The sequence below is a fragment of the Mobula hypostoma genome, chromosome 13, assembly GCF_963921235.1.
Source record: "Mobula hypostoma chromosome 13, sMobHyp1.1, whole genome shotgun sequence".
NCBI lineage: Eukaryota > Metazoa > Chordata > Chondrichthyes > Myliobatiformes > Myliobatidae > Mobula > Mobula hypostoma.
The window spans coordinates 45,172,856-46,166,420 of NC_086109.1; the positions used below are offsets into that span (position 1 = coordinate 45,172,856).

At 42.4% G+C, this 993,565-nt stretch overlaps 4 protein-coding genes across 10 annotated transcripts; 1 reads left to right on the forward strand and 3 right to left on the reverse strand.

The window, feature by feature from the left end:
• Positions 1-356: 356 nt before the first annotated feature.
• Positions 357-182,848, reverse strand: def6a (DEF6 guanine nucleotide exchange factor a). Its single transcript, XM_063065608.1, has 12 exons — positions 182,662-182,848; positions 136,448-136,588; positions 100,515-100,700; positions 34,716-34,943; positions 33,106-33,252; positions 32,873-32,981; positions 31,616-31,806; positions 30,172-30,279; positions 27,876-28,042; positions 15,305-15,503; positions 4,831-4,921; positions 357-2,291 (listed from the first exon to the last, which is right to left on the reverse strand). Exons 1-12 carry the CDS (start codon positions 182,755-182,757, stop codon positions 2,218-2,220), a joined length of 1,737 nt encoding a protein of 578 aa, XP_062921678.1. The 5' UTR covers positions 182,758-182,848; the 3' UTR covers positions 357-2,217.
• A 20,370-nt stretch (positions 182,849-203,218) lies between these two features.
• On the reverse strand, positions 203,219-304,749 carry LOC134355567 (zinc finger protein 76-like). 5 transcript variants are annotated; one of them, XM_063065610.1, is made up of 15 exons: positions 304,635-304,749; positions 274,281-274,366; positions 272,874-272,954; positions 271,351-271,431; positions 254,684-254,883; positions 252,874-252,948; positions 250,612-250,728; positions 237,362-237,437; positions 234,485-234,610; positions 229,582-229,761; positions 223,175-223,405; positions 220,555-220,706; positions 219,986-220,150; positions 218,295-218,429; positions 203,220-203,838 (listed from the first exon to the last, which is right to left on the reverse strand). In XM_063065610.1, exons 2-15 carry the CDS (start codon positions 274,351-274,353, stop codon positions 203,734-203,736), a joined length of 1,797 nt encoding a protein of 598 aa, XP_062921680.1. In that variant the 5' UTR covers positions 274,354-274,366; positions 304,635-304,749; the 3' UTR covers positions 203,220-203,733. The 5 variants fall into 5 exon arrangements, with proteins under 5 accessions (XP_062921683.1, XP_062921680.1, XP_062921681.1 ...); XM_063065611.1 differs by lacking the exon at positions 304,635-304,749 and adding an exon at positions 304,319-304,611; XM_063065609.1 differs by lacking the exon at positions 304,635-304,749 and adding an exon at positions 304,270-304,611.
• A 22,499-nt stretch (positions 304,750-327,248) lies between these two features.
• LOC134355568 (signal peptide, CUB and EGF-like domain-containing protein 3) lies at positions 327,249-829,938 on the reverse strand. 3 transcript variants are annotated; one of them, XM_063065615.1, is made up of 23 exons: positions 829,921-829,938; positions 775,741-775,955; positions 627,896-628,018; positions 624,461-624,586; positions 518,409-518,543; positions 463,942-464,067; positions 455,020-455,136; positions 437,236-437,352; positions 416,724-416,846; positions 390,153-390,269; positions 368,764-368,889; positions 366,446-366,562; positions 363,908-364,000; positions 362,935-363,048; positions 362,130-362,294; positions 353,524-353,727; positions 351,971-352,132; positions 349,343-349,510; positions 345,624-345,785; positions 343,910-344,107; positions 342,861-343,013; positions 336,314-336,393; positions 327,249-332,257 (listed from the first exon to the last, which is right to left on the reverse strand). In XM_063065615.1, the coding sequence occupies exons 2-23, from the start codon at positions 775,844-775,846 to the stop codon at positions 332,105-332,107; spliced, it is 2,985 nt and encodes a 994-aa protein (XP_062921685.1). In that variant the 5' UTR covers positions 775,847-775,955; positions 829,921-829,938; the 3' UTR covers positions 327,249-332,104. The 3 variants fall into 3 exon arrangements, with proteins under 3 accessions (XP_062921685.1, XP_062921684.1, XP_062921686.1); XM_063065614.1 differs by lacking the exon at positions 829,921-829,938 and adding an exon at positions 828,874-829,098; XM_063065616.1 differs by lacking the exons at positions 775,741-775,955; positions 829,921-829,938 and adding an exon at positions 751,560-752,521.
• An 8,982-nt stretch (positions 829,939-838,920) lies between these two features.
• Positions 838,921-877,082, forward strand: LOC134355569 (T-complex protein 11-like protein 1). Its single transcript, XM_063065617.1, has 10 exons — positions 838,921-839,018; positions 844,796-844,998; positions 856,734-856,866; positions 858,065-858,185; positions 859,660-859,880; positions 861,081-861,217; positions 866,656-866,825; positions 868,001-868,182; positions 868,910-869,082; positions 870,352-877,082. Exons 2-10 carry the CDS (start codon positions 844,842-844,844, stop codon positions 870,579-870,581), a joined length of 1,524 nt encoding a protein of 507 aa, XP_062921687.1. The 5' UTR covers positions 838,921-839,018; positions 844,796-844,841; the 3' UTR covers positions 870,582-877,082.
• The last annotated feature ends 116,483 nt before the right edge of the window (positions 877,083-993,565 follow it).

Below are 993,565 nucleotides of genomic sequence, written 5' to 3' on the forward strand. Positions count from 1 at the left end.
GTGGCGTAGTGGCATCAGTGTCGAACTTCAGGAAGAAAGGTCCCGAGTTCGAATCCAGCCAGCTCCCCTGTATGCTTTCTGTCTGTGCTGGGTTACGAGCTGATGGTCTTTTTGGAAACTCACCCAGCAGAAGGCAATGGCAAACTACTGTTGTAACTTCCCTCTACGTCAGAGAGGCGTGGAGGGAAGTCATCCGCTAACCAGAGAAACTCTGGATGCAACGTACCTTTCTTTTCCTACTCTCCCAACAATTATACCAATACCTGGGAGACAAATTTAAAAACTGTAAAAATTCTCACTTACTGCAATTAAGATAATATTTTAAGTGAAATAATAAAGCAGGTAAAAATTAACAGAGTATTTATCAATGTTTTGGGATTTACAAACAATCTACTTCTCTCCAATTCTGTGACTTTCCACAGAAGTATTCATTAAAATCAGAATAGTATAGAGTTACTGTATCATAGAGTTCTTTATATGAAACACTTACTATATAAAATTGAGACTCTGACTATAACTTCAACAGTTCTCACTGTCAGCTCGCTGAATAATTAGAACTTGACACAAAACAGGTAAAATCAGAAAATCTCACTTTTAGGAAAACAATTTTAAAATTATGGAATCCCATTAGTTGTATTTTGTAAGGCACTAAACAAATTATAAACACCATTTATATTAACAAATTTCTGTGTGCATCCAAATCTATTCTATCTTTATAAAATAGATAACTTCTAGATTTGGGCTACTTTGTACCCTGCCCTTTTATTTTGTTCAAATGCTGCACAGGCAGCATTTTAGAAAGTATTTATTCAAAAATAACTGCATGTTTATTTTACAAATTTAAGCAGAAAAAATAATAGCAGTTCTGAGATGATATGAAATATTTTCTTACTGTAGCACAAAAATAAAGAACATATTTATTTTAAAGAACATTGCAGGAATAAAGCTGCCAATTATTTATGAATTACAGAAAGAACTTATACCCTGCATTCTTACATTGTCTGTACAAAATTGAACAATTGTACCACACTATCAAGCAATATTCCCTCTAATTTTTTTTTTACAACTGCGCAGAACAACCATTGCTCTGAGTAGGAAATTATTACGTGGCCTGAAAACTGCACGGCACTTAAATAAAACTTTATATAGAAGAACATTCCAGATGCGTGGCAACAAAGATGATGTGCGCAGCAGTATTTCAGTTACTGCATGGCCACAGCTTCGAGGGAACAGTGCTGTCAAGGAAACATCTGATTATGTACATTCTTCACATTTATGTTTATAATATCATTCAGATACAATTCTATGAACCCAGAGTTTCAAACCAGTTTACAATCGATCTGAAATATTTAATTTAAAATTAACTTACTTGATCACTTTATACTTTGTAAGTTGTGCAAGTACTGTGTTACACTTATCAGACCAAAAATCAGATTGTGCAAAGTCTGAGGGTTCCTTTGTTGTTAAGGAACATAAAATGAAAAAACAAGTTATTTAACAAGGAATGTTTCCATATTGAAAAAAAATGTGAATACATTGGATTATAAATGGACTGATTTTAAAAGCAAACTTTTGATGTTGAAGTTACATTTAAATCTTTTCTGGACATAAAAAGTAGATTCATTTAGAACTAGACATTCATTATTAAACACAGATGTTTTTGTTATTCAATGTTGTACTTAAATTCCTAAACTATCACGTGGTATGCAGCAATGCAAATATGAAAAATGGTCCAATCTTACTTTGTAGTCCTTGTTCTTTCTGAGAAAGAAAACATTATTCAGTGCTTTCTATTGAATGCAAACTTTTGTTGATTGCTTCAGAATGTGAGAATATTGGAAGATCATTTATTACTATGGAAGAAGATCAAGATAACAACTGACTTTCTTCTTGTCGTCGGTCTTTCATGCCTTATGTTGGATGAGTCTGAACTATATGATGTCGTAAATATGGAAATCAAACTATACCGAAACAGCTGATATTCAGACCAGTTCAACGCAGTTTTCCTTGTGGAATATGGAGTATACTCTGGGTCCTCAATGGTGATCCCTGAAACAGGTTTCTTATTTCCACTGAATTTCATTTCAACTGTTCACTTAAAGAATGTACTCTATTAGAGTTTGTGCTTAAAGGACAGTTGACAATGATTTGATAGAAATGCCTTTCTTCACCCTCCAGCCGTTGCATAACCTATTTCTTCAGGTCTTCCTGGTGATTTTACTCCTCTAGCCTCTGCCCTCCTGTTCCTCGGAAAGATGATCCACTCGTAGATCCTGCGAGAGGGCGTTTTTCTGTAGCAATGTAAACAAACATAATATAAGCATAATGTAAACATCAACACATGGATGCATGGAATAATCGAGGACTATTTGTCATTGCAGGCTATTTTCTCATTGGAAAATTCAATGATAGGGACTTTCTCCAGTTTGTTTAACCTCCTCAGTAAGCAGGATCTCAATAAACATCCATAATAGGCCAGAAAAACTCTGAAGAAGCAGATTGAGATTGAGTCTTTGTACTGTCAGAGGAAGCATACAGCAGTACCTAACACAGATGGATGGCTTGGTTTATTGGTGCCTTTGCATTCTAGTGGTAGAGGAAAGGGCTCGGTGAGGTTGAGTGGATGGTTCAAGGGTGTGTTCAAAACTTCCCTAAAAGGTGTTATATCCTCACTGCCTCCTGGCTGTGCAAGACAGCAGAATAGCCTTTGGGATGGTATTGTTAACCTGAGACCATGTAATGGGAACGCAGATGACCTGCATAAATGATAGAACGATTGTTGGAGATGTTTATGAAAAGAAAACTCGTGCATGATACCGAGGAGGAGATGGGACAAGAACTAAGAATGAAAAATTAAAGTAACAGCTTTGAGAAAAATCAAATGTCTGACTCCTTGGCAGCAGCAAATTATTTTGGACCTTAAACTAATGTCAGAGTAGATCTTAAACACTGAAACAGATCTTAACTAAATATTTGAGGCTGTGCCTAACATTGGCTACTTAACAAGGGAAAAGTTTGCATGGAGCATCAGTCAAGCTCTGTACCATGACTGACATCGCTCTGCATACACAACGGTACGTGTGCATTTTTGACCAAATTCATTCATAGAATGGATAAAAGTGCTGAGTTATGCAAGAGATTTTTGTATTTTATTATACTTATTTGTAACTTATTATACTTACTGTATGACTTCAAACTTTCAGTGGTTGTTTTGCAGTTCATTATTTCTACATTTAACCAGAGGAATAAAACTTACTCCATGATATCTATCAAGTATGAAAATGCCAAGCCAATTATCCTGCTTTACACAAACTAAACTTTAAAGACTACAACTTTTACCTGTACTTTTTTATTGCTAATAACTTATTCCACATTGTATATATTGTTATTCCTACATAACACTGTAGTTTTACTTTGTATTAATGCTAAGTTTTTCATGCACATTTTTGAATTTTTAATATAAATGGACTGATAAGAAACTAGATTAGAATAACCAATTAGAATAAAAACAGAGTTTGGACAAGCAAAGACAATAGAGGAAACTACGTTCAGTTTAAGTCTAGATTGTCGAAAGGTAATGACAGTGAGACATGAGGTAGATGTTCTAAAGACGAATACAGACATGCAATTTCTTTTGAAAGGTGCAATATTCACTCCTCTCTCCATGGATGTTGTCTGTCCTACGCAATATTTCTAGCATTTCTTAAATTTTCAGATTATCAGGAGGAGTACCTTGCCTTAAAGCAAACAAAAATTGATAAACACACGTGGAACAAAAACAAAAATTCAAACTAAAATTTAAACTTGTTTGTCGATGCATAAATAGTTAGGAGCTGTTGTATATTGGAGCAAACACTGCTACAACTGTATAATGATGCATATACTTTAGGATGTTTGAAAACTAAGGTTGAATTGGATGGCAATGAGGGGGCAAGAAACCTGATGAAATAAATTAAAATGAAACAAAATGGAATCGTAAACTGTATATGGATAAATTATGGATTAATGTAAAAACTAGGTGATCATTACAGTGACAAAAACAGAATTGTGACACACATATAATGATAATGGCCTAGAATTCCAGATCACTTGGGGCTGGGTCAGTAAAACACTTGGCTGAACACAGATGTTACTGCTGACTCCCGGAAGCAACCCAGCCCCTTTGTGACCATGGCCTGTGCAGAGACAGGGAGGTTCATATTTTGAGTACTATCCTGCAGTGCTGATTACAGTAACTGTTACAACATTCAGTTACAACATTTTTGTTTCTAATTTGGCATAAAATTTTAAACAACATATTTTTTCAAAATTATAACAAGACATAGGGGCAGAATTAGGCCATTCGGCCTATCGAATCTTCTCTGACATTCGATCATGGCTGATCTATTTTTGCTTTCAGCCTCATTCTCAAGCCTTCTCCTCATAAGCTCTGATGCCCTTACTTAGCATCCACTTTAAATATACCCAATGATTTGGCCTTCACAACCATCCGTACCAATGAATGTCACAGATTCACTACCCTCTGACTAAAGAAGTTCCTCACCTCTGTTCTAAGGGACATCCTATTCTGAGGCTGTGCTTTCTGGTGCTGGACTCTCAGAGGATTGGAAACATCCTCTTCACACCCACTCTATCTAGGCCTTTCGATATTCAGTCATTCAATGAGACTCTCCCCACCGCCACCCCCCCCCCCACTGTTCTAAACTCCAGCAAGTACACAAACACTCCTCTTACATTAATCCTTTCATTCCCAGGATCATTGTCATATTCCAGATTACCATTCCACATATTTCCTGCCAAAGCACAAATCATTTCAATATTGCCCCTTACCTCCTGGTGCAATTGGATGCATTAGTCTATTCATCTGGACATTCCAGTGTTTAACATGTGAACTTGCTTGGCGTAATTTTCGCTGTGCAGCCTATAAAAGGAGAGATATTTTCCAGAAATCAAATGCTATAGCAATTTCAATAACTACTAAATAGAACGTTGACTGATGACATTCCCACATAGATAGTCAGATTAAAAGACTTAATTTGCTGAGATGCATTTATTGTTACATTGTTGCCTGAACAGAAACAACCAACATTTCGTTAAAAGGAAAGCACTCTATTGATATTAATGTATTCTGATGCAGAGAGATGAGAGATGTGTAAGTTGGGCCGTGCAAGGTGCAGCCTAACAGAATTTATAGAACAGAACAAAATGACCCAGAAATTGTCATTGTCACATTTCATTACAGTGCAATTTAGATTTAAATCTTAGTGCAATGTTGTTATTTTGAGTTCAGCAACAACAATTCTACTTTTTACTTCCTAGTTTGTTGAGTTTGGGAATTTTTTCAAGGCGAGTGGTTGCTTAACTAGCACTGCTGCTGGATACCAAGCTAATGCCAACATTAAGCAACATCAAAGAAGAGGATACCTGACTGCTCCAGCCTTGAAACAACTTCCTAAGACACTGAAATTTAAGTCTAAAGTACACTTTATATGCTAATGATTTGGTGCTAATCATAAAATCTAGACAATTATCTTTGAACAGCATTTTGAAGTTTCAATTGGCATCTAAATTCAAATGTTATTCATTAATAATTCTCTCTAAAACAAAAGATATACTTCTTCTACAGGATATTTGTATTCACATTAAGCGCAAGAGTATAGAAACATAGAAAATAGGTGCAGGAGTAGGCCATTCGGCCCTTCAAGCCTGCACCACCATTCAGTTTGATCATGGCTGATCATCCAACTCAGAACCCTGTACCAGCCTTCCCTCCATACCCCCTGATCCCTTTAGCCACAAGGGCCATATCTAAGTCCCTCTTAAATATAGCCAATGAACTGGCCTCAACTGTTTCCTGTGGCAGAGAATTCCACAGAAGCCCTTGTTTCCTTTTGTCTCCTTGTTCAGTGACATTCTGGATAATGATGGTGACGTTTTCCTTTTGGACTTTCAAGACATTTCATAAAGCACCATATAAAAGTTTGTTATCAAGATTGATTCCAGGGTCTGCAAAGGGATGGTGACAACGCAGACAGAAGATTGGATAACTGACAAGGAACAGTAGTGGAGGGAAGTGTACAATGAAGTTCCCTGGGGGAGAGGGGGTACCATCCTACTAATACCTATTAATAATTCCTTTAAAGTGGCATCATGTTGTTTTAGACGTGAAAGGAGGAGGGGTGGTGTTACTAGTCAGAGAAAATATCACAGATGTTAGTAAGGCATTTGATAAGGTCCTGCACGGGAGGTTGGTCAAGAAGGTTCCGTTGCTCGGCATTCAAGATAAGGTAGGAAATTGGATTAGACATCGGCTTTGTGGGTGAAACAAGAGAGTGATAGAAGATGGTTGCCTCTCTGACTAGTGGTGTGCCATAGGGATTGATGTTTGTCATCTATATCAATGACCTGGATGATAATGTGGTTAACTGGATCAGCACACTTGTGGATGACATCTAGATTGGTATTGTAGTGCACAGTGAGGAAGGCTATCATGACTTGCAGAGAGATTTGCATCTGCTGGAAAAATGGGTTGAAAGGTAACAGATGGAATTTAATGCAGACAAATGCTAGGTGCTGTACTTCAGTAGGATCAACCAGGGTAGGTCTTACACAGTGAAAGGTAGGGCACTCAGGAGTGTGGCAAAACAAAGGGATCTGGGAATCTACGTTCATAATTTGTTGAAAGTGGTGTCACAGGTAGATAGGGTTGTAAAGATAGCCTTTGGCACTTTGGCCTTCATAAATCAAAATACTGAGTACAGGAGATGGGATTTAGGTTGAAGTTGTATAAAACGTTGATGAGGCCTAATTTGGAGTATTGTGTGCAGTTTTGGTCACCTACCTACAGGAAAGATATAAGGTTGAAAGAGTACAGAGAAAATTTCGAAGGATGTTGCTGGGTCTGGAGGACCTGAGTTATAAGGAAAGATTGAATAGTTTAGGACTTTATTCTATACAATATAGAAGATTGAGAGGAGATTTGATTGATATATACAAAATTATGAGGGTTATCAATAGTTTATGGTTTGTTTATAGGTTAAGGGTGAAAAGTGAAATATTTAAGAGGACATGAGGGCGAATTTGTTCACTCAAACTTTGGTGCAAGTGTTGAATAAGCTGGGTCCACAGTCAGCATTAAGTCAGCTCATAGGTCAGCAAGAGCTGTGCTTTTCTGCCCCATGAAAAAGGGCAAGACAGAATTATTTACAAAAAATTTACAGCTACTTCCATGACACAGAGACAGAAGGTGCATGGCCAGAGCATTCCGACTATAACAGTCTGCACTTTCACACTGCACATCAATGAGTGATGCCTCTCTTCCTGGTAGGTTGAATGTTTTTCACACACGGTTTGATACACAGAACACTGGCTGGTGAGGAAGACCCCCCACCCCACCCCCCCAACCCCGAGGAGCAGGCACTCTGTCTCATGGCAGCTGATGTGAGAAGACCCTAGTCAGGGTCAACCCATGTAAAGCTGCGGGCCCCGATAACATACATGGTCAGCTGCTGATGGACCATACAGCTCAGTTAACACAGGTTATAACAGACAGCTTCAACGTCTCTCTAGAACAGTCTACTGTCCCCACAGGCTTCAAGGAAGTCCACTATCATCCCATTGCCCAACAGGGTGTCAGTAAACTGCCTCAATAACTATCTTCCAGTGGCACTGACATCAACAATAATGATGTGTTTTAAGTGTCTGGTTATGGACTGCTTTAAATCCCGTCTTCCTGCTAATTTTTGATCCTTTCCAGTTTGCTCATCTGTCAAATGGGTCTACTGATGATGCCATAGCCTCTGCCCTCCAACCTGGAAAATGGTGTAGGATGCTGTTAATCTACTTCAGTTTGGTGTTTAATATGATCGTCTCTCAGAAGCTGGTGGGTAAACTGTCTCAACGCCTCTCTCTGTAACTGGAACTTGGTCTTCATGACAGAAAGGGCACAGTCAGTCCGTGTTGGCAGCAACATCTCTGGTTCCAGCACGCTGAGCACTGGTGCTCCCCAGGACTGCGTCCACAGCCCACGGCGGCTCACGCTGTTGACGCATGACAGTACGACCAGATCCAGCTCAAACTGCTTGCTGACGCCACAACAGTGTTTGGCCTGATCAACAATGATGAGGAGACGGCATCCGGAGGGCTTGTGGGATGGTGTGAACACAACTTGAGTGTCAACATGGACAAGACTTCAGGAAGGCGCAGTCTGACAACTCCTCACTACACGTAAGCATGGAGAGAGTTAGGAGTACCAAGTTTCTGGGAGTGTACTGTGACAAGAATACACATAGATTACGATGTAGCTGGCCTGGGCTGGCACCAGTGGAATCAGCAGTTGGTCTGCCACCTGTCTTCAGGAGAGAGAGAGATAAGGAAAACAATGGAGCAGCATTTGGAGATGTGTAATGAAGGGGAAGGAGAGCTGTCAAGATCGGCTCCCCCTTTGAACCCTGAACTGTTTGAAGTGATGGACAGGCGATACCCCAGCAGGGGGATAAAAAGGGACAGGTTCGCTAAGGCAGGACACACACACGACACCCGAGGTAACGAGACCCTGGAAGCGGTGCGTCTCTCACAAGTCGGTGGGAAGTACCGGGCCATAGACGCACAGGGTAGAAAGGCACGGTTGGCGGGAACCTGGTGTGTGTCCACCCTTGCCTGGGTGCTGGGTTCACCGCAGGGAAACGATCGTATCTGGAAACGGAGGGGTCACAGTCGGTGACCTCAGATGACATCACAAAGGACTCGCCCGAAAGCTGACTGCGAAGGTCTGTGTGGAAGTCGTTTTGAATATTCATTCGTTTTGCTCTCTCTCTCCTTCCCCCCACTGTCCATCGCCACGGCAGCGATTACTGCGAACTGAACTGAACTAAATTGAACTGAACTTTGCGTCACTTTGAAACTGGTCAGTTACTCCTAGACAACGATAGAGCTTGATTGATGCTGTTATCTTAATTCTGTGTACATGTATGTTTATCATTGCTGAACTGTTGCATTCATTATCCTTTTGATTAGAGTACTGTGTTGCTTGTTTCTTTAATAAAACTTTCTTAGTTCTAGTAATCCAGACTCCAACTGAGTGATCCAGTTCTGCTGGTTTGGCAACCCAGTTACGGGGTATGTAACATATGTGGGGTTCTCGTCCGCGATTTTGAACGCTAAATTTGGGACGGAGTAAACTGATTGGGTCAAAATTCCCAAAAGAAAGAAAAGACAAACAGCAGAAATGGAGGCTGAGGAATTTATAAAGGCGCCGACCTTGGAGGCATTAGAGGATGCCAGGAAATCGGAATTGGTAGCTGTGGCCAAACGGTTGAATCTTGCTAAGGGGAAGTCGACAATGAGGAGAGAGGAGATACACAGAGCTATCGTAGAGCACTATGTATCTAAAGGTGTGTTTCCCCAAGGTGAGCTGGGGGTGGTGTCTACTGAAAAACCTGCTGGAGACGCGGTACAGGTGCAGCTTGAAAAACTGAAACTCGAGCACGAGTTCCGGGTACGGCAGTTAGAACACGAAGAGAAGCAGTTAGAAAGGCGGGAGAAAGAGAGAGAGTTAGAAAGGCAGGAGAAAGAGAAACAGTTAGAAAGGCGGGAGAGAGAGAGGGAGAGAGAGAGAGAGAGACAGCTGGAGCGAGAGGAGAAACAGAGGGAAAGGGAATTCGAGCTGGAGAAGTTAAAGATAAGGGCAGAGCAGGGGCCCGTGCCGAACCAAGGTGGAGGGTTCCGGGCGACCCAGGAAGTTATGCTGGTTCCCCCATTTGACGATACTGACGTGGATCGGTACTTTCTCCATTTCGAAAAAGTTGCTACAAGTCAGGACTGGCCGAGGGATAAGTGGGCTGTTTTGCTTCAGAGTGTACTGAAAGAGAAAGCCCAACAAGCTTTCTCAGCTTTGTCCGCAGAAGATGCCCAGAGGTATGAGGTGGTGAAAGAGGCCATCCTCAGGATTTATGAGTTGGTCCCGGGGGCATACCGGCAGAGGTTCCGGAATGCGAGGAAGCAGTGGGACCGCATGTATTTGGAGTTTGCCCGTGAGATGCAGACATATTGTGAGCGTTGGTGCGCCTCGAAGGGGGTAGAGGGGGATTATGATAGACTGCTACAGCTGATCCTGATTGAGCAGTTTAAAGGTTGTGTCCCTGACGGTATGAGATCCTACCTAGATGAGAAAGAGGCAGCCACATTAGCCGCAACTGCTAAGTTAGCGGATGAGTACGCGTTGACGCATAAAATGAAGTTTTCCCCGAGTAAAGGCTACCAGAAGGGTAGTCAGGACGGCAGGGAGAGTCCGCCAGAAAAGTCAGAAAGTAAGCCGGGGACTAGTGAGAAGGATAAGGTAGACCGGGAGCAGTCTGGTAGGAAGTCTCCTGGGGTCGTCTGTTATAATTGCGGGAAAGTCGGACACTTTGCGTCCAGGTGCTTTGCCCCAAAGAAGGAGACAGGAAAAAGAAAAACAGCGATTTTGACTGGCTGTATCGAGCTGGTAAATGAACCGCTAGGGAAGGACAGGTCTGCCAAAGTTCAGGAAGGGCGCAAGAGGTTTATCTCGGCCGGATTGGTGTCGGTGAAGGAGGGGTTAAAACCAGTTCCAGTGCGGATCTGGAGAGACACGAGAGCGTGTCAGTCACTAATACTGAAGAGTGTATTAGAGTTTAGCTCAGAGACCCAGACTGGGGAGGTAGAGGTCAAAGGTATTGGAGAAGGGACAGAGACAGTCCCTTTGCACCAGGTACACTTACAAAGCAACCTGGTCTCTGGACTAGTCACGATCAGGGTGAGGTCCGAATTACCGATGAAAGGCGTGGAAGTCTTGCTCGGTAATGACCTCACCAGGGGAATCATGTTCGAAGCAGTGAGATTGACAGGTCAGCCTGCCAGCATTGAGGCCCCGCCCATGGACTCACAGGTTCATCACGGGACCGCAGTAGTAAATTTAGCTGAGACGTTTCTGCCAGCCTTGTACGAGAAGGGGGTAGAAAGTGAAAAGAAGGAGTGTAGTGAGACAAGAGGTAGTGAGGGAGCTGGGACGGACGTAGCAGTAGCCAGGAAAGAATTTGTGCAGATGCAGGAGCGAGACGAGGGGCTGATGGTTATGGCAGTGACAGCTCTCTCTGACACAGAATTAACAAGGGAACTAGTAGGCTATCGTGTGGAGGAGGAAGTGCTAAGGAAGAAAGGGAAATCAAGTACTGTGCCCGCAGATGAGGAATGTGGGGTGGTGCAAAAGAGTTATGGGGATGAGATTTTTAACCTGGCCCACAAGGTACCCCCCGGTGGACATTTTGAGGTGCTGGAGGAAACAGTTGGTGGAATCATGAAAGAGGTTTACCGGCCGCACCGGAGGAAGGATGTTATTGATTATGGCCGACGCGAACTGAGACGGCCACAGGCTTTTGATATGCTAACAAACCTAGTTGTTGTTAGCGCGGAAATCAATGAAGCTAGGGTCCCCCGATAAGAGAAAAAAATCATTTTGAAAAGATGAGTATGGTATCGACCAGATGGGAGGAGGCTATTGTTTTGGCCAGCTCTGCTGATAAGGTCTCTCCCTTAATCCCCGAACAAAGCGACTCTTTAGGAGAAGTAATTAAACGACTTGCACACGTGTGTTTGATTGTCCCGAGGCGATGCAAAGAACTGGGACGTTGGGTGGTGTCTGTTACACTAGGTCAGCCTAGCGAGCAACATCCATATAGAATGAGTAATTTGGTGACGAAAGGGCTGACGAACACAGAGGTGTGTATTGGCGATGTCATACGGCTGTCTGAAACCAGCTTGATAGTGAACCTTGAAAAAAATGAGTTCGGCCACACGAAGGTCACTTACCTGGGAATTGTGGTGACACGGGCAGCTGGCAGCGATGCAAGCTAAAGTGCGGGCTATCTCTGACATCCCAACCCCAACAGACAAGAGGGCCCTCAGAAGACTCTTGGAGATGGTGGGGTACTGTAGGAAGTTTTGCAATAACTCTGCGGTTACTACCCCTCCCCCTCCTACTAAGCCCTTGCGAGAGAAAACTAAGTCGGAATGGGACGACCCTTGTTATTGTGGTCCGGGACGAAATCCAATGAGAGGTTACATTGATCGCAATTCATCAGTGTTTTTGGCCACTATGAAGTTTGCTAAGTTGGAGCCTGGTCTAAGGGATTATTAATAACACATATAAAAGGAACAGAAAATGTGATAGCTGACTGTCTGTCAGGTGTTGACAACTTCAAACTCGCTGTATTAGCCAAGTAGCTGATAAAGATGTATATTTGTGTGTATCAAATAATGTATTCATGTTTGTAATTTTTACCCCCCGGTAAAAATCCTTGAAGGGGGGAATTGTAACAAGAATACACATAGATTACGATGTAGCTGTCCTGTGCTGGCACCAGTGGGATCAGCAGTTGGTCTGCCACCTGTCTTCAGGAGAGAGAGAGATAAGGAAAACAATGGAGCAGCATGTGGAGATGTTAATGAAGGAAGGAGAGCTGTCAAGAGCGGCTCCCCCTTTGAACCCTGAACTGTTTGAAGTGATGGACAGGCGATACCCCAGCAGGGGGATAAAAAGGGACAGGTTTGCTAAGGCAGGACACACACACAACACCCGAGGTAACAAGACCCTGGAAGCGGTGCGTCTCTCACAAGTCGGTGGGAAGTATCGGGCCATAGACGCACAGGGTGGAAAGGCACGGTCGGCGGGAACCTGGTGTGTGTCCACCCTTGCCTGGGTGCTGGGTTCACCACAGAGAAATGATTGTATCTGGAAATGGAGGGGTCACGGTCGGTGACCTCAGATGACATCACAAGGGACTCGCCCGAAAGCTGACTGCGAAGGTCTGTGTGGAAGCTGTTTTGAATATTCATTCATTTTGCTCTCTCTCTCTCCTTCCCCCCACTGTCCATCGTCACGGCAGCGATTACTGCGAACTGAACTGAACTAAATTGAACTGAACTTTGCATCACTTTGAAACTGGTCAGTTACCCCTAGACAACGATAGAGCTTGATTGATCCTGTTATCTTAATTCTGTGTACATGTATGTTTATCATTGCTGAACTGTTGCATTCATTATCCTTTTGATTAGAGTACTGTGTTGCTTGTTTCTTTAATAAAACTTTCTTAGTTCTAGTAATCCAGACTCCAACTGAGTGATCCAGTTCTGCTGGTTTGGCAACCCAGTTACGGGGTACGTAACAGTACATAAAGGACGATCTCACCTGGTCCCTCAACAGCACCTCTTTAGTTAAGAAAGCACAGTAGTACTGCCTCCACTCGAGGAGACTGAGGTGAGAGAAGCACAACCCACACCCCATCGTAATCAATTTTTACAGGAGCACCATCGAGAGTGTCCTGACCAGCTGCATCATCGTCTGGTACGGGAATTGCAAGGCGTTTGACCACAAGTCCATACAAAGTACTGTGAGGACTGCTGAGAGGATCATCGGGGTATCCCTTACACCCATAGGAGCGCTGCGTACACCCTTAGCATTGTGAAGGATCCCTCCCATCCGTCTCACAATCTCTTTAACCCCAACCATCAAGCAGGAGGTACCATGCCACTAGGACAAGGACTGTTAGCTTCTTCCTCCAGGCCGTGAGATTACTGAATATCTTGCAACCACCCAGGTCTCATCACTTAGGAAGCAAAGTAACATTACAGTTTCTGTTAACTTGTGTCATAAATGCACCTTATGCTAAATGTCAATTTTTTGGAATACATTTTATTACTTTTAGTTTATTTGTAGTAACATTACTTCATGTGTTATGTGTGTGAGTTATATGTACTATATCGTGCACCTTGGTCTGGAGGAATGTTTGGCAGCAGATATGTATAGGTTGAATGACAATAAACTTGAACTTGAATAAAGTGAGAGATCTGGTATTATATACATATAAATCCTTGACATTTGTCAGGGCAGGTTGAGAAAGTAGCAAATAAAGCATATGGAATTCAGGGATTGAACAATAGAATCACAGAGCACAAGAGCAAGGAAGTAATAATGGACCATAATCAAAGACTGGTATGGTCACAACTGGAGTGTTATGTCCAATTCTCAGACTGAAGAATCTGGTGTCCTCCTTGAAACTGCAAGAGGTTTTTAAAACAAAGAACATCAAGAGAAATTACTACCTTTTGAGGCAAGGATCAAGAACCAGAAGACAAAAAAATGGCAGAACAACTAAATATGGAGAGCCATACTGGATGTGAGACTGGCAAAGAACCTGATCAGGAGACAAAGGTCTCTTGGTGTCTGAGCATTTTGGAGACGTGTTGGGCTTCATTAGTTGCGGGATTGAGTTCAAGAGCCGAGAGGTAATGCTGCAGCTCAATAAACTCTGGTTACACCCCATTTGGAGTATTGTGTTCAGTTCTGGTCACCTCTTTAGAGGAAGGATCTGAGGGTGCAGAGGAGATTTACAGGATGCTTACTGGATTAGGATAGGTTGAGTGAGCTTGGGCTTTTCTCTTTGGAGCAAAGGAAGATAGAGGTAACTTGATCGAGATGTGCAAGCTGTTAAGAGGCATAGATAGAGTGGACAGCCAGAGGGTGGAAATGGTTAAAACGAGGGGGATAGACTTAATGTAATTGGAGGAAAGTAAAGGGGAGAATGTCAGATGTAAGCTTTTCTCTTTCCACAGAGAGTGGTAAGTGTGTGGAACACACTGTCAGAGCTGGTAGTAGAAACAGACCTATTAGGAATGCTTTTAGAGACATATTAAATGAGATCCTTAGATAGGTAAATGGATGAAAGAAAAATGGAGGGCAATGTGAGAGAGAAGAGTTCAGATTGATCTTGGAATAGGTCAGGTCAACAGTGTGAGCCAAAGGGTCTGCACTCTGCTCAACTATTCTCTGATCTATGTTCTGTGGTTAGGCTTGTGGATGCATGGCCAGTGTAGGAATGCAGACAGATTTAATTAAGAAGTTTCGAAAGGAATTGGGTGACTAAGTGAAAGGAGAAAAAAAGATGATGGTTTTGGGAAGTAGAAATAGCAGGTTTGATAAAGGAGCCAGAATCAACAGAAAGGCCAAATGGCCTGTAATTGTTCTGTAATTATGAATGTAGCTGTTATAATTTCAACATTCATTACATTTTTAAACAGTTAACATAACATACAATGAAAATCATAGGTTATCTTTCTCTGAATTTTTATATTCTGTACTATTATCATACACTGTCCAACAATTAGAAAGTGTTGCTTTCACTTGTGACAATATCTTGCCACACAGTGTGACTTAAATAACAAACAAGACACCAGCCCCTTGATAATCTCAGAACCAGTGACTATTGTTTGAGTCCTGAAATACACCTACCACCACATCCTGGTCTGCTCGCTGCCTGTTGACCCGCACTTCCTCCAGTTGTTTCTGAGCCTCCTCTAAAATCCTGGTTTTATTTTCCATTTCTTGCTTTAACTCTTGCTTTTCTCTCTGGGTCTTTATTATTAGCTCTTCCTGCTCTTCCTTCAGCTGCATGAGTTCTTTCATCTTCTCTTCCTCCTCAGACAGCAATCTAATGCAAAACAAACCATTGATGTCATCAGTTCAGAAGCAAATTTTCTGGCTGAATGGATGTGTACAATAAAATCTGGCAAATTTCCTCTGCAGTTGTGTTTGGTCATTTGAACACACAATATGTGAATTGGATTTGAAAGACAACTTCAAAGCAGTGGGAACAAACTCCAGTGAACTAACATTGTTGTCCATTTGCCCCCAAGCCATGCTTTGCTCCTGCATGGGTCCAAGTACTATCTTTTGTAAGGCAGAGTAAAACAGAGGAAAACTTGGGTACGATCTCAACCCAGAGACAGCCTACTGAACTCACAAAAAAGGTTTTGAGATGGGGAGCCACACAAGATGTTAGCATTACTGGCCGAGAACATCTTTCACTTGTGTAAGCATTCAATAATATTTTGGATCTGTCCAAAACATAATATTTTTTGAAAATGCATTTAAAGCATTTAAAAATCAATTTTAAATACTGAAAGTAATGTAATAATAAAATAAGCTCAAATAAATATAACCTCACAGATTAACCACGCGCAATCTGAGTGGGTAAACTTCCCAGCATGAGAACTGAGTAGCCCAAAGAAGACTGAACAATGCAGCTTCATGGTAGGGTAAAAATGCCTGTCAATGCAATAAAACATGAATAATTTCTGGCAGTAACAGTAGTGTTGGGTCAAAAGATCCAGCTCACAAACATAAATCATAATGGCTCAACTTATCGGCAATTTAAAAACCATTGAATGCATTTACACTTTGCCTCAAAAGTTGGACCAGTTATTATTAAGGGATTAGCTACTACCAAATGATGAATTTTCAAGTTGTACTTTAATTTTGTTTATGGATTAATACATCTCTCATACTGATATGGTTAAAGTCTATTCATTCCTGCAGTTAGCACTTTCTTGATAAATCAGCTGTGTTCATGAAAACAACCAAGCTTCAAAACAGCTGCACTAAAAATTAGTTCCAGAACACTGAAGGATCCTGAACTCTGTCTCAGGGGAGTAATTAGCAATCCAGTGCAGAAATGCAAATCACCACATTTGGTTTAGTTTAGAAAATGTAATTTTATATTATTTTAATGTTTTAATGTGTTCTATGTGATCACTTATGTCAGTGCACAGCTCCCCTCTCACCAGAACTAGTTATCTGTGATTTATAGAGTCACTTTATACAAAATATTTTAAAAATGTTTGAATCAACAATACATTCTTACACTTCCCCTTCCTTTACTAGATTAACGCTGTTTTTGTATTCTCATTAAACCCATAACATAAATTAACTAGACATTCATCAACATCATAAAACTTGCAATCAAATGAACCTATTAAACTCCGCAAAAAAAAATTATGTGGACGAATCGAGGTTTAGTTCACTTGAGAAATTCAAAATCTTTAATATGGTTACATCAAAAGCTGAAATACATTGTTCAATTAAGCAATTATTCATCAATGAAAGCCCAAAAGAAACAGCAGATTGTTCTGTTCAGGAAAGGGTAAGAAAAGTTACAGAAAGTTTACTGGTTTCAGCAGATTATTGAAACATCAACAATAATACGCATTTCTCTTAAAATGTTAATCATAAAGACACTGTTAGAAACGCAAACAACAGGAATTCTGCAGATGCTGGAAATTCAAGCAACACACATCAAAGTTGCTGGTGAATGCAGCAGGCCAGGCAGCATCTCTAGGAAGAGGTACAGTCGACGTTTCAGGTCGAGAGGTCGACTGTACCTCTTCCTAGAGATGCTGCCTGGCCTGCTGCGTTCACCAGCAACTCTGATGGGAGACACTGTTAGAATCATGTTTTGTGTTTTTCTCCAAATAGTAACTAAAGGTTATGTTTCAGTACTACGACACGAGAACTTGATACCAAAAGGAATAATTAAGGTTAATATCATAAACACACTCAAGAGTAAACTGCATAAGTATTTGAGAAAGAATGCATGATAATGAGATGAAGTGACTTGAGCTGCAGGAGGTGAGTGAATGGTTTGCTTCTGTACTACAAATTGCAGTTAACATTTAACTGGTGTGATGGATATTCACTTCTTACCCAGTAAGGTCGCCTTCTCTTGGTTGTTTGATAATCTTGCTTTCTAAACACAGCATCAGCCACTTGTAAAATCACAAACAGAGGTACTACAAGTAAGCACCCAAATACCAACTGTTAGCTGGTTGTAAAGCAAAGTCAGTTTTCAGTTCTTGACATATAAATGGGAAGTTACCACTAATCACCTTGAGGATAAAACAAGTATTGTCTAAAGACCAGCTTTGCAAATAAGCTTTGTGAATAGTAGATGTTTTGTCCAGGAGAAGTAAGGTTCAGCTCAAAACAACTGCTTTAATATTGCTCATGATGTAGTATTAATGGGTTGTTTCAAACAGACAAGCGACTCTTAAGTTGCTGGGTTCAAGGAAGCTTGCAGAACAGATGGAGAATATTATTTGGCCTATCAATAACTATATGTATTTGTAGTTGGAAAGTTTTCTGTGCTCAAGGAAGTTAGCGTCACAGCTTTACAGCATTAATAGTAGGGAATTGAAAAACTCTGTCTCCAAAATGGTTTTAGTCTGTTTGTGTTGAAAGGACATCTGAGGAAGTATGATATGCGTGTGAAGTCACCCAAGTAATAGGAAAAGGGTATAAGTTCAGGCTTATTAGGAGTGTTGAAAAAAGTCAAGATGAATGATAGGAAAACATGGTGAATAGAATCCAGTCCTCTAGCTTCAGTTTCTGTGACAGGCAACTTACCCGTCCACAATCATGGTATGTCTTCTTAGCTTATAGGATTGCACCCGAGTTTAAGAAATGCTTTGTGCTTTTTCAAAAAAAGTTTGTAATTGTGAAATAAATGTTTAAGATAGAAATGCTCTGTGTTTTAAATGTGTATTTAAAAATATGTGGAATTAAACATGTACCACTATAAATAAATGAATTGTATTTTAAGCTGCTTTGTAAACTGGAAGCATCTTCTCCTTGGTAGGGAAGGAGAACCCACTGCTCAAATAGTGGCTATTGGCAGCTAAAACTTGCACAGAGAATAAACAGGGAAGTAAACTAGTTTTTGAAGATCAGGGGTAGTTAAGAGTATTATCTCCCTTTAGTGAGAATATTTGTGACTATTTATATCCAATAGGGTTTAAGATCTTTGAGCTTAAATCCCTTGTGGTCAGCAAACCCAATACCATCACAATAGCAAATAAAAGAAAATGTATTTTCTTATTGCACAGGATTTCATAAAAAATTTATAATTTAAATAAGGCAAGAATATAACTCCAGTTTTGTGGGAGATGCTCCAAAACATCTGCATTTGACAATTTCAAGGACTGCCATTAGGCCAGTATGGGCCAATGCCCAACTTCATTTCCAAGCTCCATACATTCCAGAAGACAAATTGGGCTACCCTTTCTCTTTTAATGTTCTTTTCTACAAGTTACTTCTCTGATGGATTGAGATCCTTTGACCTTTCCAGACTAGGAATACTGGACATTTTGGGGGAAAAAAAAATCCTTTTATATTTACATTTTACCGCAAACTGAAGAAAAAGTAACCGGGGATAATTGAAGAAGAGTATTACACAATATGCAAGGAGATTACAGGGGTAGCAAAACAGACTAAACATAACAGGAGTGACAACTTTAAACCAAATGGACTGCAGCCAGCCATAAAGAAATCTGGTATAGGTAATGACACAATCATAGGATCAAATCATTGACATATTTGATGTTTCCCAAGATACAGAATTTAAACAAAGATGAATAATAGGATTAGTAAAGATGGAGCCAACAATCTCATTTATTTTAAGCCTGATAACGTTGGTGAGATTAAATAAAAGCTCACTCTCCAAGTGTATAATAAATTACATGGTTTACATCAGACACTACAAGTTGGTTCAGTTTGCTGGTGCAATGTTTATTTAACAATACAGTAATATTGACGACTTGCTACTGCATGTAAAACAATATCGACAGTGCGAATAATCCAACCAGCTTCACTACATTAATAGAAGCACATGCTTGGGAGAAGGATAAATGAGTTAGAAATTTTCAAGGACAATATTTCTAACTATACGTTGGTGATTACTATATGCTCAGGACCTTTGCATTTTCCAGAAGATTCCACCATGGTTGACAATATTAGCAACAAACAGATAAATACTGATTTTCCTGTGAGACACATATTAAATTGAGAAAACTGAAGGCCAAGAACAGAAGTGTGGTTGTATATATTCAACAAAAGAAAACTCAAAGTAGTAATTAAATGGCAGTAGGCTTGTGTTTTGTAAATCCAAAGCTTAGGAGAGGAGTGAGTGAAGTATTCTTTGGCAAAGGAAACTTAAAAGTTTGAGTAGTTGATGGTACTCATGGTTTTAAAAAAATATTTCTTCTTTTCTCTCCAAGATTCATGATTATAATTAAGATGTTAGTCATTACCAAGTAATCATAAATTGTGTATCAGTTCTATTCCATCATATTTCCATCACGTATATACAAGCGTTTGTACATGCAAAGTTACAAATTAAGTGTAGGTTGCTCGACCCTTTGAGACTTTCAGCTAATTCAATGAGGTTATGGCTGATTTGAATATAATCATAAATCTCAAAATAACCTTTTACTCCTTGCTTACTAGAAAACTATCAACAAATATTCTGTTCCCAGCACCCTGTGAGGAAGAGATCTTCAGAGCACAGCAACCCTTGGAAAAGAAGTGTCTTCTTATTTTTAATCAGTGGCTACTATTTTTTAAGCTCTTCCGTAAAAGGACGCATCCTCTCCACATTCACTCAAATAAATCTTCTCTTACTTTCCTCACTTCCAAGGTCAATCAAATTGCTATTCAACTGTTCCAAACTCCAGTGGACACCAGTCCAGCCTGCTCAACTTCCTTTCATAAGACAACCTATCCATTATATTTATTTATATATATATTTATCTGCTGGCTTAAGTGTCCAACAATAATCAGCCAGCATTGATGGATTCCAGTTGCGCTGACACCGTTTCCCCAAGACCACAATGTCCTGGTGAAACCTTTCGCCATGCTTTTCACTGAGAGCACCAAGATTTGAACAGAAGAGGTCTAAATGGGAATGCAGAAAACGAATCTTTGGTGACATGTTGCACCTCTTGGTTTTGTATGCATGAAGCATGTTGTCAACCAGCTGCATGTAGTTCGGTGTTCTATAGTTGCTAAGAAAAGTTTCAACGACATCCTTGAATGCCATCCATGCGATTTTCTCTGGTCCCACTAGAAGTTCTTCAAATTGCCTGTCATTGATGACCTGTTTGATTTGTGGACCAATGAAAAAATGCCTTCCTTAATCTTGGAACCAGTTATTCTGGGAAACATCTGTCTCAAGTATCGAAATCCTTCATGGAAATTTATATCCTTTCTAAAACCTGTCCTGCCAAGAAGCATCCGCCCTGCCTCTGCATGCCCAGACACATCTGGTCAAGATAGAAAACTTTTCAGCTTACATTGTGGGCAACATTTTAATTGCCTTGAATTACGAATTGAAAGAACAAATACAGTCGATTTAAAATAAAGTATATGATAGGGAAGTTTCATGGTGATTTTCATGATCAGCAGCATAAAATTCATACGATATACCAAAAAGTATTCAGGAAACAAAATCTTTTTTTGTCCAGTGTTATCAAGGTATATCTACTTTATACAACCTTAAGATTTGTCTCCTTACGGGCAGCTATAGCAGAATGAAACCCAGTAAAAACCCATTTAAAAAAAACAAACACCCAATGTGCAGAAAAAACAAAACAAATTGTACAAACAATATAAGTAAGTAAATAAAATTCAGAACTGAATTTCATGGAAGTAAATCACAGACAGGAAGCCAGCTGATAGCGGAGTCTGCAGTCATAGTGCAGTGAGCCTCTAGCCCCAGCACCCTAAACTTCTCAATCTGGTCCAGCACTTAAATCATCCAAACTTGGAGTCATTCCTTGCTTTCACACCCAGGTCTCGCCGCTTCGATATACTCTCGGGGCCGAGCCCCACTGCCTCAATTCAGCCCATACACGACCAGTCCAATTCGGCCCAACCTTTCCTCACTTTTGGCCGGCGCTCCACCTCGGTTCTGCCACATCAAATCGCCCCCAAAGCTGCTCCAGCAACGGCCATATATTGACTCCAGCTCAGACTCCTGCACCTTGATTCAGTCCGAACATGCCACACTGCAACTGTCCTGCACCTTCGAGATTTCAGTTTACACCACAAAAATGCCAGTTCGTACAGGCGGTTCAACAGCTCAACTCTAGCAGGTAAGTTACAGGCTATTGTTTGCAGTGATCGTTTACAAGAAAAAGTTTCATTAATAAAGTATTTATTTTTTTCCTCTGGCAAGTATTCGGTGACCTTCACCAACTCCATCTTAAATCAGATGTTTCTGTTTTTTCATCAACACCACGCGGGTTAAAGCTCTTCTTGAATCTGCTCCCTGACTTTTTAATCTTCATCTCTGTGCAATCCTTTTATTTTTGTCTGCACAACATGCTCTTTGTATGTGTCCTATGTTGTTGCATTTTCTGCAATTTTCATCTTTAATCTATATTGGTCTGGTGTACGTGAGCCCCTGCCACAATGGTTAACACAATTTGTTTGGCCAGGCAGGTTTCTGTTTAGATTTTGCAATTTTGTTCATGCTCACTTTCATTCCTGACGCAACTCAATTGCATCTCTTACTGCTGTTTCCATTGATACAGCAATTTCAACTGCTCTTTCAAGTGTGATTTGTGCTTCAGTTAGATGTTTTTGAATGCTTTCTTGTAAGATTCCACAAACTAAATGACCTCTCAGTGCATCCTCAGGGAAGTAGGCAAAGTGAATTTATTATCAAAGTACATAATTATCACCATATACAATTCCGAGATTCAATTTCATATAGGCATACTCAATAAATCCATAATAGAATAATAACCATAATAGAATCAGTAAAAGACCGTACCAACTTGGGTGTGCAACTAGTGTGCAAAAGACAACAAACTGTGCAAATACAAAAAGAAACAAATAATAAATAAATAAGCAATGAATATTGAGGGCATGAGGTGAAGAGCCCTTGAAAGTAAGCCCATAGATTGTGAGAACATTTCAATGATGGGGCAAGTGAAGCTAAGTTAACCCCTTTGGCTCAAGAGCCTGATGGTATAGGGTTAATAACTGTTGCTGAACATGGTGGTGTGAGTCCTGAGGCTCCTGTACCTTTGTCCTGACGGCAGCAGTGAGAAGAGGGAATGACCTGAGTGACAGTTTTCCCTCACCATGGATGCTGCCTTCCTATGACAACGCTCCATGTAGAAAGAATGCTCTCAATGGTTATGAAAATATGCTTTTGATAATTCCACTTATGAACCCTAAAGCATTCTGCAATCAACAATAGTTTTGGTTCTAAATGTTCCTGCATTACGTTCACAACATCAGTAAAGCTCATTCCGCCTGGACTGGTTGGAGCTGTTAAACTTCTAAGAAAACTGTGTGCTTTTCCACCTATTGTACTATTGACGGATCCATACTAACAGATCCAGATAAGGTATGTGAGAGTTGCTGGTGAACGCAGCAGGCCAGGCAGCATCTCTAGGAAGAGGTGCAGTCGACGTTTCAGGCCGAGACCCTTCGTCAGGACTATGAAGTCCTAGTCCTGATGAAGGGTCTCGGCCTGAAACGTCGACTGCACCTCTTCCTAGAGATGCTGCCTGGCCTGCTGCGTTCACCAGCAACTTTTATGTGTGTTGCTTGAATTTCCAGCATCTGCAGAATTCCTGTTGTTAAGGTATGTGAGAGGTGGATTCAATATATAGAGCAGCTGTTTGAGGATGATAGAGGGGAACCCCCAGATAATAAACACCCTAATTCTGGCTTACCTATTACCAAAGAAGAAATAACTACAGCAATGAAAGCATGAAACAGGGTAAAGCCCCTGGACCTGATGAAATTTCAGTGGAAATGAAACAAGCCCTAGAAGATCTGGGCATAGATATTCTTTTTGAACTGTTTAATGCCATATACGAGTCTGGTGTATTGCTTGACGATCTCTTGAAATCAGTATTTATAACTCTGCGAAAAATTCATGGAACTATTGACTGTGAAAATTATAGAACAATCAGTCTTATGAGTCACATAATAAGGATTTTGTTGAGAATTGATCTGAGTCGAATTAAAAACAAGTTAAGCCCAGAAACTTCTAAACTGCAATATGGGTTTATTGAGGCTAGAGGAACTAGGTACGCAATTTTCATACTACGAATGCTTTCAGAAAGGGCAATTGAATATCAAAATGATTTACTGATTTCACTAAAGCATTCGACAAAGTGCAACTTGAAAAATCATTTCAAATTCTCACTAAACTAAACATTGACGGAAGGGACCAACAACTGCTTCAAAATTTATATTGGAACCAAACGACAGCAGTAATTATTGATGATAATATAAGCAGTTGAACTAAAATTCGAAGAAGAGTTAGACAGGGATGCGTTGCCTCACCGGAATTATTTAGTATCTATAGTGAAATGATTCTCGGAGAAATAGAATACCTAAATGGGATAAAAATTGGAGGTGTTAACTTCAACAATATAAGATATGCAGACGATACCACTCTAATAGCAAGTGCTGCAGAAGACCTACAAATCCTCCTAGACAAAGGAGTACAAACAAGTGCAGGTTTTGGTCTAACCGTCAACTGTAAAAAAAAACAAATGAATGGTAATATCAAAACAACAGGATACTCCCAACTGCCAATTGTACATCGGTAACCAAGAGATTGAATAAAAGAGCAGCTTTAATTATCTTTGTAGCTTTATATCACAAGATGCTAGAAGTAAAGTAGAAATAAAAAGAAGAATTGCCATTGCTAAAGTCAACTTCCAAAAAATGAAACCCATTTTTACCAACAGATACATCTCTATAACAACAAGGCTTAGGCTACTAAAATGTTACATCTGGTCAATCTTGCTGTATGCTTCTGAAACATGGACTATAACACCAGAACTCCAAAGAAACTTAGAAGCAACAGAAATGTGGTTTCTTAGAAGAATGCTGAAGATATCATATAGAGATAGGTAACTAATGAGACAGTACTCCAACGTGCCCATACAAAAAGATCTTTAATGAGAACATTAAATGAGAGGAAACTTAAATTCCTGGGCCATGTCATCAGAAAGGGAGAAATAGAAAGCCTTACATTACAAGGCCGTATGCCTGGGAAACGCGGAAGAGGAAGGCAAAGAGGAAAATATATGGACACTGTGAAAGAACTAACAGATCTAAGTGTGTGAGATATAATTGATGCTGCATGGGATCATTCGATGTGGAAAACCCATGATTGCCCAAGTGTGTAACATGCAAGGCACATGAAGAAGAAGTACTCAGTAATACTGGTGTTCACTTTTCATAGGCTACTTCTTTTGCTTCAGATACTGCTCAATTTGTTCAGTATATATCATCCCGTTATCTGTTGTGCAATCAAACATGTCTATCTTTCCAATGTACCAGCCAATTCTGCTTTTTTAAAATTTATTATCGCCCAGTACTCACTGTTCATGAACCTGTGAATTTTGTCTGTTTTTTAACTTTAATTTGAACTTTTCTCTCCCCCTTCCAAAGAAACATGCGCTGCACTTTAAAAAAAACTTGAACATCTCTGTCTCCCCTTCCAAAGATAAAAAACATGCTGCGCATCAAACACAGGAGCTAGGATGAGTGTGTACTTAATTTCTTTTTAGTAGGTGCACCCGTAAAACATGGTGATGTAATGACATCTGCCAGTCTTACATATAACTCATACTGAATTAAGTAAAGAATGCTTAATCATACAATATATTTACAAGATTACTCAAATATTCCTGAAATATTAAATACACCAGAGGTACAACATTGTGGGCTGAAGTGCCTGTACAGTGTTGTGCTGTTCTATGTTAATTGGGAAAGTGACCTAAAGAATGGTAGATGGATCTTAACTCAGAGAATTGACGCATCTTTGGAAGTTAAATCACGGCAAGGTTTGCATAATAAATGGCAGGCCCCTAGGGAGCGTTGTTGAACAGAGAGATTGGATTTTTCACCAACATCACGCAGATTATATTGGTACAAATACAGTTCCCTGAAAGTGGAGAAACAGATCAGCAAAGTGGTGAAGAAGAACTTGTCTTCATTGGATGGGGCATTAGTACAAGAATTGATACATCATGTTACAGCTGTAGAAGATGTTGGTGAGACCACACCTGGAATATTACATGCAGTTCTGGAACACCAAGAAAGAACGTGATTAAGCTAGAGAAGGAGCAGAAAAAAATTTACATGGTCGAAGGCTTGAGATATGAGGAGAGACTGGATAGGCTAGATTGTTTTCCCTAGAGCAAAGGAGGCTGATTGGTAACATAAATAAATTGGATGGTCGCAGGTTTTTTTCCCCTCAGGGTAGGGAGGTCTAGAACTACAGGGCATAGGTTTAAGGGAAGATTTAAACGGAACCTGAGAGGATTTTTAAAATATGTAAACACAGAGACTGATGGGTACATCAAACAAGTTCCCAGAGGAAGTGGTATAGGTAGGTACAGTTACAGGTTCATTGATAGGGAAGGTTTAGAGGGATGTGGACCAAATCCAGGAAAATGGGACTGGCTCAGGAGGCACTTTGTTCAGCATGGGCATAATTCTAACACTTCCATTCTAGCCTTCCATATACACTAGGACATCTAGACCTCCCCGCATTTCAGAACTCTACAGTCTCTCTCAATTTAGATTATACACATAATTCTGCCCAAGTAGACAATTTTACATTTATCCACTTTATACTCCATTTGCCTGACCTTTACCCAATTCCTTAACTTTAACAATACCCTTTTGTAGCCTCATGTTCAACGGACTTTCCTGCCTATCATTAGGTCAACAACAAATTTAGCAACCATACTATCAGTTCCTTCAGTCAACTCCTTTTTCCCCAATAACTTGTAGAAAGCTGAAGCTCTAGCACCAACTCCCTCTGTAGCACTCACCCCATTATATTTGGATTAAGAAAAAAACCCATTTATGCCTATTCTCTGTTCACCAGCCAGTCTTCTATCCAAATCAACATGTTACCTTGTACATGATGAAGTTTTATTTTCCCACGACGATCTGGATGATAATGTGGTTAACTGGATCAGCAAATTCGCAGATGAGACCAAGATTGGGGATGTAGTGAACAGTGAGGAAGATGACCATGGCTTGCAGTGGGATCTGAACCAGCTGGAAAAATGGGCTGAGAAATGGCTGATGGAATTTAATGTAGACAAGTGCCAGGTGTTCAATAGGAGCAGCCAGGGTAGGTCTTACGCAGTGAACGGTAGGGCACTGAGGAGTGTGGTAGAACAAAGGGATTTGGAAATATAAGTCCATAATTCGTTGAAAGTGGCATCACAGGTAAATAGGGTCGTAAAGAAAGCTTTTGGCACATTGGTCTTCATAAATCTATCCAATGAGTACAGGAGATGGGATGTCATCTTGAAGTTGTACAAGACGTTGGTAGGGCCTAATTTGGAGTATTGTGTGCATTTTTGATCACCTACCTACAGAAAGAATGGAAGGTTGAAAGAGTACAGAGAAAATTTAGAAGGATGTTGCTGGGTCTGGAGAATCTGAGTTATAAGGAAAGATTGAATAGGTTAGGACCTTATTATTTGGAACATAAAGGATTGAGATTTGATAGATGTATACAAAATTATGAGGGGTATAGATAGGGCAAATTCAAGCAGGCTTTTTCTGAGGTTAGGAGGGACAACAACTAGAGGTCATGGGTTAAGGATGAAATGTGAGGTTTGAAGGAAGCAGGGGAAACTTTATCATGCAGAGGGTCATGAGAGTGTGGAACGAGCCATCAGCATAAGTTGTACATGCAAGCTTGATTTCAACATTTTAAAAAAGTTTGGATAGATACATGGATAGTAGGGATATGGAGAGCTTTGGTCCAGGTGGAGGTTGATGGGAGAAGACAATTTAAATTGTTCAAGCATGGACTAGATGGGCCGAAGGGCTTGTTTCTGTGCTGTACTTTTCTCTGACTTTATGACTCACAATGACCTTTTCAAATGTCTTCTGGAAATTTAAGCTCATTTTATCCTCTGCTTTCCCCAATATCGTTTTCCATATCAATGCATGCCAATTAACTTGTCAAACATGATTTCCGTTTGTAAAAACACATTGACCTTGCCTGATACATTGATTTGTTTTCCTAACTGGCCCACTGAAATATCTTTAATAAAAATTTTTACATTTTCTCTATGACAGATGTTAAATTAACTGATCTATAGATTCCTGTTTTCCAATGTAATAGTTAAATTCATTGATACCTTTTGATCTAGCTTTAAGCACATCTGTATTTTACTCTTACCTGGTCTGTGCATATCTCTTTGCTTCCTCGTCCTGCCGAGCAGTTACTTCAGCATAAAGAGCCTCCTCTAGTTGTTTCTGCAAATCCTCTAGTTCATGAATCCGCTTTTTCTGACGGTCTGCCTCTGCCTCCTTCAATTCCATCTCTGCTTGCATGTTGGCTCGAGCCTGAAGAAGAAACTGTGTAATTAAACATCTCAACTGGCAAAAGTTGTTCTGGGTTACTGGCCCACTTACTTTCAATTGAGATCCATTCCAAAATATAGCACCTGAGAGACGGGATGACAATTGCCCTTACTATAACAGTAATCTCAGTCCTGTTCCTAACACCGTTTACTCAAAACCACCAACACAAAATTGACCACTATTTCACTCAAACAAGTGTCTGGAAGGTTGGTGCAGGAGGTGAGAAAGTATCACATGGGGACTTTACTACGGCAAGGGCTGAGGAAGATGGAAGCATGTTGTCCAGCAGTATTTGCTATAATACTATATAATAATGCTTGGTGTTACAATACATGAAAAAATTGCTGCATTACCTGCAAATAAATTCATCTCATTCAACCCTACCTAAAATTTCAATCAACAATACTTATTTAAATTAAATATAATTTATCTGCAGGAGTAACTTGTTCTCCAACACTCCGAAAGAACATTCTTCCTGTTCCTTATGTCCTTTGAAGCACACTTTATATTCATGTACATGGTGAGCACAACCTTGTCTTGGTTTGAAGTCTTGTGTGCCTCAATGACCTGGACAGCTATACTGGCTAGAGTCAGGGCTTTTCACTTTGGCACTTGGTAGGGTCACCCCCATGCCAAACAGGTCAAAGGGTAGAGCCCATACTAAGTGTGGTCCACCGGTCCTCCCAAGTTCGGGGGTTCAGCTTGGGCTGAATCCTGACGAGTAAGAACAAAATTGTTATGGAAACAGCAATGAAGAATCATTCTACATCTGACATTCCATCATGGCTGATTTAGTTTCCCTCTCAACGCCATTCTCCTACCTTCTCTGACACTCTTACTAATCAAAAACCTATTGACCTCCACATTAAATATACCCGATGGCTTGTCCTCTGCAACTATCTGTAACAATGAATTCTACAGATTCACCACCCTGTCTAAGGAAACTGTTTTCGAAAGGGATGTCCTCCCTTTCTGAGGTTGTGCATTCTGGTCCTAGACTCTCCCACATTAGCAAAAACATCCTCTCCACTTCCACTCTGTCTGGGATTTTCAATATTTTGATAGGTTTTAATGAAATCCCCCTCTCGTTCTTTTAAACTCCAGTGAGTACAGGCCCAGAACCATCAAATGCTTCACTCCTCATTCACCTTTCATTCCAGGGTTTATACTCGCGTATTTCCTCTCCAATTCCTTTCTTAGATACGAGGCCCAAAACTGCTCACAACACTCCAGTGCAGTCTGATTAATGCCTTATTAAATACCATCTTTGCACTCTTGTTCATATATCTCATTCACAGGTCCTTCCATTCTGTGACTGGAATTCAATGAGACCTTTCTTCCCTTCAACCCATCATCTCTGCCACATCAACCCTTCTCCACGGTGTCCTCCTCCGCCTCTAGACAGTATTTTGTCAATCAATATTTTCCAACTTTCTCACTACTACCAGCTCGCAGTTTTGAGGCAACGAAGCAATCTGAGGAATTTTCCACATTTCAGGCACCACATGCATGCAATTTATTGTATTTAGACATCTTTCTCAACTAAATTAAACAGAAATTGGGTGAAGAGACAAAAGCTGGAAAGAATGGAAGTATTCCTTACATTATGTAAAAATAAATGTCGTTCTTTACAGAAATATCAGAACAAAAATCCTCCAACAGAATAAAATGGGAACAAAAATAATGTAAATATACATCAGCCGGAAAAAAAAACAAAAATTATTAATGTAAAATAATCACCGTGGTTACATATAGTGGACATGTGATTAGGATCCCCAATGCAAACTGAAGACTTAGACCCAAGTAACAGGGTTTTCAACAAAGCTTTCTCCCCTTCAGTCACGTGCAATTGCCAATTGATAACACCTCACACCACCAGTGACCAGGTTCAGTTCCCCTGCTCTCTGTAAGGAGTTTGTACATTCTCCCCATGACCATGTGGGTTTCCTCTGGGTGCTCCAGTTTCCTCCCACAGTCCAAACACTTACTGGGCTGGGAGGTTAATTGGCCCCGTGATTAGGCTGGGGTGGAATCAGGGGTTGCTGGAAGGGCCAGAAGGACCTACTCCTCATTGTATCGCAATAAATAAATGGACCGTATTGGGCCCTAACCTGTTCAGCTTGTCGAAGCTGTATCTCCAGCGCCCTTTGCATTTCCTCGTGCTGCTGTTTCCTTCGCTGATTCTCCTCCTTAAGCAATGTTTCTGCCTGTCGCTGAGCCTGGAGTAGAGGATAAAATAATGTTTCAGGATATTAGTTTCAATACATTAGAAAGAACAAATAGTAAACTCTTTAAAATGCATCAAAGCACAGTAATCTTTATATAGTCTTTTTTTATTTGATGGCACTTAGTGCAGCTTAGTACGTTAATCAATTTGCAAGTATCAACAATGTATTCCCACTTTGAGAGGGACAAGACAGTCAAGTGAGGGCTACAGGAGGAAGGAAAGCATTCATATGAGCAGTGGCATAAAGTGTAACTACTCCCAGGCCTTAATGAGGCACGTCAGTGTCTTTAGACAAAAGGCTGCACATAGGACAAGATAAAAAAATTTTAATGTTTGAATGGCACTTTGGGGTGAAAATAAGCTTTCTGTTATTAAAACCATTTGGTGGAGTGTTCACAATTAGATATTTATTTTCTTATTTATAGTTCCAAATTGTTTTTAACAGAAAGGCAAAATCATACATCCTCCACCAATGGCAACCGCAGATCTATTCAATAAAAGTTTGATACTTCCCCCTCAACTTTCCCTCCAACTTCTTGAATTTTTGTCTACTGTAATAAAGCATGGATAATTTCCAGAGTCTCATTCAAATAACCGTACTTGTGAAGCCTGATATTGTCAGAAATCTACAATGAAAAAAAGCTGGAATTCATCCAGTATCCATGCTTAACCAATTTTTCTTCCAGAAATCCAGTCGCCACTAGTGCCAGTTGGACAGAGGTCAGCTCATTCAGCAATCAAACTCGTTTCCTTCCTGGTTTGTGAGGCTCACTGGGTAAGCTCTCTGAGCCAGTTCCTAACCCCAAACCCTCGTAATTAAACACCACAAAACATACAAGTAAAAGTCTTCTGTGGCTGTTGTTCTTCACACACACACACACACACACACACACACACACAGATTTTTAAGCCTGCAAATCAGACCAAGAATTTCCAAGTCATTACAAATGGATCTTTGGAGTGCAGATAGGCACACAAACTGTACACAGATTTTTAAATATTGATTCTTTTAGCTTTTGCTTTTGTTAATTTAAAGACTGGTTCATTAGATGTACTGACACAATGACCATGGATATAACTTCCTCTCCAACAGAATTTGCCTAAGCAGTGCTTCTACGGTTTCAAGAGAAAATCTTAATCTTGGCAGTAATAAAGTCCCATTGTACCAACATACAGTATATTATTGATCAAATATCACACTTAAATTATTTATGGTACGTTAGGCATTGTAACTGCCATGTCAACCTTGTCTAGAAATTGTAATTGAAAAATAGTTTTATTCTTGCCCCTCATTGCAAAATTGTGTTCCCGTTGCTCTTTTCCATTACCTCCTTAAGTAATTCTAGTTCCTGCAACTTTCTTTCCTTTTCCTCCTGAAGCTGTTTAAGTCGCTGCAGCTCTTCCTCTTTTGCTGCCCTTCGCTTCTCTCGAAGCTCTCTTTGATCACGTCTTTTCTGTTTCAAGTCCTTGTGTAACGACTTCTTTCCCTCCGCTTGTAGCCGTATAGCTGTCTGAATAGCTGAAGGCAGCAATCAAGATAGATGAGACTGCATACAGTAATATCCTTAAGTTTAACAACATCTTTCTACCCAGACTTTCATCATTATTTTTCTTGAACGTTAACCATCTATCAATCCTTGCACCTGCTGGTAAATCCACACTTATTTTGGTGGCCTATATCACCACTGGTGAGCAATAAGGAAGGATCTAGTTTGGAGCCAAGACAAATGCTGTTTTTACTTAATTTTCACACAGGCCCGTTTGCTAACAACTAAAAGTGATGAAGGTTCAGAATCTTGGTTAATCTTCACCTGCTTCCTGATTTATCCCCAGGAGATATTACTCATGGATTTCCTTGGTAGTATTGCTGGGAGCAGAATCAATGTTTTGTGAGCTTAAACCATAAAACCCATAAGAAAGCCAGAATCTTTTTCCCAGGATGGAAAAGGGAAATAATTTTAAGGTGATTGGAGGGAAGTGTTGGAGATGTCAGAGGTTAGATTTTTTTTATTTTTACAGACTGTGTACATGGAACACCCTGCCAGGGATGGGAGAGGCAGATACATTAGGGTCATCTAAGAAACTCTTGGTTAGGCACATGGATGACGGGAAAATGGAGGGCTACGTGGAAGGGAAGGGTTAGATTGATCTTAAGTAAGTTATAAGGTCGGTACAACATTGTGGGCTGAAGGGCCTGTACTCTGTTATGTAAAACAATGCAATGAAAACAGTAACTTGGCCAAATAGCCTCAGTTGCTTCAAATCTGAGTGTACTTTTAGCATAAGACTCCCAAAGATTTTCAGATAAATATCAGACTGTGAAGGAAGTTAACGTCAAATTTCTAGCTTCACCACAGTTCAAGCTTGACTTCAGTAAAAACAAACAAGATTAGCCTTTGCACAACAAGGTACACCCACAGAGTAACACACACAAAATGCTAGAGTAACTCAGCACAAGGTACACCCACAGAGTAACACACACAAAATGCTGGAGGAAGTCAACACATCTTGCAGCATCTATGGAAGGGAATAATCAGTGGACGTTTCAGACCAAGACATTTCACCAGGACTCAGATTTGTTTTACCTGTTGTCCATTCCTGTCGCTGCTTTGTGTCTGATGCACTCATCTCATACGTTCTTGATGGGGTCTTTACACAGAACATGCACCTTTTGCCATCTCGGTCAGCTAGAACCTTCAAAGCAAATAAAAGTTTATTAATAAAATCTTATACCGTATATACAAGTACTTCAACATATTTCATAAAACTTGTGGCATGTTCTATGTTGGTGATCAGATTATTAGTTAATCGAGTCTACCTCAACACAGCAGTTCCGGTCCAGTGGGATACTGCCCTTCTTTTCCTTCCGATCCTCACTCACAAAGTAGGAGAGAGTACTTGGCTTGAGAATAAACCACCGCTCTGTCCAATTGCGCCTCAACTGGCCTTTCTTCCACAAGTAACCCTGACAATAAAATCAAAGCAAGTCAACAATAAAGCTGATTATGATAATTCAGCTGTAACACTATCAATCTACAGAATGTTGCTTGTGATTGGTTTACCAAAGAAAAAAAAATCGACCACTTTACAGCTCAAAGGATCTGATCCAAGCAGAATAGAAATCAGAAATGGTTTTTCCCACACAGCAAATTTTATAAATATACTTACCGTTTCTTGTCTCTTTGCTGCAATATCATTCAAAGCAACAGAACTTCCTATTGCCTCAATTCTTCTTCTATGTCCTCCTTTATATCAAACATTACTCTTGGTTACAATATTACAGCTTTCACATTAGAATTCACGCTGACTTCTTGTTGAATGGAACTACTGATTGGAGAGCTGGGTGGAGACATCTTTACTTCTGACCTTATGACTGGTGAAACCTTTGAGCAGAGATGCGGGACTACTACACAGATCCCATATCTCATTTTCCAGCAAGCAAGCTTCTATCAGGAGGATTTGAAACCCAGCTAGAAATTCAGTTACAGGGCTGTTTTTCTCAGCAGTACACATTTTTTTAAAGAATCACCTGTTTTTGGAATGAAATACAACTGCGACTATTTCCTCGTTTACTCAAAACTCTGCAGAAATTCAGTAGCATTCATTTGGTCAAAAATTGCCCACATAGTCAAGAGGTAATTTCCTTAACTGTTGTGCACAGGATGATTTAATTCCCTGGGTAAACCCTATTGGAACATTGCCTGGGAAATTAATTCATAATATTCTAACAAATGACTACCAAAGGTCACTTCCAGAGCAAGCACATTGCAGTGCAGTTTCAAGGTGATTTCCTAGATGAGATCATAGCCCAGCACTGGATCCATAATACAAAAAGATAACTTAGTTTCATCTCAGAATGCCTAGGACCTATCATTGACTATCCTCCAAAGGTCCAGTCTTTAAGCTCACATTATGGAGAATCTGCTCCCTCCCTACTCCTTCCTCAGACCAGTAACTTAGATAGCCACTACACCTCTACTCCAATCCTATTTCCAGCAATGCCATTACCCACCTTCCCCTTGGACTGACCTCTGAACAGAGTCCCACCCTCACCATTCCCAAATCTCTAGGGATCGTGTTCCCTTGCTACAATAACCTGGGCTCCATCTCAGACCACCATCTCTCAACTAGCTCTGATATCTAGCTACTAACCCTACCACCAGTCCTCTCCCCAAAGTCTGACAAGGACTCCAACTTGGTTCTCCTATGCTCTAGCAATGGAGTACAGAATTTACATTTTTGAATTAAAATTTCATCAGATTGCTGGAATAAATGAACATGTTGCCCATATTATGCACAGATATTTATCTAAAGGCATTAGCTACATTCCACACAAGTAAACTCTACAATTTGAGACAAGCAAAAATTGTTTGGAGGAGGACTATGACAGGAATCAACAATTCTAGTTTTTAAAAAAAAATTACTTGCCTGTTTAAGCACATCCTCAATAATTTCTTGATAGACCTCTTCCACTGCCATTGTGACTGTTTCTCTTTCAATTCCTCTGGTAAACCTTCCGGAATTCACCCACTCCAAAAACACCCAGACTGAGATTCCATTCTGATGGAAGCTCTCCTGGGAAAAGAAGTCATCCAATTCCCCTGCATTCCACTCTACATTCATTTCTGTACAGATTTTCTTCAGCAGATATTCCACCTGCAAAAAGAGTAGTGCATTTCAGGTACATGTTTGCAAATATTTCAATCCACTGTCATTCTGACATTCATATATTTTCATTTATTCTGTCCATAAGACATAGGAGCAGAATTAGGCCATTCAGCCCATCAAGACTGCTCTGCCTTTCCATTATAACTGATTTATTATCCCTCTCAAAATCATTCTCCTGCCATCTCCCCATAACTTTTGACACCCTGACTAATTAAGAGCCTATCAAACTCTGCTTTAAATATACCCAATGACCTGTCCTCCATAGCTGTCAGTGGCAACAAATTCCTCAGATTCACCAACCTCTGGCTCAAGAAATTCCTGCTGAACTTCGTTCTAAAGGAGGAGGCGACATAGCATCCATGCCAGGATCACCAGACTCAAAAACAGCTACGATCCAAAGCAGTACAGCTGACCAACATCTCTAACCCTCAATTCCACCACTACTTGATTATTTCCTGTCTGTCACCTTCCATACAGCCTAGCATCACTTTATGGGCATTAAATCAATGTATAGTATATAAGCTATCTTATGTGTTCATATTCATTACATTTTGTATTATTATTATTGTATTCTTTTGTGTTGCGTCAGATCCAGAGAAACAATTATTTCATTCTCCTTTACACTTGTATACTGGAAATGATATTCTTGAACAACACTCACACAATGATGAACTCAGCAGATCAGACAGCATTTATGAAACCTGCTGAGTTTCTCCAGCACTTGGTGGGCGTTGCTTTGGATTTCCAGCATCTCCAGAATTTCTGGTACAATCTGCACAATCTTGCACACATTAAAGGGAGGCCCTTCTATTTTGAGGCTATGCCCACTGGGTACAATTAGAGTGCATTTGCTTTCGATTAAAAAAAATATTAACTAAATGAAATCTTACTGCTGCTTTGCAAGAAACAGTGAAAGTGCTATGTTACTCTAGATTTTAAAAATAAAACATCTCTAACTCTAGAATTAGAAATGTTACTTCCCTAATGTTTTGGAACAATATTTTTAAGAAACTCCGTTCTTAGGGACTGATGTAATAGAGCAAATATTTCAATTCTATAATGTACCTTCACAGGATAACTTAATCTAACTGATTACAGCCTTGGCAGTGCTCATTCCCTGTTCCCTTACTTCTTCCCTCTTGCACATGAAACACCCTAGTTTCCTCGGTTTCCTAAGTCTAGGGAAGACCACCTCCAGGCCTGCCAAATGTGAGATTGAAGCGTGAGCCCACACCAAACCCCTTGTTTGTGTGTATGCTGTGAAATTCGCTATCCTTCTACAAATTAATGGATGAAATAACAGTACACTGCAGATGATTAAAGAAATTCTATTTATGAATCTTAACTAAAGGGTTAGTAAAGAATAACAAAAAGAAAAGGGCCCAGACTAATTAAACAGTCAAATGTGCACAAGTTGGAGCTCATCTTGAACTTCCCTGTCACTCACGCACTGAGCCCTCAGTCAACGTGAAAGCTCACACCACCTTCCGAACGTCGCTCGCAATCCATCTTGAACAAACGGGTCTCCCACTGGATCATATGCTACAACCAGTTCTTCCCAGCGTCTTCTCTCTTCATCTCCTCTTGAATAAAAGCCCCAAGCCCAACCTTAGTGTCCCTCACCAGAGAAACCTCCCCTTAATCCGACCATCCTAATTGGATGGCACACATTTCTCATCATCTCTTATTTTCAACAATAACCCAAGCATAAGCTGAAAACAAGCAGGTCACATAGAACAGCACAAAATGAAATACAGAACAGCGTAACAGTAAAAAAATATGAACCAGGGCAGTCCACTCTCCCCCACCAAATTGTCATGTCCTCATGACTTTGAAATAATTTATCATCCCATCATTAATAACACCGTCTTCGAAGGAATTTCGTGATGCCAGAACCTCCAATCCATAGGTAAAGGGTAGTGACAGATCTCACTAGGGGGATAGAGGTAGCACTCTGTGCTACGTTGGCCAGCCTATCTGGGGGTCCCCTGATTCTTTGACACCTCCTTACCCCGTCACCTACTTCTTCAGTTTCAGCCTCTCCTTGGGATATTCCTGGTCTGTATGGCGAGGCCTCCCCCCCACCCCCGGTCTATCACTCGTGCCTTCCTGCAACTCGGACCCCTCTGCCTCTTGGCTGAGCTCTACTTCATCCCTTTCACGTTCCCACTGAAAACCAGTCTCTCCACAGATAGTCTCCCCAATTTCACCTGTCTCAGCGTGAGAAGGGTTGGGAATCTCTTCCTTTATTAGCGGGGAGTTAGCAAAGCGCAGCATCTACCACACCCCCATTTCCTCATCTTGAGTCCGTATCCCATCCAGGGGCGGGGGCTGGTCTACTCTTTCCTGCTGCCGATCCTTCAGTCTCTCCGTGTCACTGCAGAGTCCTCTTAATAGGTGTAGGCTCCAGGTCGGGCTCTGGGTCAATACGCACCTCTTATCCCAGAGGTAAAAGGTGGTTCTGATGGAGAATCTTGACAGGCCCATTCCCATTCTTTGGTTTCACCTGTAAAACTGGTAGGTTTGGCATCTGACTCTCCACCACATGGGGTGTGGCCGCCCAGCAGACAGCTAAATTATGCTTCCCAGGTCGCCCCAAATCCTTTATGAGGACTCAGTCTCCAAGCATGAGTTGGGAGAACCTATCTTTTTGATCAAACCCCCTCTTATTTCCTTGATCCTGCTTGGTAGCCAAGACCTCAGCTAATTCGTAAGCCTTTTTCAGCTGCCTTCTCATATCAAACACATACTTTGGTTAAATCTTCTCTTTATCAGCCTCACTCCTGGGTATCTAGGTATCCTACTCCTCAAGTCCAGCACACTGAAGCACGTTGCACCATTCAGGCAGGCTAGCATATCCTCGATTCTCGAGACTGTACGTCCGTTCAGAGTCCCATAGCCCACACACATCCGTACCTTCCCATTCTTCTTCCTGGCTACTACTACTGGAGATGCACAAGGGCTTCTGGACTTGGTGATGATCCCAGCTTCCTTCAGCTTCCACAGATACTGCCGAACGTCCTCCACCTCTGTGAGTGCCAGTCACTGCAACCTTTCTCTGAACGGGATGTCCTCTGTTACCTGGACAGTGTGGTGAGTGCTCTTGGAACAACCCACATCGAACTCGTCAGTAGAAAAGACATCTTCCAGCTTCAACATTTTCTCTATTAACCTCTTCTTCCAACCTCCAGGTGCAGGGGAGTCCCCAAATTTGAATGACTAGCCGGTCAACTTTCCTCTTTTCAGTCTGAGTTTCTCCCCAGCTTGTCTCACAGGGACACTAGACGTTACCGTCACTGGGCAGAGATGCGCCTTTGGCATCCCCCGCCTGTGGGTGACCTCCCGCTCCAAAGTGTTCCTGACACCCACTGTCGTCCTGTTCGTCTATACAACCGAGGGCTTCTGCAGTTTGGGCCTCACCAGTACCCCGGCAGTTAAGTGTGACACCTCTTCGTGGTCTTCTGGAGAATCCACCAAGAGGGACTCGGCCACAGGCATTCTGGGAAATTTGGGGTTTCCCATCACTCTTGCTACTTCCCCAGGCTGTAACCCGACTGTGAACCACACAGTCCCTCGTTTATGCTCAGCATCCAGCCCAGTGTGGCCACGCACTTCTGCAAAAGCAGCTCAGACCACAGAGTGAATGGACAATGTTTTCGGAAAGCTCTCTGCAACTTTCTCCTTGCAGGCTCCCGCTAGCCTCCTCACAATAGGAGTAGTCGTCCCCATGAGAATTCAAGCTTCGTCCCTCTCGACCAGGTTGGACAAACCAACACTAACATATCAAGGACCTCAGCTGCTCCCACATCTGCCCCCGAAAACTCCAGCTTCAATGACAACTAACCATCATGCAGATAGTCATCCGTACTAAGACCTCAAATCTCTAGCGCACTGAGTGGCGTCAATGGTAAATGCGTCAAATACTTTTTGTAAAACGAATGGTACAGCAAATTAACCTGAGAACCGGTGTCAAGTATGGCTCTAGCATAAATACCCTCAATCCGTAGTGACACACTGGAGCTTGGCCCCAGGAATAGGGTTTTTTGCTTTAGGATATTCCTTGATATATTGCTGGGAACATGCTCTCCCCCCCCACCACCCCTGAGAATCCAGGTCATTCCCTCACTAGGACTCTCCACTTAGATACCCGGGGGGGGAGGGGTGGGGTCACTCTCCGAGGGTTTTCCCGTCGTTCACACTCCCACCTGAAGTGTCCCTCTTCACCACAGTTATAGCAGACAATACCCACCGCTCCCCTTCTCGTGGGACCCTGGCCACTAGCAGCCTTCTACGTGGTCCGTTCCCTTAGGGGGTCAGCCTCCCTATCAGCTCTATCGTACGGGGGGTGGGGGCCCCACACCCACTGGTAAGAATTGGGACATCTCAGTCCTAAACGCTACCACGAGCTCCTTCACCACTCCCCAGGGTGGGTTATCAGTGATCACCTCAGCCAAGGAGACCACTACTGAGGACCGTACCCTCCCACGCCTCCATCGCTTTCTCCTCCTCTCTTACTTCTCTGATCAGCTCAACAAACGAGGAAGGGGAGCACATCTTATGGGACATTCAAAGATACCAAACGATCAGGGCTGGTGAATGGGCGCCTTTTGCCACTTTGTCCATTCTTAACAGATTCACCTCAGCCGTTTGAATGGTCCCCTAAGCTGCAAGCAACTCACCTGCCTCTCTAGCTGAAAAATGTAGGCAGAAAACTTCTCCCCCTTCTCTTGATACATGTTCTGAAACCCTGTCATAAGCTCCATTGGGTTCCCCACCGCGCCAAACACCTTTTCTAGCACTTGCATGTAGGCTGCAGAGGTAGCAAAGGGGTTCTCTGTCTTTAGGATCTCACTACATCAGCAGCCGGCCCCTTCAAACTTTCAACCAATTGCTGTCTTTTTCCATCATCAGAGCACTGCCCCTCATCCATCAACAGAGAAGTCCGCTCTGCCCAAGTCTCATACTCCTCTTCCCCCTTAGGGGTGACTGAGAACAGGCTGGGACTTTGAACCTGAGCATTTGCCACTTATTCACCAGGGAGGTAAGGGCTGCTACCAACTCAGAATGCTCAGCCCTCGCTGGAGGGCTCACTAGACCTTCTACATCAGACCACTCCTTCCCCTCGCTCCACAGAAATGAGAATAACATGTCTTTAAACTCTCCACCCCCGGCTACAGGAAAATCAGCTTCCGATTCAGCACCACTTGCCTTCACTCCCCTCCTCCCGGGAAGTACGGACAGCCCACACCCCACTTTCCCAGGGCCCCAATAGTACCAGGCAGTTCCACTGCCATGCGTCAGTGCTAGTCTGAACTAGAACAAAGTCTTTGTCCGGCGTTTTATCAAACTGCCACTCCATGCCAGCTGCATCCATAGCCGCGTATCATAATCACTTTACGGAACAATAGTTTAACACAACTTAAACACACAACCCACTGGATCAATGCTCAGGGCAATCACACAGCATCCATCGAAATCGATCCCGGGTGATACCCCCACAATGAAACACCTTGGTTTCCTTGGCTGCGTAAGTCTAGGGAAGAGAATCTCCGGCCCTGCCAAACTTGTGAGATTGAAGCGTGAGCCCACACCAAAACCCCTGTTTGTGTGGACGCTGTGTAATTTGCTACCGTTACAAATTAATGCCATAACATAACAGGCAGTACACTGTATAGGATTAAAGGAATTATATTTATGTAACTTAACTGAAGGGTTAACAAAAAGAAAAGGGTCCATTCTAATTAAACAATCAAACATGCACAAGTTGGAGCTCATCTGAAACTTCCCTGTCACTCACACGCTGGGCCCTCGGTCAACGTGAAAGCTCACACCACCTTCCGAATGTCGCTCGCAATCCATCTTCAACAAACGGGTCTCCCACCGGACCGTATGCTACAACCATTTCTCCCTCGCATCTCTTTCTCCATCTCCCCTCAAACAACAGCCCCAAGCCCAAACTTAGTGTCCCTCACCAGAGAAACCTCCCCTTAATCCAACCATCCTAACTGGATGGCACACATTTCTCCTGTCTCTTAAATTCAACAATAACCCAAAGATAAGCTGAAAACAAGCAGCTCGCACAGAACAGCACAAAATGAAATACAGAACAGCCTAACAGTAAAAAATATCAACCAGGGCATTACACACACTTTAAGAAAATCTTTCATTTTACGGTGCAGTACTTAAAGGAAAGATAAGCTTTCAATATGTCAATAACATATGCATAAATATTTAATAGAGGTATTTGGAGGTAAAGAGATTAAGTAAAACAGAGAGTAGCAAATTTCATCACGATGTTGGATCTGAACCACAGGAGAGTAAATTGCCATCGTCCTTTCTTTTCCCCCATATAGGAATTTCAGGACTGAAACAGGCAGTTCAGCCCAACTGATGTTTACATTCTGCATGAGCCCCCTTCCCCCCTGCTTTGTTTAAGCTGTCTAGTAAATATTGTACTCACTCAATTCTTCTATCAGCTAGACTGAATATATTAAAAGGAGGCATATCCACCACATTTGGGAAAAGTAGAATGAAGTATGAAGCAACTTATAGCAACGTGTAGATTTAATTATCTAGTTTTCTGGAGAACGAATGCCTTGATTACTAAAAGAGAACAAAAGGAGATAATAGATCTTGAAAGCAATGCCAGACCTGAGTGTTGGGCTGACCTTGTGATCTGTTTAAAAAAATTAGAACCTTTAGAACCTTAGATCCTTATCAAAAGTCAAAAATGTGAGCTTCACCATTTATTAGCATTACAGACATACGTCATAGGTGATTCAGAGAAATCAAGCTATTGCTAAGAATCATCTCAGGATTAGTGATGACTATACTTTACAAAATACGAAAGCCAAAACAAGAGTCTTTAAAGCAACAGAAAATCTGCAGATGCTGGAAATCCAAGCAGCACACACAAAATGCTGGAGGAACTCAGCAGACCAGGTAGCATCTATGGAAAGGAGTAAACAGTCGACATTTCGGGCCGAAACCCTTCAGCAGGAGTCTTTAGTCAGCTCTTCATAATACTTGCACTTCAGCTCAACACACCAAGCTGGACCTGGTGTTCAATTAACAAATGCTGACAAGCCTCAAGATCTTAATTCAAAAATAAACTTTATTCATTAAAATATACACAAAATAGAAAACGGCATGGTTTTCTTTACATTGATGGTGTCATCATCTTAATAAATTCTATGTCTAAAGCACCAGTGCCACTCACATGGCCTCTTAGAACAATATGCCAGTCAAGAGTTTACGGGACCCAGTCTCAAACGCCAGTGGCAGCAGGATCTTTGTATTGCTGTCTTTCTCCACAAAGCTTTTGTGGAGATAGCATCACACTTCAGACGGGCTCACCTCAATATGGGATCCTTGCATTCTTCACTGGATGCAGTTCACAAAGAATAATGATCATCTCTTCATTGCAGCTATCTCAAGAACAGCTTGTATTGGGAATGAAACCATGAGGGGGTGGGGGGGGGGTGCTCCTCTCATTGCAGGCTAAGTGAGGTTTTGGTGGCTGTTGGCCAGTTCTGGTAATAAGGCAAGGTACAAATACAAGATGCTTTCCCGTAAAACAGCTTACAAATCCTGAGGTGGGAAATGAGATCAACTAGGTGATCTTACAGGACCATAGCAGCATCATAAAGGGAAAGGTGCAAAAACAAACAGCAATTTACAGCAAGAGGCCTCAATTGTGCAAACCTACCACTGGACATACACTGAATTGGAAACCATCATTATTGATTAAAATAACATGCTCTTTATATGTATTGCTCCTGGTTTTAAGAAGAGCTAGTGTCAGGAATCAGGCAGCAAAAAAAAAAGCTGCAGATGCTGAAATAAAAACTGAAAATGCTTCAGACTCAGACCCTGATGAGGATCTGCCTGAGCGGCTGTGTTACCCACCTTTTCTACTTTTATTTTATATGATTGTAGTCACGCCATCTTCATTAGGAGATACATATGAGCACTTGCTATGACCATCATACACAAGAAAAATAAAGGTAAAGATTAAAAAAGAAAAAATTACCGATGTGCTAAGCAATTCCAGCATTTTCCCTTTTTACCTTACATTTATAGAACTCGTTTTGCAACTTCAGGACATTCGAAATCTCATTACAGCCAATTAAGTACCTCAGGATAGCATGGGCCCATCCACAAAGAGCAATGTTAAATTGACCATACTGTTTGTGATGTTAGCCAGTTACACAACTACAAGTTATACACAGTGTCTTTTATATCTACCTACAGGGCCAAGAACTTCATTGAACATCTCATCCAAAATATCCAAAGAGGGCAGCACTTCGTCAAGGTTGAAGCTCTCAACCTAGACTGTGTGCTGAAGTTACGGGAAATTTTAATTCTGATTAAGCAATAAGCTGATCTTTTGATGAATTTTGGTTCCACTGCAGAGCTAATGTATAAGCATGAAGTGGGAAGGATGCCTATTCGACTACATGACGATAGGGATAATTAAGGAAATAATAGTCAAGTGCGCCTCACGTTAGTGGTAGGGAAGCCAGTGGAGAGGATTCTTAGTGATAGAATTTACATTTGGAAAAACATATGTTCAGCATAGACTTGTGCGGGGCGAGTCATGTCTTAAAAACTTGAAACAAAAGAAAATCTGCAGATGCCGGAAATCCGAGCAACACACACGAACTGCTGGAAGAACTCAGCAGGCCAGGCAGCATCTAGGGAAAAGAGTACTGTCAAAGTTTCAGGCCAAGAGCCTTCAGCAGGACCCTTACAAATTTGACTGAGCCTTTAAAGGAGGTGAAGATGACAACCGATGAGAGGAAAGGCAGTGGCTGTCACCTATATGGACTTTAGTGAGGCATTTGGCAAGGTCCTTACGATAGGCTGATCCAGAAGATCTGGAGTGTGCAGGATCCACAGGGACTTGATAGATTGGATTGACTATGGAAGAGGGTTGTGGTGGACGTGTGTTATCCTAACAGGGTTCCACAGGGGTCAGTACCGGGATCTCTGGGACAAAAATATATATGGGCTGATTAGTAAGTTTGTAGAACACAAAAATAAGAGTCATGGGTATGAAGAAGATTGTCAACGGATACAAAAGGATATAGATCAGCTGAAGATGCATGTCACTTTCCTGAGGCATCAACTTTTGAAGATGTCCTCCCCGCCACCATGGACATCTTCAAAAGGCAATGTCTCAAAGGAGGTGGCATCCATTATTAAGGACTTTCACCATCCAGGACACGCTCACGTCCCATTACCACCATCACGGAGGTGTTACAGGAGCCTGAAGATACACACTCAATGTTTCAGCTTACTCCCCTCCACCATCAGATTTTCCCTTCACCAACAGTCCACTTACTCATGAACGCTACCCTACTAGTTTGCTCCCTTTATGCACTATTTATTCATTTTTTAATTTCTTGTTGTAAGAGAGTATTCTTTCACTGTACTTCTGCCATAAAAAAACAAATTTCACAACATGTCGTATGTCAGTGATAATACTGTAAACCTGATTCCGAGGCGGGGTTTAAACCAGGCGAATCTGAGGGATTGAACTTCGGGAGTTGAAATCGAAGGGGAAATTACACAGTTGATAGCAGGAGCCTTAACAGTATTGATGAGCAGAGGGATATTGGAGGTCAAAGTCTGTAACTCCCTGAAAACGGCCTTGGCAGTGGATAAGGTGGTAAAAGGCAGCATATGGCACGTTTGCCTTCATTAAGACAGGATATTGAATTTTTAAGAGTCAGGAAGTGATGCTGCAGCTTTATAAGTTCAGTGAAGCCACATCTGGAGTATACCATGCTGTTCTAGTTACCCCGTAACAGGAAGGATGTGGATCATTGCAGAGGGAACAAAAGGTGTGCTGCCTCAGTTAGAGTGTACAAGCTACAAGAAGAAGTTGGACAAACTTGGGTTGTCTTCTGTGGAGAGTTGGAGGCTGAGGGGAGTCCTGATAGAAGTCTATTAAGTTACGAGAGGCAATAGATAGGTTAGATAGTCAGACATTTTACCCAGTGGCAGAAATGTGCAATACTAGGGGGCATAGCTTTAAACTTTCCCCCTCTCACCTTAAAGGGTAAACATTTTTTAAAATCGCAGAGTGATACGTGCCTAGAAATGCAGTGCTGGGCTGGTGGTGGAAGCAAAGTTCAAATTTCAAAGTAAATTTATGATCAAAGTAGATACCGTATACGTCACTACAGACAGCACAATGCTGAGATTCATTTTCTTGTGGGCATTGGTAATAAATCCAAAGTAGTATAATAACTAATAGAATCGATGAAAGACCAGACCAACTTGGACATTCAACTCGTGTGCAAAAGATAACCACCTGAGCAAATACAACAAACAAACAAACAAATAAATAAATAAAAGGCAATAAATATCGTGAACATGAGATGAAGAGTCCTTGAAAGTGAGTCCATAGGTTGTGGGAACAGTTCAGTGACAGGGCAAGTGAAGTTGAGTGAAGTTATTCTCTTTGGTTCGATGGTTGAGGGGTAATAACTGTTCCTGAACCTAGTGGTGTGGGTCTTGAGGGTCCTGTACTTTCTTCCTGATGGCAGCAGCAAGAAGACAACATGGCCTGGGTGGCGGAGTCCCCTGATGAAAAATGCTGTTTTCCTGTGACAACCCTTCATATAGATATGCTGAATGTTGGGGAGGGCTCTACCCTCGATGGACTGGGCTGCATCCACTACATTTTGTGGGCTTTTCCGTTCACAGGCATTGGAGCTCCCCACCAGTCTGTGACGCAGCCGGTCAATATACTCTCCACTACCCCATCTACAGAAGTCTGTGACAGTTTTAGATGTCATGCCAAATCTTCACAAACTCCTAAGGAAGTAGAGGCACTGTCATGCTTTCTTCATAACTGTAGTTCCTCCGAAATGATAACACCGAGGAATTTAAAGTTGATGGCTCTCTCCACCTCCGATCCTCTGATGAGGACTGGCTCACGGGCCTCAGGTTTCCTCCTCCTGAAGTCTATAAGCAGCTCTTCAGTCTTGCTGGCATCGACTAAGAGGTCGTTGCTGTGGCAACGTTTAGCCAGATTTTCAATCTCTTGATACAAGTCGATTCGTCACCACCTTCAATTCAGTGGTGTTGTCGGTAAACTTGAATATGGCATTGGAGCTGTGCATAGCCACGCAGTCACTAGTGTAAAGCGAGTAGAGCAGGGGACTAAGCATACAGACTTGTGGTACACCTTTGCTGATGGAGATTATGGAGGAAATGTTGTTACCAATCCGAACTGACTGGGGTCTGCAAATGAGGAAATCGAGGATGCAATTGCAAAAGAAAGTATCGAGGCCAAGGTTTTGAAGCTTATTGATTACTTTTGAAGGCATTGAATGCCGAACTGTAGCTGATGAAAAGCATCCTGATATATGCATCTTTGCTGTCCAGATGTTCCAGGGTTGAGGGAAGAGGCAATAAGATGGTATTTGCTCTGCACCTGTTGATCCGGTAGGCAAATTGAAGCAGATCCAAGTCACTTCTTGGGCAGGAGTTGATATGTTTCATCGCCATCGTCTCAGAACACTTCATCACCGTGGATGTATGTGCCATTGGTCAACTGAGGCAGGTTACCACGGTCTTCTTCAGCACCAGTATAAGTGAAAGTTGCTTGAAGCAGATGGGTACCTCAAACTGCCAATAAGAGAGGTTAGAGATCTCTGCGACACTCCAGCCAGTTGATCAGTCTTTCGAACCCGGCCAGGTACCCCGTCTGTACCAGATGATTTTCGTGGGTTCCCTTTCTGAAGGCTGCTCGGGTGTTGACCTCAGAGGATGAAATCACAGGATCGTCGGGAGCTCATCTGGAAGTGAAGCCCTGTTGTTGCCTATGTTGCTTGATTTTACTTTACAAGAGGTGATAGCATTCAAGCCCTGCCACAACTGTCCAGCTTCCTTCGTTGATTTAAGTTTAGGCCAGAATTGTCACTTCGTCCGTGAGATAGCTTTCCAGAGATGTAACCTGGACCTCTTACAAGTTGCTTGGTCACCAGACATGAATGCCTCTGATCTGGCCCTCAGTAGACTGCAGATCTCGTGGTTCATCCAGGGCTTCCGGTCAGGGAAGGCTCTGAATGACTTTGTGGGGATAACTGTTTTAATAAAGTCTGTTACAATCATGGTGTATTCATTCAGATCCACTGATGAGTCCTTGAAAAACAGCCCAGTCCACTGACTCAAAGTAATCCTGTAGTCACTCCTCTGTCTCCCGTGACCACCACTTTATTGTCCTAATCTCTGGAACTTTGCTCTTCAGCTTCTCCCTGTATGCAGGCAGAAGGACAGTCCAAGTGATCAGATTTACTGAAATGTGGTCTGGGCATGGAACGGTAGGCATTCCCCATCTTAGTAAAGCAGTGATTTAGTGTGCTGGGACTTGTGGTGCTACAAGTTATATGCTGATGGTAATTGGGGCAGGGTTTTCTTCAAACAAGCCTAGTTAAAAGTTGCCACTATGATTTGAAATGAGTTGGGATGGACTGTTCCTTGTTTGAAGATGGCATCATGCAGTATTTCAAACACTTGATTACAGGCGGCTACTGGTGGTATGTAAACTGCAGTCAGGATTATGGAGGAGAGCTCCCAGGGTAAATAAAGCAGACACAAAAGTGGCATTTACGAGGCATTTAGAAAAGGTACATGAACATTCAAAGAAAGGGAGGAATATGGATCATGTTCAGGCAGATATGATTAGTTTAATTGGGCATTATGCTTGGCACAGATAGTATGCTGCTGTGCGGTTCTGTGCCAGTGTTCTATTATAGACAATTTCTGAGTACTCAATATCTGAAATGATGTTTCAACAAGTATTCTAAAAGCTCAGCATGCTTAGAAATAATTTAGTATTGGACTGAAGGAGATTCTGGAAGAGGTACTGCTTGCATTCTGCATAAATAAGAATGTGGTGCAACCCCCAGGGGACACTGCACCCCTACCCATGCCAGCGTGAAACCCAAATGTCTAGATGCCACATCGATTTCTGAAGATGCTGAGGATTCCAGCTGACAAACTGAAACGCATTGCCTTTGAACTAAATAAACCAAAAGGCAATGTACTCTTTTAACACACTTCAGTTATACCAAACACGAGGAAATCCGCAGATGCTGGAATTTCAAGCAACACACATAAAAATTGCTGGTGAACGCCTGCTGCATTCACCAGCAATTTTTATCTCAGTTATACCAATTTAAGCTGCATGCCTCTGACCTATTTAATTCTTCCATTGTCTCATCGTAGGTGTTGTCGTTTGATTACTGACCACAACAGTGCTGCCCAAGTACCAAGAATACTTTAACACCATAGAATTGATTTTAAAAATCCACAAGAAGATCAGGTTAACTGAGTAATTACCGCAGTGACACATGATCCACGTTCCTTTTCAAAAATCTAAGGGTAATGACATAATCCTTCTGGAACTGTAGGAATCATACAGCCCAATGGAGTTATGTAAAATATTTCCTTGTATCAAATAATCCGGCAATACGCTGAGGGCTGCAAATGGAATCATAGACACTGAAAATATGACATCTTGGCAATGATGAGGGACACAGGAATCCATTAACATAACTACTTTGCCCATTGTAATCATTTTGTAAGCCAGATAAACTTTCCCTCTTGTTAGGATATGAAAATATTCACACCAAAGTTTGTCTCATGTTCTCATCATTTATTGCTATTTATTTATACTTGCATTTGCAGTTTGTTGTCCTGTGCACTCTGGTTGATCTTGCATTGATCCTGTTATAGTTACTATTCTATAGATTTCCTGAGTGTGCCCACAGGAAATTAATCTGAGGGTGACATGTATGTACTTTGATAACAAAATTTACTTTGAACAAATCCCCACAGCCTGACAAGGTGCTCCCTTGGACCCTGTGGGAGGCAAGTGCAGAAATTTCAGGGGCCCTAGCAGGGATATTTAAATTATCTTTAGTGACAAGTGAGGCAGCAGAGGTTTGGACGATAGCTAGTGCTGTTCAGCTGTTTAAGAACACTCTAAGTAAGCCAGGAAATTATAGGCCGGTGAGCCTGACTTCAGCAGTGGGAAAGTTACTGGAAGGTATTCTAAGAGACTGGATATATGAGTATTTGGATAGTCAGGGGTTGATTAGGGTTCATCAGCATGGCTTTCTGCATGTCTAACCAATCTTATAGAGTTTTTCCAAGGATGTTACCAGGAAAGTTGATTGGACAATCAAGAATTGAATAGCTCAGACTCAGCAGAAAGCAGCTGATTGGGCAATCGAGGTCAGGTGACCAAGCAGTTTGATTAGGCAATCAAAAATTGAAAAGCTCAAACATAATAAAAGAGGGGTAGCTCAAGCAGAGTGGCCAGTGGTGGGTGAAAGAGTTGAAGTAAGGCCAGGTGGTGGAACCCCAAAGTGGGTGTTTGAAAAAGCTGACTGGGGTAAGTTCCAGAAATTGAGTGAAGAAGGGTTGACAAAGATTGATATTTCTGGAAATGTAGATAAATTAAACAGTCAGGTGACTTCAGCAATTATCATGGCAGCAGAAGGATCTATACCTAGGAGTAAAAATAGGATGAATAGAAAACTGGTACCATGGTGGACAGAGGAATGTTGTCAGGCTGTAAAAAACAGAAATAGAGCATTCAGGCTAGTTAAAAGAACCCATAATATGCAGCATTTGGTTCAATATAAGAAAGCACAGGCAGTGGTGAGAAGAACTATACGTCAAGCTAAAAGGGCAAGTTGGAGGAGTTTTTGTGACAAGGTAGGAAGAACAACACCTGTGGGAGAGATATGGGGAATGATTAAGAGGATGGGAGGAGATAGAAGGGAATGGGAATATCCAATAATGATATCTGAGGAGGAAACTGCAGTCTCCAGTAGGGATAAGGCTGAGGTCATGGCCAAGTCATTTGTACTGATACACAGTTCAGAAAATTTGTCTGAAGAAGGGAGAAGAAGAAGGGAAAGAATAATGAGCCAACACCCAGGTGTGTTAAGCAGGAGGGAAGGAACAGATGATATAATTGATGAACCATTTACATTAGCAGAAATGGTGAGAGCAATAAAGAGATCGAGACCAACCTCCCCAGGGAAAGATCTGATATGCTCTGTGATGCTAAAAAATCTAGGAGAAGGAGTGCTCTTGAAGCTGCTGCATTATTATAACAGAGTGTGGGAGGAGGGAAGATTACCAAGTGCATAGAAAGAAGCAGTAGTAATTCCAATAAGGAAGCCTGGCAAGGATCTGTCAAAACCCACTAGCTACAGACCAATTGCATTAACATCAAGTATATGTTAGATAATGGAAAGGATGATAACAGAAAGGTTATCATATGAGTTTGAGGAAAGGGGAATGCTGGCAAGTTATCAGAGTGGTTTTAGAAAGGGAAGGAATTCCATGGACTCAGTGATTATGTTAGAGACTGAAATAAGGAAGGCCCAGGCAAATAAAGAGTCAGTAGTGGCAGTGTTCTTTGACATTGAAAAAGCCTATGATATGATGTGGAAGGAAGGATTATTAATTAAACTGCACAAGATGGGGGTTGGTGGGAGAGTTTTTAATTGGATTAAAGATTTTTTGTTTGGTAGAAAAATTCAAGCTTGGATTGGATCAGAATTATCAAAACAGTACATAGTGGAAAATGGCACACCTCAGGGTAGTGTGATTAGCCCGTTACTTTTCATCATTATGATCAATATGTCTTCACAAAGGTACCAGTGGATATAGGTAGGTCACTGTCTGCGGATGATGGGGCCTTGTGGAAAAGAGGCAGGAACATGGACTATATAATCAGGAAACTACAAGAAGCAATTGATGAAGTGGTGGAGTGGGGTTATGATTGGGGATGTAGATTTTCAGTAGATAAAACTCAAACTGTATTTTTTTTTACCAGGAAAAGGGTTGAGGTAGGGAAGAAGTTAAGGATGTATGGGGTTGAATTAGAAAGGGTTGCATCATTTAAATTTCTGGGAGTTATATTTGATTCACGATTAACATGGGCAGACCATATCAGGAAAGTTGAGGAGAAATGTAAAAAAGTAATAAATGTGATGAGATGTTTGACTGGTAGGGAATGGGGAGCAAGTTGTTCAGCTTTGAAGAGAATGTATGTGGCTTTAGTAAGATCTGTATTGGATTATGGAAATATAGTATATGGATCAGCAGCTAGATCTCTTGTAAGGAAACTGGATGTGATTCAGGCTCAGGCCTTGAGAGTGTTCAGTGGGGCTTTTAAAACGTCACCAGTGTCAGCCCTACAGGTAGAAATGGGAATAATGCCTTTGGAACTAAGAAGGATGCAACTGATGGCAAACTATTGGGCTAACTTGCAGGGGCACAATGATTCTCACCCTACTAAAGGAGTGTTGCAGGAGTGCTGGGAAAATGGGAGGTTTCAGAGGGATACCTTTAGTCGGGTAGGGAATGATATCGCGAAAGAATGTGGAGTGTTTGATCTGAGGATAAGTCCTTCAGTAGTTTATCCGGTTGTAGCTCCATGGAAGCTTGTATGGCCTGACATAGACTGGCATTTGTTAGAGGTAAAAAAGAAAGAAAGATATAAAACAGATTTGGTAAATGCATTTAACTGTCATGTGATGGAAAAGTATAGTGATTATGTTCACATTTATACGGATGGTGCGAAGGAACCTGAAACAGGAGTGACAGAGTTTGGGGTGGTAATACCAGCAAAAGAAATTGGGATCAGCAGAAGAACATCTAATAAGTTAGGGGTGTTTACAGTGGAGATCCTGGCAGTGTTGGTTGCATTACAATGGGTGCAGAAAGCCAGACAAGCCAAAGCATTGTTATGTTCAGATTCATCCTCAGTTCTAGCAAGTTTAAGGTCTTTTCACACAAACTGTCGGCAAGATGTACTTTATGAAGTCCTTCAGTTAGTTACAAGAATTGCAAATCAGGGAGGTCAGGTAAAATTTCTATGGGTTCCAGCACATGTAGGGGTGAAGGGGAATGAGAGGGTGGATGAGTTGGCAAAGAGGGCATTAAAGAAAATGTGGAAATGCACATTAGTATCAGTAAAGCAGAGGTTAAGTGTGTAATCTGGGAAAAAGTCAACCGAATGTGGCAAGAAAGATGGGACAGGGAGGGGAAAGGGAGGCATTTATATCAAATACAAAAGAGTGTTGCAGGTACTAGGGTAGGTAATGGAAACAGAAGAGAGGAAATTGTGTGGACTAGGTTAAGGCTAGGGCATTGTGCATTAAACAAAACTTTGAAAATGATAGGGAAACACCAGACAGGATTGTGTGAGGAATGTCAGGAAGAGGAGTCAGTAGAACATGTAGTTCTGAGTTGCAGGAAGTATGGGATACAGAGAGAGATGATGAGAAATAAATTAAGGGAGTTGGGGATGCAGGAATTCACATTAAAAGGGTTGCTGGGCATGGGTGAGAGAGCACAAGTCCGGGTATTTTTAACGTTTTTAAGAGGTACAGGGTTTTTTTTATAGAATATGACGAATAAACAGGAATAGGATACTAGGATGGTCAAAGATGGGAGGGTGAAGTGTGTGTGTGTGTGCGCGTGACTGGGTGAAGGGATTTAGAATGTATGTCTAGTGCACATTCTGGAGCAGAGGATGGCAGTAATGCACCATTAAGCTGGATGCCAACCGCCGTAAAACAAGATACAGACAGACAGTGGCCAGTGAAGGAGTGGAGTGTTGAGGCTGAGGATGGGCTTGCTCCCAGTGAGGAAAGGCTAGGTAAGTTTCTTTAATTAACTTGGGAGTTAATAATGGAGGCAGTAGATAGGGCAGTCCAGTGCTCTGATTGTAAGATGTGGGAAGTTAGGGACAGCACAATTGTCTTTGATGACTGCACCTGTGAAAGGTGCATCCAGCTGCAGCTCCTGTTAAACTGAGTTAGGGAACTGGAGCTGGATGAACTTTGGATCATTTGGGAGGCAGAGGCAGTAATAGATTAGTTTCAGGGAGACAGTCACCCCTAAAAGTCAGCAGACAGGTAACTGGGTGACTGTCAGAAGGAAGGGGAATAGACAGAAAGAGCAGAGCACCCCTGTGGCTGTTCCCATCAATAATAAGTATACTGTTTTGGATACTGTTGGTGGGGATGACCTACCAGGGACAAGTTGTAGTGGTTGTGTGTCTGGCACCGAGACTGGACCCTCAGCTCAAAGGAAGGAGGGAAAAGAGGAGAACAGTAGTGATAGGGGATTTGATAGTTAGGGGGACAGATAAGAGGTTCTGTGGGAGAAATAGAGTATCCTGGATGGTCTGTTACCTCCCTGGTGCCAGGGTCTGTGCTATCTCAGATTGAGTTCTCAGTATTCTCAGGAGAGAGGGTGAGCAGCCAGATGTTGTGGTCCATGTGGGGACCAATGACATAGATAGGAGTAGGGATGAGGTCCTGAAGATGGAATATAGGGAGTTAGGGAAGTTTAAAGCAGGACCTCGAGGGTGGTAATCTTGGGATTGCTGCATGTGCCATGAGACAGAGGGTAGGAACATGAAGTTATGGCAGATGAATGTGTGGCTGAAGAGTTGAGGCAGGGGTTCAGATTTCTGGATTATTGGGATCTTTTCTGGGGGAGGTCTGACCTGTACAAAAAAGGATGGGCTGCACCCTGAACTGGAAAGGGACCAATATCCTGGTGGGCAGGTTTGCTAGAGCTGTTGGGGAGGGTTTAAACTAGTTTGGCAGCGGGGGGGGGGGGTAGGAATCAGAATGTGAATGCAGAGGTTAGGGTAGAAGGACAAGAGCATGATGCTATGTGCCCTGAGTTGGTGAGGAAGGACAGGCAGGGGACAAAACATAAATGTAGCCAGTTAGTGGGGTTGAAATGTGTCTATTTCGACACTAGGAGTATTAGGAATAAAGGAGATGAACCTGGATCAGTACGCGGAACTACGATATTGTGGCCGTTACTGAAACTTGGCTGGAGGAAGGGCAGGATTGGCTGATGCACGTACTGGGGTTTAGGTGTTTTAAAAGGAATAGGATGGGAGGTAGAAAAGGGCGGGGGGAGTAGCATTACTGGTCAGGGGTAGTATCACAGATATAGAAAGGGAGGACACTGCACACTGAGTCAGTGTGGGTGGAAGTCAGAAATAGGAAGGGATCAATCACTGGGAGTAGTCCTCGGGACACTGAGGAGCAGATAAGCAGGCAGATTTTAGAATGGTGCAGAAAATACAGGGTTGTAGTGGTATGGATGATTTCAACTTCCCTCATACCAACTGACACCTCCTGACTGCAAGGGGGATAGATGGGGCTAAACTTGTCAGGTGTGTTCAAGAAGGATTCCTGGCACAGTATGTGGACTGGCTGACGAGAGGAGAGGCCATTCTGGATCTAGTTCTGGGTAATGAACCTGGTCAGGTGGCAGACCTCTAGGTGGGGGAGCATTTTGGTGCGAGTGACCACAACTCCCTTAGCTTCAGCATAGCTATGGAAAAGGATTAAAAACAGACAAAATGGGAAAGTGCTTAACTGGGGAAAGGAATGAGGCAGGCACTAGCGGGAGTAAATTGGGAACAGATGTTCAAGGGTGAAAGCACAGAAGTAGTGTGGAGGAAGTTTAGGGACCACTTGTGCTGGGTTCAGGATAGGTTTCTCCCACTGAGACAAGGAAAACTGTAGGAAAAGGGAACTGTGACTAATGAAACACGTGAGGCAACTTGTCAAGAGGAAAAAGGAAGCATATCTTGGATATAAGAAGCAGGAGGGGCTCATGAGAAATATAGGGTAGCCAGGAAGGAGCTTAAGAAGGGACTTGGTGCTTGAAGGGGGCATGAAAAGGCCTTGGCATGTAGGATTAAGAAGAACCCCAAGGCATTCTATGTGTATGTGAAGAACACAAGGATGACAAGATTGAAGGGGGGGCTGCTAAAGGATAAAGAAGGCAATGTGTGCCTGGAGGCAGAGGAGGTTGGGGAGGTCCTAAATGAATACTTTGCTTCAGTATTCACAAGTGAAAAGGACCTTGGTCAGGACGAGGTCGAAATAGAACAGGTCTGTGTGCTGGACAATGTGGGGATTAAGGAAGAAGTGTTGGATGATCTTAAAAACATCAAGATTGATAAGTCCCCAGGGCCAGATGTGATATACCCCAGATTGCTGTGGGAAGTGAGAGAAGAGATCGCTGGAGCAGTAGCTATGATCTTTGAATCCTCTTTGGCTGCAGGGGAGGTGCCGTAGGATTGGAGAATGGCAAACGTAGTTCCCTTGTTTTAAAAAGTTAATGGGGAGAATCCTGGGAACTATAGACCAGTGAGTCTTGTGTCGATGGTCTGCAAACTATTGGAAAGGATTCTTAAGAATAGGATCTATGAGCATTTGGAGAAGTACAGTCTACTCAAGGATAGTCAACATGGCTTTGTGAAGGGAAGGTCGTGCCTCACAAGCCTAATTGTTTTTTTGAAGAGGTAGCAAAAGAAATTGAGGGTTGGATGGTAGATGTGGTCTACATGGATTTTAGCAAGACATTTGACAAGGTGCCCCGTGAGAGACTCATCCAGAAAGTCATAAGACATGGGATCAGTGGAACCTTGGCTGTTTGGATAAAAAATTGGCTTTCAGGAAGAAGCAGAGGGTAGTAGTGGAAGGAAAGTATTCTGCCTGGAGGTCGGTGACTAGTGGAGTGCCACAAGGATCTGTCCTGGGATCCCTGCTCTATAAATTTTTTTTTTTTTGTTATATAAATGACTTGGATGAAGATGTGGAAGGATGGGTGAGTAAGTTTGCAGATGGAGCTGTAGGTTGTCAAAGGATACAATACAGGATGCAGAGTTGGGCAGAAAACTGGCAGATGGAGTTCAATCTGGATAAGTGTGAGGTGATGCATTTTGGAAAGACAAACCAGAAGGCTGAGTACAGGGTTAATGGTCGGTTACTTAAAAGTGTGGATGAACAGAGGGACCTTGGGGTTCAAATCCATACATCCCTCAAGGTTGCTGCACAGGTTGATATGATGGTTAAGGCGGCCTATTGGATGCTAGGCTTCATTAATAGGGGGATTGAGTTCAAGAGTAGAGAGGTCATGTTGCAACCCTACAAAAATCTCTGATGAGACCACCACTTAAGAGTATTGTGTTCAGTTCTGGTCACCTCATTATAGGAAGAATGTGGAAGCTATGGAGAGGGTGCAGAGGAGATTTACCAGGATGTTGCCTGGATTGGAAAACAAGTCTTATGAGGCAAGGTTAGCAGAGCTGGGACTTTTCTCTCTGGAGCATAGAAGGATGAGAGGGGACTTGATAGAGGTCTACCAGATTATGAGAGGCGTAGATAGGGTGGATAGCCAGTACCTGTTTCCCAGGGCATGAATAGCAAACACCAGAGGGCGTATGTACAAAGTTACGGGAGGGAAGTTTAGGGAAGACATCAGGGGTAAGTTTTTTTTAAAAAGAGGGTTGTGGGTGCCTGGAATGACTTGCCAGGGATGATGGAGGAGGCTAAAACATTAGGGGTATTTAAGAGCCTCTTGGACAGGTATATGGATGAAAGAAAAATAGAAGGTTGAGGGGTAGTGTGGGTTTAGTACCTTTTTTAAGGAATATATGATTCAGCACAACATCAAGGGCCAAAAGGCCTGTACTGTGCTGTAGTATTCTAGTGTCTAGAAAGCTGATGAGGGCAAGGCAGTGGATGTTGTCTACATGGACTTCAGCAAGGTATTTGACAAGGTCCCGCATGGGAGGTTGGCCAAAAAGGTTGGCATTCAAGATGAGGTAGTAAATTGAATCAGACAGTGGCTTTGAGGGAGAAGCCAGAGTGTGGTTGGAGATGGTTGCCTCTCTGACCGAAGGCCTGTGATTACTAGAGTGCTGCAGGGATCGGTGCTGGGTCTGTTGTTTGTCATCTATATCAATGATCTGGTTAGTAATATGGTTAACTGGATCAGCACATTTGCAGATGACACCAAGATTGGAGGTGTAGTGGACAGCAAGGAAGTCTATCAAAACTTGCAGCAGGATCTGGACCAGCTGGAAAAATGTGCTGAAAAATAGCAGATGAAATTTAATGCAGACAAGTGAGGTATTGCACTTTAGGAGGGCCAATCAGAGTAGGAATCTGGGAATATAGGACCATAATTCATTGAAAGTGGTGGCACAGGTAGGTAGGGTTATAAAGAAAGCTTTTGGCACACTGGCCTTCATAAATCAAAGTACTGAGTACAAGAGTAGGGATGTTACATTGAAGTTGTATAAGACATTGGTGAGGCCTAATTTGGAGTATTTTATACTGTTTTGGTCATCTACCTACAGGGAAGATGCAAGTAAGATTGAAAGAGTACAAGAAAGTTTAGAAGGATGTTGCTGGGACTGGAGGACCAGAGAAAGATTGAATACATTAGAACTTTAGTCTCTAGAACGTAGAAGGTTAAGGAGGGATTTGTTGGAGGTTTCCAAAATTATGAAGGATATAGATATTGCAAATGCAAGGAGGATTTTTTTTCCACTGAGGTTGGGTGAAACTGTAACTAGAGGTCATGGGTTAAGGGTGAAAGGTGAAATACTTGCAGGGAACATGAGGGGAAACTTCTTCAATCAGGAAGTGATGAGTGTACAGAACGAGCTGCTGGTGCAAGTGGTGGATGCAATTTCGATTTCAACTTTTAGAAGTTTGGATAGGTGCATGGATGGGAGTGGTAAGGAGTGCTAAGATCCAGGTGCAGGTCAATGGGAGTAGGCAGTTTAAATGGTTCAGCATGCACTAGATCAGCGGTCCCCAACCAGTGGGCTGCAGAGCATGTGCTACCGGACCGCGAGGAAACTATCAGTCAGCTGCACCTTTCCTCATTCCCTGTCACGCACTGTTGAACTTAAACATAGGGTTGCCAACTGTCCCATATTTGCCAGGACATCCTGTACATTGGGCTAAGTTGGTTTGTCCCATATGGGACCGCCCTTGTCCCGTATTTCCCCCGCTAAGGTAGAGTGTTCCTATGAAACCTTTCATGTTAAATGGTGTAAAGTGAAGAAGCAATTACCATTAATTTATGGGAAAAATTTTTCAGCGTTCCCAGACCCATAAAATAATCTACCAAATAACACAAAACCGAAAATAACACTGACATATAGTGAAAGCAGGAATGATATGATAAATAAACAGCTTAAAGTAGAAATAATGTGTGTACAGTGTAGTTGAGAAGATGAAGGCAAAACCGATGGGGGGGGGGAAATCGGCACGTACGTGCACGTCACGCATGCGTACACAGGTGCCCGCGCAAGGCTTCATGGTCATGGTAGTCTTTCCTGGGGTGAAGTGTCTCAGGATTTGACTGCTACTTTTGTCCCTTATTTGGAATGAGAAAGTTGGCAACCCTAACTGTAAAAGACATGTTGAGGTGAGTTTAACTCTACCGGAACAAACCCCACCCCCCAAGTCGGATGGTCCGCAAGAATATTGTCAATATTAAACTGGTCCGCAGTGCAAAAAAGGTTGGAGATCCCTGCACTAGATGGGCCAAAGGGCCTGTTTATGCTGTACTTTTCAATGACTGACTCTAAATAACAATATTATTAGTTTCTATTTATATAAATGTTCAAAAGTTTAAGGTTCAAAGTAAATTTATCAAAGTACATGTATTATTTTCTTCTGGGCATTCACAGTAAATACAAAGAATGAAAAGAAGAAATAAATGAGCAATAAATATCAGGAACATGAAATGAAAAGTCATTGAAAAAGAGTCTATAGGTTGTGGGAGCAGTTCAGTGAATCAAGTTAAGTGAACAAGAGAAAATCTACAGATGCTGGGAATCCAAGCAACATGCACAAAATACTGGAGGAACCCAGCAGGCCTGGCAGCACCTATGGTGGGTGCGGGGTGGGGGGGTTAGTACTGTCCACGTTTCAGGCCGAGACCCTTCAACAGGACAGGAGAAAAGCAGATGAGTAGTAGATTTGCCGAAGAGTAATCTACTCATCTTTTTTTTCTCCAGTCCTGCCAAAGGATCTTGGCCTGAAACATCGACTGTACTACTTTCCCCCATAGGGGCTGCCAGGCCTGCTGAGTAGGCCCTTATGATGGATGCTGCTCTCCTTAAAAAACGTGTTTCGTAACAAAAGTGGAATTTCTTCTCGGCCACAAGAGATTGCAGATGTAACAAACATCTGCAGCAATCAATCTGCTGGAGGAATGATTCAAGCTGTCTCCTCCCCCCCCCCCATGGGATATGGGTGTCGCTAGCTAAACCAGCACTTATTGCCCATCCCTAGTTACCCGTGAGAAGGTGAAGAGCTGCCTTCTTGAACTGCTGCAGTCCGAGTTGAGCAGCATCTGTGAGCAGGAAAAGCAACTGTTAATAATTTGTGTTGAAACCCTGAGTACAGGGGGAGTGGTGAGACAAGCACCTGCAGATAATCAGCAGTCCAGGGAGTGAGGACAACAGGCACATGGAGCCAGCTGAGGGAGAGGTGGATCATAGGTTGAGACAGACAGAAAAAAGACAGATGGAGTCGTTTTTTTGGGGGGGGGGGTGGAAAGGTGAACGTGGAGTCAGTTAGGGGAATGACAAACGTGATCAGTCGCATTTTCTCTCCACTCTCAATCGTTTTGACCTGAGGGTTGATAACTTGTCTACCTCTGCCACCACTGAAATACTACTTGGTCTGTTTAGTTCCTCATGCAGATTGTTTGAATACCTTATTTTGGAAAGAACAAAAAAGAAGCCAAATGACAATATGAAGATAAGATGGATGACTACAACTTAAAATGTTAAAAGATATGGCATGTGCATAATCAAGCAACACAAGGAGAACTAATCAGAATGTTTTAGATGCTGCACGGCAGCAAAGGAAATGCCTCAGATACTGCAGGAAGTGTGGTTTTTCAGTCTGTGCCCCAATGCTGATTACAACTTCAGTTTCCACAGAGGTGTTTTTTTAAAAAAATGTATTACTGCTTCAGTGCTACACAGTGGATTACAGCACCAAAATCTAGGCCAGTGCCAGCTTTGAAATTGATCATTCAAATACCACAGAAGTATTTTTATCGTCTTTCATTTCAAAGTAAAATTGGAAAATGTTTTGTAATTGTGTGTGTACAGAGTTAACTGGGTTGAAGCACTTACTTCCTCCTTGTTGCACATAATGGTGGAGGTGAAATTAATTGTGAAAGGCAATGTGTTCTTCAATGGTGCAGACCAGAAGATGTCCATTGTAATATTTGGTGTGTGTCAAATTAACAAATATCACTTGTTGGTGAAAGCAAGTCAGCCAAGAACTAGTTCTCTAATTCCAGTTTAGGTTGTGAGTAATACCTGTGAACTCACTATCCTTGAACTACAGTAATAGCAAAGGTTCCCACTTCAGAAAGATCCACTGGTAGTATAATGTAACAGCTGTAAAGTGGAATAGGATTAGACTCCAAAAATATGTCCTTTCACACCAGTGCTGCTTTATAAATGCCTACCAGCATTCAGTTTCTAGGATCTCAGATTCCTCCTGGTCACCTAGATGAAGTATTAGGAGACACTCAGCACTAGTATTGCTGGATAACTCAACTTTACCAGCAACATCAGAAGGAGGAAGATTAGAAAAACAGAGGCCTTTATTTCATATAAATTCATGTCCGTCACTTTCAGAACTGAATCAACACCAAAGTTCTTGAAGCATACTGGCTTTGTAAAGTGACAGAACTATCTAAAAATAGAATTGACACATTAACATTCAGAGATGAATTAGTGATGAGAGGTCTGGGCTGATATGCATGATAGCTTTGAAGCCCTTCTCTTCACACAATCAAAAGCCATGAGAAAAATCATTCCCTCAAGCAGTGCAGGAAACTACAAATATGTATAAACTGATAATTTTCCTTAAAAATAATTCTACTCTTTGGGAGGTATTTTAAATAAAGTGCCAAAAAAGTGACTTATGAGCAAAAGAATACTGATTGTTATCCAAGTCTTATAACTAAACATTTAGTGCTAATTCTTACACTATTGAAGAATGATTTGACTTGGCAGTCTTAGTAAATATTTAGTTTTTATTTGGCAGCAATGCATTAAGTACCACTGGTAATAGAAGAAGACGGCAAACTAACTACAGTTTTTAGATTAGGAATTTGTAATTACTTGCTAAGTAAGTAATCTAAACTATTCACTTCTGGGTAAAATACACACAACTTATTATTCCATCCAACGCCACCTCAATATTGTCTTCCAGAAGGCATGGATCATTAGTGTCCAGCAACAGTTGCTGAGATAAGGCAATTTCTGTGAGAGTGTATAATTACCACTGTTTGATTGTTCTTCCATAATCACCTCGATTTGTAAAATATCAGCCAATTAATTGGATATCAATAATAAGCATGTATTCATAAACATGAATGTAAAGTTGTAGCCCCCATGTGCTGTGTCAGCAAGCAGTTTGACAGAGAAAAAGCAGTGGAAAGTTTCTACTAAATTACATTTTGTTATATTCACATGGAAATAAGAAGTCTCAATTCTAAAGTGCACAAGGCAGTTTTATCAGAATCTTCCATTACATTCTGAGCAGTTCTTAGGGTAAAAAGACATGAATGCTTACATTAATAGAGTGAAAGCTGACAAAGATTTATTGGCAGCACTGAATGAAAGCAGCAACAAGCCCAAAAGATTACAAAAAGGGTTCAGCAGGTGTGTGCATGTGTTTTCAAGTTATAACACAAGTACACTTTCTAGGTTAAAAATTATAGCTTATTAAAAATACCCTTCAAATATACAAAGTCCCTTTGGGATTTCACTTGCATGGCAAAAGGAATCCTGAAATATGCATATCAAGCATTTCTAAACAAGATGGATGGGTCAAGGCATTGAGTATAGGACTTAACACATTATGTTATGTTTGTGCAGTTGGTCAGGCTGCATTTGGAGTACTGTGTACAGTTTTGTTCTCCTTGTTATAGAAACAATGGGGTGAAATTGTAAAGAGTGTAGAGAAGATTTATGAAGACATCAGGACTGGAGGATACTAAACAAGAACCTATCAACCTCCACTTTAAATATACCCAAAGCAATGAATTCCAGGAATAAAGAAAATCCTCCTCATCCTTTTCTAAAGGGATATTCTTCTTTTCTGAGGTTATGCTTTTGTCTCTGCGCTATAATATATACATGAAGATTCACCAGACAAAAAGAGAGACTGAGTACACTAAACTTCTATCCTACAGAGTTGAGAAGAATGAAATAGGATCGCATTGAAGCATATAAAATTCTTTGAGGGCTCAATCCTGACCCCAAATCCAGCCACACACTAGTCCACGGTCTAGACCACACCTCATTTTCCCTTCAGATCTTTGTCTTGCACCCCACACTAACAAGTGAGCCAGATGCTAAACCATTATCAGTCTATTATTTAGTAAAGGTGATGGGCAGAATGTTGCTGATGTTCTAAGGTTCTTGGGTGTCCTCATCAAAAAATATAAAGTGCAAGAAGCTATTAATAAAGGCAATGGTGTTTTGGCATTTATTATTAAAGGATTTGAAATCTGAGTTGAATTTCTCACTGAAATTATCTGAAGCCCAGTGACACAAGAAATCACTATACCCAAACATGCATAGGTCAGCCATGCAGGAGAGAATTTAGTTCAGAGAGGTGATCATTGGAATTGTGTATCTGAGAAGATGGTGGTTACATACAAGACAGAGACGGATAAATATTTGGAATAATAAGGTAATAAAAGGATACATGCAAGATAAGTGCAGAAAAGTGGTGCTGGGATGAAAATTCAGCTGTGATTTTAATTAATGGCAAAGCACACATGAAGAGCTGAAGAGCCTACTTCCCCTCAACAGGTGTAGTACTTGGTGTTGATGCTAGTGTTGAATCATACAGAATGATGCCCACAACACTCTCAAATACTCTGCTTTCCTGAACTCACAATGGATACGGGTACCCGACTGACAATCAATTGGCTTCAGAGCGGAAAGAAGTCCTTGTTCCCTTTTGTTTACACACAAAATAAGCAGAATGATAAACCATATGATGCTCGATTAGAGTTTTACATCTATATTTTATACAAGATGCATTAGCTGTGATTGTCCAAAATTTCATGGGTTACAGAACAGATTGGAAAGGTAGTAAACATAATGCATGATTGTAAAATTTATATGTCTTGACACAGAATAACATTTGTATGAATGCAATTGGTACCTTCTTTGGAATAATCAATATTACAACTATTGGTGTCCTAGTTGTTTCAGCAGTCAACATAACAATTTGTGCAAACAGAACAAGTTACTTTATAAAGCTAGCACAACCAGGCATTTTTGTGTCGTGAGGTTCTGTGATTCTACAAAACTTAAATAGCCTTGCCTGTTTTTATTTTTAAATTTGGTCTCTTCCTCCTTAAACTACCCTTTGGCCTCTTAAATAAGGTATCTAACAACCTTTATTAAGGATCGCATTTGAATACACCAATAAGCAATGTATATATATTTTTCTGTACTTACAGGAAAAGATGAGCTTTAAGTAGGGGAGAAGCAGACATTGGGGAAAAAGGCCATGGAGAACAAAAACAAATGAAGGAGCGGACTTCGAGAAATTTAAACTTAAATTAGTGCAACACACACAAAATGCTGGAGGAACTCAGCAGGCCAGGCAGCATCTATGGAAAAGGGAAAGCAGTTGACGTTTTGGGCCGAGATCCTTCATCAGATTTCCAGCATTGTAAATTTTCTCTTGTTTGTGTTTCTTAAATTAGTGCGAAGTGAATTTATAAGAGAATTTCAGAGTCCTGGGTATTAAGACAATAACAGTGGCAGAGAGACAACACAGAAATGGGTAACATCCTCAAGGCAGAATTATAAGTTGTAATCATGCTAGCATGCAACTAAAACCCAAACCTTATGCCACCCCTAAATCTGGCTTCACTACAAGAATTCAATATGAATCCCATACAGTGACCTGCAGGAACCTGTGGTTTATGACATCTCTGCCTCAGGCAAAATTAACAGAATAGAATGCAGAACAGAAAGCAGGGTGAGAGTTCTCAATTGAAAACCAGAAAGAAAACTGAATTAGTGGCAAAGCTTGGAAATACTAACTCCTAACATGTAGCAATATACACTACAGAAACTAATAGTGACTAGCAACCACCAAGTGACTCCAAAACACCTGAGAAAGGAACTATGTTACTCTAAGGGAACAATGATATCACACTATTGCAGCTTGCTCAACATAATTCTCAGCTCCCAAGTCCATATTTGTAAAGATTGTCAGCTTTCAAGAATCAAAACTACAAAGTAAGCTCAGGCCCTGGATATTTTAACCTCTCAAGCCTTCTGAAGCAGAAAATCTAATCAACATTTCTGAACATTGGATTAATCCACAATAATCTTCCTACATTTTTAATTAGCAAGATTGCTTTTGTTTAGGACCATTATAAAAATCCCATTCTGTTTATGATAATATAGCTTTGTTTATATCTCTGCAATTTGGGTACAATCTTGGGAGTATAGCAGACTTATTACATCTGGATTTGTATATCCTTCAAAGTCAAAGTATGTATATATGTTACCATATACTAACTTCAGATTCAATTTCTTGTAGGCATTTACAAGGAAAAAGAAAAACCAAAATTATGATAAGCTATAAAGACTGACAAAGCACCATGCTGTCAATAAAGTACTTGAAATGTGTTCACTATTGTAACGTAAGAACTGCAGAAAAGTTCAACAAACAACAGCCTGATAATCTTGGAATCTTTTTTTGTTTAGAAATGTTGACTGGGGAAGCAGTGGTCAATGTCTTCTTAAAGTTTTTAAAATTAATGTAAACAATGTTTTGAAAAAAATAAAGTTTTCAGGTAATGGTGAAGAACTGTTACAATTTAATATCCTCTCCAGGCAATATGTACCCTACTACACTGTCTTGTCATATATTATTGTTTACAATCCAGACGTCAGAACCAGAATGTGGTTTATTGTCACTGCCATAAAATTTGTTGTTCTGCAGCAGCCAGACAGTACAAAACATAAAAGTTACAAGTTACAAAATTAAACAAATAGTACTGAAGAGGTAATACCCACAGGTTCATGGACTGTTCAAACTGTGATGGCAGAGGGGAAGAAGCCGTTCTTAAAACGTGGAGTATGAGTCTTCAAGCTCCTGTACCTCCACCCTGATGGTAATAACACGAAGAGGGCATGTCCTATGGTGCGGGTTGTTAATGATGGATACCGCCTCGAGGGCGTTTTCAGTGGCAGAGAGTGGTGTACAACCCTGCAGCCGGCTGGGCCTACAACCCCTGCAATCTTGTGCCTCGGAGGCTCTATACCAGGCAGAGGTGCAACCAGTCAGGGTCCTCTTCACTGCACGTCGGTGGAAGTTTGCAAGAGTGTTTGGTGACATAGCAAATCCCCTCAAAGTTGCAATGAAGTAGAACTGCTGGCATGTCTTCTTCATGCTCGCATCAATGTTTCAGGGCCCAGGATAGATTCTCTGAGATGCTGAAGTCAAGGAACTTGCTCACACTTGCCACCACTGATCCATCAACGAGGACTGGAGTGTGTGCTCCCGACTTCCCCTTCAATTATTTAGTCTTGTTGACACTGAGTGTGAGATTGTTGCTGTGACACCACTCCACCGGCTGATCCATCTCAGTCCTGCACATATTCTTTACCATCTATATAAACTAAAATGCCCGTCAGCTGAAAGGTAGAAATGCCTCAAAATTGCCCTTCTCTGGCTACTTCCCTGTCTCTACCTCTGTCACTATCTCTGCCTGTCATTCCCCCCCCCCCCCAGCTCCCTCTGCCTCCCTACATCTCCCTCTTTCTGAGGTGGTTCTTCCCTTTGGTTGTTGGCCATGAGCTTGTGATTTTGTTTTGGGGAAAGCTGACCCCTTCCCCGTGGGTTTTGATGAGGTCACACTGCCAGGTATGAAGCCATTGTGACATTACCTGGTGTTGCCAAGGTATCAATTGTTGCCATTTTGTCTTCATTGTTGCCTGATCTACCTGATGCATTCTGCCCTTTGTTGCCCCCAGTTACTCTCTAGCTGGAGGCCGGCCAGCACGTCTGTGTGAGCAATTTGTTTACCCTTCAGTCTGCCCTGGATCTGTCCCCTCACCTTTCATGTCGACATGAAATATCAGTGTTTCTTATGCATTTATTGCAGAGTGAGAAATTTATTCAACCAATGTATAACATTTCATCTAAGCTAGCAGATTGCAACCTACAAAAGCCCAGATCTCCTGATACATGAACGTCAGGACCAGGATGAGCTCCAGGCTGAGGCGGTGGTATCCAGGGATATGGCACTCGGTGTCGGGAAGATGCAGCCAGGTGGAAATTATGCCTCATTGCTTGCACTGCAGTTGCTGGACAACAACGATGGCAGCTCAGCACTGGTCAAGTCTGAGGCAGTCCTGCTGAGTGCGGCATTACCTGAAGGAGATCCAAGGTGACCCCCAGAGGAGCAGTGGGTTGTTATGGATCTCAAGTCTCACTCACGTGCAGAGGATGAGGACGTTTCTGCCAGCCCTCCCTGCTGGGCCGAGAAAATGTATCAAAAGTAGCTACCATCTTACTTTCTCCAATTAACTCCCTACCCCAACGTCGTCTGTGATCAGATGAAGAAGAGGGCAGCTTCCAAGACAGATCCTCTGGTATCATGGCCTTCCTTCAATGCGCTTCAGTACATTTTAAGACCTGGAAGGCAGGCATTCGAAAGCCACTGTAGTGACAGCTGACAAAGGATCTAAAGCTTTCTGACTTTTCAAGCTTAGCAGAGATACCTTACTGTGAATAATTTTACTGTAAATTATTTTGTTGTAAACAATTTCATATTAGTGTATCACTACACTAAATAATTTCAATATAAAACATAGATAAAGAAATTGGTGAAGGGATGAACTGACAGATGTTTGTTAATGTAGTTTTGCCATTGCCATGTTCACTGAGATATAATAAAATCTTTTTATTGGGTTTGCCATCCAGAGAGATCATTCCATGCCCAAGTACATCAAGGCAGTAAAAAGAAAACTAAATTCAGAGAGAAAGTGCAGTAGACTGCTAGTCCATTAGCATGACAAGGTAAATTAGATCAAAATTCATCTTTATCATATTGTAATGCCTGCACTGTTTTGTGCACTTTATGCAGTCCTGGGTAGGTCTGTAGTCTAGTGTAGTTTTTGTGTTGTTTTACGTAGTTCAGCGTAGTTTTTGTATTGTTTCATGTAGCACCATGGTCCTGAAAAACATCATTTCATTTTTACTGTGTACTGTACCAGCAGTTATGGTCAAAATGACAATAAAAAGTGACTTGAGGTGTATTCAAGGGTCGAAATTCAGTGAATTAGAAGCAGTTCTTGAGTCTGGTGATACATGCTCTTAAGTTTTTAACTTCTGCCAGATGGGGGAGGAAAAAGAGAGAGGTATTGGGCTGGGAGGGCAGGGTGGGGGACCTTGATTATACTGGCTGCTTTCCTGAGGCATTGGGAAATGTAGACAGACAGTGGAAGAGAGGCTTGTCTGTGTGAAAAACCGGGCTGTGCTAATAACACTCTGCAGTGCCTTGAGGTCTAGCACAGAGTAATTGCCATACCAAACTGTGATGCAACAGTATATGATGCTTTCTATGGTGCATCTCTGAAAATTGATGAGAATTGATAGACCAAATTTCCTAGCCTTTAGAGAAAGTAGAGGTACCGGTGCACATTCTCTGCTGCAACATCAAGGAGGCTGGACCAGATGAAAGTGTCGGCCATCTTTACAGTCATAGTCATACTGTATTGATCCCGGGGGAAATTGGTTTTCATTACAGTTGAATCATAAATAATAAATAGTAATAAAACCATAAATAGTTAAATAGTAATATGTAAATTATGCCAGGAAATAAGTCCAGGACCAGCCTATTGGCTCAGGGTGTCTGACCCTCCAAGGGAGGAGTTGTAAAGTTTGATGGCCGCAGGCAGGAATGACTACCTATGACACTCTGTGTTGCATCTCAGTGGAATGAGTCTCTGGCTGAATGTACTCCTGTGCCCAACCAGTACATTATGTAGTGGATGGGAGACATTGTCCAAGATGGCATGCAACTTGGAAAGCATCCTCTTTTCAGACACCACCGTCAGGGAGTCCAGTTCCATCCCCACAACATCACTGGCCTTATGAATGAGTTTGTTGATTCTGTTGGTGTCTGCTACCCTTAGCCTGCTGCCCCAGCAAACAACAGCAAACATGATAGCACAGGCCACCACAGACTCATAGAACATCCTCAGCATCGTCAGGCAGATGTAAAAGGATCTCAGTCTCCTCAGGAAATAGAGACGGCTCTGACCCTTCTTGTAGACAGCCTCAGTGTTCTTTGACCAGTCCAGTTTATTGTCAGTTCGTATCCCCAGGTATTTGTAACCCTCCACCATGTCCACACTGACCCCCTGGATGGAAACAGGGGTCACCGGTACCTTACCTCTCCTCAGGGCTACCACCAGCTCCTTAGTCTTTTTCACATTAAGCTGCAGATAATTCTGCTCACACCATGTGACAAAGTTTCCAACTATAGCCCTGTACTCAGCCTCATCTCCCGTGCTGATGCATCCAACTATGGCAGAGTCATCTGAAAACTTATGAAGATGACAAGACTCTGTGCAGTAGTTGAAGTCCGAGGTGTAAATGGTGAAGAGAAGGGGAGACAAGACAGTCCCCTGTGGAGCCCCAGTGCTGCTGATCACTCTGTCGGACACACAGTGTTGCAAGCACACGTACTGTGGTCTGCCAGTCAGGTAATCAAGAAGGTAATTTACACTTAGGAACTTGAGGCTCTCAACGAGCTCTACCCTCTGGAAAATTCTGAGGGGCATAGATGGGTGCATAATGCAAAACCTTTCCCTCTAATGAAAATCTTCTAAAACCAATGGGCAGATATTTAAGAGTTAGAGGGAATCTGAGAAAAAATGTTTTCACCCAGAGGATGGCTGCAGTCTAAAACTTGTTGCTTGAGTTGGTGGTGGGGTTAAGTACTGTCATGTTTATAAAGTATCCAGGCAAGCTCTTGAATGGCCTACAAACGTAGTTACAGACTAAGTGCTGGTAAATGGGGTTAGTGTTGTGGGCTACTTGATGGTTCACATGGACAAAGGCTTGCAAAGTGGTTCTGTGCTGTTGACTCTGAGGTATGGGAAGCAGTTCCCTTTTATCATCCTCCTCCGCTCCAAGTTTAAAATAGGCTCTGCTCCATAACGAAGAACAAAAGCAGAAAGTGCTGATTATACATCTCCTCTCGATCTTCTAGTTCTAGGGAACAAAGTCCTAACCTATTCAATTGTCCCATATAACCCATGTCCTCCAGATCCGGCAACATTCTTGTAAATTTTCTTTGTACTCTTTCAATCTCACTTACATCCTTCCTGTAGGTAGGTGACCAAAACTGCACATAATACTCCAAATTAGGCCTCTCTAATGTCTTATACCAGTGGTCCCCAACTACCGGGCCGCAAAGCATATGCTACCGGGCCACGAGGAAACCTTTCCTCATTCCCTGTCACGCCCACTGTTGACCCATTACATATGCAAGGTCATTACCCACGCATCATCCATGTCAGCGCGGGAAGGAGATCAACTCCTCGAGCTTGCAAATGATGATGGGCTGAAAAGTATGTTTGACATAACATCTCTGCCACCATTCTGGATCAAAGTCAAGGCTGAATATCCTGAGATAGCCACAAAAGCACTGAAAATATTGCTTCCATTTCCAATATATCTCTGCAATGAAAACTAAACTGCAGAATAGACTGGACATAAGGAACTCCCTTCGAGTATCGCTGTCTCCCATCACCCCTCAATAGAACCGTGTTGTTGCAGGAAAACAAGCCCAGGGCTCCCACTAATTCAGCGATATCGGTGTGTTGCAATGATTTTATATGCTCATACGGGGAAAATATGTGCTGTGTGTTTGATAGCCAAAACGTTACTTAAAATGTTATGATGCTATTGACTTATAAGTGACTTATATAACCATTGTATGGGGTCTTTTTGTATGTTAAATTTAAAATGGCTTCTTTGTTATGTTATACTTGGGAATGCTTCTTTGTTATGTTAAACGCTGAGAAAGTCCTTCCCGCTAGCAGTTTGTTGAATCCCGTTACTGATAAGAGGATGTTATGAACCAATTGGGATAGTTGTTATGGTTTTGGTGTATTTGAAGATACTGTATGCGTGGGGTTTTGGGGGAGAAGGCGGGAGAGCGAGACAGAGGATGGATGATGTGCTGTGATGTCTGCTAATGGGGTCGGACCCCGAGGAGAGTGTTCGGCGAGGAGACGGAGACGGACTTGAGTGGAGCGTCTGGTCGACCACCGTTGTTGGTCCCAGGCGGCCGGTTGAGGTGGTCAGAGGGATCGCAGGGCGAAAAAGAAGGGTCCTGAGCTGCAACTGTTTTGTGCACGAAGAGATTGAACTTTGATAAGTGTGGCGCCTTTTATTTTCCTTTTATATTTTATTCTCTATTAATTATATAGTTCCAGTAATATCTATAAACTGTAAATCATTTAATCGTATCTTGTGTATTGTCTGTTATTTGGGCGGGGTGGAGTACATCACACAGCATCCACACAAACTAACCCAGTTTGGCGGGGTCGAGGCTGTTTCCCTAGACAACAGCGAGCCAAGCGACCCTGAGGGTGGCCAGGGGGGCTACACCATATAACAATTACAGCACAGAAACAGGCCATCTCTGCCCTTCTAGTCCGTGCCGAACGCTACTCTCACCTAGTCCCACCAGCCTGCACTCAGCCCATAACCCTCCGATCCTTTCCTGTCCCTATACCTATCCAATTTTTCTTTAAATGATACTATCAAACCTGCCTCTACCACTTCTACTGGAAGCTCGTTCAACACTTACTTCAAGCTCCCCAGAAAATTGACTTATCACTATATTCAGGCGAGGAAAAAATGCACTGTGTGTTTAATATTAAATTCGTTAGATAAACCCTTTTAGAAACGAAATTGAGTGCATTAGCCACTTATCACCTATATTCCGGTCATGATTAAAACCCCCCCTCCCTGAGCAGAATCGTCAAAAACAATTTGCAGAAAAAAAACGGCACATGCACGCACAACGTATCTGACTGCTACTCTTGTCCGTTGGCAACCCTACCCCCGCCCCCCCATGGGTCAGCCGGTCCACAAAAATATTGTCAATATTAAACTGGTCCGCAGTGCAAAGAAGGTTGGGGACCCCTGTCTTATACAACTTCATCATCACATTCCATCTCCTGTACTCAATACTTTGATTTATGAAGGCCAATGTGCCAAAAGCTTTCTTTACAACCCTATCTACCTGTGACGCCACTTTCTTTCTTTTTAAATCTTTTTATTAATTTTTCAAAACTACAAACTCAATAACAAAGTTGGTACAAACAGATTGGAAAAATGTTCATCAACATATATAAAATGAATTTTAACATAGATATAAAAGACTTCCAAGCTCATAATGAGATTAAACATTAAAAAAGAAATAAAAAGAAAAAAAATATATAAACAAAAAAATCCCAAAAGAAAAAAAAGAAAAAAAAACCCCCAAGAAAAAAAAAACAAAACAGAGCTAGACCAACAGCTTATATCGGACATGTTCAATAATGTCATTAACTCCGCTCCTCTCATCATATAAATTAAATTTAGAAAAAAGATTCAGAAAGGTCAGATTACATCATATGAAAATGTTGCATAAAAGGTTTCCAAGTTTCTTCAAATTTAATCGAAGGGTCAAAAATATCACTTCTAATTTTTTCGCCACTTTCAATGAATTATGGATCTGTATTCCCCGATCCCTTTGTTCTACCGCACTCCTCAGTGCCCTACCATTCAATGTGTAAGACCTATACTGACTGGTCATCCAAAAGTGCAACACCTCATACTTGCCTGCATTCAATTCCATCTGCCATTTTTCAGCCCATTTTTCCAACTGGTCCAAATCCCGGTGCAAGCTTTGATAGATTTCCTTGCTCTCCACTATACCCCAAATCTTGGTATCATCCACAAATTTGCTGATCCAGTTAACCACATCAACCAGATAGTTAATACGGATAACAAATACCAACAGATCCAGCACCAATCCCTGCAGCACACCACTGAGACCTCCAATCAGAAAGGAAATCATCTACTACCACTCTCTGGCTTCTCCCGCAAAGCCAATCTCAACTTACAGACGAGACCTATCTTTTTGCACATGTACTTTGAATCTAATGGCATTGTGATCACTCGATGCAAAGTGCTCACCCACACAAATTTCTGTCACCTGTCCTGTCTCGTTCCCTAATTGCAGGTCAAGTATCACACACTCTCTCATTGGGATTTCTATGTATAGATTACGAAAACTTCCCCAAACACATCTGACAAACTCTATCCCACCTAGACCTTTTACAGGATGGGAGTCCCTGTCATTATGTAGAAAGTTAAAATCACCTACTATAACAACTTTGTTTCTTTGAACAGTCTCCGACCTTCCTACAAATATGTTTGTCTAAATCCCACAGACTGTTGGGTGGTCTGTAACATAGTCCCATTAATGTGGTCATATTCTGTTCCACCTATGATGCCTTGTTAGACAAGTTCTCCAGCTTGCCTAAACTGAGCACTGCTCAGGACACTTTCCTTGACTAGTAACACCTCCCCTTCTCCTTCAATCCCTCCTGCTCTGTTGCATCTAAAACAAAGGAACCCCGGAATACCGAGCTGTCAGTCCTGCCCCTCCTGCAACCAAGTTTCACTAATGGCTACAACGTCATACTTCCAGGTGTTGAACAGGGCCCTGAACTCATCTGCCTTTCCTACAATAGTTCTTGCATTGAAACATATACAGTTCAGGACATTAGTCTGAATACAATCACAGAGATGTGGGAAGAGAGTGCTAGACAGTGGGATTAGTTTGGAGACTGGCAGTGTTTTAGAGATGGAATGGGGCACTGGCATTATTTGGAAACCAGCACAGTACTGTGGGGAGAGTGCTGGCCGTGGTATGCAGTCCTTGTCCAGACTTTGCCACTGGACACAGTGGCCAGTTAGGTAGGACATCCACTTCAGGCACAAGTAAAGGTAGATTTGCAGGACCTACAGGTGGCCATTGTCACCCTGTGCATGATCCAGCTCATTACTGGAAACAACTTTAATCTACTGAACATCTATGTTTGAAACTGGATTTGTAAATATAGTGGATTCTGGTTAATTGAGCCATCGATTAATTGAGGCAGCCACTTACTCGGGATAACTCTTATAATGAACAAAAACTAATTAAGAAAATAGCCTTCATTTATTTGGGACACTATGCCACCTAATTTGGGTAGGAGATTGAACCTCACAGTTTCTAACTAGCAACAGGCACGACACCTGCGTGGCCATTAGACACTACATTGTGCTTAGAGTGAACAGTTTTCAAGAAGTGTGTTGTGTTTGTTTAGCAAGATTTTTGTCACTGATAGTTGGCAAGAAATAGGCAGCAAGGTAACTCAGAACTTTTTGTACACTACGGTTTCAAACATTCAGGCTTGTAGATGCCAGAAACAGACAGGAGTGAAAATGAAATGATTTCATTACTTCACCAAGTTAGGAACTATAAAGAATTTGAAGATATCAACAATCCTCTTGAATGTTACAATGAAAATTAAGACTTTGAGGATGCAATCATCAATTGCATTATCTGAAAGCAGTCCATTATCTACACTGCATGTCTGCACTGATTTTGTTCATTAAAAGTCATTCAAAAGAATGCGGGGATGTACAGGTACCTGGGTAAATTCCTCCATCGATAACTGTTAAGAACAAGTAGTTTTATAGTACTGTAGTAGAATTATAGTGTTCTAATTCATCCTATATTTTGTTGAAATGCCTAATACATCACTCAGTTAAATGGTAGTTTGATTTTTTCATGAAACCAAGACTATAAACCATTTGGCCTATCATGTCTGCTCCACCATTTGATCAAGGCTGATTCATTTCTCTCTCAACCTTATTCTCCAGCCTTCTCCCCATAACCTTTCACGCCTTGGCTTGTCAAGAATCTATCAACCTCTACCTTAAATATACCCAATGGCCTGGCCTCTACAACCACCTGTGGCAACGAATTCCAGATTCACACTCTCTGGCTAAAGAAATTCCTCCTCTCCATTCTAAGTGGACATCCCTCTATCCTAAGGTTGTGTCCTCTGGTCCTAGACTTGCTCACTATAGGAAACAGACTAACAGACTCTCCACATCCGCTCTATCAAGGCCTTTTAACATTCAATAGGTTTCAATGTGATCAATCCCCCCGTCCCCCCAACATTCTTCTAAATTCGAGCAAATACAGGCCCAGAGAAATCAAACATTCCTCATATAATAAGCATTTCACTCCCGGAATCATTTTTGTGAACTTCCTCTGAACCCTCTCAAGTTTCAGCACATACTTTCTAAGGTACAGGACCCAAAACTGCTCACAATACTCCAAGTGAGGCCTCACCAGTGCTTTATAAAGCCCCAACATTACATTGTTGTTTTATATTCTAGTCCTCTTGAAATGAATGTTAACATTGCATTTGCCATCCTCACCACCGACTCAACCTGCAAGTTAACCTTTAAGGAATCCTGCACGAGGACTCAAGTCCATTTGCACCTCAGATTTTTGAATTTTCTCCCCATTTAGAAAACAGACTTTGTTTTTATTCCTTCTGCCAAAGTGCATGACCACACACTTGCCAACACTATTCCATATGCTATTTCTTTGCCCATTCTCATCTAAGTCTCCCTGCTTCCTCAATGCCTGCCCCTCCAGCTACCTTTGTATCATCCATAAACTTAGCCACAAGACCATCAATTCCATCATCCAAATCAGTGACATACAACAAAAGCTGTCCTAACACCGACCACTAGTCACCCACAGATAATCAGAAAACGCTCCCTTTATCCCCAGCCATTGCCTCCTGCCAATCAGCCAATGCTCTATCCATGCCAGTATCTTTCAGTAGTCTTGTCTCATGCTCCCCTCTTGTTGATCCAAACACTGAGATCATCCAAGAACACCAAGCAGGTTCAAGTCTCCAACTGTTTGCTCCATGACACATTGGAAGGTAGCTGGTGCTCCTGATACGCCCTGGTGCATCCTTTTAAACTGAAAAAATCCAAGAGGATATATGAATGCGATCTTTTCTTTATCAGATTCACTCACTGGGTATTTGGTAACATCCACTTCTTAAATGCAACACACCGAACCATTTGCTTCCACTTAAACAAGCCAGAGTACCCTCGATCTGTGGAACTGTATATTGGTCTGGGATGGGACATCCGCTCAGTGTTCCATAATCAACATGCATTCGTATTTTCTCATTTTTCCTCACAACCACTATGACGCATAGGGACTCCTCGACTCAGTGATAATTCCAGCTTCCCTAAGTTTCAGCAGGCACTGCCTAAAATCTTCAGCCTCCGCTGCCGCTAAGCAGCGAGACCTGTCTCGGAAAGGTGCATTCTCTGCCACTCTGATAGTGGGGCAAGTAATCTTGGAACAACCAACGTCAAACTCATCAGTAGAAAAGACATCTTTGCATTCCAACACCGTATCAGTTAGTCTCCTTTTCCATTCCTCTGCTATTGGTGAGTCAAAGTTGAATTGATTTCGATGTCAACCTTCCCCATACAGGAGACTGTTTCTTTTCCCTTTTCTTTACCAGAAAACTGGAAACTACTGCCACAGGAAAAGGATATGCAATCTATTCTACATTTGAGGGTAATATCTCTTCCTGAGGTGTTCCTGACAATCTGTTTCCTTGTTATGAGTGGACAGCAGAAGATTTCAGTAGTTCAGCTCTCACCAGCACTCCTGCAGGCAAGAGTAATTCTTCTTCCGACTTGTCAGGAGCATCCATAAGAATAGCTGGGGTGCTGGGCACTCCTGGAAATTTGGGTGTTCCCATCACTCGTCCACGATGCAAAGTGACTGACTTAGACTGAGTATACCAGAGAGTTCCTCTGTTACGCTTATCATCCCACAGAGGAGAAAGTTGCACGTTCTCAAAAGCAGCTCTGAGTACCGTGCGAATTGACAAGGTTCTCAAAAGTTCTCTCCCTTTCTCTCTTTACATGCTCCCATGAGCCTTCTGACAATGGTAGTGTTTGTTCCTACAAGAATGGAAGCTTTACCTTTGACAACCAGATCCAGGCAGACCAACACTACTGTATCAGTAGTCTCAGCTACTCCAATAATGGGAAATGTATGATAATACATTTTGGTAAAAGGAACAATAGTGCAGACTATTATCTAAATGGGGAGAAGGTTCAAACATTAGAGGTGCAGAGGGACTTAGGAGTACTCGTGCAAAACTCCAAGAAGTTGAATTTACAGGTTGAGTCTGTGGTAAAGAGGGCAAGTGCCATGTTGGCATTTATTTCAAGGAGAATAGAATATAAAAACAAGGAAATTTACAAGACACTAGTCAGGCCGCACTTGGAGTACTGTCAACAGTTTTGCGCCCCATATCTCAGAAGGGATGTGCTGTCATTGGAGAGAGTCCAGAGGAGGTTCACGAGGATGATTCCGGAAATGAAGGGGTTAACATATAAGGAGCATTTGGCAGCTTGGGCCTGTACTCACTGGAATTTAGAAGGGGGGGGGATCTCATTGAAACCTACCAAATGTTGAAAGTACTAGATAAGGTGGATGTGGTGAGGATATTTCCTATGGTGGGGGTATCCAGAACTAGAGGGCACAGCCTCAAAACTAAGGGGTGACCCTTTAGAACACAGGAAAAGAGGTAAGGAGGAATTTCTTTTGGCCAGAGGGTAGTGAATCTGTGGACACCAAGTCCGTGGGTATTTTTAAGACAGAAGTTGATAGTTTCCTGATCGGTCAGGGCATCGAAGGATATGGCGAGAAGGCAGGTATATAGGGTCCAGTGGATATAACTCTGCTCCTATGTGTTATGCTCTTATACCATGGACTCTACCCCATTACTCAGCTTCGTGTGTAGCAACTTGTCAAAAGCCTTCTGCAGAGGTTGGAGGTGACATGGCGACTCTGGCATGGCTTGAGGGACATGACTTCCTACAAAATAAAACCCCTTAACGTGAATGGAAATGAAGCTTCACTACCAGATGAACTCAATGCCTTCTATGCCTGCTTTGAAAGGCAGCATACTACTATAGCTGTGAGGATCCCTGCTGCGCCTGATGACCCTGTGTTCTCTGTCTCAGAGGTCGATGTTAGGCTGTCTTTAAAGAGAGTGAACCCTTGCAAGGCGGAAGGTCCCATTGGAGTAACTGGTAAGTCTCTGAAAACCTGTGCCAACCAACTAGTGGGAGTATTCAAGGACATTTTCAACCTCTTACTGCTAAGGGCGGAAGTTCCCACCTGCTTCAAAAAGGCAACAATTATACCAGTGCCCAAGAAGAATAATGTGAACTGCCTTAATGACTGTCACCCAGTAGCATTCACATCTACAGTGATGAAATGCTTTGAGAGGCTGGTCATGACTAGACTGAACTACTGCCTCAGCAAGGACCCGGACCCACTGCAATTTGCCTATCAGTGCAATAGGTCAACGGAAGATGCAATCTCAATGGCTCTCCACGTGGCTTTAGACCACCTGGACAACACAAACACCTACGTCAGGATGCTGTTCATTGACTATAGCTCAGCATGTAATACCATCATCCCACAATCCTGATTGAGAAGTTGCAGAACTAGGGCCTCTATTCCTCCCTCTGCAATTGGATCCTCGACTTCCTAATCAGAAGACCACAGTCTTTGCAGATTGGTGATAACATATTCTTCTCGCTAACGATCAACACTGGTGCACCTCAGGGGTGTGTGCTTAGCCCACTGCACTACTCTCTATATACCCATGACTGTGTGGCTAGGCATTCAAATACCATCTACAAGTTTACTGACGATACAACCATTGTTGGTAGAATCTCAGCTGGTGATGAGAGGGTATACAGGAGTGAGATATGCCAACTAGTGGAGTGGTGCCGCAGCAACAACCTGGCACTCAAGATCAGTAAGGCGAAAGAGCTGATTGTGGACTTCTGGAAAGGTAAGACAAAAGAACACATAACAATCCTCAGAGGTCTCAGAAGTGGAGAGAGTGAGCAGTTTCAAGATCTCTGAGGATCTAACCTGGTCCCAGCATATCGATGTAGTTATAAAGAAGGCAGACAGTGGCTATACACTTTATTCAGAGTTTGAAGAGATTTGACATATCAACAAATACACTCAAAAACTTCTATAGATGTACCATGGAGAGCATTCTGACAGGCTGCATCACTGTCTGGTATTGGGGGGTCCGGCGGGGGTGGGCAGGGGGCTACTGTACAGGACTGAAAGAAGCTTCAGAGGGTTGTAAGTTTAGTCAGCTCCATCTTGGGTACTTGCCTACAGAGCTCAGGACATCTTTAGGGAGCGGTGTCTCGGAAAGGCAGCATCCATTATTAAGGACCTCCAGCACCCAGGGCATGCCCTTTTCTCACTGTTACCATCAGGTAGGAAGTACAGAAGCTTGAAAGGACACACTCAGCGATTCAGGAACAGCTTCTTCCCCTCTGCCATCTGATTCCTAAACGGACATTGAACCCTTGGACACTACCTCACTTTTAAAAATATATAGTATTTGTTTTTTGCACGATTTTTAATCTATTCAATATACGTATACTGTATAAAGTATACTGAATAAGATTTACTTATTTATTATTACCATTTTTTTTCTATATTATGTATTGCATTGAACTGCTGCTGCTAAGTTAACAAATTTCACATCATGCGCCGGTGATAATAAACCTGATTCTGATTCTGAAATCCAAGTACACTGATTCTCTTTTATCTATCCTGCTTGTTATTTCTTCAAAGAATTCCAACAGATTTATCAGGTAAGGTTTTTCCTTAAGGAAACCATGCTGACTTTGTCCTATTTTATCATGTGCCTCCAAGAGCCTCGAAACCTCATCCTTAACAATTGACTCCAACATCTTCCCAGCCACTGAGGTCAGACGAACTGTATAATTATTTCCTTTTTCTAGCTTTCTCCCTTCCTTAAAGGTTAAAGTCCATTTATTATCGAAGTATGCATACCATATACAACCTTGAGATTCATCTTATTGCAGGCAGCCACAAAACAAAGAGACGCAGTAGAACCCATTAAAAAGAAAACTGTCAAACAGCCAATGTGCAGAAAAAAAATTGTGCAAATAACACAAGGAAGTAAACAACTGAAGTTCACCACAGCAAGTCCACAGCTACGAAGGCAGTTATCACTGCAGCCGATTCAGCAGGCCATTAGTTTCAGGCCATAGCCTCAGTTCAGTGCAGAGATGGGTAAACCTCACAGAGCAGTGAACTGAACAGGCCCGTCCCTCACCTCCAGAGCCCAAGCTCCTGACCTTTTCAATCTGGGCCAGATCATCCAATCCCTGGCTTGTTCCTTGCTCTTGGATCCGGGCTCTGCCACTTTGCTACACTCGAGGGCCCGGACCCCGGCCCCTGGCCCCACTGCCTCAGTTCAACCCATACCTAACCTTCCTAATTTGGCACAGTGTTTAAATTGATCAGACACCGGCTCATTCCCTGTTCTCAAGCTTGGGCTCTGCCACCTTGATTCGTCCCGTACATGCCACACCACAATTGTCCTGCACCTTCAAGACTTCAGTCACATTGCAAAAATGACAGGTCGTACAGACAGTTCAAAAGCTCTAGAGCTGACATTTGCAGTTTTCCTGTCCTCTGTAACCATTACTAATTCTTTAGCTATCTCTTCAGCCACTTCTTTCAGAACCCTCAAGTGTGGTCCATCTGGTCCAGGTGACTTGCCCATCTTCAAACATTTCACCTTCCCAAGCACCTTCACCCTAGTATTAGCAACTGCGCTCACTTTTGCCCCCTGACACTCTCAAACTTCTGGCACACTGCTAGAGTCTTCCAGAGTGGAGACTGGCACAAAATTCTTATTCAGTTCATCCGTCATTACTACCTCTCCAGTGCCATTTTCCAGAGGTCTGATATCTACTATCACCTCTCTTTTACTCTTTATGTGTGTGAAAAAAATTGTCATATCCTTTTTAAGATATTGGCTAGCTTATCTTTATATTTCCTCTTCCCCCTCCCCCACCTATGGCTTTCTTAGTTGCCTTCTGTTAGTTTTTAAGAAGTTTCCCAATCTTCCAACTTCCTAATAATTTTTGCTTTTGACTTCCCTTGCCAGCTACAGTTGTGTCTCCTATCTTTAAAATATTACCTCTTCTTTGCGATGTGCCTATCCACAGCGGAATGCATAACATAGTAAGAAATGTTGGTTAATTGTTGTAGCCGCTTAATTGGGCCAAAGTGTACTGGTCCTGAAGTGTCCCAATTAACTGGAATCCAGTGTGACTGTAGAATGTACATACTGTGAATGAGGTGCCACGCTAGTGTAGTGATTAACGTAACAATATTACAGCTTGCGACATTTTGGAGTTCAGAGTTCAATTCCAGTGCTGTCTGTAAGGAGGCTCTGTATATCCTCCCCGTGAAATGTGTAGGTTTCCTCTGGGTCCTCCAGTTTTCTCCCACAGGCCAAAGACCTACTGGATAGGTCAATTCTCCAGCCCGTGATTAGGTTAGGGTTAAATTGTGTTTATCAGGGGTTACTGGGGTGACTTGGCATGAAGGGCGGGAAGTGACTACTCTGCGTTGTATCGCTAAATGAAATAAATAAATAAATCATTCAACAACTGTTAATTTAGATAATCTGTAGCCTGTGCGTCTATGGAAAAGTCCTGCAGGGTCTCGGCCTAAAACGTCGACTGTTCTTTTTCCCATAGATGCTGCCTGGCCTGCTGAGTTCCTCCAGAATTTTGTGTGTTGGTCGATTGATAGTTTATTTTGGAATGTTACAGGATTTGACAATTTATGCATTACTGGAACCATAAATATGGGAGAGAGGAGGTTTTTGTCCCATTTGGGCTGATTGGAGCTAAATTCAGGTGCCCAGGATGTTGGCCAAGCTATCCAATAATTTAGATCTTTTGAGCTAAGTAGTTTTGCTCAGCACATTTCAAAGTTGTTAATTGGCAAAAAGAAAGTCATACAAATGACCTTTGATCCAAGAGTGTGGGTGCCGGAAATCTGGAGCAACCCAGAAGGCAAGGGGATCTCAGTTAGAAGTAATATCTATGGAAAGAAATGGCTGATCAACATTTTGGGTTCAGGCCCTTCTTTAGGACTGGAAAGAAAGAGGGGAGAAGCAATTATAACAGTGTGGGGAAGGGGTGGAACAAGGGCTAGCAAGTGATATGTGAGAAAGGGATAAGAGGCTGTTGAGGAGGGAGAGAGGAAATGAAGTAGCAAGCTGGGAAGAGATTGGTGGAATAAAAAGGGAGTCAGTTAGAAGACGGTGAACATGGAACAGGGGAAAGGAGGTGAGGGCGAGGGGTAGTGCAAGAGCTGGCAGGTGATAGGTGAATCCAGGTGAGAGTGGGTAAGAGGCAGGTGGGGGAGGAGGAGACTGGAAATGACAGAGCAAGCTGGGGGCTGATTGGTGGAAACGACAAGGGCTGAGAAAGATGGTCCATCACAAACAAGAGAAAGTCTGCAGATGCTGGAAATCTGAGCAACACACACGAAAGGCTGGAGGAAGTGGAGACTGGAGCATCTATGGAAAAAAGCAAATAGTGATGTTTCGGGCTGAGGCCCGTCAGGACTTTTCCATAGGTGCTGCCTGGCCTGCTGAGTTCCTCCAGTATTTTGTGTGTGTTGCTGAAAAGGATCGTATCTGTTTGAAGAGAACAGCAAACCATGGAATAAAGGAAGGGAGGTGAGGAGTGGAAACAGGAGGGAGGAAGGTATGGGTGCCTGGCAGGAAAACAGGGTGGTGTAGGGGATTGAGGAGGGGTAATGGGACCAGTTGAATGAAGGAAATCAAAGGGAGGGCAGAGGGAAGTGGTTACTGGAAATTAAAGAAAAATATTCATCAGTTTCTCCTTCCAGTAAACAAGACCCCCCCCCCCCACACTTCCCCTATTCCCAAATCTGACCTTTTACCTCTTCTCACCAGCCTATTATTATTTCCCCCTGGGCCCCCTCCTCCTTCCCTTATTCCTATTAGATTCCTTCTTCTCCAGCCCTTGACCTTTCCCACTGACCTGGCTTCACCTATCACCTTCCAGCCAGCCTCCTTCCCCTCCACCTTTTTATTCTGGTACCTTCCCCCCTTCCTTCTCAGTCCCGAAGAAGGGTCATGGCCTGAAAAGTTTATTCATTTCCACAGATGCTGCCTGACCTGCTGTGTCCCGCCAGCATTTTGTGTGTGTTGCTTTGGATTTCCAGCGTCTGCAGACTGTGTGTTATAAATGTTCATGCTGCTAGTTTGGAGACTACCAGGGCAAAACAGAGGTGCTGTTCCTCTAATCTGTGTTTGGCTCATCTCGTCTCGACAGTAGAAGAGGCTGTGGACAAATATACCAGTGTGGGACTGGGAGGTGCAATAATAACGGTTTTCCAGTGAGAGATCCCTGCTGTTATGGCTGCTGAAACAAAGGTGCTCAAGGTTTGAACTGGGACAGAGCAAATTTGGAGCCGTTTGGCGGGACTTTGAATGGACGGGTGAGATTGCAGGGAAAGAAGTATCTGCCAATGTGGAGGCCATCTCAAGAGTCTAGGGCCTGTGTGTTCCCGTTAGGCTGGCAAGTTTAGGGGATTCTGGTTGACGAAAGAGATTGAGGTTCTCATTAAGAACGAGGTAGGCATTAAGAAAGGGGTAGGCATACACTGTCCATAAGCAATTGAGAGTTAGCAAATCTCTTGATGACTGAAAAAAGTGTAAGTGTGCTCTGAAGAGAGAAGTTAGGAGGGCAAAATGAAAAACATGAGAAGGATCTAACTGGCAAAGTGAAGCAAAATCCCAAGAGGTCCTGTAGGCATCGGAGTTGGAAAGTTATGATGCAGTTATGAGACTTTGGCAAGACCATACGTACAATACTGTATAGAGTTTTGGTCGGCATGGTGTAGGAAAGATGTTATTAAACTGGAAAGAGTACAGAAAGGATTGACCGGGACATTGCCTGGAGCAATAGGGGTAACTTCACACAAAGGGTGGTGCGTATTTGGAATCAGATGCCAGAATTACTGGTTGAGGCAGGCATATTAACAACATTTAAAAGCCATCTAGATAAATATTTATTAGGAGAGGTTTAGAAGGCTGTGGGACTAGCAATCACCATGGACAAGTTGGAATGAAGGACCTGATTCCATCTGTATGACTCAAAATAAATTCTTTGCAGTAACAAATAACCTAAAGTAGGCTACTGCAATTCCACATTCTCTAGTCAACTGGATGCCCATAAATTGGTCTTTATATTAGCTGTTAATGTAGTTACTGTAATGCGAGTGGCTTCATGGCGGTACAAACTGCCAACTGTAACAATTTAGGTTATTTGTTACTTTCTTCCAGAGGATTGATATTGCTACACTTAGAGATTCTGCTACTTGGATATGAATGACATCATTGATCCTCCAGAGAGGGAAACAGATTCCAAATCTTACAGCAGATTTTAATCTGTCTAGGAAATTAGCTAATACTTAACTCTGGTTTATTAGTGTAGTCAGTCTTTGTTGGAAGTAGAACACATGGAAATTATTCATTGCATGGCATAGGTCACTGTGCTTAAGTCTGTTTAAGTTGTTCAGATAATCTTTCAAGTAGCATAGCAGTGATTATAGAGTTGATGTTACAACTTTGTGGCCACGTCTCTGATAATTAATAATAGTATTCTTGTTCTTTCCGCTGCTCCTTGTTCGTTTTGTCCTTTCTTTAGTTTTGCTCTAAGGGAGGTAGTATATATTTTCTGAAAGGTTTAATGATTGAATCGTTATCATCCAAAATTGGCCCGGAGTGATTTTAGTGGAGTCTGTGTCCTGAAAGCAGAACAATTTGTAGGTGCTCGGTGAAGCGGTCTCCCAATCTACGTCAGGTCTCACCGATATACAGAAGGCCACACCAGGAGCATCAAACATAGTAAATGATCCAAACAGACTCCCAGGTGAAGTGTACCCTCACCTGGAAGGACCGTTTGGGGCCCTGAATGGTGGTGCCGGAGGTGGTGTAGGGGCAGGAATAGCACTTGTACCGTTTGTAAGGATAAGTGTCAGGAGGGAGATCAGTGGGGAGGATAATGGTACAAGGGAGTCACGTAGGGAGCGATCCCTGTGGAAAGCAGAAAGAGGGGGGAGAGAAAGATATGCTTGGTGGTGGGATCCCATTGGAGTTGGCACAAGTTTCACAGAATTATGTGCTGGATGTGGAGGCTGGTGGGGTAGTGAGTGAGGACAAGGGGAACCCTATCCCTGGTACAGTGGCGGAAGGATGGGGTAAGAGCAGACGTATGTGAAGTGGAAGAGATGTGGTTGAGGGCAATGTTGATGGTGGAGGGAGGGAAGCCCCTTTCCTTGGAGGAGGAGGACATCTCCTTCATTCTAGAATGAAAAGCCTCATCCTGACAATGTAAGACCCGATATAGGTGTGGCCTCCTGTATATCAGCCAGACCCAATGTAGCTTGGGAGACTTTCAGCAAGCATCTGTGCTCCATCCGCCAGAACAAGTGGGATCTCCCAGTGGCCGCCCATTTTAATTCCACTTCCCATTTCCATTCCGATATGTCCACCCATGGCCTCCTCCACTGTCATGATGAAGCCACGTTTAGGTTGGAAGAACATTTGGGAATGGAACAATACCTTATATTCCAACCTGATGGCATGAACATTGATTTCTCAAACTTCTGGGAATGCCCCCCCACCTCTTTATTTCCCACCCCCTTTTCCCTCTCTCACCTCATCTCCTTGCCCGCCCATCACCCTCCTCTGGTGCTCCTCCCCTCTTTCTTTCTTCCATGGCCTTCTGTCTCTTTCACCAATCAACTTCCCAGCTCTTTACTTCATCCCTATCCCTTCAGGTTTCACCCGTCATCTTATGTTTCTCTCTCCCTTCCCCCACCTTTTAAATCTACTCCTCAGCTTCTTTTCTCCAGTCCTGCTGAAGGGTCGCGGCCCAAATCGTCGACTGTACTTTTTTCCATAGAAGCTGCCTGCTGAGTTCCTCCAGCATTTTGTGTGTGTTGCTCAGATTTCCAGCATCTGCAGATTTTTTCTTGTTTGTGATGTCAACCTACCAGATTGTTAGGTTTATATATCATTTAGTAGATCCAGTGTCAGTGCTTTCATTTTGTGAAATCAGTTTTTAATAATTCATCCAAATGCCTCTTCTTTCCCTTCAGGGCAGTCAAAAAGAATAGTAAATGCTTGTATCAATGTGATCAGCTTGCTGATTCACCTGTTCACATAGTAGTCACCTAACCTACTAATTTGCCTGTAATTCAACAAATTAATCTTCAATTCATAAATTGTTTCAAGGTCTATAAACCTGCTTAATAACTTAGTTTTGAAATTTATTTTTATTTACAGACTCAACATGGAAACAGACCGCTCTGGCCCAGTTGCACACACGTGACTAATTAACCCTTACTAACCAATCAGAAAGTTGAAAGTCCTATGTTCAAAATTTGCACTTCATGAAATAGTTGGTGGTTGTAAAGCAATATGGGGGATTCTGCAAAAGGAAATGGCATTTATATCAATGCATGCTTGTCCTTTCATACAACAGAGAAGGCCAAGCAATGCCAACTCAAACTGGTTGATGTTAACTCACCAAAACCACAGCTCAACATGACAGCATTAGAAGATACATTTTTATAAACACCAGTTTAACGGGAAAAAAAACAGAATTATTCTGAATCAAGTGTGGTCCACAGATTTACTTACTTTCTTACAAATCTTACAAGTTAGTCCTGGATGTTTCATGAACAAAAAAGTGCATCAATGTAGGAACCTGACCCTGGTAGGTTGACACATGAAACAAAAGCAGCAGCGGACACTCACTCCTTCATGCCTGCTCCATTATTTCAGTAAGGTTATGTCTGAATTTTGCCTCAGTGCTAGATTCCTGCACTATCCCAGAAATGCCTTGATGCCTTTAAAATCTACTGACCTCTGTCCTGAATGTATTCAGGGACCTGGACCAGAGGATGGTGGCTGGTCATCCCAGTGCTGTCATAGACAGACAGACAGACAGACAGACAATCTCTTCTCCCTGAGATTTGGGCACCACGAATACCCCAGTGCCGTCATGCAGACCATCTCTTCTCCCCGAGATTTGGGCACCACGAACAACCAAAGCAATTTTTTGGGGATGAAAATGTGCCACTTAAGGTCGAGGTAACCAAGGAAGAAAACGTAACTGCTCAGGGCTTTGGATTTGGGGTCCAGTTGGCAATCAAGAGTGTGGCCAGTTTGGGGACCATGGAAATTTGAGTGGAGGTTGTGAAAGAGTCAATGATCCAAGGGAGAAAGGGAGTGTAGATTTGTCCTTTTAACAAGCCTCAGTGGTCAATGGGTCAAATGACGTGTGTGCTTATGAGGGAGGAGGGCAGAATGTAGGGAGAATCACTGGATGATTGAAGTTGAGAGCTTTTATTTACTTGCTATTTATTTATTCAGATACTTCCAGCCCTTCAAGCCATGCTGCCTAACAATCCCCTGATTTCATCATGGGACAATCTACAATGACCAATTAACTTACCAATGGGTACATCTTTGGACTGTGGGAGGAAACCAGAGCTTCAGATGGGAACCCACACTGTCATGGGGAGAATGTATAAACTCCTTAAGGACAGTAGTGGGAATTGAACCTGAGTTGTCTGTACTGTAAAGCGGTGCGTTAACCACTACACTACCTTGCCACCCCAAGCGGGATTTTATTATGGGGCAAGCAGGGTTTCATTAAGGACAGCTGGGATTTTGTTATGCGGATCGATAGTAAAGGTGGAAATGTTGTGATGGATATTCACTTTTTGGCCTCTCTCTTTCTTGGTTGTTTGATAATCTTGTTTTCTAAACACAGCATCTGTCACTTGTAAGATCACAAACAGATGTAAGTAAACTTCTAGCTAACAACTGCTTGACTTCTGGTCATAAAGGGAAGTCTGTCTTCGGTTCTTGAAATGTAAATGGCAAGCATCAGTCCCCTAGAGGATAAAACAAGTATTGTCTAAAGACCAGCTTTGCAAACAAGCTTTGTGGATAGCAGACGTTCTGTCTGGGAGAAGGAAGGTTTAGCTCACTACACCTACTTTATTATAGTTCAAGATGTAGTAGAAGACAATGGGTTGTTTAATTCGGGTTGTTTCAAACAGACAAGCTGACTCTTTAAGTGGCTTGGTTCAAGGAAGCTTGCAGATGGATAATATTATTTAGCATATCAGTAACTTCGATAAGTTTACAATTGGAAGGTTTTCTGTGCTAAAGGGAGTTAGTTTCACAGCTTTACAGCATTAATGGTAATTCTTCAGCCACCTTCATCTCCAAAATGCTTTCAGACTGTTTGTGCTGAAAGGAGATCTAAGGAAATTTCATAAGCATGTCAAGTCCCCAAGAAAAAGGTACAAATGCAGAGAGCAGTTCAGGCTTCTCAGGAATGGCTGAAGAACATCAATAAGAATGATAGGAAGGCTGAGTGAATAGAATGCATTCCTCTAATTTTGCTTTCTGTGACGGATGACTTGGTCGTCTGCATCATGGTATGTCCTTTTAGCTTATAGAAATTGTATGTGTTTTGGAAATTGTTTGATCTCTGTTCCCACTAAGCCGCACAGTAACTGGAACGCTCCCACGCACACAGCCTTCGCTACTGCGCAGCTGGAATTTTCTTTTATATATTGTTTTGTTAAAGGGCCACACAGTAAAAATTCAGCCATGTAAAAATTTTCTGCTCAGAGCAATGATTGGTCCACGCAGCTATAGAGAGAAAGTTGCTTTTGAGATTAAGAAATGCAGGGTGTTTGCAAATGGGAAATAAAAGTTTAAGTCAGAAATCTTTGTGAGTTTTAAATGTGTTTCAAGAATGCGTGGATTTAAACATATATCACTGTAAATAGATGAATTTTGATTTAAAATACTTTGTTAGGTAAAAGGATTTTCTCTTTGGTAGGGAGGAGGGACCCACGGCTGCAGAGAATAAATAGGGAAGTAAACTAGGCTTTGAAAACTGGGAAGATAATACTCCTAACTACCTTTAGTGAGAGTCTTCATGGCTATTTATATCCAATAGGGCTTAAGATCTTTGAGTTTAGAAGCTTTGTGGTCAGCAAACCCAATACAATCACAATGCAAGGTTTAAATTGGTTTATTATAATCACATAAACCAAGGTGCAGTGAAAAAAACTTGTCTTGCATTCATATGGATGAATTCATTTCAACTATGCATTAGGATTGCAGACCAAAGTGTTACAGCTACAGACACAGCACAGTGCAGGTAGACAATAAAGGTACAGGTCATAACAATGTAGAGATTGGGAGGTGGAGAGTCCAGCCTTTCATACAAGGGAACCATTCAGCAGGACAGAAGCTGGCATGGAGTCAGAGAGCACTACAGCACAGAAACAGGCTCTTTGGCCCATCTAGTCCATGCTGAACAGTTATTCCACCCAGTCCCGTTGACCTGTACCCAGACAATAATCCGCCATACCCCTCCCATCCAAACTTCTGTTAAATGCTGCAATCGAACCCATGTTCCCCATGTCCATTTACAGCTAGTTCTACGCTCAAACCACCGAGTAAAACCAGAATCAGATTTAATATCATTGGCATGCATCATGAAATTTGTTAACTTTACAGCAGTAGTGCCATGTAATACATCATAAATAGAGGAAAAAACCTGAGTTATATTAAGTATATTCACGTCTATTAAATATGAAGTTAAAATAAGTCGCACAAAATAACAAATAAAAAATTAGTGAGGTAGTGATCATGGGTTCACTGTCCATTTAGAAATCGGATGACAGAGGGGAAGAAGCTGTTCCTGAATCGCTGAGTGTGTGCCTTCTGGCTTCTGTACTTCCTTCCCGATAGTAACAGTATGAAGAAAGCTTGTCCTGGGTGGTGAGGATCTTTAATGACGGACGTCATCTTCCTAAGGCACCGTTCCTTAAAGATGTACAGAAGCACCTCGGGTTTCCCTTAAATAGTGTCCTTGAGTATGGTGGTACAGAATTTCAGGCTTTTGTATCTTCTTAGCAATAGGAGTTGGTGGGGGGTTTGAGGGGAGAGAGAGAAGAAAGAATGACTTAGGTGGGTGGGGCCTTCACTACACTGGCTGCTTTACCGAGTCAGTGAGAAGTACAGGCAGATTCCATGGAGGAGAGATCAACTTCCATGACGTGCTGAGCTGTGTCCACAACTCTCTGCAGTTCCTTGCAGTCACAGTCAGAGCAGTTACCATACCAAGCAGTGTTGCATCTAGATAGAATGCTTTCTATGGTGTATTAATAGAAACTGGTGAGGGTCAAAATTTCTTTAGCCTCCTGAGGAAGTAGGGGTGCTTCCGAACTTTCCTGGCTGTGGCAATAACATGGTTGGACCAGGAAAGACTACTGGTGATGTTACTCTTAGGAACCTGAAGCTCTCAACCCTTGACTACAACCCTTTGCTCCCCGCGCGCCCCCCCCCCATCCTCAAGTCAATGACCAGCTCTTTTGGTTTGCTGACACTAATGGACAAGCTGTTGTCATGACACCATGTCACTGAGCTCTCATCTCCTTCCTGCGCTCCAACTCATGGTTATTTGAGATATGGCCCACTACAGTGGTGTCATCTGCAAGCTGGAGTTAGCGTAGAATCTGGCCACACAGTCACGTGCATAGGGAGTAGAGTAGGGGATTTGGTACACAGACTCATGGGGGACCAGTGTTGAGGACCATCAGGGCAGAGGTGATGTTGCCTACTGTAGTCTGTTGGTCAGGAAGTTCAGGGTCCAGATGCAAAAGAGGTGTTGAGTCCCATGTCCAGAAAGTTGGAGAGGAGTTTGCTTGGAACCATAACATTGAATTGGAGCTGGAGTCAATAAACAATGGTCTAATATAGGTGTCTTTACTGTCCAGATGCTCTGAAAGTGAGTCCAGGGCCAGAGAGATGACATAGGTAAATTACAGTGTCCAGGAGGCTAATGTTTGATACATGCTGTGACCAGCCTCTTTGTGGATGACAGAGCCATTAGCTGGTCATCATTAAGGCACATCACTTCTTTTTCTTTAGAACTGGGATGATAGTGGTCTTCTTACAACAGAAGGTACCAACAGATTGAAGCAGGGAGAAGCTCCAACGCCTGCAAATATTCCTGCCAGCTGACCTGCGAAGAATCCAAGGACACGGCCAGGGACATCATCCAGGTCAGATGCTTTCTATGGGGTGACTCCCTGGAAAACTGATCTTACGCCCGCATCAGTAAGTGTGGATTTAGGTGCACTGGAGGCCATCAGGGTGAGGGTGGCATTCCAAACCCTTCTGTGCAAAATGTGCACAGAATGCATTCAACTCGTTGGGAAGGGATTCACTGTTGGCAGTGATACTGCCCGCCGTAGTTCTGAAGCCCGTCATACCACGCAAGCTCTGCCACCGCCGAAGGCTGGTCTGGGGCTCAGTTTTGGACTGGTATTATCTCTTGGCAGAGTTCATGTCTCAATTTCTTATACAGGTCAGGATCACCTGATGTAGTGGAATCCCAGTCCAGTGTTGCACAGCAAAGATTCAATTGTCTAAAGAATGGTCAACAATAGTTGTTAGGCAGACTCATGCTGGTAACCGCAAGCTAAATTTCAAAACAGTTGCAATAGTCATTGAAATTATATTTCACTCCATGGTAAGCACCCTTTCAAACTCCAAAGTTTGAAAACAAACCACATGACCCAAGTTCCAGGTCAGAATGTCTGCAGAACAAGTTACCTTAAAGAAGACAAGGTCGCTGGTTTTCTGATTACTGATCTGACCATTTTGTTATTGCAAAGCAATTTCACATTATGAACATAAAAACTTGCTTGGCTGATTGTACAATCATACAGATGGTAAACTGTCAGCATTCTCATCCTTACAATCAACTGCAACCACAAGAATACGAAGACACACAGGTAAATATGGAAATCCAGCACCTGTTACAAGTGATTCCCTGGTCCTTTAGTGAGTGCTTTGCTCTGTGAGCCTCCTTAGAAATGTGGTGAGAGTGGAGCATTTGCAGTTTTAAAGCACAGCCAATATGGAAACTAAGACAGATCATGCGATAAGGAGCATGAGTGCGGAGCATTAGCAAGATATTTTAAAGAAACAGGGTGAAAAAGGGCCACAAACATGATAATGGGAACTGATTTATCTGAAGCTGGAAAATTCATGAGCAATTCTGAATGCTGGTAACGTGCCTAGAATGAAGATGAGATGCATGTACATTGGTACTCACTGTGCAGTGGAACAGGTCAGAATGGGAGTGGGACCGAAAATTAAAGTGGGGTGCAATAAGCAGCTCATCGTTATCCTTATGGACTGAGGATCAGAGGATGTATAGTCAAGGTAGCTATGAGTGTCTTTGGCTTTGTAAAAGACATTAGCAGATCAAAGTGATCCCGAAAGGGAAGTGCCAGAGGTGCATTAATTATTCTCAGTATTAAATAGCTTGAAAATGTTACACATTATGCATGAACACTTGAGTGCATTTTTAATGTGTGCCTGCTTGGGTCAGCTGGTGATGTAGTGGCATCAGGGCTGGACTTCAAGGTAGATGGTCCCATTCGAATCCAGCCGGGTCCCAACCTGGGCAACAGTATCTGTGTGGAAGAAAGGCCTGGCAATCTACTTCTGTATCTTGCCCCAAAACCTCATGGACAACTACGCAATCCATCGGGTCACCATGAGTTGACAGCACCCAACAACAACATGGCTGCTTTGTAAATTCTCTGGTGCTCTAAAAGAACTCATTTTGTATATGCATGATTATAATTTCTTCATGTATTTCAAAATAGTTTTTTCTAGAATATAAAACTAAGACATTACACAAAATGCTGGAGGAACTCAGCAAGCCTGGCTTTCTGAAAAACAGTACAATCGAAGTATTTTTTAAAAACAGTCGAACATGAACCACTCTTTTCCATAGATGCTACCTGGCCTGCTGAGTTTCTCCAACATTGTGTGTGTGCGTTGCTTGGATTTCCAGCATCTGCAGATTTTCTCTTGTTTGTGACATTATTTAAGAGCTTTACAGAACATTGGTTAGGCCACATCTGAAGAATTAAATGGAATTTTGTTCACCACACCATATGAAGGACACGATAGCACTGACAGAAGATTTATCAGGATACTGTGTGGGTCAGAGCATTCATAGCGTTGGATTTGGGTGTAGCATTGTTATTTTTCTTGGCATTTAACTTTTCCTGCTTGTTCGTATTTTTTATTATGATCACCTATATGCATGTAATTGTTCAGTGAATCTTCCAGCACCTCTGCATTTTTCTAGAAAGTGAACATATTGGTTAAGTGTCATCAACAGAGTTGATGTTATCTATAGTCTGGTATGAGAAGGCCACAGTACTTTTAGTCTTTCTCGGATGTCATTCTTAGTCTTTTTCTCCTTCTTGTAACACTTGATAAAACAATTGTACACAAAGTTTTATGCCTCATTCTTGACTTCCAAAGAACCTTTGAATCACAAAAGCATCAGGATCCAGTGGGGAGATGGGGTTTGCTTCAGCCGGAGTAGAGGACTCTGAAGGGTAACCTGACAAAGACACAAAATTATGAGGGGGATAGATGGTCATTTTTCCCCCATGGCAGGTGTGTTAAAGACAAGGCAGCACAGTTTTAAGATGAGATGCAGGAGCTTTAGGGTTGATCTGAGGGCAAACTCTTTTCACACAGTGGGTAACTGGAGTCTAGGATCTACTGCCTGAAGAGATGGGGTGGAAGCAGGTACGGTCATATCAACAAAGTATTGACACAATTAGTTGAATCATCAAGGCAGAGAAGACTATGACGCGATGCAGGTAAATGGACGCATTGTGAGTCAGTACAATGATGGCATTGGAATGGTAGCCTGTAAGGGCGGTTTCTGTGCTGTTCGACTCTTGGAGAGTTTATGACATTTCAGCTTCTATATTTTATCTTAAGTGCGTGCTCCAATTTTAATGTCGATTTTGCTAAAAAGTGAAAAGTACAGTGGATTCCAGTTCATTGGGACACATTGAAACCAATACATTTTGGCCCAATTTAACAGCTGCCCCAATTAGCCGAAGTTTCATGGAAATAGTTTAAAAAAGTATTTAAAAAAAGAAACTACCATTTAATTGGTAACAATTTATACATTTAAAGTAGGTACAAAACTACCAGCTTAGTTGTCCATGGTATCCAACGATGACAAGAAACCTGTGTGGGAGAGTTTTTAAAAGCGGAAAATCCATTGCTCTGGGCAGTTCTACTCTCTCAATCTCAGAAGTCTGGGTCCAGTGGTACGGGCAGACATGACAACTGGGGTCTTCCACGATTGTAGTAGATGACCATGACTACTTCTGTGCCTTGTCATGCCTTGATCTCCATGGAGTGTTGTAGATCCTCCTTCCTGGCCATTGGATCTCATCCGCCTAGTCCACCAGAGCTGACTTCACATGTCAGGACAGGCATGCCCCTATCTCACCGGGGTACGAGACCTGCTGGCAACCATCATCTGGTTTAGTCTACCTGTTGAAATGGTGCATCAGGGTGTGGCGGGTGTCGCATGCAAACAGCAACTTGGAGTCATGGGTGAGGGCCAAAGGCAACATTCAAGATGATTGCCAATAACTTCAAATTCTTTGTAGTTCCCAACTTGAAATAGTGAAATTGTTTAATTTTAACCCCCATTTCTGGCATTTCCAAGCCTGGAAGTTTGAAAATGCAGTGAGCAAAAATTCTAAATTGCCTTGCTACTTCTTATTTCTCACCAACTATCAGTGACAAACTTCACAGCTTTTTGAACACAAACACACACAAATGATGCCATTTGAAAACATTTAGTTCCAAGCACTGTGTAATGTCTAACGGTCACAACATGTGCACGCGACCACCGCTAGCTAGAAACTGTTCAGCAAAAGTCTCCTGTCCCAATTAAACGGCATAGTGTCCCAAGTAAAGGAAGGGAACCCCAGCTATTTTCTCAATTAGCTTTTGTTCTTTAAGAGTTGTTCCCAAGTAAGCACCTGCTGCAATTAATTGACGGCCCAATTAATCTAATCCACTGAATTAGATAAATGTTGCATGCACACTGTGAAAACTAGTCAATACTAATGGCTCTGTAGCCTGTTTCACCAACTCACTCTTGCTCAACACCACACAGCCTTCGGTCTGACACCTGACAGGAATCATTATCGAAGACAAGGAACTCGCTGGCGGCAACTGCTAACGTTTTCTGGCAGCTCAAGGCAAGCTACAAGGATTCGGGTCAATGTTTTTTTAAAAAAGTATGGTGCTTTCGTTCTTAAAGCTATACACTCTTATTAACTGTGAGTAGCAAAACAGAAACTTTTAAAATCCGCACAATAAAAAATTGATTAGAGACCTTGTAGTTAAGTGTGTAGTGTTTCAAACCAACAAAGCAAATTTGCAAAATTCCTTAATAAGCAATTGATATAATTTACCTCTCAAAACAAATCAACAGAAACTGGGGCTGTGGGGAGGGCACTCCCTGTCAATAGCTGGAGAAGAGCCTAGTCAGTCATCGGGTGAGGGGTGCTATTGGGGTTCTGTTCTTAGTGCAGGTGTAGCCCAGCCCCAGTTCCTCCAGCTTGGGAATCACCTGAGCTGTCCTCAGGTTAACCTGTCGATCCAAAAGGAAGGGGGTCAGCTGGATCACAATGTACAAGTCCCTGGACAATGGGGGCAAAGACTAACCCAATGTCACCCTCACCCTGATGACCACCCTCACGTGCAGCTATATCAGGCTGTGCTCGGAACCTGAAAAGATGGGCAACAAGGGTCACTACATGTCGAGCTTCTGTCTGGCCCCGGTTGCTGAGGATGGGCTTGAACAACACCCCAGTCAGATGGACTTTGCCACACCACCTGTTCTTCGTGGAAAACTTCTTCCAGACCAATACCTGTGACCACAAGTCCATCAGGGAGTGGTCAGCAAAGTATGTCCTCCAGGCACTGCAAAAGCCTCATCACCAAGCAGCTAGATCTTGCCTGGTGAGAGGGCCCTCCCAGTCACATCCTTCCTGCATGCCACAGTGCACTGCCCATGGGATGACTTTAGCAAGGAAGAGACAGTAGCTCACCTCTTTGTGGACTGTGGGTTTGCGAAGAGGGTGTGGGGAAAGATGCAGGGTCCTGTGTCATGGTTCACCCTGAGCAGTTGCGTGACACAGCACTCTCTGATCTACAGGTTGTTTCCAGACACACACACACACACACACACAGTCGGACATCAAGTGCTGCAGAAGGATCAGTTCTGTGAGAGACGCCCTTTCATCTGCCCGAAACTTGTTCATCTGCCAGCACGTTGAGATGTCCATGGAGGAATGTTACCAAATGGCAAATTCTGGGGTACAGGACTACATGCTGAGGGGTGCACTGAAGCTTGATGCAGCCATCGCAAAGGATCAGTGGGAAGGCCCACAGTGTAGGGTTCTTCTGCTGAAGTGGAATAGGCTGGGTTGGCGAAGGAAGCCCCTCAGTTATCATAGTGGCTACCACCCCAGGGGGGCTACAAGAGAGACAGCAGTTCTAGCAATGTATATGAATGTAATACAACAGCATAGAAACTTTTTGACTGTGAATATAACGAAAAGGCATCAAACAGTTCATTCTTGTACATGTGCTTTATTATGAATACAGTTAATTTTGTTTAAAAAAAATAAATTTAGACTTTAAATAGCTTTAAAGAAATAAAGTGCAAAGACAGGCCGGTCTGAATCACTGAGACTGGAATGAGCCTGGCCCTGCAGTGGAGCTAACAGTGCCCCACCCATCCTGTACGGTGGTTCCACTCCAATACTGAAGAGATGTTGCACCATCATCAATACCACACAGCCCTGTTCAGCAGTGTCTGCACTGAACCTGGACCAGTCCATATGATCATGACTCATATGTCCGGAAGCAAAACATCAAATGTGCAGAAGTTTCTGCTGGGTGGCAAACTGAAGAAGGATTTTTCACAGTCCATACAGGACAACAGCATTAAAGGCCATCATGGAGATTGTACAAAGCTACTCAAAGAAATGTAGGCAGCAGTACAAGCTTAGTGTTATTGTCAGTGTATTCACTGAAGCACAAACACTGATGAGACTTACACTTATCAGCCACAAAACAAAGGTCTCCTCCCCTTACCACACAATACTGCCTTTCTGACATTGAAAGTCCAAGACACAAGACATGGAGCACTTCCCATATCTTGGGAGTCCAACTTGGGAATTGCAGCAAGTTACCAGGTGGACAGAGGAAAGGATTCAGGGAAAGTTTAAAACTTTCAACATCCCCATGTTCTCATGAGAGTCCCTGACCTAAAACTACTCAACACAGGAATGCAGCATTTGGAATAGCATTGAGAATCTAGAGCCTATGCAGTGGAGCACACAGAAATCCAGCATAAATTGTGGAAGGAGCTCACCTCCTCCAAAGCTACCCACTTACCCACCAGTCACCTCCTGCTGTGGCAAACTCTGTGGGTCCCAAAGAGGCCTCATGGGTGACCTCAGAAGCCACAGAATGAGAATGGAAGTAAGTGATCTTCAATCCTGATGGACTGCTTTAGAAGGCAGCTGAATACAATTTTTGTTTTGGTAAATATCTCTCGGCATTGGGCATGCAATCATTATTAAAATCATGACTCAAAATATCAAAATTCTTTACTTGCTGGTGATTATACTATTGATGTTCCATGAGGCCCATAATACAACTCCGCACCCAGTGTTATGTGGGAAGAGTTCAGCCACTCCTAAGTCTATGTAAACCCACACGTAGAATACTGCCCTGCTCACCTCCCCAGCACCTTCACTAACCTTGTATTGGTTGAATACCCCATATCCAAAATTACAAAATCCAAAGACCTCCAAAATCCAAACACAAACGTATTTTATTGAGCACTGACATGATGTCACAAATGGAAAATTCCCCATGACACTAGGAAGGTCCCTAGGCAAAGCACAGGTCTCTGTGTACCACAGACAGCTCTGAGAAGTGACCTCACATATGTAATGAACAGAAGTTAACAAAAAATAGAAAAACAAAGTGAAAAATGAAGATTGATCATGTATTGTCAAGTCAGAATGACCATATGCCACTTAACAGTATGTGTATCATGAAGCAAGCAACAATTTATTATGACAGACTGAAAACTGAAGGTAATTGTGAATACTCAGAAGACTGATTGCAGAAATCTAATAAAAGAAAAGGCATTAAGTTTTTAAAGCAAATGCTGGTCATGAAAATCTGACACCAGAACAAGCCTATAGTGCTGATTGTTGCTATACCTCACATAAAACCTTAAAAAAAATGTACAAATACAATGTACTATAACCTTTTAGTGAAAACATGGCATCGTAGATGAAGACTGAAAGTTTGCCATTGTTCAACAACTAAGTCAGGTATTCTCCCAATGCTGCTGTGATGATTTTGTTACTCTGCACACATTAAAATTTTATTACGTTAATGGTACATAATTTTTACTGTTAAGTACATATGTGAGATGAACAAATGAAAGACCAATAGTACATAAATTCAGAGTCAGAAATGATGGTAATCCTAAGCTATTTCATTATATATTCCAAAATCTGAAACTATCCAAAATCTAAAACACTTCCAGCTCCAAGCATTTCGGATCAGGGACACTCAACCTGCACTTTCATGTCAAGGCCATTCTTGAAATTAGTAAAATATATTGATAGTTACAATCAGTCTAGTGTACCCACTGCAGCAACATACTACTGACTACATGTAATCAATGACAGATCACTCCACCGGCTTCTGAAAATCTAAGTAGACTCTGGTTACTGGGATACCCTCAAACAACAACCTGGTACTTCAATCAAAATTATTCCAACAAATGACTTCCTTTCAAAACTAACTGATTCACCCTCAAAACTATCTAATCACAGAGGGTTAATGGTGCGAGGATTAGTTAGCAATTTGCAGCTCATAGTTCTGCAAGCTGAGGCAAGTAAAGTTCTAAGGCTTGTTGCTGGTCTGACATCACAGCAATCCATGCTAATAAACTGTACATCAAGTGAACAGTCGAAAATGTGAACAGGGCTGAATAATTGTTCAATATTACTGAAAGGTTGGAAATAAGACTTCAAATACAGTAAAGAGAGATCAGGATAAGATGATGAGTAAAGTTCCAGCTAATTTATTTCATTTTGATTTTTTTCTGCCCCTATTCTTGTCTCCAACGTTAATGGTAATGTGGTTTGTGTATCATGTACTCTCCTACCACAATGAATGCACTACGCTTTATCTACTGCACAGACTTGCATCTTAAAGCAACATATTTCCAACAACGCCAGTAAACCACAACTCTGAACGTTATGATCATCTTAAATATCATTCTTAAATACACTTGCACAATCCAGCACAACAATTGACCACAATCTCATCTTCCCTGCCCAGCTCATACCTGGTTTGAAGACGTACATGGAACATCTAATTCAGGGGATAGTTCCATAAAATTGATGCTGTTGTTATGAGATCTCCTGCTATCAGATTATCTTTAATCTGCATACCTTTACCACGCTCTCAAAGCTACTACTTATATCAGTCTCTCCTGGACTCCATTTTGTCAAAACGTTCTCACTATCCTGTCTATCCTTCTCTTTGATTTAAAATGTTTGATTTATGATTTTTCTTATGAAATGTCATTGATCTAAAACATTAATTTTGCTTTCCTCTTCACAAAAGCTAAGTAGTTCCAGCATTGTTTACTTTTAATTTGCTGTCAGTAATGCTTCCTTGTGATGTTTTTTCAGAGACATCCATTTTCCATTCCTATTAAAGGAGATGTACCAATAAACCCTCATCCTGTAGGAGCTTCTTGACCAGAGCAGCTGTCTTGGCCGGCTTGCTACCAGGTGCAACAGATTCTCAGAGATGTAGTTAGTAGTGTAGGTGATAGCCTACAGCTACTGACTTCAGGTGTTCTAGTGAGATAATGCACAGTCTTGTTTGGTGACTATTAGTGCACGTGGCGCCAAGTATCCCCAAGGCCAAAACCACCACAGGATTTTTTTTTTACTTCGGTGTTTCCACAAATATCCGCAGAAGGTTTGATTATATTTTTGCCTATTACCCAATTTCCAAAATATGCAAATTGAGGTATATTACCTCATTAATAGAAGTGGGAGCAGAAGAGAGGATGTAATTTATTTTACTTGTAGTGAGATTTGTTTCTTCCTTCCAAATAAATCATTTAGATTCTTGGATCTCCCAAAACCCCAACTAGGCCGCAAATCTCCTTGACTATAAATTCAATTTTCTCTCCTGCTATGTTCCATTGGCACCCTTAATGCAATATACATACATACACACACACACACACACATATATACATACACACATATATATACATACATATACACATACATATACATACACATACATATACACATATATATATATAGCTAAAATTAAGAGGAGTGGGCTCACTAAAGTCACTTCAGGTTTTGACACTTATCTTTTACTTTTAAAGACATTGTTCTCCATAAACTTCAATTTGTGATCTTCATTGTCCCTCTGTCTCTTCCTAGGTTCAATGCAATAACATTCTAACCAGTCTTACTCTCCCACAACTCTGCAATTTGATTTCCTTTCATACATTTACTCAGTTCCAGTTTGAACTAATGCTGACAACACATTCCACATCTTAACCGTTCCCTATGTTCTAAACCACTTAGGCAGATCTTCAGTATTCTTGTCTGCTCATGTCACGTTGCCAATTCCTGAACAAGTGTTTATAATTTAGGTTCCTTGCATTTTGTGTTTCACAATTTGTAATAAAATACATCTGAACCTGCACAATAACAACATACTTAATCAAACACTAATCAAGGACAGGGTATAATTTCAAAATATGTCAAAATAGTTATCAATACATCAATCAGCAATTACTTTTAATTCCAGTGTTACATTGTGAATTTATGAACTTACCTCCTAGAATTAGTTCCAGTGAAAAAAAAAATCCACAGAATTCCAGCTTAGCACATCTGAGTTTGATATTTTGATGGGAATCAATTGACCTCTTTAAAGAAAAGAACTGACAAGTAACCTCATATCTGGGCCTAATTCTCAAATAAAATGCAGAACCATGAAAAAATAGAAACATAGAAAACCTACAGCACAATACAGGCCCTTCGGCCCACAAAGCTGTTCAGCATACATTCAAAGCCAGTGATACCAGTATCCATTACAGCAAAATTAAAGTCCACCCTTCCCCTTATTAGCAACAGCAAATGTCACAAATGTAAAGGGTGTTTACATGGTACCAATGCTCTAGCTAACTATAGTGCCAGCATCTCAGTGCTGTGGGATACAACGCCCATCCTGGACCTCATCCAGAACGGAGACTCTACAGATAAATCAATTATGTGACCATACTAGAGAGAAAAATCATAACGAACAATAATCAATTTCTTGCTGACAATGACATTCTTATCATTGTAGAAGTGCCAGAAGACCAAATAATATTGCTCATATACCAAAGCAGCTGCAATTACAACCACAGAGTTTTAATTTAGTCAAAACCATTTCAAAGCATTCAAATCAATTTATGAACACATCTATAAAGTTCTCACCTCATCAGGAACCATCACCAGGGGATATTTGTCCTCTGACAGGAAGTTAAAAAGGCACCATAGCCTGAAGGCATCACGATCTGAAATTGTACAGTTTCCATTCTTGTCATGTTTGTAGTTCTTCTTTGCAGATAAGGTCCAGCAGAGTTCATCAAAGTTCTCTTTGACAAAGGCACCTTCCTCAACCTATAAAAGAGTGTTTGGTATTTAGCCAAGTGTATGATTAAACAAAGATATAAGCAGATGCTAATGATCAATGACATAATAAGTTAAATTAACTAAACTGATTAACTGAAACAGAAAGGCTTAGAAGGAATCAAAATGGGGGAACAACAACCAATCTAAAAGTGAGGGTGTAGCAAATGTGACAGTTTAACCTTCAAATCATCAATTCTTACACTATGGCAAGAGTGAGCATAGCATTTAATAACATCCCCTCAAAATTCATCAATAAGCTCTAAGACTTTGGCCACAATAACTCCTCATGAAATTGGATCCTTGATTTCTTCACTTGCAGACCCCAGTCAGTTCAGAATGGCAACATCTCCTCCATGACCTCCATTAGCACAGGTGCATCCTAAGGCGGTGTACGTAGCCCCCTGCTCTATTCACTTCACACTTATGACTGTGAGGCTAAGCACATCTCCAAAGCCAAATTCAAGATTGCTGATGACACCATTGACGTAGGCCGAATCAAAGGTGGTGAGGAATCAATATATTGAAAGTCTAGCTGAGTGGTATAGTAACAACAACCTCTTACTCAATGTCAGCAAGACCAAGGAGCTAATTATAGACTTCAGGAGAAGGAAATCAGAGGTCCATGAGCCAGTCCTCAGAAGATAAGAGGTGGAGAGGGTTAGCAACTTTAAATTTGTAGGTGTTATTATTTTGGAGGACCTGTCTTGAGCCCTTACGAAGTGCAATTATGAAGAAAGCATGGCAATGTCTCTGCTTACTTGGAGTTTGTGGATATTCAGCATGACATCTAAAATTCTGACAAATCTCTATAGATATGTAGACAAGAGTATATTGACTGGCTACATCACGGCCCGTATAGAAACACCAATGCCCCTGAATGGAAAATCCTACAAGTAGTGGATATGGTCCAGTCCATCACAGGTTACGCTTTCCTCACCACTGAGCACACCTGCATGAAATGTTGCCATAGGAAAGCAGCATCTGTCAGAGGGAATCCCACCAGGACATGCTCTCATCTCGCTGTTCCCATCAGGAAGGTGGTACAGGAGCCTCAGGACACACACCACTTGGTTCAGGAACAGTTATACCCCTCAACCATCATGTTTTTGAACCAAAGGGGATAACTTCACTCAACTATACTTGCCCCTTCATTGAAATATTCCCACAATCAATGGACTCACTTTCACGGAATCTTCACCTCATGTTCTCGATATTTATTGCTTATTTATTTATTATTATTGTTTCTTCTTTTGCATTCTGGTTGAACACCCCAGTTGGGCAGTCTTTCCTTTTTTCTGTTATAGTTATTATTCTATGGATTTATTGAGTATGCCTACAAGAAAATGAATCTCAGGGTTGTATATGTGGCATGTATGTACTTTGATAAAAAAAATTAAATTTGAACTTTGAACAAGGTGGTCATTCTGTATCAGCAAGGTCTCTCCCAAGTAGAAATTTCACGGCAGACGGGAGTTTCAAGACATGCTGTCCAAACTCTTCTGAAGAAGCACACAGAAACAAGCAAGATTGAGAACCAGAAATGCAGTGACTGGCCATGGAAACTGAGAGCAGCAAATGAGAGATACATCAAACTGATGTCCCTTCTAAATCAGAAGTCATCCAACACTGCTATCAGCTCTGAACTCTCTGAAACCACCGGAACTCAAGTACACCCCTCTACAGCCCAGAGAAGTCTTGTCATACATGATGGTTATGGAAGAGTTGCTGCCAAAACACCACTCCTCTGAAGTAGAAACAAAGCCAAGAGACTCGCCTACACACAAAAACAAGGACAGGAATGCTGAACAGCAGCAGCAAGTGCACTGGACTGACTAGCCAAAATTTGAAACCTTCGGATCAAACAGCAGGCAGTTTGTCAGTGGAAGAGCTGGAGAGTGCTACAAGAATGAGTATCTAGAGCCAACAGTGAGGCACAGCAGAAGTTCCCTGCAGGTCTGGGGCTGCATTTTTGCAAATGGAGTTGGTGATCTGGTCAGAATCCTCAATGCTGAGAAGTAGCAGGAGATTCTCATCCATCACACAACACCACCAGAGGTGTCTGGCCAGTCCCAATTTCATCCTTCAACAGGACAATGACCCCAAACACACAGCCAAGGTCATGGAACCATCTTCATCAAAAACAACAACAAAGAGTGAGTTCTGCAACAGATGGTATGGTCTCCACAGAGCCCTGATCTCAACATCAGAGGCTGTCTGGGATTACCTGGAGAGACAGAAACAAGCGAGCTGGCCAGAGTATGCAGAAGAACTGTGGCAAGTTCTCCAAACTACTTGGACCAACGTACCAGCTGATTTCCTTATAAAACTGCATGACAGCATACCCAAGAGAACTGATGCAGTTTTAAAGGCAGAGAGTGGTCACACCAAATACTGATACAGGTTTTTTACTGCTTTACTGTTCTTTATAGTCATTTTTTGATGTTTACAAACATTTCATTTCTTCTTCTTCATGTGCCTTGCGCATTACACGCTTGGGCGATCATGGTTCTCCATATCGAATGATCCCTCACAGCGTCAATGATATCTTGCACACTTAGATCTGTTAGTTCTTTCACAGTGTCCATATATTTTCTTCGTTGCCTTCCTCTACCGCGTTTCCCAGGCATACGGCAGTGTAATGTAAGGCATTCTATTTCTCCCTTTCTGACGACGTGCTCCAGGAATTTAAATTTCCTCTCAATTAATGTTCTAATTAAAGATCTCTTAGTATGGGCATGTTAGAGTACTGTCTCACTTTTCATTTCATTTGGGGTATTGAGGTTATATGTATATCAAATAAGCAGCCGAACCACACCGTAGGCCCAATCCAAGGTTCAAAGCAAATTTATTATCAAAGTATGTACAAGTTACGATATACTACCTTGAGATTAATTTTCTTGTGGGCATTTACAGGAAAAATACAGAAATACAACAGAATCTACAAAAAAAGCATATATAGTCAAAGTTGACAAACAACCAATGTGCAAAAGACAAACTGCAATCAGGAAATAAATAACACTAAGAATGAGTTGCAGAGGCCTTGAAAGTGGGCTGTAGGTCGAAGAATCAGTTGTTTGTCAATTATTCATACCATTGGAAAAAAAAAATCAGATGATCAGTCTAATATTCCCATTTTATCTGTTGTCAACCCATTCCCAATCAAAGAGTACCCACCAACAGTGATACCATTCATAACGGCAATGTTCCACCCTTGGGACTAGAGAGCTATGTGCCTATCACTGCTCAGTGATATTATTTCTAGACTCACAGATGACATACATTTCTAAATATCACTTTCTAGCTTAGTTTAAAAGTATTCTATATTTTGATCCCTTGTGCTTAAATTTCAGATTTGAAGTAACTTGCTTGGATTTTTAAAGGTGTTTCAAGGTTATTTTGTTTAACTAATTTAATATAATCAAACTACATGAAGTAAATTCAAATTACAGTTGAAATTACCATTATTGAACACAACTCTTTCTCAATAAGAAAACATATTAAGAACAGTAAATTTAAGACTAACAACAGATGATATAAATAAAGGTTTTCGGTTAATACAAACTTCCTCCTCTTCTCCACAACCAGGGGTACAGTGCTGCTGGAGCTCACCAGCGCACCACTCCGGCCCCTCTGTAAGAAAAAGTCAAAATAAACAAGCGGAGAATTTAACAGCAGCCACATATTAAATAGAGAATTTTACAGAAGCAGGGGTTTGGGGAGACAGGGTGGTGGCTGGTGGGGAAAATACCACCAATAACATTAGGATATTTTATCGTTTTTGGTGAACTCCTGGAGCTGTGACTGTTTTGTGAAATTCCTCATTGCTCGACCCGTTGTCCCAGCATACCCTGCTGTAGCCTTCCGCCATTTCACAGATTCTCAGTATCTCTCCAGCATTTGTTGTTTGAGCAACGTTCACCGAGAAAATAAAAATCTTAGATCTTTTGAAAAGTGGCATGTCGCTTGCTGAAGTGGGCCGTAAGGTCGGTAAGAACGAATCGAGCATTCGCACATTAAAGCAAAAAGAAGCTGAATTTCATGGAAGCATTAGTGCTACCCCTACAACGGCAAAAATGGTCTCTCTGGTTCATGATAAAGTGCTTGCAAAGACTGAGAAAGCATTAAGTGTGTGGCTAGAGGACATGTCACAGAAGCATATCCCTGTTGATGGCAAAATTATGCGTGAAAAAGCACTTAGCCTCTATGAGCACTACTGTGAGGAGGTTGAGGAGAACGAGAGGAGGGAGTTTAAGGCTAGTAAGGGATGGCTGGCTAGCTATGTAAAGTGCTACAGCCTCAAGGTTTAAAGATCACGGGAGAATTGACATGGCAGATATATCACGTATCCTATTATGGAGCCAATCGAAGTAGACACTTGCAGTCTCTCAGAAAAAAATTGTTGATCACAAACTATCAAAATCTCACACTGCCGCTCTAAGTGTTGAAAATATAGCTAGTGAAGATGCTCTTGGAAAATTATGTGATACCATGAATGCTTTGCATCTAAAGGCAACTTGTTCAATTTTTCGTCCTGCATATTATTTAGCTCAGAATGACAGACTGTACTCTGATCACTTTGGCTTATTGGAACTTCAAAAAGAAATGGTATTGACATTGGAACTGGACTGCATTCCCGCACTAGTGCTACAGATATAATTAATCACATAGCCATTAATATGAAAAAGGAAATTTGCCAGCATATCAAGCAGATAAATGGCAGATTTCCTGTTCTCATTGATGAATCAACAAGCCTGAGCATTAAGACCGCCCTAATAGTTTATTTGAAATGTGAAAGTGATAAGGAAGGGGATCCCCATTTTATGTTTTTAGATCTAATTGAACTGCCTGATCAGGAAGCTGCAACTATTGCTAAGCATCTATTGAACTGTCTCAATAACCATGGGTTTGATGACTCTTACTTGAAGCAGAACCTTGTAGCATTTGCTGGTGATGGGGCAAGCATAGTGCTTGGTGTCAAATTAGGTGTTGCTACAACTCTCAAGGAACATTACCCTGATGTGATTATTTGGCACTGTCTTAATCACAGATTAGAACTTGCAGTAGGTGATTCAGTGAGAGAAGTTCATGGAATAAATAATTTTCAATCATTTCTGGACAAATTGTACTCTGTTTACAGCAGATCACCTCTAAATCAAAAGGAACTGTCTGAATGTGCCTCTCAACTAGAACAACAAGTTTGCAAAATAGGCCGTGTTCTGGGCACCAGGTGGGTAGCTAGCTCATTTCGAACAGTTTCAGCAGTGTGACAAAATTATGAAGCACTGGGTTTTCATTTTGAAAAAGCAATGAAGGATGAAACAAGATCTGAGAATGACAGAAAAACCAGTGAAGGTCTGTTGAAAAGATTCTCTTCAGAAGAGTTTCTATTGGACTTAGCTCTAATGTATGACACATTGCATGAACTTGGTTTACTGTCAGTGATTACAGAAACTCACTACTATGATTGTTTGTGCAGACAAACTGATCCAACGGAGCATAAGATCACTGCATGGACTGAAAGAGCAACCTCGTACAAAAACTCTAGAAGCTCAAGAGGCAGTTGAAAAGGGGAAGTTTGGAGAAATTACCTCAACAAGCAACAACAAAATTGTCTCCGTTAATTATCTACAGTTTCTTACTAGTCTCATAAACAATTTACAGCACCGTATGTTCACGGCAACATCCTTTAAAGGTTCTCAAACTTCTAAACCTCAAAGTATGTATAAATCACTGTTAAATGAAATACCGCCTAATTATGGAGAAGCTGCAATATCATCTCTCTGTAAGGTTTAAGCTTCCTTCTTCTTCTGTAATAAATGCCTTCAGAGAATATGTGGAGGATCGTGGATGCCGCATCCCCCAAGATTTACGCCCATTACTGAGCTGTTCACAAGTTATTCCTGTTAGTACTGCTGAGTGTGAGAGAGCATTCAGTCACATGAACTTGATAATAACAACAACGCACTCAAGAATTCTCATAAATCATGTAACATCGCTTATGTTTGTTAAACTACATGGACCTTCTCTAGTTCAGTGGAATCCTGAGCCGTTTATCACATCATGGCTGTGGTACCACAGGTCAGCAGGTGACACCAGAACAAGAGTTGCTTCAGACCCCTGAACACATATTATGCCTGACCCTTTGTGGAAATTATTGTGAAACTTCTCATTGGTGGCATTTGGTAATTACTTTTAAATTGGTAAATACATGATTACCTTCTTTTTCTTTACTTGCTTGATAATTATATTTTATGATCATTAGTGAGTGCAACTGTGCAATACTTTGCCATATTATTAAATTAAGTATTGTATGTTTTATTGTACCAGTTATACACTGAAATGTAGTGATAGGCTATAATCTTGTTAATGTTTTACCTATCACTATCTTTCTGTGGAGCTCTGGAATTCGTATTTTTTTCATCTTGGTTTAGTGCTTGACATCATAAGAAGCCCTATTCAAATATACATATGCCACACCCAATTTGTGTACCTGCTCATTACATGAATGGAGTGGGGAGAGGGGAATAGGGGGGAGGGGAAGAGGGGGGAGGATGAGAATATAAATGAATATAGGAAATGGCAAGCATTTTGTCAGCTCCGGCACCTAAAAAATTAGCACTGCACCCCTGTTCACAACAGTCACCAGTTACTAAATGCAACCTGAATGAATGCAGAACGGGACAAAAAAAAACAGCCCAGCAACCAGTCTCTGACAAAACAATAGAAAAAGATTTTACAACGGGATAAACAGAGTTAAGTTCAAAGAAAAGCTTGACCAGGCTTAACACCTGGCCAGATATTGTCCTTGCAAGATCAAGTTGATACTACAAGACTATCTGATTAATATGGACTGCAAAGCAAAATGCATGGCATGGTTGAAAATTTGCAAGTCCTGTCTCAATCCTTGGATGGCGGTACGCCTCCACCAAAGAAGCTGCAAGGCACCCCTTCCCTCTGCTAGCCTCCAGGTCACCCTTGGGCAAGGTGTAGTACCTGCTTAGCCACCCACCCCGCCCCGCCCTGCCCGATCAGGGTCACATGAAGCCATGGGAGCAGGGAGCAGGTGGTGGATGGCCTTGCAAGCAGCTGGTCACAAGTCCTGGTTATGCGACCACTGACGCCCGGTAGATAATCCCTGAAGAGTACTGATAATGTTTGGGTCACCTGTCTTGTAAAGACCCTTGCCCAGAAGGTGGCAATGGCAAACCACTTCTGAAGAAAAGTTTGTCAAGTACAATCATGGTCATAGACCATGACTGCCCAGGTAATACGACACACCACATAATGACAATGACGATGATGGTCTCATAAAAAGTAATACTGAGGATCAATCATCATATCAGAAAGGAAGTAAATATGGATTCTTCTCCATGTCAGTGGACCAGCACATCAGGCTTTTCAGTACTGGACCAGACTTTATTGCACCAGCACATCAAAAGTTATTGGACATCAAGTTAGTCTCTACAATGCACGTTTAGCTTTTCACAACAATTTTCTGAAACTATTACCATAGCAGCAACAGAATGAAGCTATCAGTGACCAGACTTACCAGGGCAATCACCATTCATCGCCTTGAGAATGAAGAATTGAGAGAAGATGAGCGGGTGGATTTAAATCAGGACCAGAAAAGGGGAGAACATGAACAATACAGACCCTTTGGCCCACGATGTTGTGCAGACCTTCTAAACTAATCCAAATTCAATCCAAGCCTTTCGTCCCATACAGCCCTCCTATTTTTCTATCAATGCACCTACGGGATATCTGAAGTATGAGACTCCATGCTCATTGTATGATACCCAAGGGGGCAAGTAGTTTGCTCTAATAAGAATTGACTTATGATGTGAGTTTAATGTGTACCTGATATGCAATTACAAGAACTTCATTACAATCAAAGCAATCTGCTTTTGAGGAGAGAGGCTAAACAGACTTAATAAAGGTGCTTAAAATAGCAAACAGTAAAGATAAAGAGAGACTGCATCTAATGGCTCAAGGCCTGGTTACCAGAGAGCACAGATTTGGAGCACATATTGAATGAATCAGGGTTAGGAGCGATTAAGGTTTGGGATGCAAAGAAATTCACTTGTTATGGCAGGAAGTATCTGTTTGCCTCATTGGGTCCATGTTGACACCCAGTAAAAGTGTCCATTCCTGCCCTCCCCACCTTTACATCCTCACTGCTGTATTAATCATTCTCTCTTGTATATTCTTTTCCTTAATTCTTTTGCTGCAGGGTCAATGTACATTAAATTTATCAGTGTAGCTTTATGACATGGAAGGCATCCTGAAAACCTGGCTGAAGTCAGGCATTTATGAAGGGAACAGGTTACAGGGGAATCTGTTCCCGTAATATTTAAGGGGACCTTCTTCACTCGGAGGATGGGGAGAGTGTGGAATGATCTGCCTGCAGAAGTGGTGAGTGCAGGTTCAATTTCAACATTTAGAGGGAAATTTGGATCCGTATATGGATGGGAGGGTGATGGAAGGCTACAGTCCAGGTGCGGGTCAGTGGGACTAGGTAGAAAAACAGCTCAGCATGGACTAGATGGTCCAAAGGGCTTCGCTCTGTGCTGTAGTGCTCTATGACTACGACAAGAAAGGCACATCAGCGTCTTCCTGAGGAGGTTAAGGAGGATAACAAACCTCGACAGATGCACTGTTGGTAGCATCGTGACTGTTTGCACCATGGTCTGGTACGGCAACTGGAATGCAGAGCAACGCAAGCAACTGCGGAGTGTAGTGGACTCAGCTCCATACGGCAGGGGTCATCCCAGGGTCATGCCATCTCCTACCAACAGGCAGGAAGAACAAAAGCCTGAAATCTCTCTTCAGAATGAAAGAAAATATCTTTACCTTAGAAACAGAGAAAGTAGAATCTGTATGATAGAAATGAATGATCAGAGACTGGTGAGTTGTGTGTGGTCCAACATAAAGTTAGTAAAATTGTTGAATCAATTATTAATCATATGTAAAGCTGTAACCAAGGCAGTTCATTAGCTGTGGGAGATTTTTAATTTGAATAATAATTTTGCTAATATATTGTCTAATTTAACTTGAGGACGAGTCCATTTGATGCTTTCTGCAGCAATTATATCCTGGAGCAATAAATCATATTTTGTTTAAGTAATTAACTCACCTCAGTCAGGGATCCTCCTATGATGTAATTATAACAAAATATAACTTTAAATTTACTTTGGAATTATATTGTTTAATACAAAACTAATGTCTTAAACTTAAATAAAATGAATTACGCTCACAAATTGGATACAATAGAGTAGGAAACCAGATTAAAAGGTATGACTTGGGAGACAAAAACCTGGCACGGTCATAAATTTAAGAATCCAAAATAAACCAACATTAAAAGGGTCAGGTATCTATGCGGTGCTGTAAAGACAATTTTTTAAATCTTCACTCAGAAGACTGACCACGTTTTATGCTCCAGCATGAAATGAGAAACACCTGATTGTTAACCAAGCTTTTAAGTTAAGAGAAGAGTTTGAAATAAAAGAGTGGAATGATTCACACCATGAAACAAACACAATTGACTGTTCCTGCGAATTCAGAAACAAAGGGTCATGCTACGACATCCTTGCTTAAATGTAATTGAGTTCCCTGCCATCAACCCCTGCATAAGGATGTCAACAAGATTGCAAAGCTACTAAACAACAACCTTAGTACTAATGAACATGGATTTGTTTCGTAAACAACAGGAATTCTGCAGATGCTGGAAATTCAAGCAACACACATCCAAGTTGCTGGTGAACGCAGCAGGCCAGGCAGCATCTCTAGGAAGAGGTACAGTTGACGTTTCAGGCCGAGACCCTGATGAAGGGTCACAGAAACTCTAATTTTTCATAAACAATTTACACCTATAAGTTTTTTTTTCACATTGATTTCAGCTAAATTTTACAAAAACAGGAAACAACGAAATCTAAATAAATAATATTCCCATCTAAATTAGCTCAACATCTTTGTCAAAAAACACAAATGAAAGGATATGCCGAAAATGACTTCTAATAAACCTCAATGTGCTGCAATTAAGGATCAGTTTAAAGCAAAATAAAATATGATTTGCAGCTTTGACAAAGTAAACCTGACTGTACTCTTTTCTATAGATGTTGCCCTTCTCCAGCATCTTGTGTGTGCTGCTTCAAAACAGGGAAACTTTTGCATTGGCGAAAATATTAACAATATCAACAGAAAATAAAACCTTTAGCCTTTCTCCTCAGCAGGATTAGACGATGATTATTCAAATAGTAAAATCTTCAGCTTTCCATTGCATGCTTGTCAACAATTACAGTCAATGACATAAAACAAAAAAACTTAAGCCAAAGTACTGAAAGAACCAACTTTAAAATGGTATCTCATCAAGTGTACTTGAAACAAATAAATCATAGGAAATTCATCAAATAGCCACCTGCTCTACTCACTTTACACCCACGACTGTGTGGCTAAGTACAGCTCAACACCGTATTCAAGTTTGCTGATGACACCACTGTTGTGGGCTGTATCAAAGATGATGATGAATCAGCATACAGGAGGGAGACTGAAAATTTGGCTGAGTGGTGTAATAACAACCTCTCACTTAATGTCAATCAGTACAGATTGTAGACTTCAGGAGAGGGAAACCAGAGGTCCATGAGCCAACAATCATCAGATGACCAGAGGCTGGAAAGAGTCAGTAACTTTACATTCCTGCGTGTCACTATCTCAGAGGACATGTCCAGGACCCATCATACAAATATAATTGCAGAAAAAAGCACAACAACGCCTCTACTTCCTCAGGAGCCTGCAGAGATTCAGCATGTCATCAAAAACCTTAGGAAACTTCTACAGATGTATAGTGGAAAGTGTGCTTACAGGCTGCATTATGGCCTGGAGAGGGAACATCAATGAGTGGAAAATCCTACAAAAGGTAGTAGATTCAGCCCAGTACATCTCAGATAAAGCCCCCCTACCGTTGAGAACACCTACATGAAACATTGCCGTCAAAAAGCAGCATCCATCATCAAAGATCCTCACCATCCAGGCCATGCTCTTTTCTCACTGCTGCCATCAGGTAGAAGATACAGGTGACCCAGGACTCAAACCAACAAGTTCAAGAACAGTTACTACCCTTCAACGACCAGGCTCTTGAACACTCATTGAAGGACTCTCTTATCTTGTTATTTCATGCTTGTCATCGAAAATAGGTGCAAGAGTAGGCCATTCGGCCCTTCGGCCCTTCGAGCCTGCACCGCCATTTATTATGATCATGGCTGATCATCCAACTCAGAACCCCGCACCAGCCTTCCCTCCATACCCCCTGATCCCTTTAGCCACAAGGGCCATATCTAACTCCCTCTTAAATATAGCCAATGAACTGGCCTCAACTGTTTCCTGTGGCAGAGAATTCCACAGATTCACCACTCTCTGTGTGAAGAAGTTTTTTCTAATCTCAGTCCTAAAAGCCTTCCCCTTTATCCTCAAACTGTGAACCCTCGTTCTGGACTTCCCCAACATCGGGAACAGTCTTCCTACATCTAGCCTGTCCAATCCCTTTAGGATTTTATATGTTTCAATAAGATCCCCCCTCAATCTTCTAAATTCCAACGGGTATAAGCCTAGTCGATCCAGTCTTTCATCATATGAAAGTCCTTCCATCCCAGGAATCAATCTGGTGAACCTTCTTTGTACTCCCTCTATGGCAAGGATGTCTTTCCTCAGGTTAGGGGACCAAAACTGCACACAATGCTCCAGGTGTGGTCTCACCAAGGCCTTGTACAACTGCAGTAGTACCTCCCTGCTCCTGTACTCGAACCCTCTTGCTATGAATGCCAGCATACCATTCGCCTTTTTCACCGCCTGCTGTACCTGCATGCCGACTTTCAATGACTGGTGTACAATGACACCCAGGTCTCGTTGCACCTCCCCTTTTCCTAATCGGCCACCATTCAGATAATAATCTGTTTTCCTGTTTTTGCGACCAAAGTGGATAACTTCACATTTATCCACATTAAATTGCATCTGCCATGAATTTGCCCACTCACCTAACCTATCCAAGTCACCCTGTATCCTCTTGGCATCCTCCTCACAGCTAACACTGCCACCCAGCTTCGTGTCATCCGCAAACTTGGAGATGCTGCATTTAATTCCCTCATCCAAGTCATTAATATATATTGTAAACAACTGGGGTCCCAGCACTGAGCCTTGCGGTACCCCAATAGTCACTGCCTGCCATTCTGAAAAGGTCCTATTTATTCCCATCCTTTGCTTCCTGTCTGCCAACCAATTCTCTATCCACATCAATACCATACCCCCAATACCATGTGCTTTAAGTTTGCACACTAATCTCCTGTGTGGGACCTTGTCAAAAGCCTTTTGAAAATCCAAATATACTACATCCACTGGTTCTCCCCTATCCACTCTACTAGTTACATCCTCAAAAAATTCTATGAGATTCGTCAGACACGATTTTCCTTTCACAAATCCATGCTGACTTTGTCCGATGATTTCATCGCTTTCCAAATGTATTGTTATCACATCTTTGATAACTGACTCTGGCATTTTCCCCACCACCAACGTTAGGCTAACCGGTCTATAATTCCCCAGTTTCTCTCTCACTCTTTTTTTAAAAAGTGGGGTTATATTAGCCACCCTCCAATCCTCAGGAACTAGTCCAGAATCTAGAGTTTTGAAAAATAATCTCTAATGCATCCATTATTTCTTGGGCTACTTCCTTAAGCACCCTGGGATGTAGACCATCTGGCCCTGGGGATTTATCTGCCTTTAATCCCTTCAATTTACCTAACACCATTTCCCTACTAACATGTATTTCCCTCAGTTCCTCCATCTCACGGGACTCTCTGTCCCCTACTATTTCTGGAAGATTATTTATGTCCTCCTTAGTGAAGGCAGAACCAACGTAGTTATTCAGTTGGTCTGCCATGTCCTTGTTCCCCATAATCAATTCACCTGTTTCTGTCTGTAGGGGACCTACATTTGTCTTAACCAATCTTTTTCTTTTCACATATCTATAAAAGCTTTTACAGTCAGTTTTTATCTTCCCTGCCAGTTTTCACTCATAATCTTTTTTCCCCTTCCTAATTAAGCCCTTTGCCCTCCTCTGCTGAACTCTGAATTTCTCCCAATCCTCAGGTGAGCCACTTTTTCTGGCTAATTTGTATGTTTCTTCTTTGGAATTGATACTATCCCTAATTTCTCTTGTCAGCCACGGGTGCACTACCTTCCTTGATTTATTCTTTTGCCAAACTGGGATGAACAATTGTTCTAGTTCATCCATGCGATCTTTAAATGCTTGCCATTGCATATCCACCGTCAATCCTTTAAGTGTCATTTTCCAGTCTTTCTAAGCTAATTCACGTCTCATACCTTCAAAGTCACCCTTCTTTAAGTTCAGAACCCTTGTTTCTGAATTAACTATGTCACTCTCCATCTTAATGAAGAATTCCACCATATTATGGTCACTCTTACCCAAGGGGCCTCTCACGACAAGATTGCTAATTAACCCTTCCTCATTGCTCAATACCCAGTCTAGGATAGTCTGCTCTCTAGTTGGTTCCTCGACATGTTGATTCAAAAAACCATCCTGCATACATTCCAAGAAATCCTGTTCCTCAGCACCCTTACCAATTTGGTTCACTCAATCTATATGTAGATTAAAGTCACCCATTATAACTGCTGTTCCTTTATTGCACACATTTCTAATTTCCTGTTTAATACCATCTCCGACCTCACTACTACTGTTAGGTGGCCTGTACACAACTCCCACCAGCGTTTTCTGCCCCTCAGTGCTATGCAGCTCTACCCATATCGATTCCACATCCTCCCGGCTAACGTCCTTCCTTTCTATTGCGTTAATCTCCTCTCTAACCAGCAATGCTACCCCACCTCCTTTTCTTTCATGTCTATCCCTCCTGGATATTGAATATCCTTGAATTTATTGCTATTAATTTATTATCTGCATTTGCATAGTTTATTTACAGTTCCTGATCTTTACAGTTTACAGCTACTATTCTATAGATTTGCTAAGTATGCCTGCAGAAAAAAGAATCTCAGGGTTGTACTGTATGTGGTGACATGTATGTACTCTGATAAATTTTACTTTGAACTTTGCTTTCCTTTCCATCGCCATTTTGCTCAGCATATTTCAATTTGCAGAGAACTGTACAAGAACAGAATCAATTTTAAACAGACATTAACAAATCAACAGAAAGAGTAGAGAGCACTAGCCTAGAAATTAGACAATGTTATGCTGTTAATTTGAATACTACATGGTTGAAAATGTATTGAACCCAAGTGAAACACATCAATCACCATTCCACTGTCAGCTTGCATCATTCTGGAAATATGACAGGATATTTCACACTGTGAACAAGAACTTCAATGTTCAAAGGAGATTTATTATCAAAGCACATACATGTCATCATATACAACCATGAGATTCATTTTTCTGTGGGTAGTAGATCAAAGAATTAATGAAAAACTACAAAGACTGACAAACATCCAATGTGGAAAAGAAGACAAACCGTTGCAAGGAAAGAAAGGAATAGCATATGAATAAATAAATCATACTTGAATAAATAATACAGAAAACATGAGTTGTAGTGTCCTGAAAAGTGAATCCACAGGTTGAGGAATCAGTTCAGTATTGAGCCAAGTGAAGTCAGGATCCTGATGGTTGAAAGGTAATAACTGTTCCTAACCCTGTTGGTGTGGGATCTGAGGCTCCTGTACCTCTTTTCTGATAGCAGAAGCGAGAAGAGGAAACGGCCTGGATGGTGTAAGCTGTTTCCCTGTGGCAGTACTCCATTGAATCTGTTCTCATGATGTGCCTTTCTATTCTAGGACATCAGAAATGTATTCCTCTATCAGGAAATGTGGCTTCCCCTCCACTATGCTTGATGGAGCCTTGTTTGAATGTCAAACATTCCCTGAATCTCCACCCTCATCTTCTACCCTTGAGACAGAAAAGTAAGAGTTTTCTTGGTCCTTGCCTTTCTCCCCATCAGATAAATCCATCTTTCTGTTTGATGGTCGTGCCTATGACTTCATGCCTATGCATGATACTTCCTTAGAAGAATTCTTTATAGCAGTGCCTCCTGAAAGTTGCTATTTGACAGTTGGAACAGACCATTCACAACTGGCGTAGATCACTTTGGATATTAGTTTGATGTCTTGTTCACACCATTATTGTCAGTACCCTGGTCTTTCATGGACATCTTTGAATGGTTCACTCTAAATTATTTAGCATCTGCTGCCCCACATGATAGTTAACATGACTGTGCTACTTTTACTGGCATGTTTTGATCCCTTAAATCATTAGATTTTGGATCAACCAATGATTTTTTTTTCTCATTGCCAATACCTTGTTGTAGGGTGATGCACCAAAACTGGTACATGGCTGCTGAAGGGAGGGTGTAAGGTTACAATGTGTCCACACACCTGGATAGAAAACAACCCAACAGTATGAAGATTGGATTTTCCAACTGCACGCCTTTTTCCCCATCTGATCCACCCCTACCCCCTCCCCCACGGTGCCTATCACTATACATAGTGGATCTCCTCCCCCTCCCCCACGGTGCCCATCACTATACATACTGGATCTCCAACCCACTCCCCCACGGTGCCATCACTATACATACTAGATCTCCAACCCGCTCCCCCACGGTGCCTATCACTATACATACTGGATCTCCAACCCCTCCCCCACGGTGCCTATCACTATACATACTGGATCTCCAACCCCTCCCCCACGGTGCCTATCACTATACATACTGGATCTCCAACCCCTCCCCCACGGTGCCTATCACTATACATACTGGATCTCCTCCCCCTCCCCCACGGTGCCTATCACTATACATACTGGATCTCCAACCCACTCCCCCACGGTGCCATCACTATACATACTAGATCTCCAACCCCTCCCCCACGGTGCCTATCACTATACATACTGGATCTCCAACCACTCCCCCACGGTGCCTATCACTATACATACTAGATCTCCAACCCACTCCCCCACGGTGCCATCACTATACATACTGGATCTCCAACCACTCCCCCACGGTGCCATCACTATACATACTGGATCTCCAACCCCTCCCCCACGGTGCCATCACTATACATACTGGATCTCCAACCCCCTCCCCCACGGTGCCTATCACTATACATACTAGATCTCCTACCCATTCCCCCACGGTGCCATCACTATACATACTGGATCTCCAACCACTCCCCCACGGTGCCTATCACTATACATACTGGATCTCCAACCCCTCCCCCACGGTGCCTATCACTATACATACTAGATCTCCTACCCACTCCCCCACGGTGCCTATCACTATACATACTGGATCTCCTACCCACTCCCCCACGGTGCCTATCACTATACATACTGGATCTCCAACCCCTCCCCCACGGTGCCATCACTATACATACTGGATCTCCAACCCCTCCCCCACGGTGCCTATCACTATACATACTGGATCTCCAACCCCTCCCCCACGGTGCCTATCACTATACATACTGGATCTCCAACCCACTCCCCCACGGTGCCTATCACTATACATACTGGATCTCCAACCCCTCCCCCACGGTGCCTATCACTATACATACTAGATCTCCTACCCACTCCCCCACGGTGCCTATCACTATACATACTAGATCTCCAACCCCTCCCCCACGGTGCCTATCACTATACATACTGGATCTCCAACCCACTCCCCCACGGTGCCTATCACTATACATACTGGATCTCCAACCCCTCCCCCACGGTGCCTATCACTATACATACTGGATCTCCAACCCCTCCCCCACGGTGCCTATCACTATACATACTGGATCTCCAACCCACTCCCCCACGGTGCCTATCACTATACATACTGGATCTCCTACCCCTCCCCCACGGTGCCTATCACTATACATACTAGATCTCCAACCCCCTCCCCCACGGTGCCTATCACTATACATACTAGATCTCCAACCCACTCCCCCACGGTGCCTATCACTATACATACTGGATCTCCAACCCACTCCCCCACGGTGCCTATCACTATACATACTGGATCTCCAACCCCTCCCCCACGGTGCCATCACTATACATACTGGATCTCCAACCCCTCCCCCACGGTGCCATCACTATACATACTGGATCTCCAACCCACTCCCCCACGGTGCCATCACTATACATACTGGATCTCCAACCCCCTCCCCCACGGTGCCTATCACTATACATACTGGATCTCCAACCCCTCCCCCACGGTGCCATCACTATACATACTGGATCTCCAACCCACTCCCCCACGGTGCCATCACTATACATACTAGATCTCCAACCCCCTCCCCCACGGTGCCTATCACTATACATACTAGATCTCCAACCCACTCCCCCACGGTGCCTATCACTATACATACTGGATCTCCAACCCCCTCCCCCACGGTGCCTATCACTATACATACTGGATCTCCAACCCCTCCCCCACGGTGCCTATCACTATACATACTGGATCTCCAACCCCTCCCCCACGGTGCCTATCACTATACATACTGGATCTCCTACCCACTCCCCCACGGTGCCATCACTATACATACTGGATCTCCAACCCCTCCCCCACGGTGCCATCACTATACATACTGGATCTCCAACCACTCCCCCACGGTGCCTATCACTATACATACTAGATCTCCAACCCACTCCCCCACGGTGCCATCACTATACATACTGGATCTCCAACCACTCCCCCACGGTGCCATCACTATACATACTAGATCTCCAACCCACTCCCCCACGGTGCCTATCACTATACATACTGGATCTCCAACCCACTCCCCCACGGTGCCTATCACTATACATACTAGATCTCCAACCCACTCCCCCACGGTGCCATCACTATACATACTGGATCTCCAACCCACTCCCCCACGGTGCCTATCACTATACATACTGGATCTCCAACCACTCCCCCACGGTGCCATCACTATACATACTAGATCTCCAACCCACTCCCCCACGGTGCCATCACTATACATACTAGATCTCCAACCCCTCCCCCACGGTGCCTATCACTATACATACTGGATCTCCAACCCACTCCCCCACGGTGCCATCACTATACATACTAGATCTCCAACCCACTCCCCCACGGTGCCATCACTATACATACTGGATCTCCAACCCACTCCCCCACGGTGCCATCACTATACATACTAGATCTCCAACCCCCTCCCCCACGGTGCCTATCACTATACATACTAGATCTCCAACCCCTCCCCCACGGTGCCTATCACTATACATACTGGATCTCCAACCCCTCCCCCACGGTGCCTATCACTATACATACTAGATCTCCAACCCACTCCCCCACGGTGCCTATCACTATACATACTGGATCTCCAACCACTCCCCCACGGTGCCATCACTATACATACTGGATCTCCAACCCCCTCCCCCACGGTGCCATCACTATACATACTGGATCTCCTACCCACTCCCCCACGGTGCCATCACTATACATACTGGATCTCCAACCCCCTCCCCCACGGTGCCCATCACTATACATACTAGATCTCCTACCCCTCCCCCACGGTGCCTATCACTATACATACTAGATCTCCAACCCACTCCCCCACGGTGCCATCACTATACATACTAGATCTCCAACCCACTCCCCCACGGTGCCTATCACTATACATACTAGATCTCCTACCCCTCCCCCACGGTGCCATCACTATACATACTAGATCTCCAACCACTCCCCCACGGTGCCTATCACTATACATACTGGATCTCCTACCCACTCCCCCACGGTGCCATCACTATACATACTGGATCTCCAACCCCCTCCCCCACGGTGCCATCACTATACATACTAGATCTCCAACCCCCTCCCCCACGGTGCCATCACTATACATACTAGATCTCCTACCCACTCCCCCACGGTGCCATCACTATACATACTGGATCTCCAACCCCTCCCCCACGGTGCCATCACTATACATACTAGATCTCCAACCCACTCGCCCACGGTGCCTATCACTGTACATACTAGATCTCCTACCCACTCCCCCACGGTGCCATCACTATACATACTGGATCTCCAACCCCTCCCCCACGGTGCCATCACTATACATACTAGATCTCCAACCCCCTCCCCCACGGTGCCATCACTATACATACTAGATCTCCAACCCCTCCCCCACGGTGCCATCACTATACATACTGGATCTCCTACCCACTCCCCCACGGTGCCTATCACTATACATATCGGATCTCCAACCCCTCCCCCACGGTGCCTATCACTATACATACTAGATCTCCTACCCACTCCCCCACGGTGCCTATCACTATACATACTGGATCTCCTACCCACTCCCCCACGGTGCCTATCACTATACATACTAGATCTCCAACCCCTCCCCCACGGTGCCTATTACTATACATACTGGATCTCCAACCCCTCCCCCACGGTGCCATCACTATACATACTGGATCTCCAACCACTCCCCCACGGTGCCTATCACTATACATACTGGATCTCCAACCCCTCCCCCACGGTGCCATCACTATACATACTGGATCTCCAACCACTCCCCCACGGTGCCTATCACTATACATACTAGATCTCCAACCCACTCCCCCACGGTGCCATCACTATACATACTGGATCTCCAACCACTCCCCCACGGTGCCATCACTATACATACTAGATCTCCAACCCCCTCCCCCACGGTGCCATCACTATACATACTAGATCTCCAACCCACTCCCCCACGGTGCCTATCACTATACATACTAGATCTCCTACCCCTCCCCCACGGTGCCATCACTATACATACTAGATCTCCAACCACTCCCCCACGGTGCCATCACTATACATACTAGATCTCCTCCCCCTCCCCCACGGTGCCATCACTATACATACTGGATCTCCAACCCACTCCCCCACGGTGCCATCACTATACATACTGGATCTCCTCCCCCTCCCCCACGGTGCCTATCACTATACATACTGGATCTCCAACCCCTCCCCCACGGTGCCTATCACTATACATACTAGATCTCCAACCCACTCCCCCACGGTGCCTATCACTATACATACCGGATCTCCAACCCCTCCCCCACGGTGCCTATCACTATACATACTGGATCTCCAACCACTCCCCCACAGTGCCATCACTATACATACTAGATCTCCTACCCCTCCCCCACGGTGCCATCACTATACATACTGGATCTCCAACCCACTCCCCCACGGTGCCATCACTATACATACTAGATCTCCAACCCCCTCCCCCACGGTGCCTATCACTATACATACTGGATCTCCAACCCCTCCCCCACGGTGCCATCACTATACATACTGGATCTCCAACCCCTCCCCCACGGTGCCATCACTATACATACTAGATCTCCAACCCCCTCCCCCACGGTGCCATCACTATACATACTAGATCTCCAACCCCTCCCCCACGGTGCCATCACTATACATACTGGATCTCCTACCCACTCCCCCACGGTGCCTATCACTATACATATCGGATCTCCAACCCCTCCCCCACGGTGCCTATCACTATACATACTAGATCTCCTACCCACTCCCCCACGGTGCCTATCACTATACATACTGGATCTCCTACCCACTCCCCCACGGTGCCTATCACTATACATACTAGATCTCCAACCCCTCCCCCACGGTGCCTATTACTATACATACTGGATCTCCAACCCCTCCCCCACGGTGCCATCACTATACATACTGGATCTCCAACCACTCCCCCACGGTGCCTATCACTATACATACTAGATCTCCAACCCACTCCCCCACGGTGCCATCACTATACATACTGGATCTCCAACCACTCCCCCACGGTGCCATCACTATACATACTAGATCTCCAACCCCCTCCCCCACGGTGCCTATCACTATACATACTGGATCTCCAACCCCTCCCCCACGGTGCCATCACTATACATACTGGATCTCCAACCACTCCCCCACGGTGCCATCACTATACATACTAGATCTCCTCCCCCTCCCCCACGGTGCCTATCACTATACATACTAGATCTCCAACCACTCCCCCACGGTGCCTATCACTATACATACTAGATCTCCAACCCCTCCCCCACGGTGCCTATCACTATACATACTGGATCTCCTACCCCTCCCCCACGGTGCCTATCACTATACATAATAGATCTCCTCCCCCTCCCCCACGGTGCCTATCACTATACATACTAGATCTCCAACCCCCTCCCCCACGGTGCCTATCACTATACATACTGGATCTCCAACCCACTCCCCCACGGTGCCTATCACTATACATACTAGATCTCCTACCCCTCCCCCACGGTGCCATCACTATACATACTGGATCTCCAACCACTCCCCCACGGTGCCATCACTATACATACTGGATCTCCTACCCACTCCCCCACAGTGCCATCACTATACATACTGGATCTCCAACCCCCTCCCCCACGGTGCCATCACTATACATACTAGATCTCCAACCCCCTCCCCCACGGTGCCATCACTATACATACTAGATCTCCTACCCACTCCCCCATGGTGCCATCACTATACATACTAGATCTCCAACCCCTCCCCCACGGTGCCATCACTATACATACTGGATCTCCAACCCACTCCCCCACGGTGCCTATCACTATACATACTGGATCTCCAACCCCTCCCCCACGGTGCCTATCACTATACATACTAGATCTCCTCCCCCTCCCCCACGGTGCCTATCACTATACATACTAGATCTCCAACCCACTCCCCCACGGTGCCATCACTATACATACTGGATCTCCAACCCCTCCCCCACGGTGCCTATCACTATACATACTGGATCTCCAACCACTCCCCCACAGTGCCATCACTATACATACTAGATCTCCTACCCCTCCCCCACGGTGCCATCACTATACATACTGGATCTCCAACCCACTCCCCCACGGTGCCATCACTATACATACTAGATCTCCAACCCCCTCCCCCACGGTGCCTATCACTATACATACTGGATCTCCAACCCCTCCCCCACGGTGCCATCACTATACATACTGGATCTCCAACCACTCCCCCACGGTGCCATCACTATACATACTAGATCTCCTCCCCCTCCCCCACGGTGCCTATCACTATACATACTTGATCTCCAACCCACTCCCCCACGGTGCCATCACTATACATACTAGATCTCCTCCCCCTCCCCCACGGTGCCATCACTATACATACTAGGTGCCTATCACTATACATACTGATCTCCAACCCTCCCCACGGTGCCATCTCCACCCCTCCCCCACGGTGCCTATCACTATATACTGTCTCCATACCCCCTCCCCCACGGTGCCTATCACTATCATACTCCCCTCCCCCACGGTGCCATCACTATACATACTGATCTCCAACCACTCCCCCACGGTGCCTATCACTATACATACTGGATCTCCACCCCTCCCCCACGGTGTCTATCACTATACATACTAGATCTCCTCCCCCTCCCCCACGGTGCCTATCACTATACATACTAGATCTCCAACCCACTCCCCCACGGTGCCATCACTATACATACTGGATCTCCAACCCCTCCCCCACGGTGCCTATCACTATACATACTGGATCTCCAACCACTCCCCCACGGTGCCATCACTATACATACTAGATCTCCAACCCACTCCCCCACGGTGCCATCACTATACATACTGGATCTCCAACCCACTCCCCCACGGTGCCATCACTATACATACTAGATCTCCAACCCCCTCCCCCACGGTGCCTATCACTATACATACTGGATCTCCAACCCCTCCCCCACGGTGCCTATCACTATACATACTGGATCTCCAACCCACTCCCCCACGGTGCCTATCACTATACATACTGGATCTCCAACCCACTCCCCCACGGTGCCATCACTATACATACTAGATCTCCAACCCCCTCCCCCACGGTGCCTATCACTATACATACTGGATCTCCAACCCCTCCCCCACGGTGCCTATCACTATACATACTGGATCTCCAACCCCTCCCCCACGGTGCCATCACTATACATACTGGATCTCCAACCCACTCCCCCACGGTGCCTATCACTATACATACTAGATCTCCAACCCACTCCCCCACGGTGCCATCACTATACATACTGGATCTCCAACCCACTCCCCCACGGTGCCATCACTATACATACTAGATCTCCAACCCCCTCCCCCACGGTGCCTATCACTATACATACTGGATCTCCAACCCCTCCCCCACGGTGCCTATCACTATACATACTAGATCTCCAACCCACTCCCCCACGGTGCCTATCACTATACATACTGGATCTCCTACCCACTCCCCCACGGTGCCTATCACTATACATACTGGATCTCCAACCCCTCCCCCACGGTGCCTATCACTATACATACTAGATCTCCAACCCACTCCCCCACGGTGCCTATCACTATACATACTAGATCTCCTACCCACTCCCCCACGGTGCCTATCACTATACATACTGGATCTCCAACCCCTCCCCCACGGTGCCTATCACTATACATACTGGATCTCCAACCCACTCCCCCACGGTGCCTATCACTATACATACTGGATCTCCAACCCACTCCCCCACGGTGCCTATCACTATACATACTGGATCTCCTACCCCTCCCCCACGGTGCCATCACTATACATACTGGATCTCCAACCCACTCCCCCACGGTGCCTATCACTATACATACTAGATCTCCAACCCCTCCCCCACGGTGCCTATCACTATACATACTAGATCTCCAACCCACTCCCCCACGGTGCCATCACTATACATACTGGATCTCCTACCCACTCCCCCACGGTGCCTATCACTATACATACTAGATCTCCTACCCACTCCCCCACGGTGCCATCACTATACATACTGGATCTCCAACCCCCTCCCCCACGGTGCCTATCACTATACATACTGGATCTCCAACCCCTCCCCCACGGTGCCTATCACTATACATACTGGATCTCCAACCCCTCCCCCACGGTGCCTATCACTATACATACTGGATCTCCTACCCACTCCCCCACGGTGCCTATCACTATACATACTGGATCTCCAACCCCTCCCCCACGGTGCCATCACTATACATACTGGATCTCCAACCACTCCCCCACGGTGCCTATCACTATACATACTAGATCTCCAACCCACTCCCCCACGGTGCCATCACTATACATACTGGATCTCCAACCACTCCCCCACGGTGCCATCACTATACATACTAGATCTCCAACCCCCTCCCCCACGGTGCCTATCACTATACATACTGGATCTCCAACCCCTCCCCCACGGTGCCTATCACTATACATACTAGATCTCCAACCCACTCCCCCACGGTGCCATCACTATACATACCAGATCTCCAACCCCCTCCCCCACGGTGCCTATCACTATACATACTGGATCTCCAACCCCTCCCCCACGGTGCCTATCACTATACATACTAGATCTCCAACCCACTCCCCCACGGTGCCATCACTATACATACTAGATCTCCTACCCACTCCCCCACGGTGCCTATCACTATACATACTGGATCTCCAACCCACTCCCCCACGGTGCCTATCACTGTACATACTTGATCTCCAACCCACTCCCCCACGGTGCCTATCACTATACATACTGGATCTCCAACCCACTCCCCCACAGTGCCTATCACTATACATACTAGATCTCCAACCCACTCCCCCACGGTGCCTATCACTGTACATACTAGATCTCCTACCCACTCCCCCACGGTGCCATCACTATACATACTGGATCTCCAACCCACTCCCCCACAGTGCCTATCACTGTACATACTAGATCTCCTACCCACTCCCCCACGGTGCCATCACTATACATACTGGATCTCCAACCACTCCCCCACGGTGCCTATCACTGTACATACTGGATCTCCTACCCACTCCCCAACTTGATTCCATCCTTCCTTTACCAGGCTCCAATTACTGTATCATCTTATTTAACACATCCCACTACCTGCGGCCTACTGAATTAGTGGAGTAAAGGTATTACTCCAATTCTCCCTGCTTCGGGGAAGTTCTCCTTTAAGAAATTGTTTTGAACCTTGCCTTTAACACTTGAAAGTGTGTCAAAACTCTTAATTAACATATTTCAGGGACCCAACAGCTATTTATAGTATAAATAAGACCTTTTTAATTATCAGGGCATCAACAAAAACACATTTTGGGGATACACTATCCTACAGTGGAATTGGTATGTTTTGCCTTCTTTTTACACTAAACAAAAATGGCATAAAGTTTATGAATTTCTACCTGCCCATCTTCCACACACTGCTTCTCCACAATTCAGAATAGCAGGATTCATATGCATATTAGACACTTTGGGTAAGTTATTATTCATAGTATGTAAAGGGCCATAAAGCTCATAGAACACAGAATATTACAGCATACTAAACACACTGTTATCCATTACGGACAATCTGGCCCATCCTCTCCATGACCTACTGAATAAGCAGCAGAGCACCCTTTCAAAAAGGCTCATTCATCTCCGCTGTCACAAGGATTGTTACAGAAAATCTTTCCCACCAAATGCAATAAGCATATACAACAGTTCATCTCTGTGCGACAGAACACACATCATAGTACAACAGTCCGTTTTATTATTTTGGACATTATTGGTCAGTAAAGCACATTGGAAAATTGTATCATTTTTCTGTACTTTATTATTAGCTAGTATTCAATTTATTAGTTAATATTAGATGTATTATTATTTATTATTATTGCTAAGTGTGCTTTTAAATGTTGCTGCTGTAATGAAATAACTTCTCACTTGGGATCAATAAAGTACTTATTATTAAAGTACAGGCCACTCAGCCCACAATGTAGCAGCAACCTTGAACCCTACTCTAAGATCAATCAAACCTTTCTCTCCTACATAATCCTCCATTCTTCTATCATACATGTGCCTATCTGTTTCCCAAAGGTCCCTAATGTATCAGACTATGACAACCTCTGGCAGCATGTTCCAAGTACCTACTACTCTCTATGTAAAGAACTTACCTCCGACATCCCCCTATGCTTTCCTCCAATCATCTTAAAGCTAAGCTCTATTGTATTAGCCATTTCCACCCTGGGAAAAAGTCTCTAACTATTCACTCTATCTATGCCTCTTCTCATCCTGCACACCTCTATCAAGTTACCTCTCATCCATGTTTGCCCCAAAGAGAAAAGCCCTAGCTTGCTCAACCCATCTTCATAAGACACACTCTCTAATCCAGGCAGTATCCTGTTAAATCTCCTCTGCAGTCTCTCAAAAGCTTCCACCTCCTTCCTATAATGAGACCAGAACTGAACTCAATACTTCAAGTACGCCTAACCAGTGTTTTATAGAGCAGTAATGTTACCTCATGGCTCTTGAGCTCAATCCACTGACAAATAAAGGCCAACACATCATACATCTTCTTAACAAGTCTACCATCTTGCATGGCAACTTTGAGGAACCGATAAATGTGGATCCCATGATCCCCATTCCTCTGCACTGCCTTTAACCTTGTATTCCGCCTTCAAACTCGAGCTTCCACAATGCATCACCTCACACTTTTCTGGTTGAATTCCATCTACCACTTCTCAGACAGTTCTGCATCCTCTCAATGTCCCACTGCAGCTTACGCACTATCCACAACTCCACCAACCTTCATATCATCTGCAAACTTACTAACCCGCCCTTTCACCTCCTCATCCAAATCATTTATATAAACCACAAACAGCAGGAGTCCCAGAAGGATCTCGGCAGAACACCACTGGTCACCGACCTCCATGCAGAATATGCACTATCTACTACCCACTTTTCCCTGGATCCCACACCCCCTCACTTTCTGAATGGGTGTATCATGGGAAACTTCATCGAACGCCTTGCTAAAATCCATATACTCCACATCCACTGCTCTACCTTTATCACTGTGCTTCGACACACCCATAAAGAATTCACAACAGGTATGACTTGCCCATCAAATACATGCTGACTATGCTTACTCAGACCATGCTTCTGCAATTACTTGGATTGTCTCTAAGAATCCTCTCCAACAATTTGCTCACCACTGAAGGAAAAAATAAATAAATAAATTGCTGCCCTATAATACCCCGTGTTAACCCTTCTCCCTTTCTTGAACAAAGAAATAACATTTGCCACCCTCCAATCATCTGGTACTACCCCTGTGGCTAGTGATGATTCAAAGATCATCACTAAATGCATAGCAATCTCTTCCTTCGTTTCCTTTAATACCCTGGGTACATCATATCTGGCCCCTGGGAATTATCTATGCTAATGTTCAGGAGTTCCAGCATATCCCCTTTCTCAACATCAATCCATTCAAGCATGTCAGTCTGTTTTGCATTGTCTTCACAATCATAAAGGTCCTTCTCACTGGTGAAAACTGGAAGTATCTTCTGTCTCTTCTGACTCCAGGCACATGCTTCCTCTACTATCACTGAATCTGGCCATTCTCCTGTGTAGAATGCATGGGATTTCCCTTAATCTTACTCATCAAGGCCTTCTCATGTCCCCTTCTAGCTCTCCTAAGTCCATTCTAAAGCTCCTTCCTGGCTACCCTGTAACACTTTAGAACCCTGTCTGATCCTTGTTTCTCAAACCCTAAGTCAGCGGTCCCCAACCAAAGCATGTGCCATCGGGCCATGAGGAAACGATATGAGTCAGCTGCAGCTTTCCTCATTCCCTGTCACACACTGTTGAACTTGAACATAGGGTTGCCAACTGTCCCGTATTTGCCAGGACATCCCGTATATTGGACTAAATTGGTTTGTCCCATACCGGACCACCCTTGTCGCGTATTTCCCCCGCTAAGGTACAGCGTTGCTATGAAACCTTTCGTGCTGAAATGGTGTAAAGCAAAGAAGCAATTACCATTACTTTATATGAGAAAAATTTTTGAGCATTCCCAGACCCAAAAAAAACCTAACAAATCATACCAAATTACACATAAAACTGAAAATAACACTAACCTATGGTAAAACCAGGAATGATATGGTAAATACACAGCCTATATAAAGTAGAAATAATGTACGTACAGTATAGTCGGGAAGATGAAGGCAAATCCGATTTGTGGGGGAAAGAAATCAGCACGTACGCGCCTGTACACGACACGCATGCGTACACAGGCGCCCGCGCAAGGCTTCATGGTCATGGTAGTCTTTCCTGGGGTGAAGTGTTTCGGGATTTGACTGCTACTTTTGTCCCTTATTTGGGAGTGAGAAATTTTGGCAACCCTAACTGTAAAAGACACAGGTGAGGTGAGTTTAACACTACTTGAACAACAACCACCCCCCACCCCACCCCGGTCGGCTGGTCCGCAAGAATATTGTCAATATTAAACCGGTCCGCAGTGCAAAAAAGGTTGAGGACCCCTGACCTAAGTAAGCTTCTCTCTACCTCTTGACGAGGTGTTCCACATCTCGTCAACCATGGTTCCTTTACCCCATCATCCCTTCCCTGCCTCAATGAGCCAAATCTATTGAGAACCCCCTGCAAGTGCTCCCTATACAAACTCCACAATTTATTTTGTGCATTTTCCAGAGTACATTTGTTCCCAGTTTATAGTCCCCATTCCTCCAAATAGCGTTAAAATTCTCCCCCCCCCCCCATTAAATACTTTCCTACACCATCTGGTCCTATCCCTTTCCGAGGCTATAGTAAAGGTTACTGAATTGAAGTCACTGCCTCCGAAATGCTCCCCATGGACAGATCTGACACCTGACCTGGTTCATTGCCTCGTACCAGATCGAGTATGGCCTCTCCTCTAGTCGGACTATTTACATAATCTAGTCAGGAATCTTTCCAGGACATACCTAACAAATTCTGCCCCATCCCCACTAAGGAGGTGCCAATCAACAATAGGGAAGTTGAAGCCCCTTTGTTATTTTTAACATTTCCAAAATCTGCCTTCCTATCTGTTCCTCAGTTTCTTGCTATTCTGTGGGGGGTGAGGATGGTCTGTAGAATACTACCAGACAGTGATACTATCCCCGATAGTAATGCCACTCCCCCACCTCTTACCTCCCTCCCTTTTCCTTTTGAAACATATAAACCCTGAAACATCCAGGATAAAATGCAGCACTTCCATCACCTTTTAGGTCAATCACCTAAACTAGGTCATTTCAAATCTGCAACGGAAAAGTATTTTCTGTATAAAATCTATTCTGTAGTTTACGTGTATTTGCTGCCCTGACTAACCTCATATACCTTGAAGTAACGCTCCAGCCTCATTGTATGCACAACTGGAGAACACTTACACAAGTTGTTGAGCAGGGAGTTATGGACATAAACTATGTTATTTTAATTCTGAGGCATATTTCATCAATGCCAGAATACAAGGAGACCAAAATATTAAAGAAATGCTTCTTGTTCTGTCTTTTAACCAAATATTGCTTCATACAAGCCTGCCTCAAGGTTCAAATGCTATGTACAATTAACTCCATTCAAGGAGTACATAAGGGTACATTAAAAACAGACGAAGGTGGGGCTCTGGAAGAGTGTGGGCTGAAGGATGAACTTTGTGTTCAATAAAGTACGTGTAGAAAAATTGTTTGCACTTGTGGGGATCCAAAACTAGGAGTTGTATAAATGATTAAATTTACATTTAACAGGGAATTAGAATGGTGCAGCAATGGGCCCTTCGAAGTTGTTAAATTAGTAATCAAATGGCCAATTAAACTCACCCCTCCTGCCTCCATTTCCTGCATATCCGTGTGCTTAAGAGCTTACTGAATGCCTCTATTATATTTACCTCTATCCCCACCTCAGACAGCACATTCCAGGCATTGATCGGTCTCTAATGGCTGATTCTTTATTCCCTCTCAACCCTATTTTCCTGCCCTCTTTCAACCCTTAAAACCAATAACCTATTTAAATATACTTCAAATACACCCAGCAGCTTGTCCTACACAGCTATCTGTGACAATGAATTCCAATGACTCACCACTCTCTTGCAAAAGAAATTCCTCCACACATCTCATTTGAATGTGAGCTCTCTCACCTCAAATGTATGCCCTCTGGTATTGGACGTCTCAACCCTAGGGAAAAGATACTCTATTTTTGTTTTTCATAATCTTACAAACCACTTTCAGATCTCACCTCAGATTCCGCTGCTCTACAGAAAACAACCCAACTTTGTCCAACCTCTCTTGGTAGCACATTCTCCAGAAGGGGTGCAGAAGAGGTTTACAGGCAGCATCCTGGTAAACCTCTTCTGTACGCTCGAAAGCCTCAATATCTTTCCTATACCTGGGCAAAAAGAACCGAATCCAACACTGCAGATGCAACCTACAGATTTAGAAAGCTGTAATCTAACTTCCTCCCTCTAACTGTTTCTAACCAATAAAGGCAAGCATGCTATATATGCCTTTTTTACCAACCTGTGTAGCCATTTTTAAGGAGCTGCGGTCTTGACCTCTAGATCCCTCTGCACATGAACACTATTAAGGGTCTTGCCATTAACTGTGTCTTTATACTTAATCTCTGAAAATGTAACACTTCATACTTGGCCGGGACAAACCTCATCTGCTGTTTCTCTAGCCATATCTGTGTCCCACTGTCCAGTCTTCTACACTATCCACAACACTAATCTTTGTATCATCTGCAAACTTACAAACCCAGCCATCTAAATTTTCATCCAGCTCAGTAATATATACCAGAAATCAGTGAAGGTTCCAGTATGGATCCCTGCAGAACACCACTAGTCACAGGCCTCCAACCAGAATAAGTCCCATCGACCACTACCCTTTGTTTTCTATGGGCAAGCCAATTTGGAATCTTAGTAGCTAATTCACCTTGGATCCCACACATCTTAATTCTCTGGATGAGCCATGAGAGACCTTGTCAAACTCCTTACTAAAATCCATGCAAACATCCACCCCCTACCTTTCTCCACCATCTTCGTACAATGCCGCAGTAACTTGATTCACTGTATGTTCAAAACGTGGAAACACTAGTTCAAGTAGTTTAGGAAAATATGTAGAGGTATGCAAACATGCTCTAACTAAACAAGAGACAGAAGCAAAGAATGCACTTATGGGAGATTCAGCTTGATGTATTCAAGTGTTCTTGCACAATTTACTTCATGTAAGGAGACAGAATAAAAGAAAAATTGAGCCTCAACAGTTTCCCAGTCAAAAAACAACTTCCAGCACCAAGACTCTACAAATGCACATCTCGGTTAGTGCAAAGTGGAAGATGTCCTGCAAAGAGTTAAAACAAACAGAAAGTTATTTGACAGAACTTGGCAGAGTAACTACATATGCAGTTCCTTGCTGCCAAATTCTGTAACACGAAAGACTCCAGATCTCATGTGCTATGTAACAGGCTATCAGAATCAGATTTAACATCACCAGCATTTGTTAAATGAAGCCATCAATTCTATTATCCAGATCATCGACATAATATAAAAATAAGCGGTCCCAACACAGACCCCTGTGGAACACCACTAGTCACTGGCAGTCAACCAGAAAAGGCTCCCTTTATTCCCTCTCTTTGCCTCCTGCCAGAATCTTTCCTGTAATACCATAGGCTCGTAGCTTGGTAAGCAGCCTCATGTGTAGCACCTTGTCAAAGGCCTTCTGAAAATCCATGTACACAACATCAACCGATTCTCCTTTGTCCATCCTGCTTGTTATTTCTTCAAAGAATTCCAACAGATTTGTCAGGCCAGATTTTCCCTTGAGGAAACCATGCTAACTACAGCCAATTTTATCCTGTGCCTCCAAGTACCCTGAGACCTCACCCTTAATAATCAAACTCCAACATCTTCCCAACCAGTGAGGTCAGACTAACTAGCCTATAGTTTTCTTTCTACTGCCTCTCTCCCTTTTTCAGTGGACTGACATTTACAATTTTCCAGTCTTCTAAAACCTTACAGAATTTAGTGATTCTTGAAAGAACATTACTAATTCCTGCACGATCTCTTCAGCCACCTCTTTTAGAACCCTGTGGTGTATACACCATTTGGTCCAGGTGACTTGTCTGTCTTAGACCTTTCAGTGTCCCAAGAATCTTCTCTCTAGTTACAGTACCTTCACACGTTCTGACATCTAGAACTTCCACCATACTATTGGTATCTTCCACAGTGAAGACTGATGCAAAATACTTATTCAGTTCGTCTATTTCATTGTCCCCCATTATTGCCTCTCCAGCATCATTTTCTAGTGGCCCAATATCCACTCTTGCCTCTCTTTTATACTTTATGTATCTGAAGAAACTTTTGGTATGCTCTTTAATATTATTGGCTCGCTTATACATTTTAATGACTTTTTTTTAAAAAGTTGCTTTCTGTTGATTTTTAAAAGCTTCCCAATCCCCTCACTTCCCACAAATTTTTGCTCTATTATATAGTCATACTTTATTGATCCCAGGGGAAATTGGATTTCATTACAGTTGCACCATAAATAATAAATAGTAATAGAACCATAAATAGTCAAATAGTAATATGTAAATTATGCCAGTAAATTATGAAATAAGTCCAGGACCAGCCTATTGGCTCAGGGTGTCTGACCCTCCATGGGAGGAGTTGTAAAGTTTGATAGCCACAGGTAGGAGTGACTTCCTATGACGCTCTGTGCTGCATCTCGGTGAAATGAGTCTCTGGCTGAATATACTCCTGTGCCCACCCAGTACATTATGTAGTGGATGGGTGACATTGACCAAGATGGCATGCAACTTCGACAGCATCCTCTTTTCAGACACGACTGTGAGAGAGTCCAGTTCCATCCCTACAACATCACTGGTCTTACGAATGAGTTTGTTGATTCTGTTGGTGTCTGCTACCCTCAGCCTGCTGCCCCAGCACACAACAGCAAACATGATAGCACTGGCCACTACAGACTCGTAGAACATCCTCAGCATCGTCCGGCAGATGTTAAAGAACCTCAGTCTCCTCAGGAAATAGAGACGGTTCTGACCCTTCTTGTAGACAGCCTCAGTGTTCTTTGACCAGTCCAATCTTCTGTGCCCTCTCTTTGGCTTTTATGTTGGCTTTGACTTATCTTGTTAGCTACAGTTGTGTCATCTTTCCTTTAGAATACTACCTTCTCTTTGAATGTATATATCCTGTGTCTTCTGAATTGCCTCCAGAAATTCCAGCCATTGCTGTTCTGCTGTCATCCCTGCCAGTGTTCTTTTCTAATCAATTTTGGCCAACTCCTCTCATGCCTTTGCAATTCCTTTTACTCCACTGTAATACTGATACATCTGACTTTAGCTTATCTTTCTCAAATTTCAGGGTGAATGTGATCATATTATGATTACTTTCCTCCAAGGGTTCTTGGATTACTTTCCTCCAAGCTCTAATCAATTCTGATTCATTGGTCCAATCCAGAACGGCTCAACCATGAGTTACTCCAAAAAGCCATCCCGTAGGCCCTCTAGAAATTCCCCCTCCTGTAATCGACCACTAACATGATTTTCCCCAAACTACCTGCATATTGAATTCCCCCATGACTATTGTTAATCTCTCACAGAATCTGGTTTCAATATTGTGTGTGGTGGAGCTCCTTGGCTTCTCAAAACAAGCTGAGGAAGGAATGTTTGTCAAGTTTTAATCCATGTTTATTTACCATGAGCACTTTTACAAGAAGTGATGTCACAGGAAAACAGCATCCATCAAAGACCTCAACCACACAGGACATACTCTCTTCTTGCTGCTGCCATCAGGAAGATACAGGGGTTTCAGCTCTCACATTACCAGGTTCAGGAATATTACCCCTCAATCATCAGGCTCTTAAACCAGTGGGGATAACTTCACTTGCTCCATCACTGAACTGTTCCCACAACCTATGGATTCACTTTCAAGGACTCTTCATCTCATGTTGTAGATACTTATTTACGATTACTTCCTTTTTCTCTCTTTTTGCACAGTTTGATGTCTTTTGCCCATTTTGGTTGTTTATCCTGTTGGATGTAGTCTTCCATTGAGTCTATTACGTTTCTTGGATTTACTGAGAATGCTCACAAAATAATGAAACCTCAGTGTTGTATATGGTGACCTATATGGACTTTGATAATAAATTCACCTTGAATTTTGAAATGGACCTGTTTTGGCTATAACCCAAGATCTTTGACATGTGGCCAAATATCCATCCATCTGAAGTCGACTCCGTCAAGCTTACAACCTGCATCAACCTACATTCATAATCCTCCAAGTATGACTTCGATGGTTTTGTCAATTCGGGCATTTTTCCCCAACCCCTGGAACTTGCTGTCGTGATTCACTCTTGCCTTAGCTTCCGCATCAATCACAAATCGGATAGTAGCTTTCCCCATGCAATATTCCTCTGTAGCAGTGCTGGTGCTGTTTGAAGGGATTTCCCTCAGCAGTATCAGAGCAGTGCAAACCTGATCCTCACATATCCCACTACTTTCCATCAGCCACTTAGCCAACACACAACAGGACCCAGACCTATAAAACCAACAAGGCCCCCCAGGCACTCTCACTAACCACACCACACCACCAACCCCAGGTTTCAATCTTAGCCATACTTTCTCTCAGGTGCTGATCTTCAAGCAATCAGCCCCCAAGACTTGGATCACTCCAACCCAACTACTACCACATTAATAACTCACTTGCCCAAACACCATCAGTCTCTCCCCATCCATGTTGGAGTTACTTAGCTCTACACAGCAGCGAACCCACATTCAAAACAATTGTCATCATGTTGTGCAAAGACCTTTCAGTAAGCCCCATCCTTTGCATGTTCTGTAAAGTCTCCAGTTCTATTCACCATGTGAATGCACCAATTTATCAGCAGTCAATGCTTTAGATGAATTATTGAAATATCAGTATGTCATACGAATTTTGCGAATACTGCAGCAGCAAACCATAAGCAACGACGGCACAATTCACCCATGCCTCCATTATTCTGAGTCCATTAGCTAAACTTCAGCCTAAATGTAAATATCATAAAAAAGTCCTTTTCTATTAGTAGTACAATTTTGAGTTATTACATAGTGGACAAACAAACGGGGGACCCTGCCTCCCTGTGGCGACAGGACCCTGGGCTCCACTGAGTGCCGCGGGGGACCCTGCCTCCCTGTGGCGACAGGACCCTGGGCTCCACTGAGTGCCACGGGGGACCCTGCCTCCCTGTGGCGACAGGACCCTGGGCTCCTCTGAGTGCCACGGGGGACCCTGCCTCCCTGTGGCTACAAGACCCTGGGCTCCACTGAGTGCACAACTCCTCCTCTTCAAGTATATGGTTTCATTGTATATCCGTATTTTGCACTATTACTTTTTAATGCACATTTTGTATTCTTTTTTGTACCTCAATGCTTACATTTTGTATTTTAGAGTGTACATTTTTGACAGAGCAAACTTACAACAATAATTTCCTTTGGGATAAATAAAGTTTTATCTTATCTTATAAAACCCAAATTTTTCTGCAGATAATAGATAAAGATTAAATATCCTTAACAGCATGGGGTCACCATTAATATTTGGGCCCTTGGCAGTGAAGGTACTATTCATTACCACATTATGCAAGAAACTTCAAGCGACATGACCAAAATTTGGACAGGAAGGTCTTTTCCTCCACTGCCCAATCAAATATCCAAGCATGGTAATACAATAATTTCACATTCCCCAGATTAAGGGCATTTACAGAAAAATCCTAAATATTAAAGATTGAACACAAATAACAAAGGATATGCACAACATCTGGTAAAGTAAGGATTACCTTATCAAGGATGTATTTATTGAGGTACGGCATATAGCCCTGGCTGGAGACAGGTCCATCATCGTCATCTCTGAAATGCTCTTCGAGTGCCACTGGGTCATGTGGGATATGCAGCACAGTACACAGATTATGAGACAAGACCTGGAAGATAGTAATAAACACAGAGTTCCTTTCAGAATTTCAATTAATTACCAATGCTCTATCACTGTAAACAGTATTTAATGCACGTGCAATAAGCAGAATAGGGTCTTTAAAATGGTATCAGTTTTGCTGCAATCACAGCAAATCTGCAGGTCTTCTGAGGCTGAAGTAGGTTTCTTTGCATTGCTCTGTGATTGCCAGTGTCCCATGGGGTCACTCTTCACTGAGTGATAACATTGCATACCAAGTTCAAGCTATCGTGGCTTCAGGGCCAGCTCTCAGTACAATAACCAAGCTGGAACAAAAGTATATTATAGACTGAGTACAAACACATGAAAATGCCTCAGTCACAGGTTAAATAGAGAACCCATCTATTCTCTGAGGTAGATGTGAAAAATCCCTTGGATCTGTTCATTACCTATTCCAGTACCAACATTACTCAAGCAGACTTAACAATGAGTTCTGTTCATTGCTATGAATGTGCAAGTGAACCACTGCGTTCCTCAACACCACCATAGTTACAAAATACAGGTACTTTATTGGCATCAAGGTACACTGCAAAGCCCTGAGGTTGTGATAGGTGTTTTATAGATGAAAGATTGGTCATTTTTTGAATCCACAGCAGAGGCCAAAAGGAATAAAAGCTGGCAAGAAGGAAATTCAAGAAGATACTATATTTAAGACAGAAAGATGTTCAGTGGCAAGTGGCGCAGATGAAACTAAAGTAGATCATGCAGGAGAACAACAATAGTCATCGGGAACTTGAGCAACACAGAAGTTGGGCATCACAGAAAGCAGCAAAGTGGATATTGTGGATTAACTAGCCACTGAATTCAGTGAAAGCAAAGTGGGTTCATTTCTATAATGCATTGTCAAAGTGCAAAGCCAGTTCTACAACTCAGAGAAAAATTAAAAAGTGACCCCACTTTAGTCATTAGGCAGGTGTGCAATTTACGTCCAGTTTACATACTTCCAGCAGTTGCCATGAATAGAGCTGAGGGGCCCCGAGGGTAACAAATACCTTCCATTTCTTAACACATGTGGCAGTGAGGGCTTATCATGACTTGGCTTGAAATCAATTAACTCATACAAGGTATCCAGATTTAATGCATCTCAGTAGCAGTGATCTGTCCTTCCAGATTTCATCCAGTATTCTGTATCTGGGCAGGTATTTCTGTTTAGCAAGAATTTGATGCTGTGGCAAACACTGTACAAAATCTGCAACTGAAATATATAATTCAAAGGCAAATAAAATTGGCCTACATGAGTGAAAATACAGTAGCATTGACTTTCATTTTACCTCATATGAATTTTAAGTTTTAATATCCAATACTCTCCCACAAGTGCAAAATGTCTTCTATATGTCTACCACATTAACACTGTTTAAAATTTTAAATAAAGAATTCTTTCAGGTGAGCTCCCATGTTTTTATTCTAGAAAAATGAATCTCAAACATGTCTTGTATTTCCTGAAATACAGAAACATAGAAAACCTACAGCACAATACAGGCCCTTCGGCCCACAAAGCTGTGCCGAACATGTACTTACTTAGAAATTACCTAAGGTTACCCATAGTCTTAAAATAATAGCTGTAAAACTTCCTAATCACTATGCAACTCTGGAAATTAAGAATGTAATACCTTCTCCAGTGCCTTGAAAAAGTATTTCACATCTTACTGTCTCATTTTCTAAATTTAAAATATATTGAAGCAGGATTTTTGAGCTATTCTAGAAAACATCGTACATCATGTCAAATCAAAAGAAAAATACCAAAACCTGTCAACAATTTACCAAAAATTAAAAACCAAAATTGTAAGTACTATACAAACTTCCATCAAGTGGAATTACCTTACCAACAGACCCAATTTGTTGATGTAGAAAATTGGAGAATCATCTGTTTTCAATGAATTCATAAGAATAATTCCTCCCCCTGGCCCCTATAAGGTCCAACAGTATAGTAGATTTTCAACAGACCAAACCAAAATGAAGACAAAAGGGCATTCAAGATGAGTCAGGGAAATTATAATAGAGAAGCACAAATCTGGGGAAAGGTACAAGACCATCTCAAAAGCACTGAACATACCTTGGAGCTTAGTGTGGCGCATCATGAAAATGTGTAAAAAATATGAAATCACAGCTACACTGCCTAGATCAGCCTCGCCACCCCCCCCACCCTTCTCTAAAACTTGGTCACCAAAGAACAGCACTCGTAAGAGAGGCTACCGTGACTCCAACAGTCACTCTGAGGGAGTTGCAAAAGTCAGTATCTGCAACTGGAGATGAAATTCATGGCTCAACAACCTCTAAGGGCTTGGACAAAAAAGGTATTCACGGAAGAGTGGCAAGGCTAAAAAAACATATCCTGGCCCTTAAAGACCGTGCAAAGCATCACTGCAAAGACGTGGAAGAAGGTCTTTTGGTCAGATAGGATTAAAGTGGAACTTTTTGGCCTCAACACCAAGATAGATACTTTATTCATTGATCCCAAAGGAAATTATAGTGTCACAGTAGTATTACAAGTACACAGATATGCAAATATTAGAAGAGAAGCAAGAAAGAATTAAAAAAAAATAAGTTACCTCAAACAATCTAACAGAAGGGGTCATCACTTCCCCAGCTATAGATTAACTCATTACAGGGCCTAATGGTCGAGGGCAAGAATGACCTTCTATAGCACTCTTTGGAGAAGTGCAGTTGTCTTAGTCTATTACTAAAAGTGCTCCTCTGTTCAGACAAGGAGGCATGCAGAGGGTGAGAAGCTTTGTTCAGAATTGCCAGGATTTTCCATAGAGTCCTTTGTTCTACCACAGCCTCCAGTGTGTCCAGTTTGATCTATAACAGAACCAGCCTTTCTGATCTGTTTATTGAGCCTGTTGGCATCACCTCTGTTGATGTCATCGCCCCAGCACACCACTGGATAGAAGACTGTACTGGCAACAACAGACTAATAGAACATGTGAAGGAGAGGCCTGCCTACTCCAAGGGACCTCAGTCCCCTCAGGAAGCAGAGGTGACTCTGGTCATTCTTGTACACAGCCTCTGTGTTGGTGCTCCACTCAAGTATGTCATGCAGCTGCGACCCCAGCTACCTGTAGGTCCTCACTATCAATAGCAACAGGGAGCAGTGCAGGTTTAGTCTTCCTAAAGTCCATCACCTTCTCCTTTGTCTTACTGATGCTGAGCTGCAGATGATTCAGCTTGCACCATTTGACGAAATCCTCCTCCAGGGCCCTGTATTCAGCAGTAAGTTTGGCATAAATCTAATACTGCACATCAGCCGGTTAACTCCATCTTTAACTGTAAAGTATAGTGGAGGCACTATCATGCTCTGAGGATGCAGTTCAGCAGCAGGGACTGGAAATGTGGCCAGCATGGATGGGAAGATGAATGCTGCTAAATACAGAGAGATCCTGGATAAAATCCTGCTAGCTTCTGCCAGAAAACTTAAACTGGGAGGAAGTTCACCCTACAGCAGGACAATGACCCAAAGTACACTGCCAGAGCAACCATGGAATAGCTTCAAATGAAGAAAATTGGCATTCTTGAGTGGCCCAAAGTTTTGACCTTCACCAAATGAACTTCTCTGGCAAGACCTCAAGATTGCTGTCCACCACCACTGCCCAACTAACCTGGCACAGCTTGAGCAACTTTGCAAGGAGGAATGGGCAAATCGTGCTCCAGCACATTGTGCAAAGCTAATAGACACTTATCCAAAAAGACCTATTGGCTGTAATAGCTGCAAGAGATGGTTCAAGTAAGTACTGAGCAAAGGGGGTGGGGGGGGGGAAGAGGGAATACTTTTAAACTGCTGACATTTCAATTTTTGTATTTTTAGTCTTTCACGCTTTATAACTTTCCCTGGGTGTTTTTTTTTGGGGGGGGCTCTACTATGAAAAAATGAACATGTAATTCACAAACAAAAATTCTCAGTTAAATTGATCAAAATCCCTAGTTGTAATCAAAACAAGAGAACATCTGTAGATGCTGGAAATCCAAGCAACACACACAAAATGCTGGAGGAATTCAGCAGGCCAGGCAGCATCTATGGAAAAGAGTATAGTCAACATTTCAGTCCGAGATCCTTTATCAGGACTGCGTGTGTATTACCCTGGTTGTAATGCTCATTCATGTGAAGGTTGAGCTGAATACTTTCGCAAGTACATTTCTGTAAGAAAAGCAGGATAAAGATTAACAAGCTGTCCTGCCACATATCATGCAATGAATGCATATTAACAAGAGTGCGTAGAATCCTTCTCCAGTTTGGCTATTCTCAGAAACTCATCACCATTTTTGCCTGATTTTCACAGGAATACAAGTATTTAAAATGCTGGCTGTGATCCTAACAGACAGATTAACCATAGAACTAGTGCAGAATAAATTCAAGCAAGGTTAGGTCACTGTCCTAATCCCTCTTCCTAATCTTCTTTGCTACAATACTACACCTCAGCTCCAACAAGCTTCCAGCTAGAATGGAGACAGATGAACATGAAACAGTGCAACTTTTGTGATTTCCATTCCAGAGCCAAACTCACTATGGCTTCAGTCACTGGTTCATAGCATGCAAACTGTGTTTGCTAATGTGCGCACTCAATACTGAGCTCCAAGTCAAAGCTGACTCCTCTGGAGAGCAAAGAAAAGAATGGGCCTCTATCAGAAATCCATGCTGAGAACAGGGAAAAATGTACATCTCAGGAATTACCTCTCAACAAAAAAAGATAGCAAAGATAAAATCCATCAAAGCCTCCCAAGTACCAGTCTAGGCTTTGGATGACCAAGGTAAGTGTATATGAGGATTAAGATATCAAACCCAGCAACAAGCTCAAGACTTATGAGGAAAAGTAAGCTTTTCCCTCTTATACACCCTACACCTCAAAGCACTGGTGCGAAATCCTCACTGGCAGATGGACAAACTAATGTCAACATCCTCGTGGACTAATTGGATGCCAGGTTTGTAAAATGAAGTAGGAATATCAAAAAAAGGCACTGAAGCCCCAGTCTCTACAGTGAAAACAGATGGCGGTAATGTGTAAACAGCCTTACATTCTGGAGTGCCCATTCATCCTAAATAGACATCTGAGCCCCCACAGAAATGAAGTTGGAGCAATTCATCCTTAATCCCATGAGATAAAGGATCACACACAAACTACTGGAGGAACTCAACAAGTCAGGCAGCATCTATGGCAATGGATAAACAGTCGATGCTTTGGGCCGAGACACTTCTTCAGGACTGGAAAGGGAAGAAGACGTCAGAATAAAAAGGTTGGGTTGAGGGAGGATAGCTGGAAGGTGATAGGTGAAGCCAGGTGGGTGGGAAAGGTAAAGGGCTGGAGAGAAAGGAATCTGATAGGAGAGGAGAGTGGACCATAGGAGAAAAGGAAAGAGGAGGTGATAGGCAGGTGACAAGAGGTAAGAAGCCAGAGTGGAGAATAGAAGAGGGGGTGGGGATTTTTTTTTAAACCGTAAGGTGAATTCGATGTTCATGTCATCAGGTTGGAGGCCACCCAGACAGAATATAATGGGTTGCTCCTCCACCCTGAGAGTGGCCTCATTGGACTGACATTTTGAAACAGGAATGGGAATTCCAATTAAAATGCTTGCCACCAGGAAGTTCCACTTCTAGCGGATGGAGCGGAGGTGCTCAACGAAGCGGTCCCCCAATTTACAATGGATCTTACCAATGTAGAGGGGGGCCACATACAGTTTACAAGGAAAATATCAATCCATTGTTTCTAAAAGGAACTACTGAGTCTTATTGTAAAAAAAAGAGGTTTGTGTGGTTTGACAACTGCACAAAGAATGACTCAGAATTTACAAAAGCCTCTACTTCAAATGAAAACCACATGGACGACAGTTCACCTTTCTTCAGTTTCTTACTCATAGTAAATATAATGCATTGATTATTTTATCTTTAAAAGACAAGTTGCATCAGGATGCTTCAGTCAGAGGTTTTCAACGTCTCCAATAGTAAAACAAAAATTATACCTAAATTCTATCAGTTATAGATACTCAGATTCCATCTCCTTCCAGAACAACAATGACGACATGTTAATCAGAAACTAAGTGGGTCTAAATTAGAACTTGATGGTAGAGGTGAATCACCCCTTACACCATTTCCATCTTTTCCATTTGTGGGTGCAGGGAATGCACAGATAATGCCCACGTCTAAGTGATATGCATCTGCTGCCTTTATCCACAGAAGTTTCTCTGAATTAACTTAGATTGATGAAAGAGTTTTGCAGAGAACAGAGGATTTATAATAAACAGGAGTGGCTCAGAATCATTAAATCGTCACACTGACAATAACACCGCCTTATTGGTAAAAGAAAATACTTGAGTTTTTTCAATTGCTTAGATCAACGATAATTACAGATGCCATTAAAGTGGATTGGAGAGTTAGAGTAATTGGCTGACGTCACTTTGAAAGTGAAGTCAATATGTAGGAAAAACAATTAATTGCTGCTGAACATTCTATATTAATATTTTATCTAGTTCAGCAATATAACTAAGTCCAAGGAGATGTACCAATGATCTTAGTTAAATTCATGTAGAATATTGATAGGAAAACCAAACAAAAAATAAAAATTTTCCAAAACTACCTAAAAGATTTATGTTGAAGAACAGGTTGTAAAAAATAGAATGGTTATAGAAAGATTTTGATGAACATTTCAATTTAAACGACAAGTTTATGATATTTTAGTTTTTATTTTAATCTTATACATGTTCCAATATATACTTCACATTCTGTGTGCTTAGTTAATTAAAATTACTCATTTATCGTCCATTCAGCCAATGACATTGGCGAGCTTAACGACATTGTGACTGCTTGGCATATGGTGGTTCTATTGAATCTGAAAGCATCAGATGTCCGAAAAGAGGAATTAGATACACAGGGACCTCAGGAATTAGATACACAGGGACCTCAGGATCTTTGTAGTCAGAGCAACCGTAGTTGCTCTGACACAATTTTCAACTCTTGCGCCAATATTTCAAGAAAACCGTTCAATCAAACAGCAACAATATTCAATGAAGGATTACAATCTAAATGTCAAACATAGAAAACCAACAGCACAATACAGGCCCTTTGGCCCACAAAATTGTGCCGAACATGTCCCTACCTTAGAAATTACTAGGCTTACCTATAGCCCTCTATTTTTCTAAGCTCCATGTACCTATCCAAAAGTCTCTTGAAAGACTATCATATTCGCCTCCACCACCGTTGCCGGCAGCCCATTCCATGCACTCACCACTCTCTGAGTAAAAAACTTATCCCTGACATCTCCTCCGTACCTACTCCCCAGCACCGTAAACCTGTGTCTTCTTGTGGCAACCATTTCAGCCCTGGAAAAAAGCCTCTGACTATCCACACGATCAATGCCTCTCATCATCTTATGCACCTCTGTCAGGTCATCTCTCATCCTCTGTCATTCCAAGGAGAAAAGGCCAAGTTCACTCAACCTATTCTCATAAGGCATACTCCCCAATCCAGCCAATATCCTTGTAAATATCCTCTGCACCCTTTCTATGGCTTCTACATCCTTCCTGTAGTGAGACGACCAGAACTGAGCACAGTACTCCAAGTGGGGTCTGACCAGGGTGTTATATAGCTGCAACGTTACCTCTGGGTTCCAAATTCAATTCCACGATTGAAGAAGGCCAATACACCGTAAGCCTTCTTAACCACAGAGACAAACTGAGCAGAGCGTCCTATGGACTCGGACCCCAAGATCCCTCTGATCCTCCACACTGCCAAGAGTCTCAAGATTAATACTATATTCTGCCATCATATTTAACCTACCAAAATGAACCACTTCACACTTATCTGGGTTGAACTCCATCTACCACTTCTCAGCCCAGTTTTGCATCCTATCAATGTCCCGCTGTAACCTCCGACAGCCCTCCACACTATCCACAACATCTCCAACCTTTTTGTCATCAGCAAACTTACTAACCCATCCCTCCACTTCCTCATCCAGGTCATTTATAAAAATCACAAAGAATAAGGGTCCCAGAACAGATCCTTGAGGCACTCCACTGGTGACCGACCTCCATGTAGAATATGACCCGTCTACAACCACTCTTTGCCTTCTGTGGGCAAGCCAGTTCTGGATCCACAAAGCAATGTGCCCTTGGATCCCATACCTCCTTACTTTCTCAAGAAGCCCTGCATGGGTTAGTTTATCAAATGCCTTGCTGAAATCCATATGCACGACATCTACTGCTCTACCTTCATCAATGTTTTAGTCACATCCTCAAAAAATTCAATCAGGCTTGTAAGGCACAACCTGCCTTTGACTACTCCTAATCACGTTATGTCTCTCCAAACGTTCATAAATCCTGCCTCTCAGAATCTTCTCCATCAACTTACCAACCACTGAGGTAAGACTCAATGATCTATAATTTCCTGGGCCATCTCCACTCCCTTTCTTGAATAAAGGAACAATATCTGCAACCTTCCAATCCTCCGGAACCTCTCCTGTCCCCATTGGCGATGCAAAGTTCATCACCAGAGGCTCAGCAATCTCCTCCCTCGCCTCCCACACTAGCCTGGGGTACATCTCAACTGGTCCCGGCGACTTATCCAAATTGATGCTTTCCAAAAGCTCCAGCACATCCTCTTCCTTAATATCTACATGCTCAAGCTTTTCAGGCTGCTGCAAGTCATCACTACAATCACCAAGATCCTTTTCCATTGTGAATACTGAAGTAAAGTATTCATTAAATACCTCTGCTATTTCCTCCAGTTCCACACACACTTTCCCACTGTCACACTTGATAGGTCCTATCCTTTCACGTCTTATCCTCTTGCTCTTCACATACTTGTAGAATGCCTTGGGGTTTTCCTTAATCCTACCCGCCAAGGCCTTCTCATGGCCCCTTCTGGCTCTCCTAATTTCCTTCTTAAGCTCCTTCCTATTAGCCTTATAATCTTCTAGATCTAATATTACCTAGCTCTCTGAACCTTTTGTAAGCTTTTCTTTTTTTCTTGAATAGATTTATTACAGCCTTTGTACACCACAGTTCCTGTACCCTACCATAACTTCTCTGTCTCATTGGAACGTACCTGTGCAGAACTCTACACAAATATCCCCTGAACATTTGCCACATTTCTTCTGTACTTTTCCCTGAGAACATCTGTTTCCAATTTAAGCTCCCAATTTCCTGCCTGATAGCCTCATAATTCCCCTTACTGCAGTTAAACACTTTTCTAACTTGTCTATTTCTATCTCTCTGCAATGCTATTGTAAAGGAGAGATTATGATCACTATCTCCAAGAAGCTCTCCCACTGAGAGATCTGACACCTGACCAGGTTCATTTCCCAATACCAAATCAAGTACAGTCTCTCCTCTTGTAGGCTTATCCACACATTGTGTCCAGAAACTTTCCTGAACACACCTAACAAACTCCACCCCATCTAAACCCCTTGCTCTAGGGAGATGCCAATCGATATTTGGGAAATTAAAATCTCCCATCACGACATCTCTGTTATTATTACACCTTTCCAGGATCTGTTTCCCAATCTGCTCCTTGATATCCCTGTTACTATTGGGCACCCTATAAAAAACACCCAGTAAAGTTATTGACCCCTTCCTGTTCCTAACCTCCACGCACAATGTCAATTACGATATAGTTTCTGATTCTGTCACTGATGGACTGAATATGGAGAGTGTGAGTTGCATGTAAAGTTACCAGGGTATGGGACAGACCTGATGGGCTGTAATGGCCTCCTATGCTGTTGTAAGAAAATATTGACCAATATTACGTATTCAGTTTTTACATCCCATTCCACAATTTGTTTTACCTATTGAAGAAAAAATGGGCAATTCCACTTTTAAAGATGGAAGGAATAATAAAAGAAATTTTGGAAAACACTGACATTAATGCGCAATAGGAAAGTTGATTATTTTGATGTATTCTAGGATTTAAGAGTATACTGGTTCACATATTGCTGTCACACATCCACTCCTCTGTGAATATGGCAAAGTCAAGGGAAAAGCTGGAAAATTGCAATGCTCTACATTGCACATCTGAAACATCAACTATTTACCTTCCAACAGGTTCCACAGGGGTCTGTGTTGGGACTGATTCTTTTTGCATTAATTTCGATGATGGAATTGATGACTTCGTTGCAAAGTTTACAGATGATTTGAAGATGGGTGGAGGGGCAAGTAGTTTTGAGGAAGTAGAGAGGCTACAGAAGGACAGACAATTAGGAGAATGGGCAAATGGAATATAGTGTCGGGAAGTGGATGGTCATGCACTTGGTAGAAGAAATGAAAGGGTTGACTATTTTCTAAGTGGACAGAAAATACAAAAAACTGAGGCACAAAAGGACTTGGGAGTCCAAGTGCAGGATTCCCTAAAAGTTCATTTGCAGACTGAGGCTGTGGTGAGGAAGGCAAATGTGATGTTAGCACTCATTTCAAGAGAACTAGAGTATAAAAGCAATGATGTAATGTTTAGATTTAAAGAAGCACAGGCGAGGCCTCACTTGCAAAAGATGTGCTGAAACTGGAGAGGGCTGAAAGGTGGTTCATGAAAAGAATTCCAGGATTGAATGGCTTGTCATATGAGGAGCATCCGATGGCTCTGGACCTGTCAGAAGAATGAAGAGTGAAAGGCCTCAATAGAGTGGATGTGAAGAGGATGCTTTCTATAGTGGGAGAGTCCAAGATCAGAGGACACAGTCGCAGAATAGGGGAATGTCCTGTTAGGACGGAGATGAGGAGGAATTTCTTTAGCCAGAGGATGGTGGAATTTTTTGGTGGAATCTGTGGAATTTTTTGCCACAGGCAGCTGTGGGGGCCAAGTCTTTATGTATATTTAAGGCAGGTGTTGATAGATTTTTGATTAGTCAGGGCATGAAGGGATACCAGGAGAAGGCAGGAGATTGGACTGAGAGGGAAAATGATGAAATAGTGGAGTAGACTCGATGGGCCCAGTGGCCTAATTCTACTCCTACATCTTGTTGTCTTATGGTCTTAAATGTCCCTAATGTATCTTGCTCTAGCACAACCCCCAGCAAGGTGTTCCATGCACGTACCACTCTGTGTATAAAACCTCTCCCTGACATCCCCACTATACTTGCCTCCAATCACCTTAAAATGAAGTACACTCATTTTCAGTCATTGCTGCCCTGGGATAAAGACTTTGGTTATAAAGAGATTTCATGAATTTAATGTGGTTACATTTTTAAACACAATAAAATGCAATTAGCTCAAGCAAAAGTAAAAGCATACCCAGAAGACTGAATCATTAGCCTTACGTTTGATGCTGCAATCTTAGAATGTCAATCTCGTTTATTCCAGCACAAGCAATAATAATCATTGAGTGGGAGAAAAAGAAATTCTAAAAAGATGAAAGGGTCGCTCTGCATCTAACCCGTTTCTGGCTTTCCATACAGTTCAGCTCTAGCATTAATGGTTGGGAAGTGAGGAACACTGTCAGAGCTCACAGAGGGATCTGGACCAGCTGAAAACAATGGGCTGGAAAATGGCAGATGGAATTTAATGCAGACAAGTGCAAGGTGTTGCACTTCGGTAGGATCAACCAGTGTAGGCCTTACACAGTGAACGGTCGAGCACTACCTTTCCTCACTCCTTGCCCATGCCTGTAGGTAGAAATGGAAACACTGCTTCATCACATGGATATTATTTCCATGCACAGATTAAAATTCACACAGAAGTAACACAAAATCATTTAGATGTGGTACTCTAACTAAAGAACGGCCTACGGCTTAGTTAACCAAGAATTACAAATGCAGCCAACCACAGCCCTCAGTGGATATGTGGCAGCATTTCAGCAAAGACCACGAGACACAGCAGCAGAATTAGGCCATTCACCCATTAAGCCTGTTCAGCCATTCCATCATGGCTGATTTATTATTCCCCCTCAACCTGCCTTCACCCTGTAACCTATGAAGCTCTGGCTAATCAAGAACCTATCAACCTCTGCTTTAAATATATTCAATTACTTGGCCTTCACAGCCATCTGTGGCAATGTATTCCATAGATTAGCCAACCTCTAGCTGAAGAAATTCCTAATCTCTGTTCTAAATGGACATCCCTCTATTCTGAGACTGTGCCCTCTGATCCTAGACTCTCCCACTATAGGAAATATGCTCTCCACATCATCTAGACCCTTCATATTCGATAAGTTTCAATGAGAACTTCCCTCATTCTTCTAAATTCCTATGAGTACAAGGCCAGAGCCAAACATTCCTCATACATTAACCCAATCATTTCTGGAATCTTTCTCCTAACTCTTCTCTGGACCTTTAATGTCAGCCCATCTTTTCTTAGATAAGGGCCTCCCAAAACTACTCACAATACTCCAAGTGCAGCCTGACCAATACCTTACAAAGCCTCAGCATTACATCCTTCCTTCTGCATTCTCGTCCTCTTGAAATGAATGCGAACATTACATTTGCCTTTTTTTTTATCACCAACTCATCCTGCAAGTTAACCAGTAGGGATTCTGCACAAGGACACCAAGTCCCTTTGCAACTCGATTTTAGAAATTTCTTGCTGTTCAGAAAATAGTCTACACCTTTATACCTACTACTAAAGTACATAATCGTACACTTCCCTACACTATATTCCAACTGCTACCTTGCCCATACTCCCAATGTGTCCAAGTCCGTCTGCAGACTCTCAGCTTCCTCAACACTCAGTCCCTCCATCTATCTTCATATCATCTGCAAACTTGACCACAAAGCCATCAATTCCTTCATCCGAATCACTGACATATAACATGAAAAGAAGAGGTCCCAACACCAACCTCTGTGGCACACCACTAATCACTGGCAGTCAACCCAAAAAGGCCCTCGTTATTCCCACTTTTTGCCTCCTGCCAGTCAGCCAATCTTCTATCCATGCTAGTATCTTTCCTCTAATAGGATGGGCTCTTATCTTGTTAAGCAACCTCATGTAAGGCACCTTGTCAAAGGTCTTCTGAAAATCTAGGTAAACACCACCCACTGGCTTCCCTTTATTGCCTAATGATGCCTGTAATATTCTCTTTCTTTCTTTTTAAATCTTTTTATTGAATAAGTATACAAAAAGGTAAGCCATATAGGCACTAATACACTGTTAGAATATAATAAAATTACAGGAGATATTAATACAAAAAAAATGATATAAACAATGTAATTTAAACATAATGTACCAAGGTAACATAATAGTATACTAATTTATATATATATATCAATAGAGAAAAAGAAAAAAAAACCCAAAAAAACCACCATGCAACTAACTAAAAGCAAAGCAAAGCAATGGGCTAACTTGGAACCAAACAGAGTTAAAAAACTTAAAATCACGTCCTCAATCCCGACCTCCATTAAAAACAGTAAAAAAAAAACAAGAAGGGTATATAAATATAGAGCAAAAAAAGAGGAGAAAAAAAATATTACATTAAATGAAAATATTGAATAAAAGATCTCCAGGTCTGTTCAAATTTAAGTGAGGAATCTGTTATTTTCTCAAAGAATTCCAGTAGATCCGTCAGGCAAGATTTCCTTTAAGGAAACCATGCTGACTTTGGCCTATTTTGTCATATGCCTCCAAGTACCCCGAAACCTCATCCTTAATAATGGACTCCAACATCTTCCCAAATATTGAAGTCAAGCTAACAAGCCTATAATTCCCTTTTTCCCATCCTCTCTCACTTTCCACCTCCAATGTTTGCACCACCCTGAGCAGGGTGAATATATGGAAGGCAGCTGGTCCAGATGGAATACCTGGCCGTGTGCTCACAGTCTGTGTAGGGCAGTTGGCCGGGGTCTTCACGAATATTTTCAATCTGTCTCTGGCACAGGCAGTGTCCCCCAAGTTTGCCACCATCGTGCCAGTGAAGCATTCCTCTGCCACGGGCCTGAATGATTCCGCCCAGTTGCACTCACCCCCATCATTGCAAAGTGCTTTGAGAGTCTGGTTCTGTCACATCTGAAATCCTGTCTGCCCACTACCCTGGACCCCTATCAATTTGCCTATCACACCAACAGGTCAACAGAGGACACCATCTCCATGGCACTTCGCTCTGCCCGGACCCACCTGGACAGCCCCAACTCTTACATTAGAATGTTGTTCATTGACTTTAGTTTGACATTTCAATACTGTGATCCCCTCCAAGCTGGTTGCCAAACTTCACCAGCTTGTTATCATCTCATCCCTCTGCAATTGGGCCTTGGACTTTCTGACTAACAGACCCCAATCAGTTAAGTTAGACAACCTCTCCTCCTCCATTCTCACCCTGAACACCAGCATGCCTCAAAGCTGTGTGCTGAACCCTCTTCTGTACTCCCTTTTCACCTATGACTGCGTTCCTGTACATGGTTCTAACTCCATATCAAGTTCGCAGACGACACCATGGTGGTTGGTCTGATCAGAGGGGAAGACGAGACAGCCTACAGGGACGAGGTCCAGCACCTAGCTGTGTGGTGTGCCGACAACAATCTGGCCCTTATCACCCAGAAGACCAAGAAGATCATTGTGGACTTCAGGCATGCTTGGAGCCACACTCATGTCCCCATCCACATCAGCGAAGCTGTAGTGGAGCATGTATCAAGCTTCAAATTCTTTGATGTCCACATTTCCGATGATCTCACCTGGTCCCTGATCTCCTCCATCCTGATCAAAAAGGCGCAACAGTGCCTTTATTTCCTGCGGAGCATCAAGAAAGCTCACCACTGTCCCAGGATACTGATGGACTTTTACCGCTGTACTATTGAGAGCATACTCACCAAATGCATCTCAGTGTGGTATGGCAATTGTCCCGTATCGGACTGCAAAGCACTCCAGCGGGTGGTGAAAACTGCCCAGCGGATTATCGGCACCCAATTGCCCACCATTGAGAACATCTACCATAAACGCTGCCTGGGCAGGGTGAAAAGCATTATCATGGATGTATCTCACCCTAACCATATCATCATAGATCTGATTTTGGCTTTACTGCCATATCCGCCTGGTCCAAATGACGATCACTTCCACCTCAGACTGAAAATCTTTCTCAGCTACAACTTATTTACCCTGGGTTACTCACAGAAGTTACCTGGAGATTAATCTTCACTTTTGTCCAATTCTAGGAATTTCCTGGAGACTTGGCTGGCAACCTACCATTAGTTTGTCCACAGTTATTTATTCTTTGGCTTGGAGACTTCTGTTATCATATCACTGTACTAACCACTACTATTTTAGAACACTTTTTTTTAAAAAAAAAGTTTTTTTTTTAAAAAAGGTTCCAGAAATAAGTCAGAATACAGGATCTACAATATATCCACTGGTACTGAGGACCTAAGACTAATAGTTAATTTAGTGAAGTGCTTATAGTTCTCAGTAATGTAATCAGACATGTACCATCTCTACAGCACTTCAGTGATCTGTCACATACAAAAAAATTCAAAACCTCACAAATATTTAAAAAAAATAGTACTATGCAACATGGCAGACATACAATATACAGACTCCAATTACTTTCAAAAATTTCTTCTCATCTCAGTCAAGCCAAATTCAAAATTTAGTTTCTCCTTCACCTAATTTTTCCAGGAAAAATCTGTGAAAGTTTAAGAAAACAACAGATTTACAAATAGATAATTTAAACTATAACTATTTGAATATATTAAATTGCACAGATTCTACAAACAGAAACTGAGCTGTCAATTTACCGTCTTGTGCATTTCATCAAATGTTACAGGAAATTCATGATAAGATCTCTGGGTCACGAAGGAACAAACAGCAAGTGATGTTAAAGTATGCACAAGTTACAATCTACATACATTGCTCATTAAACTTCATCATAAATACTTTGAACAAGAAAGTATTGATGACTTTTTAAAATTCTACTTCCAGAGCTCACAGAATATTGTCAAATGGGCTGATGTTACATTTCAAAATCAACAAAGCTAGCTTCCGGCACTGCACTTCCTCTACAATGCACTAACTCGTTAATTGGTGGACGACAAAAACTGTCAGTTTCCACAACTTCTTGAATGTCATCAGTTTTGTATTAGCCTTAACTTAAAATATCACCTGGAAAGTTGGGAAAAACCAGTGTTAAAAACCCTTTTAGATTACGTAAGCATGACATCACTGAATAAACCCACCAACACTACAGAGCAGAGTTGATCCAGATGTAAAATGTACCAAAGATTAAATGATATAATGTATTATTGAAAACAATGTAACAGACTGACTTCAGCTCTCACAAAAGTTGTTTAAACCTTACAGAAACAACTGATTTATAAGGTGCTTTTCATTATCCTAGCTGATACAAAGTCTGTTGCAATCCATAAAATGCTTTAAGTGTTGCCACTATTATAACACTTAAAACAGTATCCAAATTGAGTACGCAAACAACAGGAATTCTGCAGATGCTGGAAATTCAAGCAACATACATCAAAGTTGCTGGTGAACGCAGCAGGCCAAGCAGCATCTATAGGAAGAGGCGCAGTCGACGTTTCAGGCCGAGACCCTTCGTCAGGACTAACTCGGCCTGAAACGTCGACTGCGCCTCTTCCTATAGATGCTGCTTGGCCTGCTGCGTTCACCAGCAACTTTGATGTATGTTGTTCCAAATTGAGTACAGCAAGATCCCACAACAGCTAGGTAATAATAAAGCATAGGTGGAATCATGATGGTGCTAAATTGCGACTCCTTCGCATTCATCTACGTAAACAGCTTAATTTCTACCTTTCCTGTCTCTCCTCTCCTTTTCCGGGTGGATGGGGTTCTGTTGCAGTCCCTGGCCTGGAGCTACACTCAGACTTCGGTTCTTTGTGGTGGTGGGACCCACTCCCCAGGGCTCACGGCTGACTGCTTTTCGATATCCCAAGGACACAGCCTAGAAGACACGTGTGCCTTCGGGGCCCTGCGGACGGGCTGATTCAAAGCCAGTGTCGCCAACTGAAGCGTCGCGGGAGAAAAACGGAACATCGGGAGCAGCGCACCAGCTGTTGGAGACTTTGTACTTGATGAATTGTGCTCTCTCTTCTCGTTGGTGGGTGAGAGACTGTCGATTCTCAATCACAGAACTTGGGGGCGGTGGGGGGAAGGCACAACAGACTTTTAACACCATAAATCAGCGAGTTGTTCTGTTATATCTCCCCACTTGTTGTGGAACGGGACACGGCTCTTTCCCTTTAGGGAGAAGAAGAGAGACAGCCTGTGGCACGTCGAATTGTTGAGTGAATGATTAGTTTTTGTTGTACTGCAGATCATGGTCTTTCTTGGGGGTTTTGCTATTACCTGCTTGCTGGGTGGAGGGTGTTGATGCTTTATTGCAGAAGTGGGTGGGGGTGGGGGTGGGGGAAGCTCAATGCTTTGCTGCTGCTTGTGTGTGGGAGGGAGGAATTGGGAGTTCTAACGTATTTAACTATTATTCATTCTTTGGGGCACTGTTCTGTTGTTGTGGATGTCTGCGAAGAAAAAGAATTTCAGGATGTATATTGTACGCATTGCCCTGATATTAAATAAATATTAAAATAACTTGGTTTGCCAGTGCCATTTCTGGAACAAACATTGACCAGGAAAGGGGAAATCATTTCCCAATTCTTCAATGCAGTCCTGTGGAATTTTTCATATCCATGTGAGAGGAGCAACAGCTTCAGTTAAACATCTCACCTTAAATGCAATATTGTCTTAGAGTACCCGCATAGACTATGAACCCAAACCCTTTTGTTGCAGATCTGAGTGCACCATTCTTGAACCATAGCAACCTCAGGGAACAGAAAGCTAAGTAAAGGCTTTGTGCCCTGCTGCACTGATAATACAGGTATGCAATGCTGTAACAGCCACCTTAATTACGAGGACTTCAGCATGCAGATGTTCACCCTCTAAGGAAATTTCAATCAGAAATAGAGCAAGAGATGTAATAAAAGTTTTTGTTCTTGAAAATGCTGCATATGGTACCCTAATCTGTAATTCAAGAAAAGTAATTTCGCCACATTAAAGATCACTTTCCATTCAAATCAGTTTTTCTGTCTTGCTCACATTTCCAATTCTAGCACACACGACCGGACCTCCATTAACAAGAGGTGGTAATGAATAAGAGACCAATCAATCCAAGGTCCCTTCTCTCCAACAGCTTTGATAAATCTGGCAACTGTAGCAGTACATGCACTTTTTGATCAGTATATTTATCTCTGCTTCTCTCTTCACTGCCAAAATAATGAATTTTTTTTTAAACTGCCCATCCAGAACTATCAATACTTTATACTTTATTGTCGCCAAACAATTGGTACTAGAACATACAATCGTCATAGTGATATTTGATTCTGCGCTTCCCACTCCCTGGATTACAAATATTAAATATTAAAAATATTAAAAATAGTAAAACTTAGTACATATTAAAAATTTAAATTATAAATCATAAATAGAAAATAGAAAAATGGAAAGTAAGGTAGTGCAAAAAAAACCGAGAGGCAGGTCCAGATATTTGGAGGGTACGGCCCAAATCCGGGTCAGGATCCGTTCACCAGTCTTATCACAGTTGGAAAGAAGCTGTTCCCAAATCTGGCCGTATGGGTCTTCAAGCCCCTGAGCCTTCTCCTGGAGGGAAGAGGGACGAAAAGTGTGTTGGCTGGGTGGGTTGTGTCCTTGATTATCCTGGCAGCACTGCTCCGACAGCGTGCGGTGTAAAGTGAGTCCACGGATAGAAGATTGGTTTGTGTGATGTGCTGCGCTGTGTTCAATAGCCTCAGACAATGAAATCTATCAAGTCACAATGCCTGTGCTATTGACATGAAGAAGGTCATCCATTGCTAACAGTCAGCTCTTGGTCAAACATATACAATGTACCCATCTAAGTTAACTTGGAGGATAACTTAGAGCCATTAAGGCATACATCACAGAAACAGCTTCTTGTCCCTACCATGCAAATACCCTTTCATATTAATCCCATTTCCACAAACCATAATCTTCCATGTGTTAGTCATTCACATGCCAATCCAGACACTTAAATGTGGCAAAAGTGCTCTTATATTCTATATCTCAGCTACGGAAACCCTGCATGTCCTCGCAATCATCTTATCAATACCACATTCCTAGATCATTAGATTTGTACACCGAGATCTCTCATTTCCTTAATATTCTCTGTTTGATGTTGGCCGACCTAAATTGGATGTTCCTCAGCACCTAAAAGAATGGATAAAGTTACAAAAACATAATTTTCTCATTGCATCAAAAATTGCACCTCTCTTACAGCATCACTTGAAATTGCTCATCTATCACCTGCTCCAAAGATAACTCAGCTTACTCAAGCTGCCTTGGATTGAAGTGCAATTCAAATTAATAATCTTTTTATCCAAAAATCGATACAATGGTAACAATCGGTCCATTACATTAAGGTGGTTCCTTGGAGTGCAATCTTCTTTAGTATCACATTTTATTTTCCTTTGCATATGCTTTGCAGTCCCTTGTGTCTCCACGCTTCTAATTTTTCAAGGATCCTCTTCCTGTTATACCTACACAACTTGTCTCTTTAGTTATTTTAAGTTATTTATGGAATCCGCTTCCCCTGCCTTTTCAGATAAAGCTGCCCAGATCCTGTGAAAATATTTTCTAAAATATTCCTTTCAGAATTTTTGCTCCATCTTAAATTTCCAAAGTTACAACAGTCCCTCTTGTTTCTGTCCTTCACTATGTTCCCATTAATATTTCACTGTACAAAATAACATCAAGCTGGTAGTGAAAACTAATAGTGTGTGTAACTGGGAGGATTGCGACTCAAAGCTTTAATATAAAACACATTTTGACTCTGGAGGTAGTAGAATTGGCAGTGGAATTTATGGCACAAGGGCTTATTGAAAGCACTCTGCCAGGTAGTGCACATTTCTTATGCCCTTGACTAATTTGTTCACAAACGGCTTAAGGGTACAAGGAGTTGGTTTTGGCCGACAAATGGACTATCAGACAAACATAAAAGACAGCCTTGTATCCAACTGTATGCATCAGTGTTGCCATGGTTATAAAGAGCTGTGAATTGCCGTCCAGTCAAAACACAGCCCAGCTTCTTCGTTTTCCCCAAGAATTTGCACGAGCTCTAGGATTACAATTTGTAGCAATGCATACAGAATGCTAGAGGAACTCAGCAAGTTAGGCAGCAGCTGTGGATCGGTCCTGATTAAAAGGCTCAATCTGAGACAGCAACTGTCTATTTCCCTCCGTAGATGGTTTATGACTTGCCAAGTTCTTCCAGCATTGTGTGTGAAATCTTTTCCAGCATCTACGGAATCTCTTATGTTTAGGAATACAGTTTATAGAATGTTACTGTTTTCTACCAATGGAGTTCCATTGAACAACTGCTAAAACTGCTGACTTCATTGGATTACAATTGTTTGGAACTTGTAACCTTGTAATCATAAATATGTTGCTGGCTTATATCCAAAGCAGTAAATATACCTCGTGGCTGGCCAGCATGCTTGCAGTTCCTTTGTCTGTACATCATGTCACCATTCTAATATGGCCATCCCAGCGTTCCTCATGTCTGTACACCATGTCACCATTCTATTATGGTATCCCAGTGTTCCTTCGTCTGTACAGCATGTCACCATTCTATTATGGCATCCCAATGTTCCTCATTTCTGTACACGTCACCATTCTAATATAGCATCCCAGTGTTCCTTCGTCTGTACACCATGTCACCATTCTATTATGGCCATCCCAGCGTTCCTCATTTCTGTACACGTCACCATTCTAATATGGCATCCCAGTGTTCCTTCGTCTGTACACCATGTCACCATTCTAATATGGCATCCCAGTGTTCCTTCGTCTGTACACCATGTCACCATTCTATTATGCCATCCCAGTGTTCCTTCGTCTGTACACCATGTCACCATTCTAATATGGCATCCCAGTGTTCCTTCGTCTGTACATCATGTCACCATTCTATTATGGCATCCCAGTGTTCCTTCGTCTGTACACCATGTCACCATTCTATTATGCCATCCCAGTGTTCCTTCGTCTGTACACCATGTCACCATTCTATTATGGCCATCCCAGCGTTCCTCATTTCTGTACATGTCACCATTCTATTATGGCATCCCAATGTTCCTCATCTCTGTACACCATGTTACCATTCTATTATGGCATCCCAATGTTCCTCATTTCTGTACACGTCACCATTCTAATATGGCCATCCCAAAGTTCCTCATCTCTGTACACCATGTCACCATTCTATTATGGCATCCCAATGTTCCTCATCTCTGTACACGTCACCATTCTAATATAGCATCCCAGTGTTCCTTCGTCTGTACACCATGTCACCATTCTAATATGGCATCCCAGTGTTCCTTCGTCTGTACATCATGTCACCATTCTATTATGGCCATCCCAGTGTTCCTTTGTCTGTACATCATGTCACCATTCTATTATGGCCATCCCAGCGTTCCTCATCTCTGTACACCATGTTACCATTCTATTATGGCCATCCCAGTGTTCCTCATCTCTGTACACCATGTCACCATTCTATTATGGCCATCCCAGTGTTCCTCATTTCTGTACACCATGTCACCATTCTATTATGGCATCCCAATGTTCCTCATGTCTGTACATCATGTCACCATTCTATTATGGCCATCCCAGCGTTCCTCATTTCTGTACACGTCACCATTCTATTATGGCCATCCCAGTGTTCCTCATCTCTGTACACCATGTCACCATTCTATTATGGCATCCCAATGTTCCTCATCTCTGTACACCATGTCACCATTCTATTATGGCATCCCAATGTTCCTCATCTCTGTACACCATGTCACCATTCTATTATGGCATCCCAATGTTCCTCATTTCTGTACACGTCACCATTCTATTATGGCATCCCAGTGTTCCTCATTTCTGTACACGTCACCATTCTATTATGGCATCCCAGTGTTCTTCATTTCTGTACACCATGTCACCATTCTATTATGCCATCCCAGTGTTCCTTCGTCTGTACACCATGTCACCATTCTATTATGGTATCCCAATGTTCCTCATCTCTGTACACCATGTCACCATTCTATTATGGCATCCCAATGTTCCTCATTTCTGTACACGTCACCATTCTAATATAGCATCCCAGTGTTCCTTCGTCTGTACACCATGTCACCATTCTAATATGGCATCCCAGTGTTCCTTCGTCTGTACACCATGTCACCATTCTATTATGGCATCCCAGTGTTCCTCATTTCTGTACACCATGTCACCATTCTATTATGGCATCCCAATGTTCCTCATCTCTGTACACCATGTCACCATTCTATTATGGCATCCCAATGTTCCTCATCTCTGTACACCATGTCACCATTCTATTATGGCATCCCAGTGTTCTTCATTTCTGTACACCATGTCACCATTCTATTATGCCATCCCAGTGTTCCTTCGTCTGTACACCATGTCACCATTCTATTATGCCATCCCAGTGTTCCTTTGTCTGTACATCATGTCACCATTCTATTATGGCATCCCAGTGTTCTTCATTTCTGTACACCATGTCACCATTCTATTATGCCATCCCAGTGTTCCTTCGTCTGTACACCATGTCACCATTCTATTATGCCATCCCAGTGTTCCTTCGTCTGTACACCATGTCACCATTCTATTATGCCATCCCAGTGTTCCTTTGTCTGTACATCATGTCACCATTCTATTACGGCATCCCAATGTTCTTCATTTCTGTACACCATGTCACCATTCTATTATGCCATCCCAGTGTTCCTTCGTCTGTACACCATGTCACCATTCTATTATGGCATCCCAGTGTTCTTCATTTCTGTACACCATGTCACCATTCTATTATGGCATCCCAGTGTTCCTTCGTCTGTACACCATGTCACCATTCTATTATGGCATCCCAGTGTTCTTCATTTCTGTACACCATGTCACCATTCTATTATGCCATCCCAGTGTTCCTTCGTCTGTACACCATGTCACCATTCTATTATGCCATCCCAGTGTTCCTTCGTCTGTACACCATGTCACCATTCTATTATGCCATCCCAGTGTTCCTTTGTCTGTACATCATGTCACCATTCTATTATGGCATCCCAATGTTCTTCATTTCTGTACACCATGTCACCATTCTAATATGGCATCCCAGTGTTCCTTCGTCTGTACACCATGTCACCATTCTATTATGGCCATCCCAGTGTTCCTTTGTCTGTACATCATGTCACCATTCTATTATGGCCATCCCAGTGTTCCTTTGTCTGTACATCATGTCACCATTCTATTATGGCATCCCAGTGTTCCTCATGTCTGTACACCATGTCACCATTCTATTATGGCATCCCAATGTTCCTCATCTCTGTACACCATGTCACCATTCTATTATGGCATCCCAATGTTCCTCATCTCTGTACACCATGTCACCATTCTATTATGGCCATCCCAGTGTTCCTTTGTCTGTACATCATGTCACCATTCTATTATGGCATCCCAGTGTTCCTCATTTCTGTACACCATGTCACCATTCTATTATGGCATCCCAGTGTTCCTCATCTCTGTACACCATGTCACCATTCTATTATGGCATCCCAATGTTCCTCATCTCTGTACACCATGTCACCATTCTATTATGGCATCCCAGTGTTCTTCATTTCTGTACACCATGTCACCATTCTATTATGCCATCCCAGTGTTCCTTCGTCTGTACACCATGTCACCATTCTATTATGCCATCCCAGTGTTCCTCATTTCTGTACACCATGTCACCATTCTATTATGGCATCCCAGTGTTCCTTCATTTCTGTACACCATGTCACCATTCTATTATGGCATCCCAATGTTCCTCATTTCTGTACACCATGTCACCATTCTATTATGCCATCCCAGTGTTCCTTTGTCTGTACATCATGTCACCATTCTATTATGCCATCCCAGTGTTCCTTCGTCTGTACACCATGTCACCATTCTATTATGCCATCCCAGTGTTCCTTCGTCTGTACACCATGTCACCATTCTATTATGCCATCCCAGTGTTCCTCATTTCTGTACACCATGTCACCATTCTATTATGGCATCCCAGTGTTCCTTCATTTCTGTACACCATGTCACCATTCTATTATGGCATCCCAATGTTCCTCATTTCTGTACACCATGTCACCATTCTATTATGCCATCCCAGTGTTCCTTTGTCTGTACATCATGTCACCATTCTATTATGCCATCCCAGTGTTCCTTTGTCTGTACATCATGTCACCATTCTATTATGGCATCCCAATGTTCTTCATTTCTGTACACCATGTCACCATTCTATTATGCCATCCCAGCGTTCCTCATTTCTGTACACCATGTCACCATTCTATTATGGCATCCCAATGTTCCTCATCTCTGTACACGTCACCATTCTAATATAGCATCCCAGTGTTCCTTCGTCTGTACACCATGTCACCATTCTATTATGGCCATCCCAGCGTTCCTCATTTCTGTACACGTCACCATTCTATTATGGCATCCCAGTGTTCCTCATTTCTGTACACCATGTCACCATTCTATTATGGCATCCCAGTGTTCCTCATCTCTGTACACCATGTCACCATTCTATTATGGCATCCCAGTGTTCCTCATGTCTGTACACCATGTCACCATTCTATTATGGTATCCCAATGTTCCTCATGTCTGTACACCATGTCACCATTCTATTATGGCATCCCAATGTTCCTCATTTCTGTACACCATGTCACCATTCTATTATGGTATCCCAATGTTCCTCATCTCTGTACACCATGTCACCATTCTATTATGGCATCCCAGTGTTCCTCATCTCTGTACACCATGTCACCATTCTATTATGGCCATCCCAGCGTTCCTCATTTCTGTACACGTCACCATTCTATTATGGCATCCCAATGTTCCTCATTTCTGTACACGTCACCATTCTAATATGGCCATCCCAATGTTCCTCATCTCTGTACACCATGTCACAATTCTATTATGGCATCCCAGTGTTCCTTCGTCTGTACACCATGTCACCATTCTATTATGGCATCCCAATGTTCCTCATTTCTGTACACCATGTCACCATTCTATTATGGCATCCCAATGTTCCTCATCTCTGTACACCATGTCACCATTCTATTATGGCATCCCAATGTTCCTCATCTCTGTACACCATGTCACCATTCTATTATGGTATCCCAATGTTCCTCATTTCTGTACACCATGTCACCATTCTATTATGGCATCCCAATGTTCCTCATTTCTGTACACCATGTCACCATTCTATTATGGCATCCCAATGTTCCTCATCTCTGTACACCATGTCACCATTCTATTATGGTATCCCAATGTTCCTCATTTCTGTACACCATGTCACCATTCTATTATGGCATCCCAGTGTTCCTCATCTCTGTACACCATGTCACCATTCTATTATGGCATCCCAGTGTTCCTTCGTCTGTACACCATGTCACCATTCTATTATGGCCATCCCAGTGTTCCTTCGTCTGTACACCATGTCACCATTCTATTATGGCATCCCAATGTTCTTCATTTCTGTACACCATGTCACCATTCTATTATGGCATCCCAATGTTCTTCATTTCTGTACACCATGTCACCATTCTATTATGGCATCCCAGTGTTCCTCATTTCTGTACACCATGTCACCATTCTATTATGGCATCCCAATGTTCTTCATTTCTGTACACCATGTCACCATTCTATTATGGCCATCCCAGCGTTCCTCATGTCTGTACACCATGTCACCATTCTATTATGGCATCCCAATGTTCCTCATCTCTGTACACCATGTCACCATTCTATTATGGCATCCCAGTGTTCCTTCGTCTGTACACCATGTCACCATTCTATTATGGCCATCCCAGTGTTCCTCATTTCTGTACATCATGTCACCATTCTATTATGGCATCCCAATGTTCTTCATTTCTGTACACCATGTCACCATTCTATTATGGCATCCCAGTGTTCCTCATTTCTGTACACCATGTCACCATTCTGTTATGGCATCCCAGTGTTCCTTCGTCTGTACACCATGTCACCATTCTATTATGGCATCCCAGTGTTCCTTCGTCTGTACACCATGTCACCATTCTATTATGGCATCCCAGTGTTCCTTCGTCTGTACACCATGTCACCATTCTATTATGGCATCCCAGTGTTCTTCATTTCTGTACACCATGTCACCATTCTATTATGGCATCCCAGTGTTCCTCATTTCTGTACACCATGTCACCATTCTATTATGGCCATCCCAGTGTTCCTTCGTCTGTACACCATGTCACCATTCTATTATGGCCATCCCAGTGTTCCTTCGTCTGTACACCATGTTACCATTCTAGTATGCCATCCCAGTGTTCCTCATTTCTGTACACCATGTTACCATTCTATTATGGCCATCCCAGTGTTCCTCATTTCTGTACACCATGTTACCATTCTATTATGGCCATCCCAGTGTTCCTTCGTCTGTACACCATGTCACCATTCTATTATGGCCATCCCAGTGTTCTTCATTTCTGTACACCACGTCACCATTCTATTATGGCATCCCAATGTTCCTCATCTCTGTACACCATGTCACCATTCTATTATGGCATCCCAATGTTCCTCATTTCTGTACACCATGTTACCATTCTATTATGGCATCCCAGTGTTCCTTCGTCTGTACACCATGTCACCATTCTATTATGGCATCCCAGTGTTCCTCATTTCTGTACACCATGTCACCATTCTATTATGGCCATCCCAGTGTTCCTCATTTCTGTACACCATGTTACCATTCTATTATGGCCATCCCAGTGTTCCTTCGTCTGTACACCATGTCACCATTCTATTATGGCATCCCAATGTTCCTCATCTCTGTACACCATGTTACCATTCTATTATGGCCATCCCAGTGTTCCTCATCTCTGTACACCATGTTACCATTCTATTATGGCCATCCCAGTGTTCCTCATCTCTGTACACCATGTCACCATTCTATTATGGCATCCCAATGTTCCTCATCTCTGTACACGTCACCATTCTAATATGGCCATCCTAGCGTTCCTCACCTCTGAAGCCTTGTGAACTTTTGCTCCCTCAAAAGGCCTGTAACCACATAACTAGAATATGTGGACAAAAAAAAAGGAAAGTGACATTACTGTACCTCTTTTTATTTGTCCAATGTATACTTCACACCCAATTAAATACACTTCTTGTGTTTTGGTAGCCATTCCACATGCTCCCTTGACAGTAAGTCCTCTGTAATGACTTCTTTTCCTCTGAACTTTATCATCCAATCCATGCACTGATTGGGTGTTGTGGGATAATGCAAAAAGGTCATGAAATAAAAATTCTGTTTTACTTTAAGCAGACTGCATATTCAAGCTGCCTTATTTAGCTCTTGCTAATGTGCACTACACTTTTAACACTTAAATATCTTTGAAACCAGATCAAAAGGTCACTTTAAGACTCTCATTACATTGTTATACAACAGCAGTTCATTTACATTTATAATCCAACTCATAAGTGTCCAAGATAGTAAAGTAGCCCAAGTGAAAACTGAGGGCAAAGGATCAAAATCTTTCTACACTGTTTGAATTGTTATTAACAATCATTTTTCAAAATAGTGACAACACTTAGTGCCACTGCCTCTTACTCCAGAGACGACGTGGAATCCCGACCTCGGATGTGGTCTGCTTTAGGTCTGCACATGCTCGGTGATTGTACGGGCTTCCCCAGATGCTCTGGTTTTCTCCCACATCCCACATTTGTTACAGCAGTTTCTCGGCTGCCGTGACTTGTCTTGTCAGTGGTTGAGTGGTAGAATCTGTCAGGAGCTGATGGGAATATGGGGAGAAGGTGGCACTAATGCTGGATTAAAGTGGATGGTCGAGTGTCAGTGCAGAATCTGAGGGCTGAAAGTCCCCGCTTCACCACTGAGAATGCACACTGACTTTTTAATGGCATATGTTGGTCCAGGTGCTCTCTCAGTGCTGGTCCAACATTGGGTCATGCACCCCCCATGAAATTACATTTACTGGAACATGCAAGTCAATGAACTGGGGGATAACCAAGCCTCCTCTGAATCTTAAACAAGGTTAGGTGCAATTTTCGTTCTGTGGTACAACAGATGAAGCCATTAATTTGGTATTCCAGACAACAGTGGCATATCTTGTTCTGAGGTGAACTGCCAAGGCAGATATTCAGAGGGCAGTTTTTTCCCATCCATTCCAAAGCCACTCATCTCTTAGTCAAGTTGCAACTGGGAGTTTATGCATGGTTCCTTTATTATTAAATGTTATAGTCCAGATAAGACAGTTACTACTATGTGTATTCATCCTTTTCTCAGTTTAATTTCTTTGTTATATAGTTATTGAGAAATTGGTTTGCATACTTCGAAGAGAAAACAGCTGTGGAAATGACAGTTAACTTGAATCAGAGTTCAGCATTTTCTGATAGCACCTGTCAAGAAATTTCCCCCCACCTTTGAATTTTCGTTTGTTATAGCACCTTTTATGTGTGTGGAACTTCCCCAAATAAGGTCAACAGGAGTGCAATGAGAAGAATTTATCTGTACAGCTCTCCAACCTCACTGTTTTGAAGTTTGTTCTTACCATCAGAACAATCAACGTTTCCCCTGAAACCATACTATTCACAGGGCGAGCACTCAAACTTCATCCTTTGCCTGTGATATCTAATGTCTCCTGCAACACCAATACTGCTTCATGTGCCCAGAGAGCTTTATCCAGAAACAATAAGGTTGCAATACCTATCAGAATCCTAGAATCAGATCGTTCAAGGCTGCTGCTGATTGATTCTCTCCCTCTCTCCTCTCTCTCTCTCCCCCCCCCCACACACACACACACACACACACACACACGCAAGGGAAGTACTATCCCCTTAGCCCACAGAGCAGGCAAGGTGCACGCAAGCATTGATCTTATATGGCAGACTTCCCCAATGTATGAGAGTTCACAGAGAGTATTCATTTCTACCAATAGTGTCTGGCTGTTAGGCCTGAAGGGAAGCAGTAAACTCCTTGCAGAATAAACAAGTCTCCTACAGGGACTATTCTATCTCAGCCCGTCCAAGTCCCTTTGGTTCTCCAGGAGCACATTTCCACCCGCGACCAACGCCCCCACCGCCCAATCCACTCAATAAAATGAATGATCCTCAGCAAATAAACCCATGTTGTTTATCCGCTCTTTTAAGAGTCAGTTTCAGACCACAGCAGCTGTGTGGGAGCATGCAATACATCAGCAGTGCACAATGCGATAGAATCCGTGACATTACACAGAAAAATCCAACAGTGGCATTCTGCAATCCTTGCAAATGATGCCCCTGTCCCTCGTCAATTTTCTGTGTTAGGATGGCCAGCAATGGTCTTTCAATACAATTGAAAGGCAGGATTCCTGTGCTTAATCTAATGTGTAGAAAGCTGAATAAAAATAGCACAGATCTTTCTACAGGATGCTTCACCATTTTGTTATGTATTTCTCCATCATCTGACCTTGCCTCTTCTTCCCTTTTCAAGGTGGCTGTGGTCCTCTGTTGGAGTCTGATCTACAGCTCTTCAAGGCTGGAGGATTCTTGCTCTCGGAACTCGTCGAGTGGCCGGTGTTTCAGTATCTCCAGGTGCGGCCTGAAGATGTGCACCTTCCGGAGGCGGCCCTGCGGATGACCCGATTCCTAGCTGACGTCACTACCTGAAGCGCAGTGGGAGATTGAAACATCACGGCAGGTTGGCAGTGTATGCTACTGTCAAAAGAAGGTCCTTGCACTCTAGCCATCTCTCTCACACAATGGTGAGTAATATTCTGCTGATCGAAACGGGAGACACTGCAGATTGTAACATCAAAACAGCAAGCTGTTGGTCTCCCCTCTCCTGCGTTGCAGAGGCAATCTCTCTCCCTCTCTCCCCCCTCCCTGGTGAGAGAGAGAACCTGTCTGAGACGTCGAAGTGTTGGGATGGACTGTAGTTTTTGATGGACTCTAGATCATGGCCTCTGGGGGCTTTGCTATTGCTTGCAAGGTGGGTGGTAGGGGTTGATGCTTTGGCTGGAGTAAGTGGGAGGGGAAGGGGAGGGTTGATGCTTGTGCATGGGGGGCTTTGGGGGTTCCAACATTTTCTGTCATTCATTCCTTGGGGTTTTTCTTCTGTTTTGTGGATGTCTGCAAAGAGTAAAGGCTGATTTATGCTTGTGCGTCAAATGGACGCCGTAACCTACACAAGTGGCTACACACATTGTGAACATTGATACTTGTGCATTGGTGTGTCTGCGTCGCTCTGCAATTCGGGCACGTTGCGCATGCACACACACCTGCCCGTGCAAGGCTTCATGGTCATGGTAGTCTTTCTCGGGGTAAACAAGTTTAAAGCGAGCGTCTTTTTCGTCAAAGTGAAATGTGCCCTCCATAATTTCAGAGGTCTGTAAAGCTTTATGGAAAGCATTGCAGCCAGAGTTCCTTCCCTGCCCTTCAGTCGGCCAATGGGAAGCTATTGCAGCGTAGGAGGAAATGCGATGCTACCAAGCGGACCGATCACAGTTGTTGCGGTCTGAGTTGCTGCGACGCGTAGTTACATTTTGGGAGAGGTGCGCGTCAGGCTATGGCGTAGGGATCTGCGTAGGCTATGCGTAGGGTTCGCGGCAATGCCGTACCTACGGCGTCGTGTTGACGCACAAGTATAAATCAGCCTTGAGAATTTCAGGTTGTATACTGGATACATTCCCTGAAATTAAACGGAACCATGGCAGAGCCCAGAAGAAAATTGCCATGGGGTGGGTGGACATTAGAGATTGTGCATTTTCAGTTTAATGATCAAAATAACTGGAGCCCTATTTGAGCAGTTGATCACATTCAACAGTCACTATCGGTAGAATCCCCATAGTATTTCCATAGTATCATGTTTGATGTAAAATCCGTCATTTGAAGGATCCATGTAATTCAAAGATGAAGATAATGAAAAAATACTTTTGTGGCTTTTGCATTACAGGAGTACATAGAGGATGACTGGGCAAGTTTTTAAAACCCAACAAAAGGCAACTAAAAAAGCCATTAGATGGGAAAAGATGAAATACAAGGACAGACTAGCCAATAACATAAAGCAGGATACTATAAGTTTTTTCAGTTATATAAAGAGTAAATGGGAGGTGAGTGTTGATACTGGACCACTGGAAAACGGTGCTGGTGAGGTAGCAATGGGGGACAAAGAAATGGTGGATGGATGTAATGGGTACTTTGCATCAGTCTTCACTATGGAAGACACTAGCAGTGTGCCAGAGGTCCGTGACTGTCAGGGAGGAGTGAATGCCATTGCTATTACAAAGGAGAAAGTGCTAGGCAAACTGAAATGTCTTAAGGTGGAGATGTGACCTGGACCTGATGAACTACATCCCAGAGTCCTGAGAGAGGTTGCTGAAGAGATAACGGATGCATTGGTCATGATCTTTCAAGAACCACTTGATTCTGGCAGGGTTCTGGAGGACTGGAAAATTGCAAATGTCACTTCACTCTTTAAGGGAGGAAGGCAAAAGAAAGGAAATTATAGGCCAGTTAGCCTAACCTCATTGGTTGGGCAAGTGTTGGAGTCCATTATTAATGATGAGGTTTTGGGGTACTTGGAGTCTAATGATAAAATAAGTTGAAGTCAGTATGGTCTCAGTAAAGGGAAATCTTGCTTGACAAACCTGTTCTTTGAGGAAGTAGCAAGCAGGGTGGACAAAGGAGAAACAGTGGATGTCATTTACTGGATATTCAGAAGGCATTTGATAAGGAGCCACATGAGGCCGTTAAACAAGTTAAAATCCTATGGTGTTACAGGAAAGAAACTGGCATGGATAGTGGAATGGCTGGCAGGCAGCAGGTGGGAATAAAAGGGGCCTTTTCTGGTTGGCTGCCAGTGACTAGTGGTGCTCCTCAGCGGTCAGTTATCTTTCATATTATTTGTCAATGATTTAGATAATGGAATTGATGGCTTTGTGGCAAAGTTTGTCGATGATACAAAGATAGGTGGAGGGGTAGGTAGTGCTGAGGGAGTGATGCGATTGCAACAGGATGAAGACAGATAGGAGGGATGGGCAAAAACGTGGCAGATGGAATACAGAGTCGGGAAATGTATGATAATGCATTTTGGTAAAAGGAGCAAAACTGCAGACTATTAAGTAAATGGTGAAAAAATTCAAACACCAGAGGTGCAAGGGGACTTGGGAATCCTCGTGCAAGACTCCCAGAAGGTTAGTTTACAGATGGAGTCCGTGGGAAAGAAGGCAAATGCAATGTTGGCATTTATTTCAAGGGGAATACAATATAAAAACAAGGAGATAATGCTGAGCCTTTCTGAGACATTAGTCAGGCCGCACTTGGGAATACTGTCAACAGTTTTGGGCCGTATATCTCAGAAAGGATGTGTTATCATTGGAGAGAGTCCAGAAGGTACACAAGGCTGATTCTGGGAATGAAGGGGTTAACATATGAGGAGTGTTTGGCAGCTCTGAGTCTGTACTCACTGGAATTTAGAAGAATGTGGGGGGCGGGTGGGGGGGAATCTCATTGAAACCTACCGAATGTTGAAAGGACTAGGTAAAGTGGATGTGATGAGGGTGTTTCCTAAGGTGGGGGTATCCAGAACTAGAGGGCAGAGCCTCAAAACTGAGGGGCGACCCTTTAGAAAAAAAGGTAAGGAGGAACTTTTTAGCCAGAGAGTAGTAAATCTGTGGCATGCTCTGCCACAGACTGCAGCGGAGGCCATACCAGTGGATATATTTAAGGCTAAGGTTGGTAGTTTCCTGATCGGTCAGGGCATCAAAGGTTATGGCGAGAAGGCAGGTGTATGGAGTTGAATGGGATCTGGGATCACCCATGATGGAATGGCGGAACAGACTCAATGGGCTGAATGGCCTAATTCTGCTCCGATGTCTTATAGTCTTATACACTCAACCATGATATTTTGACATTTTTAGATCACTGAAAAGCTGCAATTAAAAAACTACACATGCTATTTTGGAAACTTCAGGGTACACCCGGGGTAGGAAGCTCAAGACACGAGTCACGAGGAAATCTGCAGATGCTGGAAATTCAAGCAACACACATCAAAGTTGCTGGTGAACGCAGCATGCCAGGCAGCATCTCTAGGAAGAGGTACAGTCGATGTTTCAGGCCGAGACCCTTCGTCAGGACTAACTGAAGGAAGAGCTAGTAAGAGATTTGAAAGTGGGACGGGGAGGGGGAGATCCGAAATGACAGGAGAAGACAGGAGTGGGAGGGATCGAGCCAAGAGCTGGACAGGTGATAGGCAAAAGGGATATGAGAGAATCATGGGACAGGAGGCCTAGGGAGAAAGAAAAGGGGGAGGGGGGAAAGCCCAGCGGATGGGCAAAGGGTATAGTGAGGGGGACAGAGGGAGAAAAAGGAGAGAGAAAAGGAATGTGTGTATATAAATAAATAATGGATGGGGTACAAGGGGGAGGTGGGGCATCAGCGGAAGTTCGAGAAGTCGATGTTCATGCCATCAGGTTGGAGGCTACCCAGATGGAATATAAGGTGTTGTTCCTCCAACCTGAGTGTGGCTTCATCTTTATAGCACAGGAGGCCATGGATAGACATATCAGAATGGGAATAGGACGTGGAATTAAAATGTGTGGCCACTGGGAGATCCTGCTTTCTCTGGCAGACAGAGCGTAGGTGTTCAGCGAAACAATCTCCCAGTCTGCGTCAGGTCTCGCCAATATATAGAAGGCCACATCGGGAGCACCGGACGCAGTATATCACTCCAGCCAGCTCATAGGTGAAGTGTTGCCTCACCTGGAAGGACTGTCTGGGGCCCTGAATGGTGGTAAGGGAGGAAGTGTAAGGGCATGTGTAGCACTTGTTCCGCTTACAAGGATGAGTGCCAGGAGGGAGATCGTTGGGGAGGGATGGGGGGGACGAATGGACAAGGGAGTCGCGTAGGGAGCGATCCCTGCAGAAAGCAGAGGAGGGGGGAGGGAAAGATGTGTTCAGTGGTGGGATCCCGTTGGAGGTGGCTGAAGTTATGGAAAATTATTTGTTGGACCCGGAGGCTGGTGGGGTGGTAGATGAGGACAAGGTGATTCCTATTCTTACTGGGGTGGCGGGAGGATGGAGTGAGAGCAGATGTGTGTGAAATGGGGGAGATGCATTTGAGAGCAGAGTTGATGGTGGAGGAAGGGAAGCCCCTTTCTTTAAAAAAGGAGGACATCTCCTTCCACGACACGAGTATTCAGGTTCACAATTGTGGAGCCCGCAAATGACCAATCGTTATCATTAGGCATCTAGAGTAAACACAGTTTTGCACTCACACAAGAGGAATTTGAGACCTGCAGTTCTCCAATAGGTTTCACTGAGGTTTCATGTTCCAGAACAACCTTGGAAACTTCTTGCTACTGGGCAAAACTCTCTGTGAAGGAGATATTCTGTTGCCTCACTCAGTCAATTTCATTCAGATTAACTAAAGAAAAAATCTAATGGCTGCAGATCAGTTTTCATTGTTATAATAATACATCCCAAAACACAGTAGAAAATTTATCTACATCTCTTTAAAAGCGCTGTCTGAAATGGAAATGGTACATGTAATCGTTCTTCAAAGAGAAAATGTTTGAAAGCTCTCTCCTCCTCACCCCATGCACCAGCATTGAAAAAATATGGTAAGATGTTTAAACATTAACATGGCAATCCAAAGATTTTTTAAAATTAAAACACTTTTAGTTTGGCACCAGAAAGAACTTTTTATTTAAAAAAAAGCAAATGAATTGAATGATAAAAATGTTTTTAAAAATGTGACCCTCTCAATAATAAGTACAGGAAACACTCAAGTGTAATTATACACCAGACAGACTAATGCAGACTCACATGAATGGGTATGCATTGGTGCATGAGGTTAAAATTACACAAGGCTGAGCTAATGAAAATAGAACTATTTTGATTAAATCTCAGCTCTGGGTCACTTGGTTTTTGATTCTGAAGGTAGTACAAGTTCCCCTCCAGGAGCATAATAATCTATGACAAAATATCAGTATAGGACCGAGAGTGGTAAACTGCGAAAGGTACTATCTTTTGGATGTGTTATTAAAATCTAATCACCTCTGGTAACAGAGACACAGAACAAATGGCATTTCCTTGTCATTTGGCGAATGCTTACCCTTCAAGCAACTGCGCAAAACAGTCCTTAGTAATATGACTATTTACATGAACTTGCTCTGTGCATATTAACTACCAAATTTTATACATCACAACAGTGACTACACTTCAGAAGTGTTTCAATGACACTTCTGGCATTTTGAGATCTTCAGAAACAAAAGTGCAAGGCACTATACTTAAGGCATCATCCTCAACTGTGAAAAATATAGATTGAGTTTACATTTACAATAATTCCATAATTCACAAATGTTTGACTTACAAACTTCCACTGTGCTGAGTATGTGTTGATTTGCCAAACTATGTCATTATTTGTGTCATGAAATATGTTATACCAAAACCACAAATAATGCACTTCACTCAGTCTATTTCAAGAAATTTGAAAATGAAATGCTTTCCAGGAACACACCCGCTTCATAAACTGAGGAACAACCATTTCTGAAAAGGCAATGATCACTTGAGCAACTAGACAAGAGGATACCGGATGACCGATAATTTAGAAAAGAGCAATGTTTTAAAACTTTGGACACTGAGCTTGATAAAAATCAGTGGTATGGCAGGAAATTAGAAAGGAAAATTACTTAAGCAACACACAACAAAGTTGCTAGTGAACGCAGCAGGCCAGGCAGTCTGGGTAGCCTCCAATCTGATGGCATGAACATTGACTTCTCTAACTTCCGCTAATGCCCCACCTCCCCCTCGTACCCCATCCGTTATTTATTTATATACACACATTCTTTCTCTCTCTCTCTCTCTCTCTCCTTTTTCTCCCTCTGTCCCTCTGACTATACCCCTTGCCCAACCTCTGGGTTCCCCCCCCCCATTTTCCTTCTCCCTGGGCCTCCTGTCCCATGACCCTTTCATATCCCTTTTGCCAATCACCTGTCCAGCTCTTGGCTCCATCCCTCCCCCTCCTGTCTTCTCCTTTCATTTTGGATCTCCCCCTCCCACTTTCAAATCTCTTACTAGCTCTTCCTTCAGTTAGTCCTGACGAACGGTCTCGGCCCGAAACGTCAACTGTACCTCTTCCTAGAGATGCTGCCTGGCCTGCTGCGTTCATCAGCAACTTTGACGTGTGTTGCTTGAATTTCCAGCATCTGCAGAATTCCTCGTGTTTATGAAGGAAAAATATTTAATGGCTTTCATTGCAAAGTGATGGTAGTACAGAAGTAAGAATGTTACTGCAATTTTTACAAGTCTTTGATGACATCTCAACTAGTTGTCCTGTCCCCTCCCACTGAAGAAGTCAGTGGCTAGGGAGTAGAAGTTGTGAAGAGAGAGTTTGGGAGGATAGCTTCATTTTCCCCCTGTCCTTAGTTAGAGGAGATTTCCCCATATCCATTTGGAACATCAGACAAACAATATTACAGCTCGAGAGAGGAGGCTCGAGACCAGGCAGTACTGAGACAGAGTTCAGTGAAGTCAGCATAAATATGAAAATTGTTGGGACATTATTGAGCACTATCCAATAAATGGAGCAGGGTGACAACTGAAACTTCAGGAGACAAGAGGTGTAATGGTACAAGTGCTAGAAGAAAGACCACTGCTGATAATTCTCACAATGACAGTTATTTAGGCTGTAATGGTGACAAAGGAATCTTGCAGTTGTATAATGTATTTCACCAAGTCCCAAATGCAATAGAGCCAAAAGAGTCATTATATCAACACAAGAAATGTGGCATCCAAATTTATGCACAATAGTCTTCCACAAAACTACAGGAATGACAGATTGACAACTCCAGCAGTTCAAGCCAATATATGAAACCTCAATGTGTTACATTCCTCCTGAGTAACTGCGATTGACTGGAGGCTAAACAGAAGCCGCAGTTGATCAACAGGCAAATGACACTACCCTGGAGACCGTTACTTCATTCTAGCTGACTGTGTGCATTGGTTGTGAGATATCCAGTTAATTGAGCTCTGAAAGGAAACCGATCCAGTGGCACTAATGAACAGGGAAGTAGTAAAACTTGTTACTGGAACAACATTAAATATTCTTCTACTGGAAGCATGAGAAAATTAGTACAAATTGCATTTGCAAGGAGTAAGTAGTAAACCCTTTATCTTCCTCAAGTTTGATTTGACTTTGTTCTCCATGATCATTTGAATTAGTTAAATTAATGACATCTGGTCTGAAGGCAAAATAGTTGTGTAATAACATTTTCAAGTGATTACTCACCAATTAACCTGATGTTATGAAAATGAATTTTCAGGAAAATAATTGGCAAAATATGCATTGCTGTGAATGACTAAAGTCTTACATTATTCGGACCGCGCATTCCTCAAACTGTGTAATGTGCAACTACATTGTTTCTCATTCCTACATTCTTACCTCCATTACACACAATCTGAATCAGCACAGAAATGGACTCCAGCTCACCAGATCCATCTTCTTGCCCATCCACACGAATCCCCATTTGCTTGTATTAAGTGCACTTCATTTACTCCTTACCTATTTAAGCACTTGTCTAAATGTCACTCACACAAATGTCACTCATACCTACCTCCAGCACGTCCTCTAGCAGGAAGTTCCAGATAACAACCACACTGTAAAAACAAAACTTTCCCTCAAATCACCTTTTGACTGCTTCTTCTCACTTTAAACTTTGTTTTTTGATATCCTTACCATGGGACAAGAGTCTGACCATCAGCGCTGCTTATGATGTCATATAGCACCATCAGGTTACCTATTAAACTCCTTTCAGGGAAAGCAAACCCAACTAATTCTATTTCCTCCCATGACTAAAGTCCTCCAATCCAAGCAACATCCTTGTCAATCTCCTCTGCACTCCTTCCAGTGCAGTCCCGTCCTTCCTACTTGCATGGCAACCAGAAATGCCAGGAATACTCCATGTTGCATAATAAATGTTACATTCTGTGTTGTAACATGAAGGAACGCATACCATGCTTTCGTCACACCTTCTATCTGAGTGTCACTTTCAGGCAAGTATGGAATTGAACCTGTATTTGTCAACGTTCCTTTGTGCTCTATGTCCTACCCCAATCTGACTTTACACCCTCGCACACTTGTCCAGTTTAAATTTTATCTGCCAATGATCCAACCAATTTTCCATCTGATTTATATCCTACTATACCCCAAAACAACCTTCTTCACTATCTAAGATACTGGTTTTGTGTCACGCTCAAACTTGCTAATCAAACCTCCTACACTCACATCCAAGTCGTTTGAAATCCTCATTTACATTATTTACCAGCTATTAGCATACCCAGACACCAACAGCTACATATTTAAGGAAAGGATTCTTGTAGGGTGGGGTTGCTCAATTTTAAGTGATAGACAAACAGAAATATTCTCTGCCACATGCTGAGATTTTTTAGTAGGGTTAGTTGCTTGCTGCTAAGAAAACATGCAATTGCTTTGACAGAGGCAACAAGAACTCATGTTTGGAATTTTACTGATCTTGTGATATTGAGATAGTCAAGCCATTCAGTGTAAACTGTAACTCCAGAAATCTGCCAGTCAATACTGGCAAAAGAATCAAAGGGGGAGGTTGGGAGGGAGCCATTTGCTGTTAATGGATTCAAGGGATTATAGATGACATGAAAAGAGGAGAATTAATGGGATACTCCTAGAATCTTCAGAATTAATGAGAAACTGTTCAATCTCTGACAGCAATACACCATTCTTTTATCGCCTGGCCTGTCTGTACAAGTCTTACACTGATATGAGTCGCCCCTTAACCATCTCCCAAATTGGTCTAAATCCTTTGAGGTGTATTAAACCACTCTCTGGACTGAGGAAACTATCCGGTCTAGTGTGGACGTAGCTGTAGATGCAGTTGGAGACGATTCTAATCATTCTTTCACTGCTCCAGATCTGGAACCCTGAAAAAAAAACATTTTATTGGCTACATTCCTTAGCCTTTTCAAAATTACCAAGGGAAAATACCTGCCTTTATGTATCACCATTCATAACCACAGATAATCCCAATGAACTTCATGGGGGCTGAAGGATTTTCAAAAGTTGTAATATTGGATGCATGGAGCCAAACACGCACAGGAAGGTTTGACAAGTAACAACGTGATAATGATCAGATAATCTGATGTAGAGATATATTTAACACAGAACATCACAGCACAGTACAGGCCCTTTGGCCCACAATTCTGTGCAGATTTAACCCACTCTAATATCAATCTATCAGCCTCTGCTTTAAATATACATAAAGCCAACCTCCACAGCTGCCTGTGGCAAACAATCCCACAGATTCACCACTCTCTGGCTAAAGAAACTCCTCATCTCCATTCTAAAAGGATGCCCCCTCCCCTATTGTGAGGCTGTGTCCTCTGGTCCTAGACACTCCCACCATAGGAAACATCCTTTCAACATCCTCTCAACATCCACTCTATCAAGGCCTTTCACCATTCAATAAGTTTCAATGAGGTCACCTCTCATTCTTCTAAATTCTAGTGAATTCAGGCCCAGAGCCATCAGACACTCTTCATATGATAAGCCATTCAATCTGGAATCATTTGTGAACCTCCTTTGAACTCTCTCCAGTTATTACACCCAACTAAGAATATAAAATGTGTTTGATATTTCAGAAATTCATTCAAATTGCATTGGAGAAACAGATGATTTTTTTTGTGTTCAGGTCTCAAATGGGATTGAAAACTGCAATCTTCTAATGAGAAGTGAAAATTGTTATTATTGAGCCAAACCTGGCATTTACACTGAGCAGTTACACAAAGAATTCTGCAAGCTGCTGACAGCAATTCTCTGCTGTTGTGTTCTCAAATCACAGAAAATGTACAATATGCTAGACCATATAGCCCTATACCCATCATAGTCACAAGAGAGCTCCTGTATCTAGTGTAATCTCAGTGATTTACCCAGAGTCCTGACACCACAGGACTCCTGTTTCTAGAATAATCTCAGCGAATTATCCATAGTCCTGACACCACAGGTCTCCTGTTTCTAGAGTAATATCGGTGAATTATCCAGAGTCCTGACACCACAGGGCCCCTGTATCTAGAATAATCTCAGCGAATTATCCATAGTCCTGACACCACAGGACTTCTGTTTCTAGAGTAATCTCAGTGATTTATCTAGAGCTCCGACACCACAGGGCCCCTGTATCTAGCGTATCTAGACACCATGGCTCTTCAAGTATGGATCCAAAATACTGCTAGTATGTGAGGAAGGCTTATACCTCCGACAGACTGCAGATTCCAAACCCCTACCATTTCTTGGTGACTAAAATTATTCTGTCAATTTAAAAAAAAATTATTCAAGAGATACGGGCTTCACAGACCAAGTAAGCATTAAATTTCCCATCTCTAGCTGCCCTTGGGAAGGTGGTGGTGATACACACAAAATGCTGGAGAAACTCAGCAGGCCAGGCAGCATCTATGGAAAAGAGTACAGTCAACATTTTGGGCTGACACCCTTCATCAGGACTGGAGAAAAAAGTTGGAGTAGGAAGGTAAGAATGTGAGGGGAGGAAGAAACCCAAGGTGATGGGTGAAAGCGATGTTGGGACGGGGTGAGGGATGCAGTAAAGAGCTGGAAAGTTAAGCAGTGAAAGAGATACAGGGCTGGAGAATACGGGAAATCCAATAGGAGAGGACAGAAGGCCATGGAAGAAAGAAAAGAGGGAGGAGCACCAGCAGGAGGTGATGGGCAGGAAAGGAGATAAATTGGGAGAGGGAAAAGGGGATGTGGAATGGTGAAGGGAGGGGGGGCATTACCAGTTCAAGAAATTGATGTTCATGCCATCATACTGGAGGCTACCCAGATGGAATCTAAGGTGTTGTTCCTCCAACCCAAGTATGGCCTCATCTCGACAATAAAGCTGTCTTTTTGAATTGCTGCAGTCCTTTACCCAAAATGTCATTAGGAAGAGAGTTCCAGGATTTTGACCACTGACAGCGAATGAATGTTGAAAAATTTTCAAGTCAGGATGTAGCTTAGAGGTCAACTTCCAGATGGTGGAGTTTACGTGCTTTAGCTGGCCTTGTGCTTCCAACTGATAGATTGTGGGCTTGAAAGAAGCTGTCAAACCAGTCTGGGTAAACGGCTGCAATGCACGGTGTATGGTGTTGCTGACTCACTGGTAGAGTGAGCGGAATCTTGTGGACACAGGGCCTGTCATATGGGCTGCTATATCAGGTCCATACGTCACTCTTCTATGGTCCCTTGGTTTAATAGTTCCTTTCCATTTATTCACCTAGTCCCTTAACAGTTTATGCACCTTAATTAAGTCCCTCTTCCAAATAAAACAACTCTAATGCGTCCAATCATTCCTCAATGCAAACTCTTCATAAATCTCACCTGCACCCTCTCCCGTTCAATCACGTTTTCCACTGAACACTACACACAATACTCAAGCTACAGATTAAAGGTTGTAGTTTTCTGCGACCCTGTTACATATACAACTATTTTTTTTTTAATTGTCAACATTTCTTATCATTCCCCCAGTCATTAATAAAGCATAGCTAGCCAAATGCTGGGGTTACCCAAATCTTACAGGAAACAGCCTTCTGATCACAAAATCATCTGTCAGCCATTGCCTTTCGCTCCTTTCCACTGCCCAAATCTGCCATTTCCCTTTGGATTCCACAGGCCTTTAACGATCAGCCGGCCATTCACTCAACAGAATTTTAATAATTTGAGATGACCTTCAATAATTCATGAAGAATTTTCTGCAAAAACATATTTTTAAAATGCTTTCTGAAGTGCTAAGTACGACTGAACAACTTCCCTCATCATGAAAAAATAATTTGTTGACTGTGGTCATTTATTCCATGATAAAAAACAAATTGCTTTTTTTTAAAGTTTATTTTTCATTTCTCTTTCAGCTTTTAACTTAATAATGTGTCATATATCACTCTTTATTTTGTCTTTTGCAAGATGTTAATGATTATAATCTGGTTTTGTAATTTCCCAGTCTAATGTGAGAGATCTTCAATCTCCGTTGCCCAACTTGATTACTGACTTCACTTTTTGGTCTCAGATCCTTTGATGATGATGCAAAGTTCAGAAGGAAAAAGGGGCACTTTAAGGCTGCTTAAATGTTGACAGCTTCGTCTCCCAAGGTCAGTGACAAGTGTAGTCCCTTCACTACTGATGACAAAAGCTGGGCCAGTGCCTTAGTCGCAATGATACTTCATGCAAATCAGCAGCTACAAGGCAACTGTTACTGACTGGTAGCAATCTGAGTCAGAGATCTGTGCTCTCTAACCCTACTCTCGAAACTTAAGTGTATAACCTAAGCTGGCAGTTCAGTGACAGATATACTGACATCTTTTTTGTGAATCAGTCAAAAGGGAGGCCCTTTATTTCTGAAATTGACATTAAAGATTCTTGCAACACACATCAAAGTTGCTGGTGAACGCAGCAGGTCAGGCAGCATCTCTAGGAAGAGGTACAGTCGACGTTTCAGGCTGAGACCCTTCATCAGGATTCTTGTGTCTTTTTCTAACAGAACCTCAACCAAGATTAAGAAAATAGCTATTTCTTTGTCCCATTTTTTTCCTTTAGGGACCTTGTTGTGCACATAGCTATATTACAATTATTACAGTTCAAAGAAACTTAATTGTTTTTGAATTGCCACGTGATATTCAGAGTTCAGAGGTGTAAAAAGGGCCCTCCTCTGCCTGCTCTTTAGAGATGGTTCATTTAGGCGGGTCAAATTAGAAGAGCAGGGGCCTGGTGAATTACTTCTGAATACCACACAAGAGCCAACAATTATTTTCAGTTTCTTCACCGGCATCCTGCCCAACGAACTTAAATGATCAGATCCTTGTTCTCAGAATCCAATCATAAACACAATTTCAATGACTGTTTATGATAGCATACCATGTCTTATTTTACATTTATGTCACAGTTTTACGGTAGCTCACTTGAAAAAAGCTTTGCTGAACAACACAATGCAGTATCATCTTTATAAACCATTTTGCAACTGAATATTACTTTTCTGACTGCAGATTAGAATGGAGATTAGCCAAAACCAAACTAGAGTTAGAACCTCCGACAACAGGTACATACACATCATGAAGTTTCTACAAAAATTGACAAAAGTCAGTATTTTTTTCCATCCCTCCAGCAGAAGTGGCAGATGCACAGAATCAGGTTTATCATCACTGAAATATGGTGTGAAATGTGTGGTTTTGTGCCACTAGTATGCAGCAATACATAAAAATTACTATGTAATAAAATATAACTGAGTACTGCAAGAAGTGAAGTAATGTTCATGGTTACAGAAATCTACAGAGAGGAAGAAGCTGCCACTGAAACATCGAGTGTGTGTCCTCAGACTCCTGTACCTGCTCTCTGATGGTGACAGTAAGGGGCATGTCCTGGATTGTGAGGGTCCTTAGTGATGGGTCTGCCTTCTTGAGGCATCACCTTTTGAAACTATCCTTGACAGTGGGGAGGCTGGTGCCCATGATGGAGCTGGCTGAGTTGGCAACCCTCTGAAGCTTTTACCGATGCTGTGTAGTGGCGCCTCTATTGAAGACAGTGACGCAGCTAGTTATGATGCTCTCCATGGTACAGCTTCAGCACCCCTCATGCAAAATGCTTGGGGCCAGAGGTGTTTCTGATTTTTTCCAGATCTTGGAACATTTTCATCTATATAATGAGATACTTTGGGGGCAGGGCCCAAATCTAAATATGAAATCCATTTACATCACATATACACCTTATACATATACCCTGAAGGTAGTTTTATTAGAATATTTTTAATAATTTTGGGCATGAAGCAATAATGGGTATACTGAACCGTCAGAAAGACAAGTTATCACCACCTAGGATGCCTAGATGGATAGTCGGTGGCTGTTTGGTATCACCAACATTACTGACTCTGAATTTACATCCTGCCAGTAAGCAGTGTTTGTCCTACACACATTCATTACATGGATGTACTGATGCAGCTGTTCAGCATGTTAGAATTTTGGCAAATTCACTGCTGCTTTGTGACCAGATGTTTTATCACCACAAAGCTTTAAAAATTTAATGTTGTGCCTTTTCTTAAATTTCTGCAACCAGCCTACTGATTAGTCACAATTACCTTCAAATTCAGTTCGTCCTGATAGATCTTTGCTTGTTTCATGATCAGCATACCCTTAAGCGGCAAAGGTTCACTCCGACGCTGACAATCCACTCTGTCAGTACACGATCGAGATCTTCATTTTTCTCTTTATGCAGTTTTTCTATTTTTCATTAACCCCTGTTCATTATACATGAGGTCACTTCTCAGAGATGCCTGCAGTGCGCACAGACAGGCAGGTCACCTGGGCACATTCCCAACACCTTGTGGAATTTCCCATTTTGACAGTGTTTAAAAAATTTTTTGGATTTTCGAGGTTTTCGCATTTTGGAATTTCAGACCAGGGGTGCTCAACCTGTACACCTGTAGAAATTTGCAGTTGTCTTTGGTGACATACAAAATCTCAAACTCCTAATGCAGTACAGCAGCTGTCGTACAGTTTTTATTGTCGCGTGGACCCCTTGGGCCCAGGACAGATCTTCAGAGATGTTGACACCCAGGAACTTTAAGCTGCTTACCCTGTCCACTGCTCATCCTTTGATAAGGACCATGCCTGTTCTCCTGTCCTCCCTTGAGAAAGGGCAGTATCAGTTGCCTGGTCTTAGTGCAAAGTTAACGTTGTGACACCATTCAACAAGCCAATCTATCTCACCCCTGTACGCCTCCTTGTCATCATCTGAAACTCTGCCAACAACAGTTGTGTCATCGACTAATTGAGCTGTGCCTAGCCACACAGTCATCGGGGCGCAGAGAGAGTAGAGCAGTGGGCTAAGCACACATCCTCGAGGAGCTTGAGATACTGGTTCATTGTAAAATTTAAGAGAGGTACATTCATGGGCAGGGATTGGGGCCATATGGACCCTGGTGCATGTAAATGGACAGGAGATCGGGTCAGCATAGCCAAATGGCCTGTTTCTTTGCCGAGTACGCTACACTATCCCACAGGCTGTTCAACCAGTCACTGATTACGCAGATATTCATCTGAACCATTGAGAATGTCATGTACACCAAGTTAACACACTTCCTTTTGACTATCCTGTTTTTAAGCTACAAGTTGCATTAGTAAATGCTCTTCAAAGGGCACTTAGTGCAGTTACGATTACACTGGAACTCAAACGCGCATACAAAGAACAGGCAAATCAATATTTCCCCCTTTTTTTCCTCAAGTATACAATAATGTGAACATAAAAATATCGGAGACGCATATTCTCTAACAGTACTGACAAAGATTCTTTGCATTTCAGCTTTCATCTCCTGCTGTCACTTTCCAACAATCACTTTAGACTTAGATGCTTGATTCTTTTAAAGTAACGCGGGAAAGATCATGCTCACGAAAACGAAAATAAAGCGCATTCAGCAAAAGACGCACAGACAGGCTGGTACTATGGGACATTAGTTTTAAAAAAATCTGTGACTCACAGTTGCTGCTCCGCTACACAAGAACTCTAACCACTTCTGTCCTGGCGTTGCTGTATATTTCCTGTGTATGCGTCTTTCAGAGACGCAAGTCTGGTAGCATTGACAAACTTAAATAGAGGCTTTTCTTCTATGAGAAAAAGGCTCCAATTTTAAGTTTAAAGTTGATATCAGCTTAGATCAGTTCTAACTCAAAGTGACTTCAGTAGAGGCAAGCCACTGTAGCAAAAACCACGGTGAAGTAGCTGGACAGTAAATTAAGAATACAAATTTAAAAAAACAATAAAAAAGGCACATCGACAAGTTGAAGCACAAGCCTCTCTACCTTTTTGACTCGTTGCACAAGCCAAGACTTCCTGTCTCTAAAACACCATCAGAAACGTGTCTGTGCGTTGCTTAAAGTAGAGGAAACACAACAGACACCAAACTTGCGCCCAATTCAGCCGATGAAAACTTTTTAAAAGTGTCTGCCACATCCTCAGTACCAACTCCCTGCCAACACAACGCTGGAACTCGCAGTCCCTGTTGTCCGCGCCAGTACCCCCAGCGCCGTTCCTCGGGGCCTCGGCTCGCAGCGCCTTACCTTCAGCTGGGACTTGGACACTTTGCCGCTCTTCTCCACGTCCAGCGCCGTGAACGCATACCAGATGGACTTCAGCAACTCGCTCCGCAGCTCCATCACTACCTGCACCAGATCCGGGCGCGGACACGGCGCGAGTGAGCGCCGCCTCCTGCTGCTGACGTCAGCGTTCCGGGACCTCGCGCGCGCACCGCCCGCGCGGGGCGTGCACGCGCTATACCCTGCGGTCACGAGCCAAGCTTTACCCACCTCGAAAGCGCAGCCCTCGTGACCTTCCTTAGATGTCAAAAATACGCCGTGTTCATTAATGTTTTATATATAGATATTCTGCAATCAGTGCATCCATTCGGCCATCAGACCAACACACGCCATTTCAATGCTGGCCCTCATAATTGCCCAGTTTGCTGGCATATTTGGGATTAAACAGAGGTCAGAAGTTCAAAGCTCAAAGTACATTTATTATCAAAGTATGTATAAATTATATAATCTTCAACTTTGTTCCTTACAGACAGCCACAAAACAAGAAACCCAAAATAACCCATTAAAAAAGACTAACAAACACACAATGTGCTGAGAGGGAGAAAAAAAACACCAATCATGCAAACAATAAAAGCAAGCAACAACACTCAGAATGAAAGAGAGTCCGTAGACTCAAAGCCCAGAGCGGGCCCACATCCTCAGCCTCAGTTCATTACACAGCAGAGCTCACAGGCACAAAACCTGGAGCAGCAACAGCAGGCCACAGCCTCGGCCTGAGTGGAGTAAATGTCTGGAGCAGCCAGCAGAACGGGCCCGGCTCCCCCCTCTGATCCTGACACCCTGCCATTTCAATCCATCTGGCCCGGCATTTAAAACGTCCAAACACCAGATCGTCCCTCAGTCTAAGACCCAGGCACTGCAGCATCGATAAGCTCTGGGCCTGGACCCCACACTACGTTTCGGCCTGTACCTGAACTTTCCAAATCGGCCTGGCACTCAGATCGATCATACAGATGGAACAGAACAAAGATTTCTATTAATATATAGATGTAGCAGTCAGCAGGGCTCATCTGTTTGGTACCTGGTGGTTTCAAGTCCCACCCAGAGAGGTAATGGTCCAGTGCAGATGCATTGTTGGAGGGGCTGCCTTTCAGGTGAGATGTTAAATGAAGTCTGATAGCTCTGTCAGATAAATACATAGACAAAAAACAAGGTACAATTTCAGAGACACAAGAGAGACTGCAGATGCAGGAAATCTGAAGCAACACACAAAAAATGATGGAGGAACTCAGCAGGTCAGACAGCATCTGTGGAGGGAAATGAAAATTTGCTGTTTAGATCCTCAAGGAGTAGGTTAGCTACATACAGCTTTTGTCCTGGCCAACATTTATCCCTCAATTAATAACAGCATGGTGTGGGTACAGCTGGTAAATCTGCAGCCTCAGAGCACCAGAGACCCAGTTTAATCTTGACCTCCAGTGCTGTATGAGTGGAGTTTGCATCATCTCCCTGTGACCATATGGCTGTCCTCTGAATGCTCCAGTTTCTTCCCACAAATGGGAGTAGGCAGTTTAAATGGGCCGAAGGGCCTGTTTCTCTGCTGTACTTTTCTATGACTCTATGTCTCTAAATGGGCTGGAAGGCTAATTGGACACTGTAAACTGGCCGTACTGTGCAAGTGAGCCGAAGAGTTCGGGAAGAGTATCTGAGAATGCAGAGAGAATAAAAGAAGGCTTAACGTAGGACTGGCATGGATACAGTGAGCAAAAGGGTTTGCTTGTGTGCTGTATTTCTCTGTGGCTCCATGACTAAAATATATACTTAGATTTAAGTCTGCGTTTCTCTCCGCATTCTCATCTTAAAACAGCACAATGGATCACCGTAATGCAGAAAGAGCAAGAACTGTGTTTGCAAAGTTCACAGAAGTCTGATGTTACATTTCCTGTATGACATTACACATGGATACTCAGCAAACATCCAACAGGTACAAGCCCAGCAGTCAGTTCTTGAAGGAGCATACAGCCATAATCAGTATTCCTCCAGTCGTAGAGGAATACGGCTCCCGAATGAATAGTAGTAGTAATAGTCATACTTTATTCATCCCGGGGGAAATTGGTTTTCGTTACAGTTGCTCCATAAATAATAAATAGTAATAAAACCATAAATAGTTAAATAATAATATGTAAATTATGCCAGTAAATTATGAAATAAGTCCAGGACCGGCCTATTGGCTCAGGGTGTCTGACCCTCCAAGGGAGGAGTTGTAAAGTTTGATGGCCACAGGCAGAAATGAGTTCCTATGACGCTCTGTGTTGCATCTCGGTGGAATGACTCTCTGGCTGAATGTACTCCTGTGCCCACCCAGTACATTATGTAGTGGATGGGAGACATTGACCAAGATGGCATGCAACTTAGACAACATCCTCTTTTCAGACACCACTGTCAGAGAGTCCAGTTCCATCCCCACAATATCACTGGCCTTATGAATGAGTTTGTTGATTCTGTTGGTGTCTGCCACCCTTAGCCTGCTGCCCCAGCACACAACAGCAAACATGATAGCACTGGCCACCACAGACTCGTAGAACATCCTCAGCATCATCCGACAGATGTTAAAGGACCTCAGTCTCCTCAGGAAATAGAGACGGCTCTGACCCTTCTTGTAGACAGCCTCAGTGTTCTTTGACCAGTCCAGTTTATTGTCAATTCTTACCCCCAGGTATCTGTAATCCACCACCATGTCCACACTGACCCCCTGGATGGAAACAGGGGTCACCGGTACCTTAGCTCTCCTCTGGTCTACCACCAGCTCCTTAGTCTTTTTCACATTAAGCTGCAGATAATTCTGCTCACACCATGTAGCAAAGTATCCTACCGTAGCCCTGTATTCAGCCTCATCTCCCTTGCTGATGCATCCAACTATGGCAGAGTCATCCGAAAACTTCTGAAGATGACAAGACTCTGTGCAGTAGTTGAAGTCCGAGGTGTAAATGGTGAAGAGAAGGGGAGACAAGACAGTCCCCTGTGGAGCCCCAGTGCTGCTGATCTCTCTGTCAGACACACAGTGTTGCAAGCACACGTACTGTGGTCTGCCAGTCAGGTAATCAAGAATCCATGATACCAGGGAAGCATCCACCTGCATCGCTGTCAGCTTCTGCCCCAGCAGAGCAGGGCGGATGGCGAATGGAGGGTGAACTGAAGAGAGGTGAATGGGGTTTATCTCCAGAAGGTCAGAGAGACCTGTACAATGAAGAATAATGCACACAGGAACCATGTTCTCACTGCACGTGGGTCACAACCAAGAATTCCCAGCAAGAGGCTTGCAGGGAGGTCTGTCCATAGACCTTGTTGTAAATTTTGGATTCCAGAACCATGGCACAGCTGATAACATAGGCCTGCTCTGCTAGTGCCTGTAGGCTAAAAAAAATTGTTGTCCTTGAGTTTGGAGTTTGCCAGTCCTCTTAACGAAGCAGCAAATAGCCAATTCTGCAATATAGCACAGATCACCTGCAGTCTGCAATGGTCCTGAGGCAGAGCCACCGGGAGTGATTCAAACTCACCTTTATAGACAAAGTCAAGGAACACATGTGAGGTTGCTGTTGAGATCAGAAACCTCAGTGAGGATATGTTACAGTTTAACAGTACCCCTCATAAATAGCACAGTTCCATGGGAAACGGTAAATGAAACCTAGCTGGCTTGTCAGATAAATAAGAACAGTTAACTTTTTATTGGACTGTTGAAATTCAAAAATTGACAATAAGGAACTGCTAGAAAACTACAATAAAATCAAAAAATACTGAAGAAAATCAGCAGCTCAGAAAAATCTGGTGTGTTTCTCCCCATTAACTGTTGAAGTTTTATGCCAGAAAAATTGTGCTAGGGAGAGCAAAAATCTAATGGATGTTTACATACCCATAAAGTACTCAAAATCTTTCAACAAAGGGCGACCCTAGTTTGCTATTGTATTGTTTCAGAGCTGGGTGAACAAAATTTGAGACCCTATTATCCATTTTTTATGACATTGTTCTTTATGAAAGCCTTCTCTGCATAAATTGGCTGTGTTCCTACATTACAACATACTTCTCCTTCCCTGCTTGTTCCTACTGCTTTTCAGAGAAATATTACAGTGGTGACAGATGGACATGCATGGACATCCCATTTCTTACTTCCCATTTCTGCTTTCCTGCTCAAAAGTGAGCATGGAGTTTATCTGTGTTGCCCAGCCAGGAAAATAAATTTGGACAGCCAGTGCATTAGCCATGCACTGTTCACAATACTCCAAGTGAGGCCTCATCAGAGTTTTATAAAGTCTCAACATTACATCCATGCTTTTATATTCCAGTCCTCTTGAAATGAATGCCAGCGTTGCATTTGCCTTCCTCACCACAGACTCAAACTGCAAATTTACCTTTAGGCAATTCTGCACAAGGATTCCCAAGTCCCTTTGCACCTCAGATGTTTGTTTTTTTTTCTCTCCATTTAGAGAATAGTCAACTCTTTCATTTCTTCTACCAAAGTGAATGATTATACACCTCGAAGCACTGCATTTCATCTGCCATTTCTTTGCCCATTCTCCTAATCTAAGTCCTGCAGTAGCCTCTTTACTTCCTCAAAACTACCTGCCCGTCCACCAAACTTCATATCGTCTGCAAACTTAGTAACAAAGCTATCGGTTCCATCATCCAAATCATTGATATATTGTGTAAAAAAGAATCGGTTCAAACACAGACCCCTGTGGAACACCAGCAGCCAACAAGAAAAAGCTCCCTTTATTCCCACTTTTGGTCTCCTGCCAATTAGCCACTGCTTTACCCATGCTAGCATCTTTCCTGTAATACCACGTGCTCACAGCTTGGTAAGCAGCCTCATGTGCGGCACCTTGTCAAAGGCCTTCTGAAAATCCAAATGCACAACATCAACCTTTGTCTCTCATAGAAACATAGAAACATAGAAAATAGGTGCAGGAGTAGGCCATTCAGCCCTTCGAGCCTGCACCGCCATTTATTATGATCATGGCTGATCATCCAACTCAGAACCCTGTACCAGCCTTCCCTCCATACCCCCGATCCCTTTAGCCACAAGGGCCATATCTAACTCCCTCTTAAATATAGCCAATGAACTGGCCTCAACTGTTTCCTGTGGCAGAGAATTCCACAGATTCACCACTCTCTGTGTGAAGAAGTTCTTCCTAATCTCAGTCCTAAAAGGCTTCCCCTTTATCCTCAAACTGTGACCCCTCGTTCTGGACTTCCCCAACATCGGGAACAATCTTCCTGCATCTAGCCTGTCCAAACCCCTTTAGGATTTTATACGTTTCAATCAGATCCCCCCTCAATCTACTAAATTCCAACGAGTATAAGCCTAGCTCTCCTCCTTGTTAGTTCTTCAAAGAATTCCAACAGATTTGTCAGGCAGGACTTTTCCTTGAGGAAACTATACTGACTATGGCCAATTTTATCATGTGCCTCCAAGTACTCTGAGACCTCATCCTTAATAATTGACTCCAACATCTTCTCAACCACTGAGGTCAGACTAACTGGCCTATAGTTTCCTTTCTCTCCCTTCTTGAAGAGTGGAGTTACATTTGCAATTTACTGGAACCATTCCGGAATCTAGTGATTCTTGAAAGATCATTACTAATGCCTCCACCATCTCTTCAGCCACCTCTTTCAGAACTCTGGGGTGTAGACCATCTGGTCCAGGTGATTTATCTACTTGCAGACCTTTCAGTTTCCTTTCTCTAGTTATGGTAAATTCACACACTTCATGCCCCAACACCTGCAACTTCCATCATACTGTTAGTGTCTTCCACAGTGAAGACTGTTGCAAAATACCTATTCAGTTCATCTGCCTTTTCCTTGCCCCCATTACTACCTCTCCAGCATCATTTTCCAGTGGTCTGATATCCACTCTCACCTCTCTTTTACACTTTATCTATCTGAAGAAACTTTTGGTATCCTCTTAAATATTATTGGCTCACCTATTTTCACCATCTTTACTTCTTAATAACTTCTTTAGTTGCCTTCTGTTGGTTTTTAAAAGCTTCCCAATCTTCGATCTTCCCACTAATTTTTGCTCTATTATATGTCCTCTCTTTGGCTTTTATGTCGGTTTTGACTTCTCTTGTTAGCCGCTGTTGCATCATCTTTCCTTCAGAAGACTTTTTCCTCTTTGGATGTATATACCCTGTGCCTTCCGAATTGCTTTCAAAAATTTTGGCCATTGCTGCTGTGCTGTCATCCCTGCTAGTGTTCTCTTCCAATCAATTCTGGACAACGCCTCTCTCATGCCTCTGTAATTCCTTTACTGAAATGATATTGGAAAGGCAGTAAAGAACATCTTGACATTTTTCCACAGTGCAAGATAGATTTCAGAGTTTTATTTCTGCAACCAAAAGTCTTAATATAATTTTTTGAATCTTGGCTTCAGCTCAAAGTAATTTTGTAGCAAGATCAGTTCTTCCACATCCCTCCTGTTAATTCCTCATTACAAGCGCTCAGGAATGGATTTTTTTTACCCAAATAGGAATTTGGATTGTGAGAAGGTCCTGAAATTTCTCTGACATGTCCTTATGCAGCTCACCCAGATACACACGATACACTTAAAGATCATCAGATGCACTCAACATCAGTAAGAACAAAGAGCAGATTGTGGACTGCAGAAAGGGTAAGATGAGGGAAGATGAACTAATCCCCATAGAGGAATCAGAAGTGGGGAGAGTGGAGGTTCAGAGGGATCTTGGGGTCCGAGTCCATAGGATGTTCAAAGCAGCTGCACAGGTTGATTCTGTGGTTAAGAAGGCATACGGTACATTGGCCTTCATCAATCGTGGGATTGAGTTTAGGAGCTGAGAGGTAATGTTGCAGCTGTATAGAACCCTGGTCAGACCCCACTTGGATTACAGTGCTCAGTTCTGGTTGCCTCACTACAGGAAGGATGTGGAAACCATAGAAAGGGTGCAGAGGAGATTTACAAGGATGTTGACTGGAATAGGGAGCATGCCTTTTGAATACAGGTTGAGTGAAATTGGCCTTTTCTCCTTGCAGTGACGGGGGATGAGAGATGACCTGATAGAGGTGTATAAGATGATGAGAGGTATTGATCGGGTGGAAAGTCAGAGGCTTTTCCCCAGGGCTGAAATGGCTGCCACAAGAGGGCATAGGTTTAAGGTGCTTGGGAGTAGGTACAGAGGAGATGTCAGGAGTAAGTTTTTTACGCAGAGAGTGGTGAGTACGTGGAATGGGCTGCCGGCAACGGTGGTGGAGGCGGATACAATAGGGTCTTTTAAGAGACTTTTGGATAGGTACATGGAGCTTAGAAAAATAGAGGGCTATGGGTAACCCTAGTAATTTCTAAGATAGAGACATGTTCGGCACGGTTTTGTGGGCCAAAGGGCCTGTATTGTGCTGTAGGTTTTCTATGTTTCTATGTTTCTAGAAACTTGTAAAATTAATCAGTTTCCTCATGGGTACTAGCCTCTGTAGTTTCCAAGACTTCTTCAAGGAGCGTCCATTAAGGACCTCCATCAACCAGGACATGCCCTCTTCTCATTGTTACCATCAGAAAGGAGGTACTGAAGCTTGAAGGCACACACTCAGCAATTCAGGAACAGCTTCTTCCCCTCTGCCATCTGATTACTGAATGGATATTGAACCTGTGAACACTACCTCACTTTTTTTTATTATTTCTGTTTTTGCCCTCCTATAATTTAACTCTTTAATATACATATATTCTTACTATAATTCATTTATTTATTTTTCTATACTTATTATAGAAACATAGAAACATAGAAATTAGGTGCAGGAGTAGGCCATTCGGCCCTTCGAGCCTGCACCGCCATTTATTATGATCATGGCTGATCATCCAACTCAGAACCCAGCCTTCCCTCCATACCCCCTGACCCCTGTAGCCACAAGGACCATATCTAACTCCCTCTTAAACATAGCCAATGAACTGGCCTCAACAGTTTGCTGTGGCAGAGAATTCCACAGATTCACCACTCTCTGTGTGAAGAAGTTTTTCCTAATCTCGGTCCTAAAAGGCGTCCCCTCTATCCTCAAACTGTGACCCCTCGTTCTGGACCTCCCCAATATTGGGAACAATCTTCCCGCATCTAGCCTGTCCAATCCCTTTAGGATCTTATACGTTTCAATCAGATCCCCCCTCAATCTTCTAAATTCCAACGAGTACAAGCCCAGTTCATCCAGTCTTTCTTCATATGAAAGACCTGCCATCCCAGGAATCAATCTGGTGAACCTTCTTTGTACTCCCTCTATGGCAAAGATGTCTTTCCTCAGATTAGGGGACGAAAACTGCACACAATATTCCAGGTGTGGTCTCACCAAGGCCTTGTACAACTGCAGTAGTACCTCCCTGCTCCTGTACTCGAATCCTCTCGCTATAAATGCCAGCATACCGTTCGCCTTTTTCACCGCCTGCTGTACCTGCATGCCCACTTTCAATGACTGGTGTATAATGACACCCAGGTCTCGTTGCACCTCCCCTTTTCCTAATCGGCCACCATTCAGATAATAATCTGTTTTCCTATTTTTGCCACCAAAGTGGATAACTTCACATTTATCCACATTAAATTGCATCTGCCATGAGTTTGCCCACTCACCCAACCTATCCAAGTCACCCTGCATCCTCTAAGCATCCTCCTCACTGCTAACACTGCCACCCAGCTTCGTGTCATCCGCAAAGTTGGAGATGCTGCATTTAATTCCCTCATCCAAGTCATTAATATATATTGTAAACAACTGGGGTCCCAGCACTGAGCCTTGCGGTACCCCACTAGTCACTGCCTGCCATTCTGAAAAGGTCCCGTTTATTCCCACTCTTTGCTTCCTGTCTGCTAACCAATTCTCCACCCACACCAATACCTTACCCCCAATACCGTGTGCTTTAAGTTTGCACACTAATCTCCTGTGTGGAACCTTGTCAAAAGCCTTTTGAAAATCCAAATATACCACATCCACTGGTTCTCCCCTATCCACTCTACTAGTTACATCCTCAAAAAATTCTATGAGATTCGTCAGACATGATTTTCCTTTCACAAATCCATGCTGACTTTGTCCGATCATTTCTCTGCTTTCCAAATGTGCTGTTATCACATCCTTGATAACTGACTCCAGCAGTTTCCCCACCACCGACGTTAGGCTAACCGGCCTATAATTCCCCGGTTTCTCTCTCCCTCCTTTTTTAAAAAGTGGGGTTACATTAGCCACCCTCCAATCCTCAGGAACTAGTCCAGAATCTAACGAGTTTTGAAAAATTATCACTAATGCATCCACTATTTCTTGGGCTACCTCCTTAAGCACTCTAGGATGCAGACCATCTGGCCCTGGGGATTTATCTGCCTTCAATCCCTTCAATTTACCTAACACCACTTCCCTACTAACATGTATTTCACTCAGTTCCTCCATCTCACTGGACCCTCTGTCCCTTACTATTTCTGGAAGATTATTTATGTCCTCCTTAGTGAAGACAGAACCAAAGTAATTATTCAGTTGGTCTGCCATGTCCTTGCTCCCCATAATCAATTCACCTGTTTCTGTCTGCAGGGGACCTACATTTGTCTTTATCAGTCTTTTCCTTTTTACATATCTATAAAAGCTTTTACAGTCCGTTTTTATGTTCTCTGCCAGTTTTCTCTCATAATCTTTTTTCCCCTTCCTAATTAAGCCCTTTGTCCTCCTCTGCTGAACTCTGAATTTCTCCCAGTCTTCAGGTGAGCCACTTTCTCTGGCTAATTTGTATGCTACTTCTTTGGAATTGATACTATCCCTAATTTCTCTTGTCAGCCACGGGTGCACTACCTTCCTTGATTTATTCTTTTGCCAAACTGGGATGAACAATTGTTATTATGTATCGCATTATACTGCTGCTGCTAAGTCAACAAATTTTTCATAACATATGCTGGTGATAATAAACCTGATTTTGATTCTGATCATCTGGTATCCTTTCTTTCTCTTCCAACTCAAAGTGGTGAGTGTGAGCAATTTCAAGCTCCTGGGTGTCACTATATCTGAGGATCTATCCTGGATACAACATGTTGATGCAGCTACAAAAACAACAGTTATATTTCACTTGGAGTTTGAGGTGATTTGGTAAGTCACCTAAGACGCACGCAAACTTCCACAGCCATACATGGAGAGCATTCTAACTGGCTGCATCGCCATCTAGCATGGGGGGAGGGGTACTACACAGGATCAAAGTAGGCTGCACAGAGAGTTCTAAACTTAGTCAGCTCCATCATGGGCACTAGCCTTCATAGTATCCAGAACAACTTCACGGAGTGATGCCTCAAAAAGGCGGCATCCATCATTAAGGACCCCCATCACCCAGGTCATGCCTTGTTCTCATCACTACCATCAGGAAGGAGGTACAGAAGCTTGAAGGCACACATTCAATAATTCAGGAACAGCTTCTTCCTCTCTGCCATCAATTTCTGAATGGACATTGAACCCTTGGAACACTGCCTCACTACTTTTTAATGTCTATTTTTGCACTACTTATTGAACTATTTTATGTATATTGTAATTCACTTTTTTCTATTATTATGTACTGCTGCTGTGAAGACAACAAATTTCACAACATATCTCAATGATATTAAACCTGATTCTGATTCTTTATTGAAGCGAACAAAACCAAGAAGTGAAGACTTGTTGCCTGGCACAGTTGACTCATTCAAATGCCAAGCAATATATGTTGTCCCAAGTATGTTGCAGAATGTGTCTTCTACATTCTCAGACATTTCATCTATTCATCTTTGAACAGAGTTGTCACCGAGCAGAATTGCTTTAATTATTTGGTCTGGTGACTTATGCAAAACTGCACTCAGAACCTCCCTTACTGCTGGCAGAATCAGTTCTCCTATTGTATATGGGGCTTTTCAGATTTAACAATGAGCAATGAAATGCCGTATGAAGTATGCAAACCATCCCTGTTTTGTTGTGAAGTGCTGGCAAATATGTTTTGAAGTGGTTCAATTTCTGAAAGTTCTCACAAAGTGACTGAAAACATTTGCTTTATCAGTGTGTATTCTCTTCAAATGTTCAAGAAGCCTGGATGATTTTGTTGCCTCATTTTAAAAAAAACTTTTTCACACAACGTATTGGCTGCTGTTGGTTGCTTGGTGCTGTTATAAATCCGTATTTCAGATACTCCATACTATACCTTTTCATTTGGTCTGCTTCTACCATTTTCATTATGAATTAACGACTGCAGTCAATCACCTATCATATAAATCCAAACTCAAGCACTGCGATCAATAGAGGAGAAAATTATGTCATCATCATAGCTCAGGCAAAACATGACTCTCTTCTTGAAAGTACATACAGTGGGGCAGTGTTATCTTGGTTGCACTGCGGGCTAGAGAAATGCAATCAAGACCATTCGAAAGGGATGATTCCAAACTTTACCCCATTGAACTCCGTACCCTAATTCACAGGGATTGTGTCACTGCATGATTAGAGTACAGTATGTAAATTGTACTACCTAACACTGCACTACAGTAGTGAACGGCAATAATGTAGGGACAGGGCCTGGAAATAACACCTTTTCTTCAGTCCAGGTTTCTCATGATCTGCCAAATACAGAAGCGTCATACTGCTTTTCAACAACTACCACGCTCTTTGAACAAAGTCTAAGAGAACGGTGGGTTAGCAAGAGATGAGGTGATTACATGATCATTGTAATCAATTATGAGGCACTGAGGATCAAATGTTAGTAATAAGTAATTCATTTCTTTAATTAAGTGTGTAACCCCTCAGCTGCCCCTCTTGTTACTGAGCACTCCCCCACCCGCCCTCTTTATTTTTATTAGCATCTGAGAAATTCCCACCATCTACACTGTCTGTGCTGTTGTTCACTTTTGGAACCACTGGCCTAAACAGTTCTACTTAAACATATAATCTTTAATTTAACAATGATCCTGCAGTTTATTGCTGGTACAACTTTTTTCAAATTTGTTTGACTGACAACCCAATGCAAATAGAAAAAGACAACTACCATAGCAAATTCTTAACAAATCTCTTCTCTGGCTCTTCGAGTATGTTCTTATACTCTGGTTCTTTGACTGCATTCTTATCAAGAGTTGCTACTACAGCCATGTATCCAGATGCTGGGTTTCAAAATGTTAACAATTCCTTTCCTCCCACAGATGCTCTTTGACCCATTGATTTCTTCCAGCAGGTTGTTGTTCCAGACTCCAACATCTGCAGTCTCTTGTGTCTTTACAGCAATCTGTACTGAAAACCATTTATATCTTAAAAACAATGCAAAGAAGCAGTTTTTAAACATTTTTTTTACTTGCTGGATGTTGAATGCTGAAGTTGTGTTAATAAAATGACAACATTTGGAAAACAAAGCAATTTGTCTCTTGTACAGTTCCACTATTCCTTATTTCTGTATTCTGGATTTTCTTTAATATTCAAAATCTATTTTGTTAATGTTCTCTACTCCCTTATAGGATATTGGGCTGGAAATTCTTCATGACTTGACTTGTTTTGTGTGATATTGTACTTAAATTTTGCATGCAGATTATTCGGCACCCAATATTGTACCTTCTGTTTCCATATACATTTAGCATCAGCGCCTGTGGGATGTTTAGTGTGTGGAGCATCCACAGATTTTGTGCATCAATCTTCGTCAATGCCACCAGCTGAAATCACATTATGGTTGTGCATTTAAGACAAATTATGGCTCCCTCTAATGAACTACTGTTGTCCTACTTACAAGGCTGCTCAGCCAAGTTTCATTGAAGAACACCATTATTCTACAGGTGACCAAGAGCCGAGGAGGTGATAAAAGAGAGTGGAACTACTTTGGCTGGTATGCACTGTTATTTCACCCCTTATTACTTCCTTGCCATTAGATTTCAGTGGGTGAATCCACAGAGGGCTGCTGGAGTGGGGGCTGTAGGAGAGGGGGTCTAAGGCAAAGAACTTCACCTCTTTTTCTGAGTAGAGATGTTCTGCAGAATAGGACAGACGTGCTGATTTCTCTCTCCCTCACCTTAAATCTCTCTTCCTCATCTGCAAAGTAGAAGCTAGACTCTAAGAACCTCTGAAAGGAGAAGAGAATGCATTGGAAATGGAAATCCACCTCTGAGTACCTAGGCAACTTAAGAGGTTGAGGTATGGTAGGGTGAATGGAGAGAGATTATGAGAAGAACACAGTGTTCTTGGGGAGCTGGATACGGTCACGGTACAAGGGAGTGGCAAGAACTGGAGGGATTTGAACAGGGATAGGTGATTTAAAATAACCTCATAATGGGTAAGGGAGAAGGCCACTCTGCTCTCAAATCTGTTCCACCATTCAATTAATTCATTGTCTTCTAAGCAACTACCCATGGTTACCCTTGGATAGATGGCATCATTTTTGGTACGCCACCTCAAAGCCTCAACATCCCTTTCTCCATCACCTCCTGCTGTTGTGGAGATCACAGAGGAAATAAATTAGAGGAAGGATCACAGAGGAAGTAAGTTAGATAAAGGATCACAGAGGGAGATGTCTATGCGAGGTTGGTGGGATGGGGGTCATTGGAGATAGAATTACACGATGGAGGTGGGGGGGAAGAGGAGAAAGGGACTCCCGAATGGAGAGAAGGGTTCACCACTGGAAGGTCACAGAGACTGGAACTCCCGACGTTGTGGGAGAAACTTCACTGTGCGGAGTGCAATGGTTCAAAAAGATGTGTCGCCATCACCTTCTTATGGGCTAGTAGGGGCATGCAATAAATGCTGGTCTTACTATCCACGTCCATGTTCTTTGATTCAGTGAAGCTGTATAAAAAAAATAGAGATTGCAGATGGTGAAATCTGGCACAAAAAGCAGAGTGCTGGTGGAGCAACATCTGTGGCGGGGGAGGAGAATCTCGGAAGTTTCAGGTCCAGACCTACATCAATACTGACATATAAATGGCACAGCTTGTGCACCATCTGGTGGATTACTGTTACAACTGCATATTCAAGAATTTTATTCTCAGCTCTTAGAACAACTCGTGCCTAAAAATAGTTAAAATATTCCAAGGCACTTTGCAGAAGTGTTTTCAAACAAAACCTAACACTAAACCACATGATTCTCTATTAAGGCCAGTGTCTAGAAGTTTGCTCAGAGGATCTTTGTCAGTAAAACACAGCTACCAATGGGGATATTAATTAGATGAAACACGACATTCGAGCATCTCAAAGTGTTTTACGGCCTGAGGGCTGTTACAAAGATATGTATAGGACTTTGGATGGATGGAAGACCTAAAATCAAAGTTAAAGCTTTGTACTACTGGCGAGCACAGGAATGAACCCTGGTGATGTCGTGTATTGCAGTAGTGTTTTGGGAAGTTTAAATTTTGGCAGTATGCAAGGTGGCAGGATTTAAAACTCATACCTAAAATGATCTGTTCATACCTTACTGATGTTTTGTAAAAACAATTAATTTTTCTTCAGATTGTCCACATGTATGAATCACAGAGCTCCAATTTGTTGGTGCTCCCACTACTCTGAAAAAGGTAACTGTATTTAAGTATTCACTGATCTTTTAGGAAGCGGATCCTAACATGTCTGTCTAGTTTGGCATACAGTACATTCAATTTTCATTTGTTGCTGTAAGTGACTCTGCTCTTAGCATTCGGCAATAAATGTTTTCTTACTGTTGTCATGCAAAAAGGTTTTTGCAAGACTACATTGCTGCAACTGTTGTTCCTAGTTGCATTGAGAAGATTGCGGTGGGCTATCTCTTTAACAGACTGCAGTTAACATGCCGGTGTTGCTGAGTAGGGAATTACAGGTGACAATGAGGAAATGGTAATAATAATCTACGTAAGGATATTAGCTTGGAACTGAAAGATAAAAGTTGTCCATCCAACCCCTTAAACATAATTTGCTATTCAATTAATCATGGGTGATATGTACCCTGACTCCATTTATCCACCTTTAATCGATTTTCACGTATATCCATATGGATGAAAACTTTGCCAGCTTTAGTCATGTGTTTCAACAAATCTCCTCTGACAAGAGAAATACTTACACATTTCTGGTAAATCCTTTTAAATAACTCACTAAATAATGCCTCCAGTTTATAAATTCCATGGAAGAAAAACAAGATTTTGCAACCTGCTGTCACATTTTATCATTTTAAGACCTGGTTTGATTCCCGCAGAACTGTCACGAAAACCAGATTCTAATCTACTTGTCACTCTGCTGTCATCTGCAAGAAGCCCCATAGTTCCAGCTTCCTCCTCAAAAGCGAGGGCAGAAATTATTGCTGGCCATACATTAAAGTCATTGTACACATCATTTGACTTCCACATTTTTAAATATGGCAATACTCTTTTCTATTGCTAAACCCAATATGTTCTGCGAAGGTCCTCTATTAATGATGCAAATGGAGCAATTATTTGTACTGCTGAATGACTTACAAAATCACATCGAAGTCCAACAACAGAGTATAAGGTGAAGGCTAGATGTTTGAGCAGTTCTCTTTCCTAAATACCAGAGACTATTAAAAAGCTTTCACTTTTAGTGGCAGACCTCAAATCATTAGACTTATTATTGTGGTAATCGAAATCACAACCTCAGTTCTACTTTAACTTATTCACTCAAGGGATGTGACATCACTGGCAATGCTGGCATTTATTATCCAATGCTAGGGAGAGTGCTGAGAGTCAACAACTCTGAAGGGTTTAGACTCATGTATAGGACAATCTGAGTAAGGATGGCAAATTACTTTCTATTAGATTTTTTTTAATGACAACCTAATAGTGTTTTGTACTAATTACAGTTTCATAAGAGACACAAGAGGCTGATGATGCTGGAAATCCAGAGCAGTGTTACCATAACCACGAGACTTCTGTATTTTAATGGTCTTGTTCCTTTTGTCTGCAATACAGGAATCTTTATACAGAATAGAATTCGAAATCAATGCAAGTTATTTCACAAATTATAAGCCTCAGCAAATAATAAAATATTCCACAACCAATAATAAAATATTCCAAAACTATATTCTTATAAATTAACTAAGATCCCCCCTCAATCTCCTAAATTCCAGCGAGTATAAGTCTAGTCGATCCAGTCTTTCATCATATGAAAGTCCTGCCATCCCAAGAATCAATCTGGTGAACCTTCTTTGTACTCCCTCTATGGCAAGAATGTCTTTCCTCAGATTAGGAGACCAAAACTGCACACAATACTCCAGGTGTGGTCTCACCAAGGCCTTGTACAACTGCAGTAGTACCTCCCTGCTCCTGTACTCAAACCTTCTTGCTATGAATGCCAGCATACCATTCGCCTTTTTCACCGCTGTACCTGCATGCCCACTTTCAATGACTGGTGTATAATGACACCCAGGTCTCGTTGCACCTCCCCTTTTCCTAATCGGCCACCATTCAGATAATAATCCGTTTTTCTGTTTTTGCCACCAAAGTGGATAACCTCACATTTATCCACATTAAATTGCATCTGCCATGAATTTGCCCACTCACCTAACCTATCCAAGTCACCCTGCATCCTCTTAGCATCTTCCTCACAGCTAACACTGCCACCCAGCTTCGTGTCATCCGCAAAGTTGGAGATGCTGCATTTAATTCCCTCATCTAAGTCCTTAATATATATTGTAAACAACTGGGGTCCCAGCACTGAGCCTTGCGGTATCCACTAGTCACTGCCTGCCATTCTGAAAAGGTCCCGTTTATTCCCACTCTTTGCTTCCTGTCTGCCAACCAATTCTCTATCCACATCAATATCATACCCCCAATACCGTGTGCTTTAAGTTTGCACATTAATCTCCTGCATGGGACCTTGTCAAAAGCCTTTTGAAAATCCAAATATACCACATCCATTGGTTCTCCCCTATCCACTCTACTAGTTACATCCTCAAAAAATTCTATGAGATTCGTCAGACATGATTTTCCTTTCAGAAATCCATGCTGACTTTGTCCGATGATTTCACCACTTTCCAAATGTGCTGTTATCACATCTTTGATAACTGACTCCAGCATTTTCCCCACCACCGATGTTGGGCTAATTGGTCTATAATTCCCCGGTTTCTCTCTCCCTCCTTTTTTAAAAAGCGGGGTTACATTAGCCACCCTCCAATCCTCAGGAACTAGTCCAGAAGCTAAAGAGTTTTGAAAAATGATCACTAATGCATCCACTATTTCTTGGGCTACTTCCTTAAGCACTCTGGGATGCAGACCATCTGGCCCTGAGGATTTATCTGCCTTTAATCCCTTCAATTTACCTAATACCACTTCCCTACTAACATATATTTCCCTCAGTTCCTCCATCTCAGTAGACCCTCGGTCCCCTACTATTTCTGGAAGATTATTTATGTCCTCCTTAGTGAAGGCAGAACCAAAGTAGTTATTCAATTGGTCTGCCATGTCCTTGTTCCCCATGATCAATTCACCTGTTTCTGACTGTAAGGGACCTACATTTGTCTTAACCAATCTTTTTCTTTTCACATATCTATAAAAGCTTTTACAGTCAGTTTTTATGTTCCCTGCCAGCTTTCTCTCATAATCTTTTTTCCTTTTCCTAATTAAGCCCTTTGTCCTCCTCTGCTGGACTCTGAATTTCTCCCAGTCCTCAGGTGAGCCGCTTTTTCTGGCTAATTTGTATGTTTCTTCTTTGGAATTGATACTATTCCTAATTTCCCTTGTCAGCCACGGGTGCACTACCTTCCCTGGTTTATTCTTTTGCCAGACTGGGATGAACAATTGTTGTAGTTCATCCATGCAGCCTTTAAATGCTTGTCATTGTATATCCACCATCAACCCTTTAAGTATCATTTGCCAGTCTATCTTAGCTAATTCAGGTCTCATACCTTCTAAGTTACCCTTCTTTAAGTTCAGAACCTTTGTTTCTGAATTAACTATGTCACTCTCCATCTTAATGAAGAATTCCACCATATTATGGTCACTCTTACCCAAGGGGCCTCTCATGACAAGATTGATAATTAACCCTTCCTCATTGCTCAATACCCAGTCTAGAATGGCCTGCTCTCTAGTTGGTTCCTCGACATGTTGGTTCAGAAAACCATCCTGCATACATTCCAAGAAATTCTCTTCCTCAGCACCCTTATCAATTTGGTTCACCCAATCTACATGTAGATTGAAGTCACCCATTATAACTGCTGTTCCTTTATTGCACGCATTTCTAATTTCCTGTTTAATACCATCCCCAACCTCACTACTACTGTTAGGTAGCCTGTTCACAACTCCCACCAGCATTTTCTGCCCCTTACTGTCCATGGCTGATACCCCACTCAAAAAAAAATCTTATATTATCTCAGGAAGGAAGAGGATAAAATTGGAAAGAACTGAAGCAGGAAGACAGCACTGACAGAGAGACCAGCTGAAATGTGTGCAGCGAAGCACAGACAATAATATTAAAATCTGCAAGACACTTCACAAAACATCTCAATTCCTTGTACCCGGTCTGGAAAATATTTGCAATGAGTTAGTTATTCCATTAAAAACTTTGTGGCACATTAATAAGCGGGTTAATTGTCTTTGACTTCTTTGCTTAGGTATTGAAATATGCAGGTCAGAGACAAGCTGGAGGTGAGACATGGAGTCAAATAGCTAACAAACGTGTTCTGAAGTGTGGAGCATTTCCCATCTGCACTGCGGCTTTACTTCAGCAACACCTGGTATAAGTGACACATTAGAACTGGGTTGCTAATCCTGATTTAAAACAAAGTATAGGTATGTGATATGAGGACTGAGGGCATGTTCTTTTCTGCCTGTTGCAAAATGACGCTGGTTCAAAATTAACATTTCCCTTTGTGCAGCTGAAGGTTTGTACCAGTTCGATGCTGCATTAACCAATTCTCAAGAACTGGTCAAGTTTACTGTGACATTTTGGTTAACATAATCACTTACTTTATCCAACTATGAACAATTCTAGAATAATTTCTCATTTCCACAATATCTCATGAATATATAGACATAATCATATAGCTATGAAAAATAAAAAACAGCTTCTTTATTGAAGTTCTCTACAGACATTCTGAAACATTTATTTTCATATTAAGATAATGTGTTTAAAAAAACAAACTGAAATGGCCCTTCCCTTTTATTTCCAGAATGCTCCCTTCTGGAAATTATTTCCCTGCTTGTTTATATACAGATATCACCTACCACCTCGTGAGACTCCGTCTGGAAATTATTTCCCTGCTTGTTTATATACAGATATCACCTACCACCTCATGAGACTCCGTATCCAATACATCATTCTCCACAACTTCAATGGGACTCTATCTTTACCTCCCCACCACTCTCCGCTTTCTCGAGGGATCGCTCAGCCTGATTCCCTTCTCCATTCATCCCTCCCTACTAATCTCCTTCCCTAGCACGTATCCTTGCAAGCGAGAAAAATGCTGCACCTGTCCATCCACCTCCTCCCTCAAGTCCATTCCAGGTGAGCCAACACTTCACCTGTGAATCTGTTGGGGTTGTCTTCTGTATCTGTTGTTTCCAATGCAGTCTCCTCTACAGTGGTGGGAACTGACGTAAATTGGCAAACCAGTTTGTTGAGCACCTCCACTCCATACTCAAGAAGTGGAATTTTCTGGTGTCCAACCATTTTAATTCATATCCCGATTTCCATTCTGACATGTCAGTCCATGGACTCCTCTTTTGCCATGATGAGGCCACTCTTAGACTGGAGGAGTAACACCTCACATCATATCTGGTCTGTGTAGCCTCTAACCTGATGGCCTAAACATCAATTTCACCAACCTCTGATAGTTTTTCCCTTCCCCCTTCCCTCTTCTCCTGTTCCCCACTCTGGCCTCTTTCCTCTCCTACCTATCGCCCACCCTGTTGCCTCTCCTCCTTCCCTTTCTCCCATGGTCCACTCTCCTCTCCTATCAGATTTCTTCTTCAGCCCTTTGCCACCTGTCACCTCCCAGCTTCCTACTTCATCTTCCTGCCCCCACCAACCTTGCTTCAACTTTTGTCTTCTACCTTGATCTCCCTCCCCTCTCCCCCACCTTTTCATTCTGGCTTCTTCCCCCTTTCTTTCCAATCCTGAAACATCAACTGTTTATTCATTTCTATAGATGCTGCCTGACCTTCTGAATTCCTCCAGAATTTTGTGTGCGTGTTGCTTTGTATTTCCAGTATCTGCAGAATCTCTTATATTTAGATACAGATATTCCCTTGTCTTGTACTAGTTATTTCACAGATAATCTGCAATGGCCAATTGTGGTCTATTATTTTTGTCCCTTTTGACTTTAGCACAAGTGGTTGCATCTCATTTCTCTGAGCTCACGGCAACAACTTTGAAGATGTGTAACTAAGCACTGGTCCAATGCCTTTTCTTACACAATGGCAACTTGCCCTACAAGCAGGTGTGCCCTTGATTGGTGATTTAATTGTTTCCTGATTGTACATCAGAAGTCTGGGTGCAATTCATGCAAAACAAAGACTTTTAAGTCACCAAAACCATACCACCAGAATTGGCACACTAGTATGGACAATGGCATTACTACAGGCAAGAAAATTTCATGAATGAGAACTTATAGCAGCAGATATCTAAACAAAGCCAATAACAATTCACTACATGTTACTTAGCACATGGTTAAAAAACATTTAAATTATAAGCAACAACAAAGCAGTTTTTGAAATTTATTTTCATTTACACATATACAGATTTATATAGCATCATCTTAGATTTCAAAATGCAGCGTACACATTCCAAAAATGTCACTGATTGCCATTACTAGGTCCAGCCTGATGCCAGTCCCAACTTTGCATGGAAACCAACCCTACACCAGTTTCAGTTCTTCAATAAAAAGCAAAACTATGGAAATTTCAATAAAACTATACTTTATACTGTACAAGTGAATCTGAAAGCTTATCAGTCAGCACAGCAGCTCTAAAATTCCTTTAGATCATAAAACCCTTACCATATTGTGTAAAATCACCTGAGTTGAGATCAACATACGCACAGTAAATTATTAGTCCTGAGAACAGACTGATTTAGTCTGTGAGTAGTTTCTGTTTGGCTCCCAGGGTTTTACTGGACAGTACGAGATACCAAATCACAGTTTATACATTCCTGTGTGTGGCACTTGTTTCCTGGTCCTCACTGTTATTGGCCATTATCAGTCATCGCTGTATCTTGTGTCATTCCGTCATGTTGAATTGCTGCTGTCGCCATGCCAATAGCTTCCTCCAAAGTCTGCTGTTCCTCCAGCTAGAAACAAAAAAATACAGGATGATCACAAAAATCAGGTGAGATAAGGGAGTTAGTTTCTGGTGATTTAGTTAGTACCATATTGTTTAAAATCACAACCAAAGTGATGATAGACACAGTAAATTATTAGCCCTAAGAATAGACTGATTTAATGTGTGAGTAGTTTATGGTTGGCCCCCAGGATTTTACTGGACAAGACTAGGTAGCAACACACACTCATTGGCCACTTTATTAGGTACAGCTGTACACCTGCTCATTCATGCAACTATCCAATCAGTCAATCATGTGGCAACAACTCAATGCATAAAAGCATGCAGACATGGTCAAAAGGTTCAGACCAAACATCAGAATGAGGAAGTAATGTGATCCAAGTGGCTTTGACAGTAGAATAATTGTTGATGCCAGAAGGGCTGGTTTGATTATCTCAGAAACTGCTGATCTCTTGGGATTTTCATGCTCAACTGTCTCTGGAGTTCAGAGAACGGTGTGAAAAACTAAAACAGTGGCAGTTCTGTGGGTGAAAATGCCTGCAGTGAGAGAAGTCAGAGGAGAATGGCCAGACTGGTTCAGGCTGACAGGAAGGTGACCAGTAACTCAAATAACCACATGTTACAGCAGTGGTGTGCCAAAGAGCACCTCTGAAAGAACAACATGTTGAACTTGAAGTGAATGGGCTACAGCAGCAGAAAGCCACGGACAAACACTCAGTGATCACTTTATTAGGTATAGAGGGCACTTAATAAAGTAGCCACTGAGTGGAGATTACCCAAGCAGTGCAATCAGAACATTAAAAATGGCCTCAGATAGAGTACTGTAACACCACATCAAAAGAGATATCACCAGAGAAAGAATCCCAAGGAGATTTATGGGGCTTTTCTCTTTGGAACAAAAACTGATGGAGGGTTTAAATGCACAAATGATACAAGAAGGTTTGTAAACTGAAAAGACCAGCAAATGGAAGCTTCGGTGGAAGGATTAGCAAGGAATTGATTTAAAAAAAACACTAAATGAGTGCTGGAAGTCTGAAAAATATCAATTCCTGAAGGAGGGGAGAATGGAACATGGAAGAAATAGAAGGAGGAGGGCAGCAGAGGCAGGTGAAAAAAGAGAAGGGATGAAAAGATAACCAGAATGGGAAATGGAAAAAATAGAGAGAAAGGGGAGAGAGGAACATGCAAGGAAACATACTATTTTAGATCTGGTTCTGTACAATGAAACAGGTAAAATTAATGATCTTGTATTAGGGATCCTCTTGGAAAGTGTGATCACAGTATGATTGAATTTCTCATACAAATGGAGGGTGCAATAGTTTGATTTAGAACCAGCGTATTATGCCTAAACAAAGGAGACTACAACTGAATGAGGGAAGAGTTGGCTAGGTTAGACTGGGGACACAGACTATAAGGCAAAACAGTTGAAGAACAGTGGAAGACTTTCAAAGAGACTTTTCACAGTGCTGAACAAAAATATAATCCAGTTTACAGCAAGGGCATAAGGGTGTGGAGAGCCAGACTTGGTTAACAAAGGAAATAAAGGAAGGCATCAAACTAAAAGCTTATCCATACAAAGTTGGCAGGTTAGTGAGAAACCAGAAGATTGGGAAAAACTTAAAAAGCAACAGAACCACTAAGGAAGCAATATGGAAGACAGATTTTGAAAGTAAATTTGCACAAAATCTGAAAACAAAAAGTACCAGTATTTATAATTATATAAAGCAGAAAAGGGTGGCCTAAGTGATCACAGATCTCTTGGAAAAATGAAAAGGGAAAATTAATATTCCACAAAAGGCTTTGAATATCATTTTTTGTTGTTGTGTGAAGGACACATCTAACATGTCAAAGAGAGATGTTATGGATGCGGTGTGAGGTGAGGGCTTTGATACAATTGCTATCATTAAAGAGGTATTGCTGAGAGAACTAGCAGACCTAAAGGTAAACAAGTCCCCCGGTCCTAAAGGAAAGTATCCCAGGAGACTGGAAATAATAATGTTATAGAGGAGGCGTTTGTGATAATTTACCAAAATTGTCTGGACTCTGATCAAATCCTGGCAGATTGGAAGACAGTGAATGTCTCACTACTATTTAATAAAGTACGTAGGCAAAAGGCAGGTAACCATAGTCCAGTTAAATTAATGTCTCTAGTCAGGAAAATACTTGAAGCTATTTCTTAGGGAAGAATTTCGAGACATCTGGATCAAAGTTGTTCCATCAGGCAGGCATAGCATGGATTCAGGAAGGGCAAGCCCTGTTTGACAAATTTACCAGAATTCTTTGAGGATCTAAAAAGTGCCGTAAATAGAGGGGGACAGGCAGGTGGTGGATATTTCCATAAGGCATTCAGTAAGGTGCTGCATAAAGTATATATCCATAAGATAAGGATGCATGAAGTTGTGCTCAACAAACTCAAAATGCTGTAGGAGGGGAAGGCACAGATCACGTTTCAGGCCAAAACCCTTCATTCAGTCCTGATGAAAAGACTCAGCCCAAAATGTCAACCGTTTATTCCCCTCCACAGATGCTGCTTGACTTGCTGAGTTCCTCCAGTATTTTCTGTGTGTTGCTCAAGAATTCCAACATGTGTAAAATCCCTTGTGTTTATGGAGTTGGGATAATGTATCGGCATGGATAGGAGATTGGTTAACTAAATGAAGGCAGAGAATTTGGATAAATGATTGGGAATCCGTAGTGAGCAGAGTACCAGCAGGGATCAGTGCTGGACCCACAAATATTCACAATATATATTAACCATTTGGAAAAGGGAACCAGGTGCAGTGCATCGAAGTTTGCCGATTATGCTAAATGGAGTGGAAAAGCAAATTATGCAGAGGAAGTTGAGAGCCTGCAGAGAGATATAGTTAAGTTAGCAGAGTCTGTACAGTGATATAGTTAAGTTAGCAGAGTCTGTAGAGAGATATAGTTAAGTTAGCAGAGTCTGTAGAGAAATATAGTTAAGTTAGCAGAGTCTGTACAGAGATATAGTTAAGTTAGCAGAGTCTGTACAGTGATATAGTTAAGTTAGCAAAGTCTGTACAGAAATATAGTTAAGTCAGCAGTCTGTAGAGAAATATAGTTAAGTTAGCAGAGTCTGTACAGTGATATAGTTAAGTTAGCAGAGTCTGTAGAGAGATATAGTTAAGTTAGCAGAGTCTGTAGAGAGATATAGTTAAGTTAGCAGAGTCTGTACAGTGATATAGTTAAGTTAGCAGAGTCTGTAGAGAGATATAGTTAAGTTAGCAGAGTCTGTAAAGAAATATAGTTAAGTTAGCAGAGTCTGTACAGTGATATAGTTAAGTTAGCAGAGTCTGTAGAGAAATATAGTTAAGTTAGCAGAGTGTACAGTGATATAGTTAAGTTAGCAGAGTCTGTAGAGAGATATAGTTAAGTTAGCAGAGTCTGTAGAGAGATATAGTTAAGTTAGCAGAGTCTGTACAGTGATATAGTTAAGTTAGCAGAGTCTGTAGAGAGATATAGTTAAGTTAGCAGAGTCTGTAGAGAGATATAGTTAAGTGAGTGGACAGGCGATGGCAGATGGAGTACAATACTGTCCACTTTGGAAAGAAAAATAGAAGATCAGATTATTATTTAAATGGTGAAAGATTGCACTGTGCTGCTGTGCAGAGAGATTTAGTAGTTGTGCATGGATCACAAAAGGTTGGTTTGCAAGTGTAACGGATTAACAAGAAGACAAATACAATGCTGTCCTTTATTCAACACACACAAAATGCTGGAGGAACTCAGCAGGCCAAGCAGGATCTACGGAAAAAAGTACAGTTAACGTTTCAGGCTGTAACTCTTCAGTAGAACTGGAGAAAAAAAAAGGTGACGAGTAGATTTGAAAGGTGGGGGGCTGAGGGGAAAGAGAAACACAAGGTGATAGTTGAAACCCGGAGGGGGAGGGATGAATTAAAGAGCTGGGAAGTTGATTGGTGAAAGAGACGAAGGCCATGGAAGAAAGAAAAAGGGGGAAGGAGCACCAGAAGGAGGAGATGAGGTGAGAGAGGGAATAAGGGATGGGAAATGGAGAAGGGGAGGCATTGAGGGTCATTACTGGAAGTTTGAGAAATCGATGTTCATACCATCAGGTTGGAGGCTACCCAAATGGAATAGAAGGTGTTGTTCCTCCAACCTAAGTGTGGCCTTATCCTGACAGTGGAGGAGGCCATGGATGGACATATTGGAATGGGAATAGGAAGTGGAATTAAAATGGGTGGCCACTGGGAGATCCCGCTTGTTCTGGCGGATGGAGCATAGATGGTCGGCGAAGCGGTCTCCCAGTCTATGTCGGGTCTCACCGATGTACAGGAGGCCACACTAGGAGCACTGGACACAGTATATGACCCCAACAGACTCACAGATGAAGTGTCACCTCACCTGGAAGGACTATTCAGGGCCCTGGATGGTAGTGAGGAGGAGGTGTAGGAGCAGGTTTAGCACTTGTTCCGCTTGCAAGAATAAGTGCCAGAAGGGAGATTAGTGGGAAGGATGAATGGACAAGAGTATCACGTAGGGAGTGATCCCTACAGATAGCAGAAAGTTGGGAAGATGTGTTTGGTGGTGGAAATTTTGGAGAATTATGTGCTGGACACAGAGGTTGGTGGGGTGGTGGGAGGATGGGGTAAGAGCAGATGTATGTGAAATGGAAGAGATGCAGTTGAGGGCAGCATTGATGGTGAGGAAGAGAAGCCCCTTTCTTTGAAAAAGGAGGACATCTCCTTCATTCTAGAATGAAAAGCCTCATCCTACAAGAAGTAGGGTTGGACAAGGTAGCTGTGAGAGTCCGTGGGTTTGCAATAGATATCGGTAGATAAGCTGTCTCTGGAGACAGAGACAGTGAGATTGATAAAGGGAAGGGAGGTGTCGGAAATGGATCAGGTGAATTTGAGGGTAGTGTGGAAGTTGGAGGCAAGGTGGATGAAGTTGACAGGTTCAGCATGGATGCAGGAAGCAGCAGCAATGATGTAGCGTAGGAAAAGTGCAGGGCGGTCACCGGTGTATGCCTGGGACACTGACCGTTCCAGGTGGCTGACAAACAGGCAGGCGTAGCTGGGACCTATGAGAGTGCCCATGGCTACCCTTTTCATCCGAAGGAAGTGGGAGTAGCCAAAGGAAAAATTATTGAGTGTGAGCACAAGTTCCGCTAGGCGTTGGAGAGAGGTAGTGAAGGGGAATTGGTTAGGTCTGGTGTCCAGAAAAAAACTGAGAGCTTTGAGGCCTTCCTGGTGGGGGATGGAGGTGTATTGGGACTGGGCATCTGTAGTAAAAATAGGATGACAGGGACCAGGGAACTTGAAATCCTTGAAAAGACCAAGAGCATGTGAAGTGTCAGGGATGTAGGCAGAAAGGGACTGAACTGGGGGTGGGGGGGGGGTAAAACAGAGTCGAGGTATGCCGATATGAGTTCAGTGGGGCAGGAACAAGCTGAAACAATGTGTCTAACTGGACAAGTGGGTTTGAGGATCTTGGGCAGGAGGTAGAAATGGGAGGTGCAGCATGTGGGAACTATGAGGTTGGTGGTGGTGGATGGGAGATCCCCAGAGTCAATAAGGTTGGTGATGGTGTGGGAGACAATGGCCTGGTGCTCCTTTGTGGGGTTCATTTCTAGAGGGATTGAATTTAAGAAGAGGGAGATTATGCTGTAACTGTACAGGATACTGTGCAGTTGTAGCATAACTACCCCGCTCGCTCCTGTGTCTTATGATACTGGTGAGGCTGCACCTGCAGTACTGCATGCAGTTCTGGTCTCCTTACTTTGCCTGGGACCAAACTCACTGGAATTCAGAAGAATGAAAGTGTATCTTGAATAAATCTAAAAAAAAAAATCATGAAAGGGCAAGATAAGATAGAGACAGGAAAGTTGTTTCTACTGGTAGGTGAGAATGGAATAAGGGGAGAGAGCCACTAGATAAGGGAGTAGATTTAGGACGGAGATGAGGACGGAACTGCTTTTACCAGAGAGTGGTGAATCTGTAAAATTCTCTACCCAGGGAAGGAGGAGACACTAGCTTATTAAATATACTTAAAACACAGTTGGACAGACTTTTGCATAGCAGGTGAATTAGAACACTGGGGAAATAGGCAGGTAAGTGGAGCAGAGTTCACAGCCACAGCAGCCATGACCTTATTGAATGGTGGAGCACGCTTGACAGGACAGATGTTCTACTCCTGTTCTATCTCTTATGTCCCTATAACTTCTCTTTTCTGATTGATTTACCTTATCTTACATTCACCCAACTAAGAGTAGTAACAGTAGTTGATGTATTTTCATTTTTCTGCTTGAAGCAAACGCAACAAGGGTGAATGCAATTGAGTCATCATGTGACTGGATTGTTAAACACTATTGGCTTTGAATGTAACTCCACTATAATTTCAAATGGAGCTTACAGCTACTGGGCTTTGTTATCAAATCTCATTTAAGTATACTTGAGATGTTCTCAAAATAGTTAGTTCTTATATGTAAGAGTCAGATTCGCAATGGTCAACGTAAATCAATAGATATGAAAACTGTAAGTCAACAACCAGGTCTCTCGCTCTGAGTTTGGCTTTGTGGCTCAAAAGGGAAGTGAGGTGGGGGGGAGGAAGAGGAGAGCGGTGGTGATAGGAGATTCAATAGTGAGGGAACAGACAGAAGATTCTGTGGACGTGAAAGAGACACCCAGATGGTGTGTTGCCTCTCAGGTGACAGGGTCAGGAATGTCTCAGATCAGGTCCACAGGGAGGGTGAGTAGCCAGAAGTTGCAGTACATATTGATACCAATGACATAGCTAGCAAAAAGGATGAGGTCCTGAAGCGCAAATATAGGGAGCTAGGTAGGAAGCTAAAAAGCAGGAGCTAAGTGTAGTAATCTCAATTGCTGCCTGTTCTACATGGCAGTGAGAGTAAGAATAGGATGATTTGCCAGGTGAATGTGCGGCTGAAAAGTTGGTACAGGGTTTCAAATCTGTGGATCATTGGGATCTCTTCTGGGGAAAGTACGACCTGGACAAAAGGGATGGTTACACCTGAACCCCACGGGGACCAATATCCCATGTGCAGGTTTGGGACAGCAGTTGGGCATGGTTCAAAATATGCTGCAGGGGGATGAGAACCAGAGAGATAGGTTGGAGGATGGAGCGCTTGGTGTAAAGGTAGATGCAACATATAGACAGACTGTGAGGAAGTGGATTGGGAATTAATGCAGTCAGTTGGATGGGTTAAAATATGTCTACTTTAATGCACAAAGTATCAGGAATAAGGGTGATAAACTTAGAGCATGGATGAATTACAATGTTGTGGCCACTACAGAGATTCAGCTGTCACAAGGGCAGGAGAGGCTGCTGGATGTTCTAAAGGGACTGGAAGGGAGGTAAGAGAGGAGGGGAGTGGCATTGCTAATTAGGGATAGTATCATAGCTGCAGAAAGGGAGGATGTTGTGTAGAGATCAGAATCAGAATCAGGCTGAGTATCACTGGCATATGTCGTAAAATTTGTTGTTTTGAGGGTGCAGTGCATAATAATATAAACTACAAATCACAATTTTATATATATAAATAAATTAAATGAATTGTGCAAAAAGAGGGTTAGAAAAAAAGAAAAAAGTTGTGAGGTAGTGTACATGAGTTCATTGGCCATTTGGAAATCTGATTGCGGAGGGGAAGAAGCTGTTCCTGAAACATTGAGTGTGTGCCTTCAGGCTCCTGTGGCTCTTCCATGATGGAGCCAGTGTGTGTGGAAGTCAGAAACAGGAAGGGAACAGGGACTCTATTGGGAGAACTCTATAGACCTCCCAATAGCAATAAAGACACTGAGGAACAGATCAGTCGGCAGGTTTTAGAAAGGTGCAAAAATAACAGGGTTACTGATCATCATGGGTTTCTTAAAATAAATCATGGTGACTTCAACTTCCCTGATTGGCACTTCCTCAGTGCAAAAGGTTTATATGGGGCAGAATTTGTTAGGTGTGTCCAGGAAGGATTCCTGACTCAATACAAGGACAGGCCAACTAACTGGATCTAGTACTAAGAATTGAACCTGATCAGGTGACAGATCTCTCAGTGGGTGAGCATTTCAGAGGTAGTGACCACAACTAACTGACCTTTGGACATAGCTTTGGAGCAAAGAGTACAGGAAATTATTTAATTGGGGGAGATCGAACTATGATGCTACTGGGCAGGAACTTGGGAGTGTAAATTGGGAAAAGACGCTCTCAGGGAAATGCACAATGGAAATGTGGAGGTTGTTTAAGGAGCACTAGCATGGGGTTCTGAATAGGTTTGTCCCTTTGAGGCAGGGAAAGTGAAGGAACCATGAGATGTGGATCACTTAGTAGAAAATCATATTGAACATTTACAAAGGAAGGATCAAACAAGGCTCTTGAAATTTATAAGGAAGTGAGGAGGGAGCTCAGGAGAGCTACAGGGGGACATGAGTAGCGTTAAGGAAAATTCCAAGGCATTCTACACATAGGTGAAGAACAGGAGAATGATTAGGGTGAGGATAGGGCTGCTCAAGAAGAAAAAGGGAAAGGGGTCTGGAGTCGGAGGAGGTAGCAGAGGTCCTTAATGAATACATTGTGTCAGTATTTAACCAGCGAGAAGAACTTGGATGAATGTGAGGTCAGTGTAGAACATGCTGGAACATGTCAAGCTTAAGAAAAAGGATGTGCAGGAACATTTGAAATACATCAGGATAGATAGGTTCCTGGGACTAGATGGGATATACCCCAGGTTACTGTGCAAAGTGTGGGAAGAGACTGATATGTCTTTGGCGATGATCTTTGCATCCTGACTGGTCACAGGAGTAGTACCAGAAGATTGGAGATGGTAAATATTATTCCTTTATTCAAGAAAGGTAATAGGCATAATCCTAGGAATTATAGACTGGTGAGTTTTACATTAGTGGAGGGCAAATTATTAGAGAGGATTCTTAGAGACAGAAATGAGCATTTGGAGAAGCATAGTGTGATGTGGAATGGTCAGCATGGCTTTGTGAGAGACAGGTCATGCCCCACAAGAATGATTGAATTCTTCAAGGAAAGGACACAACAAAATGAAGATAGAGCAGTGGATGCGGTGAATATGGATTTTAGTGAGGCATTCAATAGGGTTCCCCATGGTAGGTTCATTCAGAAAGTGAGGAGGCATGGCATCAAAGGAAACTTGGCTGCATGGGTTCAGAAACAAGAGAAAATCTGCAGATGCTGGATGCAACACACACAAAATGCTGGAGGAACTCAGCAGGCCAGGCAGCATCTATGGAAAAAAGTACAGTTGATGTTTCAGGCTAAAACCTTTCAAAGCACCAGGTGATAGGTGAAACCTACAGGGGGAGGGATGAAGTAAAGAGCTGGGAAGTTGATTGGTTAAAGAGACAGAAGGCCATGGAAGAAAGAGGGGAGGAGCACCAGATGGAGGTGATGGGTGGGCAAGGAGGTAAGGTGATGAAGGGAAAAGGGGATGTGAAGGGGGGGCATTACCAGAAGTCTGAGAAATTGACCCTAAGTGTGGCCTCATCATGACAGTGGAGGAAGCCATGGATGGACATATCAGAATGGAAATGGGAAATGGAATTTAAATGAGTGACCACTAGGAGATCCTGCTTGTTCTGGTGGACGGAGCGTAGATGCTCGGCAAAGCGGTCTCCCAATCTACGTCAAGTCTCAGCAGTATACAGGGGGCCACACTGACCCCAACAGACTCACAGGTGAAGTATCGTCTCACCTAGAAGGATTGTTTAGGGCCCTGAATCGCACCAGGAAATTGCTGGAGCCTTAGCAGAGATACTTACATCATCCTTAGCAAGAGGTGAGGTACCAGAGGATTGGAGGATAGCCAATGAAATTATAGCCCGGTGAGTCTGACATCAGTAGTGGGAAAGTTATTGGAAGGTATTCTGAGGGACCGGATATACTGTATAAGTATTTGGATAGACATGGACTGATTAAGAATAGTCAGCATGGCTTCGTGCATGATAGTTCGTGTCTAACCAATCTTATAGAGTTTTTCAATGAAGTTACCAGGCAAGTCGATGAAGGCAAGGCAGTGGATGTTGTCTAGATGGACTTCAGTAAGGCATTTGACAAGGAGCCACATTGGAGGCTGGACAAAAAGGTTCAGTCACTCAACATTCACAATGAAGTAGTAAATTGGATTAGACATTGGCTTTGTGGGAGACACAAGAGCGTGGTAGTAGATGGTTGCCCCTCTAACTGGAGGCCTGTGACTAGTGATGTGCCACAGGGATTGGTGCTGGGTCCTTTGTTGTTTGTCAACTATATCAATGATCTCAGTGATAATGTGGTTAACTGGATCAGCAAATTTGCGGATGGCAGCAAGATTGGGAACGTAGTGGACAGCAAGGAAGACTATTATACCTTGTAGTGGAATCTGGATCAGCCGGAAAAATGGCAGATGGAATTTAATGCAGACAAGTATATTTCCGTAGGACCAACCAGGGTAGGAATTACACAGTGAATGGTAGGGCACTGAGGAGTGTGGTAGAACAAAACGATGTGGGAATTCAGGTCATAATTCATTGGAAATAGCAGCACAGGTAGATAGGGTTGCGAAGCAAGCCTCTGGCACATTGGCCGTTGTAAATCTAAGTACTAAGTACAGGAGATGGGGTTTTATGTTGACATTGGTGAGGCCCAATTTGGATTTTGCATGCAGTTTTGGTCACCTATCTACAGAACAGATGTAAATAAGATTGAAAGAGTACAGAGAAAATTTACAAGGATGTTGCCAGGTCTGGAGGATCTGAGTTATAAGGAAAGATTGAATAGGTTAGGACGGTATTCTTTGGGATGTAGAAGATTGAGAGGAAAATTGATGGAGGTATACAAAATGATGAGGGGTATAAACAGGGTTAATGCTAGCATTGACGTTGGGTGGGACTACAACCAGTGGTCATGGGTTAAGGGTGAAAGGTGAAAAACTTAAGGGGAACGTGAGCATCCTGAGTATGTGGAACGAGCTGCCAGCACAAGGTGCATGTAAGCTCAATTTCAATGCTTAAGAGAAGTTTGGATAGACATGTAGATGGTAGGGATATGGAGGGCTATGGTCCCGGTGCAGGTCGATGGGAATAGGCAGCTTAAATGGTTCAGCGTGAACTAGATGGGCCAAAAGGCCTGTTACTGTGCTGTACTTTCCTATGATAGAATGACTCTAGGACAGGATGCAGAGCTGGGCTGAGAAGTGGCAGATGGCGTTCAATCTTGAAAAATGTGAAGAAATACACTTTGGAAGGTCGAACTTGAAAGCAGAGTACAAGGTTAATGACAGGATTCTTAGCAGTGTAGAAGAACAGGGGGATCTAGGCATCCACAACAAAGATCCCTCAAAGATGCCACACAAGTTGATAGGGTGGTTAAGAAGGTGTATGGTGTGTTAGCCTTCATTAGTTTGGGGACTTGTTCAAGAGCCTTAAGGTAATGTAGCAGCTCTATAAAACCACACTTAAGGTCATTCAGTTCTGATCACCTCATTATAGAAAAGATGTGGAGACTTTAGAGAGTGCAGAGGAAATTTATCTCGGTGCTGCCTGGTTTAGAGAACGCATATCTTATAAGGAGAAGTTGAGCAAGATAGGGCTTTTCTCTTTAAAGCATTAGAGGATGAAAGGTGACCTGACAGAGGTGCACAAGATGATAAGAGGCATAGATAGAGTGGGTGCCCAGCACCTTTTTCTCAGGGAGCCAATGGATAATACAAGAAGGCATCATTTTAAGGAATTGGAGGGAAGTATAGGGAGATATTAGGACAAGCAACACACATAGAAGATGCTGGTGAACGCAGCAGGCCAGGCAGCATCTCTAGGAAGAGGTGCAGTCAACGTTTCAGGCCGAGACCCTTCGTCAGGACTAACTGAAGGAAGAGTGAGTAAGGGATTTGAAAGTTGGGGGGGGAGGGGGAGATCCAAAATGAAAGGAAAAGACAGGAGGGGGAGGGATGGAGCCAAGAGCTGGACAGGTGATAGGCAAAAGGGATATGAGAGGATCATGGGACAGGAGGTCCGGGAAGAAAGACAATGGTGGGGGGGGGGACCCAGAGGATGGGCAAGGGGTATATTCAGAGGGACAGACGGAGAAAAAGGAGAGTGAGAGAGAGAAAGTGTGTATAAAAATGAGTAACAGATGGGGTACAAGGGGGAGGTGGGGCATTAGCGGAAGTTAGAGAAGTCGATGTTCATGCCATCAGGTTGGAGGCTACCCAGACGGAATATGTGTTGTTCCTCCAACCTGAGTGTGGCTTCATCTTTACAGTAGAGGAGGCCGTGGATAGACATGTCAGAATTGGAATGGGATGTGGAATTAAAATATGTGGCCACTGGGAGATCCTGCTTTCTCTGGCGGACAGAGCGTAGGTGTTCAGCAAAGCGGTCTCCCAGTCTGCGTCGGGTCTCGCCAATATATAAAAGGCCACATCGGGAGCACCGGATGCAGTATATCACCCCAGCCGACTCACAGGTGAAGTGTTGCCTCACCTGGAAGGACTGTTTGGGGCCCTGAATGGTGGTAAGCGAGGAAGTGTAAGGGCACTTGTTCCGCTTACACAGATAAGTGCCAGGAGGGAGATTAGTGGGGAGGGAGGGGGGGACGACGGATGGACAAGGGAGTCGCGTAGGGAGCGATCCCTGCGGAATGCAGGGGGGGGAGGGGGGGAGGGAAAGATGTGCTTAGTGGTGGGATCCCGTTGGAGGTGGCGGAAGCTGTGGAGAATAATATGTTGGACCCGGAGGCTGATGGGGTGGTAGGTGAGGACCAGGGGAACCCTATTCCTAGTGGGGTGGTGGGAGGATGGAGTGAGAGCAGATGTGCGTGAAATGGGGGAGATGCGTTTAAGAGCAGAGTTGATAGTGGAGGAAGGGAAGCCCCTTACTTTAAAAAAGGAAGACATCTCCCTCGTCCTAGAACGAAAAGACTCATCCTGAGAGCAGATGCGGCGGAGACGGAGGAATTGCGAGAAGGGGATGGCGTTTTTGCAAGAGACAGGGTGAGAAGAGGAATAGTCCAGATAGCTGTGAGAGTCAGTAGGCTTATAGTAGACATCAGTGGATAAGCTGTCTCCAGAGACAGAGACAGAAAGATCTAGAAAGGGGAGAGAGGTGTCGGAAATGGACCAGGTAAACTTGAGGGCAGGGTGAAAGTTGAAGGCAAAGTTAATAAAGTCAACGAGCTCTGCATGCGTGCAGGAAGCAGCGCCAATGCAGTCGTCGATGTAGCGAAGGAAAAGTGGGGGACAGATACCAGAACAGGCACGGAACATAGATTGTTCCACAAAGCCAACAAAAAGGCAGGCATAGCTAGGACCCATACGGGTGCCCATAGCTACACCTTTAGTTTGGAGGAAGTGGGAGGAGCCAAAGGAGAAATTATTAAGAGTAAGGACTAACTCCGCTAGACGGAGCAGAGTGGTGGTAGAGGGGAACTGATTATGTCTGGAATCCAAAAAGAAGCGTAGAGCTTTGAGACCTTGCTGATGAGGGATGGAAGTATATAGGGACTGGACATCCATGGCGAAAATAAAGCGGTGGGGGCCAGGGAACTTAAAATCATCGAAAAGTTTAGAAGCGTGAGAAGTGTCATGAACATAGGTAGGAAGGGATTGAACAAGGGGGGATAAAACCGTGTCGAGGTATGCAGAAACGAGTTCGGTGGGGCAGGAGCAAGCTGAGACAATCGGTCGGCCAGGACAGGCAGGTTTGTGGATCTTGGGTAGGAAGTAGAAACGGGAAGTGCGAGGTGTGTGAACTATAAGGTTGGTAGCAATGGATGGGAGATCCCCTGAGCGGATAAAGTCGGTGATGGTGTGGGAGACAATGGCCTGGTGCTCCTTAGTGGGGTCACGATCGAGGGGTAAATAAGAGGAGGTATCCGCGAGTTGTCGCTGTGCCTCGGCAAGGTAGAGGTCAGTACGCCAGACTACAACAGCACCCCACTTATCAGCGGGTTTAATAATAAGGTTAGGATTAGTACAGAGATATTTGGAGTAGGTTTGTTTAACATCAAGAGTGGTAAGTGCAAGGAACGCACTGCCAGTGGTGGTGGTAGAGACAGATACCTTAGGGACAGGGATTAAGGAAAGTGGTGGGCTATGTGGGAGAGAAGAGTTAGTTTGATCTTGAAGTAGGTTAAAATGGGAGAGAAGAGTTAGTTTGATCTTGAAGTAGGTGAAAAGGTCGGCACAACTTTAGGGGCCAAAGAGCCTGTACTGGTCTAAGCTCTAACATCAGTCACCATTACTCCTGGGGTGAAGGAACAAACTTTTCTTGGAACTTTCCTATTAAATATGAACAAATACAGTCAAAAGAAAGCAATACCTTGGAGAGTACCACAACAGTACTAAAAATACACGGTCTCAGCAATGAACTAACTGGATAAAATAAGCTTCCAATGCTTTTATTTGTTTTTTTTTCCACGTTTTTTTGGTCTTGAATACAGAAACCATATCCAGGTTGAAACATCAAAGTTACCCACCTGAACTGCTATCTGGGTGCCATTGGCAGTAGCTACTAATGCTACTTGCTGATGGTGCTGCACCACTTCTGCCGCATGAAGAGCTGCCAAAGCGGAGTCTCCGGTTACCATCCCATCTGATGTCACTATGGCAACCTGGCAAAACAAAGTTTAAAAATAAAAGTAAGTGAAGGCTGGCTTATATATAAACATTATCAAACCACTAGTCTCATTTCATTTTATAGAATTTTATTGCATAAATTGTCAACCTAGAATCTTAAAACCAATTATAAATAATTAATATGTAAAGAGGAAAATATTGTATTGTGACATTGTCATACTTCTTCCCTTATTTATGTATTTATTTATTTAAGCAGTACAGCAAATAAGCATGCAATGCTATCCATGAATATTATGTCAGGACTGTAAGAGCTGAGCATGAAATACACCTATTTAGTTTAGGTAAAGTTCCTCATCATTCGATCACAACACCTTTAAAACTCTTTGCTAACGGTAGGACAAAGGGTTTTCACCAGAAAATCCACCAGCTATTCCCACTCAGACGTAGAGTGAACCACCCATTTGTTTTATTAACACTGCACTCCCCCCATTTTGCATGTCAGGTCAGACATGGGAAAAATTTAACACCGGGGTCAATTTGATAGTAGGACCCAAACATGGGTTGAGCTATCCTGCATTCTGGCAATCGGTATTGAGCCTTCTGAGGAAAATAGCAACATCTTTTCCTGCTGATACATTATTTTCCTAATTTAAATGTTAATGACAATTTAGAAAATTCCAAAATAAGTTAGCAACAAATTATTTTGATTCTAAAAAGTTAAATCTTTCTGAGACTGACATTAGTCATACAACTCTTTTTTCATACAACTTTCTGTAACATTTCTTTGTAACACCATGTTTTTGCTTTCATGTTGCTTCACTAAAATGTTAATCCAAAATCATTTTTAATTTTTAAATTGATTATAAATATTGACAATTTTTTCAACTCTAGTGGGGAAAAATGGAGAAGCACATTTAGCAAAAAATGAAGTTGAAGTATACAAGGAAGTTTCTAATGAGTGTTGCAAAACAGGAAAGAAAAATGTTGAAAGTATAGAGAGAAGAAATTTCAGAACTTGGGGCTTTATTACCTAAAGGCATAGCCTCCACAGCAGTGAATAAGTCTGAGGATGACCTAAAGACTACAAATAGGGGTGAGCTCATATTTTTTGAGGATTCTACCCTTTGAGGTGTATCCAGAGACCACAGAAAAATCTGAAAACAAGAGCAAAAGTAGTCCTCTTGGTGAGTTGCTAACTTAAAATACTAACTGTATTTCTCTCACCACAGATCCTGGCCGATCTGCTGAGTATCTCCAGCACTTTGTTTGGATTAAGAATATTAAAATCAAGTGGTTGTTTAACAGGAAGGACTAAGTGGACACGTTCATGGGATGCTGCAAGTTATTGATGATTTCAAGTTTACAAAGAATTGAAAGAAACATTCAAACTAGGAAGCATTGGAATTGGCAAGCCTGGAAGTAAGAGAGATGAAAGACTATTTCAGCAACAGACAAACTGACACAGGAGTAGAATCAAGCAGCTACAGGGACAGTATTAGGAATTACTGTTGATGGTGCATTTAATTACAAAATATACTTTGAACATTTCTGATTATCTGCATTTTAATGGATGATGTAATGCATGACATACCTGCTGTGTTTCAGTACCATCTGCTGTCACCATGGTAACTGTATGAGCACCTGGTGATCCTGTGAGGTCACCTTCATGTGTGGGTACAGCAATTGTAGTACCATCCTGAGTTACCATGGTGATAGCTGTTCCCAGAGCCTGCAAGTCTTCATGCGATAGACTAACCTGTAATTAACAATGTTATTCTTTTAGGAAAATCTGGGATTGGTTACTGCAAAGTAATAAAAAAAAATCCAAATTTTAAAAAAAACAGATGAGTTTACAATGGTTCCATAAAGTAGGATTAATCACTGGGTATTCAGAGGGTTGATAACAACAGAAAGAGTATTTTAAAATTCATTTGTCTTCCATATTGATTCTGACAACAAATTAACCTACTAACACACACAAAATGCTGGACGAACTCAGTAGGCCAGGCAGCATCTATGGGAAAGAGTACAGTCGACGTTTCAGGCCGAGTCCCTGCTTACCTGCTGAGTTCCTCCAGCATTTTGGGTGTGTTGCTTGGATTTGCAGCGCCTGCAGATTTTCTCTTGTTTGTGATATTAAAGCTAAAAGCTTTCTCCTACCTGCTGAGTTCCATCCTGCGATATAAGTGCTACCTGAGATCCCAAACCATCTTGGGTTACCATGGTAACCTGGGTAGGAATTCCACCATCACCTTCCACACCCGACAGGTATGCAATACGCGACCTTTTCAATGGAGGTTCTACAACAGTGGCTAAGAATGAAATATACAGGATTAGAGCGCCATTCAGCACAAATTCAAATAAAGCACGTCTCATGAGGGCATACATTCAAAACGTATTTAAAGATCATGGCTAGAGCCATCGAGCATGGAAACAAACACTTTGGCCTGACTTGTCCATGCCAATTGAGATGTGTGTCTACACTGAAGGATGTAAATTCCATATATTTGATCAGATACTTTCACTTTCCTTCAGAGAGAGTTTGATCTTTTTATTTGAATGGAACCAAATTTCAGGAGCTGATTACAATATTTTATTAGAAGTGGCTGAGGACCCAACACCATTATCTTACACGAGACATAACTAGGGGCTGGTACTAAGCAAATTAGTTATATTAGCTTTAAAATAGATAATTTTCACCTTTTCTTTAAAAGACTTCTCAGCATCGTTATTTTTCTCTGTTATGCTCTACAGACTTGCCCTATGTGTGATTTACCTGGCCAACATTAGCCTTACACATGACATTACACTACATCCCATTTGACTCCATTAAATGATAACTGCCAGCTGCATCTTCCTTATGCTGGATCTGAAATCATGCCATCCATATTATCTAAATACTAAAGGCAATGAATAGCAGCAGTCCTAACATGATCCCAGAAACAACACCATGCAGGACCACTTCTATTAATATCAACTTTCTGCTTTGAAGGTCATCAGTTTTAAACAACATAGAAGTCTATTCTTCAATCCCTCTTTTGATTATGTGCAATGTCTTGTTGAAAATTTCTGAAAATGCAAGTGTGCAGATCCCCAGGATTTATATCTCTCTATACTTTCAATTCCTTGGGCAGTGTCTTATGATCCCAGATTTCTGGCAGCCTCTGCAACCTCCATAACTGATCTCCAAAGCTTTTCTATGTTGAACTGCTTATCTCTTTCTCATGTCACAACTCTCCCTATCTCTCCGTCTCTGTTGAGTATGCATGAGCCTGCAGGAAAGGTGGAACTTTATCCACAATACCACTTGGTGCCTCAAGCCAGGAAAAGATGACACTTTCTAAACAATTTTAAAAGCCTTACTGCACACTTGTGCACAGCCATTATCAGAGACAAGGCGTAATCCTTCAAACACATTATACAACAAAGAAACAGGTTCTTTGGCTCACCATGTACCCATTCACCCTAATCCTACACTAATCCCAATTTATTCTCCTCAAATTCCAATCGATCCCCCCAAATTCTACCACTCACCTGGACGAGAGACAAATCCAGTGGCCAATTAACCTATTAACACCCACACCTGACGAAGATGGAAGCATCCGTAGGAAGCTCATGTAGTCAAGTGGAGAATATTCAGGATCAGAGTCAGGCTTGGTATTACTGTTTTATCCAATGTGAAATCTGTTGTTTTGCGGCAGCTGTACAGTGAGAAGTCACACTCAAACTCCATGTGAGCACTAGAGATCAGTTTTGAAACTGGAAGACTGGAGCTACAAGACTGCAGCACCATCACCCCCCTAACACTGACAACCCTTCATCAGAGCCAAGTACAGGTCTCACAGGTAACAACAACAATCGGGAATATTTATATTCACCATAAATGTATGGATAACACAAGTCTAGATATTTCAGAAGTGCTTAACACTCAAATTCAAGTTCAAGCTTAATGTCATGCAATCATACACATGTATACAGCCAATGAAACAACATCCCTCAAGGAGCAAGGTGCACAACACAATACAAATATCACATACAGCAGATAAAGTATTAACATGATAAAAAAAATTATGTATCATATTAAAATACTTTTAACAGATTTTAAAAAGTACTTTGTATACTGCTACTGGTGCTGTCATAAATAATGTGTACTGGGTGGTAGCATCTCCAAGAGGACAATAACCTTGTCGTGGTTTGGAGATTTGTGTGCCTCAATGACCCGGAGAACTATGCTGGTTTTAAGCCTCATCCCTTGGTAGGGCTAAACAGATCAAAGGGTAGAGGCCAAACTAAGAGTGATCCACTGGTCCTCCAGCTCAGGGCTAACAAGGCTGACTGGTAAAACAAAATTGATATGGAAACTGCAATGAAGAATCCTTCTACCTCTGACTGCGATGGCATTCGACACTCCGTCCAGGCCTTGCATGACTGACAGAAGTGAAAACTGAGAGGAATCTACTTGCACAATGAAGGAAGCCCTAAACACCACCAGAGATAAAGGACCTTCATTACTGTCCTAAACACCAGTGGCGTTTAGTAAGTTAGAGTGGTAGCAGGGTGTTCAGAAGTTCCACAGCTGAGGGAGAGAAGCTGTTACCCAGTTTAATAGTCTTTGTTCTTATACTGAAGTACCTTCTGCCTGACAGAAGGAGATCACAGATTGTGGAACAGATTATAAGACAACTCATCATTACAATTAAAAGACCACTTCAAAGGAAGATTCCTGAAAAGGGAAACCTACTACCAAAGAGACTGCTTACACTGTGCCTCAGGAACCTACCTTGCTGTTGTTGCTCAAACAGGGCCTGCTCACTTTCCTCCGTTGCTTCCATGTCACCATGTGCAGTACGTTTATGCGTAGCTAGCGTAGAAGTCTGTCGGTATGTCTTTCCACAGTGGTTGCAGTTATATGGCTTGGAATGTGTGTGGACCACATGGTGCTTATATAGGCTTGAGTATTCTGTGAAACATTTCCCACAGCCTGGTACTGTACAAACATAAGGTTTCTCTCCTGTGGATAAATCAGTCAGACAACATATCAACTTTCCATACCACAACCATACCACAATCTTTATTTCTATCTTTCTTACAACTAAACCACATTTTTATTATTATATTGTGGCGACCCACTTTCTGACACCCACGAACCGGCTCACGAAACAGCGCGCGCAGGCAGAGGGCGGGCAGCAAAAAGGGCCGGAACGGGAAGGCTTTAAAAGCGGACGGCGAAGTTTGAATAAACCTCTTTCATCGCAACTCCAACTCACCGACTCCGTGTGGTTATTCTAGCGCTGTGTGTAGCACATCGCTACAATTGGTGACCCCGACGGCCCAAACGATATTTGGACCAGAGATGACCGACGCTGCATCTGTTCACTCAGTTTCGTTAAAACTGCCAAGCTTCTGGACGCTGCGACCCCATTTATGGTTCGAACAAGCAGAAGCACAATTCCACATTTGGCAGATAACCTCGGAGTCCACTCGCTACTACTACGTGCTGAGCTCCCTCGACCAGGAGACTGCTGCACAAGTTGAGGAGTTTATACAGTCGCCCCGGAGGACGGCAAATACACAGCATTCAAAGCCCTGCTCATAAGGACTTCCGGACTCTCACGGCGCGAACGAGCATGCCGCTTAATGCACCTGGATGGTTTGGGAGACAGGCCGCCGTCAGCATTAATGAACGAGATGCTGGCCCTGGCTGAAGGACACAAACCCTGCCTCATGTTTGAGCAGGCGTTCCTAGAGCAACTGCCCGAGGACATATGCCTGCTGCTGTCCGACGCAGATTTCAGCAAACCCCGGGAGGTGGCGGCCCGAGCAGATGTGCTGTGGAATGCCAGGAAAGAGAGAGGGGCATCCGTCGCACAGATCACCAAGCCGCTTGCCCAACGACAGACCAGACCGGGCCCGGCAGCAGAGCCTACAAAACCCGGCGACGGGAGTGAGGAGCCCAACGAACAATGGTGTTTCTACCACCAGCGGTGGGGCACGGAGGCCCGCCGCTGCAGACCGCCCTGCAAATTCCCGGGAAACGCCAAGGCCCAGCCGCTGCCAATCGCTACGGCAGCTGGCCATCAGGACAGCCTCCTGTACGTCTGGGACAAGCAGTCGAGACGCCGCTTTTTGGTCGACACCGGAGCGGAGATCAGCGTCTTACCTCCAACGAGTTACGACACCCGCAACAGAGAACCGGGACCCACCCTGAGGGCCGCTAATGGCAGCACGATACGAACCTACGGCACCCGCACGGTGCGGCTACAGTTCAGCTCCAGCCGGTTCACGTGGGACTTCACACTGGCCACCGTGGCCCAACCACTGCTGGGGGCAGATTTTCTACGAGCCCACAGCCTGCTGGTCGACTTGCAAGGGAAGCAATTAGTACACGCCAAGACTTTTCAAACGTTCTCCCTGGGTGAAGCACAGTTGCCAGCCCCACACCTGGACTCCATCACGCTGTCCGACGATGAATTCACCAGGGTCCTGGCGGATTTCCCATCAGTACTGACACCGCAGTTCACGGCAGCCATGCCCAGACACGGAGTACAGCACCACATCCCGACCCAGGGACCACTCCTCCACGCCCGTGCTCGAAGGCTTCCCCCGGACAAGCTCCGACTGGCGAAGGAGGAGTTCAAGAAGATGGAGGAATTAGGGATCATACGACGGTCCGACAGCCCATGGGCCTCCCCTCTTCACATGGTGCCCAAGGCAACGGGGGGCTGGAGACCATGCGGTGACTACCGCAGACTGAACGAGGCTACAACGCCAGACCGCTACCCTGTGCCGCACATTCAAGACTTCGCAGCAAACCTACACGGCACAAGGATATTTTCCAAGGTAGACCTCGTCCAGGGATACCATCAAATCCCTGTACATCCGGACGACATCCCCAAAACAGCACTTATCACCCCGTTCGGACTTTTCGAATTCCTCCGAATGCCGTTTGGTCTAAAGAACGCCGCACATACTTTCCAGCGGCTAACGGACGCGGTGGGACGCGGCGGGACGCGGCCTGGACTTTGCATTCATCTATTTGGACGACATCCTCATAGCCAGCAGTAGTCGGCAGGAGCATCTGTCCCACCTCCGCCAGCTCTACTCCCGCCTGAGTGAATTCGGCCTTACAATCAATCCAGCCAAATGCCAGTTCGGACTCGACACCATCGACTTCCTGGGCCACAGGATTACTAAAGACGGGGCAACCCCGCTGCCCAAGGTAGACGCGGTCCGCCACTTCCCCCGACCCAACACAATCAAAGGCTTGCAGGAATTCGTGGGTATGGTGAATTTCTACCACCGTTTCCTCCCCTCAGCAGCCCGAACCATGCGCCCCTTGTTCACTCTAATGTCGGGTAAGGGCAAGGACATTACCTGGAACGAAGAGGCCGCAACCGCTTTCGTTAAAACCAAAGAAGCCTTGGCAAACGCCGCGATGCTAGTGCACCCCAGAACGGACGTTCCTACTGCCCTCACGGTGGACGCATCCAACACAGCAGTCGGTGGAGTGCTGGAACAACTCATCAAGGGTCGTTGGCAACCCCTGGCGTTCTTCAGCAAACACCTACGACCACCCAAACTCAAATACAGTGCTTTCGACCGGGAGCTATTGACACTATACCTGGCAATCCGGCATTTCAGGTACTTCTTAGAAGGTAGGCCCTTCACCGCGTTCACAGACCACAAACCGCTTACCTTTGCGTTCACTAAGGTGTCCGACCCCTGGTCGTCCCGCCAGCAGCGACATCTGTCCTACATCTCTGAGTACACGACGGACATCCGGCATGTCTCTGGAAAGAACAATGTCGTGGCAGACGCACTTTCCAGACCTACCATACAGGCCCTGTCCCAGGGGGTGGACTATGCAGCGCTGGCAGAGGCACAGCAGGCAGACGCTGAGATCCCCAGTTACAGGACTGCAGTCTCCGGTTTGCAGCTCCAAGACCTCCCCGTAGGCCCAGGTGAGAGGACCCTACTATGTGACGTAGCTACTGGCCAACCCCGCCCCATCGTCCCAGCAGCCTGGCGCCGGCGGGTGTTCGAATCCATTCACAACTTAGCGCACCCCTCCATCAGGACAACTGTCCGGCTGGTCTCCAACAGGTTCGTGTGGCATGGACTTCGTAAACAGGTCAGTGAATGGGCCAAAACGTGTATGCAGTACCAAACGGCCAAGGTGCAGCGGCACACCAAGGTTCCACCGCAGCGGTTCGAACCCACCCGCCGGAGGTTCGACCACATCCATGTGGATATCGTGGGGCCCCTGCCAGTGTCACGAGGAGCGCGGTACCTCCTAACTATGATAGACCGGTTCACCAGATGGCCAGAGGCAGTCCCGCTCAGCGACACCACCTCCGAATCCTGCGCCCGAGCACTGATCGCAACCTGGGTAGCACACTTTGGGGTACCAGCCCACATTACCTCCGACAAGGGCGCCCAGTTCACCTCCAGCCTGTGGTCGGCTATGGCCAGACTTTTAGGAACACAGCTACACCACACAACTGCCTACCACCCACAGTTGAATGGACTAGTGGAGCGCTTCCACCGTCACCTGAAATCGGCTCTCATGGCCCGCCTGGAGGGGCCTAACTGGGTGGACGAACTTCCCTGGGTCCTGCTGGGAATCCGTACGGCGCCCAAAGAGGATCTACACACCTCGTCGGCCGAGTTGGTGTACGGCGCGCCCCTGGTCGTCCCAGGAGAGTTCATACCAGCCCCAAGGAGGCAAGAGGAAGAACCCACAGCAGTCCTGGACAGACTACGGGAGAGGCTCGGTAACCTGGCCCCCATACCCACTTCACAGCATGGACAGAGCCCGACCTGCGTACCCAAAGACCTGCAGAACTGTAAGTTTCTTTTTGTACGACGGGGCGGACACCGGGCACCGCTACAGCGGCCCTACGAGGGGCCGTTTAAGGTGATCAGCAACAACGGGTCCACATTCGTGCTGGACATTGGGGGGAGAGAGGAGGTTTTCACGGTGGACCGACTCAAACCGGCCCATGTGGACTTGGCGCAACCGGTCCAGGCTCAGGCACCGCGGTGCAGGGGCAGACCTCCCAAACAGAGGCCGATCCAGACTGTGGACATTGGGGGAGGTATCACCGGTTCTGGGGGGGGGGGTTATGTGGCGACCCACTTTCTGACACCCACGAACCGGCTCACGAAACAGCGCGCACAGGCAGAGGGCGGGCAGCAAAAAGGGCGGGAACGGGAAGGCTTTAAAAGCGGACCACGAAGTTTGAATAAACCTCTTTCATCGCAACTCCAACTCACCGACTCCGTGTGGTTATTCTAGCGCTGTGTGTAGCACATCGCTACAATATGTTGTAATGTGTCAAATTGCTCATATCACTGAAGCATTGTTACAGAATTAAAGCAAACTGTATATAGCTTAATTATTAGTCTTGAAAAATAAATGTTCATTGCCAAGACCCTCCAAATTACGCTGATAATATTGCATCCAGTTTTCTGTCCTCTCGAGATCCTGCCCATTACTGCACTGTGGTATCAAAGAAAACTATAAGCCACAGTCAGGATATGAAATGAATATATCAGAAGAAACTTTTGTTTATGGTGACAGTGAGGGCAAGGGACAAAAATACATAAGGATGTGGTTGAATAGGAGTAGTGACTACAGATACGGAAGTTAGGAAATGCATGGGCAGAACTGCAAGGAAAAGGGTGTTTGGGGGTTCGGAGCAGAGTTGAAAGGGTAGATTGATATTGCTGGTGTAATACATAGAAGGTAATTGAAAGCACACTGAATTTACATGAACTTGTGAAATCATTAAACTGCTTTCAGCACTGAATCCAGGAGAAAGAAATCACACACCTGGTATTGGCTCTGGACATTATTGGCAATCATACATAACCAATTTATGTCTGACACTGGAATGAGAATAATGGGATTAGACTATCTCAAAAAGAGGAGGAAACATGGCTCCTAAACACTACCTCATTATTCCTATCTTTTTGAACTATTTATTTTGTAATTTTATTGTTTATGTCTGTGCACTGCACTGCTGCCACAAAACAACAAATTTCATATCCTACAAGACAATAATAGACCTGATTCTGAATCTGAACTACTTACATTATCTGGTTGAAAGTGCAATAGTGTTTACATCTCAAACATTTGCTCTGGCTTCAGTGGTGTTTATGTTGGCACAATAATCCTATAAAATGCCCTCATATTTAAATAATAGTCAATTAACAATATGCTCATTACCAGAACAAAGTTTCTGTGAATATCCATGATGGCAATCAATATTTTTACGTGTTGGACTTAACCCTGCAATTCTGACCTTGTCATTCATGCCAGCTAGACCAGCAGAGGGGCATTCATTCATCAGATGATGAATAGCGGGTATCAGTTCGTTTAGATTCATTGTATTTATTTAAAGTTATTTAAATGTCTGTGGCTTTTTTAAAATTCAATTTTATTCAAAAAAATTGCTCTAATAAGTTTTTGACAGCTGCTGAATGTTAGTTTATTCTATGTCAGCTAAACAGGAGGGGACAAGGCTCAATAGATTATGAATATTTTGGCTGTTTCATAAGCAAGATTCATTCTGCCCCTTCTCAATCCCATTTCCTGCACATTCTGTCAGATCACAGGATTTGTAGGTCCTGATATTTGCCAGCTTTTTCCTTAAAGAAATTCTTGACAGGGAATTTGAACATGTAAGAGAACTTATCAGCAAGCTCGTGTTATCACTGACCACAAAATCCGAGCCATGAAGTCCTTAAAAATATGATGTTCACATTGAATCAAAAGCATTGTCTTTTCACATGAAACAAGGATACAAAATATGCCTCAAAAACCTTTTTGGGCTAAGACACTGTGTTCTGCAAAATTAGGATTAAAATAAGCCAGTATATGTCCTGGAATTTTCTCCGCTAGTTCTAGTAAAACTGCAAAACCATTTTTCAATGAGAAACATTTGATGGCTTGATGGCTCTGGGCCTGGACTCACTGGAATTTAGAAGAATAAGGGGAGATCTCATTGAAACCTACCGAATGTTGAAAGGCCTAAATAAAGTGGATGTGGAGAGGATGTTTCCTATAGTTGGCGGGGGTTGGGGGGGCAGGGGAAGAGTCTATGACCAGAGGACACAGCCTCAGAATATGTATATTATATATTACTTTAGCTTCATTTACTAGTGCTCAGCTTTGCAAATTACCTGTGTGAATTCTCATGTGGTTCTTGTAATTAGTAGCACTGGCAAACCCTCGACCACAGCCTGGTTCACAGCAGATGTACGGCCTCTCTCCTGTATGCGTTCTGATGTGAACTTTACGTATATTTGAAGTAGTAAAAGAACGGCCACATCCCTCAAATGGACACTTGAAAGGTCTTTCGCCTGTTGAAAAACAGATACAATATTATTCAGAAAAGAAATTTAAAGCAAGACCCTTTGAATATTGCCGCACATCTTTGATTCAACGAGTAAATTCACAAATCAAATCACGAAAACATAAGAAAATAGACCAGCAGGCCCTTTATTCAGCATGATATAAGCCTGCTCCATTATTCAATATGATCATGGCTGAACTCTGTTGGCATCAACTCCTCTAATATACCAGTTTTCCATAATCCTCAATTACTACCTTAAAGACAAGACCATACAACACAGAGCAGGATCAGGCCATTCGGCCCGTTAAGGATTCTCTGCCATTTCATCACAGCTGATCCATTTTCCCTCTCAACCTCATCATCCTGTCTTCTTTCTGTTACCTTTCAAGCCCTGGCTAATCAAGAACCTATCAAACTCCGCCTCAATGACCTGTCCTCCACAGGCACCTGCGGTAATGAATTCCACAGATTCACCAACCTCTGGCTAAAGAAATTCCTCCTCATCCCCGTTCTAAATGGACATCTCTCTATTCAGAGGCTGCGTCCTCTGGTCATAGACTCCCGCCATGATAGGAAACATCCTCTCCACATCCACTTTATTTAGGCCTTTCAAAATTGGTGAGTTTCAATGAGATCTCCCCTTATTCTTCTAAATTCCAGTGAGTCCAGCCAAGAGCCATCAAATGCTCCTCATACGATAACCCCTTCATTCCCAAAATCATTCTTGTGAACCTCCTCTGAACCTTCTCCAATATCAGCATATTCTTTCTTCGATAAGGGGGCCAAAACTGTTCACAATACACCAAGTGAGGCCTCACCTGTGCCTTATAAAGTCTCAGCAATATATCCTTGCTTTTACATTCTAGTCCTCATGAAATGAATACCAACACTGCATTTGCCTTCCTCACCACCAATTCGACCCAAAAGTTAACCTTTAGGGAATTCTACAGAAGGATTCTCAAGTTCATTTGCACCTCAGATTTTTGAATTTTCTCACTGTTTAGAAAACAGCTTACATTTTTATTCCTTCTACCAAAGTGCATGGCCATACACATCTCAATATTGTATTCCATCTTTGCCATTTCTTTGCCCATTCCCCCAATCTGTTTAAGTCCTTCCGTAGACACCCTGGTTTCTCAACACTATCAACCCCTCCACATATCTTCATATAAGCCGCAAACTTGGCCTCGAAGCCATCAATTCCATTATCCAAATCATTGACATACGATGTAAAAAAAAAGCAGTCCTAACGCTGACCCATCCATAAGGACCATGAGTTATCGGCAGCCAGCCAGAAAAGGCTCCCTTTATTCCCACTCTTTGCTTCCTGCCAATCAGCCAGTCCTCTATTCATGCTAGTATCTTTCAGTGATGCCATGGGCTCCTATCTCATTAAGCAGCCTCATGTACATCACCTTGTCAAAAGCTTCCTCAAAATCCAAGTTCACAACATCCACCAGTTCCCCTTTGACTATCTTGCTTGTTATTTCCTCAAAGAATTCCAACATTCATCAGCCAAGATTTTCCCTTACGGAAAAATGCTGACTTTAGCCTATTTTATTATGTGTCTCTCCACAGACATTCTCGAAACAGAAGAAAAACCCCCAAAGAATGAATGACAGAAAAAAGACGCAAGAACCCCAAAGTCCCCTGCACCCTCCCACACACAAGCAGCATCAACTCTCCCCCCTCCCCTGAGACCCAATTCTTAATAATCAGCTCCAGTATCATGCCAACTACTGAGGGCAGGCGAACTGGCCTATAATTAATTCCCTTTTTTCTGCCTTCTCCCTTCTTAAAGAGTGGAGTGACATTTACAATTTTCCAGCCCTCCAGAAGTATTCAACATCTAGTCTAGCGATACTTAAAAGATCATTAAAATGCCTCCACATTCTCTTCAGCTGCTTCTTTCAGAACCCTGGGGAGTAGTCCATCTGGTCCAAGTGACTTATCTACCTTCAGACCTTTCAGTTTTCCAAGCACCACCTCCCTAGTAATAGCAACTGCACCCACTTCTGCCCCCTGACACTCTCAAACTTCTGGCACACTGCTAGTGGCTTCCACAGTGAAGACTGGTGGCACCAAAGGCTGACTTCTCTCTCCCAGGTTATCAGCGAAACAGTTAAATTCTTCCTGCTCTAATGTCTCTATTTTCCTTTTCTGGGTGGCTGGGGTCCTATCGGGAACTTTGATCTACAGTGTTGCCGTTCCTGGAGCTCAGCGATTGGCTGCATTTCGGCATGTCCAGGTTTGGCCTGAAGTCAGGCATCTTTGGGGCCTGAGTGGCCCTGTGGACACAAATTCTCGCCAGCGAGCCGGTACATCAAAGACAGCGAAGGCAGCTGTCGGAAGGCTCTGCACTCAGTAATCGATTTGCCTATTCTCGAGTCGGGGAACTCGAATTAAAAAAGCAATGCTTCAGATTGACTGTAACATTAAAAGAGCAATTGTTGTCTACCCTGTCGCTGTGGAAGGAGAGATAGCTGTCTCTCCCTTGCCAGTGAGAGAGAGAACCTGTGGGAAGTCAAAATGTTGGAGCAAACAGCTACTTTTTGAGGGACTGTAGACCATGGTCTCTCTTTGGGGGGCTTTGCTGCTGCTTGCATGGTGGGTGATGGGAATGCTGATGCTTTATGTGAGAATAATTTGGGGAAGGGGGAGGGAGGAGGGTTGATGCTGTTTGTGTGTGGGAGGGAGCACAATCTGACTACTAATTTTTTACCAACAGAATAACACCACTGTCTTTGCCTACCTTTCTGTCCTTTCAATATAATGTGTATCCTTGGATGTTAAGCTCCCAATTATAAGCTTTCAGCCACGACTCAGCGATGCCTAGAACGTCATACCAGCCAATCTCTAACTGTGCTACAAGATCATCTGACTTACTTCATATACTGCGTGCATTCAAATATAACACCTGTATTTGTTACCTTTTTCAATTTTGTTCCACGTTACACTGCAACTCATCCCACTGACTGCTATTTTTCCCTAACACCTATCTGCCTGTCCTTCCTAACAGGTTCACTACACACTGCATCTGCTTAAATACCGACTGCCCCATCTTCAGCCCTATCACTCCGGTTTCCACCCTCCCCCTGATAAATTTGTTTAAACTCTCACCAACATCTGTAGCAGCCCTGCCGACAAGGATATTGGTCCCCATCAAGTTCAGATGTAACCTGTCCTTTTTGTACAGGTCATACCTTACCCAGAAGAGATCCAGAAATGTGAAAGTTCAGCCACACATTCATCTGCCCAGTCATCCTATTCTCACCTTCACTGGTGCATGGACAGGCAGTAATCCAGAGATTATTACCTTGGAGATCCTGCTTTACAGCTTTCTATCTAGCAACCTAAATTCTCTCTTCAGGACCTCCTCCCTTTTCCTACCCACGTCATTGGTGCTAATACATACCAAGACTACTGGCTGCTCACCCTCCCCCTTTAGAATGCCTTGGACTTAATCTGAGATGTCTCTGATCCTGGCACCTGGGAGACAATATACCACCTGGGTGTCTCTATCACATCCATAGAATCTCACGTCTACTCCTCTAACTATAAAATCCCCTATCACTACTGTAGTCCTCTTCTCCCATCTTCCCTTCTGAGCCACAGCACCAGGGTCAGTGCCAGAGACCTGGTCACTGCAGCTTCCCCCGGTAGGTCCCCTCAACCCCCAACAGTACCCTAAGCGGTTTCCTTATTATTGAGGGGAACGGCCACAGGGTACTCTGCACTGGCTGCCCATTCCCTTTCCCTCTCCTGACAGTCACCTGGGTACCTGCCTTCTGCAACATAAGGGTGACTGCCTCCCTGTAGCTCCTATCTCTCACTTCCTCTGTCTCCCGTATGAGCCAAAGGACATCGAGCTGCAGCTCCAGTTCCTTAACACGGTCTCTGAGGAGAGGCAGCTCGGTGCACTTGGTGCAGATGTGGTTATCCAGGAGGCTGTAGGCCTCCCAGAATTCCCACATCTCACACAGAGAACACAACACAGCCCCTGGAGCCATCATCACTGCTCTAACAGACGAAGAATAAGGATTGAAGAAGATACTTACCAGATATGTTCCTCACCCAAACCTGTTCTCACCAAAGCCTGATGAACCAAAGCCTCCCCACTCGAACACTAGTCCACCCACCCAATGGCCACTTCATTATTTCACCTTTGATTATTGACTCCAGCATCTTGCCAACAATAGATGTTAAACTGATAAAGCTCCTTGCCTTCAACCTTCCTCCCTTTGTGAACAAGGAATAATATTGCCTGTGTTTCTAATCTGGTACCCTCCCAGAATACAGGTTTTCAAATTTTTCAACCAGTGGGTTTACATCTTTGCAGCCACATTCTTAAAACCATCTGGCTACAGGCCATCAGATGCTGGGGTTTGTCCATCTTTAGCCCCAATTTACTTTACCATTCTCCACAAGATAATAATTGACAGAATTCCTAAATGCAACCCTCTCACTAACTTGTTATTACGTACATTTGAATTTTGGTCAGTTTTTCATCAATAGGAGCCTCACTATCAAACTGAACCCTGATCTCACCTGAGGTCTTGATTTTGATCACTTGGTTGCTGGGAAGATCAGGACTGAGGATACACAGTCCGGACTAAGCATAGTACGGACAGTTGTAACAAATTATATGTTTCAGCTGATAGCAAAACAACAAGTATATACTGTTATAATCCACAATACTCCAGGAAGGTGCTGTAGGGTCATTACATTACCTGTGTGAGTCCTAATATGTTTTTGTAAGTCTCCTGATGTTTTGAATGCTTTATTACACGTGTCTTCAGGGCACTTATATGGTTTTTCTCCTGTATGTGTTCTGGTATGGCTTTTCAATCCATAACCTGCAATTGAACAAAGAAACTATAATTTTGTTTACATTTTATTGAATACTTCTTGCAACTGGATTAAATTACCATTAAAATATACAAGAATGATTTAAAAATAAAACTCAAATTAAAAAGGGAATGGCCTAGAAATTATACCACATGCACAACATTTTTAATTGGCTAAATGAAGGAATTAAAAAAAATTCCAACTGAGCACTTTATGCCCTGGTAACAACCTTCTGATTTTTTTGAGCCATGTCTTCTGTGTGAAAGATGCATAACTTTATTGAGACAGCTAATTATGTGCAGTGATGGCAAACAGTGCGCAAAACTTAATATCACATCATGTATGAAATACACTACAAACATGAAGCTCACGAGCAACAAGAATTGCAGACTAGAGAGGAATTTAGCTATCATGTGTTAGGAAGTCCAGAAAACACACTCAAAATATTCCTCATGAAAGATGAAAGAAATGCATGCATATTTAGAATATCCCACTAATTTAATTTCTTTCTGTTTTTAAGTCAGTTTCCTGATCTCCTGAATCAGGAATATTTCTGTGGATACAAGCCACTCTTCCACATCTTGTTCAGCTTGACCATCTTCCATCCTAAACATCAAGACTATTCATACTAACCTAATATCACCATGTTGAAAGTCATTGTGTGGCAATTTGGCAAAATAATGTTCTTCTTTATCTGGATGGTCTGGTTGCAGCTAGATAAATTAACTAAATATAAAGTGTGGAACCATCTACTTAATGGCAAGTAAGGTGAAAATAAATCCAGAAGGTTTCTACAGTTATATTAATAGCAAAAGGATAGTGAGGGATAAATTTGATCCCTTAGAGAATCAGAGTGACAGCTATGTGTGGAACCAAAAGAGATGGGGGAGATTTTGAACAATTTCTCTTCTTCGGTATTCACTAAGGAGAAGGATATTGAATTGTGTAAGGTAAGAGAAACAGGTAGGGAAGTTATGGAAACTATGATGATTAAAGAGGAAGTACTGGCGCTTTTAAGGAATATTACAGTGGGTAAGTCTCTGGGTCCTGACAGGATATTCCCTAGGACCTTGAGGGAAGTTACTGTAGAAATGGCAGAGGCTCTGACAGAAATACTTCAAATGTCATTAGAAACGGGGATGGTGCCGGAGGATTGGCGTATTGCTCATGTTGTTCCATTGTTTAAAAAGGGTTCTAAGAGTAAACCTAGCAATTATCGGCCCGTGAGTTTGACGTCAGTGGTGGGTAAATTGATGGAAAGTATTCTTAGAGATGGTATATATAATTATCTGGATAGACAGGGTCTGATTAGGAACAGTCAACATGGATTTGTACATGGAAGGTCATGTTTGACAAACCTTATTGAATTTTTTGAAGAGGTTACTAGGAAAGTTGACGAGGGCAAAGCAGTGGATGTTGTCTATATGGACTTCAGTAAGGCCTTTGACAAGGTTCCACACGGAAGGTTAGTTAGGAAGGTTCAATTGTTAGGTATTAATATTGAAGTAGTAAAATGGTTTCAGCAGTGGCTGGATGGGAGACGCCAGAGTGTAGTGGTGGATAACTGTTTGTCAAATTGGAGGCCGGTGACTAGTGGTGTGCCTCAGGGATCTGTACTGGGTCCAATGTTGTTTGTCATATACGTTATTGATCTGGATGATGGAGTGGTAAATTGGATTAGTAAGTATGCAGATGATACTAAGATAGGTGGAGTTGTGGATAATGAAGTAGGTTTTCAAAACTTGCTGAGAGATTTAGGCCAGTTAGAACAGTGGGCTGAAAGATGGCAGATGGAGTTTAATGCTGATAAATGTGAGGTGCTACATTTTGGTAGGACTAATCAAAATAGGGCATACATGGTAAACGGTAGGGCAGTAGAACAGGGGGATCTAGGAATAATGGTGCATAGTTCCCTGAACGTGGAATCTCATGTGGATAGGGTGGTGAAGAAAGCTTTTGGTATGCTGGCCTTTATAAATCAGAGCACTGAGTATAGGAGTTGGGATGTAATGTTAAAATTGAACAAGGCATTGGTAAGGCCAAATTTGAAGTATTGTGTACAGTTCTGGTCACCAAATTATAGGAAAGATGTCAACAAAATAGAGAGAGTACAGAGAAGATTTACTAGAATGTTACCTGGGTTTCAGCACCTAAGTTACAGAGAAAGGTTGAACAAGTTGGGTCTTTATTCTTTGGAGCGTAAAAGGTTGAGGGGGGACTTGATAGAGGTGTTTAAAATTATGAGGGGATAGATAGAGTTGACGTGGATAGGCTTTTTCCATTGAGAGTGGGGGAGATTCAAACAAGAGGACATGATTTGAGAGTTAGGGGGCAAAAGTTTAGGGGTAACATGAGGGGGAACTTCTTTACTCAGAGAGTGGTAGCTGTGTGGAACGAGCTTCCAGCAGAAGTGGTAGAAGCAGGTTCCATATTGTCATTTAAAGTAAAATTGGATAGCTATATGGACAGGAAAAGAATGGAGGGTTATGGGCTGAGTGCAGGTCGGTGAGACTAGGTGAGAGTAAGCATTTGGCATGGACTAGAAGGGTCAAGGTGGCCTATTTCCGTGCTGTAATTGTTATCTGGTTATGTGGTTATATTTTCACAGTAGATTGATTTACACCCCAATTTCCTTATATTCAAAACCAAAAATATATTTTACAACTTGACTAATCCAACACATCTTTTCCAGTGCATTTATTTCCCTTTCTCTGCAAATGAAACCTCACTTTCTGCAAAGGACATGCTTCTGACATTACCTGTTGCAAATGCTTTTCCACAGCCTGGTTGCTCACATCGGTACGGCCGATCGCCTGTATGCGCCCGTTCATGAACCTGCAAAATTGAGGAAGTAAAGTGCTTTAAAGCTCATCACTCCTTCACATATCTGTCACAATGCTATAAATAGTAAAGCAGATTTTGAACAACAAGCACTAATCTGAACTGATGTTAACGGGATGCTGTTTTTTGAATTAAGAATTCAACAGCTTACTGAACATCAGCCACACTTAGGTTCACTATCCACATCTGATGTTGGTCCAAGTGCCTCTCCATGAGTAACTGTATACTTTTATTAAAATTCCTCAATTTTCTCTTCTGCTATTGCTGTATCCTCCTTCCTTGGCTCCTATGTTATAAATCCATGATCTGGCGATCATTCATGCAATGATTTTGACAGTGCCAGTGAACCTATAACGCATAGTAAGCACCAATATAAAGTGATAGTGGAAATATGAAATAAATGTGAAAATGCTGGAATGGATTAGCATGTCAACCAGCATTTATGGAAAGAGAAATAAGGGTTACTGCTAAAAGTCGCAATCCCTTTGCCGTCAGCAGCATTGGTACAGGTGAAGAGAGTGTATGAGGAACTATTCTAGACAGTGACCTGAAACGTTAACTCCATTTCTCTTTCCTTAGACGTTGCCTGACCTGCTGAACGTTTCCAGATTATCTGAAAGCATCAACCTGCTGTTCTGGTCCAGTACCATGTGAGATTCACTGACAAGGTTGGCATTTATTTACCACTCATAAATGACTTGAGAAAATAATAGTGGAGATAACAAGATAATGGTGGAAAATAATAGATATTACTTCTCGAACTGCTGTAAGTATGTAGGGAAGATGCTCTCATTGTGTCATTAGCAAGTACTTCAATCAAATGAGGGTCTGTTTTTTACCCCAGCTAGTGCTATCAAAGTGCAGCACACAGCATGTGTTGCTGGATAATAATTAGAGGTGAAATTGTGCTTTTGCGTCAAAGGAGACAAATGAATGCCAACCTTCAAGCATTTTTTTTTATATGACTTCTTTCCCAATCCATTTTATTTATCTCAGGTTCCCATCACCACCCTCTAGTAACTTAAATGGGAAAGCTGGAAGCAAAGTATGTTAAAAGGAGTGGGGAATAGAGTGCCTGGTGAGCCAGATGCCAAATCATTGGGATTTCCAAACAATTTGGTAGAAGATTATCACATCAGAAGTCTATTTAGCTTATTCTCCACCCACCTTCTCCAATACTCCCAACAAAATATTCTTCCATTCAGATGGTGGATAATTTTCATATACCTACTTTGGTTCTATACCCCGTTACACCAATAACTAAAATAAAAACTATCAGCCTCAGCTTTGAAATTTTTATTTGACCTTACCTTGTTGACTTCTTGGAAAAAGTGAGAGACACAGTATTCTAGATATTCCTCTGCACATTGTATGAAGCATCATGTCACAGGGGAATGCCATACTAGATCTACTATTATGTAACGAACCAGGTCAGGTCACAGATCTCTCAGTGGGTGAGCACCTGGGGGACAGTGACCACCGCTTCCTGGCCTTTAGCATTATCATGGAATCAGAGAGGAGAGGAAAATTTTTAATTGGGGAAGGGCAAATTATGAGGCTATAAGGCTAGAACTTGCGGGTGTGAATTGGGATGATGTTTTCGCAGGGAAATGTACTATGAACATGTGGTCGATGTTTAGGGATCTCTTGCAGGATGTTAGGGATAAATTTGTCCTAGTGAGGAAGATAAAGAATGGTATGGCGAAGGAACCATGGGTGACAAGTGAGGTGTAAAATCTAGTCAGGTGGAAGAAGGCAGCATACATGAGGTTTAGGAAGTAAGGATCAGATGGGTCTATTGAGGAATATAGGGTAGCAAGAAAGGAGCTTAAGAAGGGGCTGAGGAGAGCAAGAAGGGGGCATGAGAAGGCCTTGGCGAGTAGGGTAAAGGAGAACCCCAAGGCATTCTTCAATTAAGTGAAGAATTAAAGGATGACAGGAGTGAAGGTAGGACTGATTAAAGATAAAGGTGGGAAGATGTCCCTCGAGGCTGTGGAAGTGAGCGAGGTCCTCAATGAATACTTCCCTTCGGTATTCACCAATGAGAGGGAACTTGATGACGGTGAGGACAATATGAGTGAGGTTGATGTTCGGGAGCATGTTGATATTAAGGGAGAGGAGGTGTTGGAGCTTTTAAAATATATTAGAACCGATAAGTCCCCGGGGCCTGACGGAATATTCCCCAGGCTGCTCCATGAGGCGAGGGAAGAGATTGCTGAGCCTCTGGCTAGGATCTTTACCTCCTTGTTGTCCTCGGGAATGGTACTGGAGGATTGGAGGGAGGCGAATGTTGTCTCCTTGTTCAAAAAAGGTATCAGGGATAGTCCAGGTAATTATAGACCAGTGAGCCTTACGTCTGTGGTGGGAAAGCTGTTGGAAAAGATTCTTAGAGATAGGATCTATGGGCATTTAGAGAATCATGGTCTGATCAGGGACAGTCAGCATGGCTTTGTGAAGGGCAGATCATGTCTAACAAGCCTGATAGAGTTCCTCGAGGAGGTGACCAGGCATATAGATGAGGGTAGTGCAATGGATGTGATCTACATGGATTTTAGTAAGGCATTTGACAAGGTTCCACATGGTAGGCTTATTCAGAAAGTCAGAAGGCATGGGATCCAGGGAAGTTTGGCCAGGTGGATTCAGAATTGGCTTGCCTGCAGAAGGTAGAGGGTCGTGGTGGAGGGAGTACATTCAGATTGGAGGATTGTGACTAGTGGTGTCCCACAAGGATCGGATCTAGGACTTCTACTTCTCATGATTTTTATTAACGACCTGGATGTGGGGGTAAAAGGGTGGGTTGGCAAGTTTGCAGATGACACAAAGGTTGGTGGTGTTGTAGATAGTGTAGAGGATTGTTGAAGATTGCAGAGAGACATTGTTAGGATGCAGAAGTGGGCTGAGAGGTGGCAGATGGAGTTCAACCCGGAGAAGTGTGAGGTGGTACACTTTGGAAGGACAAACTCCAAGGCAGAGTACAAAGTAAATGGCAGGATACTTGGTAGTGTGGAGAAGCAGAGGGATCTGGGGGTACATGTCTGCAGATCTCTGAAAGTTGCCTCACAGGTAGATAGGGTAGTTAAGAAAGCTTATGGGGTGTTAGCTTTCATAAGTCAAGGGATAGAGTTTAAGAGTCACAAGGTAATGATGCAGCTCTATAAAACTCTGGTTAGGCCACAATTGGAGTACTGTGTCCAGTTCTGGTTGCCTCAGTATAGGAAGGATGTGGAAGCATTGGAAAGGGTACAGAGGAGATTTACCAGGATGCTGCCTGGTTTAGAGAGTATGCATTATGATCAGAGATTAAGGGAGCTAGGGCTTTACTCTTTGGAGAGAAGGAGGATGAGAGGAGACGTGATGGAGGTATGCAAGATATGAAGAGGAATAGATAGAGTGGACATCCAGTGCCTCTTCCCCAGGTCATCACTGCTCAATATAAGAGAACATGGCTTTAAGGTAAGGGGTGGGAAGTTCAAGGGCGATATTAGAGGAGGTTTTTTACTCAGAGAGTGGTTGGTACGTGGAATGCACTGCCTGAGTCAGTGGTGGAGGCAGATACAATAGTGAAATTTAAGAGACTACTACACAGGTATATGGAGGAATTTCAGTTGGTGGTTATATGGGAGGCAGGGTTTGAGGGTCGGCACAACATTGTGGGTCAAAGGGCCTGTACTGTGCTCTACTATTCAATGTTCCATGCAAGACTATTACCACATAAAACCTTAACCCTTTCCTTTCTGTTACAGAGGTGTATTTTTTTTTACAAGGAAACTGCTCATTCCTTTCATAACTTACAAAGATAAGCAAAGAGAATCACAGGTTATGTGGTTGGTGTCGGAAAGTGGCACTGAGAAAAAGGATTAGCTATGACCCATTTGAGTATCACAGCAGGCACGGGGACAACCTGTTACCATTTGTTTTTCTTGCATTCTAAGTGCAGAAAAACTATATGCACAGTTAATAATGTTCTCCATTAGATAGTAATGACCTCTTGTTTCATGCTTTTAAGACAGGGGTAGGCAACCTAGGCAAAGGTATTTTGACTGGCCAGTGAGCAAGTATTGAGATACTATGCTTATCCGGCCCACGAGCGATTTTTTTTCCCCCTTATTCTGTGTGTTTCACGCGACCACACTGATGGACATGCATGGCGTCTTGTTACACCGGCCCCAGGTTCTGTTTTGTTCCAAACCAAACACTGGTACACTATATACGAATGACGGGAAGGCAGCCTACCTTATTAATATGTATTAGATACTCTCCGTGCACACGCAGGTTTTCAGATGGGATCGTTCAAATTTATAAACAGAAACAGCGTCACTGTGTTTTAACAAGAAATCCACGCTAAATATCCAGATATTTACATATGATACGATACTTGTTCAATAACTCGTGTTTCGAAATAAAATCAAAGAAGAAAAATTCCGATGGCAATGGATGCAAAACGCAGGAAGGTAGACGCTGAGTGCCGAAAAAGCAGTGAAAATGAAGAAAGTACTCGTGCCAGCTACGAACTCTCAAAACGGATTGCAGAAAGATGAAGCCTTTTACAAATGGAGAGTTTGTCAAAGAATGTTTACTGGCAGTGGTGGATATTGTTTGTCCTGAAAAGAAATCTTTATTTGCATCTATCAGCCTGTCAACAAGAACAATCACATGGCCAGTTGAAGAAATGTCAGCAGATGTTAAAAGTTGTTTAAGGGATGCCTGCAACGAATTGCATTTTTTTTCAATTGTGCTTGATGAGAGTACAGACTTGAGAGACACTGCTCAACTTGCAGTGTTTGTGTGAGGAGTGACCTCAACTTTTCACATTTTTGAAGAGTTTATTCAATTAATTCCTATGAAGGACACAGTTACTGGAACAGACACTTTTGAAGCTTTGTTGAAAATGATGTCAGAAATGAAACTTAATGTGTCGAAGCTAATTGGCATCACAACTGATGGGGGACCAGCAATGGTGGGACAGAAAAACTAAACTGAGTTCTTTGATTACTAATTGGCGTCCTTGGTTAAGCACAAATGATTTTCTAGCATGTGTTATTCATTAAATTGAAGCAAAACATAACTAGATGTATTTAAATGGATAATTTCCATATTTCAAGATTTTTATGGCACTTATCTGGCCCACCGTCCACTCATTAATACGCGATCCAGCCCACAGAGGCAAAAAGGTTGCCGACCCCTGTTTTAAGATAATCTCATGGTACATTTCAAGTGGTGTGAATGTTAAGTTCAAACACATATCTAATTCATTTATCAACTGTAACTCCAGGCTCCTGTGTTAATTTCAATTCCCCACATTGTAATTTACACTAGAAAATAAAGTCAAATGAAAAGTTGAAAGAAGAACTTTGTACCATTTGTTTATTCAAGCCATACTTGCCTTTATTTCTGATCAAGCCTAAACTCAACTGAAACAGGCAGAAGCAGTAAAGGCTTAAGTGGGATCTCTGGATCTTGTTAAATCCAGGGAAGTTCCATGGACTCATGAGCTTTGTGTATGCGGTGCCATTGTGAAATGGATATTTAAATAATCCTTGCATGTCCCACTCTTTCTCTCAGCAATTCATATTCCATTATTATTTTGCAAAGTGATTAAAACCACAAGTAACTCATATAATTTTATGTATTGAGGTCAGACTATTAATAAGTATTTTATAACCACTCAGCAGCTCAAAAAAGGTGATAGAGTTAATTATGTTGGTAATGTTATGTTACATTACACTGTAATATTATCAGTCCCAACCATTCAGCTAATTAGCAGAACTACATTTGCATTTCCCCTGATATGAATCTTAAAAAAACTGATCATCTTAACTTAATCTTTTAGATTTTGACATTTTCAGCTCTCACTCTACAAGTCCTTTCCTCTAGATTTTCATTTATTTATAAAATGTTGAATCCCCAAGGTTTCTCCATTCTGATGGAACATCATCAACTTGAAACATAAACTTTGTTTCTCTTTGCATGGATGCTGCCTTCTGAGCATTTCCAACGTGGTCTGTCTTAAAATCAGAGCTTCAACAGATGCATCAACTACAACAATATTGTCAAAATCAAGGGCAGGTAGGTTTTAATAAATTACTAACTGAGCAAGGATAGTTATAATTATTAAATTTGTTCTTACATTATGAAAAGTTAGATGTTTAAAATTATTATTCTAAATAAAATTGACCTTTCTTTGACCTTTTGAATCACATAATTCCATTGATAGTTTTGTAAAATAATAACAAAATGATATATAGTAAAGAATCGTCAAGCATTAATGGAATCAATAGAATAATTATAACAGAAATGGAGAATGCAGAGAGAACTGATGCAATAGATGGCCTATAAAATCAGATTTTCATTCTGTTGTATATTCAAATGAAGAGAGGACTGTTGCAATCTTGTCCTTCCGGTAAGTAGGTGAGTAAAACTGCACACAATACTACAAATTAGGTCTCATCTACATCTTACACAACTTCAACATAACATCCCATTTCCTGTACTCAGTACTTTGATTTATGAAGGCCAACGTGCCAAAAGCTTTCTTTACAACCCTGTCCACCTGTGCAGCCACTTTCAATACATTATGGACTTGTAGTCCCAGATTCCTTTGTTCTACTACACTTTTCAGTGCCCTTCTGCTCAATGTGTAAGACCTACCCTGGTGCACCCTTCCAAAGTGCAACACCTCACACTTGTCTGCATTAAATTCCATCTGCCATTTCTCAACCCATTTTTCCAGCTGATCCAGGTCCTGCTGCAAGCCCTGACAGTCTTCTTCACTGTCCACTACACCCCCAATCTTGATGTCGCCTGCAAATTTAGTTAACCACATTAACATCCAAGTAGTTGATATAGATGACAAACAGCAATGGACCAGCACCGATCCCTGCCACACTCCATTAGTCACAGGCCTCCAGTCAGAGAGGCAATCATCTACTACCACTCTCTGGCTTCTCTCACAAAGCCAATGACTAACTCAATTTATTACCTCACCTTGAATGCAAAGCAACTGAACCTTCTTGACCAACCTCCCATGCAGGACCTCGTTCAGTGCCTTGCTGAAGTCCATGCAGACATCAGAACATAACAACATGAGAAACGGGAGCAGGAGTAGGCCATCTGGCCTGTCGAGCCTGCTCCACCATTCAATAAAATCATGACTGATCTGACCATGGACTCATCTCCACCTAACTGCCTATCTCCATAGCCCTTAATTCCCCTACTATGCAAAGATCTATCCAACCTTGTCTTAAGTATATTTCACTTTGCCAGACAACATCCACTGCCTCAAATTTCCTGGTAACATTCTCAAAAAAAAGTCTATAAGATTGGTCAGACACAACCTACCATGCACAAAGTCATGCTGACTATCCCTAATCAGTCCATGTCTATCCAGATACTCATATATCCAGTCCCTTAGAATACATTCCAATAACTTTACCGCTACTGATATCAGGCTCACTGGTTTATCTTTAGAGCCTTTCTTTTTTTTTTAATATAATTTTTATTGAGTTTTCAAAAATACATGAAAAGATAGTATCTACCCTCCCCCCTCCCCCCCATATAAAGTCCTACCTAAAAAGAAAAAAAGAAAAAGAGAGCCGCCTGGGTATTGGAAGGTTTCCACATGCTCCATGGAATTCAAAATAAAATTGGTATACTTATTCATTACTTTCCCCAAGGGACTAAGATCTTTATCGGAGCACTTAAATATGTCATCCTATCTTTTGTAAATAAAGGCGCCAAATATTCAAAAATGTTACATATTTATCTCTTAAATTATAAGTAATTTATTTTTTGTGGTGTAATATATAATTGGTGTAAAAAGTTATATTATACTAATCTAAGTCGAACATTTATTGTGTTTGTCATACTGTCAAGACACAGTCTTGACCAATTTGTTTCATCAATATTAATATTCAGATCTGTTTCCCATTCTTGTTTTGACTTAAAAATTGCTACTCCCCACTACAACAACACTACCCACCCAATCTCTCTTTAATTTCTGATATTGTTTCTGTTAAATGTGTTTCCTGTAAAAAGGCTGAATCTATCTTCATTTTCTTAATATGTGTTAAGATTCTTTTTCTTTTCACTAGTCCATTAAGCCCATTAACATTAAAACTCAAAAAATTCAATAAATTAGTCATTATTTTTAACAAAGTTACTCCAATCTAAAACATTTCTTAACTTCTCAACTCTCATAGTTCCTTGGGGAATCTCTTTGAACTTCACCATGTTGCTATGCGTTCCCCCCCCCGCAATCATCCAGGCAAAAAGAAAAAAAAAGAGATAAATGAGATATAAAAAAAAGAAAAAACAAAATACCCCCCCACTAATGTTGTGAATGAAAGGATACACAACACTTACCCCCCTCCATTTTGCGGGTCATGGCTAGAGCCACGCTTGCACACATGATTAGCGTAGCAATTGATCAGTGCTTCTTCCAGCTCCCCCGCAACAAAAAAATTATATATATATATATAAAAAATTAATGTTACTATTCCCAACCAGTATTCCTCAAATTTTAACCTTACTTCCCCTCCCTCATATAATTAGTAATATATTTATATATTCATCCGCCTTCAAAAATCCAACAAGTCCATTCTTTGACCCAGTCTTCTTCTTCAATCCATCTCGCTCCCCTGGTTTTGTTCTTGTACCTGGTGAATATTCAGAGAGTCTTGCACAAACTGCTCCGCTTTCCGGTAATCATCAAAAAATCTTTTTTCTCCACCAGTCAAAAAAATCTTCAAGGTTGCAGGGTAACGCAATATAAAATGATAACCGTGATCCCATAGGAATTTTTTTCACTGGATTAAATTTCTTCCTTCTCTTCAAAAGTTCATAACTTATGTCAGGATAGAGAAAAATCTTGTTCCCTTGAATCATCAATGGTCCTTTTCTATTCTTGGCAGCTTGGGCAGCTGCCTGTAGAATCCTTTCCTTGTCTTGAAATCTTAAGAATTTTATTAAAATTGCTCGTGGATATTGGTCATCTTGTGGTTTTGGTCTTAGAGCTCTATGTGCCCGCTCAATTTCAATTAATCGGCCCTCCTCTTTCATTTGCAAAACTTCCGGGATCCATCTTTGAAAAAATTTTATTGGATTTCCTCCCTCCATACCTTCTTTAAGACCAACAATTTTAATATTATTACGTCTACTAAAATTTTCCAACATGTCCACTTTCTCCAAGAGTCGATTTCTTTCCGTGTTCCAGACAAGCAAATCATTTTCTGTTTTTTCCACTCTATCATTAATATGCTTCATTTTTCTTTCCATCTCCTGAAGCTTCTTATCCATTTTATCCTGTCTTTTCATAGCTTTATTATAGCACATCTTCATGTCTGTAAGCTCTACTCTTACTTTTCTTACTTCAGCCGTTAATTGCAATAAAGCCTCTCTTATGTCTCCATCATCTCCTTTAGTTCCAATTCCTTCCAGTTCTTCTCTTCTTCATCTATATTCTCTGCGGTATCCGATTCTGACTCTGAGTCACTTTCAGTTGCAGTGGCTGTCGGTTCTTGTAGTTTGAGTTGTATCGATTTGCGCATGCGTTCTTCTTTGCACATGCGCATTTCCGGCACCTTCTTCCGAGACACCGCTACTGCCGCCATTGCTCCCTGTTCTCCGGCGGAGATAGAACACATCTCCTCCAAAAGAGATCTAACCTGAGTCCGAGGCTCCATCGCTGCAGTAGGCCCTTTTTTCTTCCCATCTCGCGGCGGCTTCGCAACAACAGACTTCTTCTGTTGCGGTTTAGGAGGCATATCGTAAAGTAGTCTTGCAAAGTTATAAATAGTTTTCGGAAAGTATTTATTAACTTTGTTTTGTTTAAACGGTACTTTGCTAATTTTTTACGGGAGAGCTGGATTTACACGTCTCAATCCCACGCTATCACGTGACGCCCACGAGCCTTTCTTAAACAGAAGCACAACATTAGCTATCCTCCACTCCTCCAGTACCTCACCTGTCACTAAGGATGATTTAAGTACTTCTGCTAGGGCCCCTGCAATTTCTTCACTTGCCTCCCTCAGGGTCAGAGAGAACACCTGGTCAGGCCCTGGGGAATCGTCCACCCTGATTTGCCACAAGACAACAAACACCTTTTCCTCTGTAATCTGCATAGGGTCCTTGACCTTGCTGCTGCTTTGCCTCACTTCTACAGACTCTGTGCCTAAGTCCTGAGTAAATACAGATAAAAAATATCTATTTAAGATCGCCCCCCCCCATCTCTTTTGGCTCCATGCATAGATTACCATTCTGATCTTCCAGAGAACCAATTTTGTCCCTTGCAATCCCTTTACTCTTACCATTTCTGTAGAAGTTCTTAGGATCTCCTTTACCTTGTCTGATGGGGTAACCTCATGCCTTCTTTTAGCCATCCCCGATTTCTTTCACGTGTTCTCTTGCATTTCTGATACCCCATAAGTACCTCATTTGTTCCTACCTGCCTATACCTGCTACGCACCTCCTTTTTTTTCTTAACCAGGAAATCAATATTATTCGAAAACCAGTTAACTGTTATCCTTGCCTTTTATTCTGATAGACACATACAAGCTTTGTACTTTCAAAATTTCACTTTTGATGTCCTCCCACTTACCGAGTACACTCTGCCAAAAAACAGCCTGTCCCAATCCACACTTCTTGGATATTTTCTGATTCTCCAGTTTAGAATCTCAACCTGCAGACCAGACCTACCTTTTTACATCATTACTTTCAAACTCATGGCATTGTGATCACTTGTTGCAAAGTGTTCCCCTACACAAACTTCTGTCTCCAGCCTGTCTCATTCCCTAATAGCAGATTAAGTATCACACATTGGGACTCTACATATTGATTAAGGAAACTTATCTGAACACATTTGACAAACTCGATCGCATCTAGTCTTTTTACAGAATGGAAGTCCCATTCAAATGTGGAAGTTAAAATCACTACTATAACACATTATGCTTCTTGCAAAAGTCTGCGATCTCTTTACAAATTTGTTCCTCTATATCACCTCACCTCCTACTTTAATTCCTCCTGCTCTGTCACAATGGAACCCCGGAACAATGGAATATTCAGCTGCCTCTCTTGCACCATGTCTCACTAATGGCTACAATATCATAATTCCAGGTGCTGATCCATGCCATGAGTTCATCTTCCTTTCTTACGATACTTTATACTTCTTCAATTGAAATATACGCAGCTCAGGGCATTATCCACACCATGTTCAACCTTTTGATTCCTGAGTTTGTCTAAGGTCTTAACAACATCTGCCTCCACAACCTTTCCACTAACTGTTCTGGTGGTCTGGTTCCCATCCCCCTGCAACTCTAGTTTAAACCCCACAGTGCAGCACTAGTAAACCTTTCCACTAGGATATTAGTCCCCTTCCAGTTCAGGTGTGAACCATCTCTTCAGTAGAGGTCCCATTAACCTGGAAGAGAGCCCAATGATCCACACATCTTATGCCCACCTTCTAACACCACTCCTTAGCCACATGTTAAACTGTACAATCTTCATAATTCTGGCCTTGCTAGCACATGGCAATGGTAGCAATCCTGAGATTACAACCCTGGAGGTCCTGCCCTTTAACTTAGCACTTAACTCCCTGAACTCCCTTTACAGAACCTTGTCACTCTTCCTTCCTACTAGGTCATTGGTACCTACATGGATTGTGACCTCTGGCTGCTCACCCCCCATCTTAAGAATGTTGAGGACTTGATCCGAGATGTCCGGGACCCTGGCACCCTGGAGGCAATATATCATCCAGGAATTTTGTTCTTGTCCACAAAACCTGCTTTCTGATTCCCTATCTAATGAATCTCCTATCACCACAGCTCACCTCTTCTACCCTTCTGAGTCACAGGGTCAGACTCCGTGCCAGAGACCTGACCGCTGTGACTTTCCCCTACTACGTCATCCCACCTAATAGTATCCAAAGATTTATACCTGTTGTTGAGGGGGGTGGCCACAGGGGTACTCTGCACTGGCTGTTTAACTCCTTTCCCCTTCCTGATTGTCACCCAGTTTCCTGTGTCCTGCATCTTGGGTGTAACTATCTCTCCATGTCCTATCACCACCTCAGTCTCCTGAATGATCAGCAGTTTACCCAGTTCCAGTTCCAGTTCCTTAACATGGAGTATTAGAAGCTGCAGCTGGTTGCACTTCTTGCAGGTGTAGTCATCAGGGATACTGGAGGACTCCCTACTTCCCACATCCACTATACTGCCTGGCATCCCTACTGCTCTAACAGACAAATATAATGAAGAAAATAATAGATACATTTAAAAAAATCTACCTGCCATTTTTCACCTTCTTTCGCTCAAGCCTCTCCTCACTGAAGCCTTAAAATCCCCACTCAAACACTGAAACTCCCGCGAAGCACTGCTTTTTAACACACATTCACCAGCCCGAATGAGTTGCTTCTCTCGTTCCCGATCTCTGATTGGCCACTGTTCAAATGCAACAACTCCCGCGAAGCACTGCTTTTTAATGCACACTAGCCAAACTCTCGTTCGCGATCTCTGATTGGCCGCCATTCGAACACAACAACTCCCGCGAAGCACTGCTTTTTAATCCACACTAGCCAAACTCTCGTTCGCGATCTCTGATTGGCCGCCATTCGAACACAACAACTCCCGCGAAGCACTGATTTTTAATCCACACTAGCCAAACTCTCGTTCGCGATCTCTGATTGGCCACCATTCGAACACAACAACTCCCGCGAAGCACTGATTTTTAATCCACACTAGCCAAACTCTCGTTCGTGATCTCTGATTGGCCGCCATTCGAACACAACAACTCCCGCGAAGCACTGATTTTTAATGCACACTAGCCAACCTGAATGAGTCACTCCTCTCGTTCCCAATCTCTGATTGGACACTGTTTGAACACATCTCCCGCGAAGCACTGATTTTTAATGCACACTAGCCAAACTCTCGTTCGCGATCTCTGATTACCGCTGTTCGAATGCCTGTAAACATGTTAGAGGCTAATCTCAATGAGATTGCTAATTAGGGTCTGTTATATTATATTCTATCAGTCAAACTCAGATCTCAAAGATTAAGAGAAATTGCACTGCTCTTGTTTTTTAGTAAATATCTGCTAAATTTAAATATGTACATAAATGAATGGGTGAAGGGTAAGCACTCTCCAGAAGTAAGACCATGAACATAAGACGTGTCTTTACCTTTAAATGATGTGCAGTTGTGTAGAGCCGCCCACAGCCCTCAAACCCACAGCGGAATGCCTTCTCCCCTACTTGCTGGCCTTTTGCACTGACTCGAACTTCACCATCAATCACCAGCTGTTTAGGAATAAGAAGGGGGAAAAGTATTTTTAAATTTATTAAATCAATTTCTAAAGAACAGCACCCATGCATACCTGGACTTTCATGAGAGATTAAGCTAAAAAAATATTATAAATGTTTAAAAAGTACAAATCATTTCAAGAATTAGTTTTCATGCTTGCTGTTTTGGGAGATTTCTCAAGATACTAGAATCTATGCATACAGTATAATCGTAGATTTGATGTGAGAGAGGCTGTTAAGCAATAACTATGACACAGCATACACTTAAAAACTCAAAATGAAAATGTTCTCATAATTTCTCCTGCATTGATGATAAATATCTCAGCAGTTCAATTTATGCAGATTACTTGGAGAAGCAGCAAAAGAACGTATTAGCAGCAAGGGCAGATGCTTAAATTAATTAAGTTGCTCTAATTTCTCTGTCAATTGTACTTGTATGTGCAGCAGACATTGATGCCAGATTTCCCCCATAAGAATAAACAAATAAAACTAACAGTCAAAGAAATTTGTGCATGGTAGGTCATGTCTAACCAATCTTATAGAGTTGTTCAAGGAAGTTACCAGGAAAGTGGATGAAGGTAAGGTATCTACATGGACTTTCATGGGACGTTGGTCAAGAAGGTTCAGTCACTCAGCATTCAAGATGGATTAGACATTAGCTTTGTGGCGAAGCCAGAAAATGGTGGTAGATGGTTGCCTTTCTGACAGGAGGCCTGTGACTAGTGGTGTACCACAGGGATCAGTGCTGGGTCCGTTATTGCTTGTCACCTATATCAATGGTCTGAATGGTAATGTGGTTAACTGGATCAGCAAATTTGCAGATGACACCAGTACTGGGGGTATAGTGAACAGCAAAGAAGGCTGTCATGGCTTGCAGAGGAATCTGTGTCAGCTGGAAAAATGAGTTGAAAAAATGGCAGAAGGAATTAAATGCAGACAAACACTTCAGTAGGACAAATGAGGGTAGGTCTTACACAGTGTATGGTAGAGCAGTGACGAGTGTGGATCTGGAAATACAGGTCCATAATTCACTGAATGGGGCATCACAGGTAGATAGGGTCATAAAGAAAACTTATGGTACATTGACCTTCATAAATCAATGTACTGAGTACAGGAGAAGCTGTACAAGATGCTGGTGAGGCCTAATTTGGAGTATTGTGTGCAGTTTTGGTCACCTACCTGCAGGAAAGATGTAAATAAGGTTGAAAGAGTACAGAGAAAATTTACAAGGATGTTGCCAGGTCTGGAGGACCTGAGTTATAAGGAAAGATTGAATAGGTTAGGACTTTATTCCTTAGAACATAGAAGATTGAGAGGAGATTTGATAGAGGCATAAAAAATTAGGAGGGGTATAGATGGGGGGGATGCAAGCAGGCTTTTCCCACTGAGGTTGGGGGGAACCACAACCAGGGGTCGTGGGTTAAGGGTAAAAGGTGAAAAGTTTAAAGGGAACATAAGAGGAAACTTCTTCACACAGAGGGTGGAATGAGCTGTCAGCACAAATGGTGCATGTGAGCTCGATTTCAACGTTTAAGCGGTTTGGAAAGGTACGTGGATGGGAGGGGTATGGAGGGCTGTGGTCCCTGGGCAGGTCAATGGGAGCAGATAGTTTAAATGGTTCGGCATGAACTAGAGAGGCTGAAGGGCCTGTACAGTACTGTACTTCTCTACGTCTCTGTGACAAAAAATAATATTTTGTAAATACTGCGCTGTACTGTACTTCTCTATGTCTCTATGACAATAAATAATATTTTGCAAATACCGTGCTGTACTTCTCTACGTCTCTATGACAGTAAATAATATTTTGTAAAGACTGTGCTGTACTTCTCTACGTCTCTGTGACACAAAATAATATTTTGTAAAGACTGTGCTGTACTTCTCTATGTCTCTATGACACTAAATAAGACTGAAGGTGCCTTGATATTGCAGATAAACCTTCAATCAAAATTACATCTCAACTCCCAGCAAGTAGTTAATGGAACATTCAACTGCCATTAGCATGTTACAATACCCACTGCAAAATACTTGTTTTGTTAAAACTATGTCAAAAAGTTGTGCCTTTATTACATGTTTGGATATTACCCACGAAGTCTCCCACTGGCAGTTCATTGATGCATATTTAAAAGCATAATAAAGTAATACCTGCATAGGTTTGTCCTTTTTCGTATCAGAGGGCAGTCCAGTGGTACTGCTGACTCCTTCATCTTCCTCAGACACCTGATAAAATAGATGTATATAACTACTGCCACAGAACCTGAAGGGGAACTAATATCCTTGCTCGAGCTATTGGGGAGGGTTTAAATTAACTTGGCAGGGTGGTGGGAACCACAGTGATAGGGCTGAGCATGGGGCAGTTGGTATACCAGTAGATGCAGTGTGTAAGATTGTGAGGAAGGACAGGCAGATGATAGGGCAAAATTGCACTCAGTGGGATGAGCTGAAGTGTAATATCGGGGCAAAATCGAAAAGGATGATGAATACAGGACTGAAGGCAGTATCCGGATAAGGTGGATGATCTTGAGGCGCAGTTAGAGATTGGTAGGTATGACGTTGTGGACACCTCTGAGCCACGGCTGAAAAACAATCAAAGGTATAGACTATTTTCTAAAGAGGGCAGAAAATTCAGAAAGCAGAGGTGCAAAGCGACTTGGGAGACTTCCTGCAAAATTTCTTAAAGATTAAATTGCAGGTTAGGTCAATGATAAAGAAGGCAAATGCAATGTTAGCATTAACTTAAAGAAAAGTAGAATATAAAAGCAAGGATGTAATGCTGAGGCAGTTTTGGGTCCCTTATCTAAGAAATGATGTGCTGGCACTGGAGAGGGTCCAGAGGAGATTCACAAGAATGATTCCAGAACAATAGGTTTAATGGACGAGGAGCGTTTAATGGCTCTGGGCCTGTACCCCCTAGAGTTTAGAAGAATGAGAGGCAGATCTTATTGAAACCTATTGAATATTGAAAGACCTAGATAAGAGTGGATGTGGAGAGGATGTATCCTATTGTGGGGGAGACTAGAACCAGAGGGCACAGCCTCAGAACAGAGGGACATTTATTCAGAACAAAGATGAAGAGGAATTTCTTTAGCCAGAGGGTAGTGAATCTGTGGACTTCATTGCCACAGACAGCTGGAGGCCAAATTATTCTGTATATTTGAAGTGGAAGTTACATGTTCTTGATTAGTCAGTGCATCAAAGGTTACGGGGAGAAGGCAAGAGAATGGGGTTGAGAGGGAATAATAAACCAGCCATGATGGATTGATGGAGCAGACTTGAATAGCTTAATTCTGCTCCTATGTCTTATGGTCTTTATTGCAAAAGGGCCAAGAATTTGTTATATAGACCTCGATGCTACACTTGGTACTGGCCTCAAAAGAAAGTAAGCCATTCACAAATGACCTGATGTATGAATTTCCCCATCTACATGTTCAGCAACTTTGAAATTATTCAGCTTGCTTTGCAGCCAAAGCATACTGACAAATTTTCACAGAGACAAACCAGGAAATAAGAATACAACTTTTAGTAATCATTAAGATGTTTTTGAGAACCTGGAACATGAACATGTGATAAGATACAAGCTGAAAATGTCTGAAGCAAATATTAAGATATTAAAATTATACTTTGAAATATTTATCTAAAGGAGTTATACATGAAACAAAAACAATTTAGATTGGCCTGCTGCGTTCACCAGCAACTTTGATGTGTGTTGCTTGAATTTCCAGCATCTGCAGAATTCCTGTTGTTTAGATTCTTAAAGCCAATTTCTTTAAAACTGTAGGTGTTTGAACCTATGGAATTTACCCCTTTCTATGAAGTATGGTCAGTTAGTCACCACGATGTAAATATTGACTTCCAGCAGAATTGGTTTGCATGTCTGAAGACTGATGAGTTACAGTGAGGGAGCAAGTTTTTAATTGAAGATGCCAAAGAGTACTGCAGCTCACAAAAGGCATACCTTGTTGGCGTAATGTTCAAGAGCACTGATGGTCTGATGATCAACGGCGTCATCTGTTGTTGCGTGCAGAGCTTCCAAACCTGCTTCTGTCTGCACCGCCAAGATGGTGTTGGGACCTTGCATGGAGACTGGGTGATGAATAAAAGCTGTTGTGCCATCCTCTAGTTGTACTGCTTGTACTGCATCTGGGTCAAAGTCATCTGCGGAGGAAAATGTAGCAGTAGTCACGATATATCAATTACCAGGTTTGCAACTGCATTTGTGTATCTGTGGTATGTACAACCACCTCACAGGCAAGCACAAAAACATGACATCCAATAAAATCCAAAAATGAACCATTATTGGTGGTTATATTTATCTGCAACCATGATGTAGCAACCTCAGTCCAATGATTTGGATTTTTTCCTAGATTCAGTACCACTAGTTTAGGATCAACTTATGTAATATACAGAGTTATTCCGCAGTTCTGGACATAGCTGAGCTCATTACAGAAACGGCTTCCCTTCTATGGACTCTGTCTACACTTCTTGCTGCCTCAGTAAAGCAACAACCAGCGTAATAAAAGAACACACTCACCATGGATATTCCCCCTTTCACCTCTTCCACTGGGCAGAAGATACAAGAGCCTGAAAGCATGTGGCACCAGGCCCAAGATCAGCTGTTATCAGACTCTTAAACAGACCCCTTTATGATAAGATGGACTTTTGACCTCACAATCTACCTTGTTATGATCTTGTACTTTATTGCTTACCTGCAGTGCAGTTTCTCTGTAGTTTTTACATTTTATTCCGCATTGTTATTGTTTTATCTTGTTCTAGATCAATGCTCTGTATAATGATTTGATCTGTATGAACAATACACAAGACAAGCTTTTCATTGTACCTTGCTACATGTGACAATAATAAACCAATACCAATAGCTAGAAGTTCAGTTAGCACCAGGGGTGCAGCGCTAGCCGGAGCGCACTGGAGCATGTCCTGCACCTCTTTAAGAAAAAAGCTGAAATAAACAAGCTAATTAATTAGGTGCCGCCTAGGGTGATTTGAGTATCTCAGAAACTGCTGATCTCCTGGGATTGTTACTCACAACGGACTCTGGAGTTTACAAAGAATGGTGCCCAAAACAAAAAAAATCCAGCAAGTGGATTTATCAAGATGTTTTTGCTCACAGAACAGCCACTCGCTGGATGTTTTTTGTTTTTGGCACCATTCTTTGTAAACTCCAGAGTCTGTTGTTCATAAAAATCCCAGGAGATCAGCAGTTTCTGCAATACTCAAATCACCCTGGACGGCACCTAATTAATTAGCTTGTTTATTTCTGCTTTTTCCTTAAAGAGGTGCTGGACGCGCTCCGGCTAGCACTGCACCCCTGGTTAGCACAACAGATTGCAGCACCAGCGATCACCAATCAGGGTTTAATTCTCACTGCTGATTATAAGGAGTTGTGGACCATGTGAGTTTCCTGCCACATTCCAAAGATATATGGTTGGGGTGAGTGAGTTGAGGGCATGCTATTTTGGCTTCTGAAGCGTGGCATCACTTGTGGGCTGCCTTCAACACAATCCCGGTGTCTTGATTTGATTCAAATAATACATTTTTACATGTACATCAAAACACTGTATGTTTTGATGTACTGTACGTGTACCAAATAAAGCTAATCTTTGCTTTACTCTTCCTTGCTTCACAAGGTGTTTTTCACCTGGTTCACCATTCACTCATTCAACTCATTCAGCTCTTCACTTCATCCCTCCTCCTTCAGGTCTCATCTATCCCTTGTGTTTCTCTTTCCCCTTCCCCCAACTTTTAAATCTACTCCTCACCATATTTTCTCCAGTCCTGCCAAAGGGTTTCAGCCCGAAACATTGACTGTACTCTTTTTTCCTAGATGCTGCCTGGCCTTGCCGAGTTCCTCCAGCATTTTGTATGTGTTGGTTGGAATTTCAGCATCTGCAGATTTTCTCTTGCTTGCAACAACTTATCACATTGGTTGGCATCACTATAGCCACATCTTGGATTTACCTTTACAGTCAGAGTCATGAAGTCATAGAGAAGTACATCTAGTCCATGCCAAAACAATTTAAGCTGCCTACTCCCATCAACCTGCACTGGCACCATAGCTCTCTAAAGCCCTACTATCCATGTACCTATCCAAACTTCTCTTAAATGTTGAAATCCAGCTCGCATGTACCACTTGTGCTGGCAGCTCATTCTACATTCTCATGACCTTCTGAGTTAAGTTTCCTCTTATGTTCCCCTTAAATTTCTCACCTTTTACCATTAACCCATGACCTCTGGTTGTAGTCCCACCCAACCTGAGTGGAGAAAGCCTGCTTGCATTTACCCTATCTATACCCCTCACAATTTCGTATACCTCTATCAAATCTCCTCTCAATCTTCTAAGTTCCAAAAAATACAGTTCTAACCTATTCAATCTTTACTTAAAACTCAGGTCCTCCAGTCCCAGCAACATCCTTGTAAAATTTCTCTGTACTCTTTCACCCTCATTTATATCTTTCTTGTAGGTAGGTGACCGAAATTGCACACAATACTCCAAATTAGGCCTCACCAACATCTTCTACAACTTCAACATAACATCCCATCTCCTGTACTCAATACAATCATTTATGAAGGCCAATGTGCCAAAGGTTTTCTTTATGTCCCTGCCTACTTGTGACACCACTTTCAATTAATTATGGACCTGTATTCTCAAATCCCTTTGTTCTCCAACACTCGCTAGTGCCCTACTGTTCACTGTGTAAATCCTACCCTGGTCAGTCCTACCAAAGTGCAAAACCTTGCACTTGTCTGCATTAAATTCCATCTGCCTTTATCCAGCTGATGCAGATCCCTCTACAAGCCATGATGACCTTCCTCACTGCCACTACACCCCAATCTTGGTGTCATTCACAATTTTGCTCATCCAGTACACCACATTATCATCCAGATCATTGATATAAATGACAAATAACAAGGGCCCAGCACTGATCCCTGTAGCACTCCACTAGTCACAGGCCTCCAGTCAGAGGAGCAACCCTCTACTATCAGCCTCTGGCTTTTCCCACAAAGCCAATGTCTAATCCGACTTGTTTGCGTCTAATCCGACTTACTACCTCATCCTGAATGCCGAACAACTGAACCTTCTTGACCAGACTCCCATGCAGGACCTTGTCAAATACCTTACTCAGGTCCATGTAGGCAACATCCATTGCCTTGTCTTCATCCACTTTCCTGGTAACTTCCTCAAAAAACTCTAAGATTGATTAGACATGACCCACCATGTACGAAGCCCTTCAGTCCTTCAGAATACCTTCCAATAACTTTCCCCACAAGTGCTGTCAGACTCATTGGCCTATTATTTGCTGGTTTATGTTTAGAGCCCTTCTTCAACAGCGGAACAACACTGGCTACCCTCCAATCCTCTGGTACCTTCCCTGTCGATTTAAGTATCTCTGCTAGGGCCCTGACAATTCCTGCACTTGCTTCTTGTAGGGTCCAAGGAAACTTTATCAGGACTAGGCCCAAGTGCTAGGGTAAGGAAATAATAGGCTTGTAGAGTTGTCTCCTCCCCACGCAAAGATGAACTCACAGTGACAATGAATGCTCACTTTCCATGCAAATCTTATCATTGCTAAGACTGGTATATTTGGCCACATCCAACTTTACATGATTGCTGTAGGATTCTCCCAAGGGTGAAATTGTGCAGATACCAGGGCCTTTACAGTTGTACTATACATTGGTATCAGAGCAATTCTTTCTCCATTTTTGATAGCCCTATCTTTCTGTCTTCAAACAAAATCCTGCAATTTCAACTGTATGCAATGATTTAAGGAAAACTGCATCAACAAATGCATAAAGCAAAGATTAAATCAATGCAGAAATTGGCACATTTTCTAATCATGTTGATACCATATTAAGAGTCACCATTTCAGCATGGTAACAAAAATCTGTAACTAACCCAGGTTCAATTCCTGATGGTCAGTGCAGACTGTGAGGAGTTGTATATTCTCCCTGTCCCTGTCTTCTGGGTGCTCTGGTTTCCTTCCATATTTCAGAAGGGTACAGGACGGTAGGTAATGGGTCACTGTAAATTGTCTCTCGTGTGTAGGTGCACAGTAAAATCCAGACAGGAAAGGTGGTGAGAGTTGATGGAAATATGGGGCACAACGGTAGCATAGTGATCACAGCATCGCGATTACGGCTCGGGGCATCAGAGTTCAGAGTCGAATCCCAGTGTCCTCTGTGAGAAGTTTGTATGTCTTCCCCATAGAATGCACGGGTTTTCTCTGGGTGCTCCGGTTTCCTCTCAGTCTGGTCAGTAAGTTAATTGGTCACTGTACATGCATAAACTCACGATTAGGCAAGGGTTAAATCAGGGATTGCTGGGCGGCATGGCTCAAAAGGCCGGGAGGGCCTATTTCGCGTTGTATCTCTAAATATATAACAATATGTGCCAGGGAACGATTAATTTAAAAATGGGTGCTTGATGGCTGGCATGAATTCTGTGGACCAAAAGGCCCGATTCTGTGCTATCTCTGCTTATAACTAAAATTTAATTAAAATCCTTTCATTTAACACAAGGTGAAAAGAGACATTAAAATGCAAAGGGCATGCATTATTGGACTCAAATATCACTCCAGTTTAATAAAAAAAAGATTGCAAGTCATTAAATGGCAGGAAATATAGAGCCAGGTTCAAGAATGGTTACCTCTCTTAACCACTTGTATTTTGAACCAGCTGGCACAAGCCTACACACTGGGGTTTAGCAACAGAATGACTAATTTGATCATTCTGCATTAAAATAGGACCTTGATTTGTTGTTCCAATTGCATTATACAGTCACAGAACACTACAGCACAGAAGCAGGCCCTTTGGCCCATCTAGTCCATGCTGAACTATTAATCAGCCTAGTGCCATCGACCTCCATACCCATCCCAACCATGTACCTATCCAAATTTCTCTTAAATATTGAAATCAAACCTGAATCCACCATTTCAGCTGGAAGCTCATTCCATACGCTCACACCCTCTAAGTGAAGAAGATCCCCCCCATATTCCTCTCAAATATTTCGCCTTTCAACCTTGATCCATGACCTCTAGTTCCAGTCTCACCCAGCCTCTGGAAAAATCCTGCCTTGCATTTACCCAATCAATACACCCCATTCTCCTACTTTATAGGGATTAAAATTCTTCTACTCTCTAGGGAATGAAATCCTAACCTATTCAACCTTTCCCTAGAACTCAGGTCCTCAAGTCGCAGCAACATCCTTGTAAATTTTCTCTGTACTCTTTCAATCTTATTGCTATCTTTCCTGTGGGTGGGTGACTAGAACTGCACACAATACTCCAAATTAGGCCTCACCAACACGGAACATAGAAGAGTACAGCGCAGAAACAGGCCATTCGGCCCACAGTGTTGTGCCTAACCAGCTAAAAATCAAATCATAAACACCCAAACACTAATCCATCCTACCTACACCACGGTCATTTCCCTCCATCCTTCTTATATACATGTGCCTGTCCATACATCTCTTAAAAGCCTCTAATGTATTTGCTTCTACCACCATATTCCAGCCGTCTACAACTCTCTGACATCCCCCTTAAACCAAATCCCTCTCACTTTCTACCTATGCCTCGCATAATCTCGTAGACGTCTACCATATATCCCCTCAGCCTCTGCCGGTCCAGAGAAAACAACACAAGTTTATCTATCTTCTTGCAATAACCTCTAAACCAGGTAGCATCCTCTTCTGCACCCTCTCCTACACCTCAAGATCCTTCCTATAGTTGGGTGACCAGAACTGTACACAATGTGGCCTAAGCAGAGTTTTATAAAGTTGTAACATAACCTCCTGACTTTTTAACCACCTTACCGATCTGTGTAGCTGTGAACTTGGATCTCAAGATCTCTCTGCTCAGCAACACTGCTAAAGACTTTGCCCTCGACAGTATACTGTCTCCTTGCATTTGCCTTACCAAAGTGCAACACCTCACATTTATCTAAGTTGAACTCCATTTGCCATTTCTCAGCCCATATCGGCAATTGTCTATATTGTGCTGTATCCTTTGCCAGTCTTCTACACTATCCACAACTCCACCAATCTTGCTATCACCCAGTCTTGGCATCAAATTTACTAACTCACCCATCTACATTTTCATCCAGGTCATTTATACACATTACAAATAGCAGAGGTCACGGCACAGATCCCTGCGGAACTCCACTAATTACAGACCTCCAGTTTGAATAAGTCCCTTCAACCACTACCCTCTGTCTTGTACGTGCAAGCTAGTTTTGAATTCAGTCAATTCGCCATGGATCCCATGCATCTTAACCTTCTGGATTAGTAAACACGAGGAATTCTGCAGTTGCTGGAAATTCAAGCAACACACATCAAAGTTGCTGGTGAACGCAGCAGGCCAGGCAGCATCTCTAGGAAGAGGTACAGTCGACGTTTCGGGCTGAGACCCGAAACGTCGACTTCTGGATTAGCCTCCCATGAGGGACTTTGTCAAACACTTTACTAAAATCCATGCAGACAGCATCCACTGCCCTACCCTCATCAAACTCTTTTGTCCCCTTGTCAAATAACTCAATCAAGTTGGTAAGACACAACCTGCCACACACAAAGTCATGCCGGCTCTCCCTAATTAGACCATGGGTTTCTAACTGCTTATACATCCTATCCCTAAGAACTTTTCCCAGCAATTTTCCTACAACTGACTTCAGTTCCCAGGATTTTCCTCTTGTTCGCTTCTCAAACAGAAGTCCAACACTAGCCACTCGCCAGTCCTCCAGTACCTCGCCTGTGGCTAGAGAGGACACAAAGATGCTTTGCTGCTCAAGGGCCCAGCAATCTCACCTCTTGCCTTCTTCAATGCACTGGGATAAATCTTATCAGGTCCTAGGGACTTATCCACCTTAATACTCCTCAGCAGGCCCAACACTTCCTCCTTCTTGACCTCTAAATGCCCTAATGTATTAATGATCTCCTGATCCTCCATTTCCTTTTCCTTGGTGAATACTGAAGCAAAGTACTCATTAAGTACCTCACTCACATTCTCTGCATCCAAGCAAATGTTACCCCCTTTTTCGTTGACAGGCTGCACCTTCTCCCTAGTTATCCTTTTACTCTTGATGTATGTATAGATTGCCTTGGAATTCACCTTAATCCTACTTGCCAAGGACTTCTCATGGCCCATCCTGCTTTTCCTAATTCTTTAGTTCTTTTCTGGCTTCTTTAGACTCCTCATGTGCTTCGTTTGATCCTGACTTCTGAAGCTATACATCTTTTCTTTTTGATTCTTGACTAAATTCATCACCTCTCTGGACATTAGATTAGATTAAATTATGAGGACACTCAGTCCTCGTTCATTGTCATTTAGAAATGCATGCATGCACTAAGAAATGATACAATGTTCCTCCAGAATGATATCACAAAAAAAAGGACAAACCAAAGACTAACACTGACAAGACAACATAATTATAACATATAGTTACAGCAGTGCAAAGCAATACCATAATTTGATAAAGAGCAGACCATGGGCATGGTAAGAAGTCTCAAAGTTTCGATTGACTCCCGATAGTCCCCGATAGCAGGCGGCAGAAGGGAGAAACTCTCCCTGCCATAAACCTCCAGGCGCCAACAAATGTCGATGCATTGGAAGCACCCGACCCCAGCTGACTCTGAGTCTGTCCAAAAACTTCGAGTTTCTGACCAGCCCTTCGACACCAAGCACCATCTCTGCTGAGCACTTCGACCCCGTCCCGGCCGCCAAGCAATAAGCAAAGCCGAGGACTCAGGGCCTTCCCCTCCAGAGATTCTGGATCACGCAGTAGCAGCGGCAGCGAAAAATGCATTCCAGAAGTTTCTCCAGATGTTCCTCCATTCTCTCACGTCTATCTCCATCAAATCAGGATTATGCACAGCACCCTACTTGACAGATTACAGATATCATTCACCGGAGTGGCCGCGCAAGCTGCGTCACGCCGCCATCTTCTCCTCCTCCTTCATCCAAGGTTCTCTTATCTTTCCTTCTAACAGGAAGATACCTTTCCTGTACTCTGTGCAATTGATCTTTAAACACCCTCCATGTGTCTGATGTGGACTTGCCAGAGAATTGCTGTTCCCAATTAATGCTTCTCAGGTCCTGCCTAATGCCCTCATAATTTGCCCGACTCCAATTTAAAACTTTCCCACAAAGACCATACCTATCCTTATCTACAGCTATCCTGAAAGTTAAGGAGTTGTGTCACTGTTCCCTAACCGTTCATCCACTGAAAGGTCAGTCACCTGGTCAGGCTCATTAACCAACACCAGGTCCAGTACAATCCCTCCTCACATTGGACCATCAACATACTGATTCAAGAAACCTTCCTGGATACATTAACAAATTCAACCCATCTAAAACCCCTTACACTAAGAAGGTCCCAGTTTATACTAGGGAATTTGAAACCCCCCCCATGACAACAACCCTATTATTTTTACACATTTCCTTAATCTGATAACATATCTGTTCCTCAATGTCCTACAGGCTATTAGGGGGTCTGTCGTGCCATCCAATCAGTGTGATTGCACTCTTCCTCTTCCTGAGTTCCACCCAAATGGACTCAGTATCTGACCCTTCCATTATGTCTCCTGAGTGCAGCTGTGATATTGTCCCTGATTGATAGTATACCTCCCACCTGCCTCTTTTACCTCCTTCTCTATCTTTTCTAAAACTTCAGAAACCTAGCATATTAATCACCCATCCCTGCCCCTCTCTCAGCCAAGTTTCAGTAATGGCTACCACGTTGAAGTTCCATGTACTGGTCCATGCTCTAAATTCATCACCCTTACCCATAGTATTCCTGGCATTAAAATATATACACTTCAAACTATCTGACCCATCAGACCAATTATTTTGATTTTGCCTTTCAATACTTTCCCTGACATTTACCTTCCAGTCCAATCCTTTCCTTACTAGTTTAAACTCTCCCGAGTAGCTTTTGCAAACCTCCTGGCAAGAACATTGTTTCTCCTCCAGTTCAGATGCAGCCAGTCCCTGTTGTACAGGGCACCCCCTCCCCAGAAAAGGTTCCAATGATCCAAGAACTTGAAACCCTGCCCCCTGCATCATCTCCACAGTCACTCATTCATCTGTGCTATCACCCCATTCCTACCTGCACTAACCCATGGCACAGGGAGTTTTCCGGAATTTACTACCTTGGAGGTCCTTCTTTTCAGCCTCTTTCCTAACTCTATATACTCACTGCGTAGGACCTCTTTCCCTTTTCTGCCTAACTCATTGGTGCCAATATGCACCACGACCTCTGGCTGTTCACCCTTCCCCCTTGAGAATTCCTGCAGCCACTCCAATACATCATGGACCCCAGCATCCAGAAGGCAACACACCATCCTGGTGTCTCTTTTGCAGCCACAGAATCCCCTTTCTGTCCCCCTAAAATTCGAGTCCCCTATAACTACCGCACTGCCTGACTTTACCCTTCCCTGCTGAGGCTGAGAGCTGCCACAGTGCCATCAGACTGGCTGCTGCTGCTGTGATCTAGTGGGTCATCCCCTCGAGCAGTATTCAAAGGGGTATACTTATTGCTGAAATGAATAGCCACAGGGGAACCCTGCACTGAATTCTCAATCCCCTTAGCTCTCCTGGTAGTCACCCATCTACTGTCCAAAGCCTGTACTCTGGGTATGACTGCCTCTTGAACAGTCTCATCTACAATATCTTTGGCCTCCCAGATGACCCTGAGTACATCCAACTCCAGTTCCAACTCCTTGACCCGGTCAGTTAGACGCTGAAGTTGGGTGCACTTTCCACAGATGTATTCATCAAGGAAACCATCCCGAATTCCTACATCTGACAGGAGAAGCACTCCATCCTGACTATACCAAAAAAAGAAAAAGGCTTGCCTCTTCTTAACTGTGCTTTCACCTGTTCTCGCTGAAACCTGTTAAGCCAAAGCCTTTGCACTCTATCACTAGCACACTCCGACAATGACTGCTCCAGTTAAGCCTACTCTCCTTTTACTTGCAACTGAGGTTAAGCCTCTGATGCCAAAAACTCCCATGCCTGTGCAGTCCAAAATGACTGGCCTTGTCTGAATCTGGTCCTTTTATCTCTTCTCCTGACTTCCGTAGGGTTCTCACCCAATACACACTCCTCTCACCTGAGCTGCCGAGAAAAAAAATAGGGAAAAAAAATCTTATGCAACTTCAACATAACATCCCAACTCCTGCATTCAGAAGAATCAGAATCAGATTTATTATCACCAGCATGTGACGTGAAATTTGTTAACTTAGCAGCAGCAGTTCAATGCAATACATAATCCAGCAGAGGAAAAAAAAAATTATTTTATTAAATAAAATAAAAATAATAAATAAACATGTTAATCAATTACATATATTGAATAGATTTAAAAAAGTGCAAAAACAGAAATACTATATATGAAAAAAAAGTGAGTTAGTGTTAAAAGATTCAATGTCCATTTAGGAATCGGATGGCAGAGGGGAAGAAGCTGTTCCTGAATCGCTGAGTGTGTGCCTTCAGGCTTCTGTACCTCCTACCTGATGGTAACAGTGAGAAAAGAGCATGCCCTGGGTACTGGAGGTCCTTAGTAATGGACGCTGCCTTTCTGAGACATCACTCCTTGAAGATGTCCTGGGTACTTTGTAGGCTAGTGCCCAAGATGGAACTGACTAGATTTACAACCTTCTGCAGCTTCTTTCAGTCCTGTGCAGTAGCCCCCCCCCCCAACCACCACCACCACACAGTGATGCAGCCTGTCAGAATACTCTCCACGGTATAACAATAGAAGTTTTTGAGTGTATTTGTCGACATACCAAATCTCTTCAAACTCCTAATAAATATAGCCGCTGTCTTACCTTCTTTATAAGTACATCGATATGTTGGGACCAAGTTAGATCCTCAGAGATCTTGACACCCAGGAACTTGAAACTGCTCACTCTCTCCACTTCTGATCCCTCTATGAGGATTCGTATCTGTTCCTTCGTAATACCCTTCCTTAAGTCCAAAATCAGTTCTTTTGTCTTACTGACGTTGAGTGCCAGATTGTTGCTGCAACACCATTCCACTAGTTGGCATATCTCACTCCTGTACACCCTCTCATCACCACCTGAGATTCTACCAACAATGATTGTATCGTCAGCAAATTTATAGATGGTATTCGAGCTATGCCTAGTCACACAGTCATGTGTATATAGAGAGTAGAGCAGTGGGATAAGCACACACCCCTGAGGTGCGCCAATGTTGATTGTCATCGAGGAGATGTTATCACCAATCCGCACAGATTGTGTTCTTCCAGTTAGGAAGTCAAAGCTCCACTTGCAGAGGGAGGTACAGAGGCCCAGGTACTGCAACTTCTTAATCAGGATTGTGGGAATGATGGTATTAAATGTGAGCTATAGTCGATGAACAGCATCCTGACATAGGTGTTTGTGTTGTCCAGGTGGTCTAAAGTCGTGTGGAGAGCCATTGAGATTACATCTGCCATTGACCTATTGTGGCGATAGGCAAATTGAAATAGGTCCAGGTCCTTGCTAAGGCAGGAGTTCAGTCTAATGACCAACCTCTCAAAGCATTTCATCACTGTCGATGTGAGTGCTACCGGGCAATAGTCATTAAGGCAGCCCACATTATTCTTCTTAGGCACTGGTATAACTGTTGCCTTTTTGAAGCAAATGGGAACTTCCGCCTGTAACAGTGAAAGGTTGAAAATGTCCTTGAATACTCCCATTAGTTGGTTGTCACAGGTTTTCAGAGCCTTACCAGGTACTCCATCGGGACCTTCCGCCTTGCAAGGGTTCACTCTCTTTAAAGGCAGCCTAATGGCGGCCTCTGAGACAGAGATCACAGGATCATCAGGTGCAGCAGGGATCTTCACAGTTGTAGTTGTGTTCTCCTTTTCAAAGTGTGCATAGAAGGCATTGAGTACATCTGGTAACAAAGTATCGCTGCCATTCATGCTATTGGGTTTTGCTTTGTAGGAAGTAATGTCTTGCAGACCCTGCCAGAATTGCCGTGCATACGATGTCACCTCCAACCTCATTCACCTTTGTCTCTTCACCCTTGAAATAGCTCTCCGCAATTCATGCCTGGTTTTCTGGTATAGGCCGGGGTTGCCAGATTTGAATGCCACAGATCTGGCCTTCAGCAGACGACATACCTCCTGGTTCATCCTTGGCTTTTATTTTGGGAATGTACAGTAAGCCTTTGTGGGCACACACTGATCCACACAGATTTTAATGAAGTCGGTAACAACTGCAGCATACTCATCCAGGTGCAAAGATGAATCCCTGAATACAGTCCAGTCCACTGATTCAAAGCAGTCCTGTAGACGCTCCTGTGCTTCCCTTGTCCAAACCTTCTTGGTCCTCACTGCTGGAGCTGCAGTCTTCAGTCTCTGCCTATACTCAGGGAGTAGAAGTACAGCTAGGTGATCAGACTTCCCGATGTGAGGGCGTGGAACAGCACAGTAGGCATTCTTGATGGTGGGGTAGCAATGGTCCAGTGTGTTGTTTCCTCTGGAATTGCAAGTGATCTGTTGATGGTAGTTGCTTAGTTATTTTTTCAGACTGGTCTGGTTAAAATACGTTGATTTATGAAGGCAAATGTATCGAAATCTCTTGACGATCTTATCTAATGTGACGCTACTTTCGAAGAATTATGGACCTGTATTCCCAGACGCTCTGTTCTACTGCACTCCTCTGTGCCCCAGCACTCACCGTGTAAGTCCTCTCTGGTTTGTCCTCCCAAAGTGCAACTCCTCACACGTGTCAGCATTGAATTCCATCTGCCATTTTTCCAGCTCGTCCATATACCACTGCAAGCTTTAATAGCCTTCCTCACTGTCCACCACACCCCAATCTTGGTGTCTTCCACAAATGTGCTGTTCTAGTTTACTATATTATAATTCAGATGACAAACAAAAACAGACCCAGCACCAATTCCTTCAGCACACCACTTGTCACAGGTTTCCAGTCAAGAGGCAACCATCCACTATTACTCTCTGATTTCTTCTGAAAAGCCAATGTCTGATCCAATTTACCACCTCATCCTGAATGCCAAGCAACTGAATCTTCTTGACCAACCTCCCATGTGACACGTTGTCAAAGGAATTGCTGAAGTCCATGTAGACAACATCCACTGCTTTGCCTTCATCAACTTCCCTGGTAACTTCCTCAAAAAACTCTATAAGATTGATTAAACATGACCTACCACACATAAAGCTATGCTGACCATCCCTAATCAGTCCCCGTCTAGCTGAATACTTATATATCTGATACTTTAGAAAACCTTCCAATATCTAATCCTCTCCTGATGTCAGGCTCAGTAGAGGGTAAGATAAATCTATGGCTTATTTTTACGAGGGGTGATGGCCGGCTGGTGGCACAGTGGCATCAGTGCTGGACCTTGGAGCGAAGGCTCCCAAGTTCGAATCCAAGTCGGGTCACCCCCCGAGCACGCTTTCCATCCATGCCGGGTTGAGCGTCCAGCTAGCCACTCGGCCTCATAAAAAAAAAAGGGTCGAGTCAGGAGAGTTCATACTGTGACCCGGGTAATCCGAAAGGAGACCAATCCTGACACCACTTGCCAGACAAGAATAGCTGACTGTCTGGTGCAACACGCTTAAAAAAAAGAAGAGGGGTGATTGATAAGTTCGTGGCCTAAGGTAGAAGGAGTCAATTTTAGAAAACCTAGCACATTTATTTTTCAACATAGTCCCCTCCTACATTTACACACTTAGTCCAGCGGTCATGGAGCATACGGATACCTTCTTTGTAGAAGTGGTCCACAGCAGGGGTGATTGATAAGTTCGTGACCTAAGGTAGAAGGAGATGAGTTATACAGGTCTCATTACATGCACATGTAGTTCAACTCTTTGAGTGATTATGCAGAAAGTTTGAAGTTAATAATTCATCTCCTTCCACCTTAGGCCACGAACTTATCAATCACCCCTGCTGTGGACCACTTTCTGGAAGTCCAAGATGCCGACTTCTACAAAGAAGGGATCCGTATGCTCCACGACCGCTGGACTAAGTGTGTAAATGTAGGAGGGGACTATGTTGAAAAATAAAGGTGCGAAATTTTCTAAAATTGACTCCTTCTACCTTAGGCCACGAACTTATCAATCACCCCACATACAGCCTTGCTTACACAAAGGAACAGCATTAGCAATACTCCAATCCTCCGGCATCTCACCTGTTACTAAGGACATTTTAAATATCTCTGTTGGAACCCCTGCAATTTATGTACTTGCCTCTCACAAGGTTTGAGGGAACACCTTGTTAGGCCCTGGCAATTTATCCACACTAATTTGCCTCAAGACAGCAAACACCGGTTTGTCTGTAATCTGTATACGAAACATGACCTCTCTGCTGTTTTGACTCACTTCTATAGATTCTCTGTCCATCTCCTGAGTAAATACAGATGCAGAAAATCTATTTAAGATATCTCCCATCACTTCCGGCTCCATGCATAGAAGTTCACTTCAATCTTGAAGAAGAGAAATTTTGTCCTTTATTTACTTATGTTTAAATAAATAGCACTGAGTAGGCACTTCTGGTCCTTTGAGCCACGCCCTGGACAAACCCATTTAACTCTAACCTAACCACGGGACAATTTAAAATGACCAATTAACCTACCCGGTGTGTCTTAGAGCTGTGGGAGGAAACCTGAGGACCAAGAGAAAAGTCATGCATTCCACAGGGAGGATGTACAGAGACTCCTTACAGAACAGCACTGGAATTGAACTCCGAACTTCGAAACACCCAAGCTGTGATAGTGTCACACTAACTGCCACGCTACGGTGGTGTCCTTTGCTATCCATTTGCTCTTAATATATATGTAGAGCTCGTCCACCTTTGGTCCCCACCTGGTGCTCAGCTCTCACCTGTGGCTCCAAGTAGCTGTAACATGCGCAGCGGCCACACCCTGGTAAACCGTCTTGGCAGACGGGCCAAACCATGTGACGGTAGCTGACGGGTCTTTGACCCTCAGTGAGGTAGGGGATCTGTCTATCTCAGCGTGTGAAGTCTGGCCCTGGCAGATTGAGCGGAGGAGACCGATTAATGGTCCAACAGTCCAGGCCCAGCAGGCGTTGTGGAGCGCTAAGAGCACGACAAGACACTTAGACGTCCTGGTCATCCACTGCAGCAGGAGAGGTATCCAGCCGTAATGGTTGCCCGTGCCACTGGATCACGGTCTCTTCTGCCGAGAGTGGGATTGCCCCTGTGCAACGGCTGTTCCACTTAAAACTCCATCACACACAGGTTTCAAGTGTCTTCTTCGAATCTGAAGGACTACCACTATATGTAGAAGCCCTCATACCTTCTTTTTGTCCTCCTGACTTCCTTCTTAAGTGTTCTTTTACATTTCTTTTTAGTAAAAAGTTAAGTTTGTGTTTTTCTTGTGAATGGTACTTACATGATGCTATGTGCCTGTCATGGTGCTGCAAGTAAGTTTTTCATTGCACCTGTGCATACATGGACTTATGCATATGAGAATCAACTCTTCGAACAAAACAGAAGCATGCATTCTGTCTTTCACAGTTTCAGACTGTCTCAAAACAATTCAGTTAATCAATTACTTCTATATTGCTGGGACTGGGACTGTCATAATGTAAGAAAACCAATAAGTACCCCAAAACTTACAAGCATTATAGCTTTAAGTAAAAAAGTACAGAATTTGGATACACAGAAAACAATTATCAACTGTCTCTTTTAGACCAACTTAAAAATGCTTGTTTTTTAATAACCCAACAAATTGATGATGAAATATTCTACTGCCAAGAAACTAATGACAATCTTTCCTAATAATACGTTAAAAATGTGGGGTGCTTTATGTTCCATTACATCTCACGACAACATACCAAGGACCAGCTGTATAATGACATATGAGATGATGCTTTGGTAAAAAGAGCATACAGTGCAAGGAAGAATTTGTTCTTATAATAACTGTTTTTCATCTTTTACTTCTCTGCAAATCTAACTATTACAAATTGTAAAACCCACTCAATGTGTATGAAATATCAGCAAAATTCACTTATTATACCAGTTCTAAAGGTCTATACGAGTTCTATTCCAGTTCTAAATAGTCATGGAGTATCAATTATTTCCTCTTAACCTATTGGTTATTGCCTGCATTTTCTGTTTTGGTTTGTCTAATTTCATGAACCCCTGTCCTTTCATCCAGGATATCAGAACAGTGCACATCAAATTTGTCAATAATTAGATATTAAAATAACAAAAATAAATACAACTGAATTCTTAATTATCTACACTTCCAGTATTTTGTAATCTGCTTTCATTGTGAGAAATGAGATCAAATGCAGAACCTTCAATTACCTAATGTAATTGTAATAACTAATCAGAAACTGCAAGAACTCATTATTTCTACTTTATTTAATTCTCGGAGTCCTGAATTTTGTTACTACATGTAAATGTGCATATCTGTATCTTCTCCTGTGTTTGATTGTAATGTTACTGAGTTGAATGTTTGATTGTAATGTTACTGAGTTGAATGTTTGATTGTAATGTTACTGAGACGAATGTTTGATTGTAATGTTACTGAGACGAATGTTTGATTGTAATGTTACTGAGATGAATGTTTGATTGTAATGTTACTGAGAGGAATGTTTAATTGTAATGTTACTGACCTTTAGGAGTGTGATGGATGTATGCAGTGCTGCCATCTTCCAGCTGAATAGCCTGCCCATCTTCAAATGGGACAGATTCACCTGAAATGTTATGTCAAAATCAATAAGGATTAATAAAAAAGTTGCTGTAGATCTGAAATAAAAATACAAGATGCTGGAGGTATTCAAAGGGTCAGGCAGCACCCGAATATAGAAAAAAGGTAAAATTTCAAGTTTATTTAAACATCTTTGAAACTGGCATCTAGCTTACAGTTTCAGAAGTACCAATTGAACAATCCTAATCTCCACTGCCACCCTGCATCTCCTGACTTCACTCAAAGGCTGGGCAAATAGCCTGTTCCTTTGCAACACACACAAAATGCTGAAGGAACTCAGCAGCCATGGAAATGGATAAACAGTCTATGTTTTGGGCTGAGACTGGAAAGGACAGGGAAAGATGCCAGAATAAAAAGGTGAGAGGAGGGAAAAAAGAAAAGCTAGGAGGTGATAGGTGAAGCCAGGTGAGTGGGGGGGGGGGGTTGAAACTGGGAGGTGGAAAGTGGAAAAGCCAAAGGGCTGGAGAAGGAGGAATTTGATAGAAGAGAGCGGACCATGGAAGAAGGGGAAGGAGGAGGGGAAACAGAGGGAGGTAATAGGCAGGAGAGGAGATGACGTAAGAGGCCAGAGTGAGGGATAGAAGAGGGTAGAGACAAAAAATTACCAGAAAGAGAGACTAAAGTTCATGCCATCAGGTTAGAGACTACCTAGATGGAATAGGAGATGTTGTTCCTCCACCCTGAGAGTGGCCTCATTGTGGTAGAAGAACAGGCTATGGATCAACATGTCGGAATGGCAATGGGGATAGAAATTAAAATGATTTCCTACTGGGAAATTCTGCTTTTTGCCGATGGAGTGGAGGTGCTCAACATTTCCCCACTTTATGTCAGGTCTCACCAATCTGGAGGAGGCTGCATCAGGAGCACCCGATACAGTCAAGGGAAAGATTGTCAAGGGAAACACAGACGGAGTGATCCGTGCAGAAGGCAGAGAGTGGGGAGGTAAAGATGGGTTTGGTGGTAGGATCCCGTTGAAGATGGCGGAGGTTGTGGTGAATGATGTGTTTGATGCAGAGACACTTGGGGAGGTAGGTGAGACAAAAGGAACTTTGTACCTGTTAAGGCGGCAGGAAGTGAGCATGGATGTCCAGGAAATGGAGAGATGGGGATGTGGGTAGCATTAATAATGGAGGAAGGTAAACCCCATTCTTTGAAGGAGGAGAACATACCCGATGTCCTTAAAAGGAACAAATGCAGCGGAGTTGAAGGAATTGAGTAAAGAGAATAGCATTTTTATGGGAGACAGGGTGGAAAAGGGTATAGTCAAGATAGCTGTGGGAATTAGTAAGCTTATAGAAGATATCAGTAGACAGTTTGTTGAAAAGATCAAAAGCATGTGAAGTGTCCTGGATATAGGTGTGAAGGGACTGAACCAAGGGGGATAGAATGGCTATTTTTGGTATAAACAGAGGTCCTGTCTATAATTACCTTTTTGCACTGTAACTTGTTGGATGTAGGCTGTTGTGCCATCCTCCAGCTGAATAGTTTGCCCCTCAACCAACTTTGCATCTGTTAAATATATTTGTAAATTAAAAGGATGTTAAAAAACTGGAAGATAAGCACTCAGCACAAAAAACAAGCACTGAAGTTAGATTATGCAACATTAATACTGAACATGTTCATGTACACTTTTATTTTCGCAGAAATTGTTGCTTTATTGAATTTCAGATGAAATAATTTCAGTCTCACTAATAAAATTATTAAAATTGCACAATATGGCTTTTATTATACGTAGCCTATAATATACAATATCTGCTGATACATTTTAGATTAAGCATATCAAAAATGTAAGAATTTGGATTAATGCTTGCCTCCAGACTCTAAACCCCAATCTAAGTACAACAAAAACAGAAAATGCTGGAAATAATAAGCAGATTAGGCTTTCATTAACAGTAAGAGAAACAGCATCAACATTTCATGTTGGAGACCATTCTTCAGACCCATTCTCTCCCCACACCGGGCCTGTCCCGCTGAGTATTTCCAGCATTTTTGAACTATGCTTTAGACTTCCAGCACATGCATTTTTGTTGATTTCACAACAAAATGTAAATGTTTTTGCCACAGGTACTTAGGCAACGATTATAGTGAAATAGATACAATGTAATAGTTTGTATCAGTCATCTGCTATATCAAATTTTAAAAATTGTAATTTACAAATCATTATGCTAAACTACTTGAAATAATAGTTCATTGTTAAAAGTCTAATTTATCATGGCATGTAACAAAATATATAAAATTACTTCAAGAATTTGTAACTATTGGATGTTGTCACCCACCTCACCCCATTCCTTCCTACAATGTAACATAAATGTAACTAGTAAACAACAGGAAATGTAACTAGTAATATGCATTTGGAAAATACATAGCCTTTACATGTACTCTCTATGTGTACTTCTAGAGTTATGGTAAGTTTCTGGTGACCAGGTGGCTACAAAACTTTGCCTTACTTATATCGTTTGCACCACTAATGACTACTGACCCACTAGTGTGATAGAATCTTAATGGATCTCTAATCTAACAAGCTATTCAGATCAAGAGCTAATTATTGATAGGAATTAAATATTGATCTAATGAGCTTTATGGTAAGCCACTTTCCATGAGCTTCCTTGACCATGTACATCCTATGACACTGTTGAACTATACACTTCTCCTCTTTATGACTTGTGTTCGGGATGAAATCTCCTAATTCACATTGATATGGAGAAGTTTTCCAGTCTCCCACCGCCTCCCATTAACAATTTGGTGGAGTAAGAATTCAAAACTCTGTCCAGACACGTCTCTGTGCTTCATGCTTGGGCAATTTATTTTAATTTTAGTTCATTATTGGGTGCTCACCTTTCAGTGTATGTTGGATGTAGGCTGTAGAGCCATCTGTAAGAGTTACTGCCTGCAGGCTCAGGCTCTCCATCTTTTAGTATAACCTAAAAACAAAAACACAAAACACTATTTTAGTAGTTACAACTGCTGAACAATTTACTTGTTCACTACTTTTAAAAGATAAACCTCAAGAAATGTAATCTAGTGGCACTTAATCACCTAGACAGAAGAGCAGAATTTCAGAGTTGAGGTTAGAGTAAATAATCTCAACACCAAGACAAAGTACAGCAAGTTAAAACGTAGAAGTACAGCAAAGTACCAAGTAAAATTCAATTTGGTGGGAATTAGGGAGAACTCTCCAAAGACTAGAATCGCACTTAAATTTGGGCCACCAGGCTATGCTTTTTCTTCCTGCATACTAACAAGATGACACGTGAGGATCCAGTACAATGCTGATCTCAGGAAATAGATAAAGTTCTATGTCACTGCTTTGAGTTGGTAGACTGGTCCATACTCAAAGACTTAGCACTCAGCCTACATCTCCTCCTCGCTGACGATCCACACTGGTGCACCTCAGGGGTGCGTGCTTATCCCACTGCTCTACTCTCTCTATACCCATGACTGTGTGGCAAGGCATAGCTCAAATACCACCTATAGATTTGCTGATGATACAACCATTGTTGATAAAATCTCAGTGAGGGCATACAGGAGTGAGATATACCAACTGGATGTCGCTTCAGCAACCTTGCGCTCAACGTCAGTAAGACAAAAGAGCTGATAGTGGACTTCAGGAAGGGTAAGACGAAGGAAAACATACCAATCCTCATAGGGGGATCAGAACTGGAGAGAGAGAGCAGCTTCAAGTTCCTGGGTGTCAAGATCTCTGAGGACCTAACCTGGTCCCAACATATCGATGCAGTTATAAAGAAGGCAAGACAGCAACTATGCTTCATTAGGAGTTTGAAGAGATTTGGTATGTTAAAAAATACACTCAAAAATGTCTATAGATGTGCCATGGAGAGCATTCTGACAGGCTTCATCACTGTCTGGTATGGGGGTGTGGGGGCTACTGCACAGGACCGAAAGAAGCTGCAGAGGGTCATAAATTTAGTGGGCTCCATCTTGGGTACTACCCTACAAAGTACCCAGGATATCTTAAAGGAGCGATGTCTGAAAAAGGCAGCATCCATTATTAAGGACCCCCAGCACCCACAGCAAGCCCTTTTCTCACTGTTACCATCAGGTAGGAGGTACAGAAGCCTGAAAGCACACACTCAGCAATTCAGGAACAGTTCTTTCTCCTCTGTCATCCGATTCCTAAATGGACGTTGAACCCATGGACACTACCTCACTTTTTAATATATATTATTTCTGTTTTTTCACGATTTTTAATGTATTCAATATACGCATACTGTAATTGATTTTTAAAATTTACTATATTATGTATTGCATTAATTTGCTGCTGCTAAGTTAACAAATTTAATGACACATGCTGGTGATAATAAACCTGATTCTGATTCTACATGAGCATGACACCACTGTCACGGAGTTTATCAGCAAGTCTGACAATCCAGATGTTCCAAAACTGGAAACGATGGATGAACCATAACAACAGGAATTCTGCAGATGCTGGAAATTCAAGCAACACACATCAAAGTTGCTGGTGAACGCAGCAGGCCAAGCAGCATCTATAGGAAGAGGCGCAGTCGACGTTTCAGGCCGAGACCCTTCGTCAGGACTAACTGAAGGAAGAGTGAGTAAGGGATTTGAAAGCTGGAGGGGGAGGGAGAGATGCAAAATGATAGGAGAAGACAGGAGGGGGAGGGATAGAGCCGAGAGCTGGACAGGTGATAGGCAAAAGGGGATACGAGAGGATCATGGGACAGGAGGTCCGGGAAGAAAGACGGGGGGGGGGGTGACCCAGAGGATGGGCAAGAGGTATATTCAGAGGGACAGAGGGAGAAAAAGGAGAGTGAGAGAAAGAATGTGTGCATAAAAATGAGTAACAGATGGGGTACGAGGGGGAGGTGGGGCCTAGCGGAAGTTAGAGAAGTCAATGTTCATGCCATCAGGTTGGAGGCTACCCAGACGGAATATAAGGTGTTGTTCCTCCAACCTGAGTGTGGCTTCATCTTTACAGTAGAGGAGGCCGTGGATAGACATGTCAGAATGGGAATGGGATGTGGAATTAAAATGTGAACCATAACAACAACTTCTCTCTCACTCAATGTCAACAAGACCAAGGAGCTGATTACTCACTTCAGGAGGAGGAAAACAGAGGTCCATGAGCCAGTCTTCATTGGGGGATCAGAGGAGGAAAAGGTCAGCAACTTTAAATTCCTCGGTGTTATCATTTTGGAGGATCTGTCCAGCATGTAGATGCAATTACGAAGAAAGCACAGCAGCGCCTCTACTTCCTTAGAAATTTGTAAAGTACCAAGTAAAATACAATTCAGTGGGAATTAGGGAGAACTCTTCAAAGACTAGAATTGCACTTAAATGACACAGCATGACATCTCAAACCTTGACAAACTCCTATAGGTGTGTGGTGGAGGGTACATTGACTGATTGCATCATGGCCTGGTACGGAAACACTAATGCCCTTAAACAGAAAAGCTTACAAAAAGTGATGGATACAAATGATATCGTACACAAAGCCCTCCGCACCAGTGAGCACATCTACATGGACTGATGTAGCAGGAAAGCAGCATCCATCATCAAGGTCCCCCAACACCCAGGCCATGCTCTCTTCTCACTGCTGCCATCAGGAAGAAGGTACAAGAGCCTCAGGATCCACACCACCAGGGTCAGGAACAGTTATTACTGCTCAACCATCAGGATCTTGAACCCCCCCAGAGGGGATAACTTCACTAACCCCATCACTAAACTGTTCCCACAATCTACTGACTCATTTTCAATGACACTTCATCTCATGCTCTCGATAGTTATTGCTTATTTATTTATAATTTTTTTTCCTTTTGTATTTGCATAGTTTGTTGTATTTTGCACATCGGTTGTTTGTTCATTCTGTTGGGTGTGGTCTTTCATTGATTCTATTGTGTTTCTTGGATTTACTGTGTATGCCCACAAGAAAACAAGTATCAGGATTGTATATGGTGACATATACGCACAAAGTAATAAACATACTTTGAACTTTGAACCAGAAATTCCACTGAAGTCTAGCACCGCAGTGTTCAAATCAGGTGACTTTGATCTTTACAAGAAATTGAAATATTACCTTTGTAAAGCTATCAAGGATGCTAAGAGAGAATACAAGTCCAAAATATAGTCCCAGACCAGACCAGCCATCAGTTATAACAGTACTTACACACTATAACAGGCTACAAACAAAATCAGGCAACATCACTGACAATAGCACATCCCTTCCCAATGAGCTTAATGCATTCTATGCTCATTCTGAACAGAAGGGGATTGAAATGTCACCAGCAACACACCTGAACCACAGTCGCCAATATGGAAATAAGATCAGTCTTCCAGAGCGTGAACCTGTTAAAGCATCTGGCCCAGATTATATACCTGGCCATGTCCTTAGATCATATGCAGGTATTTTTTTACTTCCTGCTTCAGCTTGAGGTTCCCACTGCTTTGTTCTGAGATTCTCTCCTGCTTTAAGAAGACCACTATCATTCTAGTACCCAAGAAAAGCAAGTAATAAGCCTTAAGGACCACCGCCCAGCAGCTCTGACATCTACCATCACAAAGAGCGTTGAGAGGCTAGTCATTGCATGCACTATCTCCAACCTCCTAGAGAACTTCCACCTACTGCAGTTTGCCTTGCGCTGAATCAGGTCTACAGCGCACATCATCTCCGTAGCCCTACATTTACCTTTGGACAGTGAAGACACCCACATTAGACTAAAGCTCCATTTTCAATACTATAAAGCCATTCAAACTCATCTCCAATCTCCTAAACCCAGGACTCAACACCTCCTTTTGTAACTGGATCCTTGACTTCCTGACCTACCGACCACAAAGAGTACTGATAGGCAGCAACGCTTCCACCACAATTACCCTCAACACTAGCATCCCACAAGGCTGCGTAGTGAGCCATCTATCAAATAGCAATGAGTCAGCGTACAGGAAGGAGACAGAGAGATTAGTGACATGGTGCCACGTCAACAACCTTTCCTTTAATGTTAGCAAGACAAAAGAACTGATCATTGACTTCAGGAAGGGTTTCTCGTGCACATGTTGTTGTTTACATCAATTGTTGAGATTGAGAGAGTTGAACTTTCAAGTTCATAGGATTGAACATCACTAATAGTCTCTTGTGGTCCAACCACATTTAAGTTACGGTCAAGAAACCTCACTCACAATTCTCCTTCCTTAGGAGGCTAAAGAAATTTGCATGTCCCCTTTGATCCTCACCAGTTTTTACTGATGCATCATAGAAACCATCTAACCCGAATACATCATGGCTTGGTATGCCAAGTGCTCCACACGGGAAGGCAAGAAGCTGCAGAGAGTTGTGGACACAGCTCAGCATTTCATGGCGACCAGATTCCTTTTGGTGAACTATACTTCTCACTGCCTCAGTAAAGCAGCCAACATAATCAAAGATCCCACCAACCAGGACATTCTTTCTTCTCCACCCACCCATTGGGCAGAAGATAAAGGCCTGAAAGTCCATACCAACAGGCTCAAAGATAGTTTCCATCCTGCTGTTATAAGACTATTGAATGATCCCCTAGTAAAATAAGGTGGATTCTTGACCTCACAATCTACCTCGTTGTGATCTTGCGCCTTACTGTTTATCTATACTGCACTTTCATTGTAAGGTAACACTTTATTCTGCACTCTGTTACAGTTCAGATTATGATCACAACCATATAAGACTATGATGTGGAAAAGATTCTTCTCTCAAAGGGTTGTGACTATTTGGAGCCCCCAGAAAGTTGGGAAAAGCTGAACCCTTAAATGATTTAAAACTGTGATATATATAGATTTTCAAATGGTAAGGGAATTGAGGGTTACTGAGAGATGGCAGGAAAGTGGATTTGAAGAAACTGGATCAAACTGAATAGTGCAGCAGGACTGAGTAGCTAATGAAGTTCCCCTGTCCCATTGCTAAAGCTCTTATCATTGTATATTTTCAGGAAAGTGCTTAAGTTGGAGGCCAGTCGAGCAGGGACAAGGATTAGGTTACATGGGGAGATTTTGCAGTTGGTGGGTGGCATTGATCAGGTAAGTGGCTTATCAGACAGAGGTACAGGTAGTTAGACATCAGGGCTACTAACTGTTCTGATGTACAAAAATACATCAAGCCAATAGTCATGAATCAAAATTGTAAGCATCTAGTCAAATCCAGTGATTTGGTTTAGCCAAATAATGTTTGCAATTGCTTTGCAGTTTGGGAAGCAATCTATTTTCAGTGGCATGGTGCAGAAAAAAAGTGACGTTATGTGTCCAAATTTCCTCTGATTGGGAATGAAGCTTCCCTAGCCTTTTTTTCACATTTCTGTTCACACTTATTAAATTGGAACAATTAATTTAGTATGGTCCATCAAAAGTAATTAAATGTTTTTCCCATAAATTGCTTTCATTTGCAACTACTTATGAACTTATAGTACGGTACTTTCTGTCTTTTTTACTTCCCACATCCTCTGCTCGATTTGTCTGGCTTGAATGCTTTAGTTATTAATACAGCTTCTCCCCTCCTTTGCTCCGACCCCACAAATAAGAAACAAACACCCACTGATGCAGTGTTATTTTTTTTTATCCTCCACAAATGAAAATCATTGCTTTTCAGAATAAATTACAAAACTGAAGTTGGAGAAATTTGACCCATATCAAGATGATCAGTCATGTTATACACCAGCATGCTTCAGATGTGTAACACTTTGGATGCATGAAGATTGATGTAAATTTTAATGCAATTTATATTTGAAAAAAACATGAAATTTGGCCATTTTTATTTGTTCTAAACAAATCAATATGCACCAATTGTGAAGAATGTTTTCATCGTACTCCTTTAACTGCAACTGCATAATTTAAAGGGAAATTTGGACACAGACTGATTTTTTTTTATATATACTAAAGAAATCATGGGGTCATGGGGTTAGGGCAGGGAAAGTAATAAACAGAAAAAAAATCAGCTATCATCTCATTAAATGAGGGTCTGGATGGTCTACATATCTTATGTTCTCAAAGAATTTCTACAAAGAATTCTGGAATATAGCAGGTGATTCAGAGGGGGGTGTTTAAAATTCACCGGAATTCATTGCCACAGACAGTGATGGCAGCCAAGTCATTGGATATATTTAAAACAAAGGCTCTTGATTAGTAAGGGCATCAAAGCTTATGGGGAGAATGCAGGAGAAAGGAATTTAGAGAGATAATAAATCAGACATGATGGAATGACAGAGCAGATAGAAATAGTCTAATTATGGTCCTACGACTTATGGTCTTGTGGCATGAGAGTTATACTGGCATTTTGCCTCAGTGTTGTCTGTTTTGATTCACTGTACTAGCTGGAGAGTCAGTCCAGGCATGAGAAGGCTAGACAGGTATACCAGTAACTCAAAGGAGCAGGGAAAGAAAAGCTTAGGTCTTCAGACTGTACTCTCCTGTTATGTTCGAGAATCATACTCCTGTGATTAGTTAGAGAATTGTGACTGTCTGCAGACAGGTCTACAATCAAGCATTAGTAACTGGAAAGCTCCGCCCAGAGAACACCATCACCATAAGGTTCTCCTTACTGAATCAGTATACATAGTTGATGCTACATATCCAAGTATGCTGAAAAAAATGTTCCTGGTTCCAGATGAAGCTTTGCAAGAGATTGGCTACAGATCACTCAAACTGCTCTAATTATGTTGTATACTATCTGACAGGTAGAGAAGGCAGCAAGCATTTCAATGTGGATCTGTATCAGCTTTCCCATGTCCGTTCTCCCTTCATGGATCTTACCAAGTCCCAAGAATGGTCTAAGAAGTATAAGAGTGCCAGATGTGGGAAGTGAGTGTTTTTCCTTGCTGAACAACTACAAATTGAAATGATAAATATAAATTTTGGTGGTACATGGCATTGACGGACAAAGTGGCCACCTCATTGGAAGATACATTAAGTTGGTGCTTAGAGAGATGGATGTGGTAAAGGTACAGATCTTTGCATAACTGGAATATCCATCACGTCTACAGCTAAGCCAATCATTACAACCTCTGTCACATTCTCTATCTGGCAGGGGATCCTTGAGTTTTCTGTAATTGGTGGGATCTCCCTCCTGTGATGGGCAACTTTAGCCTGAAAACAAGAGGGAAAGGTTTTTTTCTAAGTGCATATACCTGTGTTGCTGAGATTAGCACTGAAAAATGTTAGAGGGCAGCTGAAGCAATAGCTACTCATTGTGTTAAAGATGTGTGTGTGAGCAGAGGGCTGAAAGGAAGGAGAAAGATGCAGTTCAGTCAGGTTTTTACCTTGAAAGGTCATGGAATTTCTTGCAAAAGTGCTCCCAGCTGGACCTCTGCTGCCACTTTTTAATACAGTTCTAGGTTTTCTCCTGTTACTCCTAGCACACACACCATGTCTCCTGTGCTTTACTCGATCCATCTGGATGTCGAGGGTCACATTGAGAAACATGAAACATGCTCCCTGTACTGCAAAGCCTCTCCAGCAGTTGTCACCAGAGACAAGGTCAACACTTACATTTCTGACAATGCCGCTTGTTAATGAAGTGTTCTTTACCAGATGCTGAAGCTCTGTGCTCAATTAGTGTAGCAACATGCTGGCACTGAATTGCATTAGTGATGGTCAAGACTTGCACAGATACTTTCTTCAGATCTCACAGCTTTGGCATGCCAAAAACCACCTGCTTATTTGCTAACTGATCATGATGAAATCTCACAGCCAATCTATACTAAAATGAATTGGATGTTCAGGATTAGCAGTCACATTTAAGTGCAGTCCAGTTCTCTGGCAATTGTTCTTTAACAATATTTATACTATAAAATACTAGTTGTAATATTTTGTCACAATGTTCAGACCTTATTACATTGTTGAACTGTTTTATAATGAAATATTCCATCCAATTACATTGGCCACTCAACAGGGGGTCTTATATGGTGATTTGGTAGGCCTACTTAAAGCAAACCTTTATTATTTAAAGCCATTCTGTACCTGTAAGATGAAGATCTAAGATACTGTGGCTCCTTCCATTTACAAATAACTTTAATTGAATATTATGTTGATTAGACGGTTTAATTGTTTTCTCTATAGTTTGAATTTCGTATGCCTGCTTGCATTTTATATCATTACCTTTGTATATGCAATTGTTCAGTGCATCCTTTAGTGGATACAATTCTTTGTATTATTCTGGAAACATTTTGCGTATCACATTATTTGAATAGGGGCTTGTTATGTTATATAACTCCATAACATAAAACTAATTGAAAAAAAAAACATGGAGTCAGGAGAAGCAAGTGTACTTTGGTTTACTTGAGTAAGGAGCGCATTTATGACATGGTGGCATAATGGCGTATGCCACTCGCATACTTTTACTTATAACCCATGATTAATTATTTATACAAAGAAAGCTTAATCAAACAATACAAATACAATATTACTCAAATATTACAGAATTATGAAATACACGACACTCCTGCCTACTTATTCCAACTCAGTATAGAATGCAACTCAATTTACACATATACACTCACATAAAAACAAAAAATAAATATATATTATAATAAAACTGCTACAGTCAACCTTCATTAATCCGACTACCTGTAATCCGGTTCCTTCGATAATCCGGCACTGATTATGCTTAATGTGATCCTTCTGTAATTTGGCATTTTCACTAATCCGGCACTCCTCAGGTCCCAATGGTGCCAGATTAGTGAAGGTCAACCTCTATATAGATATCTACATAATAGTAAATTTTAAATTGCCCCATTCAGGCCTAAGGATTTAATTACTGTTCTGAGGCCTTCTCTGTGGTGGTTGTAGATTACTCTAGGACTGCAGGAAATGGTTCTGAAAGTGTTCTTCTCTAACAATTGAGTCTGCGCTCCTCAAATGATTGATGTGATGTCTCCAGATAACATCAGACATAATCTCCACTGTGTAGGAAGGTGGTCCATCTCTGTTCTTAATCTTTCTAAGTATCCACTTTTGATCACCTCTGTATTCCCTCGCTAAGACTGCTTTTCCAGGAACAAAACATTGAAATTTCTTGTTTGGGGGAGCCCTCAACTTGTCTCAGCTATTTGTCCTGCACACAGCTTCTGACATTTGGTTTCAGCAGATCTGAGTGTGAGCACAAGGGATGACCCATGACTCATAGCTGGTGAGTTGCTGGTCGTGGAGTGAGCCGCACTGCGATATGCAAGGAGGAAATTGTCGAGTTTCTGATTCAGTGTCTGTGTAGTGTGTTCTGCTGACATTGCTCTCAGTGCATTCTTTAGAATCTGAACAAACCTTTCTGCCAAGCCATTTGTAGCTCGGTGGTACCGTGCAGATGTAATATATCTTATTCCATTCATTTTCGGGAATGACTGAAACTGCTCCACAACAAACTGTGGCCCATTATCACTGACCAAGTCTTCTGGAACACCAGTCATTAAGAAGAGGCTTGTCAACACATCAATAGTGTTTTTGAGAATGTAGTGGAGGCTATTGGGAACACTTCTGGCCACTCTCGCTGCATCTACTACTACCAAGAAATTTGCATCCATGAATGGTCTGGCAAAATCCACATGAACCCTCTGTCAGGGCATTCCCAGAGATGGAGAGGCGCTGCTCTTGGCATCTTCTGAATATGTTAACGTCCCGAAAAGTGCATGGCAAGACACTCGAGCTGGTGTTGTATCCCAGCCCACCGAACTGCTCTGAGCCAACACTTCCATTTTGACCACGCCTAGATGACCGGCAAGTAGCTCCTCCAACACTTTAGCTCTCAGCAACAACTCTCAAACCCCACATGAAGCAACCCCCATGAAAGGGAAGTTCATTCTGGCAATGGTAAAAATGAGTGAACTGGAATTTCTGCTGCACATTCCAGCCATTTTGGATTGCCATGTACACCTGAGACAGAGGGGGATCTTGTCTGGTTTCCCTTTGGGTCACCTACGCTGTACTAGGGAGACTTCTAATTTGCATCAAGAGGAGTGTCCTCTTTTGTAAATTTTTTCAGATATTTCATTTTCCAAGGGTGAATGGGTTGAATTTGATTTTAGAGTTGTGGCCTCCAAGAAAAAGAGCCCATCTCTGAATTTGTGCTGCTGCTGTTAGTGGAACACCCTTCTGTGGATTTAAAATGGATAACAGTGGTTGATGATCAGTAATAAGGACAAACTCTTTCCCATACAAGTACTGGTTGAAACGTTCTGCACCTCGAAGCAGACTCAAGGCCTCTCTGCATAATTTTTATCTGCAGCAGTAAGGGAACATGATGCAAAGGCTATGGGGCGTTCACTTCCACCACTCATAACATGTGACATGACTGCACCTATAGCACAAAGCAAAGCTTCGCAGGCAAGCTTCACTGGACAATGTGGAACATAATGTGTGAGTACAGAGTCTGACGTCACCATTTCCTTTATCCTTTGTTCTTTGAAGAAATAACAAGCAGGACAGACAAAATGGATGTGTGTTCTTGTATTATCAGAAGGCCTTTGAAAGGGTGCTGCATATGAGGCTGCTGAACAAGGTAAGAGCCCAGGGTATTACAGGAGAGATATTAGCATGGATAGAACATTGGCTGATTGGCAGGAGGCAAAGGTTGGGAATAAAGGGATCCTTTTTGGGTTGTCTGCCAGTGACTAGTGGTGCTCCATGGGAGCTGTCTGGGGATTGCTTCTTTTTATGTTGTATGCCAACAATTTGAATGATGAAATTGATGGCTTTGTGACCAAGTTTCCAGATTGAGTCAGTAGTGAAGAAGGCGAATGCAATGTTGGCATTCATTTCTAGAGGAAGAGTATAGGAGCAGAGATGTGATGTTGAGGCTCTATAAGGCGCTGGTGAGACCTCACTTGGAGTACTGTGGGCAGTTTTGGTCTCCTTATTTAAGAAAGGATGTGCTGATGTTGGAGAGGGTACAGAGAAGATTCACTAGAATGATTCCGGGAATGAGAGGGTTAACATATGAGGAACATTTATCCACTCTTGGACTGTATTCCTTGGAGTTTAGAAGAATGAGGGGAGACCTCATAGAAACATTTCATATGTTGAAAGGCATGGACAGAGTGGATGTGGCAAAGTTGTTTCCCATGATCGGGGAACCTAGTACGAGAGGGCATGACTTAAGGATTGAAGGGCGCCCATTCAGAACAGAAATGCGAAGAAATTTTTTTAGTCAGAGGGTGGTGAATCTATGGAATTTGTTGCCACGGGCAGCAGTGGAGGCCAAGTCATTGGGTGTGTTTAAGGCAGAGATTGATAAGTATCTGAGTAGCCAGGGTATCAAAGGTTATGGTGAAAAGGCGGGGGAGTGGGACTAGATGGGAGAATGGATCAGCTCATGATAAAATGGCGGAGCAGACTCGATGGGCCGAATGGCCGACTTCTGCTCCTTTGTCTTATGGTCTAATACAAAGATAGCTGGAAGGGCAGGTAGCGTTGAAGCAAAGAAGCTGCAAAAGAACTTAAGACAGATTAGGAGAATGGGCAAAAAAGTGGCACATGGAATAGTGTAGGGAAGTGTATTGTCATGCACTTTGATAAAATGAATAAAAGCATAGACTATTTTCTAAGTGAGGAGAAATTCCAAAACTCCGAGGTGCAAAGGGATTTGAGTCCCCGTGCAAGATTCTCTAAAGGTTAATTTGCAGGTTGAATGCAATGCTAAGGCTATTTAAGGCACTGGTGAGACCTCACTTGAAGTATTGTGAACAGTTTTGGGCCCCTTATTTAAGAAAGGATGCGCTGACATCGGAAAGAGTTCACAGGAAGTTCATAAGAATGATTCCGGGAATGAAAGAATTATCATATGAGCAGTAATAGAAGGCTCTAGGCCTGTACTCGCTGGATTTGAGAAGAAGGTCGGCAGGGGAATCTCATTGAAACCTATAGAATGTTGATATGCCCAGATAGAATGGATGTGAAGGGGATGTTTCCTTTGGTGGTGGAGTCTAGGACCAGAAGGCACAGCCTCAAAATAGAAGGCCATCCAGTTAGATCAGAGATGAGGAGAAATTTCTTCAGCCAGAGGGTGCTGACTCTCTGGAATTCACTGCCTTGGGCAGCTGTGGAGGCCAGGTCACAGGGTGTATTTAAGGTGGAGTTTGATTGGCTCTTGATTAGTCAGGGCATGAAAGGTTATGGGGAGAAGGCAGGAGACTAGGGTTGAGTGTGCAGAGCAGATTCGATGGGCTGAATGGCCTAATTCTACTCTCATGTCTTTTGGTCTTATCTGTTGGAAAGTCATCTGCTTTGTCCATTGCCATTTCTTCCTGATCTGCAGTAATGATTTCAAGGAGTGGAGCACAGTAGCCAGGTTTGGCAGGAACCTATTATAGTAATTGATCAATCCTGAAATGTACTGCAATTGTGACATGCCCTTTGGCCTTGGGTTGCTCACCACTGCTTGAAATTTCTCAGCACACTTGAGTAAGCCTTGCGCATTAATGGTGTAACCACAGTAAGTGATGCTTGGTTTTTAAAAATTCACACTTGTTACATCGTGCTCTGAGCGTATAATTGTCTAATCTCTTTAACACTATTTTGAGATTTTGGACATGTTCCTTATCATCCTCACCAGTAACAATGATGTCACTGAGTGCTTGGGCAGCCTTGCAGCCCCTGGTCCATAGCCTTCTGCCAGACTGCAGGTGCAGATGCTACTCCAAAAATAAGCCTATTATAGCAATAAAGCTCTTTGTGAGCATTTATGGTGAGAAACACTTTGGACTCTTCTTCCAGCCCCATCCGTAGGTAGGCTTCAGCTAAGTCTAAATTGCTTAAGTGTTTCTTACCAGAAAGGTTTGCAAAGTATCAGTTATCCTGGGCAGAGGGTATTGATCTACTTTCAGTACTGGGTTAATGGTGACATTGAAATTACCACAGATCCTGAGAAAATACAGGCTACTGGGACCACTGGTGTTGCCCATGGGCTCCAGTCAACCTTGGAAAGACCTTCAGCTTCCATGTCAGTCATCTAGCTCACTGGCTACTTTAGTACAGATGGTATAAGGAACTAGATAGGCTTTGCAAAACTTGAGTGTGGCATTTTCATTTAAAGCTATTTTACCCTTGATATTGAGATTTCCAATGCCATCCTTGAACACTGCTATGGCACCAGCCAATAACTTTCTTAATTCACTTTCAGTTGACTCTATTGCAGGGGGTGCGGCATGCAAACAGTGGATGAATCTCCAATCAAGTTGTAGTTAGCTCAGCCAAACACAACTACACAATGTAACCCTCCTGTTTTTAACCACATACAAGCACAATGTGGCTTGTTGGTTGCTGTATTCTGTTGTTACAAATGTCATCCACAGTAGTTATCTTTTCTCCAGTACAATTTTTTTTAGCTGGATATCCACAGGCTTCAGCTCAGTATCTTTGAAATGCCATTCAAATTCATTTTATGGAATGACTGTCCAATTTCATTTTAATTAATTTGCCATTCCCTTCTGGTGTAAGTCATAGTGCTTCTCTTTTGTTAGTTTTCACATTGTAGATCCCAGTTCTGTGTCACTCTCAATATTATCAGATATTTCGTCAACAGCGTGCAGATCAGTGGTCTTTTTGAAACTGCAACTTGACTTTTTATTTTTTTTTCTCTTCCCTGTGCAGTCCACTTATTTTTGTATTTATCCTACTTTATGACATTTTCTGCAAGTTTCGCCTTTAAATCTACATTGGTCTGGTGTATGTGAGCCCCTGCCACAACTGTAACACAATTTGTTTGGCCAGGCTGGTTTCTGTTTAGGCATTGCAATTTTGTTTGTGCTCACTTTCATTCCTGACTGCAACTCAATTGCATCTTTGTCTGGGGTTCCTATTGATACAGCCACTTCAACTGCTTTTTCAAATGTGAGTTGAGCTTCAGTTAGGAGCTGTTTTTGAATGCTTTCTTGTAAGATTCCACAAACTAAACAATCTCTCAGAGCATCCTTAAGCACATTATTGAACTAGTAATCTCTTCAGCCATACACTGAAATTGCCTCCCCTTCCTTATGATTCCACTGATGAAACCTAAAGTATTCTGTAATCAACAATGGTTTTGGTTCTAAATGTTTCTGCATATCTTTCATGATATCAGCAAAGCGCATTTCAGCTGGTTTGGTTGGAACAGTCAAACTTCTAAGGAAACTATACGCCTTTCCATCCAATGCATGCAGCACTTGTTTCTCAATGGCTATTCCATTTGCTTTAAAATAATGATCAATTTGTTCAATGTACAATATCCAATTATCCTTGTGAAATTGAACACATCTATCCAATGTAGCCAGCCATATCTACTTTTTTAAAAATTTATGATTTTTATCACCCAGCACTCAGTTTATGAGTCCATGAATTTGTCCATTTCAGCCATTTTTTAAACTCTACCATCTTTCTTTTCCTCTTGCAAAGAAACAAATATGTTGTGCTCTTCTTTAAACTTAAACATCTTACTGTGCTTTTTTTTCCCAGCTTGAATATCTTGCTACGCTTCAATAGTTAAGTAGTCATCATATTAAAGCTTACTCGTCATCACTGTTATGTATGGTGACTCCAAAACATAAAACTAATTGAAAGAAAAACATAGAGCTGAGAGATGCGTATGTACTTTGATTTACATAAGTGGAGTGCACATGTGACATGACTGCATGATGATGTATGCCATTCACATACTTTTACATAATACTCATAATGAATTATTGAAACAAATAATTCTCAATCAAACAATACAGTTACAATATTGCTCAAATATTAAATACACAAAAGGACCATCTGGTTGGTTAACTCTTATCTACAAATTTAAATGGTATGTCTGTTATCTATAGGGCACAGCACATTGGCTCACATTCTTTCTCTATTGTCTTCTTTGTTCTTTTCTGCCATCGTCTTCCTTTTCCCAATACTTTTGTTCTATTAGTGCTTAATAAAAGGATCTTGAAGCAACAACTTTTATGCTTCCTTCGTGACTTCTGAAAAAACCTCATCAAAAACATCAGAACCAATAAATTGGCATCGTCAGCCGATTGGCTACAAAGAGTGAAGGACTCTGAGGTATCCCAGATGAAATGGAAATTTAGCACACAAACCTAAGAGGTAAGAGATTCCAAATCATCTGAAAAAATGGCCTAATTTGTGCTTCAATAAACCATCTAGTGGAGGTGTAAAAGTGAGGAAACTACTATATGTTGCAACTCTTAAAAAAAACAGACCAACACTGCAATTAATATTGTGTGCAAATTAAATTCATACAAGCTGGTGGAGTGCGGAGACATTTTCCAGTTAAAATTTAGTGCTCAAAAAAACAAAGATTGTGATCTAGTAAGGATCCCACAAACATTCAGTTGTAATCTGATAATATTTCAGAGTGCAGTCCAAGTTATAAAAAGTAAATACAATTCATATGTTACAAAAGAATAAAATAAGACAATGGCCAAAGTCATAAATCCTACTTTTAGAATCTCCATTTACATGTGAACAGATGACTGAGGTTTTGAGCTCTTACCTGAATAAACTATTTCAGTTTGATAAGATTAATGAAAAAATCAAAATGAAAAATACAATTAATGTTAAGATTATTAAGAAGACGTGATAAAAACCAGATAATGTCTCAGGGGAGAGGAAAACACTAGAATATGTGAGTTAAAAAAACAAATACACTTTCAATTTAATCAAATGTGTGTCAACGAGTGAAAAAGCAAACAAAGCAAACAAAGAAGTTCACTAAATATTTGGGAAAACTGAAACATGAGATAAATTTACAAAAACGGTTTATCAAAAAGAAAAAGATGCGAAATAACAGAGGGACCCAGTAAAGGTACGGCCTGATGTCCTGAAGCAAACACATTCCAATCAGTGTATCAACAGAAATACTAAAGTGCAAAACACTATTCCTGAAGGCCTAGTGGGGCCAGGTTCTGATGTATCCATACAGATTGAAGGTATTTATGCTAGAGCTACTTTATTCTACTGATCATTTTACGACAGGTATTTGACACATTTACCATCGACTCCTATCACTGTCCTTGAGGATTGGGGCTTAGTGCTGATGATTACCCATATGATGGCTATTCGTCATTGAAACTGGTATTTTCCGAAGCAGATAATGGAGTAGCTGAGACTACTGATACATTAGTGTTGGTCTGCCTGGATCTGGTTGTCAAAGGTAAAGCTTCCATTCTTGTAGGAACAAACACTACCATTGTCAGAAGGCTCATGGGAGCATGTAAAGACAGAAAGGGAGAGAACTTTGAGAACCTTGTCAATTCACGTGGTACTCAGAGCCGCTTTTGAGAACGTGCAACTTTCTCCTCTGCAGGATGATAAGCATAACAGAGGAACTCTCTGGTATACTCAGTCTAAGCCAGTCACTTTGCATCGTGGCCAAGTAGCTAGAGTGATGGGAACACCCAAATTTCCAGGAGTGCCCAGCATCCCAGCTATTCTTTTGGATGCTCCTGAGCAGTAGGAAGAAGAATTACTCTTGCCTGCAGGAGTGCTGGTGAAACCCGAACTACAGAAATCTTCAGCTGTCCACTCTAAAAGGGAAACAGATTGTCAGGAACACCTCAGGAAGAGATATTACCCTCAAATGTAGAATACAGATTGCACATCCTTTTCCTGTGGCAGCAGTTCCCAGTTTTCTGGTGAAGAAAAGGGAAAAGAAAGTCTCTTATACTGGGAAGCTTGACATTAAAATCATTCAACTTTGACTCACCAATAGCAGAGGAATGGAAAAGGAGACTAACTGATAAGTTGTGTTGGCACCTCTAGTGAGGATGTGCCACAGAAAACTTCTCAGGTATGTGTCCAAAAAGAAGAAAGAACTGCAAAAATCTTACAAATTAGCTGAGGTTTCTGCTAGCAAACAAAACCAAGAAAACAAGAGGAGATACAATCAAAAGGTTGTTTTCTCAGCTGATACCTGGAGATAAAGAGTTCTAATAAGAAATTTAGGACTACAAGGAAAGTTGAAGTTGGCCATTCGCTGGATTTCTACACCTTATGTACTAGAGAGTCAGATTCCAAACTTGCCAATTTTTCAGTTGAAATTAGAAGATGGAAATGATCCTGTAAAAATTCTCTATCAGAACCATCTTTTACCTCTAGGGCAGGGAGTACATATGGATCGAGAGTCTGCACCTAATAAAAGAACTCTGCAATGGAAAAGAAAAAGGAAACACCAGATGAATCAATGCTGTACAGACTCAGAAGATGAGGAAATTGGTATATGGTATGACTTACCTTATGCCAGCTTCCCAAGAGGAGTTAACGAAGAGATGCCAGAACCTTTCAGTCTAGTCCTGGGTATAGTGAGGAATACAACCCTCAACAACCAGAAATGATTACAGAGGGAAAGAGAACCAGACTCCAATATAATTGAAGATGAAACCAAATCTAGTCAGAGGGCAGGAGAAACTGAGTTCCAGGAAGGAACAAATGTTAGGCAGGATGAGACACCTCAAAAGTCTCCAGAAAAGACAAACTGATGAAATAGTAGCCGAGAATCAACTATAATGGCTGAAGAAGAAACTGAAACTGAGATAAGATGATCTCAGGGAGTTAGGAAACCTCCAGATAGGCAGGTATATGATGCATCAGGAAATCAGAATGTTCTGTCAGATATGTTACTTCTATTTACAAATGGATTGGAGATCCTGTAATCACTTGAATCTGTAATTTGAATTCTGTAAGCCATATGCCTGAATACTGTCACAACATAAGTATGAACACAACTATCTCAAGCAGTAGTAAATCAAGGCAACTGGACTTGCTGTGTTGTCTAGAAGATGTTTCGCCACTCATCTAAGAGGCTTCTTCAGTTCTAATCCATGGTGGGTAGTTTTCCCATTTATAAACTCTGAAAGTTGTTTTAAGGTATAGTATTCACATGAGGGTCGTTAAGAGTCATAGAGGAAATGAGAGGGTAATTAGTCTTATCTTTGCAAGAATGGAGGTGTAAACTGTTGTGGAGACGCCAAGGTAGTGATGTTAGGACTGCATTGTAAGTAGCTGATAGGTGGTGTCATACTTCACCCCCTCTATCCAGGAACAGGTTTTCCAGTTTGACAAAGATGGCTTCTTTAACTTCTCTTTCAAACCACCTGTTCTCCCTGTCCAAAATGTGCACATTGTTACCAAAGGAGTGTCTCTTGTCGTTTAGGTGTAGATATACAACTGAATCTTGACCTGTTAGCCCTCCTATGTTGGGCCATCCATTTGTGAAGTGGTTGTTTTGACTCGCCGATATACATTATCATTACATTGAGAACTGCACAGATACGGGGCCTGATCAATAACCTCTCGGATGAGTGGCGAAACATCTTCTAGACAACGTGGCAAGTCCAGTTGCCTTGATTTACTACTGCTTGATATACAATGACCTGGCTGACTGAGAACCTTCACAGACATATGAACATAACTGTTATTGTTACTGTGTTCTGTTATTAATAATATGGTTGATAAGTGTCAAAGGTTTACAAAGTCACAAAGACATGCCTATTTTGGTGGGGGAGAATGCAACACCCTGGTTTAAGACCATACTTTATTTTATTGATAGTTATGCTGTTGCATATTTTGTTTTCGAAAATACAAAGAATGTTCCTTTAACTACATTATATAATCAAGCATTTCATTTTTGCTGTTTAAGATAAAAAAAAGTTGATAAGTTAGGCATGTTGAATTAGCCAATCGGATTTTGTGTTAATGTTTTGTTTTTGGAGAAAGCATGGGATCGAAGAAGCAGGAAGCAGAATAAAAATGGACAACGAATATCAGAACATGGTGAAACATTCACAGAACTTATTTGGAAGGACAGATACACGTTGGAAAATCCTCGTGCAGACAATGGTCTCACAGAAAATGTGCAGATAGCTTTTAGTTAGCTTGTTAGAACATGACGTTGAAGAAAGTTACTTATTTTTTCCTTGGAAGTTCCAAGAATATTTGTTTACTGGGGCAGCTTCTTCAGCACAAAACCGTTTCATGCCGTGAGAAAACAAAGTGAAGTAAACTGAATTGATTACACAACAATGAGCTCCAATATTACATGCACAATATAGACTATTTATATATGATGGGCATGTTCTTTATTCTGTACTATATAACATTAATGTGCTTGCCATAGTTTAAAATTTTTTGTCAAGACTAAGCCTGCACTGTTCCTTGTTACTATTGATGGCGAGGATGTGGATGAGGTGAGGACCTATAAGTACCTGGGGGTGCACCTGGATGACAGACTTGAATGGGGCACCAACACAGAGACTGTGTACAAGGAAGGCCAGAGTCACCTCTGCTTCCTGAGGAGACTGAGGTCCTTTGGAGTATGCCAGCCTCTCCTTCACATGTTCTACCAGTCTGTTCTCACCAGTACAATCTTCTATGCAGCGGTGCGCTGGGGCAATGGCATCAACACAGGTGATGCAGCAGGCTCAATAAAACGATTAGAAAGGTTGGCTCTGTTGGAGTCAAAATGGACACACTGGAGGCTGTGGTAGAACAATGGACCCTATGGACAGTGTTTCTCACCCTCTGCATGCCACCTTGGCTGAACAGAGGAGCACTTTCCAGGAATAGACTAAGACAACTGCGCTGCTCCAAACAGCACTATACGAGGTCATTCTTACCCTTGGCCATTAGACTCTATAATGAGTCAACCTATAGCCAGGGAAGTGATGATCCTCTCTTGAGAGACTGTTTGAGGTAACTTCCTTTTTATTCTATGATACTTCTCTTCTAATATTTGTATCTGTGCACTTGTAATGCTACTGTGACACTAATTTCCCTTTGGGATTAATAAAGTATCTATCTACAATTTCAATCTAAGTTTATACTGGTGTGAGTTATATTATTGCCCAGCAAACAGCATGGGTGTTAGTATTCATACAAGTATTTGGCTTTATTTTTCCATAGAAGGAATATTCAATCTTTGTTTACCAGAATCATATTTACCCTTGACATGTTTATTTACTGGAAGTGAACTTCTCATTGTTATTCCCACGCATTGGTGAGTTAGGTTGCTGTTAGGTTGGGTTCACAGTAATAGCTAACACATTACAAGTCTACGATGAGAGGGCACACTTGAAAAGAATCATGTAAAAGATCTTTAACAGACAATATTGACCATCTGAACAGTTTTATTCTGGTAATGAAAAGGATATTGAGGTACAGGTAAAAACAAAAAATAATTTACAGAAGGAAATACCGTCCTACTGTAAACAACAGGAATTCTGCAGATGCTGGAAATTCAAGCAACACACATCAAAGTTGCTGGTGAACGCAGCAGGCCAGGCAGCATCTCTAGGAAGAGGTGCAGTCGACGTTTCAGGCCGAGACGAAGTAGTCCTGACGAAGGGTCTCGGCCTGAAACGTCAACTGCACCTTGTCCCTCTAAATTATTTTTTATCCAGAGGGTCAATTATTGGCTACATCAACATACGACTTTATAAATGGCATTGAGGATAAATTAAGAGATGTCTTCACTTGAATAGAGTCCAAACAAGTCATTGTAATTACAGAACAGTCACTTAAAAGCCAACAAGGAAGAAACTTTTCCTGTTATGGGACTGGAGAATTGAGCATTCAAGGAAGATGCCCTTGACATCTTAAAGTTATGTTAACACTACAGACATAATTAAAGATCAAACAAACTGCTAGATGAGGCGGGGGAATAGGAATAATCATGACGTGTCACTTAGCCAAACACCTTTTACTGTGCTGTTAATCCAACACACTTCTATGCAACTTGCAGCACGATTCTATACTGCCTGAATTACTTTACTGATACTTCAAATGCAACAGGATCAAAGTAACTAATTGCCTGGCTGCCCAGGTGAAGCATGCACATTGGAACTAGAATAGTTACTGGTACAGGGAAGAAAACTTGGTAAGATTTCTATTAGTTAGTCATTTTCCCCATCTATTGTCTTTTCATGTTAGCTTGTTGGAACATTTAGCCCTATAGGATTACAATGGTTTTCCAAAAGCATCTTTTCCAATCATGTTTATCCATTGCAGAAAACAATTTAAATATTCACTGAAAAGAACTATGATCTTCGCTTCAAAGTTTGCACAATATTCTAATTAACCACTGAATATAATTTGTATATTTAAGTAGCAAAAGTAACAAAATAAGTACCTATAACACCGTGCTACAGATGAAATCAAATTAGAAATTGACTTGCCTGTGGCTCATGGTAGTAATTATTTCATCTCTTTTGAATGGCTCTGTGCATTTGATATGACATCACTTCTAACTGGGAAGGAGACTGCAATGTACTTCCTAATTTCCTGATCCTAGGGGCATATGAAAACTTGCTAATTATTTCCATGCCTACAGCATGGCAATCTATAGAGAATTACATTAATTGCTTTTAATCATCCTGAAATCCGTAAAAATGCATTATTGAATCAATGCACATCAGATGTTAAAATATGCAGTAAAACTGGTCCCCAACAGGAAATAAGGTTTCATTTAAGGACTGCTGCATATCCAATAGAAAATAAGCTGATACCTTGTGCTGCCTTTTATCCATTAAGAAGAAAAATCCACCCTTGCTATAAGAAATAAGTGTATGAATACTTGTTTATTCCTAAAGAAATTTTTTCTGGGGAATAAATAGTGGCTTAATTATTCTAACTGTACAGTTATTGAAAAGGTTATCATGTAAATGTTATGATAACAAGGTACCCTGGTTAAATTTACCTAAAATTAATATGAAAAATATATTTTCCCTCATACTAATTGTGGCAGCTGTACTCCAATACCGATAGGGTAATTCTATGATGCTTCACAGGCTGTGTAGAAACTGGTTGTCATTGTCATTAATGAAGTTTCTTAATCTCCACATTTTGGAAATGATCAGTTTCTTTGTTATCGATCATTATACACATTTAAAGTGGCAACTGTAGAACACATCTACCGTACCCAAAGTAAAAATGGTGGAAATTCTGAAAAGAATTTTGTTGAGACAATATACTTTGCATAATTTATATGTAGACTGCAATGGAAATTACATCTATGAAAACATCTTTGAGAAAGTTTTTCTCATTAAAAATTTTAAGCACAAATATAAATTTAGTTGGACTGTAATTTAGGTTCTTTGAATGCTAACTCAAAGAAAACAAGCAATAGTTTTGGAAAAACCAAGTGTTTTATTCTACTCATCAACTACTTGAAAGGAAGATTTTCATCACTATACTGCCCTTATAAGCAATCACATTTAGGGATACAAATACTGTATCTTTTTCTCCTGACTTGAACGGAGTGGAAACCAACAGGAGCAGAAAGGTATTCATGGCTCTGCCACTTAATCAGTTGAAAAAAAAACTTCAATACGAGTCTTGTCACTGAATCTGATAAATTATCAACTGTACTGCACACAATCTGATGTTAATGTATCACAAAAATTAGAAATACATTTTGAATTAAATGCTTGAAATGAAAAACTAGCAAGGGTGATGTCAGCCTGATTCAATATGGCTGAAATCTATTTAGACTTTTAAAATGTATTTCTTCAATACAAGTTAAATTAAATCTTGCTTTCTCTCAAACATTTCAGAACTATATATTACAAAACTGATCAAGAGTTCAAGGTATATACAGTGGGCTCCAGTTAATTGGGGAGGCCACTTATTTGGGACAACTCTTAGGGAACAAAAACTAATCAAGAGGATAGTCAGGACTCCCTTCCTTAATTTGGAACACTAAGCCACTTAATTGGGACAGGAGATTTACAGTTTCTAATTAGCATTAGTCGTGTGCATTTGTGTGGTTGTTAGACATTACACCCTGCTTACAGCAAACAGTGTTTAAAGATTTTCATGGATGCTGCCTGGCCTGCTGAGTTCCTCCAGCATTTTGTGTGTTGCTCAGCTTTTAATTAGTATCAGTTGCACATGCTTGTGTTCAAAATGCAGTGATTTTTGTCATTGATAGCTGGCGAGAAACAAGCAATAAGACAATTCAGCAACAGTTTTGCTCATTGTAGTTTCAAGCATTCAGGCTTAGAGATGCAAGACACGCTCTGAAGTGAAAATTAAATGATTTCACTACTTCAGCAAATTAGGAACTGTGAAAAATTTGAAGGTATCAACAATCATCCTGAATGTTACAATGAAGATTCAGAGGATGCAATCATCGAAAGCATTGTATGACAGCAGTTCGTTATCTGCATTAGGTGTCTGTGCCGAATTTGTTCGTTTACAGAATTAACATGGCAGCATTCACTGGATTAGTTCTTCCATCGATAACTATTAGGAACTAACAGTTTATCGTCCTGTAGTAGTACTGATACTGTTAAAATTTGTTCTGCATTTCATTAATAGATAATTTGTTACTCAGTTAAAAGGTACTTTGTCTCTTTTTGAAAAATACCTTTTTAACCATTTCCATGAAACGTTGGCAAATTGGGGCAACCACTCAATTGGGCCAAAATGTACTGGTCCAAATTAACCAGAATACACTGTATATTTTGAACGCAGTCTTTTTCCTTGAGAAAGGGAATCAAAAACTAGAGGGCACAGGTTTACCTTAAGAGGGGCAAGATTTAAAAGGGGTTTGAAGGATAACTTTTGGCCTAGGTGGTGGTGCGGATCTGGAACAAGTTCCCAGAGGAAGTGGTTGAGGCAGTTACTGTAACATTATTTAACTTGAACAGGTACATTGACATGAAAGCTTTAGAGGTATACAAGTAAAATACAGGCAAATGTGACTAGCTTAGATGTGGATCTTAATGTTGTGAACAACAAAGGACCAGTTTCTGTGCTGTGTAATAGATGCAAATTAATTACAGAAAATAAAACTTCACTGCAAGATCCTTAACATTCTAAAATCTAGCTTCAAAGAAATAAAGATTACCACCATTACCAAACTGTTAAGTTCAAGCATCAAACCTTCACCAGTATCCTCTCGTTCTAACATATAACTATCTTGGCCGAAAGGCATTGCGAACTGGTTTTTTGCTGACAATAATTGGGCTCAGTTCCCTTATATATGCAAATTGATGTTCTTCTTGCACAACTGGCCAGTCATTGACAGCTTCTTCTTTATGTCTGGACTGAATTAAATGTTTATCTGAGAATCTGCAGGACCTGCCTCAGGAATACTCTTAGAAAGGTGTTAGAGCCTTGATGGAATCACACTAAACTATTCAAACATATTGCAACCAAAAAATGAAAAATTCAAACTTTTGTCAATCCCAAATAATACTGGCTTGTGACCACAGCAGTGTATATGCCGGTAACAGTAGAGTCCACTTAGTGAACCTGCAGCATCCCAGTCTTTTGAATGCTTATCCATGGCCACATTCCACATGGCCTCCTGGCCACCTTTTACCCGAACATTTCTCAAAGTTATTCCTGGTAATAAATACCCTGCCCAGATGCTATGGGAAAATTCATCACTTTTAGGTTGCTCGAGACTTTCAGTTCAGAACTGCACTAAAAGTTCTTCACTGCATCTCACCCATTTCCCATACCTCTGCTCTCATCTGCGGGATAGCATGAAGATATTGAGATTCCCTGCACCACCATCTTCCATCCTACTAGCTTTTGCATTCAACAGATCATTCTCTGCCATGTTCCCAACCTTCACAGAGATTCCAACTCCAGACATAGCTTTCTTTTCCACCCTTTAAGCACCTTACAGCGACAGACCCTTCGCAAATCCCTCATCCACTCTTCCTTTCCCATAATACGCTCCTCCCTCTTCCCAAACTTCCCCTTGCAATCATAGGCAATGCAACACTTCACCTTTCATCTCTTCCTTGTCCACCAGAGACCCACATAGTCCATCCATGTGCAACAGCATTAATTTTGCTTGCACTTCCTGCAGCTGTATTCCACATTCACAAAGTACAGTATTCAATTGTACATTGGACACCATTTTGCAGGGCACCTGGATTCGGTCCACTGGGGCAATCCCAAGCTTTCTGGTTCTCACAATTTTAATGTCTATTCCACTCCCATTTTGACCTATCAATCTGTGACCTTTACACTATCAAAATGAGGCCTTTAGCAAGCTTCAGGAACAGCTTCTCATTGTCTGGGCATGTTGCAGTCTTCTGAATTTAATATTGAATTCTACAGGTTGAGCTAATTTAATTTCTATTTGTCTCAGTTGCTCAGCTGTGATACTGGATCAGCATTTTCCCCTCCTTTTTAAAGGAGTGAATGATATGGGAAGTCTCACCTGCCAAGCACATCGTCTTACATTGCAATTTGTGACTGAGTCTTATGCCTACATTTTCATTAATTGCTTCCAATCATCTAGACTAGATAACCATATATAACTTATTGCATATTTACCAGTTTTACGTAACATACACATTACCACACCCTCAACTCCATCCTCCCTGCAGCTTAAACTTCTTTTGGTCTCCTTCCCAGTTCTGAAAGTCTTTGACCTGAACTGCTAATAGTATTCTTCCCACCGTTGTGCACTACCAAGTAGGTATTTTGCAACATGTTTTTATTTTATGCATTCCCTTATTTGCTATATCACACTTGCCACACCTTCTCATGTATTGCAGTTTCTGTTATGACCTACCCTATGACAATGATAATATCACTCAACCTCTAGAATATCTCTGCTTTTACCATATATGGAGCAAATAGATAAATGGCTTGATGAAGTCTCAGCCCAAAACAAACTGTTTATTCCCCTTCATGCTGCCTGACTTGCTGTATTCTCCAGCACTGTGTTGCTGGATGAACAGGCCAGCATATTAAAAGTTTACCAACCTTTCTTAAATATCCACTGCCTGCTATAATCGTTATGCCTAGCACCTAACTTGCACTTTCCTTGACACTAAGTCATTGCTCTGTTACTCCCTCAAGCATCAATGTCCCACCCAGCACCAAAAGAACACTTGTAAGCTCTTTAATGTTGCTGCTCCTACAAGCAAATAAGAGTTCTAGGTATCAAATTAACTTCCTTTATACAAAGTGCAGTTCTCAGTTTACAACAGTTCTGCTACGACATGCCAGTCATACCACAACAGACTAGTATTTTAATTCGTGCATTGACAGAAAAAGATCTTGTTAAAATCCCCTTGACTATTGAATAGAAGTGCAGTAGAGAATATAATATTTACCCAATCAGTAATAAAAGCTGAATTGTTAATTTTTCTCCTGTGGGAACTGATTTCCCAATTTCATATTTTTCGATTTATATTTGAGCATTTGATGTGCTATTAATGTAAGACAATGGTTCTAAAACTGAGTTTAGATGAAAAATATATATTTTTAGCCAGTATGATACGTATTAAATGGACTCACGTACAATAGTTTTCCTAAAGACCCAAGAATGGCACTGAAATGAGGAGCAAGGCTTTGTCTGTTTAGTCAAGAACCTGTCTATTGCTTGGAACATTAGTTTCCTTGGACAGGGAAGATTACTTTTCTCCTGCCTTTAATTATTTCATTGCTCCGTTTTGCTCATCATCCTTGAATGACACAAAGAACTACTCGGCATTTATCAATGTTATTCTGCAACTAGTTACTTAAAGCTGCAAAGCTTCCTCCAGTCAGTTTGTTGTCTCCAAATGAAAGCCTTATCTATTGAGATAGACTGGAAATGACCCATCCAGCTGCACCAACCAACAACCCCCAATTTCACACAGCCTAATCACAGGACAATTTACAATGGCCAATTAAACTACTAACCTGTACGCCTTTGAACTGTGGGAGAAAACCCACAAACTCCACAGGGAGGATGTATAGACTTCTCAGAGGTTATGTTGGAATTGAACTCTGATGCCCCCAGCTGTAATAGTGTCATGCAAACCTCAACACTACTGTGGCATTAAGATAGGAAATTTATGTAGACAAATGTAAAATGCAACAACAGATTGTCATGTCCTATCTACATTTAGCTAGTGTAACTTTGAACTGCTTATCATATAGTTTCAGCAACAGCAACCAATACCTTGTAATAAATTATTAACACTTCTTGTATTGTTGATATTTGAGATCATGTAAGCCTTAAAGTTTTACTCATTGACTGTGTATTTGAAGTTTTCTATGCACTTATTTTCCTCAGATCAACCCCAGTCCTGTTCAATGTACCATGACATTTTGATTTCCAATTTGTAATCCATAATCAAGACCATCTAATTCAAATTTAACTGTCTTTCATCCCTGTCTCATTTATAACCTCATTACTTCTGTCCCCCACTAACTGGCTAGGTATGCTAACTCCTACACAACAATCTATTGCACCACTTTTGTTCTATATTAACCTGCTTATAAATGATCAATTACACTGGCCCGCTGCAATGCAATGACTTTGAATCTGCAATCATTTACACTACCTTCCATTACCTTACTTCACCATACTGTTGCAACCTTCTTCAAATGTCCAAGTCTGGCCTTCTGCTTTAAACTTATTTGCTAATCTCTCAATATGCCCCTGCATCCTAACATCTGATCTCTGCCCAATTTGAAAAAGTCTTGTAATTCAGCCACAGCTTCAATTTCCAGTAGCTCCTCTTATGATGTTGCAGTGTTCGCCAAGCTTGGCAATTAGCCTGCAGAAGTTTCGTCACCAGTCGTTATCCTCAGTGTGCAGTTGCTGGTGTTTCTATCTGGGGGTGCGTGTGTTTATATAGCACCCTGTTAGCTTGCCTCGGTCCAGATTGGCTACCCCTTCAGTTGACCTCTGAGTTCTATTGGCTCAAGTTTCTTTTGCACTTAGGGGATCACAGATGACGTTGATTTCGATATGTTTGTTTACAGTTATAAGAGAACCATAATTCTAAGAATTTTCATGTCTGCTAGCACCAGAACTTCTGCATTGTCCCAATTCAAGTAGCATCCTTCTTGCTCTTAAAGTACTGAGATCAGCAACAATGGACCATGTCTCTTTGCTGCCAGTCTGTGTTCCCATAAACGAATTGAGAGTTTACATCCTGTCTGGCCTATGCAGGTCTTATTGCAATATCCACAGGTGATCCTGTACACCACATTGCTTTTGTCGATTGTTTTTAAGGTCGTGCAGACACTACTCAACATGCAATGAAATGCATGACTTTGTCCTGCATCAAGAATATATCAGAAATGACAGCTCAAACATCACAATTGCACACAAACAGCAACTTTAAGAAAGCTTGTCTCAAGAACCAAGGTACCATTAAAGACAACGGACAAGGCAAACGAACAGGGTGCAGTATAAACATGAGCTCTCCCAGAGAGAAACACCAACTGCACACTGGTGATGAAACATCTGCAAGCTAATTGCCGAGCTCAGCAAACACCGCAACATCAAGTACCCCAACCCGAACTACCAATATTCACCACCATCCTCGTTCCTCTATTTCCCATCCAATGTTAATTCCTACAGGTAAAACATGAACAAAATATACTTGCTTCCTGCACCGTATTAATTCTTAACTGTACTCAACATCGTAAATGCAATTAACTATTGGCCCCAATGTAGACTTTAAAGTACAATTTTTCTTAAATCCCATTTAACTCTTAATATCACTCTAAAAAGTTAAAAGGTAAATACCTACGAGCAATACATGCAAATGACCAACTGAATATACTGCACTTCACCTATCGAAATCAGTGTATATTGCCCCTAAAAATTAAAGATAGTTTTTAAAAATGAGTTTTATTGGTCTCATGTATATCGAAGCATACAGTGAAACACGTCGTCTGCACTGACAACCAATACAATCCCAGGATGTGCCGGGGCTGCCCACAATTGTCGGCATGCTTTCAGTGCCAACACAGCATGGCTACAACCTACTAACCCCGAGCTCTTTGGAATGTGGGAGGAAACCCATGCAATGACGGGGAGAATGTACAAACTCCATTCAGTGTGGCCACAACCTACTAACCCCTAGCTCTTTGATATGTGGGAGGAAACCCATGTAGTGACAGGCAGAACGCACAAACTCCATACAGACAGCAGCAGGAATTGAACCCCGATCACTGTGCCACAAAGCATTACACTAGCTGCTACACAACTGCACTGCCTCCAGATGAACCAGAAAAATATCTGGTTACAAAAGATAAATGCCTTGGTGCTTTCAGGTGCTAAAGATGGCACTATTAATGCTAGCCATTCCTGCAATAATAATTTTGCATTTTATCCTTAATCTGAAAAAAATTCCTTAGAAAATTTGTATTGAAAAATTCATTGAATTAATATGTACTTTGATGTTTAAATTGGTGAAAAGACCTGATCAGACTTTGTATACTAAATACTCCAGTTTCTACCATCTATAAAAATCAAAGGATTCAGGAATACCAAGTAAAATATTACAATTTTTAAATATAATTATCAATTAACTTAATTGTAAGAAATACAATAAATGCCAAAAAATTATTTACAGGATAATCAGATCACAAATACTAGTGTACTTTAGAAGTACCAATGTTAAAATCTATAGAAGACTAGACAAAAATGTATAGTTATTTGAATTTTATTGTGAATTTGCATTGGCATATTGGCTAGAATGCACTTTCAAATTTTAATTTTGCGGAGCATTGCAAAAAATTTACATCACTACATTAGACAAAGTTGAAAATTTGAAGCTAGAAATGGGGAAAATAAAACGTGCCCAGGCTGGAACTGGATTGGTACAAATAAGCGTATTATAAAACTCATTATGAAAGACACCCAAACCTCGTTAACTCCTAGTAATTGGTGATAGAGAAGAGCAAGACTGAAAGTCAACACTTCGTGTTCAATGAATTGAAAACCAAAAACATATACACATTTACAAGTGTCCGAAGGCAGTAATCAGTAAAATGGTTTATCAGCACCCATTCCCTTGCCACCTCAGGCGCAGGCTGCACCCTCCACGCATGAAGGTGCTTGCTCCCTCTCCGTAGCTACTGAGCGGCCTGCAGTGTATCCCCGACAGTCCTGTGTGTTCACCTCGTACCGACGTGCCGCCCCGAGCCGGGTCAGTCACCGGTAAACTCGCCTGCCACCACTGTCCGACCTGGCCTCAGGTTCGCCGTCGCCATCGGCCCAACGACGCGGGGTTTTACATTACTCCCAAAGGGCGGGGGTGGGGGGGAGTGGGAGTTTCTCCCACAAGATTTGATCCATTAGCGCAGGGCAGCGGGGAGAGCCGCGTGGACTGGCCTGAGGTAGGCCCGAGTCAGCTGGGGATTTGAATGGGGAGGGCAGCGGGAGGTGGGGCTGCCTGGGCCGGCCGCGTCTCGCCCGCCTTCCCTCCCTTCGCCTCTCCGAGCCAGCGGCTGCTGCAACGCAGACTGGGAAAAATTTTTACTAACCTTTTTTTCCAACAATTCCTCCGTGCGACCGCCATGCACCAGGGCAGGAAGCGCTGTGGCGGGAATCGCCGGCCCCCGAACAAGCATCGACCGCTGTCATCCACACCGCGGCAAAGCTGATGATGCGTTAATTCAGAGTCCTGGGCTGACACTGGCTGCCCCGCCCCGGCGTCTAGTCGCGTTCCAAATGCTTCACGCGCAACAGGGCGGACAAAACGAACGGCACATTCAGCGCCTGGGGTCCCGAAGGCCTTTTGGGTTCGCCCCTAATCTAGCACTTTGAACTCGTACCAGTTGCGTTGGCGAGAGCAGAGATTGACCTATTCAGATTCCTGGGCAGCTCACCGGTCACAAAGCCGGAGAACCGCCTCGGAACCTGTATAGATAAATTAGTAACTGAACTTGAGTTCGCGTATGTCAATCAGGGTTTGGATAAAGTTTTCTTCTGAACGCCAATTAACATGTTGAATGAAATGTTTGCTTGTGTAGGAATTATGGCATATTTGCGGACTCGGGAACGGGTGGAAATACAACGTCGGACTAGTGGGAGACAGGCTGCTGCTGCTGTTACTCTGAAGGTGTGCATTGTTTGCAGCTGGGCCTGGGCAGAATCATAATGTAGTGTCCTGGTCGAACGTCTTACTAACCAGTGGCTTTTCTTTTTTTCCCCCCACTTCATTTAAAAGATAACTGTTAGCATTAGCAATAATAACACTACAGCTCAAGATACAGATACATAGAATAGAAAATGCTGGGAAACCACGGCAGGGTAGGTTACATCGATGAAGTTTAAGATTGAAACAAACCTTTCCACGCAGATTCTGCCTAACCTGCTGAGTAGTTTTTCAACTCCATGTTTTGTATTCGGATTTCCGTCGTGTAGCAATTCGTTTTTGTGCACCTGAGTTTCCACAGTGCTTTTCATAACCACTGCTCTTCCTCAAGCCAGTTGATTACTTGCTAAATGTAATCACTGTTGTGGGAAAATTAATTGCAGGTTCAGTGTTAGGACTGAAATTTCCGCAATTAAAGTGGCTGATGTGGATTCTGAGCCTAAGTTTTAGTAATCTTAATGGTGATCTTAGCATGAATCTTAAGTTTTAAATCTTCAGCAATAATTTAATTGCATTATCTAAGAAACATGTGGTGTCCTGAATTTTGCACTATATTGCACTTAACTACATTGAAATTCAACTGCCAATTGTGTAACCTTTTTTGTGATATTATTGTCACAGTATTATCCATAGTTTCTCATACAGTGTCACAGATTTATAAATTATCCTTAATTGGAATTGTCATTGTCTTAAAACATTAATGTAGAATTTATGACATTTGGATGAACAGAGAACATGGTCTAATCAGTTTGAGAACAGGACTCTTGGCCTAGTATAGAAAGTCAGAATCAGAATAAATATCACTAGCATATGTTGTGATATTTGTTAACTTTATGGCAGCAGTACAATACAATACATAATAAATATTGAGAAAAAACTGAGTTACATTAAGTATATATATCTATTGAATAAGTTAAAATAAGTACTGTAAAAAAAAAACAAAAAAAGTAGTGAGTTAGTGTTCATTGGTTCAATGTCCATTTAGGAATTGGATGGCAGAGGGGAAGAAGCAGTTTCTGAATCGCTGAGTGTGTGCCTTCAGACTTCTGTACCTTCTTCCTAACAGTAACAATATGAAGAGGGCATGCCCTGGGTGGTGAGGTTCTTAATGATGGACGCTGCCTTCCTAAGGCACCACTCCTTGAATACAATGCAGACTAGTACCCATGATGGAATTGACTAATTTTACAAGTTTCTACAACTCAACTTATGCAGTAGCCTCCCTCCCCTCCCATACCAGATGGTGATGTAACCAGTCAGAATGCTCTGCATGGTACATTTGTAGAAGTTTTCAAGTGTTTTAGTTGGCAAACCAAATCACCTCAAACTCCTAATGAAATATAGCCTCTGTCTTGCCTTCTTTATAGCTGCATCAATATTTTGCGTCCACATTAGGTCCTCAGACATATTGACACCCAGGAACATGAAATTGCTCACTCTCTCCACTTCTGATCCCGCTATGAGGACTGGTATGTGATCCCTCACCTTACCCTTCTTGAAGTCCACAGTCAGCTCTTTAGTGTTGCTGACATTGAGTGCAAGGTTGTTGCTGTGGCACCAGTCCATTAGTTGGTATATCTCGCTCTTGTACGCCCTCTCATCTCCATCTGAGATTCTGTGAACCATGGTATCATCAGCAAATTTATTAGTGGCATATAAAGTGTTGTTTCTAAAGCAGAAAAGTTAAGTTCTTGACGGCAACATTTTAAAGTTAGCAGTGGGTTTCAGGTTTTAAAATAATCAGAAAAGAAGGTTCAATTTGGGAAACCTTTCTTTGTCTTTTGGGTTATTGGAGTTTGCAGGGAACTGCTGACTTGATCAGTATAAACGTGGGGAGTGGATGGAGGGACCTGTTTTAAATCCTTACGTACTTTTCTGTTGTATAGACTTTCAAGTATTCTGTGTCTTGTGCTAGCTGCATGACATCAGCTCAGTCAGGAGACCTTTTGAAAATGCAGTCATCTCATACTTGCTCATTACCTTTGTCCACCTTGACTTAAAAACAATTCAGTCAGAGCAGTTCAACATATTTTCTTTTGAAATCTACGCTTTCAACTCTTGATTCTATTTTCATATGATTATTATCTTAGAATAAAAATTACATCATCTTTCCTACATGTCGAGTTGAATAGGTAATCAATTCCTTGGGTTTTTGATCTTCCTTTTAAATAAAGATGACTCATACTCCTTTAACACTTTCCTTTCACAAGGATTTTTCTTAATCTATATGTTATCTTTTCCTTGACTTTTAAAATGTATTAAGATGAACTGTCAAAGTCTCTGAGTTTACTTACTTTGTTCAGGTAGTTAACTAGAAAATTTCAGAGGTAGGACGTATCAATGCACAAGGAACAAGATTGTTCCGGATGATAAGTTCCCATTGTAGCCAATTCTATTTTATTCAATCTTTGCAGGTTTTGACATGTATATGAGCAGGTTCCAGATGCTGAATCTTTGTCAGAAAGGTGGAGGAAAGTTTCCTCTAGAAGTAGCTGATTGCCCCTTACACTCGAGTGTTGAACCACAGCTGAAAGAGCATTCTGTGATAGAGAGTGATGAGCTGGAGCTGAGGCATAATAGATGTTCTGACCGCTTTCCCCCTTGCTGCTGCTTTCACTCTTCCTGCTGTGCGGCAACCCCCTGCTGCTACCTTGATTTCTTCTGCATCGCCATCATGGCGATCTGCCTCCCAGATTTTCTTTCTTGCTGCTGACTGAACTGAAGACAGAACAGCCCCTTGGTAGTATCTTCCAGTCGGAGTTGGTCTTGATTGATGTCTGTGCCCCTGATCGACTCTGAACAGGAGAAGGTGTGAGGGTCAGTGAAAGAAGATATCACACCATACTAGGTTAAAGCTTGTAGGGAGCCTCTGACTGGATCCGTGTGAGCAAAAGAGTCTGAAGGAAGGAGTCAAGGCAGCTCAAAATCAGATTATCATCACTCATTTAGAAGGAACATAGAGTATAGACCACTGCAGCACCAAAACAATCCCTTTGGCCCTCGATCTTGTGCCAGACTAGTAGTCAGATACCCAATTAAACTCAACCATTCTGCCTAAACAATTCCAATATACTTCCATTTCTGTATATTCTTTACTGTACCGAAGAGCCTCTTAAACACCTCTATTGTATTTCTTCCACCAGCACATTTCCTTTGAATTTACCCCCTCTCACCTTCATTTCATGCCCTCTAGTATTAGGCATTTCAACCATGGGAAAGGTTACTGGCTGTCTGCTCTACCTATGCCTCATATTATCATAAAAACCCCTATCAGATCTCCTTTCAGCCTCGGCCATTCTAGAGAAAACAACCCACGTTTGTATAACCTCTCCTTATAGCACATGCCCTCTAATCCGGACGGCATTCTGGTAAACCTCTTCTGCACCCTCTCCAAAGCCTTGCATCCTTCCTATAATGTAGTGACCAGAAATGAATGCAATTTTCCTGACATCGCCTAACTAGAGTTTTAAAAGCTGCAAGATAATTTCCCAACTCTTGAATTTGGTACCTCAGTAATAAGGGCAAGCACTCCATAAGCTGCCTTTACCACCCAATCAACCTGTGTAGCTGTGAACTTGGACCCCAATGTCCCTCTAATCATCAACATTGTTAACTCTCTTTACAGCACTGCTTGTAGATGTTCTCAATGGTGGGGAGGGCTTTGCGTGTGATGGATTGGGTTTTTGTAGGCTTTACTGTTTAAAGGCATTGGTGTTTCCATATCAGTTCGTGATGCAACCATTCAGGATTGTGCATCGATAGAAGTTTGTCAAAGTTCTAGATGAAATGGCAAATCTGTGCAAATTTCTAAGAAAGCAGAGGCTCTGCCATGCCTTCTTTGTAATGGCAGTTTTGTGCTGGTCCCAGGATAGATCCTCTGATATGTTAACTCCAATGAGCTCTCCACTTCCGATCCCCTAATGTGGACTGGCTCTTGGACTTTCGGTTTATTCTTCCTGTAGTCAATAATCAGCTCTTTGGTTTTGCTGACGTGAGTGAGAGGTTGTTGTTGTTGTGGCACCATCCAACCAGATTTTCAATTTCCTTCCCATATGCCAATTCGTTATCACCTCTGATTTGGCCAACAACTGTAGAATGTGTCATTACCCTTGATTTGGCGAACAACAGCTATCAGAGAAAAATAGAGTGTCAACTAAGACAGAATTACATGAGTTATCCCTTGACACAACAATATATTGGCAATTTTGAAATTATATGCTCCATCAGTAAAGATAAAGCAACTAATTCAAATAGTAGAGCTATTTTCTAAATATACAAACATGAAATTTTGACTAGGTAAGTGCAGAACATTAAGCATAACGAAAGGTGCAATAGAGTTAGAATAGAAAACAGAGCAGCTGGATACAATACAACCGATAGATGAATACAAAACACGTACGAATCTGGGATATCAACAAACAAAGAAAATAGATCATGGTGTGATAAAGGGAAAACTTTTGACAGAATTGAATTCAAGGCTTAAGAAAATCTGCCAGACAGAATTCAGTTGTAAAAACATAACAAAGGCAATAAACAGTTTTCACTATACCTATATTAATGTATTTTTTGGCATAATATCTTGCTCCAAGCCCAAGCCGGCTTCTGCTAAGTACACACGACTAAACTTAAATGAAAGCACAACTGAGAAAAATGAAGAAAAAGTTAACCATTGAAGATCATGGCCCTCCGCGGAAGACATCCCACGATCTGAGCAGACTAGGTATCGACAAGGAAGCGCCGAATGCCTGGCTCTGAGTTGGAGACCTCTTCCCAGAAACAGAGGGACTCCTTGTGGCAATATAGGACCAGGTGGTTAACACACAAAAAAAATCAAAAATGCATATAACACTGCAAAGCAGAAAATGCCAAGAGAAACCAGAACAATGCAGCACATTTCAGGATTTTGTAGCAGTTTAACTCAATCTGATTACTTACACAGGGACAATTAATTGGCAAATATCATTCACTAAAATCTTGCTTTAAAATGCAAACTGATAAAAAAAACCCATACCTTACTATAAATACAAGCCTGATCCAATTTTAGAGTCAGAGTCCTCCAAATGATATTACAGATAGGGCCTAGATATAATTCTACAAGATATAGAAACATAGAAAACCTACAGCACACTACAGGTCCTTTGGCCCACAAAGCTGTGCGGAACATGTCCTTACCTTAGAACTACCTACACTTACCCATAGCCCTCTATTTTTCTAAGCTCCATGTACCAAGCAAGAACAACTGACTTAACAGATGTAGCCAATCCAAACACACATAACGTACAGAAATCAGTAAGTGAAGAACACCAGAAATATGCTGAATTGAAAGAGGAAATCGAAAGATTATGAAACATGAGCAGGTTATAAATTGGCCCAATAGTAATATCTATAACTGGTATCATCCCAAAGTCATTACACAATAGCATTAAACAATTAGACCTACACAGCAATATTTATGTAAATCTCCAGAAAGCCACATTACTAAATACCACTAGAGTAGTTCGAAATTTCCTAGCAATTGAGAAATGAGTGTGCTTGGCTATACTGTACCTGTACCTCAGGTTTTACCAGTTTAGGCTGATTAAGAATAAAAATAATAGTAATAATAAATAAGCAATAAATATTGAGAATATGAGATGAGGTGTCCTTGAAAGTGAGTCCATAGTTGTGGGAGCAGTTCAGTGAGGCGAGGGAAGTTGAATGAGTGAATGAAACCTTTTGCACTAAGTTGGTCTCAGTCTAGATAAGGCGATTTGAAGTCATCCTCCACAACAATGCTCATCTGCCTACATGTCTGTTTCTCATTGTTCCAGTAGCTATTGGTGTGGTGGAGTGGGGGGGGGGAGGGGGAGGGTACTGTCTTTGGTATAATCTCATTAGAGTGATTGTACTTTTCTTATTTTTGAGTTCTACCCACAAAGACATAGTACATGACGTGGCGTGAAACTCTAAATTAAAAAAAATAGTGTAAAAAAGAAGAAATAATGAGGTAGTGCTCATGGGTCATTCAGAAACCTGAAGGCAGAGGGGAAGAAGCTCTTTTTGAATTGTTGATTGTGGGCCTTCAGGCTCATCTCCATGATGATAGTAATGAGAAGATGGATGGTGAGGCTCCTTAGTGATAAATGCCACCTTCTTGAGATGCCGCCTCTTGAAGATGTCCTCAATTTTGGGAAGGCTGTGCGATGATAGAGCTCCCTGAGTTTACAACTCTCTGCAGTTTCTTTGATCCTGTGCATTGGAGCCTTCACATCAGGCTGTGATGCAACAGTCAGGTTGCTCTTCACTGTAAGAGTCTTTGATGTTATACGAAATCTCCTCAGACTCCTAATGAAGGAGAGCTACAGGTGTGCCTTCTTCAGGATTGTATTGATGTGTTGGTCCAGGGTAGAGCATCTGTGATGTTGATGCCTATGAACTTGAAACTGCGCAGCCTTCTTACTACCCCCAGCATGAGGACTGGTATGTGTGCTCCTGATTTCCCCGCCATGAAGTCCACAATCAATTCCTTCATCTTGCTGACATTGAGTGTGAGGTTGCTGTTGCAACACCACTCTGAAGATACTGAGCCTGAAGATAGACAAGTCCCCTGGTCCTGATGGAATGCATTCCAGGGTACTGAAAGAAATTATAGTAGAGGCTTTGCTGATGACTTACCAAAATTCTCTGGATTCTGGGCAGGTCCCGGCAGATTGGAAGAGGCGAATGTCACGCCACTGTTCAAAACAAGATATAGGCAAAAGGCAGGTAACTATAGACTAGTTAATTTAACATCTGTCGTTTGGAAAATGCTTGAAGCTATCATTAAAGAAGAAATAGTGAGGCATCTGGAAAGAAATGGATCCATCTGGCAGATGCAGCATGGATTCAGCAAAGGCAGGTTCTGTTTGACAAACTTACTGGAGTTCTTTGAGGATATAACGAGCGCAGTGGATAGAGGGGAACATTATTTACTTGGATTTGCAGAAGGCGTTCGATAAGGTGCCACATAAAAGACTTATCTATAAGATAAGGATGCATAGAGTTGGGGGTAATGTATTAGCATGGATAGAGGATTAGTTAATTAATAGAAAGCAGAGAGTTGGGATCCATGGGTGTTACTCTGGTTGGCAATCAGTGGTGAGTGTTGTGCCACAGGGGTTGTTGCTAGGTTTGCAACTATTCACCATATACACTAACAATCTGGGAGAGGGGACTGATTGTAGTGTATCTAAGTTTGCTGATGATACTAAATTGAGTGGAAAAGCAAATTGTGCAGAAGATACAGGGAGTCTGCAGAGAGATGTAGATAGGTTAAGTGAGTGGGCAAGGGTCTGGCAGATGGAGTACAATGTTGGTAAATGCAAGGTCATCCACTTTGGAAGGAAAAAATGGAAGATCAGATTATTATTTAAACACCAACAGTGGTCTTCTAGTAAGGAAGATGAGGATCCAGTTGCAGAGGGAGGTCATAGTCATAGTCATACTTTATTGATCCCAGGGCAAATTGGTTTTCATTACAGTTGCACCATAAATAATTAAATAGTAATAAAACCATAAATAGTTAAATAGTAGTATGTATATTATGCCAGGAAATAAGTCCAGGACCAGCCTATTGGCTCAGGGTGTCTGACCCTCCAAGGGAGGAGTTGTAAAGTTTGATGGCCACAGGCAGGAATGACCTCCTATGACACTCTGTGTTGCATCTCGGTGGAATGAGTCTCTGGCTGAATGTACTCCTGTTCCCAACCAGTACATTATGTCATGGATGGGAGACATTGTCCAAGATGGCATGCAACTTGGACAGCATCCTCTTTTCAGACACCACCGTCAGAGAGTCCAGTTCCATCCCCACAACATCACTGGCATTACGAATGAGTTTGTTGATTCTGTTGGTGTCTACTACCCTCAGCCTGCTGCCCCAGCACACAACAGCAAACATGATAGCACTGGCCACCACAGACTCGTAGAACATCCTCAGCATCGTCCAGCAGATGTTAAAGGATTCAGTCTCCTCAGGAAATAGAGATGGCTCTGACCCTTCTTGTAAACAACCTCATTGTTCTTTGACCAGTCCAGTTTATTGTCATTTCGTATCCCCAGGTATTTGTAATCCTCCACCATGTCCACACTGACCCCCTGGATGGAAACAGGGGTCACCGGTGCCTTAGCTCTCCTCAGGTCTACCACCAGCTCCTTAGTCTTTTTCACATTAAGCGGCAGATAATTCTACTCACACCACGTGACAAAGTTTCCTACCGTAGCCCTGTACTCAGCCTCATCTCCCTTGCTGATGCATCCAACTATGGCAGAGTCATCAGAAAACTTCCGAAGATGACAAGACTCTGTGCAGTAGTTGAAGTCTGTGGTGTAAATGGTGAAGAGAAAGGGAGACAAGACAGTCCCCTGTGGAGCCCCAGTGCTGCTGATCACTCTGTCGGACACACAGTGTTGCAAGCACACGTACTGTGGTCTGCCAGTCAGGTAATCAAGAATCCATGATACCAGGGAAGCATTCACCTGCATCGCTGTCAGCTTCTCCCCCAGCAGAGCAGGGCAGATGGTGTTGAACGCACTGGAGAAGTCAAAAAACATGACCCTCACAGTGCTCGCTGGCTTGTCCAGGTGGGCATAGACACGGTTCAGCAGGTAGACGATGGCATCCTCAACTCCTCGTCGGGGCTGGTAGGCGAACTGGAGGGGATCTAAGTGTGGCCTGACCATAGGCTGGAGCAGTTCCAGAACAAGTCTCTCCAGGGTCTTCATGATGTGGGAGGTCAATGCCACTGGTTGGTAGTCATTGAGGCCGCTGGGGCGCGGCGTCTTTGGCACGGACGAGGCAGGACATCTTCCACAGTACAGGAACCCTCCAGAGCCTCAGGCTCAGGTTGAATACATAGCGAAGTACTTCACATAGCTGAGGGGCACAGGCTTTGAGCACCCTGGTACTGACACCATCCAGTCCTGCAGCCTTGCTTGGGTTGAGACATTTCAGCTGTCCTCTCACTTGTTCAGCTGTGAAGCCCACCATGGTGGTTTCGTGTGGAGAAGGGATATAGTCATGAGAGCAGGGTGGGGGACTGTGAGAAGGGGTAGGAGGGGAGAGTGGAATATGTGTTGGTTGGGGGCCGACAACAGATGACTCGTGGGGGATGGGCAGGGGCCACAATGTCAAATCTGTTAAAGAACAGGTTAAGTTCGTTGGCTCTGTCCACACAGCCTTCAGCTCCTCTGTTGCTAGTTTGCCGGAACCCAGTGATGGTCCTCATCCCACTCCAGACCTCTCTCATGTTGTTCTGCTGGAGTTTCCACTCAAGCTTCCTCCTGTACCTGTCTTTAGCCTCCCTGATCCTGGCTTTCAGGTCTCTCTGTATTGCCCTCAGCTCCTCCCTATTTCCATCTCTAAACGCCCTCTTTTTAGCGTTCAGAGGTACAGAGGCTTAGGTTTTTGTGCTTGTTTACTAGTATTGAGACAATGATGTGACGAATGTTGATCTATAATTGATTAAAAAAAAGTTGTCTGAGATCTGTCTTGCAGTTGTATACTGCCCAAAGCAGACTGGAGAGCCGGTGAGATTGTGTCTGCTGTAGATCTGTTGTGGTGATAGGTAAATTGCAGCAGATTCAGCTCCTCCATCAGGCAGGAGTGCATTCTAGACAGCCCTTTGAAGTACTTCATCATAAGAGATGTCAGTGCTACTGGGCGATAGTCATTACTGAGACAGCCCTGTGCGCCACACCGCCCAGCAACCCCTGATTTAACCCCAGCCTAATCACGGGTCATTTTACAATGAACAATTACCCTTCCAGCCGGCACGTCTTTGGACTGTAGGAGGAAAGAGGAGCACCCGGAGGAAACTTACACAGTTATGGGGAGAACATACAGACAGCAGCGGGAATTGAACCCAGGTCACTGGTACCTGTACTGTAAAGTATTGTGCTAACCACTGAGCTACCGTGCCTCCTCTGGAAAGGAAATGAGAAAAGGCCAGAATAAGAAGGTGGGAGTACAAGCTGGCAGGTAATAGGTGAAGTCGGGTGAGGGGGAAGGTATGTGGGTGGGGGAGGGGAGATGAAGTGAGAAGTTGGGAAGTGATGGGTGGAAAAAGGTAAAGGATGACGAAGAAGAAGAAATCTGATAGCAGAGGCTGTCTAATCAGATTTCTTCTTCAGTGCTTTATTCCCAATCTTTGCCTCCTGCAGTCAGCCAATCTACTATCCATGCTAGTATCTTAACTGTAATAGAAGATAGGAAAGATAGTATCTTTCTTGTCTGACTGGCAGGAGACAAAGAGTGGGGAAAAGGGGTCCTATTCTGGTTGGCTGCTGATGACTAGTGATGTCCCACAGTGGTCGGTGTTGGGACTTCTTTTCACATTATATGTCAATGATTTGGATGACAGAAATGTTGGCTTTGTGACCAAATTTGTGGGTGATACGGAGACAGATGGAGGGACAGGTCATGTTATGGAAGCAGGGAGTCTGCAGTCTTTGCTTTCTGCCAGTCGGCTAATCTTACATCCATGCCAGTACCTTTCATATAATACCATGGGATCTTATCTTGTTTAGCAGCCTCGCGTGCAGCACCTTGTCTCACCAACCACTGGAATCAACCATAGTGTTTCCCCCTTGATGCCCCCTAACCAGCTCACCCTCCGCTTCTGAGACATTGGAGCGATTGCTGCCCATTTGAAGCAGGTGGGAACCTCAGACGGCAGCAGTGAGAGTTTGAAGATGTCCTTGATATTCTAGCAGTTGGTTGGCACAGGTTTTTCAGTACCTAAGTAACAAACATGATATGCTGGAACTCAGCAGATTAGGCAGCATCTGTGGAGGGGAATGAGCAGCCAACACTTTGGACTGGGACCCTTCTTATTCATTTATTCATTCATTCATTTATCCATTTATTTATCTATCTATCTATGTATCTATCTATCTATTAAGATACAACGTTGTCCCAAGGAAAAACATCTTGTTTGAAAGATGTAAGTTCTTTTCCTGTGATGAGAAACGAGGTGTTAGCTTTGACCTATAGTTAGCTGAGCTTCACACACTAAATCCTGAGAGTTTGGATATTTGAGAGCCTCACTCATTAGAGGCGAAATAATCTGCAGAACTTCAGTAAGAAAGATTGCTCTGTGAAAAAGATTTCTTTTTCCAATATTTTTATTATTAATTTTACAAATAAGAATACAGAGTACAAGAAAAAATATGTATCAATACATTATACTAGATCGCATATAAAGACTCCTTACCCTATATTCATACAGATTAACTAGTTTGTAACATTGAAATATAGTAATTTTATTATATCAAAAAAATCTAACCCATTACCAAGACCGAAGCTGATTAGTAAAGAAAAATGGAAAAATTACTGTTACCTTATAAGGTAGCTGGAGAATGCACCCTAAAACGTGTATGTAACAAAGTAATTAGTCATCAACTGTGCTTTAACAGCAAATCAAAGGTTTTGAAAATTCAAAAAAGGTCCCCACAATGTTTGAAAGTCTTGGCTAGATTCAGAGATTGAACATCGAATCTTCTCTAAATTTAAACATGACATCACATCACTTAACCATTGAGCGCTAGAAAAGGTTGTAAATATGTGTTGGGCAGCCAAGACCGCACGATCACAGGCGAAGGAGCTGAACAGAGCAGAAACAACAGTGCATGCTGTGTAAACAGTGGGGCCGAACACAAGGCTTTTCCCAAAGCAAAAGCGTAGCAAAGAGGTAGGTTCAAGCAACAAACACAGCAAATGTAGAAGTAGGCATACCCAAAGACACGTTCTGCTTGTGGAAAGTCCTGCAATAATTGTGGGAAGAAGAATCATTTTGCAAAATGCTGCAAAGCTGAAGCTGCCAAGAGAAAGATGCAAGTGACTTATTCTGACAGGGTCCTGAATTACCCCTATGAACTGTGCTCGATTACCCCTATGAACTGTGATTTGAAAAGAGAGAGAGAGAGTTATTTAACACCAACAACTTGTTTTTAAAAGAGAGAGAGAGATGAAGACTAACTGTTGGACTGTCATTTTAAGGAACGAGAAAGAACTGGTTAACTTTTGGATTTCTGCTGAGTTGGAGACAGCACCGAGCAGCTCGTAAGTTGCTATGGTGACCGAGGGCACTATTAAATGGACAATTGATGTTATGATTTTTAGCAGGTTGTTGATACTTCTTCAAGGACTTTTGCCTGCTTGCATTTCTTTCACAGAGAGAGGAAGGAGGAGTTATTTGAGTGACAGTTGATGCTCAGCACGGGAAGATAAAATAGGAGGTCAGATCATAGACCTCAGACACATGTTTGGACACTGAATGAGCATTGTTGTGCCTGCAGGAAAAGTGGGTTTTGGAGGATTGATCAGGCGGATCGATCCATCGCTCTTGCAGTGAGAAGAGGAAAGGGGTTGACTGGTGGGGAGTTGTCCATGTGTCCACCCTCACCTGGGGGATAGCTCCACCACAGAAAACCAGTCTTCTTTGTTAAAGTCACAGTCGGTGACTTTTAAAGGATTTCGAAGGACAATGAGAAGATCGATGGCGTCAGCTCACCTGAAGACTCAAATCTCTCTCCATCACTACTCAACTTAATACCACGAACTGAACTGAACTTTACTCATCATCGTAAGACTGTATCTCTTTACCCCTAGACTTAAAGAAGCTTGGTTTCTCATACGTATGTATTTCCACACTTACTGATATACTTACTTATATATATAAAATCATTGCTAACCTGTTTGATTTATCTACATTTATATTACTGTATTGCATAGTTACTAATAAATGTTATTAGTTTATAGCAATACTGGACTCCAAAGTGTTTTCCATCTCTGCTGGTTCTTTATTCCTGTCACGGGGTACATGACACTTCTGAGGGAGTTAGGAAGTATTTGTGGATTCTCCTCAGAATGTTGGTGCTGGTAAAACAAAATGGATTGTTCCAGTGACTGAATGAGACAGTAACTTCATTCAAGCTTGAAGCTGAAGCCCAGGTGAATCTGTTATCCATTGATGATTACAAGACTCTCTAAGTTAAGAGCAAGATTTACCCAGTGAAATTAAAAGTGACAGGCTGTACTGGAGAGAACGTTCCAGTAAAAGGAGATTGCATAGTGACCTTCAGGCACAAGGGACAGCAGCTAAAGGCACAGCTACTGATCGTAGGAAAGTGAGTACAGCCAATGTGGGGCTGAGGAGGGGAAAAAAGGATCAGACATGATTGAATTGTGGTGCAGATTTGATAGGCCAAATGGCCTAATTCTGCTCCTATGTCTTATGGTCTTGTGGTCTAATATTAGGTCTGAGTGCATGTGAAAAGCTCAACTCAGTGAAAAGGGTTTCCATGTGGTTTCACAGTCCAAAGATGACCACCCAAGAGTATGCAGATGTCTTTGAGGGGCTCGGATGCCTACCTGGTGTAAACAAAATTCATATAGATGAGTCAGTGGCTCCTGCTGTCCATCTATGCAGGAAAGTTTTGTTTACTCTTCAGAGACAAACTCAAACAAGAGCTAGCATGCATGGAATGGATAAATGTCACACAGAAAATGAAGAATCAGCAGATTGGGTGAGCTCACCAGTCATTGTGCAAAAGAAAAATGGTGCATTGCGCATGTGTCTAGATCCAAGAGATCTCAATAAAGGCATCAAGAGAGAGCAGTTAACATTGCCCTCACAGGAGGAGATTATATCCTGGTTTGCAGGTGCCAAGTGGTTTAGCAAGCTCGACGCATTGTCTGGGTTTTGGCAGAAGAAACTTGATGAGACAAGTTCGAGACTGCGTACTTTTAACACACCAGAGAGAAGATATTGCTTTCTTTGGTTATCACATGGGATTTTGTCCACACCAGAAAACCATCCACATGATCTCTGAGGGTATACCTGGTGTCAACACCATCGTTTGGAGGTCTACCAAGGAAGAACATGATGCACAACTGAGACAGATGCTAGACATGATATGGAATGTCAATTTGAAATTAAATAAAGAGAAATGTGAGTTTGGTGTTAAGACACTGGCTTTCATAGGAGTTGTCATATCGGAAGAAGAAGTGAACTCTGATTCAAGAAAGACATCAGCCATTGAGAACACGGAGAGGCCCCAAAATAAAGAGGAGATAAGACGTTTCCTGTGGATGATGACTTGCCCGGCTCAATTCATCCCTCGACTGTCTACTGTGTTAGCACCACTTTGGTACCCCTTGAGCAGTGAAATGAGTGGATTTGGTCTCATGAACAAGAAGAGTGTTTCCAGAGGCTGAAAAGACTCCCAACTGAAGAGCTTGTGCTCAAGTTTTATGATCCAGAAAGATGTACTAGGATCTTGGCTGATGTGTCCTGGTAGGGCCTTAGACAGTGCTACTGCAGCAGCATGATGACACATGGCAACCTCTTGCCTATCCTATGCATCAAAGGCTTTAACAAATGCGGGAGCAAACTATGCACAGATAGAGAAAGCGTCTCACCAGCACATATGCATGCAAAAGGTTCTATCAGTATATCTGTGCACAAGCTTTTGAAGTGGAGACAGACCATAAACCACTGATCTCAATTATGTCCAAACCACTGAATGACTGTCCCATGAGGATACAGCGCATGTTGATAAGGCGGCAGAAATATGACATGAAGATGATCTACACATCAGGAAAATATATCTTTGCTGCTGATGCATTGTCTCGAGCAGTCGACAAGAAAGAAAAGAGTGACCAAGAAATTAACACTGATATAAGGCCCCCATGTTGACATGATTCCCACCTTGATTCTAGTATCTCCTGATAGAATAGAGAAGATTAGGATGGCAGCAGGGACAGATGAAACAATGAAAGAGACACAGAGACAATACAGAAAGGATGGCCAGCAGCTAAGAATGACTATCCAATGTCTATTTGGGATTGTTGGGCATGCAGAGTTGAACTGTCAGTAGTGGAAGATATGGTCTTCAAATGGAACAGGTTTGTGATTCCAGTGTCGCTACACAAAAAAATGCTCCAGAAGATACATGAAGGGCATCTTGGTGAGGAAAAATAAATGAAGAGCTTGTGATGTGATGTACTGGCCAAGAATGAACCAAGACATCAGCCAGACCACTGCTTCATGTAAAATAAGTCTTACGTACAGACAAAAGTAGCAAGCAGAGCAGCTTATACCACACCCTGTACCAAACAGGCTGTATAAAGTTAGAGTGGATTTGTTTGGTTGTAATGGGAAGAGTCATTGTTGTAATAGACTACTTTTCCAATTACCCAGAGGTTGCAACATTGCAATCAACATCTAGCAAAACAATCATCACCTTCTTGAAAGCTGTGTTTGTGAGGCATGGAGTTCCATGTGAAGTGGTATCAGACAATGGTCCACGATTTCCGTACTATGAATTTGAGTCCTTTGCCAATGATTGGGGGGTTCGACAGATAACTTCAAGCCCACATCACCCAAATTCTAATGGCCTAGCAGAGTTCAGTCAATGTAGTGAAGGGCCTCATGAAGAAAGCAGGTGATGGATGAGAGGACTTTCACAAAAGTCTGATGATTTACAGAAGTGTGCCACTGCAGAATGACCTCTCACCAGCCCAAATGCTGATGGACTGACACATACACACTAACCTTCCAGTACACACAAACCTGTAGACACCTAAAGGAGCACACAAGGTCAAAGTGGCTGCAATGAAAGGGAAAGGAAAACAGAAGCAGCATCACCATCACAACAAGACTGCAAAAAGCCTACCAGTCCTGAAACCTGGAGACCAAGTGCGAATTGAAGATCACAATTCCGGCACATGGTCCATGCAACGATACGTGCAAGAGGAAGTTGCTCCATATTCTTACCAGCTCCAGGTGGAGGAAGGAACAGTATGGATCTACAACCACAGGCTCCAACCATAGCTATGGCACATCGCCTGTCAGTACATCGAAAGCTCCAGCACATGTGATAAATGAACTTGCTGTTCAGCGTTCTCAGAAGGAGACTAATATTAACAAGGCAAGTGAAAGCAATATATCTGTGGAGGCAAATAGCTGACAAAAAAAAGGATCATCAAGCCACCTCAGAAACTGAGAGTTGATGAGGGACTGTATTTGCTCATTACAATTGAAATTAATGTAAATATCTTGTTGGAAAGCATTATTGTTCCTTGCAGGTTTATGAGGACATAGTATTGTGTTTTGTTTTTCTTTAAATAGGGAAGATGTTTATTATGTATGTATATAATAAAGAACTTCAGTTCCCCGTGTGCAGTGCCAGTTCACCCAGGACCGGGAGTGGCGTTGGTGAGCTTGTTGCATGTGCTCAAGTCAAGCTGAAGCCATGACTGGAGTGTCCAGTAAATAAATACTTTATGTGCTAGCATTTTTACCCATGCTGTTTGTCTTTATTAAGAACAAATGTCACACTTGGGAACCCTAGAATTTTTATGTGGTTTCAGATGGGATGGCCTCCATAGAGCCCTGATCTCAACATAATTAAGGCTACCTGTGATTACCTGGAGAGACAAAAGCAAGCGAGACAGCCAAAGTTTGCAGAAGAACTGTGGCAAGTTCACCAAGATGCTTGGAACAATCTACCGGCAGATTTTCTTATAAAATGGCACGGCAGTGTACCTAAGAGAATTGATGCAGTTTTAAAGGTAAAGTGTGGTCACGCTAAATGTTGATTTGAATTAGTTTTTAACTGTTTGCCGTTCTTTGTAGTAAATTTTTAGGTACTTAGAAGCTGTTCATTATTTTTGAAAATGTCTTCACTTTGTAGAATTTTTTACATGTGCCTCAGACTTTTGGACAATACTGTATGTTCATAGATAAACTTTCCAAACTGAAATATCTTCAATGAGAAACAAAGCATATCTATTGGTAATCTGGACCTCCCTTGTGTGCTTTCCCTCAATTGAAGTAAATTCATTGTTTTGTTATTGATATCTTAAGAAACAGGTCCTTCATCAGAACACCAAATTTGTAGCAAACATTAATCTTCCATTTGCACGAAGTTGAAACCTATCTCCTGCCTGATTGAAACGTATAAGATCCTAAAGGGATTGGACAGGCTAGATGCAGGAAGATTGTTCCCGATGTTGGGGAAGTCCAGAATGAGGGGTCACAGTTTGAGGATAGAGGGGAAGCCTTTTAGGACCGAGATTAGGAAAAACTTCTTCACACAGAGAGTGGTGAATCTGTGGAATTCTGGGGCGGGGTTCTGAGTTGGATGATCAGCCATGATCATAATAAATGGTGGTGCAGGCTCGAAGGGCCGAATGGCCTACTCCTGCACCTATTTTCTATGTTTCTATGTTTCTATGTTTATTGTCCCACAAATTAATGTCGCCCCTCCCAGATTCTAGTACTCACCAAATCATCAGGCAATTTATAAAGGCCAGTTAACTTACCAACCCTCCTGTCTTTAGCATATGCCAGTAGGGAAGCTACAGGTCCCTACAGAGAATAGTAAAATCTGCCGAGAGGATCACTGGGATCTCCCACTCCACTATTTGTGACATTTACCAGGAGTGTTATACGCGAAGAGCCTGACACATTGTTGAGGATCCCTACCACCCGTCCCAAAATCTCTTTGACCCACTACCATCAGGAAGGAGGTATAGAAGCATCAGGACTAGGACTAGCAGACTGTGTACCAGCTTCTTCCCTCAGGCTGTGAGAGTAATGAATTTACTCTGCTGTCACCAAGGCCTTGTTACTAGGTCAGTGTACTGTATACTGTACGGTTTACCTGTGCTGCATGCATTCTGATTTGTATTTTCTTAACTTATGGTAGTATTTTGGTTTAGGTGCTGTGAGTGTTACACGTTTTGCAGGGTGCACCATCGTCTGGAGGTACGCTGTTTCGTTTGTGTATATATACATAGTCAAAAATAATAATCTTGAACTTGACTTTGAATAAGGTGTCTGCTGATCACGAAGCAGCAGAGAAATTCATTGAAGTATTTGCAAAGATCCTCACTGATGAACATCCAACACTAAGTCTAAAATGCTGATTGTTTTTATACGTTACATAAAGATAAGAGTTCTTCCTCTAGGTTGTGAGACTAATGAATATCCAGCTGCTACTGAGCGCTTGCCACTAGAAGTGAACTGTTTACTGTACTATTTATTGTTGACCTGTGTTGCACACTTCATATGCATTTTGAATTACATTTTATTAGTTGATTTTGGTAATGTTTTATTTGCTGTCTGTGATATACGTACTGTGGTCTGGAGGAATGTTGTTTTATTTGGTTGTATATATGAACAGTCTGATGACGATAACTTGAACCATGTGCTCACAGGGGTGATGTGCAAACTCCACAGTGACAGCACCAGAGGTCAGGATTGAATCTGGGTCACTGGGGCTGTGAGGCTACAGCTCGGCCAGCTTCTCAAAAAGTCATCTTTAATTCCACATCCGTGTGAACACCCTTTAATTCTAATATGTCACATGAAATAGGTCCTTCAACCCACTAGGTCTGAGCTGACCATCAAGCAATGGTCCCAGTTCAGTCTCCCCATGTTCCAAAGATTCATTTCTTCCTTTTTAATTAAGGTATAATCCGAATTCCTGAATCGTATGATGAGGAAGATTAAGAAGGTTTTATTTAACCTGATCAAGTAATGGAAGTCAGACTGTACTGCAAAATTTTCCTTTCAGCGACCATGGCAGATTTGCATTGTCAATAATATGCATGTTTTAAAACCGAGGAACAATTAGATTGAACTGCTTAAACAGTCTTTGCAACATTAATCTTTTCATTTTTTACTCCCGAATTTGCAACAGAAGATCTGCACTCATGCAGCTGAATGCAATAGCTGCTCCATGCAGATCAGACGTGGAGATTAATGAATAGTTAAGTTGTAGGGCCTCCGTTTAATATTTCAGCCAAAGATAGTATTCCCTTTTCACTATATTTAAATATTGGGTAAGATTATGACCTGATGCCAACTTGGATTCATGACCTCTCTGATGTTTAAGTTCTATTACTGAGACAAATTTTTCTTTGTTCCCTATTCCAGCAACACTACAAAGAAATTTGTTTTCTTTTTCATGTCCCGATCATAACCAGTATTTTGAATATTTACTGTTCATTCTTGAGCTATAGGCATTATATTCTTTTAGGTAGCAATGCAATTTATGTTTTAATGTGGATGAAAAATATACTAATGGAAAATGGGTACACCAATGAGTATTTTGATTAAAATCCTTAAGAAATCGCCCTCCCTGGGATGAAGATGTGCACTGACAATAGAATATTTAGTCCCTTAGTTTTTTACCATATGGTGGAGGTCTGACAAATTATAAGTCAATGCATTGACTAGCAATGTTAATACAAAATACAGTGCCTATAATAAGTGTTCACCCCCTTGGAGGTTTACATGTTTTATTGTTTTACAACATTGAATCACAGTCCATTTAATTTGACTTTTTTGACACTGATCAACAGAGAAACTCTTTTGTGTCAAAGTGAAAACACATCTCTACAAAGTGATCTAAGTTAATTACAAAAACACAAAATAATTGATTGTATATATATTCACCCACCTTTAATATGACACACCAAATCATCACTGGTGCAGCCAGTTGATTTTACAAGTACATAATTAGATAAATGGAGATCACTGTGTGCAGTCAAGTTGTTTCAACTGATTGTAGTAAAAATACACCTGTACATGGAATGTCCATCTGCTGGTGAGTCAATATCCTGGCAAAAACTACACCATGAAGTCAACAGGACACACCAAGCAACTTCACGAAAAGGTTATTGAAAAGCACAAGTCAGGAGGTGGATACAAGAAAATTTCCAAGTCACTGAATATCTCTTGGAGTACAGTTAAGTCAATCATCAAGAAATGGAAAGAATATGGCACAGCTGTACATCTGTCTAGAGCAGGCCATCCTCAAAAACTGAGTGATTATGCAAGGGGGCTAGTGAGGGAGGTCACCAAGAGACCTATGACAACTCTGGAGGAGTTGCAAGCTTCAGTGGCTAAGATGGGAGAGACTGCACATACAACAACTGCTGCCCGGGTGCTTCACCAGTCACAGCTTTATGGGAGAGTGACAAAGAGAAACTACTGTTAAGAAAAACTCACATGAAATCTCGGCTAGGGTTTGCCAGGTGTGTGGGAGACTCTAAAATCAGCTGGAAGAAGGTTCTATGATATGATGAAAACAAAATTGAGCTTTTTGTCTATCAGACGAAATGCCAAGATACACATCATCAACAACACATCATCCCTACAGTGAAGCATGGTGGTGTATCTTGCGGTGGGGATACTTCACTGCAGCAGGCCCTGGAAGGCTTTTGAAGGGAGAGAGTAAAATGAATGCAGCAAAATACAGGGAAACAATGGAAGATAATCTGATGCAAACTGCAAGAGAACTGCGACTTGGGAGATTTGTTTTCCAGCAAGACAGTGACCCCAAGCATGAAGTCAAGGCTACACAGGAATGGCTTAAAAACAACAAAGCTAATGTCCTGGAGTGGCCATGTCAGAGTTCAGACCTCAATCCAATTGAGAATTTGTGGCTGTACTTGAAAAGGGCTGATAACTCACAAGCCCCATGCAATTTGACAGAGTCTGACCAGTTTCATAAAGAAGAATGGGGAAAAATTGCAGTTTCCAGATATGTAAAGCTGATAGAGACCTATCCACACAGACTCAAGGCTGTAATTGCTGCCAAAGGTGCATCTACTAAATACTGACTTGAAGTGAGTGAGTAATTATGCAATCAGTTATATTGTGTTTAATAACTGTAATAAATTTAGACCAATTTGTAGAAATTTGTTTCTAATTTGACATTAAAGAGTCTTTTCGGTTGATCAGTGTCAAGAAAGTCAAATTAAATCCACTGTGATTCAATGTTGCAAAACAATAAAACATGAAAACTTCTGGGGAGGGGCCGAATACTTTTTATAGGCACTGTATATAAGAGTAGATCCAAACAAGTATCCTGCTCATATTCATGTTTCAGTTTATAGCAAAACCTTCTATCACAATACTTATTTGTTAAGTGATTGAAATATTGGTATTTTTAATTGGGCAATGTGCAACAAAAAAGATAAATTTTTTGTAACTTTAACTCATTTCAAGATAAGAGAGCACATAAAAAAACTTTCATTCAAAGCATTACAAAATTCAACTTTGAATCTGATAGAGGAACACAGAGTAAACAGCAAAGTCTCCCTTCTGTCAAGCTGTATACAGTATGTTGTAGCGTCATTTATTCAATTTACCAAAGATGTTTGTAATCAAATTATATTTTATCTGGACCACTATTTTGAGTAATATAATAAAATAGTACTCAAAAGCTTAATAGGATTTGTCATTTTAGACTAAATGATGTTGTACCTGTCTAAAGTTGCTTGTGTTTCTGGATGCTATTCTTTTGCTGTTTTTGAGCAGTTTGATCGGGACACTTCGGCAAAGGACGGCTCTGGGGACTGCAGTCCGGGGCTGAACCGAACCGGACTAAACTCACTACTACTGATGTCCTGGTTTGATGTTTGATATTCTGTGCGCTGCTTGCTGGCTTTATGCCATTTGCGCCATTTGTTCTCTTTTCGTGCATTGTGTGCTTGATGTTTCCTTGAACATAGTGTTACTTTGGTTTGTGGCTGCCAGCAGCAGGATGAATCTCAGAGTTGTATTCTGAATACATACTTTGCTAATAAAGGTACTTTGAATCTTTAACTATATTTAAAAAATCAGAGGTGCTGGAATTGCTAAAGTGATAATGTTGGCACAATTTGTATCTGGAAGGATATATAATTGTGATATAAAACACATACTCTTAAGGAATTAAGTAAACTTGAATCCTCACATTTTTATGACCATCTTTCCTGGTACTGTCTTGTCTTATTGGAGGAGCTAAGCCCTATGCTGAAAAACTATACATTTCCTACAAATGCCATTTTAAAGTGGATGTAAAATTAACTGCAGAAAGCTAACTGCAATAAAAAAACCCTCATGTTTTTGGTGCTTTATTGCAATTAAAAATATATATATTTCTGCTCATTAAATGCATTCATATTTCCTATTCCTTTGAACATCATTTTTATTGAATCAATATAAAGAGCATCCACAGTTCTAAAACAGGTTGTGACTTTTGTACACAGGGAATTAAATGAATTAAAACTATTCAAGGTATTACAAAATGTAACTTAGGTTCTCATGAAGAAGTACCACTCCACATAGAGTAAAAGGCAAAAAACACCCTCTAATCCAGTAGTAGAGGATTCAGCATCAGCTCTTGTGAAGACAAGTTCTGTTTAGCCAATGTGCCAAGAAATTTCCTTGTGAAAAAAAATTCTCTTGACCTCTCATGTCTGGGCCATCAGAAAAAAAAACCCTGGTGACCAGATAACACATGCACAATGTTGTTAGGTGTTATAGCAATGCAGTTGAACTCAACAATGCTCTGGTTCAACACCTGTGAGTCCAGTCTCCTCAGTATCGACTCACTTAAATAATTTGCATGTTTATACAGATGATAATTTAAAATTTCTGGTCAAGTGAATCTGTACCACATACAGTAAATGAATTAGGCAATCTGCTTGAGCTAATGTTAGAGAACTTAGTAATTGTGGTAAAAGCAAGATTGGCCTTGATATAGATAGAACCATAGAACATTACAGCACAGGAACAGGCCTTTTGGCCCTTCTTAGTTGTGCTGAACCATTTTTCTGCCTAGTCCCACTGACCTGCACCTGGACCATATCCCTCCATACACCTCTCATCCATGTACCTGTCCAAGTTTTTCTTAAATGTTAAAAGTGAGTCCACGTTTACCACTTCATCTGGCAGCTCATTCCACACTCCCACCACTCTCTGTGTGAAGAAGCCCCCCCTTAATGTTCCCTTTAAAATTTTCCCCCTTCACCCTTAACCCATGTCCTCTGTTTTTTTTCTCCCCTAGCCTCAGTGGAAAAAGCCTGCTTGCATTCACTGTATCTATACCCATCATAATTTTATATACCTCGATCAAATTTCACCTCATTCTTCGATGCTCCAGGGAATAAAATCCTAACCTATTCAACCTGTCTCTGTAACTCACTTTCTCAAGTCCTGGCAACATCCTCGTAAACCTTCTCTGCACTTATAACTTTCGCCACTAACACTGTGTGAACTGCAACATTGGACATGCCACATGCCACAATGAGAGATAGCCATTTCCTGCTTGGCAATATCTGCTTTTGACCCACTGGAATTGAGCTGATTCACATATAATATTTGCATTTCTCTTTCTCATTTATTTTTTAAGCAGTTTTAAAAATTTCCCCCAGGTGCATATAAATCAAAAAACATTTTTTAATAAATTAAGTTTATGCTTCTGTCCAGGATAGAATGAAGCTGCATGACTTAGAGATGGGAAAGCAGAAATTAGGCGGAATTTTTTTTAAATCATTGCCTTTTGTAAAGTCAGAAATAAACGGTACAGGAATTAGTGGGGAGTGGAAGAGGAGGAAGGTGAAGAGTGTGGTGTAAGATGAGGGCTTCAGTACTCATGTTTGGGTTTTGTTGATTTCAGGACACATTTGTAATGGAGTGACTGTTTTTACAAGGAAAGCTTGAACAGGTTGGGTCCATACTCTTTGAAATTTAGAATGAGAAGCCATCCAGATTTATAGAAGCTGGATAGCATAAATGTTAGAAGAGTCTAGAACCTGAGTGCATTGTCTCAGAATAAGGAATGCAAAGCTGAAAAAGATTGACTTCAAGTTATTAAGTTAATCAAGAATTATGGGGATAAGGCAAGAAGGTAAATGAGGAAAGTTGGATCAGCCACAATCTTATTGAATGGTAGAGCAATTTCCAGCGGTCAGATGGCTTACTGATGTTCTCGTATTGTACAACATAGTGGAGAAAAGTCCGTCCCATTTTTCAAATCGTACTTATTATGTCTGATTTACATTTCGGATCTTCTCAGACATTTCAAAAACGGCACCATTTGTTCTAAATTTTGTCAGTAGCTTCTGCATGCCAGTGTCTGCAGTGGGTACATCTAGGCACAAAAACTGCTGCTGTCATAGACCATGCTAACAGTGTTGTTACCCAAATGGCATTACTATGCATCCATTTTGCAAGGACATATAAAAGCAAAGATGAGATGCCACTAACTTAGTTTGCTGTAGTCATCTAAAATTTGCAGCTGAAGGGCTGTATTAACATTGATTTTTAAACTCCGCAGTATGTAAAGTTCATTTTAGATTTGAAGCAGGAGATGAATTCACACCTTTGTACATTAAACTTTGGTTTAGTATATTCTAAAGTTACAATTATGTTAACAAAAGAACTTCACTAACAGTTCCTATCCTTATCTGATTTATGGTGGTACAGCATTATTTATACCTGTGTCCAAACAGAAGCCAACCAGAGACTAAGAAATAAAAGACAAGTGTAATCTTGACAACAGAATGAAATATTGAACACAATGACTAGTGGGTTCAGTATATTGAGACACAATGTTCTTAAACTTTAGGCATCTGTGGGTTCCAGTCCAGTCAAAATAAACTTTTTTTTGTCCTACGGCTATTTTTGGTCTAAGCTCAATTCAGTTTCCATTATGCTTGACATTACAACATGATGTTGCTCTCAAATCACAAATGGCAGAGAAAACCATTTATACAGAACTCTATAGTTTACATCTTGAGTTCTGTAATTGAAGAGAAGTGTAGACAATATGAATATTATGCAGCAGTAAAGAGGAGAATTTGCAACTGTTGATCTTGGTATCTGATAAATAAGTTATCACCTTAAATAGCATTAAGAATTTGATACTTACACCCCAAATATTCATGTAATATTGCAGGTCTATAATTTTTTTTAATGTAAAAAGAAGCAAATTTTAGTAAGTATTTTAGCAATGCTCAGAAGATCAGTCTATTGTTCTGCAACTTGGGTTTATGATTAATATTTTAGTTACCATTTGAAGTGTATTCAAAGAATACTATGTATATTTTGGAAGGTATCTTGCATGTTTAATATAAAGCTACATTCATCATGGATTATGTATTGATGTAGGCTTGATTGGCTGAGTTTGATATTAAAGTAACAAATCTAAATATTTAATCTAATTTACTCTTATGTTAGCAAAATGCTAGTTTACTAAATCCAAAGCCAGTACTCAGGTATAAAACTTTATTCATTGAAAAATCTGATCTGGCAACAACTTTGAAACAAAATCCTCAGTGGATTAGGGACAAAGAAATCCAATCATTTCCTTCTTCACTAAGCTAGAAAATACAGATGACCCATGACCTAGGTACAGAGTTATTTCCACTTCTATTAAAACTATAACGAGGCAGCTTGCCAACTTCCTAAAAGCACCAGGGGCTTTTCATCAGTTATCTAGATCAAGTTACAGGAGACAGACATTTTTGTGGCAGGTCAGAAGTTCAACATGCTCAAGAATGACTCCAATTGCAGCGTCAGAATTGTTGGCATACAAAATATTGATATATATAGTCCTTCAGACATTGGTAGGACCAAAATACAATGTTTGGGTCTTCCCTGCATTTTTGCCCCATCTGTCTAGGTGTGTTGACCTCTGATCCCTCCATGACTTGCGCTTCAGTGAGACTGAGGGCTGCTTTTGTGCATCAGGAAACTGCTAAGTTGCCAAAAATTCAAACTGTTACTATTGATGAGCAAATAGCCAGATTTTGGGAAAAAAGTACTAGTTGAGCACTTCAAAGCCTTTCCCACCTCCTCATCATAACTTTAAGGACAATACATTTCAAATATCTCATGACCTAGACTGTTTTTCCTCACCGTATGTCTCCTCTCATGGATTCTGGTTATTTTAGAAACAGTGCCAGCTAAAGTACTAACGTTATGTTGGATCACCATTGCTGCTTTCCACTAGAGCTTCTATTGATTGACTAATGTACATCGCGGCTTTCCACCTTAACACATTAAATGCAAAATTTCAAAAATTAAACATTTACACATTTACTAAGGATGCATTATATGCACTATTTTTAATACATGATACATGTTTTATTTCAGGATCTTGAAATTGTGGTGTCCCCAATACCCTGATGTACCTCAACATAGATGTCGAGGTAAACAAATAAACTGTCTAGAAACATGAAATATATTTAATATATTTGAAAAGTATAAAAATTGCACTAAAATGATAATATATAGTCCATGGACCCATGGCAGAGCCAAAAGAGCTAGTGTTTGCATCATCAGAACTATACTTGAAATTATTAGAAATTTTTAAGTCCCTTTCATTTACCAAATAGTTGAATGATACAAACTTCAGCATTATGAAAAATTGGGACAAACTAGCACTAAAAAAAAATGGAAAAAACAAAAAGTGAAAATTTAAATTCAATCAAAACAATGAAAATACAAAAACCAAACTTTTGTACATGGTCAAATATAATTCTCAAGTGCAAATAAATTCCAAAGTTATATATGCGCAACATTGCAATCCTGCCACTTTACATTATGATGTGATTTGTGGGTGATGTTAAACTGCAGTGGAGACGAGAAAGGCTTCCTTGCAGATATAAATATTGCCATTTTTCTGTAGAAAAAAAACTTCCATTCAAACATCCAACAGGATAAAAGAAATCATTGCACTTTCTTTCTTATACAGGATAAAAAAAAACACACACAATGCAGACAGAAAGTCCTAGTGCATAAAGTATGCTTGCATATGGAGCAGGTTTTGTATATGCTCCCAGCAGTCATATATACTAGCGTACACATAAATATAAGGAATGAACAGTCTTCGTTATGATGGACTGAGAGCTATAAATAATGTACAGTGAAGTATGATCTGGGATCCTTTTGAAGAAAGCCACAAAAAAGTCAGCATAATGAAATATTATGGTTACAAAGCTGTAAAAATAAAATTCAGTTGGTCATCTTATTGCCTTTGGTCTGACAACTATTTGTAGGGTCTTAAGAAGCTGGAAACTTTGGAACGGAGCAGTTTGATAAAAGATCTTGGTAGCATCTCATTGGACTCCTGTGCTGTGTACTTGAAGTAATTTTGTGGATGTGCCAGAACATCAAAGAGAGCTTTAATCAGCTTCTTGTCCTGTGAGATTAAGAAAAAAAAGATGTGTTTAATATTTACAGCCATATTAAGACTCAAATCTGTTAGATGTTTTATTTTTCTCTACATCCCACACTTCAAAGCACTCCACTTCATTGCTAATGAAAAACAGGCTTAAAATTATAGACAGATTTTTCTGACCTCAAAGTAGACATCTACAAGCAATTACAATTTCCTTCTTACTGTCTGCAGAGTGTATTATGTGAAATGGTAGGAAGAAAGGTTGTTTATTTTTAGAAAATTTTAAAACAAAATAATATAATTAACAGACATTTTGGGCTATCTATAAGGCTGAGTTAGATGATGTAAAGTTGTTTTCATTCAACAAAGAGAACAGCAATGTGGATCACAGTCTTGGAATAAGGTTTTGTCCATTTAGAACTGGATCAAAAGTCTGATATGTTAACAATGATTATAATACCAAAATTATACTGATATTCCTATATTTGATAAAGACCCCTTTTTTCTGCAACTGAGGAATTCTGTTGGAATGTAAGTAACAATCTGGGTAAAGACTTTTTTAAAATCTATTTTTTCATATACAGTGCCTATAAAAAGTATTCACACCCCCCCCACAAGTTTTCATGTTTTATTGTTTTACAATATTGAATCACAGTGGATTTAATTTGGCTTTTTTGACACTGATCAACAGAAAAAGACTCTTTTGTGTCAAAGTGAAAACAAATCTCTACAAAGGGATCTAAATTAGTTACAAAATAATTGATTGCATGAGTATTCATCTCCTTTAATATGACACACCAAATCATCACTAGTGTAGCCAATTGGTTTTACAAGTCACTTAATTAGTTAATGGTGCAATCAAGGTGTTTCAATTGATTGTAGTAAAAATACGCCTGGATTTGGAGGGTCCAACTGCTGGTGAGCCAGTATCCTGGCAAAAAAAAATACACCATGAAGACAACAGAACACTCCAAGCAACTCCACAAAAAGGTTATTGAAAAGCACGAGTTAGCAGATGGATTCAAGAAAATTTCCAAGTCACTGAATATCCCTTGGAATACAGTTAAGTCAATCATTAAGAAATGGAAGAACATGGTACAGACATCAATCTGCCTAGAACAGGCTGTCCTCAAAAACTGAGTGACCATGCAGGAAGGGGACTAGTGAGGGAGGCCACCAAGAGACCTATAACAACTCTGGAGGAGTAACAAGCTTCAGTGGCTGAGATGAGAAAGGCTGCACATACAACTGTTGCTCGGGTGCTTCACCAGTCACAGCTTTATGGGAGTGTGCCAAAGAGAAAGCCACTGTTCAGAAAAAAAAACTCTAATGAAATCTCAGCTAGACTTTGTCAGAAGGCAGGTGAAAGACTCTGAAATCAGCTGGAAGCAGGTTCTATGGTCTGAGGAAACCAAAATCGAGCTTTTTGGCCATCAGACTAAAATCTATGTTTGGTATAAGCCAAAGCATTGTACATGATCAACAACCCACCATTTCTACCATCTAGCATGGTGGTGGCTGCATCATGCTGTGGGGATACTTCACTGCAGCAGACCCTGGAAGGCTTGTGAAGGTAGATGGTAAAAGTACAGGGAAATCCTGGAGGAATACCTGATGCAGTCTGCAAGAGAACTGTGACTTGGAAGAAGATTTGTTTTCCAACAAAGCCAAAGCTACACGGGAATGGCTTAAAAACAACAAAGTTAATGTCCTGGAGTGGCCAAGTAAGAGTTCAGACCTCAATCCAATTGAGAATTTGTGGCTGGACTTGAAGATGGCTGATCACTCACAATCCCCATGCAATCTAACAGAGCTTAGCAATTTTGTAAAGGGAGATGGGGAAAAATTGCAGTGCCCAGATGTGAAAGCTGTTAGAGACCTATCCACGCAGGTTCAAGGCTGTAATTGCTGCCAAAGGTGCATCTACTAAATACTGACTTGAAGGGGATGAATACCCCCTTCAATCAATTATTTTGTTTTATCTTTGTAATTAATTTAGGTTACTTTGTAGAGATCTGTTTTTGCTTTGTCATGTAAGAGTCTTTTTGTGTTGATCAGGGTCAAAAAAAGCCTTATTAAATCCACCGTGATTCAATGTTTTAAACAATAAAACATTTAAATTTCCAGGGGGAGGGGGAGGGGGAGGGGGTGGGGGGGGGATGAATACTATTTATAGGCACTGTATCTGTACCAACCAAAAGAAAAGAAAAATTTATGAACTTGCTTATAAATTGTACCATTCCATCAATTTGGCCCCATAGTATACTGTATGGATTCCTTGTAGCCCATGTTCCTTATCTAAGGACCAGTGGTTTACAAGTGCATGATATCATATCCGTTAAACAGGGGCCGTGCACAATTCTGATTTGATGGAGACGGTCGCGAGAGTACGGAGGAACATCTGGAGTAACTTCTGAAATGCCCGGTTCGCTGCTGCTGCTGCTACTGTGCGATCGAGAATCTCCGGAGGGAAGGCCCCAAAATCCCCGGCTTTGCCTGCTGCTGGCAGCCGGGGCAGGGGTCAAAGAGTTTGGCAGAGATGGTGCTCGGTGTCAGAGGGATGGTCGGAGCTCGAAGTTTTCGGACGACTCAGAGTCGGACTGTGGTTGGGTATGGCAGGGAGAGTTATCTTCCTTCTCCCGTCTGTGTGAGATTTTGAACTTTTTACCATGCTAAATGGCCTGTTCTTCATCAAGTTACGGTATTGCTTGCAGTGTTGTAACTGTATGTTATAATTATGTGGTTTTTGTCAGTTTTTCAGTCTTGGTCTGTCCTGTGTTTCTGTGATATCACACCGGAGGAATATTGTATCATTTCTTAATGCATGCATTACTAAATGACAATAAAAGAGGACTGCATGTCCTCATAATCTATACAAAAAAAATTTCCAGCTATGGATATGCTATCACTCTTCTCCTTTAATGATATTTTTGTCCTATGAGAAGAATGGAATGGAGGTGGGTGGGGAGTTGAGGATTAAGGACAGAGGAATGAAGGGTAAAGATTGGAGAAAATGGAGGAAAACAGGATGACGTTAAGAAAAAGCTGAGGAGAGACACAATGTGAAGCTGTGGACAAGAAGGAATGATGAAAATGTGGGGAGAGTCCCTGGTGAAGAGCTCAGGAGAATAGATGCTGGAAGGAAGGGAAGAGGAGGAGTAAATTACATAGCAGAGAGGGGTGGAGTAGTAAGAAGGGATGTGATTAATGAAAACCTTTATCCCTTCTATAATACATCACCCAAGAAAACTACAGGGATGAAGGAAGGAGGAGAGAAAAGAAAGGCAGGTTAATGTAATCTGGAATGCAGAAATTAGTGTACATGAAAATCATAAAACTACAGGTGCTGTAAATCTGAAATAAAAACAAAATGCTCAAAATGTCCAGCAGGTCAGGCTCTGCTAATAGAAAAAGACAAACTGAGCCAATATTGCACCAGTTCTAATGACCAGGACAGTTATGATCCAAACAGGGAAAAACAAGTTACAGAAACAGTAGAATTCAGTGTTGGATCCAGAAGGCTGTATAGTGCCCAGATGGAAGATAAGGTGCTATTCCTCAAGTTAACATTTGGCTTCCTTATAATAGCACAGGAGAATGCAGCTAGATAGGAGAAGTAGAAAGCAAGGAAACTCAGGTCTGTGGAATGAATAATGGTCCTCCCCCTATGTGTTCAGTTTCATCAACAGAGGTGACTACATTGTGAGCATTGAATGTAGTACACTGGATTGTAAGCAAGTGGTATGTTGCTTCACCAGGAAGGTCTGGATGGTGGGAATGCAAGAGGTCAAAGGACAAGTACAGGAAAATGACTTGAGAAGGGGAGTAGTTGGTGGAAGTGGAAGAACAGATTTAGAGTGTTGTTAGGAGAACAGACCATTTGGAATACTGAAAGAGGAGGGAAAGGAAGATAAGTCTGGTGATTTAATCTTGTTGAATGTGAGCAAGTTACCACTTTCTTCGACTCAGGGCCTAAGCTATGATAGATTTATTCTGGATTATAAAGATACCCTTTCTGGTATTTATGCATTCCATTGTGAGTCACACTTAGCTATTTCAAATGACTAAGTAACTTACCTTTAAAATTTCTTGATGGTTTTCTGAAGCATATAATCTACCATCTCGTACAATGTCTTCAACAAGCTGTTCATAATCCTCTGGAGGAAAAAAATGTCAGCCCATCAAACATGGGAGAGAAATTTATGCTCTCCTGTACAATTATAAACTTAGCAATCCACATCAGAATAGTTTCAGAAATCGGGCATCTCAGGACTTTGGTGGTCTAGACCAGTATACTTTCCAGAGCATTGAATACATCACTTTGTTTAATACCCAAACACACAGATTTCACTTTTTAGGTAATGTAATAAATGTGGAAGGAACAATGATCCAATGGAAATGTGGGATAAATTCACCAGTGAACCAGTAAAAGGAGCGGGAAGTGGAACCCAGTAAGTTCCAGCTTGACTGTTTCAGATTGTTCCTTGGTGTTCCTGACCCTGGTTCTAGCTGCATTCTGGAGCACCGTATGCATCACTGGCTCACATTCTGGATTAACAAATTTCAGAAAAATTGAATGCTGCGCTCTCTGTACTTTCCTGTAAAACTGCTATCTGGATCTAGGTCAGTAAACAAGGAAAATGGCTGCTCCAGAAACCATGCAGTTGTATTAATCCTGATTAATATCTTAAACTAACTTACATTTTTTTCTCTCTCCCGCCAGGGAAAACACCTGTTCCTTCTCAGATTTTTATGTGCTTATGAGATAACATCTCACTGCTCGTTCAACTTCTCCTCAGTGGAGTGCCCTCTCTTATAGAAACCAACTCCTACACATTTAATAAAAAGACCAAAATTCCACAGGACTCCAGGAGTCATCTTATCAAAGCCTTGCATGGTACAAAATATTTACATTCTAAACCATTACAATAAAGGCTAATATATTTACCTTTCTTATTGATCCCAACTGTATGTTAATTTCCTGTGATTCTTAAAAGAACATAATAGGAGCAGCCCACCCCCAACTGATAATCTAGATTCACAACACATTGGGGTATAGAGTTACAGAGATTTGCCATCCTCAGCAAGAAGTTGTCCATACACGACTCTTCTTGACTGTCCCTTCATCTTATGATAACTCTCTCATTAATGAAAGCATCTCAACATTTATTCTGACATTCTTACATGTTTCAATAAGATTAACCCTCTTCTAAACTCGAAAAAATAGAGAACTAATTTCTTTAGCCATTCTTGAAAAGATAATTATGACATTCCAGGAATTAGCCTAGTGAATTTCTTTTGAACTGCCTGCTTTTATGCTGCTATATTCTTTGTTAAGGAGGGGGACCAAGACTGTACAAAGCACTCCAATTGTGGCCTCACCAGTACTCTATACAACTGAAATAACACTGTCCTAAGGATAAGGAATAAGGATCAGAAATCCCACTGTGAATATCTCACATTCTGGAAACAACGTTGATCATTTCTCCACCTACACTACAGTATTATGAATCTGCCACTTTCTTAACCATTTACATAGACCATCTAAATACTCTGGAGTATCTTTGTGCCTTATGTCTTACTTTCCCTTCCAACTTTCAACAAACTTGGATGCAATCCCATCATTTATCATTGGTATTGACAGTAATTAATTTAGGGCTGTGTTTTCATATTTTTCATCACCTACTTCAGCTTTTTGGGTGGCGGAGTGGAGAGATGTCTCTAACAAAGGAGTGTAAGGCACTCCGCTCTTCTAGCCTGCAGGTCACCCTTGGGCAAGGTGTAGCACCTCAGAGTCATGTGAAGTCATGGGAGCAGGTGGTGGATAGTTGTGATAGCTGGTGCATATCACAAGTCACAAGACATAAGCCATAGTAGCAGAATTAGGCCATTTGGCCTATCAAGTCTGCTCCGCCCATCCAATCATGGCTGATTCTTTTTATCCCCTCCTCAAAGCCACTCCCCAGCCTTCTCCCCGTAATCTTTGATGCCATGGCCAAATAAGAAGCTATCAATCTCTGCCTTAAATACACCCAATGACCTGGCTTCCACAGCTGCCTGTGGTAACAAGTTCCACAAATTCACCACGCTTTGTCTAAAGAAATTTTTCTGCAACTGTTTTAAATGGATGCTCCTCTATCCTGAAGGTGTGCCCTCTTGTCCTAGACTCCCTCACCATGGGAAACATCCGTTCCACGTCCACTCTATCGAGGACTTCCAACATTTGAAAGGTTTCAATGAGATTTCCCCCTCATCCTTCTATTCCAGTGAGTACAAGCCCAGAGCCATCATATGTTCCTCATATGATAACTCTTCTATTCCCAAACTCCTCCTTGTGAACCTCCTCTGAATCCTCTCCAATACCACCACATCTTTTCTTAGAAAAGGAGCCCAAAACTGTTCACAATACTCAAGGTGAGGCCTCACCAGTGCATCCCTGCTCTTATATTCTACATCTCTTGATGTTAATGCTTTCCTCACCACCGACTCAACCTGCAAGTTAACCTTTATGGAGTCCTGCACAAGGACTCCCAAGTTGCTTTCCATCTTGGATTTTTGGATTTTCTCCCTGTTTAGAAAATAGTCTACATATTTACTTCTTCTACCAAAGTGCATGATCATGCATTTTCCAACACTGTATTTCATTTGCCACTTTATTGCCCATTCTCCTAATCTGCATCCTTCTGCATCCTACCTGTTTCCTCAACATTACTTGCCCCTCCACCAATTTATGCATCATCTGCAAGCTTGGCAACAAAGCCATCTATTTCATCATCTAAATCATTGATATACAGCATAAAAAGAAGTGGTCCCAACACTAACACCACTAGTCACTGAAAGCCAACCAGAAAAGGATCTTTTCCAACCTCACTCCTTTAGAAAGCTCTGCTGTCCACTCCCTCCTCACTAATCCTAACCTCACTATTAAACCCGCCGATAAGGGGGGTGCTGTTGTAGTCTGGCGTACTGACCTCTACCTTGCCGAGGCACAGCGACAACTCGCAGATACCTCCTCTTATTTACCCCTCGATCGTGACCCCACTAAGGAGCACCAGGCCATTGTCTCCTACACCATCACTGACTTTATCCGCTCAGGGGATCTCCCATCCACTGCTACCAACCTTATAGTTCCCACACCTCGCACTTCCCATTTCTGCCTCCTACCTAAGATCCACAAACCTGCCTGTCCTGGCAGACCTATTGTCTCTGCTTGCTCCTGCCCCACCGAACTCGTTTCTGCATACCTCAACACGGTTTTATTCCCCCTTGTTCAATCCCTTCCTACCTATGTTTGTGACACTTCTCACGCTCTTAAACTTTTCGATGATTTTAAGTTCCCTGGCCCCCACCGCTTTATTTTCACCATGGATGTCCAGTCCCTATATACTTCCATCCCCCATCAGGAAGGTCTCAAAGCTCTACGCTTCTTTTTGGATTCCAGACATAATCAGTTCCCCTCTACCACCACTCTGCTCTGTCTAGCGGAATTAGTCCTTACTCTTAATAATTGCTCCTTTGGCTCCTTCCACTTCCTCCATACTAGAGGTGTAGCTATGGGCACCCGTATGGGTCCTAGCTATGCCTGCCTTTTTGTCGGGTTTGTGGAACAATCTATGTTCCGTGCCTATTGTGGTATCCGTCCCCCACTTTTCCTTCGCGACATTGACGACTGCATTGGCACTGCTTCCTGCACGCATGCTGAGCTTGTTGACTTTATTAACTTTGCCTCTAACTTTCACCCTGCCCTCAAGTTTACCTGGTCCATTTCCGACACCTCTCTCCCCTTTCTAGATCTTTCTGTCTCTGTCTCTGGAGACAGCTTATCCACTGATGTCTACTATAAGCCTACTGACTCTCACAGCTATCTGGACTATTCCTCTTCTCACCCTGTCTCTTGCAAAAACGCCATCCCCTTCTCGCAATTCCTCTGTCTCCGCCGCATCTGCTCTCAGGATGAGTCTTTTCATTCTAGGACGAGGGAGATGTCTTCCTGTTTTAAAGAAAGGGGCTTCCCTTCCTCCACTATCAACTCTGCTCTTAAACGCATCTACCCCATTTCACGTACATCTGCTCTCACTCCATCCTCCCACCACCCCACTAGGAATAGGGTTCCCCTGGTCCTCACCTACCACCCCACCAGCCTCCGGGTCCAACATATTATTCTTCATAACCTCCGCCACCTCCAACGGGATCCCACCACTAAGCACATCTTTCCCTCCCCTCTGCTCTCCGCAGGGATCGCTCCCTACGCGACTCCCTTGTCCATTCATCCCCCCCATCCCTCCCCACTGATCTCCCTCCTGGCACTTATCCTTGTAAGCAGAACAAGTGCTACACATGCCCTTACACTTCCTCCCTTACCACCATTCAGGGCCCCAGACAGTCCTTCCAGATGAGATGACACTTCACCTGTGAGTCGGCTGGGGTGGTATACTGCGTCTGGTGCTCCCGATGTGGCCTTCTATATATTGGCGAGACCCGACGCAGACTGGGAGACCGCTTTGCTGAACACCTACGCTCTGTCCACCTGAGAAAGCAGGATCTCCCAGTGGCCACCCATTTTAATTCCACATTCCATTCCCATTCTGATATGTCTATCCACGGCCTCCTCTACTGTAAAGATGAAGCCACAGTCAAGTTGGAGAAACAGCACCTTATATTCCGTCTGGGTAGCCTCCAACCTGATGGCATGAACATTGACTTCTCTAACTTCCGCTAATGCCCCACCTCCCCCTTGTACGCCATCCGTTATTTATTTTTATACACACATTCTTTCTCTCACTCTCCTTTTTCTCCCTCTGTCCCTCTGACTATACCCCTTGCCCATCCTCTGGGTTCCCCCCCGCCTTGTCTTTCTCCCCGGGCCTCCTGTCCCATGATCCTCTCATATCCCCCTTGCCAATCACCTGTCCAGCTCTTGGCTCCATCCCTCCCCCTCCTGTCTTCTCCTATCACTTTGGATCTCCCCCTCCCCCTCCCACTTTCAAATCTCTTACTATCTCTTCCTTCAGTTAGTCCTGACGAAGGGTCTCAGCCTGAAACGTCAACTGTACCTCCTCCTAGAGACGCTGCCTGGCCTGCTGCGTTCACCAGCAACTTTGATGTGTGTTGCGAGGATCTTTTTATTCCCACTCACTGCCTCCTACCAATCAGCTAGTGTTTTAACCATGCTAGTAACTTTTCTGTAATACCATGGGCTCTTAACTTGGTAAGCAGCCTCATGTGTGGCACCTTGGCAAAGGCCTTCTGAAAGTCCAAATATACAACATCCACTGCATCCCCTTTATCCTACTATCCTACTTGTAATCTCCTCAAAGAATTCCAACAGGTTCATCAGGCAAGATTTTCCCTTAAGAAAGCCATGCTGACTTTGTCCTATCTTGTCTTGTGTCACCAAGTACTCCACGACCTCATCCTTTATAATTGACTCCAACATCTTCCTAACCATTGAGGTCAGGCTAACTGGTCTATAATTTCTTTTCCATGACCATTGACGCTAGGCAGACAATCTCTGAAGAGTATTGATAATGGCTATGGTTTTGTAAATACACTACCCAGAAGAAGGCAATGGCAAACCATTTCTATAGAAAAATTGGCCAAGAACTTGGAAAGGCCATGATCACCTCTGTCACACATCATGGCACATAATGATGATGACTTCTGCTTTTAATGAACCAACTGTCAATCCATGTAAATATATTAGCAATCTTATGCAAAATTTAAAAAAAAAATTCATTCTTGGTAGGACCAGAGTTTAATACTCATCCCAAAATGTGCTGTGTTTGTAAATCACTGTTGTTTGTGTGGTGAAGGTACACAAACTCTGGTCAAGTGTTGAGTGTAGAGCTTGAGAATTTGACCCAACAATCATGAAGAAGCTGTCAAGTGAAGATGATTTGAGGGACAGAACAGGAGCATTCACTTTGTTGCCCTGTCTTTGCTTCCGACTGCTAAATTTGGTAACAGCATTGGGATTTTGAAAGGCGTGACAATAGACTGTGGTATATGATCTGAAGGGGAGTGTATGTAGATATTTTTGTATGTGGCTGCAGTCCTTGACCTTCTAGTTAGTAGAGGTTTGTATGTTTGGGAGCTGCTGTTGAAGAGTTGCTGCAAAGTATCTATTTCATAGAACACAGTGCAGCAGCAGTTAATCAGTGGCAATATGGAGCAGAATACTCTGAGGGAGTATCCCTCAAATACTTGGAGGGTATACCTCTAAAATTTGTCAAACACAATATCTCTTTTAAAAAGCATTGTGTTATTTTCTACATAGGGAAATATCTACAGTCCCCTCCAGATCATAAACCATCTGTTAGAAAGTTTTTACCAAAAGGTTCTAACTATATTCCTGCCATTGATTTTAGACTAACTGGATAATAATTCCCTTTTTTTTTGCTCTGTCTTCCTTGAAGAGCAGTGTTACTAATTCATTAAATATTCCAAGTACTATTTCTGGGAACCTTAGAACTGGGTAAGGATGTTCATGGTGGAAGTTTGTTTTGGTCATGCAAAATCAATATAGTGAAAGCAAAAATACCATAAAATACATATTTTTTGGTTATGTGCACAAACCCAGAGCTAGCAACCATCGGTAAAATCACTTATCACAAGGCTCACTCACCATCATAGGTGACATATGGGATCTGGAATCCTTTGGCACTGTTTGCTTCATTAGTTTTGAAATTGATCCATAGCTTGCGGGATCTTGCAGTGAAAGCTATTGGCCGTTCATAGGTCTGGCAGGTCTCATACGTCGTGATAGATGTAGGTGAAGCTAATGATAACATTTCAGAATACAAAAATGGAGAATTCAAAAATAAAAATTTCATTTACAGCATGTTCTGGTTTTATGAACATTTTATGAAGTTCGCAGCTTTAAAAATTGACAGGATGTTTTCAAAATTATGCTCTTACTGTTCCCACTTCCTTGGCTTTTGTTCAGGTGGTTTGTTTTTGCAAATGATCACAGTACCTTCAGTACTATTTGTTCACACACACAAGCATGAAGTGTGACTAACTAAATTCTGCAGACCAGGGCCACCTTAGAGACTGTAAAGTGGCCGCTGAGTTAGCTGATTAGTATGATACAGCAACATAGAGTAAATGAACGAGCTCAGAGTTCAGAAATAAATAGATCAAATGTGATAGCCATGCAATAACTCCTGAAAGGACTCAAGTATTTTGGGAGAGAAGTGGTTCAGATTTGATTAGAATGATACAATTAAAAAGCCGAACTTGCGTCAAGGCTCACGTGTAAAAACTAGCAAATCGGTGAGATCCTTAAAATGGCAATGGTCATAAAACAACATTTAAACAGAAGTGGAAAAGAAAATTTAATCTGGGATTCTTTGAACCAATCATGAAGATTAACTCAGGCCAGTTAGCATTTTGAAGTGTGTTATAACTCAGTTCCCAAATTAACTGTCGATCTCAGCACACACATTAAAGAGACATTCTCCTTGGAATCAAAAATATAACACTTTATAATGTGGGAAGAGAAATTGTAGTCTGCATAGGACCTGACAGTAATGAAAGAAGGAATTGGCAAGGTGAAGAACAGTTTGGTTAAAAAGATGCATTATGGATGCTTTAAAGGAGTGTAGACGTGAAGGATCTGTGGACTTTGAGGGGAGGTGGCTGCATAAAGTATAGAGAACTTGGAAAACTCACAGTTTTTTCTCATGACCAAAACATCCCCACAGTCGTCCTCAATGGGTAAGAATATTTCGGGGACCACTATCAGGATTTTTCTTTTGGGAGGTGGGTTAATATTCCAGGTACACTCCACATTTGCTGGGTAGTTTCCAGGATAGTTGGGAGATTCAATGTAGCCCGTGTATTCCCCCAGCTCACCACCACACTGTCGATCTGTAGGGAAGAGATGTACAGGTCAGGAAATTGATCTGAAGAAGCTCTGGACTCCAATAAGTAACAAATTGTACATTTACCCATGTGAAGCTGTTGATTAGACTGCAATGCAGATGTGAGACGAAAGGAAACAAAGCAAGTGCAGAATTGAGGGCTTATAAATAATTAAGCCTAGTAACTATCCAAGGGCTAAACAGTACAAATTTGCATGCTGATCACAAACTAATCATCACAGAAACCTCTGAGGTTGTGAAAAACATGAGGACCCTACAATTCATTCAAGAAGAGGACGGAAATATCTCTACAAGAGAGTGACGTTACTGAAATTAAAAACCAGGTGAAAGTCCTCAGAATAAAGAGATGCAAACACAATAAAGTGTTTTTGCTTGCAGAAAGAAGGCCAGATACTTAAGTTGCTGAGATCATTCACATTTGTTATTGACTACAAACTGCCCTTGGAATCACAGTCTGCTATTCCTACAATGAAGAAACCAAGTGCAGAGGTGGGCTGTTCCTTTGCCTCAACAATACTACATCAAAGACAAGCATCTAAGCAAAAACCTGCACTAGATTCTTTGTTGAGATTACTGTTCAGGAAACATTGATCAAAATAGAAAATAACATTTATGCACGACAGACTGCAGAAGACAATTCACACATCACAGCAATCAAAACAGAGCTACCTAAAAGACTGTAGGGATACACACAAAGCCACTGGACAGGTTCTGAATGAAGACATGAAGCTATTTCACTGCAGATGCTGTCAATCATCTCCCAGTTACTGCGCTATGTAAAGTAGCAACAAAAAGTGGTAACGCACCATAGAGGAAGATCGTGGAAGTCCAAGCAGTGGTTAGAGTATTTCATTACAAATTTGGCATGGGCAACACTAGTCAGTAAATATATGATACACAGAGTTTGCAAACTACTTTCTTGTGGGATGTGACCTGTGTAATCAATCCAGCTGGCCACGTTGATTATGGTGAAGAAGTAGAGGATAACCATTAGAAATGGCAGTGTCTAGAAGCAAATCATTTGTGTCATATACCAGCTCAGATCATGACAAAGGAATCAAGATCACACATGGACCACCTGAATCTGATACTGGTTCACAGTTTAGAACATTTGAAACTGAAAATGTATTCTCTTACTGCTGACATAGCCAGTTTTCTAAAAATGATAAACTCTTGTTGAATAAACTCTTCTAGATGAACTGAAAAATTCAGACTGAGGCGAACTCCAAGCAAATTCAGTTTTGTACCAGAATAACTTTGGGGCTTAACTTACCTTTATGATCTCGTCCGTGGTACTTTGGCAGGGCTACCAGAAGCAATCTGCACACATACCAACTCATTCATCAATTTTACTCATGTCAAGAAATGGTCAGAATAAGAAAGCACATAAAGAAGTTTCTATGAGAGTACTGTTGTCTTTATATGATCCTCTGGAGTTGGAGAGGAAGTTGCTATCTGGTGGAGAAACTTCTGTAAGTCTCAAAATATAAACAAATACTTACTTTTGCACTGTCTGACTGTAGTTGATCCATCAAAATCTGTTGTGGTGTTGCCGGGGCAGGCAATGCAGTAATTCTGTCGAAACTCTGGTTGGTAGGTACCCAGAGCACATCGTATGCACCGGTGAACAGTTGTGTTGTAATAATGGCCTGGAGAGCACTGAACTGTGGGAGTTCAAAAACAGCGTCACATCATGGACACGGGTCTTCATGGCACAACAGCGCTTATGTCAACTACTGAAAACTCTCCTGGTTATAGGTGAGTGGCGGAGGAAGTAGGGTGGAGGGGTGGTGTGTGAATGGGAGGATTGTTAATGTAGATGGGGAGAGAAAAATATGATGATAGTAGATATTTAACGGCTGGTGTGGACACAGGGTATACTATGTAATTCTTCTAAGTCTCTGGATGCAGTTCAGCATTCAACACTATTGACCCGCAGACCTTGGTGAACAAACTCCTATTCCTTGGTCTAAATACACCACTGTTCAACTGGGTGTTGAACTTCCTAATTAACAGTCATGATGTGCGACAGTTCCTCCCTTCCCATCGTCCTCAACACGGGTGCCCACCCCCAGGGCTGTGTGCTGAGCCCATTGCTATACACTGCTCACACATGACTGCATGGACAAACACCCGAGTAATCACATCATCAAGTTCGCCGATGACACAACAGTGGTGGGAGTCTCCACCAATGAGGAATAATCTCTTCCTCGCTGTCAACAAGACAGGTAAGATGGTTATCGACTGCAGGCAAACTTACAGCACTCACACTCACACCCTTCTTTACATCGGCAGAACAGCAGTGGACACTGCATTCAGTTTCAGACACCCAGGAGTACACATCCGTACATATCCCACACAAGCTCTCATGGTCCCAAAACAGATTCCACACAATCAGGAAAGCTCACCACTGCCTCTACTTCCTGAGGAGACTGAAGAGAGCTGGACTTTGCACATCCATACTCACATCATTCTACAGAACTGCCCAAAGCATCACTGGCACCAGCCTACCTACCATCAAGAACATATATACAAGAGATGCTGGAAAAGTGCCAGTAACATCTTAAATGATCCCACCCATCCTGCTCATAGACTGTTTATCCCACTCCCATTAGGGAGGAGGGTACGTGGCATTCACGCCAGGACCACCAGACTCAAAAACGGTTAATTTCCACAAGCAGTGAGGGTGATCAACACCTCCACCCCATAACCCGCCCCCTCCACCACCACTACTTCATCACCTTTTTACAGACACTCCAGTGCCTAGCATTACTTTATGGACATACAATCAATGTATATAAGCTATCTTATGTATTTACTGCATATTTATTGTGCTTTCTTACTATTGCCTTCTTTTCTTACTGATTCTTTTGTGCTGCATCGCATCCAGAGTAACAATTATTTCATTCTCCTTTACACTTGTTACTGGAAATGACATTAAACAATCTTGAATCTTTAAATTTAATGTCTATTGACTTTAAAGACAAGGTGATTACAAGATACAATTTTATAGCAAAAGTAAGATTAATCCCCCAAATCCAACAGAACTATTATTTAAAGGGAACAGCCACCGTGAATTCATCTTTATTGATCATGTAGCAGATAAACTTGAGTGGATTCCCAATGTTATTACAGCTCTCACTGATAGCAGATAAATTATTGCATAAAATGTACACAGGTTAGGCAGAAGCCCAAAACTTACCAAAGAATTTTGTTACTACCTGATAAATGAATAACACAAGGCTTTTTTCAGTGATACTGTTTGATAAAAATTGATTGTAACTGTGAATATAGTACATGACACAAGGTGCATAATTGTCTTGCATGTGACATCTCAACGTACTGTACAGAGAAAGCTGGATTTGTGCTGGGGTTGCTACAGTGTGGCTGGATGCTCTTCCTTAGTTTTTAATTGCACATGAACTGTCAGGGAATGGCATTGGTTTTGCATGCAGAATCAGGCTTTCACAACACTCCTGAGATTTGTTTGAGCTTGGCTTGAAGGGCATTTCATTAGCAGGTCCTGGTCCATGCAATTTGATGCTGGGAATGCTCCTTGACCAGGTCACATTTAATGTTTAATACGAATGAAGGTTTCTTTCGTGCAATCCATCCTGTCAAGTCATGATGCAAATCACCAGCAATCTTAAATCTGCCACCCAAACCTGTGCCCTACTACTACAGAATGACCAAACTCTGTTCCAGCCCAACCTTTTCTGACCACTGATTCTTGACCAGTGACAACCTTCTTCATCTCAGTGCATGCCGTTTGACTGACCCCAGCCCTCTCAAGCCACTACACTGGTAACTGCCCCCAATCACTGACCTTCTCTGCACCCTCTACACTTGGTTACTCATCCCTGGCTGCCAAGTATCCTAGATCCTCAGCACGACCTGCACGTACATTTCCTGTGCCTCCCTTTCTCCCAACGACATAGACTTACAAGTTCATTCCCCCATGGAAGGGCCTTCAGTTCAGAGGCACATGGTGCCTTGCGCCTTATGAGCCATTAGGTTTGGCAGACAAACAAGAATTTTAGAATATATATTCCCACTTGGAGTACTGTGCTCAGTTCTGGTTACTTCACTACAGGAAGGATGTGGAAGCCATAGAAAGGGTGCAGAGGAGATTTTCAAGGATGTTGCCTGTATTGGGGAGCATGCTTTATGAAAACAGGTTGAGTGAACTCGGCCTTTTCTCCTTGGAGCGACGGAGGATGAGAGGTGACCTGATAGTGGTGTACAAGATGATGAGAGGCATTGATCATGTGGATAGTCAGAGGCTTTTTCCCAGGGCTGAAATGGTTGCCACAAGAGGACACAGGTTTAGGGTGCTGGGGAGTAGGTACAGAGGTGATGTCAGGGGTAAGTTTTTGACTCAGAGAGTGGTGAGTGTGTGGAATGGGCTGCCGGCAGCAGTGATGGAGGCGGATACGATAGGGTCTTTTAAGAGACTTTTGGATAGGTACATGGAGCTTAGAAAAATAGAGGGCTATGGGGAGGTCTAGTAATTTCTAAGGTAGGGACATGTTCGGCACAACTCTGTGGGCCGAAGGGCCTGTATTTTGCTGTAGGTTTTCTACGTTTCTATGATTCTATATAGTCTATTCATTTATATCATGAAACAATTTTATAAATGTTATGAATATTCACCAATGTGAAGAAATAAGGGAGGAAAACAAAATTTGAGAGACAATACTTGTCCACTTTTATATTGCTGTCAGACTACAATTGGCTGAGCTAGGATACAGACCATCTGCCAGCTAGGAATAGAAGTAACATTTAAAATGTCAGACAGACATAGCAGTCTTCTAATGCACGAACCATACCGAGCAAGAGAAGCTACTATATTACTGGCACCGACTGAAGGTACATCTCACCCTCCCTACAGAAGGCCTCGGTGTTCCAGGCTGTGGAGTAGAAAATCAGTAAACTTTGATTAGTATTCATATCTTCTTGCTGGAAAGTGCCTGTCATGAAAGTGTCATCACACTTTTTGAAAGTGTCTGCAAAATTTGCACCTGACTAAATTCAGGATTATCTCTCAATTCTGTGCTCCTTTTCTGCAGATGATACATGTTCTCCAGGTGAGAAAAGAAACTGTCACTGAGTGAGCTATTAAGGACTTCAGAGGGGAAGAGATAAGTTTGTCGATGATAAAGTTCTGAGTAGAAAGTGATGTATATGTGAGGCTTCCTGGTTCAATGTTTAAGCCACTCACCTTTAGTATCACAGTCCTGGAAGGACGAAGCTCCTTCGTGCTTTGTCATCAACCCCCCTCCACACTGGAAACAGAGTGTGCGGCCTAGTTCAGACTGGTATGTGCCTCGACTGCACACGTGACATGGCTGAAACCCATCTGCTGAATAATGTCCTGGGATGCATTGACCTGAGTTCACAATAACAACACTAGATTTTTGTCAACTGGCTAGTCATTACCTAAACGGAATGACATGAATCACAATTCTTAGAGTTTTGTTGTAAACCAAGTTTTGGGAATGATGATACAATGCAGTATCTTTTTATATCTTTGAGTGAGTTCCAGATTTAGCCAGATATAATGAATGTTGTGGTTGAGGTAACCAGTTAAGCACATTAATTAAAATGTGTTTCACAATCCCAGTCTTTGTCCAGAAGAATATAGTTCAAAGCCACAGACCAAAAGTTGTGAATTTTATTGCACACACTAAGGTAGATTTATATTTAGTTCATCTTTGATTACTTTGGTCAAAGAAAATGTTGTTGAGGTGTTCTGACGTAGAGTGAGGTCTTGTTCACCCTTCAGTTAATATTGACAGGGATGTGCTGAGTCATACTCCAGAAACAGAAAGCTGCCCATTGACCTCTTCCGACAAGCTGTATCTGTAAATTACAACGTTCATTGGAACGTGCACAAGATGCTAAAGAGAAGGTGCTAAATATGCCCCATATAAACAAAAGACTTAAGCTGCAGGAAGAATATGGTGATGTTTTGTGTTGCAATTGTTGGGGCCTCATCTGTCCAGTATGAATGTGGAAACACATTTTACAAGTGGGGGGGGAGGTGTGTGTGTGTGTGTGTGTGTGTGTGTGTGTGTGTGTGTGTGTGTATCACTCACTTTAACACGGATGAAATATACAGCACAGACAAATTTCATCTATCTGCACACACACACCACTGGCTTAAGATAGTGCTGGCAACAACAGGGGGGAGGAGGGAAGAGAAGATGGCGTGATGCAGCGCATGCAGCCGTTCTGAATGATATCGTATGTGTTAACTAGGGGGGCCGTGCACAATCCTGATTTGATAGAGACAGCCGTGAGAAGCACGGAGGAACACCTGGAGAAACTTCTGAAATGCCCGCTTCACTGTCACTGCTACTGTGCGATCGAGAATCTCCAGAGGGGAAGGCCCCAAATCCTCAGCTTTGCCTATTGCCTGTTGCCAGGGCCGGGGTCGAAGCGCTCGGAAGAGATGGTGCTTGGTGCTCGGTGCTCGGTGTCGGAGAGCTGGTCGGAGGCTCGGAGTTTTCGGACAGACTCGGAGTCGGACTGCGGTGGGATGCTTCCAGGATGCTGCATCGGCAAGTTGGCGGCGCTGGAGGTTCACCGTCTGCGTGAGATGATGGGACTTTCGAGAGACTTTAGGACTTTTTACTGTGCCCATGGTCTGTTCTTTATCAACTTACAGTATTGCTTTGCACTGTTGTAACTATATGTTATAATTATGTGGTTTTTGTCAGTTTTTCAGTTGGTTTGTCATGTGTTTCTGTGATATCATTCTGGAGAAACACTGTATCATTTCTTAATGCATGCATTACTAAATGACAATAAAAGATGACTGCGTGTCCTCATAATCTAATAATCTAATCTAAAATGCAATAATGTCTTAATGGTAACAAATAAATCTACTAACTACAGTATTAATCACATTTTTTTCTGGACAACAATCACTGCAACCAGCAGCCTGCAACTTCCCTTTGGGAGCTGAGCTTTTGAACCATCTGTACGACCTGGCATTTTTGTGGTATGAACTGAAGTCTCAAAGGTGCAGGCTGGTTGTGGTGTGAGTGTATGGGCCGAACTGACGTGGCAGGGCCATGGGCCTGAGCGTGAGGAACAAGCCAATATTTGGCCATTGCTGGGTGGCCATTGGAGCTGATTTGAATTGGCAGCATCAAGGTGGTAGGGCCCAGACCTGAGAGCGAGGAACAAGCCAATGTTTAACCAATTTAAGCTCCTGGTCAGATTGGAAAAGTCGGGTAGCCGCTGAATCGAGGCAGTGGGGCCTGGGCCCAAAAGTGTATTGAAGCAGCAGGGCCCTGAGTCCGAGAGAAGAGTGAAGAATGAGCCAATGTTCAGCCAATTTTAGCGCTGGGCCAGATTGAAAATGTCAGGGTGTCGGGGCCAGAAGCGAGGGATGGACCAGTTCAGCTCACTGTTTGGCAAAGTTTACTCGGCTCTGCACTGAACTGAGGCTGTGGCCTACAACTAACAGGCTCCTGGACCGGATTGCAGTGATGTCTGTCTTCTTGGCTGGGAACTCACTTTCATGATTGTTAGTTCTGAATGTTATTTGCTTACTTTTTATTGTTTGCATGATTGGTTCTTTTTTTTTGCACGTTAGGAGATAGATGGTCTTTTTTAATGGGTTCTGTTGGGTTTCTTTGTTTTGTGGCTGCCTGTAAGGAGATGAATCTCAAGATTGTATGTAGCTTACATACTTTGATAATAAATGTACTTTGAACTTTTGACCAAAAACACAAATAAACCTGTATGCTACCAGACTCACTATTGTCCCTATATCAAACATACTGACATCTACAGATAGGCACTTGATAAGATACCAATAAGCACAAAGCTAATATACCTGTACAGGCGCTTATGTTACGTGCTCCAGTTGGACCATGTCCATCAGTCCCAGGACAGAGATCACATGACAGCTGCCCATCTTTCTCCTGGTAGGTGCCAGCAGGGCACAGAACACATTTCTCTTGTTGACCATGATAAAAGGATCCTGACGAGCAGCTGACTAAGAGATAAAATTGCTGGTGAGGAATCACAAAACTGTAAAATTCATCAACATTCAGAGTTAAAAAGTACACTTGGACTAAGATGTTTACTGTCCTGTGCAAAAAGAAAAATATTTTCTGATTAAAATATTCATATTTTCAAAAAAATGTAATGCTTTGTGACTGTTTATTACTTAAAGATCTTTCTTTAATTATCATGTGAAGGTATTCAAATTGTTCAAGAAATATGTATTTGTGTGTCTGAGAGATTTTAACTTCCATTCATAAAATACAAATCATCACTTTAATCAAGTACAGTTGGTTTTGTTTTGACTGATACAGCTTTGATAGATCTATAAATAATTTTGCCTCCTGCATCCATCCCTGCTGCTGAGAAGTATGCTGTACTGCCACACTCTGAGACCTTGCAGCTCATCGCTGAAAAGATACGAGGCCGTCTGTCCTGGTTCTCTCTCCCTTTCCGTTACGCTGTCTGCTTTACTTATTGAAAGACATCAGGTCCATGCCACACAAAATACCTTACTCTTCAAAACTACAGTATGCACAAGATAGACTTTATGTAGTTGTATAATAGAAGAGCTCAAATCAGCAAAGGCCAATACATGCTGCAGGGTCCCTGAGTGTGTTCTTAGCTGCTTCTTTCAATCTTTTCAAAGTGTTGACCTATTGATTTACAAGGCCTACCTGTAATACCAAGAGTGTCAGTAACCTTGCAACACCTTGCTTACATAGCTATGATTAATTTGCAATCTTTGACAGTAAATCCTAGCAGCTTACTGGAGAGCAGAGAGTCAAGTCCAAGTCTGTCTCCACCCTATGCCCGTGTGTCGTATGTGTTCTTTCAGCACCATATCACTGGGAATATTCAACAGCAGAAACCCTGACTGCAATGGATAGTTCAATAAAATAAATTTAATGGAATCATGGAAAACTTGCAGCACAGAAAGAAGTTAGCTCATTTGTAATATGACTGAATTAGCAATTGCTAAATTGCATTATATTTCAAGGCTGTTCGAAAAATTAGATATGGCACCACAGTCAAGCTGATATATGATGCGATTATTTTATAATAGAATACCAGATCTGGCCGAAACAGAAAACAATTAGTCTCTTAAACTGAACAGTGGCTGGGAGCTTAGTTGTCAGCTTGCTGGAGGTTTAGAACTGAAGGAGAGAAAATAATTTACAGAACTATGTTACAAAACCAGTCAAAGCTAGTTAAAATTGCATCAACTGAAACAAAACCAGTCAAAACTAGTTAAAAGTACAATGTTGTACTAAAATAAGCTTTATTAGTTCATGTTCGTTCATTATGAAGAAAATTGGCAAACATATGTTCTTACTTCATAAAGTAAACCACATCTTATGATTACTTAAAACACACACTTACCACACTTCCCATCAACCCATTCCTGCCCAATGTTACATGCCTCTTGTTTCTCTGGCACCTTTGCCAACTTCTTTGCCACTTCATACTCTGTCCCAGAGAAGTTAATGTGAAATCGTTGCTGATTAATTGATTTCTTCAGGGTTTTAATTGCAGATTTCAGTTTCTTCTCCATCTTTAGTCTCAGGCAGTTAATGTTGCAGCTACCTGCAGGGAAAAATTTCACTCTGTTAAAGTGAAGTGAAGGAATTGGTGCGGGAGAGTGGATGAGTCTAGTTCTTATTGGCAAGTTGAGTAAGAGGCTGTAGGCCCAAGCTCCATTCTCAGATTTATAACCTTTAGATTTTATACCTATTTCATTTCTAAGGATGTGCTACATTGTCACAAATTCATTTTCTAGATAAGATGTTTGTTACTCTATAATAAAAAGACAGATGTAACATAAAGCATTATTAGAGAATGTTAGCTGGACTAACATTGCCCACTGAATCAACATCAGTAAAAAAAAAGTAGCTGGTCAAATCTCATCTCTACCGTTGTGAAACTTGTTAGCTGCCGTATCCTGCATAATACTGGTACAGTATTTTAACAGATGTGAAACCATTGTGGGCTGTAAATTTGTCCATTTTATTCTTCATCAAATATAAACTTGATTTACTTTATAAAATCTAGCATTTATTTTTTAATTGTGTGTGTAGAGGAAACATACATAGAACAGAGAATAGTACAGCACAGTATAGGCCCTTTGGCCCACAATGTTGTGCCAACCCTCAAACCCTGCCTCCCATATAACCCCCCCCACCTTAAATTCCTCCATATACCTGTCTATATTATTTATTGTAAATTGGTAAATTGGTTATTTAAGGTTGTTATAACCAGGGGGTGGTAAAGGGAATAAGTTCTCACTACCTATTAAGTGCTCCCAATGGCATGCTCCTCAAACAGCCTCTGACAACCCAGGTCCAGCTCCTGGCCTTCACATGTAGCTTAGCTGCTAAGCCCGGTGGAATTGTTTTTACTGACAGGAGAAGGGGCAAAAGCAAGTTACTGGTACCTTAAAACCAGTCATTTTGGGCAGACGGGGCTCATCAGCTGTGGTTGGCAGCTCCCAAGGAGAAGGAGATCACTGATTTCAAACCTCTGCTATGAGGAAGGCTTCGGGAGTATACCCCGAAGAAAAATCCGGAGCTGGAGTCTCTCAGGCAGTCTTATGTTAAGTTCAACATTGACCGGCAACTCCTGTGACGCTGCTGGTGCCAAACTGTATCAGTCTCTGCCATTCCTTTGGAATCATCAGCTGTGTGGAGAGGGGGAGCCTGCTGCATGGGCAACGGCTCGCTCTCAATATTGTACTGCCCTGGCTTGCACATTGGTCCTGACCAATGGAGGGCCTCCAAGGTAAACTGGTTTATTTTTGTCACATGTACCGGGGTAATGTGCAAAACCTACCTTTCATGCTGTCTATAACCAATCGTACATTGAAATAGCACAAGGTAAAACAATAACAGAATGCAGAATTTAGGGTTAACATTACAGAGGAAGTGCAGTGCAAGTACACTGTTGTGTGTGTGGCCTGGTTACACAACAATGTTATTAATAAAAATGCTGGAGATGGGAGCTAAGTTTCGTGGTTCTTTACTGGCAGAATCCGAACTCGGCACACACGTACAGATCAATACGCACCTAATAGTGCATGCTCAATATGCGCCTAATAGTGCATTCAACGACATGTTACTGAAACATAAAGTAGTCCCTTATTATACTGTAGGCTATACGGTACACTCCTCCCCTTTTATTTTAATAGTGTATCAACTTTTTTTTTACTGGGGCACTATGCTAAACAAATATGTTTATCCTTAACATACAAACGCCTACCATTTGTTTACTTAGTAACTTAATAATATCAAATTATAACAAGCCTTTTTTTTTTACTTTTGGTCTAAGACCCATTTATAATTCAAGTCTCTGGGTGGGGGTCTTCTCTAGATTGTCCAGCACTGAAACAAATAGATCTTCACTCTATTGTCTGGAATAAATTAAACAATCCACAAATTGGCAGGTTCCAGCCATAAAGAGTAGTCACCTCCATCTTGCAAAGATGACAAAAGCAAAGTGAAATCAGTGAAAAGGTGAATGTTATTCTTAAAAATATGTACAATCATCAAAACTGAGATGGCATTGGAAAGTGTCTTCAAATAGTGTGTTCTTCAGTCTGTCAATAAACTTGTTTGTTTTAATACAGATTTCCATATAAAAGTCATGAACAGTTGACCTCTGAGCATAGGGAGTTAAGAAGATGTGCGCCTCCAACTTGCTAACAGTTCTAGGCAGTCAGATCGCCTCCATATAATGAAGACTCCTCTGTGCAGCTGTCCTAGCTATATACGCATCTTTGTGCTATCACTTGTCTTCCTTACCCATATCTTGTTTGTCCCAACTGAGCCAATTACACAGCCAATATTCTTAGATTCCAAATAGATAGCCTGACCTTTATGATACCATCTCTTATCGTAATATAACTTTTTATCTTCTATTCATGCTTCATATCTTTGGAATGCTGGGAAAATGCTCAGGAGAAGACGGAGATGCTGGTCTTTTCGGAGATTAAAGCATATTGAGAGTTTGCAGATCTTCCATTATCTGTTCATCTGTTAACAAGTAACTTAACTGCGCAGCTGCAGGTTTTCGTCTTTTGTCTGTAATTGGAACAGGGTCATTAGATCTCCTCCTTAGTTTCCTAGTCATTATTGGCTTAACCGCCATAGAATCTCCTATGATTTCCATTGTTAGCCTTTCATTCTCAATCATCTTTTGCTTTTCTTCTAACTCAATCTTTTTTGCCACAGTTTCTGCATTCTTTGTCTTTAAACCAACAGTCATCAGGGTCATGTGACATGTTCCCACAACGGTAACATTTCTTTCCTTCATTTCTGTTCAGTGACATTTTATTCGTAGCATATTCCAGAGATTTTTGTTGTATCTCTGAAGTACCCTGTGCTGCTGTTTCCGTTGATATTGCAATGTTCAGCACCTTCTCTAATGTAAGGTCTTTTTCACCCAAGAGCTCTTTCTGTGTGGTTTCACAGTGCATGCCACACACTAACCTGTCCCTCAATGCGTCCGATAGACCAGCTCCAAATTGAGAATGTTCTGATAATCTGCGCAATTTAGCACAATATTCAGAAATGCTTTCATTTTTGCTTTGATTCCGTTTGTGAAATTTAAATCTTTCAGCAATGACCAGTGGTTTGGGGTTTAAATGCTGTTGGAGAGTGTCTACTATTTGCTTGAATGTTTTGTCAGCTGGCTTTTCAGGGGTTAACAAGCTCCGTAGCAGCCCATATGCTTTTGCTCCCATAATACTGAGTAAGACGCTGGCTTTCTTTTCATCATTAACAATGTTCACATCACAATATAACTCCACACCTTCAATGTAAGTTACCTAGTTTTCAATGTCACTATCAAATGCTGTAATGGTTCCAATTATCGCCATCTTTGTTATGTTAATTTAGCCCCGTTTTTCCTTGTTTTCTTTTTAACTAGCTCCTTGCAGTCACAGCACGTTTCACTTGACTTATGTGTTCTTTTTGCTAGCGCAATGAGCACGCTCTGTCTAGATGCATGTGTCACTCCTTTTCATCTCCCTTCCCTCTCTTCTCCTCTGAGTGTCATTATCAATTACAACACGGCGTTCCGATAAGATGTAGGTTCATTAACCTCGTCACCAATTTGTTGTGTATGTGGCCTGGTTACACAACAATGCTATTAATAAAAACGCTGGAGACGGGAGCTAAGTTTCATGGTTCTTTACTGGCAGAAACCGAACTCGGCACATACGTACAGAGCAATACGTGCCTAATAGCGCATGCTCAATATGTGCCTAATAGCGCATTCAACGATGTGTTATTAAAATTAAAGTAGTCCCTTATTATACTGTAGGCTGTACGGTACATAGACAATAAGGTGCAAGGTCATAATGAGGTAGTTTGTGGCATAAAGAGTTCATCTCATTGTACTGGGGAACCATTCCATTGTCTTATAACAGCAGGACAGAAGCTGAAGGTGTACACTTTCAGGATTTTGTACCTTCTCTTCTAAACTATGAGAGTAGGGAGAAGAGAGCATGACCAGGGTGGGCTGGCTGTGTTACTGAGGCAACAAGTAGTATAGATAGAGTCCACGGAGGGGATGCTCGTTTTCATGATGTGCTGAGTTGTAGTTACTTGCAGTCTCAGTCAGACTAGTTGCCATACTGGATAGGATGCTTTCTTTCAGCATCCATGGAAACGACCAGTCAATGTTTTGGAAAAAGTGACTGTTCATTTCCACGGATGCTGCCCGACCTGCTGAGTTCCTCCAGCTTGTTGTGTGTGTTGATTTGACCCTAGCATCTGCAGAGTATTTTGTGTATAGGATACTTTCTTTGGTACTTCAATAAAAATTAGTGATGGTCAAAGAGGACCTACCAAATTTCTTTGGCCACCTGAGGAAGTAGAGGCCTTGGTGAGCTTTCTTGGCTGTGGCATCAACAGAGTTAGACCAGGACAGACAATTGATGTTTGATCCTAACAACTTGAAGCTCTGAATCCTTTCAACCTCAGTAGCATTGATATAAACAGGAGCACATGCACCAGGATTTTTAAAAAGTAGGAAACAAAATAGTGGAAATCTTTAAAGGTTTGAAACAAAGCAGATCAAGTAGAATTTGTGGAGGTATCATTCATTCTGGGCTTACACCTTCTTCAACTGACCGATAGCACATCTGAAATACCGTTCCGTCCACAGATGCTGACTCACTTCCCACACGTTTACAGCCTTTTCTATTAAACATAAAGATCTAGGCCAACTGTAAAATATGCCCTGTGAAAGGCTGAACAAAGCTGTTTGTTCTTTGTTGTCAATTATGACTTTTCCTGAATCCTTGTGGATTTTTTAGCAAAACCATGAGAGTCAGACTGCTGGCTGGATCTTGGTGAAGGGGACTCTATTTAGTCCTGAGACTGGATCATGAACAGCATGAAGTTACCTAATCCCAGAGTACAGCACTGAAACAGGCCCTTTGGCCCATCTTGTCCATGCCGAATCCATTTAAAACGCCTACTCCCATCGACCTGCACCAGGACCATAGCCCTCCATATCCCTCTTATCCATGTACCTATCCAAACTCCTCTTAAATGTTGAAATCGAGTTTGCATGCACCACCTGTGCTGGCAGCTTATTCCACACTCTCACAACCTTCCGAGTGAAGAAGTTTCCCCCCAAGTTCCCCTTAAACTTCTCAACTTTCACCCTTAACCCATGACCTCTGGTTGTAGTCCCAACCAACTTCAGAGGAAAAAGCCTGCTTCAATTTACATTATCTATACCCCTCATAAGTTTTTCAACCTTGTTTACATTTTTAATGTAGGCAGGTGACCAAAACTGCACATGATATTCCAAATTAGGCCTCACCAACATCTTATACAACTTCAACATAATATCCCATCTCCCTTAATCAATACATTGATTTATGAAGGCCAATGCGTCAAAAGCTTCCTTTACAACCCTATCTACCTGTGATGCCACTTTCAATGAATTATTCCTAGATCCCTTTGTTCTACCACTCAGCTCAGTGCCCTACCTTTCACTGTGTAAGACCTACCTTGGTCAGTCCTACAGAAGAACAGTACCTTGCACTTGTCCACATTAACTTCCATTTATCCTCTTTTCAACCCATTTTTCCAGCGGATGCAAATCTCTTTGCATGCCATGATAGCCTTCTTCACCGTCCACTACACCCCAATCTTGGTGTCATCTGCAAATTTGCTGATCCAGTTAACTACATTATCACCCAGATCATTGATACAGATGACAGACAACGAAGGACCCAATACCAGTCCCTGTGGCACACCACTAGTCACAAGCCTCCAGTCAGAGAGTCAACCCTCTACCACCACTCTCTGGCTTCTCCCACTGCCAAGTCGGATTTCTTCTTGTTCTTTGAACATGTGCAACATCCCCGCTTGAAAGGGATTGAATGCGTCTACCTGAAGGTTTTTTAACTAGATTCCACTCAATGACCAAACAATTTTTCCTTTTTCCTTTTATTTTTCGCAAGTGCGGCAGTTTGATAGTTCCATCAACCATTAGCCATTAGACATTAGACATTAGTCATTAGTTATTAGGCATAAGACATAAGTCATTAGGTGAAAAAAACTGGCTACCTCTCCGGACTTTTGTAGATGGATTCCGACCTGCACACCTCCGCTCCCTCATAGACCTTTATGTTTTCAAACTGGGCGCCCCTTCCCGAAGGTTCCCGAGCTCTTCTTAAACCTCGCGCCATTTCCCAGAAGCACCTGTGCGCGATGATCCTGTGACGTGAAGCTAGCGCTAACCCAAAACGCAGTGACATCAGTGCTCTTTTCCATGAAACAGTCTCTCAAGTTATTTAAAGTTCAGCATCTTACCACAGATTCCAACACTGTTCCCGGACTGCCGCTGTGATGCTGCCAGGTCCTCCCGATGTTCCGGGCAGAAGCAGCACTCAGGCAGTGGTTTCCATCTGGTCTATCAGTGGATTCTTGCTATTACTTTTAAATTTTATTTTCTTTTGCCTCTAGGTCCCAATACTTTCTAGAAACTCTAGTTTGACTTGACACCCACAAGGCCAGTGTCTAATCCAATTTACGATATAATCCTGAATGCCAAGCGACCAAACCTTCTTGACCAGCCTCCTATGCAGGACCTTGTCAAATGCCTTACTAAAGTTCATGTGGACAACATCAATGCCTTGCTTTCATCCACTTTCCTGGTAACTTCCTCAATAAACTCTATAAGGTTGATTTGACATGACCTTCTGCACATGGAGCCATGTTCACTATCCTTGATCAGTCCATGTCTTTCCAAATATTTACATATCCAGTCCCCTGGAATATTTTCCAATAACTTTCCCACAAGTGATGTCAGGCTCACCAGTCTATAATTTCCTGGTTTATGTTTTTTAAACAGCAGAACACCATTGGCTATCCTCCAATCCTCTGGTATCTCTCCCGTTGCTAAGCAAGTTTTAAGTATCTCTGCTAGAGCACCAGCCATTTCTGCACTTGCCTCCCGTAGAGTCCAAGGAAATACCTTGTCAGGGCCTGGGGATTTATCCACCCTGATTTACCTCAGGGTAGAGAACACCTCCTCCTTTGTAATCTGTACAGGGCTCATGAAGTTTGAACCACTTTGCCTCACTCTGTGTCCATCTCCTGAATAAATCCAGATGCAAAGAATTCATTTAAGATTTCCCCCAGCTGTTTTGGCTCCACGCATGGATGGTCTTCCAGCAATGTTTGGGTTATGTCTAGAGATAATGGGGTTTGGAATGCGGTGCTATCCAATGAGAGAGATGTTGTTCCTTCTTGTGAGTCTGGAAGAGAGATTTTCGTGGTCTTTTGCCAGGGAGAGATGAGGAGAGAAGACGCGAATGGAGAGAGTTGGTAGACCGCCGGACAGAGTGGACTTGGAGTGAGGGTTCGAAGGTCAGTGACGATCGTATGAGGTTGATGGTGCATGAACGGCTTATCAGTGAGCTCCAACATTGCGCAATAGACTGTTTCATAAGAATGGGCCCTTTTTCTTTTCTTTTTTGTTTTCTTTACTAACCATATAGTCAAAGTAAGAATTATAAAGCTTAATCATTTAATCGCATATTGGGTACTGTTTGTTATTTCAGGGTACTGATTTGTAATAGGGAACACCGCGCAGCATCCGCCCAGACGTAATTTCTTAAGTTTGCCTGGGCCAGGGACTATCACCCGTTATATTAAGCCGCTAGCCGAAGCGAGAGTTACACTTGCAACAGTCTGATCTCTTTACAAATGTGTTCCTCTAAATCCCTCGGACTGTTGGGTGGTCTGTGATATAGCCCCATTAACATGGTCATACCTTTCTTATTTCTCAGTTCCACTCATAACGCCTCACTAGTTGAGTCTTCCCGTCTGTCCTGAAGGAGATCCACCATGATATTTTCCCTGACCAGTAACGCCACCCCTCCCCCTTTAATCCCTCCCGCTCTGTCATGTCTAAAACAATGGAAGCCCGAAATATTGAGCTGGCAGTCCTCCCCCTCCTGAAACCAAGTCTCACTAATGGCTACAACTTCATAATTCCAGGTGTTGATCTATGCCCCGAGCTCATCCGCCTTTCCTATGATACTTATGGCATTGAGATATATGCAGCTCAGGACACTAGTCGCACCATGCTCAACCTTTTGATTATTCCTGACTTTGTCTGAGGTCTTACCAACATCTACTTACACAACCTCCCCACTGTTCTGGCCCTCTGGTTCCCATCCTCCCACAACTGTATCTTAAACCCCACCATGCAGCATTAATAAACCTTCCCACAAGGACCGGAAGTGCTGAGTCCAAACTGGCCTCACTTACTGTGCCCACTTTTAGCAAAAGAGACTAATCAGGAATTGGGAATCCAGCTAGCATTCTCCTCCTTAAACCAGAGACAAAATAGAGGTTAACTGCAGAAGAACACATATTTTCTCGTTGTCGTTTGCTTCAGGAAAATCTCATTACTTTTTATTTTAACCTGCAAGAAGTAGAAAACAGCAACAAAACAAAAATCACCTGTTACATCTTCCTTTCTTATTTCTGCTTCAAAGTCCAGAGTAATGCGAGTCACTTCTTTGCCTGGAGGGTTACGGGTCCGGCGACCTTTTGCTTTCTTGGAAGAATCACACTTTAGATTTACAAACGTAACTTGGCAGTTGTCTGTACAAGGGAAGGTGCCTCCTTCATAACATGTCAATGAAATAAATTAAGAAAAGTGAGAAATTTCCCTGACACTGCCAACTGTTCTACAACAGAAAAATAGACAATTCTGCTGCCTAATTTCTCCCTAATTTTTATCACTCAATGCATAGCAGTTCAAGAAATTATTCAGTAATAATCCCTTCCTTGTTTGTGTTACCTTTGCATAAATTGCAACTGCTTTAGCTGAACTGCAACTGTGACTACATTTCTAAACTAAATGGTAAATATTCTGGAAAAATTTGAATTCATGAAAGGCTTTCTGCACACAAGTTGCTATTTCTTTGTTTTATTTCTCCCTTTTCCTCTCCAGTCTTATGCATGAGATGTCTTAGCTGAAGGGAGCACAATTATCAGTAGGACTGAAAATCAACACTTCTGAATGCAAATCAACGGTACGGTGATTAATTACATCACTCAGTCCAAGCACTGTACCCAGCACAAGAGATGGAGACCAATACCCCGCTTGATGACGGGAAGATGTGCAACACAGGAGCAGGGCAATTAGTAAAAGGAACATTTTGACTGAGACAGGAGTTGGAGGCTCTAGAAAGAGACAAAATGGGAAACCATTATCAACTAAATAAAGAAAAACTGAAGACTGGTATCCAGAGCATTTTACCTGTGATAACTGGATGCCCGCTGTCCTGTTTTCCCTTAATGCGTGGGTGAAGGTGACACTTGGCATCCTTTATCTTGAATGAAGCTCTTTGTTTCACTGGGGGAGCTAGAGCCTCTAAAAGGAAACAAAAGTATTCAAAAACATCTTAAAGCAGCATTATAGAGAAAGGGAGTATGGTCCTTTGTTCACTGTTCAATATGATGCACAGAAGTATCAGAACATGGGAGAGCTCCTATGAATTGGCATCACATTCAAAATGCTGGAGGAACTCAGCAGGTCAAGCAACGGCCATGGAAATGAATAAACAGTCACCAATTCAGGCCTAAACCCTTCTTCAGGACTGGAAAGGAAGGGGGAAGGTGCCAGAATAATAAGGTAGGGGGAGGGGAAGGAGGACAAGCTAGAAGGAGATAGGTGAAGCCAAGTGATGAAAAGGGTAAAGGGCTGGAGAAGACAGGATCTGATAGGAGAGGTGAATGGACCATGGGAGAAAGGGAAGGAGGAGGGCCAGCAGAGGGAGGTGACGGGCAAGTGAGGAGATGAGGTAAGAGGCCAGAGTGGGGGAATAGAAGAAGAGGAAAGGGGGGATTTTTTCCCCAAAACGAAAAATTGATGATCATGCCATCAGGTTGGAGGCTACCCAGATGGAATAAGAGGTGTTGCTCCTCCACCCTGAGAAGGGCTCATTGTGGCAAAAGAGGAGACCATGGACCAACATGTTGGAATGGGAATGGGGATGGGGATATTCCTGAGGCACAAATTTACATTGGGGCAGCATGTTCCTTGTGTGGACCTGTGTAACCAAGTGAATTATCTGAAAAATACGCCCAGTTATCCATGGGGAGGGGTATCTGTGAGCGTTGTACCTCAGCAGTTGGAGTAGGACACAAGTTGAATCCAACAGGTCTGAACAAAATGTTTTAAGACGACGTGGTATTTCATTAGCTATGTAGAATTTATTTCAGGGGCTTACCTACACAGCCTGTGTTGCTGGTGTTTTGTCGCTGCTGAGCACTGGCCCTGCGTGTTGGAGCGCCACAGCTCACTGTGTAGCTGTTATCAGAACCTGGCAGAAATGACAATGGCATGAAGGAAGAAACGAATACTGTACACATTCTATTGATAACAAATCACTGATTGAAACTCTGCAATCATGAAACTTCACATTGAGACATACTGTACCCTTCTTTGATGCTGACATCCTCCGCTAATAAGTTCCTCTACACAAATAAAATGAGACAGATTTTCTTCCTGCTCATCAGTGAGGGGGTAATAAACTTATGCGTCTGCATTTTAAATGATTTTAATACCCGAGTTCATATTGCTATGATTATGTAGTTTAACCAAGTACTCCATATACCTGCAGATAAGTGAAAAAATATGGGCTAGAAATTCCTTCGTGCTGGGGTTTAAAGATGGGCAAAGGTGTGTTAAAAGTGTTGCTAGAGAAAGCACGGATGGTTTAAGAGCCTGTTGCTGTGAAAATCTACAGAGTACAAGGCCATTAGAAAGGATAGAAACAGTTAGGTCATTAGTCATTGGAGAAGTGGGGAGGAAGTGTGAGATTATGGTAGAGAGAAGCTTGGGGCGATGGGTGTGGGTGAGAGTTCAGGACTTTTGGGGGTCAGGTAGGAGATTGGCAGAAGGTTAGGGGAGTCAGGCAGAGGAGGTTGGGCTGCTGTAGGGTGGCGAGGAGGGCTGAGAGCCCAAGGAGGACTTGTAGAACAGAACAATTGGAACAGGCCTACACTGCTTGGACTGAGGATAGTGGAGGCCATCCAATGGGACCGAGGGAAATAGACTGGAATGGGATGCCAAGATCTATGGATCCACTGTAGGACTGAGGGGCAGCCAATCGCAAGGTTTACAAATGTGCTTAGCTGGGCATTAGCCAATGATCTGAGATGAAAAAGTCCACATGAGAGTAGCTGCTGGCAGGGTTTTGGAAGATACATCTCAACTTGAATTCCACCATAAGCCCATTCTATCTGCAATCAAACATGCTCCAGAAGGCTGGGTAAAGGCAAAGGTTTCCTCAGTTGATTTCTGTTAGAAACATTGTAACTGTAGTTGCAAGGCCTTCCATATTCACTATTTCTTACCAAAAGAGCAGAAATATTCTGCTCAATTACTTCCACATTAGACAGCGTGATTGGTGGGAGATTTTCTGCTATTTTAAGTAATCATTAACACATAAAGGGAATCTTCCTTGCTGCATTTAATGCATCACAATCTCAGTGTGCATAGAATGGCATCTTCCTCTGGGTTTGGGATGTTGCTTACATGGTCATCTTATGCAAAAGACAGAAAATGCTCAGAAGACCAGGCAGTGTCTGTGGGGAGAGTAAATCACAGACACTGCTTGACCCCTGCTGAGTATTTCTAGTATTTTCTGTTTTTATTTTACATTTACAGCATCTACAGCTTTTACTTTTGATTAAGTAAATATCCTGCTGGTTTTACAACATCATAAACGCTGGCATTGGAGAGGATTCAGAGGAGATTTATGCGAATGATCCCAGGTATGACATGGTTATGAGGACCTTTGATGGTTCTAGGCCTGAACTTGTTGGGAGTTTAGAAGAATGGGGAGGGGGGAGTCTCCAATATTGAAAGGCCTAAGAGAGTGGATGTGGACAGGATGTTTCCTATAGTGGGAGAGCCTAGAATAGAAGTACGTCCCTTTAGAACAGAGATAAGGAGGAATTTCTTCAGCCAGAGGGTGGTAAATCCGTGGAATTCATTTTCACAGAGAGCTGTAGAAACCAAGTCATTGAGTATACGAGGTTGATAGGTTCTTAACTCGTAAGGGTGTCAAAGGTTACAGCAGAAGGCAGAATAATAGAGTTTAGAGGGATAATACATGGTGGAACAGTCTCGATGGGACAAATGGCCAAATTACGCTTCTATGTCTTATATCTAACACAGAAAAAGGTTCAAAATTTGATACTGAAACAGCTTTTTATTGACAAATCTTCCATACCTCAGGTAGAAAGAGAATGAAAGGTTATTTACTTCCAAATGATCTTGTTAAAAATTAAACTTTCTCATAAATAATCCTAAAACATCTTTTCCTATAGGTTTGCCAACTTTTTCTGGTTTTATGTCTGGTACCACAACGTAACCATATATCTCCAGATTTCTGCCACTAGTCTCCCAACATACCTATACTCAATTTCCTTCATTAGCTAGAAAGTTTGTAGTCTTGAAACATATTCATTTAGATAGTTCTTAATCATTAGTCAAACTGTCTATCGTATTAATAAACAAGTTTGGAGAAAAATTTGAAGTATGTTATTAAAGCTTATATGCTTTATATTTCTGGTTTTCTTGCATTGGTATTCTTTAGGCAATTAATTAATTACTGAAGACTCCAGTGAAATCCTGGAGGATTAGCAAACTTGAAAAATCTCCAAAGCCATCAAATGTCCCTCAGTGTTGTTCAGTGTTACCAGGCTACCAAACAGGATTGTGAATAGTTGCGCTGCTTGTGCCCTTGCATCATGCTTACCTGCTTGAAAGTGAGCCTTGGATGCACATCTGAGGGAGCACGTCTCTCTCTTCCCACTCTTGATGCAGGAAAGTTGAGCTCGAGGTGGGTTGGATTCCCGGAGGCACTTTACCGTCTCTAAAAATTGGAAGGAATGATTTTTAAATGCCACAAAAAAAACTAGGAGGGAATTGTTAAGAGAAATTTTAGAGGTTAATTCTGACAAGATCTTACAGAAGATTAAAGTCAACAAAAAGTAAGATCAGGTAAGGGTGTGAAACTGGATCTGATATTATCAATTTCCTGCTGAGTGAGTTAGATTAAAACTCTTAATGATTCTAAATGCACTGTGAACAGCTGGTTCCAATCTCCGAGGTAACTGAGGATCAACAGCTCTTGCTCATTAGAACTTTCAGAATGAAAGTAAATTAATCTACTGCAATCCACTTCCCAAATTTTGATTAAACTAATATCTTCCAGAGCTAAGTGCAATCTAAATTTTACCAAGGGATGCAGAATGTTTGATTTTTCATGTCAAGTAGGTTCGCTTTTGATTTACCATGTTGATGACTTTTATTTGGACAGCCACATGGTCAAACACTTGGTTGAAGTGGTTTTATGTTTCCTGAGATGTATATTCTGTCCTTATATAGTGAAAATGGATTTAAAGGGGAAAATGAGAGAAATAAACGCAGCGGGGAGGAGCTTAACGAAGAGAGTCAAAACCTTGTATTGACATTGAATGCTGAGAGGAAAGTGTCATCGATGACTGGGTTTCAAGCCAGGATGTAGTGTCTGTATAAGTACTATACTATTTACAGCACAGCCTGAAAGTAGTTTTGGCACTAAATCCTACTCCAAATTTTACAGGGGAAGGGATGTGATAACATAAGTAAGACATTGTACGATGAGATGTAGATCTTAAATAACCTTGGATTGAAATTACACAGAAAAAAAATATTGACAGAAAACAGATCCTGACCTTGTATATTTAACTTGTAGATTAAATAATGTAGCAATATACTAACCCTAATGCACTGGCCTCTCTTTCCCCAAGGGTACTTCTTTATAATTGTCACTGTGATTGACAGCAATATTCCTTTGGTAGTATAAACAGTAAGGCATTTAACAATAACACATAAGAAATTAATAATTATAAGTGGAAACATACAGTGGAACTCTTCCAATCGGAAAGCAACATTTTAGAGGAAAATACAGAGGGTGGAGATATCCAATTGTATAGTGATGCTCAGCATTACCCTATAGAAAATGTACTTACATTTAAGTACAATTTAAATTGACAGCCAGATGGTTGATGTGGTTTATGTTTCCTGAAGTACATTTATCTAAAGCAAAATGCCATTATGAACACATGCAGGTCATTTTGTGTCACCCTGAGAATTCAACCGGCTTCTTCCAAGTGCAAGTTGTGCATGTGCTCCTGACAAGACTTCCACATCAGATACCCATCAAACTGTCATTCTCTATCCAATGTTCCTTTGTGGAAATGACAGCAATTGCCCCTGGGGGTAACCATGGCTAGCCACTCCCAGAATTACCTGATCTTTGCAGTGCTAAACCAGACTGGGACTCCACCAAAACACATCACATCTTTCTTTCTTTGAGAGCTAATGTCATCTTTGCACCAACATCCGCCATGCTGCTCTGACACTGAACCTCAATACCTCCCCATCCATCAATTGACTGTCTTGATTCCAAACTGTTTGCCCAGCAGTACTCTCTCCTCACTGGGCAGCAGGTTATTGGGCACCATGTACATGCAGTCACAAGAAGCACCCTTCATGCATAAGAGCTTTCTTGAAACATTAATTCCATAAATGTCATTTGTAGATCATTTTCACAGAATGATTCAGCCACATAATTATAACAATTAGATTCTTGCAATTCTTTACAAGTCTATTGCTTTAATTTTGTTTCTTACCATACCTTTGGTGGAACAAAACAGAGCTAATAATCTTAATAACTAATATTTCCATATTGTAGTCACAGAAGGAAGTGGTTCCTTTAGCTATCATAAAGAAAATTCAGAATACTGCTTCTCATTTTATGCAAAGATCCCCTTTGTATAAACAATTGGAACATTTTGGATAAGCAATTATGCAAGGAGTAAATCTGATCCATGTTAACAGTGTTCTGAGTTCCTTCAATATCTACACCTTTATTAAGGTGCTGCTTCAACAATACAACTTTGTCTAATTCTTTGGTCCACCCCTGTGGATCTAATAACAATTCTGTGAAGTGCCTTGATGCAATGCTGCAGAACTGCTATTTGCATTACTGTCAGTAGAGGACGCCAGAGATCGGAGTTTGCCACATACCCACGCAGTCTTTCTTGTTCCAGTGAAGTCTGTAGCCATCACTGGGACAGGAGCATTGATAGCTTCCGGGAGTGTTAACACAGCCATGCTTGCAACCACCATGGTTCATGCTGCATTCATCGATATCTTAAAGAGACACAGATAAGAGTATAAGTGAATTGGCTTCTATTAAAGGAACCTTGTTTAGAGACAACTGTTTTGTTTGCATTTTTGTCCGGAGTTTGTCGGATTTCTGGTCCCACATCTCTGCAATCACAACACTGCTATTACAGTGAGCAATGAGTAACTCTTTCAGCACCTAGTCTATGATGATGCACATTTGTGAATGACTACCTCTCAGTTACACCATTATCATTATTATTCCATTTGTAACCCTCAAAGGACAATTGTGCAGAAGGATTTTGGCAGCTGAGTTATCTATACTTAATGTAAGATTTCTTAGCTGTATTATTACATTATTTCTTGGTAGAAATCAAAACATTAAACCGCAAAGCATAATTTCATTGCTTGTAAACTGCTACAGGATGCAGGCCTTACCAATACAAGGATTCCTTTTGTTTCTTAAACCGTGTTTTATTAAGTGACACACACAAGTAATCTTCAAAACATGCACAAGGGATGAAACATTTATTTTTAAAAGAACACTGTGCACATGAGCAAACACCAAACCACAATGAACATGAGTACTCAAATATGAGATCTGATGGAAAAATTGCACACTTTCTCTTTGTTTTCCTCTTATAAACCAAAGGTGATTTGGCAAAACACTGTACAAGTCATTGGGCCTTTAATGTCTTCCATCACGCAGATATTATAAACCTTCAACTTGGATTTTTTACCATAATGCCATTGACTCTATGGGGCAGGCATTATCGATTTACAAATAACAAATTACTCTTTGTCCGTAGAAATACATTGTGCCATAATAACCACATTCTGACTGGTTGCATCATGGTCTGGTACGGCAATCCAAGAACTCACAAACATAAGAAGCTGCTGGAGTAGTGGACTCGACCTGTGTACATACATCTGCTGATGCTTCCGGACACATCTTCAGTGATGTTCCTGGAATCAGCGGGTGTTTCCGGTCTTTCAACATCATACAACCTCCTCCAGGTGACCCAGCCGGGGCTGATCAGACCTCAGCTTGTGTCCAGATGGCTAGCTACTTATGACTCCATGGCTCCCCTCTTTTGAGCCACAGCCATCTTGAGGCCCTCTCTGCCGCATCAGTGGTACTGCGGATGGCTCTCCTCTTCCTCTCTCCCTCGATGCCCAAAATGCTGAAGGCTCTAACTAAAGGACGGGCTATGAATCCCCTACAACCAACCTCCACTGGGAGACACCTCGCTCTCCATCCAGCCTGCTGACAGTTGCTGACAAGTCCTGCGTACTTGGAGAGCTTCCTTTCAAAGGCCTCCTCCAAGCTATCCTCCCATGGGACTGTCAGCTCCAGCAGCACCACTTGCCTAGTAGACTCAGGCACTAGGACAATGTCTGGTCGCAGGGTGGTGGCTGCGATATGGTTGGGGAACTTCAGCTGCCCTTCAAGGTCCACCAACAGCTGCCAGTCCCTTGCAGAGGTCAGAATGCCTGCAGATGTTCTTTTGGCAGGTATTGGCTGCTCCCCAGCTCTGACAAAGGCAATGGTCTGTTTGGAGGGTCGGGACCGCTTCGCCCACTAAACTCCTGCGCTGACGGCTTCAGCGATGGTCTTCAGGACCTGATCATGCCTCCACCTGTACCGTCCCTCACCAAGTGCCCTTGCGCAGCCGCTGAGGATGTGCTCCAGGGTTCCTCGCTTGGAGTACAGTGGGCACCCAGATGACTCTGCCTTGCCCCATGTGTGCAGGTTTGATGGGCTTGGAAGCACATCATACACTGCCTGGATGAGAAATTGGATGTGGTGTGGTTCGGCTTTCCAAAGATCAGCCCAGGTCACTTTCCTCTCAACCGCATTCTCCCATCTTGTCCAAGCTCCCTGTTGCTTCATTCCCACCGCCTTGCAGGCTCTCATCTCCTCCACTACTGCTCTCACCTCCTCCTGAACTAGACGACGCCTTTCCTTCCCTCTGGTGTCCATTTGGGGAGTTGGAAAGGATCTTAGCCCAGCTCGGCCTCGTGTGACCACTCCCACCAGACTCCTGTGATGCAGCTTTGCCTCTGCCTCCTGAACAGTTTCCTCTGCCCTCCACTTCCTGCCAGTGCTTACTTGGATCCCTGCTCTAGCCACCTTTGGGTCACTTGAGTCCCTATACTGTAGCACTTCTCTGGCTCTTGTTACCTTGAATTCTTCCTCTAAGGATTTGAAGGGCAGTTGCAGTTTGTTGTGGTGTCCATAGAGTGCGATGCTGCTCAGGCTCTTTGGCAGCCCCAGACATCTCCTGAGGTGGTTGCTAACCCTCCTCTCTAAGGTTTCGACTGTCGAGATCAAAACTGCATAGACGAGGAGGGGCCACAGGATTCTGGGAAGAATGCCCTGCTGATCCCAAAATATCACAGGGACATCCATCCCACCATTGGTGGTATCGACATGAGACACCGTTTCTCTTTCCAATATTTTTATTAATTTATATGTATAAGAATACAGAGTACAGGGGGAAGAATATATATGTCAATACATTAAACTAAATCGCATATAAAGACTCCTTACCCTATATTCGTACAAGTCAATTAGTTCATAACATTGAAAAATAATAATGTTATTATATTAAAAAAATCTAACCCACTACCAAGACCAAAGCTGATTAGTAGAAAAAAAGAAAAAAGACTGTTAGTCATTATCTGTGCTTTAACAGCAAATCAAAAGTTTTGAAAATAATTTGGAAAAGGTCCCCACAATGTTTGAAAGTCTTGATTAGATTCGAAGATTGAATATCGAATCTTTTCTAAATTTAAACATGACATCACATCGTGTAACCATTAGGCATGAATAGGAGGGGCCACATCTTTCCATTTAAGCAAAAGTGTCCTTCTGGCCATAAGAGACATAAACGCCAAAATGTACAAATCAGATGGCTCCAAAATAATATCCTTTCCTCCAACAATACCAAATAAAGCAGTCAAAGGATTAGGCTTGAAATTTACTTTAAAAAGTATTGAAAAGGTTTGAAATACTTCTTTCCAATATTTTTCAAGACTCGGACATGTCCAAAACATATGAAGGAGTGAAGCTTCTCCATTATTACATTTATCACAATACGGAGATGCATCTAAATAAAAACGAGACAACTTATCCTTAGTCATATGGGCCCTATGGACCACTTTAAATTGAAGGAGAGAGTGATGGACACATAATGATGAAGTGTTGACCAATTCAAAAATTTGATTCCAAGTTTCCTCAGAAATTGAAGTCTGTAAATCTTGTTCCCAAAGATTTTTAATTTTATCTAAAGGAACACTTCTCATTCCCAACAGCATATTATAAATATTAGATATAGATCCATTATAAAAAGGTTTCATATTAAAGATTACATCTAGTAGATTCTTATCTGGACTCTTAGGAAATGTACTTATTTGAGACCGTAAAAAAATCTCTTGTTTGTAGATATTGAAAAAAAAGCTTTTTGGGTAAACTATATTTAGTTGACAATTGTTCAAACGAGAAAAGACTTTCCTCTACAAACAAGTCCTGAAAGCATTTAATACCTAATCTATCCCATTCTTTAAAAGCCACATCAATCATAGGGAGTTTAAAAAAATAATTAGAAAAAATGGGACTCGAAAGAAAAAAACTCAATAAGCCAAAATATTTTCAGAATTGTATCCAAACCCTCATAGTGTGTTTAACTACTAGATTATCCATGAATTTACTCAAAGACAAAGGAAGTGAGGATCCAAGAAGAGAAATGATAGAGAATTTATTAACAGAATTAGCTTCTAAAAAACCCACATAGGGCAATCCTCACGATTTATATAATATAACCAAAATGTAAGATTTCTTTTATTAACTGCCCAATAATGAAATCTAAAGTTTGGTAAGACTAATCCTCCATTCTTTTTATCTTTCTGAAGATGAATTTTATTTAATTTAGAACACTTATTCTTCAATATATAAGAAGATATAATAGAGTAAAGAGAATCAAAAAAGGATTTAGGAATGAAAACCGGCAATGCCTGTAAAAGATATATAAATTTAGGTAATATATTCATTTTGATAGAGTTAATTCGACCGATTAACAATAACGAAAGAGGCGACCAATTTGATAGTATTCTTCTTACATGATTCAAAAGAGTATGAAAATTTTCTTTAAATAGACACTAATCACGGGACAACTTGCAAAGACCAAAGACAGTAAGTCTTTGGACTGTGGAAGGAAACTGGAGGGCCTGGGAAAACCACGCATTCCACGGAGAGGATGTACAGAGACGCCTTACAGAACGCCCTGTACTGTAATAGCATTTCACTAAACGCTATGTTACCATCACCTCTTCAACCAACCAACTTGTACAACTCTGACCACTACCTAAGTACAGCATCACTATCACCACTTTTTCACTTTGCACTACAAAGTTTTTTTTGTTTTTGTTCTAATCGTGTTGTTTCTCATTAAAAACCATGTGTAATTTATGGATTTTTTCTGAAAGCTGCATTTCTGACATCTGTGCCTGAGATGCTGCTGAAAGTAAGTTTCTCGTTGCACCTGTGCACACATATACTTGTGCAATGACAATAAACTTGACTTTGACTTCGAGAATGCATTTCACTTTTTGCTTAACTAAACATTTTATGAGAATGATATCTTTCTTATATCAAATGAAATGTACTAACAAGCTAAACATTTGACTTAAGTACAGCACTCTCTGAAAAAAATCAATTTCCGGGACATTGTATATAAATTGCGGGCATCAGGGAGCCACTATTAATTTGCGGGAGACTCCCAGACCTTCCGGGAGAGGTGAGATGTCTGTATCCTTTTAAAGCAATTTTCCTCACTAAGGCTATTTTGTTGTTGATACCATTGACTGGTTTCAGATCTAAGACCCAAGTTTACAAGTGCTGTGTTGTGGTATCCAAGCAACAACCCGATAACCTGAACCCAGAAGAATGACAATAGCACCAGTTTACATGTCCGTTCTGCAGAGACTACTTCCTGTTAAATGTATTACATTAATGACAATTTTCTGTTGTTTGCTTGACTACGGGCTCTTTAAGTACATATCCATAGCAACTCAAAAATGTTTCTATTTCAACACTGAGGAAAATGGATAGGAAAGAAAGAAAAATCAAAAATATAAAAGGATAGGAAATAAATATTTAGTGATGCAGATATTTTAAAATGTATTCGACTAAACACATGGGGAAAGGAAAATCAAAGTTGCAAAGCATGAAGTATTCAATGAAGAAAAAAATAGCTGCAGGGAAAAGAAAAGTTAAAAAACCAAAAATGCAAATAAAATGCACATAACATTTCTTGAATACAATCCCTTGTCAACTCTAATTGAATTTTAGAAGCTGTTAATAACAGTTCATGTCTTCAAACTCAAGGCCACTGGCAAAGGGCAGTTCTGTGATTATAAATCTCAGTAACATAACAAGAAAACAGGCTACATAGTCTGTGGGGGAGGAGGAGGAAAAGAATACAACAGTTCATCACTTTTTTCCTGATCTGTGAGACGTTTTTAGTCTGCATTTATCTCCCAGTTTAAGCTTTTCTCAAGTTTTGTTCAGTAACTGTTGTCATGAAGAACCCTAGGATGTTTTACAACTTCGTTGCTCTGTTGTTTTCATTGCATACCTACTGAAGTGCCTGAGATTACCTGGCAGCTCCTGCCTCTCACTTCACACTGACTAAGTGGATACTTCAAGGAATTTGCATTCATTTTAGCTTGTTTCTGGTGCAGTGCTTTTTGTAAAATCTTAGTTGCCTCTTGACAGGTTGTTCAATGACATCAGGCGCAGTGCCACCTCGCAACAGATAATTTTGGGATGATATCAAGATTCAACCAATCACCTATTTTCTCATCCTAAACTTATTATGTAACATGGGCAGAAAGGGGAAGAAATATAGAATGTAACCAAAGCTGAAAAAGATGAAAGCAGATCTTGGGCAAATGAAACATTACCATAATGGAAACGTATGTAAAGGATGGAAAGTTATTGAATGGTTTATTGTATATAATTAATTGTATTTAATTCAGAAACAAAGGTTCTGAACTTAAAGAGGGGTAACTTTGAAGGTATGAGATGTGAATTAGCTAAGATAGACTGGCAAATGACACTTAAAGGATTGACGGTGGATATGCAATGGCAAGCATTTAAAGGTTGCATGGATGAACTACAACAATTGTTCATCCCAGTTTGGCAAAAGAATAAATCAAGGAAGGTAGTGCACCCGTGGCTGACAAGAGAAATTAGGGATAGTATCAATTCCAAAGAAGAAGCATACAAATTAGCCAGAGAAAGTGGCTCACCTGAGGACTGGGAGAAATTCAGTGTTCAGCAGAGGAGGACAAAGGGCTTAATTAGGAAGGGGAAAAAAGATTATGAGAGAAAACTGGCAGGGAACATAAAAACGGACTGTAAAAGCTTTTATAGATATGTAAAAAGGAAAAGACTGGTAAAGACAAATGTAGGTCCCCTGCAGACAGAAACAGGTGAATTGATTATGGGGAGCAAGGACATGGCAGACCAATTGAATAATTACTTTGGTTCTGTCTTCACTAAGGAGGACATAAATAATCTTCCAGAAATAGTAAGGGACAGAGGGTCCAGTGAGATGGAGGAACTGAGCGAAATACATGTTAGTAGGGAAGTGGTGTTAGGTAAATTGAAGGGATTGAAGGCAGATAAATCCCCAGGGCCAGATGGTCTGCATCCTAGAGTGCTTAAGGAAGTAGCCCAAGAAATAGTGGATGCATTAGTGATAATTTTTCAAAACTCGTTAGATTCTGGACTAGTTCCTGAGGATTGGAGGGTGGCTAATGTAACCCCACTTTTTAAAAAAGGAGGGAGAGAGAAACCGGGAAATTATAGACCGGTTAGCCTAACGTCGGTGGTGGGGAAACTGCTGGAGTCAGTTATCAAGGATGTGATAACAGCACATTTGGAAAGCGGTGAAATCATCGGACAAAGTCAGCATGGATTTGTGAAAGCAAAATCATGTCTGACGAATCTCATAGAATTTTTTGAGGATGTAACTAGTAGAGTGGATAGGGGAGAACCAGTGGATGTGGTATATTTGGATTTTCAAAAGGCTTTTGACAAGGTCCCACACAGGAGATTAGTGTGCAAACTTAAAGCACACGGTATTGGGGGTAAGGTATTGGTGTGGATGGAGAATTGGTCAGCAGACAGGAAGCAAAGAGTGGGAATAAACGGGACCTTTTCAGAATAGCAGGCGGTGACTAGTGGGGTACCGCAAGGCTCAGTGTTGGGACCCCAGTTGGTTACAATATATATTAATGACTTGGATGAGGGAATTAAATGCAGCATCTCCAAGTTTGCGGATGACACGAAGCTGGGTGGCAGTGTTAGCTGTGAGGAGGATGCTAAGAGGATGCAGGGTGACTTGGATAGGTTGGGTGAGTGGGCAAACTCATGGCAGATGCAATTTAATGTGGATAAATGTGAAGTTATCCACTTTGGTGGCAAAAATAGGAAAACAGATTATTATCTGAATGGTGGCCGATTAGGAAAAGGGGAGGTGCAACGAGACCTGGGTGTCATTATACACCAGTCATTGAAAGTGGGCATGCAGGTACAGCAGGCGGTGAAAAAGGCGAATGGTATGCTGGCATTTATAGCGAGAGGATTCGAGTACAGGAGCAGGGAGGTACTACTGCAGTTGTACAAGGCCTTGGTGAGACCACACCTGGAGTATTGTGTGCAGTTTTGGTCCCCTAATCTGAGGAAAGACATCTTTGCCATAGAGGGAGTACAAAGAAGGTTCACCAGATTGATTCCTGGGATGGCAGGACTTTCATATGAAGAAAGACTGGATGAACTGGGCTTGTACTCGTTGGAATTTAGAAGATTGAGGGGGGATCTGACTGAAACGTATAAGATCCTAAAGGGATTGGACAGGCTAGATGCAGGAAGATTGTTCCCGATGTTGGGGAAGTCCAGAACGAGGGGCCACAGTTTGAGGATAGAGGGGAAGCCTTTTAGGACCGAGATTAGGAAAAACTTCTTCACACAGAGAGTGGTGAATCTGTGGAATTCTCTGCCACAGGAAACTGTTGAGGCCAGTTCATTGGCTATATTTAAGAGGGAGTTAGATATGGCCCTTCTGGCTACAGGGGTCAGGGGGTATGGAGAGAAGGCTGGGGTGGGGTTCTGAGTTGGATGATCAGCCATGATCATAATAAATGGCGGTGCAGGCTCGAAGGGCCGAATGGCCTACTCCTGCACCTATTTTCTATGTTTCTATGAATCATTTCCTATCTCTACCACCCCCTACATGGTCTCACAACTTCCCTGTGTTTTTTTACTCATTTCTGACCAGATGGAGGTGTGTAGGGTGTCCAGGGAACGGTGGCACCTCTGGTGAAGGGGCTTGTCATGCCCATTCTGGGGCAGCTCACTCACCTTTGGTCCCCACCAGACATTCAGGACAAAAATAGCTGTTTACATGTTTCAAGAGGCAGACTAAACCTGTGGGGGCAGTCGGCTGGCCTCATACCCTGGTGAGATAGGGACATGCCTGCCTTAGCATGCAAGGCCAGATCCAAGGCTTCGTGGAGACCAAAGGGCACGGAAGTAGTCATGGTCATCTACTGCAACCAAGGAAGACTACAGATATGATGACCACTTGTACCACTGGACCTGAACTTCTGAGGTTGAGAGAGTGGAACTGCCCAGTGCAAAGGCTTTTCCATTTTAAAAACTGCTGCTTGGGTCTCTTCATTCTGTCATCGTTAGATATGGCGGACAACCAATCTGCTCTAACAAACAGAATCACTCCTTTTTTCCTGCAGGATTTCTCCTAGCATTTACAGCCACTTAATTCTGAGGGAGAAGCTATGTGGCAAGATTCAGATTCCAGCCTGGGACATTTTGGCTCTATTTAACAGCAAGTTGCACCCAAATTTTCCCAAGCAGGTAGAAAATTAGTGCTTAAAATAATGTTGTTTTGAGCCTTCAATGTTATTAAAATCTATTTTTCCTGATAATGGTAGAAAGTCTCATTGGAAACAAATTCTGGGCTTTGACATCATGTGGGTGCCCTGAATGCCAGGAAAACAGCTGCAAGCAATTTAACCTTTGCACAAAAACTCCTTTTCAATTACTGACTTTACCCACTGAGACACGTGTAAAATTTGTCAATGCTGCATCAAAGTAAAATATGTCACGGAGTCATTCAGCATGGAAACAGGTCATTTGGCCCAACGTGTCCACACTGACCGAGTGATCACACATCCATATTGATGCCACCTCTCAGCATTCTCACCATGGCTATTGATCCAAGTACTCATCTAGACATGCCACAACTCTGCTGCCACCACTCTCTCAGGCAGAGCATTCCAAGAATTCACCACTCCCTGGATGACAAAGGGCCCCTCAGATGCCATCTAAAACTTTTCAAATACTATATCCTCTAGTTTTACCCACTCCAATCTCGGGAACGACTTCCTATTATCTGTACTTCTCATGATTTTTTATACCTCAATCATGTCCACGCTAAACTTGCTCTGGAGAAAATAGGCCTAGTGCTGCCATAACTGAAATGCTTCACCCAAGGCAACATCCTGGTGAACCTCCTCTGCATCCTGTCCAGAACTATGCCCACATTTCTTGGTAGTAATCTTCATAATATGCAGTGTGCAACAACAGTGTTTTATTAAAAAGCATTTCAAAATTTGCCCAGCAAATTAAAGACCAAGTACATTTCTAAGGGTAAAATGGTACAATGCAGAATTGAATTACTTATTTAACTAAGAATTACTTATTTAGTTGTCAAGGGAGGACTAAAATGTTTAGGGACAAATCTAACTTGGCTAGGTACAGCCCAGTCAGTCTTCTCTCAGCCAAAAGTGAGAGAAGGTGTTGCGGATAGTGCTGTTACACAGTGCTTACTGACAAAGTTCGGATCAAAAAGTTGATTCCAGAGGTGAAGTGGGAATGACTGGCTTTGACAACAAGACCATAATACATTGGAGCAGAATTAGGCCATTCTGCCCATCGAGTCGGCTCTCAGCCCCCATCCCTCTCAGCCCCATTCTCCTACCTTTGACACCTGTACTAATTAAGAACTTATCAATCTGTGCTTTAAATATACCCAATGATTTGGCATCCACAGCCGTCTGTAGCAATGAGTTCAACAGATTCACCATCCTCTGACTAAACCAGGCAGCATTTAAATTAGGATGGCGACCACAAGCCCTGTATAACTAAAGCCACTAGATATCAGAGGGAAAACATTGTGACGGATGGAGTCGTAGCTGGGTGATGGGTGATGTCTAACGAGGTCTGTTATCCTGACTCCACAACGTCATACCCGTGTTCCTCTCAGAAGTGTCCCAGGCTCAACCACTTCAAGCAGCTTCATCAATAATATTCCTTCCATTGCTTTGTCAGATATGGGGATGGAGGCAAGTGTTCAAATTCCATTTGCAGTGCTCAGCAAGTGAAGCTGGCAACACCTGGAGACAATGGGGACTAAATCAACTTCTGGCACAGGCTGAAGAGTGGCAAGTAACAATTATCCCCCAGAAGCCCAGACAAAGACCATCTCCAACAGGAATGACTCGAACCACCTACCTTTGACATTCAGTGGCAAAACTATCTCTGAATCCCCCACTATCAACATCCTGTCAGACGCCACACCGCTGAACAGAAACTCAACTGGGTAAGGAATACAACTGCAAAAGCAGGTCATTCCATGATAAATGACCCACCTTGTGACACACAAAGCCATTCCACGTTAGTTGGATGAATGAGACCAACTCTAATGCCACTGTAAGTACTCCATACCACACTGCCTGATCATTACACTATCCCACTCAGGGCCAGGGTCAGTATCAGGTTTGTTATCACCAGCATATGGCAGTACAATGCAATACATAATAATAGAGGAAATATGAATTAAAGTAAGTATACATATTAAATAGTTAAATTAAATAAGTAGTGCAAAAATTTAAAAAAATAATGAGGTAGCGTTCATAGGTTCAATGTCCATTCAGAAATTGGATGGCAGAGGGGAAGAAGCTGTTCCCTGAATCATTGCGTGTGTGCCATCAGACTCCTGTACTTCATCCCTGATGGTAGCAATGAGAACAGGATATAAACTGGGTGATGTGGGTCCTTAATGATGGATGCTGCATTTTTGAGGCATGGCTCCTTGAAGATGTCCTGGATACCATGGAGGCTGGTGCCCATGATGGAGCTGACTGAGTTTACAACTCTCTGCAGCTCATTTCGATCCAGTGCTGCAACCACCCCCTGCCCCCCCCCATACTAGACAGTGATAATAGCCAGTCAGAAATCTGTAGAAATTCGCGAGTGTCTTTGGTAATGCACTAAATCTCCTCAAATTCCTAATGAAATATAGCCACTGTCGTGCCTTCGTTATAGCTGCATCGATATGCTGGGTCCATGCTAGATCCTCAGAGGTACTGACACCCAGGACTCTAAATATGCATTCCCCCCTTCACCAGTGCACATTGTCTCCCATCTGAAAATGTACCACAATAATTTCTGTACAATTACTGACTTCAATTCTCATTGAGCCACATGTAAAATTGGTCAATTCTGCATCAAAGCAAAATACAACATCCTGGGTCATGCAGTGTGGAAACACTTCACTTGACCGATCACTGATCAGTGGACAAAAGCCCATATTAAGTCTGCCTCTCAGCCCTCGGACGATAGTTCTTGGTTCAAGTACCATCTGCAAAAATACCACTTCCTAGACTACTCTGACAGCATCTCCCCAACCAGAGGCCTCTTCCATTAAAAAACACCACAGCAGCAGATGCATGAGAAGAGCAGCCAGTAACGCACCATCCCGACTTGGAAGTACAATGCCACTCCTTCATTATCCCTCCATGAAACTCCTGAACTATCTGCTGTGCGTGTCCCTTTACCAGAGGTCATGAAGGTAGTTAACCACCTACCTTGTCAGTAAATGTTGGTCTTACCAGTGACAGCCTCAGTAATTAACAAACAACACAAAACCTTGAAACCTGAAATTGACAGGGAGCCAAAAGATAGAGCAAAATAGCGAACAAATGTAAAGTCCTGTCAAATTTAAGATCAAGTTTGCTGGAATTCAGGTTTTTTCACCATTTGTAATTTTGACATTGCAATGGAATTGCATGTGGAAAATGAGCTATTTGATCATGTTCAGGTATCTAAAGGGAAGACACTGCAAAGTTAGCTCTCTGAGAACAACCAGTGCTTCCAATCCAGTCTGCAAAACCAAATTGTCTCTGGTTGTAGATAGGAAGTCAATGGTCCTGTCCTACATCACTGAATGATGACAGAATACCGAAGTAGCTAATCCCTGGAGAACTGACTGAAGACAAACGGTCATGTGGTGAACAGAAAAAGAGGTTCAAAGACTCTCTTAGGACATCCCTGAAGAGCTTCAACATTGACACATAACACTGGATTGTCCTATTTAGAGTACCCATATGAAAAGCAATGCTTACTCATGCAAAGATCCAGAATGGAGGAAGCAAAGGGGAGAAGAGAGAATCTGAAGCAGCAGGAACAACTGATGCCACATCATCCCTACACTTCAGTCAACTGTGTAAAACGAGCCCAGATCGGTCCAATCAGCCATCCCCATACACATCACAACACTGTAGACTAGATGTCATGGTCTTACTTGAGAAGGAATGATGAATATCCACAACTGAGTATTCACTGTCCTTTCTTTCTGACATGTGGCGCGTGGCCAAGTGGTTAAGGCATTGGACTGGCGACCTGAAGGCCGTGAGTTCGAGCCTCAGCCGAGGCGGCATGTCATGTCCTTGAGCAAGGCACTTAACCACACACTGCTCCAGTCCACCCAGCTGAAAATGGGTACCGGCAAAAGTGCTGGGGGTTAACCTCATGATAGACTGGCGTCCTATCCGGGGGGGTGGGGGCAAGTCTTGTACTCTCAGTCGCTTCATGCCATGGAAACCGGCATAAGCACCAGCCTGATAAGCCTATGAGGCTCGGGACAGACTTTAATTTTTTAAAATTAATTTTTCTTGCCGACGGTTTCACCGAATGATTTCATCAGTATCAGTCTTTGGGTGGTGTGCACACAAGTGCTGGACCACAGAATGAGTATCACAGAAGGAATGTATACAGTTTTTGCTAGATCATCAGAATGTTTGCACCCACATAAACAACTAAGAAGAGTGGAATTAGAAAGATCAAAGCTTGAGATCAGTTAGATAATTTAGTCATCCATATGGCAAATTACATTCTTCTTCAGAATCACATTCTGCTCAGACAGAGATGGATCTAAACAAGAAAGAAAAGCAGGCAAAAATAATACAATAGTTTTTAAAACATTTGGTAACACATGGTTCTACAGTGAGGATTAAAAAGCAATTCAATGCAGATGATGTGTGTTATTCAATAGAGTTGTCTGGTACAAAGCAGAAAATGCAACCATCCAACTGATTATACCTCTAACAGATTCTGAATAAGATATAAAAATAATTATCAACCGTGGTAAAGAAGCTTACTTTAAATAAACATCTCCATCTGGCTGATTGAAAAGACGGCTTCATCTTTATGATTAGCTGCTTACCAGAGTTCTTTGTCTTGCAAAATTTAATGGTGGTTGGCAGACTAACATAAGGTGCATTATCAGCACCTACTGAGTTGGAGTGTAGAGCTAAGAGACAGGAGCATACCCACTAACCGCGCCCCCCAATAAACTCAAATAGTATCAAAAAAGTAAAAAAATCTAAGTTTTTCAGAAAGTCAGATATACACTATATAAACATTGTGACATTAACAAACTTCCCAGGTTAAACTCTGTCTGTCAAAAAGATCTCAATTTAGCGATTAGATGTTTCCTTTGCACCTCATAGGAACTGCATTCAAACAATATATATCCTGCAGTTTCCTCACAAGTTCCCTCCCTACAAATGCCCGTATCACACTTATTACATCTGAAGAAGGAATTATTCAACCTAGTATGTCCAATACTAAACATGTATATCCATCTCCCAGTTGTGTTCCCACCATCATCTGAATTTTATATAAATGCCGTCCTTTCTTTTCTTTATCCCAACTTTTTTGCCACAGTGATCGAATAGACTCTTTAATTATAGCTTTCACCTCCTTTTTATGCAAAGGCACAACTACATTAACATCCTTAATTTTAAGCGATTGCTTGGCTAGAATGTCTGCCAGCTCGGTCCTATCAGCCCCAACATGGGCAGGAACTCAGGCTGAACAGCATCTACTGAGCTCCTCCAGCAAAATGTCACGGCCTCCTTCTGAGACCTGGATGAAGAAGGTTCTACATGTCCCTTCCTTGGTCAGATGATGTTCTCCTTTATTAACCCACATGTGATCAGACAAATTATAATGTTTAAAAGATATCATCGATAAGAAGGGTTTATAGGAAATGGAACAATATAGAAGAGTACATAGTATGGGTGATCTGGGATGAAGGGTTTAGAGGAAATGGAACAGTATAGAAGAGTACATAGCATGGGTGATCTGGGATGAAGGGTTTAGAGGAAATGGAACAGTATAGAAGAGTACATAGCATGGGTGATCTGGGATGAAGGGTTTAGAGGAAATGGAACAGTATAGAAGAGTACATAGCATGGGTGATCTGGGTGAAGGACCAGCTTCCATGCTGCATAACTCTATGAGTCTATGAACCTATGAATATGGAACCAATGCACTTTTTTGTAGGATTTCTTCTGGCTGTTTAATTTTGCGGATGAAATTGACCTGGATGTCTAGTTCTCTTGAGGTTTGTTTGCTACTTGGGACTTCTGTCTGCAACCTCTGAAAAGTGCATGTAGCAGCTGACACAAGTGCAGGCACTGATCTCACAGTGGAAGTCAGGGTCAGTATCTCTCAGGAACCTTGGCTCAGGGTGCTTACTGGCCATTTCTTTGACATATGCCACCACTCACAGCTGCATTGCAGAAATAAAAAAAAACATCTGGAGCAATAACCAATCTGCTGGAGGCGAGGACTCAGCCAATCGAGCAGCATCTGGTGTGGGGGGGTGGGGGGTTCCAGGTCAAAATCCTGAATCAAGGCTACATCTTCAAAAATCTCTCTATCAACAAAATGGGGAAGCTTCAATTGTAATAAAAGCTCCTTATGGATTCTCACCTGCAAAAGCTTTTGCAAAAGGCACTACGTTTCCTTTCTTCTTCCTGGAGGACTCTGCCATTCCTCTCAGTATAACTCACAGTGATTACCTGCAGCAACACTCCCTGCCAGCTGATCATCTATTGGCAATGCTGTGGTACGATGCCCCAGTGATTGTTTACTATGATCAATGTCGTAAAGGTGTTACAAGCCTGGGAAATTATTGGATTCTTGATGCCTTTTGTTCTTGAAGCAGAATATAATTAAACAAGGGAGCCTGCACGGACAAACTACATTATTATTTTAAAGAGCTTTTTGAAACAGTTTTATGGATATTGATAATCCCTTTTCAATGCTGTGACACAGATGAATTCCAACAAAAATCTCCACAAATATGCAGCAAGACTGCCACTCTGAAAACTGACTACAGGCCTTCAATTCCGCATGGTCTTCCACAAGGCTTTAACCTCAGGCTCTACGTTCCTGGAAGCATCCTACACCAAGGCTTGGTCCTCATTGCTTTCCCATCAGCAGTCTATTCCTAGGAGATCCTATTTCTCTGTCATTGGCTTTGCTGCTTTCATAAGTCACCTTTTTCTTTATAATCATTTCCCATTTTCTGCTGCCTCCTATCTATTCATTGTTTTCACTCTGAAAAAGTGGACGATTTTACATTTTCCTATATTATAGTCAATCTGCAACTTTTGCCCACTCATTAAACATAACCATATCCCTCTGCAGGCTCTTGTTTCCTTTTCATAACTTGCTGACCCTCTTATTTGTTTTTCATACAGCACACTTGCTGCCCTTGTCCAATATCGATTGCAAACCGTTGAGGTGCCAGCACCACTCTTTGTCACACTGCAGCAGTTGCTGATTGCTAATCTCAAAACAAGGCATTTATCCTGATTCTCTGTTTAATTTGGTGTTGGAATGAATTATTCTAGTTCACCCAAAGGCATTAACTAGTTTGCCTTAAGGAAATGAAATGCATCACTTTGGGATCACAGCAAGGTTACAGAAGAGAAGGAGCCACTCAAACTGTAAAGTCTCCTTTATCTCTACGCTAGTACAGTAGAGCTGGTCCCGCTCACCCATCCTGTCCCATAGCCTTGTACATTTTTTCCTTCCAAGCACTTATCCAGTTCCCCTGTTAATGAAATGGCTGAATCCACCAGGAAGAGCCCTGTGCATTTGATGGTTTGTTTTCATTTAGAGACAAAGCAAAGTAAGTAGCAGGCCCTTCTGCCCAATGAGCCCTTGCTGCCTGATTACACACATGACCAATTAACCTACTAACCCATATATCTTTGGAATGTGGGAAGAAACCAGAGCACTCGGAGGAAACCCATGTGGTCATGCGGAAAATGTACCAACTCCTTACAGACAGCAGCAGGAATTGAGCCCGGCTGCTGTGCTACCATGGTGCCCAACAGGCTCTAGCTATTCAATGCATAAAAATATAGTGTTATATCACTTATAGCTCTTTCATTCTACATTCTCTGCTTGTTACAAGTTAATCTTCCAGCACTTAATAATTTTAAATGTACCTCTTAAATACTTCATCCGCCTCCTGTGTTCCAAGGAGAAAATCTCTGGTTTCCAATTTATCTAGGCCAGATCTATTCTCATCTCATTAAAGCTGACCCTTTTCCAGCTGTCTAATTTTTTTTCTCCTTAGCTATACTAAACATTTTGCTATTATGATTAGTATTCCCTACACATTTCCCTGTAAACATCTGTTCTACTGGGCTCGCCTCATTCCACAGCATCAAGTCCAGCAGCATTTCATTCCTGGATACATACCGGTTTTAGAGGAGTTCCTGAACATACTTCCAAAAGCCCTTTCCTTTTCTACCTCCCATATCATTGTTATCCCAATCTTTTTCGAAGTCCCATCATTGATATACAATTTCTCAGATGTATATGAAGCCAAATTCTCACATATTGAGCAATCTGGAGTGAAGTCATGCATAAACTGCATATGCAGTGGGAATATTGTGCCTGATAGTGGTCACTTTATTGTACACCTGCTCGATAATGCAGTCATATAATCAGCCATGCAGGTAGTAGCAACATAAAAGCATGCAGTCATGGTCAAGAGATTCAGTCGTTATCCAGACCGAACATCGGAATGGGGAAGACGTATGATCTAAGTGACTTGGACCGTGGAATGTTTGTTGGTGTCAGACGGAGTGGTTTGAGTATCTCAGAAACTGCTGAGATCCTGGGGTTTTCACAAACTTCAGTCTCTAGAGTTTTTCAGAGAATGGTGTGGAAAGACATTCAGTAAGTGGCAGTTCTGCAGACAAAAATGCCTTGTAATGAGAGAGGTCAGAGGAGAATGGCCAGACTAATTCAAGCTGACAGAAAGGCGACAGTAACTCAAATAACCACGTGTTACAACAACGGTGTGCAGAAGAGCATCTCTGAACACACAACACATCGAACCTTGAAGTGGATGGGCTAAAGCAATAGAAAACCACACTCGGTTCCACTCCTCTACCTAATAAAGTGGCCACTGAGTGTATTTTGGTACAGAATAAATACATTCTGTTTAAAAAAATTATTTCATGTATTTCTCTTGGGTATTCACTGTCCTTCATCAATTATTAAGGAATTTAAAACTGTAATTATACAATCTATCATCCATTTTTACAGCAACTCATTATGATCATTATAACTGACAGACTGTAATGACATTGAATTCTTTATAGATTCAGGTCAATGGAATTATAATGTGTTTCTTGTAGCCTCAGTGGTCAGATAGCTGTTCGGATACTCACAAAGCAGCCTCGGCAATGTTCAGTTTGAAGGTGTGGCAACAGGATCTGTAATACCAACTGTTGATTCTCAAAGAAAACCTCTATTCAAGTGTGGCGAAATGTTTAGACTATATCATAGCTATCTGCAATTTACAGATAATAATAAGCTTTTAAAGCTACCAAGTTAAAAATAGATTCTTCAGCAATGTGGAGCTAGTTAAGGCAGTACAGTACAGTATCTCAAATAAGCTGGAGTGAAAAGCTTTATTTAGAAATTCACTCAGAATTGATAAAGGATATTTTATTAGTCATTTTTCTTCAGCATGCTAAGCTGTGGGGAAAATGGATCAAAACTGTATTAAATTTCATTGTGTCCACTTTATTAACCTTACTTAATAGTTATTTTTCAACCTCTTAATGTACTGGACTATGTCATTCTCTCCACACTAAAACTGACTTAGATTTTGTTCTAGTTGTACTTTACTGGAGAAATAGTGTACAGCTTATGTTGAATTTCTGCTTTCTTGTGACTGCTGCCTACCTGGGGCTCTGAGCCTGTGATGCTGCTACAGCAAGCTGTTCTTCGCTCCTGTGCACACATGTACTCATACAAACCTACAAATGGCAATAAACTCCACCTTGACATTTATGATGGAAGTCAACTATCCCATTCACTAAATATTTTAACAGTCTTTGTTGGCCCTTTCCAACAACTGATAACTTCTGTTACAATTATTTTTCTTCACTTTGTTTTTTTTCTTGTATGATCTAGACTGGAATTATTTCTGAATGTCATTGTGATTCAATTTACACCATATTATTTAGAATTAAGAATTGTGCTAGGGGAAAGTGATCAATTAACAGGGATCCAACATCTGAGATCCATTTCACTCTTATTGAGTATGATATATATGGAAACTTGCACATGGAGCATTCTCTGATCCAATCATTCCACATGCAGGGAGAGTACACTTTCACAATTATTTAAGTAACTCAATTGATCTGTCATATTAAGAATATTTTCAGCTATGTACAATCCCATTTGCTAAATATTTTAACTTGGAATGGGCTATTTACTTTGGTAGGTGCGAGTTGAATTCACTGGGCTATCTATCATAATTTAAATGAACAATCCCTCTTTACGTGTGACTCTGCAGGATTGTATCTCATTGAGATGTGAATCAGTAGGCAGATAAATAGAGATTACAATGTGCAATACGAAATTCTCTTGTAGACTAAACAATAGAAGGTTTATTAAACACTTGGTGTTGGAGAAGGACACTTGGATTGTCGAATGATACAGTGTGGAAACAGGCCCGTTCATCCCTCAGAATCACCCATTCACCGACACAAGTCAATGAATTGTGATGTGGGAGAAACCTAGGGCACCCAGAGGACACAGGCATCACCTCAGGGTGAATGTACAAGTGCCACAAGGTCAGGATTGTACCTGGGTCGCTGGAGCAATGAGATGGCAATGCTCCGCTAGCTGTACCACCCTCAGATTTTGAAAATAATTTCTAAATCTACAATGACTTTCAGAGAAGTATTGAAAATCAAAATGTGGAGGGAGTGTTCAGAAACTGTAAGTAATTTGAGGCTGTGTAGGAACTCTGCTCACTGAAAAAGGAAATAGCATGAATTAACAAATGGATGTTTTTCCTTCCTTAAGCAGGGCTCCTGAGACTAACTATGATGGCTGAAGGTCCTCTTATGCAAGATGAACTAGCCCAGCATGGATGAACTTCGCTTCACACACAAAATACAGATTTTCTCTTGTTAATGATGAACTCCGCATCCTTCTATACTCAAAGACCCAGTACCCCATCAACCAGTATATTTATGTCTTTTTAATCAGAGAAGCTTGGTGATTCCTACTAGTCTATGGCGGAGTCAGGAGGAATTGAAGGTAATTAATACCAGAGGGGAGAGCTGCACAAATGTAGGGCACCTATTCCATGAATACTCTGGAGAATTAACCGAGGAAATCCAACCTTCCCAACCTATTCTCCATGGCTTCCGAAATTCCTTTGTTTCATTTTCATTTTTCATCTTCCTCTACAAGACATAACAGCTGCTGGTTCCATTATTTCCTCCAGATCAACACCCACAATGTACGGATCAGTAATTAAACAGCTCTGGTTTAGCAGCACTGAATACTGTCAAGAATAAAATAATTCTTCTGAGGTTTACACAGATGTTTGTCCGAGACACTATGGCAGAGCACATAAGGGAAACCAAGTAAATCCAGTGTCATCTCTGGGTCACGTGGGGGGGAGGGGGCTGAGATCAGAGGAAGGATGTGGTCAGGAACTTGCCAAAGGAATCTGGCATTGATCCACTAAGGGGGCTGACATTAAGGCAGAACCGTTTGTAAGCGGAGGTCGGTGGATCATGGGCGAGGAAGCTAGCAGGAGACTGGTGGTCAGAAGGAATAACTTCAGTAGATGGGGAGGATGGAAAGGAGACTCACGAGGCAGATTGATGTCCATTGAGGGTGGGTTAATGGGGTTCAGACTCGGCATTGGAATTTGTTGGATAAAGTTTGTAGCTGGGTTGGATTGCCACCAGCAGGGCGAGGTGTGAGGGTGTACAAACAGCTTTAAATGGAAGAGAGTTAACACGGCTTCCTCAAATGCCTGTGGAGACTCCCACACTGTTGAGGCTCGGGAATTGTTTCATTGGCATCTAGTTGATATTGGTATGATAATACCAGCACAAGCTCATTTCTGGGAATACAATTTGTTTTTTTACAGTCCCGTATCAAGGTAATCAAAGTAGACAAACTGCATGATTCAGCTTTGATAGGGTACAGAATGATAACGAGGATAAAAGATTATTTAACAATATCACAAATTACAGACCTCAGGTCGCGGAATGTCCTGATATAAACAGGCCACAACGGATGACTCAAGTTTAATAAGATAGCATTACTCATTGCCAGTCTCAAGCAACTTCAATCGTTCTTAAGACCGCATGACAGCTTAGTGTAGCTCTGCCCAGGGCGACAAGAAATTGCAGAGTTGTGAATTCAGCAAACATAATTAAGGACCCCTTGCACCCTAGTATTTCTCACTTTTCCTGTGGGGTAGAAGATATGAAAGCCTGAGAGCAGGAAGCTCCAGAATCAGGATAGCTTCTACCCTACTCTTGACTTGAATGCTAAAAGAGGAATTTTGACCTCTCAGTCTACTTCGTCATGGTCTTTTCACCTTATTTGTCTACCTGTGGTGCATTTTCTCTGTCACTGTATTCTTATTACTACCTTGATTTAATTCTGAATAGCATGATATCTCTGGGTGGCAGGCAAAACAGAAGTTTTTCACTGTACTTCAGTATATTTGACAATAATAACCAATACCAAACCCAAACGAGAATGGACAACCTTTACCTACCTCCACAGTGTGTTAGTCCGTACAATGTGTAACCCTTGTGGCAAAAGCATTCAAAGCTTCCAGGGGAGTTCACACAGATGTGATCACATGTTCTATCAAAGGAGCATTCATCAATATCTAGAAAGGAAAAGGGAAATGAATCAGACTACTGCACGTTATAAGTTTGACTTCAGCCATGAGGCAGATGGATGAAAGGAAAATGGAGGGCTATGTCGGAGGGAAGGATTAGATTGATCTTAGAGATGGTTAAAAGGTTGGCACAATGTCGTGGACCAAAGGCCTGCAAAGGCCTGATACAAGAATGGCCAGAGTCTGTGACAGCCTGCATACACAGGAATGAGAGAATGCCACAGACAGAATGAGTCTCGTGATTTACAAATAATCACATGTCTATAGCCATGTGTTACAGTCAGTTGTCATCACCGATTTAAAATGTTTAATCCACCAATTTCTCGTAGAGGAAGATATAAAACTTGGGACAGAATGCTGGAGCGAATGGAATGTGACGCACATTTAGAGCCCGAGCCTTGTGTGTGTGAACGTGTGCAATGCTTACAACTGCCACAGCTCTTTCTTAACTGATAGGGTAATATTTTAATGCAAGGTTGGATGCTGACCCAGTGGCAGTTAACTTACATCCATTTGCCTGTCACTTGTGACTGAACAAAGAGGGAAAACTGGGACCAAAGAGCAGCCCCTTTGGCATTATCATGGCCTTCAGAACACCATTGCATCATTAATGCAAAATGCAGTCACATATCTCAGATTCTTTACCATCCAAAACTATGTCTCTCAAAATATTAATAGGAAGCATCAGAATAACTTTTCTTGCAGTTACTCCAGATTGACAAGGTGAACAGCAAATTCCACCTACTATAAAGACATCTTCAAATTAAGCATTATTCCTCTATGAGTTGTTTATTTTCAGAAATTGGTGAACAAGGGAGATGAGGCTGAGTACAGGGCTATGGTAGGAGACTTTCTCACATGGTGTGAGCAGAATTATCTGCAGCTTAATGTGAAAAAGACTAAGGAGCTGGTGGTAGACCTGAGGAGAGCTAAGGTACCGGTGACCCCTGTTTTCATCCAGGGGGTCAGTGTGGACATGGTGGAGGATTACAAATACCTGGGGATATGAATTGTATACTGGGGATACACATATTAATTATAATCTACTGGAATTCAGGAACAAAGAAAAAGTAACCTCTCAGTCACTACAACTACATATTCCGCTTACAATCAATAAATACACAACATAAACTCATATTGATTGGGGAAAAGTAACCTCAAGTGCCAGCCTGGCTCAGTGTAAGCCACACTTTGATTTAGGTGGTTGTAAATTCGAGCTCTGCACTGTAGACTGAGCATATAACCCAAGTTGAAATTTATTACAATGCACTGCCAGAGGCATTGTCTTTCAAAAGAGATGTTAATCTTAGGTCTCGTCTGGCCTCTCTCATGAATGTAAAATGTCCTTCGGCACTACTTTGAAAAGCAGCAGGGGACATCCCCGGTGCTCTGTACATCATCATAAAACCGACATTCATTATAAATCCTAGTGCTGTTTGTGGACTTGCTGTGTACAAACTTGCTGCCACAGTTCCCTATAGTACAATGGTGACCATAATTAAATGGTCATTGGCACTAAAGCTCTTTGAAACATCCTGAAATGTAGTATATTAATTCTTGAATGTTGTTAATTTACTGAAATCAATGTCAGGACAAAGTGCTACGAAACTTCTATTAACCAATTAACTCCTTTTAAAGTTTCTTTCGAAACACTAATTTTTGTTCCTCGAGAAAGCAAACTAGTTCCAGATGTAGGTTGGGCTGTGATGTAAATAGGCCATTTAATCTGGTGCGTAACTGCTAAACCCACAACACAGACAGTAAAGGATTCTCCTACATCTTGCCCAATAGGTTTGTAGCAGCGGGAGTCAGCTGGTTGAATGGTGTTACACTCAATGTCAGCAAAACGCAGGATTTAATTGTGAATTTCAGGAAGGAAGAGTTGGAAGAACACACACCACTTCTCGTGGAGCAGTCAGAGGTGGAAGGAGTTCCTGGGTGTTGAACATCTCAGAGGAGCTGTCCTGGGCCTAACGTACTTGAAGCAACCCACAAAGAAGGCAAACCGGCAAGTGTACTTCATTAGGAGTTTGAAGCCATTTAGTACGTCACCAAAAATGCTTGCAGGTTTCTTCGGAAGTATGGTGGAGATCATTCTGACTTGTTGTGTCACAGCCTGGTGTGGAAGCAATGCACAGGACTACAAGATGCTGCAGGGGTTTGTAGCCTCAGCCACCTTCTTCACGGGCACATCCCTCCCCACCATCGAGGAATCTTCAAGAGGCAGTGCTTCAAGAAGGCGGCATCTATCATTAAGATCTCTCACTATTCGGGACATGCCCTCTTCTTATTACCACCACCAGGGAGGTGGTACAGGAGCCTGAAGACACACAGGCTCCTCAGCATTTTAGGAACACCCTCCGCCATCAGATTTCTGAATGGACAATGAACCCACGTGCACTAACTCACTATTTTATTGTCTTTCTTGCTCTCTTTTTGCACTATTTATTTTATGGATATATGTTCCTTGCTGTAACTTCTAGTTTTTTTCATTATATATTACAATGTACTGCTGCAGCAAAACAACAAATTTCATGACATATGCCAGTGATATTAAAGCAGATTCCGATTCCGATCAGTGGTCACAGCATGAGGATACATCTGTGGTTAAAGGTAGCTGAGTGAATGTACAGCCACTGCAGTATGAGGTGTATTTCTTTCCCTGACAGCTCACAATAGAAGATTCACCACAACCTCATCCTGTCTGTTGGAGGCAGAGCTGTTTAGAAAGTTCCTATCCACAAGTGATCACAGATTTCCCGACAAACACGTCTGTCAAGTTCCCCTCTCCCTCCCACAGTAATGCTCACGACAAAATGAACAAATATTGGAGGATGTTCTACAATCACTTTGTTTCATTTAACAGTCACTGAGAGCGTGAGCATGAGTGTGACTGTGAGAGTGTGAAACATAAATACTACTGAATGGACAAAATATAGTTCCAATAAACATAATCCTTTCTGTTTAGGGACCTTGCATTCAAATTCAGACCAAATGATATCCAGGTTTCTGGAAGATGAAGAAGTGGAAGAGGAGTTAAACAATCTAGTCTGGGTGAATCAAGCTGAGCAGCACCTGTAACTTTGCATTAGGTATCTGTGCAACTCAGAAAGATGACAGGACAATTTCTACTGCACAAATAACTACTTCATCGAGGTAGGTATTGCTAGATCAGGAAATTAACTAATCAAATGTCTATTTTGGAGCACTTTATTGTGATAATGGGCGGCATTAAATGCATATCTCTACCTCTTACTCCCAGTTAATTGAGATATCGGTTAATCGCGTATTTGGGACAACTCTTAAATAACAAAAACTAATTGAGAAAATAGCCCAGAATCCCTTTGATTATTTGGGACACTGTACCCCTTAATTGGGACAGAGGACTGTTGGCAAGCAGTTTCTATCTAGCATCAGTCTCGTGCACTTGTGTGGCCATTAGGCACTACACCACACTTATAGCAAACAGTTTTTAAATGGTGTCAGTTGTGTGTGTTTGTGTTCAAAAAGCAGAGATTTTCCTCACTCATAGTTTTTTAAAATATAATTTTTATTGAGTTTTCAAAGTGATTACACAGAAAGATAATGTCTACCCTCCCCCCTCTCCTTAACCCTTCCCCCCAATATATACCCCTACCTGAAAAAAAAGAAAGAAAAAAAAGGAAAAGAAAGAACTGCCTGGATATTGGAAGGTTTCCACATGCTCCATGGGATTCAAAATAAATTTAGTATATTTATTTATTACTTTCCCCAAGGGACCAACATCTTTATCATAGGAGCAACTAAATATGCCATCCTATCTTTTGTAAATAAGGGCACCAAATATTCAAAAATGTATCATATTTATCTCTTAAATTATAAGTAATTTTTTCAAGTGGAATACAACTAGACATTTCATTGTTCCAACGATTCATACTTAATTACAAATCCGATTTCCAAGTAACTGCTATAACCGTCCTGGCTACTGCCAATGCAATTTTTATGAATTCTTTCTGATAATTATCCAGTTTAAGTTTCGGTTTTATCCCTTCAATATCACCTAATAGAAATAATACAGGGTTATGTTGAAGTTGAGTTCTAGTAATTAGTTCCAATAAGACTCTTAAATTTATCCAAAAAGGTTGAATTTTAGAACAAGACCAAGTACAATGTAAGAAAGTGCCAATTTCTTGATTACACCGAAAGCATTGATCAGATAAGTTTGAATTTAATCTATTTATTTTTTGCAGTGTAATATATAATTGGTGTAAAAAATTATATTGTACTAATCGAAGTCGAACGTTTATTGTGTTTGTCATACTGTCAAGACACAGTCTTGACCAATTTGTTTCATCAATATTAATACTCAGGTCCGTTTCTCATTTTTGTTTTGACTTGTGGATTCCTTGTTTAATTGTCTGTTTTTGAATCAAATTATACATACAAGAAATAATTTTTTTTATTTTTCCTTTTTGAATTAAAATTTCAATTTCATTGGGTTTTGGCAAAAACATTGTTTGACCCAGTTTGCCTTTTAAGTAAGCCCTTAATTGAAGGTAACAAAAGAAAGTATTATTTGATATTTTATATTTATTCTTTAGTTGTTCAAATGACATCAATATACCTCGTTCATAACAGTCTCCAATAATCTAATCCCTTTTTGGTACCAATTATATAAAAGTTGATTATCCATTGTGAAAGCAATAAGTTTGTTTTGGAACACAGGTCTCCTTGCTAATAAAGATTTCTTTATTTCATTATCAACATTTATCTTATTCCGTAGATCAATCAAATGTTTTAATATAGAAGGTTCTTTCTTTTCCCGTATCCATTTAGATTCCCATTTATATATAAAATCTTCAGGTATATTTTCTCCTATCTTATCTAATTCTATTCTAATCCATGCCGGTTTTCGATCATCAAAGAAAGATGCAATAAATCTAAGTTGATTTGCTTTATAATAATTCTTAAAGTTTGGAAGTTGTAACCCTCCTAACTCAAATTTACATGTCAATTTTTCCAATGATATTCTTGACATCTTACCTTTCCAAAGAAATTTTCTCACACATTTATTTAACTCTTGAAAAAATTTCTGTGGCAATTGTATTGGTAATGTTTGAAACAAATACTGTAATCTAGGAAATATATTCATTTTTCCAACATTGGCTCTACCCACTAATGTTATTGGTAGTATCATCCATTTGTCAAGATCTTCTTGAATTTTTTTCAATACTGGTAAATAATTAAATTTATATAAATTCTTTACATCATTATCAAGTCTTATACCTAAATACTTTATGCCATTTACCGGCCATCTAAATTGGGTTGCTAATCGACATTGGCTATAGTCTCCTTTAGTAAGAGGTAAAATTTCACTCATAGTTGATGAGGAATAAACAGTAAGACAATTCAGAACTGTTTTTCTCACTGTGGTTTCAAGCATTCAGGCTTGGAGAAGCAAGAAAGGGCCAGGAGGGAAAATGAATGATTTCATACTTCAACAGATTAGGACCTACAAAGAATTTGAAGGTGTTGACTATCATCTTGAATGTTACAATGAAAATAAAGATTTGGAGTTCGGAATTGTCAAAGACTTGTATGAAGGAAGTTAATTAGCTGCATTGATTTTGCTCATTTACAGTCAATCAAAAGAATATAGCAGCGTACACTGTGTGAATTCCTTCATCAATAACTATTTGGTAGTAGTATTGGTAGTGTTCTAATTTGGCTGTATTTCATGTAAATACACAAGTTGCTACTCAGTTAAATGATAATTTGGCTTTTTAAACTATTTCCATGGCACTTCAGCTAATTGAGGCAGCCGCTTAATTGGGCCAAAATGAACTGCTCCCGATGTGTTCTAATTAAACAGAATCCACTGTATCTAAGTTAAAGATGGCGCCGGTAACTGGTGACTTTGCGCAAGCTGTCCCAAGCAAACTGCCTTCTCCACTATCCTATACCCGAGAAACCCTTCTAAACCTCAAATTTAGCAAGATAAAGCTCAACAACACCCTGGCGAAGCTACTGACCCAGCTGGAGATCACCGCGCCAGAACTGGTTCTTAAACTCCGGACCGCACCCAGACCCGACCAGCGAGGCCCACCACCTTCCCAGAGACCCGCGGTCTGCTACCGTGTCGGAGCGCTCGGAGACACGGCCCCTTACGACCAGCACCTCTCCGGAGCTGACGACCACGCAGAAGTGATGGCGGAGACCTCAAGGTGCCCCAGACGCTTCCCCGGAGTAACCACCATGCCATCCGACCGGAGGGATTTTCGATCCATCGGATGGACCGCATGGCGTCTTCAGGCAAGACGAGGGGAGGTAGTGTCTGCCCACTGATCAACACTGGGTGGTGCTCGGACACAGTGGCACTGACAAGCTCCTGCAGCCCGGACCTGGAACACCTGTCGGTGAAATGTCGTCCCTGCTATCTGCCACGGGAATTCATCTCGGTCATACTGACAGCGGTCTACATTCCCCCCCAGGTGGATGTGCAGAGTGTGCTCTGAACATACTGTAGGCCAACATCAGTGAACTTGAGACCAGGTATCCGGAGGCTTTGCCCATTACAGCCAGGGACTTTAACCAGGCCAATCTCAGAAAGGCGCTGCCACAGTTATACCACCATGTCTCCTGCCCCACTAGAGGCCAGAATATACTTGACCACTGCTACACAGCAGCCTACCGTTCCGTCCCACAATCTCACTTCGGAAAATCGGACCATCAGGCCGTACTCCTCCTCCCGGCTTACGAACAGAAACTGAAGCGGGAGGTCACAGTGTCAAAAGTAGTGTCGCGTTGGATGGAGGAAATGGATGAGGTCCTCCGTGACTGCTTTGAATCAGTGGACTGGTTAGTATTCAAGGACTCAGCAGCTAACCTTGATGAGTATGCCTCAGCTGTCACGGACTTTATTTGGAAATGCACGGAGGACTGTGTGTCTCGCAAGATGATCTGGGTATTCCCTAACTGGAAACCTTGGATGAATTATGAGGTTAAGTCCCTTTTAAAGGCTAGAGCTGCGGCTTTTAGGTGCGGGGATACCAGTAGCTACACGGAATCCAGGCATGAACTCCAGAAAGCCATTAAGGGCGCCAAGAGGCAATATCGAGCCAACTTGGAAGCCCAGGCTAACCAAAGGGATGCCAGTAGGCTATGGCAGGGTCTAAATGAGATCACTGGGCGCAAAGAAAAGGCTGGGAATATCAATAACTGTGGCGCTTCTCTTCCTGACGAACTTAACGTATTCTACGCAAGATTCGAACAGAAGAGGAGCGTCCCACTCCCTGCGGATGAACCGGGCCTGGTGGCATCGAGATTCATCATCACCAAGGAGGACGTTAGAAGGGCCTTCCTGAAGATAAATCCAAGGAAGGCGACGGGCCCAGATGGTGTCCCGGACGGGTTCTCTGGGCCTGTGCAAGCGAGCTAGCTGGAGTGTTTGCTGACATCTTCAACTGCTCCTTGCTTCAGTCTAAGATCCCCTTGTGTTTTAAGAAGGCAACGATAATCCCAGTGCCGAAGAAGAGCAAGGTGGCATGCCTGAATGACTATCGACCTGTGGCTCTGACTTCAATTGCTATGAAGTGCTTCGAGAGATTGGTTATGGCACACATCAACCACAGCCTACCGGTCAACCTCGACGCTTTGCAATTCGCCTACCGGAGCAACGGGTCAACGGCAGATGCCATCTCTCTGGCCCTACTTTCCTCCTTAGAACACCTGGAGAATAAAGACGCATATGTAAGACTCCCTTTCATTGACTACAGCTCTGCCTTTAATACCATCATTCCAAATAAACTGATTCCTAAGCTCTGGAACCTGGGCCTTAGCACTCAGATCTGCAGCTGGATCTTCAACTTCCTCACAGACAGGGCCCAGGCTGTAAAAATAGGAGACAAGCTCTCCTCTACAATCACTCTGAGCACCAGTGCCCCACAAGACTGTGTACTCAGCCCCCTGCTGTACTCACTGTACACCCATGACTGTGTAGCAAAGTTTCCATCAAACTCAATATATAAGTTTGCTGATGACACAACAATTGTAGGCCGTATCTCGGGTAATGATGAGTTTGAGTACAGAGAGGAAATTAAGAACCTGGTGGCATGGTGCGAAGACAATAACCTATCCCTCAACGTCAGCAAGACGAAGGAATTGGTTGTTGACTTCAGAAGGAGTAGCGGATCGCACGACCCAATTTACATCGGTGGTGCGCAAGTGGAACAGGTCAAAAGCTTTAAGTTCCTCGGGGTCAGTATCACAAATGACCTGACTTGGTCCAAACAAGCAGAGTTCACTGCCAAGAAGGCCCACCAGCGCCTTTACTTCCTGAGAAAGCTAAAGAAATTTGGCCTGTCCCCTAAAACCCTCACTAATTTTTATAGATGCACCGTAGAAAGCATTCTTCTAGGGCGCATCACAACCTGGTATGGAAGTTGTCCTGTCCAAGACTGAAAGAAGCTGCAGAAGATCGTGAACACGGTGCAGCACATCACACAAGCCAATCTTCCATCCGTGGACTCACTTTACACCGCACGCTGTCGGAGCAGTGCTGCCAGGATAATCAAGGACATGACCCACCCAGCCAACACACTTTTCGTCCCTCTTCCCTCCGGGAGAAGGCTCAGGAGCTTGAAGACTCGTATGGCCAGATTTGGGAACAGCTTCTTTCCAACTGTGATAAGACTGCTGAACGGATCCTGACCCGGATCTGGGCCGTACCCTCCAAATATCCGGACCTGCCTCTCGGTTTTTTTGCACCACCTTACTTTCCATTTTTCTATTTTCTATTTATGATTTATAATTTAAAATTTTAATATTTACTAATTTTTACTATTTTTTATTTTTAATATTTAATATTTGTAATCAAGGGAGTTGGAAGCGCAGAATCAAATATCGCTATGATGATTGTACATTCTAGTACCAATTGTTTGGCGACAATAAAGTATAAAGTATAAGTTTTGTTGGTAGCCAATTTTATCCAATTTGAACAATGGTAACTATGCTGCCACCATTCCTGGTAAGGATATCATGCCCATTTAAGTTTAGATTTGGGCATTAAATGAGAACAACACATGCAACATCCCTAGCATATACTTATGTTATAAAAGGTTTTAGTTAACCCATATGTTTTCCTATACAAAATAATGTGATGTGCTGTGGATGCATAATGACTGGCAATGTTAATAAGAACCACTGAAGAATCAGATGGAGCTGATTTAATAAAATGTTGCTGCTGACATTTTCAACATGTTTTGCATGGAACTGACCATTCTTTTCCAATGTATTTTCTTAAATGTGTGTGGATTCAAAACTTTTTGATGTAATTATAATAAGTTTTCATCTTCCTCATCGACAGAATGGAACTTTCCATTAAAGGCTAGCTAACCACAAAAATGCAGCAAAACCAATAAAATCCATCCACACTACAGTTAACTTCAGGGAAAAGGCAGACATAATAAATCTTCTCCTGGCAGTCAGAATCCCAACACAGGGGAAGAGCTGATAGGGCTGGGATTGGTATGGGATTCATTCATCATGTAAAGAAACACCCCAAGGACATTGATGGACCACAAACAGCAAAAGCCAGGAATGGAAACAATGATGTTACGAACAAGGAGGCAAGTTTATGGCTAAGGAGACAGGCTTTAGAGTTTTCTGGGAAGAAGTTACAAAAGTAGAAAACCGGTAATTTTCAAATATAAAAGTTCCAAAAGACTGAAATGTGTGGTAATTTGAAAAAATTGCTGGTTTTTAACTAGCAATTCACTCACAATATTCATTTTTGGAAGTACTAGCTTGGGTGAAGGCTATTGATCTCTGCCCTGAAATATTCTCAACAACATCATTTTCACAGTTCTCTGGGACATAGAACTTGAAAGTTGCATAATCCTCAATAGATTTTTGGATATTAAGGTAATCAAGTAATCTGTGTATTGCTAGGGAAGATAGAGCCAAGGTAAAAGATCAGCCATGACCTTGATAAATGAAGAACCAGGCCCAAAGGGGCTGATCCTATAGCATCTTTGGCTCAAACCGCCTAACCCTCACTTTGAGATGATAATGCTTGGCTCTAGACTTAGAAGGAACATCCTCCCTATATCTGGTTTCTGGCCTGTCAAACCCTGTGGGAAGTTCATATGTTTCAGCAAGATCTCCTTTGTTTCTTCTAAATTCTAGAACACACAGACCTAATCTACTAAATCTTCTCTCAGTTAGCAAACCCATTCTTAGGAAGCTTCACTGCATTCCCTCTACAGCAAATACCTTTAGAAGGAATACCTTTTCGTGTGTAAGGAAAACAAGATTGAACACAATACCTCGGTTGCACTAAAACTTCCATATTCCAAGCAGACCATTTGCAATCCAAAACTTTTGTTGCACCTGCACATAGGCTTTCTGTGAACGTATTTTCTCAACAATACCTAGGTCTCTTTGAGCATCAACACTACCTAACTGTGTACCATTTGTACAATGAGGGTTAACTTACTTACTTACTTGCCGAAAGCGGCTTCCACCATGCCATTTGTTGATTGGCCCATTCAGAAAATGACTCTGCCTTCTTCACTAGGGGCTCTCTTCAGACTGAGATTGCAACCAGTGCTGAAGAGCCATTAGGAAAGTGTGCTGCAGATAGGAGGACCCACACACACACTTAGGTAAGTACCTGTTTGTTTCATATTTAGTGTTGTAAATGTGTAACTTCAGGAGACTTAACAAAGTACCTGTTAAGTTCAAAGTGTTACTGAATGTTTAGTGTTGTAGCTTTCGTAACAAGGAGCTTACTTGTTTGACTTAAATGCTTGGCTGAGTGTTTCTCTGTTTGTTTGTAAATAGCTGGTTAAGGTGCTTCCTTGCAATCAGTATTTTCCGTCCCACTAACTGAACCTGTGAATCTGCTTCTCCGTAATAACCTTTTATAAAAATACTCTCTTGCTGTGCTCCAAAATGTGAGATGTCACATTTTTCCACATCATATTCCACCTGTCAAATCTTCACCCACACTCTCAACTTGCCTGTATTCTACGAAAGACTTTTTACATCCTCCTCTATACGCACAGTCCTCCCACATTTTGCCTCATGCCCAAACTTGGAACTATGACTGCTTTACGGAAGCATGGGTTGAAGAGTGATGATCACAGAGAATCAGAATAAATAGGTCTTTTTCAGTCTGAAAAGATGCAGCTAATGGAGTGCCTGAAAAAACAGTTCTTGGCTCTCAATCATTTATTACCTACATTTACGACTTTGAAGAGTGTAAAATATCCAAGTTTGCTGATGACACAAAAACAGGTGGGATGGCATGCTGCAATGAAGATATTTGGACACTATAAGAAGATGTAGATAGATTAAATGAGTGGGTAAAACTTCGCAAATCAAGTCATTCCATAAGGAAATAAGCCATTCACCTCACCATTTCTGCATTAACCAATGGGCACTGCTGGATGAGGTACGATAGGAAGGTAAGAGGTCATACACTTAAGCAGGAGGAATCAAAAGAAAGTTTACATTCTAAATGGAGAGAAAATGAAAATGAATTGAGTACAGAGGGAACTAGATATTTATGTGCATGAAACATACAAAGGATTAGCACACAGGTTTAGCAAGTACTGTGTACATCTTTGTTTCCCCTATTTAGGCAAGGTTATACTAAGATTGCAGGCAGTTGAAAGGAGATTCCAATGATGAGAGGGGTTTCTATAATGAATGGCCACAAAAGGTAGATTTGTTTTCTTTATAAGTTAGAAGAATGTAGGATGATCTTATTGAAACATCTAAGATGCCGATGAGCATCTTAGGTAGATGTTGAGAAGTTTCCATTAGCGAGAGATTGAATAATGAGACACAGTTACAAGATAAAGAGATGGTCATTTACAAGTCAAGTGGATTGGAATTTCTTTTCTCAGAGATTCAAGATTGCTTAATGTCGTTCTTCAATACACATGTGTATGGTGAAAGAAATTATTGTTATTCTGCCTCTGATGCAGCACATAAAACACAATATAAATAATAACACAATAAGAGCCTAAGAAACACAATACATATAAACATAAAACAATCCTATCAAGCACAATGTGAATGAATGAGAGGGTGGTGGATCTTGGAATTCTCTACCCAGAACTTGTGGCAATTATATCACTGGAAGTATTTAAAGAGGAAAAAGATACTGTATATTTTTGAAAGATTGGAATGAGTGAGGGCAAGGCAGGGTTGAGAGGCCAGGTGGTCTTACTCCTCTCCTTTTCTCCAGCATTCTTTGGTCCCCTTGGCCAAATAAGCTGAGGTTAAGTACCTAAGGTAACCCATTAATTGTAGCCTGCCAACCTTTTGTCCACAAGTCCATAAGACATTGGAGCAGAATTAGGCATCTCGGCCTATTGAATTGGCGCCACCGTTCCATCGTGGCTGATTTATTATCCCTCTCAAGCACATTCCACTATAAGAGTATAAGACATAGCTTCACCCATTGCTTTCTGTCTGATCACCAAATTACTTAACATTTTCCAATCCCTTTTACTTGTTGTAATATTATTAAAGGGCAGAAAAATTTGGAAAAGTGCCTCTCCCTCAACGTCGCAAAAACAAGGGAGCTGGTTGTGGACTACAGGAGGAATGGAGAATGGCTAGCTCCTATTGATATCAATGGATCTGGAGATGAGAAGGTGAACAGCTTTAAGTTCCTTGGCATAAACATCACTGAGGATCTCATGTGGTCTGTACGTACTGGCTGTGTTGTGAAAAAAGCACAACGGCACCTCTTGCACCTCAGATGGTTGAAGAAGTTTGGTATAGGCCCCCAAATCCTAAGAACTTTCTATAGGGGAACAATTGAGAGCATCCTGACAGGCTGCATCACTAACTGGAATGGGAACTGTACCTCCTTAATCGCAGGATAGCGGTTTGGACAGCCCAACGCATCTGTAGGTGTGAAGTTCCCACAATTCAGGACACTTACAAAGACAGGTGTGTAAAAAGGACCCGAAGGATCATTGGGGACCCGAGTCACCTCAACCACAAACTGTTTCAGCTGCTACCACCTGGGAAATGGTACCACAGTATAAAAGCCAGGACCAACAGGCTCTGGGACAGCTTCTCCTACCAGGCCATCAGACTGATTAACTCATGCTGATGCAACTGTATTTCTATGTTATATTGACTATCCTGTTGTACATAATGTTTATTATAAATTACTATAAATTGCATATTTAGACAGAGACGTAACGTAAAGATTTTTACTCACGTATATGAAGGATGTAAGTAATAAATTCAATTCAATTCAATTCTGTTTCAGTGTGAGTCTTACAGAGTCACAATACTCTCCTGCTAAAACAGGCACGTCCACAAACGTTTGGCAGGATTGTGATCTTGCACTCTACAATTTGTGCTAATAATTTCTTGCTCTCAGTAGGAAGTGAGAGAATGTAAAAATATAATGAAGGGAGGATTGCTCCTGCAGTCTTGAACTGTAATGACAATAATTAAAATCAAATCTTAAGGTCTCACATTGCTGAGTATATAAAGGTAAAAGATTTTTAAAAAACTATTTTAAATCCTCTATGAGAAAGACAACATGAAAAGTATGGCAAACAGAAGACAAAATATGGGCAAAGAAGAAATCATTCTCCAAAGCAAAGAAAGATGGAAAGACATTGAAATTAAGTTGAATACGAATCTCAGCAGGAGGAAGAAATGGTCTCCATTAAATCTAGGGTAAAGGAAGACACAGAAATAAACCTGCCAATTCTTCGAGCGTCCAGTGACTTTCACTAGTACGCACACGTGTGTGGTTAAGGGATGGGATTCTATACCCTTTGTCACATTTATGTCTTCTACTTTCATTGTAGCACATGACTGATACAAAACCAGCCAAGGAAACAGGAGTACAAATAATTTCAGAAATTTTGAACAGTTAGAACATATTACCTTGAATTAGTTCCAGGTCACCTCATGTAAACTGAGTCGTGGAGTTAATGTTTGGTGTTTTTATGAGATAAGGAATCTGTATCTCAGCTGTATCAGTAGACAAAGTAGAGTCAGAGAACTGAGAAATACATACTGGTTTGATTACAGTTTGAGATAATGCATGTTTCTTTCTGAAGCCCATAAATCCCCCAAAATGAGTATTTGCAACATGCACACAATTAATTAGCTTGAGGCTGGGAGAGTGTGGAATGGGTCCGTGTGCTGCTTGACTACTCTGTGTGATGACAAGCATTTAATATGATACAACAGATAATTTTACTCCTTATAAATGTGAACCAATCCAGCACTCAATTTCCTTCGTAGATTTTAAACTCTAAATCAGGAGTTCCCAACCTTTTTTATGCCATGGACCCCTACCACTAACTGAGCAGTCTGTGGAACCAAGCTGAGGAACCCTACTCTAAATCCTCCCTGCACTAAAATAGCCACAAAAATATATATTTTTAGCATTTTTCCACAATAGTAGAGAATTTATCCCCCTTCTCTTATTTTACCAACACCCAGGACTCCATCAGTAGTCCCAATTTGGATGTACCACAATGTTCCCCTGCATGTATCCAGGCTTGTTCAGTACAGAGGCAATGGGTGATGCAACCAAAGTATAACAGCAGAGGTGGCCATGGTGTAAGACCCTTCTCTACACACAGGTGTGGTCTTAAGCACCCCTCTAGTCTGAGCACAACTGGTGGGAAATTTGAAATCAGGTGTTGTCAGGTGCAGTAACAGGAATGGTTTTGCTCCATTCTCATCATCAAGTCTTGCAAGAGCTTGGCTCTGAAGCTTCAGTCAAGGCTAATCAAGAAAAGTTCACTAATTTTCATTATCCAGCCTCAGGTGCCACCAATGCAGTTTTGCTTTGAAATCTAATAATCTCTATGATACAGGAAAAAAGAGCAAAGTATCTTTGTACTGCAAGCTCCCACAAATAACAGTGTGATAGTGGCTGAATAATCAGTTCTTATTGTGAGATAGAAGAAGGTGGAGCTGTCCTGGGCAAGCCACTTTCATTTGCTCATTCTCATTCATGAAAGAAAATTAATGTGGAGATCTCAGGCACAAAGATGAGCTTAGCACCATTCATTGTCTGGAAGCTACAGATGTTGCTTGGGCCCAAAGGGACATCCAATGCACTGACACTCTTCAAGATTCAATACTGTCTATGTAATTTCCAGTTCACATGTGTAAAGGAGAACAAAATAATTGTTACTCTGAATCCGATGCAGCACAAAAAAACACATAAGATAAAGAAGAACATAAGAACATAAGAAATAGGAGCAGGAGTAGGCCATGACTGATCTGACCATGGACTCATCTCCACCTACCTGCCTTTCCCCCATTATCCTGAATTCCCCTACTATGTAAAAATCTATCCAATCTTGTCTTAAATATATTTACCGAGGTAGCCTCCACTGCTTCACAATAATAAAAAACATAAAAGCAACACTTTCAGTACGCTAGATGAACTCAGCAGGTCGGGCAGCATCAGTCAGAAACGATGAGTCGACGTTTCAGGCCGGAACCCTTCGTCAGGACTGAAGAATGAAAGATGGGGAAGGATTTGAAGAATGCTTGTAGCGTCAGTTGATAGACCAGTAATTTGAAAGACAAAGGGGTGGGGGAGGGGAAGCATTGACGTCATAGCCCTGAAGACAATGGGTGGTAGAAGAAGGAGGCGGAATCATGAGGGAGCTGGGGGAGAGGGTAGAGTGAAATAGGGATAGAGGAAGGGAGGGGGAGGGAATTACCGGAAGTTGGAGAATTCCATGTTCATACCAAGGGGCTGGAGACTACCTAGACGGTATATGAGGTGTTGCTCCTCCAACCTGAGTTTAGTCTCATCATGGCAGTAGAGGAGGCCATGTATGGACATATCTGAATGGGAATGGGAAGCAGAGTTGAAGTGGGTGGCTACCGGGAGATCCTGTCTGTTGTGGCGGATGGAGTGGAGGTGCTCGACGAAGTGGTCTCCAAATCTGTGTCAGGTTTCACCGATGTAGAGGAGGCCACACCGGGAGCACCGGATGCAATAGATGACCCCAACAGACCCACAAGTGAAGTGTTGCCTCACTTGGAAGGAGTGTTTGGGGCCCTGAATGGTGGCAAGAGAGGAGGTGTAGGGACAGGTGTAGCACTTAAGCTTACAGGGATAAGTGCCGGGTGGGAGATCCGTGGGGAGGGACTTGTGGACCAGGGAGTCGTGGAGGGAACGATCCCTGCGGAAAGCAGAGAGGGGTGGAGAGGGAAAGATGTGATTGCCCGCACTTCGATCCTCACCCCATCCTCCCGTCACCACAACAGGGACAGAGTTCCCCTTGTCCTTACCTACCACCCCACCAGCTTCTGGATCCAGCACATCATCCTCTGCAACTTCTGCCACCTTCAACAGGACCCTACCACGAAGCACATCTTTCCCTCTCTACCCCTCTCCGCTAGACGGAGGAGTGTGGTGGTAGAGGGATGTTGAAGATGTCAGTGAGATGCTAGTTATATACATGGATTGACTGTATGTCCTTAAAATGATGTTAGGCACAGGAGTGTCAGTACATAAGGTGCCTCAGACAGAAAATGATAAAGCTGTGGTGGTTGTGGGTGTGGAGGGGTGGGTTAGTGAATGGAGGTGTTGATCAGCCTGACTACTTGGGGAAAGTAACTGTTTTTGAGTCTGGTGATCCTTGTGTGGATGCTATGTAGCCTCCTAGTGTCCTGTGGGGGACATGGCTCGTTCTGATTGCCGAAAGTTGTTTCTGTCGTGATTGGTAGGTATAGAAACTGCAGTTGTTTTTCCCCAGTGGTTAGCTGTCTGGTGTCCAGTTCCAAATATCCTGGTTATATAGAGAGCAGGTGTGGGAGGTTCTTTCTGTCTTCCTTTGTTTAAGGCAAGCGGTGCACATGACCACTGGGAAGGTATGTTCTGTGTGCACTTTTAGCTAAGCATGTTTGTTGAATTGTTTTAAAGTCTGTCACGAGCCTTTGTGGCCCATCAGGGCAGTGCTTATGCCGGTTTCTGTGGCGTGAAGCGACTGAGAGTAGGAAATTCTTCCCCCCCACCCCCGGATAGGATGTCAGTCTATCGCAAGGTTAACCCCCAGCATTTTTGCTGGTACCCATTTTCAGCTGTGTAGACTGGAGCAGTGTGTGGTTAAGTGCCTTGCTCAAGGACACACATGCTGCCCTGGCCGAGGCTCAAACCCATAACCTTCAGATCGCTAGTCCAAAGCCCTAACCACTTGGCCACGCACCACACGTTTGTTGAATATTCAGTTTGTAAATAAAAGATTAATGTACATATTCACAATCAGTGCTTTCTATCTCACTCACCAGACCCGTGAATCTGATTCAACATTATAGTGGGACAGACAGTCCATGAGCAGGGTGGGTGGGATCTTTCAGGGTGTTACTGGCACCTTTCTGTATATATCCCCTGGATGGTGGGTTGGCTGGTGCCAGTGATGCGTTGGGCAGTTCTGTCGGGCCTTCCTGTCCGTCACAGTGCAGTTTCTGTACCAGGCAGTGTTGCAGCTTGTCAGGATGCTCTCTAATGCACATCTGTAGAATGATGTGAGCATTGATTTGCATAACTCAGCTCTCTTCAGCCTCCTCAGAAAGAACCTTCCAGGTTGCGTAGAATGTGTTCTGCAACCTTGAGAGGTTGTGCGAAATGTGCACTCCCAGGAGTACCAAACTGTTCACAATTTCCACTGCTGTCCCGCCGATGTAAAAAGGGGCGTGAGTGGTGGGAGTCCTCCTGAAGACAATAACCATCCTCTTTGTCTCGTTGATATTGAAGAAGAGGTCATTTGCCTGGCGCCAGGCCTCAAGCTGTTCCACCTGCTCTCCGCAGGCCATCTCATTGTTGTTGTCGATGAGCCCCACCACTGTTGTGTCATCGGTGAAGTAGACATTGTGATTACTCGGGTGTTTGGCCATGCAGTCATGCGTGAGCAGAGTGTACCGCAATGGGCTCAGCACACGGCCCTGGGGGGCACCCGTGTGGAGGATGAGGGGGAGGGAGGAATAGCAATGCATCCTGACTGTCTGAGGTCTGTTGGTTAGGAAGTCCAACAACCAGGTTCACAGTGGTGTACTTAGACAAGTAGGGGTTTGTTCACCAAGCTCTGTGAGACAACAATGTTGAATGCTGAACTGAAATCCAGAAACAGCATTAGTACTCTCATGGAATTTTTCTGCCATAAACTGCATGGAAACAGTTGGTGAAGGGATGAGCTTTGTGCTCATGGAGGCTGGAAGAAAGCTGAGTTGGGAACATGAGCCAATCAAAATGCAATCTTTCTCCATGCCAAAGCTGCCTTTTCTCAGTCGCTCAGCTTCTAAACCTCACTTGCTCGGCAGCAGGGAAAACTCTGCTCCAGCCCCATCAATGGTTCATTAAACACGCAAAAGCTTCTAGTTACATGTCCAGAGTCTGAAGATTGTGTGAAGATATTTTTGAGATTGTTCTGCTACCACTATAGTAATGTTTGTGTCATGCCACAATGCTTCGTATCAAACTTTTCTGTCCGAATTCTACGTTGGGCCACACAAAATAAAACAACTTTAATGTAAGCAGCCCAGCTTAGTCAACTTCATACAGACCACATCAAAGTATCCATGGGTAAATCAAAATGGTCTGAATCTGAGCTGATCAGTAGGTTTTAAGCAAGAGAGTCTGGCACAAATGGCTATTTAATTAGTACACTGAGATGTTCTTCCCTGCCAATGTTTCTGATGAAGGCTGTTTGTTGAGGCTTGAATTGTTTATGTAGTCCCACCTAATTTACCAGCTTGAATGCACAATGAACCCACAATATTTTATCATAGTGTAATCCTCAAGAGATCTTACTTCTAATTGCAACAGAAAGAGATTACATTAAGGTTAAACTTAGGTGAGAATGATGAACCATTGACAAACCCAACTCCGAACAGGGCATTACAGTCCCTCGTTGTCTTGTCTGTGGTTCACATTCCTTTGCAATGCTGTTTACTGGCAGGGCTACCACAGCTTTCATTTACCTAAGGGCAGCACTCCCTTGTTTTGAAAGGGGTGGCGTCTTGAACAAAATGCATGTTGCCAAGTTTATCTAACTGACACAATATCATGGCACTGCGTCAGAACACATTATCTATTCCTCCTTCTCCTACTCCTTCAGCTTTGTTACCACTGACAAATGTCATGTAATTTGTTGTCTTGCAGCACCAGTACAGAGCAATACATAAAAGAAAGTTACTATGAGTTACAATCAGAAATATTTTTTAAGGTGCAAAAAGAGTGCAGAATAGTGTGGTAGTGTTCATGGATTACTGCTAAACCCAAATGTTCCCAAACTATACAATGAAAAATCTAGCTAGTGGGTGGTATAAAAGTTAATCTAATTTCCTGACCGTGGGTGGTGGGGGAAGGGAATTCTCAACTTCACAGAATAAACAAGAAGAAAATAGGAGCAGAAACAGGCCACTTGCTCCCCAAGCCTGCTCCTACCATTCACTAAGATCATAACTGATTTACCCCAGGCCTCAACTCCTCCTTTCCTACAGCCTTCAATTTTGTAGTTTCAAAAATTTACCAACCTCCACTTTCAATATTTCTAAATGATCACAGTCTGGGACAGAGAGTTTCTGACACTGAATGAAGAAATGAAAAGCACAGTTGAAATTAATCTGTACTTCTTCCAGGGAAGTGCATTATTATTTCAAGAACTAGTGGGACTGAGGTAAGAAGTGTATGTGATATAATCAAACAGCCACAATGCAAACAAAGGAATCCATGCTTGTCTGATGCTGCTAGGGAAGAGGTTGGAAAGGAGAAAAGATGAGACTGAGTCTTATTTCAGTCTTTTGTACCCAGGCAGGTAAAGTCATAATCAGCTCCTGTTACTCTACTTAAGTCCAAATGAAATGTTTCCACTGCCGCACCTTTTGGAACCCAGTTTTATTCCTGATCCAGTAATGGCTGCATCTTGCATGATAGTTTGCTACACCTCCAAGTTCTGTTCTGTATATTGGGTCTGAAAAAAATGCAATCATTACAAATTATGGGAAATTGTGTGTTTTGGAATAGCATGGATTAAAAAGCTAAATTGAGATATGATTTGCTTTTGGAACTATTGGCATTATCACTGTGGGATTTAAACCCAGATAAAAAGGACCAACAGCTGATTTGCAGCCAGAGTAATCACACCCAGAATGAAGCTCAGGCCTCCTTGTTTGTGCCTTTATTGGAGCCAATTCTTCAACATGAGCAACTTTTTCCTCAAAATCTTTCCTTTATATTTTCATTGTTTTATATTCTCCTTTCGAATATCTTGTGGAATTCTGTTTTAATGCCATAGTTTAATTGCTTAAACAGCCATGTTTAACAGAGTATTCCCATTGCAATAACGAGAAATGATTTTATTTTGACTTAATTCTTTGTTCTTCTAATAGCAGTATTGTGAGTCTGTCTAGCTCACACTAATTCACCAACTGTGAATTACTGAGCACCCTCTGGAAACCACAGAAGTTTGAAAACCTTTATTATGTCTCCTTTGGCCTACCCCGTGGAACAACTTTTCCTTAATTATAGCTTCTCATTTCCAGTATAATTGTCGTGAATCTGTTCGAGGCACAGTTTTGTGCTGCCCTAATATGCTACTGGTTTAAAGAAAGGGTGGTCAGAACTAATCCCAGTACCGCAAGAGCAATGTTTCATCATTGCCCTTCGAATGATGCAACAACTGTTGAGTCACACAAAGAAGCAGTGTTGGAAGTTCGCTCGGTGGTACCACCTTAAAGACAGCATGCTGGTCTGGTGTATCATCCTGGGACCCGGAGCGTGCAAGCACAGGCTTCCCACTTGGATTGCACTTCTGCCTTAATGCTGATTCCTATTCTGGTTCCATATTTCAGCTAGTTAGTGCAAAATAAATGAAAGACACAAAACTGTGCTGACTGGGAAACAGTGTGCTGCTCAGGAAACAGACGAAAGCCCAATTTATACTTCTGCATCAAATGTACGCCGTAGGTACGGCATAGCCGCGTACCCTACGCTGCACTCTACGCTGACCCCTACGCCGTAGCCTAACACGCACCTCTCCCAAAATGTAACTATGCGTTGTGGTGACGCAGACCGCAACAACTGTGATTGGTCCGCTTGGTAGCATCACATTTCCTCCTACACATTTCCGGTTGCTTCTTCTTCTCCACCATTTCAGAATTGAGAGAGAAGAAGCTCTTGTTCAACATTTATTAGCTTCAACTCCAACATGATGTGCTCAGTTTCAATCGCCATTGTTTGAAGTACAGAAAGAAACTCAACACAGTGGCATAGAAACCCCACCGCCAACTAGCATTTTGGCAGTGAATCGCAGAGTGATGCAGACACACCAACGCACAAGTATAAATGCTCACAACAGCGTAGGCCGCTTGTGTAGGCTACAGCGTAGCCCGTACGCACAGGTATAAATCAGCCTTTACAGTGATCGAAGACGTTGAATTGCAAAAGCTATTGGAACACAGAGTAGGTGTGAGCTTGAGAGATAATGTTTGAATCGTCTGGGCAGTGTGTTTTGTATAAGGAGCCCACTATAGCCACATGCACAAGTGTTGCAGGGAGTGACTGCTTAACGTATTCGATAGGGTTCCAACCAAATATATTTTTGTTCCTGGATGATGTTAAGCTTCTTGAGGTTGTTGAAGCTATGCTCATCCTGCAAAACAGAAAGGATTTCTTAACAACACGCACAAAATGCTGGAAGAACTCAGCAGGTCGGGCAGCATCCATGGAAGGAAATAAACAGTTAATGTTTTGAGCGGAGACACTTGGCCAGGACTGGAAAGGAAGGAAAAAGAAAGCAGAATAAGTTACTATGGGGCGGGGAGGTGGGGGAGAGTATAAGCTAGCAGGTGAAAGATGAGACCAGGTGAAGGGCAGTTGGATGGGTAGGAGAGGAGGGATGAAATAAGCAGCTTGGTCAACCTACTCACGTGGTTTCTGGTAGGTGTTGACCTCAGGATGTTGATGGTGGGGATTCTGTGAAATCGATGTCATTGAAAATCAAGCATAGGTGATTAGACTCTCTCTTGTCTCTTTTTTGGCATTAATGCATTTCTCCACGTATGACCCCATGTCTGAATATGTTCCTTACATTTCACTGCATGTAAGCATGGGCTGAATCATTTACAGATAAAATCATAGGACCATGAGACATCTGGCCCGTCAATCATGGCTGATCCTTTTTATCCATCTTCTCCTCAACCCCAGTTCCCGGCCTTCCCCCCATAACCTTTGATGCCGTGTCCAATCCAGAACCTATCAATCTCTGCCTTAAATACACCCAATGACCTGGCCTCCGCAGCTGCCTGAGCCAACAAGTTCCACAAATTCACCACCCTTTGGTTAAAGAAATTTCTCCGCATCTCTGTTTTGAAAGGGTATCCCTCTATCCTGAGGCTGTGCCCTTTTGTCCTAGACTCTCCCACCACGGGGAAACTTCCTTTCCATATCTACTCTGTTTAGGTCTTTCAACATTGGAAAGGTTTCAGTGAGATCCCCCCCATCCTTCTGAATTCCAGCGAGTACAGACACACAGCCATCAAACATTCCTCGTATGATAACCCTTTCATTCCCAGAATCATCCTTGTGAACCTCCTCTGGACCCTCTCCAATACCAGCACATCTTTTCTAAGATGAGGGGCCCAAAAATGTTCACAATACTCAAGGTGAGGGCTCACCAGATGATTGAACTGAATAGAGTCAAAGGAGGTAGAACCAGAAGAGTAGAGGAAGAGAATTGTAGGGGTATCAAGGGGATAGTAGGGGTATCAGAATGTACAGAAACATATAATCAGAAATGATAGAAAGTAGAGTCAATGGGGCAGAGGGAGCAAATCAGAAGGGGAACAGTCAGAGATACAGCGAAAGGATCAGAAGGATAAAGACACTTACAAGATTTAGAACGGACAGAATAAAACTAGACTGAGGCAGGTTCGTTTCACAGTTGATTTCCACACACAAGAAAATCTGCAGATGCTGGAAATCCAAGGCAATGCACACAAAATGCTGGAGGAACTCAGCAGGTCTGGCAGCATCAATGGAAAAGAGTAAACAGTCAACGTTTCAGGCTGAGACTTTTCATCAGGACTTCACAGTCGATTTCTTTATTACTATTCCGCAGGGCAGAATGTAAAACCTTTAATGAGCCTGCATCAAACCTGGCCTGTACTCACCTCTAACACTTATCTGACATGCTCCTGATTTCTTGTTTCTATGACTAATGAAAACACTGTTCTAAATCATTTAACACATCAAGAGCGTGACTAGCTGATAACATCTGGCCACCCCTCACTGACACTGGCTTCACCCCAAAAGGCTTCTGTGTATACGTGACTGCAAGCCTGTACAGATTTCAGCAGTGGCGTGTTTGATGAGCACTCTGAAGGGTATGATATGATAAGATTAATTGTTACTATATAAATACCCTTTGCAGGCCAGTACCCCTCTCTTGGAACAAAACCAATTTCGCTCCTGAGACAAAGGGCGTCACAAGTTCAGTCAACAGTACAATTTCAGTTATAGGCTGCAATTGTTGGTCCCTCCACTCACCAAAAAGCATTTCATTATTCCCCTCTCCATAAACTTGCTTCAGTACCCCATATCCCCAAGTCATTTCTCTCCTAAATTCTTTTGCCCCTCAGTGTCTCTGGAAACTAAAATTCCATCATTCCCTACAACTCCATTGTCCAATTCTTGATTCATCTTTCACCTAAATCCTCTATTCCCCTTTCCTTCACCATCTTCAATCTGGAGGAGATTAAGAATCGATCCTGTACTAATGTCCTCACATTTCCCCTAACAACTGGCGAAGGCCTGGGCTTACAGTCCCACTGCCTTTATTGATGAGAGTCATAGTAACAAGGAGCAGAAGCAATCCATTTGACCTACCACGTCCATGACAGCTATCAAGTACCCATCTGTATTATTCTAAGTTGCCAGCATTTGGGCCTTATCATTGGCATGTCAAATGCTCATCTAGATACATTTCAAACACACCTTCCTCCACCACCTTCCCAGGCCGTACATTCCAGATTGCTACCCCCTCTGGGTGAAAAAATCCTTCCTCAGATCATCTCAAACCCTATGCCCTCTGGTCTTAGGCATCCCTGTTATGTCACTATCCTCCCTATCTATGCCTCTCATAAGTCTGTATCCTTTTAACAGGTAACCCCCTCCCTACCCTTAGTATCCATGGCTCCAAGGAAAATAATTCAGTTTTCTCAGAACTAGAACGTTTATCCCAGGCAACGTTCTGGTAAATCTTTTTCTGCAGCCTCCCCAGTGCTGACATGTTATCAGTGTGGCCTCCACGTAAAGCAACGAAGTTTAGTTTTAAAAGCTGAAAGGAATAGTTAATTACTGGGATCCAGCAATAAGTCAATCTAATTGAAATACAATATCGACTTAGCGATGCAGTAATGATCCTGAATCTGAGCAATGCTTTCTCTGCAATACTAGATCAGGAGTCAACATAGCTACAGTCAGGATTTCAAGTTCTACAAACTGTGAATGGGAACGGCAGGAAACCTTGACATTTCCTTGTATAGTGTCAGGAACATCAGGATTCTGGCAAATAAGTATATGAAAACGTAAGTCCGGGAGTTGTGATCAGCCGCTGTTTAGCCAACTGCATTCTGGTGCAGGATTCCTTGTGCAAATTGCGCAGGTTCCCCAACACTCATGCCATAGTAATTTATTTAAACAACTTGCACCTCATACTGGGAATGCTTTCCCGTTCACTTCAATAGACACAAACTGCTGTGACGGATTAGCTCACCGAGGTTTCTTAAATTGTTTGGATTTTTTGTATTTATTAATTTGAAAACCATTTGGAAGCTTTTATAGGAGACCCGACAAAATTACCTGATGAGGGTCTCAGCCTAAGACGGCGATTGTTTATTCCCCTGCATAGGTGCCGCTTGACCTGCTGAGCCTGTGTGCTGCTCAGTCTGGGAGCAGTCACATCACTGGGAGAATCTACGTTGCCTACTCTTAAACAAAAACGAGCTTGGTTAGATGCCCCTCCACTCATTTCAAAGCTGAGGTATAGTTATGGGGGAGTAAGACAGGTTTTGTAAAAATTAGTTAAACTGCTTGAGTGCTTTGAGAACTTTCCTTAAAACAGTTTTAGAAGTTTTTAATAGCTTTTGAATATCTGACTCATCCTCTCTTTGATGGTTCTGATTTGACTGGGTTAGAAGGTATAGTTTCGGCAGCTGTCAGCCATTTCTTTGCCTTTTTTCCCTCCCCACTCATCCACACCCCCCCCCACCCCACCAACACCTCCACTCCTTATAATCAGATTCAGATTTATTTATCACATGTACTTTGAAACATACAGAGAAATGTGTCGTTTGCATTAACGACCAGCACACCCAAGGATGTCCTGGGAGCAGCCTGCAAGTGTTGTCACATCTTCTGGAGCCAACATAATGTGCCCACTGTGCTTGGCAGAACAACACAGAACACAGCAAAACAGAATATACCGAGCAACAAAGTAAAACCAGCAAGATAAGCTCCGTTTCTCCCTCCCATACTACAGGGGTAAAAAGCAGGGTCACATAATGAGGATCGGACTGGCAAATCATAGTGGTCTAGACAGGTTGCCTAAGGCAAGTGTGCAGTTATTTCAAGTCAGTTGGGAGTGTAGGCATTTCACAGCCGAACGTGAATGATTGTCCTAACATTACTCCTGCAATACCCAGGTTCCGCCATCAGAGGACCCCAGTGACCAGCGGAAATAGTTGTTCTCCCTGTAATCCAGTGCCACTTTTCCAGGGTTGACATTGCCCACAGGTCGAAGTGACTACATTCTCACAGGACCAAATCCCCAGAATTTGGGTGGATGGAATTTTCATCTCTTGTGAAATGTTACTGTATATTTGAGGGTGCACAAACATCCAGTAGATTTTAAATTGTTAACTAGCCTGAAGCAGAGATCTGACTCTTTATAAACATTTGAAATGAGCATTGCGGTCATCAAGAAAAAACATTCCAATCTTAATGGAATGACACACTTTGTGAAGTATAGTACCTGCCCTCTCTCACAAACAAACTCTACACTCCCAAAGAGATTCGAGATATTTACAGACGATTCATTTGCGGTGGCTCATGTTCCAACCAAAAACACTTTTATCCTTCAACTTCATCTAAAGTCTAATCTGCTTGGTTTTAAAGGACATCAGATAACACTGTGCAGAAATCAGAAGGTACAATCACCATAACAGAAGCAACAAATACACCTTTCTTGATTATTTCGCTGATGTTGCTGAAAAAGGAGCAGATATTTGTATGTAGTGCAGGGAAAACTACAATTTCAGAACTCCCACCTGTTACCGTGCAATTCACAAGCAGAAAAATCCCATCTCAAATATTAGATTAAAGGTGAGATTATAGTGGAAACACATCATATAGGTTAAAACAAATAGCACAGAAATCTGACTCACCTTGACAAGTCCTTTCATTCGTCAGCAGTTTGTAGCCCTTTTTGCAACTGCAGTCAAAGCTTCCAATAGTGTTCCTGCAGACGTGGTCACAGCCACCATTGTGCAGGCGACACTCATCAATATCTGCAGACAGAGAGAGGCATGGTGTGAGGGAAGTGCGGAGAAAGAGAGGAAGAAAAGGTACAGAGTGAAAAGCATGTAACGTACGCACACACACACATGCATACATACATATACAGTGCCTATAAAATGTATTCACCACCCCCTTGGAAATTTTCACGTTTTATTGTTTTACAACATTGAATCATAGTGGATTTAATTTGGCTTTTTTGACATTGATCGACAGAAAAAGACTCATGTCAAAGTGAAAGCAGATCTCTAAAAAGTAATCTAAATTAATTACAAATATAAAACACAAAATAATTAATTGCACAAGTGTTCACACCCTTTAATATGACACACCAAATCATTACTGGTGCAACCAATTGGTTTTAGAAGTCACATAACTAGTTAAAAGGAGATCACCTGTGTTCATCAATCGACGGTAGTGAAAATACATCTCTACATGGAAGGTCCAACTGCTGGGGAGTCAGTATCCTGGCAAAAACTACATCATCAAGTCAAAAGAACACTCCAAGAAACTCTGCAAAAAGGTTATTGAAAAGCATAAACCAGGAAATGGATACAAGAAAATTTCCTAGTCACTGATTGTCCCTTGGAGTACAGTTAAGTCAATCATCTAGAAATGGAAAGAATATGGCACAGCTGTAAATCTGCCTAGAGCAGGTCGTCCTCAAAAACTGAGTGACTGTGCAAGGAGGGAACTAGTGAGGGAGGCCACAAGAGACCCATGACATCTCTGGAGGAGATAGAAGCTTCAGAGGTTAAGATAGGAGAGACTGCACATACAACAACTGTTGCCCAGTTGCTTCACCAGTTACAGCTTTATGGGAGAGTGGCAAAGAGAAAGCCACTGTTGAAAGAAACAAATGAAATCTTGGCTAGAGTTTGCCAGAAGGCATGTGGAAGACTCTGAAGTCATCTGGAAGAAGATTCTATGGTCTGATGAAATGAAAATTGAGATTTTTAGCCATCAGACTAAACGCTATGTTTGGTGTAAGTGAAACACTGCAGATCATCAAAAACACAACACCCCTACCGGGAAGCATGGTGGTGGCTGCATCATGCTGTGGGGATGCTTCACTGCAGCAGGCCCTGGAAGGCTTGTGAAGGTAGAGGGTAAAATGAATGCAGCAAAATACAGGGAAATCCTGGAGGAAACCGGATGCAGTCTGCAAGAGAACTGTGACTTGGGAGAAGATTTGCTTTCCAGCAAGACGATGACCCCAGGCATAAAGCCAAAGCTACACAGGAATGGCTTAAAAACAACAAAGTTAATGTCCTGGAGTGGCCAAGTCAGAGTCCAGACCTCAATCCAATTGAGAATTCATGGCTGGACTTGGAAATGGCTGACCACTCATGATCCCCATGCAATCTGACAGAACTTGAACAGTTTTGTAAAGCAGAAAGGGGGAAAAATGACAGTGTCCAGATGTGCAAAGCTGATAGAGACCTATCCACACAGACTCAAGGCTGTAATTGCTGCCAAAGGTGCATCTACTAAATACTGGCTTGATGGAGTGAATACTTGTGCTATCAATTATTTCGTGTTTTATATTTGTAATTAATTTAAATCACTTTGTAGAAATCTGTTTTCACTTAGACACTTCTTCTGTTTATCAGTGTCCAAAAAAAGACAATTTAAATCCATTGTGATTCAATTCTGTAAAGAATAAAACATGAAAACTTCCAAGGGGTGAATAATTCTCTCTCTCTCTCTCTCTCTCTCACTCACTCACTCACTGCAATTTCAAGCATTCAGGATTGCAGATGCTAGAAATGCTGGGAGTGAAAATGAAATGATTTCACTACTTCTACAAGTTAGGAACTATGAAGGATTTGAAGTTATCCACAATCATCTTGAGTGTTACATGAAACTGAAGAATGCAATTGTCAAAAGCATTTTATGAGGTGTCTATACTGATTTTGACAATTTACAGTCAATCAAAAGAACATGTATATGGAATGAATTCCTCCATCGATAATTAATAGGAACTAATACACCTTTTCATAGTACTGTAATAATATTGGTAATGTTCATATTTGTTCTGCATTTCGTTTAAATACTTCATTTGTTACTTAGTTAAACAGTAGTTTGCCCTTTTTATACCTTTTTAACTATCTATATACTATTAAAACTCTCATGCTTTGTCTGTTTTTCTGTCCATGACCTCCAATTAGTGCAAACAGTGCATTACAGCGGCACTTTTTTGGCTAAATCGAATTAAAATGCACTAACTTACAGAACGCAGGCAAAATTCAGGGTTAAATATTCGCATAAAATTGCTCATTCGCCAAAAATCAACAGGCTGGCTTTCACCCGAGACCCGATTGGCCATCATGGAAATCAGGACACGACAGCCCGACGCGTGCGCACGGCCAGCCTCAGCAGCGACACCTACCAGAGCAAAAGGGCAGGGCAGCTCTATTTCAAGGAGTCATATTCTGCTAATCACCATCAGCATGTGCACGATTGGGACAGATCTAACTGCCACCCATCAATAACAGACAATTAAATCTTATTGTAACGATGTACTCTGAGACACCCATAAAACCCTTTGCTGCAGTCAAAGGACAGCGGTGACTATATCACGTCCATTTAGGAGACCGCCAACCACATCATCAAGAATAATCAGCATCCTTTGGTGTTAGTGCTTCGTATCTTCTATCCAGCATTAGGGTAATAAAAAACGTCAGCCTTATCATGCGGCGTGGAAAGGGCTGCACGACTCCAGGATCAAAGAGTCAGGACAAAAAAAGATGAGAGAAGAAGAGACAGAGGAGGAGAGGCATGTACGTCTCCAGGATCAGAGACAAACAACAAACAGCAAAAGAGATGAAGAGACGGGGGATGAAAGGGCTGCACGTCTCCAGAATGACAACGAGAGGCACAAGGGTGGCAGATAAACCAGAAATGATGCCATCAAAAGTGTCCTTCATTAAATGAGGAGGAGCTATATTTGCTTTGCTATGCGTCGTTCTTCTTTAATAAACTGAGGTTTTCTACTTCAGTTTCCAAAGCAAAGCGATACCAATAGCATTCAGCAAAATTTAATGTTCATTCTGGTCACATCAGACTGCACTAACCTTCTCTCAAAGGGTGCCCCAATGCATTGCCCTATTGTCTAGTTTCCGTGAAACTTCGGATAATTGGGGCAGCCACTTAATAGGGCCAAAATATAATGGTCCCGATGTGCCCCAATTAACCAGAATTCTGTGTGTGTATGTGTGTGTGTGTGTGTGTGTGTGTGTGTGTGTGTGTGTATATGTATGTAGAAAATTCCCAAGTGTTAAAGTTTAAAGTTCAAAGTACATTTATTATCAGTGTGCGTACTACATACAACCTTGAGATTTGTCTCCTTATAGGCAGCCACACAAAAAAAGACCCAGCTGAATCTATTAAAAAAGACCGCCAAACACCTAATGTGCAAAAAAAGAGAACAAATCGTGCAAACAGTAAAATGTAAACAAATAATATTCGGAACTAAAGTTCACAAAAGTGAGTTCACAGCCATGAAGCCGGTCATTATTGCCGTCTGTCCAGGAGCCTGTTAGCAGGTCACAGCCTCAGTTCAGCGCAGAAATGAGTAAACCTCGGTGAGCAGCGAACTGAACACCGACCCATCCCTCACCTCCTGACAAGGACAACCAGACCTTTTCAAGCTCGGCCTGCGCTTAAATTGGCTAAACCGCCACATTCCTCGGTCCTGGGCCCAGGAGTTACCACCTCTATTCAGCCTGTACCCAGCCTTTCCAATTTGTTCTGGAGTTTAAATCGGTCAAACATCAGCTTATTCCTCGCTCTCGAACCCCCCAACTCTGTCTCAGCTCAGATTGGCCAGCAAAGGCCAACAACTGGCCAAACCTTGGCTCTTCCCTCACTCTCGGGCCTGGGCCCTGCCACCTCGATTCAACCCATACACACCACACCATCCTGCACCTCTGAAACTTCAGTTAACACTGCAAAACAGGCAGGTCACACAGGCCTTTCAAAACAGCCAGGTCTTACAGGCCTTTCAAAACAGCCAGGTCACACAGGCCTTTCAAAAAGCCAGGTCACGCAAGCCTTTTAAAACAGCCAGGTCACACAGGCCTTTCAAAACAGCCAGGTCACACAGGCCTTTCAAAACAGCCAGGTCACCCAGGCCTTTCAAAACAGCCAGTTCATACAGGCCTTTCAAAACAGCCAGGTCACACAGGCCTTTCAAAACAGCCAGGTCACACAGGCCTTTCAAAACAGCCAGGTCTTACAGGCCTTTCAAAAGCTCATCTCCAAAAAGGAAGTTACAGGCTATCGTTTGCAATGATCGTTGTCCAGAAAAAGTGTGATTAATACAGTAGTTAGCAGATTTGTTTGTTGCCAGCAAGTCATCACTGTGTTTCACCAGCATCATCTTAAACCGGAATCATTTACGTAGATCAACGTTTTAATTAATTTTATCATGTGTTACACATTAAAAGTATGTAAAATACTACTAATTAGATACTAGTCTTTGCTCTTTCCTTGATTAGGTCTCACAGAGCTCACATCCGATGTCTCTGCTCTCACCTTCCTGCAATTAACATTAGATATTAGTTTTCATCATTTCCTTTGGTGAACATTACTCTCAGCAATGTTTATGGTTCTCAGATAACATTCATGTAGTCCTACCTCTTCTCTAACCTTTACTATTTTAAATTGATTCTGAAGATCTAGGTGTCAGTGGTAAGGCCAGCATTCTTTACCCATCCATAAATGTCCTTGAGAAAAGGGAGATTAGTTACTTTCTTGAGCAGCAGGTGTCCTTTTGGCGATGAGATAATGTTGCCTTGAAAGCTCTAAAAACCTAGCACTAATGAGGGCATGAAAAAATATTGTATTTCCAAGTCAAGATACTGCGTGCCCTGGAATGAAACATATTGGTAGTGGAGTTCCTGTGTGCTTCTTTCTCCCTTTCGCTGGCAAAGCTGCTGCCGTAGCCAGGACGAGTGATGTGTTTTGTAGATAGGACACACTGACTTGTCAGGATGCACTGACTGAATGCTTTGGCTGGTGGATGAGGTAGCAATCAAGCAGGCTGCTTGGTCATGGAAGGTATTGAGCTTCTGATGTGCTGTTGGATTTGGACTCATCCAGCCAAACAGAGAGTAGTTCACCGCAATCCCGATGTTTGTCTCATACATGGTACAAAGGTTTTGGGCTATCAGCAGGTCACATGATCCCAGCCTCTAACTGCTCCTGTAGCCACAGCATTTATGTGGCTGATTCAGTTAAGGAGTTGTAAATGGAATTTAACACCGTGTAATCATCCCCACTTTTGATTTAATGATAATAGGAAGGCCACTGATAAAGCAGAGGAAGGTGGAGGGCTCAGGATATTGCTCTGAGGAATTCCTGCAGTGACATTATAAGGCTGGCATTATTGACCACCAACATGCACAACCTTTCCTGCTTTGTGCAAGGTATGATTTTGCTGTGATCAAGTCTCACCATGACACTTGTTCTTCAAAGTAATTTTTTTCTGGGCGTTTAAAGCTTGTGGCAACTAAGATCTTTCCTTCCTAAAATCCTCTCACTTCTGATTCCCAGCCTAAATAACATAGCATAATGAGTTGAGTAACTTATATAAAAAGATTGAGAGGATTGTAATCCACTACACCTGACAGAATGTCTAGGGTGTGAACAAAGAGTAGATGATACAGTCCAGTCCATCACATGAAAAGCTCTCCACACCACTGACCACATTTCCATGAGCACTGCCACAAGAAGGCAGCATCCACCATCATCCAGTCCATGCTCTCCTCTCCCTGCTGCCATCGTGAAAGAGGTACGAGAGCCTTACCACCCCACACCACCAGGTTCAGGGACAGTTATTACTCTTCATCCATCAGGCTCCTGAGCTACTGCGGATCAACTTCACTCACCCCAACAATGAACTGATTCCACAACCTATGGGAACACGAGGAAATCTGCAGATGCTGGAATTTCAAACAACACACATAAAAGTTGCTGGTGAACGCAGCAGGCCAGGCAGCATCTCTAGGAAGAGGTACAGTCGATGTTTCGGGCTGAGACCCTTCCACAACCTATGGACTCACTTTCAATGTCTCTACAACTCCTGTTCTCAGTGTTATTTATTTGTATTTGCACCGTTTGTCATCTTTGGCACACTCGTTTTTGTCAGTCTGTGTGTGTAGTTTTCTACTGAATCTGTTGTATTTCTTTGTTCTGTTGTGAATGCTCACAAAAAAAATGAATCTCAGGGTAGTATATGGTGACATATAGATAAACGTACCTTGATAATAAATTTACTCTGATCCTAGAACATCTGACTTATATACTCAATATAAATTAGTACAATGGTGCAAAACTGATTGAGCAAAGAGCCACTATATATCAAGTATAAGGAAATAAGGTACAGAGCGCAACGACTTCAAAATGATTCTCTGTATTTGCCATGGAAGAAGCATGATACAGAACTTCTCAGGAATTATTAATGTGAATAAATTCAAGCTAATGCCCAGGCATGGTGCTGACCACCTGGTAAACACAAGAAGGATTTAGAACGAAAAGATAAAATGAGCATGTGAGAACATAAATTATGTGAATTGGTTACATCGAATTAGTTCAGATTCCACTTGGAAATTTGTCTTGCATGACAACTCCGCTACTCACTGTGTTTAAGGGAGGAATAAGTTGTAGTGCTTATCCTGATCTGGTATTTATAAATGACACAACTTAATGGAAATTCAAACCTTATTTCCTCTGGGGGAAATTACCACGAAAGGAATAGCTGTAACATTATTTGAGACCTCATTATAATTCAAATCAGGAATCCAGTTTCAAACTTATCCCCTCTAAAACTGTAGGAGCCAAGAGCAAAATTAAAACAAATGGAATGGAAGAATTTGCTAACTGTATCATCATAACAGGAACAGTGCTCTCGGCTGCACAAATTCAATGAGCCTCAATTTCTGCTGACAATATCATACGAAATATTCTAACGTATGCCTTCTGCCTTCAACCGCATAGGAGTGCAGAATTAAAACAACTTTAAATTAATGCTAAATAAATATGGCCAAAACCAAAGCATCAAGGAAATTTTATAGGAGCTAAAAAGTAAAAATATTAGAGGAAGAAAGGGGAAGATAGTTGCTTGGTGAACATCAAAGGGCAGTCAGAGGGATACACAGAAAAAAGGTTGTCTCAGGGGAACCCCCGAAATTACAAATCCGCAATCTTATTTTGTGCGACTGTATTTCACTGATATCTTATATGTGCTGTATGTGCCTTGTGCTGTGTATGACTGTTGGTACTGTGTTTTGTACCTTGGTCCTGGAATAATGCTGTTCCGTTTGGCTGTTTTCATGGGTATTCCTCTATGACTGAATGACAATTAAACTTGAACTTGAACTTGTCCTCTTGAAATGAATGCCAACGTTGGATTTGCTTTCCTTACCACTAACTCAACCTGCAATTTAACCTTTCAGGGAATACTGCATGAGGACTTCCAAGCCCCTTTGCAGCTCTTTTTTAAAAATTTTATCCCCATTTAGAAAATACTTCACACCTTCATTCCTTCTACCAAGTGCATGACCATACACTTCCCTACACTATATTCCATGTGCCACTTCTTTGTCCATTCTCCCAATCTGTCCAAGTCCTCTTGCAGACTCCCTGCTTCCTCAACACTACATGCCCCTCACCTATCTTCCCTTCATCAGCAAACTTGGCCATAAAGCCATCAATTCTGTCACCCAGATCATTAACATATCATAAAAAGAAGTGGTCCCAACACTGACCGCTGTGGAACACCACTAGTCACCAGCAGCCAACCAGAAGATGCATCTTTATTCCCACTCGTTGCCTTCTGCTACTCAGCCAATCATCTATCCATGCGAGTACCTTTCCTGTAACACCATGGGCTCTTATCTTGTTAAGCAGCCTCATGTGCAGCACCTTGCCAAAGGGCTTCTGAAAATCTAAGTAACCACCATCCACTGACTCTCTTTCATCTATCCTGCCTGTTACATCCTTAAACAAATCAACAGATTTGTCAGGCAAGATTTCCCCTTCAGGAAACCATGCAGACTTTGGCCTATGTTATCATGTGCCACCCAGTGCACTGAAATCCCATCCTCTCAAAATGGTGCCGGTAAACCATGGCGATGCACTGTGGACTATGTAATGACGGACTCCAACATCTTCTGAACCACAGAAGTTTCGCTAAAGGACCAATAATTTCCTTTTTATCTGCCCCCCCCGCCTTAAAGAGTGGAGTGATGTTTGCAATTTTTCCGTCCTCCAGAACCATTCTAGAGTCCAGTGAATCTTGAAATATTGCTACTAATATCTCCACCATCTCTTCTGCCACCTCCTTCAGGACCCTTGGATGTAGTCCATCTGGTCCAGGTAGCTTATCTACATTCAGACGTCTCGGCTTCCCAAGCACCTGCTTAGAAATAGCAACTACACTCAATTCTGCCCCCTGTCACTCTCGAATTTCTGGCGCACTGCTACGGTCTTCCACCATGAGGATCACTCTGCTACGCTATTGGAGAGGGAAGCGCCTACAGCTGTGCCCGGAGAATGTTACCCAGGTTTTCTGCGTTTTGGATATGAACTATAGACTTCTTTCAGTCTTATAGTTTTTTTATGTTCTGTGTTTCTCACCCGATCTTCCTCCTTTTTTTTGTGCAAGGAGGGGAATTTGGGGGTTGATGTGCTCATTCCATTTCGTTTGTTTTTTGTATGGGAGGAGGGATTTGGGGGCTGATGTGCCTATTCTATTTTTGCTTGTTTTTTTTTGTGCAGGGAGGGGGATTTGGGGTTTGATGTGCCTGTTCCATTTTTGTTCACTTTTCTGTGCAGGGAGGGGTATTGGGATTGATGATTGTGCTGCCTTGCTTTTCTTTCTTGGTTTTGTGGCTATCTGGGGAAGAAGAATTTCAGAGTTGTATACCTTGATAATAAATGAACCTTTGAACCTATATTATATGTCCTCTCTTTTGCTTTTATTCAGTCTTTGACTTCCCTTATGAGCCACAGTTACCTCATCCTCCCTTTAGAATACTTCTTCTTCTTCTTTGGGACGTATCTATCTTGCTCCTTCCAAATTGCTCCCAGAAACTTCAGCCATTGCTGTTCTGCCATCGTCCCTGCTAGTGTCCCCTTTCAATCAACTTTGCTCAGCACCTCCATAATTCCCTTTACTCTACTGTAATACTGATACATCTGACTTTAGCTTCTCCCTCTCAAACTGCAGGGTGAATTCTATCATATCATTATCACTGTCTTCTAAGGGTTCCCTAACTGTTTAATTGCTCAACAGCCACGAATTGCCCTTTTCCAGGTGGGCTCAAACTCAAGCTGCTCTAAAAAGCTATCTCGTAGGCATTCTACAAGTTACCTCTCTTGGGATCTAGCACCAACCTGACTTTCCCAGTCGACCTGCAAATTGAAATCCCCATGACTATCATAACATTGCCCTTTTGGCATTCATTTTCTATCTCCCATCCTGGCTACTGTTTGGAGGCCTGTATATAACTCCCATCATTCTTGTAACCCTTCCAGTTCCTTTCCTCCACCCACAACGAGTCTACATCTTCCAATCCTATGTCATCTCTAAGGATTTCATTTCATTTTTTACCAACAGAGCCACTCACCCCACCTGCCTACCTGCCTGTCCTTTCAATACAATGTGTCTCCTTATATGTGCTCACAACAAAGATCTTCTTTCAGCCACAACTCAGTGATATCCACAATGTCATTCCTGCCAATCTCTAACTGTGCTAAAAGATCACCTACCTTATTCTGTATACTGTGTGCATTTAAATATAACACCTTCAGACCTGTATTAATCACCCTTTATGATTTTCCCTGCATGTTACACTTCAATTCATCCCACTTACTGCAATTTTGCCCTATCATCTGCTTGTCCTTCTTCACAGTCTGACTATACACTCCATCTACTTGAATACTAACTGCTCTATCCTCAGCCCTATCATCCTGTTCCCATCCCCCTGCCAAATTAGTTTGTACCCTCCTCAACAGCTCCAGCAAAATTGCCCACAAGGACATTGGTGCCCCTCAAGGTCATGTATAACCTGTCCTTTTCGTACAGATCATACCTTCCCCAGAAGAGATCCCAATGATCCAGAAATTTTAAACCTTGCCCCCTGTACCTATTCCTCAGCCACATGTTCATCTGCCCAATCATCCTATTCTTACCCTCACAGTCAGCCATCCAGAGATTACTATCCTGGAGGTCCTGCTTTTCAGCTTTCTACATAACTCCCTAAATTCTCTCTTCAGGACCTCATTCATTTTCCTACCTATGTCACTGGTGCCAATATGTACCATGACTTTCAGCTGTTTATCTTCCCCCTTTGGAGTTGATCCGAGACATCCTTGACCCTGGCTCCTGGTGGGTTCTTTTTCATGTCCACAGACTCTCCTGTCTGCTCCTCTAACTATGGAATTCCCTCTCTCTACTGCACTCCTCTTCTCCCCCACTTCCCTTCTGAGCCACAGAGACAATGCCAGAGACCTGGTCGCTGCAGCTTCCCCCTGACACGTCATTACCCCTCCCAACAGTATCCAAAGCAGTATCTTTATTATTGAAGGGAACGGCTACAGGGTACTCTGCGCTGGCTGCCCATTCCCTTTCTCTCTCCTGGCAGTCAGCCACGTACGTGCCTCCTGCAACTTAGGAGCTACAGGGAGGTAGTCACCCTATCTATCACTTTCTCAGTCTCCCATATCAGCCTAAATTCATTGATCTGCTACTCCTGGCCATTAACACAGTACCTAAGGGGCTGAAGCTCAGTGCACTTCATGCAGATATAGTTAGAAAGACTGGAGTCTCGCAGAGTGCCCACATCTCACATGAAGAACGTACCTTTAACCCTGGATCTATTCTCAACACACTAGCTATGTACAAATAGCAAGGAAAGAGAAAAGAGACTTACTAGAAACTTAGAGCCTCCACCTGTTCTCACTAAAACCTGTTGAGTCAAAGCCTTCCACTCTAAAGCTGGCCGATTCACACAATTACTAGATGTTATCTTTGATTGCACACAGCAGACAAATCAAGGCAGATAAGCTCATGACGCAGTTAGAAATTGGGAGGAATGACGTTGTGGTCACACAGAATTGTGGCTGAAAGAAGATCTCAGCTGGGACCTGAGCGAACAAGATACATATCCTATCAAAAAAACAGGCGATTGGGCAGAGTTGGTGGGTGGCTCTGTTGGTAAAAAATGATATCAATTCCTAGCAAGAAGTGACATAGGATCAAAAACTGCAGAAATCTTGCAGGTAGAGTTTAGAAACTGTAAGGGTAAAAAGACCCTGAAGGGAGTTATATACAGGCCCCTGAATACTGGCCAAGATACAGGGTACAAATTACAACATGAGACAGAAAAGGCATGCATGAAAGGCAGTATTATGATGGTCATGCAGGACTTCAATACATAGATAGACTGGGGAAATCAGATTGGCTCAGAATCCGAAGAGAAGGAATTTGCAGAATGCCTAACAGATAGATTTTTAGATCAGCTTGTGGTTAAGCCTACAAGGGAAAGGCAATTCTTGATTGGGTGTTGTGCAATGAATCTGGTTTGATTTGAGAGCTTAAGGTAAAGGAGTCCTCAGGAGACAGTGATCCTGATGTGATAGAATTCACCCTGCAGTTTGAGAAGGAGAGGCTAAAATTGGATAAATCATTAATACAATTGAGTAAGGATAACTACTGAAGCATAAGGGAGGAGCTGCACTGGAAAGGGACCTTACCAGGAACATGGTAGAGAAGCAATGCAGGAATTCCAGGAATCATTCGAAACACACAGGATAATTTCTTCCTAAAGAAGAAGAAACATTCTAAAAGGAGGATGAGGTCACCACGCTGATGAAGAAAGTCAAAGTGGGCATAAAAACAAAAGAGGGAGCATACAATATTGCAAAAAGTAATGCAAAGCTAAAAGATTGGGAAGCTTTTAAAAACCAACAAAATACAACTAGAAAAGCAATAAGGGGAGAAAAGATGAAATATAAAGATAATCTAGCTGGTAATATAAAAGCGGATACCAAAAGATTTCTCCCCCAGTATACAAAGATTAAAAGAGGCAGGAATATGACACTGGAGAAACAAGGAAATGGCAGATGATCTGAATGACACACACAAAATGCTAGCAGATCTCCGTAGGTCGGGCAGCATCTATGGAGATAAATAAACAGTTGACATTTTGGTCTGAGACCCTTCATTAGGACTGGAAAGGAAGGGGGAAGAAGCCAGAATAAGAAGTTGGGTGGAGAGGGGTGAGAACACAATAGAAGGTGAATGAAGTAAGAGCTGGGAGGTGATTTGGAAAGTGCAAAGAGTTGGAGAAGAAGCAATCTGAAGAAGGAGAGTGGAAAGGGAAGGGGTGGGAATTAGGAAAAGGTGATAGACAGGTGAGGAGAAGAGATGAGAGACCAGAGTGGGGAATAGAAGAAGAGGGAAGAGGGAGGGGAAAGATTACCAGAAGTTGGAGAAATGGGCGTTCATGCCAATGGGATGGAGGCTACCTGGATGGAACATGAGGTGTTGCTCCTCCAGCCTGACGGTGGCAGAACTGGAGGCCATGGACCAACTTGGGGAAGGAATTGAAATAGCTGGCCGGTTTGGCATTTCCACTTTTTGCGGATGGAGCTGTGATGCTCGACAAAGTGGCCCTCCAATCTACGTCGGGTCTCACTAATGTAGAGGAGGCAGGTGATGAGTAGCTTCACCTGGAAGGACTGCTTGGAGCTCTGAATGAAGGCGAGGGAGGAGATAAAGGGGCAGGTGTAGCACTTCTGCTGCTTGCAGGGATAAATGCTAGGAGGGAGATTAATGGGGAGGGACAAATGGACGAGGGAATCATGCAGAAAGCTGAGCATGAGGAGGGGATGCAAAGATGTGTTTGGCGGTAGGGCCCACTGAAGATGGCAGAACTTGTGGAGAATGAAGTGCTGGATGTTGAGGCTCATGGGATGGTAGGTAAGGACAGGAGGAACTCTACTCTGTTAAGGCAGCGGGAAGATGGGGTGAGCACGGATATACAGGAAGTAGAGGAGATGCAGGTGAAGGAAGCATCAATGGTGGAGGTAGAGAAACCCCATTCTTTGAAGAAGGAGGACATCTCTGATGTCCTGTAAAGGAAAGCCTCATCCTAGGAACAGATGCAGTAGAGACGAAGGAACTGAGAAAAGGGTGTAGCATTTTTACACCAGACAGTGTGGGAAGAGGTATAGTCAGAACAGCCGTGGGAATTGATGGGTTTATAAATGTTATCAGGAGACAGTTTGTCTCTATTGATGGAGACAGAGATTGAGAATGGGGATGGAGGTATCAGAAATAGACCAAGTGAATTTAAGGTGTGACAACAAACCAAGTTATCAGAAGATTGATGCTGATGAGAGAGATAAGGGAGACAAATGGAGAAACGTTCAAAATGTTAATGAGAGAGGAGAGAGATAACGAAAAGAGACACAATTCAGAGTATTGACAGACCGGTTGCTTTGAACCTGAACTGTTTGAAGTTTGATGGACAGGCGATACCCTAGCAGGGGGATAAAAAGAACAGGTTTGCTAAGGCACGACACACCACAAGATCACGAGATAACGAGACCCTGGAAGAGCGGTGTGCCCCCACAAGTTGGTGAGAGTTTGGAGGTCTGGTTCGAGGGAACCGACCATAGACTGATAGGATGAAAAGGTACGATCGGCGGGAACCTGGTGTGTGTGTCCGCCCTTGCCTGGGTGCCGGGTTCACCACGGAAGAACGGTCGTATCCGGAATGGAGGGGTCACAGTCGGTGACCACAGCGGGATAGAAGACATAAAAGGGTCCGCCCGAGAGCCAACTGCGAAGAACATCAAAGGTCTGCTTGAATCAAAATTTGCATCTCTCTCTCTCTCCAATGGAACAACAGCGATTACTGCGAACTGTACTAAGCTGAACTGAACTCTGCGTCACCTGAGACTGATCATTTTACCCCTAGACTGCGATAGAGCTTGTTTGCTTCCTATTACCCTAGTTCTGTGTACATGTGTGTTTTATCATTGCTAACCTGTTGCATTTATATCCCTACAATTAGAGTACTGTGTTACTTATTTCTTTAATAAAACTTTATTAGTTTCTGTTAAACCAGACTCCAACTAGTGGTCCATTTCTGCTGGTTTGGCAACCCAGTTACAGGGTACGTAACCAAGGGCAGGGTGGAAGTTGATGAAACTGACGAGTTCAGTGTGGGTACATGAAGTGGCACCAATGCAGTCATCAATGTAGTGCATTCTTCATTTCCCCATTCTGGTCTCTTAACTCTTCTCCTCACCTGCCTAACACCTTCCCCTGGTGCCCCCCTCTTTCTCCCGTGATCCACTCTCCTCTCCTATCAGATTCCTTCTTCCCCAGCCCTTTGCCTTTTCTACCTATCACCTCCCAGCTTCTTTTCTTCATCTCACCTCCCCCATCCACCTATCACCTTCCAACCTGTCCTCCTTCCCCTTCCTCATCTTCTTATTCTGGCTTCTTCCCACTTTCTTTCCAGTCTTGGTGAAGGGTCTTGTCCCGAAACATCAACTGTTTGTTCATCTCCATAGATGCTGCCGGGTCTGCTGAGCTCCTCCAGCGTTTTGTGTGTGTTGCTCTGGTTTCCCAGCATCTAAAGGATCTCTTATGTTTATGATGAACTGAATAAGTATTTTGTGTTAGCCTTCACTGTGGAAGACATCAGCAACGTGCCAGAAATTCAAGCATGTTAGGGACAGAAATGAGTATAGTTGCTATTACTAAGAGGCTGAAAGGTCTGAGGCAAATACAACTCCTGGAATGGATGAACTGGACCCCAGGGTGCCGAAAGAGGCTACAGAAGAGATTGTGGAGGCAAGAATCACTAGTCAGGAATAGTTCAGACGACTGGAAAACAGCAAATGTTAGTCCACTCTTTAAGAAGGAAGGGATGCAGAAGATGGGAAGTTATCAGCTGGTTAGTCTGAATTTAGTGGTTGGTAAGATTTTATGAGTCCATTATTAAAGTTGAGGTTTTGGTTTACTTGGAACCATGCGATAAAACAGGTTGAAGGCAGCGTCGTTTCCTTAAGGGCTGACAAATCTGTTGGAACTCTTGGAGGAAATAACAGCCAGGATAGACAAAGAAGTTGTTTACTTCGATTTTCAGAAGGTCTTTGACAAGTTCCTGCACACGAGGTTGCTAAACAAGATAGGAGCTCATAATATTACAGGAAAGGTACTAGCATGGATGGAAGATTGGCTGACTGGCAGAAGGCAAAGAGTGGGAATAAAGAGAGCCTTTTCAGGTTGGTTGCCAGTGACTGGTGGTGTTGCACAGGGGTTGGTGTTTTGTCTGCTACTTTTCACAGCATATGTGACCAAGATTGTGGATGATACAAAGATAGGTGAAGGGACAGAACTGTTGAAGAAGCAGGGAGTCTGCAGAAAGGACTTGGACAGGTTGGGAGCATGGGCAAAGCAATGGCGAATGTAATATAATGTAGGAAAGTGCATGGTCATGCACTTGGTTGAAACAAATAAAGGTACAAACTATTTTATAAACAGGGAGCAAATTCAGAAATCAGAGGTACAAAGGGACTATTGAGTCCTAGTGTAGGATTCCCTAAAGGTTAAATTACGGGTTGAGTCAGTCTTAAGCAAATCAAATACAAAGTTAGCATTAATTTAGAGAGGACTAGAATATAAGAGCAAGGATGCAATTCTGTGGATTTATAAGCATGGTTCAGACCACATTTGGAGCATTGTGAGCAACTTTGGTCCACATCTAAAGATGTGCTGGTGTTGCAGAGAATTGAGAGGAGGTTTCCAGGGATGAAAGGGTTAATGTATGGAGAACGTTTGATGGCTCTGGACCTGTACTTGCTGGAGTTTAGAAAGACAAGAAAGGGAGGGGGGGGGGAATCTAATTGAAAGCCAGGTAATTTTGGAAGGCCCAGATAGAGGGGTCACGAAACACAGAGAGAATGTTTCCAATCGTGGGAGAGTCTAGGGTCTAATGGCACAGATAATATGACATTCATTTAAAAGAGAGATGAGAAAGAATTTCTTCAGCTAGAGAGTGCTGAATCTGTGGGTGCCAAATGTTATGGAAAGAATACAGGAAAATAGGGCTGAAAGGAAACAATAAAGTCAGCCAGATTGAATGACAGAATGTATTCAAAGGACTGAATGGCCTTATTCTCTCATTTGTTCCGGTTTTTAACAGGAATGGCTTCTATCACACAACACTAACCAGCAGGCTCTGCTACAGCACAGTAAAGAACAGTCCCTGTTACAAGACAGTGAAAAAAAGCTCCTGTCATAGAACAATAAACAACATCTCCCATTACAGGGCAGTAAGCAACATCTCCCATTACAGGACAGTAAACAACATCTCCCATTTCAGGGCAGTAAACAGCATCTCCTATTACAGGACAGTAAACAACATCTCTCAATATAGGATAGTAAACAACAGCCCCCACAAGAGAGAGAATCTGCAGATGCTGGGAATCCAAACAACACACACAAAATGCTGGAGGAACTCAGCAGGCCAGGCAACATCTATGGAAAGGAGTATAGCTGACATTTCAGGGCAAAACCCTTCTGCAGGACTTCGAAGGGTTTCAGCCTGAAGCGTTGACTGTTCTCGTTTCCTAGATGCTGCCTGGCCTGCTGGGTTCCTCCAGCATTTTGTGTGTGTTGCCCTCATAGGAGAACAGGAACCAATAACCCTTCCCCCTTCTCATTTACAGGACATTGAGCAACAGTCACCGTTGCAAGGTAGTAAACCAGCTCTTGTTACTGGGCATTGAGCAGTAGTTGCTATCAGAGGGATGTAAAGGTTCCCATGTTACAGGGCAGTGAGCAGTAGCTCCTGTTACAGGATATTAACCAATAGTCCTTGCTACTGGACAAATAAGCAGCAGTTTATGAATACTCAATGCAGTAATGTGACTGGAAGCAGTTGTTTCTACTATAACCAATCAGTCCTGAACAGAGCAGTAACCAAGCTTCCCTGGCATTGCACACTGGTATAGGTGAGTGTACGATGGGAGAAATACTTTAGGTTTACTGCAATCAGGTGGTTGATGGTCAGCATGGAACTGATGAGATGAAGGGCCTGTATGATGTTTATGATTCTCTGATTCACCTGGTGTCTAGCAGAGGAGAATGAATAACAGATTTCTAGCAAAGCTCAGTAGTAAGGTTCGGGAGTTCTATATCTGACTGGAATTCTCATACTGGTCAGCATTTAAAATGCAAATTCTAAGTAAATTTACAGGGAAAAGAAACACAGTAGAATTTTACAAAACAAAAACAGAAAAAGATTAGGACTGACAGGCAACCAATGTGCAAAAGAAGACAAAATCCGATTTACTCCGAGGAAATGCCAACAGTTCCATGCAGAACTGCCAGCAGCAGCACCTAATAAAAACCAGACTGATGCCTTCTTCCAAATACTCAGTAATTAAAAAATACCTAAGCTGTTCTATCAATCGTCCTTTCAGGGACTATCCCTCACCCCAACAATCAGTTTACTAAGCCTTTAGTAAACCTTTCCTTCAGCACTAAACTGTACAGGACTTACTAATACCTATCTTTATTCTTATTCTTCTTCCCCAGAGGCTTGCTAATGTTAATGGGATGAGTAAGCATCTGGCCGGGATAAAGGGTAGCAAAACTGCAATGGAACAATGGGTTCTGAAAGTAAATATCCAGTGACCAATCCCAGTGAAATAGTAGTCAATTGAAAAGGCGGGATCTCCTGGTAGCCACCTATTTCAATTCTGACATATCAGTCCACGGCCTCCTCTACTGTTGTGATGAGGCCACCCTCAGGATGGAGGAGCAACACCTTATATTCCATCTGGGTGGCCTCCAACCTGATGGCATGAACATCGATTTTTCAATCTTCCAGTAATTCCTCCCCCCCCCCACCCTATCACCATTCCCCATTCCCATTTCTCTCTCTCTCCTACCTCCTTCCCTGCCCACTACCTCCCTCTGGGGCTTCTCCTCCTTCCCCTTCTTCCATGATCTTCTATCCTCTCCCATCCTCTAGCCCTTTATCTCTTTCCCTATCAACTTCCCAGCTCTTTACTTTACACCTATATCCTCCTCTCCCGGTTTCACCCATCACCTACCACCTTGTACTTCTTCCTCCCCTCCCCCCACCTTCTTACTCTGACTTCTCGTCTTTTTTCCCCCATTCCTGCTGAAGGGTCTTGGCCCGAAACGTTGACTGTTTATTAATTTCCATAGATGCTGCCCAGCCTGCTGAGCTCCCCCAGCATTTTGTGAGTATTGCCAGTGAAACAGTAGAGGGTGGACGTGTGAGACTGATTAAGGATGAAAAAGATGATCCGTCCATAGATACAGCAGGCATGACTGGAATACTGAATCTGTATTTTTTTGTTGGAATTTTCAAATTCTACCAATTCTCTATTTTATTTCTAATTGATCTTATTTCCGCTGTTCTTGCAGACAATGACTTCCAGATCATGACCACGGTCCTTTCTGCAAATCCAAATCTTTCCACCCCCCTTGAACAGAAGACTAGTCACTAACGAGAAACACAAAAGCCAGTCCTGCCTTAAGTGAGAGTTAGCTACAGTTTTGATCTTGTAACCCGTTTATAACTGCTCATTTACAGTTAGCAGGTGTGAAGCTTGTTCTATTCACCATAAGGCCATAGCACATAGGAGCAGAATTAGGCTATTTGGCCCTTCCAATCTCTTCCACCATTCCATCATGACTGATTCACTATCCCTCTCAACCACAGTCTCCTGCCCTCTCCCCATATCCTTTGTTGCCCTGTCTAATCGAAAACCAATCAACCTCTGCTTTAAATAAACACAATGACTGGGCCTCCACAGCCGCCCGTGGCAATGAATTCCACAGACTCTCCACCCCCTGGCTAAAGAAATTCCTCCTCTAAATGAACATCCCTCTATTCTGAGGCTGTGCCCTCTGGTCCTAGACTCTCCCACTATAGGAAACATCTTCTCCACATCCAGTTTATCTAGGTCTCTCAATATTCAAATGGTTTCAATGAGATTCCCCCCTCATTCTTCTAAACTCCAGCAAGCACAGGCCTAGAATAATCAAACGCTCCTCATAAGTTGACCCTTTAATTCCCGAAATCATTCTAATGAACCTCCTCTGGACCCTCTCCAATTCCAGCACATCTGTTCTTAGATAAGGGGCCCAAAACTGCTCACAATACCTGGTTTGACCAATACCTTATAAAGCCTCAGCATTACATCCTTGCTCTTATATTCTCGTCCTTTCATAGTGAATGCTAACATTGCATTTGCCTTCCTTTCCACTGATTCAACCTGCAAGTTGACTTCTAGGGAATCCTGCACAATGACTCCTTTGCACCTCTGGTTTGTGAATTTTCTCCCTCTTTAGAAAATAGTTTACACCATTATTCTAGTCATCTGTCATCCTCCTTTGCTCCAAAGAGAAAAGCCCCAGCGCGTTCAACCTATCCTCATAAGACATGCCCTCTATTCTAGGCAGCACCCTGGCAAATCTTCTCTGCACCCTCTCTAAAGCTTCCAGATGCTTCCCATAATGAAGCAATCAGAACTGAACACAATACTCCAAGAATGGTCTAACTAGAATTCTATAGAGCTGCAACATTACCAGACAGCTCTTGAACTCAATCCCTGGACTAACAAAGGCCAACTCTCCGTACGCCTTCTTGACCACCTTATCAATTTGCACTGCAACTTTAAGGGATCTATGGACGTGGACCCCAAGATCTCTCTGTTCCTCCACACTGCTAAGAATCCTGCCATTCAGCCTTCAAGTTCGACCTTCCAGTTCGACCTTCCAAAGTGTATCATATCACACTTTTGCAGATTGAACCACATGTAACATTTCTTAGCCAGCTCTGCATCCTGTCCATGTCCTGTCATAAACTATGAATATTTTCTACGCTACCTACAGCTCCACCAACATTTGTGTCATCTGCAAACTTATTAACCAACCCTTCCATTTCCTTATTCATAAAGAGCAGGGTTGCCAGAACAGATCCTGCAATTCTGCAATTATGAAATTGCAGAAGTAAAGGCCATTTAATTAATGACTGTTACCATCAGTGCCTCTCAAATTTATGGAAATTCATGGAATCGGAGTAGAGGAATTTGGCTCCATTTTATTGGAACATCAATTTTGATCTATCCAACCAAATGAACATACTATAAATACGAGAGTCAAACGGTGTAACAAAAAACATTGTGACTCAAATATTAGTCTTCTGTTGGTTGACCCTGAGCAGGGATATCAACATTAATTCAACTATTTAAAGAATGTTCTCACATTGTACTGAAGGCAGTAAGTCAGAGGGTGAAGGAGCAGGAACTGACCTTTGCATGTCTTCCTGTCAGGCTGTAACGTGAATCCCACCGGACAACTACAGCGGACACCCGTGGCAGCATCCTGACATGTGCTATCACAGCCTCCATTGTTCACAGCACAGGTCTCTGTGGGAAGGAAAACAGCACAGGTACAGATTAAAACAAGGTCACCTTAGATACCACCTGAACTTTGCATTACTTCCTGGATAGAAACACCTGTCAGCCTGTAGTTAAGAAGAACAGGGTACACAGAGACCATGTGCAGGCAGATGGAGTAGTTAGATTGGCACCATGCACAATTCTGATTTGATGGAGACAGACATGAGAGTACGGAGGAACATCTGAAGAAACTTATGAAATGCCCGCTTCGCTGCCACTGCTACTGTGTGGTAACCGGAATCTCCGGAGCAGAATCTCCGAATGCTTTGCTTGTTTCAGCAGCCGGGGTGAGGTCGAAGGCGCTCGGCAGAGGATGGCGCTCGGGAGGCTGTAATGGAGGGGCTGGTCGGAGGCTCGAAGTTTTCGGATGGACGGACTCAGTGTTGTCTGTGGTCAGCTGCTTCCAAGGTATCGGCAAGTTGACGGTGCCTGGAGGTTTATGGCAGGGAGTTTCTCCCTTTTGCCTTCTGCCATCGGGGACTCAGGAGTCGAGCAACTCGGGGACTTTGAGACTTTTTTTTTTACTGTGCCCATGGTTTGCTCTTCATCAAATTATGGTATTGCTTTGCACTGCTGTAACTATATGTTATAATTATGTGGTTCTGTCAGTGTTAGTCTTTGATTTGTCCTGTTTTTCTGTGATATCACTCTGGAGAAACATTGTATCATTTCTTAATGCATATATGCATTTCTAAATGACAATAAAAGAGGACTGAGTGTTCTCATAATCTAATCTAATCTAATGGCCGGCAGAGACATGATGGGCTGAAGGGCCTGTTCTTATGCTCTACTGTTCTATGTTGTTGACAGCAGTGCTGTGAAAAAAGGTAGAGCCCTAAGAGTTCGGGACTGGAAACTTGGCAATGGTGTATATAAATTACAAAGCATTTTCTCACCATGACAAGCCTGATAGAACATAGAACATAGAATAGTACAGCACAGTACAGGCCCTTCGGCCCACAATGTTGTGCCGACCCTCAAACCCTGCCTCCCATATAAGCCCCCACCTGAGATTCCTCCATATACCTGTCTAGTAGTCTCTTAAACTTCACTAGTGTATCTGCCTCCACCACTGACTCAGGCAGTGCATTCCACGCACCAACCACTCTCTGAGTAAAAAACCTTCCTCTAATATCCCCCTTGAACTTCCCACCCCTTACCTTAAAGCCATGTCCTCTTGTATTGAGCAGTGGTGCCCTGGGGAAGAGGCACTAGCTATCCACTCTATCTATTCCTCTTATTATCTTGTACACCTCTATCATGTCTCCCCTCATCCTCCTTCTCTCCAAAGAGTAAAGCCCTAGCTCCCTTAATCCCTGATCATAATGCATACTCTCTAAACCAGCCAGCATCCTGGTAAATCTCCTCTGTACCCTTTCCAATGCTTCCACATCCTTCCAATAGTGAGGTGACCAGAACTGGACACAGTACTCCAAGTGTGGCCTAACCAGAGTTTTATAGAGCTGCATCATTACATCGCGACTCTTAAACTCTATCCCTCGACTTATGAAAGCTAACACCCCATAAGCTTTCTTAACTACCCTATCCACCTGTGAGGCAACTTTCAGGGATCTGTGGACATGTACCCCCAGATCCCTCTGCTCCTCCACACTACCAAGTATCCTGCCATTTACTTTGTACTCTGCCTTGGAGTTTGTCCTTCCAAAGTGTACCACCTCACACTTCTCCGGGTTGAACTCCATCTGCCACTTCTCAGCCCACTTCTGCATCCTATCAATGTCTCTCTGCAATCTTTGACAATCCTCTACACTATCTACAACACCACCAATCTTTGTGTCATCTGCAAACTTGCCAACCCACCCTTCTACCCCCACATCCAGGTCATTAATAAAAATCACGAAAAGTAGAAGTCCCAGAACAGATCCTTGTGGGACACCACTAGTCATAATCCTCCAATCTGAATGCACTCCCTCCACCACCACCCTCTGCCTTCTGCAGGCAAGCCAATTCTGAATCCACCTGGCCAAACTTCCCTGGATCCCATGCCTTCTAACTTTCTGAATAAGCCTACCATGTGGAACCTTGTCAAATGCCTTACTAAAATCCATATAGATCACATCCACTGCACTACCCTCATCTATATGCCTGATCACCTACTCAAAGAACTCTATCAGGCTTGTTAGACACGATCTGCCCTTCACAAAACCATGCTGACTGTCCCTGATCAGACCATGATTCTCTAAATACCTATAGATCCTATCTCTAAGAATCTTTTCCAACAGCTTTCCCACCACAGACATGAGGCTCACTGGTCTATAATTACCCAGACTATCCCTACTACCTTTTTTGAACAAGGGAACAATATTCGCCTCCCTCCAATCCTCCGGTACCATTCCTGTGGACAACGAGGACATAATGATCCTAGCCAGAGGCGCAGCAATCTCTTCTCTCGCCTCATGGAGCAGCCTGGGGAATATTCCGTCTGGCCCCGGGGACTTATCTCTCCTAATGTATTTTAACAACTCCAATACCTCCTCTCCCTTAATATCAGCATGCTCCAGAACATCAACCTCACTCATATTGTTCTCACCATCATCAAGTTCCCTCTCATTGGTGAATACTGAAGAGAAGTATTCATTGAGGACCTCGCTCACTTCCACAGCCTCCAGGCACATCTTCCCACCTTTATCTCTAATCGGTCCTAACTTCACTCCTGTCATCCTTTTTTTCTTCACATAATTGAAGAATGCCTTGGGGTTTTCCTTTACCCTACTCGCCAAGGCCTTCTCATGCCCCCTTCTTGCTCTTCTCAGCCCCTTCTTACGCACCTTTCTTGCTTCCCTATATTCCTCAATAGACCCATCTGAACCTTGCTTCCTAAACCTCATGTATGCTGCCTTCTTCCACCTGACTAGATTTTCCACCTCACTTGTCACCCATTCCTTCACCCTACCATTCTTTATCTTCCTCACCGGGACAAATTTATCCCTTACATCCCGCAAAAGATCTCTAAACATCAACCACATGTCCATAGTACATTTCTCTGCAAAGAGATCATCCCAATTCACACCCGTAAGTTCTAGCCTTATAGCCTCATAATTTGCCTTTCCCCAATTAAAAATTTTCCTGTCCTCTTTGATTCTATCCTTTTCAATGATAATTATAAAGGCCAGGGAGCGGTGGTCACTGTCCCCAAGATGCTCACCCACTGAGAGATCTGTGACCTGACCCGGTTCATTACCTAGTACTAGATCTAGTATTGCATTCCCCCTGGTCGGCCTGTCCACATACTGTGACAGGAATCCATCCTGGACACACTTAACAAATTCTGCCCCATCTAAACCCTTGGAACTAATCAGGTGCCAATCAATATTAGGGAAGTTAAAGTCACCCATGATAACAACCCTGTTATTTTTGCACCTTTCCAAAATCTGCCTCCCAATCTGCTCCTCTGTATCTCTGCTGCTACCAGGGGGCCTATAGAATACCCCAGTAGAGTAACTGCTCCCTTCCTGTTCCTGACTTCCACCCATATTGACTCAAAAGAGGATCCTGCTACATTATCCACCCTTTCTGTAGCTGTAATAGTATCCCTGACCAGTAATGCCACCCCTCCTCCCCTTTTTCCGCCCTCTCTATCCCTTTTAAAGCACTGAAATCCAGGAATATTGAGAATCCATTCCTGCCCTGGTGCCAGCCAAGTCTCTGTAATGACCACTACATCGTAATTCCATGTATGTATCCAAGCTCTCAGTTCATCACCTTTGTTCCTGATGCTTCTTGCATTGAGGTACACACATTTCAGCCCTTCTACCTTACTGTCTTTAAACCGTTTATTCTGCTTCTCTTTCCTCAAAACCTCTCTGTATGTTAGATCTGGCTTTACTCCATGCACTTCTTTCACTGCTCTATCGCTCTGGGTCCCATCCCCCTCGCAAATTAATTTAAACCCTCCTGAACCATGCTAGCAAGCCTACCTGCAAGGATATTGCTCCCCCTCGAGTTCAGGTGCAACCCATCCAATCTGTAAAGGTCCCACCTTCCCCAGAAGAGATCCCAATGATCTAAAAATCTAAAACCCTGCTCCCTGCACCAACTCATCAGCTACGCATTCAACTGCCATCTCCTCCAATTCTTACCATCTCTGTCACGTAGCACTGGCAGCAATCCTGAGAACGTCACCCTTGAGGTCCTGTTCTTCAGCTTCTGCCTAATTCCCAAAACTCACACTTCAGGACCTCTAAACTGTTGCTTTTCACAGATGCAGCAAACGGGTCTTGGGTCTTGCTGAAGTTGCAGTTCCCCATTCCTCAAAATAAACCTTATTTTGCCTAAGTGTCATAGAAAAGTACAGCATAGAAACAGGCCCTTCGGCCCATTAAGTCCGTGCTGAACCATTTAAACTGCCTACTCCCATCGGCCTGCACCGGGACCATAGCCCTCCATACCCCTACTATCCATGTACCTATCCAAATTTCTGTTAAACATTGAAATCCAGCTCACATGCATCACTTGCGCTGGCAGCTTGTTCCACACTCTCCCGGCTCTCTGAGTGAAAAAGTTTCCCTTCACGTTCCCCTTAAACTTTTCACCTTTCACCCTTAACAAATGACCTCCAGTTGTAGTCCCACCAAGCCTGCATGCATTTACCCAATCTATACCCCTTATAAATTTTGTATATCTCTATCAAATCTCTCCTCAATCTTCTATGTTCCACGGAATAAAGTTCTAACAAATTCAATCCGTCTTTATAACTCAGGTCCTCCAATCCCAGCAACATCCTTATAGATTTACTCTGTACTCTTTCAACCTTACTAACATCTTTTCTGTCGGAAGGTGACCAAAACTGGACACAAGATTCCAAATTAGGCCTCACTAACATCTTATGCAACTTCAACATAACATCTGATCTCCTGTACTTAAGTTATAATTATGATTGTGTCAAAAGCTTTCTCTATGACCCTATCTACCTGTACCACCACTTTCAGTGAAGTATGGACCTGTATTCCCAGATCCCTTTGTTCTACCACACTCTTCAGTGGCCTACCATTCACTATGTAAGACCTACCCTGGTTGGTTGTACTGAAGTGCAATATCTCATACTTGTCTGCATTAAATTCCATCTGCTATTTTCAGCCCATTTTTCCAGCTGATGCAGATCCCTCTGCAAGCCATCAAAGCCATCGCTGCTATGACAGCAACTCCAACCTTGGTGTCATCTACAAATTTGCTGATCCAGTTAACCACATTATCATGCAGATCATTGATATAGATGACAAACAACAATGGACCCAGCACCAATTCCTGCAGCACTCCACTAGTCACAGGCCTATAGTCAGAGAGGCAACCATTTACTACCACTCACTGGCTTCTCCCACAAAGCCAATGTCTAATCCAAATTACTATCTCATCTGGAATGCCGAGCAACTGAACCTTCCTGACCAACCTCCCATGTGGGATCTTGTCAAGTGCCTTGCTGAAGTCCATGTAGACAACATCCACTGCCTTACCTTCATCAACTTTCCTGGTAACTTTCTCAAAAAATTCTATAATTTGGTTAAACATGACCTACTACGTACAAAGCCATGTGTACTATCCCTAATTAGTCCCTGTCTACCCAAATACTCCTATATCCGGTCCCTTAGAATACCTACCAATAACTTCCCCATTTCCAATGCCAGGGTCACTGGCCAATAGTTTCCTAGAACCTTTCTTAAACAGCAGAACAACATTAGCTATCCTCAAAACATCTTCACCTGTCATTAAGGATGATTTAAATATCTCTGCTAGGGCCCCTGTCTTTTCTGAACTTGCCTCCCACAGGGTCCAAGGGAGCATCTTGTCAGGCCGTGGGGATTTATCCACCCTAATTTGCCTCAAGACAGCAAGCACCTCCTCCTCTGTAAACTGTATAGGGTCCACGACTTCGCTGCTGCTTTGTCTCACTTCTATAGACACTGTGTCCATCTCCCAAGTAAATACAGATGCAAAAAATCCATTTAAGATCTCCCCCATTTCTTTTGGCTCCACACATAGATTACCAACCTGATCTTCTGGAGAACCAATTTTGTCCTTTGCAATCCTTTTGCTCTTAACATCTCTGTAGAATCCCTGAGGATTCTCCTTCACCTTGTCTGCTAGGGCAGCTTCATGCCTCCTGACTTCTTTCTTCAGTGTTATCTTGCATTCCTTATACTCCATAAACAACTCGTTTCTTCCTACCTGCCTATACCTGCTATGCACCTCATTTTTTTTCCTAACCAGGGCCTCAATATCTCCTAAAAACCAAGGTACCCCAAACCTTTTTATTCTAACAGGCACATACAAGCTTTACCATAGTTACCTTGAAACTAATGGCATTATGATCACTAGATGCAAAGTGTTTACCTACACAAGCTTTTGTCACCTGCCCTGCCTCACACCCTAATCGCAGATCAAGTATTGCACACTTTCTCATTGGGACTTCTATGTACTGATTAAGGAAACTTTCCTGAACACATTTAACACATTTGACAAACTCTATCCCATCTAATCCTTTTACAGTACAGGAATCCCAGTCCATGTGTGAAAAGTTAAAATCATTTACTATAACAACTTTATGTTTCTTGCAACAGTCTGCAATCTCCCTAGAAATTTGTTTGTCTAAATTCCACGGACTGTTGGGTGGTCTATAATATAGCCCCATTAACATGGTCATACCATTCTTATTTCTCAGTTTCACCCATGAAGTTCTCCAGTCTGTCCTGACTGAGCACTGCCGTGACATTTTCCTTGAGTAGTAAAGCTACGCCTCCCCCTTTAATCTCTCCTGTTCTGTCGCATCTAAAACAGAACCTCGGAATATTGAGCTGCCAGTCCTGCCCCTCCTGCAACTGTCTCACCAGTAACTACAAAATCATGCCTAATATCATAGCTTTAATATCGAAAGACCAAATGATGCTGTAAACTAACAAGACATCAATGTGTGAGTGAAAATGTGCTAAATGCACAATAGGTCGGGAAAAAGAAAAATAAGCTCTTCCTTGTTGCTATATGGCAACTGTCAAAACACAATATTGAATTAAGCACTTGGAGATAACCCACGTTTCCTGCTAATGTCAGAGCTGCCCAGTTTTGATGGATATTTCACACGTATGCTAGCTCAGTTTAGCTCTCCACTGATGCCACCTGATCTGCTGTGTATTTCCAGTGTGCTCCTTCATTTCAAACTTCCAGCAACTGCTGTGCTGTGTAATCTTGGAACTGGAAAGACAGCAAGGAAGATTTACAAGGATGTTGCTAGGACTAGATGGTCTGAGTGAAAGGGAGAGTTTGCAGGTTAGGAGAATAACTTCAATTACCATTCAACTATGTAGCCAAAAGAAACAACGTTTCTCCAGGGCCAAGGTACAAAACACCAACAGCACATAACACAATCAGCACATATGGTTACAAAAAGAAAAATATTCTATAGCCCAAGTCCCTGAGTGGCTGACTGTAGATTAATGGTAACTTGTCTTGGTCCAGCTTGTTCTTCCATAGAGTGAACACCGGAGGGCAGCAGTGATGGGAGGGGCCAGCCCCTGATCCGGTACGGCTTCCCGCGTGCCCCACAGAGGCTCTCCCACACCACCTCGGCATCTCTTCTCCTGGCTGTACGCAACAGGCCACTCCACCGTTTGGGCCCAGATCCTACTACAACCAAGGCAACGCAGCTCTCCTGCCGCCGGTATATCCAATGAACCAGTAAACAAGACTTGCAGTACTCTATGTTACTAATATCCAGCAGGGTCTTGCAATCCCAGTAAAAACGCCCACGTCAATCACTCACTCTGTTCGTTGGATTGTGCACTGTCTCAGCAGAATGGTACGCAGCAAGTCCAGGAGATAACACCACAACAGTATGCAGTAAGTCCGGCTCCATCACTATTGAGCAACTCGTTGATGGGATAGGCCTGCAGTAACTGATGTTCCAACAATGACTTGCGATTGTTAAAATAAAGGTATACTGGACGAACATATCCACCCTTGATCGGACCCTGTGTGACCGCTGCATCCAAGCGCACTGCCATCTTTCCGGAGAATGTTTAAAATGATGAGAAAGTGAGCATAGAGAAAGTGGGTGGTAACAGTCTTTTCCTCAGGGTAGGGAAGTCCAAATCAGAGGGGCATAAGATTTGGATGAGAGGGGAAACATTTAATAGGGACCTGAGGGGCAACTTCATCACACAGAGGATGGTGAGGCAGGTAGAACCCCTTGGATAGGCACACGGAGGGGCAGGGATGACAGGGATATGTGGCAAATGCAGGAAATTGGGTCTAGCTGGGTGAGGATCGTGGCCAGCATGAATTGGATAGGGCAAGAAGCCTCTATCTGTACTGTATTGCTCTATGACTCTGGAACTTAAAACGCACTTGCTTTCTCACTTCCCCAAATACAAAACATGAACATCCCTTCTCTCTCCACATCTTAATTAAATAAATAAATAAATTAAAATAAATTAAACAGAACTGCTTTGCTCCAAAATTGCTGTCTTGAAAGTAGCTTCTATTTCTTGTTCATCTCCCCTACATAAATATTGTTGCTTGTTCAGTGGAAAATCATTCAGCATGGAATCAGGCTCTTTGGCCTACTGACCATCAGACACTAAGCTGATTTTATTCACCCCAGGTTTCCATCAAACTCCAGATTCTACCAGTTGCCTCCTACAGACACACTAGAAGCGACTAAACTGACATCTTGCACTTGGAGGAAACTGGAACACCCAGGGGAAACAGGAACATTTGGAACAAACCCACATGGTCACAGGTATAGTGTGCAAATGCCCTGGCATTCAGGAGTTATGCTGGGTTAAGATCTTAAGGTTAGCTTTATTTGTCACATGTCCATCAAAACTTACAGTGAAATGCATTGTTTGCGTCAAATCAAATCAGCGAAAGTAATGCTCGGGGCAGCCCGCAAGTGTTGCCAACCTTCTGGTGCCAACAGAGCCTGCCCACTAACTCACTAACCATAACTGTATGAGTCTGGAATGGGGGAGGAAACCCATTTGGTGACGTGAAGGACGTACAAACTCCTTGTAGACACCAGCTGGAATCTAACCCCAATCTTACAACCGCAGTATAAGGGGATGCACTAACCACTATGCTATGGTGCCACCCACTTTCTGGAGCTCTGAGGGAACAGCTCTGCTAGTTGTGTCCCTGTGCTACCTTTAACATACCCATATTCCTGGCTACACACATCACCTGGGATCCATTTCTGCTATCATACCCCCAAACCCACCCCCACCATCCCATTCCAGGGAGAGCTGGCCAATCTCAAGGAACATTCACAACCCTAAGGCTGAATCCAACAGAACTTGAGATTCGAGTTTGGGTTTCCTGAGGTAACAATCAAAAATATAACTCTGCAGAACAGACACTGCACAGATTACCCTGAATAAAAATGATTTGCAATGTGCTGGGCTTCCCGGAAAACTGCCTGCAGCAAAACACAAGTAATGACTTGAAGTCATATGATAGCACCATCTAATTACCGTCAATTGATCAGCTCCACATGTCTTACATAAACATCACATGGCACTGAATTTAAACAGATCCACTCTAAATCTCCTGACAAATCAATTGAATACAGAACAGCTTTCCTTTATTAAATATATAGGCAGGTGGAATTACAATGTTTTTGTACCACATATTTATACAGGACATTACACTACTCTGTCAATTAAATTTTACGTTAAGATACTGTACCCATCCTTCCAGAAGAGAATGTCAGTAGAGCTGATAACTTCATATTGATCATACTGTAATGTAGATTAATGTCCTGATAGCCATTAAAAAGCAGGGCAAGCATCAACTTCTCTCCAGCTCTCCGACTAACCCTTTACTCATAAATTATATTGGATAGCGCTTGAAACCCATGCCTTCTTGGTGCAGTGGACAAAGAGTTTTGCGTGTTCTGCCTGTTATAGCCGCAGTGACCGGCCTACGCATAGCATACATGTTAATATTTCAGCACAGGTGAATATTGTGAGTGGATTGAAGCAGTTAAAATAAATCTGTGCTCCATGAAGGTAGTCTGTAGCTTTAAAGAAAGTTTGATTACGGCTACAGCAGATGTTGGCACACACTTTACAATGGAGGCTGACCTGGGAAACTGTGAAGACTGGTGCAAGGGACAAACAAAATGGTTCTACGTTTATGAAGCTGCCCTAGAGACCTTGGTGGAAAGAAGCACAGATGTCCAGAATCTTCAGGGATGTGGAGGCTTGGGAAAGGATAGGAGGTCAAGAAGGTCAATGCCAGGAATAAGGCCTGGGGGACCAAGACGTAAGACCGCTAGAAGCTCAGTGGCCTTATCCCCAGGGTGCGAATCTGTGGAATTTGTTGCCACAGACGACCATGGATGTGAATTCATTGGGTATACTTAAAGAGGAGGTTGATAGGTTCTTGATTAGTAAGGATGTCAAAGATTACAGGGAGATGGCAGGAGAATGGGGTTGAGAGGGATAATTCCATGATTGAATGGTGGAGCAGATGCAATGGCTTAATTCTACTCCTATGTCTTGTGGTTTTGTGCACATGCCACTGGCACCACAGATGATTGCCAGTTGAAACCAAAATGAAAGCACCCTGGATTCTGGGCACTGTCCTGTAAGGGTCACAGGTCAAGGTGTGGGATTCTTTCAAGTCATTTGCAGTCAATGGCTCCCCGCACCATGGAGGTCCCAGTCTCTTCACAAAGAGTCTTTGGGAGAGACTCAAATATAAATGGCCTGGATGAACCAAGAACTTTAGAAGCCCCATATATGCTGCAGTTGATGACTTCTTGAGAGAAATATCACTAGCTCCAGTTTGGCAGGGGCCACCATTTATTGCCACAGTCACCTTGATAGCCACAAGCAATGTAATGTTTGCTTTGCTCCAAGGTTGTAACTGCATTTGCAGCAGGTAAAATCAGAATCAGGTTTATTATCACCGGCATGTGACATGACATTTGTTAACTTAGCAGCAGCAGTTCAATGCAATACATAATATAGAAGAAGGAAAAAAAACACAATAATAATTAAGTAAATCAATTACAGTATACATATATTGGTGGACATGGTGGAGGATTACAAATACCTGGGGATACGCATTGACAATAAACTGGACTGGTCAAAGAACACTGAGGCTGTCTACAAGAAGGGTCAGAGCCGTCTCTATTTCCTGAGGAGACTGAGGTCCTTTAACATCTGCCGGACGATGCTGAGGATGTTCTACGAGTCTGTGGTGGCCAGTGCTATCATGTTTGCTGTTGTGTGCTGGGGCAGCAGGCTGAGGGTGGCAGACACCATCAGAATCAACAAACTCATTAGTAAGGTCAGTGATGTTGTGGGGATGGAACTGGACTCTCTAACGGTGGCGTCTGAAAAGAGGATGCTGTCTAAATTGCATGCCATCTTGGTCAATGTCTCCCATCCACTACGTAATGTACTGGGTGGGCACAGGAGTACATTCAGCCAGAGACTCATTCCACCGAGATGTAGCACTGAGCGTCATAGGAAGTCATTCCTGCCTGTGGCCATCAAACTTTACAACTCCTCCCTTGGAGAGTCAGACACCCTGAGCCAATAGGCTGGTCCTGGACTTATTTCATAATTTACTGGCATAATTTACATATTACTATTTAACTATTTATGGTCCTATTACTATTTATTATTTATGGAGCAACTGGAACGAAAACCAATTTCCCCAGGGATTAATAAAGTATGACTATGACTATTGAATAGATTAAAAATTGTGCAAAAAACAGAAATAACATATATTAAAAAGGTGAGGTAATGTTCATGGGTTCAACGTCCATTTAGGAAATGGACGGCAGATGGGAAGAAGCTGTTCCTGAATCGCTGAGTATGTGTCTTCAGGCTTCTGTATCTCCTACCTGATGGTAACGGTGAGAAAAAGGCATGCCCTGGGTGCTGGGGGTCTTTAATAATGGACGCTGCCTTTCTGAGACACCGCTCCCTAAAGATGTTCTGGAGAGGGAATTCTGATCGAGCACAGAGCCTCATTCCAAGGGTCAAGTTGCAACAATACTCTCTGAACACTTTGGAACACCATGGGGTCATAGGGAGAACATACAAACTGTTTATGGGAATTGAACTGAACCACGATTGGTGACTGCTCATGCTTTAATAGTGTTACTCTCACTATTATGCTACCATGCCTCACCAAAAACACTCCTGTTCTTTTGAGTTCTCCCTCAATTCAATATGACACGATGAACACACTGCAGCCCTCTTGACTTATACTTAACAATTTTAGGTAATCATCCCTTTTCTTTTCTTTCTTACTATATTCCCCCCCAGGCATACGTGGAGTGTGCTGTGAACATACTGTATGCCAACATCAGTGAACTTGAGGCCAGGTATCCGGAGGCTTTGCTCATTACAGCTGGGGACTTTAACCAGGCCAACCTCAGAAAAGCGCTGACAAAGTTATACCAACATATCTCCTGCCCTACTAGAGGCCCGAATATACATGACCACTGCTACACAGCAGTCAAGGATGCCTACTGTTCCGTCCCACGACCTCACTTTGGAAAATCGGACCATCAGGCTGTACTCCTCCTTCCGGCTTACAAACAGAAACTGAAGCGGGAGGTCACAGTGTCAAAAGTAGTGTCGCCTTGGATGGAGGAAACAGATGAAGTCCTCCGTGACTGCTTTGAATCGATGGACTGGTTAGTATTCAAGGACTCGGCAGCTAACCTCAATGAGTATGCTTCAGCTGTCGCAGACTTTATTTGGAAATGCACAAAGGACTGTGTGTCTCGCAAGACGATCTGGGTATTCCCTAACCAGAAACCTTGGATGAATTATGAGGTCAAGTCCCTTTTAAAGGCTAGAGCTGTGGCTTTTAGGTGCGGGGATACCAGTAGCTACACGGAATCCAGGCGTGAACTCCGGAAAGCCATTAAGGGCGCCAAGAGTCAATATCGAGCCAAGTTGGAAGCCCAGGCTAACCAAAGGGATGCCAGTAGACTATGGCAGGATCTAAATGAGATCACTGGGCACAAAGAAAAGGCTGGGAATATCAATAACTATGGCGCTTCTCTTCCTGACGAACTTAACGTATTCTATGCAAGATTCGAACAGAAGAGGAGCGTCCCACTCCCTCCGGATGAACCGGGCTTGATGGCATCGAGATTCATCGTCACCGAAGAGGACGTTAGAAGGGCCTTCCTGAAGATAAATCCAAGGAAGGCGACAGGCCCAGATGGCGTCCCAGGACGGGTTCTCCGGGCCTGTGCAAGCAATCTTGCTGGAGTGCTTGTGGACATCTTCAACTGCTCCTTGCTTCAGTCTAAGATCCCCTCGTGTTTTAAGAAGGCAACAATAATCCCAGTGCCGAAGAAGAGCAAGGTGGCATGCCTGAATGACTATCGACCTGTGGCTCTGACATCAATTGCTATGAAGTGCTTCGAGAGATTGGCTATGGCACACATCAACCACAGCCTACCGGTCAACCTCGATGCTTTGCAATTCGCCTACCAGAGCAACAGGTCAATGGCAGATGCCATCTCTCTGGCCCTACATTCCTCCTTAGAACACCTGGAGAATAAAGACGCATACGTAAGGCTCCTTTTCATTGACTACAGCTCTGCCTTTAATACCATCATTCCAAATAAACTGATTCCTAAGCTCCGGAACCTGGGCCTTAGCACGCAGATCTGCAGCTGGATCTTCAACTTCCTCACAGACAGGGTCCAGGCTGTAAAAATAGGGGACAAGCTCCCCTCTACAATCACTCTGAGCACCGGTGCCCCACAAGACTGTGTACTCAACCCCCTGCTGTACGCACTGTACTCCCATGATTGTGTAGCCAAGTTTCCATCAAACTCAATATATAAGTTTGCTGATGACACAACATTGTAGGCCGTATCTCAGGTAATGATGAGTTTGAGTACAGAGAGGAAATTAAGAACCTGGTGGCATGGTGCGAAGACAATAACCTATCCCTCAACATCAGCAAGATGAAGGAATCGGTTGTTGACTTCAGAAGGAGTAGCGGATCGCACGACTCAATTTACATTGGTGGTGCGCAAGTGGAACAGGTCAAAAGCTTTAAGTTCCTCGGGGTCAGTATCACAAATGACCTGACTTGGTCCAAACAAGCAGAGTTCACTGCCAAGAAGGCCCACCAGCGCCTTTACTTCCTGAGAAAGCTAAAGAAATTTGGCCTGTCCCCTAAAACCCTCACTAATTTTTATAGATGCACCGTAGAAAGCATTCTTCTAGGGTGCATCACAACCTGGTATGGAAGTTGTCCTGTCCAAGACCGAAAGAAGCTGCAGAAGATTGTGAACACGGCGCAGCACATCACACAAACCAATCTTCAGTCCGTGGACTCACTTTACACCGCACGCAGTCGGAGCAGTGCCGCCAGAATAATCAAGGACACGACCCACCCAGCCAACACACTTTTCGTCCCTCTTCCCTCCGGGAGAAGGCTCAGGAGCTTGAAGACTCGTACAGCCAGATTTGGGAACAGCTTCTTTCCAACTGTGATAAGACCACTGAACGGATCCTGACCCAGATCTGGGCCGTACCCTCCAAATACCTGGACCTTCCTCTCGGTTTTTTTGCACTACCTTACTTTCCATTTTTCTATTTTCTATTTATGATTTGTAATTTAAATTTTTAATATTTACCAATTTTAACTATTTTTAATAATCCAGGGAGTGGGAAGCGCAGAATCAAATATCGCTGTGATGATTGTACGTTCTAGTACCAATTGTTTGGTGACAATAAAGTATAAAGTATACTGTAAATTATAAACCCCAAAATTCATTTACAAGAATGTTACCAGGACTGGAGTGTTTGAGAAGTACGAAGTTGGATTAGGCAGGACATTTTTCCCTGGAGCCTAGGTGCTCAGAGCAGACCTTTCAATGGTTTATTGAATCATGAGGGGGACAGATAATGGGGACAGATAATAGGAATAGCTACAGCCTTTCCCACAGAACTGCTATGTCCAAGGTTAGAAGGCACAGTTTTAAGGCGACGTGACGGGGATTTAAAAGGGACTTAAGTGACAACATTTGCTGCAGAGAAGGTCAAAAGTTCAAGGTAAATTTATTGTCAAAGAATATATATATGTCACCATATACAACCCTTCATTTTGATGAGGTCATACTCAATAAATCCATAACAGATTAATAGCCATAATAGAATCAATTTAAGACTGCACCAACCTGGGATTCAACCAGTGTGCAAAAGACAACAAACTGCAAATACAAAAAGAAAGAAATAATAATAATAAATAAATAAGCAATAATTATCAATAACATGAGATGAAGAGTCCTTGAAAATGAGTCCATAAGTTGTGTGAACGTTTCAATGATGGGGCAAGTGAAGTTGAGAGAATTTATCCCCTTTGGTTCAAGAGCCTGATGGTTGAGGGGTAATTACTGATTCTGAACCTGAAGGTGGTGACTACTTGGAACGAGGAAGTAATAGAGACAGGTACAATTGCAATATTTAAAATGCATTTGGACAGGTACATGGATAGAAAACTTTTAGAGGGATATAAGCCAAATGCAGACAAATGGGACGAGCTCAGTTAGGTGACTTGTTCAGCATAGACAAGCCGGGATGAAGGCATGTTTTCCTGCTCTATGATTCAACTCCCACCCTTTGCCAACCCTTGCCCTGAAGCAAAGGTTTCCCATTTCAATCACTTATACTACTCAATTTTTCACCTCAATTTATCTGAAAAAAAATTCTGCAGTATCTGTGAAGTTGTGTGGTGTTAATGTTACTTTTAATTACACTTATTTGGGGGCTTGTTATATTGTTTCATGGAGCAACTTTTGCTGGAATATTCCTGGAATCTCCTTAACCAGTAGCAGCACTTTTAAAGGGGCCTCCTGGAATAGGTCCCAGTCCAGCACCAAAAGATGCATGGATCTCCTTTCCTGTGTTTTTTTTTAAACTTACTGGCGTTCTCAAATGTCCTGGTCTCTGGACACACATACTTGCTTCCAGTTGGCACTCCCTTTCTCTCCTGGAAGGCCCCAACCTCTGAGAACTCCGGTGAAAGACCCAGTCTCTGCAACTCTACCTCCCGTGTCCTAAAACCCCAATTTCTGAGTTTGAGTCTATTTCAGGTTCAATATCTTAACCTGTGGAATCCTCACCAATTTCCCAATCTCTTCCATGCTGATCAGTCCTGGTATATTATTCAAGGATGGACAATCGGTGGCCCATGATGAAAACAAAAGCTGGTGCATAGTACAGTAATCTTTCAACAGACTTGCAATTGTGCAGATAAATATTTGGATCAATTCCCCCCCCCCCCACCAAAGCTGATAGCCACAACTCAAATGCTCCACTTAATAAAATGTCCCAAAGTCACATTGCATAGGTTTTACCAAATACGATACTGACACCAAAGCCCTACAGGAGATACTAAGCTGGATACATGGTTGAAGGAGTAGTTTTGCAGGAAGCTGCTACAATAGGTGCCGGACGGTGATAGAGGTTAGGGAGAGAATTCCAGAGTTATGACTCATGCTGAAGCATCAGCATTTAGTGTTTGTTGCCTTTTATTCTGAAATTCAACCAGCCAATACCTATCATTATATCTTCAGCATGTTGTAGTATGAGATATATATATATATATGGCTTGGATATTTACTCTTTCACGTTTTTCTTCTCTGATTCAGAGCTACTGATGCAGACTTGCCTGACCTATTAATATTTCTATATTAATATACAAAAGCAGTTTGCTTTTGGATTTCTATATGCCCAACAGGTTAATCATGCTGCTAAATAAAATGCATCAGCACAGACTTTAAGTGTAAAAGATTTTTCCAGCACAAATGTTGAAAGGGATGATGTTAAACTACACTGAATAAATGTTTACATAGAGCTAGGCTCAAAGTTAATGGGGGTCAAGGCCGATGACAATGCATTCAATAGATCCAAGATTCACCCTCAAATGTACATATGCTCTGTATTGGAACGGACATGCAAAATCAGGATTAGCTTATTTGGGTTTTCCAAAAGATTAATCTTTGTAATTCTGCGCCCAATATAAATACACAATCGAAAATTACTGTAAGTTACTCAATAGGATTGCTACATTTTACTGAGATTGATTCCCTTGTTTGGAAATGAAAAAAAAATTAGAGCAATTCTTTGTCACTTATTCCAAATTTCCAAAATGGATGAAAATAGAGGACCTAGAAGAAATAGTCTCCCTTGCTTCAAAAGATGTGAGTCTCCACTTGTAGTTCCCTCAGCACAGCCCCCCCCCCGATACTTCTTTAAGTTACTTTATTTTCTTTTTGTGGGAATGAACAGCATGTCATGACTGCTTGCTGTCTGACTATCCTTTGGAAAGAAACTAGATCGGTATTTACCGAACTTAGTTCTGGACAAACAAACCTTGATCAAATCACCCTTTATGATCCCTCCTCCCACCTCTATCCTCAAAATCTTCTGAAATCTCTGATTCCAACCAAGCTTAGCCATCAGATTTCTGGCAGGCTTCACTGATTATTTCTGTTTCCCATTATGTGTGGGAATGGTGTATGAAATTGTAAATCCAAGGTATTTCCATGTCATTACATCAGATTGCTCAGCTCCAAGGCCCTGTTTCTTGCAGTTGTCTGCAACATCTCAATTTGAGCCAACTACTCACCAACACATGTTTTCCCATCTGAGTGCAGGGCAAATTTCAGGTGGCATCCACACTTCGGGCCCTGATCAGTGTCATCACACGTGTGCTGGCACCCCCCGTTTCCATAGTTACATGTCACTGCAGAGAGAAAATACATTACTGTCTAGATAAGTGCTAGAGAGTAATAGTAACAGACCCCCAGCCTCACAAATGTGTTCTTTTTCTTTCTTTTTAAATCTTTTTATTGAGTAAGTATACAAAAAAGGTAAGCCATATAAACATTAATACAATGTTAAAGTATAATAAAATTCCAAAAGATAACAATACCAAAAAGAAAATATTACAAACAATGTAATTTAAGCATAAGAAACCAAGATAACATAATAGTATACTAGATTTTATATATATCAATGGAAAAAAAGAAAAAAAAAACCCAAAAAAAAACCCACCGTGCAACTAACTAAAAGCAAAGCAAAGCAATGAGCTAACTTGAAACCAAACAGAGTTAAACTTAAAATCACGTCCTCAATCCCGACCTCCATTAAAACAGTGAAAAAAAACAAGAAGGGTAAATATTACATTAAATGAAAATATCGAATAAAAGGTCCCCAAATCTGTTCAAATTTAAATGAAGAATCATAAAGGTTACTTCTAATTTTCTCCAGATTCAAACATAAAATCGTCTGAGAAAACCAAAAAAAGGTAGTTGGAGCATTAAGCTCTTTCCAATGTTGTAAAATACATCTTTTCGCCATTAAAGTAAGAAATGCAATCATTCTACGGGCTGAAGGGGAAAGATTACTAGAAATTTTAGGTAGTCCAAAGATAGCAGTAATAGGGTGAGGAGAGATATCTATATTTAATACCTTAGAAATAATATTGAAAATATCTCTCCAAAAAGTTTCCAAAGTAGGGCAAGACCAAAACATATGAGTTAAAGAGGCTATCTGCCCCGAACATCTATCACAGAAAGGATTAATATGCGAGTAAAAACGCGCTAACTTATCTTTAGACATATGTGCTCTATGCACCACTTTAAATTGAATTAGGGAATGTTTAGCACAAATAGAAGAAGTATTAACTAATTGTAAAATCTGCCCCCAATCATCCACAGAAATGGTAAGCCCCAATTCCTGTTCCCAATCTACCCTAATCTTATCAAATGGAGCTTTCCTAAGTTTCATAATAATATTATAAATCATAGCCGATGCACCTTTCTGACATGGATTAAGGTTAATTATCGAATCTAAAATATATATAGGAGGAAGCATTGGAAAGGAAGAAAGTATAGTACTTAGGAAATTTCTAACTTGTAAATATCTAAAAAAATGTATTCTTGATAAGTTATATTTATTAGATAATTGTTCAAAAGACATAAGGGAACCATCTAAAAATAAATCCAAAAACCGTAAAATACCCTTAGTCTTCCAAGTTTGAAAAGCGCGATCCGTAAAAGAGGGAGGAAAAAATATGTTACCTAAAATAGGAATCGCTAACCCGAATTGATTAAGATCAAAAAATTTTCTGAATTGAAACCAAATACGCAAAGCATATTTAACGATCGGGTTAGAGACCTGCTTAAGGCGTTTCGAATCAAAAGGAAGAGATGAACCTAAAATAGAACCAAGTGTATAACCCTGAACAGATTGTAATTCCAATGCTACCCATTTAGGAATAGATAGTATATCCCGGTCAAGTAACCAAAATTTCATATGTCGAATATTAATAGCCCAATAATAAAATCTAAAGTTAGGTAATGCTAAACCTCCATCTCTCTTAGCTTTCTGTAAATGTATTTTACCCAGTCTCGGATTCTTATTCTGCCAAATAAATGAAGAAATTTTAGAGTCGACTTTATCAAAAAAAGATTTAGGAACGAAAATTGGTAATGCCTGAAACACATATAAAAATTTTGGCAAAAAAAACATCTTAACTGCATTAATACGACCAATCAAAGTTAAATATAAGGGAAACCATTTAGATGAAAGTTGAGTAATATGGTCTATTAATGGTAAAAAGTTAGTCTTAAATAAATCTTTATGTTTACAAGTAATTTTAATCCCAAGATATGAAAGGTAATTATTAATCAATTTAAATGGAAATTTATAATATAAGGGAAGATGTTTATTAATCGGAAAAAGTTCACTCTTACTAAGATTTAATTTATAACCTGAGAAAAGACCAAATTGTGCTAATAACTCTAAAACAGCAGGAATAGATCTCTCAGGATTAGAAATATATAAAAGTAAATCATCAGCATAGAGTGATAATTTATGGGACTTTAATCCCCGAGTTATCCCAGTAATATTTGAAGATTCTCGAATAGCAATTGCAAGAGGTTCTAATGCAATATCAAATAATAGGGGACTAAGAGGACAGCCTTGTCGAGTACCACGAAAGAGAGGAAAAAAAGGTGAGTTTAAAGAGTTAGTACGAACCGAGGCTAGAGGGGAGTGATACAACAGTTTAATCCAGGATATAAATTTCAAGCTAAAATTAAACATTTCAAGCACCTTAAATAAATAAGGCCATTCTACTCTATCAAAAGCTTTCTCGGCATCTAAAGAAATAACACACTCAGGAACATTTTGTGAGGGAGTATAAACGATATTTAACAATGTACGAATATTATAAAAAGAGTAACGACCTTTAATAAAACCCGTTTGGTCTTCCGAAATAATAGAAGGAAGTACTTTTTCTAGTCTATTTGCTAATAACTTAGAAAAAACTTTAGAATCAACATTTAATAAAGTTATTGGTCTATAAGATGCACATTGAGCAGGGTCTTTATCCTTCTTTAGTATTAAAGAAATTGATGCTCTATTAAAAGATTCCGGAAGTTTACCAAGTTTCAAAGAAGCCTCAAAAACCTTATAGAGCCAAGGAATCAATAAAGAAGCAAAACATTTATAAAATTCAACAGTAAACCCATCAGGGCCAGGAGCTTTCCCCAGATTCATAGAAAAAATAACATTCTTAATCTCATCCATTGTAATGGAAGTATCTAATAAAGAAGACATATCCTGTGAAATCTGAGGAAAGTCTAACTTATCTAAAAAATCATTCATATATTTAGAATCTCGAGGAGACTCTGATTGATATAAAGAAGAATAAAAATCACAAAAGGTTTGATTAATCCCCACATGATCCAATATCAATCGATCATTTTGGTTATAAATCTGATTGATTTGAGATTTAACATAATTAGATTTCAATTGATTAGCCAGCAGCTTGCCAATTTTATCACTGTGAACATAAAAATCACTTCTTGTTTTCTTTAATTGGTTTACAATCGAGGACGAGAGTAGTAAACTGTGTTCCATTTGAAGTTCAGTTCTTTGTTTGTATAGCTCCTCAGAAGGAGCCATAACATATTTCTTATCAATTTCTTTAATCTTGTCCACAATTGCCATCTCCTCCTGCTTCTGTTTCTTCCTCAAAGCAACGGAATACGAAATAATCTGACCCCGAATATAGGCTTTAAAAGTGTCCCAAAGAGTGTTAACCGAAATATCTTCTGTATGGTTAATTGTAAAAAAAAGCTCAATCTGTTCATTCATAAAATTAACAAAGTCCGAGTCCTGAAGCAACAGCGAATTAAAACGCCATTGTCTATTGTTCGGTATATTGGCCATAATTTTAATAGAAAGCTTAAGTGGAGCATGATCCGAAATGGTTATAGAATCATAATCACATTTAATCACTGAAGGAATGAGACGAGAATCAATAAAAAAATAATCAATTCTTGAATAGGAATGATGAACATGTGAAAAAAAGGAAAAATCTTTTTCCTGAGGATGCAGAAAACGCCAAATGTCCGTCGACCCAGAATCAGAAAGGAAAAAATTAATCAAATTTGCAGATTTATTAGGTAAAGTCCGTAAAGGAGCCGAACGGTCCAAAGCTGGAGATAAACAGGTATTAAGATCTCCGCCCCAAATCAATGAAAACTCGTTCAAATTCGGAAACTGATCAAACAATGATTTATAAAATTCCGGACAATCCATATTAGGAGCATAAACATTAACCAAAACTACTTTTTTATTAAATAGTAAACCACTAACCAATAAAAATCTACCATTCGGATCAGAAATAATATCCTGTTGTATAAAAGTAACTGAGGAATCTATAAAAATAGAGACGCCTCGAATCTTAGCATTGGAGTTCGAATGAAATTGTTGTCCCTTCCAGAATTTGAAAAAACGTAGTCTGTCCCCCCTCCGTACATGGGTCTCTTGTAAAAATAAAATTTGTGCTTTAAGTCTCCGGAACACTTTAAAAACTTTTTTTCTTTTAATAGGATGATTAAGACCATTAGTATTCCAGGAGACAAAATTAATAATAGACTCCATAAATCCTAAAGTCAACCCACAACAAGGAGGATTGACAATAGGCGCGACCCACAAACCCGGAGAGGAAACAGAACATACAAAAGATACCGGGGAAAAGGACGCAACCAGTACTTCAATAATGTATATAGCCCAAAGAAAAACAAACTAAAACGTGAAGCCCCTCCCGCCACCCCCCAGCCCAAGACCCCAAGGCAAAATCTAAAGCAGACCCGCCAGAAAGAAGCAAGCGCTAAAACTACCCCCATGACTTCCGGTATACGCTCCCTAAAAAAAAGGTATAAATATGAAAAGGATCAGCTAATTGTAAAACAGTAAAAAAATAAGTAAAAAAAAAGTTAGCTCAATTAGAATACACACAGAACAGAACAAAAGCCGGAAAATATATATTAAAAAAAAACCACAATAAACCTCAAACTCATGAATAGACACAGCAACAAAAAAAAATAGGATTATTAACATAAAGTGATTATAAAAAGCAAAACAGAATAAAATTTAAAAAAAACTACAAAATTTAAGGCCGCACAGGAAATACGTAAGATGACAAAAGGGAAGTAACCACCCAGAATCCCCTGGGAAAAGAAAGAAATGACGCAGTTAAAAAGAAAGTTTAGCAGCCATATTAAGAAATCGAAAGTAAACTTTTCTGCCCAAATAGGGCACAGAAAAGTTAAAACCAACCAATTCACAGCCTCCGATCAACGGAGAAAATTAAAAAGAAGGCAATTAAGATGTTGGAGATGAAAGTTGATCCAGATAACTCTGGGCATCCGATGGAGAATCAAAAAAACGAAGGGCTCCATCTAACATGCGAATCCTTAGACGTGCAGGGTACAGCAGCGCTGGTCTTAAATCCATCTTATAGAATTCCGACATCACGGATCTGTAACGGACCCGTTGGTCCCAGATTGGTTTACTGAAATCTTCCACGAATCGGAACTTAAGATCCGAAAAATCAATGAAACCTTTAGATCGAGCGAATCGAAACAGTCTCTCCTTGTCTTGAAAGTAATGAAAACGTAAGATAACATGCCTAGGTCTATCTGACCTAGACGAGTATGATGGGATTCTGTGAACACGATCCAGTAGCGGTGGTTGGTCAGGAAATACAGTAGGGAATGCATCTTTTAAAAGTTGGGAGAAATATTTCATGGGGTTGTTAGCTTCAACGGCTTCCCTCACGCCAATCATTCGTAAATTCTGCCGTCGCATTCTAGATTCCAAGTCAGAGTTTTTAAAAGTCAATAAGTCAAGTTTCTTCTTCATTACATTAATTGTTTCTTCGATTTTCCCCATCTTAAGCTCACTTTGTTGCGCGGATTTTTGAAGATCAGATATAGCCGACTGATGTTCCGCAATACATGTTTGCATCTTATCAATTAAATCGGCAATTTTCTGGAAATTAGTTGAGATTTCCGTATGAATCAGGTCTTTAACAAAGCCTGCAATTTCCGTACGAATCATCTCCCTAACAGAGGTTGAAATTTCCCTCTGAATTAACTCCGATATCGCTTTCAAAGTCACCGGTGATTCAGTCGGAGGGAGATCCGTAGCTTTCGGTTTAACCGGAGGTTTACCATCCTTGCCGTTTTTCCCGTTCTTAGACATAGCAGATCTAAGTATCATCCAATTGTCAGAGAATTCAGTTTAATTCAAAGTATTGTAAAAATTGATGCCTTAATGGTTAATTAAAGTATAGCTGACCATAGAGAAAAAAACTCAGAGGTAATGGAGCGAGTCAAGAACGCGACTTCACTCCATGAGCGCTACCGGAAGTCTCCCACAAATGTGTTAAAGAACATATTTTGAGATCACGGCCACAAATATTGCCTTTTATAGTTGAGAAGCAAACCAGCTTGGGAATGTCTGTTTTGCTTTATTTTATTTAAAAAATACTACTTGTTATTTAAAAAAAACTGATATAATCTGGAGCACATTTTCAATTAATTAAAAGAAAAGCAATCCAAGTAATTTTTGTGAGACATTTTCTTGGAACATTGATCTCCTTGAGAGCAACTCCATTCTTTAACATTCTTTATCCTTGCATTTCCTGTGGATCAAAGCCACATCACTGAAATGGTGAAATCACAATTTAAAAACAAGTTATTGGAGCCTTTAAAGCTCCAGATTTGTATTATTTTCCTTCCTCTTCCTCATCATCTTTGCCTGAACCATACAGAGCCCCCACAGACATTCGTGGCCAGCAAGGGTTCTAGCTTTTGCTGCAGTTACCCACATCAACCAGGAACTTTAATGATCAAAACTTGCCTCAGCACCATGTGGCAAGATATCACTTCACCACTGTGCTGAAACTTGATGAGATGTTTCCGTCCTCTGGGTATATTCTGTCCTTTTTTAATGCTTAAGTGCAGTAAAAGGTTTGATAACTTTTATATTTTATTGATGCAAAGGGACATTGAAAAGAATTGGAGAAAAGATTTGGCTTAAGGCTTTTAAAACAATGTCACAACCATTACTGACCATCAACTGTTGAAGACATTGAGATAAGGTTGGATAATGTCCACAGAAGAGAAGAAATCGGTTTGGGAGTCTATGCTAAATTTGAAGACCTACTGTGCAAGAGGTTTTGAAGAGTTTCAAAAGCTCTGCCTTTAATTTGTTGCCCTACACTGAGAAGGAGAAACTTAACAGGGACTGGAACTATAGAGGAAAGGATCTCAGGAAAAAGCAGTATGGCTTGCCCTATGGGATCGTGTAGTATATCTCTCCCTTAAAAGGGCCATAAATGGTGTAGGTTTAAGTGTATGATCTCTGTGAAGTCCAATGAACTGATGGAAGAAAAACCTTAAAATATAGTTTGCCCCTACATGGCTACAACATCTTAAAACTCCTCATCGTGCTTTTGAATCTGTACTGATCTCACCTCTCTGCATTCCCATCTCTCTTTTGTCCCACTATTGGATTAAAACTTTGTTTATACAAGCAAGTTTCACAGCAGGGGATCCAAGATTGTAATTTGTTATTTCTGAGACAGATGGCTTCTGTCCGGTGAAACCCGGGAACATCTTGCTTTACTCTGTCAATATGAATGCAGTAATCCGAGACCACTGGATCAAAGGACATGCTAGAAAGACCCAGTTACCATAATTTAGAAAAACACTCCTTTGCTCCCCTTATTCTACAATCCCCAAAGACTGCTATTAATTAAGACTGCTGGCTATTTTGCAAAGTATAGATTAGCCAAAGGGTCAGATATCATCTTTGCAAATATCTACCAGATGACAACAATATTTTAAAAATATGTAAAGGATAGAATGTGCAACAGATCTATCATCATTATTTAAGAAGAGCTCACACCCAAAATGATTACCTTTGTTAAATTTGTCTTTGGTTCTGGCATAAATGGAAAATAGATGCAGGCAAATTTACCCAGACACCAGGATGGGGCAGTAGTGGAGCCGTGTAATCACCTCACGATCTTCCACCTCATTTTTTCTCTCATGTACCTGTGGTACATTCTAGAATTTTCTGAATTACTTTGGTATCTGATGTTGAAGGGTTCATTCTCTTCTCTATCTTATCCTATTCCTTAAGTTTAACACTGGTGCAAAAAGCCATTAAAATGGACAAAATTGGGAAACAGATCTGTATAAACTGAATCTGAGGCTATCATTAGCTATTAAGGTGGATGTATGTTACACTGGAATAGGAGTACCTCTAGGGATTCAAGGACAATCAGTATTCCAATTCCATTCACGCTCCCCTTGATCCAGATCTCTTACTAACAGTCCTAAACGTTTCAACTCAGCCTGTCTTGAGGACGAGAGTTCCAGAAAAAGGCTTCATATTCTTCTGGTTTCACCATTTATGGACCATCAACAATTTTAGAATTAAAGTAATTTCTTAGTGTCTATGCAATTGATTCACCTCATTCAACCCAAACTTGAAATAGTACAGGTAATGCTTATGCAATCCCACAAATTAATCCTTTTAAGATCGGTATCATTTGGTGACTCTTTGCTGCTGTCCTGTTTACTGCAAGACTAGAGATAGGCTCCTCTCCTTCATACGTAAAGTATTCAATCCGATCCAATCAAACAGATCTCTATCTTTCCCAAAGTAATTTTATTAATTCCACTCCCAAATTCTTTTGCTCTTATCTTTCATTGAACAAAGGTCCATGGATATGTTTTACCACTACGTCAACAAGCAACTGAATGTTTGAAAGGATCATAACAAAGATCTTTTGCACTTGGACACATGAATTTTGAGTACAGTAAGATTGGTTGGAATGTAATACACATACATCTTTGTAGATTATCTTTTCATATTTATCACCAGCCTCAATTTTACAATCAGTGCTCTCATCTCTGTACTGCAATCCAGCCCCCCACAGCAATCTTCCAAGCTAGGGTTAAAAGTGTGACCTTAATGCTGTAGATGTCTAGCACCATCTATTGAATGACCCACTGAAAGAACACCTTAAACCCACATCAGGCAGATTGCAACTAGCAAGGTCTTCAATGTTTCGTCAGACTACAGTGACTGAGTACGTTCCAATGAGAACATTGCAATACAAGTGATACCGAGCCACAAATGATGCAGGAAGTGTAAGGGAACAGTTAAAACTTACACTTGCAGTCCCTTTGGTTCTTTGTGAGTTCAAATCCAGGTCTGCATTCACAGGCTATTCCTCCCTTTGGAGTTTCCCGACAGATATGAGCACATCCATGGTTTTTATTCATGCAGTTCATTCCTTCTGCAAAGAACCATATAAAAGTGTGCTATGAACAAATATAATGCAACAATGAAATTGTTTTTTCTGGGAATTACAAACAAACACAGCCATGATAAACATCTTAGCCCATCATCATTGAAATGCAAAAACTATTTTACTTTTGGTTTTTTCTTGGCAGTGCTTTTCTCAATGTTTCTTTCTCGTGAAACCACAGTTTTGATGATACAAAGTTCTAAGAGGATTGCACAAACTTAGCTGCTTAAGTGGGTAATCTTCATTAGAAAGCTTTGGTAACAAACGTCATTCGGTTACTCACTTTTGAGCATGTATATCTCTGTGCATGTATGTGCCCCTAGCTGTCACATTCGACAATAGTTCTCTGTTTACTCATGACCAAAAGCTGCATGCCCATTTCCAGGAGAGTTTGATGAACACCAATCAGGAGGAATCTTCAACACTTTACTGTACTGTTGTCCCCTGCCCCAATCACCCAACTTCCATGCTAACCCGTCCCACATTTGGTGATGATACTAAACTCAGACAGGTTTTGTAAATTGCAATAGTAGGTAAAAGGACAGTTACTGTACAGAAAACACCCTGGAACTTAAAAATACTGTTTCTCATATCCATCTTGTTCACCACTTTTTTCTCCTGCAACTGCACAAGGGAAATTCTACACACCTTAATGAATTAATTTTAGTATTATTGTTCTATTTTAATCCATGTAAAGATCTTAACAATAGTACAATATAATCAGTGTGCAACTAAAATCATTTGAATTGAGATGTAAAACTTGAAATGGAAAACATGAAAACAGGCAATTTCACACTGAATCAGCAAAACGGCCATCGCTGGGGCAATCCTGCTGCTAATCCATAAATCTTTTCAGAGAACATTGTGATGGTTTTAAAAAATATGGCAGGATTCCGTAAAACGGAATAGGTGATTAGCTTAGCCTGCCTTCCTGCCAACATCCAATGTGGTTTGAAAGGTTTGTTGCATAATGAAAATGGATATTTCCTGCAACTTACTGTTCTTGGGGGTTCTTTGTTATAAAGTGTGTCGAGTTAGTGTAGGAGTGAGGATACATCCCCACTTCCTTCTGAGTTTTTTCCACTGAATTCCTTAAGCATTTTAATTTTCAGGTGAATGATGTGGAGCTAAATCCCACCATCTGAGCTCACATCAGTTCCTTTCACTAATCATTCAAAGTCCAACACTGCTTCCATTCTTACACTTAATCCTTATTTCATTATAACCTGCCGAAGCTTAAAAATTTAATTAAGTGGAATTCAAAAATATGAATCTTCCCTCACATACTGTGTCAGCCCATTATCCTCCAGACAAATACTCCAGCTGAGTCAGTGGTGGAGGCAGATACACTAGTGAAATTTAAGAGACTACTAGACAGGTATATGGAGGAATTTAAGGTGGGGGGTTATATGGGAGGTAGAGTTTAAGGGTCAGCACAACATTGTGGGCCAAAGGGCCTGTACTGTGCTGTACTATTCTATGTTCTATGTTCTCCTAAAACTCAGAAATCTCTTCTCTGCCTAACTTGCTCTGTACCATCTCCAACAACCATTAATTCCATAATTCCAGAATTTACTGAGGTCACAATCATTTGACAGCATTTTTAACTTCTTATAATCATTACCAAGGCAAGACATATTAGAGTTGGAAACCAATATTAACCATAGGCAGAAGTTGCTGAAAACTGCTGAGATAGGTCCTGTCTACACCAGCCACCCAGACTGCTGGAATTCAACCTAAAGCCACTCAACACCACTGAAGGTTTGCCATGCTAGTGATCATGGCCTAAAAATCCTCAGGTACTTCACCAGTGATCTCTTTTCCTTTATAAGGTCATGGAGGGGAATGTTCTGCGATGATTCAAAATTGCCCAGTTGCACTAACATTAATTTTAAATTCCACAGTATTAACACATTGGATGGCCTGTCCTGGACCCAGCAATAGATGCAGTTGCAAAGAAGGTGGCTGGTGTCATTACTTTCTTAGAAGGTTAAGGAGATTTGGCTTGTCACCAACCAGTCCAACACTGTTGGAAGTATCTTCACTGGCTGCATCATGGTCTAGCACAGCAATTCAAATGGGGTGGGAATGTTAGAAGCTGCAGAGAGTAATGTATTCAGAGCACTGCATCATGGGCACATCCTTCCACACCACAGGTAATACACACAGGAGGTGCTCCATCAAGAAGGCAACAACTATCATTAAAGGACCCCTCACCTGGGCAATGCCATCTTCTCATAGCCACCATGGGCCAGGACGTACAGAGCCTTGAGGTCCCATGCCACCAGGTTCAAGGATAGTTACTTCCCATCAGCCTTGAACCAAACCAATTCACACGACCCAAATCACTACAGATTAACAACACTGTGACCATTTTGCACTACAATGGATTTTTTGTGCTCCTTCTTGTGTAATTCTGTATAAAATGTTTAATTTACAGTATGTTTTTCTTGTGAACTAATGCTCTAAGCCTGTGATACCACTGTGTTTCTCATGCACTGGTACATGACCACGTACTTGTGTAGAAGATAAGAAACTCAGCTTTGACTATGCCTCCCAACTCTTCAACTCACGAAGTTCTCAGACAGCAAGGTTATGTTAACAGTCGGGCATGGGCTAGAAAATGCTGACCATTTTTATCTCCAGAGTATCAATCTCTGTTTGATGTCCAAAAACATTACCAAAATCAGATCTTCTACCACCATCACCAATGAACAGAATCTTAACTAACACACCACATATATAGCACTGTGACACCAGGTCTGAAGTCCTCTGATTCAACTTCTGATCCCCTCAGTCTTTCCTCATCTGTAAGGCTCAAGTTAGGAGGATATGAAATACTCCTCCCTTGCTTGAATCGGCTATGCTCCCGCAATACCTAAAAAAAGATTAAGACCATCCGGAACAAGGCAACCGTTTTTATTGCTATCCCTTCCCTTTCCTAAGCTCATACTGTATTCCCTCTATGGACAGCACAATATGGCTATAGAGCATACCAACTACATTGCAGTTACTTGAACAAAAGCATTTCCAATACCCGCGATCTTCTCCATAAACACACACTAACAACATAAATGGGAAATTCCCAGTCAATTCACCTATTATCCTGACTTGTAAACGTCGATCACTCGCATTCTAGAACTTCTTATGTACTGTGCTAGTACTTTCGTTGTAGTAGTTTATAAGGAGTCCTTTAGTACATAATACCTGCCAGAACAGGTGCTGAAGAAGTATGAGAAGGTAAACCATCCGACATCATCCTCACCAATCAATCTGTATTGATGTCTATGTAGCAAACTGGATTCATTCATTACATTAAAAGTGGCCAAATGCAATGGATATAGAGATAAATATTGGCCTGGCAAGTTTTGCCAAAAGCTTTAGAAAAACATGAATTACACTGCTAGCCAAATTGTTACAATCCAGATGTGATACTGACATCTATTTGAAAATATGCAAAATGCCAAGGGCAGCTTATCCTCAAATCTGACCCAGCCAGTTAATGACTGATCAGTATTTAGTCCACCATCGGTAAAATGATACAGCGCCATAACTTCACAGGACTGAACAGCACCCTGGTATGGGCTGACAAGTAACAGATGCACTCTGTACGTACCAGTAAGTAACCACCTCCATCAAGGAGAAGCACAGTAATTGCCTTTGATATTCAGCAGCACTAAGGACAAATCCCCCACCACCATCATCTTGGACGACACCATTAATCAACAGCTCAAGAGCTTAACTGGCCATCTGCTGCAAGATGTATTGGCATCTACCGTAATATTTCCTATAAATAGTCTGGTGCTAAACATTATTAAACGATGTTGCAGTGAGGTGCCTTGGAATATTAAAATTACATTAAAAACTGCAATAAAAGTGGCATTAAAGTTTACATTATCAGCATTGTTGAACCAGCCACAGCAAGATTACAACTACAAAGACAATGAAGTCTATGATATGTGGCCTACCCCCTGAAATCTCCATCTCCACCATCTACAAAATGCAAGTCGGACATAGATAGAATACTCACCTATTTTTCCTGAATGGATACAACTGCAACAATGCTGTACTTGAGCAGTTCTACACCATGTAGGACTGAACAGTTTGCCTGAATGATGCCTTTGACACTAAGCTCAACATTCATTGCTCCAATAATGGCAGGAACAGAGGGATCTTGGTGTCGATGTCCATAGATCACTCAAAGTTGTTGTGCAAATTGACAGGATGGTTGAGAAAGTATATGGTGTGCTGGCCATCCTTAGTCAAGGATTGTGTCCAAGGGCCATGAGGTAATGTTGCAGCTCTCTAAACCTCTGGTTAGACCACACTTGAGGTATTGTGATTCCGTCCTGCGGAAGGGTTTCGGCCTGAAGCTTTGACTGTACTTTTTTCCGTAGATGCTGCCTGGCCTGCTGAGTTCCTCCAGCATTTTGTGTGTGTTACTTGAGGTATTGTGCTCAGTTTCGGTTGTTTCATTATAGGAAAGATGTGGAAACTTTAGGGAGGGTGCAGAGGAGATTTACCAGGTTGCTGCCTGGATTAGAGCATATTGTATAAGGAAAGGAAGAGTGAGCTAGGCCTTCCCTCTTTGGAGTGAAGCAGTATGAGAGGTAACTTGAATGTCCTCTACTCTGCTGTAATGTTCTATGTTCTAATATGTAGACCATAAGACCATAAGATATAGAAGCAGAATTAGGCCATTCAGCGCATCAAGTCTTCTCCACAGCTGATTTATTGTCACTCTCAACCCCATTCTCCTGCTTTCTCCCTGCAATCTTTGATGCCCTGACTAATCTAGAAGCTATCAACCTCCCCTTTAAATATACCCAATGACTCAGCCTCCACAGTCGCCCGTGGCAACGAGTTGCACAGATTCACCACCCTCTGGACATTATGGGAGAAATGAACAACACATGGAACCAGATTTGGGGGAGCTTTAGCAATCATTCTGATTTAAGTGAGCAAAATATTGTAAGCATTGGAGTTCTGAAACATGAACTAAAATATAAGAAATATGCAAATAATCAGTCGGTGTTCGTGAAAGGAAACCCAGCTTAACACTTTGTTTATAATCTTTTGGGCAACTTTCTTAGAAATAATCTAGAATTTATGCCCTTTAATCTCCCGAATACTGCAGATGCAACTACTAGTAGAAGAGCTATGCTATTTTTGCTTTAATTCTTTGAGTACTAAGTATTAAAGCCATTCTTTCTGTACTTTGAGCACTGAAGTCTCCAATATAACTCTTCACATTAAAAATTCTTCTCATGACTATAAAATTATAAATCCTTACATCTTAATCAGAACAGTTGATGCATGTGGTGTGTTGGCGTGTGGTCAAGTGGTTAAGGCATACATGAACTAGTTCGAGCCTCAGCTGAGGCAGCATGTTGTGTCCTCGAGCAAGGCACCTAACCATTCATTGCTCTGCGATGACACCGGTGCCAAGCTGTATCGGCCCTAATGCCCTTCCTTGGATAATATTGGTGGCGTGGAGAGGGGAGACTTGCAGCACGGGCAACTGCTGGTCTTCCATACAACCTTGCCCAGGCCTGCACCCTGGAAACCTTCCAAGGCGCAAATCCATGGTCTCAAGAGACTAACAGATGCCGATTATAATCAGAACAGTAATGAAGATATAAAGATTAGGCAATAACCAGCAGGCAAACACAATCTCTAATCAGAATTATTACACGATCAGGAAGCAAACAATGATTACTCTAGAGTTAATGTTTCAGGTGCCAGCCTACACTGGGATATCGGGGGTGGAGAGAGTTAGCAGCCTTAAGTATCTGGACATCTGCATACTGAATGACATGCTGTTGGCCCAGCACACAGTCGCAATCATAAGGAAAGTGTGTCAGCATCTTTACTTTCTTAGGAGGTTACAGGGACTCAGCTTGTCATTGAAGACTCTAACAAACTTCTCCAGATGTACTGTTGAAAAACTGCTGACTGGTTGCAGCATGGTTTAGAATGACGATCTGAATGCTGAGGAACGTAAGAAGCTGCAGAGTGGTTGACTTAATACATCACAGGCATGTCCCTCCCCACCATTGGTAGTATCTACAGGAGAACCTGCCTCAGAAAGGCAACAAGAATGCCCATCCCCTGGACCATGCATTTGTTTATGCAATGCCCTGGTTCATATTGTTACTGTTATGCAGCATGTATTTCATTTTGTGCTGTTCTGTGCAAGCTGCTTCTTTTCAGCTTATGCTTGGGTTATTGTTGAAAATAAGAGATGATGAGAAATGTGTCCCATCCAATAAGGATGGTCAGATTAAGGGGAGGTTTCTCTGGTGAGGGACACTAAGGTTGGGCTTGGGGCTTTTATTCAAGAGGAGATGAAGAGAGAAGACGCTGGGGAGAACTGGTTGTAGCATATGATCCGGTGGGAGACCCGTTTGTTCAAGATGGATTGCGAGTGATGTTCGGAAGATGGTGTGAGCTTTCACGTTGACCGAGGGCTCAGCGCGTCAGTGACAGGGAAGTTCAAGATGAGCTCCAACTTGTGCACATTTGACTGTTTAATTAGAATGGGCCCTTTTTTTTTGTTATTCTTTACTAACCCTTCAGTTAAGGTACATAAATATAATTCCTTTAATCCTATACAGGGTACTGTCTGTTATTCCGTGGCATTAATTTGGAGCTGGAGGTTGTCTTCCCTAGACTTACGCAGCCGAGGAAACCAGGTGTTTCATTTACAACTACCATCGGGCAAGAGGTACAGTAGCCAGAGGTCCCACACCACCAAATTCAAGAACAGCTACTCCCTTCAATCTTTTAGTTCTTGAACCATCCAGCAAAACCCTATTCAGTACAGTTCAGCAACACTATGACCACTTTGTGCTAAAATGGACTTTGCTTTTTTATTGTTTTAATTGTGTCTTCTGGTAAGATGGCAGTGCACTCGGACACAGTGGCTTCTCTGTGTCCAATCAAAGGCATAATTAAAAGTTCTTTATATCTTTTTCACGATCGCAAGACACAGCTGGTTATCAAGGAGATTGAGTACTGCAGCTCCACCCCACTTAGCAAACTGCTGGACAGTGGTGGAGCTGGACTTGTTGCAGCTTCCTTCAGCCTCCCGGGGAAGAAGGGGTCAGCAGCTGTCCTTGATCCATTGGAGGGGCTGGTTGTCTTGGATGTTTCTGTGGTGATTGCAAAACCCTGTTGTAATGTGGAATACTGCAAACCCGATTCACTCGTTCTTTACAAGACTGTTAGTGTGGTAGCTGCATGGGGATTGGTAATGTGGAATACTGCAAACCCGATTCACTGTTTCTTGATGAGACCAACAGTGTGGGAGCTGCATGGGATTGGTTGTGGCGTGGAGCAGGCGTCATTTACTCCAGCTGTGGCTGCCGAGGAAGGAGACGCCGGAGCTGGCTGTATGCCGCTGGCCTCTCCACTAGGTGCTGTCCTCAGTGTTCACTCGGTGAGAGACAAGCTGGATTGCATTCAACTGCGGCAGCACTGCAAGATATGAGCAACTGCTGTGAGCAGTTCTTGCAGAAACGTGGATTCCAGGCCAGCATCCATGCCCCATGAAACTACAGGCCATGACACTCAGAATCTTGGGCTACATTAATTTTTGTAACTGTATGATTTTCTGCTATCACAATTACATGTGCTTATGTGCTGTGTGTTGTGTACGACTGTGGTTCTTCGTTTTGCACCCAGAGGAACGTTGTTTCGTTTGGCTGCATTCATGCGTATGGTTGAATGACAATTAAACTTGGGCTTGAATTTGTTTTCCTGCACAAACAATGAGTAATTTATACTTAATTTCTGATTTCTCGTGAATGCTGCCCTGCGCCTGTGATGCTGCTACAAGCAGGTTTTTCATTGCACCTGTGCACACATGTACTTGTGTATATGAGAATAAACTCAATGATGACCTTTCATCGAAAGGTCATTCTGATGAAACAACATCAACTGAAACATTAACTCTGTTTCTCTCTCTACAGATGCTGACCGAGCTGATGACTATTTCCAGCATTCTCTGATTTTACTTCAGATTTCCAGAAGCTGTCGATTTTTTGCCTTTCAAAAGAATGTTCTAATCCTTTTATCTGTGAAGTAAGATGATGACTGGATTTTTACCTTTGATCATATCGTAGCCTTTATCCCATCATAAACAATGCTGCAATGTTTCTTATATCAATAAGTGATAGCCATCTCTTTAGGAATGCAAGCTTCTTTCAGGTATTGATTGATGTCCATTCTCTCGTCCAGTTAGATTCTTTCCCCTCATTTCATCCAGTTACTGCTGCTCAGTCATGTGCAGAAACACAATTCAATATTGAATTTAAACTACTGGTGAATAACAAAATATAGCAAATGTTCCTCCTGGTCACATAGCTCTGACCTCAAACGGCTCCATCAACAATCGTGTAAACAAAACAAGAAAAGCTACAGATAATAGAAATCTGGCATAAATACTACAAACTCAGAAGGCCAGGCAGCATGTGTGTAGACGGAGGAGGTGCTGAACTTTCAGGCTGATTATCTTTCATCAGATGAAAGCTTTCCTTGATCAGATGCAGACTCTACTCTCAATGTATTTGCCTCATTCCTCCCAATAATTCTTTTGGACTCTATGTTAGGTTTAGATTTCAACTCCATGAAGACTATTGTGACATTTTCCAAGTTAAATGCACTGTACAATATAACTGGTAGTTATTGAAGGGTGAGGATTAGAAGTAGGGACACTTGCTAAGGCAATGAATTCTGAGCAAGTTGCTCCAGACTGAAGCCACAAGTAAAGTTATTCAGAATAGCAAACAACTCCAAGATTTTCCTGATCTTTCTGAGCAGAATCTATTGATGAAACTGACAATAAGATTATATATCACCTTAGCTCTCTTCTTAAAGATTTAGTTTACTCAAGAATCACCTAAACTATTAATCATCAAGTCAGAAATGTTCATGTACTAAATTCATTTAGAAGTTATCAGTTGTGTAATAAAAACTCAATTTGATGTTTTAAATGGTTAACTCACCATGTATTTCCTGCATTATGATCTGATTTCAAATTTCTGTTATTCACATTATCACTTACATAATGCCATTATTATTGATACAACACTATATATTCATATAAGGAATAAAACTATAAATTTTAAAAATATATAAAATATTTAGGAGATTTTGCATCTTAATAAAAACTATATTTCTGTCATGTTCAAATGTTTGTTCCAAAACATGCAATGGCCATAACAACTTGTATATGTAATTGAGCTGTTCCAAATAATATCACCAGATACCTAGCCCAGCCTACTCCAGGACTGGAGGAATTTGTGAACTCAGACCAAAGACAAGGAGTGGACAGGTGTAATCTTGTAGAAAAAGACCAGCTGCAGTTTAAGCCATCTAGCATACTATAACTTCAACTACCATTGTGAGGAACCAAAGTTTATGCAGAGTCAACACCAATTCATGCCAATTTAAAAGGGCTTTTTTACAACTCAAATATTTCAGTAATGCTGAATAGGGGTGTAGAAATTTTATCATGACTGTTTATGTAAAAGAGATTTTCAGAATGGTATTTGATGTGTGTATTTTTATTAATGGTTTAAAAGTTGCATTTGCCAACCCTTAACAGCGACTCTTTTAAGCTCATCTACGTAATCAGCTTAATTTCTACCTTTCATGTCTGTCTTTTTGCTTTTCGAGGTGGATGGGGTTCTGTCAGAGACCCTGACCTAGAGTTACCCTCAGACTTCGGTTTTTTGTGGAGGAGGGACCTGCTCCCGGGGGTTCATGACTGGCCACTTTTTGATGTCCCACAAACTTGGCCTACTAGACAAATGTGCCTTTGGGTTTACGAAGTTTTGTGGCACGGCGGACTCTATGCTGGTGCTGCTGACTGCGGAGCTGCGGGAGAAAATGGAACATTGGGAAACGCTGATCCGCTCTCAAGGGCTCTGTAGTCAGCGAATCACATGCTTGATCTCTCTCTCTCTCTTGTTGTTGGGAGAGTTTGTTGCCGATTCACGAGTCAGAGAACTCAGGAAGAGAAAAAAGCAACGCGGCAGACTTGACTACCACAGAGCAGCGAGTTGTTTTGTTTATGCCTCCCCTCTCACCGTGAAAGGGTGACTCCTCTTTGTCCTTTTATTACGAAGAGAGAAAGAGCCTGGTGTATGTTGAATTACTGGGTGAACGATTAGTTTTTGTTGTACTGCACATCATGATCTTTCTTGGGGACTTTGCTGTTGCTTGCTTAGTGAGTGGAGGGTGCTGATGCTATTTTTGCTGAAGTAGGTGGCAAGGGGGAGGGTCATTGCTTTGCTACTGCTTGTGCGTGGGAAAGGGAGTCGGGGGATTGGGGTTCGAACGTTTTTACTGTCACTCATTCTTTGGGGCCCTCTTCTGTTTTCATGGATATCTGTCAAGAACGAGAATTTCAGGTTGTATATTGTATACATTTCTCTGATACTAAATGGAACAATGGAACTTTTGGAATCTCACTGACTATACCATATATTTTATGTTAGTAGAAGGGGGGCACATTGCTTTTAACCTTTCAAGGAATTCTGTGTATTGCACTAGAGAGTCATCTTACTCACTATTCTAGATTGTTGAGCTTAAAATGAGATTTGATAAACAGATGGTGGAAAACGTACCTGGTGGAACTCATTGATTCACAATGGGCACTTGTAAAGCACAGTGGCATGCAAAAGTTTGGGCACACCTGGTCAAAATTTCTGTTACTGTAAATAGATAAGCGAGTAAAAGATGAACTGATTTAGATTAGATTAGTTTATGAGGACACGCAGTCCTCCTTTATTGTCATTTAGTAATGCATAACATTAAGAAATGATACAATATTCCTCTAGTGTGATATCACAGAAACACAGGACAGACCAAGACTGAAAAACTGACAAAAGCCACATAATTATAACATATAGTTACAACAGTGCAAGCAATACCGTAACTTGATGAAGAACAGGCCATGGGCATGGTAAAAAAAGTTCAAAGTCTCTCGAAAGTCCCACATCTCATGCAGATGGGAGAAGGAAGAAAACTCTCCCTGCCATGCCCGACCACAGTCCAACTCTGAGTCGTCTGAAAACTTCCAGCCTCCAACCAGCCCTCCAACACCGAGCACCAAGCACCATGCACCATCTCTGCTGAGTGCTTCGACCCTAGCCCCGGCCACCAGCAGCAGGCAAAGCCGAGGATTTGGGGCCTTCCCTCCAGAGATTCTCGATCGCACAGTAGCAGCGTCAGCGAACGGGGCATTTCAGAAGTTTCTCCAGAGGTTCCTCCATGCTTCTCATGGCTGTCTCCATCAAATCAGAATTGTGCACAGTACCCTATTTAACAAATACGATATCATTTCACCTGAGAGGCTGGGCGCGCTGCATTGTGCCGCCATCTTCTCCTCCCACTGAGGAGAGATTTCCAAAAGGCATAAAGTTAAAGATGACACATTTCTTTAATATTTCGAGCAAGAAAACTTATTTATTTCCATCTTTTACAGTTTCATAATCACAAAAAAGGAAAAGGGCCCAAAGCAAAAGTTTGGGCACCTTGCATGGCAGTACTTAGTAACACCCACTTTGGCAAGTATCACAGCTTGTAAATGCTTTTTGTAGCCAGCTAAGAGTCTTTCAAGTCTTGTTTGGGGGATTTTCACCCACTCTTCCTTGCAAAAGGCTTTTAGTTCTGTGAGAATCTTGGGCCGTCTTGCATGCACTGCCCCTTTGAGGTCTATCCACAGATTCTCAATGACTGTGAGGGCCATGGCAAAACCTTCAGCTTGCGCCTCTTGAGGTAGTCCATTGTGGATTTTGAGGTGTGTTTAGGTTCATTATCCTGTTTTAGAAGCCATCCTCTTTTCATCTTTGGCTTTTTTACAGACAGTGTGATGTTTGCTTCCAGAATTTGCTGGTATTTAATTGAATTCATTCTTCCCCCTACCAGTAAATGTTCCCTGAGCCACTGGCTGCAACACAAGCCCAAAGCATGATCGATCCACTCCCGTGCTTAACAGTTGGAGAGGTGTTCTTTTCTTGAAATTCTGCACCCTTTCAATGCCAAACATACCTTTGTTCATTGCGGCCAAAAAGTTCTATTCAAAAGGTTCAAAGGAACATCTAAACAAGCCTGATGCATTTTGGAAACAAGTCCTGTGGACTGATGAAGTTAAAGTAGAACCCTTTGCAAGGAAGAATGGGTGAAAGTCCCCCAAATGAGAATTGAAAGACTCTTAGCTGGCTACAAAAAGCGTTTACAAGCTGTGATACTTGCCAAAGCGGGTGTTACTAAGTACTGCCATGCAGGGTGCCCAAACTTTTGCTTTGGGCCCCTTTCCTTTTTTGTTATCTTGAAACTGTAAAAAATAGAAATAAAAAAGTTTTCTTGCTTAAAATATTAAAGAAATGTGTCATCTTTAACTTTATGCCTTTTGGAAACCAGTTCATCTTTTACTCGCTTAGCTATTCACAGTAACAGAAATTTTGTCCAGGGGTGCCCAAACTTTTGCATGCCACTGTAAGCAATTTCTTTCTCTAGGTATAATCTAGGTTGTTCATTAATCTAGATTGAATGGACTGATACTGGACACTGAATTTAACAGTGCAGTTTTGGAGTATAAGAGCTGAATTGGGCTAGAGGTCTCAAGCAAAATCACCTATATTCTTTTGAGCTTCTTGGTCACACTGCATTCTCATTAGGAACTATGAAGTTATTCCTTCACAGTTGCCAGGCCACTTTCTTTGGAACCTTCTGAGTGGACCATCACTACACGGACAACAGCAATACAAGATGTGGCAATGCCAACACCAACACCCACTTGGATCAATCAGGGCAGAACAACCATTGCTGCTTTTCAGATGTCACCATATTGCAGTGAGGACAACTGAAGTGATCCAGCAGCCTTAATAAACTTCTGGGTAGTTTGTAAGGGAACTCCTTTGTCAGTGACGTAGACCAAAAGCTAAAGGAATTACTTTAAATCTTCTATACATTACTACATTTATGTACAATGCCAAACAATATCAGCTACAACCCAAGGTTCTGAAATGTACTTTAGCAAACATCCTTTTTAGCTGAAGTGAACTATCTGCTTCTCACTATAGATGAGATATCCTCATGAGACATTAATGGTGATTGTCATTTTTACTTAAGAAACAAAGTTTAAAGAAGGTGTGTGTCACGCAAGCACGTTATATTGTAATTAAACAGCTTACTAACAAATTCTTTGGTGTGGTTGCCATAAAACATCACACGCTTCTCATGCAACTCCTTGGCTGAGTTCAAAAGAGTACAGGGGACAGTGGACAGCTTTGGATAGTATGAGGAATGGAAGTGTGATCAGAATCTGACGGCAGGTTTGGCTGGTCAGAAATCAAAGTTGTTTAAGATTTGGGATGGGGACAGCAAGGGCAGGTTAAGATTCAATTGGGAGCATGTGGGGCCTGGGAAATGGCCAGAAGGTGGGTGGAGGGTCAAGAAGAATCATGAGTTGGGGAAGGATGGGGTTGTTGTGGGGACGAGTAGAGGATCATTGGAGAACATCAAGTGGTCATGGGATGGAAACAAACCATAATGGACCTCACTTCAGTTAGACTCCAGAAGCCTGCAGCAATATTAGCAAATGACCAACATTAGTCATCCCTCAAGTCTTTGTGGTCTAATTTGCCTGGGAGACAACATCATTTGATGAGGAAAGTGCAGAGTGTTCATGTGAAATACCTGCCATGATCCGCCTGACTGAACTTCTGGAGCGACTCAAAGTAACCAGGAAATTATCATTAACAAGTTTCACTCAAGGAAAAGAACATCTTCATTGATGTACCACTGAAGTAAATAGCGTCACTCATCATATTTTCTCTTCACTGTACTATTATCCATGCTATGGCTCAGAAAAACAAGTGCCAACAAAAAACCAAGCATGTCACAGCAGTCTACACCTTGGTACAATAGATACAGGGAAATGTCTCTACTAACTGATCAGTCTTAGTTGGCTCCTGGCCTAACTGATGAGGCTGAATCAGAAAGCTGATATTTCCAAGTAGGATACGAACCTATAGACCCGACTAGTTAGTCTCCTCAAAAGTAACTATCACTATTATATTAGCTCTAAGCAACCAGCATCTCTAGTTATATCAGACAAGGAGATGTGGTGAATTTGAAGTCCTGGGCTGCAGGATTTTTAGGCGAGGTATACATCAACTAGAATATGGAAGGATGCCAGGAAGGAGATTATGTGCCCGAAAAAGGGTCAGCAATACAATCTTTACTACTTATTTATCAAAATTGCATCTAGAAAGGCTTAATCCTAAGCATTCAAGCTAATCATATATAATAAAGCAACAATAGTTATAATTGTAAAATTCTTTCGTTGGTTCAAAATATGCCAGTGCCTTCAAAGAAATAAAGTGGGAAAATGTAATCGTATAACAGTATGAAATGAACACATCATCTTTTTTATTATTGAAAAATGTATTTCAGTCATTACACTGAAATACTAATTTCTTTGGGACTCCAGCCAAAGCATCATCGTCAATAAGCCTCCTTTCAGTCACTTCCATCATCTTTTAGGAAGCTTGGAGCAAGTGGGTAAAATTTCCATAAATGAATACATCGTAAAATATAGTTTTTGGTTCAATAGTTTACTTCTGTTGAACACTTAGTATAAGAACAGAGAGATGAAAGAAATATTTTAAGATTGATTTGGGTGTTTTATCAATCTAATTAATGAGCTGGAAAAGAGAAATGTGCCAGGATGTTTAAGGATTTTGACTTCCTGCGTAAGTACCCTTGCAAATTTAGCCTGAAAGAATATGCAACAATAAGAAAGGCCTCTAATAAAGATTCTACCGTAATCCTGAAATGAATAGTATTCAGTTTAATATCTTATTTTCAAATAATTATACCTTATCCTTTAACTGAGAGACTTCTCAATCTCAGCACGATCTCTTCTGCAGTTTCTGAGGGCTCTAACATAACTTTTTTTTGCCGACCTGGCCTGGCTCTGTCAGAAGTCACTGCTTGTAATCTACTCTTCCTTTAACAACTGAATGAAAGTAGGAGAGTGTGCCATTATACAGGATGTCACAACACAGGAAGCTGTTTGTAAATAGTGATTGATGTTACCTGCAGTGAGCTCCAGTAATTAACCTAATTCAAACAAGCCAAATGTTCCAGTCTTTGTAATAATAAAGGAACTCAGTTTTAAATAATTCAAAACAGAATGCCCAAGCAAGCGTGCCAGTAAACTCAAACCAGGTGCCCATGGTTGTCAGAAGCAACATTACTCAGAACTTGGAGACTCTAGCTTGTGCACTATTCTACCACACAAATACACAGCAGGAAAAAATACCAGGAAGTGCAAATACCAACAAACCATGCAAACTGTTGGCAATTTTCTTTGATGCAATCCTCACCCCCAATTGAAGCAAGATGTGGTTTATTCAAAATTCTGTGTCCTGGACAGGAATTTTGAGCTTACTCTCCTTTGCCCTAGCTCATCAAGACAGTCTGTGATCTTACATATTCAAACTTGCAGTTATCCATCTGCACAATTAGCAGTGCTAAAGTGGCAACCAGTCCATTAAACCATTTTGCAAAAACATTACACGACACAAGCTCAATTATAATTTCTGATAAAGGTATAAAATTGGCGTAGAAAGAAACATCAGGTAGGCTGAGAAAGAATCCACTCAACATTTCAATGCCTTGAAGATTTCAAGTTTTGCTTTATTCAATAGTAATGATGAAAAAGTTGAGCTGAATCCAAACTAGTCTTAAAGTAAGCACTTTTTGATAAGCCTAGAATAATCATTCCTCATGGTTAAGACTTCCTTAAAATCTAAGGTTTAGCAGCACCTTCCCAAGTCCTTCCGAAAATATCCATTATAAAAGCAACAACTTTTTTCTGATAACAACAAGGCGAATTTTATCCTATGTGAGAGCCAATATAGAATTATTTTCTGCTATTCTTGTATTTGCTACAAAACACACTTGTCTGTTGGTTGGAAAATAAGAACTTTTTAAAAATATTAGAGAACTCTTGTCAAACATAAATTAGCCCCTCTTGGTACATGTCTGCAATCAAAGAACAAGCTTAAAGGGAAAACAATTCTGAACATTTATGCAAACATTGGTTTGTTATGAGAGTTTGGAGATTAATCAAACCTGATCAAAATTAGCCCATCCCTCTAAATAAAACTAATAACTAATACCCTTCAGTGGCTGAGTATATAAATGAACAGATTAACAAATTCTCAAGTATAATTCCTGAGCTGAAGATCAAAGATCTCTAAATGCCAGAAATCCAAAGAAGTTATAAGCATCAACAAACAACAGGAATTCTGCAGATGCTGGAACTTCAAGCAACACACGTCAAAGTTGCTGGTGAACACAGCAGGCCAGGCAGCATCTCTAGGAAGAGGTGCAGTCGACGTTTCAGGCCGAGACCCTTCGTCAGGACTAACTGAAGGAAGAGTGAGTAAGGGATTTGAAAGTTGGAGGGGGAGGAGGAGATCCAAAATGATAGGAGAAGACAGGAGGAGGAGGGATAGAGCCAAGAGCTGGACAGGTGATAGGCAAAAGGGGATACGAGAGGATCATGGGACAGGAGGGCTGGGAAGAAAGATGGGGGGGGGGCCCAGAGGATGGGCAAGAGGTATATTCAGAGGGACAGAGGGAGAAAAAGGAGAGTAAGAGAAAGAATGTGTGCATAAAAATAAGTAACAGATGGGGTATGAGGGGGAGGTAGGGCCTTAGCGGAAGTTAGAGAAGTCAATGTTCATGCCATCAGGTTGGAGGCTACCCAGACGGAATATAAGGTGTTGGATGCCATCAGGTTGGAGGCTACCCAACCTGAACATCTACGCTCTGTCCGCCAGAGAAAGCAGGATCTCCCAGTGGCCACACATTTTAATTCCACATCCCATTCCCATTCTGACATGTCTATCCACGGCCTCCTCTACTGTAAAGATGAAGCCACACTCAGGTTGGAGGAACAACACCTTATATTCCGTCTGGGTAGCCTCCAACCTGATGGCATGAACATCGACTTCTCTAACTTCCGCTAAGGCCCCACCTCCCCCTCGTACCCCATCTGTTACTTATTTTTATGCACACATTCTTTCTCTCACTCTCTTTTTTCTCCCTCTGTCCCTCTGAATATACCTCTTGCCCATCCTCTGGGTCCCCCCCCCTTGTCTTTCTTCCCTGCCCTCCTGTCCCATGATCCTCTCGTATCCCCTTTTGCCTATCACCTGTCCAGCTCTTGGCTCTATCCCTCCCGTTCCTGTCTTCTCTTATCATTTTGGATCTCCCCCTTCCCCTCCAACTTTCAAATCCCTTACTCACTCTTCCTTCAGTTAGTCCTGACGAAGGGACTCGGCCTGAAACGTCGACTGCACCTCTTCCTACAGATGCTGCCTGGCCTGCTGCATTCACCAGTAACTTTGATGTAAGTTATAAGCATCAACAGGTCAGTCAGAATCTGTGGAGGAAGCAAAAATGTTAACATTTCAGATCAAATACCCTTTATTAGAACTAGGCAAGAGAGAAAACAAGTTAGTTTTGATTTGCAGAGGGATGTAGGACTGATGGATAGGACAAAGGGAACATGGTAAGACGGGTCAGGGTTGCCATGGTGATACATTGTTGATAGATTAATAAGGTGCCTAATGCCCTTTCCTTGGACAACATTGGTGTCGTGGAGAGGGGAGACTTGCGGCATGGGCGACTGCTGATCTTCCATACAACCTTGCCCAGGCCTGTGCCCTGGAGAGTGAAGACTTCCCAGATGCAGATCCATGGTCTCGCAAGACTAATGGATGCCTTTAGATTAATAAGGTACGTCAGAAAAAGAGGAATAAACTGAGTAATGCAATTCAGTGGTGTGGGAAATGCCCAGGCTATGACAAGAGAGAGAGAAGATTTTAGTTAATATTTCATATGGATAGCTTACAGCAGAAATGACCAGTTCTGATACGAACAGAGAGAACAACTTACTTAAAATTAGTGAATTCGATACTGAGAACCAACATCTACTAAATAACTCCCCTTGGAAGTTTTCATGTATTATGATTCTACAAAATTGAATCACAGTGGATTTAATTTGGCTTTTTTTGACACTGAACAACAGAAAAAGACTTTTCTGTATGAAAGTAAAAACAGATCTCTACAAAGTGATCTAAATTAATTACAAATATAAAACACAAAATGATTGATTGCATAATTATTCACTCCCTCCCCTTTAATATCATACAACAAATCATCACCGGTGCAGTCAATTGGTTTTAGAAGTCACATAATTAGATAAATGGAGATCACTGTGTACAGTCAAGGTGTTTCAATTGATTGTAGTAAAAGCACACCTGTACATGGAAAGTCCAACAACTGGTGAGTCAGTATCCTGGCAAAACCTACACCATGAATTCAAAAGAACACTCCAAGCAACTCTGTGAAAAGGTTATTAAAAAACACGAGTCAGGAGATGGACACAAGAAAATTTCCAAGTCACCAAATATGCCTTGGAGTACAGTTAAGTCAAACATCAAGAAATGGAAAGAATATAGTACAGCCGTAAATCTGCCTAGAGCAGGCCTCAAAGCTTCAAAAACTGAGTGACCGTGCAAGAAGGGAACTAGTGAGGGAGGCCACCAAGAGACCCATGGGAGCTTTATGGGAGAATGGCAAAGAGGAAACCAGTGTTGGAAAAAACCTCACATGAAATCTCAGCTAGACTTTGCCAGAAAGTGTATGGGAGACTCTGGAGTCAGCTGGAAGAAGGTTCTATAGTCTGAAGAACCAAAATTGAGCTTTTTGGCCATCAAGCTAACCACAGATCATCATCAGAAACACACCAAGCCTACCGTGAAGCATGGTGGTGGCCGCATCAAGCTGTGGGGATGCTTCACTGCAGCAGGCCCTGGAAGGTTTGTGAAGGTAGAGGGTAAAATAAATGCAGCAAAATACAGGGAGATCCTGGAGAAAAACCTGATACAGTCTGCAAGAGAACTGCAACTTGGGAGATTTGTTTTCCAGCAAGACAATGACCCCACGCATAAAGCCAAAACTACACAGGAATGGTTTTGAAAACAACAAAGTTACTGTCCTGGAGTGGCCAGGTCAGAGTCCAGACCTCAACCTCATTGAGAATTTGTGACTGGACTTGAAAAGGATTGTTCACTCGTCATCCACATGCAATCTGATGGAGACCTATTCACACAGACTCAACGCTGTAATTGCTGCCAAAGGAGCAACGATAAATACTGATTTGGAGGGGGTGAGTAATTATGCAATCAATTATTTATAATTGTAATAAATTTAGACTAATTTGTAGAAATTCCTTTTCAGTTTGACCTAAAAGTGTCATTTCTGTTAATCAGTGTCCAAAACAAGCCAAATTAAATCCACTGTGATTCAAAGTTGTAAAACAATAAAGCATGAAAACTTCTAAAGGATGTGAATACTTCTTATAGGCACTGTATGCATATTAAATAGTTAAATTTTTAAGAAGTGCAAAAACAGAAATAATATAAAAGCCAACAAGAAGTGAGGTAGTATTCAAGACTTCAATATCCATTTAGGAATTGGATGGCAGAGGGGAAGAAGCTGTTCCTAATTCACTAAGGGTGTACCTTGAGGCTTCTGTATGTCTTTCTTGATGGGAACAATGAGAAGAGGGAATGTCCTAGGAGACAGGGGTCCTTAATAATGGACACTGCCTTTTTGAGGCACTGCTGCTTGAAGATATCTTGTACCCAAGATGGAGCTGACTAATTTTATGACTTTCAATCCTGTGCTATGCACCCCCTCCCCACCTATTCCAGACAGTGATGCGTTCCAGAAAGCTCTCCGCTGTACATCTATGGAATTTAATGTTTAGGTGACAAACCAAATCTCCTCAAACTCAATGAAATGTAGCCACAGTCTTGCCTTTTTATAGCTGCATCGATATGTTGGGACCAGGTTAGATCCTCAGATCTTGATGCCCAAGAACTTGAAATTGCTCATTCTCTCCACCTCTGATACGTTTGTGAGGATTAGTTTGTGTTCCCTTGTCTTGCCCTTCTCGAAGTCCACAATCAACTCTTTGGTCTTCTTACCTGATGTTGAGTGCCAGGTTGTTGTGACACCACTCAACCAGATGGTGCATCTCGCTCCTGTACGCTCTTGCATCTCCATCTGAGATTCTGCCAACAATGGTTGTATCATCAGCAGATTTACAGCCACACAGTCATGGGTATGGAGAGAGTAGGCAGGTGGGCTCAGCACATCTTTCAGGTGTGTCAGTGTTGATCATCAGTGTGGAGATATTATTACCAATCCGCACAGACTCCTAGTTCACACTTCTTTTAAAGCCATATTTTTTAAATCAACATTTTGGTCAGCAACATTTCTTTTCTGATTGGTCCTCTGTAAAGCAACATTTAGCTATTTTCTCTGCTTTATAAATATATATATCAGCATGTAAGTTGCATCACAAAGAAGGCACAACACTACCGCAACTGTCTTAGAAGTTTATGCAGATTCAGCATGTCATCTAAAACTTAAACAAAGTTCTACAGATGCACAATGGAGAGTATCCTGACTGGTTGCATCACAGTCTGATATAGAAACATCAGTGCCCATAAACAGAAAAGCCAACAAAAAGTGATGGACACAGTCCAGTCTATCACAGGCATAGTCATCCCCACTATAGAGTGCATCTACAAGGAGTGCTACAACAAAAAAGCAGCATCCAGGGCATGCTGTCTTCTTGCTGCTGCCTTCAGGAAGGAGGTACACACTTGGGTCCCACACCACCAGGCTCAGGAACAGTAATTAGCCCTCAACCATCAGGTTCCTGAACTAGTGTGGATGACTTCACTCACCTCAACTCTGAACTGATTCCATAACTTGTGGGCTAACTTTCATGGACTCTACAACTCGTGTTCTCAATATTATTTATTTATTTATTTATTTATTTATTTATTTATTTATTTGCACAGTTTGTCTTTTTGCAGATAGTTTGTTTGCCAGTCATGGTTTGTGTGCAGTTTTTCATTGATTCGATTGTATTTCTCTATTCTACTGTGAATGCCTTCAAGCAAATGAACCTCAGCGTTGTATTTGGAGCCGTATATGTACTTTGATAATAAATTTACTTTGAACTTTAGTATTTTAAAAATTCCTACCATTGTACTGATGTTTATTAGGAAATGAACCTCCATTTGATTGAAAAAAGATAATTAAAAAGGCCGATTTTTCCACTACTACAATGCACATTCCTGTATTCCATAAGGGTGGAAAGGCCTCAGAGTTAATCTAAAGATGAACTGTATAAGGGACTTCTGTTTTTCTTATATTTTTGCATAATGATGCAGTTAGAAAGATGAGGTTGTTTCGGTGTTTTTTGTTAAGCAGACACAGTAAAAGGAGGCAGTTTCCTTAAGATAGCCTGCAGAAGGGAAGTCTCAGATAAATATTTATCTAACATTGGAAGTTATTAGGTTAGAGCAAAGTGTGTTGCCTCCATTGCTTGGAGCTCCCCCTTCCAATTAAAAAATCTTTCACCTCTTAATGACCTCACAAAGCCCAGTAGCACAACAGGCATTTAAACAGTGTGTCTGTTCATCGGGATTCCCTTAAAAAGCCGTTACAAAAATTATTAACATCAAAGTCCTTTTTTCTCTCCTCAGTCCATCTGTTTTATTTTTGGGATTCCTTTTCCCCTTAAACAATGAGTGATGTTGAGATCAATATGAGAATTGGGCTGAATGAGAAACTGAACCAGACATTGCACAGGAGCTGAATGAGCTCATGACTAAAACAGCACAATTGCTGATGTGACCCTGGGTTAACAGCTGCACCTTTACTCCTGGCTTTCTGTCAAGCTACTTCCATAAAATTTCTACACGAGCAACAAACAAGCAATCCATCTGGAAATCCTGAACACTCTGGTAATAAAATGAAGTAAAGGTTCACGGAGAGCTCCACAAGAGCAAAGGAAAGCTACCTGCCTAATGAATTCTGCTCAGTCCACAAAGCAAATATATTTAGTCCATCATGTATAAGAATATCCAAGAGCACAGAATGAGAATTTCTCATGTGATGCATGGAGCAAATTCCACTCTACCCAGTAACTGCTCAGTATTTAAGCTATAGGACCAACGCCTCATAGACCTTATGCTGAAAATGTTGCGTAATGCAATCTTCTATCTAAAACGCTAAGTAACACACCCAAAATGCTGGAGGAACTCAGCATGTCAGGCAGCATCTATGGAGAGGAATAAACAATTGATGTTTCAGGCTGAAATCCTTAAATGGGACTCGTGTGCTTATGTAAAAGGCTAATGCTAAGCTGCATTGGCTTTTTTGTGCACATGGTGCCCTTCATATACTTGATGTAGATCCTTTGTCACTCTAATATATAGAATATGCAGTATTGTCAATTCATGCACAGCACACATTTTGTTATCAAATACACTAAATTACTTTGTACTTTCCGGGCCCTCTGACAATATGGGCTACTCACATCTAAACAGATGCAGGCAGAATTGAGGCCCACTTCAATGCCAAGTAAAGCAGACAGACTTACTGCTCCACTGCCACAAAGCCAAGGCGACTGCTATCAAGGCGTTCCTCCTTTCAATCTTTCTTGATGTTTACCTTGATGATGTCTTTGGGGATCCTGATCCTAAGTCCACCCATCATCCTTTTGCCGCCTGGTTGCTTTTCCAAGTATCATCACCGCTGATAATTTGTCTGAAATCCTCAACGCTGCCAAAACCTGGTTAGATATTTGACCCATTCCACCCACACAATGCCACCACCCACACCCCAAAGCTCTATCCCTCTGATGCTCCATCCCTGGTGTCCCAGCTCGCAGAAAACAGGCCATTATACCAGTGTGCACACGTACACCTATTCTACTGAGTGCTACAGAACTGGATTGACTGGGGCTCTCACACAAATGGGAGTGGATCCCAGTACAGCAGTGCTTTAATGTAGCTCTCCAGGTGTGGAAGAACAAATTCATTTAGCTTGTAGATCTGGCCCGATTGTTGGATTATAACATGTATTGGTAAATCTTGTAGGAATCCCAGTAAGGGTACGGAATCTTTGTTGTTCAGGGATAGAGGATTCTGAATCAAAGAAAGAAAAGGAACAGTAACAGTGTAAGAGGCCTAGCATCAATCCTGACTTTGGACGTGGTCTGGCATTGCATATTCTTCCTGTGACAGCATCGGTTTCCACTGGATGACCTAGTTTCCTGTCACTTCCCAAAGGTGTACCAGTTGACAAGTACTATCTATTGCCCCTAAGGTCTAGATGGAGAGGATCTGATGAGAATGTGGGTGAATTAACATATTGAGGATAATTATAAATGGGTGGTTGGTGGTTGGCACATATTTCCGTGCTGTATCTCTCTCCAGGTGCTATTTCCTCATTGTTGTTTTGTGAACATGGAGCACCAATCTATTAAATTGCCATTGGATAACAAGGAAAACGTAACCTTATTTTTCCCCTCCATCACACGCTGTCCATAACATTACTCACTCCACATGATAAATGTCAATTTTCCCACATATAAAGTATTCAAAATAAAACATATCAATGACTTACACCAATGAACCTCCTCCCAGATCCATCCCACATCCTAAAAACACTTTCACTCAGGCTTCCATTAGAAAAACAATAACCGCATAAACAACACACATAAAAGTTGCTGGTGAACGCAGCATGCCAGGCAGCATCTCTAGGAAGAGGTGCAGTCGACGTTTCAGGCCGAGACCCTTCGTCAGGACTAACTGAAGGAAGAGTGAGTAAGGGATTTGAAAGTTGGAGGGGGAGGGGGAGATCCAAAATGGTAGGAGAAGACAGGAGGGGGAGGGATGGAGCCAAGAGCTGGACAGGTGATAGGCAAAAGGGATACGAGAGGATCATGGGACAGGAGGTCCGGGAAGGAAGACGGTGGGGGGGGACCCAGAGGATGGGCAAGGGGTATATTCAGAGGGACAGAGGGAGAAAAAGGAGAGTGAGAGAAAGAATGTGTGTATAAAATTAAGTAACAGATGGGGTACGAGGGGGAAGTGGGGCATTAGCGGAAGTTAGAGAAGTCAATGTTCATGCCATCAGGTTGGAGGCTACCCAGACGGAATATAAGGTGTTGTTCCTCCAACCTGAGTGTGGCTTCATCTTTACAGTAGAGGAGGCCGTGGATAGACATGTCAGAATGGGAATGGGATGTGGAATTAAAATGTGTGGCCACTGGGAGATCCTGCTTTCTCTGGCGGACAGAGCGTAGGTGTTCAGCAAAGCGGTCTCCCAGTCTGTGTCGGGTCTCGCCAATATATAAAAGCCACATCGGGAGCACCGGACACAGTATATCATCCCAGCCGACTCATAGGTGAAGTATTGCCTCACCTGGAAGGACTGTTTGGGGCCCTGAATGGTGGTAAGGGAGGAAGTGTAAGGGCATGTGTAGCACTTGTTCCGCTTACACGGATAAGTGCCAGGAGGGAGATCAGTGGGGAGGGATGGTGAGGACGAATGGACAAGGGAGTTGCGTAGGGAGCGATCCCTTCCCATTCCCTCCTGATGTTCATGCCATCAGGTCTCCAACCTGATGGCATGAACATCGACTTCTCTAACTTCCGCTAATGCCCCACCTCCCCCTCGTACCCCATATGTTATTTATTTTTATACACACATTCTTTCTCTCACTCTCCTTTTTCTCCCTCTGTCCCTCTGAATATACCCCTTGCCCATCCTCTGGGTCTCCCCCCCCGCTCCTTGTCTTTCTTCCCGGACCTCCTGTCCCATGATCCTCTCGTATCTCTTTTGCCTATCACCTGTCCAGCTCTTAGCTCCATCCCTCCCCCTCCTGTCTTCTCCTATCATTTTGGATCTCCCTCTCCCACTCCAACTTTCAAATCCCTTACTCACTCTTCCTTCAGTTAGTCCTGACGAAGGGTCTCAGCCTGAAACGTCGAATGCACCTCTTCCTAGAGATGCTGCCTGGCCTGCTGCGTTCACCAGCAACTTTTATGTGTGTTGCTTGAATTTCCAGCATCTGCAGAATTCCTGTTGTTTGCGTTTTTAAAACTGCATAAACAGGAGCCTATGTATTCTCAGCAAACATTGAATTCTCAGTCAAATAGATATTCCAGTGAAATATGTCACGCCACGAGTGTCAATACAATGCAATCAATAGCGGCAATACACCCCAGCAGTGAAACAGTTATTTCAGCCTTTATCGAAACTGCTTGTTGATCATTTTAACAAGTATGTAAAGTCGATTTTGTCTGATTATTTTAATAGCTGATGGGAAACAATGATGTTGGCCCTTTAAGATACAATCATGTGCGAGATTTACTTGCTACTGCTATTAAATGTCCCGTGTCTAATATGAACAGAGTTGTTTTTAAACAAACATGTTTATTGTTAAGAGTTGAGGAACAATTTTTGTGTTCCCTGAATTGGATTTGGACTCAAAAAATCCAAGGAGGTTCTGTTGTTTCTGGATGGTCTCCTCTGCTTAGCATGAAGCTGTGAGTATCAGCAGTTAAGCAGAAAATGTAGGTAGTTCTGTTGTAACACAACTGTTGCATTCCTAGTAAACTTATGTTGGGGAGAAAGAAACAATTAGTGACAAGAACAAAAGCCACTGCGGCCAGCACAGAATTCTCCATAACTTATGCCAACTCCAAAGGGATTCCACCACCAAGCACATCTTTCCCTCCCTCCAGCTTTCCACAGGGATCACTCCCTACACAACTTCCTTGTCCACTTGTCCCTCCTCACTGATCTCCCTCCTAGTACTTAAACTTGCAAGCAGAACAAGTGCTACACCTGCTCTACACCTCCTCCCTCACTACCATTCAGGGCTACAAATAGTCCTTCCAGGTGAGGTGACACTTCACCTGCAAGTCTGTTGGGGTCATCTACTGCATCTGGTGCTCAAGGTGTGGCCTCCTGTATATTGATGAGACCCAACATAGATTGAGGAGACTGCTTTGCCAAGCACCTATGCTTGATCTGCCAGAAAATGCAGGATCTCCTGGTAGCTATCCATTTCAATTCTACTTCCCATTTCCATTCTGACATGTCAGTCCATAGCCTCTTCTACTGTCGTGATGAGGCCACACTCAGGTTGGAGGAGAAACACTTTATATTCTGTCCGGGTAGCCTCCAACCTGACGGCATGAACATCAATTTCTCAAACTTCCAGTAATTGTCCCCCCAGCTCACCATTCTCCATTCCTGGTTCTCTCTTACCTTATCTCCTTACCTGCCTATCACCTCCCTCTCCTTCCCCCTCTTCCATGGTCTTCTACCCTCTCCTATCAGATTCCTCCTTCTCCAACCCTTTATCTCTACAACCAATTGACTTCCCAGTTCTTTACTTCAACCCTTCCTCCTCTCCCGGTTTCACCTATCAGCTTTACTTCTTCCTCCCCTCTCTCCACCTTTTTACTCTGACTTTTTCTCTTTCTATCCAGTCCTGATGAAGGGCCTCAGCTCAAAATGTCGACTGTTCACTCTTTTCCATAGGTGCTGCCTGGCCTGCTGAGTTCCTCCATCATTTTGTGTGTGTTGCTTTGCTTTTAATAGCTATAAGTTTATTGTGTTATGCAAACTAAAACTACGAAAGGATATATGTTACATTGTTTAATGATAATGTAGTAATTTTTTTGCAGAAGTGACAAAGTTGATAGATGGCAGGAGTGAGGTTGGAATTGGATAGGGGAGCAGTGAAATCGAGATGTTTGATGTCTACATGGATTTTATTAAGGCATTTGTAAAGTTTTCTCATGTAGGCTGATCCAGAACATTAAGCTACATGGGATCCATGGTGGCTTGATTGTTTGGATTCAGGATTTGAACACAAGTGGTGGTGAAAGAGTTACTTTGGCTGGAGGTCTTTGACCAGTGGTGTTCCACAGGGATTTTTGCTCTCGTAAATTTCTGTGCAAGTGCAGTGGAGAGCATTCTGGTATGGACCCTCTCCAGTGCAGGGTCACAAGAGAGAGCAGAGGGTTCCAAACTCAGCCTGCTTCACAACTGTCCCCACTTTCGAGATCATATTCAGGAAATAATGCATCAAGAAGGCAACGTTTATCACTAAGGATGCTTACTACCTGGGACACACCCTCTTCCAATTATTACCATTAGGGAGGAGGTACCGGAGCCTGAAGATCTACACTCAATGAATCAGAAAGATCTTCTTCCCCTCTGCCATCATCTTCATGAACAGTCATTGAACACTATCTTGTTATTCCTTTACTTTACACTTTTTTATTATTTATTGTATTTTTAAATCTTTGCACTGTACTGCTGCAGCAAAACAACAAATGTTATGTCATATAAACTCAGATGATAAATCTGATTCTGGCTTCTTATTTGAGTCATGTATCATTACTTTGACAAACATGTACATGGGTTAGTTAGTATATCTGCAGACAACACAAAGACTGGAGTTGGGAACAGTGTACAGGTGTATCAAAGGATTTAACAGAACATATATCAGTTACAGAAATGGGCAGAGAAATGGCAAACAGAATTTAATCTGAGGAAGTGGGAGATGTTATACTTTGGCAGGTTTAACATAAGGAGAGAGTATACAGTTGATGGCAGGACCCTTAACAAGACTAAGGTACAGAGGGAACTTTGGGTGCAAGTCCATACCTCACTGAAAGCAGCCAGCAAGTAGATACGTTGTTAAAGAAAGTGTTTGGCATGTTTGCACTTATAGGCTGTGTCCCTGACCTCAGGAGTCAGGAAGTCATGCTGCATCGGCATAAAACTTCAGTTTGGCTGGATGTGGGGTATTGGGTGCAATTTTGGTCACCCCATTACAAGAAGGACATCAAGAATTTGGAAAAGTTGCAAAAGACTTTTACCAGAATGCAGCCTAGAATAAAGAGCATAAACTGTAAACAGAGATTGGACAAACTTCAGATGTTTTCTCTGGAGTGTCAGAGGCTGAGTGCAGATCTGATAGAAGTTTTATAAGAGAATGCAAAGTAGTGGAAGCAGATACAATAGTAGCAATAGTGGAATATGCAGGGGATGGAGGGATGTAGGTTGTGTACAGGCTCAAGAGAATTGGCTTAATTCAGTATATTGCTTGGCTCAAGCATTGTGGGTCGAATGGCTTGTTCCTATGTAGTACTGTTCTTATATATAGGCATCCGTTAGTCTCGTGAGACCATGGATTTGCGCTTTGGAAGGTTTCCAGGGTGCAGGCCTGGGCAAGGTTGTGTGGAAGATCGGCAGTTGCCCATGCTGCAAGTCTCCCCTCTCTACGCCACCGATGTTGTTTTGTCCAAGGGAAGGCCATTAGGACCCATACAGCTTGGCACCGGTGTCGTCGCAGAGCAATATGTGGTTAAGTGCCTTGCTCAAGGAAACAACATGCGGCCTCAGCCAAGGCTCAAACTAGCGACCTTCAGATCGCTAGACAAACGCCTTAACCACTTGGCCGCGCCAACACTGTTCTATGCTCTCAATAAAGTATCTTTGCACAAGTGTCAACAGAAGCAATTGCCTGTTAATTTCCAATGTAAGGTGTGAGGCTGCTATGACAGAAAGTTGTAGTGAAGGTGACATTATAACACAGGGTTTTGAGATGCAGGTTTATAATGAGATGTCAATATACAACATTGTCATAGGGAATGGGTTTATATCCATAATTGCTTAGTACATGGGGTAGCTGGAAATGGGTTTACATCCATGATGGGTTAGTACACGGGGAAGCTGGAAATGGGTTTATATCTATGATGGGTTAGTACACAGGGAAGCCGGAAATGGGTTTATATCTATGATGGGTTAGTACACAGGGAAGCTGGAAATGGGTTTATATCTATGATGGGTTAGTACACGGGGAAGCCGGAAATGGGTTTATATCCATAATTGCTTAGTACATGGGGTAGCTGGAAGTGGGTATATCTTTCACAGTTGGGTCTCTTAACAACCTCGCCAAAGAAATTCACTACTGCCTCAACATACTGTATCTTTGGTTACTTGAGAAAAGAAGATCTGGTAGAAATCTGGTAGAAGGCGGGAGGAGAAGATGGCGGCGCGCCTGCGCGTGCACAGCCCTCCGGTAAAAAATTATATCGTATCTGTTAAATAGGGGCCGTGGACGATTCTGATTTGATGGAAAATGGACGTGAAAGCACAGAGGAACATCTGGAGAAATTTCTGAAACGCCCGTTCGCTGCTGTCGTTACTGTGTGGTCGTGAATCTTTCGGAGGGTAGGCCTCAAAATCCCTGGCCTTGCCTGTTTTTGGCGACCGAGAAGGAGGTCGAATCATTCGGACAGAGATGGCGCTCAGTACTCGGTGTCGGAGAGCTGATCAGAGTTCGAAGTTTTCGGGTGACTCAGAGTCGGATTGTGGTCGGCATGGCGGGGAGAGTTTTTCTTCCTTCTCCCATCTGTGTGAGATGTGGGACATTTGAGAGACTATGAACTTTACTGTGCTCACGGACTTCTTCATCAAGTTATGGTATTGTTGCACTGTTGTAACCATATGTTATAATTATGTGGTTTTGTCAGTTTTTTCAGTCTTGGTCTGTCCTGTGTTTCTGTGATATCACACCGGAGGAAATATTGTATCATTTCTTAATGCATGCATTACTAAATGACAATAAAAGAGGACTGCGTGTCTTCATAATCAAAGAAAACCTGTGTACTACCAGCAATGATGATCTCTGCCTCCATCACCCCCTCCCTTTATGTTCTGAGCGTTCACTACCCGTAGCAGACACCTCATTGGAAAGGCATCATCATCATTGACTGCAAAATCTTCCAAGTTCACTAGAAGGATAAGTGAACCAAGGATAGTATCTTCTCTCAGGACAGTTTTGAAGTACAACATTGTCATGCCAGGCATCACACTCCATATATATCCATCAGCCTACCTAGCATCAGCAGTAGGAGAGTTAGAGAAAAACATTGGAGGGGCAGGATTAACGGTTACTTGTAAAGACATGGACAAATCAAAGACAGCAGCCTGGATTCCTCAAGGACAGATCTTGTCTGACCTACCTGTTGGGAGAAAAAAAATGTACAGAGGATCACAAAATGTATAAGTGCACTGATTTACATAGACTTCAGTACGGCTTTCAACAAGGTCCCACTTGGGATGTTGGCTCAAATGATGAGGGCCCACAGGATCCAGGACAAGATGGTAAATTGGATTCAAAATTGGCTGAACAATAGAAGATAAAGGGTGATGGTAAAGAGTTATTCAATGATCTTACAGAAACATATAAAATTATGAAAGGGATAGATAAGAAAGAGCCAGGAAAGTTGCTTCCACTGATTGGTGAGACTAGAACTAGGGGACATAACCTCAAGATTTGGGGGAGTAAATTTAGGATGGAGATGAGGAGGAACTGCTTTTTCGAAACAGTGGTGAATCTGTGGAATTCTCTGCCCAATGAAGCAGTGGAGGGTAGCTCAGTAAATATACTTAAGTCGAAGTTGGTAGATAATGTGGTTAAGAAGGCATATAACCCCTTAGTAGCTGGGACATTAAATACAAGAGCAGGAAGATTATGCTCGAACTTTATAAAATACTGGTCAGACCTCAGCTGAACTATTTTAGGAACAGTGTGATAGAAATGGAAAGGGTGCAGAGGAGATTCATCAGGATGTTGGCTTCAATTGAGCATTTTAGTTGTGAGAGACTGAAGAGGCTAGATCTGTTTTCTCTGGAGCAGAGAAGGTTAAGAAGGACCATGACTGAGATATATAATTAATCTAGTTAAGGTAAACTGCAGGAAGGTTTACCACATACCAGATATGTATAAAACTAGAGGACATATATTTAGAGGGTCAGAAATTTAGGGGGGATCCGAGAGAGACCTTTTTAACCAAAGAGTGTTGAGTATATGCAATCCACTATTGGAGAGGGTGATGAAAGCAGAGTTATTGGCAGCTTTCAAGAGGTGTCGAGATGAGCAAAGCCATTGAGGGCTATGGGCAGTGCTGGAAAATTGGATTAATACAACTGGTTAACATGAGTTGGCAGGCTGTTTGGCCTGTTTGCATGCTATTTATGTGCCCTAGAATAAATTACTTACTTCATGATACACACCAGAATTAGAAACTAAAATTATTGCAGCTACACAGCTACCTCAAAATGGTCATCTCACACCCAACCAGAATCCCTGGCTGAAAGCAGAGGTGCGCTCCCTACTGAAAACCTGGGATGCTGCCTTCAAGTCTGGAGACAGAACAGCTCTCAGAGCAGCCAGGAGAAGCCTTGTCTTAGGCATCAAGAGAGCAAGGACCACCTACACATAAAAGATTCATGGAACAAGGCCAAACAGCCTGCCTACTCATGTTAATCAGCTGTATTAATCCAATCTTCCAGCACTGCCCATAGCCCTCAATGGCTTTGCTCATCTAGACACCTCTTGAAAGCTGTCTGATAATGATCCCCAGCGTAGGTGGCTGGGGAACAAGGGCATTAATGACTACGCAAGAAAAAACAGTATTGAACATACCAGTGACGCTTCCTCCCTCCCCGATACTCTAAACAACTTTTATGTATGTATGTTCAGTCAAGGCATGTAACACAAAGCCAGACATAAAAGTGTCCTCCCGTTCCCCCGCCCCACCACCCCACCTTCCACTTGAGCACTCACTGTCTGACAGCAGCAGATGTGAGGTGGACTCTGCAGACAGTCAAAATTCAAGGACGACTACCCAGAGAATGTGCATACCAGTTCACTGGTGTCTTCATGGACATCCTCTACATCTTCAGGCATCTAGGTTGCCGTCTCTACGGGCTTCTAATCACTCGTCATCATCCCTGTTGCCAAAGAACTCTACACCTTCAGAACTAAACAACTCATGGCCAGTGCACTGACACCAGTCAACATGAACAGCTTTGAACGGCTGATTTTGGCACAACTCAGAAACTCCATTCCTGCCACAATGGACTCTCACCAATATGCTTACTGACAGAACATTCAATGACAGATGCAAAATCATCTGTCATACACCTAGCCCCGCTACACCTAGAAAACAAGGACACTTCTGTCAGAATGCACTTTCTGGATTTCAGTTCAGCATTCAATACTATTGTCCTACAGACCTTGGTGAACAAACTCCTACTCCTTGTCTAAATACATCACTGTGCAAGTGGGTGTTGGACTTCCTAACCTAAAGATCTCACATAGTCAGGATGCACAACTGGTCCTTCCTCCCCATCACCTTCAACACAGGTGCTCCCTACCCCCCCCCCCCCCCAGCTGTGTGCTGAACCACTGCTGCACACTCCACTCACACACAAGGGGCAGCACAGCAGTGTAGTAGTTAGCACAACAACTAACAGTATAGGCGACCTGGATTCAATTCCCACTACGTTCTCCCCGTGACCTCTTGGGTTTCCTCCCGCAGTCCAATTACGTACTGGTTGGTAGGTTAACTGGACATTGCATGATTAGGCTAGGATTAAATCAGAGGACTGCTGGGCAGTGTGGCTCAAAGGGTTGGAAGAGCCTATTCCACACCATATCTCAATTCAAAAAAAAAGACAAACTACAGGGTAAATACACCATAAGGCACAGAAGTAGAATTCTATTCTAACTCCATCTACAAGTTTCCAGATTATATCACTGTAGAGGGCTGTATCTCAAATAACATTGAGGCAGAGTACAGAAAGGAGACAGAGAGCCTCGTAACATGGTGTCAGGACAACAACCATAATGTCAGCAAACCAAAGGAGCCGGTCATTGACTTCAGGCAGGGGAGTGGTGCACGTGGTCCTCTCTATAACAAGGGTGCTGATGTTGAGAGGGTTGAGAGCCTCCAGTACCTAGGGGTGATCATCAGTAATAATCTGTCCTGGTTCAACCACGTTGGTGGGGGAGCCAAGCAAGAACACCCACCTTTACTTCCTCAGAAATTCAGCATATCCCCATTGAACCTTACCAACTTTATTTATGCACCACAATGTCGTTGTATGGCAACTGCTCTGCATGTGACTGCACAAAATTGAATAAAGTTGTGGATACATCATGCACATTTTGGACTCTTTCAAGACTTCTTGTTGCCACAGTAAAACAACCAGCATAGAGACCCCACTCATCTGCACACTCTCCCTTCTCCCCTCTCCCATTGGCATAAAATACAAAAGCTTAAAAGCATTTACCACCAGGCTTTGATCCTGCTTTATCAGACTCTTGAACAGGTCTCTTGTACAACAAGATAGACTCTTGACCTCACAATCCACCTCACTGTGATCTTGCACTTCATTGTTTACCTGCACGGCACTTTCTCTGTAACTGTTACATTCCATTCTGCCTTGTGACTGTTTTATCTTGTTCTATCTCAATGCGCTGTATACTGAGTTAATCTGTATGAACAGTATGCAAAACAAGATTTCCACTGTGTTTCAGTAAAGGTGACAATAATAAACTAGTACCAATACACACTGCAGCTTATGGTATGCCAGTGAAAGTTTAGGCGGGATGATGGTGTTATTGAATACATTCATGCAAAAGGAAACTCTTCCATAATAAACCTGTGAATACTACAAATAGTTTGTGGAGAAGTTGGTGAGTAACTCATTGCTGAATACTCAGCTTCTGAAGCCACAGTATATATGTAACTGATGCAGATAAATTCCTGACCAAAAGTGACCTGTTCTCATTCTTTGTCAACGAAAGGTTTTCTCAATGCAGACAGTGCCATGGTTGAACCCACAGATGCTGTCATGGACCTTCTGTGAAGTGACCTAGACGATTTAACTTACCTTTACTGTGCAACCAAATATGAAGGCTTACAGTGTTCCTGCCTTGTTTACAGAATTTTACGGCTGTGTATTGTGTATCAGAATCTTTTGTATCTACCACTTATTTTTCTCCTCCTAAATTCAGCCTTTCCAAAGCCTGAATGTTTTAAAATATCTATTAAGACTTTATTAAAACCATTAATTCTTTCCCCAAGAGATCGTTCTACCGTTAAATTTGAAATCCAGGAGGCAATGTGGAAGTGATTCAATGAGACTCATGAGTTAGGCTCAGAAAATACAAGAGTTTAAACTTGTCATTCTGGCAAAGTATGCAGAGACCCTCGTATCACAGTACAGGCTCTAGAGAAATCTAATCAATCATTCTGTGTAAAGCAAGCCGCATTAGAAGCACAAGGCTGTAACATAAATCAACTGCAATTTGAACACTGATGGAGAAACAGTGGAAACCAGATGTCACGCATTTAACACCCAAAGACCATTCACAACAAGATGAAATAGCGTCTTACTAAGACCATACTTTATTTTATTAATACAGTTATGCTGTTGGGTATTCTATTTTTAGCAGATTTTCTCAAAATGCAATGTGTTCCTTTAATTATACAATTGAGTAATTCAGTTGATTGATAAATTAAGCATGTTGAATTAGTCAAAGGGTTTTGTCTTGTTAATATTTAGCCAGTAAGATACCCCAGAGCATTCTAGAATGATTGGGAGTAGCCATTTTATAGAGTTTTGGAAGAGGGAGAAAGACAAAGACAAAAGAATGGAGACAGACGACAAACAAGAGCGAAGAACATGTTGAATCACTCACAAACCCATTTGCAATGACAAATACTGCTATCAGAAAAATTGTCATGCAGTTAATGGTCTCACGGAAAACGTACAGACAACTTTTAATTAGCTAGCTATGACACAACTTTGGAGAATGTTTGATGCCTTTCCTTGTACGTGGTTTGGATATTTATTTATGTTTCACTTGGACTGTGTTTTCAGGCAGAATTGTTCAGTACCATGAGTAAATGAAATGCAGCAATAAATGCAGGATTGATTATGCAATAAAGAGCTCCATTGATTATGCGCACTTTATAGGCTAATATCTATGTAATTGGCCCTTTTCTTTATTTTTTGTTATAGTTTAAAATATTTTGTCAATACTAATTTTAATCTAAGGTTTATACTGGAGTGACCTAAATTATTGCTTCCTGGTGGATGGTAAATTTGCCTGGGTGTGTCAGTGTTCATACAAGTCTCATTTTATCTTAAAGGACCATTCAAACTTTTGAGCTAGTGGTTACCCAAAATATATTTACTCTAGACTTGTTTACTTATTGAAAAGGGCCTTCTCATTTTTATTCCCCATGTATTGTAGAGTTATGTTGCCATTAGGTTGTATTCACAGTAATAGCTAACTCATTACGAGCCTACTCAAGAGGGTTACATAAGAACAAAACAGAAATTCCCAAATGAAATGTTGCATACCAGCATGCGATTCCCACCCTTGTTAAGCCTAGGGATGGAAAAATAAATTGGTGTCTTTGTCTCTGCCAGAAAAAGCTCATTTCTGGATATCCAGGAGATCAACCTATATAAGATATCGGGTAAGTTTTTTTATGCAGAGAGTGATGAGTGCGTGGAATGGGCTGTTCGCAACGGTGGTGGAGGCAGATATGATACGGTCTTTTAAGGCAGGAGTCCCCAATGTTTTTTGCACCACGGACTGGTTTAATATTGACAATATTCTTGCAGACCGGTCGATTGGGGGCGGTGGGGTGTTCAAGTAAGGTTAAACTCACCTCAACATGTCTTTTACAGTTAGGGTTGCCAACTTTCTCACTCCCAAATAAGGGACAAAAGTAGCAGTCAAATCCTGGGACACTTTACCCCTGGAAAGACTACCATGACCATGAAGCCTTGCGTGGGCACCTGTGTGCACATTAGCGTATGTGCCGATTTTTTTCCCACAAATCGGTTTTCCCTTCATCTTCCCTACTACACTGTACATACATTACTTCTACCTTATATAGGCTGTGTATTTATCATATCATTCCAATTTTGACTATATGTTAGTGTTATTTATTTTCGGTTTTATGTGTTATTTGGTATGATTTGTTAGGTTATTTTTTGGGTCTGGGAACGCTCAAAGATTTTTCCCATATAAGCAATTGTCATTAACTTCTTTGCTTCACGCCATTTCGGCTCGAAAGGTTTCATAGGAATGCTCTACCTTAGCAGGGGAAATACGGGACAGTTGGCAACCCTATGTTCAAGTTCAACAGTGCGTGACAGGGAATGAGGATAGGTGCAGCTAACTCATATTGTTTCCTCATGGTCCGGTAACACATGCTTTGCAGCCCGGTGGTTGGGGACCGCTGCTTTACGGGACTCCTGGATAGGTACATGGAGCTTAGAAAAATAGAGGGTTATGGGTAATCCTAGGTAATTTCTAAGGTGAGGACATGTTTGGCACAGCCTTGTGGGCCGAAGGGCCTGTATTGTGTTGTAGGTTTTCTGTGTTCCTAACTCTCTCGTGTTGAACATCTTGTGGGCACTGATTACTCTGTAAAGAATAGGGCAAGAGTAGAAGACAGTTGGAGAGCAGGCAAATGTGCTAAACTGCATCACAGTATAAGACAGTGCCCTAAAGCAAAGAAATGGAAAGGCAAAGAGAAAACAGGCTTTAAAAAAAGGATTGTTAAATTACACGAATAACCTTAACTTGACTGATTTCAAAGGAATGCCGGATCCTACCAGGCTCGATAAACAAGGAGTGCTGATAAATAAACACACTTGAAATCATGTAGCCAAAAGCCAACCCTGTCATCTCATTACAATAATTACTTTCTTAAGTGAGACCAGTTTATTGGCATTAGCCACTGCTCCTGGAAATGAATTTCAACAGCTAATTTACTGGGGATATACATCCTAAGTTTACCTTTGAAGCAAATTAGCTGTGCCCTGTTCTCCTTCTATTTCTATGAGGTTGTCTCTTCCAATCCTGTTGATGCTCCCTCAAAATGTTTCTTTTCAAAGATGAAGCCTCAAGCATACACAATAATTTTCTCATCTATCTTATTGCCAGGGTCAGAGTTTTCTGAAGTTCCTTATGAATCTCTTACACTGCAGCAAACCAAACACAGACATCGTCAGGTACAACACATAGACTTATTATAGGGTTTTGGCAACCTAAGCTGCACAGGTCAAAACTAACAAAGCACCAAATATTTAACCACACTTAATGTTCTAGAAATTCCAGTGCTCCCTAAAGGTCAATGTGGAATTGACCTAATCACCTGGAGCTTCACCAATGTTATTTCCTTTCTCCTAACACCTTGCTAATGAGATTGTCAATTCATTGTAAGATTGACAGCTATTTTCACAGGAAACTTATTGTAGGACACTATCAAATTGCAAACATTTCTCATAAAAGCTAAGTATACATAGAAACAAAAGGCTTTGGTCAGATAGTACAGACTAGTTCCTGTATATTTTCCTATTCTATTCATTCTTTGGCTGATGATCTCATTCACAGATTATTAGTAATTCAATGTAGGCTGGTTGAATTCCATACAGCCAGATTCCATAGCTCAATAACTAAAGCACAATGCTCAATATTTCCTACAGTAATTATGAGTCTATAATTTTAACATAGATAGAATTCATAGCACAAAGTCATTGATATTAATGCTTAAAAACTGGAATGACTTAAAAACAACCATCCTCACTCCACATACCTTCATACCTTTACTGCCAAAGACCAAACCAAACAGGTCAAAGGAAACTGCTACAGCTTTTTTACCTATCTTGGCCCTGTGCAGAACTTTATCCTTTAGTAAATGGGACTTACATGAAACATCCAGAAAACACAGATCCTTTAACAACCTACCCCACTGATACCTTGACAATCAAAGGCAACTTCTAGATGCTAGAAAACATGGATTACCTCCCACAGCACAGGAACCTTCCACATTACATGCTTTCAAAAATATTACAATCTGAGATGGACTTCATTAGAATTCTTAAATGAAGTTCTGAACTCATTTGATTTTTGAAGAAGTGTTCTTACCAGGCAAAGTTGCTGCGCTAACACTTTGTTGCTGAACATGGAGATTCTTCAAACAGATCTGAAAGTTGACCTTGTTTGATTGATGTTTGCTGAGTAAGTACAACATATTTATATTGTCCTGCATAATCGACTTTAACAGATCATCTCAGTTGAAGCTATACAATAGTTTTCACTTTGTTTTGATTATTATCTCATGTACTTTATTTTGAGTTGTGGAAATGATGGTGAATGGTAGTGATTTGAGTAAACTCAAGGGGAAGTCTGAGTGTGCAAGGTGGGGACCTTAAGGACCTGAAGTACTTAATAAGTTAACATCACTCAAAGCAAGGAAGTCAACTGGCTTGACAGATGCATCTGAGGTGTAAATAGCGGTTGCAAAGCTTCCTAATTCTCCTAGGGTATGATGGTAATGCCTTAATTTTTTAAAAATTGGAAATGCTATACCACTATTCAGTTCCCAAAACACTTAACTCAGGTAATCTTACTTGGTGCTGAAAAATCACTTTAAAATAGTAAGTAGAAAACCAAATAATTGTTCCTTAGAAAAACTGTCTTAAAACTTCCAGTGATTTCTTAAGAGGTCCCTGCTGCAGAGTTCACTAGCACTGCAGGTTACAACTTAATAGTTTCCCTCAGATTTTCATAACAATAATAAGCCACTTGGCACCAACTCTTGGTCAGAGGTGTGAGCTGGATGGGATAGAGGGGCCACTGGTCAGGTGAATGGCTTTGGATTTGGGAGCTGGTTTAGCTGGAGAGCTGTTAAGCAACTTGGGGACAGTGTCAGGGAAGTCAGACTGAAGATCCATTAAGGGGTCAGGTCATAGGGAGTTCAGAGGAGATCAAGACCTGGAAATCACAGGAGGAGAGAGAGTTGGTGGATGGAAAATCAGTGCTGTGTCTTGGGTCCAAAGAATAACTGGTGCATGATTTCCTCTGGTTGGGTCTCACCCATCGTAGTGGTATGAAGTTCTGGCTACCCCAGTGCCTCCTGGATAGCCTAATCTAACTGTCCTTGTGCTGCAGAACAAATGGCATCACCTGCAGTGTATTCTGATGTGGAAACCACATCAGGCAAGCAAGCATGTCCCGGGCCAGTAAATGCCTTGTCAAGTTTTCAAAGGGAAGATCATTACAACCACATATCACTGAAAACTCAATGCCAACTAACTGTATCATAACCTGGAAAGTGAAGCCCAGGTAGAATTATTGAAAGGAAGTTGTGTCTGACAAACTGAACTTTTCATTGCACTATAGGAAGTATCCAATCTGATGCATAACAGCTTGACTGCTCTGCACATGACCACAAGAAATGCGAGTGAGTTGTGGGAACGGCTCAGCACATTATGGAACCTAATCTCCCCCTGTGGTAGGGCACACACAATGATGGCATCAGGTCCATATCCCTCTACGTCTAAATGTACTTTTAACAGTGTGATTACATTCTATCTGATTCTATTACTACTTGTAGCAGCAAGCAACAGATAAAAATCACTCTCAATACCTTCCTCTTACTTTAAACCCTTTTAGTTATGATATCCATGATCTGGGCAAAAGATCCTGAATTTCAGAAAAAGAACAGGAGATTCTGCAGATGCTGGAAATCCAAGCAACATGCACAAAATGGTGGGGAAACTCAGCAGGTCGGGCAACATCTATAGAGGGGAATGAAGAGTTGATGTTTCACGCTGAGACCATTCATCAGGACTGTGATGGCAGACTATTAAGAAAACTTCTTTCATGTGGCAGAAGTGTCACCCAACTGTTCGATCTCCTTATTTGAGGGAGCACATTCTTCGCTTTGAGGAACCATGGAGAAGGTTCACTATATTGACTCCTGAAATGGGTAGTCTTATGAAGGCACACTGTGCTCCACCTGCCAGACGCTTTCCCCACTCACTTAACCTATCTACATCTCTCCAAAGACCCTCCACATTCTCTGCACAATTTGCTATTCCACTCAAATTGGAGTCATCAGCAACTCAGGTACCGTACACTTGGTCCCCCTTTTCAAATCATTGGTGTACATTGTGAACAGCTGCATGCAGATCTTGCACTCTGCTCACTACTGATTGTCAACCAGAGAAATATCTGTCTATCCCAACTCACTGCTTTCTACTGGTTAAGCAATCCATGCTAATACATTACACCAACTCCATCCATCCGTACGGATAAGTCATTCATGCAGCACCATATCGGATGCCTTCTGGAAATCCAAGTATATTACATCTACTTGGTCCCCTCTATTCACTGTACCCATTATACCTGTAAATTTGCCGGAAGGAACCTGCCCTTCCTGTGTGCATGCTGTGCCTACTTGATGGAACAACTTCTATCCAGAAGTCTCACTATTTCTTCATTAATGATGGCTTCAAGCATTTATCTGACAACAGACATTAAATTAATTGATTTTGCCTACATCCTGTTTTTCTAAACAGTGGCATGTTTATAAAAGGATGTAAGTAAAATGCTGCTGTGGTTAAAAAAAAATTAGTGGTGTTTTGTTTCTAAACTAATTCTGCAATCCATGACTCCCTTAATGTCTAAAGCACTTCAGTCTCTATCTGGAATAAAGTAAGTATCCATAGACAATATGAGGCTGATTCCTCTGGTGGGAAAATCTAATAACTTGGTATATTTATTCACGGTAAGGCGATGTCTGGCTAGTGCTAGCATGAGAAGTGATTCCGTCTCTCACAGCATACATTGCTGATATTTCTTGTGGTCTATGGGTGAGTAATTCTAGGATACAGATTGTGACAGAGAGGAGAGAACTATAATGGGAGGTTAAAACTGCTCAACTCATCACCAGCACCATCAAGCACATATACACAGAAAGGTGCTGGAAAAGGGCCAGTGACATCATGAAGAATGGATTGTTTGTCCAACTCCCATCAGGGAAGAAGCTCACAGCATCCACACCAGGACCACCAGATTCAAAAACAGTTAATTTTCCAAGCCAGCAGGCTGATCAACATCTCCACCCCACCACGCCCCAGCACCACCACCTCCACGTCAGCCACTTTTCTCCACAGCCAGTCAGCACCCTTCGTCCCCTCATGCATAGTTCACTTACACTCCACTCCTCATACCTACACAGACACAGTCACTGTCCTACTGTCCTTTCATATGTCCTGCTACTACCTAGGATATCCTCTTGCCCAGTCAGTTCGACACTTTATCATTTCCTGTCAGATGCTCCTGCACCCAGCACCACTTTATATACATACACTCTGTCTCATTTTATGTATATTCACCACACTCAACAGTTACTTGTTCATTGTCGGAATCAGAATCCGGTTTCATATCACCGTCTTATGTCGTGAAATTTGTTATCTTTGTGGCAGCAGTACAATGCAATACATAATAGAAAAAAACTTGATATATATATAGAGAGAGAGAGAGAGCAATGAGAACAAGACATGACCTGGGTGACGGGGTCCTTAGTGCTCTTCTGAGGCATCACTCCTTGAAGATACCTTTGTGCTCTCTACGTTGTTTTTACATTTATACTTGTGGTGTTTTTTATGCTTATTTTGTTTTATTATGTTGCACTTGACCAATAGTAACAAACATTTTGTTCTCTTTTACACATGTGCACTGAAGAATAACAATAAACAATCTTGAATCTTGAACATAATAAGCAAACAAACCAGAGATAATGAGGGAATCTATCTTTCAGGCAATGAATTTGCTATGTTCTGGATCGCATTGCTCAACAGTGAGGGGGATACAGATGTACATTTAATATTTCAGTAACATTTGAGTAATATTGTAAATATATTGTTTAATTATGAATTATTGTTGTTTAAATAGTTCATTATGGGGTATATGTAGAAGTGTGTCAATGGCAGACGCCACCACATCATACGTGCGCATCTCGCTAAAGTAAAAATGACGCTAAAATACGCATTCCCAGCTCCGTGTTTCCTTTCAATTAGTTTTTATGTTTTGGAATTAGATAGCATAACATATACCAACTTTCAAATGGAAATACTGGAAGGAGGAGGCTTTTCAGGGCTACAATAAAAGAGCAGAGGACTGGTATAAACTGGAGACTCTTTTAAGCACAGTACAGTGGAGGTTCAATGCTATGATTATGCAAGGACGTTCTATCAGCGCTGATGCTGTTGGAGGGAAATGCAAAATCAGAAGGAAACAACTGTAATCTACAAGAGGCTAAAAAGGGAAAAAAAGACACAATAACCTTAACTACTTGACCATAAGAGCTGTATAAATAGGTTCCCTGTGGTTTCCAGATGTAAACACTTATCCACCCTATAACAAGGCCATAATAAATTCTTCAGATCCACTCTTTAAACACTCACTGAGCACTCAGTTGGGTGTACACGAGTGTTTACATTAAATAATATTACATTAATTTAGTTTATGGATGCCATCAAGAGGAGCAAAAATGCAGACAAAACCTCTGAAAGTTGTGAACTACAGCACTCTTTACTTCGGCCAGCTGGGAATTTGAACATTAAAAATTGCCTGATATAAGGGTGGCGTCAAAGTTCCTAGAAATGAGTCCAAGTTCACAGTTCACTATACTCAGTACAAGTATCTCACATCTAAATGCAGTATCAAAGAGGATAAACTCTTTTCATCTGGATAAAGGAGTAGAGATATTGGTTATCACAGCATTTACTGTATATGGGCTACACAGTTCAACAACTTCAATGGAAAAAACAATCGTAGAGCAAAACTGGACTACGTTAATTGTTAGTTTCATAAAAAAATATTCCCTCTGACTCTGTGTGTTTAAAGAACTAAAATAGGAAGGATCCTAGACAAGTGTAATGGTGTCCACTGGTAGGAAACACATTACTGGCACTTCTTTCCTCTATTTCATGCCGCTCTCTCATGGAGAAGCAGGTTTTTACAATAATAATGCAGATTTCTCAAATAATAATGAGGCAGCCCTCAGAAAAGAAGTCATCACCGTGACAGAGTGGTGTCAAGAAAACAACCTCTCCCTCAATGTCGCAAAAACGAAAGAGCTGGTTGTGGACTACAGGAGGAATGGAGACAGGCTAACCACTATTGACATCAATGGATCCGGGGTTGAGAGAGCAAACAGCCCTTGTTGCGAGACACAACAGCACCTATTTCACTGCAGATGAAGAAGGGCCCCCAAATCCTAAGAACTTTCTATAGGGGCATGATTGAGAGCATCCTGACTGGCTGCATCACTGCCTGGTATGGGAACTGTACTTCCCTCAATCACAGGACTCTGCAGAGAGTGGTGCGGACAGCCCAGCGCCTCTGTAGATGTGAACTTCCCACTATTCAGGACATTTACAAAGGCAGGTGTGTAAAAAGGGCCCGAAGGATTATTGGGGACCCGAGTCACCTCAACCACAAACTGTTCCAGTTGCTACCATCCGGGAAGCAGTACCACAGCATAAAAATCAGGACTAACAGACTCCAGGACAGCCTCTTCCACCAGGCCATCAGTGATTAATTCATGCTGACACAATTGTATTTCTATGTTATATTGACCGTCCTGTTGTACATACTATTTATTATAAATTAATATAAATTGCACATTGCACATTTAAACGGAGACGTAACGTAAAGATTTTTACTGATGGATGTAAGTAATACAGTCAATTCAATTCAATGCTGCATGGCCTGCACTGCCCTTCACTTCGGGGAGCTGCCTGGCAGGGACCCAGGCCATGCTATCCAGTGCTGGGTACTTCTTTCAGGTTGTTTCTCTTTACATAGAATACCTGCACATCAAAGAAGCTCTCACTTGTACCCCAGACAGCTGGCTTACAATTCCCACCCCAAAATATAAATGCCATTCCAAATCCTGAGCCTGACCCCATCTCCAGCACGATTTTCAGCGCGATGTGCACCCAGCTCTACCCCAACCCCCACTTGCAAGCCCACCAACTCAGTCTTGGTTGCAATCCATTGCTCCCTCATTCACAGATAGAACCAAACCCTCAAGCTCCTGATTGCTCCAGAATATCCTTCACCTCCCTGCCCCTCGTCCCCTTCTATCCAGCCCCACAACCCACGCATTTCCCTCGTGTGTTCCACAACAGCTGCTTTTAGTATGGTGAACTGTTAGCCCACTGCATGCTGCTTATTTGGGACACTTTTCCAAGCACCATTCAATCTTTTCCCCAGGCTCTCTGCACATTCAAGGGTGCCATTTGTTTTGGTAATATATACTGTATGTTCACATGCTTGAATAAAATTCCTTCACTATTTTAATAACTGCATTAAAACTGTGCAAAGAACTTACATATGCAAAGCTAAATCCTTGTTGGCTTATATGACCAGTGTTTACACAGCTAATTATTGACGCTGATTATTGGACAGTCAGTGTAAGGGTATCTTAGGTTAATGGTATACCACAGCTAAAGTACGATCAGTTTAAAAGTAAAATAGTTTCTACTGGTTAGGAGTTTAATACCATAGCAATCAACAGCAGGAAAATATAAATATCAAAACAAACCATGAACAATTATTGCAGAACTTACTGTTAAATATAGATACCAAAAAAATCCCTTGAAAGCCATGAGCAGGAGCTCAGTATTTTATTGACTTCCAAGAATAAAAATATTCTCACATTCTACTTTTCTGCCACAGAGACATTGTGCAGTGGTTTTTATTGCATGGTATAAATCATCTAAAGCTTCTCAGAACATAGCATTACAACAGGCTGTAAAAAGAATGAGGAATTTGAGGTTTCATTAAAGTATAAAGCCCTATTCATTTTGTGTCACTATATTTTACATATAATGAGCTGTCTGGAAAGCTGAACTGCCCAAAGGTAGAAAGATGCTGACTCTCGAGACGTTCTGGGGCAGCGGCGAGGGGTGCAGCCGGGTGCAGCTCCACAAGATGTTCATCGTCTCAAAGGGCTCCCTTCATTGCTTTCACTAACAGCTACATGTTTGCTGTTTTATTGCATTTGGTAATGAATACCAGAAGTATGGCACTGTTCTTAATAAACTATCATTTTATACTTATTAAACCAATTATTCATTGTGTTTCATTCAATTGCCCACACATTCAGTTCTATAATACCGTGTATTTTTTAAAAATTAAGAATCTGAAAACCAATTATTTTATGAGTCACCAGTGATTAGAACCATGCACAAATCATTTTTGAGTCAGATGGGAGAATTGCCCTGGCGCATCCTGTACTTCGCATGATTTTGGCAGGGCAATGACAGGATGACAATATTTCCCATACCGCGCATAGTAATGTAATTTAGAGCATCTAGTTCTAAGTGCACCCATTGATTTAAGTGCCCCTAGAACTCGGGGTAACACTCCCTAAAACCTGGGACATCATGTACGAGAACCCGGGGCAACATGCATTTGCAAGGCACTATGGTCTTCTCAGCATAGGACTCTGATACCCTCAAGTTAATGAGAAACTGATCCAGATCCTTGGGGCTGGGCTATTGTCACATTACATGTACCACTCAGTACCACTTAAATCACTGAAATGTGTCCACTTGGGCCCTAGAAAGTTAATATCCATCACAGTTCACCCCCCACCAGTGCCACAGAACTCTCCAATCCCTTCTTCCCTGCTGCAATCACCACAATGTGTGTAAGCCCTCACCACACTGGACTTCTCAGTGAAACAATGTGCAACTTATGGTCCACAACTACACATGCACATTTTTATGTGGTGGGGCATCAGTCAAGCCATTTCCGCAAATTTGACTTCGAGTTACTAAAAAATTTGCAGTTTTTTGTTTAATTGACAGTTATAAAACAAAAAAAATTCCGTTTGTGACATGTGTAACACACGGCTAACGTTCTGTTCACTTGTAATAATGAGAAGGTTTTAATTAAGATCAGCAAAACAATTCTCTGGAAGTTTTTATTTTAGTTTTGATTTGGAGACAAATGGATTAAGACATCAAACAACTGATAATACTTTCCTTAACGTCTGATGATTAATGTACTCTGAGAATAAGTAAAATATCTTGCCGAACTTTATATGGAAGCTTTAGAGAGGGTGCAGAGGAGATTTACCAAGGTTACTGCGTGGATTAGAGAGTTTAGATGTCTAAGCAAGCTTGGACTTTTTGAAGCGTAGGAAGATGAGAGGGAACTTGATAGAGGTGTATTGATGACGCATAGAGAGAATGGAGAGTCAGCGCCTTCTTCCCAAGGCAGAAATGGCTAATATGAGTGGGCATAATTTTAAACTGATTGTAGGAAAGTATATGGGGTAAGACTTTATACAGAGAGTGGCAAGTGTGTGGAACGCACTGTCAGGGGTGGTGGTAGAGGCAATTAAGGAGATTTAAGAGACTTAAATTGGAACATGAATGAAAGAAAAATGGAGGACTACATGGGAGGGAAGCTTTAGATTTACCTTGAGTTAGGATAAACGTTGGCACAACACTGTGATCTGAAGGTCCTGTGTTGTACTACACTGTTCTATATTCTATGTTCTAATTTTCACAGAGCATCACTCAGCAGAGATAGGATGAGAGTTATGGAAAATGAGCAGAATCTGAGCACAGTAGCTCAGCTTCTACACCACAGACCAGCACCCAGGGTCCAGTCTTCACCTCTGATCAGTTACATGTTCACCTGTGACTGTGTGTGTCCATGTTCACCTGTGACTGTATGTGTTTCCTCATAGGTTAATAGGCCTCTGTCATTTTCCACTAGTATGTAGCTGAGTGCTAAAACTTGAGGGAAATTGACAGAAATGTAAGGAAAGTAAAACGGGATTTGTGCCATTAGCACAAATAGCTGCTTGATGATTAGCACGGACTCAGTGAGTCAAACAGACTTTAAGGTCCAATGAGTTATAGAGCTAATTTTTAAGGATGCAATCAAAGAAGAAACTGCAGGCAGCAAAGCATGAGAGTGTTTTATCTGCAAAAAAGGCAGATAAAAGGGAAATACCGGCAGGACCAGAATCAGAACATCAGACCACATTGGAGCATAACGTGATTTCAAAGATATAACAAATCTTCCATCTCTAACACAGGCAGCCACTGGACCCAGCAACACCCTAAAGCTCTCAAGATAACAATATCATTCATCCTTCCCCCCCTCCCCACTTATTTCCTGCACCTTTGCAAATTATTTTCTCATATTTCAAGTTTCAATGTCTTTTCCAGTACACAAATGTAAAGGAGAACAAAATAATTGTTGCTTTTGATCCAAAGCAGCACAAAAAACATCAAAGATAAAGAACACACAAAATGAATATAAATACATAAGATAACTTGTATACAATACATAGATTGTTTGAATGTCCATAAAGTGAAGCTAGGAAGTACATAAGGTGATTGACAGGAAATAATAAAATAGCGGTGGAGTTTGTGGGTGGAGGTGTTGATCAGCCTTACCACTTGGGGAAAGTAACTGCTTTTGAGTCTGGTGGTCCTGGTGCAGATACTACGTAGCCTCCTCCCTGATGGGAGTGGGACAAACAGTCTATGAGCAGGGTGTTCATGATGTTACTGGCCCTTTTCCAGCACCTTTCTGTATACATGTCCTTGAAGACTGGTAGGCTGGTGCCAGTGATGTGTTTAACTACCCATTGTCGAGCCTTCTTGTCTGCCACGGTGCAGTTTCCGTACCATGCAGTGATGGAGTTTGTTTGAATGCTCTCTACTTGTCCATTTATAGAATGATGAGAGTGTAGATATGCAAGGTCCAGCTCTCTTTGCTGAGCTTTCTTGACTGTGCAGGATGTGTTCTGGGACCATGAGCGGTTGTGTGTGATGTCCCAGGAGCTTGAAACTGCTTGTAATTTCCACTGCTGAGCCACCGATGTAAAGAGGGGTGTGAGTGGTGCGTGTTCTCCCGAAGTCAATAGCTATCTCCTTTATCTTGTTGACATTAAAGAAAAGGTTATTTGCCTGGAACCAGGCCTTAAGCTCTTCCACCTCCTCTCTGTAGGCCGTCGCATTGTTGATGGTGATGAGCCCCACCACGGTTGAGTCATCGGCAAACTTGACGATGTGATTGCTCTGGTGTTTGGCTGTGTGGGCTGGGTCTACAGCAATGGGCTGAGTACACAGCCCTGGGGCACACCTGTGTGGAGAATCATAGGGAGGGTATGCTGACTATCTGAGGTTCGTTTCTTTTGTTAGGAAGGCCAGTTGCACAGGGGTGTACTTACACTGAGGAGTAGGACTTCATTCACCACTGCCTAAGGGACACCAGTGTTGAATGTCAAACTGAAATCCAGAAAGAGCATTCTGACCAGAGTGCTCTTGTTTTCTAGCTATGTCAGGGGCAGGTGCATGAGAGATGCTTTGGCATCTGACGTTGAGCGGTTCCATCAGTAAGCATATTGGTGAGTGTCCAGTGTAGTTTTCGGTATGTGCCATTATCAACCATTCAAAGCACTTCATGATGATTTACATCAGGATTGACACCTCCCCCTTTCATTCATTTCACCATAAATCTACACTGAGGGTTCATTGATAGTAGCCACCTAATCTATCAGTACACTTTAGGATGTGGGAAGGAAAGCAGGTTACCTAGGGGAAATCCATAGAACCACAGAGAGAATGTGGAAAGTCCACACAGACGGCATCCAAGGTCAGGATCGAACCTGACACCCTCAGGATGCAACACTAACCACTTTGTAAGCATGGAGATGTTATGAACAAACCTGCAGATAAAGTAAGGCTTTTTACCAGTGTGTTGACATCTAAGAAGTTACCAGGTGTAGATAAGGTCAGAGTAATGGGGAGTGAGAATAGCATCGCACAGGTGTATTAGGAACAGTGACACCAAGAGGCTCTTGAGGAGAACATCAAAGCTCGGATCCGCATTAAACCTGAGAAGAGGATAGGGGAGGAAGGGAAAGTAGAAAGATAAGGATGAGGAGGGGAAGGTAGAAGGGTAAAGGTAAGTGAGAGGAGGGGAGGGTAGAAAGGTAAAGATGATAAAGGGAGGATAGAAAGTTAAGGGGAGGAGGGACGGGTAGAAGGCTGAGAGGGAGGAGGGGACTGTGGAAAGCTGAGTGAGAGGAGGGAAGTGTGGAAAAGTGAGAGGGAGGAGGAAGTGTGGAAAGGTGAGGGAGGAGGGGAATGTGGAAAGGTGAGTGTGAGGAGGGGAGTGTGCAAAGGTGAGTGTGAGGAGGGGAGTGTGGAAAGGTGAGGGAGGAGGGAGTGTGGAAAGGTGAGGGAGGAGGGGAATGTGGAAAGGTGAGTGTGAGGAGGGGAGTGTGGAAAGGTGAGAGGGAGGAGGGGAGTGTGGAATAGTGAGTGAGAGGAGGGGAGTGTGGAAAGGTGAGTGAGAGGAGGGGAGAGTGGAAAGGTGAGGGAGGAGGGGAGTGTGGAAAGGTGAGTGTGAGGAGGGGAGTGTGGAAAGGTGAGTGAGAGGAGGGGAGAGTAGAAAGGTGAGGGAGGAGAGGAGTGTGGAAAGGTGAGTGTGAGGAGGGGAGTGTGGAAAGGTGAGAGAGAGCATGGGAGTGTGGAAAGGTGAGTGTGAGGAGGGGAGTGTGGAAAGGTGAGAGGGAGGAGGGGAGTGTGGAATGGTGAGTGAGAGGAGGGGAGTGTGGAAAGGTGAGGGAGGAGGGGAGTGTGGAAAGGTGAGAGGGAGGAGGGGAGTGTGGAAAGGTGAGTGTGAGGAGGGGAGTGTGGAAAGGTGAGTGAGAGGAGGGGAGTGTGGAAAGGTGAGTGAGAGGGGAGTGTGGAAAGGTGAGAGGGAGGAGGGGAGTGTGGAAAGGTGAGAGGGAGGAGGGGAGTGTGGGAAGGTAAGAGGGAGGAGGGGAGTGTGGAAAGGTGAGAGGGAGGAGGGGAGTGTGGGAAGGTGAGGGAGGAGGGGAGCGTGGAAAGGTGAGAGGGAGGAGGGGAGTGTGGAAAGGTGAGTGTGAGGAGGGGAGTGTGGAAAGGTGAGTGAGAGGAGAGGAGAGTAGAAAGGTGAGGGAGGAGAGGAGTGTGGAAAGGTGAGTGTGAGGAGGGGAGTGTGGAAAGGTGAGTGTGAGGAGGGGAGTATGGAAAGGTGAGAGGGAGGAGGGGAGTGTGGAATGGTGAGTGAGAGGAGGGGAGTGTGGAAAGGTGAGAGGGAGGAGGGGAGTGTGGAAAGGTGAGAGGGAGGAGGGGAGTGTGGGAAGGTGAGGGAGGAGGGGAGCGTGGAAAGGTGAGAGGGAGGAGGGGAGTGTGGGAAGGTGAGTGGGAGGAGGGGAGTGTGGGAAGGTGAGTGGGAGGAGGGGAGTGTGGGAAGGTGAGTGTGGAAAGGTGAGGGAGGAGGGGAGCGTGGAAAGGGGAGTGGGAGGAGGGGAGAGTAGAAAAATAACTTAAGAACATAAGAAATAGGAGCAGGAGTAGGCCTTCTGGCCCATCCAGCCTAATCACAATCAATAAGATCATGGCTGATCTGGCCATGGACTCATCTTCACCCACCTGCCTTTTTTCCATAACCCTTAATTTCCCTACTATGCAAAAATCTATCCAACCTTGTCTTAAATATATTTACTGAGGTAGCCTCCACTGCTTCATTGGGCAGAAAATTCCACAGACTCACCATTCTCCAGGAACAGCAGTTGCTCCTCATCTCCATCCTAAACTTACTCCCTCGAATCTTGAGGCGATGTTCCCTAGTTCTAGTCTCACCTACCAGTGGAAACAACTTTCCTGCCCCTATCTTATCTATCCTTTTCATAATTTTTTATGTTTCTATAAAATCTCCTCTCATCCTTCTGAATTCTAGCAAGTACAGTCCCAGGTGACTCAATCTCTCCTCACAGTCTAACCTCTTCATCTCTGGAATCAACCTGGTGACCCTCATCTGCAATGCCTCCAAAGCTAGAATGTCCTTCCTCAAGTATGGAGACCAGAACTGCATGCAGTACTCCAGGTGCGGCCTCACCAGTACCCTGTACAGTTGCAGTATAACCCCCCTGCTCTTAAATTCAATCCCTCTAGCAATGAAGACCAGCATTCCATTTGCGGCCTTGATAGCCTGCTGCAGCTGCAAACCAACCTTTTGTGATTCATGCACAAGCACTCCCAAGTCCCTCTGCTCAGCAGCATGCTGCAATCTTTCACCATTTAAATAATGATCTGATCTTCCATTTTTCCTTCCAAAGTGGATGACCTCGCATTTACCAACATTGTACTCCATCTGCCAGACCCTTGCCCACTCACTTAACCTATTTATATCTCTCTGCAGACTCTCCATATCCTCTGTACAATTTGCTTTACCACTCAATTTAGTATCATCAACAAACTTACACTACACTTGGTCCCCTCTTCCAGTTCGTTAATGTGTATTGTGAACATTTGCGTGCCCAGAACCAACCCCTGCGGCACACCATTCACCACTGATTGCCAACCAGAGAAACACCCATGTATCCCAACTCTCTGCTTTCTATTGGTTAACTAATTCTCTGTCCATGCTAATACATTACCCCAACTCTAAGCATCTTTATCTAATGGGTAAGTCTTTTATGTGGCCCCTTATCGAACGCCTTCTGGAATCCAAGTAAATAACATCCATCTGTTCCCCTCTATCCAATGGGCTTGTTATATTCTCAAAGAACTCCATTAAGTTTGTCAAAGAGGACCTGCCTTTGCTGAATCCATGCTGTGTCTGCCTGATGAATCCACTTCTTCCCACATGCCCTGCTATTTCTTCTTTAATAATAGCTTCAAGCATTTTCCCAACTACAAATGTTAAACTAACTGGCCTATAGTTACCCGCTTTTTGCCTACATTCTTTTTTGAACACTGGCCTGTCATTACCTTCTTCCAGTCCACCAGGACCTGCCTAGAGTCCAGAGAATTCTGGTAAACTATCACCAAAGCCTCAACGATAACCTATGCCATTTCTTTCAGGACCAAGGGACTTGTCTATCATTAGGCCCTCAACTTTGCTCAGCACAACCTCTTTAGTGATAGCTATTGTATCGATGTCCTCACCTCCCATCGCATCCATAACATCTCTCTTCGGTATGTTAGACATGTCCTCCACCGTGAAAACCGACACAAAATAGTCATTCAAAGCCTCGGCCATTTCCTCATTACTCAATATCAATTCCCCCTTCTCGTCCTCCAAGGGACCTACGTTCACTTTGGTCACCCTTTTCCACTTTATATAATTATAAAAAAAACTTTTACTACCGTTTTTATGTTTTGTGCTAGTTTATTTTCGTAATCTAACTTCCCTTTCTTTATTGCTTATTTAGTGGTTCTTTGTTGCTTTTTAAAGTTCTCCCAAGCTTTCAGTTTCCCACTGCTCTTGGTGACTTTGCAAGGGGAGGGGGAGAGGGTAACAATATTTAGTGGTGGAGAGGCATGAACAAGCAGTGCTAGAGATGATCAAGCCAATATTTGAAGCTTAAATCTCATATAGTGAAACCTTAAAATGCAGTGCTTGGTTCAGTTAGAAGAAGAGAAAGGAGATAGCTGAACCATGAGAATTCTTCAGGAGAATTCAAGATCATTTTAAAGAATTCTGTGCCATGCTGAAAATTAAGTTAAAATTATTTGGACCAAATCATGCTGGCCACTCCCAGTAAGTTCTGAGCTGAGGAGGGTCTGCACAAGTACGTCTGTGCCTTGGTGAGTGAGAAATGGCTCCGTGTCCAGTGCTCTGGCGGACAGCTCAGAGTTGCTGCGACTCTCCACCACTACACTACCACTTCTGCCTCCCCAATTCTACATAACTCAGTCCCCACCCAGAAACGGAGATGTCATTTCTTTCAAAGGGGATTTCAAGTTCTGGAAACATAAGTGATTTCAAATATGCAAACACGAGGAAATCTGCAGATGCTGGAATTTCAAGCAACACACATAAAAATTCTTGTTGATTGGACAGTTGATTGGGAAAAGGGATATGAGAGGATCATGGGACAGGAGGCCTAGGGAGAAGGAAAAGGGGGAGGGGGGAAAACCAGAGGATGGGCAAGGGGTATAGTGAAGGGGACAGAGGGAGAAAAAGGAGAGAGAGAGAAAGAATCAAGTCAGGGATCCGATTAAAATCAGCAGCAAGAGGGCAAAATACAACTTGAATGAAAATTAAGTTGATAGTCCAGGGGTCCTCTTTGTGACAGCAAAGCCGTCTTCAAAAGTTCTTTCATGCATTTTTCACATGACATCAAAGTGAAGGCAATACAATGTTTGACACCACTGTGCATGCCTGATGGTCTCTATACATTTGCAAAAAGACCCTGTTGCGGGGTTTTGACTCAAAATGTTGACGTATGCATCAAGCCTCCTTAGATGCTCATTGAGTTATTCCAGTGTTCTGTTTTTTTTTGTTTCAGATTCCAACATCTGCAGTCTTCAAAACGAATTTTGCAAACCGCTGAGCTTTGTATAAAGGAGCCGATGGCATTTAGTGTTTCAGCTTTTAGATGAAAATCCTTCAATATCGCATGCAATAACATTGCACTATGTGACAGAAGTTGTAGCCAGGAAAGGGAAGACAAGTTAGTACAATGGGATCTTGTATTTTCCACTTTAGCCAAAGTGTTTACATGTGAAACATTAATCAAGCTGTCTCTTAAATACGCTGATAGTCCTGCCATTTTTCAAACATTTTGGAATGCCTGTATGTGGCTCAGCCATTTACAATGAAATAAGATTTTTTTTCATAATATTATCTTTAGTTTTCCTAATTTACAAATGATTTAGAAAGAGAACCTGCTCTTGGAGTAATTTCCAGATGGTTGCCATATGTGAATAAGATCAGGACAACAATGTACAGCACAGAATTAGGCTATTCAGCCCAATGAGCCAAAGCTCACGATCCTTGCCCTGATTTGTAGTAGCACTGAGAAGGGGAAATCACTCCAATCACCTGTACAGAGAGATTTCAGGTACTGTCACCAAATAGGCAAACTATGAAGTTTGTTACCTTACGAAATATTACAGCCGATCCTCTGGTTGTACACCCACCGAAATGGTGATCAAGAGATCTCCTCCACGATCAGAATGAAATATAGCATAGGAGGAGCTGAAAGTCTATTTTGTTCATAACCTAACTTTGATAGTTTTCAAAGGTCGAATTAACTTGTTTGTTAATCATATTAATAAATATCAACAGCACCTAAAGCAGGATTTCATTCTGAAACATCAACAATTCTTTTATTCGCTAAAGAGTCTGCTTGACTCAGTCCTCAGCAGCATTCTGCTTTACATCATAAATCTGTTATTGGCTTGCCAGCTCTCCTCCAACAGCAATAGAAACTGAGAACGTTCAAAATATTGAGTATGTAGCATAAAAGAGTCAAAGCTAACATTTGACTAACTCTCCCACTGGAGGAAGTAACTCCACCACACCATTTTCTCCACCACTCTTTCCTCGTCACTTATAGTTTTAACTCTTGAAGAATGGGCATACATCTTCCAGTGGAACCTTTACTGAGGTAGATGGACGAAACTGTTTACTGGATCAACTGAGATATCATCATTCCATGCACAGCTTATTTTGGAAGAGATTCATTTTGTCAAGATGGGACTATGAGAAACAGAGGTAATATTGGCATGAAACAGGAGTGAACCCACTTGGATTTTACTTCAAGCAGATGAACATTGTAGAGCTAACTGAATCAAACCTTCAGGACGCAGGATACAGGTGTGCTGGTTGTCACTGAGGAAGAATCCTTCCCGGCATCGACATTCATAGCTTCCCATCATATTGACACAGATCTGCTGGCATCCACCATTGCTGTCTCCACACTCATCCACATCTATAGAAAAGAAATACAGAGAGGTCATTAAAACTGAAGATTTTAGGGTTCCAATCTATATGAAGTAAACTGGGCCTCACCTTTACCTGTCACATGCTTATGAGCAATACATTTTGAAAATAAGAATAATATGTGATATAAAGTAAAACAAATTCAATCTTCCATTCCAGGCCATATACTGGCAACTCCCCTGGCCCCCTTTGAAGCAAAGTATAAGGTTACTTTAAATACAGTAAAGTTGAACTCCAGTTTGTACTTGCCACATAGAGTGTTCCAAAGCACATGGAATTCTATTATGTTGGTAATTTAAAAATGACAAAAACTCTGGCACGTGATTCTTGTGTAAGGGGGTTTCGTCTTTCATGTTACTGCGGAGGCTAATTAAAATGGCTTCTTATGTTATGTTAAACGCTGAGAAATCTTTGCGCTAGCAGCTTGTTGTGGGTTTAGGGGGTGATAAGAGGATGTTATGAACCAATTGGGATAGTTGTTATGGTTTTGGTGTATTTGAAGATACTGTATGCGTGGGGTTTTGAAGGAGAAGGCGGGAGAGCGAGACAGATGATAGACCAGGTGCTGTGGTGTCCGCTAACGGGGTCGGACCCCGAGGAGGGCATTCGGCGAGGAGATGGAGACGGACTCATGTGGAGCAACTGGTCGACCACCGTTGTTGGTCCCAGGCGGCTGGTCGAGGTGGTTCGAGGGGTCGCAGTGTGAAGAAGAAGGTTCTTCAGCTCCAGCTGTTTTGTGCACTAAGAGATTGAACTTTGATAAGTGTTTCATCTTTTATTTTTCTTTTATATTTTATTCTCTATTAATTATATAGTTCCATTAATATCTATAAACTGTAAATCATTTAATTGTATCAGGTGTAGTGTCTGTTTATTTGGGCGGGGTGGGGTACATCATACAGCATCCACACAAACTAATTACCCAGTTTGGCGGGGCCGAGGCTGTTTCCCTAGACAACAGCGAGCCGAGCGACCCTGAGGGTGGCCAGGGGGGCTACACTTCTTTTAAGGTGATCCATACTTAGCTAGTCTCACAGCAGAGAAGCCGAGCCCAAAGCCTTGGCGGATATCCCAGTGGAGTGCTCCTCACATCATGCTGTGTTTTTGGACATACCATCACCGAGACAATAGCAGGAACTGTACCCACATTCCACTGATGGGACACCTGAGAACCATTGGTGAGATTCCCCTCACAGGTCAGCATCCATATGAAATACAGAGTCTGCCAGAGTTCAGTGGCCAGCACATCTCACCTACTTCTTCACCACTGAGGGCTTAGTGCACATTTTTATTTTATTTATTTATTGAGATACAGCGTGGAACAGGCCCTTCTGTCCCTTTGAGCCATGCTACCCAACAATCCCCCAATTTAATCCCAGTGTAATCACAAGACAATTTACAATGACATAATCTACCAACCAGCAGGTCTTTAGACTGTGGGAGGAAACCGGAGCACCTGGAGGAAACCCACGCGGTCACGGGAAGAACGTACAAACTCCTTACAGGCAGCGGCGAGAAATGAACCCGGGCCGCTGGTACTGTAAAACGTTGTGCTAACCACTACAATACCATGTCGTCCCAGCTGTCCAACTTAATTGGAATAGGAGACTGTTGCCAAACGGTTTCTAACTAGCGCCAGTTGTGTGCACTTGTGGTGCCGTTAAGACTCTACACCGTGCTTAGAGGAAAAATTTTTTAAATAGCATCTGTTGCATGTGTTTGTGTACAAAAAGTGAGAAATAAGCAGTGAGAGAAATGCTGGTGAATGCAGCGGGCCAGACAGCATCTACAGGAAGAAGTACAGTCGACGTTTCGGGCCGAAACCCTTCGTCAAGACTAACGGAAAAAAGAGATAGTAAGAGATTTGAGAGGGGGAGGGAGAGACCTGAAATGATAGGAGGAGTCAGGAGGGGGAGGGATGAAGCCAAGAGCTGGGAAGTTGATTGGCAAAGGGGATACAAGGCTGGAGAAGGGACGGGAGGCCTAGGGAGAAAGAAAGGGGGAGAGGAGCACCAGTGGAAGATGGAGAACAGGCAAGGAGTTATTGTAAACCCGCTGATAAGGGGGGCACTGTTGTTGTCTGGCATACTGACCTCTACTTTGCCGAGGCACAGTGACAACTCGCTGATACCTCCTCTTATTTACCCCTTGAACATGACCCCACTAAGGAGCACCAGGCCATTGTCTCCCACACCATCACCAACCTTATCAGCTCTGGGGATCTCCCATCCACTGCTACCAACCTTATAGTTCCCACACCTCGCACTTCCCGTTTCTACCTCCTCCCACTTCCTTCAAACTAAAGGTGTAGCCATGGGCACCTGTATGGCTCCCAGCTATACCTGCCTTTTTGTTGGCTTTGTGAAACAGTCCGTGTTCCAAACCTGTTCTGGTATCCGTCCCCCACTTTTCCTTCGCTACATCGACGACTGCATTGGCGCTACTTCCTGCACGCATACTGAGCTTGTTGACTTCATCTACTTTGCCTCCAACTTCCACCCTGCCCTCAAATTTACCTGGTCCATTTCTGACACCTCCCTCCCCTTACTTGATCTTTCCGTCTCTATCTCTGGAGACAGCTTATCTACTGATGTCAACTATAAGCCCATGGACTCTCACAACTACCTGGACTATTCTTCTTCCCACCCTGTTACTTGTAAAAATGCCATCCCCTTCTCTCAATTCCTGCGTCTCCACCGCATCTGCTCTCAGAATGAGGCTTTTCATTCCAGGACGAATGAGATGTCCTCCTTTTTTAAAGAAAGCGGCCTCCCTTTCTCCACCATCAACTCTGCACTCAAATGCTTCTCTCCCATTTCACACACATCTGCTCTCACTCCATCCTCCTGCCACCCTACTAGGGATAGGGTTCCTCTTGTCCTCACCTACCACCCCACCAGCCTCCAGGTCCAACATATTATTCTCCGTAACTTCCGCCACCTCCAACGGGATCCCACCACTAACCACATCCTTCCCTCCCCCCCTTTCTGCTTTCCGCAGAGATCGCTCCCTACGCGATTCCCTCATCCATTCGTTTCCCCCCCCATCCTTCCCCACCGATCTCCCTTCCGGCATTTATCCTTGTAAGCAGAATAAGTGCTACACGTGCCCTTACACTTCCTCCCTCACCACGATTCAGAACCCTCGACAGTCCCTCCAGGTAAGGCAACACTTCACCTGTGAGTTGGCTGGTGTGATATCCTGCATCCAGTGCTCCCAGTGTGGCCTTCTATATATTGGTGAGACCCGATGCAGACTGGCAGACCGTTTCACTGAACACCTACGCTCTGTCCGCCAGAGAAAGCAGGATCTCCCAGGGGCCACACATTTTAATTCCACGTCCCATTCCGATATGTCAATTCAGGTTGGAGGAACAAAACCTTACATTCCATCTGGTAGCCTCCAACCTGATGGCATGAACATTGATTTCTCTAACTTCCGTTAATGCCCCTCCTCTCCTTCTTACTCCATCCCTAATTTATTATTTTTTTCTTCTCTCTTTGCCTCTCACTATAACTTTTTGCCTGTTCTCCATCTTCCTCTGGTGCTCCCTTCCCCCTTTCTTTCTTCCTAGGCCTTCCATCCCATGATACTCCCCCTTCTCCGGCCTTGTATCCCTTTTGCCAATCAACTTGTCAGCTCTTTGCTTCATCCCTCCCCCTCCTGACTTCTCCTATCATTTCAGGTCTCCCCCTCCCCTTTCCACTTTCAAATCTCTTACTATCTCTTTTTTCTGTTAGTCCTGACGAAGGGTCTTGGACCGAAATGCCAACTGTACTTCTTCCTATAGGTGCTGCCTGGCCTGCTGTGTTCACCTGCATTTTGTGTGTGTTGCTTGAATTTCCAGCATCTACTGATTTTCTCGTGTTTGCTTGTAAGACAATTCAGAACTGATTCGCTCACTGTGGTTTCAAGCATTCAGGCTTGGAAATGCCAGAAACGGCCAGGAGTGAAAATGAGGAACACACACAATGCTGGAGGAACTCAGCAGGCCAGGCAGCATCTATGGAAAAGAGTACAGTTGACATTTCGGGCCAGGACCCTTCATCAGGCCTGGCCAAAGGGTCGCGGCCTGAAAGGTCCACTGTTTACTCTTTTCCACAGATGCCGTCTGGCCTGCCGAGCTCCTCCAGCATTGTGTGTGTGTTGCTCTGACTTTCTGCATCTGCGGATTTTCTCTTGTTTAAGAGTGAAAATGAAACAATTTCACTACTTCAACAAGTTGTGAATGACGAAGAACTTGAAGACCATCTTGAATGTTACAATGAAAATGAAGATTTAGAGGATGCAATCATTGTGCGAAGGCAGTCCACTATCTGCACTAGACGTCTGCGCTGAGATACGGTGACACACACTGGATAAATTTCTCTGTCGATAACTATCAGGAACTAAAACACAATTTGAAAGTACTGTAGCAGCATTGGCAGTGTTCTAATTTGTTCTGTATTTCATTTAAATACATAATTTATCACACAGTTAAACAGTAGCTTGTCTTTTTTATACCTTTTTAACTATTTCCATGAAACTTCGGCTAATTGGTGTAGCTGCTTAATTAATTGAGTCAAAAGGGTACTGGTCCTGATGGGTCTCAACTAACTGGAATCCACTGTATTATTTGTAGCCACTGTAAATTGTCCCTACTGTGTGTGTGAGTGGGAGCATCTGGAGGGAATTGATGCGAATGTGGAGAGAATTGAAAACAAAAGAGATTAATGTAGCATCAGTGTACATAGGTGCTTGATGGTCAGCACAGGCTTGGTGGCCCAAAGGGTCTGTTTTCATGTTGTGTCTCTCCCTGATGCCAGTAGTAGCTCAGCAACATTCCCACAGGGAATCATTCAGATCAAACATACAAAAAGTGACAAAAGATTAATAGTAGAGACATGATTTGCTCTTCCCCTATGCAAGTACTTTTTGCATCAAATCATTTCACTGTAAGTGAACCTATGATTAGATGATGGATGTTTGGAGACTGCATCATGAAGGATTAAATTAGCAAGGAAGATAACAGAGTTCCCAACACAACATTCCTATCTTGAGGGGAAAGAGAAAATCTGACTTTCCACTAGAAAACTTAAGTTCATGAATTATGCAGTATATATGGGAAGTGAAGGAACATTTTATAATGACTGAATGTAGCAGCTCAGATTTCTCAGTCAGTAAATTTGCTCTCTCGCTATGAATTAAATCCCTGGGCAGTCATCAGTTACAATATTGATGATTCTATTTTGTCCAGCCTACGCACTGTGCACTTTACACAGAACTGAATCAGTTCTTAAAGGAGCTTAGTGGCCCAATTAAATATCATTAAAAGTTCCTGTGATTTTATATCCATGTCTTGCTTGAATGACTGGTATCTAATCCCAAATCACATAATTTTTGTTTTTAAACAAAGAACTTAAATTGGCCTAGGATAAATGGAATAGAAACAGTGAAATATGAAAACAACACGCAAAAAGGTAGAAACACAAATCAATCAGAGCCGAGAAAAAGGATAACGTTTCAACTGAACCACTTCATCAGAGTCAATTAGGATAATATTTCAACTGAACCACTTCATCAGAGTCAATCTTAAACAGATGGCATCTAGCTAGCTGTGAATATACAGCAGCTACATTTCAATAGCAACAACAAATAAGCAGAATCAGTAATAACAGATCCACAATCTAACCCCCCCATATGTACACAATGAGAAACGTACCCATAATAACAGATCCACCATCTAACCCCCCATATGTACACAATGAGAAACGTACCATTAATAACAGATCCACTATCTAAACCCCCTCCCCATATGTACACAATGAGAAACGTACCCATAATAACAGATCCACTATCTAAACCCCCTCCCCATATGTACACAATTAGAAACGTACCCATAATAACAGATCCACCATCTAACCCCCCCATATGTACACAATGAGAAACGTACCATTAATAACAGATTCACCATCTAACCCCCTCCCCATATGTGCACAATGAGAAACGTACCCATAATAACAGATCCACCATCTAACCCCCCATATGTACACAATGAGAAACGTATGCATAATAACAGATCCACTGTCTAAACACCCCCATATGTACACAATGAGAAACGTACCCATAATAACAGATCCACCATCTAACCCCCCCATATGTACACAATGAGAAACGTACCATTAATAACAGATCCACCATCTAACGCCCCCCATATGTACACAATGAGAAACGTACCATTAATAACAGATCCACCATCTAACCCCCTCCCCATATGTACACAATGAGAAACGTACCCATAATAACAGATCCACCATCTAACCCCCCCATATGTACACAATGAGAAACGTACGCATAATAACAGATCCACTGTCTAAACCCCTCATATGTACACAATGAGAAACGTACCCATAATAACAGATCCACTGTCTAAACCCCCCCATATGTACATAATGAGAAACGTACCCAGAATAACAGATCCACTGTCTAAACCCCTCATATGTACACAATGAGAAACATACCCATAATAACATATCCTATGACGCTCTGTTCTGCACCTCGGTGGAATGAGTCTCTGGCTGAATGTACTCCTGTGCCCAACCAGTACATTATGTTGAGAATGGGAGACATTGTCTAAGATGGCATGCAACTTAGACAGCATCCTCTTTTCAGACACCACCGTCAGAGAGTCCAGTTCCACCCCCACAACATCATTGGTCTTACGAATGAGTTTGTTGATTCTGTTGTTGATTCTACCCTCAGCCTGCTGCCCCAGCACACAACAGCAAACATGATAGCACTGGCCACCACAGACTCGCAGAACATCCTCAGCATCATCCGGCAGATGTTAAAGGACCTCAGTCTCCTCAGGAAATAGAGACAGCTCTGACCCTTCTGAAGTTAGAGATGGAATCGGATGCGCATCAACATAGCAGGGTTTGCTGGTCATTATTTCCTATGAGGTGAAACCTAACACCATGAATGGTTGTGATGCTTCACTCCCAGATTTCAAACCTCCTTTGAAATGGAGAATAAAACTACACATGTGCAAATCCCTACAGCATCTTCTGACCCCTTGACCTTTATCTCCAAGGCCGACGTCAGAACTTCTTTCAAGAGGGTGAAACTTGGCAAGGCTTCAGGCTCTGATGGTGCACGAGTAGGGCACTGGAAACTTGTACCAACCAAATGATGGGAGTGTTCAAGGACATCTTCAATCTCTCACTGTTGCACTCGGAGGTTCCCACCTGCTTCAATAGGGTGACAATCCTACCAGTGCCCAAGAAGAACAGGTGCCTCAACAACTGTCACCCGGTTGCTCTCACATCTACTGTGACTAAGTGCTTTGAGATGTTGGTCATAGCCAGAATCAACTATTGTTAAAGCAAGGACCTGTACCGCTGCAATCTGACTATCACAATCTCACTGCTCCCCGTTTGGCCTTGCATCACCTGGACAACAGCAATGGCTATGTCATTCTGCTGCTGGTTGATTACATCTTGGAGTTCAAACACCATCATAACCCCAGTACTAATAAACAAGCTCCAAAACCTGGCCCTCTGTACCTTCCTCCGCAAGTGGATCCTTCACTTCCTCATCAGGAGACCACAGTCAGTCCGGATCAGAAGCAGCCATAAGGTATAGAAACAGAATTAGGTCATTTGGCCCATCGAGTCTGCTCTTCCATTTCATGATGATTTTTCTCTCAGTCCTGATTTCTTGCCTTCTCCCTAAATCCCTTCATGCCATGACCAATTAAGAATCTATCAACTTCTGCCTTAAACATACATAAAGACTTGGCCTCCACAGCTGACTGTGGCAAGGAATTCCAAAGATTCACCACTCTCTGGCTAAAGAAATTCCTCCTCACCTCCGTTCTAAAGGATGCCCCTCTATTCTGAGGCTGTGTCCTCTGGTCTTAAGACTCCCCCATAATAGGAAACATCCTTTCCACATCCACTCTGTAAAGGTCTTTCATCATTTGATAAGTTTCAATGAGGTCACCCCTCATTCTTCTGAAACCTAGTGAATACAGGCCCAGAGCTATCAAACACTCTTCATATAACAAGCCATTCCAATCTAGAATCATTTTTGTAAACCTCCTTTCAACAATCCCCCGTTTCAGCACATCCTTTCTAAGATAAGGGCCAAATCTGCTGACAATTCACCAGTGCTTGATTCTCAACATTACTTCCTTGTTTTTGTATCCTAGTTCTCTTAAAATGAACGTTAACATGGTGTTTGCCTTCCTCACACACACTCAACCTGCAAATTAATCTTTAGGGAATCCTGCAGAAGGACTCCCAAGTCCTTTTCTGCTGCAGTTTTTTAAAATATTTTCTCTCCATTTAGAAAATAGTTAACCTCTTCATTTCTTCTACTTAAGTGCATGACCATACACTTCCCAGCACAGTATTCTATCTGACATTTCTTCGTTCATTCTCCTAATCTGTCTCAGTATTTTGGTAGCCTCTCTACTTCCTCAAAACTACCTGCCCCTCCAGCTATCTTCACCTGTCTGCAAACTTTGCAACAAAGCCATTAATTCCATCATCCAAATCATTGACGTATAACATAAAAAGAAATGGTCCCGACACAGTCCCCTGTGGAACACCACTAGTCACCAGCAGCCAACCAGAAGAGGCTCCCTTTATTCCCACTCTTTGCTTCCTTCCAATCAGCCACTGCTTTATCCATGCTAGAATCTTTCCTGTAATACCATGGTCTCGTAGCTTGTTAAGCAGTCTCATGCGTGGCATCTTGTCAAAGGCCTTCTAAAAATCCAAGTACACAACATCAACCAATTCTCCTTTGTCAATCCTGAATGTTATTTCTGCAAAGAAATCCAACAGGTTTGTCAGGCAAGATTTTTCCTTGAGGAAACCATGCTGACTATTGCCTATTTTATTATGTTCCTTTTAGTACCTTGAGACCTCATCCTTAATAATCGACTCCAACATCTTCCCAACCACTGAGGTCAGACAAACTAGCCTATAGTTTCCTTTCTTCTGCCTCTCGCTCCCTTCTTGAAGAGTGGAGTGACAATTGCAATTTTCCAGTCTTCCAGAACCATTCCAGAATCTAGTGATTCTTGAAAGATCATTCTCAATGCCTCTTTCAGAATCCTGGGGTGCACACCATCTAGTCCAGGTGACTTATCTACCTTCAGACCTTTCAGCTTCCCAATAACCTCACTCAGTCATATGGTAACTTCACACATTTTATGCCCACGACACCTGGAACTTCCACCATACTGCTAGTGCCTTCCAGAGTTATTTAGTTCGTCCATCATTTCCTTGTTCCCCATTACTACTTCTCCAGCATCGTTTTCCAGTGGTCCGATATCCACTCTCGCCTCTCTTTTACACTTCATAACATCTCCTCTTTGCTGACAATCAACACTGGTGCTCCTCAGGTACGTGGGCTTAACCCACTGCTCAACTTTCTCTACACCCACACCTGTGTCACTAGGCACAATTCAATTGCCATTTATAGATTTGCCGATGACACAATTGTTGGTGGAATTTCGGATGGAGACAAAGAGTTGTACAGGAGTGAGATAGATCAGGTGGTTGAGTGATGTCACAACAACTTTGCACTCAGCGTCAATAAGACCAAGGAACTGACTGCAGACTTCAGGAAGGGTAAATCGAGGGAACACGCATCAGTCATCGTGGGTTTAGCAGTGGAAAGGGTGAGCAGTTTCAAGCTCCTGAGTATCAACATCTTTGTAGATCTATCCCAGCCCTAACATATTGATGCAGTTACAAAGAAGGCACAACCATGGCTAAATTTCATCAGGAGTGTGAGAAGGCTTGGTATGACCCCAAAGACTCTTGTAAATTTCTACAGATGTACTATGGAGAGCATTCCAACTGGTTGCATGGAGGGGCCACTGCCCAGGATTGGAAAAAGCTGCAGAAAGTTGCAAACTCAGCCAGCTCCATTGTGGGCACGAGCCTCCCAGCATCAAGGATATCTTCAAAAGGCGGCATCCATCATTAAGAACCCCAACACCCAGACATGCTGCCTTCTCATTGCTACCATCAAGGAGGAGGCACAGGAGCCTGAAGACACACACTCAACACCTTAGGAACAGCTTCTTCTCTTCTGCCATCAGATTTCTGAATGGAAAGTGAACTGATGTACACTACCTCAATATTTTTGGGTCTCTTTTTGTACTACTTAATTAATTTAATTTGAAAATATATTTCTTATTGTAATTTATTATGATGTATTGAAGACAACAAATTTCACAGCATATGCCAGTGGCATGAAACCTGATTCTGCTTTCTCATCATATCTCATTGTGTTAATGTTCCTATGTTAATATGGAAGGATACTGTAAAAGTTACTTGTCCACTGCACATAAAATATAGTATTAATATGATTTTCTATCACAAATGTAAAACAAATTCTGCTTTTCATAATTGTGTTAATCTAATATTCCCTTTAATTGTTTAATGTATTTTCCTCTTTTGATTTAATGCAACTTTCAAAATATATGTGGTGTTTTTAAATAAGTAGACTACTGCAAACAAGGATGTTAATGCAGTATAATGATGTAATTTTCCAGGTTCGTGCAGGGCTTTAAAATTAGTAGTTTACTGTTTGGCAAAAATGTTAATGCAATGTATCTTCCCTACCTAACAATCAATAAAATGTGAAACATTTCACTTAATGATGCCTCATAATCATTAGCAGTTACACCCAAAATCTTGTTGCTAACGTAATCTTCTTTCAAGAGATAGGAAAATATTGAAATATGCATAAAAAATTGTAATGTGTCACGATATGCACGAAGCATTTTTAAAAGACTTCCCAGGTAATGGAAAATGGTTACCACAATTTGCATAATATAGGTGGTTGTCTACGATTACACATGCAGTTTAGTTGTGGGGACAGTATAGATGCAGTGGTGCTTTATTATCATCTGGTGACCACTTTTGCAACTTTACTGACAGCATGACCTGCTGACATGCTGAATTTCCACTGTAAAATGTTAAAAGACCAAACATGGCAGTGGGAGATGAAGTGCTGGAAGCATTCACAAAATTGATTGTATTATACAGAGATTATTACATATTTGCACGTCACTTCACAGAGTCATCACCTAGGACATGCCCTCTTCTCATTACTACCAACAGGGAGGAGGTACAGGAGCCTGAAGACACACACTCAACATTTTAGAAACAGGTTCTTCCCCTGCACCATCAGATTTCTCAATGAACAATGAACCAATTCATGAACATTATCTTATTATTTTTGCTCTGTTTTTGTACAACTTACTTCATTTAATTTTAGATACATATCTGAATCAGAATCAAGTTTATTATCACCAGCATGTGATGTGAAATTTGTTAACTCAGCAGCAGCAGTTCAATGCAATACATAATCTAGCAGAGAGAGAGAAAAATAAATAAAATTACATATGTTGAATAGATTAAAAAACATGCAAAAACAGAAGTATTGTGATAATATTTTTTAAAAAGTGAGCTAGTGTCCAAAAATTCAGTGTCCATTTAGGAATCAGATGGCAGAGGGGAAGAAGCTGTTCCTGAATCACTGAGTGTGTGCCTTCAGGCTTCTGTACCTCCTACCTGATGGTAACAGTGAGAAAAAGGCATGCCCTGGGTTCTGGAGATCTTTAATAATGGATGCTGCCTTTCTGAGACACCGCTCTCTAAAGATGTCTTGGGTACTCTGTAGGCTAGTGCCCAATATAGAGCTGACGAGATTTACAACCTTCTGCAGCTTCTTTCGGTCCTGTGCAGTAGCCCCTCTATACCAGACAGTGATGCAGCCTGTCAGAATGCTCTCCACAGTACAACTATAGAAGTTTTTGAGTGTACCTGATGACATGCCAAATCTCTTTAAACTCCGAATAAAGGATAATATATCCAGGTTGGATCCTCAGATATCTTGACACCCAGAGACTTGAAGCTGTTCACTCTCTCCACTTCTGATCTCTCTGTGAGGATTGGTATGAGTTCCTTCGTCTTACTCTTCCTGAAGTCCACAGTCAGCTCTTTCGTCTTACTGACATTGAGTGTCAGGTTGTTGCTGCGGCACCATTCCACTAGATGGCATATCTCACTCCTGTACACCCTCTCGTCACCAGCTGAGATTCTACCAACAATGGTTATATCGTCAGCACATTTATGGATGGTATTAGAGCTATGCCTAGCCACACAGTCATGGGTATATAGAGAGTAGAGCAGTGGGATAAGCACACACCTCTGAGGTGCACCAGTGTTGATCGTCAGCAAGGAGGATATGTTATCACCAATCTGCACAGATTGTGGTCTTCCAGTTAGGAAGTCAAGGATCCATTTGCAGAGGGAGGTACAGAGGCCCAGGTTCTGTAACCTCTCAACCAGGATTGTGGGACTGATGGTATTACATGCTGAGCTATAGACAATGAACAGCATCCTGACATAAGTGTTTGTGTTGTCCAAGTGGTCTAAAGCCATGTGGAGAGCCAGTGACATTGTGTCTGCCATTGACCTATTGTGGCGACAGGCAAATTGCAATGGGTCCAGGTCCTTGCTGAGGCAGGAGTTCAGTCCAGTCATGACCAACTTCTCAAAGCATTTCATCACTGTCGATGTGAGTGCTACTGGGCGATAGTCATTAAGGCAGCTCACATTATTCTTCTTAGGCACTGGGAAAATTGTTGCCTTTTTGAAGCAAGTGGGTACTTCTGCCCGTAGCAGTGAGAGGTTAAAAATGTCCTTGAATACTCCCACTAGTTGGTTGGCACAGGTTTTCAGAGCCTTACCAGGTACTCCATCGGAACCTTACGCCTTGCAAGGGTTCACTCTCTTTAAAGACAGCCTAACATCGACCTCTGAGACAGAGAACACAGGGTTATCAGGTGCAGCAGGGATCTTCACAACTGTAGTTGTGTTCTTCCTTTCGAAGCAGACATAGAAGGCGTTGAGTTCGTCTGATAGTGAAGCATTGCTGCCATTCATGCTAGTGGGTTTCGCTTTGTAGGAAGTAATGTTTTGTAGACTCTGCCAGAGTTGCTGTGCATCCAATGTCACCTCCAACCTCATTCGAAATTGTCCCTTCGCCCTTGAAATAGCCCTCCGCAAATCATACCTGGTTTTCTGGTACAGGACTGGGTCACCAGACTTGAATGCCATAGATCTAGCCTTCAGCAGACAATGTACCTCCTGGTTCATCCATGGCTTTTGGTTTGGGAATGTACAGTAAATCTTTGCAGGCACACACTCATCCACACAGGTTTTAGTGAAGTCAGTAACAACTGCAGCATACTCATCCAGGTGCAAAGATGAATCCCTGAATACAGTCCAGTCCACCGATTCAAAGTAGTCTTGTAGGTGCTCCTGTGCTTCTTTATTCCTTATATATATTCCTTATTGTAATTTATAGTACTTTGTATGTATTGTACTCTATTGTTGCTGCAAAGCAACAAACTTCACAACATATATCAATGATAATAGATTAGATTCTGATTCTGAGTAGGAGTATGCTCCACCACTGGGGCAGATTGTTGTGGGTTGGAAACTGAGTTGATAATTTAAGTGCATGATCTGTGTAGGTAGAGGACTTGGGGAAGGAATTACTCTTCAATCATCTGAGCAGAAAGCATGCTCGTGCAGAGGACGTATGTTCAATTTATTTCCTGCACATCAAGTCTCTTGATGTGAACGTAATTGAAAGGTGAAGAAAACCTCTCCTATTACAGTATTCATCTGTTTCTGTAATTCAAAGATTTGTTCTTTGTATCGGAAAATATAAAAGATCGCCATGAAGCGCTTGAAGGATTAAACTAGTGCTGTATCATTACTTCTTAACAATTTGTAGATATTCTACATGTAAGCATAATCCCACATTTGCTTACAGAACACCAGAACAACAGCAACTGCCCTTCAATGATATTAATTGACAATGCCCCATGAGGACAAGAAGTTCTACACCAGTAGTGGAAGGTGTGGCGTCTTCTAATCTTCCCCAACATGATCATATCAACTATTTTGATTTCAGGGCTAAGTGCAGAGTCACCACAACTTGCAGAATCACAAAATTGTTCAAAACCAAATTAAAATCGCAATTCAGAGTATTTTCGGGTATTACCAGCTCCAGGAAAAATTAACACCAAGGTACAATACTTTTCCACTTGAAAAGACTATTACTCTATTTGCCTGTTTGGGAAACAACAGCTAATTTGGGTTGAAGATTTACATTATCAAAGGAAATCTCTGGTACTAAAACGTAATGGATCCAGGAGTGAAATGACTGTACTCAGTCCAAAATCCAACCCTGTATGATCACAATCCACACTCATCATTGATGCAACTTTTGTTGTCATCCAAGAAGCTACCTACAAGAATCCAAAAATCATTTCCCCTTTAACTACACATTGCCCAACAGTGGCCCATGCTTCCATTTAGATATACACTCAATGGCCACTTTATTAGGTACAGGAGTGGAACCCAGTCATAGTCTATCTACTTTAATATTCGATGTGTTGTCCATACAGAGATGCTCTGCTGCACACCCCTGTTGTAATGTGTGGTTATTTGAGTTACTGTCGCTTCCTGTCAGCTTGAACCAGTCTGGTGATTCTCCTCTGACCGCTCTCATTAATAAGCATTTTGCCACAGAACTGCCGCTCAGTGGATGTGTTTTTTTTTGCCTTTCGCACCATTCTCTGTAAATTCTAAAGTTCAAAGTTACAATGTATGTATATGATATACAATCTTGAGTATCATCTCCTTACCGGCAGCCACAAAACAAAGAGACCCAATAGAACTAAACACCCAATGTGCAGAAAAGAAAACAAATCGTGCAGGCAATAAAAGTAAGCAAACAGCATTCAGAACTGAAGACCATGAAGGTGAGTCCACAGCCATGAAGCCAGTCACAGCCGAACCAGGATCCTGTTAGTTGCAGAGCACAGCTTCAGTTCAGCACAGAGACGAGTAAACCCACCAAGCAGCAAGCTGAACTCTGGCCCGTCCCTCGCCTCCAGTCCCAACACCCTGACCTTTTCAATCTGACCCAGTGCTTAAATCGGCCAAACCTTGGGCCATTCAAGACTGTTGTGTATTAAAATCCCAGAAGATCAGTACTTTCTGAGATTTTCAAACCACTCCATCTATCACCAACAATCATTCCGCAGTCAGTCACTTAGGTCTCACTTATTCCCCATTTTGATGTTTGATCTGAATAACAACTAAGCCCCTTGACCATGTCTGCATGTTCGTATGCATTGAGTTGCTGCCACAAGATTGCCTGATTAGATATTTGCATTAACAGCAGGTGTAACTAATAAACCTCCAACTGGACCTCAACCTGGAGGGGGACCAATAGCCTGGGAGGGAGGTTTCCTAATGTTATTGGGGAGGGTTTAAACTAGATTTGCAGGGGTTGGGGACCAAAGTGAAGAGGCAGAGGATGGGGTGGTTGGCACACAAGTAGTGAATTGAATTGACTTTATTACTTACATCCTTCATATACATGAGGAGTAAAAATCCTTGCATTACGTCTCTGTCTAATGTGCAATGTGCAACTTATAGTAATTTATAATAAATATTATGTACAACAGGACAGTCAATATAACATAGAAACACGTTGTGTCAGCATGAATTAATCAGTCTGATGGCCTGGTGCAAGAGGCTGTCCCGGAGCCTGTTGGTCCTGGCTTTTATACTGCAGAACCATTTCCCAGATGGTAGTAGCTGAAGCAGTTTATGGTTGGGGTGACTCGGGTCCCCAATGATCCTTCGGGCCCTTTTCATACACCTGTCTTTGTAAATGTCCTGAATAATGAGAACTTCATATCTACAGATGTGCTGGGCTGTCCGCTCCACTCTCTGCAGAATCCTGCGATTAAGGGAGGTACAGTTCCCATACCAGGCAGTGATGCAGCCAGTCAGGATGCTCTCAATTGTACCCCTGTAAAAGGTTCTGAGGATTTGGGGTCCCACACCAAACTTCTTCAAACCATCTGAGGTGAAAGAGGCGCTGTTGTGACTTTTTCACCACACAGATGGTGTGTACAGACCACGTGGGATCCTCAGTGATGCTTATGCTGAGGAACTTAAAGCTGTTCATCCTCTCAACTCCAGATCTATTGATGTCTATAGGGGCTAGCCTGTCTCCATTCCTCCTGTAGTCCACAACCAGCTCCTTTGTTTTTGCAACATTGAGGGGGAGGTTGTTTTCTTGACACCCCTGTGTCTGGGTGATGACTTCTTCTCCGTAGGCAGCCTCGTTATTACTTGGGATTAGGCCAATCAGTGTAGTGTTGTCAGCAAATTTAATTAGCAGATTGGAGCTGTGGGTGGTGACACAATCATGGGTACACAGAGAGTAAAGAAGGGGGCTTAGTACACAGCCCTGAGGGGCACCTGTGTTGAGGGTCGGAGAAGCAGAGGTGAGGGATCTCACTCTTACCACCTGCCAGTGATCTGACCGCTTGTAGGGAGATTGTGAGGAAGGATAGGTAGACGATAGAGCAAAGATGCACTCAGCCAGATGGCTTGAGATGTGTCTATTTTAATGCAATGAGTATCATAAACATGGTGGATGAACTTAGAGCATGGATCAATACTATGACGTTGTGACTATTACAGACTTGGATGTCTTGGGGCAGGAATGGCTGTTGAATGTAGCAGGTCTTAGATGTTTCAAAAGGGACAGAAAGGGAGGCAAAAAAGGTGGAGGCATGGCATTGCTAATCAGGGATGGTATCACGGCTGCAGAAAAGCAGGAAGTCATGGAGGGATTGTCTACCGAGTTATTGTAGGTGGAAGTTAGAAACAGGAAGGGAGCAATAACTCTACTGGATGTTTTTTATAGACCCCCCAGTAGTAACAATGACATTGAGGAGCAGATAGGGAAACAGATAATAGGGTTGTTGTGATGGGTGATTTTAACTTTCCTAATATTGACTGGCATCTCCTTAGAGTAAAGAGTTTGGATGGGGTGGAGTTTGTTAGGTGTGTTCAGGAGGGTTTCCTGACATGATATGTAGCTAAGCCAACTAGAGGAAATCTCACTTGGTGGTGTATTAATACCAGCGCCGGACTCCGGAGCGAAGGTTCCCGAGTTCGAATCCGAGTCGGGTTGAGCGTCGAACGAGCAACTCGGCCTCGTGTGAACAAGAATAGCTTGCTACGGAAAGACCATCATGACGGTGTTCCGATAACTCCACTGCTGAGTTAAGGGCTAATCTTCTTCTTCTCTTCAACTAGAGGAAAGGCTGTACTTGATCTGGTATTGGGAAATGAACCTGGTCAGGTGTCAGTTCTCTCGGTGGCCTGGGCAGGGCGAAAATCATTATCAAGGATGCATCTCACCCTAATCATGGACTTTTTAACTCTCCTCCCATCCGGTAGGCACTATAGAAGCCTCCGCTCCCGCACCAGCAGGCTCAGGAAGAGCTTCTTCCCTGAGGCTGTGACCCTGCTGAACCTCACATCACAGTGCTAAGCAGTATTGCACCCATATTGTAATGTCTCAGTACTTTTATATTTGTGTGCTGTATCACTTACTTTTTACTCACAGCTATTTTGTAAATAATACTATTCTTTTGCATTTCTGGTTAGATGCTAATTGCATTTCATTGGCTTTGTATCTGTACTGGGCACAATGGCAATAAAGTTGAATCTAACCTAATCTAATTTTGGAGGTACAGTAAGGAAGTAAGGCATCCGTTAGTCTTGCGAGACCATGGATCTGTGCCTGGAAAGTCTTCACTCTCCAGGGCGCAGGCCTGGGCAAGGTTGTATGGAATATCGGCAGTTGCCCATGCTGCAAGTCTCCCCTCTCCACGACACCGATGTTGTCCAAGGGCCGATACAGCTTGGCACCAGTGTCATCGCAGAGCACTGTGTGGTTAAGTGCCTTGCTCAAGGACACAACACGGTACCTCAGCTGGGGCTCGAACTCACGACCTTCAGGTTGCTAGTCGAATGCCTTAACCACTTGGCCACGTGCCCACGAAGGTACAGTACTGATCTCCTTTACCACAGCGGGATGGGAGCAGACAATTTGGGAAAACATTTAATTGGGGTAGGGGAAATATGATGCTATTAGGCAGGAACTTGGGAGCATAAATTGGGAGCAGATGTTCTCAGGAAAATGCACAGCAGAAATGTTCAGGGAACATTTGCATGGCATTCTGCATAGGTATGTTCCACTGAGGCAGGGAAAGGATGGTTGGGTAAGAGACCATGGTGTACAAAGTATGTAGAAAATCTAGAAAAGAAGAAAAGAAGAGCTTACCAAAAGTTCAACAAACCAGATACTGTTAGAGGTCTAGAAAATTACAAGGGTGCCAGGAAGGAGCTTAAGAATGAAATTAGGAGAGCTAGAAGGGGCCGTGAGAAGGCCTTGGTGAGCAGGATTAAGGAAAACCCCAAGGCATTCCACAAGGATGTGAAGAGCAAGAGGATGAGCTGTGTGAGAATAGGACCAATCAGGTGCGATAGTGGAGACATGCGCATGGAGTCAGAGGAGATAGCGGAGGTACTTAATGAATACTTTACTTCGGTATTCACCAGTGAAAAGGACCTTTTCTAAGTGGGCTGGGTGAGGAAGTAGAAGGGTGGGTTAGTAAGTTTTGCTGATGACACAAAAGTTGGGGGTGTTGTCGATAGTCTGGAGGGTTGTCAGAGGTTACAGTAGGACATCGATAGGATACAGAACTGGGCTGAGAGGTGGCAAATGGAGTTCAACCCAGATAAATGTGAAGTGGCTCATTTTGGTAGGTCAAATTTGAAGACAGAATATAATATTAATGGTAAGACTCTTGGCAGTGTGAAGGATCAGCAAGATCTTGGGGTCCACGTCCACAGGCCACCCAAAGCTGTGGGGCAGGTTGACAATGCTGTTAAGAGGGTGTATGGAATGATATCCTTTGTCAACCGTGGGACTGAGTTCAAGAGCCGTGCGGTTATGTTATAGCTATATAAGACCTTAGTTAGATCCCACTTGGAGTACTGTGTTCAGTTCTGGTCTCCTCATTACAGGAAGAATGTGGATACTATGTAGAGAGAACAGAGGAGATTTACAAGGATGTTGCCTGGATTGGAGAGCATGTCTGATGAGAATAGGTTGAGCGAACTTGACCTTTCCTCCTTGGGAGCGATGGAGGATGAGAGGTGACCTGATAGAGGTGATGAGAGGCATTGGTCGTATCAGAGGCTTTTTCCCAAGGCTGAACTGGCTAACATGAGGGGGCATGGTTTTAAGGTGTTTGGAAGTAGGTACAAGGGGGATGTCAGAGGTAAGTTTTTTTTAAACAGAGAGTGGGGTGTGTGTGTGTGTGTGTGTGTGTGTGTGTGTGTGTGTGCGCGTGTGTGTATAATGCACTGCCGTCGACAGTGGTAGAGGCAGATACAATAGGGTCTTTTAAAAGACTCTTAGGTACCTGGAGTTTAGAAAAATAGAGGGCTACGAGGTAGGCAATTCTAGGCAGTTTCTAGAGTAGGTTACAAGGTCAGCACAGCATTGTGGGCTGAAGGGCCTATAATGTGCTGTAGATTTCTATGTCCTACGTTCCTGTCTTTGGGTTTGGAGGCTTACATGCTTCAATGACCCAGAGAGCTATATTGGTTGGAGTCAGGGTTTTATGTTGTGACTCTCGGTAGGGTCACCTAACCCATTCAGGTCAAAGGGTAAAGGCCAGACTAACAGTGGTTCACTAGACCTCCAGGTTCAGCGGTTCAGCTTGGGGCTAACAATTCTGATAGTTAAAACAAAATTGTTACTGGAACAGCAATGAAGAATCCTTCTATATCTGGGTGTGATGGTATTCATAAACCTTTAATGCGTGTTTAGCCTGAGTTGTGCTACTTGATAAACTGAGTAATGTGGTAGCTTTTGGCCTGCATGCACGTGCTGGATGTATGGAGCTGCAGTTGGCAATTTGATGCCTACCCTCCCATATTGATGATTCAGCCGAAGCATTTTGTGAAATGTCCTCCGGAATTCTAATCCATGCAGTGTGGGGGGTGGGGGGAGAGAAACATCTACATAGTTTAAGGGGAAACCTAGTAACCTGTATGTTTGCTGACGATTGACCAATACTGTCAGAATTAAGTTAAGTGGAAGCTGATGATCCTTCATTTTTTAGAGATATTTTTGCTCTATTACCTGATTTAAATGAATATATGTTATTAATGGGTGGAGATTTTAATACTTGCTTAAATCCCTTATTAGATAAATCATCATCTAGACATCAACTCCCTAATCGTTCTGCATCACTTATTAATTCCTTTTTAATTGATGATGGTTTAATTGAAGTCTGGAGACATATGCATCCTACTGATAGAGGAATACTTCTTTTTTTCACATGCTCATAATAAATATTCGAGAATCAACTATCTTATAGCCGACCCTCGACTTTTACTTAATGTTCAGAAATGTGAATATGATGCAATTGTTATTTCTGATCATGCTCCTTTAAATTTAATATTTGATTAGAAAGATGTTGTTTCTACAAGACCACCTTGGCATTTTTCAGAACATTTGTTACAAAGTTCAGATTTTGTTGAGTTTATTGAAGCTCAGATAAAAGAATTTTTTCTCTTTAATAATACAGGAAACATCTCAAAGTTGGTAATTTGGGATACATTAAAAGCTTATTTACGTGGTCAGATTATTTCTTATTTAGCTAAATTGAAGAAACAGACAAGAATAGAATTAGATAAAATTGCTAAACAAATTAAAGAATTAGATAATATCAACGCAATCTTTCCAAATGTTGATTTGTTGAAAAGAAGAGTGGAATTACAATCACAATATAATTTATTATTAACTTATCCTATTGAAGGATATTTGCTTAAATTAAAAAGTCAGTTTTTTATTTTTTTTGGGGGGATAAAAATAATAGGCTATTAGCTTGCCAATTAAGGGCTGCTAAAGCTAAAAGACAAATTTTAAAGATTTGTAAAGATAATGGAGATATAGAAGTAATTATGAAGATATTAATAATATTTTTCAGGATTTTTATTCCAATCTTTATAAATCTCAGTTTCCTGCAGATCCCTCCAAAATGAAGGCTTTTTTATATAAGATTAAATTTCCTCAAATTACTGCTGAAGATCAACAGACCCTTGATGCTCCAATTGTTGAGCATGAAATTCAGAAAGCTATATGGTCAATGCAATCAGGTAATGCTCCTGGACTCGATGGTTACTCGGTAGGATTTTACAAAAAATTTGAAAAATTACTTTCTCTATACCTTTTGGAAATATTTCATGAATCTTTTGAGAAAGGTAATTTACCCTCTTCTTTTTATGAAGCTTCTGTTTCTTTAATCCTTAAGAAAGATAAAGATCCTACTGAATGCTTATCTTATAGACCTATTTTGCTACTAAATGTGGATGCTAAAATTCTTTCTAAGATAATGGCTAACCGTTTGGAAAACATTTTATCTAAAATTATCTCTATGGATCAAACAGGCTTTATTAGAGGCCATTACTCTTTTTCTAATGTTCGGAGATTGATGAACATTACATATTCACCATTATCCAAAACACCCCAATGTGTTATTTCTCTGGATGCAGAAAAGGCATTTGATAGAGTTGAATGGACTTACTTGTTTAATGTATTAGAGAAATTTGGCTTTGGTAATAATTTTAATAAGTGGATTCAAATGATCTATAAGAACGTTATAGCTACCGTTATTACTAACAATCTTAGGTCTCTCTTTTTTTCACTTTCACGAGGTACTCAACAAGGGTGTCCATTAAGTCCTTTATTATTTAATCTCACACTGGAGCCTTTGACTATAACAATTCGAGAAGCTAAAAACATTCATGGTATTTCTATAAATGGGACCATACATAAGATCTCTCTTTAGTCATAGTCATAGTCATAGTCATACTTTATTGATCCCAGGGGGAAATTGGTTTTCATTACAGTTACACCATAAATAATGAATAGTAATAGAACCATAAAGAGTTAATAGTAATATGTAAATTATGCCAGTAAATTATGAAATAAGTCCAGGACCAGCCTATCGGCTCAGGGTGTCTGACCCTCCAATGGAGGAGTTGTAAAGTTTGATGGCCACAGGCAGGAATGACTTCCTATGACGCTCTGTGCTGCATCTCGGACGAATGAGTCTCTGGCTGAATGTACTCCTGTGCCCACCCAGTACAAGATAGCATGCAACTTAGACAGCATCCTCTTTTCAGACACCACCGTTCCATCCCCACAACATCACTGGCCTTACGAATGAGCTTGTTGATTCTGTTGGTGTCTGCTACCAAAAGAATGCAGATGATCTTTTGGCTTCTATCTCGAATCCTGAAGAATCTATTCCTAATCTTTTGGAATTATTAAATGACTTTGGAAAATTTTCAGGATATAAGCTTAATTTAAATAAAAGTGAATTGTTCCCTTTAAATGTTCCTGTTTTTATATAAAAGGATATTCCATTTAGAATTGTGAATTCTTTTAAATATTTGGGTATTATCATTACAAAAAATATAAGGATCTTTATAAAGGTAATGTAGTTCCTTTATTGGACTCTATGAAACAATTATTTTCTAGATGGAATCCTCTTACACTTTCTTTAATAGGTCGTATTCATGCCATGAAAATGATGATTTTACCTAGATTTTTATATATTTTTCAAAATATACCTATCTTTCTAAATAAAAAATTTATTGATCAAATTGATTCTACTATTTCGTCCTTTATTTGGAATAATAAAAAACCTAGAGTTAATAAGTTTCATTTACAAAAATCTAAAAAAGATGGGGGAGTCGTGCTACCTAATTTAAGATTGTATTATTGGGCTGTTAATATTCGACAACTATGTTTTTGGTTATATTGGCTCGATAAGAACGAAAAACCAGCTTGGATTGATTTGGAATTTAAAGCTATTAATCAATTTTATTTAACTTCACTATTAGGAGCTCCATTACCTTTATAAATTGCTAAAATTTCCAATTTAAATCTCTACCCTGTTATTAAACAGTCCTTATGGATTTGGCTTCAGTTTCGCAACTCTTTTAATTTTAAACAATTTAAATTGTCTAGTCCTGTATTTTGAAATTTTCTATTTAAACCTTCAATTGCTGATCCTATTTTTCTATTATGGAGAAATAAGGGGGTTTGTTCTTTCGCAGATTTATTTAGTGATGGTCAATTGATGTCTTTTGAAAAGTTAATTAGCAAATATTCTCTTTCTCATACACATTTCTTGCAATATTTTCAGGTGAGACATTTTTTACAAAAATATGTTTCTACGTTTCCATATATGCAAGAATCTGATTTGTCAGGCACTATTTTGAATATGAATCCCTTAGTGAGAGGCTCCATTGGTAGAATTTATAATTTATTTTTACTACAAAAAGATAACCTCTCACTAAAGATTAAACAAGATTGGGAGAGAGAACTTAATATGACTTTTGTTAATGAAGATTGGTTGCGAGTTCTGAAAATGGTTAATTCTTCTTCGATATGTGCCAATCATTGTTTAATTCAGTTTAAAATTGTTCACCATTATTATTTAACAAAGGAGAGGCTATCCAAAATATTTCCTAATATAGATAATTATTGTGATAGGTGCAAAAATGAAGTAGCTACTTTGTTACATATGTTCTGGTCATGTCCCTCATTGAAATCTTTTTGGAAATCTTTATTTTCTACAATTTCTAAAGCTTTGAAAATTAATTTACAACCTAATACATTGACTTTTCTATTTGGAATAGTTCCGCATCATATTCAGGGTATTTCATTTTCAAACCAACATGTAATTGCATTCGTTATATTGTTGGCAAGAAGGGCTATTTTAACGAAGTGGAAAGATACCTCTGCTCCTACACTAATTCAATGGTTTTCCCAAGTAATGTTATGTCTTAGTTTGGAAAAAATTAGAAATAGAACTTCTGATCCCGGATTTGATTTTGAGAGAAGGTGGGGCTCTTTTGCTAAATATTATCATTTAATTTGAATTAATTTATATGGTTTCCTTCCAATTTTATGTTATATAAATGTGATTTGGCAGTTGTTGTTTTCTTTTTCTTCTTTTATATATATAAATGATTGTAAGACGTATTGCTCCGGGAGTTGGTTCCCGATGTTTTTTTTTCTCTTTTTTTTTTGTTTTGTAGTTAGTGGGGTTTTTTTTAGTTAGTTGGGGTTCTCTTTTTTCCTTCTTTTTCTTTAAAAAAATTTTTTCTTCATTAGCATAAGTTTTTTTTCTTCAGCTTTATTAATTATATATACTGTATATTAATTTGTCGAACTTCTGTATTTTATAGCTGTAGAAGATTATACATCAATAAAAAGATTTTAAAAATGAAATGAAATTGAAATGGAAGTTTCTATGGAAAGTACATCTGTGACTTACACTGAAGTGTGGGTGAGCTCTTTCTAGGGGATAGATTGTGGACCTCGTGGAATTCTGGAAACCAGGGGAAGACGAGAGTGCTGCAAGCCCACGTAGGCTGAAGAAATAGGGGAGAAGGTCTTCCATCTCAGGACACCTCTGTTGTCCCTCCTCCTTCCTTTTCTCCCGTGGTCCACTCTCCTCCTCTATCAGATCCCTTCTTCTTCAGACCCTTACCTCTTCCGCCTATTACCTCCCAGCTTATCACTTCATCCACCCTCCCCCACCTCCACCCACTCACATTTCCCCTTCGCCAGATTTCACCTACAACTTGCCAGCTTGTAGTAATTCCCCTCCACCTACCGCCCCCATGCCCACTTTCTTATTCTGGCTGCTTCCCTCTTCTCTCCAGTTCTGATGAAGGGTCTCAGCCTAAACATTGACTGTTTATTCTCTCCATAGATGCTGCCTGACTTGTTGAATTCCTCCAGCATTTTGTGTGAGTTGCTCTGGATTTCCAGCATCTGCGGAGTGCCTTGTGTTCAGGGAAACCTATCTCGCGAGTGTTCGCTGTCACAGGTTGTACATTACAGAGAAGCAATGCGTCTGGAGACTAAATATCAGAACAAAAATGTAGATGCTGGGTATCAGAGAATACTGGAAAAGCTGAGCAAGTCAGGCAGCATGTGTGGCAAGAGAAACAGTTAGCTTCACCAGAACTGGGAAAGAGTGAATGACAGGTATTAGTTTTGAGTAAGAGAGAAGACATGGGAGGGATGCGTAAAACAAAGGGAGTGTCTCAGATGAGTCAGTATGAGCTAATGGGGGCATTTACCAGCACATGAAGCTTCTTGTTCTTTTTATTGTTAATGGTAAGGTTGTGGGTCCAGCCTAACTGGGCAAATTTATGTAAGCAGGAGAAGACAAGCTGCATCTGCACAGTGTAAAAATACAGCAAAATAGCAAATCCTGGAAAAGTACAGCAGGTCAGGCAGCATCTGTGGAAAGGGAATCACTTAATGTTTCAAATTGAGCACTCTTCACCAGACCTGAGAAAGAAAGAAACCTTGTGACGAAGGTGGGGGACGGTGACCAATGGAGAAAAGAGAATTCCTGTAATTGGGTGAAGTCACGTAACAAGAGGTAATAAGATATGGCTATGTAATATGTAGTGGTTTTTGATGCAACCTGCCACATACAGTATTTTCACGCTAAGCCACAAAGCTGCCTGAAATGTAGTGAAGACTGCCACTGGAATAATATAATGCCTGGTCCAGTCTGAAACCTCACTGAATTTCACTGCAGAAAAGACCACACATCCAAAGAGGCCTCCAAACAGCTGCAGGGATGTGGACTACAAATTACAACTGGAAATAGAAAAGGCTTGTCAGAAGGGCAGTGTTATGATAATTGTGGGGGATTTTAACATGTGAGTAGGTTGGAAAAATCAGGTCGGCACTGGATCTCTAGAGAGAGAATTTGTAGAATGTCTGCCAGATGGCTTTTTAGAACAGCTTGTTGTTGAGCCCACTAGGGGATCGGCTGTACTGGATTGGGTATTGTGTAATGAACCGGAGGTGATTAGAGAGATTGAGGTGAAGGAACCCTTAGGAGGCAGTGATCATAACATGATTGAGTTCACTGTGAAATTAGAAAAAGAGAAGCCGAAATCTGATGTGTCGGTGTTTCAGTGGAGTAAAACAAATTACAGTGGCATGAGAGAGGAACTGGCCAAAGTTGACTGGAAAGAGACACTGGCGGGAAAGACGGCAGAGCAGCAGTGGCTGGAATTTATGCGAGAAATGAGGAATGTGCAAGACAGGTATATTCCAAAAAAGAAGAAATTTTCAAGTGGAAAAAGGATGCAACCGTGGTTGACAAGAGAAGTCAAAGCCAAAGTTAAAGCAAAGGAGAGGGCATACAAGGAAGCAAAAATTAGTGGGAAGACAAAGGATTGGGAAGTTTTTAAAACCTTACAAAAGGAAACCAAGAAGGTCATTAAGAGAGAAAAGATTAACTATGAAAGGAAACTAGCAAATAATATCAAAGAGGATACTAAAAGCTTTTTCAAGTATATAAAGAGTAAAAGACAGGTGAGAGTAGATATAGGACCGATAGAAAATGATACTGGAGAAATTGTAATGGGAGATGAGGAGATGGCAGAGGAACTGAACAAGTATTTTGCATCAGTCTTCACTGAGGAAGACAGCAGGATACCAGAAACTCAAGGGTGGCAGGGAAGAGAAGTGTGTGCAGTCACAATTACGACAGAGAAAGTACTCAGGAAGCTAAATAGGCTAAAGGTCGATAAATCTTCTGGACCAGATGGAATGCACCCTCGTGTTCTGAAGGAAGTAGCTGTGGAGATTGCGGAGGCATGAGCGAAGATCTTTCAAAAGTCGATAGATTCTGGCATGGTTCCAGAAGACTGGAAGATTGCAAATGTCACTCCGCTATTTAAGAAGGGGGCAAGGAAGCAAAAAGGAAATTATAGACCTGTTAGCTTGACGTCGGTGGTTGGGAAGTTGTTGGAGTCGACTGTCAAGGATGAGGTTACAGAGTACCTGGAGGCATATGACAAGATAGGCAGAACTCAGCATGGATTCCTTAAAGGAAAATCCTGCCTGACAAACCTATTACAATTTTTTGAGGAAATTACCAGTAGGCTAGACAAGGGAGATGCAGTGGATGTTGTATATTTGGATTTTCAGAAGGCCTTTGACAAGGTGCCACACATGAGGCTACTTAACAAGATAAGAGCCCATGGAATTACGGGAAAGTTACATATGTGGATAGAGCGTTGGCTGATTGGCAGGAAACAGAGAGTGGGAATAAAGGGATCCTATTCTGGTTGGCTGCCGGTTACCAGTGGTGTTCCACAGGGATCAGTGTTGGGGCCGCTTCTTTTTACATTGTACATCAACGATTTGGATTATGGAATAGATGGCTTTGTGGCTAAGTTTGCTGACGATACAAAGATAGGTGGAGGGGCCGGTAGTGCTGAGGAAACGGAGAGTCTGCAGAGAGACTTGGATAGATTGGAAGAATGGGCAGAGAAGTGGCAAATGAAATACAATGTTGGAAAGTATATGGTTCTGCACTTTGGCAGAAAAAATAAACGGGCAGACTATTATTTAAATGGGGAAAGAATTCAAAGTTCTGAGATGCAACGAGACTTGGGAGTCCTCGTACAGGATTCCCTTAAAGTTAACCTCCAGGTTGAGTCGGTATTGAAGAAGGCAAAGTATAGGAGAAGGGATGTGATGTTGAGGCTCTATAAGGCGCTGGTGAGACCTCACTTGGAGTACTGTGGGCAGTTTTGGTCTCCTTATTTAAGAAAGGATGTGCTGACGTTGGAGAGGGTACAGAGAAGATTCACTAGAATGATTCCGGGAATGAGAAGGTTAACATATGAGGAACGTTTGTCTGCTCTTGGACTGTATTCCTTGGAGTTTAGAAGAATGAGGGGAGACCTCATAGAAACATTTCGAATGTTAAAAGGCATGGACAGAGTGGATGTGGCAAAGTTGTTTCCCATGATGGGGGAGTCTAGTACGAGAGGGCATGACTTCAGGATTGAAGGGCGCCCTTTCAGAACAGAAATGCAAAGAAATTTTTTTAGTCAGAGGGTGGTGAATCTATGGAATTTGTTGCCACGGGCAGCAGTGGAGGCCAAGTCATTGGGTGTACTTAAGGCAGAGATTGATAGGTATCTGAGTAGCCAGGGCATCAAAGGTTATGGTGAGAAGGCGGGGCAGTGGGACTAAATAGGATAAAATGGATCAGCTCATGATAAAATGGCGGAGCAGACTTGATGGGCCGAATGGCCAACTTCTGCTCCTTTGTCTTATGGTCTTATGGCCTCCTCCTGTCACATTGAAAATCTTCCTATTGTCTTCCCCTCCAGTCCACGGCATTATGGCCAGACTGTGTACATTGCTGTGGATTGGAGAGGAAGACAATAGGAAGATTATCAAGGTGACAAAATAGAGGCTTCTTCAGATGCGCCATAAGCCTGATTTCAAACCCTTTACTTCACCCAAGGAAAATGAGAACCAAAAACATACAGTAGCCTAGAACAAGAAAACTGTCAGTAACCAGCAGGCTCTGTTTCATTCGTGGCATGTGGCCAAGTGATTAAGGTGTTGGACTAGCGATCTGAAGGTCGTGAGTTCGAGCCCCAGCCAAGGAAGCATGTTGTGTCCTTGAGCAAGGCACTTAACCACACACTACTCCAGTCCACCCAGCTAAGGCTCGGGATAGACTTTAACTTTAACTTTGTTTCATTCACAAACAAGAGAACATCTGCAGATGCTGGAAACTTAAGCAACACACACAAAATGCTGGAGGAACTCAGCAGGCCAGGTAGCATCTAGGAAAAGAGTAGTCGATGTTTTGGGCAGAAACCCAGTCCTGCCGAAGGGTCTCAGCCTGAAACATTGACTGTACTCTCTTCCATAGATACTGCCTGGCCTGCTGAATTCCTCCAGCATTTTGTGTATGTGGCTCTGATTCACTCTCAGACTAATGCAGAAAACAAGATTTGCTATTACCATGTGCCAAGTAATGAATTATTTCTACAACAGATGATCTTGAGATTTACCAGCACCCACACCCAGAAAACCTAGCACAATCTAGACTGTTATGTCAGCAGAAATGCAAAACTTGTTTCTCTAAAAGCCACTCAGAATCAGAATCAGGTTTATCATTGTCATACAGAACATTATGTTTTTGTTTCTGGCAACGGTTCAATTCTAATCAATAAAAATTACAAAATGAATAAATAGTGCAAAAATGGTATAACGAAGGGATGTCTATGGGTTCATGGACCATTCAGAAATCTGATGGTGGAGAGGAAAAAGCTGTTCCTGTATCTTTGAATGTGGGCCTTCAAATTCCTGTTCCATCTCCCTGATGTTAGTAATGAGAAAAGGGCATGGACCATGAAACAATCTTGCATTATAAATGCTGGCTGAAAATCCAAACGATTTGCCACCATGCCACGCTGTGAAGTTTAATTCTACTGAGAACTCTACGGAGTAGAAAACTCAACATCTCCAGAGAACATGACATTTACCCAACGAGGTTAGAATAGATTCTGCACTTCAATATCCAACGTCTGCGATGGATGAGGATTCAGATATGTTAAAAAAGGGAATGCTACTGGAAGTATTTCAAAGCTTTATTTAAACCTCTAAGGCAAGCGAAGAAATAAAAACAATTGTACTTGAGTGTGGATGACATTAAATTAATCAAAGTGACAAGATCAAGTGTAAGAGAATTAAACAGAAACCACATCAAAAGTGACACTGCATCTTGTGTAGGCAGGCCATACATGAAGGAACAGATGTCATAAAATGCCATTGAGGACAGTAAGTTCTTTTGTCCAAAATCGCATGCAATTATCAGGCACAGAGTGAAGTTTGTGCTGGTTATATGTGTGGTGGAATTTATGTATTTCTGTGCTAGTGACTGTAATTCCCAGTTTCTTTCTTGGCAACTGACTTCATGAAATGAGAGATACCAATATTATTCTGAAATAGCGCACTCATTTTATTCTTTTAATTAAAGTATATGGTATTAGAAAGGTATAAAGCTCAGCGTGATTTTCTTTTGTGCTTCAGATGGAATTTTGCAAATTTGCGTATGGTACTCATTTATCCAGTTCTTAGTGGAACTCCAGTGTGGCACCACTGCAAAAGTAAAGTAAGCTGCTTTTATTGGGACATAATACTGGATCGTTAGGGGAAGCCAAACACTAAACAATATTAAAGGAAAAACGGAAGAGTTATTATTTTTAAAATAGTGTGAAATGCAAAGTTCCTTGCATTTTTCAAGGAATAATGGGCTGGAATTATTTATGTTCCAGTGAAAAGACTTGTTTGGGATTCACAGCAGATAAGCTTTACACTGGAAACCTCAGGCAAAGGCTTTTCTTCTGTCAGTTACACTATGATGGAGCTGGTGAAGGGAGGCGGGTAGTCGAGATCATTGGTAGGATGAGGCAGCTGGTGGGGTGTGAGGAAGTGGTAGGAAAAGAACTGAAAGAGGTTTACTACTGGCTCTGGAGTTGCAGATTGAAGAATGGTGTTTAGGAGATCAGTGGAAGGGATCATCGGGGTTGAAGCAGAATTAAGAAACGTAGATCACAGGTTGGAGTGACACGAGTGATAAATCGAGGATGAAGAACAAAGGGAGACAGCTTCGGACGGAGGGAATATTGATTGCCATAGATTTCAGATATAAGTATTTCATTTAAAGAAAGAAGTATAACTTGAGTTATAGTTAAGGTTAAATCATTTTCACAAAATGCTGCTGAATATTTGTCAGAATATGTCATTATAACTCAACTACACAATATATTACAAATGTACTAGTTTCAACCTGATGTGTAAATGAATTAGTAAGATGAATAAGCTGGTGAGAATGTGGACATGGTCGACAGATCCATTTCTTTAAACAAAAACGCTTGTTATTACCAAATTTTTAATGTCAAATAATAAATCGTATCTTATGGAACAGAAGTGTGTTACTCAGCCTCTGACATCTCAGCAAGATTACAGATGATTTATCTTCACTCAAAACCTGGTTTGATACAACTTAATACTCTGGTCAACAAAGTTCTCTTCTGAAAATCCAGCAGCTGAATATCCTTCATTGGTGTTGACTGCCCTGAGTGCGTGCTGTAATGGTGTTAACTTGAATTTTAGCCAAGAATTTTGCTGGATTTTGCCAGTAATTTCACATGGAGCTTCTGGTATTTCTCAACATAACTGCTGCTAAGTTTTTGAAATTATCTTGTGAATATTTAAGTCCCGGACTTAGTGGCTGAGAAATCTCTGCTGGAGATTTCCTAACTCCACTTCTCTATTTACTCCCTGTAGAGGAAGAGTGTGCTGAGATTCCCCAGCCCTTACGCAATATGTAAGTCTGGTCATTGGAATGGAAGTGATAAAGCTACAGAGATACAAGGGGAGTTATATTTTTAAATTGAGTTTATTTGAGTCAATCGGGCCTGCTGATGTCAAGCAATGATGAAAACTGGAGTTATGATGATGCTCAGGGAATTATTACTCAACTCCAGGATTGTCTGGGTCAGTGGGGTTTGCCTTCTTCTCACTTACACCAGAAGCAGTTCAGGGTATCTTGCAGCAGGAATAATTTGCAAATAACAAAACTCAGATTTTTCTCCAGATTCCTGCCTCTGCAGCATCTTAGTGTATCTTAATAATTTGCAAAAGCATGGGGAATTTTAAATATGTGTTAAATAAATAGGAAGACAAATTTTAATTTTGATTTTCAACTTACAAAGTCGTTGGTATGACTGGTGGCAATGGGGCAGTAACCCAAAAATGGTTGGAAACCACTGGTCTAAAATGTTCATTTAAAATTGTGCTTTTTACTTCCTCTTATGGTGCAATAATTTTTTATTCTTGCCAGCTTGGTTTGCCCAATCAATATGCAGATTAAGATCTCCATTAAAATTGTAGTTCCCTTCAAACAGATCCTGGACAGTGTCCCACTGATGCCCCGTGCCTATTTTTGAACCCATAGACAACTCCTATCTATGTATTCTATCTCCTGCTCTTTGTAGCGTGCGACACAGTAGCGAGACAGTTAGCATTACACCACTGCAGTACCAGCAACTCGGGTTTAATTCTGCCATTGTCTCAAATGCAGTTGTACTCTTTCCCTGTGTCCAGGTGGGTTTCATTTTGGTGCTGGAGTTTTCTCCCACTTTCCAAAAATGTGTGGGTTAGCAGTTTAATCGGGTGTGATTTGGTGACACAGGCTCTTAGGGTCAGAAGGGTGTATCCCTAAATAAAATATATTCCGAGCTCCCTGCAAGATGCAATGGCATTGCCAAGAACTGAGTTCTCACATGGCAGAAGATGCTTGCTGCCCTACAGCAGTCAGCAAACCCAGCCTGCTGTTTCCACAGCTGCTTGTTCATATACAGAGGCTGTACGTAAGCTGGACATTCATAACCTGGGTAAGACCTGTAACTCATTTTAGCACAATCAAACATCACTGAAACGCCTCCCAGTGCACAATTATCCTGGTTATTCACATGAACTAAGTATACACAGCAAAGAACAAGAATGATTTTTCTCCTCAGCAATTTTTTCCAAAGCTTAAATAAAGCAGATAGAAAATTTTCATAAAAAAGTAATTATAGACCACATTTCGTCATGTCTTTTATATATAATTTCACAGTTTATCATTTACTTAGATCATCACAAATTAATCTAGGTACAGTACTGTGTTTGAAAGATTTAAAATTGGCTCAGAAGCAGATGGTTGTGTTGAGGGTTGTTTCTCAGAATGGAGGCTGGTGACTTGTTGTGTGTGACAGGGGGTCCTCCTGCCACCCCACTAGGAATAGGGTTCCTCTGGTCCTCACCTACCACCCCACCAGCCTCCGGGTCCAACATATTATTCTCCGTAACTTCCGCCACCTCCAATGGGATCCCACCACTAAGCACATCTTTCCCTCCCCCCCCTCTCTGCATTCCGCAGGGATTGCTCCCTACGCAACTCCCTTGTCCATTTGTCCCCCCCATCCCTCCCCACTGATCTCCCTCCTGGCACTTATCCGTGTAAGCGGAACAAGTGCTACACATGCCCTTACACTTCCTCCCTTACCACCATTCAGGGCCCCAAACAGTCCTTCCAGGTGAGGCAACACTTCACCTATGAGTCGGCTGGGGTGATATACTGCGTCCGGTCCTCCCGATGTGGGCTTTTATATATTGGCGAGACCCGACGCAGACTGGGAGACCGCTTTGTTGAACATCTACGCTCTGTCCGCCAGAGAAAGCAGGATCTCCCAATGGCCACACATTTTAATTCCACATCCCATTCCCATTCTGACATGGCCTCCTCTACTGTAAAAATGAAGCCACACTCAGGTTGGAGGAACAACACCTAATATTCCGTCTGGGTAGCCTCCAACCTGATGGCATGAACATCGACTTCTCTAACTTCCGCTAATGCCCCACCTTCCCCTCGTACCCCATCTGTTACTTATTTTTATACACACATTCTTTCTCTCACTCTCCTTTTTCTCCCTCTGTCCCTCTGAATATACCCCTTGCCCATCCTCTGGGTCCCCCCCCCCCGTCTTTCTTCCCAGACCTCCTGTCCCATAGTTCTCTCGTATCTCTTTTGCCTATCACCTGTCCAGCTCTTGGCTCCATCCCTCCCCCTCCTGTCTTCTCCTATCATTTTGGATCTCCCTCTCCCCCTCCCACTTTCAAATCCCTTACTCGCTCTTCCTTCAGTTAGTCCTGACGAAGGGTCTCGGCCTGAAACATCGACTGCACCTCTTCCTAGAGATGCTGCCTGGCCTGCTGCGTTCACCAGCAACTTTGATGTGTGTTGCTTGAATTTCCAGCATCTGCAGAATTCCTGTTGTTTGGGCTGGATCAGTGTTGTCTGCAGATGACAGGATAATGATGACGGTTCTTGTAGACTACAGGGGGAGTCTTGATCAGTTAGGGAAATAGGTTGAGGAGCAGCCGATCTTTCCCAATACAAATAAGTGTGAGGTGATGCATTTTGGAAAGTTAAACCAGCATAGGATTTATATTATGAACAGCATGGCTCTGGGGAGTGTAATGGAACACCCACAATGAGTTAGGATCTGTGCTTGGCCTCCTGGAGTTCATTCCACTTTGATCCAGATGCTGTACCCTTCTTTGTCCTGGGATTCTTCTGGTGCTCTACAGCCTGTACCCCTTCTGCTCCCTGGATTCCCCCTTCAGTGATCCTGAGGCTTTGCCACTCCTCCCAAGCTGCTGCCTTCCTAGCATGACTCTCACACTAAATTGCCATTGTTGCTTCTTCACACCAAAGCAGGCAAATATTGCTATTAGACACCATGCCTTTAATTGATAAAAGTTAAAATATTAACGATGAAATTGGAGAAATACAAACACTTCTGAAACTTTTCTCCAGTTGGTAAATGCATCAAACAGTAGCCATTATGTATTACTCTCCTCCTTTGAAATCTTGTTCAATTGACATCAAAACATTTAAAATTCAAAGACGTGCCCACAACTTAAGCGGAAAATACATCCGGAATATGAAAAGCATTAGCACACCATCTTCCCCAAAGCCTCAGAAATTTGTTCAAAGGACAATAAAGTTGATAAATCAAAAGTAGCAATAAAGAAATTAAATCAAGATATGTCCAATTATTTAATAATTGTTTTTCGTGGTATTCCTGCAAAATTTGGCATTTGCTGGTTTGAAATACCTCTTCACAATTTGTTGGTCTAATTGATTTTTCTTTGGCTGCACAAAAGCAGCAGCAGTTTATTCCATCAGTCCTCTCAGGGTTAACGTACTGTAGTACAGAGGCAATTTGATTCATATTTTTGTTTGTGTAACAATGGAGAGTTGACATACCGTGGAAGCGATCAGCTAGAGGTACTGCTGTAACTCTCCTTACAGAGTTTCCTGAAGACTAGCTCAAAACGAGTGGGGAGAGACTGGTGACAGTGACCCCTTTGTCAACTATGCAAACATGAATTTCATTGAAAATTTAGTGCGGTTTTAAAATGTTACTGGGTTGAGGCATTTTTGTGCAAACATATTAAGACATTTGGACAGTTTTGTGCCATAAGTGCTGCTTCACTAAGTTATTTCTCAGCAAGATATTGCATTTAATCCTTTTTCTGCACCTTTGATATTCAGGTTATTCATTTGCAACTATTTAATGTATTTACATTACTTTCCTGTTTACCCTGCTTTTACACAAGCTAAGTAAATTATGAAACTGATGAATCTGTCAGTTGAAAGATGGTGTCTCATCTAAGATGAAGTGATAAATCAAGAGAATTCCACCAGAAGTTAATCAATAAAACTCACTTGTAGCAATGCCTGTGGGATGACGTAAAACTAATTAATAGTGAGACCAAACATCTTGGGCACATTGCCTAAACCACAGAATGTAGAAATAATCTCTAAAAGTGCTGTGTACTAAACAAACTAGTCAGTAGGATTATTTGCAGTTTAAATGAATAAGGGTGCTTCTTCAGGTCAGGCAGCATCTATGGAGAGGAGTAAACAGTTGATGTTTCAGGCTGAGACCCTTCATCAGGGCTCGTGAAGGGTCTCGGCCTGAAGCATCAAATGCTTATCCCTCTCCATAGATCAAATTCAGGTTCATTGTTAATCCAACCCCACTGACATCTGAGGCCATCGCAATAGGCATTTGAACACAGTGGAGACATATTTACTCAGTTAAGAATGATATTGAAGTTGAATGAGAGACATAAAGGTACAGGCAGTTAAATTCTCCAAGAATACAATCACTCCTGTGGAGAACGAGCAGTGCAAATATTATTCTGGAATATAACCAGTCAGGTTTGAAGACTGAGGAGGAAATAACAGACTTGAAAATTGAATTTTCATCATCTCTTACTCTGGGAATCACCAAAAATATTGCAAGTCTTTCCCTCAGAAAACTAACTGTTCCAGTATTATTCAAATTTATATGGAGATGTGGCTGCAGGCATAGGTTGGCATTTATCTCCAGCCTCAAGTTTTTAGCTGTTGACACCAGGGAGTGAATCCACACCCATCTGATATCAATCAGGGAAACAAACGAAAAGGGCTGAGAAGTCCAAACTCAGAACGTACTGAGAGAAAGCCAAGGTAAATTGGAAAGAAATGGAATCCTGATTCATTCATCTGGACACGTGATTCCATTGGGAAAAGCACAGCCCCAGTTGCACTTTTGAAAAGGATACAGAAATAGTAAAGCACAGACTCAGACTGGCTTTTATACTGTATTTGGCAAAAGATAGGGAGGAAAGTCGCATACCTCAAACGGAATAAGGTTAGAAATGAAAATTCCTGGAAAATAAATGTTTTGTCACTTTGAACTCTAACATTTGTCTCAGTTTCTAAAAGATTTTCATTATTCCAAGTTTATTAAAGTCACTTGCTGGAAAACTTCAAAAAAGCTCTAATCTACTTTACTCAAAAAATGTGTTGGAGTAATTCCATTCATATGTCCCCTACAATCCGCCTGTTGGCCAGACAGTAATTAATCTAGGGATCACTTGCCCCAGAAGTTTCACTATGCAAACAGAGCCTTCCAATGCAGGGAAATCCCAACTCAGTTTTCTTATCTCAACATAAAAAAGATGTGGGATTACCATTATCCCACTGAAAACTCAATTACATTTAATTATTAAGCTCATTTTGGCTTGGGGCTCAGTTGGATCCTGTTTCACATATTCTTGCTTCATATATCATTGGATTTGAAGTCTTCAAACAAAGATGACCAACAGCAATAAAAACAAATTAAAAGTGTTGCAAAACAAGATTTAACAGTCATATCAGAGACACAGCAAATGGCCAAAAGCTTGGTTGAAGAGGTAGGTTTTAGTCTTAAAGGAAGTAAGCTATAAATATGGTTAACTCTTAAAAGCTTTCTGAAGTGCTATTCCGTTGTATCACCTGCTTTATAAGTGACACAAAGAACAAATACAATTGATCCAATATGAGGGATAAGCCGACTTAACTTCATTCTGACTTATGTACCTATGACAGATGGATCAACCCATAAAATATTGATAAAGCAACACACACAAAAACCAGCCTCCTCTCTACAAAGCACATGCAAAATGCTGGAGGAACTCAGCAGGTCAGGCAGCATCTATGGAGAAGAGTAAACAACAACGTTTCGGGTTGAGACCCTCCAGCAGGACTGAAATAAAAGATGAGAAGTCAGAGTATGAAGGACAAGGTGGTAAGTGATTGGTGAAACTGGGGGTTGGGGAGAGGTGAAATAAGGAGCTGGGAATTTGATTGGTTAAAGAGCTACAGGGTTGGAGACAGGTAAATCTGGTAAGAGAGGACAGGAGGCCATGGAATAAAGGGAAGGGAGAGGAGCATCAGATAGAAGTGAAGGGCAGGTCAGAAGATAACATGAGAGAAGGAAAAAGGAATGGAATGGTGAAGGGAGGGGGAATCATTACCAGAAGTTTGTGAAATCGATGTTCATTCCATTAGGTTGGAGGCTATCCAGACAGAAAACAAGGTGTTGCTCCTCCAAACTGAGTGTGGTCGCATCACAGCAGTAGAGGAGGCCATGGACTGACATGTTGGAATGGGAATAAGTAGAACTGAAATGGGTGGCCACCGGGAGATCCCACTTTTTCTGGCGGATGGAGCACAGGTGCTCGGTGAAGTGGTCTCCCAATCTATGTGAGATCTCACCAATTTACAGGAGGCCACAATGGGTGCAATGGATATAGTAGATGACCCCAACAGACTCACAGGTGAAGTGTCACCTCACCTGGAAGGACTGTCTGAGGCTGTGAATGGTAGTGAGGGAGGAGGCGGGGCACTTATTCCGCTTACAAAAATAAGTACTGGGTCAGAGATCAGTGAGGAAGGTCAAGTGGAGAAAGGAGTCATATAGGGAGCAATCCCTGCACAAACCGGAAAGTGGGGGAAAGAAAAACGTGCTTGGCGGGCTCCGGTTGGAGATGGCGGAAGTGTTCTCATGTTTGAAATACTGATCAGCACAATCCTTGTGGAGGCAACTCTCTCACTGCACCACTGGCACTGCCACCAAGTTGTCTGGTACTACAGTCATGTTAAATGGGATAGACTCAGACGAGATCTAGTGGTTAGAAACTAGACATCTAGGAGGTGCAGTGGACAGCAGAAGAAATCTGTAACCTCATGGCTTGGCATGTCCATTGCTCTAGCATTATAAGGGGATCAATGAGTACTATAGCTGATAAAGAAATTCCAGTCTGGCTTTGATACAGTACTGTACATACCACTCAGCTTCTCGTTCACCAGCAAAGCGATGGAAGGTGTCATTAATAGTATGAGGAGGTGTTATTTACTGTAAATAGCTATCTCATTTGGCAGCAGCATTTGAGTCCAGACATTATCAAAGCCTTGGTTGAAAGATGGACCACAAATCTGAATTCCATAGGTGAGGTAGAGTTTTTGCCCTTGACATCAAGTCAACATTTGACCAAGGTGTCCCAGTAAAACCAAAGTGTGCCATCATTAAAGGGCGGCATATTGCAGTCACAGGTGCCATATATTGTTCCAAAGAAGATGGTTGCAAGTCAGTTATCATGACATGTGTCATGGAATCAATCATTATGAAAATAGAGCAGGTCATTTGGAAAATCATAATACTATCTAGGAGAGTTCTGAGAAATGGAAAACTTTCTTTAAGTTTGTGATGAACCAGATAAAGAGGAGCCTTTAGATGTATTATACTTAGACTTTCAAAGACATCCAAAAATTGTCACATAAAAAGAAGCTAAGAGCTTGTGGTATTGGGGGTACAACATTTTCATATATAGAAGGCAGTCAAGTTAATAGAAAACAATTGAGATATATGGGTCATTTTCAATGGGATGACACAAGGATCAATCCTCTAAGAATATCGCAGAAGAAGAGAGTGAGTACTTTGCTGCCGAGTCAGCTGGATCAGGAAATCATGAGAGGGAAGCAAAGAGATAGGTTCAGTGAGTGGACCAGTATTTAGCAGATGAAGCTTGCATGGAGAGAGACCACAGAACGTGGAACTAAAAGAGGATCTGGGTGCCTTTGTGCATGAAAAACATAAAGTTAACATACAAGTTACACATGTATGAAATGCATAAAGTTAGCACAACAATTAATAGAAAAGCAAAGAGAATGTTGATCTTTATTGCAAAGGCAATGGAACACACAAAGATTGGTGCGACTGTACAGAGTGTTACTGAGTCCACATCTGAAGTATTACTTATAGTTTTGGTCTCCTTATTTAAGGAGACTTGAATTGGAAGCAGTTGACAAAAGGTTCATTAGATTGAATCCAAGGGTAAAAGGTTGTCTTATGGTGGAGCCATTTCTCTCGTTGGAGTCTAAAAGAATGGGAGCGGATTTTAATGAAATATGCAAGATCAGAGAAAGTCCTGACAAAGTACATGCTGAATGCTTCCCTTCTAAGGCCATATGGAGGACAGAGGACTTTCTGCTTATTTGCTACACCTATAAGAACAGTAGATAAATTGTTTAAGCTGAAGATGAGGGAGAATTTCTTCTACCTCAGATAGCAAGGGCAAGACACATAGGTTTTTGATCTGTAGGGAAATAAAGGGTTGTGGGAGAAAGGCAAGAAAGTGGTGCTAAAACCAGTCTTACACGAGCTATTAACTGACTCAGCAGAGGAGCAGGTTCAAGTATCACAAGGCCTGCTCCTGTTCCTGTCTTTTCTTACAATAGATCCCAGGGCACTGGATAATAATGTGCTGCCCAAGATGAGGCTCTTGGGAATAGACTGTGGCCACAGGCTCAGCCGGGTCTGGATGAGGACACGGAGCAATTGGGTAAGTCTATGGAGTTAATGGAGATTAAGGCCCTCAACGGGGGTCATGAGGACTTTTAGATTGAGGACGTGATGGGGTCAATTGGATGTTGGTCAGGCGATCAGCGGCTGGAGAGGAAAATCAGGGCTTGTGGATGGTGGGGCTGAGGTTAAAGGGAGGTTGGGAGTTTAGGTTGAACAACTAGGTCAAGGCTATATTATCCTGTGAGGTTCAATTCTGCAATGGGGAGTTAAAGAATAAATAGGAGATAAAGGCAAGAATGGAACTGGAGTCCCAATGATAACTGTTTTCAGTACAATTCAGTCTAATTTCATATGCAATGTTCCACAGAATGTTGCAAAGGGAATGAGGCAATTTAATCCATGTCTGAAAATAAATCACATTTGATTTGCAACTGTGACATACATATTGGGAAGCATCCAGTTAAATGTCTCTGTTGGCAGGACATGACTTGGAAATGGCTCTTAGAGTTTTGCTTCATTACAAGTTCATTTTCAATTGCATTCCACAAAAATAAACAGTGTGAAATGAGCTAATGCTTACAAAAATGTTAATTACCAGTTGTAAAGTGATAGATAATTAACATTTCAAATATTATCTGTGCTTTCTCATCACAATTACCTTTTGCGTTGTGTCAGAAAGGCAGCACATCACTCCAATGAGCTTATATCAGTGCTGACTAACCTACATTTATTTTTATGCTACCTCATAACCAGTGATCATGATCTTCAATCCAGCCTGCTCATGAAAAGGGTATTAATCACAACGTCCCTATGACTACTACAGCCATACCTGCAGCTTGCACGCATGTAACCTGCATAAAATTGACATTAAAGGGACCACGTGGTTATAAAAATAATTGTATAGATAGATACATTATTGATCCCAAAGATAATTATAGTAGCATTACAAGTGCACAGATCTACAAATATTAGAAGACAAGTAAGAAAGAATAAAAAATAATTTACCACAAACAGTCTAACAGGAGGGGGTGTCATCCCTGGCTATATGTTGACTCATTAACGAGCTTAATAGCCGAGGGTAAGAATGACCTCATATAGCGCTCTTTGGAGCAGTGCAGTTGCCGTAGTCTTTTACTAAAAGTGCTCCTCCGTTCAGCCAAGGTGGCATGCAGAGGATGAGAAACACAGTCCAGAATTGCTAGGATTTTCCAAAGGGTCCTTTGTATTAGCACAGCCTCCAGTGTGTCCAGTTTGACTCCTGTTACACAGCCAGCCTTTCTAATCAGTTTATTGAGCCTGTTGGCATCACCACTGCACAGAAGATTTACTGGCAACAACAGACTGGTAGAACATTTGAAGGAGACGCCTGCATACTCCAAGGACCTTGACAGATAAAAATTAACCAAATGTCATTTCCCGGATGAATTGAGGAATCGAAAGGACTTTCAAAACCAGGCTGCGAGATAAAAGGAATACAAAAAAGGGAATCATACTGAGCTACAAAAGACAATGGGCTTCACAATCAGCCAAGGAAATAAAAGAGCAAACAGACCACAAACTGCCTGCCTCCTTCTCTGAACCCCCTGCAGTCTGACTGTCCACAAAACTCAAAAGCTACAAAACAAGTAACAACCATGGTTCCACCAAGCCTGACTTTGTACCCAGCAGCCTTTGAAATTATTAAACATTAGAATAATCAGTGGAATAAAACTCAGACTTTTCCCTGTCTAATTCTTTTTGTTGACCAGAATGCCATTGTGCGTCTTCACTAAACCTATCAATCTGTGAACTAATAAGAAGCAGGGTAGGCACAGTCAAAGAGGATGCCGCATCAGTCAGTCAGTTACTTACTTGATCTTCATATCATAAAAGGAGGATTAAGGCCAAATTTTGGACTGTGGACAGGATTGATCACCTGTAAACAGGGGAACAGACTCCACCAAGTGATCACCATGCAAGTCATATCCAAAGTCAAGGAGGATTGCATGTGAGCATTAAAGGGGGTGATGCATGGAAGCAGCAACATATGAATGTTTATATAAAATTTATAAGGAGCATTCAGGAGGGTATTGACAATCTCAAGTTCATGCTTCAGGAACACAGGAAGGAACTTATCTCCTCACATATTCACTAGGTCATCACTCCATCAAGTACCTCCTGCCCCATCGGTGATTCCCATATTGACATTATTAGTCATCTCAGAATCCACAAAACCAGAAAGGAACTAAGTCATTCTTGATCTCAAAGGACTGTCTAAGACAGCGATCCCCAACCACCGGGCCGCAGACTGGTACCGGGCCGCGAGGAAACAATATGATTTGGCAATATGAGTCAGCTGCACCTTTCCTCATTCCCTGTCACGCACTGCTGAGCTTGAACGCACGCGAGGTCATTACCCGCGCGTCATCCATGTCAGCGCGGGAAGGAGATCAACTCCTCGAGCTTGCAAATGATGGCAGCCTGAAAAGTATGTTTGACATAACATCTCTGCCGGCACTCTGGATCAAAGTCAAGGCTAAATATCCTGAGATAGCCATGAAAGCACTGAAAACGTTGCTTCCATTTCCAACATATCTCTGCAATGAATGCAACGAAAACTAAATTGCGGAATAGACTGGACATAAGGAATCCCCTTTGAGTATCGCTGTCTCCCATCACCCCTTGATGGGACCGTCTTGTTGCAGGGAACAAGTATTCAGCCCAGGGCTCCCACTGATTCAGCGATATTGGTGTGTTGCAATGATTTTATATGTTCATACGGGGAAAATATGTGCTGTGTGTTTAATATCCAAATTTTACCTAAAATGTTATGATGCTATTGACTTATAAGTGACTTATATAACCATATAACAATTACAGCACGGAAACAGGCCATCTCTGCCTTTCTAGTCTGTGCCGAACGCTACTCTCACCTAGTCCCACCAACCTGCACTCAGCCCACAACCCTCTATTCCTTTCCTGTTCATATACCTATCCAATTTTTCTTTAAATGATAATATGGAACCTGCCTCTACCACATCTACTGGAAGTTCGTTCAACACTTACTTCAAGCTCCCCTGTCCTCCCCTGATAATTGACTTATCACTATATTCATGCGAGGAAAATATGCGGTGTGTTTAATATTAAATTCGTTAGATAAACCCTTTTAGAAACAAAATTGAGTGTATTAGCCACTTATCACCTATATTCCAGTCGTGATTATCACCCCCCTCGAACAGAATCACCAAAAACAATTTGTAGAGAAAAAATCTGCACATACACGCATGCGCACATAAGTGCCCGGCGCAAGGCTTCATGGTCATTGTAGTCTTTCTTGGGGTAAACCCAAAACGTCGACTGTACTCTTTTCCATAGATGCTGATTGGCCTGCTGAGTTCCTCCAGCACTTTGCGTGTATTATCCAAATATTTATATACCCGGTCCCTCAGAATACCTTCCAATAATTTTCCCACAACTGATGCCAGACTCACCGGCCTACAATTTCCTGGCTTCTGTTAAAAATCTTTTTTAAATAGCGCAACAATGTGGGCTATACACCAATCTCTAGGACCTCTCCTAACGCTAAGGATGTTTTAAATATCTCTGCTAGGACCCCGGCAATTTCAGCACTTGCCTCCCGTAGGGTCCGATTGAACACTTTGTCAGGCCCTGGGGATTTATCCACCCTGATTCGCATCAGGGTAGCAAACACCTCCTCTGTAATTTGTACATGGTCCCGATTTGCCTCACTTCCATAGACTGTGTATCCATCTCCCAAGTAAATACGGATGCAAAGAATACATTTCAGATCTCCCCCAACTGTTTTGGCCCCACACATGGATTACCATTCCGGTCTTCCAGAGAACCAATTTTGTCCCTTGCAATCCTTTTGCTCAAAACATATCTGTAGAATCCATTAGGATTCTCCTTCACCTTGTCTGCTAGAGCAACTTCATACCTTCTTTTAGCCCTCCTGATTTCTTTCCTCAGTGTTCTCTTGCATTTCTTGTACTCCATACCACCACATTTGTTCCTACTTGCCTATACCTGCTATCCACCTTCCTTTTTCTCTTAACCAGGTCCTCAGTATCTCTTGAAAACCAAGGTTTCCTCCACATGTTGTCTTTACCTTTTATGCTGATAGGCTCATATAAGCTTTGTGCTCTCAAAATTTAATTTTTGAAAGTCTCCCATTTTCAAAGTACACCTTTGCCAGATAACAGCCTGAACCAATCCACACTTGCCAAATCATTTCTGATACCATCAAAATTGGTCTTTCTCCAATTTAGAATCTCAACCGCAGACCAGACATACCTTTTTGCATATTTACCTTGAAATTAATGGTATTGTGGTCACTGAATGCAGAGTGTTCCCTTACACTTCTGTCAGCTGCCCTGTTTCATTCCCTAATAGCAAATCCAGTATTGCATGCTCTCTCGTTGGGACTTCTAAGTAGTGGTGAAGGAAACAGTCCTAAACACATTTGACAAACTCTATCCCATCTAGCCCTTTTACAGTATTGGAATCCCAGTCAATATGTAGAAAGTTAAAATCACCTATCACAACCTTATGTTTCTTGAATAAGTCTGCGATCTCTTTACAAATTTGTTCCTCTAAATCCCTAGGACCATTGGGTTGTTTGTAATATAGCCCCGTTAATGTGGTCTTAACATACTTATTTCTTAGTTCACTCATAATGCCTCGCTAGTCATGTTATCCAGTCTGTCCTGACAGAGCACTGTCCGTTCCTGTAACTAATGAATCCCCTATCCCCACAGCGTGCCTCTTCTCCCCCCTTTCCCTTCCGAGTCACAGAGCCAGACTCAGTGCCAGAGACCCCACCACTGTGACTTTCCTCTGTTAGGTCATCTCCCCAAAAATATCCAAAGTGATAAACCCATTGTTGAGGGGGATGGCCACAGGGGTACTCTGCACTGGCTCCTTAACACCTTTCCCCTTCTCGACTGTCACACAGTTTCCCGTGTCCTGCACCTTGAGTGTAACTACCTCTCTATATGTCCTATCTATCACCTCTTCAGCCTCCCGAATGATCCGGAATTCATCCAGTTCCAACTCCAATTCCTTAACGCGGATTGTTAGAAGCTGCAGCTGGATCACTTCTCGTTGTTATAGTTGTCAGGGACACTGGAGGTCTCCCTGCCTTCCCACATCCCGCAAGAGGAGCTTTGAACTATCCTGCCTGGTATCTCTACTGTCTAAACTGGCAGGTATAAAGAAGGGAAGGAAAAAAAAAAGCTTAACCTAGAGCCATTCTTTTCTTTGCTTCCTCTGACTGAAGCCTCGAAGAGCTAAAAGCTCAAGATCACGAGTCTGACTCTGTCCACTTAGATGGCCACAGCAACAATGGCCACTGTGCCTTCCTTTATCTTTCTCTTGCTAATCAATTCCAAACGCCAACTGGTCACTGGTCAGAGCTCAATTTCGCTGCCGTGACCTGCTGCTGACTTTTTCTACTCGGGCAGAGGACCTGAGTGAAATCCCCTCCTCTCAGCCTTCTGTTATCCAGATTGGTCACTGGTCAAAGCTCAATTGTTCTTTAACAAGAACAATCAGTTGCAGCAGAGCCTAGGTACCCAGTGCAGCTCTCTAGGCAGCTACTGGGCCTCAACTTGTTCCTTCTTGTCCTATACTTCACTTGAAATCATCCTCTTGCCTTTGGTGACAGCAACGCTCTGCAGCGTGCAACACAGAGTTTGTCTTCTGCCTGCTCTCTGCGGCCCATGGTGGATAAGGTTCAAACCTGCAGATATGCTAAATGTTTCACTGACACTCTGGCAACTCCATTCTGCAACTTTTGGAACATCTCTGAGAAACTGAGAGTGGGATTGTGTTGTGGTGCCAAAAGCCACATTCTGAGTGGGTATGTTACAAGAACAAAATACAATTTGTTTCACTCAAAAATAATCTGCAAGTTTGTATGTCTTTTGAGATAAGAGATTCCTGAACATTGCAAAAACATTGCATTCGTATTCAAAATATTTTGGCAGTGGTTCATGAAGTAGCCCTCTTTCCTATCAATTGACTCCATTCTTAACGTTATGTGGACCTGAAGAGCCAGATGACTGTGCCGGACCACAGTGAAAGGTTTTCTCTCTGCTTTCAATGTTGTTGACTTTAATGTGTTCATCAAGGTGCAGAATGTTGCAAGTGTGATGGGTTATGGAAATACAAACAGACTGGTACTTTCACTACCTGAAAATAATTGTATGTAATAGTGTTGTGGATGGCATGATTATTTTATACTGGGACAGCATTGCTGCTTCTAACTCATTCATGTGTAATTTCTAGCCAACCCTGGATTCTTCACACTTTGTTTCATTGTGACATTGAGGTAGCTCCATTTTTAACGAGGAGTAGCAACAGAATTTAATGGATGTGCAATGATGGACATGAATTTCCACACAGCTTCTGCATTTCCTCTTTTTTCACAGGCTGGACAGTAAAGCATGAGTTATAGTGGAAAAAGAGCTTTGACCAGCGACCAATCTGGACATCAGAAGTTATGAGAGGAGGGGATTTTACTCGGGTCCTCTGCCGGAGTCGAAAAGGCAGCAGGCGGGTCACTACAATGAAAAAGAGCTTTGACCAGCGACCAATCTGGACATCAGAAGTTTTGAAAGGAGGGGATTTTACTCAGGTCCACTGTTCTATTTGAATGTGTGCAGTACATGGAATAAGGCAGATGAACTTGTAGCACAGTTGCAGATTGGCATGTATGATGTTGTAGGCATCACTGAATCATGGCTGAAAGAAGATAAAAGCTGGGAGCTTAATGTCCAAGTGTATCGAAAAGACAGACAAGGAGGCAAAGGGGGCCGTGTTGCTCTGTTGGTAAAAAATGAAATCAAAACATTAGAAAGATATGACATAGGCTCGGAAGGTGGTGAATAATTGTGGATAGAACTGGAACTGCAAAGGTAAAAAGATCTTGATAGAAGTTGTATACACACTACAGAACAGTAGTAAGGGTGTGGTCTTCAAATTACAATGGCCAAAAGGGCAATGTTACAATAGTCATAGGGGACTTCAATATGCAGGTAGATTCCAAAAGGGGGATTTTCCAAAATACCTGCAAGAGGGCTTTTTAGAGTAGGTCACAGTTGACCCAACTAGCAAATCAGCAATGAAACAGAACTGATTAGATAACTTAAGGTAAAAGAACCCTTCGGGGCAGCTATCTGAATTGGATGTTGTGCAATGAACCAGAATTGATTAGAGAGTTTAAGGTAAAAGAACTCTCGGGGGTAAGTGATCATAATATGATCAAATTCACCCTGAAATTTGAGAAGGAGAAGCTAAAGTCAGATGTATCAGTATTATTGTAGAGTAAAGCAAATTACAGATGTATGAGAGAGGAGTTGGCCAGAATTAATTGGAAAAGAACACTGGCAGGGATAACAGCAGAGGAGAAACATAGAAACATAGAAACATAGAAAACAGGTGCAGGAGTAGGCCATTCGGCCCTTCGAGCCTGCACCGCCATTTATTATGATCATGGCTGATCATCCAACTCAGAACCCCGCCCCAGCCTTCCCTCCATACCCCCTGATCCCCATAGCCACAAGGGCCATATCTAACTCCCTCTTAAATATAGCCAATGAACTGGCCTCAACTGTTTCCTGTGGCAGAGAATTCCACAGATTCACCACTCTCTGTGTGAAGAAGTTTCTCCTAATCTCGGTCCTAAAAGGCTTCCCCTTTATCCTCAAACTGTGACCCCTTGTTCTGGACTTCCCCAACATCGGGAACAATCTTCCTGCATCTAGCCTGTCCAATCCCTTTAGGATTTTATACGTTTCAATCAGATCCCCCTTTTCAGAATTCAGAAGGCACAGGATATATACATCCCAAAGTGGAAGAAGTATTCTAAAGGCAAGGTGACACAATCATGGCTAACGAGAGAAGTCAAAGCCAAAGAGAGGGCATATAATAGAGCAAAAATTGCTGGGAAGTTAGAGGATTGGGAAGCTTTTATAAATGAACAGAAGGCAACTAAAAAAAGTCATTATGGTAAAGATGGAATACGAAAGTAAGTTAGCCGATATTAATAGAGAGGATACCAAAAGTTTCTTAAAAGTTTAAAAGAGAGGCAAGAGTGGATATCAGACCGCTGGAAAATGACACTGGTGAAGTAGCAATGATGGACAAAGAGATAATGGATGAACTGAATAAATGCTTTGCATCAGTCTTCACAGTGGAAGACACTAACAGTATGGTAGAAGTTCTAGGTGTCAGAGGGCATGAAGTGTGTGAAGTTACCATAACCAAAGAGAAGATTCTTAGGAAACTGAAAGGTCTGAAGGTAGATAGGTCATTTGGACCAGATGGTGTCCACCCCAAGGTTCTGAAAGAGGTGGCTGAAAAGACCATGGAGGCATTTGTAATGATCTTTCAAGAATCACTAGATTCCAGAATGGTTCCAGAAGACTGAAAAATTGCAAATGTCACTCCACTCTTCAAGAAGGGAGAGAGGCAGAAGAAACTATAGGCCAGTTAGTCTGACCTCAGTGGTTGAGAAGATGTTGGATTCGATTATTAAGGATGAGGTCTCGGGGTACTTGGAGGCATGTGATAAAATAGTCCATAGTCAGCATGGTTTCCTCAAGGGAAAATCTTGCCTGACAAATCTGTTGGAATTCTTTGAAGAATTAACAAGCAGGATGGACAAAGAAGAATCAGTTGATATAGGATTTTCAGAAGGCCTTTGACAAGATGCCATACATGAAGCTGCTTTAAAAGCTACCAGCACTTGGTATTACAGGAAAGATTCTAGCATGGACAAAGCTAATTGGTTAATTGGCAGGAGGCAAAGAGTGGGAATAAAGGGAGTCTTTCCTAGTTGACTGCTGGTGACTAGTGGTGTTCCACAGAGTCTATGTTGGGACTGATGCTTTTTACGTTATATGTCAATGATTTGGGTGATAGAATTGATGGCTTTGTTGCAAAGTTTGCAGATGACAGAAAGATAGGTGGAGGGGCAGATAGTTTTGAGGAACTAGAGAGGCTACAGAAGGACTTAGATTAGGAAAATGGGCAAGGAAATGGCAGATGGAATACAGTGTCAGGAAATGTATGGTCATGCACTTTGGTAGAAGAAGTGAAAGGGTTGATAATTTTCTAAATGGAGAGAAAATACAAAGGCTGAGGTGCAAAGGGACTTGGGAGCCTTTGTGCAGTATTCCCTAAAGGTTAATTTACATGTTGAATCTGAGGTGAGGAAGACAAAAGTGATGTTAGTATTCAATTCAAGAGGACAAAAATAACATTGACTACTTTTTTCCATAGATGCTGCCTGGCCTGCTGAATTCCTCCAGCATTTTGTATGTAACGTTGCAACTTTATAAAGCACTGATGAGGCCTCACTTGGAGTACTGTGAGCATCTTACTGCCCCTTATCTTAGAAAGGACGTCCTGAAACTGGACAAGGTTCAAAGAAGGTTCATGAAGATGATTCCAGGATTGAATAGCTTGTCATATGAAGAGCATTTGATAGTTCTGGGCCTGTTTTCACTAGAATTCAGAAGAATGGGAGAGAACACCCCCCCATCCCCCCTCCTCCCCTCCCCTCCTCAGAAGAATGAGGGATGGCCTCATTGAAACCTATCAAATGGTGAAAGGCCTTGATAGAGTGGATGTGGAGAGGATGTTTCCTATGGTGGGAGAATCTAAGACCAGAGGATACAGCCTCAGAATAGAGGGACGTCCTTTTAGAACAGAGATGAGGAAGAATTTTTTTAGCCAGAAAGAGGTGAATCTGTGGAATTCTTTGCCACAGACAGCTGTGGAGGCCAAGTCCTTATGTATATTTAAGACAGAGACTGACAGATTCTTGATTGGTCAGAACATGAAGGGGTTATGCGGACAAGGCAAGAGATTTGGGCTGAGAGAAAAATTGGATCAGTCATGATGAAATGGCAGAGCAGATTCGATGGACAAAATAGCCTAATTCTGCTCCTATACCATATGGTCTTTTCACCTTGTAATGACCTCTAAGGGCTGAGATGTGGACCAAAACAAGGCAGCCTCTTGACAACAAATGGTATTATTCCTTAGACAGTTGGCAATATCATCACCTTGGGTTAGGAGGATGGGAACAACAGATTACCAGGTAGAGCAAAGTAGTAGTCAAGTTAAGGCTTTCAGACCATTGATCTAGAGATTAATTCAAATCTCTTCATGACAGCCTGGGAATGTAAATTCAATTTAAAAAGTCTGGAATTAATACTAATCTCAGTAACCGTACACATGATACTGTGGGACTGTTATAAAACCTATCGGTTCATTAACCTCCTTCAGGGAAGGAAATGTGCTTCTTACCCAACCGTGTCCAGATGCGATTCCACACAACTAATGTGTTTGACTCTTAACTGCCTCCTCTGTTCAGAGGCAATTAGGGCTTGATAATTAATGCTGGCATCTCCACCAACACTTTATACCAGGAAGAAATGAAGTTAAAAATTACACTGGAAACTTGCAGAGAAAAATCTAGGTTGACAAATTGAGTGTTGCTCAAAGAGGATATTAGATTGTTAACAGTTCTATCCTGCAGTTGACGCAGTAAACTATGTCTCTCCTCCTGGATAGATACAGTGACCCAGACTTTGCTGAGTTTTGCCAGCAATTTTACGCACTATAAACGTCTGTGTAACTGCCACTGAGTTTTGAGTAACCCATGGGGTTGACTGGGGGAGGGTTTTGCACCAACATTTACAGTTAAGAATCTGTTCTGTGATCTTGTACCAGTAGACTTTCAAGAACAAAGACTCAAACTGGCACTGCAAAGCCACAGGGAAGAAGGGAAGAACAAGCTGGGATATATTTTTTCATTTTAAATCATTTTTGTTTTTTTTTTGTACTTAAAAGTTGTTAGTTGATTTTCATTTTAATTTATTTTTAAATCATATTGAAGACTTACTTCTGCTCAAGTTCTCAGCACTTGATCTGGGACTATCTGAGCTCCTGGAGTTGGCCTTCCTGACATGGGGAAGGCAAGTTTGGAATGTGGATCATATCGTATGCAAGCAGATGGCTTCACTCAGGAAATTCCAGGTGAAAGAAGTTCAAAATTCTCCATCAACGTGAAGCTGGCCAATATTTATCCTTCAATTAATATTAATGAAAGAAGCAACCTAAAAGATCTTACAGTTATCAAATCCTTTGAAGAAACTTGCTGCAAGCAGTTTGTCTGCTACTTTTCTTACATAAAACAGTAGTTATGGTTTAAAGTTAATCATTGAATGTAAAGCACTTTGGAATACCCTGAGATCAGGAAAGGCACACTATAAGTACAAGCACTTTGGAATACCCTGAGATCAGGAAAGGCACACTATAAGTACAAGCACTTGCTTGTTTTCTTCTGCACTAAACCTGTGCTCGTCATTCCTCTCTCTTACCTACACTTTTTAAAACAAACTATATTAACACACAGTTAACTGGAACAAGAACATCATGAACTTCCGTGTTCACAAATTTTATTTGTATTTAACAAAATGGGGAAGACAAAACCAAGTTTTATACTGCATTCATCCATGAGTTAGTCTTTTGTTAACTTTCATTTGCTTTTGGGAGAAATTTTTGGGCATTTGATATTTCTGAATATTAATCCTCACAGGAAAACCATCTATAGGGTTAAGCATGTATAGCTCAGCTTTGCGAACCAAACAACGATAATAATCTGAATAATAATCAATACTTGAATCAACAAACAGCTGGAGGAACATAGTGGGTCAAGCAGCATCTGAGGGCGGGGGTGAAGGGAACTGTCAATGTTTCCACCTGAAATGCTGGCAACCCATTTTTCCCCACTGATGCTCCTCAACCCACAGAGGTCCTCCAGCCGATTGTTCATGGTTTCAGATTACAGCATCTGTCATCTCTTGTGTACACACATCTTGCATCAAACTGTATAAATGAACAAGGTGGAAACACAAGCCATCAGTAGTGCATCAGTACACATAAAGGCATTTGTATACATATATATAAAAAAAATTGGCCTCTATACTACATCCGCAATATTTGCCTTTAATCTCTTTTCAAACTACATAATATTACAGTTGTACTACAGTAAACTCTTTACTAATCTAGCCCTAACCATTTAAAAAAACAGCTTTATGTTTCCTTCATCCAGCTGTCTAAACTATAGTCCTGTTGTACTAAAGTGCACAAGGGGAATTATAATTATACTGTATGTAATGTAAAACATATGTGAGCTATGGTGGACAGACAAATCCATAATAACACGTAAAGCTGAAGAAAGGGAGAATAAACAAATGGAAATCTTCTATGACTTACTTTGCCTACTTGACGCAATTGCAGTTTGCCAACCAGTAACTATGAATTAACATTAACAAGTTATTATTTTGAGAAGATAGATTCAACTAAGAAAGCAACAGTGCTGACTAGCACATCCCTGATAGGAAATAAAGATCCACAGATAGTGGAAGTCTTCAAATGTTGTGTCAGAGGCAGGGGCAACAGGGGTAAAGGTTTAATAATCTTCATCAGAACAGATACAATTGTCTCAAAAATCTACTGTGAATTATTGCCACTTTTAAAGAACATAGAACAGTACAGCCCTTTAGTCTACAATGTTGTGCTGGTTTAAATAAAACTACTTTATGATCAGTCTTACTCCTCCATCCTATCGTTTTATGAGGAAGAGGACTGTGATGAGTCCTGTATTCATTCTGGGAGAAGAAGTTGCAGTGGTGGGTTATCTACAAATACTTAGGTGTTCACCTCGACAACAGACTTGACTGAAAAACCAACACCAAGGTTGTTTACAAGAAGGAGATGAGCAGACTCTACTTTCTAAGGAAGTTGAGATCCTTCAATGTGTGCAGCAGGATGCTGGAGATCTTTTACCTGTCAGTTGTAGTCAGTGCAGTCTTCTTTGCGGCTTTATGTTGGGGGAGCAGCATCGGTGCTGGTGATGCAAAAAGACTAAATAAGCTCATCAAAAAGGTTGGATCCATCCTTGGCTACAATCCAGATTCCTTTGAGTTAGTGGTGGAGAGGAGGTCACTAAACAAACTGTTATCCATTACGGACAATCAAGCATATCCTCTCCATGACCTACTGAATAAGCAGCGGAGCACCCTTTCGAACAAACTCATTCAGATCCACTGTCACAAGGATCGTTACAGAAAATCTCTCCTACCAAATATAATAAGTACATAGGACAGATCGTCTCTGTGCAACAGGAGAACACACATCATAGGACAGCAGTCCGTTTTATTATTTTGTAAATTATTATTGCACATTGGTAAATTATTATTGTGTATATTATTATTCTGTACTTTATCATTAGTTATGTCTGCACACTGCTAAGTATGTTCTTAAATGTTGCTGCCGTAACAAAACAATTTCCCACTTGAGATCAAAAAGTATTTATTATTATTATCATCAATGATTCCTCTAATTTGTAATGATCAGTGTGCGAAAAAATCTTGTGCTGTGCATTTTTTTTGCCCAGTGACAACATGTGCGGACTGAATAATTTCTTCAATAAAAACAGTATAAATAAACCGGTTCTAAATCTGCAGACAAATCATCGCAAACTCCATGTTGTCAAAAACATCCGCAACGGAAACTGGAAAAGGAAATGTGATTGTGTGAAATCGTGAAATATACTTAACATGCTAGACAGTGACAACCTTTGTGCGCTAGTAGCGAAAGATGTGTGCACAGTGGACACATGCACAGCTTGGAGGGAACATTGCCTCCTACATGGCCAATAACCCTCCATTTTTTATTTTGAGTAAATTTTTTTTTAAACCTGTATTTTTTTTCTTTTTCCAAACTCCTTGGATTGTATAAAACCAGAAATTTCCAGAGTTAAATCAGTTCAACCTCAACCTTCCGCAACACTGTAAGCTTTGTGATTCATAAGTATTTCAGTAAATCACAGCATTATTCACAAGAAAGCAAGAAGTGCCAACTGTGCACTCTGATCCCTATACAGTACTAATGACACAATGACTAAAGGTTACTCTTGCTCAGGTTCCTCTGCATACAATGCCATGGTGTTACAAAAACTTCATATTACTTCACAGTATAGAGACCAGGTTTGATCCTGCCATTAGATGCTGCCTATGTGGAGTTTGGAGAAATTCCCTATCACCTACGCTCTGTCCGCCAGAGAAAGCAGGATCTCCCAGTGGCCACACATTTTAATTCCACATCCCATTCCCATTCTGACATGTCTATCCACAGCCTCCTCTACTGTAAAGATGAAGCCACACTTAGGTTGGAGGAACAACACCTTATATTCCGTCTGGGTAGCCTCCAACCTGATGGCATGAACATTGACTTCTCTAACTTCCGCTAATGCCCCACCTCCCCCTCATACCCCATCCGTTATTTATTTTTATACACACATTCTTTCTCTCACTCTCCTTTTTCTCCCTCTGTCCCTCTGACTATACCCCTTGCCCATCTTCTGGGTTCCCCCCCACCTTGTCTTTCTCCCCGGGCCTCCTGTCCCATGATCCTCTCATATTCCCTTTGCCAATCACCTGTCCAGCTCTTGGCTCCATCCCTCCCCCTCCTGTCTTCTCCTATCATTTTGGATCTCCTCCTCCCCCTCCCACTTTCAAATCTCTTACTAACTCTTCCTTCAGTTAGTCCTGACGAAGGGTCTCGGCCTGAAATGTCGACTGTACCTCTTCCTAGAGATGCTGCCTGGCCAGCTGCGTTCACCAGCAACTTTGATGTGTGTTGCTTGAATTTCCAGCATCTGCAGAATTCTTGTTGTTCCCTATCACCTTGTCAGTTTCCTCTGGATTTTCCAGCTTTCTCCTACGTCCCAAAGATTGGTTGGTTGATTAGATGCTGTAAATTGTCCCTGGTGCACAGGTGTGTGAAAAGATACAAAAAGTTTGAATGTTGGTGAGTACAGATACAGAGTATCTTGTAGGACAACTGACAAATAACGCAAGGGGGAATTGGACTGAAAACATCACTCTTCTTGGATTCATATGGACTCAATGGCTGAATGGCCTCGTTTGATAAGTATGTCAAGCACAACCATGTACTATTTGGACACTGATATGAAGAGATTAATTGGCTATTTCATGTCTACTTTATAAAAACGTTGTAAGATCATTTCATTGTCTAGTAAAATCATTTTACCAAAATTTGGAACTTTTAAACCTAATCTATTGGTCCCATTTTCACAAAAATGCTAAACCCAAATGTGCACTTTCACCAAAATATCATTCCACAGTCAACCCTTCCCCTTGATTAAATTCTTTCTTAAAAATAATAAGTCTCATACAGCTCCATGCTGAGCTTGCTTTGTACTGAGTAAAAATCTTTTCTTCAATGCATATAAAGAATTCTGAACTTTCTAACCTCTGGTGACTGTCCAAATTAATGCTAGGGTGATATTCCTGCCTTCTTATTATTGCATTGCTCAGAAACAAGCATACTTGCTCTCTGTCTCTCACTCAATGTTTGTAGGTCTATGATGTGCCCCCAATGTACATCAACCCATTTTTTGTTGCTCAGTTCCACAGACATAGCATTGCTGACTGATAATATTGCTGGCACCTTTCTCTCATTTTAGCTGCTTCCTGAACTAACACTGTTACACCACCCCACCCCATTTTATCCTACCGTATGCTCAACTGAAAACACTGTAATCAAAAATGTTGAACTGCCACTTCTACTCATTGTAAGCCATGTCTCAATAATGACCACACATCATACTCAGTTAGGGCCATAATTTTAACTGCCTTCAGTTTATCATCTTTATTTCCTAGACTCCTTTGCTAAAATATATTCAATTAAGTATTTAATTGCATGTAATTTAATGCAAGAAACCTTCTAATCTAGTTTAATCATTATTTTTCACATTCAATCTTGTCTTGGTCTCTTTTGAAACAGTTGTCACATTCCCAACTTCCTGCTAAAGTTGTTCAAACTTTCTTGAAGGTCAATACAAAACCTATCTCTAAGTATACTCATTCTGACCCGATTGAGGTTCAACAACTGCAGGTGATACAGATGCTACCTCTCCCTGGAATCTAAAGTCTTTCCTGCATTATTTCTTCAACTACATGTTTATATGAATATAAAATCATTTCCCAAGTTAGGAGCAGTAGACAAGCATTTCGTTTCTCAAGGCTGCTCTGCTATTCAATAAAATTATAGCTGCTTTGATTGAAACTTTCTCTCTATCTCAGCTTTCTGCAGGAACCCTTTCACTCTAATCAGGTATCATCCTCTGCCTTAAAAATATTAAGAGATTCTGCCTTCACCTCCCTTTGAGGATGGTTATCCCAAAGTCTCATAATCGTTTGAGAAAATAAACTTCATCTCACCTTTGTCTTAAATGGGTAATAAAGGAGAAAGCAAACATTTTAAGGAATATCTATCTGTATCTGTCTGCAGTCACCAGCCTGACCTTCAGGTTGCATGCCGTTTCAAATCTCCTTTCGTTCTCACACTGGCCATCACCACTGCCAGAGTAAAACCAAGTGCAAACTGGAAGAACAGTACCTCATATTCTGTCTGGGTAGTCTACAATCCAACAGCATGAATACTAAATTTTCCCACTTCGGATAGCCTGCACTCTCTGTGCTCCTTTCTCTCTCCTTCTGATCCACACAGGTTCTCCCAGCCCTATCATCCCACCCACTTACCCCCCTATGTCAGCAAGTTTCGTATCTCTCACCTGCTTCTATCTGTCTGTTCCATGCGTGCGCGCTCACATGCACGCACACGCACGCACACGCACACACACACACACACACACGCACGCACACGCACGCACGCACGCACGCACGCACGCACGCACAATGCCATCTATTCCCTCTCCCTATGTTGCATCTGCTGACTCCACTTATCATTTTCCTTATTTATCAGATTTCAGTATGTGCAGCCACTTGTGCCCACTTATAACCTTTCAGACTCTATCTTTCCAAACAACAACTCATACTGTTCCTCAGAATAGGTTCCAATAACTTACACACCAGTGAATTTAAACAAACGGGCATATAAACTTAGTTTATCTTTTCCTCTCTTTTTAAGCAAAAGGACATTAGCAATATTGTGTTATCATTACGACAAAAATTTAATTCCTATTGGTCAGCATCACAAGTGAAAAACAAATAAAATCTACAGGTTTGGCAGAATTGTAGGGAAATTAGTAACTGGATTCAGTCACCAAGAGACAATTATTTTTTGTTACTTTCAATATATGGACATTGTTCAAGCAGAATACTTGCTTTCCCAATCCATATTAACGGCTCTTTCAATCATATTGTTTATTTATGATAGTCCATTTCATTAGTATACAGAAGACTAACATTAAACAGATACTTGTTGCAGAAATTCATCCCTGATGTAAAGTAGAAACAGTACCGTGTACTCTGCTTCCAAAATTCAGTTCCACTGCTATTATCTCACAGTGTTAACAACTGTTAAAAAGATGCAATTTAAACTCCACCACCAAAATCATCCACGATTTATATTTTATAGTGAAACACAAAGAAATGGATTATACTTTCAACACAAGGGTGGTAAGGTATGGAGAAACTAGAGTGCAAATATATATTGCTTTGGACATCTTATGAATATTTTTTTATAAACACCTGGGATGTACAAGCACAAAGGAACTACAATCATTTTTGACAGGAGGGTGGTAATAGGAGTTTTGAAGTGCTGTGTGCAATCTTGGCGAGCTATTATGGGAACATAATGAGGAACCCAGTTCTGAGGATATGTTTGAGATGCTTTGATTTTTTTCTCTGTAAGGATTGAAGAGAAATTGTAGATGACAGTCTAGATTGGAAGGCATCACTGATGTACTCTCAATGTAACCAGAACAGAGAGAACAAGATTAAGACAAACACAAGAGACTGCTCAGACGCTGGAAATCTTCAGCAACACACACAAATGCTGGAGGAACTCAGCAAGTCTGTCAACATCTATGGAGGAGAGTACCCAGTCCATCAGGGTAAAGTCCTCCCCACTACTGCGCACATCTACATGAAGCGTTATCGGAGGAAAGCAGCATCCATCATCAGGGGCCCCCACCACCCAGATGATGCTCTCTTCTCATTGCTGCCACTAGGAAGAAGGTTCAGGAGCCTCAGGATTCACACCACTGGGTTCGGAAACAGTTACTGCCCCTCAGCCATCAGGCTCTTGAATCAAAGGGATCAACTTCACTTGCCCCATCACTGAAATGTTCCCACAATGTATGGACTCACTTTCAAGTACTCTTCATCTCATGCTCTCGATATTTATTGCTTATTTATTTATTATCATTATTTCTTTCTTTTCGTATTTGCACAATTTGTTGCCTTTTACACACCGGTTGAATGCCCACATTGGTGCGGTCTTTCAATGGTTCTATTATTATTCTATTATGGATTACTGAGGGTGGCCACAAGACAGTGAATCTCAGGGTTGTATATGGAGACATATACGTACTTTGATGATAAATTTTGAACTTTCAAACAGTCATTTCAGCCTGAAACTCTTCATCAGTACTGGAAAGGAAGGTGGCAGAAGCTAGAATAAGATTTCAAAATAAGAATGCACAGCATTGATTTCTCTAACTTGAGGAAATTACTCCCTCCGCTCTCCCCTTCTCTATTTTGGTTACCCTTTCACCTCTCCTCTTCTCCTCACCTGCTCATCACCTCCTTCTGGTTCTCATCCTCCCTCCCTTTAATCCTTGGTCTATAGTCCACTATCCTCTCCAAATAGATCCCTTCTTCTTCAGCCCGTTACCTCTTCCAACTATCACCTCCCAGGTTTAGCATCATTTGCCCCTCTCCCATGTACCCACCTTCCCCTCTCCTAATCTCACCTATCACCTGCTAGTTTGTCCTCCTCCCCCTCCCCACACCTTCTTATTCTGGCTTCTGCCCTTTCCTTTCCAGTGCAGGTGAAGGGCTCAACCCAAAACGTCAGCTATTTATTCCCCTCCATAGATGGTGCCTGCCCTGCTGAGTTTCTCCAGCTTTTTATGTGTGTTCTTCAAGGTGAGGAGAAATACCTTTACTGTTTGCACCATGGAAATTATACAAATATTTGTCTTTTCAAAGTTGCTAATAACATAAAACTGGATAACTAGTTCCCACAAGTTATGGGGTCTAGATGCTTTAGAGTTTGTAAAATGTCTTCAGGAAAGTTTTCTAAATCAATATATAGAGGGACCAACTAGAGGGGATGCAATATTGGATCTCCTGTTAGGAAATGAGTTAGGACAAGTGACGGAAGTCTGTGTAGGGGAGCACTTCGATTCCAGTGATCATAACACCATTAGTTTCAACTTGATCATGGACAAGGATAGATCTGGACCTAGGGTTAAGGTTCTGAACTGGAAGAAGGCCAAATTTGAAGAAATGAGAAAGGATCTAAAAAGCATAGATTGGGACAGGTTGTTTCCTGGCAAAGATGTGATCAGTAGGTGGGAAGCCTTCAAAGGAGAAATTTTGAGAGTGCAGAGTTTGTATGTTCCTGTCAGGATTAAAGGCAAACTAGGTTCTCAAGGGATATTGCAACTCTGATAAAGAAGAAGAGGGAGTTGTATGACATGTATAGGAAACAGGGAGTAAATAAGGTGCTTGAGGAGTATAAGAAGTGCAAGAAAATACTTAAGAAAGAAATCAGGAGGGCTAAAAGAAGACATGAGGTTGCCTTGGCAGTCAAAGTGAAGGATAATCCGAAGAGCTTTTACAGGTATATTAAGAGCAAAAGGATTGTAAGGGATAAAATTGGTCCTCTTGAAGATCAGAGTGGTCGGCTATGTGCGGAACCAAAGGAAATGGGGGAGATCTTAAATAGCTTTTTTGCATCTGTATTTACTAAGGAAACTGGCATGAAGTCTATGGAATTGAGGGAATCAAGTAGTGAGATCATGGAAACTGTACAGATCGAAAAGGAGGAGGTGCTTGCTGTCTTGAGGAAAATTAAAGTGGATAAATCCCCGGGACCTGACAGGGTGTTCCCTCGGACCTTGAAGGAGACTAGTGTTGAAATTGCAGGGGCCCTGGCAGAAATATTTAAAATGTCGCTCTCTACAGGTGAGGTGCCGGAGGATTGGAGAGTGGCTCATGTTGTTCCGTTGTTTAAAAAAGGATCGAAAAGTAATCCGGGAAATTATAGGCTGGTAAATTTAACGTCGGTAGTAGGTAAGTTATTGGAGGGAGTACTAAGAGACAGAATCTACAAGCATTTGGATAGACAGGGACTTATTAGGGAGAGTCAACATGGCTTTGTGCGTGGTAGGTCATGTTTGACTAATCTATTGGAGTTTTTCGAGGAGGTTATCAGGAAAGTGGATGAAGGGAAGGCAGTGGATATTGTCTACATGGACTTCAGTAAGGCCTTTGACAAGGTCCCGCGTGGGAGGTTAGTTGGAAACTTCATTCGTTAGGTATACATGGAGAGGTGGTAAATTGGATTAGACATTGGCTCAATGGAAGAAGCCAAAGAGTGGTGGTAGAGAATTGCTTCTCCGAGTGGAGGCCTGTGACTAGTGGTGCGCCACAGGGATCAGTGCTGGGTCCATTGTTATTTGTCATTTATATCAATGATCTGGATGATAATGTGGTAAATTGGATCAGCAAATTTGCTGATGATACAAAGGTTGGAGGTGTAGTAGACAGTGAAGAAGGTTTTCAGAGCCTGCAGAGGGACTTGGACCAGCTGGAAAAATGGGCTGAAAAATGGCAGATGGAGTTTAATACAGACAAGTGTGAGGTATTGCATGTTGGAAGGACAAACCAAGGTAGAACATACAGGGTTAATGGTAAGGCACTGAGGAGTGCAGTAGAACAGAGGGATCTGGGAATACAGATACAAAATTCCCTAAAAGTAGCGTCACAGGTAGATAGGGTCATAAAGAGAGCTTTTGGTTCATTGGCCTTTATTAATCAAAGTATTGAGTATAAGAGCTGGAATGTTATGATGAGGTTGTATAAGGCATTGGTGAGGCCGATTCTGGAGTATTGTGTTCAGTTTTGGTCACCAAATTACAGGAAGGATATAAATAAGGTTGAAAGAGTGCAGAGAAGGTTTACAAGGATGTTGCCAGGACTTGAGAAACTCAGTTACAGAGAAAGGTTGAATAGGTTAGGACTTTATTCCCTGGAGCGTAGAAGAATGAGGGGAGATTTGATAGAGGTATATAAAATTATGATGGGTATAGATAGAATGAATGCAAGCAGGCTTTTTCCACTGAGGCAAGGGGAGAAAAAAACTAGAGGACATGGGTTAAGGGTGAGGGGGGAAAAGTTTAAAGGGAACATTAGTGGGGGGGCTTCTTCACACAGAGAGTGGTGGGAGTATGGAATGAGCCGCCAGCTAAGGTAGTAAATGCGGGTTCTTTTTTAACATTTAAGGATAAATTGGACAGATACATGGATGGGAGGTGTATGGAGGGATATGGTCCGTGTGCAGGTCAGTGGGACTAGGCAGAAAATGATTCGGCACAGCCAAGAAGGGCCAAAAGGCCTGTTTCTGTGCTGTAGTTTTTCTATGGTTTCTAATCAGTGGCATATCAAAAAGTCATTAAATTATTAAGGTAATTTATAAAGTATCAAATGGAAATGATTGTGAGAATGGTATGTCAATATTCACCAAATAAAGAGACTAATCCAATACTAATTAATGTTTCTAATGTTTTTGATTGCAGCTTATGGATTATTTTGCTTCTGCCAATCAATTTTGAATCAGGCAGTTTTAAACATGGTATCAATGTCCCTTTCAAGGTACAACAAGAAAAACTCTTAAACAGAGAAGGAGCACACCCAAACCTGAGGCAAGTTGTGTTTGAAAAATCAAAGTTAAATTTGTCATTGAATTTAAAAAGAACAAACAGAGGGCTAAGTCCAGTTTCTTAAAGTTCAGAAAATTATTGATAATACCGTACTGTGCAAAAGTCTTAGCCACATGTAAAAAAAGTTCTGTAAAGTTCTGTGAAATGAAAAGTTTCTAAGTATCAAAAAGTTTACGATAAACAGCAGCAAACAGTAAAAAATTAAATCAAATCAATAGTTGGTGTGACTACCATTAGCCTTTAAAACTCCATCTCTTAGGTACACTGTTGTGCACTTTTATAAGAAAATCAGCTGCATCTTGGAAAACTTGCCACAGTCCTTCTGCAGATTTTGGCCGTCTCGCTTGCTTAGGTCTCTCCAGGTACAGTAATCCCAGACAGCCTCGACGATATTGAGATCAGGGCTCTGTGGAGACCATACCACCTGAAGCCACATTAAAAATAGAGGGTGCCTCAGACTTTTGTATGGTACTGTACGTTGGCTACAAGTACAAACTTGACAGACGTAGATTACCAAGCATTGGACGATGTATCATACTCCTATCCTACTGCAGCCACATGCATACCTTCAGTGGAATGCAATCAGAATAGAAAACAATCATAATGTTATATTAACACTGTTCACTTTTCATTCAGAAGCCGATACAAATTTCTTAAAATCTGGTGACTAGCTCACCTTCTCCCTCCTATGGTAGGGAAGCCTACCATAGTTCAACTGTGACTGATTCTTAATAAGCTACCTTACTCTATTGGGAATGTCAAACACATTTCTTTTACCTACAAAGCCAGTTATGGTTCTATTGCTATCTTGAGGTGGGAGTGATTGTACCTTTGATTTCAACTTCAGGTCATAGATCAATACTGTACAGTCACTGGTGAACAAGCATGAGGACTTTGATAGAAACTTTCATAAGGCAAAAGAATGCCCTGCAATAAAATATGCACCAATCTTTGTTTGTTGTAGTTTAGAATGTTAGAACAACTTGCCTCAGTGATAACAATCTGACAGCTGCTTTAACAAGATCTGTGGGAAAATGTTTGAAAAGGCAATTTAAAGACAGCAACACTCCCATGGACTTCTTTGTTTGTGCAAATTCCAAAGTAAAGCAATCCAGAATTGAAAATCACACAGCGTATGCTGCAGGACATTGATAGTCTGCTGAAAACAAATGTTCCCAGATGTGTAATATGGCAGCATTTAAACCAGATCCATGTTGGTTTTGCAGGCATCTATTCTCAAAATTGCCCAGTGAAGCAACACCTCCTTTCAAGTAGTTAACTGGGAAGGGGATAAGACATTCTAAAATAGTTCCAATCTATGGTACATTGATTTCAATTATACCTACACTATTCTTTGAACTTAGAAATTTCACAAAATAAATGCAGCAAACCAAAGGCAAGATCATGGATATAAACTTCAGCTTAGTCATGTGCAATCTGATAGAGTAACCAGAGGATTGAGCTCCTGTTTTTATTGGAATCCGAGCAGACTGTGACGGTAATGTTTAGTTTCAGCAAGAAGTGAAACTGGTGGCAATGCTGAGGTGTCTGCTATGCGCTCAGCTAATCTTCACGTGTGTATTATGGGAATGAAAGGGTTAACATATGAGGAGCATTTGATGGCTCTGGGCTCAGTACTCTTTGGAGATCAGAGGAAGGGGGGAATCTCCAAATCATGAAAGGCCTAGATAGAGTGGACGTGGAGAGGATGTTTCCTGTAGTGGGGTCATCTTGGACCAGAGGGCACAGCCTCAGTATAGAGGGGCATCCATTTAGAAGAGAGATGAGGAGGAATTTCTTTAGCCAGAGGGTGATGAATCTGTGGAGTTCATTGTTACAAACAGCTGTAGAGGCCAAGTCATTGTCTATATTTAAAGTGGAGGATGATAGGTTCTTGATTAGTCAGGGTGTCAAAGGTTAAGGGAAGAAGGCAGGAGAATGGGGTTGACAGGAATAATAAATTAGCCATGACAGAATGGCGGAGCAGACTCAATGTGCCAAATGGACTAATTCTGCTCCTATGCATTATGGTCCACTGAATTAGATGTGGGGAATGATCCTCGTGTTCTTTACTTTGTCTTGAGGTACTACCTAGCGCATTGTCAAGTTATGTTTTAACATCTCTGTGTTATGCCTTCATCGCCAGATCTCACCAACAGGCACCAAGACCTCGCCTGGCTGGCGGTGAGAGGGGCCCTCCCAGTCAGAGCCCTCCTGTACGCCCGGAACATCGTCTCCGCACCCCACTGCCCACGGGAGGACTGCAGTGAGGAGGGGTCTGTGACCCACCTCTTTGCACACTGCCAGTTCGCAAAGAGGGTGTGGAGGAGGATGGACGGGTTAGTGTCACGTTTTATCCCCAGCAGCTGCGTAACAGAGGACTCTCTGATCTACGGGCTGTTCCCAGGAATGCTCACGGAGACCAACATCCGGTGCTGCTGGCAGATCATCAACTCGGTGAAAGACGCTCTTTGGTCGGCCCGAAACTTGATGATCTACCAGCACATGGAGATGTCCGTGGGAGAATGCTGCCGTCTGGCACATTCTCGGCTGCAGGAGTACATGCTGAGGGACGCACTGAAACTCGGTGCAGCCACCGCAAGGGCCCGGTGGGGAAGGACCACAGTATAGGTTTCTCCATCTGTGGGAGTGGGAGGGGTCGGTGGGCGGGGAGTATACCCCTCAACAATGATATGGTAAGCTGAACTACTGGAGTGCCACGTGGGTGGCTATAAATACGGATATGTACTGAGTATAATGGAAACATATGTAAAGGATGAAAAGTTATTGAATGGTTTATTGTATATATTTATTTTTGAATAAAGTATATTTTGAAATAAAAAAAATGCCTTCATGGAGTAAAAGCATTCACTCTGCATCAGACAAGCACAAACTCAAAACCAAGAACAGAAACTCTGCAGATATCAAAACCTAAGGTGTTACTTGTTGAGGGATAAATCCTTCAGCAGGATGACATAATATTACTGATCAATGATACATTAAGGGAAGAGGACTAAGGAAATAGGTCTAGAGAGAAACACAGACTGTACATGTAGTAAACTGCTTGAATAAGTGGGGGAACTGACTTGTGAGACAGGAAGAAGACAACTGGGTAAAATTAAACATATTTAAGAGAAATAAAGTGTGAATGTAAACAATGAAGAGAATTGGAGGTAAAGCAGATGGAAATAAAACAACAAGACCATTTGTCCAGGTTTTCTCAACAAGTTTCACAAAATGCTGATTGTCAAGCTTCTTTATTTTAATCACTCAAAGTGGGTCCTCAACCAGATGAGTTCTTTCAGATGGAACATTAAAGACCTTCCGAAGAATCTATTGACCAATTAAGCATTAAAAAGGTGATTTTTAAATTCAGTTCTTGCAAATATCTCATTGCAATCCATAACCTCAATCAAAAACTTTCAGTTCTCCTCCTCCTGACCCCTCCTCTCTTCCTGTGAACAATAACACAAGGCATTGAAAACCAGAAAATAGGCAAGTAGCAGATCAGGCTGTTTGCTCTAGGGGACCCTTCCACAGCATCCGGAAATAGACAATGTTGGCAGCTTTTAATGTCCTTTTGGATTATTTCACATTCTGTTCTTCATTAATAAATATTACTTGTCAATTACTGTAGCTACAAGCACAGAATATTGCAATAGCCCAGTTGTGCCCCGGCCCTGACTCACTTGTACAGATTAACTGTGGCAGGTTTCATTTCATTTCCTTTGTACCTGTCTAGACAAACAGATGTTATCAGGTAGTATGGACACCACCTTTTGTATTTCCAAATAGTGAAGCATCCTACTACTCTGACATATTAGCTGTGCAGTCTGAGCCAAAACCCAAGCTCGATTAAATTGCTGTCAAGTCATTAAAAGAGCTTGGAGAACCTACAGGTGCAGTGTGCTCAGATTAATTTTTAATTAAGTCTTAATGGGTACACTGCTGATGTAAATATATTGAGGCAATTAGAAAGTTTGAACTTTGTTTTGTGCAGCAACCTTTTTGTGTCATGCAACAGAATTAATTGAGAACTTTCATGTCATGACATTCTGTACTGTAAAGCTAAGTAACCAGAATTGGTATTCCAAGTTTCTGACGTTTGTTTAATGATAAATTATTTGTTCATAACCACCAAAGCAAACAAAAAACATGTTAATTTACAGATTACATAATAATGGAAACTCCAAGCAGACAGGGACACAGACACACAGCTTAGTTATAGTCTGATAAACAATTCTTCAAGTAACAGATATTGTTGAGTAAAATAAATTGTTAGAGTGTAATTAATTTTAATCCCAAGATTTCAATTATAATGTATTTTGAAACTGCAGAGCAAATTCTAGGGAAGACCAATTCCGTTTGATTTATTTAGTAGATCCTACCGATCTGTAAAGCCCCCCACAATTTCTTGTTAAGGTAAAACTTATGACTTAGATTGTAGTTTGAGGTGCACCAAACCCACATATTTCTAAAAGCAACCTGATACGTTATAATAACAGGAAATAGTAGAAATAGTCAGCAGGTCAATGATTTTTCATATGAATCCAATGAAACCAACAAAAAATTGTTATCAAATACCAATAAACATGTTTTAATGACTCCCATAATGTGCGAGTTACATTTGACATTGAATCAGCTGTGTTGGGTCTGCAGCCTGGACTATACAAGGCTTTGTTTTACACATGTCAGTAATTTCTTAGTTCATGGCATGTCGAACAACCTAAAAAACAATTTAAAGGCAGCACCCCCAATCCCACAACTCCTACCACCAGGAAGGTCAAGGGCAGTAGGTGTCTGCGTATACCACACCCTGCAGATTCTCCTTCCAATTACACACCATCCTGAACTGGAAACCTCTTCATTACCATCAGATCCAAATCCTAGACCACCCTCCCTAACAGCACTAAGAGTGAGATTAAGATTATCTTAATTTGTCACATGTACATCAAAACAGACAGTAAAATGCGTCATTTGCATTGAGGATATGCTGGGGCAGTCTGCAAGTGTCATCATGATGCCAACGTATCATGCCCACAACGTACTAACCCTAACTCATACAGGAGCAGCTGGAGGAGACCCACATGGTCACAGGGAAATCGAACAAACTCCTCACAGACGATGGTGGGAACTGAATCCCGATCTCAGAGCTCGCATTGTAAAGCATTACGTTAGCTACCATGGCACTGCACTGTCACAATGCAGCACCTTCACCAGAGGACTGAAATGATTCAAGAAAGCAGCTCACCAGCACTGTTGCAGGGCAATTAAAGATAACCAATTATTTCTAGCTTTTTCCAGTAACAGCCAGATCACAAACATGAGTTCTTCAGAAAATTGCATTATTGTGCAAATTGAAGAATATGTACAAGTAGCAAATAGTAATATAGACTTTTCCCATTTTACACTCACCATGGGAATGCTGAAAACAAATATTGCCTCAATGTAGGAGACTATTTGAAAATGGTTCTCCAATCACTTAGACAAATCAAATGCAACATGTTTGCACTCAAAATGTTCTTCATGATTTTCAGTGGGAGTTAGAACACAGCCCCAGTCGGGAAAAAATACACCCATGACTGAAATCACAGATAAAGCAAAAAGATAGCAGCACAATCAAAAATGAGTTACTATGAATCAGAAATGACAATGAGTTCTGCTGCAAAGTTATCACAATGTTTTTCCAAATAGATTTCACTTCTAACCTTTTCTTTTTTTTAATGCAAATTTCCAACATTGATTATTTTACTTTGTTTAATGAAGCATTGTACTTCAATTTTTTTATCCTCTTACAAAGCCTGCTAATTAAAAGCGAGTCAGTATCTTATGCTTTACATTCTCATTCACCAAAATATATTTAATTTAGGTTTTTTTTGTACAACTTTCAGAAGCAAATGTCTTTGATCTCATCTGATTGGGGTGGTTCCAAGTTCCTTTTGACTCTTCAGAGATGTTATTTTATTATACAGCACCGAACAGGCCCCTCGAGCCATACCGCTGAGAAACCCATCGATTTAACCCTAGTGTAATCACAGGGCAATATACAATGACCAATTAACCCACTAACCAGTACGTCTTGCTTACAGAGGACACCGGAACGGATCTGCAAACTCCAATGCCGCAAGCTGTAATAGCATCGTGCTAACTGCTACACCACGCTACCCTGGCCCCACAAAATTAATAGTAGATCCAACAAACCTATTGATTCAAGAATTTAGCTCACTTTTAACTGAATTTCCAAGATGAAGCAGCAACATTCATGCCCACTACTCCTTCATGCTGCCATTTATTCCCCTTCAATGATTCTGCTCCTGTTCACACTTTCCATGAGGTGCTAGGTTCTTGTAAGGTACTGTTTCACGGTCCTCCGATGGCCTCTGTGGTACATATTTTACCATGCAGATATTAATTTAACTGTTGAAGGAAATTACAACCAGTTCAACCCTGTTCTTAAGACCATAAGACAAAGGAGCAGAAGTTGGTCATTCGGTCCATCGAGTCTGCTCCCCCATTTTATCATGAGCTGATCCATTCTCCCATTTAGTCCCACTCCCCTGCCTTCTCACCATAACCTTTGATGCCCTGGCTACCCAGATACCTATCAATCTCTGCCTTAAATACACCCAATGACTTGACCTCCACTGCTGCCCGTGGCAACAAATTCCATAGATTCGCCACCCTCTGACTAAAAAAGTTTCTTCGCATCCCTGTTCTGAATGGGTGGCCTTCAATCCTTAAGTTATGCCCTCTCGTACTAGACTCCCCCACCATGGAAAACAACTTTGCCACATCCACTCTGTCCATGCCAATTGTTCTACAATTTACAAGCTATTCTTAATTTCAACCGTCAGAATTCTGGCAAGTTTCTCCTCCTTACCCTAGGTTCAGAGTTTTGTTCAGACAGACCACTTCTCAACTAACATTTCCCTACTCTGCACAGATTGACAATCAAAATGAGATTGTACTCCATATTGATGATTCAATTTCTCATTGGTTACATCTGAGAAATATATGGGCTCAAAATTAAACAGTAAATGCACACTGACATGCCCCTGCAGATTCAACTCATGCAGGTTTCTCACTTCACCAAGAATAATTGATTTGCTGATTGCATTTTGTGTCTGATTTCTTTCTTCTTGTTCAGTGCATAACCTAGTCCATAATCTTTATGTTCATCAGTAAACACAAGTACCATGAAATTTATCACCAGCCCAGTGTATTAGATGCACCATGCCTCTAAAATTTATCCATTGAACTTACGATTGTTAAATCTGGTGAGTACCATGGTCTTAGACAGTATACATTTCAGCATCAGTAAAATACAGGCACAAAGAAAATGTTTCCATTTTTAAGTGCACATAAAGTAGTGGCAGTCACTAATATTCCAGCAAGGAATCCAGAAGATTTTTAAAATCCAGAAATGATAAGACCATAAGATCTTAAGACATCAGAGCAGAATTGCGCCATTTGGCTCATTGGATCATGGTTGATTTATTTTTCCATCTCAACCCATTCTTCTGACTTCTCCCCATAACCTTTGAGACCCCTACTAATCAAAAACCTATCAACATCTGCTTTAAATATACCCAAAGACTCGGCCTCCACAACCATATGCTACAATGAATTACATAGGCTATTAATACTCTGGTTAACAATGTTCCTCTTCACCTCTGTTCTAAAGAGACATAATTTTATTCTGAAGATGTGGCAGATGGTCATAGATTCTCCCATTAATGGAAACATTCTCTCCATAGTCACTCTGTCAGGCCGTTCAGTAGGTTTCAACAAAATATCCCCTCATTCATCTAAACTCTGGTGAGCAATGGCCCAGAGCCATTAAAAAACTGTTCACACATTAACCTCTCTCTTGTAAACCTCTCCTGGATCTTCTCCAATGCCAGCAAATCCTTCCTTAGATATGGGCCCAAAACTGCTCGTGATACTCCAAATGTGGTGTGAATGATACCTTATAAATAATTGCTTTTCTATTCTAGTCTTCTCAAATGAGAGTGAACATTACATTTGTCTTCCTTACTACTGATTCAACCTGCAAGTTAAACTTTAGAGAATCCTACACTAGGACCCCCAAGTCCCTTTGCTCCTCTGATTTCTGAATTCTCTCCCCATTTAGAAAACAGTCTACACTTTTATTCCTTCTAGCAAAGTTCATGATGATGTATTCTTTGTCCATTCTCCCAACTTGTGTAAATGTAGGAGGGGACTATGTTGAAAAATAAATGTGCTAGGTCTTCTAAAATTGAATCAATTGAACCTTAGGCCACGAACTTATCAATCACCCCACGTACTTCTGCAAACTCCCTGCTTCCTCAACATTACCTTCCCCTCTACTTATCTTTTTATTGTATTCAAACTTGGTCACAAAGCCATCAATTTCGTCATCCAGATCATTCATATGTAACATGAAAATAGCAGACCTAACGCTCGGTGTGGAACACAACTAGTACCGGCAGCCAATCAGACCCAACACAACTACTACTGGCATCTAATCAGATCTAACACCAGGTGTGGAACACAACTAGTACCGGCAGCCAATTAGACACAACACCACTAGTACCGGCAGCCAATCAGACCCAACACAACTAGTACTGGCAGCCAATCAGACCCAACACCAGGTGTGGAACACCACTAGTACTGGCAGCCAATCAGAAAAGGCCTCCTTTATTCTCACTCTTTGCCTTTGTCAGTCAGTCCTGTAATACCATGGACCCCTAAGCTGTTTAGCAGCCTCAGGTGCAGCACCTTTTGAAATGTAAGTAAACAACTTGCACTGATTCTCTTTAGTCTTGCCATGGTAGCATAGCATAGCAGTTAACATAACACTATTACAGCTCGGGGCATTTCAGAGCTGGGATTTCAATTCATTGCCGTTCTGTAAGAAGTCTCTGTACACTCTCCCCGTGGATGTGTGGATTTTCCCCAGGTGCTCTGGTTTCTTCCCACAGTCCAAAGACATCACTGGTAGGTTAATTGGTCATTGTAATTTGTCCTATGATCAGGCTAGGGTTAATCAGGTCTGTCAGAGGTTGCTGGGGTGGCATGCCACAAAGGACCAAAAGGGTCTACTCTATCCCTAAATAAATAAATTGTTACTTCCTCGATGAATTCTACCAGATTTGTTGGACATGATTTCCCCTTAAAGAAATCATGTTGGTTTCGTCTATTTAATCATGTGCCTCCAAGTATCCCACAACCTCATCCTTAATAACACATGCTAAAATCTTACCAACCACTGAATTCAGGCTACTTGTCTTTGCCTCCCTCCCTGACTAAACAGTGGAGTGACATTTGCAACCTTTTCAGTCCTCCAGTACTGTTCTTGACTAGTAATTCTTGGAAGATCACTATAATTGCTTACAATCTTTTCAGCTACTTCTTTCAAGCTCTTCAGCTCCTGGACTGTAATCCATCCAGTCCAGTCACCCGTCCACCTTCAGACTTCCCAGCTTCCCAGACGCTTTTCCTTTAGTAACAGCGACTACACTCACTTCTGCCCCGACTTCTTAAATTTGTGCATGTTGCTGGTGTCTTCCACAGTGGAGACATGCAAAATACTTAGTCAGTTCATCCACTATTTCTTTCTTCCCCATTACTACTTCTCCAGCATCATTTTCCAGCGGTCCAGTGTTCACTGTCACCTTTCTTTTACTCATTACATATCTGAAAAACCCTTTGGTATCCTCTTTTTATAATATTGTCCAGCTTAACTGCACATTTCAGAGGTTTCAAAGGTACATTTAATGTCTGAGAAATGTATACCATATACATTCTGAAATGCTTTTTCTTCGCAACCATCCACGACAACAGAGGAGAGCCCCAAAGGATGGACGACAGTTAGAATCTCAAAGTCTCCCACAGCTCCTCCCTTATTTTTAGTTGTCTTCTCTGGTTTTTAAAAGCTTCCCAATCCTCCGGATTCCCAATTATTAATTAATGGCTCCATCTGTCTGAGTAAACAATGGATGCACCCATTTGGGGGCACAGACCTGGGCGATGAATATGGAGATCCTGGGCTGCCCAGACATCAAGATCCCCCTCTCAGCCTCGCGGATGTGGTCCAAAGGAATGCAAAGCAGTACAGTTGGCATCAGCTTGGCTGCAGGAGCTGCTGGGAGGTGACGTGATACGTCATCCAACCACCTTAGGGGCTCCACTCCAGATTTGTGTAGGGTTTACTCCTCAGCCTTCTCTTCTCCCGAAGATATCCACAAGGCAGTGGGATCCGTAACCCTGGATAGGGGCCCATACCGGGTACTGTCAGCCGGAGCCAGCTGAGCCCGGGACTCGTGTAAGGCAGGGTCGTCACGCCCTGTAGTAGTGACATATGGAGCCACTACCCACTACCTGCAAAAACTTTGCAATATTTTATACCCTCTATTTTGCTTTTCTGTTATCTTTGACTTACCTTGTCAACTACTATTGCCTTCCCGTCCCTTTAGAATACTGTATTTCTTTTCTGGAATTAAATTATCTTGCATCTTCTGGATTACTCCAGCCATTGTTCCACTGTCATCCCTGCTAAAGTCTCCTTCCAATTAACATTGACCACTTCCTTTCTCATGCCTCTGTAGTTCCCTTTATCTATGTAATACCAATACACTGGATTTTGGCTTCTACCTCTCAAACTGCAGGGTGAATTCTATCATATTATGATCAAATGTCTCCTAAGAGTTCCTTTACCTTAAACTCACTAATCAAATTGGGTTCTTTGCACAAGACCAAATCAAGAATTGCCTTTTCCCTAATGGATTTGACCACAAGCTGCTCAAAAATGACATCACATTGGTATTCTACAAATTCATTCCCTGGGGATCCAGTGCTAACCTGATTTTCCTAGTCTACTTGAATTCCCACATGATCACTGTAACATTGCCTTTCTTCCATAGCTTTTGTACCTCCTGTTGTAATTTGTATACTGACTACTATTAGTACTCCCATCAAGGTCTTTAACTCTTAGAAAGTGTATCTTGCTATTGCATAGAGCTGCTTGGCACTCAAAAGCAATTAAGGGGTAGCTAGATACCATAAGCACATTATGGAGAAAGGGTTAGGTAAATAAAGATAGGAAGAAATGCAGGATGAAGCATAAACATGAACATAATCCAATTAAAAGACTGAGTTCTATGTAGTGATGTAGGGTAGCAGGGCTTATTGGATAATATGTAGAAGGTACCAAGTGTACTCTTAAACATAATGTATAATTATCCCCTTTATTACATTATTCCACTAAGCTGCATTCCTCTGATATACTTAATCCGTTTATCCCCCATTATGTATGTGATTCATTAACAAATTACACAAGTGATCCAGAAGGTGAATTCATAACACTACCCCATTAATCTTGCAACCATCTGTCAACACCGTAGACATGAACCTCTCACAGCCCAAGCTTCAAACAAGAAAGGCAATTCCTAACGTAAATCAATGCAAAATATTTCAACATCTAATGTCTGGAGGTGACAAAAAAAATATGCCATTAAAGAACTGTATTTAAATTCAGTTGGACTGAGATAAAAGAACTGTTTTACATTATGCCAGAAGTCGTGCACAGATCTATAGCCTAGAAGGACCACAAAAGACAAACATTTCACATTGAAAATATGAAACAACACCACAGCTCTCAGACGTTCGAAATAATGAAACCCCTGAGAGCATGTTTATCACATGAGGTAATGTTTTGAATGGCAGCTGTACTGCTTACCTTATAAATTTGTTAGTCCTATTGAAAAATATACATTTATTCACATTGATTGCAGACACATGTTACAAGAGTTACAGTACACTGTATTTGTTACAGTTCCTTTATACCAAATGTTAACATTTTTCATCTGTTCTTGTTCACTGTCTGCACCAAAGTAGTCATATTTCAACATAGATTTCCTTAGCTGAAAAGCATCTTCACTTTTCTTTCTTTGCTTTATTAGAAAATTCAAGAGATTTTTCAGTCTCAATACCTGTTCTCTCTCCACAGATGCTACCTGAATTGTTTAGTATTTGCAGCATCTTGTATACTACAAATTCACTCCTCTAATACCTTCACACTTCTATGCAGTTCTGCGTTGCTGATGCTGTTTTATGATTGAATCAGACAGAAACATTTATTGGGGTTTCATTTTGGGGCTTAAAATTAAACATTACATGGAATAGGAGAAGGAGTAGGGTACATGGTCATGGACAAGACTCATACTAACTTTCGACCCCAACATTTCTGCCTCGTGCCCATGATCTTTGCGATTACGGGAAAGAGAAAATACTCAGTAATGAAGCAACTACAACCCTCTCTGGGAAAAAAAATTCTTGTGATATGTAGGCATTCGTGAAGGAATAGAGTGTAAAGAGAGAATGTAATGAAGGGGATAATGACTCTGTTATTGCTAGTGTGCAGATTCCAATGTTACCTTCCACTCTACTTCATTACATAGAGTCAAATCCAGAAACAAAATTTTACTCAACCAGTCTGTGTTGTTTATTCTCTTCTTGCATTTCTTCCCACCTTAATTTACCCAACGCAATAATTACATTCTTCTATTTCCTTCTCTGCCTTGTACCCTTATCTGACTTCCTCTTAAATGCATTTATGCTCTTAGCCACACTACATAACAGCATAAGAATTTTGTCCTATCTTCAGTCCTATATGTCCAATTCCTTATTTTGAAATTTTGCCATCTAGTTCTGACACTCCTTCAGGATCTAGTATCACTGGTATCACCCTTTAATCTACTAAATTCAACAGGACATTCTTCCCATCCTAGGAATCAACCTAATAAATTATTAATCCACTAACTGTAGCAAGAATACCCTTTCAGAGATTAAAAGATCAAAACTGATCCTGGTGTGATCTCACCAAACTATAGGATTTTGACTCGAGACACCTCCAGAGCCAACAGCACTAGCTCTGAATTCTCTGATTATTCCCAACAAAGAATTTTTGAATTATATTCACTCCCTGTAAAAGTAGTAATCATTAACAGATTTTAAGCATCAGGAGGGAATGCCTAAAAACAGTAAGTAGGGTTAATTCAATGGATCTATACTGAGATGTCATAGGTAGCTGACAACACAAACTCATATGGACACACTTTGGTAATTAGAGTTACAACTGTTTTTCTCTGTAAGCTAATGAACAATGTGCTTGTGTGCTTATGTTGTAAAGAACCCAGTCCTCACTAAAACGTTCCAAAATACAACAAACCTTTTGACATAACTTTCAATTATGGTCTCAGAGCAATCTTGTGTTACACAAATACTGCCTCAGAAATTTAAAAAGTACTGTTAAAAAGCTGATTGCAAGCATAAAATGATTAATGAGAGTGGAGACTGGGTTAGGAAAGGATTATGGCAGGGGGGGGAAGGAGAAGGACAAAGTGTCACAAATCATGACTGGATTTAAATCTCCATTTACTGTAAGACTCCAACAATCTCGTGTCCAATTGTCTGGAAATCTTGTTGGTCTGGCATAAAACTTACTCATTAGTCTGCAGTATGAGCCAGGGGGTCTGAAGTGAGAGCAGGGTGTACAGCCTGAGCTGAAGGTCTGGACTACTGGCTGGATGTGCTGCTGGAGTCCAGGTCGGAAAGATGGGGGTCAGCTGATGCTTACAAACTGTATCTCATCAGGTTCTATTCCGCAAACACAAGAGATTCTGCCGATGCTGGAAATCCAGAGTAACATATGCACAAAGTGCTGGAGGAACTCAGCAGGTCAGACAGTATCTCTGGACAGGAACCCGAATAAGAGGTGGTGAGAGGAGGAGTTCAATTTGGAAGGTGATAGGTGAAGCCCACTTGATTTTAATCCGCCAGATTCAATGAAAAACGCATTATTACAAGACTCATGAAAATAGTTTAATGGAAAAAACCCTTAGATCATAATCAAAGTAACATCCAAAGTCCAGAAAACCTGCCAGTTCATCGCAAGGTCCCAAAGGTGAAAGATCATTGGAGTTTGTTGTTGTTCCTTTCCACCGTTTGTGACACATCAGGCAGCAATCTTGCCTTTTCTTTAGCATTTGTTTTTCACGAGGCTGAGTTGCTAGCTCAGCGCTCAACCTCGCACGGATGGAAAGCGTACAAGGAGCCAGGCAGATTCCAATCCAGGACCACTCACCTTGAAGTCCAGTGCGAATGCCAATACACCACTGGCTGGCTGCTATTGAAATTTACTGTGGTTAAATTCTATGTAATTTGTTTTGTTTTGTGTGCCACCAGTGAATCATTGAGTAATATTCACAGCTGGTATTGTAGGTTCAGTAACGTTTTAGGCCAGGAGTGCACTGCACCTGTTTTACTGGTTTGCAACCATTATTGCCTTCCACTTACCTCCTTTTGTGGCTTCCAAAGTTACGCCAATCTACTTTTGAAGTATTGCAACCTTTTTATGCCAGACTACAAAGTAAAGACACAATGAACAAAAAAAAAGAATCTCACAGCTGTTACCTTGAGGCAAGAAAGGCAACGGCTGTGAGGTCCTTTGCTACTAGAACCAGTAAAAACAAAAGATTAAGTCTGACATCCATTCTGGTTAAATGATTTGGAATATCTTTTTATGAGAATAAACTGCAAAAAAATGATCAGTCAATTTGCTGCCATTCGAGTAGCAATGAGGTAATAAAGTTCTCATGAAAGAAAGGAAAGAGTGACTTTCCCAACAACTTTGGAAAAATTACACTGATAAGAAATTGAAGAGAAACTGACAAACAAAAATCAAATTTTGAGATTTAAATGGGAAATCACAGAGCAAAATAAATAGGTGTCCTAATATTAGCAAAGACATTGTTAATTTTTAAAATATAGAATGGGGGTAGACATGAAATAACCATTACCATATGCATCAACTATGTAAAGAAAACAGAATCAAAAATTCATTGACTCTCCTGCCAGCACTTGTCACAAAATAGATAACCCCTGCTTTTGAAAATAACTTTACAATCTTACTGCACATAAGCTTCCTCTGCCTTCTCCTATCCAAAATTCTCCCACTTGAGAAGCTTGCTAACTGACTTGATGAAATGAAATCTAGACTACTTAGTTTGCTGCTGATAACTCCAACTTTCTTTAGCTTGAGATGACAAACTTTTGCTTTGCAGTTTTAGTATTAATGAAGAACTTCTTATAAGCAAAAATGATTTGCGAATTAACAGAGGGGAATGATTCTAATGCTATTCACACATAAACTAGATGTAATCTGTCAATAGACAATCACCAAGGACAAATGTTTATATGCTCCTGAGAGAGAAAGTGAGAAAATAAGGTAGTTTTGGTCAACTAATGGTATTTTAAAATTTTGTTTTATATTTAAAAAGCACCTTAAATATAATTCAAATAAAAGAAAGAATGTTTCATTCGAGTGATCTCAAAGAAAACTTGACATCATCATATGACTCATTAAGGCAGATGATTAGAAGAACACAAGGCAAGGCAGATATCGACTAACAGGCAGTAAAGAATTAGTGAGCACACAGATAACTTGTCAATGGCTTTGAATGAAAGTTTGTGGAGGGCAAAGGAAGGAAGGAAGCTAAGGGGTGCATTTCAACAATCCATTACAAAAGTAACATATACCTGAACTCCACCATTAGATGAGGCAGATTTGGGCCATCTTACAGAAATGGAAATGGGAGATGTTGCGTATGTGTGGTCCAAAGCTTATCTCAGTCTCAAAGATGATACGGAGTGTTCAAAACATTGTGCTTCAGCCTCGAACAATTGTTGGAGGCTAGTGAACATTTGTTGTAGCAGGTACCAAACACATAGGCTGTGATATTCATTCTATCCAGATGGAGAAATTTTCGGCCAATAGACAACATGACATCAGACAGGTAGTGTGACATTTTAGAGAGGATTGAAGGGTCAAGAGAGGTAAAGCAAAGCAGAGCTCAGTATACAAGTGGAAAATGTGTGCTGTCAGATTTCAGAGGTCTGCACAAAAATGGGAATGGGTGGGGACTAGATTCTTGGGGAATACTAGAAAAAAATCTACAGGAATGGGATGGAAACGATTGATGGTTATTGCCTGGTTTTTACTGGAGTTAAATACACCCTGGTGGATGGCAGTGGAGGTATTAGAGGAGAGTGCCAGAGCTAACAAGATCAAAGGCTGAGGCACATCAAAAAAGACAAAAAGACACTGATGGCTTCTGTTGTAACAAAACAAGTTATTTCAGCTGTTACATTCCTATAACAGGGCTGAAACAATAATGGAGAGATTCTAGGTAAGATAGGCATGGATTTTGGAGAAGACAAGGAGTTTGACAATACAGTGGTAGAATATCAAGGGATATTTTCTATCATGCATAGATGGTGACAACAGATCTAAGGAAAAGGAGCACAGTTCCTAAGGAGAACTATTAACAAGTTCACGAGATGTTAAGCCACAGGTTACCAGGGCCATAAAAGTGCTGCATTTTATTTTGAGATAGATAGAATTGAAAAGTAGGGAAGTTATCCTAACCCTACAACAATCTTGATTCGACCACAATTAGAGTACTGCATATGACACTGAGTGCCATTTTATATAAAGGATACCGAGACACTGTTGTGGGAGTGGAAGCAAATTAACAAGGATAATGCTATACATATCAGGAAAGGGAGAACAGCTTGGGTCTCTTTCCTTTGAAGAAGATTGACAGGTGTCGATAAAGGTTATGGTAGAATGAATACAGAAGGAATGTTTCCATTTGTGGAGTTGAGCATAATTGGATCAATGCAAATCTAAATCAATATAAGATCAATAGGGAATTCCAAGGTATGTCTTTATCCAGTCATGGGTGAAATTACGGAGCTGCTTGGGCTGAATGGTATGGACGCATTAAAGGGGATGCTGGACAAGACTATGAGGCAGAAAGGACTAGAGACTTAGATTGATAGATTTACTTGAGGAAGGAGAAACAAAGGCTTAATTGTAACACAAATACCATCAGAGATAAATCAGGCCAATTTGCCTGTCCCTGTGGCCTTGTCCAATTTATGCGTGTAATCAAACAAATTATAATCTATCACTCCTCATTTTTCTTCATCTGGCTGCTACTGTAGATCTGAATCGTCACACTGTTCCCCTGCAGTGCTTTCCAGTGAGGTCAATCCTAGTATGCTCGGTGAAAGCATTCTCGCCTCATTAAATCTTTCATCCAGTCAAAGATGGAGGATTACATGTGATTGGTTGAATCCTCTAGCTCTGTCTGAAAGTGCAGCAAGGCAGAAACGGACACTTGGATGAAAGCCGTAACCTTCCAGGCAATGAACCCGGAACCAGGAGGAGGAATTAGCTGGGGCGATCTTTGACTGCCAGCAAATGAACTTTGGCTCAACCAACATCCTTCTGTTCCATAAGTTTCTCAAATTCTATTGTCTGTGTCCTCGGGTCACAAATGAAGCTGATACGAGATTTATTTATCTGGCCTTCACTGAAACTATCATTTACCACAACATAACACCTGCCAGATTCATCCCTGCCTCAATCTACTTAGAAATTTCATCCACAATTAATTTAACACATTCCTGGCCAACTTTCTTTGTTCTGCCCACCTTAACTTTGAGGTTATCAAAAATGTTCACTCATCACTTCTTGTTTACTGACTTACTCTTACAGCCAGTGAATTGGATCTGAACTACATAGCCATACACTGAGGACAGAAAAAATATTTAACCAATAATGCTGACCAGGAGTTGCTACAAAATTAGAAGTCAGATTTTTTAAACCTCAAGAGAAACACTGAAATTACATTTAATTATTTTACTGGCATTTTACACAAGCTGACCAGCAGTACTGGGCATATGTATGTGGTACACACCACTTTGGGTGGTGGGGTGGAGATACATCTCTGCCAATGAGATGTAAGGCGCTCCTTCCCTCTGCGAGCCTGCAGATCACCCTTGGGCAAGATGTAGCACCTGCTTAGTGCCCCCACACACCAACCTCCCCCCCCCGATCACAGTCATGTGAATCCATGTGAGCAGGTGGTGGATGGTCGTATGAGCAGCTGGTGCATATCACGTCCTGATTTTGCGACCACTGACACCAGGCAGACAATCTCTGAAGAGTAGTTATAATGACTAAGGTCACTAGTCTTGTAAAGACACTGCCCAGAAGAAGGCAAAGGCAAACCACTTCTGCAGAAAGATTTGCCAAGAACAATCATGGTCATGGAAAGACCATGATCGCTCACGTCATAACACACCAGTTACGGGCAAGAAATGATCACTCCATCGTCAACATAGAATCAAATATCAGGAATGTGGTTAACAAACCACAAACCAACATTGCCTTCCTGTTATATTATTATGTGTAAAACACAAAGGCAGTTTGTGGATCAGATTCTGTGTATAGTTAAAGTGGATTTAGTTTTCTATTTAGGTTGAATTCAATTTTAAAAACCTTTCAGCACAAGTTTGCAACCCCTAAGGACTTCAGTGCCCACTGTACTACAAGGAGTGTCATTCTGAAGGGGTTAGCATTATCACTACAGTCACCCTTCCGGGAAGACATTACAAGGAATCCTGCTTGTCTGTTCAAGGAGATTTAAAGCTTTAGAAGGCAGCAAGGTTAGAATTCTAAAGGAACAAGAAAATTGAATAAAAGGCCTTGATCATTAAACTAATCACTTAGGTGTCAGACTTCAACAAAAACAAACCTTCGCAGCCTAATTTTAATTATTTCATGCTATTTCAGGATTAGTTAATTAAGACAACCAAAGAATCTGGAGAGAAAAGCCTATTCTCATCAAAGATCTATAAGAATATACTGAAATCTCAACTGCTCAACTGATTAAGCAACAGAGAGCCTTTCTAATTACAGGGAAATAATTAAGGATAAATAATAGAACATGTGATTATGATAAATAGGGGAATCTGTAGCTGCATATCAGTATTCACGTAACACAAACAAATTTGCAAATCAAATAAAATCTGTAAATAAGTTGTAGATAATTTCGTTATCTATAACTGTAGCCCCAAGTTTTAAAAAAACCCAAAATAAGAACAATTCAATGGGAAAGACTTTAAGTTATTATCACAATTTAATGGAAAACTTCTGTTGGAGAAGAATTTACATCATATTAGCAGATTGCAGGAGGGACTATCATTCTTTAAGGGTAGCTTTGTCGTTATAGTGTTCCACACATGAATTCACTACCCTCCATCATACTCTCAGATGGTTTCACAATTACTTCTATGAACTTTCATATTGTGACTTACTGAAAGAGGGAAAAAGAGGAAATTCAACACACTTGAAGCATACAGTACCTGACGAAATGTGACAGTGTCACTATAGGCTTTAGGTACTGTTTGTCAAGGAAGTCATCACCATTTATTGAAGGTGTACGTCTTTCGATGCAAGGTTTGTCATAGACAAATAAAGTTGAGTAAAGGAAGATAGAGCATGCCTTTAACATGAATGCTTCCGCCAACAGTGAGCAAAATTATGTGATGGATTTGAGAGCCAAATTGCTCCCTTGCCTGCTGGAACCTTGTGCAATTCCAGTAAATATGTTAAAGAGTCTCTCTGATTGGTGCTATAAAGCTGTAACTAACAGTAGGTGTCCTCAGTAAGCTATAGAAAAGATGCAGTTCTAGTCTCGTGGAAGACAGTTCAAATCCTTCATATATATCAACATGTTTTAACAAAAGAATGGCTCCTAAAACTTAATATTGTCAGTTTTAAAATGCTAAGTAGAATCAGTTGTGCAAATATTGTGAGAAAGAATGTTAAAGAAAATGGTAGAAAATATCCATGGCATGGCACAATGTCCACTGAGCAATTCAAAACCAACTCAAAACAAATCTAACACATCCACATAATTGCACATTTTTAGTGCCGTCCCAACAACAATTTCATCAACATTCTTCCCGTGACTGCTGAACACGTCACCTGACAGGGCTGCTGACTCCTCCACTCATTACCTAGGAAGGCACAAGTTGCCTTTCAATAACGTTAGATGTTCCTCAATAATGTCAAATATTTGTGACAAGTACCACAATGCAAAGTATAGTAAGTAAGCCTCCCCTTGCATTGTTCTTTGAAATGTAGCTCTCAGTCACTGGATTTCAAATCAAACTGCCTTTCTCCAATAGCAAAGAATATGATTCAAACATTACTAAATAGCAGAATAGATTAGGACATCCCTTACCCCAATATCTCTATGCCTTTGGCCTTTCAACTAAGCAGCAACACTCATTCACTCATTCTTATGAAGTTTTTCTGCTTGTTCTTAATGAAAAGTTCTGAATGTTAGATAGCTCAATTTTAAACTCTTTTTGTTTACTAACAGTTGCCTATACAGTATCAACATTACCTGCTCTCAGAATTTACCACAGCTTTTGAAGTTTAATACCTTGTCTGCTAGTTTCCTGCAATAGGAGCAATTTATTTTTTATGTTTGTTCTTTATTTTCATTTAGGAATACAGCCCAGCTACAAGCCCTTCCAGCCCAATTTGCACCTGTGTGACCAATTGACCTGCTAACTTGTATGTCTTTGAAATGAGGGAAGGAACCAAAGCACCCAGTGGAGACCCTTGCAGCCACAGAGAAAACACACAAACTCCCCATAGACAGTTGCAGGAACCAAACCCCATTCGCTGGTGCTGTCAAGTATCACACTAAGTCCTTTCCCTCTGTGTCACTCCCTCCCCCTTAACTTTCTGTCAGTAGCTCACTTACTCCAAATTTACTGAAGATTGTCCATTATTTACAATTGTTTGTATTTTCCTCTGCCATGAATTTCAAAGTAAAATTTCAAAATTGAGGAGTTCAAGAAGTGCAAGAGAACACTTAAAAAGGAAATCAGGAGAGCTAAAAGAAGACATGAGCTTGCTCTTGCAGACAAGGTGAAAGAGAATACTAAGCGCTTCTGCAGATATATTAAGAGCATGAGGATATCAAGGGACAAAATTGACCCTCTGGAAGATCAGAATGGTAATCTATGAGTGGAACTAAAAGAGATGGGAGAGATTGTAAATAGATTTTTTGCATCTGTATTTACTCGGGGAACAGACAGTCTATAGCTGTGAAGCAATGCAGCAGTGAGGTCATGGACCCTATACAGAACATAGAGGAGGACGTGTTTGTTATCTTGAGGCAAAGTAGGGTTGATAAATAACCAGGGACTGACAAGATGTTCCCTTGCACCCTGTGGGAGGCTAGTGCAGAAGTCCCAGCAGAGGTACTTAAATCATCCTTAGCCACAGGGGAGGTGCTGGAGAATTGGAAGATAGCTAATGTTGTTCTGTAAGAAAAGCTCAAAAAGAAACCGGGAAATTACACACTAGTGAACCTAATAACAGTAGTGGGAAAGATATTCCAAGGTATTCTAAGGGACTAGGTAGACAGGACTGATTAGGGATAGTTAACATGGCTTTGTGCATGGTAAATCATGTCTAACCAATCTTGTAGAGCTTTTTGATGAAGTCACCAGGAAAGTTGTTGAAGTCAAGGCACTGGATGCTGTCTACATGGACTTTAGCAAGGCATTTGACAAGGTCCTGCTTGGGAGGTTGGTCAAGAAGATTCAGTCACTTGACATTCAACATGAGGTAGTAAATTGGACTAGACGTTGGATTTGTGGGAGAAGCCAGAGAATGGTAGTAATGTTTGTCTCCCTGACTAGAGGCCTGTGACTAGTGGGGTGCCGCAGGGATCGGTGGTGGATCCATTGTTGTTTGTCATCTTTACCAACAATCTGAATGATAATGCGGTTAACTGGATTAGCAAATTTGTGGATGATACCAAGACTGGGGGTGTGATGGATAATGAGGAAGACTATCAAAGCTTGCAGTGGGATCTGGACCAACTTGAAAAAATGAGCTAAAAAATGGCAAATGGAACTTAATGAACACAAGTGTGAAGTGTTATACTTTACAAGGAACAAACAGGGTAGGTTTTTGAAGGTGAGCAGTAAGGCACTGAGGAGTGCAGTAAAACAGAGGGATCTGGGAATACATCTCCATAATTCCTTGAAAGTGTTGTCACACGTAGACAAAGGTTTTAAAGAAAGCTTTTGGCGCATTGGCCTTCATAAATCAATGATTTGAGTATAGGAGTTGGAATGTTATGTTAAAATAGTATAAAACATTGGTGAACCTAATTTGGAGTATTGTGTGCCGCTTGGATCACATACCTAGAGGAAATATGTAAATAAGATTGAAAGAGTGCAGAGTAAATTTACAAGGATGTTGCCAGGACTCGAGGACCTGAGTTATAGGTTGAATACTTTAGTACTTTATTCCCTAGAACATAGATAATTGAGGGGAGATCTGATAGAGGTAGACGAAATTATGAGGGTATAGATCCAAGCAGGCTTTTTCCACTCAGGTCAGGTGAAACTACAACTAGAAGTCACAGGATAAGGGTGAAAGGTGAAATGTTTAAGTGGAACATGAGGGGAACTTCTTCACTTAGAGGATGGTGAGGGTGTGGAACAAGCTGCTAGCTCAATCGGTGGATGCGGGGCCAATTTCAACATTTAAGATAAGTTTGGATAGGTACATAGATGGGAGGAGTATGGAGGGATATGGTCCTGGAGCAGGTCAATGGAACTAGGCTAATTAATGGTTCAACACAGACCAGAAGGGCCAAAGGGCCTGTTTCTGTGGCGTGGTGCTCTAAGACTCTATGATTCCAAGTAAAAGCAAGACCAGTCGACAAGATGTACGCAAAATGTTCCATAACACCATACAAACACTATCAGGCCAACTAGAACTATGATCTTGATGGAGTGAGAATTATTTGTGGTGAATCTAAACACCCTTGCCAAGCACACAATCCTTAGGCTCTAGAGCAATAAATATCTCATTAAAAATAGAATAACTACTTGCATGCAGAACCACAGTACCTGTAAAGAATGTTACAAGAAACAAATTCAAGAATGGAAAAAATCTGTTTAAGTAAACAAGTAACTTGGAAAATGTCCACATCTTAGCCAAGAGAAAGATTGAACAACTTTGGAGATTCAAAAGACTCTGAAATAGAATTTAGAAATTTTATAATAAAGAAAGACTGTCCCGATGAAGTCAGGGAACATAATATCGAGTAGAGAAGAAATGCGAGACAGTTTGGAATAATGGTAAGCAAGAAGAGGAGGGATTTGCTGAAGAGAAGAGATATCATCCTGGTGTTTTCTCAGTGACAGTGTGCGCTGCTCCTTCCTCACAGCTCTGCTCCTGGAAGTAGGAGTAGGAGGGAAGGTAGGACCAGCGGCAGAACACTATCACATTATCTTTGCTCAGTGAGAATGAGAAAGGTATTCAGAGACAATCATGTCTTCTGCTCAATTACGGTAGGAGAATTGAGGTTAAATTTGATTAGTTGTCTAATTGGAAATTGCTTGTGGTAGAGATTTTTAACTCAAATATAATAGATCTGCTCAAGGAAACGATGAGTATTTATCCTATTTACAACTGCACTTTCTTGATTTAATGACGCTGATAGGATGTGGTAATGGTACAATAGGGACCAAGTGGTGATTTAAGATTTGCTTCGGGGCCTTACTAAGAGAGATAATGAGCAGAGACTGCATTCTTTTCCAACATTGTTTCTGCACCCCAGAGCTTGTGCTTCTTCTTGATCTTATAACCTTACCCGTGTGTGCCAAGGAACTGCAGTAAAACTAACTCAGCTCATGGAGCTCCTGTGTTATATATGAGGAATGGATGGAAAAGAAGTTAACTTAGCTATATGGCATGCTTATCATATTGGTAAGGGTAGAGTTTAGTAAAAACCATATGAAGTGACAATACTGTCAAAGGATGTAACATTATTTAAAAACACACACCATTTACAAAATGGAATGAAACTGAAATAAGGTCACTATAATCATGCTAACACCATCAAGAGCAGGTTACTTTTGATCACTACCAAACAACATGTGCATGACTATCAGCCACTAATTGTAGTCATCTCCGCACTGATGGATTCATTCAAGGTAGCTGAAAATACAAAATTAGATACAACCAGTGGACAATCATTGCGTGCATTTTAGTTAGTGCTGGTAAACAACGATGAAATTTTCCCAAAGAAATTGCATTTAAAAAGAACCAAATGGAATTTTTCAATATATGCTATTGTGACAGTAATTCCTAAGAATTTCAATTATAATAATGGAAGATCTGCAACATTTCCTACCATGTTGTAGCCATGTATTTGGATTCAGTCCTTTGCAGGTCAAAAACCCAGTGAGCAATTAATAAAATAGTTGATAGAAGGACAAGAATGGAGATGAGGAAGGACTTTTTTTAATCCAGGAGTTGATGGAACTCCAGAATCACTATCTAAGGGGCAATAGAGGTAGAAACCCTCATCATAGTTTAAAGCTAACTGTGACACAAAGGATTATGAACCTAACAGTTGAAAATGGGATCAAATTGGATAGATCTGATATGGTGGGTCAAAGGCCTCTTTCTGTTTTGTAAATTTTCTATAATTCAAAGCTGTTTAGAAATTAGAAGACATTTTGCATCAGCACTTTGATCTCCCTGAACTTATTCCCAATTTAATGATAAAGTACATTGAAAAAAATTATCTCTGAAACATTATTCCTACAGTTCTGTTCGAAAAGCTCCAAACCTGGTACCTCTGTCTGCGACTGGACCCTCGACTTCCTAACCAGAAGACCACAACCTGTGCGGATGGGAAATAACATCTCCACCTTGCTGACAATCAATACTGGAGCACATCATGACTATGTGGCTAGGCACAGCTCAAATGCCATCTATAAATTTGCTGATGATACAACTATTGTTGGCAGAATTTCAAATGGTGACAAGAGGACATACAAGAGCAAGGTATATCAGCTAGTTGAGTGGTGAACTTTGAACTTTAAACTGGCGTCAGAGCAACAAACTTGCATTCAATGACAGTAAGACCAAAGAACTGATTGTGGACTTCAAGAAGGGTTTGACAAGGGAACACACTCAAAGAGGGATCATAAATAGAGAGAGTGAGTAATTTCAAGTTCCAGAGTGTGAATATCTTTGAGGATCTAACCTGGACCCAACATATCGATGTAGCTATAAAGAAGGCATGACAGTGGTTATATTTCATTAGGAGTTTGAAGAGATTTGGTATTCATAAATTTCTACAGATGTACCGTTGAGAGCATTCTAACTGGCTGCAACTGCACAGGATTGAAATAAGGTACTTCTTCTTCTTCAGCTGTCCATCGATTTTCGATGATGACTGAGCCCCAGGCAAGGTTGAATGGAAGACTGGCAGTTGCCCACGCTGCAAGTGTCCCCTCTCCACACTACCAATGTCATCCAAGGGAAGGGCACTAGGGCCGATACAGCTTGGCACGGGTGTCGTCGCAGAGCAATGTGTGGTTAAGTGCCTTGTTCAAGGACACAACACACTACCTCAGCTGAGGCTCAAACTAGCGACCTTCAGATCACTAGACCGATGCCTTAACCACTTGGTCACGTCCCAGCACTAGATACAGAAATAAAATACAGAGACTTGTAAGCTCAGTCAACGCCAACATGGGCACCAGCCTCTGTAGTATCCAGGACATCTTCAAGCAGCGATGCCTCAAAATGGCAGCATCCATCAGAAAGGACCCCCATCACCCAGGTCATGCCTTGTTCTCAGTGTTACCATCAGGAAGGAGATACAGAAGACTGAAGGCACACACTCGGCGATTCAGTAACATTTTCTCTGCCATCCGATTTCTGAATGGACGTTGGACCCATGATACTACCTCAGTACTCTATTTCTATTTTTGCACTATTTATTTAATTTAGATATTTTATATATACATTTACTGTAATTCACAGCTTGTGTTTCTATTATTACGTATTGCATTGTAAAGATGTAAAGACATCAAATTTCACGACAAATGCCAGTAATATTAAACCTGACTCTGATTCTAATCACTACTGAAGTGATTTGACTTCCAAAGAATGTTGTTCTATTGCAGCTAATGGGAAAAAAAAACTGAGCAAAATGGAGACTTCACTTAAACTAAGACAATGCCTGATAGAAGATTTATAAAATATAAAGGGATTTCTACTGTAGTTGAATATGAAAAAGGACAGAAAATATAAATACAAGATATTTTGCAGATGTTGGAAATTCTAAGCAACACACACAAAATGTTGGAAAACTCAGCAGGTCAGGCAGCATCTGAGAGGAATAAGCAGTCAATATTTCAGGCTAAGACTCCATAATCCTTCTCCTCCCCCCACCCTCTTATCCCAGCTTCTTTCCCCCTCCTTTTCAGTCCTGAGAAGGGTTTCGACCCAAAACGTCAATTGTTTATTCCTGTCTATAGATACTGCTTGAACTACTGAGTCCCTCCAGCATTTTGTGGACAAAATATAAATAATGAATTTCCAAACAAAGTTTGAAGGAAATCACTTACAGCGAGTGACGAGAATAAAGAATAAAGAATTGGTTGAAGCAGGCGGCATTTTTTAAACTTACAGGATATATAGGGACAAAATGAATTAATGGTTACAATAGATGACCCATGTGTTTAGCTACCGTTGCTCTGGACTGGTTCAGACATAGACCCTATTCCCAAGCAGTAGATTCAATGGAATTGTACATAAAACATATCACTTTTTCAAACAAAGATTGGAGCATGTTGCTTACATGAAGGTCAGCATGGTGTGTACTGCCAAGATCTAAGTTGAAGCAGTTGAACTTCATTCAGAACAGAAACTAATTCTTAGTTACTGTTTTTGGGTCAGAGAAATTCAGTGCTCAAAACTACAGAGTAAATTACAAAGGAAAAAAATCCCCTTCAAGCCACTTTCAAAACAAGTCTCATCAGTACCCAAATGCTTCCTGACAACAATAAGTTTTCAAACTATGAATCTGCAAGTTTACTCAGCAACTCTGTGGTGTGTTTAAAGGAGCGTTAAGTCAGGCTGTTTAATGGTGGGATTATGAACATTTCATTAGAGAGCCACAGCTATTGGATTCAGTAACACAAAGGTGGAAAGACTGTGCACCATTAAATAGATCTTGCACAAGAATTGGCCTTTCAGAACGCATAAATGATACTGGGTAAGAAAAGGACAGGACAGATGGATTCTGGCACAGAGAGAATGGGGTTAGGGTAGAGGTGGTGGAGTGAGGGAGGAGATGGTATGGTGGGTGATAGAAAGTCAGGGACTGGAAAATGGTAGTTGGTTGAGATTAAAGTTGATAGTTGGGCTTACATTTGGCAGTGGGTCTGACAGGGGCAGATGAGGTATGGAGGGATAGTGTGATCAATAGTTTGAACTGGAGCTGGTGGCCAAGCAATGTGCTGATCAATAATAGTGGTGGAGGTCTCGTAATAAAGGAAGTGCAAGAGATTGATAGATTAATTGGTAGAGATAGTTCAACAAATGCTTGAGATTGGCATTCAGGGTGTTGATAAAGCCTGCAAGGATGGTCTGCAGGCCTCATCGGTCATCCATGCATGGGAGAAGATTACTGACATCATTGGACATATTGTGCGCACGTGTGTGTGTGTGTATATGCATCAGGCACACAGGAAGCCTGAAGAGAAATCACAAACTGTGTAATCCATAATAAGGTTCTGATTTTCCATTATGTTTTATTTCTCACTGAAACTGAATTACGTGGAGCAAACAAGCACAATTCTACTCTTTCCACCTCCTTGGCAGCTTTCTGTCCCTGTCTGTACCCATCCATATAGTTCCTGAAGAAGGATTTGCCTAAGACCAACAAAGACTCTTGTGATTAGAATGACAAAGTTTGAACATCACTGAAATTGATCTTTACCACTGAGCTCTACGAAGGCTTAATTATGTCTCAGATGTTGGAATGGATCTGTGTTACATATTCTTTACTGTGATATTTCTGTTATGTTAGCAGGAATATCTTCAGTAGCTGCTTTGCTTAACCTGATGTCTCAGAAAGAAGCAGACAGAGCTGAAAAATAGGCAGCAACACTTTACTGCTTTAATTTCAGGGTAACAGAGTAAATTCATTTTACTGTAAAAAAAAACAAGAAATACAAACTAAAGTGAATATCTCTTCCCCAGGTGGGATAAAAAGTTACCTACCAGCAGACTTGGCTTCAACCACAGAAGACACACCTTGCCAAAACAAGGTAAGAACATATGAGCAGAAGTCCATTTGGCCCTTCTTATCCACTCTGACATACAATAAGATTGTAATTAATCCATTATCTCGGTGCTACTTTCTGTTTTAGCCGGCCGGTGGTGTAGTGGTATCCACACTGGACTTCGAAGCAAGTGGTCTCAGGTTCGAACCTGGCCGGCACCTCCCACGCTTGAGCGTCGAGCTAGCAACTCGGCCTCATAAAAAGTAGACAAAAATGCTCAAGAAGCAGGAAAGTTGCTGCCTGATCCGCCACAACAACTTTCTATATCAACCCCAGATTCCTCAATGTAAAAAAAACTCTCCATCACTGTCTCAAATATATTGAGCAACTGAGTCACTGCAGCCCACTATCATCCAGTGAAGAAATTGTTTCTCAATCACGAGGAAATCTGCAGATGCTGGAAATTCAAGCAACACACACAAAAAATGCTAGTGAGCGCAGCAGGCCAGGCAGCATCTCTAGGAAGAGGTACAGTCGACGTTTCGGGCCGAGACCCTTTGTCGGGACTAACTGAAAGAAGAGATAGGAAGAGATTTGAGTGAGGCTTCATCTTGACAGTAGAGGAGGCCGTGGATAGACATATCAGAATGGGAATGGGATGTAGAATTAAAATGTGTGGCCACTGGGAGATCCTGCTTTCTCTGGCGGACAGAGCGTAGGTGTTCAGTGAAACGGTCTCCCAACCTGCGTTGGGTTTCGCCAATATATAAAAGGCCATATCGGGAGCACCGGACGCAGTATATCACCCCAGCTGACTCACAGGTGAAGTGTCACCTCACCTGGAAGGACTGTCTGGGGCCCTGAATGGTGGTAAGGGAGGAAGTGTAAGGGCATGTGTAGCACTTATTCCGCTTACAAGGATAAGTGCCGGGAGGGAGATCGGTGGGAAGGGATGGGGGGGTGAATGGACAAGGGAGTTGCGTAGGGAGCGATCCCTGCAGAGAGCAGAAGGGGGGGGGGGAGAGGGAAAGATGTACTTTGTGGTGGAATCCCGTTGGAGGTGGCGGAAGTTACGGAGAATTATATGTTGGACCCGGAGGCTGGTGGGGTGGTTGCTGAGGGCAAGGGGAACCCTATTCCTAGTGGAGTGGTGGGAGGATGGGGTGAGAGCAGATGTGCGTGAAATGGGAGAGATGCGTTTGAGAGCAGAGTTGATGGTGGAGGAAGGGAAGCCCCTTTCTTTAAAAAAGGAAAACATCTCCTTTGTCCTGGAATGAAAAGCCTCATCCTTCGTCCCAGAATGAAAAGCCTCATTTCTCAATACTTGTTTTGAGACTGCAATCTCCAGTCCTGGGCACAGCAGCCAAAGGAAACCCATTCCTCGCATCTTCTCTATCAAATTCCATAGGAAATTAGTACTTTGCAATGCTATCACCTCTTTTCCTCCTGTTCTTCATAGAATATAGGCCCAGTCTGTTTAATTTCTCCTTTTGGATTAATATCCCCTTCACCAACATTTACCCTGTTCCCTTTTCTGATACAGGACATAGATGTAGTGCCATAAAGGTTCTCACCCCCATTGCATTCCAGCAGTTCTCCTACTGGAATTTTACAATGAATTAAAACGGGTAAGATATGTTTTAGCCAGGGATGCGATTGAACTCCAACCCCAGACAGAAAAAACTAATCATCATGGAAACTGCCCAAAAACACAAGAAAATAGGAGCAAAAGTAGGCCATCTGGCCCCTCAAACCTGCCCTGCCATTCATTGTGATCAGGGCTGATCTATAGTGGCCTAAACTTCTGTCCAAGTTCCCCATACCATTAGAAACCATAGAAACCATAGAAACTACAGCACAGAAACAGGCCCTTTGGCCCTTCTTGGCTGTGCCGAACCATTTGCTGCCTAGTCCCACTGACCTGCACACGGACCACATCCCTCCAGACACCTCCCATCCATGTATCTGTCCAATTTATTCTTAAATGTTAAAAAAGAACCCGCATTTACCACCTTGTCTGGCAGCTCATTCCATACTCCCACTACTCTCTGTGTGAAGAAGCCCCCCCCTAATGTTCCCTTTAAACTTTTCCCCCCTCACCCTTAACCCATGTCCTCTAGTTTTTTTCTCCCCTTGCCTCAGTGGAAAAAGCCTGCTTGCATTCACTCTATCTATACCCATCACAATTTTATATACCTCTATCAAATCACCCCTCATTCTTCTACACTCCGGGGAATAAAGTCCTAACCTATTCAACCTTTCTCTGTAACTGAGTTTCTCAAGTCCCGGCAACATCCTTGTAAACCTTCTCTGCACTCTTTCAACCTTATTTATATCCTTCCTGTAATTTGGTGACCAAAACTGAACACAATACTCCAGATTCGGCCTCACCAATGCCTCATACAACCTCATCATAACATTCCAACTCTTATACTCAATACTTCGATTAATAAAGGCCAATGTACCAAAAGCTCTCTTTACGACCCTATCTACCTGTGACGATACTTTTAGGGAATTTTGTATCTGTATTCCCAGATCCCTCTGTTCCACTGCACTCCTCAGTGCCTTACCATTTACCCTGTATGTTCTACGTTGGTTTGTCCTTCCAACGTGCAATACCTCACACTTGTCAGTATTAAACTCCATCTGCCCTTTTTCAGCCCATTTTTCCAGCTGGTCCAAGTCCCTCTGCAGGCTCTGAAAGCCTTCCTCACTGTCTACTACACCTCCAATCTTTGTATCATCAGCAAACTTGCTGATCCAATTTACCACATTATCATCCAGATCATTGATATAGATGACAAATAACAATGGACCCAGCACTGATCCCTGTGGCACACCACTAGTCACAGGCCTCCACTCAGAGAAGCAATTCTCTACCACCACTCTCTGGCTTCTTCCATCGAGCCAATGTCTAATCCAATTTACCACCTCTCCGTGTATACCTAGCGACTGAATTTTCCTAACTAACCTCCCATGTGGGACCTTGTCAAAGGCCTTACTGAAATCCATGTAGACAATACCCACTGCCTTCCCTTCATCCACTTTCCTAGTAACCTCCTCGAAAAACTCCAACAGATTGGTCAAACATGACCTACCACACACAAAGCCATGTTGACTCTCCCTAATAAGCCCCTGTCTATCCAAATGCTTGTAGATTCTGTCTCTTAGTACTCCCTCCAATAACTTACCTACTACCGACGTTAAACTCACCGGCCTATAATTTCCCGGATTACTTTTCGATCCTTTTTTAAACAACGGAACAACATGAGCCACTCTCCAATCCTCCAGCACTTCACCCGTAGACAGCGACATTTTAAATATTTCTGCCAGGGCCCCTGCAATTTCAACACTAGTCTCCTTCAAGGTCCGAGGGAACACTCTGTCAGGTCCCGGGGATTTATCCACTTTAATTGTCCTCAAGACAGCAAGCACCTCCTCCTTTTCAATATGTACAGTTTCCATGGTCTCACTACTTGATTCCCTCAATTCCATAGATTTCATGCCAGCTTCCTTAGTAAATACAGACGCAAAAAACCTATTTAAGATCTCCCCCATTTCCTTTGGTTCCACACAAAGCCGACCACTCTGATCTTCAAGAGGACCAATTTTATCCCTCACGATCCTTTTGCTCTTAATATACTTGTAAAAGCTCTTTGGATTATCCTTCACTTTGACTGCCAAGGCAATCTCATGTCTTCTTTTAGCCCTCCTGATTTCTTTCTTAAGTATTTTCTTGCACTTCTTATACTCCTCAAGCACCTGATTTACCCCCTGTTTCCTATACATTTCATACAACTCCCTCTTCTTCTTTATCAGAGTTGCAATGTCCCTTGAGAACCAAGGTTCCTTATTCCTATTCAATTTGCCTTTAATCCTGATAGGAACATACAAACTCTGCACTCTCAAAATTTCCCCTTTGAAGGCTTCCCACCTACCAATCACATCTTTGCCAGAGAACAACCTGTCCCAATCCACGCTTTTAGTGCCTTAGTCTTTCAAATAGTTATCTATCTCCACCTTAATAATCCAGTCTCCACCAGCTTTGAGACAGATAATTTAGAGACTCAGTACCCTATGTGGGAATGAAGTTTTAAATGACAAGCTCTTCACTTTGTGGCTATGTCTTCTATTTTTGTGACCCTGCTGATCAAATATATTTGAAGAACACCCCTCAATCTTCTTCACCTCAAGCAATACAATTCCAAACTGTCTATCCTTTGCTCAATAAATTTTGCAAAATTTGAGAAAAATATTAGTGAGATCAGTTACCACATCACTTTTTCAACATAGTTTAAGAACACAAATTTGATCCTAGTGTTGAAGATGCAACAGGCTCAGTTTATGCACACTAACCAAATGTGTTTTACGTATGGATGATTCTCTGAATCATACTGCTTCATACTAAACTCCATGGTTAGTCTTTGTGTGGGCAAATAAACAGCAATATTACCAGAAATCACGATGACACAACAAGTGTTGCTTTTATGAAATTTTCCTCGTGCAGCCAAGAAAAACCATTTCGTAGGTACAAGACAAAGCAGCATCTGGTGTCTATGCTGATCAACAGACAGGATGAACAGAAACTTTCCCAATGCTTACAAAAATTGCAACATGACCCCAACAAACAGTGGATTGTATCAGATGTACTGTGGCAAGCTCCAAGTGAGTCACATTAAAGCAAGACTTGTGTCTAGTGCAGTTCACCTTCCAATCATTGCTGGCCATTAAGGTCAGTTAAACCACACAAAAAAGCCACAATTCCAAGGATGATGCATTGGCCAAACATGTCATTCCTTGGCTGGCAAGGTAGCAAATGTGTTCAGGAAGTTCCACTGAGTTAGATGTCCAAATGAAACATGCAAACCTGTTTTGTGAGAGTAAGAGGAAGGATTTCAGATTCAATTACATGTGTAATTTTAAACCTCTCAGATTGGACTTTAAACCTAAACACTGAGGCCACTTTTAACTTGCACCAGCCTAATACAACTCACAAGAATGAATATTCTGCAGCGTGTGAAAATTACCGCATTCAAGAGCACTGCAGAGAAATGTTAGAATACAACAGCACACAAGTAGAATATGCTTTATTACCACTGACATGTGTCATGAAATTTGTTGTTTTCAGCAGCAGCAGTGCAGTCCAAGACATAAAAATTGCAATAAATGGCAAAAATAAAGAAATAGTGCAAAAAGAGGAATAACAAGGTTGTGCTCAACGTAGCCCAATTGCCACATCAATATAGTTAAGATACTCGCAAGGAGATGAATTCAGTCCAAAACCAACCTTTTGCTTAAAGAATCGTGGAATTTCACAGCACAGAAATAGGGCCCAACCGCCCACTACATGTATGCCAACCTTTTTGCAAATCTACACTAATCCCATTTGGTGACATTAGATCCATATCCTTCGATGTCTAAATGTGTCTTAAACATCGTGATGATATCTGATTCTTCTCGTTCCTCTAACAGCAAATAACAGATATCAATCACTCTGAATGTACAAAGCATTCCCCTCAAAATCCATTTAAAACACCTTCCTCTAACTTTAAACCTATGCTATCTTATTTAGAATTTCTAAGCTAATCATGGAGGCAGATTATTAAATAGTTAATGAGAGGATAAGGTCAATAATATGTCAATCATTATAGAGACAAGGTTGTGAATGGCAAAGGCACAAGCAGCGAAGTTCAGCCAGAAGTGATAAGTGACTAATCTATTTTGTCTTCCTCGTAAGATCATCACCAGCACAGAAACCAGTCTTCAGCCCATCTATTTCACTCCACATAATAAATGACTAGGAGGACAGGACACAGCAAAATCTATGAGACCAGACAACATCCCTGTGGTAGTACTGAACGAGCTGTGACTCGACTGCCTCCAGTGCAGCCACAACACAGACATTTACACATCAATGTGGAACATTGTCCAGGTATGTCCACTTCAATGAAAGCAAGGCAAGTGCAGTCCAATATAACTAATACTCTCAGTAATGGAAGCTGGCAATCAAATGGCATTCATCCATGGATAATCTGCATAGAAAACTCAGCTCAGTACTGCATCCCTGCTTTATATCTCCCGGAGTAAGATGTAAATTCCAAAGGAGAGGTGAGAGTGACTTTGCTTGTCTCAAGGCAGCATTTGGTTGTGTGGCAAGGAGCAAGAAGCCAATAGATATCCCGGGGAAATCACCAGAAGATGGAGTTACATACATGTCAGATGAAGAAAGCTTGCACCTCCATAATGTCAACACAGGAGCTCCTCAGGTGGGTATCCAAGGCCCAAGCATCTTCAGCAGTCTCACCAAAGACCTTCCTTTCAGAAGTGTGGATGTTTTTTATGTGTGCATTATATTCAATATTGTTTGCAAATCCTCCATAAATAAGGTAGTCCATGTCTATAATGAACAAGATCTGGACAACTTTCAGGAATGGGCTAATAAGCTGTAAGTATACACCACAAAACAACTGTCTCCGTTGTCTGGCACATTTGTAGTAGACATTTTACTTACTAAGAGGAAGTTAAACCACTTACTTGGTGTGACCTTCACTGAGTCTCCAACCAGTACGCTCTGGAGGTCACCATTTACCAGAAACCTAACTGGACCAGCGTTATGAATACTGTATCCAAAGTAAACAGTCCTCTGGAACAAAACAAGTAGGCAATCTCAAACTCTTGAAGTTGCTACTTCTCTACAGTGTAAAGTCAGTGATGTGCAAATGCACGGTCCTTGGAGTGCCAATCTCTGACCAGATGGTGAAGAGAGTCTAGTGGATTTACGTACAGATATAGTTCTGTTGGATATCCAGAGCATTGAAAGGCAGAATGACTTGCTTCAGCTGTGTCTAAGTAGATAGGGTTTCTTGCATGAAAAAGGCACTGGTCAAGAAGATGGTAAGAACAGCAAAGAATTATTTATTTTGTATGAAGGGGGATAGTGAGATGAAAGTGGAACATGAGAAGAACATATATGAACATATCACTGACTGTGATAATCTCTGAGTCTTCGGTGACTGTGACAATGAACACTCTGTGACTATGATGAACACCTGTATTCCCTTCAATCTATAGACATGACGGGACCACACCAGTCTGCTGCTGTACCCTGCAGTTACTAACTTTCGGTAGATAAGTGCTTTGTGTCACTTCTAAGTTATATGTGTGCCATGACTGCTGCGAAGGTGTGTAAGTTTGAAACGTGTCTGTCAGCTGTGTACATGAGCACACTTCAGACAGCGCAGCTATTAGAAATATTGATGAAGGAACGTGTAAGGTGAGGGTAGAGCTGTGTTGAATAGGATCAAACTGTGGTGAAACTCTAACTGTGCACCTGCTGGTAATTCAAACTTGCTGATGTCTTCACCAGTATCAACCTTGTATGTGAGGTCATTAAAATCCTCACATTCCTGGCGTTCAACCCCTTGGGCACCCAAGCAGAACCTCCCTCCTGCTATTCATTGTTGCAAGTCTTTAGGTAAATGGCTACATGCAGCATGTATGCATGTGACAGAATTGAGTACTGTATATTAAAAAATCAGCATCTGTTCTGGAGCTGCTGCTGCCGCCCAGAATTGATCTACTGCAGCTCTCACCAGCTCTGCAATAGTTAATCACAGGCCACCTCCCAATTCCATACAGCTCATGAGAAGTAAAGCACACAAAATCTGGCATGAGAAAAATAAAAGGTGCTTTGATGAGGATAACAATAGCTGCCAGGATGCAGTGATTGACTGCACTGAACCCAGAGGCTGAAACTCTGCTGTAGGGGAAGGGGAAATGACTGAGACACTGAAACTTTGGTGAAACTTAATGCATAATGTATAGCCACTGACAAGTAAAAAGGCAGCAGTGGTCACTGAAAGGGAAAGTGAGGTTCCAATAACGAGAGAAAACACAGGAGAATTAACTACAACAAAACTGACTTTTCTGGAACAGAACAAAAATAGAGGAAATTACAATCGAATATCTGAATCTTCTACAGGACACGTGGAGAGAACAGAAATGCTGCCTGATGCAAACAGTACTTTGGAAATGGGTAGCACTGAAGATGCGTAGGCACAGTATCCCAAGGTAATGCCAATAAGTGGCTACTCTGCATGTAGCTCTAATGGGAATCATCAGGTATTCCCACTGAGGACGTGAACAACTGAAATCACAACCACGGGTTCTTCAGTAAACAACATAATTTTAATACGTTTACAAAATCTATTGATCCTCAAAATCAGCAGACCCCAAAATGACAGACTCAGGTTTAAGAAAACAGAGGCAGGGAAGGTGTGCTGGGCTACAGCTACGATTGAAACTTAGAGGCATTAAGCTCCAACTCTTGCTGCCAAAGATACAGTTTCCGAAAAATAAAACTGAAGACCTCAAAGAAAGATTGCAATACTACAGGGACATAAGGAACTGTGCATTCTTTGCTTCACAGAAACATGGCTCACATCCGGGATTTCAGATGTCACACTGCAGCCCAGTGGCTTCATGATTCTCTGCAAAGACAAGTCAGTTGAGCCTTTTAAAGGTAGAGGAGGGGGGGAGTGTGGTAAACCATGTATATATGTTGTAACTCGGTTACCTGTCTGGACACGCCCCTCTGCTGACTGCCCCTGTGGCTCCTCCCACAGAGTCCTGTATAAAGGTGTTCGCCTTGCCCCTCCCCCTCAGTCCGGGGGCAGACACTCACTGTGGAGGTCGTATTGTACAGCGAATAAAAGCCTTTCAGTATTTTACCAAACCTCAGTCTTTTGGAGTAATTGAAGGTGCTTCAATTTTATTCGCTGTACATTTTAAAACATGGAACAGGCCCTGAGACCAGAAAAATTAGACCTCCATCCACAAATGCCTGACGCTGGAAACGCTTTCGAACTCTGGCTGGCCTGCTTCAAAGCGTATCTAGAGGAGATTAAAGCGACCGACCCCGTAGCGAAGCACAGAGTTCTACTCTCCAGGGTCAGTCCACGGGTCTATTCGCTGATCAGAGACCAGCCGAACTACGACGGCGCGATGAACGCACTCAAAAGACAATACCTGCGGCTGATAAACAGCGTCTATGCTCGGCATCGCTTAGCGACAGGGCAACAACGCCCCGGGGAATCGAGTGCTGAGTTCGCCCAGGCCCTACAGACACTCGTGCGGGCCTGCAATTGCCAGGAGCTGACGGTGGCGCAGCATGCAGAACTCCTAGTGAGAGACACCTTCGTTACGGCGACCAGGTCAGTGTACGTGCGCCAGCGGCTGCTGGAAAAAGCCGATCTTACCCTAAGTTTGGCGATCGAGCTGGCTGATACGTTGGAGGCCACTCTGCATAACTCCGAGGCTCTCCAGGCACGCGATCCCCCGATGGCCTCGTGGGTGCCGCAGACCCCGCAACCTGCCGGCGAATCGACCTCGGCTGCCGCCAGTCGAGAGTCCGCGAAGAGCTACTTCTGCGGACTAGAGAAGCACCCCCGGAAATGCTGCGCGGCCTGACAAGCTACCTGTTCCAGCTGCGTAAAGAAGGGCCACTTCGCCAAGGTCTGTAAGTCAAAACCGTGAGCGGGATCGAGCAGCGCCGCATGCGAGACGTGGGGGTCGCCATCTTGACTGCTGCCGTCTTCCCTGCACGCCACCACCACGTGCGAGACATGGGGGCGGCCATCTTGGTCGGCGCCACCTCCCACCGCCTACGACCAACGGGTGCTCACGGGGCACCCCACCACGCCAGACCAAGACAGCGACTCCACCCTGGCTTCCGTGACCCTCGACCAAAGCGCTCCCCACCAGCTCGCAAGGTCAATGATGGACATCCTGGTGGAGGGGCACAGGACAAGCTGCCTGTTTGACACAGGCAGCACGGAGAGTTTTATCCACCCGGCCACGGTGCAGCATTGTGGACTCATGATACGGCCGGTAAGTCGGAGGGTCACCATGGCCTCCGGGTCGCATACAACAGACATCCGGGGGAGGTTGTGTAGCGACACTAGTGGTGCAGGGCACAGAATATCGGGATTTTACGTTACTGGTCTTGCCTCAACTGTGTGCCCCTGTGCTGTTGGGGTTGGACTTCCAGAGCCACCTGAAAAGCGTGACAATGAAGTATGATGGGCCCCTCCCGCCAATTACTGTCATAAATCCCCTGTTTTGTAGAGATATGTCACGTACCCCGCTACTGACCACACACACACACCGAGCCGCGCATCCCACCCAACATCATGCCAACTGCCACACTACCGACACCACTTGCGGCCTCTCCACCCTCAGGATCCCTCCCCCACCGCTGTTCGCCAACCTGACCCCCGACTGTAAACCTGTGGCTACTAAAAGCAGGAGGTACAGCGCGGGGGACAGAGCCTTCATTAAGTCGGAGGTATAGCGGCTGCTCAGGGAGGGGGTCATTGAGGCAAGCACAAGTCCTTGGAGGGTGCAGGTGGTGGTTGTTCAGAACGGGGAGAAGATTAGGATGGTCGTGGACTATAGCCAGACCATCAATAGGTTCACGCAGCTCGACGCGTACCCTCTACCCCGCATCGCGGATATGGTCAATCAGATAGCACAGTACAAGGTGTACTCGACCATAGACCTAAAATCCGCTTACCATCAGCTCCCCATCCGCTAGGAGGACCACCCTTACACTGCCTTCGAGGCAGACGGCAGGCTTTATCAATTCCTGCGCGTCCCCTTTGGTGTCACGAATGGTGTATCTGTCTTCCAGAGGGCAATGGACCGGATGGTGGACCAGTGCCAACTGAAGGCCACGTTCCCATATCTGGATAACATCACCATCTGCGGTCACGACCAGCAGGATCACGACAACAACCTCCAAAAATTTCTCCAAGCGGCCAAATCTTTCAACCTCACCTATAACAAGGACAAGTGTGTATTTGGGACCACCCGACTTGCTATCCTTGGGTGTGTCGTGCAGAATGGAGTCATTGGCCCTGACCCCGACCGTATGCGCCCCTTGTTGGAACTCCCTCTTCCCAATACCCTCAGAGCCCTCAAAAGGTGCCTGGGCTTCTTTTCATATTACGCCCAATGGGTCTCTAACTATGTAGACAAGGCCTGCCCCCTGGTCAAGTCCACCACATTCCCCCTCTCTGCCGAGGCACACACGGCCTTCAACCACATAAAAGGGGACATTGCCAAAGCAGCAATGCATGCGGTGGATGAGGCCATTCCCTTCCAAGTAGAGAGTAACGCCTCCGACTTTGCGCTGGCTGCTACCCTCAACCAGGCAGGAAGACCAGTGGCGTTCTTCTCCCGTACCCTTCAAGGCCCTGAAATTCGGCACTCTGTGGTAGAGAAAGAGGCCCAGGCCATAGTGGAAGCTATAAGGCACTGGAGGCACTATCTTGCCGGCAAAAGGTTCACCCTGCTAACTGACCAGCACTCAGTCGCATTCATGTTTAATAATCAGCAGCGGAGCAAAATCAAAAATGATAAAATTCTGAGGTGGAGAATCGAACTCTCCACCTACAACTATGACATCATGTACAGGCCTGGGAAGCTCAACGAGCCCTCTGATGCCCTATCCTGGGGAACATGCGCCAGCGCGCAGATCGACCGGCTATACGCCCTACATATAGACCTTTGCCACCCGGGAGTCACCCGGCTTTTCCACTTCATGAAAGCCCGGAACCTGCCTTACTCCCTTGAGGAGATCAGGATGATGACCAGGGACTGTCAAGTCTGCGCAGAGTGCAAACCGCACTTCTACCGACCCGAAAAGGCACCACTCATCAAGGCCACCCACCCCTTTGAGCGACTGAGTGTTGACTTTAAGGGCCTCCTTCCCTCCACCGACCGCAATGTGTACTTTCTTAACGTAATTGACGAGTACTCGCAGTTTCCCTTCGTCATCCCCTGCCCCGACACCACTACCACGTCAGTTATAAAAGCCCTGCGCAAGCTCTTCACTCTGTTCGGATACCCATGCTATATCCACAGTGACAGAGGGTCCTCGTTTATGAGTGACGAGCTGCGCCAATATCTACTGGGTAGGGGAATTGCAACCAGTAGGACCACGAGCTATAATCCCCGGGGGAATGGACAGGTAGAGAAGGAGAATGGCACAGTGTGGAAAGCCACACTCTTAGCCCTCAGGTCAAAGGGACTGCCGGTCTCCCGCTGGCAGGAGGTCCTTCCCGAGGCACTCCACTCCATCCGCTCCCTGTTATGCACGTCCACCAATGCCACCCCTCATGAGCGACTCTTTTCTTTTCCCAGAAAATCGACCACTGGAACCACCCTACCAACTTGGCTGACGTCCCCGGGGCCAGTGCTGCTCTGGAAACATGCGAGGAGCAATAAATACTCCCCGATGGTCGAGAGGGTTCACTTACTTCATGCGAACCTCCAGTATGCCTACGTGGTTTTACCTGATGGGCGGGAGGACACGGTCTCCATCCGCGACCTGGCGCCCGCAGGAGCTCCGGGCCCCTACCCTGCACACTCCGTGGTGACTATTGACCCCGTACCCACCAATGTATGTACCTACGAGACACCGTGCACCCCAAACCCTATACAGACACCACACGACACTCCCATACCAGGCGCGATGCACACGCACGAGGGATTACCGACGCCTAACGTGCTGGCACCTGAAGTCAGGCCGGAGCCAGCACAATCGCCATTGCCGATGCAATCACCACCGGTGCTACGTAGATCACAGTGACGGACTCGACCGCCTGATAGACTTAACCTGTAAATATACTTCTTGTAAATATTGTCAGTCACTTCACCCCGCGGGACTCTTTTTTAAAAAAGGGAGGGATGAATGTGGTAAACCACGTATATATGTTGTAACTTGGTTACCTGTCTGGACACACCCCTCTGCTGACTGCCCCTGTGGCTCCTCCCACAGAGTCCTGTATAAAGGTGTTCGCCTTGCCCCTCCCCCTCAGTCCGGGGGTAGACACTCACTGTGGAGGTCGTATTGTACAGCGAACAAAAGCCTTTCAGTATTTTACCAAACCTCAGTCTTTTGGAGTAATTGAAGGTGCTTCAGGGAGTACGCTTCATTATTAAATCATTGTGATGCACGGACACGGCGGTCCTGTCTCAGCCCTGCTCACTCAAACTGGAACATCTAGCAGTCAAGTGTCTACATATTATCTGCTGAGGGATTCTTTCCGCCATCATCTTGGTAGCAGTGTACATTCCACCTTAGGACAACGTCAGACAAGCACTGGAAAAGCTGAGCACCATGATCAGCAACCACGAAATACTGCGCCCTAATGCTTTCACTATCACCTTGAGGGATTTCAACCAATCTCCGAACGACTACCACCAACATATCACCTGTGGAACCAGAGGAGCCGACACATTTGACCACTGTTATACTACCACACCCGCATCTTGGAAAGTCCGATCACCTGGCTGTACTTCTACTCCCAACGTATAGGCAGAGACTAAAGACTGCAGCACCAGAGGTGAGAACCAAGAAGGTATGGTCATGGGAGGACACAGAGCACTTACAGGACTGTGGTGAGTCAGTGGACAGGACAATATTCAGGGATTCAAGTTCAGGTCTGAGTGAATGCACCACAGTTCTCACCGACTTTATGAAGACCTGCGCGGATGAGTGGGAGCCTTTGATAACATACCGGACATACCCAAGCCATAGCAATGGATGAACCAGGAGATTCATAATCTTCTGAGGGCTAGATCTGTGGCATTCAAGACCAGTGATCCAGAACTATACAAGTCCAGGTACGGCCTATGGAAGGTTCTTTTAAGAGCCAACAAAAAAGACAATTCCAATTGAAGTTAGAAACGGAATCAGCTCTGGCAGGGTTTTCAGGCCACTACTCCCTACAAGGAAAAACCAACATCGTCAATGGCAGTGAAGCTTCACTACTAGATGAGTTCAACCTTCTCTGAAAGGGAGAATCCCTGTGCAAACCCCTGCAGTACGTGCAGACCCTGTGGCCTCTGTCTCGTCGGAACTTTCTCAGGAGGGCTTCTGGCTCTGATGATGTAACTGGCACAGCACTGAAAACCTGTGCCAAACAAATGATGGGACTGTTCAAGGACATTTTCAATCTCTCACTGCTGCAGTCGGAGGTTCCCACCTGCTTCAAAATGGCAACAAATATACCAGAGCCCGAGAAGAACTGATTGAGCTGCCTCAAGACTATATATCCATAAGACATAGGAGTAGAATTAGGCCATTCGGCCCATTGAGTCCATTTCCCTCTTAACCCCATTCTTCTTTCTTCTCTCCATAACCTTTCACTCCCTGACTAATCAAGAATATATCAACTTCTGCCTTAAATACACCCAATGACCTTGCCTCCACAGCTGCCTATGGTAACAAATTCCACAGATTCACTACCCTCTGGCTAAAGAAATTCCTCCTCATCCCCATTCTAAATGGACACCACTCTATTCTGAGGCTGTGCTCTCTGGTCCTCAACTCCCCCATATAGGAAACATCCTCTCCCCATCCACTCTATCTAGGCCTTTCAACATTCGATAGGTTTTGATGAGATCCTCCCTCATTCATCTAAATTCCAGCAAGTGAAGGCCCAGAGGCATCAATCGCTCCTCATATGATAAGCCTTTCATTCCCAGAATCGTTCTCGTGAACCTCCTTTGGTCACTATCCAATGTCAGCACATCCTTTCTTAAATAGGGTCCAAAACCACTCACAATACTCCAAGTGATGCCTCACCTCTGCCTTATAAATCCTCAGCTTCCAGTCCTCGAAATGAATGCTAACATTGTATTTGCCTTCCTTACCACTGACTCAGTTTGCAAGTTAGCCTTCAGGACGTCTTGCATGAGAACTTCCAAGTCCCTCCGCACCTCAGATTTCTGATTTTTCTGTCCATTCAGAAAATACTCCACGCTTTTATACCTTCTACCAAAGTGTATGACCATACACTTCCCAACACTGTATTTCACTTGCCACTTCTTTGCCCATTCCTCTAATCTGTCTAAATCCTTCTGCAGACACCCTGCTTCCTCAACACCACCTGCCCCTCCACATATCTTCACATCATCTGCAAACTTGGCCACAAAGCCACCAATTCCAATATCAAAATCATTGACATACAACATAAAATGAAGTGGTCCCAACACCAACCCTGCAGAACACCACTAGTCACCAGCAGCCAATCAGAAAAGGCTCCCTTTATTCCCATTCTTTGTCTCCTGCCAATTAGCCAATGCTTTATCCATGCTAGTATCTTTCTTGTAATACCACGGTCTCGTAGCTTGTTAAGTAGCCTCATGTGCGGCACCTTGTCAAAGGCCTTCTGAAAACCCGAGTACACAACATCACCCGATTCCCCTTTGTCTAAATTTCTACAGATGCACTGTGGAGAACATTCTAACTAGTTGATTCATTGTCTGGTATACAGGGGTCACTGCACAGGATTGGAAGTTTGCGAACTCAGTCACCTCCATCATAGGTACTAGCCTCCCTGGCATCAAAGGCATCTTCATAAGGTGGCATCCATCATTATGGACTCCTATCACTCAGGACATGTCCTCTTCTCGTTGCTGCCATCAAGGAGGAGGTACAGAAGCCTGAAGGCACACACTCAACATTTTAGAACAGTTTTTTCCCCACTGTCATCAGACTTCTGAATGGACAATGAAAGCATGTCCACCCATGTAATTGTAGTTTATCATTTATTTATTATTACATATTGCAATGTACTGCTACTGCAAAACAACATACGCCAGAGATATTGAACCTGGCTCTGCCAGAACAGGTTTATATTAATCCACTTACACTCATCTCACCATAACCCATTTTATTCTTCTCACATCTGTATCAACTCCACCCAGATTCATCCACTCATTGACGCAGCAGAGTTACTTAGAGTGGCTAATTCACCGAACTTGCATGTCTTTGGCATGTGGGAGGAAACTAGAGCCACTGGGAAGAAACCCACTCCATCACAGGGAGAATGTGCAAACTTCATCCATTCCACCACAGAGAAGAAACCCACTCCATCACAGGGAGAAGTGCAAACTTCACACAGATCAATTGACCAGAGTCCCCAGAGCCCTGAGGCAGCAGCTCTACCTGCTGCCCCATTATGTCGCCCCAGAGAAGGGTATCCTATGATGGAGGTTAGCTCCAAGATCTATTGCGCACAGCGAATCAAATATTTCACTCACTGAAGTAGCATGCAATCCACAGCCATTTGAAATGATAGAAAGCAAAGAGCTGATGAGAATGTCAGTGGATGTTTTGTTAAATTCTTGGACAACTTAGGAATTGTAATTTTGGTGAATTATTTACCTATGTACTGATAGATATCAGTACAGCTTAAATAATGAGAGGGTTCAAACTATTTGTTATGTACAGAGAATCTTATGAGTGAACTGACACTAAAGTTTGCATCTCGATTAGAAGTAGCAGTAAAAAATGCCAAACGTTACATCCGTATTTGGTCTGTCCTATCGACAACAGAAATTGTCAGAGGATGGGTGAGAAGGCAAGCTGCTTACCAAGGCAGTTATGGCCATCATGTGCTAACTTGAAACCATCATAACACGTGCAGCGGTAATTCCCTGGGATATTGATGCATTCATGAACACAGCCACCGTTGTATTCGTTGTCACATTCATCAATATCTGCAAGATAATTAATTTTAGGGTCAGTACACATGTAGTCAAACAAATAAGAAGCAGAAGATTTATATTTCTTCAGAATATGCCTCACTTTTTAGCTTCTTGGTTTAATTTATGCTAAATTAATTAAATATTTGTTAAATTAGGTAATCATTCACCAGCATATGCCATCTTCAATAAAAATGAATTGCATGGTCACTTTCATCGATATTCAATACAAAATGAAACAGCTGCACTGAGAAGATGATCAATTGACTCTGTTCCATCATTCTGAGTTATCTCCCAATGACATGCATAGAACAAATCTCAAACCCCCAACCCCAGTGATTACTAGAAACATACCTAACATAGAAACTCTAAAATACTCTGCAGTGCAATTACTTGCATCAACTCTGGAGATCATTCCACTTCTAAACACAAAGAAATTTCCAATTCTGTGAAAATGAAGCACTGCCCACATTTGGACAGAGTTGCAAATTATGATACTTGTACATAAAGGACACAGAGAGTATGCAAACAATTTTATTGCTTCTTCTGCAGACTAGTGAAAATACACCAATTGTAAATCAAGTCTTGCTCAGGTTGCAAATGCCCAACTGTTGTACAGAAGTGGTTTGGGACCGCAGCATGATGCATGACGATGAATTTGATGGCTGCTGTGGAGCTGCAGTCATCTTCTGCCAGGTGGGAATGAGGCAGTTCCGGGTGCATCCCCCACCCTCCCCTCTCCCACGACCCCCTACCTCAGCACCCAATAAGCTGCAACTGGGTGAGCTGAGCAGAGCTGGAAGCACTCAGCAGGCTCACCCTCCCACTCACTGAGTCACTGAGGCTGGCTAGCAGCTGCTCTTCCAGTGCCCGCTCACTCTCCCATCACCGCTGTAGCTGTGATCCTCTCCCAGACGCTGTTTTTTTTCATTTATGTACTATGTACAGTTTGTGTGATGAATGGTTTTCGGTAATGGAACTCTTGTAAACAGGGGACCGTGTAAGCTGGAAACAGCAAGTATATTACATATAATTTGACAAAAAGAAATAAACAGACTAGTAAGAATTGTATTTAGTGTAGCTCAATTGAGTTAAGCACACACGTTTTACCTCGACCAGCATGTTTAATAGTGTTCCACAGGATGATTTTTAATATGCTTCAACTGTGTAATAATTTTGGAGAGTGTCAATGAATCCTAAACTTGAAATTCCCTCCAGGTGAGAAGTCGGTTCAAAATGCTAGCACCTATTGTAGGTCCCTCCTCCCATTACTTCATTAGTAGCTGGAGGAGATTACATATGTACCAAAGACTCTTGTAAATTGTACATTTGGAGAGCATTCTAACTGGCATGAAGCCTCCGATACACGGGATCACAGAAGCTGCAGAGGGTTCTGGACGCAGCCATTCCCAGCATGGGCACAACCCTCAACACCCCCATCAGGATATCTTCAAGAAGTGTTGCCTGAAAAAGGCAGCTGCCATCTCACCAGCTAGGACATGCCTTCTTCGTGTTACTTATCGTAGGGGGAGGAGGTACAGGAGCCCGAAGACCCACACTTAACATTAAGAGAAGCTTCTTCCCCTCCACCATCAGATTTATGAACAGTCCATAAACCCATGAGCACTACCTTATTATGTCTTTTGCACTATTTATTTATCTTTGTAACTTACACTAATTTTAAATCTTGCACCGTAATGCTGTCACTAAACAACACATTGCACAATCTTATGTCAGTGATAGTAAACCTGATTCTGATTGATTCTCCAGGTTAATGTTCAAGCAATGGTTCCACTAATATAAAACAATGAATACAGTTACAGCAAGAATAGTATCTCACCATTAAATATTTAAGAAGTTATCTTCAAGAACATCTCTAAAAACATGTCAAATGCTTGAACCTGAATTATTGCTACTTAACAGCTTTTCAATTCCCCCCCACAAGAGATTTTACATTATATCAATCATTTGATAAGGAATGCTTTCTTGAGATTATAAAGACATTATTTCCTTAAAAAGTAATCTCATAATTATCAAAAGTTATGGTAAAATATTCTAATATAATAACTATAAACTGCAGATTAACATAGGGTGGTACTTCAACAGTGCATGAACACGTGGGAAAGGATGATTTGGTAACCTTCCTAGAACACAGAACACTACAGCACAGTACAGGCACTTCAGCTCATGAAGTTATGCCAACCTTTTAACCTACTCTAAGATCAATCTAAACCTTCCCTCCTACAAAGCCCTCAATTTTCCTTTCATTCATGCACCTTTCTAAGAGTTTCATTAGTGTCCCTAATGCATGTTCCTCTAGCACCATCCCTGCCAGGGTGTTCCATGAACCCAATACTTTCTGTGTAAAAAACTGCCGCTGACACCCCCCCTTTCACTTTTCTCGAATCACCTTCAGATTATGTCCCCTTGTATTAGCCACTGCCGTGCTGGGAAAGTCTACATAGATTAAGATTGAGCTCTGCTCGAAGAACATGTCAGTATAAGGGATATGATAAGTGGGTAATGTCTCTGAGGCATAATGATTCTTGGAGCTTTTGTACAATCCAAATCAACAATGGGTTTTTCTATGACAGCATCCTAATTAGGCTTCCAAATTTTAAAATACTTGGCATCGTTCATATTATCATTGGAGAATTTACAAATAAGAAAAAAATGCATAATATAATTAAAAGTAGGAGGAATTGCTCTGCGACAACACCGGTGCCAAGCTGTATCGGCCCTAGTGCCCTTCCCTTGGACAACATCGGTGGCGTGGAGAGGGGAGACCTGCAGCATGGGCAACTGTTGGTCTTCCATACAACCTTGCCCAGGTCTGCGCCCTGGAAACCTTCCACAGTGCAAATCCATGGTCTCATGACACTAATGGATGCCAAAATATAGGAGGAATTTAAAAAGCAGAAATGTGTCCACAGTTTCAACACAACAAACTACAGAACAGAAATTTGCTTTAATGTTAATTACAACTAAAGATATGTTTGTGACGCAGGTACAGAAAATAACAATATTATTCATTCCTATTTCAGAAGGCAATGTAACCACAGTCATGTCATTGAAAGATCAGCTCTTCATTCCAATATTTCCAATTAATAAGTCATTATGAGAAAAACATTTTCTGCACTTTCTCAATTTTGGCTTCACCCAATACAGGAAATGCACACACAGACATTAAGCATTAATCAGGCTAAATGACATGAACCCACTTTGTAATATCAATGATGAAAGAAATGGAAAAGAAAGACAGAACATTGTTTATTAGATGGTAATACACTGTGAATTTTGTAATATAGCTTAGGATTATACTACCTTCACACTGTTTGCCATCTCCTGTGTAACCAGACTTGCAGATACATTTGTATGACTTGGGGGTGTTCTGACAGATGGCATCAATGTGACAATTATCTGTTCCTTCAACACATTCGTCAACATCTGAAAAGTAAAAGCATGAAATATTAAGAAAGGATCATTACTTTGTAGTGTGTTAAACATAATAATCTGCTGTGGTATATGAAAAATCTTGGATCTAATATGCTTTGACAGAGGACAATTTTCCAATCCATCTACTTGATACACAACGTGCTTGAGAATTGGGCTGCAGCTAGCTTCATTTTGTTTGCTAAATTCATTTGGAAAACTGGACTTTTTCACACTGGCAATTGAATGGAAGTTTGAATCAAATTATTTTCCAGACAGACTATTATAACTGCACAGAAGGAAAACAGACCATGCTCCCTGTAGTTTCTTTCTACACTAATTCCACCTACCCACATTGCTCCATAGCCTTTCACATTAGTAACTGGTTTATTATTGTTATATGTATGTATCGAGATATGGTGAAAAATGTTATTTTGCATGCCATCGAGATGTTCAGTCCAAATATAAGTACATCAAGATAATACAAAGGAAAAAGCAATAACAGAATGTCAAAAAATTTACAGTTAAAGAAAAGTGTGAACTGGTAGACTACTAAAGTGCACTGGCCATGACAAGGTAGGTTAAGAGATTGAGAATTCATTTTTATTGAACAAGAGGTCTATGCAGGAGTTTTATAACAGTAGGAGAGAACCTGCCCTTTTCAAGCTGTTGTATCTTCTGCCCAATGGAAGGTGGCAGAAGAGAAGAGAGGAGGGGTCTTTGACTATGTTGGTTACTTTCACCAGGCAGTGGAAAGTGTAGACAGGTCAACAGAACATCTCTTCCTATAGATGCTGCCTGGCCTGCTGCGTTCACCAGCAACTTTGATGTATGTTGACAGAACAAAGAATGGTTTTCATGAAAGAATGGACTGTGTTCACAACTCTGTCATTTTTTTTACGATTTTGCTGTGATGCACCTCGATAGTATGTCTCTGTGGTGCATCTTTAAAAACTGATGAGGGTCTTTGGAGATATGCCGAGTTCCCTTAGCCTTTGTGATTCAAGTACTGCATGGATGCTTCTCTTTAGAATCATGTCATAAGCCTAACTTAACCTGACTATCAACCTATCATCTAGCAGGGCTCATGAACAAAGCAAGAATCAGAGTCCTGCGACATACACAGAACTGTAATGCTCAACTGTATGACAATTAGTGCAATGATTGTCGGATAAATGCTGGGAGGGCAGTAGCCAGCCCAGAAGTGAGTTCAAAAGGTAATTAATGTTTTTATAATTGCTTCATGACAAGACAAGCCAAGTACCATGAACCTCAACTGCCTTCACTCTGTCCTCTTCCTCCAACCACACAATTAGGTCAGAGCCACCAAGTTAAAAAAAAATGCCACCCTACTGGTGCCCATTCCTGAGATTCTGAAAATAAGAGACTGTTCAGATTCTCATACTTAATTATGTGGAAATCTAATTATGAATTTAAAACCAAACTGAAGGGAATAAATTCCAGGATTTTTAATGCTGTACTCTGAGGCACTTTGTATCTACATGACATGGGGACTTCAGAATCAAAATCAGGCTTATTGTCACTGGTATATGGCGTAAAATTTGTTAACTTTGTTAGTGGGAGGAGAAGATGGCAGCGCGCTTGCGCGTGCGCAGCCCTCTGGTGAAAAATAATATTGTATCTGTTAAATAGGGGCCGTGGACAATTCTGATTTGATGGAGAATGGATGTGAAAGGACAGAGGAACATCTGGAGAAATTTCTGAAATGCTTGTTCACTGCTGTGGTTACTGTGTGGTCGGGAATCTTTTGGAGGGTAGGCCTCAAAAAATCCCCGGCCTTGCCTGCTTTTGGCAAACGAGAAAGAGGTCGAATCGTTCGGAGACAGATGGCACTCAGTACTCGGTGTCAGAGAGCCGATCAGAGCTCGAAGTTTTCAGATGACTCAGAGTCGAATTGTGGTCGACATGACAGGGAGAGTTTTTCTTCCTTCTCCCGTCTGCGAGAGATGTGGGACATTTGAGAAACTTTGAATTTTTCTGTGCTCACGGACTTCTTCATTAAGTTATGGAATTGTTGCGCTGTTGTAACTATATGTTATAATTATGTGGTTTTGTCAATTTTTTCAGTCTTGGTTTGTCCTGTGTTTTGTGATATCACACCGGAGGAAATAATGTATCATTTCTTAATGCATGCATTACTAAATGACAATAAAAGAGGACTACGTGTCTTCATAATCATCATAACTTAGCAGCAGCAGTTCAAAGCAATATATGATAATATAGAAAAGGGAAATAAGTAAATGGATCAACTACAGTATATATATGTATATTGAATAATAAAAATAGTACAAAAACAGAAATATTATATATTTTTAAAAGTGAGGTAGTGTTCATGGGTTCAATGTCCATTTAGGAATGGTATGGTAGAAGGTAAGAAGCTGTTCCTGAATTGCTGAGTGTGTGCCTTCAGTCTTCTGTTCCTCCTTCCTTATGGCAACAATGAGAAGAGGGCATGTCCTGGGTGATGGGTCTAATTTTACAACTTTCTGTAGCTTCTTTTGATCCCATGCAGTAGCCGCCCCTCCATACCACAGTGAAGCAGCCTGTCAGAATGCTCTGCACAGTACATCTGTAGAAGTTTTCAAGTGTTTTAGCTGACGAACCAAATCTCTTCAAATCCTAATGAAATACAGCCATTGTCTTGCCTTCTTTATAGCTGCATTGATATGTTGGGACCAGGTGAGATCCTCAGAGATCTTGACATTCAGGAACTTGAAATTGCTCACTTTCTCCACTTCTGATCCCTCTGAGGATTGGTATGTGTTCCTTCATCTTACCCTTCCTGAAGTCCACAATCAGCTCTTTTGTCTTGCTGACATTGAGTGTAAGGTTGTTGCTGCGACACCACTCCACTAGTTGGCATATCTCACTCCTGTACACCCTCTCGTCTCCATCTGATATTCTACCAACAATGGTTGTATCATCAGCAAATTATAAGATGGTATTTCAGCTGTACCTAGCCACACAGTCATGGGTGTAGAGAGAGTAGAGCAGTGGGCTAAGCACACACCTGAGGTGCGCCAATGTGGATCGTCAGTGAGGAGGAGATACTGTCACCAATACTTACGGAGTATACTAGCAATATCTTCTACACTCTAATATATCAACTTCATAAACTGCTGAAATCTTTCTGAGATACACTGCATAACTGGATTCTAACAACCCTGCTCTGTTCCGTAACCAGGTGGTAGTGGCGCCCAAATCACAATTTTTTTGTGTCTTTTCTATTCATTACTTCATGAAAAAATTATCACCTATTGTACTACTAAATTCAGGTTGGGACCTATCCATTTAAGAATATAAAAAGTAAACAAGGGTGTTGTATTGGATCAGCAATCACATCCCTTACTATTTTTGTGGCAGCCAGAAATGACCAATATGATTTCCTCTCCTCCTTTCACTTACCTCTTCAGTTTGATTTAGACGTAAATCCAAAGAGCACAAATGATTTGCAGTTTTGGGGCCCTGATTTGAATCTCACCCAAGACAAAGAAATAATTCTGCTTATTTTCAACTAACAGGCATCTCCGTTATTTTTAAGAGAATTTCACCATGCTCTGAAATGAAGCAAACAGCTTGCAGTTGTATTGTGCCTTCATATCATTTTCAGCACATTTCCAAGCACAGAAGTTAAGAAGAGAACGGAAGGATGGAAAGAAGAAACGGAGAGGTTCATTAGGTTGAATATGCCATAGATGGATAGATCTTTCGAAACAGGAGTAAGCCATACACTTGGCTGTTCCTATATTCTGACAGCTGAAATAGAGAAAAGTGCCAAAGACACTCCAAATTAGAAAATACTTACTGAATATTGAAAGGCCTAAACTGATTGGATATAGAGAGGAAAACAACATGGCAAGAATATAAGAGGTTAATATGAGGGGCTATACAAATAGTAGGAAATTCAAAATGTGCACATCTAAAAGACACAATTACTTTTAAACAAATGAAAACACAAGTAATATTGAAGGTCTGAAAATCAATAATAAACATAACTGGAAACATCAAATGGACCAATGAAGCAAAACTACAACATACTTCAATTCTGAAATGGTATGAAGTACATCAAGAAGTATGGGGACACAGCAAGGTAAGGTGCTGAGACAGAGGGAAGACAAGGTATAGTGTTGAGACAGAGGGAAGACAAGGGAGAGTGTTGAGACAGAGAGAAGACAAGGTATAGTGTTGAGACAGAGGGAAGACAAGGTATAGTGTTGAGACAGAGGGAAGACAAGGGAGAGTGTTGAGACAGAGGGAAGACAAGGGAGAGTGTTGAGACAGAGAGAAGACAAGGTATAGTGTTGAGACAGAGGGAAGACAAGGGAGAGTGTTGAGACAGAGGGAAGACAAGGGAGAGTGTTGAGACAGAGGGAAGACAAGGTATAGTGTTGAGACAGAGGGAAGACAAGGTATAGTGTTGAGACAGAGGGAAGACAAGGGAGAGTGTTGAGACAGAGGGAAGACAAGGTATAGTGTTGAGACAGAGAGAAGACAAGGTATAGTGTTGAGACAGAGGGAAGACAAGGGAGAGTGTTGAGACAGAGGGAAGACAAGGTATAGTGTTGGGACAGAGGGAAGACAAGGGAGAGTGTTGAGACAGAGAGAAGACAAGGTATAGTGTTGAGACAGAGGGAAGACAAGGGAGAGTGTTGAGACAGAGGGAAGACAAGGTATAGTGTTGAGACAGAGGGAAGACAAGGGAGAGTGTTGAGACAGAGGGAAGACAAGGGAGAGTGTTGAGACAGAGGGAAGACAAGGGAGAGTGTTGAGACAGAGGGAAGATAAGGGAGAGTGTTGAGACAGAGAGAAGACAAGGTATAGTGTTGAGACAGAGGGAAGACAAGGTATAGTGTTGAGACAGAGGGAAGACAAGGTATAGTGTTGAGACAGAGGGAAGACAAGGGAGAGTGTTGAGACAGAGAGAAGACAAGGTATAGTGTTGAGACAGAGGGAAGACAAGGTATAGTGTTGAGACAGAGGGAAGACAAGGGAGAGTGTTGAGACAGAGGGAAGACAAGGTATAGTGTTGAGACAGAGGGAAGACAAGGGAGAGTGTTGAGACAGAGGGAAGACAAGGGAGAGTGTTGAGACAGAGGGAAGACAAGGTATAGTGTTGAGACAGAGGGAAGACAAGGGAGAGTGTTGAGACAGAGGGAAGACAAGGTATAGTGTTGAGACAGAGGGAAGACAAGGGAGAGTGTTGAGACAGAGGGAAGACAAGGTATAGTGTTGAGACAGAGGGAAGACAAGGTATAGTGTTGAGACAGAGGGAAGACAAGGTATAGTGTTGAGACAGAGGGAAGACAAGGTATAGTGTTGAGTCAGAGGGAAGACAAGGGAGAGTATTGAGACAGAGGGAAGATAAGGGTGAGTGTTGGGACAGAGGGAAGACAAGGTATAGTGTTGAGACAGAGGGAAGACAAGGTATAGTGTTGAGACAGAGGGAAGATAAGGGAGAGTGTTGAGACAGAGAGAAGACAAGGTATAGTGTTGAGACAGAGGGAAGACAAGGGAGAGTGTTGAGACAGAGGGAAGACAAGGTATAGTGTTGAGACAGAGGGAAGATAAGGTATAGTGTTGGGACAGAGGGAAGACAAGGGAGAGTGTTGAGACAGAGGGAAGACAAGGTATAGTGTTGAGACAGAGGGAAGACAAGGTATAGTGTTGAGACAGAGGGAAGACAAGGGAGAGTGTTGAGACAGAGGGAAGACAAGGGAGAGTGTTGAGACAGAGGGAAGATAAGGGAGAGTGTTGAGACAGAGGGAAGATAAGGGAGAGTGTTGAGACAGAGAGAAGACAAGGTATAGTGTTGAGACAGAGGGAAGACAAGGTATAGTGTTGAGACAGAGGGAAGACAAGGGAGAGTGTTGAGACAGAGGGAAGACAAGGTATAGTGTTGAGACAGAGGGAAGACAAGATATAGTGTTGAGACAGAGGGAAGACAAGGGAGAGTGTTGAGACAGAGGGAAGACAAGGGAGAGTGTTGAGACAGAGAGAAGACAAGGTATAGTGTTGAGACAGAGGGAAGACAAGGGAGAGTGTTGAGACAGAGAGAAGACAAGGTATAGTGTTGAGACAGAGGGAAGACAAGGGAGAGTGTTGAGACAGAGGGAAGACAAGGTATAGTGTTGAGACAGAGGGAAGACAAGGTATAGTGTTGAGACAGAGGGAAGACAAGGTATAGTGTTGAGACAGAGGGAAGACAAGGTATAGTGTTGAGACAGAGGGAAGACAAGGGAGAGTGTTGAGACAGAGGGAAGACAAGGGAGAGTGTTGAGACAGAGAGAAGACAAGGTATAGTGTTGAGACAGAGGGAAGACAAGGTATAGTGTTGAGACAGAGGGAAGACAAGGGAGAGTGTTGAGACAGAGAGAAGACAAGGTATAGTGTTGAGACAGAGGGAAGACAAGGGAGAGTGTTGAGACAGAGGGAAGACAAGGTATAGTGTTGAGACAGAGGGAAGACAAGGTATAGTGTTGAGACAGAGGGAAGACAAGGGAGAGTGTTGAGACAGAGGGAAGACAAGGTATAGTGTTGAGACAGAGGGAAGACAAGGGAGAGTGTTGAGACAGAGGGAAGACAAGGGAGAGTGTTGAGACAGAGAGAAGACAAGGTATAGTGTTGAGACAGAGGGAAGACAAGGTATAGTGTTGAGACAGAGGGAAGACAAGGGAGAGTGTTGAGACAGAGGGAAGACAAGGGAGAGTGTTGAGACAGAGGGAAGACAAGGGAGAGTGTTGAGACAGAGGGAAGACAAGGGAGAGTGTTGAGACAGAGGGAAGACAAGGGAGAGTGTTGAGACAGAGGGAAGACAAGGTATAGTGTTGAGACAGAGGGAAGACAAGGGAGAGTGTTGAGACAGAGGGAAGACAAGGGAGAGTGTTGAGACAGAGGGAAGATAAGGTATAGTGTTGAGACAGAGGGAAGACAAGGTATAGTGTTGAGACAGAGAGAAGACAAGGTATAGTGTTGAGACAGAGGGAAGACAAGGTATAGTGTTGAGACAGAGGGAAGACAAGGGAGAGTGTTGAGACAGAGGGAAGATAAGGGAGAGTGTTGAGACAGAGAGAAGACAAGGTATAGTGTTGAGACAGAGAGAAGACAAGGTATAGTGTTGAGACAGAGGGAAGACAAGGGAGAGTGTTGAGACAGAGGGAAGACAAGGTATAGTGTTGAGACAGAGGGAAGACAAGGGAGAGTGTTGAGACAGAGGGAAGACAAGGTATAGTGTTGAGACAGAGGGAAGACAAGGGAGAGTGTTGAGACAGAGGGAAGACAAGGGAGAGTGTTGAGACAGAGGGAAGACAAGGTATAGTGTTGAGACAGAGGGAAGATAAGGTATAGTGTTGGGACAGAGGGAAGACAAGGGAGAGTGTTGAGACAGAGGGAAGACAAGGTATAGTGTTGAGACAGAGGGAAGACAAGGTATAGTGTTGAGACAGAGGGAAGACAAGGTATAGTGTTGAGACAGAGGGAAGACAAGGTATAGTGTTGAGACAGAGGGAAGACAAGGGAGAGTGTTGAGACAGAGGGAAGACAAGGTATAGTGTTGAGACAGAGGGAAGACAAGGGAGAGTGTTGAGACAGAGGGAAGACAAGGTATAGTGTTGAGACAGAGGGAAGACAAGGGAGAGTGTTGAGACAGAGGGAAGACAAGGTATAGTGTTGAGACAGAGGGAAGACAAGGGAGAGTGTTGAGACAGAGGGAAGACAAGGGAGAGTGTTGAGACAGAGAGAAGACAAGGTATAGTGTTGAGACAGAGGGAAGACAAGGGAGAGTGTTGAGACAGAGAGAAGACAAGGTATAGTGTTGAGACAGAGGGAAGACAAGGGAGAGTGTTGAGACAGAGGGAAGACAAGGTATAGTGTTGAGACAGAGGGAAGACAAGGGAGAGTGTTGAGACAGAGGGAAGACAAGGTATAGTGTTGAGACAGAGGGAAGACAAGGGAGAGTGTTGAGACAGAGAGAAGACAAGGTATAGTGTTGAGACAGAGGGAAGACAAGGTATAGTGTTGAGACAGAGGGAAGACAAGGGAGAGTGTTGAGACAGAGGGAAGACAAGGTATAGTGTTGAGACAGAGGGAAGACAAGGTATAGTGTTGAGACAGAGGGAAGACAAGGTATAGTGTTGAGACAGAGGGAAGACAAGGGAGAGTGTTGAGACAGAGAGAAGACAAGGTATAGTGTTGAGACAGAGGGAAGACAAGGGAGAGTGTTGAGACAGAGGGAAGACAAGGTATAGTGTTGAGACAGAGGGAAGACAAGGGAGAGTGTTGAGACAGAGGGAAGACAAGGTATAGTGTTGAGACAGAGGGAAGATAAGGTATAGTGTTGGGACAGAGGGAAGACAAGGGAGAGTGTTGAGACAGAGAGAAGACAAGGTATAGTGTTGAGACAGAGGGAAGACAAGGGAGAGTGTTGAGACAGAGGGAAGACAAGGTATAGTGTTGAGACAGAGGGAAGACAAGGTATAGTGTTGAGACAGAGGGAAGACAAGGGAGAGTGTTGAGACAGAGGGAAGACAAGGGAGAGTGTTGAGACAGAGGGAAGACAAGGGAGAGTGTTGAGACAGAGGGAAGACAAGGGAGAGTGTTGAGACAGAGGGAAGACAAGGGAGAGTGTTGAGACAGAGGGAAGACAAGGGAGAGTGTTGAGACAGAGAGAAGACAAGGTATAGTGTTGAGACAGAGGGAAGACAAGGTATAGTGTTGAGACAGAGGGAAGACAAGGTATAGTGTTGAGACAGAGGGAAGACAAGGGAGAGTGTTGAGACAGAGAGAAGACAAGGTATAGTGTTGAGACAGAGGGAAGACAAGGTATAGTGTTGAGACAGAGGGAAGACAAGGTATAGTGTTGAGACAGAGGGAAGACAAGGGAGAGTGTTGAGACAGAGGGAAGACAAGGTATAGTGTTGAGACAGAGGGAAGACAAGGGAGAGTGTTGAGACAGAGGGAAGACAAGGGAGAGTGTTGAGACAGAGAGAAGACAAGGTATAGTGTTGAGACAGAGGGAAGACAAGGGAGAGTGTTGAGACAGAGGGAAGACAAGGTATAGTGTTGAGACAGAGGGAAGACAAGGGAGAGTGTTGAGACAGAGGGAAGACAAGGTATAGTGTTGAGACAGAGGGAAGACAAGGTATAGTGTTGAGACAGAGGGAAGACAAGGTATAGTGTTGAGACAGAGGGAAGACAAGGTATAGTGTTGAGACAGAGGGAAGACAAGGGAGAGTGTTGAGACAGAGGGAAGATAAGGGAGAGTGTTGAGACAGAGAGAAGACAAGGTATAGTGTTGAGACAGAGGGAAGACAAGGTATAGTGTTGAGACAGAGGGAAGACAAGGGAGAGTGTTGAGACAGAGGGAAGACAAGGTATAGTGTTGAGACAGAGGGAAGACAAGGTATAGTGTTGAGACAGAGGGAAGACAAGGTATAGTGTTGAGACAGAGGGAAGACAAGGTATAGTGTTGAGACAGAGGAAAGACAAGGGAGAGTGTTGAGACAGAGGGAAGACAAGGTATAGTGTTGAGACAGAGGGAAGACAAGGTATAGTGTTGAGACAGAGGGAAGACAAGGGAGAGTGTTGAGACAGAGGGAAGACAAGGGATAGTGTTGAGACAGAGGGAAGACAAGGGAGAGTGTTGAGACAGAGGGAAGACAAGGGAGAGTGTTGAGACAGAGAGAAGACAAGGTATAGTGTTGAGACAGAGGGAAGACAAGGTATAGTGTTGAGACAGAGGGAAGACAAGGGAGAGTGTTGAGACAGAGGGAAGACAAGGTATAGTGTTGAGACAGAGGGAAGACAAGGTATAGTGTTGAGACAGAGGGAAGACAAGGGAGAGTGTTGAGACAGAGGGAAGATAAGGGAGAGTGTTGAGACAGAGGGAAGACAAGGGAGAGTGTTGAGACAGAGGGAAGACAAGGGAGAGTGTTGAGACAGAGAGAAGACAAGGTATAGTGTTGAGACAGAGGGAAGACAAGGGAGAGTATTGAGACAGAGGGAAGACAAGGGAGAGTGTTGAGACAGAGGGAAGACAAGGGAGAGTGTTGAGACAGAGAGAAGACAAGGTATAGTGTTGAGACAGAGGGAAGACAAGGGAGAGTGTTGAGACAGAGAGAAGACAAGGTATAGTGTTGAGACAGAGGGAAGACAAGGGAGAGTGTTGAGACAGAGGGAAGACAAGGTATAGTGTTGAGACAGAGGGAAGACAAGGGACAGTGTTGAGACAGAGGGAAGACAAGGTATAGTGTTGAGACAGAGGGAAGACAAGGGAGAGTGTTGAGACAGAGAGAAGACAAGGTATAGTGTTGAGACAGAGGGAAGACAAGGTATAGTGTTGAGACAGAGGGAAGACAAGGGAGAGTGTTGAGACAGAGGGAAGACAAGGTATAGTGTTGAGACAGAGGGAAGACAAGGTATAGTGTTGAGACAGAGGGAAGACAAGGGAGAGTGTTGAGACAGAGAGAAGACAAGGTATAGTGTTGAGACAGAGGGAAGACAAGGGAGAGTGTTGAGACAGAGGGAAGACAAGGTATAGTGTTGAGACAGACGGAAGACAAGATATAGTGTTGAGACACAGAGAAGACAAGTTATAGTGTTGAGACAGAGAAAAGGCAAGGTATAGTGTTGAGACAGAGAGAAGACAAGGTATAGTGTTGAGACAGAGGGAAGACAAGGGAGAGTGTTGAGACAGAGGGAAGACAAGGTATAGTGTTGAGACAGAGGGAAGACAAGGGAGAGTGTTGAGACAGAGGGAAGACAAGGTATAGTGTTGAGACAGAGGGAAGACAAGGGAGAGTGTTGAGACAGAGGGAAGACAAGGTATAGTGTTGAGACAGAGGGAAGACAAGGGAGAGTGTTGAGACAGAGGGAAGACAAGGGAGAGTGTTGAGACAGAGAGAAGACAAGGTATAGTGTTGAGACAGAGGGAAGACAAGGGACAGTGTTGAGACAGAGAGAAAGCAAGGTATAGTATTGAGACAGAGGGAAGACAAGGGAGAGTGTTGAGACAGAGGGAAGACAAGGTATAGTGTTGAGACAGAGGGAAGACAAGGGAGAGTGTTGAGACAGAGGGAAGACAAGGTATAGTGTTGAGACAGAGGGAAGACAAGGGATAGTGTTGAGACAGAGGGAAGACAAGGTATAGTGTTGAGACAGAGGGAAGACAAGGTATAGTGTTGAGACAGAGGGAAGACAAGGGAGAGTGTTGAGACAGAGGGAAGACAAGGTATAGTGTTGAGACAGAGGGAAGACAAGGTATAGTGTTGAGACAGAGGGAAGACAAGGGAGAGTGTTGAGACAGAGAGAAGACAAGGTATAGTGTTGAGACAGAGGGAAGACAAGGGAGAGTGTTGAGACAGAGGGAAGACAAGGTATAGTGTTGAGACAGAGGGAAGACAAGGTATAGTGTTGAGACAGAGGGAAGACAAGGGAGAGTGTTGAGACAGAGGGAAGACAAGGGAGAGTGTTGAGACAGAGGGAAGACAAGGGAGAGTGTTGAGACAGAGAGAAGACAAGGTATAGTGTTGAGACAGAGGGAAGACAAGGTATAGTGTTGAGACAGAGGGAAGACAAGGGAGAGTGTTGAGACAGAGGGAAGACAAGGGAGAGTGTTGAGACAGAGGGAAGACAAGGGAGAGTGTTGAGACAGAGGGAAGATAAGGGAGAGTGTTGAGACAGAGGGAAGACAAGGGAGAGTGTTGAGACAGAGAGAAGACAAGGTATAGTGTTGAGACAGAGGGAAGACAAGGGAGAGTGTTGAGACAGAGGGAAGACAAGGGAGAGTGTTGAGACAGAGGGAAGACAAGGTATAGTGTTGAGACAGAGGGAAGACAAGGTATAGTGTTGAGACAGAGGGAAGACAAGGTATAGTGTTGAGACAGAGGGAAGACAAGGTATAGTGTTGAGACAGAGGGAAGACAAGGGAGAGTGTTGAGACAGAGGGAAGACAAGGGAGAGTGTTGAGACAGAGGGAAGACAAGGTATAGTGTTGGGACAGAGGGAAGACAAGGTATAGTGTTGAGACAGAGAGAAGACAAGGTATAGTGTTGAGACAGAGGGAAGATAAGGGAGAGTGTTGAGACAGAGAGAAGACAAGGTATAGTGTTGAGACAGAGGGAAGACAAGGTATAGTGTTGAGACAGAGGGAAGACAAGGTATAGTGTTGAGACAGAGGGAAGACAAGGGAGAGTGTTGAGACAGAGGGAAGACAAGGTATAGTGTTGAGACAGAGGGAAGACAAGGGAGAGTGTTGAGACAGAGGGAAGACAAGGGAGAGTGTTGAGACAGAGAGAAGACAAGGTATAGTGTTGAGACAGAGGGAAGACAAGGGAGAGTGTTGAGACAGAGGGAAGACAAGGTATAGTGTTGAGACAGAGGGAAGACAAGGGAGAGTGTTGAGACAGAGGGAAGACAAGGTATAGTGTTGAGACAGAGGGAAGACAAGGTATAGTGTTGAGACAGAGGGAAGACAAGGTATAGTGTTGAGACAGAGGGAAGACAAGGTATAGTGTTGAGACAGAGGGAAGACAAGGGAGAGTGTTGAGACAGAGGGAAGATAAGGGAGAGTGTTGAGACAGAGAGAAGACAAGGTATAGTGTTGAGACAGAGGGAAGACAAGGTATAGTGTTGAGACAGAGGGAAGACAAGGGAGAGTGTTGAGACAGAGGGAAGACAAGGTATAGTGTTGAGACAGAGGGAAGACAAGGGAGAGTGTTGAGACAGAGGGAAGACAAGGTATAGTGTTGAGACAGAGGGAAGACAAGGTATAGTGTTGAGACAGAGGGAAGACAAGGGAGAGTGTTGAGACAGAGGGAAGACAAGGTATAGTGTTGAGACAGAGGGAAGACAAGGTATAGTGTTGAGACAGAGGGAAGACAAGGGAGAGTGTTGAGACAGAGGGAAGACAAGGGAGAGTGTTGAGACAGAGGGAAGACAAGGGAGAGTGTTGAGACAGAGGGAAGACAAGGGAGAGTGTTGAGACAGAGAGAAGACAAGGTATAGTGTTGAGACAGAGGGAAGACAAGGTATAGTGTTGAGACAGAGGGAAGACAAGGGAGAGTGTTGAGACAGAGGGAAGACAAGGTATAGTGTTGAGACAGAGGGAAGACAAGGTATAGTGTTGAGACAGAGGGAAGACAAGGGAGAGTGTTGAGACAGAGGGAAGACAAGGGAGAGTGTTGAGACAGAGGGAAGACAAGGGAGAGTGTTGAGACAGCGGGAAGACAAGGGAGAGTGTTGAGACAGAGAGAAGACAAGGTATAGTGTTGAGACAGAGGGAAGACAAGGGAGAATATTGAGACAGAGGGAAGACAAGGGAGAGTGTTGAGACAGAGGGAAGATAAGGGAGAGTGTTGAGACAGAGAGAAGACAAGGTATAGTGTTGAGACAGAGGGAAGACAAGGGAGAGTGTTGAGACAGAGGGAAGACAAGGTATAGTGTTGAGACAGAGGGAAGACAAGGGAGAGTGTTGAGACAGAGGGAAGACAAGGGAGAGTGTTGAGACAGAGGGAAGACAAGGTATAGTGTTGAGACAGAGGGAAGACAAGGGAGAGTGTTGAGACAGAGGGAAGACAAGGTATAGTGTTGAGACAGAGGGAAGATAAGGGAGAGTGTTGAGACAGAGAGAAAGCAAGGTCTAGTGTTGAGACAGAGGGAAGACAAGGTATAGTGTTGAGACAGAGGGAAGACAAGGGAGAGTGTTGAGACAGAGGGAAGACAAGGTATAGTGTTGAGACAGAGAGAAGACAAGGTATAGTGTTGAGACAGAGGGAAGATAAGGGAGAGTGTTGAGACAGAGAGAAGACAAGGTATAGTGTTGAGACAGAGGGAAGACAAGGGAGAGTGTTGAGACAGAGGGAAGACAAGGTATAGTGTTGAGACAGAGGGAAGACAAGGTATAGTGTTGAGACAGAGGGAAGACAAGGTATAGTGTTGAGACAGAGGGAAGACAAGGTATAGTGTTGAGACAGAGGGAAGACAAGGGAGAGTGTTGAGACAGAGGGAAGACAAGGTATAGTGTTGAGACAGAGGGAAGACAAGGGAGAGTGTTGAGACAGAGGGAAGACAAGGTATAGTGTTGAGACAGAGGGAAGACAAGGGAGAGTGTTGAGACAGAGGGAAGACAAGGTATAGTGTTGAGACAGAGGGAAGACAAGGGAGAGTGTTGAGACAGAGGGAAGATAAGGGAGAGTGTTGAGACAGAGAGAAGACAAGGTATAGTGTTGAGACAGAGGGAAGACAAGGGAGAGTGTTGAGACAGAGGGAAGACAAGGTATAGTGTTGAGACAGAGGGAAGACAAGGGAGAGTGTTGAGACAGAGGGAAGACAAGGTATAGTGTTGAGACAGAGGGAAGACAAGGGAGAGTGTTGAGACAGAGGGAAGACAAGGTATAGTGTTGAGACAGAGAGAAGATAAGGGAGAGTGTTGAGACAGAGAGAAAGCAAGGTCTAGTGTTGAGACAGAGGGAAGACAAGGTATAGTGTTGAGACAGAGGGAAGACAAGGGAGAGTGTTGAGACAGAGGGAAGACAAGGTATAGTGTTGAGATAGAGGGAAGATAAGGTATAATGTTGAGACAGAGGGAAGACAAGGGAGAGTGTTGAGACAGAGAGAAGACAAGGTATAGTGTTGAGACAGAGGGAAGACAAGGGAGAGTGTTGAGACAGAGGGAAGACAAGGTATAGTGTTGAGACAGAGGGAAGACAAGGTATAGTGTTGAGACAGAGGGAAGACAAGGGAGAGTGTTGAGACAGAGGGAAGACAAGGGAGAGTGTTGAGACAGAGGGAAGACAAGGGAGAGTGTTGAGACAGAGGGAAGACAAGGGAGAGTGTTGAGACAGAGGGAAGACAAGGGAGAGTGTTGAGACAGAGAGAAGACAAGGTATAGTGTTGAGACAGAGGGAAGACAAGGGAGAGTGTTGAGACAGAGGGAAGACAAGGGAGAGTGTTGAGACAGAGGGAAGACAAGGTATAGTGTTGAGACAGAGGGAAGACAAGGTATAGTGTTGAGACAGAGGGAAGACAAGGTATAGTGTTGAGACAGAGGGAAGACAAGGTATAGTGTTGAGACAGAGGGAAGACAAGGGAGAGTGTTGAGACAGAGGGAAGACAAGGGAGAGTGTTGAGACAGAGGGAAGACAAGGTATAGTGTTGAGACAGAGGGAAGACAAGGTATAGTGTTGAGACAGAGGGAAGACAAGGGAGAGTGTTGAGACAGAGGGAAGACAAGGTATAGTGTTGAGACAGAGGGAAGACAAGGGAGAGTGTTGAGACAGAGGGAAGACAAGGGAGAGTGTTGAGACAGAGGGAAGACAAGGGAGAGTGTTGAGACAGAGAGAAGACAAGGTATAGTGTTGAGACAGAGGGAAGACAAGGTATAGTGTTGAGACAGAGGGAAGACAAGGTATAGTGTTGAGACAGAGGGAAGACAAGGTATAGTGTTGAGACAGAGGGAAGACAAGGGAGAGTGTTGAGACAGAGGGAAGACAAGGTATAGTGTTGAGACAGAGGGAAGACAAGGTATAGTGTTGAGACAGAGGGAAGACAAGGGAGAGTGTTGAGACAGAGGGAAGACAAGGGAGAGTGTTGGGACAGAGGGAAGACAAGGGAGAGTGTTGAGACAGCGGGAAGACAAGGGAGAGTGTTGAGACAGAGAGAAGACAAGGTATAGTGTTGAGACAGAGGGAAGACAAGGTATAGTGTTGAGACAGAGGGAAGACAAGGGAGAGTGTTGAGACAGAGGGAAGACAAGGTATAGTGTTGAGACAGAGGGAAGACAAGGTATAGTGTTGAGACAGAGGGAAGACAAGGGAGAGTGTTGAGACAGAGAGAAGACAAGGGAGAGTGTTGAGACAGAGGGAAGACAAGGGAGAGTGTTGAGACAGAGGGAAGACAAGGTATAGTGTTGAGACAGAGGGAAGACAAGGTATAGTGTTGAGACAGAGGGAAGACAAGGGAGAGTGTTGAGACAGAGGGAAGACAAGGGAGAGTGTTGAGACAGAGGGAAGACAAGGGAGAGTGTTGAGACAGATGGAAGACAAGGTATAGTGTTGGGACAGCGGGAAGACAAGGGAGAGTGTTGAGACAGAAGGAAGACAAGGTATAGTGTTGAGACAGAGGGAAGACAAGGGAGAGTGTTGAGACAGAGGGAAGACAAGGGAGAGTGTTGAGACAGAGAGAAGACAAGGTATAGTGTTGAGACAGAGGGAAGACAAGGGAGAGTGTTGAGACAGAGAGAAGACAAGGTATAGTGTTGAGACAGAGGGAAGACAAGGGAGAGTGTTGAGACAGAGGGAAGACAAGGTATAGTGTTGAGACAGAGGGAAGAGAAGGGAGAGTGTTGAGACAGAGAGAAGACAAGGTATAGTGTTGAGACAGAGGGAAGACAAGGGAGAGTGTTGAGACAGAGAGAAAGCAAGGTATAGTGTTGAGACAGACAGAAGACAAGGTATAGTGTTGAGACAGAGGGAAGACAAGGGAGAGTGTTGAGACAGAGGGAAGACAAGGTATAGTGTTGAGACAGAGGGAAGATAAGGTATAGTGTTGGGACAGAGGGAAGACAAGGGAGAGTGTTGAGACAGAGAGAAGACAAGGTATAGTGTTGAGACAGAGGGAAGACAAGGGAGAGTGTTGAGACAGAGGGAAGACAAGGTATAGTGTTGAGACAGAGGGAAGACAAGGTATAGTGTTGAGACAGAGGGAAGACAAGGGAGAGTGTTGAGACAGAGGGAAGACAAGGGAGAGTGTTGAGACAGAGGGAAGACAAGGGAGAGTGTTGAGACAGAGAGAAGACAAGGTATAGTGTTGAGACAGAGGGAAGACAAGGTATAGTGTTGAGACAGAGGGAAGACAAGGGAGAGTGTTGAGACAGAGGGAAGATAAGGGAGAGTGTTGAGACAGAGGGAAGATAAGGGAGAGTGTTGAGACAGAGGGAAGACAAGGGAGAGTGTTGAGACAGAGAGAAGACAAGGTATAGTGTTGAGACAGAGGGAAGACAAGGGAGAGTGTTGAGACAGAGGGAAGACAAGGGAGAGTGTTGAGACAGAGGGAAGATAAGGTATAGTGTTGGGACAGAGGGAAGACAAGGTATAGTGTTGAGACAGAGAGAAGACAAGGTATAGTGTTGAGACAGAGGGAAGACAAGGTATAGTGTTGAGACAGAGGGAAGACAAGGGAGAGTGTTGAGACAGAGGGAAGACAAGGGAGAGTGTTGAGACAGAGGGAAGACAAGGTATAGTGTTGAGACAGAGGGAAGACAAGGTATAGTGTTGAGACAGAGGGAAGACAAGGGAGAGTGTTGAGACAGAGGGAAGACAAGGGAATGTGTTGAGACAGAGGGAAGACAAGGTATAGTGTTGAGACAGAGGGAAGACAAGGGAGAGTGTTGAGACAGAGGGAAGACAAGGGAGAGTGTTGAGACAGAGAGAAGACAAGGTATAGTGTTGAGACAGAGGGAAGACAAGGTATAGTGTTGAGACAGAGGGAAGACAAGGTATAGTGTTGAGACAGAGGGAAGACAAGGTATAGTGTTGAGACAGAGGGAAGACAAGGGAGAGTGTTGAGACAGAGGGAAGACAAGGTATAGTGTTGAGACAGAGGGAAGACAAGGTATAGTGTTGAGACAGAGGGAAGACAAGGGAGAGTGTTTGTACAGAGGGAAGACAAGGGAAAGTGTTGGTACAGAGGGAAGACAAGGGAGAGTGTTGAGACAGCGGGAAGACAAGGGAGAGTGTTGAGACAGAGAGAAGACAAGGTATAGTGTTGAGACAGAGGGAAGACAAGGTATAGTGTTGAGACAGAGGGAAGACAAGGGAGAGTGTTGAGACAGAGAGAAGACAAGGTATAGTGTTGAGACAGAGGGAAGACAAGGTATAGTGTTGAGACAGAGGGAAGACAAGGGAGAGTGTTGAGACAGAGGGAAGACAAGGGAGAGTGTTGAGACAGAGGGAAGACAAGGGAGAGTGTTGAGACAGAGGGAAGACAAGGTATAGTGTTGAGACAGAGAGAAGACAAGGTATAGTGTTGAGACAGAGGGAAGACAAGGGAGAGTGTTGAGACAGAGGGAAGACAAGGGAGAGTGTTGAGACAGAGGGAAGACAAGGTATAGTGTTGAGACAGAGGGAAGACAAGGTATAGTGTTGAGACAGAGAGAAGACAAGGTATAGTGTTGAGACAGAGGGAAGACAAGGTATAGTGTTGAGACAGAGGGAAGACAAGGGAGAGTGTTGAGACAGAGGGAAGATAAGGGAGAGTGTTGAGACAGAGAGAAGACAAGGTTTAGTGTTGAGACAGAGAGAAGACAAGGTATAGTGTTGAGACAGAGGGAAGACAAGGGAGAGTGTTGAGACAGACGGAAGACAATGTATAGTGTTGAGACAGAGGGAAGACAAGGGAGAGTGTTGAGACAGAGGGAAGACAAGGTATAGTGTTGAGACAGAGGGAAGACAAGGGAGAGTGTTGAGACAGAGGGAAGACAAGGGAGAGTGTTGAGACAGAGGGAAGACAAGGTATAGTGTTGAGACAGAGGGAAGATAAGGTATAGTGTTGGGACAGCGGGAAGCCAAGGGAGAGTGTTGAGACAGAGCGAAGACAAGCTACAGTGTTGAGACACAGAGAAGACAAGTTATAGTGTTGAGACAGAGAAAAGACAAGGTACAGTGTTGAGACAGACAGAAGACAAGGTATAGTGTTGAGACAGAGGGAAGACAAGGTATAGTGTTGAGACAGAGGCAAGACAAGGGAGAGTGTTGAGACAGATGGAAGGCAAGGTATAGTGTTGGGACAGCGGGAAGACAAGGGAGAGTGTTGAGACAGAAGGAAGACAATGTACAGTGTTGAGACAGAGGGAAGACAAGGGAGAGTGTTGAGACAGAGGGAAGATAAGGGAGAGTGTTGAGACAGAGAGAAGACAAGGTATAGTGTTGAGACAGAGGGAAGACAAGGGACAGTGTTGAGACAGAGAGAAAGCAAGGTATAGTATTGAGACAGAGGGAAGACAAGGGAGAGTGTTGAGACAGAGGGAAGACAAGGTATAGTGTTGAGACAGAGGGAAGACAAGGGAGAGTGTTGAGACAGAGGGAAGACAAGGTATAGTGTTGAGACAGAGAGAAGATAAGGGAGAGTGTTGAGACAGAGAGAAAGCAAGGTATAGTGTTGAGACAGACAGAAGACAAGGTATAGTGTTGAGACAGAGGGAAGACAAGGGAGAGTGTTGAGACAGAGGGAAGACAAGGTATAGTGTTGAGACAGAGGGAAGATAAGGTATAGTGTTGGGACAGAGGGAAGACAAGGGAGAGTGTTGAGACAGAGAGAAGACAAGGTATAGTGTTGAGACAGAGGGAAGACAAGGGAGAGTGTTGAGACAGAGGGAAGACAAGGTATAGTGTTGAGACAGAGGGAAGACAAGGTATAGTGTTGAGACAGAGGGAAGACAAGGGAGAGTGTTGAGACAGAGGGAAGACAAGGGAGAGTGTTGAGACAGAGGGAAGACAAGGGAGAGTGTTGAGACAGAGAGAAGACAAGGTATAGTGTTGAGACAGAGGGAAGACAAGGTATAGTGTTGAGACAGAGGGAAGACAAGGGAGAGTGTTGAGACAGAGGGAAGACAAGGGAGAGTGTTGAGACAGAGGGAAGACAAGGGAGAGTGTTGAGACAGAGGGAAGATAAGGGAGAGTGTTGAGACAGAGAGAAGACAAGGTATAGTGTTGAGACAGAGGGAAGACAAGGGAGAGTGTTGAGACAGAGGGAAGACAAGGGAGAGTGTTGAGACAGAGGGAAGACAAGGTATAGTGTTGAGACAGAGGGAAGACAAGGGAGAGTGTTGAGACAGAGGGAAGACAAGGTATAGTGTTGAGACAGAGGGAAGACAAGGTATAGTGTTGAGACAGAGGGAAGACAAGGGAGAGTGTTGAGACAGAGGGAAGATAAGGGAGAGTGTTGAGACAGAGAGAAGACAAGGTATAGTGTTGAGACAGAGAGAAGACAAGGTATAGTGTTGAGACAGAGGGAAGACAAGGGAGAGTGTTGAGACAGAGGGAAGACAAGGTATAGTGTTGAGACAGAGGGAAGACAAGGGAGAGTGTTGAGACAGAGGGAAGACAAGGTATAGTGTTGAGACAGAGGGAAGACAAGGGAGAGTGTTGAGACAGAGGGAAGACAAGGGAGAGTGTTGAGACAGAGGGAAGACAAGGTATAGTGTTGAGACAGAGGGAAGACAAGGGAGAGTGTTGAGACAGAGGGAAGACAAGGGAGAGTGTTGAGACAGAGCGAAGACAAGGTACAGTGTTGAGACACAGAGAAGACAAGTTATAGTGTTGAGACAGAGAAAAGACAAGGTATAGTGTTGAGACAGAGAGAAGACAAGGTATAGTGTTGAGACAGAGGGAAGACAAGGTATAGTGTTGAGACAGAGGGAAGACAAGGGAGAGTGTTGAGACAGAGGGAAGACAAGGGAGAGTGTTGAGACAGAGGGAAGACAAGGGAGAGTGTTGAGACAGAGGGAAGACAAGGGAGAGTGTTGAGACAGAGAGAAGACAAGGTATAGTGTTGAGACAGAGGGAAGACAAGGGAGAGTGTTGAGACAGAGGGAAGACAAGGGAGAGTGTTGAGACAGAGGGAAGACAAGGTATAGTGTTGAGACAGAGGGAAGACAAGTTATAGTGTTGAGACAGAGAGAAGACAAGGTATAGTGTTGAGACAGAGGGAAGACAAGGTATAGTGTTGAGACAGAGGGAAGACAAGGGAGAGTGTTGAGACAGAGGGAAGATAAGGGAGAGTGTTGAGACAGAGAGAAGACAAGGTATAGTGTTGAGACAGAGAGAAGACAAGGTATAGTGTTGAGACAGAGGGAAGACAAGGGAGAGTGTTGAGACAGAGGGAAGACAAGGTATAGTGTTGAGACAGAGGGAAGACAAGGGAGAGTGTTGAGACAGAGGGAAGACAAGGTATAGTGTTGAGACAGAGGGAAGACAAGGGAGAGTGTTGAGACAGAGGGAAGACAAGGGAGAGTGTTGAGACAGAGGGAAGACAAGGTATAGTGTTGGGACAGAGGGAAGACAAGGGAGAGTGTTGAGACAGAGGGAAGACAAGGGAGAGTGTTGAGACAGAGCGAAGACAAGGTACAGTGTTGAGACACAGAGAAGATAAGTTATAGTGTTGAGACAGAGAAAAGACAAGGTATAGTGTTGAGACAGAGGGAAGACAAGGTATAGTGTTGAGACAGAGGGAAGACAAGGGAGAGTGTTGAGACAGAGGGAAGACAAGGTATAGTGTTGAGACAGAGGGAAGACAAGGGAGAGTGTTGAGACAGAGGGAAGACAAGGGAGAGTGTTGAGACAGAGCGAAGACAAGGTACAGTGTTGAGACACAGAGAAGACAAGTTATAGTGTTGAGACAGAGAAAAGACAAGGTATAGTGTTGAGACAGACAGAAGACAAGGTATAGTGTTGAGACAGAGGGAAGACAAGGGAGAGTGTTGAGACAGAGGGAAGACAAGGTATAGTGTTGAGACAGAGGGAAGACAAGGGAGAGTGTTGAGACAGAGGGAAGACAAGGTATAGTGTTGAGACAGAGGGAAGACAAGGGAGAGTGTTGAGACAGAGGGAAGACAAGGTATAGTGTTGAGACAGAGGGAAGACAAGGGAGAGTGTTGAGACAGAGGGAAGACAAGGGAGAGTGTTGAGACAGAGAGAAGACAAGGTATAGTGTTGAGACAGAGGGAAGACAAGGGAGAGTGTTGAGACAGAGAGAAAGCAAGGTATAGTATTGAGACAGAGGGAAGACAAGGGAGAGTGCTGAGACAGAGAGAAGACAAGGTATAGTGTTGAGACAGAGGGAAGAGAAGGGACAGTGTTGAGACTGAGGGAAGATGAGGTATAGTGTTGAGACAGAGAGAAGATAAGGGAGAGTGTTGAGACAGAGAGAAAGCAAGGTATAGTGTTGAGACAGAGGGAAGACAAGGTATAGTGTTGAGACAGAGGGAAGACAAGGGAGAGTGTTGAGACAGAGGGAAGACAAGGTATAGTGTTGAGACAGAGGGAAGACAAGGTATAGTGTTGAGACAGAGGGAAGACAAGGGAGAGTGTTGAGACAGAGAGAAGACAAGGTATAGTGTTGAGACAGAGGGAAGACAAGGGAGAGTGTTGAGACAGAGGGAAGACAAGGTATAGTGTTGAGACAGAGGGAAGACAAGGTATAGTGTTGAGACAGAGGGAAGACAAGGGAGAGTGTTGGGACAGAGGGAAGACAAGGGAGAGTGTTGAGACAGAGGGAAGACAAGGGAGAGTGTTGAGACAGAGAGAAGACAAGGTATAGTGTTGAGACAGAGGGAAGACAAGGTATAGTGTTGAGACAGAGGGAAGACAAGGTATAGTGTTGAGACAGAGGGAAGACAAGGGAGAGTGTTGAGACAGAGGGAAGACAAGGTATAGTGTTGAGACAGAGGGAAGACAAGGGAGAGTGTTGGGACAGAGGGAAGACAAGGGAGAGTGTTGAGACAGAGGGAAGACAAGGGAGAGTGTTGAGACAGAGAGAAGACAAGGTATAGTGTTGAGACAGAGGGAAGACAAGGTATAGTGTTGAGACAGAGGGAAGACAAGGTATAGTGTTGAGACAGAGGGAAGACAAGGGAGAGTGTTGAGACAGAGGGAAGACAAGGTATAGTGTTGAGACAGAGGGAAGACAAGGTATAGTGTTGAGACAGAGGGAAGACAAGGGAGAGTGTTGAGACAGAGGGAAGACAAGGTATAGTGTTGAGACAGAGGGAAGACAAGGGAGAGTGTTGAGACAGAGGGAAGACAAGGTATAGTGTTGGGACAGCGGGAAGCCAAGGGAGAGTGTTGAGACAGAGCGAAGACAAGGTACAGTGTTGAGACAGAGGGAAGACAAGGGAGTGTGTTGATACAGAAGGAAGACAAGGTATAGTGTTGAGACAGAGGGAAGACAAAGTATAGTGTTGAGACAGAGGGAAGACAAGGGAGAGTGTTGAGACAGAGGGAAGACAAGGTATAGTGTTGAGACAGAGGGAAGACAAGGTATAGTGTTGAGACAGAGGGAAGACAAGGGAGAGTGTTGAGACAGAGGGAAGACAAGGGAGAGTGTTGAGACAGAGGGAAGACAAGGGAGAGTGTTGAGACAGAGAGAAGACAAGGTATAGTGTTGAGACAGAGGGAAGACAAGGGAGAGTGTTGAGACAGAGGGAAGACAAGGTATAGTGTTGAGACAGAGGGAAGACAAGGTATAGTGTTGAGACAGAGGGAAGACAAGGGAGAGTGTTGAGACAGAGAGAAGACAAGGTATAGTGTTGAGACAGAGGGAAGACAAGGTACAGTGTTGAGACAGAGGGAAGACAAGGGAGAGTGTTGAGACAGATGGAAGACAAGAGAGAGTGTTGAGACAGAGGGAAGATAAGGGAGAGTGTTGAGACAGAGAGAAGACAAGGTATAGTGTTGAGACAGAGGGAAGACAAGGGAGAGTGTTGAGACAGAGAGAAGACAAGGTATAGTGTTGAGACAGAGGGAAGACAAGGGAGAGTGTTGAGACAGAGGGAAGACAAGGTATAGTGTTGAGACAGAGGGAAGACAAGGTATAGTGTTGAGACAGAGGGAAGACAAGGGAGAGTGTTGAGACAGAGGGAAGACAAGGTATAGTGTTGAGACAGAGGGAAGACAAGGGAGAGTGTTGAGACAGAGGGAAGACAAGGTATAGTGTTGAGACAGAGGGAAGACAAGGGAGAGTGTTGAGACAGAGGGAAGACAAGGTATAGTGTTGAGACAGAGGGAAGACAAGGTATAGTGTTGAGACAGAGGGAAGACAAGGGAGAGTGTTGAGACAGAGGGAAGACAAGGTATAGTGTTGAGACAGAGGGAAGACAAGGGAGAGTGTTGAGACAGAGGGAAGACAAGGTATAGTGTTGAGACAGAGGGAAGATAAGGTATAGTGTTGGGACAGAGGGAAGACAAGGGAGAGTGTTGAGACAGAGAGAAGACAAGGTATAGTGTTGAGACAGAGGGAAGACAAGGGAGAGTGTTGAGACAGAGGGAAGGCAAGGTATAGTGTTGAGACAGAGGGAAGACAAGGTATAGTGTTGAGACAGAGGGAAGACAAGGGAGAGTGTTGGTACAAAGGGAACACAAGGGAGAGTGTTGAGACAGCGGGAAGACAAGGGAGAGTGTTGAGACAGAGAGAAGACAAGGTATAGTGTTGATACAGAGGGAAGACAAGTTATAGTGTTGAGACAGAGGGAAGACAAGGGAGAGTGTTGAGACAGAGAGAAGACAAGTGAGAGTGTTGAGACAGAGAGAAGATAAGGGGGAGTGTTGAGACAGAGAGAAGACAAGGTATAGTGTTGAGACAGAGGGAAGACAAGGGAGAGTGTTGAGACAGAGAGAAGACAAGTGAGAGTGTTGAGACAGAGAGAAGATAAGGGGGAGTGTTGAGACAGAGAGAAGACAAGGTATAGTGTTGAGACAGAGGGAAGACAAGGTATAGTGTTGAGACAGAGGGAAGACAAGGGAGAGTGTTGAGACAGAGGGAAGACAAGGTATAGTGTTGAGACAGAGGGAAGACAAGGGAGAGTGTTGAGACAGAGGGAAGACAAGGTATAGTGTTGAGACAGAGGGAAGACAAGGTACAGTGTTGAGACAGAGGGAAGACAAGGGAGAGTGTTGAGACAGAGGGAAGACAAGGGAGAGTGTTGAGACAGAGGGAAGATAAGGGAGAGTGTTGAGACAGAGAGAAGACAAGGTATAGTGTTGAGACAGAGGGAAGACAAGGGAGAGTGTTGAGACAGAGGGAAGACAAGGTATAGTGTTGAGACAGAGGGAAGACAAGGGAGAGTGTTGGGACAGAGGGAAGACAAGGGAGAGTGTTGAGACAGAGGGAAGACAAGGGAGAGTGTTGAGACAGAGAGAAGACAAGGTATAGTGTTGAGACAGAGGGAAGACAAGGTATAGTGTTGAGACAGAGGGAAGACAAGGTATAGTGTTGAGACAGAGGGAAGACAAGGGAGAGTGTTGAGACAGAGAGAAGACAAGGTATAGTGTTGAGACAGAGGGAAGACAAGGTATAGTGTTGAGACAGAGAAAGACAAGGGAGAGTGTTGAGAAGAGGGAAGACAAGGTGTCGTGTTGAGACAGAGGGAAGACAAGGGACAGTGTTGAGACAGAGAGAAGACAAGGGAGAGTGTTGAGACAGAGAGAAGACAAGGTATAGTGTTGAGACAGAGGGAAGACAAGGGAGAGTGTTGGGACAGAGGGAAGACAAGGTATAGTGTTGAGACAGAGGGAAGACAATGTATAGTGTTGAGACAGAGCGAAGACAAGGTATAGCGTTGGGACAGCGGGAAGGCAAGGTATAGTGTTGAGACAGAGAGAAGACAAGGGAGAGTGTTGAGACAGAGGGAAGATAAGGGAGGGTGTTGAGACAGAGAGAAGACAAGGTATAGTGTTGAGACAGAGGGAAGACAAGGTATAGTGTTGAGACAGAGGGAAGACAAGGGAGAGTGTTGAGACAGAGGGAAGACAAGGTATAGTGTTGAGACAGAGGGAAGACAAGGGAGAGTGTTGAGACAGAGGGAAGGCAAGGTATAGTGTTGAGACAGAGGGACGACAAGGTATAGTGTTGAGACAGAGGGAAGACAAGGGAGAGTGTTTGTACAGAGGGAAGACAAGGGAAAGTGTTGGTACAGAGGGAAGACAAGGGAGAGTGTTGAGACAGAGAGAAGACAAGGTATAGTGTTGAGACAGAGGGAAGACAAGGGAGAGTGTTGAGACAGAGGGAAGACAAGGGAGAGTGTTGAGACAGAGGGAAGACAAGGTATAGTGTTGAGACAGAGGGAAGACAAGGTATAGTGTTGAGACAGAGGGAAGACAAGGTATAGTGTTGAGACAGAGGGAAGACAAGGTATAGTGTTGAGACAGAGGGAAGACAAGGGAGAGTGTTGAGACAGAGGGAAGATAAGGGAGAGTGTTGAGACAGAGAGAAGACAAGGTATAGTGTTGAGACAGAGAGAAGACAAGGTATAGTGTTGAGACAGAGGGAAGACAAGGGAGAGTGTTGAGACAGAGGGAAGACAAGGTATAGTGTTGAGACAGAGGGAAGACAAGGGAGAGTGTTGAGACAGAGGGAAGACAAGGTATAGTGTTGAGACAGAGGGAAGACAAGGGAGAGTGTTGAGACAGAGGGAAGACAAGGGAGAGTGTTGAGACAGAGGGAAGACAAGGTATAGTGTTGAGACAGAGGGAAGATAAGGTATAGTGTTGGGACAGCGGGAAGCCAAGGGAGAGTGTTGAGACAGAGCGAAGACAAGGTACAGTGTTGAGACACAGAGAAGACAAGTTATAGTGTTGAGACAGAGAAAAGACAAGGTATAGTGTTGAGACAGACAGAAGACAAGGTATAGTGTTGAGACAGAGGGAAGACAAGGGAGAGTGTTGAGACAGAGGGAAGACAAGGTATAGTGTTGAGACAGAGGCAAGACAAGGGAGAGTGTTGAGACAGATGGAAGGCAAGGTATAGTGTTGAGACAGCGGGAAGACAAGGGAGAGTGTTGAGACAGAAGGAAGACAATGTACAGTGTTGAGACAGAGGGAAGACAAGGGAGAGTGTTGAGACAGAGGGAATACAAGGGAGAGTGTTGAGACAGAGAGAAGACAAGGTATAGTGTTGAGACAGAGGGAAGACAAGGGACAGTGTTGAGACAGAGAGAAAGCAAGGTATAGTGTTGAGACAGAGGGAAGACAAGGGAGAGTGTTGAGACAGAGGGAAGACAAGGTATAGTGTTGAGACAGAGGGAAGAGAAGGGACAGTATTGAGACCGAGGGAAGACGAGGTATAGTGTTGAGACAGAGAGAAGATAAGGGAGAGTGTTGAGACAGAGAGAAAGCAAGGTATAGTGTTGAGACAGAGGGAAGACAAGGTATAGTGTTGAGACAGAGGGAAGACAAGGGAGAGTGTTGAGACAGAGGGAAGACAAGGTATAGTGTTGAGACAGAGGGAAGACAAGGTATAGTGTTGAGACAGAGGGAAGACAAGGTATAGTGTTGAGACAGAGGGAAGACAAGGGAGAGTGTTGAGACAGAGAGAAGACAAGGTATAGTGTTGAGACAGAGGGAAGACAAGGGAGAGTGTTGAGACAGAGGGAAGACAAGGTATAGTGTTGAGACAGAGGGAAGACAAGGGAGAGTGTTGAGACAGAGGGAAGACAAGGTATAGTGTTGAGACAGAGGGAAGACAAGGTATAGTGTTGAGACAGAGGGAAGACAAGGGAGAGTGTTGAGACAGAGGGAAGACAAGGTATAGTGTTGAGACAGAGGGAAGACAAGGGAGAGTGTTGAGACAGAGAGAAGACAAGGTATAGTGTTGAGACAGAGGGAAGACAAGGGAGAGTGTTGAGACAGACGGAAGACAAGGTATAGTGTTGAGACAGAGGGAAGACAAGGTACAGTGTTGAGACAGCGGGAAGACAAGGGAGAGTGTTGAGACAGATGGAAGACAATGGAGAGTGTTGGGACAGAGGGAAGACAAGGGAGAGTGTTGAGACAGCGGGAAGACAATTGAGAGTGTTGGGACAGAGGGAAGACAAGGGAGAGTGTTGAGACAGCGGGAAGACAAGAGAGAGTGTTGAGACAGAGAGAAGACAAGGTATAGTGTTGAGACAGAGGGAAGACAAGGTATAGTGTTGAGACAGAGGGAAGACAAGGTAAAGTGTTGAGACAGAGGGAAGACAAGGGAGAGTGTTGAGACAGAGAGAAGACAAGGTATAGTGTTGAGACAGAGGGAAGACAAGGTATAGTGTTGAGACAGAGAAAGACAAGGGAGAGTGTTGAGACAGAGGGAAGACAAGGTGTCGTGTTGAGACAGAGGGAAGACAAGGGACAGTGTTGAGACAGAGGGAAGACAAGGGAGAGTGTTGAGACAGAGAGAAGACAAGGTATAGTGTTGAGACAGAGGGAAGACAAGGGAGAGTGTTGAGACAGAGGGAAGACAAGGTATAGTGTTGAGACAGAGGGAAGACAAGGGAGAGTGTTGAGACAGAGGGAAGACAAGGTATAGTGTTGAGACAGAGGGAAGACAAGGTATAGTGTTGAGACAGAGGGAAGACAAGGTATAGTGTTGAGACAGAGGGAAGACAAGGTATAGTGTTGAGACAGAGGGAAGACAAGGGAGAGTGTTGAGACAGAGGGAAGATAAGGGAGAGTGTTGAGACAGAGAGAAGACAAGGTATAGTGTTGAGACAGAGGGAAGACAAGGTATAGTGTTGAGACAGAGGGAAGACAAGGGAGAGTGTTGAGACAGAGAGAAGACAAGGTATAGTGTTGAGACAGAGGGAAGACAAGGGAGAGTGTTGAGACAGAGGGAAGACAAGGTATAGTGTTGAGACAGAGGGAAGACAAGGTATAGTGTTGAGACAGAGGGAAGACAAGGGAGAGTGTTGAGACAGAGGGAAGACAAGGTATAGTGTTGAGACAGAGGGACGACAAGGTATAGTGTTGAGACAGAGGGAAGACAAGGGAGAGTGTTTGTACAGAGGGAAGACAAGGGAAAGTGTTGGTACAGAGGGAAGACAAGGGAGAGTGTTGAGACAGCGGGAAGACAAGGGAGAGTGTTGAGACAGAGAGAAGACAAGGTATAGTGTTGAGACAGAGGGAAGACAAGGTATAGTGTTGAGACAGAGGGAAGACAAGGGAGAGTGTTGAGACAGAGGGAAGACAAGGTATAGTGTTGAGACAGAGGGAAGACAAGGTATAGTGTTGAGACAGAGGGAAGACAAGGGAGAGTGTTGAGACAGAGGGAAGACAAGGGAGAGTGTTGAGACAGAGGGAAGATAAGGGAGAGTGTTGAGACAGAGGGAAGACAAGGGAGAGTGTTGAGACAGAGAGAAGACAAGGTATAGTGTTGAGACAGAGGGAAGACAAGGGAGAGTGTTGAGACAGAGGGAAGACAAGGGAGAGTGTTGAGACAGAGGGAAGACAAGGTATAGTGTTGAGACAGAGGGAAGACAAGGTATAGTGTTGAGACAGAGGGAAGACAAGGTATAGTGTTGAGACAGAGGGAAGACAAGGTATAGTGTTGAGACAGAGGGAAGACAAGGTATAGTGTTGAGACAGAGGGAAGACAAGGGAGAGTGTTGAGACAGAGAGAAGACAAGGTATAGTGTTGAGACAGAGGGAAGACAAGGTATAGTGTTGAGACAGAGGGAAGACAAGGGAGAGTGTTGAGACAGAGGGAAGACAAGGGAGAGTGTTGAGACAGAGGGAAGACAAGGTATAGTGTTGAGACAGAGGGAAGATAAGGTATAGTGTTGGGACAGCGGGAAGCCAAGGGAGAGTGTTGAGACAGAGCGAAGACAAGGTACAGTGTTGAGACACAGAGAAGACAAGTTATAGTGTTGAGACAGAGAAAAGACAAGGTATAGTGTTGAGACAGAGAGAAGACAAGGTATAGTGTTGAGACAGAGGGAAGACAAGGGAGAGTGTTGAGACAGAGGGAAGACAAGGTATAGTGTTGAGACAGAGGGAAGACAAGGGAGAGTGTTGAGACAGAGGGAAGACAAGGTATAGTGTTGAGACAGAGGGAAGACAAGGGAGAGTGTTGAGACAGAGGGAAGACAAGGTATAGTGTTGAGACAGAGGGAAGACAAGGGAGAGTGTTGAGACAGAGGGAAGACAAGGGAGAGTGTTGAGACAGAGAGAAGACAAGGTATAGTGTTGAGACAGAGGGAAGACAAGGGAGAGTGTTGAGACAGAGAGAAGACAAGGTATAGTGTTGAGACAGAGGGAAGACAAGGGAGAGTGTTGAGACAGAGGGAAGACAAGGTATAGTGTTGAGACAGAGGGAAGACAAGGGAGAGTGTTGAGACAGAGGGAAGACAAGGTATAGTGTTGAGACAGAGAGAAGATAAGGGAGAGTATTGAGACAGAGAGAAAGCAAGGTATAGTGTTGAGATAGACAGAAGACAAGGTATAGTGTTCAGACAGAGGGAAGACAAGGGAGAGTGTTGAGACAGAGGGAAGACAAGGTATAGTGTTGAGACAGAGGGAAGACAAGGGAGAGTGTTGAGACAGAGGGAAGACAAGGTATAGTGTTGAGACAGAGGGAAGATAAGGTATAGTGTTGAGACAGAGGGAAGACAAGGGAGAGTGTTGAGACAGAGAGAAGACAAGGTATAGTGTTGAGACAGAGGGAAGACAAGGGAGAGTGTTGAGACAGAGGGAAGACAAGGTATAGTGTTGAGACACAGAGAAGACAAGTTATAGTGTTGAGACAGAGAAAAGGCAAGGTATAGTGTTGAGACAGAGGCAAGACAAGGTATAGTGTTGAGACAGAGGGAAGACAAGGGAGAGTGTTGAGACAGAGGGAAGACAAGGTATAGTGTTGAGACAGAGGCAAGACAAGGGAGAGTGTTGAGACAGATGGAAGGCAAGGTATAGTGTTGGGACAGCGGGAAGACAAGGGAGAGTGTTGAGACAGAAGGAAGACAATGTACAGTGTTGAGACAGAGGGAAGACAAGGGAGAGTGTTGAGACAGAGGGAAGACAAGGGAGAGTGTTGAGACAGAGAGAAGACAAGGTATAGTGTTGAGACAGAGGGAAGACAAGGGACAGTGTTGAGACAGAGAGAAAGCAAGGTATAGTATTGAGACAGAGGGAAGACAAGGGAGAGTGCTGAGACAGAGGGAAGACAAGGTATAGTGTTGAGACAGAGGGAAGAGAAGGGACAGTATTGAGACCGAGGGAAGACAAGGTATAGTGTTGAGACAGAGAGAAGATAAGGGAGAGTATTGAGACAGAGAGAAAGCAAGGTATAGTGTTGAGACAGAGGGAAGACAAGGTATAGTGTTGAGACAGAGGGAAGACAAGGGAGAGTGTTGAGACAGAGGGAAGACAAGGTATAGTGTTGAGACAGAGGGAAGACAAGGTATAGTGTTGAGACAGAGGGAAGACAAGGGAGAGTGTTGAGACAGAGAGAAGACAAGGTATAGTGTTGAGACAGAGGGAAGACAAGGGAGAGTGTTGAGACAGAGGGAAGACAAGGTATAGTGTTGAGACAGAGGGAAGACAAGGTATAGTGTTGAGACAGAGGGAAGACAAGGGAGAGTGTTGAGACAGAGGGAAGACAAGGGAGAGTGTTGAGACAGAGGGAAGACAAGGGAGAGTGTTGAGACAGAGAGAAGACAAGGTATAGTGTTGAGACAGAGGGAAGACAAGGTATAGTGTTGAGACAGAGGGAAGACAAGGGAGAGTGTTGAGACAGAGGGAAGACAAGGGAGAGTGTTGAGACAGAGGGAAGACAAGGTATAGTGTTGAGACAGAGGGAAGACAAGGGAGAGTGTTGAGACAGAGGGAAGACAAGGGAGAGTGTTGAGACAGAGAGAAGACAAGGTATAGTGTTGAGACAGAGGGAAGACAAGGGAGAGTGTTGAGACAGAGAGAAGACAAGGTATAGTGTTGAGACAGAGGGAAGACAAGGGAGAGTGTTGAGACAGAGGGAAGACAAGGTATAGTGTTGAGACAGAGGGAAGACAAGGGAGAGTGTTGAGACAGAGGGAAGACAAGGTATAGTGTTGAGACAGAGAGAAGATAAGGGAGAGTGTTGAGACAGAGAGAAAGCAAGGTATAGTGTTGAGACAGAGAGAAGACAAGGTATAGTGTTGAGACAGAGGGAAGACAAGGGAGAGTGTTGAGACAGAGGGAAGACAAGGTATAGTGTTGAGACAGAGGGAAGACAAGGTATAGTGTTGAGACAGAGGGAAGACAAGGGAGAGTGTTGAGACAGAGAGAAGACAAGGTATAGTGTTGAGACAGAGGGAAGACAAGGGAGAGTGTTGAGACAGAGGGAAGACAAGGTATAGTGTTGAGACAGAGGGAAGACAAGGTATAGTGTTGAGACAGAGGGAAGACAAGGGAGAGTGTTGAGACAGAGGGAAGACAAGGGAGAGTGTTGAGACAGAGGGAAGACAAGGGAGAGTGTTGAGACAGAGAGAAGACAAGGTATAGTGTTGAGACAGAGGGAAGACAAGGTATAGTGTTGAGACAGAGGGAAGACAAGGGAGAGTGTTGAGACAGAGGGAAGACAAGGGAGAGTGTTGAGACAGAGGGAAGACAAGGGAGAGTGTTGAGACAGAGGGAAGACAAGGGAGAGTGTTGAGACAGAGAGAAGACAAGGTATAGTGTTGAGACAGAGGGAAGACAAGGGAGAGTGTTGAGACAGAGGGAAGACAAGGTATAGTGTTGAGACAGAGGGAAGACAAGGTATAGTGTTGAGACAGAGGGAAGACAAGGGAGAGTGTTGAGACAGAGGGAAGACAAGGTATAGTGTTGAGACAGAGGGACGACAAGGTATAGTGTTGAGACAGAGGGAAGACAAGGGAGAGTGTTTGTACAGAGGGAAGACAAGGGAAAGTGTTGGTACAGAGGGAAGACAAGGGAGAGTGTTGAGACAGCGGGAAGACAAGGGAGAGTGTTGAGACAGAGAGAAGACAAGGTATAGTGTTGAGACAGAGGGAAGACAAGGTATAGTGTTGAGACAGAGGGAAGACAAGGGAGAGTGTTGAGACAGAGGGAAGACAAGGTATAGTGTTGAGACAGAGGGAAGACAAGGTATAGTGTTGAGACAGAGGGAAGACAAGGGAGAGTGTTGAGACAGAGGGAAGACAAGGGAGAGTGTTGAGACAGAGGGAAGACAAGGGAGAGTGTTGAGACAGAGGGAAGACAAGGGAGAGTGTTGAGACAGAGAGAAGACAAGGTATAGTGTTGAGACAGAGGGAAGACAAGGGAGAGTGTTGAGACAGAGGGAAGACAAGGGAGAGTGTTGAGACAGAGGGAAGACAAGGTATAGTGTTGAGACAGAGGGAAGACAAGGTATAGTGTTGAGACAGAGGGAAGACAAGGTATAGTGTTGAGACAGAGGGAAGACAAGGGAGAGTGTTGAGACAGAGAGAAGACAAGGTATAGTGTTGAGACAGAGGGAAGACAAGGTATAGTGTTGAGACAGAGGGAAGACAAGGGAGAGTGTTGAGACAGAGGGAAGACAAGGGAGAGTGTTGAGACAGAGGGAAGACAAGGTATAGTGTTGAGACAGAGGGAAGACAAGGTATAGTGTTGGGACAGCGGGAAGCCAAGGGAGAGTGTTGAGACAGAGCGAAGACAAGGTACAGTGTTGAGACACAGAGAAGACAAGTTATAGTGTTGAGACAGAGAAAAGACAAGGTATAGTGTTGAGACAGAGGGAAGACAAGGTATAGTGTTGAGACAGAGGGAAGACAAGGGAGAGTGTTGAGACAGAGGGAAGACAAGGTATAGTGTTGAGACAGAGGCAAGACAAGGGAGAGTGTTGAGACAGATGGAAGGCAAGGTATAGTGTTGGGACAGCGGGAAGACAAGGGAGAGTGTTGAGACAGAGGGAAGACAAGGTATAGTGTTGAGACAGAGGGAAGACAAGGGAGAGTGTTGAGACAGAGGGAAGACAAGGGAGAGTGTTGAGACAGAGGGAAGACAAGGTATAGTGTTGAGACAGAGGGAAGACAAGGGAGAGTGTTGAGACAGAGAGAAGACAAGGTATAGTATTGAGACAGAGGGAAGACAAGGGAGAGTGCTGAGACAGAGGGAAGACAAGGTATAGTGTTGAGACAGAGGGAAGAGAAGGGACAGTATTGAGACCGAGGGAAGACAAGGTATAGTGTTGAGACAGAGAGAAGATAAGGGAGAGTATTGAGACAGAGAGAAAGCAAGGTATAGTGTTGAGACAGACAGAAGACAAGGTATAGTGTTGAGACAGAGGGAAGACAAGGGAGAGTGTTGAGACAGAGGGAAGACAAGGTATAGTGTTGAGATAGAGGGAAGATAAGGTATAATGTTGGGACAGAGGGAAGACAAGGGAGAGTGTTGAGACAGAGAGAAGACAAGGTATAGTGTTGAGACAGAGGGAAGACAAGGGAGAGTGTTGAGACAGAGGGAAGGCAAGGTATAGTGTTGAGACACAGAGAAGACAAGTTATACTGTTGAGACAGAGAAAAGACAAGGTATAGTGTTGAGACAGACAGAAGACAAGGTATAGTGTTGAGACAGAGGGAAGACAAGGGAGAGTGTTGAGACAGAGGGAAGACAAGGTATAGTGTTGAGACAGAGGGAAGACAAGGGAGAGTGTTGAGACAGAGGGAAGACAAGGTATAGTGTTGAGACAGAGGGAAGACAAGGGAGAGTGTTGAGACAGAGGGAAGACAAGGTATAGTGTTGAGACAGAGGGAAGACAAGGGAGAGTGTTGAGACAGAGGGAAGACAAGGGAGAGTGTTGAGACAGAGAGAAGACAAGGTATAGTGTTGAGACAGAGGGAAGACAAGGGAGAGTGTTGAGACAGAGAGAAGACAAGGTATAGTGTTGAGACAGAGGGAAGACAAGGGAGAGTGTTGAGACAGAGGGAAGATAAGGTATAGTGTTGGGACAGAGGGAACACAAGGGAGAGTGTTGAGACAGAGGGAAGACAAGGTATAGTGTTGAGACAGAGGGAAGATAAGGGAGAGTGTTGAGACAGAGAGAAAGCAAGGTCTAGTGTTGAGACAGAGGGAAGACAAGGTATAGTGTTGAGACAGAGGGAAGACAAGGGAGAGTGTTGAGACAGAGGGAAGACAAGGTATAGTGTTGAGACAGAGGGAAGACAAGGTATAGTGTTGAGACAGAGGGAAGATAAGGGAGAGTGTTGAGACAGAGAGAAGACAAGGTATAGTGTTGAGACAGAGGGAAGACAAGGGAGAGTGTTGAGACAGAGGGAAGACAAGGTATAGTGTTGAGACAGAGGGAAGACAAGGTATAGTGTTGAGACAGAGGGAAGACAAGGGAGAGTGTTGAGACAGAGGGAAGACAAGGGAGAGTGTTGAGACAGAGGGAAGACAAGGGAGAGTGTTGAGACAGAGAGAAGACAAGGTATAGTGTTGAGACAGAGGGAAGACAAGGTATAGTGTTGAGACAGAGGGAAGACAAGGGAGAGTGTTGAGACAGAGGGAAGACAAGGGAGAGTGTTGAGACAGAGGGAAGACAAGGGAGAGTGTTGAGACAGAGGGAAGACAAGGGAGAGTGTTGAGACAGAGAGAAGACAAGGTATAGTGTTGAGACAGAGGGAAGACAAGGGAGAGTGTTGAGACAGAGGGAAGACAAGGGAGAGTGTAGAGACAGAGGGAAGACAAGGTATAGTGTTGAGACAGAGGGAAGACAAGGTATAGTGTTGAGACAGAGGGAAGACAAGGTATAGTGTTGAGACAGAGGGAAAACAAGATATAGTGTTGAGACAGAGGGAAGACAAGGGAGAGTGTTGAGACAGAGGGAAGACAAGGGAGAGTGTTGAGACAGAGAGAAGACAAGGTATAGTGTTGAGACAGAGAGAAGACAAGGTATAGTGTTGAGACAGAGGGAAGACAAGGTATAGTGTTGAGACAGAGGGAAGACAAGGTATAGTGTTGAGACAGAGGGAAGACAAGGGAGAGTGTTGAGACAGAGGGAAGACAAGGTATAGTGTTGAGACAGAGGGAAGACAAGGTATAGTGTTGAGACAGAGGGAAGACAAGGGAGAGTGTTTGTACAGAGGGAAGACAAGGGAAAGTGTTGGTACAGAGGGAAGACAAGGGAGAGTGTTGAGACAGAGGGAAGACAAGGGAGAGTGTTGAGACAGAGAGAAGACAAGGTATAGTGTTGAGACAGAGGGAAGACAAGGTATAGTGTTGAGACAGAGGGAAGACAAGGGAGAGTGTTGAGACAGAGAGAAGACAAGGTATAGTGTTGAGACAGAGGGAAGACAAGGTATAGTGTTGAGACAGAGGGAAGACAAGGGAGAGTGTTGAGACAGAGGGAAGACAAGGGAGAGTGTTGAGACAGAGGGAAGATAAGGGAGAGTGTTGAGACAGAGGGAAGACAAGGGAGAGTGTTGAGACAGAGAGAAGACAAGGTATAGTGTTGAGACAGAGGGAAGACAAGGGAGAGTGTTGAGACAGAGGGAAGACAAGGGATAGTGTTGAGACAGAGGGAAGACAAGGTATAGTGTTGAGACAGAGGGAAGACAAGGTATAGTGTTGAGACAGAGAGAAGACAAGGTATAGTGTTGAGACAGAGGGAAGACAAGGTATAGTGTTGAGACAGAGGGAAGACAAGGGAGAGTGTTGAGACAGAGGGAAGACAAGGGAGAGTGTTGAGACAGAGAGAAGACAAGGTATAGTGTTGAGACAGAGAGAAGACAAGGTATAGTGTTGAGACAGAGGGAAGACAAGGGAGAGTGTTGAGACAGAGGGAAGACAAGGTATAGTGTTGAGACAGAGGGAAGACAAGGGAGAGTGTTGAGACAGAGGGAAGACAAGGTATAGTGTTGAGACAGAGGGAAGACAAGGGAGAGTGTTGAGACAGAGGGAAGACAAGGGAGAGTGTTGAGACAGAGGGAAGACAAGGTATAGTGTTGAGACAGAGGGAAGATAAGGTATAGTGTTGGGACAGAGGGAAGACAAGGGAGAGTGTTGAGACAGAGCGAAGACAAGGTACAGTGTTGAGACACAGAGAAGACAAGTTATAGTGTTGAGACAGAGAAAAGACAAGGTACAGTGTTGAGACAGACAGAAGACAAGGTATAGTGTTGAGACAGAGGGAAGACAAGGGAGAGTGTTGAGACAGAGGGAAGACAAGGTATAGTGTTGAGACAGAGGGAAGACAAGGGAGAGTGTTGAGACAGAGGGAAGACAAGGTATAGTGTTGAGACAGAGGGAAGACAAGGGAGAGTGTTGAGACAGAGGGAAGACAAGGTATAGTGTTGAGACAGAGGGAAGACAAGGGAGAGTGTTGAGACAGAGGGAAGACAAGGGAGAGTGTTGAGACAGAGGGAAGACAAGGTATAGTGTTGAGACAGAGGGAAGACAAGGTATAGTGTTGAGACAGAGGGAAGACAAGGGAGAGTGTTGAGACAGAGCGAAGACAAGGTACAGTGTTGAGACACAGAGAAGACAAGGTATAGTGTTTAGACAGAGGGAAGACAAGGGAGAGTGTTGAGACAGAGAGAAGACAAGGTATAGTGTTGAGACAGAGGGAAGACAAGGGAGAGTGTTGAGACAGAGGGAAGACAAGGTATAGTGTTGAGACAGAGGGAAGACAAGGGAGAGTGTTGAGACAGAGGGAAGACAAGGTATAGTGTTGAGACAGAGAGAAGATAAGGGAGAGTATTGAGACAGAGAGAAAGCAAGGTATAGTGTTGAGACAGAGGGAAGACAAGGTATAGTGTTGAGACAGAGGGAAGACAAGGGAGAGTGTTGAGACAGAGGGAAGACAAGGTATAGTGTTGAGACAGAGGGAAGACAAGGTATAGTGTTGAGACAGAGGGAAGACAAGGGAGAGTGTTGAGACAGAGGGAAGACAAGGTATAGTGTTGAGACAGAGGGAAGACAAGGGAGAGTGTTGAGACAGAGGGAAGACAAGGTATAGTGTTGAGACAGAGGGAAGACAAGGTATAGTGTTGAGACAGAGGGAAGACAAGGGAGAGTGTTGAGACAGAGGGAAGACAAGGGAGAGTGTTGAGACAGAGGGAAGACAAGGGAGAGTGTTGAGACAGAGAGAAGACAAGGTATAGTGTTGAGACAGAGGGAAGACAAGGTATAGTGTTGAGACAGAGGGAAGACAAGGGAGAGTGTTGAGACAGAGGGAAGACAAGGGAGAGTGTTGAGACAGAGGGAAGACAAGGGAGAGTGTTGAGACAGAGGGAAGACAAGGGAGAGTGTTGAGACAGAGAGAAGACAAGGTATAGTGTTGAGACAGAGGGAAGACAAGGGAGAGTGTTGAGACAGAGGGAAGACAAGGGAGAGTGTTGAGACAGAGGGAAGACAAGGTATAGTGTTGAGACAGAGGGAAGACAAGGTATAGTGTTGAGACAGAGGGAAGACAAGGTATAGTGTTGAGACAGAGGGAAGACAAGATATAGTGTTGAGACAGAGGGAAGACAAGGGAGAGTGTTGAGACAGAGGGAAGACAAGGGAGACTGTTGAGACAGAGAGAAGACAAGGTATAGTGTTGAAACAGAGAGAACACAAGGTATAGTGTTGAGACAGAGGGAAGACAAGGTATAGTGTTGAGACAGAGGGAAGACAAGGTATAGTGTTGAGACAGAGGGAAGACAAGGGAGAGTGTTGAGACAGAGGGAAGACAAGGTATAGTGTTGAGACAGAGGGACGACAAGGTATAGTGTTGAGACAGAGGGAAGACAAGGGAGAGTGTTTGTACAGAGGGAAGACAAGGGAAAGTGTTGGTACAGAGGGAAGACAAGGGAGAGTGTTGAGACAGAGGGAAGACAAGGGAGAGTGTTGAGACAGAGAGAAGACAAGGTATAGTGTTGAGACAGAGGGAAGACAAGGTATAGTGTTGAGACAGAGGGAAGACAAGGGAGAGTGTTGAGACAGAGGGAAGACAAGGTATAGTGTTGAGACAGAGGGAAGACAAGGTATAGTGTTGAGACAGAGGGAAGACAAGGGAGAGTGTTGAGACAGAGGGAAGACAAGGGAGAGTGTTGAGACAGAGGGAAGACAAGGGAGAGTGTTGAGACAGAGGGAAGACAAGGGAGAGTGTTGAGACAGAGAGAAGACAAGGTATAGTGTTGAGACAGAGGGAAGACAAGGGAGAGTGTTGGGACAGAGGGAAGACAAGGGAGAGTGTTGAGACAGAGGGCAGACAGGTATAGTGTTGAGACAGAGGGAAGACAAGTTATAGTGTTGAGACAGAGAGAAGACAAGGTATAATGTTGAGACAGAGGGAAGACAAGGTATAGTGTTGAGACAGAGGGAAGACAAGGGAGAGTGTTGAGACAGAGGGAAGATAAGGGAGAGTGTTGAGACAGAGAGAAGACAAGGTATAGTGTTGAGACAGAGAGAAGACAAGGTATAGTGTTGAGACAGAGGGAAGACAAGGGAGAGTGTTGAGACAGAGGGAAGACAAGGTATAGTGTTGAGACAGAGGGAAGACAAGGGAGAGTGTTGGGACAGAGGGAAGACAAGGGAGAGTGTTGAGACAGAGGGAAGACAAGGGAGAGTGTTGAGACAGAGAGAAGACAAGGTATAGTGTTGAGACAGAGGGAAGACAAGGTATAGTGTTGAGACAGAGGGAAGACAAGGTATAGTGTTGAGACAGAGGGAAGACAAGGTATAGTGTTGAGACAGAGGGAAGACAAGGGAGAGTGTTGAGACAGAGGGAAGACAAGGTATAGTGTTGAGACAGAGGGAAGACAAGGTATAGTGTTGAGACAGAGGGAAGACAAGGGAGAGTGTTTGTACAGAGGGAAGACAAGGGAAAGTGTTGGTACAGAGGGAAGACAAGGGAGAGTGTTGAGACAGCGGGAAGATAAGGGAGAGTGTTGAGACAGAGAGAAGACAAGGTATAGTGTTGAGACAGAGGGAAGACAAGGTATAGTGTTGAGACAGAGGGAAGACAAGGGAGAGTGTTGAGACAGAGAGAAGACAAGGTATAGTGTTGAGACAGAGAGAAGACAAGGTATAGTGTTGAGACAGAGGGAAGACAAGGGAGAATATTGAGACAGAGGGAAGATAAGGGAGAGTGTTGTGACAGAGGGAAGATAAGGGAGAGTGTTGAGACAGAGGGAAGATAAGGGAGAGTGTTGAGACAGAGAGAAGACAAGGTATAGTGTTGAGACAGAGGGAAGACAAGGGAGAGTGTTGGGACAGAGGGAAGACAAGGGTGAGTGTTGAGACAGAGGGCAGACAGGTATAGTGTTGAGACAGAGGGAAGACAAGGTATAGTGTTGAGACAGAGAGAAGACAAGGTATAGTGTTGAGACAGAGGGAAGACAAGGTATAGTGTTGAGACAGAGGGAAGACAAGGGAGAGTGTTGAGACAGAGGGAAGACAAGGGAGACTGTTGAGACAGAGAGAAGACAAGGTATAGTGTTGAAACAGAGAGAACACAAGGTATAGTGTTGAGACAGAGGGAAGACAAGGGAGAGTGTTGAGACAGAGGGAAGACAAGGTATAGTGTTGAGACAGAGGGAAGACAAGGGAGAGTGTTGAGACAGAGGGAAGACAAGGTATAGTGTTGAGACAGAGGGAAGACAAGGGAGAGTGTTGAGACAGAGGGAAGACAAGGGAGAGTGTTGAGACAGAGGGAAGACAAGGTATAGTGTTGAGACAGAGGGAAGACAAGGTATAGTGTTGAGACAGAGGGAAGACAAGGGAGAGTGTTGAGACAGAGCGAAGACAAGGTACAGTGTTGAGACACAGAGAAGACAAGTTATAGTGTTGAGACAGAGAAAAGACAAGGTACAGTGTTGAGACAGAGGGAAGACAAGGTATAGTGTTGAGACAGAGGGAAGACAAGGGAGAGTGTTGAGACAGAGGGAAGACAAGGTATAGTGTTGAGACAGAGGCAAGACAAGGGAGAGTGTTGAGACAGATGGAAGGCAAGGTATAGTGTTGGGACAGCGGGAAGACAAGGGAGAGTGTTGAGACAGAAGGAAGACAATGTACAGTGTTGAGACAGAGGGAAGACAAGGGAGAGTGTTGAGACAGAGGGAATACAAGGGAGAGTGTTGAGACAGAGGGAAGACAAGGTATAGTGTTGAGACAGAGGGAAGACAAGGTATAGTGTTGAGACAGAGGGAAGACAAGGGAGAGTGTTGAGACAGAGGGAAGACAAGGTATAGTGTTGAGACAGAGGGAAGACAAGGTATAGTGTTGAGACAGAGGGAAGACAAGGGAGAGTGTTGAGACAGAGAGAAGACAAGGTATAGTGTTGAGACAGAGGGAAGACAAGGGAGAGTGTTGAGACAGAGGGAAGACAAGGTATAGTGTTGAGACAGAGGGAAGACAAGGGAGAGTGTTGAGACAGAGGGAAGACAAGGTATAGTGTTGAGACAGAGAGAAGATAAGGGAGAGTATTGAGACAGAGAGAAAGCAAGGTATAGTGTTGAGACAGACAGAAGACAAGGTATAGTGTTGAGACAGAGGGAAGACAAGGGAGAGTGTTGAGACAGAGGGAAGACAAGGTATAGTGTTGAGACAGAGGGAAGACAAGGTATAGTGTTGAGACAGAGGGAAGACAAGGGAGAGTGTTGAGACAGAGGGAAGACAAGGTATAGTGTTGAGACAGAGGGAAGACAAGGGAGAGTGTTGAGACAGAGGGAAGACAAGGTATAGTGTTGAGACAGAGGGAAGACAAGATATAGTGTTGAGACAGAGGGAAGACAAGGGAGAGTGTTGAGACAGAGGGAAGACAAGGGAGAGTGTTGAGACAGAGGGAAGACAAGGGAGAGTGTTGAGACAGAGAGAAGACAAGGTATAGTGTTGAGACAGAGGGAAGACAAGGTATAGTGTTGAGACAGAGGGAAGACAAGGGAGAGTGTTGAGACAGAGGGAAGACAAGGGAGAGTGTTGAGACAGAGGGAAGACAAGGGAGAGTGTTGAGACAGAGGGAAGACAAGGGAGAGTGTTGAGACAGAGAGAAGACAAGGTATAGTGTTGAGACAGAGGGAAGACAAGGGAGAGTGTTGAGACAGAGGGAAGACAAGGGAGAGTGTTGAGACAGAGGGAAGACAAGGTATAGTGTTGAGACAGAGGGAAGACAAGGTATAGTGTTGAGACAGAGGGAAGACAAGGTATAGTGTTGAGACAGAGGGAAGACAAGGTATAGTGTTGAGTCAGAGGGAAGACAAGGGAGAGTGTTGAGACAGAGGGAAGATAAGGGAGAGTGTTGAGACAGAGAGAAGACAAGGTATAGTGTTGAGACAGAGGGAAGACAAGGTATAGTGTTGAGACAGAGGGAAGACAAGGTATAGTGTTGAGACAGAGGGAAGACAAGGTATAGTGTTGAGACAGAGGGAAGACAAGGGAGAGTGTTGAGACAGAGGGAAGACAAGGTATAGTGTTGAGACAGAGGGAAGACAAGGTATAGTGTTGAGACAGAGGGAAGACAAGGGAGAGTGTTTGTACAGAGGGAAGACAAGGGAAAGTGTTGGTACAGAGGGAAGACAAGGGAGAGTGTTGAGACAGAGGGAAGACAAGGGAGAGTGTTGAGACAGAGAGAAGACAAGGTATAGTGTTGAGACAGAGGGAAGACAAGGTATAGTGTTGAGACAGAGGGAAGACAAGGGAGAGTGTTGAGACAGAGAGAAGACAAGGTATAGTGTTGAGACAGAGGGAAGACAAGGTATAGTGTTGAGACAGAGGGAAGACAAGGGAGAGTGTTGAGACAGAGGGAAGACAAGGGAGAGTGTTGAGACAGAGGGAAGACAAGGGAGAGTGTTGAGACAGAGGGAAGACAAGGGAGAGTGTTGAGACAGAGAGAAGACAAGGTATAGTGTTGAGACAGAGGGAAGACAAGGGAGAGTGTTGAGACAGAGGGAAGACAAGGGTGAGTGTTGAGACAGAGGGCAGACAGGTATAGTGTTGAGACAGAGGGAAGACAAGGTATAGTGTTGAGACAGAGAGAAGACAAGGTATAGTGTTGAGACAGAGGGAAGACAAGGTATAGTGTTGAGACAGAGGGAAGACAAGGGAGAGTGTTGAGACAGAGGGAAGATAAGGGAGAGTGTTGAGACAGAGAGAAGACAAGGTATAGTGTTGAGACAGAGAGAAGACAAGGTATAGTGTTGAGACAGAGGGAAGACAAGGGAGAGTGTTGAGACAGAGGGAAGACAAGGTATAGTGTTGAGACAGAGGGAAGACAAGGGAGAGTGTTGAGACAGAGGGAAGACAAGGTATAGTGTTGAGACAGAGGGAAGACAAGGGAGAGTGTTGAGACAGAGGGAAGACAAGGGAGAGTGTTGAGACAGAGGGAAGACAAGGTATAGTGTTGAGACAGAGGGAAGATAAGGTATAGTGTTGGGACAGAGGGAAGACAAGGGAGAGTGTTGAGACAGAGGGAAGACAAGGTATAGTGTTGAGACAGAGAGAAGACAAGGTATAGTGTTGAGACAGAGGGAAGACAAGGTATAGTGTTGAGACAGAGGGAAGACAAGGTATAGTGTTGAGACAGAGGGAAGACAAGGGAGAGTGTTGAGACAGAGGGAAGACAAGGTATAGTGTTGAGACAGAGGGAAGACAAGGGAGAGTGTTGAGACAGAGGGAAGACAAGGTATAGTGTTGAGACAGAGGGAAGACAAGGGAGAGTGTTGAGACAGAGGGAAGACAAGGTATAGTGTTGAGACAGAGGGAAGACAAGGGAGAGTGTTGAGACAGAGGGAAGACAAGGGAGAGTGTTGAGACAGAGAGAAGACAAGGTATAGTGTTGAGACAGAGGGAAGACAAGGGAGAGTGTTGAGACAGAGAGAAGACAAGGTATAGTGTTGAGACAGAGGGAAGACAAGGGAGAGTGTTGAGACAGAGGGAAGACAAGGTATAGTGTTGAGACAGAGGGAAGACAAGGGAGAGTGTTGAGACAGAGGGAAGACAAGGTATAGTGTTGAGACTGAGAGAAGATAAGGGAGAGTATTGAGACAGAAAGAAAGAAAGGTATAGTGTTGAGACAGACAGAAGACAAGGTATAGTGTTGAGACAGAGGGAAGACAAGGGAGAGTGTTGAGACAGAGGGAAGACAAGGTATAGTGTTGAGACAGAGGGAAGACAAGGTATAGTGTTGAGACAGAGGGAAGACAAGGGAGAGTGTTGAGACAGAGAGAAGACAAGGTATAGTGTTGAGACAGAGGGAAGACAAGGGAGAGTGTTGAGACAGAGGGAAGACAAGGTATAGTGTTGAGACAGAGGGAAGACAAGGTATAGTGTTGAGACAGAGGGAAGACAAGGGAGAGTGTTGGGACAGAGGGAAGACAAGGGAGAGTGTTGAGACAGAGGGAAGACAAGGGAGAGTGTTGAGACAGAGAGAAGACAAGGTATAGTGTTGAGACAGAGGGAAGACAAGGGAGAGTGTTGAGACAGAGGGAAGACAAGGTATAGTGTTGAGACAGAGGGAAGACAAGGGAGAGTGTTGAGACAGAGGGAAGACAAGGGAGAGTGTTGAGACAGAGGGAAGACAAGGTATAGTGTTGAGACAGAGGGAAGACAAGGGAGAGTGTTGAGACAGAGGGAAGACAAGGGAGAGTGTTGAGACAGAGCGAAGACAAGGTACAGTGTTGAGACACAGAGAAGATAAGTTATAGTGTTGAGACAGAGAAAAGACAAGGTATAGTGTTGAGACAAACAGAAGACAAGGTATGGTGTTGAGACAGAAGGAAGACAAGGGAGAGTGTTGAGACAGATGGAAGGCAAGGTATAGTATTGGGACAGCGGGAAGACAAGAGAGAGTGTTGAGACAGAAGGAAGACAATGTACAGTGTTGAGACAGAGGGAAGACAAGGGAGAGTGTTGAGACAGAGAGAAGACAAGGTATAGTGTTGAGACAGAGGGAAGATAAGGGAGAGTGTTGAGACAGAGAGAAGACAAGGTATAGTGTTGAGACAGAGGGAAGACAAGGGAGAGTGTTGAGACAGAGAGAAGACAAGGTATAGTGTTGAGACAGAGGGAAGACAAGGGAGAGTGTTGAGACAGAGGGAAGACACGGTATAGTGTTGAGACAGAGGGAAGACAAGGTATAGTGTTGAGACACAGGGAAGACAAGGGAGAGTGTTGTTACAGAGGGAAGACAAGGGAGAGTGTTGAGACAGAGGGAAGACAAGGGAGAGTGTTGAGACAGAGAGAAGACAAGGTATAGTGTTGAGACAGAGGGAAGACAAGGTATAGTGTTGAGACAGAGGGAAGACAAGGGAGAGTGTTGAGACAGAGGGAAGACAAGGTATAGTGTTGAGACAGAGGGAAGACAAGGTATAGTGTTGAGACAGAGGGAAGACAAGGGAGAGTGTTGAGACAGAGGGAAGACAAGGTATAGTGTTGAGACAGAGGGAAGACAAGGTACAGTGTTGAGACAGCGGGAAGACAAGGGAGAGTGTTGAGACAGAGGGAAGACAAGGTATAATGTTGAGACAGAGGGAAGACAAGGGAGAGTGTTGAGACAGAGGGAAGACAAGGTATAGTGTTGAGACAGATGGAAGACAATGGAGAGTGTTGAGACAGAGGGAAGACAAGGTATAGTGTTGAGACAGAGGGAAGACAAGGGAGAGTGTTGAGACAGAGGGAAGACAAGGTATAGTGTTGAGACAGAGGGAAGACAAGATATAGTGTTGAGACAGAGGGAAGACAAGGGAGAGTGTTGAGACAGAGGGAAGACAAGGTATAGTGTTGAGACAGAGGGAAGACAAGGTATAGTGTTGAGACAGAGGGAAGACAAGGGAGAGTGTTGAGACAGAGGGAAGACAAGGGAGAGTGTTGAGACAGAGGGAAGACAAGGGAGAGTGTTGAGACAGAGAGAAGACAAGGTATAGTGTTGAGACAGAGGGAAGACAAGATATAGTGTTGAGACAGAGGGAAGACAAGGGAGAGTGTTGAGACAGAGGGAAGACAAGGGAGAGTGTTGAGACAGAGAGAAGACAAGGTATAGTGTTGAGACAGAGGGAAGACAAGGGAGAGTGTTGAGACAGAGGGAAGACAAGGTATAGTGTTGAGACAGAGGGAAGATAAGGTATAGTGTTGGGACAGAGGGAAGACAAGGGAGAGTGTTGAGACAGAGAGAAGACAAGGTATAGTGTTGAGACAGAGGGAAGACAAGGGAGAGTGTTGAGACAGAGGGAAGACAAGGTATAGTGTTGAGACAGAGGGAAGACAAGGTACAGTGTTGAGTCAGCGGGAAGACAAGGGAGAGTGTTGAGACAGATGGAAGACAAGAGAGAGTGTTGAGACAGAGGGAAGATAAGGGAGAGTGTTGAGACAGAGAGAAGACAAGGTATAGTGTTGAGACAGAGGGAAGACAAGGGAGAGTGTTGAGACAGAGGGAAGACAAGGTATAGTGTTGAGACAGAGGGAAGACAAGGGAGAGTGTTGAGACAGAGGGAAGACAAGGGAGAGTGTTGAGACAGCGGGAAGACAAGGGAGAGTGTTGAGACAGAGAGAAGACAAGGTATAGTGTTGAGACAGAGGGAAGACAAGGTATAGTGTTGAGACAGAGGGAAGACAAGGTATAGTGTTGAGACAGAGGGAAGACAAGGGAGAGTGTTGAGACAGAGAGAAGACAAGGTATAGTGTTGAGACAGAGGGAAGACAAGGTATAGTGTTGAGACAGAGGGAAGACAAGGGAGAGTGTTGAGACAGAGGGAAGACAAGGTATAGTGTTGAGACAGAGGGAAGACAAGGGAGAGTGTTGAGACAGAGGGAAGACAAGGGAGAGTGTTGAGACAGAGAGAAGACAAGGTATAGTGTTGAGACAGAGGGAAGACAAGGGAGAGTGTTGAGACAGAGGGAAGACAAGGTATAGTGTTGAGACAGAGGGAAGACAAGGGAGAGTGTTGAGACAGAGGGAAGACAAGGTATAGTGTTGAGACAGAGGGAAGACAAGGTATAGTGTTGAGACAGAGGGAAGACAAGGTATAGTGTTGAGACAGAGGGAAGACAAGGTATAGTGTTGAGACAGAGGGAAGACAAGATATAGTGTTGAGACAGAGGGAAGACAAGGGAGAGTGTTGAGACAGAGGGAAGACAAGGGAGAGTGTTGAGACAGAGAGAAGACAAGGTATAGTGTTGAGACAGAGGGAAGACAAGGTATAGTGTTGAGACAGAGGGAAGACAAGGGAGAGTGTTGAGACAGAGGGAAGACAAGGTATAGTGTTGAGACAGAGGGAAGACAAGGGAGAGTGTTGAGACAGAGGGAAGACAAGGTATAGTGTTGAGACAGAGGGAAGATAAGGTATAGTGTTGGGACAGAGGGAAGACAAGGGAGAGTGTTGAGACAGAGAGAAGACAAGGTATAGTGTTGAGACAGAGGGAAGACAAGGGAGAGTGTTGAGACAGAGGGAAGACAAGGTATAGTGTTGAGACAGAGGGAAGACAAGGTATAGTGTTGAGACAGAGGGAAGACAAGGGAGAGTGTTGAGACAGAGGGAAGACAAGGTATAGTGTTGAGACAGAGGGAAGACAAGGGAGAGTGTTGAGACAGAGGGAAGACAAGGGAGAGTGTTGAGACAGAGAGAAGACAAGGTATAGTGTTGAGACAGAGGGAAGACAAGGTATAGTGTTGAGACAGAGGGAAGACAAGGGAGAGTGTTGAGACAGAGAGAAGACAAGGTATAGTGTTGAGACAGAGGGAAGACAAGGTATAGTGTTGAGACAGAGGGAAGACAAGGGAGAGTGTTGAGACAGAGGGAAGACAAGGGAGAGTGTTGAGACAGAGGGAAGACAAGGGAGAGTGTTGAGACAGAGGGAAGACAAGGGAGAGTGTTGAGACAGAGGGAAGACAAGGTATAGTGTTGAGACAGAGGGAAGACAAGGGAGAGTGTTGAGACAGAGGGAAGATAAGGGAGAGTGTTGAGACAGAGGGAAGATAAGGGAGAGTGTTGAGACAGAGAGAAGACAAGGTATAGTGTTGAGACAGAGGGAAGACAAGGTATAGTGTTGAGACAGAGGGAAGACAAGGGAGAGTGTTGAGACAGAGGGAAGACAAGGTATAGTGTTGAGACAGAGGGAAGACAAGGGAGAGTGTTGAGACAGAGGGAAGACAAGGTATAGTGTTGAGACAGAGGGAAGACAAGGTATAGTGTTGAGACAGAGGGAAGACAAGGGAGAGTGTTGAGACAGAGGGAAGACAAGGTATAGTGTTGAGACAGAGGGAAGACAAGGGAGAGTGTTGAGACAGAGGGAAGACAAGGGAGAGTGTTGAGACAGAGAGAAGACAAGGTATAGTGTTGAGACAGAGGGAAGACAAGGTATAGTGTTGAGACAGAGGGAAGACAAGGGAGAGTGTTGAGACAGAGAGAAGACAAGGTATAGTGTTGAGACAGAGGGAAGACAAGGTATAGTGTTGAGACAGAGGGAAGACAAGGGAGAGTGTTGAGACAGAGGGAAGACAAGGGAGAGTGTTGAGACAGAGGGAAGACAAGGGAGAGTGTTGAGACAGAGGGAAGACAAGGGAGAGTGTTGAGACAGAGGGAAGACAAGGTATAGTGTTGAGACAGAGGGAAGACAAGGGAGAGTGTTGAGACAGAGGGAAGACAAGGTATAGTGTTGAGACAGAGGGAAGACAAGGGAGAGTGTTGAGACAGAGGGAAGACAAGGTATAGTGTTGAGACAGAGGGAAGACAAGGTATAGTGTTGAGACAGAGAGAAGACAAGGTATAGTGTTGAGACAGAGGGAAGACAAGGTATAGTGTTGAGACAGAGGGAAGACAAGGGAGAGTGTTGAGACAGAGAGAAGACAAGGTATAGTGTTGAGACAGAGAGAAGACAAGGTATAGTGTTGAGACAGAGGGAAGACAAGGGAGAGTGTTGAGACAGAGGGAAGACAAGGTATAGTGTTGAGACAGAGGGAAGACAAGGTATAGTGTTGAGACAGAGGGAAGACAAGGGAGAGTGTTGAGACAGAGGGAAGACAAGGTATAGTGTTGAGACAGAGGGAAGACAAGGTATAGTGTTGAGACAGAGGGAAGACAAGGGAGAGTGTTGAGACAGAGGGAAGACAAGGTATAGTGTTGAGACAGAGGGAAGACAAGGGAGAGTGTTGAGACAGAGGGAAGACAAGGTATAGTGTTGAGACAGAGGGAAGACAAGGGAGAGTGTTGAGACAGAGGGAAGATAAGGTATAGTGTTGAGACAGAGGGAAGACAAGGGAGAGTGTTGAGACAGAGGGAAGACAAGGTATAGTGTTGAGACAGAGGGAAGACAAGGTATAGTGTTGAGACAGAGGGAAGACAAGGGAGAGTGTTGAGACAGAGGGAAGACAAGGTATAGTGTTGAGACAGAGGGAAGACAAGGTATAGTGTTGAGACAGAGGGAAGACAAGGGAGAGTGTTGAGACAGAGGGAAGACAAGGGAGAGTGTTGAGACAGAGGGAAGACAAGGGAGAGTGTTGAGACAGAGAGAAGACAAGGTATAGTGTTGAGACAGAGGGAAGACAAGGTATAGTGTTGAGACAGAGGGAAGACAAGGGAGAGTGTTGAGACAGAGGGAAGACAAGGGAGAGTGTTGAGACAGAGAGAAGACAAGGTATAGTGTTGAGACAGAGGGAAGACAAGGGAGAGTGTTGAGACAGAGGGAAGACAAGGTATAGTGTTGAGACAGAGGGAAGACAAGGTATAGTGTTGAGACAGAGGGAAGACAAGGGAGAGTGTTGAGACAGAGAGAAGACAAGGTATAGTGTTGAGACAGAGGGAAGACAAGGGAGAGTGTTGAGACAGAGGGAAGACAAGGTATAGTGTTGAGACAGAGGGAAGACAAGGTATAGTGTTGAGACAGAGGGAAGACAAGGGAGAGTGTTGAGACAGAGGGAAGACAAGGGAGAGTGTTGAGACAGAGGGAAGACAAGGGAGAGTGTTGAGACAGAGAGAAGACAAGGTATAGTGTTGAGACAGAGGGAAGACAAGGGAGAGTGTTGAGACAGAGGGAAGACAAGGTATAGTGTTGAGACAGAGGGAAGACAAGGGAGAGTGTTGAGACAGAGGGAAGACAAGGGAGAGTGTTGAGACAGAGGGAAGACAAGGGAGAGTGTTGAGACAGAGAGAAGACAAGGTATAGTGTTGAGACAGAGGGAAGACAAGGTATAGTGTTGAGACAGAGGGAAGACAAGGTATAGTGTTGAGACAGAGGGAAGACAAGGGAGAGTGTTGAGACAGAGGGAAGACAAGGTATAGTGTTGAGACAGAGGGAAGACAAGATATAGTGTTGAGACAGAGGGAAGACAAGGGAGAGTGTTGAGACAGAGGGAAGACAAGGTATAGTGTTGAGACAGAGGGAAGACAAGGGAGAGTGTTGAGACAGAGGGAAGACAAGGGAGAGTGTTGAGACAGAGAGAAGACAAGGTATAGTGTTGAGACAGAGGGAAGACAAGGGAGAGTGTTGAGACAGAGGGAAGACAAGGTATAGTGTTGAGACAGAGGGAAGACAAGGGAGAGTGTTGAGACAGAGGGAAGACAAGGTATAGTGTTGAGACAGAGGGAAGACAAGGTATAGTGTTGAGACAGAGGGAAGACAAGGTATAGTGTTGAGACAGAGGGAAGACAAGGTATAGTGTTGAGACAGAGGGAAGACAAGGTATAGTGTTGAGACAGAGGGAAGACAAGGGAGAGTGTTGAGACAGAGGGAAGACAAGGGAGAGTGTTGAGACAGAGAGAAGACAAGGTATAGTGTTGAGACAGAGGGAAGACAAGGTATAGTGTTGAGACAGAGGGAAGACAAGGGAGAGTGTTGAGACAGAGGGAAGACAAGGTATAGTGTTGAGACAGAGGGAAGACAAGGGAGAGTGTTGAGACAGAGGGAAGACAAGGTATAGTGTTGAGACAGAGGGAAGACAAGGTATAGTGTTGAGACAGAGGGAAGACAAGGGAGAGTGTTGAGACAGAGAGAAGACAAGGTATAGTGTTGAGACAGAGGGAAGACAAGGGAGAGTGTTGAGACAGAGGGAAGACAAGGTATAGTGTTGAGACAGAGGGAAGACAAGGTATAGTGTTGAGACAGAGGGAAGACAAGGGAGAGTGTTGAGACAGAGGGAAGACAAGGGATAGTGTTGAGACAGAGGGAAGACAAGGGAGAGTGTTGAGACAGAGGGAAGACAAGGGAGAGTGTTGAGACAGAGAGAAGACAAGGTATAGTGTTGAGACAGAGGGAAGACAAGGGAGAGTGTTGAGACAGAGAGAAGACAAGGTATAGTGTTGAGACAGAGGGAAGACAAGGTATAGTGTTGAGACAGAGGGAAGACAAGGGAGAGTGTTGAGACAGAGGGAAGACAAGGGAGAGTGTTGAGACAGAGGGAAGACAAGGGAGAGTGTTGAGACAGAGGGAAGACAAGGGAGAGTGTTGAGACAGAGGGAAGACAAGGTATAGTGTTGAGACAGAGGGAAGACAAGGGAGAGTGTTGAGACAGAGGGAAGATAAGGGAGAGTGTTGAGACAGAGGGAAGATAAGGGAGAGTGTTGAGACAGAGAGAAGACAAGGTATAGTGTTGAGACAGAGGGAAGACAAGGTATAGTGTTGAGACAGAGGGAAGACAAGGGAGAGTGTTGAGACAGAGGGAAGACAAGGTATAGTGTTGAGACAGAGGGAAGACAAGGGAGAGTGTTGAGACAGAGGGAAGACAAGGTATAGTGTTGAGACAGAGGGAAGACAAGGTATAGTGTTGAGACAGAGGGAAGACAAGGGAGAGTGTTGAGACAGAGGGAAGACAAGGGATAGTGTTGAGACAGAGGGAAGACAAGGGAGAGTGTTGAGACAGAGGGAAGACAAGGGAGAGTGTTGAGACAGAGAGAAGACAAGGTATAGTGTTGAGACAGAGGGAAGACAAGGTATAGTGTTGAGACAGAGGGAAGACAAGGGAGAGTGTTGAGACAGAGGGAAGACAAGGTATAGTGTTGAGACAGAGGGAAGACAAGGTATAGTGTTGAGACAGAGGGAAGACAAGGGAGAGTGTTGAGACAGAGGGAAGACAAGGGAGAGTGTTGAGACAGAGGGAAGACAAGGGAGAGTGTTGAGACAGAGGGAAGACAAGGGAGAGTGTTGAGACAGAGGGAAGACAAGGTATAGTGTTGAGACAGAGGGAAGACAAGGGAGAGTGTTGAGACAGAGGGAAGACAAGGTATAGTGTTGAGACAGAGGGAAGACAAGGGAGAGTGTTGAGACAGAGGGAAGACAAGGGAGAGTGTTGAGACAGAGGGAAGACAAGGTATAGTGTTGAGACAGAGAGAAGACAAGGTATAGTGTTGAGACAGAGGGAAGACAAGGGAGAGTGTTGAGACAGAGGGAAGACAAGGTATAGTGTTGAGACAGAGGGAAGACAAGGTATAGTGTTGAGACAGAGGGAAGACAAGGGAGAGTGTTGAGACAGAGGGAAGACAAGGGAGAGTGTTGAGACAGAGGGAAGACAAGGTATAGTGTTGAGACAGAGAGAAGACAAGGTATAGTGTTGAGACAGAGGGAAGACAAGGGAGAGTGTTGAGACAGAGGGAAGACAAGGTATAGTGTTGAGACAGAGGGAAGACAAGGGAGAGTGTTGAGACAGAGGGAAGACAAGGGAGAGTGTTGAGACAGAGGGAAGACAAGGTATAGTGTTGAGACAGAGGGAAGACAAGGTATAGTGTTGAGACAGAGGGAAGACAAGGGAGAGTGTTGAGACAGAGGGAAGACAAGGTATAGTGTTGAGACAGAGGGAAGACAAGGGAGAGTGTTGAGACAGAGGGAAGACTGGAGAGTGTGTTGAGACAGAGGGAAGACAAGGTATAGTGTTGAGACAGAGGGAAGACAAGGGAGAGTGTTGAGACAGAGGGAAGACAAGGGAGAGTGTTGAGACAGAGGGAAGACAAGGGAGAATATCGGGACAGAGAGAGGACAAGGTTTAGTTGTTGAGACAGAGGGAAGACAACGCAGAGTGTTGAGACAGAGGGAAGACTTGGTTGAAATAACAATTATAGGGAATTTCCAGTGATAGGGAAATTCCATGGTGATTTTCATGATCAACAACCCAAAATTGATAAGATACAACCAAAAGTAGTCAGGAAGCAAAATCTTTATTGTGCAGTTTTATTATTAAATAACACCTGTCGGTAAGACCATTCAGAATGTTTACATGCACAACTAGACGATGTGTTACTTTACTCTTATAACTTACATGAACAGCTGTGCACTATCAAGGACTGAATGATTACACCAGAGAGGGACGCCATTCAAGTTTATTCTGAGTCCTTATAGTCAGCTTCATTCCTCCTTTCTTTCTCTTTCTTATTATTTCCCACAAACAAAAATCTGCCGAAACTGGGAATCTTGAATAATGCTGGACATACTCATCTGAGTGTGGAGCATGAAACATAACTAACATTTCTGATCCATCAACAGAACTGAGCGCCTAACCCATTCCACATATAATCTATGACTGACCGTTTCCACCATCCCCACAGGGAGTAAGCTCCAGGTCATAATCACCCTCTGCTTAAAATCATTTTTCCTCACACCCCTAATGCACCTTTAGCCCATCACTTTAAATCAATGTTCCCTGTACTTTGAACCATCTATAGCCTCTTTCGATGTAACCTATCCATAACAGTTGTGATCTTGTACAGCTGGAACATTTTATCTTTTCCAAGATTATTTAAAGTTTCAAAACAGCAAGCCTATTCCAGGATTTGAAAGGAGGGTGAAAAACTGACGGAGGAAGATTCACAAGAAACTAAACAAAGGCCACCTTTCCAGTAACATTCACTTATGACCCTTAAATAATGAGTGTAAGTGTCACAACTTATGATCCCACACAGGTTAAATAGATACATACTTTATTGATCCCAAGGGAAATTACAGTGTCACAGTAGCAGTACAAGTACACAAATATTCAAATATTAGAAGAGAAATAAGAAAGAAAGAAAAATAAGTTACCTTAAAAATAAGATATACAAGATTTACAAGACAAATATTACAAGATCACTTCCCCAAATATAGGTTGACTATTTATAGAGGCTAATGGCCAAGGGTAAGAATGACCTCATATAGCACTCATTGGAGCAGCGCAGTTGTCTTAGTCGGTTTCTAAAAGTGCTCCTCTGTTCAATCAAGGTGGCATGCAGAGGGTGAGAAACATTGTCCAGACTTGCCAGGATTTTCTGGAGGGTCCTCTGTTCTACCACAGCCTCCAGGATGCCTGAACCACTGCTGTTCATTGTACAGTTTACTCATTCCAGAAGAAAACTTTAAAAGTTTGCTTCAATAACCTGTTGCAATCAGTTTGAACTGCCCACATTTATCCGTTGTTTCTACACTCACTTATGAAATCCCTGGTTACAATCCAGAGGGCAGGGCCTCATTAAACAGCTGGTTGTTTTTAACCAGAGAAATATATCTGGAATACTACGAAGACTGCGTATTTGTACTTGGAAAACACTATGATCTCTTGTCCATTTCTCAGTCTGGAACTCATTGTGAGAAATGGAACTCATTGTGACTATTCTGGCAAATCTAAACTTATAAGTGGTTGCTTTTATATTGAGTATAAAGAGAACTTACGAGCTCTGTGTACCCTGGTGCAGGTATTCAATTAAAAATTGTCCGAATTCAAGTCTCTGAACTCATAGCTTCAAGACTGTTAGGTTTCTAGTGTTATGGAAGTCAGAATTATAAACATGGATTTGATCTTTCATATAAACCTAATAAGAAGGAAAATCAGTACATATTTTTCTTGATGATACTTCTGACACAAAGTGCCATATCATATGATTACCACAATATCTCATATAATCGGATTAATACTCTATCTGATTCCCTGATTAACTCTGTCAGTATGACTGAGAGTACAAAATTCACTTTCAACAACTCACCTTTCTCTTTTGAAATATGAGTCAACACCAAGAAAGAACAAATTACCTCAACGCTCTCTATTCACCCAAACACAATAAATGTATATGTTGATTCAAGTTGATCCTTAACGCTTCATTAGAGGACTCAGATATCATGCTCTAACCAAAGCACATTGGTCTGAAAAGGACATGGAGCCTGCAACAGTATTTTTCATTCACAGCATCTGGATGTCACTGGCAAGCCCAACATTTAATGCCATTCCTCTTGACTCTTGAACTGTATGTGCATGCTGAAACATTTTGAAGGGCAGTAAAGAGTCAACCAAGTTGGTGTGACTTTGGAGACACAGATAGACTAAGACTTCACTAGAAGACATTAGTCAATCACGTCTTTTTTATTCTGCAGAAGTTTATCATTTTGTACCTGTTAGGATTATGCTTTGAGCATCCTGATGGGGGATGAGGAAAAATTCAGCTTATCGTTCATCGCATTAATGCTCCAGAAGAGATTGTCCTCACACACGAGCCCACTACCTTCCCCCATCACCAAACACCAAGAGAACTATTGGTCATCACAAAGAATGGCAAGTGGGTGGACGTTCAGTGGAGCTCCAGCCATCCACTTCACTGCAGATTGCCTCCACATCGTCAGAATATCTCAGAGCTTCACAATCAATGAAGTACTGATAGCCTTAATGCACAGGAAGATCCCACAAAACAAGGAATACAGAGTTTGATAATATGTTGATTGAGAGACAGATGTTGGCAATGACCTCTGAAGAATAGCTCCAGTCTTCAAACAGCATTGCAGCATAATTTGTATCTCATTCAAACAGCAAATATTTTCAATAGGTTTCAAGAGGTACATTTAATGTCAGAGAAATGTATACAACATACATCCTGAAATTTTTTTTCTTCACAGACATCCACAAAAACAGAGGACTGCCACAAAGAATGGATGACAGTTAAACGTTAGAACCCCAAAGCCCCCCCAGCTCCCCCTCCCACGCATAGGCAGCAGCAAGGCAACGACCCCCTCCACCAGCAAAAAGCATCGGCACCTTCTACCAGGCACTCAAGTGTGCAGCAAAGCATCAATAAAGACACAGACCAACGTACCCCAAAATCTACTCATTCACCCGGTAATTCGACATACCACAGGCTCTCTCTCTCTCTCTCTCTCTCCCTAATAAGGGAAAAAGAGGTGTCCCCATTTCACAGCAAGAGGGGAGACGTAACAAACAACTCGCTGATTTACGATGCTAAAAGTCTTGTTGTGTTGCTTTTTCCGAGCTCTATGCCCAGAGAGACAGCACCTGAGAGGCTCAGCCCTCCGGACACACAACCCCCGACAGCCAACCTGCTGCTCCCAATGTTCTGTCTTCTCCCACAACGTTTCAGTCGGGGCATCGGCCTAGAACCAGCACCTCCTCAGAGCCACCTAATCTGATAGATAGAAGTTCTAACATCATATTGGCCATCAAATACCAGCTGATGACGCCAATTAACACCTTCAGGCTGTTAAATCAACACAAGATTATTGGTACTTGGAAAAATTATGGTAGCATAATGGTTAATGCAATCGGTTTACAGCACCAGCCAGCAACCAACCATCTGATCAAGATTCAATTCCTGCCACTGCCTGTTTGAATGTTCTCCTCATGATTATGTGCATTTCCTCCCACATGCCACAGACGTACAGTTAGGCTCAGTACGTTGTGGGCCTGTTATGTTGGTGCTGGAAGCGTAGCCACACTTGCAGGCTGCCAACACAATCCTCGATGATCTGATTTGATGTAAAATGAAGCATTTCACTGTATGGTTTGATGCACATACGACAAATAAAGCTAATCTTTAATCTTTAAAAAATTAGGTTAATAAATGAAAATTGATAAAAGTTTTGTTGAAAGTAAATCATATTTAAATGATTCGCTTGAGATCTTTCATGAGAAATAGTGAATATGGATAAGGATAGCAAAGTTAGTGACACAGTTATGCATTTCAAGATGTATTTAATACCATCATTTCAAATAAACTGATTCCTAAGCTCCGGAACCTGGGCCTTAGCACTCAGATCTGCAGCTGGATCTTCAACTTCCTCACAGACAGGACCCAGGTTGAAAAAATAGGGGACAAGCTCTCCTATACAATCACTCTGAGCACCGGTGCCCCACAAGGCTGTGTACTCAGCCTCCTGCTGTACTCACTGTACACCCATGATTGTGTAGCCAAGTTTCCACTGAACTCAATATATAAGTTTGCTGATGACACCACAATTGTAGGCCGTATCTCGGGTAATGATGAGTTTGAGTACAGAGAGGAAATTAAGAACCTGGTGGCATGGTGCAAAGACAATAACCTATCCCTCAACGTCAGCAAGATGAAGGAATTGGTTGTTGACTTCAGAAGGAGTAGCGGACCGCATGACCCCATTTATATCGGTGGTGCGCAAGTGGAACAGGTCAAAAGCTTTAAGTTCCTCAGGGCCAATATCAGAAATTACCTGACCTGGTCCAAACAAGCAGAGTCCACTGCCAAGAAGGTCCACCAGCGCCTTTACTTACTGAGGAAGCTAAGGAAATTTGGCCTGTCCCCTAAAACCCTCACTATTATTTATAGATGCACCGTAGAAAGCATTCTTCTGGGGTGCATCACAACCTGGTATAGAAGCTGTCCTGTCCAAGACTGGAAGAAGCTGCAGAAGATCGTGAACACAGCCCAACACAAATCAAACTTCCAACCTTGGACTCACTTTAAACCGCAGTTGGAGCAGTGCTGCCAGGATAATCAAGGACACAACCCACCCAGCCAACACACTTTTCATCCCTCTTCCCTCCGGGAGAAGGCTCAGGAGCTTGAAGACTCATATGGCCAGATTTCGAAACAGCTTCTTTCCAACTGTGATAAGACTGAAGAACGGATCCTAACCCGGATCTGGGCCGTGCCCTCCAAATATGGTCAGGCCACACTTAGATCCCCTCCAGTTCACCTACCAGCCCCGACTAGGAGTTGAAGATGCCATCGTCTACCTGCTGAACCGTGACTACGCCCACCTGGACAAGCCAGCGAGCACTGTGAGGGTCATGTTTTTTGACTTCTCCAGTGCGTTCAACACCATCTGCCCTGCTCTGCTGGGGGAGAAGCTGACAACGATGCAGGTGGATGGATTCATGGATTCTTGATTACTTGACTGGCAGACCACAGTAAGTGTGCTTGCAACACTGTGTGTCCGACAGAGTGATCAGCAGCACTGGGGTTCCACAGGGGACTGTCCTGTCTCCCTTTCTCTTCATCATTTACACCTCGGACTTCAACTACTGCACAGAGTCTTGTCATCTTCAGAAGTTTTCTGATGACTCTGCCATAGTTGGACGCATCAGCAAGGGAGATGAGGCTGAGTACAGGGCTACGGTAGGAAATCACATGGTGTGAGCAGAATTATCTGCAGCTTAATGTGAAAAAGACTAAGGAGCTGGTGGTAGACCTGAGGAGCGCTAAGGTACCGGTGACCCCTGTTTCCATCCAGGGGGTCAGTGTGGACATGGTGGAGGATTACAAATACCTAGGGATACGAGTTGACAATAAACTGGACTGGTCAAAGAATACTGAGGCTGTCTACAAGAAGGGTCAGAGTCGTCTCTATTTCCTGAGGAGACTGAGGTCCTTTAACATCTGTCGGACGATGCTGAGGATGTTCTATGAGTCTGTAGTGGCAATTGCTATCATGATTGCTGTTATGTGCTGGGGGAGCAGGCTGAGGGTAGCAGACACCAACAGAATCAACAAACTCATTCGTAAGGCCAGTGATGTTGTGGAGATGGAAATGGACTCTCTGACGGTGGTGTCTGAAAAGAAGATGCCGTCCAAGTTGCATGCCATCTTGGACAATGTCTCCCATCCACTACATAATGTATTGGTTGGGCACAGGAGTACATTCAGCCAGAGACTCATTCCACCGAGATGCAACACAGAGCGTCATAGGAAGTCATTCCTGCCTGTGGCCATCAAACTTTATAACTCCTCCCTTGGAGGGTCAGACACCCTGAGTCAATAGGCTGGTTCTGGACTTATTTCCTGGCATAATTTACATATTGCTATTTAACTATTTATGGTTTTATTACTATTTATTATTTATGGCGCAACTGTAACGAAAACCAATTTCCCCCAGGATCAATAAAGTATGACTATGACTATGACTATCCGGACCTGCCTCTTGGTTTTTTTGCACTACCTTACTTTCCCTTTTCTATTTTCTATTTATGGTTTATAATTTAAATTTTTAATATTTACTATTGATTTGTACTCCAGGGAGCACGAAGAGCAGAATCAAATATTGCTGTGATGATTGTATGCTCTAGCATCAATTGTTTGGCGACAATAAAGTATAAAGTATTTCATATAGTACCACAAACTAGAATATGTAAAACTGAAGCATACAAGATTAAAATATATGGAACTGGACAGAGATTCAATAAAGTATGTAAAGAAAAGTGGTTATTTTTAAATTTAAAAAAAGATTGAAGTAGCAATCCAAAGGCCCTTCTATAAACTGTTATTAACTTGGGCTTGCTGATGACACAAACTTGGAAATGTAGGGATTGTACGTCAGGTCCCAACAGATTGATTGGTAAAATATATAAATAACAGCTCCTTTAGCTACACAGTATATCACAGTATTAAAGTCATACAACATTAAAACAAACCCTTCAGTCCTTTGATTCACCACCAGCCATCAAGCCACCACTTACACTGATCGTATTTTGTTTTAGTTCTCCTCACATTCCCATTGGCTCCCCCAGAACATTCTACCACTCACTAGGTGCAATTTAGTGTCCAATTAACTGACCACACATCTTTGGGACATGGGAAGAAACTGGAACACCTGAAGGAAGCCCTCATGGTCACAGGACGAAAATGCAAAGCCCACAGAAACACGACAGGTTAAGGGTTAAACTCGGGTGGCAAGAGGTGTGAGGCAGCAGATCACTACTTGCCATTCCTAACTGTCATGATCAAAGTTCAAAGTAAAATTTATCAGAGTACATACATGTCACCACCTACAAGCCTGAGATTCTTTTTCTACAGGCATGCTTAGCAAATCTGTACAGAACAGATTTTGGCAATTGGTCTGTGCAATCAAGTCAATCAAGGTTTGAATAGATCAGCAGAAAGCCATTGATTAGACAATCAAGATTTGAATAGCTCAGACTCAGCAGAAAGCAGCTGATTGGGCAGTCGAGGTCAGGTGACCAAACATTTTGAAAATCTCAAACAGATAAATAGAGGGATAGCTCAAGCGAAGCAGCCAGTGCATGAGTGGGCCAGTGAAGGAGAGAAGCTTTGAGGCTTTGACTCGAGAGGCTTCAACGAGAAGAGGTGGAGGACAAGCTTGCTCGCAGTTAGTTTTTACAATACCTCCTGAGACGGTGATGTGCCTCTCATGTGAGATGTGGCAGTCTTGGGAGAACTCCCCTCACCCGCAGAGTCACATCTGCCAGAAGTGCATACGGCTGGGCGATCTGGAAGACCGTGTAAGGAACCTGGAGCAGCAGCTGGATGACCTTCGACTCATAAGGGAGAATGAGGCAGTCATAGATGAGAGCTACAGGGAGGTAGTCACACCTAGGCTGTCAGAAGCAGGTCGTTGGGTGACAGTCAGAGGGGGGAAAGCGAAGGTGAGCAGACAGGTAATGCAGAGCACCCCTGTAGCCATTCCCCTGAATAAGTTTACCGTCCTGGATACTGTTGGCGGGGACAACCGACCAGGTGTGAGCCACGGTGGCAGGGCCTCCGGCACTGAGTCTGACCCTGTGGTGCAGAAGGTTGGGACGGAGAAGAGGAGAGCTGTCGTCATTGGAGACTTTATAGTCAGGGGAGCAGACAGGAGATTTTGTGGACGTGAGAAGGACACCCACATGGTTTGTTGCCTCCCGGGTGCCAGGGTCTGGGATGTCTCTGACCAGGTGCACGACATCTTGGTACGAGAGGGAAAGCAACCAGAAGTCGTCATACATGTTGGGACCAATGATATAGGCAGGAAGAGGGATGAGGTCCTGAAGTGTGAGTTTTGGGAACTAGGCAGAAGGCTGAAGAACAGGACCTCAAGGGTGGTGTTCTCAAGATTGCTGCCAGTGCTACGTGACAGTGATGGTAACAATTGGAGGAAATGGCAGTTAAATGCATGGCAGAGGAGTTGGTGCAGGGAGCAGGGTTTTAGATTTGTAGGTCATTGGGATCTCTTCTGGGGAAGGTGGGACCTGTACAGATTGGATGGGTTGCACCTGAACTCGAGGGGGAGCAATATCCTTGCAGGTAGGTTTGCTAGCATGGTTCGGGAAGGTTTAAACTAATTTGTGACGGGGTGGGACCCAGAGTGATAGAGCAGTGAAAGAAGTGCATGGAGTAAAGCCAGATCTAACATACAGGGAGGCTTTGAGGAAAGAGAAGCAGAATAAATGGTGTAAAGACAGTAAGGTAGAAGGGCTGAAATGTGTGTACCTCAATGCAAGAAGCATCAGGAACAAAGGTGATGAACTAAGAGCTTGGATACGTACATGGAATTATGATGTAGTGGCCATTACAGAGACTTGGCTGGCACCAGGGCAGGAATGGATTCTCAATATTTCTGGATTTCAGTGCTTTAAAAGGGATAGAGAGAGTGGAAAAAGGGGAGGAGGGGTGGCATTAATGGTCAGGGATACTATTTACAGCTACAGAAAGGGTGGATAATGTAGCAGGATCCTCTTTTGAGTCAATATGGGTGGAAGTCAGGAACAGGAAGGGAGCAGTTACTCTATTGGGGGTATTCTATAGGCCCCCTGGTAGCAGCAGAGATACAGAGGAGCAGATTGGGAGGCAGATTTTGGAAAGGTGCAAAAATAACAGGGTTGTTATCATGGGTGACCTTAACTTCCCTAATATTGATTGGCACCTGATTAGTTCCAAGGGTTTAGATGGGGCAGAGTTTGTTAAGTGTGTCCAGGACGGATTCCTGTCACAGTATGTGGACAGGCCGATGAGGGGGAACGCCATACTAGATCTAGTACTAGGTAATGAACCGGGTCAGGTCACAGATCTCTCAGTGGGTGAGCATCTGGGGGACAGTGACCACCGCTCCCTGGCCTTTACCATTATCATGGAAAAGGATAGAATCAGAGAGGACAGGAAAATTTTTAATTGGGGAAAGGCAAATTATGAGGCTATAAGGCTAGAACTTGCGGGTGTGAATTGGAATGATATTTTTGCAGGGAAATGTACTATGGACATGTGGTCGATGTTTAGGGATCTCTTGCGGGATGTTAGGGATAAATTTGTCCCAGTAAGGAAGATAAAGAATGGTAGGGTGAAGGAACCATGGGTGACAAGTGAGGTGGAAAATCTAGTCAGGTGGAAGAAGGCAGCATACATGAGGGTTAGGAAGAAAGGATCAGATGGGTCTATCGAGGAATATAGGGAAGCAAGAAAGGAGCTTAAGAAGGGGCTGAGAAGAGCAAGAAGGGGGCATGAGAAGGCCTTGGCGAGTAGGGTAAAGGAAAACTCCAAGGCATTCTTCAATTATGTGAAGAAAAAAAGGATGAAAGGAGTGAAGGTAGGACCGATTCGAGATAAAGGTGGGAAGATGTGCCTGGAGGCTGTGGAAGTGAGCGAGGTCCTCAATGAATACTTCTCTTTGGTATTCACCAATGAGAGGGAACTTGATGATGGTGAGGACAATATGAGTGAGGTTGATGTTCTGGAGCATGTTGATATTAAGGGAGAGGAGGTGTTGGAGTTGTTAAAATACATTAGGCCCCGGGGACTTATCTGTCCTAACGGAATATTACCCAGGCTGCTCCACGAGGCGAGAGAAGAGATTGCTGAGCCTCTGGCTAGGATCATTATGTCCTCGTTGTCCATGGGAATGGTACCGGAGGATTGGAGGGAGGCGAATGTTGTCTCCTTGTTCAAAAAAGGTCGTAGGGATAGTCCGGGTAATTATAGACCAGTGAGCCTTACGTCTGTGGTGGGAAAGTTGTTGGAAAAGATGGAATGCACCCTTGTGTTCTGAAGGAAGTAGCTGTGGAGATTGCAGAGGCATTAGCGAAGATCTTTCAAAAGTCGATAGATTCTGGCATGGTTCTGGAAAACTGGAAGATTGCAAATATCACTCTGCTATTTAAGAAGGGGGCAAGGAAGCAAAAAGGAAATTATAGACCTGTTAGCTTGACGTCGGTGGTTGGGAAGTTGTTGGAGTCGATTGTCAAGGATGAGGTTACAGAGTACCTGGAGGCATATGACAAGATAGACAGAACTCAGCATGGATTCCTTAAAGGAAAATCCTGCCTGACAAACCTATTACAATTTTTTGAGGAAATTACCAGTGGGCTAGACAAGGGAGATGCAGTGGATGTTGTATATTTGGATTTTCAGAAGGCCTTTGACAAGGTGCCACACATGAGGCTACTTAACAAGATAAGAGCCCATGGAATTACAGGAAAGTTACATACGTGGATAGAGCGTTGGCTGATTGGCAGGAAACAGAGAGTGGGAATAAAGGGATCCTATTCTGGTTGGCTGCCAATTACCAGTGGTGTTCCACAGGAAGCAGTGTTGGGGCCGCTTCTTTTTACATTGTACATCAACGATCTGGATTATGGAATAGATGGCTTTGTGGCTAAGTTTGCTGACGATACAAAGATAGGTGGAGGGGCCGGTAGTGCTGAGGAAACGGAGAGTCTGCAGAGAGACTTGGATAGATTGGAAGAATGGGGAGAGAAGTGGCAAATGAAGTACAATGTTGGAAAGTGTATGGTTATGCACTTTGGCAGAAAAAATAAACAGGCAGACTATTATTTAAATGGGGAAATAATTCAAAGTTCTGAGATGCAACGAGACTTGGGAGTCCTCGTACAGGATTCCCTTAAAGTTAACCTCCAGGTTGAGTCAGTAGTGAAGAAGGCGAATGCAATGTTGGCATTCATTTCTAGAAGAATAGAGTATAGGAGCAGGGATGTGATGTTGAGGCTCTATAAGGTGCTGGTGAGACCTCACTTGGAGTACTGTGGGCAGTTTTGGTCTCCTTATTTAAGAAAGGATGTGCTGATGTTGGAGAGGGAACAGAGAAGATTCATGAGAATGATTCCGAGAATGAGAGGGTTAACATATGAGGAACGTTTGTCCGCTCTTGGACTGTATTCCTTGGAGTTTAGAAGAATGAGGGGAGACCTCATAGAAACATTTCGAATGTTAAAAGGCATGGACAGAGTGGATGTGGCAAAGTTGTTTCCCATGATGGGGGAGTCTAGTACGAGAGGGCATGACTTCAGGATTGAAGGGCACCCTTTCAGAACAGAAATGCGAAGAAATTTTTTTAGTCAGAGGGTGGTGAATCTATGGAATTTGTTGCCACGGGCAGCAGTGGAGGCCAAGTCATTGGGTGTATTTAAGGCAGAGATTGATAGGTATCTGAGTAGCCAGGGCATCAAAGGTTATGGTAAGAAGGCGGGGCAGTGGGACTAAATAGGATAAAATGGATCAGCTCATGATAAAATGGTGGAGCAGACTCGATGGGCCGAATGGCCTACTTCTGCTCCTTTGTCTTATGGTCTTATGGAAAAGATTCTTAGAGATAGGATCTATAGGCATTTAGACAATCATGGTCTGATCAGGGACAGTCAGCATGGCTTTGTGAAGGGCAGATTGTGTCTAACAAGCCTGATAGAGTTCTTTGAGGAGGTGACCAGGCATATAGATGAGGGTAGTGCAGTGAATGTGATCTATATGGATTTTAGTCAGGCATTTGACAAGGTTCCACACAGTAGGCTTATTCAGAAAGTTGGAAGGCATGGGATCCAGGGAATTTTGGCCAGGTGGATTCAGAATTGGCTTGCCTGCAGAAGGCAGAGGGTGGTGGTGGAGGGAGTACATTCAGATTGGAAGATTGTGACTAGTGGTATCCCAGAAAGATCTATTCTGGGACCTCTACTTTTCGTGGTTTTTATTAATGACCTGGATGTGGGGGTAGAAGGGTGGGTTGGCAAGTTTGCAGATGACACAAAGGTTGGTGGTGTTGTAGATAGTGTAGAGGATTGTCAAAGATTGCAGAGAGATATTGATAGGATGCAGGAGTGGGCTGAGAAGTGGCAGATGGAGTTCAACCCGGAGAAGTGTGAGGTGGTACACTTTGGAAGGACAAACTCCAAGGCAGAGTACAAGGTAAATGGCAGGATACTTGGTAGTGTGGAAGAGCAGAGGGATCTCGGGGTACATGTCCACAGATCCCTGAAAGTTGCCTCACAGGTGGATAGGGTAGTTAAGAAAGCTTATGGGGTGTTAGCTTTCATAAGTCGAGGGATAGAGTTTAAGAGTCGCAATGTAATGATGCAGCTCTATAAAACTCTGGTTAGGCCACACTTGGAGTACTGTGTCCATTTCTGGTCACCTCACTATTGGAAGGATGTGGAAGCATTGGAAAGGGTACAGAGGAGATTTACCAGGATGCTACCTGGTTTAGAAAGTATGCATTATGATCAGAGATTAAGGGAGCTCGGGCTTTACTCTTTGGAGAGAAGGAGGATGAGAGGGGACATGATAGAGGTGTACAAGATAATAAGAGGAATAGATAGAGTGAATAGCCAGCGCCTCTTCCCCAGGGCACCACTGCTATTAGAGGAAGGTTTTTTACTCAGAGAGTGGTTGGTGTGTGGAATGCACTGCCTGAGTCAGTGGTGGAGGCAGATACACTAGTGAAGTTTAAGAGACTACTAGACAGGTATATGGAGGAATTTAAGGTGGGGGCTTATATGGGAGGCAGGGTTTGAGGGTCGGCACAACATTGTGGGCTGATGGGCCTGTACTGTGCTGTACTATTCTATGTTCTATGTAACAGTAACTGTAAACAGGAACAATGGAGGACAACAAACTGTGTAAAAGCAAATATAAAAATAAATAGCAATAACTAATGAGCATAAAATAACACAATAACTAAGTTCTTAAATGAGTGTAGTTATCCCCTTTAGTTCAAGAGCCTGATGGTTGAGGGATAGTAACTGTTCTTGAAACTGGTGGTATGAGCCCTTCAGATTTTTCACTGAGTAGTTTTGGCCTAGAATAAGGAAATTTTTCAGAGTTTTTTTTCTAAACAGATAGTGTAGTTAACTTAACAAAAAGGACCAATTCCTTCCCACCTTCACAATTGTTTTCCAGTTTCAAAATGGGATAAAGGAATCAAATGGGAATTCACTAGACATCTGTGGTTGGTTGGATGGGTGTGTGATTGATTGTGCCTGACACCTGAGAACAGTGGGCAAACAAGACGAGAAAATATATAAAAAACACAACTGCCCAGATAACATTCTTGAAAAGAATAACCTCACACTGATGCAATGCTATTATGTTTGACTCCTCACATTATAATGCTTACATTGTATCTGAGCTGCCAGTCAATGGAATACAGTCTAACCACAACAATAAATAACACATATTGATCATTGCTCCATATCTAATAAAGAAATCATGTACAAACTGCTCAGTCTGGCTTGTATCAACATAGGTCCAACCCTAGATCTGTCTCAGGATGATGTGATCCAATATTCAGTGTGAAGCACTGCAACAATGCTGCAGAGTTCTTCTGATTTGACACTTAGATAGATTTTATACTGATTTGACACGTAGAGATTTAATACTGATTTGACACATAAATAGATTTTATACTGATTTGACACATAAATAGATTTTATACTGATTTGACACGCAGATAGACTTTATACTAATTTGAAACATAGATAGAGTTGGATTGAGAACACATAGAATTGTTTGGAGGAGGAGCTTAGGAGGAGACAATGGCACCTAACAGCAACTCCTTTGCTTGCATCTCAGGAAACAGCTCTATTTCTGTCTTTAATATCTCTATTTTTCCCTTTCAGGGTTCTTTTGAAGATCCTGACCTGGAGTTACACACTGCCTTTGGTTCATTGCAGGAATGGAACTGTCATGGTCTGGTCCGTGAAGTCTGCGTTCCGGTTCACGGTCTGACCTGTGGACTCCAGACTCCAGACTCCAGGTCTTCCAGCAATCCCTGGTTTCAGTTGGGCTTAATCATAGGCACCTGATACTCGTCTTGGGGCTGGGAATATAAGTGGCCCTGGGTTCAAGTGTGATCGCTGGTTTGTCTCATCAGTATCCCGTCCTCGCCTCTGTGGGGTAAGTCAGGCCGTCTTTGCCGTTACCCTAAGGCTGGACTGTTCCCTTCCCTTCCCCTTCCTTCTGGAGCCTTGCCCTGCAACCTGCGTCTGGAGCCTTGCTATGCAACCTGCATCTGGAGTTGTGCCCTGCAACCTTGTCAAGTTCTACCACTGGAGCGAGACGGGAGCCCTGTTGTGTCTAGATAAGGAACTGCCTATCGTTGAGTTGGAACTGTCTCTGTGTCCACACCTCCGCTATGTAGGTCTGGCTCTTTGCCGCTACTTAGTGTTGGGAACCGTCTGTGTCCATGCCTTTGCTAGGTAGGTCAAGCCGTTTGCCGCTCCCTAGTGTTGAGAACCATCTCGTCGTGTTCAGCATTCTGTGTATGAGTCCCGGCCCTACATCCTGTTCCCAAGAAGGGGTACCGGCTCCGTGTTCCGTGTTCCTATCTCTCAAGTCCAAGGCTCTGTGTTCCTGTCCTCCCCAAGACCAAGTCAAGGCTTCTGGCTTTGTGTTCCAAGGTTCCTGTCTCCCAAGACCACGCCATGTCTTCACCTAGTTCCGGAGTCCGAGCCCGAGGCAAGACCCAGGTTCTGGGTCCTTGTCCAGTCTCCGGCTTGGACTCCAAGCCCAGGTTCCTAGTTCCCAGTTCCTAGTCCTGGTCCCGCTTGCCGAGCCGAAGTCCTAGCCCAAGTCTGTGTTCTTGTCCCAGCTCCTAGTCTACATCCAGTCACGTCCCTAACTCTAGTCTCTAGTCTTGTATTGTTCCTAGTACTTCAGTGTCTGTGTCTTGTACTTGGGTTTGCTGCCAAGCACACCCCCATATGACAGGGGCCCACTGTCGGGGTTTCATGACTGGCCGTTATTCAATATGCCAAGGATGCAGCCGAGGATATTAGTTCGCCTTCGGAGTTCCGGGATCTTGTGGCTCTGGAGATGGACGGACTGAAAGTTGGTGTCCCTGCAGGAGTTCGGTGTGTCGTGGGAGATGGAAGATCGAAAGCAGTGAGCTGGCTTTGTGCCTAGAGACCCGAGTTCTTTGGGCACAGAACTCAGAAAACGTGACACAATGGACTTCTTACATTGTAAATCAGCAAGTTGTTTGGTATGTCTCCCCTCTCACTGTAAAATGGAGACACCTCTTTTTCCCTTATTAGGAAGAGAGAGAGAGCCTGTGGTATGTCAAATACCAAGTGAACAAGTAGTCTTTGGGGTACTATAAGCCTGTATCTTTGGTGATGCTTTGCTGCATGCTTGAGTGCTCAGTGGTGGGTGCTGATGCTTTTTTTTTGCTGGTGGGGGATGGGGGATCATTGCTTTGCTGCTGCTTACGCGTGGGGGGGCTTTGGGTTTCCAACATTTAACTGTCATTCATCATTTGGGGCACTCCTCTGTTTTCGTGGATGGTTGCGAAGAAGAAGTACTTCAGAGTGTATATTTTATACATTTCTCTGACATTAAATGTACCTTTGAAACCTTTGATATGGATTAATACTTGTGGAAGTATGCTGTTACCAAGTTTCCACCGATTCTGCACTTGACTGGACACGAGTTGTGGAGGAGGCAAGGGAGATAATCCATCAATGGACTAAACACACTAAGGTAATTAAAATACATGCTGGTAAGGCAAATGGAGAATTGAGTCACTCAGAGTTTTGGAATAAGTTATGGAATTAAGGATCAAACGTTCAAATACATTGTGAGGATAGCAACACATGCTGTTGTGATTCTAATTTTATATATGTTGATAATAGTATTGCTTAATGTACATCAATTTAGAAGGTGGAAGGCTGAAATCATGCAAAAGTTAGAGGAAGATGTTCTTACAAAAGAGATGAGATGATTGTCAGTATAAAAAGTGTGTAAATTCAGTAAGTAAATGTTACCTTTACCATTATATAATGTACAGTACGTGTAGCACATCTGGCGGGGGTTCATGGCTGCCCTATGGACAGTCAACAAAATGAGGGGAGGATAATGATCCTCAAATAAATATCTTTGGATCAAGAGGAGGGAGATTTTGGCCGGAAAGAAATACAATTAGCTAACAGAAATAGAGGCAGCCATTTTAAGAGACTATCCTTGCAGTTGCCATTTTGTGAACTGTTTGATGAACTGATTCTTGCTCTTAGATAACTTAATCAAAACAATTGAACGTAGGCATAAGGAGTTTTTGCTAATGATCTGCCGAACCTAAGACCATTCTCAGTTAAGAAGCCGTTTATTGTGTAAAAAGGCAGCTTTGAAGAAGTAATCTCATCACCTGGGCCCGGAGTTTGGGTAACCTGGTTGGAACCAGTCAGAGTTGAATAGAAAAAAAGCAGTCACCTAAAGCATGAGATTGAAGGTGGAAGGCCATAAAACGATACACCTTGTAGCCCTGAGCTACATCCAATGGGAATCTGACAAAGATCAGTCAGATGACATCCAGACAATGAAATTGAAACATCATAGATTGACCTGATGAAGAAAAGTATAAAAACAGAGGATCTTGAGAGCAAGGGTAATCTTTGTAAGATGATTCCTTGTAACACCGTTTGTTATTCAAGTTCAGACTGTTGCCATCTTGACTCTAAATTCTACTGCTGTCAGGGTTGCCAAGTTAACTCATGCCATTCTCCAGCAAAGGGGCATTCAGTCTGTGAAGTACGACCTGCTGCTCTCTCTCCGTATGGCAGCATTTACATTCCTGTCGCTTATTCCAACAGCACCTTCATAGTTCCTCTAATCCATCTAACCTATATTGCTGATGCTCGTGACAATCGAGTGATGTCAGATTCTGAAGTACCTGGTCTTCAAAGCCAACTGCAATCTTTTCCTCTTCAAGATAGCAACCACACAATGTGTCACCTCCACACAAAGAAATTAGGGCAGATACAAATGCACAGAAGACAAGCACTAAGGAACCATGGAGAGTTATTGGTCAGTGATTTTATGGGAATAATACTTGGAGGGGGAATAAGACTTTAGTCTGGAATGTTGATTTGTCCATCTGGCTACAGTGACTTGCAAAGATTAAGATACCCAGATGAGCAGAGACAAAGGGATGGCAACATGAGAACTGACACAGTGGGGCACTTCCAGTTTCCTTTACTTGTTTCCACAATGGATGATTAATGTTGTTGGGAGCTCAAATAACATGCAGTCATGCCTTCAAGAACATACCGAGTCTTCACAATCACTTTATTACATTTCAGCTGCCCCTTCTGTGCCTAATAGGCTCGCTGTGTCCTCTTGCACTTTGTTACCATCTTCTTCACTTCTAACCCTAGTGTACTATGTAAATTTGATAAGTTTATGCTGTGCACTAATCTTAAAATCATTAATAATTACAAATAATCTGTATATCAGCACTGATCCAAGGAAACCCACAATTGACCCTCCTCAAATCTGAGAAGCAATCATTCACCACTACTCTACTACCTGTTTTTCAGCCATTGTCCCACACCTCCCATCTATACTGCTACAGTCCTTTAATTTTTCACCGGCTTCCATCTTGAATAGGCTAGGTGACGTATACTCTGAAAATCCACACAGGAAACATTGATTGCATCCTATTCATCAATTCTTATTACAGTACATCATCACAAAAATTCTATCAGGTTATACACAAACATAAATTTCCTTTAACATATCTATGTTACTTGTCCTTTTAAACTCAAACTTCTCAAAATGATTACTACTTTCTTCCCTGATTATTGTTTCTAAACGTTTCACCACAACGGAGCTTAAACTGCCACTGACCCCATGCCTTAAAACAAGGAAGCTGGCCTGCTATTTTCCATATTTCTGTCATCTCCCTGTATCTAGGGACGATTGGAATATTATGGTATATCCTCCTCACCCACACCTCCCTAATTAAGCACAGCCCGCCTTTCCAGTACCTTATCAACTTTCACTCCATCCGTTACCTCTTCTCCTGTTCCTGCAAGAGATTTTGACAAATATCTTCCTTACTACTTAATTAACATTCCAACTATAAATTCTGTTTCTTGGTATCGATCACTTTCTTTATCCTTTATCAGACCCACCTGTCCTTTTATTTCCTGATTACTACTTACATGCCCTTTCCATTTCCTTTCATGTTGTCATTCTCCTTTCATTCTCACTACTTGTTATTTTTATTTGTTAAGCTTTGCCTCTCTGCAATTCAAACTGGTTCCCACTGGAATTACTCACTTGACGTGAATCCTTTACCTTCCATTTCTCTGTTTCCTGGTCTGCCAGGGAGCTTTAGTTTAGATCGATTTTCATTTCCCTGATGTGAAAATGACTTGAAACAATTGCTCTGTATATATCAGTCATTCTTCCATCACATTACAGTCTTACCTGGCTGTAGCCCCCTGGTAAGCCTCAGGCTCGCTCAGCTCGCTTTCCTCTAGGGGGAGCAGCCTTCGGCCCGCCAAACTGGGTAATAAAGTTTGTGTGGATGCTGTGTGATATACCCCACCCCGCCAAATAATAGACAATACACCATATGCAATTAAATGATTACACTTTATAGATCTCACTGGAACTATGTGATTAATAGAGATAAAATAATAAAAGGCGCCAAACTTATCAAAGTTCAACCACTTCGTGCACAACAGTTGGAGCTCAATTAACGGAGTCTTCTTTCCACCATTTGATCCCCTCCGACCCCCTCGACCCGCCGCCTGGGATCAGCCATGGTGGTCGACCACAGCGCATCCAGCACATCCAGTCCTCTTCGGTTCTCCTTCCCAAAACCCTGGGCCTCGGAATCCCGCTCGGGATCAGTCCCATCACCCAGTTCACAGCATTGCGTCTCCTCTCTCTGTCCCCATCCGCCTTCTGCTCTAAACGCCGCGAAACAATAGCTTACAGACCCACAAGAAAGAATGACATCTATTCCAATTGGTGAGCAAATGAATACAATCCTCATTATCAGTAATATAAACCAAACTAACTGCTAGAGAGAGAACTTTCTCAGCAGCTAACATAACAAAGAAGCCATTTTGATTAGCCTCAGCAGTAAAATAAAAGAAGAAACCCCTTGCATGGCATTATTTGATTCTATTTTAGCTTAGTCCTCTATCGGTCTCTGCCATCCCTTTGGATTCATCAGGTGCATGTAGAGAGGGAGACAGGTCTACGGGCAACAGCTTTTTTTCCATTTTGTACTCCTGACTTCCATATCACATTGACAGCTGGAGCTCAATATCCATGATCAACCGAAACCAATGGAGGGACTCAACACTGCGTATCCCAGTGCTTAACATTAAAACCTATTCTGTAGTGAGCAACCTTCAGGAAGAAAACATACAAATGATACCTTTGAATGTTCAACTAAATGTACACCTCACGTACATTTTAATATATATCAGTTGTGCATTTCTGTTTTAAAGGTTTCCCAAGCCAGCACTATTCTCCATCCACGTAGCACATCACACACTGACTGATCAAGCTGAAAATGCTCCTGATGGTTTATCAGCACTTCTCTATGACCTGTTATTGTGAGATAATTTGAAATAATCATTCATTCTGTTTCTCCTCATTTCACATGGTAAGTTTGGTCTCTGTTCCATGCTTCTCCCACTGATGGACAATGCTAAAAATTCCTATCATGTTAAATTGCAATGTCGGTTATGTCAGTTCAAATCTTTTGAAAATCTTACTTTTGAGTTGCTTCCCAGAGTCCAATGTCTCCTCTTAAACCACTGCTCTAACATTTTGAATCAGTTCAGATGAGAAATTGCAACGGAATCTTCAACTGTTCTTTCCATTACTTGGTACATCAATGGTATAAAAGACCTAGTACATAATTGCAACAGTGCAACATAGCTACAGTTATTTTTACCATTACCAACAGGTTCCATCATGGGCATTAGTCTCCATAGTGTCCAGGACATCTTCAAGGAGTGATAACTCAAAAAGGTGGTGTCCATCACTAAAGACCCCCATCACCTAGGTCATGTCTTGTTCTCATTGCTACCATCAGGAAGGAGGTACAGAGGTGTGAAGGCACACATTTAATTATTCAAGAATAGCTTCTGCCCCTCCGCCATCTGTTTTCAGAACCCATGAACACTACATCACTAATTTTTTAGTTCTATTTTTGCACTATTTATTTAATTTATTCATTTAACAGTGCCTATAAGAAGTACTCACCCCCATTTGGAAGTTTTCATATTTTATTGTTTTACAACATTGAATCACAGTTGATTTAATTTGGCTTTGTTGACACTGATCAACAGAAAGAGACTCTCATGTCAAAGTGAAAACACAAAATAATTGATTGCATAAGTATTCACTTCCTTCAAGTCAGTATTTAGTAGATGCAACTTTGGCAGCAATTTCAGCCTTGGGTGTGTGGTGATAGGTCTCTATCAGCTTTACACATTGGACACTGAAATTTTTCCCATTCGTCTTTACAAAACTGCTCAAGTTCCATCAGATTGTATGGGGAATGTGAGTTAACAGCCCTTTTCAAGTTCAGCCTCAAATTCTCAATTGGATTGAGATCTGGACTCATGACTTGGCCACTCCAGGACATTAACTTTGTTGTTTCTAAGCCATTCCTGTGTAACTTTGGCTTTATGCTTGGGTTCATTGTTTTGCTACAAAAAAAATCTCCCAAATCGCAGTTCTCTTGTAGGCTACATTAGGTTTTTCTCCAGTATTTCCCTGTATTTTGCTGTATTCATTTTACTCTCTATCTTTACAAGTCTTCCAGGGTCTGCTGCAGTGAAGCATTCCCACAGTATGATGCAGTCACTAGAATTCTTCACAGTAGGGATGGTATGTTTTTGATGATGCGTGGTGTTTGCCTTAGCATTTATAGTCTGATGGCCAAAAAGCTCAATTTTGGTTTCAGCAGACCATAGAACCTTCTTCCACCTGACTTCAGAGTCTCCCACCTGCCTTCTGACAAAGTCTAGCTGAGATTTCATGTGAGTTTTTTCCAACAGTGGCTTTCCCTTTGTCACTCTCCCATAAAGCTGCGACTGCTGAAACACCCAAGCAACAGTTGTTGGATGCGCAGTCTCTCCCATCTCAACCACTGAAGCTTCTATCTGCTCCAGAGTTGTCATAGGTCTCTTGGAGGGCTCCCTCGCTAGTCCCCTTCTTGTACGGTCACTCAGTTTTTGAGGACGGCCTGCTCTAGGCAGATTTACAGCTTTCTATTTTTTGATGATTGACTTAACCAGTAGGGGGGAGAAGATGGCAGCGCGACGGCAGCGCGCAGGGCCATTTCGGCGGTGATATCTGTTATCTGTCAAGTAGGGGACCGTGCACAATTCTGATTTGATGAAGACAGACGTGAGAGTATGGAGGAACATCTGGAAAACTTCTGAAATGCCCACTTCGCTGCCGCTGCTACTGTGTGGTAACCGGAATCTCCAGAGCTGAAGGCCCCGAAATCCTCGGCTTTGTGTGTTTCAGCGGCTGGGGAGAGGTCAAAGGCACTCAGCAGAGGATGGCGCTCGGGAGGCTGTAACGGAGAGGCTGGTCGGAAGCTCCAAGTTTTCAGACGGATGGACTCAGTGTCGGCTGTGGTCGGCTGCTTCCAAGGTATCGGCAAGTTGACGGTGCCTGGAGGTTTATGGCAGGGAGTTTCTCCCTTTTGCCGCCTGCTATCGGGAGTCGATCGACTCAGGACTTTGAGACTTTTTTTTACTGTGCCCATGGTCTGTTCTTCATCAAATTATGGTATTGCTTTGCACTGCTGTAACTATATGCTATAATTATGTGGTTCTATCTGTGTTAGTCTATGGTTTGTCCTGTTTTCTGTGATATCACTCTGGAGAAACATTGTATCATTTCTTAATGCATGTATGCATTTCTAAATGACAATAAAAGAGGACTGAGTGTTCTCATAATCTAAAAAAAAACTATACTCCAAGGGATATTTAGTGACTTGGAATTTTTCTTGTGTTTGTCTCCTGACTTGTGCTTCTCAATCACCTTTTCGCAAAGTTGCTTGGAGTGTTCTTTTGTCTTCATGGTGTAGTTTTTGCCAGGATACAGACTCACCGGATGCAGGTGTATTTATACTAGAATCAATTGAAACACCTTGAATGCGTGCAGGTTTCCAAAAACAGATCTCCATTTAACTAGTTATGTGACTTCTTAAACCAATTGGCTGCACCAGTGATGATTTGGGGTCGAATACTTAATGCAATCAATTAGTTTGTGTTTTGTATTTGTAATTAACTTAGAACACTTTGTAGAGATCTGTTTTCACTTTGACATGAAAGATTCTTTTTCTGTTGATCAGTGTCAAAAAAGCCAAATTGAATCCATTGTGATTCAATGTTTTAAAACAATAAAACATGAAAACTTCTGGGGGAGGGGGGAATATTTTTTATAGGCACACACACTTACCGTATACTTGTTATAATTTATGTTTTTCTCTATTATTATGTATTGCGTTGTATTGTTGCCACAAAGTTAGCAAATTTCGTGACATCCGCCAGTGATATTAAACCTGATTGTGAAGCTTAGAAACAACACAGCTTACAGAGCCACTTGATAATCAATCCACGCGGCAGATATATGGTATTCGACACAGGGAAGGTCAATAAAAGGAGCAGACACAGAAAATAACTTAACAGCAAGTAACAAAAATTTAACTCAAGTCAGCCACAACTCAGCGCTGAAATTTTATCCTAGGGGCATAATGAAATACAAGAGTGACACAGCTCTCCTCTGCAGCAGTAAGAAGCATTTGCAATACCTGGAGACAGCTGGACACTTTATATGCTGCCATTGAGACTGTGCAGGTCGAAGTAGCAATAGCTGTCAATGAGAAACAGAAGCATACACAACATAACACACAGAAGCACACTCTTCATCACACCATGTCAAAGTTCAATGACTCTGCACAAATTCAATCTGGATTAATTTATGAAGAACTGTAATAGCTACAGCTGCCACAAGGACAGCTATGAGTAATAATGAACCTTTTATCTTTTAAAAAAAACTGAGGCCCAAAGTGGGTTACAATTAGACAGAGCAGTTGCTTTAAAAAGAAACTTACTTTCATCAGATCAGCTCTTGAGGGCATGGCTTGAATATATGCTTCGTGTGTTGCTTGAAAAATGTCTTAAGATTTTCTTTTAAGCTTTCACATTCTCTTGCCTGTGATTGATCTTTGCCATATCTCCAACATCAAATGGGGAGCTGGCATCCTAATTGAATGCTTTAAAAATAATTTGAGCCTTTCAAATCAAAAGCAGTTTGTCAGCTTAAGGAATGTTAAACCACGGTTGATTTATTTTTCCACACAATCCTAGAAATACATTTAACACGGTCAGCAGGCACAGCCAGAGCCTGTGATAATCACAATACAATTCCACTCCCGAGAGGAGTGGGGGATGGTTCAGTCCCATATTTTCTGTCCATTCATAAATTAGAAATGAACTTGCACATGGGTGTAAGAGGAGTAAAGCTTTTTATCTTTCCCCCTATTGAATAGATTCAGCATTCCCTGTTGACATGAGGATTCACTGAAACCTACCAAGAGTTAATGGAGGTGCTGGTTTGGGTCTGATGAAAACATAAAACAAAAATCAATCAAAAAAAAAACTGACACCTATAGATCAACTTCCCCGTGTTTTACAAGAAAAGCTTTATATTTTCATTGCCTTTTCCTGGAACTGAACTTGGTCCTGATTGCTTTGGGCACGCAAGGCACTAACCCAGGGTTTTCTGCTCCTGTTGTCCTCTACATGTATGATGGCTCAACTCAAGTTCATAAATAACCCTCCCCTGAGAAATGAGGTGAAGTGGAAGGTGATGGGGTAGGGAGGAAGTTGGTGAGTGTGTTGAAATCAGCTATGGCAGGTTCTGGCAATCTCATAGCTTGATGTCAAGACAAACACTCTCTCCTTTAATACAAGCTAAACAAAAGAATGGGTCGTTGACCATAAGGCATAGGAGCAGAATTAGGCCATTTGGCCCATCAAGTCTGCACAGCCATTCAACCATGTCTGATCTCTTTTTCCTTATTCTATCCCATTTGCCGGCCTTCTCCCTGTAACCTTTGATGCTGTGGCCAATCAAAAACCTATTAAGCTCTGACTTAAATACACCCAACAACTTGGCCTCCACAGCTGCCTGTGGTAATAGATTCCACAAGTTCGCCACCCAAATTGGTTAAAATTTTCTCTACATCTGTTTTAAATGGACAACCCTCTATCCTGAGGTTGTGCCCCCTGGTCCCAGTCTACCCCACCATGGGAAACATCCGACACAACCAATTCTCAGATGACGCAGTAGCCACTGGTCTACATACCATCCTTACACATCTGGAGAGGAAGGATGCTTACGTGAGAATGCTGTCTTGGACTACAGTTCAGTGTTCAACACCATAGTTCCATCCAGGCTCGACAAGAAGCTCGGAGATCTTGTCCTTGACCCTGCCTTGTGCAGCTGGATCCTGGACTTCCTGTCAGATCACCGGCAGGTTGTAATAGTGAACTCCCTCACCTCCACCCTCTGACTCTCAATACAGGAGCTCCTCAGGGCTGCGTACTTAGTCCTTTTCTTTACTCCCTGTATACCCATGATTGTATCGCCATCCACAGCTCCAATCTGCTAACTATATTTGCCGATGACACTACATTGATTGGCCTTATCTCAAACAATAATGAGGTGGCCTACAAGGAAAAAGTTACTCTCTGACACAATGATGGCAAGAAAACGACCTCTCCCTCAATGTTGCCATAACAAAGGAGCTGGTTTGAGGATTACAGGAGGAATGGAGATGGCCTAACCCCTATTGACATCAATGGATCTGGGATTGAGTGGGTAAACAGCTTTAAGTTCCTCAGCATCCACATCACCGAGGACCTCACGGGGTCTGTACACACCAGCTGTGTGGTGAAAAAGGCACAACAGCGCCTCTTTCACCTCAGACTGTTGAGGAAGTTTGGTATGGGCCCCCAAATCCTGGGAACTTTCTACAAGGGCATAATTGAGAGCATCCTGACTGGCTGCATCACTGCCTGGTATGGGAATTGTACCTCCCTTAATCGCAGGACTCTGCAGAGAGTGGTGCGGACAGCCCAGTGCATCTGTAGTTGTGAACATCCCGTGATTCAGGGCATTTACAAGGACAGGTGTGTGAAAAGGGCCCAAAGGATCATTGGGGACCCGAGTCACCCCAACCACAATCTATTCCAGCTGCTACCATCCGGGAAGTGGTACTGCAGCAGAAAAGGCAGGACCAACAGAATCCGGGACAGCTTCTTCCACCGGGCCATCAGACTGATGAACTCATGCTGATTTGATTACATTGACTGATCTACTTATTACAAATTATTATAAATTACTATGATTGCACATGGCACATTTAGATGGAGACATACATAAAGATCTTTGCTTCTCATATATGTGATGGATGTAAGAAATAAAGTCAATTCAAATCAATTCAATTTAACTCTGTCTAGGCCTTTCAATATTTGAAAGGTTTCAATGAGATCCTTCCTCATCTTGCTAAATTCCAGCAGGTACAGACCCAGTTCCTCGTATGATAACCCTTTCATTCCTGGAATCACCCTTGTGAACCTCCTCTGAACCCTCCCCAATGCCAGCACATCTTTCCTTAGATGAGGAGTCCAAAACTGTTCACAATACTCAAAGTGAGGCCTCACCAGTGCCTCAGTATCACATCCCTGCTCTTGTATTCTAGACCTCTTGAAATGAATGCTAACATTGCATTTGCCTTCCTCACCACTGGCTCTACCTGCAAGTTAACCTTTAGAGTGTTCTGCACAAGGACTCCCAGTCCCTTTACATATCAGATTTTGGATTTTCTCCCTGTTTAGAAAATAATCTGCACATTTATTTCTACTACTAAAGTGTCTCACCATTCATTTTCCAACACTTGTTGGGAATTTGCAAGTGCCTAGAAGATGAATCCTATGATATTAGTGCATTCATTATTTCTTGAGACTGGAGTTTATGGATTCAAGGATCCCGGCTAAGTAGTACTGGCCAGTAACTACTTTGCTTCTTGTGAACCGTATAGTACATAACGTACCCACAGTGCACTACTGATAGACGTGATTGTTCGTGGTGAACCCATCCAGTAGATTAGTCTGTCTTGTGAAGTTTTTACAGTGCTGTTGTAGCAATCTCAATCCAATTGAGCCATGAAAATGAAAGTGCTCATGCAGCAAAACTTGTAACTGACAACTCGCATTAAACAGATAGCAGAAATGATCAATATGCTTCAATCTGGACACAAGAGATTCTGGGTATCGCATACAGTTACAAAGTAAGGAGAATTGTTACTGTGGATGTTGAACAGCTATCTCGAGAATCAGCAATATAGATAGCCCGGTTCCAGTTTACCTGAAGTCACAGATTTGTATATGAAAACTAGAACATCGTAGCAGGTCGCTGTATAAACAAAATAGAGGATGTCCTCCAGGTGGGTGGGGGTAGACTGAGTAAATTCCAATATGAAATACATTGAGCCAGAATTTGCAGAGGATGTATAGCTGTGATTTCTCCATGTAAATATCACCAAGTTCAGGATTCCTATAGAAGTGGGATTGTCTGAATTTACAACCCACCCTTCACTGTTTTTACATTAACCTAGGACTTCAAAGGAAGTTGGAGGGGTTTGGTGTAAACCAGTAGTCATATACTTACAGTTTCTCTGGGAAATCTGCTCGCTGAACCTGCACCAGTTAGACCTTGTACAGGAACAGCACAATTTAAATAGAAACTGAGCAAGTGAGCAGGTTGAGTATTAAATAATTCATATTTTTAAAGTAGATTATGGTTTTTAATTATTTCAGGGTGTTAGTGGTGGAGACTGACCATCCAGAGGCTGCCTTCATCTTCGCCGGTGACTTTAATCAAGCGTCGCTGACGAAAGTCTCTCTGAAGTTTTGTCAGCACATCAAGGTGAGAACTCATGGAGATAACACACTTGACCACTGTTACACTCCCTTCCACAATGCTTACAAAGCTCTCTTTCGCCCAGCTTTTGGAAAATCAGATCACTCTGCGACCCTGCTTTTGCCGACGTACAGGCAGAATCTGAAACAAGAGGCGGTCGTAGTTAAAACCCTCCACTGTTGGTCTGACCAATTGGCCTTCATGCTGCAGAACTGCTACGATAACGTCGACTGGAATGTCTTCCATGATGAGGATGCCTCCAAGTCACGGATGGAGTCATGTGCTTCATTCGGAAGTGCATCGACGATGTTGTCCCCCAGAAGTCAGTCAGGGTCTTCCCGAACCAGAAACCCCGGATCAATAGCTCCGTGCGAGCAGCACTTACAGCACGACATAGAGCTTACATCACCAGCGATCAGCTAGTGCTCAAGAACGGCAGCTTATGATCTGTGCAAAGCAATACAAGGGCAAGATGGAGTCCAGACTCACAACGAATAGCATGCATGACTTGTGGCGAGGGCTGCATACCACCGCAGACTTCAAAGCCAAACGCTGTGGTGCCACCAATATCACGGCCTCTCTCCCAGATGAGCTCAGTCGCTTTTACACTCAGTTCGATGTCGCTAACTCTGAGCCTCCGAGGAAAGCCACCGCTACAACTTGCAACCTGGTCATCTCTGAGGCTGAGGTATGCAGATGTTTCCAACGAGTGGACAGTCACAAGGCAGCGGGACCGGACGGCATCCCAGGGTGAGTACTCAGGATGTGCGTGGTACAACTGGCAGGTGTGTTACAGACATTTCTAATCTCTCCCTCTCCCAGCACAGAGTGTACTCCTATGCCATCTTGGTCAAGGTCTCCCATCCACTACATAATGTACTGGGTGGGCACAGGAGTACATTCAGCCAGAGACTCATTCCACCGAGACGCAACACTGAGCGTCATAGGAAGTCATTCCTGCCTGTGGCCATCAAACTTTACAACTCCTCCCTTGGAGAGTCAGACACCCTGAGCCAATAGGCTGGTCCTGGACTTATTTCATAATTTACTGGCATAATTTACATATTACTATTTAACTATTTATGGTTCTATTACTATTTATTATTTATGGTGCAGCTGTAACCAAAACCATTTTCCCCCGGGATCAATGAAGTATGACTATGACTATGCTTCAAATTATCCACCACTATCCCTGTACCAAAAAAGACCAAGGTAACATGTCTGAATAACTGGGGTCCTGTCGCACTCATGTCAATAATAAGCAAATGCTTTGAGAGGCTCGTCAAGGATTATATCTGCAGCTTGCTACCACCCAAAATGGACCCCCTACAGTTCACCTACCACACAACTGATCGACAGATGACACGGTAGCCACTGGTCTACATACTGTCCTACACATCTGGAGAAGAAGGATGCTTAAGTGAGAATGCTGTTCTTGGACTACAGTTCAGCATTCAACACCATAGTTCCATCCAGGCTTGACAAGAAGCTCAGAGACCTCGGCCTTGACCCTGCCTTGTACAGCTGGATCCTGGACTTCCTGTCAGATCGCCGACGGGTTGTAAGAGTGGGTTTCCTCAGCTCCACCCCTCTGACTCTCAATACAGGAGCCCCTCAGGGCTGTGTACTAGGTCCCCTCCTTAACTCCCTGTATACCCATGACTGTGTCGCCACTCACAGCTCCAATCTTCTAATTAAATTTGCCAACGACACTACATTGATTGGTCTTATCTCAAACAATAGCAAGGTGACCTACAGAGAAGAAGTCATCTCTCTACCACAGTGGTGTCAAGAAAACGACCTCTCCCTCAATGTTGTAAAAACAAAGGAGCTGATTGTGGATTACAGGAGGAATGGAGACGGGCTAACCCCTATTGACGTCAATGAATCTGGGGTTGAGGGAGTAAACAGCTTTAAGTTCCTTGGCATCCACATCACCGAGAACCTCACGTGGTCTGTACACACCAGCTGTTAGTGAAAAAGGCACAACAGTGTCTCTTTTACTCAGACTTTTGAGGAAGTTTGGTATAGGCCCCCAAATCCTAAGAACTTTCTACAAGGGCACAATTGAGAGCATCCTGACTGGCTGCATCGCTGCCTGGTATGGGAACTGTACCTCCCTTAATCGCAGGACTCTTCAGAGAGTGGTGCAGACAGCCCAGTGCATCTGTAGTTGTGAACTCCTTGTGATTCAGGGCATTTACAAAGGACAGGTGTGTAAAAAGGGCCCGTAGGATCATTGGGGACCCAAGCCATCCCAACCACAATCTATTCCAGCTGCCACCATCCGGGAAGCAGTACCGCAGCATAAAAGCCAGGACCAACAGGCTCCGGGACAGCTTCTTCCACCAGGCCATCAGACTGATGAACTCACGCTGATTTAACTGTACTCTATATTTCATTGACTGTTCTATTTATTATAAATTATTATAAATTAATATGATTGTACATTGCACATTTAGATGGAGACGTAATGAAAAGATTTTTACTTCTCATGTAAGAAATAAAGTGAATTCAATTCAATGTTTTATTTTGCTAAATTAATATACTTTAAAACATTACTTTTTTTACTTTTAATGGCTATTGAATACTTTTATATATGTTGAATGTTTCTTAACATTAAAGGCAATCAGAAAGTTTTTTTTACAAGTTTGACAGCGCAGTAAACCAGGAGGCTTGACTGCAGGCTCCTGAAGTTTGGTTTTGGTTGTTTCATGTGTGGCTTGTCACGCCAACACACTACTGAAAGGTATAGCATGGTGCCTCACCATTCAGGATTAGGCCTGCTTGTCAGTGGCAGATTTGCAGAGGTAAATTCACAACTGGCAACAGGGTCCAGCCCACTAAAACCTGACTACATGATGTAATGTGCCACTTGATTCGACAAATTAAGGTAATAAAACTTTTATTGGCCTGTGACATGAGGTAATGAAAGATCAACATGCACCACACCGCTGTGACACTCAGATGATCTGCTATCAACTATCTGGAAGTCCCAGTCGTTCAAGGTTCAAGATTTAAGTTTATTTGTCGCGTGTAGATCGGAACGTACAGTGAATGTGTCATTTGTATTAACAACCAAGTCACCCAAGGTTGTGCTGGGGGCAGCCCGCAAGTGCTGCCACACATTCCAGCTCCAGCATAACATACCCACAATGCACAGAGCAACACAGAACATGATAAATAAACAACAACAGAAAAGCAAGCCCCATTCCTCCCTCTCACCTACACACAGTCTTTTAACCCCAAGACAGGCCTCCAGTTCCAGTATCTAGAAGATGCTGACTTGGGCCTGCAGACTTGCAGCCTTGGCCGCCCCAGCAGACTTGCAGAGATTGGCAGATTCGGCTCCAGCCAATGGGTCATGTCTTCCAGACTCCTGATTCGTCCCCGGCGTCAATCCCTAAACATGCCCATCCCCAAACATCTGCCCTTGAACTCCTGACTCACTGATGGCAGGATCACAAACACTAGGCCCCAAACTCCAGTCTCACTGGTTTGTGAACCTAATCGGAACTTGTTCCACCTGCCCACACGGAACTCCAACTCCAGAACCCACCTGAGCTGGTGGGGGGGGGGCCTAGTTCACTCTATGCTGGTCTGACATCCGTAATCAGATGTCCCACATCCGCATCGCTGGTCTCAAACATGGAATAGAGACCTACACACCAGCCTGACCACTAATTCTCCACATCCCTATTCCTAAACCCTAACCGGAATCCTGACTCCCCTCTTTGTCTCCAAAACCATCCTTACGAACCTAAAAAACCAATTAACAATTAAATCAGAGCAGCAACTCAACAGATCAATTCAGCATCTAGCTCATAAGATAACATTTGCTGCACTCCCTTTTTACTCACCAGGGTCCATTTTCCACACTCCTTTGAACCCATGTTGGACTTGTATTGCAGTGCACCCCTTCTACATACTAGGTCACAGCAGCCATGGTCCTTTTAGTACACTGGGGCACCAGGTCCCGTGTTCTCTTCCCACTCACCAAACTCCAATTCCATGCTCTCATTCCATTCACCAGGGCCTCAATCCTGATAGTACTAATTATTTTTTGGCTCCCTCTCTAATTTGTATCGTTAAGGAACCGATAGTTGGATTTGATCCAGTCCAGGATTTAATAGGATCCAATGATGAGAAAATAATGAGCTGTTCATGAAAAACCTTTAAAATCCATATGCTTAAAATAATGTGTTACATTTCTTAGTATTTTATAATCCACTATTTCCCCTATTTATTTTTGTGTAATTTTGGCATGAAAATCATTATCAATGTTAAATATAAAGTTCCAGTAGTTATCATGTTGATAGCATTACCACGATGATCACATTAAAGAATTTTTAAAAATCAAGAGCAACGATTTCTTAACGGATGAACAGCTCTCAAGTAACAAAATTGGTAATTAATTTTCAGGAATTGTTACAGCACTAACACTTGTTCAACAATTCTGTTGCCAAGAACAACAGAAGTAAATCTCAGTGCCAACATAAAACCTCATTTGGTGTGTTACAGGTTTACACAAGTGAAAAAGCTGTTGGAAAAAGGAGCAAAGGTTTAGACTACGGCCTGACTGACCTCTAAGTCCCCCACAAACCTCTCCTTAAATACTAACCTGACCCCTAACTCCCCTCTTTCTCCTCAAAACAATCCCCATTAACCTGAACAACAACTAAATCTGAGCTGCAACCTCAACAAGAGAGTTGAATACTCTCTCAGACTGTCTCAGGTATCTGTTGTTAATATGCAAAACCAATGCTTCTGTGCTGTCTTCTTATGTACATAACTGTGTCCTTAATAGATAAACAGGTGTCCTTGAAGTTGTGAAGCCAACCTTCTGAAGAACTTCACAAGGTAAGTAAGCCATTATTCTTACTATCAAAGAAAGCTACACAGAGACTTAATTTTCAAATCATGTTTTAGGAGACTACAGATTACAGATGCCATCCAAACTCACAAACAATAACCTGGAATCATCATGGCACTAATGATTCAGTATTACACAAGCTGAATTTATGAATTAAGCCAACAGAAGGCCACAATATTAAAAAATGTATTATCAAAGTACATATATGTCATCATATACAACCCTCAGATTTGTTTTCTTGCAGGCATATTCAATAAATGCAGTAACCATAATAGAATCAATGAAAGGCTGCATCCAGCAGGGTGGAATACCCGTGTGTAAAAAGCAACAAACTGCAAATACAAAAGAAAAAAATACATATAGTAATAACAAAAACGCAATAAGTATCGAGATCATGAGATGAAGAACCCTTGAAAGTGAGTCCATAGGTTGTGGAAGTAGTTCATTAATGAGGCAAGTGAAGTTAAGTAAAACTATCCCTTCGAGTTCAAGAGCCTGGTGGTTGAGGAGTAATAAATCAGCCTGGTGGTGTGGGTCCTGAGGCTTTTGTGCCATCTTCCTGATGACAGCAGTAAGATGAGAGCATGGTCTTTCTGATGATGGATTGTCCAAAACTGTAATCAGATTGGAAAGTATTCTTCCTTCTTCCCTCTGGACTCTTAAGGTAGTGAATGCCCAATGCTCACTGGGCAAAAAGATACTTTGTACCAGCTTGCACCAGGTTTTCACCCAAACTTGACCATTGGAAGGTGGGAGTGCACCCTGGATTATTTCTCATGAAATGTTCCACTGAAGTGGTCAATGCAAAATTAGCACATGAAATTAGAGATAAACGTACAAAATGGTTGATGACTTGTTGAACATAGAACAGTGCAGTGCAGGAACAGGATTTTTGGCCCTCTGTCATTGTGCCCTCTTGTACCATGATTCAAGAATCAAAAATGTTTAATGTCATTTCCCGTACACAAGTATACAGGAGAATGGTATAATTGTTACATTGGATCTGATGCAACACAAAAAACCCACAAAAGATAAAGAACAGAATAATAATAAAAAACACAATAAATTCAAATACATATATACATATATATACAAATATACATATTTATATTTATATACATAGATCATATGTCCATACAGAAATGCTTAACTGTACATAAGGCGACTGACAGGAAGTAATAAAGCAGTGGTGGAGTTGGTGGGTGGAGGTGTTGATCAGCCTTACTGCTTGGGGAGAGTAACTGTTTTTGAGTCTGGTGATCCTGCTGTGAATGCTATGTAGCCTCCCCCCTGATAGGAGTGGGACCAACAGTCCATGAGCAGGATGGGTGGGATGCTTCCTGATGTTGTCCCTTGTTCAAAAAAGGTAGTAGGGATAGTTCGGGTAATTATAGACCAGTGAGCCTTACATCTGTGGTGGGAAAGCTGTTGGAAAAGATTCTTAGAGATAGGATCTATCGGCATTTAGAGAATCATGGTCTGATCAGGGACAGTCAGCATGGCTTTGTGAAGGGCAGATCGTGTCTAACAAGCCTGATAGAGTTCTTTGAGGAGGTGACCAGGCATATAGATGAGGGTAGTGCAGTGGATGTGATCTATATGGATTTTAGTCAGGCATTTGACAAGGTTCCACACGGTAGGCTTATTCAGAAAGTTAGAAGGCATGGGATCTAGGGAAGTCTGGCCAGGTGGATTCAGAATTGGCTTGCCTGCAGAAGGCAGAGGGTCGTGGTGGAGGAAGTACATTCAGATTGGAGGGTTGTGACGAGTGGTGTCCCACAAGGATCGGTTCTGGGACCTCTACTTTTCGTGATTTTTATTAACGACCTGGATGTGGGGGTAGAAGGGTGGGTTGGCAAATTTGCAGACGACACAAAGTTTGGTGGTGTTGTGGATAGTGTAGAGGATTGTCGAAGATTGCAGAGAAACATTGATATGAAGCAGAAGTAGGCTGAGAAGTGGCAGATAGAGTTCAACTCGGAGAAGTGTGAGGTGGTACACTTTGGAAGGACAAACTCCAAGGCAGAGTACAAAGTAAATGGCAGGATACTTGGTAGTGTGGAGAAGCAGAGGGATATGGGGGTACATGTCCACAGGTCCCTGAAAGTTGCCTCACAGGTAGATAGGGTAGTTAAGAATGCTTATGGGGTGTTAGCCTTCATAAGTCGAGGGATAGAATTTTAAGAGTTGCAAGGTAATGATGCAGCTCTATAAAACTCTGGTTAGGCCACACTTGGAGTACTGTGTCCAGTTCTGGTTGACTCACTATAGGAAGGATGTGGAAGCATTGGAAAGGGTACAGAGGAGATTTACCAGGATGCTGCCTGGTTTAGAGAGTATGCATTATGATCAGAGATTAAGGGAGCTAGGGCTTAACTCTTTGGAGAGAAGGAGGATGTGAGGAGACATGATAGAGGTATACAAGATATTAAGAGGAATAGATGGAGTGGACAGTCAGCGCCTCTTCCCCAGGGCACCACTGCTCAATACAAGAGGACCTATCTTTAAGATAAGGGGTGGGAAGTTCAAGGGGGATATTAAAGGAAGGTTTTTTACTCAGTGGTTGGTGAGTGGAATACACTGCCTGACTCAGTGGTGGAGGCAGATACACCAGTAAAATTTAAGAGACTACTAGACAGGTATATAGAGGAATTTAAGGTGGGGGGTTATATGGGAGGCAGGGTTTAAGGGTCAGCACAACATTGTGGGCTGAGGGGCCTATACTGTGCTGTACTATTCTATGTTCTATGTTCCTGGCCTTTATCTGGCATCTTTCTGTATATACGTCCTTGACGGTGAGTAGGACAACACCGACGATCCACTTGGCGACTTTGACTACCAGTTGTAAAGCATTCTTGTCCACTGCAGTGCAGTTTCTGTCCCAAGCAGTGATGCAGCTGGTTCGGAAGCTCCCTCCTGCACATTTGAAGAATGAGTATGGATGTGCAAAGTCCAGTTCTCTTCAGTCTCCTCAGAAAGTTCCTTAGAACTGTATAGAGTGAGGTTTTGTGTGACATTCCGTCTCAGGAGCTTGAAACTGATTGCAGTTTCCACTGCTGTGCAGCCAATATAAATGGAGGTATGAGCGGTGTGAGTTCTCCTGAAGTCGATAACCACCTCCTTTGTCTTGTTGTCACTGAGGAAGAGATTATTTGCCTGGCACCAGGCCTCAAGCTCTTCCACTTCCTCTCCTTAGACCTCCCATCATTACTAGTGATGAGCCCACCACTGTTGTGTTATTGGTGAACCTGACAATGTAATTGCTCAGGTGTTTGAATGATGCCAATCCAATTAATCCCATCTGCCTGACTCTGGTCCATATCTCTCTATTCCTCCCTGACCATGTACCTAAACATTGCGATTGAAACTGCTTCAACCATCTCCACGGTAATGTGTTGTAGGCACATACCTCAACCTCCATAAATGAATTGCTTTGCACATCTCCTTTAAATGTTTTTCTTCTCACCTATATCCTATAGTATGTGCCATTTTCACTCTTGGAAAAGTTCTCTATCCATACCTCTCATAATCTTATGAACTGCAATCAAGTCACCTGTCAGCCTCCAGAAATCCAGAGAACATAATCTAAATTTGTCCAACCTCTCCCTATAGCTGCTAGACTCCAATCCAAGCAATATCCTGGTAAACCTCTTTTGCATCGTATCCAGAGCCTCCACATCCTTCCTTTAGTATGGCAATCAGAACTGCACACATACTCCAAATGTAGTCTAACCAAAGTTTTATGCAGCGGCAACATATTGTAATTTCTGGTATCTTCTCCTTTCCTTTCCAGTCCTGATGAAGGGTCTTGGCCAGAAACATTGACTTTTTACTCATTTCCATAGGTGCTGCCTGACCTGCTGAGTCATAGAACACTACAGCACAGAAACAGGCCCTTCAGCCCATCGAGTCTATGCCAGACAATTAATCCACTCAGTCCCATCCACCTGGATGCTCTCCATACCCCTCCCATCCATGTACCTATCCAAATTTCTCTTAAATGTTGAAATTGACCCTGCATCTGCCATTTGCACCAGCAGCTCATTCTACACTCTCACTACTTTCTGAGTGAAGAACCCACCCCCCCCCCATGTTCCCCATAACATTTCATCTTTCATCCTTAAGCCATGACCTCTGGTTCTAGTCTAACCCATCCTCAGTGAAAAAAGGCTACATGCATTTACCTATCATTCTGTATATGTCTATCAAGTCTCCTCTCAGTCTTCTACTTTCCAGGGAATAAAATCCTAACCTATTCAACCTTTCCCGATAACTCCAGTCCTCCAGTCCCGACAATTTTTCTCTGCACTCGTTCAGTCCTATTTACATCTTTCTTGTAGGTATGTGACCAAAACTGAACACAATACAGTACCTTCATACAATTTCAACATAACATCCCGACTCTAGTACTCAACACATTGATTTATGAAGGTCGCAGTGCTAAAAGCCTTCGTTACAACCCTACCTAGCTGTGACAAAACTTTCAAGGAATTATGGATCTGTATTCCAAAATCCCCTGTACTACTGCACTCCTCAGTGTCCTACCACTCTCCGGATAAGACCTACGCAAAGTGCGACACCTCACACTTGTCTACATTAAATTCCACCTGCCATTTTTCAGCACATTTCACCAGCTGGTACAGATCCTGCTGCAAGCCTTGATAGTCTTCCTTGTTGTCATCTGCGTTTACCACATTATCATCCAGATCATTGATATAGATGACAAGCAATAATGGACCCAGCACCAATCCGTGCGGCACACCGCAAGTCAAAGGCCTCCAGTCAGAGAGGCAACCATCTACTATCACTCTCTGGTTTCTTCTGCAAAGCCAATGTCTAATCCAACTGACAACCTCACCTTGAACGCCAAGCGACTGAACCTTCGGGACCCTGTCAAAGGCCTTGCTAAAGTCCATGTAGATAACATTCTTGCCTTCATCGAGTTTCCTGGTAACTTCATCGAAAAACAGGGGCACAATTGAGAGCATCCTGACTGGCTGCATCACTGCCTGGTATGGGAACTGTACCTCCCTTATTCGCCGGCCCCCGCAGAGAGTGGTTTGGACAGCCCAGCGCATCTGTAGTTTTGAACTTCCCATGATTCAGGACATTTACAAGGACAGGTGTGTAAAAAGGGCCATAGGATCACTGGGGACCTGAGCCATCTCAACCACAATCTACTCCAGCTGCTGCCATCCGGGAAGCAGTACCACAGCATAAAAGCCAGGATAACAGGCTCCGGGACAGCTTCTTCCACCAGGCCATCAGACTGATGAACTCACACTGACTTGAGTGTATTCTATATTACATTGACTGTTCTATTTATTATAAATTACTATGACTGCACATTGCACATTTAGATGGAGACATAACGTAAAGATTTTTACTCTTCATGTATGTGAAGATGTATGAAATAGTCAATTCAACTCAGGATTGGTTAGACAAGATCTACCACACACAAAAACATGCTTACTATCCCTAAACAATCCCTCCCCGCCTATCCAAATACTTATATATCCGATCCCTTAGAATACATTCCAATAACTTTCCTACTACTGATGTTAGCCTCACCGGCGTATAATTTCCTGGCTTATTCTTAGAGCTTTTCTTAAACAACAGAACAATATTAGCCATCCTCAATCATCCAGCAGTTCACCCGTGGCCAAGGATATTGTAAATATTTCTGCTCAGGCCCCTGCAATTTCTGCAGTAATCTCCCTATTAGGGAATGAGACAGGGCAAGGAACACATTGTCAGGCCCTGGAGATTTACACATCCTAGTTTTCCTCAAGATAGCAAGCATAGGTCCATGACCTCACTGCTGATTGCCTCACATCTATAGAATCTGTGTGTCTCCCAAGTAAACACGGATGCAAAAAAATCCATTTAACACCTCCCCCGTCTCTTTCAGCTCCATGCAAAGATTACACTTTCATCTTCCAAAGAACCAATTCGGTCCCTTGCAATCCTTTTGCTCTTAACATATCTGTAGAATCCCTGAGGATTGTCTGCTAGGGCAACCTCATGCCTTCTTTTAGCCCTCCTGATTACCTTCTTAAGTGTTCTCTTGCATTTCTTATATTCCTCAAATACCTCATTTGTTCCTGTTTGCCTATACCTGCTATGCACCTCCTTCTTTTTCTCTCAATATCTCTTGGAAATCAAGGCTCCCTAAACCTGCAATCCTCAACTTTTATTCTGACAGGAACATACAGACTCTGTAAAATCAAAATTTCACTTTGAAAAACTCCCACTTACCAAGTACACTTTTGCAAGAAATCAACCTGTACTAATCCACACTTGCCAGATCCTAAACAACACAAACAAATTTCCAGCATCTGCAGAATTTTTTGTGTTTATGATTTGCCAGATCCTTTCTGATTCCATTAAAAATGGCATTTCTCCAGTTTAGAAACTCAACCCAAAGGCTAGACCTACGCCTTATGCCTTGTGCCCAACGCCGGCCCCCTAGGCCTGAGTCGACAAAGTTGTATTAGTAGACCTATCCTTTTTCATAATTATCATGAAACTATTGGTATTGTGATATCTGGTGTTCCCCTTGACAAACTTCTGTCATTGCCCTATCTCATTCCTTAACGGGAGATCTAGTATTGCACTCTCTCTGGTTGGGACTTCTCTGTACTGATGAAGGAAACTCTCCTGAACACTTCTGTCAAACTCTATCCCATCTAGCCCTTTTACAAACTCTATCCCATCTAGCCCTTTTACAAACTCTATCCCATCTAGCCCTTTTACAGTATGGGAGTCTCAGTCAACACGTGGAAAAGTAAAAATCACCTATTGTCACAACCTTCTGTTTCTTGCAACAGTTTGCGACCTCTCTACAAATTTGCTCCTCTAAATCCTGCAAACTGTTGGCTAGTCTATAATTTAATCCCATTAACGCAGTCATACCTTGCCAATCCCTCAGTTCTACTCATAAACCCTCACTAGACGAGCTCTCCAGTCTCCCCTGACTGAGCACTGCCGTGACATTTTCTCTAACTAGTAATGCCAACCCTTCCCCTTCAATCTCTTCCGCTCTATCATGTGTAAACCAACAGAACCCTGGAACACTGAGCTTCAAGTCTTGCCCCTCCCGCAAGCAAGTCTCACTCATGGCGACAATATCGCAATTCCATGCTGATCCATGCCCAAAACTCAGCCACCTTTCCTACAATACTCCCCGGATTGAAATATACACAACTCAGAACATTAGATCCACTATGCTCGACCTTTCAACTTCTGGCTCTGTATTCAGGTTTACCAACATCTTTCTCCACAACTGCTCCACTATCTGTTCTTACATTCTGGTTCCCATCCCCCCTGCTACTCTAGCTTAACCCCCACCCCTCCCTGTGCAGCACTATTAAACCTTCCTGCTAGGATATTAGTACCCCTGCTGTTCAGGTGCAAACCATCCCTTCTGTACAGGTCCCACCCTCCCTGGAAGAGAGCCCAATGGTCCACAAATCCGAAGCCCCCTCTCCTGCACCAACTCCTCAGCCACATGTTAAACCACATGATCTTCCTTTTTCTAGCCTCACTAGAACATAACATGGGTAACTATCCTAAAAACGCAATCCTGGATGTCCAGTGCTTTAACGTAGCACCTAATTCCCTAAACTTACTCTGCAGGACCTCGTCACCCCTCCTACCCATGTCATTGGCACCAGCACGGACCACAACCTCTGGCTGCTCACCCTTGAGCTGTGGACTCAATCCGAGATGTCCCTGACCCAGGCTCCCAGGGGGCAGCAAATCACAAGCTGTCAACTTTTATACTTATTCCCCCACCAATAAAGGCAAGTATTACTGTGTGTTGTTTTTATATTACTGTGTACTAATGGTAGGAAATATTAAAATGTACTAGAGCATCAAGATTCAGGAAAATATACACTGACCCAGGAAGAAATGTAGCACAGATTGATCAGAATGATACTACGGATTAATGTATAGACAAGGAGAGGCAAGCGATAATTGCTAGATTTTTTCAATAATAATCCCAAATGAACCATTGGTCACCTTTGAAGCTGCAAGTCCATTGCCTCTTTGGACCATAGTCCTCTCCCAGGCCCACAATAGATCTCACACCTGGGTCCATAATTACTAGAATTCTTGATGCATCATAGCATCAAATACACGTGAGAGTGGAGGGTGCAGAAGGGTAGAGAGCTATGGACAGACTATTCATATAATTCATGCTATTCCTTATCTAGAAATTAATTTTATTAGCAAGACTGAAATCCTCAAATTCTGCAGTCACTTTTTGCTGCATTCAATTTGTTGTAAGGATGATTGCAGCGAAACTTACGTACTGGTTAATGGAAAAGTGTTTTTGTTTCATTTCTCCTATACGAGTTGCCCCTTCAAATGAACTTTTCCCATACCTCCCCTTCTCAAACCACCTCAATTCTAACTTCTGAAGAATAATCACTCAAAGGAAAACAATGCAGAAATGTGATTTATGGGTACAAGCCAAAAAAATAATGTGTTAGTAGGTTAACAAGCATTGGTACTAAAAGATACAGAAATATGAGTATTCCCTGGGGTTCTCCACAGCACTCTCTTAGGATCCCAGATTGAGTATTAATGCAAAGGAGGAAAGAAAACCTTTCCACATTGTCAGTGAATCTAAAGCACAGGGTATGTAAACAGTGCCTGACTCACTCAAGACGGGCCTTCCATTACAATGTCAACAATGTATGTTAGTTGTTCCCGTCTCTTGGGTCTATTTGTCAACCCCTCCAGTGAAATTCACAGTAGTCTAGACAGTATCCCCAAGACAGCAGATTCAATAAAAAAATGAAGCTGTCAGCGGCTATTTCTTCCATATGAAGAGCAAAATTCAATTAATACACTAATCTAAGAGCCAAATGTTGTAAAGTAGCCTCCTATCATACCTTACTGGATATCCAAAAGGAACAGGGAGAAATGGATATTGTCAGAAATATACAAAGGAAACATTGGGCACTCAGCAATTAATAGGCACAACATACCTTGCAAACTGCTGTCCTGATACATGTAATGGGAAGCACCTCATTCTGTGTAAATTTCTCTGGTTTTTCTCTCCTGTTGGAGGGGGAGATGTGGAAAAGCAATATTTCTTTCTCCAACCTAAATTTGGTTGTGTTAACATTGTAACAATATATGGTAAATTCTTCACCTAGCGTATTGAAAGACAGAGCAAGGGGAAAAAGTTGGACTGACGCAGGTCAGAAGGTCCACAGTATTCAAGAAACTAACTTGGTTGGAATCAATTATTGGCTGAGCTTTAGCATATTCAGCAAATGTCATGAAGGGTCATACCTTTGGGGATGAATAATAATTATACTGAAGCTGGTCTGGAAAAGGTTCATTCGTCACCGTTGTCACCTTTTTGACTAACCTGCAACTCTTACCCATATTTCCTAGCCCATTGAAAACTCCTGGTTTACACCATTTCACGTTTGAAATACATCAGGAGTTAAGGCTGACTGTGCTCGAAAATGGGCACTGAGAGTACAATGTCAGGTTAACTCAGTGCAAGCATGTAGCAAATTTATACCTTTTCCTCACTGTCAGTAATCAAATAGTATCAGGCATGTGCTTGATCACCATAGTACAGGACCCAATTTTGTCAGTGACAATTAAAAAACAAGGGAACAAAGTAAAACTTAAATCGAGCTCCAAGAGGTACAGGTATGTGTATTAAAATATGTAATTTATGCATTAACAGGCATACCAGAAAGCTTGCTTGCAAGTTTATGAGCAAGAATCACCAACACAGCATATGGTTTAACACAGACTTGGGAGTCTAAAATTCTGGCAGGTTTATTTTAGCACTTACAGACCCAATCGTCATACAGCCTACGAGGGTCAGCACCCAAGCTTCCATTACAGAACATATCGGGAGGGCTCAGTGCAACTTTTGACTTCACTAGAAAAGTTCAGTCTGCTGCCTCCATAACTGTAGCCAACAATATAGAAGCAAAGTTGTCAGAGTTTCACTGTAGTCCAGAATCCCCTCCTCCAACAGATTACTGAGTTAGTATGTTGGCGTTAGTGGTGGTTCTGTGGAGGACTGAACTCTTTAGTGATGACTACAATCGGCCTCACATCACTGGCATTCTGCCAGCATGCTTGCAAATTATTTTCTTAAGGTCAACCTGAGAGTAATTGCTGCCAACTTTGCCAAGATAATGATGTCCAAAGCCCAGTCTTCTATGTAGAAAGCTACTGAAGTTTGTGAAAGTCTTATCAGCATACTAAGCCCATGGAAAGTCAGCAGCCTGCTACCAAGCACTCTGCAGTTATTTGAAATTAGGAGCATGGAAAATAGTCCAAAGGGAATTCCCAGACATTTTTATTAGATGCTTATATGATGCTTGTCATGATACAGGGCATAATACAATTTGGAATGTTGCTTTGATGCTGACCTATTTCATCTGAACTCAAGCCGACACCATACTGAAATAGTGTCAATTGAAAGAGCTTCTTTCTTCAGAAGCTCCTTCTCCAATGTGAAGACTGAGAGATTGTGTGCACAACTTGAACCTTGATCTCACTCGCATACACTTCCAGCTCTTCCTCAGCAGTCCAGAGCGACTGAGGGCATCGACGGCTTTCTCAACCAAGTAGTAGGTTAATGCATGGATTGGGTTGTGCACGCATTGTTTTCTTGTGTACATTGTTGTAGCGTGGATGAAATTACCAGAGAGACAGAGTCACTGGTAGATACAAAGCAGCTTCTTTATTCAACACAGCAAGGTACAGTAGGCATCATACGGACAGAGACGCTTTCCGCAGAAAGGTCTGCCAGCTAAAACGTGGGCTCGATATTTATATGCTAAACACAAAGGGAATCGCTACTTAAAAGTTATAGACAATAATTAGACAATGCTTCCTTTTGAAGTTACATACAAACATCACATCTTCGGATTTCATCCTTTCCTTCTGACGCCAACATGTCTGGGTTGGTATCCACAGCCTTTAGTTCAACCCACAATACATTTATTTGGCATTTTACGTGCTAACATAGAAGACAATTAATATTTATAATGTATAGATAATACTGTCTTCGAAACTACAGCATCAGGCACCAGAAGCATCTGGTATTTACACCTTTTAGGAAGCCCATTGTGGTGGACTCAATCCACAGTCCTTTGTCAAACAGTTAAAATAGAAGTCTGGTGGCCAAAGTCATTTAAGTGCAAACAAATCATCTACCCAAAAAGAAATCCACTCTAACATACATGGTATGCATTGCAGTGGAGATCCAGATACAAAGAGGATAAGATTTATCTTCTGGTACACTACCTCACATCACACGAGTGTGGAATGAATGATTCCTGACTGCTCCCTGAGCATGATACACTCAGTATGACCACGTGCCAGCTGTACTTCACTGAGTGGGAGATTCTGCATTTATGGTTGGTTTCAGAGTTACTGAGTGGTGCTCCAAAGGGGATACGAGTGCAGCCAGTGGTACCTTGTGTCACTGGGAAGGTTACAAGCCCAGCAAATCCATGGGCTCACAACAGCTACCAATTTCTGCAAAGCAAGAATAAGAAGAGTTCTGCTCTCGTAGGACTCAGACCCTCTGTGATCTCTTCAGAATAATAATGCTCTGCACACTCAAATGCTGAAGATACAAACCAATGAGAAAGAGGCAAATATTGAAGGCCAATATGATCTGAGTCACCACTGACCACTTACAATGTGGCTTTAGCTTAGCTCTGTGGCTGCAGGTAGCATACCATGGTGAGAAACGTACATGCCTTCAGAATCAACACTCGTCAGGTGATTTTGCTTAAGGAAATAAACTCCCTTAATATTGCTGATGGATATGGCCTCCAGCTAGGAGCAATAAATATTCCAGTGGAATGGTAAGTAAAACACCTGGGAGCTAAAGGCTTTTTGCTGGAATTCTCAAGCAAAGAGAGTGTTCTTGCTTCTGACACACCATTCATTGCAGATTTCTCAAACAATCCAGAAACACCATAAAAGCAATTTAACTAGCACTTAGTACAGATCAATCAGCAGAAAATGTGCAAGTTTAAATAGCAAATGATCTGTTTAAATAGCCAAGGTGGGGAGGAGTATTAGGACTTCATCCTGCTGCTACTAAATGTTGAATACATGATGTTCACCACACTTGTAAAGTCTAAGGTCACCTTTGGTTACAGTCTGAGCTCATGGCATACAACAAATATGTTGGTGCATTTTACAAGTAGGTGGCCAGGACAAACACATTACAGGTGTGTGCAGGCACACCACACACTAATAAAATAGGTATCCACAAAGCTTAATCGAAGAGTGCTACAGAACTAAGAACTGAACCACGAGAAGTCACAGTTAACATTCTTTCCTGAATTATTAGTACCAAAGAATCATTATTTTTGAAAAAGTAGTACTGATAAAAAAAATGGTATGCTTATCAGCAAAGATGATTCAGCAACTCAGGAACTGCTTGGCCATCAGATTTCTGAATGGTCCATGAACATATGAACACCACTGTAACTTTTCTCTTTTTTGCAGTATTTATTTTTGTAATTTTTAGTAATTTTACACCTCTGCACTATACTGCTGTCACAAAACAACGAATTTCACGTCATAAAAGCCAGTGATAACAAATCTGATTCTGAGTCTGTTGCTTGAACAGCAATTGTCCAAGTCATTCAGGGCAGTCTCACATTGTTTGTCTTGCAACAGCTATTAGGATAAACATTTATTTTCTGCTCCCAATAATGTCTCAGACATCCTTTTCTGCTTTCATTGGATGCACAGTATGGAATAAAATGCAAACACACAAATTCAGACTTGCTCAAACAAACATGCTTCTGGTAATTTTTCCAGGAGAAACTTGTAGTTTTGACACTAAGTCACTGCATATGTTCAATGTTAAAACATTGCAGTGTGCTTTGGAAAGATTAAGCAGGCCAATCCTTTTCATTCCTGCATACCAGACTAAACTGTTTTTTGGCAAGAAAGAGATGAAGGTACTGTGAAAGAGATTAAAAGGTGCTAGGTAACATAAATCAGGACAGAATTGTCTCCAAGTGTTTTTTTTGTTTTTCATTTTGGCTTTGTTGAATGCAGATACTTTGGCAGTGCTTGAGCAATTTGCTACATTTCAAGGATGTTGCAATGTTTTAATATACTTCCTTAAGGCATCTGAGAGGAATTCCTCACATTTTCCTCTTTGGCTTAGGTTTCATTTGTATTTTTGCCTTCCCCGAGATATCACAAAGGTTTCTTTGGGCTGAGCTGCACATAATGTGATGAACAAAGGTTTCAGAATGCACAATCGCTAAGAGATCATACAGAAACACACCCACATTGTAGTTCCACTTCATTTAACAGTGAGGTACATCAAGTACCTATTTCATGAGCAACCAAATGTCCCACTTTAGTACAACAATTTATAAGAATTACCATCTATAAAAACATAAGACCTTGGAGCAGAATTACACCATTCGGCCCATCTATTTGATCCATTTCCATTTCAACTGCATTCTCCTGCCTTTTACCCATAACCTTTCATGCTCTAACTTATCAAGAATCTATCAAACTCCACCTTAAATACACTCAATGACAGATTCCCCACCCTCCAACAAAAGAAATTCCTCCTCACCTCCATTCTAAGTGGGCGTCCCTCTATTCTAACGTTGTGCCCTCTGGCCCTAGACTCCCCACTATAGAAAACATACCCTCCACATCCACCCTATCTAGGTCTTTCAACATTTGATAGGTTTTAATGAGAACCCGCTTCATTCTTCTAAATTCCGGCAAGTACAAACCTAGAGTCATCAAACATTCCTTTCATTCCCGCAATCATTTTTGTGAACCTCCTTTGAACCCTCTCCAATGCTATCACATCCTTTCTTAGAGAAAGGTAGCAAAATGGCTCACAATACTCCAAGTGAGGCTTAACCAGTGCCTTATAAAGCCTCAGCATTACATCCTTGTTGTTATATCCCAGTCCGCTCGAAATGAAAGCTAACATTGCATTTGCCTTTTTCATCACCAACTCGACCTGCAAGTTAACCTTCAGGGAATCCTGCACAAGGACTCCAAAGTCACTTTGCACCTCGGATTTTTGCATTTCTCCCCGTTAAGAAAATAGCCTATGCTTTTATTCCTTTTACCAGAGTGCATGAACATACACTCCCCAACAGCGTATTCCATCTGACACTTCTTTGCCCATTCTCCTAATCTGCCCAAGTCCATGGCAGCCTCCCTGTTTCCTCAACACTACCTGCCCCTCCACCCTTCTTCATATCATCCACACGCTTGGCCACAAAGCCATCAATCCATTATCCAAATTATTGACACACAACATAATAATAAGCAGTCCCAACATTTCCCATTTACTTTTGCTCTATTATATTCCCTCTTTTGCTTTTATGTTGGCTTTGACTTCAATTGTTAGCCACGGTTGTGTCATCCTACCTTTAGAGTACATCTTGTTCTTTAGGATGAACCTATCCTGCATCTTTCAAATGTCACCCAGAAACACCAGCCATTGCTGCTCTACCATCATCCCTGCTAATGTCCCCTTCCAATCAATTTTAGCCAGGTCCCCTCTCATGTCATTGTAATTCCCTTTACTCCACTGTAATACTGATACATTTGATTTTAGCTTCTCCCTCTCAAATTGCAGGGTGAATTCCACCAAATTATGACCACTGTCTCCTAGAGGTTCCTTTACCTTAAGCTCCATAATCAAATCCAGTTCATTACACAACACCCAATCCACAACAGCTGATCCCCTAGTGGGCTCAACCACAAGCTGCAATAAAAAGCCATCTTGTAGGCCTTCTACAAATTGTCTTCCATGGGATCCAAAATTAGCACCAATTCCTAATCTACTTGTATACTGAAATCCCCCATGACTATTGTAACATTGCCCTTTGGACATGCACTTTCTATCTCGTATTGTAATTTGTAGGCCAAATTCTGGATACTGTTTGGAGGCCTAGAAACTCCCATCAGGGTCTTTTTACCCTTGCATTTCCTTAATTCTACCCACAACAATTCTACATCTTCTGATCCTATGTCACCTCTTTCTAAGGATTTGATTTCAATTACCAAACAATCCAAGTCATCAACATGCCCCTTTGACTCACTGCGGATGTGATGGGTTTAGTTCCCAATTAGACTAACTAGTTCAATTTTAGCTATTGATTCCATTCTTTGCTCTAAATCATTTAGCAATCTTCAATTTAGAAGTGTTTTAGCCAGTTCTGATGAAGGGTCTTGGCCCAAAACGTCAGATGTTTATTCATTTCCATGGATGGTGCCTGGCCTGCTGAGTTCCTCAGCATTTTGTGTGTGTTACTTGTGATTTCCAGCATCTGCAGAATCTTTTCTGATAATGCAAAGGTATCACTTCTTTCAAAACAATTAGCTGATTTGCTGGTGTTCAACCATATCACTTCTGGAGACTGGAAGATTCATTCAGATTGTTTATTTTTAATGTACTCTTTGAGCTTGGACGGCAAAACTTTAGCTTCTGGTCTTAGATGAGCAGCAGATATTAAACAACAAAGTCAACCCACAGTGTAAGGAGATGGCATCTCATGTGAGAAATTATGACAAAGTAAAGCACCATAGGGTTTTTGAATTTTAGCTACACTTAAGAAGGTTCAAAATGTATAATCTGCCATTTCTCATTTACAGTAAAAGTTTAAAAATGGTTAAGCTGAAATACCAAAGGGAATGTCTTCCAAACACCAAATACCAATGTCACTCTAATTCTGAATTCCAAACAGTTCAAATTAACTTTTAAATATTGGAGTAATATTTCCACTTTTCACAGGTCCTAAATATGTTGCTGTATTGTGGGTCACAGAAGAATAGGATTCTTTGATTACTTAGCTAGCAAAAAAAATCATCAATATACTCAACTTAGTAGACTGGATGAGGATAATACATTTCTCAATGCGATATATTCTGCCTGCTGTCTGTTATGACACTGCCATTTAGGGCAGCAATGAAGATCCTCCAACTCTGATGGTGTTTATGGCTTCCTTCATCATGTTAGTAGCCCAGTTTTCACTGCTGTCAGTCATGCAAGTCCCGGGTGGAAACTCAGGAATACCATCACACTCAGATGTAGAAGGGTTCTTCATTGCTGTTTCTGTAACAGTTTTTTTTAATCATACAGGGTTGCTCACCCTGAGCTGAACCCTGAACCACTCTTAATCTGGCCTCTATCTTTTGACCTGTTTGGCATGGGTGGCCCTACCAAGAGCCAAAGCATTCTTGGCATTCTGTGATTCCAGCCAACAAAAGCTCTCTGGGTCATTGAGGCACGCAAACCTCCAAACCCTATGACAAGGTTGTGGTCTTCTTGAAGGCAATGCAATATATAAGGGGATTATAAGGGGACAGTTACAGGGGATTCATTTCCCTGGCTGTGCAGGGAAATAAATCCCAAGCAGTCTGACCTGACCTGGTAACAATTTTACGTAAATGGAATGAAAGTCAAACTCTTCAACTCTATCCATAGCATGTGCATGAATGTCACTTAAGGAGGAAAGTCGGTGTGAATGTAGATACTTCAATGACTATTTAAAACTAACTGATCCGGCAGGAAGGCCATTGCATTAAGTGAAACACCAATTTTCTTTTACCAAACCATTATTTAACCCAAAGACTTTAATAGTAAGTTGAAATAACCAGATTTCAAAATCAGTCCTGCACTGAATCCCATCAGTTTCCCACCGCACATATTATTTTAAGATTGCATTCATTTTGCTGATGCATGAAGGAAAATTTGGATGAAAAATTGATGATTGTTGTACCTTCGTCAGGAGATGAATTTCTTCCTTCACAATAAAGTAGGCAAGTACTTCACTGCGCATTCCTCTTACACTCAACATAATTCTTGTATTTCAAAAAGGAAACAATTCAACACAAAGTACAGGTTCAACTTTCGCTGACACTTGCACCTGCACGTGATTAGTTGCTTTCTCTTTCATCACCAGAAGTTCTCCTCTTCCTGTTGTGTTGCCTGAGGTAGCTGTTTTCTGTCCCAATTCTCAATTATTATCTCCTATTATTTTTACGAATCTCATTCACTTACGTAGATTAACCTTCCAAAGCTAGGATATAAAGATCATATTTTTCAGATATATCCAGAGATAAGCAATCTATTAACACAAAACAAAGTTCTTTCAAAAATGTACTTTTCCTTACTATTATTTATTTATTATATTTTATTGTCGCCAAACAGTTGATACTAGAGCGTACAAACATCACAGCGATATTTGATACTGCGCTTTGCGCTCCCTGGAGTACAAATTGATAGTAAATATAATAAAAATTTAAATTATAAATCATAAATAGAAAAAGGAAAGTAAGGTAGTGCAAAAAAACCGACAGGCAGGTCCGGATATTTGGAGGGTACAGCCCAGATCCGGGTCAGGATCCGTTCAGCAGTCTTATCACAGTTGGAAAAAAGCTGTTCCCAAATCTGGCTGGACGAGTCTTCAAGCTCCTGAGCCTTCTCCCGGAGGGAAGAGGGGTGAAAAGTGTGTTGGCTGGGTGGTTCGTGTTCTTGATTATCCTGGCAGAATTAAACCTGATGTTACTACGTGTTACTCTTCCTTTGTTGATAATAGTGAAATTTCAGTGATTAGATCTGAAGACTGCTTCCTGCTAATTTTTTGCTTCATTATATTCTCAAAAGACAGAGAGAGAACGAGGAAGAGAGTGCCAAAGAGACTATATATAACAGTTTGTACAGGTTGAGCATCCCTAATCCCAGATGCTTGGGCTTAGAAGAGTTTCATATTTTGGAATATTTGCATCTATATAATGTGAGACCTTGGGGATAGGAACAAGTCTAAACACAAAATCCATTTACATTTCGTATACAGCTAATGTACCACTGATGTGAAGCTGACAGTGAACAATCTGCAGTCACACCACAGTCCGATATGATGGAGCTGGGTCCTCACAGACCGTAGGAGTTGAAAAACCTCCCCCAACCATGTCTATTACCAGGTTCCACTGCTATGATTGGCTTCACATCCGCCAACAATTTCGAACAGTCACCTATTCCATCTATGATGGAGAGGGAGTAGTTTTATATAATATTTTTAATTACTTTGTGTATGAAACAATTACCTTCAATTTTCAGTTCAGCATGATAGCTCTTTGCTAGTTTCATGATCAGCATACCGTTAAGCACCAAATATTCACTCCAGCACTGGCAAATCTGCTCTTTAAATACACGTTTGAGATCTTCATTTTTTGCTTTATGCAGTGTTTTTCTACTTTTCATTCATTTCTGTTCATTACTTATGTGAGGTCAGTTCTCAGGACTGTCTATGGTGCATTGTCCGGAAACATTCTCAGCTTCCTGTGGAATTTTTCATTAGTGATGTCATGTCAGCGCTCAAAAAATTTTCAGATTTTGGAGGTTTTCAAATTTCAGAATTTCAGATAAGCGCTACTCAACCTGTATTTATTTGAAAAATTAACTTATGTATTCCAACACTATTTGTAAGGATCCTCATAAAACAACAATCTGCATTTATATCATGCCTTTTGTATTCTAAGTCATTCACAGGAGTGCTCTGATAAAATTTGAAATAGAACCACATTAAGACAGCTAAGCTAATGTTTAGTCAAAAAGATAAATCCCAGGGAACAGTCCAAAATATCCACAACTCTTGGACGTTTCAACCTTTGCCTTTCCATATCAGAGATGCTTGGTCTGATGTCAGAAAAGAATCCAATGAAGAGACAGAGCAGAAAAGATCAGGAAGGAAATTCCATTGCTTAAGGGCTATTCAGCTGAAGGCATAATTACTGAGTGAATCAAATCAGGAATGCACCAGAGACCAGAATTAGAAGAAAGAAGAGCTCTGTAAGGCTGTTGAGCTGGAGGAGATTTCAGGGATAATAGTATGAAGGGGCTTTAACATAATCAAAAGTGAAATATGTTGTCGGTCTGGGTTAGTAGATCGAGTGATGGGTAAACGAGGACTGATGGAAAGAAGCAGCACAGATTGAGATGAAATTAGGGAAGCCAGCCTGGGGAATATTCGTCAAGGTAGCAAAAGTACACATGATATTTCCATATGCTAAGGCAGGAGGAGGACACCACAACAGCCCAAGGTAGCGGTTTGTACAGTTCTTTACCCTGACAACAAAATAAGATGTGCAACTACTTTCAGCATAGTAGGTGTTAAGCAATAGATGCATTAATTCATTTAATGGCACAGTCAGAACCAGATTTATGTCACTGACATATGCCATGTAATGTGTTGTTTTGGAGCAGCTGTACAGTACAGTACATAAAAATACTTTAAATTACAATAAGAAATATATTTGAAAAAGTAAATACACAGTGCAAGAAGAGAGCAGAAGTATTGAGGTAGTGTTCACAGGTGCATTGTCTGTTCAGAAATCAGTCGGCACAGGGGAAGAAGCTGCTCCTATAACATTGAGTTTGTGTCTTCAGGCTCCTGTACCTTCTTTCTGATGGTAGAAATGAGGAGGGTATTTCCTGGGTGGTGGGGGCATATCCACTTCTCATTACGTAACATAAAAGTGAGATCATAGTCACTCAATTTTGTTCTCACTAACGCACTCTGTTAAAATTTACCACAGAGAAAAACTCCACTGGTTCCCTCTCCTGAGTGAACGGTAACTTTGTGTAGAATAACTGTGACAGAATGCCTCACAGATAACCACCTGGGGAAGTCTGAGGTGTTGCACCTTGGGGAATGGTGTCAAATGGAAGGAAAAAGCTAATGGTAGGCTCTTTCATAGCATTGAGGTACAGAAGGATCTTGGGGTCCAGATCCATATTTCATTAAAAGTAGCTATGCAAGTGGGTAAGTTGGAATGCTTGTAAGTGGGTTTAGTGTAAGAATAAGTAAGTCATACCGTAGCTATTATAAAATTTCCATCAGACCATAATGGGAGTATTGTGTGCAGTTCTGGTTGCCCAGTATCAAAAGAATGTGGAGACTGTGGGAAAAGTGTAGAAGACGTTTACCAGGATGTTGCCTGGATTAGAGGAATGAGCTACAAGGTCAGATTGGACAAATTTGTGTTGTTCTCTTTAAAACATAGGAGGCTAAATAGTAACCTGATAGTTTGTTTTAAATTATGAAAGGCACAGATTGGGTAGACAGTCAGAAATTCTTACCTAGGATAGAAATGTCCAATAGCAGAGGACAAGATTTTAAGAGGGGGCAAGTTTAAAGTTCAAACCCAAACATTAATCTCCCTCTCCAATCTCCACAATGTATGCCAATCTTTCCCTATCACCCTCCCCAACTTTCCCCACACTCCATATACCAAAAGCTTCTTTTCTGCCCCAGGTCTATCTTAAGTGTCATCCTCTTTCCCATCACCTTGCCTCCATAGGTGCTGGAATCAATCCTGCCAAACCCACACTGATCTCCCTCTCCAGGGCTAATCCCATGCTCCATAAACTCCAATATGAGCCCATGACCCAACATCAGCCTTTGACCCAGCCCCTGTGGCTGCAATCCCTTAGTCCAGGTAGAGAACTGGACAACAAATTTTTCACCCATTAAATGTGCACTGCTGCTGTGTAAACTTGAAATAACTTGAACGTTTTGGCACAGGATCAACAACTAATCAACACTCTGTAACTGCACCCTTTCAGCACGCTCTTCAGGCTGCATAAATTTTCTAGGCATACATTTCAAGCTAAATTATTACAAAATCTACATTTGTACAGAAACAAATCTCCAGAAATAAGTAACATTCATCTTCTATTTAACTTTTTTTTTCTGAAGCAGTTTACTGAGACCGAAATGGCTAAACAAACAAAACTTCTTTGGAATTCTTCTACTTCATCATAAGACAATATAGGTGGAATATATTTGCCCAGCTTTATGTAACTCTGTAGCAGTATTGTGTTGTGGTTCTTCTGGGAAGTGCATGTTCTCTCGTAGGAGACAGAATGCTCTCTAGTAATATTCGGTAGTAAAGGTTCAGGCCAAGATGACCAAGACCCGAAGATCATAGGAGCCAGATGGAGCCTATAGCAGGCAGTGAAAAAACTAGTATGGGAACCAATCTTATTCAAGCTTATCATCACCAGTGTCAGATTCAGGTGTACTTGCAGTCAGAGTAACCACAGGAGACAACAGGGAACAACCTCCATCCTCATCTGAGAACACTTCGCTCTAGGTTGTGAGGCGCTACCTCCATGATAAATGAGAAGGATTCCAAACATGTCTAGGAACTTAAGAACTAATGAAACACTATAGGCATTCAAAATCAGCACAGCTATACTCCACTCTATTCCGTAAAGGTGAATAGCTTCTGTACATGCTGAAATAGAAGCTGTGACACCAGATATTCAACACTAAATCATGGTTGGGCTGAAAGGACTTTCGAAAAAGCCGTTTGGTAAGTTTGTTTAAAAACCTTCCGTACAACTTGACAATGAAAGTAAGCAATCTAGCAGGCTTCCCAACACACACAACTTTCAGCTGAACAGACCTAATGGTCTCCTCCTTCAGGTTGCCCCAGTCAAGCCTTCTATAGCAGAACTTGCCTCTGCCATCCCTGTCCCCTCTCCTTTGCTATAAATGACAAACATTCATCATTCTTCAACAGATGGTTGAAATTGTGCAATTAAGTAATGGCAGACTTCATCCTCGCTTCTTGCTTTTAGAGACTAAACTCTGATAATCTGTGATCCAGTGGTTCTGAAATCCTGATAGTCCAGCATCTGGCTCATTCCCCGGTCTAGAGTGCGAGCCTGGGGTCAAAATTATGGGCTGAATTGTGTAGCCGGAGCTCTGGATAAGTGGATATCATGGTCCTGAGAAACTGAAATATGCATTCTGAAATTAACTAAGTTCTATTCTGCATTCCCTTTAAATTCACTGAGGTCACTGTGAATTTTAAAAAAGTGAAATAAAAATATGTTTTGATTTAATGGGCATAATATCAATAATTTTTTAAATCTTCTTATCCATACCAGATCATAAACAGAACAAACTATATAGCCTTAGCTAAATCATAAAAGATGTTAGCCCCATGCTGTAACAGTACTGTATATCAAAGACCATGTGTGAGGAAAATCATATGCTCATGCATAAATCATAGGTACTAAGGTCTTTTATAGAACAGTAAATCTATTGGTCCTGCTAAAACCAGTATAGATAGGATAGATAATCACAGTCTTTTTTCCAAGGGTTGGGGAGCCTAAAGCATTATGCTTACGGTGGGAGCTGAAGGATTTAAAGAGGATCCGAGGAGCAATGATTTCACAGAGAGTAGTGGAACCAGCTGCTGGAGAAGCAGTTGAGGAAGGTACAAATACAACGTTTTAAAGCATTTGGTCATCAACATGTATAGAAAAGGTTTAGACAGATATGGACAGGCATTCTGATTGGCATGGCTGAACTGGTCTGGTGGGACTGTTTCCCTATTCTTCTCTCACTAGTTCGTTCCATAGCTGTCGGTATTTATGTAGCGTTCAGCTTCTGCTCATCAGACTTGCCACGTACTGGGATCAAACCTAAGGCCCAAGAAGATGGTGCACTCCAGCTTATTTTAATTCCATAGTAGTATCTATACTACTAGGAGATCCCTTGTGGAATCAAATTCGGATTTAGGTGTATTAGATTTAGTGAAACGCGCTATTTGCCTTAACAACCAACACCGCAAAGGATGGGCTAGGACAGCCCACAAGTGTTGCCGTGCTTTCCAATGCCAAAATTGCATGCCCACAATGTTCAGCACAACAACACAACAAAACAAGCCCCTTTTCCACCCACTCGCGCGCCCTTCCCTTTGTTTGCAATCAGACCTCAAATCCATCCTTGCTGAGTCTGCACAAATTGTTTGCACAACTCTATTCTTCATTCTTAAGCCACTGAGCTGCTGTCTGCAGGAGTCCCCTCGTCTACGGATATAATTTCACAACATCCTCTGATAGGAAACAGATGGTAATGGTTGAAGGTCAATTCTCCAACTGGAGGCCTGTGACTGGTAGGGTGCCCCAGGTCAGTGTTGAGACCTCTGTTATTCATTATTTACGTAAATGATTTGGAAATGAATGTACTTGGCCCGATTAGCAAGTTTGTTGATGATACTGAACTAGGCAGTCTTGTTGATAGTGAAGCAGGTTGCAATGAACTGCAATAGATCTTGATTGGTTAAGCCAAGGTAGGACCTGGGAGGAGAAGTGTACAGTTTGCTGAAAGTGATGATGCAAGTAGACGGAGTGGTGATGAAGGTGTTCAGCATGCTGGCCGTCATCAGTCAGGCCATCAAGTTTACGAGTAAGGTCATCACTTTACAGCTATGTAAATTACTGGTAAGGCTGCATTTGGAGTATCGTGTAGAGTTTTGGTCATCCTGTTGTGGGGAAGACAGTGTCAGACGGGAGTTGGTGCACAAGAGATTTACGAGGACACTGGCTGGCTTGAGTTATATGGAGAGGGTGGCCACACTGGATCTTTATTCATTGGAGCATGGGAAAATGAGGGGTGACTTCATAGAAGCTTATAAAATTATAAGGGGTGTGGATAAGGTGCACAGTCGCAGTCATCCCCAGAGCTGGGGATTCCTGAATGAGAGGGTTCAGATACAAGATGGCGGGGGCGGGGTGGAGAGAAATTAAAAGAGACGTGAAAGGTAACTTCCTAGCACAGACAGTAGTGAGCACTTGGAAAGAACTGTCAGAGGAGATGGTCGAGATGAATGCAAACACAACATCTCAGAGGCATCTAGATAGGTACATGAGGTACGTGAAGGAAAGGGGCCTGGAAGGTTCTGGGACTGGCAGGGAGGATGTTGTGGTCAGCCTGGACTTGGTGGACCGAAGGGCCTGTTCTGTGCTCTATGAACAAATTATTTCCATAATTAATTAAACAGTCTACAATGAACCAATCTATAGTCATAATTAATTTAGGCTATTTGTTGACTCAAATACCATCCTTTCAACCATGAGTTTAAACTCTCTTCAGTGACTCTTATTTCTAAATTTAGCAATGGGAGGTGGGCAGAACAGAAGGCAAGTAAAACTTTTTAAACTGTAAATTGGATAAGGAGACAGAACTGGAACTAACCTGGAATAAGTAGAAAGAAATCCACTTAAACAAATTAAAAACCCAAACCGACATTGAGTAAAACATTTATTGGTACAGAAATTCATTTAGTAGAATTTAATGATGGACAAACAACATCTCTTTTGAATAGTTTTATTATTAAAATGTTAACAATACTTTGAGAATCAAAGTTTATTCATTTCTGCAAACCAAAGTGTATGTGCATCTTGGAACTTGACTGAAGCAATAGATAAAAACTTCAGCCACTTTCTTCTTCCTTGTGGTATTAAAATTGTTCTAAGTGTGTTTGCTTGAGATGGATGTTTACTCCACATTAGGAAGGATTCAAAGGCAGGGAAACCTTAGCATTTGTTTTCAACACTTAAGGTAACTGTGCTCAGCCTCTCATCCTAACTCTGGCTAATAAAGAAAATCTGCATTTACAAACTCAACCGCTAAAACCTGTTGAAAGAAATAATCACATCATGCATTAGTTTCACCAGTTTTATTCTAATCACAGTCATCAACAGATTTACAAGAAAGACTCAGACAAATTCTGTTTAATGTTAATTTTTAAATACTGTTTTCATGTTGTTACATCATAATCACCAGTATGGTGTCTGCAGGTTTAACATTTTGGGTTGCTGTCCACTCCACTATGGCAAGTAATGAAGATAGGAAAAGCATCCTTTAATCATGGAGCCAACATTAAACTAAAAGCACTGGATAGTGTAACAGTGCATCAAAAACCAAAGCACATGGTGACTTCTTTAAAGGTACACACACACACACACACACACACCCTCCACACACACACACACACACCACACACACACACACATAAACATGCATGCACATATATGTACACGCACACACACACCCACACACCAGACACACACCACACACATGCAAGCACGCATGCACATATATGTACGCTTGCGCGCGCACACACACACACATAAACATGCATGCACATATATGTACACACACACACACACACCACACACACACGTCAGCACACATGCACATATATGTACACGCACACACACACACCACACACACACCCACACACCAGACACACACCACACACATGCAAGCACGCATGCACATATATGTACGCGTGCGCACACACACGTAAACATGCATGCACATATATGTACACGCACACACCACACACACACACATGCCAGCACACATGCACATATATGTACGCGCGCACACACACACACACACACACACACACACACACTACAACAGATGCAGCATTATTGAGTTTTCTGAGAAACGAAACTACTCCTGTTTCCTGCTACCTAAGTTTCCATAACTTGGCACCAAAGCTATTCATGAGAAAGATTCAAGATTGTCCATTGTCCTTCTTCAGAACACAAGTGTAAAGGAGAATGAAATGATTGTTACTCTGAATCTGATGCAGTATAACAAAAACACGACAAGTATTAAGAACACAATTATAAAAAATGACAATAAAACATATCAAAAAAGAACATAGCAGTCAACAGTTCCACCAGTTCCAGTAACAGAACAGCTTATAAACTTGCTCTGCAGTCAGGATCTCAATATCTTATAGCCAACCACCAAAGCAGAAAATCAGAAAGCAACGCAAATTCATGGGAGGAATCCAATGTATGTTCATTTAGTGTGATAAGTTGGCTCTTAAAGCATACAAACCCATATAATCAAGTGTAATTGGTAGCATATCCATGAGTAATGCTGGTAAAATAAGCTTCTGGGTTAATCAGATAGCACTAAGGAAAGTACACTGGGATTGTCATGTTTGATGAACCAACCTTGTGTTGTGTCCACAATTTCTAGAGTCATGGAAAAGTACAGCACAGAAACAGGCTCCTGGACCCATCTAGTCTGCGCCAAACTATTTGAACAGCCTAGTCCCATCGACATGCACAGGAACCACAGCCCTCCATACCCCTACCAGCCATGTATCTATCCAAACTTCTCTCAAACGTTGAAATCAAGCTCCATGCACCAATTGTGCTGGCAGCTCATTCCACACTCTCACAACCCTCTGAGTGAAGAAGTTTCCCCTTGTGTTCCCCTTAAACTTCTCACCTTTCACCCTTAACCCATGACCCCTAGTTGTAGTCCCACCAACCTCAGTGGAAAAAGCCTGCTTGCATTTACCCCTCAAAATTTTTTATACCTCTATCAAATCTCCCCACAATCTTCTACATTCTAAGGAATAAAGTCCTAACCTATTCAATCTTTCCCTATTAACTCAGATCCTCCAGACCGGCAAAAAGCTTGTAAATTTTTTCAGGTCCAGGGGCTGGGGCTGGAGAGTTCTGTGGGATCACAGAATGAAAGATTCCTTGTGACTGAGAGAAATTAGGGTCAGAAAGAGGCACTAAGTCTCAGAGAAACAAAATTTAAACAAACTTGCTCTGGAAAGCAACAACACGCCAGACCACCGAGTTTTCCGAGAGTCAATAGTGACTCTGTCGCTGTGAGGCAGGACGAGGCACTACCACCACCTAGTGGAAAGAGTGGGCTACCACAAGCCTGCAACTGAACCTTGACCACAAACTACTTAAACAGAAATTCACATTATAAATGTTTATATATTTGCACTGCATAATAAATACTGACATTACTCAAAATTCGTGACAAAATCTGTGCACACCATATGCTGGACTTCACATGACATGGACAGAAAATCCAGTAGTACTGTTTTTTTTTCAATCTTAAACTTCTAAACTTGAGATAGATTATATCAATTTTAAAGCATTATATTGAATTCTGAACAAATATTAAGATTATATCGATGTGTTTTGTTATTTGTGACATGTACATCAAACTATAAAACGTGCTGAAATTTGTTGTTTTCATCAATGTCAATAGATAAACCACAGTTTTTGTCAAACAAATACTGGTATGGCAAGAAATCAGTTCTGCTTCTTAAGTCTAACAAATCCTCTCAATTAGTGTGTTCACAGCTTTTATGGTAGTTACTAGTCCCAAATATTAAAATAATGAGAGCAAATGTCTTATTACAGTTGTTTGAAATTTGATTAAGGTAACAACAGCTATGGAAACGATCAGTAATATTTACATTTAAATGTGGATAAATTATGAGATAAAAGGTACCACTCTTCAACACCTATAGCCAATTGGCCTCAAGCTTTTCAGATTAGCTGGAAACCCACAGATTAATAACTTTCCTGCACGCTGCCCATGGCCGGATTAAAAACAGAGCTTTGGGATAGATGGTGACAGCAAAATCCATGAAATCATTGAGGAGCGAGTGTTGAAACAGTAACAGGAAAGACAGTGAGTACCATCGCTTCAACAATCCATGTGTACCACAACAGCTTCCATCTGTACAGCACTCTGAACAGAGCATTAACTTCCCAAGCTGATCACTGAGACATTATCCAAAAAACGATGCTGAGCCACGCGTGGATATTCTTCTGGCCACTGTGTCAAATGGAATACAAGAGCAAGAAAAACAGGCAGATTTTAGAACCTTGGTCTCTGCCAAACATTTGGCAATGAAATTCAGGATTCCCAAGGAGAGCAAGATAATCAGAAGGTACAGGGCAGTGAAGAGCAGTCAAGCAATTGAAAGAAAGCATAAGAGTTTTACAAACCATAGCTTTGCTTAACTGGTTACCTGGTGTTAGTCACTAAACACACAGTGATGGTTAAAGGGTATTTTGTGCAAATTAGCACCAAGGCTTTGGATGACCTTATTTACAGAGTAGAGTATGCCCTTAAAAAGTGAAAACTGAAATTGCAATCAATTTTTCATCCCCAAAATCATTGACTGTGTAGTGTCAGTACTATATCGTACGACATAGTCATCTACATAAATGTGCAACAAACCAAAAGAAAGCTTACATTTAAAATTACAATTTTCTTGCAACATATGCCCAATACCAAGTACCTGTACTTCCTATACCATCCACTAGTATTATGTTTTAAACTTCTTTCACTGATCTCTTGTAGTATGTTCACTCATTGTTATTTATCTATATGCAGAAACACAAGGATCATTAGTAAAACAGAGTGGAATGTGTATCCAAAAGTCAGACATTTGCCTTTTAAAGGAGTTAAACTCCACTAGAAATTTATGTACAATTTTTAATGCAAAGTTACCACTGGTCATTTTGCCACAACAACAAACCTGATGCAACTATTCTCTCAACTAAAATTGTAGCTCAGTTACCGGACAGAAATGAAGATTCCTGGAATTGAACCTCCAGCACTATTATTCGAACCACAAATGATGAGCACAACGCAATCTACCTTTGTATCAGTATCATCAGTGAGGATAATAGATGGTTGGCAGGGAACTGCAAAGGAGTTACTTAACTAAACAATTGTGATAATGACACAAGCCACAAATAAAAAGCTTGAGTGGTTCATGAATGTCATCAAATCCTGTATACTACTTTACTGACAAAAACTCATAGCAACAACAGATTCCATATTTTGCTCAGTGCTTTTGCAATTCCTGGTTAATTTTCTATTTCTAGGGGATCACGGAGTGAAAAAAATTGATCAGACGTCAATAAGAGAACAATGAAATGCTGCAAGGCTACCCAAAGGTGCAGGGCTGTGGCAATCAAACCCGAAACCTGTGAAGGTTCGCTTGCAAGTGCTGACATACATCCTAGAAACTTGACAACTTTAGTGGCATCTACCCAGAAGAAAATAACTTCAGCAACAGAAAAACATGAATGTGAAAATGTGACAATTTCATGAATGCCTTATGTTCCCTCATGAATTCTCTCCAGTATACAGGATGAATTTCTGATGTGGTCATTGCTGAGGTCAAATGGGCTCTTAGCCTGTTCCCCCACTTAATCCACACAGTATTGCAAATAGAGGGTGAGTACCCCTTATCTGAAAACCTCCGAAATCCAAACTTATTTTGAGTGCTGACATTATGTCAAAATAGCAAATTCCCTGGGATGCTGGGAAAGTCCCTAGGTGATGTGCACATCTCTGCACACCAAAGACAGTCCTGAGAAGCAATCTCACATATGCAGTAGTGAACAGATGTTAATGAAAAATAGAAAAACACTGCGTAATGTGAAAAATTAAGATCTTGACCCGGTATCGTCAGTGTCAGAGTGAATCTATACCGCTTAATGGTATGCTGATCATAAAACACGCTGAAGTGAAAATTAAAGGTAGTTGCAAATATTCAGCAGGCTGGTTGCAGAAACTTAAGAAAAGCCACAGCATTAAATTTTTAAAGTGTCTGCTGATCTCGAAGATCTAGCACCACAACAAGTCTACAATGGAGATTGTTTTTATACCTTACATAATGGCATTACATTTTTAAAGTGATGCTGATGAAAATCTAACACCAGAACAAGTCTACCATGCTGACTGTTTAAACCTAAAAACAAGTAAAATACTACTACAGTGTACTGTAACCTTATAATCAAAACTCTGCATTGTGGATGGAGACTGAAAGCCTGTGTTGCTGTTTCAGGTATTCTCTCGATGATGCTTTACCTGCACACATTATATTTTCAGTATATTAATGGTATGTAATATATTTACTAATAAGTACATAGTATGATGAACAAATGTAATTCATAGACTGCTTACCGGTAGCACATGAATTCAGAGTTGGAAATTATGGCTATCTCATTATATATTCCAAAATCCGAAAAAATCCAAAATCAAAACCACATCTAGCCCCAAGCATTTCGGATATAGGGCACTTAACCTGTATTCCTTTTTTGAGTTTATAGATGCAATTTCCATTATTACTGAACACATTTCTACCAACTTTTTTTTAAAAATCACAGCATCCATGTAAACAAAACTGATTATTTCTACTTGATTAGAAAAGCTTTATAGGGCTACGGGTGAAAGGGGTAGACTTCTTTGTTGGCATAAAGGGCCAAAGTGCCTGTTTCCATATTGTATACAGTTCTGTTTGCCTCTTAATTCTGTGTTATATGTCTCCTGGCTCTGCTGTTTGGGAAGTGTTATTCCTCATTTACTATATTGAACCCATTCATCACTTTGAACATAGATTCTATACTCTCGTCAAAGTACAATTAGCAAAACTGTCAGACTTTTAAATCTACACACCCTGTAATTGGTCTCATCGTGAGAGCCAAAATAACTCCCAGTTACTATCATTCACTGAATACTAAGTAACAGATTTTTATGAGTTTGTGAGAGCCTTCTGTTAAAATAAACTAGTATCATTTGAAAGTTGAGAACATGCTCAAGCTGGGTCTCTCTGTCAAGAGAACATGATACAGAGGGACAGGTGAAGGGTGGTCCAGGGTATTTTGTGTGCGTCTGTGTCTAGGCGTGCATGTCTGCGTGTGTCCGCATGCATGTTCATGTGCAGAGTAGAGGACTTAGTGGGGAGGGTGATGGTCTTAGGAAATTGCTGAAGCCAACTGAATTCAAGCCAAGAAAATCAAATGTTAAGCATTCTGGCAAACTGCTTCCCTAACAAGCAATAAAATCTCAATATATGACAAGGAGCGAAAGGAAAACCTTGTTACTTCTCATCAAACCCTGCTCCAGGGCAGGAATGGCCTTCATTCAGCTAAACTAACTTCAGCCAAGAACCCAGTCTTGGTGATCTGTATGACTCAACAACGGTAAGCCGTGTGCTTATTCATCAAGACCACGGACCTATTTTTTTTCTAAGTGAAGACGTTTTAAAAAAATAAATTCTATTATGCACTGTTCAGTCCATGACGTCTTTGTGTCTGATTCAGCAAAAGATGGTTGTTATGTGAGATCATTGTGGCTTAACTGTTTAATTTACTGCTATAGCATTGGGTAGAACAGCGTGATTCTGCATTACTTCAGGTGGAATCTTATAGAATGTTATACGCTGAAATGCAATAAGCAAATTATTTTATCAGATGCAATTTGTATTCAAGTCCAAACTTCCATTGAAAACTAGCTATTAGATTGTGAAGTCAGTCTCTCTAAGGTGAAATATTACCCTAATATTTGTACTTCAAAATATCAAAGACAAATTGGTGCAGATGGCACATGAGCATTATTGTAGCACTTTTCTCAAACCTAACCAAGTCATCAAGACAAAGTAACAAGCCTTCTCATAGGAAAGCAAAGGAAAATACACTACAGAAAAATTCCACCTGCCCTAAGGGCTGAGAAGTGAACCTCCATTGCCAATGCTCCAGCAAAGCCAGTGTCTTCAGAACAGGCAGCCAATTAAAGGAAAATAAGGAATAACGACACAGCAGCATTCCTTTATCTCACACTGTAACATCTCAGAGTATAAATGAGGAGAGGACACCGAGCTGATATCAAACAGCACTGCAAAGGCATTCCAGAAATTTCGAAAACTTGAAAAGAATGGCAAAGAAAAGTGGTCTTCCATATGGAGCAATCAGCCACTAATGTCGTGGTGCAGTTACTATAGGCACCAAAGGGTAGAAGGAACAGATCTAATATCTGTGCTGAGATATTGCCAGTTAGATATTTACATTTTAACATTTTTGAATATTGGAATCTAGGGAGTTAATCTGATTATCAAGAGAACTCCAAACAAATTTAGATTACTATAAGGAATGTAGAGTTGATCCACTTTCAGGCATCATGCAGCTAATTCCACTGTGTCCACCAACTCCTCTAAAATTGTAAAACTTTGTCAAAACATAGTTTACAAAATGTACAAATATTCTCAAGAGAATTGCTACTAATGCATTTTAGCATTGATTTGTTGTTAGTAAACCAATCCAAGACTTAGTTGAAAAGGGCTCTCATTTTACAATGTACTCACGTTATTTTTGATATTTTCATTGCATGTGAATCTGTAAGAAGATCAAATACATTGTGTGCCTGTGTGTAGCTGTGCTTCATGGCAGCTAATGCTGACCATCACCTAATCCATTCTGTTATCTCCAATGCCTAGCCCCAAAACAATGGCGGCAACAGAAACAGAACCTTTGGCAAATCAAATATCATCACCACAACTTATTCAGAGATACCTCCCTTCAAGAGCCTGAGGAAGGCCAACCAACAGCAGCTGCAGTAAATCCACGACGTCTGGACTACAGTGAAATCTACTTTTATTAATAACAGTGAAGGCCAACAGACAAGAACACTTCGTAATGGGTTTGATGAGACTGATCAAGAGAATATGAAACTGATTAACCAAATATTGATTATCCTGAATTGAAAACCACTGTCCATCAAGAGAAAAGCAGTTCTACAGGCACTTCTAGACTGAGTTCCAACAGAGAGTCCATGAACTGAAGAATACAAATTGGATGGAAAGAGCACAAGAGGTCAGTGCAGGTAACAGAAAATGCTGAGAACACTGAGCATGTCAGATAACACCTGTGGAAAGAGAAACAGGGTTAACACTCCTGGTCAAATGTCTTTCATCAGATTGGGGAAAGAAGGCTCAATACAGCTGTCTCAGTGCCCCCCCCATCCTTTCCTTAGACTTTCTCACTGCAGCTCACCCCCTCCCCCGCTGGAGTGGAGCTAACCTACAAAACAGATGAAAAACAAGCAAAACACATAAAAATTGCTGGTGAATGCAGCAGGCCAGGCAGCATCTCTAGGAAGAGGTACAGTCGACATTTTGGGCTGAGACCCTTCGTGAGGACTAACTGAAAGAAGAGCTAGTAACAGATTTTAAAGTGGGAGGGGGAGATCTGAAATGATAGAAGACAGGAGGGGGAGGGATGGAGCCAAGAGCTGGACAGTTGATTAGCAAAAGGGATATGAGAGGATCATGGGACAGGAGGCCCAGGGAGAAAGAAAAGAGGGAAGGGGGGAAAAACCAGAGGATGGGCAAGGGGTAGAGTGAGGGGGACCAGAGGCTTGGCTCCATCCCTCCCCTTCCTGTCTTTCTTATCATTTCGGATCTCCCCCTCCCCCTCCCACTTTCAAATCTCTTACTAGTTCTTCTTTCAGTTAGCCCTGACAAAGGGTCTCGGCCTGAAACATCGACTGTACCTCTTCCTAGAGATGCTGCCTACCCTGCTGCGTTCACCAGCAACTTTTATGTGTTTTGCTTGAAATTCCAGATTCTGCAGATTTCCTCATGTTTGCGTCTTTAAATACAGATGAAAAACTTGCTTAAATACAGATGAAAAACTTGCTTAACCCATGTAACCTTGACCCCAGAACCAGAGTCACTTAGACAAAGCCATAGTGTTCTCCAAGCCATTGTAGACTTGTTCACTGAAGAATAAAATAGGCAGGCCTTACCCTAAACATCTGCAAAAGAAATGTCCACTATCAACCTATCTCCACTGTCTACCCATTGCTGCATGTGCACCCAGACAATAAAGGTCCACTACAACACCCTAGAAAACACAGACCATTTCAGATCTGTGGGGCCACTTCTCAATGAAGGCAAAAACCGATAAAGAAATTTACCATTGCCTTTTCTGTGCCATCTTTTTGTCTTTTTGCCATCAGTGGAATGCAAATCAAAATCTCAGGGTTTTACCTTCTACCATGCAACAGTGTATGCTTCAGAGTTGTAGATTATTTGCATGTGGCTCTTCAGATAACTACAGACACAGCACCAACACCATCTCCAAAAAATCCTCCAAAGCCACTGGGAGGATAAGCAGATCAACATTAGTGTTATGAATTTGGACAATATTTCCAGCAACAAGGTCCTAAGTCACTCTGATAGGTAAGCCATATCATTCACAGTCCCAATATGAGATTCCAAACACACACATTTTACCAAGTTCCACCATCTCAAGGGATTATCAGGTAAACGGGGGAAAAGATTCAAGGTTGTTCTCCTAGTCTCCTTTGTAAAAATGTAAATTCCCACTGATTTATATGAGACTTAGTCCATGACCACTCACCACAGTGCAAAGCAGTTGGGATGACTTTGAGAATTAGAATACAGAAGCCTACCATAAATTGTGGATTGAAGGAATCGCCTCTCAAACTATCCATCCAGTCACCCCATCAAAAACTCCTGGCTCATCAAAGGGTCTGAGGTTATCATCCACTGTATCTCAGATTGGGAACGAAACAACGCTCTGCCTAAAAAGGAGCTCCATGTGAGAGATGATGCCAAGTACCCAAGCTTAGTTTGTTTACCATAAACAGTTATGTTGTTTTAAATGTTTCCTTCGTGCTACTCTGATTATATAAAGAGTTAAACAACCAAGAGAAAAATCCAGAAGAAAATTAAGTTAAATATTCTGGTATCAAAAGATACAAGTTCATAAGCCAGTCCTTCATACAATAAGACCAACTGTGTCACTACCCGGAGCTAAGACCCAAACCAAGCTATATTTTTATCAGGAAAGAATCTTGATACAAACAAGGGAAGCATTGAAATATTTGCACTCTATGGCCTTGCAAGTATTTTTTTGGAATTTGCCTGATGTGTTAATTATCCTTTTGCTCTCATTGGATGCTAACTGACCAGTGTGCATTTCTCTTTTCTTAAAATGTCCCAGCTTATTTATTGTGTTTGTTTTACTTCGTTGTGACCTGTTTAATCTCCCGAGAAAAGATTGTGCAATGTTTTCACTGCCCTCTGCCAAAAGGTCAATCTGGTGAAACTCTTCAGCAAGATCTACTAATTCTACATTTAATTATTCATCCCTGACCATTCCCCTCCCACTAGCATGACATTTTCCACAGCCCTAACAGTTCAGGAGCCAACATGTTCCAATTTATCTAAATTATTCTTATCCATTAGCAATCTTTATAACCTTTAATCCCATTCCTAACCAGATATTCACCCAGCTCTTCTTGCCAAAAGGTGTTAATCAACAGAGCATTAACTACTTTAGCTGGGAACCCCTGGTGCAGATATCTCAGCCAGGGTGCGTGACACAGGAGGTCCCAGAAAGGGGAAGGAGAAAATATCTCATCCTCAGTGGAACTAAATGGGGGATGAGTATAGAAAACTTCTAAGCCTAAAGGATATTTCAGATTCCAGCACTCTGATCTTAAATAAGCATTGCTGCCACACTGAAGAGATTTCAGTCAGGCTAAAATCTTAGAATAGCTTCCCAAAAGCTACAAAATCATCATGCACACAAAGAAAATTCCAATGTAGAAATCTAGAGAAAACCTATTCCACAATTAACTTTGAGCTGAATTCTCGAGGTGAGGTACCTTGTCTTTCAAAAGACTCTCCTGAACATGTTGGAAAATATGACTTAACTGCCATTTTCAATATTTGAATGTTTTGTGATAGCAGCAAACAAGCTGGGCACTTATGAATGCACGGTGGGATATACTGTAGCTTTGAGAAATGACCCCTCCACTTTTGAAAACAGAGGATACAAGATACAAGAGCCTTGCATCAATTGACTATCCCCTTCGTGAGAAGAGAAGTTTGTTCCTTGAGCTGTTTTATCCTCCATGACATTCATCACAAACCACTACCTGAGCTGAATTGCCCCAATCAAATCATAAATATACTGCAATTTAATTCGTGTTTTCAACTGATCACAAACACATCAACCACATTGATATCTGATCTATTTATATCAACTACTGTTTCTTTTCCAAATCTATCTTTTTCTCAAAAAGGACCCCGCCTACAGAAGCCAAGTCAATAGATACAAAAAGGCAAGTGATTTAGTATCCATTTTAGAGTGTTTTATATGTATTATGAAGCACAACAACAGATCCAGAAACAAGAGAAACATTCATCACCGGGCGGCACTTGAAAGACCCTCCAACCACTTAATTTAAGTAACATGTATGTGGAATGTTGCAGCGGCCAACCAGACATTCAAGACAACAGGTTTTATTATACTGTTGTAAATGTTCTACACAAGCCAGGTGGAGACTGTAATCTATACAGGTGAAGTTTACAATGGGCAGTCTTCATTACTTTTTGGCATCAATCAAATCTTGCCAGGGGCCAGTGCAGTGGCACAGCAGCAACAGTAATAGTTCCAGGTTCATATCTCCTTGTTGCATCTCAGCAGTGTAAAATCTGAACAAATTACTTTCATTATTGCATTCACACAATAAAGCCAGACAGGCGTTATATTGCGCAGGAATTTAGCACAATATCCTTTGTGTGCTCGGATCATTTTGCTACCAAGGCTGATGGTGCCATATAAAAATGAACAGCATCCATGTACAAGATTGTAACTTCAAAACTGTATAACCACAATTGTTCTGACTGCTGCTGAAACTTCCCTGTAATGTAAACAGCACGGACAGCCAGAGACTCTGCAATATAAAATGCTTTTGCGATAGAGAGCTGGAATTACATACTGTGCAGTAGCACTAAATTATTTCTCTCTGTGATTCACTTTTTCATAATACTATGACTATCAGAAATTTAACTGATTACTCCAACCGAAGTAAACAACTTGGTACACCAAAAGTATTGCACCATGAATTAATATAAGAGGAAAGGAGATATGGGAAATCAGCCAGGATCTTTGTTTCTGATCATTAAGTGCTAACTACACTTGGATATGTTGTCAGATGGAGCTGAGATATGATGAACCAACTACCACTTCCCCTTGTTTCCACTAGCTCTATAGGCAATAGCCTGGTAATGCTCTTCAGTCCTGATCCCAGTATGAAAAGTGGTCGCTTGAAAGAGATTCCTTGGTACTCTTGTCACCTGTGGAACTAAACTCTACCTTTTAAAGATCCTGAAGAAACAGGCAAAAAAGAACCAATTTTTTTACTTGAAATCTTGAGATTTTATTTATCCTAAAGTGAGATCATAAAAAGGGATAGCAAACCAGGTGAGAAACACAAGAGATGATGAAAATCCAGAGCAACACACAAAATGCTGGAGGAACTCAGCAGGTCAGGTCAGGAGGCATCTATGAAGGGCAATAAACAGTTGACGTTTCAATCAGGCGACGTCTCTGCAGTTTTACATTATCTGTGTAAACACAATTGCTTCAGGCATTTACATGCAACAAGATGAAAACTATAAAGGCTAGGTATCCAATTCGTCACTGTTATTCTATATATAATATAAAAGGGTTCTGACTCTCCAGCTGGGAAAAGACATCAAACACTGCTTGTAGAAAGTATTCACTAATGAGTTATGACAATTTGTTGGATGTAATTATTTGAAACCTTACACTCCTCTGCACTCAGGATAGTGCCAATATGGTAGCGTATGGATGCAGTGAGTGCCAGTGATCTCGGACCTGGTAGCATCGTCTATATCCTATGACATTATCCAAACACCTTTATGGAGAAAGTGTGGATGAGTTACAATGAGCTCATCTTGTAAGGGATATTTTCCCTTTCATTTACAGCACATCTATAATGCGAAAAACCTTTTGTTCTACATCAAGAATGGCAAGTCTCAAGGTTCAACTGGGTAATGTTCCAAAACAGGCTGTCAGATAATTTTGCTTTAGTAAATTTCCAACAATTGTAAAGCTCTCAGGAAACAATCTATTCATTATTATAAAAAAGAGGTAATTTAGTTCTCATGTTGCCATTCCAAATGTAACTAAAATACCAGATCGTAAAACGATCACATTCACATTGCAACCTAGATATCAAAAACTAACAATAAAACTCAATTAAATTCCTTTTAAAAAGGTATTACTGGTCCCATAGAGAGCAGCTTCCAATAATGTTTGTCTTTTGCTAAATAATTAAAATGGTAAGAATTTTAAAAAGGAAGACAAACTTTACGCAGCAGTGGTGTTTTCTTATGAAATTAGTTCAAGTGATTGAGCACAGGATGTGCAATTATTAGAAATTAACTAATTAACCCTATATCACAATTCAGGAGGCAGCTGTGGGACCAGAATTGGCCTCAGTGTCCTTTCTTAGGGAAAAGCAGGAATCAGCTGGGGTCACTCTTCACAGTCAATACACAATGGCTCTAGTCTGAAAATGTTTAGCAAGTATTGGTGTAGACTGGAATATGATGTCTGTCAAGGTCAAATAGTTGCTAACACTTACTGTGTGTGCAATTTTACCTGAAAAATGGCAAGGTGAACAATGTTTCAGAAAGCTGGCAGCAAACAGATATCCATAATCATTTATTTCCCAAATGGAGCAAGAAAAAAAACAGTTAGCTAAAATTCTAACTTCCCATCCACCTAACAGAAACTTTTCAGATAAACTAAAAGCAGCTCAGACTGCTCTCACTGAGCACACCATGGTTATTGCAATTCTTTGTTGGGTAGCCATAGCACAGCTATCAAACTAACTCCGACTAATGTAAGAATTGTATATTCGGCTGTGTTAAACTATGCTCAAAGTGGTGCAAATTCTTGGTTAAATGTTCACTCAGCACTTTGCACAGTAATGTGTCAACATCATGCTGAATAAGTCCCAGCTTGTTCAGATTACATTTTTCAGCAAATACATATGTCAATCGCCCAGCTAATAAACTAAAGACTAAAACCACATTGCAGTGTTTGTTTTGTCATTGCCACAATGCTAGCAGACACAAGTAAAACAGGATCTGAAAAGCCAGTTTTGAGTGTATGTTCATAAGTATTGTACCATGTCTGTGTTGGGCTGAATCTAAAGTAAGCCAACCGATATTTAATTTTCTATTGATTTACAGTTTGCAAAGCAATGAGTCGATTATAAAACAATTAATTAATACCATCTAAATAAAAAATATTAAATACTACATTCACTGACATCAAATATACATATATAATTTATACACATATACATTTTACAAACTGATCTCTTTCTTAAATTTACTATTATATCTGCTACATGTTGGCAGTTTGTTCAAACCACAATTATTAAATGTGCATTTGCCTTAAGCATTTGTTAACTAATTCATGTTTCATCTTCGTATTGTTTGCAGAAGCTGCAAAGATCTGTGACATTGGCTCTTCAAGTTTCTGAAGTGTGCACAGATGGAAAACTTTTATCAAACTGTGTTGAAAAAGAAGATATCTAAACATATCATATTGGAAAGATTGTGCTTGTTTGAGAACAGAAGACGGTCCACAGTTAGCATATTTTAAAGAGTGTCAGTATTTTCCCCAGGTATGCAAATGAGGCGTTAATCTAAATTACTTAAACGTTCAAAAGTTAAGCACGAAATTGTCGTTTAATTGAACCCAAATTACAAAATAGTTATCTTGCCTACTTTTTTTTCTCCCCTTATGTAGAATTGTTGATCTTACATGTCCTGCCCCACACGCATAGAAACGATTCCCTCACGCATTTAGACCCCTGTGAGCCTTCACAGTTCACGATCCGAAACTCAACGCTGAACGAATTTACATAGAGAAAAAAATGTTTAAAGTAAATAGGGCGAGGGGAATGAGTACAGGGGATATCATAAGGTTTTCTTACCTTGGTTTGTCTTACTTGCCGCAGTGCTGAGTGGGTTTAGGAAAATGAGAAACAAACAGTAGCAGCCAGACAGCCGGATAGCACCCATTCTGCTCTGCATTCTCAGATGAGTCTTTCGGGGGAAGAGATGAGACGCGAGTTTTTTTCTTCTCTCCCTCTCCCTCTCTCTCTCTCTCTCTCTCTCTCTCACTCACACTCACTCCTCTTGGAGGTCCTGATGGAGCTGAAAGGAACCTCGGTCGGAGCCTCCCACGTCAGTCAGATCGCCCTCTGGGGGATCAGGAGGATCTGGTGTGTCCTGTTCATTACTGTAAGCAGCACTCGGTCTGGAGGGAGGGGAAAGGAGGGGAGGGGAGGGGAGGGGGTAGGGGGAATAGACACACTCACACACGCGCGAGGGAGGGAGAGGGAGAGAGGAGCGGAGATGGAGAGGCTGAGTCTGGGGATCCAGCACAACACTCAACAAAGGGGAGGAGGGAAACACTTCACACGCAATGCTTCCAGTATCTGCAGGAATTTACAATCAGCTGCTGCCCAGAGAAATTCCTGCCAGAGACAAGGAAAAAAAAGGCTGGAGGAGGACTTACAGTCTCCATGGAAACGGCTTCTCTGGGATCAGGAGGTCAGAGCAGGACCATGTGCAATCAATGGATCGATAAAGACAGGACCATGTCGCCAGACCAGACCAGACCGGACCGGCGATTAGAAGCTGCACAAATCCGGCAACCGCTGAATGGACCTCGGGGCTCTGAGCCTCAGTAGCAAGTGAAACTGCGATTTTAAATATTAAAGACTGCTCTGGGTTCGGGCGCAAACAATTCTAGGGAAATGTTTTGTTTTCCAAATTATTCCGCACAATTCGCGGTCACACACTGATGAAACTAGGAACTTGAACTAGCAACCAAGCAGTTGAAAACTCAGATTAAACAGTGCCGCCAATCAGCTTGCAACATTCTTTTTAAAGTTCAAATGAGGCCAGCCTGCTCCCTCCAGCCAGCGAGGGTTTCCCTGTGTTTGAAAGGACAGAGAATTTAAATGTATACTGAGAATAGGTTGATTCTCACCGAGGACAGGCCACTCCCGCCAGCGACGGACTGCCTTGGTCCCTCATGCCGACATCTGAAAGCAGCATTGTTTTATATTTTTCTGCTCCCGCCCTTGTTCATCTAAACCTGTGAAATGTCAAGGCCGTGCACTGAGACGGTCACCGTGACAGTAAATCAGTTCACACAAGAGAAGGGGAGATCGCGTTCGCTTCAGAGGGACAGGCAACTCCAGTGTGAAAAGGTCCAGGCGGACAGGTTAATCCACCTCTATCTCCCCCCACCCACCCCAAACAACAACACCGCTCACACAACACAACCCACTTCATTTATCTCACTCATCCTCCAGCGTCTGCACGAAGTCGACGGGCAACTTTGAGGAAAGAAGCGTGTTTATTTCATAAAAGTGACTAGTCATACTTTAAAACATTCAGCTTTCCTGTCACAAACTATTACCCCTATAAACAGAAAAAAACTAACCACAGTTGACTAATGTATTAATATTTGGCGGGAAAATTAAAGCCTAATAGAATAGACAGCTCCATTTCTGGTCATTTGCAGCTTTAAGCCCTTGTGAGAATATTTTATAACAAAGTAACTCGAAGAAAAAGTGCCTCAGAGAGGATAGAATGATCTGCAGAGAAATATGATTATAAATCAAAGTGATCATAAGATTTCATGCAGAGACTGGGTGTGCTTATGTTTCTGTTCATGTGTATATGTGTTTGCACTTCGTGTGTGTGTTCGTGTTCGTGTTCGTGTTCCTGTGGAGATTTCCGAGAGGTAAGACTTGATCAGGCTCAGCTGGGATAGCCGTGAAGGTGGAATGGCCTTTCTAGTATCCACTCCCTGCCCACTCAGGCAAGTAAAGACAAAACAAGACAAAAATAATGAAAGGCCGTGGTTAAAAGTAACAGGAGTGCGGGAGAAATGAATTTCGGAGCGGGGAAACAAAGGAAAGAAAGTATGTTGTTTATTCTATTCTGATTTTTTGTTGCCTGGTATCAATTGCAACTTCACCTATCAGAGTTTGACAAGTTCAGCAGGAAGAATCCCTGCTCAGTAGTACAGTCCCTGTTCTGTATCTATTTTAAGGAAATTATAATATTAATTAAAATATCATGGTTATTCTTGAATTAAAAGTTATTACCATACAGTCTGAAGATTGATGCTGTGTAAATGGTTGATACTACTAATCAGGGTTGATGATCGACAGATACTTGAATCTTTCTTTCTTTACAATGTTTAAGCAAAGTCGTCTGATTTGAAGCCTAATTAGATCCTAGGTTTCTGAATCACTGAGTTACTAATCAATCAGTTAGATAGCATGTGCTGCAGAGTGAGAAAACATTCCTTTGAGGGCAGGACTGCACAACATCAGCCACAAATCCATTGATCCAGATATGCTCAACTGTAGCAGTCAGCTGAGCATCATCAACAAATCATCTATTGATTTTGTTTCCCAGAGAAGCATCGCACATTGAAACTGAACTTGCTTTACGACAGAAGTTTATAGCAATATATATGCACACCAGCTGCAGTGTTTGGTTTTGCTTATTCAGAGGAAATTTTACACTTTTAGCTACAGGTCTAAAGTCTGTTACAAGATAGGAAAATTGTGTGGCTGTTGGTACAGCAAACATCAGGCAGTCTGTTACAGCATTAGGCTGGCAAACTGTTCTGGGGAAGATTGGTAACTCTTGTGTAGAATAAATTGCAATGGAAACAAGCAATCCACAAAACTGTGCCCAGACATAGAGGACAGTTATCCCTGCTCCAGCACTGATATCCACCTTAGCCTCAACCTTGCCTTCAAAGGGAAACTCATTAAAGCCCAGTGCCAATATTCTGTCTCCCTAATCAAATATTATTGGAGCCTGTCTAAGTAAGTTAACATTATGCCACTAGATATTAGTCATTAATTTGATGCATATGTCTTCTAACATACAGTAAACAGTAAATGCAAACCCAACCCCAGCCTTCTGCCACCACTGCCTGCCCTTTTAACTTATCCCTTTGTGCTCTTTCTTCCTGTAAACAGCAATAGGAGGAATCCTATCAATTCCTAAAAATCCAATAATCTCAGAACATGTCATTCTAGTGTTTGATTCTGGCCTGAAGATCACTTTATGCCCGTCTTGCTTCATTCCTTGAGGGGATATGCTTGGCTTCTACAAAGTGACAGGACTGAGAGAAGGAATTCTGTGTATAAGGTGGTGCTGGTAATATAATACAGTTATTTTGCTCACATGTACTGTGATATAAATACAGAAATGGTCACCTATAACACTCTTGACATATGGACCAATTCAGGTTAATAATGTGTGTAAACCAATCACAAACAAGAGAAAATCTGCAGATGCTGAAAATCTGAGCAATGCACACAAAATGCTGGAGGAACTCAGCAGGCCAGGCAGCACCTATGGAAAAGAGTACAGTCGAAGTTTCAGGCCGAAACCCTTTGGCAGGACTGGAGAAAAAAAGATGAGGAGTCGAGTTAAAAGGTGGGGGGGAGGGGTGAAACTTGGAAGGGGAGGGATGAGATAAAGATTTGGGAAATTGATTGGTGAAAGAGACAGAAGGCCATGGAAGAAAGAAAAGGGGGAGGAGCACCAGAAGGGGGTGATGGGCAGGCAAGGAGATGAGGTGAGAGAGGAAAAAGAGTATGGGAAATGGTGGGGCGGGGGGGGGGGGAATTACCGGAAGTTTGAGAAATCAATGTTCATGCCATCAGGTTGGAGGCTTCACAAATGGAATATCAGGTGTTGTTCCTCCAACCTAAGTGTGGCCTGACTACTACAGTGGGGGAGGCCATGGATGGTAATAGTGTATGTAAACAAGAGAAAATCTGCAGATGTGGAAATCCAAGCAACACACACAAAATACTAGAGGAACTCTGCAGGGCAGGCAGCATCCATGGAAATGAAAAAACAGTCGACATTTCAGGCAGAGGCCCTTCATCAGGATTGTGTAATATTAATAACGTGTGTAAATATTCTGAAGCATATTCAGTTTCAAGTTACATTAATTTTAATTCAGTGTAACTTTAAAAAAGCATGGTCAAATAAATAACTCACCTCTGGCAATCAAAAAGAATTGCAAAATGTACTATGATTTTCCAAAAAGGAACCTTCAATTATTTTAAGTTTTCGGACTGAAGCTGTGTTTCACTGGCAGTGGGAGGAAAGAATCTTCAGGCCATTGGATAAAATGCCAATCAATTGGGCTGCTTATTCCTAAAGCTGCTTTGTCCTACTAGTGACAAGCTTTTCCAGTGCTGCTAGAACAGCTCTTATTCGGGAAAGAAGTGCGTATTCTGAACTGGTCCTGACTTCGGCCTTGCAGATAGTGGAAAAGGTTTGAGTTGTCAGGAAGTGAATCGCACACCACAAGATCTCCACCCTCCGCCATGCCCTTACAGTCATAGTGATTAAGCACTGAATCCACTTGATTTTCTAATAAGTTAATGTTATGCTGTGTAACTCCAAAACATTAAACTAATTGAAAGCAAAAACACAAAGCCCGGAATAACATATCTCAGTTTTGTTTTCACTTTAAGCAAGGTGCTCACATATGATGTGGTGGTGTGATGACATATGCCATTCACGTATTTTGTACGTATAACCATAATGAATTATTTAAACAACAAACAATATATTTACATACTGTATTACTCAAATAATACTGAAATATTAAATACTCAACACACCTCCCTGCTTAGCTATAAACTCCAACTCAATATAGAATGCATCTCATACATATACTATATATACAGTATACCATATAATACATACAGTATATACTATTTATACAGTATACCATATACAGACAACCACAGCGTAGTAAATTTTAAATTGTCCCATTCAGGTCTAAAGACTTAATCACTGTGGAAGATTTCTTACTGTTGTCAGCCTTCTTTCCTTAGAGCGACGGGGGATGAGAGGTGACCTGATAGAAGTGTTTAAGATGATGAGAGGCACTGATCGTGTGCATAGTCAGAGGCTTTTTCCCAGGGCTGAAATGGCTAACGTGAGAGGATACAGTATTAAGGTGCCTGGAAGTAGGTACGGAAGAGGTGTCAGGGGTAAGTTTTTTTCCCCGCAGAGGGTGGCGAGTGCGTGGAATGGGCTGCCGGCGACAGTGGTGGAGGTGGATACGATAGGGTCTTTTAAGAGACTCCTGGACAGGTACATGGAGCTCAGAAATACAGAGGTCTATGGGTAACCCTAGGTAATTTCTAAGGTAAGGACATGTTCAACACAGCTTTGTGGGCCAAAGGGCCTGTATTGTGCTGTAGGTTTTCTACAGGTGAGACTTGTGGCTGTGAAAGCTGTCTCAGGTTCTGGATCCTCCTCCGTGGTGGTTGCTGGAGGACCCTTCTTCTCTATTTCTCTCTGAATCTATTTCGATCCTTGCTTCTCTCCTGCTCTCAGCATCTTTCTCTCTCTTTATCCTGCTCGTTTTTCTCATGTTCCTCCGCTCTTCAACACTTTTTTCTTTCTGTCTCTCTATCTCTTCTCTCCTTTTCAACAATCGTTCTTTTTCTTCTACTTTCTTGTCATCCTCCTCTTTCTTTTCCATTTTCTTCTTTCTAGGATGTGCATCTTGATCTTGAGAAGGTGCATTTATTTCACTGGAGTATTAATCCTTCTATTGCCCCCTTTACAATCTCCTCTTAGTTTCATCATCCACATCATCATCTAACAAATCCTCTGTTTTCATATCTCCAGTCACTCCTTTCTTTTCAGCCTTCCATTCATCCAGCTGGGCTTTGGTCTTTGCATCTACTTTTACAACCAGCTTTTTGTCTCCCACTTGAAACTCATGCAATAACCTTAATGCACACAGAATTGATTCTGGTTCTTTAAAATCACAAAAGCTGAATGCTTGCAACTTTTTTGAAGCCCCTTGAACTCTCTTCCAGTTTAAAACCAAGCCACATTTCTGATGCCTGATTAACATATCAGAAGCTTTCTCAGATATGTTGCCTACAAAAACTGCCGTAGTCAGACCCCTGCTTTCATCACTTACATGATTCCGCTGAGCAGCGTGGTCTTTCCTTGGTCCAATATGCTTTCCAGCCAGAGGTACAGAGGTTGGCACCAACTCCTGTTTTCCCTCCATTGGATAACAGTTCATGGTGTACAGCACGGAGACAGTAATGGCATCATCCAGTGCCTTTCTTAATTAGCTCTCAGTTAACTCTGTTGCAGGGGATGTGGTGTGCAAATAGTGGATGGATCTCCAATCAAATTGTCATTGACTCATCACGTCCCCGTGATGCTGGCCCTCCTGTTATTACCAAGACGGCTTGTTGGTGTTGCATTTCACAGTTGTGAATGTCATTCCCATGGGAGTTATCTTTTCTCAAGTTCTTAGTTGGATATCTGCAGGCTTCAGTTCAGTATCTTTGAAATACCATTCAAAATCATTTTGTGGAATGACTCAAACAGCCAAGCCAATGTCCAATTCCATTTTAATTAATTTGCCGTTCACTTCTGTTGTAAGCCATATTGCTTGACTATTGTTAGCTTTCACATAGTAAATCTTAAGGCTACTCAGTCCTGTGTCACTCTCATCGTCATCAGTTTTTTCATCAACAACATGCAAATTAGTGCTCTCTTTGAAACTGCAACTTGACTTTTTATTTTTATCTCTTCCCTGTGCGGTCTATTTTTTTTTGTCCACCCGACATGCTCTTCATATGTGTCCTACTTTGTAGCATTTTCTGCAAGTTTCACCTTAAAATTTGCATTGGTCCGTTGTATATGAACCACTGCTGCAATTGTAATACAATTTGTTCGACGAGGCAGATTTCTGTTTAGAAGCTGCAATTTTGTTCACGCTCACTTTCATTCCTGACTGCAACTTCATTGTGTCTCTCTGTCTGCTGTTTCCATTGACAGAGCTATTTCAACTGCTCCTTTAAATTTAAGTTGTATTTCAGTTAGGAACTGTTTTTGAATGCTTTCTTGTAAGATTCCACATACTAAACTATTTCTCAGTGCATCATTAAGTCCATCACTGAACTGACAATTCTCAAACAATCTCTTTAATTTAGCCACATATGCTGAAATGGACTACCCCTCCTTTTGATTCTGCTCGTGAAACCTAAAGCGTTCTGCAATCAACAATTGTTTCGGTTCTAAAAGTTTCTGCATTACTTTCACGATATCAGCAAAGCTCATTTTGGCTGGTTTGGTTGGAGCAGTTAAACTTCGAAGCAAACTTTTTATGCCTTTAAACCCAATGCACTCAGCAAGACTGGTACTTATTTCTCATTGGCTATTTCATTTACTTTAAAATACTGCTCAATCTGCTCCATATGTAATATCCAGTTATTTGTTGTGTAATCAAATGCATCAATCTTTTTGGCCAGCCACTTCTGTTCTTTTTTAATGATTATCATCACCCAGTACTCATCGTTTATGAAACCATGAATTTGTCCATTTTCTGCTTTATTTTTAACTTGACAATCTCTCTCTGATCCCGAAGAAGCACGTGCTGTGCTTTTTTTTTAATTCAACTGTTTCTCACTGAACTTTTTTTTTAAACACTAATATCTCACTGCGCTTCAACATGTAGGTAGTTATCTTGGGTTCATTTAAAATATTCTCATCACCACTGACCTGGATGAAGAGGCAGAAGGATGGGTGAGTAAGTTTACGGATGACACAAAGATTGGAGGAGTTGTGGATGGAGCTGTAGGTTGTTGAAGGTTACAAGAGGATATAGACAGGATGCAGAGTTGGGCAGAAAAGTGGCAGATGGCGTTCAATCCGGATAAGTGTGAGGTGATGCATTTTGGAAGGACAAACCAGAAGGCTGAGTACAGGGTTAATGGTTGGTTACTTAAGAGTGTGGATGAACAGAGGACCTTGGGGTTCAAATCCATACATCTCTCAAGGTCGCTGCACAGGTTGATAGGATAGTTAAGAAGGCCTATTGGATGCTAGGCTTCATTAATGGGGGATTGAGTTCAAGAGTAGATAGGTCTTGTTGCAACTCTACAAATCTCTGGTGAGACCACATTTGCACCTCTGTACCCCTGGCTGGAGTATTGTGTTCAGTTCTGGTCACCTCATTATAGGAAGAATGTGGAAGCTATGGAGAGGGTGCAGAGGAGATTTACCAGGATGTTGCCTGGATTGGAAAACAAGTCTTATGAGGCAAGGTTAGCAGAGCTGGGACTTTTCTCTTTGGAGCATAGAAGGATGAGAGGGGACTTGATAGAGGTCTACAAGGTTATGAGAGGCATAGATAGGGTGGATAGCCAGTACCTGTTTCCCAGGGCACGAATAGCAAACACCAGAGGGCATATGTACAAAGTTAAGGGAGGGAAGTTTAGGGGAGACATCAGGGGTAAGTTTTTTACACAGAGGGTTGTGGGTGCCTGGAATGACTTGCCAGGGATGGTGGTGGAGGCTAAAACATTAGGGGTATTTAAGAGCCTCTTGGACAGGCACATGGATGAAAGAAAAATAGAGGGTTACGGGGTAGTGTGGGTTTAGTACTTTTTTTTTAAGGAATATATGGGTCGGCACAACATTGAGGGCCGGAGGGCCTGTACTGTGCTGTAGTATTCTAGTGTCATGTTTTGTAACTCCAAAACATAAACTAATTAAAAGCAAAACTTGGAGCCGGGAATAAAGTATCTTAGTTTTGTTTTTACTTTAAGCGAAGCATGTACGCATGATCCGGTGGTGTGATGACGTACGCCATTCACGTATTCCATATATACAACCATAATTAATTATTTAAACAACAAAGGGTGCTTAGTAAATCAATATATTTAGAATATTACTCAAATATTACTGATATATTAAATACAAAACAGTTAATTTAGAACCTACATTACCTGCTGTAAGTAAAATGAATCTTTAATCATCTGCCATATTGCTTAACAAACTCTAGAACTTGATGCTCAAGTTTTTATCTACAGAAAATTTAGGCATACTTTCAACTATTAATTAATTTCAACTACATGGCTGATGGACTTCAAAATCTCACTTTTATAAAATCTTGTACCTTTGGTTTTGGAATTCTTATTTACCTGTTTAAAAAAAAGAAGTTGCCCCAAATCGTACAAGTACAAGCCATTAGGAGAATTTGTTATAGTTAATATAAAGTATGTGTTCCAACAGGAGCTGATTTTACTGTGCTAGCAGCTGTTGCATCTGAAAGTATATAGGACTTAACAGAAACTACAGCATGTTGTCTTTAAAGAGACACAACTCAAATGGCCAGTGGTCCTGATGATTATCAGTCCCTATACTTGCAGTGGCCTGTGGCTAGATTCTAATCAGCACTCTGATGTCTTAAGTTGGTGTATCCCATTAAAACTGAATCAGATACATTAACCGTTAGGGAACCATTCAGCAGCATTTGTTAAACTGGCTGAAGGTGATTCCACATGTTGACCCCGTGGATGCGGCCATTCAAAGTGATGTAACTAGTAACTCTTTTATGTAATGGAGTTCACTGTTTCTCATGGTAATTGGTACTGGTGTCATCAGCACAAGATCATGATTTTTTGAAGTCTTCGGGATGAAAACTACAAGTTGTATATTTTTATTGGAATTCCAGAAAAGTCTAGATTGATAGTTAAAATGTTACTTCTTCTATACGTTCAAAACGGTGCTCCAGTGGGCCTTTTGCACAGTGAAACCTTGACCGTTGAATAAAATGGGACGAGACAGATTCAATGCTGAGAGGGCATGGTCTCGGAATAGGGGGATATTCATTTAAGGCTGAGATAAGAAAGAATTTCTTCTCTCAGGGACAACAGGAATTCTGCAGATGCTGGAAATTCAAGCAACACACATAAAAGTTGCTGGTGAACGCAGCAGGCCAGGCAGCATCTCTAGGAAGAGGTGCGGTCGACGTTTCAGGCCGAGACCCTTCGTCAGGACTAACTGAAGGAAGAGTGAGTAAGGGATCTGAAAGTTGGAGGGGGAGGGGGAGATCCAAAATGATAGGAGAAGACAGGAGGGGGAGAGATGGAGCCAAGAGCTGGACAGGTGATAGGGAAAAGGGATACGAGAGAATCATGGGACAGGAGGTCCGGGAAGAAAGACAAGGAGGTGGGGGGGACCCAGAGGATGGGCAAGGGGTATATTCAGAGGGATAGAGGGAGAAAAAGGAGAGTGAGAGAAAGAATGTGTGTATAAAAATAAGTAACAGATGGGGTACGAGGGGGAGGTGGGGCATTAGCGGAAGTTAGAGAAGTCAATGTTCATGCCATCAGGTTGGAGGCTACCCAGACGGAATATAAGGTGTTGTTCCTCCAACCTGAGTGTGGCTTCACCTTTACAGTAGAGGAGGCCGTGGATAGACATGTCAGAATGGGAATGGGATGTGGAATTAAAATGTGTGGCCACTGGGAGATCCTGCTTTCTCTGGTGGACAGAGCGTAGATGTTCAGCAAAGCGGTCTCCCAGTCTGCGTCGGGTCTCGCCAGTATATAAAAGGCCACATCGGGAGCACCAGACGCAGTATATCACCCCAGTCGACTCACAGGTGAAGTGTTGCCTCACCTGGAAGGACTGTTTGGGGCCCTGAATGGTGGTAAGGGAGGAAGTGTAAAGGCATGTGTAGCACTTGTTCCGCTTACACGGATAAGTGCCAGGAGGGAGATCAGTGGGGAGGGATGGTGGGGACGAATGGACAAGGGAGTTGCGTAGGGAGCGATCCCTGCGGAATGCAGAAAGAGGTGGGGAGGGAAAGATGTGCTTAGTGGTGGGATCCCGTTGGAGGTGGCGTAAGTTACAGAGAATAATATGTTGGACCCGGAGGCTGGTGGGGTGGTAGGTGAGGACCAGGGGAACCCTATTCCTAGTGGGGTGGCGGGAGGATGGAGTGAGAGCAGATGTACGTGAAATGGGGAGATGCATTTAAGAGCAGAGTTGATAGTGGAGGAAGGGAAGCCCCTTTCTTTAAAAAAGGAAGACATCTCCCTCGTCCTAGAATGAAAAGCCTCATCCTGAGAGCAGATGCGGCGGAGACAGAGGAATTGCGAGAAGGGGTTGGCATTTTTGCAAGAAACAGGGTGAGAAGAGGAATAGTCCAGATAGCTGTGAGAGTCAGTAGGCTTATAGTAGACATCAGTGGATAAGCTGTCTCCAGAGACAGAGACAGAAAGATCTAGAAAGGGGAGGGAGGTGTCAGAAATGGACCAGGTAAACTTGAGGGCAGGGTGAAAGTTGGAGGCAAAGTTAATAAAGTCAACGAGTTCTGCATGCGTGCAGGAAGCAACGCCAATGCAGTCGTCGATGTAGCTAAGGAAAAGTGGGGGACAGATACCAGAACAGGCACGGAACATAGATTGTTCCACAAAGCCAACAAAAAGGCAGGCATAGCTAGGACCCATACGGGTGCCCATAGCTACACCTTTAGTTTGGAGGAAGTGGGAGCAGCAAAAGGAGAAATTATTAAGAGTAAGGACTAATTCCGCTAGACGGAGCAGAGTGATGGTAGAGGGGAACTGATTAGGTCTGGAATCCAAAAAGAAGCGTAGAGCTTTGAGACCTTCCTGATGGGGAATGGAAGTCTTCTCTCGGGGGTTGCGAGTATTTGGAACTGGTTGCAACAAAAATCTGTAGGGACAGAGACCTTGGGTATGCGTAATGATAAAATAGATATCTAATCACAAGGGCATGGCAAAAGGGCAGGAATGTAGACTTGAGGAATGTTGGATCAGTCATGATCCCATTGAACGGTGGAACGGGTTCAAGTAATTGATCAGCCTCCTCCTGTTCCTGCTTCTTTCATGGAATTAGAAGTTTGTTTGAAGTGGGGTGAATAAGATTGCATTACCCTTTTAGAAGATTTTATGAATTTGTAACAAGTTCTAAGAATGGACAACAGATATTAAATACATTATTATTTAAACCAGACCTAACCCAGATTTCACTTGAATCCTGAGTAAATCCTGGGTTAGATTGGGTTGGACCTGTTCAATTTGTGCTTAAAACAGAATGCTGCTTTTCAATATTAATTCGAAATTCAGTGCAGGTAGATCCAGTCACAATCTGTTGGTGTCTGAAGTAGCAGCCTTGTCCGAGTGGTAACACTCCAATCTCTGAGTTGGAAGATTATTGGTTGTAGCCTTGCTCCAAACACAAAAGCTGCTATTTGGACAGTACTGAGGGAATGCTCCATTTTTGGATTTACCCTTTTGAGCATGATATCCAACTGCGATTCAGTCTGCCCCACAGGCGGACAAAGATCCCACGACATCATTCAAAGAATTGTGGGAGTTCTAGTCATACAGCATGGAAACAGTTCCTTTGGCTTACCAGTCCATGCCAACTATAAAGCACCCATCCACACTGAGTCTAGACTAATCCTATTTGATTCTCCCAATACTCTCCATACCTGCCCCCAGATTCTATCATTCATCTACTCATGAGGGTAGTTTACTGTGGCCAATTAACCTACGAATCCACTCCACTTTGGAAGATGGAGGAAACTAGAAAACATGAAAAACTCATGCTGTCACAATGGCATGCTAAGAGGATGCTAAGAGAATGCTAGGCAGTCACAATGTATGCTAAGAGGCAATCATAATGCATGCTAAGAGGCAATCACAATGGCATGCTGCTGAGAGGCAGTCATGATGTATGCTAAGAGGTGATCACAATGTATACTAAGAGGAATGCATACACACGTTCAGACTCTACAAAGACAGCACCAGAGGTCAGGATTGAATCTGGGTTGCTGAAACTGTGAAGCAGCAGATACACCACTCTAGTTTTCTGACCAACATTCAATCACTGAACTAATATACATTTGTGGGATTTTGCTGTGCAAAAACACTTCCATGTTTTCCAATTCACAACATTTCAGAACATCTGTGGCAGGTACAAGAGTTGAGGTCTTGTTATGAAATTTATAAATACAAGTCCTTGCATTAGGTCCAGGAGTTCCCAACCATTTTTATGTCTCCATTAACCAAGGTGTCCGTGGATCCCTGCATCAGATTGTTTAAGCAGTCATGTGTAGTTATCACTAACAGCCTTGTCCTGATTCAACTACATTGATGCAAATGCCAAGAAAGCTCACCAGCCCCTCTATTTCGTCAGGAAAGCTGAAGGGGAATTTAGCATGGCCACTTTGATTCTCACCAATTTTTATCAATGCACTGTAGAGAGCATCCTATCCAGATGCATCACAGCTTGGCATGGCAACTGTTTCGGCTGTAACTGCAAGGAATTGCAGAGAGTTCAGCACATCAAGGAAAGCAGCCTCCCTTCCATTGATTCTGTTAACACTTCTCGATACCTCAGGAAAGCAGTCAGCAAAAGCAAAGACCTCACCCACCCTGGGCATTCTCTCTGCTTCCCTCTCCCTTCAGTCAGGAGATACAGAAGCCTGAAAGCGCATACCAGCAGACTCAAAGACAACTTCTATCCCTCCAGTTTAAGACTGGTTATAAGAATGTTCCCTAGTATGATAAGAATGGACTCTTGGCATCTATTTCATCATGAGCTTGCACATTATTTTCTACCTGCACTGAACCTTCTTAACCTTATAACCATATAACATTTACAGCACGGAAACAGTCCATCTCGGCCCTTCTAGTCCGTGCCGAACTCCTACTCTCACCTAGTCCCACCTACCTGCACTCAGCCCATAACCCTCCATTCTTTTCCTGTCCATATAGCTATCCAATTTAACTTTAAATGACAACATCAAACCTGCCTCAACCACTTCTGCTGGAAGCTCGTTCCACACAGCCACCACTCTCTGAGTAAAGAAGTTCCCCCTCATGTTACCCCTAAACTTTTGCCCTTTAATTCTCAACTCACGTCCTCTTGTTTGAATCTCCCCCACTCTCAATGGAAAAAGCCTATCCACGTCAACTCTATCTATCCCCCTCATAATCTTAAATACCTCTATCAAGTCCCCCCTCAACCTTCCAAAGAATAAAGACCCAACTTGTTCAATCTTTCTCTGTAACTTAGGTGATGAAACCCAGGTAACATTCCAGTAAACCTTCTCTGTACTCTCTCTAAAACTCTCGTATCCCCTTCTGCCTATCACCTGTCCAGCTCTCGGCTCCATCCCTCCCCCTCCTGTCTTCTCCTATCATTTTGCATCTCCCCCTCCCCCTCCAGCTTTCAAATCCCTTACTCACTCTTCCTTCAGTTAGTCCTGACGAAGGGTCTCGGCCTGAAACGTCGACTGCGCCTCTTCCTATAGATGCTGCCTGGCCTGCTGCGTTCACCAGCAACTTTGATGTATGTTGCCTGTACTCTCTCTATTTTGTTGACATCTTTCCTATAATTCGGTGACCAAAACTGTACACAATACTCCAAATTTGGCCTCACCAATGCCTTGTACAATTTCAACATTACATCCCAACGCCTGTGCTCAATGCTCTGACTCTTAAAGGCCAGCATACCAAAAGCTTTCTTCACCACCCTATCCACATGAGATTCCACCTTCAGGGAACTATGCACCATTATTCCTAGATCCCTCTGTTCTTCTGCATTCCTCAATGCCCTACCATTTACCATGTATGTCCTATTTTGATTAGTCCTAACAAAATGTAGCACCTCACATTTTTCAGCATTAAACTCCATCTGCCATCTTTCAGCCCACTCTTCTAACTGGCCTAAATCTCTCTGCAAGCTTTGAAAACCTACTTCATTATCCACAACTCCACCTATCTTAGTATCATCTGTATCATTTCTTTGTGGCTGTAACACTGTATTCTGCACTCTGTATAATTGTTATACCAGAGAAGCATTTCTACTGTGACAACAATAAATCAATTTACAAGAAGCATACGTACTTTGGCCTGGTCTCCTCTCTCCCTCTTAAAAACAAAAACTGCTAAGCCAATACCCTGCATCCCATTGAAATATTAAGAATAATTAAGCCAGGAGCATGTTCTTGGCAGACATTTTATTTTGAGCTTCTAATCAGTAAATAGCAGAAGACACTTGTCTCCTGTGCTCGCTCCCTCCTGAACTCTTTGTTGTCATGGACAATGTCTTTTCAGTTCTATTGAGGGATGTGATGGGAGCCAAGAGGAATTGGTACACACTATTTTACTTCATTACTTTACTTGTGTGCAGGCAGGTAGCAATATTTGGCTCACAGAAACAAAGGGAGTGGTACAGGAGCTGTACAGTATCAAAAAAGGCAAGACCATGGAGTAAGGCATCCAACAGAGATCTGTGGGAACATGGAACATGATGCTGTAGAGGATTATTTGTTCTTCTGCAGTCTTTATTTGAAGGTGCATGAATATGAAAAGGAATTATTTCATTTACAACACTGAGGGAGAAAATTTTACTATACAATAGTATCACCAGAATCACATCTGCCATAATCACCCTCTTCCTCAAAATGTAAATTTAAATTTCTCTGCAATGTAATTTTCCATCACTGATGACTGTTTTATCAGCATACATTTTCTTTTTAAATTTCCTGCACCAAATAGGTGCCAATATGTTAACAGTGTATTTAAAGTTGACTAGTTGCTCCCTCTTGGTGAGACAATCTGTTTTAGACATTAGGGTGAAAATTTACAACTTCTTCCAGAAACCTTCAGTTCAATTTTCAGTTGAGTACTATTACTTTCTGGATCAAAAACAGAAAGGTTTCTCAATGCAGACCTCCAGTACATATTTCAGTCCGAACCAGTGCTGTCTTTAAGATGGGATCAGGAGAACGCACAAAAAAAACACATGACAATTTTTCAAAGAGAGGAAGGCATTCTTTAGCAATAATTATATCTATCAATTTTAAAATGTTATTGTTTGTAAAAAACTTGCTGTGCATAAACTGGGTGCCAGAATTGTCTATGAAACCACAATGACTACTTTTCAATTTTTATCCAATGGTAATGAAGCATTTGGAACAGAAACATATTTCTTTTTTCACAGTATCCTAGACATCAGTTAGGATAAACAATATATTGCCAACTCCAGAAATCTCTTCTAGTCAATATAGATTCAAACCAAGTGGAAATACAACTCCCATTGCTGGAGACATTAAGATAGGATTAAAATGCATTAAAACAAACAATGTATTGGCCTATTTGGACCTGTGTTGTCCAATTTCCACATATTAACTTCTAAGCTTATTTTGCTTTTCCTATGTAGCCAGGAAATTAATTATTTCATTATTTTTGATATATTCAGCTGTTGAATGGCTCATCACCTCTTCTCATTATTTTATGTTGGTGCACTTCTCTTATCCCAGATCCTCCATTTAAATGATCAATAAGACTTAGACAAAACATCTGATTGATGCTAAAAGAAAATGTTTTGTATATGTAACGCTCTCCAAGTCCCTCTCCAAGGCCTTGGCTCAAACAAAATAAAATTGCAAGAAATTTTCTTGGATCATTCGCCCTGGTTCTGGCCTTACATGAAGCATGATATAGTATCTGTGGGTTAACAGTGCCAGCAAATCAAAAGGGTATAACTGGTTACCAGAGACAATGAGACATCACTTGAAGAGAAGTACGGAAGTCAAATTCAAATACTTCTTATAGACGTGACTTCACCAGCCTTCTATTCACCCCGCCAACTTTGGTCATTTTGTCAGCTATACTATCAAAGAGGGAAAAAGAAACAAAACGCTATTAAAGGTTTAAAATTTACACGGTGGCTTTAAGACAGCCATGAAAATGTGCATAATTACCATCTGCTCAATCAGTCTAGTCAAAAGCAAAATTGTAACAGGCTTTGAAGTGATTGCTTAGAATCAGGATACTTCTGTATATTTCACAAATCCCACTTTATTGTAGCATTTGGTATGTATTAAAAAACAAATTTGCAGAAGGTTCTTTGTAAATTTGCACAGAAAGACTATAGTTCAAAAGTTGAAAAGGTCATTGAGTACTTAAGAGGTTAAGATCATGTGTCCATTCATATTAATAAACTCTCCAACACGTTAAAGTATTGCTGTTCGCAGTGCAGCTAATACCTACTATAAGAGGCAAAAGCAAACACAAAATTTGAGGTAATTTTACATGAAAAATAATTTGGTACAATTTTGAATGGTGCATTCATATAACTGAATGATGATTATGCCTTTTTATTACAACTCTGGAAGTTGCTTTATCAATGTCAATAACAATTTGTAAAAAAAATGCTGAAAGGATGAACAGCTAATATTTTCCTATAGTGCTATTGATGGACAGGTAAACTAGAACCAGGAACGGGATATTAGATCATATCAGCTACTGGAACTGTTAAACTTTATCCAATCTCCTGAGGCAAATGATCATGAAAACCTGGTTCAGCTCACTAATAGATTGACATTCCACTCAGATAAGAGGTAACTGAATAAAACACCTCATCGAAGATAGACATGTGAAATAAGCATAGTAGCACAATAGTGCAAGGGCCTTCACCCCACAGACTGCACTTAATGAACTCCAGAGTTTCATCATCAGCATCTTAAACAATGAATTTTATTTTTGAAATAGCATCAGTTCTGATGATGATTCTTTTGCCTAACGTGTTAACTCTGTTTCTCTCTCCACTGAACGTTTTCAGAACTGCTGAGAGTTTGCAGCACTTTCTATTTGTGTTGTAAATAATTAAAGACTCCCGAGTTATTATCTGCTCAGGCCAAAACCATGGAAGAATATGTCTCCAATCAGGATAAAGGTAAGCAACTCACTTTTACCAATTCTAAGTTGTTTTTGTATAGAATGAGAAAATCCCATGCGATGTCACAAATAAGCTACTTCACATTCACCTAGAAATGCCAATGAATGGCATAAGGAAGCAATTACTGTTGCTCATATGGACAGCTATCCTCGTAGCAGTAGCAGATGTGTGAAAAACATCTTTAACACAGTGCACACATTCAGTGAGCCAATTACAATAAGTTAATGCAGGTAGTTAAGAAGTTGGTAGACAATAATAGCAACTCTTGGAGAATCCAGACAACATCCAGACATTCAGATATCTAAATGTGAAGTGATAGATTTTTCTAACTACTGTTACTTATTATAAGTCAAGGTACTTGCTGATTGTGTCTTTGAGATACCTGTATAATTTTGTATTTAATTAACACCTGCCATCTTACTACACGAATGTATGTAACATTCATTCTATAACATTATTATTCACAGCAGCCACTCTCCAGAAGAACAAGAGTACGAAATGACAAAATCAATATTCCATTTGATAATCCATAATGCAGAAGTGTGGTAGTGTTATATCTTAGGTTTGCATCCATTCTCAAATAGCATATAAGTTCAAAATCTAGACAAAATATATATTACCAAATTAATTTTAGAAATGTGCAAAGATTTGTGTATATTCCACTTGTATTAAAACATATAAAGTCATTGTTTAGTGAACTTACACAAAACCTTCTTCCTTAATCAAATTTATTCAAAATATTTATGACAAGGACATGGCCTATAGAAGTAAACCATGTATAAGTCTAAATCTGAAAGTTCAGATTTTGAAACACCATGGAAACATTAAAATTTCTTAATTTGTGACAAAATACATGTTTAATTCTTCAATTAACACAAATTAAAAGCCAACACTTTTGGCAGCTTGAAAGAGAGGCATAGGGTAGAAATGTAACGTGTCAAATTAATGTGTGCAGCTATAATGTTTGATCGTAGGCCAGTAACTTTCAAAGCTTTACTTGCTTTGTTGAGTTATGCAAGGTTCTTATCCAGCATCTTTGGTTTGCATAATCTGATTAACGCAACATTCCCAGTCAAAATGTAGTCTATGTATAGAGTTCAAACAGACAAGTAACTACTTTTTAGATACTCACAAGATAATTTAAATCAAGCTGTGTTGGCAAATTATAACATGCACAATGCTGCTTCAGCAGAGAATGTTTAGCTGATATATACAGGGATCATCTGGCCCTTGCATGAAGAATTGATTGCCATGAAATGCAATTGTTTACCTTTTCTTGATGTACATTAAGCAATTGTTATATGCAGAGAGTGTATGGATGCATTCATACTTATTAATAGAATACAGAGAAAGAAAAATAGAACTGAAAAAAGTGTTCAAATATCAAAAAGAAATAATGTGCACAAACTGATTCTAGAATGTAATACCTAACTGACATTCTTTGGGAAAGAGAGATATATGAACAAGACATCATTTATCTATTTATATGGCGCACATTATATACTGTATAAACACACTCAGTGGCCAGTTTTTTAGGTACACCTGTACTCCTGCTCGTTAATGCAAATATATAATCAGCCAATTATGTGGCAGCAACCCAATGTATAAAAACGTGCAGACATGGTCAAGAGGTTCAGTTGCTGTTCAGATCAAACATCAGAATGTAAAAAAACTGTGATCTAAGTGATTTTAACCATGGAATGTTTGCTGGTTCCAGACAGGATGGTTTGAGTATCTCAGAAACTGATCATCTCCTGTGATTTTGAAGTACAACAGTTTACAGAGAATGGTGCAAAAAAACAAAGAAACATCCAGAGAATGGCAATACTTGGGGGTGCAAATTCCTTGTTAATGAGAGGGCTCAGAAGAGAATGGCCAGACTGGTGCAAGCTGACAGGAAGGCGACAGTAACTCAAATAACCACCTGTTATAACAGTGATGCACAGAAGAGCTTCACTGAATGCACAATACTTCGAATCTTGAAGTGGATGGGCTACAGCAGCAGAAGACCACAAATATACACTCATTGGCCATTTTATTTGGTACAGGAAGTACCTAATATATAGCTGTATATATGCAGCTGAATGTATATACACAGCGCTAAGTGGTCATCAAGAAAATTGTAAGCTATATTTCTTGACTATAATTGAGCAGTTCAGGATAGATCAAAAGGTGAATCCAGTTGAAAGCATCAGGTTATATAGAGTTAATCATCCTGTTTCCTCCATTTTATCACTGTTCCTCTTTTCATTCTCAATCTACCTGCTAAACCAATCCCAATGCCAACCTACAGAATATTTCTTTTCCCTCATTTACATTGTATTTGATCCCAACTCTCCACACTCCTCATGAAATTGGCTGCTTTTGATACTAATTCACCATTTGACCAAATGCACCACAAAAGAGTGGCGATAGAGTTGTAATAAATGACCATTAGGTCTAGTCATATTTATCAAAGGAGATGATTTTTAAAAACAAATCATATTACTTTCAGGGTGTTGATACAAAAGCCACCCAACTGCTCACCAGTTCTAACAACAGCCCTTGTATTCCCACTTGCTCACGTATGTACAGCTATTCCAATCAAGAAAACCCAGGTGCCATCCAGGGAAAATTTGCTCACACAATTAGCTTGCCTTCCACCAGCTTTAACATCCACTCTTTCAAACTGGCACACTATGATGTAGAATGTACTATCTCAGGGTGAAGTCACATCTTCAGCAAATTCTACCTATTGAATGCTATCACTTCGTATAAAGTGAAATCAAGAAACATGGGAGAGAGCGGGGCTTTGCTTCCGAATGAGCTCAATGTCTTCAATGCTCACTTTGACCATTAGAATCATCCCCCGAAGAACCTACGATCTCAATTTCTGAAGCTGACTTGCGGGCTGCCTCCATAGAAAGCATCTGGACTAGACCGGGTATATGGCCACATACTAAAGACTGTGCTGACCAACTGGCTGGTATGTTCACTGAGATCTTTAAACTCTCACTTCTGCAGTGTGTGGCACTCACCTGCTTCAAGCAGGGTTCAATTATACTGCCACCCAAGAAGAGTGTGGTGACTTGCCACAATGATTATTGTCCCTTTGCACTCCCATCTACAGCGATGAAGTGTTTTGAGAGGCTGGTTATGAAACATATCAGGTCCTGCCTGAGAGGTGACTTGGATCCACTCCATTTTGCCTACCGGAGCAACAGGTCCACAGCAGATACCACCTCTTTAGCTCTTCACTCAACTTTGGAATATCTGGACAGTGAAGATCCATACATCAGGATGCTCTTTATCAATTACAGCTCAGCATTCAATGTCATCATCTCCTCAAAACTACTCGATCAGCTCCAAGACCTTGGCCTCAATACCTTCATGTGCAATTGGATCCTGGATTTCCTCACTTGTAGACCCCAGTCAGTTTGACTGGAAACAACATCTCCTCTATGGTCTCCATTAGCACAAGTGCACCACAGGGCTGTGTGCTTAGTCCCCTGCTCTACACATTTTACATTTATGACTGTGTGGCTAAGCACAGCTCCAATGCCATATTCAAGTTTGCTGACAACACCACCGTCGTGTGCCAAATCAAAGGTGGTGATGAATAAGCATACAGGAGGGGGATTGAAAACCTGGCTGAGTGGTGCCATAACAATAATCTCTCACACAATGTCAGCAAGACCAAGGAACTGATTGTCGATCTCAGGAGAGGGAAACCACAACCATTGATCTCACTTTCAAGGACTCTTCGTCTCATTATTAATTGCCATTTGAACAATTTGTTGCCTTCTGCACTCTGGATCTTTCATTGCATCTGCATCTTTCATTGATCCTGTTGTAGTTACGATGCTCTAGATTTGCTGAGTATGCCCACAATAAAATGAATTTCAGGGTTGTATGTGGTGACATATATGTACTTGGATAATAAAATTTACTTTGAACTTTGAATTCTCCCAAAACCACTATCTCAGAAGTTGAAGCTGCAGATTCACCAGAACATCAGTATTCCCATGCAATTAACACCATCTTGATTTGGACATTTATTTTGTTCCCTCATTGCTGCATGGGTAAAATCCTAGACCCATACCTAATGGTGTTCTGGAGACATATTCACATAGATGACAATAGTTCAAAGAGCAGGCTCACCAAAGACTTCTTCTGTATAAAAAGGATGATCAATAATGCTAACTTTATGGAAAATTAAGGAATCTATAGATGTGTGGTTAGTCCTGGGAAATGGTACTGAGATAAGAGATCAGTTATGATTGTACCCGATGGTGAAGCAGGAACAAGGGATGAATTGACATACTCTGCTTCTGCACCTGATGTTCTTATGTTCTTGTTGGCTGTGCCCTTGTTCAGGGAAAGGTTTTTTTTAAATCCTGTGATCTTCAAGCCATGAAGCTTCTCTTGTCTCCAAATCCGAACTGTTGTCTGCAACTTGGAGGCTTTTAAAATGCAAATTTGTGATGTGGCCCCTACTTTGCGATTTACTTTATCCCCTCTTTCCAGTGTTGGTGGAGACCTGAAGAATGGGGTCTATGACATTCACCTTGGTTTCTCAATAATTAAAAGAATACATGCAAGTAAGCCGATACTGCGTGTGATTATAAGGCTGTAGGGCAATGCCACAAACTATTAGTGGTGAATTCCAGTGTTGCTGTATAAGTGCGCGCGCAGAGAGCTCGAAAGTTAATAGGCTCCACACAGCTCCAAAATAGGTGGTTTTATGCTGTTGAAAATTGGCTTAAATTGGAACAGTGCAATTTTGCTCACATCTTACAGTGTCATACGTCCCAATGAGAGAATCGTCCTTTTATTTTTCAGCAGGACATTTGGTACTTTATTTCAAGACAAGACTCCTTTAACATCAACATTCATGCAACGAAGTTATCAGGTTTTACAAATGTTTATTGGTCAGAAACTACGCTAAAGCATCAATCATATTCAAAAAATATTCTCAGCCAAACTGCTGCATGTAACTCTGCAAACTCCACATATTGTTCAAACTGAAGACTGAATCATAGGCCAAAGAAGCATCACGGTCACCTACAGAAACCCACGGAGATTGGATGACAGAAGGTGGAGAAGAGGCTCATCACACTTATCTCTGCATTATATTACCTTGTCCATATATTACCCTATATTACCTTGTCCATTCAGGGTTTTAGGGAACTGTGCTCTTAACTGGACTTCTCAGAGAAACAATGCCTACTCTGGCTATAGTCCCTCTAGGTGCTTGTCACTGAAACCTGTGTCCCTCTAAGGCCTCAGATAAACGCTCACACGTATGCCTGGACTACTCCCACAATATCACCTTCACTCCCAGACTCCTAATCCCAAAATCATTCCCAATGCAGCTGCTGATATATGTCACATTTCATTGCTTGCCACTCACAGCTGCATTAGAGTGAAACCCAGAAGAGGAGATTTCATTCACTTAACCTTCGATCTACAGAATCAGGCAAACAGAGCTCAGAGACTTACTGCAATTGCATGCTTTCTAAAGTGCACATCTCATACACTACACTCACACTGGCTTTTACTTCATCTTCTTAGGCTGTCTCTAGGGACAGAGGATGACTTAATTCCTATTGGTTTTGTGGGTTATGAAGTCGATGTTGGACCTGCAGACTCTTCCACAATGGAATACTTAATGGTTATTACAGTTCAGTTCACAACTCCCAAGTTTTCCTTAATAAGAACGGAGTAATTTCCGATGTGCAGTTTGTGGTAGTGCCTCTTAGCTTTCAAGATTTCCATTCCAGTTGGAAACCCTACATCAATGCTCTATTTCAGGCTAATGTGATTTTGGCTCTGAGATACTGCTGTCCTCACAAAATTCCCAGCATTGGCTTTTGCCTTCTATTATGTGGCTGTACATAACAATGTTGGTTTGTTTACAATGCAGAGAAATACACTGGGCTCGAGCACATGGCAAGGGTACTGTTTATGAGCGAGATACTGAAGGAGAGTTGCGGGAAATTTGACCGAGGGGAAAGGAATCTCCACTTCTGTTCAACCGTACAAACTCTCACGGTGCCAGGACACTGTTTGCACATCACATGTTTCCCAGCTTGCACAACTATTGTCGTAACCCATCAAGCCCCACTAAGAGGTCCTGCAACATGATGTCTCCTGCCTGTAGCTGCACAGATGTTCTGAAGAGGAACAATTTGAAAGTCGGCTGCCTACTGGTTTAAGGTTAGCAGAGAATGGGGATAATGTAATAGAAGAGACAGAAATCTGCCCCTTCAGTTGCTGTACTCCCTTGGCATTGCCAGTGCCTACAGAAGAATGAATCACTTCCAAAGGAGGTGTGAGATTCTTTTGCCTCTACAGCCTGTGCTGAGGGAATATGCATAGAACTCCTCTGAACTCTCAACTTTTCCTGGATCTGGTCAGAGCCTTCTCTTACAGGCTTCCCTATCAAGCATGTCATTCGGCTTTTCCAAGTCACCACTATTGACTGGACGCAACTGTAGTGGAGTTGGAACGGTAGCTTACCTTTCTGCCTGCAGCTCACTGTGAAATGTGCTGATCGCCTGCAATTTGTTGATTGAGGTGATTGTGAGCTGCAGAGACTGGTGCACAGACACAATAGGCCCTCCATCTTCTGAAATAGGCATTGACTAAATGCCTACCTGCTCCTCAAAGACAATTGTGATATCCTGGGGGGAGGGGGAAGCAAGCTGTGGTGAGAACTGCCCCGTGGGGAAAACCTGTAAGGAAAGAGAATCATGTTAGGTAATCCTGCAAAAATTTTAAGGTAGGAAGTTATAGCTCTGCATCTAGCTTTACTCATACTGCATTGAGAATGTTTGCTGCCTATCATTCTACCATCAACTTCTAGAGATCTTTCAAGTGATGGTTTATTTCCTGCACCAGATGCTTATGCTGAAATTAATGACCATAATTGACTGTCACTACAGGACACATTTGCAGCATTTTTAATGAAGGCTCATTACCTCCTGTGATTGTCTTTATGTACCACACTGCAGCCTTAGTAAAGTGTTCTTCAAGCCTTTACCAAGTGTTCCCTGAGCCAGCAATATGTATTAGAAGCATCCTTAATTATTGCTGCCTGTAATCATTGTGTAACAATGATATCTTAATATACATGTAATGGTTGTCAGGGCATTTTGGGGTTAAGACATAAAGCAAATATTGACTTCAGCAACCAACCTTCAGATCTGAATATGCATTGAAAATTAAATCTAAACTGCAACTCTGAACAATGGGTCCGTAAGAACCTTGAACCAAGCTAATTGGAAGTCACCTAAATTAGTGGAAGACCAGACAAAAACTAAATTAAATTCAGTATTTGTTTGTCTCTAGTATGGGTGTGAAGGAAGGAGGGTTATAAAGGTGGTGTGTAGTTCAAAGAAAGCATTGTAAATATGGATTTGTTTGAATTATCTTGAATTTTTATTTGATCTTTAGCACATAAAATCTCTCTCCCTACCCCTCCCCCAAATGTTGTCAGTTTATTTATGATATTTTGTTGAATAAAGAGACTGCTTCTTGTCTACCAGTACTTCTCTCCAGTGACTTCATTCACGCAACAACAGTGGTATCCATAATGAATATATTTATGTTGGATTATACGCATGTAAAAATATGTATAAGATTTGGAAAACCCAACAATGTGAAACAATTACCTTGACACATGTAATTGTTCTTGTCTGCAAAGGAAATAGTGTTCTCTGGATTTTGAAACGTTGCAATGAATAAATATGTGACTCTGCCAGGGTGTCTGCTGGCACAAGTGCAGTTGATTTATATATGTATATGTATTGGTCCATTGTTTCCTTCTGACTAATAGTTCCCCCCCCCCCCCGCCCCACTGAGGGCAGAGGTTTGATAAAGCCTGCTTGTAAGCCTCTTTTACAGGGGTGTCCTTCCCATCTGTATCAAAGCAGAGAACTGTACACTGATAGAGAATGCAATAGAGTCAGCCTCCCTGATGTCTGGACTTCGGCCCATCTATTCCAGCAGCATCAATCTGTTCCCCCAATGTGCAGCCAGCTGACAACCTTTGCCCAAAATAGGAAGCAACTGTTAAATGTTACTGAGTAGACAAGAAATTATGGACTTTGTGGATGATAACGTGGGTCAGTTATGGATTGGATGTGCAGGTGCAATGTTTTCAGACAGAATGGGAGAAGGACAAGGTACTGGGGTGGTGAACTCTGGGTGCGAGATTCAGCTTGTGTGCGCAAATGAGGATTAAGGAGTCATTCGGCATGCTTCAGTCCAACAAGTCCATGCTGACCATCACGTGCGCATTTACATTAATGCCCAAAATCTTTATGCAGATTTTACCACTCCAATATACATTAGGGTCAATTTACAGTCACCAATTCACCTACCAACGCACACAACATTGGAATGTGGCAAGTAACCAGAGCACCTGGTGGGGAACTTACAATGTGCAAACTCCCCAGAGGCAGCAGTGGATGTCAGGACTAAACCCACGTCACTGAGCTGTGAGACAGCAGCTACAGCAGTTATGCCGCTACGCAACTCCAAAGAGAGAAATCATGAGGGGGACAGAAAGGAGAGTGGGGAACATGCGGAAATTCTTGGGTAATGGGGTTGGTGGTGGGGACAGGAGAGTCACAGAGTTTCTGAACGCAAGTTTGAGAACTGATATACCATAGTGAATTATGAACTTTTCAACATTTAGTGCCTCCTGAGCAATTCAACACCCTGAATAACCAGTGTCAACCCCAACCTTCTGAGTAGCCAGCTCCAGGATGCACAACCAACCAGCAAGGAATCCACCTTCCCCCACCTCCCCCCCCCCCACCCATTCGGCTGAGAGCTCACAACCATTTCATTTGTGTCCTGTGACCACTATGTGGCTCATGAACTGGAAGGGTTGCTTTTGTTGGAATTGCCAGAACTGTTCAGAGAATATTTCCTCTAATCTTACAAGCTGGAGCAAGTTTAGTAACAAAGAAATAATGGTGCAGTTAGAAATGCAAGAAAGACATGAAGAAAAGGAAAAGGGTGGAGAGAGATACATAACAGCAGAGATGGGAAGAGAGAGGAAAGTCATGGTGGGGGAGAAAGTGAAGGACTGGGAGATAGGAGAAAGATGAGAGGGAAAGGCAGAGTCACGGGTACAATAGCAGGGAAAGGACAAAGAAATAAACATGGTGACACAGGTTAGAAGGAAATGAAGAAAACTGCAGAGGAGGAAGAGAAGATGGCAGCACGACGCAGGGCACGCGGCCACTTCGGTGGTGATGTCTGTTATTTGTCAAGTGGGGGACCGTGCACAATTCTGATTTGATGGAGACAGATGTGAAAGTACGGAGGAACATCTGGAGAAACTTCTGAAATGTCCGCTTCACTGCCGCTGTTACTGTGTGGTCCAGAATCTCCGGAGGAGAAGGCCCCGAGTCCTCGGCTTTGCTTGTTTCGGTGGCCGGGCGAGGTCAAAGGCACTCAGCAGAGGATGGCGCTCGGGAGGCTGTATCGGAGGGGCTGGTTGGAGGCTCGAAGTTTTCAGACAGACGGACTCAGTGTCAGCTGTGGTCGGGTGTTTCCAATGTATCGGCAGTTGTCGGTGCCTGGAGGTTTATGGCAGGGAGTTTCTCCCTTTGCCACGTGCTATCGGGGACTCAGAAGTCAATCAACTTGGGACTTTGAGACTTTTTTTTACCATGCCCATGGTCTGTTCTTTATCAAATTATGGTATTGTTTTGCACTGCTGTAACTATATATTATAATTATGTGGTTCTGTCAGTGTTAGTCTTTGGTTTGTCCTGTTTTTCTGTAGTATCACTCTGGAGGAAAATTGTATCATTTCTTAATGCATGCATGCATTTCTAAATGACAATAAATGAGGACTGAGCGTTCTCATAATCTAAATGCAAAGCCGCAGAGACAGGGATGGAGATTAAAGCACGTGAGAAAGGGAAATTGACACAGTGAGCCAGGGATCAAAGCGTGTGCGTGTATTTGTGTTTGCTTTTGTGAAAGTGAATATCTTGGCAGAGTTGTAAATCTAAATTAAGATGAGGGCAAAGCTTGGAGATGTAATAAGGAAGTCTTAATTCCTGACATCACAGCTTGACAGATCTCACAATATATTTGTGGTAATGGTCTATTTTGCAAGAGATAGTACTTCTGATTAAGACTTTGGCAGTAACATTTCATCAGTAGCCATAACACGTCTCCAGTTTAGTGATTATATTTTTTAAAGAATGAGCCAATCAACGCATATTTTTTGACAATATACCTTTCAATTCTCTCCCCTTCCCTTCTCCCGTTGACTCACTGAGAGGACAGCTGATTATTTGAACAAGAAAAAAACAAGCTAACTAAGATCATGCTAATAGCATTTCTACTGCATCCCTACTCACACAGGAGACATCTCCCTAGTGGCAAACAAAGAGTCTCCGGAATATTTTATCCAGAATGTGTTTGCATTATGTACACAAAGAGCACAAAGATCATACAGTATGATTTTTTAAAGTGTTATCAATTCAAATTACATTTGTCATATTCAGTGATGTTACCTGCTGTCTTTAATGATGAAAATTGGTTAAAAGAATAACCAAGTTATTTGCTCTGTTTTGTGCACTAGACTTTAGCATAAAGTTAGTCTGATACTTGCTTCCTTCGAGATCTTGTTCCATGCCTGTTTTGCTGATATAGATACACTGCCTTCTAACCATGTTACATTTGTCTGCTGTGGGTGCCAGCCTCACTGTACCTCCTTTGTGATGGCAGGTCTGCAGTACTCCTGTGGTAGTTGCATGCCATCCTCTTTTGTCATCTTCCAGTTATCTTCCTGCAACATCCCACAATTCTGTTTCCCCTCTTCTGTGAACTTGATGATATATTTTTGGTCCAGCATGATGAATTCCATTTCATAACTCCTTAGATTCACCAACTTCACAGAACATCTCCCAGACAGCTCCAGCGTTATCTTAGCAGACAACTTGTTGGTTTTAACTTCACATGCTTGAAATTGATGGCTTACTCTGAGAAGACATTACAAAATCTCCTGTGTCACGTTGAAATGCCATCAGGTGCCCTTGTATTAACTTTGGCGTGGGTATATTTAGTTGATATGCTTATCACATAATTGACACTGTCCGCACCAGTTATACTAGGATCAAATGGTATTTTGGATCTGCCCTCCATTACTTTTATCCTCTACTTCATTGTGCATCATTTGTGGGAGTGATTTTGCAATGCGTCTCATACCCATCCGTCCATCCCATTATGCAGGAAGTTTCCTTTTCAGCCACTCACATCATCCTCCACATAACTCGCAGAATTCTGCCACCTTGCACTGCCCTGTTTTTTCTCTCCCTCTTCATCACATGTTCTTTATTCTACTGGCTGTTCAGCGTTTTTGGTCTGGCTTTGGGCAGCTCAGCTGCTTCGTAATGACCTTGTGCACTTCATTAGAGTTCAGTCCGCCTCATACAGCAGCTGCTCCCTCAGGCCAGGCACAAGGATTCCACAAATAATCTCATAAGCGTGTTCTTCAAATCTTCAAAACTGCAGTCATCTATCAACAATCTAATTTCTGGTAAGAAAATATCAAAGGATTCTCCCTGCTCCTGATTGGATGCAAAGAACTGGTTGCAGGCAGTGTTAATTTAATGCAATCTCCAGGGTCCTACTTGAGAGCTTTATGGAGTGGTATGATTCTCTGATCTCATGGCCATTTAGATACCACAACATCTTATCTTTAGTCTCTTCTGGTTTACCCACTATTGCCTTGATTGGACTGGCTGCTGCCTGGAAATCCCACACTGTGGGCCTCTCTACAACGTCAATGACATACTCTCTCAAATCAATCACACAGCTTGCTATCTCTCAGCAACCAACCCCCTGTTACCTCACTCAGGAAAGATTGTTCTGAGAATGGTATTCCTCTCCAGGCATGACATCTGATCAACCAGCACTTCAGACACTACACGCCAAGCATCTTTCTTTTGTTCCTTCATGAAGATACAGGAGGATATACAGTTAATGGAACTAGCAAAGATAGTTTATCAATGGAAGAACTTACTCTGTGCAAAACAGCTTTTCTATCTCTACTGACATCTTTTATAAACCTTACGATTCCAACAGCTACCTCGACTATACCTCTTCCCACCCTGTCTCCTGTGAAGATGTTTTTTCCTTTTCTCAGTTCTTTCATCTCCGCCACACCTGTTTCCAGGATGAGGCTTTCCTTTCCAGGACATCAGAGATATCCTCCTCCTTCGAAGAATGGGGGTTCCCTTCCTCCACCGCTGAAGTTGCCCTCACTAACATCTCCTCCATTTCCCAACATTCGCGCTCATCCCATCTTCTTGCCACCTTAACAGGAATAGAGTTCCTCTTTTCCTCACCATGAGCCTCTGCATCCAACACATCATTCTCCGCAACCTCCGCATCTTCAATGGGATCCTATCACTAAACTCATCTTTACCTCCCCTCTCCGGTTTCTGCGGGGATCGCTCCCTTTGTGATCCCCTTGTCCATTTGTCCTTCCCCACTAATCTCCCTCCTGACACATATCACTGCAAATGACAGAAATGCTACACCTGCCCAATCATCTCCTCCCTCACTTCCATTCAGAGCCCCAAGCAGTCCTTCCAGCTGAGACAGCAATTCACCTGCAAATCTCTTGGGATTTTTACCGTATTGAGTGCTCCCAATGCGGCCTCCTCTACATTGATGAAACCCGATACAAATCAGGGGACCACTTTGTCGAACACCTTCATTCCATCCGCAATAAGTGGAATTTCCCAGCCAGCCATTTTAACTCCAATCCCCAATCCCATTCCAACATGTCTGCCCATGACCTCCTCCTCTGGCACGATGAGGCCACTCTCAGGGTGGAGGAGCATCACCTCCTATTCCTTCGGGGTAGCCTCCAACCCGAAGGCATGAACATCAAATTCTCTTGGTAATTTTTTCCCTCCCCCTTCCCTCTTCTATTCCCTTCTCTGGCCTCTTTCCTCTTCTCCTCTCCTGCTCCGTGTCTCTCCACCTTCCCTTTCTCCCATATTCCATTCTCTTCTCCTATCAGATTTCTTCTTCTCCAGCCCTTTGCCCTACTGCCTCCCATCTTCTTACGATATTCCCGCCCCCCCGAACTCCACCCACCTGGCTTCACTTACCACCTTTGAGCTTGTCCTCCTTCTCCTCCCCCCACCCTTTTATTCTGGTGCCTTCCTCCTTCCTTTCCAGTCCTGGTAAAGACTTTCAGCCTAAAATGAAGACTCTTTATTAATTCCCATAGATACTCCCTGAGTTCCTCTAGCATTTTGAGTGTGTTGTCTGTTGCGTGCCTACTCTTACACAGGTAACCTCTTCTCAGAGATAAACAAAGGCTCTGGAATATTCTGCCCTAAACATTGTTACAATATAGACACAGTTGGTCATCTGGCCAAATGGTTGAAGTGGTATTGACCAATATCAAGCAACACACATCAAAGTTGCTGGTGAATGCAGCAGGCCAGGCAGCATCTCTAGGAGGAGGTACAGTCAACGTTTCGGGCCGAGACCCTTTGTCAGGACTAACTGAAGGAAAAGCTAGTAAGAGATTTGAAAGTGGGGGGGGGAGGGGGAGATCTGAAATGGTAGAAGAAGACAGGAGGGGGAGGGATGGAGCCAAGAGCTGGACAGTTGATTGGCAAAAGGGATATGAGACGATCATGGGACAGGGGGCCCAGGGAGAAGGAAAAGGGGAAGGGGGGGAAACCCAGAGGATGGGCAAGGGGTATAGTCAGAGGGACAGAGGGAGAAAAAGGAGAGAGAGAGAAAGAATGTGTGTATATAAATAAATAACGGATGGAGTATGAGGGGGAGGTGGGGCATTAGCGGAAGTTAGAGAAGTCAATGTTCATGCCATCAGGTTGGAGGCTACCCAGACGGAATATAAGGTGTTGTTCCTCCAACCTGAGTGTGGCTTCATCTTTAGAGTAGAGGAGGCCGTGGATAGACATATCAGAATGGGAATGGGATGTGGAATTAAAATGTGTGGCTACTAGAGATCCTGCTTTCTCTGGCGGACAGAGTGTAGGTGTTCAGCAAAATGATCTCCCAGTCTGCGTTGGGTCTCGCCAATATATAGAAGGCCACATCGGGAGCACCGGACGCAGTATATCACCCCAGCCGACTCACAGGTGAAGTGTTGTCTCACCTGGAAGGACTGTCTGGGGCCCTGAATGGTGGTAAGGGAGGAAGTCTCCCGTCTTCAACCCTCCTCCTCTTCATGGACACCCTGCTCTGGTCTTCTGCCTGCTCTGGATCTCTTTATTGCTAACTGCCGACGGGATATCAACCGTCTCAACTTCCCTGCACCTTGTTCCCATTCCAACCTTACTCCTTTGGAACGATCTGCTCTCCACTCCCTCCGCACTAATCCTAACCTTACTATTAAACCCGCCAATAAGGGGGGTGCTGTTGTAGTCTGGCGTACTGACCTCTACCTTGCCGAGGCACAGCGACAACTCGCGAATACCTCCTCTTATTTACCCCTCGATCGTGACCCCACTAAGGAGCACCAGGCCATTGTCTCCCACACTATCACCAATTTTATCCGCTCGGGGATCTCCCATCCACTGCTACCAACCTTATAGTTCCCACACCTCGCACTTCCCGTTTCTACCTCCTACCCAAGATCCACAAACCTGCCTGTCCTGGCAGACCTATTGTCTCAGCTTGCTCCTGCCCCACTGAACTCGTTTCTGCATACCTCGACACGGTTTTATCCCCCCTTGTTCAATCCCTTCCTACCTATGTTCGTGACACTTCTCACACTCTTAAACTTTTCGATGATTTTAAGTTCCCTGGCCCCCACCACTTTATTTTCACCATGGATGTCCAGTCCCTATATACTTCCATCCCCCATCAGGAAGGTCTCAAAGCTCTCCACTTCTTTTTGGATTCCAGACCTAATCAGTTCCCCTCTACCACCACTCTGCTCCGCCAAGCGGAATTAGTCCTTACTCTTAATAATTTCTCCTTTGGCTCCTCCCACTTCCTCCAAACTAAAGGTGTAGCTATGGGCACCCATGTGGGTCCTAGCTATGCCTGTCTTTTTGTTGGCTTTGTGGAACAATCTATGTTCCAAACCTATTCTGGTATCTGTCCCCCACTTTTCCTTTGCTACATCGATGACTGCATTGGCGCTGCTTCCTGCATGCATGCTGAGCTCGTTGACTTCAGTAACTTTGCCTCTAACTTTCACCCTGCCCTCGAGTTTACCTGGTCCATTTCCGACACCTCCCTCCCCTTTCTAGATCTTTCTGTCTCTATCTCTGGAGACAGCTTATCTACTGATGTCTACTATAAGCCTACTGACTCTCACAGCTATCTGGACTATTCCTCTTCTCACCCTGTCTCTTGCAAAAATGCCACCCCCTTCTTGCAATTCCTCTGTCTCCACCACATCTGCTCTCAGGATGAGGCTTTCAATTCCAGGACGAGGGAGATGTACTCCTTTTTTAAAGAAAGGGGCTTCCCTTCCTCCACCAACAACTCTGCTCTCAAACGCATCTCCCCCATTTCACACACATCTGCTCTCACTCCATCCTCCCGTTACCCCACTAGGAATAGGGTTCCCCTGATCCTCACCTACCACCCCACCAGCCTCCACGTCCAACATATTATTCTCCATAACTTCTGCCACCTCCAACGGGATCCCACCACTAAGCACATCTTTCCCTCCCCACCTCTCTCTGCTTTCCACAGGGATCGCTCCCTACGCGACTCCCTTGTCCATTCGTTCCCTCCCCCCATCCCTCCCCACTGATCTCCCTCCTGGCACTTATCCTTGTAAACAGAACAAGTGCTACACGTGCCCTGACACTTCCTCCCTTACCACCATTCAGGGCCCCAGACAGTCCTTCCAGGTGAGGCGACACTTCACCTGTGAGTCGGCTGGGGTGATATACTGCGTCCGGTGCTCCCGATGTGGCCTTCTATATATTGGTGAGACCGGACGCAAACTGGGAGATCGTTTTGCTGAACACCTACGCTCTGTCCGCCAGAGAAAGCAGGATCTCCCAGTGGCCACACATTTTAATTCCACATCCCATTCCCATTCTGATATGTCTATCCACGGCCTCCTCTACTGTCAAGATGAAGCCACACTCTGGTTGGAGGAACAACACCTTATATTCCGTCTGGGTAGCCTCCAACCTGATGGCATGAACATTGACTTCTCTAACTTCCGCTAGGCCCCACCTCCCCCTCGTACCCCATCCGTTATTTATTTATATACATACATTCTTTCTCTCTCTCTCCTTTTTCTCCCTCTGTCCCTCTGACTATACCCCTTGCCCATCCTCTGGGTTTCCCCCCCCCCGTCTTTCTTCCCGGACCTCCTGTCCCATGATCCTCTCGTATCCCTTTTGCCTATCACCTGTCCAGCTCTTGGCTCCATTCCTCCCCCTCCTGTCTTCTCCTATCATTTCGGATCTCCCCCTCCCCCTCCAGCTTTCAAATCCCTTACTCACTCTTCCTTCAGTTAGTCCTGACGAAGGGTCTCGGCCTGAAACGTCGACTGCACCTCTTCCTAGAGATGCTGCCTGGCCTGCTGCGTTCACCAGCAACGTTTATGTGTGTTGCTTGAATTTCCAGCACCTGCAGAGTTCCTGGTGTTTATGTTGACCAATGTCACATTGTTTTACACTCCCTGGAACCATACAATTCTTGGCCACACCCTTACTGAGCAGCAGGATTGGCAACAGAGCAGAATACTGTGACATCATGATTATGGTGGTCCAGCAGCGGGTGGGTGAGGGGCTGGGATGTTGGTAGGGAGAAAGGAACTAGATAAAGAGGTCTACAAAAAGTGACCAGCAGCTTTGAATAGGAAGGAATGAAAGAATGAGAAAAGTCATATTCCTTTACCACATCATTTGATCACTTATCCTCCCTCTACAAACGTCAGTAGGGAATTCATATATATTCAAAATGGTAAGTGGTAAGCTCGACACATTTTCATAGTGACCAATACCTGGAAATCTATTCGTTTAACCAGCCAATTTCAGACATTTTGCACAAGGCAATGGTCTACAAGATGGAACAGGAGTTATTGTTAGAGTGGTGTGAAATGGGCAATACCAGACTACTGCACTTTATTAAATCCATTCAATTCCCTACCTCTGACAGTGACTACATCGAGTGCAGCTAGTCTGATATTACCCATTCATACCACTCTAACATTGACTCCAAAGTGCTTCATCGAATATACAGTGCTTTGGAACATGGGGAGATGGAAAGTTACATAGAAATGTGAGTCTCTCTTGCTCTTCATTAATATCAACAAAGAGACATCAATTGGGCAAGAAATGTCCACTGTGGTAGGATCTGCTTTGGTAAGTCCAAAAAGATTTTTGTAGTCAGCCAATCAATCCGAAATGTAAATCTAACTTTGTTAATTAAAAGCCTCATTGGCACAAGAAGAGCAGATGTCTTGCATGGTGAGAGTCCTTAATGATAGATGCTGCCTTCTTAATGAAAATAAAGAGTTTATTTTTGTTCATTTCCTATTTTCTAACAATTTGTTTTACTGTTATGAAGTCTCCAAGATTTAAGATTCAAGTATATTTATTATAAAAGAATGTATAAACCTTGAGATTTGCTTACTCACAGGTAGCCACAAAGCAAGAAACCTGAAAGAACCCGATGAAAGAAAAAAGAATAAAAATAAAAATAAAAGAGCAACACTTGACAAGCAAAAGAAAGAAAACAAAATACAAGTTCATGCAAACAATTGAAGTGAACGACAGCATTCCAAACTAGAAATGAGTCCTCAGATCCCAACCCCAGAGCAGCCCAAAGTAGGCCCAAAGCCTCACTTATCAGTTCATCATATTAGCGGGGACACAGCACAGCAGCCAGGGCGGCCTTCATAGCCTCAGCACCAAGGAGATGATCATCACAGGGAACAAGTGAAATCGGCTCTCATCCCAACCAACAACCTGTCTGTTCAGTCTATCTAGGCGGGTGTTTAAATTGACCCACAATGGAACAGCAAAAGGCTCCATGCCCTGGAGAGAGGACTGAACATCACAGAGAGCGAGAGAAATCAGCTCCTCATCTCCGTTCTGTGCCAGCATCTAAATGGTCTAAATTTCACACTAAGACCCAGGCACCACTGCTGTGAAAGGCCTTGGGCCTAGACCACGCTCTCCAGTGACTCACTCCCAACCCAGATTTTGTCGCACAGCCTAAAGCCACTCTCAAGCATTTTAAATCAGCTCAGCGCTCAGAGCAATCCAACCTCACTCCCGGGCTATGTTTATCATGCTAGTGAGAAATCAAAGTTACTTTTACCACTTTTGCAAATTCAGTTTAGTCTTCTGTTCCATTTTGCAGTGTGCAAAGCTGCCACCCTCTCTCAGACTGACAGCCATTGACTCTGGGCTGCAGTAATACCAGTAAGCAGAATGTGATATTCTGCATCCCATCCTTGCAGGCAATAATTTGACCTAGGGATGTTCTGCTTTGTGACATTCCATTGACTGAATCGCATTGCAGTCAGGAATGGTTGACTGATCTCCTTTTGTATGCTTGTATGGTTCTACAATTACTTTGGAAAGATGATTATTGATTGTGGCTGGGAGCTGGGGCCTGCTGTACAAGCCCCTGCAGTTTTACTAATAAGTTAAATAAATGTACTATTCACAGAGATTTCTCAGCTGTTCTCCAACATACCCCATGAATAAATATACTAAAAGTAGAATTATAAGGGTATTTATCATCATACACAGACACATACATACAAACGCATGCAAACGTCATGATTAAGCATGGTTTTATTAACTATTTTGAATTTAAAGATGTGCAATCAATGAAGCAAGCTTTTCCTGAGCCCAAAAACAATTTGAATTCGAGAGTTTTCATACTGGTTTGATGAGGTTAATTTCTACATGTTTCATAGTACACATGTTGCATTTCACAATTTTTATGAAATAGAATTTGGATAAAAAATACATCATTCTGGAATAAAAAAGTAAATTCCCTTCTGTACAACTGTGCAGATGTAAAGTCTGAAATAGAATTAGTAGGATTCTGGATCTCCTTAGTGACATGTTCCCCTTTTTAATTCCAGCAAATTTCTTCATTGAGACTGAAATACTTGTGTCAAGCAAATGAGGGAGAGTTTCAGAGCAAACCAAAACTATCTTTTCTGCAATACTGCTGGAACTGGTAACCCAGTCCCTCTGATCTGATGGAATGTGGGTGGAGGTGAAGCCAGAAGACAGTTATGGAACTAAAACCCAGATCTAATTTCTCCTAAAGGACGACTCCACCCTACTGATAATTGTCGTTAAGCTGGGAGGTCATAGGCTACATTCGGAACTCATTGTCTGTGCTCAACTGAGCAGAGCTGCTGGTGTCAGAAATTCCAGGTATCTTGTCTGAGTTTTTCAGATTAGCATGGTGCCATTTTTTCCATTCTTCTTCAAAGGTCTGTGAAGAGAATTACCTTGCATCACTTCCCGTGACACCAACATTAGATGGAGTACATCCTTTGTAGAAGTAGAACCTGATATCGCTCCTTGTCAAACGACACACAATCCAGGGAAGGGGGAAGGTCATCACACTTATACCCTGCAGTGTTAATATTGCAAACAAAATGAAAGTGTTCGTAGGACAAACACATTCTTACAAAGTCCAGCTTCACATTATGCAAAGAAAAGCATTGCTGGATTGTGTTTTCTGGGTCTTTCAGATGGTGGTGAGAGATCAAATTTATGCTTTGCCCTTGGGCTTCATAATATGCTCCTAAACACGACTAGAATAAGAATTGGTAACTTGTATCAACCTTTGTGATCTCCTGCTTTAAAAAGTCTTACAGCTTATGGCTAAAACTATGTAACCTACTAACTACACCAAATTGTACTGGATTCAGCCTATGCATTAGTCTGTATGTAATGCACTTCTATTAGTAGTTGATATCCTGGGGAAGAGTCTAAGACCTTTGCTTAGAATTTAAGCAATGGTGTTAATTCTCCAGGCTGGATTTTCAAAGTTAAGGAATTTTTGTTAGAAACATGATAACTTGTTCAGTGAGTTTCAAAGTGTTCAAGTCCTAATAGTTACCAATAACTGTGTAGGCACTGAAGGTGTTTATAAATAATATTAGCTGTAAGAATTCTGATTAATATTGGTAAAATTAGGTAGGTGTTACTGCCCTTTAGTGGCTGTGATGAAATAGTTGCTGTAATAACTGGGCACGCACACATTTATTGATCTAAGTTTATCATGAGTTAGATAAAAATTATACCAAGTTTGTGCAACAACAAAAGTTTATTTCTTTTTTCAATATGCTGCCTTTTGTGCTTGAAGCCATTCTGAAAAGTCGCCAGTGAGATTTATGCTAAGTGTCAAACATTGGTCCATAGATAGCCCTCTTCCTCTGAGTCCGAGGATTGAGCATTGAGATCCTACTCGAGACTGAAGCTTGAATCAACTGCCAATCCACTTGAAGGAATGCTGTACTGTCAAAGCTGGCGCAAACTAAATTCCATTCTGCTATACCAACAAGACATCAAACAAGTTTGTGTATTCTGCCCCATATTCTACTCCTTGTACACTCATGACAGTGGGGTCAGAATCTGCTATAATTCCATTGGCAAGTTCATAGATGATACCACTGTAGTGAGCCATATCTCAAATAACTATGAGTTGGAGTACAGAAAGAAGATAGAGAGCTTAGTAAATGGTGTCATGACCCCAGTGTCAGCAAAACAAAAGAGCTGATCATTGACTTAACGAAGGGAAGCAGTGCATAAGCTCCAGTCTACATCAATGGAGCTGAAATTGAGAGGGTTGACAGCTTCACATTCCTAGGTGTGAATATCACCAACAGCCAGTCCTGGTCTAACCAAATCAATGAGAAAGCCAAGAAAGTTCATCAATGCCTCTGTTTCCTCAAAGGCTAAAGAAAATTGGCACGTCGCCATCAACCCTTAACAATTTATACCAATGCATCGTAGAAAGCATCCAACCTGAATGGATCATGGCTTGGTAGGGCAACTGCTCTGCCCGTGACAGCAAAAAACTGCGGAGAGCTATCTAGACAACCATGATCCCCTCTCTAGATTTGTCCGTACTTATCACTGCCTCAGTAAAGCAACAAAAGACTCCACCCACTCTGAACATTCTCTCTTGTCTCCTCTCCCATCAGATTGAAGATGCAAAAGCCTTAAAGAATGTACCACCAGGCGCAAGTTTCTATCCCGCTTTTATAAGACTATTGAATGGTTCACTAGTACAAGGTGGAATCCTGGCCTCACAATCCACCTTATTTTGATCTCACACCTTACTGTCCACCCGCAATGCACTTTGTAGCTTACATCTTATTCCTCATTCTTATGTTTCATCTTGTGCTACCTCAGTGCACTGTGCAATGGTTTGATCTGCATGGACAGTATGCAAAATAAACTTTTCATTGTATCTCGGTACATGTGACAATAATAAACCAATTCCAATTTCAGTTACAAGTATTACCCTGAAAACAGTCAGGAAGTTCTTAGCAGTGACCCAACCAATACTTAATCCTCAATAACATTACAAAAACAGATTATCTGGTCAATATGACATAGTTTGCAGGAGATCATTGGAGAGAACAGGTCATGGCGCCTCCTGTGTTACAATGCTGACTACATAACAAAAGTATCAAAGGGTGGTACTGAGACCACCAATGTCTCTTTTAGAAACCCATCTGTATTCTTCAGACAAAGAACCCATAATTAGGCACACAGGGAAAGGACAGCCCAATTTCCAATTAATTTGTGTTTAATCAGGGGAAATATTTACCTCATGACGTTAGTTCAGGCCTCAAAACAGGAATCACTGCCAAGGAAGTGGGAGAGATAGAGACTCAGGAATCGGGCATGTTGTGACTACTTATAATAAATGACATGAGAAACTACAATATCTACGTATAAAGTGGAAGGGAATAGTTTGCACACTTTGTACACATGATAAGATGCAAGTAGCTGATAAAACAGGAAGTTTTAAGCTTTTGTTTAAAGTGTTTGAACATCAAGGTATGTAACTACTTTATAAAGGTGTTCAAGATTGTATGAAAGCCTGAGAAATATCTTATACCATGCTCCAAATCTTACAATTCTGTGGAATCAAATGTAGAAGCATAATGCTGTCCTGATGGTTCAATGAGTGTGAAATAATAGATGTATTTCTATACAGCTTCCTCACATTCAAGATGTCTTTTCGCAATTTCCCACCATCTAGATTTATAGTTAATGTCTGTCAAATTCTAATTGAATGTGAATCGGTTCAGTGAATTTCTGTATGATTCATTTTTGGGATTTGGGCATTTATTGCCTGAGCTTAAATAACCTTGAGGACATGCAGTTCTTTTTGGCAAAGCTACTGCTGCAATTCTGCTGGGTGGGAATTCCTCAGATGTGAAACCACTGAGCATGAAAAAATAGTGACACCTTTCAAAGTGAGGGTAGTGTGAGACTTTGGTGCTTCATGGATTTGCAGGGCTTTACCCAGGTGAGGAACTGCACAGATAAAATACAAAGGAGGCATAATGCCCTGCTGGTGAAATGGATGTTTTAGGTGATGGATGGGGTATTGAGCCAAGCTGGTTGCTTCGTCATGGATGATGGCATTGAGTTTCTTGTGCAGTGTTAGAGTTGCACACGGGCTTGTGTATTCTCACATCCCCCTCCAGTCCCCCTCACTTGGAATCACCTATCACCTGCCAACTTGCTCTTCTCTTTCTCCTCCCTACCTTCTTACTAGGGCTTCTGCCCCCTTCCTTTCCTGTCCTGATGAAGGGTCTCAGTGAGAAATGTTTATTTCCCTCCAAGATGTTGCCTGACCTGCTGAGCTCCTGCAGCAATTTGTGTGTGTTGTACATTCCACCACTCCTAACTCGTGCACTCTATATAGTGGAAAGGCTTTCAGGTATCAAAGGTGCCACTTACCATAGGATACCCAACTTCTGACCTGCTCTTGTAGCCATGGTATTGTCCATAGCATAGTAACCATGGCTGACCTAGCTGAGAGTCTGTGCAATGGTGACCAGCCCCTGCCCCAGAAATGGATCGCAGGAGACTTCCTGTCATTGAACGTCAAGGTTAGGTGGTTTGACTCTCCTGTTGTTCCCAAATGGAATTCCACATTGTTTCATCAGCAAACATCCTAATTTGACCTTATAATGTAAAGATGAAGTTGCTGAAGATGGTTGCACTTAAGCGCTGCCCTGAGGAACTCGTGAGGAAAAGTTTTTGTTTGGGATGGTTAACCTCCAAGAATCACTATCAACTTCCTTTGTGCAAGATGTGCTTCTTGATGCCAAACTCAGCCAAGTGCTGCCTTGATGCTTTATCTCTGGAATTCAGCTCTTTGATCCATGCTCCGAGTAAGGCTACAATGAGGTGCCAAGTGGATCTGGCATCATTTGATGAGTAAATGGCATTTGATCCCACCGCCAACATTCTCTAACACTTTTCTGATGATCAAGAGTAGAATGATAGGAAGGTAACTAGCTGGATTGCATGTGTCCTGTTTTTCATGGGACTGATATGAATTTAACATATGCAAGTCCTTATCAATATCCCGAATCTACCAAGTTTACCTTTAGTGCCTTCCTCCAAGTTACATATAATTCCTGAGAATTTAAAGACTTAGCTCTCATTGTGTAACATACCCCTTGTTTTACATGCCAAACAAATAAAAACTTGTCTACACCTCTTTGATCAAACTTGCGTTCACATCTCCTTATGAGGTCTGGAGACAGATTTTGTTTGATCCCTCTTTTTAGGAGCAGCTTGGATGATTTAATACATTAAAGACTTTATATAAACGCAAACTGTTGTTGTTGAGGTGTTGAGGTGACTTAAGACAGGCTATATTACTCTGATATTATAGTCAAAGGAGCAACGAGTGGATATTTTATTTTTTTTATAAAAACTGAAACACATATATCTATCATTGGGCTCTTGGCATGGTTGCTTGAAGCTATTGAACAGATTAACTTTGTTCTCTTGTTTTATATTAAAGTGGGTGTTCACATAAAATAAAAGCCCACGTTCTGGGAACAGTAATTGGATCAACATTTGTGTTAGCAGAACCACCATTGCCTTTGGTCTCTTTGTGTGTCATAACATTAAGCTCTAAGAGTATTGGGAAGTATATAATGCAAAGGCAAGGCATGCTGTAACACCAACATGCCAAAACAACACAAACAGAAGTTCCAGCACACTGTAGTACGTTAACACTCAACATGAGTCAGCAAAGGAACATCGGCGATAATGTATTAGACACCATGCTAAATATCAGTAAGCCAAGGAAACAAAATACTCACTGCCAAAAATGAAGTTCAGTTTTCAAATATGGTTATCCCATGAACTAAATTTACGGAATTCTTAAATGCATTCCAGAGGAGGCTGAGAGTATCTAAGTACTAACATACTTACAGCTTAAGAACCGACTTTTACAGTATCAACTAATCAGAAGTTTTGCCACTGCTACAATCTCGTGATCATAAATCTACTCCTCAGCCTTTTTTTCTCCAGTCCTGCTGAATGATCTCAGCCCAAAACATTGACTGTACTGTTTCCCACAGATGCAGCCTGGCCTGCTGAGTTTCTCCAGCATTTTGTGATCATAAAAATTAATTTGCAGAAATTAACTCACATACAGAAATTAAATAGAAGAACTGAGAATCTACTTCAGTAACTTTGGTTGAAAGGTAAAAATTAGCCAGGGTATCAGGGAGAACTCCTGCGTAAGACTACAATAGGAGAGGGTATTATGCTTCAACAGAATTTGTTTTATAAGGAATTCTCCTTTGTCCTTTATTGAGAATTATTTTCTCACTGATATGGAACTTCAAACATATTTGTAAATTACTTTTAGTTGCTTGCTGTTGAACTTTGTAACCTATAACATACATTGATGATGCAAAAGGCCCATAGTTAGACACATTAAATTAGTTCTATAGTCATAACCATTTTCTAGATAAATCAGTCATTACATTTTCTAAAGCAATTCCACTAATAGTAACTATGTCATTGTAAACAAGAATTGTAATGTTTGAAATTAAATTGTAGACCAGTTTCAATCAGGAAAAAAAAAGTAAATGACGCTCAATGCTTTGGTAGATAGTATTTGTTAAGAGCAAGGAAATTTTAGAATACACTGATCTATTTACCTGAAACAGTTCATTTCACTTCTTTATGTTTGATAAGAAACAACAGGAATGCATGGGAATGGGAATTTTGAGGATTAATAGCTTAAAAGCAGAAGAGTTAATTTCTAAGTCTCTAGTAGTGTTGATCTGAGGTACACAGTTAGAGCACTGATTGAAATCCCAATGAAGTGCTGGAGCATTCCAGGTGAAATATGAGATGTACTGGGGAGTTCTTGCTCTTTCATTCTGAACCCAGATTCTACAAGTTGAAGTGGTGATATTTTTATGTTTCAATACAGTCCGCATTCGTTTATTGTAATGCCACAGGCCCATTTGTGTGTTCTGCACAGGGATGAGAAAGAAGCCATTAGAAAGGCCACACAATTAGATACGATCTGGACCAACACAATCCAGACCAGAATACCATTACATACAAAGATTTCTCCATCCCTTCAGTAATTATCTTAAATGCCAGTTAATTATCCAGACTACTTGAAATAATTTTTCTCACTCACCTTATCATAACCCATCCACTGTTGAATATGCCAATCCTTAAGAATCACAATACAAAGGATCCAATATAAAAATAAGATTTAGGATCCAATACAAAAATAACTATAGATTCAGGAATTCTGAAATAAAATAGAACATGCTGGAACTTGTTACTTGTTACATACACCTGTTAGGGTGCAATCTCCAGATAACTTATAAGGTAACCGTAGCCTTCAGCCAGGAGCAGATGTCATCAGGTGGTTCCCAACCTTCACTGAGTGTTTCGACCCTTAACTACGACACTCTCCAGTTGGTGGGCCGGCAGTGGTGGCCAAATCACTGCCCATCTGCTCCTGGCTTCCAGCTTCCTTCCTCTCGCCGACTCCAAATCCAACAAGAGGCTCATTCTGCCTCTTCCCCCATCCTATGAGCTGCTTGTTTTTTGCTTCTTTCGTCCAGGCCCAGATCTGACAACAACCGCCAAGCTGATTTGGCTGGGAAACCTCTGCAGCTGATATCCACAGGGAACAACCATGCCTGCCATCCCTTGTCTTTACACTCCTGCACTAAGGGCTGGTACTTCAAGGCCTTTCTCTCGTTGGCCTCTTCCCATCCCTCCTCCCACGGCACAGTCAGCTCAACCAGAATTATTTTCTTGTCTTCGGTTGACCACAGTACAATGTCCAGGTGTAGGGTTGTGTGCACCACATCCGGGAACTGCAGCCTCCTTCCCACATCGACCCTCATATCCCAGGACCTGGCTGTTAGCAGCAGATTGGGCCTTGGTTGTTTGGTTACGAAAGGCCTAGCTCCCTCTTTGATGAAGGTGATGGCCTTCCTCAGATCTGTGCCAGCCGTCCTCTTCTTGCATCTCTCCCGCTCTAGTGTGTCAGCAATAGCCAGAAGCACCTTATCATGGCGCCACCTATACCATCCTTGAGTTAGAGCTGTTTTACACCCGGACAGTATATGAGCCAATGTCCCCTTTTGACCACAGAGCTTACAGTTCGGGTCCTCTCTCATCCTCCATGTGTACAGATGTAATGGTGAAGGAAGGGTGTCATACACGGATCGCAAGAGGAAGGAAATACAGAAGGGCTCCAGTCTCCATAACTCTGCCCATGAGAACTTGCACTTAGGCAGATCCCATTTTGTCCAGGCACCCTGGGACCCTTGTTCCACTGCCTTTGACATCCGCTTCTCTTCCTCACGGATCCGTATTTCTGCCTGTATCATGTCTCGCCTGTTCCTTATGCTTGCGTTTCCCAACTTCTGGAAGTGAACTGAGCCGAGGCCTTGCCGCCCAACGCAGGGTTTGCCGATGACATTTTGTAGCTTCAGAGAACACACTGCTAGCTCCACAGCTGCGTTGGCTGCCCATTTGCGCCCAGATCTGGTTGTAACGCCTACTTGCTTTACCAAGACATCATTGGAATCTCTCAAGCTTAATAAGGCTCTGCATTTTGCCACCTTGAATTCCTTCACGACAGATGACAGGGAAAGCTGCAGTTGCCCAGATCAAATATGTAGGTCCACTGAAGAAAAGCTTGGGGGAGCTCCCAACCATCTCCGCAGGTGCTTGTTGGTTTTCCTCTCGATGCCATCTATGGCAATCATGGGTAGGGTTGCCAACTGTCCCGTATTAGCCAGGACATCCCGTATATTGGGCTAAGTTGGTTTGTCCCATATGGGACCGCCCTTGTCCCGTATTTCCCCCGTTAAGGTACAGCGTTCCTATGAAACCTTTCGAGCCGAAATGGCGTAAAGTGAAGAAGCAATTACCATTAATTTATATGGAAAAAATTTTTGAGCGTTCCCAGACCCAAAAACTAACCTACCAAATCATACCAAATAACACATAAAACCTAAAATAACACTAACATATAGTAAAAGCAGGAACGATATGATAAATACACAGCCTATATAAAATAGAAATAACGTATGTACAGTGTAGTTTCACTGAACAGAATCGGGAAGATTAAGCCAAAACCAATTTGTAGAAAAAAAATCGGCACGTACATGCATGCGCACATCATGTATGCATACGTCACACGTGCGCACACAGGTGCCCGCTGCGCAAGGCTTCATGGTCATGATAGTCTTTCTCGGGGTAAACACAAGTGTCCCATATTTGACTGCTACTTTTGTCCCTTATTTGGGAGTGAGAAAGTTGGCAAACCTAGTCATGGGGAACTCATAAAGTGTGAAGAGCCGGAGAAGCCTGGGCAGACTGTCGTATTGGTACAGCCAGGTCTTGAATTTACCAGGAAGTCCGGATTTGTCGATCTTCTTCAGCCAGTCGTTTGTCTGCTTCACAGCAGTGGTAACATTGGCCCCATCTGTCAGTGACACATTAAACCACTTCCCTAAGCATTTTATCGGGTTACCTTCAATGGAAGGGATGACCTCACCCTGAACTTAGAGGCTAAACTTGCTAGTAACTTTGCCCTTTCTGATCACCATACACCTGGACTTCCTGGCCTTGAAGGACATCCTTGCCCAAATGGCTACATTACCCAGGGTTTCCAATACCCATCTTGCTTGTGCATGTGACACAGTTGTTATAGTGATGTCGTCCATGAACCCTCGTAGAACTGGCTGAACAACGCCCGACTCCAGCATCGGACTGCGGGTTACATCTCTGCTGCTGATAATAGGAGGTTCATTCCCATAATAAATAGGAGGGGGAGATGGTGCACCCTGTTGGAATCCCCTTCTGGAGGTCCTGCCAACTAGCTGTGAAATGGGCTGATGTAAATCTGGGTTTGAGTCCTCCTAGGTAGCTGGTGATCATGTCTCGAATAGCCACTGGGATGTAGTAGTGGTCGAGTCCTTCTAGGATGAGGTCATGTGGAATAGACCCGTAGGCGTTCGCGTGGTCTAACCAGACAACTGTTAGGTCGCCTTTTCTCTGCTTGGCCTCACGGATCAAATGGCTAATCATTGAGGTGTGTTCCAGACACCCCGAAAAGCCTGGAATACCGCCTTTCTGGATGGATGTGTTGATATAGCGGTTCTGCGTCATGTAAAAATTCAGCCTTCTTGTGAGCACAGAAAAGAAAACCTTACATTCCACATCTAGGAGAGAAATTGTCCTAAACTGGGCAATTGTGGAAGAATCCTCTTCCTTTGGAACAAAGCATCCCTCTGCCAATTTCCAACTTGATGGATTAGTACCTTTGGCCCAATCTTACTCATGACCTTCCACAGCCTCCGAAGAAGCTTTGGGCATTTCTTATACACCTTATAAGGTATGCTGCTTGGGCCTGGGGCAGCTGATGCTTTAGCTTTCCGGATGATGTCCTGGATTTCCTATCACATAGGCTCCTTCACATTCAGCTCAATTGATGGTTTTTCCGGTCTACGCGCAGCCCGATTGGTTCCTAGTCCCTGACCCCTCCGTGGGTCGCACCATTGGGCCAAATCGTTCCTTAGCTAGATTGTACACTATGGCTGTGAGTGAGTCGATCTTTCTGTGTACTGGACCTGCTAAGGCAACTTCCAGGATGCCATCTAGATCATCAACAAACTGCATCCAGGCGACGTTGTCTGACGATCTAGGCCATTTGATCCTGTCTTTCCTTGACAAATGGATTGGGGTAGCCGAAGAGGAACTCATTAGGTCTGTTGTGCGGTGCTGAGGCGACCCAAGTGCGGAGAGATCTTCAGCTCTGTGGGGTGCTTCCTGGCTGGAATTCTCCTTCGTCTCACCGGACACTAAGTCCGTGCGCTGCACTTGGGTCACCATTGATCCACATCTAGACCTGCTGTGGTGTATCTTGAGCCCTCTGATGTTTTTGCAGACTTTCCCACAATGACAGCTTACCATGAACTCCTCGCCGGTCAGTGTTGTTTGCTTTAGCTTCCTCATAGTCGTGTTTCCTGTCCTGGCCATTGCCCGTATGACCGTCCCGTTGAGTCTCTCATCCTCCGCCCCTCTCGGGAGACTCTGGGGGTATTGCTCTTCGTGTTCAGTCGTAGCTTGAGTGGTGCCCTCTTGCGAGCGCTGCCCACAAGGTTGCTAGCGTTGTGAGCCTGTGCCAGTCTTTCCTGGAGGTCAGCTGTCTCTCCAGCGTCACCGACCTTCCTCAGTTGCCATCCAGTCTTTCCTGGAAGCCACTGGTACAGACCAGAGATTACTCTGGTAATAGGTGCATCAGGCAGAATGAGTGGATAGAGAAACAAAGTCAAAGTCATATATTGAAAAAAATGTGTGTGTGAGAGAGACAGAGATAAGAGGTGGCTCCTTCCCCTACCATCCTTACTTTCCATCTTAAAGCCTGTTTACCCTGACCTTTCCCAGTCTATGATGAAAGATCTTTGACCTGAAATGTTAACTCTGCTTCTCTTTCCCAAATATAATCCAACCATCTGAGTACTTCTAGCCTTTTCTGTTTTTAATTATAAATATCAATGTACACGTTGAATCGAGACATGAACTGTGAATTATTTCACAATAAAATAAATTTCATTGCTAACATATTCTGATGGTACTCAGTACTTGCTGCTTCTCTTTGGGCTATTCCATATCACGACTGGTAATCCTAAAATGTGTGATTCCATTCCAGTTCTTGTGACATGCTTGAGAAAATCTGCAGATCCAAGCAACACACACAAAATGCTGGAGGAACTCAGCAGGCCAGGCAGCATCTGTGGAAAAGAGTTCAGTCGACGCTTCGGGCCCACCAGAAGAAGCGGGATCTCCGAGTGGCCACCCATTTTAATTCCACTTCCCATGTCCGTCCATGACCTTCTCCACTGTTGCGATGAGGCCACACTCTGGTTGGAGGAACAACACCTTATATTGCGTTTGGGTAGCCTGCAAATTGATGGCATGAACATCAATTTCTCAAACTTCCAGTAATGGTTCTCCCCCCACCCCCATCTTCACCATTCCCCATCCCCTTTTCCCTCTCTCAGCTTATCTCCTTGCCTCCCTCTGGTGCTCTTCCCCCCTTTTCTTTTTTCCATGGCTTTCTTTCCTCTTCTATCAGACTACCCCCTTCTCCAGCCCTGAATCTCTTTCACCAATCAACTTCCCAGCTCTTTACTTCATCCCCCCCCCCGATTTCACCTATCACCTTGTGCTCCTCTCTCCCCTCCCCCGACCTTTAGATCTACTCCTCAGCTTTTTTTCTCCAGTCCTGCTGAAGGATCTTAGCCCGAAACATCGACTGTACTCTTTCCCACAGATGCAGCCTGGCCTGCTGAGTTCCTCCAGCATTTTGTGCATGTTGCTTGAGATATGCTTCTTATTTTTTAAAGTATAATTTGATTACAGAAACATTATCTGCTCTAAGTTATTCCTTCAATTATCATTTTCTTACTGAAAAGATTCCCGAGCCCAGGAAATTTGCTGACCAGGAAAGATGACCTCCCCCAAATTTGGCAATGGAGGCTTGCAGTTTATCTGTAAAATCTTGGTATAAGTATTAGCCATTTCTCAGATTTCTAAATGCAAATTGATTTGAAGTCTGCTTGAGATCAAACTATCAAAATTTAGGATCCATTTGTCCAAAAGTCAATCCATGCAGAGTGCATTGACACATCTGGAATTACACATTACATAAACAGGGCCTTTGGTTCACTGACCATTGAACATATTGATCTCATTTCTTTCCCCAAGCATTCCTATCATCTCATCACACATTCTACCACTAAGCCACACACAATTTACAGTTGCCAATTAACCTACGTCCTTTAGGATCTGGGAAGAAATCAGGAGGAAGCCCATTCAGTTACAGCATGCTCGGACAAACTCAAAAACAATTGCACTGGAAGTGAGGGTTGAACTGAGGTTACTGGAGTGGAGTGTTACTAGCTGTGACACCCCTTGCTTTTGTACTCTTTCCCAAGCATCAACTAATTTGATCAAAGTCAGGCTTTCTTTGAAGTTCACTTCGTTCATTAAAGAGCAATGAAGAGTCTCCAAAACACCTTGTTTCCCTGGAAACATTCTTCCCACATTTGAAAGCTGTAATACCAGTCACACCCAATGAAGCACCACTAGCTACTTAATGTCTCCTATCCACATATTATAGGTCTCTCCTGATCACAAGCTAGAGGCTGAAACCTCCAGTTGATTCTCGAATTGAACTGATTCAATGGAGTTCTGTGCAGCAATACTGCCATCTGCTGTCAGATACAGTCCAGTTCTGTCCTCTCCCTGATTGAATAGGTGGTGTTCCACAACTGTACAGTTATCACAGGAATATACTCAATAGAAGTCCTTATGTGTACTTTGTAACTGCCTATCAAATAAAATGGACAAGAAAAGAGCTCATGGTACGAGGGGAAGTGCATTGGCTCGGATCACATAGGCAACCAATTGGTTATACATTGTGTTTTATAGAATTGCTTTTATATTAATATACAGTGGATTCTGGTTAATTGGCCTGTCAGTTAATTGGGCCAGCCATTTATTTGGGACAGCTCTTAAAGAACAAAAACTAAATTGAGAAAATAGCCAGGATTCCCTTCTTTTAATTGAGACAGGAGACTGTTGCCGAACTGTTTCTACTACCATCAGTAGAATGAACTTGTGTGACCATTAGACACTGCACCATGTTTACAGCAATCAGTTTTTAAATAGCATCATTTGCATGTACTTGTGTTCACAAAGCAGTGACTTTTGTCAGTGATAGTTGGCGAGAAGAACGCAGCAAGACAATTTGGAACTGCTTTGCTTACCGCGCTTTGAAGGCATCTTGAATGTTACTATGACAATGAAGATTTGGAAGATGCAATCATCTGAGGCATTGTATGAAGGCAGTCCATTATCTGAACTAGGTGTCTGCACTGATTTTGTTCATTTACCGCCAAAAGAATACAACAGCATACACTCCAGCAATAACTATTAGGAACTAAACTCAGTTTTATAGTACTGTAGAGGTATTGGTAACGTTCTAATTTATTCTCTATTCCATTTAAATACAGAAGTTGTTACAGTTTGTCTTTTTTATTCCTTTTAGTTATTTCCATGAAACTTCATCAAATTGGGGCAACCACTTAATTTGGCCAGAATGATCTAGTCCTGATGTGTCTCAATTAACTGGAATCCACTGTATATTGTGATTATTTTGCTTTTTATTGTGTTCTTTATGCTTATTGTGCTTTTTATGCTGCATCAGGTCCGGAGTAACAATCATTTTGTTCTCCTTTACACTCGTGTACTGGTGAATGACAACAAACAATTAAAGGCAGAGTTGGAAATGAAGGTCTTTTTCAGGCTGAAAGTATGAAACTAGTGCATTGTCCTATGAATCAACATTTTCTTTATTTTAGAATAGATTTGCGATTGAGATTAATAATCTAGTGAAGTGGCCAGAGCATTAAACATCGGGGAGCGCTGCTGTCCAGAAAATGGGAAGAAGGGCATGTTGGGATAAAGATATTACGACACTGCAGCTGGATATAAATGGGTTGAGTGAGGAGATGAAAACTAGGTAAATGGAGTTTAATGTAGTGAAGTGTGAAGTTATTGACTTTGATAGAAAGAATCTAAAGGCAGACACTTTTGCAAATGAAGAACAAATACAGCTGAGTAAGGCATCTAGGTGTTCTTGCGCATAAATAACAATAAGTTGACAGAAAGTGTAACGAATGGCTGGAAATGTAACTGGCATCCTGGCCTTATTGAAAGAAGACTGGAGGATAGAAATAGGGAAGTATTGTTGCAATTGTATAAGATATTGGTGAAGTCACACTTTGTGTATTCTGCACTATTTTGGTCCCCTTATTTCCAAAAAGATATACTAGCTTTCAAGGTAGTCCAGAAAATATTCACTAAGCTAATTCCTGGGATGAGGAGGTTGTCCTGTCACAAACAACTAAAGTAATTATATCTGTATTCTTTGGAGTTTAGAAGAATGACAAATAATCTTAATGAAATGCATAAGACCCTGAGGGACCTGATGAGGCTAGAGGACTAGAATATGAAAGCAAGGATGTAAGGCTGAGGCTTTATAAGGCATTGGTCTTATATTCAGCAGTTCAAATATCATGACAAGTTTTGGGACCCATAACCACAGTGGATGTTGGCATTGGAGATCTCTGGGCCTATACTCACTAGAAGGATGAGGGAGGATTTCATTGAAATTTATTGAATATTGAAAGGCCTGGATACAGTAGAGAGGATGGGAGGGTGTAGCACCATTGGTCACAGCCTCAGAATACAAGGATGTCTCTTTAAAATAGAGATGAGGAAGTTTCCTTCGCCAGAGGGTGGTTAATACTGTGGAATTCATTGCCACAAATGGCTGCAGAGGCCAAGTCATTTGGGCATATTTAAAGCAGAAGTTGATAGGTTATTTATTAGTGAGAGTATCAAAGTTAAGGGGAGAAGGCAGGGGAATGAGGTTGAGAAGGAATATAAATCAGCCATGATTGAATTATGGAGTACACTCAATGGTCAAATGGCCTAATTCTGGTCCTATGTTTTAAGGTCTTATGACGTTGAGATGCATAGAACATAGAAAACCTACAGCACAATACAGGCCCTTCAGCCCACAATGCTGTGCCAAACATGTACTCACTTTAGAAATTACCAAGGGTCACCCATAGCCCTCTGTTTTTCTAAGCTCTATGTACCTATCCAGGAGTCTCTTAAAAGACCCTTTCTACAAATGAGAGAATCTCTTAATATTGGGGGTGATCATATAAAACAGGTCTGTAGGAAATTCTTGTCACAGAAGATGGTGAATTTCTGGAATTCTCTACCTTGAGGGGGGAGGGGGTGCTGTGGAGGCCAGATCATTGCGGGTATTTAAAGAGAAAGTAGACAAATGTAAAGTTTAGGGAATTGAGGGCATTGCAGAATTGACACCGGAAAGTAAGCTTGGAGCAGATTAGCCATGATAATATTGAATAGGTTTGAGGGACTGAATGGGTGACTCCATCCATTTTCACATGCTCCTTTATCTTCACATTTCTGCTAACTTTATGTGATTCTCTGAACTACAGAACAGATTTTGTTTAAGTGCATTCTTTTCAGTCAGTTTGATGGAGCTGGAAAAGGGGAAATAATGAAAAGTTGATACTACTTATATGGATTTGATAGAACAAACTTTAGATCCTTGTAAAAAGTATTTGAGATGAGCCTTATTGCTTGTAACAGTAAATCAGAGAGTCTTAAAACTTTGAAGGAGATTGTTCAGCCAATTGTGTCTGTGCCAAATATTTCAAGAACCATTAATTAATTCCAGTCCACACATTCTTCATACTTTTTTCCCCATTTATGTCTCCATCAAACTCCCTTCACAATATTTACCAATTTTATAGGCTAACTCTAACTCTAACCTTTCAGGGCATGTACATTCCATAACTCACTGAGTTAAATAATTACTCTTCATCATCTGTCCCCCTCTCGAACCCCACTAGATTCATTTACCAATTACCTTAAAAATATAACAAAAATACAATTATCAATTATTATTTGTACAAATACAATTCCAATCCTAGGCAAATCAGTGGAAACATAACCTCCTGGACACAAAGGCAAGGACAAACTGGATTTGACTCTCATCCACAGTGACCTCAGGAGCTATCATGTGAACTCATCCTATGTATGAGATCTGCTCACTCTGGAGCACACTAAATCATCTGTGTGAGCTATAAATATTGATGCTCCTTTTCTCAACTCATTGTTCCTCCACTAACACATACAAGCTAGGGATACCTCTTCCTGCTGCATCCAAAGTTAAGGTTGAGTCAAGGAGAAAAATCCAGATCTATTGTTGGACTTTCTTGGTTTTAATATTTACCTTCTAATACCACCATCACAACATTCAATATCAGAAATAGCAGAATTGAGTAAACCCTGAGTTTACTTCAGTGAACTTCATGAGACAATAACAAAAATTGCTGTGGAAAAAATAGCTAATTTCTCTTACAGTGATTGAGATAATTCAGAGGAAGGCATCTACTCTAGTTTCATTTCTTTCCTTTACATTTGTTTATATTATTTTCAATGATGACATAATCTTGATAATGCACTATTCTATTAACCAGCTGTAAAAAAAGTATTTTTCCAATGTTCTTCTCTTTTGATATTCAAATAGTCTACACCCCTATTCTAACTGATTTCCAAGCCAGCAGAAAAAAAATCCTTTAATATCAACCTATCATCACTTAATAATTCTGAATCTAGCATTGTTGCAGTTATGAAATAAACTTGCAACCAGAAGTTGAAATTCAAATCCAACTGTGGTAAGTAAATTGAATACATTTCTGCCTTGTTGATTGGGTAATGAACTATCCATTACTCTGGTGTATTGTACTAATGTTCTTCGGAGAAGAGAATCTGCCACTGTAGCCTACATGTAACTCCAAACACAAACTGGAGTCTATGTTACTCTTAAAAACTCTCAGAGCTACCAGAGATTTACATATATATTGTGTTGCTAGTTACGTTCATAAAAAGAGTCAAAAAACATACCAAACTCATCCATGGCTTTTTAAAATTCTGGGATCAATATTGTGCTCAACAATTTCATATCATTATCACTGCTCACTTTTGCTTGGGCCAGCAGTTGAACAAAATATTTATTGGCCAGTGGCACACTGGCAGCTTAACACCCCACTATCAATGTCAATCATCTTCAAAGCACTTGCAGTACGTCTCTAAGTTACTCCAGGTCATCATTATGAAATGCAAACTGAAGGTGTCGGTCGGAAACATTGACTGTTTATTCCCTCTATAGATGCTGCCTGACTTGCTGAGTTCCTCCGGTTGCTCAAAATTTCTAGCATCTGCAGTCACTCCTGTGTTGGTCACTTCCCGCTGTAGCCTTAATCTGCTGCATTTTCATAGGACTGTCTGTTTGTATTCAGGCTTCTGTCATCAGCATTATTTGACTTTTGTGTGAGTTAAGTAGCAGATGAAGCTGTCCAACTCTTTGTATTTTTCAGAAACACTGATCTTAAACTGATCATGTAACAACCAGGAATCACCACTTTTAAAAAACAAACTGCAACAAATGTTACTGCATAGCATATCTTACAATACATGGTTGCACACTTTTATACAAGAAATCACTAAAATTCTTTAGTGGATAGAAGTATTTCTTTAAGTGAACTTCAACAATTTTCACAATATAAAATAACTGTGTTTTCTCCCGTCCTTTTTCCTCCTCCTGACAGCTGTAGATCAATTTACAAGTACACTCCTGGCCTTTCATTTCCATTGCTAACAATCCATGACAAGCATAGCTACATATAATCTTACATTTATAAAACCCCAGTGAGTAATGCTACAAGCCAGCCTATAATTACACAGCAAACTGTTACTTGTTGCCATTTTTTCTATACCACATCTATGCCCGAAGGCAGTGAAGTTTTTGGAGAATTAAGAACTGTAAAACACCCAGGTCTGTGGAGTATACAATCATTGCATTTTATATACAAGTGATACAACATGGAAAAGTGATTATTTTAAATAAATCTTTGCCAGTTGATACCAAATAAATACCTGAATGTAAAACCTAATAAGCCATTTCTATCAAGTCGTTTCCTGCTACATTATTATATGCACTTTACCATTTGTCCAATTATATTTGAAGGGAAACTGTGCAAAGCTTCTACCAAATTTCTAAGGTCTATCTCCCCAAGGTTACTCCTCCAAGAGTTTGAAGAAATTGGTTACTTTCCACATACCCCCATAGGGCTAGCAGCCCATAAATAATATTATCCCATAGAGTAATTAATTGTCACTGTCTACAACACTTCCTCTAATATTTTCAAGTTTACATTGGCCCAAGTCTTCTTGAAAGAATGTGTTGATGAAGCCCATTCTTCTTGTAAAAGTCGAAAATATATATCTTCTCAATTTTTCTTGTGAGAAAGAGCCTGTTGGAGTAGGGTGCAGATTGTTGTTTGTATTGTTTCTCCTTGTAGTTTAGCTTCCTTTAGCGCTTACTTATATATTTGTATAATCGCCCATTTTTTGTAAGATTTTAGTTACATCTGTAATAAATTGTGATACATTTGGTTCTAAACTTCTGGAGTTTCTTTGTCTGCAAAGCTGAAGTGTGACTTAGGGAGAATTTGATAACAGGTTTTATTTTATTAAAACTCATTCAGACCAGGTTGCAGAATAACAGGAAAATCTGTGGTGGCCAGTGCTATCATGTTTGCTGTGTGTGCTGGGGCAGCAGGCTGAGGGTAGCAGACACCAACAGAATCAACAAACTCATTCGTAAGGCCAGTGATGTTGTGGGGATGGATGTGGACTCTCTGACGGTGGTGTCTGAAAAGAGGCTGCTGTCCAAGTTGCATGCCATCTTGGACAATGTCTCCCATCCACTACGCAATGTACTGGTTGGGCACAGGAGTACATTCAGCCAGAGACTCATTCCACCGAGATGCAACACTGAGCGTCATAGGAAGTCATTCCTGCCTGTGGCCATCAAACTTTACAACTCCTCCCTTGGAGGGTCAGACACCCTGAGCCAACAGGCTGGTCCTGGACTTATTTCCTGGCATAATTTGCATATTACTATTTAATTATTTATGGTTTTATATTGCTATATTTATACTCTATTCATGGTTGGGGCAACTGTAACGAAAAACAATTTCCCTCGGGATCAATAAAGTATGACTATGACTATGACTAAAAGATTTGCTCAAGTTCTTTTGTTCCTTAGTTGCTTGCCTTGCTTTCTGGTTCAGGTTGATCCTGTCTCACCTCTACTACAATGAACAACTAATAACACTGCTGTAATCAGAACATTTGTACCTCATTCTTGATTTCCAATGAAACTTCCAGATAACATCATTTCCAGATCTAATAATGTCTTTCCATTTGAACATTCATAAGATGGCATAAACTGTGTGTGCTGCTTGGATTTTCAGCATCTGCAGATTCCCTCTTGTTTATAAAATGGCCCTATTGCTTATAAGGCAACCTTGCAAGGGACTATATTAAGGGAACATAAAGCATTTAGAAACTATAATTTCCAATGTCACAAGTTAGGATCTATAAGTTTAAAAAGATAGATATGTTTTAATCCTACAATTCATACATTTGCTTGAAAGCCTTAACTTCTCCCTGAAGCATGGGTTTAAATTGATATCTTTGCTGAATTGGGAACAGAGCGCAGTCAGTATATATAATTTTAAAGATTGCTTTTGGTGTGTGTGTGTGTGTGTGTGTGTGTGTGTGTGTGTGTGTGTGTGTGTGTGTGTGTGTACACTTGAGTGTAAACATACAACTAGATCTCTGAGTAAAATAAATTCGCGGAGGGAGAAAGTCAAAGCATCCATCATGATAAATATTTCTTATTTTCTTGATAAAATATTTTAACTTTGAGAGTAAAAATCTGCAAGGGAATAAAAGCTTATTCTGTGAAAGCTGTCCTTGTAACTTAATCCTCTTAGCCCAAGTATCATATTGGAGTAAAATAAAACAAAACAAACAGCTGGAGAACCTCAGTGGGTCAGGCAGCAGATGAAAGGTCTTGACCCAGAAAATCATCTGCCCATTTTCCTTCACAGATGCTGCCCAACCTGCTGAGTTCCTCCAGCTGTTAATATTTTGCTCCAGATACCAGCATCTGCAGTGTCCTGCAGCCCCCAAAAAAGCTGATTTGGGGAGATAACCAGAGGGCTGGAAGTTGGACTGCGGGGTCAAATGTTAAGTTAATGAGGAGTCAGTACGACAGGGACTAAATGGGAATTAAGAAAATGATCAGACAGCATTAGGTGGAGAGAGATGGGTGGTCAGGAAAATGACTTGCAGGTTGGGGAGACTACAAGTTGGCCTGAAGAGGGTGGCCCAGGGACATCAGTAAGATGCTGGATGGTGTGGAGCGCAGTAGTAGGATACCCACTACAAATAAAACTCTATACAAGATATCATTTTGAAAACAAGTAGATAGTTCTGAGTGGCCAATAGTGCAGAGAGTATTCCATAAAATTTAACTCAAGTGGCACTAAAACCAGATATTATATTAAAGATGCCTAGATGACTTCATGCACTTGTGTATAATAACATAACTGGCGTACAAAGAACATCATCAACCTTTTCAAAAGAGTTACATCACCATTGTTTGAAACTGTTACGTATGTACCAGAACTTACAGCTATTTGTTTCAATAAAAGCATCAAAATATCATGTCATTAAAATGAAAAATATTACTTTTTTGTCAAGTACTTGGGAATCAAATATTGACCCATTCTGGGACAGTTAACCAAATGTTGAATGGGCTGGGTTTCTTCAGGGAGGAAAGAAAGATAAAGAGGTGATGAGATTAAGGAGGGAGTACAAGTTCTTAGGACCTTGAAGGTGAGGACATGTTTAGCACAGCTTTGTGGGCCAAAGGGCCTGTATTGTGCTGTAGGTTTTCTAAGTTCTAACCAGTACTGGTTGGAAATTAGGCTTTTAGATTGTAAGGATGGATAACTTGAAAGGGATACAGTGGCTCATCTGAAGAGGTGAGAGGGTAGACTTGGAGAAAGAGATCTTCTAAAGATATTGGCTAATTTGATGGTTAAGAACAGCAGTATTCTGATACAATATTTTTTCTTCAAATCTACACATTCACTTTTGTTAATGTCAGCCCACATTCACTTTTGTTAATGTCAGCCCACATTCACTTTTGTTAATGTCAGCCTATTTGCAGTCCTATGAGTGTCTATTGAAAATTCATATGAATAGAGTATTTAAAATTTCCTTTATCTTCCTCATTGCTTACACCTAAACATCCATGCTGTGACTGTCTGATCTGCACATATTTGCTTAGTCTGAAATCAGATCATTAATTCTGTTGTTTTGGGAGATAGAAGAGCCTCTAATTAGCACTTGTGTTATGCTGCTACTGCACGGGTTACCTGGATGGTAAATACCAAAAGCAGAAGTAGAAGACTACAATTGATGCATCAGGGCCATACAGCCATGGAAGTTCCACTGAACGATGTCAATAGGCAGTCAACAATCAGAGTCCCTGGGCATCTTCAATACTTAATCAAAGTCAAGAACAATACAAGTGAAAGAGGAATGCTCAAGAGTTTATAAGTGATTTCATTCCAAACCTACACTGCCAGAGAAAGCAGGATCTCCCAGTGGCCACACATTTTAATTCCACATCCCATTGCCATTCTGATATGTCTATCCACGGCCTCCTCTACTGTAAAGATGAAGCCACACTCAGGTTGGAGGAACAACTCCTTATATTCCGTCTGGGTAGCCTCCAACCTGATGGCATGAACATTGACTTCTCAAACTTCCGCTAATGCCCAATCTCCCCCTTGTACCCTATCCGTTATTTATTTATATACACACATTCTTTCTCTCTCTCTCCTTTTTCTCCCTCTGTCCCTCTCACTATACCCCTTGCCCATCCTCTGGGCTTTTTCCCCTCCTCCCCCTTTTCCTTCTCCCTGGGTCTCCTTGTCCATGATCCTCTCATATCCGTTTTGCCAATCACCTGTCCAGTTCTTGGCTCCATCCCACTCCCTCCTGTCTTCTCCTATCATTTTGGATCTCCCCCTCCCCGTCCCACTTTCAAATCTCTTACTAGCTCTTCCTTCAGTTAGTCCTGATGAAGCACCTCGGTCTGAAACGCTGACTGTACCTCTTCCTAGAGATGCTGCCTGGCCTGCTGCATTCACCAGCAACTTTGATATGTGTTGCTTGAATTTCCAGCATCTGCAGAATTCCTCGTGTTTGCGCTACACTGTCTCTTATCCAGGTCAGTGTCTGTATAATTTAGTTAGAAGCTATCGAAATGTGGCCAAGGACATTGGACCCAGCCAAAGTTGACCTGTGAGCCAGAGCCATTTACTAAATCTATCCCAGTGCACCTAGTGTATGTCACTGGCATCTTCACTCCAATGTAGAACATTTCCCAGGCATATCCAGTCACTAAAAGAAGTCTCAAAACAATCCAATTATAGATAATATAATGTCCCATTGAATCCTTATTTATCACACATTCTGTTAATACTAATTAGAATTTTAATACTGAGATAGGCAGGCAGAGAGATTCAGGCAATGAAACCTGATCAGATGTTTACAACCAAATTAATTACTAACAGAGAGCAGTTAATTGCTGTTCCTGGGCACTTGCTTTAGCACTCAATGGTGCTCAGCTATTTCTTGCCTTGATCCTTCTGCCAATAGACAGCAACGGTTGACTAGGACACAAACCTCAGTTGGATTCCTTCTTATGACATTCTGCCTCCGCTCCAATCCTGTGGGATGCTGAGGTGGCAGATGAAGGATCTGCAGACCCTGCCACAGATGAGTAAGGTATGCTTATCTGCATGGGATGGTGGGCATTTGGGGGCTGGTCCACTCTTTCTTCCAATTACACTGGGCTCCTGTGTGCTCCCAGTGTCTCTATTCGATGATGTCAACAAGAATGTCTTGAATGCTCCTCCACTTTGTGTTGGCATTGGCCAGGGAATGTTACAGTTTTTTAAGGAGGCCCTGAGAACATCGTTGAATCATTTCCTGTACAATTCCTAGTAAATACTTGCTGTGAAAAAGTTCAGAATAGTGGGACTGTTTTGGAGGTAGCCTGCGGTTGGGCAGACTGCCTCCAAAGTTTGCTTGTGGGAACCTGGGAGTCTTGGTCTAGGAGAAAACATAGACTTTGGTTCATTTATCTTGCAGTGGGTAGGAGGATTTTTCAAGGAGAATATTGGTGGTATCTCTTCAGTGCTTTAATGTACCTGCAGTAGGATGTCTCTGGGTCAGGGATTCCCAACCATTTTTTATGCCATGGGCCCCTACCATGAACCGAGGGATTCGTAGACCCCAGATTGGAAACCCCAACTTCTGGGTGAAGAGCTTTCTTCTCATTTCAGTCCTAAATGACCAATCCCTTATTCCAAGATTGTGACTCTTAGTTCTAGACTCCTCAAGCAGGGGAAACATCAAATCTGCACCCACACCAACAAACCTTTAAAATTTTAGTATGTCTTAATAACCCAAACCTCAGTGTTTACTTACACTACCGTACCGAGACATAGATATAGATATAAATATCTAGGGTGCCTAAAAATTTTTGCACTGTACTGTAGTAATTTTACGTATTGCATTGTACTGTTGCCACAGAAAAAACAAATTTCATGATATATGTGAGCGATGATAATCCTGTTCCTGACATGGGTCTTTATTATGAACTCTGAGTGGGACGGGGGCAAGGAGGGGATCATGGTTGGGAAAATGGGAAGGGAGCCAGAAGCACCAGAAAGACATCGTGTAATGATTAACTGTTTGGAATCAATTGACCTTAACTGGAGACTCCGGGCTGAGTGTGTATGTATCCATGTCACAGTCCCCCACCCCCCCCCAGCACTCCTTCTCTGCCACTTGTTCCATACCCCTCCCACAGCACTCCACCCTCGGCATTCCCAACATCCTTTTCTCCCCACCAGATTTACAAACTCGCTCTCCATTTCACAGTACTGTGTGAAGGACTCAGGTATGAGTACTGTATACTCATTCTTTCTACAGCTACCTTCAAACTTTGCACCCTAGGGAGACCGAAAGCTAACGTACGATTAGGATGTATGATACACAGGCCAACCAGCTGTCCACCAGTTTGGCCTTTAGAAGTGTTGATCCTTTTGTTTCTGAGCATATACATCATAGGTGGCTGGGAGCATGGAACAACTGTTCCAATACCTTCAGATCCTCTCATAGTTCAAACATTTCAAAAAAATGAACTTTGGTGATCATTATAATGAAGGATGTTAGAGCAGGAAATGCAGACCTGGAAATTATAGACCTGTCAATCTAACATCTGAAATGGCGAAAATGCTCGTGGGGATTAAATGGGTTGCTATCAAAGCTTATCTAAAGACTACAAAAGGCCATCAAGAGTGGCTGCAAACTATCAAAAAACAGAAGCTCATGCCTCACTATTCTGATGGAATCCTTTCAGGTCTGTTTTAACATTTTTTTTTGCCATTTTTTCCCCAGAAGAGTGCATATCTGATCTAAGATGTTCAGGGTTTGTGCAATTAATAGTAGATTAACTGGCTATTATTTTCTATGGAAAAATTCTATTATTTCTGTAATGGCCACAACATTATTCTAGGAAGATGGCGATGCGCTCGGAGGTAGCGGCTTCTACAGGATCAACCAAAGGTGTTATTGTCTCTTTTAAACTTTTTTTTTACAATCGCAAGTCCCTGCTGGACATTAAGAACTTAAGGCACTGCAGGTCTGCCCCATCAGAGAGTTGCTCGTTGGTGGAGAAACTGAAGGAGCTGGACATTGATGCTGCCTGTGACAGAGAGGTGTCGATACACGAGGGCCGTGTACTGTCTAACAGCAAATCATCGTTTTAGTCACTTTACTTGCGATGGCAAGATCCCATTGGACATTGGTGGCATGGAATGCTGCAAGTCCAATTCATTGGTTTATTGGTGAATAGTGGGGGCAGATGTGCCCTCGGTCGTAGTGAGAACCAGGCCTCAAGCCGGGGTGCTGTCTATTTGCAGCTGCCTGGGGGAGGTGTTGTAGTCAGTGCACTCCAACAGAGGTGGTGTGGCACAGTGTCCAGGCTCGAGCTGGTGCTGCAGCTCCCTCCCACCCCCAGGGTTCACTTGGCAGAAGACAAGCTGGATTGTGGTTGACTGCAGACTGCTGCAACATTCATGGATTCAGGGATTTGGACTATATACTGTTCATGTGACTATATTCTACTCTATGTGCTTGCTCTCTCATATGTGCCCTTGGCCCCAGACTAATGCTGTTTTGTTTGGCTGCATTCATGGGTATTCCTGTATGACTGAATGGCAATTAAACTTGAACTTGATTCAAATAGGTCCTGAAAATAGCTCTCTGTTGGACAAAAGCTACATCTTGTGCTTCTCAGTCTCCAGTTATACACAATGGAATACCAGTAAAACACTTGGACAGATTATTAGAACATTTATTAATGATTCCTTACAATGTGACCAAATTACAGTCTGAGGAAGGTTAATAGTATGTAAAGAAATTTGGTCCAAATAAGCAAAAATTAGATAATGTGGTTAACTGGATCAGCAAAATTGCAGATGAGGCCAAGATTGGGGGTGTAGTGGAGAGCGAGGAAATCTATCAAAACTTGCAGCAGGATCTAGTCCAGCAGAAAAAAATGGGCTTTTAAAATTTTTTTTAAGTCGGCAGATGGAATTTAATGCAGACAAGTAGGAGGTATTGCAATTCGGTAGGACCAACCAGGGTAGGTCTTACACAGTGAACAGTCAAGATTTGAGGAGTTCTGTAGAACAAAGAGATCTGGGAATACAGGTCCATAATTTGTTCAAAGTGGCACTGCAGGTAGATAAAGAAAGCTTTTGGCACATTGGCCATCATAAATCAAAGAACGGAGTACAGGAGGTGGGATGTTATGTTGAAGTTGTATAACATGTTGGTGAGAAGTATTGTGTGCTGCTCTGGTCACCTACCTACAGGAAAGATGTAAATAAGATTGAAAGAGTATAGAGAAAATTGACAAGGATTTTGCTAGGCCTAGAGGACCTGGGTTATTTAGGAAAGACTGAATAGGCTAGGACTTTATTCCTTGGAACATGGAAGGTTCAGAGCAGATTTGACAGCGGTATACTAAATTATGAGGGGTATAGATAGGGTAAATGCAAGCAGGCTTTTTCCACTGAGGTTGGGTATGAGGTCATGGATTAAGGGCAAAAGTTTAAGGGGAACACGAGGAGAAACTTCTTCACTCAGAAGGTCGTGAGAATGTGGAACAAGCTCCCAGCACAAGAGATTCGTGCAAGCTCAATTTGAACGTTTAAGAGAAGTTTGGATAGGTACAATGATGGTAGGGGTATGGAGGGCTATGCCCTGGTGCAGGTTGATGGGAGTAGGTAGTTTAAATGGTTCTGCATGGGTTGGATGGGCCAAATGGCCTGTTACAGATGGGTTGAATAATGAAGATGTATAGTATATGGAGGCATACTGGAATTTAGTTTGGTACTTATGGTATTGCTTTCTATTCCTGGAAGACTCTCCTTATGACTTACAATAGCTGGGGAATATCAGAAGACAGGTTTAGTCAAGTATGGGTTTCAGACAAAAAAATTTCCCTCTACCATTATCTCCTCAATGTTATTGCAACTTTTTCTAAATCTAAAATCTTTTGCCTCAAAGCAGATAATAGCATTTAACTGAAAAACTGATTGCTGAATGTGTGTGTATTCCTACAGTATCCTCAAAGTTCCTAAAATTGCTCTAAGTACTTCACGCATAATACCAGCAATTTATCCACTGTGAGGTCAAGAGTATAGGAACAATTTAAAAATCCATGTACAACTCTCAGCAATTTAGAACTGAATACTTTTACAAAAACAGAATAAAATGCATATGTATGTAGTATTCTAAACTGTTACATGTTCCAAAGTGATTTTTCTCACTTAACTCTGACAAATAAAACATACAATTGATGCGAAAGTTGCTGAAATGTCTGCATTTTGACTGGTTCATTACAACATGGATCACTATCTTCAATGATCACTGTTGAGATTTATTCCAGCTGACTATATGGCCAGATATTAGCTAAAATGCTAAACTCGAGAAGAATGCTAAACTCTATGTCAAGTATAATCATCACGCTATACAGAATATGTCAGCAAGGAGTACAAGTAACTCTTTAGGGAATAATTCGCATATAATTCATACTTAGAAAACATCCAAACATTGAACATCAGCTTGACACCCTCCTGAAGCTAATAAGCCAGGTCAGACCCTGAGTGCATGCCTTTATCCTGTGAACTCAAAGGATCTGCAATTTCAGCAGGACATAGACCCAAAAGTTGATGCACAGACTTACCCCTTCACTTTTCTCAACCCCTGCACAGTCAAACTAAAATTTGAGTTGAACCACAATGTCCTTCAGCTGAATGTTATCCCTTCCACAAACTCCAATGCCCTCCCCACTTGCCATTTTACTGAATGGGACAACACCATTCTATCCTACTCTGGGCTCGTGACACACGCCATCTCCAACATTAGAACTAGTCACTAGTCAACAGTCTTCTCCTCTCTCCACCCCAGCTCCCCTACCACATCTGCTGCTGAAAATTGCACCCATGTCCTTTTCAGATCATGTGTTCCAATGTTCTCCAGGATAACCTCCCACATTCCATTCTCCATAAATCTCAATTGTTCAAAAATTACTTTCCTTGTATATGTCACTCCTACCCCAAACATCTAGCACACCAGTCCCTACTGGCCTGTTCCTGAAAAGATTGTAAATTTTAAACATACTCACGATTTTCCTTAGTCTGCAACAAAAGAGAAAAGATGTGATATTTGCAGTTTGAATAGTCCACAGATCATCCCTTCTATAAACACTACCTCTAAACTCACATATCCATTTCTAAGTTTAACCCTGCACCTCCATCTCTGCCATATCCAAACTTAGCCTCAGTTCATAAAGAAGCTTTGTCCTATCCAACTTTCCACAGTCTCCCCATCTTCTTACTAATTAGAATCATTGAGCAATACACATGGATATAGGCCTTCAGGGGTCCTTCCTCTCTTTCTATGATGCTAATAATTAAAGTTATAAAAATTCTCTCTCTTTACAGAGACTTAGCCTTCTCCAACAGTTCTCCATCATATTTGGCTCAATGTCACATTGACTCATAAGTTTCACTTTACTCATTGAGCCAGAAGGATGTGGGTTTAAAGTCCATTCCAAATTTTTGAGGACATAATTTGACTGTCATTTTAGCAAGGAAATGATATGCAGCACTATTGAAGTAGTATTCTTTCTATGACACTATCTGCCCTCTAGCCTGAACAACAATGATTCCCAGACACAGTTGAGAAAGAACAACAATGTGATCATGATTTACTTGTGTTCCAACATGCTCCAGAACAGAATAGCCGATCATGTAATAAATTATGCAAATACAGAAAATATGCAACAGGTCAAACATCATTGGTGGAGAGAGTGAAACATAGTTAATATTTCATTTTGATAACCTTTCATTCATAATTTCCAGCATTTCTGCTTTTATTTTTGCATTTACAGCATTTAGTATTTTTTTGCTATTTAATCATTAGTAAAGAATGTTTAATTTTACATTTGGAATCAAACTGCACACACACACACACACACACACACACACACACACACACACAACTCATATCTGAAAATGCTTAAACTAATTGAATGAAGTTAAATGCAAGAAAAACACACAAAATGCTGGAGGAACTCAGCAGGCCAGGCAGCATCTAGGAAAAGAGTACAGCCGACCTTTTGGGCTGAAACCCTTTGACAGCACTGAAGATTTAAACGTCAGGGCAGGCATCCCTGGAAGAGACTTAACGGAGTAATAATCCATAGAATCATAGAATATTACAGCACATTACCTTTTGGCCTTTCTTGGCTGTGCCGAACCATTTTTCTGCCTAGTCCCACTGACCTGCACCCAGACCATATCCCTCCATACACCTCTTATCCACGTACCTGTTCAAGTTTTCTTGAATGTTAAAAGTGAGCCCGCATTTACCACTTCATCTGGCAGCTCATTCCACACTCCCACCACTCTCTGTGTGAAGAAGCCCCCCCCAATGTTCCCTTTAAACTTTTCCCCCTTCACCCTTAACCCATGTCCTCTGGTTTTTTTCTCCCCTAGCCTCAGTGGAAAAAGCCTGCTTGCATTCACTCTATCTCTACCCATCATAATTTTATATACCTCTATCAAATCTCCCCTCATTCTTCTTGGCTCCAGGGAATAAAGTCCTAACCTATTCAACCTTTCTCTGTAACTGAGTTTCTCAAGTCCCAGCAACATCCTTGTAAACCTTCTCTGCACTGTTTCAACCTTATTAATATCCTTCCTGTAATTTGGTGACCAAAGCTGTACACAATACTCCAAATTCGACCTCACCAATGCCTTACACAACCTTACCATAACATTCCAACTCTTATACTCAATACTTTGATTTATAAAGGCCAATGTACCAAAAGCTCTCTTTACGACCCTATCTACCTGTGATGCCACTTTTAGGGAATGTTGTATCTGTATTCTCAGATCCCTCTGTTCTACTGCACTCTTCAGTGCCCTACCATTTACCTTGTATGTTCTACTTTGGTTTGTCCTGTGCAATACCTCACACTTGTCTATATTAAACTCCATCTGCCATTTTTCAGCCCATTTTTCCAGCTGGTCCAAATCCCTCTGCAATCTTTGAAAACCTTCCTCACTGTCCACTACCCCTCCACTCTTTCTACCATCAGCAGATTTGCTGATCCAATTTACCACATTATCATCGAGATCATTGATATAGATGACAAATAACAATGGACCCAGCTTTGATTCCTGTGGCACACCACTAGTAACAGGCCTCCACTCAGAGAAGCAATCCTCCACTACCACTCTCTTGCTTCTTCCATTGAGCCAATGTCTAATCCAATTTACTACCTCTCCATGTATACCCAGCGACTGAATCTTCCTAACTAACCTCCCATGCGGAACCTTGTCAAAGGCCTTACTGAAGTCCATGTAGACAACATCCACCGCCTCCCCTTCATCCACTTTCCTGGTAACCTCCTCGAAAAACTCTAATAGATTGGTTAATCATGACCTACTATGCACAAAGCCATGTTAACTCTCTCTAATAAGTCCCTGTCTATCCAAATACTTGTAGATCCTATCTCTCAGTATTCCTTCCAATAATTTACCTACTACCGACACCAAACTTACCGGCCTATAATTTCCCAGATTACTTTTAGAGCCTTTTTTAAATAATGGAATAACATGAGCTATCCTCCAATCCTCCGGGACCTCACCCATAGATATCGACATTTTAAATATATCTGCCAGGGCCCTTGCAATTTCAACATTAGTCTCCTTCCAGGTCCGAGGGAATACCCTGTCAGGTCCTGGGGATTTATCTACTCTGATTTGCCTCAAGATAGCAAGCACCTCCTCCTCCTCAATCTGTATAGGTTCCATGACCTCACTACTTGTTTGCCTTATTTCCATTGACTCCATGCCAGTTTCCTTAGTAAATACAGATGCAAAAAACCCATTTAAGATCTCCCCCGTTTCTTTTTGTTCCATACATAGCCCACCACTCTGATCTTCAAGAGGGCCAATTTTATCCCTCACTATCCTTTTGCTCTTAAATATACCTGTAGAATCCAATCACAAACAAGAGAAAACTTGCAGATGCTGGAAGAAAAGTCCTGCTGAAGGGTTTCAGCCCAAAATGTCGACTGCACTCTTTTCCTAGATGCTGCCTGGCCTGCTGAGTTCTTCCACCATTTTATGTGTGCTGCTTGGATGTCCAGCATCTGCAAATTTTCTCTTGTTTGAGGTTAAATGCAAGGCTTTACTTATTTTTTAAAAGCAGGTTTCTCCTATTTATTTGAATGAGCCCATTGTGCTTTGACAGATTAGCCTGCTGCAGGTTCATCAGTTTGATTCTTTCAGGATCTGAGGTGCAGCTTAGCTAACAATGAAAACATACAACAGAGACAAAGGAGACTAGGCTTTATACTCAGAAGGTACTGTGCAAATGGAATTATGAAATAAATCAAGTGTTGAAAATACTTAGCAGGTGTGACGCCATTAGAGGAGAGCGAAACAAGAGTTAGCATTCATATCATTGAGCTCATCTCATGCTTTTTCCATCACATTGCTGTGCCAATATGGTCCTCTTTCTCCAATGCTCCATAGTCTCCACCTCCTCAGCTGTACCGCAGATGTGGAGAAAGTAGAACAGAGCCAAGGGCCATATCAACCATGTCCAAGGGAAATCCTCACTTGAGGGGAATGAAGAATTCCAGGTGCATACAATGCATTGGAAAGGACAAGTGAAAAGGAGAATGTTGCCTTGCAGAAATTGATTGAAAGAGAAGTAGAAAAAACATGTATAGATTTGCTGTGGTTATATCAAACCCAAATTGTAGAGAATAATTATGACTGCCACTCTTTGATGAGCAAAATATTTATTCTGTCTTAGAGTAAATGGAAAGACAACAACAAAAGTGCAATCTGCGGTTAGCAAAGGAGGACGATCATGCTCAGTTGAAAAGTGGAGCATAAGAAGTAACAAGGGCGGGTGGGTCAGAGGACTGGGAAGTTTTTAGGACCCAACAGCAAAAACCTAAAAAGTTCATAAACAGGAAGAAAAGTGAATTTTGAGAGGATATGGATTTCAGCAAGGCATTTGATAAGGTACCCCATGCAAGGCTTATTGAGAATGTAAGGAGGCATGGGATGTAAGGGGACATTGCCATGTGGATCCAGAACTGGGCTGAGAAGTGGCAGATGGAGTTCAACCCAGATAAGTGGGAAGTTGTTCATTTTGGCAGGTCAAATATGATGGCAGAATATTGTATTAATGGTAACACTCTTGGCAGTGTGGAGGATCAGAGGGATCTTGGGGTCTGAGTCCATAGGACACTCAAAGCTGGTTGACTCTGTGGTTAAGAAGACATATGGTGCATTGGCCTTCAATTGTGGGATTGAGTTTAGGAGCCAAAAGGTAATGTTACAGCTGTATAAGACCCTAGTCAGACCGCACTTGAGTACTGTGCTCAGTTTTGGTTGCCTCATTACGGGAAGGATGTGGAAACCATAGAAAAAGTGCAGAGAAGATTTACAAGGATGTTGCCTGGATTGGGGAGCATGCCTTATGAGAATAGGTTGAGTGAACATGGCCTTTTCTCCTTGGAGCAATGAAGGATGAGAGGTAACCCGATAGAGGTGTACAAGATGATAGAGGCATTGATCATGTGGAAAGTCAGAGGCCTTTTCCCGGGTCTGAAATGGCTAGCATGAGAGGGCATAGTTTTAAGGTGCTTGGAAATAGGTACAGAGGAGATGTCGGGGTAAGTTGTTGTTGTTGTTGTAGTATGCAGAGAGTGGTGAGTGCGTGGAATGGCTGCCAGCTGTGGAGGTGGAGGCGGAATGATAGGGTCTTTCAAGAGACTCCTGGATAGGTACATGCAGCTTAGAAAAATAGAGGGCTATGGGTAAGCCTAGGTAATTTCTAAGGTAGGGACATGTTCAGCACAGCTTTGTGGGCTGAAGGGCCTGTATTGTGCTGTAGGTTTACTACGTTTCCATGAAACTTCTGTGTGAAACAAAGAAACGGCAGATATGTTAAATTAATTTTTATTTTTTTTCCTCTGTAGAGTCTCCTGTGAACATGCCCAAGGAAAATAAAAGAGGTGGTGGGGAGGGGTATTCTTAATCAGGGATGGTACTACAGCTGCAAAAAGTGAGGATATCATAGATACATCATCTGAGTCAGTATGGCTGGAAGTCATAAACAAGAAGGAAGCAACCCCACAAAAGCAGCAGAGTCATTGAGAAGATCAGAAGCCGATTTTGCAAAGGCGCAAAAATACCAAGCTTGTCGGCATGGGTGACTTCAGCTGTCTAGGAAGGATTCCTGAAAGAACATGTAGACAGGCCAACTAGAAAAGAGGCCATACTGGATCTGGTAGTAGGCAATAAATCAGGTCAGCTCAGTGGGTGAACATTTCTTAAACAGTGACCATAACTCCCTGATTTTTTGCAGAGCCTTATACAGAGATAGGAACAGACTGAGCTGAAAAGTGTTTAACTGGGGAAGGAGGGCAAATTATGATGCTACTTGGCAGGCATTGGGAATGCAAACTGGGAAAAGGTGAACAGAAATATGAAGGCTGTTCAGGGAACACTTGCTGGGGGTTCTGGAAAGGGTCATCCCAAAGGAGGAGGGAAAAGATGGCAGAGTGAAGGAACCATGGTTGACAAGAGATGTGGAACATCGAGTCAAGAGAAAGAAGAAAGCACATTTAAGGTTTAGAAAGCAGGGATCAGACAGGGCTCTTGAGAGTTATAAGGTAGGCAGGAAGGTGTCAAGTCAAGTTTATTGTCATTTAACTACATACATGTATATAACATATATAAAGTATATAGAAACAAGACAATGTTTCTTTGAAACATGGTGTAAAGCCCATAACTCACAATAACTTATGAAAGTAAGGATAATATCTACAGATGAATCACACATAAATCACAAATTGAAGTGCATTAAAATTAAATATTGTAAGGTATGCAACAGATTAACCAGTGACACTTTGAATACGATGTGAGCAGGAGTTCAGAAGCCTAACGACCTGGGGGAAGAAACTGTTTCTCACCCTGACTGTTCTTGTTTTTATGCATTGTGCATCGTTGTCTATGGTAGAAAGTCAAAGAGGATGCTGGATGGATGGGTGGTATCCTTAATAATACTAAGGGCCCTGCATATGCAGCATTCCTGGTAAATGTCCTGATGGATGGTCGGGAAGCCCCTATGATCCTCTCAGCTGTTCTCACAGTCCTTTGTAGCGATTCCTGGTGCGATGCTCAATTGCTCCCATACCAGATGGAGATGCACTCTCAATGGTGCTCCTGTAAAATGCAATTACAATGGGGGCTGGGAGCCTTGCTTGCATCAATCTCCTGCAGAAGCAGAGGTGCTGCTGTGTCTTCTTGTTCAGGCAGGTGATATTAAGGGACCAGGTGAGGTCATCCATAACATGAACTCCCAGGAACTTGGTGCACTTAATTCTCTGCAGCAGCCATGGACCTGCAGAGGGGTATACTTTGCCTGCACTATGCTGAAGTCCAGAATGAGTTCCTTTGTCTTATCCATGTCCAGGCTTAGGTTGTTTTCTCACACCAATCCACCAGCCGCTCCACTTCCTCTCTGTACCCCACCTCATCATCATTCTTGATAAGGCCAACTACTGTTGTGTCATCTGCAAACCTGATGACATGTTTTGAGCTGAATCCTGCGACACAGTCATCTGTCAGCAGTATGAACAGCAATAGGCAGAGCACGCAGCCTTGGGGAGTGCCAGTGCTCAGCGTAATGGAATGAGGGATGTTCCTGCCTACATGGACTAACTGTGGCCTTACTGTTAAGAAGTTTCATATCCAATTGCAGAGGGAGGTGTTTAGACCCAGCATGGACAGTTTCCCCACCAGCTTCTGGGGTATGTTGGCGTTGAATGCAGAACTGAAATCTATAAACAGTGCGACCCCATTTTCCGGGTGGGACAGGACAGGGTGGAGGGTAGAGGCTATTGCATCATCAATGGATTGATTTGAGCAATAAGCAAACTGGAAAGGGTCCGGTGTAGCCAGGAGAAAGGCTTTAATGTTCTCCATGAGCAGCTGCTCAAAGCATTTCATAATGGCTGATAATGGTTAATGCCACCAGACGATAGTCATTTAGGCAGGTTACTCTCACCTTCTTTAGCTGGATGATGGTTGCCACCTTGAAAATTGAGGGGACAATGGATTGTTCCAGGGTGATGTTAAATATATCTGTCAACACCTCCGTTTGCAGACTCTTTCAGAAAACGATCTGGTATAATTATTGGGCTCCTCAGGTTTGCATGGGTTTACGTTGCCAGGGTCTTCCTCACCTCAGCTTCAGCCTGACAGAATGTCTGCTCCCCTAGGGGGAGGGGTGCCTTCCTTGCCAGCACTTAGTTCTGCGCGTAGAATACATTCAACCTCTCAGGGAGAGGCTCCTTCTTGAGGAGCTTAAGGGACTTGGAGCTATTCCCACTGCCCTCTGTAAGGAGTTTGTATTTCTCACTGTGACTGCGTGGGTTTCCTCTGGGTGCTCTGGTTTCCTCCCACATTCCAAAGACATACAGGTTATGGTTAATGAATTGTGAACATGCTATGTTGGCACCAGATGCCTGGTACACTTGCAGGCTGCCCAGCACAATCCTCACTGATTTGATTTGACACAGATGATGCATTTTACTGTATCTTCCCATGCATATGTGATAAATTAAACTAATCAAATCTCACTGTAGTTGGCCAAATCAAAAGTGGTGACAAATTGGCATCTATTCACTTTTCACCTGTAACCCAAGACATTTTAATTCCTTGGTGCTAATGTATTAGAGGATGTGTTCCAGGTGTTATCACATAGAAGGCACGAATGCACCTCTACTTTCTAAGAAATGTCCGTTGTTTCTGCTTGTCACTGAAAACCTCAACAACTTCTAAGCATCCTAACATAGCCTGCTATGCACACACAATGCTCTGGAATGGAAAGTAGTGGATACAGCCCAGTACATCACAGGCAATGTCCTCCCACCATTGTGTACATTTACATGGAGCACTGCACGACAAAGTAACATCCAAAAGCAAAGTGATTCACTATTCAGGCCATGCTCTCTTTTCACTACTACAGTGGGGCATTAGGCACTGGGTCCTACACCACCAGGTTCAGGAACAGTTATTACCCTACAACCATTGTGGATAACTTCACTCACCTTAGCTTTGAACTGATTCTGTGACCTACAGGCTCACTTTCAAGGGCCGTTTACAACTCGTTCTCAATTTTTTTTTCATTTGCGCAGTTTGTCTTCTTTCACATGTTAGTTGTTGGTTGGTGAGGCTGCGCTTTGCATATTACATTCAGCTTTGGTCACCCTGCTATAGGAACGACGGCATTAAGCTGTAAATAGTGTAGAGTAGAAGGATCTACTGCTTTCCTGGTGTATATGACAAACAAATTCTTCTCGGGCTTCCTGCTGGGTACAACTAACTCAGTCCCTTGAATTCTGACAATGCCCTTGTAAACCTTTTCTACAGTAATGTTATTATTGTACCTGCCTCAAACACTTCATCCGGCAGATCATTCCAAGTATTACCCTCTGAGTGAAAATGTTGCCCCTGAGGTTCCTCTTTCTCTTCGATCCATGGAAGAAAGACTGTGCATTCACTCTGTCTATGACCCTCCTTCTGAATCTTCTCCAATGCCAACACATCGTTCCTTAGATATGGGGCCCAAAACTGCTCACAATATTCCAAATGCAGTCTCACCAATGCCTTATAAAGTCTCAGCATTATATCCTCACTTTTATATTCTAATCCCCTGGAAATGAATGCTAACCTTTATTACTGACTCAACCTGCAAGTCAATCTTTGGGGAATTCTCAGTCTACTAGGAATCTGAAGTCCACTTGCACCTCCAATTTCTGACTTTGCGTTCTCGGATTGATGCTTGTATTACCACTTAGTCACTTCCAAGAGTTATAAATTGATGGTGGCATGCAATTAATGTTCAGGAATTTGGGAAAATTTAATTATTGTATGAAATCTTCTATTGCACATAATATTTGGCATTAATTTTAATTCTTTAATATGGTAATTAATGTGTAAAGAATCTGATTAATCTATTTTCCAGGGAATGATAAAGTGGTGGATGTCGAATATTGTGAGCTCAAATATCCTTCTATCAAAATCAATGTTACATTCTTTCCAAAGCCAAAATATCCTGTTGGTTATAGTGCCAAAAACTGCCCACAATATTCCACCCAAGTTCAATTACTTAACTATTATGCTGCCAAGTCCTACATAACGAGTTTTATGGGCTGAAGGTGCATAAAAAAGTAGTCAGAGATCAGCTATTATCTCACTATGTGGTGGTATATTGAGAAGCACCTTAAATGGTCTGGCTCATTTCTTCTATTCCAATGTTCTTTATGACATCTCTAGAAATAGAAGAATGGATATTGAATGTTGTAAGAGATGGTGAGGTAAGACAATTCCCTAATCATTCCACTCTTAAAGGAGAACAATCCTTCAGCAGAATTTCCAGATAAAAATGCATGCCATCTTATAGATTTTCTTTACACGTTCCTAAGAAGAGGATTATTTTTAGTTTGATTTCAGAATCAGAATGCAGTGAAAACAAAGGTGATCAGTTAATTAGCATTTGCATGGGCATATTTTAAAGATTTCCTCTCAATAACCAAATATTAATTACTGTAATGTTTTTTAAGGTGAAGGGATTAGGTGTATTTAATTTTAGAAGCAATAATCTCCAGTGGTATAGGTAAAACTCAAGAAGCAGTTCATCTGATTGAGAAAAGATCTTCTAACTTCTACAAAGTTTGTAGTTCTGTATTAGAAGATTATTAGTTTTGAGTGTCTAGTTTCAGAGACCCAACCAGTCCCGTCCACCAAATCTCATTTAATTGAGTCAACTCATTCTCATAACAACATTTCCTTCAAGCCCATTCACACTTTCCAGAGTAAAGGTGCATCTATTGAAATTCATACAGGATATGAGGAATAATCTTGCTCGGACCTCCTCCTCCAATTCTGTTTCCAGTATATCAATGATTGTAAAGCACTCATTAAAAATTCAAAAGCTTAATTAACCTTGCTACCAATTTTCACCCTGCTCTTACTTTCATATGGCCCATCTCTCATTTCTTTCCTTCCCTTTCACTTCATTTCATGGGATAAGTTAGCAACAGATATACAAGTCTTCCACATCAATGTTATATCTACCTTTTCCCCACATTACCTCCTGTAAAAACACCATTCTGTTATTACACTTTCCACACATCTGTTGTGGAGGTGATTTCCTTGTCCCTGAACGTCAGCTACCATAGCAACACACACAAAATGCTGGAGGAACTCAGCAGGTCAGGCAGCATCTATGGAAATGAATAAACAGTCAACGTTTTGGGTAGCAAAGGAAGGTGGGATAGGCTGGAATATCTTCTTCAGGGCTGGAAAGGAAGGGGGAAGACTGGAAAATTGGCTATCATAGACCCCTGGAACACACCTCACTATTTCCCATTCCTCTAATCCCAGATTCCCCTCTCCCAAGCACAGCAAGGATAACGTTCTCTTGCTCCTCTTTATGCCTGTCAAATTCAATAGATCACTGTCATTACTGATAATAAAGTAACTGGGCCCAGAACACACACACTGGTATGACTCATGCGTTCTTTTTGTTTTACCTGCGCTCAAGGAGAACAGCATGGCTCCTGTCACCTACACTCTTCCGAAGCCGGGACAGAAAACTGCTGTTTTTGTACAGAATTGGCTTATCAGCTACAGATATTGGCCATTATGTTTAAATTCTTTACTTGTAAGAGCAATCACCATTCACAATAGAGGTACTAAAAGTCAATAGACACTTGAAGTTGACAACCAAGTACTCCATAACCTCATCCTTAACGATTGACTCCTACATCTTCTCAACCACCAAGGTCAGGCTAACTGGTCTATAATTTTCTTTCCACTGCCTTGATCCTTTCTGAAAGAGTGGAGTAACATTTGCAATTTTCCAGTCCTCTGGCACCATGCCAGAGTCCAATCATTTTTGAAAGATCATTGCTAATGCCTCCACGATCTCTACCGCACCTCTTTCAGAACCTTAGGGTGCAGTTCATCTGGTCCAAGTGACCTACATACGCTGAGGTTTCAGCTTTTTGAGCACCTTCTCCCTTGCACTCATTTCTCTTCCCTCACGGCCTTCAACATCTGGCACACTACTAAATGCTCATTTAGTTCATCTGCCATCTCCTTGTCCTTTGTTATTATTTCTCCGGCCTCATTTTCTAGCGGTCCTATATCCACTTTCATCTCTTATTTTTTTTTAAACAGAACGAGATTCAGTGTGCCGGCTTTTGTTCAGGTTAAAAGGTTCAGCTGTTTAAGCAGAACGGGAAGGAAATGTAGAAAGCTGCCTCAGTTAAATGCAAACGCCGCATTTTCGCGTGTATTTTCCACCATTTTTTCCCAGATCGGGAAGAAAACACGTCACAGAAAAATTACACGCGGGCTTATAACGGCATTTTCCAACGGGCAAAATTAAAATCGTACAAGTTCTGAAGTACAGTCTGGGAACGGATTAATTAAACTGCGTAGTGTACAGTTCCGGTGGCGGTGGAAACGTATTCAAAATCGCCTTGGCCCAAAAGCATCTTCGAGCCCAGTGACCAGGCTAACCACATACAAAAATATACCGTGCGGCGACGTCCCCGTGTTTATCCCCACCGTGTCCACCATCCCACCATGCTTATTGGATCAAAGCCCCATACATTTCCAATAGTAACAACAACTATGCTGTTCCAACCAAATATTACCAGTCACAAATGGGTCACATGAGCCATGAAACAGGTAATATTACAAACCAAAGTCTTCAGTGAAATTTTAAGCAGAAGTTAATCTGGTAATGATCAGCCAGAATTTGGTCACTGTCAACTTGGTTAAAGATAAAACAAAGCTACAAGTTAAAACAACATTCAAAGTGTATAGGACAGCTATCGCAATATTTTTAAAGCAATGTGCACTATTGCCCGGAGTGTAGAGTAGAGCAGCCCGGGAAGTCTCACACAAGTATCGTTCTCATTCCCCTGACAGCTTCAATCCTTTGATGTTGTAATTGCTTTTGGCAATATTGAAAAACACTCACAATTTTATTTAACTCTTCTCCTCTCACACAAGTAACAGCGCATATTCTCCTGTAATCTAGGTTGCAATTTAATTACACTAACATTTATTAAAACAGGCGTCCCTGCCTCTACTGTATCCCGATACTTTTGAAATTTACGCGCGCGTTTTACATATCTGTTAGCAACATAGTCTCCCGCCTGACCCTGTTTTTAATGCCAATCTACAGTGCGAGGGAAACAATTTCTTGGGGCTCCTATTAGATCAGCTCTAGGGACATTTAAATCAACATTTCCCTCATCCCCTCTGCACGCTTCTGGCTCGCGTAAAGCTCCACAGGCAGGGCACCGGCTAACGCTGGGTGTACTTGAGGCGTAACTTGGCGTGTGCTTTGTTAAAACCGTGCCAGGGGTATGTAACATCGAGTTCATCCTCGGACTCGAGTGGTGATTGTTTATTTTCAAACACTGGGGTATTTTTACATTTTGCCTGTTCGCTGTGTTTATATCGAAATGGAACAGTCACAAGTCTTTTGCCTTTTCCTGTCGCTAACAACAAGTCTGCGGACACCCAGTCCAGTCCACACATTTCAACATACTCAATACTTTCTGCTATAAACATGGGGGTCCTTTAGAGGTCCGCGACAGGGGATTTCCACACTACCATTCGTGCACAGACACAGGCCTACACATCTCGGAATTCCTTTTTTTTGGTCGAATTTTCCGGTGCTCCGAGCGGGACACGACCCGGACAACGGCAACTTTAAAATAAAACGCTGCAGCTTTCCTGTGTTGGCGACAAAGGTGTTGGCGTACCTTGACTACTCCGTACAGGAGGAGAGTTGCGTTCCAGCTGCAGATTCAAATTTCTTGTTCAAATATGAACAGCCTACGATTTAGCACTGATCCGCCACCGGGGCCGAATTCCTTTCTCCCATATAACGGGTTAGCCATCTCGGGGGAACCTCCAAGTAACCGTCGTCGCTGATAATAAAATAAGATAAATAACTGGGCCCAGAACACACCACTCCTACAACTCAAGCGTTCCTTTTATTCTACTTATGCTCAAGGACAGCATGGGTCTTCTGAAGCCAAGCCAGAAAGCTGCTATTTTTGTACAGAATTATCAGGCTTATCAGTTGCAGATGTTGACCATTTGGTAAAATGTACATGTTTAAATTCTTTATTTGCAAGATTGATCATCACTCACAATAGGAGGTGTTAAAAGTCGATCAAACCTTCAAGCTGACAACCCACATATTTTGAAGTTAGTAAACCAATTGTCCCTGGGTTGCTGGAGGTGTTTGACACCCTTCTATGAACTCTATCTTGTCTGTCTCTGGCACGCCCTCCCCCCACCATGTTTTTGGGGAATGCTCTCCCTCTAGCATTCAAAGGGGACGGTAGCACTCACGATATTCCATCTCCATCAAACACTTCCCTGAAACCAGAGTGGCTCATGTCAGAAAGAGGACAAGGGTAAATGTCCACACTGTAGGGCTCAGAATCTTTGAAACTCCATACCACTGATAGTTGAGAAGATGACCATTAAATACAATATATTCAAAGCAGTGAGTGACTTTTAAACTACAAGGCAGTGAATGAGCTCATTGTGGAAGCAAGATCTCCGAGGACCTAACCTGGTCCCGATATCTCAATGCAGCTATAGAGAAGGCAAGACAGTGACTATACTTCATTAGGAGTTTGAACAAAAACACTGAAAAACTTCTATAGTTGTACCGTCGAGAGCATTCTGACAGGCTGCATCACTGTTTGGTATTGGGGGGGGGGGGAGCTACTGCACAGGACCGAAAGAAGCTGCAGAGGGTCGTAAATCTAGTCGGCTCCATCTTGGGTACTAACCTACAAAGTACCCCGGATATCTTCAGGGAGCGGTGTCTCAGAAAGGCAGCGTCCATTATTAAGAACATCCAGCACCCAGGGCACGCCCTTTTCTCACTGTTACCATCAGGTAGGAGGTACAGAAGCCTGAAGGCACACACTCAGTGATTCAGGAACAGCTTCTTCCTCTCTGCCATCCGTTTCCTAAATGGACATTGAACCCTTGAAGACTACCTCATTTTTATTAATATATATTATTTCTGTGTTGCGTGATTTTTAATCTATTCAGTACTGTAATTGATTCAGTTATTTATTTTTACTTTTTTTCTTCTATATTATGTATTGCATTGAACTGCTGCTGCTCGTAAGTTAACAAATTTCACATCACATGCCGGTGATAATAAACCTGATTCTGAGACAGTGTGCAGAGCTAGTTCTGTGGAATGGAATATTCCTGCCCCTGTTTTTTTTTAAACACTCTAGGACACCACCGCACAGAACAAGCCCCTCCGCATAGTTAGCCAGTACTAAATTATTAATTTGCCTGGTCGCATTGACTTGCATGTGAACGACAGCTCTCCATACTCCTATCCACGTACCTATCCAAATTTCTCTCAAATGTTGAACTTGAACCCGCACTCACCACTTCTGCTGGCAGCTTGTTTCACACTCTCACCACCCTCTGAGTGAAGAAGTTCCTGCTTTAAACATTTCACCTTTCTCCCTGAACCTATGAGCCCTAGTTCTAAACACAAAATAATCTGCAGATGCTGGGGTCAAAGCAACACTCAGAACACGCTGGAGGAACTCCGTGGAAAAGATTGATCGACATTTCGGACGGGAACCCTTTGTCAGGACTGTAGAGGGAAGCGGCAGAGGGCCTCTGCCCCTTCCCTCTACAGTCCTGACGAAGGGTTCCAGCCTGAAACATCGACCAATCTTTTCCACGAATGCTGCCCGACCTGCTGAGTTCCTCCAGCATATTGTGAGCCCTAGTTCTAGTCTCCTCCAACCTCAGTGGGAAAAGCCTGCTTGCATTTATCCTATCCCTGTTATGAGAAGCATCTAACCACAAGATCTCCTGGAGTTTAAACACTTTCTAACTCTCCAGAGAAAGGAGTAGCTGACACAGCCCCTTCAAGGATTCAGAACCACCCCGCTAATTGGCAATCATGTTTTGGCGCCAAGAATTCAGTATTTAAAGAGCACCTGAAAGGCGCCTCAAAGCTCAATCATAGTTTAACTAGAGACAAGGTCTAGTGTTTTGTTGTACAGGTACTCAGTTCACTTTCCAGCTTTATACCATGTCTCGATCCTTGCCTCAGCATTTGGGTCCTAACCACCTTTGGCAAGGTCTCTCATCACAGTATGATTAAGCCAACATGGACCCAGCGGGGCATCAGTCTTCCGTCCGCTGTCGCCAGCCACGGCGAGATGATCTCGAGAAAAAGCCTGGAGGTTCAGTACCTCTAGGTTATCGTTCATCAGCTTTCACAAAGGGGAGGCCAGAGTCACCCGAGAAAGCTAGTCGGTCACTCTGCAGAGCCAGTATGTCTTCCATCTCCGGAGAGATTCGATGGTGACCCGGGTTCTTGCCGCGGTTTCCTCACCCAGTGTTCGTTAGTGTTCAAACTCCAGCCGTCCTGGTTCCTTTCTGAGCACGGAAAGGTGGCTTTCATTATCTCTCTTCTGACTAGAAATGCACTGGCCTGTGCCACCGCGCATTGGGAACGAAGGTCGGAGATTTCCTCTGATTCGGAGGAACTCGATGCCTTCACGAGAAAGGTGTTCCCGCACCCCACTGGAGCCAGCTGGTCCTCCAGATAAAGATTTGACCAACTGTGGAATAGCAGATGAGGTTAGGGGATCATGTGGAAGACATCAGTTTCTACATTATTGACTCCCCACTCACCCCCCGATCCTCGGGTACCCTTGGCTGCCTCAGCATAACCCATCCGTGGACTGGAGGGCGGGGAGAATCTTTGCTTGGTCCCGTCATCGTAAGACGTTATGATTGTGCAATGGTGTCCCGACCCGAGACCAACAATCAACAAGGGGGAAGTTTTCAGTGCGAGGTCATCTGAAACCTTCTGGAGACCTTGTTCTGCCCTTAAGGAAAGAAAGGCCGATTCTGGATAGCGGGACTGTGCGTGTCCCGACTCTGTCCAACCGGGTCCGCACGGGAACTTTCACCTGAGGATGAGGAGTCTAGGGAGGAGACTCGGAGGACAGACGAACCACCCCTGCCACCTAAGAAACCTCGGGAGTCCTCTTGAAGGAGGGTTCAGAAGAACTTGGGACTCGCAGACCAGTTGTAGTTCCTTTCGTATACAGTACCAGGACTTAGATGAGGCTTTCAGCAAGGGAAAGGCATCGACTTTTCCACCACACTGACTATGCTGTAGATCTTCTGTACGTCCTCTGCGGATCGATTATACACACTCTCAGGCCCAGAGAGAAATGCAATGGAAGGGCATATAAAGGAGGCTCTTGCCAGGGTCCACCTCAGCAGCTAGTGCAGGCTCCATACAAAAGGATGGGAGCCTGTGGCCATGCATTGACTATAGGGGATTAAACTACATAACAGCCAAGAATCATTACCCCTTTCCACTGATGAATATATGAATATTGCCTTCAGATTCTTCAAGGGGCAAGAGTATTTAGTAAGCTAGACTTGCAGAGTGTGTACAGTCTGGTCTGTATACAGGAAGATGATGAGTGGAAGACTGCATTCAACACCAACAGGGCAGTACGAGTACCTGGTTAAGCCCTTCAGGCTCGTGAATTCTCCAGCAGTTTTTCATGTCTTTATAAATGACATTCACTGGGATACCCTCCATAAGTACTTGGATGTTATCCTAATCTTCTTAAATCCATGGAGAATCATGTCACTCATGCCGGGGACATTTTAAAGTGCCTTCTAGAAAATGGGCTGTCAAGCTGGTGAAGTCTGAATTTCACGTGATGACCATCGTGTTTTTTTTATCATCTCCAGTGGCCATCTCAAGATGGCCCCTACAAAGACCCAAGGCAGTCAGAGATTGGCCACAACCATCCTGTTATGAGATTCACCCAACCTTCCAGCTTCTGCGGTTTTTGCTCTAACACTCCAGAGTATGGATGGTTGGTGCAGCCCTTTTAAGGGTTCAGGACCATCCCACTAAATGGCAATCATGTTTCGGCATCAAGAATTCAGAATTTAAAGAGCACCTGAATGAAGCCTCAGTGCTCAATCATAGCCTAATTAGAGATATCGTCCAGTGTTTGTTTTGTGCTCAGTTCTCAATCTAGTTTGATATTGTCTCAATCCTTGCCTCAGAGACTCCAGCATTTGGGTCCTAACCATCCTTGTCAAGGTCTCTTGGCACAATTTTTATAACTCTAACAAATCTCCCCTCAGTCTTCTATGCTCCAGAGAATCTCACCTGGTCCCAACACCAGCTCCATACCAAAGAAAGCCCAGCAGCATCTCTGCTTTCTGCAAAGGTTGAGAAAAGTCCATCTCCCACCCCCCATCCTCACCACATTCCACAGAGGTTGTATTGAGAGCATCCCGAGCAGCTGCATCACTGCCTGGTTCAGAAATTGCACCATCTCGGATCGCAAGACCCTGCAGCAGATAGTGAGGTCAGCTGAGAAGATCATCGGGGTCTCTCTTCCCGCCATTAGAGACATTTACACCACACGCTGCATCCGTAAAGCAAACAGCATTATGAAGGACCCCACGCACTCCTCATACAAACTCTTCTCCCTCCTGCCATCTGGCAAAAGGCACCGAAGTATTTGGGCTCTCACGACCAGACTACGTAACAGTTTCTTCCCCCAAGTCATCAGACTCCTCAATACCCAGAGCCTGGACTGACATCAACCTACTGCCCTCTACTGTGCCTATTGTCTTGTTTATTATTTATTGTAATGCCTGCACTGTTTTGTACACTTTATGCAGTCCCAGATAGGTCTGTAGTGCAGTGTAGTTTTGTGTTGTTTTTTACATAGTTCAGTGTAGTTTTTGTATTGTTCATGTAGCACCGTGGTCCTGAAAAACGTTGTCTCGTTTTTACTGTGTATTGTACCAGCAGTTATGGTTGAAATGACCATAAAAAGTGACTTGACTTGACTTAAGTCCTAGCCTATTCAACCTTTTCCTATAACTCTGGCCCTCAAGACAAGGCCAATTCCTTGTACTTTTTCAATCTTATTGACATCTGTCCTGTGGGTAGATGACCAAAATGGCACACAATACTCCAATGTGGGGCTCACCAAAGTCTTGTACAATTACAATATAACATCCCACTCCTATATTTAATACGACCAACACACATAAAAGTTGCTGGTGAACGCAGCAGGCCAGGCAGCATCTGTAGGAAGAGGTGCAGTCGACGTTTCAGGCCGAGACCCTTCGTCAGGACTAACTGAAGGAAGAGTGAGTAAGGGATTTGAAAGTTGGAGGGGGAGGGGGAAATCCAAAATGATAGGAGAAGACAGGAGGGGGAGGGATGGAGCCAAGAGCTGGACAGGTGATTGGTAAAAGGGATACGAGAGGATCATGGGACAGGAGGTCCGGGAAGAAAGACGGGGGGGGGGAACCCAGAGGATGGGCAAGGGGTATATTCAGAGGGACAGGGGGAGAAAAAGGAGAGTGAGAGAAAGAATGTGTGTATAAAAATAGCCACTCATTGCTACTCAGGTACAGGAGCTTGGAAACACACATACAGCATAAGACCATGAGATACAGGAGCAGAATTAGGCCATTTGGCCCATCGAGTCTGCTCTGCCATTTCATCATGGCTGATCCATTTTTCCCAGCTTCTTCCCCGTCATCAGATTTCTGAATCGCTAATGACCCCAAGTACACCAGCAAACTATTGTGTTCTTCTATTTTGTTCTCATTTTGCACTCATTTTTTAAAGTTATATCTTATGTTTTTATGAATTGCAATGTACTGCTCTAGGAAAACAACATATTTGACAACCTATGCCAGTGACATTAAACACCATTCTGATTCAGATTATTGATAGAGATGGCTTCTCCCACAAAGCCAATGTTTAATCCAGAGCGACACACAGAAAATGCTGGAGGAACTCACCAGGTCAGGCAGGGAATGAATAAACAGTTACCGTTTCAGATCGCCGAGATCCTCCTTCAGGACCAGAAGCTAGAATAAAAAGGCTGGGGAGGGGAAGGAGGCTAGCTGGAAGATGATGGGTGAAGCCAGCTGGATAGGAAAGGTAAAGGGCTGGAGAGAAAGCAATCTGATAGAATTTTGGCAGACGGAGGCACTGGACAAAGCGATCCCCCAATTTACGATGGGTTTCACCAATGTACAGTACAGAAGGTTGAATTGGGAGCACTTGTTGGAGAAATTCTGTTTTGGCAAGTTTCCAAAAGCAGAATTTCCTGGTGGCCAACCATTTTAATTCCTATTCCAACATGTTGGTCCATTGCATCCTATTTTGTCATGATGAGGCCACTCCCAGAGTGGAGGAACAACACCTCATATTCCATCTGGCTAGCCTCCAACCTGATGGCATAAGCATCGATTTCTCCTTCCGGTTTAAAAAAAATTCCCTCCCCCCACTTCCCTCTTCTATTTCCCACTCTAGTCTCTTGCCTCTTCTTACCTGCCTATCACCATCTCCTTCCCTGTCTCCCATGGTCCACTCTCCTCTCCAGCCTTTTGCCTACCCACCTGGCTTCACCTGTCACCTTCTAGCCAGTGCCTCTTCCCCTCCCCCGACCTTCCTGTTCTGGCATCTTCCTTGTTCTTTTCCAGTCCTGAAGAAGGCTCTCAGCCCAAAACGTCAAATCTTTGTTCATTTCCATAGATGCTGCCTGACCTGCTGAGTTCTTCCAGCATTTTGAGTGTGTGTTGCTTTGGATTTCCAGCACCTGAGGAATTTCTTGTGTTATGTAACCGGCAACAATGAATATCAATCGAGTCAGGTTATATAAAAACAACCAAACATTTATTAAACACGGATAAACAATTTAAAAAAAACCACAACCTTAACTGGAAGTTAACCGCTATGTGGCCATTCAACAAATCGCCACTCAGTACTGGTTCTTAAAGCGATAAATGCGAAAACAGTTCTTAAAGCGGTAAAGTCAAATACAGTTCTTAAAATGGTAAATTTGAAAGTCCAACAGATTTATACATTCAATTGGGAGAGACTTCTCTGGGGAAGGATTTCTTCACAGATGCGACTTTCCTGCTGGTTCTGTCCAAAGAATTCATGACAAAGGAAATAAACAACTTAAAAGCAAATAACCTTTCTTCTGGTGATCAAATCCTGCATGAACTCTTTTCTCTTCTGGCAAGAGTTATCTTTGATGCAGGTCGCTACTTCTTCAACGAAGACTCAATAAGGTCGATCCTTTGTTAAACTGCTGAACGATACCAACTTCTCTTAATCCTTCAGATCCTGTACTTCGATAAAGTCTTCACTCTCCAATACTACTAAAAAGGTACATCAACAAATCTGGCAAAAATGGGTAAACTGCCAGTCCAGCACTATTGTAGCTTGCAATAGTACGTAAAACTCCGTTTTAAAAATGGAACCGTGTCATAAAAAAACACGCAATGGACCGGAGCCTCAGGCTAACGTTCTAGCTGGAAAACTAACTGCGTCACCAGGAGTCTTTCCTTTTATACCCGTGGTGAACATGTCATCATGTGACCTCACATCAGCAGGAAAATTACATCAGGTGACCTCCAAAAGACCACTACATCATTCTCACAAGAAAGTCACAAGATCTCCTTGAGGTATGTAACACTTGTTAATGATTAATCCAATTTACTACTTCATCTTGGATGCCAAGTGAGTGAACCTTCTTGACTTAACCCCTCATGCGGGATCTTGTCAAATGCTTTGCTGAGGTTCATGTAGACAACACACTGCCCCACCTTCATCAACTTTCCTGGTAATTTCCACGAAAAACTCTACAAGATGGGTTGGCCACAACCTACCATGCACAAAGCCATGTTGACTATCCCTGTCTATCCAAATATTTATATTTCCTGTACCTTAGAAAACCTTCCAATAACTTGCCCACTACTGATGTCAGACTCCCCAGGCTATAATTTCCTGTATAATTCTTAGAACATTTCATAAACAACTGAACAACTTTAGCTATCCTCAGGCACCTCACCAGTGGTTGAGAAAGTTTTAAGTATCTCTGCTAGGGCCCCTGCTATTTCTGCACTTGCCTCCCACTGGGTCAAAGGGAACACCTTGTCAGGCCCCAGGGATTTATCCACCCTAATTTGCCCATGAGCTCATGTTACGTACCCCATAACTGGGTTGCCAACCAGCAGAAATGGAACACTCGTTGGAGTCTGTGATTACTAGGAACTAATAAAGTTTTATTAAAGAAGTAAGTAATACAGTACACTAATCGCAAGGATATAATGTAACAGGTTAGCAATGATAATACACACATACACAGAAATAGGGTAATAGGAATCAATCAAGCTCTATCGCAGTCTAGGGGTAAGATAATCAGTCTTAAGTGAAGCAGAGTTCAGTTCAGTTTAGTGCAGTTCGAAGTAATCGCTGTTGTACCGTTGGAGAGAGAGAGGGAGAGAGAGAGAGAGATGCAGTTGGTTTCAGGCAACCTTTTGATGTCTTCTGATCCCGCTGTGGCCACTGACTGTGACCCCTCCGTTCTGGATACGATCGTTCTTCCACTGTGAACCTGGCACCCAGGCAAGGGTGGACACACACCCCAGGTTCCCACCGATTGTACCCTTACACCCTGTGAGCCTCTGACCGATTCCCACGAACCGGTCCTCCAAACTCCTACCAACTTGTGGGGGCACACTGCTCTTTCCAGGGTCTCGTGGTGTGTCTCGTGCCTTAGCAAACCGGCTCTTTTTATCCCCCTGCTGGGGTATCACCTGTCCATCAAACTTCAAACAGTTCAGGTTCAAAGCAAGCAGTCTGTCAATATCAGAATTGTGTTTCTTTCTCGTTAATCTCTCTTCTCTCTTTTTAGCATTTTGAATGTTTCTCCATTGTCTTCCGTTATCTCTCTCATTAGCATCAACCATCCGGTAGCTCTGCTTGGCGTCACACATGACACTCATCACTGCTTTGCCTCATTTTTATAGACTGTTTCAGTCTCCTGAGTAAATACAAGTGCAAAAGAAATCCATTTAGGATCTCCTCCTTCTCTTTTGACTCCATTCCTAGATGACCACTCTGATCTTCCAGAGGACCAATTTTGTGCCTTGCTATCCTTTTGCTCTTAACGAAAGGATAAGTGGAAGCCCTTGGATTCTCTTTCACCCTATCTGCTAGAACAACCTCGTCTCTTCTTTTTAATATCATTTGTCTCTGTTCAATGTTCAGGTCGAAGTTTCCGATCACGGTTTTGGGGCAAATAACTTAAGATTTGCAATATCGCCCCTTCTAGAGTCTTTGTACAATGGGGAGAACGGGGGCTGCAGTTTTCTGTACCACCAGAGTGACTGCAATCAATAGATTGAAAACTGTTTTGTGATCCTGCGGTCAGAACAGGCGCTTTAGAAATGTAAACCTTTCTCTTTTCATATAATATTAATATACGTCTCTTGGCACCGAGGCTGTTTGTCATATAATCACTTCCTTGTTGCCATGGTAAAATGCTGCTTATTTTTAAAAAAAAACTGATTCTATGTTGCAAATCGAACTCACGATTTAATGCAATTATTCTGCATATAGATTTGCAAATCATTCAGCATTAGACCCTTTGATCAATATTCATAAATGTGGTTTTAATGGACCTTTCCGATATTTTAATAAATGTTTTGCAAGGTTGCAACCGACTAGGAGGCGGAGCCTCGGCGCTGTTTAGTTTCAATATTGGAAGAGCTCATTGAACGAGGGGAGCATAAAAGCAATTAAAATACTGCGCTGCCATCCTTTCGAATAAATGAAACATATGGAGACCTCGCATATATCAGTTAAGCATTAATGATACTATCTAAATAGACAATTGATCCTCTTCAATGCGACCCTATGAATTTGAATACAAAAGCATGACTCGCGTATCCGGCCCGTGTTTGCAGAGTGGTAGGATCTAATTTGAAATTACAGCGGGTCGGTGTAAACATCGAAAGTAAAAGAGGGGACGCGGAGGTAAGTTGTTTCGCTCCAATATCGATGGCAAAACAAACCATTTAGATTCTCCATACATTTTCGTATTTACTTCACTGTAGTCAACAAATTACTGTGTCTAATGTTTCAAGGAAATGGTTCACAGATGTTTATATGCATTTCAAATTTGCATGTATTCCAGTCTTGAAGTAGTAAATGATGCTAAGGAATTGCTTTTTTAATCTTTTGATCTAACATGCGCTTCTCGCTGCTAAAACGTGGACGACTGTGTAGCAGTTGCTGTTTAGTTTTGCTATAAAGAGAACACTAACTTCAAATGCTAAAAGTCTGAAATAACTGGGTGGACGTTTCTATCCGTACTTGGGGAAGCACGTCGCCAAAAGAGTTGACAGGTGTTTAACTTTTGTGGAGCTGCTGGGCATTTCCAGAATAGCCGGTGGAGGATGACAGTAGTGTTTGGGGATGGGCGACACTCCTCGGTCATGAATCGTGTTTGCAATGTCTGTGCACGCAGAGGGCGGAGAGATATTGGACAGTAACTCAGGAACAGCTCTCGACCATGTCAGATATTTGTGCAGCACTAATAAGTAATAGAGGAGGCAAAATACTGCAGGCGCGAGTATATCTTGAACGGCTTCTCAATTGTGACAGCGGGTGCTATATTCAGGTTTGAATTATCCGAATATTCTTTTGTCGGAAGCTTTCAAACTCCGTGCAGTGTGTGACAGTCGGACCTCTTTTAGTCTCAGTAGTCACAGATTATGTTCCGACCGTGGAGAACTCAGCATTGTGTCCAGATTCCTAGTTCAGTTACTTGGTTTACTTAATAACAAAACATCACGAACCTGGGTGGAAGGAGCCTTAATCTTCTTAGCAGGAATAAAGAGTAGAAAATGATGGAAAAAGGAAATGCTGAAATGAACAGAGAGGATGAATGTTTCAGTCAGTGAACTTTGGTTCTGATTAATGGATTTTGACGTGAAACATTAAATCTGTCTCTCTCGTCGCACCTACTGCCTAACCTGTTGAATACTAAGTGATTTCTAACATCTGCAGTTTCTTTACTTCTCAGCAGGAAAAATGTGGTTTGGTATGTTTTAAGAATATTTTTGAAGATGGGTGGATGGCCAGTGGGTTTTCGGGAGTACAGGAGCATGAGTTTGGAGACACTAATTCTGGATAAGAATAGGAAGAGAGGAGGTGGGTATTAGTGGTGGGAAAGTGAGGGGGGGCTAAATTGATGGTCAGGGATGAAATGGGGATGCAGTGCTGAAGAGGTTAGGAAGGGTTGTGGAAAATGACAATGGAAAAATTTGCAGAGATCTTCAGTGCAATAAATAATGGACACAACAGCTTATGTTTTGCTTTACTGGTTCTACAAACAGGAGAAAATCTGCAGATGCTGGAAATGCAAAGCAACACACAAAATATAAGAAACGGCTGATGTTTTGGGCCAGGGTCTCTGCCCAAACTCCGTCGACTGTTTCCTTTTTTCCATGGATTGTGTGTGTGTGTGTGTGTGTTCTAGATAGGTTCGTCCCATTGAAGCCAGGAAAGGATGAAGAAACCATAGTTAGAGATGTGAAACATTCTTCAACAGGAAGAAAAAAGCATTCTTAAAGCATAGGAAGCAGGGATCAGACAGGGCTCTTGAAAGTTATAAGGCAGCCAGGAAAAAGCTTGAGTAGGGACTTATTAGGTCAAGAAGGGTACACAAGAATGTCTTGATGAGTAGGATTAAAGATAACTGCAAGGTATTCTACAAACAAGAGAAAATCTGTAGATGCTGGAAATCCAAGCAACACACACAAAATGCTGGAGGAACTCAGCAGGCCAGGCAGTATCTATGGGGAATAAAAAGTACAGTTGCTGTTTTGTGCCGAAACCCTTCGGCAGGACTGGAATACAGGAATGTGAAGAACAGGATGATAACGGATCAGGGTTGAATGATGAAACATAAGACCACATGACATAGGAGCAGAATTGTGCCATTCAGCCCATCAAGTCTGCTCTGTCATTTGATTACGGCTGAACCATTTCCCCTTCAACCCCGTTCTCCTACCTTCTCCCTGTAACCTTTCACGCCCTGACTTATCAAGAATCTGTCAACCTCTGCCTTAAACCTCTGCCTCACAGCCAGGTTAAGCAGACTCATATGGCAAAGAATTCCACAGATTCGTCACCTTCTGGGTGAAGAAACTCCTCCTCATCTTTGTTCTCAATGGGACGTCCTTCTATTCTGAGGTTGTGTCCTATGGTCGTAGTCTTCTCCACTATGAAAAACATCCACTCATCTAGGCAATTGAACATTTGAAAGGTTCCAATGAGATCCCCACTCGTTCTTCTAAATTCCAGTGAGTACAGGCCCACAGCCATCAAACACTCTTCATATGATAATCCTTTCATTGCTGGAATCATTTTCGTGAACCTCAATTGAACCCTTTCGAATGTCAGCACATCTAGGAGGTAGAAACGGGAGGTGTGGGGTGCTGGAACTGAGGGTGGTGGTGATACCGACCCTCCTCTCTCTAATTCCATCCTCACTCTTTCTGAGTGCTCTGCACTCCACTCCTTCCACACCAATCCCAACCTCACCATCAAACCCATGTATAAAGAAGGTGCTGTAGTAGTCTGGCGTACCGACCTCTACCTTGCTGAGGCCCAACGCCAACTCTCAGACACCTCCTCTCACTTGCCCCTTGAACAGGACCTCACTAAGGAACACCAGGTTATTGTCTCCCAACCCAACATTATTGAATCTGAGGATCTCCCATCCACCACCAACCGCATAGTTCCCGTGCCCCGCACCTCCCGTTTCTATCTCTTACCCAAGATCCACAAATCCACAAACCTGCTTGTCCAGGTAGACCCATTGTTTCAGCTTGTTCCTCTCCACTGAACTCGTATCTACATACCTCAACTCTATTTAATCTACCCCCCCCCCCCAAAGTTCAGTCCCTTCCTACCTACATCTGTGACACTTCACATGCTCTGGATCTTATCAATGATTTCAGGTTTCCGGCCCCGCATCTTATTTTTACTATGGATGTCCAGTCCCTATACACCTCCATCCCCCACCGGGAAGACCTCAAAACTCTCCGTTTCTTTTTGGACACCAGACCCAACCAGTTCCCCTCCACCACCACTCTCCCCTGCCTAGTGGAACTTGTCCTCACTCTAAATAATTTCTCCTTTGGCTCCTCCCACTTCCTTCAAACATGTAGTCATTGGCCCCTCACATGGGTCCCAGCTATGCCTGTGTTTAACAGGGTTCACAGTGGTAGGCTCATGCAGAAAGTCAGGAAGCATGGAATCCAGGGAGACTTGACTGCAGAATTTGCATGCCACATGAGACAGAGGGAGTTAGTAGATGGAGAGTATTCTGTCCGGAGGTTTTCCGCGAGAATCTGTTTGGGGTCTCCTGTTCTTTGTAATTTTTACAAATGATTTGGATGAGGAAGTGGAAGGGTCGGTTAATAAGTTTGCAGATGGCACAAAGGTTGCTGGTGTTGTGGATAGTGTAGAATGATGTCGAGGATTCCAACAGGACATTGATGGGATGCAGAGTTGGGCTGAGAAGTGACAGATGGTGTTCAATCTGAAAAGGTGTGAAATGGTGCACTTTGGAAGGACGTATTTGAAGGTGGAGTACAAGGCTAATGGCAGGATTCTTAGCAGGCCAGGCAGCATTTCTAGGAAGAGGTACAGTCGATGTTTCAGGCCGAGACCCTTCGTCAGGACTAACTGAAAGAAGAACTAGTAAGAGATTTGAAAGTGGGAGGGGGAGGGGGAGATCCAAAATGATAGGAGAAGACAGGAGGGGGAGGGATGGAGCCAAGAGCTGGACAGGTGGTTGGCAAAAGGGATATGAGAGGATCATGGGACAGGAGGCCTAGGGAGAAAGAAAAGGGGGAGGAGGGGAAAACCCAGAGGATGGACAAGGGCTATAGTGAGAGGGATAGCGGGAGAAAAAGGAGAGAGAAAGAATGTGTGTATATAAATAAATAACGGATGGGGTACGAGGGGGTGGTGGGGCATTTGAGAAGTCAATGTCCATGCCATCAGGTTGGAGGCAACCCAGACGGAATATAAGGTGGTGTTGAATCTTCTCGTATCCCTTTTGCCAATTAACTGTCCAGCTCTTGGCTCCATCCCTCCCCCTCCTGTCTGAATGCATAATTTTAACAAGATTGGAGGAAAGTATAGGGGATGTCAGAGGTTGTTTTTTTTTTATATACAGCGGTGGCTATTTGGTAGAGGCAGATACATTAGGGACATTTAAGACAGTGGTCTCCAACCACCAGGCCGCAAAGCATGTGCTACCGGGCCATGAGGAAATGATATGATTTGGCGATACGAGTCAGCTGCACCTTTCCTCATTCCCTGTCACGCCCACTATTGAGCTTGAACGCACACGAGGTTACTATGCACGTGAGGTCATTACCCGTGCGTCGTCCATGTCAGCGCGGGAAGGGGATTAACTCCTCGAGTTTGCAAATGACAGCGGGCTGAAAAGTATGTTTGACATAACATCTCTGCCGGCATTCCAGATCAAAGTCAAGGCTAAATATCCTGAGATAGCCATGAAAGCACTGAAAACGTTGCTTCCACTTCCAACATATCTCTACAATGAATGCAACGAAAACTAAATTGCGGAATAGGCTGGACATAAGGAACCCCCTTTGAGTATCGCTGTCTCCCATCACCCCTCGATAGGACCGTCTTGTTGCAGGAAAACAAGCCCAGGGCTCCCACTGATTCAGCGATATTGGTGTGTTGCAATGATTTTATATGTTCATACGGGGAAAATATGTGCTGTGTGTTTGATATCCAAATGTTACTTAAAATGTTATGATGCTCTTGACTTATCACTATAGTCATGCCAGGGAAATATGCGCTGTGTGTTTAATATTAAATTCGTTAGATGAACCCTTTTAGAAATGAAATTCAGTGTATTAGCCACTTATAAGTGACTTATAGTTCTTATCACCTATATTCCAGTCATGATTCCCCCCCGAACAGAATCGCCAAAAACGATTTGTAGAAAAAAATCGACACGTACACGCATGCGCACTGGTGCCCGCGCAAGGCTTCGTGGTCATGGTAGTCTTTCTCGGGTAAACACAGCGTATTTGACTGCTACTGTTGTCCGTTGGCAACCCTACCACCCCATACCGCCCCCCCCCCTCCCTGGTTGGCTGGTCCGCAAGAATATTGTCAATAATAAACCGGTCTGCGGTGCAAAAAAGGTTGGGGACCCCTGATTTAAGAGACTCTTGGATGGGCACACGGATGAAAGAAAGTGATCTTGGAGCAGGTTAAAAGGTTGGCACAACTTTGTGGGCTGAAGGACCTGTATTGTGCTGTGCAGTTCTACTTTATGTTCTATGTTAATGTGTGGTTAGACACTGGAAACTTTAATTTTTTGATAACTATGTAAGTGACAACCTATTTTACATACAAAGACAATGCAGGGTTTACCTGATATTAATCTCACAACAGAAGAGAAAATCTTGCAAGGCTCTGGCATCAGGAGATCAGTGTTGACTGCAGCCAAGGTGTTGACTCACCAGAGTCTTGACGAGAGAATGAGTGAAGGTGAACGTGCAGTGGGCTTTAGGCAGTTTTTCAGATACCTTTTGCAATGTAGATTCGACATTTGGTAATTAGTCTCCTTTCCCACTTCACCCCTCAAGGGGACAATTCTAAATATCTGGGCAATTGGGAGGTGCCTTTCTGTATTACAGAGGAACAGAGAGCATTGATCTGAAGGATGCATCTTCATTTTTAACCAACAGATTTCCTCTTCTACTGGATTTGGAGGGGGAAATAAATCCAGACATAATGCCCAACAGTGAGGACAAATTGCCTGTGAATGACGGTCACAATAAAGATCAAGGGGAACAGGAAAGCAGAAGAGCTCTATCCACTGGTGTTGGCTCAAATGGTGGGAATGACATCTCCAGTATGCCTAATCTCTGCAAGCCAAGTATTTCCTGCTGTAAGTATGAGGTTACCGTTCAGCAGCCATCTCTTTTCAAGTCTTGTGTATCAACTATCTCAAGCTGCCATATGACATGTGAAGAGCAGCACTGGCATATAACGATGAAATGAAACTTCCTACTTTACCTGATATTGCTAGGCATAATCCCAAGTGTCATCCTTGGAGTATCAGCCAATTAATGTTATAAATATTTATAATACTATACCATTAATTGTTAATATACAATATTTATAAATAATTAGTAAATGGCACAAGCAACATATTTGCATCTCCACTGAACTGTTTATCGGACCCTGCTCACTTGCATGTTTTTGCACCACTTCCAATACTTAACCCACACGAATGTGATTATTGTCAGTATTTCAGGCTCCGGGGCTACTGACAGCCCTCAATATGCTCTTACTTTCTTTTTATTTGCCATCAAAGGTAAGATTAGGCATTGAAGATGAATGGTATGTCCTTTTTAGGACCAGTCCCAAAGTAGCTTTCAAAACAACAGCTCAGGTACTCAATTCCAATAAGGCCAGGACATGTAACATGCTGTGCTCTGAGTGTCATGAGTATTTATGGCACAATGAACTGCCAGATAAACTGGGTGTTGTTCAAGGATAGGAGAAGCTAGTTTCCAACAGATGGCATTTGTCATTGTGTTACTGACTCCATAATGATGCACACATTTTACAAACTATCATTCAGAAATTCAGGTTCAGAACACACCGAGTTATTTTGCTGCCTTCTATGGCTAATGCAGATTAGAATAGGACTTTGTTGCCATTGCTCAAGACAATGAGGTTGTGGTGCAACTCCAGTCTGTGCAAAACAGTTGCATGAGCAAAGCCATTGTGGAAAGGTTTGGGTGGAGACAGCGCTGGTCACCCTTCATCAGATTCTTCACTCCCAGCTCTGAAGCACCTGGACAATGAAGGTGCATACGTCAGGATGTTCTTCATTGACTACAGCTCAGCATTCATCACTATCATCTCAATGAAACTCATCATTAAGCTCCAAGACCTGAGGCTTGATCCCAGATTTCCTCACCGGCAGACCCGAGTTAATACAGATTGGCAACGGCATCTCCACGCTCACAGGTCCACCACAGGGCTGTGTGTTTAGCCCCCTGCCCTACCCACTTGATACTTGTGACTGTGCACAACAACAACCTCTCACTCAATGCCAGCAAAACCAAAGAGTTGATTATCAACTACAAGAGGAAGAAGCCAGAGGTCCATGAGCCAGTCCTTATTAGGAGAACAGAGTTGATGATGGTCAGTAGTTTTAAATTCATTAGTATTAACAATCTGTCCTGGGACCAGCTTTTAAGTCAGTTGTAGAGCACTACAGAACTGAAACAGGCCCTTCGGCCCTTCTAGTGTGTGCCGAACTATTATTCTACGGAGTCCCATTGACCTGCACCTGGACCACTGCCCTCCACACCACTCTGCATGTCATCACAACGAAGGCCCAACACCACAACAGACTTCTCTGGTGTAATGCTTTAAAGAACAATTTTCAGTCACTGGCACAAACTAGCAGTTTTAAATAGCTTTTGGAGTAAGGTGGGTGTTCTGTTAAGGCAGTTACACCTAAAATAACCTGACTATTAATTTCATTTTTCCTTTGAAAATTAACAGCAGTGTAATAGGTAGAACAGTTTGTTTATTCTGGAATTCATAGATTGAGCTGTAGAAATGGTCAAGGAAGGGAAGAAAGAAAGAAGCTTTGAAAGTTGGGATTATCCAAACCCACTGATTAGCTTAACTGAATAATTGTTTCAGAAATTATCCTGTGGAGATTTCTTGGATGTATATTTGCCAGGCAAATGGCTGCCCTGTACCTGCCCCTTGGACAATATGGTGGCATTTAAGATGACCCATAAAATTTATCCAGAATGTAACAGGCAACTGATGTAAAGCAACAGTCGTCACCTCACTGCAGCTGTCCTGAGGACATTGGACTAATGAGCCATCTTGTGGGTTGTACAGTGGCAGAGTTGATAGTGCTGCTGCCTCACGGAAACAGTGACCTGAGTTTGATCCCAACCGCTGTGCTCTCTGTGCGGAGTTTGAATGCTTTCTCTATGACCGGAGAGGTTTCTCCAAGGCGTTTCAGCTTCCTGCCATATCTCAAAGGCATTCAGGTTGGTAGGTTAATTGGTCTTTGTAAAATTGCCTCAAGAAGAGTGTTAAAATCTGGAATAAGGAAGCGGGAAATTAAAATTGGTGAGGATGGGATTGGTGTAAAAATGGATGCTTGTTGGTTGAATGGAACTCGATGGGTTGGAGGGCATGTTTTCCTGCCATATTTATCTACGACTGAATTCTGGTAGTAAATCAATCAATTAAGAAGGCATCCATTATGTTGGCCTTTATTGCAAGGGGATTATATTTTAAGAGTGAAAACATTTTGCTGTGCATATCACGTACACTCCATTTCCAGGAAGATTATATTTTTTAATAGAGGAAGTGCAGTGGAGGTTCACCAGATTGACTCCTGGATGGCAAATTCCTCTACTTGAGGAGAAATTAAATTGACAGGGCCCATACACTCTCTAAGTAAGCAAGGTAATCTCATTAAAATGTACACAATTCTTACAAGTTTAGCAGGGTAGATGAGGAATTGATATTTCTCCTATCTTGTGTGTCTTGAGCCAGAGAGTAAAGTCTAAAAATAAAAGATCAGCTACATACAACTGAGAAGAACTTTCTGCACCCAGAGGGTGGTGACTTTTTAGAATAACCTACCTAAAAGGCCTGTGGAAATTGATTCACTCCTTTTATTCAAGTTAGATAAGAATAAATAGTGCTGGGGTAAAAGATCAGCCACAATATGTTTGAATAGGCACAAGGTCCCAAATGGATTTTTGCTGCTTTGTAATGTTCTTTGAAGTAGCAATAATTTGATAAATTTGTTTATCAGACTTAAAGGAGAATGGAAATCAATATTTTTCTGATCACACAGGAACAAGAGAATTTGTAGAAGTTCTATTAAGACCATAAGACATAGGAGCAGAAAAAGGCTATTCAGCCCATTGAGTCTGCTCCACCATTTCATCATAGCTCATCCATTTCCCCCTCAAACCCATTTCTCTTGCCTTTTTCCCCATAACCTTGCATGTCCTGAGTAATTGAGAAACTATCAATCACTGCCTTAAATACACTCAGTGATTTGGCCTCCACAGCCACCAGTGGCAATGAATTCCACAGATTCACTCACCTCTGGCTAAAGAAATTCCTCCTTATCTCCGTTCTAAACAGACGTCCCTGTATTTTGGGGCTGTGCCTTCTGGTCATAGACTTCCCCCAACAAAAGAAACATCCTCTCCATCTCCACTCTATCTAGGCCTTTCAACATTTGAAAGGTTTCAATGAGATCTTCTTATAGTTTTCTAAATTCCAGTGACCGCTTTATTCCTTTTATAATTTTTAATTTAATAATCTTCCCTTGTAATTAATATCCCACATCCTGGCAACTGTTCAGAAGCCTTTTATTCCCAAAACCATTCTCGTGAACCTCTTCTGAATCTTCTCCAATGTCAGCACATCCTTTCTTAAATAAAGGACACAAAACTGCTTAAAATACTTTAAGCCAGGTCTCGCCAGTGCCTTATAAAGCCTCAACACTACATCCTTGGTTTTCCATTCTAATCCTCTCGAAATCAATGCTGTAATTGTAATTACCTTCCTCACACACTCAACCTGCAAGTTAACCCTTAGGGAACCATGCATGAGGACTCCCATGTCACTTTGCACCTCAGATTTTTGGATTTTCTCCACATTTGGAAAATAGTCTACACTTTTATTTCTCCTACCAAAGTGCCAATCCGAAATTGCCTGTCTTCTAGTGGGCTCAACCACAAGCTGCTCGAAAAAGCCATTTCATAGACATCATACAAATTTCCTCTCTTGGGATCCAGCACCGGCCTGATTGTCCCACTCTCCTGCATATGGAAATCTCCCATGACTAACAACATTGCTCTTTTTACATGTCTTTTCTATCTCCCATTGTAATTCATATTCCACATCATGGCAACTGTTCAGAAGCCTGTATACAACTCCCAATCAGGGTCTTTTTATCCTTGCAGTTTCCTAGCTCTACCCACAAAGACTCTACATCTGGCTTAAGATTCTCCAGTTTAAGATGTTGCTACGGAAGTCAGACGACAGCTTGCAGGTAGTTCAAAAGGCAAGAAGTTCAACTAAAATATTAATAACACTTATTCTGGGTACTTTATGGTAAAGTATCACTACAAACAATGAAGAGGTGAGTGTGAAGGTGAAGCTGACTCGAGGGATGAACTGTGCTGGAGCGTTGCAAAGTCATGTTTGAGGCAGTGTCAGAATCGTCAGTAGTGGTATCATAGATGGAGTTGGAGCAAACGTTTCGGAGGGGAATTGAGGCGGAGGAGTGAGGTTGGATCAGTGCCGAGCCGACTTGGAAAGGTTGAGAATGTCTTTGGGCTGAGAGCAGGGTCTAGACCGTACTGCGGTGGGGCCTGCGTCCTAGTGCGTGGCCCAATCTGCTGTTTGGGCGATTTAAGTGTTTGCCCAGATAAGCTGCAAAGGCAAAATGACAAGACCAGAGATGAGGCTCAGACCATTTCCGCTCTCTTCTGTGATGTTTACTCCTCTGTCTGTGGCGCGGAGGCTGTGAGACTGCTCTGCATACTACGCGCTTCATGTCTGTGAACTTTGCGGTGATTTGGCCCGCTATATGATGAACCGACCAGGATATTGGCCTGCTCTGAGATTCGGGTCTATGGACTCAATTTGGTTCTGAAAGCTGTTGCTTGCTCTTGTTGTTTGCATGATTTGTTTTTTTTTCCTCTTTCTCTGTGTATTGGATGTTGGTCTTTTTTTTCAATTGGATACTTTTGGGTTTCTTGTTTTGTGGCTGCCTGTCAGTAGACGAATCTCAAGGTTAAGCAACACAAACAAAATGCTGGAGGAACCCAGCAAGCTAGGCAGCATCTATAGAAAGAGTAAACAGTTCGATGTTTTGGGCCACTTTGTGGGTGCGTGTTGCTTGGATTTCCAGTTTCTACAGATTTTCTCATGCTTGGGAATCTCAAGGTTGTATAATTTAAACATACTTTGATTAAAATGTACCTTGAATCCTTTGAATCTTCTGTGCAATCATCTATAACACTGTCGCTTGTATACCAACTGCCCCACACTCAGCCCTTTCACTCTGGTTCCCATTCCCCTGCCAGATTAGTTTAAACCCTCCCCAACAGTTCCAGCAAACCTGCCCACAAGGATAGTAGTCCCCCGTGGGTTCAGTGTAAACTGTCACTTTGCTACAGGTCATAACTTCCCCAGAAGAGATCCTAATGAACCAGAAATCTGAAACCCTGCCCCTGCACCAGACCCTCAGCCGCTCATTCATCTGTACAACCATCTTATTCCTGTCCTGACTAGCACATGGCACCAGGAGTAATCCAGGAATTTCTACCTTGGAGATCCAGCTCTTCAGCCTCTTCCCTAACTCCCTACACCCACTGCGCAGGACCTCTTCCCCTTTCGACCTCTGTCATCGGTGCCATGTGCACTATGACCTCTGGCTGCTCACCCTCTCTGTTCTGCAGCTGCTCTGAAACACCCTTAGCTCTCGCACCTGGGAGGCAACACCATATAGTGTCTCTTTCGCAGTCACAGAATCTCCTGTCCGTTCCCCTAACTATTGAGCGTCCTATCACTATCGCCCTACCTGACTTTACTGCTGAGCCTCCAGAGCCGGCTGCAGTGTCACTGGCCTGGTTGCTTCGGCCATGCCCTGGTAGGTCATCCCCTCCAGCAGTATCCACAGGAGACTGTTTACTCCCCTTCTGGTCAGCCATCTACTATCTGAAGCCCGCACTCTAAGCATAACCACCTTGGTAAAAGTCTCACCTGTGAGGGTTTCAGACTCCCCAATCGTCCTGAGTAGGTCCAGCTCCAGTTCCTTGATCTTGTCGGTCAGGAGCTGAAGTTGGCTGCACTTCCTGCAGGTGTAGTCACCAGGGATGCCCTGCAACCCCACAGCATTCCATTGCCTTAACCACCATCCCAACTACGCTTGTTTTACCTTGAGGGTCTAACTTCTTGAGATTAAGCTCTACAATCAACTAAACGATTCCAACCAATTGTGCACCCTTGTCCTCTGCCTGTTGAGCCAGAGCCTGACCACTCTAACACTGGCCCACTCCAACATTGCCTGCTCCTACAATGGCCACTCTGCTTGCTCCTCGCTTTTTATTGACCCTTGCTAAGTTACTAATAACCCAAGCAATCTCCCGCTCAGCAGGCAAGTTGCAACAGGCCCCAGTTGCTTTTTAAACCTGGCGCAAGAAGTCCAGAAAGAACTGTCTCCAACTCACTCCATGATCTCCCTCTCAGCCATTTCTGCTTCTCAGAAAGGAAGCTGCAACAATTTTAGGAAATGCAGTTCAGAGATGTATTTCTTCACTGGAGCTATTCAAGCAGGTAAGGCAATCCACAAGATTATGGAGAGATACACCAGAAATATTTGAATTCAAAATGGATTAATAACTGGGAGGAATGTTTCCATTGGTGACAAGATGGACATTCCAGGAAACAGAAGTTAAAAATTCTGGAGGGCAGGTGAGGAGAACTTGTTTCCATGATCTGGAGTGAAAAGAAAAACCTGAAGACTCAAAAGAAAGAGCTGAGTAGTGGGATGGTTTTGAAATTCTTCAGTAGCCTGGCAAGTTGAATAGTTGCCTCTTGTGTTGAGATGCGACAATTTTTCAGTTTTGTGACTGATCTACATTGTGGCCTCATCTCAGTGAAGAAAGAGATGGGGGAACAGAAACAGTAGTCTATGCCTCCTGTACCCATCTCTCCTCAGATGACTTTCTGGCGCCTGTTGCTGAGAAGTAGATGTGAGTGGTTTGTGACCCATCCAGATTAACTAAGCAGCTGGTGCTTGTTATATGAGGATCCGGTGCTTGGGGAGGTCCCAAAGAGCCCATGTTTTTTTTGGAGGTACAAGGTTTGCAGTTTTGAAGTCAAAGACAACTTGAGCAATTGCATTCCTCATCCTTGACCTTCACACTCTTCTTTTTAAATCTGCATTCTAAATTCCAATCTATGAATTTGTGAACAAGAGCAGAAATAACCACCAGTAGTGGAAACCAGCATCTACAACAAGGCCAACTCACAGTTTGAGAGTGTTGCGTTTCCTTGAACCAACAATTTGGCCATTTATATCTGTTTCCCGTCCTATATTCATAAGAATCCTATTCAAATGCATTCCTCATAGGGTAGTATTTGGTTAAGAATAGTCAACACTTCCTAGAAGGGCAAAGGAGTTCTGGCCAGTATTGAAACATCAGTAAAACAGTTTAATTGGTCTTTTATCTCGGTGTCATATAATGGTCATCGGACTACATAAACTGTCTGCTGCTTTGCAAAAGTAATCACTCTTAAAAAGAGTTCTGGGGAAAGTACTGTATAATCATAAGTTTGAAGTAAGATGCACTTTACAGTGTGGAGAAAAGAGTAGTGATTCAGCATCTAAGCTCCCAAGTTAGGTTATGTATTAGAGAAAAAAATTAGTTCTCAGCAGGTCGGGCAGATTTGGAGAGAGACAGTGAAGTAAAATTAATGTGTGTGTTTTGTTTTTTTTTGCATGGTAAAATACTCTTGTAAAGATGGATCTCTGTGCCAGGAGAGAATCCAATGCTAACTGCAGACTCTTGAGTTTTCTTTTTGGCAGAATTTTTTATGTATTGCTTTTTAAATGCACTAAAGGGATAGCACACTATAGCATTCACATCATGGCATAAGAGTATAAAAACAGGTGGATTTCTACTCAGATCAACCATAAACCTTGGATAGAAACTCACTGATACGTTTCTTCTCCATGAAGAGGTTTGAAAACAGAAGGTCAAGTGTGGGAGTGGAATCTATTTATAAATTCCATTCTTTGTGCATGGAAGAAATCATGTAAATTATCTTTAACTGTGGAAAGGAAGCCTAGGTGCTAATGCCAAGGAATTGAACCCAGAACAGTAAACTACTATCACTCCACTTGCACATCCAATCACTACAGAGTACAATCACTCTCAGTTATGCATTTCTAGACAGCCACTGTCTAGACATTCAGGAACAGATAACGGACAGTCCTTGGAGCTTATAACAAGCCAATTTAACAAAATTTATTTTTGGAGGTGTGAGAATATTCACTTCTTTCACGTGTTCATCTTCACTTGGCACGCTGTGTTGGACACCTTTATCTGTGTTCAAATTAAAGACTACTTTCTGAATGCATCAACTTCATAGTTCTCCTACTCTTTAGGTGTATTCAATTTTCCAAGGTTATGGTCTAAAATGTTGCCATTCAATGTGCCAAGCAGATGTCATATTCCTGGCATTTCCTCGAAAAAGAAGATAGCCATTTGAGTGTTAAATTACACTGGGTTACACCTGCACATTTACTGTGAATCTCCTTCTGTAATGCAGGAGTGAAGAAATAGGCTGGTCGCTGACACTTGGCACAGTCCCATCTTTACGAGTGGTGTCAGGCAATTGGAATGCTGCTTGTCCCAATGCCTGTTATTACCAGACAGAGCTCTTACTGAATAGGGAATCCAATGCAAAATGCAGACTTTGTCTTAGAATATGAAGATTAAAGCAAAGGAACACTGGAGGCAATAAGGAAAGTGCATAAAGCAAACTTCAAATGATCAGCTTTCGAGCAGGTTTGATCAGTGGACTTTTAGTTCTGGTCATTTAATTCTGAAGCTATTAGCTGGGGAGATGATTTCATAATAATGCCACTTATTACAGTAAATCCTGTGAACTTCAGGATGGAATGCTTGGACCTCTTCCTTTACACTTTCACAACTCTTCATTTTCCACAAGATTAAGAGGGTTATTGGTTGATTAATTTGCTGTGAAAATAGCAGCAGATAGTGTCAGTATGGGTTATCTTTGGTGAATTGTCCAAGACTGGTGCAATTAGGATGATGGATGCATGTGATTCGCATTTCTCCTGCGTGGAGGAGTGATGGTGTGCGTGCATTAGGACTGGTTGCTAAGTACACTGCTGCTGAAGTAGAAGTGTGTGCTGGTACCCGATTCCTCAGACCAGATCTCCTCACTTTAACCCTGAGCAGCTGCTCTTCCTTGAAATAAACTTATTACAGTATTTAAAATCTCATTTAGTACTGGACACTATTTTAATCTGCAAACTGTAAATTTGGGTGATGTTGAGGTTTGTTGCCTGCCAAGGGCCACTGGGACCATGTGAAAGATGTCTCTCACTGAGCGAGTCCCTTATAGCCCATGTGCACAAGGTCTCCTTCCCTCCCTTGAGGAGCAATTCCCTAAATCCCAGTCAGAGACTCTCTCATGTTGCTGTTCCTCTTGAACACAAGGAAACAGGAGCAGGAATCGGCCTTGGCTCCTCAAACCTCCCTGGCATTCAATATGGCTGATCTATGTAAACACGAGGAATTCTGCAGATGCTGGAAATTCAAGCAACACACATCAAAGTTGCTGGAGAATGCAGCAGGCCAGACAGCATCTCTAGAAAGAGGTACAGTTGACGTTTCGGGCCAAGACCCTTCAGTCCTGACAAAGGGTCTCGGCCTGAAACGTCGACTGTACCTCTTCCTAGCGATGCTGTCTGGCCTGCTGCGTTCACCAGCAACTTTGATGTGTGATGGCTGATCTATGCTGGCTTCAATTCCTCTTCTGTGCCAGCTCCTCATAATCCACAATTCCTAGCTCTTTAAAATATTTTTTTCCATCTCTAATTAATGATCTGGTCTCCAGCACTGTACAAAGAAGAGAATTTCAGAGATTCATTACCACCTGATAACGAAATTTCCACGTCTTGGTTTTAAGTGACTGGCCACCTATTTTGTAACTTTGTCCTCTTTTTCCTGATTCTTCAACTTGTGAAAACATCTCAACCTTAAGTCCTTTAGGATCTTATACATTTGAATAAGGTCACCCCTCATTACAGGGTTGCAGGGTGGGAACAGGACATCTTCACATTCCTCCTCCCTCTTTCCCTCCCCCCTTCTTTTGCCACAACAGTCGGGGCTGGGTCAAGCCAAGCAGAACTGGGAGCACTGGGTTGCTTGCTCGATCACCAAGTCACTGAGGCCAGCTGGCGATTGCTCTTCCTGCAGTGGTTCATTCTGTCATTGGCGTTTGCGTGATTCTCTTGTGCACACTGTTCATCTCCATCCTATAGTAATCTGAAAACTGTCTGCATAAAGTGGCACATTATTCCAGACGTGGCCTCATCAACCCCTTGCACAACTGTAACAAACCTCACTGTTGCTGAACTCCCCCCTCCCCCACCCACAATAAAGATCAAACTGTTGCTTTGAGCTTCATTCTGAGACGCTCTCCATTTAGAAAATAATCATCCTTTTGATTCTTCTTATCACAGACTACTGAGCATCCAAACATTGACACAGAACAGTCCAGCACGAAGAATGGGCCCTTTGGCCCACAGTGTTAGGATGAACTAATTAAACTAGTACTTAACATTTTTATTACAAAATAAATTTGAACATTAGAAGGTTTTTGACAAGGATAGGCCATTCACCCCAACAAAGCTTGCCAAAATTCACGCAGTGTGTTGAAATAACTATCGAGTTTAGATTTGGAAGTCTCCAAGGTACTACTCTCAAAATCCTCCTAAATTAATCTCCTCTGCCGAAACAAATGTACGTTCTGCATATTCATGTACCTCTTTAACATCTCTATAGTATTTGCCTCCACAACCACCCCTAAAAGTGTATTTCAGGCAACCATCATTCTCTGTTTTAAAAAAAACAACTTGCCTCATGAAACTTTGAGGTTATCCTTGCCCCCTTCCCTGACATGTATACTCCCTAATATTAGACATTTCAAAGTTCCATTTGCCAGAATTTGGTCTGATCACTCAGTCTCTCTGCAGTTTATATCTCTATCTCTATGTCTATCAATATGTATACTCGGAAACCTTGCATTTGTGTGCTCCTTCAGGTCATTAATACGAATAGTCTGTTTTTTTACATATTGTAATTTCAATGTAAAGTTTTGCATAAAAGCTGTCAAAGGCAACTTGTTCCTAAGTTACCACAAGCAGTAAATTATTTCCCACTGTTCCAGTTGTGAGAGGCTTAAATATTATAAGACAAAAACTTAAAAGGATTTGGATTTGAGACATGAGAAAATATTTAACAAGCAAAGGCAGCCAAATATACAAACGTTATTTATTTAAGGCTTAATAGATATTTGCTATAAGATACATTAAAATGTTAATGTAATTTCCTTTCTTTTAAGAAACATGAGGAGGGTTATAATTTGAAATGTTGAAAATTTAGACTTATTTCAATTCTTTCCTCAGACAGGTGCCACATGATATAATCTCAAGTAGTGAGAAATCAAATTCTAAATAGAATTCATTTCCAGTTCCTTTAAAGTGAATTTAATCCTTGATTAGACATGCCATTTAGTAGTATCCTAGATTTTAGTCTCTGTAGTTCAGATTAAATAGTTTATGTACCATTTGGATTTAAACTATATTCTCAGATGGGTATCTCTAGGAAGGTCTCAATAAAAATCAGATTGAACCTAGCATTAATCTTCAGGTTGGTCAAACAGAGTCCATGTCGACAGCCACACACCAATGAAGTTGGTAAGGGTGTAAGTTAGCCATAGCCTCATGAAGAACTGATGTGGTCATTTTGAAAATAAGAATATGCTGTCTACATTTTCTTTCCACAGCCAGCCCGCCACGACTTGTACCTGTGACTGAAGTTCTGGAAACTGCCCGAGATGTGTCCAACCTGGCCATTGCTCATGAAGTGGTCATAAACAGCAACTTCCAGTTCCAGCAGAAGGAACTACCTCAGAACAGGTAAAGGTCAATTTTACCAAGTTTAGTTTCAGGATTAATTATTTGTCTTCCCTCCCGCTGTTAGTTGACATGTTATGTATTAGTTTATCAACTAACCTATTCAGAAGGAATTGATTACGAAAACTAAAGCTCATGTGATTCAAGATATAATGCAGCTGGATATAAGACTAAGAGATGGAAAATAACTCCTTCATGATGGTACGTTGTTTTCTCATAGCAGAGAATTGTTTTGATGTTCCCCAGGAGATATTGTTGGAGCCAATGCGCTTTTATTTCTGACCTGAGTTGGGAGGATATTATTTCAAAGTGTGCCTCAGGAACAGCTCAAAGATGTAGTGAACTATGAGATGCCATCAGGATGAAGTAGAGAGTCTGGTGAACTGGGAGGTCACACGGCAGCATTTTTAATGCAGAGAAGTGGGAATTGATTCATGTTGATAGGCAGAATGCGATGAAGTAATAGGAACCAAATGGTACGATGTTAAAGTTCTGTGAAAACAAGACACCTGGAGATGTGTGCACAAAATACTTTGAAGGTGGCAGGACAAATTTTAGAAAACACTTTTTTAAAAAAAAAGAAACCATTGATTTTATTAATTCATAAAAGATAGAAACAATGAAATTATTGGTTAACTGCTGTAAAAGGATTAGGCTTGGAATTTTGTGTTCACTTATAGATTCCAGTTTTACTATGAATATCAAGGCCTCAGGAAATAATAGTGAGCATATTTACCAGAATGGTATCATAGGAGAAGGACTTGGATTGTGTGGAGAAAATGCCAAAGCTGGGTTTGTTGTCTTTGGAGCAGAGAGTGATTGAAATGTTCAGATTCATGAAAGGCTTCAACAGGGTATATAGGAACACATATTCTATCGACAGAAATGTCGGTAACCAGAGGAAACGGATGTGAGGTGATTGACAAAAGGACCAGAGGTGATATGAGAAAGGCAAATACACAGGAGCTTTTATGACCTGAAATACATAGTTGAGAGGAATCATGAAACTAACTTCCAAAATGGAACTGTATAAATGCTAGAAGGGAAAAGGTTACTAGACCGTAGGGAATGAAGGGAAATTGATAGCACCACCAAAGAGCTATTCAGACAGTGCCTTACCATCGTGCTACCTTTACCTGTGATGCACCATTGTTTCCCTGTAACAGTCTCACTGTTCAATATCTGCTCATTTCTTTCACAGTTTGGAAAGGAGGGTGAAGGAGATCATGCACCAGGCATTCTGGGACTGCCTGCAGGCCCAGCTGAATGAGACCCCACCACAGTACTTCCAGGCCATCAAGCTGCTGCAAGAAGTTAAAGAGGTGAGGGCTGGAGATAGACAGGTCTGTCTGGAATGCTAGACACATGCTAATTGGCCCAGTTCTCGTACCTTTTCCCTGGAAAAGACAGATTGGAGTTTAACACTGAAACCTCAAAGCAGCTGTTTACAACACTGCAGAGCCTTTCACATTCACTGTACATCTGCCTTGAACAAGAATGTACGATAGAATAATTTATAAACCCTTTAGAGTTGTGCTGGACAGTGACATTAGTTGTAGAATGGCCAAATCCACATTTACCCTTGCACTGGGGATAGAGAATGCTTCAAACATGGCTCACATCTTTGCAAATACGACGCTAAATTGAGTTTTGACCCTCCCTGAATTTCAGCCAAAGTTTCTCAACTTCCTGTCATAATATCAATGGGAATTCTGTGGAACTATCACCAGTATAGCAACAATCTCCAATCCTTGGAGCAATATTTCTGAAAGTTCTCCCTTTGGAAAACTGGCAAACTATCCACCTGCCCACTCACTCAATCACCAACTGCCCCATGTGTGAAAGAGCCTTCAGTTTACACATTGACCTCATTAACTGCTTTAGAACCTGCAAAACCAAAATTGAAGCAAATTATTTTCATTCTTCAGGGAGTGTCTAAGAAGAAAACAGAATAGGAAAACAGCTCTCCTCGACCACACTCTGAATCTGTGCATCCTGGGAAGTTATCCTGGAAAATAACTCGGGTAGATTCTAGGAGTTGATCAAAATTGCTCAGCAAGAGCAGAACTCCTTGTCCAAGGGAGGAATTCTTATAGAGCTATATAATGCCGAAATAGGCCCTTCACTTTAACTTGTCCGTGCAGACCAAGTAGTCTAACTGAGTTAATCCCATATGTCTGCATTTGGCCCATATCCTTCTACACCTAAAGCTTTGCTATCCATCCTGTAAACCTTCCCTATCCTCCAAAGGTAAAGGAGAGGGAGAGAAAGGGTCACAGCACAGTGGGTCAACAGGAAATGCAGCTGCTGGCAATTCCAGCAACCTGGACTCGATCCTGATCTCTGATACTGAAGTTTGCACGTTCTTCGAGTGACCACATGGGTTTCCTACCACAACCCAAAACATGCAGTTTGATGAACTTATTTATAAATAATTTACTATAAATTATATATTACCACTTGTGATGGGAGTTTTAGAGGAGATAATGGGTATGTGAAAGGGAATGTGTAGCAGGGAAATGAGTAGGGAATAGGATTGATGCATCAAATTACTTCCTTTTATGTTGTGAGGAATTATGAGACAGAAGGTGGTTATCCCCTGCATTCTGAAAAAGATAGAAAATTGCTTTGTCTTTCAGCCTTGTCCAAGTTATAAACTGAAAAGCCAAGCAGTTTGTGAGTGGAATATTCCAGAGCTATTAAGGATTGCAGTTGAACAAGAGTAAATGTGTCAGATATGATTTGGGCCAGTAGTCTGATGTGGACCCTCTTCACTGTTGATTTGATTCTCCTCAGTCACTGTTGTCACTCCTGCTGCCTGGTCACACCCGTTTGCGATCACAGATCGGTGAGGTACTGGACATAGAGCTGATCCAACAACAGGCCAATCACAATGCCCTGGATATCCACCGATTGGCTGGCTTCATCATCAGCATGATGGGAAGTCTCTGTGCGCCAGTCCGGGATGAGGAAATAAGGAAACTGAAAAGCATCACAGGCACCGTATCGCTCTTCAAGTAAGTGAGGATGGGCAAGCGTATATATTAGAATTAACCCTCTTTCCACTTCACTTATTCTGATATCGACTGTTGGGACTTAGTCTCCCAAATTTTGATTTAGTTTTAGTGGTCCATCCTGTCACATTTTACTGTATTAAAGGCGAATATATAAATGCAATGTTTTATTGCAGGATTCACATGGACTTACAAATAATAGTTACCTTTTTAAATTATAAATTACAGAAGTATTGCAATCTCCTTTAAAGCACAGTTCTTTCATTTCATAATAACATCCACAATTTTGTTTATTCTCTTAACAGAAACCGAGAATAGACTTGATAATGAGATCCAAAGTCTCTTGCACATTTATTTCTCCTGGTGTTTTCCCATGAGTCTTTTAATTTTGTACCATCGATGCTGCACCTGTCAGTTCTGAAAGTGTTGATTAATCCGCGTTCTATCGCGAATTCTGACACAACTTTATTTATCACATCTCTTCGTACACAGTCCTTGTTACTTGCAAAGTTGTCTTCTTTCTGGTGTTCATAATTTGCTTCATTTTATATAAAAAGCAGAAGGTGCTGGAAATACTTAGCAGTTCGGCCAGTGTCTAGATAAGGAATCTTAGCATTTCAAGTCAATGGCCTTTCATTAGAACTGAAGGGAATCAGCAATGTAACAGGCTTTGCGCAATGTTTTAAGAAGAAACAAAACGGGAAGTCAGCAAAATTTCAATGATGAAAGAAAAATATCTCGATTCTCATAGGAGTTAACATTAGGGCAATGAAAGGGTAATAAATGGGTCTCGAGGAGGTATAAATGGAAAAAGTAGAATCATCAGATACAGGGGCCATTTGGAAAGCTGAGGTAGCAGATATAAGTGAAAATCATTCAAGCCCTTCAGATTTCCTGCCTAGTCCAGAACTGTGGCTTCTGCTGGACTCTGAGGTTTATAATCACCATGTTTACCACTGAAGCACATTAATATTTGAATGTAAATCTTCATTAGAAATGGTTTATGTCCTCTCCTAATTACTTTGCGCACTAACTCCGTATTGCACCCAGGTTATAATGTATTAAAGGTTGTTTCAGGTCTTCTTGCTCTCTACGCATCCAACTATATATTGTGTGATGTTGCGTCCATCCTAAACATTGCAGAGTACAAAGGCCTGTTCCCTTGAAATAGTATCTTTGATCCATCTAGTTTTACATTTTTAGGGAGATCTTCCGTGTGCTTGACTTGATGAAGATCGACATGTTGAACTTTACCATTAAGACACTGAAGCCACACTTGCAGCAACAGTCTATTCAGTATGAACGCAGCAAATTCCAGGAGTTCCTCAACAAACAGCCCAGTAAGTAACTCAGTGAAGTGGTCATGATGGAGTCTGAAAGGTTAAGGTGCAGGAATGAATGATTGACTGCAGAGAAGGTGTTGAGACGAAGGGAAGGTGTAGTGATGAATGGGTAAAGATGTACTTTTGTAGCATGTTATCTCTGAATGCATTCACAATTTTGCCACACGTATTAGAACCGAAGTGACCCCTTTCATCTGCAAAGCAGAGTTCAATGAAATTGTTTTGTGTCAATGCAATAACAGTCTGATATCCTTCAAGTCTAAATGGCACGGTGGTGGGGGGATGGATACTTATATAACAGTCTGATATCCTCCGAGTGTAATTGTCACGGTGGTGGAGGGAGGATACTAATGTAACAGTCTGATATCCTCCGAGTGTAATGTTCATGTTAACGGTGGGGGGAGGGATACTAATATAACAGTCTGATATCTTCCAAGTGTAATGGTCATGGCTGAGGGGGGGAAATACTCATATAACAGTCTGATATCCTCTGAGTGTAATGGTCACGGTGGTGGGGGGAGGGATACTAATATAACAGTCTGATATCCTCTGAGTGTACTTGCCATGGTAGGGAGGTGGATACTAATATAACAGACTGATATCCTCCAAGTGTAATTGTCACAGTGGGGGAGGGTGGATACTAATATAACAGTCTGATATCCTCCGAGTGTAATGGTCATGGTGGGGGGATATTAATATAACAGTCTGATGTCCTCCAAGTTTATTGGTCATGGTGGGGGGGGGGAATACTAATATAACAATCTGATATCCTCTGAGTGTAATGGTCATGGTGGGGGGAGGGATACTAATATAACAGTACGATATCCTCCGAGTGTAATGTTCATGTTAACAGTGGGGGGGATATTAATATAACAGTCTGATATCCTCCGAGTGTAATGGTCATGGCGGTGGGGATATTAATGTAACAGTCTGCTATCCTCCGAGTGTAATGGTCATGGTAGGGGGATATTAATATAACAGTCTAATATCCTCCGAGTGTAATGGTCATGGTGGTGGGGATATTAATGTAACAGTCTGATATCCTCCGAGTGTAATGATCACGGTGGGGGGGGGGATATTAATATAACAGTCTGATATCCTCCACGTGTAATGGTCACAGTGGGGGGGGGTGGATACCAATATAACAGTCTGCTATCCTCCGAGTGTAATGGTCATGGTGGGGGGATATTAATATAACAGTCTGATATCCTCCGAGTATAATGATCACGGTGGGGGGGGGATATTAATATAACAGTCTGATATCCTCCACGTGTAATGGTCACAGTGGGGGGCGGTGGATACTAATATAACAGTCTGCTATCCTCCGAGTGTAATGGTCATGGTAGGGGGATATTAATATAACAGTCTAATATCCTCCGAGTGTAATGGTCATGGTGGTGGGGATATTAATGTAACAGTCTGATATCCTCCGAGTGTAATGATCACGGTGGGGGGGGGGGATATTAATATAACAGTCTGATATCCTCCACGTGTAATGGTCACGGTGGGGGGGGGGTGGATACCAATATAACAGTCTGCTATCCTCCGAGTGTAATGGTCATGGTGGGGGGATATTAATATAACAGTCTAATATCCTCCGAGTGTAATGGTCATGGTGGTGGGGATATTAATGTAACAGTCTGATATCCTCCGAGTGTAATGATCACGGTGGGGGGGGGGATATTAATATAACAGTCTGATATCCTCCACGTGTAATGGTCACAGTGGGGGGGGGTGGATACCAATATAACAGTCTGCTATCCTCCGAGTGTAATGGTCATGGTGGGGGGATATTAATATAACAGTCTGATATCCTCCGAGTGTAATGGTCATGGTGAGGGGGATATTAATATTCAGTCTGATATCCTCCGAGTGTAATGGTCATGGTGGGGGGGATATTAATATAACACTCTGATATCCTCCGAGTGTAATGATCACGGTGGTGGGGATATTAGTATAACAGTCTGATATCCTCCGAGTGTAATGGTCATGGTGGGGTGGGATATTAATATAACACTCTGATATCCTCCGAGTGTAATGATCACGGTGGTGGGGATATTAATATAACAGTCTGATATCCTCCGAGTGTAATGGTCACAGTGGGGGGGGGGTGGATACTAATATAACAGTCTGCTATCCTCCGAGTGTAATGGTCATGGTGGGGGGATATTAATATAACAGTCTGATATCCTCCGAGTGTAATGGTCACGGTGGTGGGGGGAGGGATACTAATATAACAGTCTGATATCCTCCGAGTGTAATGGTCACGGTGGGGGGATATTAATATAACAGTCTGATGTCCTCCGAGTTTAATGGTCATGGTGGGGGGGGGAATACTAATATAACAATCTGATATCCTCTGAGTGTAATGGTCATGGTGGGGGGGAGGGATACTAATATAACAGTACGATATCCTCCGAGTGTAATGTTCATGTTAACAGTGGGGGGGATATTAATATAACAGTCTGATATCCTCCGAGTGTAATGGTCATGGTGGTGGGGATATTAATGTAACAGTCTGATATCCTCCGAGTGTAATGATCACGGTGGGGGGGGGAGGGATACTAATATAACAGTCTGATATCCTCCGAGTGTAATGGTCACGGTGGGGGGATATTAATATAACAGTCTGATGTCCTCCGAGTTTAATGGTCATGGTGGGGGGGGGGAATACTAATATAACAATCTGATATCCTCTGAGTGTAATGGTCATGGTGGTGGGGATATTAATGTAACAGTCTGATATCGTCCGAGTGTAATGATCACGGTGGGGGGGGTGGATACTAATATAACAGTCTGCTATCCTCCGAGTGTAATGGTCATGGTGGGGGGATATTAATATAACAGTCTGATATCCTCCGAGTGTAATGGTCATGGTGAGGGGGATATTAATATAACAGTCTGATATCCTCCGAGTGTAATGGTCATGGTGGGGGGGATATTAATATAACACTCTGATATCCTCCGAGTGTAATGATCACGGTGGTGGGGATATTAATATAACAGTCTGATATCCTCCGAGTGTAATGGTCATGGTGGGGCGATATTAATGTAACAGTCTGATATCCTCCGAGTGTAATGGTCATGGTGGGGTGGGATATTAATATAACACTCTGATATCCTCCGAGTGTAATGATCACGGTGGTGGGGATATTAATATAACAGTCTGATATCCTCCGAGTGTAATGGTCACAGTGGGGGAGGTGGATACTAATATAACAGTCTGCTATCCTCCGAGTGTAATGGTCATGGTGGGGGGATATTAATATAACAGTCTGATATCCTCCGAGTGTAATGGTCACGGTGGTGGGGGGAGGGATACTAATATAACAGTCTGATATCCTCCGAGTGTAATGGTCACGGTGGTGGGGGGAGGGATACTAATATAACAGTCTGATATCCTTTGAGTGTACTTGTCATGGTAGGGAGGTGGATACTAATATAACAGACTGATATCCTCCAAGTGTAATGGTCATGGTGGGGGTGATATTAATATAACAGTCTGATATCCTCCGAGTGTAATGGTCATGGTGGGGGGATATTAATATAACAGTCTGATATCCTCCGAGTGTAATGGTAATGGTGGTGGGGATATTAATGTAACAGTCTGGTATCCTCCGAGTGTAATGATCACGGTGGTGGGGGGATATTAATATAACAGTCTGATATCCTCCGAGTGTAATGATCACGGTGGTGGGGGGATATTAATATAACAGTCTGATATCCTCCGAGTGTAATGATCACGGTGGGGGGGATATTAATATAACAGTCTGATATCCTCCAAGTGTAATGGTCACAGTGGGGGGGGGTGTGGATACTAATATAACAGTCTGCTATCCTCCAAGTTTAATGGTCATGGTGGGGGGATATTAATATAACAGTCTGATATCCTCCGAGTGTAATGGTCATGGTGAGGGGGATATTAATATAACAGTTTGATATCCTCCGAGTGTAATGGTCATGGTGGGGCGATATTAATGTAACAGTCTGATATCCTCCGAGTGTAATGGTCATGGTGGGGGGGGGATATTAATATAACACTCTAATATCCTCCGAGTGTAATGATCACGGTGGTGGGGATATTAATATAACAGTCTGATATCCTCCGAGTGTAATGGTCACAGTGGGGGGGGTGGATACTAATATAACAGTCTGCTATCCTCCGAGTGTAATGGTCATGGTGGGGGGATATTAATATAACAGTCTGATATCCTCTGAGTGTAATGGTCATGGTGGGGGGATATTAATATAACAGTCTGATATCCTCCGAGTGTAATGGTCACGGTGGTGGGGGGAGGGATACTAATATAACAGTCTGATATCCTCCGAGTGAAATGGTCACAGTGGGGGGGGGTGGTGGATACTAATATAACAGTCTGCTATCCTCCGAGTGTAATGGTCATGGTGGGGGGATATTAATATAACAGTCTGATATCCTCCGAGTGTAATGATCACGGTGGTGGGGATATTAATATAACAGTCTGATATCCTCCGAGTGTAATGGTCACAGTGGGGGGGGGGGTGGATACTAATATAACAGTCTGCTATCCTCCGAGTGTAATGATCACGGTGGGGGGGGATATTAATGTAACAGTATGATATCCTCCGAGTGTAATGGTGGGGGGGGGGGAATACTAATATAACAATCTGATATCCTCCGAGTGTAATGGTCACGGTGGTGGGGGGATATTAATATAACAGTCTGATATCCTCCGAGTGTAATGATCACGGTGGGGGGGAAATTAATGTAACAGTATGATATCCTCCGAGTGTAATGGTGGGGGGGGGGGAATACTAATATAACAATCTGATATCCTCCGAGTGTAATGGTCACGGTGGTGGGGGGATATTAATATAACAGTCTGATATCCTCCGAGTGTAATGATTGCGGTGGTGGGGGGATATTAATATAACAGTCTGATATTCTCCGAGTGTAATGGTCACGGTGGTGGGGGGGGATATTAATATAACAGTCTGATATCCTCCGAGTGTAATGGTCACGGTGGTGAGGGGAGGGATACTAATATAACAGTCTGATATCCTCCGAAAAAAAATCCTCCGAGTGTAATGATCACGGTGGGAGCGATACTAATATATCATTCTAATGGTTTTAGTGCAGAAAACTAAGAAAAAATTGAAGCTCGTGTGACCAAGTTACAAGGTCTCAGGTGCAAAGCTTGTTGAAAGTGGTAGTTTCAAAAGTAGGTAGATGTAGCAATTTAGTGAGGAGACTCCAAGTGCTGGGGGATAACACAGCTGAATCCAAGGGGAGTTGGCAGCGGTCTTTATAAACCATCATCATTGTGGAAATAAACCAACCCTTCAAAGGCTCGGAAACAAGTTCGGCTTTCGGTTCACAGAGCTGAGATAACTGCTGCTGTTAGCTCCTGATCTACACCAGGCTGACTTCGATACCACCTTCCTTCTGTTCCCAGATGCTTTGGAGCACACCACTGCATGGTTAAAAGCAGCAACTAAAGAAACTATCGATTCAATCTCAGAGAATCACAGCAACAATGCAGCAGTGGTGAGCCCAGATGCTGTGCTGAATCGAGGTTACATGAACTTGCTGAAATGGAACCACGACTCCAACATTTACCCAGAGGTAAGCTCAAAGTCATTTACGGGGGTAGAAACCCCCAGTCAGTTGTATTAGAACATCTTGTGCCACAAGATCAGTTTCTTAATGAGGGAATAAAGCATCCAAAGAGAGATAACTAAAAAATGTTTCATACTGCCTTATAACTAAGTCTTCTAAAATCAGTATGTTGAAATCAATTAAAATTATTTGCAATAACTTTTACTTAACAGAAAATATTAGCTCCTACCAGGTATCAAGTGAGCTTTTTAGATGTGTCATTGAATACCTAGTATCTTTTGAAGGTGACTGGTAGGGTCAGACATGGTCATCCCTGAAAAAAAAGGTATCTTTAGCCCTTAGATATTATTGGATACTGGATTGATGATTTTAGTCCTTTCGACTGGGGGTAAGTTTCTAATTAACTAACTCCTTCTAACCTGTTACTCCCTAAGTGCCAGAAAATTAAAACAGAAGAAGAAATTAAGTGGATTCTGTTGAAGAAATGATATCTAACAGTAAGACTAGTGGTGAATCTCATTCCAAGTACAGCTGCCGAGAATGAGTTTCTTCATCGCTTGTGGTGCAGCAGTCCTGTCCACAATATCCATTCAGTATTTTAAATTTTTAAAAAATCAAGAATAACCTTAGATCTGTTTTGTTGATAGGATTGATTCATGTCAGTTATACTGGGAAATATATGGCACATTCTGAACTTGAAACTGTCACTTGTTCCTGGAGCAACTTCCCCATTAATGCTGAGTACTTATGGATATTAAAATGGATAGAGGAAATGAAAAAATAAACTGACCCCAACTTGAAACCTGTTGATGTCATCGTCATTATTCAGAAATTTATCCGGAAATAAATGTAAAAAAACAGGTCCAAGAAATTACAATATGCTTATTTTTGCCCCAAAGGTAGCTAACTATATGCTTTGTCAATAGCTAATTTGGGAGAGTCAATCATGTTTAGGAGTCCATCACCCAAACCATGTCAGGGACCTGCAGTTTTCATGAGTGCAGTTTATCATCATCATCAAAATGATCAGATTTTGTTTCAATGGACCCAGCTGTTTATACGATTCCTCCCAGTTCCAGAGCTCGCTCTGAACCACTCTCTGACGGGGCTTGACTCCGTGTTGAGATTCTTTCAGTCAGATGGCATGGACCAATCCTGCTGCTCTCCTCCTTCCCTCACAGACTGTGCTGATGGACAAATCCCGTCTACAGGAGCTGCAGTGGAGACTTGATCAGCTGACCCTAGTGGCGACTGTTCTTCTGGTGACCACTAATGCAGCAGGAGCTGCTATTGGTGCTTTGCCCGGGTTTGTAGACAAACTAAAGCAGGTGACTTGTGCCCTGTTGGATGAACAGAACTGCAAGTAAGTTAATCTGACCATCTGCGTCTCCAGGAATCGATAGAACACAGATAACCTAGAAGCTGATCAGCACCCAGTATTCCTAAAGCTCAATGTCATCAGCAAATCCAGGTGAAACAAGGCATCGAACAAATCAGCTTCTACCTACAAGAGCAAAGATAGACATCAGCAAGGCCGACAGTAGAATATTCAGTCCTGTATCTTTGTTTTGCTGTCCGGGTCACACTATCGAATTCCTTTGTCTTATTTGGTACCATTATTTCAGAATTCCCAACTACGAGTGCATAATCATGCTTTCTCCCGTCCTGCTGCTCGATTCATTCCAACCCTAGTCTGGTTCTCCCCCTCCCCACCATCTCCGACCCCTGTGACCCCCCTCCCCACCGTCTCCGACCCCTGTGACCCCCCTCCCCACCGTCTCCGACCCCTGTGTTCACCCTCCCCGCCCTCCGATCCCTGTGATCCCCTCCCCACCGTCTCCGACCCCTGTGATCCCCCTTCACTCTGACTATATGTTTGGAAGGGGGTGGAATGTGTCGGAGCTACTAATGATATTTTTTTGTCCCTATCAATGTATCACATATCCTGGTTTAAAGCTTTGACATATAAAGCCAAGAGCAGTTGAAATTTTGATTTGATATGGCAAGAAATGAAAAGGGACCCTCTCTGTAAGTAGTAACAGAAAACGTACTAAAGGATTCTTGTCCTGCTTTTCCCTGTCGTTCAACAGCACTTCAGGATTAGGAGAAGCTCTGCATGCACTCAGTGACCAAGTACACAGGGAGGTTAACAGATCACTTGCTGAACATGGATACCCTCCTCTGACAAATGAGCAAGAAGCCATTCTAAAAGGACAAGTCAGAAGCATTAGACACAAAAGCAATGTTGTTCGTATTCTGATAGGTGAGTCTTATGTACAACTTCCAAGGTCAGCTAAGGAGGTATAAGAATGTAAATGAAATCAATTCCTGAGTGAAATTACACTACATTTTCTTTGTTATTTTAAAAACAATGATGTTCTCCTTTCCTTGGAGTAAATTATTTTTTCATAAATTCTATTGTACATTATTTTCCTGCAAATGCCTGCATGAAAATGAATTTCAAGATAGTATATGATAACATATGCATACTTGATAATTTACTTCGAACCAATATCGCTTAGGATTTTTTAAATGAGTGTACACAATGTCAGAACTGAGACATTGGTGAGCAAGATCCCACAACTAATTTCCACTCTGCTTATTGAGCTGTTTGTTGCTAGATTAGCTCTAGCCTTAAAAGATGACTAGTTCTTTAGCTGGTGTCCTCATTCTATTTCTGGAAAGTATTGGAAAGCGATACTTGATCTGGTATTGGGAAATTAACCTGGTGAGGGGTCAGGTCTCTCAGTGGGAGAGCATTTTGGAGATAGTGATCACAATTCTATTTCCTTTACCATAGTATTGGAGGGAGATGGGAACAAACAAGTTAGGAAAGCACTTATTTGGAGTAAGGGGAGGAACTTGGAAGCATAAATTGGGAACAGATGTTTTCAGGGAAATGTATGGCAGAAATGTGACAAATGTTCAGGGGATATTTGCATGGAATTCTGCTTAGGTACGTTCCAATGAGACAGGGAAAGGATGGTAGGGTACAGGAACCACAGTGTACAAAGGCTGTTGTAAATCTAGTCAAGAAGAAAAGAAGAGATTATGACAGGTTCAAAAAACTAGGTAATGATAGAGATCTATCAGTGTTTTGAATGTGTTGCTCCACCAATGAATGTTTTCAATCCATATCCTGAAATCAACTAACAGATGGATTCTCTGTCCACATGTATTGTCTGTTGTAAAGCAATCCAAGTGTAGACATTTCAACCAAACATCTGGATAATCCAACCAAAATGCAAACATCTGGACGTTATACTCAAATCCAAAGCAAATATCTAGATAATTTAACTATGCACATTATATTCTGTCTGGGGAACTGAAACAAATATTTGTACTACCAAAATACGCAAGATCTGGACCATAAAATCTGGCAGAAAAAATTAGTAAGTTGATACATTTTATATTCAGTGTGCTGATACTGAAACTGTTACGTAAGAACAATTAATTTTGGCAGCAGACTGATAAACCAACGTAAATGATCACTAGTACTGAACGTTAGTTGGTTTCATTATTCTTTCTGTAGGTGAGCGGATTAACTCCTACGTGAAGGGATTCCTCAGTCTCTCCAGCCCACAGAATTGCCATCATGCTGTCCCGAGGGGCCTTGCTCCAATTCAAGCAGAGCTCAAGGACATTGGCTCCAATTTCTGGTGTCTAGTGCACCACAATAGGATGGTGTTCGGACCTTATTACTCAGGGATTCTGACGAAGGTGCTCTTCACAGATGGCGATGTTGGGATGGACTCTCGGTGAATTGAGAAGCAGGATCTGCAATAAAACTGTGTGTAAACTATACAAGATGAACAATCATTGTCCAAAGCAACACCTTAATCATTTACTACAAACCAGAGCAGTTTATAAAATATTCACAACATTCAGAAACTCTTTCCAAAACACAGCCTATCACTAGCACCAGAATTATCCATTGCAAATTGATAATCAAATAGCATCATAATTACTCAGCCATCACATTAACCTTTTTTGTATTGGGGAGGTGTTCATGACTTCTCCATCCTGCCCAGTGTAGTGCATTTACAGCTGTTCATAGTCATTGAATGGTAAAGTTTGTGTTTCCTTTATAACTCCCTTTCGTATTGTAGGTTAACCTGTTGCATGCAAGTTTATGTACAGTGGACACCCTGTGTCCCATTTGACTTTTCGCCCCAAGAGGTACTGTGAACACAAGGTCCCCAGTATGTGTTGGATAACATTTATAATGTAGGTCAGGTAGATGCCTCAATCCATAAATCAGTGATTAGCAAAGCTATCAGTTATAAATTGCTACTGATGCAATGTGGTATTTCAGTCGTGTAAATGGACTTTATCTTACTGCTTTTACTGGTGCAGTATTCTATTTGTTTCAATCATTTTAGGGTGCTTTACTCTCTAACTTTTTCATTGGAGACTTGTAATGCAATACTTCACATGTTTGATAAATGATACTCAGAATGGAAGTAAAACTGACCATTCGCATCCCTAATGTATATTCAATTTGCCACGCACCTGATTAAACTGAAAAACCAAGCAGGAGTCAATTAAAGCATTTAAAAATTATTTTAATATACAAAACATGTAATTGCAATGCAATATAATTAAAATGTTTAAGTAAACTAAATCTTTTTTTAAAAAACTGCCAATTGATAAAGGTTACCTTGATCCCTCACAACCATTCTTCTCCATTACATCAATAAAACTATCATTCCTACGGCAGATGTAGTTATTCAGATGGAGTCCACAGAGTAGATAATGTATCTGCATACTCCACTCCTGGGCTCCATAAAGAACCTCATTACAACAGTACAGCCTAACAGATGGCACCAAGTTTCCAAACTTACAGCAATTTATAGAGAGTATTTTTCTGCAAACTCCAGATTTTTATTGACCTTATTAAATAAAGCAGATCTTTACAAGTGTAATTCAGGAGGAAATGATGGTCTCATTATATAAATTACTCTGCCCAATTTCTCCAAAAGATGTTCTCCCCATACACTATTCCCAAAAATTCAATACTCTACACAAAGTAGACTCATCTTGATTGTTTATGGAGAATTTTTGGCCGTTAAGGGTCTTGATTTTTTTTTCTTCTGTCTGCTATCAATGTCTCCCCTGGCAGTGGACCGGGGTCGACTGATATGGAAGTTGATCTACCATCTGTCACAGAAGAAACCGAGGACCTTCGGTGGAGGGACCTGTTGGTTTGTGCGGCCGCTCGCCAGCTTGAAGCCTGTTCGGGAGATCTTTTTGGAGTGGGCGAGGTAAGGTCGCTGGCTGGGCTTCTGGCGACAGGTGAAATATCACTTGCAGAGGCTTACCAGCATGCGCAATGACACTTTCCTGCGTGTTGGAGACCAACGACTCTTCATCCAGTTTGTCATCAGAAGACGGGGAGTGCAGGGAAGAAGGCTCAGTGCGCACATATCCAATCGTTATATCACTCCCGGCGGAAAGATGTGGCCCAGACGGTCAACTCGGGCCCCTGAAAATCTGCTCACCTCCAAGAGCAAGCACTTCCACCAGGGACCTTTGACTTTTGGTCGGGGATCCTCTCAGCTGAGGGAGTCCCCGACCCTCAGCCAGTTCGGGAGGTCTGTCCCGAGAATTGGGACCTGCTATGTCCCATTGAACCATCTGAGATATCCCCGGTTATCCGGGGAATGTCAGGGGCGGCAGCGGGTCCTGACAGGATTGGCGTTCAACAACTTTGCCAGACCAACCCCTCATTCTGGGCGGCTTATTACAACCTTCTATTGGTCATAGGGGAACTTCCCTCACCCTTAAACATTCAAGAATAACCTTGGTACTGAAGCATACTGATGACTTGTCCTCACTGTCAAATTATCGCCCAATTAACATCTCGTCTGTTGTCATCAGGGCGTTTCATCGCATCTGTCTTACTCTCTTCTCTCTTTCCCTCCATCTGATCAGAGTAAATTCTGAGATACTCTAGGTGCAGTGTCTGAGATACTGTAGGTACGGTGTGAGGGGCCAAGTGTTGAAGTGGCCAGTGTTTCTCTGCTGCTGTGGAATAATATACAAGGATTTAAAGGAGAGAACTGTTGAACCTGTATTCTGTTAATGTGCTGTACAGGGCATTACAATAGTGCCTTTTAAAAATAATATCGCATTTCTATGGCTGCTAGTTACTGGAGTAGACTTTTGAAGTTCTCTCAAGTATGTTAATTGAATGCCACCTAGTGGTAAATTGAGCTTCTCCAAAAGTTGTTACCCCTACTTCAAGTTATATAGATAGCTAAGTAGAAATAGGGAGACTCGTTAGGAGCTCAGAAGAAATGCTACATTATTCAATGTGCCACTTTCAGGTCTGATGCTAGTTTAAGAATTTGTCAGACTTGTATCTCAATGAAGTTCATTTGGAAAAGAGCCAGACAGTTCCCTGCGCACTCCCAATTAATAATTATCCCTCAGTCAACAGATTATCTGTTCATTATCAGTTTGTTTCACAGTATTGCAGGGCACAGATTGGCTGATATATTCTCTTGCATTATAAGTCTTGCTATGCTTCAAATAAAACTTCTCTGGCTGCAAGGAGGTTTGAGGCATCCTAAAGCTTTCAAAGATGTGGCATATATGCATATCTTTCTTTCCATCTTAATTTTACAAATTGTTGTTTTTTTTGGGTGTGAAGTGGCTCTTATTACTAGCTCAGGGAATTCGGAATGAACAGCTTTACAAGAGAAACATTTTATAGTCTGTTACAAAAAGGAGGAAAAACTAAATATGCTTGTTTTCTCATTTCTGATGAAGGGTCTTAGAAACACTAACTCTATTTTCTTTCACTGAGGCTGCGTGTTTCCAGCATTTTCTGCTTTCGTTTCAGATTTCCAGTTCCTGCTGTCGTTTGATTCTTGTAAAGCTGTGTTTGTTGACAGCTTGTAATACATCTCCAGAAATGAGCAGTTTAGGTTTGCATGCTTTTCTACAGCAACAGTATAAAAACAGAAAAATGGTGGAAATACTTAGCAGGTCAGGCAGCATCTGTGGAGAGAGAATGAGTTAACAGTGCACCATTTGGCAGAACTGAACACCTCCGCTCATAAAGTGTCTCAGAACATAAGACGCCGAAGGGATGGAAAAGGGAATGAGTCATTAGTGCAGTGGCTGGACAGGGATGGAGCAGAGATATTTAACTGCATTATTTAATTAGAAGGATTTAAAATCCTGAAACATATTTTAAACTGGAGTTAAAACTGAATTTTGATGATATTTTTGTCGAAGAAGCATCATGAAAACTAATTAGTTGGAAACTGAGGTTACACCAGCAGGGGGCATCTACTTCAAAACTATGAACATTTTAAATTGAAATTTTCACACAAAGCAGAAGAATATGGCGGCTAGTTGTAATTCAAGAATATACTTTCAAGTTAAAAATAGATTTAAACTGGAACAGAATTAAAAAGGGCATAAATTTTTATTGCTCATGTGCTGAAAGTCATATCTATACTCTTGACAAATGGCACATCAGTTCCACAGGATAAAAAGGCTTCATGCTGACCTGAATCGTGGAGCATATTTTAATAAACAATATAACTTCTGCATTGATAGCCTTGCAGCTCTTCAAAATTATGGTTTAATTTGCCCTTCCATGCTGTGACTATTTCTTTAAGGCGTCACTATAAATAAAGCACCTTCTGTAATTCTTCCTTAAGGTTACATATTTTTAAAGCTGGACCATTTCCAGTTCCATTCTGTAACAAGCCACCAGGGGACAGATCCTCATCACATTGGCCATTCCTCAACTGTCAATGTGACGCTGTTTTCCCTAAACATTATGAGTAAGTGAAGATGTCCATGTCCCTCACATTTATGGCCAGCATTGGTAATGGGTTCAATACTGAGTGCTGCATAGTACTCTGTGTTAATTGGTGCCACCCAACCAATGAATGTACAGGTTAGTAGGTTAATTGGACATTGTGAGTAGTCCTGTGATTGGGCTAGGCGTGCTGGGCAGCACAGCTCAAAGGGCCAGAAGAGCCTATTCCGCACTGTATAATAGATGGACAGACTGACCCGGAGGCATGTCATGGAAAATGTACCTGATTTTTTTTTAACCTTCAATTTCCCTCTTATTTGTTAAAATGCATGTTCAAACCGCCAAAATTGATAATACAGATTGGATTAGATCACTGAACACACTGATTTATTCAATGAGATTATAGCTGATCTATATCCCAACTGCTTATCTACAACAACCTTGTTTCCTCGACAGTTCGCAAATAGTTAATGATTTCACAAGGTGAGCTGACACTGAATTTTGTGGGAGAACATGCTATCTGTGTGAAGGACACAATCCTAATACCCTTCTGCCTCTGATTCTTGTTCAGTCCCTTTTGCTGGACTCCGCATTGCTTTTTCAAAAAATGTAAAATCTCTGTATCTCCACAATCCATTCTAAATCCTAAAGGCCTTAATCAAATTGCCTATAATTCTCCCATTTTCCCGGAATAGAATCTTCTCGTATTACTTAACCCTAAGAGCCCTGGCTGCCTTCCAATGAAAATGCATTCCTTCCAAAGCTCATTTATCCTTTCTAATGTGCACTTGGTTTCACCCAAATATTATTTCTATAACTGTGATAAAATTTCCTCTATTTTAGTGGAGATATTAATCTTAACATTTAACCAAGAAAGGTTGATAATGTTGAAATCGTCCAGAATATTAATCTAAAATTGGCATTTAAAATTCTGCATTGTCATAGAGCGTCATTTCCAGTTTGCAGATTCTGTTAATTATTTGTCTCCACCTGTCTTATACACAAAGGATAAACCAAATAATTCAGCTTTAATCAGTTGGAACTCAGATATTTTCCTATTGCAACACACCCATTGGCACCTGAATGTTGATAATTCAAGAGGAAACATTAAAAATCAGTGTTGCCTCAGAGCACAATGCTGTCTGCCACGCGTGACTCTCACCCCCTTTCAGATTCTAGTGCAGCTTCTTATCAAAACCAACAATGTAAAGACCCGCTATAAATATTTTCAATGCCTGACCATATTTTTAATGAGCTTACGAATAGATTGCATGGAGAATTTCCAACCTAATTATTCCATGAGAAATGCAGTGTAATCAAAATTAAAAGACAATATATCTTTTCATTTTGTTTTATACTATTAATGCTGGTTGTGCTTGCTGCCTCACGTTCAATTCATTGTCCTTTATACCCTTGTAGGTGACAAGATTCTGGTTGATTATAACAGACTATTTATTTTTTACTACACATGGTAAAAAGGATGAATGCTAAAAAAATTAAATTACATCAAATTGATGTAATCAGAAAATTGGCTTTGAAAGGGAAACAGCAAATCTTAATTGCAGCTGGGATCCAATCATGTATGGCTTTTTGGTGGGAACTTAATCAAATTCAAGTTTCAAGTAGGATACTGATTAAGGTGTTGCTTAGACAGTGATGCTCTAACTGAAGTGCAATCAGTTTGTCCTCTTTTTTTAGTTGCTGATGATATCATGTATTTTCAGAATGGCTTTTATTTTACAGTTTTATTATAAGCATTATTGAAATTTACTTAAGTTTTATGGGATTGAATTGATTGTGGATATTAGTTATACTGTACATTATACTGGTTGCAGAATATATTTTGGAATATGTGAATTATGAATAATCTGAATTGCAGGATCATGTATGTATTTGACTTTGGTTTGGTTTCCAAGTTGTGTAACATGTATTACCCTCTCTCGATTACTAAAATAGAAAATACTCCAAACTGTTGGTTTTGTCATTTCCGATGGAGATTTCAGAAGTGAAGTTTATCAAAGTAGGATGATCTGTGAGCCTCCTGATTTTATTATGGGACCTCCACCAAGTGCCTCCTCCTTTTGCCAAAGCCCTGGTGGGTATAAACTCAAAGTCTGGCATATCATGTTGTGTGGTATCTCAGCTCCTTTGAGGGGTGAATTATTAAAATGAGCATCACAATTGTATCACCACATTCAATTCCATCATTCACTAAAAGACAAATGAGAAAGGATGAACTTCCCACTGAGAAAGGATGAATAAAACTACCAGAATCTCTCTGACCTCATCTCTGCTGACCGAACGTGAAAATTAGAGACTTGTGGGGTAATGTAATTGGTGGAAACGTACATAATTCACTGCCACTGACATTGAGTGGGGGTTCACTTTAAGGGGCCCGTCTGATGTGACGACATAACTACGTAAAGTACTTCTACCGCGCTTTGTGTTCAGTGTTTGGACTACAATAAATGAGTTGCTATGGTTTTTCTTAAGCATAAAACACCTCTGCTGTTTTTATTTGCAAAAACCAATATTGGTGACCCTGATACTCTAGAATGATTCCAGAGTTATTGAACGTGTTGGCTAACACAGTTGCTTAGAAACTGCCAGAGCAAAATGCCGTTGCTTGGTTTGTACAAGCTGAGGCCTAACTTGCACTGAGAAATTTCTGCCGCCAACCCCAAATATTTCTATGTGCTGGTGTCACTCAACAACTGCACGGCTGCGAGGGTGGTGGGTCAACTAGAAGCCCACCTGAATATGATAAATACTGATCGCTGAAAACTCACCTTTTGCAGGCTTTTCGACTACCTGAGTCAGAGCGTGCCTAAGTGTTGCTTTCCTTACCTGGCTTCAATGATGCTAAGCCGTCGAAGCTAATGGACCACATGCTGCTTCTCCTGGGAAATCACCATCCTTGTTATATTTGTAAAGAACTCTTCACACAGCAAATGCCGGATCAAGTTCACATCCGACTCACTAATGCACTGGTGAAGGACTATAGGGAGCTTGCTAAAATGGCTGATAGTCTACACTCAGCTAGGTAGTGGGGCATCATTACTGCAGCTTTCTCTACCTCAATAAGCCCGGTCAACAAGGCCTTCAACACAAGGATGCCCGCAGCTGCGAGACAGATGACGTTGGGCCTGTGTTTTTACCATGCTTACTTTGGTATGAACACTAGGAAGTGCCAACCGCCTTGCAGCTTCAATAGTGCCAGCTCATCGGGACCTCAGCGGTCTGTGATCGCTTTGGGTCTACTGTTCATTACCCACACCATTTCAGGGTAACACTTCTTGTGTGACATGGGTGCTCAAATGCGTGTTGCCAGCATTGCCCATTGATGAGAAGGCAAAAAGTGATGAAACCTCACTGGAGGCTGCCACGGCAACAAGATCCAGACTAACAGGACACGACGGGTGACTCTCTGGTTCAGTGGGAGACATTACACATGGGACTTCTTCCTGGCTGACATTACAAGACCTCAGTGCAGATTTCCTGTGTGCCCGAGGACTATTAGTCGACCTTTAGGAACTGCTGGTTTGTGGATGTCAAGGCATTTGGGTAGTTATACTGCTCCCCACAAGTTCCCACAACGACTCTGTAAAGCACTTGCACCACCGCATGTGAGTTTACTCGACAGCTGGGTGAATCCCCAAACCTCAGCAAGCCCACGTTCTCCAGAACAGTCACAAAACATGGGGGTCAAGCACCACACTCCCACAACTGGCCCCCCAGTCCATGCCCACGCGCATAGACTGGACCCAGAAAAGCTGACAACCAAGAAGGCTGAGTTTACCAACATGGAAAAGGCTGGGCTTTCTATGCTGGTCAAATAGCCCCTGGGTTTCGCCCCTCCACATGGTCCCTAAGTCCAATAGTGGTTGCCACCTATGTGGCGATCACTAATGCCTTAACGAGACCACCACCCCAACTGTTAGCCAGTCCCACACATTAGATTAGGTTATGAGGACACGCAGTCCTCTTTTATTGTCATTTAGTAATGCATGCATTAAGAAATGATACAATGTTCCTCCAGAATGGTATCACAGAAACACAAGACAAACCAAGACTAAATTTGATAAAGAACAGACCATGGGCATGGTAAAAAAAAGTCTCAAAGTCTCTCGAAAGTCCCATCATCTCACGCAGACGATAGAAGGAAGAGAAATTCTCTTCCTGCTGTTACGAGAATACACCTAAAATTAAGATGTTTGCTGGCCTGGGCTAGCATCAGTGGCATCAGCAGTTGGTCTGCCACCTGCCCTCAGGGGAAGGAGAGATAAGGAACAATGGAGCAGCGTCTGGAGATGTGTAATGAAGGGATGTGGGAGGAAGAGCTGTCTGGAGCGGCTCCCCCCTTTGAACCCTGAACTGTTTGAAGTGATGGACAGGCGATACCCCAGCAGGGGGATAAAAAGGGACAGGTTCGCTAAGACAGAGACACACGCCACCCGAGGTAACGAGACCCTGGAAGCGGTGCGCCTCTCACGAGTGGTGAGAAGTACCGGACAACGACAAGGGTGGAAAGGTACGATCAGCGGGAACCCGGTGTGTGTCCGCCCTTGCCTGGGTGCCGGGTTCACTGCAGAGGATCGACCGCATCTGGACGAGGGGTCACAGTCGGTGACCTCAGGTGACATCACCAAGGACCCGCCCAAAAGTTGCTCGTGAGCAATCTCGCTGGTCTGTGAGTGAAGCTGTGCTGAATGATGAGTTGTTCTCTCTGTCTCTCTTCCCCCACCTTGTCCATCGCCATGGCAACGATTACTGCGAACTGAATTACTAACTGGACTGAACTTTGAGTCATTTTGAAATTGGTCATTTACCCCCAGACAACGATAGAGCTTGATTGATGCTGTTATCTTAATTCTGTGCACATGTGTGGTTATCATTGTTGAATTGTTGCATTTATTATCCTTTCGATTACTGTGTTGCTTGTTTCTTTAATAAAACTTTCTTAGTTCTAGTACTCCAGACTCCAACTGAGTGATCCATTTCTGCTGGTTTGGCAACCCAGTTACGGGGTACGTAACATAAGTGGGGTTCTCGTCCGCGATTTTGAACGCTAAATTTGGGACGGAGTAAATTGATTGGGTTAAAATTCCCGAAAGAAAGAAAAGACAAACAGCAGAAATGGAGGTTGAGGAATTTATAAAGGCGCCGACCTTGGAGGCATTAGAGGATGCCAGGAAATCGGAATTGATAGCTGTGGCCAAACGGGTGAATCTTGCTAAGGTGAAGTCGACAATGAGGAGAGAGGAGATACACAGAGCTATTCTAGAGCACTATGTATCTAAAGGTGTGTTTCCCCAAGGTGAGCTGGGGGAGGTGTCTATTGAAAAACCTGCTGGAGACGCGGTACAGGTACAGCTTGAAAAACTGAGACTCGAGCACGAGTTCCGGGTACGGCAGTTAGAACACGAAGAGAAGCAGTTAGAAAGGCAGGAGAAAGAGAGAGAGTTAGAAAGGCAGGAGAAAGAGAGAGAGTTAGAAAGGCAGGAGAAAGAGAGAGAGTTAGAAAGGCGGGAGAAAGAGAGAGAGTTAGAAAGGCGGGAGAAAGAGAGAGAGTTAGAAAGGCGGGAGAGAGAGAAAGAGGTAGAAAGGCAAGAGAGAGAGAAAGAGGTAGAAAGGCAAGAGAGAGAAAGACAGTTGGAGAGAGAAGAGAGAGAGAGGGACAGACAGTTGGAGAGAGAGGAGAAACAGAGGGAAAGGGAATTTGAGCTGGAGAAGTTAAAGATAAGGGCCGAGCAGGGGCTCGTGCCGAATCAAGGTGGAGGGTTCCGGGCGACCCAGGAGGTTAGGCTGGTTCCCCCATTTGACGATACCGATGTGGATCGGTACTTTCTCCATTTCGAAAAAGTGGCCATAAGTCAGGACTGGCCAAGGGATAAGTGGGTTGTTTTACTTCAGAGTGTACTGAAAGGGAAAGCCCAACAAGCTTACTCCGCTTTATCCGCGGAAGATGCCCAGAAGTATGAGGTGGTGAAGGAGGCCATCCTCAGGATTTATGAGTTGGTCCCGGAGGCATACCGGCAGAGGTTCCGGAATGCGAGGAAGCGGTGGGACTGCACGTATTTGGAGTTTGCTCGCGAGATGCAAACATATTGTGAGCGTTGGTGCACCTCGAAAGGGGTAGAGGGGGATTATGACAGACTGCTGCAGCTGATTCTGATTGAGCAGTTTAAAGGTTGTGTCCCTGAGGGTATGAGACCCTACCTCGATGAGAAAGAGGCAGCCACGTTAGCCGCAACTGCTAAGTTAGCGGATGAGTATGCGTTGACGCATAAAATGAAGGTTGCCCCGAGTAAAGGCTACCAGAAGGGTAGTCAGGACGGCGGGGAGAGTCCACCGGAAAAGTCAGAAAGTAAGCCGGGGACTAGTGAAAAGGATAAGGTAGACCGGGAGCAGTCTGGTAGGAAGTCTCCTGGGGTCGTCTGTTATAATTGTGGGAAAGTCGGACACTTTGCGTCCAGGTGCTTTGCCCCAAGGAAGGAGACGGGGAAAGGAAAAGCGGAAATTTTGAATGGCTGTATCGAGCTGTTAAGCGAACCGCTAGGGAAGGACAGGTCTGAAAAAGTCCAGGAAGGGCGCGAGAGGTTTATCTCGGCCGGACTGGTGTCAGTGAAGGAGGGGTTAAAACCAGTTCCAGTGCGGATCTGGAGAGACACGGGAGCGTGTCAGTCACTAATACTGAAGAGTGTATTAGAGTTTAGCTCAGAGACCCAGACTGGGGAGGTAGAGGTCAAAGGTGTTGGGGAAGGGACAGAGTCAGTCCCTTTGCACCAGATACACTTACAGAGCAACCTGGTCTCTGGACTAGTCACGATTGGGGTGAGGTCCGAATTACCGATGAAAGACGTGGAAGTCTTGCTCGGTAATGACATCGCCGGAGGAATCGTGTTCCCAGTCGTGAGATTGACGGGTCAGCCTGCCAGCATGGAGGCCCCGCCCGCGATGGTGAATTTGGCTGAAACATTTCTGCCAACCTTGTATGAGACAGGGTGTAGTGAGATAAGAGGTAGTGAGGGAGCTGGGACGGACGTAGCAGTAGCCAGGAAAGAATTTGTGCAGACGCAGGAGCGAGGCGAGGGGCTGATGGGTTTTGCAGAGACCGCTCTCTCTGACACAGCCTTGACAAGCTATTGTGCGGATGAGGAAGTGCTAAGGAAGAAAGGGAAATCAAGTACAGCATCCGCAGATGAGGAGTGGGGGGTGGTGCAAAAGAGTTATGGGGATGAGGTTTTTAACATGGCCCACGAGGTACCCCCCGGTGGACATTTTGCGGTGCTGGAGGAAACAGTTGGTGGAATCATGAAAGAGAGTTACCGGCTGCCCAGGGGGAAAAATGTTATTGATCATGACCGACGCGAACTGAGACGGTCACCGGCTTTTGATATGCTAACAAACCTAGTCGGTGTTAGCGTGGAAATCAATGAAGCTAGGGGCCCCCTGCTAAGAGAAAAAAACCATTTTGAAAAGATTAGGATGGGATCGGTCAGATGGGAGAAGGCTATTGTTTTGGCCAGGTCTACTGATAAGGTCTCTCCCTTAATCCCCGAAGGAGTAATTAAACGACTCGCACCCATGTGTTTGATTGTCCCGAGGAAATGCAAAGAACTGGGACGTTGGGTGATTGTGGTTACAATAGGGGAGCCAAGTAAACAACACCCATATTTTTCGAGTAATTCAGTGACTAAAGGGCTGATGAACACAGAGGTGTGTATTGGCAATTTAACACGGCTGTCTGAAGCCAGTTTGATAGTGAACCTTGAAAAAAATGAATTCGGCCACACGAGAGTCACTTACCTGGGAATTGTGGTGACACAGGGGCAGCTGGCAGTGATGCAAGCTACAGTGCAGGCTATCGCTGACCTCCCAACCCCGACAGACAAGAGGGCCCTCAGAAGGCTCTTGGAGATGGTGGGGTACTGCAGGAAGTTTTGCAATAACTCTGCGGTCAATACCCGTCCCCCTCCTACTAAGCCCTTGCGAGAGAAAACTGAGTCGGAATGGGACGACCCTTGTTGTTGTGGTCCGGGACAAAACCAAATGAGAGGTTACATTGGTCGCAATTCATCAGTGTTTTTGGCCACTCTGAAGTTTGCTGAGTTGGAGCCTGGTCTAAGGGATTATTAATAACACGTGTAAAAGGAACAGAAAATGTGATGACTGTCTGTCAAGGTGTTGACAGCTTCAAATTCTCTGTATTAGCTAAATAACTGTTAAAGATGTATATTGTGTATGTATCAGATAATGTAGTCATGTTTGTAATTTTTACCTCCCGGTAAAAATCCTTAAAGGGGGGAAGTGTTACGAGAATACACCTAAAATTAAGATGTTTGCTGGCCTGGGCTAGCATCAGTGGCATCAGCAGTTGGTCTGCCACCTGCCCTCAGGGGAAGGAGAGATAAGGAACAATGGAGCAGCGTCTGGAGATGTGTAATGAAGGGATGTGGGAGGAAGAGCTGTCTGGAGCGGCTCCCCCCTTTGAACCCTGAACTGTTTGAAGTGATGGACAGGCGATACCCCAGCAGGGGGATAAAAAGGGACAGGTTCGCTAAGACAGAGACACACGCCACCCGAGGTAACGAGACCCTGGAAGCGGTGCGCCTCTCACGAGTGGTGAGAAGTACCGGACAACGACAAGGGTGGAAAGGTACGATCAGCGGGAACCCGGTGTGTGTCCGCCCTTGCCTGGGTGCCGGGTTCACTGCAGAGGATCAACCGCATCTGGAGGAGGGGTCACAGTCGGTGACCTCAGGTGACATCACCAAGGACCCGCCCAAAAGTTGCTCGTGAGCCATCTCGCTGGTCTGTGAGTGAAGCTGTGCGGAATGATGAGTTGTTTTCTCTGTCTCTCTTCCCCCACCTTGTCCATCGCCATGGCAACGATTACTGCGAACTGAACTTTGAGTCATTTTGAAATTGGTCATTTACCCCTAGACAACGATAGAGCTTGATTGATGCTGTTATCTTAATTCTGTGCACATGTGTGGTTATCATTGTTGAATTGTTGCATTTATTATCCTTTCGATTACTGTGTTGCTTGTTTCTTTAATAAAACTTTCTTAGTTCTAGTACTCCAGACTCCAACTGAGTGATCCATTTCTGCTGGTTTGGCAACCCAGTTACGGGGTACGTAACACTGCCATGAACCTCCAGCGCCACAAACTTGCCGATGCAGCACCCTGGAAGCACCCAACCACAGTCAACTCTTGAGTCCATCCGAAAACTTCGAGCCTCCAACCAGCCCTCCGACACCGAGCACCGAGCACCATCTCTGCCGAGTGCTTTGACCCTGGCCCCAGCAATAGGCAAAGCCGAGGATTTGGGGCCTTCCCCTCCGGAGATTCTCAATCACACAGTAGAAACAGCAGCAAAGCAGGCATTTCAGAAGTTTCTCCAGATGTTCCTCCGTGCTTCTCACGTCTGTCTCCATCAAATCAGGATTGTGCACGGTACCTACTTACAAATACGGTATCATTTCTGAGCGGCCGTGCGCGCTGCGTCGCGCCGCCATCTTCTCCTCCCCTCCAAGACATCTTGGCATGTTTAGCTGGAAAGTTAATTTTTTCCAAAGTCGATCTAGTTAGGGGCTACCATCAGCTGCTATGTGCTCAGAGGACATTCCCAAAATGGCTGTGATAACCCTGTACAGCCTCTGAGTTGCTGTGCATGCAGATGGGGCTGAGAAACGCTGCACAGATTTTCCAACAGCTGACAGACTCTGTTTTAAAAGATTTAGATTTTCTTTTAGTTTACTTGGATGACATACTTGTCTCCAGTGCATCCAAATCTGAACATGTATCTGAACTCTGCACACTTTTTGAGTGTTTATATCAACACAGGTTAATTATTAACGCTGCTAAATTCCAGTTTGGGTTGTCAGCCATTGACTTTCTCAGCCATTGTATCTCTGCAGAAGGTGCAAAACCCCTCCCATCAAAAGTAACCACTATTATGGATTTCCCGCCATAAAGTGACAGAAATTTTTAGGCATGGTGAATTTCTCTCACCGCTTCATTCTGCGAGCTGCTGGACCAGTGCTTCCCCTGTATGGTGTGCTGAAAGGCAACACCCGTAACCACGTGCTGGACTGGTCAGCTAACATGACCAGGGCATCTGAAGACACCAAACGAACTCTTTCCCACACAACCCGCTCCTCAACTACCCTAAAGCCATTTCTACTGACGCTTCAGGTAATACTGTGGATGCCATGCACGAACAGAGGGTAGCCATTTCACAGCTTTTGTTGACTCAAACCCCTCGTTCACATGATGGCCAAAATATCAGACCGTTGGTCTGGACGGCAGCAACGCTACCTGGCCTACATATCCAAGTTCACAATGGGTATACAACATATCAAAGGGGAAAAGAATGCCATGGCTGATTGCCTCTCACAGCCAGCCACTGAGGTCGTACACATAGGGGTTGATGATGCCAGCACGGCAGCTGACCAAGAGGTGCAGGCTTACCAATCAGCAGTCACGGGCCTGTGGTTGGCTAATATTAAGCTCAGGGAAGCTGGGGTTCCCTCCCCCGTGCAATGTCTCAACCGAATACCCTTACTCTACAGTGTTTGCAAACTGGAGGTGGACTATTTTTGACTCCATACATGGCCTCTCGCATATGGGCCTCAAAGAAACTGGTTGCACTAAGGTTTGTGTGGAAAGGATGTGTGATTGGACGGTAGCCTATGTGGAGAGCCAGTGGGTGAACATTAACCATCATGTTCAGGCACCATTGGCACTTTGTGAGGTCCCCGAGAGACAGTTTGACCATGTCAATGTGGACCTTGTTTGTCCTCTTCCCCCTTACCATAGTGCACCATGCCACCAGGTGGCCAGAGGTTGTCCATCTAGCATCAACGACGACCACAGACATGGCTCGGGCATTCATCAGCACCTGGGTTACTTGGTTTGGTACCCCATCTGTTAGTTCCTTTGACTGAGCTCCCAATTTTTATCAGACCTCTGGGCTGAGATGGCCCAGAAACTTGGTGTAAGGCTACACCAGGGGTATCACCTGCAGTCCAATGGCCTATGTGATTGGTTTCACCACTCCTTAAGGTCTGCTTTGAGGGCTTCCCTGATCGATGAGTGTTGGCATGATTGTCTCCCTTAGGTCCAGCTGGGGCTCAGAACTGCTCCAAAAGAGGACCTACAGTCGTTCACAGCTGAGTTGGTATATGGACAGCCGCTAAGAGTGCCAGGTGACTTTATTTCTGACACCACGACCGCCTGGTTGGCCTCTCAACAGCGATCCACCCTCCTTGGTGAATTCAATTTCTTTGCACCTATTCTATCCTCCCATTATGTCATACAACACTCTTTGGTTACTGTTGACCTTTTCTTCCACCTCATTTGTTTCTGTCTGCTATGATGCACATCAAAGTGCCCCATATGATGGCCCATTCCACTTTTTGGAACAGAGAAAAGACTTTTATCATAGATAAACCTGGATGTATTTCAGAAAATCACCTTAAACCAGTCCACTAAGATTTGGAGGATTCTGCTACCACGCTACCATGACCATGAGCGTTCAACACAGCCTCTGCTGGTCCTCCACCCCTGGAACATAGACTCCGAGCCGGGTGGCTCACCTGAACTCAGGACAGGCTCGTGATGCCGGTTTTGGTGAATTCTGAGTAGGGTAATGTTTTGGTGGAAACATGTGAACCCCAACTCACTATCAGTGGCTGTAACTTAAGAGGCTGGTCTGATGTGATGACATTACTACATAAATCACTTTTACCACGCTTTGTATTCAGTGTTTGGAGTACAATAAATGAGTTGCTATAGTTTTTCTTAAAATATAAACCACATCCACTGTTTTTATTTGCGAAAACCTACAGACTAAATGCATGTCTCACTGAGAAATAGTACGTGGCATTGGACAGTCCTGTTGATGGGGAAATACTAAACGCATAATATAATTTCTTTCAGAGAAAAGGAATTTAGCTTCTTTAACTTTAAGCAAACCAAGCTTGTTTCTGTAGGACTGAACAGTTTCCTGAGCAGGTCCACGTTTACATTTAGAGATGACCAAATATGCAGCGTGTACCTTTCTTTGAGGTCAAGAATGATTTGCTTTCATTCCATTTCTTCAGCGTTGCAGGTGACTGATGAGGCCATTCATTCAAATTTGCGTTTCAAGTTTCACATGCACATCGAAACATACAGTGAAATGCATCATTTAACAACCAACAAACATTCACAACCACTATTTGGTACAGAAAGTGTTTTTGTTGGATTCCAGCCTTTTCCTAATGATGTTTTCCATCCCCAAAGGCCAGAACATCGCACAAATAGGTTAAGCTGCCCCAATTGTTTAGGGAATCTTAGACAATATCCTGGAGTCAACCTTCACATAATTCTTCGACACAGAGTTTCTGATCATGGACTGTACCCATCAGAGCCAGCTCGATGTAACCAGGGCTTTAATGTTGGGACATGGGAGAGGACTCTATTATATAACCCTGGCTTTCTAACATACCGGTCTTCCCCAGGCAACGGCACAGCTCTGTCCCTGTAAACTCTTCGTACCCGGACAGTTTGCAAGTCAGAAAGACGGCCATGAACCAAGTTTCCAGGCAGCAAATGTTTCCTACGGTGCCGCAGCAGCTGGTAAATCCATTCACTCATTGTACGTCGAGGCTATACACAAGCCAGACATCTGTAGCCTGAGCTGTGCCTGCGTTTGCAGAATTTTCCAGACACAGTTTTGGTGGTATCTGCTGCTGTGAGGTGTCCCGTGAGAGATAACGGGCTGAGGGGGAACAGGACTGATGCAGTTGCTCTGCAAGGAGTCAGCTGAGATCAAATGGGTCAACCAGTTGTGCCATAATGAACGTAATGTGGGGTCTAGGTCCATAGTTCACTGATAATGGTTAAGGTGTGTCATGATAGCATAGGGGTGGGCAGCACGGTAGAGTAGCAGTTAGCGTAATGCTATTACACACTAGCTGTGAGATCACGGTTCATTTCCTGCCACTGCCATAAGGAGTTTGTATGTTCTCCCCGTGACCACCTGCGTTTTCTCCAGGTGCTCCAGTTTCCTCCCACATTCCAAACACGTACAGTTGTGGTTAGTAAGTTGTGGCATGTTATGTTTGTGCCAGAAACATTGCAAAACTTGTGTGCTTCCCAACACAATCCTCACTGATTGAAGTGAATTGAATTGACTTTATTACTTACATCCTTCATATACACGAGGAGTAAAAATCTTTACATTACATCTCATCTAAATGTACAACTTATAGTAATTTATAATAAATATTATGTACAACAGAATAGTTAATATAACATAGAAACACAGTTGTGTCAGCATGAATTAATCAGTCAGATGGCCTGTTGGAAGAAGCTGTCCTGGAGCCTGTTGGTCCTGGTTTTTATGCTGCAGTACCATTTCCCAGATAGTAGCAGCTGGAACAGTTTGTGGTTGGGGTGACTCGGGTCCCCAATGATCCTTCAGGCCCTTTTTATGCACCCCTGTTGCTGTCAATGTCTTGAATAGTGGGAAGTTCACATCTACAGATGCGCTGGGCTGTCCGCACCACTCTCTGCAGAGTCCTGCGATTGAGGGAAGTACACAGGCAATGCTTTTCACTGTATGTTTCAATGTACACGTGACAAATAAAGTGAATCTCTTTAAATCTTTATCTTTAAGGTGGTAAAAAAGGGAAAAAAAACATGGTTACCTTCGTTGATAGGGGTGTTGAGTATACATGGAAGGAAGACATGCTGCAGCAGTATAAAATTTCAGGCCGCCAGGACCTGGAGCATTGTGTCGACCTGACCACCCCCTTAAAGGGAGGACGTAGGGACAGCAGAGGGTGCAACAGTGTTCACCAATATGCTGTCTAGCTTAGAGGGTCCTAGCTTTAAGGAAAGGTTGGACAATCATGGGAGGAGAACTACTGGTGGTTTTTAAAATTATGAGAGGATAAATAGGGTAGACAGTCAGAAGTCATTTCCCAGACTAGAGATGTCAGACACCAGGGGACACGTTATTCAGATTGGAGTGAGAAAGTTTACTGATGACTTGAGTAGCAGGTTATTTTCACACAGAGATCGTAGGTGCTTGGAATGGCTTACCAGGGTAGACATCAGCTTGGTGGAGTTTAATAGCCTGTTGGAGAGATCAATGCATGTATACGGAGGGAATGGAGGGATATGGGTGACACAAAGGAGAAGGATGTTTGGCATAAATTGGCATCTAGATCAGCACGACATCGTGGGCCAAATAGTCAGTCTGGTGTTGTACCATTTATGTTTTATGTTGGGTGGGGATCAGTGCTCCAGGGTAAACCATGTACACTGTGCTAGGCCTTCGGTCTTGACAATGACACCAAGAAGCATCAGTTTTCAAAGAGTGTGGTTGCTGGGTTTAGAAACAAGACTGAGCCATTCACGCCTATCTATGTTGGTGCCATTGTGGCTTTACCACTAAACATCCAGCAATCTCAATTTAACTGCTTTCATTCTGTGATAAAGTGCTTTCTCGTATCATCTCTAAACAACCATTGTCTGGCTTTAAGATTATGCTCCCTTGATCTGTATTCTCCCAACAGAGAAACAGTTCATCTGATTCACTGAACTGATTTCCTTCAAGTACTTTAAGGATCTAGTTAGATCACTTCTTGACCTTTCATAAAAAATACAAGCCTATTCTATACAGTCTGGCTTCATAATTTAACCTTAATAGTCATGGTTTCATTTTGACAAACCTCAGCTGCAGTCTCTCCGAAGCAATATTCCTTCCTGAAACATGGTACTTGGAAATGGGTTTAATATTCTAAAAGTGTCCTCACAAACTATAATGTAACCTTCACACGTTATTAATCTCCCTGAAGTAAAGACATGAGGTCATTAGCATATTATTTTTAGAACATAGATGTGCAAATCTTCTTTCCCCTCTGCAGTTCCCAGATTCTCACCATATTGTGGCCAGGACTTACCCACTCAGCAAAGCATTCACGGCCGTGAACCACAGATCAACAGACCAGCAGAGATAGACCTCTAATCCCTCCCCAAGATTTGGATTATCAAACCATTTGCTAATCTAGGTTGCTAATCAAATATTTTGAAAATATTGTAAAACCCTTAGTTATTAGAACCCATTTTCTCTTCAGAATCTGATGTGATACATCAGTATGTTTGGCTTCATGAAGCATTTATATATTCACTGCATAGCTAATTACTCCAAAAGTTCTCACATTTTAATTAAACTGGAGTTAATAGAGAAGGATTCTGGTGAATTTGCACATGTACATATTAACCACTGATACAGATTGCATTCCATTTATTCTTAAGATTGCTACAAATGCCAAAGACAATGGTCCTTTAATCACCTCGTAAATCTTCATGTCACACCTAATTAATATTCAGTGGAGAGAACATCTCAAGCTGGTCTAACCTCGTCCTCCCTTGGAGCCCCCAGCTGTGTCATTCCATCTTTGTAGCAGCAGGCACCAGAAACTCCAGTTGTAGTTCCGCCTTCTTTCTACTCCTCTCTTTAAGATTATGTCCCGTTGATCCAGTAGATTGTGGGATCCTCACTCATCCCGGTTTGAAGATCAGACCTGAGCCTTGACAGTCTGTTTTTGCTCATTGGACTGTCTCTTCCCATTGACTTCTGAGTCAAAGTGCCAGCCACAGCCATCTGAAGGCTGCAGGCCCTTGTCATCAGGATTGAATTACTGGATTGAGCATTGCAAACATACCCACACATTCACAGCGTGCCAATTTCACACACACACACACAGAGCACCACACCAGAGCCCCACTGTTCATCCACACCTCGACATCGCCAAAGCACAAACACTCTCAGCACCCCGACCACGTGCCTGAACACACAAGCGCTGCCACAACCATGTGCATAAACAGAAACACACACCATCGGTGCACCTCAACCACACCGATGGCAGGTGCAACAGCACAGAGAAGCTGGTGATCTCCAGATTGGCAGTGAGCTGTGTGGTCAATACAGTACTCATGTTTGGAATGTATGCAGCTGGTTAATGGGGCATGACCCAGCCCCATTGAAGCCCAGCACTACTGGATAACGAATTGGACCAGTTCCCAAAGAACATGGTGTCAGCCCCAGCGGCAATTCATTTTAGTGTCCATTAATCTGTGGATTGACAGTGAAGCAATCGGAAGCCAGTCATTGCTAATTGACTGGAACGCTGGTACAGTGCTGGGGCAAAATAAAGGACTACACAGGGTTAGGTTATCAAAATGCAACATCGTTACATTGTCATCCATATCATTTATAATTCCTTTCCCCTTACTTTATCTGGGCTACTCCCACTCTAATCCTCTGACAGTCTGGAAGAAGCATTTCACTTTACCTCCTGACTAACACCGCAGACTGTTCAGAGCAGGCTTGATTGGATGAGGCCATCCCTAACTAATCCTTAAGCAAAACTTATAATGCAACCCAGCTTCCTACTCAGTGCCAACAGAGACTGTCGTCATCTAACCTCTGCACACACTCCCTACCACTGGTATGCCTGCCATGACTAAAGGTGTTTTACTGGAAACACAAGTTGTTCTTTGTTTGCACACTACACCAAGATTTCATTTCTATTAAGTCTTAGATCATCAATATGACCAATAGCAGGAATGAAATTTAATCACATTTACCTCATATATCTCATATATGAATCATCATAACAGAATAAATGATACAACCGCACTTAAAACTTTCAGTGATTCAGTTTCTGTTATGTGCAGCTAGTGGTTGATATTATTTGGAGGAATACACATAAAAGTTGCTGGTGAATGCAGCAGGCCAGGCAGCATCTCTAGGAAGAGGTACAGTAGACGTTTTGGGCCGAGACCCTTCGTCAGGACTAACTGAAGGAAGAGTTAGTAAGAGATTTGAAAGTGGGAGGGGGAGGGGGAGATCCAAAATGATAAGAGAAGACAGGAGGGGGAGGGATGGAGCCAAGAGCTGGACAGATGATAGGCAAAAGGGATATGAGAGGATCATGGGACAGGAGGCCCAGGGAGAAAGAAAGGGGGAGGGGGGAAACCCAGAGGAAGGGCAAGGAGTATAGTGAGAAGGACAGAGGGAGAAAAAGGAGAGAGAGAGAGAGAGAGAGAGAGAATAAATAAATAAACAAACAAATAAATAAATAAGGGATCGGGTACGAAGGGGAGGTGGGGCATTAACGGATGTTAGAGAAGTCAATGTTCACGCCATCAGGTTGGAGTCTACCCAGACGGAATACTGCTGATAAGGTGGGTGCTGTTGTAGTCTGGCGTGCTGACCTCTACCTTGCCGAGGCACAGCAACAACTCGCAGATACCTCCTCTTATTTACCCCTCGATCATGACCCTACTAAGGAGCACCAGTCCATTGTCTCCCACACCATCACCAACTTTATCCGCTCAGGGGATCTCCCATCCACTGCTACCAACCTTATAGTTCCCACACCCCGCACTTCCCGTTTCTACCTCCAACCCAAGATCCACAGACATGCCTGTCCTGGCAGACCCATTGTCTCAGCTTGCTCCTGCTCTGAATTTTTTCAATGATTTTAAGTTCCCTGGTCCCCACCGCTTTATTTTCACCATGGATGTCCAGTCCCTATATACTTCCATCCCCCATCAGGAAGGTCTCAAAGCTCTCTCTTCTTTTTGGATTCCAGACCTAATCAGTCCCCCTCTACCACCACTCTGCTCAGTCTGGCGGAATTAGTCCTTACTCTTAATAATTTCTCCTTTGGCTCCTCCCACTTCCTCCAAACTAAAATAGTAGCCATGGGCACCTGTATGGGTCCCAGCTATGCCTGCCTTTTTGTTGGCTTTGTTAACAATCCATGTTCCAAGCCTATACTGGTATCTGTCCCCCACTTTTCCTTCGCTACTTCGACGACTGCATTGGCGCTGCTTCCTGCACGTATGCTGAGCTCGTTGACTTCATTAACTTTGCCTCCAACTTTCACCCTGCCCTCAAGTTTACCTGGTCCATTTCTGACACCTCCCTCCCCTTTCTAGATCTTTCTGTCTCTATCTCTGGAGACAGTTTATCTACTGATGTCTACTGTAAGCCTACGGACTCTCACAGCTATCTGGACTATTCCTCTTCTCACCCTGTCTCTTGCAAAAATGCCATCCCCTTCTCGCGATTCCTCCGTCTCTGCCACATCTGCTCTCAGGATGAGGCTTTTCATTCCAGGACAAAGGAGATGTCCTCCTTTTTTAAAAAGAAGAGGCTTCCTTTCCTCCACTAACAACTCTGCTCTCAAATGCATCTCACCCATTTCACGCACATCTGCTCTCACCCCATCCTCCCGCCACCCCACTAGGGATAGGATTCCCCTTGTCCTCACCTACCAGCCCACCAGCCTTCGGGTCCAATATATAATTCTCAGTAACTTCCGCCACTTCCAATGGGATCCCATCCCTAAGCACATCTTTCCCTCCACCCCTCTTTCTGCTTTCCACAGGGATCGCTCCCTACACGACTCCCTTGTCCATTCGTCCCCCCCCATCCGATCTCCCTCCCGGTACTTATCCTTGTAAGCAGAACAAATGCTACACATGCCCTTACACTTCCTCCCTCACCACCATTCAGAAGCCCCAGACAGTCCTTCCAGGTGATGCGACACTTCACCTGTGAGTCGGCTGGGGTGATATACTATGTCTGGTGCTCCCGATGTGGCCTTCTATATATTGGTGAGACCCGACGAGGCTGGGAGACCATTTCGCTGAACACCTACACTCTGTCCACCAGAGAAAGCAGGATCTCCCAGTGGCCACACATTTTAATTCCACGTCCCATTCCCATTCTGATATGTCTATCCACAACTTCCTCTACTGTCAAGATGAAGCCACACTCAGGTTGGAGGAACAACACCTTATATTCCGCCTGGGTAGCCTCCAACCTGATGGCATGAACATTGACTTCTCTAACATCTGTTAATGCCCCACCTCCTCTTCGTACCCCATCCCTTATTTATTTATTTATTTATTTGTTTGTTTGTTTGTTTGTTTGTTTATTATATATTTCTCTCTCTCTCCTTTTTCTCCCTCTGTCCCTCTAACTATACTCCTTGCCCATCCTCTGGGCTTCCCCCATCCCCCTTTCTTTCTCCTTAGGCCTCCCATCCCATGATCCTCTTATATCCCCTTTTCCAATCACCTGTCCAGCTCTTAGCTCCATCCCTCCCCCTCCTGTCCTCTCCTATCATTTTGGATCTCCCCCTCCCACTCCCACTTTCAAATCTCTTACTATCTCTTCTTTCAGTTAGCCCTGACGAAGGGTCTCGGCCCGAAACGTCGACTGTACCTCTTCCTAGAGATGCTGCCTGGCCTGCTTCACCAGCAATTTTTATGTGTGTTGCTTGAAATTCCAGCATCTGCAGATTTCCTCATGTTTGGGTTGAAATTATTTGTTAAGTTTCAATCAAATACCAATGTTATGGCACCAAGGAAGGGGCACAGAATAGGAAAAGCAGGCATCAACAGCATCAGAAGATGGAAGAGACTGAAGGATGGACAGTCTGGGAGATGGGAATTCTGAGGGGAAGGCAGCACTGAGAGATGGGAATTCTGAGGGGAAGGCAACACTGGAAGATGGGAATTCTGATGGTAAAGCAGCACTAGGAGATGGGAATTCTGAGGGTAGGGCAGCATGAGGGAATGGGAATTCTGAGGGGAAGGCATTACTGCAAAATGGGAATTCTGAGGGGAAGGCAGCACCGGGAGATGGAAATTCTGTGCATAAGGCAGCACTGGGTGATGGGAATTCTGAGGGTAAGGCAGCACTGGGAAATGGGAATTCTGTGGGTAAGGCAGCACTGGGTGATGGGAATTCCGAGGGGAAGGCAGCACTGGGAGATGGGAATTCTAAGGATAATGTAGCACTGGGAGATGAGCTATTTGTGGGTCACACACAGCCCTGGGATTTGGGAGATCGGAAGGTCTCAGATGTGATGATACCCTGGCAGATGAGTTTAGCTGTAGTTTACTGAAACCGAAGCAGGTCTCAGTAATGGCTGTTGCAGTGTGAATGATCAAAGAATTAAAATTCAAGAGTTTTGTACAATTGATAACAATACATGCAATGCACCTGATTGATATACTGCATGAGCAGTGGTGTCCCTACGCGTGTGTACCACATGCTCAGCCCTTCTCTGCCAAATCTCTGGAAGGTCCTAGCACTTGGTCTCACACAGGACCTGGTTTGGATTAGTGATCTGTTTTAGATTAAGTCCATGTGGCACACAATTGTGGTATGCCACGTGTAAGGATTTTGAGCCCAGTGAAAATTAATAGGATGTTCAAATGCCAAGTGTCAGTGTTCAGCCTAATCCCGTAGTACTCAGACTGACATACAAACACACACATTTTTTCACTGAGGTCAAAGTGAAGTGGAATAAAAAATGATTATCAGCTTGCAGCTGAGTTTAGATGAGTCAGCACAGACAATGCAGTGTCTTCACAGACTAATTCAAAGCTACCCCTTTATCGAAAGCCGTTCCCAAGTGGCCTCAGCTTATTAAAGGCACTTGCTTCAATCGAAATTCTCCATCGGGCAAAAACAAACATAACAATACTGAACAGCAACAGTGAAGGACTCCCAATGAACAAAATGCATTAGGCTGATGGAACCACTTAACTCCTTTGATTGGACTGAAATCATGTCAGTTTATTTAATATATCACCAGAGGTGCATCCATAATCTTTTGATATTTATGCATTTGATTTCTGTAGAAGTGAAATTATTGCAAAGAAATCAATCAGTCTCCTAACAATTCAACTGAGCTGCAAGGTTTTGAAAAAGAATATTTAGACAATGAACATTTCTGGAAGGCTCAGATGAAATGTTAAAACACCCATAACTGCAAGAGCTGGGAGATTTGTTTGGCACCTCTGCTGCAGATGGATGGAAATGCATTGCATGAAAATGCTTCACAAGATTCACGTGAGCAAGGTCACATGGGATACCTTGCAGAGAGACCAAGCAGCAATATTCACTGTTCTGCATTTTGCTCTAAATGCGTCTATCATTCTCTGTGTGAATGATTCAGTGTCACTCTTTGAATAAATTTGGTTGGGGATGGGCTTGAAGATTATCAGGACATTGTTAGAGCCTGTCCCACCAAGCAGGTCAGCAATGGGGAGAGAGACAAAATTTTATACCAAGGGAAGTAGACTGGAGGAACATTGTGGCCTGATTTGCTATCCTTACAGTATTAACATAGAACTTGAGGCCAATTCCATAAGACAGACTACATGTTATCAGGAGTTTTATCATTCTATGTTGCTAAGGTTTATCCATTAAAGTCAAAATTGGTGACTGGCATGAAGCTGTCGCACTGATGTTGGATCATTAATTTGCAGTTTCATGGGACACATTGTGCACAGATACAGAAACTTTGCAATCATTTGTTCTGTTTTCTATCTGTATTGTGTTCTGTGTTGCTCATTTATTGTGCTTATTATGGCAGTTAGTCACGGGTGGGGTTGTGGTAAAGCAGAGTTAGTTATGTATTCATGCTTTGTCCTTAGTTTTGGTTAGGTCACTTAGGGCTAGAGATGGGCAGATATGATATCTTTTTGTTGAAAACGTAACTTTGCTTAATTCTGCTTGATATCACTAGTTTTAGTTTTATTAGTTTTATCACTTCAAGAGTGTTTGTTTTGCTAGTTGTTTAATAAAGGATTGAATACATTTCTTTGACTTTGAATATTATTATTATTGGATTAGATCTGAAGTTGTGTCATACAGGATAACTCCCCATGCTTGGTCTCTAACAGCGATGTTGCTTTGTTTGAGTAGCCGCTATATTTTGTTAAGAAAATCGACAAACAGTTATATCAGGTGAACATTTGACTTTGGCAAAAGACTGATTCCAACCTGTGGGCAAAACTAGAAGCAATATTAATAAACCAGGAGCAGCTTGTGGCAAGTAATGACCTTTTGTTGATTTATGCTGAGTATTTGGTGTTGGAACACGGTTTGGATGGTCATTGTTGAACTTAAGCTCTACAGTATGGAGTTCATCGCTTTGTTCTATTGAAATGCTGAGCTATTTTGATTGCCAATGTTTGAATTGAACGCTGTTTGTTTAGTCTGGAAGCTAAAGGCAGTCACCTTGAAATCGGGCCTAAAAGAGAAATTAAACTTACTGTGAAAGCTTTAGCGAGTTGAATTGAAAGTGCTCAAAAGGAATATAGTAGCATTGTGGAAACAATTAAAGATTTAATACCATCCATTAGAAGTTTTATGCGAGAAAAGCAAAATGTCTCACAAGTGCAGTGTCATTTTAAAGATTTGAAAAGTCTTCATGAACCTGTTGCTAAGCAATATAACATGTTCCTATCTCAGAGCAAGGTAAACAAACTGAAAGCATTGCAAATATTGAGACACTTATTAATAGAGTCATAGCAGAGGCTGAACGAAACATGCGATGTTGAGGAAGGTCATGTTGCTGAAGCAAGAGAAAATATTTATCAAATTCCAGGGTATGCTTTGACTATGTATAAAGCTGATGATTTACAGGATGATGTACACCCAGATGACAATGCATCTAATATGCTTGCAGCAGGTTTTATTACTAGCAGAGCATCCTGTGCATCTGATACCTCCTCAGCATGCACTGGAATGGAAGCTGATTTAGCTGAGTAATGCACAAGGAAACAAATGTTGAAGGATAAACATAGTATTGGAAAAACAAGTGGAGCAGATGGATGCAGAACTTTGGAAAGGAAAGGAGCATATATGAAGAAAGATGGAGCAGCTTAAGTTGCAGGAAGAAATTATAGCTAGAATGACTAAAGCTAAAGCGCTGAAAGCTTCAAGTGCTGTGGGTGCGAAAGGTGCTCCAGGAGGATAGTTCTATGGTAAGAGTTCCCAGACATGGCACAGAGAAAATCTAACATACTCGATTTCAATGTGGATATATTTGTTCCTCAAATGTCTGTGAGCCAGGATTTATGACCCCATGGGGTAGTTGAAGGTGTCCACTCTCACTCTGAATCTATGTCATATCCAACAGCACAAGGTGCGTCTGGGGCCATTAACTTACAATATGGAAACACTCATGTTTCAGATGATAGAGGTCTGAATAATGCACTGGAGGCCATAAGGAGGGAAATAACAACCTCAGTGGCGTAACAACATCGCATTGCAACTCAGCCTAAAAGAGAGATTCAAATCTTCAGTGGCGATCAATTGCAATATCATGCATTTATGGGTGCTTTCAAGAATAGTGTTCAAGGCAAGGCTGATGATTATGGAAACCTTCTCTATTTCCTCAAACAGTTCACTGGAGCTCGCCCTAGAGAGCTTGTCAAAAGTTGCTAGCAAGACAATCCGGGAGGAAGGATATCTAAAGGCCAAGGCTTTACTACAGGAACATTTTGGTAATGAGCAGAAAATTACATCAGCCTACATGCAAAAGTCTCTTCCTCGGCCGCCAATCAAATCTGAAGATGAGAAGGCTCTTCAAGACCACAGTCTTTTTCTTAGAGGCTGTTGTAATGCAATGGGAGATGTCCGGTACATGCAAGAGCTGGACATGCCTATTAATATATCAATTGTTGTAAAAAAGTTGCCATATATGCTTTGGGATAAATGGAGATGTGTGGCCTGTAAACTATTAGATAAACACAACCGTGAGGCTACTTTTATCGAAAAACAGGTGAGGATTTCTGTGTATGGAAATATACAGGATACTACATCACCTGCAGTAAGCGAAGGTGTGGACAAAACTAATTTACAGATTAATTAAATTAAAGGAAGCAGCTTTGACTCTGCTTTGTCAGTCAGAAGTGTTTGTCTGTTCTGCCAGGGTGAACACACTTTGAATTCAAGTTTTCAGCTGGGAAAAAAATAGATTTAGAATGAGAAGATTGCCTTCCTAACAGAAAATGGTGTTTACCTTGGTTGCTTTGGTAAGGGACACATCAGCAAGGATTGCAGGAAGCATCTTTCAAGCAAGGTATGCAGTGGCAAGCATCCCAGCATACTTCATATTCACTCTGATGAAACGGGTGCAGATTCAAAACAAGCCGTAAAAGAATTAAACACTGCAGCAAGTAATGCCCTGGTGTCCAATAGTTTTACAGGGGCTGGTTATCCTGATTGTAAACTTCCCCTAATTCCAGATCAGGTGAAGCCTAAGAAGGGTAACGAGACAGTGGTTACTAATGCTTTCCTAGATCAAGGACATACGACAGAGTTCTGCATAGCAAACAAACTGAACCCGACGGGAAGAAGAACACGTATTCTCTTCTGCACTATGGGTCAGGAGAACATTGTAAGTAACTGCATCATTTCAGGATTGGAAATGGCTGGTTTACATAGTGAGAACTACAGTGAACTGCCCGACATCTATACACAGGAAAGTACGCCTGTCCACAAAGGGAACATTCCTTATCTGAGTGATCTCTTGGAATTGTCTCACCTGAAGCATATTCATTTGCCAGAAATTGAGCTGCTGATAGGGATAAATGTGCCTTAGGTATTAGAGCCATTGCAAGTGATTCATAGTTTTAATGGTGGACCCTATGCAATCAGAGCAATGTTAAGTTCGGTTATTAATTGACCATTGAAAGGAGACTATGGTGATGGAAGAGACTATGCTTAGCCAGAGCTGACAGTTAACAGGGTTTCAGTTTTAAACTTGGATGAGCTTTGGCAGTTCAAGGCAGATTTCCCTGAATGCAGTCAGGATGAGGAACCTGGTTTGTCAGAAGAAGATCACAAGTTCATGGAGTTGGTGGCAAGCTCTGCAAAGCTGGTGGATGACCACTACCAGATTAGTTTATCTTTGAGAAAGAACGTTCTTAATATGCCTAATAACAGGAAGATTGCTGAACAGCACACACTAAATCTAAGGAAAAGGTTTAAGAACTATGTGTCATTTCACACTGACTACACAGCTTCCATGAAGATGTCATCTCCAAAGGTTTTGCCAAAAGAGTGCCAGCCGATGATCTGGAATGTTGTGATGGGAAAGTCTGGTGTATTCCACATCATGGCATTTATCACCGCAGAAAAGAGAAACTTTGTGTTGTGTTTGACTGTGGAGCCACTTTTCAGGGAATATCACTTAATACTCAGCTGTTACAGGGACCTGATCTTACTAGTTCATTGACTGGAGCCATAATTAGATTCAGAAAAGAACCAATGGTGATTATGGCAGGTATTGAATCAATGTTTCATCAGGTTAAAGCAGTAGTCGAAGATGCAGACCTACTCAGGTTTCTTTGGTGGCCTGATGGTGACCTCAGCTGAGATATGGTGGACTTTAGCATGATGGTAAAGTCTTGTTGCAGCAAATTCATCACCGAGTTGTGCCAATTTCACTTTTAGAAAATGCACAGAAGGTAATGAAGAACCATTCAGCATGATACGCTGGAAGGTTTTTGCATTGCTTTTATGTTGATGACAGTTTGGTGTCAGTGTTCCTCTATTATGACCTTGTATTCATTTGTACTAAAGGTGGTTTTTGACTGACAAAGTGGATAAGCAACGGGCATAGTGTAATACCAGTAATACCTGAAGCATAGGGAGTGAAATACATGAAGGATTTGGATTTGGATTGAGATATTCCCTCAATGGAGAGAGTATTGGGTATGCAATGCTGTACTCAGTCTGATACTTTCAAGTTTAATCCATGATAATCCAAGATAGACCACTTACCAGAAAGGGGGTCCTCTCCACAATTAGTTCTATCTATGACACCTTGGGAATTCTGAGTTCAGTGATGTTATCTGCTAAGAAGATCCTTCAAGACCTTCAAGAGAGGGCTTGGTTGGGATGGTGCTATCAGTTGCCAATGAGTGGACAAGTTGGCTGGAAGAACTTTGCCAAATGGAAGTCTTCAAGGTAGGTCAATGTTTGAAACCCTTGGATTTTGGTGAAGTTAATGTCCCACTGTTCCATCACTTTACAGATGTGAGTGAAGATGGCTATGGAGTAATGGCTTACCTATTGTTGCATGACATGAGTTTGCATGTGCACAGTGCTTTTACCATGGGAAAATCTAGGGTAGGTCCATTGAAGTCAGTTTCCATCCCACATGTGGAGCTCATTGCTACTACAATAGCAAGCCGTATGGACACATTGTGGAGGAACATGTGGCACATGTAGCTTCAGGACTCAATGTTTTGGACTGATAATACTTCTGTGCTGAAGTATAACAAGAATGAGACTTCCAAGTTTTGAATCCTTGTTGTTAACAGTTTCAGAAATTCTTAAGGTCTCACAGGTGTCTTAATAGAAGTATGAGAATACTTCAAGCAATCCTACAGATGTTGCCTCTAGAGAGTTGATGAAGACTTTTCTGAAGAATAAGACTTAGGTTTAAGGACCTCAGTATCTTCTTCAGCCTAAAAGTGAATGGCCCGTGAATCCTAATTGTTCTGAAGAACTTCTGCTAGATGATCCAGAAGTCAAGGAAATTGTTACAATGCAGATAGAAGAGGAGTTGGACACAGTAACACGTATTATCTATCACTTTCTGTCTTGGACCCATTTGAGGAAGACAGTGGCCTGGATTCTTAGATTTAAGAACTTGCTGTTATTTCTTAGTCAGAAGAGGAAGCAACTGAATATAGTTTACTCTCTGTTGGACTTAAATGAGGTACAAGGGCATTCTCTGGAGTGAGAGCTGAAGGCAGCCAAAGGTCAAATTGGCTGAGATTATCTTTTAGTGGAGGAGCTCAGAAAAGCCAAATTGGAGATTGTTGGTTTTTGTCAAAGGAGACTTCCAGTTGAATTCTCACATTTGCAAAGTGGAGAAAGTGTGAAAAGGAACAGAAGGAAATTAAAAGGATTTTTAAACCCGCAGCTGGCTTACATCATAGAGGAGTGTGGGAGAGATTGAGCAGGTCAGTAAGGAGGGTTCTCAGTTCTACCATGAAAGTGTAGAATCTTGATGAAGAGGGAATTCATACAGTCCTTTGTGAAGTAGTGGCTATTATGAATGGATGTCCGATTCCTAAAGAGTTATCCGATCCCAGTGATTATGGAGAGTTAACATCTAACCCTCTGTTGCTTTTGAAGACCTCACCATCAATACCACTAGGAGTGTTCCTACAGGAAGATTTTTATGCTCTTCGTAGATGGAAGCAAGTCTAGTGCATGTCAAACTTGTTTTGGAAATGGTGGATCAAGGAATATTTATCCCAGCTACAGGAGCATCAGAAATGATCAGTTATAAAACACAATTTCCTCCCAGGAGATATTGAACAGCACCTCAAAACTCATGGATCATGGGAAGAATCATTCAAGTTTTTCCAGACAGAAGAGGATTTGTGCAACAGGTATATGTCAACACCAAATCCAGCTGTTTGGATCATCCTATAACCAAGATCTGTCTTCTACAGGAGGCAGAGGTCTGAGGAGATACAGCTCTAGAAGCTTCATGATTCTGTTTTGTCAGAGAAAGGTGATAAAGATCACTCTGTACTGGGCTAAATGCTGGTTGCCTCTGGCCCAGATGAGTATTATATGACTTTTCTGGAAGAAGAAGAAAGAAGAAAGGGGACATTTGTGTGAATGTTAAGATTTCATGTCTCCTGTGTTTTGGTAATATGTAGTTGGAATTATTATAGTTAAGGGACTGGGATTTTGGAGCCTTTGTATCTGTTTTCTATCTGCATTGTATTTTGTGTTGTGCTTTCATTATGTTTATTTTGGTAGTTGGTCACATGGGTGGGGCGTGGTAAAGCGAAGAGTTTAGTTATGTATTCATGCTTTGTCTTTAGCTTTCATTAGATCAGTTAGAGTCAGAGACTGCCGGGTTGACCAATTAACTACCTTAATTCTGCTTAATCACATTTAATATCAATAGACAACACACAAAATGCTGGTGGAACGCAGCAGGCCAGGCAGCATCTCTAGGAAGAGATACAGTCGACGTTTCGAGCTGAGACCCTTCCTCAGGACTAACTGAAAGAAGAGTGAGTAAGGGATTTGAAAGTGGGAGGGGGAGGGGGAGATCCGAAATGATAGGAGAAGACAGGAGGGGGAGGGGTGGAGCCAAGAGCTGGAAAGTTGATTGGCAAAAGGGATAGGAGGCTGGAGAAGGGAGAGGATCATGGGATGGGAGGCCAAGGGAGAAAGAAAGGGGGAGGGGAGCCCAGAGGATGGGCAAGGAGTTATAGTGAGGGGGACAGAGGGAGAAAAAAGAGAGAGAAAGAAAGGGGGGGGAATAATAAATAAATAAATAAGGGATGGGGTAAGAAGGGGAGGAGGGGCATTAATGGAAGTTAGAGAAGTCAATGTTCATGCCATCAGGTTGGAGGCTACCCAGACGGAATATAAGGTGTTGTTCCTCCAACCTGAGTGTGGCTTCATCTTAACAATAGAGGAGGCCGTGGATAGACGTATCAGAATGTGAATGGAACATGGAATTAAAATGTGTGGCCACTGGGAGATCTTGTGTTCTCTGGTGGACAGAGTGTAGGTGTTCAGCAAAACAGTCTCCCAGTCTGCGTCGGGTCTCACTAATATATTGAAGGCCGCACCAGGAGCACTGGACGCAGTATATCACCCCAGCCGACTCACAGGTGAAGTTTCGCCTCACCTGGAAGGACTGTCTGGGGCTCTGAATGGTGGTAAGGGAGGAAGTGTAAGGGCATGTGTAGCACTTGTTCTGCTTACAAGGATAAGTGCCAGGAGGGAGATCGGTGGGAAGGGATGCGGGGGGAGCGAATGGACAAGGGAGTTGCATAGGGAGCAATCCCTGCGGAAAGCAGAAAGGGGGGGAGGGAAAGATGTGCTTAGGGGTGGGATCCTTTTGGAGGTGGCGGAACTTACGGAGTATTATATGTTGGACCCGGAGGCTGGTGGGGTGGTGGTGAGGACAAGGGGAACCCTATTCCTAGTGGGGTGGAGGGAGGATGGGGTGAGAGCAGATATGCGTGAAATGGGAGAGATGTGTTTGAGAGCAGAGTTGATGGTGGAGGAAGGGAAGCCCCTTTCTCTTTCTCTTTAATATCAATCATTTTAGTTTCATTCGTTTTATTGCTTCAAGATTGTTTGTTTTGCTAGTTGTTGAATAAAAATCAAATATATTTCTGTGACTTTGAACATCATTATTATTGGATTGGGTCTGAAGGCGCCTCATACAGGCTCGGTCTCTGGTGTTGGCTTGTTCGAGTAGCTGCTATATGCTCTATGGTCCACCTCCTTGCCGGTTGGAGAGCTCAGCTGGATGAGGAGGCACTGCCACCAGACACCACACATTGTACCTGGAGAGACTGAATAGTTCATGGACATCGTGCTAGACAGGAGGAAGCTGCACCACTGGGTAACCACAGTTGTGTGGTTCTGCATTGGACAGGAACATTTATTGGGACAATTAAATAGCAAAGTGTTTTTTTCTTTTGAAGATGGAGTATGTTAGTAATCAACTTTACAAACCTGACCATGGCAACAAACAAAGTAATCAGATGATACAGGAGAGATCTAGTGGAAGGATCATTGAGCTAAAACATCAACTACGGTTCTCAAAGTGTTATATCTCAATGAATGGAATGTAAGAAATAAGGTGGATGATCTTGTTGCACTATTACAGAGTGTCAGGTATGATATTGTGGTCATCACTGAATCATGGCTGAAGGATGGTTGTAGTTTGGAGCTGAATGTCCAAGGTTACACATTGTATTGGAGAGATAGGAAGGCAGGCTGAGGAGATGACATGGCTCTGCAGGTAAAAAATGGCTACAAATCAGTAGGAAGATGTGACATAGGATTGGAAGCTGCTGAATCCCTGTGGGTTGAGTTAAGAAACTGCAAGGGTAAAAGGGCCCTGATGGCAGTTATATACAGGTCTCCCTACAGTAGCTGGGATGTGGACCACACATTACATCAGGAAATAGAAAAGGAGTGTCAAAAGGGCAATGTTATGATAGTCATAAGAGATTTTAACATGAAGGTCATTTGGGAAAATCAGGTTGGTAATGTATCTCAAGAGAGTGAGTTTGTTGAATGCCTATGAGATGGCTTTTTAGAGCAGCTTGTCATTAAATCTACTAGAGGAGCAGCTATACTGGATTGGGTGTTATGTAATGAACCAGAGGTGATTAGGGAGCTTAAGGTAAAAGAACCCTTAGGGGAAAATAATCACAATAGGATTGAGTTCAACTTAAAATTTGATAGGGAGAAAGTAAAGTTTGACGTAGCAGTATTTCAGTGGAGTAAAGGAAATTACAGTGATATGAGAGAGAGGAGTTGGCCAAAGTAAATTGGACGGAGATGCTGGCAGGGATGACAGTAGATCAGCAATGGTGTGAGTTTCTGGGGAAAATGAGGAATGTGCAGGATAGTGGTATTCCAAAAAATGAAGAAATACTCAAATAGCAAAATAGTACAACTGTGGCTGACAAGGGAAGTCAAATTTAATGTAAAAGCAAAAGAAGGGACACACAACAAAGCAAAAATTAGTGGAAAGATAGAGGATTGGGAAGTTTTTAAAAACCTACAGAGAGCAACTAAAAGAATCATTGGGAGGGAAAAGATGAAAAAATGAAAGCAAGCTAGCAATCAATACCAAAGTGGATAGTAAAAGCTTTTGCAAGTATCAGAATAAAAGAGAAATGAGAGTGGATATAGAACCACCAGAAAATGAGGCCGGAGAAATAAGAACAGGGAACACAGAGATGGCAGATGAACTAAATGAATATTTTGCATCAGTCTTCATTGTGGAAGACACTGGCAGTGTGCCAGTTGTTGAAGAGAGTGAAGGAAGAGAAGTGAGTGCAGTTACTATTATGAGGGAGAAGTTGCCCATGATACTACAGGAAAGTTACTGGCATGGTTAGTGTAGAGGAAAAATACAGGTTGCAAAAGGACTTGGACAGATCAGGAGAATGGGCAAGAAAGTAGCAAACAAAATACAATGTTGAAAAATACACTGTCATGAACTTTGGTAGTAGTAATAAATGTGCAGTCTTCCTAAATGGGGAGAAAATCCAAAAATCTGAGATGCAAAGGCCTTTGGAGTCTTTGTGCAGAACACCCTAAATGTCTACTTGCAGGTTGAGTCAGTAAAATTCAATGCTAGCATTCATCTCAAGAGGTCGAGAATACAAGAGCAGGGATGTGATGCTGAGGCTTTATAAGGCACTGGTGAGGCCTCACCTTGAGTATTGTGAAAGTTTTGGGCTCCTCATTGAAGAAAAGATGTGTTGATATTGGAGAGGATTCAGAGGAGGTTCACAGGGATGAAGGGTTATCATAAAGGGAACTGTTAATGGCTCTGGGTCTATACTCACTGGAATTTATAAGATGAGGGGATCTCATTGAAACCTTTTGAATGTTGAAAGTGTCCTAGACAGAGTAGATGTGGAAGGACATTTCCCATGATGGGGGAGTCTAGGACAAGAGAGCACAGCCTCAAGATAGAGGGGCATCCATTTAAAACAGAGATGCAGAGAAATGTCTTTAGCCAGAGAGTGGTGAATTTGTGGAATTTGCTACCACAGGCAGCTATGGAGGACAGGTCTTTGGGTGTATTTAAGGCAGAATTGATAGGTTCTTGATTGGACACAGCATCAAAGGTTACGGGGAGAAAGCTGGGGAGTAGGGCTGAGGAGGGGAAAAAGAACCAGCCATGATGGAATAGTGGAGCAGACTCGATGGGCCAAATGGCCTAATTCTGCCCCTATGTTTGATGCCTTGTGGTCCATTTCTATGTCTGATGTTTTGTGGTCTGTTTCTATGTCTGATGCCTTGTGGTCTGTTTCTATGTCTGATGTCTTGTGGTCCATTTCTATGTCTGATGTCTTGTGGTCTATTTCTCTCTGCACAGATTCTGCCTGACCTAATAAGAATGAGCAGATTTCCCTATGTTGTTTCAGATTTTCAGCATGTGCAGTATATTGTTTGAGGACATACAGACACAATCATCTCTGCACACAGCTGCATCAAAATTCAGGTAAGCTGATCGTTGTGGTTTTTTTTTTGCATATCTATTTTCTTATTCAGTCAACAAGGTATGCACATAATGCCCTTTTCACTACACCCTCCTTAGGTTGAGCCCAGGATTTGAAGTCTTAAATAAAACAGATTATCTGTTTTAGCTTAATGAATTACCAAATAGAATCCTTGAAAGACAAATGATACTTGGCTGATATAGTAATTTTAATCTATTCAGATTGAGATAGGAAGTAATCCTTATTAAATTATTCACTGGCCCTAGAACGCTTGTTCAATTGCTTAACCGCAGGACTCAGACTGAGCCATCGTAGACTCTAATCCAATTGACGCCGCCAAAAGGAAAGGCGACTGGTGCTCTAGATTCTAGTCCAATCTCATCAATTGTTACTTTCTTAAATTGGAACAACTTGTTCTCCTGCATAAGTGACATCATTTGGATGGGAATTCACTCAAGATTATAACAATCAGCCCTGTAAACCACACAGAGTTATGTGAGGGGCCATGCACTATTCATTCCTAGCATTGAGACTCTCAGACAAGGGCTTTGTTGTGATCTCCAAGTAGCAATTAATTCCTGTTTGTGAAATGATACAATATAGTGAATTTGGAATTATCAGCTTTACATAATAAGCATTTTATCAGCTGGAAAACCTCAACAAGCAACAGACACAAAGAATATTTTTCAAGTGCAGATGCCAGAATTCTGAAACAAACTCCTAGAAACCCTCAGGAGGTCAGTCAGCATCTGTGGAAAGAGAAATAGAGAACATTTCAGGACACATTTACAAGTATTATTGTGTGTTAAAATACGGAACAGGTTTTGTTAAGAAAGGATAAATGTATGGCAATCGAGTTTGAGTGATTTACTTTACATCTCTCAGATTATGTCCTACCCCCCAGCAGGGAATGAATGCCCAAACAACTCTTTCCATTGGGCTTAGTTCACCTCAATAGAATTCCTGTTGTCTTCCCTTCATCATTCCCCATGCAATGAGTAATTGAACAAGGAAGTTATGTAACCAAATTAAGATTAGTTAATGCTTTAACAATGAACTAAAGACTGAAGTGAAACTTGTTATTAGCAGCTATGTGCCAATCTTTACTGAGTAATTTGCAGTTGTCTTACAAGTCCTAACACTGTAATCCAGTGTCCTCATTTTTGACTGCACAGGCTTTTTTCCTTCACTTGGTTAAGAGGAAAACTCAGGAGAAGTTCTTATTCTTGATGTGATTCTACTTTCAGCCGATAAAGCTACAGTATGGGATAGCTGGCTCATGGAGAAAGACAAATGCTTTGTCTGGCATCATTTGTGCTGGTCTCATACAGGGCAGAATCTACATCAGATATTTCAAGCACCCTCTGCTCTGGATTTTACCTGGGCTTCAGTGAGTCTTCTGACAAGAGATCCTCTTCCCCAGTTCGGTAAGCTGGTGAGCACAAGGAACCTGTCTCACCCCAGAGGCCATCCCTTCATTGTTGGTAAATTTGATCAAGATTAAAAAGTGGAAATATCACCTCACTGGCTTGTTGAATGTACATGTGTGTATCTATCTGTGCGTGTATGAGCAAGAATAGATCTATGTGAGTCATTTACTGTATGTGTTCATTTGTTAGTGGAGGTGAGAGTGGGTGAAGGGGTTTATATTTAGTGCTGGTAAAGGCAGTGTATTATTATTAGTGCTGAAAAACTCACCTTGGCATATCACAAGAGATTGCGATATATTTTTCTCTGCTGCCTATGCTTTCAAAATGTTAGTTGAGGTAACAAGGACTACAACTATTTCTTACTACCCTAACGGCAGGTCTTTAAAGATCTCCTGATACTTGCATTGTAATGTGACTACCTCCGTGAATCTCATCGTCCTCAGAGACCCTTTGAGCTCCTTCCCCTCCCCCCTCCGCCCACCTGCTTTCTCCATGTGTGATGTGTTTCTGCTGTTTTGGTTACCAAGGGAGAGTGTGTCTTTTAGCACTGAAGTCCTTCCATGACTGTGGTGTAGTGAAGTGCCTAGAACGGACAGGAACAATCAGGACCTGCATGCATCAAAGCATTTTCCCAGGTACAGTGTAATTACCCTGTTGTACACTCTTTGCAATCTATGATCCAAAGGCATAGAGCAGCACAAGGTGTATCACAATGATCCTTTGTTCATCCAAACACAAAGCTAATGAATTTCAACATTGGTGCATCTTTCCTAACCACAGGCTATCACATTTGTTTCGGAGTGTAGTTACTGTTGTACATATGTCGGAAAGTCAGCAATCAATTCAGGCACCCCAAGGTCCTGGGATAATGACATGTAATTTGTTTTAGTAATGTTGGCTGTTCATTGACATTTACTAGGATTTTAAAAGCATTCCCCACTGAGGAATAGAAAGCAAGGAAAATAACCATAAAAATGAAGCCTGCTAATTATGAAATCAAGTTATATACTGTATCTACTCCATTTCAGATACAAAATGCATCAGTGAAAGAATTAACTGAACTATAAACCTCAGTAAAAGGTTTAGAAAATTAAAAACCAGGCAATTCCCCAACTGCCCTACAAAATTCATATAGGATTTGTAAAGAATAAAACTGGCAAAGAAATGTTACTGTTTTTTTTCCACTTCTGAGTGAATAGTTTCCTCAACTCATTATTTTCTCAACATAATTAATATTGATACAGAACAGGATCACATATACAATTGTTACAAGAATATAGACTCCTCATCCTTTCCCAGTCTCTGGCCAGAATGACATAATGCATTTTTACTGATTAGACTCATTAATGTTTCAATGGAATAGCTATCTTTTCAGGCCCAAGTGCATACATCGATTTACATGAAGAATTGGTTACAGCCCCTTTGTAATGAATGTTTTTCATCCAAAGGCAGTGCAATTAGACATTGGTAATGAACACTCTGCAGGTTCTATCATGTCCCCTAATGACTGGTCTGTAAAGGAGAAATATGAGTAGTGGGACCCAACGTGGTAGAAATAACCAATATTGTTATGGTTGTTTTTAAATAAATTTAATTCCAGAATGAAATATGCACTCCCTGAATAAATCAGCTCATCAATGAGTGAGCAATGGGGACAGTACACTTGTGAGATGACAGATTTGATCTCCAGATTGTGCTAACTTTTGATCTAAACTAAAGGATCAAGGATCAATTTGATTCAACATATACATGTATCAGGAATTTGCTATGGTGTGTTGGTCAGGACACAACATGCCCCAAAAGACAACATTCAACAATTAAAAAGAATAAAGAATTATACATATGTAAAGAAAGTGAATGAAGTTGAAGGTTAAACAATATATATGGATTAAAATGTGTATAAATAAATACCAGCATGCATTTACAATGTAAATGGTATTATACAAAGCAGCTGTAGCATTAAAACATGTGGGAAATAAAGATATCTTGTTATCCTACTCTACTACAATAATGCCACTCACAGAAGTGAAGCCGTTAGGTGAGCATTGGATTTGAGCTGGCTATAATTTGTACCCTCTTACCCCGTCACTGTCGTATGAAGAAAGAGTCAATCGGCATGAAAGCAGGCTGTTCAGCCCCATCTGTGTTCACCAGCCCAGCACCAATCCCTGTGGAAAACCACTTCAAGCTTCGACATGTTGTGCATTCAGAGATGCTCTTCTGCACACCACTGTTGTAATGCATAGATATTTGAGTTACTGTCGTCTTCCTGTCAGCTTGAAACAGTCTGGCCAATCTCCTCTGAATTGTGTCATTGACAAGGTATTTTCTGCCTGTAGAACTGCCGTTCACTGAATATTTTCTTGTTTTCTGTGCCATTCTCTGTAAACTCTAGAGACTGTTGTGCATAAAAATCCCAGGAGATCAGCAGTTTCTGACATGCTCTGACATGACAGGAGAGGTTCACAAGAATGATCCAGGAAATGAAAGGGTTAACATATGAGGAGCATTTATTGGTTCTAGACTGTCCTCATTGGAGTTTAGAAGAATGGTGCGGGGGGGTGGAAATCACATTGAAACCTATGAAAAATACAAGACCTAGATGGAGAGGATGTTTTCTACAGTGGGAGGGTCTAGGACCAGAGGGCACAGCCTGAGAATAGAGGGACATCTCTTTAAAACAGATGAGGAGGAACTTCTTAACCAGAGGATGGTGAATCTGTGGAATTCATTGCCTCAGACAGCTGTAGAGGCCAAGTCATTGGTGTACTTAAAGCAGAGATTGATAGGTTCCTGATAGTAAGCATGTCAAAGGTTACAGGGAGAATTATACCGAGGGGGATAATAAATCAGCCATGATAGAATTGCACACCAGACTCAAAGGGCTGAATGGACTACTGTCTCATGGTATTAAGGCAGATTACCATACAGTATGTCTTAGAACATAAGAGGCTTATTTCCATTCTTCACCTTCAAATAGAAACAGGATTTATAATGTTCCCATTCCTCTATTCCCATTCACCTATTTACATTCAATGTGGATTAAATATTCCTCCATTCCCTATCTGTGCAGATTAAATATTTCAGTCTCATAGTGTTAAGTTGATTGTTTCATTGATGCCAAGTTATATTTTTCTGCTCCCAACCAGATTCAGAAGGGACGGGCAATTTGTAGGTGTCTATGGCAAAGTGTGAGAGTTAAATAAGGTATACAACATGTCAACTGCAAAGTGGAAATGGGACAATGTAGTATTGTCTAGCAAATATAAATAGCTAATGACATAAAAGCAATCAGAAACAAACAACTGGATTCATTAATCATTTGTAGCAGTTTTTGGCTAAACCACAATATGAATATTTTCATGAAGAACGGAACTCTAACCTGAAGATAGGGATTATCAGTGTCTGGCTAGAGCAACTTAAACAAGCTATAAATATTAGTGAGTTTGTTAACAACGTAAGTATATACTTCTGTTTTTTTTCTATCATAATTTTGAGTGGTGCTAGCATAGTTAGGGAATTGATGCATAAAGATTGCCATGGATTTTGAGGAGCAACTTGGTGAACTCAGTAAATCTGGAGCCCATCAGTTGTAAAGTGGTAATGGTGCAAAAGTGAGAGAATCAAATCACAAACAAGAGGAAATCTGCAGATACTGGAAATCCAAGCAACACACACAAAATGCTGGAAGAAACCAGCAGCCCTGACAGCATCTACGGAAAAGTATACAGTCAACGTTTTGGGCTGAGACACTTCAGTAAGGAGTCCTTTGGCTCGAAACGCCAACTGTACTCTTTTCCATAGATGCTGCCGGTCTGCTGAGTTCCTCCAGCCTTTTGTGTGTGTGACATTTGTACAAAGTAGTTTTGACCTGAGAACATCAAACATTGCAACTCAGGTTGGGCACTAAACTTGCCTAGTAGCCTGAGGAATTTAATGACTGTCTGTGAAATGCACATGAGATTCTATAAGTAGGCAGATGAGTGATCAGATGATGATCTGGTTGGCAGCGATCTCAGAGGCCACCTTGCGATGGTGGAGGGCTTCTATTGTCTGATAATCTCACCTCTCCTGTAACTACCTGGTCACGGGCCTTTATCTTGTTTCTTCTGTTGTTGGACATGATCATTGTTTGCTGCAGCCAAGGATTGATTTCACAGTTTTATACTCAGGAAAAGTCAGCATAGTTACCCTTTCAAGGCTGACACAGTTTTAGTGCATCAACATGGATAAATATGAACGAGCATTGGCAGCAGTTAGGGAAGTTCATTGGTGAAGTCAGGTACAAAATAAGAGGCAACCAACAGCATCCTATTGAGCAGGGACACTGGAGCAGAGGGAAAGCAGGGACACTGGAGCAGAGGGAAAGCAGGGACACTGGAGCAGAGGGAAAGCAGGGACACTGGAGCAGCTGCAGCACTACAAAGGCAACCAGTAATTTACATTTTTGTTGAGCACCTTCATTTTGTCTGGCACAAGAGGGAGGATCTCCTGCTGGCTAAGTGTTTCAACTCAACTTCCCAATCCATTTCTGACATGGGTGTCCATGGCCTCCTCTATAGACATGATGAGGCCAAACTCAGGGTGGAGGAGCAACACCATAGCCTCCAGCCCAAAGACATAAACATTAATGTGTCTAACTTCCGGTAATTTCTCCCCACTACCTTCTTACTCCTTCTGCTCCCCACACCTTATTCTGGCTCATGTGCCCTTCCTTTCCAGTCCAGATGAAGGATCTCAGTCCAAAACATTGACTGCTTATTCCCCTCCACAGATGTTGCCTGAGTTGCTGTGTTCCTCCAGCATTTTGTGTCTGTTTCTCCAGTACCTGTAAAATGTTGTGTCGATAACTTGCATTTATATGTCCCAAGGTATTTGACTATTATCTTCACTACATTTTATGCTTTCCACGTGATCAATGAAGAAATCTGTTAAGGCAGAATGTACAAATCATCTCTACCATTCAGTAGCAAAGCATCTAATAAATACACTGCAATAAAAAAATCACTCTTTGAAAAATACTACTTGGTGTTACTTCAGCATGCTCATGGATCAGAACTGATGCCTGCTCAGCTTTGGCCCAAGTCATGGGATGCTTTGTGAAATGCTGGTTTGGTTTGACTGAACAGGGCTGCTTCCTTACCTGTGAAATATGAGTGCACATTGTTATTGCTGCTTGCTACAGACAGGTGGAAATATATTGTGATTAAATATGACTTTCAGCCAAAAAGGCCAAATATTTGTTCATTAAGGGGGGAATCCAAATAATGACAGGCAGTTGGGTTAATAGTTCATATACAATAATGGGAAACTTGGCACCTGCGAAATTTAGTGACCTTCCAGCCAACTTACTACTGATCTGCTTTGCCAATAAAGCTGATGATCTCACATCTTTGTGAGATTTTAATATGTTGCAAACAGTTCAACCATACTCAACAGAGTTTAGATACGTGTTCAGCTTAATCAAACATTTGAAATGAACTTTCCAATAACCAAAATTCGATTTTAAATAGAAGCTATCTTTTTCCTGGTGAAATGCAAGTAGCAGAGTGTGGCAGAGTCTTGTACTAGGCATGGGTATGTCATCTGGAATCAGTCAGTCAGTTTTATGAGGAGCCATGAGAAGTGATCAGAGGGCAACTATTTTTTTTAAAGGCAACGAAGACGACATCACATTCTAGGTTTTTTGCCCATTTGTCCGAAAAGGAATCTTCAGTCATGCAGTCTGAAATAGTCTATCTGACCATTGTGTCCATGTTAGTTCTTCACTGGGATAATTGATAACATGGTGCTCATGAGTTCAATTTATAAAGGAGTAAAGATCCAAAGAAACAGCTTTTTGAGAAAATTCATTAGATGCGTTCATGGTTACTAAGACTGAAGAAATGCGCTTCTCTAGACCAGTGTCTGTGTGTGCTTCTCTACTCATGAGAGAGATCCCAAATTTATAAAATGTGTTGTGCAATACATAGATAATTCTGCTGAGAAATTGTTGCCTCTATTTGTTGTAGAGTGAGAGATGTAATATTTAATAAAAGCATTATGTTGGCAAATTATTTCCCCAAAATGGAGAAGCCAACCAGAAGCCAAAGATATGTAATATAAATTGGAATTCTAATTCTATTTTCAGGGTTATGGACATTATTCCAAACATTTCATATTTCTGCTTTCTGGAATCTTAGTGAATTTCAATCACCCAACAACTTCAGTTATATATTTCAACACTGTGCTATAAACATTAGGATTCTGTAATAACAAGGCATGAGCTTCTAATGAATGACCCTGACATACAGCTTAATTTCAAGTAATGAGTTATAGTGTCCCTAGACTTCACTACTTTGGGAACTATTGTCTGCAGATGAATAATGTAATAATGACTGAAGTCTCCAAGAAGATCACATCAAATATTAATACACAGACATATTGGAACATCTGAATTTTGTCACCAAATGTTCAGTCACAGGTAACAGTGCATAGAAGTAGAAAATAAGGCATTCCTCTCCCAGTAGGTGTTGTTAAAATGCTCAACTGTTCAGTTTCAGCTTTCCTGCTCTTCTGTAAGTAAATAGATCCGACTATGTGTGAGCTGGTTTATTGAATGACTGTTTACAAACGTTGATTATACCTTCTCTGTCACACATTGTCTTGTGTATTTCTCAACTCCTTTCTCTTAACATGGAAGAAGGCTGGTTATCCCATCAAGTTAATGTCAGCTCTCAGTACTTTCCTATCAACTCCATTCTCCCACCTTTTTCACCTCTGTAATCCATTCTCTCTCATTTCTCCCCTCATATCCTGCTTGACTGTCCTGCCAACACCAACACCAGGGACCATGTCCAGTAGCCAATTAACAAGCACATCTTTGGGACATGGGAGGAAGCTGCAGCACCCAATGGAAATTCACACCGTCACAGGGGGAATGTGTAAACCCCATATGGACAGCACCCAAGTTCAAGACACAACCCAGGTACAGCAGCAGGTTTAATTCTACATTACAGCACCACACCCCAGTCTTTGGCTGCATATATCGAGATATGTGGAATTGATATGGGTAGATCTGCGTAACACTGAGGGGCAGAAAACGTTGGTGGGAGTTGTGTACAGGCCACCTAACAGTAGTAGTGAGGTTGGGGATGGTATTAAACAGGAAATTAGAAATGTGTGCAATAAAGGCATAGCAGTTATAATAGGTGACTTCAATCTACAGGTAGATTGGGTGAACCAAATTGGTAAGGGTGCTGAGGAAGAGGATTTCTTGGAATGTATGCGGGATGGTTTTTTGAACCAACATGTCGAGGAACCAACTAGAGAGCAGGCCATTCTAGACTGGGTTTTGAGCAATGAGGAAGGGTTAATTAGCAATCTTGTCAGTGACATAGTTAATTCAGAAACAAAGGTTCTGAACTTAAAGAGAGGTAACTTTGAAGGTATGAGAGGTGAATTAGCTAAGATAGACTGGCAAATGACACTTAAAGGATTGACGGTGGATATGCAATGGCAAGCATTTAAAGGTTGCATGGATGAACTACAACAATTGTTCATCCCAGTTTGGCAAAAGAATAGATCAAGGAAGGTAGTGCACCTGTGGCTGACAAGAGAAATTAGGGATAGTATCAATTCCAAAGAAGAAGGATACAAATTAGCCAGAAAAAGTGGCTCACCTGAGGACTGGGAGAAATTCAGAGTTCAGCAGAGGAGGACAAAGGGCTTAATTAGGAAGGGGAAAAAAGATTATGAGAGAAAACTGGCAGGGAACATAAAAACTGACTGTAAAAGCTTTTATAGATATGTAAAAAGGAAAAGACTGGTAAAGACAAATGTAGGTCCCCTACAGACAGAATCAGGTGAATTGATTATGGGGAGCAAGGACATGGCAGACCAATTGAATAATTACTTTGGTTCTCTCTTCACTAAGGAGGACATAAATAATCTTCCAGAAATAGTAGGGGACAAAGGGTCCAGTGAGATGGAGGAACTGAGCGAAATACATGTTAGTATGGAAGTGGTGTTAGGTAAATTGAAGGGATTAAAGGCAGATAAATCCCCAGGGCCAGATGGTCTGCATCCCAGAGTGCTTAAGGAAGTAGCCCAAGAAACAGTGGATGCATTAGTGATAATTTTTCAAAACTCGTTAGATTCTGGACTAGTTCCTGAGGATTGGAGGGTGGCTAATGTAACCCCGCTTTTTAAAAAAGGAGGGAGAGAGAAACCGGGGAATTATAGACCGGTTAGCCTAACGTCGGTGGTGGGGAAACTGCTGGAGTCAGTTATCAAAGATGTGATAACAGCACATTTGGAAAGTGGTGAAATCATCGGACAAAGTCAGCATGGATTTGTGAAAGGAAAATCATGTCTGACGAATCTCATAGAATTTTTTGAGGATGTAACTAGTAGAGTGGATAGGGGAGAACCAGTGGATGTGGTATATTTGGATTTTGAAAAGGCTTTTGACAAGGTCCCACACAGGAGATTAGTGTGCAAACTTAAAGCACACGGTATTGGGGGTAAGGTATTGATGTGGATAGAGAATTGGTTAGCAGACAAGAAGCAAAGAGTGGGAATAAACGGGACCTTTTCAGAATGGCAGGCAGTGACTAGTGGGGTACCGCAAGGCTCAGTGCTGGGACCCCAGTTGTTTACAATATATATTAATGACTTGGATGAGGGAATTAAATGCAGCATCTCCAAGTTTGCGGATGACACGAAGCTGGGCGGCAGTGTTAGCTGTGAGGAGGATGCTAAGAGGATGCTGAGTGACTTGGATAGGTTGGGTGAGTGGGCAAATTCATGGCAGATGCAATTTAATGTGGATAAATGTGAAGTTATCCACTTTGGTGGCAAAAATAGGAAAACAGATTATTATCTGAATGGTGGCCGATTAGGAAAAGGGGAGGTGCAACGAGACCTGGGTGTCATTATACACCAGTCATTGAAAGTGGGCATGCAGGTACAGCAGGCGGTGAAAAAGTCAAATGGTATGCTGGCATTTATAGCGAGAGAATTCGAGTACAGGAGCAGGGAGGTACTATTGCAGTTGTACAAGGCCTTGGTGAGACCACACCTGGAGTATTGTGTGCAGTTTTGGTCCCCTAATCTGAGGAAAGACATCCTTGCCATAGAGGGAGTACAAAGAAGGTTCACCAGATTGATTCCTGGGATGGCAGGACTTTCATATGAAGAAAGACTGGATGAACTGGGCTTGTACTTGTTGGAATTTAGAAGATTGAGGGGGGATCTGATTGAAACGTATAAAATCCTAAAGGGATTGGACAGGCTAGATGCAGGAAGATTGTTCCCAATGTTGGGGAAGTCCAGAACGAGGGGTCACAGTTTAAGGATAAAGGGGAAGCCTTTTAGGACCGAGATTAGGAAAAACTTCTTCACACAGAGAGTGGTGAATCTGTGGAATTCTCTGCCACAGGAAACAGTTGAGGCCAGTTCATTGGCTATATTTAAGAGGGAGTTAGATATGGTCCTTGTGGCTAAAGGGATCAGAGGGTATGGAGGGAAGGCTGGTGCAGGGTTCTGAGTTGGATGATCAACCATGATCATAATAAATGGCGGTGCAGGCTCGAAGGGCCGAATGGCCTACTCCTGCACCTATTTTCTATGTTTCTATATTTACTTCAGAAACCCAGATTAATATCAAGGATATGGCAAGGAGGCAGGTGCATTGGTTCAGTGGGATGTGGGATCAGCCCTGATGGAATGGTGGAGCAGACTCAATGGGCTGAATGGCCTAATTCTGCTCCTATGTCTTATGGCCTATCAATGTAAAGAGTACTAGGTGGCTATGATAACCAAGGTACACTTATTCTTCTAAAAATTTCAATCCTGCAGAGCAACACCGAGAAATAAGTTCACATGCATTAACTTTCCTGAGAAACCAGTAGATGGCAGTCAACAATTTACATTCTTGCTGCAAACTTTTCTCCAATTATGATGTGGTATTGCATTCTGATAAATGATAATTCATTTTGGGACTATGGGAGTCACAAGTTTATTGATCAGTGACTGGCCAATAAACAGAGGAAAGATCAATCCTGAGTGGATTAGAACTCTCCTGCACAAGCAAAGTCACCTTACATCCATTATAAACTGACCACCTCTGCTGATCCTATTAAATTCTGACATCTAAGCCTGAACAGCTGACAAAGGCTTAAGAGCATTTGTAACAACAGAAAACCAAATTAAGTCGGCCTAGTTACTCACACAAATGGTGCACAAATGGTACAAGTGGTAAATAAAATTGAACCTGAACCCGGTCTTTTGACAGAGTGAAAGCCAATGTCAGGCTGCCACTGAATCACTTCTTGAACTTTATTAGATGCAGTGAAAACCCAAACTGGCTAACTTAATTTTTAATCCAATTATACTGACTAAAATTTAAAATGTATCCAGAAACTACAAATCTATTCCGCTGAATACTGTCTAATCAGCCATATAATCTCATTGCAGATAACAGTTCTGACTAAATCCAAATTAAGTTGATAGTGCCCTTTTTAAATACAGGTGGTCTCCCTTTGGAAAGCGACCCATTGACAGCTCATGGCCAAAGTCATCAACTGGCAGGTTTCACGACTGAAATCATAGAACATATCCTCTCTGGTAGTAAAGGTAACAGAAATCTCATAAGTCAATGTAATAAAAAGAATGAGCTATAAAACAGAGGCTCTGCTGTCACTGGTCCTGTCCCTCTTCAGTCATTTGTTTCAGTCCAGTCACCTGCTTGTCATATTTCCCTTAAGCAACTAATTCAATATCAAAACAACCCACAATATATGAGATCTCTAATTGTGCAGGTTATGCGCAAAACATAAGTAAATAAGATGTATTTGCTGGAACAAGCATGGTGCAATTAACCTTATTCCTGCATGTTTAGGTTTTTAGTTTATCTTATCTGCACAGTTGCCATGGGTAACACGCCACAGAGGCAATGGGCCATTTAGAAACCTAGAGAACAACAGGGCTGTGTGTGACCTTAGCTAATGAGACTGAAGTGAAGGAAGGACTGAAATAAGGGGTGGAATACAGCAAGTGAATTCAATGTCAAATAATGTACAGAAAGAGGAGAAAAGAGAGGATTAACACTGGCACACCCATGTTTGCTCAGCTCCAGTGCCTTCTGTAAATTTGCCGACGACACAACTATTGTTGGCAGAATTTCAGACGGTGACAAGGAGGCGTGCAGGAGTGAGATGGATCAGCTGTTGAGTGGTGCCACGGCAATTTGCACACAACATCAATAACACCAAAAGAGTTGTTTGTGGACTTCAGCAAGGCTAAGTTGAGGGAACACACATCAGTCTCCGTCGAGGTATTAGAAGTAGAAAGGGTGAGTAGTTTCAAGTTCCTGGGTGTCAACATCTCTGAGGATCTGTCCTGGGCCCAACATATTGATGCAATTACAAAGAAAGCTTGACAGTGGTCATATTTCATTAGGAGCTTAAGGAGAATTAGTATATCACCAAATACACTTGTAAATTTCTACAGATAGGCGATAGACAATAGACAATAGCTGCAGGAGTAGGCCATTCGGCCCTTCGAGCCAGCACCGCCATTCATTGTGATCATGGCTGATCATCCACAATCAATATCCAGTTCCCGCCTTATCCCCATAACCTTTGATTCCGCAATCTTTAAGAGCTCTATCCATCTCTTTTTTGAAAGCATCCAGAGACTTGGCCTCCACAGCCTTCTGGGACAGAGCATTCCATATATCCACCACTCTCTGGGTGAAAAAGTTTTTCCTCAACTCCGTTCTAAATGGCCTACCCCTAATTCTTAAACTGTGGCCTCTGGTTCTGGACTCACCCATCAGCAGGAACATGCTTCCTGCCTCCAACGTGTCCAATCCCTTATTAATCTTATATGTTTCAATAAGATCCCCTCTCAGCCTTCTAAATTCCAGAGTATACAAGCCCAGTCGCTCCAATCTTTCGACATATGACAGTCCCGCCATCCCAGGAATTCACCTTGTGAACCTACGCTGCACTCCCTCAATAGCAAGAATGTCCTTCCTCAAATTTGGAGACCAAAACTGCACACAGTACTCCAGGTGTGGTCTCACCAGGGCCCTGTACAGCTGCAGAAGGACCTCTTTGCTCTTATACTCAATTCCCCTTGTTATGAAGGCCAGCATGCCATTAGCTTTCTTCACTGCCTGCTGTACTTGCATGCTTGCTTTCAGTGACTGACGTACAAGAACACCTAGATCTCGTTGTGCTTCCCCTTTTCCTAACTTGACTCCATTTAGATAATAATCTGCCTTCCCGTTCTTACCACCAAAGTGAATAACCTCATATTTATCCACATTAAATTGCATCTGCCATGCATCTGCCCACTCACCCAGCCTGTCCAAGTCACTCTGCATTCTCATAACATCCTCCTCACATTTCACTCTGCCACCCAGCTTTGTGTCATCGGCAAATTTGCTAATGTTACTTTTAATTCCCTCATCATTAAATCATTAATATATATTGTAAACAGCTGCGGTCCCAGCACTGAACCCTGCGGTACCCCACTGGTCACTGCCTGCCATTCCAAAAGTGACCCGTTAATCGCTGCTCTTTGTTTTCTGTCAGCCAGCCAATTTTCAATCCATGTCAGTATTCTGCCCCCAATACCATGTGCCCTAATTTTGCCCACTAATCTCCTATGTGGGACTTTATCAAAGGCTTTCTGAAAGTCCAGGTACACTACATCCACTGGCTCTCCCTTGTCCATTTTCATAGTTACATCCTCAAAAAATTCCAGAAGATTAGTCAAGCATGACTTCCCCTTCATAAATCCATGCTGACTTGGACTAATCCTGTTACTACTATCCAGATGTGTCGTAATTTCATCTTTTATAATTGATTCCAGCATCTTTCCCACCACCGATGTCAGGCTAACCAGTCTATAATTCCCTGTTTTCTCTCTTCCTCCCTTCTTGAAGAGAGGGACAACATTAGCCACTCTCCAATCCACAGGAACTGATCCCGAATCTATAGAACATTGGAAAATGATTACCAATGCGTCCACAATTTCTAAAGCCACCTCCTTAAGTACTCTGGGATGCAGACCATCAGGTCCTGGGGACTTATCAGCCTTCAGACCCAACAGCATATCCAACACCATTTCCTGCCTAATATAAATTTCCTTCAATTCATCCATTACCCTAGGTCCTTTGGCCACTATTACATCTGGGAGATTGTTTGTGTCTTCCCTAGTGAAGACAGATCCAAAGTACCTGTTCAACTCATCTGCCATTTCCCTGTTCCCCATAATAAATTCACCTGCTTCTGTCTTCAAGGGCCCAATTTTGGTCTTAACTATTTTTTTCCTTTTCACATACCTAAAGAAGCTTTTACTATCCTCCTTTATATTCTTGGCTAGTTTACCTTCGTACCTCATTTTTTTCTCTGCGTATTGCCTTTTTAGTTACCTTCTGTTGCTCTTTAAAAGCTTCCTAATCCTCCGGCTTCCCACTCATCTTTGCCATGTTATACTTCTTCTCTTTTATTTTTATACTGTCCATTACTTCCCTTGTCAGCCATGGCCTCCCCTTACTCCCCTTAGGAACTTTCTTCCTCTTTGAAATGAACTGATCCTGCACTTTCCGCATTATTCCCAGAAACACTTGCCATTGCTGTTCCACTGTCATCCCTGCTAGGGTATTGTTTCATTGAACTTTGGCCAGCTCCTCCGTCATAGCACCATAGTTCCCTTTGTTCAACTGTAATACTGACACTTCCGAGTTTCCCTTCTCTCTGTCAAATTGTAGATTAAAATTTATCATATTATGGTCACTACCTCTTAATGGCTCCTTTACCTCGAGGTCCCTGATCAAATCCGGTTCATTGCACAACACAAATTCTAGAATTGCGTTCTCTCTGGTAGGCTCCAGTACAAACTGTTCTAAGAATCCATCTTGGAGGGACTTCACAAACTCCCTTTCTTGGGGTCCAGTACCAACCTAATTCTTCCAGTCTACCTGCATGTTGAAGTCCCCATAACAACTGTAGTATTACCTTTGCGACATGCCAATTTTAACTCTTGATTCAACTTACACCCTACATCCAGACTGCTGTTTGTATGATGTACCATGGAGAACATTCTAGCTGACCGCATCACTATTTGGTATGGAGTGATCACTGCAGAGGATTGCAAAAAGCTGCAGTAAGTTGTAAACTAAGCCATCTCCATCATGGGCACTAGCCTCTCCAGCATCCAGAACACCTTCAAAAAGCAATGCCTCAAAAAAGTGGCATCCATCATTAAGGACCCCATCACCTGAGACATGCCCTCTTCTCATTGCTACCATCAAGGAGGAGGTACAGGAGCCTGAAGTCACACACTCAACTTTTCAGGAACAGCTTCTTCCCCTCCACCATAAGGTTTCTGAATGGACAATAACCCCATGAACACTTTTTCAGTATTTTTCCCTCTCTTTTTATTTTTTAAATACTTAATGTAATGTAATTCACAGTTTTTATTGTGTATCACAATGTACCACTGCCGCAAACAACAGCTTTCACAACATATGCCAGTGATATTAAACCTGATTCTGATTCTGAGGGAAAAAAGAAATGGGATTGGAAAGAGTTTTTTTCAAAGAAAATAGTAAGAGCAATTCGGGTTTCCAGCATCTGCAGATTTTCTCTGGTTTTGAAAGAAAATAATAATATTTCATTCATTTTTAAAAATCAGGAAAAAGAATGGATTTGATGGGTGTGAATGATGGATTACATTTGATCTTCTCCTATGATAGGGAGTGAAGTGGAGAAGTCTGACCCACTGTAGCTACGACCACCCATAAGTGTGTAGCCTGGTGTTAATTATTGGCCTGCTCCTGTGTAACCTATCGCCATAGTGCCACTGCTGTCTCTCTACAGGTCACCTGCCCAAATGAGGTGGCAACTTATTGGCTATCAGATCCAAAGGAATTGAAGACAGTTCCTTGAGGAGGGACATTGGGAGGAGAAACTGAGTAAAACTAAGAGTTGACGCATTTACATTTTATGTCATTACATCCCTTACCTGTCTTCCCAAGAGTAAACTCTATTTCATGAAGGTTTGGAAACAAATATCAACCACTTATGTACTGCAATCTGCTACAACTACATATTCTTGGCTGGCAGTTACAGATGACATCAGAAGCGCTAATAATATCCTCAGACTTCCTTGTTCATTCTATATCGAGTGATCAATTGGTTCAATTATCTTCTGAGAGGCCCCCAGACTCATTCATTGTGCTGCATAAACAGCTGAAACAAAAATGCGAATGTACAGAATAGACTAAAAATATTGATTTTGTTGAACTCTCAGGGAAGTGCTGTATGGCTGAAGGATTAAAACAGGGCTTCTGTCTGAGATAAATGCACAATCAAACAAGCAACATGCGACAGTATTCAGACAATAGAATTTTCAAAAACGTACGCATCAGTAGTCCATTAAAACTCAAGCGTGCGCAGATGTTAAATCTTGGCTCTGAGCACATTCTCAGGGCTTGAGAATTTCCTTTGTCAGTGGGTAGTCACACAGATTGTTGGATTCAGCGTCTGCAAAGCTAGCCAGCAACACTCTCCAAGCCTCACTGCAGGACCTGAAAATGGGTTATAGGAAGAAAAGAGACCATTGCCAGCTCTGTGGAAGAGTTTGTAGCAAAGTTTCCTCCTCAATCCTCACCCGACAGCTTTTCAAATGTTTTATTTTCAGATGCTTGCGTACATGTTATTACTTGAATGGTATAAAATAATTTGCTTCCACTTGTTAGCCACTCTAGTCTCTACCATATTTTGCACAAAAGGGCTTCTCCTTAAATTGCTGTTGGTTCTTTGGATAACCATCTTCATCTATGCTCTTTGATTCTTGACTTTTCTGCCAATGGGAAGCACAGTGACCTAGCTCACACAACCACTGCCTCAACTCCAGGGCTTCAAGTTCAGTTCTAACCTGCATCTGTGTCTATGTAAAGCTGGCATTTTCTCTCTGTGACCACATGGGATTCTTCAGGGTGCACCAGATCTCCCACCCCACCAGTTCACAAAATGTGGGCCCATGGGTTAATTGAACAGCATAATTTGGATCTTAAATCCTTGGTGGGAGGTGGGAATGAATATATTACAGGGAAAAAATAGTGGGCAAAGGTTTGCTCCATGAATTAGCATGATGTACTGGCCCAAAATGGCCTTCTTTGTGAGAAAACATGACAAGTTTCTCTCTGTCGACTTCATCTACACTCTTCCAGATTTTAAATACCTCTATCATATCATGTCACAATATCCTCTTTCCCCAAGGGAACCATCCCAGTTCTTTGGTCTATGTGTTTATAACTATACAACATAACACAAAGATGGGTGCTGCTGTGAATAGTGTGGATGGTTGCTAACGGGTACAGCAGGATATTGATCAGTTGCAGATATGGGCAGAGAAATGGCAGATGAATTTTAATCTGGGCAAGGTTGGGGAAATCGTATAGAAAGGAAAAGTACATTGTTAATGGCAGGACCCTTTAGAATGTTGATGTACAGTAGGACCTTGGGGTCCAAGTCCATAGCTTCCTGAAAGTAGCCACACAAGCTGATCATGTATACAGAAGGCATATAGCATACTTGCCTTTACTAGTTGAGTCATGAACTAATGTTGCAGTTTATATAACTCTAGTTAAGCCACATCTGGAGTATTGCATTCAATTCTGGTCACTTATTGTAGGAAGGAGGCAGAGGACATGGAGAAAGTGCAGAAGATGCTTACCAGGATGCTCCCTAGAATAGATTGCAGGTGCTACAAGGCAAACCTCATGGGTTATTTTTGCTGGAGTGGTGGAGGCGGAAAGGAAATCTGCTAGAAGGTTTTGGGATTATGAGAGGCACAGACAGAGCAGACAGCCAGTATGTTTTGAAAGACCATGAGACATAATGCAGAATTAGTCCATTTGACATGTCAAATCTGCTCTGATATTTCATCATCGCTGATTTATTATTCCTCTCAACCCTATTCTCCTGCCTTTCCCCGGTAACCTTTGAAGCCTGCATGAAGAACCTATCATCCTCCGCTTCAAATAACCAGTGACTTGGCCTCCAAAGCCTTTTGTGACAGTTCACTACCCTCTGACTAAAGAAACTCTTCCTCATCTCTGTTTTAAAGGAACATCCTTATATTCTGAGGCAGTGACTCTCCCATTATATATAGAAAATGTCCTCTCCACGTCCACTCTGTCTAGGCCTTTCAATATAGATAGATAGATAGATATACTTTATTGATCCTGAGGGAAATTGGGTTTCGTTACAGCCGCACCAACCAAAAATAGAGCATAAATATGGCAATACAAAAACCACAAACAATCAAACAACAAAATGCAAACTATGCCAGATGGAAATAAGTCCAGGACCAGCCTAGTGGCTCAGGGTGTCTGACCCTCCACGGGAGGAGCTGCAAAGTTTGATGGCCACAGGCAGGAACAACCTCCCATGCCGCCCGGTATTGTATCTCGGTGGAATATGGCCAGAGTCCAACAGGAAGAAGTTCAATATCCGGTCTACAAACACGTTCCTCGATTGTAATATGAGCCGGATTGCACCACCTGTTGTTAACCAGATCAGTAAGCACCCAACTCCTTTACGCTTACCGCTCTCAGTGCACTTCCGGTCAGCCTGAACAGTCTGGAAGCCATCCAGGTTTGAATGAGACACCTCTCATTCTTCTAAACTCCAGTGACCACAAACCCAGAGACATCAAATGCTCCTCATATGTTAACCCTTTCATTCTCGGGATCATTCCTGTGAATCTCTTCTGGGCCCTCTTGAGCGCCACCCATGTCCTTTCTTAGGTAAGGGGCCCAAAACTGCTCACAATACTCCAAGTGTGGTTTGACCAACCTTTATCCCAATGTTAATGTTGAAATGTCTAAGGATGAGAGCAGGCAGTTTAGAAGGAGAAGTACCCTCAGTCTGATGGGATTGTACTACAGACCCAATAGCCACTGGGACATTGAGGAACAGACACATAAACAGATTGAGGAAATGTGTAAAATTAATAGGGTTGTTGTCACGGGGGATTTCAACTTCCCCCCAAAAAAACTGGGAACTTCTTAGTGCCAGGGGTTTAAATGGGGAAGTACTTGTTAAGTGTATCCAGGAGGGTTTATTAAATCAATATGGGACAGTCCAATGAGATAAGTAGCCGTACTGGACCTGGTGTTGGCTCATGAGGCTGGTCAGATGCCTGACCTTTCAGTAGGTGAGCAGTTAGGGAACAGTGACCATGACTCCTTAACTTTCAGGGTGGTTATCAGCACCTGGTGGGAGAGTTTTAAATTGGAGTCGGGCAAATTCCAAGGGCATTAGGCAGGACCTAAGAAGACTTAATGGGAACACAGTTATTTCTGGCAAGTCCACATCAGACACGTGGAGGGTGTTTAAAGATCAATCGCACAGAGTACAGGAATTCAGGAAAGATATGTTCCTGTTAGAAGGAAGGACGGGGGTGGAAAGATAGGAGAACCTTGGATATCCAGAGAGGTGATGAATTTAGTCAAGAAGAAAATGGAAATGTATGTATAGCTTTGGAAGTTGGAATTAAACAGAGGACACAAGGAATATAAAGACGGTGATAAAGAACTAGGAAAGCCAGGAAGGGCCATGAAAAGTCCTTGGCAAGTAGGACTAAGGTGAATCCCAAGGCATTCTGTACATACACCAAGAGCAGGTGGTTAGCTAGGGAGAGGGTGGGACCACTCAGTGTTAAAGAGGGGAACATTTGCTTGGATGTGGAGAATGTGAGTGAGGTACATAGTGAGTATTTTACTATAGTATTTACCAATAAAAGGAGCATGAAGGAACAGGAGATCAGTGCTGAGTGTATAAATACTTTAGGGTGTTTAGAGGTCAAGGAGGAGGTGGTGTTGGGCCTCCTAATGTGTATTAAAGTGAATAAGTCCCCAGGGCCTGATAGGATTTACCACAGGTTTTTGAGGGAGGCAAGCAACAAGATTGTTGGGACTTTGACCAGCATTTTCTTGTCCTCTCTAGGCACAGTTGAGATCCTGGAGGACTGGCGAGTGGCTAATGTTGAACCTCTATTTAAGAAGGGAACAAGGAAAAATCATGGAACTATAGACAAGTGAGTTTCTCATCAGTTGTAGGGAAATTGCGGAGAAAATTCTTAGGGATAAGATATATGAGCATTTGGAAACCCATGGTCTAATTAGAGAGAGTCAGCATAGCTTTGTGCAGGCAGGTCATGTCTTACCAACTTGACTGAGTTTTTTGACAAGGTGATGAGAGAGATTGATGAGGGTAGGGCAGTGGATGTTGTCTATATGGATTTTAGTAAGGTGTTTGTCAAAGCTCCCCGTGGGAGGCTAATCCAGGAGATGAGGATGCATGGGGTCCAGGGTGAATTGGCTGTCTGGATTTAGAGCTGGCCTGTGCAGAGAAGACAGAGGGTAGTTGTTGAAGGGACATTCGAGCTGGAGGTCTGTAATTGGTGGAGTTCCACAGGGATCTGTGCTAGGACCTCTACTGTTTGTAATGTATATTAATGACCTGGATAAAAATCTACATGGGTGGGTTAGTAAGTTTGTGAATGATACCAAGATTGGTGGAGTTGTGGTTAGTGTAGAAGAGTGGCAAAGAATACAGGGCGATTATAGATCAGTTGCAGATATGGGCAGAGAAATGGCAGATGGAGTTTAACCCAGATAAAGACCCTTAACAGTGTTGCTGAGCAAAAGATTCTTGGGGTCAAAATTCATAGCTCCAGGAAAGTCTACCCAGGTCAACAGGTTGGTTAAGAAGGCTTTTGGAATGCTTGCTTTTATTAGTTGAGGAATTGAGTTTGAAAGTCAAGAGGTAATGTTGCAACTTTGTAGAGCTCTGGTTAAGCACATTTGGAGTTCTGGTTGCCCTACTGTAGGAAGGATGTTGAGACTTTAGAGAGGGTGTGGAAGAGGTTTACCAGGATACTGCCTGATTTAGAGGGCATGTGCTATCACGAGAGGCTGGAAAAACTTGGGTTGTTTTCTCTTGAGCAGTGGAGGCTGAGGGAAGATCTGATAGAGATATGTAAAATGGCTAGTAAATGGGGACAATCTTTCCCAGGATAGAAATGTCTAATACCAGAGGGCATGCATTGAACGTGAGAAGGGTAGGTTTAAGGAGACATGAGGGGCAAGTTTTTTTACTCAGAGAGTGGTGGATGCCTGGAATGCACTGTCTGGTGTGGCGAGAGAGGGAAGTATATTGGAGGATTTTAAGAGACATTTAGATAGGCGCATGGATATGAGGAAGGTGGAGGGATATGGACATTGTGTAGGTAGGAGGGATTAGTGTTTAGGTTTTTTATTAATTTACTTTTTAGCTAGTTTGGCACAACATGGCCTGTTCCTGAGCTGTACTGTTCTATGTTCTATGACAGGTGGGTCAAGTTCTCTTTATACAGAGTGATAGACGCTGGCATGCTCTGCTAGAGGTGATTGTGGATGCAGATATGATCGATGAGATTAAGAGGCTCGTGGATGGGCATGTAAATGTGCAGAGAATAAAGGGATATTGACCTTGAGGAAAAAACAGCCATTATTGAATAGAGAGGAGTGAATGGCCTGGTTCTGCTCCTATACCTTATGATCTTATTTCGTGGTCTTGTGTGCAGGCAGGAGGAAATCATGGCCATTAGCTTAATTAGTCTGGCACAACACCAAGGTCTGAAGGACCTATTCCTGTGTTTTCCTACACTAGGTTCTGAGCTCTGTGTTCTCAATGGAGTACCTCAACCCTCTGACCAGCGATCCCCAAGGATAGAGGTCTGAAGTCTGTAGGCCCCGGGAACATGGCTCAATGATTCCCAAGGCTGACGAGTCATGGTTTCCGAGGTCTGAGGTCAGTCATCAGGTCCGGAGGCTGGAGGCCCATGATTAACAAGTCCTGGGATCAAAACCCAGAGGTTGGCAAGTCCGAAGGTTGGAGGCCCATAATTGGCAAGCCCTAAGGTCAAAACAGTGAAATTAGTGAATCTAGAGGGCCCAACCTGGAGATTGAGGTCCCGAGATCTGACTCCGGAGACCAAAGCCCGCAGTGGGCAAGTCTGGGGAAGCCCCTAGGTTGGTGAGACTGCAAGTCCACCAGTCCAAGGCATAAGCCAAGGACTCACGGTCAGAGGCCTGTCCTAGGGTTGGAGCCCGACGTGTGTGCAGCTGGAAGGCTGGAAGAGGACTTGTTTTGTTTTGCTGATGTTGCGTGCCATTCTGCTAAACACTGCGTGCATGCTGTGCTGCTGCCAAAACGTGTGGCACGTCCTTAGGCTGTGTGGGTTGTTAACACAAGCAACACATTTCACTGTATATTCTGACATACATGTGATAAATAAATGTAATCTCATCTAATCAACCATAAGCAACCTACTCATCAGTCACGAGACAATATTTCACCACAACTCTCCACTTGCCTCGGCAGCTTCCTATTCATGTGGCTAACAACTGCTGTTACTCCTTGCCTCAATACTGATGATGCCTTTAATATGGCTGTTTATCAAAATCTGTTGAAAATCCCCACATGAAGGTCAAATATATGTCTCTCATTTACTCTTTCTGAAATCTCTTTACTCTATCAGTACAACGCCATCATTTGAGCTAGACAGAATTTGCTTTTGGCAAATCAGTCTGCATTGGTCTAAGAAGCTACCAATTCTGTCCTTGTTTATGGTTTCTAGTTTACAATTCCCCATCCCAGTCTGACCTATCTTTCTGTGATCATCTGCACCGATTCCACAAGACCCAGCAAGAGTGGCTGCAGAAGATACTGCCTGGATTAGAGTGCACATGCTGGAAGGAAAGGGTTGTCTCTGCAGCAGCAGAGGCCCAGAGGAGATCTGATAGGGGGTTGATTGGATTATGACAGGCACAGACAAAGAAGACAGCACACATCTTTTCTCCCTGGGGCTAAAATGTCTAATCCCTGAAAGCATGCAAAGGGGGAGGCAATTTTATTTACCCAGAGAGCAGTGAGTGCCCAGAATGCACTGCCTTTGGTGGTAGTGGAGAGGGAAATGAAAAAGAGACGTACAAGGGACGTGAATATGCAGAAATTGGGAGGACATGAACATTGTGTTGGCAGGAGAGATTCATTTAGTTGGGCATTAGATCACTAATTTAATTAGCTCCGCATAACATTGTTCCAGCGCTGATAGAGTCATGGAGTAATATAGTATGGAAACAACTGGTTAACGCCAACCACAACATCTTCCCTATTAGCCACGTTCGGCCCCTGACCATCACAGCCCCTCCCCTCCATGTACTTACCAAATGCCTCTTAATGTTTCATTGTACCACTGTTCAATGTTTTATGTTCTAACACAAGCTTTAGGAACAACACATTATTTTCCATCAGGGCAATATGCAGCCTTCTATACACAGTAGCCTAGAACACACCGGGGAGTTTTAATATGATTGTAGATCCTTTTTGCCTGTGCGTCTGGCTCCATATTGTTAGTCTTTCTTTGGAAGACAATACTTGATTTTGGCTCAAAGTTACATTTAGGCATCAAACTCACCTCCTTCCTCAGCAGCTCACTCAGACAGCCCAACAACAGCTAACCATAACAGCCTGCTGAGTGGGATAAAATTGGAACAATCTTTCTTAAGAATGACACAAGGCACCAGGTTATCAGGTTGCCTGGCGCTGTAGAAGTGTGTTGTTCTTTCAGCCTTCTAATAACATGCTTGTCCTCTCCAGAGGCTCCCTTCCTAATTTGCTTTTTAGCTCCGTAATCATAGGGACGACTTATTCAAGCCTGTATTCAGTCTCTTCTCCAAACTCTCTCATTGTGATTATCAGTTTCTCATTTATGTAGAGTCATTGCCGAGTGTACCACAACATTTCCTGCTTAGACCTTAAGACATAGGAGCAGAATTAGGCCATTCGGCCCATCAAGTCTGCTCCACCATTCTATCATGGCTGATCCCGGATCCCACTCAACCCCATACACCTGCCTTCTTGCCATATCCTTTGATGCTCTGACCAGTCAAGAAGCTATCAACACAAAATGCTGGAGGCACTCAGCAGGCCAGGCAGCATTTATGGAAAAGAGTGCAGTCGACGTTTCAGGCTGAGACTCCTTGGCAGGACTCTTTTCCATAGATGCTGCCTGGCCTGCTGAGTTCCTCCCGCATTTTGTGTGTGCTGCTTGGATTTCCAGCATCTGTAGATTTTCTCTTGTTGATGATTCTTCTGCCTATATTGACTGGAGACAATATTAAAAAAATTAATACTACAGTCTCAGGGAATAATCTAGAGCAGTCTTTAAGAAGTGTTGTAGTATCTGAAGTCCTGTCTTTCAGATCTGATTTTAAAACACAGTCTCAACTGCTCTGTCAGCAGGCTGTAAGATCCCATAATGTGGTTTTGGAGAACACCTGGCAAATTATCTTCAGTGTTTGCTTCGATATTTATCCGTCAAGTCAACAGCCAAAAGCAGATGAGCTGATTATTGCTGTTTGTGGGAACTCACTGTGTATAAATGAGCTGGCACTGGTCCTTCACTGCAACAACAAATGGACGCTATTGACTCTAAAACACTTTGGTACATTCTGCAGTGTTAAAAGATGCTATGTAATTGCCAGCCATACCTTCTACCCGACAAACAACATTCTTAATGTTGATAATCACACTAATCTAGTTCAAAATAACCAATAAAATCAAAATATTAAACTTTGAGAATCGATAAATTCTTCATTTGCTTCACTATATATATATATATATATATATATATATATAGGCATCTGTTAGTCTCATGTGCCTTGGAAGGTTTCCAGGGTGCAGGCCTGGGCAAGGTTGTATGGAAGACCAGCAGTTGCCCATGCTGCAAGTCTCCCCTCTCCACGCCAACGATGTTGTCCAAGGGAAGGGCATTAGGACCTATACAGCTTGGCACCGGTGTCGTCTTAGAGCAATGTGTGGTTAAGTGCCTTGCTCAAGGACACACACGCTGCCTCAGCCAAGGCTCGAACTAGCGACCTTCAGTCACTAGACGAACGCCTTAACCACTTGGCTTCACTTAATACATGGTCATTTAAATCTCTACAAGAAATCAGGGAGACAGGAACTGCCTTATAGACAGACAGTTCGAACCGTTTTTATCATTTGGAGTCAGAACATTGTGGGCATATTATGTTGGCACAAGAGATTTTGCAGATGCTGGAAATCCAGAGTAACACCAAAACGCTGGAGGAACTCAGCAGGTCAGGCAGCATCTATGGAAAGGAATAAACAATTGACAATTTAGGTTGAGACTGTTCTTCAGGACCAGAAAATAAGTGGGGAAGATGCCAGAAAAAGAAGTTGGGGGGGGCAGCAATACAGGCAGAAGGTGATAGGTGATGCCAGGTGAATGGGGGAGTGGGGAATGAAGTGAGAAGCTGGGACATGATAGAAAAGGCAAAGGGGGTGAAGAAGAAAGAATTTGAAAGGAGAAGGGAGTGGAACCATGGGAGAAAGGGAAGGAGGAGGGGCACTGAGGGAAGGTGACAGGCAGGCGAGAAGAGAAGAAGAGAGAAGAGAGCTAAACTGGGGAACAGAATAAGAGGGAAGGGTGGGGGAAATTACTGGAAGTTAGAGAAATAGATGTTCATCCCATCAGGTTGGAGGCTACCCAGACAGAATATGAGGAGTTGCTCATCCACCCTGAGAGTGGCCTCATCATGGCAAAAGAGGAGGCCATGGCCAGACATGTCGGAAAGGGAATGGGGATTGGAATTAAAATGGTTGGCCACCAGGAAATCCTGCTTCTTGCAGATTGTTGCTTGTTGCGAAGGTGCTGGACAAAGCAGTCCCCAATCTATGTCGGGTCCCACCAATGTAGAGGAGACCGCATTGGGAGCATGGGTTACAGTAGACAACCCAACAGATTTGCAGGTGAAGTGTTGCCTCACCTAGAAAGACCTTTTTGGAGCCTTGAATGAAGGTGAATGGGCAGGAGTAGCACTTGCTGGGGTAAGTATCCAGGAGGGAGATTAGTGGGGAGGAGGTGAATGGACAAGGGAATCAGAGAGGGAGTGATCCCTGAGGAAAGCAGAGAGTGGGGGGGGTGCGGTGGAGAGGAGATATGATTGGTGGTAGGATCCCGTTGAAGATGGCGGAAGCTGTGGAGAATGATGTGCAGAACGCGGAGGCTCATGGGGCGGTAGGTAAGGACAAGGATCTTCTTCCATTTCTCCCAGGTTCCAGCCTCCTCTCCTATCAGGTTCCTCCTTCCGCCCTTTGCCTTTGACCTATCACCTCCCAGCTTCTCACTTCATCCCTCCTTCCCCACCCACCTGACTTCACCTTTCACCTTCTAGCTATCCTCCTTCCCCTCCCCCACCTTCTTCTTCTTCCCCCTTCCATTCCAGTCCTGATGAAGGGTCTCAGCCCAAAACGCCAACTCGCCCTTTCCAGCTGATGTGTTCAGTTCCTACAGCATGTTGTACACGCTGTGTTGGTACTGGAATGTGTGGCAACACTTGTGGGCTGCCCCCAGCACACCTGATGTGTGTGAGTTGTTAATGTGGATGATACACATTTCACTGAATCCGCTGGATAAATCTGATTTGGAACCTTGTCCTTACCACTGCAATGAACTGGAGTAAAATTACCAAAAGGCGTGTTACCTGGCTCTTTAACGATTTACTAGGGTTGTATCAGACACCCTTCATAAAACCAACCAAAGTGTATGATTCCCGAGCGACCGAGCACCCATTCAGATCTTTTCCAAGGCCATTGTGGGGTGGGGTGGGGGAAGGGGGGGTCACTCTACATGAGAGGTGGTCTGACAGTAACACGTTCAGTACTGCAGTGGAGGTCTGACAGTAATATATTAGTCATAGTCATAGTCATACTTTATTGATCCTGGGGGAAATTGCTTTTCGTTACAGTTGCACCATAAATAATAAATAGTAACAAAACCATAAATAGTTAAATAGTAATATGTAAATTATGCCAGGAAATAAGTCCAGGACCAGCCTATTGGCTCAGGGTGTCTGACCCTCCAAAGGAGGAGTTGTAAAGTTTGATGGCCACAGGCAGGAATGACTTGCTATGATGCTTTGTGTTGCATCTCGGAGGAATGAGTCTCTGGCTGAATGTACTCCTGTGCCCAACCAGTACATTGCGTAGTGGATGGGAGGCATTGTCCAAGATGGCATGCAACTTGGACAGCATCCTCTTTTCAGACACCACCGTCAGAGAGTCCACTTCCATCCCCACAACATCACTGGCCTTACGAATGAGTTTGTTGATTCTGTTGGTGTCTGCTACCCTCAGCCTGCTGCCCCAGCACACAACAGCAAACATGATAGCACTGGCCACCACAGACTCGTAGAACATCCTCAGCATCGTCTGGCAGATGTTAAAGGACCTCAGTCTCCTCAGGAACTAGAGACGGCTCTGACCCTTCTTGTAGACAGCCTCAGTATTCTTTGACCAGTCCAGTTTATTGTCAATTCGTATCCCCAGGTATTTGTAATCCTCCACCATGTCCACACTGACCCCCTGGATGGAAACAGGGGTCACCGGTACCTTAGCTCTCCTCAGGTCTACCACCAGCTCCTTAGTCTTTTTCACATTAAGCTGCAGATAATTCTGCTCACACCATGTGACAAAGTTTCCTACCGTAGCCCTGTACTCAGCCTCATCTCCCTTGCTGATGCATCCAACTATGGCAGAGTCATCAGAAAACTTCTGAAGATGACAAGACTCTGTGCAGTAGTTGAAGTCCGAGGTGTAAATGGTGAAGAGAAAGGGAGACAAGACAGTCCCCTGTGGAGCCCCAGTGCTGCTGATCACTCTGTCGGACACACAGTGTTGCAAGCACACGTACTGTGGTCTGCCAGTCAGGTAATCAAGAATCCATGACACCAGGAAAGCATCCACCTGCATCGCTGTCAGCTTCTCCCCCAGCAGAGCAGGGCGGATGGTGTTGAACGCACTGGAGAAGTCAAAAAACATGACCCTCACAGTGCTCGCTGGCTTGTCCAGGTGGGCGTAGACCAAAGTGGACACCTATGCGTAGTATCCACTGGACACTGAGTCATTTTGTTCATTTTCTACAGCAGAAGCCACAAAGGACTTGGGAATGAGAAGCACCAGGTCACCAGACTTCTCGGAGAGCAGCGTTTGTTAAAAAAAACTTAGTGAAGTGTAACATTTTCCACAACTTTGGGGAAACTATTTACGTATAAAGATGTGACTAGAAATTGCCTGACATGTAGTGAGACCTGGGAAATAACCAAACTACAGTGACTGAACAAATATTTTTGTCTGGACCTCAAGGCTGCAAAATTCAGTGCAGCATAAGACATGACTGAATAAACTTTGCACATAAGCACAGATCTTTTCTTTGGCTTCTCCATCAGCTTGGAGTGGACAAAGAAAATCAAGTAAGCTCTTAACCATGTCCGGGGGAGGGAGGGTGTAGATGTAGAATTGCTGGATGTCATGGGCAATCATAATTCAGTACTGAAGCCTACAGTTTGGTATATTGGGTTGGGCGTCAGTAGAAGGAAATTAGTGGCTCGGGTCTGACAAGAAAACTGATAACAGGTTGGGTTGCCCTGATAGCCTTGCATTCCAGGCTGTTACTGGGTAAAAGGAAAGATTGGTGGTCAAGATGGGGTTGGTTAGCAGATCAGTGGTTAGGGAGTGGTGGTAGGCAAGGGCTCTAGCTGGTGTGGAGTGGGTGGAGAGATTGAGAGATCCAAGAAAGAAGCTGAAATCCATGACCTGGCAACTGACAAAGCGGGTTTTACAGACAGTGTGAAGGCTGGCGTAATGTGAACAGCCTGGGGCACTTATCCAGTCTGTTCTTCCGTGCAAGCCTACACTACTCAAAGTTCAAAGTAAAACTTATTATCAGAGAACGCACGTCACAACCCTGAGATTCTTTATCATGCGGGCATACTTAGGAAATCTATAGAACAGTAACTATAAACAGGATCAATGAACAACAAACTCTGCAAATGCAAATATAAATAAATAGCAATAAATAACGAGAGCATGAAATAACAAGGTAACGAGACCTTAAAGTGAGATCATTGATTGTGGGAACACCAGAAATAGAATGAGTGTAGTTATTCCCTTTTGTTCAAGAACCTGATGGTTGAGAGGTAGTAACTGTTCTTGAACCTGGTGGCGTGAGTCCTGAGGCAGCTATAACTTCTACCTGATGGCAGCAGCGAAAAAACAGCATGGCCTTGGTGGTGGAGGTCTTTGATGAAGGATGCTGCTTTTCCACAGCAATGTTTCATGTAGATGTGCTCAATGGTTGGGAAGGCTTTAGCTGTGATGTACTGGGCTGAATCCATTACCTTTTGTAGCGTTTTCCATTGAAAGGCATTGGTGTTCCCATACTAGACCATTGTACAGCCAGTCAATACATTTTCCTCTGCACATCTATAGAAGTGTACTCTAGAAGTAAAGACTCCATGTGTTCAAGCACATCACAGATTTCACAGTATTTGCAATAAAATCACTATTTTCCTTGACATTTTCCATTGATATTGAATCACAGACAAATTATGCACTTTGTAAAGCAATTGTTAGCTAGTCATTACTAATCAGTCACTTTTCAGGAGTAAGCAGAGCAACCAGCAGAGAACATTTCCACAGGCATCAATTTGACAAGGATCATTGTTCTTGGTGAGGGATTAGCTTTGTCCAAATTGCCATGAGGAGCTCCCCTGGTTTTCTGAAAGATGCAGTAGAGTACTTTCCACAGCCACCCAAAACTGCTGACAATACCTTAGCTTAAAATATTCACTCCTAGTCAACCATTTCTCACACATTGATACAATGCAGTGTATGGGTTGAATCAGTTCAGAATCAGATTTAATATCACTGGGATATGTCATGAAATTTATTGTTACACAGCAGCAGTACATTGTAATACATAATGTATATACTTACTTTAATTTACAGTTTTTATTATGTATTGCATTTTATATATAAGTTAAATTAAATAAGTAATGCAAAAAGAGAAAAAAAAAGTAGTGAGGTAGTGTTCATGGGTTCAATGCCCATTCAGAAATCAGATGGCAAAGGGGAAGAAGCTGTTGGGGTTCCTGTCCCTCCTCCCTGATGGTAGCAATGAGAAGAGGGCATGTCCTGGATGATGTTGACCCTCAGTGATGGATGCTGCCTTTCTGAGGCGTCACTCCTTGAGGATGTCCTGGATGCTGGGGGAGTTATTGCCCATGACAGAGCTGACTGAGTTTACAACTTTCTGCAGTTTGTTTCAGTCCTCTGCAATGCCTCCCTCCCCCCAATACCAGACGGTGATACAACTAGCTAGAATGCTCTCCATGGTACATCGGTAGAAATTTATGAGTTCTACTTTGGTTAGATCCTTCAAAGAAAGGACTCCAAAAATGGGAAAAGAAATAGACAGGAGGTTTGCTTGGGGACTGAAGGATATTGAGGAAGATACCACTGCTGTGGCTTGGCTAACTTCCCATATCATGGATTCAATATCCCCACTTTCACAGACATCTACAAAAGGCAATGTCTCAGGAAGGTGACATCCATTATCAGGGACCCCCACCATTCAGACCATGTCCTTTGCTTGAAGCTGCCATCAGGCGGATTCAACAACAAGTGCTTCCCCAATGGAATAAACCATGACATCACCTCAGATTCTCTCTCTCTCTCTCTCTCTCTCTATATATATATATTTGCATAAATATCATATTAATTTTGCTGTTTATTTTTGCACATTCATAACTTAATAGTCACATAATTTATGTTGAATTAAATTCATGATAATGTGCTAATCTTGTATGTAGTGTACTATGCTGCTGGTGCAAAATGCTAATTGTCATGGCCGTTATTATTGCCTGTGTATGTAGGCCTATGATCATAAACTTGTATGTCAACTTGCCATTTTGCATTACCTTATCAACATGATAGATGTTCTATATGATTCTGCATATGTAAAAATTCAGCACTGAAATTTAGCAGTACCCAGGGAGAAAATATTTTTGAAAAAAATTACGACCAAACATTAAAATATGATGCTGCATTCTGATGAATCTGGGAAAAACAATAAAATATATATATAAAAGCAAAGGAATCACAGTTCCTGTTTTGTTGCCTTGGTTTCACTGGCATTCACATTCATTGTAATTGAGTGCAGAGGAGAACTGAAGTTCATGTACCATCTCCAGGTTATTTCAGGGTTAGGTTTATGAACAGCATTCTGCAGCAGAAGCAGTTTCAGGGAGTTGGACCAGCACATCCTGCTCTGAGGAAAGTGACTTCTTTCTCTCTTCATAATAGAGTACAAGATTATAATAACATTATTCCATTTTTATTAAATTTCAAAGAAGATAAAGATGTGAAATAAACCCTCAATTTCATGGTAACTGATGAAACAACATCTCAAAATCTAAAAATATAAGTGGTTTAAGCAATAAGTTTGAGTTAGTTGGAAAAAATAACAGGTTTTGAAGTGATACAAAACAATAATCATTCACCGACCTCACACATGAATTATTGTGGTGTGATTCCGAGAAAGTTTACAAGGATGAAGACCTGCATTATGAGGAAAGATTGAATAGGTTAGGACTTTATTCCTTGGAATGCAGAAGATTGAGAGGAGATTTGATAGAGGTATACAAAATTAGGAGGGGTATAAATAGGATAAATACAAGCAGGCTTTTTCCTCTAAGATAGGGTGGGACTACAACCAGAGGTCATGGCTGAAGGGTGAAAGGTAAAAAGTTCAAGGTGAACCATGGGGGAAAACTTCTTCACTCAGAGTGAGAGTGTAGAATGAGCTGCCAACGCAAGTGGTGCATGCAAGCTTAATTTCAACATTTAAGAGAGGTTTGGATAGGTACATTGATAGTTGTGGTATAGAGGGCTATGGTTCTGGTGCAGGTCAATGGCAGTGGGCAGTTTAAATGGTTCAGCATGGACTAGATGGGCCGAAAGGCCTGTTTCTGCGCTGAAATTGTCAATGACTGTATCTTCCTAGGTTCGTTGAAGTCAAGGTTGATTAAAAAGGTATGAACAGGGCAGCTCGGTAACACAGAGGTTAACACAATGCTTTACAGTTCCAGTGACGCAGATCCAATTCCCTTAGCTGCCTGCGAGGAGTTTGTCCATTCTCCCTCTGACCCTGTGCGTTTCCTCTGAAGGCTCCGGTTTCCTCCCACTGTCCAAAGACGTACCGGTTCATAGGTTAACTGGGCATTTTAAATAGTGTGCTGTATCTCAATAAATTAATCAATTTAAAACAACGCTCTATTCGTAAACACAAAATCACATGGGTCTGGTGCCTGGTAGCTAAGGATTAACCAGCAGCCAGATTGCTACATTTTCAGATATCATGAACACAAAGGGTTCTGCAGATGCTGGAAAACTTGAGCAACACACACAAAGTACTGGAGGAACTCAGCAAGTCTGCTAGCATCTGTGGAAGGGAATAGACAGTCAACGCTTCAGACCAAGACCCTTCACTCAGAAATCAGTTGTTTCTGGGACCAATGGGAACTTTGCTGGTGCTACCAAGAAGGATTTAAACTAGATTGGCTGGGGATTGGAACTTTGAGCAGGAGCAAGTCAAGGGTGAAAACAGTAGCCAGCGAGGGTAATCAGGTTAGGCAAGGACATGGTTCTATGGGGGTGGGAGTGGAGGAATGAATACTCAGTTAAACTGCATTTATTGTAATGCATGAGGCTTAACAGGGAGGGAGGACAAACAAGAGTGTGGATTGAGCCTCAACAGAAATATGGCCGAGAGAAGGGCAGGACTGAGGCTACATCTACACTACGCTGGATAATTTTGAAAATGCCAGTTTCGAGTAAAAACGACAGGCGTCCACACTAAGCGTTTTTCAAAATATCTCTGTCCATATTAGATGGATATTTGGGTGAATCTCCTCCTACTGGGCACGCGCAGGACACACAGAAAACAAGCGAAGAGGAAACAATATACTTGGTGCGCGTTTGTCCAGTTACAGACTAGAAAAACTTCAAAGGAATTGCTCTTGGCTCTCGCGCAGGACGACTTAAAACTATATAAAAAAAATACTGGAGTGTATGGAGGCAACCGACAGGGAGTTCACGGGCAGTATGACCCGGCTGATGACGAACATTGAAAAACTGACTAACTCTGTTGCATTAATAAAGCACCTTGTTAAATGTATAAAACATGTCTGCATTAGTGTTATCTTGTATTTCCATACAATGTTACATTAGGCTATTACACATCTATTGTCAGAGAAGTACTTGCATAAATAGGTAAACCACCTTCATACAAGCAAGGACAGAAAACAGGGCAAAGTGAGTATACTTATTTATTCAGTAAGCTATGGGTCAAAGTATTTGGTGAGTACATTTTTAACTCTTCTGGCTTCAGTCTCAATGCCATCTGTTCTGAAATTGGTAGGTTGTGTGGGGGGTTGCGTTCAAGAAAACAATGAAATGCCGCGCTGCGGCCATCTGTTCCGACACGTCATGACAGCGTTTTTAAATAGTTAAAAAAGCTCACTTTACAATTTAACTCTCACGCCGTTCACACCGACTGCGCGTTATAACAGCCGTACGGCAGTGCTTGCGTAGTACCAAGCAGAAACAGAAAAGCATTGTTGTTGTGGTGTTGTCATGACAGCGTTTTTAAATCTCTCCAGTTACCCCGTACACACTACAATGGATGTTAGGCATTTTCAGATTTATTCACTCTGGAGACCGTTTCCGAAAATCTCTGTTTCGGGGGATGAAAACGCCGCTTTAGTGTGGACGGAGAGTCAAAACGAAGAGAAAAGGCTTCGTTTTCAAAATTATCCGGTGTAGTGTGGATATAGCCTGACAGTTCAATGTTCCAGAATCTAAAGCTTCATGTGTGACAGACATCCAAGTAAGTGAGGAGGGAGGTAGCTCCTTTTTGATTCGGGAGGACATAACAGTAATAGTTACGGATGACATTCATGGGAGGTATTTCATTCATCATTAGCCACTGGTGAAGTTCCAGAAGACTGGAAAGTGGCTAATGTTGTTAAAGAACAACATTATAGTTAAAGAAGTGTAGCAAAGTCAAGCCAACTAATTATAGGCCAGTCTGCCTGACATCAGTGGTAGGAACGTTACTAGAGGGAATTACCTATGAGATGGCTTTATAGAACAACTTGTGGTTGAGTCCACTCAGGAATCAGCTATTCTGGATTGGGTGCTATGCAATGAACCAGAATTGATTAGAGAGATTAAGGTAAAAGAACCCCAAGGGGCAAGTGTTCATAATATGATCAAATTCATCCTGAAATTAGAGAAGGAGAAGCTAAAGTCAGATGTATCAGTATTACAATGGAGTAAAGGGAATTACAGGGACACGAGAGAGGAGTTGGCCAGAATTGATTGGAAAAGAGCACTGGCAGGGATTATGGCAGAGCAGTAATGGCCAGAATTTCTGGAAGCAATTCGGAAGGCATAGGATACATACATCCCAAAGAGGAAGAAGCATTCTAAAACCATTATCAGATTAGATTAGATTCAACTTTATTGTCATTGTGTTGAGTACAGATACAATGCCAATGAAATGAAAGTAGCATCTGACCAGAAGTGCAAAAGAATAGTATTATTTACAAAATAACTGCGAATAAAAAGTAAGTGCTTCAGCACACAAATATAGAAGTACTGAGACAGTCCAATATGGATGCAATACTGCTTAGCGCTGTGATGTGAGGTTCAGCAGGGTCACAGCCTCTGGGAAGAAGCTCTTCCTGTGCCTGCTGGTGCAGGAGCGGAGGCTCCTGTAGTGCCTACCGGATGGGAGGAGAGTAAAAAGTCCATGAGATTAATCCTTGATAATGCTTTTCGCCCTGCCCAGGCAGCGTTTATGGTAGATGTTCTCAATGATGGGCAATTGGGTGCCGATAATCCATTGGGCAGTTTTCACCACCCGCTGGAGTGTTTTGTGGACCGATACGGGACAATTGCCTTACCACATTGAGATGCAGTTGGTGAGTATGCTCTCAATGGTACAGCGGTAGAAGCCCGTCAGTATCCTGGGACAAAGGTGAGCTTTATTGATGCTCCGCAGGAAATAAAGGTGCTATTGTGCCTTTTTGATCAGGATGACATAACCATGGCTGACAAGAGAAGTCGAAGCCAAGAGGGCATGTAATAGAGCTGACATAAGTTAAAAGTTAGAGAATTGGGAAGCTTTTAAAAACTGACAGAAAACAATTAAGAAAGTCATTAAGAAAGAAAAGATGGAATACAAAAGTTAGCTAGCCAATAACATTTATCAGGATACAAAATGTTTCTTCAGATACATAAAGTGTAAAAGAGAGGTGAGAGTGAATATCAGACCACTGGAAAACGATGCTGGAGAGGTAGTAATGAGAGACAAGGAAATGGTGGACAAACTGAATAAGTATTTTGCATTCACTGTGGAAGTCACTAGCAGTACAGTGGAATGTCCAGAGCAGTGGTCCCCAAGCACCGGGCCGCAGACCGCTACCGGGCTGTAAGGAAATGATATGAGTCAGCTGCACCTTTCCTCATTCCCTGTCACGCACTGTTGAACTTGAACATAGGGTTGTCAACTGTCTCGTATTTGCCAGGACATCCCATATATGGGGCTAAATTGGTTTGTCCCTTATTTCCCCCGCAAAGGTAGAGCGTTCCTTTGAAATCTTTCGTGCCAAAATGGCGTAAAGCAAAGAAGCGATTACCATTAATTTATATGGGAAAAATTTTTGAGCATTCCCAGACCCAAAAAATAACCTAACAAATCATACCAAATGACACATTAAACTGAAAATAAATAACAGTAACATATAGTAAAAGCAGGAATGATATGATAAATACACAGCCCATATAAAGTAGAAATAATGTATATACAGTATAGTCGGGAAGATAAAGGCAAAACCGATTTGTGGGGGGGGGAAAATCCGCACGTACGCGCATGCGCACATCACATGCGCCCTTCACGCATGTGCACACAGGTGCCCGCGCAAGGCTTCATGGTCATGGTAGTCTTTCCTGGGATAAAGTGTCCCGGGATTTGACTGCTACTTTTGTCCCTTATTTGAGAGTGAGAAAGTTGGCAACCCTAACTATAAAAGACATGTTGAGGTGAGTTTAGCCCTACCTGAACACCCCCCCCCCACCCCCGGTCGGCCGGTCCGCAAGAATATTGTCAATATTAAACCAGTCCACGGTGCAAAGAAGGTTGGGGACCCCTGTTCCGGAGTGTCTGGGTTCAGAAGTGTGTGAAGTTGCCACTACTAGACAGAAGGTTCTTGGGAAACTGAAAGGTCTGAAGGTAGATAAGTCACCTGGACCAGATAGTGTGATCCCCAGGCAGGGCTCTGAAAAAGGTGACTGAAGAGATTGTGGCAGCATTAGTAATGATCTTTCAAGAATCACTAGATTCTGGAGTGGTTCCTGAAGACTGGAAAATTGCAGATGTCACTCAACTCTTCAAGAAGGAAGGGAGGCAGAAGAAAGGAAATTATAGGCCAGTTAGTCTGACCTCTGTGGTTGGGAAAATGTTGAAGTCGATTATTAAGGGTGTGGTTTTGGGATACTTGGAGGCACATAGTATTACAGGAAAGATTCTAGCATGGATTGGCTGATTGGTGGGAGGCAAAGAGTGGGAATAAAGGAAACATTTTTCTGTTGGCTGCCAGTGACGAGTGGTGTTCCACAGGAGTCTGTGTGGGGACCGCTTCTTTTTCTGTTATATGTCAATGACTTGGATAACAGAATTGGTGGCTTTGTTACAAAGTTTGTGGACAATATGAAGATAAGTGGAGGTTACTGCAGGACTAAGACAGATTAGGAGAATGGGCAAAGAAGTGGCAGATGGAATACAGTGTCGGGAAGTGTATGGGCATGTACTTTGGTCGAAGAAATAAAAGGATAGACTGAGAGAAAATTCAAAATTCTGATGCGCAAAGGGACTTAGAAGACCTTGTGCAAGGTTCCCTAAAGGTTAATTTGCATCTTGAGTCTGTGTTGAGGAGGGAAAATGCGACATTAGCATTCATTTCAAGAGGACTAGAAGATAAAAGCAAAGATGAAATGTTGAGATTTTATAAAGCACTGGTGAGGCCTCACTTGGAGAATTGTGAGCAGTTTTGGGATCCTATCTTCGAAAGGATGTGTTGAAGCTGAAGGGGGTTCAAAGGCAGTTCATGGAAATGGTTTGGGGATTGAGCAGCTTGTCATATGAAGAGTGTTCAATGGCTCTGGGCCTGTATTCGTCAGAATTCAGAAGGATGAGGGGTGCCCTCATTGAAACCTGTGAAATATTGAAAGGCCTCGATAGGGTAGATGTGGACAGGATGTTTCCTATGCTGGTGGAGTTTAAGACCAGAGACACAGCCTCAGAATAAAGGGGCGTCCTTTTAGAATGGAGATAAGGAGGAACTTCTTCAGCCAGAGAGTGGTGAATCTGTGGAATTCGTTACCACAGGTGGCTGTGGAGGCTGTCTTTATGTATATTTAAAGTAGAGATTGATAGATTCTTGATTTGTCAGGGCATGAAGGGATGCGGAGTGAAGGCAGAAGGATGGGGCTGAGAGGAAAAATGGATCAGCCATAATGAAATGGCAGAGCAGACTCGATCGGCCAAATGGCCTAAATCTGCTCCTATATCTTCTGGTCTTATGGTCTTTTAGAGTTTTTTGAAGAGGTAACCAAAAGGCAAGTGAGGGTAGGGCAGTGGATGTTGTCTATTTGGTCTTTTGCAAGGCCTTTGTCAAAGTCCATCTGGTAGGCTGCTGTGGAAGATAAGCTGTTATTGTTAGTGAAGAAGTTTTTTGTAGTTTGCAAGGAAATCCTGATTCACTTGGGAAGTGAGCTGAGGACTGTTAAACGGATTACAATACAGTGATGCATTATGATGTCACCCTATTAAAGAAAAGATGCAAACACAAGGAAATCTCTGCAGATGCTGGAATTTCAAGCAACCCACACAAAAGTTGCTGGTGAACGCAGCAGGCCAGGCAGCATCTCTAGGAAGAGGTACAGTCGACGTTTCGGGCCGAGACCGTTCGTCAGGAACTAACTGAAAGAAGAGCTAATAAACTGGAAAGTGTACAGAAAGATTTGCAAAGATGGTGCCAGGAATAGAAGGCCTGAGAGGCATAGGTAAGGAGTATGGTAGCAGTCTTTTCCACAGGGTAGGAGAATCCAGAACTAGGGGCCATAGGTTTAGGGTGAGAGAGAAAAGATTTTCAAAAAAGGCCTTGAAGGGCAACCTTTTCCACTCAGACTGTGGCGAGTATATGAAATGAGCTGCCAGAGGAAGTGATTGCGGCAGGTACAATAGTATCATTTAAGAAGCACGTGGAGAGACAGGGCTTGGAGGGAAATGGGAAGTTGGGACTAGCTGTGTGGGCAGAGTGATCTGCATTGGACTCATTTTGCTTGGACGTGTTGCCCTGTGACTCTCATTCCTTTCCTCACAACAGCACCTATTTCCTGTGTTCCCTTTAAGCGAATCTTGTTCTGCTTTTTGCATTCCCTTTAAACTTACCACGGGCACTGCAAAGTTTATTGTACCACTGTGTACCGTCGAGAAGTAGAAGCAAATTAAAAACACATTGGAGTCTGAATCTGAATCAGACAAACATCCAATAATCCTGAAAATCTGCCACTATGCCATCAAAGTTCCAACCATATTAATAAACAGATTTCACAGTAACTGGATTGTAGCTGAACTGTAGTTCATCCCTTATTTCCTGATGGATTCCATGAAAACTTTGCCATCTCATTCTATAAGAACTGATGGATCATCATGCTATGTCAACCTTTGAGTGAAACAGACCTTCCTGATGTCATCCTTTGAGTGAAACAGTCATTCTTGATGTCATCCTTTGAGTAAAGTAGGCCTTCCAGATTGTGCTTCTGGATTAACTAATTTTAAGATTGCTACCGTATTCCATTGCCAAAGCTACAGGAAAAATATTCTCTGTATATTTTCTCTACAATACTAAATGTCTCCACATTCCAAGTAACATAGGCTCATCCATATTACAATTTCCTGCTGCTGAATTGTTATTTGTTACAACAAATTTTGGTGAGTAACAACCAGGTCTTAATTTATATTCATTAGTTTAATAAGGTAACTGTCTTCTCAATATCCTTACAATTAGTGGCCATGCCACTCAGGGACTTGTGCTAATATTATTTTGAGACTGTATGTGCTTGACCCTAACTATATGTGCTGTGTGTGACTGCATGTCTTGTGTTTTGCAACTTGGCCCCAGAGGAACAATGTTTCGTTCAGCTGTATACATGTGTATGGTTGAATGACAATAAACTTGATCTTATTTCATATCCTAGTTGGTGCTCTGTTTAGTGGGCTTTAGTGTATGAGTGATTTATTCAGTTGTTCCTGGTCCAGCTTGCAAATTATGCTGATGCAACACAAATTTTTAAGCGTTACTGTGCTTTGTGAACCGAGCATGGTGTGTAAACAATTTTCTCTTGTTTAATGACCTTCTAGATAATGTGACAATTCAAGGACGAGAATGATCTTTCTGATTGCGCCGAGTTCTAATTGAAACTTGATTTGTATCATGTAAGTAAACAATAAACAAGAATAGTGTCAAGATGCCATGGTCTGTAAATACCAGACATAGTCATAGTCATAGTCATAGTCATACTTTATTGATCCTGAGGGAAATTTGGTTTCGTTACAGTTGCACCAACCAAGAACAGAGTATAAATATAGCAATATAAAACCATAAATAATTAAATAATAATATGTAAATTATGCCAGAAAATAAGTCCAGGACCAGCCTATTGGCTCAGTGTGTCTGACCCTCCTAGGGAGGAGTTGTAAAGTTTGATGGCCACAGGCAGGAATGACTTCCTATGACGCTCTGTGTTGCATCTCGGTGGAATGAGTCGCTGGCTGAATGTACTCCTGTGCCCAACCAGTACATTATGTAGTGGATGGGAGACATTGTCCAAGATGGCATGCAACTTGGACAGCATCCTCTTTTCAGACACCACCGTCAGAGAGTCCAGTTCCATCCCCACAACATCACTGGCCTTACAAATGAGTTTGTTGATTCATAGGGGAAGAAGTAAGCCATTCAATTTCCATCGAGTCTGCTCCACTATTCCATCATGGCTGATTTATTATCTGTCATGTGTGAAGCCAAGCAGAGCTGCAGAACGGATGATGCTAATGAGAGAGATAACGAGAGACAATGGAGAACCATTCAAAATGCTAATAAGAGAGAAGAGAGAGATTAACAAGAAAGAGACACATAATTCAGATGTTGGCATCTGCCACAGACAGTTTGTTTTGAACCTGAACTGTTTGAAGTTTGATGGACAGGTGATACCCCATCAGGGGGATAAAAATAGCGGGTTTGCTAAGGCACGACACACACACCACGAGACCCTGGAAAGAGCATTGTGCCCCACAAGTTGGTGGGAGTTTAGAGGACCGATTCGCGGGAATCGGTCAGAGGCTGACAGGGTGAAAAAGTACGATCGGTGGGAACCTGGTGTGTGTCCCCCCTTGCCTGGGTGCCAGGTTCACCACGGAAGAACGATCGCATCTGGAACGGAGGGGTCACAGTCGGTGACCACAGCTGGATCAGAAGGCATCGAAAGGATTGCCTGAAACCAACTGCATCTCTCACTCTCTCTCTCTCTCTCTCTCTCTCTCTCTCTCTCTCTCTCTCTCTCTCCCCAACAGCACAACAACAGCGATTACTTTGAACTTCACTAGACTGAACTGAACTCTGCTTTACCTTAAGACTGATCATTTTACCCCTAGACTGCGATAGAGCTTGGTCGATTCCTATTACCCTATTTCTGTGTATATGTGTACACTATCATTGCTAACCTGTTACATTTATATCCTTGTGGTTAGTGTACTGTATTACTTATTTCTTTAATAAAACTTTATTAATTCCTAGTAATCACAGACTCCAACGAGTGTTCCATTTCTGCTGGTTTGACAACCCCATTACGGGGTACGTAACATATCACTTTCAACTCCATTCTCTTGCCTTCTCCCTATAACCTTACTAATCAAGAACCTATCAACCTCTGCTTTAAATCTACCCAATGACTGGGTCTTCCCAGCCAGCCATGGTGATGAATTTCACAGATTCACCACCCTCTGGCTAAATAAATTCCTCCTCATCTCAAATACCACTAGTGTGATCAAATTGGAAGTAATTGTGCCACTAAACTCTGCGATTGTAACACAATGCAAGCATCTTTCAAGACAAAGAAATAGTTAAGTAGATTCAAATCTCACAGATGGTGTAGATTACAATCTCACTCTTGACAGCCTTGTTAAAAAATTAAAGGATCAGAAATTTCTATGTGAAAAGAATAAAAGTCAATCAGCCAGCAAATGTGGGTTGATGCAGCGTGCAGGGTCTAGGTCATAGGTCGTAAATTAGGACTTCCTGCTGAGCAAGAATGTGAGGAATGAGATTTGGAGGTAGCATCAGGGACAGTTCAGGGTTCAAATATACCGTAGGTAAGAAAGAACAAACACAAGAAGCATTTCCCCTTGGTGGATCCACTAATGAGCCAAAGAACCTGAAGGGAGAAGTGAACAATCAATTTAGCAAGTTGGAAAGACTATCTTTCGGAGAGAACAAATTTCTCTCAAAATTGTGTGACAAATTTATTCTCTGCCAAGTCAAGTCCCTTTAGTACAAATCTTTTCACAGGATAAGAGGAGATCAGATGAAATCTGTTCTGTAAAGTCTTCATTTGTTACATTAAAGGTATTGGTTCTATTTCAGTCACCATGGTCACTGGATTTCCTTCAGGTGATGATCAACGATCTCACTTGTCCCAATCTGTAACTGTCAGCCAGTTTATTTTGTTAAATAAGCACTACTTTCTGAGCAATGAAAGGCATTTGTTGCTGTGTCTTTCCTTCTGGAAGATAATTCTGTTCCTATGATCATCACAGCACATTGTGGTTACTATATAATTATGTGATTAATTTGATTGTTGTGGAAAACTGAACAGTTAATGAACCTGGCTCATGCTTGATAGTTCATACTGCCGTCAGTCAAACCCTGTTTACTCTCCTTGAAACCTGGCATTCAGCAAGTGCATCATATACACAAGAGATTCTGCAATGCTGGAAATCTTAAACAACTTATGCAAGGTTGCGGAGGAACTAAACAGGTCAGGCAGCATCTATTGAGGAGAATAACCACTCAATGTTTTGGGACCAGACTTGCTGAGTCCCACCAAGGTGATGTTCATTTTCTTTTTGGCATATAGAAATGGCAATTATGGTGGAAGGAAAAGACTGAAGGAACTAATGGGACCCACGGTTAGCAGCAATTGGCTGGTTGCACATCCTAAACAGACAAAGAGATTACAAATCATTGTAACAGCAACGATGCTCCCAGGAAGTCTCGAAGCCTGTCCTCCTTAACTCCACTGCATGTGTACATCAAGTTGGTTGAACAGATATTTTGTTAGATTATTAAGGAAAATTTTAGCACCACAGTTGTGCATTGGTCCACATTGATGTCCGTTCGGATGCTGATGCTGGAATCTGGAGCATCACACAAACTGCTGGAGGAAATCGGAAGGTCAGGCAGCATCTGTGGAGGGAAATGGAGAGCTGACATTTTGGATCAAGAGCTTTCATAAGAACTGAAAGATAAAGGAGAGATGGACTGACAGATAGAGGGGAGATAGCCGGTAGAAAGAAGTGAGGGAAGTATTGCAGCAAGTAAGGAGAGGAGAGAGATAGAAGAGGGAAGAGTAGAAGGGCTGTAGATGATGGAATCAAACATGAAAGGAAGGTGGAACATAGAGTCAAATAAGGGAAGTGGGATTGGCAGTAGGGGGAGTGGACACAATGGGAGGAGTGTGACAGTGATGGGCAAATTCTCTTGCAAGTTTGCCTCAACTAAATGCCAAGGGAAATGGTCTGGGCTTGCAGTGGACTATCTCCTCAATTAACTAACTGCGCTTGTGAGCTTTATCTTCTGTAAAGCTGCCACACAAGTCTTTAAATTGATCTGCACATTGCTCTAGAAGTTTACCTAGACATTACAAAGTGTCCTGATGAAGGGTCTCGGCCTGAGACATCAAGTGTTTAATTTTCTCCAGCATTTTGTCTGTGTTACTCTGGAATTCCAGCATCTGCCGAATCTCGTGATTGCAAAGTGCTCACACTAAATACATTCTTCCATTGTTACTTCTTTGAGTCAATGTTTATGTGTCAGAGCTAGTCTGCTTGTACAGTTCATTGCTATAATTGATAACGTGTATCATTCAGCCATTATGGAAAGCTGTAGGTTGTTTCAGATCCAGGGTTTTTTGATGTCTCAGCAAGAATGTCTTCAATTCCAGCACCATTTCTGTAAATGGCACTTTGCTAATAATTTGATATACTTACCTTTAACCATAACTGAAAAGTCAGTTGTGGCACTAATGGTTAAATCAATCTTGTCATTAATTTTCATTTTCGTTTTAAAGTGCTACATTTCCGGTTATTGCTGTGAGACGCAAATATGCTGTTTAAGCATTATTCTCAATTATGCTTATCGTCTTCATTTTGTGTAAGCCTGCATATTGCGTTGCCCTTAAACAGCTGTGTGACCATATTTGGCTGACATTATTCTGCTTGGATCTTGCCCACTGAGGATTGTCTGTTTTTGCTACTGAAGCAATTTGCTGCTGGGAACTGACATCACTGTGATGGGTGATCTCCAGTACAGTGACAGCAGCTTCTCCCACCAGTCTCAGCTCTGTCACTGAACATGCTCACTTGACTTGGGTTGATAGTAGAACTTTTAACTCTGCTCCTACCTTTTGCCCAGACACCACATTTACACCAGGCTCAGACCCTGGCATTTTTGGAAGCTGTCTGCACCAATATCACTACCTTATTCTCGGCCTGAAACGTCGACTGCGCCTCTTCCTATAGATGCTGCTTGGCCTGCTGCGTTCACCAGCAACTTTGATGTATGTTACCTTATTCAAATGCTCAGTTCAGGAACGTAGTGCAGAGACAGATTCTTCAGCATCACCATTTGATGGGAACCAGAGTGCCAGACAGTCAGTGGAGTGGTTGTGGAGACAGATGTTGGTAAGACCTCAGATAAAGTCAGGAATCAAAAGGTTGAGCATGGTGCCACTCATAGCCTGAGCTGTGTATACTTCAGTGCAGGAAGTGTTGTAGGAAAGGCAGCTGAGATGAGGGAATGGATCAACAGTTGGAATTATGACACCGTAGCCATTAGTGAGACTTGGTTGCAGGAGCGGCAGGACGAAGAAACTGAGCCAGAAACTGTGCAACTAAAGCAAGAAATTAAACAAGAGCACTGGCAGCTCAATATTCTGGGTCTCCTTTGCTTCAGACGCAACAGAGCAGGAGGCATTAAAGAAGGAGTCAGGGAAAATGTCATGGCAGTGTTCAGTCAGGACAGGCTGGAGAACTCCTCTAGTGAGCTGTTATGGCTGCAACTGAGAAATAAGAAAGGTTTGACCACATTAATAGGGCTATATTACAGACCACCCAACAGTCTGAGAGATTTAGAGGAACAAATTTTCAGAGAAATCACAGTCTGTTGTGTGAAACATAAGCTTGTTATTCAGGTGATTTTAAATTTCTACATATCGACTTGAACTCCTATACTGTAAAAGATGAGATCGAGTATGTCAAACATATTCAGGTAAGTTTCCTTAATCAGTATGTAGAAGTTCCAAAAAGAGAGTGTGCAATACCTGATCTGCATTTAGGGAATGAGACAGGGCAGATGACAGAAGGCCCTAGTTAAGAATAAAGGAGGTGCATAGCGGGTATGGGCAGGTAGGAACAAATGAGGTGCTTATGGAGTATAAGAAATGAAAGAAATCAGGAGAGCTAAAAGAAGGCATAAGGTTGCTGAAGCAGACAAGGTGGTGAAGAATTCTAAGGGATCCTACAGATATGTTAAGAGGACAATAACTGCAAGGGACAAAATTGGCTCTCCAGAAGATCAAAATGGTAATCCATGTGTGGAGCTAAAAGAGATGGGAGAGAGCTAAAATGAATTTTTGTATCTGTATTTACTCAGGAGACGGACACAGAGTCTATAGAAGTGAGGCAAAGTGGCATCAAGGTCGTGGACCCTATGCAGATTACAGAGGAGGAGGTGTTTGCTGTCTTGAGGCAAATTAGGGTGGATTAATCCCCAGGGCCTGACAAGGTGTTCCCTTGGACCCTGCAGGAGGCAAGTGCAGAAATTGCTGAGATATTTAAATCATCCTTAGTAACATGAGAGGTACCAGAGGATTGGAGGATAGCCAATATTGTACCACAGTTTAAGAAAGACTCTAAAAATATAGCAAGGAAATTATGGAACAGTGAGCCTGACGTCAGTTGTGGAAAAATCATTGGTAGGTGTTCTGAGGGACCAGGTAGTTGGATAGACATGGACTGATTAAGGATAGTCAGCATGGCTTTGTGCGTGGTAGGTCACGTCTAACCAATCTTATAGAGATTTTTGAGGAAGTTACCAGGAAAGTGGATGAAGGCAAGGCACTGGATGTTGTCCACATGGACTTTAGCAAGGTATTTGACAGGATCCCGCGTGAGAGGTTGGTCAAGAAGGTTCAGTCTCTCGACATTGAAGATGAGATAGTAAATTGGCTTTGTGGGAGAAGCCAGAGAGTGATAGTTGTCATAGTATGTTGACAGGCCGACTCGGGGGAATGCCATTCTAGATCTAGTACTAGTTAACGAACTGGGTCATGTCACAGATCTCTCAGTGTGTGAGCATCTGGGGGACAGTGACCACCGCTCCCTGGCCTTCAGCGTTATCATCGAAAAGGGTAGAATCAGAGAGGACAGGAAAATTTTTAATTAGGGAAGGGCAAATTATGAGGCTATAAGGCTAGAACTTGCGGGTGTGAATTGGGATGATGTTTTTCCAGGGAAATGTACTATGGACATGTGGTCGATGTTTAGAGATCTCTGCAGGATGTTAGGGATAAATTTGTCCCTGTGAGGAAGATAAAGAATGGTAGGGTGAAGGAACCATGGGTGACAAGTGAGGTGGAAAATCTAGTCAGGTGGAAGAAGGCAGCATACATGAGGTTTAGGGAGCAAGGATCAGATGGTTCAATTGAGAAATATTGGGTAGCAAGAAAGGAGCTTAAGAAGGGGGCATGAGAAGGCCTTGGCGAGTAGGATAAAGGAAAACCTCAAGGCATTCTTCAATTATGTGAAGAACAAAAGGATGACAGGAGTGAAGGTAGGACCAATTAGAGATAAAGGTGGGAAGATGTGCCTGGAGGCTGTGGAAGTGAGCGAGGTCCTCAATGAATACTTCTCTTCGGTATTCACCAGTGAGAGGGAACTTGATGATGGTGAGGACAATATGAGTGAGGTTGATGTTCTGGAGCATGTTGATATTAAGGGAGAGGAGGTGTTGGAGTTGATAAAATACATTAGGACGGATAAGTCCCCGGGCCTGACGGAATATTCCCCAGGCTGCTCCACGAGGCAAGGGAAGAGATTGCTGAGCCTCTGGCTAGGATCTTTATGTCCTTGTTGTCCACGGGAATGGTACTGGAGGATTAGAGGGAGGCGAATGTTGTCCCCTTGTTCAAAAAAGGTAGTAGGGATAGTCCGGGTAATTATAGACCAGTGATCCTTACGTCTGTGGTGGGAAAGCTGTTGGAAAAGATTCTTAGAGATAGGATCTCTGGGCATTTAGAGAATCATGGTCTGATCAGGGACAGTCAGCATGGCTTTGTGAAGGGCAGATCGTGTCTAACAAGCCTGATAGAGTTCTTTGAGAAGGTGACCAGGCATATAGATGAGGGTAGTGCAGTGGATGTGAACTACATGGATTTTAGTAAGGCATTTGACAAGGTTCCACACAGTAGGCTTATTCAGCAAGTCAGAAGGCATGGGATCCAGGGAAGTTTGGCCAGGTGGATTCAGAATTGGTTCACCTGCAGAAGGCAGAGGGTGGTGGTGGAGGGAGTACATTCAGATTGGAGGGTTGTGACTAGTGGTGTCCCACAAGGATCGGTTCTGGGACCTCTACTTTTCGTGATCTTCATTAACGACCTGGATGTGGGGGTAGAAGGGCGGGTTGGCAAGTTTGCAGATGGCACAAAGGTTGGTGGTGTTGTAGATAATGTAGAGGATTGTTGAAGATTGCAGAGAGGCATTGATAGGATGCAGGAGTGGGCTGAGAAGTGGCAGATTTTCAACCCGGAGAAGTGTGAGGTGGTACACTTTGGAAGGACACACTCCAAGGCAGAGTCCAAACTAAATGGCAGGATACTTGGTAGTGTGGAGGAGCAGAGGGATCTGGGGGTACATGTCCACAGATGCCTGAAAGTTGCCTCACAGGTAGATAGAGTCGTTAAGAAAGCTTGTGGGGTGTTAGCTTTCATAAGTCGAGAGATAGAGTTTAAGAGTCGCTAGGTAATGATGCAGCTCTATAAAACTCTGGTTAGGCCACACTTGGAGTACTGTGTCCAGTTCGGGTCACCTCACTATAGGAAGGATGTGGAAGCATTGGAAAGGGTACAGAGGAGATTTACCAGGATGCTGTCTGGTTTAGAGAGTATGCATTATGATCAGAGATTAAGGGAGCTAGGGCTTTTCTCTTTGGAAAGAAGGAGGATAAGAGGAGACATGATAGATGTATACAAGATATTAAGAGGAATAGATAGAGTGGATAGCCAGTGCCTCTTCCCCAGGGCACCACTGCTCAATACAAGGGGACATGGCTTTAAGATAAGGGGTGGGAAGTTCAAGGGGGATATTAGAGGAAGGTTTTTTACTCAGAGAGTGCTTGGTGAGTGGAATACCCTACCTGAGTCAGTGGTGGAGGCAGATACACTAGAGAAATTTAAGAGACTACTAGACAGGTATGTGCAGGAATTTAAGGTGGGGGGTTATATAGGACGCAGGGTTTGAGGGTCGGCATAACAATGTGGGCCGAAGGGCCTGTACTGTGCTGTATTATTCTATATCAATGATCTGAATGATCATGTGGTTAACTGGATCAGCAAATTTGTGGATGACACCAAGATTATGGGTGTATTGGACAGTGATGGAGGCTATCATGGCTTACAGAAGGATCTGCATCAGCTGGAAAAATGGGCGGAAAAATGGCAGATGGAATTTAATGCAGACAAGTGTGAGGTCATGCTCTTTGGTAAGGCAAATGATAGTGGGTCTTACACAGGGCTCTGAGGAGTGTGGTAGAGCAAAGGATCTGTGAATACAAGCCCATAATTCATTGAAACTGGTGTCACAGGTAGATAAGGTCACAAAGAAACCTTTAGGCACACTGGCCTGCGTAAATCAAAGTACTGAGTACAGGAAGCGGCTGTTATGTTGAAGTTGTATATGACAGCGGTGAGCCCTAATTTGGGATATTGTATGCAGTTTTGGTCACCAACCTAAAGGGAAGATGTAAACAAGGTTGAAAGAGTACAGAGAAAATTGACAAGCCTGATCTGGAAGACCTGAGTTACAAGGAGAGACATAGATGGACACAGAGACGGAGTTGATGGCGCTAAATTGCGACTCCTTCATGTTCATCTGAGAAAACAGCTTAATTTCTACCTTTCCTGTCTCTCCTTTCCCTTTCCGGGTGGATGGGGTTCTGTTGCAGTCCCTGGCCTGGAGCTACACTCAGACTTCGGTTCTTTGTGGTGGTGGGACCCACTCCCCAGGGCTCACGGCTGACTGCTTTCCGATATCTCAATGATATCTCATCCTAGAAGAGGAGCATGCCTTCAGGGTTCTGAGGTTTTGCGGTCCTGTGGACAGGCTGATTCTAGGATGATGCCACTGACTGAAGCATTGCGGGAGAGTACGGAATATTGGGAACAGTGGATCAGCTGTCCGACGCTCTATACTCGGCAAATTATGTTCTCTCTCTCGTTGGTGGGTTAGAGATTGTTGCCGATTCTCTGGGCAGAGCACTCGGGGGAGAAAAAACTTTTAATACCGTAAATCAGCAAATTGTTTTGTTATGTCTCCCCTCTCACTGTGAAAGGGGGCACTTCTTTTTCCCTTTAGGGAGAGCGAGAGACAGCCTGTGGCAGGCTGAATTGTTGGGTAAGCAATTCGTTTTTGTTGTACTGCAAATCATGGTCTTTACTGGAGGTTTTGCTATTCCCTGCTAGGGGGGTGGAGGGTGTAGAAGTCGGTGTGGTGGGGAACAGTAATTGCTTTGGTTACTGCTTGTGAGTGGGGGCTGTATGGCTCTAATGTTTTAACTGTTACTCATTCTTTGGGGGGACTTCTGCTTTCGTGGATGTTTGCAAAGAACAAAATTCAGGATGTATATTGCATACATTTCTCCATATTAAATGGAATTATTGAACTACTGAAGATGGAATAAGTTATGACTTAGAACATAGAAATCTACAGCACATTACAGGCCCTTCCGCCCACAGTGTAGTGCCGACTGTGTAACCTACTCTAGAAACTGCCTAGAATTCCCCTACTGCAAAGCCCTCTATTTTTCTAAACTCTATTTACCTATCTAAGAGTCTCTTACAGACCCTATTGTATCTGCCTCTACCACTGTCACTAGCAGTGCATTCCACGCACCCTGACAACTTATCTCTGACATCCTCCTTGTACCTACTTCCAAGCACCTTAAAACTGTGCCCTCTCATTTTAGCCATTTCAGCCCTGGGAAAAGCCTCTGACTATCCACACGATCAATGCCTCTCATCATCTTATACACCTCTATCAGGTCACCTCTCATCCTCTGCCGCTCCAAGGAGAAAAGGCCAAGTTCACTCCACTTATTCTCATAAGGCATGCTCCCCAATCCAGGCAACATCCTTGTAAATCTCCTTTGCACTTTCTCTATAGTATCTACATCCTTCCTGTAATGAGGTGACCAGAACTGAACACATTACTCCAACTGGGGTCTAACTAAGGTCTTATAGCTTTACCATTACCTCACGGCTCTTGAACTCAATCCCACGGTTGATGAATGCCAACACACCATACACCTTCTTAACAACACTGTCAACCTGCGCAGCAGCTTTGAGTGTCCTATGGACATGGACCCCAAGATCTCGCTGATCCTCCACACTGCCAAGAGTCTGACCATTAATATTCTGTCTTCAAATTTGACCTACCAAAATGAATCACTTCACCCTTATCTGGGTTGAACTCCATCTGCCACTTTTCAGCCCAGTTCAGCACCTTATTGATGTCCTACTGTAACCTCTGACAACCCTCCAGACTATCCACAACACCCCCAACTTTTGTGTCATTGGCAAACTTACTAACCTACCCTTCTACTCCCTCGTCCAGGTCATTTATAAAGATCACAAAGAGGAGGGGTCCCAGAACAGATCCCCGCAGAACACCACTGGTCACCGACCTCCTTGCAGAATACAAACCATCTACAACCACCCTTTGCCTTCTGTGGGCAAGCCAGTTCTGGATCCACAAAGCAAGATCTCCTTGGATCCCATGCCTCATTATTTTCTGAATGAGCCTGGAATGGGGAACCTTATCAAATGCCTTACTGAAATCTATATACACTACATCCACTGCTCTACCTTCATCAATGTGTTTTGTTACATCCTTAAGGAATTCAATCAGCCTCATAAGGCATGACCTGCCCTTGACAAAGCCGTGCTGACTATTCCTAATCAGATTATGTCTCTCCAAATGCTCACAAATCCTGCCTCTCAGGATCTTCTCTAACAACTTGCCCACCACTGAAGTAAGTCTCACTGGTCTATAATTTCCTGGGTTATCTTTAATCCACTTTTTGAACAAGGGAACAACATTTGCAACTCTTCAATCCTCTGCTACTTCTCCCATCCCTATTGATGATGCAAAAATAATCACCAGAGGCTCAGCAATCTCCTTCCTCGCTTCCCACAGTTGAAGTTGTATAAGATGTTGGTGAGGCCTAATTTGGAGTACTGTGTGCTGTTTTGGTCACCTACCTACAGGAAAGATGTAAACAAGGTTGAAAGAGTACAGAGAAAGTTTACAAGGATGTTGTCAAGTCTGGAGGACCCGAGTTATAAGGAAAGATTGCATAAGTTAGGACTGTATTCCTTAGCACGTAGAAGATTGAAGGGAGATTTGACAGTGGTATACAAAATTATGAGGGGTATAGATAGTGTAAATGCAAGCAGGCTTTTTCCATTGAGTTTGGGTAGGACTAAAACCAGTGGTCATGGGTTAGGGGTGAGAGGTGAAAAGTTTAAGGGAAACATAAGGGGAAACTTCTTCACTCAGAGGGTCATGAGAGTGTGAAATGAGCTGCCAACACAAGTGTGAATGTGAGCTCGATTTTGAACGTTTTAGAGATGTTTGGATAAGTGTTTGGATAGGTAGATGGATGGTAGGTATGGAGGGTTGTGGTCCCGGAGCAGGTTGCAAATTCCAACACCTCTCCCAAAGCCACCCTCCAACACAGACAAATTTCATTTCACATCAAGTTTAGCCATCAGAAGGAGCACTCTACATTGTGATACTTTGTTCGAGGGCAATGTATCCCTAATGACTCTTGCACTCCGTTTTCCCTCTCTGCCCTCCGTGCTTTAAAGATCACGACTTGTTTTGAGGTGGCAACTTGCTCTCAGGCTGAGAGGAGGGAGGAAAGGGCTGCGATATTGCCCTTGATTTTTAAAAACGCAGAGGACTCTCAGTTCATCAGTATTCATTGTAACCCATGTGAGAGGAGACATGAATTTAATGCACAAGCTCAGATCATCCCGAGGTTAGATTTATGAGTTGTGTCGTGCAGCATCTGCAGCTCAACCAAACCAAGGCAGCACTTTCTGCTCTCACATCACACGTGCTCTCTACCGCACCCCCCACCCCCCACCCCCCGCCTCGGTGCAGCATGTGCAGTACTTATTTTAACACCTTATTCAAAGCAAGTGCTCCAAGGTGACTTACATTATATTTTCAATTGCTTTTCATGAGAGCTTAGAAATCCTTATATTAAATTCCCACTGGAAGGAGCCTTTATGCATTATGGTTGGTATTGCAGGGAAGGGATGTTCTGAAGTACATCATATACAAAGCATTGTGCAAGTTACTGTCAAAAATCCCAATCCTTGTGCAAGCAACCCTATAAAATGTGTGGTAAATGCATATAATGCAAAAGGGAAGTGCTGCAGGAATGTAGACTCTCCGGCATTGATTGGGAGCACAGAAAGTGATGTTTCCCATCAGATGTGGCAGGGATCGTGTTGGCAAGCCAAAATTATCATGAGCATTAGAAATAAAGGGCAAAAAGTGGAGTAAATCATGTTTCAAAACTTATAAATCTAACACGAAATGGTTTGGAGCCAGTCCATTAACTTCATTTCTTCTCACCCATGAGTAATGCTGAATATTGATGAAATCAAGAACCAAGTTCTTTACATCACCCTTCAAATGTCAAAAGCCTTAAACTCATCTCTAAAGCCACAAAGCACAGGAAAGGATAAAGCAAGGTTACTCAGTTGTTCAGACCCGTTCTTTATATATCTTATTATTAATTTAGTTACCATTTAATTACCTGATAGAAATAAAATAACAACCTATTATAATTGCACAGTGGAATATTACACCATTATTAAAATTACCATTATCACCATTATTAAAATCGGATCTGGTGCCCCCACACATAACCTGTTAGGAGAAAAAATATTATGACCTATCGCATAACTATACCCTTAGGAATTTGGAAGAATGAAGGGTGATCCTATTTAAACAGAAGATTCTAAGAGGCAGGCAGGGATAGATGTCAAGATATTCTTATTTCTTCTGGTTCACTGAAGCTAATTGATTGTAACTTATTTCAACCACAATGTGGATGAAACTACAAAGCTCAAGGACCAGAATTAATTGGGTCCCAAGCCCCACAATTACGCTGTAGTGTCTCTGATTGCTGGGAGACTTTGTTTTAATGTTCAGAGCTACGTTTGTGCTAACCTTGTGCCAAACTTCTCTCTTGGTATGGTTCGTCCTGCAGTGGGATGGCCAATTACAGGTGTATTCTCCCTGCTGTCGAGCAGCACGGTCCCATATAAAGGCAGACACATCGACAGTTGCCCAAGTTCCATTTTGAAACTTCTGGTACTCACTGCTTTACTGTGTCCCTGAGAAAAGGAGATGTTTGAGGCGCTTAAGTTCATCCATCTGTCCTTTCATGTGGATGTGAGCATTCTAATGATATTTTTTTGAAAAACAGGAAGCTCTCCTGGAATAACCATCAATATCATCACTAAACAAAACTCCAAAACACTTATCAGCCAATATGTTAGGTGTGGTTTGCAACTTAATGGTCAGATGTTCTAGGGTACCCCAAACTTTTCCTCCTCGTCCTGATTGTTGTTGATGTAACTAGATACAAGGTGTACATATTACTGGGCCCAACTGAAGGTGAAGAAATGATATTTCCCTCAACCCTGATTCACCCTTAAACACCCTCCACATAATTTCTCATCCTACCATTCTTTTCCTCATTGCAGTCTTTTTCACCTTAATTCATTCCAGTCTTCCATCCCTTCCTATCCTTGACACTATCCTCCTCTCACACACACACCCATAATCTTCTCCCAGTCTTCCAAACCTCCCAAACTGCTCTCTGCTTGTCCCTGATGCATCTCCACCCTTGATCTGACTCTGAAATCATTTTCCTTCCATGCCAAGGTGGGTGATCACTGAAGACAATGTCAGTGGCATAGCATGTGCACAAATGCAGGTTGATGGAGCCAGTTCTAATGTGTATGATGATTTGGATCTCACTCTCATTAAGGCATGGACTACCTGCACAGCATGTTTTCACTGGCTGAAGAATTCCTAGCCCAATGAAAGACTGCCCAAGGCACATCTAGATTTCCCTGAACAAAGTCAAGTTCAATGTCATGTGCACAAGTGTGTCTATGCACAGATGCAATGAAATACTTGCTGCAGCTTCACAACCACTTCACATCATATAAATAACATCCACAACAAAAACAAATTAGACATAAATTATGCACAATTTTTACAAGAAAGAACGCAATTAGATCAGGAGAAGTGATCCAAGTAGTCATCGCATTGCTAAACTGTGATGATCAGGGTTTTGCCAGTTGGCTCAAGAAATGAATGATTGAAGGGAAGTTGCTGCTCCTGAACTGATGGTGTGGAAATTCAGGCTTCTGTCTGGTGGTAGCTGCGAAAAGATGGTGCGGCCTGGATGCTGGGGATTTTTAATGACAGATGTTGCCATCTCCAGTAGACAGTATCAATCATAGGGCAGGATGTGCCTGTGATGTTCTAGGCGGAACTCACCCCCTCTTATGTTCGTGCAGCAACAATGTTTTGATTATTCATGATCCTGTGGTGATTGCAATCTGTACCGCTTCAGCAGACTAATTTAATTTTGATTACATTGAGATTTAAATAATTGATTGGCATCATACTGTATATCCAACTGAACCAGCAGTTATTGATCTTGACACTGTTTTGTTGCATCAGCAAACTTTCAGGATGGAGCATTTGTAACTTGGCCTTGCAAGAATTCGGAGAGATATATCAGGTTCTGCAAGTCTTCACACTGATCACAGCAGCAGTGGCCGGTCTGACAGTGTATAATAATGGGATACAGTATTGGTGAACACAGGAACTGGGGTGCAGTACTGGTGAACACGGGGACTGGTGTGCAGTATTGGTGAACACAGGGATTGGGGTGCAGTATTGGTGAACACGGGACTGGGGTGCAGTATTGGTGAACACAGGACTGGGGTGCAGTATTCATGAACACGGGGACTCAGGTGCGGTATTGGTGAACACGGAGACTGGGGTGCAGTATTGGTGAACACGGGGACTGAGGTGCAGTATTGGTGAACACGGGGACTGGGTTGCAGTAATGGTGAACACGGGGGACTGAGGTACAGTACTGGTAAACACGGGGACTAGGGGGCAGTAATGGTGAACATGGGGACTGGGGTGCAGTACTGGTGAACACGGAGACTGGGGTGCAGTACTGGTGAACACGGGGGCTGGGGTGCAGTACTGGTGAACACAGGGGACTGAGGTACAGCACTGGTGAACACAGGGACTGGGGTGCAGAACTGGTGCACATGGAGACTGGGGTGCAGTACTGGTGAACACAGGGGACTGGGGTGCAGTACTGGTGAACACAGGGGACTGGGGTGCAGTACTGGTGAATACAGGACTGGGGTGCAGTACTGATGAACACAGGGGACTGAGGTACAGCACTGGTGAACACAGGGGACTGGAGTGCAGTATTTGTGAACACAGGGACTGGGTTGCAGTACTGGTGAACACGGAACTGGGGTGCAGTACTGGTGAACACAGGACTGGGGTGCAGTACTGGTGAATACAGGACTGGGGTGCAGTACTGATGAACACAGGGGACTGAGGTACAGCACTGGTGAACACAGGGGACTGGAGTGCAGTATTTGTGAACACAGGGACTGGGTTGCAGTACTGGTGAACACGGAACTGGGGTGCAGTACTGGTGAACACAGGACTGGGGTGCAGTACTGGTGAACACGGAACTGGGTTGCATTACTGGTGAACATGGGGGACTGAGGTACAGTACGGGTGAACACAGGGGACTGAGGTACAGTACTGGTAAACACGGGGACTAGGGGGCAGTACTGGTGAACACAGAACTGGGGTGCAGTACTGATGAACACGGAACTGGGTTGCAGTAATGGTGAGCACGGGGACTGGGGTGCAGGTGCACACGGAGACTGGGGTGCTGTACTGGTGCACACGGAGACTGGGGTGCAGTACTGGTGCACACGGAGACTGGGGTGCAGTACTGGTGAACACGGGGGCTGGGGTGCAGTACTGGTGAACACAGGGGACTGAGGTACAGCACTGGTGAACACGGGGACTGGGGTGCAGTACTGGTGAACACAGGGGCTGAGGTACAGCACTGGTGAACACAGGGGACTGGGTGCAGTATTTGTGAACACAGGGACTGGGTGCAGTACTGGTGAACACGGGACTGGGCTGCAGTACTGGTGAACGCAGGGGACTGAGGTACAGTACTGGTGAACACGGGGGCTGGGCTGCAGTACTGGTGAACACAGGGGACTGAGGTACAGTACTGGTGAACATGAGGACTGGGGTGCAGTATTGGTGAACACGGGGACTGAGGTACAGTACTGGTGAACACAGGGGACTGGGTGCAATATTGGTGAACACAGGGTACTGGGGTGCAGTACTGGTGAACACAGGGACTGGTGTGCAGTACTGGTGAACACGGGGACTGGAGTGCAGTATTGATGAACATGGGACTGGGGTGCAGTATTGGTGAACACAGGGGACTGGGTGCAATATTGGTGAACACAGGGGACTGGGTGCAATATTGGTGAACACAGGGGACTGGTTTTGCAGTACTGGTGAACACAGGGGAGTGGGGTGCAGTATTGTTTGTCAGAGTACAGTTCTGATGTGTGCAAGTCTGTCTCTGTATAACGTGAGGTATAGTACTGATGGGCACAGGTCTATTAGCAGGGTGTTCCTTGTCTGTTAACCAGAGGGAGGCTTTCCATGTTGCCTTTTCCACTCTGCTTCCTTCTCCTTTCCTCTGCAGATCTGGAAAATGCTGAACCACATGACTGTAAGCTTAGAGCAAATAACAGTATGAATAGGCAGTTTAAATAGTTCAGCATGGACTAGATGGACTGAAGGGCCTATTTCTGTGCTGTACTTTTCTATGACTCTGACAGGGAATCCCAGCATCACTCTACTACACAGTTCCACAGAGCGATCAATAGTGAAGACAAGATTCATCCAGATGATAAAGGTTATGAGTTACAACCTAATAAACTAGTGATAGAAAACAAGGAGATAATGGATACTTCACCGCTCATTGGCCCTTTGGATAATGCTCTATATCACCGACATGTCAACGATAATCTCAATACTACCCACCCCTCCACCTATCTTCATATGGTCCGCAAACTTGGCCATAAAGCCATCGATTCCGTCAAGCAAATCTTTGACATATAACGTAAAAAGAAGCAGTCCTAACACAGACCCCTGGGGAACACCACTAGTCACTGGCAGCCAACCAGAAAAGTCTCCCTTTATTCCCACTCTTTGTCTACTGTCAATCTACGAATGTTCTATCCATGCTAGAATCTTCCCTGTAATACCATGGGCTCTCATCTTGCTAATGTGCCTCATGTATGGCACCTTGTCAAAGGCCTTTTTAAAATCTAAGTACACAACATCCACCAATTCTCCTTTCTCTATCCTGCTTGTTATTTCCTCAAAGAATTCCAACATATTTGTCAGGCAAGATTTTCCCGGAAGCAAACCACGTTCACTTTGGCCTAATTTATTATGCTCCTCCCAGTACCCCGAAAACATATCATTTACGATCGACTCCAACATCTTCCCAACCACTGAGGACTAGCTAATTTCCTTTCTTCTGCCTCCATCCCTTCTTGAAGAGTGAAGTGACACTTGCAATTTTCCAGACCTCCAGAACCATGCCAGAATCCAGTGATTTTTGAAAGATCATTACAAATGCCTCTAAATTTTTTTCAGCCACCTCTTTCAGAACCCTGGGGTGCAGTCCATCTGGTCCAGGTAACTTATCTACCTTCAGACCTTCCAGCTTCCCAAGCACCTTCTCCTCAGTAGTAGCAGCTGCACTCATTTCTGCCTCCTGACATACTTGAACTTCTGGCTTGCTGCTAGTGTCATTCATAGTGAAGATTGATGCAAAATGTTTATTCAGTTCATCCGCCATTTCCTTATCCCCCATTATTACCTCTCCAGCGTCGTGTTCCGGTGATCCAATACCTACTCTCAACTTTCCTTTTCTCTTTATGTATCTGAAGGAATTTTTGGTATCCTCTTTAATATTATGAGCTAGCTTACTTTCATATTTCATCTTTACGTTCCTTACAGCTTTTTTAATTGCTTTCCCAATCCTCTAACTTCCCACTAATTTTGCTCTATTATATGCCCTCTCTTTTGCTTTGTTGGTTTTGACTTCCCTTGTCAGCCATCCTGCCTTTAGAATATATGAATAATATTTGGCTACATTAGGTCCATATCCTTCGAAGCCTTGCCTATTAAAGTGCTTGTTTAAATATCTCTGAAACATAGAGGAAGTTGTGGAACCAGATAATTGTTATTTTTCAGATATCAAAAAGTCGTAACTTTCCCGCAGATATATTGAACTCACCTTAAGCCTATGCCTTCGTCTTTTTGATACTCCAACCATAGACAAATTAGATTCTATCTACCCTATCCATTCCTCTTCAAATTTTATACATCCTATGAGATCACTTGTCTCCAGTGCAAACCCATCCTTCCTAATAGTGGCCAATCAGAACCACACACAATACTCCAAGTATGTTCTGGACAGTGTTTTGAAAGTTGCTACATGAAGTTTCAACTTTTATATTCTATGCCCTGACCTATGAAGGCAAACATGCTGAATGCCTCCTTCACTACCCTTGGGGAAATATGGACTTGTACGCACATTTCCTTCTGTTCATCAACATTCCTAATGGCTGGACCATTTACAGGTATGTCCTGGACCCGATTTGATTTTCCAGTTGCATCACCTCACACTTGCCTGAGATTTATCCACAATGCTCTGTCCAGCTTCCCATCTGATCTATTTCCTCTTGTAGCCTAAGACAACTATTACAACACCACCAACTTCTGTGACATCCACAAACACAAGGTGGTGGTAATCCTTACAGTGCCCCATTCCTACTGCTTTCTGACAGAGAAGAATGGGGTGAATTCTGCTCTCTTGGAATAGATGCCCTCTGTGACTTCCCTGGATACAGTATAGTGTGCTACAAACCACAGAACAACACAGATGGCCCCTGCTTCAACTTCAGATGGTCCAGAAGCATAAAAGAAGATTGCTCAGGTCACAGTAACCATCATTGTCAGTGGAGGTTTGTTTTCATCTACAGTTGTGCCTGCAGTGAGTGGAACAGCTCTGTTAGAACCTCTTCACTGCCAGGAGGCTTCTGACGTCTTGTGATGTGTGAGCAACCAACTGCTGAGAGTCTTTCTGCTCTTCCTCTTCCTCTTCCAGTAGTTTCCTTGCCTGTTCTACCTTCCTGGGGAAGGGAGAGCATCAAACCCATCTTCAGTAAACGTGATGGTCCTCCCATAGTGAAAGGGGATTTTAGCCCCCAGCCGATCCTCCATGTGAGCTGATGAAAATGTGAGCTGTGGTTCTCTGTCCACACCACTGTCACAGGTAGACTCTCCAGGTGGGCAGAGAAAATGACCTGAAGAAATCAAAACTTCTGTGGAAATAAATGTAGTGTCCTGCTGGATTCCAGGGAATCCCTGATCATGACTGGACAACATGAAGGAGTACAGTGTTAGATATGGTCTTAGCTCCAATTTATCATTAAAGACATCAAATTGGTGCAACACTGACTGCCATCACACTGAATGATTCCAACATGCAAAGATACAGCACATGTTATCACTGCTCCCACTGAGTGACTGGCTGAGCTCGGTCAATAAACACAAATGTACACAGTACCGATTTAGCACCCAAACAACCGACAGTCCGCAGGTGGATTTTGTGCCTCTAGAAATAAAGAAAAATGTTTGTCATTAAAATGTTAAGGAAAGACCCTGTCTCTATCCCAAGCTCTGTCAAAGAGAGAGATTGCCAGCTCAGTGGAGGAGAACATTCAAGGATTTTCATAACATCTTCTTGAAAAATGTAACCTTTCCACTGACTCATGGAAATCTCGAATCACTCAGTGTGCAGAAGGAACATTCCGGATAGTGCTGAGAAAACTGAGGCCATGAGATGGGAGCTCATGGAAGCCCAGCCCAGACACTTGATGCAGCATTTTGCTTTTCAACCATCCACCTGATCCCGAGGATTGGCCATGATAGTGACAGGAAATCACAAAGAATGTTCAGGAATGAATGTAGTATTGTTGTTCCCTTTTTTCAAAGTTCAAAGTAAATGTATTATCAACGTGCATATATGTCAATATATACAATCCTGGGACTCATTGTCTTGTGGGCATACGCAGTAAATCCAAGAACCACAATGAAAACCGTGCCCAACGGGATGGACAAACAACTAGTGTGCAAAAGGCAGCAAACTGCAAGCATAAAAAAATTATAAATAAACAATAAATATTGAGAACATGAGATGAAGAGCCCTTGAAGGTGAATCCATGAGTATACAGCCATAGAAAATAGACTTTAAAAAGTCTCAAGTACAGACTTTAAAGTGGGAAATTGGGAATAATCTACTTCCTCACTGTAAAAATTCAACAGAGACATTGATTTGTCAAGAAAAGCAGATAATTCACACAGGAGTTGAAACAAGTGCCCACAGATCGACGTGAACACAAAGAAACTGTAGGGAAAAGGAGCAGAATACAAGGTCAGAGATCGTGATGAAAACTGAAAATACACCTGCACACAAGGCTTTATACACCTTTAGCATTTAAACTTTAATAAGTGCCTTATTTATTCAAAGTCATCACTAAATTCCAACCTATTGGTGTGTGTGTGCATGAGTAAGTGAGTGAGTGAGAGAGAGAGCGAGAGAGAGACAGAGAGAGTATGTGTGAGTGAGTGTGTGTGAGAGAGTGAGTGAGTGAGTGTGTGTGAGTGAGTGAGAGTGTTTGAGTGAGTGTGTGTGTGAGTGAGTGTGTGTCAGAGAGTGAGTGAGTGTGTGTGTATGAGTGAGAGTGTTTGAGTGAGTGTGTATGAGTGTGTATGAGTGTGTGTGTGTGAGTGTGTGTGTATGAGTGAGAGTGTTTGAGTGAGCGTGTATGAGTGTGTGTGAGTGTGTGTGTGTGAGTGTGTGTGTGTGAGTGTGTGTGTATGAGTGAGAGTGTTTGAGTGAGTGTGTGAGTGAGTGTGTGTGTGTGTGAGTGAGTGTGTGTGTATGAGTGAGAGTGGTTGAGTGAGTGTGTGAGTGAGTGTGTGTGTGTGTGAGTGAGTGAGTGTGTGTTTGAGTGTGTATGAGAGAGAGAGTGGGTGTAAGAGAGAGTGAGTGTGTATGTGTGTGTATTAAAAAAGATGATCTCAGCTCTTTGTATCAGCAAGTGTGTTCATAAAATGATTTCTATGTTTGACTCTTCAGCACGATTTCAAAGATATCTGGATTGAGATGGTTGGTAGGAAATAGAATGGACATCTTTAGGAAACAAAACATAACAGTTCATCAATAAAAGATTGTCATCTTCTTTTAGGTACAGTTATAATATTGTCATTGCTATATTTCACCTTCAGTGTATTATGGTTCAGGAGCATTGATATTTATCAGAAAGTATCAAAATAAATCTCCAAACAAATAAACCACTGGATAAAAAAATATTGATTGCTCACTGTTGAGTTTTGGTCAGGGAAGAAGTAATTAATAAAACATTGCCATGAGACAGTAAGTGAATTTTATGGCTCTACAAATGGAAGAATGCCTTCATGAACAAATGTTAGATGGAGATGACTTTCTGCAGGCAGCTAGATTTGAGGAGAACCTTGCATTTGATGGAATCAAAGATTTAGTGAGGTTGAAAAAGACTATGTAAAGTGGTTGCTGCTGCTCCCTGCATTTCTCTTGGAGTTGTGGCATAGTGATCATCAGTCCACATGGACAGAATCCATACTGCAGTGCAGGGGTGACCCCTTCACTGACTGGAAGAGACTAGTTGAGGAGCGAACTGGCATTTTGCTGCAGCTGACAACAATAAGATCTCCTCCACAGTTATAATAGTCAGGTGTCTCATTTCAAGTGACTAGATATCATTATGGCACTTTTGACTTCTCCTTTTCCCAGAAGTGGACAGTGAGACTATGGGTTTAGAACTTCAGAGGGGACACGATTCTTGTTTCCGGTTGGGGTTTGATTTGTTGGTATAATAGGCTGCTGAGGGATGGAGTGAAGGGAAATCACATCAAGGAGCAAGTTGTGGTAGAGGTCTTGAAGTGTTCCTTCCAAGGGCAGTTGATCAGGTTTATCTCCACTCTTGGTCCTCGCTGGGGTGGGACATTGAAGTTGGGACTGTGGGTGGCCTTGAAATTGCTGAAGAACCCATTCACATCCTGGCTTTCAATGAGTTACTGAGCCTCCTGCACGCCTTTGACACCCCATTTGTTCTTCAGATCATTAGATCTTTAGATCTGCAGGACCTCTGCCTACAGGTGCCAAAGATTTGTTTCTCTTCCTTTTGTGGAATGGTGGAACTTAAAATTCAGGAATACCTTTTGTTTGCACTTAATCATCTCCTTGATCTCCGAGCTATTCTCAAAACACCAGTCACGGTTCTTTCTGATAGGTAACTGAGTTTTTTTTCACAGATGCCAATTCTGATGGATTTCAGGATAAACCTTTAACTATGGACACTCCAGGAGGGTGATAGTCAACTGGTTGTCTGTGGCATGCTATCTGAGAAGATTAACTTTATGAAGATTTGAGAGCTGAGAAATTGTTTCGTCCGCCATTCTTTCCGTGTCCATTATTGTCTTAGGTGCTGGGTGATGGAGATAAAGGCAGAGAAACTGGGGTAGGAAGAGTGCGAGGGAGTGCTCTGGGATAGAGTGAAGGAGGGATTAAAGGTGGTGAGTGTGTGAGGGAGCAACTGAGTGCAAGGAGGGATGCAGGGGAGTTTGGTGGTTAGAAGGGATGAGGACAAGTTTGGTGTTGTGAATGGGGAGAGGTTGGGGGCAGGGAGAAGAGGAGAAGAAATTTGGGGGCAAGGAGGATTGAATATGGGAAGGAAGGACTATTGAATGCCATCAGCTAATTCATACTTTTTCTTGTTTTCATATCTAACCAAATGGGCTCCGTCCTTACTCCCTTAAGGTCATATCTTCTTTTCAACGGTGTCTTCCCTTATAAAAGCTGTCACCCAAGTTCCCTTTCTTCCCATCAATACCTTTCCTGAACACTTCATATTCATGAATATTAACTCCAACAAGAATGAGTTGTCGTGATAGTACCAATGGAAGGTTACGCTCTTAGATTGAAAAATATTTGAAACATAAAATAAAGAATAGAGAGAAAACAAGTTGAAGCAGTATCGTGAGAAGTATGCTGCCCTCATCCAAAAAGTAGAGTGGCTATTAACACTTTAATCAAAACTAAAATGACATCTAATTCTTATATGTCTTTCAGTAAAAAATACAATAATGGCAGCTATTGGAAAAACTAACAAGAGGTTAAATAAAATAACAGTATCAACTGAACGAAAGGTTTTTGTAGCTTGGGAACACTATTCTCTTATATCAACCAAACTTGTTGGTTTTGGATTCCCAGCTCACAGTTTGTCAGAACCATCACAAATTAATATTCATCCTGCACCAGTTCTTCCAAATGAGATCTGAGCTGCCTCCTTGATGAACTTACATGCTTATTGAGGTCCATAATGTGTATACTACTACTCATCAGCTTTACATGTTGTATAGGAAGCCTCAGAGTCAGTTGATGAATTACTGTGCAGGAATATGGTTGTTGATTTAAAAATCAACATTCAAAAATTAATGTCATCATTTTACTCCCTTCTATCCTGTTTAATTAGCAGTTACAAAATAATGAGCAATATCTTCACTGCTGAAACAAGTTAAAAGCAATGGTCATGCAAGCCTGGTTTGGCTCATAATCAGCGAAAGCTTAGCTAATTTTAGTTAGAGTACAGACTGGAAACCATTGTGTCAGGTTGGTAATCGGTTTATTATTGTCAAATACAGTGAGAAACTTTGTTTTGTGTGCAATCCATTACAAATCATTTCACTACAATACTGCATCATGGTAGTACAAGAGAAACAACTGCAGTCCTGATGAAGGGTTTCGGCCCAAAACGTCGACTGTTTACTCTTTTCCATGGATGTTGCCTGGCCTGCTGAGTTTTGTGTGTGTTGCTTAAATTTCCAGCATCTGCAGATTTCCTCTTGCATGCAAAATAAAGTGTGACATTTTGCAGAGAAATGCAAATCCAGTAGATAATAAGGTGCAAGGGCACGATGAGATAGATTGTGAGGTCAAGAGGGGACTGACCGACAGTGGGACAGAAGCTGCCTTTAAGCCTGATGATATGTGCTCTCGGGCTTTTGTATCTCCTGCCACACAGGAGGAGGAGAAGATTGTCCAGGGTGAGGCAGCCTACAGAGAAGAAGTCATCACCCTGACACAGTGGTGTCAAGAAAACAACCTCTTTCTCAATGTCACAAGAACAAAGGAGCTGGTTGTGGACTACAGGAGGAATGTAAACTGGCTCACCCCTATTAATGTCCATGGCTCTGGGGTTGAGAGAGCGAACAGCTTTAAGTTCCTTGGCAAAAACATCACCGAGGATCTCACGTGGTCTGTACATACACAACAGTGCCTCTTTCTCCTCAGACGGTTGAAGAAGTTTGGTATGGGCCCCCAAATTCTAAGGACTTTCTACAGGAGCATAGTTGAAAGCATCCTGACTGGCTGCATCACTGCCTGGTATGGGAACTGTACTTCCCTCAATCACAGGACTCTGCAGAGAGTGGTGCGGACAGCCCAGCACATCTGTAGACATGAACTTCCCGTGATTCAGGGCATTTACAAAGACAGGTGTGTAAAAAGGGCTAGAAGGATCATTGGGGACCCGAATCACCCCAACCATAAACTGTTCCAGCTGCTACCATCTGGGAAATGGTACCACAGCATAAAAGCCAGGACCAACAGGCTCTGGGACAGCTTCTTCCAGCAGGCCATGAGACTGATTAATTCATGCTGACGCAACTGTGTTTCTATGTTACGCTGACTATCCTGTTGTACATAATATTTATGGTAAATTACTATAAATTGCACATTTAGACAGAGATGTAATGTAAAGATTTTTACTCCTCATGTATGAGAAGGATGTAAGTAATGAAGTCAATTCAAATCTTTGATTATGTTGGCTGCTTTACCAAGGCAGTGAGAAGGTAGAGAGAGTCCATGATTGGGGAGATTAGCAAGTTCTCCTGCATTTCACCATCACTACCAGGATGGTCCTGTCATTTGAACATCAATTCATTTACTGCCTTTTAGCAACTTGAGATTCTTTGCAAGAATAGTAGCAAGTGACAGTTAAACACCAAGTCACACAAGATTTCTGAGTCAGTTAAAAGTTCAATTTCAGAGTGGCTCCCAGGAGAGAGGACAGAGGGAAGGAGGGAGAGAGAGCCAGAGACAGAGACAGAGATGGAGACAGAGACAAATCAGAGAGTACTTATGCATCTGAAGTGAAAGCAACAAATACAAGTCAAGGGACCAGAACGACCTCGTAGGTTCTGTGTTACGCTGACGACTGTATTGGTGCTGCTTTGTGCACCCATACTGAGATTTTAAATTTCATCAACTTTACCTCCAACTTCTCCTTGCACACGGCCATTTCTAATACCTCTCCCCTTTCTTGATCTCTCTGACTCCATCTCTGGAGACAAACTGTCTACCTATATCTTTTATAAACCTATCGATTCCCATGGCAATAACTTCCCATCCTGTTTCCTTTAAAAATGCTATTCCCTTTTCTCAGTCCCTTCACCTCCACTGCATCTATTCCCAGGATGAAGCTTTCCTTTCCAGGACATCAGAGTGTTCGCCTCCTTCAAAGAAGAGGTTTACCTTCTTCTACCTTTTGATGCTGCCCTCACCTGCATCTCCTGAATCTTCCTGCTGCATTAAAAAGGGTAGAGTTCTTCTTGTCCGCATCCAAAACACCACTCTCCACAACTTCCACCATATTCAATGAGACCCTACTACAAAACACATCACCTGCCCCAACCCCATGTTCTGCTTTATGAGACCTTGTCACAAAACATCACGCCCACCCATGCTCCGATGTCCGGGACCCTACCACAAAACACATCACCTACCCCAACCCCATGTTCTGCTTTATGAGACCTTGTCACAAAACATCACGCCCACCCATGCTCCGATGTCCGGGACCCTACCACAAAACACATCACCTACCCCAACCCCATGTTCTGCTTTACGAGACCCTACCACAAAACATCACGCCCACCCATGCTCCGCTGTCCGGGACCCTACCACAAAACACATCACCCCACCCCTATGTTCCGATTTACGGGACCCTACCACAAAACACATCACCAAACCCCATGCTCTGCTTTACGGGACCCTACCACAAAAGCGATCATCTTCCCCACTCTCATGTTCCTCTTTACGAGACCCTACCACAAAACACATCACCAAACCCCTATGTTTTGCTTTACAAGACCCAAACACAAATGAGATCGCCACCCCCATGTTCTGCTTTATCAGATCCTATCACAAAACACCCCACCCCACGATGTTCGCTTTACGAGACCCAACCACAAAACACATCACCCCACCACATGTTCCACTTTCTGAGACCCTACCACAAAACACATCACCACACCCATGTTCCGCTTTACGGGACAATACCACAAAACAGATCACCCCACCCTCATGTTCCGCTTTACGAGACCCGACCACAAAACACATCACCCCACCCCCATGTTCCGCTTAACGAGACCCTACCACAAAACACTTTACCGAACCCCCATGTTCCGCTTTACGAGACCCAACCACAAAACACATCACCCCCACCCTCATGTTCTGCTTTACGAGACCCTACCACAAAACACATCACCTACCCCATGTTCCGCTTTACGAGACAATACCACAAAACACATCACCCCACCCTCATGTTCCGTGTTACGGGACCCTACCAAAAAACACATCACCCCACGTGCATGTTCCGCTTTACGAGACCTTACCACAAAACACATCACTACACCAATGTTCTGCTTTACAGGACCCTACCACGAACTCATCACCCCACCCCCATGTTCCACTTAACGAGACCCTACCACAAAACACATCACCCCACCACCATGTTCCGCTTTACGAGACCCTACCACAAAACACATCACCCCCACCCTCATGTTCTGCTTTACGAGACCCTACCACAAAACACATCACCCCACCCTCATGTTCCGCTTTACCAGACCCTGCCACAAAACACATCACCCCACCCCCATGTTCCGCTTTACGAGACCCTACCACAAAACACATCACCCACCCCATGTTCCGCTTTACGAGACCCTACCACAAAACACATCATCCCCCCATGTTCCGCTTTACCAGACCCTGCCACAAAACACATCACCCCCACCCCCATATTCCGCTTTATGGGACCCTGCCACAAAACACATCACCCACCCCATGTTCCACTTTACGGGACCCTACCACAAAACACATCACCCACCCCCATATTCCGCTTTACGAGACCATGGACAAAACACATCACCCACCCCCATGTTACGCTTTAGGAGATCCTACCACAAAAACGATCATCTTCCCCACTCTCATGTTCCGCTTTACGAGACCCGACCACAAAACACATCACCCCACCACCACGTTCTGCTTTACGAGACCCGACCACAAAACACATCACCCTCCCCCATGTTCTGCTTTACGAGACCCGACCACAAAACACATCACCCCACCACCACGTTCTGCTTTACGAGACCCGACCACAAAACACATCACCCTCCCCCATGTTCTGCTTTACGAGACCATGGACAAAACCCATCACCGCACCCTCATGTTCCGCTTTACGAGACTGTACCACAAAACATCACACCCCCCATGATCTGTTTTACGAGACCCGACCACAAAACACATCACCATCCCCCTCCCCATGTTCCGCTTTACTGGACCCAACCTCAAAACATCACCCCCCCCCCACACCATGTTCTGCTTTACGAGGCCCTACCACAAAACACATCACCTACCCCATGTTCCGCTTCACGGGACAATACCACAAAACACATCACCCCACCCCACAGTTTTTCCGCTAACAAGACCCTACCACAAAACACATCACCCCACTTCCATGTTCCGCGTTACGGGACCCTACCACAAAACACATCACCTCACCCCCATGTTCCGTTTTACGAGACCCTACCACAAAACACATCACCCCACCCCACAGTTTTTCCGCAAACAAGACCCTACCACAAAACACATCACCTCACCCCCATGTTCCGCTTTACGAGACCCTACCACAAAACACATCACCTCACCCTCATGTTCCAATTTACGGGACAATACCACAAAACACATCACCCCACCCTCATGTTCCGATTTACGGGACAATACCACAAAACACATCACCCCACCGCCATGTTCCGCGTTATGGGAGCCTACCACAAAATACATCACCCCACCTGCATGTTCCGCTTTACGAAACCCTACCACAAAACACATCACCTACCCCATGTTCCGCTTTACGGGACCCTACCATAAAACACATCACCCCACCCCCATGTTCCGCTTATCGAGGCCCTACCACAAAACAAATCACTCCACCCCCATGTTCTGCGTTATGGTACCCTACCGCAACCACATCACCTCCCCCATGTTCCGCTACATGGGACCCTCCCACAAAACACATCAACGCCCCATATTCCGCTTTACGGGACCCTACCACAAAACACAACACCACACCCCCATGTTCCGCGTTATGAGACCCTCCCACAAAACACATCACCTCCCTATGTTCCAGTTTACATGACCCTACCACAAAACACATCATCCCACCCCCATGTTCCGCTTAACGAGACCCTACCACAAAACACATCACCCCACCCCCATGTTCCGCTTAACGGGACCCTACCACAAAACACATCACCCCACCCCCATGTTCCGCTTAATGGGACCCTACCACAAAACAGATAACCCTACCCTCATGTTCCGCGTTATGGGACCCTACCACAACCACATAACACCCCCCCGCCATGTTCCGCTTTTCAGGACCCTACCACAAAACACATCAGCCCACCCCCATGTTCCGCTTTACGAGACCCTACCACAAAACACATCACCCCATCACCACGTTCCGCGTTACGAGACCCGACCACAAAACACATCACCCCACCCCCATGTTCCGCTTTACGAGACCATGGACAAAACACATCACCCCACCCTCATGTTCCGCGTTACGGGACCCTACCACAAAACATATCACCCCACCTGCATGTTCCGCTTTACGGGACCCTACCACAAAACACATCACCCCACCCCCATGTTCAGCTTAACAAGACCCTACCACAAAACACATCACCCCACCCTCATGTTCTGCGTTACGGCACCCTACCACAAAACACATCACCCCACCCCATCTCCGCTTAACAAGACCCTACCACAAAACACATCACCCCACCCCCATGTTCAGCTTAACGATACCCTACCACAAAACACATCACCCCACCCTCATGTTCCGCTTAACGTGACCCTACCACAAAATACATCACCCCACCCCCAAGTTCCGCTTTATGGGACCCTACCACAAAACACTTCATCCCACCCCCATGTTCCGCTTTACGAGACCATGGACAAAACACATCACCCCCCCATGTTCTGCTTTACGAGACCCTACCACAAAACACATCACCCCACCCCACAGTTTTTCCGCTAACAAGACCCTACCACAAAACACATCACCCCACTTCCATGTTCCGCGTTACGGGACCCTACCACAAAACACATCACCTCACCCCCATGTTCTGCTTTACGAGACCCTACCACAAAACACATCACCCCACCCTCATGTTCCAATTTACGGGACAATACCACAAAACACATCACCCCACCCTCATGTTCCGATTTACGGGACAATACCACAAAACACATCACCCCACCGCCATGTTCCGCGTTATGGGAGCCTACCACAAAATACATCACCCCACCTGCATGTTCCGCTTTACGAAACCCTACCACAAAGCACATCACCTACCCCATGTTCCGCTTTACGGGACCCTACCATAAAACAGATAACCCCACCCTCATGTTCCGCGTTATGGGACCCTACCACAACCACATAACACCCCCCCCCCCATGTTCTGCTTTTCGGGACCCTACCACAAAACACATCACCCCACCCTCATGTTCCGCTTAATGAGACCCTACCACAAAATACATCACCCCCCTCCCCATGTTCCACTTTACGGGACCCTACCACAAAATACATCACCCAACCTGCATGTTCCGCTTTACGGGACCCTCCCACAAAATACATCAACGCCCCATATTCTGCTTTACAGGACAATACCACAAAACATATCACCCCACCCCCATGTTCCGCTTTATGAGACCATGGACAAAACACATCACCCCACCCTCATGTTCCGCTTTACGGGACCCTCCCACAAAACACATCACCCCACCCCCATGTTCAGCTTAACAAGACCCTACCACAAAACACATCACCCCACCCTCATGTTCTGCGTTACGGCACCCTACCACAAAACACATCACCCCACCCCCAAGTTCCGCTTTAAGGGACCCTACCACAAAACACATCACCCCTTCCATGTTCTGCTTTACGGGACCCTACCACAAAACACATCAGCCCACCCCCATGTTCCGCTTAATGAGACCCTACCACAAAATACATCACCCCGCTCCCCATGTTCCGCTTTACGGGACCCTACCACAAAATACATCACCCCCCCATGTTCCGCTTCACGGGACAATACCACAAAACACATCATTCCACCCCCATGTTCCGCGAACAAGACCCTACCACAAAACACAATACCTCATGCTCATGTTCTGCGTTACGAGACCCGACCACAAAACACATCACCCCACCCCCATGTTCCGCTTTACGAGACCATGGACAAAACACATCACCCCACCCTCATGTTCCGCGTTACGGGACCCTACCACAAAACACATCACCCCACGCTCATGTTCCGCGTTAAGGGACCCTACCACAAAACATATCACCCCACCTACATGTTCCGCTTTACGGGACCCTCCCACAAAACACATCACCCCACCCCCATGTTCAGTTTAACGAGACCCTAGTAGAAAACACATCACCTCTATATGTTCCGCTTTACGGGATACTACCAAAAAACACATCAGCTCACCCCCATGTTCCGGTTAACGACACCCTACCACAAAACATATCACCCCAACTGCATGTTCCGCTTTACGAGACCCTACCACAAAACACATCACCCCACCCCCATGTTCAGCTTAACGAGACCCTACCACAAAACACATCACCCCACCCTCATGTTCTGCGTTACGGCACCCTACCACAAAACACATCATCCCACCCCCATGTTCCGCTTAACGAGACCCTACCACAAAGTACATCACCCCACCCCCAAGTTCCGCTCTACGGGACCCTACCACAAAACACTTCACCCCACCCCCATGTTCCGCTTTACGAGACCATGGACAAAACCCATCATCCCCCCATGTTCCGCGTTACGAGACCGTACCACAAAACACATCACCTTACCCTCATGTTCCACGTTACGGGACCCTACCACAAAACACATAACCCCCTCCCATGTTCAGCTGTACATACCCTAGCACAAAACTCATCACCCCCCCCCATGTTCCGCTTTACGGGACCCTCCCACAAAACACATCAACACCCCACATTCCGCTTTACGAGACCCTACCACAAAACACATCACCTTACCCTCATGTTCCGCGTTACGGGACCCTACCACAAAACACATAACCCGCCCCCATGTTCCGCTGTACATACCCTAGCAAAAACACATCACCCCACTTCCATGTTCCGCGTTATGGTACCCTACCACAACCACATCACCTCCCCCATGTTCCACTACACGGGACCCTCCCACAAAACACATCACCTCCCTATGTTCCAGTTTACAGGACCCTACCACAAAACACATCACCCCACCCCCATGTTCCGCTTAACGAGACCCTACCACAAAACACATCACCCCACCCCCATGTTCCGCTTAACGAGACCCTACCACAAAACACATCACCCCACCCCCATGTTCCGCTTAACGAGACCCTAACACAAAACAGATCACCTCACCCTCATGTTCCGCGTTATGAGACCCTACCACAACCACGTAACCCCCCCCATGTTCTGCTTTACGGGACTCTCCCACAAAACACCTCAACACCCCATATTCCGCTTTTCGGAACCCTACCACAAAACACATCACCCCACCCCCCCATGTTCTGCTTTACGAGACCCTACCACAAAACACATCACCCCACCCAAATGTTCCGTTTTACAGGACCCTGGCACAAAACACAGCACAACCCTCATATTCCGCTTTACGATTCCCGACCACAAAACACATCACCCCAGCCCTATGTTACGCTTTACGAGACGCTACCACAAAACACGTCACCTACCCCTGTTCCCCTTTACCGGATCGTACCACAAAACACATTACTCCACCCCTGTGCTCCGCTTTACAAGACCCTACCATAATACACTTCACCCCACCCCATGTTCTGCTTTACGAGACCCTACTACAAAACACATCACGTCCGCATGTTCCGCTTTACGGGACCCTACCATAAAATGTCACCTCGCCCCCATCTTCCGCTTTACGAGACCCGAACACAGAACACGTCACCCCCCCCATGTTCTGCTTTACGAGACCCTACCACAAAACACATCACCTACCCCATGTTCCGCTTTACGAGACCATACCTCAAAACTCATCACCCCTCCCCCATGCTCCACTTTATGCTCAGATTGCTGCTTCCATGATTCGCTTGACCATTCATCCCTCCCCACTAATATACCTCCTGGCACTTATTCCTGCAAGCAACAGAAGTGCTACACCTGCCTAGTCACATTTTCCTTCAACTGTATTCAGGGCCCCAGACAGTCCTTCAGGTGAGGCAGCACTTCACCTGCGAATCTGTTGGGGGTCAACTATTGTATTGGTGCTCCCGATGTGGCCCCTTCCACACTGGTGAGACCTGATGTAGATCGGTGTCTGATTTGTCGAGCACATTTGCTCCATCTGCCAAAAGCAGATTTCCCAATGGCCAACGATTTTAATTCCTATTCCCATTCTGACATGTCAGTCCATGGCATCCTCTTCTGCAATGATGATGTCTCTCTTACGTTGGAGGAGCAACACCTCATATTCCGTCTAGATAGCCTCCAACCTCATGGTATGAACATTGATTTCTCCTACCTCCTATAATTTTTATCCCTTCCCCTTCTTCAATTTCCCACTTTGGTCTTTTAATTCTTTTCCTCACCTGACTATCATCTCCCCATGGTGTCCATGACCCTTCCCTTTCTCCTATGGTCCCCTCTCCTCTCCTTCAGATTCCTCCTTCTCCAGCCCTTTATCTTTTCCACCCATTACCTCCCAGCTTCTTACTTCCTCTTCCCTCGCTCAGCCACCTGGCTTCACCTCTCACCTTCTTGCTCACCCTCCTTCCCCTCACCCCACCTTCCTATTCTGGCATCTTCCCCCTTCCTTTCCAGTTCTGAAGAAGGGTCACACCTGAAACATCAAGTGTTTATTCATTTCCATAGATGCTGCCTAACCTGCTGAGTTCTTTTAATATTTTGTGTGCGTTGCTCTGGATTTCCAGCATCTACAGAATCTCGTGTTTAGGAAAATCCCATGGCATTCCACATATATTAACATCAAGAGAAGGGTGGGTACTCTTAGGGACAAAAATGGTAACTTGCGTGTTGAGCCAGATGAAATGGATGAGATCCTAAATGAATCGTTCTCATCTGCATTGACTAAGAAGGACATGGAAGCTAGTGAATTCAGGGAGGGTAATTTGATAGTCTGGAGCACGGTCAATATTGAGAAGGTGGCAGACTTGGAACGAGTAAAGCAAGATCAATACCCAGAATCAATTGAGATCCATCACAGCATGCTGTTGTGCCCTTTGTTAGCCACAGGTGAGGTACCAGGAAAGGTTGAGAACAGCAATAATGTTCAAAGGAAGGCTCAATCCTAACCCTACCTCAAAGAAGAGACATAACAATGCCTGGAAAAGTAAGGGGTTGAGGATTGGGAGTAGCTTAGAATTCAGCAAAGAAGGACAAAGAGATTAAGGAGGTGGGGAATGGAGTAATAGAACAAGCTCACAGATGATGTAAAAAACTACTGCAAACATTTCTATAAAAACAGTACGTGAAAAGTAATGGTTAGTGAAAACAAGCCCCTATAACCAGAAACAGAGGGAGTTATAACTGGGAAATAGAGAAACAATTGAAGATTTAAATGCAAACTCAAGGAGGCAGAGTTTGAGATGTGAGGAGCATGCAAAGAGGTCCAGTATGATTTATGCAAGTTAGGTGATGGGGCAGACACATGCAGATACTGTTTGACATGATAAATGAGTGGGCTTCCACTTTAGTTTTAGAAACAGATTATTTCTGAATGATGATAGATTAGGTATTTTGTGCACGAATCACTGAACATAAGTCTTAAGGAGCACCAATCAATTAGGAAGGCAGCTGATATGTTGATCTTCATTGCAAGTAGATTGGAGTTTGGGAGACAAGGATGTCTTGCAGCAGTGGTATAGAACAGTGGTGAGACTGCCATCTGGGAATTTGCCATTTGCTTTTGTTTTCATAACAGAAGATGGATGCTTTTATCTTGGAGGAAGGGCAAAGAGGGTTTACAGGACTGATTCTAGGATAGCGGTCCGTGTGTAAGAAGAGGTTTGGCGTTTCAGGTGTTTATTCATTTATGGAGAATAAAGAAAAGATCTCCTCGAAGCTTGTAACATTCTAATGGAACTAGATCGTCTAGCTGGAGGACGGAAGCTCCCAATAGCTAGAGTGTCTAGAACTAAGGGACACATCCTAAGCAGATCAATAGAAATTTTTGACTCAGCGAATGCAAAAAAAGATTAATGAATATAGGATGTAGCCGGGATCAGAGGACGTAAGTAGATGATAAACCATGATCATGTAAAATGGAAAGTCGAATGACCTTCACATGCAACTACAGTATATTTATGCTTTGATACATGAGAAACAGCACGACTGGGTTTGCAAGTGTAACATGCTGTAAGGTTTCACTGCTAATGTAATGGCTTCTCTGTAATGTTCCACTGCTAGGGTAATGGTTTCTCTGTAGCAGCAATGTTTAGGTCGTGGCTAGAGATAATGGGGCATGTTAGCCATGAGCGGGATGTTATTCTTTCTTGTGTGTCCGGGAGCCGGGAGTTCGCGGTCTTTTGCCGGGGAGAGATGAAGAGAGAAGACGCGAACGGAGAGAGTTGGTAGACCACTGGATGGAGTGGACTTGGAACGAGGGTTCGAAGGTCAGCGACGATCGGACGAGGTCGATGGTGGAGGAACGGCCTTATTAGTAAGCTCCAACGTTGCACATTAGACTGTTTCATGAAAATGGGCCCCTTTTTTTTGTTTTCTTTACTAACCATAAGAATTATAAACCTCAATCATTTAATCACATATTGTGTACTGTTTGTTATTTCGTGGTACTGATTTGTAACAGGGGACGCATCACACAACATCCACCCAAACGAGATTTCTTAAGTTTGGTCAGGCTGGAGGGGCTATCATCCCTTATGTTAAACCGCTAGCCGAACTGAGAGTTACACAAGTAATTCTTGCCTCTTTCAAAGTCACCACAAATGCCTGCTGGTGAAGAACAATTACTCAAGTGATGTGAAGTAGCAGAGCCACCTAGCATTTTTTAGTCTGCAGGAGTCCATACCTTCAACAAAGGAGGTATATTTTAAAGAAACATTTTAATAAGGTATATATATATTTTTTATAAGATATTAATATTTTATAAGATATATTTTAAAGAAAACAATAATGGGTGAAATATATAACTATTTATATCTGCTTCATATGGGGACAAATATAACCCTGATAATGTTTCCATTCAGAAGCAACTGCCTCCTTCAACTATCTCCTTATAAGTCAGTAACTTCAAATTCCTTGGTGTTACCATATCGGACGATCTGTTCTGGGAATAGCATGTAAGTGCCATCAGAAACAAGGCACGACAGCGCCTCTTCTTTCTTAGAAGATTGTGTGTCAAAGTTCAAAGTAAATTTATTATCAAAGTACATATATGTCACCATATATTTACCTGAGATTCATTTTCCTGCAGGAATTCACATTAGAACAGAGAAATACAATAGCATCAGTGAGAAATTACACACAAAGACTGACAAACAAACAATATGCAAAAGAAGACAACTGTGAATATCTGTTTCCGGGCATTGGTGTTTTCCATACCAGATAATGATGCAACCAATCCGGGTACTCTCGACTGTGCATCCATCGGAGTTTATCAGGAGTGCTGCCTTGCCAGAAGAAAGCAGCATCCATCATCAAGGACTTCCAACATCCAGGCCATGCTCTGTTCTCACAACTACCATCAGGCAAGAGATCAGGAGCCTTAAGTCCCACACTACCGGGTTCAGGAACTGCTATTACCCAACAACCATCAGGCTCCTGAACCAGTGTGGATAACTTCACTCACCTCAACACTGAACTGACTTCACAGCCTATAGAATCATTTTCAAGGACTCTACAATTCATGTCTCAGTCTTATTTGTTTACTTTTTTATTATTTGCACAATTTGTCTTCTTTTTCACATTGGTTGTTTGTCAGCCTTTGTTATTATTTATTATAATAAATCAGCCATGATGGAATGGTGGAGCAGACTCGATGGCCCAATTCTTCTCCTCTGTCGTATGGACTTCATTATGTAATAAATTTACTTTGACTGCACTTTGCCCTTTAATATTTTTTACTTTTATCTTTTGCAAGTGTAAGATCATAGCCTTCCCCGGCAATAAGACAAGAGAGCATGTTTTTCACACTTGCCGATCTGTCTCTTTTCCTGACACCGAACCCACCCTTCAGTATTCTTATTCTGACCTTGAACCAGGTTGAATCTGGCCTGTTGCACCATTAAATACTTATTATTTTTTATAGTGTAAGTTATAGTTATTGTTATGCCTGCATTGTATGGTCACAAAACAAATTTCATGACTAATATCAGAGACAATAAACCTGACTCTGATATCTTCAGTTTCTCCAACTATTACCACTTCCAAGGTTATTTTCTTCATTGTTAAATTTATTAAAAATGCAACTCCTTTATTAAATTGTCCAACAAGTTACTCTCTCACCTCCCGAACCTGGCATCAAGGTTTCTTTGCTGTAGCTATCAGAAAACAGAGCAAAGGTTCTGGATACATTGTGATAAGAACCTGCCTGTAACACAGGTACAGTTGGATGTTAAACTCACTGAGTCATAAGATGATAAAAAAAATTCCAGAGATTTTCACAGAGGCCGTATTGATGAAATTGTGTTTGGAGATCTGGGGCTGGACAAACCACACAAGAATATTCCTGCAAGTTGGTCACACGTCAACACAGGTGAACCCAGGTCAGAGGAGCACCAATCTTCATCTATAAGGTGGGAGGAAATATTTGCTGCCCTTACATCTTGTTCAGTTTTGAACTTTAAATCCAAACCCTTTTCTACAATACCTGCTTGCTTGAGACCCCTTCAGCATCTACTTACTTTGCTTTAATAAGTATGGGGCTTAAACCTTCATCCTGCATGAGTCAATCCCAGACAGGCCTGGACTAGACATCCAGCAAGTCCAGCAAATACCAAAGAGGCCAGCACACTCAAGAGTTGTGGAAGCAAATAAATGAACAGAAAATATAATCAATATCAAAATAACTCATCTATGCATTATTTAAGACACCGCTATATGCTTGAATTATACAAAGCCTCATTTTCAGTGACTTCATGTTGGGCTGGTCTGCTTGAAATACCAGGGTCAATTTTCAGTCCCAGCCCCTGACTGGCACCAGATTTCCTACCCAAAATGTGCCTGTCCTGGCTAGCCGCCTGATCTCTCAACTCTGTAAACTACACCTGAGTTCAAATTTCTATTGCCTGTAACCTGTTCAAGTACAAGTGGCATTTGTCTATAACCTCTGTCGTCATTAACTTCTGGTCAACCCACAGAAAGTATCTGGCCAAGGTGGTATCTCTGGCCATGTCCTTAGATCCTGTGTGGGTCAGCTGGTGAGAGTATTTGTAAAACATTTTCACCTCTCCCTGCTTCTGGCAGTGAGCACCTCCAGCTTTAAGACAAGCATTATCACCCAGTACTCAAGAAAAATAAGCTAAGATGCCTTAAGATAACTGCCCAGTGGCTCTGATATCTCCCATCAAGAAGTGCTTCGAGAGGCTGGTCTTGGCACACATTAACTCCAATCTTGTAGGTAACACTGACCCACTGCAAATTATCTCCTACTGAAACAGATCTACTGTGGACACCATCTCCCTAGCCCTTCACTCATCTCTGGAGCGTTGAGACAATAAAAACACCTACTTCAGACTGCAGCTCTTCCTTCAACTCTGCAATTGCGGGGAACTTGAAAAACAAACTCTAGACCCTGGGACTCAATGCCTCCCTCTGCAATTGCATCCCTGAGTTCCTGACCAACAGACTGCAATTAGTAAGGAGAGGCAGCCACAGCGCCACCACAATTATGCTAAACACTGGCACCCTCCAAGTCTGCATTCTCAGCCCTTATATTACACCCTGTACGTTCATGATTGTGTGCCCATATTCTGCTCTAACCCCAGGTACAAGGTTGCAGATGATACCACAGTGGTTTCTGTGCTGTAGTTTCTATGGTTCTATGGTAAGCTGCATCTCAAATAACAATGAGTTTGGAATACAGCAAGTAGATAGAGAGCTTAAGTGACATGGTGTCATGACAACAATATCAACAAAAGAGGGGGTCATTGACTTTAGGAATGGGTAAAATCAATGACCCACTGCAGCTCCTATCTGCATTGAATTGATTTTATTTCTCACATCCTTCACATACATGAGTAAAAATCTTTACATTACATCTCCGTCTAAATGTGTGATGCGTAATTATATGTTCAACAGGACAGTCAATGTAGCATAGAAATACAATTGTATCAGCGTGAATTAGCCAGTCTGGTGGCCTGGTAGAAGAGGCAGTCACTCTCTGCAGAATCCTGCGATTAAGGGAGGTACAGTTCCCATACCAGACAGTGGTGCAGCCAGTCAGGATGCTCTCAATTGTCCCTCCGTAGAAAGTCCTTAGGATTTGGGGACTCATGCCAAACTTCTTCAACCATCTGAGGTGAAAGAGGTGCTGTTGTGCTCTTTTCACCACACAGCCGGTATGTATAGACCACATGAGATCTTTGGTGACGTGTATGCTGAGGAGCTTAAAGCTGTTCACTCTTTCAACTCCAGATCCACTGATGTCAATACAGGTTAGCCTGTCTCCATTCCTTCTGTAGTCCACAACCAGCTCCTTTGTTTTTACGACATTGAAGGACAGATTGTTTTCTTGACACCACTGTGTCAGGTTGATGACTTCTTCTCTGTTGGTTGCCTCATTATTCTTTGAGATAAGGCCAATCAATGTAGTATCTTCAGCAACTTTAATTAGCAGATTGGAGCTGTGGGTGGCGACAGAGTCATGGGTATACAGAGAGCAAATGGGGGAGGGGGGTCATCATTAGTGTTGAGGTTTGGAGTGTTAAGAGTTTCACATTCCTAGGAGTGAATAGCACCAATGACCTCTTCTGGTCCAACCATGTTGATGTTACAGCCAAGGAAGTTCATCAGCACCTCTACGTCCTCGCGAGGCTGAAGAAATGTGGCATGGCTCCATGAATTGTTATTGTTGCACTGTAAAAAGCATTCAGTTTGGATGCATAATGGCTTGGTATGGCTCTGCACTGCATCACAGAAATCAACTCCTCCTCTTTGGACTGTAAAGCAGCCAGCATAATCACAGACCCACCCACTCTGGACATTCTCTCTGCACCCTTTTCCCATCAGGAAGAGGATAGAAAAGACTGAAAGCATGAACCACTAGGCTCAGGGCAGCTTCTACCCCTGTTATCAGACTCGTATCATATAAGACACTTCACCTCACATTGTTATGATGTTGCACTTTATTGTTTACCTGCACTTCCTCTGTAGCCTTTACAATTCATTCTGTGTTCTTATTGTTTTACCTTGTTCTACCTGAATGCACGGTGATAAGGGTGAACAGTATGCAAGTTTACACTGTATCTTGGTACATGAGGCAATAATAAAACAATACCAATATCTAAAAGCCTCAAGTTTAAAATTCTCATCAATATGTTTAAATCATTTTCTGAGTATTTATCCTATCTCCAAGTCTATGATTTCCTGCAGGCTAAAATGTCTTGTAAACGGTTGATTTTTCTGACACCACTTTCCTATTACCATTGCCTTCCCTTCCCCAATCTCTTTATTTCCCAATTCCTTCAGGACTTTCCAGAAAACTCAAGTCCGATAAGACCTTCACCCTCAGTCCACAGGTCTCTGTGAAGCACCTTGCTACATGGTGCTGAGAAGCTGTGTCAATCAACGTTGAGGAAGTTATGTCCTCTCGATGTCCTAATGTAAAGTCTTTATAGAGGAGGGAACATTGATCTCAGAACTGGTTCAGAATGTAATTTTGTTAATCAATTTTGAGTGAATAATTTAAACAAAACAAAAAACAATAGCATTGTCTAAAATCTAAGCATCAGGGAATGTTATTAATAAAGGGCCTGTGCACCTTGAACTCAAAGCATCGTCTGCATCACAAAATAGCTTGGGAGAAAGACAGTTGAAGATAACTGTCTATAATTCCCACAGGGAAGCATTCAACTGATCTGAATGTTCGATATGGCTAGATGATGGAGCTGACCCATTTTGATTAATGTATGTAATTTGTTGTTTGGTATGTGGATCTGTTTGAATTTGGCTGGCAGCATCATTACTGATATCTTGTACACATTACTGTGACCGGGACACAGTAATTCAGCAAAATTAATGAGGTGTGCAGGATTATTGTGGGCACCAGCTATCTCACAAATACCACTTCAAACACTGCTCTTAAACTGTATGATGGCATATTTAATTTCTCAAACAGTTTTTAACATCTGCAAGTGGAAGCAGACCAAGGAAAAGTGACAATATTTTCTCATTGGAGTACCCTCTTTTCTCTCCAGCTATGGGTAAATAGCCTGTTTTGTGGGCAGCCTCAGGAGAGATGGAGGCTATGGGAGCAAACCCAGACAGAAAATCCAGAGTGGAAACCCTAAGTCGTCACTGAAAAGCCTTCCACGAGTTCCTGCAGCCAAGCTGGTGCCAAACATATTGCTTCGTTCTCCTTTGGACTACACTGAGAGAGGGATCTCGATGACTGGGCATCCCAGGAGCATTATATTGTCTCACAACACGCTGGAGAAACTCAGCAGATTGGGCAGCATCTGTGGAAATGATCAGTCAACGTTTCGGACCGGAACCCTTCGTCAGGACTGAAGAGGGAAGGGGCAGAGGCCCTATAAAGAAGGTGGGGGGAGGGTGGGAAGGTTCCAGGTGAAAATCCAGTAAGGGGAAAGATAAAGGGGTGGGGGAGGGGTAGCAGGGAGGTGATAGGCAGGAAAGGTGAAGAAGGAATAGAGGAAAGCACAATGGGTAATAGAAGGAGGCAGAACCATGAGGGAGGTAGTAGGCAGCTGGGGGAGGGGGCAGAGTGAAATAGGGATAGGGGAAGGGAAGGGGAGGGAATTACCGGAAGTTGGAGAATTCGATGTTCATACCAGGGGGCTGGAGACTACCCAGATAGTATGCCTGGGCTTGTGCCCTGGAGAGGTCACTTAGTCCATTGTCCTTTGAGACCGATGGATGCCATCAATTAATCACCTTCTTTTATGTTGGCTCAGGGTACAGAATTAGAAGCTATGAGTAGATTAATAACCAATTTACAGCGAAAAAATGTTCTTTTTACCAAGATTTATGAAGAAATAAGTGGATCCATCTACCTTCAGAATAACTCAGTGCTCACAAGAACCATGTCTACAGAGGAGAGATAAACAGCAGGTGCAGTTGTGTAAGTCAATGGTGAGGCCGCACTTGGAGTACTGTGTACAGTTTGAGTCACTCTGTTATAGGAAATTCTCATCAAATGGGGAAAAATGCAGAGATTTACAAGGATGTGGCCAGGATTAGAGGGCCTGAGCTTTAGGGAGAAGTTAGACAGGCTAGTCCTTTAGATTATGAGGACACTCTGTCCTCATTTATTATCATTTAGAAATGCATGCATTAAAAATGATACAATGTCCTCCAGAATGATATCACAAGAAAACCCAGGACAAACTTTATTCCTTAGAATGTAATAGAATGAGGAGTGACCTCATAGAAGTGTTTAAAATTATGAGAGGCACAGATAAGATGGATAGTAACAGTCTATTCCATGGGGTAGGAGAGTCCAAAACTAGGAGGTGTAAGTTTAGGGTGAGATGGGAAAGATTTTAAAGGAATCTGAAGGGCTACCTTTTTGTACAGAAGATGGTGAGTTGTATGGAGCTGCCTCAGGAAGTGGCTGATGCAGCTACAGTAGTACATGTCAGGCGGGACTTGGGATTAGCTGGTGAATAATACAGTCAGCATGCACTGTGTGGGCTGAAAGGCTTGTATCAAAAGGCCAGTTTTTCTATTGTAAGACTCTATAACTCCCTCCTGCTCTGTTCTCCTTTCCCCTACCTCCCACTATATAAGTCTTGGGGAAGGGGGTAATTTACTATGGCCAATGGCAGCAGTAGTAAGACGATGAAAGATGCTAGAATCTGGAACAAAAAGAAACAGAATGCTGTAAGAACCCAGCACGTCAAACAACATCTGTGGAGGAAAATATATGTAAACATTCTGAGTCAAAACTCTGTATCAGGACTCTGTGCAGGATTTCAACCCAAGACATTGGCATCCACAGATGCTGTTTGGCCTGCTGAGTACTTACAGCATTCTTTGTAAGTTATCAGCACATAGGGTGTGTGAGGAAACACACCTGGTTATGGAGAGAACTTTCTCTCCTCCTGTACAGTACTTCAATATGCCTAATCATTCCAGTAAGAAAAGAAGCATGAAAAAGTTCCAAACTTCCATCGTTGGACTCCCAGGATATTCAGTTGCTTCTGTATCCTACACTGCAGCTTCTAGAAGCAAGCATGGTGACCAGTTATTACGCTTCATGTTAGGGTTTCAGTGACCTGCTGGTTTGTGCCATGTTTTACTGGGGATAAGGTACCTATAAATCACCAGCACTGCAGTGGGAACCATGGCATTCATTTGGGGAACAGTGCAGTCCTGACGAAGGGTCTCGGCCTGAAACGTCGACTGCGCCTCTTCCTATAGATGCTGCTTGGCCTGCTGCGTTCACCAGCAACTTTGATGTGTGTTGCATTCATTTGGGAGTGTCATGCAGTGTGGTATCTGACAGTGCTGTAGGGAGGATGCTGATGGAGCAGAGAGAAGGCTTGGTAGCAGTTGGGTTCATCAAGTAGTAATTTGGTAACAAACCAAATGAAATTTATCAATCACTCTCATGGAGCTGGGGGAAAAAAAACACACACACACAAAGGGAAAGAATAAGCTCCAGTAGGAATAACAGTACAAAAACTATTTTAGGCTAGTTGGCAGTACACAGTAACACACATTATTTACATATCATTATCCATCAATAGGTAAGCCTTGAAGTTCCTTTGTACAAACCAAAACAATGCTATGAAGCTGGAAAAAAAAGATTGTCCTAGAGTGTAAGAATATTTTTCTCATTTCTTGTACTTCTGGAGTACAAAACTATTTTGCTCATTTCTTCTGGTCTTAGCCATAAATTGTAGATAGGGTCAGAGCCACAGATATTTTCAACTTCCTATTATCAAGATCATTCTAGGTTGCTGCTGCTGATCACTGCTACATTAGCAAGGCCACCCAATCTCCTAGTTCAAGGACAGGACACCACCTATTTTCCTAGAGTCCACAGAGCAAGTACAGGGATTTATTATGTTGCAGTCTTCCAAATGTGCAGGAATTTATAGACTGCACTGACATAGTATTAATCCTCAAAGAGGTCATTATGGCAACATCCTGTCAGGATCCTGGAGGGAGTCTGTAGTCTCCTTGCAAAATCATTTCCTACAGACACTGCTTTTCATCAACCTGCCAGATTCTCAAAGAAAACTCTCCCACCTGACTCACATCATTTCAGCATAGAGTACATTCATCAAGCAGCAGCACATCCTGTGGCTGGAAAAGTACTGTTTCCCTTGAGAATGATGCTTTCAGAGCTGCCAGGCAAGAATACAGCTGCATGGTTAAATGTTGGCAGCTGCAAGAACTTGCAAATGATCGAATGTGAAACTGAAACAGACAGAATGCAGCATCAAAAGGAAACAACATTGTTTGGTGAACTTAAAAAAAGGAACCCCACAATCTTCATGATGAAAAAAACATTACACTATTAATTATGAATGTGATGAAAACCCCAGTTCAGTTCTCCATTTTCTTTGTTGCCAGATGACTTTTCCTGAAGATGACTGATTGCATTTGTGTTTATTCCAGTGTATCACCAGTCCTGAAAAAGAGCAACTGCAACAACTGAGGAGCCCCGAAAATGTTAGGGCACTTTGCTAGAGTCAAAAGTTGTCTTAATCTCAAGGACAATCATTTTTACATCACTAAAATTCAGGTTTTGGACCAAAGTATGAAAGAAGTATGGAAAGTTCAGAACTGAACCTCATCTTCAGTAAGGTTACTGATTAAATACTTTTCTTACACTATCCTTTTATCAATTTACTGGTAGTTGACAGAAGACAAATTGGATGGTAATGGTCCAGATTAAGTACGTACTTAATTGTATGAGATAACTGGGACATCAATGTGTGGATGCCAATGTTCCCACTGTATGAGAGGTGCAGCTAGATCCTCAAAGCATAGCTGGGATTGTTCCTGGCCCCTTAACCTTTGTTACAGCCAATATCACATTTCTTCATAGCATGTGGAGTGAATCAAAGGAAATGATCTCTGTGATAACGTGAATCTCCATTTTTCCTGTTGAGGACCTTGGCAAATATCCAAGTTTTGTACCCACTGAAGATGCAATCTTTATAAATATTCCTTTTCCCACGAGGTTTCTCTTGTCCTCACCATTCATGAATGTCTACCAAGACTGCATAATTTTGTTGTGATGTTAGTTGGAGAATTATTTATCTGTGGCTATCTAAGCAGGCTGTGACAGTTGCGTACTGTACAGTCTTGGAGTTTCAACAGACTAGGAACCTAAACATTTAATGGATTTGATGCCACAATGGGTGGTATCCCAACATGCTGATACTATTAATAAATTGTGAATGTAATTTCTTCTGTTGCGACTGTTGCTGTAGTCATGAACATCATGATTAGAGCTGCTAGATCTGTTGAGTCCGAACTATTCAAGATAATGACTAACACTCAACACAACGGAAGACTGCCTCCATAAAAACTGCATGATGATTACTCCCTCTAACATTATTGTGGATACACCTTCACAACAGATGTATCGATTAGGCAAGGGCCAAGTAGTGAAACAGACACAAGCTGAAAAGTCTAGCCACTACCTCTCTTCCTTTCTGATGCCTGTGTCTCAGATTATACCAAGACCTGGCCAGTTATTAATTTTGAACTCCCTGACTTATGTTGCTTTCCACTCTGGCCACACATCAAATTTTGAACTCCATGTTTCACTTTCAAACTCTTCTGCTCAAAACAGAGAACTGAAATTCTGTCACACAAACCATTCACATAACCTTAAGTTCACTTATCCAAAAGCATTGTTCCTTTAATTCTGTCTTCAGCTTTATTATTCCTTCCCCACTGGCTCAACACTAAAATCACTTTTTGACTATTCTTTTTGTTTGGAAAAGGATTGCTTACAAAGTAAAAAATGATTTAGGTGTGCTAGGTATTGTTTAGCAATTTCATATTTTCCTAGAATTTAGAAATTATAATCTTGGGAATAGAAAAACATGAGATGAATGTCACGAGTTTCACCTCATGTAATTGTTGCTCCAGCCACCCTATCCTCCCCTGCACTGACCTCTCTCCTCAGAGCAACTGCACTATCAATCACACCATTCTCCTTCCTCTGCACGTTACTGTTGAGCATGTTTTAATCTTCACATCCATTTATTTTGTTTTCTCCAAGGACCACATTTTCTCATTGTAGCACCTTCACTGCTTTTCTCCCTCAGAACCAAGAACCTCTTATACACTAAGATTTTAATTTTTATCTCAATTCATAATGCCCACTTTGAGGTTATTTGCCCTTACTCTCCATAATCTCACCTACTGTATATTAATAGCCACTCCATTGACTTTGTACCTCAGGTTTTCTTGTCACCTCCATTACCTCAATCACAAATGATGCAATCTTTGACCTCCTCTAATCAGTCCAAACTCTCCTTTCCTCTGCATTTGCCAAGAGCACCTCTCCTATTTCATTTAGCTAGCTCACCCATGACCATCCATCTCAGTAGCTGTTGTTAATATTGAGTATTGTCTGCAGTTCCCTCAAGCCTACCAGCAGTTCACCTGAAGGGCTCTCTGCCCTTGTCTGTCTCTCCAGGTGGCAGTTCACTCCTTCACTATTAGTTTTCATATCTCTGAATGTACTATATTCCCACATTCAGTTGCATATTTTATAACATTCATTTTTCTTCTAATTACTCCAAGTGATCATATCAAAACTGCTGTCACTAACACTACCAATATCATCATGTGGTCAGTGAAGGTGATCCAATATTCCCTAAGATGTCTGAAAGACCTGACCAAACTATGACTTCTATCATCCAGCTCGTTGGAAGTGCACTCATTTGGTTCCCCTTTTAACTTTCAAATGTTGATAGGCTAGATATAGAAAGTTAATTCCTGACCTTTCTGCAATAGCTTCTCTTCCTAATTTTACTCCATTACCTTTAGCATATCCTTATGATACATCTTGTGAGTTCTTCACATTTCTCATCTTCTCGGG

Excerpts from the sequence above, each read along its gene's own strand:
- LOC134355567 (XM_063065610.1), bottom strand. The coding sequence starts at position 274,353 with ATGGAGAGCCTGAGCCTGCAGGCAGTAACTCTTACAGATGGCTCTACA. Across the intron at positions 254,884-271,350 it reads CATCCATCACACTCCTAAAG|ATGACTTTGACCCAGATGCA; the intron begins GTCAGTAACATT and ends TTTCCTCCGCAG. Across the intron at positions 223,406-229,581 it reads CCACATGAGAATTCACACAG|GAGAGAAACCTTATGTTTGT; the intron begins GTAATTTGCAAA and ends ATTTATCCACAG.
- def6a (XM_063065608.1), bottom strand. The coding sequence starts at position 182,757 with ATGGAGCTGCGGAGCGAGTTGCTGAAGTCCATCTGGTATGCGTTCACG. Across the intron at positions 33,253-34,715 it reads TTGAGGATGTGCTTAAACAG|GGTTACTTGTGGAAGAAAGG; the intron begins GCAAGTAATTTT and ends TTTTATTGTCAG. Across the intron at positions 30,280-31,615 it reads AACTAGAATTACTTAAGGAG|GCTCAGCGACAGGCAGAAAC; the intron begins GTAATGGAAAAG and ends CCTCTACTCCAG.
- LOC134355569 (XM_063065617.1), top strand. The coding sequence starts at position 844,842 with ATGCCCAACAGTGAGGACAAATTGCCTGTGAATGACGGTCACAATAAA. Across the intron at positions 844,999-856,733 it reads CAAGCCAAGTATTTCCTGCT|CCAGCCCGCCACGACTTGTA; the intron begins GTAAGTATGAGG and ends TTCTTTCCACAG. Across the intron at positions 861,218-866,655 it reads GTTCCTCAACAAACAGCCCA|ATGCTTTGGAGCACACCACT; the intron begins GTAAGTAACTCA and ends TTCTGTTCCCAG.
- LOC134355568 (XM_063065615.1), bottom strand. The coding sequence starts at position 775,846 with ATGGAGGGCCTATTGTGTCTGTGCACCAGTCTCTGCAGCTCACAATCA. Across the intron at positions 628,019-775,740 it reads AGTGAGCTGCAGGCAGAAAG|ATGTTGACGAATGTGTTGAA; the intron begins GTAAGCTACCGT and ends TTTACTTTTCAG. Across the intron at positions 366,563-368,763 it reads GAACAAGAAAGACTGCGTGG|AGACGGTAAAGTGCCTCCGG; the intron begins GTATGTGGCAAA and ends TCCAATTTTTAG.